Consider the following 851,960-nt stretch of genomic DNA (forward strand, 5'->3'; position numbering starts at 1 on the left):
AGTAGGGAATAATATGCTAGGATTGTGAGAACAGCTGGGAAACGGTTGTTCAAAAGAAATGCCAGAGAGACAAGGCAGAGATCTCAACAGCTGGGATGCTAAAAGGAGTGTAAGTGCATCAAAAACATGCCCTGAATCCAGGTGCTCACCTAATGCAGTACAATTGTAGGAAAAGCGTGGGAGGGGTCTTTTTTGATAGAGACAGTTGCGGTTCATCTACAGGGCATATAGCTCATTGCATTTCCTAGTTTCGCTAGCATTTAGACGATGTCCTGCAGCTGAGTAGTTAGACAATGGACTATTCTGTCCAAGTGTGCTGCATGAAAGCTTCTAATCATTCACTCTCTCTCAGTCCACTTGAGAGTAATGAAGATCCCAAGAGCCTCAAGCATGGTGCTAGCACAGAATGGGAAAAGATGGTGCTCAAAGAGTAAGGTATAGCAAGAAGTTACAAGGGACTGTGTGAAGCCACTGGAAGTTGAACTTTGGTTATTGGAGTATCCAGCACTAGTTGTCTCAAATAATGTAGAAAAGAAAAATGTTACTCAACAAGAGGGGAGTCGGGGGCAGACAAGAGAAAACAGATGACACTGGGTATTGGGGGGCCTTGTGAGTTGGGAAACAATCTGTGGATGTGTTGAGCTAATTTTAGCACTGAGCAAAATGACTCTAAATGTGCCTTGATTGACATAAAAGTAGGTTGACTTATTTTTCACAACTGGAATTAAAGCATGTCATTATCTATTTTACTCATGTAAACGAGGTACAATAATTTACGAGAAAAGATAAAAAGAAAAGAGAGCTGCTAAGTTCTAATATAAATCGACAAATATCCATCTACCTAAAGATTCTTCAAGTGATTAAAAAGTACACTACACGTAAACACCGTGTGGGGAAACAGGAGAGACCTGGTCCCCTGGGCTCACTGAGTGGAGGATGCTGAAATGATGGGCACTAAGAGCTGAATTGACAAAATACATGGAGTATATTTTGTTGCAATTGCGTCTGTCTACTTCCTGCAAGCATGCTTGGACACAAGGGACAAAACATTGAGGAGAAAATCCTTGACACCTTCAGAGATTTCTGAATTGTGGTTGAGATTTGATTATTATCAGCAGATGAAAACTGGTGAAATGGTGTAATCTCTGCAAAATGAAGGATCTTTACATTCTGAAGGGATGGCTTTGTATTGTAGAGGTGGTTATTAAGCAAAGTCCAAAACGCACTAAACTTTGGACAGGACCACATGATCACAGAGTGGCACTTAGAAACCAAGAAAAATATGCAGCATGTAGTGTGCTTTTTGTTAACAGAAAATTTGAATTTGTACATATATATTCATGGCATGCTAAGTTTAGTGGGATTTGGAGAAATAGTGGGTGCAGGCAAAGGGAGACTTCCAGAGTAACTACTCAGTGACCAGTTAGACTCTTGATAAAACCTCCCAGTGAACTTTCTAGATGCTATTGTACAGTCATACCACAAATACTTCAACCTCTCAGTAACTCTATTCAGTTCTAATTTTGTCACCTACTTTAGTTTCTTTGTCCATGCTGCTTGTCTCCTTGACCTAAGTATTTATAGTGCTGAAGAAGTCCATGTTTATTTTGTTTTTGAGGCTTATTCAAATCCCTTCCTATCCCTCTCTATCTTGCTCCCGCCCCCTGCCGCCACTTCCCATTCTCCCTCTCTTCCCATGCCCCCAGTCTTTCTTATGATAGGCTCTCCCTGTAGTACAGGCTGGCCTTAACCCCCAGTCTTCTGGCGATGGTATCTCATGTGGGAGTCACCATGCCTGATTCTCAGCTACTGCTTTTGAGTCCTTGCATATTCCTCTAACACTTCAAAATAAAATGTTCACTGAATAGACAGACTTTTTGTGGCTATCAGATGCAGAAAGGTCTATTTTATGAACTCCATTTTTCTGTAGTTGTAGGGTTCATGAGTGGTCATATTTATTTGTATAAGCTCCTTTGTTTTATATCCAGGGAAGTAATTTGTTTTATAGGACTTCCTAGTTAGCAGCAGGCATTGCCCACTGGTCTAAATTTCAAAGGAAATTGAATGGTTGTTTGGCTGTTAATCCCTAACAACTTTTTTTTTAAAGATGGCTGGCCTCCAACTCAGTATGGAGACAAGGATGACCTTGAATTTCTGATCTCCTGACTCTATCTCCTGAGTACTGGAATTACAGGTGTTCCATCATGGCTGGTTTATGCTGGGAATCAAACCTAGGGCTTTATGCATGCTAAGCAAGTGCTCTACCAACTGAACCACACTTCCAGCCCACTACTTACTATTTTTGAGATAGGAAAGAGAGGGAGGTTGCAAAGGAGGAGGGGACAGAGGAGTAGTGGGGAAGAGAAAGGAATGGAGGAAGAGTCAGGGAGAGAGAATATGAGGATAAATGGGTATCTGAATTCTACTGAGCTGAAGCAAAGCAAAGATGGCCAGACTGTCTTCTTATTGCTTGTCTTACACCAAAGTCATTCACTTATGTGAATGGAAGGAAACCACTCTCTGCCTTTGCCATAAAAGCACCCTGGCTGAGAAACTTGCAGAAAGTCTTTCCACTGAATCTTTGTTTGCACATGCTTATACAACTGTTGGGAAATCCTAGAAGACACACTGACTATTCACCACTCTCTTAAAGAAGAACAGACCTGGGTATCAAATGGTATCCTAAAATTCTGGTATTTAATCTATAATCTGTAGTTCACTGTTCAATAGTCAGAACCTGGGAGGGGATAGTGTGAGGGACATTTATCAAATTATTTCCAGGTCAAAGGTAGTAGAGATACTACCAGAAGAAGGTGCAGTTTTTTGCTTCCTTTCAAAAAACTAGTTTTATCTGGTTAAAAATTGTGTGTGTGTGTGTGTGTGTGTGTGTGTGTGTGTGTGTGTTATGTGCATGTGTGCACATGTTTCCTGATGTCTGCACCAACAGAGACCAGAGTTCAGTGTTTGATGCCATCTTAGGGTTTCTATTGCTTTGATGAAACACCATGACCCAAAAGCAAGCTGTAGTGGAAATGGTTACACTTCAGAATTGCCGTTCGTCACTGAAGGGAGTCAGGACAGGAATTCAAAGAGGGCAGGGACTTTGAGGCAGGAGCTGATGTAGAACTCACGGACTGGTACTGCTTACTGGCTTGCTCCAAATGTCTTATTCAGCCTCCTTTCTTACAGAACTCAGGACCAGCAGCTCAGGGATGGCAGCAGCCACAATGGGCTGGACCCTCCCCCATTTATCACTCAATGAGAAAATGCTGTACAGCTGGATCTTATAGAGGCATTTTTCAACTAATGTGCCCTCCTTTCTGGTGACTCTAGTTTGTGTCAAGTAGACACACAAAACCAGACAGTATAGACTTCTTCCTCTATCTCTCACCACCATGATTTTTGAAATGGGGTCTCTCAGCAAACATCTTTCTGATTGACTAGACTGGCAAGCCCCCATCCCTCCCTGCCTCATATTCCTGTCTCTGTCATTACCCACCCCCAACACACACACACACACACACACACACATACACACACACACACACACACACGCGCACACACACACACATGCTTGGATTACAGACTTGTCTGTTTTATGTGAGTTCTTAGAATCCAAACTCAGGTCCTCGTGCTTGTTGACAATAACTTACCCACTGAGCTGCCTTCTCAGCCCTAGTTTTCTGATTTATTAAAGATCTGAGAAGAGCATGCAGCTGTGTCTTTACTCTCACCCATGTTCCCAAGAGCCTGCTTGTGGCCATGGGGGTGGGGCTGAGGCAGAAGAGAGGATTCTTTTTTTTTTTTTTTTTTAGTTCAAGTTAGGGAACAAGCTTGTTTCATTTGTAAGTCCCTTCTCCCTCTCCCTCTCCCTCCCCTCACCCCCATCCCTTCTCCCCCACCCCCAACCTACTCCCACCCCATCCACCCACCACTCCCCAGGCAAGGTAGGGTCCTCAACAGGGGCTCCCCAAAGTCCGCCAACTCTTCCTGTGCTGGGCCTGGCCCCTTCTCTATGTGTCCAGGGCCAGAGTGTAACCCTTAACGTGGGATGGGCTCTCAAGGTCCCTTCTTACACCAGGGAAAAATACTAATCCACTACCAGAGGCTTCCTGGAGTGCAGAGGCCTCCTTATTGACATCCATGTTCAGGGGTCTGGATCAGTCTTGTACTGGCCTCCCAGACAGCATCTGGGGTCAATGTGCTCTCTCTTGTTCAGGCCAACTGTTTCTGTGAGTTTCTCCAACCTGGTACAGACTCCTTCGATCTTCATTCCTCCCTCTCTTCAACTAAATTCCCAGATTTCAGCTCAGTGTATCTCTGTGGATGTCTGTCTCTGCTTCCATCAGCATCTGGATGAGGGCTCTAGGATGACATAAAGAATAGTCATCAATCTCATTTTAGGGGAAGGGCTTTTAGGTTATCCTCTCCACCATGGCCTGGATTGTCAGATTGTGTCATCCTTGTAGGTCTCTGGAGAACTCCCTAGTTCCAGATCTCTTCTCGGACGTATAATGGCTTCCTCTAATATGGTATCTCTCATCCTGCTCTCTCCTCTATTCTTCCCCCAACTCAGTATTTCTGCTCCTCCATTTCCTCTCCTCTACTCCTCTTCTCTTGTTCTTATTGTGGCAGCACCCTCTCCCCTACCCTCATGCTCCCAATTAACTCAGGAGTTCATGCCACTTCCCATTCCTGGGGTCCATTTATCCCTTAGAGTCCTTCATGCATCCTAGTTTCTTTGGTGAAGAGGATTATAGGCTGGTAATCCTTTGCTCTATGTCTAAAATTCATACATGAGTGAGTACATATGATGTTTGTCTTTTTGTGACTGGGTTACCTCACTCAGGATGGTTTCTTCTAGTTCTATCCATTAGCCAGAGAATTTCAAGATTCCATTGTTTTTTTCTGCTGATTAGTACTCCATTGTACAAATGTACCACATTTTCTCTATCCATTCTTCAGTTGAGGGGCAAGTAGGTTGCTTCCAGGTTCTGGCTATTACAAACAATGCTGCTATGAACATGGTTGAACATATGTCCTTGTATGAACATGCACTATTTGGGTATCTACTCAAGAGAGGAATGCCTGGATCTTGAGGTAGACTGATTCCCATTTTTCTGAGCAACCGCCATATTGATTTCCAGAGTGGTCTTACAAGTTCGAACTCCCACCAGCAATGGAGGAGTGTTCCTTTTACTCCACATCCTCTCCAGCATAGATTGTCATTGGTGTTTTGATTTTAGCCATTCTGACAGGTGTGAGTTGGTATCTCAGAGTTGTTTCTCTGATGGCCAAGGATTTTGAGCACTTTGTTAAGTGTCTCAGCCATTTCAGATTCCTCTGTTGAGAATTCCCTATTTAGTTCTGCACCCCACTTTTTAATTTCGTTGTTTGGTGTTTTGGTGGCTAGCTTCTTGAGCTCCTTGTATATTTTGGACATCAGCCCTCTGTCAGATGTGGGGTCGGTGAAGATCTTTTCCCATTCTGTGGGCGGTAATTTTGTCTTACTGACTGTGTCCTTTGCCTTGCAGAAGCTTCTCAGTTTCAGGAGGTCCCATTTATTAATTGCAGACCTCAATGTCTGTGCTGCTGGCATAATGTTCAGGAATCGGTCTCCTGTGCCAGTTTGTTCAAGGGTACGATGCAGTGCCTCTGACAGAAGGCTCCATCCTGTGTAGACACATTACTGTGGCAGGCACTCACAATCCCTTTATTCTCGTGACCATCCCCATATTTTGTCAATATCTCTGCATTAGAGTTTTAGAATACAAAACTTTAAGAGTTGCTACTTCTCTAGTGTCATGCCTGTCTGCTTCCCTCCATGATGATCATGGACTAATCCTTGAAACTGTAATAAAGCCTCCAATTAAATGCTTTCATTATTAGCCTTGGTCATGGTGTCTCTTTACAGCAGTAGAGCAGTGACTAAGATAGTAGTGTGTGGTGTGCACATGAGTTAACACCAGAGCTCCTCAAATAGACAGTGATCAGTAGTGGTTTAGGCTCTGGAGCAAATGGCAGAACAGCAGTCATCTTAATTTTCTTGCTATTTCTTTCTCCTAATATGCAGACAGATGCACTTCACCTTAGTACAATCAAGCTTATGTTATAATCCACATTTATGATGTCAAAAATCACAAGAGACTTTTGCTTTGGGACTGAACCCATCACCCTGAGACTGCCAAGAACAACCCCAAATAAAATGGACCAGATCATTCTGAAACAGGTCAGTTTCCCAAAGTACTAGAGATTTACAGCTGTCAATCACAAAGTTCCATGTACTGTCCTGGCACCATAATGATCCATTTTCTGCTTTGACCTTTCAAGGACAGCAAGCTGGGGTAACTTGTGTTCAGGAACTGTGTTTGTGAATTATGCCATTTCCTTCTTCCTGCTCAAGCCACCTTACAAAGACCAAGTGTCTTGCCATGCATAATATAGCACCCTGAAGCACCTGTATGAAGTCGCTTCATACAGGATCACTAATAAATGACAATTTAATCTTTACATTTGGTGAAAATCCAAACAAAGTGTCTGAATTTTCCCCACAGTGTGAAGGATATGTGTAAAACTATTGAGGACTGCAGAGATGGCTTGCTGCTCTTCCAAAATGGTACCCACCCCCCACTTTGAGCTGCTTAGTACTGCCTGTAACTCCATCTCCAAGGGATTCTACACCCCCTCTGTTCACCAGCATCCACATCCAGGTGGCACTTACACACACACAGAAACACACACAGCCACACACATAGGAGTGCACACACACTATATATATATATATATATATATATATATATATATACTACATGATTTTTCAGAAATCTTTGTTAAAATAATGTATAGATGTGATGTCAACTTTGGAAAAAAGTATCCCAGTTTACTGTGTTGAGTTGGCATTGTATAAAAATTAATAGCCATATTGGTCTAGAAATGTTGAACTTAATTTTTTTTCCATTTGTACAGGGGTAACACACTGTATTAAATATGTAAGGTCTTAAAAAAAAGAAGTGATGTTGAGTGTCCATCCTATGTGAAGGGATGCTCTCTTGGCCTGGACACATGCGGAAGGGCCTAGGCCTGGCCCGGGATGATGTGGTGGACTTTGGGGAGCCCCTTTTGAGGGTCTTACCCTGCCTGGGGAATGGAGGGGGGATGGCTAGGGGCAGGTAGGATGTTGAGGGGAGGGAAGGGAGAGGGAGAAGGGATTGACATGTGAAACAAGCTTGTTCCGAATTTGAACTAATAAAAGAATAAAAAAAAAGAGAGAGAAAATGAGGAAAAAGTAAATGGAAGAAGCAAAGACCCTCAAGTTTTCCTTTTTTGTTTTTTTTTTTTTACTCTGTGAACAGTCTTTCAAAGGAACTTTTATAGTATTAACACACGTCATCTTTCCCTAAATGTAACTTACAGCAAAAACAACAGAAGTGACAAATGGGAAAGAGGAACAAGGGACTGGAGAAATGTCTCAGCACTTGTTCTTCTTGCAGAGGGCCTGACATTGGTCCACAGTGTCCAAATGGTAGCTAAAAACATCTGTAACTCCAGTTCAAGGATCCAATGCTTGTTCCTGACCCCCCCATGGGCACTGTATGCACACGGCACACAAACACAATGCAGGCAAAATATCCATGGACATAAAATTAAATATATAAACCAATCTTTATTTTAAAGAAAGACGAACAACAAAGGATGAATAGAATTTATTTAAATCAACCTTAGTTCAAGCAGCTGACAAGTGATAAGGTCTACAGCAATCAACTGTGATTGTTAGAATTTTACTTATTTTTTTTCTGAATTTAAAATAACTTAAAAAATTAGGTGCTTTTCCAAATATTTCTCCTTTGCCAAAAGGAAGGTCTACTTCCCTATTAGTCTTTATCTTGGTGACTAGCAAGAAGTCGTGACTTCTGGATGATAATATTTTAGATTGTTTTGACAAATCAAATGCAGCTGGACATGGGAAAGTCTTGGGAAAGAGCAGTTTGCTTCTAACACCATGTAACGCAGGACTGCTTGATCATGAACATGAGAACACTGTGCAACAGAGCATTGCTTGATCGTGAACATGAGAACATCATGCAAAAGTGTGTGGCTTGATCATGAACGTAAGAATTATTCACCCATGAGTCATGTATACTCTATGGATTCACTGACTAAAAATTTCATGTTATCTAGTGTGGAGTGTGATTTTTTGGGATGTTGTGGGCAAAGGCAGCATGGATCAACCATAGAAAACAAATGCACCCCTCGGGGCCTCTTGATGTGGGACATGAGTAGGAAGTTTGTAGATTTGTGCAAATGTGATTTTCCCTATCGCTGACTAACAGGTTATGGGACAGTGAAGAGATAGGAAGGCAAATGATATTTGTTGTCCTTTTACTCTTGGCTTGGCATTCTCTCTCTACATAATTCTTAGGAAACAATTCTGGTTTTAAGCTTGTGTAGGAACCTTTGTTTTGTTATGGTTTGCTGACATGGAGGCATGGTCCTCAGTATGGTGAAGTCTTTAAGAGGCAGCACCTAGTGGAAGGCAGTTAGGTGATTGGAGGGTTGCTCCAGATGGGATTAATGCTGTATCTCAGTAAATGATGTTAAAAAGCAAGCTGTTTTAGAATAGTGAGCCTGGCCCTGAATTACTCTCTGGCTTCCAGTCTCACCGGATGATCTATCTTTCATGTGCACTCCTGCCATGATGGAATCTACTACATGAGGCTGCCAATGGCAACTAGGAAGAGAGTAAACTGATACTGCTGCTCTCTTTTGTGCTTTCCGTCTCTACAGCTGCAAGCTAAATAAACGTACAGAACAAATAAGACATATTTTCCACTTCTAAGGAGCCTTCAGTATAGCGAGGTTTCTCAGTAGGAGGTTCTGTAGATATCAGTAGGGTTCTGAGAGACACAGAGTTCCGTATAGGATTGGAAATTAAAACAAGATTTAGATTTCCCTGTATATAAGTCTGAAGGCCTATCAGCTTCAAAAAATGTATTTTTTCGTGGAAGCTAACTTATTAATAAATTTTTGGCATAAAATATATTGTTGTTTATTATAAACATAAACTGAAAATTGCTGAAGGTTTTCCATCCTATTTTATTGAAACCTTATGCCCACTGATTTACAAGTCCCCATGTCTCCCCCAATAGCCTCTGCAACCGCTGTCCCAGTCTTATACTAGATTGGATATTTTAGATGCCTTGCATAAATGGAATCATGCAGTATTGTTATGATAAATCTTTCCACCAAAAGCCACCCGAGCCCTACTGCCGCCATGTGGGTGCTTTCGGCCAGCCACCTGAGTTCTGCCCGCCGAGTTAGGGCCCCAAATAATACACAGAGACTTATATTAGGTACAAATGCTGCTTGGCCAATGACTAGGATTTCTCATCTGTTAGATCAGTCTTAATTATCATAAATCTATATATTTTATAAGACTTACCTTATTTAGGATGCCTTCCATTGGTGTCCTCATCCCCGGATCACATGGTGACTCTGGAGGAAGAGAGAAGGGGCCCCCTTCCTTCTTGCCCTTGTTTATATATGAGTCTCCCTGCCATGTCACTTCCTGCAGATAACCACTTCTTTACTACAGTTCCCAGAGGCCTCCTTGACTCCTAGTCTCGCCTAACTTGCTGCCTCATTGGCCAAACAGTACTTTATTTATCATCCAATAAGACAAACACATACACAGTATTTATCCTTTTGTGGTTGGTTTATTTCACTTGATAACGAAGTCAAAAGGGCAACCTAGAGATTGGGAGAAATACTGAAAATCCACTTATCCAATAAGGTTAATTTCTAAGGTATAGAAGATCTCTATAATTCAAGATAAATAAACAGATATACAAGTTGGGAGGTGGCAGTACACACCTTTACTCCAAGTACTTATGAGGCAGAGATAGCCAATCTCTTGTGATTTTGAGGCCACCCTGGTCTATATAGCTAGTTCCGAGATAGCGAAGCCAGTTACAAAGTGAAACCCTGTCTTGAAAAAACAAAACAAAAATAGATACGCAAATCCCAATGACATAATTAAAAAGGGACCTAAAGTTTAAATAAATATTTCTATAAAGAAGATATACAGATGACCAACATGGATGGAAAAGGTTGAAAGTCACTGTTTACCAGTGAAAGGCAAACTAACATGTCACCTCATGCCTGTCAGAGCAGTTACTATGAGGATAAGTGAAAGAAGGCCAAGAGCTGGCAATGGGGGTGAATATAACCAGAATACATTATACACATGCATGAATGTGTCATATTGAGATCCATTATGTACAATTACATATGCTAACAAATAAAAAATGAAAAACAACAACAATTTTTGTGGTCTAGTAGTGAGGCTTGGACCCTTGCACACCACTGATAGGAATGTGAAATATTGTGTGCAGCCTCTATCCAGGAGAATTCAAATCAATATCTGAAGGGATAGCCACACTCCCATGTACATTACAGCAGGATTAATGCTGTGGAGTTATGGAAATACCTAGATGCCCGTGATGTGTAGATGAACTCTGTATTCATACATAAGGTGATTCCACTTTGCAAGTGGAGAGAGTTTAGTATATTCCTAATTAAGTTGCCTAACTTGCCAGGCATTGGTGGAGCACACCTTTAATCCCAGCAGAGGCAGGCAGATCTCTGTGAGTTCGAGACCAGCCTGGTCTCCAGAACAAGTGCCAGGATAGGATCCAAAGCCACAGAGAAACCCTGTCTCAAAAAACCAAAAAAAAAAAAAAAAAAAAAAAGCCTAACTTGTCAAAGCTATTTGAATAAGCCCAAGACCACAGACTCCTGGGGGGGGGAGATAGAAAATTTCATTCACTGGTGTGTATGTGCTAGCTAGTGTGTGTGACAGCTTATGGCATCTGGGATTTTTAAAATTTTCATTAAAGTAGGTTTGTTTATATAAACTATTGTATGGAGTTTTATGGGATACAATATAGGTAAGAAAACTTGAGTGTGAATATGGTCAATGTAAAATTAAGTTTATCAGTAAAGGTATCATTCATCTGAACTGGACTTTATTCCATTGATCATAGAAAAACTGTAAGAATGTCAAGGTGTGGAAGTATCCTAGTCTTGGTCACCTAAGCCCTTCTTTCAGCACACCTCTTGGGCAATGAGGTTCTTCATCTGTTTTTGTTTTTGTTGTTTTATTTTGCTGAGGAAGCTTGGCAAGATAGAGTCTATGCCCACAACAGTTAAAATAGAAGACATGGAGGGCCCTTGAGTGTTCTTTGTTCCAGGTCAGGCTGTCTAGGGGACACCTACTCTGGCAGCCACCCACTCTAGGAAGGTCAATAACACTTCTTTATCTGACTGAAACCTACCCTTACACAGAAGTGCCTAGAGTCCTTAGGGCCAAACACAAGGAGACTCTCAAGTGAAAACACACAGTGAAATGCTTTGGGACATTCCTGAAGTTTATCCCTGGTGTATTTAAGCAACTGCGGTCAGAATTGAGAGGTATGAAAAATGCTGTAGAGTCTTGGGTCACCTTGATAACGCACTCAAAGTGAGAGCATCTGAGGTGTTTAAGGGAGGGAGGCTTTCCTCGATGTCTCTTACTATGTAAGGACTCCACCTGCTTATCACCATCTCATGCCACATTTTATCCCCCTCTTCACTTGCCTCCAAATTAGGAAAAGACTTCATTTTTAATATTCTAAAGTATGAAATTTCAAAAGACTTTAATGTATGGGTGTGGATGGTTAAATCTCAAACACTAGTGTTGCGGAATATTTGTACACTGTGTGAAGACGCATTGCTGTAATTGATTAATATAAAGATGAACGTCCAATAGCTAGGTAGGAGGGAATAGGTGGGATTTTCTGGGACAGAGAGGAAGAGGATGAGGAATGTAGGCATGCAATTTAACCAGCAGACTTGGAGCAAGTTGGATGTGCTGTACTAAGGAGAAGCAACTGAGCCACATGGCAGAACATAGATTTAAAAAACATGTATCAGTTGCTGGGCAGTAGTCACACACACCTTTAACCCCCCAACATGGGAGGTAGAGGCAGGTGGATCTCTTCAGAAAGTTCCAGGACAGGCTCCAAAGCAACAGAGAAACCCTGACTTGAAAAACCAATATAACAGCCAGTTGGGGAAAAGCCTAAGCTAAGGCCAACCTTTCATAATTAATAAGTTTCCAGGTCATTATTTGCAGGCTGGTGGTCCAAAGATAGTCTGACAAGAAAGCTTGTTACATCCCAGCAGCAGAGGCATTGCTATGGAAACTCTAGCTGTCTAGAGTTTAGGAGAGGAAAGAAACTGAGAGATATGGGGAACGCATCTGGTTTAAAGCGGTGCAGATATTTTGGAAAAAAGAAGTGATGTTGTGCAACATTAAAATTACATTATGAATGTCATCAATGCTACCGAATTCTTTACTTTGGACAAGTCATTAGGCAAATTCAATGCTGTGATGTACTAGCACATTTTATCATAACCATAATAAAATATAACAAGAAAAGAAAACAAAGGACAGTCAAGATAAATAATGCCACACAGGTTTCATGACACATATACCATACTTGACACCCAAAAGGAGCAAGGGAAATCATTAACAGAAGAAAGTTTCTTAAAATTTTAAAATAATGTCACATTTTCTTTGGGATGATGCTTAGTTTTCTTAAGAAATATGTAAGAACTCCAAAATCAAAGGTCACAAAGCATTCCTCAGAGCAACTTTGTTCTGTTTCCAGCACGTCTTCTGGAAACACAGTAATGAAATCATCTTGACTACAACAGTGTTCTGGGAGAGATTTCCTGATTTCTCATTCCAAGACAAAGAAAGACTAAAGATCACAAACCAAGAAGATTTTCTCCAAAACAAACTGTACTATTTGAATGAACCTCCTCTCAGTTTCATGAACAAGTGTGGTGGAGTTATTTTTAACTGGGGACAGAACATTCATTCTGGAAAGTTTTCAGAACTTTAAGCTTGTTGAGAGAAGAAATCCTTCTTGCTGATGAAAAAGACCATTGCAACCTCAGTGCCCCACCCACCCTCAGGAGAAGAATCCTTCACAGGCCATGCATTACATTTTTCAGGGCTCAAAATCACCTAGATTGAGAGAAGTGTGGACTTTGGATCCCTTTCAATCACTGCTAGAAGAGAAAGGTACCTGACATCATCTAGATACACATACACTGTATTTTTGCTCATGCACATGTATTCATAAATAACGAGCCTGGATGATACCAACTGGATTCTATTGTTTTTTTATTGATTATTATTTTCATTAAACAGTGTTAGACAAGTTAGGATGATTAAAAAAAACAACTAATATTTTTGGACCATGTGCATCCTTGTAACTTGAAGAAATGATCTGATCTTTTATCACAGAAGTCAATTCATAAGTTGCACAAATACTAAGCAATGTATATTCCAACCACAATGGTCACTTCTGTGTTAGTCATTCAGTATGACACTTGACTACTACATGGCTGCAGATGTTTACAGAGTTTAGTAAAAAAAGCCAAAGCAAATAGGAAAAGTATCTTCTTTCTAATGGGTAGTGCTAGTGAGGCTCTCAGAGGTGGGTGTCGGCAATGGGTATCCTCCTGAGTTCTACAATCTGGGAGTCACTCAAGGTACCTCCCTCCTGGCTGCCTTGACCAGATTCGTTGTCACTGACACTGAGACCAGCACCTGGAATGGAAGAAGAATGAACACACAAGTCTAAGCTATTGGTGGTTAATTCTTAACGATCAAGTCATATTAAATCAAAACATCTTATTTCTAGATTAGTAAAAGTCCAGGCTGTTTATTTGGAATAAATAACAAATGCCTTGAAATTATGGAATTATACTTTGAATTGAAGTTACTTTTGTTGCTTTTTTAAAAAGTGGAAATTGATTTCTAAAGACATAGTGTTGTGCTTCTCATGTTTTCATTTTGTTTTGAGACAGCTTCTCACTACATAGCCCAGGCTGGCCTTGTATTCACAGCAATCCTCCTGCCTCAGCCTGAGTGCTGAGATTACAGGCATGAGTCACCACACTTGGCTTCCTCTATTTTTCTTGTTGCCATGTGATAGCCAGGTACAATTTATAATAGAGAACAGGGTTTTTCAATGAAGGGTTTACCAGTGTAGAAAATCAGACAAGTTACTTGCCTTTTTCATCAATGGGATAAAAAACATAACCACCAACCCTGGAACTCCACTGAGTCTGGTAGCCCCATGCTACCAGATGCTCAATGTTGGCTCTGAGTCTGAGAAGAAAGACAGGCTTGTATCGACACCATATGCTGTCCATCCTATCAGTGCCCCAGGAAACTGGCCCTGAAGAGTAAGCCTAAGACAAGGACATGTAAATAACACAGTGCTAGACATTCTCATTGGAAACCCAGGAAGCCACTGTTCTGAACAGCATGCAACACCTCAAATTTCTGTTTTGAAGATTTTCTCCTAGACACTACTTTCTCCTCCACGGTGCACAATAATTTAAAACTCTCCTAGGTTCTTTCCTTCTGTAATGTGGGCCTATATTTACTCTTGTGTTCTGCCTCTACACACACACAGGCATGCACACATGCACATGGTGAGTGAGACAGAGAAGACAGATGTGGTGACAGAGTGCGCTGCCACCAATGGCCAGGTAACAGCTCTCAGTGCTTCCCCCTCTGCTGGCCACTCAGCTTTGCAGAAAGAAAGTCAAGTTAAGAAGCAAGTCTCTGCCAATTCTTCTGCTGGTAGCTATGGGAAGGAGGTCACTGAGCTTCAGAATAGCCTCTGTGGAGAAAGGATGAGGAGCCCACAACCACTTCTTCTAGCCAAGCCCCACCTTTCCTGATCTTGTCCTTCACACCCTCTGCCTTATTCCTTCCTATGTTTCTGTGTCACATAAAGTGCCCACCCCTTGCTCAGGTCCCCTGGCTCTTTCCAGACTTTTTCTGTTTTCTCTCCTGTCTGTTTCTCCCACTACCTAGGTACTGGTGACCTCTACAGATGTATGTAAAAGCCTGCAGGGTCTGCATGACCCCACTTGCTCTCAGTGTCCTTCCCTTCCATACCACCTCTGCAGGGACACACTTCACACTCACAACCTTCTTTATTGGGCTGCCTATGCTCTTCTGTGGACATCACTTCATTGCCCTCAATGCAATGAAGCACCATGATTCTCTGTCAAAATGTCTGCCTTTCCTATTGAATTACATCCTTCCCATGACTCTGGCTCATACTCCTATAAAATGCTAAGTGCATTATGGGTGTTTGTATCTTGTGGGGGAGCATGTATTCAGAAACTAGGCTCTGAGCCCACCTCCATCACTTGGTAACTGGGCAGGCCTCTTGGACTTGATCCAATAGTCCTCCCTGTCATGCTTTCTGGAGATTTCTCAAAAGATGGAACACAAATAGGTGAGAAACACTTAATAATAATAACTATCCTTATTTTTCAGGGAAATGAAAGTAAAACTCCTTTGAGATTTCATCTTATCCCAGTCAGAATGGTCAAAATCAATAAAACAAATGACAGCCATGCTGGTGAGGATGGAGGGAAAGGGGATCATTTATTCATCTCTGGTGGGAGTGAAAGTTGGTACAGTCATTATGGAAATCAGTGTGGTGATTTCTCAGGAAGCTGAAAATAGATCTACTTCAAGATCCAACTGTACAACTATACACCCAGCAGACTCTACATCTGACCACACAGTTACTTGCTTAAACCATGTTCATTGCTGCTCTATTTATAATAACCAGAAATTGGAAACAGCCTAGATGTCCATTAACTGATGGCTGATGAAAATGCAGTGCATTTATGCAACAGAATATTATCCAGCTGTTAAGAAAAATCAGTTATGAAATCTGAATGTAAATGGATGGACCTAGAACCAATCATTAGGAGTGAGGTAACCCCACACCCAAAATGACAAACATTGTATGTTTTCTCTTATATGTGGATGTCAGCTTTTAAGCTTTTGATATGTGTGTTCCAGTCAGAATGACCACAGAGGTTAGGTAGTTAGAGACCAGGGGGGAGGAGAGGATCTTCTAAGGAAGGGGAAGTATAGTATAGTATTATAAAGAGATAAAGGGGAAACTAAAATAGGATTATTTGAGAGGGAGATGGGAAGGCATGGTAAATGAGGGAATGTGGGGAAGAACAAGTAACACTAAAGACCTTGTAAAAAGCCATATGGAAAGCCTGTGTGTGTGTGTGTATATATATATGTGTGTGTGTGCATGTGTGTGCATACACACTGTATGTGTGTTACTATAACAGTGGCACAAGGGTTACATATGTATGTTACATACATTACATATATAAATACATGTAAACACTTGTGCCTCTATTACATTAGTACACATATGTTGCATAAATGAATAAATGTTACGGATGTACCAATCTTTTTTCTTTTAAAATTAGATTTAAGGCCCACTCCATGAGATGGAACCCATACCTAACACTATGAAAGTGGCCAAGAACCTGATACTAGATAGGCTATGGAGGCTCAGGGAAAACTTACTACTATTATTCTGCTAAAGGAACATAGCAGTAAAATGACTTCAAAACACATATTGCTTATTCTCATAGATAAGTGCATCTCTCAACCCTTTTTAAAGGAAATTCTTCCTGCAGCAGATGGGAAATAACATAGAGACCTACAAATGGACAATGTACAAAGCATGAGAGACTTTGGAACACTAAGCCCTAAGTAGGTTTTCTTTATCAAACTCTTCCCTTAAAAGGTCAGAAACCTATGTGAATAAGAAGGCAAAAAGATTGCAAGAGCCAGAGATGGTAGATGATGCTATTGTATTACAAATCTGACAGAGACCTCGTGGTGGAACCACCTCTGGAAACCATCAAGGACACATCCTGCAGTGTGCTTCACTAAACTAGACATTCTTAATCCAGTCAAATTGGCAATCAGAATTGGGTATCACAAATAGTCTAAGATGTAGTTTGTCTTGTGATTTCCTGAAAAGCATCTTAGTCCTAATACTTTAAGCCAAGATTTGGGGAAAAAGTCAGTGACTGTGGAAGCAGCAGTTTTCTCGTATGGAGAATGGGCAACCACAGAAGAACCACAAGCAACAATTTTCATTAACCTTACACTTCCCCTTTCTCAGAAACTTACTGCTTGGGTTAGGAAGAGGGTGGTGATTATTCTGTTACACCGATGCAAACATGGGATGAAAACCTGACTTGTATCGAGGGACCAACCATATCACACCATAGGACAGTCACAGAATGGAGATACCAATCAGTCTCCTGACTCTGTCACTTGTGCTGCAAGATCTAACCATGATTCTTTCTTTGTCTCAAGGTGTCAAACTTGGTCTTAAAGTGATCAACACTGTCTACAAAATGAATATCAAACTAGGCACAGATTTAAACCACCCTATTTATTATGCCACATCATAGTCACGGTGCAGTTTAAAACTAAGTGTCAGCAGAATATATTATGAACATATAAAATAAAATTTATTGTGTATATACACTCCTGTGTGGGTGTGTGCACACACAAATGTGTGCATGTGGTAGCCAGAGGTCAATATTGTGTGTCTTTCCTTACAGCTCTCTACCTCACATAGTTTCGAATTGGACTGAAGCTCACTGATTTGGCTTCACTGGTTGGCCAGCAAATCCCAGCATCCTCTTGTCTTGACTCTCTGTACTGGAATTGAGTTTATGTTCCTGTTGTGCTTAGCTTTTCATGTGGGACTGAGGACAGCAGACTGGATGAAAGAAAAGGAAGGTATACAGAAAGGAGAGGAACACAAGAGGAATGGAATACATATGCCATGAAAGTAGATGAGAAGGGGAGGAACCCTTTGTGAGGGAAGAGGTTCAGCCAGAGGGAAGCAGTAAGGGGCAGATAAGAACAAAACATAATGACACATGTGTATGAAAATATAATAAACCCATTTCTTTGCAATCTAACACCTCAATTATGTTAAAGTCCATGTTATTAGACTTTTTTCTAGATTTAGGTATGCTATCTCTATAATTTTTAAAATTTAAATTATAAACAAGTTTGTTTTACATGTCAACATTTTAAATATTGTCTCAAAAACTGTTAAAATGCAGTGTGAGTCAAACAAAACACCTTGTTAGGCCAAATCCAGGAAAGAGGTCAATGTTGAATTCTACTGTAGATAGATAGCATGTGGTTGGCTCTTTTATTTTACCATATCCTATGATGGTATGTGTCCAGGGGCTGATGCTTGGTTATTGTAGCATCTTTTCTAATAATACAGAGAACCAATGTTAGAGAGTGCTATTTTGATCTCTTAAAATATTTTTTCCCAACGAGTTTAGGAACTCTAAGGAATGCTAAGCTAAATCTCTAAGCAAGTCATTCCATGCATTCCCGAACCAAATGCACTCAGTACTTGTTATATATATAGCCCACATATCTAATTTAATTATACTCGAAGAATCCATCTTACTTCAGTGTTTGGACATAAAGATCTTATGAAACAGCATGCAGAACACACTAGGGAATCTAATGTGTCCAGATCATAGTTTGTAAACCCCTTTTCTGTCTCAACTTTACTCAGTGTTTTATGTAGCTAGTCATTTTCCCTAAAACTCTTTTCTGTCTTTAGTTGCCTTTCTTATTTTCTAGAATTTCTCTGTGGCACCTCCTTCCCCTCTGACTTAGATGCAAACATTATCTAGTGTTTTCCTGTTTCCCACCCTTTCTCTTTCCTTCCCTTTCTCTCTAACTTTTCTCTTCATTTCTTTCCTTTCTTCTCTTTTAGCCACTCTCCTAACTCAAACTTAATACTCCCTATAGCACCCAATAAAATCTCTGCCGGAATGTGTTTCAAAGATTACCTTCTACCCTGGTCCTTGGCTTATGATTGAACCTTACGAATATTTAGGAGGAATGCTCATCATAAGACACATTGGGTTCCCCAGCAAACACTCTAAGGAAGCTCTGAACCATTGACCCAGGTGAGAAGCCAATCTTTCCCAGTCCTCTGGTCTTCCTCAGCACCCATCCTTTATTGACCTTTTCCAAGCGTGCGGTCTTAGCCTCAAGAGCCTGGCCCACCCTGAGATCTTTCCCCCTTTCTGACACTCCTTATAATTTACTTTTTATACTTTCGTGAAAGTTATTATGCCTCAAAAATTTGCATGATCCACTATAAATGTCCAACTGCTTATGCCTACCAAACAGCATTTTCACATTATTCTATACAATAGCAAGGGTTCTGCACTCCCAAAAGGAAATTGCAACTAACTATATTCTGGAAATGCAAGGTTAAATTCAATAAAATGGGTTTTGTTTATTTTGTTTTTACAATACTTTAGAACTGTTAAAATGATAATTTGAACTGTGAATCTATAGTTTCCCTAATACACTCTGGCAGGGGATTATTCCCTAGAGGAACAGCTACAAAAAGCACAAGGAGTGTGTTCATGGTCATTCATCTGCAAAATTGCTTTGAGTTACTGACAGTGCAAGCAAAGTACCTGTGAGGCTGTCTCAGTCTACTTAGTTCACTGTTGGTTCTCTGCTCTAACACTGTTCTCCACAAACAAACTTCACACTACAATTGAAAGTTTTCTTGAGTGTGTCCTTCCTCTGTCCCTTTCCTGTTTAAACCCTACACATTCTCCAAAAGAGACAGCTTCTTCCCTTGATCTCAAAACTCTACAACTTCTTGACTATTTATTTTCTTCTTCATTAACTCCTATTTCTATTCCTACCCCCCTGGCAGTCCAAGATTTCACATTTCATCCATCCAATAATTCACGTTTCGAAAGCTCTTCCCTGCAGGCATTTGCTTATTAACATCAGTTTTGTATAAAGCATTGAGTTCTTACTTATTTCAGTAGAAATTTTCATTTCTCAAAAGGGCTCAAGGACACTGTGGCATTCTGGGTGTGAGCACATGGAGGGGCCAGGAGACAGTGATGTGCTTTGTGGACTCACCATTTCTTAATTATGAGATCCTGATATGAAATGCAAATCAAGATGAAGTCCCCAAATTTGGGGAGTCATTCTCAAGATACAGGAGTTTTACTTTGTGAGGACAAAAATGTTTTACTGAAGTAATAGAAAAATTAAACTATTTTTATACTGAAATATCTTTAAATAAGAATTTTAAAAACTTTGTCTTTGGGAATGTATGTTGTTGCTTTTTAAAAACTTCATTGGCACTTTTACAATAGTAACAGTTCAAACGTTTTCTGGAAAAGAAAATGTTTAAAAACTACTTATAGGAAGTGGAAAAACCTCTAAAATGATTAATATTCACAAATATTTATGGCAAATTAAGTATCTAACCTATACTACTGTGCTGGCTAATCTTGACTGACAACATGACCAGACTGAGAGGTGTACTTTTCAGGTTTTTTGTAAGGTTATTTTCAAATCAGGGGACTCACTCTGGCCTCGTCAGTCATTTAATTCATTGATATTTTCAAAAATTGAATGAACACCCGGGAGGTGGCACCAAAAAGCAGGTTGCTGGTAGCATGCCTTTGAAGAGGATGTCTCTTGACCCTGGTTCCTTCTTGCTACTCTTTTTATACTCTGGTTGCCAGGAAGTGACCATCTTTCCTCATGCTGTCCTTGATATTTTTACTTTGTCATGGGCTGAAAAGCAATGGGGCCAGCTGACCATGGACTGGAACCTGTAAAATCATGCGCCAAAAGAAACCACCCCTTTCCTGTTTCACTTGTGTATCTGTCACGGTGGTGGAAAGATCACACCACCAATAATGTGGACATTTACACACTGAAGAGAATGGTATTCATCAATGATTTCTCCCAGAGCATGTGACCTTCGGTCAGATTTCTCACTGTCTCCATTTCTAGGAGATGTGCTGTTCAACTGGGGACTGTAGGGTCTTATTTCTTTCTGTATAGGAATCATTCTCAAGGGTTACAGACTTAGAGAAACTGACCATACACACACACACACACACACAGAGAGAGAGAGAGAGAGAGAGAGAGAGAGAGAGAGAGAGAGAGAGAGAGAGAGAGAGAGAGAGAGAGAGAGAGAGAGAGAGAGAGAGAGAGAGAGAGAGAGAGGCATGCATGCACGCACGCATGCACGCACATGCACACAGTTGCGCACACACACAGGGAGTCAGTGAAATCCTGCATGCAATTGCACACACTTTGGAAACTGTGGACACATACAATGTTTGTTACAGTGCTTCTGAAAGTATGCATGAAATATATCCTCATGAATGACATCTCTCTCTTTTTTTTTTTTTTTTTTCAGCTCAGAGGCAAACTCCTTCAGTGAGCTTCTTTTACTGAATCTGACTTACTAAGGTCTTGGTGTTCTTGCCAGATTTTAGGACACAGACATTTACATTGAGTTAGAGTATGTTGTTTTCTTGCTTAAAAGCAAATTGTAAATTATTTTTAGTCTGTGTTACATTTGATGCTAGGAACAGAATATCCCAGGGCTTGACTGGGATCAGAAATGGGTCGTGAGAATCAGGGTATGCCAAGGGTGATGGCGCATTTGCACATTCGTAGAAGGAGACATAAAGTAGCCTAGCAAAACTGCTTGCTTCTAATGTCATTTGCAGGTGTCATACATACCAGTTTTTAATGCAAATATCAAATCATCGAACTCCTGGGACTCCTCATCAGCTATCAGGGAGCCCTGGCCATATCCTCCAGAAGAAGGGAATGAGGCACCATTCTGGGGACTTGTCTTCAAATCAGGGCTTGCCTGGCTCGTCTGTTGGAAGGATGCTCTCTCCCAGTCAGATGGCACCTTTTGGGTTGGGGTAAGAGCAGAAGGATGTGACAATTGATACCATGAACGTACATGTTTACGTTGAAGCCCAATTTTGCAATGCATTTCTACATTTCATTAAAAACTGTGAATGGCCTATTAGATTGTTTTCTTAGCTTGCATGTTATGTGTGTTCTTGAGAAAAGTAAGCCTCCCATCAAGTTAGTATAACCTGATTATTTAAAAGGTACTCAGTCACATGTAGACTGCTATGATGCCATGTATGTAGAGACAAAACTATCATCTATTTATTTATTTGTAAAATATGTGTTAAGGAAATTCAGAGCAGTCCAAATTCTTAATCTGAGATATATTTCAAATGCAGTCGGTATATAAAAAAACACCAAAATTAGAGGGAGTTTATCAAATCCCTTCTTGCTTTTGATGAAATGTTCAAAAGGAGTTCTGTGCTGAGATGTCTGCATGTATTCCTGGTTTCCTAGGTCACTGGCAAACCAGGTCAATGGTAAAGGAGCCCTTAATCCCTCCTTTCCTTGGCCTTCCCCGCTCTTGCTGGCTTTTTCGATGTCTCCTGCAGTCTCACTGACAGCTGGATCAAGGCCGATTTTGAGCCCCTGAGGAATGCAGACAGACTTTAAGCTATGCAGTTGTGCAACACCCCAGAGGAACACTCCAGCAATGGCTCCAGCCCAGGAACCCGAGGGTCACAGCTGTTGCCTTCCGAGGTAAGGTTTGCTGAGAGACTGCAGAGGCATGTCACATTAAGAAAAGTAAACCAAGAACTCCAAGATGAACTCAGTGAGGTGAAAGCTCAGGGTGACTGTCACCAGTGATCCGGACATCAGGAACAACACTGTCCTACAGAACAGTTTTCAATGACAGGAATATTTCATATCTAAGTTCTCCAACACTGCAGCTTCTCAGCACTTTTGTCCAAGGAACACTGATAGTGTGGCTGAGTGGATGACACACTAGATCTATGATGCTAGCTGCTTTAATTCAGTCACACATGGCTAAAAGATATTTCAACAAGACAGGTTAAATGTTAAATGGTAACCAAATACTAAATTGGTAACCATTCAAAAAGACCAATGGATCTTATAAATATTCCTATCGGGTTTATATTTTTGTCACTTATTATCTGGCATAAAACTTTGTTGATTAACCAAGTGAGGCCTCACCCTCTCTGAGAAGTGGAGGGGGTGGGGTGGGGGAAGGTAGGGGGGAGCAGGAGAAGGGGAAGGAGTGGGAACATTGGTATGTAAAATGAGAAAAGATGGTTTTGCGTATCATTATAAAAATGATAAAAATAAGAATATCTGGCATATAACATAGTACTAAATTTCAATATATTTCAAAGTACTAAAGATATCTCAACTTTTTTCTTTGTTAACAAAATTTAAGATTTATTTATTTATTTATTTATTTATTTATTTATTTATTTATTTGGTTTTTCAAGACAGGGTTTCTCTGTATTGCTTTGGAGCCTTCCTGGAACTCACTCTGTAGATCAGACTGGCTTTGAACTCACAGAGATTGGCCTGCCTCTGCCTCCCAAGTGCTGGGATTAAAAGCATGTGCCACCAACGCCTGGGCGAAGATTTATTTTTATGTTATGTATATGAGTGTTTTGCCTGCATATGTGTATTGCACCATGTGCATGTCTGATCTCTACAGAGGCCAAAAGAGAGTACTGGGTTCCAGGTGGGTGCTGGGAATCAAACCTGGGTCCTCCGTAAGAGCAGAAAGTGTTCTTAACTGCTGCGACATATCTCTAGCTCTAGCATGTCTCACTTTTTAAACATCCTTCTTAAACTTACTCATCTTACAGCCAAAATACATTCTTTTTAATCTATATATTTTTAATTTATTATTTTTCTCCTACCTACATGCCCTGCAAACACCTATCTACTGTACGTTTATCCATTATGAGTTGATAACTCTTTATAGTAATTTTTTTCTCATTCAAGCCAAAAGGCTATACACAGTAATGGCAATGTAATTATTTGCTTCAATTTTAAATTGACAGAAATGAGTGTACACCTTTTACCCTGCCAGCGAAGACAAAAGGTATCTATGGGCAAGTAGATTATCTATCATCTATCTATCTATATCTATCTATCTATCTATCTATCTATCTATCTATCTATCTATCTGTCATCTGTCTGTTTTTGTCTATCACATCTCTATATAGCAACCATCTAAGTTATCATTATCTATTTATCTATATATCTATCATCCTATCAATATTTCCTCTTCCATAAAATGTTTCTTATTTCATGCATGTGTGTGTGTGTGTGTGTGTGTGTGTGTGTGTGTGTTTAGGTAGCAAACACAAATGCTGTTTTGCTTGCTTCCTTTCTTCAGAAGGCGTGGTAGCCAAGCACAGGCCAGGCCTGCATACTTGTGAGGGCTGTGCATCACTGTGTCTTCTGGGACAAATGGAGCCAGGTGTGCTTACAGTCTCAACAGTGGTCCTTCTAATATGTTGCCAAAATGCAGGGGTGGGGGGCATGTGATTCACACTCAGGAAATCAAACTTACATGGACAGAATAATGCAGCCAGCAGTGGGAGGCAGATTTTGTAAAAGAAATCCTGCCTAGATTTTCCAGGACTTCCAAACACACCCCCTGAGCCTTTGCTTCAGAAAGTCTGATGGTATTTAAACTAGAAGGAGACCCTGCTTGTTTTCTTTTCCTTATTGGGATTGAAGAAGTGTGAGGGGATTGGCAAAAAAGGACAGCTGTGAGTGTGATTTTAGGAAGAATGGTATTTTAAAAAAGCATTTCTTAGACATATTCCATTGCTGTCACATCAGATTAGAAGGTTTTGAAGGAAATGACACATTTTGCTTTGATTTCTCTATACAAATAGCTGATCCATGGTGCTCCTGGGAGAGAAAAGTAATCCCTCAAATGACATGCAGGTAGGAAAGGGTTTAGACATCAGTTAGTACCTTTTGTCTTATACTCTTTACCAAGCGAGGGCTGGTCAGCAGGTGAGAGAGGGAATCAGGGTGGGGTTAAGGGACACACCTCTTCCATAGAGTTGATGAGGTTCTGGGTAGACTTGTTCATCTCTCCTGCTGGAGGCATTCCGCTCCCAGGAGTGAAGAAGGCTGTGCTGGGTCCTGGGTGACCATTCATTTCCACCGTATAGCTGGCTTTCATAGGGCAACACGTTTGGTTGTGTAAAATGAAATAAACCACAAAAACATAAAGTCCCTATAAAAAAGAAAACCACATTATTATGTCAAAGGTGGTCAGGCCAGCACAGCCGAAGCCTAAAAACTGCAGTAAGTCTAGCTGATCGTCTTCAGGAGGCTCCAGTCTAACCCAAACCTAGGAGCGACTGAATATGCTAGCAGTCCAGCAAGAGGTCACCGCAAATTCCAAGTCATCAATGTCACTTAGGAAGACTGGGCTCTCAACAATCATTTTTTTTTCTCAACATATTAAGTAACTGAATGTAGCCTACTAACATATGAAACAAATTATAAATAAATTATAGAAATTTATTACTGAGCTATGTTCATCTTGTTTTAGAAGGCAAGCATTTTGTTCCTTAAGAAAGCAACCATTTTTATTCATCTCTCACTTAATGCTATTTAGCTAATTGAGGTATTCCATTCACTTCGAGGGTGTCTGGAAAGAGCTGAATAACTGCCAGTTGACACTCTGTGCATCTCACCTACTTATCTTACTTGGAACTGAATCACTGCATAGGGACTGTGTGGATTGCTTAAGCTTTAGCATTCCATGTCTCTCCATAAATGTTGCACAAGAGCAGTAAAGCTATCTTGTGCATTCTTCAAAAGCCGTTAGCCCTTCAAATTCCTCGGCAACATACTCAAACACTTGATAATTACTCTGCTTCCGTCACAAGAAGGCTCTCTGTTTTTGTTTTGTATTCTGTTCATTACACTCTTTTTCGTCATGATTTCCACACATGCTCTACTATATGACTGCTCTCCAAAACCTGATGACTCTAACATTTTCATTTAGACAATAAAATACCTTAAATTGTGTCTTTTGTGTTTCCTGGTATTTAAAATTTTAATGCAAATAAGAATCTCTCTTAGTAAAATACTTGATAAAGATAAAAATAAAGATACTCAGCTAATTAAAGAAGAAATGGAATAACAAGAAATGTAAACAAAAAAAGAAATGTAAACAAGTGTCAGTGGTTTGTAACCTTTGTACTCTCCAGGCTTCTAACATTTCTAGAGTACTGAAGCAATAGAAATTGTACAAACCCAGAACATCTACCTACCAGTATAAATAGCAAACTGATTCTTAGGAAACACCATGGCCCAGCAGTCACAAGTAATTTTTTATGTAAGTGAACTGAGAGGACAGGGTGCAATGCTTCACGGGCCAGCATTTGATCTCTGGTTGTCTTCGGAGAACTATGAGAGTCAAGCCTGTCCTTCTACTGGGGCGACACCTTCTCAGCTGCTCTCCATAACTAAGAGCATGTTTTAAAAGCAGTGTTGTGCACAGTAAACATGTTTTTAAACAAATTGCTGTAATCATCCACTAAGACCAAGCAGAAACATACATCTCCCTTTGAATTTGGTTTGTCAGTTCTTTCAGAGAGACATTAGTATTCCAAATTACGTAGACTCAGTGAAGTAGTTTCAAGTGCACATTCATAGAAACAACATCTTCCTGAAAACACTCGTGCTCATCCAACATTTTCCTCACACAACTAACTCTTCACATGAGGATGACCTAATTGCATTGGCCACAGCAATGGACAAAACAGGAAAAAAAATTTAAAGTGTCAGCCTTAAAAATTGTGCAAATGTTACTGATTTATTTCAGGGTCACTGTAAGTGTTGAGGAGTGACAGGCCAAAAGCTGGATAAGAAAACAAAACCCATGTTTTCAAAACCCATCTCTAAGGACCCATCTGTTAAGGCTGAACAGCCTTTCTCCTGTTTGTTTTCATATCCAGCCTTTCGTGCGCCAGGAATCACTCTGCCTGCTGAACATGACTGCCTTCAAAAGCTGCATTCTTTTTCTTAAAAGCATGGAAGTATACAGTAAATATTTTGAGACTTTTAGACGTGCCCTAGGAAACACAAACATGGTTAAAATAAAAAGGAAAGGATGTTTAAATGCAGATTATGTTTAAATGACTCTTGCTCGGTCTGGGCCAAGCTGTGCAAATATAGAAAAGGGGCCTTCATTTATCCAAAGTACTCAGCTGTGGAAGTTTCTGACCTCAGAGTAAAAACAAGTTCCCCTTCCAAACACTGTATGTTGAACCCAGGCTCCCTGCTACAGTGCTATGTGAAGCAATTTCAATAGTGCACCTAGATTCTCAGTTTGTAGAATGTTGCACGCTCACAGTGTATACTACCACGCACTGACATGCAAGGGATAAGACATGCGTGGTTTCTGCTCTCAAACTGCTCACAAATAAAACAACGTTCCACCCCCACCATGTATCAAGTTCATATGCACCAGCTTGCATGTGTCTGTACTTCCTGCCATTTGCGGATGGCAAGTTTACATGAAAGCCAGTTCTGTCTATGAATTGCTGTTTTATTTTGATGGTCCTCCTATAAGCATGAAAATGCTTTTAAAAATCTTTAATCTGTCTTTAGCTTCATTGAGTATAACATTAAGCTCCATTCTGCATTCCTTTTGATCTAGGAAATTTAAACATACAAGCTAATATTCAGTGAGCTACAAATGAAATCATATAGTCTAAAGGATTATACATTCTCATAGCCCTAGTTTTAAGGATTTATTTATTATTTGTATATGTTTATGTGAATTTATTTGCATCCCATGCATGTGGGAAACCACAGAGCTGAAAAGAGGGTGTTTGATCCCTTGGAACTGGAGTCAAAGGGGTTTGCAAGTTGCCATGTGGGTGGCAGTTCTCCACTCAGGTCTTCTGCAAGAGCAGGGGGTGTGCTTAACCACAGAAGAGTAAGACAAGCGAAGGGAAGGGATTTCAGTTGTCCTCTCCACCACTGCTGTCAGTCCCTCGCTTCCAGCCACAAGTTTAAGAAGAAGTAGTTGGAAAGAACTGGCTAGAACAGGCAGGTGGGAGATGGTTTGGCTCTGCTGGATACTGTCTTCAGAGGTTTTTCTCCAACTTCGTCAAGGCTTAAAAGCTCATGGCTGAGGGAGACTACCTCAGGCTTTTACATGAAGTTCTGCCACACCCCCTTCCTTCAGCGAAGGGGCTGGACAAGGTAGCACCACCAGAATTAGGCTTTCTTAAATTCATACACATGGAACATTAAGGAAATCTATTCTACTGCAAGTTCTTAAAAGTAATAGAAAAGGCCGGTCTCTCTGTTGTGTTGTATTGTGTTTGTTTGTTTGTTTGTTTACAGTGGTGGTTCCCAGCCTTCCTAATGTTGTGACACTTCAATACAGTTCTTCAGTTGTGGTGACTCCCAGCCATAAAATTATTTCTTTGCTACTTCCTACGTGTAATTTTTCTGTTATGAATTATAATGTAAATATCTTATATGCAGGATATTTGATATGTGACACCTATAAAAGGGTTGTTCAACCCCCCCCCCAAGGGATCATGACTCACAGGTTGAGAACCAATGGTCTCTGACTTAAAGGAGGAACTTAATATATAACTGATAAATCAGAGACCATGCTTTTGAACTGTCAACAGCAGGGGAGAGGAGGAAGGGGTGAGGACAGTGGTGGGCCTCAGGTATGTGCTAGGTGCAGCCCTCTGATTCTTTTGTAACTATAGCTGGGACATTCAGTAGTGGTTTGCTCAAATTCTTCTGCAGTTCAGTCTTTCCATTCCACATGCCCTGTGCAGAGGCCACAGTTCTGGGAGAAGAGCACACAGTCAGGGCAGGTGGTGGTCTTGGGCTCCTCAGGTGGCTGTCTTTTGGGAGTTGGCTGCTGTGTGTCCCAGGTCCTTCTGCTGTGACTAGGTTTGTGGTTCCCTAGTCCTTCCTGTGGTTACTTTTCCTTAAAGGCCTCTACAGCCCCTCTTGCCTGGCAACCACAGACAGCCACTATGCTCTTTTCTGTTTGCCCTAGGACTGCCTTAGGGCTCTGACATGCTGCATTCTGACCCACCAGTGATGTGGCAGCAAAGAAGATAGACTCTGGGCCAATAACAAAGCTGAAGAGACAAATGCAGGGTTTCCACAGTTACATATATTACTTTATAGCAACGAGAGAAGTAGGAATCTCATCTTTAACTTCTTCATTTTGAAGCTCTTACACTTTACATTGAAAATTGATTTTGTTAGTGTTTATACTTATAATAAGAGCTGCAGTGTAATCTGTACATCAAACAGAGAGAAAGGGAACAGGTAAGTTCTTTCTGAGGACTGTTGACTAGTCAATGTAACTGACACTTAGACATATAGGGGGCGATTATTACTCCAACACTTCTCACAACACTACCCACTGTGCACTGAGGGTTCCATCAGCTTCTGCCCCAATGACTTCTAGTGTCAGGGACTTTCAGTTCAGAACGAGTACAGTGAAGAAGTCAGCTGGCTTCAGGCATGCCTATGGCTCTGCTTAGCTGCAGGCCTTCACCTTCCAGGTCTCGACAAGTGTCTGTCCTAAACTAAACAGTTACTAGGAACAAAAGCCTGAAAAGTTTTTTATCCTAAGTATGTAGGAGTCAGATAACATGTTCTTCCTTTTGTCCTGGCAAAATTTCTGTCTGTTATTTCAGGGTACATTCCTCTGCATGTCATGGATGGAGAACCATTTGGTCAGCGTTCTCACTGTGATAAATATTCTTGAGTCAAAACATTGATTATTAGGCCATGGTTCAGTAACCACTTCTCCAGTAGAGTAACCTGCAGTCTAGTCTTTCCTCTTGAGTCCTAGTTTACAGTGCTTTGTGACTGAGTCCCTCCCACAGTCAATGTATTGTTGTCAGCTTTCAAAGCTCAGAGCAGAAACCGATCATGAAGCTACCTACCAGGAGTCAGGCAAGACAGATAAATTATAGATTAAGTTTTGTCAAAGTCACAAGAACACATACTGCTGATGCCACAAACCCCAGGAGCACTAGGTTGGAATAGTTTCCAAAATAAAAATCAAGCTGGGTGGTAGGATCGAGGAGCAGATAACAGAAGAGGTGGACAAACAGTGCTGAGATACAACTCACAGACATAGGAAAATGCTGGAATCTGAGAACAAAATGAAAAGCTTTAATTGTAAAAAAGGAGAAAAGAACTGAAAAGAGCTGTAAATGAGGGGAATATTTCCTTTTCTCCAGGGATGAGCGCCTTAATAGATGATTTGATCCCACATGATAGTCATCTCTAAACACACACACACACACACACACACACACACATGAGCACCACTGAAGGGACTCAGTGTACTCTACCTAATGCATCTATCTCTAGTCGTGTAAAACTGATTCAGAAGAATAACACATTTGAGCGGGATTGGGAAGGGCACTGGAGGAGTTGGAGTAGGGAGAAGGATGGGTAGAAATGATATAAATATAGTACTGGAGTATAAAATTTTCAGAATGTTATCTCTTAGAGGCATGATCTTAATTAATGAGAGACAGAAGGGGAGTGGACCTGTAGGGGAGGGGATCTGGGGAAGGACTAGGAGGAGCAGAGGGATGGGAAACTCTAATCAAAATAGATTATAAGAAAAATTCAGAAAATTATAAAACTCCAAATTATACTGTGACCATTCAAATGTTAGTATAAATACTTTATAGCTAACATCTATTAATTATACAAATTCCTGGGTTTCACTGTGACATTTCCACATTTGCATATGATTTGTTTGTTCTTGTCCCCTTTCCTTCTATGCTCTCTTGTATGTCCCCCACCCTGCCCCCATTCCCTTCTTTCCTGTCTTGGATAGCCATATAATTTATAAACAATTTAAAAAGTTTTTCATAATAGCTTGGTATTGGCACAAAAATAGACAGGTAGACCAATGGAATAGATTTGAAAACCCTGATATTAACCCACACACCTAGGAACACCTGATTTTTGACAAACAATCCAAATATATACGCTAGAACAAAGAGAACATTTTCAACAAATGGTGCTGGCCTAACTGGATGCAAACATGTAGAAGACTACAGATAGACCCAAGCCTTTCGCCCAGCACAAAACTTAAGTCAAAATAGATCAAAGACCTCAACATAAACCCAGCCACACTGAACCTATTAGAAGATAAAGTGGGAAATACCCTTGAATTAATTGGTACAGAAGATTGCTTCCTGAACATAACACCAGTAGCACAGACACTGAGATCAACGATTAACAAGTGGGACAGCCTGAAACTGAGAAGCTTTTGTAAGGCAAAGGACATAGTCAGCAAGACAAAATGACCGCCCACAGACTGGGAAAAGATATTCACCAACACCACATCGAACAGAGGGCTGATCTCCAAAATATACAAAGAACTCAAGAAACTAGTCTCAAAAACACCAAACAATCCAATTAAAAAATGGGGTACAGAACTAAATAGACAATTCTCAATAGAGGAATCTAAAATGGCTAAAAGACACATAAGAAAGTGTTCAACATCCTTAGCCATTGGGGAAATGCAAATCAAAACAACTCTGAGATACTATCATACTCCTGTCAGAATGACTAAAATCAAAAACACCAATGACAGTTTATGCTGGAGAGGATGTGGAGAAAGAGGAACACTCCTCCACTGCTGGTGGGAGTGCCAACTTGTACAGCCACTTTGGAAATCAGTATGGAACTCCTCAAGAAAATGGGCATGAGTCTACCACAAGATCCAGCAATTCCACTCCTAGGCATATACCCAAAAGAAGCACATTTATACAACAAAGACATCAGTTGAACGATGTTCATAGCAGCATTATTTGTAATAGCCAGAAACTGGAAGCAGCCTAGATGCCCCTCAACCGAAGAATGGATAGAGAAAATGTGGTACATTTACACAATGGAGTACTACTCAGCGGAAAAAAAAAAAAAACAAAAAAACAATGGAATCTTAATATTGGCAGGAAAATGGATGGAACTCAAAGAAACCATTCTGAGTGAGAGAACCCAATCACAAAAAGACAAACATGATATGTACTCACTCATATGTGGATTTTAGACATAGAGTAAGGGATTACCATCCTACAATCCAGACTGCCAGAGAAACTAGTAAACAAAGAAGACCCTAAAAGGGACAAACTTTGTCCCCTGGAGAAGTGGAAAGGGTCACCATCCCCTGAGCAAATTGAGAACATGGGAAGAGGGGGGAGGAAGCTACGAGAGTGAGAAGGGAAGAAAAGGAAGGATACAGAGGTCATGAAGAAGCAGAAATTTTGAGTCAGGTGTAGATTAGAAGAAAGGACATATGATAGGTAGGATTTTAATTGGGGGGGTGGTAGACGAGGAAGGGAGGGAGAAGGGAACTGGGATCATCATGCAATTCAATCTTGTTTGTAATTCAAATATATAAAAATAAAAAAACCAAAAAAAATATTTTTCATTTATCCTGTGTGTATGGGGTGCATTTTGCCTGCAAATACACCTGTACACCATCAGCAGCCAGAGGAGAATGTTCAGTCCCCTGATACTGGAGTTACAGATGGTTGTGAGCTACCATGTAGGAACTGAACCCAGGTCTTCAGGAAGAACAGCTAGGGCACTTAATCACGGCTCTTAATTATTACATCATCTTCCCAGCCCATCTATAAATTGATTTTGAGATTTTTCTCCCCCCTGAGGCAGTGTGGTGGTCTGAATGAGAAAGGCCTCCAAAGGGCCATATATTTTAATGTCTGGAACCCTAGCTGGTGAACTGCTTAGGAAGGATTAGGAGGTATAGCCACTTTGGAGCAGGTGTGTCACTGGGGGTGGGCTTTCAGGTTTCAAAAGCCCATGCAAGGGCCAGGTATCTCTCCTCCTCTGCCTGCTTCCTGCAGATCAGGGTGTGAGCTCTCAGCACTATGCCTGCCTGCCACCACACTTCCACCACAATGATTACGGCTGACCCTCTGAAACCGTAAGCAAGCACCCAATGAAATAAATGCTTTCTTTGGTAAGCATTTAATCATGGAGTCTCTTCAGAGCAATGTAACAGCAACTAAGACAGACAGGGTCTTACTAAGAAGTCTGAGCTGGACTGGAAATTGCTATGTAGCCCCAGCTGGCCTCAAACTTGGAGTACTCCTGTTTCAGCCTCAAAGGTGTTGTGATTACTCTCATGCAATCAGCATAAATCTTTTCAACAGAATTTCCATTATCATCTTTCAAGTTGCCACTTTGAAAGCGAGGCCTAAAGGTCAGTGTCCAGAGCCCTACTTGGGTAAACTAAGTCACTGATGAGTGACCTAAGAAGAGTGTCACTATGAAGACGAGTCAGGAAAACTGAATTGCCTGGTGCCAGTGGAGATGAGAGAGAGGAGATCACTTGACTGTGGAAGCAAACTAAATTTCTTACATGTTTGAAGCAAACATATCTAACATATTCTAAGTGCCAGGCTGGAAAAGAGGATAGCAAGCAAATTTAGAGGCCTAAGGGTAGAAGACAGCTGTGTGGTGGGGACACCCACGCCGTATGAGTGCATGAAGTGCATGAAGATATTTTTGTTGTTGTTTTGCCTTTGGAAAACACTCTACAGGGAAAAGAGCTGAGAACTCACGATGAAAAAGTTAGAGGACATAGCAGGAAGAATAACCAGTGACATAAACAAGGGACATCTAACTGGTTGAGCAAGTCAGAATGGAGGACAGCCACAACTGTCCAGAAGCAAAAAGAATATCCTGTTCTACAGGCATAATGTACTTTGTGTTGTCAAAAACAGACATCAAGGAGAAAGTGAACAAGGCATCTTGTCAGGTACAACCGATACCAGTGGGCAGAACACAGTGACCACAGAGAGGCTGATGACAGGAGGCTAAAATATGTAATATAATGTAGGGCTGATAAGTAGGTATCTTAAGGTTATGATGGTAGCCTGACTCATGATCTTACATCTTTCAGTGTGATGCCTAAGTGGGCACTTGTGGGTGGTTTTACTCCTGAGGACACGACCAACTTCTGTCAGTCCTTTTCTTATTCACAGTGAAGGACTGTGTAGCTCAGAGTTCAAGTCCTTGAAAGAGCTGATGGAATCTGGTTCTGCACCCGAAGGGAAATACCGAGAGTATGTTGTGCATCACCAGACCTGTGTATTGCAAGAGCACTGTAGGTATGTCTTCCCAGAAACTTTACCTTCTCTGGTGGCAAGGTACCTATGGAAATACTCAGGACTGGTATTCATGATCCTTTTCTGTCACGTCAGCTGCTGAAGGCAGAAAGTCTGCTAAATCCTTTATATTGCTTAGTAAAGGAAAAGAATCACATAAATAAGCTTTAAAGAAATGATTGTTTTCATAATGGTGTGGTAAATATCAAAGGCAACTTAAAGCTTTTTTTTTTCAACATTCCCCTATGAATCAGTTTGAACACAGTGACAAACTTCAGAAAGCTCCCAGCACAAGGCCAATGCAATAGTAGGTTTTTACAGTGAGGAGACAGCTGAAAAGTTTTAAGCAGATAAATAGTCCTTAAGTTAGAACCCTGGAGATTTCACACTTACAAACAGACATAAACAATAACTTCCAATTAATAACCTGGATATGATATTATATTATGGAGATATTAGTTGTTAAAAATCTTAATCAGTTGACATCCAATGATAAAGAAATTGTTTAGTGGAGACAAATGTCTTGATGTCATTTTGTCCCAATTTTCTTATCAGTGAAACAGGGATTGTGTAGATGCCTTCCTAGCAAAACTTGAATAATCCATAAATATTGTTATTAAGGATATAAATAATTCAAGGGAAACTAAGATTATGTTTATTGATAAAAAGGAAAAAGAAGGGGCTGGAGAGATCCACTGCTAAGAGGCTAGTAGAAAATCACCCTGATCATATTCTACCCAGATTCTATCTATTCCATTCTGCAGTTAAGTCCCCATAAGAGATGTCACTTCCTTCTCTACTTGTAGCTATTTCTTTTTTACCAATTATTTTATAATAAAAACCTAAATCTTACACAGGCATGCCTCTACATGGCTTGGACACTACTTGCTTTTTGACACCATCATTGTTATTATACTTTCACTGCCAAAATTTAGCTACTCTAACCCTAAATTCAAGTCCACACACAGGTGAAGGTCTTTGCACACCCATATTTCGTTTAACCATGCCTCACGTATTTATCACACATGTACACACTGGCCACTGTGCCCTTGCTCTGGAATACTCTGGTGGCATGAAGAAATACTGAGCTGAATAACACTTAGCCTCTTCACTTCACTCCCTCACACATGAGCTTGCTTCCTTCTCTATGCTTTCATGGCACTCTGTGGAGTTCTCATACCAATCACAGTTTTCAACAATGCTTATAGAAACAACCAATGGAAATCTTTAGGCACAATCTAAACGATGACTGAAATATGCTATGATAAAGGTAATTTTGTGCTTATCAGAAATTCTGAAAGGGATTCATTTCAATTTAAATAGTTCAAAAAAAAATTCACCAATTTGTTTTATTAAAAAACAGCTAAGTGGACCAATGGCACTTTTAAAAAAATTGTTAATATGTGTACATGAGTGTGTGTGTGTGTGTGTGTGTGTGTGTGTGTGTGTGTGTTTGTGTGTATGCCATTGAAGTCAGAGGACAGCTTTGCAGAGTCAGTTCTCTCCTTCCACCTTTACATGGATTCTGGGGCTCATGCTTATGTCACCAGACTTATTCAGCAAGCCCCTTTGCTTATGGTGCCATCTTGCTGCTGCCCTAACAAGTTATTTTGATAGCCAGTGAGGACCAAGAGTCTTCCAGAGGGATGGGGCGTATTGCATTGGTAGAGCACTTGCTGTGTAAGATCCTGTATTCAATCCTCTGTATCATCAACCAAACCAACCAAACAAATGAAAAAGAACCTGCCAGAGTTCATCCTTCATCCAGACACCTGATTTCTTGATGCTCTATTCATTGTTTTATTAGAAACAAACCCATCTTTCTTTCTCTAAAGTAGAAAGAAAGGCTCTCTAATAAATGGTTTTTCTTTAATGAAAATTTATTTTAGTATTGCTTTCATGATTAATTCACAGTTGCTAAAGACTTTGGACTTTTTCTGGTTCCTGCCTCTCAGCACCAGCCCTCTCTGCATCCAGGGTGGTAGCAGGGCATAGGAGAGTTTATGAACCCTGGCCAGGGGATGTCAGTCTCAGCTGTGGGCAGTGACACTGAAGACTCCAGTTTCCACTTCCCTCAGAAGTGGAAGATCAAGGTGCTCTAGAGATGACCCAGCCAAGACAGAACCATTCCAGAGGAGTTTAAGATCACATGGTTATAAAATTCACACGATTTCTCATTCATGGGTGACTGGGGAAAGGGCCAAACCCATTTACTTACTTCCTATAGACCACTGGTCCATTTCCTCTACACATAAATCCCTCTGTAAATTAACTCATCATGAATACATAAGTACTTCATTGGCTTTTTGTACTCTTGTCAAAATTAAGTTGTTTTTGAACATGCTAACCTAAAAATCAAACTTTGATTTGTGATGCTTCCAAAGAAAAACACAGCTTTTGAAATGAACTTTTGAGAAAACAAACAACCAATGCTCTGTCCTTTCCTGGTTAATGAAACGGGGCATGCAGTAAAGGTAAGTCATCCTGGGACTCCAGACAAGGAAGCCTACATTTCCACTGAGTGACTTTCAATTAGCCTGGCCATGGCCTGCACTACAGGCAGTTATATTGGGGAGAGGAAGTTAAAGTGGATCTTCAATGGCTCTTGCTCTTCTTGCAGCATACCTCACAGTCATGTGCTAGAGTCAACAGAGGCAGTGCTAGGAAACATCAGCCATATTCATTTGTTTAAGGAGGACACGAGTTTCAGAGATAGTCACTCCCCATAAAGGTAGTAGCAGAATATTCTAAATCACTTTTACCCTAATGCTTATTGCAGAGTGGGTGCAACAGATCTGCTGGTAAAGGCACTTGCTGCCCAGCCTAACCATCTAAGTTTGATTCCTGAAAACTCCAATATCGTGGTCAGAGGGACAGCATGGGTGTTAGCAGCTGACCAATGTATCACATAGGAAAAGTTAATTAGCTAGCCATATCTCAGATGTCTTAGTTTGCACACACACTGAGAATGAAATCTGATAACCTAGCCTCCCAGCATGCCTATCCCCATTGTTAAGTGGCACAGGTTGTGTTTGTAAACACAGTCCTTGGCTCTCTTAGGCTGACTATAGTTTTCCTTCACCTATATTCTGGTTTTAATTAAATAAGTCTTGTTTTGGTTCTTCTAAAATTAAAAGATGTCACCTTTATAATAATTCTCCAGCAACTTAAAAGAAAACACTTCTTTCCCAGTGAATTCTGTCTCTCCAGCTTGCCTGAGACTGCACCGTACATGAGAGCAATCCAAGTGCGTATGGAACTTGGGGTGGCTGCTCTCAAGCTGTTTAGTGAACAGGGGGGATCTGGATGTCTTTCAAAGTGGTTTATTCCCAGGGTAGAGGGGCCTCACCTGAAGGTGGTAGGAGGGTAGAGAAGAGGTATTTGAACTTAGGGTAGGCCAACTGTTTGTAAGAGTACAGTAGGCCTTCCATGGTTCTTAGCATTCATATTTCGTATTTGTTCATTTGTGGAGTGCTTTGGAACCTGAGAGAAAACATATAGACCTGTCTTCAAGGAGATACTAATTCAGTGAGAGAAACACAAAAATAACTTGATTGTAGCAAAAAGCTATGATAAAATAAAAATTCATATTGCCAGAACTCAGAGTTGGGGCCCAACACAGAAGACCACTGTCAAAGAGGCTGACATGGCCTTTCCGAAGGACTCAGGGGAAGGAAGATAGGATGACAGGAAATGGCTTTCAAGAGGACCAGACAGTCTAGTCCCAAAGAAACCTAAGATGTCTCACTCAGTACCTGTGGCTCCTTCCAGCTCTCCCAGCATCACTCAGTACCTGTGGCTCCTCCCAGCTCTCCCAGCATCACTCAGTACCTGTGGCTCCTTCCAGCATCACTCAGTGTAGTGCCTGTGGCTCCTCCCAGAATTTCTCACCCCTCCCCCTATTCTAAACCTCTTGAGCCCAGGGGCTAGGCTTCCCCTCTTCTATGCTTGCATACCTATTATAACTCAGACATTTTGGTTATGCACTCTCTTGGTTGACTCTTGGTTCATGTCCTCTCTTGGCCTCTTGGTCTGAGGTTCCTTTTGGTTTGCTTGCCCACCCCTCTCTTCCTCTCTCACCTCCCCCTCTCCAGATGGCCCAGTTCAGTCTGGACTCTTCCCGATGTCTCTGACTGTACTTTCTCTCATATTTACAATAAAACCTTCTCCTCAACCATATCTAGGAGTGGTCATGTCTTCATTTTTCATCCACAGACATGTTTACTTTCATTCTTGAGGACAAAGACAGATCAGTACGGTTGGAACTGGGCAGAAGTCAACTGTAGGAAAGACAGATGAAGGAGAGTTGATGAGGCTGGAGGCAGAGAGGCAGGATGGACCCATTTGCAGTGGTAGAGGTTGAGGAAATGTTGGACTTCAAGAGCAAGGAGGTGAGGCTGACCTTGATTAGGGACAACACAGTGTTGGAAAGTAGGACATGTTTAAGGATGAATTCATGAATAATGAAAACAAAACTCACAAGAGGAGGAGACTTAAGGCTACAGACAAGTCTTATTTTGTCCCTGTTGAGTTTGAGCTGTCCTCAGTATAACATCCAGCAAGGATGCAAAGCCACACACAAAGATCTGGAGCAGAGACTCCAGCTTTGGGGACAACAAATCTGTTGGTGTTGTTCTGAGGTGGAGTACAGTAAGAGAATTCCATTCCACAGACAAAACAGCAGCCATACAGTGATGGAAAAATACAAATTATCTAGTATTCTTAGATACTCAAGAGAGGAGTAAAAAGTTAGGTATAAGAATATAATTTCTGATTTAGAAAGTTAGCTGTGTTTTATAGAGAAGAGTGCAGTGCTTTGTGTGTCTTATACAGTAAGTCTCCTGGAATACATTCTATTTAGCTATAATTGTCCTGTGGCCAGCATCTCTCCATACTCCCTCACCCTAGAAAGAGCCCTAACCCTAGCCCTCATGATACCTCTACTCTCTAAATGAGCAACCTTTTAGAATTTACATTTGTGAGATCATGTTACTTATTTTCTGTGTCTGCCTTATTTTTATTTTAATGACCTGTAGCAACTTCAATGTTGCTGCAAATGACAAGGTTTCATTCTTTTCTTTTCTTTTTTTTTCTTGTTTCATTCTTTTCTATGGCTAAATAACATGCTATTATGTAAATATGCTACATGCTACATTTCCTCTTTAAAGGTGTTTTATTAGCATGCAATACTTGTACATTATAGAGGATTTCACTGTCATATTCTCATAAATGTACATAATGTGTTTAGAACATATTTACCCCCTATTACCCTCTAATGTCCCCATCCATACCCACTGACTTGATTTCCCCTTCCCAATTACAGGAATGTGGGAACCCTACCAGTAGCTACACCATTGAAGAAGATGTCTTTCTCATTGCACGAGCCCCCCACTTCCTTGGTAAGCTGTTGCCTTGCTCAGTGTTTGCCATATTTCCTTTGTCTGTTCATCATCTCATGCCTTGTTTTCCATTACTGGGCTATTATGAGTTATGCTGAATTGACATAGGAATGCAGATGTTCTATAGTTTTACTTCATTTTACTTGCTTAAATGCAGTTTGAGGACAACATGGTGGTTTTCATTTTTTGAAGAACTCCTGCAGCTGTGCTCCACAATGGATGTACTCATAGCAACACTCTGCAAGGTCTTCCTCTTTCACCACATCCTCATGAGCATTTATTATCTGCAGTACTGATAGTTACCTTTCTTTCTGGGTGAGGCTTTCATTTACATTTCTTGAATCACTGGGGATGGTGAACATTCATAGACCTGTTGTTCATTTGTCCCTCTTTTGAGAAATGTCTATTTAGGTCTTCTGCCTGTTTTCAACCAGGTTATTTTTTATTATTGCGGTACTAGAGTTCATATATGTTTTAGATAGCAATGTCTTTTCAAATATGCACTTGGCAAATAGTTCTTCTATATCACTTCACTCTCTTCAATGTTTCCTTTGTTAAAGAGAGGTTAAAAGACAACTTATGTGTGGGTGTACCCCTCTCCCCATGTGTGTGTGTGTGTGTGTGCGCGTGTGTGTGTGCGTGTGTGTGTGTGTGTGTGTGTGTGTGTGTGTGTGTGAGCACATGCATACTAGAGCACATATGTGGAGGTCAGAGTACAACCTGTGTACCAGCCCTCACCTTCTACTTTGAGGCAGGGTCTCTGTTCACATACGCCAGGCTAGCTGGCCCACTCCAGGTTTAACAAGAGACCTTGTCTAAAGGAAATAAGGTAGGGAGTAATGTAGAAGATCTTCTGCCCCCTCCCTCCATGTACACCCAAAATCACACAAAACCAAACATCCCCGTAGCAAGGATCAGTGAGGATGTTTTGTTGCTCTAAAAGCCATGGTTAATTTTTAAGCATGGGATTGAAAAACATAAGAAGAATCCATATCCATGTCATTTCAGAGTGTCAATGCTCATTCCTGGCAGCCATTACTAATGGCAGTTGCTATGAAAGATTATTCTAAGTTTAGCCAAGAGTTGACTGCTCTTGTTTGCAGAGCTCAAGGGTGGGAAGTGTAGAAAAACCACCATGGTGCAGAAAACAGGAGCCTACAGCTCCAGCCCTAAGTCTCCCTTATCTTTTGACTCTGTTATCAGCTTATCACATAGCCTTCTAGTGGTTGTCATGCTGTGGGTCACCAAAGCTGGTCTCTGCTGTTTTAAAGAGAGCTGGCAGCTGCCCCAAAGATGGGTTCTGAGCGTTATCTCTGCAGTTTTGGTTGAAAGCAGACAGAGTGTTTTAGAGTTCTTGAAATTTTGACTTCAGCATTGTGCCTCATGTGTATCAACTTGGCTGCCTGCTTTGGGGTCTGACTTTAAGAAAGGAAAATGAAATGTCATGCACACAAGTCTTTGGCTGTTTGAATCTCTTGACAGCCATGCCGCTGTACCTTTTTTACTGGCAGATTCTTGGCTGAATTACGGTCCTCACTCAAGTGAACAGACATAGCAGAGCTGGATGTGTGCAGAATGACTTTTGTGACACTTTTCCCTGGTTGGCCTTACTCACCCTTGACAAAGGACAATGGCTTTAACTCCCAAGCACCTACTCAGTCAGCCTCAGGGCAGCACACAGGTTGAGGGTGGCCGAAGGGCTTGAACCAAGTCCTGCTATGAGCAGAACATGGTGCCCACACCTGGTGTTCATTCCACGTGCTGTGCACTGTGGAATTCCACTGGGCCTGTGGGGGTGAGTGCCTAGCTGGGAGCTTAAAGTCAACAATTCACCTTGCCTAAGGATACCAGCTTTTGACTCTTCTAGACAGATCCAGTGTCATACAGAAGCTCTGATTTTTATGAAGTTAGAAATCAAAGTTTGTTGTGAAAATTCCTAGTTTGTTAATGTCCTGATGTTTAAGAATAACCTTTCCACAATGTTCAGGTCAGTTACAGCTGGTTGGCAGGCAGTTCGTCAGCTTCCAGCTTCTGAACTCTTGGCTTTTCTAGCAGATGAGGATCAGAGAAGTGACATACTCTTGACTTTGCCTTCTACAAATTTCTTACATTGAATTGATTTAATATCCTTGACCCCTCCTTTTTTGAACCTGGAACTAACCCCAGCTCCCAGGATGGCCTCAAATGATCCACCCTCAAGTCTTGTGCCTTGGGAGGAGGGAGAGGCTGGACTCTTGGACCTATTCTGGACTAGAACAGAATATAGAGCTTCAGATCCCTCAGAAACACACGCCCCAGAGCAAGCACAAATCTACTTATCCATTACAGAGAGGGGGAAGGAACACACCACAGTAAGCCAGGCCAGAAACAGCTCAGCTGGCTCGATGGGGCAGTGTGTCTGTGAAGAAAAGGACAAGAGCTATGGGACACTGAAGAAACAAGGGAAGTATAGAAGGAGAGTGGAGGACAACAGATGTTCTTTCCTCAGTTCTCAGCAAGAAAAAGCCACAGAAATGAAGAGTTCCAGCACTGACTGCACAGCAGCGAGCAGCTCAGAATTCCTGCCTGATCTGGTGCCATCCCAACACCAGGCGACTGGGAATCCCCACCCAAAATAGCCAGGCATCCAGTGGCCAAAATGGAGACAACAGGCTATTTTTGTTGCAAGAAGATGCTAGGTTATCAGATAAAAACATAGTACAAGTTAAAAGAACCCAGCAGCAGCTCCCTCCAGCTCATGGGTGTGTTTCTTCTTCATGGTGTGAGAGTTGAACCAGAAGTCTGAAGAACCAAGACAGGGCCTGAACTTTTGGCTTGATCCGAGCTCCAGTTCAGAAATGTGCACAGTGTGTAGGACAAAGAAAAGCCTGACTTTCTGGGGGCAGTTGTGTCCTCCCCTCATCCCTCTTTTCCTTCCCTCTCTCTCCCTCCCTCCCCACATCCCAAGAGAGGAAAAGATGACCTCAGGCTCTTAGCTACAGGCTCATGTGATTAAAGTTGTTTATTTACTTGTGATTTGAAAAAGGAAGATGAAGCATACTTTAACGGCTTATGTCTGGAAAGAGTTGAGCAAGCTAAGGATACAGTACTCAGCAACTGGTTAAAAAGTGCCAAGTTGTCTTTTTATTTTCTACAAAATGTCAAATGTTACTCTTTTTCATCTGTAAAGGTCAGTATGGTTTAAGGGGGAAAAAGAAAACCCACAAACTCAAGCCATTGACTTGTTATTGAATTTATTAGTGCTTTATTTAACAGCAAAATAAATCTAAGAATGTTTGTGTAGCTCTGAAACCAGAAAGATGAGGTTACGATGCAATTAATGACTTTCTGTTCTTTCCCTCGTCTCTTAGAGCCTTCCCCTGTAAGACAGAAGAACCCGGTCCCCAGCAGCCTGTTTCTGATTATCCTGTGTGTGTACACACTGAATGTAAACTACAGTGGTGCTTGGGTGGGGTGTCATGATTTCCCTTTTATGTTCTGGCTACACTTCCATAGTTTGAGCAGTTTCATTATAACTATGAAAATTAAGTTCTTACCAAACACACCTCACAGTGGCATTTCCCAAATACTAACCAGGAGCTTTCTTCCAGGAGAAAACTCAGCTCCTTTTATAAAGCTCGTGAGGGGTGAGCAAGTGCATCAGCACCTGTACACCCAGAGGCAGAAGGGAAAGCACAGCTTGTTCAAGCCATTGCTGGTCGGTACCACTGCTTGCTCTGGCCATAGTAGATTAAGGCCTCACACTTTCTTTCTGGATAAATAAAGTGGAAATGCCCATCAAGACAGACACATCGAGGTCAACTTCCCAGTACAGCAAATAAATACACAACTAAATAATCAACAAGCATGATATAGCAATATAAAACAATCCATGCTTATTGAATTGCATCTTCTGGTATGCTTGCTAACTCTGAGAAGTACAGGCCAGGGAATGATGGTAATCAGTGACAGAACACAGGGTGGTGACATTTTATGCAAAAGTTCATCTTCAGTGACTCCACACTGTCGCCCGAGGCATTTTGCTTCTCCCAAGCTGAAGCTTGTCCTCACTGGCAGTGAACCAGTGAATGCCCACTAAGAGTTGCACAGAATAGATTTCAGACATGACTTTTGCCAGGATACAAAAGAGATAGAAAGAGAGAGAGAGAGAGAGAGAGAGAGAGAGAGAGAGAGAGAGAGAGAGAGAGAGCCTGTTTCTTGTTGCTCCTGGAGAGGCAGTGAACACACCAAAGCCCATGAATCACACATGCCTTTTGAATAGGAACAACAAGCCCTCCACGTTTTTGGTCCAAATCCTGGCTCTGTAACTCACTGATTCTGTCATATGAGGCCAGTTCCCCTCCTCCTCTGTAAGGTGGGGAAGACAATGGTAGGCATCCCAAGAGATTGTGGTAAGGACAGAATAAAGCATGATACACGAAGCACTTTAAAGTGTGGCCATACAGAGTAGCTACTCAAGGCGATCTTAATTGTGGTATTATTGATAGTAATCTTGTCTTAGGCTTTCTCAGGCCCTTAAAATGGGTAGATTCTAAACGGCACAGACTTGTTGCTAACAGATCTGAGGCTACCAGGGTCCAAGTGTCAGCAGTCCACCTCTCTGATGAGGTGGTGTCCGCTGTAGAAGGCAGAGGCTGAAGATTCTTCTGGCCTTCAGAGCACACTAGCCCTGCTCAGGACAGTGGAGCCCTTAACACAGGCCACTTCTATAGGCCTCACTCCTTAAACCACCATGGAAATCAGGCTTTGACTTGTATTGAAGGGGGAACACAAACCTATATTTTACAAATCTCATTTTTTCTGACTTCTAAGTACTCTTCCTTTGCCTGAGTTATGCATTTACTATTGTCAGAATTAAAAGCTCCTTCATATCTATCATCTATCAATCAAGCATCTATCATCTATCTATCCACCTATCATCTATCATCTATTATCAATCTTATGTCTATCTTCTGTTTATGTATATATCATCTATCAATCTATCTATATCTATCATCCATCTATCTTATGTATCCATTTTATGTCTATCTACCTGTCTATCTATATCTATCATCACTCTATCATCTATCTATTTATTCATAATCTATCTACCTACCTATCTAAAATCTATCTTCTGTCTATGTATCTATCATATATCTATCTATGCATTCACTCATTCTATTTCTCTGCATTAACAACCAAACTGACAAAAATGCCTGCTTCTGAAAAGTTGACATTCCAGCCTAACGTGGACTGTAGGTGAAGTAGAAAGAACAGATGGTACCACAAATAAATACAAGAACATCCTGAGGATGTTGGATGATGAATGTGCAGTCCAGGGAAGTGAGAATCCTGTATGTTGGCTGTGTAAATAGGTGGTCAAAGAAGCACACCAAGAGGGTCAGTGTGAAGGGCATCTTGACTGTTAACTTCACAGGCTCTAGAATTGCCGAAGAGACAAGCCTCTAGGTTGGGTAATTAGTATAACTGAGGTGAGAAGGCTCACTCTGTGGGCAGGTCTTGCCTTTGTTGATTTATTCAAACCAGAGAATTATAGCTGTAAGCATTCTTTTTCGCTGTAGCCGTATGAGAATCCTTTTTTTTTTTTTTTTTTTTTTTTTTGTTTTTTGAGACAGGGTTTCTCTGTGTAGCTTTGGAGCCTATCCTGGCATTCACTTTGTAGACCAGGCTGGCCTCAAACTCACAGAGATTTGCCTGCCTCTGCCTCCCAAGTGCTGGGATTAAAGGCATGTGCCACCAACGCCCAGCGAGAATCTTTTAAACTCCGAGTTGCAACAAGATGTGAAAATACCTGTTTTTAAAAAGGGTGTATGGATGGGGCTGGAGAAATGGCCCAGTGGTTAAGAGCACTGGCTGCTCTTCCAGAGGATCACAATTTGGTTCCTAGCACACATGTTAGACAGCTTTAAACAAACCAAAAAACAAACAAACAAACTGTAGGTGCAGTTCCACAGTATCTGACATCCTCTTCTGGTCTCCACTGGCACACATACACATACACATACACATCACACACACACACACACACACACACACACACACACACACAAAGTACATAACTACATAAATAGTAAATAAATCTTAAAAAGCAACATGTATCATTTCCTTTTTGGGAAAATATTAGTAAAGTTTCCACTGCAGTGCCAAAATCACCTGAGACACTTGACTCATAAGAAAGTTTTGTCAGATGTGGTGGTGTACACCTTTAATCCCAGCACTCCAGAGGCAGGCGGAGCTCTGTGAGTTCAATGCCAGCCTGGTCTCCAAGGCAAGTTCTGGGCCAGGCAGGGCTTTATGCAGAGAAACCCTGTCTTGAAAAAAAAACCAAAACCCAAAACAAACAAAAGTTTTATTTTGTTCTCAGCTTCAGACCCTGCTAGTTTCCTTGACTGCTCTTACGTCTGTGTGAGGTAACACATCATGGTAGAAGTATACCACAAAAGAAACCTGCTTTCCTCATAACAGCTGGGAAATACAGAGGGGGATTGTGTGACAGAGCCCCAGCAGCACTTTTCTGGGCCATGCCTGGAGTGCCCTAACTTTCTTCCTACTAGGTCCTAGCTCCAAAGTTTCCAGCACTGGCTGTAGTGCCACCAGCTTGGAGCAAGCCCTCAACATGCAAATTTCTGAGAGATATTCAAGAAATTAACCCCAACAGATGGGTCATGCAGGGCAATACTGCTTATACAAATGGTAGCTTTGAAGGTACAGTAATCACTCTGTGTGGGGAAGATTGCTCCAGGATCCCTCTGTCATATCACAGTCTGTACATGTTCGAGTCCTTCTTGACAGTATTTGCATATAGCTAATGCAGAACCTTCTGTATTTCCATATCACCTCTAGATGACTTACAATACCCAATCCAAGCTAGAATTTGTATAGTTTTGGTATTATGTTGTCTGGGGAATAATGACAAGAAAAGATGTATGCCTGTGTTCAGTACAAGTACAATTGGGAAGAATAGTTCCTGCCAGTATTGAGTCCTGACATAAAAACCCATGAAAGGATGGAACTCTCTGTGCTCTCAGAGATGTAGTAAAACCTGCAGTTAGGGCCATCACAACACAGAGTTAGTTGGGGTAAATGACCTGATTGCAAAGAATGCATTGAAAACCCTTGGGCCCAGAGAAAATCCAGCTGCTAGTCACAGAAGATTACAGCAGAGACTTCAGTACTTGGTCTCATTTCTCTTTTAGGTGCAATGACACATCAAATCCAAGTAAATCATGTATGAAGTGCTTAGCCCCATGCTTGGCACACAGTGAGCACATGGTAAGAAGTAGCTTTATTATTTAGGAGGAGAACAGGGGAGGGAAGGGCATGAAGAGGAGAAAGAATGCTTAGCCCAATGGTCTTAAGTAACTCTCTAGAATTATTTTCATTAAAGTCACTTCTGTTAAGCAGATCAACAAACTGTGGAAACATGTAGTTTGAGGTACACTGGTTGGATGACCAAATGCTGTGCTCATGTTCACCTGTGGAACAGGGTGGATGATCATATTCCCATCCCCCCCCCTTCAATCACACTACTATGTCCCTTGTATAACACTTACAAATCTGCTGGTCAGAATCCAGCTTCAACCTAACACTTCCTTGACATCTGGGCACTCACTAATTTACAGCAAACTCTTCTATTTCCAGCCAGGCAGCATTGTGTTCCCTCCCCTATCCCCCTTGGCACCTTGTTCTCCACTGCCTGGGGCTGTTCCCTAAACAGTTCCCTGAAGACCCACTCTCCCAGTTCCTCTGTTCTGCCAGTAAAGCCCCATAAATCTTAATTACAGGGCTAGTACAGGGTCCTCAGGAAATTCTTGTCCAATTCGGTCTCTATTTAAAACTCCCAATGCTCCACTCCTCTCCTACAAGTCCTCCCCATGCCCCACTCCTCTCCTACAAATCCTCCCTATTCCCTACTCCTCTCTTACAAGTCCTCCCAATGCCCTACTCCTACAAGTCCTCTTGATTTGCAGAAATCTCTGCCTTGAAATGACTACCAAATTCTAGCACCTCATCCTCAAGATGGCATTTTCAAATTATTTACACACTTCATCATTTTCCAGGGTGTACTACCAAAACAATGTTTATATTAAAAACATATTTAATTGGCTAACATTTTCCCTAAGAACTGTGCTGATAGCCAGCACACTGTCCCACTTAGAGGAGCTGAAATAGCTAAAGGTTAGAAGTTTAACTCAAATGGTAGACTGAGTGTGGGGTTAGGAGAAGAAATGAGCTCAGCCCTAAGACAGTCCAGTGGCCCAGAGTACCAAAGTGAAGTTAGTGCTTCACTTTGTGCACTATGTCCACTGGTCCACTGGAAGTACATATTTCTTCATGTGCCAAATGTAGTCAGTCATGGGCTGCAGGTTTACTTTGCTTTGAGAAGTTGCTTTGCTTCTTGTGCTTTTTTTTTTTTTTTTTTTTTTTTTTTTTTTTTTTGAAGAAGTCCAATACATGATAAATGATGTAAAGTGGGTTTGTAACACAGGGCTGGAGACAGAATTGTTCTGCGATTTGGCTCTGCCATTTCTGTACCAGTGTTGTAGAAAATGGTGAGGGACTGAAAACAGAAAACACAACCAGGGCTGGCAGCAACAAGAGAAAGGCAGTGTTTGAACAGGCCTTGTTCAGAAGCAGCCTGCGGCACACATGTGAATAAAGTTCCATTCCCTAACATCAGAAGGCAGGCATTCAGTGTTCCAGAACATCCACAGGTGTCTCTTTTTGTGGATCACAATTCCCTGCTTTCCAGATTCCAGTAATGAGACAGTGACTACCTCCAGCCAAAGATGAAGTCACTACCAGTATGGAAGGCTTGTTGTCAGCTCACCCACCATAGACTGTTTTCACCTCTGGCATTTACTCTGTAGGTAGTGATCAAACTGCTGAGCCATTGCTTTGCTCAAGGGGACTAATCTTATTAGAGATGTGAGTTATTCTAAAAAAGAGGCCATGCACAGAGTATACAGCTAAGAAAAGTAGCTCCTTGGCTGGATAGCTAGTCAATGCAGTGCCTTGCCGATGAAACAATAGCAAATTGGATTGGAAATTTGAATTCGTGATAGGAAATCAGGAAGCTGGCTTCACAGCAAGCATCAGGATTTGTCCCAAACCATTTAATCCTTATTTGTTTTCATAATAAAAATTTGGGACGATTTCAAAATCAACAGACTGCCATGCTGTTGATTCATAGTCTAAACAATGTCATCCACCTCCTTCCTAAAGTCTCGCCGACTCCAGAACTTGCTAGAAGGAGGCCAGCTTTGCAGTTCTGCAGAGTTCTTTGTGTACCCTGGAAGAATTGCTTATAGCATTGTTTACAATCTAATCACACTGTTTAGTATCATAATTTTGAACAATCAACAGGATCCATTTGTGCCTTCTACTGTTGTCACTGGGAACCATATGGCTTGTTTAAGTAAACATCTCTGATCCCCTTCAGCTAGATACCCTAAGTAATGAGCTGTGGTGTGAAGACTCCAGTAACTCTGACAGCAGAGGCTCTGCCACCACTCTTCACTGTGGGTTACTGAGAACGTGGTCCTAGGGTAGGCACAGTTTTCTCCTGTTTCCAACTTTGCAATCTGCTACTTCTGAGCACTGGGAGAGACAGGTAACACTGCAGTATGTTTTTACTTGAACTGAACTGCTCAGAGCCATGATGTTCAGCCTTTTGTCATTATTTGATTATTGAATCCTCCTGTTTGTATTTTATGGCACACCTTCTATGAACAGAGCAAGAGTGTATTTGTGTATTAACCTGTCAGAGAGCCTTGTCAATTACCATGAAAGGGAAGAACGGAAGCTCTACATAAAACTGGTCCTGGTTGCCAACTTTGGTTCTGTGGACTTGAGCAAGTAATTGAGTTATCTGAGCCTCTGTTTTCAGACCTCTGAGATAGCTACAGCAATAGCTCAGTCAAGATTTGTTTTCAGTGTGGAATGATTTTTATTCTATAATAATTATTGATCCAGTCCAATACATAAAACACCGGAGAGAGCACAGCAATGGTGGTAAACGGAGTCACTCCTTGGGGATATTTCTTCATGATTGTAGTAATGATACAAAATTTCTTTGGAATAAAAGTGAGAAATGGGAAGCATTTAAAGAAAAATAAAAAATAATAGAGTAGTATATGAATGCTGTCATCATAAAGGTGTTAAATAAATATGAAAATTTAGGAACCCTACATTGTAGCTTCTTCAAAATATGCTCTAGAACTCTAAATTTCCAGCCTTGCTATTTTTAAGAGTCTTTAGCAACTTGGCATGGTGGCATATGTCTGTCATGTCAGTACTCAGGAGGTTGATGCAGAAAGAAAACACACTCAAGGCCTGATTGAGATATACAGATAGGTTATGGGTAGCCTGGACAAAGTGAGTTCCTGTTTCAAAACCAAAAAGGTCTCTGCAAATTTCTTATAGCAGTTCAGCATTCAGAAACACTTGAACATGCAAGAAGCTGTGACATTATAGAAACACAGGCTTTCTTTATGCAAGCATCCTAGAAATAATATAATAAAATATTTTTAATTAAAAAAATCTTCTGGTCTGGGAGTATGACTCAGTGGATAAAGTACTTATAGCTTAAACGCAAGGACCAAAGTTTGGATCCCCTAGAGTCCACTTAGCTATGGAGAGATGGAAGGTGGAGGCTGATAAAATAGGTACAGTAGGGATGGAGAGATGGCTCAGAAGTTAAGAGCACCGACTCTGCTCTTCCAGAGGTCTTGAGTTCAATTCCCAGCAACTACCTGATAGCTCACAACCATCCCTTATGAGATCTGGTGCCCTCTTCTGGTATGCAGATATACATGAAAGCAGAATGTTGTATACATAATAAACAAAAAATCTTAATGCCCCCCCAAAAAATGGTAACAGTGGGGGCAGTGAGATGGGTCACTGATTAAGAACAATCGCCATGCAAGCCTAAGGATCTGATCCCATGGTGGAAGGGAAGAACTGACTCGCAGAAGTTGTCCTCTGACATGCACACATGCACTGTGGCATACATGCACACACAAACATGCAACACACACACACACACACAGCATATTGAATAAAATATTTCAAAAGTATCCGAAAAATGAGAATAGTAGGATATGGCAGAAATAGATGTTGAAAGGAAAAGAAAATGATGGGCTCCAGTTGAAGAAATAGAGTCAGAGACAGAGACAGAAAAGGAGAACTGCTGTGAGTCTAGACAGGGGCAAGCAGTTCAGAGCAGCCCTTCTTGCTACCATTTTCTGCACTGTGAAGATGAGATAAGGTTCAGTGCTCATTGGTGCTATGTGCCAAACCACAAGTTCCCCTGCACATCTGATCCTGCAGGCTCTTAGCCCTGTGTGAGGTGCCACAATGGTGAGACGTATGAGGAAGTTGTTAAGTTATGACCCACTCTGAAGAAAATCACACCCTGATTGCAATTTAGAAAGTTCCCCCCATTGATCTGTGTTCACTCTTCAGAGTCAGCATCAGGAAAGAGCAAGAGCCTTTATGATTACAGTTACTATTTTAGTGGAATCTCTTGATGCGGTCTCTGAACTTGCAGATGGAGTTGCAAGAAGCCAGCATTCAACACTGCAGTGTTCAATGTTCTCAAAAGTATTTTACAAAGTTCTCTAAGCTGTTCTAATAGATCACACAATAATGTGACATCAATGCTTGTCCTTGTCACTATTCCCTGTTCAAGGATTTTTTCAGAGTTATTTTCCTATACAGTCTACACTTCAGTAGAACAATAACTATGGTGTCTATTATTTATGCCTTCACCCATCCATCCATCTTATACTTAAAGAGACTGTCTTCACTTACATCTCATAGCTTACAGCTCTTCTCAAAGACCACACTTTCCTTAAGCCACTTGTGAATTTCCTTGAGCATCCTATTAATTCTTCATGTTAGTGTATTTTCACTGACAATAAATACAAATAACACAAGATAGGCCCACCTTCTCAGTGAGAGTAGCTAGGATTTCTGTCTCATTTTCACACACTTGGCCATCCTTCATACACATAGATGGTTCCACTCATGGGTTTTCAACTCTACAACAGTTTGAATGTAATACACATTCAGTAAAACCCTTGTGACCACCAAGCTGACTGGATTAAAAGTTGCCCAGGAGATCAGAAAATCACACCTTTCTGGGCCTGTGATGGCATTTTCCGAGGAGGATTAGTTTAGGAGGAAAGCCCCTCCCTGAGTGTGGGTTGCCCCATCTCATGGGTCAGGGACTTGGATAGATAAAAGGAAAAAAAGGAGAAAGTCAGCTAGTGGGTTCACCCCACCCCTGCTTCCTGACTGCTGGGAAGTGAGCTGCCCTCATCTGTGTCCTGCCTGCCAGGAAGGAACGAGATCCCTGAACACATGAACCCTTCCGGCCTCTAAGTTGTTTTGCTCATTTTGTCAGAGCAATGGAAGTCTGACTAATGCTACCACACTCTGATTGTTTAATTTCCCACTGTAGTAGATGCAGTAAGGAGATACCCACAGTGTGGGGCAGAGATGGTGAAGTTAGACCTCATAAGCTATGTGATCTCCAAACTAATAACCTGTGTTCTACAGTTTACGAGATTTTAACAAATCACATAAGATAACCAAAACTTCATTCTAAAATACATTCTATGTTATATGGTTTTGTCAACTGCAAGTCAATATGTTTTCTTAAAATAATGAAGGTAATGTAGATGATGCCAAAGCATTTTTTAGGTACATTTAATGCATTATTGTGACCCCACCATGAATCAGTATATGAATTATTTATATTACTCAGTCTGCTCAGTGACACTATTGTACCCCACCCTATTTTTCACAGAGAGAAAAAGGAATGCAGGAAGTTGGATCCTTTCCAAATGAAAACTAGTGATTGAGAATTATTGTCAGTATGATCAAGGAAGCATCTAATTATTAAGTTATTCTCTCTTGACTTGCTGTTTATGCAATTATCAAAATAATATAAATGTAGCTTTTGAGAAAGCAGTTTTAGTAAATATAAAAGTTAAAGTTTGAATATAAAATGTGTTATGTTAGTCCCTATAAATCTGAGACAGAGCAAAGAAAGGCTTAGGGAGCACCTGCACAGGGAGCATCTGCATAGGGAGCACCTACACAGGGAGTGCCTACATAGAGAGTACCTGTAGAGGGAGTATCGGCCTAGGGAGCATCAACACAGGGAACACCTGTCATCTGTATAGGGAGTATCTGCCTAGGGAGCACCTGTCACCTGTATAGGGAGTACCTGCCCAGGGAGCACCTTATAGGGAGCATTCACAAATGAAGAATTATGACCCTGAAGCCTTCAGGAACCATTGGCTACTGGAAATCTGAGATATACTTTCCAGCCCTAGTCCTTGCCCTTGATGGCCTGCTAGTCTAGAGATGCCTATGACTCCCTCAGGTCTCACTGAAACAAGAATTCTAGATAACATTTATATTTGAAAAATTTGAATAATTTACCAAAAAAGAAAGGGAGGGAGGAAGAGAGAGAAAAACAAAAGAAAGAAAGAAAGAAAGAAGGAAGGAAGGAAGGAAGGAAGGAAGGAAGGAAGGAAGGAAGGAAGGAAGGGAGGGAGGGAGGAAAGAAGGAAAGAAGGAAGGAAGGAAGAAAAGACTGTTCACAAAACCTTTTTGGGTACTGATACAAGGCATGGTTCACTTTTTTTTCTATCTGCTTTTCTAATCCACGAAGTTACAGGTGAGTGAGCTTGACTCTGCTCACTGCCAGAGAGAGAAAACAAGCCTTAGGATCTCAGCCCAGGTCACAAAATATAATAGAGCCAGTTTCTGCATCCCAGTTCTTAGTGGGTGGCTTTGTAGCTTTGGTCACAGGTTCTCAAAACCCAAAATACCTAGGAGGTTCCATACTTACTTGCTTATCTTCAAGCTATATGGTAATAAAGTTGTCATGTTTTATAGCAGTCTTTCCTCAAAGACTATTTTGGTCCCAAATGAAAAGAACTACAAACAAACACTGAGAAGTGACTTAGAAGGTCAGACTTGCTGACCGAGGTCTGTAATCTCATTAACCCAGGATCACAAAGTCAGAGAGAATCCAGTTCAATGATGAAAACATTCTGAGTGCTTCTGTGAGAAGCAAGAATAGCCCTTATTTTTACAGGAAAGGAACAAAAAAGTGATAGCATGTCCTGAAAGATAAAATTGAAGAGAAGCAAGAAACATGCTTGGGCAGGAACAAAAGACTGCCTGCTGTTGGTGAGGAAGGGGACTGGGAGACTTGTAGAGTCTCAGAATTCTGGATACAGTGTCTGGTAAGTCCTAAGTCTATAGATGAAGATGGAAAATACAAAAGAAGAGTGTTTGAGTGAGTTCCACAGCTGTGTACTTGGTAGTGGTAGCAAGGAAGGGGCAGACACTTAGAAAATTCAGTGGTGGAGAGTGTGATAAGTACCACTGTACAGCCAATAAGAAAGAACCAGCCTCAGCACTCCTGGAAGTGATGGAAGATGATACAAGAGTCTTAGAATCAAGATTAGGCATGCATGTGATCTTGCTAATTCACACTGATTCATGAACCACTCTTGATGATTTAAACAGAGACATATTTCAGTCAGATTTTATATTTGGATCCTATACTTCTGCAGTAAAAACATGCATAGCATGGGAGAGAATAGTACACGATGCGATGAAATATCGAGAATTAACAAAATGTGATTTTGTTTAGGTAGAGACAACCTTCTTATTTTTTGAACTTCATTTTTTCTCCCAAAATATTTGATCCATATGAAATTTAGAGGCATTTAAGCAAAAAAGAAAAGAAGAGAGGAAGGGAGGAAGTTAGGAAGGAAGGAAAGAAGGAAGGAAGGAAGGATAGAAGGAAGGAAGGAAGGAAGGAAAAGAAAAATAGGATGGGGACTTTGTCCAAAGAAGAAAGCACTACATTTCAGTTCAGGAAGAGAAATCTAGCAGTTACAGAACTCTGAGGTTCTTATCATTTATATGTAAATAACAACACACTAAGAACAGAAGTATAATAAGGATGATTTTTTTCAAGATGGGGTTTCACTGTGTAGCCCTAGGTGTCCTGGAACTTTCTCTATAGACCAGGCTGGCTTTGAACTCACAGAGATCCACCTGCCTCTGCCTCCCAAGTGCTGGCATTAAAGGCATGTTCTACCACCACCCAGCTATAATGAAGATGTTTATGAGCACATTTCATTAATTCTAGAGAAATACTTAGATGACAAATATAGCAAACACAGAAAACACACTGGTTCAGAGACACATTCTAAGATTTCATGCATCTGAAAATCACATGTCACAGTATGCTATGTGCATTCTTCTCATTACCCTACTTTGAAGTGGGCTCATACCAAAGACCACAATGAAAAGCGGTCTAGCTCTAACTGCTATAGGAACTCATCAGTCTTTAATGAATTATGACTTTATTTTGTTTTACTGAAAACCACACATATTTTAAAATCTTGTTGGCTCTGATGAGAGACATTCAAACACTATCTCAGATCCATATACAATGGAAATAAACTTACTTTCATAGATGTCTGGTCAAAAATTAAAATTTTTTTTGGTAATAACATTTACAAATGGAAAAAATTCAAGAATATATAAAAATATTTTCTATTTTCCAGTAAAGGTTATTTAGTTGGCTTCTTAGGGAAAGATGTAGTTTTTTAAATTCTGATGGATGAATGAATAGGGTGACTTTCTTACACATGTCTTAAGCATGAGCATTCCCAACAGACTTTTTAATAAAGAGAAACACTTTACTAATAATGGGAAAATTACTGTGAAAGAATTATTACTGACATAAATCCAGACTGCCCAAAACTGATCATCCATCTTGTGTGCTTTCAAGTTTGCTTCCAGGACTGTACTCTACCTAAGATATTCAAGTTCTCATTCTAACTTGGCTTCATATTAAGTGAATTTTGTTTGTTTGAGAAAGCCAAGGCCAGTTCTGGAGAAACCATCTTCAGCTCAGGGTGTTTTCTACTTGTGTGGGTGAATGCATCTGTAGGTGTATCTGGGGTGTAACTCCATTGTAACTCATGGAGCATTTATATTCTTAAAAAACAACAAAGACTCTGCAGAGACAGAAACATTAGAGAAATCTTCACACTGTAACAAACAGCCATGGGGGCATCTCCATCAGCTGTCTTTTTATTTCAGAGCAATTATTCACAAAAGGTCATTAGGTAGTGGCTAGAACTACTGTAAAATCGTGTAGGAAGATGATAGCTTATACTCATTGGGCTAGGATCACCTCATGCACAAGTATGGAGGAAAAATCATGGGCAGATTTACTGGGCATTTGTATTGTGCCTGTCTATCAAGTGTCTTCAAACATTTCATTACACATAGCTTCCTTCCAGAAAGACCTTTCAGTAGATAGTGGACAATCATGTAATGAGGATATGCAACTCTAGCTTCTGCTGGTCTCTTCCACTCTAGTCTTCAGTCCTTGCTAGTGCCAGAGGCAAAGGTGGACATTCATGATAAACTGTGAGCCTGTAGTACAGAATGTGGTCACAGTATCAACAGTGGACTGGATAAACACACACGAGTGAGAAGGTAGACAAACAATAGGAGCAAGAACCATGACAGTTCAAATTCTAAACCCTCGCTGATTTTAGGAGACCAGCTACATCAGGAACAGTTCCTCCCTGTGATGCACACTAGAGTGGCTCTGTCACTTCCTGGCCTGTCCAGCCGTTGGCTATTGGAAGTACATTATGACTTTGCTTTCTCACTGCAATGACCAATTAAGCAGGCAGAAATCAAACTAGAATTCTAGCATTTTCCTAGAAATATCAGCTCTCCTCTGCATTTGCTATGATTATACTATCAACAGATACTCATGGAACAATGGTATATATTAAAGATACTGGCAAACAGTGGAGTCATAGTAAAGTGTCACCAGGTTTTGAAGGGACCAGCTTCCCTTTCGGCAGCCATAAGAGCCGAATGCGTGCTTGCCATAAACCTGCCTTGGTCATTTAGAGGTCAGATGCCTGTCTCGTGACAAGGAACCGATCAGAAGTTAGTCACTAGAAAGTCAGATGCCTGCCTCGTGACAAGGAACCAATCAGAAGTTAGCTGGTGGCACTATGCTTTACGACCCTGGGTGTGCTTTACGGACAAGCTCACAGCAATGACGTAGAGAGCATAGCAACCACCCTTGGAGGCCTATGGGCCATAACAACCAGTTGACCAATCAACACAGGGCAAGCCCTCCAAGCCTGGAGGCACACCAATCCTGAGCCTGTGCGTACCCCTAGACACTCCCCTTATGCTGCCCTATAAAGATCTGTGCGCAGTGGCTTCAAACTGTCTTTTCTAGCCATCCACCATGATGGGTGGGTGAAAGACCCGAGCTAATATGGGGTTAGCTCATTAAATTACAATAAAGCCTCATGCAGTTTGCAGCAAGCTCTCGAATCCGCCTGGTGATTGGGGTGACCACGAACGTGGCCTGGGACCCTGGATACTTGAGTTTTCAGGGGTCTAAACAGTTTCTGAAAGCACCCCCGGTCTTTGTGCTTACCTTAGTGTATTTTGCTTTGGGATATTTTCAGTCAGGGTCCTTCTGAACATGAATAACCTAAGCCCTGGGCTGTAGGTTTTAGTGCTTGGTTTCTTACAGCCCTGCCTTAGACTCCTAGTGTTTCATATTCCTCTATCAGGTGAGTTATATTTCCTGATTTTGGGTTAATGGGGACTGAATCTCTGGACTCATGTGTTCTAGGCACACACTAGCTATACCACCAGCACAAGTTCTGTTTTACATTATGGAGGTGGAATTAGTTGGGTAGAAGCAGTTACAGTTAAAAGTATCAGCTCTGTGGAATGGGCAAACCACTGAGAGATAGGAGAGAACAGGGTGGGGATTGCTGTGGTGCCAATGATACACACTAAATTCTCCTCCTCCCTTCTGGAGAGTTCTTCCTGAATGTGGGGCTGAAGTCACACTTATCTCCACATTTTCCTTTTAATATTTATTTTTATTGCTTTTAGTCATGTGTGCGCATGTGGGTATATGCATATGAGTGCAGGTGTCTGTGGAGGTCAGAGGTATCAAATCCCCTAAAATTACAGTTACTGACAGTTGTGAGCTTCATGTATCATGCTGGTCCTGAGACCTGAATTCTGGTCCTCCAGAAGAGCAGCAAGCTCTTAACCATGAAGCCACCTCTCCAGCCCTGTTCCCTTTTTCTTAATAAATGTTTTCTGTGGGGGACCAAATAATTCTGTTATGAGATATTTTGGGGCCCAGCCTCCAGCTTCAGTAAACATGGAACACCGGAAAGCTCTGGCTCACCATTGTATTGTTAATTGCCAGTGGGGCTACTATTGTTTACCATGGCCTCAGGGTAATATGCCTCCTAGTTTGCATCTCTATTGGGCCTAAGCATCTGAATAGGCCTGCACCTGAAAGGGGCTAAGTGTATGAGTGACTAGGGAGAACAGGAGTTGGGGCAAGCTACCAGAGAGAAGAGGGGAAAGAGAGAAATGGTTCCCTCGTGGTAATGAAAGGATGGTTAAGAAACAGCAGAAAAAATGGCAAATAAAGAAAAGACTCTAGTTTTACAACATGGAACTGAGAGCTCTTTAAAGATGACAAGATGCCTGTGTTTGGTCTTAATCGGCCTTTGGGTTGCTAGGAGTTTCCAGGTCCACACCCCCCCACTCAGGTAGAACGCCATAGCTGTCGTGGCTTAAAGCTGAGACATGCTGGGTCACAACAGCTTTCAAATGTCCTGAGTGGGTAACAGAAGCTTTACTCACCAACTTGATTTGTTGCTTGAGGTTACTTTTATTAAGACTAGCTAAGTTACAGAATTAAAGGAATAAATGATATAAAGTAACTTTGCAACGGAATTTCACTTTGAATGAGAATTGTAATGGGAGGATGTAATAAGAACAATATATAGTTAATAATGTAGTGGCATTATTACTGTTATTATAACAGTCATCAAGGCATGGGATGCCCAACTTGGTCAGAAGAGGTCACTGGACCCCCTGGAACTGGAGTTAGATCCTGATATGGATGCTTAGAACCAAACTTAGGTTCTCTAAAGAGTGATTTTACCTGCTGAGCTATTTCTTCATGTGTTATTTTTAGTAATCTTAGCAGGTCATTTTGTTTCTAAGAGACACAGTACTATTAGTGTCTCCCTATGAATGCTTTATTCAAGCAACCAACATGGAAGCAAAATGCAAACATTCTGGAGACAAGAGAAGGAATTGGGGTGAATATGATCAAAATATGTATTAACACCATTTAAAAGTCACAATGGAACCCATTATAGTTGGTAATTAATGTCTACTAGTAAAAGTATATTTTTTAAAAGCAAAAAAAATATTTTAAAAAGAAACTAATTGAGGGCTGGAGAGATGGCTCAGAGGTTAAGAGCACTGACTGCTCTTCCAGAGGTCCTGAGTTCCATTCCCAGCAACCACATGGTGGCTCACTACCATCTGTTATGAGATCTGGTGCCCTCTTCTGATGTGCAGATATATTTGGAAGCGGAATGTTGTATACATAATAAATAAATAAAATCTTCTTAAAAGTAATTAATTGATCATGATGTTTACATTTTACTAAGTATCACATTTCAAATTAACTATCATCCATCCCTTTTGCAATGGTTGACTCTACAGACACTTCTTAATTTATGACAAGGTTATACTCCTACAAACCCAAACTGGAAACATTGTAAGTCAGAAAGTGTTCATTACACAGACTGGCATAGTAGCTCAGCAGCATGCTGCCCTGTGGAATGTTCACCGTTTGTTCTGGAGACAGTGTGAATAATGGAGTTACAGCTCCCACAGACTCTGTTCAGCAGTGAACTGACTAGCCAATAGCTAGGCAGGAAGCATAGGCGGGATTTCTGGGCAGAAAGGGAAGAAGTAAGGGATGAATCTAAGAATGAGAGAAATTCCGGCAAGACACAGAATGAGTCAGACACACAGGATGGGATAGAGGTAAAAGCCATGTGGTAGAATGTAGATTAATAAAAATGTGGGTTAATTTTACTCGTAAGAGCTAGCTAAAAACAAGCCTAAGCTAAAGGCCAAGCTTCCATAATTAATAACAAATGTCCATGTCATTCTTTGGGAGATGGCTGGCAGGACAGAGAAAGATTCATTTCAGGATAAAATATATCTGCTGGCTTTCTTGTTGACATCACATTCGAATGATGCTAATGCCTTGTCATGTTTTGGTGGGATTATTACATTGGTCACCTGTTGAATATGTGACACAACAATATCTGAGAACAGCCTGAATAATTAGCAATTAGAAAAACACTGTTAGCTGATCTTAGTGGTGTGCTGCAAAGTGCTGAAGAAACTCTGGTGATTTGTTTGTGTGAAATAACCTTAAATTAAAATGCCTGTGCAATCCTAGTGTTACCTTAGGGACAGGAAAGAGGCTGTTGTATTATCACACACCTATCAAGGTGCTCGAAAGGTTAATGTATTTTTTCAGTTTGTTTTCACAGACATTTTGTAAAGCAAATAGGCCATCCTCATTTCTGAGAAATCAAATAACCTGCCCATACTCATAAAGCTAAAAATAATAGGGAAGGATTTACAACTAGCTCAACATTGTTGAACTTGTTATTTCATGCATTTCTCAGAGAGAAATGTTTAAAATACTTGCAAAGGAAAACAGTGATACAGATTGGGTTAGTCTGAAGCATTGATGACAAACCTTCCTTGAAACAAGTATCTACTGAAGATTTAAAAAGAAATAGTTTAAATTTAATTCATGCCTTCTAATCTTTTTTTTTCCTAAGTACTGTCCCCAGGCTGAGAAAGCAGACCAGTTCACAGGTACAGTAACCTTTGGAAGAATGCACCACAAGCTGCTCTTCTGTGGTAATACTTTTATCTTTTCTATTGTTTTAAAATACCTATTTTATCCATTCATTTATTCTTGTTTGATTTTGTATATTTTTATTTTACTTTGGTCTTTATAACTTGGAAATAAAATGCTTTACAAGTTTTAACTGAGACAGAATATCATAACTTTCTGCTTCTCTTTCCTCCTTCAAGCCCGTTCCATGACCCCTCAGAAGTTTATAAGCTCTTTTTGTTTAATTATTATCGATACATGCACATATACATGTAAACACACATTCAAACATACACAAATACAACTTGCTGACTTTGTTGTTTGTGTGTATATGGTTTCAGGGCTGACCACTCTGCATGGGACAGAATGGGGATCATCCCTGGGGGAGGCTAATTCTCCATCTCCCAGCAGCTATTATGTGGCAAGTGGTTTTCCTCATGCTCAGACATCTGGATGACCCTTTCTAATTTTTTCTGCCAATTTTTGAAATAGGTATGTGGTCATTTTGGAGTCAGTGTAATGTTTTTGAATGTTAATCTATGATTGACTGTTTATAGATTCTAAGGTCTTATCCAGTAGTTTATTTAATTTTGATGATACACCAGGCATTAAGTGTATCTCATCTGATTACTATAAAATGTTGCATGCACAAACATCCCTGAATTACAGTTCAGTCAGTGCACATGTCTTAACAGTAGTCACTAAATACCTGATAAATTGCCGAGGCTTTTAGTAGCTCCATTTATTAATATGCACTTAGTTTCAGTTAAAAATTTATGAGATATTGGTTGAACTAAATCTATTTAGATTTTTGCTGGCTCTGACAAAGTAGATAATATCAGAGTAATATCACTGAATGGAACTGTGCAAGCTGGAGAAGTAGTTTTAGATACATGCACTATAATAAAATGGTGGGTGGAAGGCATCATAGAGTAATCAAAATAGCTGGCACTTGAGGGGCCAAAATCCCAGAGAAAAGGAAGCTTATTAAACCCGACATCCTGTGTTACTGGTGTTTGCTTTTGTTTTTGTTGTTCCTCCAGAGACTGTTCCATTTCTCAGTTAGAAGCCTGGTTGATGAACAGAAAGTGGCATTCTGCATTCTGGAATATGCTCCAGACTTTGTCCCACCAAACAGGGTTGAAATCAACCAAGAAACTAAGAATAGACATAGGAACGAAAGTCCCAGGTAAAAGTGGAACTACAACACCATTTGGCATTGCTAAAGCTGCTGTGCCAGCAGTGCAGGGCTGGGAAACTGAGCAGAAAGCAGCTTTCTGGAAGTTAAAGAAGGAAGTTAAAGAATTCATGAATCTCCTATGGCTGAGAAGTGAAGAGAGGAAGTCCATGGACTGCCAGGGAAAAAGGGGTTCCAGAAGAAATCAATGGACTTTCACCTGAGTTTGTACCCAGGAGAAGGGACGAACTAGGTTACCCTTCACAAAGTCTGAAGACAGTTTTTACTGATCAAGCCTTCCAAAGGAAAAGTAAGCTCTATTATAACAAAGAGATGTAAATTTATTTCCTTCCAGATGTTGCATATCAACTGACAGCTGTGGGAATATACACTATAAAAGCATTTGCCTGACCCAGTGTTTGCTTTACCTTTGCATTTCAATGCCGTAGGAAGAGGCTGGGCTAGCTCCCCCACCTCTTTACCTGAAGGCACAACACTAGACCATTTCAACTTTATAATCACTTGCTTGAGTCCTAAGGCACTGGCTAACTATTTAAACACAGACAGTAACACACAAGAGCCTTGTGTTGTGAGCCAAGATTGATGGACCTATAGGCTCTGTGTGAAGGGAATACAATGAACTCATTCAGTGGGAGAACCAGTGATCCAATGGAAGACCAAGATTGTGAGTCTAGCCTTTAACAGCTGAGCCATCTCTCCAGGCCAGAAGACCAAGATTGTGAGCTCATCTCTTTGGCCTCATTTTTGTTTATGCAACTCATGAGACAAACCTTTCTGTTCACTGATTAGTTTACATTTATAAAATATTACATAGTTTGAAATTTTTATATGATCTAATATATATGTATATACACACAAATGTATATTTTACAAATACTTTCACAAGGACTCAACTTAGGGCTAGAACCTCACCTGTTTAGAAAATAAACAACTTTTGCTCAGAGATGTCAGGTTGGTGAGTAGAATTAAGGTTACAGGGCTTGAGCATATAGCTCAACAACAGAGAATTTGCCAAGGACATTGAAACCCCCTTTTCAACCCTGAGCAGCCAGTGATGGAGCAGAACTGAGTTTGTCTGACAGTTATATGCTCATTCTAGGGGACCTGACAGTTAAACATTAAAGGATATTACTATAAAACAAGTGTAGAAAAGTCCTGTAAAAAACAATCCTTCCACACACTAGAATCTGAACAATATAAAAGGTAATAGAATTTTAGACCCTAAGAAAATACATATTAACAATAAGAGAAAGAATCCAACTGACTACATAAAAATTGGTCTCATACGTTACTGCTTGCTCCACTTTCCAAAACTATTTTAAAGACATTTATTTGCATCTTGGTTACTGCAAATCTGGTACGCTTGCAATTTTGTGTATTTAAGTATGCTAGATACCTTTCCAGGTAAACACTCAAGGAGTATGGTACATGGCTAAAGTGAATTGGAAAAGGTGGGTAGAGAAGACCCAGAAAACGAAAAAGGAAAAAAAATCCAAAATCCAAAATCTCAAACAACAACAATAAAAACAAAGCCATGAGGAAACAAACTGAAGGATAGAATAGATGTAGGGCAGAGGAAACTGAGGCACTTGTTTTGGAAAGAGAGCCATCTATGTGACCACGAGACACAGATCTCACTACTTCATTGGATGTTGCTTACTGGCAGATTAACTTCAGAGGAGCATGCCTGGAAAACCAAGCTTCTGCCAACGTGCAAATCTGCAGCTTTCTGAGAGTGTCATTCACTGTCAGAAGGAGTGAGCAGTTCACACAAACAGACATTTCATCAGACCATATGGTACCGAACCCTGGAGAGGTTGGTGAGAAGTGACTAGGGATGTAAAATGCACCTGCCCCTCTCAGCTTCTGTGTATTTATCTGAGAAGTCATGGAGAAGTTCAGGGTGCCTTGAGGAGTGCAGAAGGCATCCATTAGACTCTCTGAATCTCACTCTACAAAACAAATGTCACCCTGCCCCCAGTGAACTTGACACAGCTCTGGGATAAATCAATGAAGAGATGAAGAGCCCCAGCCTCCCCTGGCTTCTACATGTTTATTCTAGGGTTTTCTGGGAAGAAGGAAGGCTGCTTTTTCACTCTTCATGAATAGTTCATGTGCTAGACTCTAATGGAAACAAAGTGACATTTCTTATTACTGTTGGTTTTTTTGGCTATTGGAAGGCAATGGTGAAGGCAGTGTCTTGAAACAATTAGTTCTCTGTAACTGATTATTTTAACAATGCACATTTCCCAAGAGCTTTTTATCCTCCAAAGAAAGCAGCTAAGACTAGATGTGCACTGTATCTAAGAAGATACCTGCAGTGAACTACATCCTATGCTAAGTGAGAAATCCAAACGAAGGAACGAAGGATGCTCAGAGGGAGGCTTGAGTTTTGTATCTCATTAGGGTTTTTTTTTTTTCCCCCACTATCCAGCAAAATTTTGACAGTGCAAGAAACATAGAAGAAAACTTACATGACATACATCATACTGACACTGACTGGTGCTGATTAAATAGAACCACATTGTAGATCCCAGTCACTGCCATGATGTGCAATAGTTAATGAAAACTATGGCCTGGGCATTGTCTAATCCAAGTGGTACAGTGTCTTGTGTGAGCAACATGAGTTCCCAGACTAGTTAAGTGTTAGCCTTTCTGTGGCTGAAATCTGGGGCTGTTTATAAGATCTGTAGAAGCATGGAACATATTCATTGGGTTTGGGTAGTAACACTTTGGGATTTTAATGATGGATGGGGTCCTACTTTTGCCTCTCAGCCAACTATCAGTCTGGTAATTATTCTCCTTCATTGTTAAACAATTTTGGATATACTTTGGCTTAAATAATTCAAGAAACCAGATCTATAAATAGGAGCGTGAATCTACTAAGAAATGACAAACTCATGTTGGATAGATGACTCTTAAGTTAAGAACACATACTGCTCTTGCAGAGGCTCTGAGTTCAGTTGCCAGTGTCCATATCAGGTGGCTCAAAACCACCTGTAACTCCAGTTCCAGAGGATCCAACATCCAACACACTGGCCTCCTCAGGCACTTCTACTAAAATGTATAGGCCTCTCCAACATCACATAATTAAAAAATCTTTTAAAAAGGAAATGTCAAAGTAAATTCATTTTCCTTTTAAAATAGAAGTTATTGCAATGATGTAATGGGGGATTAAAGAAATGTTGTCTATTATGAATTTGACACTGATAGAGAGACACTGAAGTTCTCGTAGTTTGACAACAGCTGTCCTTGGCTTCCTTAAAACTTGAATTAATGAACAAGGAGATTTCAAAAGTATGCACAGTGGACATCTGTGATTTGGGCCTGATCTCTCCTACTGGCAAGAAAATCCTTTTTCCTGGTACACAGTGCACCATGTGTTTTAGGATCAATTTGACTTTTTCTTTCTACCACTGGATCAGCACATAGAACCAGCTTGGGCCTGGCTTGAGCACGGGCTACCATGTGTTTGATTCCATATGGGATGTGGGGTTAGGTGGGGCAGTGTGGTCTTTTCCTGAGATTTCATTGCTAAGGAATAAATTCTTTTCTCACTAGAGCTGGAGAGCTGTAGGGAAGTAGGTTGGGTAGTAGGCACCATGATCAACAAACTGAGAAAGCCCAGCCAGGAATATGAAAGGAAGGGTGTCAGTTTTACCTGACATACAAGTAAGGAAATAATGCTTCTGTTTAGCAGTCTTGGAGCACCTATTCTGACATGAAATGAAGCACAATGGATCACGGGAAGGTAACAAGACCAGATATGATCATGCTTACATCTTTTCTATTGGCTACTGAAATAAGGAAAAACATGACTAGGGTCCAAACTTAAAAAGGCATTTTCTACATTTATTCTCAATATTTTTTTCATAATACCCAGTGTAAGAACAAAACATGGATGACCCTAACCCCGCCCCCTAACAAGCGGGTACTCACTCACCCGCCATGCCTTTCGACCTTTGCCCTACTGCGCATATGCAATCTTCCCTTTAAAAGGTCCTGCCCCACACCCCTCTCCCCTTTTCTCTCGGCTTCCCTAGGGTTGGCTGACTGCCCATCCCCTCTTTCCCCCCTCCCTGATAAATAAACTCCACGTGGGTTGATTATTCGTTGTTCCTTTCCTTATTAGCAGCTGCAGCTTAAACAAAAGAACAACATTTGGCGCCCTGGACGTGGGAAGGCTCTGCCCTTGGTACCCCCCTCCACGTCCCGCTGGCGGGCACGTGTTGGGCCAAGGACATCCTTATCACGCGAATAAACAACCCACATTCCAGATCACCGGTTTGCTTGATTCTGCATACAACACCGGACCCAATTCGGTAAGGCTACCCCTTTCAGTCAGCGTAAACGTCTCCCTGAACCCGAGGGACTGACCGTTGATCGTCCGGCACCCCTCTGGTGTTCTTGGAGGCGGGGGAGCACCCGGCCACGACCTTCACGGTTAAGGTCGACCCCCTTCGCCGACAATCTCTCTTGGCTTACTTCCTAAGGGTGGTCCCATCAGTAGCTACTTGCTCCCTTGGCGGTTAGTCACTGCGCTGCGGGACTGTGGGATTTTCTGTTTTCTTTTTCTTCTTCGGGACAGCTGAGTCCCTGTTCAGACCCAGGGTCTATCGGGCTAAGGCCCCTCGGTACCCCCCTGGGCTGACGAGCATCCGGAGAGGGGCTTTTAACGGTTTTTAACTTTTTCACCCATGGGGAATAAGCCAACTAAGGAAATAAGCCCATCCACACCACTGGGATGTCTTTTAGAAAACTTAAAACCCTTCAACCTAATGCCGTTAATTAAGGCATCTAGACTCACATATCTCAGTACTAAAAAATGGCTAGGTATTCCTTAGAAAACCAGTCTCACTGGCCCCCAAACGGGACATTAGACCCCGAGGTTTTACGGGACTTATCTAACTTCTGTCAGCAAACCGGAAAATGGAAGGAGTTACCTTATGTACAGGCTTTTTTCTATCTATCTGCTAAACACTCTCTCTCTCCCTCCTCATCCCCAATTCTTCTGGCTATGGAATCTAAGCCTGAATTAAATCTTATAGACTTGGATCCAGCTGATGAACCTCCACCAGTTCGCCTTCACCCTTCCGCTGCGCCTTCTAAAGCTTCTACTAAGATCCTTGAACCTTCCCTCTCTTCTGTTTCAACCGTCCCCGCTCCGGCTTCCTCTGACTCAGCTACTTCTAAACAACCACTCTTGGCTCCTACCTTCACCCCACCTATTACCCATTCTAGGACCGGATCCAGGGCTACTAAAGCTGATCCGGCCACCATCCACGCCCTTCGGTAGCTGGTGTGGACGGCGTGGTTAGAGTTCACGTTCCCTTCCCACTATCAGAGCTCTCTCAGATTCAGCACAGATTGGGATCTTATACCTCTAACCCCACTGCCTTTATAAAGGAATTTCAGTACATTGCACAGTCTTATAGCCTTACTTTTCATGATGTCTTCATGATTTTAAGTAATAACTTACTACATGAGGAGCGCGAGCGAGTTTGGAATTATGCAAGGGCATGTGCAGATGAGATACATCAGACTCAGCCAACTCACCCTACTGGGAATGATGCTGTTCCGGAGAAGGAACCCCACTGGGATTATAACACCCCGGGTGGTATCCTGGCTAGAGACCAATTCGTAACCTGTTTAATGTCTGGTCTCCGTAAGGCTGCCCTAAAGCCCATAAATTATGATAAACTCCTAGATATAGTTCAGGACAAATCAGAGAATCCTTCCCAATTCCTACAGCGTCTTAAACAGGCCTTTTTGCAGTATACTAACTTAGACCCTGAGACGCTAGAGGGAAGACAACTTCTCATGACATACTTTTTTGCTCAGAGCTGCCCCGACATTAGGGCTAAACTTAAAAATTTGGAGAAAGGACCCCTAACTCCACAGGATGAGGCCCTAAGAGTGGCGTTTAAGGTGTACCATGGGAGAGATGGCCAGACCCTTAAGAACAGATACCAGATGCTAGCTGAAGCCGTCCGACCGGCCTCAGCATCCGCCCGGGATCCCTTGCCCTCCGGGGCCAGAGTACCACAGCGTCCATGCTTCAAATGTGGTCAAAAAGGGCACTGGGCCCGGGGTTGCCCGAACCCCCGCGCACCACGAAAGCCATGTCCTAGATGCCAGGAAGTAGGCCATTGGTCAGTGGACTGTCCCCGTGTCCCAGGTGACAAGAGGACATCAAACACAGGCGGCCTTCCAGTCGATCTCTTAGCTCTGGCTATAGATGAGGACTATGAATGACGGGACCCTGGCTCCCTTGACCCGACCACCATCATCTCTGAAAGGGAGCCCCGGGTGGACATTAAAGTATCAGGGCGGTCTATCTCTTTCCTTTTGGACACTGGTGCCACATACTCAGTCCTAAAGGAGTTTTGGGGACCTACCTCTCCTTCTCGTCTTCCTATTGTCGGGGTAGGAGGACAGCCTTACTTACCTCAGCAGACTCCACCGCTTAGCTGTATTTTTAGGGGGATTCCCCTTACTCATTTGTTTTTGGTTATACCGACTTGTCCGGTACCTTTACTAGGGAGGGACCTCCTAGCTAAAGTGGGAGCGTCTATTTCCTTTGCTCCCCACATTTGCCTAACTCCAGACTCGCCTGCTGCTCCCCTCCTCCTCCTTCTAGCTACTCAACCTACGGGGTCCAATACGTCATTTCCTTTACCAGCCTCTCAGGTAGACCCCAAGGTCTGGGACACCCAGAACCCTTCTGTGGCTAGACACCATCCCCCCATTGTCATTCAGTTACAGGATCCCTCTAAGTACGTTGCTCAAGTTCAGTACCCACTCCCACTCCAAAGCCTTAAGGGACTTAAACCTATTATCTCTGACCTCCTAAGGAAAAAGCTACTTCGTCTTACCTCCTCCCCCTTTAACACCCCTATACTGGCAGTAAAAAAACCTAATGGGACTTTTCGTCTGGTTCAGGACCTCCGGCTAATTAACTCTGCGGTCGTGCCCCTGCATCCTGTGGTTCCTAACCCTTATACACTCCTCTCTACTACCCCCCTGGGGACATCTCACTTCTCAGTTTTAGACCTTAAGGATGCCTTTTTCTCTATACCCCTCCACACCCGGTCTCAAAATATCTTTGCTTTCAACTGGACTGATCCAGATACTCATGTCTCCACTCAGCTCACCTGGACTGTCCTACCTCAGGGTTTCCGGGACAGCCCACACCTTTTTGCTCAGGCCCTGGCTTCTGACCTGCTCTCTCTGTCTTTCCCTAAATCCAAGTTCATACAGTATGTAGATGATATTTTACTTTGTAGCCACTCATTGGAAGTTAGCCGGACTGACACTTCCACCCTCCTAAATTTCCTGTCTACCAGGGGTTACAGAGTCTCACCTTCTAAGGTTCAATTGTCTACTACTCAGGTCACCTATTTGGGACTATCCATTACCACAACCCACAAAGCTATTACTGTAGACAGGAAAAACTTAATCGGGTCTCTTGCAGTTCCTTCTACTAAAGAGGAGATTTTATCATTTCTGGGAATAGCTGACTTCTTACGTACCTGGATCCCCTCTTACTCCCTCCTTGCCCGCCCCCTTTATGAGGCAGCTCTCGGACCTCCCCATGAACCCCTCCTTAACCCTGTTAAGGTTAAGTCCCTTTCAGAGACTTAAACAGACTCTCCTAAAAGCCCCTGCTCTTCATCTACCAGATTTAACTCGTCCTTTCTCCCTCTATGTAACAGAAAAAGAAGGATTTGCCCTTGGATTTCTAGGTCACCAGCTAGGACCTTCCTTTGCACCTGTAGCTTATCTGTCGAAGAAGCTAGACCTAACCACCCAAGGATGGGCATCCTGCATACGTGCTTTAGCAGCTGCTGAGCTTCTTATCCGTGAGTCAAAGAAACTAAACTTTGGGTCACCCATCACTGTCTTCTCTCATCACAACCTGTCCCATCTCCTAACCTATAGAGGCTTACAAACTCTACCTCCTTCCTGAGTTCTTTCCCTCCAGGTGGCATTAATAGAAGATGCCACACTTACTTTCCAATCTTGCCCACCCCTTAATATCTCAAATCTTCTACTCAACCTAATGCTAACTATTCTCCAACTCATTCCTGCATTGAAACCTTAGAGGAACTATTGCCCCACCCTTCACACATACAGGAGGGCACACTACCTCAGGCCACCTATACCTGGTACACTGATGGCAGCTCCTTTTTACATGAGGGGACCCGTAAAGCGGGCTATGGCATAGTGTCAGACACCAGGGTGGTAGAAGCACGGGCACTTCCTGCACACACTACTAACCAACAGGCTGAATTAATAGCCCTCACCCGTGCCTTTCAATTGGCACAGGGACATTCTCTAAATGTTTACACAGAGTCTAAATATGCTTTTCATATCCTCCTGTCCCACGCAGCTATTTGGAAGGAATGTGGGCTACTTACTACAAGAGGAGGATCCATAACTAACTCAGATTATATTATGGCTATGCTAAGGGCCTCTCACCTCCCCAAAGCTACAGGAATTATTCACTGTCGGTCACACCAGACTGACAGCTCCGTTATCTCTAGGGGCAACAATCGGGCTGATAGATCAGCTAGGGCTGCAGCCCTCCGAGGCCCAGATCTACCTCACCCACCACAGGGAGTTCATACACTACAACCCACATCCTCACAGCCACCTCCTAACATGAGACAAATTCTGTCCTACTTACACCAGCTTTTCCACCCTAACAGTAAGGCTCTTTCTCTGTTTGTCAAGGCTCACCTCAAACCTACTTCTGAGTACTTAAATTTCTTAAAAACTATCACTGCCTCCTGTAAAACCTGTCAGATGTCAAACCCTAATTCCAAGTATCGTAACTCCCCTTTTCCCACACACCAGGCTAGGGGCTCTCTCCCAGGGACTGACTGGCAACTTGACTTCACCCACATGCCCATAGTCAGGCGAGTTAAATACCTCCTGGTACTAGTGGATACTTTCTCAGGGTGGGTAGAAGCGTTTCCTACTACTAACAAGAAAGCTCAGACATCTCTGACATCCTTCTCAGGGAAATTATCCCCCGGTTTGCGATTCCAGCTTCTCTTCAGTCAGACAATGGTCCTGAGTTTACCTCTCAGATCTCTCAAACCCTGTCTAAAGCTCTCAATATTCCTTGGCATTTTCATATTCCGTACCACCCCCAGTCCTCAGGGAAGGTGGAGAGAACTAACCGTTCTTTAAAGACTGTTCTGGTTAAAATGTCACAGGAACTTCACCTTGACTGGGTAAAGCTTCTGCCTCTGGCCCTTTTCAGGCTTAGGGCTCTCCCTAAACAACCACTTTTCATCTCACCCTTTGAACTCATGTACGGGCGGCCGGCTCTAACACCTGGCCTCTCACCTAAACTCTCGCCTCTCCCTGACCGCTTGCTCACACCTTTACTTCATCATCTCCGTTCCCTCCTTTGGGAATTTGCTGACCACTCTCTACCTTGGCCATGTGCCACCCCTGTACCTCTCCAATTAACATAGGGGATCAAGTACTTCTTTCTCCTCCAGACCAGAGCCCCTCCCCCCTGTCTCCTAAGTGGAAGGGCCCTTTCAAAGTTATTCTTGTCACTCCAACAGCAGCTAAGCTTGAGGGCCTTCCCCACTGGATTCACTTATCCCACCTCAAGCCCTTTACTTCTCCACCTGAGACTCACCTTCATACACAGTTTCTACAACAGGACTCTGTTCCCTTAGGTTTCAGAGGACACTGAAATCATCCACTTTACCTCCTATTTCAGAAGAATAAGGCTCAAGTTTTACAAGGCTGATTTAAACTTTCCTGCTTCTAATTACACTCTGCTCATTAATTTCCAAAGTATCTCACAATAATTTACTTAGCTGTTGTTACAGGAATGCCAGCCTAAAAACCATGGATCTAAAGATACAAGGATCACCAAGTGTTTGTGCCTTCTGGTTAAAGGTAACCAGAAAGATTTCATACCACCTAGATATGATTTAATATGTCTAATCTTTATTTTCCCAAACTTTAAGGACTCTTATAAGTTCCAGGGAGCCGAATCAGATCCAAACAGGTCAGATTCACTCCAGGTAATATCCAACCCTTCCCCAGTCCCAATTTCCCTTCCTTCATCTTGGGACTCCTCGGGAAACCCTCCCTCATCTTACAATCTTCCCCTCAAATGACAGGACCTAAGAAATTTTTTTTTCTAAACTTAACCTTGTCCTCTATTCTACAAACATCTTGCCAGGACTGAAAGGCACCACAGTGGCCCGGACTACAATGAAACAACAATCAACTCCAGGACGTGGCAGCACCCCCAACCCCCCAAAGACGGTCAACACCCCAGGCGAGCAGGAATCAGCCTTAAGACATCTTTGCCCCTACTTCCCTAACCTGCCACGCCCAATTCTCTAACTTTTATAATAAACAACAGCCGGGATTGTAAGAACAAAACACCTGGATGACCCTAACCCCGCCCCCTAACAAGCGGGTACTCACTCACCCGCCATGCCTTTCGACCTTTGCCCTACTGCGCATATGCAATCTTCCCTTTAAAAGGTCCTGCCCCACACCCCTCTCCCCTTTTCTCTCGGCTTCCCTAGGGTTGGCTGACTGCCCATCCCCTCTTTCCCCCCTCCCTGATAAATAAACTCCACGTGGGTTGATTATTCGTTGTTCCTTTCCTTATTAGCAGCTGCAGCTTAAACAAAAGAACAACACCCAGTATATTAAAACACACACACACACACACACACACATAAAAAAGCCCGAGAAATAAGACTAATGAGTATAGACCAATAAGAATTTGAATAAGAGTTCAGTTCTTGGGGAAATATCTGTTTTGTTTGTTAGTTTGTTTTTACAGTTCATGAGAGATTGAATACTAGATATAATAGACATAGTTAGAATGATGATTTCATTCTTAACTTGCTTTTGTATTTATATTTGTAATGCTTTAAAATACATAAATTTATATGCAAAGGCTCCCAAATGCTTAAATATATTAGTAGTGTGATAATCCAACTTGTATCTTTCCAGTAATTAATGCATTTCTGACACTGTTTTAAATGATAAAGATTCCTTATTCAAAATGTATCAAACAATATATACATAAACTATATAGTAAAGAAATACATTATTTATTCTCTGGCCTCACAGGACCCACAGCATCATAATAATCTGTATTTTAAAAGATAAGTCAGGCATACTGAGCAAAATATCCCAAGCAAGCACAAATATACAATATAAGTTTGTGGTCACAAAAAAACAACAAAAAATTAAACATAGATCATTGAGTCTTCTTGGAACATACCTGGCAGATCCTACTATGCTACAGGCATAATGTGTGGCAGTTCTTAGGTTGAAGATCCAAGGCAGTTTATAAATTAAATTAATTCAAGCAAGTCCAGAGAAATGTCCATTTCCAATGCACCTTTATAGGCATGACTCTAAAGACTGATTTGCTGAGTCCCTGGTATCAGCAATGTGCCAGGTGCTGGGCACCAAACAGTAATGCCACAGAGAGGAAATTTAGCTCATGAAACATGAGTTTGAAATATTTTAGTTTTCACTTATACTTAGTTTGTAATAAGGACTTCATAGAAGAGGAAATAGATTTTTCTGTCTTCCACTGAAATCCTACATTATACTTAGCACAGTTGTTGCAGAGCTTAACCCCTAAGTATGAAATTCAGTATATTACATAGGCTACCACTATAGCCTTATAGTTTGTGTTGATTTAATACAGTGCTTCTCAACTTTCCTAATGCTGTGACCCTTTAAGACAATTGCTCATGTAGTGGTGACCCCCAACTATAAAATTATTTTTGTTGTTATTTCCTAACTGTAATTTTGCTACTGTATGACTTGTAATGTAAATATTTTGGGGGATAGAGGTTTGCCTAATGGGTCTTGACCTACAGGCTAGTCGAATGACTTTTGATTGACCCCATTACAATTGTACATGCCCCTGATTTCAATTCTTGACCGTTTATCCAATATAGCTTGAGTTACTTTCTGCCTACATGTTGCTTCCAGCTTTCTATGTTGTGTTACCTCAGGCTTTGAATTTACTCCCCTCCACACACAACCTTGCTGCTCGGCTTACAAGTAGAGGCTGTTAGACACAAATCCTGTCTCTCAGCTGCAGCAACCTCTCATATCTACCACTGCCATGAGTAGATAGCTTCTCTAGTTGGCAGACATGTCCCCTCACATCCTCACAGAAGCTGTGTGCTTCTGCTTTTCTTGCTTCAGCCTGACCATACACAAAGCCTGCTTTTACAGTTCTCAGTTTCTTCCTCGTTGTTTTTTTTTTGTTTTTTTTGTTTGTTTTTTTCCCACAAGGCTTAGAAATTTCCTCTCTGAACCACCCTCTGGTCCTAAGCTACAATCCCCCTGCTTTTTTTTCCTGCCTTCTCCATTCAAACTGTGATCCCTAAATCATTGATTCAGCATCACTCAAAAACTTGTCAGAACTGTACATTTTCAGAGTCTACCCAGATATTATAAGAGCAGCTCTGGGACTGAGGACTAATGATCTGCTTATTAGCAGATCTATAGTAGATTTATTAGTCTACTAGCAGATATAGTAGAAGTCCTATAGTAGATGCACCTTGAATGCACAGAAAGGGGTCACTCCATGAAGTCACATTGCTCCTATGTTCTCTTTCTATTGGCTTTGTCACAGCCATGGAGTAGGTACTGCATCTCGCTGAAGCTCTCCTTTCTACAGTGACTCCAAACTCTTAGATCGGTTTCCCTCTGTGCTTTCTTATCACTCCTTAACAATCTCTTTCACTAGCATTTCCACATACCCAGTCACAGAAATGTTTCTGTAATTAACAGTGTCTCCAAAATCTCACCAGGTCTGCTGTGTGTTCTCCAGAACCACCGACTTCATATGATGCAAGATGTCCACATCTACTTACCACTCAAGTCAGAAGTTTCTCAATGCTGTTCCTCTCCTGCATTCTATATCCTCATGTTTAATCACCAAACAAATGTCAACATCTCTAAAACATGTCACTGGCCTCTACCTCAGGAACACTGTCAGAATACCCATAGTTCAGATGACTACAGCCTGCCTGCTCACAGTGACTCTTTTCAGTATTTCATTCTAAACATTTCTAGACATTCTCTGAAAGGGTAAGCATACGCATATCAGCATGTCATCCCTATTCAGAGGGAGAAAAAGATTAAAATTAACAAGAAAAATCCAAGAAGATAAAATAATCAAAACACCCAAGTCTGAAGGCTTCCTATTGGATGAGGCTGCTGGCAACCATCCTGAGAGCTGGTACAGAAGTCAAGCTGCCCTTTCTTCCTTCTTTCACCTTTCTTCCTCCTGTCAACCCTTCTCCTAATCTAATATTAATCATTTTCTTCTTTTACAACCTTGGCTAACACTGTTTTCTCAGCCTGAAGTAGCCTGTTGATAGCACTCTTTCTTCATTTGTCTAAAAAGCACGGACTCAGGTAGGAGCAATAAGGCACACCACATACTACATGATGTCACATAATCTATCTCACAAATGGCTCCTTCTTGGGACTTGGACACCACCTCCATGCAGGCACTGCTCTATCACAAGGCAGAAATTCAGGTTTTTAATGATTTTCAGTTTTAAGGGTCTGCAGCAAGCATTTAAAACTCTGAGTCATTCCTGTGTAGCACTGTGCAGCCATACAATAAAACACATGCGCAGGTGTGGTCTGACAGTCTTCTCTGAGATCACAACATTCTATCCTGCAAGAGAGCTCCTTAAACAGGAAGCTAAACCCCTAAAACACAGCTTCAAGAAGTCCCTCAAACTGACTAGATTCACCAGGCCCTTCCCTGACAGAGTAAACAGAGCAATGCTTCGAAGAAGACTCCAGAACACAAGCTGAGCTGCCAAGGAGTACTGAGTCCAGCCGAGCTGCCTGAAAATGTTTAGACAACTGAAGCACTCAGAAAGGACACTCTCCAACCTGAGGAGCTGTCTACAGGCTGTGCAGTGTGCCCTAGGCTACCAGCTTTGTGAGCTGTCGCCCATGCTGGGAGGGATCTTGGTGATGCAGCTGTCTTTGAGTCATTTCTGCTCCTGGTAAGTAACCCCTCATCCAATATCCCCTCCTTAAGTAACCCCAATAAAACTCATTTGTTCACTGAGTTAGACTTTCGTGGTATCTGTGCTTTGGTATGTTGTGGACTGCCTATCCGGGGTGAGTAGTTGAGAATGTTTTGTCTCCCCAGGAAAAGTTTTGTCACATATAAGCAGGCTGTCAGGGTAGACTTTGATCTTATTTCAGCTAGAACACAGGTATCCAGAGGTGGCCAAATAACTCACCTTTGTGCATCTATTGCATGCTGGCACAGGCAGAGGGAAATGGCCCTTTATTCAGCTCTCACAACACTCTGCTTAAATGTCACCTGCCATAGCATACCTTGTAGCTAATTGTTTACTCTCTGCAGTCATCACTTCTACAAGGGTATGGCTGTCTTCTATAGGTTTTGGCAGTGTTAAGTACTCCATAGTCCTAAACAGATGTGCCCATCCATGTTTCACCTGATTCCAAATATGTAGGTCACGGTATCATTTTCTTTCCTAACCAGATAATATGCTTTGATTAAATGCCATCATGAAGGCTACATTCTGATTATATCCCGTCCTCTGCCCAAGGGTCTCGTGTGTGCTAGGTAAAGCTCTACCACTGACTCATATTTCATCTGTATGCTATGACTCTAGTTGTATGTATATACCCATATATACATATGTTTAACAAGATGGTGTACAAAATAATGATGATGTAAAAGTGCTTTTGATGATTTCATTACATTATTTCAGGCTGAGGGACTTTTTCACTTTGGACAATAAGAAACATGTGTTCATTTGTTCCGGTTGATAATTTCAGGGTAAACCATTTTCCCACTTAACAAAAGCACTGAAAAGCACTAATAGCTTTTAGTCATACTACCCAAACATATTTGTAAAATTAATTGAAACTTGCCATTACTGGACTCAGAAAAGGGCCAAATCATTTTTAGTCACTGAAATATTCTTACATCTAAACATTAGAGTTTAAGGGGAAATTGCTTAAACATCCATTTCACGGCTCAGTTGACCTAATGTCTAGACACAGCTATGGCCCATATATGTGCGTCAGTTCTACATGGTTTCTATCTGATTATAACTATTCATAAAGAACATATTTTTGCAGTTACTTAATATTGCTGAAAAGAAACAAACATTTTCCTTTTCATGTGTACATGATGGGTAAGTTGGAATTCCAGACATATTTCAAATGTTAGCTATTTAGCCCCCACCACGTTTTTCTAGAACATTTTTTTGCCATTATGCACACAAACTCATCTGCTTGAAGACTCTTACTTTTTGAACATTGACACCTGAGTTTTGCATTTGTTAAATGGGTGTTGCCTTGTTAGGCCTGGCTTACCTGCAGGCTATTGAAAATGACAAAGAGAACCAACATCCAGAAGTGTCTGTAGGCCATATGCAGTCCTCCCCAAAGCCATGTCATAGAAATCAGGGCAAAGAGATATAAAATCAGAGGAATTTCTGGAAAACACAAAGAAAACAAAAAAAAAATGAGGTTCAGAATACTGCATGATCACACGTGATCACATGTGATCACATATGTACACAAAATGACTTTAGCCTTCTTCTGTGGTAGGTGGTTTATATCCTAATAACCATGCAGAGGACAACCTAGGAAATCCTTCTGTGTGGGGAAAATAAGGCTCAGGGCTGAGCTACATAGTTCCCAGTTTTCAAATAAATCTTCTTGTCACTTGGGGAAGGGGAAGGAAGAGATTTGTCCCTGCCTAGGCTACCACCTGCTGGACTGTGTGGGAAGTGTCATAGAAAGTACAAAGGTCCCTAAATTTCCTTAAGAGTGAGGGGTGGCCCTGGGCTTCCCAGTGAGCACACTCCAATGTGGCATTGAGATCATAAGCTTCAATTTTTTTGTGTGTGATTCACTGAAACAATAACAAAATGCACTGTGAAGGTTAAACGAGGAGATGAAGGGACTAACTCATCATTACCCACAGAGAGCCTTGGTTCTGCCCACCATGCTCTCCTGCAGTTATTCTAATTGTTTCCATAGTAAGTGCCCTACACAGTCGTTCATTATGCCCCTGGAGCACAAAAATGTATTTTATTGTTTCTTTCTCTCTCTCTCTCTCTCTCTCTCTCTCTTTCTCTCTCTCTCTCTCTCTCTCTCTCTCACACACACACACACACACACACACACACACACACAGAGAGAGAGAGAGAGAGAGAGAGAGAGAGAGAGAGAGAGAGAAAGAGAGAGAATGTGTGTGTGTGTGTGTGTGTGTGTTTTATCTGCAAGCATGTCTATGCACCACTTGTTGGCAGTGCCTGTTGTAGCCAGAAGAGAGTGTTGGATACTGTGCAACTGGGGTTACAGGCAGTGGTGAGCCATCTTGTGGGTGCTGGGAATTGATGGGTCCCCTGGAAGAGCAGGAATGCTCTAAATAACTGGGCCATCTCTCCAGCTCCTCTGTTTTCAAGATGGATTGATTCTGGGTCAGGAGATGCTATTGTCATTTCCACTTGTGTCCTTTGACTTTGGGGGTAGGGAGATTATTTGAATTCTCAAATGTCTTCACAGTAGAGATTTCAATAGTGCTATAACAGTGTATGTGCAACTTAAAAAATGAATGATATCTTAAAGCAGCTTTAAATAAATATATTTTCAAGGTATGATATTGAAAGGCATTAGGACAACTACACCACAGGCATTCTCAGGACAGTTCTGGTCATCCTCCAGCAGCAATATAAGGTCCTCACACACTGTGTGAATTTGAATAGTTAAATATGATTTTAGCAATTTTAAATCTTCATGTTGTTCTGAAATAACCCCAAACTAACAGAGGAGTTGTAAGGACAGTGTGGTGACAGGATTTTGTGGGCTTAAAAAGTTGTCTGGAAATTCCAAACCTCATCTTCTTCAATCAATAGTATGATTTGTATTTTCTACAAAGACATTTTTCTATAAATAGTTTCAAAAATCAGGAAGGCAGTGTGCGAACATACATGTTTTTGTGTGTGTATGTATTTTTTGTATGTATGTATGTATTTTGTGTGTATGCCTGAGTAAGGGTACATGCATGTCACAGCATGTGTGTAAGACAGAGGACAATTTTCAGAAGTTGATTTTCTCCTTTTACAGTGAGTTCTGGGGATCAAACTCGAGTCATCAGGCTTGCATGGTAAGCACTTCTGCATGAAGAGCCATCTCACAAAAACCAATCAGTTACTCCAGCTATTTCTTTTGTGCAACAAGAGCCAGCATGGCATAGTTGACATTTCTGTAATCCCTTTATGGCTGACACCTTGCACTTGACATATTTATTGGTTACAGATAGTTTTTCTTGTAGAGTACTGTGATGGTTAGCTTTTTATTTCAACTTGACTCAATTTAGAACAGAGATTCCCAGTGGGAGATTATTCATATTGGGTTGGCCTGTGCACATGGCTATGGAGATGTGTCTTGATTACTAGTGTTAGTTGATGAGGGGAAGACCCAGCCCATCCTTGTTGGTGCTATTCCCAAGGCAAGGGGCCTGGGCTGTATCAGACAGTGATTCTCAATCCTCCTAATGCTACAACTCTTTAGTACAGTTCCTCATGTTGTGGTGACCCCAAACATAAAATTATTTCCATTGCTACATCATTACTGTAATTTTGTTACTGTTATGAATCATAATGTAAATATCTGTGTTTCCTGATGGTCTTAGGTGACCCCTGTGAAAGGGTTGCAACCCACAGGAACTATGTTGCTCAACTATGTTCATAGCAACATTATTTATAACAGCCAGAACTTGGAAGCAACCTAGATACCCGTCAACCAAATAATGGATAAAGAAAATGTGGTACATTTACACAATGGAGTACTACCCAGGGGTAAAAAAACAATGACATCTTGAAATTTGCATAAAAAACAGATGGAACTAGAAGAAAACCATCCTGAGTGAGGTAACCCAGACCCAGAAAGACAAACACGGTGTGTACTTACTATAAGTGGATATTAGACATAAAGCAAAGGATAACCAGCCTACAATCCACAGTCCCAGAGAAGCTAGGTAACAAGGAAGACCCTGAGAGAGACGTGCATGGATGCCCCTGGGAAGGGAAAATAGATAAGATGTCCTGAGTAAATTGGGAGCAAGGGGGAGCGGAGTGTATGCAAAGGAGGAGGAGAACATGATGGAAGTGGGGGGAGTGAAGGAGAGGGAGGAGAAGAGCGTGAGGGAATGGGATGGTTGAGTTGAGGGAGGGGCAGAGAGGGAGAGCAAGCAAAGAGATATCTTGACAGAAGGAGCCATTATGGGGTTAGGGGGAAATCTGGTGCTAGCGAAATTGCCAGGATCCACAAGGATGACCCCAGCTAAGACTCCTACCAAGAGTGGAGAGGATGCCTGAACTGGCCTTCCCCTATAATCAGATTGAGGACCGCCTTAACTGTCATCAGAGAGCCTTCATCCAGTAACTGATGGAAGCAGATGCAGAGATTCACAGCTAAGCACTGGGACAAGCTCTGGGAGTTCAGATGAAGAGATGGAGGAGGGATTGTATGAGTAAAAGGGTCAAGATCATGATGGGGAAACCCACAGAGACAGCTGACCTGTGCTAGTAGGAGCTCACTGACTCTGGACCAACAGCTGGGGAACCTGCAATAGGACTGAGCTAGGCCCTAATGGGATGACAGTTGTGTGGCTTGGGCAGTCTGTGGGGGCCACTGGCAGTGGGACCAGGATTTATGCCTAGTGCATAGGAGCCCATTCCCTATGAGGGGATACTTTGCTCACCCTCAAATTCATGGAGGAGGGGATTGGTCCTGTCTCAACTTGATATGCCACTTTTTGGTGACTCCCTACAGGAGGCCTTACCCTTACTGAGGAGTGGATGGGGGGTTGGGCAGGCGGAAGGTGGGTGGAAGCAGGAGGAAGGGAGGGAGGGGAAACTGGTTGGTATGTAAAAATGAAGAAAAACCTTTTAATTAAATAAAAATTTTGAGAAAGAGTAGAGAAATCAAGCTAAACACAGGCAGGCAAGCAAGCAGGTAAATGTGTGGGTGCGATGGGAATAGCTGCCTTAAGTGCTGTCACCTTGATTACCTCACTGTGACAGACTCTTACCCCTCCCCCACACCCCGTTGGCTTCTAGTCAGGACATTTTATCCCAGCAACAAGAGTGAAGCTAGAACAAGTACCACAGATTTTTTTTAAAATTTTTTTAATGATTAGATTTGGACTACAAATGTATACATCACAAGTGAAAATACATTATTTTAACGCACAAACTCGGTTTGTCCCATTAATGAGGATGCTCGTCTGGTCACCAGTGTATGGGAGGGTTGCATAGATTCTCCACTAAAATTAGCCTTCTCTAAGGAGAAAACCTTTGTAATTAAAAAGTATCTTGTGTGACATTACTTGGAAACTATGTAAATATCCTTTTCACTACCAAATATTTAGTTTATTCACTTACATAATATGGACTCAGAGATCTATTATATGTATAGGTCTGTCATTTATTAGTATTTATTTTGATATTTAAATTGCCCCTAGTCAGAGCCCTTTCCAGGTAGCTTCTGTTCCATTTACTATGTCTTCACCATTCTATTGGCACTTGCTTAGTTATGGGTCCAAGATATTTCACACATTCTCTACACTAGTCCTGGCTTCTTTTAGTATAGAATAGTACTTGGATATCATGATCTGTATGATCAGCAGCTAGACATGGTCACTTGCTCTTGGTACTCCTAAGGTGTCTCAGTAGCCAACAGCTAGTTCTCTTTCCCTCCCTCCCTCTGGCTGCCCCTCTCTCTGTCAATCATATATGCATTCATCCCTTCCCACACCTAAAATAGTTTTCTGTTATACAAGATACTTACTGATTATAAAGGTATTTCCCTCAGTAGAGGATAACTTTAGTGGGTAATTTCAGATTATTTCATGATTCAATGATACTGTTTCTTCTGGTCCTTAGAGGCTAAATTCCCAGATGCATGTCTGGAAACATGCATAATATGCACATGCTTATGATAATCCTGAGACCTTTGCCTTATCACTTAAGGAAAATACTCAGTGGCTTCCCTGGGACACACCATCATTGTCAGCATCACTATTCTCACACTCTGGGGCACGATTAAGTATTATTTGAACCCAAGAAATGCAATACTTGAGCAGTCAACCTGGAAGCCAATTGATAGCTTTTAAGTAGCTAATGAACAGGAGGGTATATAGTGTGGACACACTAGACAAAGGAGTGATTGTGTCTCAGCCTGCATTATGGCATGAGTTTTAGTTGTGCTATTAAAGATGATGTACAACTTAAAACTTGTTAGATTTAGTTTGAGTATAGTGGAATGAAACTGTGGAAAGATACTGGTAGGGCTAACAGCAATAAGCACTTGTGTCACTCTAAGTAAAGAAGTTTCTCAGTTCATGTCAATACTTTACTTGCCATGTCACAAACATTAGTTCTGGTTTTCTCCCTTTCCACATTTCGTGACTGTGTTCTCTGTCAACGAGCAGTCCATTCCCCCATATTTTCAATAATCTTAACTGTTCAATGCACTTCCCTGTTTGGATTATAGCTGTCATCCTTACCCAAACTCATTCTGGTTCTGGCAGCCAATGTTTGAATACCCTTTGGTGAATGCAAACCTTACTATGAACCAACTAGTGGATTTTGGATGCAACTGTTGAGAAAGAGAAAGGAAAAGAAAAAGGATGAGAACAGAGACCCACAGCCAAACATTATGTGGAGAAAGACAGGTTGAAGGCCTCCATCAGGTCCCCCCTCCTTGGAGCTCAGGGAAACCCCTAGAGTAGAGGGGTGGAGGAACTATCGTGCCAGAGGTGTTGAGGACACCATGAGAGCCTGGCCTTGGCCAGGTAAATTAAAAAGAGCTCATAGGAGCTCGAAGAGACTGAAGTGGCAATTGCAGAGCCTGCATGGACTGACCTAGGAATTCTGCATAAAAGCTATGGCTGCTGGCTTGGTAAGTTTGTTTAGGGGGAAGGGGACTCCTGAAAGGAGGAGTGAGGTGTCTGTATCTGACTCTTTTGCCTGATTTTAGGACCCTTTTCCTCCTACTGGGTTACTTTGCCCAGCTTTGATGTGAGGGTTTGTGGCTGGTCTTATTGTATGTTGTGCCATGTTGAGTTAATGTCCATAGGAAGCCTCTCATTTCTGGGGGAAAACAGGAGGTGTGAATCTGAGGAAGAAGTAAGGTGGGGGAACTGGGAGGAATAGATGGAGGGGAGATATTGGTTGGGATGTATTTTATGAGAGAAGAATAAATAAAATTTAAAAAATGTTATATGTTCATCAATTCTGCAAATCACATCTTAGCTTCTACTGTAGAAGCACAAGTTTCTACATGTGACTCTGTGTGGAGTATGAAAGGCCCTGCACAATTTTATATGAACAACTAGGATCCATGTTTCCAGATTTTGGTTGGCACGTTCTTCTAAATATCTAGAGATAAGTAAGCACTATGTGCTGATAGCACTTAATGCAAAAGACAACAGAGCATGCTGGGGCTGCTGTCTAGAGATACCCACAGCCTATTTCCTTCTGTTAGAGTGTGGTAGCTTGGCACTCTGGAGCAGAAACTCTGCAAGGAAGAAAGCCTGTCATAAATAACTCTGCACTTAGCAGCAGACCCCATACTGGCTTTGCAGCAGAGCAGCAGTAATTAAACAAGGGTTTCAGATGGAAGAAACATCCAGAGGCACATCTGGATTTCGTGGACTTTAAGCCTATAAAACTGGAGGAGGGGGCACTTCTTTAAAAAGGAAAAATTGCAAGTCTGTAATTGGGTTACAGCATCTAAGACGGCACCCATCCAAGTGAGAAGCTCTGAAACTCAAGCTTCAACAGCTTTATTGTTAATCTACCTCTGAAGAGACACCTTTTAAATTCTCTGGAGCCTCAGTAAAAGAAGAGAGGATGGGGATGGAAGCTGAGAAACATGTTGTTAAATGGCTACCATGCTACCATGAATTTAATTTGGCAAACTGGGCATTAAAGTTCCCTTTAATGGAAATAAATTTAGTTTGGTTTCACAATTACTAAGCTGGGTTTTTGTATATAATATATTTTGTAGTATATTTTGTATATAACAAAATACTGGTAACTTATCTCTTGCCTATATGTCAATGTTTGTCAAAGAAAACAAAATTGGTAATATTAGAGACAACTGATATTTAGAAATGGCTTTGTTAGCATAAAACAGCATAATTTCAAAGTTCTCCATAAAAAAGAGATCTTAAAAACACAGCATTCTATCCAAGGAACAAGGAGATCTATATAAACAACAATGCCATGCACAGTGTACAAAGAATGTCCACAGACTAACAGCAGCAGCAAACCCTTCAGACACTCAAACAACAAAATGGGCAAAAGGCTGAGAAAGATGTTTCTCTAAATAACTTAATGAATAGCCAATAAACATGTGAAAAAGATACTCGACATAACCAGCCACAGAGGAAAAAAAAGACTACAACAGACAATAATTCATACTCATTAGGATAGCTGTTACTAAGAGATGAAAAAATAGTAGGTAGGAAGATGGGGAGAAATTGGAGACTGTACACCACTGATGGGGATGTCATGTGTAGCTGCTGTGGAAAATGTTCAGTGGTTCCTCAAACATTAAACAGAAAGTTACCATAGGACCCAACAATTCCATGCCTAGTTTTATTCCAAATAAGTAAGGGTAGGGGTTGAAACACTTGCTTGTATAGCAGTGTTCATAGCAGCATCAGTAACAATAACCAAATTGAAACAGCCAAATGTCTACCAACAGTAAACAAAACACAGTAGTTACATATTTTGTTTAAGAATTTTATGTTCTTCTCCATCAGAGGACTCATTTAAATTAGAAAAACAGGTAAATTGAAAAAAAGAGGTATCAAAAGACATTTTTTTCTAAAGCATGGTTCTTATTCTGAAATTAATAGATATTTAGATATAAGGATGCTTCTGTGGTCTGGTCTGACCCACTTTTTGGTGAGAATATAATGTGCCCTGAGCCTTCTCACTCCATATTAGCATTAATTCCACAACACACAAGCACTCACCAGTGCTCTCAAATATGCCTAGAAGCATCTAGGTCTGCAAAATGTACAAGGCATTCATGGCCCAGCACTGGCCAGTCAGCATTGGGCCACTATGTGGAGTGGGTTAAAAATAACACTTATAGGGGTGGAGAGATGGCTCAGCTGTTAAAGGCTAGGCTCACAACCAAAAATAACACTTATGGGTAAGCTTTGGAAATTGTTCACAGAAACAACCTCTACCACATTTGGTCAGCTTATACTCTTAATCTTTAACCACAAGTCCTAAACATGGTTCCAATTTTAGAACTCCTTCTCATTTCAATACTTCTGCAACAAAATCCTAAATACTTTGGAGAAGGTCCATCACATTCAAACTGCAATAAAAGTGTTCTGTCCAACCCATTTAAAAATAGACCTCTTCTAACTAGATAATGCCCATGGGTGCAATGGTGGCACGAATGTTAAGGAGGTAACCAACTATTTAAGACCTGATCCACAGAAGGAAATCCTCTCCTGAAACTGTAAATCTTGCCAACAACTCACGGTTTGGGAGATCAGAGGGCAATGGATAAACCTAGCTACTTTCATTCTGTTAAATGGATAGAATATCCAACTGATCCCTAAATTCCTATCTCTATACACATAGATTAGTGCAGTTTGATATCATCAATGAACTTTCTTTGTGCAGTGGATGGTGATTAATGAAGAAACTCAGACTGATGGAAGTGCAAAGAATAAGTATCTGTGGGATACTCAGCTACAGATGGGACAAACATATCATCTAGTCCCAAGCCTCAGGGTCCATAATAGAAGGAGGAAGCTGAAATATTCTAAGAGCCTGAGGTTAGGGTGCAATGAAGCAACAGTGTCCTCTGGACATGGCAGGGCCACTGCACACATGAACTCACAGCAGCTGTGGTTGCCTGCACAAGATGTGTACAATATTAAGCTAGTCAACTTTTCAGCATGTTAGTGTGTGTTTATGATTGAGATTCCACCGTTAAATGAAGAACTGTAGAAAATTTATGAATCTTGGGATGGGAGAGTCAGTTTTCTTTAAGGGTATAGTCACTGGTAGGTTGACCATAGTCCAGTGAATGATCCTACATTTGGGATATATCAGTGGCATAAATTATACTTGATGGGTTATTTAAAAAATAAATAAAGAAGACACAAAGTTGGGGCAGAGTAGGGAAGTAGGGGTAGATCTGGGAGGAGTAAAGAGAGGTGGGTGAATATGATCTATAGTTCATTGTATGAAGTCATTAAGAAATTAACTAAAATATTATTTATTTTAAAATATTTAAAATAATCTTTCAATAGCTTCTCCTTTCCACCTTCTCCCTCCTTTTTAAAAAAATTTATAGCATTTATGGGCACCAAGTTATTAAATAAGTTATATTATAGATTTTATATGTTAACTTGACTGGATAAAGAGAGACTTTCTAGGTGTGTCTTCGAGGATATTTCAGAGAAAGGTGAGCATCTGAATTGTGGGTAAAGCAGCAGACTTTCTCAATGTGAGTGGACATCACCCAACCCACTGAGGGGCTACACAGAGCAGAAAGGTAGAAGAAAGCACAAGGCTGTACCTTCCTTCTGCCTGACTGCATGCGCTGGAGCATGGTCCTCCTTTGTCCTCTGTGCCCCAGGCCCTCAGGCCTTCACACCTGGACCAGAATTCTCAACTTTTATTCTAATGCCCTGGGCCTTATACCACAGCCATCCTGGGCCTCCCATTGCTGGTTTCAGATTTTTGAGACTTCTCAGTCCTTGTAATAAAAGGAGTCAGAACTTTACAATATATCTCTTTTCTTGAAGATATCTCTCTGTCTGTCTACATACCTTTCAGTCATCTTCTATTGGTCACATATCTATCTATTATCTGTCATCTATTTATCTGTATATCATCTTATTTATTTATCTATCATTTACTCACTTTATTTATTTACTCACTTATTTATTTATCTATCATTTACTCACTTTACTGTAGTAGTTTGAATGTAATTGGCCCCCATAAGCTCATAGGGAGTGGCACTATTGGAGGTGTGGCTTTGTTGGAGTGGGTGTGGCCTTGTTGGAGGAAGTATGTTGCAGTAGGGGTGGCTTTGAGTCTCATATATGATCAAGCCACTCCCAGGTCTCAGACAACTTCCTGTTGCCTGTGGATCAAGATGTAGCCAGGGCCATGTCTTCCATGCCCTTCCATGATGGCAATGGGCTAAACCTCTGAAACTATAAACCCCGAAATTAAATATTTAACTTTATAAGAGTTGCTGTGGTCATGATGTCTCTTCACAGAAACAGAAACCCTAACTAAGACACCTACCTGCCTACCCACCTACATATTTACCTACCTTTCGTCTATCCATATATGGATATATACTGCCTGTTGGTTCTTTTTCTATGGACAACCTAAATACATTTGAACTTAGTGATATCCTCTACTGCAAATGAAAACACTCACAAGTGCTTAGTTCTGAACCTTGCTTACAAAGGTGGTGGCTCAAACTTGGTTAAATTAGTAAACAGAAGCCAAGTAGTAGTTCAAGTTTTAGTAGGATTAGCTATGATACAGTTAAAAGTAGAACTGATAGATAAACTTACCTGGCCAGTATTTATTACACACACACACACACACACACACACACGCACACACACACACACACACACACACACACACACACAAAGAGAAGGATAGAGAGAGTAGGGGGAGAGGGAAGGAGGGAGGGAGAGGCACGAGAGGCTTTACGGTATGGAGCAAGCATGGCAGAAAACTTTATGGTTGTGTTTTATAGGCAAAGCTACTTGTTTATGATATCCCTCAATGACAGATTCTGGTGCTTTTTTAAAATTATATTTATTTATTTATTTATTTGGGTACATGCTCTTAGGCCCATGTGGAGATCAGAGGACAGACTAAACTCAGTCTTCAGGCTTAGTGTACCTCAAGTACCTTTACATTTTAGGCCATCTTGCCAGCCCAATTACTTACATTTTAAAGGAAGTGGCAGGGGGGCAGAGAGAAAAGGGGTGACAGGCACTGACCACTTCCCCAACTCAGTCTATTTTATTTAAGATTTCCATAATCATATCTCAATTCCAAGACCATTATGGAGTAAGATCTGCCATAGATTCCTGGATTTTAGAACTCTCTAACTACAACAAATCAGAGAAAGCAATGCTTTTGAACTGCACTTTCTTTCTTTCTTTCTTTCTTTCTTTCTTTCTTTCTTTCTTTCTTTCTTTCTTTCTTTCTCTCTCTCTCTCTCTCTCTCTCTCTCTCTCTCTCTCTTTCTTTTGTTTGAGACAGAGTTTCTCTGTGTAGTCCTCGCTGTCTTGGAACTCAGTCTGTAGACCAGGCTGGCCTTGAACTCATAGATATCTGTCTGCATCTGCCTCCAAAGTACTGTGAAAAAAGGTGTGCACCACCATCCCTCAGAAATGCAGATTCCTTTTTTATTTTTTTAAAAATTAAATTAGAATCAAGCTTGTTTTACATGTCAATACCAGTTCCCTCTCCCTCTCATCTTCCCCTGCCCCCAATGACTCCCTATCCCATCCCCCATCTGCTCCATAGGGAGGGTGAGGCCTTCCATGCAGGGGTCTTCAAAGTCTGTCACATCATTTGAAGCAGGGCCTAGGCCATCCCTTGTGTGTCTAGGCTGAGAGAGAATCCCTCTATGTGGAGTGGACTCCCAAAGTCCATTCATAAACTAGGAATAAATATTCTTCCACTAAGGCCAGGTGTTGGTGGTACACGCCTTTAATCCCAGCACTCGGAGGCAGAGGCAGGCGGATCTCTGTGAGTTTGAGGCCAGCCTGGTCTCCAGAGAGAGTGCCATGATAGGCTCCAAAACTAAACAGAGAAACCCTCTATCTATCTATCTATCTATCTATCTATCTATCTATCTATCTATCTATCTATCTATCTATTCTTCCACTACCAGAGGCCCCATAGATTGCCCAGACCTCAAAACTGACATCCACATTCAGGGGATCTGGAACAGTCCTATGATGGTTTCCCAGCTATCAGTCTGGGGTCCATGAGCTCCACCTTGTTCAGGTCAGCTATTTCTGTGGGTTTCTCCAGCCTGGAATTGACCCCATTGCTCACCCCTCCTCCCTCTCTGCAACTGGATTCCAGGTTCAGCTCAGTGTTTAGCTGTAGTTGTTTGCTTCTGCTTCCATCAGATACTGGATGAAGGCTCTAGGCTGACATATAAGGTAATTATCAATCTCATTATGAGAGAAGGCCATTTAAGGTAACCTCTCCACTATTGATTAGATTGTTAGTTGGGGTCAACCTTGTAGATCTCTGGTGATTTCCCTAATGCCAGATTTCTCTTTAAACCTATAATGGCTCCCTCTATTATGGTATCTCTTTTCTTGCTCTCCTCTATTCTTCCCCTTATTTGATCTTCCTGCTCTCTCATGTCCTTCTCTCCCTACCTCTTCTCCCCTTCTCTTTCTCCCCTCCCCCATGCTCCCAATTAACTCAGGAGATCTTGTCCCTTTCCCCTTTTCCAGGGGACCATGTATGTCTCTCTTAAGGTCCTCCTTGTTTCCTAGCTTCTCTGGCAGTGGGGATTGTAGGCTGGTAATCCTTTGCACTATATGTCCAATATCCACATATGAGTGAGTACAGACCATGTTTGTCTTTTTGTGACTGGGTTACCTCACTCAGGATGGTTTCTTCTAGTTCCATCCATTTGCCTGTGAATTTCAAGATTCCATTGCTTTTTTTCCCACTGAATAGTACTCCATTGTGTAAATGTACCACATTTTCTCCATCCATTCTCCAGTTCTGGCTATTACAAATAATCCTATTATGAACATGGTTAAACAGATGTCCTTGTTGTATGAATGTACTTCTTTTGGGTATATGCCTAAGAGTGGAATTGCTGGATGTTGTGGTAGACTGATTCCCAATTTCCTGAGGAATAGCCATACTGATTTAAAGTGGCTGTACAAGTTGGCACTCCCACCAGCAGTGGAGGAGTGTTCCCCTTTCTCCACATCCTCTCCAGTATAAACTTTTGATTTTAGCCATTCTGACAGGAGTAAGATGGCATCTCAGAGTTGTTTTGATTTGCATTTCCCTGATGGCTAAGGATGTTGAGCACTTTCTTATGTGTCTTTCAGCCATTTTAGATTCCTCTATTGAAAATTCTCTACTTAGTTCTGTACCCCACTTTTTATTTGGATTATTTGGTGTTTTGGTGACTAGCTTCTTGATTTCTTTGTATATTTTGGAAATCAGCCCTCTGTCAGATGTGGGATTGGTGAATATCTGTTCCCATTCCGTGGGCTAATGTTTTGTCTTATTGACTGTGTCTTTTGCCTTACAGAAGCTTCTCAGTTTCAGGAGGTCCCATTTATGAATTGTTGATCTCAGTGTCTGTGCTACTGCTGTTATGTTCAGGAAGTGGTCCTCTGTACCAATTCATTCCAGGGTATTTCCCACTTTGTCTTTTAAGAGGTTCAGTGTGGCTAGGTTTATGTTGAGGTCTTTGATCCTTTTGGACTTAAGTTTTGTGCACAATGATAGGAATAGATATGGATCAGAAATGCACATTCTTGAGAGAAAAGTTTCATAAATCCTAGCTTGTTTTCTTCCCTTCTGTCCACTCTATGCTGTCATGCCACTACTCCTTTATCTCATCCCATTCCCCTTAAAAGACATTGATAATGGGACTTCCTAGTGGCATATGGCACACACTCCATAAACTTTTAAACAGGAATTGAGGGAGATCATAGTATATCTTAGGCGAAGGAAGCCAGAGTGACCATATTCATAGGGTAGGCCTACACCTAGCATCTTCAGACATAGATAGTTGATAGCTGTGGTTGTGTGAATGATGGCAAGGAAGGAGCTGTAAAGGTGATATACTGGAACAGAGAACAGAAGCCAATTTTAGTTATTTACTAGTATATTTTGCAGGCTTGAAGGAATGTGAGTCTATTCCCCAGGGTCTCAGGTTCTGCTGAGGACCTTACCATCAGGGCTTTGCTCATTGCAGACTTGGGACTTGCTAGGATGTTAAAGGAAAGCCCAGTGTCACTCCTGCTTTGAGTATGATTTATAAGGACTGAAAAAAAAATGGTGAAAACCTAGAATTATGATCTTGCCTTGCAAAAGCTATATATAATTTTCAATTTGCAGGCTGTAATTTTGAATCTAAGGAGAATAACCAAGTTATATGAGACATACCCACACTGACCTTGCAAAAACTGTTATTAGAGTAATTCTATTTGAACCATGTACTTCCAAGTTGCCAGATAATACTGTGCTATGTAGGGATGGAGTTGTCGGTTATGTCTGTGATTGTCAAGTAAAGGCAAAACACTCTGTTTTCTTCCTCTGAAGTATGTGAAGGGAAATTGTCATTTAGGTTCACAGCTGATATAGTAATTTTCTATGAATGTTTTGCCAAATGAAAGTGACAAAAGTTTTTAGACAGCAGAATTCTAAAACAAACAAGGAGCCAGCTGAGTAACCATTGAAGATTGGTTTAGCCCATTGATGTAACATCACCATTTATCAGAGTTAGAAGAGCTTGAAAGAGTTGAAGACTGGTTTGGCCTTGTTCTGTAACGTGAACATTTACTCAGTGTTAAAGAGCTTGAAATAGTCTAACCAGGCAGCAACTTCTCACACAGCTGTCAGAACATCAGAAATATATAACCTGTCTTTATTTTGAATCTAACTAGATGATCTTATAATGCTTAGAAATGAGTTAAATGTTAAACATTGATTGTACATCACAGAACAGTCATTAGGATAACAGGCTCAAACTCAATGCCAAAGTCTTGAGTTAAGTAACAAAGCACCCCATAAAAATTAACACTAATCATAAATTCTGTATGTTCAAAAATATCTTTGTGGGTTTTCAAAATGTCAGTTCTCAAACCTGTTTTCTAATAGAGCTTCAGATTGGATAAATACCAGTTTACCTAAAAACTTACTTGCTCCTTTAACTTTGTATCTTAGGCATCTTACTAGAAAGCACAGTTTTCAATTTTATTTATTTTTTAATTCCCTCTGCTTTATCACAGGGATCTGCCCACTTCTACCTGAGTGTTGGAATCAAAGGAGAGAACTAACACAGCCACACCTTGTTTCTTTGCAGTATGACTGATTATATTTCCCCTCCCATTTGGTACTAGATTACAGGGGAATTGTCTCTCCTTAGAAATAATGCTGCATTGCTCAAAAGGTTTGGGCGTGTTACTTTCTGTTGTTAAATAACTATGCCTGTAAATGCAGAAAATGAACAGCACACCCACACACAGAGCTGTCCTCGGGAATGTACAACTGACCACAGAGCCACGTTATATCAAGGCTTGCCATTGTCCAGTCGCACAACACACAGAGGTGGGACAGCGATCTTTATGTACATTCTTATTAGTAGTCTCAGGGAATAAAAAGAGAAACATTTGCTTTGAGAAAAAATATAGTCCCAAATTGAACCCCATGTATAGGATTTAATGGGATGGAAACCATTAAATAAAGCCAAATAAAGTCATAAATCACTGGGCATGGTGGTACATGCCTTTAATCCCAGCACTGGGGAGGCAGAGGCAGGCAGATCTCTTGAGTTTCCAGCCAAACTAGTCTATGCAGTGTGTGTTCCAGGACAGCCAGCCTGCAGAGTGAGATCCTATTTCAAAAACACAAAAACAAAAACTCGGAGAGGGAGAGATGGCTCAGTGGTTAAGAACACTGGCAGCTCCAGAGGATCCAGGTTTGATTCCTAGCGCCCATGATAGCTAACAACTATCTGGAATTCTCGTCCGGGCAGATCCAGTGCCGTCTTCTGGCTTGCACTGGTACCAGGCGTGCACATGGTGCAAAGACATACATGCAGGCAAAATGCTTACACACAAAACAAATAAAGCCAACCAACTTACTCAAACATAAACAAAAAGCACAACAGAAAGCCCTAATATTTGTTTTGACACTGTTTATCTATTGGTGAGTAGATGATTTGAACACAATGGCCTGCACCCAAAGATAGATTGTTAAACTTTTCAGAGTTCCTAGCTACCATCATATGGAAAGCAGAGGCAATCCCTGGAGAACATACACACTTTAGAGTGACTTCACAAGGAAGAACCATTAGCAGGGAGTGAGTAGGAAAGTGAAATATCACCAACACAAGGGAGATGGCTTTTCTGAAGAGGGGTGGCTTGAGGGGTGTCTATGGTTCCTGACTTAAGCCAGAGAGATTAAGGATAAGCAGCTGAGGGAGAAGCTGCTGGGTTTGGTGTGCAAAGGCATGGGTGATGAATGAGTCACGATTATGGTGTAGCAGTCAACAGAAGATGATGAGTACAAACTGCTGCAGGAACTTGCTGGTGAGGGAAGGGGAGAGGCAGGGCAGGAACTTGATAAGGCAGCAATGTTATGAGTAAGCTCTCCTAGGTAGTGTGGAGCGATGCACGTCCTCAGATTGTGGGTAAGGCCCAGAGGACTGAGATTTAAACTGTAAGACAGCTGTGGAAAATTCAGCAGAAACTAGTTCCAAGAGAAGGAAAAACAGATGGAAGATGCAGATGGGAGGACTGGCTCTCCCAAGAAGCAGCTACTTAGGTAAGAAGGGAGGGGCAGTGTGAGTAGGAGACGACAAACGATGATGAGCAGATGAAGTAAGGAAAACCGAGGATGGTAGCACCATGCAGTTTTCATTTCTTTTATGGACAGAAGGCATCAAATGCAACACTTAAAGGCAGCTGCTTCTGGTTCAAAGATTACTGGGGAACCAATTAACATAGTCCAAAGATTTCGGGGAAGCTGATATGGCCCAGTTAAGGTTCCTTAGAATAAATTAGCATCCATTACAGACTACCACTAATTGGCTGACAATTAATTTCTGTATTACTTTATCTTTTATTATTTTTATTAAATTACTTTATTCTTTATTGGAACTCTGTATTATTGTCACTTAATTAACTTATTATTACTACTTAAATAACTATGTCTGCAAATGCAGAAAATGAATATCACACCCACATATATATCCATCCTCAGGAATATAAAACTGACCACAGACCATATAGCATATGCTATATAAAGGGTGGCCATTGTCCATTAAACATGGTGCTACATGCCTTTCATCACAGTGATCACAGCACTGGGGAGGCAGAGACACAGGTAGATCTCTATGAGTTCCTTGCCAAAATAAAGAGGAATAAAGAGTACCCTGTGGCCTAGACTAGACTGGTGATTGGCAGATACTTAAAGAAGAAGGCAAGTTGGTGAGAAGAATCAAAGGATCAAATGTAAACATCCTTGAAATCTCCAACTTCAATGGATTCTCAGAGCACAGCATAAGGTGCAGAGAAAACAGGGTCACTGGGCAGATCAAGGGCAAATGGCAATAAGCAGCAGGAAAGATGGAGAGGCTGTGATGAGTGAGATGTGAACGGAAAGATGGTGGTTAGGATGCAGGGTGATCAGGAAAGCAGGCACCTGCCACTATGTGGAGGGGGAAAGGTGGTAGCAACTGGATGGATCTGAGAACAGGGCATCTGAAGGCAGAGCTGCAGTGCCCTGGAATGTTAGAAGAGAAGACATTTTCAGCTTCCTGTTAAATGGAAATGCGTGGTCTTTGCAGCCTTGTGGGGGAAGGGGCCACTGCATCTCCTATTCCCTTTAAGCTAAGGCTTACAAAAGAGTGTGCTGCCTTCAGTGAAGTTCACACTTCACCAATGGTAGAGTGTGCTTTTCTTCAAGAAACAATGGGCTTCAAATATGCTGTTTCCCTATCTTATTTTGAGTATTACAATGTGTAAACTAGTAAGCATGACTTAGAGCACAGCCATTGTGCCCCAATATGATCCAATTGCTCATGCCCAGGTGATTTATCCCCAGTTTCTACTTTTGTAGTAATAACAACCCTATTTTTCTTTATTCCTAGATCTGTTCTTCAATATTTTAGTAATCAATTTAAAGTCTACCCACACAATCCATCATTTCAAGGCCTATTTCTATAAAGAGCAATGTAAACATTGAGTCATGAGTAGGAAGGATTTGAAATAGTAAGAATGGCAATAAAAAGTACATGGAAAATGTTACAATGGAATCGGCAACTAAGAACCTGGCAGAGCTGTGATTAACAGACTACAGTGGAGAAGCCAGCTGAGGTGCTCACCACCGTGTCAGAATACAAACTCTCCAGGAGAAAACAGGCTCAAAAATCTGGTATTTTACTGTCTAGTTGAGTTTTATATATATTCATTGGCAATAGTGTAGATTCTAATTCTGGAGAGACATATTTTAAAAATGAGGAACTGTCTTTTCCTTAGCCAGGAATTAAATGGAAGACTGCCTTCATCCATTCAAAACTGCTTCCAGATCAAAGCAATAAACAGGAATAATTGTTTTGTAGAGTTTTCAGAAGATTAGAAAGCAATGACTCATTGGTAACTTTTGAAAGATAAGAGGAGTAAATCCTTCTAAAAAGTGGAGTACGCCACCAGGAAAACTGAAATTGAAATTTCTTATTGAATTGGAGATGAGCAAGGGGGAAATACATGGAAATCAGTAAGTACATTATGAATGTACTTACTGGGAATGTTTCATTGCTTCTCTAGTCAAACGTGATGTAGCATGATGAGGGTACAACCATGTCAGTAAGAGGTGGCATGCACATTAAGAATCATCTTCAGCCACAAAAGTACTTGATAGTCACAGATACTGGTTTCAATTGTGTACCACATAGACTATATATTCCATTAATCCTTTACCAAAGCCCCATAAAGGTGGAGAGCAAGATATAAATCCATTCCAGGACTGGTGATATGGCTCAGCAGGTATAGGTGCTTCTGCTCACACTTGACAATCTGTTTGATACCCAGGTCTTATAAAATGAGAGGAGAGAACAAATTCCCAAGGGTTGTTCTCTGACCTCCATGACACACTATGATCTAGGTACATGTATAATACCTCTGCCCCACTAAAAATAATAGTTACAGTTCCACTCTCTATTCTCTCTGAAATCACCATAGGTAAACTCAGATAGCAATAGTGAGCTTAGTGGTATTAAATCCAGACATACTAGATACTATACTGCATGTAGGTAGCAGTAAGGCTGTAAGAATGGCTCAAGTGTGTGAAGTTCATTGAGAATATAATAGGGTTTTCCTTTAAAGTCCCAGGATTGCCACCATTAGATTATTTTAATGGCAAAGTCAATTTGCATATTAGAATGCTTCAGCACAGAATAGAGACAAATAAGAATCAAGAACACCAGTCTCAGTGGTAAGAGTCTGCATTATGAGATGATGGGTGATGTGATCCAGGTGTCATGGGTGCAATGTGTCTTCTAGCCCTCAAGTTCACATGTAGCAAGCCTAACTCCCAAGATAGTGGTAACCTAGAGCTGGGTCTTCAGGAAGGAACTATCATGTAGTCAGTGGAGCTCTCACAATGAGGATAATGCCTTAGAAAGAGAGATACAGGAGGAATTTCTTTTTCTCTTCTGTGAGTGCATAGCAAGACCATAGTAGGAGGATGATCCTAGGCATCCAAATCAGCTGGCACTTTCATCGTGGACTTTCTGGCCCCTGTGACTGTGAGAACAAATGCCTCTTCCTTACATTTAAAGCCCATGATATCCTGCATGGCAGCCAGAGCTGCCCAGTCCTCCAGGCATAGTCATGGGGAAAGAAAGGGAAGGGGATATCTGAGACTTATGGAAAGTAGGTTAAAGAAAGGATCTCCTGGTGTTATGCCAATTACATACTGAATGATATTAAACTAATTTAAAAAAAGAACGAATTTCAAGCTCTTAGTATAGTCTAGGAAGCTTATTAAACACTAAGATGCTGGCATTTTATCAATCAAACAATCCCATAAAATAGACCTGTAGCATACATAGCAGCTGTGTCAACTAGGAGAATACTGAGAAAAACTGGGTATTTCAAAGGGAGAGGTTTTGGTTAGAAATAAAAAATAAAGTAGCTCCAGCCAAGCGCCCTTCAAGGTCTTTCAGGGGAGAAGAATAGAATAGCTATCTTTATTGACATCTTTTAAAATTAAGATTTACAGATTGGGATTATCAGTGAAGGTTTTGATAACAAAATGCAAAGGGGTCAGAGTGGGTTGTGACAGCCATTGTGGCTTGGCAGAGTGTGCACATCACCCGTGGTTCTCATCCCAACTCCATGATTTAACACTGTTTTCTCTATAGGACTTTCCCCAGTCTTGCATTGCCTGGATTTTCTTGTCTGACTATAGAAAAAACAGTATTTCTTTCATGGGATTCGTGTAAAGTCTGAGATGAAAGCTTCCTCTATGCATAACTTCTCAGCACATTGCCTGGCAGACAATGAATCTTAATGGTAGTGGAGATAATGATAATGATGACCATGAACTAGACAAGGAATTCAGAATCTCATACCTGCCACTTATAGGTAGGCACAATCCATCAACTATTACATGCTTTGTGAAATCTGCTGAAGTAGAATATATGCTTGTTTGGTTATCTGAGAGGGGAGCGACCTTTGTCAGTCATCAGTGAGTAAGTGACAGTGGGTAAGAGATAAAGACACAAAGATGCCCTGCGGTAAAGATATTCAGGAGCAAGCTGAGTGGGTTGGGAGTGGGGAGTGGATCTGGAAAGAGATGGGGGAGGACTAAACACTTCCTGGAAATCTCTCAAAACACTAATAAAAAATCGTTTAATTGGTTAATAAAAGGATATTCAGGAACTGTGAATTCTAAAAAGACCTAGCCTCCTAACCCCTCTATTCTTTGGGTACATGTAAAAATAGAGGTTTGGGCAGAATTTTAAATGTCCAACTCTTTTATTTTTGTAAGCATAGGGAATTCCTGAGGCTATCATTCTAAGAGGCTTTGCTTGTTTGTTTATGGTGCTGGGGATTAAACCTAGGGACTGTAATAGCAAGAACACTAAAGAACAGGTATACCCCAACCCTGGTCTAGCAGTCTTTAGTGGTTAATATCAAATTCCAAGTGCGAAACCAAATACAACAAAACAAACAACAACAACAAACAAAAACAAACAAACAAAAAACAAGGAAGCACTAGCTGCACATCATATTTTGGGGTCAAAGATTTCTGGTTTGAATCTTTGAAGGCTGAGGTCATGGAGGAGGAGCATCTATAATGTTTCCTGGAACATTTGGGATTTTCCCCACCAACTACTATCAAACTGTGGGAAGGCCAAGCCGCCCTTGCAAAGACTCTAGAGAACAGACGTTCATTGTATAGAGAAGAGCTCTGGGGTTTTCCATAGGTCTCCAGGCATTGTGTTTTCGTTTTCTTTTTAGCAGTAAAAAGGGAAGGAGACTGCAAATAAGCATTTGCTGCTAAGGCCATGAAAGCCTGTTGAGTTGGTCACTCTGGATTCTAGGCAATCACACAGGTGCTGTTCTAGGTAAAGGTACTCTCTTCACTTTAGTGTAAGCCATACCCACTTAGGTTTAAAAAGAAAATCAGATGGTAGTTTTGAAATTTTACTTAAAAACCATGAATGTTTCTGCAAGCAAAAGTTAAAATGGCAGCAATACATAATTTTGAAATGAGAAACATGAGGCTTCTTGATCTAAATGTTCCAACTATTTGTAACAAATCCACACAAAACTAAGTCATTTAAAGTCAAGTTATTTGCCACATTCCTGCATCTGCCCTTGGCATGTTTTCTGTTCTATGTGGCTGGGCCCTACAAGATGGCTTCTTCACACATATCCAGACCAAGGCTTAGATGTCCCAAAAAACCTTAATTTGTCTGAACATCTCTCTTTACATGTCAGTTCTCCATTGGCTAGCTTGGTCTCTCTACCAGTGTGGTTGTCTCAGGATAAGTGAGCATACATGGTGGCTGGTTTCCAAGGTAAAGACAGAACTGTTAGTCTTCTGACAAGATAGACCCATTGTGTGGCAGCATCACTTCTGTGAGACTGGTGTAAACAAGACCAAAGCCAACCCATATTTATGGAGGGGAAGAAAAATACCCCTTAATGTGAAAGGAGCACCCATATCCAAAAGGAGGGAAGCAAGTATCAGCCATCTTGGAGATGACAACATGGAAAGTGTCTGGTTTACCAGGAGAAATTTCTTTACTCTCTTATTCTTTTAGATTTCAGTGAGTTTCTTGGAACTCTATTCAAGTTTTTTTTTTTTTTAATATTAGTAATAAAAAAGTCACTTAACTTTAAGATGTGATAAAGTGTTTTACATTCATCAAAAGTTTTCAATGATTTCCATCACAGTAAAGGAAGTTTATCTTAATTATTATTGTTTACTCAGGGGATAAAGAGAATTAGCCTTATGAGGGCTGGTAGTATTCTGCCACAATGATGCTCCCACTCAAGAAACTGGCCATTACCCTACCAGGGACTTCTAAAATAGTTCAGAGTCTAATTGTGCGTGGCTAGTGGGTGTAGCCTCTGAGGACAGACCATATCAGGTATGTTCAAGCAGCTGTAACCTTAGACGCAAGCCCTTGTCCAATTTTGTATATATAGTAGAACGTTTCTGGATATTTTATAACAAAAGGACTTGTAATCACCTACTTCCTCTTTTCATTCCAGCTAATTTTCTCTCTCTGCTCCATGAATCTTTCATCACATAAGAACTGGCTGATGAATCAGAAAGGAGTCATCTATTACTAAAATAAGTCTGAAAGGAAAAACCAGTTTATCATTGCCCGAGATCAAAACCAAACCTGAAAATTACAGGCTTCGTTTGAAATGCTGTTTGAGACACTGAAATTCGGTTCAGTATACATTTATGACTCATTCTTGCAGCACATATACCTGACTGAGGGGAGAAGGAAGCTAGTGAGTCTCACAGAGAACCACTGACCTTCCAGAGTCAGTTTGCACAGATCAACTACAGGGCCAGGCTGTTAGGCGGTTCCAGGCCAGTTCAGCAGGAAAAGTATAGCAGATGGCTATCTGCAGTTCCCAGGGCATTTCACTTCCTGACAGCTCTCCTCACCACCTTTCCTTTATATTTCACTAAATTTACTTGAATGCAGCTTGAAATTAAGGGACGTCAGAAGCAAAAAAAGTTACCCAAAGTGTGAGACGTGAGAAACTGATACACAATGATACTACATCCAGTAAGGACAAATACATGTTGTTGGGGAAGTTGTTCCTTTTGTCAGGCATACATATTCTGTGAAGGAGTATCAGAAAACAATTCTACAGACGGTGGAAGACCGAAGGCCAAATGAAATGATGTAACGCCTTCAGTTATTCAAAAACGTCTGACGCTGGCATTAACTAGATAATGCAGGGGGAATGTAATTAAACTCTTAGTTGTCTGGGTTACTTTAGGAGGCAGAACTGTCTTTGCATGTTTAGAACTGTAGCAGACTGTGCTGGGAAGAGTGATTAGAAATCACTCCATCTCTGGCATGCAGTGTACAGGAGGGTATGAAAGGCACCAGCTGCTTAGACAAAGAGGAAGGGGTGTCAGGTTTTGTGCTATCTTTGAGACTTAGGTTTTCAGCAAGTAGCAGGTTTACTCACAACATAGGCTCCCAAGTCCTGAGTAGGACTTATTTACTTAGGGCAAGAGTACAGAATATCAGAAGTAAAGAAAAGTTGTTCACAATCCAAGTCTCCAAAATATAGATACAGGCATGTTCAAAATGTTGTTAGTATTTTGATAATGATTCTCAGTTAAGCCCTTATAAATAGATTGATCTCATGTGTATTTATTTATACCAAGCCCATAAAATTCTGAAGCTTTATCTTTTCAGGTTGTACCACTTGTGGTTCCTCTATTCCTTTCTTCTGTTGGTGGATGTATCATGTCTTTTTGGCTTGTTTTTGTTTGTTTGTTTTGTTTTTTGTTTTCTCTTTTTCTGTATGCTTCCTTTGTGATTCTGGAACTTTCCTTTAGGATATCTTGTTACATGAAGCCATTAGAGTCTGTTAAAGGATCTCAAGAATATTGAGGTAAACTCTGAACACAGCAGAGAAGAGACAACTCATGAATAGACTACTGTGGGATTTCAATCCATTTAGCAAATGACAGTTTTTTTGCATATTATAATATAAAGCATGTTACAGGTATACCACACAATCCTATAGGACAAGTGGTTGTAGAAAGATCTAAATTTCCCTAACAGTGAAATGGATCTGTTGTTGCCTCCCCTAAATAGTCCTGTGACTCTCAGAACCATCAGAGAGTATTTTGCTGTCTTGTTCTTTAATTTTCCATGTTGACATTATGGCTATATGGGCATTGAGTCTAACTCTGAAGATCTTGGCCCTGGTATTTAATGAGATGTGATTGTCTTCTTGGGTTGACATATTGCTTTAAGTCAAAGCTGAGGCTGCCGAAGCAGCTTTCCTAGGCTTCTGTCATGAATGATCCATTATCAGCATCTTCCCTACATGGTTAGAATCTTATAGGTTTTACTACTTTACTACTAGAGCAGATGAGAGTTTGCATCCACATATTTTTGATTTCAGGAAATACTAGGGTTTTGGCTCAGATGACCAATTTATGCGTCTGCTCTATTCTGATCCACAGAAATATATTCATATTATTTTAATACTGTTTTGTTTATCGTTATCTTTAGCTACAATCTATATTGAGTAAAGTAGTAAGGTAAAACACTAATTTACGGTACCACTTTAATTGGATATTTTATAGGTCAGCACAATCCAATTTTAACAAGAAGATTCGAGAAATATATTAAATGTTCCTGATTAGAGTAGGAAAAAAAACTTGTTTTGTTTTGTTTTTTTTTGATTTGCAGTATATGGGGCACATTAAGTGGAGTAACTGTGGATTTCAAATGCACTGTGAAAGAGTAAAACCAAACATAGTTCTGAGACACACAGAAGGCAAGGACAGGGAAAAAAGAGTTCTAGTTATAGACTATTCTTAATGGAATATAGACGAACAGACCAACAAGATAAATCATTTTAATTCCACTTTTGATGATGCAGAAGTGGCTATTCTTGTGATATATTTAATAAGATACCCACTTATAGGATTTATAATACCTTAATAATTATTCATTTATTCAATTATTTACAGAGAAATCAGGCACTAGGGAAATGTCTGTAGATCTACAAAGATGACACCAGATAACAATCTAAGCAACAGAGGAGAGGCTACCTTAAATGCCCTCCCCTGATAATGAGGTTGATGACTGAGTTATATGCCACCCAATAGCCCTCATTCAGAAGCTGGTGGAAGTAGAAGCAGACACCCACAACTAATCACTGAATTGAACTGGAATCCAGTTGCAGAGAAGGACAAGTGAAGAGCAAAGGGGTCCAGCCCAGGCTGGTGAAACCCACAGAAACAGCTGACCTGGACATCGGGGAACTCTTGCTCCCCAGACTGATAGCTGGGATACCAGCATGGGACTGATCCAGACCCCAGGAACATGGGTTTCAGTGAGGAAACCTCGGAAATCTATGGGACCTCCTGTAGTAGTTCAGTACTTATCCCTAGCATAGGTGTGGACTTTGGGAGCCCATTCCACATAGAGGAATACTCCCTGAGCCAAGACACACGGGGGTGGGCCTAGGCCCTATCAGAAAGGATACGATAGAGTCTGATGACACCCTATGAAAGGCCTCACCATCCAGGGGGAGCAGAAAGGATATGTGATAGGTAGGGTTTTAGTTGGGGGGGGCATGGTAGGGGAGGATGGGAGGGAGAGGGAACTGGGATTGACATGTAAAACAATCTTGTTTCTAATTCAAATAAAAAAATCTGAAAAAAAAAAAAAGAATATCAACCATGTTCTTGCTTATCCAATCAGTACTCTGAAAGGCACCGGGGATACATAAATGAATCTGGACTATTCCTTGTTCTTAAGTAATGATTTATATAAAGTTAACCACACAAAGCTAAACAAACCACAGACACATTCTATAACAAGGGCTGTAGTTACTACACAAATGAGGACAATCAAGGCACAGGGAAAGCGTGATTCCCATTGGCAGTGATGCTGCAAAGAGGTGGTCACAGAGTTTCACAGATAAAGTGTGATGGTAAAGGAATTCAGGCTTTCTAGAAGGGAATGGGGTGAGACTAAGAGAAACACCACTTTAAACTGGATTTGGCCTTATTTTAGGAGTTAGTGAAGATTCTGGGAATGTGATAAACCATGGTCTACCTCTTTATCTCATTCATTCAGAAGTCCCCATCGCCTTTAGCAGGGTTCCTTACAGGGCAAAAAAAAAAAAAAAAACAAAAACAAAAACAAAAACAAAACAAAACAAAACAAAAAAAGCTGTATCTCACAATTTTACGAAAAAGTAAGTAGGTTGGCATGGTCAGGATGTAGGACGGACAGTACCCATTTATGGGTGAGCAATGGACTATGGGGACTCTTGTAGACTCCAAAGACAGGACTTTTGTTCTGGGCACTGAGAAAACTCAACCTCAAAGATGGAAAGAGAAGATATTTGCTTCATAGTTGTGAAGTACAGGTACCCGAGTATTAAAATGCAGAAATAAAAAATGAGACTATATTAAGAAAAATTGATAAGGAAGATGAAAAGAACCAAGGCACGAGGCAGTAACTATTTAGACTGGATTATCATTAGAAGAGGGGAATCAGGAGCCTGGAGGTGATGGCGCACGCCTGTAATCTCAGCACTCAGGAGGCAGAGGCAGGTGGAGCTCCGTGAATTTGAGTCTGCTCTCCAAAGCAAGTTCCTGAACAGCCAGAGCTGTTACACAGAGAAACCCTGTCTCAAAGACCAAAAGCAAACAAAGAAACAAGAATAGTAGGGTAATCAGAAAGCCATCCATGTTTGGCTTTAGAAAGGCTATATAAAGCCATGCTTTTGTTACTATTTCCTTGTAGAGTGGATTCCCTAGGTGAGATACAGCTGTGGTGGTACATTTACCATCATGTTCAGTGTGCGAGGGATCTGCATTCCACCACCAGAGCATGGCCTTGGTGATAGGACAAAGCTAAGAAGTACAGGACAGGTCTTTAAAGGGTGAGCTGGCTCTGTTAGGGATTCATATTATTACCATGGATAAAACAGACTGATACACGGGCATGTTTTGTTTTCTTTAGAGACAGGGTCCCTACATAGCCCTGGCTAGCCTCGAACTCACTTTGTAGACTAGGAGGGCCTTGAACTCAAAGAGATCTACCTACCTCTGCCTCTCAAGTGCTGCGATTAAAGCCACAGGCCACCACACCTAACAACACTTGCACTTTTACATTGTGACTAAACAGAAGACAGTTGATTAAAAAAACAAAACAAGAACCTCTTTTCCCCCTCTAAAATATAATGGGTATTTTACTACAATGAATCACAAGTTAAGTGAAAACATTCCAGGAACTCAGAAAAAGTAGGGCTTCTACATCAAACATTACTTTTGTATTGATAAATTTAAGGTCACTCATGACTACAAATACTTCTCTATACACATTATCATGGTAAATGAGAGATGGGAGAAGAGCTGGCAAGATACCAGATGCTACAGTTCTCATGAATAAACACACGAGAGTGCTCTTCTTAGTAGTTCATAAACTAGGTTTTTGCACTCTGATACAGGTTAGGGGCTAGAAAGCTATCTCTTGTCTCAAATCTCTTAAGTGACAATAGCTACAGAACCCTTGATAATGTGTCACACATAATTTCAGGGGCCTCCTGTATGGTATCCTGCTTAAATTCTGACAAGTGTTTAAATTGGGATTAATTACTCCAAGATGGCTACACATTTGACATTAGATTTTTCAGAAGCTTAGGAAAGATCACTGACCCAAGAGATGTCCCTTCCAGTTCAAAAGTCTCCCCTCAATCTGTTGGGGTACCTCCTGCCCCAGTTCTATCTGTAAGTGTGTGGTTACTGTTCCTAGTTAAGGAAATTCCTAGGGAACTATTCTAAGGACAAGAAAAAGAGAACCCAATCGTAAATCCTGTGCTGAGCAAGACTCAAAGGGAAAAAATGAGCCACACTAGAAGCCAATGTGCGCTGGAAAGAGTTGCACTCTTAAGTAACAGACATGTGTAGCCACTTAGGAGGCTGTTTGATTACACATGTTTTTAAGCGCCTGTCAACATGATCAGAAAGCCGGCCACATGCAAAATCCCATGCTCATGAGTACCATGGAGGCTGGCCTGACTCTGAAGTCTCAGGACCGGCAGGAAGTGAAATGACTTCACAGGTTGAATGCAGGTTGTTATTGCCTAACTTGGGGAAAGCCTGAGAAGCGATTCCCGAAGCCAGTGACTCACTGGCCTGGATGGTGACACCTTAAGGGAAACTGGAAACAGCAATAAAACCAACAGGATGAGAGCTGCCAGGAAGAAGCAAGCACTAGACACCAGAGCTTAGTGTAACTCAAGGCTTCAGTGCTGAGAGCTGCACCTAATTTCAACTTTCTCTTTCATTTAAAAACAAAACAACAAGAAGCCCAGAAGACAAAAAACTCCATGGCATTTCCCCTCCTTGAGGAGTTCCCAATTCTCAAATGCAAAAATAGTTGTTTCCTAACCTGCTGCGTTTGTTCGTCCTCTGAAGATGTCGTCATAACCTTTCCACTGTGGCTTTAGCTGATAGGCATGAATGAACACCACAAATACCACCACGAGGCACATGAGAGGGATGAGAGCAGCCGTGAACAGAGCAGCATAGATGTTTGGAATGAAGCATCTGGAAGAGAGGAAGCAAGCAGTAACTCAGACAAGACCAAGATACATATTCATACTTCATCCTCTCGTCGCTTTGCACTTGCTCTTTGAATGTAGATGCTGTAGAAAGTAAACTTTGTCTTAACAAAGTAAAGCAGTTGTAGAGCAGAGGACACATCACTGAGGAGGTTCTCTGGTGAGTTCATCTCTTGGGAAAATTAGAAAGTTTTCAAATGAGTTTGCCAAATGAATGTGACATTTGCATCCTGTATATTTAACAGATCTGGAGTGTATGTGTGTCATTTTAAAGGATGTGTGGGAAGGCATAGATAAATAGATAGCATCTGTGTACCTGGACTTCAGAAGTAGAGTGCTACTGAAGTCTATCACTACATTTTCAATAACAGTCTTTAGAATATTCAGCCTTTCTATGCCTTAATTTATCTTTAAAATAAAAATTACAATAGGATCCACAATAGAAGTCAGTTATGAAAATTAACTGAGTTGGTTTGTTACACAACTAGAAAAAGATTTCTTCAACCACTTTTCCTAGACTTAGGAAACATTTATCTTGCTTTCCCTAGCTCCATCTTCCTGAGGAGCATGCTGGGATATGAGGCCTGGAGGTGGGGAGGTGGCTCAGGTGGCAAAGTGCTTTCTATGAATGCATGAAGACCTGTCTTTGATCCTCAGCACACAAATAAAGGCTATGTATGGTGGCATGTGCTTATAATCCCAGTTCTGGAGAGAAGGAGACAGGCAGATCTCTAGGGCTTTTTGGCCAGCCAGCCTAGCCTAAACAACAAGCTGCAAGTCAATAGGAGCCCCTGTCTCAAAAGGGAGATGGCCTTGAAGAACACTCAGGATGGCCACTGGTTTTCACATATGCACACTCACACACGACTTCCCACAAATCTGAGGGCTCTCTACCCTGGCATTGATACTATCTTGGTTTTAGACAGTTTTGTCATTTCTCAGTTGTACTTGTGCCACAGTTTCCTGTGAGATGAAAACCTTTCATCTTAGAGGAAAATGTCTTAAGACATTAAGAATGTGTCTCTTTTATTTTTCCCAACTTCCTTTGTTTTTTGATGCATAACAATTTGTAACTGTGTGTTATATTATAGCCATAGTAAACTCTGAAGAAAAGTCAAGGAAAAATACATTTAGAAGGAAATCTCAAAATACAAAATCTGGAGATAGTTGGCTAAACACTCATTCTTACAACCGGAGAAAAGAGTGTCTCTATCAAAACTTTAAATGAAGAGGCTGGGGAGGTGGTTCAGCAGTTGGAAGGATGTACCTTGCTTATAGAAGATCCAAGTTTGGTCACCAGAATCCTCACTGGGCTGCCTGCAACCACCTGTAACACTAGCTCAAGAGGATATAATGTCCTCTTTTGATATGTTTAGACACCTATACTGTTTGTTGTTGTTGTTGTTGCTGCTTGTTTTTTTTTAACAACTTGACACTAGCAATAGTTATTTGAGAAGAGGAACTTGAAATGAGAAAATGCCTCTGCATCAGAATGTTTAGCCCTTCTATGCCTTCATTTATCATCTTTAAAATAAAAATTACAATGGGAACCACTATAGAAGTCAGTTATGAAAATTAACTGAATTAGTTTATCACACACTATTTGCCCATCATAGGCAAGTATGTGGGGCATTTTCTTGGTTAATGACTAATATGGATTGTGCCACCCCTTCGGGAGGTTGTTCCTGGGTTGTTGAAGAAAGCTGCCACACAAGCCCTGGGAGCAAGTCAGTGAACTCATTCTTCCATGGTCTCTGCTCCAGTTCCTGCATCTAGGTTCTTGCCTTGATTTCTTTCCTGAGTTCCATTCGTGAAGGGATGTAGTCCATAAGTGAAATAAACCCTTTACTCCCCAAGTTGCTTTGGCTCTTGGTATTTTATCACAGAAATAGAAGTCAAACTAAAATACCCTCCCCCCACAATACAGACACACATACACATACATAATAAAAAATAAAAATATATCTTTAAAATAAATAATAATAGAGTTTAAACTAAGCTACATTGTTAAGGGCCTTACTCAAGTGAGGCAAGTGCGTGTTTTTGCTGAAGGGAGTTGGATACTGTGCCAACTGGACATGAGTGTGCAAAGGGAATGGTCTGGAAGTACTGCAGACCTCAGGTAGAGTGGACAGCAGGAAGAGTTGCTAATCATGTCCTTAAAAGTCTCAGCCCACAGTGACTGTGTGGTGGGTACTGTCAGAGGCCACCATTCATGACAGGTCATGTGTGACCCAATTCTGAAGACACAGAAAGGGAAAGCTTTAGGATCATGTGCTTGTTTGACCAGCTATCTGAATGAACCATCATAACAGAGTCACACGAGGAAGGAAACCAGCAAAGTAAATGTCTCAGAGCAGTGGTACTTGCTCAAGTCATTTCTCCTCCTGGGAAGGGCTATAGACACTCCCAGTGACCTCTGGCCTTCTGGTCCACTTTGCCTGTGGACCAATGAAGTAAGATGTTCGCTGCTATCTAGGGATCATTTTTAAGGATTAAGAAATTCTTATGAATCAGTACTTATCCCTAGCATAGGTGTGGACTTTGGGAGCCCATTCCACATAGAGGGATACTCCCTGAGCCAAGACACACGGGAGTGGGCCTAGTCCCTATTCCAAAGGATATCACAGACTCTGATGACCCCCTATGGAAGGGCTCACCCTCCCTGGGGAGCAGAAAGGATATGTGATAAGTAGGGTGTTAGTTGGGGGGGGTAGCAGTGGAGGAGGGGAGGGAGGGGGAACTGGGATTGACATGTAAAACAATCTTGTTTCTAATTCAACTAAAAAATCTGCAAAAAAAAAGAGAAATTCTTATGAAATTCTGCAAAATCAGAGCTAAGCCTGTCTGTTCACTGCTACAGGGGAGAGTGGGTGTTGGACTACATTCCCTATCTACCAATGGCATCACATTCTGTAGGATATATGCCTAGCTCAAACCACAATAGATTCAATAATTATTCCTAAGTTCATCTGTGATGACATTTCTCAAGTAAAATAATAAGGCAATGAAACCCATGTTTATGGTGTCTTTCATCAGTATATGAATTCTACATCTGTGATAATATCGTTCAATTGAAAGCCAGTTGCTAGTTGTTGGAAGCCCATGTTAAAAAAAAAAAAAAACCCAAAAGACAACAAAACCCTGTTTTTTAGTATGGAAATGTGTTCAATATCAAACCATTAATGTTTGCTTGTTTTATTTAATCATTGGTCTTTGGCCTAGATGAAATAGGTGTGACTGCATAAAACAAGGTGCAAAGGATATTGGCTTTGTGTCATCCAAATGAAATTCATCATTCTGACCTCCTCTTGTGAATGCAGTGTGTTCTGAAACATATCTTAAGATGTTTCTTGTTTACATCCATTTAGTGGTTTATGAGTAAGGCCCTTAACGATGTCAGCTTACTTTAAACTATTATTATTTATTTTAAAGATTTACTTTTATTTTTAATTATGTATGTGTATGGACTAGGGAGTCCAGCAATACTTCCAACACACAAAAATTTGCAAGTGAAGCAGGGTATAAGATAATAGCATGGCAGATGACAGACAGAACTTGCCACTCATGTCATTCAGTCTGTGGGAAGAGGCTGGCAAAGTCTAAGTCACTGTACATCCCAAATTATAACATAGTCCTAATTTCTTGTTTTAAAGTCTCATTTCACTTGTTAAAAATAAGCATTTTTCTAATTTTCTGTGCAGCATTATGTGAATGGGTTTTTTTTGCCACACTATAAGGAAATTTATAAAATATATTTTAAAGGGCCAAAGATAAACTAACTATATCTCACCCTTTCAGAAAACAGTTCTGCCAATCAGAATTACTTCCACTCTAACAAAATAAGAACTAAACATGGTAGCTCTGAGTATTTGGTCACATCAAAGTGATATGGGGCAGTAGGACATGTGTGAGTGTCACGGCAGAATACTGTCCGAACTAAGCCAGGATCAGCTTCTGGAAAGAGTAGAATGGGAGGGTAAAGAGACCGAGAGCCCTGCATACATCAGGGCAGCTGCACCCTGTGCACATCAGGGCAGCTGATTAACACGATGGCAGCTACTTCGTTAATAGACCTGTTAGAACCTGGGAAATTAGATGAAGGCCATGTGGGCTTGCTTCCTTAAATTGGGCAAGCAATGCTTATTTTTTTAGAATTCCCAGCTCACTAGCTTCAAAGGACTTTGGTGGCCCTCCCTCTCAGGGCACTGGACACTCTTCTAGGTTCTAGGTTTTTACAATCACTTTACTGTTTTGCATTCCATTTTAAACTTCCATAGTTTTCCCTCTCGTTATTAGAGAGTGGTAGTGTTTCTTATCAGGACACCAGATGAAACAAGTACCATACACTCTGCTATTTTCAGATTCTCATCTTCCAAGGGCCCCCTCATCATTCACAAAGCCTGAGATCACTTTCTAGTTTAGTGAGGTTGTTGCCTCCACCAGTAGCTCTTTATGCTTTCTGAAATGTTTTCACCTGTGTCTCCTACCTCAATTTTTATAAGAATGTATGTGTGTGGCATGGGGTCTTTCACTGTCTTTCTGTAAGAAGTCAGCTAAGGCAGGGACTCAGAAGCATCTAGAAGAGATACACTCTGCTGGTGTCATTGACCTCCCTGGGTTGGGCACAGGGAACTCACTGTACTGATGATTGTTGTTTGAGTTCACTTAAATTATATTTTAAAGAACAAGATGACCCTGGCCAGCTGGGGAAATTGAAGACATCCAGCTGGCTGACATCTGGGTCACAGCTGGACTAAATAGGTAATGAAACAGGATGTAGACGTTGTAAGAGTAATAAGTGTCTCCAAAGTCTTTTTAAGTACTTGATGGCATGCCAGTAATGCTGCAGGCTCATGTGCTCATCTCCACTGGTAGCTCTTTTAGCACATCTTCAGAGATGGTGTCCATGGCAAAAGGCAAACTTGTTGCCTCCAATAACTTTTCCTCCTGAACATGTAAACTCATACTGAAGCCACCATACCCTATTTGGAAAGTAATGGAGATGACCTGTCTGTTTTATTCTATGAATTCACAGAAGTTATAATCAATCCAAAAGAAAGGTAGTCAATATTAATAAGGATAAATAGTTATCTCTATTAAAAACTTTTCTACTTTGTATAGAAAACATCAGTTTAGACTGACTTTATCAGGCAAAGAACAAACATGTTATCCACCACATAGTTGCATATCATTTATAAATAAAATCTAAGTCAGTACTTGTGTTCTCAATCTTTCACTGCTTTTATGACCAACTTGTTTTCTTTCCAAAGATGATGCTCTCATTTTCTATTTACCTGTGGATTTATATATGTAGAAATACATATATTAATGTGGGTATAGCCATTTCCCAGATCATCAAAAATAACAGAAGAAAGTGATAAATGATAAAAACACGATGGACATATTACCTATTCATTTCATCCTGTATCTATTCCCGAAAAAGGAATAAATTCATGAAGGCTCACAGTTAGGGGAAACAATAGTTTAGATTTAAGTAGCTGTAAAGTAGGAAAATATATTGTTGTGGCTTTCTGTTGTAAAGCATAAAGTAATTTTCATAATCAACTTAATCTTACAATGCATTTTACTTAATGTTTAAGTTTTATTTATTTTGGGTAGATATATATTTTTTGTTTTGTTTTATTTTGTTCATTTATTTATTTATTTATTTATTTATTTATTTATTTATTTATTTATTTTTGAGTCAGGATCTCTCTATTAAGTTTTGACAGGCCTGGAACTCAGTATGCAGACCAGCCTGGCATTAAACTTGCAGAGATCCATCAGCTTCTGCCTCCTGAATGTTGAGATTAAAGTTATGCATCACCATGGTTGGCCCTTGAGGTTTCTTTGAGACAGAGGCTAACTCTGTGAACCACACTGGTTTGTAACTCACTGTGTCCCAAGCTGTTTCAAAGGGTGTGATTCTACTGCTTAGGCCTCCCCAGTACTGCAATTACATGTGTATATCCCTATAGCTTGCATAAAGTTTAGCCTTTAAACAGAATAACCTTATGATTGTGTTTCAGATAAGCCTTACATAGTGAAATTGATCAGTGGGATAATAATGAAGTAGAATGAAGTTTCTTCAACTGAAATAGTTGCACAGTTGACATTGTTTTAAATGTTAATTAGCCATTGATAGCAGTAATTGCTACATACAAGGTAGGATATGAATTAGACACAAATTCCATGCATGAATTAGACACAAAACAGCATCATAATCTCACTAGCTTTATTGCATATATGAGGGAAATGCCACCCATATTATACAAGGTCAAATTACCTGTAGCATTAATAGGCTCACTACTGCCTGTGAAATTTGAAAATTAGCTACAAACTTCAGTAAAGACAGTGATAAATAAACTCATTTCCTGTTTAAGGACAGGAACCATTTTTTTTTCCGTTCCACAGAGAGCTTTGTACAGTTAGACCCTTCTTTGCATCTTAGCACTCTGAAAGCCATTCACTTAAAAACATGTGGAGAGAAGTCTGCATTTCTTGTCAGACCAATGACTCATGGCAATGAACACTTGTAAGGAAAAATGGATGGACTAAAGGGTAAATTGTGACTCAATGGGCCACATTACAGCTTCCATGATGAAACTCTTCTCTTTTTTGTTTGGTTTGCTTGGTTTTTGGGTTTTCTTAGTTTTTCTTTTGAACTTGGTTTTGTGTTATATTGGGGAGGTTGCAAGGGCAGAGGGAGGATGCAAAGAAATAGGGAGATGAGTGGGATTGGAATTTGTGATGTGAAATCCACAAAGAATTAATAAAAGACAAAAAAAGGAGTCCAACTAATATGTCAGTATCACCCACATACTAGGTATATTGCTGCAATGGGCCTTCGAAGCCAGCTAAGTTATAGTCCATGAAGGGACTCTAATGACAACAGATGCACAGTTCTTCTGAGCATAGTCTCTTCTACCAGAAGTACCAGCACCAACTGGAAACCTGTGAAACACGCCTACACTTGGCCCACACAGAGCTCCTGAGTCAGCTCCAGTTTTCACAAGATCCCCAGGTGTGTCTTCTCTCCTCTCTCTTTCCAGATACGTAGAGATAAACATGGATGTAGACGTGAAATAAAAGCTTGAGGAGAATTTTGCTAGTGAGCATCTGGGACATGAAGCAGTCAATTGTAGTCAACAAATTCATCATTATCTCTTCTTGGCATAGCAGCCGAGGAACTGTGTAAGCCCAGGGGTCCCAGAGCTCATGGTGCTTCCAACAGCCTCAAGAACCAAAAAGGAAAGCAGCTGGAAGAAGAGAAGCACAGAGACACCAAAGAGCAGAAAACTGCAGTCTGAGCATTTTGACTGAAGACAAAGTAACACTCACATTAAAGGTGTGAGCATAAGAAAGATGTGGAGTGGTAGGCTGGGAGGGGTAGTGGTGCTGGGGCCTGGTACATGAATAAGAAGGTAACACCCATGTTTTCCACAGCAGCACAGCCTCTCTGTGTGAGTGCAACAGTCACATTTCCCCCTTCCCTACACAGCTGACATCTTTCTGTGTGAGTGTAACTGCATGTTAACAGTCACATAGCCCTTCCCTACACAGCTGACATCTCTGTGTGAGTGCAACAGACACATAGCCCTTCCCTACACAGCTCATAGTTTCTGGAAAGGATGGCCTCTCTGCTTCACGCCTCCACCTTTGCATGCCCATACACTGACTACCAGCTCTGAAATAAATACCTGACCCAAAGACGGACATTTACCTAGCTTGCCTTGGACACATCATTAGATTCTGCTATGAAAATAGGCTGAGCCAAACAGGCTTTGGCTCTTCGAAGAATGTCACATGATTGATAAACACTAAAGCTAGTGTAAAATAATGAAAATGGCTATAATGGGTTAAATATGCAACTGTTATACAGAAAAAAAGTCTGGAAAAATAAAGTTGGGGGAGATAATGTGAGGGGAGGGAGTACAGATATTTGTAACAATCCAGAAGTGAGAAATGTATCTGGGACACTGTTAGGTTTCTCCTTTTTTAGAGCATCATGTGATTGCCCAGGATACGATTCTCTAACTACTCCCCTCATTCCACATTTTAACTCACGTTGGTGGGATTTTACATGTAATACAATGGCCATACTTAAAACATACCCAGTGAGGAAGCAACAAAGAGAGAAAGGGGGAGAAAACATAATTTTATTGTTGCTGGTTTTTGAGAGAGGTTCTTACACTGTAACTTAGGTCTCCCTTGAACTTACAACAACCCCTTGCTTCAACCTTTATATGAGGATTTAGACAGGAGTCTCCATACCAAGCTCACACAATATTTCCTTAAAAGACATTGCTCTTGCTAGAAAGAGAGGGGATGCGTGCGACTTTAATTCCAGCACTTGGAAGTCTTAGGAAGGAGGCCTCTGAGTGTGAGGTTTGCTCAGACTATAAACTCTCACTCAAAACAACATTAAATATAAATAAGCAAATGAAATACAACAACACAGAAGGCAGGGCTCTTGAAGATACACAGGCACATCAGCACCCTGCCTGCCTTTGTTCTGTGCCTGTTGTTGTGAACTGCATTGGCAACCATCCCAGAAAGAAGCCAGAAGACCAAAGGGCAAGACTCAAGCTCATTTTTGAAGGAATAACATGTATTCTGTTGGGGCCCAAAAAATATCAATTATGGCATTTCGGATACAGGACTCAGACTCTATCCAGAAGTTCGAATCTCACATTGCCTTTTAGATGTTGGCCTGGTTACCACCAGATGGTTTGGCCTCAGTGGAGAAGGTCTCCTAGTTTGCATAACAACAGACCTAGGCCCTGGGTGTGCCCACACCTGTTCTGAGGGCTTGTTTATGTGCAGAGGGACTGGTGAGAGCACATGAAGTTTTAGAGGTGCCTCTAAGATTAATGGATATATTTGATATCAGCTTTATACATGAGAAGAGATGTCTTCTGATATCACCCCCACGGTTGGAAAGTTATTTAAGAGGATGCTTGAATAAACAGTGGACTCTAGACTCCAGCATGGACTGAGAGCCCTCCTGAAATGACAAGATGTCTGAGTCTCATCTTTATTGCTGTTGGGTAGCTAGGAGTTTCCCCGTCCAGCACTCCTGGACTCAGGGATGGAACCAGGGCTCCAATTGCAGCGCCAAAGACATCAGTCTGGAATAGATAGCCTCCATAGTGTGGGATTGATACAAGCAGGGCCCCGGCAGGACAGTATTCATGTTTGCAATATTTGGGAAGATCAAGGAAAGAAACATAGGGATGTATGTGACAGAATTGCCCACATCAATCTCAATGCAAAAGAAAAACTTAAGTACAGATAGTTACACAAATGAGTGATAGACTTAAAGCATAACAGGTTAGAAGTAGTTGATAAAATGTGAAACCATGATGTTCCAGAAGGCTTTCCCAGGGCACTTGGATTTGAGCCAACTGTTCCCTAAATGAGATGACACTGTGAAAATCAACTGGGCAGAGCTGGCCAACTTTGCCCCAGGTAGTTTCCAGTGAAGCAGACCCCTTGAGAAATTCATCAGGAAAAGGGTCAAGCTGACTTCTTTTTTTTTGAATGTACTAATGTTGTATGTTCTCTCATAAAGCCAAACAATTTGACACTGGAAAATGTCATTGTCCTAAAGCATTCAACAGTGTCCTGCTGCTACCTCTTCTTATCATGCTCCTGAACAATCACAGTATTTTCTTGTATTGGATGATGGCAAAATGATAGGTCATTATAAGTTTGTGAAAAAGATTTACAGAGGTGGCTGTGAAAGAATGGCATTAATGTTAAAAAAATCTACCTATCTCTATTATCTATCTTCCATCCATCCATCCACCCACCCACCCATCCATCCATCACGTGCTCCTCTCCACCACATCTGATTTCATAGGAAGTCTCTGCGGATGACGAGCCTCTGCACGAGACAATCACATAGCTTTGCGTGAGGTTAAGTACACATTGCATGGGTATGGTATATTAACTCTCAGGCTAATGTTACACATGCACTGAGTTTTGGAGTTTAAAAATTTTAAATCCATTTTCTACAGGTTCATTTTTAGTTCTTTGACTTTAAATCTAGGATTTCAAAAAACTCATTAAGGATGGCTTAGAAGAAATGGATCCATGTGCCATGTTAGCAAAAATGTGACTTCCTTTTTCTAACAGTTTGTAGGCTTTGGAGTGATTTCTAGCAAATATGCTTGAAGATCCCTGTGTATACTTTATTTCTAGCCCCTGAAAAACCGAGAAAGAAGTTTATGTGGGTCTGTACTTCCAAGAGTGACACTGTGTGCCACCCACGGATGTACATGTGTTAGGAAGCAACAATCCAGAGTGACAGTGTTGAGTTCTCACAGGGAAGGAAGCCTTTCATAGAAGGGCAATTCAGGTCTTAATTAATTGGTATGTTTTATAGAATAGTGAGCACATTACAATACCTGGGAGAAATCCACATAGAGGGATTCTCCCTGAGCCAACACACATGGGGTGGACCTAGGCCCTATCCCAAAGGATATGACAGACTCTGATCACCGCCCCCCATGGAAGGCCTCATCCTCCCTGGGGAGCAGAAAGGATATGTGATAGGTAGGGTTTTAGTTGGGGGGGTGGTGGTAGGGGAGGAGGTGAGGGAGAGGGAACTGGGATTGACATGTAAAACAATCTTGTTTCTAATTCAAATAAAACAATACCTGGGAGATTAGTCCTCTGAACTCCTTCAGCTTACTTGGACTACACTCCACATGGGGCTGAGCACTTACCCATTTTAAGAGTGGAAATGAGTAAGTCTAGCTTCTAATAGTCAGCTCCATTGTAATTTACTTCAAATTTGGTATTACAGATTTTAAAAAGCTCTCTGGTTTTAGTGACACAATAATCATATGTATTTCAACATGTATATGTACTGTGCAATGATCAAGTGAGTAATTTCCATACCCATTAACCAATACATTGCTGTTCCTTGTGTATGGTTTGAATATCCCATAATGGTTAGCTGTGATGGGAGCCTTGGTTTTCAGGGTTGTAGTTATAAGAGTTATGGGAAGCCCCACATGTCACAGGGGATATGAGCTAGTTAATATGTGGCCTTTTGAAATCTAGACTGAGGATAAGAGGAGCAAGTCCATCTTACCCAGCTATCCCTGTTTCCTGCCTGCATTCCCACTGCTGCTCTCTGCCATGGGCCTTAAAACAGAGCCCTCGCTAGGCTGTGAGGACACTGAGCCTCCAGAAGTAATTGCCAAGTCAACTCTTCTTCTTAAGTAGCCTCTGCAGATATTTCTTAAGCATGACAAAAAGCTACTTACTGTTTACACTTACCATTTCTTCGTGGGAGGCACTCAAAATCCTACTCTGGCTATTTAGAAATATCTAGCACACTGATGTTCTGTATTTGTCTGTATATGTATGTACATAGGCATATATGCCTATGTATATTTTATGAGCTTGTAAGTCTACAGATAAGCCACACCTACCCTTCCTATCCTCTTTCCTCCAACTCTCTGGTAACTAGGATTCCTCTCTTTACTTCTAAAATCTCCTCTGCTTTAGATTTCCCACATGAGGATGCATGCTATTTGTTGTTATATTTTTCACTTAAGTTTCTTACTACAGTGCCCATATTTATTCATAGTGTTGCAATCCCTTTAAATAAATGCATAGTATCCTATTTTCTTTATCTACTCATGTACTGTTGAACATTTAGGCTGATTCGAAAATTTAGTGAAAAGTGCTACAATAAACATGAGGTGAAGCTCTCTCTTCAGTATACTAATTTCACTTTCTTGGAATATATAGTGAGTAGTAAGATGGCCAGGTCATATGGCATTCTAGTTTTAGATTTTGAGGAACCTCCATATTGTTTTTATAATGATGCCTACTGGTAGTATATAGGATTTTCTTCTTGTACAAGTGTTGCCAACATTTATTGTTTCTTATCATTTTTTAAACAGCTGTTAAATGGAGCTAGAATACACATCATTATGGTTCTGATATTTCATGATAATTACTGATGTTGGATGGCTTCTCAAATACACACTGGCCCTTTGCATGTTTTATTTTTTAAGTCTTCTTTTAGAAATCACTATTGAAGTTTTTAAAAATATAAATTTAGAACTAGATGATGAGATTTTTGGCTACTGCATAAGCCATCACTTACTCTGGCTATTAATCCTTGTCATGTGAATAACTCTGAACTATTTTCTTCCATTCAGTAGGGTTTCTTCACTGCGCTCTCCTTTGCTGTGTGTGGGATCTTCGGTTTATTCTGAAGCAGTTTCACCATTTTGGGTTTTTATTTAAGACTTATTGAAGTTTGAGTTGATTTTCCTCACTCATTTGACTGAGATCAGGGATTGGGTTAATTCTTCGGTGTGTGGATATACAGTTTTTCCAGAACCATCAACTAGATCTTTTGATCTTGGATCAAAAAATATATTCTAACAGAAAGAGAGTATGATGAAATGCTATGATACTCTTCCATTTGTTGAGGAGTATCTAATAAATGTCAAATAGGTTAAAATATGGATCAGAATACCTAAGAGCTATCTGAGTAGATACCATGGATCAATTTCAGAAAGCGAAAGTGAAACTGAAAGTGAAGGCCATAGAGGCAGAAGTTTGATCTGCTTTCTGGGAAATAAATAGTGTTGAGGGAGAAGCAATACATTTTATATTCCCCAAAGTCTAGATACCAAAGAGACTGCATCACATAGATACCAAAGCAACATTTAAAAGTCCCAAGGCACACAGCTTCAATTAGACACAACGTAGAGAGACAGATGCCAACGGTCTCCTTTCTCTTTCTCTATACAAAGGAGATGATCTTGCTGTGAAGGGTACAGCCTGGAGTGGGCAGAGCATTTACTCATTGCTGGTTTGAATCTGAAATGTTCCCCACCTGTTGGTGTGTTTGGACACTAGATCACCAGCTGGTGGTGCTGTCTGGGGACTAGGATGGTGAAAACAGGTCACCAGGGCCAGTGTTAATGGTTATATGTTCTTCTGTGCCTGGCCAGTGTTCTGGCAGGGTTTGTGGGAGGTGAGGAGTGTCCACCATGGTCGCCTGCTCCATGCTTCTGGCACCATTCATCAAGGCATTCAGCATTGCTTTCGTAGCAATTGGGGGCTGGGACTATCAAGAGACCAACCATGGCTCAAACAAAACTTTTCTTCAGAAAAATGATTTCTGTAGTTGTCTGGTTACAGCAACACAAATAAAACTAATCCACTGGCAACTGAGATATTTCTGTTTACAGGCAAATACTGTTTAATATGAAGGCTTTGGAGCCAGACTCTTTGGAATACTCTTGGACCTCCTATCAGCTCTGTGATTTGGGCTGGTACTTTTTCATACCTCAGTTTCTCAAAATATAAAATGAAGAGAGCAGCATCATCTACCTGATAGACATGCAGACAGAAGCAAAGAGTGATTCAGAGAATGACTATATGAATGCCAGCAGCCTGCCATAAAATACAAATATGGTCTTTATTGCCACCTCTGATGAAGAGAAAATATCCTTATTTATAGACTAGAATTAAGTGTTATTGAAAAGAAAAGATGTTAAACATTGTCAAAGGGAATGTGGATATCTCTCACATTTGGTTGCGTAACAGGGAAAAATGGAGATCTATGAATTTTCCGGAAAAAAAGTCTTTGAGCTGCTCAAGGAAGACTTCCTGAAAGCAGAGCCGAAGCCCTTCCCAGCTTCACATTTCCACTCGAGTTCCTCAGATTCAGTCATCATCAGATGCTCCCACATGAGAGAGCAAAGTGGACCATCTGCCTGTGTCCAGAGCACCTCTGCAGCAGGGAAGTGGGAAGATTTTCCTTTGTGGCTTTCCGTGTGACTCATGTGTTTCTGCAAAAGCACTTTGAAACCTGCTTCCAATTTGGAGTGAGGGCAGTTATGGAACATTGAAAGAAGCAAGGCCAACACACCATGATCATACCAACATGCTGACTACGCTGCCTGACCTAGGAACATTGGCAGCAATGGGCTCAGCTTAGTTCACCAGCTTTTCCAGCAAATTGAGCCGATGCCTGCCATGGCTCTGTCCCCTTCCCACCCTGCAACCCTCTAGTCCAAAGCTTCCAAGCAGGACAAAAGGCCTGAGAAGGGGCTGGCTTCCTGAAGAGTGCTTTTTGAGGGTTTACTGCTAGATGTTTCTCAGCACTGACTGTCAGCAAGCTAACACTGGGCGCTCCTGTTGCCCTGAGCTCCCAACTCAAAACAGTGCAGCCTTTGCTTCTTTCAGAAAAAACAAACAAACAAACAAACATACAAACAAACAAAAAACACGCTCTAAAAATGGGCTTTACTTTTGCTTCACAAGTAACAAATATACCCAGAAATGAGTAGTCTTCACCCCTCATCAAGGAAACTTCTCTTTGCAATGGATGGAAACCACTGCAGAAAAGCACTAAGACAGAGTTGTGAGCCCAGCCCCAATGGGTACATCTACAAAACACTCCCACACCCAAGGCTCGGGAAACAGTCTGGAAATCGGGCAGATAAATTGAAGAGCCAGAGGATCTGGGATTTGGCTAAGAGTTTGCACCTCCTTCTACCATCAGAAGCTATACCTGTAAAACTTCACCCACATTTCCACCCAAACATGAGCTGATTCCACTAAGGAGCAAGCCCAGCTGGAGGGACAAAGGCTCCTGAGGCCTCAACGCTACACAAAGAACCTCACCCAATTTAATAAACTGGGAATGAATGGGAAAGGTATCCATCACAGGGAGTCGCCTGCCAGCTGGATGTCTAGTGCCGAGTGGCCATCCCTTAAAACATATGTACAAGCAACACAACATTGACTGAACAGGGTATAATAGGAATATACAGGTATATACAAATCCATATATGTGTGCAATAACAGTTAATGAAAAAAAGAATTCATGAATTTAAAGGACAGCATGGAGTTTTACGGGAAGGTTTAGAGTATGGAAAGGTAAGGAAGAAATGTTGTAATTAAATAACAATTTTAAAAACAGACAAATAAAAGACATAAGGTCCATGGAAGGCTGCCCAGTCCCAGCTTCTAAACTCCTAGGCCAGGGCTGTATTGGGTTCTGGAGAACAAGCCAGAGTCCATAGTAAAAGCATGAAAAGAGGCCATGTTCTTCTGATAATCCAAAAACCTTTCAAAGAAAGTGCTCCACATGCTTTACTTTACTTCGAATGTGAATTCCCAAGGGCTATGAGATGCAATAAATCATATGCTAAAACACTCAACATGGTGTGTCTCCGAGGTTAATCCTCAGTGTTGATGACCTCACTCAGACCAGGCTTCCTTCTCTCATGAAACAGTTTTTACTGACACATTACATATTTGCAAAGCATAAACCTCCTGTAAGGCCATGCATTTCCTTTGCTTAGGGATATGATGAAGGCTCACAGAAGGGACAGTGACTCCAAACAGCCACTCTGACACCCACAAACCCTATCCCACTGATGCTTCCTCCTTCCCCCAATTGGCTCTGGTTAGACAATATTTTATCATAAGGAATTTGTTTTTGTCAACAGGATATTCCTGTTATTTCCAAGTCATGTGCTTTCAACAACAGGACTTCGGGGCAGTGACATGAAATGGGAAAATCAGAGCAACACTGATTTCCAAGTGTCCTCATGAATGTATGATTAAAACACAAATGGTTAGCAGCCCACTTTAATCAAAGGCTGTTTCCTCATGGACTTTCTTCATTTCTTCTCTTTAAAAAATGTATCATGATCCAGTATTAATGAAATAGTCTTTGCTGAAGTTCCCACTTGAGGACAACGCCTTACTCTTACATACATGCCATTTGGGAGGGTGCCATGTACTTTTGAATTGTAAAAATCTTCCCCAGTGTCAGGGTGGCCCTTCCTGACTCATTGCCTGGATGTGCATGGCAAGGGGCCTGGAAAGCTGATATACTCTGGATCTAACCCTTGCTTGAAGACTGTATTGCCTGCCCCTCCTTAACAGAGGTTAGCCTAACTGCTTTTGTACATGGCTAGAAATACACCCAAACCCACACCGTCCTAAGCATTCTGAATAAAAGACAGAAGAACATGGCCATCTCACAAATGGTAGAAAGAAAGCAGTCTTATGGATGTGAACTGTGACTCACGCCTGCCTTTGGAGCCTGCCTACAGTTAGAAGCTGTGATCACAGCCAGTGAAGCTACCTTCCTGAGCCTCTGAGCTTTGCCTGGGTAATGTGAACTTTTTTTTTTTTTCATAAGTTTGTTGGGAGGATAATGAAACAATCAGCAATCAGAGAGGTAGAAAGAATGTGAGAGCCTGAGGCAGTGGATGACTGCAAGAAAGCAGGGTCTTCTGGACACAGTGGAGCAGCTGTACATAGGAACTCACATAGGGTGACAGGACGTCATTAGACCTGTGCAAGTGCAAGCCAGATCAAACCTTAGCATGGAGAGGAAGGATTGACAAGACATTCCACCCCTATTCAAGGAGCTATTGGCAACTGTAGGAAGAGTGAATTTTCTCTAAGTCTCTGGGAGGTCAGCCGTGCTCCAGTGGAAGGCCACATGTCAAAGCCACACAAATTGACCTTGATGGGGAAAAAAAAAAGGACACAAAGTTGGGTGGGAAGGGAGGGAAGGTGTGGATCTGGGAGGAGCTGAAGTGAGAGAAGGAGGGGGATGTGATCAAAACAAGTTATATGAAATTCTCAAAGAACTGAAATGTCAACTTCAGCACACTGTAATATATTTAATGAAGAATCACCAAATAAACACAAAAATAAACATATGTAAAACAAAGTGCTTATCACAGTGCCTAACATGTGGAAAAGACAGACACTACCTTTCATGTGAGATTTAATTACCTTGCTGCAACACTGTCATGTCTGCTCACATGTAGAAATCACAATACAACTGTATTCACATTCCACTAACATGGCACTCAAATACATGGTTAATATTGTGCTTCTAAGCAGCAAGTTTTTCAGATGCTCCCAGTCATCACTACCTCTGCCCTGGCACCCAGAACTCAGCACTGTTTCTCAGGACAGGCCACATGTGTCTTAGAGGCCCTTTTAACAATATCTTAACTGTGAGCTCTATGTGTCATTTGAAAAATAAAAATTTTAAATCTCTTCTTGAGCTTACCACTCTCCTCCAAAACTGCCTATATTAATTTCTAGATTTAAAGTCATAGAAAGGGGAGATGTTGATTAACTTTTATAATTTCTTTTGCTTGGGGGATTATAATATAATTATACAATTTCCCATTCTCTTTCCTCACTCCAAATCCTCTATCTTAGTTAGGGATGAAGAGACACCATGACCACAGAAACTTATTTATTTATTTATTTATTTATTTATTTATTTATTTATTTGGTTTTTCCAGACAGGGTTTCTCTGTTTAGCTTTGGAGCCTATCCTGGTACTCACTCTGGAGACCAGGTTGGCCTCGAACTCACAGAGATCTGCCTGCCTCTGCCTCCTGAGTGCTGGGATTAAAGGTGTGTGCTACCAACGCCTGGCCAGAAACTCTTATAAAGGAAATATTTAACTAAGGTGACTTATAGTTCCAGATGTTTAGTACATTATCATCATGGCAGGACATGTCAGCATCCAGGCAGACATGGTGCTAGAGAAGGAGATGAGAGTTCTATATCTTGATCCACAGGCAATAGGAAATGAACTGTCACATTGGGCATGATTTGAGCTTATATAAAACCTAAAGCCTGCCTCCTCAATGACACACTTCCTCCAACAAGGCCACACCTACTCCAACAAGGCCACACTTCCTAATAGCGTCACTCCCTTTGTGCCAAGCATTCAAACCCATGAGTCTATGGCAGCCATGCTTATTCAAATCACTATACCCTCTAATATACTCTTTTTAACTTTCAAATTCATGGTCTTTTTAAATTTTTCATTGATTGATGCTTGGTATTTGGCTATTGATTACTTAATTGGTCAGGTGTATTGAAGGTTTTACACGTTTTTTTTTGTTGTTTTTTTGTTTGTTTGTTTGTTTGTTTCTGAAAAGGGGTTTCTCTGTCTATCTTTGGCTGTCCTGGAACTCACTCTATAGACCAAGCTGGCCTCAAACTCAAGAGATCTGCTTGCCTCTGTCTCCTGAGTATTGGGATTAAAGGTGTGTACCACCACCACCCAGGTCAAGTGTGTTCATGCTGGACACTCAGTTAAAGTGTAGGGAAGCACATGAAATCTCAGTGACCTCTTCCAACAAAGCAAAGGCACTTGAAGGTAGTGCCTTTGTAAGTCATTAGAGCACAACACTCATGAATGAATTATTGCTTCTAGAGAAGTAACTCCAGAGAGTTGCTTTTCTCTTTTTACCATGTTATAGTAATAAAACAGCTGTGTAGAGCAGTGGTTCTCAACCTGTGGTTCCCAACCCCTTTGGGAGACCAACAACCCTTTCACAGGGGTCACCTAAGATGACTGGAGAACAAAATGATTCATAACAATAGAAAAATTATGGCTATGAGGTAGCAATGAAAATAATTGTATTGTTGGGTGTCACCACAACAGGAGGAACTGTATTAAAGGCAGGCTGAGAACCACTACTCTAGAAACTAGACAGGCTGCCTTTACCAAACATCTAAACTACAGATGCTTTGATTTTGGAATTCTTAGTTTCTAAAAGTATGAGAAATAAATGTTTGTTTTTTTTTCAGCAACCCAGTTAATATTTTCCCTTAGTAGTTCAACTGGACAAAGATTATTTCCTTTCATGTTATTTTAATATCTGAGCAATAGCAACTACATCTTTGTGGTATTTTCCTCCCTTACTTTCCTCTTCGGCAAAGAAGTAATAAATCTTCCTTAGGTTTCTTTATTGCATATATAAACTTGTAAGGCATCTGAAGATGTTTATAAGAATATATACTCAACACAAAAAGTAAGTTTAAAATGAGAAAAACAAAGCAAAGAAAAATTAACTAAGAGGGAACCAGAAGTGGGGTGTCTAACTGCCAAATGCATCTCACATTCATCTTGGTTTGCTCATCTGAGCAGTCCCTGACCCCAACCATGAAATGCAACTCTTTTCTTTTTTTTTAATATTATTATATATTATATATTTAAAACTTTTTATATTTTTTATTTATTCTTCTCTCATATATTACATCCTGACCACAGTTTCTCTTCCCTCCACTCCTCCTAGCCCCCCATTTCCTGTCCTCCAGATCCACTCCTCCTCCATTTCCCAATGTGAGAGAATTACGGTTCCTGTGAGATATAGTGGGCAAGTTCTTAATCTTCCACCTGTGTAACATGCTGTTCTGACATGTGGTTACTATTTAGCTGTGTATTCATTTAGTAAACAACATTTATAAGAATGTTCAATGCTATTTTTTATATGTATAGAGTTGGGTAAGACAGGTTTCCTGACTGAGAAAGGATCAGCATTTGTGTGCATTATGTTAAGTATGGTAACAAAGCTCCCAGAAGTACCATGGGAACAGCCAAAGGAAAGAGGGACCTACTGTGTACAGAGACGGTAGATGGTGAAATCAAATTTATCAAGTAAACAGTTAAACAGAATTGAAAAGAAAACCTGTTCCTTTAACAGCCTATGTGAAAATGGATTGGAAAGTCTTGGGAGTGCTGTATTCTGTTTCACAGACAATGACAAAGAAAGCATAATGATAAAAAAAAATTCAGCTGTATTTCCTGTTGGTTCAGGAATCATCTGTGGTGAACACTTTAAAAGGGAAGCAGGGCTTAAGATTTTCAGGAAGATAATTATGATTAATCTTTGTTCCTCTGGGACCATAAAACTTTCAAGGCCAAAGATTTGTGTATGTGTGTACTGAGATTGGAGGCAGAAGCCAAAACTAATAAACACACAGAATTAAAATTTATGCCAGATTGGTCAAAAGATATGCAGACTATAGTTTACTAATTTTAGAAAGAGGGCCTAGAGAAAGGCAAATCACTTTGCAACATCCCCAATGCAGTCTGTATGAAGAAAGATAACCACAGAGGAAAGCCCAACAGCTATCATACAAGGATTTCAAAACAGCCCAGACAATTTTGCGATCACAGCTTTATTAGGAAGGAAACAGTTACTGAGCCAACGCTTTCTTCAGGACCATTTCACCAGTGATGAAAAGACAAGATACAAAACATAGATCAAAACTGAGTAGAAGGGCTCAGGATACACAGAAGGAAACTAGCTCACTGGCCCTCACCTCTACTTCCCTCTATTAACCTCTAACGAATCAAACTTAGCAACCCAGGGCAGCACTAATGCTTCACAAAAGTACCATCCTTAACAACACCAGTGACACAACAGTTCGGGTGGGGTGTGTTAAAGGCTCAGAGTAATTATATATTCCTTAAAAATCGAGATTATTCTTAAACTACAACTAGAGTTTGACATGAATTTCTTTAACAAGACACAGACAATTAAAACCCTAGATCTTAATGATAGACTTTCTTGACAAAGCACAGCAATGTACCGATTGCCATGCAGTTATGTTGTAAAGAAATATGATACCTATTTCTCAATACTATCTATTGTAGTTAGGGTTTCTATTGCTATGAAGAGATACCATGATCATGGAAACTCTTATAAGGGAAAATATTTAATTGGGGTGGCTAACAATTCAGAGGTCCATTCCATTATCATCATGGTGGGACAGGGCAGCATGCAGGCAGACAGTGCTGGAGAGGTAGCTGAGAGTTCTGTCTTCCATAAGCAACAGTAAGTGATCTGTTTCAGTGGGCCTGGCTTCAGCATATATGACACCTCAAAGCCCACCTCCAATGTGACACACTTCTTCCAACAAGTCCACAACTACTCCAACAAGGCTACATTCCCTCATAGTGCCATTCCTTTTGGAGTTCATTTTATTTCAGACCACCACAGTATCAACAAAAGATAAGACAAAACACCACAACTCACTCAGTAAATGCTGCTATGACACAGTTTTGGGGATTATACTGTCCATTGCATTCTCTTTTTAGGAGAAAGTATAAAAAAGATAGCTATTATGTTATGGCATATGCACAAGTTCAATGCTCTATTCTCTAAAATAACCTTTCTAATGTCAACCCACAAAGCTCCACAAGGAAAGAGAAAAGGAAGTCTGGCAAGTTGTTCTATAGTTTGGGAGTTATCATTATCAAATAAATAGTACCAAGACACTGGTCAAATAAAGTTACCAGCAGTCCAGAGCCTACTGTTAGGATTAAGATGTTTAGGATTAAGCTAGGTATTTTAGTCCTAGCTATTCAGCTAGCTGAAGCATCAGGATTGATTGAGTTAGGTACTTAAGGCTAACCTGCACAAAATAGCAAGACCATGTCTTTCCAAAACCAAACAAAAACAACTGTGTGTGTGTGTGTGTGTGTGTGTGTGTGTGTGTGTGTGTGTGTGTGTGTGAGCCACAGATAAGATCACTTGCTAATTTGTAAGATTTGTTGCAGAAAATGCATTTTTGTAAGAAAAAAATAAGGATACTGAACGCAATTTTCAAAAATCATATATGTTAAGGCATGCAAGTAACCACCATGTTCTTATATATGGCTTGAGGTTCAAACACTCAATTTGATACTAAATGGGGCTGTTCTGGATGTTTTGTTCTACAAACTATGTCAAATATTGTGATAGATACTTTTGCTTAAAATCTTTAATTTTATCCATTACTATGATAAATCCACAAAGTAAAATTATTATCTACATTCTTTAATTTAGTGATCATTTATTGAACGCCAAGTGAAGGTCAGGGACTGATGAAGGCTGTAAACTAGAACAGCAAAAACTTACTCATTCACAGTCCATATCCCCCTGAACCCACATTCTATGGAGATGGCTTTTCTCAATTCTCTTTAAGTTGTCCTTGTACTGACCCATGTTATTAGGAGAACTGTGGAACATGAACCTTTCTCTTGCACTGCAACTAGAAACTGACACACATACTTGAATGATAATATGATAGTGTTTGCAAATAAATATATGCTAGATTGATGATTCTATGGCACAAATAAAATCACCATGAAGGTCACCATGAAGTGCTGGGGATATCTCATTTTATGAGAAGTTAGAAAGAAAAAAATCTATTTAGAAACCAAATTGAGACTTGAGATCTTCTGTGACCTGATGATGAGCTAGACCAGAGATGTCTTTGCAGAAAAGGACTAGACCTGCTTAGTATACCAGTGTTATTTTTATTTCTTCCAATGTGCTGTTATCATCAACAAATTAAAGGTAGCCCTGAGATAGACAGTACCCAAGGAATTGATCAAAACATTTCAGAAAAAGAGGCATCTTACTCCTCTAACTTAAAGACTCTATTGTCACCACATTTACTCTTATTGTTACAGGTGATTGTGTTCTTATTTCACTATCTGTGAAGTCTAGGAGAGGACACCCAGAGTCACCCTGCACTAGGGCATGAGATACTGTTGGAGGAACAGGTGGGATTGAAAACAGATGTCAGTACATTTTTATGATGGCCTTTAAAATCTAACTATATACTATATTGCTGTTTGATGTTCAAATTGTCCCTTTCTCTTAAAATATTTTTCCCTTCAGCAGAGCAGTGGTGGCACATGCCTTTAATCCCAGCACTTGGCAGGCAGAGGCAGACACAGTGATTTACAGGACAGCCAGGGCTATTACCCAGAGAACCTTGTCTTGAAAAACAAAACAAATCAAAAAAAAAAATTAAGAAGCATCAGAAATTTGAATTTTATATCTGTTTGAGGTTGACATTTTCCATTTTGAGTCCATTTTATTTCATTATAACTATCTTCAAGTCTCAGTATTTGCCTAAGCAGAAGCTATTCATGACTACTCTAAAGGATAATATTTGTGATGATTCTGAGTGAACATTCAGGGTAACAGCTGTTCATATATGACCATTCAGTCCCTACAAACATGCATGCATTTAATTCACTAGGTAATTTGCTTATCTCAAATGCACTACCTCATTCTAAGTAGGCCACCATGTTTGAACATATGACATATGTTTTAATGCTAGATTAACTTGCTGGGGTCCTATATGAGAAAAATCCACTCAGCATAGACTTTTACAACTTCTCCATTAGAAGTGATACACAAACCTGTGACTTCTGAGTCACCCCAGGAAGCAAACTGAAAGACCTACACAATCCACAGTCTAAAAAGCAGAAGAATCCAACATCCACCTCCATGCCCATTATGCCTCATCATCATCTCAAGAAGACATTTGAGGATTTCTGATGTCCCCAAACACCTATAGTCTCTATATTCATTATTCCATCTCAATTATTTTATAAGCACTCAGAAAAGCAATTTTACAGAAACTTTTAAAGGTCAGCCTATGACTTCCTCCAAACTACCCTTGCATTCTCTTACTGAAAATGCTTAACACAGGGAGGTGACACCATTATCACAAGCAACCAAATGGGCTTAAAGTTGAGGATAGTTTAGTGATTGCTTACTACTAAGGTTCATAGGGATAAGCGAGTATTGGTTCATGCACACAGTTTGTTAAGGGAGAAAAACTTAGTAACTTCCTGAGAATTTTTAAAACGCCTTTAAAGCATAGTTATCCCTAAAATCCATTTTCCTGGGCAATTTTACGACTAGTTTTTGTTTGCTTGTTTTGTTTTTGTTTCTATTACAGAAAAGCAAAAATGTACCACAAATGTTTGTTGCAATGGGAAATCCATATAAATAAGCCTGGATATTTTAATTTCCTTATAAACTAGGTAAAATCATTCATCTCTGAGTGGTTTAACTCAATTGCCCTCAGAGGAAAGAGTCCTGTGTTGGAATTAGGAAACTAGAAGAAACTAAAAGAGCTGCAACTTGTAGTGATTTTTACTTATTTAACTGTTCTACACAGAATTTGTTGGTGTTGATTTGGTGATGAGCATGAAGCATAAATATCAAGAATATTGATACAAAGAAAGCTGTGAAACTGCATGTTTTTGAAGAGATTGCATGGAAAACCTTCATGTGTCAAGGGCCTTAAACAGGGCAGAGTGAGAGAGAACCAAAGAACAGAGGAGGAGAGTTTAAATAGCTTCTATCTCATTTTCCTACGGGAAGAGGGAGAGAGAAGGGGAGAAAGGGAAGCAAGGGGAGAGTAGGAAGAAAGAGGGAGGAGAGAGGGAGAGGGAAGGAGAGAGGGAAGCGGGGAGTAGGGACAGGGAGAGGAAAGAAAGGGAGAGGGAAAGGGGCAGGGTAGAGGAAGGAGGGGAGGGTGGTGAGGGGAGGAGAAGAGGAGGGGGAAGGGGAGAAGGATAGAGAAGAGAAGGAAGAGGGAAGGGTGCACAGCTGTGCTACTTGCAGATACTCAGGAAGCCCCTGGAGTCTGGGGCTAGAGGAGTTCTGGTGATGACTCCTAAGTGAGAAATCTCAATCGCGACACCCTTGCCTTTTGGCAGGCAGGTCTTGCAGCAAGTTTGAGAAGGTCGTTGGGTTGAGTAAACCTACACTTTACAAGTTTACTGGAGCAAAGTCTCACAAACATGTTTGTGGTACGTTGTGCAAGAGACAGCTGGCATGAAATGATTCTAGTTGTTCCCAAAAGAACCTTCTAGAAGGGTAGAAAGGTTGTAGCAGAGAGAGCCTGTATGTGTCACTGAGTTGCTGGAGACTACAAATATGAAGGAGTTCTCTAAAAGATAGCTTCCAACTTATGACTGTACCAATGAAATAAATATGCCAGCATTTCCCTGCCTGCTCTTTCTACTTTTCCTCCTCGTGTTCCAATCCTGGAGAAAAATAGTCAGAAATAGAAACTAGTTAACAGAGCTAAAGAGAGGATAGAGAAAATGAAGCAAATCCACAAGCTCATACTTGCTAAGTACTAGCCATGCGAAGAACAGTCATTGTGATGGATTAGAAGCATCTCTCTGATAATTCTACTGGACAAGACTTGCAAGTAACTGAGAGGGGCTAAGGTAGCAACTACTAAGAATGATTAGCCATGTGAAGAGGCTTTTCTGTCATACTTTTCAGTATTATTTAGGGGCACAGACTTCTATTGGATCTATTATGAAGAAAGAGAGACTATGAGGGGAAGGTATGATCAAATTGCATACAATTTTCAAAGAAATAATAAAAAAATTGCATCTTAAAAGAATGAAGCAGGAGTAACACTGTGGTGCTTCTTTATGATTAGACTTCATCAGTCAAACACACTATTGAGGTATAAAAATAAAAAAGACCTGGATCACTACTCCAGCATTGACTGCCCTGGTTACAATCTGAGTGTATTTCTGAGGCACTGTCCTTTAGCTTCATGTAAGGATGTCAGTAGGGGACTAACTGACTTAAGGGGCACTCATACACTTTCTCTAGATCTACCAGGCACTTCCACTCATCTCTGTCTCTGTAGATGGCCTGAGTGAATGCTACCCTATTTTTTTGAGGACACAGGTACTGTTTGCGGTGGAAGTTATCTGTACTCTTATTTTATCATGGACACCCAAGTGCCAATCTTGACTACTTACCTCTCAGATAAGTATGATCTTACTGTACCATGATCAAAAACTGTTGATTGGTGAAGTCTAAGATAGGTCTTCTCTCCACACTGAATTTTATTAAAGTAATTTGGCCTCAGATACATCTGTGTTGTGATTACATGCCTATGGGTTCCATGAAAACTTTGCTGTTTCCTTAAGAGACTTCAGAGAGTGAGTGAGTGAGATAGGGAGAGAGACTCTTTAATTTTTGACCAAGAGATTACTTACTAAATATGAGTATATATTACATTTTGTCTTTAAATATACATATATACATTATATATATACATATATATATATATATATATTTAAAATTTATTCTCCTCTTATATATTACATCCTGACTGCACTTTCCTCTCCCTCCTATCCTCCCAGCACTTCCCCCACCTCCCCTCTCCCCCAGATCTACTCCTCCTCTTTTCCCTTCAAAAAAGGTATATCAATTGAACATGGCATATCATGTTGTAAAGCATTGTATTCTTTTAAGATAAGTACCTAGCAGCAGCTAATATGCATGCCCACCACTTGTTGGAAGCTTGAAAACACAGCTGTAAGAATCCAGTTAGAATCCTCTTATGTTTGTAAGATGGCAAGAAGAAGGCAAATGCACCTGGCCATTGGACAATCCTTCCTTCAAAGAACCGGCACTGGCTTTTGGTGGAGCCACTTCTCCTATGATTGTCTTTCCTTGTGCTACGCTCATGGGTGGACTGACAGTTCCATTCTTTCCTTGGGCTGTGCTGATGGATGGATGGACTGTTCCATTCTTTCCTTGGGCTGCACTCATGGATGGACTGTTCTATTCTTTCCTTGGGCTGTGCTGATGGATGGATGGACTGTTCCTTTCTTTCCTTGGGCTGCACTCATGGACTGACTGTTCCATTCTTTCCTTGGGCTGTGCTCATGGATGGACTGTTCCATTTTTTCCTTGGGCTGTGCTCATGGATGGACTGTTCCATTCTTTACCGCTACCTAGTATACTGCTTTTGCTCCTCCAGTGCTTGCCCACAGCTTCTCAATCTTGTCTCCCCAGGCTCTCCTCTGACTGCAGCCACTCATACTGACCTCCCCTGCATCTGGATTTCTGTAGAAACCAAAGAACTAAGTTCCTGCTCTGACCTTTTACCAATTCTGCAGTTTTCTTTCTTTTTATCAAAAAGCTTTTCAAAAACAAGACTCCAGCTTTAGTGTTTTTCTATTCTGCTCCAAGTAAAGCATACTGGTATATGATAATGACTCAAGACATATTTGTTCTTTTATCTTGAAAGTACTGACAATCTGTATTTTAATGAAATTGCAAAAGGCAAAGTCAATTTAGTTTTTATTTGAAAAAAATCCAGGAATAACAATATCAAAGCCCTTGTAATTCTGGTGTGGATCAAGAACACCTTCATTTTTCTGATGTCAATATTTTTACATAACTTGTGCAGATTAAAGAGCTTTTGTCTACTTTTCCCCTGGGGTATGCTACAGAGAAAAACAATAGTTCTGACAATTGGTGGTCTGGTGAAAAATAGAAAGTAGAGACATTCTTTGCTCATCTGCAATATGGGGACACCTACAAAGTGACTGCAACTTTAAAATGCCATTCCTTACTAGTAATGGAGGCCATTTTTGTTTTTGTTGAATGAAATTTCTTAAATCCTTTAAAATTGTACCATTTTATCTTACTTTTTAAAGTGTGTGTTTAGGGTTATTTATACTGGAAACAAAATTGTTATTGAGACACTGACATGATGGTGTTTGCTATGAATCACTCTTCATTGTCAATTGTGAGCTTTAGTGTCTCTCAATTCATTACAAACAGACCCTAAAACTAGCATCTCATTTGTTGTGGGGAAATTATTACTTTGTGCTCTGAGGAGTTCTTACAGAAACATCCAGAAAACTATAGAAATACATTACTACACACACACACACACACACACACACACACACACACACACACACACACACACACACACCTCTGTAGCAGTTTCTTCACCCATCACATTTGTCCAGTGCCTTCTATCTAGATTACAGGCACTGCTGTAATTCTAGAGACACAATCCTTCATCAAGGACCTTCCTGAGAGTTTTCCGAGAGGAGAGACAGAACACAGACTGATGGTAAAATGTTTCGTTGAGTTGCAAATAAAGCTACATCTTAAAAGACAGAAAAGAGTATTCAAGAGTTAAAGTGATGACCAGGAAAAGACTCTAGGAAGAGCAACATTTGCAAAGAACTTGTTATAAGAACGTATGAAAAGTGCTGGGCCTGGAAAGTGGACCTCCTCATAAACTGAGAAGCTGTCTGTATTTCGTATCAACTTGCAAAAGAAAAATTAGTTTTCTCCTGTAGAATCTCACTGGGTGTGTAAACTACACTTAAAGGTAGGCGCTATGCCTAGGAGGGGATGGCTGACACAAAGTGAACTCTGTGGTGTTTTGTGGACTTTTTGTCTCATAATGCTTTGTTCCAGCTTTTTTATTTTTATTTTTTTGGTCTTATTGTTCTTTTGCTTGTATATTTGTTTTCTGTTTTGTGGGACTTTTTGTGTGTCCATTTGTTTGTTTGTTTTTTAAAGAGAGAGGAAGAGAGAAAGAAGGGACCGGGAGTTGAATGAGTGGGGAGGTGGGGCAGGTCCAGCAGGGGTTGGAGTGGAGAAGCATGATAAGAATATATTGTATGAAAGAGAAGTTTTCAATAAAAAAGGAATAACTGAAAGAACATTCCAGAGACAAGAGGCAGCAAGTACAGAGGCTTTGAGATAGGAGACTTTACAGAGATATTCAAGCTCACTAAACTCACCAGATTTACCTGTTCAATCTGGAATAATCTGGAGAAGGAAGTATAGTATTAGCATCACAACTTCCCTGGAGGCGGAAGCTGGGGCACAGAGGTGAAAGAGTTGCTCAAGGCATAAGCAATGGTCTGACCTGAGCCCCTCCTCCCACTGCAGGAGGCCCTCCAACTTCCAATAGGAAAGGATGCCATTTTCCCACTATTAGTCCTACTGATCCATGAGCATGGGACGACTTTCCATCTTGTGGTGTCTTCTTTAGTTTCTTTACCAGTGTCTTAAAATTTTTCATTGTATAAGTCTTTCACTTCCTTGGTTAGATTTATTGCAAAATATATTTTGGAACCCTGAATAGAATTGTTTCCTTGATTTCTTTCTCAGTGTGTCTGTTGTTTATATGTATGTACTGATCTGGGCATTACTTTCGTATCCTGCTGATATTTGCTGGATATGTTTATCAGATACAGGGGTTCTGTGGTGAATTTTTAAGGGTATTTTTTAATAGAGAATCAGACCATCTACAAATAAAGATGCTTTGACTTCTTCCATTCCTAGTCCCATCTCCTTTATCTCCTTGTCTCTTTGCTGTAGCTAAAACTACATGTGTTATGTTGAGCAGGAGTGGCGAGAATGGACAAAGTTGGGCAGCTGCACATATTTACTCGACGTAGTTGCAACAGCATGTGTGAAATCTGTGTTATGCTGAAATCTGTGTTAGCCCAAACCAGACCAAACCCCAGAATGGATGTGATTTTGGCACAAAATCTCACCCTTAGCCATCAAGCTATTGGAAATTATTAGCTACTTGAAAAAGGAGAGATGATTTTCTCTAAGAAAACTTAGAATTTCAATAATGCCAAACATAATCAATAAGAGTCAGGGCGATATGTCTCCACTGAAGTCAAGCAACCCTACTATTGTAGGCCCTGAGAAATGCAATATAGCTGAAGCACAAGACAAAGACTTCAAAAATATGAATATGTCTGGAGGTCAGAGGAAATGAAAAAAATCCCTCACAGAAACCCATGAAAACTCAAGCAAACGGTGGAATGAAATGAAGAAAGCAGTTCAAGACTTTCAAATAGAAATAGAATTAATAAAGAAAATCCAAATTGAGGGAGAACTGGAAACAAAAAATGTAACTCAAACAGGAAATACAGGGGCAAGCTTCACCAAGAGAATACAGATATAGAGGAGAGGATCTCAGGCATTGAAGACACCATAGCAGAAATGGAGACCACATTTCCCCAGCTGGTGATCAGGAAATTGCAGATTCACACTTAACTGTAAAGAAAGCAACTATACAAGGCTCAGACTGTTACTGAGCAAACACTGAGAAAAATGCTTGGGATTTTCATTCACTCAAACTATACTTTGTTCTCTTTGGAAAAGAAAAAAAATTAGAAATCAAATTTTAAGGACTTCAATAAAGAATTGGAGCCCAACAGTGAGTTCTTTCAGCCCCAGCATCACATGACAACCATCATGGAGGCTTGCTCTCGGGTGCCTCCCATTTATGGGTCCACAAGGGCAAGTTTGTTAAAGCCCTGACATACATCATTTTATGACCACATAAAGGAAACAAGACCAAGATTGTTTGCTAATGTGTAGGGCATTATTTTTTAAAGGCTGCTATATTTTAAAATGTTGAAATTTTATTCAGATTAAATTACTCTGATTTAATGTTTAAAGATAGCTTTCTGAAACTGGATTTTCTGAAGCCCAAATGTATAATGCTTGGATTGGTTGGATATACAAAGTGGTAGGCATGCCTCCCTCTGTTTATGGGAACAGCTCTGGATCAGCAGTAAGTGACCAAAAGTACTTTGGACGTTGTTGGAAAGGTTTTGAATTTTATATCTCAAGTATAGTGTGATGGTTGTTGAAATTCATTAAAAACAGTGAGACTTATCAACTTTTAAACTTATTATTTAAAATAAAAGACTTTATGAAACAAAGCTGTGTATTAACTACTCAACTGATTTCAAACAGACACATGCAGGATTTGGTGAGACTTGGAATTGTGTAAACACATATTCCTGGGCTTAGTGGTGCTTGAAACCTAATGCTTATTCCACAAGCAAATCAGGAAAACCTATCAAGAGTGTCAAGATTAAAAAATGTATGTAGCCTTTACATAATGCCTAAATCTCTTCATTCTTAAATTACTTCCCAATGGAGAGCTAATTGTGGTCATACTTTCCTAATTTACAGGAAAATATAGAGAAAAGAAATATATTAAGCAATTCAGCCGTGTTTAATGTTATGTATTGAATTTGTTTCCAAAATGCCATAAGAAAGAAAATGGCTAATCAATCTCCCACCCATTAGGTTTCTTTACATAGTCTGGGCAGACAACAACTTGTAACCTGCCTGCTTCAGAATTCTGGGATTTACAATTATGTTGTTACTACACTCTTCGATGACTTCTCTTGATGTTGTTCACCAAGTGAAGTTAATAATTTTAATATGGCCTCTGAAAACTTTCCTTAGATTCAGAACAGTTTTCACTTATAAGTAAGTTTGGGGCAGTCCAGTTTCTTCAATAAAGAGCATATTTTGCATTAGGTAAGTCAGTGAACACTAGGTGAGCTTCAATTGGGTTAGCATGTAAGTTATATGATGACTGGAGAATGAAAAGCTGGGGAAAAGAGAAGACTTACATTTCTTTTCCTTACACAAATTCAATGACCAAGTAATGGGTTTTGACAGGGCATTTAAACTATGTAGGGCATTTTACCTGGATTTTCTTCAGCCCCCTCATCCTCTGTCCTTCCTCACTGTATTCAGTATTGATTCTGTTCACAAAGGTGCTGTGTCTGTGTGCTGTTTATTCACTATAACCTGGTATTTCTAAATCCTGTATTTCACAATTACTGATAAGATGAACTCTTAGTTGATGGTGATGGTTGAAGGCAGTGAATCAGATGACTAAAAAATTACAGCAATTGAAAATTACAGCCATACATCACACTGTCACTGTCTTTTACTTGAATGAATAACACATCTAGATTTCATTCACTGAGAATATGATAGCTAGGAAGTTGGCAGCCAAGTAGTCTGCTATGGATGACAACAATGCCAGGATAAGTAAAACATTTGGTAGATCCCCAAACAGATTCCATTCCTAGATAATGAACAATGCATATATGCACAAGTGATCATCAACACATACTTTATCAGTAAATGTTTCAGAATCTATTATGCTTTGTCTTCCAAGATGTCAATTTGTACAACATACAGTTTCTCTCCAAGGAGACTGTGTGATTCTTCTAACTGATCACTGTATCCTGAGCAGTACCATGCATCCCCAAGGACAGTAGCAAGAGGAGAGATTCTACTTTAGGAGATCCCTCAGCAAGTTTCAAATCCATTCCATTCGTTCATCATTAGCACTTTCACCTAAGAAAGAACCAACCTCTAATACAAACACCTCACATTTATATTCTTTTTTCTTGAGTACAGATTCAAAAAGAAAAACTGTTTCTTCTGAATTAGAACAGTGCATCGTCAATGTCAAATTTATTTTTGGTTCCAATAATTGTATCAGTTTATCTTTTTAACAAGCTTTATGGATCAGCACACACAAACTTACTAGGTTTACATTTTTATTTTCCACCCATTAGGTATCTCTGTAGACTTGATTTGAATCTGTTCCAGTTGCTTTCTGTCTTTCTCATTAGCTGATCAATTTCAGCTCAGAAACAAGGTTTTAACTGAAGTAAACTACTGAAATAAATCATTGTTCTAGATTGTGTACTGTGTCCATGCTTCTTATTCATCTGGCAATGTTCTTGTTTATAAAACATTGTCACCAAACGAACAAGTATCAGATGCTGTGTGTATTATTACTGCATGGTTGCCTTCCCTTTGCCATATATTTATATGTCTTTTTGAGTCTTCCAGGCTTGCAATCCTATGTTTGCCCTCAAATTGGAATCATTCTATGTTGTTGAAGTACTTTCTGAAATGATTTGTTATTTGCTGGTAATTTTACATCGTCACCCTTCTTTTCTTTCCCATGTTCAGAGTTCACCACCTTTTCATACTGTGGAGAACCAGTTAAACCAGTAGTAGAGGTAACTAACTCACAGGTAAGTGCAATGGACAGTCAGCCTTTCAAGGTGTGCATACCATGGTTGGCTGGGTTGAGTTCAGGATTCAAACAATCTTCCCTGTTGTTTTAGTAGAGCAACACTATTTTTAACTGTCAAATCTGAGGGCCGAGGCTAGGCTGAAACTGCCAGTATTTCCTTTCCTGGTTCAGGAAGAAAGTCTATCTACTAATGAAAGTAACAAGCGCTCCAGAAAGTAGTGGGAGCCTGAGGCTGAGCCCCAAGGAAATCTTTTCTACCTTAGGTATACTAAAACTTGCCCTACTCTGAGGGATTTACTACACAGTATATATTTCTTATGATAGTTTGAGCTAAATTTTTGTCAACTTCATTTTGAATTCTCAGAAAAGTGATTCCCATGGATTCTTTCTTAATCCCTTGAAATAACGTATGTATTGGGGACATCAGGCTCAATAAATATTTAACATGCTTGAATATTAATTATCCAGTCTGAATGCCTATGGGTAATAAGGAAATACAAGTACAAGAAAAGGGCATAAGCCTCAATAATGACACTATGTCCAAATTTAAATTGCACAGTGATTAAAAATGATCATACAGGTCAGTACATTTAAGATATATCTGAACTCCCTTTCATTGTCATAAAGATCAAATCCAAAATTCTGTCCAGCTCCTGCTGCTCTGACCACTCTAGTAGCTTCTAGCTTTGTTGTCTTTCCAATAACACAGTGATCCCTCATTCTACAGGGTCTTTCTTCCACCCAGGATTCTGAATATCTTATCCAGCTAAATTCCTACTATGCTGTTAGGCCTTATTTCAAAATGTTATTTCCTCCTGGACACTTTCTTTGATTTCCTGAGAAATACTGGTAGCAGATGGTGAAATGATGAGATGGGGAAATGAGGGGCAAAGGGAAAGCTAAACCAAAATGAAATGTATGAAGAAGCTTCTTGGGAACCTATGATCTTGTAATCCGAGTTCAAAAAACAAAGGGAGGCTGATCATGGATGCCAATGGGGAGGCCCCTGCACTCCTGGGAGCCTCCGGAGGTGGACTGGCGTTTTGCCCTGGTGTGTGTGTGGGAACTTGAAGGGATGCGCTCTGTCTCTGAACACATGGGGAGAGGCCTAGGCCCAGCACAGGAAGATTTGGTAGACTTGGTGGAGCCCCTGTTGGGGGCCCTACCCTGCCTGGGGAGTGGTGGGTGGATGGGGTGGGGGGTAGGTTGGAGGTGGGGGAGAAGGAATGGGGGTGAGGGGAGGGAGAGGGAGAGGGGAATTACATGTGAAACAAGCCTGTTCCCTAACTTGAATTAATAATAATAATAATAATAATAAGAAGAAGAAGAAGAAGAAGAAGAAGAAGAAGAAGAAGAAGAAGAAGAAGAAGAAGAAGAAAACAAAGGGAGGGATGCAGAACATTTGTGTTTTTAAAGAGCAGTACAGAGTACTGGGGGTTAGAGAACTGAGCAGGGAAGGAGATGTGGGAGTGGAAGAAGAGGTAGGGTGTGAGCCAACCTGAACTAGGGGTGCACAAGAAAACCTTATGAAGCCCCATCAGTTTATAAGCTAATTAAAAATTTAATAAAAACTACAAGGGGAATTTGAATAGATGTAGCCCACATGAACAGTGTTCCTTCCAGAGGCCTTAGGTTATTAGATAAAAGTTTCAGGATGACTCCCTGTGAGTTATTGGTCAGGGAGGCCCCAAAGGCAACATAACAACACAGGCTATCACTTGCTGGCCCTCTCGATTGTCCACCATAACTCAATGATAAGACCTGTCGCTAAAGACACCTTCACTTGGATACATGGTAGAGAAATGAGATCATTCTCTGATATCTTTGTGGTGCTATGAAGTCTGCTAGAGCAGAAAAGACATCAATGGCCTCACCCAGTGCTATAATTCTGACCAAAAAGGCAAGATGTACCTACTGGTACAACAGAGGCAAATGTTTATGGTGGTATAAGTCATTCTCTTGATTGGATCTGAGACCTAGTCCATAGGAGGAAATTCCTGCCTTATACTGTAAGCGTGGTCAAAACACATGCCTAGGGAATCCATAGGCACTAGGAAATACTATTAATATTTTGTTAAATGGATGTGTCAAACTACCTTCCAGATATTCATGCTTCTACCCATAGACCTGTGCTGCTCCCAGCCTTGTTCTGAGGAGCTTGCTTTGCAGTGGGCAGTGTTTAATAGGACACTGGTAACCAGTCAAGGTGCTGGGAGGAAGCGACAGTGAGTATTCCTGGACAAAGCCTTTCAGAGGTAAACAGAGGACATTAAAATAAAGAAAAGGTAAAAACTAAAGAAAATTATGATTATTATTATTTTCAAAAGAAAAATGAATGTCAGCTCACTCCCACCTCTCCTTTCCTCCACTCTCCCATAGTATTCCATCCTGTTCTTTTACATCCCAAATATTCTGTATCCCTTACTTGTTTTTTGAATTTGGATTACAAGATCATAGGTTTCCAAGAAGTTTATTCATACAGGAAGAGCTGCTGAGGCCATGGGTGTGGGCAGAGAGGAGAGCATGGGAGGGGCTGAGAGGACAATGGAGAAAGGACAGACTGGGTGATGAAAGGTCAGGATGGAAGAGAAACAGAACTATTGATCAAGACTGTCAGTATGATACAGGGGCTAGTGCAAGCCCTGCCTCTTAACCTTTCAAAGTTTCAAGGTCAATTAAAACACAAATTACATTGTTTTGTCAGCTCCCCACTCTGACTTGTGCCAGGAGAACTTTGCAGGACACAAAAAATTAAAAGGAGAGTGTGCTTTGTTGCTGTGACTCTAAGGGACAGAGGGAAGTATCTCTAATTGGAGGGTGAAGGAAGTAGGAGAGAAATGAGAATGCACATGGAGGGCACAAGCTTCCTTAGAGACACTGATGCAGACCCTCTCCTGTCCTTCCTGTGACTGGGAATACCACCAAGCTCAAAGAACCTGAAGGCATGAAGGACTTGATAAACAAAAGCTTAAGCAGGCAATTGTGCTGGAGACACCTTAGCTGAAGTTAATAACCTATCAGGACACACCCACTTGAGCCTCCTCTCTTTTACAGTGTTCAGAAAACCTTGCTTTGTCATGCCCTTAAAGATATTTCCCATAAGTCTTTGTTATTCAGATTCTAACCAGAATATGGCTCTAAGACAGACCTTGTTGAATTGAAATTTGATGTTTCTACCTAGACTGATCTTGCCTGGCTTTCACAAGCTTCGACAAGTCATAGGTAACCTCTTGTTTACCTTAGTTTTCATGCTCGGCTACATTTTGGAAGATTTAGAGAATATAAAACAACTGTCGTTTGAAATTGTTAGCATTCAACCAAACAGGAAATGAAATATAAAGTTAAAAAACAGGTACCTAACAGACCTGTTGTCAGTAGGGAATGCTGATGTGACAAACTTCATTCTTTTATGTAAAACTATGGAAACGTTTGGTGGCAAGAAATACAAATAAATAAATTTTAAGTGAACTGTGTGCAAGATGGTATCATGAATATGAAACAATTTAAGTAATTTTTGAATGGTTGTAAGAGTAAAGTATGAGCCGGGCTTGGTGGCGCACGCTTTTAATCCCAGCACTTGGGAGGCAGAGGCAGGCAGATCTCTGTGAGTTAGAGGCCAGCCTGGTCTCCAGAGTGAGTGACAGGATAGGCTCCAAAGCTACACAGAGAAACCCTGCAACCAAAGTCCACATGAACTATGAAGCAGGTCCTCACCTTGATCCATATATTATCTTACTTTTGTTCCATATAATTAATTCATTTTCAAATCTGTGTTTTCTTTCTCAAAGCTCTGTAAACTCTGCAAGACCGGGGTCTAGAGTCTGTTTATTTTTCTTCTTTCTTCCTCCCTCTCTCTTTCTCTTCTTACAGCCACTTAGAACATAATCTGTCATATAGCTTACTCAGGGTTTGATTACATGAAAGACATGTAATTGTTCATAGAACTGCTTCTTTGCTGGCAAAACATTGAGGATATTTGGTATTATTGACTGTTACAAAGAAACCAAGTCACAGAAAGTAACGTTAAGAATAGAAAGGGAGAATCATCTTAGCCACACAAATAACATGAATTCTGTTATGCCAATGAATTTGAATACTTATTGAGATTGCCGGGCATTGGTGGTGCACACCTTTAATCCCAGCACTCGGGAGGCAGAGCCAGGCGATCTCAGTGAGTTCGAGGCCAGCCTGGTGTCCAGAGTGAATGCCAGGATAGGCTCCAAAACTACACAGAGAAACCCTGTCTCAAAAAACCAAAAAAAATAAAAAAATAAAAATAAAAGATAAAAACATTTCTATAAAAAACTTCAAGTGACTCAATAAAAAAAGAAAACAAAACTCATTTTAAAAGAGTATGGTATTAAAGAAATCATAGCAAAAATCTGCTCCAAATCCATGGAGCCAGTAAGGTCTGATAGTCAAGCATTGAAAAAACCTTATATAACTAAAAAAACATTGTTTAAGATTCTTTCATAAGTTTTCAAAATCTCACTTTTTGGTACTATCACAACTTTATGCCAAAAATACGTAAGATAGAAACATTCATAAACAAATCATTTCTATGGTTAATATCTCAATACTAGTAATCAGAATACAAGAGTGTACTCATGTTAGAAGCATTTATTCAAAGGCTTCAAGGATTATTTATTTTTAGGGTAGCTACTGATATAATGTCAGTATTAGTATATTAATGTATTAAAGTTGGTCATAGTACAGCAATTCAAAGAGCAGGCTGATGCAGGGAGAATCCAATCAGATAAAAAGAAGATTCTGTCCACATGTGGATGGGAATGTGACCTGACAGATAAATGGGGAGATACTACTTGACAAGTGCAAGGGAAGAAAACTCTTTTGGAAAACAGATTCCTATTTGACAACTATTCACAAACTATATTTCAAATAATAACTTGTCTCAGAATGAAAAGTAAAGATTTAAACATTTTTAGAAGGCACTATAAATGTTTACAATATAGAATGGATGATTTCTTAATCAAGCTTTAAGAATAATATTGGTTAATGTGACTGTTAAACTTTAACACATCTAATAATTTAAAAGAACTTAAAGAACAAGAGAGACTAGAAACAGACATTTACAAAATATAATTGAAAAGTGATTACACTGGTTAAAGAAAGATCAAAGTATAAATCAATGCTAACTCTGTTACAGAAAGAGCAGCTGTAGGAAGCAACAGGAGCCATGTGCTAGCAAAGGTGAGGGGACAGGCTTCTACATGGATGGTTTGGATAAGACATTGCAAGCACTGTCAAGACACTTGACAGTCTCTACTATTACGGTGTCTCAGTGTGACATACAGCAATTTCATTGTTATTTCTATGATCTAGAAAACTGCACACAGGGTTGTGTCATGTGCTTACTCAATCACTGTCTCTAATTTAAAATTTTCAGGAAAAAAATCTCTATGTGTCTACTTACAGCTAATATATGATAGCAACATCTGCCCTGCATTCAGATTTGGGCACAGAGAACACTTGGTATGGATTAACGGCAAATGTCTCACTTGGAATTTCTAAACTATTTCTGATCAGTCACTTACAAAAGCAAAAGTAAATACACATAAATTTATACTCAATATAGCTTAATATAGAGGATTAAAATGGATAAGAAAGATAAAAAGTGAACTATGTAGCATGAAGGACTACAGTGGAGGCTTGAAAAGTCTAATGTTTTCACTCTTGGCCTTTGGCTCAGGTTGTATTCAGAAAGGCCAGACTTCAATGTTTGAGATACTTAACCTGGACTTAGTAAGAAATCACCAAGTGAGGCTTGGTCTGCACGTTAGGCAGGTGCAGTCGCGTAAAATGGGGGTCCTTACCAGGAAGTTCAGAGGCATAGTGTAGTTTAGGCCAAACAGATGAGTAAAGTAGAAGAATACCACAGCAGACTTGAGGGGCTCAAAGGTAGCTTGAAGTCTTTTGGAAATGCAGCCACAGTCACAGACAGAGCAGAGAGCTTTGTGTCTGCCTTTCTGTGGATGTCTGTACGGAAAGAAGGGAGCAGTGGGACTGGTCCAGAGGGCCTCAAAGGAGAGTGAAAAGCAGCCACTCTTTAGCTCTATTCTCTACACTGAAATCTATCTTTTTTCCTTTAAGGAAGAAACAAAAGCAGAGGAAAGATAAAATTCAGCCATCCATTGGGTTAAAGAATCCCAGCTAAACCAAACCAAATCTGAAACAGAGTAGTAAATGGATGGTTTGTGTCCCCAGGACTATAAAGTCAGCTATTTAACAAATCCCTATCTAGAAAACATTCTATTAGCAACAAAGGGAAGTCTGCAGGCTTGGAAAAGTTTAGAAGCCAGCAGGCTCTATAAAAGGTCATTGTAAGATTCAGTATTTACACCAGCAGCACTACTGTCAACAGATTAAACTTACTATTGTACAATACAGGAAAAGCAATGCTCCTTGTTTATCTTTTGTGGCTGTACACTTTATCGATGCTGTGGGAAAAGAAACTCAAACAATGCTAAGCTTCTCCTTAGTGAAATCCCAACCAAATGTTCTGGACCAATACATACAGCACAGCAACAATGACAGTGAAATCAAACTGTTCCCTCTGCCTCCCAAGTAAACCTTTCAGTCAAGTCCTTTTTCATTTGTGCTCAGCACTGTGCACAGTCATCTCTCTAGCATCTACTTATTTCCACTTAATACATGAGAAGACTAGACATACAGCCCTTTCTCTTTTGGTCCCCCCTAACTTCCCATGCTCTGCAGGGCACTTGCCATCCTCCCCCAAGCAGAAGAAGATAAACCCACTGTGTCTCAATGGTTTAGGAATACAAATTCACAGACTGCACAATGCAGGCTCTTCCAGGATTTGATCTGAAGTTTTTAACCAGGGTTTTATGACAAGGTTCAGGAATCTGAAGACTGAATTATATTTATGTGTTCTTGATACTCAAGAGACAGTTCTGAGCTTTTTTTTTAGGTTGTCAAGGAGGTTAGCAACCATTATTTAGTACATTGATTGTTTTATAGGTTGGGAATTCAGACATTAGGGACTGTTCTTTTCCTTGCATTAGAAGCAGGCAGAAAAAGGGCTAATTTCTGGTCCAGTGGATTTCTCATCTGTTCTTCACCACAGTGTAAAAGAAGAGATGAGACTGTCTTTATGAGAACACCAGTTCTTATTTATATCTTAATCATTTTAACTGTGACTTCCAAGGCTCCATTTCTGCTATGTGGCAGACCTTTTGGTACCCTCCATTAACCACTCAGCACACAGGACCATCGGTGCTGAGCTCAGGAACTCATGTTCAATGTGCCAGTCAAACTCCTTAACCTTTCTCTATCAGGTGCTTTCTCCCCTGTGACTGAAATCCAGGGAGGTACCAATATGAAGTCATGCCAAGTGAATGCAAGGCAGTCCACACTTGCCTCCTACTACAGTGTCAAAACCAAGTATTTGACCTGGAAAATTTTCATTTTTAGATCCTCTATTTCAATGTAGGAAAAGAGAATCAAACCATAATAAAAAACTATTGTTACATAATTAACTAGTAAAGTTAGAAAATAATGGCTCATGGGGCTCAGTGGTTAAAATGCTTACTTCCCTTGCTGAGGGTGAGTTGAGGCCCCAGCACCCATGTCAGGTGGCTCACAACTGCCTGTAACTCTAGCTTCAGTGGATCTGATGCCTCTGGCCTCTAAGGCACCTGCAGTCACATCCACACACACACAATTTTTTTAAAAAATGGCTTAACTAATATTTACAAAATCCTAAAGCAGTCAAATGACCTTTGCCTTGTTTTTAAAGGGGCATTATTTTGTGCTCTGTCAAAAACAGTGTGTATTTCATCTGCTGGTATACTGTTCTAATTTAAAGTATTTGCAAATATTTAATGTTGCTTATAAAGCATACACGTTTCAAATGGGACTTTCCAACAGAACCATAAGGTGATTTACGGCCCTGACCCTAGAGCTGGAAGGAAGCCCAGGAAGCAACTTCCCAGCTGTGCGACTTCGTATGCATTTTACATAACTGCTCTGTGAGTTGGATGTCTCCCTTCTGAAATCCCTTGCCTGTAAGAGCCCATCACAAGAGCATCTTCTTCAGGGTGACACTTAATAGTATGCACTGGAGTAAGCATCATTGGACAGCATTTACCTGGTTATCACCTTACGCTGTACCTAACTGACAGCATTGTCCCCTGTATCTTTGTACTCTGAAGTGAGCCTACCACACGCCTCTTCACATAGTGCCCTATACGAACCATACATCCTTAGACTCGGGACTTAGTTTCACTGTGGAGAAACAGTTTTGACTCGACGCCCTGTGAAGATGTGAGCATTTTGTCATCTCATTTCATCACTAATCCCTTGATGCCACTTGTCCCTGACTATGTCCCCGAACTTGGAGTGTGGGGGAAAGAGGACACTGCTGGCTCCAGCTACCTGGGGCAGACTTTTGAGCAATCAGCTAAAACATCCCATCCTCTTAACTTGCTCTTCCTTGCTGTGTCTTGCAGAAGATCAAAGATACTATACTGTCAAAGCAGTTATATTTGTTGCTTCAATTATATGTCCACAAAGGCAACTTGTTTTTTTTTTTTCTTTATGTCAAATTGTGTTCTTTTTGGCTGTTTATGCATCCATTTTGATAACTTGTGTGAACATGCTTAACTATCTGGCTTAGGTAAATCATGACTTTGAAATCTTCTGCTTTAGGTAACATTATTGTTTTGCCAGTATGCCTGGTCCTGAATATCCCTAACTGTAATTTTTATGTAAACTATTTCCTGCAGTGGGAGAAAGTTGGGAGTTGTAATTCAGAGATTAGAACAGTAGAGAATGTTACAGAAATGTTAAGGAAAGGGAGAGCCATGTAGAGTAGGGGTGATATGGTATCTCGTGGATGGGAGATCATTTTCTTTTTTTAATTAAAATTTTCATAGATTATATTTTGATCATTTTACCCTCCCTCACCTCCTTGTAGATGCTCCCTACCTCCCTTCCCATCCAATTTTATGGTCTCTCTCTCTCTCTCTCTCTCTCTCTCTCTCTCTCTCTCTCTCTCTCTCTGTCTGTCTCTGTCTCTCTCCTTGTTCTAAGGTTTGGGTCACAGACACTTGCTGTAGGAAGCAACCTCCCTGCCCTGAAAAAGAGCCCAAAAGCTTCAAATTCTGCAGCCTAGTAGCTGCTGGTGGAAAACCCTAGTCTTCTACTCTGGCTGGATTCCAAGGGAAGTCAGTGGGGAGCCCCAAGGACTGTAGGCAATTTGATGCTTTTCATTTGGTAAAAGTTTGCTGCCAAAGCTATTGCATCAAGTTACTGAAATCTTAGTGGATGTAAATTGCCTCAACTGTCATTTATCCTGGTGAGAAATGCGAAGGGCATGCCTTGTACTGAAAGGAAAGATTTAACCTTCTTAGCCTATTATGCAGTAAGTAAAATTCTCAAGCCCACGGAAAGCTCTCTTGGTAGGGTCTGGGACAAGTTAATTATATATAAACGTGTATCTTTACCAAATGGAAAGTTTTAGTGGAAAAGTACCTCTCATAATTAAACACATTTGGGGACATCAGAATTTTTACTTAATGTGTTTTAATCATTGTATGTAGTATATTTTTTAAATGTGTGTTCAATGGAGCACTGATTTTTAACTAAATCTCAGGAAAGAAACAAAGCAGTCCTGGTTTACAGGAGATGTACAGAGTAGTTTAAGAGTTCAAACCTTTAAAGTCAGTAGGGTGAGGACAATGGTTAATATAAGAGTTCCTTGGGGGTTGTTAAACAAGTTGCTTCCATTTCTACAAGAAAGTATTATTAATATTCACTCTTTTGCCCTGTAGGCTGAGAATGGCCAGATCTTCAATTGCAGTGCTCTTCTCCTCCAACTTAGAATCACTGACATCCAGATGAGGCTGAGAGCACACTGGAGGCAGTGACTAAAGTTACCAAGGAACTCAACCAGCTCAGACTAAGCCACTCCAGGTCAGCATGTTTGGAGAGGGGGAACCCTGTGCTGGCTGTGTGTGGAAGCATGCTGGGAAGGGATGGGGCCACTCTCATACCTGAGCCTTAGCAGTGAGCTCACACATTGCCTTAGGGATCACCTATGCATCAGCATCAGTTTAAAAACTTGCCATGTGATCTGATGTGTTCCCAAGGTTTAGAAGTCCTGGCTGTATAGCTGAAAATAATAAAAGGGTAAACTTTATTTTGCAAGGTTTGATATTTTATTAGGTTTAGTCCTGAAATATTTTTAAAATATCTTTGAAATTCTGTTAGTTTTGTTACTATGCATTTTCCAAAACTAGGGACTACAAGCAGCTCTAACAACTCTCTCATGCTGGGCCGGGGGTTGGGGGGAGGGGGAGGGAGGTGGGGGATGGGGGTGGGGATGGGGATGTGGGAGCACTTTTAGAATTCTGGGTCCCTGGCTCACCAAAACACCCCTCAGCTTGCAGTGGCCCAGGATCCTTCAGCATTATGACACAAAAGCTGTGCAAAGATATGTGACATTATTTCCACACTGGATACCAGAGAACATTTCTAAAACTGTCTTTCACTCAGTGTTCTGACTACTAGACCCCAAGCCTTTCAGGCAAACGAACCCTGATTCAAATTCCAAACAAAAGGCAAAGACAGTATACCTTGGTGTTTAGTTGGAAAATGTAGCAAATTTGTCTCTGCTATCGTATCTTTGCTTCCCATTCCATTGCCATGTCACACCCTCTTAGGTCTTTCTACCCTCATCTTTTGTCTCATCTCTAATTTACTGTGAACACCTATAACCAATCTTCATGCTCAGAGTATACCCAGCTTCTACTAACCTTACCACTTATTCACATGTATTTCAGTGTTTTAAATTACTAGAGTGTTTTGATATTTAAACATTAAAGTTCATTATTTGCAAAATTTCTCACATAGCTTGTTCATAAGAAAAGTTTCTATATGAACAGCAATTCTCCTTTAATTCATTATTCTTAAGTGACCCTGTAGAATTTTCAGTCAGATACAAACCAGTCATTCCTATTTTAAGTGCTATAAAAGGAAGTAAGACTGGAAATAACGGACAACTTAAAAATTATAAAAGTATCAATAGGCCCCCAAATTTGCTTTCAAAGGTCCCAAGGTTTTAAATGGAATTTAATTATTGTTTAGCCTTTTATCTTCTTGAAATATGATACCTTAAAGAGTATTATGAAGAGCTTCAGGCTAAAATTATTAACTGTGAATCTGTTGGAGCAAACACATCTCTCACATTAAGGGAAACTAAATTACTATATTCATTTGGGAAAAAAAAAAAGTTTCCCCATGAGTAAGCAGGCATACCTGTGGCCCAATTTTAGTTGCTCCCAAGTGGGGCTGTTTGCTAAATGCACAGGGTAGAAACAAAAACAGGGGTTGTGAGCCTGTAGCAGGTGTTTGTTCAAGTAAATACAGGACAAGCAAATACTTAGATGCTTGTGTTTAATTACAGGGATTACACAAATCAGAATGTAAATATTTTCAACACTAAGACAATAGTTGAAGCATCCCCCAAACCTTAAAGTACACAGAAGGACCCACTTTTATGTCTGCAAATAAAATCTGAAGCAGACTTGAACTCCAGAATGTCATTGATTCAGACACGGGTCTGCCCATGCCTGTTATCTACATGCTACTCTTATATAAACCACCCATTTGCCTGGGTATATTCTGAAAAGCCAGGGCAAGGCTCACCATGGTCTTCAGCACATAGGATGCCATTGTTTGTGGGAGTAGTAGCACCACTTCTACTTGCTGGCTTCTTTAGAATAGCTGGAGGATTCATCCTCATGACAAGCTTCCTTGGTAACATGGAAAGTGATGAAATAAACTAGGAGCATTCCATGACGTGTGTAATAAGTGGTCTCTACTCTGTGTGGTTTTAATTAGGTCTCTCGTTCGCTTACAGGCACAGAAATTATTAGTTTCAGCTTTGATTTCTCCACCAAACACAAATAAAGCTGGGCTCACTAAATCATTTGATCTGTTTCCAGGCACTCAAGTCGGATTTACTGTGTTTAACTTTGTAAATACAGCATCATAACATCAAGGAAAGAGAGTAGGCTTCAGTTAGAATTCAAATCATATCTTACTTGTTGAAAAGGAAAACTCAACACTTTGTGACTTTACATTATAGAGCTTCAAAATTACTGGCTGTGAGGATGGTTACTGACATTCTTATAATCTGGACAAAATGAGATTGGATAAAACAATTTCCCTCTTGTCCATGTCCCAACAGTATATAGAGATAGTTAAAATAACTACTTTAAGTGACCCAAACCATTGATTTGGATTTGTTTCTGCTATGGGAAGAAAAGTACACTAAATGTGCATTGAAACTTGAAAGTTTATAAAACGCTCTCAAAACAAAACAAAGCAAAATATAAATTTCATTTAGGTGACTAGTAGATTGGAGATAAGTAAGCTCAAAGTATTCAAAGTTTGACACACTTCTAACCAAGTGACATCAACAAAAATGTTGTTTTGGTATGACTTATAATACAAATAGAGCATGAAGTAGCTTGCACTAAAAGACAGTACATCTTAAATAATACTTCAAAGATTTAGATGTCAAGGCAGGGTGTTTAATATCCTTTCAAATTCCTCCTGCCGGTTCATTTCTCTTCCTAGGGTCTGCCTAGTGTCTGAATATCTGTCGAGCTTATAGACTGTCCGATTTAGGTATCTGCACACACTCTGGCTATAAGGCCTTCATGATGAACGCACACAATAGCAGTGGGTTTTCATACATTCATAGCTCTGTCTCAGTCTACACATGCTCAGATGGATTCCAGGAAATGGTGTGAGTGAAAAACAGGCTCAGTCCAAAGCACAGACCTGACTATGCCATTTTTAGTAGCCCAGCCCAAGTCATTAAGAGTCCCTAACCTTATTACTTTTTACTGGCAAATATAGAACTGTAAGAGTTCCTTCACTGGGGGATTTAAAGTAGAACAATGTACAAGGAAGTGCTTTCTAAAATGGAAAGTCAAATGCACATGTGGGTTATTACTTTTCTAGTGACCAGCTGACCACATGATGAAAGCCAGTGAGTGCATCACTATTGAGAAAGTCACATGGTTTCAAGAACTGAGAAACAGAACTGAATACTTGGCTCAAAGTAATCTCATGAAAGCACATGCCAACAGCAGTGTGAAAGCAATGGCAACTGAGGCTTGCCGAAGAAACAAGCAACCCTGACAATGAGGTCATTATGACCAGGGGGAGACATTGTGATCACCCTGCTGTGGTTGGCACATGAGTTTATATTATAATAATATTTACTTTATAGTGTTTTAAAGACATGTAGATACTTTAATTATACAGGTACTGATGACCAGGTACTCGGTGAGGATTTTTAATATTTTGGCTGTTCAAATTATAATTATACATGGAGAAAGAATCAGAGGTCTAGAGGGAAATGGGACATACAAAAGAGAATTTCCAGCCAGATAAATGAGGAAATGTTCTGTAAGGGAAGATCCCTTTCCACATATCTAAATAGCTACAATAAAACTGAACAGCAAGCAGGTGAGACACTGAATTTAAAATAAAATCATTTTTAAGGAATATGTTTCTAGATATATATGTATTTTTTCCCAAACTATTTTGTTTGATTGGCATCTTTTACTGGGAATCCTAGGTATAATCAATTATAAACTGGTTTCCAAATTACTAGACTCCCATGAAAATAAGGGATCAGTGGCATAACTTCCAATTTCCTTACACAGAAAGGGAACAACCTAGGTGCTGCCATTGAATATGCTTCAACCCCTGAAGTTTCACACTCTGGAAGCTGGTGTGAAGTACAGTGGTGCCATTAAGAGGTAAGAATGAGAGAAGGTAATTAGGAGCCCTCACTTCATGAGAGATTAATTCTCTGAAAGGGGGGTAAAATATCCTGTAACTGGGCTAGTTCTTTTTTTTTTTTTTTTCAGAGACAGAGTTTCTGTGTGTAGCTTTGGAGCCTACCCTGGCACTTGCTCTGGAGACCAGGCTGGCCTCGAACTCACAGAGATCAGCCTGCCTCTGCCTCCCGAGCGCTGGGATTAAAGGCTTGTGCCACCAACGCCCGGCTGGGCTAGTTCTTAAAAGAATGAGCTATTATGACTACTCCATGCTTTGGCTCCTTCTACCCACATCTGCACATGGTTCTGCTTCTGCTTTTCTGTACAGTAACAAACAGGGCCAGAGACACTTGTCAGAGTATTGGTGCTATGTTGGAAGAATTGCGGGCCAACTAAACTTTTTGACATTGTAAATTATCCAGACTAGGGAATTTTGTTATAGCAATGTAAAATAAGACACTGGGGAATTAATGGCATACATATTCAAGCTACTGGATCTGTTATTATGTAGCCAATAACACAAAAGAACTGTCATGTCTGGATACTGACTCAAAACACAGCTTCTACTGAGGACTTTTGTTGGGAACTCTGGGAATGAGAAAACCTATTGTAAGGATCAGCAGCTGCAACAGTCAACATCTTGAAGTCACATCAGGTTGACATCCTGAGGCAAATCTCTTATAGAAGTGAAATGGATGAATTCATGACTTTGGCCACTTGGATGAGTCACAGTGCAGTGACATCTGGAACTTCCAAGTTTAGCAATGACTGAAACTCCAGTCGTTCACAACATAACTATCTATGCATTAGGGTTTAAGCAGTGGCTTCTTGGGTTGGATTTCTGGAAGTGACATGCATATGCACGCTATACAATTGAATTGTGCTTCACTAATATGTGAAGACACTTTCTGAACTGGCATAAATGTGCTATGGGGGACTGCTTTGTGAGGAAATCTCTGAGATTCATAAGATGTTCAAGACTAACTTCTTAATGCATTTATATGAATGTACGCTTGCATTTTCCCCTTTAGTTGATTTAGAACAAATGTAATAGGAAAGACTTAGAAATTTATCCTCTTTAGAAGGGCAAAAGCTACCTTTCACACTTAAGAACCCGGATAAAACACGCTAAGGTCAAGACATGGAATAGCTTAAGCTTCAGCTTTTCTTTGCACACCTCTCCTGGACTGCCCCAAACGCCATCCTCCTATTGTGCCACTATGCACAACTCCATCTCTGGTTCTCCGGTGGCACAGACCATGGGAGGGCTGGCCATGTTCTTAGAGGGCAGAGAAAAGTGTCTGAGAGACTCAGCTGGCAGCAGGCAGGGAAGAGCTTCAAGTCCACTTGAGACCTGTGGACAGCTGGCCGGCAGAACTGCAGAGGTCACAAGTGGAAGGACATGGCCTTTGCTAGTTCTCTAGACATTGCATCCTTCTCCAGAAGCAGGCCCACAATTCGTGTGGTAAACACTGCACAGGGCAAATTGTGAACTGTTTCACTGCAATGTGTTTTTTGTTTGTTTGTTTTGGTTTCTTCTTTTTAAAAGTATGTTACACATAGTCTGTACCTTTGAACAAGTAATTTTTATAGTTGTATTCCCACTAACAATTTAGTTTGACTGATGGACAGAAAGAGAACTTTAGCTATTTAGGTGCAGATTTCAAACCCCAAACTCTGATGATCTCCTCTAACTTGAGAAATCAGACCCTCTGGATAGGGACCCAAAAATCAGAGTTTTCATTTGAAGTAAGTCACAGAAAATCCACACATTGCCAAACATCTTGACAGTCATTTCGTATTCAAAGTACACATTTATCTGTTTTGTCTAAATCCAATTAAGAACAATTCACACTAGGTTATGTCTGAAATTTGATGCTTTTGTTACACAATCTTTTTAAATCATAAAACTCCTAAGTAAAAAGAATATATAAAAATTCCTCCGGCTGCTTGTGTTGTCTGCCATCACCTATGCTCATGCCCAGAAGGATACAATGTGCTGACTCAGCTAAAGTGAGCTCAACACAAGCAGAGGAGAGCAGGAACTTTGGCACAGACACACATGAACACCATTTCATTTGGAAGTTCATCAGGCTACCATGGGAGTATTTACTTCTTAAGCTAATTTTAACATAGAACCATACAGAAGTGGCTATTTTCCTTTCCAGGGAACATACTTTTGCCTTATATGGAACACATTTTGCAATCCATATGGCTTGATAGTAGGGTCAACTAACACAAGAGAGAAAACATTTAATGACAAAAGTACATCACAGATGACAGTTTAGTAACAGTCTTTGTGACAAGCAAGGCTCCTCACAGGTCACACACATGTCTACTGTGTAAGGCACATTTGTGGTAAGAGTGTTTGATTTGTGGATCCATTCCTAGGGAACGACTGGTGGTTCTACACTCAATCAAACTTTCTAAGAAGGCTTTCGTGCCATGTGTCCTTACGTTACTCGCTGAACATGCCAATGATCTGCAATCATACTACAGTCTAGAGTCAGATCAAAACCCTCTGCTCTGTTGGTTTGTTCTTTCATTAGCATTTCTTCATCTCTCCTCATCACTAGGCTAATATCAAGAACCATTTGCATTACAGTAGCTCCAGTGTCTACTAGAGAGTACACAGAAGGGGATTCAAAACACCAAATAATTGACTGAACAAACTAATGAATGAAGAAATGAATTAATCAAGTGTGTTTAGTTGATCATTCTTCATTCCGTCTTTTCTCAGTCTCTATTCAAGCTAGAATGGGTGAGAACAGGTTCTTGTTTTCACCATTTCCTATAGAATACCTAAAATCCATCAATCTGATCTTTTGAGGCTGAGATTATGTGCCTATTTATCTTTTTAAATGATCCTAGGAAGAGGGACTGCCAGAGCTTCCTCCCCACAGTCCAGAATGTCCAGAGGCTTTCCCCTCTCTAGTCAGCCATCAGCCTAAAAGGAAATACACTTAGAAAGGAAGGCCAAGAAAGAGATTCAGGAAAGAATAAAAGGAATTTTTCTCTACGCTCATGTGTGCACCTATGTGTAGAGCTGAGTGGGAATGGGTGCCTGAGTGGGACTAGATTGTGAAAAAACAGGAACCCTTCAGGACTAGAATAATCTGAAGCACTTCACAATATCTGGGACTAAGTATATGCTTAATGTTTTCAGTAAGTCAACAGTTTGTTATTGATATTGAGGAGGTAAGGCACAGCTGTCATCACCCAATTTGTCTTCTAAAGACTTACATACACACACAGAGAGAGGGGGGAGGGGGGAAACAAAGAGAAACACACAGAGAGAAACAGAGAGGAGAGAGAGAAACAGAGAGTTTACCCATCTATGAATATAATTTACCCCAGACACCATATCATGCTAGAATCAATCATTTCTTGTTTTCTATTATTTCCTGGTAGTGGTGGCTAGTTTTACATAAACTTGACAAGCTAGAGTTATCTGAAAAGGGGGAACTTCAATTGAGAAAAATGTCTCCATAAGATCTGGCTGAAAGGCATTTTCTAAATTGGTGATTGATATGTTCCTATCAATCTGGGTTCTATAGGAAAGCAGGCTGAGTAAGCAGCTCCTCACCATCACTTCTGCATCAGCTCCTCCCTCCAGGTTCCTGCCCTGCCTGAGTTCCTGTCCTGACTTTCTTTAGGGATAAAATGCACTGTGGAAGTGTAAGCTGAATAAACCCTTTCCTCTCCAACTTGTTTTTGGTCATGGTGTATCATCATAGCAACAGTAACCCTAAGTAAGTCATCATACTAATTAACAAATAAAAAATAAAGTCATAAGATACATCTGAGAGAGCCCAGTGGTGGTGGCACACACCTTAAATCCCAGCAGAGGCACGTGGATCTCTGTGAGTTCCAGACTAGCCTGGTCTATAGAGCAAGTTCTAGGACAACCTCCAAAGCTACAGAGATACCCTGTCTTCAAAAACAAACAAATAAACAAACAATACATATGAGAGAAAAGATACATAAATGATGACACAGAGGCATGGCAACTGCCACAAGAGTGTTTAAATAGAAAGCAATCCATAGGAGAGAGTCAATTATAACAAAAACAAGGAATTTGTTCCGAAAGTATGCACAAGATTTTTAAACGATGTTTGCGAAAAGATGAATTGTAATTTGTTAAAACAATATAAAGGAGTACAGAAAGAAAAAGAGAAAGGTGTTCAAAGGAGAACACTAACACACATTTCAACTAGAACAAATGGAATGCCTACCAGTTACAGGATGAGCTGAGAGGCTTTCTAGGTACTTAGAAGGGAAATGAGATTTCACTGGGCAATCAGCAGGAACCTGGTCACCACAGGATGGCTGAGGAGAAGCCTGGGCTCTGATGAAGGAAAATTGAAGGATGTCATTGAGGGTGTCAATATTTCAATATTCCAAATCATACAAATGTGTTGTAAGAGAAGGAACAAAAGAAACAGATCCCTTGTAAGGAACACTGTGAAGAAGAAAGAATGAAAAGGACTTGCTAGCAGTGCAGCATGAAGGGCAGGGAATGGAATCGAGGTGAGTTCAGACACCTGGGAGAATGCTCGGCATTTGAAGGCAATTGTGGCTCATTTTCCAGAAAAGAATGCAGTTTAGTCTAAATGAATGAATTGGTTAATTGCTAGTACTGCCAACAGAATGCAATTCCAAGCTAATAAAACAGGTTTATCAAGTGTGAGCCCAGCTTCTCCCCTCCCCTCTTCCTGCTTTCCCAAGTCAAAACAGAAATGCCTTTGTGAACAGGAAGCTAAGTCATTACAGAGATAAACTGGTAATGAGGCTGGTGAGAGAACAGAGAAAGCTCAGATCCATCATGCTCGAATTTTACAGATGACAACTGTGGGACAAGCACTCACCATGCTAATAAGCTGACTGACAAAATGCTTCATAAAGGTAAATATCTTGAATTCCAAAAAAATAAGAAAAACCATTGAGTGAGATTTCCTATAACCTTAAAGTAGGTCATTTTCAGTATATCAGGACATTTGTGGACATTCAGTATATCAGGACAAATGTCCATCAGTAGAATGGACATTTCTACCCATCAAATAAGACAATAGGTAGTTTAATTGCTTTTTCTTATTGTTGTGACAAAGCACGAATGAAACAACTTGAAGAAGGAAGGACTTCCGGGTGGCCTATGGTTTTAGAAGATCGGGTCTTTCATGGCTGGAGCACAGGGCAGAGTCCATTTCAAGATCAAAACCCACCAGCCCCCAGGAATGGGGATGGAGGCAGCACTTCCCAGCTTCCTCTTCCTGCTTGTGTTGTCTGTCTGTCCCTGCAACCACAGCACAATAAGGAATGGGTTCCTAATAATACCAATATTTAAAGTCAAATTCCCTTCCTTAGGAGACAAAATGCAGGGTAACTAATTTAATGAAAAACTACAATAAGTTCAAAACTGAGATTTACATGCTCTGTCATACATACTTACATGTGTGCACACACAGAGAATAAATGAATAAATAAAATAAATAAATGTGGTAAAAATTTAAAAAGCAATATTTGCCAAGTTTTTCCATTTACAAATTCTGAGAGACCATGGTTTTGGTCAAAACATGTGTAGAGCAAGTTTGTAGGAAACCTAACTAGAGAACTCTGAAGGACAAAATGAAGGGCTCCTGATAGCCTGTCCCAATTCATTCCTCAGAGAAAGAACCATTGCTGTTTGTCTCTGGGAATATTTATACTTCTAACACAAATTTAACTCATTAACATGAGCAAAGGGATCAAGACCATGATGGGGAAACCCACAGAAACAGCTGACCCGAGCAAGAGCAAGCAGGAGCTCACTTACTCCAGACTGACACCAGGAACTTGCTTAAGACCAAACTAGGCTCTCTGAATGTGGGTGGTAGTTGGGTGCTTGGGCAGTTTATGGGGACACTGGCATTGGGGACCAGGATTTATCCCTAAACATGAACTGGAATTTTGGAGACCATTCCCTATGGAGGAATACTTTACTCAGCCTAGATACAGGGAGAGGGGCTTGGTCCGGCACCAAATGATGCCATAGACTTGGTTTGTTCCCCAAGGGAGGTCTCACCCTCTCCTAGGAGTGGATGAGGGTGGGGTGAGGAGAAGTGGGGGGAGCAGGAGGACAATCAGGAGAGGGAACTGGGATTGGTGTGTAAAATAAGATTGTCAGCCGGGCATTGGTGGCACATGCCTTTAATCCCAGCACTCAGGAGGCAGAGGCAGGTGTATCTCTGTGAGTTCAAGACCAGCCTGGTCTACAAGAGCTAGTTCAGGACAGCCTCCAAAAAAAAAGCCATGGAGAAACCCTGTCTTGAAAAATAAATAAATAAATAAATAAATAAATAAATAAATAAAATAAGATAAATAAATAAATAAATAAATAAAATAAGATTGTTTAAATAATAATAATAATAATAATAAAGGGCCATGGGGAGAAAAGACAATAAGTTCATGAGCAAGAAAAATAGTTCCATAGACAGATGTAATGAGTGAATGGACATTGTACCACAATCTGTGCTCCCCAAAACAAATAAGAGAATAGAAATTAAGCTAACATTCTGTTAAAACAAAAAAGTGCTGTGAGCTCTTTCTTTCTTTCTTTCTTTCTTTCTTTCTTTCTTTCTTTCTTTCTTTCTTTCTTTCGTTTTCTTTCGAGACAGGGTTTCTCTGTGACTTTACAGGCTATCCTGGAACTAGCTCTTGTAGACCAGGCTGGTCTCGATCTCACAGAAATCTGCCTGCCTCTGCCTCCCGAGTGCTGGGACTAAAGGCGTGCACCACCAAACCCAGCTCTGTCAGCTCTTTTTAAGAAAGGGTCCACTGATAGAATGGTGAGTGTAATTGTACTATGAACATCCAGGTCAAGGGATATCTGACACTTATGTTCTACAGAAGTTACAGTAGAGCTCATGGCACTCTCAGGGACATTATTTTGCTTAAGAACTAGCCGGGCAGGCATTGGTGCTGCACACCTTTAATCCCAGCACTTGGGAGGCAGAGGCAGGCAGATCTCTGTGAGTTTGAGGCCAGCCTGGTCTCCAGAGCAAGTGCCAGGATAGGCTGCAAAGCTACACAGAGAAACCCTGTCTCGAAAAAAAAAAAAAAAAAAAAAAAAAAAAACAAAACAGTAACTAAACTTTAAAAGACAAGAACATTTTCAGGATTTATAGATAACACAGTCTAGTGGAATGAAAAGTGGACCTTGGTATAAATGTTAATTAATTTACAGATTTGTAGACTTCTACAGAAGGCTTCCAGTGTAATGTGGCTCAGCAAGTTAGCATTTTCAGACAGATCAGAAAGTGTCTTTGTATGATGGATGAACAACACTTAAAGTATTAATTTATGAGTAGTTCTAATATTTAAAAATGTCTTTGGACTAAAGTCTTTCATTTTAGTTTTGGCCCACTAAAATACATTTGAAAAAAAAAACGTAACTTGATTGCCGAATTTCCACACATTTCAGGACTCAGATCCAACACAGCTCTCTTTGCAGATGTATAAATACATCTGCGTCAGTCACACAAGTCAATGAAATTGTGCCTCAGAGATGATCCGATCTCTGAGAAGAAAAGGCATGTTCTAACCCAGCCTTTGTGTGCAGCTGGAGCTTCCTCTTCCTCAGGAGATGCTCAGATGTGCTCAGATGTAGCTTGCTCTTTTGATCCACCCAGGCTCTGCTTATGCAGCCTTGCCTCTCAGAACAGGAGTGAGATCATCACTCACCACTCAGGAAGCCCAAGCTGAACTCAGCTGTGTGCTCCCATTGGCTCTGCTCTTCCACTAATAGCCACTTCCCGGACAACAAGCCTTAAGGCTGGTTTTTATCTTGTGGGGTGGGGACATGCACAGATGGAGGTCAGAGAGCAAGTCTTTTAGTAACTTATATTTAAAAACAATTTTATTTGTGACTCACCATGGGCAAATTTATAAATGAGATGGTAAGATGTTGACAGTCTTATTAGGGTGACCCTGATCTAATCAAGATACTTTAGTTTCTACAGTGCCGTAGTGGACTTTAGAAATCGAAACAACTTGTAGAGTTTTAGATACTCATGAGGGCTTGAGAAGTGGTTTGACCATTAAAAGCTAAGGCTCACAACTAAAAAGGCTAGAATAACATGAAGTGTGTGTTTACAATTCCTGTAACTATCTTTAACCTATTAATTAAAACATATTTATGTATATGTCCTTAATTCTCTCTCTCTCTCTCTCTCTCTCTGTCTCTCTCTGTCTCTCTCTCTCTCTCTCGCTCTCTCTCTCTCTCTCTGAGACAGGATTTCTATTTTGTCTTGGATGTTCTGGAATTCACTGTACAGACCAGTTAGCCTCATACTCACAGAGATCTATCCACTTGCCTCTGCTTCCTCAGTGCTGGAATTGTGTGTGCCACTACTCTCAGCCAAAATTCTGATGTTTTTATTCTGTTTTCTTGACCCCACATACCTGAAGGGACATACATACATACATACATACATACATACATACGTATATACATGAGACTCATATCTATCTATCTATCTATCTATCTATCTATCTATCTATCTATCTATCTATCTATCTGATTATCCATCTAATTCAATATGCTAAGATTTGAACACAGTTTTATAAACATGTGTTATCTAACTGTGGTGCAGGCATGGCTAATCAATCTCTCATTTGCTGTTGCAAAATGGGGGTGGAGGGAGAAAAAATCAAAACCTTAGAAAACATGCTCAAAAGTTATAACTGTAACAAAAGACAACTTACAAATATTTTTCAGTATTTGATGTCAATCAGTATTTATTTTATGGCAAGCCAATATTAGCTTGTGTGCACATTTAAACATAAACTTCACTTTAAACTCTCCCAGGAACATCTTATTTCCTGTTAAGGGTGTTATCAGTGAGTGAGTCCTACACTTCAGAACTTCATGACAAGCCTTGCCTGATTTCAGCCCAAGCCTGTGGTTGAGGTAAAATGCTGGGCTTTTTGCAACTCTATCAGAGGAAAAGCTGACAGTTATGACTCCAGACTTCTGTTTCTCATTACTTTGAGGAAGAACAATCATTTCACAGATCCTCAGAGTAGGAAGTCATAGCTGCTTCTTGACGTGAGGGAAAGAGTCATGCCTAGAGGCACCTTGAGCAATGGGCAGAATTCTGTGTATAACTCTGCGTGTTACTCCTATGGACAGCACATTTACAGTTCTGTGTGACGTGAAGTGTCAAGAGACAGGCAGCTATGTGCAGAAGCAGTAACTTACCTGAGTATAAGGCCAGTACGGATTTAAGGGTCAGTACTTGTGATCTTGAGTCATTACAAATATGACATTCCCGCCCTCTGAATATAATTGTTATGATTTATCTGCACTTACTTCCAAGGAGCTACAAACAGTACTTTTATGGTATCGGCTGACACAGGAAAGCCAGTTAGTCAGTTTCACAGCTGTTGTTAAACCTGAAAATACACAGACTTCTATTTGTTTAATAATACTGAAAGATAAGTAAGTGAATTATATCACTCACCACCTCCCAGTGGCTTTGATTCTTTTTATTGCTTCTCACATGTACACTCTATTTTGGTAAAACCCTAGAACATGCACAATTATGCCTTTCTTTCCAATGTTGTGTTCAGGTGCCTGAAATCACCAATTGTGGTGGTATGACAACACTGAAATTAACTTATCTGACAAATCAATGGTTCTTTGCCAACTAGTCAGACATTAAAACAATAGCCTATCAATCGTGGTGGTGGTGGGTCAGGCCTGCAATTACAAACAAGAATAAAACCCCAAATGTCAGGGAATAACAGCTGGTGTAGTGCTTGCCTGTCATTCCTGAAGCCCTGAGTTCCATCCCCAGGATACATGAGCCAGGTGTATTTAGTTGTACAGGCCTGTAATTCCAACACTCTGAGGGTAGAACAGGAGGATCAGAAGTTCATAGTCATTTATACAGAGAGTTTGAGGCCAGATTTCATGAGCCCCTATCTCAAACAACAACAACAACCAAAAAAAAAAAAAAAAAAAAACAAATACACACAAAAAGCAAAAACCAAAACAAAATGAAAAACTACCCAGGAATAGGCAAATGTTTAACTATAGCATATTGCATGATAAAATGGGAATGTTACAGAAGAAGAGAAATTAATTAAGTTTTAAGAGGACTAAGAGAATAGGTAATCCTTGGACTAGACACTGAGATTTGAGAGAAAACGCAGGGAGCCACATGGAGCCACTCATCCCAGTCAGCATACGTGAGAAGCCAGAGCAGAGTGCTGCAGATGTTCTACTCTGGAGCATTCACAGGGAAGAACGAATCAAGTTGGAGTTAAGACTGAGTTTAACTTTACCTAGTGAGTTAGTGTGTATTCCCACTATCCATGTTGTGGCTCTGACAGGGTTCTGTCCTTTTCACTTTCCTCATCTCAGTCTCTCTATAGAGTGGCGGAACTCATCCTTACCTGGGGAACACTGTGCTTCTCATATACACCCTGCTCTAAAGATGTGAGGATCCACCAGAGACATCCCAGATGGGGAGATATATGAGCATCTTTGCCATGAGCAACAGTGACAGCAGCGGTGTGAGGCAGGGAGAGGTGATATAAAAGTAAGTGTAAATAAAATGGAAATCTGAAACCCAAAACATGACACTCATTTTTTTTTTGGTCAGATTTTGTATTTTGCATTAGGGGTAGTCAGTTGATGTAGTCAATGAAACATTTCAAAATCTGAAAACTCAGAATCTGGAACACTTCTCCTATGACACATTTCAGATCAGGGACATCCACAATTTAGATTAGATCAAGAAGATCTAATGTAAATCTTAGAATGATGCTAAGTACTAAAGGCTACACAACTGGAACATACACTTGTGATCAGGTACCAGTTTTTAGAATGATACTAAGTACTGAAGAATACACAACTGGAACATGACTAGTGATCAAGTACCAGTTCTTAGAATGATGGTAAGTACTAAAGGCTATATATACAATTGGAACACATACTTGTGATCAGGTACTAGCAAAGCATGTACCTCACAAATGCATGAACGGAAGTAGAGGCACCATAAAGCTAAGGAAGGGGCACTTATCAGCAGAACCCTTTCAGAGGCTCCAGACGAGACCCTTGCAGTAAGCTCAAGTGGCCACAGATTTTTGGTAAATTTAGAAAACTAAGACATTATAATTGCAATCCATTATGGCCAGTGTTATTTCAATCCCAAATTATTTTTGTCACATTTACTGTAGCAGGTGGTAGATTAATTAGCAACTTGGGAGGTGACTGAGTAGAAGTTCAGATTCGGGTAAATTTTGCTAGAGCATGTGAAATACATTCATATGGGATGAATTTATAGTCACTAAGAGTCACTACTCTCTGGACCACCTCCCAGAGCAACAATGACAAGGATGAACAGGACCAGAAGCTATAAAGTGAGGGGGAAATGCCCAATGAAGCCTATCATAAAAAGCCATGGAAGAGAAACAGGTTTAGGATGCACAGAGCCAGAAGATGGCTCAGGAGAAGTGCTTCTGCTTCTATCAGACAGACACTGTGAATACAGTGATAGATGTTAAGGGTACTTATTTTAATGTAGAATTCCACATGAATAGAATTGGTGAGAATTCTGTATTTGTTAACCAAGGACAGTAACAGTCCTACAAATATTGAGGACATCTGTGATAATAAATTTCATTTCACTATGCTTTAAGAAATAATGTTCAACCGCTCAAGTTTCTCCATGTAATGTATTGCTAATAGATATCATATTACTAGGTAAAAAGAAAACACAGAAAGAGGAGAAAGATTTATATGATCTGAAAATGAGTTTGCAATACATGAATGATATGAAAAGAGGAATAACAGGAAAGGTGGTATGGCTTGAGAAAAGAAGAGTAGGTAGGGAAGGGATAGTTCATACTAAGGGCTTTTGAAAAGCTTTGTGAAACTTATTCTTTTATAAGCTGTGTGTGTGTGTGTGTGTGTGTGTGTGTGTGTGTGTGTGTGTGTGTGTGCACATGCCTGAGTACATGAATGCGCATCCATGTGATAGTGTTCATATGAAAGAGTTTTATTGGAATAACCCTGCACAGGGGATAATGATCTCCCTAAAAGCTATAGGGTCCAAATTAACAGCCCAGCACCAGATGTGAGATATCTCCCTTGAGCTGTTGGTCAGGGTTGCATTGGACACCCATGAAACAATGTAAGCCAACTAGACCCTGGCAGTAAGACCCTTTTGTTGACTACATCACATGCTTTGGCCACAGAGCATGGGGAAATTGAAGTGGTATTGAACATGGAGCTTCTTTCTAGCTGGTTAGATTGCACAGTGACAGAAGATTTTAGGCAGGCAACTGGGGCAAGTTCATCAAGAGTCTTACCCAGCTGGGAACTCTGGAAACTACAATAACAACCAGTGAGGCAAGATATACCCAGGGGTAAAACAGGGGCATAAATATTTGGGGGTAACCATCTGCCTTCAGATTGGATTAAAGGCCCATTCACAGGAGGAAACAAACTTGATACTGTAAATCTAGCCAAGAACACATTTGGGAAGTTCATAGGCCCAGGAGTAACCTATGCTCTTATGTTGCTGTCTTAGTTAGGGTTACTATTGCTGCAGGAAAACACCATGACTAGTGCAACTTAGGAAGGAAAAGGTCTATTTGGCTCACACTTCCCTACCACCGTTCATCATAAAACAAAGTCAGGACAGGAACTCAAGCAGAGCAGGAATCTAGAAGCATAAGCAGATGTAGAAGCCATGAGGGGTGCTGCTTACTGACTTTCTCACAATATCTTGCTCAGCCTGCTTTCTAATAGAACTCAGGACCATCAACCATGGTAGCAGCACCTACAATGGGCTGGGCCTTCCCCCATCAATCACTAATAAAGAAAATACCCTACAACCAGATCTTAGGGAGGCATTTTCTCAATTGAGGTTCCTTCCTTTCAGATAACTCTAACTTGTGTCAGTTGATATAAAACCAGCCATCATGGTTGCAAAGTGGAAATAGTGCCAAACTGCCCCGTGAATTCATGTCCTTATACACATAGATGAGTGTAGCTCTAAAACCTCATCAGAGAAGTTTCTTTGTCCAGTAGATGATGATTAACACAGAAGCTCACAACCAGTGAAAGCGTAGTGAATAAATATCTGGAGAATGGCTCCTCACGGCTCAGCAACCATTGGAAGAAAGGGTAGGATTTTTTAGAGCAGATTGTTGTAGAGGACCAGAGAAAAAATATCTTCTGGAGATGACAAAATTGTCACATTTATGAACCCACAGCCCTGAGGTTGCCTGAACAAGACTTGCACACAGATCAAACCAATCAATATTCAAATACAGAAGGGGAGAGGCTCATGAGTCCCCACCTCGAACTGAAGAGCTGTTGACAGTGAATGGCTTCTGGTAGGAGTGCCATATCTATTTCTCAAATAGATAATATGTAAAAAAAGAAAAGAAAAGAAAAAAAGAGGACACAAAGTTGGAGGCATGGGGTAAAGGGGTAAGGATATGGGTGTGGACCTAGGAGGGTAGGGGAGTAAATATGATCAAAATATATTGCATACATGTGTGAAATTTTCAAAATAATTAATAAAAATATTTTAGTAGGAAGAAATCAATAAGCAAAAATCATGGAGAAAAACTCAGATGTGTGCCTGACAGATAATACTAAGATAGTAAATCCATTTTCCTGAAATTTGTATGCTTGTAGTCTTCATTGGATTGTTAAATGTAAAATTTGTTGGGTTGGGAGCAGTAAGATGCATTGGCTGCTGTGTGTAAGGGCTGACAACTTTTTCAAGGAACTTTTAAGTCTCTGGGGAGTTTTAAGTAGGTTTGTGTTTTTAAATGAACTGTTAAGCTGAGTGTGCTGGGGCACATTTGTGATCCTAGCAGTCAGCACTTAAGAGGTGGAAGCAGGAGGATTCGAAGTTCAAGGTCATCCTTGGCTATGTGATAAATTCCAGGCCAGCCTGGGATACCTGGGACTCTTTATTAACCATCAAACTAGCTTTAAAGATGTATAAGGAAAGGATTATTATGAGAGTCAAATAATCAAACAGCAGATAGAGTCTATCTCCATAGATTCAGTTGAAGATCTGTGGGGTGGGAACTGATAGGAGATAACAGGATTCAAGTGTTATCTCAAGAATCAATAGCCCAGGAGTTTATCTCAGTACTTAGCTATGCATCTATGCTTCTGCTTCCATCAGCTACTGGGTGAAGGTTCTAGGATGACATTTAAAGTAGTCATCCATCTCATTACAGGGGATGGGCATTTAAGGAAGCCTGTCCATTATTGCTTAGATTGTTATTTGGGGGTCATCTGGTAGATTTCTGGATATTTCCCTAGTGCCAGATTTCTCTTTAAACCTATAATGGCTCACTCTATTAAGGTATCTCTTTTCTTGCTCTCCTTCTATTCTTCCCCCTACTCAATCTTCCTGCTCCCTAATGTCCTCTCCACTCCTCTTCTCCCTTCCTCTTTCTCCTACCTCCCCCACCCTGCCCCATGCTCCCAATTTGTTCAGGAGCTCTTGTCCCTTTCCCCTTCTCAGGGGGACATGCTTTTATGATTCCCCCATAGAAAGCCTCATCCTGCTTGGGGAGTGTGATGTGGGGGTACCATGGGAGGATGAGAGGGAGAGAGAACTGGGACTGATATGTAAAATAAGATTGTTTCTAATTTTAATACAAACTAATAAAACAAGAATCATGTTTGCACTCCCACCAGCAATGGAAGAGTGTTCCTTTTTCTCCACATCCTTTCCAGCATAGATTGTCATTGGTGTTTTTGATTTTAGCCATTCTGGCCGGTGTAAGATGGTATCTCAGAGTTGTTTTGAGTTGCATTTCTCTTATGGCTAAGGACTTTGAGCACTTTCTTAAATGTCTTTCAGCCATTTTAGATTCCTCTGTTGAGCCTACAATCCTCTTCACTAAAGGAACTAGGAAACAAGAAGGACTCTAAGAGAAAAATGCATGGTCCTCAGAGAATAGGAAGGACCAGGATCTCCTGATCTAATTGGGAGCATGAGGGTAGCGGAGAGAGAGTTGGCAGAATGAGAGGAGGAGAAGAGGAGGGGAGAAGAGGAAATGGAGGAGCAGAAAGGTTGAGTTGGGGGGAGAATAGAGGAGATCAGGATGAGAGATATCATAACAGAGGGAGCCAGTATAGGTCCAAAGAGAGATCTGGCACTGGGGAGATTTCCAGAGATCTACAAGGATGACACCAACTGACAATTTAGGCAATGGTGGAGAGGCTACCCTAAATGCCTTTCCCCTATAATGAGACTGATGACTACTTTATATGCCATCCTAGAGCCCTCATCCAGTGGCTGATGGAAGTAGAGGCAGACACCCACAGCTATACACTGAACGAAACTCTGGAACCCAGTTGCAGAGAAGGAGGAATGAAGATCAAAGGGGTTAGGACCAGGCTGATGAATCCCACAGAAACAGTTGGCCTGAACAAGGGGGAGCACATGAACCCCAGACTGCTGTCTGGGAGGCCATCATGGGACTGATCCAGACCCCTGAAAGTAGATGTCAACAAGGAGGCCTTGGCACTTTATGGGGCCTCTGGTAGTGAATCAGTATTTTTTTCCCCTGGTGTAAGAAGGGACTTTGAGAGCCCATCCCATGTGAAGGGATGCTCACTTGGCCTGGACACATGGGGAGGGCCTAGACTTGGCCCAGGATGATAATGTGGAATTTGGGAAGCCCCCTTGGAGGATACTACCCTGCATGGGGAGCAGAGGGAGGAGAAGGGAGGAGGCAGTTGGGGGGTTGGAGGGGAGGGGAGGGAGAAGGTTTGACATGTGAAGCAAGATTGTTCCTAATTTGCACTAATAAAAAATACTAAAAAAATTACTAAAAAAAAAAAAAAAAAGAATCAATAGCCCAGTGCCTAACAGGACGTAGAAAGCCGATGAACACCAGTAGTACTGACACTGAGATCAACAATTGATAAATGGGACCTCCTGAAACTGAGAAGCTTCTGTAAGGCAAAGGACAAAGTCAGCAAGACAAAACGGCAGCCCACAGAATGGGAAAAGATATTCACCAACCCCACATCTAAACAGAGGGCTGATCTCCAAATTATACAAAGAACTCAAGAAGCTAGTCTCCAAAACACCAAATAATCCAATTAAAAAGTGGGGTACAGAACTAAACAGAGAATTCTCAGTAGAGGAATCTAAAATGGCTGAAACACACATAAGAAAGTGTTCAACATCCTTAGGCATCAGGGAAATGCAAATCAAAACAACTCTGAGATACCATCTTACTCCAGTCAGAATGGCTAAAATCAAAAACACTAATGACAGTTTATGCTGGAGAGGATGTGGAGAAAGGGGAACACTCCTCCACTGCTGGTGGGATTGCAAACTTGTACAGCCACTTTGGAAATCAGTATGGTGACTCCTCAGGAAAATGGGAATCAGTCTACCATAAGATCCAGCAATTCCACTCTTAGGCATATACCCAAAAGAAGCACATTCATACAACAAGGACATCTGTTCAACTATGTTCATAGCAGCATTATTTGTAATAGCCAGAAACTGGAAGCAACCTAGATGCCCCTCAACTGAAGAATGGATAAAGAAAATGTGGTACATTTACACAATGGAGTACTACTCAGCAGAAAAAAAAAACAATGGAATCTTGAAATTTGCAGGAAAATGGATGGAACTAGAAAAAAAAAAACATTTTGAGCGAGGCAACCCAATCACAAAAAGACAAATGTGGTATATACTCACTCATATGTGGATTTTAGCCATAGAGTAAAGGAATACCAGCCTACAATCCATACTGCTAGAGAAGCTAATAAACAAGGAGACCCTAAGAGAGACATACACTGTCCCCTGGAGAAAGGGAAAGGGTCAAGATCTCCTGAGCAAATTGGGAACAAGAGAGGATGGGGGAGGGAGCTAGGAGAATGAGAAGGGTAGAAGGGGAGGGGTGAGGAGGACATGAGGGAGCAGAAAGGTTGAGTGGGGAGAAGAATAGAAGAAAACAAGATAAGAGATACCATAATAGAGGGAGACATTTTAGGTTTACAGAGAAATCAGGCACTAGGGAAGGGTCTGGAGATCTACAAAGATAATACCAACTAACATCTAAGCAACAGAGGAGAGGCTACCTTAAATGCCCTCCCCTGATAATGAGATTGATGACTGTCTTATATGCCATCCCATAGCCTTCAATCAACAGCTGATGGTGGTAGTAGAAGCAGACACCCACAACTAATCACTGAACTGAACTGGAAACCAGTTGCAGAGAAGAATGAGTGATGGGCAAAGGGGTTGAGACCAGGCTGGTGAAACCCACAGAAAGAGCTGACCTGAACAACAGGGAGCTCTTGGTCCCCAGACTGACATCTTGGAAACCAGCATGGGACTGATCCAGACCCCAGGAACATGGGTTTCAGTGAGGAGACCTCTGAAATCTATGGAACCTCCTGTAGTAGTTCTTATCCCTAGCATAGGTGTGGACTTTGGGAACCCAATCCATATACAGGGATACTCCCTGAGCCAAGACACACGGGGGTGGGCCTAGACCCTATCCAAAAGGTCATTGGCCAAGCAGCTTTGAACGTAATACAAGTTTCCGTGTATTTATTTGGGCCCTAACTCGGGCGGGCAGCTAGCGTAGAGCACACATGTGGCGGTGGGGCTCGGCTGCATTTGGCGTTAAATTTATCGTAACAAAAGAAAGCTGGTGAATGGTGAACTGTTGATAATCTAGCCTAGGCAGGAGAGGAACATGGCTGACAGTGAACTGTGGATAATTCTAGCCTGGGCGCTAGAGGTACATGGCTGTTACGGAGGAGGAAGAGGAGGAGGAGGAGGATCAAAACACAAGCAGATTTTTTTTTTTTCAAAATAGTAGATAGTAACAGCAAACACACTGGAATGTCAATGTATTTATATAATTTTAAGACATATTTGAAAATCTCCATTATGTTTTTAAAAAGTATTTTATGATATCTTTTCTGCTAGTAAAAGGCAATTTTGAATTACCCATCATGTTTTATGTGATATTTTAGTAACAACTAGAAATTTCTTTGTCACTTTCTTTTCATCCCTCCATCCTTCTCTCTTCCCTTCATCTCTTGCTTACTTTCTCTCTGATTCTGGGACATTAGGCAAGGACTTGCCCACCAAGCCACACCCCCATCCATTAACTGAAATCAAAGAAAACAGGTCAAGCAAACAGCTTGCTGATCTTTATTTAAAGCCAGCATAGATAACCCTGGAGTATAAGTGAATTTGTAGAGACATACAACATAGATAAGTTGAAGTGAATTTGAAGGAATGAACATAGAAAGTATCTACCTCGTATGTAAAGATTCAGTGCAGTACCTTTAATACTTTCATTGAAATCTATCTATCTATCTATTATCTATCTATCCATCATCATCTTCCATCTATCATCTATCTATCTATCTACCATCATCATACATCTATCTATCTATCTATCTATCTATCTATCTATCTATCTATCTGTCTATCTGTATTTTGAGTTTACAGAATCTAAGTTATGGGCCTATGATTACTCAACTTCTAGCCAAGCATTGCCTCTTCCAGTTAACTCTCACAGGCCTTATGTCTTTCTTCATCTGAAGAAAGCCATTCTTTCCCTGCTGACAATTGACTTTCATATACAGAAGAGCCTTCTCTCTGGGATTCTCTCCATGACCCTCCATACAGTTATTTAATGCCCCCTATCCACCTTAGCCCATTCTCTGCCTAAGCCCCCACTGTTTTCAAGTATTTATTTTTAGCTTTAGAATAAAAAGATGAGCTGTTGAATCAATATGATATATTGGATATATATCCAATCACAAATCAACTTTGTCATAACTTTTTCACTATTTTATCCTTAAGAAAATCAGGAAAGAGTACGACAAAAGTTGTAGAGTCTACAGAACTCTCTTATTACTTTAGTACCACATATATGTGAAGAATTGTACAATAGCCTGTACAATCTCTTATGTATCCTTATTTTCTTTCTATCTATTCCCAAAGAACTTAGTCATTAAGCTATTTTAGAATTTTTAAAGGCAAAATGTCTCAAAGTTATGAAGCTGGGAATGATATTTGCTTGGTTTTTCATTTGTTTTGTATTATCAAACTGGCTGATCTTTGACATAATGTTTCTTCAACTGGTCCTCTTATATTTCAATATTATTCACTCATGAAAGAAATGTAAAGATATTTAGAGCACTATATGCTTTCTTAATCAGCTCATTTCTTTAAGATTTCAAACGTTTTGCAGGTAGCCTTTTCCACCCTTCAAACAAAAGTTTCTTTGAGAGCAAAACATAGGGCAATGCTGGACTTCAGCCTCTTTTTTTTCAAAGACTGGCAAGGTCTTTCCAAAAAGGAATACAACAGCCCAAGATAAATTCAAGAATTGACAAATAGAATTACATAAGATCTAAAAGTTTTCACATAACAGAATAAATAGATTCAAATGTCACCCCAGAGAATGGAAGAAAATCTAGGTTAGTATGCATCAGACTGAAGATTAATATCTAGAATAATATATAAAGAACACAGAAACTAAATATCAAGAAATCTAATTACCTACTCCAATAAAAATGTTAATGAAAAGGCATGGTTCTCAAGAGATAAAGTACAAATGGACCTTTAAATGTAAATTAAAAGTACACTGAGTCCTCCTCACCGTAGTCAGAATGCCTATCTTTAAGAAAACATGTAACAAGAGATGTTTCTGAGAATGTATGGGAAGGGAACACTTACACACTGTTTGTGTGATACAAGTCTGTTCAAACACTATGAAAATCAGTCGACAGGTCCCTCATATAACTGAAAATAGAACTACCATATGACCCAGCTCCACATCTGTGTACATACCCAAAGGACTCTAAATCAACACGCCATGTAGTTTAACATTTATGCTATTGCAGCACTGTGCAGCCACATTACAGAATCAGCCGAAGTATTTGTCAGCAAGTAAATGAATACAAATGAAGACCATCATTTGTGAATCTTAGACTTTATATAGAGACCTAAAAAATCACAAAAATAGATGCTACATTGGGGGTGGATGTGTAAAGAAAACTAGTGATAGAGGGATGGACAAAAGAAGTTAAAGAGTCATGTGGTTAAGCACACCTGTACTAAATGTCTTCATGTAACTCACTATGTACAACCAATTTATGACAAGAAGAAATACATCAAAATAAAGACAAAACGATACTCGGTTCCTTACAGCATTTCCACCTATATGTATCATGTACTGTACTGAGAACTCCCCATCATAGGCTTTTGTCCTGCTCTCCATTGTACCCTGTGGGGTACATTTTAATTTGATCATGAATTTTAAGTGGGATCTCCTCCAGTTCCCATTTTAACATTCTTAGTTCTAAGCTTTTCTTTTTTCTGACACTAGCCATTGTTTTCTTATTGATAATACTTTCTTATGTTATGCCTGTTCATGGGGAGTTCATCAGCAAGGTACATACTGATGGTGATGACAATTTCCCCCTCTCCTTCTTTAAAATAATTTCCAGTAATTCCATTTGAATTTCATTTTTGAAACTTTCACTGGTTTCTCACTGTCCATGTTTGTGAAGTATTGTTTTTGTCCATTTCAGAATTGTTATTCTTGAATTTTAGTATACACATGAATTATGAACAGGACTACCATGTTTATCACAGATTCCATAGGACAACTGTGGCTCCTGTTGGGAGTTCCTCAACTCTCTTCTGAGAACTAAGCAAAACTATGCGAGTTAGTTTGCTTCAAATTTGCCTCTAGTTTTAAAGACATTTTCAAATATTCAAACAACATATCATGTTACTCCATGTCAAGCAGAAGATAACCTCCAGTGTGGGTTTGAAAGCAGCTACAGAAATATTGATAGGCCAAACACACAGGGTTTAATTGCAGATATATTAATGCTGGTCCCAATTTGTCAAAGTGATGAGAACAAGTGACTGTCCAGTGCTTAGTCCTAAATGGGACATTTGGAATAGGTATCATCTCCTCTGAGGTTGAGGAACTGGCAGAGGAAGAATGTAAGAGCCAGAAGGTGGGAAGGAATGCTGTGAAACGCTGACATGATACAGCCTATGAACCGCTGAGCCTACAGCAACAGTGGTTACTACATGGGAGTATGTGTTCATCAACAGTCCCTCATAGATAGGAGAGGGTTTATGAGACCTCATTACTCCCAAAGGATCTTTTATGCAATTAATGGGTTTTGTGGAGAGGAGGAGTTATAGTCCTCAGTGGTGTAGCCACTGGTAAGTTGACCTTGCTCAAGAAAATAGCTTTGTATTCATGCTCATGCAAGCAACTGTAATTAAATGCAACGAGGCACAAAAATACATAAAATCATGAAGGTAACTATTGAGAAGAATATCAGTAAAAGAGGGAAGGAAGAATAAAAGGTATATTACATACACACATAGATAGACACATATTTGTGAATAAATAACCTAAAAAGTAAGAAAGAATGAAAATAAGCAAAATACTCTCTAAAGTTGTGTGATGGTTCCAACTAAAGAGCACAGGGAAACAGGAAGAGACAATAAACAAGGGATGCTGAGTTGGAAGAGGTGACAGGAATGGCAATGAAAAGCCCAGTGTTGGACATGGCAGACAACCAGGAGAAGCTGGGGCAGGCATGGGGGGAAAGAGGAGAGAAACTTACACATAGACACACACACACACACACACACACACACACACACACACACACACACACACACACTCACTCCTGATTATTACTGATGTGGAATCTAAAGTATGGTGATAAATACATTCCTTGGGTTTGCTTGAATTATATTAAACTAGGTAAAACTGAACAGTTTACTGGACAGAACATAGCTTATTTGAAGACCTGCAGGATCACCAAGGATCATATATATATATATAATATATATATATATATATATATATATATATTATATATCTCCTAACCAGGTTTTCATACTATAAAAGGAAAATGTGAAGATACACAAGCATGCAAAAAGGTGAAAAAAATTTCACTTAATGAAAACTAGTATCAGGTTAATCTCTGTAACATAAACTGCCAGGCAGTAATGTTATGCTTCCTGAGTTTTTATGTAGGAGATAATAGTCAGAATAAATAAGTTATTTAATATCATAAGAAATAAAACAAATGAAGCTTACAAATGAATTAGGAATAAGTAGGAAATATTGAGGAAGAAGAAAAAATACCTACAAAAGTAATTAAAGCTAATGCAAAATGGGAGAAAGCAAGAAGGTCAAGCAAGCCAGTGGCTGTTCAGAAAATGCAGAATTCTTCAACACATAAATGGATATGATGGTGATTTTGGAAAGCTCAAATTTCTGGACCATACATAAAAATATAGCAAAAATGGATAAATTTTATGATAATTCAAAAATGTAAATCATTCTGGGGTAATCATTTTCATTGAGAACTACCTATGTGGTAAGGAGACCTTCATAAATCAATAACTGCAGCACAAAATGAATTTGAAGACCTATTGAGAAAATGAAACATAGCCAATACTATATAAAAGTACACTCACTCTCCTCGATCTCCTAAAGCCAGCTACAAAAATAGGGCTACATATGCGTGTGTGAGAGATACTTTGTGTAGTCACTTGGAAATACAGCATAAAACATTCATTGCAAAGCTGTGATGAAAACTAGAAAAAAAAGGAAAATGTAACTTGACAGATGCTTGCTTGGTTGCTTTTCTGGGTGTGTCTGCAAGATTCGAGGTGTATGCATGAGATCAACGTTTAAATTGTCAAATTGAGTGCAGCTGGTTTTCAGCTTAAACACACAAGTGGAACTCAATCAGTTAAAGGTTTATTTTGTTTTGTTTGTGGAGTTTGGTTGTTGTTGTTTTTTGAAAGGATACTTATGTAATAGAGAATTCTTCCTACCTGTCATCTTTGACGTGGGGCATTATTTTATTCCTCTTTTGAACTAAACTTCAACATCTGCTCTCTTAGGTCCAGCTTGCTGATCTACCTGGTGGATTCAGCACTGATGGTCCCCACAGCTGCAGAAGCCAAGTCCTTGTAACAGATTTCTTTCTGTTCACACATGGACACTTTCTGTGGGCCTTTCCCATTGAAACCCTGACAAACACACTGCATTTACCTATGAAAGTGGCAAAGCTAATGAGACTCACAGCCAGGCCTTGCCCTGTGCTGACAGCTGCTGCTTACAAGCAATGTTGCCAGGACTGAAAATGTTTGATGTGTCTAGCATGGTGAACTCAATGTTTCTAAAGGTGTTATTCTTCAATCTATGACTTCAATGCAAGGAATCTGATGTTAGAAATATAACGGCAAATGTACTGTGAATAGAAAAACTGAGGAGAGTGGAGAAGAGTGTCCAATGATGGAAAATGTGCATTACATTTGATAAATTCTACCATGAGAATGAGACAGAATGTGGGGAACCCACTAGACTTGTTGATGTCATTCTACTTATAATTAGGATGAAGAAGAAAAGTAAAAAGTGTATGAAACTCCTTTATCCCAGTTCTGATTCAAAAATCAAAAACATACAACAAGACATACAGATACAGTTCAGTGATGGGAACTGCTTTGGCTTGACTGATGAAGACATACCTAATTCTAATAATTTCTAAAGCAAATGTTGATGACCCTTGTAAGAAAAGGCATGGCATAACTTACAGGGGAACTGCTGGCCCACATTGACTCCTACACAGCTACAAAGTAGGTAGTACAGCCCCCAGTCCACAGTCAAGGAACCCTGTGACTCAGCAGCAGTTTGCTTGAATTGTATCATATCCTGCTTGGCAAACTGTTTGGACTTGGGTGCATTTCCTTTTGCGTTACAGACGTGTATAGCAGAATTTCCTGCATAAACAACCCCTTTGCTTCTTCAACGATATGCACTTAAACATTTGTGGTTGCATGAGCATTTTCAGTTTTCCAAATGGGGGTCTCTGATTGCAAAATACCGTCAATTGCAGATTTCCTGAAAACGGAAGACCGATAAACTTTTCATTTTATCCATGAAAAATTTCAGGAAAATCAGATGATACAGGACCTCACAAACAACTCTTTCCTCATGTCTGCCTCCTGTAGTTTACAATTACCTGTTTTGTAATGCTCTATTCCACTTGTATTTCAAATGCCTATGAAATTAGCACTTTGAAGTAAAAAGCAATCATTAGTCTTCCTGACACTGCCTCTTGATAATAAGAAAGGAACACAGACTTAGATTCTTAGGCAACACATGGTTTCATCATTTTGACCTCAAGGAAACCAATTTAAATGTTTTCAGTGTGTTAACTGTGCTATCATTACAGATGGAAAATTTAATTAGCACACCAAATTTTTTTCTAAAATCGTTTGATGGCTAATCTTATGTAGTAAAATGCAAAGTTCCTTTAAAAGGTACGTCACTAAAGGAATGAAAATTTGAGAAAAAAGGTCTTACTACAGCCTATCACCTTATACCCAATAATAGAAAATAACAGCACAAAAAGGCATTCAAATAATTTTCAAATTACTCAAGGTTTCAAGTATTTGAAAAACATGACCAAACACCAAGAAAAATCAATGCACAGGAATGAATAATTCATTAAAAGAAGAAATGAAAATACCAAATAAATCAATGCAAAGTTCTTCATATTCATAGGATTATATAAGAAAAATCACGGAGATATACTTAGTGTGGTCTCTGAAACCACTGATGCATAGTTATTAATTAAAGACATGAACACTTATAGAACTGTGAATGTAGTATATAATAAATATATTACATGGGTAAATATTTAAAAATATGACAGAGTTCACAATAATGTGAGGAAAGAGACTGTCATAATTAATGGTTTGAGTGTAAGAGGTTCATTTCTTTTGAAAAACATTTTTATAACATTTCAACAGTAAAACAAATATATAACAGGTAGCACAATATATTTCATGTATATAATTGCTGTAATTTAGTTATAGTTTAGGTGTGCCTCTCTCCAAAGGGTATAAGTGTGGATAGTTTGGTTCCTAGGGTGGCAGTGGTAGAAGATAGTGAGAGGTAGGTCCTAGTTGGGAATTGTTAGGTCAAACTGGGGACATATCCAAAGAAAGGACTGTGGGACTTCTGATTCCTTACTGCCTTTTGTTATTTTTGATTTTGTTTTTGAGATGGTGTTTTATTTTGTTTTTCAGATTGGTCTTGAACTACTTGGCCCATGTGAGCCTCCTGCCTCCACCTCTCAAGCACCTGAAACTAGAGACTGGAAACTGCATTCCATTTCTGACTTCTGTGTTGGGATGTAATCAATGTCTTCTATGTATATGTGCTATCATCATGATGTGATGCAGCCCAAAGGGCCCTCACCAGAGCTCAGCAAGTACACTTTCATCCCCTGGAGTCTAAGAGCTGGGGTATATAAGCATCTTTTTTTTATATACTTAGCTATTAGAATGTCTTCTAGTAGTAATTAAAAATGGAATAAAACACAAAAATAGTCATTACCATGTTATAAAGAGGAATTGGAAATATCAAAGTTTATAAAGGAATTGATCTTAAAAACACAACAGAGTACAGTAAGGTAAATACGTTTTAATACAGAAAATTGTTCAATAAATAAAAAGCAAATTGCAAAATAGTCCAGTGGTATTCCATGGAAAACCAATGTTTATAGATGCTTATTTTATGGTATTCCATTACACCACTCTGAACTAAGACAGTGCAATTAAGTACTGCAATTTTAGAAGCAATTCCCCCTTCTCGTTTATGATGAAAATAGAATGAACTCCAGTTAGGATGATAGAAGCTTCTGAGTTTCAGAAACATTTGAGTATGTTTAAAATTCAAATGATGAAGATCCTTGCAAAAGAAAAGCCTAAACATGACATTAAAGTTTCAGAATAATTGGGGGTGTTAAACCAGCAAGCAACTCTTCAGGAACCTGTACAGCCAATGTTTTTAACTTGTACCTGGTGAGTTACATATAACTACTACCACATGTCAGATGCACATCTCAGACCTCTATGGTTAATCTTCAACTATTATTCTCTCTCTCTCTCTCTCTCTCTCTCTCTCTCTCTCTCTCTCTCTAGGCACTAAACACCCATTGCGCCAACATGCCTCATCTCACTTAGTCTGTAGCACAGTCTCATGACACAGGTTTGCCAGGCCTATTCTACAGATGGGGAGCTCCAAATGCTCAAGTGATGGAGAGACAGTATTTGACTTCTGTGTATCTACCGTCACACCTCTGCTAAACAATGAACAGCCATTCAGTTCAATAGTGGAAAATTTCCAATCACATCTCAATACATATTTAGCAAAAGATGCTCATTGAAGTATACATTTAATTCTCTTCATATCCATAAATTATTTCTGTAGCTAATAGGCCCTGGAATACATGGCATACTAGAAAGTGGAGACAATTTCAGGCTTATCTCTGTCATGAACCTACAGAGATTAAATAACTTTTTTTATTTTTTTGGTTTTTTGAGACAGGGTTTCTCTGTGGCTTTGGAGGATGACCTGGAAATAGCTCTTGTAGACCTGGATGGTCTCGAACTCACAGATATCCACCTGCCTCTGCCTCCCGAGTGCTGGGATTAAAGGCGTGTGCCACCACTGCCCGGCTTAAATAATTATTTCTTTTCACTAATGATACTATCTTCTGTATAGAGAATGTTTTTGGAGATGGAATGATGGAACGATTGCTAAATGGTACTTAATCTTTAACAAAATACAGGATACAGTGGAGTCAGCTAGCCAGTCATCTTATATAGAGTGTTCTGTGAAGCTAGTAGTGGCAAATGCTTGAATCACAGTACTCAGGAGGTTAGCTCAGGAGGATTTGTGAGTTCAAGATTATCCTCAGCTATACAGTAGGTATCAAGTTAACCCGGGTTACTTCAGACTCTTTTGTTTTTCTAAGTGTGCATCGAAGAAGTGATTAATGCAGCGAACAAGTGGAGAATTTCTTTAGTAATTAAGCTAGATTAGTGACCTGGTGTGTGTGTGTGTGTGTGTGTGTGTGTGTGTGTGTACATTATATATATATATATATATATATGTATATATATATATATATTAGAATTAGAATATATATATATTCTAATTTAGAATGTTAAATCATCCACAAGTTACTCTCTCATTTGTTTTCTCAAGACAACTTCCATTTATTGCAGTATCTTGCTAGTACAGTGGTTCTCAACTTCCTAATGCTGCAACCCTTTAATACAGTTCCTCATGTCATCGTGACCCCCAACCATAAAATTATTTTGTTGCTCTTCACAACTATAATTTTGTTACTGATAAATATCTGATATGGAGTATATCTGATAGTTGACCCCTGTGAAAGAGTAATTCAACACCCAAAAGTGTATCAACCCACAGGTTGAGAACCATTGTGCTGGTGGCACTAGCATCACACTACCACAGGGGCACAGTTATAGATAAGACCCTTGGTTGGAATTACACAAACTGAATTCTGAAGAATATACATCAATGAATTTTGAGCTGTCAAAAGCTGTCCCTTCATTATTTATAGCCACAGCTACTAGTAGTTAGGCAGGAACTTGTCATGCTGTTCTGACTAACTCAGGCAGGCCGCTCTGGTGGGGGTCACTTGTGGGACATTTTATTTCACGAAGGACTAGTGGCTATTCTTGGTTCTCTACTCGAATGAAAACAACATCTATATGAAATGGATTTGTTTCTGGGTTAAATAAAACAGATTACCAAAATGGTTTCTACTTGATTCAGAAAGGTTAAAGGGAGTGAACTGCACAGAAGACTGGGATATTTTAAGAGACTCCACAAACACAACAGGCCCAAGAGGAATACTAACCATGTTCTACAGAAGAGAAGAAAACCTCAACTACTTTAATAAAGCAAGTAAAACATTCTTATATAAAGCAAAAAAAAAAAAGAGGCAGTTTCTGTGAAAGAAAGCTACAGAACAAAAGTACTTGAAAACAGTGGTGTGGACATACTAGGTTATAAGTAAAAATAATCCTACTTTAATGAATCCTATCTTAATGAAGAAGATATTATACAACAATCAAGAAGTATAACACAGACATTTTAATTCTTGCTAGCCCAAATGTCTACAAACTAAAGAAAGTAACTAAAAGATTTAAATAAAAAGAGAAAATTTTCTTAATTCCCCTGTCTTCAGTATTGTCTAGTAAATGCATGTTGAATTTTGTAAAAAATATTTTACAAAGAAGAATTTTGATATTTTGGAATTCTAGATAGTTTTATTCAATATTATCACATACCACATTAATTGGGATCCCATTTCACATAGCGGCATACTCCCTCAGCCTAGACACACAGGGGAGGGCCTAAGCCCTATCCCAAAGGATATGACAGACTCTGAAGACCCTCCATGGAAGGCTGCACTCTCCCTGGGGAGCAGAAATGGTATTGGATAGGTAGGGTGTTACTGGAGGGCAGGGGAGGAGAGGAGGGAGAGGGAACCGGGATTGACATGTAAAACAATCTTGTTTCTAATTTTAAAAAATATATAAAAAATGAGACAAATTAAATGATTGGTTTCAAATTTGACAAAAAAGTTTTCAGAAAATTCAACATCCAGTAGCATTAATATACAAAAGAATACAAAACTTAAAAGACATTCCTCCATTTTATTTCCTTGCTCTATTTTACAGTGATATAGACTAATTCATAGATTCAGATCACCAAGAATCTGATGTTTGAATTGTATTTCAGTTCTGCTATAGATCAGACACAACACAATTTTACTAAATACCTCAGGCCCCTTGAAGACATATTTATTAAATGAACAAAACATGCTTAGCTTATTATCTTATTTAAGGTGGAAAACATGAGAGTCACCACTACTAAATGAAGAGTGGGACAGGGATGCTGCTATGCTCTTACTGTGTGAACAAGAGATATTGGCCAATGGAATCATATAAGAGAAATCAACTAAGAACAAGTGAGGGAAAAGTCTAGGCCTATTTGAAGATGATAGTTGTAACATTAGAACTAAATAAAATAACTTCATAAAGGATACACAGCACAGCTGACTTGAACAAGGGCGAGCTCATGGACCCCAGATTGACAGCTGGGAAACCAGCATAGAACTGATCCAGACCCCCTGAACGTGGGTGTAAGTTAGGAGGTCTAGGCAATCTATGGGGCCTCTGGTAGTGGATCAGTATTTATCCCTAGAATAGGAATGGACTTTGGGAGCCCATTCTACATAGAGGGATACTCCCAAATGATATAACAAACTTTGAAGATTCCCCATGGAAGGCCTCACCCTCCCTGGGAAGCAGAAAGGGGATGGGATGGGGGTTGGTGGGGAGGAGGAGAGGGTGACAGAACTGGGATTGACATGTAAAACAAGTTTGTTTCTAATTCAAATAAAAAGGAAAAAATATCAAACAGTATAGCAAGCACCCCCCCAAAAAAAATAAAATTAAAAAAAAAGATACACAATCAACTGAAGAGATGGCTCAGCCATTAAAGCTAGGCTCACAACCAGAAACAAAGGGTACTTTGCACACAGAATCAATGGCCTTCATATTACACAACATATCATAAAGGTGTTCAATCAAAATGAGTGAATGCATGTGTGAGGTGAATGAGTGAACAACACTGGGAAGGCTCTCCACAGACCTGAGATTGGGTGTGGTACTTAATAAACTTCCTGTTGTTCACTTGTGAAGAGCAGGAGCCATGAACTAACAGTAGTAGCCCAGGGAATATAGACCCAGATTGCAGCTGGGACATTTTTCAGGAAGACAGACCGGCAGTCTGAAAAGCTGAGGGACTGACACTGTGAAACCTGGTATGGGAACAGTTGAGCATCAACAGAATAAAGTGAGCTGCAGTCACACCAAGTCCGATGCACTGAGCATGTTTACAGTGAGTAGTTCAGGATCTGAAACATGATGTGCTTCAAGGATGTGCCTGATCTTCAGAAAACACGCTAGATGCTCCCAACTCTAGTGTTCTGTAGGAGACCAGCTACCAATGTGCACAGTGAGCATCTGAAATCACACTCTATTAACTAATTCATACTGAGTGTCCTTGGAAAGTAGTCACAATTTCCCTTGGGTTGACTTTTTGACCACTATATAAAACAAGTTGAAAAACACCGTGGGAGGCATAATTCCTCTTTATTTTAGGATCTGAATGGGTGGGAAATGCTAGTTAAGCTTCCTGTATGTGTGAACCTGTGCTTGTGTATGTGGGTGTGTGCACACTTAAAGGTGACAGTACACCCCTTAGCCCAACAGTCCTGGAAGAGGTGCAGACAGCATTCCTTTTCTTGGATGATAGCTACTTTTTCAATCCTTAGACAACACTTAAAACAGGTTCCCTGAATTTATAAGCATTTTTTCATGATTCACTTTTAATCAATTTACAGAAAATATTCTCTAAGACATCATATTTCCTATAAAGAACAATTACTTGTACTTAGTTCTAGCTTAGACCATGAAGATATATACTTGATATTAATAACATTTTTCTTAATACAGCTAGAAAATTAGATTGTTTCTGAAGACGGAACAATTTATAAGACAGATAATTCAGTCCAGGAACAGGAAAACAGGGAAGGTTAAGATTAAGACTTGTGAAGAAAATCTAAAGTAGATCGTGAAACTGGGCTTCTAAGAACTTTGCATATAACCATAGCTCAATAAATATATTGTTAAATGTCAAGTGGCACCAAAAAGAAGAAACAAGCACTTTGAAAGTACCAAACAACTTATCATCATTATTACGTCATTTTTACTATTACTGATATTTATTAACGTGTTGGGCTCTGGCTGGTTAGGAAGAAATATTGAAACCACAAACTATACTGGTACCTGATGCAGGTAAGAACCTATTGCTGTTATTATGCTGAATGAACATGGTAATAAAACAGCCCTTAATGACATAATTATACCCATAGATTAGTGCATCTCTCAACCCACATCAGAGGAGCTGCTTCTTGCAGTAGATGGTGGTTAATACAGAGACTCATAATTGAACAAAGTGCAGAGAATAGGACCATGTAGTGTTTAACCCTAAATGGAATACTTGTGCCATTTCCACTCATTCCCCCGTCAAGGTTCAGGTATCAAAACAGAAGAGAATACCAAAAGATTCTGAGTCAGAGGCAGTGGGTGACTACAAGGAAACAATGCTTTCTGGACACCATATGGGAGATGCACATATGATCTCACTGTGCTTGTGACAGCATTCCAAGACCTGCCTAAGGTCAAGTCAGCCAAATCTCCACACGGAAAGGGTGAAGAGGTCAGGAAATTTCATAGCCAAGGAACTATTGGCATTTGATACCTATTAGAAGAGGGAGAGACAGTTTTCTTTAATATTGTGACCCTCGCTGTGTTGTTCACTCTCTAAGGCAGGCTACACCCAAGCATCTTGAGAAATGTGAAGCATATATGAAGTTTTTTGTTTGTTTATTTGTTTTAAGTAACAAGAACATGAAGTTTGGTGGGTATGGAGGAAGGGGTAGATCTGGTAGGAGGTGAATATGAGGAATATAAAATTATTTGGTTATAGGAGGTGAATATGAGGAATATAAAATTATTTTAATAGAAAAATATAAGAGAAAATCAAGACAAATAGTGTTGTTGTCTTCACCTGTAAATATCCCAATTACTCTATCTACAAATTTACACATGAGATGGGTCCCATATGAATGCCATATTCTCATTTTGAGCCTATATTCCTTACTTTGTTATTGCTGTGACAAAATATACTTTAATGTGATGGAGCACATTAAAGTGAAGCTTTTGTTTGTGCTCACAGAGTATAGTCTATCACTGAGGGAGACTCATGGTGACAGGGACTTGGGGCAGCTTATCACAGTACATCCACCAACAAGAAGCAAAGAGACATGAATGCTTGCACTGCATTCTTCTTTGTTTCAGTCCAGGACCCCAGACCATAGAATAGTGCCCCCAAATTCCTGGTGAATCCTTGTACTTCCATTAGCCTAATATAGATGATCTCTTACAGGTATGGTGAAAATTTGCCCCCAAAGTGATTCTAGATCCTGTCTAGTTAACAACCATTATTAAACACCCTCAAGACCATATTCTTCTTGTGGCTTTGACTCAGTTCTTCATTTTGTATATTTCCCTTCATTTTGTTTTCTTCTATCCAAAGAAGCAAAAGGCCAACCCAAGAAAAACATACGATGGCTTCTGAAGATATTCAGCATCAACTATTCAATAGAGATGACATCTGGAAGCTACTTGTAGTCAGTGGCCATCACTCAGTGGCAGACTGGCTTGTATCTGCTATAATCTGAGTTAAGTATTAATCCATCAGAAGACATAGGGGCTTCTCATATTAATTTTGAACAGAGAAATTTCCCAGAAACCTACAGAATCACTGGTCTCAATGACAAAGAATCAAGTGTAGGTATATGCTCAATTTTCTACCTTATGGGCAAAAAGCACATTTATATTTGTATGGCTTTTTGGGCCTATTTCTAAAGGAGGTTTTATGAATTAAACTAGCTCCACAAATTCATTAGTCATGCCAAATTAGCCTTTCATCTTTTATGTGCAAAAATATTAATTTCTTATAAGATTTTTGATTCTTGTAGCACTTAAAATGTTTAGCTGTTTAGAATTATTTTATGACTTCCAGATAGATCACACATATTTTAACTAATTATTATTGGATCACCAGGGAGTATACAGAAGGAGAGAAAGACAGGAGGTACAGAGAAGATGAGAGAGATGGTGAGGGAGGTGGAAAGAGATTAATTGTATAGAGAGACAGAAAAGAAAAATATATAAAGCATGAACAATTTCCCTGAATTTTCATTTGTATAAATTTATACTGGGCTGCTAAATACTTTCCTTTTCCTAATCTATTTCCACTGAAGCATAAGTTAAACACTGTGTCACTCAAAAGTTTATTGAATCACTATGTCTGTGATTAGTTAGTGACGTCCAGGTTACAAAGCTGATACAGACAAACATTTTTAGTATAGTATCATTTTCATGGTCACAAGATTCATGAAAGGGTATGCATCCACTCAGTCCACACCATAGAAGGTATGGTTCACTGTGAAAATAGGTACTCACTAAATTGATACTTAAGTTGTTACTCTGAAAAAATAGGGAAATAATTTGAGTTATTAGAGATGTAAACATTAGAGACTGTAACACACATAAAGAAATTCATCTGCAAAGGGTAACAAAGGGGGATGGTTTTGGAGAATAATCTAAGAAAGAACATCAACAGCAGTGCCCAGTAGTGGAAACCTACTGAACTATGACCTGTAAAGTTACAAAAAGCAACAGGATTAAAACACCAACAATTTGTAAGATTACAAAATGAAGACATTATGAATAGGGCCATGTGTTAGGCAACCCACCACACCAAAGGTAAGAGAGGCTGAAGAGCAGCAATGGTGGTAAAATAGGAGATGAAGACTCAAAAAACACATGCATTGGGGGGCATTGGTGGTGCACGCCTTTAATCTCAGCACTAGTGAGGCAGAGACAGGTAGATCTCTGTGAATTTGAGGCCAGCCTGGTCTCCATAGTGAGTGCCAGGATAGGCTCCAAAGCTACATAGAGAAACCCTGTCTCAAAAGACCAAAAAAAAAAAACATGCACTGGGAAAAGAATTAATAGTTGGAATGGAAAACACTTTAGGACTGTAGGATGTGGGCAAGAAGAAGAGACATGGTTTCAGGTTCAAAGCCTGGGTGCCTGGAAGTTAGCAGACCTTCCTTAGAACACATAGATTAAAGCCTCTTGAGGATAGAGTCTCACTGGTACATATATTACTTATACAAAATAATGTGTTTCACTATGACATTTCACAGATAGATATAATGTATTTTCATCATATTTTATCCCACTCTCTCACATACCCACCACCCTTCTATTCATTCCCTTCTGCTTTTCCAAAAGTCTCCATTCTTCTTTATGATCCCTCCACCACCAGTTTCTACTATGAGAGAAAGCATATGACTCTGTCTGTCTGCATCAGGCCTTCACTGATGACAATCTTGGTTCTATACTTTTTTCTGGAAATGACATGGCTCATTCTTCAGTGATGAGTAGTGTTTCAATCTGTCTAGATAGTGCATTTACTTCATCTGTTCCCCTCTGTGAGGCACTTGGGCTGCTCCAATGATTTGGCTGCTGTGAACATGGCAGTAATAATACAGGCATGCCATTGCCTCACATCACCTCCTTCTGGGAGATTCCCAGGAGTGGAGAACTGGATAACATGGTAATTCTACGCTTAAGTTTTGAGGAATCTCCAAACTAATTTTCATTGTTACTGCTCTAATTCACATTTCTACTGACAATGCAAAAGTATTCCTTTTCTCTCACAGCCTCAGCAATATTTGTTCTTTTTGCTTTCTTGATGATGGCCATTCTGGTTGGTATGTGTCAGAAAAAATTCTTCCCATAGATTTGATTTATGTTTCTTTTTGTTTGTTTGGTGTGTGTGTGTGTGTGTGTGTGTGTGTGTGTGTGTGTGTATTTCTCAGGGCTCATTTTTTAAAATTCCAGATATTGGATAGCTTTTCATCATCCTGAAAAATACATTTATTAGATACCTGAGTATATGATATAGAGGCATTATCTTTAGACTAAAAAAAAGCCAACCACTTGGGCTAATAGAAAATGACAATAATCACAATAGTAGTTAAGAATAGTTAAGTAGTAGTTAAGAATATTTCTGATGATATGCAGACAAACATAGTTAGAGAACACTGAAATTTTCAGTTATTCACTATATCATCTTCATTAAAATATTACTTCTAAATTATATAAATCATTTAGTAAAATTTGGTTTGAGCTATTCTTAATCAATGTGTTATTAACCTGTACATTAATGCATAGATATATACACTACATATCAATATCAAAAATGGAACGGACAGATTGCTGAGAACTTATAAAAATTAGCTAAATGAGATGTAAAATTCATAGAGATATGACAGTTTATAAAATTCTAAAAAAACTAAAAAGAGAAATACAAATAGTGAGATATTTTAAAGAAAATGCAACTTTGATTAAAAGCCCTCCTGCTAAGAAAATCCTAGGTGTGGGTGTTGCCATGTGTGCTGTCTTCCAACATTGTAGGGAAGATGACCTCAGACCTCCCATTTTGTGAAATCAATGTGACCTTCAATCAACCAAACCTTAGAAAATCAGCAGCTTTCACATACTAAAGCATTAGAAATTTAATACAAAAATCTCCTCGCAAGCCAGAAAGACAGGTATCATTGCCAAGCCATCACCATTTAGTGGGTAACTGCCATGCATGTCACACAACCATGGTTTCTACCAAGAGACCTCAAGAAGGGAATGTATGACAGGATGATATAGGGTTCCAATGCTTTAATCGTAATAGGAACTAATTTCCATCTTGTGTTGAGATTGAAGTTGTAGTGAAAAACATAATTCTCTGACATTTGAGTTCCTCAGGTAATGAAGAGGAGCCCTGTATATGATTTAGGGAGAATTACAATATAAAGGTTAGCCATTTTGGGCCTACTAATTCTATAGTAGTAAAGTTGGCTAGAAGTTAGTGTGCCTTTCGTTTTACAATTTACCTGCTCACAGACAACATTAATTTGTTAAGTTTGAGAAGTTCATGTGGACATTCCTGTGTAGCACTTACTTCTGTAACAATCCTTTTAGAAGCAGAAAGAAAGTTTTGCTGTCTTGGGCTCACATTCATCAATGCTGGGAAGATATGTAATGCATTATTAAAACTTCCCCAGAACAATCCCTGTCTTGCCAAAGAGTTCACGAAAGAAAGAACCTGCCACCAGCCACCAGCTCTTGTGTCTAACCAAGAATGATGAAGAAACCTGAAAAATTAACTAGCAGTTCAAAATTTAATAGTAAAATATGTATATTCTTATTTTGAAATGACACTGATTGCTACCTTCTACAATTTACATAAACAAAATATAACACCATAAAGTAGTCAGTATGAGAGGTTCTTCTTGGCTTAATAAGAAGACAAAATGATTATAAATATAAATAGCATACCAGTGTGTGTCTGTTCATCTGAACATGTGTCACATGGCTAGTCTTTGGCTGAGTATGTCATCACATTTATGTTATGTCTGTGCATGTATGGGACACTGTGTACACCAGTAATAAGTACTTATTAACTATTTAACTAGTCAGAAACAACAATGACCCTGCTATAACTTCTGCATATATAGTGTTTCATCTTTCAAACACTTTCATACCTACAAAGTAACTGACATTTTCACAGAACCCTAATGTAACTCTCATATGCTTATGAATAGGTTATTTCTCTTAGAAATTTACTTTTTCTCTCATTTTCATTTGGGCAAGGGAGCTGGTTAAGCTTTGTAATCACAAAGGTTTTGTTTTATGATTTTGCCAATAAAAGGAGCTAAATGGTCTTCAAATCAGTAAGTAACCAATCAGGTTTAAAAACAGGTCATGCATGTGTGTCTTTGTACATCTGTGTGTGCATGCATGTATGTCTGTATGTGTAAGTCTCTCTCTGTGTATAGAAAATTTGATTTTAAGATTACAAAGTATTAACCAGAATATCTAGGAAAGACATAGCTTTGTTGCCATGTGTTTTATAAACCCTCTCCTTGTTCTGACAATGTCTTTGGTATTTAGGCATCTATGTGGTGATGTGCCCCACAACTCTCTATTCTCCCTAAAAACATGCAACAGCAGAATTTTTATTTTTTCTTTTTGAACAACTCTAATGGTCTAGAAAACCATGCATGAGTACAACATCTTATGTGTTGTGGAAACATAATTGTTTCAGGATTCCTTAGATAGTAGTGCTGTGTTAGGAAATGAGAATCTCTTCTTACTATTAAGGCACAAACAAGAGACAGAGTCCATCCATCCATCCTTCTACTCCCTCATCTCTGCAACCAACACATGCTTGGAAGATTAATATTGGAAAGTGCAAACATGCTGTATGGAGAGAAGCCTGCAAGATTCAAAGAAGTAAGTGAAGCTAGTAACTAGAAGGACTGGTTCCAACACCAATATCAAGGTCAATTTTAAAAAATTTCTTCCCAATTCACAAGAGTGGAGTCAGAATTGCAAGCAGGCTTTTAAAGCTGGCCTTACTGTCTCTTCTGTTCTGTCAGTCTCTCCTGTTCCTGTTGAAGATGTCCCACGGGAAGAGTGACAAATTAGGACAGTGACTTAACTTCTTCCTCAATGACATAACTGCAATTTTCCTCTATTCCCCAACTATACTTTTGTTCTTATTCAGTGTCTTTAATGCAAAGGGCAGATAGAGTTAGGGCTAGTATAGGGCTGGGCATTAACCACGAAAGTGTAACTGTTGCCTGGATCTACCCCCTGCCCAGCCATCTCACCTCCCATGCCTCCATGTCTCCCTGATTTTGTTGGAGCTTATGTCTCTCATTCAATGTAGCTTATATTGATCAGTATTTTCTTGTTGTAAAGACACACAGACAACTCTGTAAGTAATATTACTCCACAGACAGGGGTAGCAGGCTCCCTTGCAGGCACTGAAGAAGCTCAAGAAAAGATTACCCTAGATCAAGACTCAAATCAGAGGTAAAACTTAGGAAATTTTCTTCCCTTTTGTTTTTCCCACATAGAAAACTTTGATGTGTCTTTATAAACCATCTTTGGATTTTACCCTCATTCCTTTAAAATTTGTCCAGTGAGCAATAAACATCAGGGCACGGAAAATCTTTGAAAAACAATAGAAAAAGAAGTGAAAATATGACAAAAACATAAACTTTAAATGCAGTATTTCTACAGTTTATTTTGGTGTTTATAAACCTTTTGTGAATTCATGCAGGCTTTATTTTTGTTTTAAGTAAACCCAGAAAATATTTTTATCTTGAATATTAAGATCTTTGCATAGTTTAATACTGAGTCAGGTGGATACTTGATCAAGAAATTACAATTGCAAAATTTTTATTATAAAACCTAAGCATGTATTGTGTTCTCTGCAGTTGAAGTCTTAAACCTGTAGCTAAAAGATTTTATAGATGGACACAGGAAGATGGTGATGGGGGAGGTCCTTCTGTGTATATGATTGTCTTATTGGTTGATACATAAAGTATTGTTGGCCAATAGTAAAACAAGATAGGTGGGACTAGGAGTCAAGGAGGATTCTGGGAAAGGTAGGAGAAAGAGCAGAGTTACCATGTGAGCCCGGGAAGACAGGATGCTTACCGCTGGCACCTGATAAGTCTTATAAAATATATAGATTTTTGATAATTAAGACTGAGCTAGCAGATGAGAAATCCTAGTCACTGGCCAAGCAGCATTTGTACCTAATATAAGTCTCTGTGTGTTACTTGGGACCTTAATGTGGCAGCGGGCAGAACTTGGGCCACCTTCCGGAAAGCGCCCACATGGTAGCAGGACTCGGGCAGCTTGGCAAAAAGACTTATTGTTACAAGATGGCACTAGTGAACAATGTCTACTTCAAAGGAAAGTGGAAAACTCCAATAGAGAAGAAACTAAATGGGCTTTATCCTTCTCATGAGAGCTTAATCTCAGAATTTTCCATTGATTCATTAGCAAAATTCTCACCATGACTTGATTTGTCATCTATTACTATTTGTCTAATCTGGATAAACTGTTATGCTAAGATATAATCTACTGTTGGCTACTTAATACTCAAGGGACCATCTCCCCCATTTTGGCAGCCTTAACAGCCTAACATGTGCTTGCCTGACCTTGCCTTGGTCACTAGGAGGTCAGATGCCTGCCTCGTGACAAGGAACCAATCAGAAGTTAGCTGGTGGTGCTATGCTTTACAGCTCTGGGTGTGCTTTACTGACAAGTGCACAGCAATAATGTGCAGAGCATAGCAACCGCCTTGGGAGGGCCTATGGGCCATAACAACCAGTTGGCCAATCAACACAGGGCAAGTCCTCCAAGCCTGGAGGCACACCAATCCTGAGCTTGTATGTACCCCTAGACACTCCCCTTACGATGCCCTATAAAATCTCTGCCCCATGGCTTCTCAGGGTCTTTCCCAGCCATCCACCATGGTGGATGGATGAAAGGCCCGAGCTAACATGGGGTTAGCTCGTTAAACAGCTGCAATAAAACCTCTTGCTGTTTGAATCAAGCTTTCACCTCCACCTGGTGATTGGGGTTGCCATGGTCCTGGGCTGAAATCCTGGGAGCCTGAGCCTCTGGAGGTCTTTCAATACATCTCACTAGAGCAAACTTGGCTACTCCAGAGGCAATGAGTTTATAAAGGAATGGATGACTAGAGAAAGAACAGCTTCAGAAAGCCACCAGGAAAGCAAAGGCCTCATGAAATGCCTTCACTCATACACCTCTTTTGGGCCATGGCCACCATCCTCCAGTAAAGCTACCAGTGAAAGCACAAAAACATTAAGACAGCAGCGTGTTGCCTGGATGTACTCACAAGTCACCATGAATGAGTCCATAGATCTGCGGCATGTTCTGATGATAGATCCCTCTCAGAATGACAATGAGGAGAATTACCACAAAAGATGGAAGCCCCCAGCTCAGAAGGCAAAAGAGCAGGTATCGCCTTTCGGTGTGTTCATCATTCATCACCAGCACGTACCAGAAGTTCACAGACTAGGGAAGGAAACAATACAAGCAGGTGCTGGGTTAATCGTGCAAGACAAACTGCTGGTGTAGACATACAGAGTCACTCCACAACGAAGGGTGAAGACCAGCTTAATAAATACTTCGAGTTGGATTTTACCTAAAGTATTCCTTTATTTTAGATAGTCAAGAAATGGGGGTATTTTTTAAAAAATTCTGGGGACATGAGGAAATATTTAGCTCAATGGCTTTTTCCCCCTATTCTGTTCTGTTCTGCCTTAAAATTTCTCATAGTCTATTGAGTGTCCTGTAAATAAGCTTCTGAAAAAGACACTATTATCTAAACCACCACCTACATTAACACATTCATGATGAGGATGAAGAAATAAATGCCTTCAGCCATTCAGGGATTTTGACAGTTTTTATACATGAGCACCTAATACATGAGAGTCCGGGCTCTATCTCAGTACTGTGTGTGTGTGTGTGTGTGTGTGTGTGTGTGTGTGTGTGTGTGTGTGTGTGTGTATCACATGTGCACCTAATACATGAGAGGTCAGGCTCCATCTCAACTGTGTGTGTGGAGGGGAGGGAGGCACTACTGAATAAAAAACACAGTTAATAGATAAAAATGCCCCAAGCAAGAAAGACTATGGTCTGTTTTTTGTTTTGTCCATTTGTACTTTCTTGTTCATTCATTTGACTAATATTTACTAAGTACTTAGTAAATATCAGAGGTCAGGCTAGCCACCGAGGACACAGCATTGAAAGGGATGGGATGGTATTTACCATTTTGAATCAGATTCTAACAAGAGGGCATAAAATGAGTATGAGAAACAGTTATTTTATATTAAAACCATATCATGTATCTTCTAGTTCCTAGGATAAAAATATACAATGGACAAGTGCTTTGAGTTAAGAGGATGTAGAACAAACTGGATAGATGGAATGAGGAAAACAAAGCACATAAATATTATTATTGGTCCCAAATACCACATCAAGCTTGTGTCAAAGCCAAATCTAGAAGTTATATATCCCATCTTCTATTATTTTCTTTCCTCAAATGCCTTACTTCGTTGTCACTTAGTACAGTAGTGACACTGGCTGTCATATCATCCCATAATGTCTACTTCCTGCAAAAGTCATCATCCTCAAGTTATTATTGTGGAGTGTGGGTATAAATGAATTTCATACATGTGTTCCATGAGGTGGACCAACATTGAAAGTAATGGGCATTTGCAGTCTGTTTCCTTATGCATGCATGGCTATTGGAAAAATGAAGTGAGGGATAGTACATACAAAGTACTGAGCACACACATATTTGCCACTGGAAAATGTGATCAGATTCCTCAAATCTCCTAGAAGGATGTAAAAGAATAAATAACTTATGCCCCAAACTCTTAATGATACAGTATAAACCCTTTCAAAGTGGAAAATAAGTGTGTCTAATGCTTGTGGGAAGGCTTTTAGATGCTGTTTACTGAGGCTTCTGAGCAAGATCCTATCTGGACCATTTCAGCCTTGAGGGATTATACTAAGCTAAACTTGGGAAGAATAAAAATATTTGGTTCCTTGGAGATTTTTGTCTTTGAATTTATTCCCTTATCTTTAGGCACATCTGCATATATCTGTAATTATAAAGCGTGTTTTGAATTGTTCCTTATGCAAATTTGTTCTAACTCCTCTTTAACAGTGATTAAGCCCAAAGCTTGTTGTGTTTCCCCCACCACTTCCCCAACTTATGCACACCTCTTTCTACACTATGCACAGGGTGTAGTCTCAGACCCGTAGACTGCTGTTCACTGGGTGCTGGGGCATCACTGCTGGCTCTTAGAGGATGAAAAGTCACCCACATTAAAGATCACTACAGACTCACCAGTTGTGTGTCTATGTGCATCTCTATAGTGAGGTGAACCAACACTGCAGAAGGGGCAAGTGTCCAGTTGGTGGGGCATTAGTGAGTGGCTTCCATTTTGATTCAGCATGGTAACGTTTGGGGTTCTCTCTAATGTATGCTTTCAAACAGACGGTTATTTCTCAGCTAGGATAATTGAACCTTCCAGTACCATCTCAGCTGTTGTTAAACATTTGCCACAGTCTTAATTAGCTAAGCAGAAGGTGAGAAGATGAGGTCAGTGTTTTCTAGGTTTATCCACGAAGAGCTTCAGTAGTGTTGCTGGATTCTCAACAACCTGATTCAGGAAAGTTAGCTCCATGTCATCAACTTTGGCCAGTTTGAAAAAATGCAAATGCCTTCCTAAAAGGATCCAATCACTGAAATATACTATGAAGAATGCATTTCTCAATATGTGCCATTTTGACATAGAATGGAAATATTATTTAAAATATTTTAATTACTCTAGACAATAATGTGGTCCACATATAAGATTTTCTCCAATTCATTCAAGTTTTCCTGAATCTTCTGTCTTTTTCTTTCTTTCTTTCTTTCTTTCTTTCTTTCTTTCTTTCTTTCTTTCTTTCTTTCTTTCTTTCTACCTTCCTTCCTTCCTTCCTTCCTTCCTTCCTTTCTCCCTTCCTTCCTTCCTTCATTTCTTTCTTTTTCTTCCTTCCTTCCTTACTCTCTATTTTTCTCCCTCTTTATATAGAAGGTTTTAAAATGTTATTTTTACTTATTTGTATGTGTGTGCATAAATGTATGTGTGCCTGCAGAGGCCATAAGAGGGCATTCAATCCCTTGAAGTGGAGTTACTGGGTCCTGAGATATGAACTCTGGTCCCCTCAAGAGCAACAGATACTCTTAACCACATTGCCATCTCTCCAGCCCCTACTGCAAGACTTTTTGAAGCAGGGTCTAGTGTAGTGCAGGCTGACCTCAAACCTGCTACACACCAATGATGGTCTTGGATTACTCATCCTTCTGCCTCTACTTCCCAAGTACTGGTATTAAAGGCATGACATGAGAGTCACACTCGACTTTACATGTTATTTAAATATATTTAGGTAGTCATATTTTGAGATACACATCTAGGTCATGAACTCTCTTTCCTGAGCCCCGTCTCTCACTTCCCTGAACCATACACACTATTGGCTCAACAGCTCTGTGTGCCATACAACCCTGCTCAGCTGGCCACTGCTGGTTTTGTCAGGGATAGAAACCTGGACAGTTTGGAATAATTTCTTTCACTGAATCACCTTGTAATTCCATGATCATCTAAGCTGTCCATGAAAATAAGGGGAAATATGAACTGTAGCAGCTGTGCCATAAGCAATGTCTAGAGAGAAAGTGTGACTGCAGGGAAGGCTGGACAGACAAACTGCACTCACAGCTTTGGCTGAGTAAGTGATCCTATGTACTTACCATTGCCATGATTCAATATTGTTTCAATCAGTTTAACTTAGTTTACTTTTGTCTTCCAAAGTAACTGTGTGTGTGTGTGTGTGTGTGTGTGAGAGAGAGAGAGAGAGAGAGAGAGAGAGAGAGAGAGAGAGAGAGAGAGAGAGAGAGAGAGAAGAGAGAGAGAGAGAGAGAGAGAGAGAGAGAGAGAGAGAGAGAGAGAGAGAGAGAGAAGAGATTCTTGAAGCTAAAAGATGATCGAGTGAGCATTTAACTCTCTTCCTGTCCATACAATCATAGTTCCTCTGTTGTAACATAATGTAAGAGTATTGAAGTCTTCTGTTCTGGTACATGCTCTAAGCCCAGTACTGGCAAAATGGGAGGAGAAAAATCAGGAATTCAAGGTTACCCTCAGCTATGGAGCTAATTTTAGGATAGCTTGAGCTATATGTGACCTTGTATTAAATAAACAAATAACTCAAGACTAATTATATTTAAGATTTATTTCCATAGAATTTCATATAAACACTGATATTAGTATCTTATACATAAGACCTTATTTTTTAATCTTTCTACAACTTTCTATACTTTACATGTGGGTAGAAATCCATGCTCCAAGCATAAGTAAATATAAGTTTTTCCTCTGCCCATATTCTTTTATGGTAACATTTAATAATTAATGAGAGAGATTATTAGAGATTGTTAGTATATAAATTGCTGAAGCCTAACTATGGGCTGTGGCAGATTAATTTTTTGTATCTTGATACAAAACCAAATTTTATAATATCTGGTTAAACGCTTTACTTGTAACCTTTGTTGAGAAAATCAAATAACTGAAGATGCGCATATTTTGTATGGCTTTAACTGACTTCAAAAACCATTTTGTGATTTGAAATAGTTGTAAATTTCTGTGCACATATGTAAATATATGTGAGGTGCATGAGTATGCATGTCTGTGTGTACATGTGCATGTACTTTAAAACCTTGTTTCAGAAGGACTTTTAGAAGACTTGATTTTATTTAATCAAATTCCTTTTAAGAGGAATACAAGTTAACTAGTAAAAACTTAAAAATATTAAATGCAAAACACGAATTTAACCAATGTGTATTGAATAATAAATGAAGACCTCATGAGTTAATGTACCTTGATCTAATTTAATCCAAGCAATTTTGGTGCTGTATTATTGTAGTACTCTGTTTCTCTGTTTCTGTCTTTGTCTCTCTCTGTCTTCACCCCTTTCATAAGAACTACATTTCCAGAATTAGTAATTGAGATTGGGAAATTTTAAATTGATTCCATTTAAAATACAAAAAATTAACTAAAGAAGGATATTTAGATCAAATATACATAAAAATTAAAGACTACACACATTGGTTACATTATTATATATACAAGTATCTACACAAGAAAATCAAACACATACCTTGTTTTAGTTATCATAGATCAGAATTATTCATTAGTTCATTACTACATCATGTAACTGTCAGTATGCTAGCAAAATATAAAGGAGAAATGACACTTATTTTTGGTTAAATAGGCTATTTGAACTCCATAAATTTCATCTGAACAAAGATTGTATCCAGGGTATTGTATAATATATGATTATTATTTTACTAAGATCACTGAATTGATGCATAGCATTGCATGTAATCTGCAACCACACAAGCTACTATTTCTATCCATTACCATATGTTCTTAATCATTCATTTTAGATGCAAATCTCAGAAATGTTCCCACATGTCCTCCTTCCTCCTTTTTTTTTTTAAAAAAATATTTATTGCATTAAAAGAATTGCAAGGCTTTTTGAGGCTTGATAATTCAGTATTTCCTGAGTATGTCATTTTTATCTTGGTAATTATCAGTCTGTTGTCTTCAATACTTTTGAAGTCCTGTCAAATTAAATCAATGACAAAGGAAAAGCATGGCTAATTTTAGCATTCCCCTTCCTGTTGTCATGTTCCATCACTCTCTACTAAGGAATTAAGAGCCTATGTGTTTATTTCTCCATAGTCAGGCTATATGGAGAAATTAAGGTACAAGATATAGAAGCTCAAGCATAAATTTAAGTGATTTCTGTCCTATTCTACCAATTTAAAAATATATTCATAAAAAAACTTTACCTTCAAGTTAAAACACTGAGTTTGAATTAAGCAGTGACTTTAGGAATGAGAGGAAGAGATTGTAGAGACAACACAAGATTCATATTCATGTCTTCTGTGATTGAAGCAGACTGCTATACAGTGATTTAACATAATAATGGTGGTGATCATAAAACTGAACCAAATGAATACCAAAGCAAAGTTACATTTCCATTCACCTCCACTGTACATGGCTATTGCAAACAATCACAGTTATTATTATACTTCTCCAATTAACCCATGATATGCTAATCCAACTGGAAGCATGTCTTGTGTGACCATACATAATAAAGGTATAATATTTCATAATTCTATGCATAATCTCTAAGCAAACAATATTGTTTATAATACAAAAAACTATCATTAACCATAATTCATTAGAGACTATAAAAAATAAAGAACAACTATATTGTAGCATAGAAAACAGTGTAGTTGAACACTGTGAAAGTAAAGATTTCCAAACATAAATATATACATACATTCACATAAAAGCATATACAATCACAAGGATACACATGTGTGCTTGTTTATAGATTTATAAATATTTGTCTATACATGGGGTATTTGTGGAGGCATACACAGGAAACCATTAGCAATGTTTACCTTTGAGCATGGCATTGGGGACAAAGCAAAACTGGCATATATACAAACTAGTAAGAAATAGATATACAATTGATTTGACGTCACTCTGAAGTGTTTTTGTTTTGTAATACTAGTATGTGCTATTTCCAAAATGAAAGACAATCAAAACAACTCGCCTGCAGCATAGAGGAAAGACATTCCAACATTTTAAATTCTCATTGTCAGTCTAACCTAGAATAAACATGACCCTGGTGTCTTAAGGAAGTGGAAAATGATTTCAATGTTCACACTAAGTGATCTTACATGAAGAACAAACAGAAGTGCAGGACAATTATCCTTGGCCAAATAAGGAATTTGTGAGTTGTTTGTTTCAAAACTAACTAAGCAAACTTTGCTGTTGTCACATTCCCACCATGTGCTTTGTGACTTCCCAGTGGGAGAAAGGGAAGCCTGGAAAAGGGAGTAAGGTCACTGAGTGTGTGTGTGTGGGGGGGGCTATGCTGAACTGCCTTTGGGGCTGGTGTGTGCCTCTCTTAAAATCAGCCTCTTTCCCCATATCAACCACTTTCCCCCTTCAAAGAAAGATACGAACTGTATTGGAAAAGTAGAGTATTCAATATAGTTCAAGACCTCTGCTATTTTTGCTACTTGTGTTAGCCTCACCAGCACCACAATGTGCATAGTGTGTAGTTTGGGCTGGGCACAGGGCCAACTTCCTGCATGGATTAACTAGTTTCATATTTTCACAGTTTTCAAAGATGGTGTGACTGTAACCTGATCTGCAAGATAGGCTTAGGGAGGTTATATAACTTGTTTATCAATAAGAGGTTCCTTCGGGCAGTCTAAATGTAATCTAGGGTGTTGAAAACATGTGTTAGAAAATTAAAGTGAGGCTGTTTAAATTTGTTTATCCTGACATTGAAAATGTGATGCAAATAAACTAACCATCAGTCTGTTATTTTTAAATGTTTGTTTTAAGGACATTTTTATTATCTTTATTTATGTGTGTATTGATGTCTGTATATGTGAGGCTGTACACGTGCTGATGCCAGAGAACAACTTATTAGATGTAGTTCTTTCCTTCCGGCATGGGGGTCTCAGTGATTGAATTCTGGTTGTTAGTCTTGACAACAAGCATTTTGCCCACTGAGCCATTTTGCCAGCCCATCCTGATAATTCTGGTGTTCTTAACCCAGGGACTAAAGATTAATGATTAACACATTGTCATCATCTTACTCATATAATAGCCTCTGATTCCCTCCTGTACTGGTAAACAACATGAAGTAGAATCATCAGTGTGTCAACATTCATTGATTTTACTTTATGTGTGTCAATGTTTTGCCGACGTGCATGTCTGTATACTATGTGTGTGCTCTTTCCAGTTTTTAATCAAATTTGATTCATAGGACTGGACTAATACTAGCCTATCTTACTACATAGTGGTTATTAAGGTAGACTCAGATTTTGAAAAATGGTCTTAGCACACAGCATTTTATAAATGGAAAGTACAGGTTGGTAAAATGACAATGTCAGAACATAAAATAACTTAATAAAAGTAACCTACCTAAAACTGAAGTTATTGGATTTCCCCTTTGTGGTCACACCACAAACCATGAAGGATGTGTGGTGCACCATCTGAAATGCATTACATTTCACTGCCACTTGCAACCATTCCCCTAAACCATGAGCCGCACAGAAATGTAATTAGTCTACTAAATATGCATCAGCCACATCACATATCATTGTTCACCAGAAACATAGGCAAGGAATAAACTGATTCTCATTAGCTTTGGTTAAATCTTATATAGCATCCGGTTTAATACCCCCCAAAGCATGAACTCCATCTGAAATACATGTGAAATTCATTTCTCTGTTTGAATTTGCTTCACTAACTTGATTCACTATGTGTCTAGAAATAGTCTCTTTAGGTCCGACAGTATTATTGGCTGTGAATCCTCTTAACTTGAATGACATTTCCTTTCCTAATGTTTGATCCATTTGCTCTGATTCTGACAAATGCAGACCCCTGGAACAGGCTTCTCTCCCACAGCATATGTCCTGGGATTACAGACAGAGGCATCTTCCCAAACTCTCTCCAAGAGACTACCTTCTGACTCCTCACATTTGAGAATGGGAACTCCGAACGTGGTCTTGTGTCCCAAGGATGACAGTGCACTATAGACCATAATGCAGCCGCAGTTGCCTGCGCACTATTACTCTAGTCACACTTCACATTGCCACTGAGTTTATGTTAAAGTGAAATGCCTGCCATTCACATATTTCATCAGTGGTATCATCTTTGAAGTATGTAATCTGTAAGTACAAGTTCTTGTGTTGGTTCTTCTTGTATTGGTTTTACTGGGAATTCTCCAAAAGACAGCTTCCTGTTGTGACTCTCCTGTTATCTCTGTATATCCTCAGATCTGATAAGCAGCTTCCTGTGTTTTCATCTATGTCGTTAATCAGAAACTCAGAATATGTCAGGGACAGGCACAAAGACCTTCAGCCCATCCCTGCAGATTCAGTCCAGGCAGAGTGATAGCAACCTACACAGTCATCTATTAAAAACTTCATCTTAGATCAAATCCCAGAATAATCTGGCAATCAAAAGATCTAACAAATTTACTCTAAGTTCTGGAGATATTTCAGTTTTATGGTTATGGCTTAGGCTTATTTATAAACTAGATAACAGAGATGTTAAAGAAATGACATATTTTCCATGATTGGAGGTGCTAGAAGACTATAAAGCACTTCTAATCCTAGCAGTTAGAAATGATCACCTCTACATGCAGGTTCAAGAACACACCTGGGAGAGAGGTAATAGTTTGACTGAGATGTGCAGAGGGAGGGACAAACCCAGAGGCCTACTCCAAGAATCTCCCTCTGTAACTCTACATAGCTGCCACTTCTACTCTTTTTAATTATTGGAAACTCTTCCCTTCTTCACTGCTTCTAACTTCAGCATGGGAGGCCACTCTCTATCAGGTACTCACACCAGATGTGTGAACATAGGGACCACCATCTCCTGCATTCCTGACAACCAGTGTACACCCTAAAGTTCTGCATTAACGAAGATACCCAAAGCTGTTTATTTTGTCTCTATCGACACTTATCTATTTTGTTTTAGGATTTATTTATCTTACATATGTGAGGGCTCTGTCTGCACGTATGGCTATATGCCAGAAGAGGGCATCGGATCCCACTATGGATGGTATTGACTCATCCTGTGGCTGCTGAGAATTGAACACAGGACCCCTGGAAGAACAGCCAGTACTCTTAACTGCTGAGCCATCTCTCCAGCCCGTGACACTTGTCTATTTGGCAGGAATGTTCTGCCAATCTTCTGGTACAGTTAACACTAGTAAGTGGCATTCTCCAGTCACTCTTTCCTACCTCCAATTAACCATAAATAGGGGTATATTTCTAGTCTAAATTTAATCACAGCATTACTTTTCTTCAACCAACTCTATGATGATTCAGAGGAAACAATTCAAAGTTCTTATTCTACAGGGCCATCTGCCAAGTTTGTCTTCTACTGCTCTTTTGTTTTCAGTCCTACTAGATTTACCTCATTTCTCCAAACTGTGCTCTCTGGTGTTGCAAAGTTACTAGATATATTCTGCATGTATGCCCTGGAACAGTTGTAATGGCTTTATTGGAATTATTTCTACTTCAGTATGGAGAATATCAGGCACTAAAGATTGTCTCACCCAGGGTCATGGAGGGAAGCAGGGGTGAGGGAGAGAATGGGAAACCAACCTGAATGAGCATCCAGCTAAACTGGCACAGATACAGGTAATGTGCGACAGCAGCCACAGCCGAACAGCTCTCCTCGCTGAAGTGAGGGCTTGCATATGCAGACGCCAGGAACACAATCTGGAAGAAGCAGATAGTTCTATTTTTAAATTGTGCTAGATTAATGAAGACGGTCCAGAAAATCAGCCACTTTCTCATCTGAATCTATAATCGACTGAGTCAAAGGCAAGATTGGCCTGTTGCCTGACTCACGTAAGAGCCAACCTCAAGGGGCAGTGTGTGAACTTCTGTACTTCTAAGAACCAATAATGGATATAGAATTATGTTCTGTGTTGCTCAAAAGCTGTCAAGAGCAAATTCTCAAAGTAACCACACTCTTGTCACTGCCAGACCAAAACCAAAGCTTTGAAAGCTGTTCATTTCAGCTAGGTAGGGAAGAGAAAGCATCGTGGGAATGCCATTCCCAGCTAATGAAAACAGAGAGACTTTTATCTCATCTGCCACCTCTTGCCAGGTAGCAACATGCAGAACAAATGGACTTCAAGTATATTTAAAATTTCAAGTCTCAAAACTACCTAAGTAGTGGGGTTTTAGCATCACCTTCAAGCCTGTGTTCTAAAGTTGCCTTTACAGGGAAGATGATTGTTTCCACACTGCTTGAATTGCATCTCTTGTTTTCTGTTTCCACACATATTTGAATCTTAACTCTTTTTTATAAAAAGAGTCCTCATCACCTTGTACCATACTGTGAAATCATCATCATTTCATTGACTAGAATATAATCTGCATAAAGGCAGATATTTTTTACACTTTTTTCATTGATGAATTTCAAACACAATATATTTGGCACCTGGTAGGTATCAATCAACACTTGTTGAATAAATGATCAAATCAAGTGAAAGCTCATTTTGTATTCTTCCAAGATAAGATTAAATATCAAATATATTTAAGATAAGATATATCAAATCTTACGGTGGAAAATACAGATAGAAAAAGAACGATTGGAGCAGCAGTATAACACTATATATAACATCTGAGCAAATAAACCCTGTGTTTAATTTCCTCAACAGTAGGAGAAAAGTTGGCAAACAATAAATTGCAGCCCTTTTCTATCCTAAAATTCTAGAATTATTTATAAAAAATGAAGATTCCCAATTTAGTTTTCTGTTTATTTCATCCTGGGCTTGGCATCTTTAATACACACTGCTAAAACCAGCAAGTGCAAGCATTTAAAGTAGAAACTACAAACTCACCGTGCATTGTTTCTTAACAATCTAGCAAAAAGGAGTGCCCCCAAATAAGCAACAAACTCCCTTTGCCAGAGCACAGCACACAGGAGTTTTTGCATTATTAGGTTTCTTTCCCTAGAGCCGTGCAGACTTTCCTAGATTTCAGCTTCTATGTAACTTCCAAATTACAAATATATATATGTTGTATATATATATATATATTATATATATATATATATAATTACATTATATAATATAATTACAATATATATATATATATATATATTACAAATTTAACCTTGTGAGTTCCACAGAAACTCATCAAACATCCTAGGTCCTTCATAAATACTAGGACTTGGCCTTAAAAAATCCTCAGAAGAAAAATTCTATATGAGTTCCACCTCCAACCCCAGAATCATTGTGACAATTTGTCTTCGTTTTTAAGCACAGTGGCATCTCTTTCTAAGAAGTCTTTATAAATGTACCTACAATTTTATAGTTTCTTTACATTTAACCTGAACAGTTTGTTATTAAATAAAACCATGCAAATTTTAACTGTGAATGTATGTTTAGTTTTAACATTCTGTGAAACTGTAAATGGTATGCTAATTTAAATCTATTTTCCTAATATTTTTCATAGAAGGAATCAAATCACTGAAGGTTATTGTTTAAAACTGCCCCTGCTTCCAGAAGATAGATTTAACACCCCAAATTCCATTTACAGGGTGTATTATCTTAAGTTTTTTTAGATTTAAATCTGTCTTCCTAAGTTATAAGAACACCAGTATAGTTTTGTGAATCATAAAAGCTCTTTCAATCTGCTCTCTGAATATTGGGAATTACTTCTCATTGTGGGGAAGAACATTAGTCAGCAAGACAAAAATGAGCTGCCTCAACCTTTAACCAAGATGAGCTCAAAATACTTCAAAACCTTACATGTCATGTGAACAGACCTACCCCAGATAATTTATATAAATACTGAAATTAAATAAAGTAAAATAAAACATCTTCATGCATGAGTACCCACACAGAATCTTAAGACTCTATTACCCAAGAACAGATGGGCTATTAGCACTGTTCTTTCCACAACACACTAAGAGACACCAGGATAAAGATTATTTTCCCAGCTGCCCTTGGATAGTTGAATACTGTAAAGCAAAAGAAGTGACTCTGCAAAGGTTCCCAGTTCCCTATGTGCCAACTTGTGCTATACCTGAATTCCTATTCCCTTTACAGAACTGTACTGGTCAAGAAGAGGACATATGATGCCAAAGGTGACTGTGTGCCAGCATGACACCATGTGCCATCCTGTGTGCATACTCATCAAACTTATCTGTGAATGCTGTCAAGTTATACTGCTTGCATCACGATTTAATAACTAACAAAAGAGGGTCCTTTGGGATAATTAACATGTTTTCAGATCATTAAACATGTTTTAGAGTCAAAATGGAATTCAGAATCTGGTGTTCATATTTTAAGACCATCAATTTAAGTCTTCCTAAAATGGCATGAGGTTATTTGCACAGCTAAACCAGGTACAAGTCTCATCTCAAACTGCTGAAATTCTATTGATTCTCAATTTGTATTAATTCATGGCTTACCACAGGTTCCTAACGGTAACTGAAAAGAATGCCAAATGGCATATTGGCCATTGCTATTCTCATCTCTATATTGTTATAACATATGTACATCATAACCGAAGGTAAAAGAAAATATAACCACCACAAGAGTGTCTTGTGGAATATTACTTTAACTATGTAAAGATGTGTTACATTTGTTTATGTTGTGGAATATTACTTTAACTATATAAAGGTGTGCTTCATTTGTTTAACTATGTAAAGATGTGTTGTTGTTCTACCTTGCCTGCCTAAGGCACCTGATGGATTTAATAAAAAGCTGAATGGCCAATAGCTAGTTAGTAGAGACTGGTGGGGTTGGTGAGCAGAGAGAATAAGTAGAATGAGGAATCTAGGCTCATGAAAGAAGAGAGAATGAAGGAGAAAGGGAGGTAGATGCCCAGGACCAGCCAGACAGGCAGCCACCAGAAAGACAGACACAGAGAAAGCAGGGAAGTAGGACACACAGAATGAAAGAAAGGTAAAGAGCATGAAGGCAAAACACAGATTAAGAGAAACAGGTTAATTTAGGTAAAAAAATAGCTAGCTAGAAAGAAGCCTAAAGTAAGGCCAAGCATTCATAACTAATAATAAGTCTCTGTGTCATGATTTGGGGGACTGGCAATCTGAGATAGTCTGACATATCAGTCATTTAAAGTGAAATAAAACTTTCTTCTGGTAGATGACAGCTCTACTGTGCCAGTGTGTGTGTGTCGGGGGGGGGTAGAAATATATGTGTCCCTGCTTGCTGCTAATAAGATCTAATAATAAATATTGAGTTTTCTGATTATTCCAATTCTTATTACTTCTTGAGATATGTTCTCCCCCTCACTCACTTTGCTGTGGAGATTTAATTTTCTCTGAATTCATTCTTCAACTTCTCTACTCCCCACCTGTCCCAAACCTACTTAGTTTTATTAACCTACTTAGTTAATTCCACCTGCCTACACTAATTATGCTGTTTTCTAGATTCTCCTATTTTAAAAGGGAGGTATTAATCAGGCAAGTTTGGTAGTTGTTTCTTGTAGTAGGCTGTCAATAATGGAAAGCAGCTACATTAGAAATGTAATAGAAATGTCACAAGTGTTTGTAACAGAACAGAGGAAATCTGAGGGGTATGTAGAGAATGGCTAGCACTGTCAGTAGGACCCATGGACTGTCCAGAGAGATTTCCGAAATCCTGTCTGCTTCCAACTCATTTTCCTTTAAACCCATACCACCTAGTGCAACAATTTTCTCTGTGTGCAGTTACTGAATTTATTTTCTTCTCCTTATCTTAGCGAGAATTTCTTTATCATCTTTCCTAGGCATGGTTGTCAGCTTTGTCATCAACTCATGGCTATTTATTTCAACCAAACATACTTGTGGATGTTAGACAAGCATTCAGCCACTTAGCTAAGAAACTCCAGTTCTCCATGTTTCTTAAATATGAGAGGATTAGGTGTCACACAAATTTTAATTCTTAGGTGAAGAAAACACCAGTGTCTCAGAAAATCATCTTTCTAATATGAAAAGGAAATCCAAGTCACAGGCACACACACTTAGGGAAAAGGCCGTGTAATGACATGAGGAGATGGTGACCAGCCAAAACCAACAAAAGAAGTCTTAGGTGTTATCAAGCCTGCAGACACCAGAAACTCACAAAGCACATTTCCCCCTTAAAACTATATTGTGAGTGGTATTTTGTAGTGGCAGCCTTAGGGACACAAATATGGTGCTTCCTTCCTTCCTCCCTCCCTCCCTCCCTCCTCCCTCCTCCCCTCCCTCCCTCCCTCCCTTCCTTCCTTCCTTTCTTTCTTCACTTAATCCAACCAAGATCATTTCCATCTATTCTTGCTGTAGTGGGAATTTGTTCTGGAAATACTCATTGAATTTTGTCAAATTCTATTTCTATATCAAGATTACCACTATTTTCTATTTGACCTTGCTAATATAGTCAGTTACATTGATGTTTGGATATTAAATCAACCTTACACTGCTAGAGAGATATCTCTTTGTTGTGATGCATTAGGCTCAGGGTTTACTACAACTGCTCTAAGAGGCTAAGACAGTGTAGAGGGGCACTGGCAGACAGGATGGCACTTCGCAGGCAGCACAGGGTTCCAACAGCATTCTAGTTAATAGTTTTCCTTCTGATCTCTGTCATTATTAGCAGACATTTTATATTTACAGACAGCATAAGTCTCACATTTCATTGTTACAACCCTTTCTTGGACACGGTTATCCTTAAAACATATTTAGACAATAAATTTCCTCTGCTCTTGTCCTCTGATTTGTCTTTTTCTGGTGTTACTTGTGTGTTTGTATAGTTCCCATTCCCATCTGACAGCATTCCTTCTGTCTGAGAGACTTTTGTATTCCCCATAGGATGATACTGCTGGCCACCCCTCTTATGTTTGGAAACATCTTTATTTAACCTTCATTTGAAAACAATAGCTTTCAAATTATTGTGCTGGCCATAATTATGGTCATAATAGTGACAGGATAATGGTCAACAGACCTTCAGTTCTTAAACATGCAACTACACTGTCTCCTCTGCATTATTTCTAAAAAGAAATCAGCTTTAGTACTTACATCAAATCTTTGTTTCTTTCTGTATTTCTAGCTTTCAAGTTTCTCTCCTAGTGACCAACTTTGAACAGTTTTATCACAACAGTCCTTATATCATGACAGCTCCTTTGTATTTCAGCTTGTGGATTTCCACTTGATTTGTGGGTTTATACTTTCATCAAGCTTGGAAATTTATTTTCAGTCACACTCTTTTTCACAGGTGTCTCTATGGCTCAATTACACACATACCAACCTTATTCATTTTTCCTACAAGTTGCTGATTTTGGTTTTAGAAAATTCTATCACTATGCTTTCAAGTTGACTGAGTTCTTTCATTATTTCTAATCTGTTCATTTTACTTGTTATATGTTTAAATTAAACTTAGATCACATGTCATAACTTTCATTTGTGGGTTTGATTCATTTTAAATATTGTTAAAACATGGATTTCATTTGTCATTATTTTAAATTCCTTCTTGTCTGCCAATTCCAACTTCAGTTAACACTCAGTATCAATTAATTCAGTGGCATGTCATATTATGTGGTATGTTTTACTGCTTTCTCGGTAGTCTCATATTTTTTGGCTGTTTTACTTGGATTTCTATAAAATAATTCACTCCTCTCTGAACAATTTGTTGTGATGGCCCTCTGTGCTTAGCCTAAGTGAACCTGTTTCTGCAGCCGAGTATTCTGTGTGAGAACCTGGGCTTGTGCTGACTCTCACCTAATCTCGTTTGATTCGGCCAGCTTTTACATTCATGTGTCCTTATGCCAGAGCCTGAAAACTCTTAAGCTGAAGGTTTCCAGGGAACTAAGCCCAATTTATAAGCAGACACCAGAGATCACACACTTCCATTTACAGATGTCAAATGTTCATTTCTGTTTTTAATTTGGAAGGTAAATCCAGTACTTTGTATTCCACCTAGATTCAAAGCAGAAATCCACTAGGTATTTATTATTTTGGATTTTGTTTGAGGTATTTTATATTATAACTAAAACACTGAAAATTTCCATGGTGTTCTGATATGAAAAAAATACTTAAATAATTATTTACATGATCATTACTTGTGAATTTTGGCAACACACATCTCCTAAACTATTTGGTTTCTCTTAATCACAAAAAGTTTTAAATTTTTCAATGCTAGCCAACAAATAAGTGGTTCCAAATATTAATTTCCATGATAAAACTAAAATTTTAAGTTACAAAATATTTTTGGCCTTTAAACTATCCTTTGTTACTTGTCCTAAATCACTTCTGTCTCAATATCCTTTCCATAAGAAAGCTGCAAGCAACTCTAATAAGATGCTAAAAATGAAAAGGCTGTTCCCATCTGCTACTTCAGTTGTCACACTCAATCCCCACTGATGTTAGAATGTATGTGACAGTATTACCCTGACACTAACGTGGTCAGTGTTCCCTTTTGTTTAAAATTTTTCCCACATTTTCTCTGTACTGCCACAACTTCATGAAGAAACACTGAAAACTATGTAAAGACCTTTCACAAAATATTAAGTAGAAATCATAAACAATTTAGGGTTAATCTTTAATTTCTCATGTAACAGGGTGGAGCACCGCCCCACCCAAAATAGCTCTTAGGCTTTCAGGTTTTCCCTTATCTAACAGTTCAGATAGTTGCCAGAGTGTGTTCCTATAAGCAAAGTAAATGGGGAAATGCCACACTTAATCTCTGTTCTCTTTCTTTTATTACCTGGTGGGCACTTAGCATGATTATTACTCTTGCTAATCCTGGGAGAGTGTCTTCTGCTGCTGTATTTCTGGTCTGTCCTAAAGACAATGTGTAGGTGGTAGCAATATTCTGTCAACAGCTGATCTTTGTTTTTTTTTGTTTTTGTTTTTTTTAGTTCAAATTAGGAACAAGCTTGTTTCAAACACATGTCCATCCCTTCTCCCTCTCCCTCCCCTCACCCCCATTCCTCCTCCTCCACCCCTGACCTACCCCCGACCCTATCCACCCTCTACTCCCCAGGCAGGGTAGGGCCCTCAACCAGGGCTCGGCAAAGTCCACCACATCTTCCTGTGCTGCGCCTAGGCCCTTCCCCATGTGTCCAGGGCCAGAGTGTAACCCTTCAAATGGGATGGGCTCTCAAAGTCCCTTCTTACACCAGGGAAAAATACTAATCCACTACCAGGGCCCCCCTGGAGTGCAGAGGCCTCCTCATTGACATCCATGTTCAGGGGTCTGGATCAGTCCTGTACAGCATCTGGGGTCGATGTGCTCCCCCTTGTCAGCAGCAGATCTTAACTTCTGCTATTACTGGTAACAATTTGCTAAACAGTGTAGCTGTTTGCACTGATTTCACATAGCTATTCACTGTTTTCCTACATAAACCAGACAGCTTTAAGTATACTTGGCTGTCCCTACTGTGGTATTTATGTCAGAGATGCAGAATCTATTATTTTTACTTTTGTGCCTTCCTTCCTCCTCCCCACTTCCCTATTTCCTAAAACAAATTTCATCTTACTGCATTTTAAAGTCAGACTGCTTTATGATGTTATGGACGAACCAAGGAGCTTTAATGACCCGTAACGGTCAAACGGAACAGAAGAACTCTGAGTGTGCTTGGTGTCTCAGAGAGCAATTATATGCAATGCTGTAGTTTTGGTGATTGCTAAACAACAGATATCCATCTGAACAGGTTTTGATGGTGGGTATTTGTTCATAGATGCCATGGTAAAAATACAGCTTGAGAAACAATCAATATAGCAACCATTTTCAACTGTGTGTTCTGCTTGTTCCTACCCCTGAATTCCCATCCCTGCATACACAAATAAAAAGAGGGCAATGGCCTCCTATCAGTGCTTTCACTGTGAGGACATTAGGCTTGTTTTTTTTTATCTTCTTACCACATAAGACAATGGAAATGCATAAATGCATACAATAAATAAATCATAGCTATAACTGAGTATCAGAGGCACATAGACATTGGGGTGTTCCCTCAGGATAGAGTCAGATAAACATGTTTGTTTTAGTAGATGGCTTAAACAAACAAAAAAACCAAAGGTCTTTCCCTGTATGTTTATGGAGGTTTTATTTCTTCTTTTATCTTTAGGAAATAATTTTCTCTCTGACTTTTTATGAGTCATTCATTAACTTCAAAAAGACTTAGACTAGGTTTCTCTCTCTGGGACACAGCCATAGACATGCTATTCTTATCCATGGAAGTAATATTGCTGTACTGGGTATTCTTATGCTTATATGCCCTATAGCCATTACTTTGTTCTATCCTTTGATAACCTACGAAATTTAGAGTCCCTTGCTTCTTTCACTTTAGGAAAAGGAAATGAAGACTTACTAAAGTAAATAAACCTTCCAAGTTTACAGGCCTAAGATATGAGGGACCTAGAACTTGAGCCAAGTGTGTGGATTCCAAAGTCTGTGCTCCTAATCACTTCTGGTACTTAAATGGCCACTTAAAATGATGCTAGTCTGTACCCCAAACATCATTAAGACCACATATTTCCTGTTTGTACAGGAGGCTCTCAAGAAATGAATTAAATAATTACATTTGAAGAAAGAACACATATAGAGGTTGGGTGAAATAATGAACAAGATGGTTTTAATAACACAAAGTTTCAACTGAAGTTTAAATGTAGTCTTGAATTTTAAAAGCTCTATTGCTTAGTTATTTAATGACTGACTTTAGAAATTCAGTAGTAACAATTTTCTATATCTGGAGATCACACAATGAAACTTCATATAGACATGGGACACTGAGGCTTGTGCTTCATTACTGTAGGCAAACCTGTAGCCACGCCTGCTTAGGGTCTGGCTACGGGTCTGCCTGACCACGCCTGTGAGGGTGTGGTCAGGGTGACAGAGTAAAAGTTTCAGGTGGCTGGGTTTCGCTTTCAGTTTCACCCTTTCAGCTTGCTGTACAGACTGCTGCCACGATGGCTGGCTAGGTCACTCTGTAAGTAAGGCTTTTCCCTATTAAATACCCTTATATTTCTACTTGGCTCCATATTGGTAATTTCCCACTTTATCTGGTGTCAGAAGTGGGATGTAACTATTATTACCCAAAAGTCTTGGCCTCAGAAATGGCCTCTTAGAGAGGCAAATGTACAATATTTAGGAATTGGAACTCTACCTAGAGTACGACAGTGTTAACTCGGTGGTCTGCATTGGACCAGAAGGGCAGAAAGGGGTACTGAAACCATACGTAGCAGATATAGCTATAAATCTCTGGGGTCATAATCTCTTACAGCAATGGAATACTCAGATTAATAGTCCTCCAATGTCGGATAAAAATTATGTACAATCTTTAGATAGTAGAAAAGATCTGGTAAGACGCTATGGAAAATGGTTACCAACCATCCATACTGTACAGAAACTAGGTACATTTAAATGATGGACCTTCATAGGAGCCAAAGGCCCTGCCATTGAAGTGGCTTACAGATGAACCTGTTTGGGTAGGACAATGGCCTATGACCTCTGAGAAGCTAGAGGCTTTAGAAAAGTTAGTACAGGAACAGCTAGATGCTGGACATATAGAGGAATCTACCAGTCCTTGGAATTCTCCTGTATTTGTTATCAAAAAGAAGTCAGGTAAGTGGAGAATGCTGACAGACCTGAGAGCCATAAATAAGGTAATTCAACCAATGGGCTCTCTGCAACCTGGAATGCCATTACCTTCCTTAATACCCAAAGGATGGCCTATCATAGTCATTGATCTGAAAGACTGTTTTATCACAATACAGTTACAGGAAAATGATAGAGAAAAATTTGCATTTACTGTACCAACTCTTAATAATTCACAGCCAGTTAGGAGATATCAGTGGAGGGTTTTGCCACAAGGAATGCTAAATAGCCCTACTTTGTGTCAGCACTTTGTACAACAACCTTTGGAAATAATTCATAAGAAATTTTCACAATCTCTTGTTTTTCAGAAACAGAATTAATCCTATATACATTACACATATCAGATCCCATACGGGTCTGCCAGGCCCACTAGCATGAGGCAATGATGAGATTGATCGTTTATTAATTGGAAGTGTGCTAGAAGCCTCAGAATTTCATAAGAAACATCATGTAAATAGCAAAGGTTTGAAAAATGACTTCTCCATCACTTGGCAACAAGCCAAGGAGATAGTGAAAAACTGTCCTACTTGTTCCTTTTATAACCAAACTCCATTGCCAGCAGGCTGTAATCCTAAGGGCATTCGGAGAAATGAGGTTTGGCAGATGGATGTCTTTCACTTTGCAGAGTTTGGAAATTTGAAATATGTGCATCATACTATAGACACATTCTCAGGGTTCCAATGGGCTACTGCTCTTAACTCTGAAAAAGCTGATTCTGTTATTACACACCTGATAGAGGTGATGGCAATTATGGGTATACCAGCACAAATAAAAACTGACAATGCTCCAGCATATGTCTCTACAAAATTGGAGCAATTTTTCCAATATTATAACATAAAGCATGTTACCGGTATACCACACAATCCTACAGGACAAGCAGTGGTTGAGAGACCTAATAGAACACTTAAGGAGATGCTCAACAAACAAGCTTGGAAGACTAAACCCCCCAAACATAGGTTGCATAATCCTTTATTAACACTAAACTTTCTTAATGCCAATGAAAAAGGACAAACAGCTGCAGAAAGACACTGGACTACGGAAAAAACTGCTGAACTCAATCAACCGGCATACTTCAAAGATGTACTAACCTCTGTATGGAAACCAGGACATGTGTTACGTTGGGGTAGGGGTTTTGCATTGGTTTCTACAGGAGAAGAAAAACTTTGGATAGCATCAAAGTTGATCAAGATTCGAGTGGAAAAGGAAAAACCTCTCAACGAGGACAAATGACAGGTATTCTACTAAGGTATATCTTATAAACTAAATAGAAACCCCCCAAAGAAAAGGGAAGTGTTTTGCTTTTATCTTCACAGGAAAACTCATCTCCAGAAGGCAAAGGACACTGCATGGGTAGATACTTGGGAAGAAAAGGTAGCTATAACCATCAAACAAAAGGAACGTGCCATATGGTAAACTTTACAGCTGTCTCTCAGAGAACTATTTCTCTTTATTTCCTAGTCCCTATTCAATTAAACCAATGCTGGGTTTAGAGGTGGATTTGGCTTTCCTCCTCTAAAATCCAAGCACGTTATTTAACTAAGCTTTAGTGTTTCTGTATTGTATCAAGAAGCCAATTGATATAATACAGAATAAAAGAAGAATTTGGGGACTGTCTTTGTCTTTTCTTGGATCTTTCTCTCAAGGTGTATACCCTCTCATAATTGTTATGCTCTCATGGTTACATTCCCCAGCATGTGTACATACACAAGCAAACATTTCTCTGCTAACTTTTTATGTTTGAGTCCCACACAGCCAATGAAGACCTGCCTGACAGCAATCCCTGAACACCCTGGAAAGAAAATGGGCCACACCTCCTCGACTGCACTGAATCCAACTTGCTCCATTTCAACTGACACTCCGGCCAGAGGTTCGGGTACTGACTTCAATCAAGTTGAGGATTTCAAGCGAGATCTTCAATCAAGTGAATCCCATCTAACATGGACTGGATACAATTCATTCAAGACATTCACTATACTAACATTTTCTTCCTACAGGACCCCACATGACTATCATTGTCCCATTTCAGCAGGAAGTAACTCGGAGGATGCTATGCCCCCTTTCCCCATTGTTGTCACTTAGGATAGTGTATATACCTAGTTAGGGATAGCTTCCTATTGTTTATGGTTGGGATTGGAAGGAGGTGTTCAGGCTTGGCCACCTCTTTCAGATGACTTTAGGGTTTAGTTAAAATAGATAGTTAGGATGTGACATAAGCAGATTGTTGTATCTTCTTATATTTTACCTTTATGATTGTTAATTTTGGATACTTTAAACTGTTAAGTTTTAATCCTCTTTTAGACTAAAAGGGGAATTGTAGAGGAAGCTGTAGCCACGCCTACTTAGGGGCTGGCTACAGGTGTGTCTGACCACGCTTGTGAGGGCGTGGTCAGAGTGATGTAGTGTGACTTCCTTTGTGCTTTCGGTTTCACTTTGCTTCTGGCTGGACAGACTGCTGCCACGCCGGCTGGCTAGGTCACTCTGTAAGTAAGGCTTTTCCCTATTAAATACCCTTATATTTCTACCTGACTCCGTATTGGTAATTTCCCACTGTAGATGTTCTCTTTGTTCCATTGTATAAATTTGGATTGTTTGTCAAAAATCAGGTGTTCATAGGTGTGTGGGGTAATATCAGGGTTTTCAATTCTATTCCATTGGTCTACAAGTCTATTTTTGTGCCAATACCAAGCTGTTTTCAGGACTATAGCTCTGTAATAGAGCTTGAAGTCAGGGATGGTGATGCCTCCAGAAGTTCCTTTATTGTATAGGGATGATTTGGCTATCCTGGGTCTTTTGTTTCTCTATATAAAGTTGAGAATTGTTCTTTCAAAGTCTGTGAAGAATTGTGTTGGGATTTTGATGGGGTTTGCATTGAATCTGTAGATTGCTTTTGGCAAGATTGCCATTTTTACTATGTTGATCCTACCTATCCAAGAGCATGGGAGATCTTTCCATTTTCTGGTATTCAACAGCACTTTTTTTATTTAAATCAAAGTAGATATTAATTTTATTATACTATAAAGTAACATCAGTGCTTGGTGATGCAGGGAGATAGGGCATGTGTGTGCTCTTTCACTCTGTAACATGACCTCTTATGGTCTAGTTGTATACCTTTGTTGACAAGAACATGAACTTTCAGGCACAGTACCTTTCTCATCATCTTCCTTATCCTACCTTGGGACCTGGCTCCTCTCTCTCCTCCTCTAATGTTCTGTTGCTCTGAGTTTCCTCCCAAATGTCTCCCATTAACTCCATTTCCATCTCCCAATAAAACTAGATGCTTCATAAGTCTGTATTTTAGCTTCATTCTTTCTCTTGAAATCCACACTGACATTTTTAATAATCTACTCAGCAAATAATAGCCATAGATAATAAAAAATGATTATAGCCAGACATCAATTCATTATTTTTCCTCCCACATAAGCTCTACCTCTCCTTTTCCTCTGCTGGAAAATGTTTCTCCTATAATAAACTTTCTGGTGCCTCTTATGATCTTTGTTGTGTCTGCTGTACAACGTCAGTATGACCTTCTATGTGACCTCAGCATCTACACCATTCTGCCTTGCTGTATCTGCCATGTGACCACAGAATCTACATGATTCTGTGCTACTGTATCTGCCATGTGACCTCAGCAGCACAATCTACCGCATTCTGCATGCTCCTTCAGCCTCTGAACAGATCTTTCAGCAAATCAGAAAGCTTCCTGTGTGTCCTTTGTACATGTTCCCTTCTTTTTAGAACACCCTTGTTCTGGGTGGATCTTGCCTATCTTATATATGTCAGTTGAAATGTCATCTCCTTGGAGACAGTTCCCTGACCACATTGTTTTTCTGTCTTATCAGGTTATATTTCTCTCATGGCTTTCACCACAACTTCAAAGTATCATCATAAATACCTTAGTATTTATCACACTGTCTGACTCAGAGTAGATACTACCAAAATATGACAAAGGAATGAAGAATCACCTACCACTGTCTGTTCTCATTAACTTCCTCCCTAGTTGGGTTAGCTTTGGATTTCTCTTTCTTTTTTCTTTTGTTGGCTACAAATTCAATATGTACTTCATTAAAATATACTATGGATTAGACAAAGTTCCCCTAATTTAATTTCTTACCCATGCCTCAGAGTTGATCAAATACATGGTTCCAGCATCCATAGTGACGCTGGTCCTGCCAGCTTAGAAGCCCTGTCTTGAATCACAGCCATATTGAATAAAAAGACAAAGGATAGCAGACAGTAGACTGCAGCTCTGTCACTTCCTAGTGGCTAGGGATCAGCTGCCTCTCTTCCTATTGGAATGATTGGGCTATAAGACAAAATTGGGGAAAAAAGGGAAGGAAGGAAGGAAGGAAGGAAGGAAGGAAGGAAGGAAGGAAGGAAAAAGAAAAGGAGGAAGGGAGGAAGGAAAGAAGGAAGGAAGAAAAGGAAGGGGGAGGGAAGAAGGGAGGAGGGAATGAAGGAAGAAAGGAGGGAGGGAGGGAAGTAAATATCTGCCTTTGTAGTAAGATGATGCTCGGTTTTGTAATTGGGTTGTATCTATGTATCTAATGTCTCTTCATCCTTAGCAGGAGGGTTACTAGTGCCACATGCAGCATCTTATTATAGGTCCTAGAGATTTGGCTCAGAAATCAACCTTGGGTCCTTTTGCTTGCAAGATAACACATTACTCAGCAGAGGTATCTCAAAAGCCAGAGATGTCTGAACTTAACACATCATCACTGTGTAGATATTTCCAACAACACAAAAGGATTGACAAGCTTTTTCTTTTGTTTTTAATTTGTAGACAGGGTCACATGAAGCCTGGGCTGGCCCTAATTCACTACATAGGTTATAACGGCCTTGAACATCTGATCCTTCTGCCTCCCCATCATGAGTGCTGGAATTACTAGCATGCACCATCATATTAGCTGTTACAAGGTGTATGGTATCAGGCAAGTATTCTAGAAGCCAGCTGAGCCATATACCCAGCTATATGCACATTAGCAAGAATTTATGCTCACCAACATTAATATTCCCCAAATAATATACTCAGATATTTCCATTTTGATCGCACATTTTTCTTTTTAATTATAAGTACTTGGGAATTTTGGAGTTTCTTCCCTCAATTTAATGCAAATAAAATCAAGTTTTAATCATTTTTTAGGGGCAGAACTGTGTGATTTCCTTCTGTTTTCTTGGCAGCATTTAATGTCTCTGAAGAGGATACTTCAGAGTCCCTCCAAAGAGACACTGAGAGACCACTTTGTAAGGTTGTAAAAGTGAAGTCTCAGAAGAAAAGGAGACCCTAGGATGTTGAAAATGTCAAAACTGTAGGAAATATGCCAAATAAATCTGTATGAACTAAGTGGATTGAGCCAGTCTAAGAGAGAGGCTATGTATGCAGGAGGTAACAGAGATGGAGGGGGTAGGCTATCTTTTTGCAGCCCAAATGAATTTATAATAAATGACTGACATGGAGCTGCATGATTTGGCATTTTCTCTATCTAGTTTAAGTCTTGCCTTGATCCAATTGTTCCTTGCTACACTCTGATTTCTCTACTCTTTGAGATGAAAATGTCTACTCTGTTCCATTAAATGTTTGAAGTGTGTGACTTGTTTTTGATTATATGAGAGCTCACAGTGAAGAGATAGCGTGAGTGTCAGAAGACTGTGCATATATATGTTTGAACAGTGCTGCAACTGCAAAAGACTATGGGGCTTTGAAGGTTATTTGCACTCATTTGCACTATGAGAAGGTCATGATCCTATGAGAAAAAGAGTCAGAAGGTTACAGCATGTCAAATTGGAAAGAGGTATAATTGTGATGGTTAATATCGGTGTTAGCTGGACAGATATATAATCACTTAGACAAATTTCTAGACATGTCTTAATTCGTAAAAAACAAAAACAAAACTTCTTTTTGACTAGTACCTTAGATACTGTATCACTGCTGTGAAGAGAAACCATGACTAAGGCAACTCTTATAAAATAAAGTGTTTAATTGGGGGCTTGCTTACAGTTTTAGAGGGTCAGTCCATTATCATCATGGTGGGAACAGAAAGGCATTGTGCTGGATTTATTGCTGAATGTTTACTTCTTGGTTCTCCAGCAGCATGCAGAGAAAGAGACACTGGGCCTCACTGGGGCTTCTGAAACCTCAAAGCCCATCCCCAGTGAAACACTCCTTCCAACAAGGCCACATCTCCTAATTCTTCCCAACCAGTTCTACTACTTGGAAACCAAACATTCAAATATTTGAACCTTTGGGGGCCATTCTCATTCAAACCACTACAATTAGCTTCTAGCTATCAAAACTCACATATTGACTATGTAGAAACGAATAGAACAGACTTGAAGCTACCTGCTCCCAGGAGTTCCATGTTAGGAAGGTAAATCAACAATTCAATATACAACTACAAAAGGGTAATATACAATGAAGGGGAGAGTTATACCACCTCCTCAAGAGTACATTGCTGGGCACTGAAAACCTCAGAAGGTTGACTTTTCTTAGAAATAATCATTTTGGGTATCATGGGTTAAGATGAAGGCATCCTAGACATGGCTGGCTCTAAACTCAGTTGCTTCTGGCCATGTGACATGTACAGAGCTGGGCAGGCTGTAGCTGTAATCCAAGTAAGACTGGGATTTTTGGCCACCACCAGAAGCCAGGAATTTGACGGTGAAGGAAGGAATCTCACCCAGAGTTCTTCAGGCCAGGCTGGCTCTGATAACACTTCGATTTGACATCCTGCTGTCTAGACTGCAGTTTGTCTCAGAAGCATCAATTTGCTACAGAGCCTGAGGAAACCTGAAGTCATGGGAAAGCCTTAGGAACCTTAGGTCATAGAAGGTTTTCCTGAGGATGTAGGATTCTAACTGTAACTTTTAATGAAAAGAAAGTGACAATAAATGTGCCAAAGTCCAAAGATGAAGTGTTTGCCAGTTCAAGAAGGCATCCTAGGTTCTAAGGTCAGAAGTAGCAGAACTTGAACTTCCTCCCAAGTCTCTGGATTTGGATTTCAAGACTAGAGTCTAGAACTTCTCCATTATTTCCCAGTTATGAGAAAATCAAACACACCCACACCCACACCCAGCCAACCACTCACCACACACACACACACACACACACACACACACACACACACACACACACACACACTGCTCAGTTTGCTATGCAATTAAAAGTACAGTGTGTATAAGACAAATGGTACAGACAAAAACAGAGGAGGCTATGATTAGAGTGACAGCCAGTCTCTTTAGCTCCCTAAAGAAATATGGAGAAGGACCAATTTAATTAGCCACCAAATCTTATTGCTTATTTGGAGATCTCTTTAGCTCCCAGTTGAAGAAAGGGATGATGAAGATTGCTGAAATCTGTGGGTCTGTTCTCTCCTGTTCAAAATTATCCACAATCATAGACCATTTCTCTATCCTGAATAAAATGCTAAATGCTTCCCTTTCCTGACCTAATTTGGTTGCAATGCCATGAGAGGAAATCATCCTCTAGACAAGTCCTGTCTGATCACTTCAATATGCTAGATATTTCACACAACAGTTCAGATGCTCAATTTCTCTAGAAAAACCACAAGTCCATGCCATAGGGAATGACTAGTGCAGTCTGAACAATAGCTTCCTCTTGAAAGGGTGCATACTCACTAGTGCCAGCCACTTCTACTTGTGTCCAGTGTCTATCTTAATAGCTTGTCTGGACTCTTGGAGGCATTTGGGTATTTGAAAACCCATCAACAAGGATTAGTTTTGCAGTCTTCACCTTGATCTCACTCTCTGTATAGTTGTGTCAAACACAGAACCCACTACTAGCCTTAAGGAACATATCGACCTTCTATTCATGTGCCAGCTGGTTCCCTCTCATTTCAACTTCAAACCAATTCTATCCCTTTTCAGAGAATTACACAAGTTATAATCTATTACTTAGGTTCATGTGTACTACTTTTCTAGAATCAACCTTTTTTTATTGGGTTTGCTTCTCAGAGTTCTAATTGAGTACTGCAAGACATTGCCAGTTACTTGCCAAGTATACATGTTTGGCCAAACATTAAGATTCTCATAAATGCCTTTGCTATCATCTTAGCACTTAGGAACTACAAGGCACATGGTTAGCTTTCATAACATGTTTGGACAATGATGATGCCAATCATTCATCAACAGAGAAACATTGGCAGGTCTGTGATTCTATTCATTTAAAATTAGATTAGCTTTAACCTGTTTCCAAATAATCCATGACTTAGTGGCTGCCTATCAAAGAACTGAGAAAATAAAGCATAGTTTTCTATGAATTTGTTTAATATAAGGCATCATGAGAAGAGGGCCAGAATACAATGGTTATAACTATTAAGGCTCTTCAGGCTTTCTGTGAACATAATTACCAAGGAAAATTGAAGATGCATCATTACAATCTTTTTGTTTGTTTGTTTTCAAAACAGGGTTTCTCTGTGTAGCTTTAGAGCCTATCCTGGCACTCGCTCTGGAGACCAGGCTGGCCTCGAAGTCAGAGATGCCTCTGCCTCCGAGTGCTGGGATTAAAGGTGTGTGCCACCAATACCTGGCTTATTACATTCTTTTTTAAAAAATACTACAAGTTAATCCTGTATGGCTTCTATGACACCAAATGTAAAAAATAATAATTGACATAATTCATTTCACATGCACCTAAACTTAGATTACCATTGAGGGTCTGCCCTAACTTGCTGAATCTTTCAGTTTCTATGGATGTCTGTAAGCCAAGTGCTTTGGGTTATTCATTTCTCTTTCTTGTCTCCAGTTTCTGTATTTCCAGCTAGGGGACTGGGCTGGCAATGGCTCCTAGAGCAGTAACAATCTAGAAGGTTTTTATTGGTATTCGATTACTCCATAGTAGTAGTAAAACCAAAATTAATGAGATAGAACTGCTCTGAGAATGATGAATTTGAAACATTCTAGAAGCAGTATAACTGCCCTCATGCTCACCCAATGCAACTCATTCCTGAAGGTTATTATCATCTTTTTATTTTTGGTTCTGAGCCTAGCCTTTAATGGCTGAGCCATCTCTCCAGCCCTATTATCATCTTTTTAAAATGGTTATATGATTTGTAAATCTTCACAAGACTGTTCATACAATATGAATCAGTTGACTTCTTTCAGACAATGTTAAGCCAAACTTTTAAGGTTAGTTTCCACAAATAGATAAAAGTGATGTCCATTCTTTCCAATAATTTCAAGCAAATGGAGAGCCTTTGCGTACACCCTGTACTTTACAATTAGACTTTAGTTTTTTCTGAGTGGGGTTTTGAGCTGCCCAGTAGTGATCTGCTTAGAATGTTTAGTAGAACTATTGTTCCTCTGAACAATCTTATAGAAATTCTGCTGGGGCATTTTGCTCTTTGTTTCCTCAGGAAACTATGGGGAAAGAATAACAACAAATAAACAAAAGGAGGATACTTTTTCCTCTGTAGCCACATTATATCCTGAAGGGAGGGAATTCCAGGGAAATGTGGGAAGCTCAGCTACAGCAGACAGCTATTTCTGTGTCTCCATCATAGGAAAACAAGAAGATTGTGAGAGCACTATGCCCAGAACCACGCATCCCAATGAGTCTTTAATTGGTCATTACAGCAACTTTGAACAAAGGCTTTCTCCTGCAGAATGCAATTCTGGGAGCTCCTCCCTTCTGTTGGTCCCACCTCCTCTCTCCCCATCATTGTTAACTAGTACTAGTTCAAACCAGATGGCTTCAGTGTGAAGCATATTTATTTCCCTTGTTTCTTTCTTGCAGCACCACTAGTTGCTCTGGTCTTGTTCTGCTAAGGATGCAGCATGAGTTTTTGCCACTACACAGCGTGTGCAGTCAACCCGCAAACTGAAACACATTACAGCTTATCATTTCATACCTATTAATAACTTAGTCACCTCTAATATTTATCTGAATCAAAGAGAATCATATATGCTTTCCATTTGCTTCCATGTGTGTCCTTGTGTGTTTTGTCCAGATGTAGTACCTAAGTAGCTTTAGCCCTTGGTTAACTGTTATTCTGCATTACTATTCTAACTTTTGAAAACTCCTACCCAAATATTTCTGTGAACAATCTGATAAGAATCCATGAGAAGTTCATTCAACTATCTTGGGCTTTTTCTGTTTTCCCCTGGGCAGTCAAGAAGTTTAAATAGGATAGACTTGAGTTAAAAGCACAAAGGGAAAATGGGAAAATGTCAGTCATACAGTAGCACTGTTTTAAGTAGATGCTGATGTTAGAATTATATTTATTAGATATAAAGCAAAGGATAACCAGACTACAATCCACAGCTTCAGAGAAGACAGGTAACAAGGAGAACCCTAAGAGCACATATGGATTGCTCTGAGAAGGGGAATTAGATGATATCTCCTGGGTAATTTGAGAGCAAGAGGGCCAATAAAGGGGAGCGGATGGGGGATGAGAACATGAAGGAATGGGATGGTGGGGGAAGAGAGACAGAGAGGGAGAGCTAGGAAAGTGATATCCTGATAGAGAGAGACAACTATGGGGTTAGGGAGAAACATGGTGCTAGGGGAAATTCCCAAGAATCCACAAGTATGACTAAGACTTGCTAAGTCTCCTAGCACTAGTGGAGAGGGTACCGGAATTGGCCTTCTCCTGTAATCAGATTGGTGAATACCCTAACTATCATCATAGAACCCTCATTCCAGTAACTAATGGAACCAGACACAGAGATCCACAACCAAGCACCAGGCCCAGTTCTGGGAATCCAGGCAAAAAGAGGGAGGAGGAAATACATGAGCAAGGGAGGATAAGACCATAATGGAGAAATCTATAGAGACAGCTAAACCAAGCTCATAGAAACTCATGAACTCTAGATTGACAGCTGTGGAGACTCCATGTCACCGAGGTAGGCCCTCTGCATGTGAGAGATGGTTGTGTAGTTTGGGCTATCTGAGGGATCCCTGGCAGTAGGACCAGGACTAGTAGGACCTGGTATATGAGTTATCTTGTTGGAGCCCTATGAGGGGATGCCATACTCATCCTTAATGAAGTGGGGAAGGGCTTGATCCTGCTCCAATTTAATGTGCCAGAATTTATTGACTCCCTGTTGAGAGGAGTATATAGGGGGTGAGATGATGGGAGGTGGGGGCAAGTGGAAGGAATAGTGGGAGGGAGAACGTTGGTTGGAATGTAAGATGAAATTAAAAATAATAATAAAAAGAAAATAATGTTTCAGGAAAAAATTAATAAATATTACCCCTGAATTGGGTTCTATTGTCACAGAATTCTATTATCAAAATTCAAAGGAAATTTAAGCCATAAAAACACTATATCCTAATGAAATAAAAATTAACACAGTTGCCACTTTTAGACTCCTGGTAGTGTGCATTTTCAGTGTTTAAAACTTGACAACCTGTTATGAGTGAAGTAGTGGCCTCTGACTATTTTATTTCCAAATCTGATTATGTATGTATATGTTTATATGTGTATGCATGCATGACTGTCTTATGTTGTGGAATTTAAAGTAGGAACAGCCAAAAGATGAAAGCAATGTCAAAGGATGTGACTTTTTTTCAGTCAATGCTTCACTAATCCATAACAGGATCTACCAAGCTAAGAAGCAGAGAGAATGCTCTTGGCTTTAACATCAGACATAACATCCTAGAAAATCAATTGCTGTCTATGATATGTTTGGCTAGTCAGTGACTGGAAGGCTTTACTGCCAACACTCCCTGTTGCTTTACATTGGTCCTCTGTTGCACATTTATGGTGTTACCAGCCTCCAACTGTCTTTGAAATTGTGGGCTTTCCCTTCAGAGTCTAAGCTAAGTTATATCAGACACCTTTCCTGGCTATACCCTGAAGCCTGCTTCTCATCTCTGTTCACATTTTAGTTTTGGATTTAATTTTAGTTTTAGGGATTCCTTTATAAAGCTTACTGTGGCCCAGTCATAACAATGTGTGCAGAACAGCAGCCTACCCAGACCCAGTATAGATATTTACAGTTAAACAGAACACTGCACTGAAACTCCACCAACTCATCTGTGTCCTGTCCCTGTGCCAGGTATAGACAAACCTGAATAAGAAGAAATATCACAATCAGAGCTGACTCACAAATTCAGAGTAACTGCCTAACACATTATCTGGGATTTCCAGAGCAAAGCAGAAAATCCCCTAGAGGATGTATTCCTCTTTGTGCAATATTTTAAACACTGAGTGTGCTCTGATGTAGAAATAAAGTCATTTCCATTTTGGGTAAGACAGAATCAGATTTGCATCCAAGTACTTAAAATACAAACACTGTGACCTTAAACTCTTCACATCCTTTCCTCGATTAATTGCAAGTCCTTTGCTGTTATGCTAGTTTGCAATAAATGCTCAGAACTATTCAGAGGGACATGGCATGGAGAGAAAACAAGTCAACAATAACATCTTGAGAGGCCTGAGGGAAATATGGACACCATGCTGCAAGCTTGGGAAGTATGCTTGTTAACCTCTGAACACAAAGAGTGAGGTGGGATCAGAGCCTACTGATTATATGGAAGCCCCACTGCCTCAGCTTTGCAAAACTGGATAAATGCATCTAACCACTCTTACCCAGGGGCACATAGAGTCTTTCATGGGCTTATGATTGCATGATATTGGGCACATCATTATTCAAATGCCTGATACCATTTTTGTTCAATGAGCTGAGAAACAACACAAAGCTTGCATCTGGACCATGCCGACATTTCCACTGGAAAACTTTCCCATGGATTTTAATATTATTTCTACGTGAATGGAAAAGATCTTTAAAAATGTATCCTATTTTTTCACATTTGCTTTAATAGAACTTTATACTTGTCACTGAGAATGGTTTAACCACAATAGCATCAATCCACAGTGTCTCCACAAAGAAGAGGGACATCCATAGTGCATAATGGATGTCTCTTAATAATCAGAGAGCCTGCAATGGAATGTCCACTCCTGATCTTCTGAATAATGAAGGGCTACCTAATTAGGGAGAGAAACACCAGTCTATTTCTAGTACTTAATTAATTAAAAGTGAGACTGGTCTTTGGCTACTGTTTTTTAAAACATGATGCTGAGTTTGAAGTGGACAACTTGCTTCACTGTAACTACATTATTTTAACTTGCTTCTTAGCCAGAAGATTTGAATGCATTTCTACAACTGGTACCTTTTACTATAGACAAGCAGAATACATTATCAATTTATCAATTTTTTCTCATTTGTTACATAAAACAGAATGGGAAATGCAAGTGTATGCACATGTGTACACATGCACACTTAAAGAGTATTTCTAATAAGCTAAGTATCTTTGCATATGGTTTTTAGGTGAAAAGGCAATAAATGTGGTTAGTAGAATCACTATCATATATCTCTTACCTTTACTGTGCATAGTAAATAATCCCACAGTTCTATGTTTAGTAACTGTTTCAATAACTAATAAAAATTTTGATTCAATAGTTTCTCTCAAATTAAGCTGCAATGGACATTCTCTAAAGAGTCGAGATTTTGTGACTTATGGGCAGCTGTCTATCCAGTTAACAAAACATTGCCTGACATACCACACTTAAAAAAATTATGTGTGTATGTGTGGTGTGTGTGGGGGGGGTATGCATGTGTGTACACACATGTACAGCTGTTCAAGCCTGAGCATGTGTATGTAGTGGCCAGAGAAGGACTTTGGCATCTTCCTCGGTCACTCTCCACATTAAGCTTTCTGTTTAGCCTAGGCTAGCTGGCCTACAGAGTTCCTGCGATCCACCTGTCTCCATCCCTCAATGCTTGGCAACTGGTTCCATAACTAAGTCATCTGGAATATGAAATACTCAAGTTAACCAAAGTGGATGTTTTCAGAGCAGTAAGTACCAAAACTAGAAGTTGCAGAAAAACTGATTTTGCCATAATTATCAGGGAAAATATCTAAGTGACAGCCCCATCTGGTGAGTCTGGCTGTTGTTCAGTCATACTGCTTAGGACTTCTAGTTCTAGATGCACAGTGTGTCCTTGGAGGAAACCTCCACTTGAAATACACACTGACGATGGATTAAAAATTGTTGGGGAGGAAAAACGGCACTTAGGGCCAAGTAGAGTCAAATATGTTTATGGAGATAGAAGAAAAATCAATACACTGGGAAGATTTAAAATAAAAATTAATTAGAAAAATATGAACAATTTGAATATAGATACACTCCATATGCATTTGCTTCCTTCTTTTCTTTTTGTCTCCCTGACCTAGTTTCCTGTGAGGTCTCACCAGGTTTCTTAGACTAGACTCATTATAGGCATGTTCTACCATGCCTTACCGAAGTTCATTTCATAAAACAACCTGACACAGAATTTAAGATACACTGATGATGGCCCAAGATTAGTGAAAAGAGAATGGTCAATAAAACGACTCAGGGTCTTTAACATATCCATAGTTCCAAAATGAAATGATAACATTCAAATCATGAAACTTAAATATAAAGTCATTATAATGAAAAAATAATAAAAGGAATAACTTTATCTTTGGAAAAAACATGAATAATGAAAGGGTAGTGAACACTAAAGGAGTCACCTGGAATGCACCTGATGCTATGATAAAATACTGATGACACAGGGAAGCATCCCAACAAATCATCAAAAGAGGGAGGCAGGAGAGGACATATAAAAGTGTATGAAGAGTTATTGCTAATAACTTTACAGAATTAAAAAATCATGCATCCTTAGGTTAGAAATGCACCTAAATACTAAATAGAATAAAAGGTAGGCCATATAAGAGCAAACCTTGACCTAGACAAATTGTAATGAACTGAATGAACAATCTTAAAAATCACCAGAGGGAGCCTCAACCTGCACAGCCTTTGTTAAGACCATCTGGCTTCTGCTGTTTTCCAGCAGTGCCCCTATGACCCAACTTCTGTGGCCTGGAGGAATGTGATCTAGAAACAAAGGCTGAACATGAGCAAGATTTAGCAATAATAATAGCAACAGCAGCAGGAGGCAGCAACTGGTGATGTAGCTCCACCTCCTAGACAACCTGACTTCTGAGAGTGACCTGTGATAAGAGGGCCATATGAATCCAGGAAGGATATAGAACCACATGGGTAATATAAAACATAAGGACTATGGCAACCACCAGGAGTCCAGGCAGCTATAGCCACAAGTTCATGCTTCAGCAACTACACAAACTAGATTGTGTTTGCCAAGAAATAAAATACCTTGATCAGGTTAGAAGGAAGGAGTGTGAAAGATGCATCCATGTGGTTGAAGACAGTGTGGAGGTTTGGTATAGAATAGGAGGGATGAATACAGGGGAAATATGAGAGAATTGGTGCTCAACATGTTTCTGGACACAGCATTTACCTTATAAGACTGGAGCCTTCGAAAGTTACCTTCTCCAGGAGACTGGGGGGATGGGCTTTTCTCATTCCACCAAAACCTGAGCCACCCATACTGCCCCAACATCTCTATCTCCTTACGTATTCTAGTTGTACAAAAGAAATGAATCCTGTATCTCACTTGCTAAAACAGATGGAAAGAAAAGCAGAGATTTAGCTATTAACCTAGGTTTTCATACTAAACCTATGAAAGATTAGGACAAAATAAAGACTTTTGAATAGCCATTAAGACAGAGGCAACATCCTACCAAAGGACCTAACAACTTTGAATCATCTGAGAAAGAAAATTAAACTCAGCAGGGAAACATAGGCAGAAACTGGCAAACACAGTAACTGCACGCACACACACACACACACATACACACACACACACACACACACACACACACACACACACACACATACACACACACACACTATACATATATATATATATATATATATATATATATATATATATTCCACACTACCATAATGACTAATGAAATTGGGAGAAGAATGGAAAGAATTGCTTTCTACAGTACTATTAGATTTCTAACAATTAATATATATGTTGAGATTTATCAGTAACACTAATATGATCCACAGTTACAAAATGATCGAAGGAAAAAAGGCTAAATTAAAAATAATTCAACAAAACAAATGGAAGTAAAAAGTGATAAAAATATAAAATATGGATGCCTATCTGATATCAACTGGCACAATAAATGCAAAAATATTAAACTAACACATAGACTACTTGATTTAATGATAGAAAAGTAAAATCTAATCATAGTTTCACACATATATCAGTGTATCTCTCAGCCCCCATCAGAGAAGCTTCCTTTTGTAGTGGATGGTGATTCCCAGAGAGACCCACAGTTGGTCAATAGACAGAGAATGTGAGACTGTGAAATATTCATCCTGGAAAGGTATGTCTACATCACACCCTTTCTTCCCAAGGTTCACAGATCATAGGGGAAGAGGGTGAAGAAAGACTGTAACAGGCAGATGTGGTGGGTGATTACAATGAAATAGATTTTCCATGTGCACAGGGCAGTTCTATGTATGAACTCACAGGGCCTGTGATTGTATGCAAAAGACCTGCAAAGCTCCATTCAAAATCCCAGAACAGGGAGGAAAGTAATCAGGAATTTCTCCCTCTTCTGAGGAGCTACTGACAACTGATGGCTTCTAGGAGAGAGGGAGAAGATGGGGGAGATAAGGGGAAGGGGGCAGGGAGGGAGGGAGGGAAGGAGGGAGAGAGAGAGAGAGAGAGAGAGAGAGAGAGAGAGAGAGAGAGAGAGAGTTTTCTCCTGGTAGATGACTCTATGTGTGTTTATGAAGCATCTCAGTGGGCTTAAAGGACAAGGAGGGGAAAAACACATGTGAAATGGGAAGGAATCATTGTAGGACTGAGAGTGGAGGGATTGGAGGGGTGGGAACAGGGAGTTCACCTTGATCAAAATACATTATATGCATGTATGGAGTTCTCAATCAATATAAAAGAAACTATAAACTCTTTGCAAATTGTCTATATTTAAACTTAAACTGATTGAAAATAAAGTACAAAGAGATGCACCATATAACTATATTAAAAGGAACAACAAAGGTTATCAACATAGACATTTTTAAAAGCACTGAAAAAAATACAAGACAGTAATATAGCAGGAGCTGGGTGCATAAATAAGTTGGAAAACCTGATGCCATGCAAGCATGAGGACATGAGTTTGATCTGCAATACCCACATTAAAACACTGGTGCAGCGTGACTGCCTGTAATCAAAGAGCTGAAGAGGCAAGGACAAAGGGATCCCTGGATATTGATGGCCAGCCAGCTCAGTGAGACCCTGTCGCAAAAGTAAGGTGTTGGGCCGGTTGAGATGGCCCAACAGTGAAAGGCACCTGTAGCTCAAGTCTGATGGCTTGATTTTGGTCCCTGGGACCCAACTGTTGGAAGGAAAGAACTGATTCCTGAAAATTGTCCTTGCTATCCATATGCTTACCATCATATGTAGCCCACACACATATATACATACATAAAAAACTTCCCTTAGTGGGGAAAAAGGTGGAAAGCCATGGTGGAAGACACCTGATGTTGACCTCTGCCCTCTATATGCAGGTGCACACATTTGCACATATACCTGCACACATACCTGCTCACACACACACACACATGAACACATAGACATTATGTGATGTGAAGTGTATCATTCTACTCTGCCAATACATTCAATTAGCATTTGTGATATTGGAAGAGCAGAATAAAAGCTAATCTGAGCAAGGATTTCAACTGTCTCCCTGAGATACTCATGGGTTGAACAGAATACAATACAACACAAGTGTAGCAATGCTTTGAAGATATAATAATTTATGAACCATTTATAAAAATTGATTACTAAAGTCCATCTAAAATCTCAAGGGAAAATTTAAAAATAAATCAGATACACTTTAACTTAATACCATTCAATTAGAAATCAACAGTAAAATTAGTCAAAAAATGGTAGATTTTTTAATTTCTTGAATGTGCTTCTAAATTAATTCAATTCCAAATATTAAGCATGAAATAAAGCATGTAGAATTAAATGACAATGACAGCATCAAATACCAAAAATTCAAATCAGATACACTAATGAATAAAGATGAATTTGTACTTACTAACAAAACCAAAAATAAGAGATAAAAGTACAACCAGCTAAGAAAATAGAAGATAAATATATAATTAGAAAAGATAAATATGAAGAAAACAGAGTCTTTACTAGAAAAGACAGCAGAACCATCCATTTATTCATTGAAAGTATCAATAAAATCAGTAAACCTTAAGTAAACATTGTGCAGGAAAGGAAGAACAGATAACTGGTCAGTGTACAGAGAATAAGAAGGTACACAGTAATTAGCTCTAAATGGGACATCCATATCACACCTCTCTCTACAAGGCTTAGGGACTATAAGAGCCAGAGGCTGTGGATGACTACAAGGGGACAGTGTTCTCTAGACACAAGAGGGCAGATGCACACATGTGTTCACAGTAGTTGTGACAGCAGCCATAAGACATGGGCATGCTTAAGGCAGATAAAAATCCCAGCATGAAGAAGGAGGTTGGCAAGAAGTCCCACCCCTAACTGAGGAGCTACTCATAATTGATAGCCACTGGGAGAGTGAGAGTCAATTTTCTTTAAAGGTGTGGCCACTGGGAGGTCCACCATTCTCCAGGGGTTGGCCCCACACCCAGAGGTATTTGGTTCAAACAAACTGAACTCCATGGGTTTAAAAAAAACAGAAGGCAAAGAGTTGAGTGAGTAGGCAGGTAACAGTGAATCTTGGAGGAGTTGAGGAAGGGGGAGGTGAATATGGTCAAAATATATTATATGAAATTATATTATTATAATATTATTATAAATTATTATTCACAAATAGTATTTTAAAATAGGAAAGATTTCTAAAGCTCAGCAGATGACATTCAGAATATCATAAAGAATAAATAATTTTGTGCATATAAAATTGAAAGTAATAGACACACAGATTTATGTTTAGATTTGAGTGTGTGTGTGTGTGTGTGTGTGTGTGTGTGTGTGTGTGTGTGTGTATCAGAGAGAAAAAGAATATCGGATTTATTCAAGAATTATACAGAAAACAAAAATAAAACAACCCAGCAATAATTACTACTAAAATGAATCCAGAATCCAACACCTCTTGACCTAGAAGAGATCAAGAGTTGCTTGGAAGAACATCACACAACAAGTTGCTGTCTGTCCTTACCACGAAAACAATGACTCATAAGGTTAGCACAATTCACTTTGGAAATCTTTGTAAATGTAGATTGTTTTGTTTTGTCTGAGGAGACAACAACTCAAAGTTCTGAGAAGCTTCACATTCAACAACCATTAGAGGTTAACCTGGTTGAAGTGAACATCCATCTTCTGAGAATGCTGTTCTTCCAGCCCTGACACTGAGGCAGGCATCTGCAGACACTCAGTACATTTCCCTAACCATGGCGAGCAATAATATAAATTTTCCACAGCCATAACTAGAAAGCAGCAAAAAAACTATCATCAGAAAGCCATTGGGACACGTTTTCTTTTTTATTTCCTACTGCCTTTGTCCTACCCTGGTCATGTCTTGTCCTATAGAACTAAACTGCACTGTGGAGCTGCTTCTATCACACACACCCCAGTCCCTCCTCCTTTTCTCTCCCTCTCCCTCTTTTCCTGTGTCCCTCTCTCTCCACTTCTCCTTTTCCCTCTTTCCCCTTTGTTTTTTGAGACAGGGTGTCATTATGCATCTTTGGCTAGGCCCCAAGACCAAGCTAGACCAAGAATTCATAGAGATCCACTTCTGCCTCCTGAAGGCTGGGATTAAAGGTGTGTAGAGGCCAGAGGTCTATGTAGACTGTCTTCTTTAATAACTATCAACTTCATTTTGGGGGGGACTGGGTCTCTCACTGAACAATTCAGCTAGACTGGATGGTCAGCAAGCCCCAGGGATACTCTTGCCTCTGCCTCCCCTCACTGGGATTTTAGATATGTGTCAGTGCCTGGCTTTTTACATGGGTACAAATCAAACTCCTATTGGTTGAGTGGCAAGCATTTTACAAGCTGGGATGTCTCCCCTGGCCCACTGTTCTTCTGTCTTTCTTTTCTTCCTTCCTTCCTTCCTTCCTTCCTTCCTTCCTTCCTTCCTTCCTTCCTTCCTTCCTCTCTCTCTCTCTCTCTCTCTCTCTCTCTCTCTCTCTCTCTCTCTCTCTCTCTCTCTCTTTCTTTCTTTCTTTGTTTTGAGGTAGAGTAAGTACCAAGTATCCCAGATTGGCTTCAAACTCTGTGTAACTAAGGATGACCTGGATTTTTTTCTTTTAACTTAATTAAAACGTTTTTCATACAATATATTTTGATCATGTTTTTCTCATCCCCCAGTTTCTCTCAAACCCTCCCACACACAACTTTGTGTTCCTTTTCTCTCTCTTCCAAAGGGAAAAAAAACTATAAAAGACAAAAGTAACAAAAGCAAAATCAGAACAAGAAACATAATTCCCCCCCCAAAAAACAAAAATCAAAATAACAAAAGACTAATAAGACAAAAAAAGACCAAACAAAACAAATGAAACAGAAAGTCCACAAAAATACCATTGCGTTGCAGGCCTGTCTTTTCAAACTTGATTCTCACATCGTGTTATGTACATATGAATATGAGGAATTTCTTTAAGTTCTAAAAGTATAACCAAGAGTTCTCCCCTGTCTTAGAGAGCAAAAGTAACTTCTGTAGTTTCCAGGTATGTCTCTTAGTTGGTGGCTACCAGCTAGGGGTCAAGGGTATCAATGGGTAGGATGGCTTGGAGAGGTTAGAAGGGAGATACAAAGTCCCTGAACACCTTACCTTTCTCTTTGAACAACTTCACTATTGATAAATTGTAATATTTTCTAGGGACTGGGGAAATGGGTTGGCAGTTAACATTCCCCTCTTGTAGAGGGCCAAGTTTTATTCCTAGGACCCATACCAGGCAGTTCCCATCTACCTGTCACTCCAGCTCCAGGGGATCCAATGCCTCTGGCCTCTACATGTATGCATCACAAACTCAACTCCCCCCCCCATACACAATTAAAGTATTTTAAAATAAAATGATGAGTCTTAGCCTGCCTACACCTACCAGGAGAGGTGAGTAGGGACCCTTCTCAAGCACATCTTCCCCATGCCCCCCTTGGAGTTTCCTGGGTCTGCTTCATGTGTAGTAGACCCGCCCCAGGAACAAGACAAAACAGCAGCCCACAGAATGGGAAAAGATCTTCACCAACCCCACATCGGACAGAGTGCTAATTTCTAAAATATACAAAGAACACAAGAAGTTAGTCACCAACACACCAAATAATCCAATTAAAAAGTGGGGCACAGAACTAAACAGAGAATTGTCAATAGAAGAATCTAAAATGGCGGAAAGACACTTAAGAAAGTGCTCAACATCCTTAGCCATCAGGGAAATGCAAATCAAAACAACTCTGAGATACCATCTTAAACACATCAGAATGGCTAAAATCAAAAACACCAAGGGCAGTTTATACTGGAGAGGATGTGAAGAAAAGGTAACACTCTTCCACTGCTGGTGGGAGTACAAACATGTACAGCAACTTTGGAAATCAGTATGGTGGTTCCTCAGGAAAATGGGAAGCATTCTACCTCAAGATCCAGCAATTCAACTCTTAGGCATATACACAAGGATGCACATCCATACAACAAGGACATCTGTTCTACTATGTTCATAGCAGCATGATGGGGAATGTACTGTGTGTGTTTATCTTTTTGATTGTTAAATAAAATACTGTTTGGCCAATGAGACAGCAAGTAGATGGGACTAGGAGTCAAAGAGGATTCTGGAAAATGTAGTAGAGAAGTGCTGATCCAGGCAGGAAGTGACATAGTAAGGAGACTCATATTTAAGTGAAGGAGAAACAGGAAGGGTCCCTTTTTTTCCTGTTTACCTCCTTCAGCGACAGGATGTGAGCCACCGGCAAGGAGGGACGCCAATAAGGCGTCCGATGAGATAAGTCTTATAAAATATATAGATTTATGATAATTGAGACTGAGATAACAGATGAGGAATGCTAGTCATTGGCCAAGCAGCTTTGAACGTAATACAAGTTTCTGTGTATTTATTTGGGCCTAACTCGGGCAGGCAGCTAGCGTAAAGCTCACACGTGGCAGTGGGGCTCAGCGGCTTTTTGCGGAAAGATTTATTGTAACAGCAGCATTATTTGTAATAGCCAGAACCTGAAAGCAAGCTAGATGCCCCTCAACCAAAGAATGGATAAAGAAAACGTGGTACATTTACACAATGGAGTACTACTCAGTGGAAAAAAACAAGGAAATCTTGAAATTCACAGGCAAATGGATAGAACTGGAAGAAACCACCCTGAGTGAGGTAACCCAGTCACAGAAAGACAAGCATAGTATGTACTCACTCATATATGGATACTAGACATAGAGCAAAGGACTACCAGTCTACAATATACACCTTCCAGAGAAGCTAGGAAATGAGGAGGACCCTAGGAGAGACATACGTGGTTTCCTAGAGAAGGGGAAAGGGACAAGATCTCCTGAGCTAATTGGGAGCACAGGAGAAGAGAGGAGGGAGGTGGGAATGGGAGAGAAGGAGAACAGGAGGGGGAGGAGAACATGAGTGATCATTAAGACTGAGTGGGGGGAAGAATAGAGGAGAGCAAGAAAACGGATACCCTAATAGAGCTAGCTATTATAGGTTTAAAGAGAAATCTGGCACTAGGAAAAGGTCCAAAGATGAACAAAGATGACCCCAACTAAGAATCTAAGCAATAGCGGAGAGACTACCTTAAATGCCCTTCCCCTATAATGAGATTGATGACTACCTTAAATGCCATCCTAGAGCCTTCATCCAGTAGCTGATGGAAGCAGAAGCAGACACCCATAGTTAAGCACTGAGCCATACTCTTGGAATCCAGTTGTAGAGAGTGAGGAGGAATGAGCCAAGGGGTTAAGACCATGCTGGAGAAACCCACAGAAGCAGCTGACCTGACCAAGTGAGAGCACACAGACTGTAAAGCTGGGGAACCAGCAATGGACAGAACCAAGCCCTATGAATATGAGTGCCAGTTAGTAGAACCAGTATTTATCCCTAGTGTACAAATGGATTTTGGGAGCCCATTCCCCATGGAGGGATACTCTCTCAGCCCAGATACTAGGAGGAGGACCTAGGTCCTCCCCCAAATGATGTGAAGGACTTTGATGATCCCCATGGAAGGTCTCACTCTCCCTGTGGAGTGGATGAGGGGTGGGATGGAGGGATTGGTGAGGGGGTATGGGAGGATGGGAGGGAGAGGTAACTGGGATTGATATGTAAAATAAGATTGTTTCTAAATTAAATAAATTTTTAAAAAGAAACTTTAAAATAAAATAAATGATATTTTCTATGTTTTCTTCATATAGAAAGACTAAAAAGAAATAATGAGATACATGAAATTACTAATTCTGACTCCATAAACAAAATAAAATGTCTGATGTTCTGGCTCTAATGCCTGCAGGACTACTGACAATTCTGGGAAACTTTTCTTGCCCCAGTGGATATACTTATTAATTCAGTGCTCATTGTGGTAGAAGATCATTAGAACTATCAAGAATACTAAATGTTAAAGAAAACAAAATGAAAGTTATGAATTGAATGCTTGTCTTGTAAAGTTCACATTATGTATTTTCAATGTCAGTGTACCTCATCTGGATGTAGGGTCTTTGGGCAGTAGTCTGGTTGGGGAATCTCAATTCTGGTCTCCTGTGGCTTTATGGCTACACTGAAATATACAGAACTCCTTTAAAAATATTTATTTTATGTTATGTGTATGTGTGCCTGAGTAAATGTACCATTGTGTGCATAAACCCTTGAACATCAGAAAAGACATGGATTCTCGTTGTAATTTAAGAAAAGTGGTGCATAAGAGAAAACCCATGTGAGAGGGTTCAAGCAAAGTTTTTTTTTTTTTTTAATTATGGAACACAATTATAAAAAAGGGAAAAGGAAGTGGGGAGACCAGCCTCCAGAGACAGGAGCAGAAGGAGAGGAGAGAGAAAAGGGGGAGAGAGAGGAGAAAGAGGGAGAGGGGGGAGAGAGAAGAACAGAGGGAGAGATAGAGAAGGATGGGAGGTGGGCAGGGCCCTTTTAAAAGGGAATATAGTGAATACACACAGATGGTGCTCTTAGTGGCTGAAACTGAGGGTTTATACTGTCAGAATCCCAAGGACAGGCCAGTACAAATACCTGAATACTAACAGTTCTTCTGAAACTAGGGTTACTAGGGCCTATGAACTGCCATGTGGGTGCTAGGAACTGAAGACAGATCCTCTGCAAAAGCAGTAAGTTCTCTTAACTACTGATCCATCTCTCTAATGCCCCAGGACTCTTGTAATAGTAAGCCATCTGCTAAAGTTCAGAAAAGTGAGGCACTTGACCTGGTGCCCATAGAAGAGCTTGCTCGACTCTGTGTGTGTGTGTGTGTGTGTGTGTGTGTGTGTGTGTGTGTGTGTGTAGAAGTTGTGTGAAAGCATAGTGCTATGCTGGCTGCTACAAGCCAAGAGAAAAAGCCTCACAACAAAATCTGTCTTACTAGTGTCCTGATCTTAGACTTCCCAGACTACAGATTGGTGAGACATGCCTTCCAGTTGATAAAACCTAGTGAAAACAACAATAGCAATATGCAGCATCACAAAGAAATCAGGGTAAACAAAGGACAGGAAAGTTGTGGCTCTACACTCTCAATGTCCCTATAACTCAGAGCTGGAGCAACTGTTCAGGAAGTCATCTAATACCAGCTGATGAATCAGAATACAGGACACATAGAAAATGCATGGGGAGTGTAGAAGAGAGTACTTATCTCCTATGATGTAAGGGATCAAGAGGTGCCAGCAGGTTACAAAACTGATAAACAAGACGGGCATGAAAAGACGTGTACAATTTATCAGACTTGAAAGAGTATGTGACCCTACAAGTTTCTGAAATAACCAAGGTTTTTTTTTTTTCCCCCTCTGAATTTCCTTGCCATCTCTACTCATTCCAACCACTTCAAATGACAGCTAGACTGAGTAACATTAACTGCTCAGGAAGGCATCAGTCAGAAGGCCAAATGAGATAACTGAAAGATCGAAGTTCTGGACTAACATCCAGCAGGACCACAACCACCCACCTTAAATTAGGACTTCCAGGGGGAAGAAGAGAGAGGAAAGACAGAAGAAAGACTTCCAGCTCCTGGGCACAACAGACAGAATGCATGTAGGTTAGGAGACCCCAGATCAGTTGGGACCCATGGCTACCTTTCCTAGAACATTTTCTGGAGTAAAAAAGGCAACAGTGTTTGTAGTTATGCCTGAGAACTGATCCAAACTCTTGCAGATGGGGTACAGTTGTGAATCCTGCACACCTCAGCACAGCTATGGCAAAAGTTGAGATGTTCCATCCCCCAACAGTACAGGCCTCATTCTGTCAGGTATGGTTAAATATTGACATTCCACAGATCTCTGCATTGCACGTGATTCACACCTCAAGAGGTGAAGAGACACTTCAGGTAGAGGGCCCTACATAAGATTCAAGAGGATTAAACAGGAGGGCATTTTCAGGAAGCAACTAACAGAGTGAAACACTGAGGGCTTTAGAATACCAAATTTAAAAGATCTAATTAAAGAAAGGTTGTAGGAAGCCTTCAGAGATTTGTGACTTGAGGTTAGGTGTACAGGCAAAAAGAAAAAAATACTATGTAGAAGTAAGTAATGATGTAATGTAGCTGGCATTGGACCAAGAGAACAGTACGTTAACTCAGGTAAAAATGTTGTTACTTATGTGGGCAACTAAATGAATCAGCTTCACAAAGCATTAGTCAACGGACCCATTATGTTCTGTCATTTGGTCCCCTAAACAAGTTGATACACATTTCTGATTATTCCCACACTTCAATCAGCAAAGAGCTTCACCAAAGCTAATCTTCCTCAGCCTGGTAAAATCATGATTTCTTGTCTTGATAATTACAAACCTACTTAAATTAGCTTCCCCCTCTCAACCCAGCACTATCAGACTAAGCTCCATTCACAAAGTTAGCAACCCTCTGAACAAGAGTCTAATGGGCCTAGTCTTCTGCAGAGAGCTTGCTGCTGGCATCCTGTGTTGCTGGAGGAGAATCCTCACTGACTTTATGGCCACTGCTCACTCTCTCTTACATTCCCAACCATAATCTTTTACGGTCCCAGGAGCAAACCTCAGGACTGCACTTGCTTTTCTCTTTGTCTGATATTCCTTCCAGAACACACCTATGCATGGCTTTCTTTCTCATTTTCTTCAGACCTCAAACTGTACTTTCTTGGAAAGACTTCCTTTGGCATCCTTATATAAGATGTCTCTACTTCTCTTAGTCCCTTTACACCAGGATTACCCTTTTGCACAACACTTAATCCTACCGGTGTGCACCATTGCTTCTCACTGCCCCAGGGATGAAGGTTTTTCTGTGCATACTGCCATTGCTATAAAGGAAGAATAGTAACTACACAGAGTGTTGGACTACAGGAACAAACAAACCTCAAATGCCAACATAACAAGTTTGAAAGATCACATTTAAAAAAAAAACAACTAATTTCAATTGGAAGTATGTTTTAAATATCCACAGTATGATTACTTCTGGCACTAGGAATAACTGTAGATTAATTTTGTTTATGGGTCATGTACATGGATTAAATATCACTGTGTGGCCAGCAATGACAAACTGATTTTCATGGACCACTAAAAATAATGCCCTCTTAGACACCTTGCCTTTGCTAGCTGTTTGTGTATGAGCATTTGAATTGAGTAAGTGCCCCCATAGGCTTGGGTATTTGAATATATTGTTACCATTCAGGGAGTTTATGGAATCCTAAAGAGGTGTAGCCTTCCTGGAGGAAGCACATCAGCAGATATGGGCTTCAAGTGCTTACAGCCTTCTCTGCTCCCAGTCTATGTTCTTTGCTTTACCTGTCTGATTGCAGATGTGATCACTTGACACCCTGCTCCAGCTGCCTGCTGCCATGTGTCCTTACCACTAAAAATTCTCCCTCTGGAACCATAAGCTAAAATAAGCTCTGCTTCTGGTAGTGGTTTGACTACAGCAACAGAAAGTAACTAATACAATGCATATGGTATTGTCTTACATACATCCCCTGTCCCCAAGAGAGACAGAACCACACAGAATGGCACACGCTAATACCTTTCTGGGATCTTTTTATATGAAAACTTCCCCTAACAAAGATCATTGTCTGCTTTCTGTAGCACCACAGTTTATTGTGATGTAATATTCTCAATTATTCACCACTGACATACTCAAGATTTCCACATTTTTACATATGAGAAGAATAAAGAGACTAGCTGAACTTTTTGCTGACATTTGTTATGAAATGCTTTTTCTAACAATGCTTTTTCTAAAGCATCTCTGCTGACAATTACCTGGAGAACTGGGTACCAATGAAAATGATTCAAAGCTGTTTGGTTTGTTTAAACAACATAAAAAGACTGTATCAGTCAGAAAATAAAAGCTAGATGAAAAACCTTTAGAAACAAAACAGGGTAAGTGCCTGTGAGATTTACTGGGAAATGTCTTGCTGCTGTGGGAAGGAGTCTTTGGGAAGAGTACCTTCTAGTGGTCAGATTTATACAGACGGGAGGAAATGGAAAATTACCTTTTACATGAAGATGACATGGGGTTCTTGGGAAATCATGCCACTAATGAAAAAAAATTCACAGCCTTGCAAACTCATTTCCTAGCCAGTCACCACTTCCTTGAATTCTCTCACCTGCTAAAATAATTACACATGGATTTATCCACGTGGAAAACAAGCTGAACTCCACTGCAAATGCCTGAGAGTCCCTTCTAGCCAGTGGAAAATTTACAACTATATGAGGAAGGAAAATGAAACAATAAAACAAAGTAAAACAAAGAGTAAAGAAAAAGCCTGAAGTTGACTCTCTGCACAGCGCTGCCACTCTACCTTGTCACCTCTGATCCTGTGGGGCAGTCATAGTCACCAAGTATTCCAATTGCTTTTGAGATTTCAGATGCCGACATTTATACAAAAGTGATGCTCCTTCCCTCAGTCTCAATATTCAGCACAGGATTGTCAAGCATATAACCAACTAGACTGGGATTTCTTTCAGTTAATTAGCTAGGAAGTATGGTCATTGTAAACTAGAAGGGAAGCAGGAATGGAAAACTCATCCAAACACTTCTCTTAAAAGCCTGGATGGCGATTACAACTGCATGTCTGTTCAGCTCTGTTCTCTATGCTTCAGCTGTGTAAGTACAGTAACAAAAAGGTTCTTCCTTCCACTTGGTGACTGTAAGTGATTTGAGAATTTTGAAGCAATCATCAACTGGAGGAAAGCAAATTAACTAGAAATTATAAATTCACCTAGAGAAATACATCAGCTGGAGCATCCATGGGACACTTAACCAAGAAAAGAAAGTTGAAAAGAGAATTGACACAATACATCTGTCTCCATCACATGACATAGGTCCATTCTTGGTTCTGACATTTTAGATAGATGATCCATCCCTTCCATGCCAGCCCTCTGCTCTAGGTCATCGCCATGCTCCCCAATGGTGTAGTTCTTATAACATGAGCCTCATCCCAAACTCTTGATTTTTGCTTTACATTTCAGCATCTTAAGCTGATGTTCAATTTTTGTTTCCCAATATACATGAGAACCTCTGTCTGAGCTGACTTCTTTTACTAATGCATTTTTGTTTAGCAAGGGATGTTCTCTCAAATATTTCTTCCCCTACCAACAGTGCTATCCTCTAGTGTCCTGCTCAGGGTCATCCACTCTGGGATGAAGGGAAAGGCCCCTTCTTTGAGATCTCACTGCATAAGTTTTAAATGATTAAGAAAAACACTTAGCCACACAAACATGGCAACTTGCTGAGAAGAATGATACTTTGGGTACTGAGTTCTGAAAATCCATTTGCAGACCCATGCACACATTGAAAAATGTGTCCATATGCACTTTAGAGGAGTGGGTGAGAAGGCGCCTCGTCAGTAAGTCTACAAAAAAGAATGGAGTTGGCCCACCTATTCACTGAGTCTGTTTAGGAAGTCATCCAGACTTCCTAAAAAGGAACCATCACATGACCCTGACAATGTGGTCACTGTGTTAGACCAGCAATTTCTAATAAGGAAACTGAACATCTGATCAAGAAGTTGCTTCAGCAAAAGCCTTATGTCTGTCCTCAAAATGGTCTTGTTGACACGCATGTTCCTCCACTTTAACTTTTGCAGCTGAGCCATATTAAAGAAGAAAGAAACAATCAACAAAGGATCTTAACAGGGTGGGCCATTCAGAGGGAAAGCCAACATCTATGGCTGAAATTAATGCATGCTTTTAATTTAGATTGGTTTCTTTAAATTCAACTATCATAGAGCAGAATGTGGATGAACAAATAACCTAAAGATTGTTTCCTTGAAAATTATGTCTTGTTAGTCTTTTACATAATAAAGCCATTCTTCTGAGGAAGTCTCTGTTTTTTGGAATTACTCTAAAAAGCCTAACTTCCCCTAATCTTCTCTCTGTATTCTGAGTTGCTTCCTTACCCTTTCTCTAAAGCTCTGTTCCTTGCCATGTGCCTGCCTGTCACTGCATGGCTGACCTACATTCTGCTTCAACTCAAGTGATAGTTTTTATTTGTTCCTTCATTCTTCATTTGCCTCCTCTGGGCAGCTGATGAGATTTACAGTTTACCTGCCCTGGGGTTTTCCTTTTAAACTCTAATATACTTATCCCCTAACATTAAAAATGTTTCTCAAGCTTTCTGCATTCCACAATCATCAAACTATTTTTTAACAATGCACAAGAAGAAATACATACTTACTGATATATTAGTTAAAAACTTAAATAGATGCAATGCAGTATAATCTATATTGGCCCGACTGATGACTGAAAGCTATTTACACCATGAGCTCCTGCTAGCTTGGGTCAGCTGTCTCTGTGGTTTTCCCCATCCTGCTCTTGACCCCCTTTGTTCATATGATCCCTCCTCCATCTCTTCAGCTGAACTCCAGGAGTTCATCCAGTGCTTGGCTGTGGATCACTGCATCTGCTTCCATCAATTACTGGATGTAGGTTCTATGATGACAATTAGGGTAGTCACCAATCTGGTTAAAGGAGAAGGACCATTCAGACACCCTCTCCACTATTGCTGGGAGTCTTAGCTGGGGACATCCTTGTGGATTCCTGAGAATTTCTCTAGCACCAGGTTTCTCCCTAACCTCATAATGGCTCCCTCTATCAAGCTATCTCTTTCATTGCTCCCCACCTCAGTCCCTGTCCCAACTTCTTGATCCCTCACATTCCCATCCGCCATCTCCTCCCTTCTACCCACTTTTCCAGTTTACCAGGAGATCTTAACTATTTCCTCTTCCCAAGGGCATCCATGCATGTCTCACTTAGGGTCCTCCTTTTTACCTAGCTTCGTGGGGTTGTGGATTGTAACCTGGTTATCTTTTGCTTTACGTCTAATATCCACTTATGAGTGTGTACATACCATGTTTGTCTTTCTGGGTCTGGGTTATCTCACTCAGGATTTTTTTTCTAGTTCTATCCATTTGCCTGGAAATTTTAAGATGTCACTGTTTGTTTTTTCTGCTGATTAATACTTCATGTGTAAATGTACCACATTTTCTTTATCCATTCTTCAGTTATGGACTGACAGCTGAGGAACCTGCATGGGACTGAACTAGGCCCTCTGAATGTGGGTGACAATTATGTGGCTTAATCTGTTGGGAAAGTCCTGGAAGTGGCACCAGGTCCTATCCCTGGTGCATGAACTGGCTTTTTGGAGCCTATCCCCTGTGGTGGGATACCTTGCCCAGCCTTGATATGTGGGGAGGGGCTTGGTTCTGCCTCAACTTGGTATGCCAGACTTTGTTGATACCCCAGGGAAGGCCTTAGCCCCTCTAGGGCGTGGGGAGTAGAAGGGGAATAAGAAGTGGGGAGGTGCGGGGGGGGGGGGAGAATGAAGGGAAGAGGAACTGGGGTTGGTATGTAAAATGAAAAATAAATTTTTTTAATTAAAAAAAGAAATCAATGTTGATGTACTTCTAAAAATTAGAAGTAAATAAAAATATCATTCTCACCATCCAAAAAGAGAAAGTTATTTAGAAAATTATGCATCATCATATATAACAAAATGAAAATGACAGTATGTATATTATAATATATTGAAACTTCAATTTACACTTACTAATTACATCTTTTTATATTTATTTTATTTTATACATACGAGTATTTTGCCTGAATGTTTTTATGTGCAACACATGCATTCCCATAGCAGTCAGAAGAAGGCATCAGATATTCCAGAACTGGAATTACAGATGGTTGGGAGCCACCATGATGGTGCTGGGAATTGAACTTGGATTTTCTAAGAGAACAGCCAGAGTTATTAACTACTGAGCCATTTCTCTACCCCCTTTATATTTACATTTGAGTACATATCTATTTTTGCCGTTTTTAAAAAATTCTTTTAAAATAGATTTCATGGGAACTTTCTAACTTCTGGTATAATTTCACAATGGATATTAAAATCCAAAGTTAACTTCTGTCATTAAACTGTTTTATCCTCATATATAAATATCTTAACAGATCTCACTAATGGATCTATTACAGGTGTAGCAAAAACTGTGATCATAAACTACAAATAATCCATGAACCTTATGTGAAGTATGCATTGTAACGCATCTATGATTAACAGGGCCTGGCCTTAGATGGCAGGAATACTTCTGTTTCTCGAGGAAAATAAACAAAGTAAGTAAGTTTATTTGGGCCTGAATACACTTAGATTCTAAATATGAATTTGTTGAAGATCGTATATGCCCAAAGAATGAATAACAAAATACAAATCAGAACACTCAGTACACATAAGGACTCCATACCATAAACTTTTTGGAAGGTCTTGAGAACTACAAGACACTGAAGATAATGTTTCTCCATCAGAAACTTAAGAGTCTATAATAGGCCACATCAAGTGAGACAAAAAAGTGGCCAGTGGGCCGGGCGTTGGTGGCGCATGCCTTTAATCTCAGCACTTGGGAGGAGGAGGCAGGCAGATCTCTGTGAGTTCGAGGCCAGCCTGGTCTCCAGAGCAAGTGCCAGGATAGGCTCCAAAACTACACAGAGAAACCTTGTCTCGAAAAACCAAAAAAGAGGCCAATGTGGCAAAAGCTGTTTCTGATGCCCAAGCCATCAGCAATGCCAGAGACCATGAGGATTTGTTATATGTGTAGGTTCTGACTTAGTAATTAGGGTGGGCCCAACAGGCTTGTGAGGGACAAGTGCTGTTGGCGTGCAGACCATATAACAAAGAGCAAAGGGTTAAAAGCACTGAGCTGCTTTGATGAGAGTATGTTAAGAAAGCTATTGGTGGGATGTAAAATTTTCACATGGCACAGGAAAATGTTCCTGAGCATGGAATGGTGGTTCATACCTATAACCCCAACACTTGGGAGGTTGAGGCAGGAGGGTAGTTCCCAGGGAGTTAGAGGCTAGCCTGAGCTACACAGTCAATTCCAGGCTAGCCTAAGCTATAAATGATACCTTGTCTCAAAACAGCAAAAAGAAAATAAAAGAAAGACATGATGGGAGGATAGAGAGTAAGAGAATTTTTCGGAAAGATTTGAAGTTTAAAAAATAAACATGTAAAGTAACAAAAACACATTGTGTGACAAAGTGACAGTGAGATAAATCATGTTCAAAGTAAAGAATTTATGGCATGGTGTTAGAAAATGTGGCCAGAAATGCAACCTGACATTACGATATGGCTGTTCACATGTCTGTCATAGATCATGGAGAATATCCTTACAGGAAGCTTAGCAAGCCTGGCAATATTTTCATTTTCCTGAAACTCCATAAAAGAACATCAATATCTTAGATAATTCAGACATTACAAAGGGGTGCACTGGAAGAAGTAAATGAAGCCAGGTAACAGGGTTTGAAGTAGTTTAAGGAGGGGATGGGGAAGCCCGTGGCAGCTCAATGAGGTAAGGCAAAAAGTCCTGATTGGTGAAGCCACATGAACAGACAAAGGAGAGAGCACTTAAGTCTGCTCTCCTGGGCTTCTGTGGTGTAGAGATGTGACCTCTGGAGCTTCCCACTTACAGCTCATGGCTCTCAGAAGGCTTGCACACAGCACACTGTGGCTAGAAATGAAGCAATCCATTTCTAAAGGCTAAACGACATTGTTTCAGAATCTTTCAACCCGAAGTGTCACTGCCCCCTTTACACTGGCTATGAGGGCAATCTCTAGGGGCATTTGATGAAGATGGGGACACAGTGTACTCTAAACCACTGAAGTGTTTCTCAGAGCAGAGTGGTCCACTGAGCTGGAGCACACACTTCAGACTCCTGTAGTAGAAAACACCCGAAGCAAGCCAACCGAGACAAGCTAGAACTTTGTGGGTTTGTGTATATGTATTATTTTTCACGCTCCAACAGCTCTGCTTTTACTTTCAGCTTCTGAAGGATTTGGACACTGAAGCAGTTATAAAAGGTCAAATACACCAGGAGGACTAAATGTAATAGTAAATCAGAAGTTGCAGGTCATGGGAGATGAGAATGAACCCGTATTTTTAAGGATAATGTTTATGGTTCCTGAGGCTATCCTGCTGGAGACATTTAGCAGATTTTGAGACAAACAAGTGTGGACTCAGAAGGCCGCATGAGTCAGGGAATGCTTAAGAGGGGTGGTGAGTAATAGGAGAAAGCCCAGGGTGACAAGGCTCCAGGAAACCAAAACACAAAGGGGAGGGCAGTCTCATGAAGACATGCTAGACAGCAAAGCAAAGTAGGAGGCACAGACCAGGAACATGCAGTGATACTGCTTACGTAAACATACAGAAATGATATGACATTTTCCCACGAGTGTGCATTCACATTAAAGATGCTCGGGGATGGGGGGAATAAGTGCCAAGTAAAATGGAGACGGCTCACCCAGTCACTTCTGTGCTTTGTTACGGTGCTCTAGTTCTTAGCATGGATGACCAGAAGAATGCTGTTGGTACCTGAACATGTTAAAAACCAGAAAACCAAATTTGGAAGGGAGATCTCGGCTAGACAGCTTGTACTGTGTTCTGTAGCCAGAAAACAAAGGATGAACTAAGGTGAGTAAATTAAACAAAAACAAGAAAACAGAATTCCTAGTGTGAAAAAAAATGCTACCAGCTGTTTTAAAGGATAAATGTGTAATTCTGTGGACCTTTCAAGTTTTCCCCAAGGCCCCACTCTGTAAAAGTCTGCCCAGTGGCATGTTCCCTAAAAGGTAACATTCTTATGCTTGTTCAAAATCAGTGTGCAATGATGCCTAGAAGGAAACATCATTATTCAGGACTGAAGAGGTGATATCACTGCCCAGCACAGTCAGTGTCACAGCTAGTGGAGAAATTTGTGGAGTCACAGTCACAAATGTGAGGCACATAACAAGAGCTGGGGACTGGATACTGCACACTTTTACAGTTTTAGAGAACTGCTTCAAAACCCTGATTTTTAGACAGTAGCTCACTCTGTAGCCCATGATGGCTTTGAACTCGAGGTGATCCTCCAATCTTAGTCTTTAAGTGCTGGGGTTAAACCAACTAAAATAAATTTTTTAAATAGAATATTACAAAATTTCCAGAAAGCTTAAACTGTAGCACAAAGATATGGTTAAGAGGGAAAGTGGTCTGTAGGCATTAATAGGATATGAATAAGAAACAGTAATTATCTAGGAAAGTGTGTCCTGTTTTATTATGACGAGATAGGTTGGGATGAAGGTGTAGTCAAAGCACATCTTCTGACATTCTTTTGCAGAAAGGCATAGAAAGGAATGCCATCATGTTAGGTCCCAGGGTCGAGAGCGCTGTGATTTCCTAAGATGAGCAGAGGCAAAATAAGGAGCAGTTGTGAACCACGCTAACTAAACACAAAGCCAGAAATAGGAAAGGCTGGCTTAAGTAGCCATGTTGTGAGAAGAGGGAAAAGAGGAAGCCCTGAGTGTGTGAAGTTCCAAGTGAACGTGTGCTGTTGGCATACATATGACCATGTCAAGTGCCTTAGTTCCAGCCCCATGGCAATGACAATGCCTTCCTCTGGTGTGAGTGGGATGCTGATAGTGTATGCATAGAATGTCTATGGAAGCTTCCTCCACTAGATGTCTAGGGCCTGAAGACTGTTCCTAATTAGCTAAGCCTGCCTCCTTGATTCAGTTATATACCATAACTTTGCCTATTTATCTGTATGTGATAACTCTGCTTCCTTGTTCAACTGTGTGCAGTAACGCCAACTCTCTGTTCAAATGTATGGAACAAATACACTGAGCCCCCAGGGTCCTAAAGTTTCTCCATCTGAGGGCCTAGACCACCTGATCTCAACTTTCTGTCCATTTGTCAATCTGTTTGTCATTTCTTCATTCCTTCAATGTTCCAATTGGGTCTATCCTTGGAGTAGTGCTGAGCATGGTCTTATGGTGTAGCAAAAAATATCATATATCATATAATATATATATATATGCATCCACTGATCTTATTTATTATAAAAACAACTATGCAAACTTATTATTATATGCATTCTAAGGACAGAAAAATTAAGACACAAGGATACGAAGTATCTTGGAAAACAAAATTAGAAAACAGTAACTGGTAGATCTAGGTATCAAACTCGGCTTTATCTCCATTTAAAATCTGCAATTTTTCCATTTGTCATTGCTAAAGCTTCTCATATTCAGCTTGGTGACTTTTGGGAGCAGAAGAAACAAGGGAAAAATCAGAGAGAGGAACAAGAAGAGTCTAAACTGGATGATATAATTACAAGTATAGTAAGAACAACTCTAGCCTCTGAGAATAGATGGCTACATCATTGCTCTCTGAAGCAGGCTTTTGTTTAGTTGAATAGACACAGCTAGCCATAAAAATAGTGCAAGCTTCTGGAAAGTGAAGAAGAGCTCCCTGTCCAACCTGAAGAACCAGAGCTGTCCACAATTCTGGACCACGTCCACCTAGAATGAGCACTGACCATGTCACTGGGCTGACCCAATTCTCACTGGAACTGTGTCAGCAGAACAGCCATCACCACCCTTCTCAAGTGTTCAAGCCCAGAGTTAGAGCTCAGAGCTGGGAATCTGAGATTCCTTGGTCAAATTCCAGCATCTGTGCTTCCTGATGGAGTAACACTTCATCTCCAATCTCAGTTTCCACATCTGACAAATGGAATAGTGAAATATCCCTCCCTAAGAGATGAAGATTAAATAAGAACCAGGCTCTTTGTAGGAAGCACTTCAAAATGCTCACTCAAAAACTGCAAGACGGCTGAACATCTATTTTGGTTCATGTGAGCCAAAGCCAGTTTTTGGTTGCTAAGAGTCTTTACAGCCAAGGGTTAATATGCAAAAACAGCTGGTTCTCTCAATCCAAGGAAACATAGACTCTAAGAAAGTGAAGTCTGTTACAGCTGTTTATTGACAACTGTTGTTAGGATGCACTGCAGTTGTCTTTTTTATTCTGAGTAGTTCAGTAATGTGTTGCTGTCATAGCATGGTAGTTAATTTTTATCTTTTCTAGCTTGTTGAAATTAGTTCATACTTTTTAAGCTTTTGTTACCTATGATTTAGAGAGTAACTATACCTGTCTGTATAGTTACAAAGGTGGTGTTGTGAATGGCCTTGTGCACATCACCCTACCTCCAAGGAACTACCTTTGTTCTATGGATAAATGGAGCTATCTGCTGAATTCCATCACCTTCATCTTTAAGAGCCTGGAAAATATTGAAGATTTACAATATGTTTAGCAAATGATACTTCTTGCTCTAGGAAGGTTGTGATGAAGAAACCTGATTCTTGATAGGGCAGCAGCTGTTACATTTCTTATGAAAGCAGTGGGCAGCTAGGAACAGCAGGCTTGTTCACTCTCTGTGATTTGGTCTGGAAATAACTCAACAGAGCTCAGTGCTTTCAACTACTTTACAATTAAATATTCAATGCTATATGGAAGATTTACCAAATTGTGATACTCAAATACCAAGTCACACATACTTATGAAGCAATTGTAACTAGAAAGAAGCATGGAAGATATTTGTTGAAGTGAAGTCAATTAGAATAAAAATTGTATATAATATACTATCCACAGTGTGGCTAAAACTTTAGAAAACTTGTTTCTTCAACACACGTTCAGGAAATCACAGCAGAGGACCCTAAAAATTAGTACTAATTCTTCACCACACAGGGATCTCTAATTGCTTAACACAGAATTGCCTCCAGTTGGGCTGGAGAGATGGCTTAGGCATTAAATGCTAGGCTCAACACAAAAGTATAAGAATTACCTCAAGATTTAGAACGACTGTAGAAAACTTAAACTTCTTTAAAATTTCAATTAGTATAATTATGCTGCAAATTTTAAAGTATCTTTATATATTTTAAATATTGTTAAATCATATAACTATCCAGCATCATGTCAAATGAAATTAAAATTTGCTACATTTAATCCATGTTTTTAAAAATCATCACTGTCCTGTTAAATACAATGCCTACTAGCAATTAACTTACTGAGATGGAATCAGAAGGGATTCCTATGGATAAAATAGAAGACGGATGTCAGTGACATGGATATTCACTGGGAGGCCAATGGCATTCTATTCAAATAACCCACCCTAGTATCTCTCCATCTCCCATCTTCCCATGTCCTGATCCTGGACCGTAACTAAGGAAACCCACAAATTCAAGAGAAGCATTTACACGTTTATCATTGTACAACAAGTGATTTTAATTCAACCTTGCTACCACAAATGGATTTTTTTAAAATTCAGGGACCAGAATGTGTGAATAAATAATTTTGATAAACATAGCCAGAAGCCTTAGCATGAGAGCATCCTTGTTTACACATATTAAATATGAATTCACGAACCAAAGTCAACCGATCTGTTGTTTTGAAGTCACTTATCTCAGTGCTTTATCTGAGAATGAGGCATGCCCAAGTATTCTACTATCCAAGGGAAAATCCCAAGATCCCAAGGCTGGGCTCCACCTCCCTAAAAAATCCCCCTGGGAATTCAGAGCTTCAAACACCAGCCAGTTCCCAGCAGCCCCCACCTGCGGCACATAGATCAGGGGTTCAGAAGCCAATGTCTAGTTTTACTTTCTTCCCATCAACCTTCGTACCAATCCCACAGTCAGTGTTAAGTTTTGAAGGATGTTTTGAGTTTCCATAAGAGATTAGTCTCAGACACAAAGGAAAAGTAAACAAGGTCACTAACCTCGTCACGCTCGGCTCATGTGGCTTGTCCCAAAATTCCGACCAAAGGGCACAAAGATTAATAAGTAATGCTAAAGTCACAGATAGATAAGATGGCTACTGAGTTCATAAGCCAAAATCCACAGTTACTCGACTAAACAAACCCTAAAATAATTGTTTTAGTATCAAGTTCCTCTAAACCAGATTATTGGTTATTTTTAACTTTTTACTGTTCAACAATGATAAATAATGCCATGTAAACTCAAATTAAAGATAAATTTCATAAACTGCCTTTAAGTAAGCATTACATGACCACATAATACTAATAATTACTATCAAAAAAGTCTGCTTTTGCAAAATCTTGGGAGAATATATAGCAGTGAGAAAAATTGCTTATTCTAGTCAGATCTGCCTTCCTCATTTCTAAAACTTAAAAATGGAAAAACACAGAAAAGTGGCCACAAACATCACAATTCTTCCAGATTTGGGGGGACACCTGAGCAAAGACTGTAAAATCACTTGGCTCATAAACCTTAGCATCACCTAAGAGTGCTGAGCTCCTAAGAGATCTGGAAGGTAATTAAAATATATTCCAGCGTGGTCCTGTGGTAACATTAATTAGCAGAGGACTCCTGGTGTCAGGTTGTTGTTGTTTGTGTAGTCAGTAAATTCAGCTGATAGACCTGAAGCTCTTATCATTCCTCACTTGACATATGGATGTAGCCAACAGGAGGTGACAGCTGCTAGTGACTAAAAATAAATGAGGAACATATCACTACTGCTAAAGCTCATTTAGTATGCAAAATAGTATTTATAACGTTTGGAATTACTTTTACTTAGCAATCCATTTATTACACAAATTTGTTTGTTTGCTTTTGACAGAGTGGTGAATTAGGCTGGTGGGCCTCCATTTCAGTATCCCGTCAAGGCTGGCCTCAAACTTGATCCTCCTGAGATTACTGTGTTACAGCCATATGTCACCACATGTGGGTTTACACTTAGTTACATCTCACTCTGCATAAAATCCAAAACTCTTACTCTGGAGTTAGGCCTACGTGGTCTATTACTATTTATTACATATGTAATTGTAGACAAATAACAATAAAAAGCCCTTTCAGATTTAACAAAATCAGTTTGTTTTTAAAGACAGGCACAATCATTCAGAGGTCTGTTTAAGGTTTAAATGGGAATGCCTCCATGAAAGACTTAGTAAAGTGGTTGGCACAAAACACAGCTTCCTTGAAAACAGTTTTGGGGCCCTTTAATATGGCTCAGGGTGAAAAGATCTTGTCACCAAATGGGAAGACCTCAGTTTGATTCCTGGGAACTAGGCTGTGGAAAGAGAGAACACACTCCCACTCCAAACTGTCCTCTGACAGCCATATATTGCAGAATAAATAGATAAATAAATATCTTACACTTAAATTTTAAAAAACAGTGTTTATTCAGCTAACCTTAGACATGTAGACAAACCTTACACTGCCAAAGCATCCAGCCAGTGATTTAATTTTCATAGTCAAGTCAAGCATGGTAAGAAGTTTTTACTAAATCTCTAAAATTCCTACCATGGTGATAAAATTCTACATAGTGATCTACCTGCAAAAATTCATGCTGCGGAGGCAGAGCAAAAATGTCACACAAGAAGAAATGAAATGTGTTTCAGTAAACATGTGTATGTACTTTGAAAGCTGCTTTCCATTGCCTTGGTTTCCCTGTGGGCCCCCATGAAGCTCATTTCAGAATGAAGTTTCATGGAAAGGAAGTTTGTCCTTTGTGATTATATTTAGAAAACCACTCAGCCACAGGAAAAGATGTAGGACTTGCGATAACTATACTTTTAACTCTAAGGAGAGCACACCTAGGTTTCCACATCGAATTCAAATTTATTGTGATAAAGTAAAAATAGACATTTCTTTGCACTTTGCTATTCAGCTTAATTATTATCAAAATGCTAGTAGAAATATCAATGGAATCTTGCAATTCCAAGTGTGTATTAATCATTAAGTTAAATCATTTTGTACTATCACATTTAAAAGTGAAACTTTCAGTAAGACTAACTAATTGTATACTAACTGGTTACAAATCAAAGAAAGTACTTCCTACAAAGAAAGTAGTTCAAATACTAATACAAGAAAAGTTCAACAAACTCTAGAAATTAACGTTAACACATTGGATCTTATCTATTACTTGGATCTCCTGTGCAGGTATAACTGGCAGTGCAAAGGAAATGCTTCTATTTCAAAGCTGGCACAGGTGCTGAGCACTGTGCCCACCTGCCCCAGCCCCTGACCACTGGGAAGGCACCGGCTCTATTACTCCTATCTTCCTCACTAGAACATAAGTAGTTTACCTTGTGGCCAAATTGCCCATGAAAGACACAAAACCCTGGCTCAGGGTGGTATAACATTTACACAAATCATCAGCACTCCTGGTGTATTTTATTAACACTGAACAGGGTTGACAGAGGTTGGCAGGGACAAAAATTCAGGCATGTACCCTGAGGCAGAACCACCTACCAAGTGGTTAAGTGGCAGTTAGCTTTTAGAAATTTACTCAGCTTCAGTGTCTTGATGTGAAAAATAATACTGTTGCCAACTAACTGCTAGTACAGTTATGGTGATTAAAGAAAGTTATGCATACATCAGTGCCTGGTGGATAAGCAATTAACTACCATCACTAATAATATATGTTTGAAACATTCCGCTAATAACATGTATGAAAAGTAAAATTCTAGGTATGGTACGGTTCTCTTAATAAAATATTAGGTTGCTTCAAATCAACTGTGGTCATTTGCTTCAATCTAAACAAGATTTTTCACAATCTACATTTGTCTAGTTTTGTTTTCCATGTGGTATATATAAATCTGCAGGATGAAAATTTATTTCAAGTCCCAACACTGGAAAACCAAATCTCTACTGTAGAGAAGTATTGACAAATGGACTTATATAAGTTTGAGAAAAGGAAATGTGGACATGGAGAACCTTGACTGGTGGCACTAGATAACCAGCGGCTACGAGAATCTTCCTTCTCTCCTCCTGCTTCTTCCATCATCAGGATGTACCCGCTTTTCAACAGCATTCTGCTTTCGGCCCTGGCCATTCACCATCTCAAACACCCTATTACCACGGTTCTCCACTACAAAGTCAGAACAACACACATCAAGGCATCTCTTAGGATGCTCAAGCACCTTGTTCAGAAACTGACAATGACATTTGATGCCCGGACTGAGTGTGTGCTATGGGCTCCTGAAGCCAGCGGTCTACATCAAAGACAGTTTTCTGATTGTTGTGTTACAGACAGGCAGCAGATGTTGCAGCTATTCCTGCACATCCTACGTACAATCTGTCCTCCCTCTGAGCTACGGGAAGAAACTGTGGGACCAGGAGCACTATTTTAATCAACTTCCTGGGAGGACAAGAGGGAAAGTCTATGACATTGTTTCTGATTACAAAAGTTTATAAACATTCAGAGGTGCAGGAAGGTAGGATAGTGGAAGCCAAAATAAATACTTAAAGGAAAAGGACAAGTTTGTAAAAATTACATTACAATTTTAAAAGCCCTTATTTTAAGTTCAGTTTCAAAGCCTAATTTTGTATGGCTCATGTTGTAGAGTTTGTACTGATAAAGATTGCCATCAGAAAAAAATAAACTTTATTTTCATTCCATGCAAACTAGTCAAACAAGGTCTTAGTTTCCAGGGAACTACAAAGGAAATGAATCCAGATGACACCTTCAATGAACATTGTGTAAGCCAATAAAAATGATCACGGGCTTGGCACGTGAGGTCTGAATGGGTCAGACCAACAGGCACAGAGCTGCCTCCTAATGTTTGCAGAATATGAAAGGGTCCAAAAGCTACCTGCCTGGTTGTCATTCAGAAGGGTCAGAGTTTGTCAATACATTAAAGAACAGACCAAAGCTAAAAATAGAATTCTCATTCTTCTGCCTCCTCCTCTTCACTTCAAAGTAGAGCTCCATGGATGTATGTCTCTCATAACTTTCTTGGTAAACCATCCAATGTGTTGAGACTCCTAGTTCCTTGCTAGGTTTATTTGTAGAAAGGGCAGAAAAAATATTAATTGAACTCTACATTTAATACAAATGAATTATGACCATTTCAGACAAGTTAATGCTATTCTCTTTTCTTATTTGAGTTGCCAAGTTCAAATACATAAATAAAATTGTAATAGAGATGATGGAAACACTGATAAAGGAATTACTGTCACTGTAGAAAAGACTGTTACTGATGAGAAGTAAAATTTTTAAGTCTTTAAGAATGAGGGAACTATTATTCTTGTTATTAGGAATAGGGACAAAAGCCTGAAATATGCTTGTGTGTGAGTGTAACACAAGTCTGTGCATGAGAATGGTGTGAGTGTATCTGTGTCTTCCATTTGTTTAGCTACTAAACTTGACTTCATTCACCTAAACTCATACTCTGTATGTTGAGAAATATCCACTAAACCTGAGCTCTCTATACTAGAAAGATTGGTAATTTGATCCCTCAAGCAAGAATCTAACCATGAAATGAATACTGTTTTTCATCAGCTTCCTCAGAATTTGCTTCAGAAAACTCTAAGTCCATCTTATCAGTCATACATGGAAACTATCCATTACGAATTATCTGTGTCTAAACATTTTCAACTAGACAACTACAGAATAGGCCTAGTCACTAAAGTGACTACAGAATAACCATGCTCACTAAAATGACTTCAGAATAACTTGACCACTAAAAGATGTTTGATCCTTTGATCAAATGCCGATATTGTTTGTATAGATAATATAATATTTACATAGATGTCTAAGTATGATAAAAGTGGACTTTAAAGGTTGAATGTGGTACTGCCACAAGCTTTGCATATAAATGGTCAGGTAACCATGATACACACAGTGCTTGTAAATATAATATGCACCAATAGTGATATCCTTCATCAAAAACATCTGAATATGCTTATATTTCAGACAGTCTCCTTGGGAATTACCAGTTTTGTTGTACCTTGTTAAAATATCATCACCTTTGGATAAAGCATGGTTAGAAGAGTTGCTCTTGGGTCTAGACATACAAGCTCCACCTCATGATGGCATTCTGAGTGGCAGCTCAGTCTAACTTCTGGGTGGAAATTGTTTTATTGGACAAGTCTTTTCTTTGAGTGCGATGTTAGATAAAGCTAGAAATGTGACCTGAAAAACTAACCACACATAAATGCAACTGCTCAAAAATACTGGAAGTGAACAAACAAATGAGGTCCTCACTGTTGACCCTAGCAGGTCATGAATTCACTCTTTCCAGAAGCCTATGACCAAACTCAACATGTGACCTGGCATGAAGAGTAACTTGGGTCCAGTTCAAGATTTAAATAATAGTATTTTCAACACATTTTCACTTCCTTTGTATTTTATGTGAGAATATAAATTTTTCTGAAAAATTGAACACATTGACTCAATCATTATAATAACTCTCCATTTTCCTATGAACCACCTTGTGTTTGGGATCTGAATTATTCATAGTTAGGTAACTGATCTAAAGAATAAAATACAAACTCAACCTTTCCTGGATGTCTTCCAGTCCAGTCCAGTTTTATCTCATTTCCTTTTGGTATTCTTACAGATATTTTCAGTACCCGAAGTGAATGTGCTAGAACCAGCAGATCCGCTGACAGGACAGAACAAGAAGCTGAGCAAAAAGATTGAGATCATAATGTCTTGTACTTGTCAATGACATCAATGCAGTAAGTCAGCACTACATTCAGAGTAATCCACACAGTAGGTCGGTACTAGATACAGAATAGTCTACACAGTAGGACAGCACTAGATGTAGAGTAATCCACACAGCAGGCCAGCACTAGATATAGAATAATCCAACTACAAATAAAGTCAGATAACAGAAGTGAGATTAACAAGCTTGGAACCTCAGCTGGGAAGAAATGAGAACCTACAGATCCCAAGCATTCAGAGATCAAAAGCAGAGAAATCGTGCAGGCAAGGGGGTGAGCACAGTAGCAAGGCTTCAGGAATGGTCAAAAGGCCAAGGAGTCAGGAATTGGGAGATGCACTTTAGCACCTGATTGGTCAAGGGACAAGGAAACAGATGTGAGACCCAAGCAACAAAGCAATTCCACACTGCAGCAATCTTCTGTCACAGCCAGGAAGTTTCTCACATGTTTCCTATTGGACCCTTTCCCAGGACTTAGCTAGTGTGACCCTGTGCAAAGCAGCAGGCAAATAGGAGTGACTAGAGAAAGGCTAAAATGACAACTAGGGACCAAGGAAATATTCCCTACTCTGGAGAACATGGCTTTTGATGACACTGCTGTAACACACCATTTTACTGGAACATCCTGTCCTTGTCATCATTAAAATCCCACTAGAAACCTGCCTCTTTCCCTAGTCCTTCTTTATCAATCTTGATGTGTCATTCCCTCAATTTCCATAGCAATTGTTACACCCTCCAAGCTTTTTAGTGCAACTGCATACAAGATTACATTTGTGTGTTTCTCTTTTTCTTTCTTTCTTTTTTCCTCCTTCCTTCCTTCCTTCCTTCCTTCCTTTCTTTCTTTCTTTTTCTTCTTTCTTTCTCTTTCTCTGTCTCTGTTTCTCTGTCTCTCTCTGTCTCTCCCTGTCTCTCCCTGTCTCTCTTTCTCTTTCTTTCTTCTAATTATTGGTTTTTCAAGACAGAGTTTCTGTGTGTAGCCCTGGCTGTGTTGGAACTCTATAGACCAGGCTGGCCTCGAACTCAGAGATCCTCCTGTGTCTGCCTCTCAAGTGAGATTAAAGGCATGTGCCACCACTGTCTGTGTTTCTAATATTAGCATGTATCACTTTCTACAGGTTTCCATTGTCCAGAGATGTGAATTTATGTTATACATGTTAGCAATAAATGCTTCTTAGATGTTCCCAAGGATCCTCAGGATAACAATACCTCTTTACTCAGGCAAATGCACAAAATAATATGTCTGAAAATAGCATATAGTCATATGATATCACATAATTTATATTAGATTATTATAATCAAACTCTACTCAAACTGAGTTCAAAGTAGTAGTGATGAAAAAAGGTTTCTAATAAAAATACAATAGGTATAGATATAGATCGCTCCCTTCTGTGAGATATGAAGAATCAGAATAAGGGATATTGGACATTAGTCATTATAACATTGATTACTATCTAGCCATAGGTGAATTATCATGGCATTCGTTTATTAATCTATTATCAAATCCCATAAATATCTATAATATTCCTATCATTGCATACCTATCAGACCCTTTGGAAGATGTTAGAAGAAGAGACAAGTACAAAGGTAAGTAGAACATCATCTCTGCCTTTAAAAAATCCCCAGAAAATATAAAACACTCCCGCCATACCAAATGAGGTTCAGAAAAATATGTCCAGCCATTCTATGTGGGGCACTGTCATAGTGCCTATGAGCAAACTGTTGCATGAAATCTAATTTCTTAAAGATTTTATCCCCATAACACTTCTAGTAGAAGTGGAGGAACACGATCTCTAGAGCATAGAGGAAAACTAGTAAATAAAGGCACAACTTCTCCCTAGCACACTCCACAGAGGGGAATACCAGGAAATACCTGGCGTGTGAGGCTGAGCCAGGAGGAAGGAATAGCTTCTGGATAAAGCATATATTGTATTAAGAAATTTAAAAATCACCTTAGAGATACTGATGGGCCATGGTTAATTATTAAAGAGCAAATCAGTAAACTCAGCCAGTGTTTCTCAGAAAAAAATGAATATTCATTAAAAAATTGCCTAATTTTAGGCTGTTACTAGGAAAATATGTAAATCCAATTTTAGAGTTTATTCTTCTGCTTTCCAAGTTAGCTGTTTTTTTTTTTAGAAGCATTTAACTTGCAAACTCTTTGAGGATAACATAAAGTGCATCTATTGTTAAGATGACAGTGGCACTGACTGAAAGCACTAATGACATGCCATACAATGAAGTTACACTATCTCCTAGTCACATTTCATAGACAAATTTTAACTTTTAAAAGTTGTCTACTCAGCTTGTCTGCACTGTTCTAAGAACCACCGTGCACTGACAAAGTTCACCTGTTGCATCTCACCTGGTCTAGATAAACAACAGCAAGGGGACATAGATCATTTGTGTCATTATTTCATTTATTTATGTCTCCTTGGATCAAGAATCTTTGAACCAGTCTTTTGTGACATTCGAACAATGAAAAAGAACTCTGATCTGCTTGCCAATGATTGACGGCACATTCTAACTTCTCCATAAAGCAAAGATATGTCACAAATGACCAATAGTTCAGAGCATGTTCCAAGCAAAATAGCGTGATTCCAAAAATCATAGTTAATGTTTCTCAAGTAAAAGGGAAGACAACTATGTCTTAAGCTTCTGGAGGAATAGTGCAATTTCTCTTTGAAGAAGTAAACATGTTTGTATCAACAAACTTCAGTGTGTAGGATAAAATAAACGTGAAGGCTTTGTCTCCATCTAAAATCAACCTGTGACATAATTTCATGGAAACATTTGGAGTAAGTCCTTCCAATGAATATAGGGAGAATGTTACTTAAAAAGAACAAAGGTTAGGAAATACACTTTAGCACATAATCCTGCATGGGGGAAGGACCAGTCTCTCATGATCTAATAGGATTTTTCCATTCTTAAATCAGTTAATCTTAGGCACAAAGCAAATAAATCGTTGATACTTTTTTAAAAAGTCCATGTTGATACTCAAAGGAAATTAATTCCTATTGCTAAACATGGTTTATGAAAGCAATATTGAAGTCAGCCAAATGAGAGGTCTAGATTTGTTACTCCAGCAGAATAGTAATTATTTCTGAAAACAAAGGGGTTTTGCTCCTGTCCCACACAGTCTCTAGCACAGATGTGGCTTTCCAGCATTGGAGCAGTATGGTCCAGGTGGTAGCATGACAAACGTAGGATGTCATTATAAAGGAGAACTTGATAAACCCTGTGTGGTAAAGAGGCCAGCACTTAACACAGAAAGCAGGCTGCTCTGCTGTGAAATAACAAGGTGTTTGGAATAATGCTGTGTTGTCCCTTTAAATGTGACTTGAAAAGAACCTGGTTCCTGAGAAAAGTGATTAAAATTCTTATTGAACACAGTGACTACATTGGAAGAAAAAGGTTAGCATTCATTTAAAATACTTATTTAGCACACAGCAACAATTGGCCTCCAGGGATTAAATATCAAAGACAGACACTTGTAGAAGAACGTATTACTACAACTGAGGTCACATTATTTTTGCAACAAAGGTTCAGTACACTGTACTGAGGAGGCAGCAGGTCTGCCTACACTGGGCCATAGAGCTCTTAGAACATCCTTCCAACTAATTAAACTATGTGGCAATAGTCTGGTCTTTGGTCAATAAGGGAAGTTCAGTGAAAGAACAAGTATTTCAACATCTGGTAGAAAGTTCATGAAACAGGTATAAACTGTAAACTTCCATGGACAGAGGATAACAAGAAAGAGGGAGAGAGAAAGAGAAAGAATAACAGAAAGCAACTTAATCATAGGGTAATTGTATAAATTGGAATACTTAGAATAGAAGTAATTTTATAATTTGTATATTGAGGAGGGAAGAATCAAATATTAAGTGAATCAAGATTGAAACAGGACTCTTCTTTGACTTCTCCTTATTTTACCTCTTATCTGATCCACTGGCAAAAGCTGTCAGCTTTATCTCCAGAATATATTGCAAACCTGAAACCTCTTGTCCCACTATAAACATCCTGGTTCAAACTACCATTGTCTTTTACCTGGACCTGTGAAAAGGCCTCTTATCTTTCTCCTAATTCCAGTATCTTCAGGTACCTGTATTTACTTGCAGTTAATCTGCCCACAAGCTAAACCTGTATCAATGATGGATCACATGTAGAATAGTACAGAAATTGTCACCAGCTATCAAACTTTCTACAGTCTGGTTCCCACTTCTCTACAATCAATCCCTTACATTCTCTGACCTTCTTGATCCCTGACTAGTTTGCCCTGGGTTTTCTGCTGATTCACAAAATCCCAGCTAACAGTTATTTCATGCAGGACAGACCTGGCCATGTACTTTTAAATCACATGTCCTCTCTCAGCTAGGGGAATTTACTACTTAATTGAATTATGTAAAATTATGAAATTTTATATACAGGAATAATAAAGCTATTTATCTGATTACAGAACAAAAATAACAACATAACAAATTTATGTTATGATTCATCATTAGGATATAAAGAATACATGTTCATTGTTCTCTGAACATTTAGAATCCCAGAAGCAGCTGATGGCTTCAGGTGAGCCCATTCTGTAAGGAAAGAGGAAACTGACAACAGTATCTTTGCATCCTTTTCTAACACATGGAAAACAGCATATATTTTCAACAAACAAACAAAAAAAAGCAACTACCCATGGTATAGTCAACAAGGCTTCCAGAATGGGCCACAGATGGCATTTCATCCATGAGACTTTCAGAATAATGGGTACTTTAATAGACATCATCTGAATACCATAGTCAACAGGTGAATTCTGTTTTATCTCATTGAAAAAATATTTTAGTTTACATTATTTTGTATATATTATGTCTGCATGTTAGCATGAGCAGTGCATCTGTACCCTTGGAAACCACAGAACATGAGATCCCAAGAGCTAGAATTAAGGAGTTCATGAGTCTCCCAGTGCACATACTAGGAAATAAAATCTGGTCCTCTGTAAAGGTCCTGCACGAGCTCAACCACTGGCCATCTCTCCAGCCCATTTGCTTCACTGAAATATGTCTTAGGGGGTGGTTTAAAGTCACAAGAGCATCATGCAAAGGAGCCTAAGTACAAATTAAAAAAAAATTACACATTAAACACACGTAATATTCAATTGTAAAATTCAAAGCAATCAATAATTGAAATTGATTAATATGTAAATAACCTCAACAAAAATCAAATAGACTCAAAATCGTTCCTATGGGAAAGGTTCTTTCATGCAAAAGAACAGAGGCAACCGAGATAATATGGAACTGGGAATATGATGCCCCACAATGGCTGGTGAATTCAGCATATTTGACTGAATTTAATTCTCATATCTGATTAATTGAATTTGGCAGTAGACACCTTCTTAACCAAGAATGAAAGTGAAGCTAACTGCCCAGAAATATCCCGCATTTACAACTATTTACAGTAAGTAAAGTATGTGTAGTAGACTCAGAGCTATGTCTTTGTACTAGTTAAATCACCATGAGACCAAGGGATGACAATGCTTTTGCCTTGAACAGATGGCCACTGATCACTAGAAATAACCACAGTGTTCAGTTTGAAGAGATGTCTCAAGAAAGAATGACTAACACTATTTACAAAATCTCAAAATGTAGGGAAGACTTACTGAGGAAATATAATCTCATCTATAAAGACACAGGATTCTTCAGCATGAAAAAAATAGTATTTGGGAAACCCTTAAATAGCTCAAAACTAAACAGTGACTTACTATGGAAGACATACATCTATTTCTTCATAAATTTTAGCATGTTTTAATTCCTTATGGGAAAATAGGGAGACTATTTGCCCTTATCTCATTAATTCCAAGTCTCCATCTTTTGAAAGAAATATTACACACTCAGATGCCAGTAGGTGTGTGTAAGGATAGACTAGCACACTCTTGGGCCAAAAGCTGCCTGCTCTTAGTATGCAAGAACAGCTGTCACCAGGGAACACAGCTAGTAATGCTGTGTTTGAAGACTTTTATGACATCAGAAAATCGGACACCTATTGGAGGTTTTTGATTCTTAAAATACAGCAAATGATTAAATTAAAACAAAACAGAGAAATAACCCAAAATCTATGGTGTCAACCAAAATATAGGGAATTTTGATATTGTGCTCAATTCAGTTGGCAATGTTTGTGTGGGGAGGTGGCTTACTTTGAGAAACACACTCCACTACAGTTAAGTTGTGAGGCCATCTCTTAATATTTTGAGTCTGTATTAGAGTTTTGCACTGAGTTTTGGCAGAGCTTTTCTAAGATCGTATCAAAGGATGTTGAATGTGTAGGTGGATTTAATTTTACACCAAATCCTTCAGTTCATATCTCCTCATACCGATTTTTAAAGTAACACTAATTTTTCAAATATGCTTATACCTAGAATATTGGAAATATGTTGAATAGTGAGAACAACATAGTAACAATCTTCAAAATGTACAACACTGTGCTACTGTAAGGTCCGGGAAATATATATATTAATATTAATTTAATTTTGTTACTAATCCTGATGAGTAATCAGTTCTCTTTGGTATGTTTTTGGCAACATGATCTTATATTGTAGCCTGGGCTAGCCTCAACATCAGTATTCTCCGCCTCAGCTTCCCATGTGTTGAGATACAGGTGTGTGCTGCCACAGTTGGTTTCTTATGAGTAGATCTCATGGGTAAATGATAGATTCAAGTTCTTTGAAAAACAATTAACAAATAAAAATGATTCTCTTTTTCTATGAATGTCCCTTAAGTAATTCAATGTAGATCAAAAATAAAGTTTACATTAAAAAATATTCCTTCAAAAATTATCTAATTCACTCAAAGGAAATACAAGATTATTTTCAACTTCCAGTAGAGAAGTGTTCAAAATGTACTTTGAAGAACTACTATTTAATTTTTTGGAAAACTGTTATGTAATCACCTCATAATTACAGGTAAAAAGATCATTCTGGGATAGGTTTTATGGGATAATTACACAACAGTATTAAAACTTGCTGAATAGTTGTACCATATACCAAACACACCATGGTAGCCATTCTTTGAGACGGTCCTGATTACTTGTATACTCCTGTCATCTTTTCTAAGAGTGTACCAAGATGTCCTAAATCACAAGAACATAGAAGGGATGATATGTGACTTTGAGACCAATGAACATCGTTTTCATCCCCATGTTCATTCTGCCTCTACATTCTCTGACACTGGAGAGGACATGATGCTGTCTTTTAGAAGGGCAGAGGGAAAGACCCAGGGACCTTGTGGAAACAGAGCAAGAAAGAAACTGCTAATTATCACCCAAGTAAGTCATTGTGGAGTTTATATCCTAGTCAAGCAGTCACACAATCTCGGTCCTCACTGGAAGAACACACTAGCAAATCTAGGCCAAAACTGCCTACTAAGCCTCTCCTGGGTGTCTTTACCTCTCCCATTCTGTGAAGCAATACATATTCATCATTTAAGATTATACATTTTGGTGCAATGTGTTGTGCAGCAATAGATGATTAATACAAACATAGTCTTGCAGTGTTTCTCTCTAGCATCTTACCAGCACTAACATCAACTATTAAACTTTGATTAAAGGTTACAGTTAGAAGCAAACTGTGTTTTTTACACATTTCTTAAGGATGTGAATGACTTTATAAATGTCATTGGGAATTCTTATATCTTTTTTTGAAACTTGGTTTGAATTTGCCTTTGCTATATCAATATACTTAAGCAAAAGGAACACACGCGCGCACGCGCGCGCGTGCATGTGTGTGTGTGTGTGTGTGTGGTGTGTGTGTGTGTGTGTGTGTGTGTATGTATGTATGTATGTATGTATGTATGTATGTATGTATAAATTCAGACAAAGAGGTCGAGAAAAAACAAAGTCACATTTTGTCCCAGAAAGCAGATGACTTGCTGACTGGATGTGGGTGAAGAAATACAAAGGATTATAGCAGCCTTCTGAGGACAGTGGATTTACTCATCATGAACGCAGAAGCTTATGTTAAATGTTATCTATCAAGCATTTTAAATGTGCATACCTTGCTTTTACATGACACACAAATGAAACTATTTTTTAAAAGCCTAACTGATTTTTATTTCAAAATTTCCCTGATTTTTAAATCTCTAGGTCTAAATGGTGGTAGATGTTTACTTTGGTATATAAAAAAATTAAGAAACTGATTGCTTTTTATCATAATCTATACCTATGTCATCTAAAAAGAGATAACTTTTATCATTTTGGAAAATTTAAACCAGAGAGTAACTGAATAGTCAGATTTGTTTCTAAAACAAAAATTTATTCTATGAGCAATGACAGAAATAAAGGGTGATTTTATATTCATATGGAGTCTTGTAATACTTAGAGAGACAAACACTTCAAAACAAAGAAATTGTTAGATCTGTGACTAATAACTTAAGTCCATGAAAAAGTCCATGCCACTCCTTGAAAGGAGGAAGTAGATTTTAGGGAAATTACCCTTCATAAATCCTTTAGAATCTTGGTAGATAAATCAACTTGCAATTCATATTTTCTAGCTTTTCAATATAGACTAAGAAAAAGTGGTATAACTTAGGTCATCACATATATAATTTGTCCATGTTATAATCAAAATTTCCATATTCATTATGATGATTATTTTTTACATATATACCAGTGTCTAACACGTCATATTTGCCTCCTTATATTGTCAAATCCTTTTAATTCATTTAATGATAGTATCTTAAAAGTCATTCTAAAAATTGAGAAGCAAGTACTTTTACATTACATCAAAGGAAAGTGTTAGTGATACACAGACACTTCCTGGCTTAAGAGGCTGTACTGATAAACTTATAGCAGGCAAAATGCACCTTAAAAATGTGCCTTATTCATCCAACCTACTAGGCCTGAGAGCTTCTCCCCCTACCTTAAACATGCTCAGAGCTGCTTGTATTAGCTTCACATGGGGCAAAATCTCCTGACACAAAGCCCATTCTATCATAAAGCTCTAGGTCTCTCAGGTGATTTATTGAAAATATCGTAAGAGCACTGGCAACACAGTACACTGAGGAGGACTGGCTCTTCCCTGCCATGACTACTGGCTAGTGGATGCTGGAGCTCACTGCCACTGAACAACTTTGCCAAGTGGTGTGAAGCCCAAGAAAGAGCACAGTTCAGAATTGGAAGTGAGGTTTTCCCTAAATGAGCACTGCTCCCCTTACCCTATAATGAGACTGATACTTTATATGCCATCCTAGATCCTTCATCCAGTGGCTGATGGAAGCAGAGGCAGACACCTACAGCTAAACACTGAACTGAGCTCTGGAACCCAGTTGCAGAGAGGAAGGAGTGAAGAGAAAAAAGGTCAGGACCAGGCTGATAAAACCCACAGAAACAGCTGACCTGAACAAGGGGGAGCACATGGACTCCAAACTGATGTCTGAGAGCCCAGCATGGGACTGATCCAGACCCCTAAATGAGGATGTCAATGAAGAGGCCTCAGAACTCTATGGGGCCCCTGGTAGTGAATCAGTATTTATCCCTGGCATAAGAAGGGACTTTGGGAGCCCACCCCACATGGAGGGATGCTCTCTCAGCCTCGACACATAGGGAGGGTCTAGGTCCTGCCTAGGATGATATTTTAGATTTTGGAGAACCCCCATGGAGGGCCTTACCCTCTCTGGGGAGCAGAGGGGGGATAAAGTAGGGGGTTGGTGGGGGTTTGGGGGAGGTGAGGAAGGAGAAGGGATTGACATGTGAAGCAGGCTTGTTTCTAATTTGAATTAATAAAAAAAATAATTTCTTGGGAAAAAAATGAACACTGCTCATTCAGCCTCCATTGTCTTGGAAAAGTAACCCCCCTTCCCATCTACATCTGTCCAAATAAACTGGACAGTATTAATATCTTAATTTCACTTCTTTAACAATTAAATGCTTGCTATAAACAATTTGTTTCCTTCTGGTAAAGCATAGATATACTAACTTTCTTAATTGGATGTAGTTTACTAACAAGCAGAAAATTTCTCTCCCCATGAAAGGTGGTGCCCCCTGGACATTCGTCCATTACTGTGAAGGCATTAGGAAAACAGTGAACCAGAAGCAATTCCACCATGGGGATATGCCTAATCAGAAAGAAGGCTGGATGTGGGGTTCACGACAAAACTTAGATTCACATTTATTTAAATAATTACAAAACCTTAAAATTACGAAAAGGACAAAGTAACACACAAGCAGCTACTTGCACATCCCAAAAAAAAAAAAAAAAAAAAAAAAAACTCTACATTTTCTTTTTCTTTTGGAGGTGCCTAAAATAATAATTATTTATTTTTCTCTTCCCTTTGTTCCCTCCAAATCTTCCTATATAACCATTTTGTCCTCTTTCAAAACCATGGCCTTTTTTCACTAACCAAACACACACACACACACACACACACACACACACACACACACGCACGCACGCACGCACGCACGCACCCACTACTTACTTCTAAATGTATAATATACTCTACTCAATCTGTATGTTACTTGTATGTATGTTTTAAACTCGGGGTGCTTAAAGAAATATAATATTACTGATACTAAACTTCCATCTTTCATTGAATCCGTGTCTTTCCTGCTGGACATTATACTTTAATTTCATCTCCAGAAGTTGTCATTTGTTTGTAGGAAAATCTGTGATTTGCCCATTTCTAGAAAGCCAATTTAAAAAGATTTTCAGCTTTACTCTTTATCGGAGAATAAAAATTAGAATATCAGGGAGATATCCTTTTACTCACACACTAAAAGCAATTAACAGCCCACAAATACATAGTGTTGGCAAAGGCAAAGGTAAAGGGGAATTCATATAACACTTACACTTTACAGAGTATCACAGAGCAATATCTGTGGAGAAGTTTTGAGTAAAACTGAAGAACCTCCTATTCTGTGGTTTAGAAACTATTTTGCTAGGTATCTGACCATGAACTTGTATGAGTATAGAGGGCTGAAAATACTAATAAATCATGCTAATAAATACAATAGTTAACATTTGTGCAGAATCACTCGCATTACTCTAAGTCTTTCACATTTTTACTCTCTTACCCTTCTGTTTAAGATGTCCCCTTTCCCAGGAAGCCTCCCCTACTTAAAATATCAACAAATCAAGGTACAGAGTTTGCGCCTTGCCAGAGATGCCTAACTGGTAGCTGGAGAGTCACAAACACAAGCAATGCAGTTCAAAGGTGGAAGTCCATCTGGACAGGAAGAACACACTGTCATAGCATGCTCATACCAAGCAGAACAGCAGAATGAAACAAAACATGGGAGATATACACATGACTAATTGTATATATTTGAACAACTTTGAATGCAATAAAATTTTTATAAATGAAGATACTTAAGTAGACTTGATTGACTGATTTCCTGCAGCTAAAATAGTTAAATCAGTTTTAGGCTATATAAACAAAGACATAAACTCAAGATCAAGAAGAGAGATCTCTTGGAGGCAGAGATTGATAGCGCCCAATACAAATTGACAATACTGTGAACTCAGACTAATCAGACAGACTAGGATTTGAAGAGCACACTGGGGTGGGGAAGGCTTTGTAGCTGTCGTGAGCATACATGACCTCACATAAGGGAATGAACCTGCTGAAGTGTATCAGGGGGAGACAGGGCATACATTTTCTCTCTACAGGCTTCCTGTCTAATATGTTGGCTTATTTTTTTGACTTGGAAGAACTACCATCATATTAGATAAATAAATAATCACATGGGCCTGGAGAGATGACTTAGCAGTCAAGAGGCCCAGTTGCTTCCATAAAGAACCAGAATTTGGTTGCCAGCAACCATATGGTGCAGATCACAACAGCCTATAGCTCCAGCTCTGGGGAATTCAACACCATTCCTGGCCTCTAGAGGTAGCTTCACACACACACACACACTAATAATAAAAATAATAATAAAATAGATCTGGTTCCTATCTACCAATATATCTATATAGGAATGTATAACACAAATAGTTCCATAGCTTTACTTGCTTTATTATACTACACTTGGCTCTCAGGCACATGGGTGGTTACTAGCACCAAACTGCAAATCATAAATTCTCATTGAAGAATATATAAAAATCTGAAAATCTGATTATCTTTACATAACTGAAAAGAGTTAGTAAATGATAAAGAGTAAAATTTAAGCACTATTTCCCTCCATTATAAGTCTACTATCAGAGCAAGTCTCTGGTGCTAAAGTAGGCCATCAACATGAAAGATACTCTACTAAAGAATATACACCCTGGCAATAATTTTGGAAAGGACATTCACCTCGGGGATATACTAATACAAAACCAGGTTATATAAAATAATAGCATTGAGTTCTTCTTCATGATCCAAATAGGTCTTTCCTATATGATGAATAAGGGGCCACCATGCTGATGTTGTGAACTGAGATCACAACCTTTACAGAGTAGCATTGATTTCTATTAAAAAGCAATTCATACATTTCCTTTAATTATCTGTTGAGAAAAGGCAGATCCAATAAAGAGCAATGTTTGAAAGATCAAGGTTAATGTAGACACTGACAAACAGGGCTAATTGCTAGTTTTCATGGAAACTTAATGAACAAACAAGTATAACCTATATTAAATGTTAATTACTCTTAATCTTAACTGTTGAAAAAATGCTTTAGGTTTAGGTGTGGCAACCCCATTTGAAAACTTGTTGGCACTCCAGTGTAGACCTTGCTATGATTTCTTTCCAACATTGGACACACCTTGCTCAAAAGGCAAATGACTCACGAAGCCACAATCCAAGATGTGATATTTAGTATTTAACTTGCTAATGATATCCAAGATGTAGCCACAGATTCTACTGTGAGAAAAACGGTGACCAGAAGATTAAAAGTAGAATTGGTTCGGTGAGTATATCAAAAGGACTATGAAAGGGGTGTCAAATGAGGTAATGAGGAGAAAGGCCACAGAAGGATATGCCAACATCAATAAACATTTCTCAACATTTGTACCATCTAACCAAAGTAAGCCAATCAGAGAAGGTGAACATGACCAGATGAAGAAAGGAGGAAACATAGGCACTGATGGACAAACTATACAAACATGTACTAAAACTGCTCAAAGCCTACAACTCAAGCACAATATCCATCATCAAGCAACTTGCTATTTTGCAGGAAATGAGACTTCATGGTTTTTTTCAAGGTCCAGAGTCATATTTATCCAAGTTTTACTATCTCAGTCAAGTTTCTGCCAAGAATATGCATTTTTACACACTAAAACCCACCATGGGAGATTGATATTTTATATTTGATGAAAGTAGTCATTTTAATGCAAGCTTATTCCAACCTGCATTTTTATGCCCTACTGACGCAAATGTAAAAATCTTTGGCTCTGAAAGGGTTCAGATAAGCAAGAAGCACAGGTAGTTTGAACAATAAAACCATGTTTTTATAAGTGGTATGACAACAAGTTTTGCACTCCAAGTTCACCTTTCCTTTTACTGAGAAAGATGATTTAATGCCACCCAATTTCCCTGTCTAACACAAGTGAGACCCATGTGCACTGAAGTTTGATAATATAATAACTTTCACACATACATGATCACACAGAACCTCAATGAAAGAACACCCAACATGATAAAATCTTGAGCACAAATTTCAAAACTTTGAGAACACCAATTAGCTTTATTTGTTTTTACACTCTCCCTCAGGTAAGAACATGCCTAGTTTATTTATGTATCTAAGGTCAACCTTGTATGGTTTTGTGGGTTTTTTTTTATTTTCATAAAGAAATATAGCTAGGGGGATGTCTCAGGGGATATAAGCATTTGCTTTCAAAAGGGAGAGGGTGTGAATTCAAATCTCTAACACCCATGTAAAAGCCAAGAAAGACTATGAGTGCCTCAGTGTTGGCAGGGTGAGATAGAGATCCTGTGATCTCCTTGGCCATCCACCCTAGCCAAATGGCAGGCTGAAGGGTTAGTGAAAGACCCTGTCTCCAAATATAAGGTGGAAAGTGACAGAAGAGGATACCTGATGTCCTTCTTTGGCCATTAAGTGAGTGATCATTGCCATGTGGTTCTACATACACACACATGTACATTCATGACACAAATATATGTGACATATACACAGAAGAGAAAAAAGTTATTAAGAACAATGAAACATTTTTTCTTCAAAGTGTTATACACACATTCTACTTGTAATTACACAACTAAAGGGAGGGTACATTGAATGATTAATGATAAATATTTACATGAATTTTTACATGAGCATGAGAGAGTAAGGATAGCATGAATTTGGGCTAAATATTGTTGCAATTCCAGTCTTTATAGTTTCAGTAACAAATCAGCTATTCTCTGAAATCTTACTCCAATATTATTTCTCATATAACCCTTATTAATCTTACATTAACAATAAACAATATAACTGAAATTAGTTAATTATTTCATAAATATATATCCAGTGCTTATCATAATCCAGGCACTATGGTAGGAGTGATTTACAGTAGGGAGGAAAACTACCACAGACCCTGCCTTCATAAAGTATGTGTAAATAAACAGGTACAGCATGCTGAATGCTGTAGAAGATAGGAAAAAGCACCCAAGAAAATACAATGTGTTGAAGAAGTTGGAGAATTAAGTAGAGTACAATAGGAAGACTATGTAAGGAAGCATTGAAGGATTCCTTAGAGGATAGGAGGGGGATGCATTACAAAGAGCCAATGCTTAGGCAAAGGTACTTCAGCCACAAAGACAGGGAAACCAAGGTAAGAACAGTATGACAATGCCTTGCCCTGGAGGAACTAGCCAGTACAAGTGGAGCATGCCATGCTCAATCTTACCAGAGACACCAGCATGTTCGATTGAACTTAAAACATGGTAAGAAGCTAGGTAGTACTTACACAATGGAACATTGTTCAGATATTTAAGAAAATTATTAAATTCACAGGTAAATGAAAGGAGTGGGAAACAATAATTGTGAAGGAGGCAACCCAGATCCAGAAAGACAAATATCACATATTTTCTCTCATTTGTGGATGTTAGCTTTGAATTTGCAAATATGTTTGTTTCATTTAGAATACTCATACAGGTCAGGAACTTACTAAGTGGCCATGTCAGAGTTTAGGAAATCTTTCAAGAGAGAGAAGATAGAGAACATTGGCATAAAGAGTTAAAGAGAAATAATAAATAGGAAAGTTTGATTGGGTTGTTGTGGGGAGGGCAGAGTAGAGGAAGGAATACAGAGAGGGATAAATAACACAAAAGATCATGCAAAAAAATCCATATAGAAACCCAGTACTGTAGAAACTTTCATACACACACAGATACATACACGAAGAGAGAAAGGGAGGGAGGGAGGGAGGGAGGGAGGAGGGAGGGAGGGAGGGAGGGAGGGAGGGAGGGACAATTAAAATGGAGTTACCCTACAATGGGGTGACAATGCCCCTACTACTACAGGTTGATAAATAAAAACTCTAGTCACAGGAATTTGTTACTTCATTTATAAGTAACAAATTACACACATTACAGGCTATTGGCAATTCTCTTGGTTGCCTCCCATAACTTCATGGTAAGACCCTATCTTGGTTGCCTCCCATAACTTCATGGTAAGACCCTATTCCTGAAGACACCACATATTTGAGTCATAAAACATGGGAAAATCAAGCTGGCACTAACCTGATAACTGCATCACTACTGGCTAGCTTTCACAGTGCTGGAAGGTGCCATATATACCACTAGAGGAAAAGAGCAATCAAGAGTCTTACCAGCTATGAACCCTGTGAACTACAATAATGAATGGCCTAGCATCACACACCAACTAGTTCAATAGTGGCACAAATATCATGGAAGTAACCAATCATTTTCTTTCATTTTTTATTTGAATTAGAAACAAGATTGTTTTACATGTCAATCACAGTTCCCTTTCCCTCCCCTCCTCCACTACCCTCCCCCGCAACTAATACCCAACCTATCCCATACCCTTTCTGCTCCCCATACCCTTTCTGCTCCCCAGGGAGGATGAGGCCTACCATAGTCGGGTCTTCAGAGTCTGTCATATCTTTTGGGATAGGGCCTAGCCACACACCCCCATGTGTCTAGGCTCAGGGAGGATCCAGACCCCATGAATGTGGGTGTCAGTAAAGAGACCTCAGAAATCTATGGGGTCCCTTGTAGTAGATCAGTACTTATCCCTAGCATTGGAATGGACTTTGGTAACCAACCATTTTTTAATCATACAGATGTCACATTCCACAAAATGAAAACCAAACCGAACTATTATGAGGCCAAGAACCTATAACTGAACAAATCTCAGGCCTTAGCAAAGGACCTTCTATCTGACTTATCAATAAAACCATATATTATATATCTTTCAACACTCATCAGAGAAGCTTTTGTTTGCAGTATATGTCAATCAACACAGAGATCCAAGACTAGCAGAGAATAAGAGACTGCAGAGTGCTCAGCCCTAAATGAAACATCTACACTGCAGCCCCTCTCCCCAACACTCAAAGATCATTGAGAAATAGAAGGCAGAAAGTGTAAGAGCCAGAGATGGAGATGGTTACAGGGAAACCATGTCTCATAAGCACAGACACTGTGACAGCATATATAAGATCTGCCCAAGCTCAAGCCAAACCAAATCCCAGCATTAAGACAAGAGTTAGACAAGAATTCTCACCCTCTGCTGAGGAAATATTATCATCTGATAGATGCTATGATAGGAAGAGAGTGTGGCTCCTGCTAAGTCAACCATACTCTGGTGAAATGTCATAGATCCAGGGGTACTTGAGACACACATATTGGCCTTCATGTTTAAAAACACATCCATACCCTCATAAAAGACACAAAATTGAGTGGAGAAAGAAGAGAGGGTGGGTCTTGGAGGAGGTAGTGAAACTTATCTAAACACATTATACAAAATTCTCAAAATTATAAATTGAAAGCAAAAGAATAAAATGATCAAATGGAGGATGTGCATGACATTTTTGAAGATAACAGTGGCTCATAAGTAGAGATCAAAGCAACAGGGAGAAAGGAAACAAATAACGCTGACCACAAGTCAGCTTCAGAAATAACCTGTGGTATGTTGCCTTGTAAACGAGAGAGAGAGAGAGAGAGAGAGAGAGGGAGAGAGAGAGGAGAGAGAGAGAGAGAGAGGGGGGGGGAGGATTTAGAAAGAAAAGAAGGAGTCATGGCATAGCCCTGAGGCAGAAGCAACAAGACTTTCAAAGACCAGATAAGTATTGTTGGTAGTTTGGGCATGCACACAGGAAGGAATCAATAATGCTGAAGCCCCTTTGTGAATGGCCGCCCCAATTCCTGAGAGATGAGATGCAGCCTTTGCAGGACACAGGTTTCAAGGGACTATCAAATGCAATGTTAGGACATGTTAAGATTGAGACACCTGTCATGCATCCAAGAGGCGCTATCAGAGAGCAAGAACATACACAGGACCAAACCTTCAAAGCTGGAACTGGAGTAAAGCTGAAAATTTGCAAGTCATGAAGCACAAAAAACAGTTAAAGCTTAAAACTATGGCTAATGGTGAGATCACCTATGGAGAGAATGTGGCGTAATGTTTCTATAATTTCTATTTGTAGAAACATTTACTGAGGAGATTGTGATTCAATGGGTTTTTGATGGCGACTTTGTGAATGCATTGTTTTTTTTATTAAACTCTCAAGATGAGACTTATCCAATTGGTTAAATCCTGGTATGGTCAGCAATGAAAGCAAGCCCCAGCATGAGCAGCAAGTTGTAGTGGTTGGTAGCTGACAAGAAAAAAGTTTGTAAAGTTGAAACCGTATACAACCTGGAGAGGATAATCTATGCATTTTCTATGACAGCTACAAAGAGGAAAATAAAAAGTATCTGACAATTAGCCACTGCTAGTAAAATTCTGGTTTGAATTCCCTGGAGCAAGTTCTTATAAATAGTGCCAAAGAACATGACTCTAAATGATAGCAGTGCATGCATTTATGACTTCAATTTTGTGCCTTGCTACTACAAGCAAAAAGTGAATGCCATTAACTACAGCATTGTTTGTACCTCCTAAGTACAATTCCTTATAATGCTGTACAAAACCTAGAGAGGGTATTGAGACAGACATTGTGTTGCATTTAGTGGAATCTGGATCAGCCCACTTCAAGGCTACTGTGAGGTTGGAAAGAGGGACTCACTCCTTTCTCCTTTACACTGTATGCAGAAAGCTGTAGGACCCCTCAACTTAGCTGCTTCTTAAATCCTGAGGCTAAGACAAGAAAAGAGGCCAATTCTTCTCGGTCTTCCTTCAACCTTACATTGTTACCAAATCTTGTTCAGCAGGTCTCCAAACTATTGTAACTGTAAAGGTGCCACCATTCAGTGTCATCTTGTATCAGAACTCAGGCTTCAGTCTCCCCTCAAAGGTCGCCACACTTCACCCAAGTTTGTGTAAGAGCCAGCTGATGCATAAAACCATTACACAAAGATCATTTGCCCTTTCTCACAGATTCAGAATTTCAATGAAAACTTATGCAGTGACAAACCTTTAATTTCAAGGAGGCAGTCTATCATTAAGTTACCCTTCTATCTCTGTGGAGAAGATCTACTAAGGATGGGGAAGATAATATTTATAATCCTGAATCAACACCACGCAGATTGCTATCTATTTCACTTGTGAAGTCCCAACAGCAGTTTAAGAAGTCTGCCTTAATCACCTGGGAGCAGGCAAACTTCAAAACAGACTGCCAAGAGACTATAAAATGCTACAGACGGCTGATTTCACATTACATAATAGCTGAAAGAGATCTTGAGCAAGTATATCCACGAGTTTCCCTTGTGAAAAGTCTGTACAGAGCCAAATATTTTCTTCATCAAACAGAGCTAGAAGCAGTCCTTGCACAAGGGACTACAAATCAAAGACAGCTATGTAAAAAGCAATTAACATAAATATGTGGAGGAGTCAAACATAAAAGAACACTGGGCCCAGAGGTTCACGGCAAGCACTCAAGTTCATTTCTTTTTTAGAAATCCTTTGAGATTATGTATACCACCTGTATGGGCCAAACAACACACAGGACTGGAATAAACTGCTCAAAGCAACAGAAATTACCACAGGCTAAGCAGCACTGATTGCCAAGGAAATGGAGGAAATGTTAATTAGGATTTACAGCTGTCCCAAATGTCCCCAAAGTAAGTGGTTGACCAGAATCTAGAAGTTGCAGTGCTAAAAGTAGGAAGGACCCAGGCAGATGGGAACAACTGGTCACTTTAGACAAGATGATAATTTGGTGTGTGCTTGGAGTTTGGGAACAAAACACAATAACAACACAGGGTCCAGTTTTAAACAAATGGTGAAATTTAATGTTTGGTTTGAAACCAACAAACAACATTAGGCAGCATGAAAGAAAACACAGTTATCATGGAAGCATCTCCATAGAGCAGCTGGAGTGATGACAGGCATTTGATTGTCACGGGCACATGAGGGACATTACTAGCACATCTTTTTAACATTTCACACAAAACAATACTGTGATTGTGTATTAAAGATGTGAGAGATTAGAGACAAGAGGGGTCCTAGATCACTCAATGACCCGGCCGAAAGTAACACCTTAAAATAAAAGGATGCTCAAGGTAAAAATATCCATTAGTTCTATATTGCGTTTCTGGGTGTTGTTTCTCATCTTCTATAACCTTTAGAAAGACAAAAGGCATTCATCTTCTGGATGTGATATGCTGACACCAGGAACCTCCATCTGGCACAGATGCTGTTTCACCATCAGAATAATAGCATTCTCCAAATGTCTAAATGGGAACCATCACAGAGTCCATAAGGAAAAGTGTAAGTCATGTGCACAGTGGAAAAGCCAGCTTAGCAAGGATCTGAATAAGGCTCATATTTAAATAAAAAATTGGGCAAGTTAATTATGCCCATCTCTGTGAAGCTCTTATAAAACTACATTCCCTGCTTTCTAACAGGATAGTCAATAATGTTTATTTCCTCTCTATTCAAAGAGAATGAGAGAGATACAAAATACATACCAAGAAGCTTTCTTCAGAAACAAGTTTTGTTGCCTTCTTCCTTAGTGTAAAAGTTGGTTTTACACTTCAATGTTAAAAAAAAAAGTTCTTCAAATGTTAAAAAAAAAGCCATTCCCCAGTTACCACCAGTTTACACTTGTTGCCTCTTTCATATCCTTAATCACTGTGCAGATTTGTTTTTCAACATCTGCATCTGTACCTTGGGATAAATTCTAAATACTATAAATCTCTTACTCACTCCCCATCTTTCACTGGAATCATCTGGTCTGAATTGATTTTGAAGTATTCAGTGGAAAAACACAAGATTTTAAAAAAATCAAAAAAAAAAGAAGAAAAAAAAGAAAAAAAAACCTTCCTAAGATTTTTAATGAAAGTTTTGAGTTGGGCAAGCCTTTTAAAGAGTGGCACATTTAATGGGTACTTAACTAAGATTATTAACAGCTTGATAATTAGAACCTCTAATAAAAAATGTCAAACTAGCAGGGTCATAATTTCCAGTAACACTGGATACAGGTGGATTTCACTGTTCTTTTTTTATTCTTCCCTTTTAATTTGATTAAACCAGAAATAACAAGCAAGTGTAAGCCCTTCCTGGAACTCATCATTTAATTTCTTTTCCAAAATTACTCAGGTAGGATCCAGCAGCTTCAGGCTAAAGGTAGGATATAAGAAATGCAGAATTTTCCACCAATTTCTAAGAAAAGGTGACACAATGATGCTTCTAACCCTCGTGATCAGAAAAATGTTATAGTGCAACTAAAAGTGTCAGGCTGTGACTACAGGATTGCATAACTGAAAGGATGGGGTATCTACTCAAAAAACAGAGGCTATATAAGAACCCCCAAACTGGAATTGTCACTGGATAGAGATGGACAGTACAGGAAAGATCGTTTAGCCAGTGTCTATCATACATGGGCAACTAGAGACAACCCTGTCATCTTAGCACATTGAAGGCAGTCTCAGGAAAGGGTGACACATTGAGGTTGTGGCTGTCATTAGGAAACTAACAGTTCAGAATGATCAGAGGAGCAAGGCTGAGATGTGAGGCCACAGTGAACCTTCCATGGCCAAACTGAAAGCTCACAAAGGAAAGTCTCAACTTGCAAGTCAAGTTTTCCCATCCTTCCTGGGCCAACATGAACCTGCCCTTGCAAACACCCCACCCCCCCAGTGATCTCAGAGAAGAGGATGGCATCGGTCACAGTGTTCCACTCTGTGATGTATTGAATATTCCTTGACCTTTATAAATCCCAAATGGCAATGTTTTGGGACTCAAGAGGCTTAAACAACATCTTAAAATAATTCACTTTAATTTAATTAAAATTTAAAATTAAATAGATGTTATTGACCCTTTGGGAAAGTGAAAGATAAAATAAAAACCAGCATAATGAAAAAGAAAATTGAAAATATAAAAACTCAGAGGAAAATAGGTCATCTTTTGGTAAGAAGAATCCATTCCCATAATAAAACAGTTTTACCTTACACATTTAAAGTAAAAAACGACTAAACCTACTTATAAAACAACTTGTATTTTGCTTCTATAGTAAATAACACCTGTTTTTAAAAATAATTTCTAGAGATTATAAATATAATTACATAATTGCCCCCTTTCCTTTCTTCCCTCTAACCCTGCCCATGAACCCCCTTGTTCTCATTCAAATTCATATCCCCCTTTTCTTTAATAGTCGTTACATATATGTATACATTCTTAAATACATGAATGCAACTTCCTCAATCTGCGTAATTTATTTGTCTGGATGTTTTTAGGGCTGTCCATTCGGCACCTGGTAATTAATTGGTGAGCTCTTCCCTAAAGAAGACTATTTCTCCCACTGACAGCTCTCCTTAAATGCCTGCTTGATGGGCTCTCCCCTTTCTTCTAAATCTTCAAGACTTATAATACTGTTGGTTTACTGAGTCTTCCTTTGTTTTCAAAATGTACAGATGGGTTGCTTCTAAAACATAGATGATGAGTAGCTTTATTTGTTAGGGGCCTTCCTTTACTGTGTTTCTCAAACTACTTTTGGAATGATGGTGTTAAGTGGATATTTGGGAATCCACTCTTGTAGGGAGAGCTGTGGAAGTGGGGCTGAGCCTTCTAGCCAGCTGTGCTGGTGGGCGTTCCCATCACTCTCTTTTGCATGTAAAAGAGAAGGCGGCAACAAAAGCCCCATTCCATACACTGCTGAGTCTGTGAACCTTATTTCCTCAACACCTCTCCCATGCCAGTCTCCACTTAGCGCTGAAGTAGGCTCCCAGGGAAAGAATTACTCACAGGCATCTGCTCAATGGTTTCTCCTCCCATTTGTTCCAGTCTGTCAACAGGAAGAGATTTAACAAACAAATATGGAGAGTCTTTACCCTCAAGGAAATTATAGCCCATTAACTGGGAGAATGAGCAAGTATGCAGCAACAAAGACTGCAAGGCACCTACAAGGGTCTCCACATTCTTTCCACACACTCTCCGTTTACCCCTACTTCCTGTAATCTCCCTAGCGCTCCTGCCTTCCTGGGTTCTTGAGGATGCCATCATGATTGGGCTGGAGTTAGTCAGTCTGTTAGTCTAATGTCACATGGAACTGATAAAATGACTGTGAACATTGAGATAATTTTTGGTTAGTCTGTTTGTTTGTTTAATCTCACATGGGATTTACAAATGATGGTGAAGATGGAAGTCATTTTAAAAGCACGCCTCTGATTTTTCCTACTGACCTTCAAAGAAGTCACTAAAAAATGCACCCATAATGGCATTCTAATTAACATTTGGGATCATATGCTTGGTATCTCTCTGGGGAGTCATGAATTTATTTTATTTCTGAGTAAACAAACAACAATAAAACCCCACAAAAACAAAAAAACAAAACAGCTTTCCAATGTTGCCCTGACCTGCTTATTTTAGCCTTTTAATTCCATGTTAAACTAAGTAGTAAACAAACTTTTCTAAAGTTGCTTCCTCTCTCATGACCACCTCTGACGCAGACATCGGCCAAGAGGGAGGCCTCCAAGGATTACGCAGCATGCATTAGACGCAACTTGGCAGCCACTTGTAAACTCCAAAAAGAGTAAATCAAGTATCAGTAGCGATTGCGAAGCTGAATTGCTTCCTCTCTCCCAGTTTCTCACAAGACTATCTGACTCCAGCTTCCCTTCTCCAAAACAGCAGCCGGCTCTGAAGGAAGTCTGTTCTCTCAAACTTGCTTCTATTTAGGACCAACTGCTTATATTATTTTTCTCAAGCCTATTAATAACTTAGAAAAAAAGAAGTACACATGGTGAAGTTTAAACAACAGCACAAATATCTTCCTGTGTTTTTTTAACCATTTTTTTTGTGTGTTATGAATTCTGTCTTTACCTCAAGAATATGAATTCAATGGTGAGTTGACAAAGAGCAGTCCCATTGAAACATACACAAGATTCATTTTCCATAGTTATACAATTAGTGTTTTTATAATTTCATTGTATTTCTTCCTTATTTTTTTCACTAGGACTTATATAATAATTGACATATAAAAGTAATTTTAATTCTTATTTTATGGACAGTTAAGTATTACAAAAGGTGAGACTTTCATTGATTAAGCTTTTGTGAACCTTTTTTATTTTATTTTTTATTTTTTTGTATTAAGTTCATATTTTTAAAATTATTCCTTTTATCTTCCATTTCATCCAATCCCTCCCATATTCCTCTCCTTGTTCTCTTTCAAATTCATGCCCTGTTTTTTCATTAATTGTTGCTACAAACATACATGTATATGTTTTTGTGGGGCCTTAGTACATGATTTTGGTAGAATGAATTTGAAGAAGCATTTAAAAATATTTAGCTTATGCCAGACTTTTTTTCCTATTTCTTCACTGGAACTAATAACACACAGTTTTATGGGATTGTAAGACATTACTGTCTAAATAAATAAATATATATCAATATATAATAAGTGCTTGATTTCTAATAGATAATAACTCAGTATAATAATAAAGGACCAAAAAACAAACAAAACCTGTCTTCCTATTTACACTTGACAGAAAAGCTCTTAAGTATCCATGAGAAGTGTGTAGGATGGGTACTTTGGCCTTTTTAGATCAGTTAATGCATTTAACACATATCCACAGGGCCCAAACTCTCACCAAGAAAACCTGGAAGGACTTCCTGCTTTTTGTTACTTTCCTTAAATCAATTCTGCTCAACTATTGAGACTATTCAAGTCTGCACCAAAGTAAATCCCTCCCTCTGCAACTCTGAACTAGTTGAAGCATCAGTGAGTTCTTGCAAACCAAGCAGATCATAATCCAAGTTAAAACAATCCCTCTGCATCACTGATCCTCCCCAACACACCCTCACCTCCACCTTTATTAATATCTGCATTTTAATTATGGATTCTACCTGATGAAGACTTCTCATCTCTCAATACAGCTTAAGCATTCTCATCTTTATTGAAATTCTCCTGACCCCACTCCTCATCCAGGGTAAAAGGGCATTTTCATGAGTATCTGTGGGGTTTGATGATACCAACAACCCAAGTCAAAGTTCTCGAAGTTGGCTAGTCTGAGTGGCTGCAATCAGTCTCTACAGCCCTGACACTCTACAGATCTGTGAAGATGCTGTGCTATTAGGGCCTATACACATGAACTTATGTAATAGCTAATGCTTTGTTGCCCTTCTAAAATAAACACTTATTGATCACTTCCCTAGGCAAATTCAAAGTAGCAAAGAAACTCAGCACATCCAGCTTTCATGTGCTTCCAAGGAATAAAATTTTACTTCTTCAATGTAAATATTTACATTTTAAGTATTTTCAGATGGGTAGTAGAAAATTATGATTGTTCTATATCATTAACCCAGCCATAATAAAGAATGATTTCAGTTATTCATGGGCTAGAAGACTTTAGAAAGTGACATTAGACACACTAAATCAAGAAATTCACAAGCATAAATAACACAGCAACATTACAGGATTGCTCATAATATCTAGACATACTATATATGTTGGGATGTTTAATCTCAGCCCTACTTCTAATACACCACTGATTCCTTACTTCCTTACATTAATGGCCATTATTAATTACTCTGGCATGACAGACATTTGCTAGTTATTTATCAGAATCCTCTATTACACACAGGTATTTAACATCCATCCTGAATTTCTATTCTGAACATACAATTTTTACTGCTATGAAATACAGAAAAATTTTAGGAAAATGTCTTCCCTATGATGCCAAGTTGTTCTCTCATCTCAAACCTTGGTATCAATAAGCAATTGTTAAAGATGTTTCAGGAACAAAGTTTCAATGCACAGTCTGTGTCATTGATATTCAGAAACATTACCATGTGCTACTTAATTTATCTGCAGCAGCGTCCACCTGAACCCAAGAAGCTGGTCTCAGGATCAGCTACACTACATTCCCTCCAGCTCACCTTTCCCCACTGTGCCACAGGCCTATGTGTTTGCTAGCTGCTCCAATGGGCTAGCATGGGGCAGAGCCCTACAGCAGAGTCTGTGAGAACAGCAGTGATGTTCTGGAGTTTCCACTCAGAATTTAGAATGTGTTTTAACATGAAAAGAAGTTTCAAAGTACAACTGAGATTCACAATAGTAAGAATGATTATGAGATAAATGGGCCTTGCTTGGCTTAGCATGTTAACTTCGTTTTGTAACTTTTTTCTGGTAAAACAAATTTTGGATTAGATGAATTTAACTTAAAAATGTGTGATACCAAAAAAAAATTATAAAAAACAAAACAAAACAAAACAAAAACAAAACAAAGCCGGGCGTTGGTGGTGCACGCCTTTAATCCCATCACTCAGGAGGCAGAGGCAGGTGGATCTCTGTGAGTTCCAGACCAGCCTGGTCTACAAGAGCTAGTTCCAGGACAGCCTCCAAAGCCACAGAGAAACCCTGTCTCGAAAAAACCAAAGAAACAAAAACAAAAACAAAAAAAGTGATACAACTTGTTCATTAAATGTAGATCACAGCACTGCATTTAAGTGTAAGAATAATTTCATTTTTAATGCTGTTATTTTATTTATATGCCATGCTTTGGTCACACCCATAGGAGGCCTTGGCCTGCCCCTTATGAGTAGAGATGAAGAGGACGAGTGGATGGGGAAGTGATTGGTGGTGGGGGGGTGTGCTCAAGAGGACTATGGAATGGGAGGAGAGGAGAGGAAGGAGAGCGCACTGTAATCAGTATGTAAAATAAATGAAAAAATTAATCAACAAAAATTAAAAATTAAACAAAAGAGTTGTTTATTAATCGGCCCATTTAAGGAATGGAGAGCAGAGGAAGTATGGGTGTTTTTGAGAAAATGGTGACAGGAAAGTTTAGATTGCTAAGGAAAATTCTGAAGGACAAGCCTGTAATATGCTTTAACTTCACTGTTCTTCTGAGTTATTTTAACAGTCAATGTGAAAGTTTATTATGTGCCCGTCTGAAAATGTTTTTGTGGGCATTAGAAACACAGCAGCAAAAAGGGCAAACAACTTTTGATCTAGTGGAGTTGATACTGTGGGGATGGAAAGTGGGGAGGAAGAGGGACACAGCATTCAATACAGGAACAGAAAAAACTAGACTTTCATATATAATATGACAAAAGTTAACAGCAGTGTGACCTTGTGGGTTAAGGACAACTCAGAAGTTGGGACTCAGGCCTTTCTGGGACTCAGGGCAACACGGAACTGGGTGAAAATGTGATTCCAGAAAAGGCAACAGGTGACCCTGATGGGAATGGAAGCCATAGGTTCTTCTGTCATTGCAGTAGGAGTTTATGGCAGAGTTCTTTGGGGACAATGATTGCAGTGAGTTTGTTTCTAAAGAGATCCAGCCTGATGCCGAGAAGGAGAAGGTCTGCAAAGATTGAACACAGGAGAGCTAAGATGAATTAGTCAGGAATGTGCTTACACATACATGTGAGGACCATAGTGTGGATTGCCAGAAACCACCTTAAAGCTCTGAGTTTAATCCTCTTGCAGGGGAAGCAGAGACAGAAGGATTCCTGGAGCTCTTTAGGCAACTAGCCTAGCTGAATTGGTGTGCTCTGGGTTCAGTGAGAGTCCCTGTTTCAAAAAATAAGGTGGAAAGTGAAAATATTCTCTCCATAGGCTCTCTCTCTCTCTCTCTCTCTCTCTCTCTCTCTCTCTCTCTCTCTCTCTCTCTCTCTCTCTCTCTCTCTCCCTCTCTTTCTCTCTCTCTCTCTCACACACACACACTCACAGGCACGCACGCACGCACGCACGCACGCACGCACGTACAGAAAGGGACGACGGACAGAAGGAGAGAAACCAGAAGGAAAACACACGGAACAGTTTGGAGGCTATTCTAAAAGGAGGTGAGTCAGATGACTCTCAAACAGTAAAGTCTGGGAGAAATGGACATGGCTAGACTACACTCTGTAAGAACAAATAAAGTTCATTTTGTTCTCAAATATGCTTAAACTCTTCAAATACGTGCTTTTAAAAGAATTTCATACTCCAAAAATATTGAACCATAGGCAACAATTGAGAAATCCATCCTCAAATGTTTACTTCCACTCAGCTTTGACTAGAAGGGCCTGAGAACAAATAGAAGACAGGACAGCTATGACATTTCTTCCTTCTCAACCAGCAACCTCTAAGATCATTTGCATAAGTTATCATCTGCAGATGAAGTTTGGCCCAAACCCTCTTGCTAGTTGACATGTAACCTACAAATGTTTCAGTTTGGCAACTACATCCACCCTCAGAACCAAAACATGGTGCTATCAACTAAGAGCCTCCCTGCTGGCAGAACACAAAGTATATGTTCCTCAGAGACAACAAGCTTGGGCTCAGCCAGAGTGGCAGGGCTATAGGAAAGGCTGCTTTATTTTTGCAACTTGTTAGTTTGGTTTTTACCTTTTGGCATAGTATGTGATATACAGAGGAGCAGTCTCTTCTCTCAGGGGCTTAAAAGTCCCACTAGGTAACAGCCAACTAAATGCAGGACTCTCCTTTGTAGAGCAAGGAAGTCAGGCTAGCTCAGCTTCCTGGGTTTGAAAAACGGAATTCTAGAGTCCAGTAGTATCAGGGCTACTGGTTGAGAACACTCACAAAAGGCAACTGTATCCTACCAATTAAAAGGAAAGGCTAGTTACAGGCATAGTGCAGCAAATAACTGATTATAAAACCTGTAATTATTCCCTGGAAATGGACAGAAAAAAACTTCACTCAGGATTTTGTCTCATAGAGTACTACAAAGATCACACAAATTGCACACATTGTGTTTTTCATAGCTTTGCACAATACTGAATACTTATGTCTCTGGGTTGTAAAAATTCATGTTTACTTCAACTTTCAAATATGTATATATGTGCATAAACCCATTCTACATATCAGTACACACATATGCATGCTCTAATAGAGAGGACTATTACATACATCTAATCAATTTGAAAAGTTCAAACAGTTCACCACAAGCAATAAGGACACAGACACATGAAAGGTACTCTGACTACACAGAAAATAACTTATTTGAAAAAGATAACAAAATTGCTAGTAATGTCTAAGTATACACAATAGATATCAACAAGAGAGCCTTGTGGCCAGTACAACAAGACAGCTGGAAACAAACTTTGACAGAACTAAGTATTACGGGAGGAAAAGAGGGGACAAGGCTATAAAAACTGTTACCATTGTTGAATCTGATTAAAGAAAACATTACGTGTAGAGAAACAGGCTCTGGCTCCTCAAGAGGACACACAGTGCCTCCAGGTGCAAGGGGTGCCCAGGAACCCCAAAAGACAATGCAGGTGGGTGGCACAGCAATCAATCCTCTCTGCTCTACTGCCATCCAGATGTTCTGGGGTCTCACTTTCTGGTTACTGAACAAGAGTCACTATCTATCTCCCTAACAGCTCTGCAAGACAGGCTTTTTCACTATTCTGCCAATGATTGTTTTCCAGTTTAAGGATGTTACTCATGTGTCCTTGTAATTCCCAAACCCAGACACTTGCATATTTGTTATTTAAAGTCCTTTAAAGCTATCATTAAAAGTTCACAAAACATTTGTTTCTAGTCTCGTTAGAGACATCAAAAGAAGGCTTTTAAAAGTCAAGGATTGTTTATATTTCTGAGGCTGTAATAGGAGATTCCAAACTGGTATTTTCTGGTAAAGTCTGGATTTGCCTCATGAATTTTCCTAGTAACAAAAGCCATGTTTCAAACATGATAATGTCACTGTAGCCTCATTCAGAGTATTACTCACTCTTTCTGTTGCTTTGCTGTTTCAGCACTTGGGAAAGTTTGAATTTCCCAGTAGTGTGACCATGGTACTATTTTTATAACTTCAGTGTCCACTTGTTTTCAATTTAGTGAGAGCAGTCTCTTTGAGTTAAATTTTCAAAGCTTGTTGAGAAAAGGGAACTGGATTTTATTATTGAAGCATTTTGAGAAAGACAGACTTGATGTAAAGAAGGAAAATGTATACTCAAGATAAACACAAACTCGTGTGTGTGTGTGTGTGTGTGTGTGTGTGTGTGTGTGTGTGTGTGTGCATCACTACTTTCTGAAACACACAATGTTTTCATTATAAAAGCTCAACAAAAATTAAACAATAATATTAACAAAAAATCAATTGGAGTATTATAAAAATGTTTTCTTGTTTTTGTCTTTTTGAGGCAGGGTCTCATTATGCAGCCAAGGCTACCCTCCAACTAGAGATCCTCCTGCCTCTGACTCATGAGTAATAAAATCACAGAGAGGCAACCCAACATCCACCACAGTTACAGAAATTTAGACTTGAGAACTGGGGCAACTACTACAGCTTTAATTACCCCTAGCTACAGTGAGATTAGGCTGGGCACATAAGTAGGGAGTGATTTGTCAGAATATTTTTGTTACAAAATTCAAGTGATAAGATTGTATGAATAAAACACTGGAGTGAAGAGAAACATTAACTTCCATAGCTCCTTCACGGAGCTTCTACAGGTCATTTCTTGTCTAGAAATTATCATTGAGGTAGCATGGAGCTGGCCCCTGGTGGCAGATGGAGGGGCCAGCTTCCCTCAATGAGCATCTTGGATCAAAACCTCTGGAGGAGGAGGGAGGAAGATGAGAAGGAGGAGTTGCTGCCACCCCTCTTCTCTCCTCACCTGCAGTCAATCTTCTCCCATGTTTGGAGTGGTGGCCTCTACAATCTCTTTGCAACCTGTCTACTCTTCAATCTTCTTTACTTCCCACCACACTTTTCACAGGTTTCCAGGGGCTTGGTTCTTGTCGAACTTGAGAAATGATCTCCCACAATAGAGCAATCCTTTTATTTCTTGATTTCAAAATATTTATTATGTTCTAATTATTGGTAAATGACCTTAACTACTCCACACAACATGGTATCTAAAATCTGGGTTTTCTAGCTGCACAGACTTTGATTGAAACTCCCTTTCTTTAACATTCTCAGCATGATGTAGGCAGGAGATGAAATCTTCCCAAGCCCACTTTCCAATATATGATAAATGGATGATGAGCATATCCTGAGCCCAGGGGTCAATGCCCACTAAAGGCATTCTACAGCTCAAAGATGCCCCATGAGACCTACTTTACCACATCAAGACACCTATACAGGAAGTATTTATCAGCTTGAATATACGATGGAAACACTGAAGACCCAAACTCCAAACTGTGCTCATTTCCAGTTAATAAACCTTTCAGTCTTTCCTACTGAAGTCAAAGTAAACCCTACGTCACGCCCACCTTAGTTGTCGTCCTGCTTTAGTGATATATTTAATGAACTTCTCCTGTGAGGCAGCACCAAAGAGTAGCCACAGCAGTGTTGGAGGATGGGGGATGGCTACTGTGTTCAAATGCCAGTTCTGTTAGCACTGTGGGGTCATGATAAGGAATTAAACTCTGTAGGATACCACTTCATCTGCTAAGTAGGAATAATACTATACCTATCTCACATCTTTATCTTATGTAATATTTAGTGGTTATTATATTAATGTTTATTAAAAAAATAAAAATCTGCAATGCAGTCTTGTTATTGGTTTAAAGAGATAAGAAACCAAAACTTCCACAATGCAAAACAATGTGATTTTTATCAGATTTTATTCCTTTGAACTATCATTTCCATCACCATTGCCTGTCATCCAATCACAACAGATAACCTAAATTTCCCCCTTGGGACCTTTTTAAGCAAGTCTGCCCAGCTCTGGACTCTCATCTTGTTTGAATCCAGACTCATTCAAGTCCTCATTGCAGTGTTACTCCACAAAACAGGTCTTTGGCATAGTGACACCAGTGGAGACACCAACTCCCTGCAGATTTCAGACAGCATGGAACTCTCCCACCTTCCCACTTCCCAGTTTCTCTGTGGGCATCTGTGATCCTTATCCAAGGGATGCTCACCCGGTTCACAGCAGTGCTGTATTTTTATTGTTAGTTTCTTACCTGCCTACACTATGCCATAGTCTGTCTCCAAATGAGGCTGGGTTCCATTTCCACTGCAGACACAGTTCAAGCATTTCTCCTCAGTCTATGCAGCCTTGGACACAGCCACGGAGGAAGCCATTGTCCTCCCACTGCACACATCCTAGGGTCCTATCATGAGGATACTGTTCAAGACTGCTACTCTCACACTTGTGTGGATGTGGGCTAGTTGACATCCCTCACTACACAATCTCATTTTGTCCATATGGGGGTGACGTCACAGACAAATAAGGATCTCGGCCAGGGAGAAGGACTCGCTCAATTCCTCTTGGTTTAAATTTTACTACTGGATTGTTAAAAATTCACGTGATGATTTTTTTTTTTTGGCAAATAGCTGCATATAGCTGGGTTAAGAGATAATTAGCATAATAAACCCAAACTTAAATGTGTCTTCCTATTTAGCCATGTCTACTAACCCCACCCTATATGAAGGAAAATACAGTTAAATATCTCTGAAAAGTTTTGTACAAAAAGGCAGGGCCCAGCCCAGCTGTTAAAAATGAATGAAGAATCAGAGAAAGAAACTAGTTTCAGCTTTCTACTATTGTTTGGCTGCATTCAGCAGGGCCTTATGTTATGGCCCAGCCAAGTAATAATGGCAATAGGCTGGACTCAACCTTTCAGAAATTCTCCTGCCTCAGCTCTTAGAATGCTGAGATTACATATGTGAGCCACCATACTTAGTTTAGTGCTTTATTTTATAGCAAAGAACTAGCAGGTTCCTCCAAATGTGAAATTTTATAACAAAGGCCCAAATCAAAACTTGTGTCCCATGTGAGTTTGCTTAGAGAATTATTCATTTTAGACTTGGAAGGAAAAAAAAAAGAAATGGAACTAAAAGGAAACAGAAAAAAAAACTAAAAAGAAAACAAACAAAAGGCAGAGAACAGAATCATGGCCACAAGAGGCTGGGGGTGTAGAAAAGGAAAACTAAGGAGAGGCTGAAAAATGGGACGGATTCGCTCTAGTGATGTATAGCCTCATATACATAAGTGTAATGGCAGTCTGAGACACTTTGCTACACATTTCAAACTAAAAAAGACAAGTCTGAAGAGCCCAACACATAGAAATGATATTCAGAGGAGATTCACACTCATCTCCTAATCATTACAAATTATGTACATGCACTGAATCACACTGTACCCACAGATATGAACAAAAATTATATATCAATTAAAAGACAAAAAGGTAAAGCAAGTGGCTGGAGGGGTGGCTCAGCAGTTAAAACACTTGCCATGCAAGCAAGACTAGAGTCCCCATTCTAGAACCCATGTAAACACTCTCTGGTCATGAAGGTCGCCTATAATTCCAGCCACAGGAGGAGGAGACAGGGATACGCAGAGGAAGCAAGCTGGCTAACATGACTAACCCTGTTGGAGAGCTCTGGGTTTGACCAAGAGACCCTGCCTCACTGAATAATATGAAACCAGAAATAATGTGAAATCAAGAAAGATTGCTGGTCCTCCGCATGTACACACAAATGTACACATGAAAACATACAAGTACACATATGCATGCCATAAATGCATACACAGGAAAAAACAAGTTAACATCTTCCTAAAGATGAAGGAATGGTAAATAGCTACAAGTAGTTTTAAAGACATTTTACTTCTTTTTTATTCTTAAATGAAATTAAAAGTTAATGTGCTTTCTTAAGATAATTTTCTAGTGCAGGAGATGTTACTATCTTAGATTCAGTAACAATGATTATGACAAAAGTGGGAACAACAAGCAGAGGCACGGGTTGGTCACTCTGGGCTGCTCCCGTCTGTTAATAAACAGGATGAGGCAGCCCTCTGACTACTGGCTCAGCATCTGAACTTGAACAGGCTGCTTTTTCTACAGTTTAGGAAATGTTTGATCCATTTATATCTACATAATGTGTAGGTTACAATGTTCCCTGAATGGCAACCTTTGGTACAGCTCAAGTTACCAGTCTTCAGAGCAAGTTCTAGTTTTGATCCTAGTATGTAAACTCTTAAAACTTTTTTTCTTTTTAGGAGCAAAAGTAAAGACAGCAAAAGTCATATTAATAAGTGAGTAACCAAAAGTTCTAACTAAGGGAAAACCAGCTTTACTTTTAACCCTTCATCTCACTCTGCTTCAATTGATCTAAAATATATAGACAGATAGAAAGACAGATAACAGACAGCCAGATGATGAGTTTGATGATAGAGATACATGTATACATAAATACATACATACATACACAATTCATACACATACATACATGCATAGCTGGGTGATTGGTAGACAGGCAGACAGGCAGAGTTACTAGTTAGATATAGATTTGGGGCCCTATTTGCATGATGTCTTTTTTGCAGTAACAGTTTCAACACAGCAGGTCAAGTTGCTTGGGAAAATCAGGCCCCGTCCTACCAGAAGGAACCAGTGTTCTGGGATCACGTGGCTTTGGCTTCAGAGATGCAGTCAGTGTCCCCAGAGACTCCCAAGGCTGTTAGATACTCAAAGTTAAAATGACATAAGGCAAGATATAAGGAAAGTCTGTTAGCAGTTGTACAATCTGGATCCTTCCTGGGAAAGAGGCATTGTACAATGGCACTCCTCAGGGCTGCAGAGTAAGGAGCAGCTCAGCTTTTGCTGAATTCTAAATAAAAGTCCTCAGAATTAACACAAATCCTCTACTACCTTCATCAGGAGAAGAAAGACAAATCTAAAATCCATGCACACATCCAATGGCTGACAAAAAACAAAGCAAAGCAAAAACCACTGAAGTATTTTATGTTCTGAACTAGTCCCATTGGCCAATGGGAGTCAGTACAGAGGTCCAGTGGTACTTGGTACTAGGAAGCATATTCCCTGACATAAAGGTTCTCCAGACAGATTTGTTTTTCCATTTCAGAAGATGAGGTGAAAAGAGCCAACAGACAAAAAGAAACAGAGAAATCACATGTTTCCCTGTTGGCAAGTTTTATTAATGCAAGTAAACACAGCGCTATCTTTCTGTTCTTTTTTTAGATTTGGGGAGTTGCTTTTCCCGATACAACCCTGGACCTGAGAGCCTTGAACAGCAAAGGTGCCCTTTGTCCTTGCTGCTCACCAGCTTGCTCAGGGCACACAGGGCAATGTGATTCTAAGATAAAAGTTCCAAAGATAGAACTAGATGTTTTTTCCCAGGAATACCTGCCAATGCCATGAAAGTCTGCTGGCTGTGTGTCATATCACACTGGAAGTGACCATTCCCACGTGTTCTTGCCATTTAATCATCTTCTTGTAGATAAATGAGAAAAACACAACTTGGCACTGAAGGAAAATACATCCTTTCTGATAACTACTAGAAAGATAAATCTTAACTCAAAATTATGTGATATTCTGAGAAACACAATTTTCTATATTAATAGTAGGCACATTACTATGTAATTATGGAAACATGCTTCTATGTTTTAAAGTAACTGATGTTTTGCCAAGGACAGGTAGAAAGAAGCTTTCTGACTCTAACTTACAAATGCATCCACTCCAATTTTGAATACAAGGGACAAAAGACAAAGCCAGGAACCCACAAATGTGTATTTGCTATGGTGCAAACATGCTGGAGCTCAGCGAAAGAAAGCCTTGAAAGTGTTTCTTAGTTTTTACCTATCCCCAACTATGCAACATTGACTTGTTTTGGGTGAAAACATATCTTCTACTGCCACCTGCTGGCATATTATGGTCAATGATACTCCAAGACATTAGAAAGACACTGCCTTTTTTTGACTTTTTAACTAAATTTTTTTCAAAAAATATACATTGACCATTTTTCCCGTCTCCTCCTTCCCACCTCCTTACCCTTCAATCAATACAAGAACAATATATGGATTCTTGTGTATCTTCCTCCAGTTCTGGATAAAATAAATATATAGTGAATTGGTAATACAATATTCTATATGTTTCTAAAAACAGAAAACAACCAAACTTAAGCACATTTTTTTCTGACATCCTGATTCACAAATACATTGTTCTATACCACTCCAAAATGAAGTCAAGAGGGATGAGACAGTTCAGATGGTTGTGTTTTGCCTAGGATGCAACTTCCATAAACCATCATGGAAACACGGGTCTTTAATCTCATCATGCTACAGATGGAGGCAGGAAGAGCAGAAGTTCAAGGTCATCCTCAGCCACACAGCAAGTTCAGGGCAGGCATGCTACAGGAGATCCCTCCCCCTACCCCTCCCCTCCCCCCTCCTCCTCCCTCTCTCTCTCTCTCTCTCTCTTCTCTCTCTCTCTCTCTCTCACACACACACACACACACACACACACACACACACACACACACACACACACACACACACATCAACTAAAGTCCTGAAGAGGAAAGGTCTTGGCCATGACTGTCTACCCAGTATTCACAACCACAACTCTTACGGGTAACTGGAGACATTTCACTCATTTATCAAGAACCATAGGCAAGGACAATTGATTTTTTCTTCTTTTGTTTTTTTCTCCAGTTACTTTATGCTCTAATGATGTCTATTTCACAAGGATGGAGGATCCATGAGAGAACCATGGCTGGAATTGCAATGACCCCAATAATGCAATTCTACAACTTGTACTACAAACCCTTCAAAATTTGGAATGTGTAGAAGCCAGTGTTTCTCTAAGTCATCTCCATTTCTCATTTTGGAGAGTCTGAAAACTTGGAAAAGTCCTAGATTTAGAGCTGGAAAGATAGATTAGCAGTTAAGAGCGCCTGTTGCCCTTGCAGAGGACCAAGTTCTGTTCCCAGCACTCATGCTGGGTGACTCACGGTAGCCCATAAATTCAGTTCCACAGAGTGCAATAGCTTCTTCTCTCTGCTGGACCCCTCGTTCACACAAACATCTTCCCCTGCATTCACAATACTATTAAGAATAAAAGAAATATTTTTAAAAATGAAAATAGATTCTTCTCTCATATAACACATCCAGACCACAGTTTCCCCTCCCTCTACTCCTCTCAACTCCCTTCCTGACACCTCCTCTTTCCCTCAGATCCACTCCCCCTCCCCCTCCCTTCAGAAAAGAGCAGTACTCCAAGAGACAGCAACCAAACATGACTAAACAAGATACAATAAAACGAGGTGAAAGCCCTCATACTGAGACTGGACAAGGCAACTCAACAGGAGGAAGAGTCCCAAAAGCAGGAAAAACACTAAGCAAACAGCCATAATGTATACGCAGAGGGCCCCTGCAAGCCCTATGCTTGCCATTTCAGTGAGCTAAAATTAAAACAAATCTTTAAAAAGTTATTGCCTTGCTAAGTGAGAAAAACATTCACTTTAAGTTACAGAGTGTTTAAAATCCAAGTAGCTAGCCAATATGCTGAGAAGACATTAGTTCTCTGAAAACTATACCACTTCTATACTGTATGACTTCTGATGTGAAATAACTAAAACATATCCTGGGCAAAAAAATAAGCTACTGAATCATATTCTTTTAGTTATTTTGTGCCACAAGTCATTCCTTACATAATTTTCATGCGGTATTGCTTTATATATTCTAAAAATATTTTGGAAATGTATGCACTTGACTGATCCTTTCCTTCCAAATCAGTGTAAAGCCCAGTGTGAATCAGTAGACAATAGTGTAAAGCCCAATGTGAAGTAGGCAATAGTATCAAGATCAGTGTGAATCAGCAGGTAATTGTGTAAAGCCTAGTAGGTAATAGTGTAAAGCCCAATGAAGCAACAGGCAATAGTGTAAAGCCCAGTGTGAAGCAGCAGGCAATAGTGTAAAGCCCAGTGTGAAGCAGAAGGCAATAGTGTAAAGCCCAGTGTGAAGCAGAAGGCAATAGTGTAAAGCCCAGTGTGAAGCAGAAGGCAATAGTGTAATGCCCAGTGTGAAGCAGAAGGCAATAGTGTAATGCCCAGTGTGAAGCAGAAGGCAATCGTATAAAGCACAATGAAGCAGTAGGCAATGTTCTACCACAGAGATTCTGGTTTCTTTTTCTCATCCCCAGACAGCAGCATAGTTGTCTGCTAGCATGCTGGAGAAATGTCTATAATAATATGGTGCTATAATTAACTCTTATATAAATGCTGCTGCCAAAAAAACACCAAAATGCGTGGTGAGTACAGCTAAGCAAACTCTAATTACGGTAGGCGGGTTCTCTACTGTGTTAGATACAAGAAACCAAGGCAAGATCAGACAGTTACGACCAGATCCTCGGTAATGTAAATAGCCTTGTCAATTCAATGCACTTTCCCCATTTGGAAACAGCCGCTACTTTCTATAATCTATAGGTATTTAAAAACATAATTCAGAGTCCCACCCGATCCCCCTCAGGTGAGAGGTGAGCATGGGCCCCTGTCTCAGGCCAGATTTCCACTTGCCCTCTGTGAGATCTCCTGGCCTGGGGACTGCTGGCAGGTTGACTTGCCCCAGGCAGATCAAGCCATCCAGAGTCTGCTGACATCTCTGTGTTTGTCCTGCTTACACCCACCAGGAGAGGGAGTGCCTCAGACCTGCCTGTACCCATCATGAGACCCATCAGAATATTAGACCTGCTGGCACCCACCGGAAATTAACCTTGGACCCATACCCACCCGCAGAGGAAGAGACCCTACCTGCACCCACTGGAAGAAAGAATGGGAAGACGACAATATATGAACATATTCAACAACAGAAAAGCCAATGTAACACCACCAGAGTCTAGGGACTCTATACCAGCAAAACCTGAACATCCCAACACAGATGAAGCAGATGAGAATGACTTCATGGAGATGATACAGACTCTAAAAGCAGAAAAGAGAAAATCCTTTAAAGAAATGGAAGAAAAAAACAAACAAAAAAATTCAAGAAATGGAGGAAAAGACAAAAAATTGCAAGAAACATTTCAAACAGGTTTGCAGGCTGAAAATAAAATAAAAAGAGACAATAAAAAAAACACGGTCTGAGGGAATGCTGGAATTAGAAAAAATGGGTAAATGATCAGGAACTACAGATGCACACATAACCAACAGAATACAAGAGATGGAAGAGAGAATCTCAGACATTGAAGATACACTAAGAGAAATACATTCATCGACCAAAGAAAAAAATTTTTTATTGCACCTCACTCCTTTATTATACTGATCTGGAAAGAGATTTAGTAGTTAAGCCCAAACGAGTTCTGGACCCACATGGTAGGGCCAAGCGGCTGGAACATGATTCAGACAGTGAAAGACAAAACCTGGACATGATCAAGGAGTACTGCACCTCTACAAAGCAAGGCAGAGGTGACCTAACACCCAGCCCAAAGCATTCCTGCCCCTTGAGGACAAGGAGTTTATCCCATCTGGTATGGCGAATGGCTTATTTTCTGGTGACCACATGGAACTATTTCAATTACCACTAGAAACAGCAGAGGGACTTTTTTTCTGCTGATAAATACACATGCAACCTTTCCCTTTTTTTTTTTTTTTTTTTTTTTTTTTTTTTTTTTTTTTTTTTTTTTTTTTTTTTTAAAGTAAATGTAACAACACAGATTTGACAGGATTGATCCCAACCTTCTGGGGCCAGTAGCTCCTTTAGGGTCAGAGAGGAAAGTAGTTTGTTTACATTGTCATGTAAGTTACTTTCACCTTCCACTGGAATGTCTACCGCCCCAAGTTAGCTAACTGCTGAAGAGTGCAGGACAGACACCATGGACAAAAAACTTGGCTGCTGCTTCTCACTGGTTATACCACTGCATGGTTCCTCCCTGACCTCTTCCTAAAGCAGAGCCTTAGTAAACACAGGACTAAGAAAAACTAATTACTACCTCTCAACTCTCCTGGGAAGATGAGCTGCTGTCCCTGGATGTGGACCAAGAACCTGCACCCCAGAGGTGTTTTCCTGACTAGGTTCTATGAAGGGAGTGGGTGCAGGGGATTAAATACTAAATAAAAATGGGAGCCATGAGTCCCCGTCTGCAACTACAACTTAAACTTAAGATCCTAAAGATGCAGTCAGTGTGGTAGATGTGGGGGAAGGGTGCAGGAGGCATAAACAGGCAGGGAGGGTACTGGGGCAGGAGTCTGCCTGCTGGCCTTCACTTCTTGACCTTGCCCTGAGCTTCCATGGCTTTCTGCATGGTCTCTTCATCTCCCAAGAACTGCATGGGTTTGACAGGCTTCAAGTTCTTGTCCAATTCATAGACAATGGGAATGCCAGTTGGCAGGTTCAGCTTTATGATAGCCTCTTCTGAGAGCTTCCCCCCACCCCAGATGCTTGACCATGCCCTGAAGGCTGTTGCCATGAGATGCAATCAGGACTCTCTTCCCCTCCTGGGGGACAATTTCTTCATTCCAGAAGGGCAGTGCTCTGTCAATAGTGTCCTTGAGGCTCTCACAGGAGGGTAGCTGGTCCTCAGTAAGGTCTGTATACCTGTGATCCTTACTGATGTTGCTGTAAAGGGATGATCAGGCTCCATTGGAAGTGGTGGGACATCGTAAGATCTTTACCTGCGCCTCACCATGCTTAGCAGCAGTTTCTGCTTTATTGAGACCAGTCAGCCCCCCCATAGTGGCTCACCAGGTCCTGACCACTGGCAGCCACATCTGGTCAGTGGCATCCAAGACTGTCCAGAGGGTCCGGATTGCTCTCTTCTGCGCAGAGGTGAAGCCGATGTCAAATTCATAGCCAGCATCTCGAAATGCCTGTTAGCCATGCTTCACCTCCTCGTGGCCTGCCGGGCTCAGATTGGCTTCTAACCAGCCTCTGAAGCAGTTTTCTAGGTTCCAGGCACTCTTGCTGTGCCAGATCAGCACTATCTTGTAGGCGGCCATGGTGACAGGCAGGAGGATTCGGCAGAGACTCCCAAAGAAAATCTTAAGTCCAAAACAATCCCTAACACAAAATATTTGGGAAATATGGGACACCATGAAAAGGTCAAGCCTAAGAATAATAGGTATAGAAGAAAGGGAAAGGGACAAGATCTCCTGAGCTAATTGGGAGCATGGGGGGAGTGGAGAGGGAGCTGGAAGAAAGAGAAGGGAGAAGAGGAGGGGAGAGGAGGACATGAAGGAGCAGGAAGATTGAGACGGGAAATATTGAGGAGAGCAAGAACAGAGATACCACATTAGAGAGTGCCATTATAGGTTTAATGAGAATTCTGGCACTAGGGAAATCTCCAGAGAGCTACAAATTTGACCCCAACTAACTAAGCATAATGGAGAGACTACCTTAAATGCCCTTCCCCTATAATGAGATTGATGACTACCTTATATACCATCCTAGAGCCTTCATCCAGTAGCTGATGGACTCAGAAGCAGACACCTACAGCTAAACACTGGGCTGAACTCTGGAATCCAATTGCAGAAAGGGAGGAGTGATGATCAAAGAGTTCAGGACCAGGCTGAGAAACCCACAGAAACAGCTGACCTGAACAAGGGGTTGCTCCTGGCCCCCAGAATGATAGCTGGGAAACCAGCATAGGACTGTTCCAGACCCCATGAATGAGAATGTCAGTTTGGAGGTCTGGGCAATCTATGGGGCTCCTGGTAGTGGAGCATATTTATCCCTAGTACACTAATGGAATTTGGAAGCCCACTACACATAGAGGGATACTCTGTCAGCCTAGACACATGGGGGAGGGTCTAAGCCCTGATCCAAATGATATGACTGATTTGTAGATCCCACATGGAAGGCCTCACTCTCTCTGGAGAGCAGAAAGGGTTTAGGATAGGGGGTCAGTGGGGAGCAGGGGAGGAGGGGAGAGAGAGAGAACTGGGATTGACATGTAAAAGAAACTTGTTTCTAATTTAAAATTGGTCTAATTACAATTATAAATTTTAAAAAAAATTAAAAAGTTAAAAAGCTAAAGGAAATGGACAATTTTCTGGATAATATCACTTACCAAAATTAAAGCAAGAACAGATAAGCAATTTAAAAATACCTATAACCCCTAAAAATAGAAGCAGTTATCAAAAGTCTCACAAATAACAAAAGCCCAGGGTCAGATGGTTTCAGTGCAGAATTTTACCAGAAATTCAAAGAAGAGATAATACCAATACACCTCAAATTGTTCCAAACAATAAAAGCAGAAGGGTCATTGCCAAACTCTTTTTTACAAGGCTATAATTACCTTGGTACCCAAGCCACACAAAGACACAACTAAAAAAGAGAACTACAATATCCCTCATGAATATTGATGCAAAAATACTCAATAAAATACTGGCAAATCCAATCCAAGAACACATCACAGAAATTATCTGCCATGATTAAACAGGCTTCATCCAAGGGATGCAGGGATGCTTCAACATAAAAAAAATCTATCAATGTAATCTACCAATATGAACAAACTAAAAACGAAAAACCACATGGTCATCTCATTAGATACTGTTGGACTTTTGACAAAATCCAACACCCCTTCATGATAAAGGTCTTGGAGAGGTCAGGGATAACAGGAACATTTCTAAACATAATAAAAGCAATATACAGCAAACCAATATCCAACATCAAACTAAATGGAGAGAAACTCAATGCAATTCCTCTAAAATCAGAAACAAAGACAAGACTGTCCACTCTCTCTATACCTCTTCAATATTGTCCTTGAAGTTCTAACTAGAGCAATAAGACAACAAAAGGAGATTAAGGGAATACAAATCGGAAAGGAAGAAGTCAAACTCTCACTATTTGCAGATGAATGATAGTCTATATAAGTGACCCGAAAAACTCTACTAGAGAACTCCTACAGCTGATAAACACCTTCAGCAAAGTGGCAGGATACAAGATTAACTAAATCAGTAGCCCTATTATATACAGATGATAAATGGGCTGAGAAAGAAATCAGAGAAACATCACCCTTTACAATAGCCACAAACAACATAAAATATATTGGGATAATGCTAACCAACCAAATGAAGACCTGCATAGCAAGAACTATGAGTTTTAAAAAAATTAAAGAAGATATCAGAAAATGGAAAGATCTCCCATGCTCTTGAATAATCAACACAGTAAAAATGGCAATCTTGCCAAAAACAATCTACAGATTCAATGCAATCCCTATCAAAATACTGGTACAATTCTTCACAGACCTTGAAAGAATAATACTCAACTTTACAATTAAAAATAAAAGACCCAGGATAGCCAAAAACAACCCTATACAGTAAAGGAACTTCCAGAGGCATCACCATCCCTGACTTCAAGCTCTATTACAGAGCTATAGTAATAAAAAACAGTTTGGTATTGACACAAAAATGACAGGTAGACCAATGGAATTGAATTGAAAACCCTGATATTAACCCACATATCTACTAACACCTGATTTTTGACAAAGAAGCTAAAATTCTACAATGGAATAAAGAAAGCATCTTCAACAAATGGTGCTGGCATAACTGGATGCTGGTGTGTCATAGACTGCAGATTGATCCATATCTATGGTCATACACAAAACTTAAGACCAAATGGATCAAAAACCTCAAAGTGGGAAGTGTCTTTGAACAAACTGCTCAGGAGACTGCTCCATGAACATAACACCAGTAGCACAAACAGAGATCAACAATTAATAAATGGGACCTCCTGAAACTGAGAAGCTTCTATAAGACAAAGGACACAGTCAATAAGACAAAATGGCAGCCCACAGAGTAGGAAAAGATCTTCACCAAACCCACATCTGACAGAAGGCTGATTTCCAAAGAATATAAGGAACTCAAGAAGCTAGTCACCAAAACACCAAAGAATTCAATTAAAAAGTAGGGTACAGAACTAAACAGATGTTTCTCAATAGATGAATCCAAAATGGCTGAAAGATACTTGAGAATGTGCTCAACATCCTTAGCCACCAGGGAAATACAAATCAAGACAACTCTGAGATTCCATCTTACTCCTGTCAGAAAGGCTAAAATCAAAAACATAAATGATAGTTTATGCTGTAGAGGATGTGGAAAAAGGGGAACACTCCTCCACTGCTTGTGGGAGTGCAAACTTGTACAGCCACTTTGGAAATCAGTATGGAGACTCCTCAGGAAAATGGGAATCAGTGTACCACAAGATCTAGCAATTCCACTCTTAGGCATATACCCAAAAGATGCACATTCATACAACAAGGACATCTGTTCAACCAAGTTCAAAGCAGCATTATTTGCAATAGCCAGAACCTGGAAGCAAGCTAGATTCCCCTCAACTGAAGAATGGATAAAGAAAATATGGTACCTTTACACAATGAAGTACTACTCAGCAGGAAAAAAAATGAAATCTTGAAATTCACAGCCAAAGGGATGGAACTAGAAGAAACAAACTTGAGTGAGGTAACCCAGTCACAAAAAGACAAACATGGTATGTACTCAGTCATACATGGATTTTAGACATAGAGCAATGATTACCAGCCTACAATCTACACCACCAGAGAAGCTAGGAAACAAGGAGGACCCTAAGAGAGACATACATGGTCCTCTGGAGAAGGGGAAAGGGACAAAAGCTCCTGAGCAAATTGGGAGCATGGGAGGAGTGGAGAGGGATTTAAGAGAAAGAGAAGGGGAGAAGAAGAGGGAAGAGGAGGACATGAGGCAGCAGGAAGTTTGAGTCGGGGGAAGAATAGAGGAGAGCAAGAAAAGAGATACTATAATTGATGGAGCCATTATAGGTTTAAAGAGAAATCTGGCACTAGGGAAATGTCCAGAGATCTATAAAGATGACCCCAACTAACAATCTAAGCAATAATGGAGAGGCTACCTTAAACGCCCTTCCCTGATAATGAGACTGATGACTACATTATATGCCATCCTAGAGCCTTCATCCAGTAGCTGATGGAAGCAGAAGCAGACACCCACAGCTAAACACAGAGCTGAACTCTGGAATCCAGTTGCAGAGAGGGAGGAGCATAGTCCTGCCCCAACTTAATGTGCCAGACTTGGTCAACTCCCATGGGAGCCCTTACCCATTGGGAGGTGTGAATTTGGGGTGGACTGGAATAGAAACAAGGGGGGCAGGATAAGGAATGGGAGGGAGAACTTTGGTTGGAATGTAAAAAGAAGTTTACAAAATTAAATAAAAGAAGAATCTCAGAAACAGTATTTTACAGAACAATATTCTAAAATTTCATTCATAAGGATGTTGTGAAGAGTTGGGGTTAAATTATTTCAGCCTTGGGGTAGACATGATTGTACATTATTTCCATCCATTTGTACACCATTCACTTCCTTTATACATAGGCAATGTGAATGGACTCATGCCCTCTGTGAAGATGTCTATGACCTTTGCAAAACAATAAATTAAGCCTTATTTGTGGCATTCACAGAGTCATTTGCAAATAATCTACATTCTTATGTAACACTGAATTACAGATATTTATGTAGAATCTGCCAGTCTCTACAATGACAAACCGCTCTTCTATAGAATACAGTTTACACCATAAGGATAGAAAAGGTATTTAATTTCATCCTTCCACCAGCCTTTGTGCTTTAAGTGATGCTTTTAGGTGCATGTTTTAAGTGGAATGCCAATGACTACTTTTGTCTTTCTTTTTTCACCTACCATAGAAAAAATGAACTATTTTTCATGAGACAGTGTTCTTCCAAACAACATTCCACTGTGCTAAATGAAAACAAATGAGGATTGTACAAACATTTTACTGTGTATATGTATCTTTGTGTGTGTGTGTACATGCTTTATCAATGAGCTGTGTGTTTGAGTGTGTGTGTGTGTGTGTGTGTGTGTGTGTGTGTGTGTGTGTGTATGAATGTATGTATGTGTGTGTACATGTTTTATCAATGAGATATCCCCTTGCCCCTGGTACTAGATGTCTTAATGCTCTTCATATAAAGAAATTTATAGGGTATAGTTGTGTAAACAGATAAAACAACATACATTAATATCAGTATATATGAAATAGTAATATACTTAGCATACATTAAAACTAACACTAGAATGTTTCATACAGAAGCTATTTTCTTGTAAGAAATAATAGTCAGGTATTTCTCCATATAAAGAAGTTTACAAATCACTTCTATTAGACTTTCCCTTTGCAGCAGATGGAAAATGTTACAGAAAACCAATCTAAATGAATTTTAGAGCCCAGACCCAATGGGTACATCTACAACAAAACCTCTGTATTTAAGGTTCAAAGATCATCATAGCTGATAATGTTGGGGATACTGTGAGAACCAGAAAACTGGGGTGTTTTCTATGAGATTGTGTCTCTGAGAAATGTCAGAAGTGACCCCATAAAGTCTCACTAATATCATTGCATAAGCATTTGCTGAACAAGAATGACACCACACTGGTAGACATGCTAATGTGGATGAGGGAAGGTTCATGAAGCCTCAACATTACACAAAAAACTACAGATAACTAAGGAGCATTTGAGAACATAAGAACCAGCCTTTACCAGAGACGATAGCACCGACTGTCCAATACCAAATGGTCAGCCTTGAAAACAAACATACATACATACATACATACATACATACATACATACATACATATGAAAACATATGTATATTCTGTATATATGTATATGTATATATTGAAATAAGAGGCCATGAAGCCATAAATTTGACAGAGAGCAAAGAGGAAAGATTGGAAAGATTGGACAGAGGAAAGGGAATGGGAAATGAGGCAATTGTATTATCATCTCAAAAAATAAAACAAATAATTTTTAAATACACATATTGGACCCAATATTATCATTTTTTTATGCTTCCCTTATTTTCCATATTGCTCCAAAACAAAAGCAAACAGCTAAGTTGGAAAAAAAAAACTATTTCGTACAAAGATCATCAGAAAGGAGACAGGACATCTCATGATGAATCACAAGTGACATCTCTCCCCTACCTGTGTTCCTAAGCTGGCTGCCATCATGTGAGTCAGAAGTTTAGCTGCAAACATCGAACTCCTGGCACAGAACATGTGTGAAACAACAGCCAAGCAAAGACCTGTGGAAACAAAAGATTCCACATGAGGTTTCATAATCCACAAAGAGATTATGTGTACAGAACAAAAAATCTCTGGGACAGTTAAGCACAAAAGCTCAACCTCTATACAGCATAACATAATACCTCTGGGAAAGATTATGCTGAAATTCCAACATATTCCATTTTTCGTGATAGTAGATACCATCTTCACATTTATCAATTAACACAAGGATAACTAATTTTCCAATTATTTACAAGTTGTCTGCCAGGTAAAAAGGAAGTATCATAAATAAATATCATCAATAGTTTTTTTGGGTTTTTTTGTTTGTTTGTTTGGTTGGTTTTTCGAGACAGGGTTTCTCTGTGTAGCTTTGGAGCCTATCCTGGCACTCACTCTGGAGACCAGGCTGGCCTCAAACTCATAGAGATCCACCTGCCTCTACCTCCTGAGTGCTGGGATTAAAGGTGTGTGCCACCAATGCCCAGCAACATTAATAGTTTTAATAAGCATTTTATTTTAATAAGCATCTTATTTTCTAAGTTGGTATTAGTCAACTTGACTGTTTAAGGAATGGTTTTCTGTCCTATTTATTTTTTTTTTAGAGTGAATATCTTAGGTAAGCAAAAATATTTAGAAAGGTGACCAGAACCTTTTAGACGTAAGACCAGGAATGACCTCCAAAGCTGATGTTCACAATTCACCATTCTTGGCCAACAGAAGCATAGACATGGCTACTGCAGTGGTAGCGAAGAACTTTCAGCTAGCCCTCTGCTGCTGCATGTCAAAACCAGGACAATTTTTTTCTGTTCATCCACAAAGAAATTAAGTATTTTCATTTCTAGCTGGCATTATTATCTTTAAACCTGTGTGTCCATTTTGAGATAAATTGCTGTTGGATAGCCCAGGCTGGCCTTGAAACTGCAACCTCTCTGCCTCAGCCTCCTGGGTGCTAGAATTATAGCCATGCACAACTATACCAGAACTTGAAGGCAGAATACTTTAAGAATATTTTCTGCCTTAAAATTTTCAGATATTATAATAAACAGTGACCATTCATTTGTTCACTGGGGCTTTTTACCACACATTTTTGTGCATTGGATTGTTCTGTGTAAGAGTTATTGAAGTATTACAAATGCTGGCATGCGTAGACCACTTAGGCATGTGTTTTCCATATTATTACCTCATTTAATATCAATGCCTTCTTGAGAAACATGAGACATTGCACTGATTTAACATTTTGTTCCCCATTTTATTCTCTTAAGCTGTGTAGTGAGCTTTCAGAGCAAACCACATGTCAGCATAAATGGACTATTCAGTGACTTTTTCCCTCTAATTTGGTAATCAATTCCGAATCATATCCCTGTTCTGCCACCGGAACTTAGCACAATTAAATGGGATCAGCTTAGAAACATGTGACTGGGTATAAAAAGCTTCATTCAAATGCTACCATGGCCCTCGACTGTAGTTCAGGAATCAAATCCAGAGATAGGAAAGCAGACAGGATCGTATTAATGTGTCAGTGTAATGTGCCACAGTTATCTGGCCATACTAGTTAGTTTTATGTCAACTTGACACAAGTCAGTGTCATCCAGGAAGAGGGAACCACAACTGAGAAAATGTCTCCATCAGCTTGGACTGGAAGCAAGTTTGTGGGTGCATTTTCTTGATTAAGACTGATGTGGGAGGGCGGTCTCACTATGAGGAGGACCACCCCTGAGCAGGTTGTCCTGGGTCATACAGAAAAGCAAACTGAGTGAGCAATGGAAAACCAAGCCAGTAAACACATTCTTCCATGGCCTGTGCTTGATCATGCCTCTCGCTGCGGCTTTGAGCTCCTGCCCTGACTTTCATTCATGAAGGACTCGAGCTGTGAGCTGAAATTGAGACATTCCTCTCCAAGTTGCTTTAGATCAGTGTTTTAATACAGCAATAAGAAGCTAACTAGAACACTGGTTCATTCTTCATCAAAAGGAGAATTCTGATAAGAATCTTAAGCAAATCGTACTCTTAACTAGGCAAAGCCATCTGGCTTTGGACAGGATATAGAATACTTAAGCTTTAAAGAAATAAATATTTTAGTTAGGCAGTTTCTAAATCACTACATACAAATTTAAGTACCCAAAGTACTATACACCAATATCCAAATTTAGGAAAATAAAGTTTCCTCAGACTAGAAAAAGAGTGCTTATGTTCAGTATATATACTTAATGTTTACAAGGAAATATTTTTAATTGCAGTTCTTTAGCTCAAATTCCTCACTATAAATATTCAAATCACAAAACATAGAATGTATAATGATAGAACTTCTAAAATAAAGTATAACAACTCCATATATTACCTAAATATGCACTCTACAGTCTTTACAATTTTATTTGTTAGCAATTCTATAGAGAAACAATCTGCTGAATAATATTCCTTTTTTTCTAGCCCTATATGGATTACAGGTTGAGCTGGAAGAGAAAGAACCCTCACTTAATCCACTGGCACAAATGATTGTCTATACATTTAAGAGAGAAGGAAGATTCGTTGCTCTTCATAATATAACAACATTGATAGCATGTGATGGCTAGGGCACAGTCCAGAAGCATATATATATATATATATACATATATATATATATATATATCTTCTGTACATATACAATTCTGGACTAGTTACATGAATATAAATACATGTGATGTTTGTATATGAGAAGGAAGAGCCAGGAGACATTGTTGTTCTTCAGCATATTTTACAGGTGGAAAATACTCCCGTGTAACTGCAATTTAGCCCCATACAAGACAAATGTTAGTAAATTTTCTACAAATTTTTCTTTAAGATATTTATGAAGTTTGCATTTTAAGGTATCAGTTTATCACTCTATTTATACCTGCTTCCTATTTATATAAAGCCAAATGAAATCAGCTTAGTGTTACTTCATTACGAATTCAAGTATTAGCTCTTTAACTTAGTTTTTTTCTTCTTTTTCTACCTCATGCTACCTGTGATTGTAGGGTTTTCTACTGTTTTGTTATAAACAGCTGAATTCATACTTCTTTCAGTTTTCCCTCCACGAAATGTGCTTTTGTTAGTGCTCCTAATAAGCTAAGGGTGGGGAGAAAAAGCAGTCAACCCTGAAAGGCTTCCCAGTAGGAACAAATGTCAGCATGAGGCACCTTGGAACATATAACACCATGTGTTAGGGGTTGGGTTATGTTGCCAGAGAGATAAGAGCCTTGGCAATTAAGGAGTTGATCCTGAACATGACAACTACTAGCCCATGGAAGTTGTTTAAATTTAAATTTTCATGAGTTAAATTAAATAGAACTTAAATTTCAGTCATATTCCAAGGATGCTTGCCCACACATAGCCAGTATCTCACATATTAGACAGGATGAAGTATTGTCACCATCACAGAAAGCCATACTGCACAGAACTGATGATTCTTCCTGAGTGACGAAAGAATACACTGTATTTCAAAAGAATTTGTACCCAAGTGACTATGATAATATGGTTGGAAAGGAGAAAGTTGGCACATTGCAACAAAGCACATCTGGTCTGAAACACTGTGTGCTACTTATTTCTTCAGCAAGAAATAGGACGGCCCAGTCCCTGCCAAATAAAACTCCTTTGCTGCCATTGCTAGAGAAACCCAACATCTTTATGTGGTGCACATCCATTCTAGGGCTAAGTGACTTCTTTTGATCTACATATATTCCTTCAAACTCTCCTGAACGCACCTGTGCTCGGGTTTAAAGCCTCCATTCCTGAGGCCCTGCCTCTCTGCCCCACTCCCCACACACAGACTTGTGTGTGCCAGAGGGGCTTCATCATGACTTTTGTTACTACCACAACCTTCTCAGGGTTAGCTGGTTCTTATTACTTTGAAAACCTATCAGCATTTCAACTTACAGGTGGGGAAAAAAGGCACTACTTGAAATTTTTGCCATTTTATAAATGATTTACAAGAGAATGATGGTCCTCAAATATTTTATTAACTTTCTTAACCTGTAAGGCTTACATTTAGCTGCTTACAAATTATTATTGATGATGAAATGACATTGTATGTGCATTTACACACAGTATTCTATTTTAAGTAGATACGATAATTGGCTAATTAATAAAGAACACTTTAGTTTGGGTAATGTGTTAAAGGATTTCTTCATGAAAAGGAAGTGACACCAGTATGAGAACAGACCCACCTCTAATAGTGTAAAACCACTTCCACCACAGGAAGCTGAGCTACAAACATCAAAATGACTGATTTCATTCTCTTAAGTTAAAATGGAAAGGAGCTACACAATGAAGGTAACAGGTTGTCTTTAAGGTTCTAAGACTTTAAAATCTTTGTTAAGAGTCAAAGTCAGGTCTTGTCCTTAAGATATAGGGTAGCTAGGAGTTTCCCCAGGTCCACTCACCCCCCACTCAGGGATGAACCCAGGGCTGTTCAGATGGCTCCAATTACAGCCCCAAAGACATCAGTCCAGAACAGATGTCCTCTGTACCGTGGGACTGATAGAAGCCGGGGCCGGGCAGTGGGCACACACCTTAAGCCTTGCTGATCTTATTAGTAATTAGATTATGTCACGTCACCTGAAGCCATCTTAATTTACAGCTCTCCCAAGTCATCCCTGCTGGGGAATGCACACAGCCCTCTTTCATTGTTTTTCTCTTTTACTTTAAGGAATTGCCTCAGATTCATTTTCTGGTATTTGGCAAACCTGGGAACATTCAGGTATGTCTCCTTTCCTTTATTCTTTGTAAACTGAGGGTTTCTAAGCCTTTCCTTCACCCATTTCTCAAACTATATCATCTAGAACAGCAAACAGGCCAGCAAGCTGGAGCTGCCACAGACATCCTGGAAATTATTGTGACTAAAATTTACAGAGGCCAGCTCCCATGAATATGTACATTATTACCCTCATGGAAAAGACTAGTTAACTGTCATAAAATCAGAGCTATTCCATTTGGTCTGAACCAAACTACACATTATATATGTAAGAAACAAAAAGCTGTTTTTTTCAATTATTGAAGGCCCATCAGAGGAATGGACATTGGTTCTCTCCTGAAAAGATAACCAAGGCAAAAAGACAGAGTTGAGAGTCCTTAGTTATAAAATATTTTGAGTAAAGAGGAAATAAAATCTTCTATATCAACTTCTAGAAGATTTCGAATGACCAATAACTCTCCTAGGATGTGCTTTATGGTTCTATCACTTCTACATGAAATCAGAGACACCATGCTTTAACTTTTAAAACTCTCCAGTTTGATTGCAATGTTTGTATAAAGTAGGTCACAACAGCACTTGGATTTGTTTGTAAAATAATATCCAGATTTTTATTTCAATATGGTAACCTTTTATTCCATTATTCTATGAAACTTCTTTGCACATAAAATATACCACCATTGAAGTGTAACAAGTCTTCCTCTGATTTTGAAAAAATATCCACCTCAAAGAATGTACTAGATAAGAAATGTCATCCATTTTTTATGAAAGATGTTATTAAGAAGTGGAGATTCTTAACTCTTCCTAAGACTCATAATTCAGATACCTTAAGGAAAAATGGTGACTATGTAAAATTAAATTATATTGAAAATATTTAACAACCAGCACCAAGAATCATAATTAGTTACTTGAGTCTGTCTCCAGAAAGAGTTTCCACTGGATGCGGATTGCTAGGTGGATTGTCAGTACAATGCATTTAAAAAGACAACCCCTCACAATAACAGACAAATCCTCACTAAAGCAAAGTATCAGATGTGTGTGAGTTCATACTTACCAGCCTGACATGCAGATACGATTTGTGGTCATACACTGGGGGTAGGAATTCTGTAGAATACTGACACATACAATCAGAAATTTATGCTGGTTCCCACTAGCCAATGACAGAATCAGGACTTACTTGGACTAAGGCAGTCTGGGTGCAAAGTTATTTTTATAGTCATTCTCCCATATCGAGTTATCTATATAGCACATTGTTCCTAGAAACAATGGAGGGGTTTAGAGGGTAAAATAGTAGGCAGTAAGAGTGGAGGTAAGGTGTGCAGAAGTAGGGTAAGGTTTCCTCATACTTCTCACCACAACAGTACAGCACAGGAGAATGTCTACAGTTATGTTGTACATAAACAATTTGACAAACATTAATAGCATCCAAGTTCCTGTCACTGAAATAAAAGAGGGACTAAACATGTTGAGTAGAAGATAATTTTTAGCATAGGGGTTGGTATGCTTAGAGTACCAAGGTTGTAGACTACTTAGTTATTAACTGATTCAGTAGAATATTTATTTTAATGAAAACAGAAAATCTTTGTATGTATTGATTTATGTCATCCCAATATTCTAATTGGAAAGCCTAAGTTTGAAAGCACAGTACACCACGAGTGGTTCCCTCCCATTTTTTAGCCTCTACCTCATGCTGTATCATGTTCTTCTTGAAAACATGGACTCTTCTGAAAGGAAGTTCTGAGTTGACCCTCCATAAATACCTGCTGTATGTATTAATGGTTAAGACAATTCGAAAATGACAAGCCATAGTACGCTCATATCTTACACACACAAAAGAACTATGGGAAAGTTTCGTTCTCACACATATTTACAACTCACAACTTGAAAGCCCTACCACTGACCTGAGATGCATATAAACCCAGAGGAGAAAAAAGCTCCATTGTATGATGACAAGTTGTCAGTCTGGGCGTAGACAGCATACACAGACATGTGTGAACAGGCACATTCCACGTAGTCCGAAGTATCCTCCACCACTTTGCAAAACTGGCTGTCAGACAACCAGCTAGAACAAAACACAATAGCCACTGTTCTTTCAATAATATTTCAAAAAGATGTTCAGATTGTTTTAAATAACCAGCTGAAATTAAGTGTTCTTTACTCAAGACTTAAGCAGAATACATTTTCCAGAAGAAACACTGGAGGGAACATCTTGTCCAGGACATGACCCAACAGTTTCCATCAAGACACCTTAATAAGCGGTATAAATACCAACCTCACCTGCCAGAGCATTTGCTGCATCAAAGAAATTAGCCTTCTCAGCAACAGTGTAGCAACCTTACCCATCCTAAAGCAAATTTGCTCTTTCCTGTCATTCAAAAATCCCACAGATCAACATAACCATGACATGTGTGGATCCCCACAAATCAGCACAGCTGCCTCAGTCAGGGCTTCTATTGCTACAACAAAACACCACGACCAAAAAGCAAGTTGGGGAGAAAAGGGTTTATTCAGGTTACACTTCCATATAGCTTTGATTACCAAAGGAAGCCAGGACAGGAACTCAAATGGGGCAGGAACCTGGAGACAGGAGCTGATGCAGAGGCCATGGAGGGGAGCTGTTTACTGGTTCACTCCCCATGACTTTTTCAGCCTGCTTTCTTATAGAACCCAGGACTAGACCAGGGATGACACCACCCATAATGGGCTTGACCCTCCCCCACTGATCACTAATTAAGAAAATGCCTTAAAGCTGGATCTTATGGAGGCTCCGTCCTCTCTCATGACTCTAGCTTGTGTCAAATCAAGATAAAACCACCTAGTACAATAGCCACTGTGTATAGGGCTAACCTCTTCTCTTACTTTCAAAAGTCTTGAATTTTGCAGCACACCACACGGATGACTTGTGTGCTGTGGTGGTTTGAATGAGAGTGACCGGCATAAGCTCATATATGTGCACGCTCTGAAAGGATTAGGAGGTATTCCCTTATTGAAAGAGATGTGGTCTGGTTGGAAGAGATGTTGTCACCATGAGTGGCTTTGAAGTTTAAAAAGCCCACGCCAGACCCAGTCTCACATACTCTCTCTCTGCCTGCATCTTACAGATAAGATACAAGCTCCCAGCTCCAGCTCCAGCATCATGCTTGTCTGCCTGCCTCCAGCTATGCTCCCTGGCATGACAGCCAGGGATTCCAACCCTCTGAAACTGTAAGCAGGCCCCAAATTAAATGCTTTTTTTTTATATAAGTTGCCTTGGTCATGGTGTTTCATCATAGCAATAAACCAGTAACTAATGCATGTGCTTTCCTGTGATTTCTTTCACAGCTTTTCTTTTCTTTTTTTTTTTTATTTTGAGTCACATATCATAAATACATTTTTCAAGGAACTTCAAGCATTTCTTTCAATGAAGTTCATCTCATTAGGAGTCAATCAGTAGCTACTTCTTGAACCTCTTCCTTTCAGTAATCTTGATTCCATTACTTTTCTACTGACATAAAACTTCCCAATTCAAAGTGAAAAGTTCATCTTGAAATTTACATTATTCATTAAATATTAAAGATTAGAGATTATTTATGAATTATTATACTTTGACTTTCAATGGAGTAAACTGTTAAACACACTGTTTATTTTACTAGTGTTTATCTAATCCACTGAACGCTAATACAGCACACATGGCTATTTACCCCATGATTACATTCCTGACAACGTGCCATGGCTCACTGTCACTGCTCAGCATTGTATCGCATATTACCAATATGAGAAAGATCAGAGTTCAAAATCTGAGTAGTTTCAGTAAAGTGTATCACTTCTGCATAAGCTTCAAGTATAAAATTACAAGTTGAACCATCACGTATAGAGAACCTTCTGTGTCAGATTTAAGATCCAGCATCACACATTGCATGTTTCTGTTCAAAACCTTTTATTGAGAAGAAAGAGAGACTAACCCAAAAAGATTAGTTGGTTTCCCTGACAGGCTAAAATTCCACAATAAACAAAATCTCGTGTCTGACAGACAGTAGACCCTGTCTCCCAACACAACCAGACCCTATAGCACAGACTTGAGTGATAGTAACTTTCTCAGGAACCTAAGTCAAGAGGCCAAAGAGACTCAAAGAAGCACTGAATCTCTTGTTTCTACTGTGTCTGGATTTAATCCCCAACGGGCTCTGAGTCACCTGTGAACAAGACTTCTTAAACCCTACTGATCCCTCTAAAAATAAGCCAGGCTCCTGAACCACAGGTGGCAGGCTTGTAGGAAGGAGTTTCCTTTCATGTGTAACAAATTAACTGATAACTTCAGAAAACTCATCTAACCTGAGAATAACTCAAGCTACACATGTGCGAATAGCTATAATAAAGAACATCATACTTCACACACAACCAGCAGGTCCCCATTGGATTGATGCTGGACTATTTTTGTGACTGATTTACCTTACAGTAGAGACTGTTCCTCAGTCTGAAGTCTTACTCAGGCTACCATCTATGTTCAAGGCAAGTAGGTGCAATGTTTCTGGATGGGAGACACATAACACTTTTCTTAGGATTTATCAGTCCATACCTGACAGCGGCCTGATTCCAGAGGAGACAGAGAGATGTATGAGGAACAATTCTAGGCTCAGCTGCATAAATCCTATAGAGAACCTCATTGTTGTTAGGCAGGGGTTGTGCACTCTGACCTTTCACATTCAGGGACAGCACCTAGAATGTCAAAGAAACAACATTTAATGGTCATTTTCCAATTAGTGATATGACTGAGTCTCCCAGTTGGAACTGGATGTCATTTTTCTAATACCTAATACCTATTGTGTTTTCTTCAGTACCATCAGCTGGTTTACTTACTGAAGGCAATGGACTGGCTTCGTACTGTCCCAGTTCAACTCCACTGCACTCACTTTCAGTCTTTAGCTGACAATGCTCACTGTAAGTATCACTAGTTAACCTACTGGAAAGGTAGGTACATGCCAAGATATTATAGTAGGGAAAGATGTAGTTTTATACTTTGTCCATATACATACATACATACTCCACAAAACATGAAGGAAACATTTGCATTTCCAACTTCATTTGAAGGCAAAAATACTACAAATGGCATACAGAGAGAATAATTTTCATGCAACTCCTGGGTAAGCACCTGAAGAGCCAGCTAAGCTAATGTGTTCTGGATTTGTCTGGTAAAGGAAAACTGTGATAAAATACCACATCATTTTAAATGAGAGATTACCTTGTCTTTCAGGGCAGGAAGGTTGTTCCCTGCTATGAACCACTGCTGGCTGCTGTATTCCACAAACTGGACTAATGCACATGCCTTTTTCCCATCCAGCATTTCTGCATCAGGAACATCCAATAACCTCTCCGGAATTTGAATGTAATCACCTTCCTTTCCTTCAAACTTGTGTCCATTGATTTGCTGAGGGTACCAGTAAAGAGCCAGTATTGACAAATATGGGCAACTGTCAAGGATGGTTTTGCTTCTACAAGAGAAAAAAGTCTGTGTTGAATTGGCAGGTATTTGTATCAACACATCCAATTGTATTTACTTAAACATTTACATTGAGGATTTTTCTCTTCATGTAGAACAATGGCACTACTAATCCCAACACTAAATCACCATCTGCTTTAGGTTTCCCAGTGATGCTTCCATCTTTCCAATCCCTTTGCTTGATCTTTCTGGTAACCTAAAACAGGAGTATCTGGAAGCTGTTATATGCTATCACAATATAATCTGTGGCTTAGTTTTTACTCTTTTGTGTTAGTCACAGGCTGTGGTAGAACAGGCTGAAGAAATGGGATTCCCACTAGAGTGGGCCTTTTTTATTTAGGATTGTAAAGCACATGCATCAATAGCTGTGTTTTCATCTCAGATGTACCTCATACCTTTCAGGTACACCAGAGCCTTCTAATATCATCATACAGCCCATAGGAAGACAGATCTGAATAGTGGTTTTGATGATTCTGTCACTTCTATTTTTTCACACTTCTTAGGGATAATAAGATCCTATGCTCAGCTGAATTGCTTCCAAACCTCAGTGTGAGTTGGACTTGGTTTAAAGTACAGGTGACATTCCAGTTTCAGTAATGCAAAATCCCTTATATAAGGAGCATACTCATGGCTCAAGGAATGTGAATCTGTAACTGTTTCCCCCAAAATTAGTAGTGAGTTGTTCCTGGAATCATCCATCACCTTTGTAATAGTGAGAAGATCCAAGATAAAGTAAATATGAAACCTGCTTTCAACAGTGGAGAGACTACTAAGATACTGTGAGATGTATCTGTCCAATGTTAAAGGTTCTACCAGCCACAATGTAGTTAGTGGATCAAAATGATACCTTGCTAAGACCTGTACCATGAGAACTAGATCAGATAATGCTAAAAGAATGATGTGAGAAATGAAGTCGTGAAAGGGAATCTGTCCCTCTAGCTATATGTCCTTTTCCTTTTCATAACAAGTTTCTTCTAAGACTTAAGCGAGAGCATTTTAAGTGTTCAGTGTCAGTTGTATCAACCACACTCAGGTAAGGCCTCATACTCAGCAGTAGCTGACCAACAGATGCCGGGATTTTATGTGATTATTTTGGTTTGCTTTGGTTGGGGAGCTGAGTCTTTTTGAGAGAGAAAAAGAACGTGAAGTTGGGTGGGTAGGGAGGTGGAGAAGATCTAGAGGGAAAGAATATGATCAAACTATACCATATGAAAATTTTTAAAAACAATTTATAATGTAGTGAAAATAAATAAACAAACCGGTCAATGGCTTTGATATTCTATTTTATCCAGGATGCGAGGTCTCTGGGTCAAGCCTCCTATGTAAACACCTCAATTTGCAATTGGCCCCATATACCTCACTTAATTTCTTCATTCAGCCTCCCCATATTAAACACTGTTATAACTTAGCCACAGAGCCCCTCACTAGGCACAAAGCCACAGAAACCAGAGAACTTCACACATCTGAACATTGCTTTAATACCCCACTTCCAAGACATTCAGTCTAGTCATGGGTCAGCCATCATGGTTCCAGCCACTTTGTAACAAACTATTGAAATGAAACCAACAACACACATGTCTTTTTCCCACAGGTACCCCAAATTTCTGGCCTCTCTTAAATGCTGATAACCAAACTCCCTCCAACACCTTAGCCTCTTACATCTTTGCCCTCCAAACGCACTCACTTTGATAGTAACATCATCTGCTTCATACCTAGACTGAAGTAGGGAGGGGTACATGCTAATTGCCACCCCTTTACATTGGTACAGTAATCAACCTCAGTGCTAATTGCACTGTTTTTACTTGTTTTCCAAGTGGTTACTCGAGATTCCATTAATATTCTTGCTCAATTCTCAAATGCTCCCCTCTCAGCAGATGCACTAAATTAAATAATACTTTATAGGTAGAAACAGCATGATACTAAGAATTTTATAAGGTTCAGTGTAACCCTTCATAAAAGCTGGTGTATATAGTATGTATATGTTACAAATCATCACTTTAGGTAAACTATTGGAAGGTGGAGTTAGGGTTTTATTATTTGTATGCACTTGGATATAGCAAGGATATAATTAATATCAAAGTTCTCTGTATTTTACACCTTGTCTTTTATATGTAATTTATTGGTTTTCAACTTCATGTACCTTCAACCAAAGAACTAGTATTCAAATTTTTATTTATTCAACCGATTTCTTTTCTAGTTAGACAGAATTCATTATTGAAATGATTCAAGTTTATCATGATTCACCAGACATGGATGATGATTTTCATTGAAAATAAATGATAAAATTGATAAAGTTTATATAAATATTCTTAACCGAATGCCATTAAGTAGTAATAAAGTGATAGTTTTTTTTTTTTTTTTTAACTTCTGCCCATGTTCTAACATCAGTGGATTTTGGCTGTCAAATGCAAATAAAACATTTTGTGGTTTTTGGAATACTATCATACAATTTAGATTGTGAATGTAATTTCTTGTATGGTTGTGCACAAAATATTCACATATGTCTACATAGCTAATTATGAGGTTAATAGTGACCATGAGCTACATGTTATTTTCTACTCCTGCTGCTGTGGAACACCAGGCACAAAACTCCCCTAAAGTGTGAGAGCTGCCTCCTAATGGAAGAAACCCCTGAGGCTTTGGGGCAGCAGCAGTCACAGCCCAAGGCTGGGAATCAGCATCCTTCTTCCTCAGCATGTGCTTTCTCCTGGATACAAGCAACAGAAAACAAGATGATGTTTTCTTTTGCTCCTAAAGGTATTTTCAACAGATAGGACAGTACTGTTGATAGCACACTTTGTTTCTCGTGCTGGAACTGCTTTTCCTCTAGTAATCTTTTTCATTGACCAACAGATGCAAAGCACAGACCATATGTTCCATGTATCATCTCAGTGTCCACTGGCACCATACACTGTTTTGGAAGCCACAAGGAAACACATTTTGACAACTGATAATTTTACAAAGTACTTACTTTTCACCAGGAGACCCACAGGTAACATCCGTCAGCAGAGAAAAGGCAAAATTCTCTGTCACTTCTACAAAGTGGCTGAATCCCCTAGTGTCCTTGCGCTTGGGGTTAATTAGGGCACAAAGGAGTTCATACAAAAGCGTTCGGCTTTTGAAACTCAAAGCTTGATTTTTTCCTTCCATTGTTATCTGCAAGAAAATCTAAGTATTAAAATATGTATTAAACAGATGAATTCTTAGATTACATATAATATATATACTACACATGTTTTTAGTAACAATCATTAACAGTGACAAATATGGAAATATGAAGAACTGAGGAGAAGAATGGCATCAAATTATATTTTGAATATACCCTCTTCCATCTAAAAGGCATGGGTAGTCATTAATATAGAAAAGAAATAATCATCAAAATGTTTTCTACTTAATTATTCCTTAAAGTACCAAATGGTGGCATGTATCATTTAAGTTAGCTACAATAGTTAGTTAACATCATTAATTAAAATAAATCACAATTGTCATCTACCACAAGAATTCCTTGATGAACAAATAAATATTTCAAAAATATCTTTGAAACAGAAATAAGATTATTTTTACCTATCTGTATTTCAATGAGCAAATAGTGACTACCATATGACATTTAAAGAACAAAAGTACATCAAATTCTATTCAATCAAGAACCTTCAAGACATCCTGGCACACTGCCTTTTAAAATGTGACTTCCTTCTTACCTTAAAGGGCCAAGTTGCTATGTGAAGAACAAGGACAACATTATTGTTCCTTTGTATTCTACTATATCTGGAAAATCCAGATTCCAATGCCATCCATTTATCATTCATCCATTGTGTCTCCTGCCAACACCCAGACTACCAGTTCCTGTGATTTACTGTATATCTTTAGTAATAAACTCATGATATCATTGAAATTATTGACTTTTTTCCTAGCAGGTAAGCTTAGTAAGGGAGTAGCTCCTGTTATTCCTATGTTTGCAACTTGGCAATCTAGCAGTTTCAAACTCACACCCAAACTCAAGGTCTGAATTGATAAGAGCATCCATCTCAAAGATAAGAGAACAGTCCACAGGGCAAGCATGATCAAAATAACCATACAAATTGAATGGTTACAAATGACCAGAGCATAGCCTATTAGGTACAGAAGCAAGGAGATCAAATAAGACAAATGAAACACAAGCTCAAGAGAACCTCTTGGAACTCAGGTAGGTAGTTAACAAATGAGACAATCTTGAGACAGATCCCTAGGACACAGCATATCAAAGGCAGTGAGAAGATGCTTAGTGAGCACCAAAGTATTCAAGTTTACAGATGCAGAAACTGTTTTATATCTGAGAAAATAAAAGGAAATAATATATAATATTACTTACAGAGCTATAAAATTACAATGGGAGACAGATAAGAAGAAACCAAAAATGGAAAAACAAAAGTTTGGCTTGACATTATACATTTGTGAAAGGAAATGGCAAAAGAGCAGTATGTGTAGAATTTTAAGAATTAAGATATATACTCGAGAAGTAGACAGCTAGTCAAACTTATTTATGCTCGAGGGAAACAAAAAGTTTACTTAAGTAAAATAAGAACAACAACAAAACACAAACCTCTACAGTTACATTAGTGTAAGTTCACTGTCACTCTCAGTACCTTATGAAACTTGTTTAATCTTGTTGGGAGCCATACAGCTTGGCATGAACCTTTAGGCCAAACTTGGCAGGCCACATGGTTATAGAACTGTCTTTTGATTATAAATGGCTTCTAGAAGTGTGAGCACCCAGAAGGAACAACATGACCCAGACGTCAATCCTTTGTTCCAGCTACAGGCCCACTTACCTAAGCAACCCTCCCGTGTCCCACCACTTACCTAGGTAACCCTCCCTCACCCCACCACCTATGAACTTTTTACCCTGCCAATATCCTCCTTCTATAGTTTTCAAACATCCTGCATGAACTAACACCTGGCTCTTGGCCTCTTCTCCCCCTCCCCTTTACCCCATACTACTGACTATATAAGCTAGGCTGGAAAAAATAAAATTTGCCACTTGATAAGAATCCTGTCTTGTGGTCATTCTCTCACGTCTCTTGTTTCCATTCCCCTCCCTGGACTTCTTGCTCTAGGTTGCTGTCCTGCAGGTCCAGACAACTACATAATCTCAAGAGTCATATGCAGAGAACTTGTTGTTATTTTATTTCCAGAAAAAGAAACTGAAGGAGGGCAAGAACAACCAACTTGACCCAGGGCACAAGCTTGGTGACTGGCTGAGTCTAAGACATGCCTGCCACCATCTGCACTAGCTTGCAGCATCCCCTACTTGTCAGAATGTAACAGCACAACTTGAGTTAGTCCACTGGCAAGTCTGTAAAACTAAACTGCAAATCACTATCAGTGTGTTCACAAACTGAATCATACGTAGAAATAACTTCAGTAGAAAACACACTATTAAGAAGCCTATGACAAAAGAAATACTCAGAAAATGCAGATTATCAAAATTCATGTGCTAATCAGTAGAAGACCTGAACTTCACATGGGAAAACACTAAGAAGCTGTCAAGACTACAATTAAAAAGGAGAGCTGTTTTGGTTGTGTGTAAGGGGTAGTCTATCAGACTCAAGAGAACATGCTATTCCCGTGCTTTTACGGATGTTCCAGAATATAACATCAGAACTCCTGACTCAAATTCTACCAAGGTCTAATAACAAGAAAAACAAACCTGATGAAATAAAAATTAGAATATCAATCCCACAGGGGCTTAAAGTCTGTTATTAAGGCAACCAATAGCACTAGAAATAATTTGTTTTGTTCCACACTTAGGAAAGTCAGGGGCCAGAATATTTTTATACCAAAGATAATCTGAGTCCACAAACTGGCTTTATCTGAAAAATCTTTATAGTGAGTCTTTTAAATATGTTATTGTTTCTAGTACAACATAGTCTCATCCAAACAAAAACTGGCAGCTACTTCCAATGTGTAAATTTCCATCAAAAGAAACGTGTCATAGGACAAACAGATATCAAAGAACTTCAAATCAGAGAGAAAAAAAAACTTTCAAATACCAAATATAGTCACTTAAAACACAAGGTCATAATATAACATTTTATACAGCATACAGAAGTTCTCGTCTGTGTGTAAGTGGAGGGTAGGCTATTTTGTTTCGTTTTTAACTTTCAGCATAAAGTACAGTTGAATTTTGAATTTCTATTTGAGGTTCTATTTGAATTTCAGCCAATACCCAGCAATTTTTTTGCTCTTAGTGCATCTCAAAAGAAGTGTTAATGATATAATTACACTTAGAACATGTTGTTCACCTGAAGTTCATAAATAACTAGTCATCCTTTATTTTTATTTGCTAAATGTTGCAACCTTATTTATATGTGGTCATTTTCATGTCAGTTATTAACTCATTACTCTTTCAGTCTTATTACATAATTATGTCTAAAACATGAAGTATATTTTTTGAACATATAGTCCTAAGTATATCAAAAGGGCTGAATTCTGATTTTGTCATCAAGAAGACAACACACATACACTGTGCTTCCACAAACCTCCATGGTTCAGCCTCTGTATACACAGGCTATGTAACACTGACTGTCACTCATGGGCTGCACATATTCAGGGAACGCTGCTGTACTGTATCGATGCATTTATATATCCACACATTGAAAAGGTACAGCAATAATGACAGTCAATAACATATTTAGAGTTCCTTTTAATGTTTTGAAAACACTGTTGTACACACAACTCATTGTTGACTGAAACACTTTAATGGCTGTTATTTTTCCAATTTTTTGTTATAATAATAATGCTGAAACAAACCTTATATTACACATACAGTTGCACAAACATTCTTATTTGTTATTCTGAAACACAGTACTTACTAGGTGTTCACCATGAGCCAAATATTAGAAGCTGTGATTTAAGAATTCTAGAGTTACTCAAACTTTTATCTAGCAAAGATAGTTGCTTATGTAATAAAGCATATGAATATTCAAAATAAAGCAATGATCTTATGTTGTTAGGCTATTTGAATACTTTATTGAAATAAGTATTGAATTATAAGCATGGGCCACCAACACTTGGCATTAAGTATTGATTTTTTTTAAACACAGTATCACTATCCAACCCATGACTCCTGCCTCCACTTCTCATCTTTACTTCTAAAATGTAGGAATATTAGCATGTGCTTCATCTATCTGTCTGTCTGTCTGTCTATCTATCTATCTATCTATCTATCTATCTATCTATCTTACTTATTTTTCTGTGTAGAAGTGCTTTATCTGCATACATGTTGTGTACCATATGTGTGTCTGGTGCACAGAGGCCAGAAGAGGGTACTGGATTGCCTGGAGTGAAGCTACAGCCAGTTGTGAGCCACCATGTGGGTTCTAGAAATTGAACCCTCATTCTCTGGAAGAGCAGCCAATTGCTCTTAACTTTTGAGTCATCTCTCCAGCCCTACACTACGTCTCATTTTTATAGTGTTGCCTTCTGACTGATAATAATACATGGCTTTAATATATAACTTACTGAAGAAAAGAGAGTAGCAGAATTCCATTCTGTCATTTTTTTCCTCTAAAATATCTGAAATTCTCTTCTTTCTGTTCTACAATGTAGTCATTACATATGGTTTCTATCCTTTTTTTGTCAAGATCAATTTACTGTTGTTCTATCGGTTTTATTTTTAGGAGTTTAAGTATCACTCTTCCTTGGAATGAACTCTATCTCAAGAGTATACTCTGCATAAAGGGGCAGTCATTCTCTGTGCTTTACAAAGGTTTGTTATAGCCTCTTCTTACCCAATATGATTTTTAATTTTTCTTCCACCCTTCATGCACTGTGCTTTGAGAAATATGTAGACTAGGAAGAATATTTTAAGATCACACTGCAAACATTTTCCATAATTAAAGGTCTCTGTGTAGGAAATAGAGCACCAGTGGGTTCATATATATGTACTCAGAACTTTATGCATGTATATAAATATGTTAAAAAGAAATTATCTTGATAAGATATAAAATAAACTACAAAAATTAAAAATAAACTATAAAATACATTTCTCTCAACAATAATACTTTTTAGATATTATTTTCCATTTATAATTTTGAACTTTTAAATCTCTATGTGATTACACACTTTGTAGAAGGGTAAATAAATAATTGATCTCATATTAACAGCTGACTATGGCAAGTCCTTGCAAATGATGCCTAAAATTATTTGGTCACTCCAACTCTTTCTTTTCAACAAATATTTGTTAGTTTCTAGGAAGAGCAGAGCAAGGGGGTAACTGCTTGTGCTTCATGTATGAAAGGGCTAATATAGAGTATAGTCCAGTCCCCATCTTCTTATGAACTCAAAACACTAATGAGCAAATGGCAAAAAAAAGCCAGTCAGTCTCTGGACAGTCAGGAAGGACCTGTCAGCTCAAGCATCTGCAACAATTCAAACTCTGGCTGGATTCTAGCTGAAGCAGCTTACTCATGGCTCTCCAGTTTAAAAGAAAGGATGCCAAAGAGACCTCACCCAGTACAAGTAAAGTGGCATGTGGGACAGATTCCACTCTTGTGTTTACAAATTCTATTTTATCCTAGTACCATAGCAATGGATATTATAAGAGGATGAGGTATCTGCACTGATTCAGGCTTTATGACCTTCTCAAGCGGTGTGCTTACATCTGCAAGGATGCCCTACCTTTTCCATTAAGTGCATCACAGCACTGAGCTGCTCATCCGTGTTCTCTGTGGCTACTTTCATGTTGAGATTATGCAGCACCCTGTTGAGAACTTCTTCATGTATGGGCTGATGTAGCTGATCTGCAAGCCCCCAGATCGCTTGTGAATCCACATCAGAGACAAGAGTGACGTTGGCAGTCCCATACACTTTATCAATTCTGGCGCCACCTTTTGGGTCAAAAAGCACAATCTGGAAGCGTTTAGGAAATGCACTGAAAGACCCGCTCTCTGGTGTTAAGACAACATCCAGAACAGCGCTGCTCTGGCCAGGTTCAAAGACCAGTGTGCCTTCTGTTCTCACAAAGTCCTTTCCAGAAACAGCCGGAGAGATGAGAGCACGACCAATTGTTTCAGCACTCCTCAGCTCCTGAAAATTAGACAAGAAAATGAGACTGTGATGCCTCCAACATTATCCTAAACATTCTTATTTCTTGAACAAATTCCCCTTCTTTTCAGTCACTAACTGCCAGTAACTACATTGCCACTAGACATGGACTTTATATTTTCCTAACTGCCCTCAAGAAGCCAGTGATGATGAGGTTAGGGTACAGGACTCTACACTGAAATTAATCAAGAAAAAGGACCAGAAATGAGATGACGCTGTCTAGGAAAGAATCTTCAGTTATGAACACAGCAAATGCTGGAAAACCAAATATGGGGGATGGAGAAGAAGTATTAACATTTTAGTCTCACCTAGAAATTTAGGGGCAGGGATATCTGAGGTCTAAAGGTGGGGGAAAGAAGGGAAAGATTGGATTCTTACCCTTCAGTGTGGAGATGTGCTATTGGATTGGTTTCCTAAATAATATACATCTCACTTTTCAAATTATAGTTATTACAAAGGTTTTAGAAAGTTCAGGGTTGAATACTAGAGCCAAGAAAAGCCAAAATAGTGTGTCTGTATTCAGGACTAAGGAATGAAGTCCTAGTATTCTCCAGCACATATATTAGGATGTAGAATTGAGGGGCATACTATCTATAACCACAGAACCCACAATTCTGGCACAGGACTCACAGTATGAAACTATGTAATTAATGGAAGGGTTTTACAGGGATTTCCCCAAACAGAAATAGGACAAAGTAGAGACAAAGATGCAGGGTGATGTTAAAGACACAATTATAAACCAGGCTGGACATGGAATTTCAACAGAGACCTCATTAAAGGACCGCTTACATGCTAACCCCAGGAGACAGATTCTGAAACTAAGGAGAAATATTCCAGGCAATGAAAATAGCAATTTAAAAGACCCTGTGGTGAGAATAACCCTATAAAATGATAGGAAGTCTAGACAGCCAGTATGAATGGAAGGAGGAGTGTGTTAGACACTGACATGAAGAGTGGAAGATGTCACAGCATGTGTAGCCATTAGTTGAAATGCAGCCAGAAAACACAGAATTCAAGCAGGAGAGTGACCCATTTTATTAAAAATTCCATGAATAGTCAGGGGAATATGTACGCTAACCTATAGTCAGGTTAAGCACAATGGCAGAAAGAGGAGACACAAGACCTCTGAGACCGTTCACTCAAGGGCCACATTAGTAGAAAGCATAGAAATTTCTAGAATGGAAGAGTGTGGGTGCAGTTAACAGGATCTCCTGATATATTCAGCACAGGGTGAGAGGAATATAAGAATTGAGGATGACATCTAGTTGTTTGCCTGGATGGAGGAGTTATTGTACAGATGGTGGGAAACCAGGTGCAAGAGATATCTGTGACATACATGAAGTCTGAGGTGTCTCCTAGACATTCTACTGAAGATGCCAACATAGGACAATCAGACACACAAAAGGCTGTGACATTTCTTTGGTGTGTTATGACATATAGCTTTAAGTGACAGTATCAAAATTTGGTTAACTGAAGACACATTTAATGAATCACACATTAAAGTGATATTTTCATCAGTTCAAGTAACAAGGACCAGAAATTTCTTCTTAACTACATCACAAATACTTAGGGGTAAGAGAATTTATGCTAAATCTATGGGTTTTTTTGTTACATAGAAATGTATCTGTTGGTGACTGGTTTAATTGCACTATTCTAGTTACACTGAAGAATCGGTGCCATTGGAAACCCACAGAAACAGCTGACCTGAACAAAGCTATTGGTCTGCAGACTGATATCTGGGAAACCAACATGGGACTGATCCAGACCCCATGATTGTGGGAGACCTTGGAAATCTAAGGAGCCCCTTGTAGTAGACCAGTACTTATCCCTAGCATAGGAATGGACTTTGGGAGCCCATCCTACATAGAGGGATACTCCCTGAGCCTAGACACATGGGATGAGCCTAGGCCCTATCCCAAAGGATATAACAGACTCAGAAGACACCCTATGGAAGACCTCACCCTCCACGGGGAGCAGAAAGGGTATGGGATAGGTAGAGTGTTAGTTGGGGGCAGGGGAGGAGGGAAGAGAGAGGGAACTGGAATTTACATGTAAAACAATCTTGTTTCTAATTCATATAAAAAATTTTAAAAAAAGAATCGGTACCATTGGATAGAACAATAGCTTGCTCCATAATATTTTCACATTCTTTTGAACTCATGGAGAGCACAATTGCATATTCTTAACTTCTAATATCATACTCACTCTTCAGAAGCAAGAAACTGAGAAGCAATGAAGCAAGAACAAAGCACAAAATCACCTTAAAAGTAAAACCATGGTTTCTGGTTTTCAACTGGCTGTTTTGATTTGAGATTTTCTCTGTTTGCATGGTATAATACAACAAAGTATCATTTCCTGCACTCTACACTCAATACCCTTTATTGCCAACACCTTGTAAATGGTATTAACACTGAGAGAGAGGGTCACAATACTATTTTCTTTTCCTAAGATCTTTCATGGTAACTTTCATAATGACTCCCCTGCCTGCCAGCCCCTCATTGTTTTCAATTCCTAAGTTCTTCTACACTTCTTTTTTTTCCTTTTTAAATTATTTTATTTAAATTAGAAACAATCTTATTTTACAAATCAATCCCAGTTCCCTCTCCTTCCTATGCTCCCATGCCTCCCACCAACTGCCTCCCAGTCCCACTCCCAAGGATGAGTTCAGGCCTTCCAAGGGGGATCACCAAAGTCTGCCACATCATTTGGGGCAGGGCCTACGCCCTCCCCTGTGTATTTAGGCTGAGAGAGTATCCCTCCATAGAGGAATGGGCTCCCAAAGTCTATTCGTGCAATAGGAATAAATACTGGTTCCATTGCAAGAGGCCCTATAGACTGCCCAGGCCTCCTAACTAGCACCCACACTCAGGGAATCTGGTTCAGTCCTATATGGTTCCCCAGTTTCATGGCTGGGGTCCATGAACTCAGGTCAGCTCTTTCTGTGGGTTTCCCCAGCATGGTCCTGACCCTTTTGCTCATCACTCCTCCCTCTCTACAGCTGGATTCCAGGAGTTTGGCTCAGTGCTTAGCTGTGGATCTGCGTCTGCTTCCATCAGCTACTGGATGAAGGCTCTAGGATGTCATATAAGGTAGTCATCAATTTCATTATAGGGGAAGAACATTTAAGGTAGCCTCTCCACTATTGCTTAGATTGTTAGTTGGGGTCATCCTTGTAGATCTCTGGACATTTCCATAGTGCCACATTTCTCTTTAATCCTATAGTGGCTCCCTCTATTAAGGTATTTCTTTCTTGCTCTCCTCTACTCATTCTCCGACTCAATCTTCCTGATCCCTCATGTTCTCCTCTACCAAGTTGTAAATTTCATATGTGAGTGGAATCTTTGACTCTATTATTTTGGGGATTTTTTTCATTTAACTTGATAAGGAGATTACATCAGCTGATATATCTTGAGGGCTTGTTCCTTACCACACTAAATAGAAGTCCACAGTTTGTCTAACCTTTTGCCAATTGATGAACAGTTTTATTATCAATAAGCTACCAAAAAACATTCATGCAGAGATTTGTCTGTGGGTAATAAGTTTTCATTGGAACAAATGCCCAAGACAGCAATTTCTGGGACCTGTGTAGTTCATGTACAGTAATTTAAGAAACAAGACATCTTCCAGGGTAGTTATGCCAGCAATAAACAAATTAGCCAGTCTCTGAATTCTTGCCAGTATCAGGTATTGCCACTGATTTTTTGACAACCATTCTGGAGGGTTCTGATGAAATCACTGTGGCTTTATGGGCACGATGAACATCTTTTTTATATAAACATGCTGTTTTGTGAGATGCCTCTATGTATTTGTCTGGTTTTGCTTACTGCATCCTAAAATCTATATTTCTTGTCATTGCATTTGAATTTAGAAAATTTTCTGATGGCATTCTTTCACTGTTAAGTGTGTGGGTAGGAAAGTATTACTTTCCTTCTGAGAATTCCTTAATTTCTCTTTCATTTCACAGGGATGTTTTCTCTACAGGTGAAACACAAGGCTAATGGTTTAATTCAGTATTTGAAATCTATGGTTCATAGCTGGGATCCAGCTTTTCTCTCTCAGGATTTCAGTATTTTCCTGTTATTTCTTAAATTTCCTGCAGTTTGGCTATCATGCACTGTTATCTTTACTATTGGGATCTAGAATCCCTGAAGAGACAGGTCTTTGAGTAGGGGAAGGGAGCATTTAGATTAGATTCACTCAGGTGGAAAGATCCCTTCTAGGTGTAGACAGTGACGTTCCAGGGACTGGAGTCCTGGACTGAAGGAAAGGAGAAAGCTGAGTGAGCATCAGGTTTGTTGCTCTGTTCCTGACTGTGGATGCAGAATGACCCTGCCTCAGACACCTTGACCTCCCCCCACCCCATGATGGAGCACATCCTTAAACTGTGAACAAAACAGACCGTCCCTTCCTCAAGTTACTTTTGTCAGCTGTTTTGTCTCAACAAGAAGATAGTCAATCAACATACTTCCTCAACAAGTTTCCTTTATCTTCCTTTCTTTCTACCTTTTTCTGTTTTTAGTTTCTTGATCCTATACATTAATAACCTTTATCAAATTGAAACTTTTCAATCACTATTATTTCAAGTGCTTTTTTCCAATCACGATCTCTCTCTCTCTCTCTCTCTCTCTCTCTCTCTTTCCTTTCTTTCTTTCTTTCTTTCTTTCTTTCTTTCTTTCTTTCTTTCTTTCTTTCTTTCTGGTTTCTGGGTTGTAGTGTTAATTTTGTTGTTGTTACAGCTGTATAGGTCCCTAAGCCACTGTTTGTTTTCTCAATCTATCTGCTGCTGCTGTTCAAACTGAGGATGAATCATCATACTATGTGCAAGATTTTTGTCTCCTTTGTTCCTTCATTCTGCTGAGATTATCCAGTTTATTTTAGTTGGTGTATTTCCACATGTAAAATTCCTGTTTACTAGTCTGTGTGTCCTCTGTTTACTAACAAAGAATTCCTCTTTACTTACTGAGAGAATTTCTTTCTTTGCCTTGTTTAACTATTTTTAAAGCATTTTGTGGTAGCTGTGTTACAATTTTATTGATTCTCTCTCATATTTGGCTCATGTTACTGCTATCATCTATTAATTCTTATTTTTCATTCCATTTTAGATCATCTCCATTCTTGATATGACAGATAACTATTAATGGGCAACTTACATGTCACATCTTACCTCATGAGACTCTAGACATTGTTCTTTTTATTATTATTATTATTATTATTATTATTATTATTATTATTATTATTATTATTGTGCTGGCTTATTTTGACACTGTTGTGGCCAAAGAAAGGAAATGACCACCTCACTACTGGCAGATAAAGTGAAGTTTTCCTAATTGGTTTGTGGAGACACTAGAGGGAAGAGAGTTGTCTTTATTGTTAGGTAGAGTGAGAGCTTGCCAATAAACTCATCTCCACAGATATCTCTTTGGATAAGAGGTGTGTGAGAACTTCTCCACTAACATTGTGTCAGTGCTGGGGACCTTTTCCTATTAGATGGCAGGCAAAGCCCCAACTCTCCATTAGGTGCTATGACACAGTATGCAGATGTGGATAAAGCTGAGGTAAAGTGTTTCAGGCATGTTTGACTGGAGAATACAAAATATTTTCAACTAAAAGCTTTCTTCTGTCTTGCTTCCTTCGCTGCTCCTTATACTACAGACAACATACAGGTTTTCACTCCTTGCACTACAGACAGTATATCTCCATAGGGGGTTTTCACTCCTGGCACTACAGATAGAACATTTGTAGGGGGTTTTCCTGCTCTTGCACTAAAGACATTTTATCTGGGAATTTTGTTCTTTGCATCACAGACAGCATATCTATATATTTTTTAAATTCTTTTTTAATTAGTGACTCCATATGGCAAGTTCGTCAGCTCAAAATCTTGGGTATGAGGCAAAATGGGAACTATGGAACTTACCTATTTTTTTTTGAATGAACATTATTATTATTATTATTATTATTATTATTATTATTATTAAATTAGTAACAAGCTTGCTTCACATGCCAATCCCAGCTCCCTCTCCCTCCCTCCTTCCCTGCCCCCCACCAAGTCCCCCCAAGTCCCTACCCCATCCCCCCTCTGCTCCCGAGGGAGGGTGAGGCCCTCCATGAGGGATCTCCAAAGTCTGCCATATCATCCCAGGCAGGACCTAGGCCCTCCCCTATGTGTCCAGACTGAGAGAGCATCCCTCCATGTGGAATGAGCTCCCAAAGTCCATTTGTGTGCCAGGGTAAATACTGATCTACCACCCGAGGTCCCATAGACTGCAGAGGCCTCCTCACTGACACTCACACACCTCTTTATATACCATTTGGGACCCAAATCACTACTCATTTGTTTGCTCCCCTGTGTTTCAGAGTCACCTAATATTGTTTTAGACATAATTCCCATGGTCTGTGGCCATCAGTAGGGAAGGGCATAGCTGTTCCACATTAGAGAAGCAAAAATCTGCATTTATAGGAAACGCTTCAGGTTCGGGTTCCAGCTTTCACTCCCATGTGACAATTGTTAACACAGCATTGGTATCACAGCATTGAGTCTGTAATCACAGGGCAGTGGATCATAATTGGAATAACTGGTGTGTCTTCGTGGATACATATGTTCAACTCTCTCATCCAGGCATGTGAGCTTGTTCATAAAAGTGCCTCAAATATCTTCTTTATATGTTCCCATCTCTAGTTCCCCTTCTATCTCTACAAACTCATGCCTTGATAGTGAAATATCCCATGGGAGAAGCATGAACATAAACCATGCACCTTTCTCATTCTCTTTCTATCATAACCATGCTAAACAAAATAGTAAAATCTCAGTATGAATAAAAATGTTACAATGTTTGTAGTACTGTATGCCTATATAAAATGGAATTTATTTTATTATCTTCTGTTATATTATATTATTATCTTCTGCTAACTGATCTCCACACAAGTCTAAATCTCACCCATAAATCTAAATCTACCCTACTCTATGACACCAGCCACACTGCATCACATGAGCCAACTACATCATACTAACTACACTACGAAGAATGTTACTAAGACTTTGAGGCCTAGATGGCAAGATCTGGAGTCTTAAAATGGGGTAAATAACAACAGTATGCACAATTCTAGTTTCCTATTGGTTGAATCCTGGAGGTACAGAAGTGAAGGGAAAAATCCAGAGCGCTCAAGTGGGTGAGCTACAATCTCCACAATCATTCCTCAAACAATAGATAACACGTTTAATTGCTTCGACTATATTAGAATTTTGTTGGCGAAACTAAGTAAAAAAAAATAATAACTGCTGAAAAGGCATGTGAGCACACAGGCTCTGGTCTCCGTGATGCAGTGTTGCTCTCTGGTCCTCCAACAACCCAGCTAGTCTTTCACTGGATAGCACATGCAAGGACGAACTAGCAGTGAGTGTCAAAGTAGTGCTATACAAAATGTAGGTTCAGTCAGTATTTAAGGATTGACAGGGAAAAAAATCACAACTAGTTCGAATATGAGCTGTAGGCAAACTCTGTTTTCTGTTCATGTTGAAAAAGCTGCAGCAGAGAAGTTTCTATGCTGAGACGCCAGAGAAGTGACAGAGAAGATTTGCCAGTGGTGCCTTGCATCCGACAATTAACTCTGCCAAACAAAGTGATCAAAAGAGAAGACCTACGGTTTTAAAACATGATTTCTTAGTGACCAGAGAAAACTGACCTGATGTAACAATAAAACCGTATATTAAATAAACAGCAAGTTATCATAGTATCCTCAGAAAATATTGTTTAGCATTATTGTGTCATTATACTCCTTATAGATAGATGAAAAGATTCTGAACATACATGGCTTTACTTTTCATGCCTACCTGGGTACTAAAGTTAACAGACATCATCATGCCTGTCCCAGAATCTCTGACCACCTGCAAACTGATCAAAGTGGCCCTCTTCTGAGCCACAGCCAGCCGAGATCCCACAGAAAAGAAAACAAGACTCTGAGGCTCATCAGTCTTGGAAACTTTAATCCGTGCGAATCTAGCACTGTTGTTTATAGCTGCCCCAGCAGTGACATCATACAGCTCCACAAAAAACTGCATTTCAACGTGAGGCACCTGACAGTAAGGAAAAGAAAGATTTAACTATTAGAAATATACTCCTGTTTTTACATATTTCTACCACTAAGACATGCTATAGTTCATCTACAGCATTATAGACATGAATATATACATGTATTCACATATATATATAAATACATATCTGTGTGTGCACATGTAACAATAATTATCAAAGAAAACAGACAATCAACTTAAGAGTCATGACAGAAGTTGGAGGGAGAAAAGGTACCTATGAGAAAAAAGTGACATAATTCTATTTCAATTAAAAATATTAAAAAGAAATAAATACTAAGGACATGTTTTGTATAATTACAGAATATTAAATTCTTATATTAAATCACTATGGCAACTGTTCTTTTTTTATTAACATAACATTTTATTGACTCTGGGAATTTCATATCATGTACTCCAATTTTACCCATTTCCCAGTTCTTCCATGTCTGCCTGCCATCCTTGTATTCTCCCCCAAAAAGAAAATTTTTAAAAAGAAAAATAATGAAAAAGAAAGAAAGAACATTTTGTTCCTCTGTCTTTCCTGCTTCACCATCACATATTCATTTGTTGTAGTGGCCTTGGAAACGGGCATTATGTTATACAGTATTCTCTTTTGCCAAAACAGCTTTACTTCCAAATGTTCATTGCAATGAGTTGTTGGTCCAGTTCAAGGCTCTAGTATACCATCAATACTGGACCCTCACAGAAATTTCTCTTGGATATCCTCCTATTGCCCCAGTCATGGAGACACTGCAGCTATAGGACTGCTACCTTCCATGAACTCCAGCAACTCACAAATGCAGTAGGGTGGTCCAACTCAAGGCCCCAGATATGGGCCTATAGCTGAATTGGTAGGCCCAGCCTCCACAGGGACCATCTCCCTCAGGCCAGTGTCAGGGCCAGCTCTCCCACACGAAAGCCATCAGAGCCAGCTCTCCCATAGGGATGGTGAGCGGTGGGGCAGTTCTTCTAAACATGGCCCTCAGCTGCAGCTCAGGCTTAAAAGTAGCATTCTAGTCCTTGGGTAGCATACAGATTAGTGTGGCCCAGGAGCAACATGGCCTCAGCTGGTGGCCCAGACCTCAGGTCTGTATGGCCATCAATGGTAACATGGACCACGGACATCAACATAGCCCCAGTTGCAGGAGGGCCGTGAACCCAGGCATGGCCCTTGGCAGTAGCCCAGGCCCAGACATTACATGGCCCCAGGTGGTAGCATAGGCCACCTATCTGTTCCTCACTGCTGCCTTCAGTTCACCTTCTTTCCAAGCACATGAACTGGTCCACTTTTCCTTCTCTCCCATCTCTCCACTACACATTGTAGTAACACCAGCCCTGGCTGCTTGGTGCTGACTATTCTTTTTTAACTTCTTCCTTTAAAACTACGTTTTCTGATAGTGAACTCTCTGGAAAGTAAATGCCTGTGGTGCTTTGAATAAGAATGGCCTCTCCAAGGGCTCATGTATTTGAAAGCTTAGTCATCCGGGAGTGGCTGGACTTGAAAGGCCTAGAAGGATTAGGAGGTGTGAACTTGTTGAGGTATGTCACTAGACATGGGTTTTGAGGTTGCAAAAGCCCACACATGCTAGGCCTAGGCTTTTTCTTTTTGCTGACTGATCAAAATGTTGCATTCAGCTACTGCTCCAGTATCTGCCTGCATGCCACTATGCTCCCCGCCATGATGATAATAGGTTAAACCTCTGAAACTGTAAACAAGTCCCCCAATAAAATGCTTTCTTTCATAAGACTTGCCTTGATCATGGTGTCTTTTCATAGCAATGGAACCTTGACTAAGGCAAGGTCTAAAGGTAATGTACTTAAACACAATCAGCAAATGAGGAATAAATAAAACGTATTCACACAACCAGCTAGTTAAAAACCAATGGAAGCAATAAAGCATTCAAATATTTTTCAAAATAGGTAGATCTCAGAATGTGGCAACAAGAGATAATATCAGGTTTCATAAAGACTGCATAATTATATACATATATGTGATACCTTAACTATAAAAATAAAAATGATATAGTGTTTACTCCATGTGGTCAAAAGGTATTTACATAAATATTCAAAACTCAAATAAAATATGTCACACATGACAGCAGCTGCCTCAACACTGATGTCATGTGGAAACCGGGCAGAGTGTGGAGTTGAATAACACTGTGGATTGCAAAAAAAAAAAAAAAAAAAAAAAAAAAAAAAAAAGGGTGAAAAATTCAATATCATAAGATCTACTTATTTATAGTTTCTTTTGAGACAGGCTTCTCTTGAACTAAGTGTTTACCCAAGGACAACCTTGAATTCCTGATGCTCCACCTGCTCTACTTCTCAAGTGCTAGGATAACAGTTGTACACTGCAATTTCCAGCTTACATGATGTAAGGAATCAAACCCAGGGCTTTATTTGTGCTAGGTGAGCACTGTCACCTGAGCTGCATCTTCACCCCAAATTTTTTCTTAAGTTTTTAAAATTTTAAACAAATATGAGTATATATTGGTAACAAATTCTATAATTCCATATAATTTTCAAATTTTTAAAAAGCACTGTATCAAATCAAAATTAACTCTGTTCATGCTCCAGCCTTGTTTTTTTCCCTGAAATCACTCGTTTCTGAAGCCTGAATTGCTCTTCATAACACATTGTCAATCATCTGTTACTACAAATGATTTATTCTTACAAAGTGGAATCTGAAATGTTTAGCAGTGTTGTTAGCATCCTGGCAGATCTTTCTAAAGGTGACTTGATGTGCTTTCAACTGCACGTGTCATTGTCTAATAGTACATTAGACAGATTTTTCTCTGCTAGCAGGAGCCTAATCCATCATTTGTTTTGTGATCATTTAAATGACAATCATTATGTCATGAAACAAAACATGAAATCGTTCAGTATTATCCAAAAAAGTTCTATTATTAGTCATAAAGGAAATGCTCTTAACCTCATTTTCAATGTCTGAAGAAATGTGTTTAGCTATCCAAAAGCAAATAACCTTCTTTACTTTTGCTGATAGACCATCAGTAATGCTGGAATGTGGAAATAAGTGTATTCTTTCCACTTAGAGAAACCATAGCTGGCAAATGCAAGATGAAGCAGTAGGGAAAGTAAGGGCAACTATATCCAAGAGCCAATATTCCCTAATGGCTGTGGGAGCTCAAATTCACAATAGTCTCTTTGAACTGAAGATTTTGGCATATTAAGTTCCAATAGACACTCTTGTCTTTATTTTCCAGTAAAATATTCCTTTTCATTGTGATGATGACTAGAACATTACTTATATCCACTTACTGTCAAAAGAACGTGTTGTAATCTAAGTAAAGGACTATCTAAAAATTGAATAGTGTACAGATGGATGCCTACATATAATTAGACCAGAGACAAAAGGAATCTTCCAGTCAGACAAAGAAATGCTCTATTCAAACAATGTGCCTGAAGTCTATTGAGAAATAAGACTTAAAGATGATACCTGAACCTCTCCAGACTCCTAAACATGATGGGAAACCTCTCATGAACCCATGCAACAACAACAGGTCCCTCTCCTAGTGAGACAGCTGCACTTCAGGGTGGCCTCTTGCCCTAACCAGTATAACATTACTCTCTCTGGGCTCCAAACTGCTCAGCAGCAGAAAAGTAAAAGCAAAACAATATCTTACCTAAATATTTTTCTAAAGGAAATTTGTACCAATGTCTAAATGCTTCATTTAGTTTAAATAAATTTGGTCAGGAGTGTGCCTGCTGTCTTAGTTTTTTCCCTGTTGTAATAAATTAACTTGACAAAAGCAACTTGAGGATGAAAGGAGTTGTTGGCTCACAATTCCAGATTATAATCCATCATTGTGAAGGAGCCAAGGAGGTAAGAACTTGAAGCAGCTAGGGATATTACATCCATAGTCAGGGATGGAGAGCATGGATTAGTGCACGCACACCAGGGCCTAGGGCCTTCTCCAATTTTCATTCAGCCTAGAAACTGGCTTACAAAATGGTACTGCTCGTATTCCAGGTGGCTCTTTCTACCTCAGTTAACACAACTAAGAAACCCCTCACAGGTACTCCTACATGCCAATCTAATCTAGACAGTTCCTCTTTGAGATCTCCTTCTAGGGTAGGTAATACACTGTATCAAGCTGACAATCCAAATGAACTATCCTACTTCCTGAGCTAATCCTTATTTTATATGTTTTGTTATTATAGAACCAGAAGATAAAACATCCAGGAAAAGGTGGGTTGGCTGAAATTCAAAACATGGGTTCTAACCTGCCTAAGTAATTGATTAGGCAAGTCGGTTAAGTTCTTCATAACTTGAAAATGAAAGTACTGAATAAGTGTGCAGTTGACAACAGGAAAAATTAGAGCAAAAAGTTTTAAAGTTAAGGATAAAGAAACTGGACTGAGGGAGATACCAATTCAACTGGTCTTGTCACTCTATGGACAGGTGTGTGTGTGTGTGTGTGTGTGTGTGTGTGTGTGTGTGTGTGTGTGTGTGTGTATGTGGTGTGTGTGTTATCTGTAAACCTCCACAAGCATTGATGCAGCTACTGCAGAAGACTGGATTCCCTCAGGCTCCAGCCCATCCCTTCTTAGTAATAGCCCCATCAATCATCTCTTAGGGTCAATTCCTTGCCAAGAACTGTGCTAATAACCTTCATTTGTTATCATCACAATTACTCTTCCTAATAGCCCTTTATTAACGCCTTTAAATGTCTGAGGCTGGTCATTGCTAAACAACTTATCCAGTATTACTTAATTAATTAGTGGACAAACTAAGAATTGAACCATGGACTTCTGTTGTCAGAGCTAAAACTCTGAACTATCATATGAACAATTGAACAAGCTCTGTGTGATTGAAACCATTTCTCTGGCAACAACTGCAGACAGTTCTTAGGCCAAAAGGTTAGGACTAATTGTATTTGTCCACTGTCACATCCACACAGGCTCTCAAAAAACATTGCAAAGAATCATGGCTATGCTTTCCTGGCAAACACTGCTAGTTCTTAGTTTAGGAGAAACAGAAATAATCCAAACTTGAAGAGCCAAACGAAGAACTTTAAGTAATAAAACAGAATTTGTGAAAATGCAGAGAAGGTTATAGTGCTTTATTGTTTTCATCTTCTTAAGAACACACTCATATTCCCCTTCTTCACTCTTGAGATAGGATCTTGTGGCCCAGGCTGGCCACAGACTTGTGCTCTTCATGCCTCAGCCTCTGGAGTACTGAGATTAAAGATCTGTGTCTCCACTTTCAGCTCTTTCCTGTTTGACATTTTCTTTGACTGAAGTAGGAATGTCCTATCCTTGCCTATGACTTGCATTTATTAGCTGGAAAGACAATGGAGACAATATTTCTTACCTATCTACAACTGCTTAAATATGGGCTTTTGGCCTTGCTCTAGTTAAGACAGTGGTTCCCAACCTTCCTAATGAGATGACCCTTTAACACAGCTCCTTATGTTGTAGTGACTCCAGCCATCAAATCATTTCTTTGCTACTCCACAACTGTAATTTTGCTACTGTTATGAATTGGAATGTAAATATCTGTTTTTGGATAGTCTTAGGTAACCCCTGTGACCCAGAAGAGTCATGACTCACAGGTTGAGAACACTGAATTAGGAGAAAGGCTATTATGCAGTTAGAAACATTTGAATCATCCTCCACATTGAGTCACCCCTGCAAAGAGGACAAACACAGTGCAACCAATCTCTGCTTAACCTACCAGCCCTTTAAGGTTCCTGTATCACTTCGTTTTAGTGTGTGGACATAGCCATGGAAAGTCAGGAGGATGAATGTGATTTAAGTGTTTTCAAGAACGTCCAGAATCGTGATGTATCAGCTTCTCTTTGCCAGTGTGACACAGTGTTACATTAGTAGCTGATGAAAACCTCACTGATGGGAAGTGAAATGCAATCACAGTATGGAAAACAATAAGACAAAGAACTCTAGACTTGAAAAAACAATATATTTTGGAGCTCTAATATAACTGAATCAGCCACAGTACCTGGACATTTGCTCCCAATCACCTTACTTGAAATTCATAAACATCAATCTCTAAAATGTTCTCCAATCAAACATTTTTTTAAACCTTGGACAATAGTTGATTAAATATCTTAGATAAGAAAAAATAGGATGACTCTGAAATATGAAACAGCTGTAAGGCAAAAATGCTTCCAAAAGATTTAAAAGTAATACCAAGATAAAAGTTAATGATATGTTTAGTAGCCTCAGAAATTATTTAATTTAAAAATAACTACAGCTTAGCAAGCAGTCAAAATTAGTTTAAGATGAAACTACAGAAATATCAAAAATCTTAAAGTATAAAAAATAGTTGTGAGTGCTGGTGAGATGGCTCAGCAGGTAAAGATGCTAACCACACAAGCCTGGCAACCTGAGTTCCATGCTTGCAAACCAATGACAAGGTCAAAAAAGGAAAGAATCCACTGTACCAAGCTGTTTTCTGACTTCCATGTTAGTGAAGTGGCCTGTGCCCCCCAAGTATTCAGACATACAGCAATAATAAATAAATAAAAAATTTTAAAGTTGTGTGACATTAATGAATTTTCATTAATGAACACTTACTATTTTGTTATTGTTAATATGCAGGAGAATGGAAATGTGGAAATATTGGGAACTTCTGTTAAGCATGTGTTTGTTAATTAAGAAACAATCATCAAAAATATGGTAGTATTCACTTATACTTTAATATTAACTCTTAAATCAGTGGCAGCCATGGTGCAATCTGCAGAACCACAGAGGCTATGTACAGAATAAGGTACTAAGGGGACAGGTAGAGCTCCCTAGGAAATGGAATAGAATACTTATGATGGACAGATCAGGACAGGGGTGACAGGAATGGGAGACTCAAGAGTGAAGGGGACAAGAAGAGGGGGGTGAGGGAGAGAATATGGAGAAGAACAGCTGAAATTAAGAGCCATTTGAGGGATAGTATGGGAACCTGATATGGTAGAAGTTTCCATGCGTGTGTGTGTGTGTGTGTGTGTGTGTGTGTGTGTGTGTGTGTGTGTGTGTGTATGTGTGTGTACACACACATATATGAAAGCATGGGCATCTCTTGCTACCAAATTAAGCTTACAGTACCAGGAATGTTGTTGTTGCCAAAGGGGTCTGTACCATGGAATCCCCCAAACAACCAAGGCTGTTGTCAAGACTCATAAACTGATGACAAGGCCCTCTTGCTGAAGATAATACCTATGCAACTTATTGAAGATAGAGAAGTCTAGCTGGTGCATACATAGAGCCTTCACCCTTATATTCTAACGTTTTTGGTACAAAACGTTAGTCTGTGCACACCAAAGAATAAATGGAAATACCAACCTAGTGGTGTCCTACAATGCTAGTACAATGTTGGCACAAAGCTCGTGGAAGTAGCCATCCAATATCTGATATGACTTAAGGCCCACTCCACAAGATAAAACCCATACCTAACACTGCTTGGGTGACCAAGAACCTGAAACTAGATAGCCACAGCCAGACAATATGCAGGGAGTGAAAGATTTCAGAACACTCAGCCCTCAATGGGATGTTCCCATCAAAATTCCTGCACTTAGGGACAAGGAAGCCCCACAGAAGAGGAGGCTGAAAGAGTATCAGAGCCAGGGGGAGGACACCAAGGAAACAAGGTCTTCTAAATCAACAGGACCAATGCACATGTGAACTCACAGAAACTGAGGCAGCATGCACAGGGCCTGCACATGTCTGCACCAAATGGGGTCCTAGAGCTGAGAGAAATGGATATACGCCCCATCCCTGACCCAGAAGCAAGCCACAATTGATAACCACTTGCAAATGAAAATTTAGTTGTCTCCAAGGAAGTCTTACTGGGGGAACAAACTACTCTTAGGGACCCTGGACTTTCTTTTCCACTTTTTAATGTCACAGGTCTTTTGTGTATATATTATGGCTTCCAGTCTTATGCTTTTTATGGGACTCTTCAGTGTGCAAATGAGTGGAGTTCTGTCTATATCTGGTTCTTGTGCCTTTTCTTGGGTTCTTTTTCTTCTGTTTGTTTTGTACTATTTTGATGTGTTAGTTTTTGTTCTATCTTTTATATTATTATATTATAGTGTATTATTATTTCCCTTAGAAGCCTGTTTAGTTTCTAATGAAAGACAGAAAGGAGGTGGGTTGGCAAGAGAGGGGAGGTGGAGGATCTGGGAGGAATTGAGTTAGAAAAAAACTGTAGTCAGGATATAATTTAAGAGAAGAAAATCTATTTTCAATAAAAATAATTTTTTAAAAAAGAAACTCATCACTGTTCTTTTTGCATTTAAGTAGCTTATTAAGTAACTTAATAAGAAGACTGAATATAAAGATTTATTTCTAGAAAAAACAAAAGTGTACCAAAACCAGGGAGAAGTGATTAGCACCCGTGAAACAAAACCAAATGAAGCAGAAATAGGCCAGCAGTTGCCTTTTCTGACACAACAGAACACTTGGGCTAAAGAAGAGCAGCCTGCTCTCCCATCTCCTCCAGGCTGCCCTCCTAGGTACAAGGAGACAGATAAGCAACCTCACACTTGCAGAAGTTCTAACAGGACGTTTATACAGATGTCACTGCAAAGTTTAAAGAATAAATTATTCTGGGGAGAAATAGGGTATTGAGAAAATTATCCTTGAAGGCATGAAGTAATAAAAACTATCATGGATTACTTGATCATCACTTCTCATGTGAAACAGCTAGAGGCTGGAACTAGGTCTCACAACCCAACAAAGACAAAGTGGCAATTACCAAGGGCAAGCTTCAGTGACCAGTGACGAGTGGACTTTTCAGCTTCAGAATAAAAATTCCACAAAATATGAAAATATGTACGGAGACAGCCTTAGATGAGATTAGTATAATTATTATGGCAATTCTCAAAAGGTGACAAAACAAAGAGAGAAATAAAAAAACTGAAACCTACAATGATGTTATTTTAAAACAGGCTTGAGTGCCATGAACAGCTTCAAGGCAAGTGTATCTGTGTGCACTTCAAGGCAAGGCTTTCTCTACTGTGTGATGGTTGTGGCTCATGCAAAGAAGCCACTATGATTTTGAACATTCATATCATAATCTGATGAACAGGTTTTTTATTAGATATTTTAATTTAATAAATATGCGGCAAAGAATAAACAGAACTGAGTGTACCTTAGACATTTAAGCATTAAGATCTCTCAGAAAAGTTAACAGAAAAACAGCTACACATGATTATTAAACACCCTGTTAGCTCAGTTGGGTTATTGTGACATAGGCCATTTGAATGACGCAGACTCTCTTGGCACTGGGGTCCGTGTCTGTCTCCCAGAGCCACATGCAACACGAACCAATACTCCTTTGTCTGAGGATGTACCAAGCAGGCTTTCTGTGCCTCTTTTTATAAATCAAAACTATACTACCAAAGAATATGTAAAAGGAGAATAAAGATCCCTCATACAAAAAAGGATAAGAATGGCTGGAGAGATGGCTCAGAGGTTAAGAGCACCGACTGCTCTTACAGAGGTCCTGAGTTCAATTCCCAGCAACCACATGGTGGCTCACAACCATCTGTAATGAGATCTGGTGCCCTCTTCTGGTGTGCAGATATAAATGGAAGCAGAATGTTGTATACATAATAAATAAATTTTTTTAAAAAAAGAATAAGAAATGTTTATGAATACGAAAAGAGCAAAGCAGTAAATAGTTTGAGTCAGTTAGAGATACTAATATGGTTGACACATAGCGAATGGCTAGGCCAAGGGTACCCTAGAAATGGCAAGAAACAAAAACATAGAAAATACTCTTGACAAAAATTGAGGATGGCACAAATTTTACATCTAAAATCTAAAAGAGGTTTTGACATTTTACCTAGATGTAATTACCACATAGTATGCAAGTTTCAATATCGATGCTCTGAGATGAGTAATTCTAAAGAAATGGTGAGCAGTTTGTAGCACTTACCTTCTCTGGATTGAGTTCAAGGTGGATAAAACACCGAGTTTGACCCACTGGGCAAGTTGTGACCCCTGCCACAAACCGGAGTTCATCTGTTAGGTTTAACTCCTCTTTCTGGAGAATGGTGACTGTTTGGTTAAGTGTGACTCGCCAAAAGACCTGAACATCTTCAAAGGCCCTGTGCACACAACAAATCCATGCAATGAAGTAACAGAGTGACACACAGTGCCTGGCAGGCATGCCAGCTGCCCATCCTCCTCGACACTGTAGTGGCACTTACTGTATGATTGACAATGCTGAAAGTGAGGAACACTTCTAGCAGATAAAAAGAAAACTACAACTCATGGTCTCCATAGTATCATCTGACTACACACTAATCAGTAATGAACTGACATTCAGTGAGGAATGTTAAGTGAAATTCCTTTTATCCAATGTAACAAAAATGTACAAATAAAAAGTAGACATAATCTCCAACCTCAAGTAAATGGATGTTATTTGTCTTTTTTACACTAATTTTTCTAGAGGAAGACACTGCTCCTACAAACAGCTATAATTGTAACACTTACAGCCAAACCATGTCCTGCATTTAGAATTGGCCCAATGGAGGCTTTAGTCCATACACATGTACATGTACATACCAAGTAAAGACAAGGACTGAGCTCCCAAATAGAACTCAAATGGCTGCAGAGAAAGCTCTGAGGCCCTCAGTGTCTCTTGGAGCTCTTTGGACAATCAGTCATCTCAGAGTAATTATCATGATAAAGTGATGGCCTAAATCATCTGACATTGATTTGGATGGTATGTAAAACATTGTAGGCATTCCTATGATATGGTTTAAACCCCGATGTGCTAAGTAACAGAGAGAGAATGATAGCACCTCCAGGCTAGTGGGGTGGTTCAGCCAGAAAAGCACTGGCCAACATAGCCTGCCAACCTAAATTTATTCCTTAAAACCTCTGGGAGGAGAAAAGTGACAGCCTTCTGACGCACCCATACCATCAGATGAGCACATCTTCAGCACCACAAATAATAATAAATACATTTCAATTAAAAGACTGTATACTAGCAAACTAACTTACAGAATGCATACACTCTACCTTCATCATTCTGTATGAGTCTTAAATTCTGTATACAATTTCAGGATTTTACATCTACACAAGCACATGCATGCACATGTACATATATCTACACACACACACACACACACACACACACACACACACACACACACACACACACACACCTACCTGTTTGGCTGCCTTGTGACAACTAGGTGCTGTCTGCTCTTACCAGCTCCTTCCCTCAGTTCCAGGCCTCTTTGGGATTCCTCACTGAAGCCTATGATGCCATTGGGGAGGTCACTCCCTGGAAAGGAAAATGGAGGGCTATCATACACTTCAGAATTTATGAGTTCTCCAGTGCCACAGTAGTCTTGATAACCCAGAGAATATAAATGAGAAATTCACAAGTGGGAGGTGAGAGCTATAATTTTTAATAAGTTGTTTCTAAAACATTCCCAAACAGGACAAAACATGGTACATTAAGACAAGGCAAAAGCTCTCAGATCGAGGATGGGCACATGATTTTCTAACACACTTACAAGCCATTGGCATTTTACATCCCACATAACACAAGCTCCACCAGAGAAACAACTGTTTCTTGACAGCTGTGTTGCCAGGACAAGGAGAGTGCCAGCTCGTGGAAAGCATGTCGAAAGTATTTGTCAAGTAAATGAACTATGTAAGTAATTCACCTTCCTTTTAGTGGGTCAACAGTTTATGTCAGCCACATACTTCTCTACCCCAGGAGAGAGAGAAAGAAAGAGGGAGAGGGAGAGTGGGAGGGGGAAGGGGAGTGAGAGAGAGGGGGGAGGGAGAGGGAGAGGGAGAGGAAGAGAGAGAATAAATGAATAAACAAATCCTGATCAAACAAGTGTAAGTAGCTCAGATTATAAGAGGTCATAGGAACCATCTCTCTCTCTCTTTCTCTCTCTCTCTCTCTCTCTCTCTCTCTCTCTCTCTCTCTCTCTCTCACACACACACACACACACACACACACACACACACACACACACTAAGAAACTTAAGCAGGATCCAACCTGGGGTCTACAGCATGTTCACTGTCACTTCCGAATGTGGAACAGGCCAGTGTCTAAACTACTGTACACAGTGCCTCATTCTGAGTAGCCCAGTCTTTCAGAGTGATCCTAGAAAAAATGATCCTACAGTAGTCAGTCTTAAAAACAATTTGAGGTCAATCTCCCAGCTCTGAAGTGTAAGAAAATGTGGACACTATGTGTCATGAACATTCATGTGATGGGCTACATTTGTTCTCATTCTTCCTGTGTGCTTTTTTAACCAGCTACATTTCCAATCCTCATTTTCATCAACTAATCATTAAAATAACTTGTTAGGTGAGCATCAGAACAATATGTTAATTTTTTCTCTTTGGTAGCAATTGTTCACTCCCCAGCTTTAGTTCTCTTGTTTCCTGGTAGTTTATAGTTTCCTGTTTTCTTTTGTAGAGCAAGAGCAACTGATGGAGGTCTAATTAAAATTTTCTTGTCACATCTACAACAAATTTGAGCTGCATTTTCAAAAAGGTGATTTTAGATGTAGAATGTACCATGATAGATTTAGTACCTGTTAGAGACAATCTTATTATAAAGTTGTCTCTAACTCTAAGTGTGAAGAGACTATGAAGACTCTTTGAGGATAAGAGGAATCAATAAAGTCAATGATCTAATTAAAACAAATATTATTAGGAGAAAGGGCCAGGTTTATGAAAGACAAGATCAGATATTCAGGCAGAATAAAAGAATAAAGGACCTTAAATAGTGCAGTCACATGAACATCACAGGGGATGGTATCAGGTGTGCTGCATCAGATGATATTAACAGATAGGAGTCTATTGCATCCCAGACATATGACAGAACATCTCACACTGCTCAGACATTTGAGAGTCACAGAGATGATATTTGGGGAGGCTTTGGTGTGTTACATTGACTGATAAATGGAGAAGCAGGTTCATGCCAATACCATTCTGATCACCAAAGAGGCATCTAACCAGGACTAAAGTTCAATCCATTACTAACGGAACATGGTTTGGAACAGTGAGGAACCACCAGGAACCATTTTTATTTCCAATGGACTGAATAGGCCACACTAATTGATAGATAATTTGGCTGTTAGCTGTGGTCATATCTGAATGGCTATAACAAAATATTTAAATCATAGAATGTGAGGGTGATGCTTAATTCCACATCAATTTTGGTAGAAATTACATTAAGCTGGTATACAAAGCTTGCAGAAATGAATTAAAATTTACAATGTTCCCAATAAACTGTTGGAACAGGAATTGTATTAATTATAATAGTGAAAATTCAGAGGATAACATACATTGGAAAAACACTATAAAGAAAGTTACTATGACATCATAACTGAATGACTAAAATAACATAAATACAAGGAAGCATCAAGCCTTAACAGCGAGTCCTGAGGGCTAGCATACAGCATCTGAGTAGTTAATATCACGGCACTGTACACTGTAAGACTGCTAAGACTACACCGCCAATGTTCTCACCACAAACATTAAGTATTTGTGTGTGTGTGTGTGTGTGTGTGTGTGTGTGTGTGTGTGTGTGTATATATATATATATTATATATATATATATAATGAGAATATACATTATATGTAGTTTTAATTATTTGACATTTATTAACAAATCGAATTCTACATGTATGAAAATAGATAATATGTAGTCAAAATAAAATGCAGTCATAAAGTGACCTTGTAATTACTTTAGTTAGTTATTGACAAACTGATCTACTTTATCCAATGAAATATATAGCATCATTTCAGATGTAAACTACAAGTTACCACCAAATCAAGATGTGTGGGGAACTCCTAAAATAACTAAAAATATAAGCTGGTGTTTTATGTGTGTGTGTATGTGCATATATACACATATATCATATGTGAGAGGGGAGAGAGAGAAGCTGCAATGCAATCACTGTTATTTGCATTAGATCAAAAACAGTAGAAAATTTTAAACTATTATAACATAAATGTATAGGACTTGTATGTGTGTATACACATGCATGCACATGTATATCATGCATACATATATATATGTATATATATGTATTTGTATGTGTGTGTATCCAACTACCACAATGATTATATAAATTATGTTCAGTTAAAAACAACAAAAGATACTAATTTTAATCTAATCATAACAAATACAGAAAATTTCTTGACAATGACATCTTTATTTTAGGATTGATTACTGAAAGTGGTTTGAAATTTAAAATAAGCTTCCAAAACAAGATAAGCAATCATATGTTTGGACAACAAAAACAGCATTTTTCTAAGAAAATAATGTGAACCTCAGGATTTTTCTCTATGTTGTGAAACTACAGATTTACAGATCATGTACCTGACTCTTATCTATGTAACATCTATAATACATTAAATTGTAGTCTATAAACAAGATGAACTCACGTTATAGTTCATTACTTTAGGAAAACAATTAGTTGTTGTTGTTGTTGCTATTGTTATTTAGACAGGTTTCACTATGTCTCTCTGGCTGACCTTGAACTCACTGTGTAAGCCAGACTGGTCTTGAACTTAGAAATTTCTGCCTGCCTCTGCCACCTGAGTGATGGGATTAAAGGTGTGTGTGTCACTATGTCCATCCTAAAGGAAGGCAATTTTTAATGAGTTATTATGAGTGAGTCAAATAACTGTCTTAGGCTGAAGTTTGGACCACTCTTATTAAGCTATTGATTAAACTATACTGCAAGTCCACACAGCAACTCCATCATGCATTGTCATTACCTGTGATGATGACTACAGCGAAAGCTGAAAACCCAGCGTCGTCCTTTCCTCTCACAATCTCCACTCCCCCTTGAGGGTCTGTAAGAAACACATAGAAGAATTCCTGTCCCTCAGGCTCATCGTCATCCAGGACCTGAACTGACATTTTATGTTCTCTTTCCCCATTGAGAAATGTAAAGCTGAGTGCCTGTTCTTCAAAGTCTTCTTCTTCTACCGCCCACGTTAGGTTGGCAACTCCATAGACATCCTGAAAGGGCCATATACTTGGTTCCTTCTGAGCACATTTTCCACCAAAAGTCCTCACTGTAACGCTGACGTTGCCTGTGAAGCCACCTGTCCTCTGGATGAGGATTTCTGTGGTGTTTTCCGTGTCTTCTGCCACATAAATGATAGGAGGTCCAAGGCTGAGTATTCCATAGTCCACAGCATGAGCAGTTCCCGGGGCCAAATCAGGGTTCTCCGACATGGCACTGTGAGTGGTGACAAGCTTCTCGGGGGTGGCAGGCCCATCTGTTGTCTCTGGAAGCGTGGCAAACATCTCAGTGGTGTATGGAATGGCAATTACCTTGCTTTTGTTAGGGTGTGAGGTGGAACCAGGTTCTACAGCAGGGAGAGTGTTGTCAAGTGCCACCATCACTGCCGTTGTAGGGACAGAAACACCCACTCCAGCCAGGTCATCATTGTCCAGTATGGTGACCAATGCAACACTGTGATCTAGATTTAGACGAGGTATCCAATTCACATCTTCCCTTCTCAGTCCCCTACTTTCTACTGAAGTAAGATTAATGTAAAAAGTTTCTTCTATCTCAGGAAGTGGATCATTAATAATGGTTATTTCAAAATCAACCTCAGCTTGGAATCTCTGAAAAGAAATTTCCCCATTCTGAATGGGCTCAAAGTCTTCCAGAGGCTTGGCACTTCCTGCCGTTGTCTTGTAGGAGACTGTAAGCAGATCACTGTGAAACCCAAACAGTCTTTGCACATGTATTCGGATTGTCTGTGCATCCTCCAACACTGTGACATTTCTTGAACTAGGGGAAAACTGGAAGACCCCCATGGGTTCAATTTCAGCAGTGGTGAATCCTGACCTGGGAAAAAAAATTCAACCACAAGGACTGGTTTTACCATAGGAATACCACTATAGAGTTCTTCAATACGTCAAACGCTGCTCATTTCATTCTAGAAATGCTATGTTCTTTCAAACGCCATAAAATTTTATTTATACATGACAAGTAAAAACTACAAGAGAGGCACAAGCAGAGGCTGCAACAGCAGGGACAGAACCTAACGGCATAGGGGAAGTGTACATCTGTGCTCTGTTGCCCTGTGTAACAGGGCAACGGAGCAGCACTCTGAAAGCCTAAGACATGAGGGATCTGTGGCCAGGACAAAAGAACAAAAACCTCTATGATACTCTGAAAGTCAGCCTCCTCTCATAACTACCAAGCAGCGCCATTCTCTTGTACTGTGAGCAAAATTCTTTTGTCTTCCAGCTCTCAGTAAGGAAACTATTTTCTCATAAAAATTTAACTAAAACTTGAATGTGAGTTGGAAGAAACATCATTGGTTGACCAATTTATCCTTAACTCTTGCCTATGTATTTTTATTGGAAAGAGTTACATCAGAAGTTGTATTTAATGTTATACAAGCCTACTCCTAACCACAGACATATTATCTTTGGGTAGAATTTGTAAAAACTGTACATAAATATGCTTCATATTTATATCCTAATATGTCAAATTAATTCATTACATAATTGTTAATTAAAAATCATTAGTGATTCTTTTTTTAGTTGGATACCTCAAGTCCCTCCATCTCCACTGAGAAGCACATAAAATATAGTTAAGAGTTCAGACAGTGGCTGGAAAGCCTGAAATCAAATACTAACTTGGAGTATAAGATATTGGACTCAAAAACCAAAACAAAACAAAAAGATATTAGGCTCATTATACAAGCTATCTTGTTCTGGTTAGTTTTTTGTCAACTTGACACACGCTAGAGTTACTGGTAAACAGGGAACCTCAATTGAGATTGCCTGTAGGGAAGTCTATGGGGCATGTTCTTGATTAATGATTGATAAGGAAGATCCCAGCTCAATGGGAGCAGTGCTACCCCTTAGCCTGTGATCCAAGATTGTATAAGTTAGCAAGCTGAGTATGTCATGAAGAGCAAACAAGTAATCAGCATGCTTCCACGGACTCTGCTTCAGTTCCTGCCTTCACATTCCTGCCTTGACTTCTTTCCCTCAGTGATGGGGTGCCAACTGAGTGTTGTATGAAATAAACCTCTTCCTCCACATTTCCTTTGGACATGGTATTTTATGACAGCAATAAGAAACTAACTAGAATACCACCTCTCAGCCTCTTTCCTCATTTATAAAATGGGATGTACAATGCTCAGTACACAGTTGGTACAGGAGGAAGCAAAGCAGGGCAGGCTTACAGAAATCTCTGGTCTTAGGGTAAGCACTACAAACCCATTGGTCATTAATGTTGCTGTAAAAGACATTGAAATTCGTTAGCTGAAATCTTTTCTTTGGACAAATGTTATTTTAAATGGGATATTATAATTAAACCATATTTAGCTCAACAGACAACCACTTTCCACCCACAAACAGGTATGTAACCATTCTTGAATGCACACTAGTCCTTTGGTGTGTCTCTCAGCCCTGTCTATTATTCTAACAGAGCCAATCCCAAATACGAGAGAAGTCAACTGCATTTAGGTAGAACATAGTTATCTGAAAGTATACTTGGTTCTATATAAACAGTTATTACAGATAAATAAAAATGCTAAATGAAGTTAAACAGGAAAGAGCCACTGATTTCAACAAGTCGTGCCATTATCTAACTGTGGCCCTTTATACATGTCCTGAGTGATGTGGGAAAATAAGAGTTTGCAGCTCTTCCTCAGAGGACAGATCCCTTTAAAAACTGGAGATTATGGAATTAGGGAAGCTGTGAGCTGGGTACAGGTCAAGGAGAGCTCACTGTAAGGCAAAGAATGTGGGCGTCTACTATAAGTATTCTCTGTCTCTGGCTGCAAGCCATGCATTGCTCCACACCAGAATTGCATTTGCCTCTGCAGCAAACCCCACGGTGTCTTGTTCAAGTCTGAATGAAACACTGCAAATGATTCCTTAGATGGTGAAATTATCCTGGTCATACCGTAGCTGAGCTCCACCAGCAGTGCTGCTCCTCAGGCCTGACAGATGAAGGACAAAAGCCTCTGGCCAACCAGGGCTGGGAAACAACCATAGTGCTATTTCCTTCCTCTTTTCTCCATGCAAAAAAGAAAGGCTCCCTGAAAGAAGAATGGAGAAAGTTGCTTACCACTTCTCACTTCTGTCTTTTAAATTCTAGTCTATGTGTGTGGATATTTTGCCGGCATGTATGCCTGTGCATTATGTGTGTTCAGTGCCTGTAGAGGCCAGAAAAGGTCATAGGATTCCCTGTGACCAGAGTCACAGTTCCAAGCCATCTGGTGGGTGCTGGGAATGGAACGCAGGTCCTCTGGAAAAGAAGCTAGTACTCTGAACCGCTGAGCCATCTCTCCAGGCTACTCGTGCTTCTTAAAATAGAATGTGATGCTAAAACACACGCTGAAATGACATATTTTCCGAATTTTGATTTGGTTCCAAAAACATAAAATGTTTAGTAAAGGAAACAAGAGATAAAGACATTTACAGAAATCTCCTGAGACAACATAGCCCTGTTTCTTGCTCACTGTTTCCTTCTCTCTCACCTCCTCCCTCCCATTCCCTTTTTTCCCACTTCCTTCTCCTCCCTCTTTCTCTTCAATTACCAAATCCAGCACCAAAAGAGAATGGCTGGAGTGGTGTTAGGCAATCTTACCTATAAGGTGGGTGTTAAGCTGTGGTTTAAATTCTGGCCACAGCAATTTTTAAGAGTTTGACATCACAGGAATTTGGGGTAAAACATTACAATATGTGTATTTTACTTTAGATTACCTCAGAAGAAACTGTCATGAGTAAAAAAGATTGCAACTGTTAAATCTAGCCTATGAGTTTAGGAATTATACTTATTATTCATTATATATAAATGTTTTTATAAGAGCTCAAAAGAGTAGTCTAATTTGTTTGAAAATAAATACTTACTGTTTGTGAATTCCTTCTCTGTTTAATCAAGTTATTAAAAATTCATTAAATTTGTTTAAATGTTACACACAAGCAGAGTCACATACAAACATATGCATAAAGAACAATTCTATATGTACACTGTAAGTGCTTAATTATACATAGGCAGACATATCACCACAAATGACAGAAAGAACAGAAGAGTACCAATAAGTAAGCATGGGGATGGGGGCTGGAATGCAAATAAGAAAGATAATAAAAGATTTGTAATTTAGGGGATGAGCCAAGAAGGAAACAAGCATCATTAGTACATTCTAATACATTGCATCTGGAAACAAGCATCATCAGTACATTCTGACACATTAGATCTGGTTTCCTACGTGATGGATGTGAAATGCTCTACCCAATGAAACTCCAGTGTATGGCATCAACTCGTGAAGCAGTAGAAGATTCATGTTACACGGACCAATACTTCCACTGCCATGGCAGCTCACATACACTGCAGTCATTTTTGGTGTCTCAATTCTATTCTCTTCTTCTAAAGGGCTTCCTTCAGTTTCTTGGCTAAATAAAACTTAGGAAAACAAAATCATTCCATCTTAGGGAATGTGGATTTTAGCTCTTACATCAGAGTCTTGAGATTTATGAGTCACATTAATATTACCTGGTGAGCAGGGAAACAATGTAAATAATGGGGGGGAGGGTAGAAAATTCTGAGACAGAGATGAGGGGTTAGTTACAACTGCCATCAGGGGAAACTGCTGTGACCTCTGTGCAGCACAGCTGAGGTCACACCATCCAATATCCACTCATTACTAGCTCTCAAAGGGCTACCCACATAAATTTAAAAATTAAGTATGTGGAGTGACACCTGCCCATATATCAGAAATGCTGGAGAGCATGTAATGTGTACAGAGCTGTTTCTTTTTATTGCTGTGTGAGCCAAATAGGATACTGAAAGAGACTTCTAACAAATCCCCACGGAGCTGACCCAGTCGGGTACTTGATCATCATCATGGCACATGATTTCAATTAGATAAGTTTCTCTCCTCCTCACTGAGGAGCCTGTATCACCACAGTTATGCAGAGGAGCACTATCCTTATCTGGGAGCACTGCTTTAGGACTCCCATAGCTCAGTGTGCACAGGAGGGATGACCCCAGAAGTCTGTCAATTGCACAGCTCCATAATCTGCAGGCTGGAGTAGAAGAGTGACAACTCACCCAACGTTGGTGTCATGTTGCCGATGACAATGGGCTCAGGGACTTGTGACCCAGGAGCATATCCTGTGGCCCAGGCCACAGAGAGCCTGCCATATGTGCCTCTTCTAGAGATCATGACTTGGCTTGTGCCGGCTGTGATGTCGGTGAGTTGGAAAGCAGTGGTTTCAAACCCAACCTGAAGAAAGATATGCTTAGAGGATGAAACTTCTGCCTAACTTCCCTGATCTCCGAAAAAATGAGTTAAACATTAACTCATCCTTGGATTATACAATATATCCCCCATACATATGAATATATATATATATATATATATATATATATATCAGAAGAGAAATACTTAAGAAATATCTGATAGGAAATTTTATTCTGTCCTATGCTTCAGATTACAGTTTCTAGCTTTCTTTCTTTCTTTAAAGATATAATCATTTAAATTATAAAATATTCCCAAAAGACAAATAATGGGGGATATCCTTCTGTATATATGTTTCTCTTATTGATTAATGCATAAAACACTGATTGAACAGTAGCCAGGCAGGAAGTATAGGCGGGGCTACCATATGAGGAGAATTCTGGGGAGAGGAGGCAGAGAGGAGCTGCCAGGGAGATGCCATGTAGCTGCTGGGAAGATAGGACACCCGGGGAATTCTCAGGTAAGATAAAACCAGAGACACTATGTAGCTGCTGAAAGAGTAACATGCTGGAGCATGTTAATTAATAATTAAGAAAGAGCTAGCCAGTAAAAAGCCTAGGTCAAACATTTTCTAATGATTGTAAGTCTCTGTGTGTTTTTTGGGGGCTAAATGGCTGTGGGACCAGGTGGGACAGAACCTCCGTCTACAGATAAATGTAATAATAAATAAATGAAAGCAAAGCTAAACACTGTAGATTACATTGCTTTGAAAGTCTATAGTGGCTATGTGTCTCTCGTTTGCTCATTAATATTATGTATAACCCACTAGATTGCTGAGGTTCACCTTGACCTCCCAATCTCCCAGCCCTGGCCTGAAGTGTGCTAGGATAACAGACAGGACTGGCCATGACCAGTTCTCAGAGAGCATTTGGTGTGACTGGTTCACTGGCATCTTTTGGAACTCAGCCTATCTAGGACTGAAATTTGCCTCTCAGACTTAACACATTTCCTGTCTTCCTCACTGAAGTAAGACTGGATAGTAAGGCTTTCAGTTATTTCATTAAATTTGACATTTTGTGAGGCTTGGAAAGCTTCCAAGGTATGTTTGCGGTTGTCTATTTGTTCCGTTGGCATAACTAAGCTCCGCAGGATCATAAAATAAGAATTCGTGTTAAGGCTAACTCTTCCCAGGTATGTGATTTCTAGCTAAAACTCGTTCTAATCAGTGGTTTACAAGAAATTAGACTGATTCCCAGTCTAGTACTCCCATCTGAATGAATAGCTCAGGTTACATCTCCTGGCCTCAACAATGGAAATCTAGTTACCACTGAACCAACATTGTAGAGTACGATGTATCTCCTCTTTTAAGGCTCTGATAGGGCATGCCTGAAAACATGGGTTTTCTGAGGAACACTTTTGGACCTCCAGAAGTCCAAAGAAGTCCAAAGAGCAATGGCTACTTTAAGATGTTTCTTTTCTTTTTTGAACCAGAGCCCTGGTTACTGTTGACCCTGGGCCTGTAACTAACTATGTAGAAGTAATTGGTCACACAGAGATTGCCTGCCTCTGCCTCTTGGGATTAAAGGTGTGTGCCACCATGTTTGGTCTATTTTTCTTGTTTTTAATATTTGTGGACTCCATTTTAGGGACAAAACAAATTCATTCCCTGTGGAGGAGATGTCCAGGAGAGAACAGCCAAAGAGCATACACCAATGACCTGAAACCATCCATGCCCACATTCCTGACAGGCCTTCTATATATCCCTGGCTTGCACTCTTCGCTGGGCCCCCTGTAAAGTAGTGGGGCTGAGCTATGTCTCAGATCACCTTGGAAAATACATGCTGTAGTCAACAATTTTTTTCTGGAAAAAAACTAAAAGTAAAGGGGCTTTGGTGTTGTTTTTGTTTTGTTTTGTGTGACTGGGAATAATCTTTTCCCACGGAGACCTTGGACTGACAAATTATTTTATATAATGGATCCTTTGATATTCATGGGATATTTTAATTTTGAGAAAGTGGTTAATTTTAGAAACAAAAACAAACAAACAAACCATACAAAATCCCCCAAAACTCTTTTGTTAGTCACCCCCCCACCCCCATGTAAGTCAACCATACTCCAGTGGGTAGTCCCACCCCAAGAATATAGGGCCAGGACAAATTAAATTTGATGGGTTTTAAAATTTTATAAAAGGGGACAAGAAATTGAGGGAGTGGGGAGGTGAGGCAAAGATCTTGGAGGCATTACAGGGAAGGAGAAGAAAATGAACATGATCAAAATCCACTGTGAATTGAATCCAAAATTCAATTCACAAAGAATAAAAAACAAAATAACAGTTTAAAAAATAAATTCTTGAAGACCCTAGTGCTTCCTGTTCATACTGCCCTCTTGTGGTTGACTGAGAGAACTACACCCAGAGCCAAATACCTGGGAATTGGCAGCTTCCTCAGGAACAGGAACAACTGCAGATTTTGCTTCTGGGAGAATTGTAGGCATTCCATAGAAAGGTCCACTCAGAAGTGTCACCGACACCAACTGTAGGGTGAAATTGGAGCCCAGCAATAGGAAGACCTGTAAACAAAAGGTTATGTAATCTTCAAAGTAAAATACAGGCATGAGGCCTGGTCACACACACTGCTTCAGTTTTGTGAGTAGAAGGCAGGCCTTTGTCGGTACAGGCCTCCCCTGGTGTTTAAAAAGAAGCCACCAGATTTTAGAGGGTCTGGTGTGCAGCTGTAGTTGTAGAGAATAAATACACAGACTTACAAAGAATGACTAGGACCATGGGAGAAGTGTGCACAGAGCCAAGGAGATGGAGAACACACACTGGAGAAAAAGTAGCTAACCCAGGGAGACCACTTCTGACCTTCATTAAACAGTAACTAATGATTCTAATGACAGTGACTTAGAACAGACACCTTAGTTATTTCAATACTTAGGGCAAATAAAAATCATAAGCCCATGTGCTGGATTACTAACGTAAAAAGTTTAGCAACTAGCAAACTAGGTAACCCTGCACTTACAAACTGCTGTCACACTAGAATTATCTGAAACTTGGAATGTATCCTCTTATCGAAACACAGCCATTGATGACAGTTCACCCCTGACTCAGTCCAGACCAGGAATATTCCCTAAAAATCTGCATCATTGTGGTGTCAACTCATCCTGCCTGTGAAGCATTTCCTTTTACTGTAGTCAACTTAGCCATCATCTTGTCCTTAAATATGCAAACCTCCACTGTCTCAACCATGCAACATGAGTGAAGCACAGATTTCTTTCTCTCAAGATAGGCCAGTGCTAAGCAAGCAAACCATAACATTGTAGGTCCCCACAACTGCATCCCACCTTTCCCAAATGTCCCATCCCCATGCATGTCACCTAATATTTGGCAGCTACTAATGTTTTTATTCCAATTTCATAAAGAATAAAGGATCAGATACTATTTTGAAATACCAAGTACTTTTTGTCTCTTTTGACAGTCACATTGGTTCTATCCCAGTTCTCTGTGCTGTTCAGTCTCTGGGACCTGGCCCTCCAGGCATTGTCAGGGGCAGCCTCCCTCTCACAGTATGAGTCTCAAGCTGGACCAATCATCGGTTGGCTACTCCCACTCCCATAACTTTTGTGCCACCTTTGTCACAGCATCTCTTGTAAGCAGGGCAAATTGTAAGTCAGAGGTTATTTGGCTGGATTGGGGTCCCAATCCCTTCATGGGAAGTCTTGCCTGCTTAGAGGAGATGGCCAGTTCAAGCTCCTTATCTCCCACTACTAGGAGTCTTAGCTAGGGTCACCCTCTTAGGTTCCTGGGAGTTTCCATTGCATTAGGTGACTAGTTCATCCCATAGATGTCCTGATTCCAGAGTCATACTTGAATCAGTTTCCCACAGCTCTGCAAAAATGTAGGAGTAACTGTGAAATCAATGCCTTACCAAAAGGCTCAGCTTTCTCCACTCATTAAACACCAACAAAAGTAAAGACCTAAATGTGGAAAGGATTAAAAGTTTGCATGATATGGTAGTTTGAAAGAAAATAGTCCCCATAGGCTCATAAAGTGTGGCACTATTATGAGGTGTGGCTTTGTTGGAGGAAATGTGTCATGGGGATGGGGGTGGGGGGACTTTGAGGTCTCACATGCTCCAGCCAGGCCTAATGTGTCTCACATGCTCTTCCTGCTGTCTGCTGATCTGGGTGTAGAACTCTCAGCTCCTTCTGCAGCACCACGTTTGCCTGCACACCACCATGCTTCCTGCTATAATGACAATGGACTAAACCTCTAGAATTGTAAGTCAGCCCCAACTAAATGTTTTCCTTTATAAGAGTTGCTGTGGTAATGGTGTCTCTTCACAACCATAAAGACCCTAGGATGTGGTAAATACAAATTCTTCTAATAGGCATGCTGTTTATCATGTAAGGAGGTCTAACTGTCATGGGTCATAAGTTTATATGAAACACAGATGACATAGATGGAAAATTACTACATTTCCCCATTAGTGTGGGCTTCTTTCTACTACCAGAATCATTGTAAGTAACTCTGGAAGCTGTTGTTCGGGAATATAAATGATATTAATTAAAATGCAGCTTCATGCTCAATTAAAGCTTTCCTATTTACAACAGTTCTCGGTTGACCCATGGCATAGACTCACAATGAAAGACATGCCATGTTATCTATGATTCGTCAGTTCTTCTCAAAGCCCCTCCCCCCAATGGTGGACATGTCCATTCACCTTCGGGCCACTTCTCCAGAAAACAATCATTAATAACTGGCAAGTTTGGCCTCTCTACTCTAGTCTTCCTTAGCTAGCCATGGCAGGCCAGCAGGACTAACTGAGAACATGACTCCAGTGCTCAGCATGTCACTGAACTGCTCTGTACTCTCCAAAGCCTTCAGAATTCCATTCCTCACTGGTCTTCCACTGAGACAATATACCCCCATGACCTTGATGACCTTGACCTTCCCTTCTGGTTTCACAATGCAAGCTGCAGATTTTTCTCAATCTGGGTATTTTCCAAGCAGATTTCTTAACCATAAAACACAAACACCATGAATTACCAGGTGAATGAACTCATTAGCATCCTGCATATAACAGAGAATGAAGTGCATACCATCCTTGTGCTCCAATCACTTCCTGTAGATTTACACACAGAAGACTGGTAGGGTCTCATAGCAGTCAAGTGTTTGGGCCTCTGTGTATGTGGGGGGGCATTGTGGGGGTGTGTTACTCAAGAAATCCATGCATCTAACTTTTAAAATATTACTTTATTTTGAGCCAGGATCTTTGCACAAATCCCTGGCTCACATAGAACTCATTATGTAGATCACACTGGCCTCAAACCAGCAGAGATCTGTCTGTGCCTCCAAGGATGCTGGTATGTTTCTTGATCATCACTGCTCCTCTGTGAAGGTGAGAAGGCAAATTGTGAAAGTTGTTTCTCTCTTCCCACCATGTATGTCACCATGATTAAATTCAGGCCACCATCGTGACAGTGCTCTTTTATTCCCTGAGCCATCTTACCTACCCCAAGACAACTCTTGTCACTGTTACAACAATGTCAGCAGAGTAGTTTGTTAGACTCCCTCCTCAGCACCATCCCAGACAGTCATGGTCAATTTCACTGGTACAAACCCGAAAGTATAGAAGCAAAGCTGTCAGGTTGTGTCTTCATAGCTTCTCCAGCCCTGGGAACATGCTTCAGTTCTCAGTGAACTAACCATTGCACTTTGTACATATTAAACGAATGCCTACAGAATCTGAGTGAAAACCTATCTACTGATTCTAAATGGAAAGCTGCCTATCCCTACAGACTATGCAATGTATTGTGCAATAATTACTATGCATTTTCTAAGGCAGGTTTATGACTACCTTTTAATATTGAAATAAGCCTTTCAAATGATCAGGGGGTAAATAAGGGCTCTCCCAAAGGAGTTCTGCTAGAATTTTCAGGAATTTGAAGGAGTGCTACAAACCTGATTCTTCAAAGGCACCACGTCTACTTTGTATCTGGCACCATCTTTGATCACTAGCTGTCTCTCTTCATTCTCAGTAGCAATGGGGTCTTCTTTATTATCAGACAGTATTTGAAATCTAACAGCCACATCACCGAACATTCCAGCAAGGCGGGTGATGTTAATTTGGAGGGACCTAATGAGGTTCTGTCCAATCAGTATTGACTGATGATCTGAATACAGGGCAAACACACCATGAGGATCGTCATTTGCAGACACAGAGAACCATGTGGTACATCTTTCCAGGTCCAGCTCTGCTCCTCCCTCTACAGAAACCAGCCGGACAGCATACTCTTCCTGAATCTCAGGTGTATCGTCTGGCAGCAAATGGACATCAAAGCTCGCTTCACTCTCTCCATCAGCAATGGGGAAAAATCCACTGGTGGAAAGAAAGTCTCCAGTGATATCAAACTCACTGCTTAGCTCCCAGTGCACCTGGGATGAAAACAAGAAAATCAGTGGTTATACAACTCAGCATGGGGAACGTGAAGCCTCCCAATTACATTTCCTCTGCATTGTGGAAAAGGAAATGTAAATTATGTGTTGTTACATTTAGACTAACTTGGAAGTATATGCTAGAATTGAGTACATGAACTCAATTCATATCCAATCTGAAGGACAGGGTGTTTTTTAATCTTATTATTGACTTGTTTTAAAGTAAGAGCACGATTTGAAAAGATAAAGAGAAACACATAAACACATAAATCTTCCTTACTCTTCACACATACATCAACCTGTGATCCATACACTATTTCAAGGTCAAAAATAAGCATATTATGTATCCTAAATCACTCCTGAACATACATCCAGAGAACTCCATACCATATTGCAGAGATTCTTGAACAACCATATTTGTGTTGCCTCATTCACTATAACAAAGAATTAAAATCAACCTAGTTGTTCAAGATTTGATATATATGTTTATATATATATATATATATATATGAATGCTATTAAGATTTAAAGAAAATGAAGTGAAAATTTGCAGGAAAATCAGTGAACTTGGAATATATAATATCAAGTAAGGGCTCAGAATACAAGCTCAGAAAAAAATGCATGTGTTCTTTTGTATGTGGGATCTAGCCAATAATATATGCATACATGTAAACAAATGTACATGTGGCTATAGTATAACATGAAGAAAAAAACAAGAAATGCTAATTATTAGGGGATGAGGAAGGACTGACTATAGTCACGGTCACTAATTATGATAGAAGATAAAAAGAACTGTTCTTCCAGTTCTAATTCTGCCATGGACTTTTTGCTGTTGTTTGTTGTGGTGGTAGGTAAGCACACAAAATAGAGTTGATACTGAAAGGATAATATTAAGTACAATGCTCCATAGCTTCCATTATGAATGAAGGCCTGTTTTGACTGTATAGAAGTCATATAGACTTTGGTTAGCTTTGTTTTGGTGTGGGATGTTTTTTATTTACATGCAAGTTTAACAGTAAAGTTTCTAAATGTTTTCAAAGTTAAGTATATAACCCATTATTTTAGTTGTCTTTTATAAAAATTATATCTTTAAAATAATTAACCATTACTTCACAAGTTCTATCACCAGATCACAAACTTTTAAGTGAAAAAAAAAAACAAACAAATCTAGCTAATCTTCAGTTCAGAAGAGAGATGAGGTGTTTAGGGAAATTTCACAAACTGTGAAACAAAGGCAGTCTAAGCAAACAGATCACCTGGGCTGTTAACCACACCTCCAGCACACCCAGGAGCAGGGAAACAGGCTTCACCAAGAAACACAGGCTACAGCTCTTAGAAAACATTTGCTTACATAGAAATGTTCTGTGAGAAATAAAGCCTTGACAAGGATAATAAGAAAATTACAAAAATCACTGAGGACCTTAAGCATGGGAGCCTTCTTATTAGAGCAATCGAGAAAATACAAAACACTTCAGTTCTTCATAATAATGAAGACAGCAAGTTCTGCTCACTGTACCAAATTTAATTTAGAGAACACATCCAGGCCAGTTCTCACTTTAGGATGCAAAGGCACCAAAGACTCTCAGTTCTTCTGAAAACCCTACTAGTTTCAAATCAGCAAAACTTGAATTAACTACAACATGAAGTTTCTCTGTTCCCCTAACCACATATGTGAGGCAAACAGATACTCATTCAGGAAAATCAAATAGAAAGTAATACCATGATCTCTCCAGAGAAGCCTTTGGCTCTTGTGACAAGGAAGGAAATGAGTGTGGGTCCATCTGAGGGTGGTGGCTCTGAATACGTTTTCTTAGATAAAGACTCTGGAGCAAAATGAATGACTCCGTTCGGGTCACCAAACTTTTGTACCTAATAAACGTTAACAGGAAGTGAGTACAATATAGAATAATCATGAAAAACCCTCACAGATTAACTTTGGGATAACCAAAGGAATTCTACATAGAAGTAGTACCTGAATCCATTTGATTAAAAAAAAAAAATCTTCCTTACTCTCCAAAGACAGAAGCAATTGGAAAATGGTAACTCAAAGAAGGCAAAAGGGGTAATTGTTTCATGTGACAATTTATTCACATGCTTCATCCATTAGCCAGGTGGTTTCATTTAGATGTTTCCTATGATATAGAGCAGACAGAGGCAAAAAGGCCCTGTGGGCAGTAGCTGTTGCTTTTGATGCTGAGGGTAAAGCCCAGGCATGTGCATGCCCACCAAGTGTTTCACCACTGAGCAATACTCCCCAGGCCATGTGCAGTTCACTTTTATACACTAAATGGACAAGGATATGATGGTAAGTTGTCTGGTGAAACACCATTCTAGATAGCACTGTGAAAGTTCTTGTAGGTACATTTAACTTTCAAATAAGTTGTTTCTAAATAAAACATGTTACCCTTAATAATGTAGGAAGGTCTCATCCATCAACTGACATCTGAACAGTAAGATTGGAACTTAGAAGTTATGCTTGTGTTTCCTGTCCCTGCCACATGGAATACCAAGACTACAGCAACTCTTCCATGTTTCCTACCTACTGACCAAATTCATACGTCCCTCCTTCCCTCTCCTCTTTTTCATCTTCCCCTGTCCTCTCTCTCTCCCTGTCTAGCCCCTCTCTTCCCTTTCCCCATGCACAGTGTGTATATATATGCACATGTGTGCTTGTGTATATTTGTGTGCATGCATGTTTGTGCATGCATGTGTGTATGTGTACATGTTTATACATGTGTGTTTATATGTGTGTGCATACATGTGTGCATGTGTGCACGTGTGTGTGTGTGTGTGTGTGTGTGTGTGTGTGTGTGTGTGTGCGCGCGCGCGCGCGCGCGCGCGCGCGTGTGCATGTGCGTGTGTGTTTCCCTCTGGTTCTCTTTCTCAGGAAATCACTAACAGATCTAGACCCCAAACAGTGTTTTAAAAAACAAAATCTATCATTTCTCTTTGCTGTTTTTAGAGCCAATATTAGCCCAGAGCTCCCTCTCTGCTGGACTATGTAATTCAGGTCAGATCCAACACCATTTCACTGTGCCAATGAACAAGAACTTTGACTGACTCATAAGAACCTCGTCTTAAAAGTCTGATGACAAGATACTCTGTTTACCATGACAATAAATATCTCTTCTCTAGAAATGTCAAATATTCTCCACTTACCAAATTCTCTCTAAAATTATGCAATAAGTACTTTAACCTTCTACTAAATTTTTAATTATCAATATTGAAGATGCCATATAATTAATATAACAATGAGAATGTTTGACTCATGGGAATTGTTATTGTTTGTTTTGAGACAGGGTCTCCTGTACACCAGGCTGGCCTCAAACTCACTATGCAGCAGAGGCTAACCCTGATTTTTCTGATTCTCCTGCCTCCACCTCCTTAGTACTGAGGTTCTAGTATAGATGTTTACAGCCACACCTGGTGTTTGGGATGCTAGGCTCACATCCCGGGTTTCACGCATGCTAGGCAAGCAGTACGCCAACTGAACCACATCCCGAGACCCTTCTGTAGGTTTTAGTTTTTCTGCTCAGCATCAGCATGTCTCAAGCAATAGAAATAACTTTCTGATAAACCCATTGAATCCGAAGTGTTTCTCAAAGGCATTCAGACTTACTGTTATTGCAACAGCTTTAGCTCTGCGATCTAACTTAGCATCTTTCAAAGGCTTAAGCTGAACAATGAAAGTCTCTTCAGCTTCAGTTTCCTCATGAGGACAAACTGTGACAATGATGGTTTTCTGGCCGCCTTCTCCCTCTCTGAAAGAGACTGTCCCACTCACAGGGTCCTCGATGTCTCCGTTCTGTGGCAGTAAAACTTCCTGAGAATTGGGCCCTACTATCTCCCAGCTCACCTGCAAGGCATATTGGTTTTTAGTAGAGATGACCAATTTTAAGCAGGGGATTTTTGCAGTACATGTGCTATTACAAAAAGGACACACATAAAAAAATATTCTAGGATACATCAGGCTAATTCCTGGTTTATCTGTGCTGAAAATAATATTTTCAAATAAAAAAGTTGAAAAATAGTACCTAGTCATTTGTAATAATCACAGAACAGCCAACTGTGTTTTAAGAATTTATGTCATGGATATGCAAACATTGGTAAAGTCCAACATTGTCCAGTGTGTGCTTGGACTCTGCCAATCAGAGCATGGCAGAATAAGGCACCAAACCTGAAAATACTGCCCTGTGCAGTTTTTTTCTGAATATACTAAAATTTCCATTGTAAAGATGAGTACAGGTGTTCATAAGTTTGATCAGAAACTAATATTTGGTTTATAACAAACGTAGCTTTAGGTTTTTATAATTCCAATTTAAATAGTTTTCATATCCTCTGGAGGGAAAAGCCACCTGGTTGTTTTTGATTATCACTTCCTACGTGAGTAGCAGTGGGCTACACCCTCCCTCTGGAATCACCATGCCTCTTCCTTCCTGCCTCACATGATGCTTACAAGACCCTTGCCTTCCCAGGTTTCTTCCCTCTTTATTTCCCAGCCTTCCTTCTTCCATTCCTATAAGTCAGGAGCCCATGGCTCAGTTCCATAGTCTTTACAACTCTAGCTGTAGCACAGCCTCACAGTTCCAGCTGCTCCCTATACACAAACGCCTGCTGTGCCTGGTCACCTAATAACAAGCATACTTGGCTTATGTGACCCCTCCATGGGCCTGTCCAGCAGGATCTCAAATTAACACGTGCAAAGCAGAATTCTTAAAAATTCACACCAGCTATGAAATTTCATAAGGCTCGCACCAATTCCAGCTGCTTCTAGAGACATCCACGATTTCTCTCTTCTTCAGCTTCCATCTTTAACCCAACAAACTGTTCACATCTTGTCTCTCTGTCTCCATCACTCATCTGAGTAAAGGACAGTGACCCCCAACCACCCTTCCTGCTTGTCCACTATGCCCCTGACTTCTTGCCAACCCATCTTTCATATGGCATCCATAGGTGAGCTATGTAAGTGAAAATAGAGCCACTTCTTCTTAGACTAAGTCTTCCTCAATGGAGAGCTCTTCACACTTACGATGACGTCTCGAACTGGTCCTAGATCAGTCCTAGATCCTATGTGATCAATGGCCTATGCCCCGTCTGATTCTTTCATTCCAGCCCTCAGCCAGGTGGACTTCTACCAACAGGGCAGGTTTACTCCTCCCCATTATTCCCTTCTCCCATGCACACTGGGTGACCAGGTCACTCGGGCTGTGCGTCCCAACTTTACAAGCAGAATTCAGTGCAACCACACTCTTTAAAAAGCTGGTTTGCTACTGTTCGAGTTTATCCAAGTGAGCACTGTGCAAACAGAGATCACATCATTCCCAAGCACGTTCTCCACCTGTTGAACTGATGTTTACCAGAGAAGTTCATTCACTTCTTCATTTGCTGCTAAGAGTTCCTGAAAACAGATGTATGGCTTATACACGCTCAGAAGCCACTTAACACTTGTAATGTAATTAGTAAATACTATAAATAAGTAAACAAACAAACAAACAAACAAATAACACGTCTGAGTAATAAGAAAATCCAGCATCAGAATTACTCTTAACATCACAGAAGAATGATTCTACCTGAATTTCCCCCAAGAGTCCTCCAGTCCGCTGCAGCACCAAGTATAAAACCATTGTGGAGTTGGGGTTAGGAATAGAAATTTTGCTTTGGTTGAGAAATCTTATGACGCCAAATGGAGAGTCACTTTTGATAATTGTGATTTTGCTCACTAGGTGGCGCCCAAGGATGGCTCCACCAGTAGCTCCAGTGAGCAGAATTTCAAGCTGCTCCTCCAATTCACTGCAAGACAAGAAGGAACAATGTGTGAGTCTAAACGTATTAAAACGCTTATAAAACCTAACTAGCTAGTCATTTTCCAAATTGCCATACATATTCAAGGCGCAGCAGGCATACACCAGGAAGAGGGTGGTCGGCCACACAAACAGCAGACTCAACACAAATAGCTCACAACCCAACCCTTAGGCTTCCTAACTTTGGAAGGCCTTAGAAAATGACACAAAGATGCTGCCACATCCCTACCAGATTTTAACGGGGGAAAAACGAGGTATATAACCACAGTTCCTTCTTTCTTGGTATTCCCCAAACTCTCTCAAGTGTTGTTTCTTAGCAGGAACGTTCATCGCCATTATAAAACCCGAGTAAAAGTTAGAACCTAGTACCTGCACTTTAAGTGTGCCCACTCTGTTTCCTGAATGACCAACCTTTCATTGTCATCGACGATGGAGACATTTATAAAGCTGAGATTCTGCCCATGCTGAAAAGTGACTGTGCCACCATACGGTGCATAGCCTGGAACAGCAGAGTCGCCCTGGGACCTGAAATCAGCTGACACAAGGCCGTAAGTTCCACGAAGCCTCAACACCGGAATCGTGATCATGCCGGCATCTTCCTCCACTGTAACAGGATATAGAATTCTCCTGGTTACTAGAAAAAGCTTTCTACGATTGATTTCAACTTGTCAGGCTTGGCATTTACCCACTAGGCTATCTCAAAGCTTTTACATGATACAGCCAGACTGGACCAGGCCACTCAAAATAATAGTCTAGTGCTTGCTCACTCTCCTGGTTGTCACAGTTCACTTGTCACTTTAAAAAAATTAGTGAAGGTTCTGTTGGCTCTAATCTTTTTATGAAGAATATAGTTTACCAGATGTTGAAATCTAGGGTGACTATTTTTAAAAAATAGTATGGGTATTCATAAATATGGGTATTCTTCCTCCTCATGCTATGCACAAAAAGATAGATAAATAACACAGAGTGGTAGATAAACACAGGGTGTATATAAAAGGGAAGTATTATGATTGCTTCTATAATTTGGCTGAAATACAAATAGTGCATGTAAGGGAGCCTTACAATATTTCTATTATAAGGTATTTTTCACATTTATATTGTGTGTATGTGTGTGTTTGTGTACATATATATATGTGTGTGTGATATATATATCACATGGGTGGTGCTCAGAGATTGGATCCCTTCCCTACCTTGGATTCTATGATTGATTTCAACTTGTTAGGCTTGGCAGTAAATGCATTTACCCACTGAGCTATCTCAATAGCCCTCGTATGAATGTTTCAAAATCTACCTATATAAGCTATTGTATTCTTAATCTTAGAAAATCAGAAAACATCAATATAATATTTGATTTTAATGTAAAAATTCAAATTTTAAATAAAATAGTATTCATTGTCAAAACTTCCTCACAAAACAATGAATTAATGACAAATGAGTAAATAGAAAAAAAATCCTATTTATTTCTTGTTGCAAAAATGCAGCATCTCTTTACCAGTGATGGGCTAAAGCTCACACAACAGCATGGCTTATCCAGAAAGTCTGGAGAGGGCTCTGTCCAACTTTCATCATAGCTGGACAGAGATCTGGGTAGAGGCAGTGAAGCCAATAAATTATTTGCATAAGCAAGATAGTATGTTTATTTTTAAATTATATATATATATATGATATGTACCCACAACACACATATATGTATATACTCTTTTGTTTTGTTTTGTTTTGTTTTTTTGAGACAGTTTCTCTGTATAGTCCTGGCTCTCTTAGAACTCACTCTATAGACCAGGCTGGCCTTGAACTCACAGAGATCGTCCTGCCTCTGCTTCCTGAGTGCCGGGACTAAATGCGTGTGCCACCATCTGCCAGCTTTCTTTTAAATTGTATTTATATGCATTCTTTGAATAAAACTATATTCTAGAAAGGCAGTCCTCTCTGTCTAGGAAGAGAGAGATACAGCCACGTATTCTGTGTTCCAATTGCACAGAAAAGGGGAGTTGCAACACAAGGCAAGCCTGAAATGACCTGAAGACAAGGTCAAGGCCCAGATATTATCTGCAGCCACAGTACAGGAAAATGTTCATTTCAATGGTGACTATTCACTAGAGAGTACACAGACACTGAGCTATAATCACATCAAATTAAATTTACATACATTTGGTAGGCTTTCTTTAAAAATTTAGATTTAATTTTTATTCATGTATTTATTAGTGTCTTAGAATGTGCAAGTTCCTCAGAAGCCAGAAGAGGGCATCAGATCCCCTTGAGCTGGAATTATTGGCAGGTCTGAGCAGTCAGATGTGGATGTGGGTAAACCAAACTCCAGCAAGTGCAGTGTGTTGTTTGGTTTTTGTCAACTTGACACAACCTAACAAACTTGGGATAAGAGGGTATTATTTGATTGTCCTGTAGGCAAGTCTGTGGGGTGCTATTTTGATTAATGATATATGTGTCAGGGTCCCAAGCATTGTGAGTGTTGTCACCTCTGGGCAGGTGGTCCTAGATGGTATAAGAAAGCAAACTGAGGAAGCCAGGAGGAGCAAGCTGGTAAGCAGTGTTCCCCCATGGCTTGTGGATCAGCTCCCACCTCCAGGTCCCTGTCTTGAGTTCCTGCCCTGACATCCTAGATGATGGACTACAGTCTAGAAGACGAAATAAGCCCTTTCCACCTCACACTGCTCTGTCGGTAGTGTTTTATCTTGGCAAGAAAAATCTAACTAAGACAGGTAGCAAGCATCCTTAACCACTGAGCCATCTCCCCAACACTTAACAATGCTGTAACACACATATTTTAATCATCCTTAAAGTTTAAACATCATTTTTTTCTAGATTGAGTAATCATTTGGCTTCAAAAATAAAGAGACTCAAGACTACCTAAAAGTAACTAAAAATATTTTTTTAAATGTAGGGATATTTTTGTGATCAGACAAAAAAAAATGCATGTAAGAATTCAGATTCCTTTGCAATTCAGAAAATGTGTGACCATTTTGACAAGGAAGCCAAGGAAGTTTACCTGAGATGGCAGTGTACTTTGGATCAAATTCAATGATGCCCTCTGCATTATCATTTTTCATTATTATGATTTGAACAATGGAGACATTTCCAATTTCAGGAGGTTGATCTATCTGAAGTCCATTCGGTTGGATGGTGAAATCATACCCACTTGCAAAGTCACAGGAAACAAAAAATAAATCATAACAAAATAAAATAGCAAACATACACATGCATAGCATGAACTTAACGGTCTCTCTAGCGAGCGTGCCTTAGCGCTACTAAGTGCTAGCATCATTTGTGTTGTAGTGCTGCACAGTGAGCCCACAGCACATGGGACAAAAGTTCTACCCCAGCACTGTCATCATCTTGAATGTCTCCAGTACTAAGGCTGTTCTGTGTGAAGTGATGTTTTCACAAAAAGATTTTTATATTGCTCCCAGGTATCTGTGCTTACATAAAACAAAGGCTTATATAAAATTACAAGTTTGGACAAAATAAAAATAATAAGACTACAAGGAAATATAATTCAATTACAATCAACATCCTCCAATTCAGTCCTCAGCTCACTTATATAACAACGTATTTCTGCAAAAGCCTTTTTCAGATGCATGTCACTCCCATCAACAAGCTCTGACTTCTATGCCTTCATAGTATTTCAATTCCTAAAGTAAAAGAATTTTTTAAAAGATACTAAACAATTCCAATCCCTTCTTTAATTCCCAAATTCGTATATGGTGTTCACATACTACTTTGACCAAAAGATTGAAAGCTGCTAAATAAGATCTCATGTGAGGCAAACAGAGAAATAAAGGTTAAAACACTCTATGGGTAGAGTAACTGGCCTCTCCAGCATCCTGAGATCTGTTGCAGACTGGTTGGTTTCCATAAGAACTACCAAAGCAGTAGGTCTCTACTAAGAGGCAAAACAGGAAACACACTGCATTCTATTGTTTCCTTTTTATATTAAAGGAAGCCCAGTATTTATCCACAAGGGCAAACTGTTTCCCAGAATTCCCATGGAAATTTATCTCTGAAAGTGTGGCCCAGAAAGCAAGATTTCCAAGGCCTAAGTAATCAAAGTCACAAACAGGCTGGTACAAGTGGAATCTACTCTTCACAATGTCTTTGGACATTTCCCTAGTGCTAGATTTCTAGTTAAACCTATAATGACTCCATCTATTAAGATAGCTCTTTTCTTGCTCTCCTCTATTATTCCCCTGAAAATTACTTAAAAGTTGAAGTATGATATTTATGTTTGCTGACTGACTTTGTGTCAACTTAATACAAGCTAGAGACATCAGAGAGGAAGGAAACTCAGTGAGGAAATGCCTCCATGAGATCCAGCTGTAAGACATTTTCTCAATTAGTGATTACTGGGGAGGGTTTAGCCCATGGTGGGTGGTGCCATCTCTGGGCTGGTGGTATTGAGATCTTGAAGAAAGCAGGCTGAGCAAGCCAGGGCAAGCAGGCCAGCAAGCAGTAAGCCCCCAAGGTTTCTGCATCAGCTCCTGCATCCAGGTTCCTGCCCTGTGGGAGTTCCCCGTCCTGACTTCCTTTAATGATAAATAGCAATATGTATGGATGTATAAGCCAAATTAACCCCCTTTTCCCCAACTTGCTTTCTGGTCATGGTATTTCGTAGTAGAAATAGGAACTCTAAGATAATGTGTAACTAATGAATATACATTTTAACACATAAGAAAACTTCCAGACTTCTCTTAGTCCATGCATTATTTTAGGGAAACGGTCCCCTCCTAGGCCCTGGGCAGACTCTGGACAGTGGTGGTAGGGCTGATTCAACCAAGAGCAGTTCTCTATGCTAGTGATGCCTCCTACCGTGTCAATCAACCATCGACAGGGAAGTAACAAGCCTCAATATGATGAATTTTGATTCTTCATTGAAATCAATCTGCATCAGTTTTGACAACTACCATTTGAATTGTTTTTCCAGTTAAAACTGCTATCAGGTAAATACTGATTACTCCTGGCATAAGAAGGGACTTTGGGAGCCCATCCCACATGGAGGAATGCTTTCTCAGCCTGGACACATGGGAGAGAGCCTAAGCCCTGCCCAGGATGATATGACAGACTTTGGGGAACCCCCATGGAGGGCCTTACCCTCCCTGGGGAGCAGAGGGGGGATGAGGTGGGAGACTGGTGGGGTTGGGGGGGGATGGATTGACATGTGAAGCAGCCTTGTTTCTAATTTGAACTAATAAAGAAATAATATCTTGGGGGAAAAAAAGGAAGAGGGAATGGCGCTCAAGCAAGCCCTAGGACCATGCTAGGAAAGTCCCCATCATTTCTTCTCATATACCTTCAGCAAGATCTAAAACCATGAGACTACCTGATTATAATGAGGTTTGGAAATGTTGAATATGAGTTATCTAAACAAAGGACATACAGAAATTCTCAAACAACTCATAAATTACTCTATAATAATCCAACAGAGACTACTGATTCATTGGTTGTCAAGTCACCAAGCCATTTGCAATGTAATAAGATGGTGCCAATTCCAAGAACATATTAGTGATAAGAATAGCCAATATGAAGGATACAAAAATATTATTTGCAGAGATGCTGAATTGGGGAGCCTGAAGTTACACAGCAGCCTGTGTCCCAAGAAAGAAACGGAAAATTCGCTGTGATCTTAAGTTCTCAGAAAATGTAAAAGAAATGCCACATCGATTATATACTATCTATAAGGTTTATTGACTGATAAAATTGTGAAATGATAATTGTGGAAAAAAAAAAACTGCTGTCAGGCAAGGATCTATCTCATTTACCCACCGAGAAGACAGCACAGACTTTGGTATACCAATGACAGCTGCCTCCCACTCCCATTTGTTCATGGGGCCAGAAAGGGGGGAAGCAATTCTTGCCACTGCCCTAGAAAACAGTCAGGCTAACCCCACAGGATTAGAGATGCCTCATCATAAATTCCCTGTCTTTCTGGATGAATGCACATATTAGGACCCTGTCCCTCAGCACAGAAGTAGAGGAATAACATTTAGAAAATTAGGAAAGCAGTCGTCTATCTTAATTTCTTTGTTCAGTCCTGAGCAATGTGTCCCCTCTTTCTTTTTGCTCAGACACCCCCATTTCCCTGCCTTTACCTGCCCTGGAGCTCCACTTTTGTAATGGCAAGAACAAATTCCTCAGGGCCTTCAGGCAAGTTGTCATCAAGGATTTCAACATGCAGACTTTTCGTCCTATCTCTGGCTTCAAAGAGGAGCTCCCCTGATATGGGAACAAAGTCCCAGCCTGCCTCGGCCGTCTTGCTACCAGTCGCATACCAGACTCGCACACTTCCAAAAGAGCCTCCTGAGCGGACAACTGTGACATTAACCTAGGAAAAAATTGCTTACCTGTTTAATTAGAATGTTTAAGCCTCTGTACATATCATCTCTAATTCACTAGGACTACGTTGGAATTAAATTTAATTCTATACAATTATAGAAATTACATGTCATAAAAATGATACTAGAAAGAAATTAATCCATTAGGAGAAAAAAAAAACGCTTTAGAAAAGGAAGGAAAAAGAAATGCATTATAAAGACTGCTGAGTACACTAGAAACAATAAGAGCTGAAGTCATCCACGTCATACCCTCTGTGCTGCTTCTGAAACTTGAAGCTGTTCATGTAAAAATGAGAAGCGGCCATAGGGGCCATCACTTGCCACCATGGTGATGCTGGCGGTGATGCTGGCTGCATTCAGCACTCCACCCTTACTGATTCCAGTGAGCTGAAATTCATAGGAACACTTCTCCTCAGGGATGTCATCATTCAAAGCCTGGAGAAGTTTTTTTTTTAAAAAAAAGTGATTCATAGAAGAATGTGTAAAACGTAAAGTGTCCTAGCCATAAAAAGTCATGCATTCTGTAACCTCCCTCCAATCACACACACACACACACACACACACACACACACACAAACTAACAGAAGACAGTCACATTGGTACCTGAATGACTAACGTAGCCTCAGACTGTCCATCTTGCATTGTCAATTGTCCTGATGTTTCAACAAAATCGCCCACAGAAGCAGGAAATATCCTCCAATACACTGTGATCTCCCCTGAAACTCCTGGGCCACGAACAAGGCTACAACAAACAGTACATGGATACATATTTAGTTCATTTTTAATTAATGATATTTATTAAACAATTTCTGTGCCTTTAAACCAATTTTCACTTATCTCAAGAATATTATGCCTTTAAATAACCTTTCCAATCAATTATAAAGCAGGCAAAAGTCTTAGAATTCCAAGACAGTAACCTAAACTAGCATATATCCACATTGACAAAAACACTGACAAAAGTGAACACTAAACCTGAAGCTTTAAAGTAAGCATTTATGGATTTTTATTTAACATCCAAATAGACTCTAAATAACTGAACAGGTCATCTGAAAAACAGAAACACTAGTGGAGACTCATGGAAGTGGATGAAGTCCAGACCAGATGTGGACTTCAGACAGCTGCCAAGATAAAACCTCCAGTCCAACCCGGCCGACTGCCTGGTGCCTGCTGCTTCATTCCTCACTAGAAAGCATGGACACAAAGCTTCCCACCATTATACCTACTTATTTATGTGGTAGGGTCTGGTTTGAGAGTCAGAAACTTCCAATACTTTCATTTGAAATGATTTTCTAGTAGTAGTATTGTCTGGAAATGCAACAGAATCTTACATGTAAACCTCTTGACTAATAATCTTTTCTTAATGGAAAATTTTTAATAACTTTCATTTTTGTGTGAATATAAAATTGCCATGAAATTGGTGACTTTTTTATTAAATTTGTTCATTTATTTTACATACCGACAACAGTTTCCCGTCCCTTCTCTTCCCGTTCCCTCCTGCCACCTACCTCTACCCAACCTCATCCACACCTCCTTCATCTCCATTCAGAAAGGGGCAAGCCTCCCATGGGTTGACTACTAATCTTAATGAATTAACAGGTTAATGGTGTTATGGACTGAATATTCTAGACTATCCATTCATAAAGTTTTCCCACTTATAATCGGACATTTTCCATCTTTAATATCTTCTTACAACAAATTGATATTTTAGTATTATTGAGCTAATTCATATGCTTACAAAAGTGACTGTCAGAATGAGGAGACTGCATCTTGGTGCTCTCCCTGCTCTAAGGAAGAATGTTTTAAAACTTGGAGCTACGGTGTCCTATATTGAAAAGTTAAGTTTTGCCTTTTATGCTTAAGTCATGTTTTACCACTAAATTTATCAAATGTTTGCTCTGTAGTAATTAAGAAAATTAAGAGAATTTATCTTAAGTTCATCCCAATAATACACTAAGCAAACCTTTTGACCAATAAATCTACATGTTTACTCCTCAAATAAATACAATTTTGATTTAATTTACCATACCTTTTCTACATTTGGGCTTTTCAGGACACAGAGTCTCACTATGTATCTGGCCTGGCATTTGCTATGTAGAACAGGCTGACCTCAAATTCACAGAGATCTGCCTGAGTATTGGGATAAAAGTTGCAAACTTTCCACGTTTACAGAGGAAGTAACTGCTCTTGTATGAGTCACAGAGTGGGACTGTCTGATTTTACACCCGTGTACTTTCTTTTTGTGGGCCGTGCAGCTCATCCCTGAGTGAGCCAGGAAACTTGTGATCTAGTTTCAGGACAGCTCAGGTACAGTTTTTAATTTATGCCTGACGTTTGCTCTGCTCGCCATACAATGCCTAACAGTATGCATGTGATAATGAGGATTAGGTATGCTAGAGTATGGTTGTTTAGGCCAGTGGTTCCCAACCTTCCTAATCTGTGACCCTTTAATACAGTTCCTCATGTTGTGGTGACCCACAACCTTAAAACTATTTTGTTGCCACTTCAAAACTGTAATTTTGCTACTGTTTTGAATTGTAGTGTAAATGTCTGCTATGTAGGATATCTAATATTCAAACCCCAAAGGGGTCTGGATCCACAGATTGAGATCCCTGCTCTAGACTATTTAAATAAAATGAAGAAAAAAATCATAAAATCCTCACCTGATGATGCCAGTGCCATTATATGTTGCTGAGGGCTCCCCGATAATGATGTGTCTAGATGATGAAGCAATCCCAACTTCTGATGCACCCTTATCTCCTCGAATGATTATTGATGCACTACCTAAGTTTAAGATCATATAGCCCATTTTGATGCAAACATGTAAATGCACATACACAGTAACCAATTAAACTCAGTTGGTAATAACAGCAGGCAAGCAGTATACACATTATACACCTTTAACCAGGAGGGTGGTTAAAGGCACTGGAGCCTTTAAGGAATTTCCCATGATCACATTTGCAGAAGCAGCCAGGAGACAGTGAAACCTCCACTCTCACTTCACTGTAAGCAAGCTGCCCTCTACTGTGTGCATGAACTGACTCCTTGCAGTGCTCATCCTGTTGCTGCTGGCTGTGTGGCTTTGTCAGAGACATTCCTGAGGGCACCTTTCTTAACTTTTAATTTTCTGACTACAAGTCACAAAGCTGATTATTTATTATTATTAAAATAGAAATTAAACTACCTAATACTTTGAGAATACCTACAACAACTTAGTCGTATTTGATGAAAATTGCTTCCAGAAGCACAGACTGGAGTTTTATAGGAAAGAAAATCAAAAAATGTAAACAGATTATGGTGCATTTGCATTCCTAGCAATGGCTTGATGAAACTAAGAGAGATTTGTTACAAGTATGCCACAATGAGACAGAAATAGAGTAAGAGATTGTTTTTGCTGATAAGGGATTTACCTTGCCCATGGATATATTCTTATTTTGTGCAGAATCATCCTATGCAACATCAGCCCTGCCATTTTAATGTGATGTCACTGACCTAATTTAAAATGTATGAATGATATGGTGCCTCTATGTGACTATTTCTCAGGTTGGTCAATACTATGGATTAATGTACAAAAGAGTGACCAACCACCTTAGTAGTATATACACTTCTGAGAACATTCCTGGCCACAGCATCCACTAAAAGTTCCAGAGCCTTGTGTAGCATGAGTTTCAATGTTATAAAGGGACTGTGTAACAATAAGCAAATTTCCATTTTAAAACCTTCTTATCCTTATGGTTGTTATTATTACTTATAGTACAATGAAATCATTTAAGAACTATCTTTCCTATAAAGATCTAAGAATTAGGACACCTGTTTATTAAATATCAAAATAGCCAAGTGATTAATTTTAGATAAAAACATGTAGACATAGGCTTTAATAATCACATTCTTTGTTTTAGTTTTTTAAATTATGCACTATACAATTGCTATAAATACATAAAAGTATAATCAATCAAGCATCACTATCAGCATTTCAAGATAATATTTCTAAATTCACCTAATATAAAAACATAACAAAATGGGATTATATTGATTGAACATATTGATATGAAACCCATTTTCATAACACAACAATTAGCCATGTAATTAAGAATTTTGGGGACTAGAGAGATGATCTAGAAGTTAAGAATGCCTATTGCTCTTGAAAACAACCAAGTTTCAGTCCCAGCATCTGCAACAAGCAGCTCACAAACGCTGTAAACTATAGCTCAAAGGGATCAGATGTCCTCTTCTGGTCTCTATGAGCACCTTTGCATGTGTATGCATGTACACATGCATGTACACACACACACACACACACACACACACACACACACACACACACACACGCACGCATTTATGTACACAATGGCATACACACACATACAAACTAAAATGAATAAATCATTAAAAAGTAATTCTTGGGGCTGGACAGATGGCTCAGCATTTAAGAGCATGTTAAATGCTGCAGAAGACACAAGTTGAGGTCACAGCTCCTGTACAGGGCAGCTCCTAACTCAAGGTAATGCAGTCCTAGTGAGATTCAATTCTTCTGGCCTGCATACCACACTGCACTCCCATGCACATTCCCGCATCCCCCACCCACACACACACTTTTTCACCTAAAAAGTAATTATTCTTTATTTTAATGTAATGAAGAGTGACATTTAACAGCTTACTATTTTTTAATCATTTAGTGTTCATATTTTATTTTATAAGCAACACTATAATGAACAGTTTTACTTCAAAACAAAAAAAAAAAAAACCCTGGAAGTATATGATCTATACCTGTATGAATTATAAGTATTGTATTATAATTTTAATTTTAAAAACTTTGCTATAATATAAACAAAATGTATATGTTTACACTGATGCACACTTTTACAAATTACAAAACCTAGCATGGACTGCCTTTGCAACTACTTATTTTTGGAGACATCTCATTTCAAGAACTATGGGAATTTTTCTTACCTTTCATTGGAGATATTTCTATCTCATCAGCTGCTGTCAGCTCAATGGTGAAGTGCCTGTCCTTCCCCAATGTGCTGTCTTGAAGTGTATGCAATGTAACAGTCTTTTGGGATTCACTCTACAGCATTTAAAAAAGAGACAGTTTCAAAAACCAGTAACAAAATCAAATTTTGAATGTTCTCATTAGAAAAATATGATTTATGTGCATAAGCTATTTAAGAAGCTATTTTGTCACCTATAATTAGGAATTACATGCAGGGAGAACTGCAAATATAAAAATTATCTCTAACTACAAATTTCATTTTAGTTTGTTGAGGAAAAAATACAAAATGAGGAATAATAAAAAAAAAACAGCTCTTAAATTTGGTGAAAAATTTCCAGCATTGAAAATCCAAACTTGAGTTAATTGTTCACAATCCAAAGAGATCAAGGCCACAGGGCTGATATGCACAAGCCACAGTGAGCTGAGTGCACAGGAGAGATTATTTCATAGCTGCAATCAACAGTTCTTGGGATGTCTGCTGCCCTGACAAGCCCGTGGCTTCACCAATGTTAGGCTGGTGGTGACTTCGTGGTTGGCAACACTGCCTGAAAGCCGCAGCAGGAGCTAACCCACGATGGAGTCTCTATCCAGAATCCTGGTGTTTTGTTGTAGACTGTAGTTATCATTTATCTGCAAGTTTAATGTTTTGTTTTTCTCTGTTTTCACATACATCTTGCTTTTTTCTTACTGAACATACTTCTGGATATTTTCCTGATATGAATTATTATCTTTAATGCTGTCAATGAATATTCTCACTTTATGTGTCAATAAATATTTTTCTTGTACCTTCTAGACACAGCTTACATTCACTCTACATTTGTCTGCAACCATATCTCTATTGGAGGGCACACAGTCTTTTAGTTTTTTATATTCTCCTTGTTTCTTTTTATCTCTTCTTTTCAGACCACTTTTCAAAGCTGCCTCCTGCTGTTGTTCTGTAAGATGCACTGTCCACTTCTCACATTTCCCTTTGGTAAATTATGCTGCCTGAGTCATCTGTGTCTCCCTGTTGGAGTCTTTAACCCTTTGATTGTTATGGAAGTTCCATTGTTTGTACTTATACAGTTATATTCATCTAACTGCTTATTGACTATTTTAATAAATGCTACCACAAATATTCTTGCACATCCTTATTTGTACATTCAGACATTTCTCTGAGCTGCCCCAGAGTTTGTCCATCCTTAGACAGTAAGTTTGCCTGTTCTCTAAAATTTATTTGCAACTTTGGGGTCCTTCTTGGTTATTACTAGATATATGAATATTATTCCACACCCAGAGTTGTTCTAACATGTATTTGTGTTAAATAAGAACCATAACTCATACATGAGTGCAGTTTATCTAGCACATACAGAGCATTTGCTGTTTATGTCGCTTTACAGCCTTCTTCATGCTCACAAACACTAGATTGCAACAGTACACAGGAAATCACTTTAAACAGTGAAATCATAAACCAACAAATGAGGAAAACTGATTTCAAACCGACTATATTAAATGGACATTTGTTTGCATCATGAGGTAGAAACAAGTCCATTCTCTGCCTTCCCTCAGCAGGGAATGTGTGAAATATGAAAACTGAATTTTCCATTATTCTTCCTGTGTCAGCAAATGACTGTGAAAGCATCAGGCATGTTGATCAAAGACTAGAAATCCATTTCAGTGAGCAGGTGCACTCCACAAATGCAGAAGCATTAGCAACTCTTCCAAGAATCCTAAAAATCTACTGTGTTCTGGATAGTCACACTGCCTTCTAGGAAAGATGCAAGGCAACTTTCATGCCTCCAGTTCTCAATACAATTAACAGTTGGGAGAAGGAGGGAATGGTGGTCACTCCAAATCAATAGTTTTGAAATGCTAGCTATAAATGACATTGACAACTCTCACATAAAGAGTTGACAGGGATGAATCAGAGGAGATGATCTCAGAAATCCTCTAATAATGATTCAAAATTCACTGAAGTACAAAATTTCTTTAAAAAACCACTTCTTACCTAACCCCTGAAAAAAATACTGCTTAATTCAATCATGAGTTTCCAAGATATTTGATCATGGGAAAGTTTTCCTTAAAATTTTCAATATTCATATTCTACACAAAAGCTATATAGAGCAGCAACTTGGGTATCACCACTGTAGGCTATTTCAGAGATGCAGAAATATAAACTATTTGCTTGCTTTGGAAATTCAAAGTTATTTCATTTGAAACACACAAGTAGGAAAGATGAACCTCACTACATAGAGAGCAAATGGTTATTTTCATTAACTCTTTATAAATATCATTTATTTTATTAAGTATAAATATCATCTATTTTATTAAGTACTTAGAAGTGTCAAAAAATTAGCCTGTTCACAAAGACCATTTTCTGAGGTTCTTACGCCTTGCCTGGTTAAAGATTGCTGTTGTCATTTTGTACTTTGGAAATCAACTGTGATCAACATTAATAAATTTACCTAATCCACAGAGTATTAAATAATAGGAAGATTTCAATTAGTTTCAGTAGATGTAAAATTTGTCCATGGTTACTTCCAATATTACAAGAAACCAGCAACTGAAAGGAAACGTAGTCAATAAACTGAATACAAACACAGGTGACCTAAGTAACCTGTCATAGTTAGAAATGGGAATGAAAGAACTTCAGAAAATAAAGCACTTAGCAAATAACGAGAACTGAAAGGCAGATAATAAGTCTCTGAATGATGAAAACCATGATGGTACAGAGAGACTATGGAGGGGGTGGGGGGAGTGTTAGCAGTAAACAGTGAGCCAAAAAAAAAAGCATTTACCCAAAATTTTGTTGGTGGTGGATTTTGTTTTGTTTTTGTTGTTTTTGTTTGTTCTTCTTTTGTTTTGGTTTTGGAGATAGGGTTTCTCTGTGTAGCCTTGGCTGTCCTAGAACTGGTACTGTAGACCGGCCTGGCCTCAAATTCAGAAATCTGCCTGCCTCTGCCTCCCAAATGCTTGGATTAAAGATGTGTGCCACCACTGCCAGGCTTTACCCAGGTTTTTAATGCAATTTGTTTAGCATGAAGAGTGAATGTTTAATTTAAATTGTAATATAAAGCAACAACTTACAGAACAGATTGCCAAGCACAAATTCCATTTGTGGAAGAACAAGGCACATATGTTTTGAAAGGACATAAAAATCTATCAATATTGATTATCACGGGAGGAGTGGGGAGATTTCACTTAGTTTTCATCGCTCTGTACCTTTGAGGTTTACACCAAGAGCACATGGTTGTTTTGTTGGTTTTAAATAATAAAAACATGAACACTGGGAAAGAGAGACTGGGTGTCAGTGGCTGAGCTAGAACCCCAGAAGCATCCATAAGAGCAGCTTCCAGAAACTATTGTAAAAAGTGCCTCAGGGTGCACCAGGAGAGTCTCAGCTCCCAGCCACCACTGGAACCTCAGCGTCAGCCCTACTTACACCTAGAGGAGCTATCACTAGAGCTGGGGCACTGCCTGCACCTGGAGGAGTAACCACAAGAGTCGTGGCCCTACCTACATGGAGAGGAGACACCATCTGAGCTATAGGCCCATCTACAACTAGAGGAGCAATCACCACAGGCTTAGCCCTGCCTACACCTGAAGGAGTGAGCAATGGAACCACAGCCCCCAAATGCACCAATTGGAGGAAGAGGGAGCCCCTGAAGCAAGGCTCCACCTGTATCGACTAACAACACACTAACAAGACCTGAATATCCCAACACAGATGAAGCAGAAGAGCAACATTAAAAATAACTTTATGAAGATAGTAAAGGCCTTAAAGAGGAAATGAAATTTTTCCTTAAAGAAATGGAGGGAAAGACAAACAAAAAATTGGAAGAGATGAAAAAATCCCTTAAAGAAAACCAAGAAAAAACAATCAAACAGGTGAAGGAAACAATTCAATACTTGAAAACTGAAATAGAGGCAATAAAGAAAAGACAAACTGAGGAAATTCTAAGCATTGAAAATCTGGGAAATGATCAGGAACTACAAATGCAGGAATAACCAACAGAATACAAAAGATGGAAGAGAGAATCTCAGGTGTTGAAGATACAATAGAGGAAACAGATTCACTGGCCAAAGAAAATGTTAAATCCAATAAATTCTTAACACAAAATATCCAGGAAATCTGGGACTCCATAAAAAGATGAAACCTAAGAATAATAGGGATAGATGAAGGAGAAGTCCAGCTCAAAGGCACAGAAAAGATATTCAACAAAATCATAGAAAAAAACTTTCCCAACCTAAAGAAAGATATGCCTATGAAAGTACAAGAAATTATACAACATCAAATAGACTGGACCAAAAAAAATAGTCCCCTCATCACATAATAATCAAAGCACTAAATATACAGAATAAAGAAAGAATATTAAGAGCTGCAAAGGAAAAAGGCCAAGTAGCATATAAAGGTAGACCTATCAGAATTACACTCAACTTCTCAATGAAAACAATGAGAGCCAGAATGTCCTGGACAGGTGTTATGCAGACACTAAGAGACCATGGATGCCAGCCCCAACTACTATCCCCAGCAAAGCTTTCAATCACCATAGATGGAGAAAACAACATATTCTATGACAAAACCAAATTTAAACAATACCTATCCACAAACCCAGCCCTACAGAAAGTACTAGAAGGAAAACTCCAAACCAAAGCAGTTAGCTACATACACAAAAACACAGGCAACAGATAATCCCACACCAACAAATCCCAACCCTAAGAGAAGCACACACACAATACCAACAACAACAACAAAAGCAAAAATAACAGGAACTAGCAATCATCAGTCATTATTATCCCTTACTATAAATGGACTCCATTCACCTATAAAAAGACACAGGCTTACAGACTGTATATGAAAACAGAATCCATCCTGGTATAAAAAAAACACACCAGAACTACAAACACAGACATTACTCAGAGTAAAGGATTAGGAAAAGATTTTCCAATCAAATAGACCTAAGAAACAAGCTTCTGTAGCTATCCTAATATCTAACAAAATAGACTTCAAACTAAAATTAGTCAAAAGACATGGAGAAGGATTTTTCATATTCATGACAGGAAAAATCTATCGAGATAAAGTCTCTATTCTGAACATCTATTCCAATACAAGGGCACCCTCATTTGTAAAAATTTACTAAATCTTAAATCACATATCAAGCCCCACACACTAATAGTGGGAGACTTCAACACTCCACTCTCACCACTAGACAGGTCTGCCAGACAGAAACTTAACACAGAAATAAAGGAACTAACAGATTTATGAGTCAAATGTGCCTATTCCATCCAAACACAAAATTATATACCTTCCTCTTTAGCACCCATGGAACCTTCACTAAAATTGAGCACATACTCGGTAACAAAGCAAACCTCAACAGATACAAAAAAATAAGAAATGATCCACTATATCTTACCTATCACATCACCATGGCTTAAAGACAGAATCCAACAACAACACTAATTGCAGAAAGCCCATAAACTCATGGAAATTGAGCAACGCTCAACTGAATCATCACTGGGTCAAGAAAGAAATTAAAGACTTCCTAAAATTCAATGAAAATGAATGCACAAAATACCAAAATTTATGGGACACAGTGAAAGGAGTGCTGAGAGAAAAGTTCATAGCACTAAATGCCCACATAAAGGAGCTGGAGAAATCCCATACTAATGAATTAACAGAACAACTGGAAGCTCTACACAGAAAGAAGCAAACTCACCCAGGAGGAGTAGACAGTTGGAAATAATCAAATTGATGGCTGAAATGAATAAGATAGAAACAAAGAAAACAATACAAAGAATCAATAAGACAAACAGTTGGTTCTTGGAGAACATCAACAAGATAGACTAAACTTTATCCAAGCTAAGCAAAAGATACAGAGAGAATATCCAAATTAACAAACTCAGAAATGAAAAGGGGGATATAACAATAGACACTGAGGAAATTCAAAGAATCATCACCTCATACTTCAAAAACCTATAGTCCACAAAATTGGAAAATATAAAGAAATGGACAATTTTCTGGATTAGTACCACATACCAAAATTAAATAAAGACCAGATAATCAAATTAAGTAAACATATAACCCCAATGGAAGTTCAAACAGTCATCAAAAGTCTCCCAGCCAAGAAAAGCCCAGGGCCATAGAATTCTACCATAACTTCAAAGAAGAGCTAATACCAATATTCCTCAAATTGTTCCACACAATAGAAACAGAAGGAACATTGCCAAACTCTTTTAAAAGGCTACAGTAACCCTGATACCCAAACTACACAAAGACACAACTAAGAAAGACAATTACAGATCACTCTCTTCATGAACACAGATGCAAAAAATATTCAATAAAATACTGGCAAATCGAATCCAAGAACACATCAAAAAAATCATTCAACATGACCAAGTAGGCTTCATCCCATAGATGCAGGGCTGGTTCAACATACAAAATTCCATCAATGTGATCCACCATATAAACAAACTGAAAGAAAAAAAAAACACCATGATCATCTCATTAGAGGCTAAAAAATATCCTTTGACAAAATTCAATACCACTTCATAATAAAGGTCTTGGAGACAGCAGGGATACAGGGAACATACCTAAACATAAAGGCAATTTTAATAAGCCAATAGCCAACATCAAACAAAATGGAGACAAACCCAAGTGATCCCACTGAAATCAGGAAGAAAACGAGGTGTCCACTCTCTCCATATCTCTTCAATATTGTACTTGAAGTTCTAGCTAGAGCAATAAGACAACAAGGATATCAAGAGGATAGAAGTTGGAAAACAAGGTAAACTTTCACTATTTGCTGATGATATGATAGTTCACATAAGTGACCCCAAAAATTCTACCAGAGAACTCTTTCTGCTGATAAATACCTTCAGTAACGTAACAGTATACAAGATTAATTTAAAAAAAGCAGTAGCCCTCCTTTATACAGATGATAAACGGGCTGAGAAAGAAATCAGAGAAACAACACCCTTTACAATAGCCACAAATAACCTAAAATGTCTTGTAATAACTCTAACCAAGTAAGTGAAATACCTATATGACAAGAACTTTAAGTCTTTGAAGAATGAAATTGAAGACGAAATCAGAAAATGGAAAGATCTCCCATGCACTTGGATAGGTAGGATCAACATAGTAAAAATGGCAATCCTACCAAAAGCAATCTACAAATTCAAGGCAATCTCCATCAAAATCCCAGCAAAATTTTTCACTGACCTTGAAAGGACACTACACAACTTCATATGGAAAAACAAAAAAATGCAGGATAGCCAAAACAATCCTGTACAATAAAGGAACTTCTGGAGGCATCAGCATACCTGACTTCAAGCTCTACTATAGAGCTCTAGTAATGAAACAGCCTGATATTGGCATAAAAACAGACAGGTAGACCAATGGAATTGAATTGAAGATCCTGATATTAATCCATACACATATGGCCATCAATATTTGACAAAGAAGCTAAAATTATAAAATGGAAAAAGGAAAGCATCTTCAACAAATGGTGCTGGCATAACTGGATGTCCACAGGTAGAAGAATGCAAATATATCCATATCTATCACCAAATCACCATGCACAAAACTCAAGTCTAAATGGATCAAAGTCCTCAACATAAAATCAACCGCACTGAACCTCACAGAAGACTTCAGTGAGAACTAGCCTTGAATGCATTGGCACAGGAGACCACTTCCTAAATATAGCACTAGTAGCACAGACACTGAGAGCAACAATGAATAAATGCAAACTCCTGAAACTGAGAAGTTTCTGTAAAGCAAAGTATATGGTCAACAAGACAAAATGGCTCCCTACAGAATGGGAAAAGATCTTTAACAACCCCACATCTGACAGAGGATTGACCTCTAAAATATACAAAGAACTTGAGAAACTAGATATCAAAAGACCAAATAATCCAATAAAAAGTGGGGTACAGATCTAAAAAGAGAATTCTCAACAGAAGAAACTCAAGTGACTAAAAGACACCAAAGGAATTGTTCAATATTCTTATTCATCAGGGAAATGCAAATCAAAATAACTCTGAGATATCATCAGAATGGCTAAGATCAAAAACACTGATGACAGCTTATGCTGGAGAGAATGTGGAGTAAAGAGAATGTTCCTCCATTGCTGGTAGGAGTGCAAACTTGTACAGCTGCTTTTGAAATCTGTATGGTTGTTTCTCAGAAAATTGGGAATCCATCAAGATCCAGCAAAACCAATTTTTTAGGCATATACCCAAAGGATGTACACTCACACTACAAGGACGTTTGCTCAACTATGTTCATAGCAGCATTATTTGTGATAGCCAGAATCTTGAATCAACGTATATGCTCCTCAAGTGAAGAATGGAAAAGGAAAATGTGGTACATTTACACACTACTCAGCCATAAAAAAAATGACATCTTGAAATTTGCAGGCAAATGAACAAAACTAGAAAAAGCCATCCCAAGTGAGGTAACCCAGACCCAGAAAGACAAATATAATATGTACTCAATCATATGGCTATAAGACATAAAGCAAAGGACAACCAGACTACAGGCCACAACCCCAAAGAATCTAGGTAACAAAGAGGACCCTAAGGGATACAAATATGGATCTGCTTAAGAAGGGGGGAAAAAAACAAGATCTCCTGAGTAAATTGGTAGTGTGAAGTGGGGTTAGGGAAAGGGTAAAGGGGGAGAGGGGAGGGGTGAAGCGGACTGGGGAAAATGTACATAGCTCAATAAAAAAAAATGGCAAAAAGGGACAAGAGACCAGAACCACAAAAGTGAAAAGTTTGCTTTGCTGGGACAATTAATACTGGACAGTTGGAGCTGAAGAATCGGCCTCGAGGAAGAAGAGACAAACATCCTTGAGACAAAATACTCTAGGAAGTGTTTCCTCAGGGTCAGCATGAAGAAGTTGTGTTCCAGAGTAGGTCAATGCTATGCTTGGTAATGTGTAAGAAGCACTGGTTATGTAGGCATGAGGAAATTATGGAGAGCAGAGGGGCCTTGGCGTGTGAGAAGCCATTGGTGAAGATACAGCCTTGGTTCTAGTTGAAGTCCCAGGGTTGTAGGGGCCAAGGCAAGATGTTGAAGCTTGGAATCCTGCATCAGAGGGGTCAGTGTTCCTGAAGATACCCCGGGAGAGGCCAGTTGCAGTGGAGACCCCAGCATTTTAGAAACACCAGACCATGAATGACTACCAAGGACAGTAGGTGTGGAGTAGAGCCAGCCTGAGCATATGAGACAAGCTATGTGTGTTGTGGGTGGCAGAACTGGAGAAGCAAAGCTCCCAGAGTCCTTGGGAGTCCAGAACATAGTGAATCCCAGCTGTGTTCCACTCAGCTTTATAGGGTCTTTTGTTTTTACTTTGCTCTGGTTGCGATTGTGCTCTGGCTTTTCCTCTTTAAAATGAGAAGCATGTTACTTATTTCTTATTTTACCAGAGCACACCAAAGAGACTTTGGAACTTTGAAAGAGACTTTGGATGTCTTAAAGAGACTGAACTTTTACAAGCTGGAATGTGTCTTATATTGAGATACTGATATTAATATGAGTACTAGGGAGAAAGAAGAAAGAAGAGGTTATAGTTTAGTAGTAATATATTGTTGTGCCAACTTGATAAGGTGTCAGTTGCCTGGGTTTAGTTATTTTCCAAGCTGACACAAGCCAGAATCATTTGGAAGAAGAAACCTCAATAGAGAATGATGGGGGAAGTACTTCTGTGTATGTATTTGTCTTATTGGATGATAAATAAGGTACTGTTTGGCCAATGAGGCAGCAAGTAAGGCAGGAGTAGGAGTCAAGGAGGATTCTGGGAAATGTAGTAAAGAAGTGGTGATCCAGGCAGGAAGTGACACAGCAGGCAGACTCATATATAAGCAAGGGCAAGAAGGAAGTCTTCCCTTTTTCTCTTGCTTTTCCTCCTGGTCTCTGCTCTGGAGTCGCCATGTGACTCACCAGCAAGAGAAGGTGCCAGAAGAAGGTGTCTTCAATAAGATAAGTCTTATAAAATATATAGATTTATGATAATTAAGACTGAGCTAGCAGATGAGAAATCCTAGTCATTGGCTAAGCAGCATTTGTACCTACTATAAGTCTCTATGTGTTACTTGGGACCTTAAAATGGCAGAGGGTGGAACTCGGGTGGCCTGGCACAAAGTGCCCACGTGGAAGCAGGGCCCGGGTGGTTTGGAGTAAAGACTTATTGTTACAAGAGAAAATGCACCCATTGGGTTAGCCTATAAGCAAGGGTATTTTCTTGATCAATGATTCATGTGGGAGAGCTTATCTCGTTGTGAGGTAAGCTGTAACTGGGTGGTCCTTATTATGTAAGAAATTAAGCTGAAAAAGCCAAGAGGAATAAGCCAGTAGGCATCATTCCTCCATGGCTTCTGTCTGTCCCCAGATTCTTAGCCTGGTTCCTTCCCAAACTTCCTTCAGTGATGGAATGTGACCTGTGAGCCAAATAAACCCTTTCTTCAAAAAACAAACCAAACCAAACAACAACAACAACAACAAAAAAAAACATAGACACAGAAGAGACTTCTGAGCTAAACTAACAGTGGGCTGGTTGATTGAGATGTGGGCTGGTTGAGCGAGATGCTCCTTCTCCCTCAGTGCTCCTGTTCAGATGTGTGGGCATCACAGGGCCACAAACAAAAGTAGAGACTAAAGCGATGGAAATGAAAGCAAAGCACTGTACCCCAGGAGTTAGAGGCTGTATCCCATGAGAACACCAGGTAAGGTCTCAGGCATGAAGTCACATTTTTCTAGTAGCTCTCACACAATTAAAAAAAAATACATTCCTTATAAAATGGGGTTCATTACAATAGCTCTATATACTACACATGACTATATATGAATGGAAATCTTAAAGATGTGATTGCAAAACCAATTCTCATCCCCATGAAGCTGCATACTATGAAATGGAGGCGAGGAACTGATATGAAAGGGAAAGAGTTAGCAAGAGCAGCATGTCCAAAGGTGTATAATCAATGCTGCATAAGAGAAACTGGGGTTGTCGTCTCAGATGCAGAATGAGAATAGAGGTTAAAATGTATGTATCCCCATCATCCCCAAAATCTATTATCAATCTCAATGTGCCTCTCCTTCTCCTCTTCTTCCTCCTTCTCCTCCTCTTCCTTCTTCTTTCTTTTCCTCGGGATTGTTTTCCTACTCATAGCAGACCCTAAAAACTGTTGTTAAGCAATTGCTTAGCTAAGGGAAGGCATGAGAAGGAAGGAACACTGGTGATGAAAGGGATGCAAGGCAACAGGAATGGGCAGAAGAAAAGGAGGCAAATGGTAAACAGAAGGATGGCAGTGGAAAGAAGATGGGGCATGCACAGAGCACTCTGTCCCCAACCCACATCTCTGGAGTAGACACTGGAGTCATTATCTCAATCATGTTAGCAAAGTGTCAATGGCTTTAAAAACCTAAGTCTGTACGTTTAAGATTCTCTTTGAGATTATGTGACTATGGTGTGCATTTAATATGTTGGCTGGACATTTGTAGATTTAACATTGTCTAAAAGACTATGCAATGTCAATGTTTGAACTCATTATGGAAGTTCTGCACAGTTAGGATAGTAAAAGAGCAAATTCAAAAGAAAATAGAAAATCAGACTCGGTGATAAAATGTATGTAATGGTTGCAGAAATGTTAGCATTGGTGATGACACACAGACTTTGGTTTTTCTGGCTGACTCAGCTTTTGAGCAGTGACAGCAAGGTAATTTAGACTGTGTTGCAGAGACAGGCTCTAAATTCTGCAATCTGATACCCCTCCTTCCATCTCCCTCCCTTTTTTTCCTTGTCTCCCAGTTCCTCTCAATGCACATGAATTTCAAAAAGGAAAATACCAGAAATATTGAACACTAGCATGTAAATTCAAAAACAATACCACAATGCTCTGTTAAAAAATAAGAAAAAAAGTTTTGGGAACCTAGAGCCTGACTGTACCTCAGCAAAATGAAGCGTCCCATTCCAAGGACTGAGAGCATCTTTAGCCTTCTCCTCTATAGCCCAATGAAGAAGGACAGCTCCTTTTCCTCCTGGGGACCGGACGACTGTCAGTGTCACATATGAATCAGGATCATCAGACAAAAGGGATTCATCAACCATTACCTGCAAGAAATAAAACCAGTAAGACGAACATAGTAAATATGGGAGAAATAACCTTATTTATTTGTAATCATTGTAGTTTTGATTTTAAAATTCTGTTCATGATATGTTAACATGTAGCAGGTAAAACGTTTCCCCTCAAACGCATTTCTTTTCTTTTCTATACATTAGGCTATTTGGTATTTCAATTTTCTCTTTAAATTAGGTAGAACAACATGGCTTCACTGTCAGTATGTTAGTGGTAGAAGTGATTATAGCAGCTAGCACACTCAAACTTGCCTACAATCCTCCTGTCTACTATTTTCCCATTTGTAGGTGAACAGAGAAGATACCCCAAGACCTATAAAAAGCTAGCATGCAGAGATGGGAGGAATCTTATGCCTGGGGGCTGGTTGGAGAAGAGGGGTCCATGACAGTCAGAAGAATAGGTTCACTACGGTAAAACTCTTGCATAAATTGGGAAACATTTATGATAAAGGAACTGAGACGTGGGGGCTCTTTGTTTCAGCATATGGATTTCCCAAGTAATATAGGTAGGTATAGACTATCTCTGAATGGTCATTCATTACCAACTTTAGTAAATTGACATTTTTATTGAGATGGTTGTCTTTATCAGAATAGAAAATATTTAAAAAGCAATTTTGGTTGTAGGGGATAGAGAGTCCAAATTAATAAAATTGTTTTGAACATACAGTCTCTGTCTCTCTCTCTGTCACTCTCTCTCTCTCTCTCTCTCTCTCTCTCTTGTTCTTTAGATTCTTTTGAGTGTACAATGTGTGTGCATATGTGTGCATCCCTGTGTGTGAGAGCAGGTGTACATGCCCCACTATGTGTGTATGGCAGTCAGAGTACAAACTTGCCTTCTCCTTGCTTGAGACAGGGTCTCTTTCTTGTCTTGGCACTACATACACCTGGCCAGCTAACCAACAAACTTCCAGGGATTCTTCGGCATCTATCTCCCACTTCTCCAAGTGTGGTGATCTGCATGAGAATGGCCCCTACAGGCTCATGCATTTTAATATCTGGTCTCTAGTTGGTGGAACTGTTTGGGGAAGGATTAGGGGTGTGGCCTTTCCAGAGAAGATGTGTCACTGGAGATGGGCTTTGAGGCTTCAAAAGCTCATGCCAGGACCAGTTTCGATCTCTCTACCTCCAGCTTGTGAATTAGCTATAAGCTCTCAGCTGCCGCACCAGCACCATGCTGGCCTGCCTGCTCCCAAACTACCCACTATGATGGTCATGGTCTCATCCTTGGCAACTACCAGAAAGCCCCAACTAAATGCTTTCTCTTCTAAGTTTCCTTGGTCATGGTGTTTCTAATCAGCAACAGAAAAATAACTAAGACACCATGGGAATACTGGGATTATAAATGTTCCTACTACATATTTGACTTTTATGTAGGTTCTTGGCATTTGAATTCAGATGTTCACATTAATGTCTCATCCAAGCCACCTTCTTCCTTCCTAAAGGAGACCCACTATATTAATTTACTAGCATTAGCATTTCTTATTCTTAAGTCCTTATTAGAAGATACGGTATGGTGAACTATACATGTTCACCTTAAGAAGCAAAGGCCAAGTGGGATCTACAAAACTCAGTAATATAGATTTGAAATGTAACACAGTGCTTTCCATTCTGAACATAGAAACTTACCAAACACAGCATATTCTTGTTTTTGTGTTTGTCTTTTTGTTTTTTCATTAGGCTCCATGTAGAATCAAGAACAGAGATTTGGAAATAACTGTATTTATTAAGCTTCTACTGTGTTATTTCTTCCACAGTTTATTTTATTTAAGCCCCAAAGAACTCTTAGAGATTTGAAGATCAGATATGCACACATATTTGTACAATATGAGTCTCAAATTTAATTCAAGTGTAATGACTCCACACTAAGTATTGTTCACGCCACTCCTTAGGCATAAGAAATATTTTATAACAAAGAATGAAGGAATCAGTTATAAACAACCTGTATGCATAGTTTTTGCTTAGCTTGGAATATTCATGTAGTTTATGTTCTTACACATTGCCCTTGTGAGCATTTTATTTTTATGGGTTTACATTAAAAATCTTTTCTCAATGTTTTTCAGTTTTCTTTCTAATCTTTCACCAACTAATACTATCACAGTGCACAATATTATGATTCATATTCATGGTAGAAAGGAAGATCCTTTGTGGTAAGAAAGACAGGATATAACAACAACAACAAAAAAACTACAAAAGGTTGAGTGACGATTAGTGCTAATTCAACCAAGAGCAAAAAAATCAACTGCACTTATTAAAGCAAATCCTAGGGATGAGTACTCTACATACATCAACTCATTTGTTTCTTGTAATTGTTATGAGAAAAATTACAATAAGACCTGGGTGTCTACTCTTACTTTTACTTTTAGAGTAATAAAATAGAGTTAGAATACTAATGTTAATAATAGCAACTAAGACAAATCCAATGCCCAATCTCAAAAGGTCTTCACCAACTGAGGAACTGAACATTAAACCATGAAATTATTTTTTATTCAATTAACTTTCCATAAAGGAGGAATGCTGATAAATACAGATTTTAATGTCCAAGTTCAAGTGGGATGATGTTATAACCAAAAGTATTTTTATAAGTTTTCACCACTTGAAGATTTGAGCAGTTAGCCCTGTTCAAGTTAGAAAAATTAAATACATATTCATATCTATATATATTGTAAGAAATATTATTGATTGGAATTACCACAAATAATAATGATATTTATCTCAGGATACAAGATTATAAAACCTATCCCTAGATGCTAGCTTATTACAAGCCACTTGAACATTTCTGCTTGATTCTTTCTCCAGGTGAAAACGTTTTATTTGGTTATAGCAAAATTGTACTCTTAAAAGTCCCAATTTGGTGTGAAACTGTAATTACACTGACAAAATCAACAGGTAATTTTAAGCTGTATTTAAACTTTCATGTACCTGGAAAACTGAGGTCTCTTAGACAAGTTGGAAAGCTGGAGTATTGCTAAAGTACCCATGGTGAATTACTGATTACACAATAGATAAGATAGTGAATGCTGATGCACCAAGCCAGAAAAGTTTCTGAGTAAATATGAACTATCTAAGGATATTTATGATTATTTCATCTTGAAGTTGTCTTTAAGAGATAAAGTCATAATAACCAGATATTATCACTACAAACGATTGTTATGATAAAGATTATATTACATTATATTTAAGAGAAAGTTAATGTAGAACGTTCCACCAGAGAGAGCTACATAAACATTCATGATTGCAATTGGTTAAGCTTTTTATGTCCCCTTAACTAAATCCATAAGTGGGCTTCCCCTTTCAGATCTTGGAAGAAAACAGCAAATGAACAGCAAGTGGAAAAATATAAGGAGAAACTTCAAAGCATGGAGCAGATAATATAACCCAGTATTTTGTTCAAAATAGTCCAAGGTACTCCAGAACAATGAATGTGTAGGAACAAGTCTCACCAACTCCCCCCATCCTAGAATGTACCTGAGACCAGTAATGAAAGCCCTCTCAACAAGTACAGCATACTGGCAGTAAAGCAAGCAGAGAATGGAAGACACAGATGAGAAGGACAATAAAAATGAATCTGCTGTTCTCTGTTGAAATCACCTGATATGACAAGCTCTCATTGTATCTCCTTGTATACACAGGCTGGAGGAGTGTTTCCTACAGCAACAACCTACTCAAAAGACTAATCTTGAAGAAAGACTCATTAAGTGAAGGGTAATGAAAAGCTTCAAAACAAAGATTAAAGATACTTTTTATTGAAAACTACATGAGAAACCAGGGAAGGCAGTCACCTGATATATTTAACTTACAGTCTTCTCTTCAAATCCAAATATTCCAAACGGAGAATCATTTGGTGGTATGACAACAGTCACCACAACATCATCACCCAGTCTGCCACCACCAGCCACACTCATTAAGCTAATGCTGAATGTCTCCATGAGTTCAAATTCAGTATCATCAATTATAGTTATTTCTATCAGTGCACTGACCTATGAAACACAAAGAGGGGGGAGAGGAGGAAGAGTTAGAGAGGGAGAGGAAACGATGTAATGTAATAGCAGTGCTTCCTCATATATTTTCTAATTATTTTAGTTGAAAGAAAACAAGAAACAACACACAGTAGAAAAGGAAACAACTGGTTTTTGCATATTTTACCCATAATACATTTAAGATAAAGTATACATAATACTTCAAAGTTGGAAATTTAAAATCTATTATTTTCAAGATAAATTATATATTTAATAAAATATAGGCTATTTTATTAGTGATGTAAAAGATAATGGATTCTTAAGCAAAAAATTCTAAATGACATGGAGTTTCTAACAACTACCACACAAGCATAAAAATCGAGTGTGCTTGATATTAATTTTGCATGATAGGAAATGGGCCCATAAAAACAATCACTGTATGCAGGACAGACAGTTCAGCAATGAAGAGCACATGCTGCTCTTGGAGAGAGTCTACCCTGGTTTCTAGCACCCAAGTGAAGGAGTTCACAATCATCTGTAACTTCAGAGCATCTGATGCCCTAATCTGACTTCCTTGGGAACCTCACACACATGCCCAAACCCACAACACGGTCATACACATAGCTGAAATAAAAATAAATCTTTTTGAAACATTATCACTGACTACTTCAATCAAACCTACAAGGAGAAAGAAGGGGATGAGAAAAATGTGCTGTTGTAGGAGGTTATTATGAGGATTTATATCAGACTCATCAGGGTCTACATTAAACATTTTTATGAATATAAATAAAACCTGTTTCAGCTTGCAATTTCACATATGGCTCCCATCTTCACATTAAAATCTTTGTACACTACAGGTAAGCTACAGTATTTTATACATTGATCATCTAATAAATTGTTTTCTATATAGAACATCTGACAATGGGGAGAAGAAAGAAATCAGATGTCATACTCAGAGAAGCAGAAGTCTAAAAGAAATCACAGCTTGTTACAATAGCCACACTTCAATTCTGTACCATCCAATACAAAACATCTTCTTCCTAAGTCTTGAAACTAAAAATAATAATAACAATACAAAGAATGCTGGTAAATGATACTTCAAGTTCATGCTCAGAAACAAATGCCAGCAGCCGAGCTGCTTCTGTGCAAACCAATTTATATGCTTCTGCTTTAACATAAATATTCCCCCACTACTTGTATTACCCACACTTCATGCTTTGTAGAAATCATTTACAAGTTCCAACTGTAATGATTAACCATAATAGATCTCTTGTACAGGAAGTCTATATTTGTGTGTATCCTTTAGCATTACAAAGCCACTATGAACCACTGGGGTTGGCTAGATTGGTCCCTAAAACAATACAACCTATTGTCACTGTTCTTGATTGCCCCCCAGGACATGATAGTATGGAACTTATCTTTGAAGATGCAAGTCACACACTGAAGATACAGAACACAGAAATCAGACTGCCACTAAGCAGCAAATCCCTTTCCCTCTGGCTACCTTTCACAGTACCAGAAGTGTGCTGCAGAGTGCTTGTGAAGAAGAGCTATCCACCGACCTGCCCAGAGGGAAACCTGCTAGCTGCAGAACTGACCCACAGTACTGATCTGACCAGTGAAACAGTGCCGTGATCATGACGGAACCAACCAACTGCCTCCTGATTAGATGTGAGGCACATTCCCAGGAGGAAAGCCACATCGAGTGCTGTACAGCTGGTCAAGAGCCTGTAGCTGTGGCCTGTGAGGGGGAGAACCTATTACTAGTGTTTGCTAAAGAGACATGTTAAACTGCCTCCTAAGTACCCATGTGTACACCCACGCATTAGTTCTTTAAACTGCTCCTAAGCACCTGCGTGTACACCCACAGGTTAGTTCTTTAAACTGCTCCTAAGCACCTGTGTGTATTGAAGCCCCTTAAATCAGCAGGCAGCAGCCAGCCAGAGACTCAAAACTGGTTAAAATAACAAGAACAGATGCTAATAGATTGTGTGGCCCTATATAGAGCATATATATCGCCTCCTCCAAGACTCAAGGAACATCATGGAAGATGTAGGGCAGAAAGACCATAAGAACCAGAGGATCAGGAGGCATGCCACGGAATGATGCTGGCTATGACATAGCTATTGCACTCATAAACTCACTAAAATAGGATTATGTGTACAAGACCTGCACAAGATTAGGCCATGGATATTTCATTGGGGACAGCAGAGGGCCCAGAAGAGTCCCAACCCTCCCTGAGGCACTACAGGCAATTAATGGTTGCTGAGGAAGAGGTTGTCATATCCTTCAGTGGTGTAGCCAAAGAAAAGTAGCCCAGGCTCAAGAAATAACCTCCAACCCACACTCATGCAAGCAACCTAAGCAAACTTGGTGGGTCACACACAGGACAGACATGAAAGTAGTAGTGGAACTTAGGTAGGAAGAAAAGTTTCAGTGGAGGGGCACGTGAGAGAGTAATGAGAATTATGTAATTAATGTAACTAACTATATAAATCTGCAACTGTTCATATGATAAATTAAAAATAAATAGAAAATATTATCAACTTATAAGCAAACACTAAGAAATAAAATGAATAAAGGACCTAAAACTGGGAACAAAGTAGTGCATCAGGCATTTGCATTTTAAAGAAATATTTTTTGTTAAGAACCTGTAGTCAATAATTGACTTCAATTATTATCCTCCTACATAACTTCTAACTTCAAATGGAAGGGAAGTTCAGTCTCTTAGAATTCTCTCTCTGCTGGAGGCAGAGTGTAAGATCCAGAGGTGATGGTGACTCCAAGGAAACAATGTCTTCTAGACATAACAGGACTGATGCACGGATGAACTCACAGAGATAGTGGCAGTATGCACAGACCTACATAGCTTTAAACTAGTCAGACTCCCAGAGTTTAAAGGGAGAAGTGGACACAGACCTCCACCACTATTCAAAAGGCTATTTGCAATTGATACCTGTTGGTAAAGGAGAATAGTTTCTCCAATGGAATCTTACAGGGCATATTTACCATACTTCATGGTAGGCCCCATGCCCATGAGAAGTTGGCCAATACAAAGCAAACTCAATGGTATTTTCATAAACTTTTAGTCTCATTGGGTTTTGAGCATTTTTTGTCACATTAATCCTTTGCTTGTATATTTTGGTTTCCATTTTTGTGTTTTTGTATGTGTTTCTTGCTTTTTGTTTTTGTTTGCTTTTTAAAAAGACAGAAAAGAGCATGAAGTTGAGTGAGGTGAGGAGGACCTTGGAGGCATTGGAGAAAGGGAAAGTATGATTAGAATGCATTGCATGAATTTTTCATTAAAAGCTATAAAAAAGAATTCTCTTCTTGTGATTAATAGACTATATAAAAACTAATTATAATTAAATTTCACTTGATAAAGAAACAGAATAGAATGCATTTATCAGTCATTAATGCATGTCCACTTAGGAGATGCACTTAGGAGATGCTTGAAGCAAAGCCAAAAACAACAATAAATCTGTTCACACCGAACATACTTGTCCATCAGCAAACTGTAGAATCCCATGAGATGGCTGAAAGTCTTCCAGGCCAGCACTGTCTGGCGTTGCTTTCCAATGCACGTTTACTAACTCAAAGCTTCCAGCCAGCCGGATGACAGGAACTTGAAGAACATTCAAGGGTGGAGGCCCCTCATGAGCAGTAATTACCCCACCAGCATCCTTCAAAAAGAACAGACATTGAAAGGCAGGTCAAAGTTCAGACTCTCCCAAGCTATAACTTGTTGAATTTATTATTCTCACATGTGTAAGAAATGCTTAGAACTTAGAGCAAAATATAATGAAAAAACAAACTTGTTTAACTCGGTGGTCAGCTAAGAGAATTAAAAATCATTCATAATACAAACTTAATACTTATCTTTGTTCATATGTTATAAACAAATCCAATTACTTTGCAAAAGAAAAAATGTAAAGGCACTTGTCAAATCAGCAAGGATGAGCCTTACTTATATTACTATATAAATATGAGAATATCATCTCACTCTGGTAACATGAAACTTAAAGATCCCTCTGGGATCATCGTTTTCTTCAATCATTATCTCCGCTATTTCCATCCTTGGTCTCCGCACACGTGGCTGCTCTGCAGGGAAGTCGGGGTTCACCAGGTTCACTGAAGTGATGGTAATGATGAGTCCTTCCTCCAGTTCAGCAGTCTCATCCTGGGAGGTGGGGAGAAAGACGCTTCATTTGGTTGTTTGGCTCCTGAAATGATGCCTATCTATGTCACCCAGGCTGGTCTCAAACCTGTGGGCCGGGGTGACTCTGAAACAGTCTCTTGAGCAGCTTCAGTTGCACACATATTCCTCCAGACCCAGATGATATTTTACAACAATATTCCATTTGCATTGTAAATCTTGAATTTTTCAGTAAGCAACTAACTATACAGGAACGGTGCCTCTGTTGTACACAAAAGTGATTTCTTGACTTATTTTAATACATCCAACACTTTCTTAGGGCATCCTCAGTATCTATATGTTCAAGATGATCTTTCAAAGGCACCCACAACTGCATTTAGCAAATGTTAAAATCCTGTTCCACAATTTTGACTTCACTCTATTGAATATATCGCACATATATAACACCCTGAAAGAAATTTAGGGCAATTTGATAAATTCTACATGTGTTTTAAAAGTGGAAGTTCTAGATATAAATCTATTATGAGTAATTTAGTAGTTACAGTTAATTTTGAAAAAAAAAATTATTTGTGTGAAAGTAATAAAAATACCAGGATGTAGAAGTAACATAGAGAAAAATCAAAGGAAAGCTCCACCGGGCCTTCCCCCTCCCTTATGTGCTTTTCCTTCTATCATCTCCACATGCCAGGTAACCGATAACCACCAAGACTTATAACAGGAGTACAAATATTACCACATCTACTTAACAGCATGTAATACATTTACAGTGCCTAATATATACTGTTATTAAACTCACACGTGATTACTTATAAATGTACTACTTTTTGTGACATTGCATATCAAACCTGGGATCTTACGTATGCTAGACAAGCAATTGAGTTCTGAAAGAATCCCCAGTCATGATCATTATATGTTACTATAATATTATGGGATGCGAATAGCCATACTGGCACCTCTGATTCTTGTCAACTATTTCAGGTGTGTCTGCCTGTTTGGCCCCTCTGTGTCTCTGCTTCTCTAACTCCCTTTCCTCTTTACACAGAAATAGGGAATGGCAATGAGTTACAGCCAGCAAAAGTTAGAACTAAACCACCTAAATGTTCATCTTATTGAAGTCATTGTATCATGAAGTGAAAATTCTCTCCTGCCAAGCAAAGAATAAAAATAACTAGACTGACTTGGACATTTAATTCATTCCATTATTAAAGCAGTTTATCCAACTATCTTCATAGTGTGCCCAACCAATCAGACACATAATTAACCCAAATTCAGTATTTCAAATGAATTCAAATCATTCCCGTTCTAAAACAAATACAATAAAAACACTATTGTTTTTCCATCCTATAATAAAATATTTTAATAGGAATTCTTTAACTATTACAGAATTACAGTTTTATGGATAAAAGCATGCTAGCTAATCTCATATATTATAATCTATACTTACTGGCAAAATGGCAACTTCAGCATGAGTTTCTTTTGTGTTTTCTTTCATTATTACCACTGAGTCTTGCAACACATAATCTTCATTCTCAGTAGCTTGATTATTGATGTGCAGTAAGAAATTGGGCTTCGCTATCAAATGAATGGAAATGTCCCCAAACAGTCCTTTGTCTCGAACAATATGCAACTGAAGAATAGTGATGTTCTCTAGGGGATAATGTGCCTCGAGTTAATAAGCTGTTCTGTGTTCTAATGTTCTAAGAGCTCTCAGTGGAATGCAGTCTCTAGACAGTCAAGGAATTCAAGATAACACAAGGACAGCATCCTATAGTGTTTTCTGTTTTGTCTCCATTGTTTGCAAAGTTGTGCTCAAGATTGCCACGCATACTTGCATTCATCTGCTTTAGTCCCTCTGTCCTTACAATGTAGCCCCCTATGCTTTACGTGTTACACACTTGAATAAATCTGATGGAGCCTTACAGAAGTATGGAGGTATAACAGAGGCGATAAATGCATAATCCCCAGAAACTTCTTGAGAATGAGTAGTTCAATACATAGTCATAATTTAATACTAATCATTGGAAGAGTGATTTCAGTGTCTATAATGAGGTGTCAATAACAAGTTTAAAGTGTCTCCCAGAACTTACCATTTTTTCATTCCTTAGTTTAAAATAATTTGTTATATAAAACATTAAAAATATTTATTAATATCCTCACCAGTCTAAAAGCATCAAATGATTATGTTTGTTATCAAAAGGAAGAATGTAATTCCTACAAATTACTATGTTTAAAAATGTTTATTGAATGAAAATGAACACTTTTTTATTAAAGTCTATTGCTTTGGGTCTTGCACATACAGGTAAACAAGGGCCCAGGAATATAATCACATACTACTTTTTCCATCAGCTCTGGGATTAAAAGGAATCTGAAATCTGTTTGCACATATTTTTATCTGAGAATTTTCAAGCCATTCTGTAAATTTATTCTATATTATATATAACCTTTTATTTCAATAGGCTGACTGATCATAATCTTTTAGAATGTTTATTCAACAAGGAATATGAGTAGTTATTTAGGTAAACATTTCAGCACTCTAAGACAGTAAGGACTGGCCACTGTACACACCACAGGGTGAGATCATCCTAATTGCTGTTTGGGGTGACATAATTAATACCTCAACACCAACTTCATCCCACATTGTAGCTGACTGTGCCATACACCTACTAAAAATACACAGGAAATCTATGTGTGGGATGAGGACAAGTAAAGAAACAAGAAAAAGGAAAGTAAAAGCCAATCCCTGCTACTTAAGCAGCTTAAAATTAACATTAAAGTGTGCTTTTAGAAATTATAAATACTTTAGAAACATAATTGCAAAGTGACTCCATAAGTTTAAATTAATTAAAAAGGAATACAGTCTACCAAACTGAAAAAGTGGTATGAAGAAAGAAATTTACATCCCTTTCTAATATTGTAATGAAAATGTCCAAGGAAAGGTTTTATTAGAGCTTATGAAATCTTACCAGGCTTACCTTTGGGCTCTTGCACTCTAGTAAAGAGAGAATCAGTATGCCAGCCAACCACACCATAGGGTGAGTCACTGGGCAGGATGGTTAGCACAGACATGCTTCTGTTCTCATCTATAGTAGCACCTTTGGATGGATCTTCAACCCCCTCTGTGACAACCCGAGTGAGTGTCACAGTCACAGCCTCAGATAACTCTGGAAGATCATCTGCAATAACAGTCACAGTGATTGTAGACAGTGCCTGGTCCTCTGTGAATGAAATCTAAAAATAATAACAAAAGAGTTTTGTTTATGTTGGGATTAACATCACATCATAAAATATCAATTTCTTATTTTCTTTTAATATGACCATAATTTATAAACCAAAGATGATTCTGCAATATAATATGATTTACAAACAAATCAGAGGTCTTTTATATTAAAACTAGAGGATTGTCTGAAAGGAAGTAAAGCATTTTAAAAGTGAGTTAATACTTGCAGTCAAATTGTCATATCATGGAGCCAACTTTTCATTATAAGTACAAAGTGTCTCAGGAATCATAGTGGTTGATACTATAAGTAAATCTCTAGAAAATAAAAGAGTGCTTTACCAGTTTAAATGTTTTTATCTACAAAGCTTTTGCAGTAACTGATACTACAGATGGATGCATCATTTAGCAATGAATACTGATTGAAAAGAGAGAAGAGAAAGACAACAGAGATGCAGGCCACAACCTCCCTCTTTCCTTTCTGCTTCCATTGTCTGATGTCAAATTCAAATATGCTGAAAGCATCTGAAGTCCTTGCTAACAGAGATCTGCCCCCTTCTTGGATGCCATTCCTACATCAGTTATCTTTTTTTATGAACAAACACAGATTCATTACTTATTTAACTGGAACTTCCTGTTTTATTTATTTTTTTATCAAAATAGCCAAAATGTAGCACCAAAGAGTCCATCCGGTAGAGTTTGGCTCCCATCTTATATCTGTGAAATCTTAGGATTATGATCATAAACTTTGGGTCTCAAGCATCAGAGTTGTAATGTTATCCAGATCAGCAGTCTAGGAACTGTCCAAACTGCCTGAGGTGTATTATATCATGGGCATTTCATTTGGAAGGTGCACTTGGCCTTCTGACAACATGAACACATGGTATGCTTTGAGGAATCCTTTGATACAAATCAGGATTCCATTGATACAAATAAAATACTAAGTTTTTTTTAAAATTACTTCCTTAGCCATTTGGTGGTGGTACATGCCTTTGATCCCAGCACTCTGGAGGCAGAGGCAGGCAGGTCTCTGAGCTCCAGCCAGCTTACAGCGTGAGTTCCAGGACAGCCAGGACTACACAGAGAAACACTGTCTCGAACAACAAAAACAAAAGAAAAGAGGTAGTTCCTTAAGGCTCATGTTCTGCATGAAGGTTGTGGCTCCATGGTAAAGAGCTTGCCTAGCATGAGTGGCACTCCAGAACCTGGAGCACCATTCATCCTAATATCTATTTCCAAATCAACTATTCAAATTACGATTGCAGGCTGAGGCCTCTAGCTCTCTTATGAGCCATGCCTTTCATATATAAATGAAGTTTTATTGGGATGCAACCAAACAGACTTGATTGAACACAGTCACTACCTATAATAACTGCTCTGTATTACCTGGCACAACTGTACTATGAAGGCACAGTAGTTATTTTTAAAAAAGAACAAACAATACATAAAATCTGAAGCATTTCCCATGTGACCCTTTACAAAAAATATCTGATTCCTATATTGCATAAAAATAACTCTTTCAAAAATTATCTCAAGGAAACAGGCAATTACATTTTTTAAATGTTAATCATATTCATATAATAAACTAGAGAAATATAATTTAATCATACAGAAACAGAGATACAACTAGTAGTTTTGTTAATTTGCATAGAATTGAGTGTAAAATACAAGAGACTACTAAGACATCCTTAACACATCGAAGTGCCCATCATATTTGAAATGGTAAGAACCTAGAAATGATAAACTGTTATATACATTTTTCCAGGAGATAATTTCATAAAAGATCCTTTAAATAATTCTTTAGAGAAATATTTGGGGGAAAAATTGACCTATGAAAACCGGAAACACATGAGGTCATGTTCCTGCAAAAGACACCTTGTAACTTCTCTGTGACTCAACTAACTGTTCCTTTGGTCATTCTGATGACATGTTTGAAACAGAACACCAATTTTAGGCTAATCTGCATAATGGGTAACGTGATCCTCAGCCCAGACCCATTTTGTGGCTGCTGAGCCCATTCCTCAACTAGTGGGAACAGCAAATTCTGTGTTTACCTTCAGAGACAGCCCCCAGCTTTAGCAAATGGCCCTTAAGTCAACCCGAACCTAGAGGCACCCTAGGACCACTGCTTAAAGAAGGATAGCAATGGATCAGATCTGATCTTGGGATGGCAGCCAAGCACCAGCTTAGACACAGAACCCTTCCCCAGAATCACCCTCCACTGGACCTGCAATTGCCTGTGGATCTGTTGAGAGCAGTGCACAAAGGTCCTAAAGCCCACAGATCTCCAGAGAAACCAGGAATGTTAAGCACAGAAGATTGTCTTTCCAATGGGAAGGATGAAAAACCTGTTCTTCCATCCAGAAAGCTGCCAATTGATTAGCAGCATGGTGATCTGTGCTATCTGTTGGACCAGGCTATACCAAGCTCCTACAATCAAGACTAGAGGTAGCTAGTAATCCAAGTGACCCTGACAGCCAGAGGCTCCCCAACTTCCCACAACCAGGACCAGGACCCTTAGGCCCTTAAGCTACACAGGTAGCTATCTCTAGAAGCCATTTTCTTGGAGGAAATGACACTGAGTTGAGTAGTTTCAATGTAATAGCACTTCCTTGTGCAATGGGGATTGTATTACATTGGGAAAGGTTTTTTCCAAACTATGCTGGGCTTAAATACATTGGAAATAAACTGCCTGTTATTAAACTCCCTGAAGTCTGATCCAAGTTGACAATCTGGACCAGGTTTTCATTCTTTCCTCTCCACAGGCTTCGCTTTCCTATATGATCTGAAGGAACCCCCTTAAGGCTTGACATTTCCCTCTATATGTTCCTACCTTCCTCACCTCCATCTGACTAATTCATGGAAGCCTCCTGCTCACAGCTGTCACCTCAGTTTACTCACAGCAAATGGAAGCTTGTCCACAGCTTTCATGGACTTCTCATTTGCCTATTTCCCACAGACTTGTCCTCTAACCACTGTTTTCTATCTGGACACATTTCCTTCCCAGTTTAGCTCATCTTATCCTTCTAATACTGCAATGCAATTTGGCTGACTCACATACTGAACCTCAAAAGGGTTTGCTTTATGTACAGATAGTTTTTCTCTCATAGAAAAAAAAAAGCAGTAACAAAACTATGCTTAAATTGCACCCTACTCTGTGGTGATTAGCAAGAAAAAGTGGTCAAACTCCAATATTTCCTCCAGCAGGCAGGATTTGATCAGTGAATGATAATTGTAATTTCTAAGTGTCTTCTGTGATTCAGGGAACTACATACCACTCCTGAGGTAGGAAATACATCACTGATACTTCCAGCTGCTTCCCATGCTACAGTTATGCGGCCATGTGTCCCTTTCAAGCGTTCAACATTCAAGGTTACCAGGCTGTCTCGATCCATTTCTTCCACTTGCTTATGCAACGAATTCTGAAAGATGCACAGAAAGGCACAGGGATTCCTTGAAATACCAAAGCAATCTCTTCTTTGTTTTGCATTACTACATATTTGCAAGGTTCATAATTCTGAACAATGGGAAACTAAATGAAACACAACAGTCATGAACAGTGATGGAGTGTAAGGTGTGCTCAGGCCTGTGATGCCCAGAAGACAGGAAGACAAGTGTGGCAGACTACATAGGGCAACTAGCTCAATGAGCAAATACATAAATCACCTAAAGTCACAACAAACCATTCATCTTATCGAACTGCGTTTATGTTTGTCTTCCTGACATATATTGACCAATGGGCATATGTTACTTTATGCCTAGCATACATTGCATTGACAGGTTTGTAGAATAACAAGAACACAAACCGGAATGACAGGGAAAACTTTTGCCTCTGTGTAAAGGCCCTCTAGATCTCCCTCTCCTGTTAGCAAATTAAGAGTTAGCCCTGGAAATCTCCAGTACCACACCCAATGCCCCAACATCATGAGAATTGAGATAACACTCATCTCTGCTCACTTGCTAATGTATCTTACACTTAAATCCATGTCCTGTGAAATAGTCAATTAGCTGACCTATTTCTTTTGATGATGTTTCGTTTCTTAGCTCACGGTCTGTGCAACTGCTCTTCCTGCCAGAAAAGGAAATCCCTTTGTGTTGTGTCATGATTCCTTTTCCCTACCCATCCTTCCCAGCCATGTTTCTTCGTTTGATTCTAACATCTACCACTCCGTGACTGTATCACACACAACACCTCACACTAGCTACTTAAAGACCTTTTCCTCAGAAGGAATACTCTCACATATGTCCAATCTTCATGTGTCATGGCATGAACTTATGTCTACAGAGTCCATGATTAAGAATTGTACAATTGTGTTGGCTAAAAGCCCCTCCTAATGCTTTAAGTTTATGATTTTGCATCCGGCCATATTCACAGTTGGTGACACACAGCTCTACGTGGACACAAATCCCTTCTTTGAAAGCATCCTCCATTTCTCAATAAGGCAGTCAGAATAAAGATGCTTTTAAAAAAACTATTTCCTGTAGAATTTCCCATGTGTTGTTAACAATGGCCATCTGAAGAGACCCCTCCTTAAAGCTTACAGAAATGTTAATTTGAATACAGATCTAACCCAAGAAGACATTTCCCACAGCTGTTCAGTGTTATGTTACACATGTTTCAAAGTCACAAAACTGTGCTTAAGGTGAGCAAATTTTCACAAAACATCAGATTTTAAAATAGGCACATAATTTATTCAGGGCTCCATGTTCTTCATTACTGATGGTTAGGAAGATGAGACCTTCACACAGCCAGAAGATGTACCAGAAATTCTACTGAACCTCATCTAAAGGTGGCTGTCCAGATAGGTGATTCGTACTGTGGGACTCTGCTAAGGAATCCTATGTTAGGCAGGGCCTGCAGGAACTCCAGATCTTGCCCAGAGGCAAGAATGAAACCACAGGGGGTTTGTGTATCTAGACAAGCTTCCTAAGAGAAGCTCTGGGTGAGAGGGTGGAAGGAGCCTATGCAGGTTGTCACCTCTCAGGTTCTCAGCTCATTACCCCCAGCCTTGCCCTTCACATTTTTCAGAAGCACTGGGAAGCCCTGTGTTATCGTCACCCCTGGACAATGACAAGCTCCACCTAGTTGTCCAGCTGTAAACATAGCAGCCTCCAGCTCATGTACTTTTTAACTTTAATAGAAAGAAACTGGTAACCCATAAATGTCCCAACTCTAAGTGTCCTTAAGAAGAAAAGGCAGGACATGAAGGTTCAGATGGGGGCACCAGTTGTCACCCACCCCTTCTGATAAGGTGTCACCTGCAGAGAGGCCTGAAGAAGTAATGAAGATGTCAGCATCTTGTACAGAGGGGTTTTATTTCTGGATCTCCCTAACACACAGTTCAAATCCTAAAAAGCTGCCCTATACTATGTGTGACCTACTGTCCACATATGACCCCTGAATGGTTGAGATTCACTGGTCTCTAAATGTAAAGACAAGGCAGTAAAGAATGTAAAATATTAAAGCTATAGTATTTATACATGTTGAAATCACAGCATTCTGGATATACTCAGTTAAATAAAGTATTCTATTTAAACTGGTTTTCTTTCTCTGTTTCTTAAACTGGCTTGATTCTTTCTCTCTTCATAAATGTGTCTACTAGGAAACAAAACTATAAAATTATCCCTATGCTCACATTCTATTTCTATTCAGCCTTCTCAGGTTTTTTTCCTGGTTCAGGGAAGGGCCAGATTGGAAAACAGTGTAATCTGCCCCCTACAGGCAGATTCAGGAAATTCATGCACAAACCTCATCCCCCTATACCAGCTTTTCCCACAGTTGTCCCCAAGGAAGTAAAGGGTAGATTCATGCTTCCCACAGATCCATCATGTGATAAGGGCTTCAAATTAATGTCACTTTCCACTTAGAATATTTTCACAATACAATAGCTAGAATGAACCTGTTCAAAGCAAATCATGGACTCCTTTCCCCCAAAGACCAAATTCACTGTCACTGAGTGGCTTATCCAGGTTCTAACACAGCAGGTCTGGCTGCTAGCCTGCAAGAGCAAAGCTCAAGGGGCTGACCACCAGCTGGTGTCTACGAATTTGGTTTTCAAGAGGTCCCTTCAGTCCCCTTAACTAAGTGGTTCCTATGTACAAACAGTTCATACAAATGATATGGCTTATGATTTATGCTGGAATCTGTCTTCCTTCTGGGATCCTAAGTTTTGAAACATGTAAGGGTGTAAGACAGAGGGTGACCAGCTTGCAATGGGAACCCTGGCTTTGAGGCTGTACTAGGATTCTCCGAGTCTCTGAGTGGCCAAATTCTACAAGTGTTGCAACAATACAACTCAAGGCCAGGAAAATTTGGTTTGATACATTCTATGTGACTCCATGGATAAACAACTCTTAGAATCTCACCCCTGGTTTCTTCTGGGATTTCCTCATGAGTATTTTCCATATGTGCATGTACACAAAGATGGGTATATATGTAAATATTTTGATATATATCATTTATATATGCATATAATACACATACATAATATATTACATATAATATATAATATGTGGTATATGCATATATAATAATAATATACATATCCATAATATATGTGTATGTGCACGTGCACACACACATGAACACATAGCCACTAAACACCCAGTACTGTGAACATCCCTACTGAGTCACTGAAGCTCTAGATGGTCATAGGGACTCTGAAAGCATCTGGCAGTAACTGGACTTGAATAGGAAAACATTATTGTAACAACAACAGGAGCTTCTGAGCAAGCAGAACAAGGACTTGGCTTTCCAATGATAGCATGAAGAGGGCCATTAGCCCAGTCTGAACCATGGTAACACAGAGTAACATGCAGCCAACCCACCAGCTCCTGGTCTAACTTTGTAGTTGCTGTGCTCCTGGTGGTTAAGCCTATCTCAACTAGTGTTTCCTTACACATGCGAGATGCTAGAGAAAAATACAGTAGAGCTGTTAATATAACAAGTTAGTACAACTCAATACACTTTGAGGATAGAAATAAATAACATAATATGAATGTCTATCTTTCTTCTCATTGGTAAAGGAATATGAAGCCCAAGTATATGGAGAAGATTTTTAAAGTTCATTCCTTGAGGGAAAAAAGGCAAAGGCATCTACCTGTGTGTAGCACAATGCCTGTACAGCTATAAACCCCCCACTACTTCCTCATTTGATGTTATATGTTTATGTGTCATGTGAGATATAATACACTGTGTAGTATATCTAGATCTGTTTCATTATTACCTTCTGGTTTTAAAAGTCTTTTAAAAGATAGTACCTGAAGCAAAATATTGGGACAAGACCAAATGGTAATGTGTCATAGTCAAGACAAGTAAATAGGCAAAAACCAAACTAGGACATGGTATCCAGAGAACCCAGGGTTTACGTTTATAAAGTGTAATGTCAGTAGAATTCACTTTAGAATATGGAAGGAATGAGACCAGGCAAGGGAAAGGATAAAGACTGTCATTCACTCCTTAAAAGCTTATTCAACCTAAGTTGTCAACCTGACAACTTTGACTTTTAAGTGTACCTGGGCAAATGCTATAACTCCATAGGCATCATCGTTCGATAGAACAGTGACTCTCACGTAACTATTAATGCCAATCTCTGCTCCTCCTTTTGGATTCTTAAGTTGAACTCTGAAGGATTCTTCTTCTTCTGGAACTGTATCATCAAGGATGTTTACTGCTATGATTGCTTCTTTGTCACCAGGTTCAAATATCAGTTCACCTAAACTAGCATAAGAAACACATATAGAAATAAGATGATGATGATGATGATGATGACCAATTAATGATATACATAGTAGTTTAGTCCCAAAATTCTTATCACCCTGAATAACACTGGTCTTACAAGGATCAAAACATTTCATAAACAAAATTTTCATACAAAATATTTCTATAATCCTGATTAACTTGGTAGATGAGATACTAAAAGTATGAATGACAGATTTCCATCTTACTAACAGCTCTTACATTTTATGTAAATCAGTAACTGAGTCAATGAGATGGAGGAATTTGGTGTCATACAAATCTGTGGTGAGATTAAAAGCATTGAACCTACCTAGGAATAAAGTCAGACTGGCTGGAGATGTGAGTCAGCTCACAGACATGCGAGTGAGGAGTTCCCACTAAAGCAATTAGAGTTTTGCTTGAATTGAGCGACTTTACTGTAACAAAGGCTGCATCGTCAGCAGCAGGTGCTTCCACAACAAAAGAGAATTCACTCAGCTCTGAATTCCAGCAGTAAAGAGCAGACTGCTCATGGCCAGTTAGAAGTATGTGGACTGGAAGAAGGAAAGAAAAGGAACAGACTGAAGTGAATCCTATGCCCACACACGCTCTCTTCTCAGCTTCAAAGCAAAACCTTTCCAACTCTTGAAGCTCCACACTGATTTCCAGACTAAAGCAAAAATGTTTGTTTTCAAAACAACAGGATATAAGAAATTTTGGGGTGTTGACCAATTCAGCTTAACAATGTGCACACATCTGTTCAAGAAAAGAAAAGTCACTGGCTGATAAAACAAAATGGATTTTTTGATTCATTTGTGTCTGTCTCTACACTTATATAAAAGTAACTTTTCAAAGCAAAAATCACTCATTGTATCACCACCAAATATTTCACTTTCATATTTTCTTCTCTAGTAACCATCACATATGTTTATAATTGACAGCTGTAACAAATATAAACAAAAGTTCTAAATCATCCCATTCCATAAGAAAAACATGGCACAGCATAATGAGCTACCGCTTAGTATTCAGGTTTGTAATCGTTTAAATTTTTACAGATTTATTTTGTGTGCATGACAGTGTGTGTGTGCGTGCACACCAGGGTGGACATGTAGGTCAGAGCACAGCTCTCAGGAGCTGCTTTTCTCCCCATCACATGGGGTCTGGGATGAAACTCAGTGGCAGCAACAGCCTTTACTCACTGAGCTACCTCACCACCACAAGTTTCTAACTCTAATATATGAGTTCTAATCTGTATAGCTGTTATTAACTATACCTAATAATTCCTGTCTATTGAGTTTTTCTTGTTGTTTAACATTTGAAGTTCTCAGCATTAAGTAGAAGCAAAATATTTGCTTTCATCTGGCAAATTATTAAAGATACTTAATCAATTCAAAGATATGAACGAACTTATGACACTTTAAACATACTCTGCTCGAGCACTTTTGATGCTACCAGGCCTCATGCCTTTGTTAATTCACAGCAATGGCATGCATTTGCAGCTACATAGGCTAGGAAAGAGGTGGCTTCAAATGCTACATATAACACTAACCACTCTTCAGACATAAATGGAGTGGGGCTGGGAAACCATAGAGAAGTATAGGCATATTCTAGTGTTGACTGACACATTCTGAAGCACAAGGATGGTAAGCATTAAAATAACTGAGTGAGCATTAAAATAACATGAATCCTGAAAGGCCGACAACCTTCTAATATGCTACCCCATAGGTTACAGTGGGAAACCTAACATCCTGACTCTCAAACATCAAAAACTCTTGGTCGTTTGGCTAGAGTTAATATATTAATTAGATTAACTAATTTAAGTACTGTTGCATGTTACTAAGACTTTCATAAATGTAAAGATCAGAAAAATGTTAATATATTAGAATCTTTAAATGGCAAATATTTGCACAAAGTTTTGTAAAATTACAAAAGATAACAAGCTCTATCATGACATTTAAAAAGCTTCCCTTCAAAGTGGTCAACAAAGAGAATCTCCTTATCTTTGTCTCTATGTCTCTAATTCTGTGTCTCCCTTTTTCTCCTTTTTTCCCTCCCTCCATTTTTCCCACAAAAGGCACTATAAGTTTTAGGATAAAGATAGCAATCCTTTAACTCCCCAGCTAACTGAAGTAATATCTTTCTTTGTTCATGCCTCTTGCCACTGTTTCCGCACTGCCTGTGTTCAGATTACATTGGGCTCTTGCTGGTTGCTTCCAGAAAGTACATGCTCACTGCCACCGCCTAAACTCTTTGTACAATTTGGATGCTTTGCCGAAAGCTCATCTCCAGGTCACTCTCTGCCTCCTACTTAATCCATAATTCCTAATCCCATGATTATTGAAGAAAGCATGTCATAAACCAGTTCAATTTCTTGCCAATATTTTATTCAATTATTTCCTGGAAATTATCTCTTATAGTTACAGTCTTTATTGTCACGTGTGCACGCATGCACGCATGCACACACACACACACACACACACACACACACACACACACACACACACACACACTCTTTATCCTACTACACACTACATTTGCAAGGCAGAGACTTCATGTGATTTGAGCTGCCCTTGTTCCCACAGGCTCTGCCACTGTGATTGTCACCTTTAAAAAATCTATTAATAAAGTAGCAAAAAAAAAGAAAGAAAGAAAGCAGCAAGTCTACATATCCTTGCAATATTTGTCCTGTTCTTTTTCCCTCTTCCATTTTCAGAAATCAGTCATCGAACCAACCACAGCGTTAATATGTGAACCTATGCCCCTGGCTCCGATTTAACATTTTTAATAAAAACATTTGACATATACAAAATAAGAACTCCTTTGAAAATTCTTGAATGCATACTTTCAGCTTTCAGGGACTTATAATAGCTACTCTAAGTAATTTCCTACAGTCTTTCATGCCTCTACCACTTCAAATCACAGAAACAAAAGAAACAGAGAGACCTCACAATGGGCTCTTCATAAAACCTCTGGCAGAATTTTCCCTGAATTCTTTTGGAAAATGCATCTATTATATATTTTTTAAATCTTTAAAAGGAATTCTATAACTTCAATTAACAACCCATACATGCAGTACACTTCTTTAAAAACACTCATTAGACAACCATTGTGAATATCAATAAGTGACTTGAGTAGACAGTCAATCCATTTGAAAACCTGAGGCACAAGAGAAGCAGAAATTAAAGGCCGAAAACTAAAGAATAAGGAAAAAACTGAATGAACATAACGAAAGATACATATTCTATTCACTAAATCAGTTGTTGAGCAAATAAGAAAGCCAGTCTCATTGTACATCGCAGGATAGCATCACAATGCATGTCCACTGTGAGTGCAGGGAAGGGATGGGTCAGGTCTCCAGGTATAGAGAGACAAGTGTGGAGGCTGGAAAGCCACACAGTGGACCAAGTAAAAATTAGAGGATATACTATGAATGCAGAGGCTAGGAGGAAGAAACATGGAAACAAAGGAAATTATGTTTTTCTCTCTCAGTAAGAAACATGGTTAAACAAACAAACAAACCAAATGAGAGGAAAAGCCCTCATTCAAGCTCAAAGGTACAGCACCTAACAGAAAGCAAGAACTAGAATTCCATGAAGAAGCAAAAGCAGATTCCTGAAGTCTGTGCTAATCCTCCCAACCTCCTATCATTTACTCTGTGTGTCTGCACTGCACAATCTCACCTGTCTCCAAGCATCAGAGTCTGAAATCTAAACCTCTGATTTCCCCCTATTCCACTCTACACCTCTAACCACCTGGGATGTTTTGCCATTGCTTTGAATTATAGCCACTAGAACCACCACGCTGGTGATTGCTTTCAGTAGATGAATTTTTCCCAAAGCCTTTCTTAATTTCAATACTAAAAGCCTCATAATTGTCAAAGCATGGAGATTTTCTGAGTACATCTGAGTAGTCAGAACTCCTAATGAATGCTCATCGCTGTATCTCTTGTTCACAGATCTTTTGTGCAGCTCAGGTCCCTTCCAGCTTGGACGTTCTTTCATATGCTCAGAGAGAGCTCTTACACATTTCATTCCTATTTCTCATACCAAAGCCAGATGACACTGTCAAAGAAGGTCTGTGACCAGCATTTGCCTCTGAAATGCCTTTAAGGACATCTCTACCGAAGTCATGCTCAGACTATGAGCCTGGAACTGCTAAGAGTCTGGGACACTTAGATAACCTGTGAGGGTCAAACTGTTTCTACAGTAATTCAGAGATGCCATTTGGCTACTTGACACACTCCTGAGTCTATGTGACTGGTTATGACAAAATGAATCCAGATGCAGAGAGACAGATAACACTCGATTTCTCTTCTATAGGCTATGACCCTTCATATGAAATGTAAAGGGCTAGAATGTTTCAGATTTCAGAGACCTTTCAGATTTTTGAATACTTACATATATCGACAAAATGTACTGAGAATTAAACCCAATTATAAACATAAAACTCACAAGTATTGTGGTGCACACCTTTAATCCCAGCACTTTGGAAGCAGAGGTAGGTGGATCTGTGAATTCGAGGCCAGTCTGGTCTAAAAGTGAGCTCCAGAATAGCCAGAGCAATGTAGAGAGACCCTGTCTCAATAAAAAAACACATAAAATTCACATTCCATCTTGCATTATGGGTGACAGTAATCTTACACAATATTTTTAATTAATTTTATGCCTAAAGCAAAGTGTTGTGGGCTTGATTTTTCACTTGTCACATCACTTCATATTTCAGATGTTCATAATAAGAGCACTCAACCTGCATGAGAGTCTTAAAAGACTGAACTCTTTGAAAAAGAACCTACAATGGGGCTAAGGGCAAAACAGACCAGCAGGCTTGCATCCCAAGCCTTCCAGCCTGAGTTCGATTCCCAGATTCCATGCAGAAAAGCAATGGGGTGGCTTGCTTCTGTAGACTCAGAACTTTACAGTGTGATGGGAATAAAACTGTCCTTGCACCTCCACATGCAACCGTGCCATAAGCTCACCCATCAGTGCACATGCATGTGTGCATACATATACAAATAAATAAATAAATCTTTAAATAAAAAAATGTCTGCCATGTTGGTTGCCAAGGGCTTACACTACAGAAAATGGAAGCAGGTTGATCAAAGAGTAAGATCTTCAGCTGCTGATAATTTCTGGAGATCTCATTATACAGGGTGGTAACTGCACATCTAATAACGAGTTGAAAACTCAGAATATCCTAGGAGAGTAAAGCTTGAGTTTTTATCACATACACACAAAGGCAAATATGTGACTTGATAGGCCATATAGCTTAATGAAACAATGATTTCACATACATTTGAAAGCATTACATGGCACACATTAAGTACATGCAGTGCTTCTAAGTCACCCATACTTAAATATAGATAGAAAAAAAAACAAGTAATCAAATTAAAAATGACCTAGATGTTATCTAATAAGCCAGACATTAGATAAAAACATCATTCTTCTCAGAAATGCTTCTGTGAGAATTGTTTTTAGATAAGCATTACAGGGACTAAAGGGATGACTCCACATAGGAACACTTTCAGCACAAAAGAGGTCCTGAATTCTGATCTTAGCATCTGCATAAAAAGGCCAGGCATGGCCATGACTGCACACACCTGGCAATCCTATAAGCTGAGCTCTGTGGGAAGTGGAGACAGTTGTATCTCTGGGACTTGCTGACTGCCAGTCAAGCTCCAGGCTTAGTGAGGGTCTCTTTCTCAAGGGAGTACAGAACAGGACAACACACATCCTCATTAAGTTTGCACACACACACACATATACATACCTGCACATACATGCTACATACACATACATATGTACATATATACATATGTACATAATTCATACTTACAAAAATTAACAAAATAGATAATTTAAAATACTATAAATATGAAAATACTTTGTGAATTTTAAAATAAATAAATATGCTTCCAAATGTCTCCATTAGCTTCTAATACAATTAGTCTCAACATATATAACTCAGACAAACAAATTTTTTGAGAACCTTGGGTATGTAACACTAGAAAGGTCCAAAGACCAAGGACTGTCTGATACACATGTCTGAAGCAGTCCTTCCTTGTCCAGACTTCAGTAGGAATTCCTACAATTGGTGGTGCAATGTTCTGCAGTCAACTAATGGTGCCTTCAGTGTAACAAAGACTCCTGTTGACTTCCTCCTGTGTCAACAGGGACCTCTGTCCAAATGTTCCAGACAATCCACACTATCCCAGCTTAACCCTTCCACCACATAGCTGACCAGCTCCACCCAATGTGCTGGCCTGGATTAGCATCTTTACTACATTTTTCTTTACTTCTCCAAATAGATGAGCCCTCTTTAAAAAGCAAGGAATTCTTGTAACATTGACAAAGATAATATCTCACTTTCAAATACGTATACTTCAGTTCTCAGCAGTATCCCCATGTCAATCTAAAATAAGACTGGGTATTGGTTAGTGAGATAAGGAAGGTTATCTAACAGCAAGCCTGATGACCTTAGTTCAGTCTCTGAGACCTTCATGATGTAATGAGAATCGTCACTCACAAGTCTTCCTCTGACCTTCACATATGTACTGTGGTACATGTACATTCACATACACACACAAATACATAGATGTAAAACATAACATTTATCAAAGCAGGAATGTGGTGCACCTACACATCAAGCTTAGATTGCCTGCTCCTCTTGGAACCTCAACAGGAACTGTGAGTCCCTCCAAGGGAACACAGTCCCTCTGGAGACAGTTGACAGACACCTTTCGAAGAGGTCTGGAGAGAAACAACACACACACACACACACACACACACACACACACACACACAGGCTTCAACTTCTGCCACTGGCTCAAGCGACTCCTAACCAACCCTGAGATTCCTTTGGCATTCAGCTGGCAGAAACACCACAGGTTCTCACTAACAAACTTTGCTTCAGAAATCAATGTTTCAAAACATGGTTTATATTTCATGTGTGTGGATTTAAGTACCGAGAGGACTTCCAAATGGACCAGGAGACTAGGAGAGTGAAAGATAGTAGAGCCCAAACCATAATGTTTTCTGCCTGTGAAAAAAACAATAAATGAAAATATGTGCTATATCCTTACACATACTTTTGTATTTTAAAACATATTTAATGTCTTTTCATTTTTTGCTAGACAAAAGAGACAAACCACAAGGTTAATGCACTTTTTCTTCACTAACATTTCCTCCAATGCCTGCTTCTCTATTATTCACAAACATAAATTGCCCATTTTTAAGGTATCAATCCTGGGGCTGAAAAGATGGCTCAGTGATTAAGAATATTTGTTGCCCTTGCAATGGACTCAGATTTGATTCCCAGAATCCACACTTTGGCTAACAACTATCAATAATCCAGTTCCATGGTATCTGTCTTGGGCAGGTTTGTCAACTTGACACAAAGCTAGATATATCATATATCAATTATCTTAATAATTGAGAAAATACCTCCAAATATTGGCCCGTAGCAAACTTCCATGGGAGCATTTTCCTGATTAATGATTGATCCAGCCCACTGTGGGCTGTGAGACCTGCCTTGAGTTTCTGCCTTAACTTCCCTCACAGATGGAGTATGATCTGGGAGTTGTAAGGTGACAAACCCTTTCCTCGCCAAGCTGCTCTTGGTTTGGTGTTTCATCACAGCAACAGAAACCCTAAGACAGGGTGTAATGCCCTTTTCTGACTTCCATGGCAACAAGCACACACACACACACACAATATAAAATAAAACACAAAACACATAATAAATCAGAAAGCATCAGTGTTTTTTGAAACTATGGGCCTTCTGGATGGATTATTATAAAGATTTGATGGTATACTATTACTAAAATGGTTTCTGAAAACAAGCTATTCTGTCTAAATTCAAAGAGAATGGAGTCGGTCTGGCTTCCCACACTGATTTAAGATGGGCTAGCAATAGAAAAGTCCTTACCTATTCCAGAAGCTGGTGTGAAGGAACGCATTCTGTTAACATTAGCAAAGTCCAGGGACTGGAAATATCTGAAAGATGACTGCCCCATCTCCCAGATAAAAATGTCAATTGAATTTTGATTTCCTATGAGTAAGAAATAAAAAGCAACAAGCTGTACAAAGAAAATGACAAAACTTCACAATAAAACTATAGTAAAACATTAAAATCAATTAACAAAAAATTTTCTATAGAATATATATATTTTAACAATGCAACTTGGCATGGAACACTGCAAGCCTTTTCTGTTTTAATCATGTGAAGCACACACACACACACACACACACACACACACACACACACACACACCGTGATATATTCTGTCACATGAAGCACACAGACACTAAGACACACCAGGAGACATAGTCTATCATGTGAAGCACACACTAAGATACAACACAAGAAAGAACAGAATTAAATATGTATTCTTATGCAGATTATACTGTGAATCAGTTTTATAAAAAAATCACTAGACTCAATCAGCTCTATAAATTTCTCATGACACTCCAAGTACAGTCATATAAAATTATAACTTTTGGAAGCCTGCCTATCAAATCTTTATGCACCTTTTACACATTACCCACCTACTCGTCATCTTATAGGAATATGAGTTTAAAATGGTGGTTTAGCACAGCACAAGACCACAGGTATAAAGCCTTTTTTGGCAAAACCCATTTCTAACTGACATTAGTACTCTCAATCAAAAAGTCTATGGATCATCAAAAAGGAGACAATTTCACATAAAATGGACAGCATAATGCTATAGCTTTGGTAGTAACTGTGCATATATTACAAACATCATATTTCCTCACCTAGAACAGTATTTTTGGCAAAAAGTAAATAAACATCATCGCCTGAAGACAAAGCCTCCACTTGTGTTATCCCGCTGGCTGATACTTCTTGAAAGTCAGTAAACAGACTACCAGACCATGTGAATAAAATGGCATTTCGTGTGACAGTAGCCTGGGAAATGGCTAAGAAGATAGAGCCTCCTCTGTGGAACAAGGCCATGCTCAGCACACCTCGGACTGGTAATGTCTGATGTAAGGCAAAGATACTCCCAGTCCATCTGAAGACCTGTAGGGAAATTCAAATGCAAAGCTCTTACCACCAGGAATACAGCACCTTTGACAATTTAGCATGCCCATAGGCCCTTCTGTTTAGTTGGGAGGGTAGTGATATAATAGAAAAGTAATGCATTAAACAGTCTTTCTCTGTGACTCTCTTTTTCTCTCTCTCCTCCTTCCATCCCTCGTGTGTATGTGTGTGGGGGGCAGGGTATAATGAATAAAAGAGAAGTTATTTGAGAAGAAATCAGTAGGAAATATATAGGGAAGTAATAGAAGTAGAAAAGCAAAAATAGAAGAAAATTGAACTAAGTCTAAAATACAAAACCATTGATGCCTTGATGTCTTCACCAGCATCTCAAACAACAGAATACAGAGGTATCTTCACCCTATGGTAGAGTCCTATTCTCTGTCCTTATAGTATCTTATAGGCATATAGGGTTTATGGGAGTATCCACAGAGTAAACATCAAAACCTTAAAAGAAAGTTCATAATTACAAGTTCATTCTACAGCCTGGTCACATTTAGAAAGAGTTGTAATACTTAGGCAAAGTTTGGACCTTCAACCAAGCATTAGGCTAGGGGTGATGAATACAGTGGTCTTTTCCATCTAAGAGCCCATCAATTATTAGAAAAGATAATTAAGGTATCAATAAGTGAATAAATGAAGACTGCATGCTGAGACAGTACTGAAATGACAATTATGGTGGGAAGCAGAGAATGCGGATGTCCTGAGGGGGTCAAATTAGACATGCTGGCTCCGAAGACAGAAAGTGTGTCTTGTTTTGGGCAAAGACTAATCTAACTTGAAAGGACATTAAGGGAATGGGGGGCTGGAAAGGTAAGGCAATGCCTTTCTGTGGAATGATGACAATTTATAGGTCAAATATGAGTCTCTGAGACAGTGAAGAATAAGTAAGAAGGGGGTATATTAAGGCAACAGGCATGCTGCAGCTCCAACTTGAAAAATGAGGAAAGATGACAGTGCTATATAACATACAGTCTATATCAAAAACAATCCTCTTCACCAAAGAAACTAGGAAACAAGAAAGACTCTAAGCGAAAAATGCATGTACCCCAGAGAATGGGAATGGGCAGGAACTCCTGAGCTAATTGGGAGCATGAGGGTAGGGGAGAGGGAGCTGCCAGAACGAGAGGAGAAGAGGAGAGGAGAGGAGAAAATGGAGGAGCAGAAATGTTGAGTTTGGGGAAGAATAGAGGAGAGCAGGATGAGAGATACCATATCAGAGAGAGCCATTATAGGTCTGAGGAGAGATCTGGCACTAGGGAGATTTCCAGATATCTACAAGGATGACACCAACTGACAATCTAGGCAATGATGGGGAGGATAACCTAAATGCCCTTCCCCTATAATGGACTGATAACTACTTTTTATGCCATTCTAGAGACTTCATCCAGTAGCTGATGGAAGCAGAGGCAGATACCCACAGATATACACTGAGCTGAACTCTGGAACTTAGTTGCAGAGAGGGAGGAATGAAGATCAAAGGGGTGAGTACCAGACTGGTGAACCCCACAGAAACAGCTGGCTTGAACAAGGGGGAGCACATCGACCCCAGACTGCTGTTTGGGAGGCCAGTGCAGGACCGATCCAGACCCCTGAACATGGATGTCATTGAGGAGGCCTCTGCACTCTAGGGGGCCCCTGGTAGTGGATTAGTATTTTTCCCTGGTGTAAGAAGGGACTTTGAGAACCCATCCCATGTGAAGGGATGCACTCTTGGGCTGGATACATGGGGGAGGGCCTAGGCCCGGCCCAGGATCATGTGGTGGACTTTGGGGAGCCACCGTCAAGGGTCCTACCCTGCCTGGGGAATGGAGAGTGGATGGGGTGGGGGGCAGGTGGGGGTTGGGGGGAGAGTTGAGGGAGGGGAGGGAAAGGGAGAAGGGATTGACATGTGAAGCAAGCTTGTTCCTAATTTGAACTAATAAAAAAAGGAAAAAAATGAAAATTTTAAGTGTAATTCGAAGTTGCTGAACACTTTTAACATGAGGAATAACACAAACCATCATTGTCTCAAAGGTAGCTGTGGATTCTAAACAGAGAATGGGTCTGCAGATGTCAGGGAAGTGTAGAGATGGGATTGAATGGGTTCTAACTGTCTCAGTGAGAAATGATGGGGAGATGCCTTGGGGGTTAATAAGTAGGCAGATGTGCCTGTATTCTAAATATAATCGAGATATTCATAAAAAGCACTTAATGGTAACAATATATAAAAGGATATGAAGAAATAATTAAGCATGGGATATCCTATATTTACTCTCAAATCATTCCACTTCTTTGGGCCACCATTACCTGATAAAAGCAAAAATGAAACAAGTCGCATGGAGAAAATTTAAGTTCAAACCAAAATGTTATGTATCACATGCTTAAAATCTATGTAAATGGGCATGGAAAGAAATAGACAAGAGGAAAGGCTTCATATGTGATTTGGAAGACATTGGCCTACAGCTTGTATGTCAAACCACAGACTTATAAAATTACCCAGAGAAAATACAAAGAAAGAACAAAATAAATTAAAACTGAATGCTACAAAACTCCAAGACATCTCAGTTTAGGAAGGAAGTGGGAAATAACAGTAATGTTTAAGGATGGGTTAGTAAGTAGGGGGAAGAAGAAGAAAGGGAAGAAGCAAAGAGGGACAGATGGAGGAAGGGACTGAGGGACTGAGGGAGGGAAGGGCGGAGGGAAGGAAGATGGAAGGGGGAGGGAGGGAAGAGGGGAAGGAGGGCAAATGAAGGGAAGGCAGAGGAGGGGAAAGGAAGACAAGGGAGGGGCAAATGGAGGAAAGGGTGGGATAAAGAGAAAGATAGAGAACAGCGACCTATGTAGGAGAAAAGATGTTTCAAGTCTGTGGTATGCTGGCTGCCACATGCAATCTCAACAGAGAGCACACACATCCCAGACGACCAACAGCCAGTCATCATTGGTATGCATGAGATGTCATATTAACTACTCATCTTGTTGTTATGATAAAGCACTCTGACAAAAGCACCTTCAGGAAGAGTTGATTTTGGTTCATAGTTGGAGGGTACAGCCCACCACCATGGGGAGTGCACAACAGTGGGACCTGCAGGGAGCTGGTCACACTGTATCCACTGCCAGGAGACAGAGAGATGATGTTCATGCTCAGCTCACTTTCACTTTTCTATTTCCTCCAGAATTGCAGCCTAGAGTAGAGAATTGTGCTGCTGGAGGGAAGGTGGGTCTGCTACCTCAGGCGACCTAATCTAGAAAATTCATCATAGCCATACACAAAGGCTAACCTTATCTAGATTCCATCAAGTTGACAAGGGAACTCACACCCAGTAAGGAGAGATTTTCTCACACCACAGAGACAGAAAGGAAGTACTAGGAAGCGGATTTTTCTCTTTAAACTGGGCAGTGTTTGAACATTATGCTCGCTGTAATAATCCTCAGGAGAGAGAAACGGCATCACAAAGGGAATAATGATGCTTATGAAGGCAAGGAAGGTATTGCTGTGAGAGAACAGGCTTCCACAGACATGGCCCCACTGTGATGGGAAGGGAGAAAAAGGCGGAGTTCAAGGTTATAAAAAGTAGTAAGCTTCCTTCTAGTTCAATTTCACCATTAGCTGAAAACAGAGGTAACAAGCATGTAATGCAAGCCTGAGTGACAAAGAAACATCAAGTAAGCACTGAGATTACAAGATGCAGTGTGCTAGAAAAGTGTGAAATTGGCCATGTGATTCTGAGTGCCCACTTGGCAATGTTAATCATGAGTTTTTAGTGATACCATCTGCTGAGCTGTGATTTTTCTCCACAGTGTTTTTGGATGTGCTATTATTAGAGGTGCTCTGTCTCCTGAAGAAAATCTAATACTTTAACATTAGTCTTCAAAAACTGACTATGCCCAATCAGTACCATCCCACATCACCACCATCAAATTATGGCTTTTGTTACATAAATCCTACAGGCCATATAGGAACAGAACAGATTAGCATGTTTTGGAAGGGGGAAATTTCACTTTAAGAAAATCATACTTGAGTTAACTCGGAATCATTTTTTTGACTTGCAATAATGAAATAATCTTGACTGTCTGAAGTGAAATGTCGTACTTGACAACTTCCTGAAATAATGATGGTCTGCACCTGGAAAAGAGTGGGAATAAACACTTACAAGTCTTTAACAATGGAATAACTAAATGCAATAATAGCATGCATTAGTACATGGCTTAAGATTTGAAAATGTCCTTAATTTGTAGGTTATGCATTTTTAAATGTTATTTGAAGACAGAAACAGCTTTGAATTAGAATACTTGCTACAATGTGTATCAAGTTGCAAAAAGTTCTTTTTTACTTTGACATGGAACATACATCATCTTCCATTTTGATTAATCTTACAATTTTGAATTATACTTAAATAAAGAATCTATAGAAAAAAGGAGATTTTTTTTTACCAGGGATAATTTGAGTCCAGAAGTGAGCTTGTAAACACTGTTAATGGAAAGCTTTTCTCCATCTCTTTCCCCGTGAGTAATGACAAGATAGGGAGAAACACCAATATTAAAGGCCTCACAAGTTTTAGGACTTTCTATATTAAAATCCTAGGAAATACAAACGAAATTAGTAATTAATGCTATATCAGATTTTTCACATACATTTTATTTTGTGTATCATAAAGCAAAAAGTGATGTTTACCTCAACTGGAATGAAAGTCCCTTGCCATCGGTAAACAACTAGTGATGACTTTCTTAACATTACACCATAAACTGAATCTTTGACAGTAAAGAAACACCAGCCAGATGCTGTCTTGTCAAAAAAGCTTTGAAATACAGAAAAGACAACATCCACTCCCCCTAAAACAATAAAATAAATCATTATTTATGTTTATATGAGTGCATATATAATATATGCAGACATGATATATTAATAAATATAATCACATGTGAATCTTACATCATCCGACTTATTACATAAACAGTGAAACTAGTGAACATATTAGAAAGAGGATGATGACAATGGTGTATGCCTGTGTGCCTGTTTGCAAGGGTGTGCTGCATGAGCACACACGAGGAAGCTTGAAAACAGTATCTAAATATAACAATATTTTTAAAGTAGAGATCTATATTTTACAATCTTTTTCAAGTGTATTCAAAACTGAATAATAAGTATGTATTTTAGAGAGAAACATGTTAAAATGACTCTCCTTGAAAGTACTCACCTAGTAGTTAGTGCGTGTGTGTGTGTGTGTGTGTGTGTGTGTGTGTGTGTGTGTGTGTGTGTCTGTGTGTGTGAATATATGTCATGTGTATGCATGTCTGCAGAGGCCAGAAGAGGATGTCGCATCCCCAAAATCTGGAGTTACAGGCTGTTGTGAGCCTCCTGACATGGGGCTAGGAAGAGAACTCAGGTCCTCTGGAAGGGAATCAAGTACTCTTAACTATGGAACCATCTCTTCAGCCCCCACATGTTACAACTCCCAATTTCCCCTTTAAAGCATATTATATTTGCAATGCAAATTTATTTTTATTCCCTGTATTTATTTCTGCCTAGGTCTAAATTCCTGTGAGTTGAAATGCACAATAAATACTGTAGATACAATAATAGAATCAAGTACCTGTTCTGTTGGTAATAGAACAGTAATATACAATTCATGGAAATAAAACTAAACATACTCATGCCAAAAGCTGTTTCAGATACTGTCTCCCACTGTACACTCACAGCCAAATCAAGGCCATTCATACGTGACACATTGAGGTATACACTCCTGTTGGACTCCTCAACGTCTATAGAGGTAGCACTAAAAGAAAAACAAATGGATTCTGGAGAGCAGAAAATGTATAATTTCTAAGTATTTAACATACATATCACACTGCCAGAGTATAACTTAATATACTTGTAAGTTTGCACACCCCAATGAGTATCACAACTTTTATGAATTGAAGAGACTAGACTCCAGTATTCAAAAATATTCACTTATGGATTTTCTAAATAAAACATACAAACGTATCGCTCCGATGTCCTTATCATAATGATTAAATACTGTCACAATACATAGTCAAACAATGTTTCCCTTCCAAAATATCTTCATACATAACTCAGATATCTGATAAGAAATAAATGAAGTAGGAAGTGTTTAGCTTATTAATAAAGTTAGATCCCTTAATTATTTTAAGAAATAAAAATATTTGTCCACTCTAAGGCACTTTAAAACTAATTAGATATTAGCATTCTTCTACATCTCCTCAGTTCAAAAGTGTTACCTATTTTGTTTCAAAATGTTAATGTGTTATTAAAAAAACATACCTATTTTCAACAGCAGTGATACTAAATAGCCCCAAAGGGGCCTGGTTTTGCAAAATGGTTATGAGGGTTTGAACATGGGTTCCTAGTCTAGCACCTCCAGTTGGATTAAACAGAGTGCAGACAAAATGTTCATCCATTTCTGGTTCCGTGTCTAATATGGCAGAGATGTGCAGGGCCTGAAAACAAAATGAAAAAAATAAAGCTAATAGAATATGATCCTTTTGGAGACACACGTGTGGAAAAGTGTACTAAACATTTTTTATGACAAATGTTTTGAAACATGACTTCTATTTACATTTGATTAGCATCATGTGATGACTATAATTGTTTCAAGTTACTACCTTGGGAATTTTCAACCCTGTGATCTGCTGCCCTAAAGTGTCTGCAAAGTAATAGTTGATGGCAATGACAGTAATTGGGGGTGAAGAGATTGCTCCACCAGTAAGAGTTCCTGCTGCTATTCCTGAAAACCCAAACTTAGTCCCAGCATCCACATCAAGCAGCCCACAATGCCTGTAAACCTAGTCCCAGAAGATCGGGTGCCCTCTTCTGGCCCCTAGGAGAACCTGCACTCAAATGCACAAGCACATATAGACCAACACATATACATAACTTTAAAATAAAATAAATCTCTTTTTAAGTTTTCAAAACAGACCAAAACAAAAATAGATTATGATGTTAAATTTCATTTGCTGGTTTCTGTGACCCTTTTGTACCATACAGGCTACATAATTTCATTAACCTCATCCCAAGTCTGTAAATGACTGTCTAGAAGCAAGGGCAGCAGAGTGGGTACAAACTAGAACCAATCAAATGCTTGCCATCAGCAAAACATAAGGGCTTTGGTCTCAGCAGTGGAAAGCAGCACAGAGAACCACCTACTGAGAGGGAGCAATCATGTGGTCCCAGAAGGCAGTGCAAAAGACATCAACATTGAAAGTGTAACCACTGCAAGATCCCATCTACACAGAGCAAATGACCTGGCAAGGCAAGTCTTAATTTTAAAGGTTAGAAAGCCGCATTATCCAGAAAGGGGAAAGGATGGCAGTTATTTAAACATCTTACTCTGAGCAGTGATTGTATATGTACCTACATGCTTAGGGACTGGGTGCCATACAGCTTACATTTTAAAATTAAGACCTGAGAAGCAGTTAAGTTTGTTCAAAATTTATTTAATTTGTTCTAACAATTAACCTTTCTAGTGAACAAATCAAAGTATCTTAAAACTCTAAGATTTAAGGAAAAACATAATTTAAAATATAAAAGAATACTTTTTAAAAGAAAAAATCAAAATACTTATGCTTTAAACTTTTATATCATTTCAAAATTGAGGTGGATCTTTAAAGAAATCAATTAAAGGTTTTATATTTTCAAGAATATAAAAATATTGAACTTGGAAAACATGCTGAAGTTTACTGGAATATAAGGACTGAGGACATATCTGGGCTTGCTATTATTCATAGGCCCTGGGTCCTATGTATGCTACAGAATATAGGAGACTTCTTTCATTATTAGTTGAACTCTAATGCTAAATTACTGTAAGTATAATCATTTAGTGTTGTATTTGGCTTTAAAATGTATAAGCTAATGTAACTAAATATCTTTTAACTGTACCTAAAAAGTAAAGTTGAAGGGCTAATGAGAGATGAGAACTGAGAGATGCTCAAGTGGGTAAGAGCACTAGCTGCCCTTTCAGAGAACATGGGTTCAATTCCCAGAGCCCACATGGCAGTTCACAACCATGGGTAACTCCATTTTCAAAGGATCCAATGCCTCCCTTCTGACCTCCATAGGCACCAGGAACCCATGTGCTCACACACGTATATATGGACAAACACCCATGAACATAAAACTAAATCTAAAGATGAAGATTTAATAAAACTGGGTATGGAAAACAAAAAAGTTAGCATACAGAAGAAGAAGGTTGGCAGGTATGTGGGTTTTGTTTTGTTTTGAGTATAGATTGCATTCATAAGTAATCTCAAATCCAGCATTTTTCTCAACTAAACTGCTCCTATTCTTGTATTCACAGTCCAAAACAAGCAGTAATGTTTGTTCAGTTAAAATGTGGCAGACAGACAAGGATGGAATTTTCCTCTAGCTTATGTTCTTAGAGACAATATAAAGGAAGAATACCATTTAAATGGGTTTAAATTTTAAAATGTGAACCACATATGCTATTTCTTGCACATTCCTTTACCATGTTAACAGTACATTTCCCCACTGGCCATCTGTGTACCCTTTATAACACTGTAACACTAGCCACATATACTAGTGTCTTTGTCTCTTCCATTTTAACAGTGTTTTGTTTAGTTTTGCTTCTTGAGAACTTACAGCACATTTCTGAGAAAATTATTTTTCAGTACTAAAGGCAATTTTGAGTTTCATTAAAGATGTTAATGATTGATACTCTACCTTAGATCGAACACCTTCCTCTAGAACAACAAAGCCTTTGGAAGGAATCAGATCCTTCGATTCTGTTGAGGAGTTAACTTCTGACACCACAAACTGAACTGCCACCGTTCCAAACAGGCCTTGTGCAGGCTCCCGAATGACAATTAATACTGCAACACTCTCTTGCATGTAGAGAGATGTTGGTTCTCTGAGGAAAATGTGGCCACTATTGTTAAAGGACAGAACTCCAGGGCCATCATCATTTGCAAGGACAGTAATCAAAGCTGTTAAAACAAAAATATTCAAGCAGTAACTGAAGAGTGAATGTGTCATAAATCCTAGAGGTATTATGTTCACAAGCGACTTTTAAATCATTATTAACTCAGTTCTCAACATAACCCTTTTCCTATTCCCATGTTACAGAACCTGTGTCAGAATGTACACAGGTACTCCACAGAAGTTCAAAAGCTAGAACCGAACAGAACTGTGGTACAATCCAGGAAGTCAGCTTCAAGATGTTGACTATTCATACATTCATTTTCATATTCATTTATTAGGGGAGAGCACATATCACGGTGTGTGAGCATGTGGAAGTAGGAAGACAACCTGTGGGAATCCACCATGTAAGTGCCAGGGATCAAACTCTGCTTTGTGTCAAACACCTTTACCGACTGAGCCATCTTGCCCCCCAACTCATACAGACTTAAGCATTATCATAGTATCTTTATACATCAGCTGTCACTGTTTGAAAATACAACAGTAAAGGGATATCATTCAAAATAGACAATTAACACAGAAATTAATGGGAAAATATAAGAAACATGCATACAAAGAAAAGCACAAAGTGTTGACTGTGGCCACCTTGTCTCCCTTTGACCCACTCTCAGGTCCCTTGAAGTAGTCCACATTTGTACAATAAGGGCTGGTGCCCCCCCAACCCCCAACACAGCATCAACCCATGAGAGATCCAGTAGGCAGGCCTGTGAGTAATTTATTTGAACAACTAAATGTAGGTGTAGATAGTGACCTGGGCAGGTGGTCATGGCTTATATGAAAAAGCCAGATGAGAAGGAAAAAAGCCAGCTGAGCAAGCCATAGGGAGCAAGACAGTAAACATCTTTCTTCCATGGCCTTTGCTTCAGATTCCAGGAGCCAGCTTCCTGGCTCCAGATTCCTGTCTTGAGTTCTTGTCCTGACTTCTGTTCATGAAGGATTGTAAGCTCTAAGCTATAAGCCCAGAATGCTTCAGTCATGATGTTTATTAAAGAAACAGAAACCAAACTAGGACAGATATATAAACTAACTAAAAGGCAGAGAGAGAATACACAAATTAACAAAATTAGAAACAAAAAGGGAAACACGAAAACAGAGACTAAGGAAATCCATACAATCATTAGGTCATACTTCAAAAGCCTGCACTCCATAAAATTGGAAAACCAAAAAGAAATGGACAAATTTCTTGATAGATACCACACACCAAAATTAAATCAAGATCAGATAAATAATGTAAATAAGCTCTAAGGAAATAGAAGCAGTCATTAAAAGTCTCCCAACCAAAAGCAGCCCAGAGCAAGATGGTTTTAGTATAGAATTCTACCACACTTTCAAAGAAGAGCTAATACCAGGACTTCTCAGTTATTCCACAAAATAGAAACGGAAGGAACATTGCCAAATTCTTTTTATGGTTATCCTGATACCCAAACCACAAAAAGACTCAACAAAGAAAATTAGATACCAATTTTTTTCTCATGAATATTGATGCAAAAGTGCTCAAAAAGCAAATCCAAGAACACATCAAAAAGGTAATCTGGCATGTTCAAGTGGGCGTCCCAGAGATGCAGGGACAGTTTCACATATGAAAATCTGTCAAAGTAGTCCACCATATACAAATTGGAAAAAAAAAAAAAACACGACCATCTCCTTAGATGCTGAAGAAGCCTTTGACAAAATCCAACAGCCCTTCATGACAAAGGTCTTGGAGAGATCAGGGATAACAGGAACAAATCTAAATATAATAAAGGCAATATAAGGTAAGCTGACAGCCAACATCAAATTAAATGGAAAGAAATCCAAAGCAATTCCATTAAAATCAAGAAAAATACAAGGCTGTCCACTCTCTCCATATCTATTCAATATAATTCTTGAAGTTGTAGCTAGGGCAATAAGACAACAAGAGGAGATCAGGGATAGGGATACAAATTGGAAAAGTAGAAGTCAAAGCATCGCTATTTGCAGATGACATGATAGTATACATAATCAGCCTCCAAATTTTTACCAAGCAACTCCTATAGCTGATAAACACCATTAGTGAAGTTTACAAGATTAATTCAAAAAATCAGTAGCATTCCCATATATAGATGATAAATGGGCTGAGAAAGAAATCACAGCAACAACATCCTTTACAATAGCCACAAATAATATAAAATATCTTGGTGTAACTCTAACCATAAACAAGTGAAAGAGCTATATGACAAGAACTTCAAGTCTTTGAAGAAAGGAACTGGAGAAGATATTAGGAGATGGAAAGAACCCCCATGCTCATAGATCAGTAGGATTTACATAGTAAAAATGGCCATCTTGACAAAAGCAATCTACAGATTCAATGCAATACCCATCAAAACTAGAAAAATTCATACTGAGTGAGGTAATCCAGACAGAGAAATATAAACATGGTATGCATTCACTCATAAGTGGACATTACCTGTTAAGAAAAGGATAATCATGCTACAATCCACAGTCCCAAAGAAGCTTAGTGACAAGGAGGGCCCTAGCGGGGATAGGGATGCATGCATTTCCCTTTTAAGGGGAAACAGAAGAGATTTCTTGTGTGGACTGTGGGTGGGTGGGGATGGGAACTTGAGGGATTGGGTTGGGGAGGTAGATGGAGGGGGAGGGTACTAAAAGAGATGCTTAAAAAGGGGGACATTTCAGGGTTGGGTAGAAACCTGAGGCAAGGGAACCCCAGCTAAGAGTCCTAAAAATAGTGGATACATAGCCTAAACTTGCCCTCTCCTGTGATCACATTGGTGACTACCCCAGTGGCCATCAGACAGCCTTCATTCAGTAACTGATGGAAACAGATGCAGAGACCCACAGCCAAACATTAGCCCAAGCTCAGTAAATCCTGCTGGAGAGAGGTAAGATTATAGGAGCCAGAGGGGTCAAGGACATCACAAGAAAACCCATAGAAAACAACTAACCTGGCTCATAGGAGCTCACAGAGTCTGAACCATCAACCAGAGAGCCTGCATGAGACCGACCTGGGCCCTCTACATATATGTGACAGTTGTGTAGCTTGGTCTAATTGTGGGACTCCTAACAATGGGATCAGAGGCTGTCCCTAATATTTGACTGGCTCTTGGGAACCTATTCCTTATACTGGGTTGTCTTGCCCAGCCTTAATACAAGAGAAGGTGTTTAGTCTTACTAGAACTTGATATGCCATGATTTGATGTTACCCATGGGATGCCTGACCCTTTCTGAACAGAAGCAGAGGAGGAGTGGATATGAGGATGGGGTAAAAGGGAGGTGGGGTAGAGAATTTATTTTATACTTGGGATGTAAAATACAAAATCAATAGCCAATAAAAAGTACATTTTTATAAATTAGGGTAGTAGCTTATCTATTTTAGAAGAAAAATAAATTTATATTTGTATCCCACATATTATCATTATCAATAATTTCCTTGTGTATTAAGAATAATCATATATATATCAAAATTATTCAAATTTCATAAAAATATAAAATAATGTACACTGTTAGGGAGAAAAACAAATAGGATTCAAAAGAATAACAAAAATACTTATATTTTAAAAGCTGTATAATGAAAAATACTATAATAAATTTAAAACATAAAAAGACAGCCTCAGCAAGACCATCCAGAGCTTCGGACATTGAATTCCTGGCCCACACACACTACAGAGTAACAAGAGGAGATAGAGAGATCCTACCTGCACTCACTGGAAAAAGATATGGGAAGAAGACAGAATAAGAACTCGCTCAACAACAGAAAGACCAATATGACACCACCAGAATCTAGGGACTCCACTCCAGCAAGACCTGAAAAGCCCAACATAGTGCATGAAGATGAGATGGACCTCAAAAATTATCTCAGCAAGATGATAGAGACCTTCAAAGAGGAAACAAGAAAATCCCTTAAAGAAATAGAAGAAAAAGCAAGCAAAAAATTACAGGAAATAGAGGAAAAGACAAACCAAAAAATTCAAGAAATAAACAAATCTCTTAAAGAAGCTAAAGAAACCCAAGATAAAACAACCAAACAAGTGAAGGAAGCTCTTGAAACAGTTCAAAGCATGAAAGCTGAATTAGACACAATAAAGAAAACACAGAATGAGGCGATGCTGGAAATGGAAAGACTGGATAAACGATCAGGATCTAAAGACGTGAGTATAACTAATAGAATCCAAGAGACAGAAGAGAGAATCTCAGCTATTGAAGACTCGCTAGAGGATATACATTCATCAACCAAAGAAAACCTCAAGTCCAACAAATCCCTAACACAAAATATCCAGGAAATATGGGACACCGTGAAAAGACCAAACCTAAGAATAATAGGTGTAGAAGAAGGTGAAGAAACACTGCTCAAAGGTACAGAAAACATATTCAACAAAATCATAGAAGAAAACTTCCCCAACCTACAGAAAGATATGCCTATGAAAGTACAAGAAGCTTATAGGACACCAAACAGACTGGACCACAAAAAGAAGTCCCCCCGACACATAATAATCAAAACTCCAAATCTACAGAATAAAGAGAAAATATTAAGAGCTGCAAAGGAAAAAGGCCAAGTAACATATAAAGGCAAACCAATTAGAATCACACCTGACTTCTCAATGGAAACTCTGAAAGCCAGAAGGTCTTGGATAGATACCCTACAAGCACTAAGGGAGCATGGATGTCAACCCAGACTACTGTACCCAGCAAAACTTTCAATCATTATAGATGGAGAAAACAAGATATTCCATGACAAAAACAGATTTAAACAATACATATCCACAAATCCAGCACTACAGAAGGTTCTGGAAGGAAAACTCCAACCCAAGGAACATAACTACATGCACAAGAACACAGGCAATAGATAATCTAATTTTGCCAAACACAAAAAGAAGCAGGAGGGCAAAATCCACACACAATGACACCACCAACAATAAATCCAAAACAAACAAGAACCAACGAACAATGGACATTAATATCCCTAAATGTCAATGGTCTTAACTTACCCATAAAAAGATATAGGCTAACAGAATGGATACGAAGACAGAATCCATCCTTCTGCTGTTTACAAGAAACACACCTCAACTTCAAAGACAGGCGATACCTCAGAGTAAAAGGATGGGAAAAGATTTTCCAATCAAATGGCCTCAAGAAACAAGCCGGTGTAGCAATCCTAATATCTAACAAATTGGACTTTAAACTAAAATCAATCAAAAGAGATGAAGAAGGGCATTTCTTACTCATCACAGGAAAAGTCCATCAAGATGAAATCTCAATCCTGAACATCTATGCTCCAAATACGAAGGCACCCACATTTGTGAAAGAAACATTACTAAAGCTCAAACCATACATAAAACCACACACACTTATAGTAGGAGACTTCAACACCCCCCTTACACCATTGGACAGAACCACTAGACAGAAGCTTAACAAAGAAACAAAGGATCTGAAAGAAGTTATGACCCAACTGGGTTTAACAGATATCTATAGAACATTCCATCCAAACACAAAAGAATATACCTTCTTCTCAGCGCCACATGGAACCTTCTCAAAAATTGACCACATAGTTGGCAGCAAAGAAAACCTCCACAGTTACAAAAGTATTGAAATAACCCCCTGTATCTTATCAGACCACCATGCATTAAAGCTGGAATTCAACAGCAATATGAATTGCAGAAAACCTACATTTTCGTGGAAAATGAATAACTCCCAATTGCACCATTCCTGGGTTGAGGAAGAAATAAAAAAAGAAATTAAAGACTTCCTAGAATTTAATGAGAATGTGGACACAACATACCCGAACTTATGGGACACCCTGAAAGCAGTGCTAAGAGGGAAGTTCATAGCACTAAGTGCTCACATGAAGAAACTGGAGGAAAGTCACATTAGAGAATTGACAGAACAACTGAAAGCTTTAGAGCAAAAAGAAGCAAACACACCAAGGAGGAGTAGACGCCAAGAAATAATCAACCTGAGAGCCAAAATCAACAAAGTAGAAACTAGGAAAACAGTACAAAGAATCAATGAAACAAAGAGTTGGTTCTTTGAGAAGATCAACAAGATAGACAAACCTCTAGCCAAACTAATCAAAAGGCAGAGAGAGAGCATGCTAATTAACAAAATCAGAAATGAAAAGGGGGATATAACAACGGACACTGAGGAAATCCAGGGAATCTTTAGGTCATACTTTGAAAACCTGTATTCCACAAAATTGGAAAATCTAAAGGAAATGGACAGCTTTCTGGATAAATATCACTTACCAAAATTAAATCATGATCAGATAAACAGTATAAATCAACCTATAACCCCTAATGAGATACAAGCAGTAATCAAAAGCCTCCCAACCAAAAAAAGACCAGGGCCAGATGGCTTCACTGCAGAATTCTACCAGAAATTCAAAGAAGAGCTAATTCCAGTACTCCTCAAACTGTTCCGCACAATAGAAGCAGATGGGATATTGCCAAACTCTTTCTACGAGGCTACAATCACTTTGATACCCAAGCCACACAAAGATAAGACTAAGAAAGAGAACTACAGACCTATATCCCTCATGAACATTGATGCTAAAATACTCAATAAAATATTGGCCAACCGAATCCAAGAACATATCAGAAAAATCATCCACCACGATCAAGTAGGCTTCATCCCAGGAATGCAAGGATGGTTCAACATACGAAAAACCATCAATGTAATCCACCATATAAACAAACTGAAAAAGAAAAACCACACGATCATCTCACTAGATGCTGAAAAAGCCTTTGACAAAATCCAACATCCCTTCAGGATAAAGATCTTGGAGAGAACAGGAATAACAGGAACATATCTAAACATGATAAACGTGATATAAACCAAACCAATAGCCAACATCAAATTAAATGGAGAGAAACTCGAAGCTTTTCCTCTAAAATCAGGAACAAGACAAGGATGTCCACTCTCTCCATACCTCTTCAATATTGTACTTGAAGTTCTAGCTAGAGCACTAAGACAAGAACAGGAGATCAAAGGGATACAAATTGGAAAGGACGAAGTTAAACTTTCACTATTTGCAGATGACATGATAGTCTACATAAGTGACCCGAAAAACTCTACCAGGAAACTCATACAGCTGATAAACACCTTCAGCAAGGTAGCAGGATACAAAATTAACTCAAAAAAATCTGTAGCCCTACTGTATACAGATGATAAACTCAATGAGAAAGAAATCATGGAAACATCACCTTTCACAATATCCACAAGCAACATAAAATATCTTGGGGTAACACTAACCAAAAAAGTGAAAGACCTGTACAATAAGAACTTTGAGACTTTAAAGAAAGAAATTAAAGAAGATACCAGAAAGTGGAAAGATCTCCCATGCTCTTGGATAGGCAGAATTAACATAGTAAAAATGGCAATCCTGCCAAAAGCAATCTACAGATTCAACGCAATCCCTATCAAAATCCCAACACAGTTTTTCACAGACATTGAAAGAACAATACTCAACTTTATATGGAAAAATAAAAAACCCAGGATAGCCAAAACAACTCTTTACAATAAAAGATCTTCTGGAGGCATCACCATCCCTGACTTCAAGCTCTACTAAAGAGCCATAGTTCTGAAAACAGCTTGGTATTGGCACAAGAATAGACAGATAGACCAATGGAATTGCATTAAAGACCCAGATATTAATCCACTCACCTACGAACACCTTATTTTTGACAAAGGTGCTAAATCCATACAATGGAAAAAAGATAGCATCTTCAACAAATGGTGCTGGCACAATTGGATTCGGACATGCAGAAAATTGCAGATTGATCCATACCTGTCACCATGCACGAAACTTAAGTGCAAATGGATCAAAGATCTCTCCATAAATCCAGCCACACTGAATCTTCTAGAAGAGAAAGTGGGAATAACCCTTGAACAAATTGGCACAGGAGAACGATTCCTGAACATCACGCCAGAAGCACAGACACTGAGGTCTGCAATCAATAAATGGGACCTCCTGAAACTGAGAAGCTTCTGTAAGGCAAAGGACACAGTCAGTAAGACAAAACGACCACCCACAGAATGGGAAAAGATCTTCACCAGCCCCACATCTGACAGAGGACTGATTTCCAAAATATACAAGGAGCTCAAGAAGCTAGCCACCAAAACACCATACAATGAAATTAAAAAGTGGGGTGCAGAACTAAACAGAGATTTTTCAACAGAGGAATCTGAAATGGCTGAAAGACACTTAAGAAAGTGCTCAAAATCCTTGGCCATCAGAGAAATGCAACTCAAAACAACTCTGAGATACCACCTCACACCTGTCAGAATGGCTAAAATCAAAAATACCAATGACAACCTATGCTGGAGAGGTTGCAGAGAAGAAGGAACACTCCTCCATTGCTGGTGGGAGTGTGAACTTGTAAGACCACTTTGGAAATCAGTATGGCGGTTGCTCAGAAAAATGGGAATCAATCTACCTCAAGATCCAGCCATTCCTCTCTTGGGTATATACCCAAATACTGCCCATACAACAAGGACATATGTTCAACCATGTTCATAGCAGCATTGTTTGTAATAGCCAGAACCTGGAAGCAACCTAGATGCCCCTCAACTGAAGAATGGAAAGAGAAAATGTGGTACATTTATACAATGGAGTACTACTCAGCAGAAAAATGCAATGGAATCTTGAAATTCACAGGCAAATGGATGGAACTAGAAGAAACCATCCTGAGTGAGGTAACCCAATCACAAAAAGACAAACATGGTATGTACTCACTCATATATGATTTTTAGACATAGAGCAAAGGTTTACCAGCCTATAATCCTCTTCCCCAAAGAAACTAGAAATCATGAATGACTCTAAGGGATAAATGGACCCCAGGAATGGGAAGTGGCATAAACTCCCGAGCTAATTGAGAGCATGAGGGTAGGGGAGTGGGTGCTGCCACAATAAGAGCACAAGAAGAAGAGGAGAGGAGAAGAAATGGAGGAGCAGATATATTGAGTTGGGGGAAGAATAGAGGAGAGAGAGCAGAATGAGAGATACCATATCAGAGGGAGCCACTATAGGTCCGAGAAGAGATCTGGAACTAGAAAGATCTCCAGAGACCTACTAGGATGACACGATCTGACAGTCCGGGCAGTGGAGGAGAGGATGGCCTAGAAGCCCCTCCCCTAGAATGAGAGTGATGACTACTCTCTATGCTATCCTAGAGTCCTCATCCAGTGGCTGATGGAAGCAGAGACAGACATACACAGAAATACACTGAGCTGAATTCTGGAACCTAGTTGAAGAGAGGGAGGAATGAAGAACGAAGGGGTCTGTACCAGGTTGGAGAAACCCACATAAACAGTTGGCCTGAAAAAGGGAAAGCATATCGACCCCAGACGCTCTTTGGGAGGCCAGTACGGGACTAATCCAGCCCCCTGATCATGGATGCCATCGGGGAGGCCCCTGCACTCCTGGGAGCCTCCGGAGGTGGACTGGCTTTTTGCCCTGGTGTATGTGGGGGACTTCGAGAGCCCATCCCGCTTGAAGGGATGCACTCTGTCTCTGAACACATGGGGAGAGAACCAGGCCCAGCACAGGAAGATTTGGTGGACTTGGTAGAGCCCCGGTTGGGGGCCCTACCCTGCCTGGGGAGTGGTGGGTGGATGGGGTGGGGGGTAGGTTGGAGGTGGGGGAGAAGGAATGGGGGTAAGGGGAGGGAGAGGGAGAGGGAGAGGGGAATACATGTGAAACAAGCCTGTTCCCTAACTTGAATTAATAATAATAAAAAGAAAAAAAAAAAAGACAGCCTCAGAAGATTATTTATAAAATGTCTAATAACTGACCCTCTCTACTCTTCCTGACTCCAGAGTAGTTGCATCTTTTCAGGCAGTGCCAGGTTCATCCCTGAGACAAGATGTTGAAGGCTGGAGTGAATGGGTTCAGCATGCAGGCTTCCTGGTCACCATAACCGACTTCAAATCTAGTAAAGTGAATACTGTTGCCATTAATGACCTATTCATTGAACTCAACTACATGATCCAGTGTGATTCCACTGAAACCATGTTCAGCAGTCAACCTGAGAACAGGAAGCTTTCATCTCCATCTTGCAGAAGCAAGATCCCATCAATATCAGATAGGGTGACACCATGCAGAATGTGTAGTAGAAACTATTGGTGTCCTCAAAACCATGGAGAAGGCTGGGGCCCACTAGAAGGGTGAAGCCAAAACAGTCATCACCTCTGCCCTCCTACTTTCACATGTTTGTGATGGACATGGCCATGAGAAATTGGAAAGTTTACTCAAGTACCTCTATCCCTTTCCAAGACAACTTCAGCACCATGAAGGAACTAATTTCCACAATTTGTGCCATCACTGCCACCCAAAAGACTGTGGATGACATCTCAGGAAAACTGTAGTATGGTGGCTGTAGGTCTGCCCAGGATACTAGTCCAGAAACCCCAGGATGTAGGCAAGGACATCCCAGACCTGAATGGAACATTCACTAGAATGGCTTTCTGTGTTCCTACACTCAGTGTATCTATTGTGAATGTGACCAGCTGCCAGATAAATTGACATCAACAAAGTTATATAACAGGAGCCACAGGGTCCCTAGTGGCCATCCTGGGCTATACTGAGGATCAGGTTGTCTCCTGCAACATTAACAGTGACACTAGGTCTTCTACCCTTGATTGTGGTAGCTTTGCCCTCAATGAACATTCTGACAAGCTCTATTTGCTGCACTGACAAGGAATTTGGATCCAGTAATATGGTGGTAGACCTTGCAGTCAATATAGCTTGTGAGGAGTATGGAACCTTGGACCAGCCACACCAGTAAGAAGCAGAAAGGAAGACAGAGGCCTTCAGATACGGGGAAATCTCTGCCTCCACTCAGCTCCCAGAACACAGAGAATCTCCCTCACAGTTTCCATCCCAGATCCCCAGAGGGAGTGTCAAAGCTTGGAGCCCCACTCCCACAAAAGAACTGAAACACAGGATTCAAAACAGAAGAATATTCCTACATATAACAGAATAAATATATACAGACATGCATAGGGTCATAAAAAAGAATACTACGTAAATAAGAACAGACAGTGTCAAACCCACTGATAAAAGAAAAATGTAACAAAACAAATACTAAAGAATGCCATATACCACAGGCTTTTCACTAGAATTGGTGATAACCTTAAAGGAGTGAAGAGATTGCTGGCAAGGACATAAAGAAGCCACAGCTTTTATATACATGTTGAAGTGCATGTACAACACAGTGCTATACTCAATCTAGAAAGCTGAATTGTCCACAAATAGAACTGTCTACAAATGCAGACATTTATAGTTGGTCTTGAGTTGAGGCATTAACTCATATGCAGGGTGCTAAAGCAGGAAGATTTTTAAATTCAAAGCATACTAAAACTACAAAGTGGACTCAAAGCCAGTCTGGACAACTTAGTGAGACAATTTCAAAATGTAAAGTTAAAAGAGGCCTTGGACTGATCCAGACCCCTGAACATGGATGTCAATAAGGAGGCCTCCGAACTCCAGGGAGCCTCTGGTGGTGGGTTAGTATTTTTCCCTGGTGCAAGAAGGAACTTTGAGAGCCCATCCCACGTGAAGGGTTACACTCTGGCCCTGGACACATGGGGAGGGCCCAGGACCAGCACAGGAAGATTTGGTGGATGTTGCAGAGCCCCCATTGAGGGCCCTACCCTGCCTGGGGAGTGGTGGGTGGATGGGTGGGGGTAGGGGGTGGGGGAGGAGGGATGGAGTGAGGGGAGGGAGAGGGAGAAGGGACTTACATGTGAAACAAGCTTGTTCCCTAACTAGAACTAATAAATAAATTAAAAAAAAAAAGAAAGCAAAAAAAAAAAAAAAGAGGCCTTGGGCTGTAGCTAAGTAGTAAATCACTTGTGTATCACATATAAGGGCCCTGGGTTCAGTTCTCAGCACAAAAATATTTATAGGCAAAGAATTTATTAATGTTTTATGAAAGGTTAGACATACTTCATTTAAAGGCCAATGAAGTAGGCTTGGCTTAAGAAATTATCCATTATCAAAAGACTCGGTGTTTACAGAAATTTTAATATTTAAAAGTTAGAATTTAAAGCCTTAAGTAAGCTCAACAGTGTCCAGCAATGTTGCTTTCTTCCACTCATGATAGCAGACATGGAACCTGTTCTGGTCAGATATTTGCTATCTGACACAAGCCCGTGCCACCTGGAAAAAAAGCACTTCAGTTGAGAGAGTGCCCCCATCAACCTCGCCCATTTTCTGAATTAATGACTAATAACTTCCTCAGGCCACTATGGCCAGTGCCACCGCTGAGCATATGACCCTGAGTTGAATAGGAAAGCAAGCCAAGCAGTAAGGGAGGAACAAGGCAGTACACAGCTCCTCTATGGCCTCTGCTTCAGTGTCTGGCTCCAGGTTTCTGCTTTGAGTGCTTGCCCTGACTTTCCCTTATAACAGACTACAACTGCAAGCTGCAATAAATCCTTTCCTTCCCCAGTTGCTTGTGGTTGAGATGTTTTACCACAGAGACAGAAAGCAAAGCAAGACAAACTATGGAGTCCTAGACAGAATTCTGTCAAGCTGCTTTAGAATTATAGAGCCTGATTATGTTCTTTCTTGTTATGTGCATGGCTGTTAGATTGATGCTGAACCCCAATATCAGTCTCTGGATTTTTTATTTATCATGCTACAGATAGTATAGATTAAACTGATCTTGGGTATATGTGTAATAAGTTTTGTCCTGAAGTGAACTTTTAGAGAGAAGCCCTATTTACTATCATATGCCTATGTATCAATGGTCATGAATATTATAGAAGCCAGACACATTATGAGAAGGAATATGCACAATAGAAAATTGATTACATGACTTAATCTGTAGTAGAAGAAAGCTATTCTCACTATGCCCCTTAGGAACCAAACTCTCGCTTCTCCTAAACCGAATAAACAGAAGCCCCAACAGGAAACAGAACCATGGATACTTTTACTCACTTAACCTGATGTCAATCTTAACACTGCATTCTGATCTTTTCTATCACTTTGGTTTTGAATGCAGCTTCCTTGCTACTTTGCAATATGTGTGACTTCTATTTAACTCTAGAATAAGATGCCAGGACCCTGGAAAAAATCTAGTTCAAACTCTGACCATAAGCAACAGGCCTCTCAAATCCTAAGGGTGCTCCTCCACAGAGCTTCTGCCCTAGCCACTTACACTAACTGCTTTTCAAAAACAGAGTCTCATGAAACTTATACTGGCCTTGCACTTTATATGTAAGCTAAGGATGGCCTTGAACTCTTCCTGTCTCTACTCCCTGAGTTTTGGGATTATAGGCCTGTACCAGCACACACAGTATATGTGGCATTGGGAAATCACACCCAGGGCTTGTGCAATTAGGCAAACATGGCAGCAAATGAGCTACCTTTTCATTTATAAGTAACTTTTAAAAGTTTTTTCAAGGCTGTGAGTGTCTGGCCCTAAATGTGACCTCTTTTCCAAAGCTCCTTCCCCTCCCCACCTGCCAATGTTCAGGGAACATCATAGATTAGGAGACAGAAAGAATATAAGAGCAAGGGGAGAAGTACTGTGAAATGTTGTCTCAGATCATGCCAAGGCTGTTGCATCTATTGACTTACAGAAGCTAGGGTCACCTGCACAAGATTCACTCAAAATCAAGCCAGACAAAATGTTGTTGTAGATGCTAGGGTGTCCACCCTTTACAGCGTGGACCAACTGCCTGTGAACTACTGGATTAATAATCCCTGTGTTAAGACCCACTTTGTTTTCCCTAGAGACAGAAGCAAGTGGTGCAAAGCTAGCCTGGGACCCTGTTTCAGCCACACTGCTGTTTTGTCCATTTAAAGACCAGTAGTGACATCTGTTAACCTATTTCAGTGCCTTCTGGGATTTGGGAGACGATCGCTCTGTAATGTCATGTTTAAATTTTTTACTGAGTTAATTCTAAGGGCCCTTGTCACCAGAGCTTTCTATTTGAATGCCAAAGTTCTAACAAAGCTGCTACTGTATGCTAGCTATTGGCAATCATTAAATGTTAGAGAGGAGAATCAGCCTTCTCTGTGGCTTTAGCCACTAGTAGATTTCCCATGTTTAGTGGAAAGCCCCAGACCCAAGTACATATTGACAGCACTATTGGACTTGGTAGACTAGCAAAAGGAAGAGGAAGAAGAGGAGGAAAATTATGACAAGAAGGAGAAGGAAGAAAAAGAAGAAGGTGATAACAGGAATTTGGGAGGGGGACATGTTGGAGGAGAAGAAATTCAAGGGGAAGTGGAGGGGGAAATTTGGGTGGATACAATCATACTTCATTGTAAATGTATGAGAAATTCTAAAAGAATAAAAACTTATAGCAAGTATACAAATAAATAGGTTTTCTTATACAAAATTCGTTATTGTTTTGCCCTTGTTGAGTATTCAACACTGTGTCTAACTGACAGTGAAGTTGGGTGATTTTTAGAAACAATATCAAACCGTTCCAACTAGAGGACCAAAGCTCTCATGGCATGTCTGAGACTTCAGCACCTACTACTGTACACAAATCCCATAGCACTGAAGGAACACTGGAAAGACCATCACCATAGTGATTTTCATTGCCAGACACAAAACCAGAGCAGAACTCAAATTCTGAAAGACTTTCACACATTAAATAAAATTACAGTAATTGAGAAAATCATTTAATACTACTTTTACTGTCAACCCACCCTGATCTCGCTGTTTTCATATACACAATAACACAGGCTTGACTCGTTACCAATGACATGAGAACTTCAAACTGCTGAACTTGGAGGGCTTTTGTTTGGGGGCTAGGAAGAGGCTCATCCCATTTACCTCCATACTACAGAAGCCAGGACATGAAAAAGGAGACTGTGGGAAAGGAATGATTAATTACCTATTGTATTTCTTCCCAGCTCTAGTCCAGGAGAAGGATTTGTTAATATCACCTGAAATTTTTCATCTCCTTCTGGAATTTCATCGTCTAGAATCACAACATCCACATGTTTATACCTTTCTCCATCAGCAAAATGAAGAATCTAGTCCAAAAGATAAAAGAACAGACCATGTACCTAAATTCACTCTGAGTTTTCACAAAATGATCAGAAAGCAAGGTCATATGGTTGGTAATATTGGAAGATGAGCTATTTTGGGGGCTGGGGAGATGGCTCAGCAGTTAAATGTACCTGCTGTTCTTGCAGAAGACCCAACTCCAGGAATTTATATGCAGTTTGTAAATACCTGAAACTCTAGCTCCAGAGATCTGACACCTTCTTCTGGCACCCTCCTGGACACACACACACACACACACACACACACACACACACACAGACACACACACAATTTTACACAATCTCTTTTTGTTTAAATTTAAATTGAAAACAGTTCAAGTAAAAGTTACAGAGTAGAAGAGAGAAAACATTTGCTTAAGGAATAAAGGGGATAAAGAGACAAAGATTTTTGAAAAGTATTTCCAGGGCTTGAAGTATCTTGGTAAATTAAAACAAAGAAAGAGTAGAGGGAAAATTTTCCAGGAGCATAAGATACACTTTGGGAGAATGTAACAATTACCATTTTTAATACATAATCTAGTATTCTTCAGAATTAAATACTGCAAAAAATAGTAAATTTGGAGTGATGTTTGTAATAGAATTAAAACTTAATTCCACTGCTTATTATTGCAGAGAGATCTCTATAGCATAGAAATCTTCTGCTGCTCTCACTGTGGAGTAGCTTACACAATAGTTAATAAGATTATTTATTCACACAAGACCTACATCATTACAGTGATTATAAATGACCACCATAAGTTATGCAGAGCCCTACCTGTGGACTGCAAATGTAATCCAGGCCCATCAGAGCCTCTAGATTCTGGGCATACATAAACAAGGAAACGTGGCCAAGGGCCTCCTTGCTCCTCTGAGCTACCAATGTTACAATTCCATGGGTCTCATTCACTTCAAATCTGGAATAAAGAGAACAGATTTATTTTCTCTCATAACCTCTGTTTACTAACTGTGAAGAATCCAGAATTAAGAAAGGCGCTTACACAGTCTCGGGTTTACCTGCTATGCTGCCATTCCATTACACCTAGGGCACCGTCATTGGCATCAATGATAATCTGTGCAGTCAAGCCTTCTGAGTCTGATAAAACAGAGATGTGTTAAATGTATACAAGTTAATATAAATGCTGTTTAAACTCTATTTAAAGCCACTGTCTGGCAGAGAATTTAAAGAATAAAGTTATATGAATTTTCATGTGTAGGTATTTTATTGTAAGTAGTGAAAATGCATTTAAGGAAATTAAAAAAAATGCTGGTGACATTAGAAAAGAAATATTTTTATTACCAAGAGTTACTGATGTATAACTATTCAGCTAAGACCAGTGTGGCATTATAAGCTACAGTTGTTACTGGTTCATTTAGAATAAATGAAACAGTGTTTACATCTCTATTGTATTTTAGGAGGGGAAGAAGTGGTATAGGTGGGAAGAGCAGAAAAGACAAGAAAACAGATAGACAAACTTGAAAGAGAAAGGTGGAAGGTCACAGGAAAATACATGTATAAAAGACTGACAAGAGAGGACTATTAATACAGACTACTAGGGAAAGGCTTCAATAAGGCAGAAATAAATACAGTTCTTTTATCCATATTATATTTCTGTCCATGCAGTTCAGTATGCTACAAATAGCTACTCTTCTATATTGAAACATTAATTCTCCCCCTGGTGTGTATGCATGTGCATGTGAGTGTGTGTGTGCGTGCATGTGTGTGCGCATGTGTGGGCATACTTTACCCTTTAGTACATTATCATAGCTGCTTGGGTGTAGAAAGGAGTAAGAAGACTAATTGTCTTTAGACTGAAGAGAACAATACTGCTCAGGACACATTATAAAATCAGAATTTATGGACTACCAGATTCCAGCCACACATTCTAAAATCACAGCAGACTGCTAAAACATACATATAAGTAACATCATATGGATTCAACATGTTATATTTGTGAATAGATATGTATATGCAAATACATATGTATATATTAATGCAATAACAATTAGCTGTAAATTTGAAGGAAAGCAGGGAGGAGGATTTGGGAGGGTTAGGGGTAGGGAAGGAAGGGAGAAATGCTGAAATTAAATTACAATCTCAAAAATAAAGTATTTTTGAAAGGAAAATGAATTTACATATTATTAAAATTAAACTTTTAGCTTAAAATTAAAAAACAGCTTTTTAATGTCCTGGTTGTAATTTGGGGCATATTACTAATATTCTCATAGTTTCCACTGCCTCATAAGTAAAATGCAGGATGTAAGAAATGATAGTACTAACACATGAAACAATTAGAATCAGGACCAGACCAGAAAGAGCTCTATTCAAACTGGCACTGAATAGGAGCTGCAGAAAAATCAAGTGCTATTAGTTCTCTTAGCCTGACCAATAGCAATCTTGTACTAATACTTGACAAAAGAGCTTAGTCATTGGAATTATCCAACAATTAACCAATGGCATGCAGAAAACTCATTACTATTTTCAAGGTAGCTACAATAAGCCTTGGAAATGAGTCCTCTGGTCACTACACCAGCTTCTTGCTGTTTCTCCTTATCCAGGGCTCCCTCCCCTCTGTCCTGTAATCCCACAAACCCTGGCTGGAGCAGTGGGACAGGCCAAACTCAATGCTACTCACTACCACCCGGCACCCATCACAAACTCTCCATCAGGACCTGAGATATATCTTATTGAAGGGTCTAAGTAAGTTTCTACCAAGGTTCAAGTTTTACCTTTCAGTCTGTAATGAATTAAGTTTTCTAAAAGCATGAAAAGAAAAAAGATCAAAGGTCAGAAAAGCAAGAGGAAGAACACATAAAATACACATTTAACTTAAAAGAATACAAAGTGGACAGCTTATGACAACAGCTCATCATATTTTTAAAAGAAAATGCATTTGAAAGACATACCACTACTCTGTGGATTGCAGATTTGATTATAACATAGTTGTAAACTTCAAAGAGCACCACAATAATGATTGCCTTTATCCTGCTTTACACAATTGCAATGATAGTCTCTAAACAAGAATAAGTCTAAATGTTCATTGTATTTTCACAGATAGCTAAAGTTAGCAAGCACAAGAACACTTCTGATTTTAAACTGAAAATCACTTTATTTCACTTGAAGTTAGTAAAAGGGCTTATAAAAGAGAGCCACCTACCTAGTCTGGGAGGAAATGAAGTTAGAGGAGCCATAATGAGATTAACATGAGTTAAATTCACCAAGAAATATTCTTTTAACTCTGGAATATCATCCTACAAAAATTACAATCATTAAAAATATAATGAGTTATTTTTAAGGGAATTATTCCTCACAAGCTGTTTTTTAAATTATAATACAAATGCAAATAAAAAACAGTAAATACACAATAGAAAATACATAGGAAAAATATTTAAATTAAAAATGTAACAATAACAGTGTTAATATTATATGTGTAAGTTATTAGGTTGAACAATATGAAACCACCTCAATATTATAACACTTTAAACCCAGTTTATAAGCAAACAAAATATCTAACTATATGAACCTAATTATTTTAAATACAACATAAGCAAAAGATGTCCAATTTCCCTAATACCTGCTATTCAGAATGAGAAATGGAGTGATGTCATGGAAGCAATGTAAGCTTTGCAAGGGAAGGCTGGGGACAACCTCTAGAGTTTGAGGTGAGGTGTTTACATTTCAAGGCCTCAAATCTACCGTGTTTGTCTGTGGAGAAATAATACACTGGCATTGTTTGCCAGTAGTAATCAAAAATAGTATATGTGGAATAGTCAGTTTCAAAGAATCCTTTGAAAGTGATAGTGGTTATTATTAATCAATAGTCCCACAATTAACAATGAAAAAAAAGGTACATTAAACACAGGACAAGTAAAATCCATGTCAGAAGTGACTATCCAGCTGCTGATATTTATAAAGTTTACACAGAAACTTGTGTGTGCGTGTGTGCGTGCGTGCATGCGTGTGTGTGTGTGTGTTGTGTGTGTGTGTGTGTGTGTGTGTGTGTGTGTGTGTGTGTGTGTGTGTGTGCACCTAAAATATCAATAGGTACATACCAACATGTTTTCCAACTTATATGAGACATGTTTCCATGTGAGAAAATGAGAAGTTGAAAATGTTCGTCTCTAGATAGGCAGAGTATCTAGGCAAACATAAGCAACAACTGCCCCTTACCAAACCTCACAGTTGTTCAAGTCTGCATGTTGGGCCTGCTCTGTTCCAATCTTGCACTGCTCTGAGAACAAGGGTTGAAAATGACCAAACAGAAAATGCAAATGCAGTGCAAGGAAGAAGCATCCATGCTGACAAAACTAGACTTGGAGAGGGGAGGTGTAGGAAGCCGGTTCCTGCATTATAATGCTGCCTGAAGACACCAAGGTGTGAATTACTTCACAGGCGCTGGGTAATCTCCATTCCTTTGATCTCTGCCTATCCCGTGGCTCATTCTTGCCTGAGGAGCTGAAGCCATTCATAGGGTAATACGTCCCAGGCGGCTGGTCAGCCTTTTATATAGGGATGGTTTTCTTCGTTCAATGTCTCTGCTCAGTCTCTGCTCAGTCTCTGCTTAGTCTCTGCTCAGTCTCTGCTCAGTCTCTGCTCAGTCTAATGCATTAAAGCTTGTCTGCAGAAGGATCCGAGTGTCCTGCGTGTGTTTCTTGCTGGCGAGGAATACAGAGCGGGCGCGGGACATATGGTGCCGAAACCCGGGAAGCTTAACATCTCCAGCACCTCAGAGACCCCTCTAACGAGGCGGATTCAGAACTGCAGGGTGGTAAATTCGGAGAGGTATGATTTTTCTGGACTTTGGCTTGGGACAATCTTAAAGAAGTCCAAAATTACATATCAGAAACCGAATGTAATGAAAGAAATTCGGAGAGGTATGATTTTTCTGGACTTTGGCTTGGGAATGTTGCTATTATGGGAGGTTAATATAGAGGCTTCTATGCTTTTACTAGGAGCTATTTTGACTTTTCTCACTGTTGTAGCAATCTTAAAGAAGTACAGAATTACATATCAGAAACCGAATATGGTGAGAGATGGGGCGCGCCTAACAATAAAATATAAGAAAAAAGGACCTCCCGGGATGTCTAGTGACATGGGAGTGTATATAAGAAAAAAAACTACAACAAATAAGAAAAAAAGACCTCCTGGAATGTCTACTGACAAGGGAGTGTATAAAGCTTTAAATCTTGATAGCTCTGATAACTCTAAAAGCTCAAGAGATAAAGTTTTAAAAGAAACAGCTCAGCTGGATGAGGGAGAGACAAAAAAGGAGGGAGAAAGAATGGGGAATGGCCGGTCACACCCCGGTAAATTTAGAAGCTGCCCTACAACGAAACTGAAGCCTTGGAGCTGAGCAGCTCAGACTCTAAGATTTTAGACTCTAACAAGGAAACAGAGCTAGAGAAAGAAGCAACACGGCCAAAAATGCCAGCGGGTGTGCTTCCATCAGCACCCCCACTATTTGAAACCGACTCCTTCTTACCATCAGAGGAATGGAAAAAATTACAGATGGCTTTCCCAGTCTTTGATAGGGGAAAAGGCCATGCCTGCTATTCAACACTTCTTAAAGGCCTGGAATGCCTGGGGCTTTAAAGCCTCATTTACATTAACGCTGGGGGCCATACCGAGGCCAAGCGTCTCACCTCAAAAACTAAAAGGCCAAAAGGAAATGGTAAAATGGAAAGATGTCTTAACTGGTCTTTGGAGAGGCCCGGATCCTATTCTCATAAGATCCAGGGGAGCGGTATGTGTTTTTCCACAGGATGAAGAAAATCCTCTGTGGATCCCAGAAAGACTCACCCGAAGAGCCTCTGCAGACCTTCAAAAGTCGAAACTCCACCCTCTACCCCCGGGAGTTGAGAGCCGCTATTGTTATCCAGATTAACTCCTGTCCTTGGCGGAGAGATGGCGAGGGGTGGGGGTAATTGTTCGATGCAGCCGTTTACAGATTGCTGTTATTTTTGGCTGGTCTGTGAGAAAAGGGGTGGATATGCAGCCGCCTGCGAAATGCTGTTACTCCTTTGGCTGGCATGTAAGCTCCAGGGCTCAAACCAAGAGATCATCCAAGCGCTTATATTTTTGGCTACTAAGCGATAGGCCGCCGGCCAGACAGCTCTTGCACACCCGGAGCCTAGGCTCACTGCACAGGGTAGAGTGTCTGGTTTGTGCAGCCCCAAAAAGAGGGATGCTGAGCATAGGCATCGCACAGAGTTGCCTATTATACAGGCTTCTCTGGGAGGTACGTTGACCTGCATAAGGGTTACCTGCCTTGAGAATCCCCTTTCCCAGAAAAACGGCAGAGGACAGGTCGGGAGTACTTCGGGTCAAACTGACAGCCTGATGGTGACTCTCGTACACAGTCTTAATGTTTGATTTTGGGAAGGTCAACCCCTGCCTCTATCCCTCAACATATGGGTGACCTATTTGCTTGTAATAATATAAAGCCTTTTCATTAATTAATAAAAAAAGGGTGATATGTAGGAAGCCGGTTCCTGCATTATAATGCTGCCTGAAGACACCAAGGTGTGAATTACTTCACAGGCGCTGGGTAATCTCCATTCCTTTGATCTCTGCCTATCCCGTGGCTCATTCTTGCCTGAGGAGCTGAAGCCATTCATAGGGTAATACGTCCCAGGCGGCTGGTCAGCCTTTTATATAGGGATGGTTTTCTTCGTTCAATGTCTCTGCTCAGTCTCTGCTCAGTCTCTGCTTAGTCTCTGCTCAGTCTCTACTCAGTCTCTGCTCAGTCTAATGCATTAAAGCTTGTCTGCAGAAGGATCCGAGTGTCCTGCGTGTGTTTCTTGCTGGCGAGGAATACAGAGCGGGCGCGGGACAGGGAGGCATTCTTTTCTACTTTAAAAGCTCACATAACATGGTAGCAAGTCCGTGTGTGTGTGTGTGTGTGTGTGTGTGTGTGTGTGTGTGTGTGTGTGTGTGTGTGTGTGAGTTTAGTATATTTACAGTGTATAATTAGTTACCCAACAGATCAGACATTTATGATGATTGTTTAAAGTTTTGTCAGATCCTTTCCCTGTTACATACTGACATGACAGTACCTTTGGTTCTTAGATTTAGTTTTCTCGTGTTGCCGTGGGTCACAGGGCAGAGGAAATAACAACTAACCTCACAGGGTATGTAGCTTATATTATTAATCATATTGTAAAACTACAAAAAGCCCCTGACAGAATAAAAGCTTTAAAATGGAACTTGAAAATACAAAATAACAGAAATGTATTTACAAATACTTCATCATTCTCACTTCTGTACTGTACACCATCTTTACCCTTTCTGTTTACAGTATTCTTTCCATAAGCTCCTAGAAGTGCATTTACATAGCTGAACCCAAATCCCCAAACAACACAAGATTTCACTGTTCGAAACTCATTTCAGAGACAATTCAGTCACCACTGATGAGTTTATGGTTGACCATAACCTTGTTTTCTGTCATCTGCCTCTGGAGAGTTTGCCACTCTCTCTGATATAACTAATCTTACCTACAAAGATTATGATCTACATGAATGTCTGGGTTCAGGGAATCCTTTCACATTGTTAAAATGTTCCCTTTGAACCTCTTAGGCCAGAACCACTTTATAGGAAAGGGTCCTAAGGAAATCATCTATCACACAATGTTTCTATAATAAAATACATGCCAGCAGGCTGGCTGCTCTAAACACAAATGGAAACTCCTGGAGGATCTGAAAGAAGAAGAAAAAAACTCAGGGAAAGCAATATCCCTATTTAAAACCACCAGCAGGGGAAACCAACCAAATCGTTTCTCAAATCTCGAAATACTGTACAGTTTTCAAGTTTTAAAGAAATTTCTAAATATCAAAGAGAATAATATTTAACAAGTAAAAAGTACTATATAATCTTAGTCATCGTTAAATTGCTACCTCTAAATGCAAAGTTACTAGAAATCTCTAACCACATTTTCCTGCTTGTGTTATATACAGTATATTCTACCCATATCTATTTTTCTGTATGATTATTTAGACTTAACATAAGATCATGGAAATAATGTAAGTGTTCACCTCAAGGATAGTGATGTTGATGGCTGCTGTTGTTTCCCCTTCTTCTAAAACCAGAAATCCCATCACTGGAACAAAGTCAACCTCTGGCTCTGCTAGGTTCCCTTCTGTTTCATTTTTTAGACTCACTATTCCAGGAACAGTGGCATATGTGACATTGATAGCTCCTAAGGGAATTTGTTAAGGAAAAAAGATTTTATGATTATCTGCACTTTTAAGAAAATGTTTCCATTTCGAACACGTCCCTTTTGTTGTGAGTCCCATCACTGTCCCCAGTGCCTGACTATTTCACGTGCGTACAACCTTCACATGTGTTAAACACAGAAATGGCCTACTGTCATCAAGATGCCGGGCCCTGCCTCTAGACTTGCAGTTGAGCTATGGGACTTGTTTTGCCAACAGTACGGGGTGAAAGTGGTGTTGTAGTAATTTTAGGTCTATATCACAAGGGCCTGGCATACTGTCATTTGCTTTATTGTGTCTTTACTTGTCCCAAAAGGATGATGAAAAACATAGAGAACAGCCACATAGGTCAAGCCCAGCCTAGTAGGCAGACCCCTGAGCAGCCCACTACTATCTGCCCTGAGACTGAACCATTATTTGTTACATAGCATTTCTGTGAAAACAGATAATTCCTTTAACTTTTGTAAAAATAAATGTTAGCAGCCTTGATGGGAGGGCAGGGTTTGGTCCTGCCTCAACTTGGTATGCCAGACTTTGTTGACTGCCCAAGGAAGGCCTTACTAACCCTATGAAGAGTAGATGAAGGGTGGGAAAGGGGGAGGGGAAGAAGGGAAGGGAGGAGGAACTGGGGTTAGTATATAAAATGAAAAATAATTTTTTTCAAATAAAAAAAGAAAAGAAGTTACAAAGTACTATCCTGAACATCATTTTCCTTCATGGATTTAAAACAGAATTTGGAAAATAAAACAAAATTTTAAAGGCCCTTGTCTAGAAAGCCCATTTACCACTTATTCCAGAGTAGTACAAACCTAGAGACCCAAACTCTCTGTTGATGAACAGTTGAATTGTCACATTAGCCTCCTGTAGCAAAACAAATCTTGAGGAGAGAGCAAAGTTTAAAACACCATGTGGTTCATCGCTGGCTTCTACTGTGAGGACAGCTGCATATCCCTGGGCATCAAGCAGAGCGACTCCCGCAGGCAAGACTCCTAAATATATTGAGGAATCCATTAGGAAGTCAAACTGCACCTTTTCAGAAACTTCACAATGCTTAAAATGCTTCCATGTTTGCTGAGCAAGTGCTTGTTTGTGTCCCTCCTGGAAATCGTCAGGTCCACAACAACCTGCATCCCATTTACCTTCCACACAACAAACTGTGAACTCTTCTGTGTAGATGTTATTGTCATTATTGACTATATTGGTTGTCTGAATTATAGAAACTAATAGACAGGAAATAACCTACCCAAGCAATTTGCTAAAAAATGGTCAAATTTAAATTATCCATAAATAGTAATTGGTACAAAATCTAGATGGCTTTATCTTTCTTTTTTATTTTATTTTTGTTGTTGTTGTTGTTTTTCAAGACAGGGTTTCTCTGTACCTTTGGAGCCTGTCCTGGAACTCATTCTGTAGACCAGGCTGGCCTCAAACTCAGATCCACCTGCCTCTGCCTCCCAAGTGCTAGCATCAAAAGCATGTGCCACCACTGTCCAGCTAATTTGGTTTTCTACAGAAAAACAAACTCAGAAATTTTTATCTTTAGAAATATATTTTATTCAACAAATAACTATCCAACATGTCACCCAGCCCTACTTAGGCTAAAGTAGAAAGATCATAAGTTTGAAGATAACTTGGACTATATGAAGTTGAGGCAGTCTGGGCTACATAGCAGGACCTTGTTTCAGAAAACTAACCACTACATAGCAGCAGCAAAATACTTAAAATTATTTTTATACTTGTTTGTGTAAGTGTGTGTGTGTGTGTGTGTGATGACAGTGAAAATGTGGACATCAGTAAGAAACCAAGGGTGTACATACTCTCCTTCTACTTATTTGGATAGGACAGGTCTTTTGCTATTTGTCACTGTGTATGCCAGACTGGCCAGCAAGTGGGCTCCCAAGAATGCTCTTGTGTACATCTCCCACCCTGCTGTAGGACTGCAGGGGATTATAGATATGAACAACCATGTGTAGCTTTGGGTTCTGTTTATCAGAGCTCTGTCTTCACAGTTCTACAGAAATCCCTTCATCCACTGAACCATCTTCCCAGCCCTATATAGCAAAACTTTTAGAGTAGGTTTCTTTAGTCCATAAAGGTAAGTGTTTACATGCCATCCTACTAGTTTTTTTCAATATAACATTTCTGTGGGACAGGTAATATTTAAAGTAGTTCTGGCTGGCCTGGTACCTACAGTGTGAATCTAACCCCACAATCCTCCTGCCTCAGCCTTCTGAGCACCAAGATCACAGATGCACAGCACCACGTTGGCTCTAAGGTAACTTTCTTTAGGTTGGCACATACCTACTTGTTAAACACACTGATGGAAACTACCTCATTTCTTTCTTCTCTGAAATGAAAATACCAAAGAAAAGTTCAAAAATGACTTCTAAATTACCTTGAGTCTTGACATCATATAAAACAACATGGTAAACTTCTTTCTCCTCAGGAATATTGTCATCCAACAAATGTACAAATATGGTTTTATTCAATGTCCCCTAAAACAGAGAGAAATACCATGCTTGTATTGTTACTGCACATAAACTATCTTCTGCTTTCACTAGCCTAACGCTTATGCTGTGCAGTCAAACATAGCTTCATTTGAACCAAACATTGTCTTTGATATTAATGAAACAGAAACCATTGACTCATGATATAGCAGGTTTAAAGCATGGGGACACAAACTGGAGATTCTATCCACTGAGACCAACAATTTAAATCTTAATCAATGACTGATGTATATTAGAAAGCAATAACATTAAGAGATCTTTGCAGGAGTGATATAAAAAATGAGAAAACAAAAATCCTGCAGGGTTCCAGTCATTAGTTGCCCAACCCAGTACACAAGGTAACAGCAACCGGGCTTTGGCTCCACATCAAAGCAGCAGAAATGAAGACAAAAGCTAAAGACATCAAGGAAGAACACAAACAAGGTAGGTATAAGTGGATAAAGTGATGATAAATACAGTGTGGTGGTGCTCATTTTCTACTCTGTTTTCCTCAAAATGCTGCATTTTCTTTTAAAAAATATATGGCAAAACTTGTCTTTGTGGTGTTACCTCAGAGAAGAAGAGTTGGCCTGTAAAGTTAGCAAAATTGACTTCTAGGTTTTGTCCAACAATTTTCCAGTCAACAGTGACATTTCCTCGACCAGGGGGTGTTCTGATCACATGGAACTGCAAAATTTCTCCTGTAAGTAAGAAATAGAGATTAACAACCACTTGATGAAAATGAACTTAGTGTTCCAAATCAACAAAACTGAAACTCAAGCATGCAACTATTTGGGTCCTTTTCCAAGAACAGAACAAGGCTGTTATGCTATAAATCTCTAGGTGCTCTCTACATGCCCCTTACTCATTAGCACAGAGATGTTACACCCAAATACTTTCTGTGGGTAGAACCTCAGGAAATACAAGCCATGTTATAGAAGTCCAGAAAGCAGCTGGTGAAATGGGAAAGAAAATGGTAAGCACTCCAAAACCTGCACCAGAACACCAGTGCTCTGTAACAATACATCTCCACAGTCAAAACCAGTAAGGACACATGGAAATTCCTTCCTCTGTTTCTCCAAAGGACACAAATTCCTTACACCAGTACACAATGTGACTTTACACAATGCATGCATGAAAATGCTTTCAGATACCTGAAAATCACATTTATTTAGGTTGTAACTTACATATGCTACCAAAGTTTTGTTTTGTAAAAGGAAATACAAGGAAAGGTGTCAAAACTGTCCCTCTGTAGCTTGACCATGGTTACATTAGCATTCCCTAATAACTGAATAGCTGTTTTCCTTTCTTGGTTTTTATCAACATGAAACATTTTACAAAACTGAAGAAAAGGGCTGGGCGTTGGTGGCGCTCGCCTTTAATTCCAGCACTCGGGAGGCAGAGGCAGGTGGATCTCTGTGAGTTCGAGACCAGCCTGGTCTTCAGAGCAAGTGTCAGGAAAGGCTCCAAAGCTACACAGAGAAACCCTGTCTCAAAAAACAAAAAAACAAAAAACAAAAAAAAAAACCTGTCATTTCTTTAAAATTGCTAAAAGAGCAAAGGAGGCTATTGGAGTTATGCTGATTATGTGGCTTGCTAAAATAATGCTCAAATTTCTAATTCTGAATAATGATAAATACAAGTTACCATTCACTATGATCAACATCACTGAAGTCATGATGAAATAGGAATCAGTATTATTTTAAAAGGTTTTGAGAACATATCCTTATTTGCAGCTTGTAGCACAAAAATAAAATTGAAACCCTCAAATATTCACTTAAAATGTCATTTTAAAAAACAACTTTTGTGTATATTAGTTATCTACCAACACTTTTCAAACAAGAGTAGAAATAGAATACAAACACCATGTTCTAATTTTTTCAAACAACCACATTTCTAAACTTCTAAACATAATCAATCTAAACACACATTTCTTTCTCTTTATTTCTATTTTTGGCATTTCTGGAGAACCACACCCAGAGTCTTCATGGATGTAAGGCAAGCACACACTAAACTATAGCTTTAGACCGCAAAACATTATTTCCAATATAAATTTCTTAAAATAAAATATCATGGCTCAATTCATTTAAAGACTTAAAATCATAAATAAAATAAAATAAAAATTTAATGTTAAATCTAAACACAAAATTTTATTAAGATGGATTATTTATGGAAAGTTGGGAATTTTAAGAAGGTAAAAATACCAGAAAGATTTTTAAACATATATTAACTATTTTAATACAAAAGTACTTCGTCATCATTACTTTAGTAGACTATGTCTTTGTTTTCTTGTTTAACACATATGAATTGATGATTATGAAGAGAATACTTCAAAGAGTTAAGAATAACTGAAAGCATACAATGGGCCACAATTGACTGAACATGTTTTACATGTTCATAATCCATAAGAACAAACACAAACTCGACCACCTAGAGCCCCTCTTCTATGCAGGTCAGAGCTTCATTTAGAGTGTATCTGTACTGTGGGTACAGGGAGAGCTTTACAGCTTCATCATGCTTCATGGGTAGTGCCAGTGATAAGGTTTCTAGAGTCATACTGTGCAAATTTTTCAAAGTCACAAAACCTGATACTACTTCAAAAACACTAATAATTTCACAAAGTGCAAAAAATGCACTTCCTACCTTTTAAAAGCCCTTGAGTCTAGGACACCATATTCAGAGTGAGGATTTTCAGACTGGATTTAATTACTATTTAAACTTAGTTTTTAACTGCTAATTCCTCTTCATTGTATTTGTTGAAGACAAGTGGCTGTCAGAACCAAAATAACTACAATATGGTTTTCAGGTGAAATTTCTTCAGCCCAAAAGAATCAGGTTCTGAGGTCTGCAGACTCTAAGATGCTATGGTAGCCACCAACAGATCCTGGCTCCTTGAGGGATCTTCCACCCATCATTCCTATCACTACTTAAGCACTCACAGAATAAGCTTGCAGGACATAATTGTCTTACAATTAAAAACACTGTAAGAGGATGGTGGGTGTCTATGTACTCTTTAATATAAATTTTAATTAAATCTTTGAAAATTTTATACACTGAACTCTGGTTATATTTGCCCCTTCCTTCAGATCCTCCCAGATCCACCACCATTCCTTGCCCATCCAGCTTTGTGTCTTCTTTGGAAAACAATCCTAGATCAGACACATGCCTTTAATCCCAGCACTTGGTAGGCAGAGGCAGGCAGATCTCTGTGAGTTCAAGGCCAGCCTAGTCTACAAATTGAGTTCCAGGACAGCCAGGGATGTTACACAGAGAAATCTTGTTTCAAAACAAAACAAAAAGCCAGAAGGGTACGGAAGCACATGACTTCAATACCAGAACTCAAGAAGCAGAAGCAGGTGGATCCCTATGAATTTAAGGCCAACCTGGTCTACAGAATGAGTTCCACAGAATGCTATATAGCAAGACTTTGTCTCATAAACAAAGAAATAAATCTATTTCTAATTTCCTTCTTTCAAACAGCCAGCACTCAGATTTAGTAATCCTGTACTAAAATCTCTTCAAATGTTCCCAATTCCCACACTGTCAGCCTCTGTAGCAGATACAAATCCAGGGAAAACAGTCTCTGTTGAGGAAGTTCCCTGCTAAGGAGCATTGGCTTTGGGTTCCAGGGCTGTGGAGGTAAAGTCCCACCACTGATCTCAAATGCTATTACTTTATTTCATAGTATGGGATATCCTACATGAGGTGCCAAAGGACTGTTGCTAAAGTAAGGAAATAATGGGAGTAGATCTGGCACATTGATAACATTCCATAAACCTGTCACCACTACTAAGGATTCCTGCAGTGTCATTTAACTTACACTACAAATAACTTTGATAGTGACTTGTCTTTACAGTAGATTTATGACAATTTATTCTTTCTTTTACTCATTATCTGGGTGACAAGATCCAATTCTAAACCATTAGTAAATGTAAGAGTGTCAGAAAATGGCTCACAAGTTTAGATAAGTTCAGCAAAGTAACTCGAAAGTTGGAAGTGTACAGTAGAGACAGACAGTAGGTGCACACTAGGATGCATTAGATTTCCAGGCTAGCTACCAACTAGCTCCTTGGCCCTGTCAAGTCACTTAATCTATGCCCCAGCTTTGTGCTTTCCTCTGAAGAGATCCACATATATGATCCATGTCATTTTCATGTCTTAAGTTTTTGAAGTAGAATTATTTTCAAATGCAGGATTCAAACTATATGGTGAAGTACATCCTGTGATGTTTCATTAATTTCTAAGCAGGTTTGTTCAAAGATACCATCATTGTAATATCTGAATCAAATTAAAATTAGCCTTCTATGACACAGAATACTAAGGATGTAGGGAAATTCTTGTGTTTAAAACACTGAACACCATACCAGGCTTTTTGGTATGGCACTGTGTTCATAAAACACAGATAAAACAAAGTTGAGGCTAAAATATTCGCAAATGATAAATATTTTCACAAAAATTCAATGTTCCACTATTTAATAATAATAGGTACCGAAATATACACACTACATATGCCAAAGCTATACTAAGCACTTCAGAGTTTACAGTTTAATTACTGCTACCACAGAACTCTTTGAGTATGGCCTGTTTGTGATTTAGCAGATGAGAAACTGGCATTCCAGCTCTGAGGTTCACAGCACTCCTAGCTATGGGGAGTGATGAGCTGGATCACAGTGTGTTTAAGGTTTGTACCCACAATCAAGCAAAGCACAGCAGGCAGTCTTCTACACTAAGTAAAACATAGATTAAAAACACAGTTCAACAAAAGAGGGTGGGGGGAGAAGCCTCAAAAAGCAAGACAGAAAATAACACCTGTGGAAATATGAAAGAATGTGTTCAACAAAAGGGACCTACCTTCATGACCTATGACAGATCTTGAAGCTGTCAGAAAGCTGACAATGCCCGCCACATTGTCATTAGCCAAGATGTTCACTGTCACAGTGTCAGAGCTGGGCAAAATTCTGCTTCCACCTTCAGTGTGCACCAAACGCACGAGGATATTTTCATCATCTTCGGGCTCAGAGTCATCCAAAATTGTCAAAATAGCTGTCTTTTTGGTTTCACCTATGAACAGTTAATGGAACTAATAGTTAAAGTAGTAAAATAAAAACCAGAAAGGCCAAAAATAACCTTTAATTTTCGAAGGTAAATAAGAAGGTGTTCATCATAGCAGTCCAGTGCTGTGAGTAGCATTGTCACCACCATAGCAGATGGTGTGTATGCTAAGTTACTTGTTTTCTTATCTGTAAAGACTGTGGAGGACTTGGAGTTGTAGAAAAGCCAATGGGAAAGCTATTCCAAAGAATCACAGTACACTTCCTGGTCTTTGTCAAAAACAATGAGGTACCTGGGGAAAGAGGGCTGAAGGCATGTTTTGGAGTTCCCTTAAGGAAATGGTAATCTCTTCCTTATTGTGCCATTACTGTGAATAGTTTTATTCATCCCAATGTCTCCCTCAAAGGACACCAGCACATATGGAACAGTTGTGAAACTGGGCCCAGAGGAATGACAAGGTCTGAGCAAGGACACCAGCAAGAGTGCCATGAGTTGGAGGTGGATGGCTGAGTTGGCAGCATCTTATGTTAGCTTGTAGGGCATGTTGTGAGGAATCTTGGAGTCAAGAAGAAATGCAACAAAAAGGGAGAGTTCAGAAGGGTGAAGTGTTTGACACAGTGTTCCGTTAGTGGAGAAAGTGCCAGAAGACGGCCTGGAACATGCCCTGCTTAGCTGCTCATGGATGAGATCCTGTTTAGTTCCTGCTCATGTTCAGCAAAGAGGATGGAAAAGGAGAGATCCCAGGGCATTTTCATTAGTACTTCAGGGCCTAGATTACCTCTAGAGGGCGCATTATCTTTTTGGATATTCCCCTCATGGTCCTGAGCATTGAACCAAGGACCTTGGTTTGAGACTACATATTAACCTAACAGTCGAAGTTAGCTACAAAATAAAGTGCATTTTCTGCAAAGCTGAAGTTATAATTCAGTGTGATAATAATTTATATATTGGTGCTGCTTCATATCATATGGTCCTTTATACTTATCTAAGACATGAGAATATTTAGTGTTAACTTTTTACCTTTACCCAAATCTTACTGCATTTTTGTCATTCACTTTCAAACAGAGGAAAATGTCACCAATTACCAGCCTACCACCTAACATCCTACTACTTTCCTACCCCCAATTCAATAAATAAGTAATGGCCAATACAGAAATGTTTTCTAGCGTTTTATTTTTATTTCACTTTGGTTTTTGAGATAGTCTATCTAATAGAGCCCAGCATTGCCTCATACTCAGTACACACTGCAGATGGCAATAAAGCCCTGGCCCTCCTGCTCTTGACTCTATCAGCTGAGTGCTAGGATTATAGGCATACACTGCCACACATGGTTTATGGGGTGGTAGGGATTAAACCAAGGCTTCATGAATGCCAGGCAAACATTCTACTTACTGCGTTGCATTTCCAGCTAGGTTTATGACATTTTAGAATTGTATTCTCAAACGCAGTGTTTATTAGATGTCTTAAGTTTATTACACATATAGTCAGTAGTTTCAAAAATGTGTGTGCACTAAAATGTAAACAGAAGCGGTGAATTGCTGAGACATAGAATTACTGATAACTTAAAACTTTTATCTAGTGCATATTCTAAGGGTCTTATGAGTGTGTGCAACTTTTTCAATTGGAAAAGGGAAAGGAAAAACTCTTACAAACTGTGGTTCCTCTCTCAGTGTTCAACTCAGGATTTTAAAAAGCACCCTTAGGAAAATTACCTTTTCTATAAAAAGCTTAACTAGGAACTTACCAAATTTTAAATGTCACAAATCAACTATTGGTAAGATTAAGTGAAGATGATCTACATTTGGCTGCATTTCATACCTCACTTTCAAAAAATTCCACAGCACTCTTGTACAAATTTAAGAATACTGTAGTGAATAAATCTATGACAATGATTATTTTAAAATAATTACAACTGTCAAACTTCAGACTGTTTATACTTAAAATCTTTCACTGAAGTTCTATCGTGCTTTATATAGTACATTTGAAAAAGTTATATTCTCAGGTAGCATTGCTTCTTAAACACTTTTGGTTGTAGGTACACAGCTAATTCCTGTAACTTTCCTTATAAAATTAGAGCCTGTCTCTGACATATGAAAGCCACTGTCGTCAGGCACAAAGGGATAACATTCACATATTTCCTAAACATCTTTAAAAAATTAAAAGCATACAAATATAGGGCATGTTAGTCTATGTCTGCTAGGGTAATCATTTGTAAGCTGAGTCACTATTGTTTCCTAAACCACATTGTATATGTATATGAATAATGTACATGAAAATATTTATGAACATAAGCATGATATTGACTTGAATGACTTTGCCAAGAAACACTGAAATCCATTTATATTGTGACTCACCTTCCGCAAAAGTGAGAATGTCTCCAGCACCTATAAAATCTAAACCTTCAGTAGCTGTTCCACCAACAACACGCCATTCAACCATCACCTGCCCCAAGCTGCCTCCTGTCCTGTGGATCACCAGCTCCACAGAGTTGTGTGGCTGCTCTTGCAATTCCACACATAAGCCATCTTCCGAGGTATTGGGACTAACACTGTACATAACGAACACCCCAAAGGCATCACCATTCAGTGCTATGACCACTGCAGAAGTATTTGGCTGCCCAATGGTCGGCTGGTTTTTAAAACTGTCTGTGATGTTCATGAGGTGAACTTCAAGGAGAGAAATTAGGAAACTTTCGTCCATCTCTGGAATATCATCAGGAAGTATAGAAACAGTGAGATTTGCAAACTCATCACCTTCGAGCATTAGGGCCCACTGCCTTGTCACTGGCTCATAGTCACTACCAGCAACTGCCTGGTCACTAAAAAGAGAGGCCACTCTAGACATGTTCTTTTTGTATGTCCAGAAGTCTGAGCTGTTCACAGTGAGACTGACCCATGATGTCATCCAAAAGCACTGAGGACCATCCGAAGCACTGACAATTGAAAACGCTGAACAAACATGTTCTTTGAGACACAGAGTGGCACAGGTGTCCTGTGCCTCCTCCACTGAAGAGACATTCACCCAAGTTCTCCAGAGTGGGTCGGGCATCTCTTGAGTTGGGGATTCATAGTAGGACAACACATCTTCACCTTCCTCAACTGCAAGAGCCACTACATCAATATCAGAGGTACCGTACAACAACAACAGGTGTCCAAAGTGTCCTCCGCTGAAATGTGGGGGACAATGGAAAGGTTAAGCACGCACTAGTCTGTGAGCTACCCACAGAGGAAAACAGCATGCAGGATGACTCTGAGAAGCTTTTTTGGTAAGATTTTAAATACTAGTATTAACACAACCATATCTCTAAACTGCTTTTCTTTCAACATTTTACTTTCTAGTGTCAACTATACTGGCCAGTTTTCAAACAAATAATGCTTACTTTTAATCACGCTATGAAAATTTTGCAAGGTAGGCAACTTGTAGCCATTTCAGAATTTCCAGACATAATTAGAAAACTTTGACTATTAGACTTCACTGAAAAAAAAATAACAATGACAGCAAAATGAAACTAGAGAATTGTAACTATTTTGCTGCTGGTCCATCAACCCTCTATGTTCTATTTCTGAAGGAGAGCAGTGAACATTATGCTCTCTACAAAGGAAACACAAAAAAAAACAGAACCTAAAAGTACACTCTTCGTGCAACATCTGAGTTTAAAAACAAGCTGTCTTCATGTTCTAATTGGAACATACTACATAATAAAGCAATACATTTTGGTTGCTACAAAGCACAATGGTATAAAATCCATCTTTATTTCATTAATAGTATTTCTAATAAACATGATTAAGTCTATCAGTACACATAATCCAACTGACATAATAGTGTACGGAATGTTACAGTGGAAAATATGAATCTAAATTGTTTAGTCATAGCGGGCTCCTTCCCCCACCCACACTCCCACAGAAGCAGCAGCTTCTACATGTACCTTCTTCTCACGGTTACGTTAGCGTGGAAACTTCTTTCCAGAGGCTCTTGTACACGATAAACCGACTGAACAAAAGCTACTGAACCATAAGGGTTATCATTGGCAGGAATAACAATATTTGCCACTCGGTCCAACCCAATTGTACCTCCACCAGATGTATCAGTTAGCTGCACTTGGATAACCTAAAAACAAAGTGAAAACTTCCTTAACAGCATCCCAGGTCTAAAATCAAACTGTGAATGATGCAGGAAAACATCAAACACATTGATATAAGAACAAAATACAATGAAGTATAAACGATCCCAACGAGGGCTGGAGAGATGGCTCAGAAGTTAAGAGCACCAAATGCTCTTCCAGAGGCCCTGAGTTCAATTCCCAGCACCCACATGGTGGCTCACAACCATCTGTAATAAGATCTGGTGCCCTCTTCTGGCATACAAACATACATGCAGGCAGAATACTGTATACATAATAAATAATTAGTTAATTAGTTATACATAATAAATAATAAATAAAACCATTTAAAAAATGACCCCAAAGAAACTGTCCCAATTACACTCAGAATAACAAAATAATACAAATCAACTTTTAATAAGAGCACAATAATACATAAGAAATAAAAGCCATTTCAAATCACCTAGTATTTACTAAGATACTCATAGGAATCAGTTTTTAAATCCTGCTTACCATTGTAATAATATGATTTTCATAACCTATGACTTTCTCATTTAGGTGGTAACTAAATCTGTTCTGGGTTTCCCCCACCATATCTTAAATGGTAATTATCAACAAAACTTTAAAGAATCATGAAGTCATCTAAGTTTTTAAAGAAGGAAAGAAAATATATTACATGTATTAATGCATGGTTACTATTTTTAAATTGAATAATGGCACAATTAGCCAATAAAATAAATGTTATAGACTTCATGTGCTATTAAATGGAACTGTTCTTAAAATGAATATGAGATCTAGATTTTAGTAATATTTGAATTTCATTAAATTATCTATGATAATATGTTGATGATTAATAGTTATTCTTATTTCTCATGTTGCATGTTCATCATGACAAATACCAGGAAAAATGGACCCAGCATGCTTGTTATAATAATAGAAGAATGGGAGGAGTGAATGTGTAGAAAATCAAAATCTGCATAGTTGCAACTGGCTCACACTCAGATAGGAACAGAGATACAAGCCAGAATTATATGCAACAAATATCACATAATTATGATATACATATACACATAATCACTCAGCAAAAGTTTTCTAAAACATACAATGCACGTACAAAGACAATCTTAAACTGACAAGCTGGCCGGTGCACCATGCATTTCTACACTGTTCCTGCTTCTGGTTTTGTAAGAAACACCTTTAGACGAGTGTTCTGTGAAATCCCTACAGAAAGACATATTTGTCTTTCTCACAGCATCAGTTATCTGTTCTAGTCACTATGTAAGACAAGGCACAATTTACAGCATCGTTCTCTATTGCTCAGTCCTCAGCATCAGTTATCTGTTCTAGTCACTATATAAGACAAGGCACAATTTAAAATGTTATTCTATACTAGTTAGTCCTCTCACCTCTTCAATCTCCGGAACGTCGTCAGCCAGGACCTCTAACAACAAGGTTTGAATGGTTTCACCAGGGGCAAAGGTCACATTACCTGAGACAACTCGCAGGTCGCCAGTGGCAAGTTGTCCATTAATGGTGGCAACCCACTGAACAGTAACATTGCCGAGTGTCCCAGAATTTCGAATTATTGGCAGGCTTACCCTCACTGAGTTAAACTCAGGTTCCTCTACAATAAATTTAGTATTCAGAAAACCTGAAGGGCAGACAGAACAGTTGTTTTTAGATACAAAGTGAACTGTGGCAAACTAAGACCAAGCTGGGACCTCTGAGAATAGGAATTCTCCCTTTAGGCACCCTAAGAAGTTATGGTAGTGTTCTGTGATACAAAGTGGGCAGGCCTTTCAATATTTCCTAGTCACCTTTTGATGTGATAAAAGCAGGTCATGGATGTCTACAGGGGCCAGGTTTTGGCCAACATGGGTAGAATAAACCCACTGAGTGCTGCAGCTATGGCAGGGCCAGCCTGGAATACAAAGGTAATTGCTATTTTGCTTCCTGTCTGACAACACGCAGGAGAAGGGGCTCAATTTCAACATTTTTCCTGCATATACAGAAAGTTAAGCAACCCAAACATGACTGTAAATTTTGTTAATTAGTTATTTGAAAGCATTATATCAAAGTAAAAGCCTGGCATGGCCCATGCTTATCATCCCAGCACTAAGGAAGCTGTTAAGGACAGTCTCAAATTCCAGGACAGAGCAATCATCACAGGTAGCAAGACATTGTCTCCAAAAGCCCAGAAAAAGAATTTACAGAACACATCTGGGAGCCGGATATGACACAAAATCAAACAGATTATGACTGTCTCTATGCCAAAAAGTGATTGATTCCTTTTCACACACACACACACACACACACACACACACACACACACACACACACAGACACACACCTCTCTCAAATCAATCTTAAATTTAAAAAAAATAAAAAAGGTCATTATCAGTGACGTACAGAGTAAAAGAGATAAACAAGCCAGGTGTTGGTGGCACACGCCTTTAATCCCAGCACTCGGGAGGCAGAGGCAGGCGGATCTCTGTGAGTTCAAGGCCAGCCTGGTCTCCAGAGCAAGTGCCAGGATAGGCTCCAAAGCTACACAGAGAAACCCTGTCTCTAAAAACCAAAGACAGAGAGAGAGAGAGAGAGAGAGAGAGAGAGAGAGAGAGAGAGAGAGAGAGAGAGAGAGAGAGAGAGAGAGAGAGAATGAGAGAGAAACAAATTAAAAATTAGTCTGGTTACCAAACAATCCATAAGGGTCATCAGAAGCCTCTACAACAATGACTGCCTCTGTTAACATCCCCAGTTTGGCTCCTCCTGTTGTCTCATTCAGCAGTTGCACAAGAAACGATTCCTCCAGCTCAGGGTAAATGTCATTAATGATATATATTGGCACAGCTTTACTGATCTCCCCTTCCAATAAGACCACATCTGATGAAGCTATACTATAATCTTCACCTGCAAAGACAGAAAGATAAATGTGAAAGCTGACTTCAGAATAAGCATTCTACATACCTTCACCTGTGAAGATAAACGCCAAAGCTTACTTTATAATAAGCATCCCACATACTATGTCAAACTTCATGGGCATAGTTGGAGAGAGATTTCAGAGGATGTTAACTACATTCATTTGAGAAAGGAAACTTTCACTTTCCAAACTAAAAGTATGTGTCTGATCATAGACATCTTCCTGTGTTTTCATGTTCATTCCTTCACTTTCATGAAGACATGTGTCCACACACACCTCAGTATAACCCTTTTCTGTGAAATTCATAATGTATGTATAAAACATATAAAAAGAAGATAAAGAGAAAGCAATGACTATTTAAATTTTTTAAAAGATGTGCATAGTGCTATCAGAACAAAACAGAACTAGAATCAATCTCAGTGGAAAGACAAGCTGCAGTTGTCCAGATGCTACAGGGAAGCAGCCTCACTAACACAGCTGAAGAGACTTCCCCACAAAGCAGGGTAAATCAGCAGCTGGAGACCGCTTCAGGTAGGGAAAGGAGTGGTGCTCCTATAGCACCTACAGGCTAATTTCTTCCAGCACTCATGACTGCTCCCTGTCACAAAGGAGTGTGCCTACAGGCAGCCACACACTCCAGAGAGACACTTACCACAACATGTGCCACACACACACACACACACACCCTTGGGAAATAGATGAAGCTGGTGTGTGCTGGTGTGTGTTATTTATCAAGCAATAGTAATGTCCAGATGATTTTTTTAAAAGATTAGGCATGTAATCTCACTCATTCACATGCCTACTAATGTAAGTGAGCACTTGAAAGGCTCCAGCAGGCACTCTTAGACAAATCACCCTCAGTAAGCTGGGATGCAATTATAAAAAGTCAGTAGCCTGACTTTTCTATTCAGCAAAGAAATTACTTTCCTTATACATAAGATCATTAATTCTAAACACTGTCTTGTCCATGCTCTTCATAAATAAATGAAGATGTACAATGATGGGCTCTAGAGACAAGTCAACTGAAGAGCCCAGGAAGCTATTTCCCACTTCTTCCTGTGTGTCTTGGCAGTTATCTGCACATGACTGCCTTTCAGAAACAGTAAGTCATGGGGTCTTAGTTTGTTCTTCCTTAGTTTATATGCCTCTTGCTCATCAGAGCTTTTCAATGTATATATACTTTTACTATCAATTTTCACAAACTCAAAAATGTCACAGATATATAAATGATGGATGGTTGTGTCTAAAACGGTGTAAGTATTGGAAGCTGTGGGTGTTGCTCAGTTGGTAGAATGCTTGCCTAACAAGCACAGGGATTTGATTTCCAGCAGTGCATAAACTCAGCTTGGTGACACTTGCCTATTACACAAACATTGCAGATGAGGATCAGAAGTTCAAAGCCATCTTCAGCAACATTGTGAATTTGAAGATAGCTTTGGCTACATTAAACTCAATCTAAGGAAAAGGAAAAGTGTGTGTGTGTGTGTGTGTGTGTGTGTGTGTGTGTGTGTGTGTGTGTGTGTGTGTGTGTGTTCTTCTCTTCTTCTAACCACATCTTTGAGACACTGTTGCTCACTGACACACAGACCCGTGCTACTCTGAAACACACCAGTCCCCTTCTATGTCCTTCCTTACCAGCTGCTGCAGTTATTGGCACAGCTTTAAACTTAACAGAGACGTCTGCAAATGCTCCTCCCATTCGAGTCACATTGATAATGGGTCCAATGTGATTTTCTGCCACACGAACTACTGGTGCTGACAGCTGCACAGTTCCAAACGCATCATCGTTGGCAACAATAATGAGATGGGCCACGGTTTCTACCTTAGGCCCAAGGCGTGGGGAATTCGGGACTGAAAGACATAGAGGCAATGCATTTCTAAGACCTGACTAACCATCACCAAGAATTCAACAGAATCTGCATTCTCTGGACTATTTATGTTTTTAAAAGTTTAAATATGTATACCTGTCAGCCTTAATCTAGGCACTAGAAAAACAAAAACAAAGTTAATAGGAAATCTCTGCTGTGTTTAACACATATTCTAGGAATAAACATCAAAATAACAGTTAGACTATTAAGAATATTTTAGTAAGCATCTGACATTGATGATCCAAGTGTAATTAATCATCAGCTTATGACATCAATCAGATTCTAAACCCTATAGAATTATACTATTACACTAAGGCATCTGCTGTGCTAAAACAGAATTCCAACACAAAATTGAACAGGAAAATAGTACATCCCAGAGCCTTCATCTAGCTACAGACAGCCTTCACCTGTCAGGTGGACAGACACTGGGACTTCTCGCCATCATACTGCATGCACTTGGATACCTGCTTTCCAACTGTCTTCTCTCCCTTCTCTTGCTTTTCCTAGCACTTAGTAATCACTGTGCTGATATCTTCTTTGAAATAAACTTTCGAAGCTTCCACATAAGAATATGCAGTATATTTATCTTTCTGTACATGGCTTAGTCCACTTATAATAGCATCTTTCAGTTCCATCTATTTTGTCACAAACACAATTTCATTCTTTAAGCAATTAATCTTTATTCAAATAATAATACGTGCACCCTTTTTTTCTATCCATCTCCTGACATATGTGAATTGCATATATGCCTCAGGTAGGATTACTATTGTTAAGATTACTACCATAACCAAAAACAGCTTGGGGATGATTATTTGGCTTACATATATACCGAGTCACAGTCTGTTGAGGGAAGCTAAAGCAGAAATTCAAACCAGGCAGGAACCTGATCAGGAGGCAGGAGCTGATGGAAAAGCCATGGAGGAATTCTGCATATAGGATTGTTCCTTATGGCTTGCTCCGTCCGCTTTCTTATAGAACCCAGAACCACCAGTCCAGGGATGGCACCACCCAAAATGGGCTGGGCTCTCCCCATCAATTACTAAATTATGGGTGGGAGGAGTCAAGGGGGCAGGAGGAGTTATGGGATAAAGAACTGTGGCTGCAATGTAAAATGAAATTTAAAAACAAATGGCAAAAATATAAAAATAAACAAAAAAAGAAAATGTCTTGCAGCTGATCTTCTGGAGGCATTTTCTCAATTGAGGTTCTCTCCTCCCTGATGACTATGGCTTGTATCAAAAAGACAGAAAACTAACCAGCACAATCTATTTGATACATCTGTATATATAATTGATATATTTGGATTGCATATATACATGCATTTACACAGACACATACACACATTTCTACAGATAAGAACTTAGAGCCACAAAGGAGTTAATGAAATTACCTAAGATCTCATATTAGTGCCTGTCAGACATAACCCATAACCAAGACACATACTATAAAGGTTCATTTCCTCCTCCAAAGACTTAGCAAGCCATGTGTAATACCTGTAGTTATCCACAAGTGGGCACCCTACTGTCTTTTCATAGCACTCACGTTCACAGAATGTGACAACTATATTCAATAAAAACTTGCCAGACCTTACACAGGCTTTTGTCATTAAAATCTGAGTCAGTCTCTCTCTCCTCCCCTCAGTTTTGCGCTCTGCTCTTTAGCCTACATTGACAGATGTTCTGTATTATTCCATAAAACATATGCTGACTACTTCTCCCATCCCCACAGAGCCACAGTTCTCTGCATATGCCATTCTAATAATAGTCTCCATTACTGAATGCTGACAATGCAGCAGACATGGTATTGCTCTTTACATGTAGTACCACATGGAGTCCCCAAATATAGATAGATAGTGAATAAAGAAAAATTGGCATTTCTATTCTTTTCTAGTTATATACAGAAAATGAAGTTTTCAAAGACTATGCCCAATAACTCATCATTATACATTGGAAAAAAGGTATCTGACTTCAACAAGCTCCATGCCACTGTTAAATGTAATCATCCCTGTGGGTTTTATTTCAATTTCAATAAACTATAAACAACTTGAAAAACAATATGTGCTTTATAATTCCTTCCTTAATAAACTAATTTTTTAGTTCTGTTTCAACTTCTTTGCTGTTATAACTGATCTTAAGTCTATCTTAAAAGAACAGCAGAGATATTTTGTGAAAAATTTTAACCTGAAGACTTAATGTTAGCATTTGTAAATTTCCTTCTGTAGTCCTCACCTATAATGAGTAAGACTGTTGTTACCTTCATACAATATTAACCCAGGGAAGGTGAGCACACTTACTGGTAATTATTCTTAATTCATGTGGCATATAGTATAACAAGCAGGTCTTGGAACCTTACATCCTATCCCTCGTAATTCCACCAATTCTCAGTTCTTACAGTTGAACAGCCCTTTCTCCTCACCTTACACACATTTGCTGATTAGGAAATTTGTCAGAAGTGTACCCACGTGAAAGAAGCTCACAGCATTGTCACAAGAACTACATACGGACTCTTCAGACTGATTGCAGAATAGAATGAAGCAACAGGATAATACTAGGGGCAGTTACACAGTCATCACACAGAAGTTCTTAACATGTACTTTGGGCACATGACTACTTTTTTACAGTATGATTTTTAAGAAAAAAAATATATGCCCCATTTCCAGTTGTCTTAAAGAAAACCTTTAACGAGGAATGCCTTCAAAAATAACACTTGAAGTTAAAGAGATAGCTCAATGTGCTGCTTGTGCTGCTCTTGCACCCCCATTGGGCAGCTCACAACCACCTGCAACTCAAGTTCCAGGGGATGCACTGCCCTATTCTGACCACCTTGGGTATCTAAACACATGTGGTATACATGCACACATTCAGGCACACACACACACACACACACACACACACACACACACACCATAAATAAAGAAAATTGTTTCAAGGTAGTTTTACTTACCTTTGACCTTGCCATTCCTGAAGAATTTTCTGTTATATAAAACTTTAAGCTTTCCATTTTCATAGTCTTACCTCTAGTAATAACACCATGCTAACAGATACTTACTTGGGCGATCCTGTACTGGCTCTACTAACGTAGAATTGACTAGTTCAATGAACACAGATTCTGAACATTCTGGTTCATCATCATCCAGGATTGAAATAGTTATTGTTGCCTCAGTCTGATTAGCTCTGAAAAGAGCCAATCCAGATGCTGATATATAGTCTCCTCCTTGACTTGCTCTAGCTAAGTTAGGTGGGAAAAAAGGAGGTTTTTTCATATCATCTATTGTTGCATATGAGATTACAACTTCTCCCATGAGGCCTTTCAACCTCATTATAGATAATGTGACATTATGGGTTGCTTCTTGAACACTAATAGGTCTAGATTTATTAGAGAAAATGAACACCCCGTGAGGATCATCACTGGCCAAAATTGTCAATGTGGCATTAGTAAGGACTCCCAAAGAGCCACGGGAGACGTTGAGGATCAACACAGAAAGTGCCTTGTCTAGCTCTGGCTCTTCATCTGGCAATATCTCCAAAGTGATGCAGGCAGTTCTCTGTCCAATCTCAAACGTGATGTTGCCAGAGGTGATGGCGAGATCCCCATCCAGGTCAGAGTCTACATTCCAATGCAAAGTCACATGTGACAGAGCTCCCTGAGTCCTCGTAACCTGGGAAATATTTAAGAATAAGAATGACTTAATTTTGTTTAAGTGCATGATAGTGCCAGAGTGAATTTTAAGTTTTCATTAACTTGTTTTTTAACTTTTATTTTAATTTTCTAAGTTCTCAAGACTATAAGATCATTGAAGGTAAGAACTGTCCACTACCTAACCCTGAACTCCTCAGACACCTTACATATGGAGGGTGTTCAAAAAGTGCCTGTGGCAGAAAAACACAACTAGATGTAAAATGTTCAACTTTCAGGTTGAACACAGCTGTTATCTTCTGCCAACCTATAATACATATCAACAATAAGTCAAATGTGGCTGACAATAGCTTATATTTATGCACACACAAGATATTCCTTACACTTACTGAAAATGATGGAGCAGCCTATACTGTAAAGAATAGATCAGTAACATTTTTCAGAAAAGTTATTTTCAATAAATTTGACCCAAAGCAAAACAAAATGCATTTAGAAGAAATGCTTCACTATATTAAGAATGAAAAGCTTAAAAATTCTTCCAAAGATACGATAGACTCTGATGACACTCCATGGAAGGCCTCACCATCCAGGGGAAGCAGAAAGGATATGTGATAGGTAGGGTTTTAGTTGGGGGGAGGGTAGTAGGGGAGGACGGGAGGGAGAAGGGAACTGGGATTGTCATGTAAAACAATCATGTTTCTAACTCAAAAAAAATCTGCAAAAAAATTCTTTCAAAGAAATCCCAACTTGTATTCATAATTTTATTTGTATTTAAAATATTTTCAACTCCAAATAAAATGAAGCAATACTTTCATTAAAGTATGATACTTTTCATATTTTTGGTCATAAATAATTATTCTTTCTGAAGTTATTCAATTAATTTCATAGCAGATTTATTCAATTATTTCACACAAACCAAAAAAAAATGTGTCATTAAGGGTATAGAAGGATGTATTGCATATCTTTCTTCATCATTTCATGAAAGGGGAGGAAGCTGAGTGAGCTGTGGTGTCTGTTGAGTCAGTTAGCAATATAACCCTAATCTGCTAGAACTCAGGACAGATGCAAACTGAGTATTATTAGTGCTAATTTCACTATTCACAAATCCTCAGAATTTCCTTTTCTTCTATATGAGGTGGCATAGAACCACATGGTCATGCAATTCTCTTACAGATATAAATCACTTCTACTCAACACTCACATCCGCCAACCATGGATTTTATGGACGTAAGTAATCCTTGGCTCCTAAAGCAATAGTGAATCAGAGTCTTTTTGCCAACTCAGGTTGGATATACACAATGAAAGAGCAAAAATTCTTTTAAAAATAACTAGCCCAGTTGTCTGTCTGTCTGTCTCTGTCAGTTTGCTTGTATGTTGGGTGGTTGCCACAGTGACGGTGTAGAGGACAGAGGATGTGTTTCAGGAGTCATTTCTTTCTACCCCCATGTAGGTTCACAGTTTGAACTCGGGTTGTCAGACTTGGTGGTAAGTGACTTTACTAAATCAGCTATCTCCCTAGGCCTCAGAGGCATTTTTTTTCTCTTGTACTAAGCCACTGAGATTTTGAATCATTAGTTGCCACAGTCTACCTAAACTAACACAAAAAAATCTGTGAGACAGAATTATACATTACAAAGGTCCATCATGAAAGGCAGTGACACAAAAGCCTAGGGTGGACTGAGACGCTCTGGGCACACCAAACCCACCAGTATCTACCACTCTAGACTCTGGGGAACAGACCTAAGAATGACTCTTCCATCACCAAGTACACCTTTCCCTTCCTACATGCTGGAGTCTCATTTTCATATCTCTGAGCAGCCCCTTCTGTTGTTCTGATTAAAGAATAATTCTGCTTCCTAAGATGCCTGTCTGCTTTCTTTTATTCCCAAGTTGCCTCTATCAGTCCAAGTATAACACATCATATTCTCTGAAAAGTAAGGAACCCTCAAAATCACAAAACGAATTTACATGTCAATGCAACCACACACTAACTGATTAGCAATCTGCACATCTGTTACCTATTAGTTCACTCTTAACCACCTATGCAGAAAAAAGAAAAAAGAAAGAAAGGAAGGAAAAGCATACTACATCGCTTTAAGATTGGGGGATCTCAGAAAGCACTCACATTTAATACTACAGTACTGTCTCCATCCTCTGGTTCCGTTCCGCTGACAAAGAGTGACTCAGGGCTGAATTCAAACACCCCATGAGCATGGTCAGAGGCAGCGATTGTCACCAGAATCTGGGAAGCCACTCCTAGACTGGCTGCATGAGCAAATTCCCACAAATAGAAAAAAAAAATGTTAATCAGTATTTTACAAACCACCATAAAAGCCAATGAACAACTATTTGGGAAAAAATGAAAAAGCTTTCCATTCATGAAGTACATTCTAATTTGTTTTAGAAAGAAAGGTGGACATGAATGGTTGCCACACATCCTTGAGCTTTTATGACACTACTCTGCTTTGGCAACAAGTGCTGCCTAAGCACTGAGAGATGAATAGGGAAAATTTGTTTTTCTTTTTCTTTCTGTAAGAAAGGACATTCTCCCACACAAAGCATATGAGGAAGGTCTCCCACGACTCAGATGACCTCGAAAGAACACGAGCGAAAGCAACTCATACCTCACTGACGGCAGTTTCCCTAGGACTTTAATGCATCCAAATGCAGTCTTGGTTTTCCAATGTGCATCAACTCTAAGCCTGCTTTTCAATCTTATTATTATAAATTAGCTTCCTTAGATCCCAAACAATCTATGCCTATAGTGGAAAAATTCTAAAGCCTAAAGGCTCACTCAATATGCTCCTAATTAGCATGTTGTTTTTATTATTATCAATGCCTGCAGACTGCAGACAAGAAAATGTACAATCCTAAACGCAACAGTCTCAGACATGGCAGATATACTGATGGATGTTGGAACCGAAGGGGGCATTGTGAGTAGCATGCACTCTGGGGCCAACATGCAAAACCTGACATTAGGATAGGGAGCATTTGAGGGCTAGAAGTATAATCCATGACAAGGCACTTTATTCTAAATATTCTCTGCATATATGAGAAAACAACTAGGGTAAAAAGCTGAAGCATATTTGTATATGAATTGTACATGAATTCAAAACAAATCTCTGTTTAATGGCAACTATCTAGGAACTTACTTTCACTTGATTTAATTTTTCTCATTTGTTTTGATCAAGTGATACACATAAAGACTCACGTTCCTTATTGTACAGAAAATAAGGGAAATGGATATAACTTGAAAAAACAAATGTTCCATTGTTCAGTTTACAGGCCTTCAAAGCCATGCAAAGTGTTTTCAACAATAATTTATTTTTAATGGCATTCAAGCCAAGTTTCTCTCTATTTGGAATCAGCAAACCCTGTTGGGTCCATGTGCTGAAGAGTGTCTGGGCATCAGAAGCAGACAAAATAAATGTATTTCTGTCTCCCTCACCAAGAGAAAATACTTCATGAAGCTGCCATGTTGGTGAATGAGTTAAAACACAAAGGATTATCGAGTTGCCTAAGATGACAGTAAGTTATTAGTGTTGTTGTCTCTGAAATGAGAAGCTAAAATGAAAATACTAGCAAGGAACCTTGGGACAGCTGCTTACCATGTGTGTGAACAGGCAAGAAGAAGAAATCCGTGTCCCCTTCTCCACTACCACTGCCATCAACCCTAAAGAGTTCAGACACTTCACAAGACACACGAAGACAGTCCACACAACGCACAGCAACACAATGAAAAAATTAAGAGTACTTATAATGTATCAAGTAAAGAAGAAAATGCATTAATAGTCACTCAAGAATGTACATTCTTCCAGAATAGGTTATTTTGAATGATGATATGCAACAAATTATATAAAATTACTAAATCTTTCTGGTTTGAGGAAACACTCCAAATAAATAGTAACTGACAGTTTCCATGACCAATAAATTAAATAACTTAGAAATTTTCACACTTTCTAGGAATTTTAATCCACACCATTTTTAAATTGTTGATACTATTGGTGTATATAATCATATATTTAGACTTACAAGCTGGTGAAGGTCATCTTGTCAATCACAACCAATTCAAAACTAGGGAAATCTATCTATACATTTCCCCACCCACACATTCAAACCCTACGCCATTAACCATTCTCAAACTTTACAGCCCATTTAACACTGGAATTGTGGGAAGAGTCTTAGACTGTCAGTTGAAAAATTCTATTTTAACCCTGTCTATAAGAGATAAAGTTGTAAATGGTCAACAAAACACTTCACTTCCTTGTTATCTCAGCTTTCTCACTTGCTAAAGGTGCTGGCTTTTATGTAAATGTTGCAAAGCTTAAAAAACATAATTAAAATAATACCCATACAATATATAATGCCTGGAGAATATAGGAGAACTATAACAAGAATAAAGTGGTTACACTTTCATATCTAATACATCTTACTCCAATCATGATTTTTCAAGATATTAACAGATAAAGGTAGGGAAATAATGACTAAAATGAACAACCAGAGTAAAAAAAAAAAAAAGCAAGCCACATTTACCAATATCCTTGATTGACAGGCCCAGGTTAAGGTCTGTCTTGGTTTTTGTCCTTCCCTCAACAGAGACTGGAATATGCCAGGCATGAGAATTTATAGCACACCCATGGCCTAAAATCATCTCAGAGACAGAATGGATTGCCAGCAACTATACAGTTCATAACTGCTCCCACACTGTCTAGAAGTCATAAGAAAGAAATGTAAAGTTCAATGCCACATATACCTTGATTAGTATCAAATATCTATTAATGTCATGGTTAGCATTACCAATCAACTTTAGTGACCAAGCAGTATGGCACAAAGTGTGCTCTCTTGACTTACAAAGAATGTAACTGTGCAAACTGATGCACTTATTACACAGTCTCTAACAATGAATGCAGAAGACAGTCAATGTCTAGACTACCTTTCTTCTTACCCTCAACTCACTACTGAAAATTTAGTTTATCTCCTTTACTCACAAATGAAATTTTAGTTATCTATCACTACTTCTTACTAGGAAACTACAAATGTATACTACAGTTAGTATACAATTGAATATCTTAAATATCTGAAGAATGTTTCTACACAAACTCACAAGTATCACTATGGTGATAAATATGTTATATTTGCTGATCAAGAAATGGAATGCAGTTCAATGGTCAATCACTTCCCTAATTCGCACAGGGCCTTGGGATTGACCCCAGAACTGCACAATTTTGATCATCTTTTTTTGAAACAGAGATCATCTGTCTGTGCTGGGATTAAAGGTATGGGACAGCCTACTTGGCCCTTGATGATTCATTATTTACCAATACTGGTAACAGTCACTAACATTTCCTCTTTCTATTGTCTAAGTACTCTTTGAGCTAAGTGATACAAACAATGACTTCAAATAGTGCATGTTGATGTTGTCATTGATGAAACTGCTGGCATGAGAAGCTGATGTGGCTGGCAATGTGAAGCTGTGTCTAGAGGCAAAGGTAGTGGTTTTTACATGAAACTTTTCATTGTACTTTTTCCTGTTTTATTCATTCACCAATATAAGGCCCTGTTTATTGAGTATGTCCTCTGCTCTCAAGAACTGGCTTGATCCCATTTGTCTTTATTTAGGTAAAGGAGCATAAGAAGGGGGAAATTTGCTTACTTACCCCAAATCTTACTCATACAAAAAGACAATACTACGGTATTTGTCCTACCTAGACGTTAAGCTTGAAAGCTTCTTATACTGTGACTTCTTTATTAAATGATAGAGATGTTGGTAATAATGAGATAAAGCCAGACTTTGTAGTGGAAAATGTCCACTAAACACTACCTTTCCTACATTTATGTATTCATGTACTACAAGTATTCCATCACAGCCTAACCAAACCTGACAAAAACATTAATACTTCCACAAAGAAACATAAAAATAACTTATATAAGTAGAAAATATCATGAACAGCTTCATTTTACATCAGAAAATATTGTCGATGCATTGAGTTTTAACTGAAAAGTCCTTTGATAATAGGTTTTCTTTAGAAGTAAGACATTACAGGACTGTCAATGAACACAGACTGTCATCCCTATAATTATCTGTACTTCTCTGATAGATGTCTGCATTATATCTGGAGATGTTTCTAGGGAACCCATTAAGAAAACTCAAAAAGAAGTTAAATAGCCTGGTGGTTTTGGAAATAGTCAGTGTGAACCGTAGCTGTAATTTTGGCACCGAGTGAAGCTGTATTATGAGTGATGAAAAGGAACCTTTGAACTGGCACTGTTTAGAGGCATCATGGTGGGCAGACAAGCAAATAGTTGATATTTATGTTTTTTTAGTCTTACCTCCTCCATCCAAGTTTAACAACTCAACTTTAAAAGATTTTTCCAGTTCAGGAATGGAATTATCAGTGATGTTGACAAAAATATATTTATATCTTTCTCCTGATTGAAATTCCACTGTGCCAGCAATACTCTGAAACACAAATGAGATTTATCCAACATATTACAATTATTCTTTGTATAAAATTTCAAAAGGTAAAAAAAAAATCTAACGCTGAAAGCTTAAACAAAAGAATTCTCTGGGAAACAATAAATATTGAAGTATGGAATATCTTTCTTGAGAAGGACTCCCAGGAAAAAATACTAACCATTTTCTTACTTAAAATACTGTTGTCAACCTTATGAACAGGTAGTGGTAATTGAATGTTACTATATTTGTGCCATGTACATTGTATGAATGAATGTTGTCATTCATCTCCAGAGTGATCCTGCTCAGTGAAGACATCATGATTTCATAGATTAAGAAATTAAGAGTAGGAAACATGAATCTCCACAATCACACCTAAAGAGATCAAGAGAAACCCTGGTTCTGTCCATTTCTAGATTCATAGTACCATACTAAAATGCCATATTGCTTCTCCTTTGGGGAAAATAATGATAAAATTGGAAAAAAACATGTACACATAATATCTTTGTAATTTTGATTTTATCTAGTGGACCTTCTTAGAGAGTTTGAAATAGTTAAGAATCCTATGTTTAGTGTATCCAACCATTATAACAAGCTACACAGGGAAACTTAGGATGAGTACAACATACAGTATGGTAACTATCTCAATGTCGTGTTCCATGCAATAAACTGTCAACTAAGACAAATTTAAAAGATCATAAAACAACTGGTGCTTTTTGTCTTGTTTGATAGGTTCCCTATATGAAGCAATATGCTTTCAGCCCTCCAGGATGGCTGTTCAAATTCAGTGATACAAATGCAACTCCAAATGGCATGGTGACAGGCTGAAGGAAGGGATCAGAGGTAAGAGTACTTGTTCAACCCGAGGGCCCACATTTTGTCTCTCAACTATCTGTAACTCTGGTTTCAGGGGACCCAAGGCTCTTGTCTGGTTTTGATGGGGATGGCATAAACATGGGGCACAGACACACATGCTGACAAAACAGCTGTACACATAAAATAAAAACTCAAAGTCTTAGTTGCATACCTCGTAGTCCTCTGGACTAAATGCTGTCAAGGACACTGTTCTAAATTCTGCAGTAACCCTGCCAAGCAGTCCCTGTGCACGGACAACTAGTAAACGGATCTCTCCATCCTCTTCCTGCACAGTGATGTGTGGTACACTACCAGCAGGCAGACTCACAGTATCTTCAGGCTGAGGTGGTGGCCCTGTGGAGAACTGCAGCAAGCCTAAAAGAGATGGTTTAGTCATCTGTGGAAGAATTTCTTACTCATCTGAAGCAATCTTGTATAATCATTCGTATCATCAGGCTAAAATCCTGAGCTTTACCTAAAAGATTTTTTAAGTTACTTAACATACTTTGATGCAGAATATTATTTGTTCTACTTTTGAGATTATAGTATAATTACATCATTTCCCCTTCCTCCCTTCAAACTCTCCCATATATCCCTCCTTGCTGTTTTTTCAAATTCATGGCCTCTTTTTTCATTAATTGTTGTTATGTACATACGTGTGTGTGTGTGTGTGTGTGTGTGTGTGTGTGTGTGTGTGTGTGTGTGTGTTGTGTGTATTTTTTTTCAGAGCTCACTGACTATTTGGTATTCAGTAACCAATCAGAATGCTCTTTCTTAGGGAAGACTTTTCTCCCACTCTCAGCATGCCTCAGTTGCAGGTAGTTCTTTTTGTAGAGTTGAGGCCTCATGAGATTTTTCATGTCTATGTTAGCATATCTCCTGGTGCCATCCTTGCTCACCTCATGTTTAGGCAGTCGTATTGGTGAGTAAAATATGTAATGGTGTCTTCTAGAAATGGCAGAAGCTGCACTTATAATTGTTTTGAAGCCTCTATAATGTTGAATATTAGGGATGTATGAGGGAAACAACCAATAGTCTACCCAGCTGTAACATCTATGAACTACACCAACAACCACTGTGGCACAATAATTCTAAGAATGCAGTAGTGGCATGCAGACCCTAGTAGTAACCTACAGCTCTGTGATTGAACTTAAGAGCCCCCTCAGCAAGAAGGAAAGCATGCCTGGTACTGTGAACCCACAATACCCAGGCCTAGTGAAGTCATGTATCTTGGAGGAGAACCTACAACCACACTTTACTAAACTAGCATGATCCCAGCCGGGCATTGGTAGCACACACCTTTAATCCCAGCACTCGGGAGGCAGAGGCAGGTGGATCTCTGTGAGTTGGAGGCCAGCCTGGTCTCCAGAGCGAGTGCCAGGATAGGCTCCAAAGCTACACAGAAAAACCCTGTCTCAAAAAACAGCATGATCCCTAACTATATTCTAACTATTTGCCCTTAATCCCACAGGTAAATGAAGTCCTCACCGCTCAGTGAGGAAAATCCTCTATGCAACACTATGGGAATTTAAAAACATGTATTTCAAAAATTTACTCATATTTGACAAGTCTCTGAATTCTGGAATCCATATCCATACAGCTATACTTTTGATACTTTTAAAAACCTGAAACACTTTCTCTAAAATTTAACTCTAAAAACAGAATAAGAGATTCTCTGCTTCCTTAACCAGGCCCTAGCCATACCCTTCATTCATACACAAAATATCATGTCAATAAAAAAAATCAACATCCATGGTAGTTCCCAATTAAAACTATCACTTGTTAGTATAATGTTCATACTACTACAGTGAAAACTCCACTTTTTGAAACCTAGAAAGACATATATTACAAAGTTTTTGAATTACTTCAAGATTAACACACCACCATAAATATTCTAACTATAGGAATTTTGATAACCATATAAAAGTACTTTTCACTTTAAATAACCCTACAATACTTTCTGAATATATTTTGTAAGCTCAGAAGTTGATCTTTACATTTTCTTTCATAAACAATGTCCTACAACACAGCAACACAGTCATTAGCATTAAGAGGCCTTTAGGGGGTTATAATGCATAATCATTTATATGTAGTTCTTAATAAAATCAAGTATGGTGAGAGAAGAGAACAACTATTGCAACAGAGACTGGTTTACCATAAGGGTGGTCACTAGCTTTGATGGTGATGTCTGTGGTTTCCTTCTCAGGATCTATACTGGCACCACTGATGGGAGTTGAACCAAGTTTTCCATCTCCTGGAACAGCTGAAACCAGTGTCACCCGAAAATACTCACTAAGCTCAGGGATGTCCTCATCAAGAACATATAGATTCAGGACCTGCCCAATGCAAAAGCATGGTAGAAATCACTACTTGGGGAAAATAGCCAACTAACGTCTATATGACTGAAATTGTCAGTAAACATTACTTATATTTATACATACTTGCACATTGAAGGTACATATACAAGTAAGAAGAGATTTAAAGGTATTAATTCCTTAATAATATTTTCTTTAATAAGCTGAATGAGTTACCCCAAAATTTTAATGTTAATATCTTGTTCCCAGGGTGATGGTGTTAGAAGTGGAGACTTTAGAAGAAAACTGGGTATTAAAGGAGACTTGATGAATGGAATTGGGACCGTATCCTCATGAAAAGGTCATGCGGGGCTCATTTACTCCTTTTACCAGATAACATAGTGAATTGGTACCACAGGTGTGAAGCAGAGAAGGAATCTCCCCAGACTCGGAATCTGCAGGCATCCTGCCTTGGGCATCCCCTGTTTTCAAACTGTGAACAGCAAAAAGCTGTTTATGAACTCCCCAGTGTAAAGTATTTTGTGATAGTAGTCTAAACAGGAATGGCAATACATATCTGCAATATCAGTACTCAGGAGGCTGAGGCAGGAGGATGACAAGTCCAAGGCTCACCTTGGCCATATATTTCAAACTATATAAGCAAATAAAATACCTAATAACACAAATCTGGAGTGATATATCCTCAAGCTATGTTAATTTTATTGTATTAGCATTAAAGAATTTACAAAACTAACATTCAAAATTCTTAATCTTTCTCTCATAGAAAGGCTAAATTATGTTCTGTTTTAAAGAATAATAGATACACCTAATTTCCCACATAGTTTACAATGTTTAAACACCAAGGAATTACTAATCAATGAATAAAGAGATGATGAAACACTTTCCCAGAAGCAGCCCGGGAAACCCAGGCCATGGAGTTTACCTCAGACCTCTGCCAAGGCAGGAAGGTGATAGTGCCACTGGCATTAGCAAAATCATCAACGAGGTAACTGATGCCTTCCGATTCGATCTGTGAGATGGTGTAGAAAACATGAACATAATCCAAAGCTCCCCTTGTTCGCTCTACCACACAGGAAACGGTGGAGCCTTCCTCTGTAATCTGTAATTGAGCATAAATGATTTTTAAATGCATGGCCATTGGCACCAGTGATGAAACTAGTGCTTTCCTGGGTCCCTCTACTCTTCTTTATATCTTCGTTCTTCAGCTCTGCCTCTCTGTCCTCCCCAGAATAAAACAGGAGAAAGGAAGAAGCCTGCTTCCAGCAAGTGCCAACATTTAAAGCAAAGTCATTGTACCTTTTCCTTATCAATTTATCAAAGAGTATTTGTAAGAATTACAGACAAGATATATATATATATATTTGACTGTTAAAGCATCAAAGCGATGTTTCAACTTAACAACTGTGGAATGAATCTAAAATTCTAGAGGGGCCAGAATTGTTCTCATAAATTTGGAAGTCAAGAGATAAATGGTATCAAAGACCATATACAAGGTACATATACACTTAAAATTTGGTAAGTGATGTATAGACAGACTGAGACAACACAAGTAGTGGTTCAACATGTATGTTGGGATCCACATTTTATTTCTAGTGTTACAGTTTTTCTTAAGACTTTAGATAACTATCCTTGTATCACTTCAGGGTATCAATTAATCTGCAGCCTTCCGAGGACCATTGTTACCAATAAACAAATTCCTTCTCAAGGCAATATGACACAACACACTTGCTGTTGGGTGCCTCAAATATTTACTGTGTACACTGTTTCATTGGTTCCCATCTTTCTTCTTAAGCATCAGTGGCAATGTTTTTTGAGTTACTACCTCCTGCTCCAGTCTCCCCAAGGGCTTAATGTTCTCGCTACCTGAACTGGTAACTGATGGCTTCTAGAAAGCCATCCAGCATGTTATGACAGAATGACTTCCTTAGGTGACGCCCTCCAACCTTAAGGGCTGAAGAGAAGAGGACAAAGCAGCAAAAAGACCCAAGTACACTATATGACTTCCCATGTGATGCCCCTCTGAGGGCTCTCCTTGCATCTGCACACTGTGGGGATGTATCTGAGCAAATTGGCGATGGGAAAAGTGAGGTCAAGGGCCAGAGTTCTGAGCCCCTTCCTGGAATGCTTATCAACTCCTCCCAGACTCTTCTTAAACAAGGGGTTATAGTGATGACAGGACTTGAATAGAAATTAAACACACACTTCACATAGATTCTAGTAATACATTACTATATACAAGTATTTCCTTCCTTAAAAATATAGACACCCATGTATAACAAAAGAAATGCTACATAAAAATATCTCAGTATCTCACTTTATAAAAAAGAGATGTGTACATCCTAAAAAGAGGGATTCCTGTGTATTTCAACTTCCAATGCAATGACAAATAATTTGCTCCACTTTGCCCTCTAATTTTATGTTTTTATTATTTGAGAAATAAATGCAATATATATGTTGATCATATTCTCTCCTCCATCTTTTCCCACATTCTACCCTCCACCTATACATTTAATGTTCTTTCTCTGATAAAAAAAATTACTATACTGAAACAAAACAATAATACACACACACACACACACACACACACACACACACACACACACACACACACACACACACGGAGTCCTATTGTGTTGGGCAGCTCCTCCTATGCATGGGGTCTATCTTGGTATCACTTGGTATCCAAATTTTAATGAGAATGATTTTTTTGTACAATATATACCAATACACCATTAGTTTGAATATGTAAATATTCAACCTTTTCTTTTAGCAACAGGCAGGGAGTAAATCTATCCAAAGACTTATTCAGGAATGTGTGCCTTTTAGACCTAAAAAGCAAGACTGGGAGGGGTCAAAACTAGGAGAGAGCTCTGTTTCCACACTATACCTTCAACTAGTAAAACCATCAAGAAAATGCTCCTGACATGCCATACAAGTATATTCAAATGCATGCTTTATGTGAAGTTTATATAGAAAAAGTAATGTGTTTGTTCTGGATTCAGCAAAGCATATCTTGGAAAATTTCAGTTAAAGATTCCTTTAGGTGTCAAGAGTCCATAAGAACAAATCACTTAGTATGATTGGCTTTAAAAAATACCTTTAATGTTCACAAATATTATAAAAGAAATACCATCACCTGAAGTTTTATTGTTTTAAATACTTAGGTCAAAAAGATGAAGCAATACTGAGAAAAGGTTAATTGCTTTAAAGCTTGGCGATGAGCAGCTGTATCCACTATTCCAGCTGCTCCATTTGGGTGTACATCATCTACAGAAACTTAAATTCAGGTTTATTCATTTTCCTTCCCACAACCAGACATCTGAGGTATCCTGACTCGGGATGCATAGTAACATGAATGTGATATTTCTGACACATTTGGATAAGCCCTGGACTAAAAAGTATAATTACTGACACGGGAGTCTATCAAGAGAGAGAAAGAATGTATCTAAATGTTTCCCTAATGTTATCATATTTATCTAAACTGACTTTAGAGTTTTGATGCAAGCATTTAGGCCAGTGAACTGATCCCCTGAAATGCTCAGAGCCATTTTTACCCAGTTTCACACTAGAAACAGCCAGTATTCCTCAATATTGTATCCCCTTTTGTTTTTAAATTCAATTTGATTTAGTTACATGTATGTATAAGTGTATAGGTATGTGCACACAAGTACAGGTGTCTTGCAGGCCAGAAAGGGTGCTGGATGCCCGGAACTGGAATTTCAGGAGTTGGAAGCTGCCCAATATAGATGCAGGGAACAAACTCAAACTTAGTATGATTAAGAGCAGTACATACTCTTAATCACCCTGCACTTAGCCAGCATTTTTCCAAGTGAACATATCAATGGAAGATCAGAAGTAAGGGCAATCAATAAGAAAGTTGTCAAGTCCATTTGTGCAGAAACAGGGCAGTTTTGTGAAACGTGAATCCAGCTTCTTAGTTTAAATAGAAAATTAAAGCTAAAGAATTACAAATCCATTTTAAGTTTTTTATTCTGTTGGGGCAATGCTTTGTGAGGGATTTTTTCATATAATATAGTAGGCACTTAAAACACAGTTAAGTGAAAATAGGATCTTATTTCCATAATGGTCTTCCCAAGTCATTTCTAAATTAAGCCACATGTATAAAAATATAAAACAGAGGATTAGCTATAATAAAACATAAGTCTCACAAGTTCTATGAATTATTGTGAAAAAGTAATTTTATCAATGATTTTATAAAGTGAGCTAAAGAAGAAATAACGAAGAAATTATACAGAATAACAAAACATGGTATCATGGGTACTATGCTGGGTCTAACACGATCAGTCATGTATTCAATACAGATCCCAACTATAATCCAAACAATATGCATTATCAGAGCTCCAATCTACCTCTAAGCTAATTGATTATTCCTATTATACTCTACTAAGCACCTGTTTCCTGGCATGTAGTACACCTGGGCAAAGAAAAATAACAAAGCAATTATGATCACTTTCAGTATTTCTGAAAATTAACAAAGTATCTATTAAATTCAGTCTTAGGAGGCACAGAGTAAACAGAGACTTCTCAAATTTGTTTCTTTGTGGACCCTGCACACTCATATAATCACTGAAAAGTGCAGTTTCTGTCTATATTAGTGAAGTCCATTGCTAGCCACTATACTAAAAAATGTAAAAATGAAATGAGTAATGACTAGTAACTAATTGCAATACAACACTAAGCCTGCCTGTCAACACAAACAACATGTATCTGAGGAATAACTACATATTCTAAAACAAAGAAGAGCAGTATCAAGGAGCAGCATTTTTATTTTTATGTCTTTTCTAATCAATTGATTCTCAACCTGTGGGTCACGACCCCTTTGGGAGCCGAACAATTATTTCCTTTTTATTAATTTTTTTTCATTTATTTCACATACCAACCCAGTTTCCCCTCCCTCCTCTCTTCCTGTTCCCTCCTGCCTCCTCCCATCTATCTCCCCATTCGCTCCTCCCCCACTGAGCAATCATTTCACAGGGGTCACTTAAAGCCATCAGAAAACACAGATATTTACAGTATGAGACATAACAGCAGAAAAAATATAGTTACAAAGTAGCAACAAAAATAATTTTAAGGTTGGGGGTCACTACAACATGAGGAACTAACTGTATTAAAGGGTTATAGCATTGGAAAGGTTGAGAACCACTGCTCTAAAGTTTAATAGAGAACAGCTCTACTTGATAGCTCCTTTTATAGTTAGTAGGTATGCTACTCCCTGAATTCTAGCTGAAGTGTAAATAGAAAATGCAGCCTTACATATATAACTGGAAAATAGTGGGATCGTCATAGATTTTTAGGATAACTATGGGTACTGCAGCACCACGCCAAAATTTGAAAATTAGCAGTTTCTTAGAGTTTTGTGAAACCTATAAACATTTTGTTGCACTGTAACCCACTGCCCCTCTTGCATTAGGAATCAACCTTCTATCTATGCAATGATTATTTAGAACATATTGGGTTAATAAGTTCATCAAATCTTCCACATGTTGACATAATTTAATTATACAAAACAACTGGTATAGATCACTGGCAATATTATCTCAAACATCTGAAGTACTCAAAAACTGTCAAACTCACTCTGGCTGATAAAATTTCTAAAATTAAGATTTTCATGTGAAAGATTGGATATTTTTAAATCACCAACCAGAACTATTATTTGTTTTCTCAAAGTCAATAGCTTATTTTCTGAAAACATGTGCCAAATACCATACCAAAGTAGGCATAAGCAAAATTTGTCAACATTTTTTTCAAGAAGAATGTGGTGTTCCAAAGATCAGCAACTAACTCTGAGCAAGACTCAAAATTGGGTCTGCATCTTTCTTCACTCATCCATTACAGTCTTGTCTGTGCGTGTGTATGTGGTGAGTGTACCTATGGGAATCCATGTTTGCACCTATGTGGCCACACCACTATGCATGTGCATGTGAAGGCCGAAAGTTAACTTCAATAGTATTCCACTTTATTTGTTGACACAGGGTGGCCTGCAGAATGTAGAGCTCACTGATTTTAGCCTATCTAGTTTTGCATGGGTTTTGAGTCCTCACATTGACAAGGGCAAGCATTCTAAACACTGAAAAATTCTCCTAGCCCCACCACTGTGTGGGGGGGGGGGCACGTGTGCAGGTGCCAGCAGACCAGAAGAGAGCCGTGGAGCTGGAGTTATAAGAGGTTGTAAGCCAACCACGGGTCCTCTGCAAGAGCAGTGCATACTCTTGGGTGCTGATCAGTGTCCAACCATCATGCTTTGATAATGCCACAGAAAACACCTTTCACTCTACTCATCCTGTGGCATGTAATATTTGAAAAACAGGCACCTGGGGTTTGAAATTTTCAAAACTTAATTTTGTACTGATTTATGAAAGATATTTTTGGTTGTGAGTCTAGCCTTTAATGGCTGAGCCATCTCTCCAGCCCTCGTGAAAGATATTTTTAAATGAAGTTAATACTATATTATGCCGTAGTCATTAACTGGCAGAGTGGGTAACATCTCCATAATTTTTACAAAGTTGATAGAAGCTACAAGTCTACATCATCTTTGCTTTTGTAGCACAAAATGGAAATAAAATGAAAAACTGAAATATTTTAGTATTGCTTATCAAATTAAGTTGGAACTTGCTGAGGCCCTGAAGATATCTCAAAAAAACTAAGGGGCCCTAAAGCCATTTTGAGAAAGATTTCTGTAAAACTGAATAAATATTGTTGCTTTCAATAATTATACTGATGATAAAAATAGGAGTTTTAGGTTTCTCCTATCATTTCAAAAATAGGAATTATGTAATATCCCTAAGAATCAGTTGTCAATGTTTAATCTTTTAGACTCAACAATTTTCCTGTCTTAATCACCAAATATTTCTTTTTCAAATACAGATCCATCCATTTTATCTCATATAGGCCTGGAAAATGCCAGCTGAAACTTCACTGCAGTTTGGGCCATGTGGCCTAATGCATACAAATTTTCTCATCCACAGTGAAGGGCTTGGTGGAATGTATTGAGACTAAGCAGCATAACTACACAGTAAACTATCACCAAGTGGGGTCATCAATGGGATTTGTGAAACAAGCCAGCATTGAAAACTTGACTACAATGGCTCAGACCAGGGAACACTGAGAGACTACTCTTCATTTTACTTAAAAGTGTTGAGCTTTGCTTTTCCAGTTTGATGACTTATGGACTTAACTAAAACTAAAGACTATCTGAAACGCTGTGTGCTTTTTCACATTTTGATACCAAATGTATTCAAAAGGTCCTACATGTTTTCTGAATACCTACAACATTCCATTCTCAATGCTACTGATACACCAATGGGTAAGAAGACCTTCCTGTAACTCAGAAATGTTTCTCTGAGTGTAATGGATACAGCTGTAGATAGATATAGATAAGTAGACTTACAAAGGCCAGAGGGAAATTGATAATGTGATCCATGCTCCAAAAACATTAAACAATGAGTGGGCAAAGAGCAGTGAGTTTGAGAAGGTTATCAGTCACTTTAAATAGAGACAGTGTCTTTAAGTAACTACAACTGAAGACCTAGAATGAAACAATTGCAAAGACTGAAGCTGATGAGTGCTGCATCTTGACACTGGGTTTGTACCAAGGCAAGCTGTCATACTAATGATAGATGGGAATGACACAGATGAGGACAGTATCACAGGCAGAGGCCAGATCTTGAAGGTAACTTAAGGAATATGACAGTACATGACACCATCATGGTTCTTACAACCGAGCAAAAGCCATCCAACTTTTTAAGATTAGGGATAATGACATTTGAAAAGACATGGAGAAAGATAACAAATTAAGAACCTCAAGGGATAAGTTCAGATTCTAGTCCTTTTATAGTATCTTAGAGGCAAAGGACAAAATTGATAATCATTAAGTTCTAATAAACACAAAACCTTAAACAGGAATTTGACTTGATCCCACTGGATTTAATTCAACATAGGATAGTTATTTCTCAGACCTGTAACTCTGTCTAATTCTACAATGAGAGCAAAGATATGTTGTATCTGTATTAGATTATCAGAAAAGTGCATACATGTGAATATGTAAACGTTGATGTCTGTATCCCCTTTAAATGCTTTATCAGCACAGAAGAAATGACTCTGGGGCAAAGACATTTATTATCAAGTTTGATGTCCTGAGCTTGATCCTACAACACACACTGTGGAAGGGAAGGACTGGCTATCACCAGTTATTCTCTGACCTACAGGGGCACAGCAGATACATACACCAAATAATACAATTAAAAAGTAGGGCACAGAACTAAACAGAGAATTCTCAATAGAGGAATCTAAAATGGCTGAAGGACACTTAAGAAACCGATCAACATCCTTAGCCATCAGGGAAAAGCAAATCAAAACAACTCTGGAGATACCATCTTACTCCTGACAGAATGGCTAAAATCAAAAACATCAATGACAGTTTATGCTGGAGAGGATGTGGAGAAAGGGAAATGCTTCTGCATTGCTGGTGGGAGTGCAAACTTTGTGGGAGTACAGCCACTTTGGAAATCAGTATGGTGGTTTCACAGGAAAATGGGAACAAGTCTACCTCAAAATCCAGCAATTCCACTCTTAGGCATATACCCAAAAGATGCACATTCATACAATAGGGACATCTGTTCAACTATGTTCATAGCAGCATTATTTGTAATAGCCAGAACCTGGAAGCAACCTAGATGCCCTCAACCAAAGAATGGATACAAAAAATGTGGTACATTTACACAATGGAGTACTACTCAGCAGACAAGACATGGAATCTTGAAATTCACAGGCAAATGGATGGAACTAGAAGAAACCATACTAAGTGAGGTAACCTAGTCACAGGAAGACAAACATGGTATGTACTCACTCATATACAGATATTAGACATAGAATAAAGGATTACCAGACTACAATCCACACCTCCAGAGAAGCAAGGAAATAAGGAGGACTCTCAGAGAGACATACATGGTCCCGCAGAGAAGGGGAAAGGGACAAGAGCCCCTGAACAGATTGGGAGCATAGGGAGAGAAAGGAGGGAGGTAGGAGGGACAAGGGGGGGGGAGAATATGAGGGATGAGGAAAATTGAGTGGAGAGAGGAATAGAAGAGAACAAGAAAAGAGACACATCAATAGAGGGAGACACTATAGGTTTAAAGAGAAATCTAGCACTAGGGAATTGTACAGAGATCCACAAGGATGACCCCAACTGGGAACCTAAGAAATAGTAGAGAGGCTACCTTAAATGCCCTTCTCCTATAATGAAAATGATGACTACCCTAATTGCCATCCTAGAGCCTTCATTCAGTAGCTGATAGAAGCAGAAGCAGACATCCACAGCTAAGCACTGAGCCATATTCCTGGAATCCAGTTGTAGATACAGAGGAGGAATGGGCAAAGCAGTCAAGACCATGCTGGAGAAACCTACTGAACCAGCTGACCTGACCTAGTGAGAGCACAGTGACCCTAGTTGTAAATCTTAGAAACCAGCATTGGACTAAACTAAACCCTCCGAATGTGGGTGCCAGTTAGGAGGCCTAGGCGGGCTATAGGACCTCTAACAGTGGAACCAGTATTTATCCCTAGTGCACAAATGTTCTTTGGGAGCCCACTCCCTATGTAGGAACACTATTTCAGCCCAGATACATGCAGAAGGGCCTAGGCCCTCCACCAAATGTTGTGACAGACATTTCTGATCCCCCATGGAATGCCTCACCATCCTTGGGGAGCAGGTAGGGGTGGGTTGGGGGTTTGGTAGGGGGCATGGGAGGGAGACAGAACAGGGAGGGTGATACATAAAATGATTGTTTCTAAATAAAAAAAGGAAATGAAAAAGAGATAACAAACAGTAAATATAAAAGAACAATTTAAAGTCATTATTAACATATACAATATTTCTGAAGTTTAAAACAACTGAAGTTCTCTTGTCTTGTGGTTGCCAGGGAAACTAAGGGTCTAGATGAAATTCCAGAGATCTGGGCATTTCAATTTTAGCTACAATGAGTCCTGTGACACAGATAATTTTTTAAGTTCTATTCATCCCATTTTTCTTAATCATTCAATTCACATATACATTCATCTAGATCTACTGGTGTCAAGTTGCAGAGCAAATAGCTCTCTTGTTTCTTGGCAGTGTCTTACTTGCTTGGAGTGTTTGCTGTCACACACAACACCTGTGAGGTGGTTTCATGAGATCTCGTATTACTAATGAGGAAACTGAGGTGATCATGTGTCTTTGAAAACTTAGGAAGAACTGATAAGAACAGTAAAGTGGTTGATGAATTAAGCCAGCCAAGAAAGTTGGTAAGAAACATTACCAAACCAAGTTGGGAGAATCCTATAACTACTTCAAAATGTTCCCTGTAAGAAAAGCAAATTGAAATCGAGTTTCATTTTTAATTATTCACACAGATTTTGAGTATGAATTATTTCATTTACATATATGGTATCCAAAAATTAGCAAAATTACCTGTAGTACATAATTAATCTTTAAAGGGATTAACTTTAAAGCTAATTGCTAAGAGTTATTTGCTCTTTTGTCAGTTTCTCTCACCTCCATAAGGTGACTTGAGCTGAAAACTACCAGGAACAGGGACTGAGATTTACATGTACAAACTACATGAGCAGCTACAGCATAGCTCACCCCTAACCAAATCCACCTGCAGAAAGTTTTACTATGAAGCTCTCCCAAGCCCCCTACTTACCTCTGGTATACAAGCTCCTGTGAAACCAAACAAGCCATTGGCATTGTCACTTTTCTGTATTCTTAGTCTAGCTGTAGTATTTGCCGCAGAAATCTGAGCCCCTCCATAGACAGAGACCAGTTTGAGAAAGAATAATTCCTCCCCTTCCTCTTCATTGTCATCTCGTGCAGAAATGATGAATGACTTGTTATTTTCTCCTTGTCTGAACTCCAGATACCCAGAAATGGGGTGTAGATCATTCTTTGCAGGCATAGCATGGAGTTCATAAATCTCTTCAGTTGTCAGTTTCCGCTCATAGGCCCTCACATCCTGCATTCGGCCTGTGAATCTGTCACTGCCATTCATCCCTGCCCCAATTCTCAGTGTTCCAGGACCTGAAATTAGACATGATTAGATGCTACAACAACCACTGTCCCCTACCACAAGCGATAAGTGTGATTCAGAAAGCAAGGCAATTTCACTGAAATATATGTTTGAGAAGTAAAACTTTTCCATAACTAAAAAGTGATCAAATAAATAGTATCTTTATGATAAAAAGGAACCTGCACAATAATTGCTGGGATTTGTGATCTTACACTGCAGTATCTGCCTTCAAAATTAAATGATGCTCTTGAAAATAATTTGTACCAGTCTGTCAAAATCATTTATGAACAGAAAAACAAATGTATACATTTTTACATATGTATGTATATACATGCATACATATTATATACCTATGTATGTGTTTTTAGATTTATTTGCATAAACATGTATGACACTTTAAAATTGTTTACTGATTTAAACATGTATGCATTAATTCGGTTACAATTTTAAAACTACAGATTATACTCATTGAGAACTTGAACTAAAAATTCTTCCCCAGTTAAATGAAGTGGTGGTTCCAGAGAAGTGTGGTTTCTAAAGGCCAACTATATCATTTTGTCTAAAACCTAACTGAATGTAGAAACATAAACAGTTCTTAGAAACGCTATATTCAAGCATGAAGAACCCTTAAAAAGTAGTAACAGCATTCAGGCCAGCTACATGTCACTATGCCTCCCGAGTCCTTTTTAGGATTTCATCAATTTATAGTTCAGTTGGTTTGTTTCTTATTTTGGTTATTGATGTTTTGTGACAGGATCTCATATTGTTTCTGGCCAGCAACTGCTATGCAGCCCAAGTTAACCTGTCCCTCATGATTCTCCTGAGTCAGCCACCCAAGTACATATGCAAAGAGAAATCATGTGATTTAGTTAAAAGCCAAGGAAGATTATGTCTTCAAAGCAAACCACAGACTTATCCATTCACCTACTAATAATATAGAGCCTGTAATAATTTTTAGTGAATATTTTCTCCTGACTCCAATTCTTCCCAGTGCTCATTACTCCTCACTTCCTATCATAGTGAAGGAGAAACAGTTTCCCAGACACAACGGGCTCCTTCAGAAGTCCAGACTTTTGCTCATTCCTATGCTGAAACAGTCCCCATCCTGACCCCTAACTTGAGAGACAAATGATGCTCCTATCTTTTCCTTTCTTCCTGCAAAGTTTTATAGTGATCTGCTTCCACATTTCTTACCTGGAGCCTGCTTCTGATTCCCCTGGCCTAAGGACTTTGCACACTTCATTTCTGAAATATTCAACGTAATTCTATCCTGGTCTTCACAGACACACAGCTTTGTAAGAGAAAAGCAAAGTCAAGTTTCAAAACACTTGCTAGCTCTTTTCTAAAAGTCAAATTTTAATTGGAGATTTGAGAATCTTTCTGATTGAATGTGCTAGCCATGAAGCTGACACTCACCATCAGTAATGGCTTCTCCTTTCAGACTCTTGATCCCTCTAGGCATTGCATTCCCATCCAGATAGAATTCAATTATGCCATCATCTAGGATAATTAAAACATGAAGCCAAACACCTTCTTCTAAATATTTCACAACTGTGGTCTTGGCAATATATGTCACATTTGATCCAAAAGTTTTATAATGAAGGGAAAGGGTCACATGGGATTCATTTGTTTGAATTTTTACCCCATAATAGATGCTTCCATTGCCGTCATCTTTTGCTATGAGAAATCCATTTGTATTGGCATTAGGCATTACCCAAGCTGAAAATGTAAAGCTGGCAATTGTGTTATTCCTGGAAGGACAGTACTTTGGATCAACAGTCCCAAATGCACCTTCTAGTCCACTGAAGTACAAGACATCGGTTCCACTGTGGTGACGTCGCATATGTGGTTGCAGATGCACAGTATTAGGGAAATTTCCTACCAGCAAAAAGTCAATCATTGGTGGCAAACCAGCAGTGAACTCTCTGGACAGTATCTCCCAGCCAACCCTTACATCACCAAAGATGCCCTGTTGTCTCAAAATGGTAAAGTTAGTAATATAAGACATATCGTCTTCTGATAGGACATCTTCTGCCACTTCTCTGTCTAGACACTCTGAATCTAAGATGAAAACTCCAAATGGATCATCATTGAATGGAATCATGACTGTCACCTGAAGGTTGGTTTCTGCTAGTTGACCTCCAGAACCTGTAATAACAGAATTTAGAATAATTAAAAAGACAGAAGTTAAATGCTTTTTAGTCCAAGAAAAAAAGCAGTATGTTTACAGAAATTTTCTAGCTAAATTATCATCAAATAATGGGATCATCATGTTGATTTCACATTTTGAAAGACAGTTATTAAATAACACCAATTAGCATATTCATATTGATAATCAGTCAAGTGCCCCCCCAATACTTTTAAACTTAAAACCAAAAATAGTAAGATAGAGGAAGCCTCCATTCATAAAACTGAACCTCTTAACAGTTTGAGGCTAGGGGCATAGTAAATGGTATAGCACTTAGTTAGCACAGTCTCAGATTCTATGCCTCAGATCAATGAATAAACAAGAAAAACTAAGGCAGATACAGTGTCATGTGCCTATAACCCCAGCACTCCAGAGATGTAGGCAGTAGAATCCAGAGTTTAAGACCAGCCTGCACTATATCTGCACTATATAGTGAGATCTCATGTCAACAGTCATTGGTGGCAAACTCAGCCAACCAATAATCACCAAAGATGCCCCGTCGTCTCAAAATCGTAAACAAGAAAAGAGCTAGAGATGTAACTCAATGGTAGAGCACTCCTAATGTACACAGGCTTAGGGTTTGAATCCTAGCACTGCAAAAACAAAACAACTTCTACCAAAAAAGGTACATTGACATTAAAATAAGACAATCATAATACACTTCACTTTACCAGCAATTAGATTTTGTATATGAGTCTATTGAAACACAAATTATAAAATTTTGATGGTAACATAAGAAATGGAAAGAGCACACACCTGAAATATTTACAAGCTTCAGGATATAAAATTCATTGAATTCAGGAATTCTATCTGGGAAAGCATGGAGAATTACTGGTTTTGATCCTTCTCCATCTATGAAGTTAACAATCCCTGATGTTTCATAGAATTCTTGTCCAGACTGCAGAGAAACATTCTGAAACAGCTGCCAAGCCACAGAAACATTGCCAAAGTGTCCTCGGTGCCTCAAAATCCTATGTGAAAATGGAACAAAAATATTTTTATGAAATGTGTATATGTGCTGAATATAACAATATCAAGAGCATTCTGTCTTCTCTTGAAAGTATATATTTTCATTTATCACTGAATGAGACAGCAGTTTCCACTGAGCAACCAAGTAAAAGAAGGAAATGGTAGCAAGAATATTAAGTCCCTAAAAGAAATCCATAATAAAACATTTTTAAAAGGCAAAAACAAAAAAGCTGAGAAAAAAAACAGGTAATGCAAATTAATAAAACTGTCCAAGATCTGAAAGTGGAAATAGAAGCAATTAAAGAAAATGCAAATTGAAGGAATCCTGGATCATAAACAAAATACAAGTGATAGAAGACAGAATTTCAAGCATTGAAGATACATCAATCAAAGAAAATATTAAATCTAAAAATTTCCTGACAGAAAATATCCAGGAAATCTGGGACACTATGAAAAGATCAAACCTAAGAATAATAGGAATAGAGGAAGGAGAATCCCAGCTCAAAGACCCAGAAAAATATTTTTAACAAAATCATACAAGATTTTCCTAACCTAAAGAAAGACATGCCTATAAAGATACAAAAAGTTTACAAAACACCAAATAGATTGGTCCAGAAAAAAAAGTCCCCTCACCACATAATAATCAAACCACAAAACATACAGAACCAATAAAGAATATTAAAAGCTGCAAGGGGAAAAGGCCAAGAAACCTATAAAGGTAGCCCAATTAGAATTACATCTGACTTCTCAATGGAGACTCTAAAAGCCAGAAGTGCCTAGACAAATGTCACCATAGATGCAGAAATATCTTGATATTCCATGACAAATTCAAATTTAAATAATATCTATCCACAAATCCAGTCCTATAGAAAGTACTAGAAGGAAAATTTCAATCAAAGAAAGCTAACTACACATATAAAAACTCAGGAAGTAAATAATCTCATACCAGCAAAACCAAAAGAAGATAAAACACAAACACACACACACACACACACACACACACACACACACACACACACACACAACCACTACAACCACCAACATGAAACAGCAGGAATTAACAATCATTGGTCATTAATATCACTCAATATCAATGGACTCAATTCCTGAACAAAAAAAAGACACAGGCTAACAGAATGAATGTGAAAATAGGACCCATCATTCTGCTGCACTCAAGAAACACACCTCAACATCAAAGACAGACATTACTTCAGAGTAAAGGGTTAGAAAAAGATTTTAAATGCAAATGGACCCAAGAAGCAAGCTAATATATCCATTCTAAAATCTAACAAAATAGACTTAAACCAAAAATTAATTAAAAGAGATGGGAAAGTATGAAGGGGACATTCATACTCATCAAAGAAAAAAAATCCAACAAGAAGATATTGAAATTCTTCACATCTGTGCTCTAAATGCAAGAGTGCTCACATTTGTAAAAGAAACATTACTAAAGCTTAAATCACACATTGACCCTCACACATTACTAGTGGGAGACTTCAATGCCCTACTCTCACCAGTGGACAGGTCATCCCAAAACTAAACAAAATATAATGAAGCTAGCAGACATTATCAACCAAATGGACCTAACCAATATCTACAGAACATTTCACCCAAACACAAAAGAATATACCTTCTCGGCAGCTCACAAAACTGTCTCCTCACAAATCAAGTCTGAATAGAAATAAGAAAAATAGAAATAATCCCCTGTATCCTATCAGACCACCACAGACTAAAGCAGGATTTCCACAAGAGAAAGCCTATATACTCATGGAAACGGAGCAGCTCTCAACAGAATTAACACTGGGCCAAGGAAGAAATAAAGAAATAAAGAAATGAAGGATTCCAGAACTTGATGAAAATGAATCACAACATACCCAAACTTGTGGGACACAATGAAGTGGTGCTAAGAGGAACGTTCATAGCATTAAGTGCCTTTATAAAGAAACTAGAGAGATCTCATACTAGCATCTTAGAGCACAAATAAAAGCTCCAGGAAAAAAGAAGTAAACACAAAAGAGGAGTAGACTACAGGAAATAATCCAACTGAGGGCTAAAATCAATAAAACAGAAACAAAGGAACAATACAAAAGAATCATTGAAACAAAGAGTTGGTTCTTTGAGAAAATCAACAGGATCAACTTAAAAAACTTAAAACTTAAAAAAAAACTTAAAAAAAACTTAAACTCAAAAAAAACCTAACTGAAAGACAGAGAGATAACATCCAAAATGAGAAAGTCAGAAATAAAAAGGGAAACTGAGGAAATCCAAAGAATCATTAAGTCATACTTCAAAAACATGTACTACACAAAATTGGAAAATCTAAAAGAAATGAACAAATTTCTTGATTGATATAGCTTACCAAAGTTAAATCAAGATCAGATAAACAATTTAATAGACCTATACCCTCTAACAAAATAGAAACAGTCACTAAAAGTTTCCTAACCAAAAAAAGCCCAAGGCTAAATGGTTTTAGTGTAGGATCCTACCAGACTTTTAAACAAGACCTAATACCAGTACTCCTCAAATTATTCAAAAAATAGAAACAGAAAAAACAATGTCAAATTTAATTTTATCAGGCTATAGTCACCATTATACCCAAATCACACAAAGACTAAACAAAGAATGAGAATTACAAAACAACTTCCCTCAATAACATTGATGTAAAAATACTCAATAAAATACTTGTAAGCCAAATCCAAGAACACATCAAAAAGATAATCCACAATGATCAAGTAGGCTTCTTTGCAGAGATGCTGGGATGGTTCAACACACAAGAATCTGTCAATGTAACCTACCATTTAAACAAAAGAAAGAATCACATGATCATCTCATTAGATGCTGAAAATGCCTTTGAAAAAATCTAACAGCCTTTCATGATAAAGAGATATCAGGGATATGAGGGTTAAACCTAAACATAATAAAGGTAATTTACAGCAAGTCTATTGCCAACATCAAATTAAATGCTGAGAAATTCAAAGGAATTCTACTAAAATCAGGAACAAGACCTGGTTGTCCACTCTCTCCATATGTACTCAATATAATACTTGACATCATAGCTAGAGCAATAAGGCAACTAGAGGAGATCAATCGTATAAAAATGGGAAAGGAAGAAGTCAAAGTATCATTATTCACAGATGATGTGATAGTATACACAAGCAAACCCAAAAGTTCTACCAGGGAACTCCTACAGCTGATAAACACCGTAAGTGAAGTAGCTAGACACAAGATTAACTCAAAAAAAAAAAAAAAAACAATAGATATCCTATATACAGAGGACAAACTGGCTGAGAAAGAAATCAAAGGAACAACACCTTTCAAATGTGCCACAAATAATATAAAATATCTTGGTGTAACTCTACCAAACAAGTGAAAGATCTGTATGACAAGAACTTCAAGTCTTTGAAGAAAGGAATTGGAGAAGATATCAGAAGATGGAAAGATCTCCCATGCTCACAGATCAATAGGATTAACATAGTAAAAATGGCCATCTTACCAAAAGCAATTTACAGATTCAATGCAATCCCCATCAAAATTGCAACACAATTCTTTACAGACCTTGAAAGAACAATATACTCAACTTCATATGAAAAATCAAAAGCAGATATTTAAAACAATCCTGAACAATAAAAGAACTTCCAAGGGTATCACCATCCATGATTTAAAGCTATACTACAGAGCTATAGTAATAAAACCCATACACTGTTGGCATAAAAATAGGCAGGTTGATCAATGGAAAGAACCAGACATAAATCCACACACCTATATACACATGATTTTTTTATAAAGAACAGAAATATACAATGGAGAAAAAGCCAGAATCTTCAACAAATGGTGCTAGTCAAACTGGATGTTGGCATGTAGAATAATGTAAATAGATCTGTATCTATCACCCTGCACAAAACTTCAAGACCAAGTGAATCAAGGGCCTCAACATAAAACCAGATAACACTGAACCTGATAGAGAAGAAAGTGGTAAATATCCTTGAACACACTGGCATAGAAGACAACTTCCTGTACAGAACATAAACAGAGCAGGAACTAAGACTGACAGTGAACAAATGGGAGTTCCTGAAACTGAAAAGTTTCTGTAGGACAAAGGATAGTGTCAATAGGACAAAATGGCAGTCTGCAGAATGAGAAAGGATTTTCAACAATTCCATATCTGATAGAGAGCTAATAGCCAAAATTTATAAAGAACTCAAGAAACTAGGCATCAAAAAACAAATAATTGAATTAAAAATGGGTACAGATCTAAACAGAGAATTCTCAAGAGGAATCTCAAAGGGCCAGGAAACAAAGAAATGTTCAGCATCCTCAGTCATCAGGGAAATACAAATCAAAATGACTCTGAAATTCTGTGTTACACCTGTCAGAATGGCTAAGATCAAAACCACAAGTGATGGCTCATGCTGGCAAGGATGTAGAGAAAGGGGACATTCCTCATTTGCTGGTGGAAGTTCATTATGACAGTTCCTCAGAAAATTGCAAATCAGTCTACCTCAAGACCCAGCTATATCGCTCTTGAGCATATACCCAAAGGACACTCCATCATACCACAAGGACATTTGATTAACTTTGTTCATAGCAACTTTATTCATAATAGCCAGAAACTGGAAACAACCTAGATAACCCACAACCAAAGAATGGATAAAGAAACTGTGTATATTTATACAACTGAGTACTAATCAGCTGTTAAAAAAATATCATCATGGCATTTGCACATAAATGGCTAGAACTACAAAAAAATCATCTTGAGTAACCCAGACCCAGAAAGACAAACATGGATATTTGCTTTAATGTAAAGAATAGTCATGCTATAATCCATAGACCCAGAGAAGCTAAGTAACAAAGAGGGCTCAAGGGAAGATGCATGAATCTTCCTGGGAAGAAAAAACAGAATACATTTGCAAGTAGACTTGGGTCTTGTGGGAATGGGAACAAGAGAGATCAGATGTGGGGGTTATGGAGGGAGAGAGTACTGGGAGGGACAACTGAAAATGGAGGGAGGTACATTTCAAGGGCCATGTGAAAACCTAGTGCAATAGAAACCCACTGGAATCTATGAGAGTGACCCTAGTGAAGACTCCTAGTAATGAGGGATATGGACCCAAAAGTGGCTATCTTTTGTAGCCAGGCAAAGCTCTCAGAAGAGTAATTTGGAACACCAACCCAGTCACAAAATCTCCCACCTACAATTTGTCCTGCCTACAAGACATGCTGGGGTAAAGGTGGCACATAACCTGTGCGAGTGACCAGCCAGTGACTGTTACAGCTTGAGGCCCATGCCATGAGAGGAAGCACAACCCTGACACTTCCTGGAGCACCAGGAACCACAGGCTGGATTGCCCAGAAACCTAGGATAGAACCAAACATGACCATCAAAAAAAAAAAAAAGTCAATGAAATGATTCCTAATGATACTCTCCTATTCTTGTAGAGAGGAGCCTACATAATCGTCATGAGAGAGGCTCCATCCAGTAACTGATGGGAGCAGATACAGAGACTCACATCCACACATTGGGTGGAGCTCAAGGAATCCTCCCAAAAGGGGAAAAGAAGGGTTGTGGGAGACTGAGGGGTCAAGAACAACACAAGAAAATCCATAGAATCAACTAATCTGGGCTCATAGCAGCTCACAGAGACTAGGCTGCATCCAGGAAGCCTACAATGAGTCATCCCTAGGTCATCTGCATATTCATTATGTTTGTGTAGCTTGGTGTTCTTGTGGGACTTCTAACAGTGCAAGTGGGGCTGTCTATGACACTTTTGCCTGCTTTTGGGACCCTTTTCCTCCTTTTGGGTTTCCTCATCCAGCCTTAATATGAGGGGATATGCCTAGTCTTATTGAAACATGATATGCCATGTTTGTTTGATGTCCGTGGGAGGCTTGCTCTTTCTGAAGGGAAATGGAGGAGGAGTGGATCTGCAGGACAGGGGATGTTGCAGGGTGGGACTCCGAGGAGAGTAGGAAGGGGAAACTACAGTCAGGATGTGATATATGAGAGAAGAATAAATTTCAAAAGGGAAAGTAATACATCAAAATTCACAATTGAAAAACAAGAAGAAAGAAAAACACTAGGTACAAGGAATTAGAAGCTGAAGACTGTATAACTGAGGTCCTCCATTCCTGAGAAGATAAAATACAGAGGAAGAAGGGCAAAGAGATTAAGTTCTGTTTAGCAAATAAATGGTTCTTGTGGTTAGCTTTGTAATGCAAAATATTATAGCAGAACATAAACAAAGTTATTATTTATTTATACCATTTAATTTTTTGTTGGCGTAGATGAACAGTGTTTCAATTTTCACACACTAACTTTTTTTTCTTATATCCAATTTTAACCTTCTTTCTCCAAATGTACTTACCAAAATGTATTTGTCTTTCCTTCTTCTACTGCTTTGTCTATGGGCTCCAGAGAAAAAATCCCATTTGGGTCATCATTGGCTTCAATTATGACTGTGGCTATTCCATATTGATATACTACTGTGTCACCTAAATTAAACACACACACACACACACATATGAAGTCAAAGTAGTTTAAAAAAAAAAAGAAGCTACCTTTAATTTAACAAAAATTTTAGCATGTATTCATTTTATTCACTTAAATTTAAAAAATGTAAAACTACAGATACAAAAAGCAAATGAGATGGCTCAGTGGTAAAGAGCTTGCTGCATGTATATGTTATGCATTCAGACCCAAGTGTCTGTGTAAAAGGCAGGAGCTTCTACAACCCCAGCTAGGAGACCAGAGGACGCTGGATCCAAAGGGCCTGTTGGCCAACATGGCTCAAATGTCAAGAATGAGGTTCAGTGAGAAATTCGACCACACAAACATGAACAGAGTCCAGAAGTCAACTGCTAACAATATCCTCTAGCCTCTGCATGTGTATACATGGGTGAGCACAGACACATATACACACACTAAGTATTCATGTGTGTGGACATTAATTCCCACACCATGTCATTAGATGGCACTAGAAATAACATCAGCAGCAATAACCACACCCAGTGGTCAGATCCTATTTACTGAAAACATTCTTAAAAGTGGGGCTTCCTAAAGAATTGGCTGATTTCAAGATTGGGACAAGAAAATAACACAACAGGCTTGAACAGCTTGGTGCAACAGGAAGTGGAGTAATGCTTGAAGAATAAGGACATGCCAAAACGCAAAAAAAAAGTTATGCTGAATAGACTAACACTAGCCAAATCTGGGTGGTAGTAACCATAAAAATAAACAATGGTGCCGGGCGTTGGTGGTGCATGCCTTTAATCCCAGCACTCGGGAGGCAGAGGCAGGTGGATCTCTGTGAGTTCGAGACCAGCCTGGTCTACAAGAGCTAGTTCTAGGACAGCCTCCAAAGCCACAGAGAAACCCTGTCTCAAAAAACAAAACAAAAATAAAACAATAAATAAAAAATAAACAATGGTAATAAAATCAACCACATCATAAATAGAATATTATTCTATTCCAATAAATATCAATGAAAACTTGATTTTTTGAGTAGTAATACATCTACATATTTCAAGTTAACTAGCCACAAACATTCATTAATTACAATAAAAAGGAAACTTGGAGATTATCACCTTAATAGTACCAAAACAAATACAATGAAAGAACAAACCAAAATCCTGACAAGAAGAAATTAAAAACACAGAATTACCCCAGTAATTACTACCAAGGATAAAATACTTGCATCAAATAAAAAAGACCCATCAGGCAAACTTAAATGAGAGATATTCAAGCTTGTGGTTTTGCTGAAATCATGAAAGCCAAATATAAAATATGAATTACCTCGGACTGAAAAAATTTTAGGGACAGTACCATTAAATGAAATGCATCATTCCACTAGGGGTAATTTTGCTACAGATGCTGTTATTGGGAGAACTAAAGAAATTTGACTGATGATTGGTAAAGGTTTGCACTGATATTATCTTCTTGGTTTTAATGCCAAGCTTTCTTTTGGGTGTAGAAATTGTGCAGCTAGACAATCATGGGCTAATATGCCTGAAATCATAAACTAAAATCTTTCCTCTTACAAGTTGATTTTCTTAGAATTTTATCACACTCAAATCTAATTTATACTGCACAGCAACAGTTATCGTCTTCACCCCACATGTCAAGAAAGCAACAGAGGGCCAGGCGTTGGTGGTGCACACTTTTAATCCCAGCACTCGGGAGGCAGAGGCAGGCGGATCTCTGTGAGTTTGAGGCCAGCCTAGTCTCCAGAGCGAGTGCCAGGACAGGCTCCAAAGCTATACAGAGAAACCCTGTCTCGAAAACAAACAAACAAACAAACAAACAAACAAACAAAAAGCAACAGAGCAACACTTTTCCTCATAAGCAGTTACAGATTATAGTAAAGGTCAGCCTGGCATGACAACTCATATGAAACCACAGAGCAGCCAGAACAGTACTTATTTACCTGTTGAATTGAAAAGGATTATATAAAAAGCTTCATCTGTTTCGGGGATTCCATCATCATTGACATACACAGATACACTTTGCTCTCTGCTCCCAACTTCGAAAACAAGGGTTTCTCCTTTCTCAACAGGAACAAAGTCCCCCTCTCTTCCCGAAGCCTCTCCATCCATGGTAGCATATTGGACAGTGCAAGCTACATCAACAGACCCATTTCTGAGCACTGTGAAGTTGGCACTCTCACCCTCCTGGACCCTCAGGACACAAGGCTCTGAAATATACACAGACAAGAAATGCATGAGCCTATTCCATCCCATGAGCACATTTTCAGACCACTCTTATTTCTCCCTGCCATCAAGAAGAAAAGTCTGTACTCTGTTTACTCTGTTCCTGTCTGATCAAGGACCCTCTGGTTACTTCAGGAGTCAGTGTTCTTTCCTGAATAATGCCTGAATTACCCAGTGTCTCTGGCAACTAATCTGTCATTAAATCTCATAAGATTTCTATTTTTTTTTACTGTTGTTGAATATGCCTCATGTTAAAGATAAGTTCCTTGAATACAGATCTCTTGTTTCATTTTGCCATGACAGTTAGAAAAAAGATAAGCATAAGACTAACATTAACTACATATTACCTGAAGGCTAAGAATGACATAAATAAAATTCAAGAGGCTCAGGGTGTTACTATATCAACACTTTCATGTATATACATCATATAAAAGAGATTTCAGAGAATTAAAAATCTGATTAAGTCTCATTTATAAAACTGGAAGATGCCTCAAGGGCAAAAGTTAGTTGTAATGAAAGCAGTAAAATGGCAAAAATGGAGAATCTTTAATTACTATGTCCATTACTCATCAGCTACTGTAACAAGTGACCACTCTTAGGAAGAACACAAGCTTAGAATCCATCAGACACTGTTAGGAAGTGACTGGGGAAGCATGCTCTTGCCTACCCAGAGAAAAGGCAGTGTCATGGGGTTAAAAGGAAGAGCATAAAAGGTTACCCAAGGGCCTTCTCTTATTTTCATTGTGTTTAAGAAGGTCTTAAAAATAAAAATGCTTAAACTCAAACAACGAAAATCAATCATCAAATGAATCATGTAATTATATTTAAGCAACACTGATTACACTACAAAAATGTCCAGTTAATGATTCTTCTTAAACATATATAAGGACTGGAGAGATATCTCCGTAGTTTAGAGTATTTGTTGCTCTTTCAGAGGACCTACGTTTGATTTCCAAGACGAATATGATGGTTTACAACTATTCTAACTCCAGTTAGTACAGACCCATTGTGCTCATATGGCTTAAAGATGCCATGCACAGCGTACACATACATGCATGCAGGGAAAATATACATACACACAAAAGTGTCTTAAAAACACATGTACTATTTAAGAAGTATGCAAACTCACTCAAAGAAGATAGCAATACTACCTGCAAAATAAATGGGATCATCATTCCTTAGAATCCTCAAGAAGGCAGTTGTTCTATTTCCTGTTTGAGCACCACTGGTAGCATTAAATAGGATGATGGTGAATTCCTCCATCTCCTCTGGAATCTTTGGGAAAATGGTACATATTTTAAGTCAAATGAATCATATATGTAATTATTCATGCCTATTCATTTTTGAAAGCTCAATTATTAATGCTAATATTCAATCATTACTGCTAATACTCTAAGGCAGAAGCTACTTAAAATATTCCCATAAAACTCAGATTGCCCTAAAATCATTTCAGTATTTTTCCAGACAGCCATTTTATTGTGGCTAGCCATAAAGCACAATGGGAATGCATTTATTTTGACTTAAGTAAGAAAAACATGGCTATACCAGAATTTATATTATTTCTATAAGAAAATGAGAAAGAAATTAACTGTAAGTGAAAAACTAGAACAGAAAAACAATGTAACAATTGTAACCCCTTCAGAACAGAGCACGAACAGTTGCCAGGCTGTTTGCTTTTCACAGTGTCTTTACACCTCCTCCGGAAGGTTCCCAGGGAGGTCCAAAGGCACCCTTACTTCTGTGTCCTCTGAATGATGAAATTCATTCCTCTGAATCTTATATCCCGGGTGGATTCTTTTTCCCTTTCACGCTGTCTTCTCCCCACCCCCAAACAGAAAAATAAAAAAGTGAGAACTTTGTCTGTTGTGGAACAGTTCTGAGGGAAAGAGGACATGCTTCATAGCTTTGCCCTGAGAAAGGTCCACTCCCCACCTTAGCAAAGTTTTTTATATTCCCTGTTGGGCTGAACCCTATGCCCAGTGTCCTGATGCTGAAGTGCACCATGAGATACCCAGAACATGGCTCTTCTTCCAAGTACCTAAAGCAGACCTGGTGCTAAACACCGCCCCCATGCCTGAATCCTTGGTATTTGATATATGATGGGGTGACTGACCACCACCAATTGTAAGGATTTGAAAAAACAAATGCCTTCAAGGGATACCCAAATAGCATTGCTTTCTTGCTGTATATCCAGTCAGTCATAATGAAGCTCTTTATTACAGTTTCATCACAAAATATACTACCAGATATTTAATTACTTAATAAAAAGAATGAGTGAGCTGTAAATTTAGAATGCTTATGCGGCATATAGAGTGTTTGTCCGACAGCACCACGAAAGGTAAACCAACCAAATAACACAGAGAAAGGCATGATTCAACAATTAGGACAAGCAAGGCAGAGGGTTACAATGAGCAGAGCAAAGGTATGCATGAGAAGCACTTACTTCGTCCACAAGGGAAGAAACCGTGATAGTTTGCGAAAATTCCTGGTCTCTGAAGGACACAGTTCCTTGCACAGGAAATACATCTTTCGTAAAGTCTGGACTAACCATCCATGATACAGTAGCATCACCAAAGTTGCCTCGAGTTCGTATTACATCATAAACAGCTGGAAAATACACACATGGACACTTTAAAATAAGCAAAGAAACTTCTGAAATAAACAGAACTAAAAACACCGATCTTCATCAACACTTCAGTTGGGAGGCCTTGCTGGTTTTCAGAGGTTGCAGCCTGTCATGACCTGGCAGTTTTTTCCAAAGCTTGATGACATGGGACTCTATCGAGACTTCTTGCTCTCTACCTGCCCTTATGTGGCGAATGTCCCTGGTCCTGGAGGACTGACTTATCTGAAATCTGTCTCTAAGCCTAGATGACTGATTTATCTCTAGTATGACCCTTGGCAAAGATTCTTGCTAAAAGCTCCCCTTGTTGCACATATGGTAACTAAGACTTACACTGGGAGTGCTGCTATAGGACCCTGCTGCCACACAAGAAGTCTTGTGATAGGAGCATGCCACTTAATGCAAATAAAGATTTTTCCCCAGGCTCCCCAGTCCAATTCCCTATACTCTGGAATAAAATTGAACTGAATTACTGAAGTCTTTCCTGGAGGACTATCTCCATTGTGTTCAAGTGCCATACAAGGATCTGTCATTGCTTCTCCCCCGTTGTTCTCATGGACTGATGGCCAACTGACCATGAAGACAAAGGTGAACCCCCACAAACACTTGCCTAAAAAATACTCCAAGGTTGACATAACTGTGTGTGTGTGTGTGTGTGTGTGTGTGTGTGTGTGTGTGTGTATGTGTGTGTGTATGTGTGTGTATATTGAGCCTGCTCAATATTTCCTATAGCACTTTGGGATATTAAGAACCATCTGGTGGGGCTGGAGAGATGGCTCAGTGGTTAAGAGCACTGCCTGCTCTTCCAAAGGTCCTGAGTTCAATTCCCAGCAACCACATGATGGCTCACAGCCATCTGTAACGGAGATTTGATGCTGAACACTATACACATAGTAAATAAATAAATCTTTTAAAAAAAGAACCATCTGGCATAGAAATGGGATTGTAATCAATTATGTACAGCTATTATAAAACCTTACAAGCAGATCCACCAAAGGCATTTGCTGGAAGCTTGAGTTGTACTTGACAGACAAAATGATTTTATTACCCAGACAATGCTTTTAAAATAAAAGAATTCTCATTCCCAACACTGTGGTGGTTTCTCAGCAGTAACTCTTAGCTGTAGTGTCCTCTCCATATGACTTCTCTTCCCAAGTGTCTGAGTCATAATGTATTAGCTAAAATCAAACTACAAGTGAATACTTCAATATCATCACAATGGTAAGGAAGAACTGAAAACAGCCCTTAATATGAGTTTTAAAAAATAAGTTTCTAAGTTGCATGTCATTTAAGAGACAGAATGGGAAACTGGCAATAGTTACTAAAGAAATGAACTAAGGGGATGGTAAATTGAGTCAGCAGGTAAGAGGACCCAGGTTCAGTTCTAACATCCAAACAGGTGGTTCACCACCGCTAATGCCTGGCCGCCATGGGCATCTGCACACATGTGGTGCACACAAACTCACACAAGCACACACAAATACACATATAAATAAAAGCAATTTTCTTTTTGTTTTTCGAGACAGGGTTTCTCTGTGGTTTTGGAGGCTGTCATGGAACTAGCTCTTGTAGACTAGACTGGTCTCCAACTCACAGAAATCCACCTGCCTCTGCCTCCCGATTGCTGTGATTAAAGGCGTGCACCACCACCACTCGGCAAAAAAAAAAAAATATTTTTTAAATTAAACTGAAAAGAGATTAATGTCCTCTTCAGTGAACAGAAATAAAATATAGTAAACAAAATCATTTACCACTATAGATATCCTCTCCTTTGCTTTCTTTTATTGACACAGTCAAAGCATCAGAAACAAATTCTATGATTCCACGAGGATCGTCGTTCTCTAGAATCGTTATGTTGACAACTGTGGCACTTCCCAGCTTGCTTTCCCTTTCACCGTGGCTGCTGAGGACCACCCAGCAGTGCTCATCCAACTACAGAAAGCATGCCAAATTAAAAAAAAAAAAAGTAAAGATGATGTTCTCACAGCAAATAAAATGCTTAAATAACTGACAGTTATTTGGCCAATATGGCCAGATATGGCCAACTGTTCAGGCACAAACGTCACAATGGAAAGACAAAAGAGTTGATGTCATTTCTAATTTTAAAAATATTTACCTGCTAATTGGGAGACAGGAGGCATTATACAAAAAGGAAAAGAAATTCTAAGCTGTTAAAAGTCCAAGACTTTTTCATTGATGATCTAGTATTCATTTAAATGAGCAAGAGTAAAAAGGATTAATCTGGAAGCTTAATGTAGTATAAACATAAATGAAGTGCATCTGATTCTTCTAATATAAAACAAACTTATTTCTAAAAAAAATAATTTTATATCAAAACTTCACTTCAAAACCACACCAATAAGCACTGTCCATATAGAGAGCATAAACCAAAACTTACCATAAATGGAGAAAACTGATCACACAATCGAAGTCTCATAGTGTTTTTTATTTCTTATCTTTGGACAAGAATACACTCTTGTGAGTTGAATGAATTTTATTCTGCTTTTTAAGCTCTCTTTTAAGTTTTTCCAAACATGAATATTTTTTCTTATATTTTGCTGTCAATGTTCAAAATGTTTTCTATTCTCAATATACTTATAATGTCAATCTTCACCACAAGCGTAAGAGAAAGTCAAAACCTGGTACCTCTGGGACACCATCCAGTCTTGAGAGCAAGGTGATCACTACTTCTCTTTCCCCCGGTGTGAATTCAAGCACCCCTGTGTTTCCGTAGAATTCATTGCTCTCTCTGGGTTCTACGTGATATCGTAGGAACTGTTTGACAAGAGACCCCCTGGATCGAGTAATACGGAGTTCTACAGCATCTCCTTCCTTCAAAAAAAAAAAAAATCCATAGAAGTTCAAATTCTTCTAGAAAATTTTCTGAAGTTATAAATACACAATGAAGTTTCATTCTTACTTTTATAAAATAGGGTCCTCTAGAGTCGGGCGAAAATTCAAAAACACCTCCAGGATCATCATTTTCCAAAATAATCAAGTCTCGGCTAGTATATCCTGATTTCAGGACTTCACTGTCCACACTCACGCTGGAAAGGGAGAGAGGAAAAAGCACTCCTGTATTCTTAATTTTTCAAGATTTGAAAAGGCCAGTAGTATTTACAATACTTCCAGACAATTAGAAAGGCAACTAAGAGTTATACCTTAAAGCAGATTTACATGTATTAAAATCACTTCAGGCCAAAACTGGTTTCATTGATAACACTTACTGAAATATTTTTGATTTCTTTATATCTTTTTTTTATTTGACTGGTCTAAAACATTGAATTGCAGTTTTACTTTCTAATTAGTTGAAAAATATATTTAAACAACTTGGTAGCCTTGGTAGCTGCTGAATTATGCTTCTCTGATTTTTTTAATTTTACTTACATGTGAATTTCTTTTAAGTCTCCTTAAATATGATTATGTTACTTGAGGAAAGGTATGTATTAACTGGGTGACTGCACAGCAAAAATGACCAAAACTAAATAAACAATTATGATCAGACCTTTATGAATAGTTTTGTCTTTTAAGTGCTTTCTGTATGTCTCAGCTTTGACCTCAAACATACTTAAGGAAAAAAGAAAAGGTAGAATATATTAGAATAAAAGGAATAAAGTAGATCTGAGATAATGACATGCAATAGCAACTTGTGTAAATGTGTGTGTGTATATATAAATAAATAGATAATTTTTTAATTTCTGGTATTTGTGTTAGAGTATAATAAGGATGATCAAAGAGACAGTAGTCTCTGAGATTTAGAGTTAGCTCTTTGGGTTCTTAGTTATGCAAGTTGGACTGAACTTGTCACTTCCTACTGAACAAAAATGTAGTCATGAGCTGACCTCCAAATCACAATGAAACCACAAAAAGTCCATAGAAATGCACACAGGCCAGTGGTTTCTATGTGGGAAGGGACATGAATCAACACGCTTCTGCTTTTAGAAATCACACAACCAATACCTAACATGCTAGTGACCACAGAGGATTTAATCCAAACACCAGAACAGTTATTTGTTGTGTTGACAATGCCTCTATTTCATTTCTATAAATAACTTCATTAATTAAAATCCTCTGTGTCCACATAAGCTAGGAGACAAAACTGGATGAAAAGCAAAGTATGTAAATCAGTATGAAAAATAAGTAGTTGTTCCTAGACTTCCTTAAAATATGCTACTCAAATATATCATGCAAACTCTAAAAAATTCTCTATAAAACACAGACATGAAAGCAAGAAACTGCAAATATATACTCATAAAAGCCACTGATTTCATATTCTCTGTTAAACAAATATGAAATTCAGAAAGGATTTCACATGTAAACTACAATTATTCTTTGGTGTAAACTATATGCAAAGTTAAATTTTAAAACTCTTCAAAATGTGATAAATTTTCAATTTAAACCTCTTCAAAATGTGAATACACTCAATCCTTCAATGTTTCATAAAATATTTTAAATGCATTCATAACAAAAAACTGAGGACCCCAAATTTCAAACCATTCATACAAATTCCATTGTCACTAGAGAGTAAATTTGCACACAGACATGCACAGCCAGGTGGACAGGCAGCATTGCTCAAGACTAGTCATGCACAATGGCAGCTTCATCATAAAACGGTCACTCACAGAAAACAAAAATATGGAATCTTCAAAACAGGGCATTAATCCGAACACTTACCCAAAATACACGACAAATCTTTCTGTTTCTACCCTGTCAACACAGAAAGAACTGTGGGCAGGGGAAGGGGAGGATGCAAGTGTACCATTTGCTAAAATCTCACTATGAAAAGCTTAGAGTGTGATGGTAAAACAAAGTTAAAGAAAACAGCCTTACCCACCCAAGGCCTAGAGCTAGTAATTTTCAGTTTGTGGGAACTGTGCACACTGTGTTCTCTGCTATTGACAAATGCTAGCAATCCCACCCAGGGGAGATGACCCCATGACCAGCAAGCATGTCAAGACCCATTCAAGACATTCCATTCCTGGCACCCTCCAAAGAGCAGATGCCTGCAAGTGTTGTGCACTTCCAGAAGCCACAGCAGCTGTGCAAATTTCATTCAACCCTACTTATAATTACTCACTTTAATTAGGTTTGAAAAAATCCACCTTCAGATGTAAAGCCAGTTGCTATTTGCATTAAAATCATCAAAATTCTGTAGCAGAGTACTCTGTACCCTTGCTGGCAGGGAAATATATTCAAGGAGTCACAAGACAACATTACTTTTAATTAAAATTTTGTATCAGGAAATCTAAACACTTTACATGTCCCTATTGTATTTCATCTTCAAATAACCTTGAAAGGTATACACCAAACTAAATAGCTCTTGAGCTCAGATTTTAAAGTAGAATTATATCATTTATAAATAAAGAGCGATGTACCATTTAATTATTTTCATGAAATTACAAGAAAATGCTCCTAATTGCAAAATATTAAACAACAAAGTACTTTTAATAGGTGTTATATTCAAGTTGTTTTTAATTATTTAGTATCAAGTCAACTTTTGTTTATATTTAGTTTAAATATAAAGTACTTGAGTTTGACCTTAAGAGAAAATTGTAAAATGCATCCTAATAAAGTACTCCAACTTGTGTTGTGATATAATCACACTAGTATTCATTCATTCAGTATTTTGTTTAAGTCTGGTTAAGACTTTGCAAAACTAAAGGGAGATTTCCACAAAATCATTTCCAAGTGCTAAATTTCATTCTCATTTATTTATCTAAACATTTCTTTGGATGAAAGAATATAACTCGGCTATTCTTGTTTGCACACTAGTTACTAACCTAAATGACATTTTAGTGTACATTTTAACTGGTTTGCTCTATTTTAAAAGAACCACAATATTGGGGGAGGAGGAGGGGGGAGGAAAAGGAGGAGGAGGAAGAGGAGGAGGAGGAGGAGGAGAACTCTATGATTTCCTCTTCCCTGTGGTATATACTCTTTCACATAGGGAAAGGAGGAAAGAAAAAGAAAAAAAAACCTTGGAAAATTAGAGTTAATACATTTCAAACGTTCATGTTACATTTGAAAGACTAGAAAGAGGAGCCATTGGATTTTCAGAGGTATATATAATTCCAATTGTTCTTTAAACATCTAGTTGAAATCAGCCAAGCTAATGAGGTTTCTATAATTATAATTACTGTTCAATTTGCTTTAGTATTCCTTACAACTGCCTATTGACTTACCTGTGCTCAGATCTAAATATCAAAAAGGTCCACGGAAAACATTAATTTCCAGTTTATATTTCATTGAATTTCGCTAACTTTTATCAATTGAAGCAGTTCTCCAACAAGGCAATCTATGACAAATTAACATGGTGTCATTTAGACTGTGGATTTTGGCTTTTTGGATTTCTTGCTGTTTTATTTTTGTGGAAGAACAAAATAAACATGTGATACTGAAGATAATGAAATGAACAGTGGTGTCTCAATAGATCTGCTCTCAATGGTCCTCATGTTGTTCATTCACTTTATAAGCCATACCAGACAAGGTGATGCACACCTTTAATCCCAGCACTTTAACCTCCAGAGGTGGGTGATCTCTGTGAGTCTGAGGCCAGCCAGGTCTACACAAAGAATTCCAGACCAGCCTCTCCACAAAATAGAAGCATAGGAACTAATAATCAGATATAAGAAGATCACACAATTAAGGTTTCACTGCTTCATGCATAAAGAACATGTTATAAAATACCTCAAATTCAGTCCTAAATTTTATTGTTTATAACTATGAACTGCACAATGTCCTCTAGCCACAGTGTCATAGAAGGTAAGAGTGATTGTGCTTTTTAAAATTATTGTCATTGATTAATCAGACTTCATTTTCTCTTTAGAAGGCATTTTCTGAATTCTCTAGAGAAAAAAAATAAAACATAATAAAGCCTTAGAGATTGTGGTTCCTCCTGAGAAATGCTGAGTAGTTTATTACTATCATAGCTGAAATGTTAACACATGAATTTGTGTGTGTTTTTTTCTGGAAAATAATATTTACTACTTAAATTGCATGCAAACAGCATAAAGGTTAATCCCGTCTCTTTAATCATGTGATGAAGGCCTAGTCTTTCCTCTCTTGAAAGTGAAGCCAGGAAACTGAGTGTGTAACCTAACATTTCATGGCTTGCTGCTGCCCTCATGAGCAAAGCAACATGACTGACCATGCTTCAGACATGTCAGCTACTCCCCATAACTTTCAGCTTCTCCCCATAACTGTCAGCTACTCCCCATAACTCTCTACATAATGCTCCTTCAGAGCAAAACAAAAAGGTGAAGCATCACAAAATATAAAATACAAGAATCTTTGTAGTCAAAGAAAACTCACCCATATACAACAGAAACATGTGAAAGTTGTAAAAGTATTTCTTCATAGTTTTCACAACATATGGAGAAATTAATTAAAACAAAATCAAAATCATTAATCAAACTAACAAAATTTACTGTTCCTGCCATGAGGTATTACCTGTCTAAGGAAAGTGTCACAGTTTCATTAAGTTCCGGTATGTCATCACCTTTGACAGTAATGTTGATCCTTGTGTCACTTTGCCCAGATAAAAACACAACAGAGCCATTAAAGGGACCTGTATCATCCTGGGTCACTGCTTTTGAATTAAAGCCAGAGGGCTTCAAGCTCCAGTAGACAGTAGCCTGGCCATCAGTTCCATCTCGATGTAGGGGAATGTATACCTTATTTTTAAAAGAAAAAAAAGAAAAGAGAACTTGGCTAAAATTTAAGCTCATAAGTAACATAAGCTCTCCATGCACAATCAAATGTAATTGCTGACCATGTACACGCCATATAAAGAAGTAAACAATCAGGCGGCATTATAACACTGCCCATTTTGCTATTATGGTTAGCAACTGTCTTAATCTGAGACAAATAAGCAAAGAAAAATTCTTAGAAAGAAAATAAGTAAAAAGGCAAAACTAACAACAACAACAAAAAAAAGGTGACCATCAGTCATGTGAGGGAGCTGGTTAAGACCTACAACTGTTGAAATAGTAAATTCACAGCTTCACACAGTAAACAAACAAAGCAATTCATCCCCTGGGGACAAAGTAGATGCCTTTTAGGCTTTTAGAGGGAAACAGTAAACTTTTGAAAATATATGATATCAAAACCATTTTGAAAAGTAGATCTTCACTGTTCATTTATAGAATCTAATTACAAGTGAAGGAAACAGTGGTCAACATACTTTGACATGAGACTTTGATAATAGAAACAACTCCCCCCATTTCTGACCTAAACTTCAAGCCAATATAAATCAAATCTAAGTGAGAGGTACTTGGTCTCTAAAAGATGGTGATACAGCAATATGGAGGTATTCCTAAATAGGACACTTAGTGAAGACTATTAATCTATGGCAATGTATGCTTGGGGAAAAAAGGAGGGCAGTATGAATATGCTTTTGTGTGTGTGTGTGTGTGTGTGTGTGTGTGTGTGTGTGTGTGTGTGTGTGTGTGTGTTTGACAAGGCTCCGCACTTCACAACTTTACCACCATCATAACTGGTATCAACCACTGGACTCAGAGCTACCTCTGAGTCCTCAGTTCTACCTCAGGCAGCATACAGAGTGATCAGAGGACAAAGCCAAAGATTACTTGTGTTTCTACAATACAAACACTAAAAACCAGATTCATAATTGGTCTCAAATATCATGACACTGTGTAAAACCAATCACTTTTAAACCATCTACTCTAACCATGAGCAATTAACTTTATTTTTTTCTTTAAGTTTAGTAATTGAAATAGCGTTGCATCACTTCCCTTCCTCCATTTTCTCCCTCCACCCACTCGAAGCTAGTCTTCCTAGGAACCCTACCATGCCACCACCAATCTCAAGTTGATAGCCGCTTTCTCTATGACTAGATTTGTTACATACATATTTATGCATGTATATATATATAAGTATATATAAACACAAACTCTCAAGAATAGCAACCAGGCACTCACCAGTTGTTTATTCTAAATAGCATATATCCTATTAACTCTACACATTAGCCCTATATTTAAAAAGTCTTTACATTTCTCAGTCACATTAGGACACATCAATAAGAAAATGCATACTCACCACCTCAGCAGCAGAACCTTTGGGTTCATGCAAAATGATTGGAAGATTGCTAAGAAAGCCAATTTCTCCATTTGCAATGGCTGGGGTAACCAATAAAGAAACATTTCTGATTTTCCCAAATCTGGGACTTACTGGTGGGATTGGGGGAAATATGTTTACCAATACCACAGCTTCCAACTATAAAATACAAACAAAATCAAGAAGGGACAGGATAGTTAATAAGTTATCTATGAAATTAAGAAAATAATCACCAGCATAAAATGTCTAAGTAGATATAATCACGAGTCACCAGTAACTCAGACGTTAAAAACTTGCCCCTGCACCATCCCTCTTACAGATCCTGAAGTGACTGCCAGAGTCTAGTCTCTTCTGATTCACAGGTATGATTTCTGTGTGGGATTCTCCCTGGGTTCTTTACCTTGTGAATTCATCCTACCTCTTGAATGGTATCTGAATCTCTCAAACTCCAAGTCATTATAATTCACTATCCCTGTGAATAATGCTATGCAATAAGCATTTATAATTCATCCCTCCAGGACAGAGAGCTCTACAGGGGACACTGATGCACTGCAACTTTTCACAGCTTACATATGGAACTATAATAATCATACTGTTCAGTGAAGTTAGGACTATAAAAGGACTATAAAAGACCAGAGCTTTTAGGTTCACAGGAGAGTTTAAGCTTCATGAAGCATTTCAAATCTCCTCTGCCAAGCTTTGAAATGCTGACATGATGCCACTAAGAAACCAGAGTGGAGATGTGTGGGTTTTCCAGAAATGGGCAGGACTGGACAGTTCTCCCATGAATAGAATACTTTATGACAATCAACATACATTCCAAAGGGCCACTGTAAATGCCTCATTTAAATGTCATACTTTTGTTGAAAATTATGTACAAGAGAAAGACATGAAGAAGTCTGCATTTAGTAAGTACCCATTTGTAGAAAAATAAAAAGAAATTAGATTGCAAATTCTGTCTGGTACTGATGTACAAACTAAACCAAGCAAAAGTTTGATTTTTTTAGTAAACTACATTGAGTTTACAAAATAAATAAATTGTAAAGAAAATATGTAGTTAAAACCATTTGTATATAACTTTTATTCCCAGAGAAAATGAACACATGTACACAGTCACATATGCCTATATTCTTAGAAGATAGCACCAAAAAATAATAATAATAACATAGGTACATCTGAATGAACTGTTAAAATAAGAGGCTGCATTGGTTAGTGAAAAAGATGTATCTGAAATCAGCTGGTTGTGTGTAAGTGAGTACACATTCATTCCCAGCTATTCACAGATCTCTAAGCTGCTACAAGTGTCTAAAGCAGTGGTTCTCAACCCATAGACCACAGGCCCTTTAGCAAATTTCTATCTACAAAAATATTTCATTACAATTCAGAACAGTTGTTAAAGTCCAGTTATGAAACAGCAATGAAATAATTCTATGATTGGGGAGCACCACAACATGAGGAACTGTATCAAAGTGTTGCAGCATTTGGAAGGTTGAGAACCACTGGTTTAAAAGCATCTAAGGAAGAAAAAAATCAATATTTTTTACTCAAAACTTTCTACAAATAAGTAGTAAGTAATTTTAGCTACTTTTATCAGAAGGTCATACAATTAATTCTAGTGCTTGTACTTTTGAAAACTACAAAGGAATGACACAAAAGATGACAGAAAAAGGTCATTCAATGAACTGATCAAATAAGAAGTGCTAATTTTAGTGTCTTGCCTTTGCTGCTCTGGCTCCTTAATCATCTGCAAAATGAAGGTGTTCCCTGCATTCATAAGGGGCCATTCTTTGCCTTCACGTATCTACTACTGAAAGTACATGCCTTCCTAATGGTGTTGGCTGAAGGGCTCAAAGAATGGGGAGAGCATGCTTCTCATCCTCCTCCCTGCAGATCCACTCAGCTTTCCATGCAGTGCACTGCTGCACACTTGTCTTAGTTAGGGTTTCTATTGCTGTGAAGAGATACCATGACCACGGCAACTGTTATAAAGAAAACACTTAATTGTGGTGGCTCACTTACAGTTCAGAGGTTTCATCCATTATCGTCATGGTGGGACATGGTGACACACTGGCAGACATAGTACTATATAGAAGGAGCTAAGAGTTCTGTATCTTCTAAGCAACAGGAAGTGGTCTGGGTGTCACACTGAGAAAAGCTTGAGCCAAAGAGACCTCAAAGCCTGCCCCACAGTGACACACTTCCTCCAACAAGGCCTTACCTACTTCAATAAAGCCGCACCTCCTAATAGCGCCACTGTCATTGGGGCCATTTTCTTTGGAGGCCATTTTCTTTCAAACCACCACAGTACTCTCTTCTTCCATCATCTTCTATGCAAACTACACACTTTTTTATTTTCTTCAGGTTTCCTGAGCCTACAGCTGTTTTAATTGCAAGGAACTCTATCAACAACTGATCACAGCCTTTCCCTTAAACAAGTGCCCTGCTAACTGTCTATACCTTCTGGCTTCTGTTTCATGATTGTACACAAAGCTATAGAAAGAACTGGGTTTGGAGTTAGTAGTGCAAAAATTTCCTAACCAAAGGTCACCAAAAATTAGTCATCATACCTCAAGTTTTTCCTTAGTTTTCAAGTATTATAAAAAAAAACAAATCCACGGGACTAATCCAGCCCCCTGATCATGGATGCCATCGGGGAGGCCCCTGCACTCCTGGGAGCCTCCGGAGGTGGACTGGCTTTTTGCCCTGGTGTATGTGGGGGACTTCGAGAGCCCATCCCACTTGAAGGGAGGCACTCTGTCTCTGAACACATGGGGAGGGACCCAGGCCCAGCACAGGAAGATTTGGTGGACTTGGTGGAGCCCCGGTTGGGGGCCCTACCCTGCCTGGGGAGTGGTGGGTGGATGGGGTGGGGGGTAGGTTGGAGGTAGGGGAGAAGGAATGGGGGTAAGGGGAGGAAGAGGGAGAGGGAGAGGGGAATTACATGTGAAACAAGCCTGTTCCCTAACTTGAATTAATAATAATAAAAAGAGAGAAAAAAAATAAAAAAATAAAAAAAAAAAAATCCTGTCACATTTCAGTGGAATGTGGAGATAAAATAGCTAGAATAATAGCTGATCCTCAGAAAGTCTTAGTGAGGCCCTGTCTACATGGAAGTTACCTGTAGCTACTTTAAAAAGCTATTGGGTATTTTGAAAATATTAATAATTTAGTATCAAGGTTACTGATATAGAACTTTCTCTCTCTTTTTTTGAGACAGGATTTCTCTGTGTAGCTTTGGAGCCTATCCTGGCACTCGCTCTGGAGACCAGGCTGGCCTCGAACTAACAGAGATCCGCCTGCCTCTGGTTCCTGAGTGCTGAGATTAAAGGAGTGTGCCACCAACACCCAGCCCGATATAGAACTTTCAACAATGTGGTGAGGCTGATGGAAGATCTCCTATAAGAGTGAGGAAGGATGATCAGAACCTCCAGAGAGGCCATGATAACCCATGAAATAAAGCCTAGGTACAAACGCCGCAGAATTCATTTCAACAGTGTGATACACAGAAAGTAAGGGAAAATGTTGTTACATCTGGTATACACTGGGAAGGGCACAATGGGTGGTGAGATTTCTTTTTTCTTGTTGTTTGTTTGTTTGTTTGTCTGTTTTTGAACCAAGGTCTCACCCTGTAGCCCTGGCTAGCTGGAACTTGCTATGCAGACTGGACTCTCCTCAAACTTATCTGCCTGCTTCTGCCTCCCACATGCTAGGATTAAGGGTGTGCACCTCTATGCTCAACTTGAGATATGATTTTAACTTTATGAATCTATTCTCCTTATCTATTTCTGTATTAAATTTATTTGTATCCGAATTTGACAAACAACCTTCACGGTTTTCTAACTAAAGATCCAGTCACTATCAGATGTGTGTAATACAGAGATGTCATCCATCTGAAATGAGTGCAGTCATTTGAAACTTTAACATAAAAAATAATGTGCTTGGCAGATAGAAGTTGGAAACGAAGAGTGGTATAATGGAAGAGTGTGATGCAGGGCTCCTAACTGCAGGAGGGCCAGAGAACTGACCTGTACTTAATGAACACATGTTCTGATGTACCTTTTAGAAGAAGAAAAGCTTTTCAGATTGCTTTTAGTTTCTGAAGCTAAAGTTTATTGTAAGCTTCTCTTTATTCCGCACATGCTATTCTGGTGCCATATTTTCCAAACCAAGCCAAAGCTATGGTGAATCTGTCTCCTACGCCCTGCTCACCAGCCTGTTCAGTTACCATGTGAACTACAGCCTCCTTTGCCTTTCATAACTGGTGTGTCCTTAGTACTGTCTGGTTGAAATATGTATTTCAGCAGAACCCTTCCCTTACTCAGATGTGATGAATAGGAGGGGCTCTACCGGAAGTTTTTGTCTTTTTACTTCTTTGCTTATTTTCCAGGTCTCAGTACGTAACCAAGCTGGTCTCCCACTTATTTCCTCTTGCCTTATTCTCCCTAGAGCTGGGATTATAGGTGTGTACCACTATGCCAGTCCTAAGTAGTTTCAAATAACAAATGGAGTTGAAATTATAAATAAAAGCAAAATAACTGTTAGCTTTTTAACATAGACAACTACAGTTGTAGTTTAACCAAACGAGATTATTTTAACCATTAAAGTACCTGCACTAGGAAGTGGGCCTCATTCTGAAGGAACGCGTCATTTCTTATGGGTAATTTTGTAGTGACTTCATTGTTATGTTCTGGGAAAAGGAGGCTGCCTCTCCTGGATGTATTTAAGATGCCATCTTTTGCTCGAAGGGGGTCCACAGCTCCAGCAGGAATATAGAGTACAGAATAAATCACCTTCACGTCTCCTTTAGTACCTCCTTGTCTCGAAAAACTCAAGGATAAGCATCGTTCGCTGGGGCTGCTCTCAATCTTCTGGCTTTCCATGGGAAAAAAGGTTATTTCTCCATAAACATTGTCACTATCCTGAATGTAGAGGAGAAGCTACAAATGAAAGAGAATGGTAAAGTGCAGAGTTACACAACTGGATGATCCAGGCTACTCAGATCCTAAATGGTCACTTTGTGTATGAATAAGATTAAAAGAATCAAAAACAGTTTGGAAACTTTTCAGAAACTAGCAGTTGTGGAATGTTTTAAATGATAAAATATTGAGTCTGGGATAAAGATAATGGTAGCAGCTTTGGCTAGTGGAGAATCACGCAAGTCCTGGGTTCCACCCCAACACCAAGAAACACAGTTTGAGGGTGCTTGCTTATTTGGGGGTTTTGTTGTATTTGTTGTTTTTGTTTTATTTTTTTCTGAAGACATTCAGTTGAGGAAGAGAAGTAAGCACCACTTTTGCAAAACCAGCATTCTTCCTGCCACACAGAACTAAACATAAATTGGATCTGTCTGCTTAAAGTCCTTAGCTCTTTTGTATCACAGGAATATTGCAGGAGTGATACATGACAAAAGCTCTACCTGTGCTGGCTCGCTCACTTCAGCACCTCCTTGTGTAGTGTGAGACAGTATTTTAAGGAGGTATACTTCAGCCTCTTCTGGAAGATCATCATCAATGACAGTGAGAGGAATTGATGCCAACATCTGCCCTTGTGTAAACTGGAGAGTCCCAGAACTAGGGCTGATGTCGGCTGTCACAGGGGAAGGATCAGTGCTGTTCCGTGTCAACACCCAATTGACAGAAACATCTCCATGGGTGCCACCATTTCTGACCACTGTGATTTCTTCAAATCTAGAATATTTAGAACACATAAGGTTATATCACACATTCTAAAAAAGCAGAGACCAACACAAAAAAAAGATAAGTTTTAATATGAAAAATACATACACATGGATATAGCCTAAGAACTTATATATGAATTCATTTTAGTAATTAAATCACATTCAAAAAGAAATCAGTAAAGCAGTTACAGAGGAGATGGCACATGTTCTAACAGCATGTAATCAACACCATAAAAATTAAATCATGTCACAGTACAACAAAGTAATTATGATTGTGAGTTTAAAGTAAATATACCTGGATGCCTTATCTTCATCGATTATAACCGGCCTTTCAAACAAAATACTGTTGAATGAAAGAACCCCATAAGGTTTGTCATTTGGCTTAATGGTGACCTGTACAGTAGAAGGACCCATTAGCACCGCATCTCCCTGCAAGGTGTTCTTTAGTAACATGATGTGAAATGATTCAGCTATCTCTGGTATGGTGTCATCGATTATTTGAAATTTTAAGTGTGATTCATGAATGAAAGGGGGAAAGATAAGAGTGGTGTTTGGCTGAAGATCAATGAAGTCTACATTTTGCTGGGCATGTGTTGTTGAATTCCCAGTCATAACTTTGTATCTGACTGAAACTTCGGGCTCATCAGATCCAATCAGGTTTCCATCGTCATCCTTTCCACGAAGCACGGGGATGGTGACTATGTGGTCATCCTCAGGAATCAAGTACACACTCTGGAGGAATTTCACAGGACTGTCATTTCTCCTCACAATGATTTCAACCAAACTCCTAGAGGCATTAATCTCTGCTCCTCCTTCTACACTTTTCAGTTGAATCAAAAATATTTCATCATTTTCTGGCACCTGATATAGGACACAAACAAAACATCTTTAGCCAAAATACGTGAAAACAGTTTTTAAAAGGTGATAAGGAAAACAATGATAAGAGGCTCATTTAGATTCCACACAATAAAATGTCTTCCAAATGTTAATTTATTTTCAGTTAGGATGGAAAGTAAAAAAACAACAAAAAAACGTAATAAAACAATGGTATGAAGAATTAGTAATGTGTATTTGTTTCTTTGAACCTAGAAAACTATAAAATACACATAGTACAAACGGGAATAAATCCTTGTCAATTTTGGATCATTAGTAGGGTCATAAAGAGTATTCAAAGTCTAACAATATCCTAGGATCTGGAAAGTATATTAAATATCAAATAGTTGCTTAATTTCAACATATGAATTTCTCTTGCATTTCTCCATATGGTTTCTAATTCTGGAGTCAATTCTGTGATATTAGAACACCATGCCTCTCAGGAAAACGGCTAAGAAGAGTCATTTCTTGACAAAATACTAACATTACTCAAGAGGATAGTTTTTATAGCTTACAGTAATCCCAGAGTTACTCTCCAATGTGCCTTGCTGTTCAAGCTTTGCATTCACTGCAAATTCTATTTTATGAATAAGAGAGAAAACCCACATCTTTTTACCTCTACCACTAGCAATATAACAACATGAAGACACTTCTCCCAAAATGCACTATTAAATCTTTTAAATTTACAAGATCAGTAATTAATTCCTGGTGCACAGATCATAACCTACTATTGCCCTGGCATTGCAGAGGAAAAAGCTTTGGTTGATCTCCTGACCTAGAAAAACAAAGGTCATAATGCCACCAAATGTTTCAGGTCTTTCTAGAGAAATCTACCTTAGTTTCTTTCCAGAGAAAGCTACTTAAGTTTATAATGCATTTTCTTTATTAAGTATTGTTTGTATTTGGTTACAGAATTTTTGTAGGAAGTTACATATTTCTATCATTTCTATCTATTTTTTTCCATCTTTGCTTCTTTAGCAATACCAGGATTCCTTTGCAAGATTTTTCTTACTAGCTCTTTGTGCACTACTAGTCAGATTTGGGGTTGCCTCTGCAATTGAGCTATGGCATATGTCTAAATCCTCAGTGGACTACACATGAAATGTAAATGTTACTATAAGATCTTTTCTATGACAGTGAAACTAAAAATATCTAGAGATAGAAGTCATCAAGATGGTTCATCAGTTAAAGATGCCATTAAGGCTGGTAACCTGGGACCGATTCCCAGAAATATGTGTATAGGGCATGCACACACATAAATAAATATTTTAACCTAAACAAAAGCACTAATTGCAGTAGAACTTTTCCTGAACTTCTACTAAAACACAGTTGCTAAGCATCCATGTTCCTGTTAAAATAATGCATGATTATAAGGATAATAAGCAGATATTACAAAATTCTTCAATCTTTATAATAAGTTTAGTTGTCAATTAATATTCAAGTTCACTTTGAGACACTGGAATAGAAGCCAGGGATTTTCACATGGTAGGCAAGTGCCTCCCCACAAGAACAGCCCTATAAGCAGAAATCAATATGAAATAAATCAGGTAAATATTTGCAAGCTGCATCCCCAAATAACAGCTTGCTACTCATGGCTAAATTATGAACGGGTACAACACATTAACTTGCCAAAAGACTGCACTCCTGATTAATTTCAAATAATGAATATGATTTAACATTAGAAAAATTGCTATTTACAAGTTTCTGTCACAGACCCTGTCTATTATTCTACAAATTTAACACTACCAGACCTCATCATCAAGTACTGTCCAGTTGTGAATTACGGTGGCCCTGCCTGGTGGGAAGGTGATATTTCCTCTAACTGGATTCAAATCTTCTTCAGGGGGATTTGGACCACCTGATACCTGGAAAGACATACATAATGCACCAGTTAAACAAAACATCTAAAAACAAAGAAAGCACTTCTGTCATGTCAGCTGGCAAAATTCTGAAGTTTAAAGATAGTTTACATAACATACATGAGCTTGCATGAGAGACTGCCTTTCTAATGAATTACAAACTTTAACTATGATTATAGTAAACTGTCTTTTCTAAGATTTGGGTTTTTTTCTAACTGTTATGTTAAACCTGAGGGGAAAACTGTAGAAAGGCATTTCTTGAGAAGGATGTTGAAGATGAGTAAATTCCCTGAAGAAATGGGGTCTACTTCCAGCTCCATCACGGGCTGTGTGAACTTGGGCAAGCTGCTTAACAACTCTGTGAAGCATTTCCCTCCTCTTTAAAGTGAGCAAGAGAGATTCTACTTTGTAGTAGGGAGGTGAGAATGTATAACCTCATTCACTGAAGTGTTTATTGAGAAGCATGTGCCTTATCCGTTAACTCCTAAATATAAAAGCTGTAACACAAGCTCCCCCTGTATGGGACTTACAATTAACAGACAACAACAAATGACAAGTAAATTAATATGCACATGCAGCATGGGGAAGGGTATTGTAGAGAAAAACTGAAGAAGATCATGAGGGAGGCTGAGTGCTGGGAGGAGAGGATAGCTTCCAATTTCAGCAATTCCAGTGTAAGGCACAGAGAATATAGCAATACAAAAGATTCTACAACTTTTGCCTGTAATTGGTTAAACAAAAAGACACATATATTCAGCAATAGTTAAAAAACTAGAGGGACACAAATTTGAAAGAGAGCAAGGGGGTGCATAGGAAGGCTTGGAGAAATGGAGAGGAAGGGGGTAAGTTTCATATATACTTAATATGTGCAAGCAGCAAGGAAAACACTTTTCTATTAACCATGAAAAGTATTTGTACTTAACTAATTTTAATAAGTGTGATATTTACTATACTGGTTTTTTAAGTTGCAATCATCTGATACGAACCCTAACATGTTACCATCTAACATTATTTCAAGTAGACTTACATCAAAAGTCACAGTGACCATTCCATAGGTCCCCTTCTCCCTGATGAGAGTAAGAGGCACAGATTCATTTCTGCTCCTTGGCTCAGTCACTGAGATTGATGAAGGCTATTGGGAAGAGCAAAGACAATCAGCCATTGATCAGTCAGAGAGAGGCAGGAGGTGGTAAAACTACTACCTCAGAAAGGCTAAATTCTACTGCAAATCAATTCAGATTGTACTCCTAAAGTGTGTGTTTCTAGCATCAATAAACTGTAGATGACAAAAGAATGATGAATTTAGAAGAGCGGTGTGAAGAGAAAACAAAGCATGCAATGAGCAGGTTTTTCTGGCCCTACTAGTGTCTGTTTTGAGGAATCTTAAAGGCTACCCAGCTAAAGGGTGATAAATTAAAATGCTTACAGAGCCCAGGAGGTCACAAAAACAAGTTACGTCCTAAGACCAAGCTAATGACTCACTGGGGCCACTGTTCTCAAGCAGTCCTGCCTCATAATTAGTCAGAATTTCACTGAAATACAGACAGTTGTTGATGACTTTCAGAACTAGAAAAAAATGACTATCAGGAAAAATGGGGAGGACTTCAAATGCTGAAACACGGTGTCTTGGATTGGCTGAAACACAAAGTAGATGAGGAACAAGGAAGCTCTGAGTGCATACATGTACTAGGGCAGCAGTGGACAACTAATGGGGCTAGGAATACCTGTCTCAAAGGTTTGTGATTAGATTCAATGACATAATTTGCATCAAAAGTTTTTCCTATTTCCTGGCACATGCTGAGTGCTCAATAACTATTGGCTGTTAACACTGTACCAAGGCCATGTTCACTATCAATATAATTGTTAAAAGGCTAGAGACAAAAGCAGCCTCAAGTGCCTTCTATGACATGGAGCTCATATGGAGTCTGTCAGAGGGGCCTAGTGGCACTGCAACCAACCCCAGAGACACGTACTCATTTCCACAGCATAAGGAGAGAAGAGAGAGAGGACAGAAAGGAGAGAGGAAGAAAAAGAAAAGAGAAGCAACTTTTAAACAAATCAGTATGAGGCTCAGAGGTAGGTATAAAGGTGTGAAGGAATTATACAGAAGAAATTGTCGAATAATAATCCCTTCACTTGAGAATTCCTAATTAATGTAATTAACATTTATGAATGACAACACATTGTAGACTACCCAATATCTACTAAATTTAGGTTAGAAAAACCTCCCCTTTTAATAAAGATAACTGAAGCATAAAGACCACATTTATCTACAGCTTGCCTTGTTTCAAAGACAACTTTACAGAGCTGTGACATAATGCAGACAAGTGCAGGAGTGTTCGAGATGGAAAATGAATAAAAAGCTAGAGACTGTGGTATCAGATTTTTCAATGTTGCTAAGCAACAGAATTCAAAGACTATCAGGAAGATTATTATAGCCTCTAACTTGGTATCCAAATCCAGCTGTGTGGAAGACAACCTTTAATTTTAGCTTGGGAGCTGGAAACATTCTCTCTCTAGGAGAGACTTGTCTTGTGTTTTTGTTTCTAAAAATGAACCCCGGCAAAATGGGATGGGCTAGAAGAACAAGAACTTGATGAAGGAGGGAAGCAAACTGAACAGAATTTCAGAAGATGAGACAAAGTTTTAATTTATAAGATAATTGAATATTAGGATGTTTATTTAAAAGAATATAAATTGATATGAGAATTGAATATGAGAATATTCAATAAAAGAGAATATGAATTGATATGAGAATTCAACTGGAAGAACTACCACATCTGCAGGGTAACCTTCAGTTTATGGTAAGTTTTCTCCCTTCAAAGTCACTCCAAACATACAGAAGAGCCTGGAAAACAGACCAGACTTCCTAAATGGCATTTGAAAATAAATAAATAAATAAGTAAATAAATAAATAAATAAATAAAGCAAGCCCAAGAGGCTTCCACACAAGAGGCCAGGCAACAGATGGCAAGTCAATGGTTAGAAAGGGATATTATAAGTGTGGACCCTGAGCACGAACACCTCAATGTACAACAGTATAAATACATAGAACACAGAGTAGCTACAGCGTTAGCATCAGACTTACTCAAAAATCACTACAGAATAGCATGAGTCAACATCAAGAAAAACTGGTTAAAAAAAAAAAAACTGAATGTAGTAGCATCTTGCAACCACAACAACCTTCACACTGTAACCATACCGTACTAAAGGAAATAATTCCAAATGCATTGTCATTTGACAATATTGTCACAGTAGCAGTCCTTGGCCATCCAAGTTTCACATTTGCTGAGGGTTTCTAAAGTGAAAATAAACAAATTATTAATTAATTATTAGAAGAAAAATAATCTCTTGGCAGAATTTCTTTCTTCAATTACTAAGAGCATGAGTAAACCACCCCTCTCTGAAAATCTATAGGCAGTTAACAGCTTTGAGGGAGGTAGAGTTTTTCTTCAGTGGTGTGTCCACTGGCAAGGAGAACATGCTCCTATAAACAAACCATCACCCACAATGCTGTACATCTGTCAAAGAGATCTATGAAAACCACCAAGATATATAACCCGTGGATTATGACTAATTCAGTAGATTTTCAAGTGTTAGGAGATGTTTTATGAACTCAAAGTTAAGGAGAATGAACTTACCTGTAATGTCAAGTGAAAAGTGAAAGTTTCATCAGGCTCTGGAAGGTCATCATCACACACTGCTATGTACACAGTCCTGTTTGTTCCTCCAGCAGGGATAAAAGCCGCAGCATATGTATCAAAAAAGTCACCAGTGTCTTTTCCATTCAGCTACCAAGTGCAAAACAGAACATCTTCACTTAACAAGAAGTAGACGAGCAAAGCTGACACTCAAGGGAGCAATAAAAAGGAAAGGCATAGATCAAGTGGCATCGATATTTATAATAAGGTATTCAAAGCAAATTTTCAGCGATAGGTATGACTTAATTCTGAAAATGTTTACACAGCCGGTAAGATGGCTCACGGATGAATATGCTTGCAGCCAAGCCTGATGACCTAGGGTCTACTCCCAACTCACATGGTAGAAAGAGACATTAACTTCTGCAACTTGTTCTCCGACCTCTACCTGTGTGTCCATAGACACACATAAAAAAATAAAACATATTTTAAAAAGGGAAAATCATAGAAATATATCATTACATATAAAATCGTTCTTAATGTAGTGGAATCAAAGTTAATTGCACAAAAAAATTAATAATTTCATAGAAAAGTAATGCTAATTTTTCCCTCTGTCTCTTAACTGATTGGTATAGACTACAGCCTAGCATGACAAATTAAGGCTAAAACTCTTAGAAAGGAGATGTGGGAAGCAGCTTGTAAAATTTAGGCAGTGCTACTATTTTCCCAATGGGGCAGGGAGGACCTATTCCAAAACTTTCAGGCTGAAATTGTGCTTACATTATCCACAGCAACTGAAGTAGAGACCCAATTTTTTAGAATCTCAGAGTTTTAGTCATTATAAACCCTCCTAAGATCTTAATCTGTGGATGCAACATGCTAGTAAGACTCTTCTCAGAGTGATAATTACAGTATTATAAAGGAATAATTCATTGTGCAAAATCAAATGACATTCCCTTCACCAGAGCTCAAAATTAATACTTTTAGCCCCTAGGGAAAGAAAATTATTTAACACAAATGAGAACATATTCAGGGAAATTTAGTCCTTCTCTAGTTCTAATTTATAAAACAATGTTTTAGATAGTTGAGAAATCAAAATAAGTTGGAAAGTGTGGAGAGGGTGCTGGGAAAGTGGTTCTTATAACTTTCTGTGGAAATGGCAATCTTTCAGAAAGTATTATCAAGAGGCACTGGGCATGTATTAATCTACTCTGAAAAATTAACCCCAAATGCAGACAAACAGTCATGTATATAAACAATTCTTCAGAATGACATTCCCTATTGATAGCAAAACCTGAAGGCAACATCAATGGGGAAAAGTTTAGAATATAATGAAATACCAAGAAACCCAAAATCCAGTAACCTGAAAAAGGTAAATTACATCAAAAGACTGTCAAATACAATGTACACTAGAACTAGAAACAAAGTCAATAAATGTATACATATATGTCAAGTTGAACAGAAACTAAAATGCACAGAATTATAACTTTGGGTTTGTTTTATAAGTATACATAATTATTGCTTAGAGAATCACTTTGGAAGAGCTGGGAGATGAATAGTTGATAAACTGCCTGCCCTGCATGCATGCAGATTTCAGTTCAGCATCAGGTAAAAAGTCCAGGGTAGCAGTCCTCTCATCTATAACCCTAGTGCTGTGGGAGGGATGGGTACCAAAGATCCCTGGTGATGCCCAACCAGCCACTCATCCGATCCATAAGTGGAAGGTTCAGTAAGAGACCCTCTCTTTAAAAATAAGGCAAGAGTGATATAGAAGAAGACATGTGACACTGATATGGCCTATACAGACAAAAGTTAATGTTGGCACCCATATGCACATACATACACATGCATACAATCATAAACATGCAACAAACACACACACATTATTTTTGGCTCCAAAGTTTGAAGTACACTGAGCCTCTAATATAGCAATATATTGATCATATGACATTGCTTTCTGGGTAAAAATAGATATAACATTAAACATCCAATCCTAACAGACTTTACATAATAAATAACTTACAAAATCTACTTACCTTTTAATTAAGTTAACATATTTCATTTCTCAACAACAATGACTCTATAACTGAACTCAGGGTTTCTTTTTTCTGTCACTTGTGTCTCTTAAATATTGCATATATTTTTTATCTAAGTTACCTTACAATAAATGACTGAAGAAAGATGCTATGATTCAAATTACCCAAAAAAATAGTTTTGTCTTAAAATAAACATATAAATGATTTAACATAATTATCCTTTACCTTTAAAATATACCTGTCAGATGTCCATGACAACCTCTAACAGACTTAGATATAACAGCTCATTCTCCAGATCATTTATCATAATGCAGTTAAAAGCTTTGTTCCTGCTGAGGCTAAAAGTTGTCACATGCATTTCACTTTTAAAAACTAGGGCTTCAGCCCTTTCTTACCGACACGATGGCAGTAACGTTTGTTGGATCTCCTATTCTCTCAATGACAAGACGAATAACTGTGGTACTTGTTTCATTAACAAACAATTCTGTTTGTCCTGCAAACCTTATTTCTGTTTCTCCAAATGCAAAATTGATAAGCAAAGCTGACAGGATTACTAATAAAAATGAAGAGATCATCCCTAGAGAAAACAAGAAACAAAGTCATAAAGCTAAATGGTATATTCTCGTTATATTTTGTTCTCAGTGTTACAAAGATTAAGAAAATAAGCAATTAAGACAGACATAAATACATCAACTATTAAGATATCCAACTTGAATGTGTGATGATAGGAGCTAAAAAATCATAATTTGTTGTGTTTTTCCTTTTACTATTTAAAACTACCTTTGTGTTTATCTTCTACATCAAAATAATGTTTGTTTAAATGACCCCAAATGACTTATCCCTATATCCATCAGTGTATCTCCCAACCTTCATCAGAGAAGGCTTCCTCTTGCAGTAGATGACAATTGGTCAACCTGTAGAGATTGTGGAGTACTCAGCCCTAAATGGCACCTTCATATCACACCCCTCCACACAAGGTCCACAGATCATTATTGGGAAAGAGAGGAAGGAAAGATTGTTTAGGAGCCAACAGTCAGAAGCAGTGGGTAAATTCAAGCACATGTTGTTTTTCCAGACACAAGACTGTAATTATGAACTCTAAATGTTCATAAGACCTGCTCAAACTCTAGTCAGACAAAATCCCGGCATGGAGGCACAGGGTTCAGCATGAAATTTTGTATGTAAGTCAGGAGCTAATAACATTTACTAGCTGCTGACTAGAGGAAAGTCTGTTTTCTTCAATGATATAACTCCTTGGGGGTCAACCATACCCCAGGGCAAGCCCCACTCCCAAGAGCAGAAGAATAACACACAGTGGAAAACAATAAGGAAGAAAACTGGAAGTTGGTGGGTATGGAGATGAGGTTAGAGAAGGGAGGAGGAATTGAGGAGCACGAATAATCAAAATACATTGTATAAAATGACCAGACAATAAGAATATTATTTAAATTAAAAAGCTAGAGTTTTGAACACTTTCACCAAAAGGAAGATAAATCAACAACTTAACGTAAACATTTTTAACATGTATCAAAGTTTTACGTCTTAACACATTAATACAAATTATTTTATAAAAATATGAAAAATAGTTATTTTTTAGCTTACTGAAACTTACTATTTCATCTAAGAAAAAAACCTATGCAACATCATAAAAAAGCAATTAAATCAATATTTTCCAAATAAAACTTGCTAAGTGACAGCCAAAACTAAATAGTTGAAGATAAACTTTAAAATTAATTGATTCCTTGGTTGATGTCTACATTTTCCTTGACTCTTCCTAAGTTTTAAAAATAATTATTTGAAACTGCCAATCCTTCCAAAGAGTTACATTTCCAGGACTTAAATTTCCTTTGCTAATTTGATTAGCTAAACTGCCAACACTTCTTAGAAAATGTCAACGTTGCCTTAGAATAAGCAAATTCAGGCAACTGTGCTCCATTTCCATAACTACTGCTTCTTTCTTTGCACTACAATCCATGTGTTTATGCAATAGAAATGTTGTTCCCACTTTTAGCTGTGTGCAATTCAAGAGCTTTGAAAAGCACAGCCCTGCAGCGGCCTCACGGTAGCCTTGTTGTTTTGTAATGTAGATGCACTTCTAAAAATGAGAGCAATTTATCTCACGGATCGTTAAGATTCCAATGGATCTATGTGACCAGTCACACGAACATAACACATTTGTGCATTCTAGAGGACAGTGTTCTAAAGCACAATCGCATTACCTATTCCAGGAGCCAAAATGCTTCCTTTAATCTTTCCTTAGACAAAAAGCAATGAAATTCCACACATGTGGTATTTCTATGTGGCTACATATAATTTTATATGTAAGGAGTACCAAATGTATGAATCCTTGATATATTTTAGAGTTTAATTAGAATATTCCCTGTCCGATGTATTCTAACAAGCACTTTCAGATTGGCGATGTCTTACATGCCTCTTAATTGTAAACTCACACAAATGGAGACACAGAGTTCAAATGGAGTGTAGGGAACAGACACAGACTGGGACACAGAGATGCCAGGGACTTGGGGGGTGGGGTTGTTTGTTTATCTGCCCCTAAGCTATAGTAAAGTAGAGATGATCTTTTGTGGATTCTAAAGCAAGAGAGATTTCACAGAGCAGTTATGACAAACTATGGGAAAGAAATGACCTAGAGGTAATGAAAATAATAAGGATTGGAAGGTTGAGGAGGGGCAATTTATGTCCCAAGTATAAGGGGAGAGAGAGCAGCTTTGTGATGTTTAAGAGACAAACCTCAGACCTTAAACAGGAGATATCATAGAGCCTGAGTTGTAGAACTGAAATGGTCATCTGAGTGCTGAGGTGGGCAAGAGAGACAGTGAGAAGACAGCCTGGGGAGAGGGCATCACAAGCTCAGCCAAGCAGTTCTCAAAGCTGCTGGACCCTTGCACTTAGTACAAAGCCAATGCTCACTCAGAAATTCTGATCTGAGAAATCGCATCTCTAAAATATTGTAATGACCTTATAGTATTGCAACAGCAAATATTTGTCTATACAATGTTATTTGAGTACTTTATGCACATGAATGGATTCAGTTCCCACAACATCTCTATGAATGTCCAAAAACCATTAGCCTCCATGTATAGCTGTAGAAACTGAGATACAGACTGGTTAGTCAGCACACACAGTCTGTCAGCTATGTCAGTGGATAGGCAAGACTGTATTCCTGAACGCTGGCCAGAATCTCTACCTAGAAACCTATACAGCCTCTTAATTCATTCCTAAAAGCTACTTGTTCCCCTCTTAATAATAGACTGACCATGCTACATTTCAAGCATTCAAATACTTTAACATCTTGTAAAATACCCCAAACTGCTATGATCATCTGAAAGTCTTTTCTCTTGTTATTCTAAAGAGCATTAGAGGTATTTATGACACTGCAGGCCTCTCCAATACTTTAAATATTTAACAGCAACTTTTCATATCAAGACCAGTGAACTCAAATGCTGGATTCTTACAATGTGCCAAGCAATTAAAGCACCCACATCTCATGTTAATCTCAGGAAATTCATTTTAAATTGGCCCACATCAATGAGTTTTGAAATTATGCAAAAGAACAAACAGGCATGATTGGAAATGCCTCAAACTGCATGACATCATTGGTAATTGCATCTTTTTGCTTTCATCTTTTACACTGTAAGAAAGGTTGTTTGGGTAGAGCTGGCACTTGAACAGATAAAAGATGAAACAAAGCAATGAAAATGAAGTTTCCTTTAGAAGGCAGGCACAATTACACTAAAGCACAATAGTATGTGTTTTAGAGGAACTACGAACATTTTCTGTTATCATACTAAAAATCAAATATATGAAAATTCCCTTTTTGATTAAACTCAAAGACCAAATGTTTGTAAATGACATTATTATAAATATGACTTAATATTTCGGATAAACCTTTCCTCTTAGATTTGATTTTAAAAATTTACATGCCCTTTAGGAACACTTATTTTATATTCCTTTACAAAATGAATTTTCAGCAACATATGTTTAAAGACTACAAAGTACATAATTCATATTCTACCACAATTGTAAGAGAACAATTTTAGCCTTGTTGACATCCTGCTTTCTCTCCATAATGACACAGTCCTACAGCATTCAAATCATCCCTACTATCGTATCTCCTCTTGCCTCCCACTCTTGCCTGGTATGACTCAGAGAAAATCATAACTGTTGCTGCCAACAGATTGCTTGTTCCCTCAACAGATCTCTTACCATGCTCAGAGATTAGAGAATTAGCATACATTCTTGCTTGTTTCCCAGATGGCTTGTCTGAATAACACAGAGGTACAAAGGCAGGCATAGGTTCTAAAATTCTAGCAATCATACTCATTCTTTCTAGGTCACCTAATTGTGAAAGCAGAAAAGGGAAGTAAATTTTGAAATATATTTGAATAGTTCTTAAAATATAAATTGAATGCTTTCAGAGACATATCATACAGCTTGCTATAACATTCATATTTTCAGGGATTATTCAACATTGTATAATCCCTCTGCTAGTCACTGAGATCCCACAATTTTTAAGTCATTGTCCTAGGCTCCAAGATACCCACAGGAATAGGCACATGAGCCATGTGTGAAGAGTCAAAACCATGACAAAACTTGAGAACTTTTGCTCTGGGATGTAAATGTTTTGTGCCAAGTTTTGGATTGTGATGATTGGGGCAATCGTCCCTCACAATGACATGAAGTCAACTCAGATAAAGACAGGGCCAGAAGATGGGAAGAAGCAATGTCTCCATAATCAAGATGAAGCTTTGGGATGCAGCCTTACAGAGGATTTTTCAGCTGTTATGACAATAAATCAATTTGTTTATGGGCCAGTGAGATGGTGCAGTGGGTAAAAGTTCTTTGATATAAACACAACAATCAGAGTTTGCTCTCTGGGACCCACAAGACAGAAGGAGAGAATCAATTACTGCAAGCTATTCTCTAACCACAGGCATGCTGTGGCATTCACCCACCTACCCACATACATATATGAATAAGTAAACATTCCATTTTTTTGTATTCTATGTTGGTTTCATTTGTCACTTTCAACATCAATATTTGTCAACCATTCAGTGGTGTTGTGAGCCCATTTCACAATACAGCCAGTGGAGGCACCTCCCATTTATCAACACTGAATAGCATCAGTCTTCCCCAGTCATTCATGGTGGTCACCACATGAGCTATTTTTCCTTTTCTCATACCATCGTTTCCACCACCACTCAGTCTACCTCAACACATGAGTAACTAGGCCAACTGGATTAACCAAAGATGGCTTTAAAATAGAACAACACAAGAGGGCAATGACACTTAGTTCCTGAAGGTAGCCCAGCAACTACTTACTTAAATGAGACTCCTTCCTCTCTGATATCTCTAGCTTGTATCAAGTTGACACACAAAACCAGCCAGTACGATGACCAAGGGTCGTAGGTTCTGCCAACCCAAGCCCAAGGTTCAAGCCAACGCAAGGTCACAGCTCCAGCTCAGGCTCCCAAATGTGCCCAGGCCTCTGTGAATGCCCCATAAAAACGGTGAAGACAGATGGACTGGTGCAACACACCTGCACACTGGCTGCAGATGATCAAATCTGCAAATCGTGCCATATGCTGTTTTTACAAATAAACTTGAAGCAAGATCTGTTTGTTTGAATTCCTCAAATTACTTCATCCTTCTTATACTGCATGACATGGCATTGGGCCATGATGATAGGTTCACGAGAATGCTGTCCACCTGATTCTATACACAGGGCCGTCCAAACACAGTGGTTTTGCCTAAGTTCCTGGAGTCGGCTGTGTCTGCCATCAGCAAGGCCTGGCTCATCCACTCTATTACCCTCTGTAGGAAGGAGGAGTATGTCTTTCTGCCCTGCTCAGCGTGGGCAGCAGATGTGTGGCCCCACGTGTTGGAACTCGTAGCCCCACAGCAACAATGGCTTTCCAGGTCTTTAATGATAATGGTATCTGTTCAACTTTATTTCTGGCTTAAATTACTCAGTACATACCACTAAATGTCACTTTTATTATTGTTAAATGTTTGATCTTGTTTATCTAGGCTGGTGTCTTTCTCCATATACTTCATACTAATGAGTACCTTAAGAAATGTAAGAGGTTAAGTGTAGTCTGAGAAAATTAGAATAGTCTTCTAGTTAAACCTCAAAAACTGTAAACGCATAGTAGAATAAGGAAATATGTTTTAAAAAATTTAAGAAAATCACAGATAGCATCTTGGACCTATAGAAAAACTTTCCCCATCTCGTTTTACCTCTCTGATGTCCCAACCAGTGTATTTTACACTTTTCTTGATTTATGACTTTCTTTGTTCTGTAAAACTACAAAAACTGCTTCAATGTTGGAAATGAAAGTTGGGGTAACCTAAATGTGTCTTCCTGGGTCATGGTTGCTCAAAACGGTTCCAGAAGAAATTAATTATCATTATATTAAAAAAGAAGTGGTAAAAATAAATAAGCAAAATGAATGCTCAAAACAGCAGTGTAAAATAAAATATAAAAATTCAATTAATTTTATAATAACCAACTTCCATTTTATAAAAAAGTGTGTGCTAAGGACTGGCTCAGCCTCAAATGCCCAAAGTCCTGGATTTGGTCCTTAGCACTAGAAAACAAAATAAAATGGTCTTTCATCAAGTTGGAAGCTAACTCTGTCTTTTACAGTTTCAGAATAAAATTACTGCACAAAATCTACAAGTGATGGGCATGTCCTGAAAAAAATAAACGTTGCTAGTACAGACAAAGGGGTGTATGGTGCTTTCAGCCTGTGCCTCTGCCTTGAGTGCCTCAACAAGCATCTTCCCACCTCGTGACCACCAGGTAATTAATACTGAAAATATGATCCTGATGGAGCAAGGTTTTCAAGTTTAGAATTACGTGAATTCTATTACATTTACTAAGGGGCACTCTAAAACTATAGAATTACTCCTGGGGAACAAGAGAAGTTTCATCATCCATAGCATCAATTATTTAGCTTTTACGAATTCTTAATCTGAGATGTTTGGTTTTGGCAAGTATGAAAAACCTGTTTTGTTTTTGTTGTTGTTGTTGTTTTCATACTACAATTGAATTTTAACCTTGCAGTTTCCAAAAAGAAGTGGTATGGCAGCTACTTTCACCATCATAGAGGGCATAGGTGCAGAGTTTACAGAAACATGCTCTGTTTAATTAAGTTTGCTCTCCACTGATAAACAGAGCTCAGACAAGAGATGTTTCATGGAGATTTGAAAAAATTGTCTAGGGTAAAGACATGAATAAGTTTTGCCTAATGTAACAGATGCTCAGTAGGCTGCAGATATTGGGGGTGTCTGGTATGACATTAGCCAGTTTGTAGCTAACCCAGAAAGTTTCACATCGAGTTCACTTCTGCTTCCCACATACTCTTGAAATAATATTAACAGAGAGTGACCTCATTCAGTAATGAACTAAAAAAAGCTTTTGAAATACCTTCCTTTCAAATGAGTCAGGGTTGTAAACTTTTGCTCATTGAACTTAAAAGACACAGACAATTTTTTCCCCAAAAGAAGACAATACTGACAAATTCCCTCAGGACACAGAGAAGACTTCCATCTTCTAACCACCACCTACATGAATGGTTCTGCCTAGAATGAAAGTGCTGTTCTACTTAATATAAGGAAATGCATGATTTGAGTACATTTCTTTTAAATCTGGAGTCTGTTCTGGTCTGTAACTTCATAGCATTACATTTAAGATTAACATTTCACAAAATACTATCTATGCCTGTGCTGATATTTTTCTTGTACAAATAAAGCGTGTCTGAAGATCAGAGGGTGGATCTTGCTACTACCTAACCATAGAGGCCAGGCAATGGTGGTACAAGCCTATTAATCCCAGCACTAGGGAGGTGGAGACAGGAAGTGAGATGGCTTGGCAAAGGGAGATGGTCTCTTTTCAGCTGGGAAGTTATTGAGATAAGGTGTGGCTGTGGCTTGCTCCTTCATTTCTCTGATCCTTCAGCTTTTACCCCTATATCTGACTCCAGGCTTTTATTAAGAATGTGCATGAATCCCCAATAAGCAAAAGACAGAGCCATCACACTGCTCATAACAGGATCACACCTGCCCACCATTGACAAAGGAAGTAACTTCTCATGTTTCAGCTCTAGAGCTACATGGGCTCTAGAAGACCATGGACTTCTCTACATTTCCTCTATTTCACCTTTACAAAATGCAAAAAGGAAAATCTCACTACTCTAAATATTTTGAGGCATACTTAGAAGCAATTTGGTAAATCTAGGTTTGTCCATTTAGTGAGGAAATCTGACTGTGTGATAGGATCTATCAAGGCACAATTAAGATAAACTTAACTTTTTTTAAAAAAATCATAATTTTTTTATAATTTGATACATGCATACAATATATTTGTTCATACCCACTCCTCATTCTCCCACTAACTTCTCCCAGATCGATTTCTGTCCCCCACCCCCAACTTCATGGGAGTTTTTTAGCTCACCAAGTCCAATTTGTGCTGTTCATGTATTCTCAGATATGAGGCAGTTCCCTGGAGTATGGTTGATCTAACAGGGAACATCCCTAAAGAAATCTGCTATCCATGGCGGCTAGCATTGTCTACAGCTTCTCCACTAGGGTGGGAATAAGCTATGGACTTTTTGGTTCTTTTGAAAACTAAGGATCAAGTTCTTAAGATTTCTTGAATCACCATTAGATGGCACCACCCCATCTTCAAAAACAAAAACAAAATTTCCAGTATTGTGAAAAGAAGACTCAGGAATCTAAAGTTTTTCACCTATAAGCCTTCACAAATAGTAATCCTATAATTTCACATACATTTTGAATGTTCTGGAAATGATGTCATTTGGCACAGTTCTAATTAATTCCAGTGAAATAAAGCTTGAGATTCAATATTACCCACATAGAAAGAATAGCTTCCTCCAGGAATTCTTCGTGAGTCGCTTCTGCAACAGAATTGGAAACACTCCAGTTCTACTGAAAAATAAGCACCTGTGCTTCCTAGAGGAGGTGCTTGTGCTTGCAGCAGATAAAGAAGAAAACACATGGTGAACTTGCATATTTCAACCCAGAGGCTAAAGGAACACATTCTAGTTCAAATTGTATTTATAAGATATATATATATATATATATATATATATATATATATATATATAAGAAAAGGTTACTTTTGACAAGATTTAAAAGGTGACGCTTGAGACCCTGAACTGTGCTTGCTTGCTGATCCACCAGAAGATGTAAATTGAGTTCCCAGCACCCAAGTCACACAGCTCACAATTAACTACTCATAACCCCAGCTCCAAGGAACCTTCCTCTGGCCTCTGCATACAGGCATGCATGTCCATGCACACACCACACACACACACACACACACACACACACAGAGAGAGAGAGAGAGAGAGAGAGAGAGAGAGAGAGAGAGATGCAAAAAAACAAGTGAATCTTTTTATGAAAAATGTGAAGAATCACCTCTTAAAAACTAGACTTCTGGATTATTTTGTAAAATCAGGAACTATGACAGCCCAGGTCCACATTTCTTCACGGTGTCAAAGAACACATTGACAGAGAATTTGCTCTCTCTGTAGCCTCCCAGTGTATTCTCAGACTGAGGTCACATAGAAAGGTACAATTATTTTTCATATCTTATCATTCAAATGGTGAAAAGCAAAGACAAGACATCCATGAACACACACATACACACACACATGCGCGCGCGCACACACACAAGCACATTGTAAGCCATTCCCTCTCTGCATCTTCCCAGAAATTTGATTTTACAAACACTCAAAGTGTGGTTGGCAGGGCCTTGAAAGACATCCTACCACAGACACCATGAAGCTTCTACTGGATACACTGATGGCGCCTCAGGTGTTGAGCCATTAGAAACCTCCTAAACAAGAGCCACCTGTGATTTCTAATCTAGTCCTTGTATCTTTCCAGCTTCATAACACTGAACACATGCTGGGCCTTAAGCTTCATCAACTGTCAAAACAAACACAAAGAACAGCTGTGGCCCCAGGGTAGTCATGAGATAAGAGATGAGTCCATCCTTGTATACTCAGAGATCTGTATGTTTAAGTTCCAGGCTCCAGACCTTCAGTTTCCAGAGTCAGGAAACTAAATGAAAAGATCACTGGCATCCTAAGCCATTCCACTTGAGGACATTCATCATAGCAACATCAGAATGCTTGGGGTAAATGAGAAGCATGGGTAACCCACTAAATCTGAGCAAGGTCAGAAGGGGATGAATGAAACTTTGCATTTGAAAAAAAATAGTAGAGATTGTGATAGATTGCATGGCCACCCTTAACTCAAATCAGTGTACAAGGTATATTTGTGTCCTAGCAAGCACAGACCCAGAGGAAGGGCACTCTGGAGACATTGGAGATGCCCATGTCCCTGTTACATCCATCTTGGCTGTCCTTGCTTGCTTTGTGTTGCTGTGCTAAAACACTGGTCAAAATTAACTTGGGGAGAAATGAGTTTTATTTTAGTTACAGTTTATAATCCACCATCAGGGGAAACTAAGACGTGAAGTCAAGGCAGGAACCTGGAGACAGGAACTGAAGCAGATGATGGGAGAACACTGCTTATACTTTGCTTGCAGGCTTAGAAACAGCTACTGCTCTTAGATAGTCCAGGCTCACCTATCTAGAAATGCTACTGCAGTGGTATGCTGGGCCCTCCCATAGCAATTAGCATCCAGAAAATGATCTACCGACATTTTCTGATGGAGGAATCCCCTAAACTGAGGGTCCCTCTTCCTGAGTTTGTCAAGAAGACAACCAAGTTTAGCTATCAGTGGCAAAGAAGGGCAAAATTTGTCAGTGTTAGGAACTGCCTTTTGTATCTAACTGTGTGTGCCCTTTCCAGGTCTCCAGTGAAAGGGGGAGATGAAAGCAAAGTGAGACAGCGTTTGAGACACAAACCATTGGCAAAAACAACTCCCTGCCTAAGCTGCATCACCTAGCTTACAAGGAACTGTTTTTTTTTGGGGGGGGGAGGGTGGAGGTTGAGACAGGCTTTCTCTGTGAAGCTTTGGAGCCTATCCTGGCACTCACTCTGGAGACCAGGCTGGCCTTGAACTCAGAGAGCTGCGTGCCTCTGCCTCCAGAGTGCTGGGATTAAAGGCATGTGCCACCAACGCCCAGCCTGATTTTTTTTAACCTTAATTTTTTAAATAAAATTCCTTTAATCATTTTCAAAATAAAACAAGAAACTATATAATGCAATCTGAATATAGCATTTTATTCAAATTTTCAAAGTTTTTACCTATGTTGTTCTGTTCCAGGCTATATTTTTTGGTGTCTTCTTAGACACCTAATGTTGTGACAGTTTCTTTGATTTTTCTTATGACTTTCGCCATTTTGTGGCATCCTAGCATATTTGTAGCATGTGTCTCAACTGGGATTTCTCTGATAGTTTGGTCAAATTAGACTGGAATTTGGGGTTTGCAGGAAATCCACAGAGGCCAGTGGTACTGTCACTCATCATATCCTAGCAAGGGTGCATGTCATCATTGTGATGTTGGTGCTGAACTTAACCAGCTAGATGAATGGGCTTTCAGGGCTCTCCATAGCAGTTTCCCTTTCCCCCACTACTATACCACACTCTGGAAGGAACCCACAATCTATAGCATCTTTCCTCCACACTCAATTTTTTTATATAAAATCCTTACTATTTTCTTTTTAAATAACTTAAGTCCACTTCATGTTCCCATCCACGCACTTAGCAAAAGCCACACCAGGTACTTGGATGCATCACCTTATATTACAATCTGCACAACTTCATGGTGGCATCTAATCTGAAGATGCAGGGGCTGTAGATTTATCTAAGGGAATACAGAGTCATGATCACAAGTTCATGAAGATATTTCCCAAAGGTTGCCAACTACAGATTTTGTTCTTCAGATTCTCCTGAGTCCAATGTGCCATCCCTCATTTCTTCCAATCAACCCTTGGCTGTAGAGTCCCAAAAGACACGGATGCTTCTTACTGTCCAAGCCTCTTTCCATTCCCAGTATCTGCTATCTACAATAGCTGTTTGATTGGGTTCCTGTAGCAATTGTAAAGTCTCTAGCAATATCATTTATTAAGTGTCTTCTGGTCTTTAAATTGTTCGGCAAAATTCAAACAGGCCACTGATTACAGCCAATATTCATGCTGAAGACCCAACTGCATAGTAGACCGCTGTAGTGACCTGTGACCCTGGCTGAAGGTCCGGGTCAAAGATGTCCTTCCCAATCTATACACTGCTTACTTTACACAGTTATTTTGGCCTCTGCTGAGTTAAAAGTCCTTGGTTTGTTTTTTGTTCTCTTTCCGTAGTCATCGATCAATTCTCAATTCAGTTCAATTTACTGTAGTATTTTTAAATTTTATAAACCAAGAACTATTACCCTCCTCATTATTCTTTGACCACTGAACTTGTAGCTTTGTTCCATATGTAGCTATGGATAATCTCTATTTTGAGCAAGCACAGCTTCCAATCATTTGATATTCTGAATTTCAAAGTTTTTGTGAAAAAGGTTGTTTAGAAGAGTTGCATTTTCCCTTATTCCAAAATAGGAGGGTTTTTTGTTTGTTTGTTCTCAGTTTATTTTTCTATTTTTAGTAAAATGTGGTCTTTTATTTACTATTGTTTACAACAGTATTTTCTGGCCATCCATTCCATTTTTATATAGTGTGAACTTTCAGTGGAATTTTTGGCTTGCTTCATTTTTGTTTTCTGCGACAAAGTATCTCTGTGTAGTCCTGGCTGCCTTAGAACTCACTCTGTACACCAGGATGGCCTAGAACTCAGAGATTGGTATACCTATGCCTCAAAGGTTCTGGGATTAACGGCTTGTTTCACCACTACCAACAATGGAATTATTCAAAAGCACTCCTCTAAGTTAAACAAGATACTGTTTAGATGGCGATCCCTTTAGTTCATCCTGAGTTTTCCACTGTACCGCAAAGACAAAAAAAATCCTTTTAAAACAAGAGCCTCGGTGTGAAATAAAAGCATCTAAACACACTCATTCTCTCACCAAATTCTACAACCTCAACAAGTTTAAAATTGATGAGACCCAAGTCTAAACATTTCCACCCCGGGAAGTCTGAGGCAATGACTGTAACATATCCATTTATTTGTCCATCTGTCTCACACACTCTGAAGAGGTGAGAAAGGCTATCATGCCAACTCAGCATGATGCAACACTTTTCCAATATATTTGTAACTCTAAAGAAAAACTCCCTGAGATTACGAGCCTCAGTCTTCCCAACTCCATAGTAGTTTAAAGATTTAAAAAAAAAAAAAAGTATGATACCAGGGGCTGGAGAGATGACTCAGTGCATATGTGCACTTGTTATTCTTCTAGAGGACTAGACCTCAGTTCCCAACACCCACATCAGATGGCTCACAACAGCCCGTAGCTCCAGGGTATCTGATGCCCTCTTATGGCCTGCACAGGTGCGCGCATACACACACACACACACACACACACACACACACACACACACACACACACACGTTGCTGGAGTTTCTTGTCCCACTGCCCCAAATAAACACATGGACACTATATTAATTATTAAACTATTGGCCGATGGCTAGGACTTCTTACTGGCTAGCTCTCTCTTAATTATTAACCCATAACTACTAATCTATGTATTTCTACATGGCCTTATCTTACCAGATAAAAACATATTCATTCTTAGACCCCAATGGTCTTTAACAAATAGAAACTACTCCATACCAACTATGATGCTCATTTAACAATTGTTTCATTATTTTTTCAATGAAATCAAGTACTCAAGATGCCATGTACCATACCGGTATGACACTCCAGTTTTCTTCTTGCAGCTCCCCTTTATATATGCTGAAGAATTCCAGAGGTTTATGCATTCCTAAAAGAGGTTCAAAGCTGACCTCCTCCATCTGCCCAGGCCTACTACTGCTGGCTGCTGCTCACCAGCCACACTGCACCCAGCTGCTGGTACAGCTAAGAATGAGAATTCAGAGAAGTGCCTAGGCCACTTCTTAGTGCTACCTTCAAGCCATAGCCCCATAATCATCATCAAATGATCTTTATTTCATGCATGCCAGTTTCAGAGAGCTTAAAAAAAGCTATGTAGAAAATGCAGATGTCATTGCTGTGGTCTGGCTCTGCCTACCATTCAGTCATTATTTAACAACCTGCAAAACATACACTCTGTGATCTGCCTGGTGTTGTCCAAAGACTGGGAACACTACAGTAAGCATGGTTAGATTCAAGACCTGTAACTAGAATTTCATCTTTAATGGGTTTTGTCTCATTAAACAAAAGGTAAACCTTCCTTGAATCAATTTTCACTTTCCAACTACATTTTCTACACTATTGTGTGAACAGTTATTGGGAAATGAATTGCTCATCTTAATATATTTGAAAAAAGAATAATGCTAATTATTTTTTCACTGCCTGAAATCTCCACCATATTCCCTGTCTACTTTTAAACTTTCATAATAGTTCAAACTGAGCAATTTTATTCCCCTGCACTCAAAAATTGTCTCTTCTTCTACCTCCATAGGATGCCTTCAAAAATGGAACACACATACTCTTCCCTACAAATAATCCTATACTTCTGAGCCTACATAATAATCCTATTACCTACAAATAATTCTCTACATCTCTGAGGCCTGATTTGACATTTGATATCATTCCTACTAATCTCAACCTGTCTTGTCTCTGTCTCTCTCTGTCTCTCTCTCTGTGTGTGTGTGTGTGTGTGTGTGAGAGAGAGAGAGAGAGAGAGAGAGAGACAGAGACAGAGAGACAGAGACAGAGAGAGAGAGAGACAGAGACAGAGACAGAGTGCTAAAATATCCTAAAAGAGTACAGGTTCAACTTTACTGGATGCATCCCCTTATAGATGAATACATCTATTATATAACCAGAGGACAATGTCCTTTGTGCTGAGACTTTGCGGAAGTAGATTCATATTTTAAGACAGAGACTTTTCCTTCCCACATTTTCAGCAAACTGCTTTGTCTATACCATAGACTCTGTAGAATGTGTTTTGGTTTCATTTCTGCTGTTGTGATAAAACTTAGACAAAAAACAACTCAGGAAGAAACAGTTTATTCAGCTCACAATTCCAGGTTGTGCAGTTCATGTTTCAGGAAATGCAAGGCAGGAACATCAGTCAGGTGGAAACTCAGAGAGAAATGAACACACTCATGCCAGCTGCTCACTTTGCTTTCTCAACTCTGATACAACTCAGTACCCAAACCCAGGGAAAGGTGCCACTCTTACTCAGGTTCAGTCTTCCTACCATAATTAATTCAATTGAAAACATTCTCTTTCATAATTGACTTACGATAAATCATCTACAACTAGAGTCTATAGTCTATCTATAGTCTCCTTAGGAAGGTCATATTAGGCAACCTCGGTTTAATCCCTACAACCATGTAAGGGTGGATGGGAAGAACCAATTCAGCAAAGTTGTGTTCTGACCTCTGCACACCTGCAAATCATGTACACACACACTCAAAAATAATAATAAACATATTTTAAAAGCTTTTAAAAGGTCATGTTTTATTTTCCTTTCAGTCTTTTTCCCTAAGCCTAGTCTTATTCTGAATAATTAAACAATAATTATTGTTTCAAACAGAAAAATCATATTACACATATAAATATTGTTTGAATTCACATGGCCAAGGTTAGATCTTCGTCAGTGGATTATCACCTCTAAGTCTTATCATGTTTACAACCCTCTTTCCTCATCTTAAAATGTAGAATTAATGCCTCAAAGGCTAGCTGTAGTGTTATTGAAAAATTGTATGTAACCAGGTTAGCACAGTGCCTAACCAACAGTGCCCACCCAAAAATGCACATTACTCCACACAATTCATAATAAAAAGCATACCTCAAGGGTGTTTCCAGAAGTAAGACATTAGTTTAAAGATTTTTAGCAATTGAAATAGGAACTCACTGTAAATGCTGAGAAAGGACTTTTTCAATCCCTTTTGACTCTAGAGGCTATCCTGAGTCCCTAGCAGTTACCTTCTTGTTTGGGCTAGCATCAAATCTTCTTTTGCTTTACACTCTGCAGTTAAAGAGGAGCAATTAATTCTGTCATTAATCTGTTAGCATGAGTACATAATCCTAATACAGATATGCTCTCCTAAGTAATTTACTATATGAAGTGGTTAAAATTATTTTAAACATCATTTATAGACATGGGATGATTGATATCCAAGGACTGATATGCCAGTCTCTCAATAGCAGTATTTAAGTGAATATATGAGATATATTGGGTAGATTGTTAAAATATGAAGTTTATCCATGTGTTTTGCACCAAAGTTTTAAAGAATAGTTAAGTTTTTATATCTGTTTTGAACTTTATATCTGTTTTGAATTTATATGTGTAAGTGTTTTGCCTGCCTGACATATCTGTACACCATGTGTATGCTGATACCCTCAAAGGTCAGACAAGGGTACTGGGTCCTTGAAACTGGACTTACAATGGTTGTGAGCTACCATATTGGTGGTGTAACTCAAACCTATGTCCTCTGTAAGAACATCCAGTTCTTAGAGCGGAGCCACCTCTCCAGCTCCAAGAACAGTTGACTTTTAAAGACTTTACCTGGAAGGGCTACTTTCACATCAACTTGACACAAGCTAGAGTCATTTTGAAAGAGGAAAACTCAATTAAACAAATGCCCCCATCAGACTGTGGCAAGTCTGTGGTGCATTTTCTTGATTGATGATTGATGTAGGAGGGTACAGCTCACTGTGAGTGGTGCTGCTTGGGCTGGTGGTACTAAATGCTATAAGAAAACAGGCTAGTAAGCAGAACTCCCCCATGCCTTCTGCATCAGCTCCTGCCTCCAGGTTCCTGCCCTGCTTGCGTTCCTGCTCCAACTTCCTTCAGCAATGGACTGTTGCCACAAGTGTGAGTGAGGGGCTGGAAAGATGGATCAGTGGAACAGCACTTCTGTTCCTCCAGAGGATCCAGGTTCAATTCCTAGCACCCACACAGCAGCTCACAACTTTCTGTAACTCCTGTTCCAGGGGATCCGACACCCTTATACAAAAATACATGCAGACAAAACACCAATGTACATAAAATAAAAATAAATCATTTTAAAAAAAGAAGTGTGAGTGAAATAAACCTTTCCTTCCCCGAGTTGCTTTTGGTCACAGTATGACATTTTATCACAGTAATAGAAACCCTAACTAAGACAAAAGAGAAGGTTGAGACTTATCCTGGTGTCAATTAAATTTCACAAACTAGGAAGTAAACATCACTACAGTGAAAGAGTTCAATTTCACTTTTAAAAGCTAGCTCACATTTTTGTTTCTTGGGTTAATATTTAAATTGAGGGCCACTATGACTTCTTTCATTTTCAGCTTTTTTCATAAGAATTTTTGTTCTCAGGGAGTTTTGTTTGATTTAAAAAAATAACAGAAAAAATACTTTGTTTTATGGTGAAGATTATGAAATTGGTCAAATTTATTGTGGTTCTAAGATTACAAAGGGTAATGCTAGTTAAATGCCAGAGAACTGTTTTCACCATTTTTATAGAAATGTGCACCTTTCTGGGGATGAGGGAGGCAGTGCTGCCCCTTGTCATTCTATGTAAACACTGAACATTTTCATCAGTGTTACCATCATCTGTTTAATGCTGCCAGGCTATTTTCTCAAAGTCTGTTTACTTAAAATTGTACAGAATTATGTAATAAGCAATGAATCTGAACTGCAGAAATAAGCAGGTGAGAATACAAGTGTTTATCACCCTCAGAAATGAAATGAAACCACTTGGATGGATGCTGACAGCTGCAAATTTCCTCCTCCCTCTCCCTCTAGGGGCGGGGTCAAATTCTCCCTCCCTCTGTGGGCGGAGTGAAATTTATCTTCCTCTCTCTACGAGTGGAGTGATCTGGACTTTAGTGACATGCACAACCAATGAAATGCAAAAGAAATGTGACATTGTGAACCATGCTCGCCCCAGTGGGAATCAGACGCCATGTAAGAAATCTACCCGAGGCCATCAGGCCCCTCTGAAACCTGCATTACATATGTAAAGAAGTCACACAGAAAGAGAGATGCCTGATTATTCACCATGGTCCACACGTTATGTTCAAATGTAACATCGTAGTTCAGATATCACACACGTGAATTATTAAGCAGTCAGATGGCATTAGCTTCAGCTGCTCTAGCTATGGTTCTATGACAGATCAGACCCCAAGCAAGAAAAGCCTACTTAAAGTCCCTTATGCCCCAGAATTATGAGAGATCATCACAAATTAATGTAAGCTACTCATCTTATGTTGGGTCATCGAGCAACCAAAATTAAGTCAAATCTCCATTTCAAATCCTACTATTTTAATATGCATTAATTCCTCAAACAAAATACAGTATGTATCATTTAATTCTTGCTATATAGTATATAATTATCACTATAGAATCTTTTCCACAGTTTCCCCATTCAATATGTTTTACAGTAGTCATTTATGGTCCTGTTTTCAAACCCAAAATATTAGAAATTAGAACTCTGAAACTAATCCTTAAAAACTAGGAATACATAACCTGTTTTTTCTAACACTTGAATTGTATTTGTAAACCTTTAGGGCTTAGTTCCAACCTAAATATTGCAATAATAATTGACTTTGGAGGAGTTGCTTCTCAATCTACAAGCAGAGTGGAATACCTGAGATTTTTTTGTGAGATAAAAGGAAGAAATATCCTTTAGTCTTAACAATATAGGTAAGAAAGAAATCTCCAGCATGTGTTTCCTTTTGCCCACCTGTTGCCTTCCTTGTCTTCCATACTCCATCCTCTTTTCTGCTGTAATAATCACTTGAGGTGATAAGCTGTCATTTCCCTTCACACACTGCTTTGGAAGCTTCTGTATCTAAGTTTACTGTGGAAAACATCCACCAGGGTAAATGAGGCCTGCATGCCGTTTTGTTGTGTGTCCACAGTGACACCTATCATCTCTTAAATTTACCTTAGCCACTCTTATCGTAAACTGAAATATAAGGAATCTTTTGCTAAGTAAGCAATGTGTCCCTCAAACTTGCCCTTCTCTGGCTTTGCCTTTGTTCACTGGGTCCACGGTGCAGAACACAGTGAAGTCACATCCACTTTTCCACTCTCCTGAAAATTGCTACTTCCTTCGGTTCTGAAACTTTGCCTAAACTATTAAAGTAATGTCAAACATTTAACTTTATTTATGAGAAAGCACTGGTGTTTGTGCTGGAGCATGAGCATGTAAGTGCAGTGGCTTGAAGAGGCCAGCAGAGGACTGGGATTTCTGGGAGCTGGAGTTACACCAGGAAATGGAGTTACAGATGGTTGAGAGCCATCTTGTCCTGTAAGTGATGGGAACCAATCTCAGGGTCTCTAGAAGAACAGTGCATGTTCTTAACTACTGAGGCATCTCTCCAAGTCCAATGATTAAATTTTTTGGGAAAAAGGGAGTCTTTATCATTTTTCTCTGTGTGCCTGGAACCATGAAAGATAACAAAGTGGCTAAGGCAACACTATCTTGTCTTAACTCCATTTTGTGTCACCTTAGACACTTGTCAGCTCTCCGTCCCCACAATGGCCACATTTGCCTTGGCAATACATGTGAGATTTTCTGTGACCCCAATGATAGTTCAAATATATTAACCTGTCAGAGCCCATAGAAATGGCTGCACATCATCTTGACTCAAGTCAGAGAGTTCAAACCCACCATTGCTCTCTGAAGGTTAAACAACAGGATATTTGGCCTAAAAAGTAACTTATGGATGTCTCACTTTAACAACAGCATACATAGCCTATAGTGTGGCTATTGTCTATTTTACCTTGACAACAGGATACTTGGTTTTGGATATGGTTACTTGATGGTTTGGATATTGAGAAGGTAGTTATGCTTACTTGCTCTTTGAATCTTGATAAGGAAGTCTCTTTGCCTTCCTTATCTTTTGATTAGGGTATATAAAGACTGTGTGTAATAAACTTGGGACTTTTTCCCCAGTAGTCACTGGAGTGCCCTCCCCACTCTATCCTGTGTCTGTCTTTTCTTTAGTATCTATAATTTTCTGAACTGCCATTTCTTAATCCTCTCAGGCAGGAACACAGGCAAAGACATTAACCAGAATAATTAATGCTGGTGCATACTAAACATAAACTAAAATAACTGATAAATGCATAAATAAAAATTATTATCACGTTATGTCTAAAATAACTACTACATTTCACCAAAACCAATATTGCAAGGCCATTCCTGACCCTCATCTAAGATTTGTGTAATTTCTCATGTGAATCATTTCTCTTTCTTCTCCATCTAAATCCACTGTTCCATTTATGCTAGATGGGCTAACATGAATTGACTTGCTTGAATTTCTCTTAGAATGTGGGCTCTGTCTCCCATTCCATAGCCACTCTCCCTCCCTTCCATGAATCCTGCCCTCAGATTATATTTCTAGACTTTCAGGATATAAAAATAGACAGAAATACAGAAAGGACAGGTGGTGACTTGTTCTTTCTCGGGTCCCATTTCTATGGTTTGCTGCTACTGCTGTTTTGGGTTGTCCTTCTCACTGAGCAGGTGCCCACTTTTCTGTACCAGTGCCACAGGGGAAGGAAGCAATAGGTGAGAGACTTCCTCAGGTCCTGACCTCTCCATTCACTCACTCTGTTCTAAAACCATCTTCAAAGTTTCTATTTCCAGCTTAAATTCTCCACTTCCTTCCAGACTCAGGTATTCAAAAGATTATTTGCTATCTCCAGTTAGAAAAACATTTTAATCTAATTTTCTAGATACTATGACATATTAATATGGATCCAAGATTAAAACTTTACAAAAATTTTCTCATTTGCATCACATACTGCTTCCTTCCCCTACGGAAAATAATACTTTTAGTCTGTCTATTAGACAGACTTCTAGACTGCTTTTTTTATTAATTTATTTTTTGCATTCTAATCCCAGTTCCCCCTCCCTCTTTTCCTCCCACTTTCTCCACTCCCCTCCTCCAATCCACATGAAAAGAAAAATCACTATTAATCTGGGAGATTGATCAAAATTATAAAGAAATCACACTTTACACCTAGTAGAGTGGCGAGATTAAAAAAGAAAAGCCCTTTAGCATGGATTAAAGAAATAAACATTTATACATTCCTGAAAAGAATGCAAATGCCAAATGGCATGCACACACTTTGAAAACTTCCAACAATTCTTCAAAGAGTAAGACACAGGCCAGCCAACAACCAAAACATACAACTTCTAAGTATATCACCATAAAACTGAAAAGTGTGTATCTTCACATACACACAAAAAAAACCTGTACACAGATATTATACAACAGCATAATAGTCACAAAGCAGAAATAACAAAATACCCATCAACTGGTAAGTGATATATAAAAGCTATATCCAATAGAGCAATTAAGTAAAAAGTGCAGGGACATGGGTGACTCTTTAAAAACATGCTAAGTGACAGAGACTAGATACAAAAAACATAATCACTGTTTAAAGAGAAATCTATCTGTTCTCTGTCGCCTATGCTTCCTTCAACATTTGAGTAAGGTGTAAATGACACCTGGGATATGACCTTGATGTTTCTTGCCTCTGTGCCTTTGATCTGAGGTACTCCCAAGCCCATTCCTTGGCCTGCCAGTAGGCTCTCTCCTCTGTCACACTTTTTCTTGGACTTATTCCAAGTCTAATTGACAGGTCTTCAGATGACTTGGGAGCCCTCTTCATGCCACACCCTTCATCAGCAGTAGCAAACAGCTGAACGATGTTCTGAAGCGCTAAGGGCAGCTGTGCACAGAGCTCTGTAGTCACAGATTGACAACACAGAGAGTGGATAACTATCTCATGGAGTTTCCCAACATAGTACTGATGTCCTGCAAGACTTCTATCTAAAGCACCTCTCGTGTCTTCTTTCAGCTGGCCTATATCTGAAAAATAAGTATATTATTTTATTTCCAAATAATGTGCATGAGTACAACCATGCAAAAGCAGTGGTACATGAAAAGATGATCAGAACCAGATCGTTGTCCCATGACTTGAATCGAAGGCTAATAACGGCTCAATCATACTCTCAACGGGATTACTATACATGCAGTGTTTCCTACAGAGAGGTGTGAGGATGCAGAAGCATGGCAATGGGACAGGATTATCAAAACCCATAACGAAGGAAGGGAACAAAATCCTATTTTAAATTAGCATGGAGACACAAAACCTTAAGATCTCCCAAAATTTTCCTCAGAGCATTTGTTCACTTGTTACAAGATTTAAGAATCTTTTCCCTTTACTCTTATCCCTTTACAGAATACAGCTTTCATAAAGAGTAAAATTTGTACTGATAAATTGCTTCTTTGTTGTTAGTTTTGTGTCATCTTAGGTCAATAATGGCAGCATATATCCCCTTTGTTTCTGGCGCATGTTGCATAGAGAAATAAACTACTAACAATGACACACAAGTGCCTTTTTAGAGTTATATTTTATATAAAGCAATTTTTATCTTTCTACTTGTGCCACATGTAAAAATGGCTATTTATAATTATAATTATCCCCTCATTAACTTGACATTTAATTTTCTTTGCCCTATGGCACCCTACAGTTGAAGGCAAGGAAAACTCTGGGTTGATTAGTTATTTAAGACCAGCAACAATAACTATGCTGGAGAGAAGGCTACTTGGAGAGGATTATAGAAGACCTAGCACTCAACAGCCTCAGACAGAGAGCAGCAAATTATAAACCCAACTACTTCATTGCGTGTAACCAAATGGGCTAGTTGAAATGCTAATTGCCTTTCAGGAAAACCAAAGACAGACAGGGGACCTTGTGCTTCAGAGAATGAAATGCATTTTTACTCCACATCCGTACCCTTGGCTTGCTGAGAATTATTTGAAATCTATTCATAAAGGTAGCTTTTTCCATAACCTTTAAGATGTGGGAAATTTACTTAGCCTCTCCCAGCACCTCAGATAATGCTGATGTGCCAAGATGGGAACAGACCATTGGCTCAAAGCCATGCTAAGCCCCTAATAAAGAAAACATGAAAGGACTCTAGGCTCAAGTATGTGACATAAACTGAGAAAATTCACCTAGGGAAAAGTTTTCAATAACAAATTCATGAACTTAATAAAATGACTATCTTTGAAACACTTTTTCAATGTAATTACACTCATATGTACATGGAGAGTGCTCTTATTGCCTCCTTAAGAGAATCCAGACTCCTTTTACTATGTGATAATTTTGTATTGTTTCAAAGTTCATTTATGGACAGTTATTCCAATAGTCAATATTTCCCTACTATATGCATATCTAGGCATTCAGAATCACTAACAGTGAATGAGAAATGTCGCATAAGCAGCTTGCCCTCCCTTTGAGGTACAGCCAGACTTATGCCTGACTGCACAAGAAAAGGGCCTGTGACCACCTGCCCAGCAGCTGTGGGAGTGACTTGGTCTAGTACATTTTAAAGTGGATAGTGTGTCACAGTGGAATCAGAAAACACAGGCTTTGTGCTACCAAGTTTCCAGGGCCCCAGCTCCACCCATCTCTGCTACATCAACCACAGGCCAACAGAGCTGGGGTGCTGGGACTTCCTTCCTGGGTGGCCTGATAACTCAGCTTACGAGGAGCTCTCCCTATAGAGAGAGATGCCACTTTGCATGCAGATGGAGAAATCCATTTCTTGTTTTGCTTCATTCTGCACAGTGTCATGTAACATGCTTATCTTCATTTCTCAATATATACTTTTATTGATATATCTGAACTGCCTGGGAATGATGGAACACTAAGACTACATTGAACTTTAAACTATAAATCGTTTCAATAAATTACTGAGCTCTCGCCCTGACTCAACAGGAGTTAAGGAGAGAAAAGCAACTCTCTGGCGGGTTTCTCCAGTATTTAGATGAGGGAGGTTATGGGGACTTTTATTCATTACACTGTTTGAAGTTCCCACACAGTTTTACATTGTCTTGACTACTTTATAACCTAAGAAAACTGTGTACAGTACACCTGCAGCATCTGAGAGTCATCTAGCCACCCCCCCAAAGTAAAAGCTGTGACTTCACCATGGGTGTTCCATACTTCGAGCACAAACAGGATTAGTTGTTGCAGACAAACAGCAGAGCATCGCTTCAACTGATGAACAACTTTGCTACTCCCTAAATAGAGAAAGGGACAACAGGCTCTGTGCTGAAAGATTTTGCTTTCTGATTGGCACAACCCTGACATTTTTAATAAAAGGGCATCAATATAAAAACTGCATCCATGGAGTGGTATGTGAGTGACAGTAAATTAATGGGCAACTTTACCTGTTGAAAAAATCTCACAGATGAAGGGGTTGCTCAGTTGGCTGAAATGAAAATAGAATGTGTGACCTTAGCTGGTTCTCAACTTTTCTAAGCTCCACTTTTTTTCACATACAAATGAAAAGAAGTCCATCCAGTTTGGCTCTAAAGCTTTCCTTGGTGATTCAGGAGTTCATGTGTGTCTCCCACAGAGATTAAGAAAGTATTTCAGAAGTTGGGGAAATTCTCCCATGACATAGATCTTTCTTCCTTAGTTACTTCTATGGAAGTCAAAATTATAATCTGTGGTTAATAATGAAGTTAATCTTTGTGAAGAGCTTATAGAATTCCTGGCATACCGTGTACACGGGGTAAATGCCACACACCATCGCCATTCATCATGAGAACGTAAACAAAGCCTTCAGTCACAGCTAACTGCTGTGAGTCCCCCTCTCCCACGGCACAGCATCCCCCATTGTCTTGAGCATGGCACCTCAAAAGGGAAAGACAGCTGATACTCTTTGGTGTAATATGACTTTCTTCTCTTTCACATTGTTTCTAACCATTATTTTATTTCTATAAGAACATTGGTACCCCCAAATAATATCTCATATTATTATTCTATAACATCAGATGTAATAGGAATCCAATATCATAAAACTAAATTATTTTCTTAAATAGTGTGATTTTAACTAACACATTATTCTGATGGCATTGAGACTTGATGTTCTCACATGGTTAGTCTTTGTCTGATTGTGAACACTCAGAATCGTCAGACTTCTTCCATCTATAGGGAGATAAGCTTTTGTTCCTCATATTCAGAATAATGTAGATGTAAAGTGTACTCAGGGAAGACCATTGATTGGCTCTTAGTAACTGGCCATTTGAAGCAGGAATCTTGAAAGTTCCCAGCCTTAGTGACATTGTCTGGGAATTGGGATAACACTCTCCAGTTATGGTAGTGATATGTCAAATAAGATCTTTATAAAGGACTTCTTCACAAGGCTCACTTCTAAATGTCTTTCAATAAGGAGTTTTATATATACATATATATGTATATAATCTATCATGGAAATAAGATCATTCAATCATATTTTGTTTGGATATGTGTATATATTGGTTGATTTTTTTGAAGATACACTCTGAGTGATGTAATTTTTAGCTGGACTAAATCTTTGTAATCACCTAATCCAATAGCTTTATTTTATAAGTGAAGAAACCAAGATCCAGAAGAGTATTTTCATTGTTTTATGTCCAAAGTGATTGTAAGTTGTGGCAGCACCAGGATGTAATACCTAATCATATGCATTTATTTTAAAAATTCAGAATGTATTTGTGTAAGAGTTTACTACTTAGCCTAGGAAATCACCCAGAGCTAAACTCTGGTGCCTGTGTCCTGGTAAACATCTACTTTCTGCTTCTCTTCCTTACGGTCTTTTTCTCTGTTTCTTTGATTTAGCTCTTTTGATGACACACAAAGGAAGAAAGTTCACTTGAGGAATAGAAGGCGGCCATAATAACTCTCATAGGAATGCGTTAAACCAGTTAAAGTGTATTTTGAGCTTTTCCTGTCAGAAATTAAAATCTTAATACCAGTTTTTAAGAATGTATAGCTTACTTATAAACACACTGTGTACATTCTTAAAGAAGACTATAGCTTTGTAAAATGTTAGCTTACACGAGTTATACACAAGTTAATGTTGCACTTTAAAGTCATTTCCCCAATAAAAAAATTCAAAATGATTCAGGAAATTTAAAATATAAAAGACATATGTGTAAATACATACACACATTTGTAATTTTTATACTCTGGGTTAATTTCAGACTCCTTGACAATAATGTAATTTTCTGAAATTTCCTGACACAGTGAGTAGAGTATCTGGAACATTAACAGGACTCCTTAAATTCACTTCGGCCTTCCCATGAAGAAGTTTTATCGACCACCTGCAGTTCTTGATCAATTATTTTTCCCGGACAACTTTAAAACAAGAGTTTATGTTTCAATTGTGCAGAAAGACAAAACTGGAAACTTTTCTCTCCGCTCATACCAGGCTCCCTTCTCTGAGATGGCAGCTTTAGAAGCAGCTCTGCAAAGTCGCAGCTTTGTGCAGACCGCATGCCCTGGGCAGCTGTCCCGTTACCCGTAGCACGCCACCAGCTTGTGTGAGCCTCCAGGGCCCGCCCGCCCTTTGCGCCGCCGCCCTCGCTCCCACCTCCAGCAACAGGTGCAGCAGCGGCTGCCGGGGTACCGCCTATGGGATGCTGTAGCGCTCTCCCACACATTGGATTTCCGCAGCACCAACACCAAGTCATATACTACCTGGCTCTGGGGTCACCGACATCCACGCGCCCTCCGGTCCCCGCCAGTGCCAGGCCTCCCTTCACACAGACAGCGACGCCTCTGTGCAGCGTCCCTGTCCTCTGCCGCTAATCCTTTCCTGCACTGTCCGGCTAGCTTAAGGCTTCACCATGCGCCCCCCCCCTCCCGCCCTCCCCATCTTCTGCTCCAATAGGACTTCGCCCCGGGCTGGGCTCACCTGATCGGCCGAGCGGGGGTGGTCGCCCACTGCAGTGCGCCATCCTCTGCGCTGCGGGCAGCCAGGTCGCACTCTGGTGTCGGGAACTCCCCGCCTTGGCCATCGCTAATGGACTCTTCCAGCAGTGGGCGCCGGCGCTGACCTGCCTGAGCGCAGGAGCGCGGGTGACCTCACCATGCTAGCTGGGCAGGTCCTAGGGCGCTAAACTTTGTAGCTACCCCTAGGGCGCAAGGACCGGTCGCTGAGCTTCTGTAAGCCGCTCCCAGTCTTCTCTCCTGGGAGAATCCTGTTTGCCCAGTGTTGCGCCTAAGGGATGTTTCTTTTTTTGTTGTGTTTGGTTGGTTGGTTGGTTGGTTTTGGTTTTTGAGACAGAGTTTCTCTGTATTGCTTTGGACCTCGAACTCACAGAGATCCACCTGCCTCTGCCTCCCAAGAGCTGGGATTAAAGGCGTTCACCACCAACGCCCGACCGGGGATGTTTCTTTTACCTTTTACTGAAGCGCTTCTTTCTTCCAGTGTTTGCTCGGAGCATCCAGGGGTGAATTATTAGCAATGAAGGATGTACCTCTGCGTACTTTACAAGGGAAGGCCTGAGGTCTACATCTGTGAGATCACATAAAAACTTCATTCATACCTGCCTCCCTGCTTCAAGGATTAAGGAAATCCGGTGGTGTTTGAACTGTATCTCTACAGCACACGGGGAACGTAGCTTTTTGTTTTGTTTTGCTTTGCTTTTTTAAAGTCCCCCGGACTCAGACATGAAGGTTCTAGTGTGGGATCAGCCACAGGCGTTATTAAAACAAATGCAGTGCCATACATAGACATTATCAAATCAGTAAGACTGAGATCCAACCCTCTGCCTCAACTTTTTAAGGAGAGATAAGAACAGATTGAGTGACTAAGTAAATATAGAGGCAGGTCCAGGATCCCAGGTACCCTTCCCAATTAATCCAAACAATAATCTTTAAGTAACAAACTGACACAAGGATACTAATTTAGTATGAACCGTTGCTAAATGTCTCATCTCAAGATTGCCAGACTCTTCAAACAGCTGAGTACCAAAGGTAATAGGCTAAAGAGCTCTTGTATGCAAATGTGAGGCTGGAAATGCCCCCACAGCATAGCCCTACAAAAGCTAAAAGCAACCTGGAATAGCAAAGCAACTGAAGGCTGGAGCTGCTTCTAGAAGCCTTAAATGAAGACATGGATAGGCACGCCTACTTATTTCTGCAGCTTAGTAGCAGGGTTTCAGATAACTCAGGGTCAAAACAATGACTGTTCCCAGATAAATACAATGCAAAACAAAATGCTAAAATTAGAAAACTGTGTTTGGCTTGGTTTGTTTTGCCGATAATTTAAAATGTCTCAAACTTGGTCTCTGGAGGTCAAATATTCTTAGTCCTTGTTTCACCAAGTTTTATCGTCAAATACAACATCATAATTGCTCTGGGAATGACACTTTCCTAGCAGTGAAATGAAAACCCCATTACTTCTGGGAAGTAAGTGATGCGCTAAGGATAATCATTGAGTGTTTAGGATTCAGAAGAAATTAGAAGGCTCTGTGGGAAAACCTGTAATCACAGATATGGTGCTGAATGTATTAAGTTTTACATTCTTGAAATCAAAGGTGAAAATTCAACCAACTCAAAATTAGAATATAACAAAAGCAAAAGCAAAACTCACCAGCCCAGAAAGTTATAGGGAAACCATGTCAGACAGCTTCCTGCCACTGCAACAAACACCTGAGCCAAACTCACAAGGAGAAAAGTTTTATTCTGGCTCTTTCTCTTTTTTTTCTTTCTTTCTTTCTTTCTTTCTTTCTTTCTTTCTTTCTTTCTTACTTTTTTTCTTTCTTTTTTTAGGTTACCACCAATGATCTGTTGGCCCTTGGTTTTGAATCTAAGTTGAGGCAGCACACAGAAAAAGAAGAAAAAAAAAAAGGAAAAAATCTACAGCAGACCCGGAGAACAAAAGAGAAAGAACAGTTCACCTGTCTTACCCTTAGGACACATTTCCAATGACCCAAGGAGACAGACCCTCTAGTCCCTCTCAAAGATTCCTCAACCTCCTGGAGATGCCACACTGGGGACCAAGTCATTACTACATGGGCCGTAGGTGACATCCAAAATCCAAACTACAGCAGATATTCTAAATGAAAAGAAGTACATTGGTTTTTCTAGAACCTCATCACCTGCATAGAAGGAGGCAGCAGCACACAGGGAGAGCTGTGCCATTGAGCACTCAGCACTTCTCACTCCTGACATAGACACAATGGCCCTGTGTGCTTCTGTGCCTCTGTACTCCAGCCCCACCACCTCTTTCTCTGGCTGTTTCCCAGAATTCGCCACACACAGCAAAATCACTCTTACCTCAGGGCCTTTGCACAAGGTTCGCCCTCTGCTTGACACTGTTCCAGGAGGCACAGAAGCCTGAAGCACTATTTACAACTTACAGAGGGTTTGTTCTTCGTGTCCTGCCTTGATAAGGAGGGAGGGAGGGAGGGAGGGAGGAAGGGAGGGAGGGAAAGGGAGGGAGGGATGGAGGGAGGGAAAGGACTTGTGGGGATTTGGAAGGAGCCAGAGGAAGGAGAATGTTGGAAGTTGGAAGTTCTGAAGACAAAGCCTGAGTTCTGATTCTGTCCTATATTTGTCTTCATCAAATCAATTCAGTAACTCGGGTCTTTGAAACAGTTAAATCCATTAAAACATATTGATGATGCAACTTTCTTTCCTACTGTAATTTAGTTAATCTTGCATAACAAATAACCCCTATAACTCTTCTCACTAGTCTTCTTAGGCCCTTGAAAAGGATAATGCTCTTTGGGTTGGAGGCTGGTCACAAGTATAAGCTGAACAATGAACTTTTAGCACAGCAGTACCAATGAGCTTAGGAAGGGTCTTTGTTTGTTTGTTTATCTATTTGTTTACCTTCTTTACCTCCTAAAGCAGAATTAGGCTATTGCTTCAAGTGTGTCCAAATGTACTAAAAGCTTCTTAGGCAAGAAAAGGACTACCAAGAGCCTATCACAGCTGAGACACTTCCTATTGTCCTTCCTTACTGCCTTAGAACCATCTTTCTATCTGGAACCTGAAAAGAAGGCAGAAGGCCACCCCAAGTGTGTTGCCTGGTATGCAGGGTGGTGAAGGTCTCACTAGGTTTTACTGTTTACTGTGTATGAACTCTTACATAGGAAAGAAACAGAGTTTAAACAGAGTTCCCTACTGTCAACTTTTAGCTAACTTGTCTTCTGGACCTGGTATCTGAGGGCCTAAAAGAATAGGGCGGACTAAAGTTTAATGCTGTAGACAACTTACTTCAGTTTCAGTGTACTTTTATACATGAGTGAAACAAAGAAAGTAATGATCCAAGGACAATTGTTTTAGTTCAGGAAAAAATGATTAGAAAAACATGTAAATAAACACCAGTAATGGTAGGGAGAGATCTCTAGGTACCTGTGGTGCAGACCCATTTGGGCATGGCCACAGGTGCGTACAGGATGTGTAGGATAAAAGTGCTAAGGCGAGGGGTGCTCATCCTCTCACAGGGTTCTGGTTGCATCTCAGAGAGCTGCTGAGACTAACCTGGGTTATTGGTTTCTTATGTAAGTGATTTCCCCTTAATAAATTAACCATCGATATTTATATCCTGTGTATGGTTATTTTCCTCTACAAGTAAGCACATACTAAATATTAGCTGAACAGCCCTTTCCAAGCCCTTTCTCAGGACAGATCAATTTAAACACAATGCCTGGCACATACTATAAATTATAACTTGGAAAACAAGACAGAGGCCATATCCACATTCAGGGTACACTGACTAGACTGGGTTCTCTAGCTAGGTTCTGACATCCAACAAGAGTAAATGCATCATATAAGTTTAATGTTAATGTTTGTCACTGGAAGCATGAAATCATGTCCAAAAACAATCCAGGGAACAAAATGCACCAGAGGTAAAAGGTCTTCACCCTTTTTTTCCTGGAGCTTCTCTCACAGTTCACCAAAGCAATGTTCACCGTGGGTTATGCTTTTAACTGTATTGCAACACCCTACCAGCCAGGACACAGGATACATATCAAACATTTGTTATATCAATTATATGACCTAGGAGAAGATGAACAAAAGGCCCTATGTTCAGATGTAGAGTCAGAATCTTCGAGGCAAATGACTACTCCAGAGGGTCACAAAATCCAGGTGATGTATATCTGAGAATAATGTCCAAGAGTCAGCTCCAGAGACAAAAAAGAAATATTCTCGGACAATGACAAGCCTCAGAAAAAGTGTTGAGTCATGCAGAGCCATGGCATGGTACCACCACTCACTCAAATGCTACTCCCTGATGGTTCTCAGTTCATCATTGCCCTACTGGAGGAGCTGACAAGCAGGTCTCTGAATGGCAGCCCTGCTTGTCTCCTTCCTATGCTAGCTATGGCAATCCTACTCCACACAGTGCACACTTCATCAAATAATAATTCAGAAGTGTTGCTAGATACACAGAGTTGGTTATGGGCAAAGAGCAGTCTCTGTCCTCATATAGTCCACAATGAGTAGGAGAAAGAACAAAATCCACAGCACAAGAAGGCAGATGATGTCAGAGAAATATAAACAAAAATGTTCAGAGTGACAGAGGAGTTTATATGATGTGCTTGGCTCAAATATCACTGAAACCTGCATGTTTTGGTGCCATGGACACTGATATCCTATAGATCAGTGGTTCCCAACCTTACTAATGCTGTGACTCTATGATATAGTTCCTCATGTTGTGGTGACCCCCAATCATAAAATTAATTTTGTTCCTACTTCATAACGGTGATTTTGCTACTGTCATGAATCATAAATACCTGTGCTTTCCAATGGTCTTAGATGACCCCTGTGAAAGGGTCATTCAACTCCCAAAGGGGTTGAGACCCACAGGTTGAGAATCATTGCTTTAGACACACTGAACAAGTATTCCTAATAACTCTTCTTGTAGGTAGGGCCCAGACCAACACTGTTGTCACTGAATATAGTGGTTTGAATAGGAGTGGCCCCCATTGACTCGTGTGTTTGAAGGCTTGGTCCATAGGGAGTGGTGTAGCCTTGTTGGAGTAGATGTGGCTTTGTTGGAGGGGTTGTGTCACTAGCAGGTGGTTTTTAAGGTCTCAGAAGCTCAGGCCAGTTCACTTTCTACTGCTTGCCAATCTGGATGTAGAACTCTCAGCTCCTTTCTCCAGCACCATGTTTGCCTGCATGCCACCATGCTTCCCGCCATGACAAAACTAAACATTGGACTAAACCTCTGGAAGTGTAAGCCAGCCCCAATTAAATGTTTTCATTTGTAAAAGTTGCTACAGTCATGGTGTCTGCTCACAGCAATAGAAACCTTAACTGAGGCACTGAATCACCAGGAATAAAATCAAAACAGCATCAGAAAGCTTTTTCTGTAAGGTCCAAGCAGTAAATACTTCAGTCTATTGGGCCATGTGATCTCTGTGACTGTGGTGACTTTTCAGAGCTCAAGTTTGTATTTTAATTGGAATGTACCTAAACAAGGACAAAAGCAGATAAGTGTGACCGATGGAGCCAGAAAAGGCCGAGTGACAGTGTGCTCACCATGCTCTGTGCAGACCAAAACTAACTCTAGTTAACAATGCAATTTCTGATGTTGAGACCCTAAATGAATCAGCAAACATTGTACATGTGTCAGTGATGACCGATGCTTTGATGATGTGAAAGGGAACACAGCTATGCTCCCATCTCTGAAGAAGATTTCTCATCCCCCAAGGTCCCTGAGTGGTTCACCTTTCTGTACTTCTGATCCTAACCCACAAAACCTACATGCTGCTTTTGAACATGGTTATCAGTCACTCAGAGATAGCTGGACTGGGCTCTTAGTAATCACCATGAGCTCTCGGGATCCAGAGGATTCACACTTGGAAAGGAGAAAAAAGGAGAACGACCACATTAACGTTGAGACCAATACAAGCATACATATACCATGCACCCGCACATTGTTCTCTCCTGCCATAAGAACGAATAAATTCTCTTTTGTTTTGTTTTTTGAGACAGGGTTTCTCTGTATAGCTCTGGCTGTCCTGGGACTCACTCTGTAGACCAGGCTATCCTTGAACTCACACCAGACTGGCCTTGAACTCACAAAGATCCACCTGCCTCTGCCTCCTGAATGCTGGGATTAAAGGCATGTGCCACCAATGCCCAGCAGGAGGAATAAAGTCTAACAACAATTTGGGATTGGTGTTTTGAACTGTATTAAAGTAATGGAATTTTCCACCTAAGAGATTCACCCCTGTGATGGCTGACCCATTTTTGTTATTATCATCATCATCATCATCATCATTATTATTATTATTATTATTATTATTATTCATATACATCCCAATTGCAGTTTCCTCTCCCTTCTCTCCTCCTGCCCCATCCCTTGCGCCAACCTCCCCATCTATTCCTCCTCTGTATCTGTTCAGAAAGGGGCAGGCCTCCCATGGGCATCAACAAAGCATGGTACATCAAGTTGAGGTAGGACCAAGCTCCTCTCCTTGCATCAAGACTGGACGAGGCATCCCAGCATGGAGAATAGGTTCCCCAAAGCCAGCTCAAGTGCCAGGGTTAGATCCTGATCCTACTGCTAGGAGCCCCACAAACAGACCAATCTACACAACTGTCAGAAACAGGCAGAGGGCCTATGTTGGTCCTATGCAGACTCCCTAGCTGTCAGTCCAGAGTCAGTGAGCTCCCATGAGCTCAGGTCAGCTGTCTCTGTGGGTTTCCCCCATCATGCACTTGAACCCTTTGCTCATAAATCCTCATCCCTCTCTTTGACTGGATTCCTGGAGCTCAGTCCAGTGATTGGCTATGGATCTTTGCCTCTGCTTCCACCAGTTACTAGATGAAGGCTCTCTGATGACAATTAGGATAGTCACCAAACTGATTACAGGAGATGGCAAGTTCAGGCACTCTCTCCACTATTGCTAGGAGTCTTAGCTGGGGTCCTCCTTGTGGATTCCTGGAAGTTTCCCTGGCACCAGGTTTCTCCCTGGGAACATGAGGGAACAGACTGGGAAAGTTGGAGGTGGAATGGAGGTGGAGAGGAATGAAAGAGACATCTTGATGAGAGGAGGTCATTTTGGGGTTAAGGAGACGGTTGATCCTGCTTGTCAACTTTACTACATTTGGAATCCACTAAAACCTAAGCTTCTGGACTTGCCTGTTAGGGATTTCCTTGATTGGATCACGTGAGATCACCCACCCTGATCTGGGAAACACTGCAAGTGACAGCCTCTATAGAGGACGTAGTGGAAGGAGGTTTTTGCTTTTGGTCTGCTTGCCCTCACTCATGTTGGCAGGTCAGCCTGTCCTGTTGCTGAGAGATTCCTTTGCTTGTATGAGAGCTAACTTCTTTGGGATTCTGATGTAGGCTAAAGACCAGCAGCTCTCCAGGAAACCCTCAGGACTCTAGCTCCAAACTCAGACTGCTGCTCCAGCCTGAACACCTATCAGACTCTCAGTCTTCCTGCCATGAAACAGCCATTGCTGGCAAGTCTAGTAAATATACATCCATATGGGTGGATATGTACACAGTCTATTGGTTCTGTCTTTTAGAGAACTCTGCCTAACAGAGCTTACAGGTATAAATTTAATGTAGGATGCATACATGCATATGGAAAGGTTTACAGACAAGAATAAGTGTTCAAACTTCCCTGAATTAAAACCACTCAAGCAAAAGATTTGTCTCAGCATTTCTAGAAATACTACTATAGATTCAGGTCCCCAGAGTGCAAAGGGAGAAATCACATATGCGGCGGGTATTCTTCAAGCATCACTAAGTGTGATAAAATGTTAAGGGATCTGAACAGGCCAGTTTACATTTGTTTACCAATTCATCTGATTCCAGAAACTTCCTTCTAGTCTATTCTTATTACACAAAATATGCTTTTAGAAATGCTGTTTTTAAAGGTAATAAATTCTGTTGGAGATGTGTCAGTTGGGGCTGGAAACCACCACATGGATATTTGTTCTCTGCGTTTTTGATCTCTGTTGGAACTTTTTTTTTTCATGATGAATGAGAACTACACTTACCTGTGGGTATAAGGATAAATATTTAAAATGTAATTGATGTAATTGGGAATCATGCTCAAGCAACAGTCACATGTGTACATGCATCCCTTTTAAAAATGCCCTCAAGGGAGCTGGAGAGATGGCTCAGAGGTTAAGAGCACTGGTTGCTCTTCCAGAGGTTCAATTCCCAGCAACCACAGGGTGCCTCACAAACATCTACAACTTGATCTGGGGCCCTCTTCTGGCCCATAAGCAGACTTGCAGGCAGAACACTGTACACATAATAAATAAATAATTAACTAAAAAAAACCTTGAGTATTATCTTTAAAAACAATGCCCTTGAGTTCACCTCCTTTACCAGCAGAAGTGACTGATTGCAAGTTTCCTTTTATTTTAGTACTTGCTGTGTATTATCCTGTTTATTATCCTATTCACCAAAAGAATAGTTTAGCATAGTTTTATGTCTTATGGAATATAGTTCAAATCCTTGCTTTCTAAATTAAACACATTTGTTCTCAAGAAGAAGTCATTTTAGTAAATATTCTCAGAAAATTCTATGGGAGACTTTTAAAATCCTAGTGTTTATTTCTTAACTAGAAGCAGATTTCTGAAGATTTTTCTCATATTTAAAAATGAATTTCCCTATGAGTCAGACAGAAATGTATATGGAATGTTTAATCCCTGAAGAACAGCTGGATAAATCATTCTTCCAACTTACCTCTGGTTTATGCTTGCTGGTTTAGACTTCCCATGACTTGTCACTTTGCTTCAATGGCAGGGGTAGGAAACCACCAAGGCTCACTAACCACACTGCATATCAAAACGTCTCCATGGTAGCATTTGTCCACTTGTCACAGTCCCTCTGAAATGACTCAGCCATTCATTCTCTTGAATCAATATCGAAGCTCTTGAGATCTGCAACTTGAGGTGTGGGAGAAATGAGACTAAGAAGTCCTTCACTTCTGACATGAAGTCTAGTTGGGTGATGGTTATGATTTCTGTCTGTGCTTTCTCTTTGAGAACAGATAACAAGTCTTCCACTCCACAAAATTACCTTGACATAAATTTGCATTTACATTCTTGATGATACAGCAAAAAACAATTACAGTTTCCAAAAACCTTCCTGGTGCTGCAACACATGTCTCAAGTGCTGAATTTACATAGTTTATTTCCTTTGCAGTAGCTTAAATAGGAATGAGACAGTGTGTGGGGGGGTATCAATATTTTGATAAATAATAAAATCTCTAGATTTTTGATGCAGGAATCTTTAAATCCCATTTTTATACATTCCATCTAGAAACATAATTAACAAGGACCAGAATTAGCATGTCACATAGTGAATATTTCCATCAGGCATTACCATTAAACAATAAAATCTCTATTTAACAAATACAAAATTATAAAATGCACCTTCCTGTTTTAAAATGCTATTTAAAAAAAAATCATGTGTTTCTAGCACAACGGGTCACAAAGGGAGTCTAGTTTTCAGTTTACAGAGTGTTTTTTCGATTATTGTGGGATTAAGTTCAGAGCGGAGCTCATCCATACTGTGAGAAGCTGAGACTATGAGTTAAGTATAAATGCAAATCTGCCTGTTGAGACCCTAAAGAGTCTTTTGTTTTGTTTTTATATAGGGAGAGCCAGACTACTGTAAGGGAGAGCAAGCATCCCTTCCATCTTTGTCCTTTGCATCTCCTTCCAGAAACAAATCACCTTACATCTTCAAGACCCAGGACAGGCCTATCGGATCCGCATGGGGCAGTGCATTAAACTGTCCTCAGCAGACTATGCCAGATAACCTGATAACGTCATCAGTACTGGGTACAAAAACCTCTCCCAGGACCCCTGTGCGCCACCAAGAATTTCTTCCAATCTGAGGTAATGTTTACTTTCCCAGTGACTGAAAGCAAACAAAGCCCCTGGAAACAAAGATCCCACTGTCGGTTCCTACATGGGTGGGAAAACCCAGCCCAGAAGGAAGAAAGGTTGACTGATGGCATGTAGGCATCACGCAGAGTCTTGTAAAGTGCATGTCTTACATGTGGGTACCTGGTTCATGTAACACGGAATTGAGTTTGGGGTGTTCCACTTTTCAGTTCATACTGGAACTCATGAAAAGAGCTCTCGGCGGTGTTTTGTTGTGTTGTCTGCAGGTGTTCTAAGGCAGATCCTATCAGGAAGTATGCACTCGATTTTTTCGAAAAGAGAAACGCATTTAAATGTCCCTCCTTGTGTAGCTCCGAGAAAGGAAAAGTATGATTACGGTTTTGCTAGAAAGAGCGTGGACAAGCTCAGCCTAACCTTGCTCACCGCAATCCCAGAGGGAGTAGTCCAAACAAACCGGAGCTCCCTCATATTGGTATTTTCTTTTTCCTTCCTTTCCACACTTTTCTTCCGAAGTGAGAAAGTGAATTGTGAACATTTTCTACAAGAAGTGCTGAGCTAGCTAACTTCTGACAATTATATAATCACGGGTGGCCACTACTTCAAAAGAAAACCTTTCCCAAATAAAACCAATTATGAGCAGACTTTAACTGTGTTCCTTTATCCACTGCCAAGTGCGGTATCAATAGGACAGAATGTGAAAGCTGCCGCTTTGGGAGACTTGAAAGGTTTTGGAAGTCTTCATCTTTTGTGGTGGTTCAGCCACTACATAGAATAAAAGAAAATAAAAAGGAATCATGCAGCATCAAGTTGAATTGTTCAAGTGGAGAGCAGGAGAGGGAAATTATAACCAGATGCCTGTGTGGATGCTTTTTTTAAAAAAATACTTTCCAGTGAGTTCACAAGACAATCAACGCCCTCTACCGGCAGAGTGAAGTAACTGAAAACCATTGGAAAGAATAAAACTTAAAAGGAAAAAGTATTACTGTAAGAAAATGCTACCATAATAAAGAATTTAAAACAACTTTAAACCGAGTCTTGAAATGTATATTTCCCATGGCAAATAATCACAAAGCTTCAAAATTGCTAAATAACAACAATTCCATATGGTTCAAACAAATGCTTCATTTTCTTACTACTTTAAAATGATGGTCTATTCTATTCATTGTCATCATCACTCAATCCCGGGTGGTGGTGGTGCACCCCTTTAATCCCAGCACTTGGGAGTTCAAAGTCAGCTTGGTCCATAGAGTGAGTTTCAGGACCGCCATAGCTACACAGAGAGACCCTGTCCCCAAAAAAATGTTAATTTAAATTATTTTATTTACCTTATTTTATTTAAATGATTCCGTAAAATGACTCAGTTAATGTCTCCAAATTCCACTAATTAAGGGACACTTTTACAGTTGCACAGACTCAAGTGGCTAGCCCTTGTCTGAGACAAAACTTAGCAAGCATGATAATCTTTACAGGAGATTACTTTCTTTACTTAAAATAATGATAGAAGAATACTCCTGCAAGTGGGAAGAAGATGACCAACTGTGCTTCTTAAAATGGCGATGCCAATGACGTGCCAGGCTCCCTGTTCTTAGTATTTTTGAGCCCCAAGGCAGCTTTTGTGGCCATAGTGAGAGTACAAAGCAGCTACTGGGAGGAACTGGGGCACATCAGATCTACGCTGGATCATCCGGACTCTAATCAGAAACGTCTTGTTTCCTCTGGGGTCCAAGGGAGCAGCCTAATGCTGTAAACAGGAAGTAAAATCAAACAGTTAGAAGGTAGCTAATCACAGAAACAATTTGGAGGGGTGAGAAGAAAATCAGAATGGGAAGACAGACTGAATGGACTGATCTGAGACAAAAAAATAATTATGTCACTGTTTCCTGTACAACCAAGTTTAAAGATAGTGTTGTGGGTGCAGCAAAAGATGGGTGAGCATTATCTCTATTCCTGAGCTCAACAGCTCCAAGTAGTGCTGATATACAAATGACTGGCCTACATACACGGAGAGATAACTGTAGTTGCCTCCTTGTACAAGGAGAGAATTTTGACAGCAATACTGAAGAAATCCCAAGCTGTCAGTGGTGATAACTAAAATGTTTGGAACAATTCCAATTCACACACACACACACACACACACACACACACACACACACACACACACACAACACCACACCACACCACACCACACCACACCTAGCACTTAGTTCTGGACAATCTCCCAGGAATAGACTGACCCCTAGATATTCCTAGATTGGAGTCAAAGGTCAGAGGCATTCTGGAAGTTACAGTGAAAGTTTCTTGCCCACATTCAGTATAAGACTAACCTAAGAAAGTGCTATTGAGTATCTAGCAGCCAGTTTATTACATTAACTCAGTTTTGTTCTTTCTTTTATTTAAAGATTTATTTATTATGTGTATAGTATTGTGCCTGCATGTACACCTGCCTGCCCGAGGAAGGTACAAGATCTCATTATGGATGGTTGTGAGCCACCATATGGTTGCTGGGAATTGAACTTAGGACCTCTGAAAGAGCAGTCAGTACTCTTAACTGCTGAGCCATCTCTCCAGCACCAGCTTTGTTCTTTCTTATCCAACCAACTCATTAAGTCCATGAGATCTAGGGGAGATCCCGTGCTTCACTTTCATTTTCTTTAAAAAACCAAACAAACAAACAAAACAACAAAAAACTGAAGATGTGTTTATGTGTAAGAATTGTTTTTCCTACATGTATGTTTGTGCTCCACAGGTATTCCTAGTGCCCACAGAGGTTGGAAGAGGACATTGACTCCCTTGGGATGGGAGGTACAGATGTCTGGGATCCACCGTGTGAGGACTGGGAAATGAATGCAGGTCTTTTGTAAGAGCAACAAGTACTTTCAAACTCCAAGCTGTGGTTCTGGCCCCACATATTCATTTTCCTTTTTATTTGTTTGTTCATTTGGTTTTTTTGTTTTGTTTTGTTTTGTTGCTTTGAGACAAGGTCCCTCTATGTAGCCCTGACTATCCTGGAACTCACTATGGGAAGCAGGCTGGCCTCGAACTCACAGAGATCCGACTGCCTCTGCCTCTTGAGTTCTGGGATTAAACGAGTGCGCCACCACTCTCAGCTTCCTCCACCCCCCTTTTTTCTTTCCACACATTCCTGTTCTTTCTTACTTTTTTTTATTTTGGTTTTCCAAGACTGGGCCTCTCTGTGGAGCCCTGGCTGTCCTAGAACTCACTCTGTAGAACAAGCTGGCCTTGAACTCTAAGATCCACCTGCTCTGCCTTCCAGGTGCTGGGATTAAAGGCATGTGCCAGCCCTTCTCAGCTCCCCACATTCCTTTTCAATCATGAACTTGCTATGCCATTTCTCAGGAAGTACAGAATAAAACTTCACCTCCTACTTAAGCTCCAAGACTCACCTCCTTGCCTACTTGAACTTCTTCCAGACCGAAAGCCTCCATGAGGAACAGAGAGGAAGTTGTTCTTTCTCACACTCCACTTCTTCCTCCATCTCTTACATTCCTTCCACCCCCTCTTCTACCATATCCCCTGAGCGTCTCATCAACGCTGAAATTCAACAGTCCCTCAGCACCTGACCAGTTATGAGTCTCTGCAGTCATCACTGCACACTTCAGAGAGAAACCTCTCTGACCAAATGGAAAAGCCCACCAGTCGTGATGTGTCCCTATGTCCAAAACCTTCCCAAACAGTGCCCCCAACAGGGACCAAGTATTAAAAGATCTAAACCTGTGGGAGATATTTTTATTCAAACCACCATCCTCTGGTTTTCTTTTGTTCAACTTCTATAAGCTTCAGTCCATAGCATGCCTTCCCTGATAGTCCCTCAGCTTACTTAGTTATTAGTCACTAATATGATTGGGAGAACTTTGTCCTAATTATGGTTTGTGCAGCAACATTTATATTCAAAACTGGCTAATATTATCAGAAAGCCTTCTAAACCTCCACAGTGCCTTGGCTTGATAACACTGAAATTGGACTTCACAGCATAGCCTAGTAGCTGTAAAAGTTCTCCCTTAAGATGTCATTGCTTGCCAGGCAGTGGTGGTGCACACCTTTAATCCCAGCACTCAGGAAGCAGAGGCAGGTGGATCTCTGTGAGTTTGAGGCCAGCCTGGTCTACAGAATGAGTGCCAGGACAGGCTCCAAAGCTACAGAGAAATCCCGTCTCAAAAAAACAAGAAAAAAAAAAAGCTATTAGATTTGCTTTGTATTAGTCTGTCCTCTTCTTTTGACTCAAACATATAAATTGAACCTGGCTTCATGTGAATTTATACATACAATATGAAAAGAAATGTTAGAGGCTTTTCATATAATTTTGTATCTTCTTCTTTTACAACGTGCCAAAACTCAATACATGGTAATTTTACAAAGGCCAATTACATGCAGTACCTGGAACCATAGCAGTAAGGTTATTTTCCTCAGTGACATTTGTCTTAGTTTCCTTTCTATTGCTGTGACAAATCACCATGACCAAGGCAACTTATAGAAGAAAGCCTTTAATTTAGCTTATGGTTCCAGAGGGTTAGAGTCCATGATGGCAGAGTAAATGAATGATTGCAGGAACATCTGAGATCTCCCATCTGGATCTGTAAGCAATAGGCAGAGAACACACTATAGATGACAGCCTTTGAAACCTCAAAGCCCACCCCCAGTAGCATCCGTCCTCCAACAAGGTCACACCTCCTAATCCTTCCTAAACAGTTCCACCAATAGGGACCAAGTATTCAAACATCTGTGCCTACAGAGGCCACTCTCATTCAAATATTCAGTACAATATTGAAATACCTTAACCTTTTCAGCTAGACCAGAGCTTTTATCTGGGGAGGGTTTTGTACTATCGATGCATTACTCATTTGGAAATTGTTGGCTCACTAGGCTGTACAGATTCCCCACATGTTGACAAATTCCCTATTTTTTTTCCCAAATAACCCACTGCTGTTGTCAGTGTCAATCTCATCACAAAGTTATTTTGGTTTTGAGAACCTACCAACTTCATAGACAATAAAATTTTCTAAAATACAAGTTTTGCTTAAAAGTTTGAATTCTGTTAAAGCTAGTAAGTACTGTCATATTTCTCTTGAAGTAAATAGCTCATTATGCAAATGTTTTTAAAAATCTACCCATCTCTGAGTTTGAGGACAGACTGGTTTACAGAGTGAGTTCCAGGACAGCCAGTACTACACAGAGAAACTCTGTTCTGAAAAGCAAACAAACAAACAAACAAACAAAAATCTACCTCAGGAATACAGATTATTATCCTCAGTTTTTCTTTTTAAATTTTATTTTTGAGATTATAATATAATTACATTACTCCCTTCCTTTCCCTACCTCCAAACACCCCTTGCATTTCTCCTTCAAATTTATGGCCTCTTTTTTTCACTAATTGTTTTTGCATGCATATGTATACATACATACATACATACATACATACATACATACATACAACCTAAATATTACCTAGTCAGTTCATATAATGTTACTTGTATATATCTTTCCAAGGCCTTTGGGCACTGGAAAACCAATTGGTCTGCTCCCTCAGATGGTCTTTGTCATACTTGCTATTAAAAATAGTGATTTCTGATGAAAATGGGTTGCTCAGTTTTGACATACACTGGTACCAGACCTTTTTCTTCCTGATGACCACTATACTTTGATGCAAAACTGAAGGGCTTTGTAGATATTTCCAATTTCATCAGGAAGAATTAAAAAGCCATTTTCTGAAAGATCAAGATTTAATACATTGAAATGATATATTTTATTTCTAAAATTTATATATATGTGTGTTGTATGTATGCATACATGTGCAGGTGCCTTTGGAAGACACAAATGGGTATTGGATTCCCTGGCGCTGAAGTTACAAGAGATTGTGAGCCTCTGGCTGTAGGCTGGAGACTAACCTGGTCCTCTGCAAGAGTGAAAGAGCTCTTAACTGCTAAGCCATCTTTCCAGAACATGAGTAGTTTTTTAAACTGCTTAATCAAGGACAATTAGAAGTGAACATCAATTTTTAAGAGCTTTTTTCATTTAAAATTTTGTTTTTTAGTCTGGTGGCACTAGAGGTTAAACCCAGGCCTCATGCATGCCAGGCCCACACTCTACCACTGAGGTTTATCCAGAGATCCCTTATTTAGTTTTTATTGAGGAAAAAGGAGGAGTGGAGAGGGCAGTGACCACTAGTGTACTGTGGTTAATCCACCTTGATTTACTCTAAGGGTTAGCTCTGAAAGTGAGTAATATCACGGTGGGGAGGCCTTCCAAGTCTTGTAAAATAATTGTGAAAGCACTTGAGAGTGCCAGTGTTTCATGAGGAATGAAAAGAAGGGACTTGCTCTGGTTGTAGTCAGGAACAAGACTGAGCCCAAATTTGAATTCTCCAGTTCTCTCCTTGCAGATGTCTGTAGTCTGTGGTCACTAGCCTGCCTATTCTCTGTCATGGTGTCTGACCTGCCCTTGTTGTCTGTCTGTGCCGTCTCTTCTTAGCAAAGGGCTTCACTCTGTAATTATCATACATCACATAAAGCATGGTATTGGAAAGGAATGAGGGATATGCTTCCACAGATCTTTATTGGAATTCTACAAGGGAGGAAGTCACTTTACTGACCCAGAACAGCATTCAAAACCTTACACAGGCTATGGATTCCTTCAGGAATAATGTCAATCAGGTTTAATCAGGTTAGACCTCCTGAAACATGACAGGTGATATCTATCAATAAAGATTATAGGTGGTCTTCTCCCCTCCCCCCAAAAAACCTCACACAGATGTCATCAACAATAGCCACATGTTGCTCCCAACATTTATGAGATACTTGTTTTTTAAGGTTGCTTTTACAATGCTGGCTACTTTCAGCATATGGGTACCACAACACACATACATTATTCTGGGTCAAAGACATGGAAGAGCACATAGTTTAATTTTAAACGTATGCATTTATCTTTGGCTGCATGGGAAATCCAAGGCATGGTGAGGTTAGTTTTATAGTTCTCTTAAAGCAGGCTAAACCTAAATAGGCCAAGTATGCAGCAGGACAGCAAGTTGCATACACAGTTTTAAATTATCTCAGGTAGTATTATTAGCTTGACTAGCAAAAGTTCAATTACTTCAAAGGCAAGATATTTTCAGAAAAAGAAGACTGTCACAATGGAGGGTCCAATGAAGGAATCTTGGGGGTTGGTAGGAAAAATGCAGATCACACTTGGACAACAGTTGGTAAGGCTATTGAAGTTCTTTGCACAGATTGCTTTAATATATGAATACCAGAAGAGATTGATGGTGCCATTCTTTTGTTTGTTTGTTTGGTTTTAGTTTTTTGAGGCAGGGTTTTGATGTGTAGTCCTGGCTGTCCTGGAACTCGCTCTATAGATCAGGCTTGCCTTGAACTCAAAAGAGATTCACCCATCTCTGCTGCTTTCCACCTGCCTGCTGGGACTAAAGGTGTGTGCTACTTCCACCAGCCCACATTGCCATTCTTAGCATCATTTCCTGGTCAACATTTTCTCTCAGCATTGCATCTCGGTGCTCTCATTTCTCACATACAACATGCAAAAATCTGAGAATCTGTTTCTTATGACACCATACCTTTAATTTTAATAAAGGCAGATAGTGAGAGGAAGTTGAATGTGGCCTCATGGAATATATAATGGAATAGCTGGGGAGGAAATACCAAATTCTTTGTGAATTCTCACCATATTCACCTCCAAACTCTGCCCCATTCTCTTGCAAAAACAAAACAAGAAAAGAAATAGCTAGTTTATCTATTTTATTGGAACAGATTGTGCATTGCTTTTTATGGCTCTGCCTGTCAAACAATAATATTTTCACACAAAGGATCATTCTTTATCATGATAATAATTTTCTCATTCTAACAAAGCCAAGAATACCAGAGGGCTCTTTTCTAGAGAACTGGTGTAGTAAAAGTTTATCTTTCAAAGACATGATTTAACGACAGGATTCATTAATCTTTGTAAACCAAATGCTCATTTGTGCTATGCCAAACCAAATCTGCCATATGGTCTTAAGGACAGAATAATAACAAGAACATGAATCATATCTCAATTGACACAAATCTATTCTCTCCTTAAATAACAGATTTACAAACAAAAAACACTCTCGAAGACAGTAAGTCCTTTTCAAAACAACAACAACTCAAACAAGTTTCTGTGTTTCTTCACTACAGTGCTGCCAAAAACACCATTGTGAGTAGAAAGGGAAAGTTTCACTACTCTTGTTACACCCAACTGAGTAAACTGAAGTGTGAAACGCTCTTTGAAGTCAGTAGACATGTTTTGCTTCAAATAATTCTGAGGGGATTTAGAAACCAGATAGGATTAAAGTTTGGAAAGCCAGGAGAATTTCAGCTCAAGCTTAAATGTAAATAATAGAAAACATGTTGGGGAGGGAAAAGGAAAAGTTGACTTCAAACCAACAAATGCTACAGGGGTAATCTGTCTTATTTAGAATTGTTAGCAAAAGGAAAACTGAAGTTCAGAGTCACTCTCAATGTTTGCAAGAAAGAACTTCTGAAAGCTATATGAAACACCATCAAACAAGAAGTTTTGAGAGAGTTTTAAGGCATGTGTTTTTAATCCAAATCAATTTGATATTTGGTGTTCCTCTGTTTCACTGCTTGTCCTTGATCCATCCCAAACCCAACCCATTCCCCCATCACAGGATAGCCTTAAATTTTAATCCTCTTGCTTCAACTCCAGTTGTAGCTGGGATTTTAGGCCTGTACTGCCAGTCAGCTCCATAATTCTTTGTTTGTTTGTTTTGTTTTTTGTTTGTTTGTTTTTCGAGATGGGGTTTCTCTGTGTGGCTTTGGAGCCTATTCTGGCACTTACTCTGTAGACCACCAGGCTGGCCTCGAACTCACAGAGATCCACCTGCTTCTGCCTCCCGAGTGCTGGGATTAGAGGCATGCGCCACCAACACCCAGCCCATAAATCTTAATATGGGCATGGAAGCCTTAAACTTGGCTTTGGAATTTTTGCCTTGGATTTTCAGCTATTGTTAGTAAGGACTGTCAGCAGAAATCATATTAATCTAGGCAGGTTTAGACTAGAATAAGCTGTTGTTTCCTGGTTTATTACCATCATCATCATTATTACTATTATGGTTTCTTGAGACAAGGTTTCTCTGTATAGCCTTGGCTGTCTGAAACTCAATTTGTAGGCCAGAGTGGCCTAGAACCCAGAGATCTATCTGTCTCTTCCTCCCAAGTGCTGGAATTAAAGGCATGGGACTCTAGCTAGATGTCCACCTCTGCATTCTCTTTTGACTAGCTCTGAACTTCTGAGTGACTACAATCTGCTTTCACCTTCTCTCCTCAATCACATCCATAGTAAGCTAGGGTTGGTTGTAGCTCATATTTTCTTTCAGTGAAGTAGAGTTTACTGAATTCTCCTTCCCTTCCTTTTTTGTTTTTCTTGACAGGGCTTCTCTGTGTATTCCTGGATGTGCTGGAACTCATTCTATGAACCAAGCTGGCCTTGAACCCACAGAGATCCGCCTGCCTCTGCCTCCTGAGTACTGGGATTAAAGGCATGTGCCGCCACACCTTTAACTGAATCCTATATGACCATTTTAGCTTAAATTTTGGGAAGGGTAGACACACACACAAGTAGGCTACTGCATCTAGGAACATTCATATATGATGATTTGCCTATGTGACCACAGTTCCTGTAAAGACCATAAGAAGCAAAGATTTTACTAGATAGTCTACTTAACTAAAGGCATATACGTAACTATTCCTGTCTACCTGTAGTGTCTACCTAACTAAAAAATTTAAGAATAGTATTTGGGAGACTAGCTTTTATCTAAATAAATATGGATATCTGGAGACATTGGAGATGGTTATTTTGAGTCATATTTAATCTCCCTTAAACAATTTATAAGCATTTATAAGCATCTCTATATTCCCAAGATATATTGGACTCCTCTTTCATGCACATGTAGCAACAGTGATTATACTAACCCCCATGTTTTAAACCACACGGTGAATGGTGAGTCAGGAGTCTTCACTACATCAGCACAACAGATCTAAGGCAGGTGGTGCTTCAGTTTCTGCCTGCAGGGTATCTGAAGAAGAGAATAAGTGATGTTTTCCATACACAAATTGTTTGAAGATTTGACATGAGGCCTTTTAAAAATTCACTCTATGATTCAATTTCAGATTCATTTCAGCAGTTCTTTAATGCACATCAGTGTTTTCCAGTTTTGCTTCTGAAAAAATATAGAAAGTAGCAGGGTGTGGCAATATAGCAAACAAACAAAAACAGTGAAAGCCTTGGCCAAGGCTTTGATCTCTAAAGGAACTGTGTTGGTTTACTTGGATACCAAGTTCTAAATAGCCTGAGAATAGTTTAGACATGCTCTGGGGGAACATACCCAGTCATTAAAAAATAAATTGTGTCTGCTCCTAATATTTTACTGATAATAAAGTGGAAGAGGTACATTTAAATTGTATCCCAAAAGAAAATACACTGTATCTCCTATATGACAATCTACTTTTTAAACTTTAAAATGTATTTTGGAGCTCTTCCTACATGCTTATAATCATACATGCTCCACAAGATGAAGTCATCTGGGGGAGGAAGCCTCATTAAGAAAATGCTCCCATAAGATCAGGTTGTAGGCAGGCCTGTAAGGCATTTTCTTAGTTAGTAATTGATGGATGGGGAAGGGCCCAGCCCAGTGTGGATGGTTCCATCCCTGGGCTGGTGGTCCAGGGTTCTATAAGAAAACTGGCTAGGCAAGCTATTGAGAGCAAGCCACTTTAAGTAGCATTTCCCCATGGCCTCCACATCAGCTCTTGCCTCCAAGTTCCTGCTGGGTGAGTTCCTGTCCTGACCCTTTGCTCCCCAACTTGCTCTTTGGTTAGGGTATTTGGCCAAAGCAACAGAAACTCTGACTGATAGGTGTCCTATTCTGTCATTCTGCCTACCCCTTTCAGATAGCGTTTTCTTACACTTGGAGCTAGATTGTTGGCCAGCAAGCCCAGTGGTCCTTCTGCCTCTACCCCTATCCCCAGCACTGGGATTCCAGGCACACATGCAACCATGCCTGGATTTTTATTTGGGTGTTGGGCTCAAAGGCATGTCCTCATGCCCAGTATTTTGTCCCCTTTAAAAGAGGAATTGGATCTGTAATGACCAGAATACATTTCTAGTATACACTACTTAACCTTATGCTTACAGACAAACTCATAAATAAATCTGTAAATAAACTTAAATCTTTTGATCAAATATTACAGTGTTTTAATGAACCCAAAGTATCCAATTAACAATGTTGAACACTTTTTATTTTTCCTTTTGGCCATTACTGTAGTAAACATTCCTGAACTTACCTGTTAAATCTTACTCAGTTGTATCTGTAAATGAATTTAAAGTAATTACTTAGTAAAGTTGCAGCCCAGCCAATTCCATTTTTAATTGTAATGCATAGTAACAAATGGCCCTCCTCACACAGGTTTTATCAATTCACACTCTATGCCACACAACATTTACTTGGGCTCAACCTAATGTTAGTGACACAGATGCAAATTCCTAGAAACACATGTACTTTCAACTACAGCCTTTTAATGGAAAATATATCAAATGAGCTCTGAAAAAAAAGAAAAAAAGAAGAGTCCCTTTGACCTTTTGGATTGTTGGAAACATCCGTTTTCCAAAGACAAACACTTTTCCCTCCTGGCCAGCTTTTTGGAATTCAGCCAAAATTCATGGCTAACTGCTTCTTTTGTATAGTCTAATGATAAAATATACATATATTGTGGCCTTTTTGTAAGCAAATAAATTATTCAGTTTTTGTTAGATGCAAACAACTGTTTAAAAGCTTTGCAGATATCATGTAGACTGTCCCTTCAAAGCGAACAGGTACCAATGCTTGGAATTCATTCCATCGCTCAGACTCTCCCAAGAATTCTGTGGCCTATTGACATTAAAATAAGAAAAGTAACCTACGTGCAGAAAGAAGGTTTCATTCCATTAACATTCATGAGGGCTGAACAGGGGAAGCCCTACACAACACGGACGAATATATCCTTTGTCTCCTGATGAGAAAATGTCTCCGTGATAAATGGTTACAGACAGTGGTGTCACAGGGGCAACAGGGCACAGAATAGCTCCCGCAAACTTTTCTTCTTTTCATTTTTTTCTTTGCCTAGAGATCTTTGTAGCATTGTTTGGCACGGTGCATAGTGCCTATCCTTTCGAATAAAAGGCTCTTAATGCAATGTAAGTAAAATCCCCAACCCTTGCAGAGACACTTTCCAGAAAAATCGAATAAACAAACACCCCCCCAAAGGGTTTGAAAAGGAGTCCCAAAGGCTTCATAAGTAATAACTATTCAGACTGTAAAGAGAAGTAAGGTACATCCGGCGTTCAAGCAATGTGGACCTAAAAGGTAAGTAGTCACAGTGCAGTGTCTGTAGCCAACACAAAATACCAGACACACCATTACAATGCTGCACAGTCATTTGCATAAATACAAACACTTCATCTACCCCTTCAGTAAGTTTGTGATAAAAATTAAGTCGGAAGACATAGTTCTTATTTCCCTGTCATCAGATAGTGCAACACTGGCTACCAGTGAGGTCCTGTTAATTTTCAAATCCCAGTAGGTTAGTTACAAGTTGTTGACAACTTTGTCTCATTCAGTGTGAAGTTCCAGGGCAAAAGCTTTCCCGGGCTTGGCTCTAGATGGCTCACTCTGCTCACCTACCAACCCAAGACTACTCCCAACCCAGCACTCTGCCTGTCTTGCTGCCCTATGGGCTCAAAGCTCCATTTTCTAAAAGGGGAACGTTCACACTGAGCTTGTGCTTTCTTCTGATCCACCGGGAAGAAAATTCTAGATACCGAGCAAGGAGAAATGTACAGCGACTCTCCGTTGACCCTCACCCTGCCCTCTCCGTGGTCTTTCTTTATTCGGGGTCTGGGAGGTTGGGCTCGCCTAATCTGCAAACAGTAGGGATCCAACCGGGCTGGGCGGCCCCGATGGGGCGTGGCTGGAGGCGTGGCTGGAGCCAGACCCCGCCCCAGCGGCGTCGGCGCGCCTGCGTGCTAGCGTGGGCCTGCGGTTGGCCGCCAGGGTTCTGGGCTGCCCGCCCCCGCCCGCGCCCTCGCACCTCCGCCTACCCTACGCGATGACGTACCGCAGGTTTGCGGACGTGGCGGCGGCTGTCGGTGCGGAAGGCGGGGACGGCGGCGACGGTGGCAGAGGCGCACCCGGGACAGCCGAGAACCTGGAGTCGGTCATGAACTTCCTCGGGGCCGCGGTTGTGCTGGAGGACGTGACCGTGTCGCCGCGCCCCTGCTAGCGGACAGGTGACGGTGGCTGGGGGCGGGCCGGGCCGGGACGTCGGCGGGGTCACCGCCGGGCTGCCCTCGGTTCGGGAAGGACGATAACCCCTCGGTTCCGGAAAGTCCTTTCCGCCACAGTCGGTCCCCATAGCATCTGCTCCTTAGCGTCCCAGTCTGATACTGCGACTTGTAAATCAGAGATGGAATCCTCGAAGGGGACGGCCGGAGGAAAAGGAAAAAATAAAAATAAACGAGTGGAATGGACAGGCAGGAAGTTTTGTAGTTGTTGCTTTAGTTTAAAATTGGCTCTGGTGATAGGACCGAGGTGATTCTGTCCTGAGTGCTGAACTGTCTTGTGCCCTAAGAGTCGTCTGTCACTCCCTGCCTAAGGTCAAGACCGAACACCTAGTAGCAGTTGCTGTGTGGTACCTAGGGATTCGGGAGGTCGCTGAGCGGTTGAAAACATGCTGTATCCCTTGATGATCACTTTCGGGCCGTTTGTCAGCCCAGCAGCATGCAACTTGTTCTAGTTTTACGAATCCAGATTCCATAGAGAATTCAGAGACGTGAAGAGAGTTGAGCCTGATGACTCGGATACTGTGTACTTCCTAATCTTTAGTAGTTTGATGATATCACTTGCCTGGGCCAAAGTGTAGGTTGGCACTTTGATTACAGACGAGTACAGCCAATTCTTGGTTATTCAGACATTGAGTGTCCAGGCTGTGTATTCAGCTTCCCTGTCAGACAGATCAAGGTGCAAATCTTTCTTTTCCCAGTTACGAACCTATCGTGACGAAAAAGATGGATACAAGTAAATTTTGTCTCAAATGGCTTTTAGGTGTTACTCAATAAATTTTAGATAGCTGTACTGAAAATGTCAGGGAGCAAGCTTTACAGGGACAGTGTACCTAGGACAACAGAACCACCTACACGTTGCTGTATGTTGACTCTTTTCTGATCTTGGATGGCTTTTGAGAATACGAAACAGATAGTTGACCAGATAGTACCCATATGTATACCGCTTGCTTCTGATTGATTCCACAAGACTGACAGATAGTCCCTACAGTATAGGTGTGTTTTTTTTTTTAATGGAAATAAAGCTTGTCCTTGAAGAAACAGATGTGATATTGACTTTAAATTGCTACTGATATGTGAAATGTGGGCTTTCTTTAATTTGGGGCTGTCAAATTAGGAGTATTAGTTTGGGGCAATAAATAACACAATACCTGTGGCAACAGCTGAATCAAGCTTCTCATGTGTGGCTATTAGTTAATGTTATGTGAATAGAGACCTTTGGATTTCTAAAGCAAGGTTAGAAACTGGATTTTAAGGACTGGATTTAATTAAATGAAATCGTTTTGAAACTTAGGTATGTTCTTCACATAGAGATTATAATGTTTTGTCATGTGAGTTTGGAGTTCTTTTTGTTGTTCCTTGCAATCACCCTCCACCCCGTTGCATATTTTGTTTTTACTTGTTTCTCATCCATAGAATTCAAAACAGGAATACATCTTTCTAGACTTCATTTTGCAATCTAAGACCCATGACATAATATTTTAATGGTTTCTTCCACCCCTGGGCACTCCTTTTCCATGTTTGCTGGAAGATTTTATCTTCACTGAGATTACGCACTTGTGTAGATAATACACTTGCGTAGATTTTGCTGTCTTAGAGTAATTCATTATAATTGACCTACTTTGCTTTTGGTTGTGATAAAGACCATGACCAAAAGCAACTTGGGGAGGAAAGGGTTTCTTTGGCTTACACATCTCCATCACAGTCCATCATTGAAGGAAACAAAGTCAGGCACTCAGAGGTTATGGAAGAACAGTGTTTACTGGCTTGATTTCCATAGCTTCCTCAGCTTGCTTTCTTAAACGGCCTAGGACCACCTGCCCAGGGGTGGGACTGCCCACAGTGGACTAGGCCCTCCCACGTCTGTTGAGAAAATTCCTCACAGATTTACCTACAGGCCAGTCTGATGAGGCATTTTCTCAACTGAAGTTTCCTTTTCTCAGATGATTCTAGTGTCTGTCAAATTGACAAGGAAAATTAACTGGCAGAATAATCACACCCCATCCCTGTGCCTGGCTCTTCTTCATCTTTCATATTTTAAGGGAAGGGTACTACATTTAGGAATGGATTCTTAACTTCCTGTTTCATGTCTCTCAGACATTGAAATTGGAAAGGTTTTTTTATTTGTTTTTTCCTTTCTTTCTTTCTTTCTTTCTTTCTTTCTTTCTTTCTTTTTCTTTTTTTCTTCCTGCAGAGCCTGCCTTACTACATCTGTCCTGGCTTACATGGATAATTAAAATGAAGCCAAAACTGGATGTGAAATTTGTTCTTTAGGATCTTGTGTTTAGTGAGAATTGGACCAAATTGATGAGGGCATGCTGATAGTGGAAGTAAAGATGTATTCATTGATGACTTTTTCTTAGCCCAGTTCTCAGTTGATGTTCAGTCGCATACCTGTGACCTATAACCAAGTATAAAGCAAACTTGTGACCTATAACCAAGAACAGCAAACTTGTGATCTATAACTGAGAGTATATGATGCATGGTAATACATATTCTGAATTTAACATGACCCAGAGTATATACTGTACTGTAATAAATTTAATTCTGAATTTAACACAATCCAGTGAGTTAGAAGTGAAGAGGCATTTAATCCCATGAGAAGTCAAATGCAGAACAAGACGGGGCTGGAAAGATGGCTCAGAGGTTAAGAGCATTGACTGCTCTTCCAGAGTTCCTTGAGTTTAATTCCCAGCAACTACATGATGGCTCACAGCCATCTATAATGAGATCTGGTGCCCTCTTTTGACCTGCAGGTGTACATGCAGGCAGAACACAGTACATAATAAATTTTAAAAATGCGAACAAGAAAGATTTGAATTCATAGAAGTATTGTGTATGTATATAGAACACATTTTAATCCCTTAAGAACTACAAGTTGTATACAGTCAAAAAAATCTTAAGAAATTAGACAACTTTCTAATTTTCTTCAGAGTATTAGAATATAAATTTAATATTTTGACATGAAAATAAAGTAATTTTTCTAGTTTTGAATGTAGTTGTCCATGTCTTTATGATATGTGGTTCATTTAATCACAGCATCTTTTTTTTTTTTTTTTTGAGACAGCATCACACTATGTAGACCAGACTGGCCTTGAATTCATGGAGATATGTGCATTTCTCTGCTTTCCCATTGCTGGGATGAAAGGTGTATGTCACCACACCAGACAGTCTTAGCTTCTAAAAAACAGGGTCCCAACCACTCCTAGGGTCACACAACTTAATGTGGGGTCATGAAATATGTGGCAATAGTAAAAGGGTTCTGAGAGCAGAATAACCAAAGATCAGTTGCGAATCATCGATTCAGGTGTCTGACATATCTGCAGTGCTCACCATGTCCCTGCAGCCCTGCTTCTGCAGATATGCACTTTGTATGCCATCACATCACATGATGGTAACCAACAGCTCTCAGGAAACAGTGCCCCACTCCATAGAAGCATATTGCTTCCGTTACAAAACAAAGATGTTTAACATTTTCTTATTGCCATGTTTCAGCATGTAAGCATCAAATTTGTATATTTTTGAATAGTATTTTATTACGATGCTTGTTTGAAAAGATTGCTTTTAGAGGACTGGTAGAATGACTTAGTGTATAAGTAAGAGTACTTGCTGCCAGCCCTGGAGAAATGAGATCAATCCCCAGAACCCACATGGTGGAAGCAGAAAACTAAGTACCCAGACATCTACTCATGGTAGTACACACACTCAATAAATTAATTAATTAATAAAAAATTCTATTAGAGTTGCTGGCTTGGCTTTTATGAGAAATTGTTAGATGAATTTGGCTTGAGATTTTGAAATAAACATCTGACATTTTGTACTGACATTTAAGTGAAATGGCATTCTCAGCATTGGCTGTTCTAAAACATTTCACTGATCAACTGAAAAATGCTGAAAATTCTGTGTTGTATAGTACCAAAAGTTCAGCCAAGATTTATTATTTCATATATTTTTTTTACATCATGGATTTGGACGTCAGGGGACAATTTGTGGACATTGGTTCTTTCCTTGTACCATGTGGGACACAGATAAACTTCGGTCATCAGGCCTGGCAGCAAGCACCATTACCCACGCACCATGCCAGTGACATGAGACAGATTGAATTCATGATATAGAAAGGAACAAGCACGAGGACATCTCAGTATTCAGATTTACTTTTGTCTTTTAATAAATGCTAAAATTATAGTGTACCAAATAATGGTTTTAAAATGAAATTATTCTTGTACACCTGTTGTATACACCTATAAACCTGGGTTGTGTAAAAGTGTAAGGGGTGAACAAGAGTTCTGTGTAGAGCGTGTAAGCCTTGTGTTAGTGGACCTCTTCTCATGCCATTGTCCCTGCTGTCAGGTTGTTGGCTGTACTTTCACAGTTACAGAACTTAAATCTCCACCCCTACATAACTAAAAACAATTATTTGAAAAAGTAGTATATGGAGTGTAACGTGCATGTAAATCAATGGAATGGATCAGTGGCATTCTAAGGTCTTGTCTTTTCTTCCTTCAGATTATAACATCATGGCAGGGAGGAATCAGAATCGAACTATTTCCCTCCCAGGCATTCAGGCCAGTGGCCAGGTACATACCTTTGGAAATTGTACAGACAATGATGTGTTGGAAGAAGATGCTGAAGTGTATGAACTTCGGTCCAGGGGAAAGGAAAAGGTTCGAAGAAGCACATCAAGAGACAGGCTTGATGACATCATTATATTAACAAAAGATATACAGGAAGGGGACACTCTAAATGCAGTAGCCCTTCAGTACTGTTGTACGGTAAGTCTTCATTTAATTTATTTTTGCAAAATAGATCCAGAATCAATTATTTGCTCATTAACCCAACCAGAATTGAAGTAATTCTGTGTTCCCTTCCTTCCTTTCTTTCCTGCTTGCTCATTTTTCTTTGAACAGATATAGCTCATGCCTGTGAACCTGACCTTTTTACCGTTTTATGTGACCTTGTGAATTCTACTAATTCACTCTGTCACTTTGGTGTGTTTCTCTTTGTGCTTGTAATTATCTATATAGATAAGTACTTGGGGGCTGATAAAGGTTGCTGTATTTTGCTTTTAAAATTGGCATATACCATGTACTATTCTCCAACGTGTATTTTTTGGATCTTGGCTATCCTTTATAACCTTATAGACTTACTTTATTGGTAGCTAGAAGAAGGCAATGGTTCACCTCGACCTGGAGTTCCAGGTAGTTGTGAGCTGCCTGATGTGGGTGCTGGGAACCAAACCCAGGTCCTGTGCAAGAGCAGCACATGCAACTAACCCCACAGCCTCCTAAACCCCTGCTTTTGTTTTCACTGTTAACATGAGAGCTCTTTTTAATAAAGTGAAATTCTGTATCACTTTCTTCTCTTTTTATATTTCCATCTATAGAATTTTTCATAATATAAAATATCTGTATACTTGAAATCTCTTTACTGGTGACTTGTCATACTACCTAAGAACGTACATTTTTATACACTTGCTGTATGTATGTATGTATGTAGGTTTAAATAAGATTAAAAAATTTTCTTTAACCATGAGGTTCTCTGAATAAAGTAATTAATCCAGCTACTCATAGCATGTCAAAATAAATTATAGCTTTAGATTTAAAGATTAATAAAGTTTTTTATTGGAATATATTTTTGGTAAGTTAGAGAAAGGAGCACTTGGTTTTCACTTTAGAGTCACTAAGGACTGAAGCAGGAATGCTGGCAGCTTGAGCTTACAGAGAGCTTCTTGCTCATGGTTCTCTCTCCCTTGTGAGTGCTCCCTTGTGATGAATACTCAGCCTGCAAAGAAACATTAGCTCACAAATGGACTTACTGTTGCTTATATAGTAGTTATTGCTATATTGGAAATATGCTTGTTACAAAACAGTGATGAGGGGAATGAAAGATCCAGTGCTGTAATTCTTAATGTGTTCAGGTTAGTTAACATAGCCAAGAAAACAATATTCAGCATAATTAGAGATATAGCTTAGGTATATGATAAGTCTTAGATGCCAAATTCAGAGAGTACCTAGCACTTCTTAGGAAAGCAGGAGAAATTAAAATAGAGTGGGGTCGGGTTGGAGGGATAACTCAGCTGTTAAAGGCTGGACTCACAACCAAAAATAGAGTGGGGTCATACTTTGGGGTTTGCTACTGAGTCTTCATTTGCTTTAAGATAAATTGGGATAAAGTAGACAAGCAATAAGTACTCTACTCTCTCATCTCCTTGTTAGTCTATAGTTCTCTCCGGTAGTCATCCAAAAACAAAAGAGAACTGTCCAGTCAAATGTTTTTCCATTTTCCAAGTACAGATCACTAATCTGATTCTGTTTACTGTTCCCTTTTAAACAGTCTGCTTGACCTGACACTGCAGGCAGGCTTCAGAGTCTCATGCTACTTAATATTCAGTAAAAGCTAATATCATATGATACTGTGTAGATGGCTACTCCAAGTATTTGAACCCATCAGTATTCACACCAGCCTTCCAAGGTAGAGAGTGTCATCACTGACACTTTACAGGTATGGAAATGGAGTAGCAAGAAAGGTTACTCACCTTAAAACACACAGCTAGAATGTGACACTTGAGCTTTATTGATGTGTATTCTTGACCACCATGTGGTACTGCCTTACTGACCACTTTTGGCTCAGTTCTCTTCCATATCCCTCAAATGTTGGTATTTCAGGGTGCTCTCCTCTCAGTTTTCCCCATAACATTTCCAGTCTCACATTCTCTCATTTCCATTTTAGATGTCTGTCTTTACCTCTGCTGAAGATCATTCGCATCTCAGACACCTAAAAGCCACTGTATCTGAAATCTGTGTGCACCCTTTCTCACGTTCCAACAGGGCTCTGTATTACTGAGTGGCATTATCCCCCATGGAGTTGAGCAGACCAAGGTTCCCCCTAGACTCATTATACTGCTTTGCCATTAGTGGGGTAGCATGGGATAAGAGCTTGAAGTATTGACTGAAATGTAACGCCTAGAACTAATAACTCACAGGCAGGGAGAGAACCTGGCTTACTCATTGGTAATCTGAGAAACATCCATCCTTCCTTTTTCCCATCAGAATGGCATGGGGCAGATAGGAATTACAGAATGTATATAAGGAAACTATGAGCCTGATGTTGGCATAATTGCCTAATTTATTGACACCGAAGGATTCAGGGAAAAATAACTTCAGAATACAGGAGAGTGGGTGAACTGCATATTAAACACCAACATTTCACAGTTCAACATCTCTGAAAGTAGCACAGAGATGCCTGCTGAAACACAGTTCACTAATGGGGGATTCTGAGTGCTCCTGAGAACACTCCAAGGAAAAACAAGAGTCTCGTGACCTCAGTGTCTTTAAAACATGGAACTGTTCTGGGAACATTTTTGTGCTCCTCCCAGGTGCAGTGGATGGGAGTAAGTTTACTTCAGCTGTTGCTATTCATATGCCTCTGTGGAAAAACAGGTTTCTGTCATATGTGGCTTGTCCTTGTGATTGTATATACTTCTTAACCCTCATAGTATAAATTGTCTGATGCTCTGAATAAAGTTGGCTACTGCATTAGACTTTAGACTGTCTCATTTTTAGGCCCTGTTCTCTCACGTTCATGGCACCAACTAGAGTGGTAAAAAATGCCTTTATTATATTTGGTGCAGTTTTTCCTCCTGCTGAGAGATAACTAGAATCGTGGTGCTTGTAGTGTTGATGACATTTTAGTTTTGCTAAAATATGGCCCTTTTAACTCGGGTAAATTAATGTGCTTATACTCCAGTTGCCAGGTTGAAATATGGAATATTAGTACCAGTAATTGTTTATTCACAAATTGCTTGCCAATATACATTACCTCTGGTAAATTTGTATGATGTACAAAGAAAAATGACAAAATATCTGAATATTAACTAGTATTACTACTGTCTAGGTGACGATACAAAGTTGTTGGTGATTTCCTAACACTAGATAAATTTAGTATTTAGAATTCTCATATACAAGTAAATTTAAAATCTGGGTGTGGTACCAGTACTAATAGTAAGAATAAAATTCAATGATTTTCCCTCTAAAGTAAGTGAATGGATGAGGGTTTTATATCTAGTTTTAGAATTCAGTTGAATGTTGCATTTTTCTTTTTTGCAGGTAGCAGATATCAAAAGAGTTAACAATCTCATCAGTGATCAGGACTTTTTTGCCCTTAGGTCTATCAAAATTCCAGTTAAAAAGTTTAGTTCTTTGACTGAAACTCTTCATCCTCTGAAAGGAAGACAAGGTTTTCATCCTCCACTCGTTCCATGTGCTCAAGGGCAGGAAACGGTGGCTGCCGAGGACTCTCTTTGTTCCAGTGAGTCAGCTGGCAGTTTCCTGAAAGAAGTGGATCGGGACATAGAACAAATAGTAAAGTGCACAGACACCAAGAAGGAGAACCTGAACGAGGTCGTCTCTGCCTTAACGGCACAGCAGATCCGATTTGAACCGGACAGCAGAAGCACTCCCAGAAAGGATCCCTACTATGGAGCAGACTGGGGAATTGGTTGGTGGACAGCTGTAGTGATAATGTTGATAGTGGGTATAATAACACCAGTATTTTATTTGCTGTATTATGAAATTTTAGCTAAAGTAGATGTTAGTCACCATTCAACAGTGGGCTCTTCACATTTGCATCCAGGACTCACACCTCCCTCACAGAACAGAGAAATGGAAAATGGAATCGCTCCAACAAAAGGAATACATGTTGGTCAACAAGATGACCACAGACTATATAGGCAAGATTCTCAGTCCCCTGCTGCTCAACACAAAACGTAGCAGTGAGCTCTAGTCAGTGTTGATGATCAAGTATGCATATGGGATATGGGGTTTCAGGGACCTCAAAAAACTGCTTCGAAGTCAATCTAGGAACATCGAAGATGCTTCGTTTTTTACCATCCTAGGAATCCCTAAGCCTTTTACAAATGGATCATCTATAATACACACATTTGCTTTTTATATTGAGACTGGTCAGAATTCATCTGCCCTATCAGTTCTTAAAGCAGAAATTAATTTAAATGTATGTCTAGGAATTCTAACTTAGAAGATGCTCTCATTTTTCTTATTCAAGATTAGTTACATTTAAATTTATTTTTTAAAAGATTATTTTTTTAATTCAAGGTTGTTCATGTCAAGTGTTTCAAATGCTTATAGCTGAAGAAAATTCGCTACCATACCACCAGAACATTGTTCTAAAAGGTTTGATTCTAAAATTATTTATGATACCAAGTATTTAACATTCAATTTTGAAACTTTAAAAACATGTTTTGACACATGCTAGGAAAACAAATGTAGAAACAGATATGGAAACATAATTTATAATTTCTATAATAGAGGCTAACAAATTGATTAAATATTTTGAGACCCCAGAATAATGTCTTAGTGTTGGAAACTTGCCATTTGATCACAAGGACACTGAACCAGGTCAAGACCTAGTCCATGAAGGAGGATACTTTAGGACCGGCTCTCCAACCTCACTTCCACTTATCATTAAAAAGAAAAATACTTGTATCTGATACTTGGAAGCACTTTGTCATTCTTTGATGAAGTGTTATACAGAAAAGTATATTCAGCAAATTTCTCTTTACATACTGTGACTAATCACTGCTGTTATAAATAGTAACATGCCTTAATTACACTTAATGCCTTACAATGTCACTTTACGTAAGTTCATACACACTTTACAATTAAAGTGGAAACATTGTCAGATTTCCTGCCATAGGCTATCATTCCACAGGCTATGTAAATTTGTCTATCTTCACTTTTAAGCATAAGTTAGTGGAGTAAACCAATTTGTACTATCTGCCTCTGAAGTCTTGAGAAAATAATGATTGATTAAGCAAAAATGAGTAAAGAAGAATTTTATATTAGCAGCAGGCAGATTGCTTTATTTGGTGGTCCCTTGACCTCTGCTTTTCAAAAAGAAAATTCTCCAATTTAGATTACTGCCACCTAATATGCACCATCAAATTGAGAAGCAGAGGCCACACTTGTGCAGATCAGTCAAAAGGGCTTAGTGGTGGCATTTTCTAAGTCTACTGTAAGACAACCAATTTGGCTAAGAAGCATTTATATGCGGATTTCAGCGTTTAATTTTAAAGTGTATTTTTAAAATGTAAGTGCAGGTGGTTAAATCTGGACCGCTTGTTTTCTGTGTGATAAACTGCATACCTTAAAATATGTTATATCACCTCACTTTCTGGACATTATTTCTTAAAACAATGTTTCAGCTTTTTAAACATTTTGTATATCAAATTCCAATCCTGATACAAGGAATTATTAATACATATTTATTATATTTGGGGTTTTATATACTTTGAGAAGAAAAAGCACCTAAGAAAAGACAAAGGAATCCGTCATTTTAAAGCCCCTACATATATCAAAGAGGTTTAGAAAATTACCTTTAAAGTATTTTAATAGGAAAGTTGTAGTAAACTGATTCCCTTAGTATATCTTAGTTAAAATAAATTTTTAATTGTTTTAACATACCACATGCATTTTGAAAATGAGTATGATCTTTAATTATGCTCAGTGTTAACATAGCTACTTTACATAATATTTATGAAGCCTGCTGAAAAATGAAATTTTAGGGTAGAAAATGAAGACAGCAGCACAGGGTACATAACCTTAGAAAAACTTTGTTTACATCAAACTTGAAATTATAAAGTTGCTGATCCCTTTTTTGCTGGTTTTACTTTGGAATTGTAATGGAGGGTTTGATAACTTATGATTAAAGGACGACGGGGTGTACTTGCTGGTTAAAATCATTTGTCTTGAACATCCTTTTTGAAGGAAATACAACACATCCTTAGGAAACAACCAAGCAATTTCCTTTTCCTTTATATTTTAGAATTACTACTTGAATATAATCCTATATGTAGAATTATGCTTTCATCTTTACAAGAAAAAAATTTAAGCATTTAATAGAATTTCGGAAAATATATTAATATACATTTGCAAATGTATGCAAATTTTTGGCAACTGCAAACTTCATTGTATTCTAGACAACATAAGTACAATTGTCATTGTTTGATACTATGGATCATGTTCAAGCCCTTACTTGAATTTGCTTTGAGGCTTTAATTTGTGTGTGTTTGCAGTTATAAGCGTAAGAGCACTGAGTCAAGTCATTGATACTAGTTCACTTAAAAATTTGGAATTGCAAGTAAAGAAAAATCTGATATTGTTAGGACAAATTCTTGACTTGTTAAAGACTAGTTAGGTGTGGTTGAGTTTGGTTTGAATCAATGGATAGCTGTTTAAATATCTTCACTGTCCTCTCAGCAAAACACAGTTATGGTCTGCTGGCAGTTCTATGGATTAGGAAGGAACGTGCAATCTCAAATTTTCTTTTCCAGTGGAGTTTGATTCTTAAAAGCCTTTTTCTGGACTATGCTTTTTGGTGGTGTGGAAAGTTCATCAAATCAACCACTCTTTAGTAACTGATTACTCCTCTTTAATATCTTACTGGAAATGTGAAGGATGAGGTTAGAAATATAAGTGGAGACCCAGTCTCAGAGTATTAGAATTAGAGTTGAGTTATTTAAACACTGCATTATCATGGGACTCTTTCTGATTTTGAATTACAACTCTGTTGCTCAGGAAATCAGTATTTTTTCTAAGTATGTGCATATTGCACTGTTAGATCATAGAAATATATGAATGCTTTATTTAATTCATTTTATGTATGCAAAAGCTATAAATCTTTTGTATAATGTATTTTATATAGTTACAAATGTATTAAACCATTGTTAGCATGTACATCTGTAAAACTGGTTTTTAAACTTTTTGCCTTGTTTTCATATTTTAAGGAAATGCAACATATTAATAAAGTTTATATTTTATTAATCAATTTGAAAATGGAAGTTGTTGCATGAGATTGAATAAAGCAAACTTTTAATTTTCTTTTTTCAAGCTACCTGAAATACATTTTTGTCACATTAGTTCTTTAAGAGTTTCAAGTTTTGTTCATATTCACCCCCCCAACTCTTCCCAGATTCACCTCTTTCCTTTGTATCTAACCTTGTGTCCTTTAATACACACACACACACACACACACAACACACACAACACACACACACACAGAGAGGGAGAGACCAATTTGCTGCCTCAAATATTCTTGGATGCATGCCTTCCACTGGAGTGTGGTGGTTGACTTATCATGAGATATATTCTGACAGAAAACTGACTCTTCTCTAAACTTCTGTCTATCATTTATCATTTGCTCCATGGCTAGAATTGAGATTGTGTGCCCAAATTCCCTTTTCATGCTGGCATTTGATCTGGCTTGAGCTTGCACATCTTGTCCATGCTGTCCCAACAGTTCATAGGTATGGCTACACTGCTCTGTCAATCTACTGTCTCTAGCTGTTGGAATCTTTCCACATTCTCTTCCTCAATGATCCCTAGTCTTGGAAGGATATGTGCAATAGTTAGTCACAATTTATCGCATATAGAAGCTTTCTCAGCCGAGTTGAGAGTTTAATATTCAATCTATTTACAAGCATAATAAGTTCTCTGTTAGAATTATGACATGTCTAACCGTAGTGTTTTGGCCAAGTGTGGGTTTCATCTAGTGGAACAAGGCTTAAATCTAACTAGAAAAGTGGTTGGTTACTTCCATGATGCTTGTGCCACTATTTCACAAATGGACATGTCCTTCCAGGGCAATGTTTTTTGTAGTTAGTGGAATCCCAGCTGGGTATAAACTCAAATTGCCACATATTTATGGATTCAGATTTCCCACTTGTTACACTTGGTAGCCACTGGATTATTTATAGAACATAAAATCATTAAGTGTTAGATAAATGGCTATGGGGAGTTGTGCTCCTGGTAAATAAGACGTGGTAAGTCCAGGCCATGCTTATAGAACCGAGTCAGTCTCATAAGATGCTCTATATGTAAACTGCAATTGTTTATAAAGCAAAACTTCCTTTCAAGAGTATAAATCTTAGGGACTCAGAAGTCTCAGTCAGTAAAGTGCTTCCTGCACAGCCTGAGGACCGGAGTTCAGATTCCCAGCACTCCTGTAAAAACTGCACACCTGTAATCCTAATGCAAGGGAGGCAGAGACAAGAACATCTCTTGGGCTTGCTGGCCAGACAAGTTAGTGGGATTGGTGATCCCTCAAAATGAAAAGTAATAAAGACTACCTAGCCTTTGACTGCAAACACACTTAGATGCATACCACATATACAAAGCATATATACATACATACAAGAATTGAGAAAGTTCTTCAGGGGAAACTGATCTTTCTCATGTTTTTCTATTTTTAAAGCAACGTGACCTTACAGTTGTGCCTCCAATTCCTTTGACACTTGTCACTTGAAGGTGTGGATGGAAAGAGGAACAACAATCTCTGAGGCTTTGGCATCTTCCAGCAACACTGTTAAAGAAAACAGTGAGCATGCACTCCCTGCCCAATTAAAGGAAAGAATTTTCTTTTGCTGTATATGGTGGGAGTTTGTTCAACAACTGTCCCTGCTCAATAAATGAAGTCACTTTAGCAGAGAAAAATCAGAAGTAACTAGTTTTCTCTACCAAATAAATGTTCACTGTAAACCATCTTAGTATTAAGGCCCAGATTTTATTTTTTAAATTTTATAAGTGTAAACAAATACAGAAAAATCAACATTGTTGCAATTTGTTTTATTTGTTAAGATAATGTTAAAGACATTTTACCCACCAGTCCCAGTAAGTACTTTAACCATTAAGAAGTTATCTCCATAAAGTAATTTCACAGTCTCAGAGCTTAAGCCAAGAAAACAGATTTATGCTGGTAAAGCAACCTAAAAAAAAAAATCATCTCAGAATTAGTATGTTTAAAGTTGTAAACTGATCTTTCAAAGGAGGACAGACATCCTTAGAGGAGATGTCAGGTGCCCCAGAATAAGTCCTGCCCGAAAGGAGCTTCCTGGCCCTTGCCGGGAACACAACAATGAAGACAAACTGGAAACTAGGGAAGAAGGTATTGTCAGTGCATCTCCCAGATATGGACAGTTACACAAAGATTTGTAATAACGGGAAGGAACAGAAAATAGAGCACCTGTGAACTACATATTTGACTCTGGTGCCAAATGTAAAAGAATAAAGTACCTGTTATTCCTAAACAACAGCATTTGTCATCAACACTAAAAACTTCATGGAAGTTTCCCAATACATTGGAGCCTGAAAGACTTTTCATGCTTCCACTTAGAATCCTAAAACATAAGATAAGCTCCTGGGAACTGGATATAAGTCACATGCGTTCAGTACAGCACTATACAGACAAGCCACTGGCCATCACACCCATCTGGAAGTATTTGAAGAAGTATTGCCATTGAAAGTGATCCTTCTCCTGAGAAAGGAATGTTGGAATCTCTCCAGACTGTACAAATTAACTACAGTTTCTAACACAGATACAAGTTCAGAAAAACAAACTAAAACTTAACAGAAAAAAGTTTCTCACAACTATTTCACTTTCCACAGTACAGGTGTCTACAAGGTAAAAATCAAATTTAAGACACCATTGTTTCTGTAAGGTAAAAGATGGCATATTTGGTAAATTCTGGATAGTGTTTGAACAAATTTATAGGAAACTGTTTACAAGCGGAGAAACTAAGGCACACAAACTTAAGCTCAATTTCAAGGTTATCTTGATCCTGAGAGAAAAAACAGGGCTCCCTGTTTCCAGGTCAGAAGGTAATAAGTGATAAGTCTCCCCAAAGGGGAAAGCAGGTTTTCATCCCTTAGGTAGATAATTTTAATATATTAGTTTTGAAATGCAAATATACATTTTCTTGAAAATCTTTGGCATGTTAAAAATCCTTAGAGGAGAAGGGTTCTGGCTATTTTCTCTGCAAAATATAAAACTGCAGGGGAGTCACCCTGTAAGTTAAGACAAGAAGAATCAATTGTAATTTCAGAATGACCTGAGTTCATTTCCATGATTCAATAATTGACTTGCAGTTCCTTAATCTGGTATTATATAACAGAGGGCACTGCCCTTTACTGTATTCACGGATATCATTCTATCATGAAGTACATACAACCAGGACTTATTTCCACTTAAATAAAGCAGAGAATTAAACAGTATGTCTCAATTATTTTTTTCCATAAACTCAACAAATTGAAGATACCAAACTTAGTACAGTGAAATCATTAATTCATACATTGTAAGGCATGGTGTTATCCCCAAAGCCAAGCATTTATAACCTTCCAGCCTCTGTTTTGGCTCAAATGTAAACTGTGAAGGTTACCTCACCTCAGTCACTGCTTTTTGCTGTCAGCATGTTTCCTACCACCAACACTCTCATCTCCCAAGTCTGCACTTGTTAAGAACATGGTGAGTCTATGCAGTTAGTGTGATATAACAGAATATACCAGCTAAGAGAGATCATCTTCCAGTTTGTTTTTAAAGTGCTCCATGTGCAATATCAATAGAAATCCACGAAGACTAGTAACAGCTTTCCCAAAGGTCAGCAGGTAGCATGGGTGATCTTTTTCAAGTATGAACACAGATTGAGCGATGCTAGAAGTCTTCAGGCACATTCAAATCCACATAAAACAAAGACCAAAAAACCCCACAACTCCACTACATAACCAGGGGGTAGCAGAGGTGAGGAGGTAAGGTCACATGTGTAAACATAAAGTGGTTCTGAAGAGCTAGGTAAGAATTTGTCAAATGAAACACTGAACAAAAGAGAATATAGACTTAATCTTATCAGAAGTAAAGTAAGTCAAATCCAAATGCTTGAAGCTGTACCAGAAAGAGAGAGAGAGAGAGGAGAGAGAGAGAGAGAGAAATCCCATGGCTAGTAGGTTGCTTCATCCATGTTGTCATCACTGTCTGCACCAAAATCATCTCCATCTTCGAAGTAGGAGTTAATGTAGTCATTTTCCTAAGTGAAAGGATATAGTACTTAAATCAATAAAGTGAACTAGAAACATTTTAGAATACAACACACAAAAAAATAACATCTCTTTAGTTTATAAATACCAAATTGAGGTTAAAAAAAAGAAAATACAGAAGACTTGAAGAGGAAGCCTGTGCTTGTGACAGCTCTGCTTTTAAAGAGCGGTTTCCATACGTTTCTACCTGCTCCACTTTCTTCCCAGTACTACTTACAGTGCACAGGTGCTAACCAGCTAAGAGCACAGAAAGGGCTGTGCTTCTACCGAAGCGGCGATGCCCAGTGCAGCACTCCTTGGTGGAGTGATTCGGGGGTGTTAGGAGCTGAGACACTGATTATTTATTCCACAATGCATTGACTACCAAGAAATAAGTGTTTTCATCAATAGTCTACATTGCCTCAGAGCCCAGGCAAGAGGTCAAAGTGTAACAGCGTCATCAGAAGGACTGTCATTTCCTATCAAAGTACAATCTCCTTCCAACCCAACCCATGGAAACCGCATTGAATCCTTCCACATTCCTCTCAGCTTCTGGCAATGTTTCAGTTGTAGCTGAGTAAGACTACCATGCCTGGAAATGAGTCAAAAGACATGCGTGCCTTCTATCAAAACTTCAAAACCCATCTGAATACAGAACAAGACTTCTCAGCTACTTGCTACATATGAAGTCTATATGGATTGTAATAAAGTTTGTTTTTTTTTTCAGGGGAATTTAAAAGTAGTTAGATACTGGATCATATTGATTCCCATGATACTGTGATGTTGAAGAGCCCTAAGTTTGTGTCCACACTGAGATACTTAGGGATGAATTGAAACAGTACAATGCTAAGGGCTCATCTGTGATCTAGGGTAGATTGGGGGAAGGAAGGACAAGGGTGGACAAGCAGGGATCTGATGTATGTAAGAAAAAAAATCATTGGATAATTAGCTATGCAGTGAAGAGCCATAGTGACTCACACCTGGAAGGATTAGGAGGATTGAGGGGAAGAGCTGCAGACTTCAAGGCCAGCCTGGACTACATACACAGCAAGACCCTGTCTTGCCTCTGACCCAACCCCAACCCCACCCCCTATCTCTACATCTCTACTATTTACAGTAGAAACAGATGACAGTCTCAAAAGAAAGCTTTCTGAATACCAGCTTTATCCTATAGGTTTTCTTTTTAAACATCTGGAATGTATGTGCAGGTTTGTGTATTTTAGAATACTTTGTCTTCCCTAAATCCTGCGAGTTTGTGCATCCAACACAAGCCCCTTGTAGTGCCATAAAGTTGGCCTAGCTTCTCCGATGCCAAGAACTCCACAAACGTCCAGAAACCAAGCTGAAGCCTGGGGCCTTTTTACTAGGAGAGGGGTGAATGGCAGAGCATTCAAATGAAGCTACACAGTAAATAAGGCCTTGGCTCTATGCATGTAAGGAGATATAAGTAAACAAATTCATACACAAAGCAAGGAAGAGAAAGAGGAACCCTGCCATTCCCAATCAAACAAGAGGCACTTGTCTTTCAGACTTATTCCAAGTATGTTTAGTGACTCAGATGCTCACACTGAGCTGTTAGCAATCTTGAAGCAGGGATGTTTTGGGGAGCCTGCTGAGATCAACAGCCTGGGTGGCTCTAGGCTCTCCACTGGGTTCCAGCTTTCTGCTTAAACTAAATATCCAAAACATCAAAAGAGAAGTATTGTCTTTAACATGTGTTACCAGATGACATATTACACTTTATTCACCAAAATGAAATATGAGAAGACCTCTAAGGGAGCTTACTTTCAGTCCCTCCCTCAACCTCATTTCTCTGTAGTTTTGCTTTTTAATAAAATACAGATATATAACTTTACTAATTTAAACCCACTCTCTGGTGTACTACTTTCCTGGGGCCCAATTCACAGCTCTTAACTACCAAAACCTGTTGGTTTGTTCACTACATTACAATATGACTGTATCACCCTACCTGGCCTAGAAACTCTATGTAGACTAGGCTGGCTTGGAATTGAGAGCTCTGGAATTAAAGGTTCACTCTACCACCACAGCCCATGAATTTTTAATTTTAACACTCATGGTCTAGACTCAGTGGAGGTTGATTTTTATCAAAATAGCATTTCAGAGCTGGGCATAGTGGCTCAGACTTAAAATTCTAATACATGGGAAGCTGAGATGCAGGACTGCTGCAAATTTGAAGCCACGCTGTGCTGTATAGTAAGTTTCAAACAAGCTGCCAACAGAGTAGGTCTTCTCTCAACACACACACACACACACACACACACACCAAATAAAAGAGCAGTATAAAAGTCAGCCTTGTCTAGAATACTGGCATCTAACATCCAAACTTAATAAAACCTTCCTAATATCCCTGTTGTGATAACCAGAAATGGCTCTATATATTACTATAAATGATTATATTAACATTTATTTATTGTGTGTGTGGGGGGGCATGCATGCATGCCATGGTGTGCATGTAGAGGTCAAAGAGCAACTTCCAAGTCCATTCTCTCCTTCCCTCATGTGAGTTCTGGAGGTTAAACTCATCAGGTACCTTTACTCACTGAGCCAGTGGCTTTGAAGTAATAATTGGTAAGAAATTTTCAAATATGACCCAATGTCAGCAAGTGAATTCTCCAAAATGCAATATAATTAACATTCTACATTTAAAAATCCTTTAGTGGCTTACTGTAGCATGAAAAGATAGTCAGATTTCTCAGCCTGACATTTAAGGCCCTAGAGAACTCCACTGTGATCCTTTGTTGAAAGAAGATCAAATACCAATACTCCTCAAATTATTCCACACAATAGAAATAGAAGGAACATTGCCAAACATTTTTTATGAGACTAAAGTTACCCTGATACTGAAATGACACAAAGGCACAACTAAGAAAGAGAACTACAGACCTCATGAACACTAGATGCAGAACTACTCAATAAAATACTGGCAAACTGAATTCAAGAACACATTAGAAAAGTCATTCACCATGACCAAGTAGGCTTCATCCCAGAGATGCAGGGATGGTTCAACATACAAAAATCCATCAATGTAATCTAGCATATAAACAAGCCGAAAGAAAAAAACATGATCATCTCACTAGATGCTGAAAAAACATTCGACAAAATTCAACACCCCTTCATGTAAAAGTTTTGGAGAGAATAGGGATACAAGGAACATACTTAAACATAAGAAAGGCAATGTACAGTAACCCAACAGCCAATAGCAAACTAAATAGAGAGAAACTCAAAGTGATCCTACTGAAATCAGGAACAAGACAAGACTGTCCACTCTCTCCATATCTATTCAACATAGTATTTGGAGTTTAGCTATAGCAATAAGACAACAAAAGGAGATCAGAGGGATACAAATTAGAAAAGAAGAAGTCAAACTCTCGTTATTTGCTGATGATATGATAGTATACATAACTGACCCCAAAAATTCTACCAGAGCACTCCTACAACTGATAAAAACCTTCCATAATGTAACAGGATACAGGATTAACTAAAAAAAAATCAGTAGCTTTCCTATATACAGATGACAAATGGGCTGAGAAGGATATCAGAAACATCTCCTTTACAATAGCCATAAATAACAAAATACCTTGGTGTAACTCTAACCAACTAAGTGAAAGACCTGTATGACAGGAACTTCAAGTCTTTAAAGAAAGAAATTAAAGAAGATATCAGAAAATGGAAAGATCTCCCATGTTCTTGGATAGGTAGGATCAACACAGTAAAAATGGCAATCCTACCAAAAGTAATCTGCAGATTCAATGCAACCCCCATTAAAATCCCAGCATAAATCTTCACAGACCTTGAAAGAACAATACTCAACTTCATATGGAAAAACAAAAACCCAGGATAGCCAAAACAACCCTGTACAATAAAGGATCATCTGGGGGCATCACTATCCCTGATTTCAAGCTCTACTATAGAGCTATAGTAATGAAAATGAAAAGCTTGGTATTGGCATAAAAATAGACAGGTAGACAAAAGGAATTGAATCGAAAACCCCAATATCAACCCACACACCTATGAACACCTAATTTTTGACAAAGAAGCTAAAAATATAAAATGGAAAAAAGAAAATAGATTGAACAAATGGTGTTGTATAACTGGCTGTCAATGGGTAGAAGAACGCAAGATCCGTATTTATCGCTACGAACAAAGCTCAAATCCAAATGGGTCAAAGTCCTCAATATAAATCCATCCACACTGAACCTCATAGAAGAGAAAGTGGGAAATACACATGAACGCATAGGCACAGGAGACCACTTCCTAAAGAGAACAGCAGTCGCACAGACTCTGAGAGCAACAATTAATAAATGGACCTCTGAAAACTGAGAAGCTTCTGTAAAGCAAAGAACGAGATCAACAAGAGATTAAATATGTTAAATGCAGATATACAAAACAGTAGAAAGAGAACTATAGACATCACAAAAAGGTGAAAAAAATAGAAAAAATATTGATTCTAAAATTGAAGTGAAGCAACCTAGTTTACCAATACCTCGGCAGCTGTCACACTGCTTCTGTCCACATGAACTTGGGAATTTGAGACATGATGGCCTTGTTGGGATTTCCTTCTAGACGTATGTGCCTATGCCCTTTGGTACCTCAGCTGCTGTCTTAGCTTCTTATGTTGGTAAGTATGAACTGTACTACTCTCATCAATTTCCTTAATTCCTTACTTGCAAAAGCTGTCAATCAAGTTACTCTTATCTGCTGGTTTTCATTTTGTATTACTATCATTTCATACCAAGCACCTGATGCCAGGATAAGAATGCATTTTTGGTTCAATAAACTTAGGGTTTTGTGTTTGTGACAAGGTCTCACCTTGTAGCCCCAGCTCCTCAAACCCCTCGCACCCTATTCTTGAGTTTGCTAGTATTACAGGCGTGGTTTTGTATGCTGACTGACATTCCATGCCATAGGATATCTCTGAAGTTAGGGAGCAGCTCTCATCATCCTCAGACTTTTACCTCCTCTTGTTCCTCTTCATCGTACTCCTCTTGCTCTGCTTCATCATTGTCATCATCATCATCGTCATCGCCATCTTTATTTTTCTTTTTGCTCCCTTCTTTCTCTTCATTCTCTTCATCCGATTTTTCACCATCGCCTCTCTTTTCTAGTTCCTGGTAAAGGGAGATTCATTAATTTCCACTGAAACAACTATTCTTACATACCCAGCCCAAAGAGAAGAATTATGGATCATTTTAGGCTAATCCTAAATTAACACACGCCCGCCAGCCTCCCACCTCAGAAACTCAAGGAAAGGTCACCCACCATGCTGTCCCATTCTTCAATTTTGTGACTTAATCATTGGGCTTTGCTAACCTGGGGTTAGAATTCTAATCTACAATGCTTGCTTTTCATGTTTCCTATCCTACCTCCTCCTAAAATGTGTGGCATGATTTAGTTTATCCCCTTCCCATCTCCTTTGTCTTTCATTACTTCCCATTCCCAAGATTTTCTGCTTCGTGATACATCTGGAAGGTTGTGAAAAGGGGATTAAAACGAAAGTAAGTGAACACACCAGCCATTATGAGCCATCCTAGAAATAAGGAAGAGAAACAGAGTTGGGGAGTCTTGATGATTCTATTGATACTTGAAAACTCACCATGCCACAACCTCACAATTTGAATTTTATAAACACCTCATGACTGCCATTTTTTTTTTTCAATTGACAAAGGTGACCCATTTTTATTTCTGTTGCTCTCAGTTCACTAAGTTAGATGACCCTCACTTTACATAAGGGACAGAATTTCACAGGTTTTCTGGGAGCTGGGTACAATAATCATTTTGCATCTTCATAATTTAGGCTTCACATGACTAATTTCTGATTGGTCTTAACCCAGTAATTAGAAGAGTAACTAATAAAAATGTGTAGGCATTCTCCATCTCTCTTTAAGACTTTGTCAATTACTCATGAACAAGAAAAGCTATTTTACATCCAGAATAACTTCAACTTAGCTCTTCTTTAACTCCCTAAATATTTACTTTAAAAATTCTTTTAAAATCCCAGCACTTGGGATGCAGAGGCAGGCAGATCTATGTGAGTTTGAGGCTAGCCTGGTCTACAGAGTGAGTTCCACGACAGGCTCCAAAGCTACACTGAGAAACCCTGTCTTGAAAAACCAAAACCGAAACAAAACAAACAAAAAATTATTTTAATTCCAATTTTAAGTGAAGAAAATCAAAGGCAAAGAAAAGGCCACATTAAACAGACCCAATTTAAATGGATCACCTTTGAATGTTTGTATATGTGTGAATGCACGGGTGTGCATTAATATGTTCGTGTGTGTAGACATGCATGTGAAGACTGGAAGCTGACATTGGATATCTTCCTCAGTCACTCTCCATTTAATTTAGTAAAACGGGTTCTGGCTAGTTTTGGCAGCCCGTTGCTTGCCTTCGGGATCCCTTCTCTCTGTTTCCCAGGTGCTGGGATTATAGGTAGCTACAGGCTCACCTGACGTTGTGTGCATGCTGGGGCTTGGAGCTGCAGTTGTTATGGTTGCACAGTGAATGCTTTATCTATTGAGCCACCTCTTAAGCACATAATACTCAATTTTTAAATAAATCAAGCTATCTTGCTTGCAACTCACCTCACTCAAGCAGACCAAATTAAAATCAAACCTTGTGTTGCCTTGGCAGTTATTACAGCAATACCTTGTGTACAATTTCTCAACTGTCAATTTTCTTGGAAAATCTCAAGTGAACAAAATTTTCACAAACCTTTGATATATCTGACACACTCACGATGCTACATTAATATTAATTAATATAAGGTATTGTGCATTTTCTAATTTAACTAAATCGTAAGTAACAAGGCCTATAGCTAAATTCAATTATATAATTTATTTTACTCTGTGAAAAATATATTCTGTGATCTGGAAAGACAGCCACTAATTATTTCATAATTATAAACTAAATAGTTTTATTAAAAACAAAAACAAATACAAACCACAAACCTATATTTTTGAAAGTACAGCATTCATTCAATATGGTGTAAAGACCAGAGAATCTGTATTTCTAGTGTTGCCAAATCAAATAGCGTTAAGTTAAGCAAACAGCTCCATCTTTATCTTTACCACATACACCCAAATGAAAGCCATAAAGAACTTCAGCCAAACTGAAGTCTTCTAGTATAGACACTATGTGGCAAGGACCCTCCCTTGTGGAATGCAGAAATAAAGCATGCATCTCTCTTTGCTACCACAGGATGGCTTGTAAGACTTGACCTAATGCTGCTGGCTACCTCCATCCAGAGATGCTGGTAGAAGAAAACATGAAGCTGCTTGTGTTGTCGACAACCAGGGACAACCCATTGCTCTGTTAAAACCATACACGCACTAAGACCTCTGTTTATAATGTTCTGGAAAAGGTGGTAAATATAAGAAACAACGAAGCAGTTTGTCCTAAGGAGAAAGCACAGCGGAAGCACTACAGAGCACTTAGCATCTTATAGAACTCCAAACTGTACGAGCAGGCACAATTTGTGGTCTATAAATCCCACCTATTATTCCACCTAGTTAAACATGACAGTTATTGCTATTCCTTCATTGATCTTTCCAATATTATAATCAGCTCAAATACTGTTCCAAAACTATAACAGTAAACCCAGGAGCTTTCTATCAAGCAGATGTGCCAAGGAGGTCATCAAGATCATACTTAAACCATTGACTTTCTTCTGTAAGTAAGGAATAAAACAACTTACCCCTCTGCTATGTACATGCTCTTGGGGACAGAGCATATAAAGAGCTCATCAAATTGCCTGGCAAGTACAAGTTCTCATTAAGCGTGACTGTAATTACCATCATCAATGTGAACTAATACAAGGGAGTCCATGGTATAACCACCATGGAGATCAATGTGCCAATCATCAATTGTTTCCTACAATACAGAAAATAATTGACCCAACAGATCTATTTCTAAAAACTACTCCATGAAATGACAAACTTATTATAAAGTCACAGTATTATTTATAATAGCAAAATATTAGAAGAAACAGTATTCTTCAGTGGAGGATTAATGAAGTTATTAAGTAACTATGGTTCACTCTAACAGTGCTGCCAATAAAAAGAGGGATAGGGTAGGGTTGGCATTAGGGTTAACGTTAGGCTTCGGTTAGAGTTAGGGTTAGGTTATGATTATGGCTAGGATTATAGTTAGGAATGGAACCATGTTCATGACATTTTATTAAGCAATAAGACAAAAATGCAGAAATGTGACATACTATCTGTGTTATTAAAATTGAGGGATTCAGGCTGGGTACTTGGCTCAGCAGTTAAGAGCCCATCGATCTTGCAGAAAGGGCCCAGATTTCCTAACTCCAGTCCCAGGGGATCTAAGCCCTGCTTCTACCTCCATGGACACCAGGCACTCATGTGATACACATACATACATGCAGGCCAAACACTTACACACATGAAGTAATAAAATAATTATTAAAGATGAAAAATTATGGGGGAAAGTTCTGTATTTTTATGACTAAAATATTTCTGAAAGGATATATAAGAAATGTGTAGTTTTGGAGCTTAAAAACAAAGAAAATAAATGGTATGAATAGAGATGAGAGAATGTACTTTTAAGGTACTAACCTAAATTTTATTTTGTTTTGTTTCTTTTGCTTAATGATAAGAGAATAAGTTCATAGAGTACCAGCTTTTCCTCCTCTTGCATGTCCCAATCTCATACAAGGGGGCATTAAGGACACAGTAAAAAGAAAGCCTGGGGTTGTGGGTGGTGTTTGCAAAGGAAGAAGGAAAGACGACAGTTCAGGGAAGATGGTAGGGCAGGGGCCCACTCATGCTCCACCTCAGGGGGCTCTTTCCTCTACACCTAACTTAAGTGCTGGCCTCTCTTCTTCCAACTCTGCATTATTAAAAAGAGAAGGCTGAAAGAGAGTAGAAGTATAGCTTTTTATATTTTTTTCATGTTCATAACTACAATCTTACCTCAATTTTTTTCAACACATCTGCAGAGTTAGTGAGTGAAGGACCTCTGTCTGCAGCTTTGGCTGTTTTGGATTTTGGATCCGCTGCAAGGAAATAACCAGCTGTTAACAGATCTTCCACAGGGACAGCTGGGACCTCCAAGCTCCCATGCAGCACTCCCCATACCAGACAGTTAATGTGGGAAATTAGCAATACGGAACCAGGAGAAATACAAGGGAATTTAATAGGGAAAAGCCTTACAGAAAGACCCAGCCCAGCCGGTGGGCAGCAGTAAGTACAGCAAGCCGAAGATGAAAGCGAAAGCAAAGTCCACCACATCAACCTCCCTCCTTCTTCAACTTTCCCTACATCACCCTGACCACACCCTTGCAGCATCCTCTACAGTCACATCATTTCCAGTGCAAATTAAACTCCTCCCACAAGATCACCACACATCAACAAGCTCTAAACAAATGGTAATCACTTCACACGACATTTTTTAATGACTACAACAACCAAGTATATTTTAACTAAGTACTGAAACATTAGTCTCACAATTAATATCATTAGAGACAAAATCTGCTATCTGGTGGCTTCAGACTGAGGCACTATAACAAGTGGAGGTCCTCCAAGTGTTTCTCCCACTGGTCAGTAGAGTCCATTTTAACAGAACCAGTGCTTAGCAGGGGTGAAACAAAGAGAAGAGCAGGGTAAACCTGCAGTGGCTAATGGTACAGGGGTATGAAAGAGCTTGTCACAAGAACTGTCTTCAGTGGAGATTAAAATGTTTTGCTTGTCTCTTCACATACATGAAATGACATGTTTCAGTGGCTTTAGAACCCATAATTGTTTTACTCTATGCAAAATATTTCATTTTGGGGTTACTCTAAAACATCAGGGATTAGTGGATTATTTCATATGAAGATTCTGCCAATTACCAAGGAATTGTTATAGGCTGTAACGGTTTTTAATGATGAGGAGGAATGATAACAGTTCTTTGCCAAAATTGAACCAATACCAATACCAATATCAAAAAAAAATGCTAGGTAGCAGAAATAGGACTCAGAAAGACTTAATTGTGTTAAAGATGAACATTGGACACGTAGAAGTAACCTTTAGACTGCTTGGATGACTTATAGCTATCTGGTGGGCTTAAAATCTATCATGTTAAACCAAATTCAGTTTGGATAATAAAAAGGAACCTAACATATCAAATGATGTACAACTTATAACTTTTGTTGCCCTCCTGGAAGTCAAGGACTGTTCAATAAGTACTCAAAGTGTTAGACCCCCGAAAACTCAAGTATCCGGGGTCCCAGGCCACGTTCGCGGTCACCCTAATCACCAGGCGGATTCGAGAGCTTGCTGCAAACTGCACGAGGCTTTATTGTAATTTAACGAGCTAACCCCATGTTAGCTCGGGTCTTTCACCCACCCGCCATGGCGGATAGCTAGAAAAGACGGCTCCTAGGGGCTCCCAAAAGATCTTATAGGGCAGCGTAAAGGGAGTGTCTAGGGGTACGCACAGGCTTACGCACAGGCTCACGATTGGTGTGCCTCCAGGCTTGGAGGGCTTGCCCTGTGTTGATTGGTCAACTGGTTGTTATGGCCCATAGGCCCTCCCAGGGTGGTTGCTATGCTCTCTACGTCATTGCTGTGCGCTTGTCCGTAAAGCACACCCAGGGTCGTAAAGCATAGCGCCACCAGCTAACTTCTGATTGGTTCCTTGTCACGAGACAGGCATCTGACTTTCTAGTGACTAAGGTTCCTTGTCACGAGGTAGGCATCTGACTTCTAAGTGACCAAGGCAGGTTTATGGCAAGCACTGTTATGGCTGTTAAGGCTGTTATGGCTGCCAAAAGGGAAGCCATTCCTTCAAAAGAACAGTATCACATATGAATAATATCTCAGTAAGTACTGTAACACAGACACCAACAGTTATTAGCTAGAAATATAATTTGTTCATACCACACAGTCTTTTTTCCTAAGGACTTTGTATGAAATTTCATGATATATACAACAATTAAGTGAATACTACAAAAACTGATCAGCTAAATACACATAGAAAAATTACTAATTTTATTTTAAATATTTTATATTCATGTGTGTGTGTGAGAGAGAGAGGTGGGGGGGCAGAATGGAGTATCAAATCCCTTGGAGTTGAAGTTACAGACACACACACACATACACACACACACACACACACACACACACACACACACACACACAGAGAGAGAGAGAGAGAGAGAGAGAGAGAGAGAGAGAGAGAGAGAGAGAGAGAGAGAGAGAGCCAGAATGGGGTGTCAGTTGGATTTACACTAATGTGTCACTAGATGTGGGTGCTGGGATATGAACTTTGGTCCTCTAATCAAGCAGGAAGGACTCTTAACCACCAAGTCATCTTTTCAGGCCCATAGTTACTAATTTCCTTACTAAAATCCAAGAGTCCCAGATTCTATACCACTCATCTTTCTTTATTTTGGTTTTAATACTTAAATTCATGAACACACACTCACATTCAGGGGAGAAGTATCACATCACCGATATTACAGAAAGATGATTTTTATCCTAAAACGTTGACATGAAAATTTTCCATAGTTAGCATCTTTTTCATATGTGCACATCCTTGAACTTGTTTCTTTCAGTATCTGTTAGAAGCTGCTTCCTCAACATACCTCTGCCACCCTAGAGTCCTCTATCGCTACTTTCGTGTAGATCAATGGAGGCCATCACAAAAGGGAGGATAAAAAACAAAAAACTATACTGTGTACAATTAAAAATATTAGCCCAAACTGGTAAAGAGAATTTAATTGTTGATTTGCTTTTCAACAAATGGAAATCCTTGCCAACAGAAGCCATCCCTAGATTAATGTATGAAGCTCTAAAACTATTACTAAGCCACCCCAATTAAGTATTTTCTTTTGTAATAGTTGCCATGGTCATGGTGTTTCTTCACAGCAATGGAAACCCTAATTTAGACATCAGAATTCCGTTCGTTCCCAGCACCCACATCAGAAAGCTTACAGCCACCTCCAGTTGACAACCCAAAACCATTTTATGGTCTCAGCCAGTACCCACACAAAAATGACAAACACACTTAGGAGCTCACATATACATACAAATGGAAAGAAAATCTCTAAAAGCAAGAAGACTTTGAATCTTCAACTCCCTTGAGCAGTATTGCTTTGCCTCCTTACTGACAGCAGCCTCATTGAAGGCCTCTCCCCTGCTGTGCACACTCCTCCAGCTGCTCTCCCAGCTTTGTCTTCCTCTCTCTCTGCTTCCTTTCCTTGCTGATTTAATCCTCTTCACCATTTCTTTAAGTTATGCAATTCCTACATATTCAGACTGTGGTCCTACTCTTTTGATGATCTAATTTCCCCTTGACTGTTTTATCAGTTCTCCTGATCTCTAGGTTCCTTCCTGTGATGATAAGCACAGTCTCCCTTCACAGGTCCACACCACTCCATTGCCACAGACAACACTCTAGGTGTATCTCAAAGCAACAACAAATACCAAGTCTGAACCAAACTAGTGATTTCACATATCAGCCTGTCTTTCTCCAAACCCCTCCCACTATGTATCCTAGTAGGCACCCAACCACCTTCAATGGCCACCCCAGACATGCTTCCTCAAAACCTTCCCCAGACTTCCCAAAAGGACATATGGTTTTGTTTCATGTCTTGTTGCTTGTATATGAATGTGTGTGAACCTGTGGGTGCTCACTTGGAGGCCAACAGTCACTGGCTTCAATAGTGCACTATCTTATTTTAGATGATAGTGTCTCACTGATCCTGGAGATCATGGGGGGCTTCCCAGGTGCCTGCAGCTGTACTGAATGCTTTTATGTGGTTGATGAAGATCTGATCTCATGCTTGAGCAGCACGTACTTGACTGATTGAGCCATCTCCCCAGCCCCTTTCTGACTTTTCCTCCAGGAGGCAAGGGCAGTTCCATCTACATGGGCTCTGTTCATTGTGGCACAGTGTCTGGCAATAGCAGACACTCGATTATTTATTGAATGGAATTAATAAAGAACAAACAAAAATATACACTTTGGTATCCTTTTATATAACATAAAATTCTATTTTATCGGCTCCTAAATCTTTCCTAGTACAGTTATGTCTTCCTTTTTAATATTAAATAGTTCATTAATTCTTTGAAAATTATACATACATACAATGTATTTTGCTCCTATTCATCTTCCCTCCTCCTATTAACTCCTCCTGAATCCACTCTCATTCTCCTTCCCACCTTTCTGTCCTCCTTTTTTCAGTAATCCACTGAGTCAAGTCAAGACCTACCGGTGGCCACATCCTTAAAGAAAACAGACTCTCCTCCCCCAACAGCCAACAACTGTCAATGAGATGAAGTCAAGAAGGTCCAAATGTCAACAGCAACCAAGCTATAGTACAATAATAAGCATGCCAGACATACTTCATGAGAAAGACTTTACAATACTGAGGAGAACTGCAGGTTGATTTCTGTATTAATAGAGTTTAAGCAACAACTGTTTCCACCCTGGACTACAGTAATGTTAGTCAGTGTACCTTTCTTGCATTTTTTCCTTGGCATCATCTCTCTGGGAAGTCTTCTCCAGTCTGTGTGTACAAAAGAAAGAATAAAAATCTCAGTTTCCTGTGTGGCTCTGGACCTAACTGTTTAAAGAGCAGCTTTAATGGCAGCTGTTCATGCAAAGATAGCAAAATTTCTCAGAGTTTGACTGTACCAATTTAGCTTGGAACATAACAAAACAAATACAAATAGAACTGCACAGTAACACAGTTTCTCCCATAAAGAAAAATAGCTCATTAAACAGCTTTGAAATGTTTCAATAAAGAGCCTTGGAAAGAAATCTTATGCAAATTTCTTATGGATGTTAAGATCAAGATCACAACTGTTTTTGTTAGATATTATTTGGCTACATTAAGTTGTAACAATTTTTTTTTCAAAAGTTAAGGGATGTAATTGAACCCAATACATATAACATAAGATAATTTTAATAATTATTTGAAATTTTTCAATTAAAAACATAGTAGCTATGAACATGTAAATTCTCTCCAATAAATGACTTTCAGTTGCAATAACTAAACAAGTCCTTTAATTATTTACTTGCTTGGAATTATATGGAGGGTGCTAGGAATTAGACTTGGCGCCTCATAGGCAAATAATCTACAATCCTTACCCCCATTTTACTTTTTAATAACAGAGATAGATATAAAACTGAAGCTATGTAAACACAGAGCTAAAAGAGCTGGAGAGATGGCTCAGTGGTAAGAGCACTTGTTTTTCCAGAGGACCTGAGTTCAGTTTCCAGCATTTATGGTAGATGGCTCACAGCCATATATAGCTCCAGGAGATCTGATTCCCTCTTCTGGCCTCCACAGGCACCTACATACATGTGGTGTAATCATACACATATACTCATGTGCACACAACACAAATACATAGGTTACCATTTTGAAATATCCAAAAAAGATTTAAAGATATTGGCTGCTAATAAAGAAATGTCAGAGTATTTGTACAAACTTTCATAATTTTACCTGAAATTATACATTTTGCTTTGAATATATTTTAGTTTCAAACTACTTAGACCACGAGAAAACATGTAAAAGGAATGATTTGGGAGAGGGTTTCCACCCTTACCCCACATCTTAAGATCAACAGGGAAGGCGTACACTGTCCTTGGAAAATGATGATACAGCTGATGATGTCTGCACATTTTCCTAAGGGAAGTTTCTATAAACATTACTGTCAGAGATACAAAAGGATGAAATCCTGAGGGACAGCAGTGTTTGTAAGAAACACTGATGGGTTACTTTGTTTCTATGGCAACTGTTTTCTGTTTACAAAATAAACTGGCTGAATGACATTTCCTCTAAAGCCCCTCCATTGTAATACTTCTGAATGCTAACAGAAGCCATCAGGTATTTTCCTACTGAAACAGAATGTTAGCAGCTAAAACTTGCCCATGTGTCCTTGAATAACAGAAAGCTTTACTCACAAGCTTGGTTTAAAATATCCTTCAAGTTGGGCATTGACTTTCTCCTTAAAAAGTCTCAAATCTGGGGTTGGGATGCACTTCATTTGGTAAGATTACTCCACGAAGGAGGAACCTTAAATTCAACACCCGGCCCCACAGAAAACTGATTGAGATAAAGCAGGCCAGCGCAGGACACAGAAGGATCAAAGGTCAGCCTAGGATACATGAGACCCTGTCAACAAAATGGAGCAAAAAGCCTAAAATCTAAAAGACTGGTCTGGCTGAGTCAGGAGGATCAGCAATTCTAGGCTGGCATGGACTATATAGGGTAAATGGTGTCTCAACAAACAGGGAAACTCTAAAATCAACTAGGAAGTAAAAACCAAGTGCTTTTTGTATTACAAATTAAAACTGTGATCGTGGCTAATGAAAATCTAACTAGCAAGTCCTATTCACTCACACTCACACACATGTGTATATATACACATATAGCATATATTTTATATGTATATTATATATATAGTATATTTTATATGTAATATATATATTTTAAGGAGCTGGAGAGGCAGCTCAGTGGTTAAGAGCTCTTGCTTCAGCTTGGAGCCACAGCATATCTGACTCCTTCCTCTGGTCTTAATGGAACCCTCACAAACATGACATAGACACACACACAAACATCCATTAAAAACAGAACAAACAAACAAAAAAACTAAGATGAAATCTTTTTAGAAAGCATTTTAGCATGGTCTGATTTATAATACCTGGTATCCATTCTTCTTTGTATACCTTCATATATCGTTTACTATACCTTTCAATATCATCTAGGGTTAAAAAAGAAAAAGCATTCATTAGAAACATAAAACATAAGCTATTCTTTAAAATAGTTCACACCACCAGACAGTCTTTCATTTTCATATATTTCCTACATTTGTATATAACATATGTAATGGAACCAGTATTGACAAGTTCAGTTGAGTAACACGGTTACAAATGTGTCAAGAGCAAGGGTGGGGTAAGCAGAGACATCAGCCTTGAACCTGGTTCACAGAATGAGACAGCCTGCCTAGCCTGTGAAGTTCAGAGTCGGATCAGGAAGCCACTCCCACACAAAGGTATAGTCAGTGTTTTCTGTTCTTGTACTCCTTGCCTCCAGCCTCCGATCTAACTGTGTCTCATTGTGGTATATCAGTACCTTAGTGGAGTGAAGGACTAATGGTTCACCTCTAGTGTTTCATATACACATCATCAGACTGTGTGTATTTCAGAACAGGGAAGAAGGATAGAGATAAGAAAACTGAGTGTGCTGAGAGGTTACTTGTTTGGGGCACCAAGTGTGTCAGCTATAAGCCTTCTACAAACTACTTAAAGCTCTATCTCAAACTTGCTGGGGTCAGCGGAGCTATGGCTGTGTCTTGCTTCTGGTTTGTCAGCTTTGCCAGGCAACCCCCAAAATAGCCCTTACCCAAAAAGTCTGCATACAGATGCATAGTATGCTGTATGCCCCATGCCTTTGTCCAGCATCCCCATGTCACATGCTCAGTCATCAATGATGGCACCACAGTGCTGGTATACAGGCTTAGGTACTGTCTGTGGTTTTGGGCATACGCTGGGAGATGTCTTGGAAGATATTACCCATTGTTAGAGAAGAGACTGCTAAGCTGTGTGTGCTTCTACACATACATATGAATGCACACATATATTTAAAACTGTATTTGAATCATAGTGCTTTTAAACCACACCATATCAGGAAATAGAAGCAGATAGTACGATATGAAGAGTTTTTATTTCTATCAATGTGAAAAATCCTATATAGAATTTCTTGTGGGATTACACAAATAAGTATCTTTTTATATTTGATTACATTATATTTATTATATAATATACATTATATTATTACAAATTATACATTACATTATATATATTACAAATATATTGATTATATTATATTTATCAAGGATAAAGTACCCCCTTGATCCTGATTCAAGACACTTACTCCCACATACTAAAAACTGGTTCTTAATAATTATGGTGGTTTGAGTGAGAATGGCCTGATAGGCTTATATGTTTGAATGCTTGGTCCCCAGTTGATGGAACTCTGGAAAGGTTAGGAGGTGTGGCCTTGTTGGAGGAAGAGATATGCCATTGGGATAAGCTCTGAGGTTTTCAAAGCTCCCTTTTGCTCTCTCTCTTCCTGAAACTTGTGGATCAGCTGTGAGCTTTCTGCTACAGCTCCAGTGTCATGCCTGACTGCCACCATATTGACCATGACCTAACTCTGTGAAACTGCAAGCAAGCCCCCAATTACATGCTTTCTTGTAAAAGCTGCCTTGCTCATGGTATCACCTCACAACAATAGAACAGTCATAAAAAACATGACCCTATCTAAAAGAAAGGCTCATATAACTGCTTGAATGAGCTGGTAAACTTTTCAGTTAGTCATGCATTTTAATAAACACACTGTATTAGCTAAACATGTCTTCTATCTAGGAAAAAGTCAAATTTTAGTAGGATTAAAATATACCATGCACTGTTAATTTTTAAAATAAAAATGAGTATTTATTAGTTGATTTCTGAAACATATAAAATTTGATTTTATGTTTAAATCCAGACAAAAGCATGCAACAAAATCAAGAAAATAAAAATTAAAAAAATCCTTTATTTCTGAAGGAAAATTGATCAAACCATTCTATACACTCAAGCACATAAGTCATTGAGATTAAACTTGTCCAACATGCTTCTTATGAAGACATGTAACACTATCATCTATATACTTCCTTTTTTGACTCAGCCAATGCAAGTCTCTTAGAAAGAAACAAAGAAAAAAAAAAAAAACAGCTTTAATACTAATGGCATGAGCTGATGCTATACAAATTTCTCATGTTTTAATGATGTTGTTCTAAGAACTCAAAAGATGATATTGATCTCTCTAACAATCAATACGTTTTTATTGTGCTTAAGAACTATTCATGAGCAGGCTCACTTCCTCTAAAACCACTTCCCTTTTCTCTGTCTGAGATGCTGAGCCTTCTGAAAGTGTTATTCCTCCTCTCTGCCCTAAGCATCAAGAATAAACACATTTTATATTTTACGTCATCGGAACATAAGCAATAAACTTATATTTAAAAGCAAGACTTTTAAAGTTTTTTAGTCTAAACTGTCAATAATCAGAGGCATCCTTAAAAAGTTATGTACAGTGGTAATATTCACAGCATTGCATAGCTAAACAAACAAAATAAATGGGAAAAACACTTCATTCTATCAGTAGGAATTAGTGATAATTAGTGTTTTATCCACATAATAGATTAACATAACTATTAGATTGTATTTTCTAAGACTTCTAAGAATGTTTTAAAAGGCAGTATATTATTGCATTGTAAGGGAAAGACACAAAGTATGAGTAAGTTTGCAGCGAGAAAACTCGTGGAAGAAAAACATACAATAAAATGTAAATGTTTGCCCTTTTTGATTTCTGATAAGTAATTTTTTTTCAAGTTGGTTGTACAAACTGTTTTCTCTATTAAAACCAAATTACCTCATAAAGTGCCTAATACATACCTTGTTTTTCTGCAGGTGTTTCAATAAAATAAGGCATTCGTTTCACTGTTTCTCTCAGCTCTTGCTTCAAGGCCAGCATGTAATCCTCATCTTCTCCTGTTTTCAGGGGCACTGGTTTGTAATCTGTATCCTGTTTAAATTAAAAGACAACGCCTATTTAAATAAACTAAGAATTTTAGTATTTCTCTTATCCACATGTGAGACAATGTTGCTCTTACTGAAAGACAGTGATGAGGAAATGCTGGCAACATGAGGAAGGCCAGGGCAGGAACAGCCTTCTAGCTAATAAATTACTTTTATTAAAAAAAAAAAAGTGATGCTATATGCTTACTTTCCCACTGTTTAGAGCTACTCTCACAGCTGGTGGCCTTATTTTGAAGGTAGTCACTATACTCAGATACTATGCCTATACCTGAGATACTTGTTTTCAAACTATATTGAGTATTAAAGGTAAAATATGAAGAGCAAAAAGCCTAATAGGACACAGGTGCTATGAAAAGGAAGCTAGGATATCATGATAGAACCATGTATTTAAGCCCTAAACCCCTAAAAACATGCAAAAATCCATTGTGAAAACTGAACTGTCAATTCACTTACAGGAAACAGTGGTGGTGGCTTCAACACAACATCAGGCAACTTTTCCCCTCTGCTGAAGCCAACAGCCTCAATATTAAAGGTATAGGCAGCACGTCCTCTTCCTTTATTACCAGCCATCAGAACCAATTATAGCAGAGGTGTGAACAAACCCTGAAAGACAGAGTTAAATGGTAAGATTTACTGAATTCTATGCAAAGGAAAAAAAGCATTAGTTTTACATTTAATGTTACATTTGAAAGCAAAAGGTAACACTCTAGCCCTTATATAGCCTGGTTGTTTTAAAATACTTTTGAATGGTTGATTTAAAATACTTTTGAACCGGGTGCAGGGATCTACGCAGAAGAGTAGGCAGTAGAAGAGCCTACCAGGATGGAGGACTCCCAGGAAAGCATTTCTTCCAGGCACAACAGGACTGATGCAAATATGAACTCACTGAGACTGTAACAGTTCACACAGGGCCTGCACAGGTTCAAATGAGACAGGGTCCCAGCACTGAAAGGGGGAAGTAGACACATGCTTCCTCCGGTAACAAAGAAACCAAGTAGATACAGCCTGCACCCTTAACCAAGAAGCCCTTGACACAATGCATTTGATACATGCTTGCAAAGGAAAATTAGTTTTCTCGAATGGAGTCTCACTGGGAATATTAACATTTCTGGGTAGGCTCCATACCCAGGAGTAGTTAGACAACACAGAATGAACTCACCAGTAATTTTTTTTTTTTTTTTTAGAATTTTTGTTTCATACTGCTCTGTGAAGTTTTGTTTTGCTGGTCTTCTACTTGTATATTTGGCTTCCACTTTTGTGAAAGGTCTTTTGTGTGTGTTTCTTGTTTTTGCTTGTTTGATTTGGTTTTGTAAAGAAAGAGAGAGAGGGGGAAAGACAGCTAGGGTGGTGGTCGTGCATGTCTTTAATCACAGCACTTGGGAGGCAGAGTCAGGCAGATCTCTGTGAGTTCCAGTCAGCCTGGTTTACAGAGTTCCAAGACAGCTGTACATAGTAAAAGCCTCTCTTGCACGCGCACACATGCACGAGAGAGAGAGAAAGAGAGAGAAAGAGAGAGAGAGAGAGAGAGAGAGAGAGAGAGAGAGAGAGAGAGAGAGAGAGAGAGGGAGAGAGGGAGAGGGAGAGGGAGAGAGAGGGAGAGAGGGGGGCACAGAGTTGGATGCATGGAGAGGATCTAGTAGGAGCTGGAGGAGGGGGAAAGTGTCATTGGAATATATTGTATGAAAATTTTTTAATTAAAAAGAAATGTATATAGGAGCAAGTGATCAAGATGGCTGAACAGTTCATATGCCATCTCTATGTAGAGATGAAGACTAAAGGACACAACTCCTTCACTCAGGTCTTCAGGACATTGAGATGGTGTCTGAAACACTCAGCTAACTGCCAGGATTCCCTCTATCTCTCTATGGTTTGATAACAGGATCTCAGCTAGAAGGAGGAGGAGGAGGAAGAGAAGAAATGTGTGAGTGTACGCATGTGTGTAGGAGGGGTGTGTTCTCCTATGCAGACATGTGTGGAGGAGGAGGTTAACATCACCTTTGAACATCTCATTTAATTGCTTCTCCACCTTATTTGAGACAAGATTTCTCACCGAACCTAGAGCTTAAGACTGGCTGGTCAGTAAGCCCCAGTGACCTACTTTCCTCTCTGAGGTTACAGACATATACCACTAGCATGCGAAGTCTTGCTTCTTTAACTGTGGGTTGTGGCCCTGTATGGGGTTATAGGACTGTGGTTATCCAAAAAATTTGGCAATAAAACCAAAAATTTATTAAAAATGTAATATGTAATGAACCCTCACCTGGTATCACTGCAGCCTTATTACTGAAGGAAAAAACATGCACACTTGGCATCATGCAGGCCTTCTCACCACACAATGCAGGCAGTCACTGCCTGAAATTCCTTAGCTCAGACTCACAACTATTGTGCATTATAAACTGCAGTGAGTCTTTTGCTTTTATAGAAACATAATGGAAGACAAAGACTTTCAATACTTTACAAAGACTTCTACTGTTTTCCTAATCATTCTTCAGTATGCATCAAAATAAAAAAAAAACAAAAACACAAACAACAACAACAAAAAACCCACAGTAGATCCCATTGCTACAAAGTTCGATTTTGAAAACTGCTATTTGAATTGCTGACTCGACGTTCATAAACACTTGTTTAATGAGTCTAGGCTTCAGATCAAGACAGCATTTCTAATAATTTCAGAAAAGGCTCTACAATATTTCTGCCAGTGTGCTTTCCATGTGTGAAATGGTTCTTTCAGCACTGATGATTATAAAATTAAACTATAGAGAAACTCTGAAAATCTCTGAAGATGCTTTACATCCTATAATATCGAAGACTCAGCAACATTTAGTTCTTCACACAACCACATCAACTTAGTAGCAGTCATATTTGCTTCTTTCTTAATGAATGGTAAAGGCACATGTATGCCAAGTAACTGTTTCAAAATGGACTTACTATTACCAGTAAGTGTGTAATATGCATACATATGCTTGCAGAGCTATATTCCTGGGGTTGTATGGATTTATGATTACCAGTAACTGTGCAATAGGTATACATATGTTTGCATGCCTATATACCTGGGGTTGTATAATTTCTCAGGTAAACAGTGTCTCACACAGCAGCTGATTTCAAACAAGGTCTCTTGTCAGGATGCAAAGACTATTCATGTCAGTCCTCTTGGTTTTGTGGCATTAATGATAAGGGAAGGCCTACAAAAATAAACAATGGGCTAGCTACTTCTTTGTATTTTCTGATTATAATAACCTGGACCAAAAGCCTGGAAATCTAAGCTTCCTTCATTACAGGGCCAGCATAAATATCCAGTCTTGTGGTGGTGGCGCACCCCTTTAATCCCAGCACTTGGGAGGCAGAGGCAGAGGCAGAGGCAGGTGGATCTCTGTGAGTTCTAGCCAGCCTGATATACTGTGCGAGTTCCAAGACAGCCTCCAAAGCTACAGAGAAACCCTGTCTTGGAAAAAAGAAAACAAACAAAACCAACTTTCAACCCTAGCAGTCATTTTCTTTTCTTTTTTTTTTTTTTTTTGGTTTTTCCAGACAGGGTTTCTCTGTGGCTTTGGAGGCTGTCCTGGAACTAGCTCTTGTAGACCAGGCTGGTCTCGAACTCTGCCTCCCTAGTGCTGGGATTAAAGGCGTGTGCCACCACTGCCCGGCTTAGCAGTCATTTTCTAATGACTTGGGTAGCTGACAAATCTGGAGCAGTAGTTTGTAAACAGTGCAGTCAACAGCAGTCTCACTTAGGTAACTGTTGAAAATGAAAACTGCAGGGTCCTACTGAAAAGAAAAAGGGAGTGGGGAGAAGATAGAGAAGGGGAGAGGAATGAGAGGGAGGTAGTCACACCTATAGGGATAGGCTACAGTTTGTGGCTTCAGTTTGTATTCTAAGAATGCCTCTAGGTAGTTCTAATGCATATGAAATCATCCATCAAGATTACTTGGCATGAAGACTAGACAAGAGTGGTCTGAAAACCTTTCTAGATGACTCTAAATCACAGCATATGTTGCGGCTTCTGGGAGGATGTTCTAGGGGAGTATACTGCTCAGTAGTTCAATTAATACACAGCTAAGCATGTCCATAAGCCCTACCTCTGAGGCTTGAAATTATATTAATTATCCACAGTGACTTGTGTTTTTAAACTGACTTTTGTTTTTTTAAAAACTTTTCTTTTTTAAAATTACTGTGAACTGACACACATCTAGAATGCAGGATGCCATAGACCAAGCTGTTAATTTATTTACAGGAAATAAGCTGTATCAAATCACAGCACTTTAAAGGCTCCATGGCTGCCAGTGTTAATGATCTCATGTCTAGGGCTGTAGCAAAATGAAATCAGTGGTGAAATACAGTTTCCTCTCTTGTGTGAATCCCTCAAGCAGCACAGCCTTTGACTTACTATAATGGCTGATGCCAAGAACATTTTCAGAAACAATTTTACATTACACATTTTGTAAATTCACCATTATACATTTGTCATCTACATTCTTGACATTTTCCTACATAAGTGCCTGGATATTAAGAAATAATTATTTACTCCTGTTACTGTAATTGTAAAGTACAACTGTGGGCTTTTTACTTCAATCACCTTTGCTATACTACGTACATATACATACATAAGCAGGACAGACAGCTTAATAAAAAATACAATGCAACCACTGTGGAAAGCAGTTTGGAGGTTTCTCAAAAGAACTAAAAAGAACTTTAGTATCCACCAATCACAGACATACTTCACATCCATGCTTAGTCCATGTCTGTTCACAGTAGCAAGAACATGGAACTCGCCCAGCTCTCCATCAACAGTCGAGCTGTCCACCCACAATGAGTGAATAATGAAAATGCAGTACACATGCACAATGGAAATACATTTAACCATAAAGAACAATAAAATTATAAAATCTGAGGGAAATGTATAGTACTGGCAAATGGTCATATTAATTGAGGTAGTCCAGGACTGAAGAAATTAATACTGTCTATAATCTCATGTGTAGAACCTGGCTTCTGACTTTCCAAATATGTGTATTTGTGTGACAGTCAGTAGTTAGAGGTCACAAACTGGAAAGGGGTTCATGAAGGAAGAAGAAAGGAAGTCTAAAGGGAGAGGAATGGGAGAAAGAACACATGTGGAATAGTGGCAGGGGGGGGGAGGTAGTGAAATGTGGAGCAGGAGAGGCATTTGAAGGACCAGCCAAAAACTAAGTATGTATGAAAATACTACAAGGAAAAGTGCTAATTTGTGAGTTAATTAACATTTTTAAACCCACATAATTCACATGCAAAATTGTTACAGTCCTTTACTATCGTCTTTTGTGTAATCAGCATCCTAACTTCCTTACTTACCACATAAACGAGTTTATAGTTCTTTTGTTTAAGACAAAAACTTCACATGGCAGTTGGGATGATGTTTCTTACATTTTCTTCCGACTGTAAAGCTTCCCTCGTTCTGTTTTCCTAATTATTTATGGAAAAGGCTGCTGCCATGTAAAGCGCTCATCATCAGAACATGAAGGTACAAGAAAACACATATTCTGATGCAATCGGTCTTGAGTGGGCCTAACGACTTTCTACCACATGTTCCCAGAGACTTCACTGCAGCTAAGCACAACTCAAAATTAGCAATCACTTTCCATATTCTGGGTTTGTAAGATCATATACCTGTGTAGTTTAATGCATTCCTCCGAATAGGTAGATTAGAGGCTTCCTCAGAGTTTGGACTGACTTTCCTTGCCAGGATATAAAGAAATATTCTGTTTTTCTCATTGTATCAAGATTTCTCATTGTAACAAGGTACATTTAATCTCTCTCTTGGTGGCAGTCAGAATGGTCCCTGAAATGTCTTGCTTAATATAGGATACTCATCAGTTTCACCCATTATCTAGATCTACTATTCCACTACAAAGTACAAAATGGTGATATATATTTTCTACAGGGCTGCAGACTTGAATGATACATATATTTTTATCATTTTCTATTTTGCTGATTGGAATTCTACTAGGAAATAATTTGTCTCAAATACCACTTACCTTAAAAACAAAGTTCACTCATGAGATTTATCTTAATATTGAAGTTTCGCCTCCATTCTGTGTTTGGGGTGGCCGCCGTCCTGGACTAAGATTCTGAAAGCCTCAGCTTTCTGAGGGTCTAACATTTTGGGGGCTCGTCCTGGATTTGCGACCACCCCTCACCTGAGTGGAGTCGATCTTGGAGGTAAGTGGGTACCCTGTATTGTCTGTGTCTGTGTCTTTGTGTTTTTGTGCCGGCTGAAATCTGGTTCTGTGCTTTGCAGTCGCTCGTGTCTCGGGAAGAGACAAGAGCTCTGGTCTCGGGAGGAGACAGAGTGTGATCAGTAGACGTGCTTGGGAGATCACCGACTGCCACCCTGGAAGACGTTCCAGGAAGTCTGGGAACCTCAGGGACGCTTGGGAGATTCCCGTCTGGGAGCTGGTGAGGGTACGGTAGTTCTCCTGGATTGGGGAAGTTATCCGTCCTCCCGGCCGTCTGTATTTCTGGAATGGTTTTGTCTGTCTAGGTGGAGACAGACATCTGATAGTTTTTGTCTGTGTCTTGGGTGTTGTTTTGTCTTATCTGTGACTTTGATGATGGGACTGACTGTAACCAACCCCCCTCAGTCTGACTTTTGACCACTGGATGGACGTTAAGGACCATAGTTAGTCAGTTAAAGTTACAGCACCCTCTTTCGTTGAGTCATGTGGCGCCACACTAGGTAACTTTATCTTCCAGTCTTTGTTTCTGTATGGTTTCTGTACAAGAATTGTTTAGGGTGGAGGTTCGGATGACAGCTTCTGCAGTCTGTAGGAGCGGGACTTGGTAGGACCAAGTTGCTTGGTCCATCTGTAAGGGGACCCAAGCGGGTCGCCCAATTTGTAGGACAGGGGCTTGCTGGGAGCAAGTCGCCTGGTCCGTCTGTAAGGGGACCCAAGCGGGTCGCCCAATTTGTAGGACAGGGGCTTGCTGGGAGCAAGTCGCCTGGTCCGTCTGTAAGGGGACCCAAGCGGGTCGCCCAATCTGTAAGGACAGGGACTTGGTGGGAGCAAGTTGCCTGCTCCATCTGTAAGGGGACCCTAGCGGGTCGCCCAATCTGTAAGGACAGGGACTTGGTGGGAGCAAGTTGCCTGCTCCATCTATAAGGGGATCCAAGCGGGTCGCCCAATCTGTAAAAGAGGTACTTGTTGGAATCAAGTCATCTAAAATTCCGAATAGGACCCTAGTCTGTGTTACTGTACTGTCTGTCCATGTTTCACATTTGTGTTATATGTTTCTTAAGCATCTCTTTCTGTCCCTGCTCTCCCTACGCACATGGCATGCATGGGTCAGGGGTCTTTTCTTGATTCTCTGAGCACGTGGCGCCACCTCAACTATGATCGGCAGATGCACCCGGAGGACAGACTGCCACTCTGAGGACACCCAGGACCCAGGAGGTACGGACTCGGGCCAAGGACACTTGGCCCGCCACCGAGTTCTGCCGCCGTCTTCCCGGCGCCATTGCCTTATGAGCAGCCCGGGCGGATTGGGTTGGCGTCTGTTCTTTCCTGTCTATTCTGTGTTATCATCATTGGTTTTCAATTCAGGATCCACCACGCCACCCCCTTTCTATCCCCACCTGCGGGTCTGAGGCATGCCCAGTAGGGCTGTTTCTGCCCCAGCTGCCGTTGTGGCTGTTTCCCTGCTCTGAGGGAATATGGCTACAAGGCCGCGATCTGCTACCCGTCTTTCTGTGCTCCACACACATGGTATGCAGGGGGGCCGCAGGAGTCTTTTTCCCACCCCTGGATTGGCCAAGGGTCTGGGTTTACCAGCAGCACCCCCACCCCAGGTCTCTCTGCCTTGAGCACATGGAGCTAGCTCAGGCAGGTGAACCATCTGTCCTGATCCGGATATTCTAAAAAAAAAAAAAAGGGCCTTAAAGTTATTAAGAATTGTAAAAGGGACTTTGACAAAATTTTTATGTTGACTGAGAAATGAAAAAAAAAATGTAGCAGACTTAAGTAATAAAGAGGGAAAGGAAAAAAGAAAATTTGTCTAAGAATGTCTAAGAAAGTCAGAGAAATAAACTAAAAGGTTATAGAGAGTTACAGCAAGCGGTAAAAGTTATAGAGGGTTAAAGCAAGTTGTAAAAGGTCAGAGAAAAGTTAGAGGTCAGAGAAAAAGATTATTACAGAAAGTTATAGAGGGTTAAAATAAATTATAGAAGGTCAGAGGAAAGTTGTCGAAGGTCAGAGAAAAGGTTGTTACAAGTCAGAGAAAAATGTAAACTGTGCTATGGTTTCTCATGTCTACAAACAGTAAATTTTAAAAATGGTAATATAAGTTAAAATTTTAACCATATTAAGCTAATTCTGTTTTAAAAAGTCCTGTTTATTTCTCAAGTAAATTATGTATACTTGTTTTAAAAATGTTCTATTTCCTGGTATAAACTTAAGCATGTTAAACAAAGCAAGTTACGGCCATTTTGTAACTGGTCACATGACTTGACTGGCCGCCGTCCTGGACTAAGATTCTGAAAGCCTCAGCTTTCTGAGGGTCTAACAATTCCATCTATCTACTGTAAAAGAGGTAAAACATCAAAATGGCCTCATTCCAATTGCTGAGTCACCCAAACTTGCTGAGTCTACAACAAGCTGCTGAGGAAAGCGTTCACACCTTTACTCTACAAAACAACCTCAGGGGCCCAACTGTGCTACATTCCAGTCTAGGATCTGTCACTAATTAAAGATTAAGAACAAATTTAGGCAAAGTTTGCCAAACCTACCTGGTCACAGAAATTAGCTGGGAGACATATAAAACATATTGAACCCTGGAGAATAATTGGTTCTCAAACCTAATTAACCCATATCTTTGGAGCTGGGCCCTGGAAACAGTTTGGAAAATTCCAAGAGAGTATCTGAGCTAACACAGCTTGATGGAATATTCCCCAACATCCCCCAATATTCTCTGCAGACTCCAATTTCCTATTTTTATCATGAAGTCATTGGGCGTGACTTGATAAATGTAATCTTCAGAAAATCCAATCCTACCTAGCTCTTGAGACACCTTCTTAGTAGGTATCCTAGCAGGGTGGTGGTGGCTGACACCTTTAATCCCAACACTTGGGAGGCCTTGAGTTTATAATCTTCCTGCTTCAGCCTCTATAATAGATGAGAGGTCAGGCCTAGCTTCCAAACTTCTTCTTCTTCTTCTTTTTTTTTTTTTTTTTTTTTTTTTGAGACAGGGTTTCTCTGTGTAGCTTTGGAGCCTATTCTGGCATTCGATCTGTAGACCAGGCTGGCCTTGAACTCACAGAGATCCACCTGCCTCTGCCTCTGTCTCTGCCTCCTGAGTGCAGGGATTAAAGGCAGACTCCACCAACACCCGGTGCTTCCAAACTTCTTAACTGAAGAGTTTTTGTTTTCTCTGTTTCCCTGTTAATCAAATCTGTTTATAATGGCCCAATTGAACTCAGCAAATTTACTCAACTAGCAATGAGCAGAGAGTACTAAAGCATTAGCCACCAAATTCTTCCTTCAAAACATCCATTCATTTAAAATATTTTGGCATCCATATTTATTATATGTGATCTCTCTGTGTGTCTCTGTCTGCCTGTCTGTCTGTCTCTCTCCAAGGTCTCACTATGCAGCCTTGGCTGAACTAAGAATCAGAGTAAATTAAATCTCCCATTTTATAGAAGAGTTAAAAGGTTCTGAAATGTTATCTGATAGTCTTAATTCCTATCAAAGGCAGGTATAGATTGGGCCTCAGGAAATACTTTCAATGTTCTATCTATATTTTCTTTTGGGAAGCACCTGTCTAAACTAGTTGACAACCCTTTTTAATCCCAATGATGCAGAATCAGTGAGGGAAATTAGTAACTGCAAAAAGTTCTGAATTTTAAGATTTTATTTGTAATGTTTGTGAGTATGTGTACTTGAATGTAGGTGCCTGTGGGGGTCAGAATATGATGTCAGATCTCCTAGAGCTGGAGTTACTGGTGGTTGTGAGCCACTTGGTGTGGAAGCTAGGAACTGAACTCAGATCCTCAACAAGAGTAGCATGAGCTTGTCACTGCTAAGCCATTTTTCCAGCCCTCTCAAAATCTGAATTTTAAAATACAATTATCAACAAAGCAACACCGTCCCTTCCACCTCAGGATGCCACCTCGAAACTGCTATTCAGAGGTTGTTCCTGGATGTCTGAAAATGGGCATTATTCAACTCTAACTACAATCTCCTGGGAGAGCATGAGATAATCTCAGCAGTTCTCCCCAGATCTAAACTATCAAGAGTTATGATTGTGACTTACATATACTGTCCTCACGTCGTACACATTAAAACCTTACACATTTAACTAGACAAATGTCTGAGTTGCTGGAAGCCAGGGGAGGCCTGGAAATCAGGCCACAGTTATGAATGACTTGCAACTTGTTTTAGTCAAGGGCCTGACTCACTCCACTCTGGTCACCTAGCAGAAGACTTCTAGCTGGGTGTTCTTTGCCGCTCCCTTCCTTTATTTCTGCTTTCGCTCAGGCCTTCTATCATCTCCATCTGATCCTCCAAAAACAGACTAGACTTATGTTCAGGTTCCGAGTTTCAGTTCCCTCTGTAGTCATTTTAACAGAGGGCAAGTGTTTACAATGTGCCATTCGCATCTTTCAAACAAATGTAGGACACATAACTTCTGCCTCTCACCAAGTAACTGTTGGTTCCTGTGTGTCTCCCCAGGGAGGGTCTTCCATCACCCACTGGAGTCTTCATTGAGTACCCTCTGTGTCAAATCATCCTCTGTGTTGGAAATACAGAAGGGAACAAAATAACACCTGTGCTCAGATGGAGTTCACAGTCATGTATGGGAAACAGGCAAAGTCTACTTTAGAGAAACGCCAGAGACTGGGAGGTGATGTGTAATAAAAGCAGGGAACAGCCCAGAAACACCAGCTGAAGAAGTCCTGCCTCACTCAGCAATACCTGGGCGTAAATCTAACAACGATGAGAAGCAGAGTCAGGCTGAAAAGCAGAAAAAGAGAACCACTGTGAACTGTAGCCTGGCACAAGCCAAATAATTCTCGGCAAATTATTGCTGAGCTCATGACCAAGAAATGATAATGAGCCATTTTACCTTGGAGCCATGGCTCCCTTCTGCAGGGAAAACATCAAGTACAGAGGGCAGTGCAATCACTCAGCAGTCTCTCCCTTTTTACCCACATAGCATCCAATTTTTTAATTCATGTTGTCTTGTATTACAAGTATTTGTGTACAGGCATTAGCTTCCTCAGATTCTTGAGAACTCAAATCAGACTTTTTTTTTTAAAAAAAATATAGTTTTGTGTTCATCACACATCATTTAGTGCTAAGAATGATCCCAATTGCATAATTGAATAACTTGTACTTAGATGAGATTAGCAAAATACTCACAGGGGCAGTAACCTGCTCGAACTCCCACCAGAGACTTTAGGAATAGAGGAAGAATACACCTCTCCCTCCAGGAAAGTCTATTAGGAGATGCTGCAGTAAGCATTTTCCTAATTATCCTTTATAATGCTATCCCGTGGGTCTCTAATTTTTGACGGTTAGTCAACTTCTCAAGGGCATTTCTGAATCCTAAATAGATACAGCAATAGCTAGGGCTTGGGGTGAGAGCACAGGGATTTGATGTTAACAGTGGGGGTGATTTTAGTGGCTGGGTAGGCCACACCCAGTCATTATCCACTTTTCCTGTCCCCCTCAAAGTGCCCCGCCTTTCTTTAGTTAAGCTCTGGAAACTTTCTCAACGAGCAGAGAACCGAACAAAACATGACGGAAATTTAGAATTGTTTAAAGAAAAATCCTATTAGCAACTCCTCTCCCCACAATCCAGGGTGCCAAGAGTAAAGAAATCAGAAGCGGAATGGTATGCCCATAGCAGCAATCTGTCGCCAAACCAGTGCGTGAACGAACTGTAGGATCTCCGGATTGGCTAAGTCTTCTGTAGTATCAGCAAGAGCATAAACTCCCTTCTATCTCACTAAGAACACTCCCAGGAGGGGGCTGGAAGATCTAACTACCAAGACGTCAAAGGATTTGGAAGGCAGCATTAGGCTTTGAAGAGGTAAGGCTACCTCCCAAGTCACTCCAAAGGTCTGATGAATTTTGGCTCCCGATGCGGGTCCACCACGTTCTCCACGTGCCCCATCAACTCCCTTCTACCCTCTTCAACTCCAACCCAATTCGGAACAGCTTCCTGTTACCTGCTCACAACGTCTCGAGGCTTGTGCACTTTGTTCAGCCGAGGTGGCCGGGGTCCCTGCAGCCGCACCAGCCAGGAGCCGCGGATTCCACCTCCCCAGCAGCGATCACTGTCCTGCACGCGGCCACCGCGCTCAGCTAGCCCACTAGGAGCCCCGCCCACTGCCGGCGAGGCCACGCCCCCGGCACCGAGCTTTTTAGCCCTTGGCAGGCGCCGTAGTCTGCTTCCAACTGGCTCGGCCTCACTCTGGGCTCCAGCGGTGAGTGAGCTGCGCCTGCTGCCCGTGCGGGGGCGGTCCTGGCGCTTCCCACGCATCATCCCTAGCCTCTGCAGCAGAACCCCCGAGCAGGGCAGTGTCGCCCCATATCTCCGCCCTGCTGCAGCGGCCTGCGTTACTGCCACGGTGCTGCGGCTGCAGAAGCTGCGGCAGCCTGGGGTGCAGCCTTTGCGCTGTGCGGACCGGGAGCAGGAGATCTGGGCAGCGTCACCGCGGCCTATCCGCGCTCCCTTCCGCATCCCCGCCCCTCTTTCGCGCCTCCTCCGGGGCTGAGTGGAGTACGCCGCACACTGCGGCAGCTCTGGGTCCGGACTGCCCCTGGGAGGCACACCCACCTCTCCCGGCCGCACCCCTGCGCAGCAGCATGTCCGCGCTTGAGTGGTACGCCCACAAGTCTCTGGGCGATGGCATCTTCTGGATTCAAGAGCGCTTCTACGAGTCAGGCAACCGCGCCAACATCTGGCTGGTGCGCGGCTCCGAGCAAGACGTGGTGATCGACACGGGCCTGGGGCTGCGCAGCCTCCCGGAGTACCTCTACTCCTCCGGCCTCTTGCAGGACTGCGGGGCTAAGGAGGATGCCGGGCGCCGGCCACTGCTGGCTGTGGCCACTCACGTGCACTTCGATCACTCCGGCGGGCTCTACCAGTTCGACCAGGTGGCTGTGCACCGCGCTGAGGCCGAGGCCCTGGCTCGAGGGGACAACTTTGAGACCGTGACCTGGCTCTCTGACAGCGAGGTGGTGCGAGCCCCCAGCCCTGGCTGGAGGGCCAGGCAGTTCCGAGTGCAGGCAGTGCAGCCGACCCTCATTCTGCAGGATGGTAATGGGCCCCCGCGGGCGTGCGCTGTCGTGGAGGGAGGGGTTTGGGGAGCGTGTGCAGCATGTTGCAGACCTCCATGGCCACCTTGGCATTGTTGGGGTACAGTGTGTCTCACCCTTTGCTGCGTGAAAGCCGGTTTGAGCAGAGCCAAGGCCCTGGCAGCCTTCTCTGCCCAGAGAAGCGCTCTGCAACTGTGTGGCTGTCTCTAAAAAGCTGGCACCACCCCCAATCAATTCCTTGTGTCGGCTACAGTAGTAACACTGCAGAGACTTGTGACTGGGGTTTTCCTTTCTTCCCCTAGCATGAGTCGAACATTTCCAGCTTTTGTAACGAGTAGGCTTTTAAGGAATGGCACCTTGAGAAAAGTGTTATGCTCTGTGCTTTGAGAACTGCTGCTTCATCTGCGTGCTCACCGCGGAGTGACTATGAGTCCCACCTGTAGGGTTAGAAAACTGGAGAGCTGTGGCTCCAGCCATTTCATCCACCCTCACCTTCAGATGGGTTTGTTCCTTATTATTGCTCCACAAGAAGAAAGGACGGCTTGATAGTGAACACAAACGTAGAAAAGTAGAATTATGACAAATATCTGGTCTGCATGAGAGCAAGGCCTAGAAAAGATCAATAAGGGAGTTGTTTGCGGTGGATCACGTATGTGTGCTACCGCAGACTTCATTCTCTTTGGTCCTATGAAATTGGCAGATACAGCAAAATAGAGTAGGACCCCAGGCCCCTTCTCTCCATGCAGTAATTGGACTAATTAGTGACAATGGCAATACTTGGTATATTATTTCATATTTTCTTTTGTAGGGTTTATTTTTAAATTTTATCCACATAATGTTGTGAAGTGAAGCCAGAGACCCTTGATTAAATGTCTTGCCTAGTGGCCACTGAGCAGTCATGGTCAAAGCTGGGACTTGAAGCAAAGCATAGTAGAGGAAAGCAAACAGATACTAATAAATCCTTCTTATACATTGCGATAATTGTTAGTAGATTATGGAAGTCAATTTTTCAATGTTAATCATTTTAATTGCCTATACACTCCTGTAATGTTTTTTTTAAAAAAATCGGTTGCATTATAATGATGCTTATTAAGAAATAAACAATATATAAATAAAATATTTTACAGAAATACAATTTTCAACAGGATATAATACATGATATTAAAAACAATGAAATTCTAGTCCCTTACACCCAACTGACAGGTCCCTTCATTAAAGCTTTAAGTCTAAAGATTTCTTTTTTTATTTTTTATTTTATTCTTTTATTAGTTCAAATAAGGAACAAGCTTGCTTCACATATCAATCCCTTCTCCCTCTCACTCCCCTCCCCCCAACATCCCACCTGCCCCTACCCATGCCCCCCCACTCGCCAGGCAGGGTAAGGCTCTCAAAAGGGGCTCCCCAAAGTCTACCACATCACTAAAGCGAAGACTGTAGGGATTGTTATGTGGAAGAGAGGCTGACTGAATATCCTGCCTGTGATCGTCTAGACCAGTTAGACACTGGGATTATACCATGGTAGTTCCCAGTTGGTGGTAAATCCTGATGCTTTAGGAGCTGGAGAAGTACTGTACACTACAGGTGTGTGGTGCTTTGAGCCTCGCTTTGAGGGCAACAGATGGCATTGTAGAAAGTCACTCCTCATTAAGACATAGATGCCTCACCCTCTCCAGCAGCATCTGGTCTCTCATCTCAGGAATATTAATTTCCTGTCTTCTGAAGGATGTGGGATGCTAGCTGGGTATTAACACAATCCAGATGTCTCGAAGGAGATGTAAGATACTCATATTAAAAATTCATATGTATTTGCACATGCACACTCATATGCAGCTGTAACAGAACAGCTCTGGTTAGAATACAAGTGGGCAAAGTCACTTACTACATTTCATTAAGTGAATTGATGATTTGCTGTCATGAAGAAGCATAAATCTTCACTGTATCTCTAACCTAAAAGCTACCATCTAAGTGAAGGTCAAAGAGGATAGCTATCTCATCTAGTGCATTAGCCTTGACAGAAAACAATGCCGTGTACTAATAGTGAAACAGTATCTTTCTATGAGAGCATTAGACCTGAGATTATACTACAGCCCAGGCCTTTTAGTTTTTTTAAATTTTTATTTTAGTTTTTTTTGTTTTTTCAAGACAGGGTTTCTCTGTGACTTTGGAGGTTGTCCTGGAACTAGCTCTTGTAGACCAGGATGGTCTCGAACTCACAGAGATCCACCTGCCTCTGCCTCTGCCTCCTGAGTGCTGGGATTAAAGGCATGTGTCACCAATGCCCGCTCTAGCCCAGGCCTTTTAAACTATAACATACCATTGTCTGTTTTTTACAATATTCTGGTGATTTCATTTCAAGTGATTTGTCCCTTTGTCTTCCTTATCCCTATTTAAACAGTTTGCTTAAAGTCACCAAGATAAATTAGCTCAGAGTAGAATGTCCATCTGGGACAGATAAGGCAGTTCCGCTTAACACAGCCCAGTAGCGGATGTTGTTTCAAACTTTGAGAGTCTGAAGTTCTAGTAGTTTGTTTTAGGCATATTTAAGTGCAACACAATTTGGAAAAATGTTCCCTGGTAATAATTCAATTCCATGTGCACAACAATGTCTAGGAGATGACTACATCGAAACTCTGTGAAGTACAAATGACATTTTTCTTAAAGATAGATTCTGTGGATTAACTGAGGAAACAGGCTCAAGATAAACAGGTTCATGATAAAGGTCTGGGGGAGGATAGTGCTATAGATTGAGACTAAGGAGATCAAGATGAGGGTCTGGGGGAGCCAGTGTAGCCTGACCACACAGATAACACAGAGGTCACCAGGTGATTAACCACATCTGTTCCAAGCCTTCTGGGTGGAAAACAGGTTATATGTCCCTCTCTTTGAAGGGACACTGTGTATTTAACATTCCTGCAAGGAACTACATACCTTCTACGTGGAACTAGCACTTTCATGAAGAGACTGTGACTTGAAGTCTAAATCTACATTGGCCAAAGGAACTATCTTGGATGGTAGAAATTAGATGTGACTGAGTGAACAGTTCTATCTCAAGAACCAATTCAGTTCCCATTATAATGTGTGCTTAGTGGGAATGAGGGAACACTAGCATAGGTGAAATAGATTGTAAGCATGTAATAAGTTCTTTAAAAGGATAGAGCCCTTCTGAAAGGAGTGCCTTCCCCCATTCAGTTAGCTCCTTCTCCAGGCATAGAAAATAAAGGATTTTCTTAACCAGGGGATACTCAGTGCAGTTGAGCTCAGAGATACGACATGGAGAACAGGGAACGAGTGTGAGAGTGTTCATGTACATTTCTTATTAGATACTCAGAAGAATGAGAGCCAAGCCTCCTGTTCCCCACCTGGTGGGGGAAGGGGTAGGAAATTAGAGAATTATAATATAATATAAGGGACATCTGATCTCTTGAGGAAAGAGGGAAGATGCCAGTATGGAGACAATCTGCCACCCCTGGCCTGTTCTCTACTGGCAAGCTTGCTTCTAGAGGTCCTATGTATATGCCTCAAGTGTCACTTTCCTTTTTACTCTTCAACAGGCAGCCAAGATTTTTGCCTGAGATCAACTATGCTGACTAGAAACTGTGATAATGACCCTGGTTTCCCAATCCCAGTAGATGATAAATGATTTTTGGCGCTGGAAAAATATTGTAAATTGTTGGTATGCGGTGCTTTAAGCCTTTGAAGGTGTGAAAAGAAAGCTGGACCGAATACTTGGAGGGTGATAGGAAAGAGCTCTTCATTAAGAGATGGGGGCCTCAAGCTTTCTAGCAAAGTTTCTGTTCAAAGATGCTAACACAGATCAAATGTCTTCTTCTTTTTTTTTTTTTTTTTTTTTTTTTTGGCTTTTCAAGACAGGGTTTCTATGTGTAACAGCTCTGGCTGTCCTGGAACTTGCTTTGTAGATCAGGCTGGCTTTGAACTCATAGATATCTGCCTGAGTGCTAGGATTAAAGGCATATGCTACCACCACCCAGCTAAAACCAAATAGCTTAACATTTAGCATAAATCAACTTGGAAGTTGGGGTGGAAATATCATCAGTGTTGTCTGAAAATAAACAAAGCTACTGGAGGGGTTTTCTCAAGGCAACAAGATGCTTTAAGGATGAAAGACAAACACTATCCACAAAGAGTTTAGGGAATTTAAAGCATACAACTCATTTTGTAGAAGATGAGGATACAGGTGCAAAAAGCAGATAGATAAAATGGACCCTGAGCAGGGGGAGGGAGACTAGGTGAATAGGGAGCAATTTGAAAGGCCAGCAATGGAGTAATAAGTGCAGATCATTCAGTTGAGGTGTAAGTAGAGCACAGAAGCAATCCAAAAGCATATCTAGCAATTGATAAGTATAAGATGTGCATTCAGATTTGCAGGAAAATGGATGGAACTAGAAGAAACCATTCTGAGCGAGGTAACCCAATCACAAAAAGACAAACATGATATGTACTCACTCATATGTGGATTTTAGACATAGAGTAAATGGTTACCAGCCTACAATCCACGTAGCCAGAGAAGCTAGTAAGCAAGGAGGACCCTAAGAGAGACATACATGGTCCCCTGGAGAAGGGGAAAGGGTCAAGATCCCCAGAGAAAATTGAGAGCATGGGAAGAGGGGGGAGGGAGCTACGAGAATGAGAAGGGAAGAAGAGGAAGGATGCAGAGGTCATAAGGGAGCAGAAAGGTTGAGTCAGGGGAAGAATAGAAGAAAGGATATGTGATAGGTAGGGTTTTAGTTGAGGGGGTGGTAGGGGAGGACGGGAGGGAGAAGAGAACTGGGATTGTCATGTAAAACAATCTTGTTTCTAATTCAAATAAAAAAAATAACTTAAAAAAAAAAAAGATGTGCATTCAGACTAAAAGACCCCACAGGGTTCCCAGCTCAGAGATGAAAACACATCCAAGTCAAGCACACAGTAAAAAATCCGAACATGGAGATAAAGACGACCCAACAGGCTTCCAGGAGATCAAAGAAGACCCAGCAGGTTGCCACAAGTTTAAACAAGGGCCAAATATTGGGATTGGAGCTGATTTAGAGCAGACATTTTGCTCGAGTAGCAATTGTCCCAGTCTTAGAACTTTGCATCCATCCCACTGTCAGCGAAGTTCTCACAAAAGCATTTCCCACATCTGTTACTTAGGAAACCACAGGGATATGGCCCTTACAAGGAAGGAATGAAGCCAACAGAGAGGAAGGCATTAAACATAAAAGCAAAACTCTAATGGAAAGGAAAATCGAAACAAAGCATCAACATAGCAGAGTGGATGCCCTGGTAATGATCATTTACAGGCATAGAGGGATCACAGTTCTGGAATTCTGTGTGGTGAGAAGATGTGAAATACATATGTGTGTAATGACAGAGAATGAAAAGCTAAAGATATAGAAAGCAATCAGTGGCATAAATTTTTAAATCAACAGAAATACATGCATGATATCACCGGACTATATCAAATTGATAATTCAAAAAATGTAATATAATCATCACTTGAAGACAACAATATTTTGTATCATTAACTATCAGAAGATGGAGCTAACATCACTTAAAATTGTCACCTTTAAGAGGTACACTGGAAGTAGAGAATGAGGCAAGGAAATGTCTCTTATGTTTTAAAGCCTTCAACGTCTTATTTCAAATATATGTCTATTTTTGTATTAAAAACTGCAATTGGAAAAGAGCTGTAGGATGCTACCATGGGAAAGGGTGTTTGAGAAGTCAAGAGATGGGGAGAAAGAGGGAGGAGAGAAGAAAGGGAAGGTCTCATAGGTGGCTGATCCTCATAAGAGGTTTCTAGGAAACACTGGTACCCAAGCACGTTTTAGCATATGGGAACCATTTTTAAACCACAGGGTAGAGCAGATCAAGTGATACTGGGCACCAAGGACACTGTGGTTGGTGTCCATTGTGCCTGGGGGTTATTTGACTTTTCATTAAGACATTTTGAGTATCACCTGGGTATTACTAAAGAATGGACTCCATTTTCTCATTGGTCCTTCTGAGCATAAAACTGCTCTCACACCACTCCCTTCTGTACATTTTTTGAATAATTGGTTTAGACTCAACTTGTACTGGCTAGTTTTATGTCACCTTGACACAAGCTATAGTCATCTGAGAGGAAGGTGCCTCAGTTGAGAAAGTGCCTCCATAAGATCAGGCTGTTGGGCATTTTCTTAATTAGTGATCAGTGGGGGAGTGACCAGCTTGTGGGCTGTGTTTCCATGCCTGGGCTGGTGGTCCTGGCTTTTATAAGAAAGCAGGCTGAGCAAGCAAATAAGGAGTACCTCTCCATGGTCTCTGCATCAGCTCCCACCTGCTGGTTCCTGCCCTGCTTCAATTCTTGCCCTCACTGCTTTTAATGATGAACTCTTCAAGTTAAGTTTAGTCAGAGTGTTTCATCACAGTGTTAGTAACCCTAAGACACAATAATACAACCCTAAGTTGTATTATTAAATCAACTTAACGATGATTTCTTTCCCTAACCCTGCCAGCATACAGTGAATGATGCTGGTTTTTAATTCTCAGAAATACTTTAAACTAGTAGAATCCTGACATCAAGGATAGAATTTGGAGAAATCTGGGGATGCTTCACACTATCTTTTTGTTTGTTTGTTTGTTTTTGTTTGTTTGTTTGTTTTTTGTTTTCTCTGTGTAGCTTTGGAGCCTATCCTGGCACTCGCTCTGGAGACCAGGGACCAGGCTAGCCTCGAACTCACAGAGATCCACCTGCCTCTGCCTCCCCAGTGTAGCCTCGAACTCACAGAGATCCACCTGCCTCTGCCTCCCCAGTGCTGGGATTAAAGTCGTGTGCCACCAACGCCCAGTTTTGCTTCACACTGTCTTAATGTCATTGCTGAGGTTTAAGTCAGGACCAGACAGGATGATGATGCAGTAATGAGACTTTTTTTTTTTTTTTTGGCCTGCTATAGATAGTACAGATGTTCTAGGACTTCAATAAGAAACAAAGTTTTTTTGAGAGCCTTCAACTCTGTACTTATGTATTTTGGGGATCATTGTTAGAAAAAGCATTAGGCATGACTGTGGTTCCAGAACTCTGGGGTTCCAAACAAACATTTGGGTAAATCTGTTAAAACCAGAAATTCATAGGACTTGATAGCCAACCCTTTAGATGTTGCAGGTATGATGCAGAAAAGGAAGCCTTACTGTTAAGGGACACTCAGGGTAACTACTGCAGTGAGTAAGATGAAGTTAGACTGTTAGATGTCAGGAGTTTTGCCTTTCTGCCTGCAGAAACACTGTTTTCACTTCAAGCTTCTTTACATGTTGGCATCCTGGATTGAGAAGCTCCCAGAACTTTTCAAACTGCAGATTCTTACACATCATCCTATATCTTATGGAATCAGAAATGGGTAGAACCCAAGTTCACAGTCTTACAAACCCTTCCTAGGACTTCAGTGCAAATTGAAGTTTGAAAAAAGCTGGTATAATTCACTGATTTTGAAAACTGCCCAATATCAAGAATCACCTAAAGGTTTCACAGCTTCCCAATCAGCCCTACTCTCTGGGAACCAAGCACTCAAACATGAACATATATTGCAGACAATTTGTATTCAGACTATAACATTGTATCTGTCATTTAGGCAGAAAAACAGTGTTTCTTTTTTAGCTTGTTGGAATTAGGTAGTGTGAGTCTTCCCACTTTATCTTTTTCATAATTGTCTTTATTGTTCTGGGCTGTATGCAGTTTTAGGGGCTTTTTATTTCTGTAGTTCTGTAGGTTAAACTCAGGCTCTCACAAATGCTAGGCATGAAATCTAGCCACAACTTCAGCCTTCATGTAAATTTTATAGTTAGATTTCTTTCTTTAAATTTTTTTAAACATTTATGTATTAGTCAGGGTTCTCTAGAGTCATAGAACTTATGGAATAAATCTCTCTCTCTCTCTCTCTATATATATATATATATATATATATGTATATATATATATATATATATTGGAATGACATAGGCTTCAGTCTTACTAATCCAACAGTGGCTAGCTGTGAATAGGGAGTCCAACAATCCAGTAGTTGCTCAGTCCCATGAGGCTGGGTGTCTCAGCTGGTCTTGAGTGTCTGTTGGAATCCTGAGGTAGTAGGCTTCAATAGCAGAGAAGGAATGGATGTGCTAGCAAGGCAAAGGAAAGCATGTAAAAAAAAAAAAGAATGAACCCTTCTGACAGGCAGTGGTGGTGCATGCCTTTAATCCCAGCACTCAGGAGGCAGAGACAGGCAGATCTCCATAGACCAGCCTGGTCTACAAGAGCTAGTTCCAGGACAGCCAGAGCTCAGAGCTACACAGAGGAAACCCTGTCTCTCTCGAAAAAACAAACAAACAAACAAACAAACAAAAACAACAACAACAAAAAGAATGAAACCTTCCTTCTATAGGTTTCCTGCATAAGGTGTAGCCCAGATTAAAGGTGTGCCTTCTCACCTCAAGGTCTGGATTAAAGGTGTGTATCTTCTAGCCTCAAGATCTAGATCAAAGGCGCATTGTCTTGCCTCAAGTTCTGGATCACAGGTGTGACCTCCATGTCTAGACTGTAGTTCACTTCAGACAACCAAGAACAGCCGCCACAATGCCTATTGAAACAACTCTATGAAATAGATTCTACTGTTATTTTTATTTTATAGATTGAAATGTTCCAAGGGAGGGAGGGAGGGAGAGAGAGAGTGACAAGATTATAACCCCACACGTCAAGTGATGAGTCTAGAAGCATATAGCTTGGGCTGTGGAGGAGGAAGATGGCAATGGTTAGGTGTAATGACAGACATTTACTGGTACGCTGACAGACATTCAAAGTGAAACTATTATAACATCTAAACTAAATATTCTGTAAGGCATGAACTGTTATTCCCAGTTTGGAAGTGTACAAACTGATGGATTGGTTAGATACCCTGTCTGGGTTAGAGCTAGGAAGGAAATTATAAAGGATCTGATGCCTATGCCCTAACACTTCCCATTTCCTTTCAATTCTGTAAATTAGTTTTATGATTAGCATACAAAGAAATGGCTTTCATTGTGACATTTTAGTACTTTGCTCTTATTTGACACTCACCACCCACAAACACACACACATACTCTACTTCCCCATCTCCAGTCATGTTCAGATTTTTCATTGTGATTGTGGTGAATCTGCACAAAACATTATAGCAGCCACAAACCACATGTGACTGTCGAAATACAACTTGAAAGGAAAACAGATTAAAATTCAAATTTTTGTCTTAATTGCACCTCATTTCAAGTAGTTCTCAGATTCAGAACTGGCCCCCAAAGAGTGTTTCAGCCACTGCAGAAAGCTGTAGTAATACAACACTGGGTCTTCAATTTATCTCTGTTTCTTTCTTACCATGCCCCAGCTGGGGCTTGAACCTATGATCTCATACATGTTAGATAAATTTTCTACTACTGAGCTACATCCCAGCTCTCTTGTTTTGCTTTCATTTTTATATTTTGAGACAAAATCTCACTAAATTTTGCAGGCTGGCCTTAAAGTTATTCAGAAAGCTAGGCCAGCTTTGCTGTTGTGACATTTCTACCTCAGCCCCCCTCCATGGTAGCTAGGAACAGAGCCCTGTACCACCATGCCTGCCTGTGAACATCTTTCTCTTGCCTGAGTATTCTTTTAAAACTAGTTTATTTAAATTTATTTTATGTGCATTGGTGTGAAGGTGTTAGATCTCCTGGAACTGGAGTTATAGACAGTTGTGAGCTGCCATGTGGGTGCTGGGAATTGAACCTGGGTCCTCTGGAAGAACAGCCAGTGCTCTTAACCACTGAGTCACCTCTCCAGCCCCATGTTCTTTTTTTTTTTTTAAATGAGTTTTTGATTATTCTTTGTAGTATACAGAAATATGGCTTTTAGTTTGTTGTGGTTTGAGTTTTTGATTTTGGTTTTTGTTTCATTTTCATTTTGGGGTGTGTGTGTGTGTGTGTGTGTGTGTGTGTGTGTGTGTGTGTGTGTGTATGTGTGTGTGTGTGTGTATGTGTGTGTTTGTGGTCACCTAATACCTTATAGTAACATCTCTCAACCTGTGGATCTCAACCCCTTCAGGTGTGGAATGACCCTCTCACAGGGTCCTGCATATCAGATATTTACAATATAATTCTTAATAGTAACAAAATTACAATTATAAAGTAGCAACAAAATAATTTTATGGTTGGGGGTCACTACAACATGAAGAAGTATATTAAGGGATCCCAGCATTAGGAAGGTTAAAAATCACTGCCTATAGCATTCCCCACCTTTGTCTTTCTCACAGTTCTTTGGCTTTCTTCATTGCACAGTATAGGAGGCATGTAGGGCCTCGTGTTCACAGATAAGCACCTGGGAAACCAGGAATGTTAAACAAACAGGGTTGTCTCTTCTAGGAGAGATGTATAACCTGTTTTCTGCCCAGAAGGCTGGGAGCAGATGTTGCTTAGTGACCCTTACACTCTATCTGGGTGGCCATATCAGTCCTCCAAAGACCTTTATCTTGGGTTTGTTTGTCTTGTCAATGGCCCAACCCCCCTCAGACCCTTATCTCGATCCTGTTTTCCTTAGTTAATCTATACAACCTATCTTTATGGAAAATGTCACTTGTACTTCTCTAAAAATTTTGACATAATCATGTCTTAAGCTTTGCTGTGTGCATGGGGATTGAGTTCAACATCACCAGAGAACATTTTCCCCCCCAAATTGTGTTGTGCTTAAATATGCCTAAAATAAACTACCTGGAGTCAGACTCAAAAATTTGACCCAACAGTAGCAACTGAGTTGTGTTGAAGCCACCTACCTTCTTGTCTCTCGAAAACTGTTACTCTGCTGGCTGTGGTGGCCACAGAGACCCCACAGCATAGTATTTCTTTATATTCGGTCATATCACCTATAAACAAAGATAGAATCTCTTTGTAATGCTCATGACTTTACTTCCATTTTCTTGATTATCGAAGTGGCAGGGTTTCAAGTGTCATGCTCCTGCCTTATAAGGAAAACATTTAGTCATTACTGTTAAGAGAAATGCTGCCTGCAGGTATTCCAAAGTGCTGATTATCAAATTCAGGACCTTCCCATCTGTGTCTACTTGACTGGAAGTTTGCTGAGGATTTCATAAATTTTTTGGTTTGTATTATGAGATAATTTCATAGCTGTTTTCCTCCCCGTCCTCCACCACCACCACTGCCTCCTCATCGTCCCCCTCCCCCTCCTCCTCTCCTCCTCTCTCTCCCCTACCAACACTGCCTTCTCCTCCTTGTTTTTAGGGACAGTCTCAAGGTAGTCCAAACTAACCCATCTCATGGAATACTTCGAGGAGTTGATTTTAGTTTTTCTTTAAAGGTGTGGTAGACATGAGCAGTGAATCTGTCTTGAGCTTATCTTTTTGTTTGTTTGTTTTTATTTTTTTTCTTCCTCAAAATTTTATTTTATTTTTGATGGTAAAACTTTTTTTTTCTTAGCAGATTTTTTTTATTTGAATTAGAAACAAGATTGTTTTACATGACAGTCCCAGTTCCCTTCTCCCTTCCGTCATCCCCTACCACCCCCCTCCCAACTAAAACCCTACTTATCATATATCCTTTCTGCTGTCCCTGGATGGTGAGGCCTTCCATAGGGTGTCATCAGAGTCTATTGTATCCTTTGGGATAGGGCCTAGGCCCACCCCAATGTGTCTTGGCTCAGGGAGTATTCCTCTGTGTGGAATGGGCTCCCAAAGTCCATACCTGTGCTAGGGATAAGTACTGAGCTACTACAGGAGGTCCCATAGATTTCCGAGGTTTCCTGGATCAGTACCATGCTGGTATCCTATCTATCAGTCTGGGGAGCAAGAGTTCCCTGATTTTCAGCTGTTTTTGTGGGTTTCACCAGCCTGGTCTGGACCTCTTTGCTCTTCACTCATCCTTCTCTGAATCTGGATTCCAGTTCAGTTCAGTGATTGGTTGTGGGTGTCTGCTTCTACTTCCACTAGCTCCTGGATGAGGGCTATCAGGTGGCATATAAGTCAGTCATCAATCTCATTATCAGGGGAGGGCATTTAAGGTAGCCTCTCCTTTGTTGCTTAGATTGTTAGCTGGTGTCATCTTTGTAGATCTCCAGACATTTCCCTAGTGCCTAATTTCTCTGTAAACCTAAAATGTCTCTCTCTATTATGGAATCTCCATTCTTGTTATCTTCTAATCTTCCCCTGACTCAAACCTGCTGCTCCCTCATGTTCTCTTCATCCCTCCTCTTATCTATCCCCTTCTCATTCTTGTAGCTCCCTGCCCCCTTTTTCCATGCTCCCAATTTGCTCAGCAGATCTTGACCCTTTCCCCTTCTCCAGGGGACCTTGTATGTCTCTTTTAGGGTCCTCCTTGTTTACTAGCTTCTCTGGCAGTGTGGATTGTAAGCTGGCAATCCTTTAATCTATGTCTAAAATCCGCATATGAGTGAGTACATACCATGTTTGTCTTTTTGTGATTGGGTTACCTCACTCAGAATGGTTTCTTCGAGTTCCATCCATTCTCCTGTAAATTTCAAGATTCCATTGTTTTTTTCCGCTAAGTAGTACTCCATTGTGTAAATATACCACATTTTCTCTATCCATTCTTCCATTGAGGGACATCTAGGCTGCTTCCACTTTTTGGCTATTACAAATAGTGCTGCTGTGAACATCATTGAACAGATGTCCTTGTTGTATGAATGTGCTTCTTTGGGGTATATGCCTAAGAGTGGAATTGCTCGATCTTGTGGTAGACTGATTCCCATTTTCTTGAGGAGTCACCATACTGATTTCCAAAGTGGCTGTACAAGTTGGCATTCCCACCAGCAGTGGAGAATTGTTCCCCTTTCTCCACATCCTCTCCAGCATAAACTGTCATTGGTGTTTTTGATTTTGGCCATTCTGACAGGAGTAAGATGGTATCTCAGAGTTGTTTTGATTTGCATTTCCCTGATGGCTAAGGATGTTGAACATTTATGTCTTTCAGCCATTTTAGATTCCTCTATTGAGAATTGTCTATATAGTTCTGTACTCCACTTTTTAATTTGATTGTTTAGTGTTTTGGAGACTAGCTTCTTGAGTTCTTTGTATATTTTGGAGATCAGCCCTCTGTCAGATGAGGGGTTGGTGAATATGTTTTCCCAGTCTGTGGGCTGCCATTTTGTCTTGCTGACTGTGTCTTTTGCCTTACAGAAGCTTCTCAGTTTCAGGACGTCCCATTTATCAATTTGTTATCTCAGTGTTTGTGTTACTGGTGTAATGTTCAGGAAGCGATCTCCCATACCAATTAATTCAAGGGTATTTCCCACTTTATCTTCTAATAGGTTCAGTGTGGCTGGATTTATGTCGAGGTCTTTGATCCATTTTGACTTAAGTTTTATGCATGGCGATAGGCTTGGGTCTATATGCAGTCTTCTACATGTCCACATCCAGTTATGCCAGCACCATTTGTTGAAGATGTTCTCTTTGTTCCATCGTATAGATTTGGATTGTTTGTCAAAAATCAGGTGTGTCGGTTAATAGTTTTCAACCCTAATCCATTGGTCTATCTGTCTATTTTTGTGCCAATACCAAGCTGTTTTTAGGACTATAGCTCTGCAATAGAACTTGAAGTCAGGGATGGTGATGCCTCCAGAAGTTCCTTTATTGTACAGGGTTGTTTTGGCTATCCTGGGTCTTTTGTTTCTCCATATAAAGTTGAGAATTGTTTTTTCAAGGTCTGTGAAGAATTGTGTTGGGATTTTGATGGGATTGCATTGAATCTGTAGATTGCTTTTGGCAAGATTGCCATTTTTACTATGTTGATCCTACCTATCCAAGAGCATGGGAGATCTTTCCATTTTCTGGTATCTTCTTTAATTTCTTTCTTTAGAGACTCAAAATTCTTATGGTACAGGTCTTTCACATTTTTGGTTAGTGTTACCCCAAGGTATTTTATGTTGTTTGTGGTAATTGTAAAGGGTGATGTTTCTCTGATTTCTTTCTCCACCAATGTGTCATTGGTATATAGTAGGGCTATAGATTTTTTTGAGTTAATCTTGTATCCTGCCATTTTGCTGAAGGTGTTTATCAGCTTTAGGAGTTCCCTGGTAGAGTTTTTTGGGTCACTAATGTAGACTATCATATTGTCTGAAAAATATGAGAGTTTGACTTCTTCCTTTCCGATTTGTATTCCCTTGATCTCCTTTTGTTGTCTTACTGCTCTAGCTAGAACTTCAAGGACAATATTGAAGAGGTATGGAGAGAGTGGACAGCCTTGTCTTGTCCCTGATTTTAGAGGAATTGTATTGAGTTTCTCTCCATTTAATTTGATGTTGGCTGTTGGTTTGCTGTATATTGCTTTTATTGTCTTTTGTTATGTACCTGTTATCCCTGATTTCTCCAAGACCTTTATCATGAAGGGGTGTTGGATTTTGTCAAAGGCTTTTTCGGCATCTAGTGAGATGATCATGTGGTTTTTTTTTTTCCCTCAGTCTGTTTATATGGTTGATTACATTGATGGATTTTCATATGTTGAACCATCCTTGCATCCCTGGGATGAAGCCTACTTGATCATGGTGGATGATTTCTCTGATGTGTTCTTGGATTCTTTTTGCCAGTATTCTATTGAGAATTTTTGCATCAATGTTCATGAGGGATATAGGTCTGTAGTTTTCTTTCTTAGTTTTGTCTTTATGTGGCTTGGGTATCAAAGTTATTGAAGCCTCATGAAAAGAATTTGGCAATGGCCCTTCTGTTTCTGTTGTGTGGAATACTTTGAGGAGAATTAGTATTAGTTGTTCCTTGAATTTCTGGTAGAATTCTGCAATGAAGCCATCTGGCCCTGGGCTTTTTCTTTGTCTTTCTTTCTTTCTTTCTTTCTTTCTTTCTTTCTTTCTTTCTTTCTTTCTTTTCTTTCTTTCTTTTTTTTTTTTTTTGGTTGGGAGACTTCTGATAACTGCTTCTATTTCATTAGGGGTTATAGGTCTATTTAAGGTGCATTTCTATTCTTGATTTAATTTTGGTAAGTGAAATCTGTCCAGAAAATTGTCCATTTCCTTTAGATTTTCAAATTTTGAGGAATATAGGTTTTCAAAGTATGACCTGATGGTTCTCTGGATTTCCTCTGTGTCTGTTGTTATGTCCCCCTTTTCACTCCTGATTTTATTAATTTCATGTTCACTCTCTGCTGTTTGGTAAGTTTGGATAAAGGTTTGTCTATCTTGTTGATTTTTCTTGAAGAACCAACTCTTCGTTATATTCAGTTGTGCTGTTAATTCTCTAATGTGATTATTCTCCTGCTTCTTCATGTGGGCACTTAGTGCTATGAACTTTCCTCTTAGCACTGCTTTCAAAGTGTCCCATAGGTTTGGGTATGTTGTGTCCACATTCTCATTGAATTCTAGAAAATCTTTAATTTCTTTTTTTATTACTTCCTCGACCCAGGAATTGTGCAATTTGGTGTTACTTAATTTCCATGAGTTTGTAGGTTTTCTGTAATTCGTGTTGTTGTTGAATTCTAACTTTAAAGCATGGTGGTCTGATAAGATACAGGGGGTTATTTCAATTTTTATGTACATATTGAGGTTTGCTATGTTGCCAAGTATGTGGTCGATTTTAGAGAAGGTTCTATGTGGCGCTGAGAAGAAGGTAAATTGTTTTGTATTTGGATGGAATGTTCTGTAGATATGTTAAGTCCAATTGCGCCATAACTTCTATTAGTTCCTTTGTTTCTTTGTTAAGTTTTTGTCTGGTGTTCCTGTCCAGTGGTGAGAGTGGTGTGATGAAGTCCCCCACTATAAGTGTGTGCAGTTTTATGTGTGATTTGAGTTTTAGTAATGTTTCTTTTACAAATGTGGATGCCTTTGTATTTGGGGCATAAATGTTCAGAATTGTGACTTCATCTTGTTTGATTTCTCCTGTGATGAGTAGGAAGTAACCTCCTTCATCTCTTTTGATTGATTTTAGTTTAAGTCCAATTTGTTGGATGTTAGGATTGCTACCCGCACTTGTTTCTTGGGTCCATTTGATTGGAAAATCTTTTCCCAACCTTTAATTCTTAAGTACCATCTGTCTTTGAAGTTGAGGTGTGTTTCTTGTATGCAGCAGAAGGATGGGTTCTGTCTTCTTACCCATTCTGCTAATTTGTGTCTTTTTATAGGTGAGTTAAGACCATTAGTGTTGAGGGATATTAATGACCATTGATTGTTCATTCTTGTTTGTTTTTGATTTGGTGATGGTTGCGAAATTATGTGTGGGATTCTATCCCCTTTTCCTTTTGGCTATTGGTAAAGTGGGATTATCTATTGCCTATATTTTTCTGGTTGTAGTTAACTTCCTTGGGTTGCAGTTTTCCTTCCAGAACTTTCTGTAGGGCTGGATTGGTGGATATGTATTGTTTGAATCTGGTTTTGTCGTGGAATATCTTGCTTTCTCCATCTATATTGATTGAAAGCTTTGCTGGGTATAGTAGTCTGGCCTGGCATCCATAGTCTCTTAATATAGGTAGAATATCCAGGACCTTCTGGCTTTCAGAGTTTCCATGGAAAAGTCAGGTGCAATTCTGATAGGTTTGCCTTTATAAGCTGCTTGACCTTTTTCCTTTGCTGCTCTTAATGTTTTCTCTTTATTCTCTATGTCTGTTGTTTTGATTATTATGTGATGAGGAGACCTTTTTTTTTTTTTTGGTTCAGTCTATTTGGTGTTCTGAAGTCTTCTTGGATTTTCATTGTTATGCCTTTATTTAGTTTGGGAAAGTTTTCTTCTATGATTTTGTTGAATATGTTTTCTGCGCCTTTGAATTGGATTTCTTCACCTTTTTCTATACCTATTCTTCTTAGGTTTGGTCTTTTCACGGTATCCCATATTTCCTGGATATTTTGTGTTAGGGATTTGTTGGACTTAAGATTTTCTTTGGTTGATGAGTCTATTTCTAGTGCATCTTCAACTCCTGAGATTCTCTCTTCCATCTCTTGTATTCTGTTGGTTATGCTTGAATCTGTAGTTCCTGATCGTTTACCCAGCTTTTCTATTTTCAGCATTCCCTCAGATTGTGCTTTCTTTGTTGTCTCTATTTCAGTTTTTAAGTCTTGAACTGTTTCCTTGAGAGATTTGTTGATATCTTGTATGTTTTGCTTTGTTTTTTCTTCCATTTCTTTAAGGGATTTTCTCATGTCCTCTTTGAGGTCCTCTATCATTTTCATGAAGATGTTTTTAAGCTCATTCTCTTCTGGTTCATCTGCAATGTGATGTTCAGGTCTTGCTGGTGTTTGGTTCCTAATCTCTGGTGATGTCATATTGGGTTTTCTGTTGTTGAATGTGCTTTTACCTTGTCCTCTTCTCATCCTTTGTTCTGGTGGGTGTAGCAGGAGTCTCTTCCTCTCCTGGTGGGTATGGGACCAAGGTTCCCTTCTGGTAGATGCAAACAGTTCCAATATTCTGATGTCTGTCCTCTTGTCATGGATGGAGGTGGCACTGTTACGGGGGCCTTGGCAGTGTCTGGGTGTGTTGGATCTCGCCGCCGAGTTTGGATCCAGTGAGCAGTCCCCTGGAGTCAGATGTTTCCTAGCAGGGTTGATCAACTGGAATGGGAAACAGCCCCTGGCCTACCTGGGCTGGTGGATGGAGACGGGATTGGCCTGCCTGGAGCTTTTCATGTTGGAAATATCTTTATTATTGCTCTGACCTTGGCTTTATATACCCATTTAGGTTGTTTATATTTTCTTGATTAAATTTTGGTGGGTCATTTGTGTGTTTTCAAAAGTACTCCCTAATTTTATTGATATCTTCTTTAATGCCCCCTTTTCATCTGTAATTTTATAAATTTAGGGCTGATCTTTCTCTGGACAAAGTTATCAAAGGGTTAATTGATCTTGTTTATTTGGTATTTCAAAGAACCAGTCCTCTTTTTTTAATGCCTTCTTTCTATTCTTTTGATTTCTGTTTCATTAAATTTCTGCCCCAATCTTTTCTTTCTCCCCATTACTGCTCTTGGGTCTGTCTTGTTCTTGTTTTATTAAGACCTTTGTGTGCATCATTGAATGCTTGTGGTCACTCTAAGTTTTCAGTGTAATCTCTCACATTTATTTTGTCTTTCCTCTTAGAACTTCTTATGTTGTTGTTTTTGTTTTCATTTAATTCTAAGATTGGAACTTTTTTTTATTTTATGTATATGGGTGTGTTATCTACATATGTGTCTCTGTAACCACAAAGGTCCAGAAAAGGGTAACAGAGCTCCTCTTGGACTGGAGTTACATGTGGTTATGAGCATGTGTGTACTGGGAATAGAACATGGGTATTCTGGAAGACCAGCTAGTGCTCTTAACTGCTGAGCCATTTCCCCAGCCCCAGTTTAGAATTTGATTGTGTTGTCTATAACCCACTGGTCATTCAGAAGCATGTTGTGCAGTCCCCATTTATTTGCATAGTCTCTGCCATTTCTCTTGTTATTGGTTTGCAGCTTTATTCAATTATAATTTGATAAGATGAAAACAATTATTTCTTTTTTTATATATTTGTAGAGACTCACATTATGACCTAAAATATGATTTATGTTAAAGAGGGTTTCTTGGGCTGCTCAGAAGAATGTGAAAAAAAAGATTAATATTCTATAGTTGTTCATTTGACATATAGTGTAGATACTGACATTTCTTTATGGGCTTTTAGTATTGATGGCCTCTCTAAAGATAAGTAATACATGAAGCTATCCCCATTATTTACCAGGACCCACTTGTCCTTTTATGTCTGTTAATGTTTGTTGTATACATTGAGAGCCTCCATATCTGATGCATGTGTAGCTTCAATTATTCTGTCTTCTTGGTTAATTGTTCCCTTCATTGATATGTACTGAAGTGCTTTATCACTTCTGATTGATTCTGGCTTGAAGTCTGTCTTATTCAATACAAGTGTAGCTAGGCCAGCTTCTTTGGGGCTTCCATTTGCTGGGTACCCAATTCTTATCCTTCCACTCTCACCCGTGTCTTTACCAGTGAGGTGTGTTTCTTTTAGACTACATATAAGTCAATCGTAGTCTTTAATCCAAACAGCTAATACAGACCTTTAAATTGTAGAGTTAAGACCATTTACATTTAGGTTTACTACATAGAGTTTCCTAATTTCTGTCATTTCATTGGTTGTTTTACCAGCTGATTGTGTTGTTGTTTGTTATTTTCTTTCTCCCCTATACCAATTAAGGGTTTGAGGGTTGACTAATTTGGTTATGATTGATCATTGCCTATTTTGTCTTCATTCATCTGTTTCTGTCATAAATGTATTCCTTCCTGTGTTATGGTGGCTGATCCTGTATTCCTTCTCTATGATTTAAATTCAGATATATTATGCAATGCTGGCTTGTTGGTAATGAATTTCTTTAAGTTGTGTAGGTATTGCAAGAGCAGCAAGTTCTCTTAATTGCTTAACCACTTCTCTTGTCCCAATTCCTACATTCCTTATTATTAATCTTTAAAAAGTTTTATGCATATTTCTGTTAGATGTATATGTGTACATGTGTGAATAGAGGCCAGAGGTCAACATCTTTTAAGTGTATTCTTCAATTTGTGTCCATCTCATCTTTTAAGACAGGGTCTTTTACTGAACCTGATGCTCAACAATTGGCTAGACTGTCTGGCTGGAAAACTCTAGGAACCTTCCTGTCTCCATCATCCTATGCTCTGCTACCAATGCATGCAACCATACCCAGCTTTATTGAATGGGTCCTGAGGATCCAACCTCTGGTCCTCGTACTTTTGTGGCAAGCATTGTGACTAATTTAACTCTCCATTTAGCTTAATCCACATTTGTGTTTGATTTTCTCTATCTTCTTATGATAGCATCTTTAGAATTGATCTCAATACTTAATACTGTATACAGCAAGCATTTAAAGCAATTTTAAATACTGTGTTACCAGTTTCCACAAATTTTGGTGTTTTGATTTTATTACTTCAACCCAGTACACTTAATTCCTTTTGATTTCATAAGCTGGGTAAAAATGTGGTGGTTATATCTATGGACATTTCCCATATTCATTTTTGCTCTCTCTTTAATTTATTAGTATTTTTGGTTATTTAAGATGCACCACAAAGTATCTGCTCATTATTTCAAATAACTCTAATTATGTTATGGCCAGAGGGTATATTCTGCATGATTTTATTCCTTTAAAATTTATTGAAACTTGATTTATGTCTTTGCATTATAGACAAATAAATATTACATGTATAATCAAAAGAACATTATTTCTATGGTTGTAAATTGTTTTATATGTCAATTATATTAACTTAATTAGTAAGTGTTGTCTTGGTCTTCTGTACACTGATTAACTTTCTCTTGTTTTATGAATTATTCAGAGAAGGATTTTTAGTTCTGTAGGTAAAGTTATTTAGTGGTTTAGTTTGGTCTTTTTGAGAAAGGCTTTCACTTGGTAGCTCAGGATAGCTTGGAAATCACTGTTTCCCAAGATAACTTTGCGCTGAGGCCGAACTCTTGCCTCATTTTCTCAATTGCTGAGATTGTAGGTAGGAGACATCACCCCTAGCTGAATTTTTAGTTTTCTCGTCTTGCATTTTTCTTGTTGGATTTAGCTCAATAAACATATAATTTTGTTTTTGTTTTTGTTTTTTAGTGTATTGATCTTATGTATCTTCATAAAATCTACTTCTTCTCTTTGGACATTTTTCTTAGGCAAAAAAAATCCATTTGTCTTACATTAATATAGCCATCCTAATTCTCATATCATTGATGTTTATGTGTCATAACATTTTCATGATTTATGTCCTTGAATTTATAAGATGCTCTCTTGGCAACTTTGTATGCCTAGCTTTTTAATCCATCTCTGACTGTGATTAGGGGATTTCCCCATTCATATGTAAATGACACAGTTGGCTTTAGGTCTGCTCTTTTCATGGCTGTATGTTATTTAGTGTTCTTTCAGTTCTTTATTGTTTTCCTTTTATGCTTATCAAATCTTGATTTTTTTCTTTATTAGCTTTTAGCTACAGTTCATTAATTTTCTTCCTACGATTTATTTGCAATACAGATTGCAGTAAGAATCTTTTTATGTATAGTGATTTACTTTGAGTTAGTACTTGATTTAATCCCAGTGAAACAACAATTTTCCTTCTCCTATATACCACCATTTCCCCCTGACTGTCAATAATTGTGAGGTATCTGAGAGTATATCCAGTTTGGATGGCCTCGGTTAAGCCTGAAGAAGTTTAACTGGAGTAACAGAAGGTGTGAGGTTCCTGGGTGAGAAACAAGCATGAAGGGTTTATTGTTGGTAGAAATAGCATTACCAAGAGCATCTCCACATGCACTTTTTCCTCAAGCCCTAAATGGCACAAGACAGCATAAAAGGCAAAGTGTGATGCATTTCACTAAAACAACACTCACAGACGGCTGCCAGGATAGTGATACCACACCTGTATGGTGTAGAGTAGATTTCATGGTCCCATGAGTTTGGAAAATTATACAGCTGTGTTTATATATATCTGCAATGTTGCTTGCATATTAATAGCTCTAGGAAGCTTACCCAAAAGAAATATTAATTTTCTTTAATAATTTGACCACAGAATAATCATTTTCAAATTTTTGTTTTAATAACCTACAGAGGTAGCATTTGATATTAGTTACTTGGCAAAATGTAATCTGACAAATACTGGTCTATGAAACAACAGAAATAAGGGGCTGGAGAGATGGCTCACTAGTTAAGAGCACTCACTACTCTTCCAGAGGTCCTGAGTTCAATTCCCAGCAACCACATGGTGGCTCACAACCATCTGCACTGAGATCTGGTGCCCTCTTCTGGTGTGCAAGCATGCATGTAGATAACTGTATAAATAATAAATGAATAAAATCTTTAAAAAAAACAGAAATAAAATAGAGGCCACTCATTCGTTAGGATTTATTTTTATTGTTTTTTTAATTAGGTGTAGGCGTGTCTACTTGTGGGTATGTGCATGCAAGCACAGATGCTCATGGGGGCAGTGGGGTGGGATCTCACTGTAGCTGGAACTGACTAACATGGGTTGGGTGCTGAGAACTGAACTTGAGTCCTCTAGAAGAGCAGCAAGTGCTCTTAATCACTGAGCTGTTGCTCCAGCCCCAAGGCTACCTATATTTAAATTAGCATTAAGAAACACTGTATTGGGGGCCAGAGATTGACCCATTCAGTAAAGGGCTTGCCATTCAAACACAGAGAACTATGTTTGATTCCCAATACCTGTGAAATAATCCAGTAGTAATGTGTGCCTAGAATCCTGGCACTGAAGAGGCAGAAACAGGATCCCTGGAGTACACTGGCCAGTTAGCCTTGCCTAATTAATGAGCTCCAGGTTCAGTCTCAAAACATAAGGGTGAAAGCAATAAAGATACCTTTGGCCCCTACACACATATGCATGCATGAATATGTACACACCTGTGTGCCACACATGTACACACACAGAGAGATACGCACACACAAATATAATCTTTGTGGAATTGAAAGTAAAGCTAATGTCATCATCAATTTCCTATAAACTTATTTAATGCTCTTCTGTTTTGTTCAATGATGAAAGTCAAGTATACTGTGATACATTTATTGGTACCTTTTATTTCTGTTTGTAGGGGATGTAATCAACCTTGGCGACAGACAGCTGACTGTTATGCACATGCCAGGTCACTCCAGAGGCAGTATTTGCTTACATGACAAAGACCGGAAGGTTCTCTTCAGTGGTGATGTGGTATATGATGGATCGCTGATTGACTGGCTCCCGTACAGCAGGATAAGTGACTATGTCGGAACTTGTGAACGTCTCATAGAGTTAGTGGACACAGGTCTTGTGGAGAAGGTGCTTCCTGGGCACTTCAATACCTTTGGTGCTGAAAGGCTTTTTCGTTTAGCATCTAACTATATTTCAAAAGCTGGAATATGCCACAAAGTATCTACTTTTGCCATGAGGTCTCTTGCAAGTTTAGCCCTCCGTGTAACAAATTCTAGGACCTCACCCTAGTATCTGTACTGATCATTTGCTGGCATTAACTGTGTAGATTAACCCAGTTCCCTTGTGTTGTTTAAAACGGTAACTAGTGAGCATTTCAAAAAGTGCTTTTATATAATCATATTGTATAATAGAGAAGAAGAGAATCAAGAATGAGGAAGCCAAAAAAAAAAAAAAAAAAAGAAAGAAAAGAAAAGAAAAAAACAAGCAGTCTTTGCTTTGTATGTTTTTTTGTTTCCCAAGGAAGAAGCCACTTAAATGAGCTTGTAGTTGACCAGTGCTGTCATTTCAGTGTTTGCTTTGGAAATGCTGTGGGGTGATGTAGGCAGCAAGGATACACCCACTGCAGCACAAAGACCTGCCCTTGCTCCTCCTCAGTGTACTTCCCAGGATGCCCAGGCGGACTCAAATGCAGTTCTATGCTTGCGCTTCATACTTGGTTTTATTTCTGTATTTTATGTAAAGATAAAGTTTCTTAGATTCAAAAACAAAGTAGACCTCAATATAAATTTGCATTTAGAATGACAGCTAAAACATCCCATATTTGTGATACTGGATTTTATGCCTCCTTTTTTATTTTTCTTATTCTTTGTATAAGACATAACATGCTATATAATTTAATGTATGAACAGTGCAATGAATTTTTGTCTTATTGCAAAGCTTTAAATATAAATTGCAGAGTGCTTCAATAAAACACTACTGTTTGTTATTGTGTAAGTAATATTTTCAGTCATGAAAGTGAAATTCAAACGTGTGTAACCTAACTTCAGATTGTCAGATTTCTTAAAAGGACACTGTCAGGCAAATTTGAAAATATACACATTGAGAATAATATTTTATTATATCCTATTTTAGTATTAATAGCTATTATAAACAAAATTTTCTGATTAAATAGCAACTTCAGTATTCTGTCATGTTTCACAGTACCAAAACAATTCCTGATGTCTCTGACATCTTAATGTAAACTATTGTTTTGATTGATACAACATGTATACATACCACAGAAGGATTTTTAAATTAATTGCAATGTATGTGTTATGTATTGATAGAACAAATGGCCTTCTTATTATCCTGATTCACAACACCTGTCCCTGCTCAGTATTCTTTGTCATGAACAAAAACAAGTCTATGTTTGTATGTCATAGAAAACATGAAAACACTATTCTGTGATACTAGGTAAAGTATTTGGGTTTGGTGCTTTTAATAATAATTTATCAAAAAGTCTTTTGAAGTATTTCATAAAAGTTTTTAAAACAGTTTACCACTACCTTTTTATTATTGACATTTTATTATTGACATTTTATTATTGATATTCTAGACCAAACAGATCAACTTTTGGAAATCAGATTGTTTAATATTGGGAAAAAATAGCAGTTCTTGTTTTGTGTCAAGTTATGTAACTTTTTACCCTTCAAACACCCAGGTTATTTAATTTTTTTATTCTTTCAGTAGGCACATGTGTACAAGTGTGAGTGCACACACATACACATACAGGCATACACACAGTCACACACATACATACACAGCACTGTGCTAAACAATATAGGGGGTTTGAAAGTGAGAAAATACATTATAGCTGAATGTTAAAGTCCACAACCCCCCCCAAAATAATATAGGTAAGTTGAAGTTAATATAAATGATGCTTAAATGTAAAGGATATAAGGAAGGGTGTGAAATAGGGGAAGGGGAAATGCCCTGGAAAGGGGGGTGGGGGTTGAGTCAGACTTGGAGAGAGGCTGGGGAAGACGTGAGCCTCAGGCTTCAAAAATTGCTGAATGGACTAGCCTATTCTTCATGACCATATAAATTTAACTTTCTGAAATCTCATTTCTTCTAAGTACCTTGTATTTAGCATGACAAAGATGGGTCTGTGATAGTATATGTGATTGTATCTGTATATATTCTTAGAGGCAGATGTACTGAGCGATCACATTCCACCATGTAAACCTTTGCTGAGAGTCAGAAAGGAGTCCATGACTGGCTCAGATATACATTGTCATGAGTAGACTGTCTGTCATGGTTCTTCAAGATGGTGGGTCTGTTTCAACTGATGACACAGTACTGAGAAAAGAGATTGGTTCAGGGCAACTATAATCACTTAGTAAGCCTTAAATATAGCCATTATTTTTGTATCAGCAGCACAAAATAAAGCCAAAAGTCCTTAATCATTGACTGTTTTATCATATTTTAGTATTTGTTTAAGATCAGGAGAGAGTAGGCATTAAGTTTTATTAGGAAAAATTTATTCCAGATGAGATATTTCCCTATTTATTAAAAGTGCAATTTTCAGTATAAGTTGTTATTTTTGTTGATTTCCCCAATCTTTCAATTTTTTCAATGGAAGATTGTGATATTCCAGTATTGTTGCCATATGGAAGTAAATTCATACTCATTTAGTATTCATGATACATTTTAAATTTGCATCCTAGTTCTAGCACCAAGAGATAATTGACTAGTGTCATATACAACATGGACTAGGAACAAAGCTAGTAACTGAACACAGGTTTGCCTGCTACCAAACTGTGCCCTCTCTTAAACCTGCACAATCTATAGAATTGACCACATATATTTTTTACTTTCCAACATGTCATATATGGGAAGAACAAATCAAACAATATCAAATCCTAATAGCATTTTTAGAATATAAAAAAGATATATTTTCACCCTGACAGTGACCCTTGATTTATGATTTTTGGAAATAGACTATTGTGAATGTAACTCAAAGTTGTCAAAATGTTAGACATTTCAAAAAAATTTTCTTATTTATATTGCTAATAATGAACTCGTAGACTTTCACTTTCTTTGCTTAATTAATGTCTCCTTTTAAGTGAAAAGCTTAAAACAAACTGAAACCTTGTGTGCTATGCTGATGTAGTTGAATAAATGGTTATGTATATTTGTTCTTATATGGATAGTAATATGAATGTGACATGCACAAATTGTCCTATAATTTTCCAATAAGTATATGTAAACATTGGTGTGATAACTATTAAAGTGGCCGTTTATTTCAGTGTACAAGTAGTGTTTATGTTTATTAAAACAAGTGTCTTTTACATGTCAATCTCAGTTCCCTCTCCCTCCCCTTCTCCCCTGCCCCCCACCCCTATCCTGCTCCCCAGGGAGGTTGAGGCCTTCCATGGGGGAGTCTTAAAAGTCTGTCATAAAATTTGGAGGGGCAAAAACCCATATGTGTAGGCTGAGAAGAGTATCACTCTATGTGGAGTAGGCTCCCAAAGTTCATTTATGTACTAGGGGTAAATACTGATCCATTACCAGAGGCACCATAGACTGCCCAGACCTCCAAACTAACTTCCTCATTCAGGGGGTCTGGAACAGTCCTATGCTGGTTTCCCAGCTATCAGTCTGGGGTACAAAAGCAATCCCTTGTTCAGGTCAGCTGTTTCTGTGGGTTGCTCCAGCCTGGTCTTGACACCTTTGTTTATCATTCCTCCCTCTCTGCAACTGGATTCCAGAGTTCAGTTCAGTGTTTAGCTGTGGGTGTCTGCTTCTGCTTCCATCAGCTACTGGATGAAGGCTCTGAGATGGCATATAAGGTATTCATTAATCTCATTATCAGAGAAGGACATTTAAGGTAGCCTCTCCTCTGTTGCTTTGATTGTTAGTAGGGGTCAAATTTGTAGATCCCCGGACATTTCCCTAGTGTAAATTTCTCTTTAAACTTATAATGGCTCCCTCTATTATGGAATCTCTTTTCTTGCTCTCCTCTATTCTTCCCATGACTAAATCTTCCTGCTCTCTGATGTCCTCCTCTCCCTTCTTCTTCTCCCCTTCCCTTTCTTCTAGCTACAAGTGGTGTTTTCTATATAACATTAACAAATTTCTTTTTAATATCTTAGAAAATATACTATGTGAAATTTTGTTTTACTAAGTGAAAGTTTCAGAAGTTCATATCAAATAAGTCTGGGAAAAACAATACAGAATTCAGAAGAAGCAAAACACCTGCTTAGTACTTAGTACTTCATCAATGAGAATTTTAATCAGTGGATTCATTACCATTTCAGTTTCTCCTATGGGAGACAAAGGTTCATGCCATCATAAAAATGAATCCCAAGTTGATTGAAAATGTGGAAGTGTAAGCCAAAACCACACATGTATGCAATAGAAGAGAGGGGCTGTATTACATTAAAGACAAACAATCACAACAAAATCTTCAATGACTCAAAATTATATGTCATAAATAATGGAGGGGGAAGGAAAGGGAGAGAAGGATGAGGATGAGGAAGAAATAATTCACAACCTCTGTACTTCTTTAACAACACAAAAGAGTAAAAATCCTAAAAACATATAAAGAGTGCTTACAATTCAATAAAAAAAGTTAAGGTGCCCTAGGAAAGAAAACCTTTTCCTGTACCCTGTTTTTGGGTTCTGTAGCTGAGTTCAAGATTTAAGTCAAGAAAATTCTGATAAATAAAACCACAGACCATACCGTTTTATTTCATGTGAATGGGTTTGCGTATACAAAGCCCTTCATGTATAAGAAACAGAGGGGTGGAGAAATAGCTTAATGATTTAAGAGCTCTTCTGGAGGATCTGTCTTCAGTTCACAGCACCCATGCTGTGCAGCTCATAACCAGGTATAACTCGAGTTTTGGTGAGGGCTCTCTTGCCCTCTTTGGGGTTTTTAAGGCATCGGCAGCTCACTCACACAATCACATATATTTATACATAATTAAAAATAATTTTTAAAAATTTCTTATTTATGTATATGTATATACCACATGCATTTGGGTATTTATGGGAGGCTAGAAGAGGTCATCAGACCCCTGGAACTGGAGTTACAGGTGCTTGTGAGCTGTACTATGTGGGTGCTGAGAACTGAACACAGGTCCTCTAGAAAAGCAGCAAGTAATTCTAACCACTCAGCTTTCTTTCCAGTCTCCCAAAATAAAATAAATCTTAAAACATGGAGAAAATAAATGAAATCCCACAGAGAAAGCTAAGCTTCGGGCTTACAAACTGAACCAACAATGATGAGTCATGAAAGTATAGTAAAGACAAAGAACAAGAGAATTGGGCCAGAGAGGTCAAGTTGTGGGGACCTGATTTGGTGAATCTTAATACACATTTTATATGTATAAGGTGATTCATCTTCAAATGGACTATTTTTCTTTATATTTTGACACCTTTTATTGCATAAATTGCTCTGGTTAGATATACTAGTCTCATCTCTCCAACTGTGGGGGACAAGTTTTCAATGTTGGTGTAATCAAAAAAAAATTTTTTGGTTGAAATCTTCAATAAAACCCATTGGCTGTAAGTTCCATAGTCAAGATGCCTACAAATTGGGTTAGGGCTCATTTCATAGTTCCTAGACTGCTGCCTTCTTGCTGTGACTTCAAGGGTCAGAAGGTATAAGAGGGCTCTCTGTGTCCCTTTAATGAAAGAATCATTCACAGAGTCAGACCTTCATACTCTATTCAGCTACAAAAGGAAACATTTTCAAGTATCACCATATGTGGGATATGTTTCAATGTGAACTTAGAAACACATGAACATTTTGTTTATAACACAACTCTCTTGACTTTTCCATTTCTCTCACAGATATGCACAGTCAAACACCCAAGATATTCTGACTCACCTTTTAAAAAGCTAACAAGTTCATGATGTGACTTAATCTTCTGACTTCCTATTTCTAACTTCAGTTTTTCACCCCGGCTTTATCATATCAACTACAGAAGTGGTCTCTCTCTCTCTCTCTCTCTCTCTCTCTCTCTCTCTCTGTCTCTCTGCACTATTGCCAGAATGCTTTCTTTAAAACAATAATTGTGGGGTTTTTTTGGATGACAATGTCCCTCTCAAAGTTCATATATTTGAATGCTTGGTCCCCAGTTGGTGAGACTGTTTGGGAAAGATTAGGAGGTCAGGTCGTGTTGAAGGAGGTATGTCTCTGAAGGAAGTCTTTGAGATTTCAGAAGCCCATTCCATCCCCAGTTAGCTTCCTCTGCCTTCTGTTTGTGGATCAATATGTAAGCTTTCAGCTAGTGCCTTGGCACTATGCCTGCATACTTGCTTGCTGCCATGCTCCCAACCATAAGGCCTGTGAACCCTAACCCTTTGGAATCAAAGGGACTATGGAGGCCCAGCTGAAGGAGTTTCCTTTATTAACAACTGAGCTAGAGACCATTCTTGTGGTATTTTGGCAAAGAATATGTCTGCTTTCTGCCATTGTCCTAAGAATCTGTTGTGGCTAAATTGAAAAGTTTTGGACAAAGAGCCTAGTCTTGACTCTGTTGCATGGTTATTAGTAATCCATGTCATTCTACAAGGCAAAAATAATTACAAAATATACAGTTTGCAGAGAAAAAGATTATCTTAGAATCCAATGTTGATGATGTACTAGACCTCTGAAACTGTAAATATTAAATATTCTCCTTTATAAGAGTTGCCATGACCATGGTGTCTTCACAGGAATAGAAACCCTAAGAAAGACCTTAAAGTGAATATGAATAAATGCCTTAATGAAGACTATGAAAACACAATTTAACGCAGTAATAAAAATAGGCTGAACCAATGGCCCAGTGGTTAAGAGCACTGGCTGCTACTTTAGAGGTGGTGTCCAATTCCCAGCACCCAAATGTCAGCTCACAAGTGTCTGTAACTCCAGTTCCAGGGGATCCTTATCACCAGGCATTCATGTAGTGCACATATCTGTGCATGTAGGCAAAATACCCATATACATAAAATAAAGCTTGACAAGAAGAAATAATGAAAACATTACAAGACATGAAAATAGAACCCAAAAATAAATAGAATCACTAAAGAAAACCCAAACAGAAATAAAACTGAAAATAAAAAAAACTGAGGATGCAAACAAAAACTTCAGAACAGATTTAAACACATGGAATAGAGAATTTCAGACCTTGAAGACAAAATAAAAGAAATGGATATCTCAGACAAAGAAAGTGTTAAATCTAAAAGAAAAACCCTACAGGAACAAAATATTTAGGGAATCTGGGTCACTATGGAAAGATCAAGCTTATAAATAATGGGTATAAGGTCATAGAACATATTTTAAACAAAATTATTGAAGAAAATCTCCCCATTCTAAAAAAAAAAAAACTGCTTATGAAGGTACAAGAAGCATGCAGAACAGCAGGTAGACAGGATCAGAAGAGAAATTTTCCACAATAATAATCAAAACACTAATTATATAGAACAAAGAAAGGAAATGAAAAGGCTACAAGGAAAAAGACCCAGTCACACACAAAGGCAGGCCCATTATAATAGCACCTGACTTCTCAATGAAGACTCTGAAAGCCAGAAGGGCCTTGGCAGATGTCATAAAGGCTCCGAGAAGCCACAAATGCCAACCCAGACTCTCATACTTAACAAAACCATCAATCAAATCAGTGAAGAATCCGGGCAGTAGTGGTGCATGCCTTTAGTCCCAGCAATCACAAGGCAGAGGCAGGCGGATCTCTGTGAGTTCTAGACCAGCCTGTTCTACAAGAGCTAGTTCCAGGACAGCCTCCAAAGCCACAGAGAAACTCTATCTTGAAAAACCAAAATAACAAACAAACAAACAAACAAAACAAAACAAATCAATGAAGAAAAAAAAAACCATTCAACTCTAAAACCAAATTTAAGCAATTTCTATATTCCAATTCAGTTCTACAGGCAACACTAGAAGGAAAACCAGTCTGAGGAGGTTAACCACACAAAAAAGGACACAAGGAATAAATAATTCATGAATAGTACATCATAAGGAGTGAGAAATACCCAGAGCACAACCTCAAAATAACAAGAATCAATAAAAAAATGTCCATTGATAACTATGTTATTTGTCTCAATCCCCCCAATAAAAAGAGACTAACAGACCGGATTAGAAAACAGGGTCTAATTTTATGCTGCATGTAATACACCTCATTATCAAGAATAGACATCACTTTAGGGCAAAGGGGTAGAAAAGGGATTTCCAAGCAAAGGGGCCCAAAAAGCAATCAGGTATGGGTATTTTTTATTAAAAATAGATTCTTCTCTTATATAATATATCCCAACAATAGTTTCCCCTCACTCCTCTCCTCCCACCCCCAGCCTCTCTTCTCCCTCAGATCTACTTCCCTTTACTTCCTCTTCAGAAAAGAGCAGGCCTCAAAGAGATGACAGCCATACAAGACGAAACAAGTTACAATAAGACAAGGCAAAAGCCCTCATATTGAGGCTGGATAAGGAAACCCAATAAAAGGAAAAGAGTCCCAAGAGCAGGCAAAAGATTTGGAGATGCACCCACTCCTACTGTGAGGAGTTGCATAGGAACACCAAGCTAATGGTTATAAAGTAACACAGAGGACTTGGTGCAGACCAATTGAGGCCCTGTGCTTGCCGCTTTGGTCTCTGTGAGTCCATGTGTGCTCTGCTTATTTGATTCAGTGGGTCATGTTCTCCTGATGTTCTCCATCCCCTCTTCTGTGGGACTCCCTGATCTCTAAGGGGAGGGACCTGATAGAAACCTCTAATTGAAACACTCTCTGCATATCTGGCTATGGATTTTCTACACTGTCTCCATCAGCTGCCAGAAAAAGCCTCTCTGATGATGACTGGACATGGCACTGATATATGTGTATAGCAGAATATCATTAGGAAACATTCCACTAATTTTATTCTTCTTCCCTCCCTCCCTCCTCTCCTCCCTCCCCCTCCCTCCCTCCCTCCCTCCCTCTGTCTCTGTCTCTCTGTTTCTGTCTCTCTGTCTCTCTCTCTCTCTCTGTCTCTTCATCTGTATTTGGTTCTATCCTAGGGCTATCCAATCTTCATTTCCTGGTCATCAGTCAGTGTAGGACATGGACTCCACTCGTGGCTTGGGCCTCAAGCTAAATCAAACATTGGTTGATCAATCCTACATATTCTGCACTACCATTGCCCCAACACATCTTGCAGGCAGGACAGATTGTAAGTGGAGGGTTTTGTGGCTGGGTTGATGGCCAGGTTTCTCTTTCTGTGGCCTGCAGAGTACCTTCTCATGCCAAAGAGACTAGAATGGGTGAAGGCTCCCTGCCCCCACCAGCTCGACCTCTTTTCCTTTCTTTCAACGAGCTGAGAAGTTGTCCTTCGCAATAGGGCCCACTATCAGTTTTCAAAGGGTGGATTTCTGTCCTAGCGTCAGTCTGGGTTGTTTAAGGAACTCCACAGGACCTCCTCAGCCAACAATTGAATGTAACCCAGTACCTCCGTTAGAAGCTTTGGCTGGCTACAGAAGATGACCAGTTCAGAGTCTGTCCTTCATTACTAGGAGTCCTCACTGGGGTCACCCTCACAGAATCCTGAGAGTTTCTAAAGCTTTAGGTTTCCACCCCTGTTAGGAGCTGGTGCGTATGTAAGGAGCCGTTGGAAGCTGTGAGCATGCGCAATAGGTAACTTTGTAACTTTCCAGCCCTTAGTCTCCGCCCCTCCCGTGATGTCATATGGTCCGATCAGCTGACGTCATATGGTCCGAGGGGCTTCAGCCAGTTAGAATGTAACACTTCTCAGGCGATGGTTGCCAGCCTATATAAGGAGGGGTTTTTGGGTGTTCAGAGTCTCCATTTTGTAAGCTGATGCTCTTCCTCTCAAGAGGCATTAAAGCTTTACTGCAGAAGGATCCTGATTGTGTCCCCGTGTCGTTTTTTGCTGGCGAGACGGTTAGCATGGGACACACCCCACCCCTCAAATGCCTCCAATTTCAGTTGTCTATCACCAAAACTCTCTCCCTCCACTCCCACGCCACCTCTTGCTCCCATTCTCACCTACTAGCAGTCCACCTACAGCCTCTATTCTGTTTCCCCTTCCCAGAGACATTTATGCTTCTCTCCCATAGCCCTCTTCTTTACCTAACCTCTCTGGAGCTGTGGATTACAGCATGATTACCATTTACTTAACAGCTAATATTCACTTATAGGTAAATACATATATTTGTCTTTCTAGGTCTGGGTTACCTCACTCAGGATGATTTCTTGCTAGTTCCTTCCATTTGCCTGCAAATTTTATGATCTCATTTTTTTTTAAACAGCAGAGTAATACTCCATTGTGTAAACTTACATTTTTTAAATCCATTCTTCAGTTTAGTGTCATCTAAACTAGATGATTTCTGGATGTTATGAATAAAGAAGCTTCAATGAACGTAGTTGTAATGTGAGTTTTCTTCTTGCCAGCCTGGTCCCAGAGACGTGTCAGTCCCCAAATGAATACATGGATTCTATGATAGTTATGAATACTGTTGGCTGGTGACTAGGGCTTCTTATTGGCTATCTCTGTCTTCATTATTAACCCATAACTACTAATCTATGTATATCTACACATAGTTGAGCAAGTGTCCTTGTAGTAACATGGAGCATCCTTTGGGTATATGTCCAAGAGTGGTATAGCTGGGTCTCAAAGTAGACTGATTGCCAATCTTATTGCTGCCATATTGATTTCAATAGTGGCTGTACAGGTTTATATTCCACCAGCAATGGAGGAGTGTTGCCTTTGTTCAGCATCCTCTCCATCATGAGCTGTCACTTGTGTTATTGATCTTAGGCATTATGACAGGTGTAAGATGGGATCTCAGAGTCCTTGGCCATTTCCCTAATGGCTAAAGATATTGAACATTTCCTTAAGTGTTTCTCAGACATTTGAGGTTCCTCTGTTGAGAATTAAGTTTAGATATGTACCCTATTTTATAAATGGATTATTTGGTTTTTAAATCTAATTTTTTGAATGTGGAGTTGGTAAAAGTATTTTCTTATTATGTTGGCTGACTCTTTGTTGAGTTGATAGTGTATTTTGCCTTACAGATTTTCAGTTTCTTGAGGACTTGTTTATTAATTGTTTATCTTAGTGCTTCCACTATCAGTGTTCTGTTCAGAAAGTTGTCTCCTGTGCCAATGTGTTCCAGGCTACTCCTCACATTCTATTTTATCAGGTTTAGTGTATCTGGTTTTGTGTTGAGGTCTTTGAGTTACTTGGACTTGAGTTTTCTGAAGAGTGATAAATATGGATCTATTTGCATTCTTCTACACGCTGACATCCAGTTTGATCAGTATCATTTGTTGAAAATTATTTTTTCCAGAGTGTATTTCTGGCTTTTTTTTAAATGCAAAAATCAGATTGCCATAGTGTGTGAATTTATGTCTGGGTCTTCAATTCAATTCCATTGCTCAGCGTGTCTGTTTTTATGCCAATTTTATGCAGTTTGTTACTTTAGGTCTGTAGGATAACTTGAGATCAGCGATGGGTATATGTCCAATAGTTCTTTTATTGTACAAGATTGCTTCAGCTACCATGGGTTTTTTTTTCTTTTTCCATATGAAGTTGAAACTTGCCCTTCCAAAGTTTGGAAAGAATTGTGCTTGAATTTTATTGGGGATTGAGTTGAATCTTTAGATTGCTTTTGGTAAGATGGCCATTTTTACTATATTAATCCTATTGATCCATAAGCATGGGGGATCTTGCCATCTTCTGATATCTCCTTCAATTTATTTATTCAAAGATTTGAAGTTCTTTTCATACAGGTCTTGAAATACCTACCACCTGCATCCTATCTGACTACCGTGGCTTAAAGCTAGATATCAACAATAGAAACAACAGAAATCCTTGAACCTCATGGAAATTGAACAATTCACTGCTGAATGAAAAATTATTCAAGAGCAACAGCAATAAGGAGGTTAAAACTTAAACAAAAATGACACACATCATACCCAAACGTTTAGGACATATACACAATTCTAAGAGACAAGTTCACAGTATTGTGTACATTAAAAAAAGAGAGATCATGGGAGATGTCATTCTGTATATATGTTTCTCTTATTGGTTGATGAGTAAATCACTGATTGGCCAGTAGCCAGGCAGGAAGCATAGGCAGGGCTACCAGACCAGGAGAAGGCTGAGGAGAGGAAGGCAAATAGAGGCCACCAAGAGACACCATGCTGTTGAAGGAGTAACATGCCAGATTACAGGTAAGCCAAAGCCTTGTGGCAATACATAGATTAATAGAAATGGGTTAATAATTAAGACAGAGCTAGCCAATAAGAAGCCCGACTCATCGGCCAAACATTTTATACTTAATATAAGTCTTTGTATGTTTATTTGTGGGCAAATGGCTGTGGGAGAAGGCGGGACAGAAACCTCCATCTTCAGAGAGATCTCATATAAGCAACTTAACGACACGCCTGAAAACTCTAGAAAACAAACAAACAAAATAATGGCCCAAAAGAGTAGATGGAGCATAGGGTTGGTTCTTTGAGAAAATCAAAGATTGTCAAAGCCTTAGCAAAATTAACCAAAGCACTGAAATAGAAAATTCATATTAATAAAATTAGAGAGTGGGGGACAGATAACAAGGAAATTCAGAGAATCATAACATACTTTAAAAGTCTATACTCTACCAATCTGGAAAACCTAAAGTAAGTGGATGAATTTCCTGATACATACCACTTACTAAAGTTAAATCAAGATCAGAGAAGCAATTTAAACAGACCCATAACCCCAGTGAAACAGAAGCATTAATTAAAAATCTCCAAACTAAAACAAAAAAAAGAAATAAGAAAACAAAGAAGAGGAAGAAGAGGAGGAGGAGGAGGAGAAGGAGGAGAAGAAGGAGAAGAAGGAGGAGAAAAAGAAGAAGAAAGAAGAAGAAGAAGAAGAAGAAGAAGAAGAAGAAGAAGAAGAAGAAGAAGAAGAAGAAGAAGAAGAAGAAGAAAGCCAGCCCAGGGCTAGATGATCTTAGCACCAAATTCTACTACTTTCAAAAAAGAGTAATGCCAATTGTCCTCAAATTATTCCACAACCTAGAAACTGGAACAGCATTCCTAATTATTTTTAAAAGGACACTATTACCCTTATACTAAAACCATACAAAAATCACCAAAAATTATAAACCAATATCTCTTATATAACATAAATGAAAAAATTCTCAGTAAAATCCTAAAAACTAAATTCAAGACCACATCTGTGGTGGTTTGAAAGAAATTGCCCCCAAAGGAAATGGCATTATTAGGTGTGGCCTTGTTGGAATAGGAGTGGCTTTCTTGGTGGAAGTGTCTCATTGTTGGGGTGGACTTTGAGGTCTCCTTTGCTCAAGCTACACTCAATGCGGTGCACAGTTTACTTCCTGTTGCCTGGAGATCAGTTTGTCAGACATTCAGCTACTTCTCCAGCACCATGTCTGCCTGCACACTACCATGATTCTCACCATGATGACAACAGACTAAACCTCTGAAACTGTAAGCTAGCACCAATTAAATGTTTTCCTTTATAAGAATTGCTTTGGTCATGGTGTCTCTTCACAGCAATAGAAACCCTAACTAAGAAAACATCAAAACTATTCACTCTGCTCAGGTTGGATTCATCCCAGAGAGGCACGGATGACTCAACATATATGAATTAATCAACGTAATCGGTTGTATAAACAGTTTGAAAGGCAAAAGCCATATGCTCTTCTCATTAGATTCAGAAAAGGCCTTTGACAAAATCCTATATCCTTTTATGATAAAGGTCCTGGAGAGACTATGGACACAAGGCATATACCTCAAATTAATGAAGGTGATGTGCTGCAAGCTCACAGCCAACATCAACCTACATAGAAAGAAACTCCAAAGCATTTCCACTAAATCAGGAACAAGAAAAGAATGCCCACTCTTTCCATACTATTCAATATAGTACTTTAATTCTCAGCTAGAGCTATAAGACAACTGAAAGTGTTTAAGGGACTATCAATAGAAAATGAAGAACTCAAAGTATCTTTATTGGTGGGTTTTCTGACTAGTTTTATGTCAACTTGACATAAGCCATAGTCATCTGAGAGGAAGGAACCATAATTGAGAAAATGCCTCCATAAGATTGGGCCATTGGCAAGCCGATAGAGAATTTTAATTAGTGATTGATATGGAAGGGCCCAGGACATTGTGGGTGGTGCCATCCTCGGGCTGGTGGTCCTGGGTTCTATAAGAAAGCAAGCCATGAGGATCAAGCCAGTGAGCAGCACACCTCTATGGCCTCTACATCGGCTCCTGCCTCCAGGATCCTGTCCTGTTTAAGTTCCTGTCCTGACTTCCTTCAGTGATGAACAGCAAAGCTGAAGTGTAAGCCAAATAAACCCCTTTCTCCCCACCATGTTGCTTTACAGTCATGTTATTTCATCACGGCAATAGAAACCTTAACTAAGCAAACTACAATGTGGAAATGTAAGACAAATAAATCCTTTCCTCCTGAAGTTGATTTGGTCATGGTGTTTATTACAGTAATAGGAAATTAAATTAGTACCAGGTTAGTGGAGTTTTGCTGTGATAGACCTGACGATGTAATTTTGGGAAGATTGTGGAAAGACATTGGAACTTTGGCCGAGAAAAGCTATTAAGTGTTCAAAGTTTGTTGATCTATTCTGGGAGCTTGAAAGAAAGAAGTATTGAGAGAAATGTAGACGATTGAAGCCTAACTTGTGAAGTTCCAGAGGGGAGTCTGAGAATTACTTATCATCTATGGGGGCATTGCATATTTGCCATTTTGAATTAAGATTCTGTGGTTTGGATCAGGTGACGATTAACAAGGGGCTTGCACCATTGAAGAGAAACAGTTGATGGTGGTTATCTGGAGCAGAGAAATTAGTGGTGATGGAAACCAACACCATTGAAAGAGCAGTTTGAAGGGAGGAAAGGAAAGGGAGGAGTGATAAATTATAATCTCTACAAATTAAAAACATATACCTAATAACTGATTTATGAAAGGAAGGAAGGAAGGAAGGAAGGAAGGAAGGGGGAGGGAGGAAGAAAGGAAGAAAGAAAGGAAGAAAGAAAGAAAGAAAGAAAGAAAGAAAGAAAGAATGAGTGAGAGAAAGAAAGCAGCCAGAACACTCTGAAAACAGTTGCTTCGGGTCCCCGCCTTCAGTTATCTGGTCGTTTCTGTCTCCTGGTCTCAGCATCTGAGCCAGAGTTTCAGGCATAGTGTAATGGAATGTGCAGTGCTATACAGATGTTCTGTGCTCTGAAGCAAGGCTATACTGTCAAAAGCACTGTGGATTCATTAGGCATTTGATTTTGATTTTGTTGCTGTTGTTGTGTTCAGGAACCTTTTACTGCTGAAAGTTTCTTCATGACCCTTGAATTCAGTTACATGACCTAAAAATTGGGATAAAACACAGAGTCTTGCATTTGCTAGGCAGATATTACAGCATTAGTCTCCACACCCCCACCCCAGTTGGAAACTATTGAGTGATGCCACATTGTGCTTAAATTGCAAGCCAAGTCAGAATGGAGTCATTTTTAATTTCCTTGTGTATTTTTCTATGACAGCTACTGCCGGGGTTAAGAAAAATCTTCTATTTGCATTTTTGTGACCCAACTTTATGATAACATTCTCAATTTAATGATAACATTCTCAATTTAATGATAATACTAACCCATATGTAGAAAATCTATTACAAACAATGCCTCCTGGTGGCTTGTCCTAGCATTGCAGCAAGTAGAATAAGGCTCATTCCAGTGATGCTGTTCCTCGAGCAACATGGCTATTTTTAAAAAACAACATCGTTGGGAACATTGTCTTCGACTTGGAATTGGAAACAGGGAGACCATTGAGTTTAGAAGACCTGGAGAGAGCTGAACAAGATTATTGCTTAGTTCTGGCCTCATGGACTTGAAGGAGTAGGAGTTTATTTTGCTTTTCAGCATGGGTAGAAATTAATTTACACAAAATGTATACATAGTGTGACAGACAAATCATGTAATTTTTATCTATTAGAGATAGACTTGACAGTTTGGTATCTACAGCAAAGTTGTTTCAGCATCTTTGGTTGCTATATGGATATATGTTTTTGAAAGTCCCCCCCCCCCTTGTGACCTCCCTGTCAACAAAAATAAACAAGTCTAATTTGTGTAATCTATATACTTAAGGGACCTTGGTCAAAGCCTCAGTGTCCAGCCCCTTAAATAGAATGGAGTTCTTCCTCCCCTAACACCCTTGCAAGAAGCCATCAATTGTGGAGAGCTAACCTCAGCATCCTTATCAGCTTTTTAAAAGTTCTCTTCGATGGCTTCCTATTTAGGGCTGTTACCTTTTTTGGGAGGGGGAGTAGGGATTATCACAGAAGCCTTCTACGTCCTTCTTTCTCAGCTATGCATCTGCAGTCATCGCTATCACAGCAAAAGTAGCTTCCTTATTCTTTACAGTCAGTGGGAACATGGATCATGGGCTTCCACATGGTTTCTGGTGACAGCACAGACCACAGACCCAGACATGGCCCTCGGTGGCAGTATTGCCCGTACATCACCATAGATTCAGGTGGCAGCGCAGGCCACCCAGATCAGTATGGCCCACTGATGACAGCATGACCCACAGACGTCAACATGGTTTCAGATTACACACGTCCACATGGCCTTGGGTGGTAACATGGACCACAGATTTTAACATGCAACCAAAGTTTCAGGATCATAGGCCCACTTATGGGCCTCAGCAGCAGCACAGATGACAAACCTCAACACGGCCTCAGGACTCTCACATCAACATGGCCCCCAAAGGCTGCAAAGCCTGAGGACATCACCAAGGCATCAGGTAGCCGCACAGACCACTGTATGTCCACATTAGATCTCAAGGCTTTATCATCGCTTGGAGCAGCAACAGGGACCACAGACACCAACAGGGCATCCAGTGGCCCCGAGCACCACGGTGGACCTTTGAGGAGGTCCAATCCAGAAAGCGAACCGTTCCTCATCTCAGGCCTCGGTTGTTGGCCAGAGCTGGGAGAGTGTTGCAGGGTTGTGGGGTGGGGTGGGGTGGGGTGGGGATGCTGAGTCTGCATCTCCATAAGCTTTAGGCTACTGCATACCACACCGCAGGCCAACGCCCCCATGAGCAACAACACATTCCACAGTGAAGTCGACCTCAGCCCTGTCTCACACCGATCACTGCCATCTTGTCGCCAGTTCTGCCTCTCTCTATGGTGCCTGCACTGCTCTGCTCTTTCCCACTTCTTCATCACTCATTCATTAATTGTAGTGGGGCAGACCACCTGCCCTGTGCAAGGCGGGGTGGGTCCCTTTAAGCAGATTCTAATTAATGAATGAGGTGAATAAAATCTTTCTCTTGTGGCCATTTTATATTCACACAAGTATAAAGATTGCATATTATTTTCACTTTAAAACCATTGTAGTTTAGGGCTACAGAGACCAGCTTCTCTCCCAGAGTACCTGGGTTCGATCCCCTGTACTCATACAACAGCTCACAATTGTCTGTAACTCTAGTGCAAAAAGATCCAATACCTTTTTCTAGTTTCTGAGGGCAATAGGTACAAACACGGTGCACAGACATACATGCAGGTAAAACCGCATACACATAAAAATTATAATTTAACAATACAATGTTTGATACTTTTATTTTCATATTTAAGTACTTTTCATTTGAAAGGCAAGTCAGGCTGTCAAATATTTAAGTTTAAATTAGACATAAATGAGTGATTTGTGCTCTGGGATAGAAAGAGCATTCATAGCTTTAATTTTTGTGTGCAATGTATGAAATGTGTAAAATCTTCTAAGGTAAGAAAATCTCCATCACAAGTGTGTTAACCTGTCTGCTGTGAAACAGGGCCTGCCTAAGTAACCTAGTCTGGCTCTGCACTCCCACCTCATCTTCTTCAGTGCTGAAATATAGGCGTTCACCACCATGCTAAGTCCCGATTAAGGTTTTTAATCCAAAAAGAGAAAAAGGAAATCTTGGAGATGGTCAAATTCGGCAGCAAGGAAATGACAGATCTGAGAGCAATGGCCATCTGTGTGTGTCTTTTTGGCCGAGGTCTCCTTGCAGGCCTTGCATCTTATAAGCTCACTGGTCTGGGAGAAGGCTTTCTTCTCCCCAGTGACCCCAGAGGCTTCTTTCAATCAGAAAGAATGGTAATGTGCCACAACTTGAACGTAATAAAATTCTCTCCTTAGTGCTTGAAACAGTGCTCGAAACTTTTTAGACAGCTGGTGGATTTACAAAAGAAACAAGGATATTGCCATCTAGTGGTTTAATTGAAGAAATTCATTTAAGTGATTTTTTTTTTTTTCACTCACAAATTTGGCTTATTTTCAAGGTGGACCTGAATATGAAAGCATTTCTTTGTAGAAGCAAATCTCAACAGACCTCTTGAATCAGTACTTCAGACCTGACAGCTCTCCATTTCATTTCCAGGCCGTATTCCCTATTAAATTCAGCAGGATATGATTCAGAACACATGGAATCTTCACAATTGAAATGACTAATGAAGTATAATGTTTAACTGAAGAAATTCTAAGACAGAAATTAAACAAAAACTAAATTGGTCAAATTAATAATTGCAAAATGTTAAAACAATCGCATAAAATATATAGGCGTATAATATACAAACACTTATATATACCTATAGTAATGTTTCCTGAATTATGCCACAGGGAAGGTCCTCTGATGATGGGGAAGGTCCTTCTTTGTATGTTTATCTTATTGGTTGTTGAATACAGTACTGTTGGCCAATGAAGAAACAAGTTAGGTGTGACAAGGAGTCAAGAAGGATTCTGGGAAATGTAGTAAAGATATTCAGGGAGAAAGTGACATAGCAGGCAGACTCAGAATATAAGCAAGGACAAGAAGGAAGTTGTTCCTTTTCTTTTTCCTCCTGCTCTCTTCTCTATGGAGCCACCATGTGAGCCTGGGAAGACAAGATGCTTGCCGCCAGTGTCCTCTAAGATAAGTCTTATAAAATATATAGATTTATGATAATTAAGACTGAGTTAGCATATAAGAAATCCTAGTCAATTGTCCAGCAGCATTGTAAACTAATATAATACTCTCTGTATTATTCTGGCCATGCACATGGTGGTGAGGCTTGGGTGGTTGGAGTAAAGACTTATTGTTATACTCTGATTTTATTAAATACCTTCCTTAGGGCTGGCAATATAACTTAGGAAGTAAAGGCACTTGCTGCAAAACTTGATGATCTGAGTTCAATCTCCAGGAACTACATTATGTTAGGAAATTACAGATTCTCCCACATATTGTCCACCATGCAAGTGCCCTGGCATGAATATATGCATGCATATATGCATGTGTATACATAGAGATACACAAATATTTTAAAAATTCTTCATTGCAACTACTACTTTTGTGGTAGTCTATAACTAAGAAGCTTGACATGTAACACTTTAAAAATAATATCTATTTGTAATAACCAGAAACTGGAAGCAGCCTAGATGTCCCTCAACCGAAAAATGGATAGAGAAAATGTGGTACATTTACACAATGGAGTACTACTCAACAGAAGGAAACAATGGAATCTTGAAATTTGCAGGAAAATGGATGGAACTCGAAGAAACCATTCTGAGTGAGATAACCCAATCACAAAAAGATAAACATGATATGTACTCACTCATATGTGGACCTGCTTTATGATACATAGTAGTGACTGTGCTTTATCAGAGCTGTTTTTAATGATGTTGCTCAGAATGGTTTCCTTCCAGATGATGATTGAGAAGCTAATTAAAAAAAATGGTGCCAGGTACCACAAGAGTAACAGAACTGTGCTGTTTTTCTGGGATTTTGTTTTTTACTTTTTTTTTTTTAAATGGAGAGTGCTGGATGTCTCTACAATTTTGTTCAAATGACTGCAGAACTGGAAAAGCTGTTGTTGCTATTGATGCATAACATACTGCCATCATTGGTCTTTTATATAAATATAATTATATATATATATATACATATATAATTTGAATTTTTGGAAACTTTAGCTGTGCTGTCAACTTTGGAAAAAAGTATCCCAGTTTACCATGTTGAATTGGCATTGTACAAAAATTAACAGCCATATTGGTCTAGAAATGTTGAACTTAATTTTTTTCCATTTGTACAGGGATAATGCACTGTATTAAATATGTAAGGTCTTAAAAAAACAAGAAGGGATTTTGAGAGCCCATCACATGTGAAGGGATGCTCTCTTGGCCTGGACACATGGGGAAGGGCCTAGGCCTGGCCCAGGATGATGTGGTAGACTTTGGGGAGCCCCTTTTGAGGGCCTTACCTTGCCTGGGGAATGGAGGGCAGATGGCTAGGGGCAGGTGGGATGTTGGGGGAGAGGGGAGAGAGAGGGAGAAGGGATTGACATGTGAAGCAAGCTTGTTCCTAATTTGAACAAATAAAATAAAAAATAATATCTATAATTCCAACAAAATATTAATATGTAAGTCCAGACAAATCACTGATAATATAATTTACTTCCTTATGGATATATGCTTTTTCCCTCTGTCAAAGAGAATCAGTGCATTCTACTGTAGATCTAGCTTATTTCTAATGGAGAGTGGAGATAAGGACAAACTTTCCTACAGATAGAGCCCCAGAGCCACAATACATGAAGGAGATTTTCTCAGATTCCCCTTGAAAGCCAAAAGTTATCATTAACTCAACAGAGGATCTTTCCCCCACTTTCTGAGCATTTTGACTCCACTTTTCTTTCTTTTTCAAAAAGAAGTTTGAAGACTATAACTGGTTTTCGTGCATGTGTGTATTTGTACCATGTGCATGTCTGTGCCTGAGAAAGTCAAGAGGGCATCTGATTCTCTAAAAGTGGAGGTATGGGTGGTTATGAGTCACCATGTGATGCTGGCAATTAAACCAAGGTCTTCTACAAGAGTAATAAGTGCTCTAAACCACTGAGCATCTCTCCAGAACCTTGACTCTACTTGTCAAGCTAATTTTAGACATTTGGAAGCATACTAGCTTTCCCAGGATTAGTCAAGTTAGAACTTCCTTCTTAGCCATAGTCAGTCATAGAGAACTGCCATAGTCATAGAAAGTACTGTCAGAGTCACAGAGAACTGTCATAGTCACAGAATACTGCCACAGTCATAGAGTACTGCCACAGTCACAGAATACTGTCATAGTCACAGAGTATTGTCATAGTCACAGAGTACTGTCATAGTCATAGAGTACTGCCACAGTCACAGAGTACTGTCATAGCCACAGAGTACTGTCACAGTCACAGAGTATTGTCACAGTCACAGAGTATTGTCACAGTCATAGAGTACTGTCATAGTCATAGAGAACTGTCACAGTCACAGAGTACTGTCATAGTCATAGAGTACTGCCACAGTCACAGAGTACTGTCATAGTCACAGAGTACTGCCACAGTCACAGAGTATTGTCACAGTCACAGAGTATTGTCACAGTCATAGAGTACTGTCATAGTCATAGAGTACTGCCACAGTCACAGAGTATTGTCACAGTCACAGAGTACCGTCACAGTCATGAGTACTGTCACAGTCACGAGTACTGTCATAGTCACAAAGTACTGTCACAGTCATGAGTACTGTCACAGTCACGAGTACTGTCACAGTCACAGAGTACTGTCACAGTCACGAGTACTGTCACAGTCATAGTACTGTCACAATCATAGAGTACTGTCACAGTCATAGAGTACTGTCACAGTCACAGAGTACTGCCACAGTCATAGAGTACTGTCACAGTCACAGAGTACTGTCACAGTCACGAGTACTGTCACAGTCAGAGTACTGCCACAGTCATAGAGTACTGCCATAGTCACAGAATACTGTCATAGTCACAGAGTATTGTCATAGTCATAGAGTACTGTCACAGTCACAGAGTACTGTCATAGTCATAGAGTACTGCCACAGTTACAGAGTTCTGTCACAGTCACAGAGTACTGCCACAGTCATAGAGTACTGTCACAGTCACAGAGTACTGTCACAGTCACGAGTACTGTCACAGTCAGAGTACTGCCACAGTCATAGAGTACTGCCATAGTCACAGAATACTGTCATAGTCACAGAGTATTGTCATAGTCATAGAGTACTGTCACAGTCACAGAGTATTGTCACAGTCACAGAGTACCGTCACAGTCATGAGTACTGTCACAGTCACAGAGTACTGTCACAATCACAAAGTACTGTCACAGTCATGAGTACTGTCACAGTCACAGAGTACTGTCACAGTCATAGAGTACTGCCACAGTCACAGAGTACTGTCACAGTCATGAGTACTATCACAGTCATAGAGTACTGCAACAGTCATACAGTACTGTCACAGTCACAGAGTACTGCCACAGTCATAGAGTACTGTCACAGTCACAGAGTACTGTCACAGTCATAGAGTACTGCCACAGTCACAGAGTACTGTCACAGTCATGAGTACTATCACAGTCATAGAGTACTGCCACAGTCATAGAGTACTGTCACAGTCACAGAGTACTGTCACAGTCATGAGTACAGTCATAGTCAGAGTACTCTCACAGTCACAGAGTACCGTCACAGTCATGAGTACTGTCACAGTCACGAGTACTGTCATAGTCACAAAGTACTGTCAGAGTCATGAGTATTGTCACAGTCACGAGTACTGTCACAGTCATAGAGTACTGTCACAGTCATGAGTACTGTCACAGTCAGAGTACTGTCAAAATCATAGAGTACTGTCACAGTCATAGAGTACTGTCACAGTCATAGAGTACTGCCACAGTCATAGAGTACTGTCACAGTCACAGAGTACTGTCACAGTCATAGAGTACTGCCACAGTCACAGAGTACTGTCACAGTCATGAGTACTATCACAGTCATAGAGTACTGCCACAGTCATAGAGTACTGTCACAGTCACAGAGTACTGTCACAGTCATGAGTACTGTCATAGTCAGAGTACTCTCACAGTTACAGAGTACTGTCACATTCACAGAGTACTGTCACAGTCACAGAGTACTGTCACAGTCACAAGTACTGTCACAGTCACAGAGTACTGTCACAGTCACGAGTACTGTCACAGTCACGAGTACTGTCACAGTCACAGAGTACTGTCACAGTCACAAGTACCGTCACAGTCACAGAGTACTGTCACAGTCACGAGTACTGTCACAGTCACGAGTACTGTCACAGTCACAGAGTACTGTCACAGTCACGAGTACTGTCACAGTCAGAGTACTGTCACAATCATAGAGTACTGTCACAGTCATAGAGTACTGCCACAGTCATAGAGTACTGTCACAGTCACAGAGTACTGTCACAGTCACGAGTACTGTCACAGTCAGAGTACTGTCACAATCATAGAGTAATACCATAGTGCCCATTCAGCCTGGGATGGACAAAATTCTGGCTTTTTAATGGCATTTTCTAGGACAGATTTAAGAGTCTAGAGGGGAAATAAAAAACTAAACAGAATAACAGAGCTCAGTTTAAGGACCCTCCAGAAAACAGCTATACCTTATATTCTAAAGACAGTTCAGGGACAGAGGCCCTGACACTCCTGGAAAGGTATGTTCTAGTCTTCGTCCTGCAGGCCTCTCAACTGTCCTCACAGATTCTGCTAAGATTGTTGCAGAAGACACGGATGGAAGTCACATGGGCACACATACACTGTGTTGGCTGACAGTATATTTATGGAACCTACTTTCTATCAACGTAGCAACAGTAGCAATAGTAGTAGTAGTAATAGTATCAGCAGTAGTAGAAGAGGAAGAAAAAGATGGTCATGATTAGATAACAGATTTTATTTAGATGTAGTAAATTACCAGAAAGTTGATAAAGCCAAAAATTTGAAAGTACTGCCAAACTTTAAGAACTGTTTATAAAGTTTTCTGATAACTTCTTCAAATAGGTTACTTTCTTGTCAAGTACAAAGGCACATAAGGGGTGGCATCCATTTGGAGACTGCCTTTCTGCAGGCTGTTTATATGCTCAGTAGACATTTTTTGTTACTAGCATAAATTTTTCTTGAAGACCTTATTTAAACTATTTAGTGTCAGTCCAAGGATGTGGTTCAGTATAGAGTGTGCCTGCATTGCATGCGCAAGGTGCCCAATTCAGCCCATAGTGCCACAAAAACAAAGAAGCAAAACAAAAACAAAACACCTCCCAGCTTTGACCCTCTTTAACAATGAGGATTAGCACTCTGCCATCTTTGTCTTGAAAAAGCTCTCCCAGGCCATTCTAACACCTGATTTTGAGAAGTAGTCTTCCAGACTCCAGTAAATAAACTAATGAGACTAAAGATGTTTTTAGAAGATGTTTTAAGGCAACCAAGGATAAAAAATAGAACAACTGGCCAAATTTAATGGTCGTTTAGCTACAGAACTGGCAGATCACCAACAAGATTTAACACTGACAATCCGATCTGTATGGGAAATGAACTTTTAATGTGTTTTATTGCCGCAGGTGGCAACTTGGTAAAAATTACTGTGAATTAGTGGAAATATTCTAAATACGTATGTATTGATTAACTAAAACATTACCCACCGAGCACCAGGTGCATGTTAGAATTGAGGACAGGCACCAGAATTTCAACAAAGGGGTTCTCTGCTATAGGAAACATGTTGCATAATCAAATATGACTGTTAGATGTCATTGTGACAAATCATCTGTGAACTTCTCAAGAATACAAATGTTCACCATCTGATTATAAAGAACAATGATGTAATTAGCAAGACAATATAAACTGCATAGTTATAATGTAAGTGGTAAGGTTTATATTGCTGCTGCTGTTGTTTTGAGATAGTATCTCACCACATATTCCAAGCTGGCCTGGAACTCACAGTGATTTTCCACTTCCAAGGGCTGTCATTACAGACACGTGCCACCATGCTTGATGTAAGTGGTAAATTTTAAGGCATCCACAAAGATGTTACTTGACCACAGGGTCAGTCCACAAGAGGAGGAAGACAACTGGGATCCCTTTTCATAGAAGCTGACAGTGCCTTGAATTTCTGAATAAAAACTAGGTTTTATTTGAGAAAAGAAAGGAAAAAGGTTGGGGTATGGCTCTGAATGCTGAGAAGTGTGGAATATATCAAGCACTGGTTTAGGTTTGGGATTCAAGATTTGAGGGGAAGATCAGAGGAAGACAATATTAAAGAAGCAGGAAGCAAGAAATTTGAAGATAGAGGGAGGCTGTAGAACAAAATTGCAGCAGACTGTATTAGCCTCATGTTCGGGAGCCATTTGCTGCCAACTGATGTCTTCAGGGCTGTGGTTGGAACCAGCCGAATCGCCCCGGGTCCATTCCTGAGTGGGGGAGTGTGGTTGAGGGAAGGCTAGCTATCCAACAGCATTAAAGAAAAGACAAAGACATCTGTTCGTAACAGGAGGGCAAGGTCAGTCAATACTGAATGCGCCCAGTTTATTCATGCATCATCTTAAATAACTATCTAAAGGTGGGGACAAAGGCAGAAGACTTCTACTCTCATGTATAAAGGGCAGATAGCAATTACTTCCCTTAATCCTAAAGATACTCCTTAGCTGCACTACTAAGATCCCCAGGCACTCCATATCAGCACATCTCACTCAGTCTTCAGGGTACGTGCAAACTCTCTCTGGCCCAAGTCTATTGTTACTTAGATAGGAGCCATTCTCCACTATTCTCCTGCAATCATTAGTTTACACCTTAAAGACAATAGAAATCGAGGCTTAAAAGCTTCCAACCTTAAGCCTGGATCTTTGTGTAGGAGGGTTTCTCTGCACATTAATGTGTGCCAAACCTGTAGGCAGGGCAGGGTGGTGGAGTGGGGCAGAAGTGTCCAGGTGTTGATGACTCACAGACTACTGCCAACTAAGGAGTGGATTGGAGATATTGACCCTTTGTTGAGTCTTAGCTATTTGAATGAAAGAGTGATGCCCTGGTTAACATATCTGGCTTTGTTACTGGCTTTTTGGAATTGTTATTGTTTTTTTTGCCATTGGCCAAACAGAACTTTATTTAACAATCAATAAGATAAACATACACAGTACATTCCCCATCATCTCCTCTTTTTTGTCTAAAATAAAAGGATAACTTATCTTTTATAATAACTGAAGAAAACTATAACCATAACTATCTGTCTTTAACTCTATCAAAGACCACAGAAGGATAATATATAAACTCTAGAATTGACAGAGACATCTGCTACCTGGACAGTCACCCACAGTTCCTCTGTAATGTTGGGGCATCCATCTTTAGCCTATAGGCCAGTGTGTCTAGCACATTTCTCCATTTTAACAGGAACCCTTCAGTATTGTCTTGTTTTGTAATTTCAGCAGTCATTTTCTTGTGGGTCCTGTATGTCCAGTTTATACAGCAACAAACGGTCCAGGCAAGAGCAGTTTCTTGCTCAAATGGCTAATCTTGCCATGTTGAAAGCAAACTCCATAACAAGTTTTTTTCGATGCCCATCCTCCTTTCTGACGTAATTGGTGTGCCAGGAGCAGTTGTGTCTCACTGCCAAGAAAAACCCTAAACCATTTAAATGCCATATTTCTATAGGTCTTTGAAAGGTTTGAAGAATACCTAACCATCTCAAATACATCTCTATATCTAGAAAACCTATCTAACCTAATTATAGGTTCTGACTATTATAGGTTAAAGATCTGTATAAACACAATACCTAAACAATGGGAGACATATACATATCACAAAATTGACCTTACAAATGCAAAGTATTCATTCCTATATCCTATTCCCCCTTTCTTTTTCTTTAAAAAGAGATTGACTATGCTCATTACCATTTATAACCAACCCCATTTAAATGAAAACAAACATTTATAAACAATATTTGGGGATATGGGCGTCATTCCTTCTAAACTGCTTCCTGCTGATTGGGGGAAATGTTCGTATACCATAGGGATCATGATAAAACATAGAAACTTGACCAATTCCTTGTTTTTGTAGTCTGTAAGTCTGTATCATCTCAGCTTTAGGGGATCTTGCTTGATCAAACCATATTAGTCTGGAAGGAATCCATAGCGTTTTATTTTCTGTGGAAACACAAACAGAACTTCTTTTTCCAAATAGTCTGTCCTAAGACTTAAATTTTGAAGTTAGAGCATTTTTAAAATGTATAAGTTGGATTAATTTAGCAGCATTTATGATCAAATGTATTTAACAGCAGTAAGTCTCTCCTTGGCAATTAAACAATTTAAAGACAACAATATGGTATATAGTTTCCAGATTGTGTATTTTTATCTTTATGTGGCTTTTTTATTACTTTATTTTTACTTTCTTTTGTTTCTTTTTTCCCCGAGACAGGGTTTCTCTGTGGACATCCATCTGCCTCTGCTTCCTTTAGCAAATCCTACCCGTGTTTGTCACCACAACCAGCTACTCCATTTCTTCCTGTTACTTTTTCTCTCACAAGCCTACATATATTTTTAAATGTAGTGTAAACCTTTAGATATTTTTCTTTATCTGGATCTGCCTTTATCCTCTTGGCAGTGCCGAGTCCAATGCCCAAGAGCACCTGGATGGAGCGAGCATATGGAAGCTGCTCCGATGCCTCTCAGCGGCCCAAAAGGGCAGGCTGGGCTGTGGCGGCAAGTTTCCCTCTTTCTCTGGGAACCTTGGGGCATGGGGTTATCCCACTTCTGACACCATTCTGTTACGATAAATCTTTCCGCCAAAGCTGCCGAGCCCTACCACCATGTGGGCCATCTCTGCCAGCGGCCTGCCTGAGTTAGGGCCCAAATTAATACACAGAGAGACTTGTATTAGGTACAATGCTGCCCGGCCAATGACTAGGATTCTCATCTGTTAGCTCAGTCTTAATTATCATAAATCTACATATTTTATAAGACTTATCTTATCGGATGCCTTATTGGCATCCCTCGTTGCTGGTGGATCACAATGCACTGCTCGAGGAGGAAGGGGAGAGGGGCTGGAATTGTTATTGTTAATGGAACTTCCCTGCCTCACTTTGACATGACCTTGCTGTTTCCTGGGGTCATTTGTCAAATGTACTTGTATCCTGTCTTGGAATCAACTTTGGGGCAAATCCAAATAAAGGTAGTAAATCTCTTAATAACCCAAAGAAAACAGGAAAAAGCAACTTCTTGTCATTTTACACATGTGCAGATGGATATGTGGAAAGATTAATTCTGCTGTCTCGATCACTTAACTGGTGAATGATAAAGCCCAGATTCAAACTCAAATCAAGCAATCTTAGCATTGTGTTACACAGTCAGGCTCAAACTCCAAATGCAAAGCAAGTCTTGTGGATGTGGTGTGAAAGCCAGAGGCAGTCTGTTTGTCAGTTTGCTTTAAGGTAACTCGAAACTGACTGCTATTTTCAAATTCTGATCCTAATTACTATAAATTTGGAACCAGAGATACGCCTGTTAGCTCCTTCTGCCTTTCCTCCAGCACACTTTAGTAGGCCGAAAATTCATCCTGTAGTCTTCCCCTTGCTGAGAGTGACAGTCATAGAAAATTTAGAAGTTGAGTGGATTGCTTTTGCAGGCGGTCAGCTGCAAAACATTTGGAAAGTGGTTCAGCTCACCAGGTATTTTTAATATGTCCCTATACTGATCACACACATCTCCCATAACCCTGTATTATTTTTGTTGTTGTTTTTGTTGTTTTGTTTTTTCAGTAATAATATGAAATGAAAGTAAGTGATGAAAAGAAATAGGAAAGAATAGTTACACGTAAAACTCACTGGCAGCTCAGAATTCCCTGTCCTTGTCCATGACCAAAATGACTCCCATGCCTCCACATGTGTAGGCAAACACTGGAAGGCAGATCTCAGTTCAGCTGATTCACCAAGTGACTCTGTGAAATTGAGCACATTACCTCACTCTTTGCGGTCTTTGTTGCCCTCTGCAAAGAAAGAGTTTCAAATGCAGTTTGTTTCCTGTTTCAGTGTTTCTCTGGGTCTCTCACTGCTGAGATAGCCAGCATCGTGGCTGAACGAGAATCCAGCATCGTGGTTGAAGGAGAATCACTTTGCACTACACTTTGCACTCTGCAGGAACTGTGTGCTCCCTAAGTTCACTTGTTGGCTTTTGCCTTCCCTGCCGTTCGGAACACTTTTCCTTCTCTTACAAAAGTTCAAACCGGTTTTTAAAATTCTTAATGACTACAGAAACAATTGAGCCCTCCTCTGAATCTCTAAGTATTTATTATCACACCACTCATGCATACGGCATTAGCATTTATAGCACAAGAAAACCCTGCGAGAGACTTTCCAGTAGGCATAGACTATGGTATTAATTGCTCGAGAAGTGGTTTGGAGTGTACTTCTCAACATGTGGTGGAAAAATCACATTGAGAACCACTAGCCTTAGACTGTGTTCCTTTCATCCGGATCAGACCCACGCTAGCACGCTATACACTGCAGGCTGAGGATAATTAGTATATAAATGAATTCAAATACCCATATACTCCGGAATGCGCAAATGAAACAATACCTTTGCAGTAGGAGAAGGGATTCGCAAAAGGAAACCATAATTCCCACCTGCAGAGGGCAGCAGCGCCTCGACGGTGAGGGCGCAGGGTTTGTGCAGCCCATCTTGGTTCTTTAAGAAAAGCCCCAAACTGAAAGTCTTTGTTCTTTGTTCCTGATTTTATAATGTTAGCAACAAAGCGAAGTATTTTTTAAATACCCTTTTAAGGTCTTTGGCGTTTGGTGGTCTTTTAGGCTTTGATCATCTCTTCTTCAGTCCAATGTAGGGTGGCTTTTCCAAATGTCTGATTCTCTCCAAAGGTCCCCCAAACCAGCTTTGTGACCAAGGAAACGAACTGGACAGGGTCACGTGTCAATCAGATTCTCAGATTCCCTTTACCTCTCTCTCTCTCTTCCTCTCTCCCCCTCCCCCCTTCTCCTTTCCCTTACGATAGAAACCTCACAAGATAAATTATATATATATGCAACACCCGAAGGGACAAAACAACTACAAAACAAAAGGGACTCGTCGTATTCCTTGGAGGTCCCAGCAGGCGGCAGCCTGACTTGTGAGCCTTTGTGCCACACTTCGTGTGAGCTCCTGCTTATGCTCAGGGCTACCTAACCCCTCAGGGTTGGCCTCCTTGGGAAATGTGTTGTAAGTTCTTCATGGTAAACACCAGTCTCCTTTTTCTACTCCATTTTTAAAGCCGTTTCTTCTGGAAACTTTCCACCACATGAAGATAAAATTCTCAAACAGGGACAGACTAGTTGCATGTATCCCAAAAAGATGAGAATATTTTCTTCCCAGGCTTCACAGTGGTAGCCATTCTGTGTGAGACATACTGGGAAACCTGAATAAAATATTAGACAAAGGGTGGAGCTTAATAACTTTTCTTTTTGTGGGTATATGGTGAGACCTCTTGTATGCTAGCTATGTGCTGTGACACTGAGCTACACTCCTGGCTCAGCAACTCTACTACTACTAATAAAAGAGAAAAGGGAAAGAATGAAGGGATAAAATTATAACAGATGTAGGTTAGAGGAGGTTTTTTGTTTTTTGTTTTGTTTTTTTTTTTTTTTTTTTTTAGAAAACAATTCTTCATTGACTCTTTGGGAATTTCACATCATACTCCCTAGTTGCTCAACTCCCATTACCTCCATATCCACCCCTTACCCTGCAGCATGCTCCCCGCCCCCAAATTAATTAAAAACAAAACAAACACCTCGCTCCTCCATCTTCCCAATACCTCTTCATTCACCCTAGTGACATCAGGAGCTGCAGTGTTCACACAGGATACCCTTTTATCCAATCAGCCCCACCCACAAAATGTTCAATGCAGTGAGTCATTGGTCTGGTTCAAGGTCTCTGGCACATCATCATCACTGGGCCCTCACCAAAACTCCTCTGGGATCCTGCTGTTGCCCCTAGTCAAGGAGATCCTATGGTTATCCTTCTACAGAACCAATCCCTTCACCACTCCAGCAGGTTGTAGCTGGGGTAGATGTTAGTGTGTGCCAGCCCAAGGCCCAGGAGGATGTAGGTCTGGATGGTAGCTGAGCTGTTCTGTCTGGGCCACCGGGACCACCTCCGTAGGTGAAGCTCTCCTAGGCCCATGGTGAGGGGTGGGACCATTTCTCCTGAGTGTGGAGGCCAACTGTTCCATGGGGCAAGCCCTCCTGTTGCAGTGTCCAGGGAGGAGCAGGGCCAGCTATCCCAAGGCCAGAGAGGGGTGGGCCAGCTCAGCACAGCCCTCAGATTTCAACATGCATGGTTCCTATGATCTCCTGTGGTAATACAGGCTATGGACATCAAGACAGACCCTGGATGCAGTAGTGTCATGGACCCAGACATGGCCCTCTGTTGCAGCCTGGGCCCAGATGTCATCATGGCACCTTGTGGCAATGCAGGCCACTCAGATCTGTATGGCCTTGGCTGCAGCATGACCCTCAGATTCCCATCCAGCCTCAGGTGGCAGCCCAGACCCTGAGTATTTGCATAACCTTCGGTGGTATCAGGAGCCATAGACATCAACCCAGACCCTGTCTGCTATAGGGACACAGACCCAGATATTGCCCTCAGCAACAGCCCATGCCCAGATGGCATCTTGTCCCCCAGTGGCAGCAAAGGCTACTCAGATCAACAAAGCCCCAGACACCAAAATGTCCACAGGTGACAGCCCAGACCCATGGTCTTGGTGGCAACATGGGTCTTGGATGTCAACACAGAGCCCTGCTGTCATAGGAACATAGACCCAGAAACGGTCCTTGCAGCAGGGCGCCAAGTATTGCGTGCGCTCAAAGATGATACATAGGCTGTAATGCTAAGATTTCTTTATTCAGATAAATACCAGCCCAAACGCAAGCCAGAGCATGCCCAGAGGCCGTAAGCTAGCGTGGCCAGAGAGAAGGGACCTTCGTGTGTCTGCAGCCCTTTAAGAACCTATCCTGACCTCCCCTTGACCCCGCCCTGATAGGCGTGGTCAAGCACACCAGTAGCCAGCCCTTAGGCAGTGGTTACAGTGTCTTCCTACACAGACACTATACTACCCCGGGTGGCAAGCAGGCTCCCAACATCAACACACCCCTCACAGCCCTTGCTTCTTCAGAACCTCCTCTTACCACAGTACACGAACCACTCCATCACTCTCTCCCATTTCTCCACCACATACTTGCTCATCAGAATGGCACCCACCTGCCTCGTGCTACAAGGTGCTGTGCCGGCCTGTGGATTCTTCAGGGAGGCTGGAACATGAGGATCCAGGCTGCTTCATGGGTGTCTTTCACCCACCTGAGCCACATGGCATCAGGAGGACTGTGGATCACTTAATGATCTGTTTCATGTTAGTTCATATAGAACTTCTTATTCATGTTCCTTTTAATAGTTAAATATCCATTCCATAATACTTGTGAGTATATTGATCCTGCTTTCTGTTCATGAATACTTTGAATGTTTACAACTGTTTTCAAGCTGCGTGGATAGCCTCATATTTAGTTCATGCACGAATACAGGCATGTCTACAGGAAAGGTCTGAGAAGTACGAAAATGCGCCAGGGGCTGGAGAGATGGCACAGAGGTTAAGAGTGCTTATTGTTTTTCTAGAAGTTTCATTCCCAACACCCGTGCCTGGCTCACATTTGCCTGTAACTGCAGCTCCATGGATCTGACTCATTCTTCTCACCTCCAAGTACCAAGTACCTCTCCATACAGGCAACACACACACACACACACACACACACACACACACACACACACACACATTTTTAAAATTAATTTTTTAAAAAAAATCTGATTCAAAAGGTTTGTACACTTCAATTTTGATGTTTACAGTCTCCACAGATTCCCAAAGAAATTTTTCTAAGTTATCTAACTGCCAATGGTGTTGAAGGAAACCTTATTCTGCTGCCCTTACCACAGTTCGTTTTAATTAGCAAAGTTGTATCTTTGCAAACCCAGTTTGCAGAAAACTGGCATGTTGTAGTTTTATTTTGAACATTTATCTTATTTTTAGGGTTCAGTGAGTCATGTGCAAAGCTAGTTACAGATCTTGAAGTGGCCTATACTCTTAGATAGTTTAGGGTCCATTATGTATAAACCAGTATTACAGCAATACACAGAATGTATATATTATATAGGGTGGCTAATTTTTATATCCTCTCATTTCATATAACATATCTTGTATTTTACTGAATCTTTTCCTGTATAGAGTTTATCATGTAACTTTCCAAGTGCATTCGTGCATTTTCTCATCCTAAGCCATGAAAGTTCTTCCTGTGATTCTTAACTTCAGCTTTGCATGTTCACTTTAACTCTGATATTCAAATATTGTATCTTTAAATGCTTAAGGATTTTTTTCAGATTTTTTTTAGAGTTTCTCTTCTCTTTAATAGTTTTCATACTTTACAGAAAAATACTTTTTAAGTTTGATTTTCTGTTGAATCGCTGAAGTCTCTCTTCTTTTCTACACTCCTGTTTTCTCTCCCTGTCTGTCTTTTTCTCTCCCTCCCTCCTCTTTCTTTTCTACCCCTCACCCTTTGGACTCATCTAAGCTGTTGCCACAGCAATCACTTTGTATAATTAGATGCCCCAATTTGGGAAGGAAAGAGAAGAATTTTTTTCAGGAGCATTATGGTTTATTAAACTAAAAGAACCATTATTTTGTTCCTGCTCTGGATGTTGTCTTGATGTTGTATGTAGGTGGCAGCTAAAAATAACCCTATTAATATTCTCCTCTATGTCGTATTCACTAGCATGTTTAGTGCCTCATTACTAATGAGAATTCATCAAAAAATAATGTAGAATGCTTTGTTTCTGATGGTTGTAATAAGAGCACAATTTGAGTTCAAAGACATCTTGTGAATCTACAAATATGAATATCTAAATACAACTTGCTTGATTATAAGAAATATAAAGCAGACAAAGGGAGAGGGTATGAAATGTCTTTTTATTTATCCAAGCCACCCAAATGCCACTTGCAGGCCTACTGCTAGCTACAGAATAGTGTGACTCGAAGAATAGAGCTGAGATTAATATGTCATTTTCTGTTCTGTGCAATATTTCTTACACAGTTGGGGCACTAAGAATGACATGAATATTCTCTATATTTCAAAAGAGGGAGGGAAACACTTGAACGTTCTCACTATAAAGAAAAACAAATATTCAAGGAGATGAATTTAACCAAGTTTAAGCAGTGTACAATGTATACACATAAAATGAATAAGTAAATTAAAACTCAGTGAAATGCTTCTTTAAATTTTTAAAACAGGGAGCGATGCCCACATCCAAGCGAGACAAGAAAGTTTCCTTGACAAAAACTGCCAACAAAGGCTTGGAGCTGAAGCAGAACCTGATAGAAGAGTTTCAGAACTATGTGGGCACCTGCAAGTACCTCTTCATCATCTTCTCTATGGCCAACATGAGGAACAGTAAGCTGAAGGACATCTAGAATGCCTGGAAGCACAGCGGATGTTCTTTGGCAAAAACAAGGTGATGATGGTGGCCTTAGGTCGAAGCCCATCTGACGAATACAAAGACAACCTACATCAGGTCAGCAAGAAGTTGAGAGGTGAAGTTAGGCTCCTATTTTACCAAGCACACAAAGGAGGAGGCGAACGAGTGGTTCACAATGCATACAGAAATGGATTTTGCTCGAGCTGGGAACAAAGCAACTTTAACCGTGAGCCTGAATCCAGGGCCCCTGAAGCAGTTCCTTCATTCCACGGAGCCACAGCTGAGGCGGCTAGGCCTGCCCATTGCTCTTAAGAAAGGTGTGGTGACCCTGATGACTATGAAGTGTGCAAGGAAGGCCATGTGCTGACCCCAGAGCAGGCCCGTGTCTTGAAGCTTTTTGTGTATGAGGTGGCTGAATTCAAAGTGACATCAAATACATATGGGATGCCCAGTCGGGAAGGTTCCAGCAGATGAACGATAACCTGCCGGAGAGCACACCTAAGTCTGATGGAGACTCCGAGGAAGAAGATGACAGCTGATTCTAGGACATGGGACTAAGGCCTTGCAACAAGTTCTGCCTCTCCAGTGGACCATCAGGGCTGCTGTCACTCCTCTGAAGAGAGCAGCTATTTATTTTGTTATTGATAAAGACAATGGAGGATTCTGGGGCAGGACTTTGTTTCTACAAAGAATAAAGTTTGGTCCACAAGGTTTTCCTTGTAGACAGCAAGAGACTTTTCCTAGAACACATGCCTTCAGCTTTGTGCTTCTGTTACAGGCTGCACAGCTCAGCTCCTTGGCAGCACAGCACTGCAGATAACTGACAGCACAATGGACACACACACACACACACACACACACACACACACACACACACACACACACAGACAGACGCAGGGAGGAGTATATAACTTAAAATCAAAGGTGTAGCATGGATAATACAAACCCAGAGACAGATATTGGGGCTCAAGCTGAAGATCAGAAAGGCAAATGGCAAAAAGCCAAGGCTGAAATGGAGATCCTGTCTTCCCTGTGTCTGGAAACTGAATCTGAATCTCACATGAGACCCATTGCTTTTTCCTTGTATACCTCTTTCATGCTGGGATTGGAGGTGTGAGCTCTGTTACTTTTAAAACCTGATTCACTCTCATATAGCCCTAGGTGGCTTTGAACTGACAGAGACCCGTCTCCTGAGTACTGGAACTAAAGGTGTGTGCCACCCCTGCCCAGCTTCTACGGTTGTGACTAGCTTTGCATTCTGATCTTCAGTGGCTTTATTAGATCATAAACAATATGTCACCACACAAAGGTATGGATCATTTAGGTTGTAGAAACTTATTACATAGTAAATCCAAAGCAGGTTAGGTGGGCTACTACATTGTTCTCTTTAGACCAGGCTGGCCTCAATCTCAGAGATCTGCCTGCTTCTGCCTCCTTAGTACTGGGATTAAAGGCACATACCTCCTTGCCCTGCCTTATTACTTTGTTCTCTTAAAGGAGATTTAAACAGAAAGGGTGGGTACACAGCAGGACATTAAAGTCAAGTCTTAAATAACCTCAAATATAACTATGAGGTCTTGCAAAAATCCAGTGTCTTCAAATGTACAAAATTTTTTATAAAATCTTTCTCACTACAGAAGCAAGTGAAGGAGTGAAGACAACCTATTTAAAACTTGAAAATAAGACCAAAGGTGAAGCATTGCCTACATATAAACCCAATTATTATTTAATTCTATAGGAAGTATGTCATTCTTTCATTTGTTAGCACACCTTGGTTTACTGTTTGTTAGGGTTTAGGCTGCTGAATGGTAACTTATAGGCAGTTTTCAAGACAGGATTTCTCTGTGTAGCCCTGGCTGTCCTGGAACTCACTCTGTAGACCAGGTTCTCCAAATGATTTTTGTCTAGTAAAAAACTCTAATTTTAAATATTCGCTCATTTTTGACTATACAGCGTTAAGATGTAGAACTTTAAAACTTAAACTTATTCTAGACCTTTAGTAACTGGCATGACTCCTCTACCTTTTCTGTGAATCAGCTACCCTGTCTTTCTGGTCTCCTTCTGAAATAGTTAAATAGAGCTTGGAAACATTCATTCTATGTATGATTGGCATATCTTTAAGTTTTGAAAATTGTATTTTGACAATTATGAGATCTTAACCTCATTCTAAGGGGTTACATGAACTGGGTGACTGGTGTTGCCATTATTCATGACAGAGGGAAAAAGAAGAGAGAATAAATTATAAAGAATTTTAGAAGATGGCAGGTTTTGTTTTGGTATATTACATTCTATTGAAGTACAAATATATGATCCACAGATAGAAATCTAAGTTTCAAGAGTGAACTAGCTAGAGGGTTACAAATGAAACATCTAAATAATTTTAGTCATTAACATATAGATGATACTCAAAGAAAAAAGTAAACATTTGGGGGACTGATGTGGGAAAATCAACATTAAAAGAAAGTAGGGAAAGAAAGCTATGAGAATTGGCGGAGAGAGCAGTTTCAAGGAGCCCAGCCAGTGTGACCCAGCGATGCAAACTAAAAAGGAGCAATTGAACTTAGCAACTAACAAGTATGTGATAACCTAGCAAAACTTCCCAGGCAAAGGAAAGGCTCCATTTGCCATGGGTTGGGAGAAAATGAGAGTGTTGGAGATACAGATGGTGTTTAGGGAAATTTAGGTCTAAAATCTATATATTAAAGTAACAGGTTGACAGTTAATGTCTTTTCGTTTCATGTAGAATAAAGTTCCCTCCGTCATCATGGTCTATTAGGATTTGGATGAACAAAACTGTGCTTATCAGTTTGATTTCTTGTGCCATTTACTATGCTCATCATGTTTCACACTTTTCTTCCTTTTCCTGTCTCAGGGCTTTGTCTTTGCCTTTTGATACAGCCTCCTTCCAGAGGTTAGTGAGAGCACAATGAAGACATATTGCTCAGATCTTTCTTCAAGAGAACCTACTGTGAGCAGCAGAGGACATGCTTTCTAGCATCCATAAGGTCACAGACACCCTGTATTCACCCCTTTACTGGCAGTGATACATGAGTCATTGGTTAGGGTCTGTTGCAGGATATTTGTTCTCACTGACACTCTGAGACTGACAATACAGTTTAACCTTGAATCAGAGGGCAGAGTTGGCAACTAGCTGACCAGAATTAGCCATAGAGATTTTGGACAGGAAGTAGTAGAGAGGGACTTAGAAAGACTTGTGGTTCTTTTGGATTGGGGAAGGATAGAGGGGGAGAGAAAGAGAGAGAGAGAGAGAGAGAGAGAGAGAGAGAGAGAGAGAGAGAGAGAGAGAGAGAGTGTCACAGGTTTTTATCCTGTTATCTGACTCTCGAGTTGTATTTAATAATAGAGAAATATAAGTAAATGCTTCAATAGTCATATGGGATGTCAAAACTCCTGTGTGTGTCTCCTCTAAGGGATCACTTTTGTTTGGGGGCACCTTCTGAAGTGAGACTTCTTTTCTTCTTTATTTAACTGAATGATACACTTTATTCTATAATGATACTGGAATAACTGTCTAAATTGTAACAATATAATATTATTAATTGAAATCAAGCAATTAGAATAAAATGTTTTTACCATACCAAAACATATGCTGTAAGAATTTAAAACTTTGCCCATTATGCTTTTTTTTAATTCTCTCATATTATGCATCCCAACTGAAGTTTCCTCTCCCTCTACTCCTCCTAATTCCCCCTCTTCTCTAGATCCACTTCTCCATTTCCCTTGAGGCCTCCCAGGGACATCAACCAAACACAGCACAATGAGATACAATAATACTAGGCACATACCCTTATATCAGGGCTGGGTGAGGTGACTCAGGTGGCAAGGGGTCCCTAGAGCAGGCTAAAGAGTCAGAAGCACCCTATCCCACTGTTAGGAGTCCCAGAGAAACACCAAGCAAACAACCATAGCATGTGCAGAGGTTTTAGTGCAGATTTATGCAGGCTCCATGGTTGCTGCTTCAGTAACTGTGAGGCTTGACGAGCACAGCTTAGTCAATTCTGTGGGCCATGTTCTCCTGGTGTCCTCTATCCTTGTTGGCTTCTACACTTTTTCCTCCCTGCTCTTCCATGAGTTATCTAAGCTCTGAGGGGAGGGACCTAATGGAGACCTCCAATTTGGGCTAGCTCTCTACCTAATGTTTGACTGTGTGAACTGAGACTTTCTTTACTCCTTTCACTCATTGAAGTTCTGATCCAATTTTCTTTCCTGCTTTCCGCTTTCACATGTCTTAGAGAGCCTTGTTTCTGAAGGCTATGCAGACTCTGTTTGCTCTGTCTTACCCTTTCACAAGTATGTCTTCATCCCTTTTATGCCCCTTTGGCTCAGGAAGGAGGGTGGGGGGTGACTGAATGTGACATATGTGGCAACCCGCTCAGCTCAGGTGCCACTTTGCCAGACACCTTTACAAATTAATAGCACTCAGGCCCTACTTATCTCCATTTTTTTCTCCCATTTTGTTTTCTTATATTGTTGTTGTACCTTTTAATTCTTAAACTCTTTTTTTGCATGATATTTTAATCACAGATATTTTGAACATTTTTACCTTGAAAAACCTCAGTTTGCATCTCTAAAAAGAACATTTTCATGTGGACAAAAAGTATTATTAGAATGCCTGACAGAATTAATAATTTCTTTGTATAATTGAATTCATTCATATACAAATTTCCTCAATTATCTCCATAATGATTTTTACAGCTGCTTTGTCAAAACTCACATCTAAGCCAGGACAAGGCATTTTCTCGAGTTGTAATAGTCCGTAACTCTTTTAAAATCTAAGTCAATCCTTTTTTCCTACTTTGATGAGGGGCTAGGAGAGTTGTCCTAATGGATACTTTACTTTTTTTTTTATCTGATTGTTTCCTCACAGTATGCATTAAAAAAAATAGTGCCTCCATGTCTTAGTCAGGATTTCTATTTCTGTGAGGAGATGCTAAGAGCACAGCCATTCATATAAAGGAAAACATTTAATTGGCATGGCTTACAGTTCAGAGGTTTAGTCTGTTATTATCATGCAGGCAGACATGGTGTTGGAGAAGGAGCTGAGAGTCCTACATCTTGCAGACAGCAGGAAGAGACAATAAGCCATGGGCTTGGCTTGAGTGTCTGAGACCTCAAAGCCTGTCCTCCAGTACACACTTCCTCCAACAAAGCCACACCTACTCCAGCAAGGCCATATCTCTTAATAGTGCCACTGTATATGAGCTTATGGGGAAGGGCATTTTCTTTCAAACCACTACACTCTCATTAATTTCAAACTAAAAACTTCACCAGTAAAAAATGACAATAAACTCTTCCCATCTGCTGGCTCTATGAACTACTTCTAGGTATTTCCTATAAGCAGAATGTTATAAAATGTATTTGTGTGTGTGTGTGTGTGTGTGTGTGTGTGTGTGTGTGTGTGTGTGTGTGTGCCTGGCTTATTTCACTTAACATAAAGATTTTAAGTATCAAACATGTTCTAGACATTTATGGATTTCATTTCTTAAGGCCGAATGATATTTGATTATACATATATGCCATATTTCATTTACTTATTCATTTGTCCACATGTTTTGAGTAATGTGACCAATACTACCAGAGTGGATGTATAGTCAACTGTTTGAATTTCTGCTTTCATTTCTTTGGGGTATATATCTTGAGGCATGTCCTGTAGACTTATTTATTTTTAAGAATCACCATGTTTTTTCCACAGTAATATTTTATATTCCCACCTGCAATCCTATGACATAGGATCACTCCATTTGTCCCTGGCATGGACAAAGCACTGACCATCTGGGAAAGACAAAAGACCGCCTCTGAGGAACAGAAAGTAAGAGCTCTATCCCTTAAGGTTGGTACAAGCCTGAGGTTGAGAGTCTAATAAATGGGTGTTGGATTGGGTATTTTATAGGTCCTTGGACCCTCCCCTTCCCCCCTATTGGGGCTGTTTAGATAACTGCCCTCATAATGTTTCTCCTCATAATGTCTTTGTTGAAAAAAAGCCAGCATCTCAGGCAGTAGGGCCCCTTCTGCTTTCCTTGTCTACTTATATCCTTTAATTCTCCTGCAATCCCATATCCATATTAACAGTAGTTGAATTGTTTGGTTCATACCATTATGTTTTTAATTGATATGCTTATTTTACAAATAAAAAGGTAGAATTTAATGTTTCTGTTCACATGTACAGTATTTTGACCACCTCAGGGTACTTAGCATCTCCATCATTCCAAACACTTATGCATCATACTGAAATCTCCTTTCTACTTTGAAATGTACAATAATTATGACTAATTATAGCCACCTTGGAAGGAATACATTACCAGAAATCACTTGTTCCCTTTAATTATGTCTCTCTATTTGTTCCACCCAACAACCTTCACAGCCTCTGGTAACAATTCTCTATTCTAGTCTATTCTCTGCCTCTATACAATAAACTTTTTACAGAATCTACTAGACATTCTAAGCATTTAAATTCTTTGAATATTTCATTTCTGAATGGTATTTTATAGTAGTTTTGAGCAGGAGGTGCTCAACCACCACATTATCTCTCTAGTCATTTTCTTTTCTTGTTGGAACCAAATGCCAGAGGAAAGTATCTTAGGGAAGTGTGGTGACTTTTATGGGAGTTGCCTTGGTCACGGTGTCTCTTCAGAGCAATGGAACAGTGACTTGGACAGGAAGGGATGATTTTTTCTGTGGCTCACAGTTTGAGAGGACAGTCTACATCTGCAGTGAGGAAAGGGAGAAAGATGAGTAAAAACGCTCAACTCCTGGTTTTCTTTCTTTATCGTTTCTTTTTTTTTTTTTTAGATATTTTTATTTAAGTTAGAAACAAGCTTGTTTTACATGTCAATCCCAGTTCCCTCTCCCTCCCCTCTTCCCCTGCCCCCCACTAGCCCCTTATTCCATTCCCTTTCAATTCCCCAAGGAGGGTGAGGCTTTCCATGGGGGATCATTAAAGTCTGTCATATCATTTGGAGCAGGGCCTAGACTGTGCCCCTTGTGTCTAGGTTGAGAGAGTATCCCTCTATGTGCATTGGAAACCAACGTCCATTCGTATTCTAGGGATAAATACTGATTCACTGCCAGAGGCCCATAAATTGCCCAGGCCTCCTAACTGACACCCACATTCAGGGGGTCTGGATCAGTCTTATGCTGGTTTCCCAGCTATCAGTCTGGGGTCCATGAGCTCCCCCTTGTTTAGGTCAGCTGTTTCTGTGGGTTTCACCAGCCTGGTCTTGACCCTTTTGTTAATTTCTCCTCCCTCTCTGCAACTGGATTCCAGGAGTTCAGTTCAGTGTTTAGCTGTGGGTGTCTGCTTCTGCTTCCATCAGTTACTGGATGAAGGCATGTAAGGTAGTCATCAATCTCATTATTGGGAAGGGTATTTAAGGTAGCCTCTCCAGTATTGCTTAGATTGTTAGTTGGTGTCATCCTTGTAGATCTCTGGATATTTCCCTAGTGCCAGATTTTTCTTTAAACCTATGATGGCTTCCTCTATTATGGTATCTCTTATCTTGCTCTCCTCTATTCTTTCCCTGACTAGATCTTCCTGCTCCCTCATGTCCTCCTCTTCCCTCCTATTCTCCCCTTCTCTTTCTCCTATCTCCCTTTCCCCTCCCCACATGCTTCCAATTTGCTCAGGAGCTCTTGCCCCTTTCCCCTTCTCCTGGGGACCATGTATGTCTCTCTTAGGATCCTCCTTCTTTCCTAGCTTCTCTGGTGGTGTGGATTGTAGGCTGGTAATCTTTTGCTCTATGTCTAAAATCCATATATAAGTGAGTAATACCATTTGTCTTTTTGTGACTGGGTTACCTCACTCAGGATGGAATTTCAAGATTCCATTGTTTCCTTCTGTTGAGTAGTACTCCATTGTGTAAATGTACTACATCTTCTCTATCTATTCTTCAGTTGAGGGACATTTAGGTTGCTTCCAGGTTCTGGCTAATGCAAATAATGTTGCTATGAACATAGTTGAACAGATGTCTTTGTTGTATGAATGTCCATCTTTTGGGTATATGCCTAAGAGTGGAATTGCTGGATCTTGTGGTAGAATGATTACCAATTTCCTGAGGAATCTCCATACTGATTTCCAAAGTGTCTGTATGAGTTGGCTCTCCCACCATCAGTGGAGGGGTGTTCCCCTTTCTCCACATCCTCTCCAGCATAAATTGTCATTGGTGTTTTTGATTTTAGCCATTCTGACAGGAGTAAGATGGTATCTCAGAGTAGTTTTGAGTTGCATTTCCCAGATGGCTAAGGATGTCGGGTACTTTCTTAAGTGTCTTGTCAGCCATTTTAGACTCCTCTATTGACAATTCTTTCTTTATTCTGTATGTTTGGGGTTTTGATTATTATGTGGTGAGGGGACTTTTTTGTGGTCCATACTATTTGGTGTTCTGTAAGCTTTTTGTACTTTCATTGGAATGTCTTTCTTTAGGTTGGGAAGTTTTCTTCTGTGATTTTGTTGACTAGGTTTTCTGTACCTTTGAGGTGGATTTCTTTATCTTCTTCTATGCCTATTATTTTCAGGTTTGGCCTTTTCATGGTGTCCCATATTTCCTGGATATTTTGTGTTAGGGATTTGTTGGGCTTAAGGTTTTCTTTGGATTTTCTCACTTCCTCTTTTAGGGTCTCTATCATCTTTATGAGTTGTTCTCTTCTGTTTCATCTGTGTTAGGATGTTCAGGTCTTGCTGGTGTAGAGTCCCTAGACTCTGATGGCATCATGTTGGTTTTTCTGTTGTTGAATGTGTTCTTATATTGTTGTCTTTCCATCCCTTCTTCCAATAGGTGCAGGCGGGGTCTCTTCCTCTCCTGGTGGGTAGAGAACCTGGTCTAAGATTCTCTTTTGGTGGGTGTAAGCAGGCCCAATGGGTCACGGTGGGTGCAGGTGGGTCCCTCTCCTGGTGGGTGGGAGCGAGACTAGCACAGTTATGTTAGCAGACTCAATGTTGCTTGGTACCTGAGTGTCGAGTTGACATGCCTGAAGTCCCCAGGCCAGGAGATCCCAGAGTGGACAAGCAGAAGTCGGGCCTGAGACAGGGGCCCAAGCTCACATCCCCCCTCAGTGGGGACAGGAGTAGCCTTGGTTTTCTTTTTTATTCAGTCCACAACTTGAACCCAAGGAATGGCACCATTTACATTTATGGTTGCTGTCTTAGTTTGGGTTTTATTGCTGTGAAGAGACACCATGACCATGGCAACTCTTATGAAAAAAAAAACATTTAATTGAGGGTGGCTCACTTACAGTTTTAGAGGTTCAGTCCATTATGATCATGAAGGGGAGCATGGTGGTGTGCTGGCGATGTGGTGCTGGAACATCTTGCAGGCAATGGGAAGCCATCTGACTGTTGTACAAAGCCTGCCCACACAGTGACATATTTTCTCCAACAAGGCCACACCTCCTAATAGTACCATGCCCTATGGGAGCCATTTTCTTTCAAACGAACACAGTTGCTCTTTCCACCTCAGTTAACCTAATCTAGAAATGCCTTCCCAGACATACACAGGTTTGTTTCCATGGTGACTTTAAATCCCATCAAATTGACAATTACAATTAAGCATCACAGTAAGTTAACTGTTTCACTTTTAAATATAAATCACTAACCTTGAACTACTTTGCTCTCCTTGAACAATGTGTTTCTCATATTCTTTTTTAAACATTCTATCAGATTTCTGTAGCTTAGATAGATTGCTTAGGAATGACAGTATGAAAGAGATTAATGCAAATGAGGTTGACTACAAGGCTTCTTAGAAACAAATTATGTAAGGGACTGGAAGAGCAGATTGGGCAGAAGGAGAAGTTGAACTATGAGGTAACTGAGACAGAAGTTTTAGAGGGTTGCATAGTGAACCATGAAGTTGGAGAAATCTCTTGGTTTCCTTGTATGAGAAAAAAAAAAAAACAACAAGCCTTCCTCTCCTTCATATTGAAGTCTTTTGGTGGCATCTGCTTTGTGGAGAGAAATTTCCCAAGAGAAACTGAACTGTGACTTTTCAGTAGCCAGGACTCTTGGAATCTGAAGGAATAAGTTTCTTGATTCTGAAAAGGTTATGTGAGTGGTACTCCACTACATTTACTATAGCCTGATGTAGTGTTATTTTGGATTATGAGTTTTTAAAGGAATGGCATTCTTGCCCTCCCCTGATAATGAGATTGATGATTAACTTATATGCCATCCTAGAGCCTTCATCCAACAGCTGCTTGAAGTTGAAGCAGACACCTACAGCTAAACACTGAATTGAACTGGACTCCAGTTGCAGAGGAGGAGACGTGATGAGCAAAGAGGTCAAGACCAGGCTAGTGAAACCCACAGAAACAGTTGACCTGTAGAAGGGGGAGCTCATGGACCCCAGAATGATAGCTGGGAAATCAGCATGGGACTTATCCAGATCCCAAGAATGTGGGTGTCAATGAGGAGGCCTTGGAAATTTATGGGGCTTCTTGTAGTTGATCAGTACTTATCCCTAGAGTAGTAATGGACTTTGGGAGCCCATTCCATATAGAGGGATACTCCCTCTGCCTAGACACACTAGGGAGGGCCTAGGCGCTATTGCAAAGGTTATGACAGACTCTGAAGATCCCCCATAGAAGGCCTTGCCCTCTCTGTGGAGCAGAAAGGGTATAGGATGGTAGGGTGTTAGTGGGGGGTAAGGGAGGAGGAGAGGGAGAGGGAACTGGGATTGACATGTAAAACAATCTTGTTTCTAATTTAAACAAAAATGGAAAAAACGAAATGGCATTCTTATTAAATTGTATTTTCAAGAACTTTGTAATGATGTTTTGTTTCCTTTATAGCAGAGAAATAAATATTGTCTTCACTGTGCCACTGAATGCATTCATCTTTTCTCCATTTCTATTGCGTGGAATCCACTTAGTTTTTCTTCTCGAGAGTTTTTCTCCAGGTAAACATCCATCTTTGTTAGGCCAACAGTTTTTTAGGCTTCTGTTGACTTGTGAAATGTTTTCACTTAATATTGCTGCCAGAACAAATTTCTACAGTCCTGGTGACTTAAAACAACCTTACTGATGATGCCATGTTTCTATGGATTAGCTATCCAGGTATAGTAGTTGTTAAGTAAGTTGCTTGCAGGTCTGTGCAAAGCCAGACCCCTTTCAGGAGTCATTTGAAGAGGAATTTGATTGTTGAGATTGTTAATCCAAATCAGTTTCTTGACTTTGTAGAATTGATGTTCCCCCCCTTTATTTTTCAAGGCCATCTCATTAGTTTAAAAGGAAAACAGCACAGCAGGCAGGCTGTAAGTCTTGCTAGCTTCCAAGAGAAGATGGGAGAAGCAGCTAAAAAATCATGATGTTCGTAAGCCCCATTGAATTTGAGTGACTACAAACTTCTCTCTCTCTCTCTCTCTCTCTCTCTCTCTCTCTCTCTCTCTGTGTGTGTGTGTGTCTCTCTCTCTCTCTTGGATGCTGAAGGTTTTTGCTAGCTACCTTGGCTATAAAATAAAAATTCCATAATTACCACACATTGAATTTAAAACACAGGAATTAGCTCAAGAATTAAAAAAAATCTTGCACAAAGATCCAAGTAGATTAATTTTAGTAGTTGACACAGAAATATGCTTTTCAGTCTTGTCTATATTGACTAAATTGAGTTTTCCAACTTTAAGTTACCTTTGCTTTCCTTGAAGTGATTTCATTTTATGTATTAGAAACATCAAGTTTATAAGTGTGTGTGTGTGTGTGTGTGTGTGTGTGTGTGTGTGTGTGTTTGTGCCACAGTCATGGCACCTGTAGTCAGTAGACAACTTTTTGGGGTTGGTCTCTTATTCCACTATGAGTTTCTAGCAGGTTGCAGGTGGTGGAGATCAGACTGGTATAGAAGTGCTTTTAACCAATGCACTATCTTTGCTGGTCTGTTTAAACTTCCCTTTTAAAGGCGTAACTAAGTAGTAATAGTTTGTTTCTTTTACTTCCCAGGAGTCTGAAATTTATGTGTTGTAAGAATAAGCTTAATATTAAATGAGAGCATTTTTATCGATTTATTATTTCTATCAAGTTCCTTTGAAAAAAATCATCTCACATTACCAGGCAGTGGTGATGCATACCTTGAATTCCAGCTCGTGGGAGACAGAGACAGGAGGATCTCTGAGTTTGAGGTCAGACTGGTCTAAAGACTTGCAGGATATCCAGGGATGTTAACACTGAGAAACCCTGTCTCAAAAAAGCAACAACAAAAACAAACAAAAATTGTCTTGTTATTTTTCTGTAATTTATTCCTTCTAATTTAATTTTGTCCTTTGTTTCAAACATCTTCATGTAAATGGTTTATTTTCAGATTATCTAATAATTTAATATTTAATAATACCAGGTATTTTATTTGGTGCAAACATTCGGTTAAATGGAAAGTAGACTCCTGACTTTGATGCCATTCAGTTTAGCAGGTGAATGATCCAGGTGAGCTTCAGGAGGCCTGGTGGGTAATGAAGACCATGGGCACATAAACAGTGTTCAGCACTAGAAAATACAGGACAGAAGCAAACAAATACATCTCAAATCGCACACAAGTTGAAAACGGTGGTTTAGGTAGTTTTTCTGTAAATAAACTAACAGACCAACATAATGATGAGCCTACTTTAGTTTGTCTTCGGCCTTGGTGGTGCACATCTTTAATCCCAGCACTTGGGAGGCAGAGGCAGGCGGATCTCTGCGGTTGAGGCCAGCCTGGTCTACAGGGTGAATTCTTGGAATCACTTGGAAACGTTGAAAAGGGAAAACACTTGGTGGCTTAGTAGTTACTGAAATAAGAATGGAGAACAAAGCCCTCAGATTTACGTTTTGACCTTCTGAGTGGCAAGGGCTGGATCCCCAGTGACTGCTTGTGCTGAGCATTTTCCCTTCCCCCCCCAGAGCGCCCGAACCCAGCGTGGTGACTGACACCGGCAGCAGGGCCAAAGGTACTTGATTGACACGAACGGTGACCAATGAGAACAGAGGGCCGGCGAGGCTCCCGCCCCAATGGGCCGACTATTGGCAGTCTTCAGCCAATCGCAACCAGAAATCTCTGTTTGGTGGGTGGTCCCGCGGCCGGGAGGTTGGTGGCTGTTGAGCGGTTCCCGTGGAAAAGTCCTTGGGCGGAACATCTTGGCCGGAAGAGAAAATGAGTTTAGCTTTGAGGTCGGTAACGAGGAGGCCGTGTGTCCATTCCGCAGAGGGCCAGGGCGGGCGCGGAAGGGAAGCCGGGCCGGGCGCGGGTGCAGAGCGCCGAGCATCACGGCGGTGCGGCCCTTTTCTGCGGACTGCGCCGGCGCCGCATCGGGAGCCCAGTCTCGCGAGGTTTCCCTCCTGCGTGTGAGGAACTCGGGCCTGGCGGCCTCCTTCCTTAGGACAAGCGTGGGACAGCCAGGCTCTCTCCGCGGTCGAGGCGCCCTGTGCGTCGGCCGCCCCGGCGGATCTGGTGCCCTTGATTTCCGCCATTCTCGTCCAGGCACCCACCTGGCCCACTGGCTCCCATTGGCTCCTCACCCTGTCCATCTTCACGTGCAGGCGCTGTAGAGTGGGTAGACGCTGATGGCCCGGCGGGGGTGTGGCCCGGCGTGGGTGTGGCGGGCGGCCACCTCTGCTCAGCCCCTGCCAGCCTTCTGCCCTTCAGGTGTAAAGAGCCTACACACTCAGCCGTGTTTCAGGCTTTCAAGCTTCCATTTCTTAAAACCTAGCGGATACACGTGTTGTGCCTCATTTAAACATTGGCAGTCTTTAAGGCAGACGTTTTTGGCCCTAAATCCCTTTTTAGATGTTCTTTTACGCTTCTCCAGAGTTTTTAAATGAAGACGTTTAACCCATTGTTTATAGGTTGAGACTGACAACACTTTTAAACATCACACAGACTCAAATAGGAACATTATATGCTATTATTTTGGTCGTCTAGTATTTGTTTAGGTGCTTTTATATTTTGGCTGGTTAATATGGAATGAAAACACAAAGCACTGTTAGAAATGTATAATCTGAAAGCATTTTGAACTTGCAGTGTTAAAGTGACTCACCTTATAAGCTTTATGGTTAATCTTTGTAGTAATTGTGAGAATTTAATTAGAAGCTGTCCAAGGTAAACCATATATCGTGGTTGTCATTTGTGAAATTTACTTTCACATGGATTTTTATATTTGTTTTCATGCTCTTGGTAGGTAACATGAATAACAACTAATAGTGCTTTGGATTTTGGTATATAAAAGTACATTTGGAGTACAAGACGTTGACTTAGGGACAGCTTCTTTATTCTCCAGACTATTCTGCTTTGTTGAAGTTTAGAAAACCATTCTTTGTTCTAAGTGAGTTGGGTTGAAGTGGACTAAACACATTTTCCTGTGTCACAGAAGTGAGCTTGTAGTAGACAAAACAAAGAGAAAAAAACGAAGAGAGCTCTCTGAAGAACAGAAGCAAGAAATTAAAGATGCCTTTGAGCTCTTTGATACCGACAAAGACCACGCAATAGATTATCATGAATTAAAGGTAACAGTGTATTTGATGACACATCTCTTTTGTTTAAATGAATTGCACTTTTGACTGTTGCTTTAAAGTCTATTTTAAAAACTTGTTTTAGAACCCTGAAGCTGTTTTCAGTATCCACTTACAGGGGCTGCAATAAAATTGAATAAAAAACCCTAATATGGCTTTTAGAAACTCGTATTTAAATGTAAAAGTACATTTGGTGGGAAGTAAGGCTTTTTCATTCACCCAGGTGAAAGAACAGTTCTTAGCTTATTCTTCCCATTTTTGGTTTCTTCTGGAGGACGGAGTAGCTCAGATTCTTTAAAAAAAACATGTATGTGGCATGTGCATGTGCATGTGCCTGTGCAGGCATGTAAACCACATTGTGTAGTGTGTGGAAGGCAGAGTGGGGCTTTGTGTATCTTTCATCACCATCTACCTTACTGCCTGGAGACAGGGCACCTCACTGAATTGGAAGCTCATAGCCTAGGTTGGCTAGAGAGTGAACTCTGGAATCACATCCCGATCTACCCCTCAATGCTGGGGTTACGGACACTTGTAGCCATGCCTGTCTTTATGTGGGTGGTTACAGTTCCAGTTCTGGTCCTCGTGAGTGCAGGACAAGCGCTCTTATCCACTGAGCTATCACTTAAGCACAGCACAGACAATTTTCAGATTGAGAGAGTGTTACCTTTGCTCAGATGTTTCCGAGATTGAAAATGTATCCTTTCAAGCTTTTATTATTTATCTTTATTTTATATTTTTGTTGGACAAGGTTTCTTTATGTAACAGCCCTGGCTGTCCTGGAACTCAGCTTTGTAGACCAGATTGACCGAGAACTCAGATTTGTTTGCCTCTGCCTCCCAAGCGCTGGGATTAAAGGCATGCAACACCACCACCTGGCTCAATCTTTGAATTTTCAAAGATAATACGGACAAACTCTTATTTTTCTTTTCTTTGCTACAAAGGATGTACATTGTCTGATGCCTTATGTTGATACATGCTGAGGGACTATGTCAAATTTAAGGCTTAAAATTACTAGTAAAGGAGCTGGGCGGTTGTGGTGCACACCTTTAATTCCAGCACTTGGGAGGCAGAGGCAGGCGGATCTCTGTGAGTTTGAGACCAGCCTGGTATACAAGTTCCAGGACAGCCTCCAAAGCCACAGAGAAACCCTGTCTCCAAAAACAAAAACAAAAACAAACAAACAAACAAAAAATCCAAAACTACTAGTAAAGATTGGAGAAATTGGTGAGGATCTTATTCAGTCTACTAGCATTTATGAAATCTTTTAGTAGCCTTAATGTTTATAGTAGTTTTAATTCGGCAACATTGTAGGGGGGTTTTAAGCAATCTAAGTATGGGTAGGAACTATGTAGTGAGAGGATAGAATGTCTAACAGTAGTAATAGGCCTGGCCCTTTAGCTTCACTCTAGAGGTCATTCTTTAGCTCATTCCCCATCACACTATCCTGTTGTAGCTGCTGCTACCCATTCCCCAGATAGTGTGAGTTATTCCTGTACTGTGTCCTAGCCATTTGTTGTCATTGATTCTCACGATTGTCATTGGGACTTCACTTCATAGCAGGAGCTTTTTCACTTCCGGTTTGCCTTTTATACTGCCCTTAAGTTTACGTCTTTCCAATTCTTTGACCATGTTCATTGCTCATAAACCTTGACTGTATTTTTACTTTTGAATGCTGTATTTTTTTCCCACTACTTTTCTCTCTTGCTAATTACTTCTACCCAAACTCTTCCCATCTAGAGAAAGTAAACAGCCTGTTCATTGTCCCTCTGTCCTAGTCTTCCTTTCAGCACCTCTTGTGATCCCACATCCTCTCTACCAACTCTTTTCCTGTTCTTTAAGGGCTGGTTTGACTGTAGTACTTCACTAACTAGTGGCACATCTTCCCTTTCCTGTTACTAACAGCAAAGTGCTTCTGTTTAAATTACCCTTAGACTAATCAGTTGGTAGCTAATCATAGTTGCTCTGATGGGAACTTGTTTGTTGAGAAAGGATTTCTTTTTCTTTGTGTTTTGTGTCCCATACTAGTTTCAATTTATGACAGTCCTGTCTCAGGCTCCTGAGTGGTAAGATTATAAAGTTCATGCAATTTTATGCTTTTATTTATTTTTTTGTGACAGGATTTTTCTGTGTTAACACTTCTCAATGTCCTGAAACTCCCTTTGTAGATCAGGCTGGCCTCCAACTCACAGAGATCCATCTGCCTCTGCCTCCCTAATGCTGGGAGTAAAAGCATGTGCCACCATGGCAGACTGCTTTTATTCTTTTGGTTAGCCTTTTAATATTTATGTCATGTCTTTAATCCTTTGGTAACAAATGAATTGTTATCTGTGTATTTAGTGCATTGTGTTATGTATTTTGTGTAAATTCTCTTTTAATTAGTTGGTTATATAAAAGCAAAATATCAATGAAAAAATTCTATTTAATTTCAAAATGAAAAACCAATTTAGTATCATTTTGTTATTTTAGAGATATAAAAATGCAGAATAATTGTGCTTTAGTAATATGTTGTCATCTTTTAAAATGTAAACTTTCTTAGATATCAATGATTGCTTCTTTTGAGAGCTTTATAATTTGTTTTTCCCTTTTAATCCAAAAGGTGGCAATGAGAGCCTTGGGTTTTGATGTGAAAAAAGCTGATGTACTGAAGATTCTTAAAGATTATGACAGAGAAGCCACAGGCAAAATCACCTTTGAAGATTTTAATGAAGTTGGTGTGTACTTAAGTAGTCTTTGTTACCAGTGTTTGTTGGGAAATTATGAGGTTTTTGTTTGTTTTCAAAGAAAAAAATACCCTGAGCTGTACTATGAGAATTAGTTTTGATGATTTTAACAGGGCATTATTGTGTCATTTTTTCTGGTTTATTAATATTATGCCACTAAACGGTGACCAAAAATTACTTGCCAGTTAAACAGAAAGTTTAGTGTGCTGATGTTGAGGAAGTATTTCTGAAGACTGCTGCACTGTGCAATTTTTGTTGGTAAAGAAGGAGAAGACAGTAGTAGTAGGACTTGGTGTCTTGGTGGGAGATGGGGAGATGAATACATCTTCTAAAGTGGACAATTTCTGAGGCTCAGTGCTCTTAACAACCCTAATTTTAGTGATGTGTGTCATCTGCTGTGAAGTTGAGGCAATGGATGGGCTGTTGTAAGGGAGATCTCTGACAGACTGGACACATGAGAACTTGTTTTAGATAGTATGAGCTTAGTTTGGCTTACATTTTGGATATTTGGTTTTAATGTGAGTTACTCATGCTATACAGATGAGGCTTTTTCAGTTGAGGATTCTGGAAGGCTATTGTATAATTGCCTACAATGTTATACATAGAATATATAAATATTTAGGTTCAGTTTTGTTAAGCTACTGTTCTAAACCAATGATAATACTTCAGGGATCATAATCTAAGCATGCCATGCAGTTAGTTTCATATATTTCAAAAACTGAAAACTAATGCAATTATACATACATACATACGAAACCTTTATTTAATCTTAAAGGAGAAGTACTCGGGGAAAGAAAAAGAAATGGTAATGAGAAGACAGAAAATAGATTTATATTCTCTCTTTCTCTCATTAAAAAAGTCCCACCTAAAGCACAGGAGATAGAGGTAAGATGACAAATCTAAGAGGAATAAACATTTCTCATAACACAGAAGACCCTCAGCTTAGAAAGTAGTGTATGACTGTTGAGAGAGGCAGACTGTCCATTGTAAAAGCAGATTTATTTTCCCCCTTCTAATTTGTAGAATTATTTCCTTGAGAGGAGAGCAAGAGCCACCTTTCCCTCACAGTGTAGCCTCCTGAGGTTGCTCACAGTAGCTAGGTGTTCACATGGTTTATTTACAGAAGCCAGCTGGCAGTTCATAGTGGAGATGTTACGACTAAAGACAAAGTTGTAATGGAGGCACATACAAAGCATAGACTACTTTAGAACCAGATTCCCTCCCTGACTTCCTGATCTTGGTTCTGACTCTTAAGTATCTGTGAAACTTCATTAGTTTACTTGTCTGTGCCTCATTTTCTCCTATAAAATGGGGATAGTGTAACGTGTAAGGGTTAAGTAGCTGATTAAAATGGGAAATGTTAAATGCTGCAGTACATAGGAAGAGCTAAAAAGTGCTGTTATTATGATTAAGAATAATCCCACCACTCATGAGGCAGAGGTAGCCTATGTACTGTGAGTTTGAGGTCAACCTGGTCTGCATAGTTAGTCTCAGGCCAGCTAGGGCTACATAATGATACCCTGTCTCCAAGAAAAAGAGAGGGGCCGGAGAATGAGTACTTTGTTTTGTTTGTTTCTGAATTCAGAAGTTGGAAATATATTTGTATTATTGTTGGGACATTAAAACGTTCTATATTCTCATTGTTTTATTTTGGTTTTCATTGTTGAAGACTACTTTAAGCATTGCTATTTATAGTTTTGTAAAACATCTTTTACCTAAATACAATTTTAAGAATTGTAATTTTTATATTTTAATACTTAAGAACAGAGTTTGATACTACCTAGACCTTAGCTTTATGGACCATTTGTTGATGCCTAAGGACACTGACCCAGGGTATTTCCAGATGAGCCTGGCACGTCCTGAGCTTTCCCCATTGTAAGAAAAAAGAATTAACTAATGTCCATTCAGTGCAAGGGTAGTTAGCATCATTCGGCTAATGAGTAGCAGGTGTTTCAGGAGTTGCTGCCTTTAAAGTAAGAGTAGAAGTAAGGTGTTTTTATACTTCATCTGTTCCTGGCTTGTACTACTTATATTTTAAATTCTATCTAAAATCCGATATTGTATTTTTCCATTTTGATCATTTATCTAGCACTGAAATTTTTGCATTTGGTGGGAAGAATGGGGTTAGTTAAAATTACCAAGAAATTGTTTTTAGGACCTTAGATTTAGGTATAGGTGACAACAAACTCTGGTTCTGTGATAGAGGGAGATTGTTAGCTAGGGCCGAAGTTGTCAAACTGTAGGCCCGGGACTGAATTTGACTGCTTACTCTGTACTACCACCCATTTATTTATGCTGCTTTTCTGCTACCAGATTGAGTGAGTAGTTTAGACTGTGAGCTTAAGTCTCCCAAAACCTAAAATGTTTTTCATCTGGCCCTTTATGGGAAATGTCTCTCAAGTCTTCATCGGAGGAACTAAGCCTTTGCATAGGGGAATTTTAATTTAAATCTTCAGGAATCTAAAATTGCCAAGAAGATTGTAAGAGTAGAGGATATGCAGTCGGTGCAGAGAAAGCAACAAGGCTGAGTGGTAATAGATGCTCAGCATGTTGGAGAAGTTTGATCTCATGTGGTCCCCTCTTCTAGAGAAGGTCAGAGCACTGGGAAGGCAGAATTGGGCCAGACTGATAGTCTTAAGTATTGTACTAAAATTTACAGACTGGGATACCATGTTTTACAAGAGTAGCTGATGAGAAGATTGAAGATGAACTGGAGAAATTCTGAGAAGACAGAAAGTTGTAGACTTTATGGTCAGAATTGCTAGATGAAAAGAAAGGCTTGAGTTTGAGAGTAAAATAAGATAGTGTCTTCAGAGCTGTAGTATCCAGTGGTAACTGGCACTTATGGGATCCAAAGCCTTACCACTATGTTAGAGTGAATAAATGATGCAGTTACCCTTCAGTCAGTGGAGGTCAAGGAGGCAGCAAAGCCCATAGGTGGCTATGGAAGGACTTGAAGGTCCAGTATCTATGAGTTTGAAATAAGTATTGTATGTTTGGATAGGAACTTTCTAATATTGTCTTTCATGATTTTTGATTTACTTTCAATGTAGTGCTTCAGAATTAGTTGTTTCCTTACATGATTTTTATAACGTCTGATGGGAGGACATTTCTGACAGTGTAGTTAAGTCATGTGTCTCTGTAGTTGGTTATAGTGTGCTTTATGTCAATAAAGTGCAGTACTGCAGTATGAAAATTAAAACAAAAAGTGGTTGAATGGATAGAAATTTGGAGTTTTGTGAAACAGGTGATACCTTGACTGTGTGGGTATTAACTGCTTTAAGTCCTCCTACTGGATTGTAGGCAAGAGCCATCATGCCTGGTTTGTTTCTATTGAAAAAGATATTTCTTTCAAATAGTACTTGTAGAACAGAAATGGAAAGTGAAGGTGTGGAAGAATATCACTGTAAAATACTTTATGTTGGATGACGCTCTAGTTGCTCAGAATTTATGGGCAGTTACAAGTCCTAAGAAAGCTGAATTCTAAAGGAGACTATTGGTAGGTGATTATATAGACACATCTATCTGAAATTCTAATAGAGTGTCAGTGGGTAAGTGCTTGTGCATCTTGGCGTCCCATCTGTTGTTTCTTTAAGTGCATTAGTATTTTCGGCAGTCTGCCTTTCTGGTTTACCTGTCATGGATGTTACTTAATCGATGAAATTTCATAACACTTTTTTCTTGTCCTGCTTTCTTGTTGGGACTGAATTCAAAATAAGTTGAGTGTGTGCCATAGAGTTAAGTGTGGTATTTTATTTTGGTGTTATGGCTGTAGGTATGCCAATTCTTTTTACTGAATATTTATGAGCTTTGATTTGCATACTTAGAGTAATATACTTCAATTAGTTTCTTGGAAACCTTTTTTTGGATAAAATTAATGGCTAAAAGATAATTTTGGATATATGTGTAGTTGATATGTACCATTAGCTTGACTGGTGCTTATTCAGCCAAATACAAATGAAATAGCAATAGACAACAACTTGTAGAAGACTTAAATTGTATTTTTTCCACTTTGGGCATATTAAACATTCCAGTACTTCCTGGCTATAGGCATTTGAAATTTTCAAATGAATCTATAGATCCCATTAGGACCAAATTACTTTTGATGGTGTGATGAAAATAATAAATGTCTTTCCCTGGAGCAGAACAGCATGTGGAGTTGCTTCAGAACTGTTTACCTAGATATTTTGAGAATTCTATTAAGCAATATCAAATTTTATAGATGTCAATTTTTATTGACTATTGATTAAAGGCTTATGATGTTGAAGTATACATACTTAGTATGTTGATATGTGGCTTTGTTTAATATATTAAGTCTGAAATGATTCATTTCTATTTAACTAGTTTGAGAATTATTATTTTGTTATATTTAAAAAAGACATGATTTAGACCCCCTTCCAGGGCTGTGGGTTGTGTGATCAGGTTTAATTGTTTTAATCCATCTTTAGTGTTGCTGAAAGTCAACAGGTTCTTTTAATCATGAAGATGCTGATAGCACTTGCACGTGCTAACTTGTTTTATGCTTGTATTAGTGGTGGCAATATCTTTGATTAATCCCTACATCTGAGTTGGGTTAAATTTGAGGAAGAATCAAGGTGTCACTTGGCTAACAGTTTTCACCTACGTAGTGTTCATTGTTCACTTAAACTCAGTGGCCTGATAGAGGTGGAATAGTAACTTTTGAAAAAATTGTTTTATGGACTTAATTATTTTATGTGTTATATTTACTGATATGAGTGTCTTGTTCACATGTGTCTTTGCATCACAGCAAACGTGGTGCCTAGGTCAGAAGAGGGCTTCAGATCTCATGGAACTGGAATTATAGACTCTTGTGATTTGCCATGTGGTTGCTGGGAGTTGAACTCATATGGTCTTTAAGAACAAGTGGTCCTAACTGCTGAAGCATCTCTCCATGCCCAGTTTAATTCTTAGTAATAATGGGATCAATATATATATATATATATATTGTGTGTGTGTGTGTGTGTGTGTGTGTGTGTGTGTGTGTGTAGTCTCTTTTTTGGCCTTTGTACTTACATTTGTAATATTTATTGACACTAAAAGATTACCATTTAAAGTCTGGCTTTGGAATTAGTATTATCTCTGAGTTTGTGATCTACCTTTATATTTAACTTTTAGATGGAATGTTGTCAGACTCACAGATCTCACCTCATTTAATAGCTGATTTTTAAAGATGAATGCTCTCTGACTCAAAAGTTTCTTTTAACTCTAGTGACAGACTGGATATTGGAAAGAGACCCACATGAAGAGATACTGAAAGCATTTAAACTATTTGATGATGATGATTCGGGTAAAATAAGCTTGAGGAATTTGCGACGCGTTGCCAGAGAATTGGGTGAAAATATGAGTGATGAAGAACTTCGAGCTATGATCGAAGAATTTGATAAAGATGGCGATGGAGAAAGTAAGTTTTGCCTTACTTTTTTTCTAAAATCTGTTGAGTTTTCAAGACTCCAAGCAAATTTTCTCTCCCTTCTCCCCCACATTTTCTTTCTCTTTTGTTTTTGAAGATGAGCCTCATGTTGCCTTGAACTTATTTCAAGTTTGATCTTGAACTGATAATCCTTTTGCCTCAGCCTCCTGAATAGATGGGAGTTCAATTGGGTGCCAAACTCTGAGCTTCTATTTATACTGAAGCAGATCTTTAAAACAGCTATGCAAGTTATGATATGAAATATTACACATAACTTCTCTGAAGATGAAATAATACCAAAATGTAGCTGCTTACTAAAATTTCAGACTTTCATGCTTTCCCTCTCAACCTGCTTGTACTTTGAACTATTACTAAATTAGTTGATTTTCTTTCAATCAGTTCTAATTTTTTTGTAAACATTTTTTCCTGCTACTCTGATTCAGGCCCTGATTTCTATTTAAAATATTACTGAATTCTTTCCCTGACTGACTATGAGGTGCAGTGCTCAGTGTGTCTCCCACAGACACATAGGTGTATCTTATAGTCTTCCCATTGCCTTCTGGACTTAGAAGTCTCCAATCTGTTTGTTCGTTCTACTGCTAATATTCTTTCCTTAAACTGCAATATAAGGTTGTCGTTTCTGTGTTCAGACACTGATGAGAAGAGCCTTTACTACCTGCTGAGTAAAGTGCAAAGCTCCCCTATGCCAATCCTGCACTTAGTACCTGGTTTATTTCTGCTGCTTTCTTCTTTCGTACTAGCTCTTGCATACAGAACACTGTATACTGAAGGCAGTTTGTGTTTGCATTTCGTCATGCTGCTTATTCATCTTTAGGGCTAGTTGCCCGTTTGTCTCTTGAAGTGTTACCCACTTTCCCAACCAAGTCCATCTGAAGCACCATCTTTTTTCAAAAACCTCTACAAGGGTGCCTGTGGTTGGTGAGGGTTCCACTGAGGCTTCTAGCATTTAGAGGAGCAAATGGCTTTGATACTTTAATATATTTAATATGGATCATCTTGGCTGCAAACCAAGTTTTGTATTTTTTGCATTTTAAACTGCTGAAGATAAAAATACTTGCCTTTTTGTGACCTTTAATAACTCATTTGCTCTTATAAATGTTTAATGCTATCCAGTTTTTAAGAATAACTGTTTTTCAACTTTATGGGCTTAAAGTAATAAAGACTGAATGAGGATTTGAAGATAAATAATATATACTACAAAATAGACATAAGTACATAGGTATATCTAATAATATAGAAGGAATAGCACCCTAGTCTCTCAATATAAGTATAAATAATATAAAACAAAATGTGGTATGTGCTTTTATAAAGATGAATGCAGCATTCAGAAGCCATAGTAGACCGCTTTTTAAATAATGATGATTGGTGTCTTTGTGTTACTATGGCTTTGATAAAACACCATGACCAAAAGCAACTTGGGGAGGAAAGTATTTGTTTGACCTGCATACCTGAGTTATGACTCAGTCCATTGAGGGAAGCCAAGGCAGGAACTCAGACCAGACAGGAACCTGGAGGCAGGAGCTGATGCAGAGGGCATGGAGGACTACTTTCCAGAGGGAAGAACAGGCCACAGTCACAATCTGAACAAGCAAAACGAAACTCTCAACCATGTGAGTAACTCAGTATCCAATGTCTGGAATCCATCTGCTTACAACCTTCTGGGTCCCTCCAAAGGGCATGGATCACTTCTTTGGCTCTATCATCTGTAGCCACACAGATTGTCTCCTAAGCTCAAGCCAGTTCCACTCTAAGGCTGCTACTGCTCTTGGTGGTCATCCTGTGATACTGGCATCTTCAGACCTCTGGGGTCTTTTTCTGCATTGGGCTGCACATCACCAATTGCCTCTCCTGGCTGTCTTCAGGGACTCCAGCTCTGCCACAATGCCAATCCTCTACTGCTCTCCATGTCCCCCTTCATGCCTTCAAAATCTGTACCACCTGGGTGATCTTACATTGGTAAGCACTAGGTACAGACTTGGCCACCTCTGGACCACAGCTTCTGTGTGCTAACTCTGAGAAAACTTTCTAGAACACTTCACTTCAGCTATGCTGGACTCTTCTTAATCCAACTAAGCTGATCAGCATCCATTGTCCCAGAAGAGCAGAGGTTTCACTAAAGTGCGTTTAGTGGTTTCACTTTAGTGGTTTTGGTATCTTGTTGATCACAGCTGATTCTTCAGCCCAATGTAACCAGAACCACATATTCTTAACTCAAAATATTCAGCGACCTCAATAGAATCTTTAAGTGATTCTCAAACTTCCCTCTGGAAGTTCACAAGCCAGGCCTTCATCCTCTGCTTGCCTTCCAGCCTCCCACAGAACAGCTCACCAAGCTTTGAACACTCAACGGCTTTTCTAGACCAAAGTTCCAAAGTCCTTCCACTGTTCTCCCCAAAGCAATGTGGTCAGATCTCTCATAGTAATACTGTATTCGCTTGGTACCAATTTCTGTCTTAGGGTTACTCTTGCTGTGATGAAACAGCATGACATAAAGCAACTTGGGGAGGAATTTAGCTTACATATTTTGAGTCATAGTCCATTGAAGGAAGCCAAGGCAGGAACTCAAAAAGGGCAGGAGCCTGTGCAGAGGCCATGAAAGATTGCTGCTTATTGGTTTGTTTCTCATGCTTGCTCAGCCTGTTTTCTTATAAAATCCATGACCACCATCCTAGAGGTAGCACCACCCACAATGAGCTAGACCCTACCTCCCATCAGTCAGTAATTAAGAAATGCCTATAGCCCAATATTATGGAGGTATCTTCTCAATCATGGTTTTCTCCTCTTAAATGACTCTATCCTGTGTCAAGTTGACATAAAACCAGCCAGCCCAGTAAACATTGTTTAGCAGCTCCTATATAGAAACAAACATAGTTTTTAGCTTATAAACTATATAACTCAGTTTTCATAATCACTTTTTAAAATGGATATAGGGTTATAGCTATATACACATAATATAGATGCATATATAGTAGATAGATGCATAGTAGATGAAGAGGGGCTAAGACCCAAGTTATCACAGAGCTAACTTGATGGCTGTGTGATACCAGAACTTAAACTCGGTTTTCCAAATGGCAGAGATACTGTATTGTTCGAGATAGAAAGTAACATGTTAACTAGACCTCCTGTTATGGAAAGCAGTGTATTAATGTATTGACTGGCACTTCTTTTTTTTTTTTTATTCATTTATTTAGTTCATAAAGTCATGCACATTTATGATACAGAATACAGTATGCTCACAATGGCATGGCTAAATTAAACCAATTAACATGTTATATCACACATATTCATCATTTTGTTTTGAGAACACTTAAAGTATACTATCTCACAACTTTTAAAATATAGCATATTGTTATCAACCATATTTATCATGCTCTCAGTAGACCTCAAGACTTCACAGAGTCCATGCCTCTAGTCCAACTGCAGTTTTATATCCTTAAACCAATCATTTCCCCATTGTTAAAAGTCCCACATTGAAGCCTAATAGCCATAATTCTGCTCTCTGTTCCCATAAGTTCATCATTTCTAGGTTACACATAAAATTGAAATTGTGTGACATTTGTCTTCCAGTGTGTCACTTATTTTTTTTTTTGGCAAGTATATAACTTTACTACTTACTAAAGATGAAATCAAATTTGCATGCACAGGTAAGCACTCACTGAAACACCTTGGATTCATCACATATTTGAGTTTCAATTAGCATATATATATATATATTTATATAAAAAGCAATAGTGGCAATATGTTATGCATCAATAGCAGCAACAGCTTTTCCAGGTTTTGCAGTCCTTTGAACAAAATTGTAGAGACATCCAGCACACTCCATTTAAAAAAAACAAAAAACAAAAACAAAAACAAAAACAAACAACAACAACAAAAAAATAAAAAGCAAAATCCCAGAAAACAGCACAGTTCTGTTACTCTTGTGGTACTTGGCACCATTTTTTTTTTTTTAAATTAGCTTCTTAGTCATTATCTGGGAGGAAACCATTCTGAGCAACATCATTAAAAACAGCTCTGATAAAGCATGGTCACTACTATGTATCATAAAGCAGGTCCACATATGAGTGAGTACATATCATGTTTGTCTTTTTGTGATTGGGTTACGTCACTCAGAATGATTTCTTCGAGTTCTATCCATTTTCCTGCAAATTTCAAGATTCCTTTGTTTTTTTCTGCTGAGTAGTACTCCATTGTGTAAATGTACCATAATTTCTCTATCCATTCTTCGGTTGAGGGGCATCTAGGCTGCTTTTTTTTCTTGAGGAGTCGCCATACTGATTTCCACAGTGGCTGTACAAGTTGGCACTCCCACCAGCAGTGGAGGAGTGTTCCTCTTTCTCCGCATCCTCTCCAGCATAAACTGTCATTGGTATTTTTGATTTTAGCCATTCTGACAGGAGTAAGATGGTATCTCAGAGTTGTTTTGATTTGCATTTCCCTGATGGCTAAGGATGTTGAACACTTTCTCATGTGTCTTTCAGCTATTTTAGATTCCTGTATTGAGAATTGTCTATTTAGTTCTGTATCCCACATTTTAATTGGGTTGTTTGGTGTTTGGGGGACTAGCTTCTTGAGTTCTTTGTATATTTTGGAGATCAGCCCTCTGTCAGATGTGGGGTTGGTGAATATCTTTTCCTAGTCTGTGGGCTGCCGTTTTGTCTTGCTGACTGTCTCCTTTGTTGACTGGCACTTCTAATGATAAGCTTTGTTTTCTTCTCTTGAAGCCAGATGGCCTCTCATATACTTTATTTAAGCATTTGTGTGCGTGCGTGATTTCTCACCTTCCTTGTAGACACCAGCTAGCTAGCCTGTGATGAGTTTCTCATCTCTGTAGGAATGTGTACAAGCCCATCCACCTTTTTACCTGGGTTCCAGGATTGACTCTAGTCATCAGGTTTGTGTACTAATGCTTTTACTGCTGAGCTATCTTCTTGACCACTCAGTTGTTTATTTTGAGAAAGATCGTGTTAGAAGACCTGGCTTACCATCTGAAGCCTCTCTGGTAGTCAAGTAGCTCATTTGGTTCCCTTAGTTACTTTATGTTTTTTTACTTTTTGGACTTGAGTGTTATGTTTTTAGACATTAAATTATGAAATAGATTAAAATATTTTTGAAATACTATTATACTTTATATGTAAATAATATGAAACAACTATTTGTGATTTTAGAACTATTTGAAGCTTACTTTGAAACTTGATTATTACAATTTATATTTTAAGAAAAGTAAAAATATTGAATAAAACAAGTACTTCTTAAATTTTGAGTATTTTAATCATAATTCTGTTCAGTGCTAAATGATTTCTAATCAAATCATTTGAGGCTCCTTTTATTGCATTAGAACTGTCACCTATAAACTGTTTCTGCACAAATGTTTTATGTGACTGACTTTTATGGTAACATATGTCATCTGTTGTCCCTACTTAAAGTGATAAGATACTCATTTATTGATAATGCTTATCTGTATATTTTTATTCTAGATGTTGTGGTTTGACTTGTAGGATTTTTGTATGTTGTGAAGTTTAATACATTATAAAATGATATATTCACTGGTAAAAGAAAGTTTCTGTGTTTCTGACTATTACATTGTCTTTCTTGCCACAGTAAATCAAGAGGAATTCATTGCTATTATGACTGGCGACATATAAAGGATTACATGAGTCAACACCAAAATGTTGCAGTTACCATCTATATTCCCCTTTTGTGACTGAAGTCCTGTTTAAAAAAAAATCCAACTTACTTCTTTCTCCAAAAGGACCAAAACTAAGCATCCTTTTATTTACATTTCACTGCTGTTAAGTTTCTTTGTTATCATCAATAGTTTTAACTTCACATTTATAATGCAGGTTTATATAAAGCTTAAAATATCAAATCATGTGTTGTATATTATTTGGAAGCTTCTAAATTTAACATTAGCTAATTGCTTTTATTTTGGTGCCCTTGATTTTTAGACATTCATTAATAAAGTACTTATTTTATTAGTATCTTAAGTTTGGTAAATTTTCTATTTTGGATTTCCGATATCTGTTAACATTTAGTAGACGATATTTCAAATCTTTTGTCTTTATACTTTCACTTGTATTTGAAAATAAATCAGAAAATACAAATGACAATAGAACATTGGCTATCACCTAAGGGTTCATCAATCTTGACATTTTGCATTTCATTGCAGTATAGGTCTGATTTCTTCTTAGGAGTGCTGTCCTTCAGTTTTCAGGGACTATGGGGTGTATATATATGCCCATCTTTCCTTTGTAGTATATTTTGGAAATCTTATTTTGTAATGACAAGTTGAGCTTGAATATTTTCTCACTAAAATACTTGAATACAGTTGTAATCATTTAGCTTCTTAGCAAAATGAAAGATTTAAATGTTGGATTTTGATGTGGTAAGACAACGAGGAAAAGGGAAAATGGCAAGCCCTAGAAAACACTGTGGGCTTTGCTTTCCCACAATGTGTCATGAAAAAGTGGAGATAGACTCTCCAGATTTTAATGGATTGTTCTGCCTTATTGAACTTAGGGACTAACAAAGGATTATGGGAAGTAGGTAACAGAACAGTGGTACACTACTACATCTTCAGTAATCCAGTTCTGATTATATGAGTTCTCCTAAGAAGGAAGTTGAGTTGTTAATTTCTGTGACTTTTCTTTAAATTAAAACAAAAAGAAAATCAATACAATTTGAGACAGTTGAAATACTTTGAGCCTGCTAGAGTGGTTCAAACTAATAAAGCCAGGGCTTTATTTTATCTGAGGCATGTGTGAAAGTTGCCCCAACGAGGAACACTCAAAACGTTAAGTGTTAATTAGTTATTATATAATTATGTATAAAATCTGTTACCTTTTTATTAGAAGTTCAGAAATTACAAATGTTATACTGAGACTACGTAAACATTTCTCAGTATGCAATGATTTTTAGGAAGATGACATTTTATAGAATCGAAGATCAGCAGGCTACCTTCATTTTATACTTAATTAACAATATTTTAGAATAGATTTTCTTTATTCCATAATAAAAGAAATCAGGGATACTTAATAGAATCCCTGGAGGTCGACATTTCTGATTTTAATATGCTTGTAACATTTGTCCAACACACCACTGTGTTCTCTAAAAAAAGCGATCATTTTTCTCTGTATGGCACTACCATAGAATACCTGTTCCCAGGGTCTTCCAGAAGGCCCATGCCAACCTGACAGCAAGGACACACGTGCGCTGTAGATCATGAATTCCTGTGACTTACTAATGAAAGCCTACTTCTGATAGATGGCACTTTAGAATAAAAACCATGCAGTGTATATCAACTAAATGCTGAGTGATAAAAATATTTCCAAATCATATTTTCTACCATTGAAAGCCACCTCAAATTTAACAGCAGGGTAAAGGTTTGGGGTTGGCCTACTGAGGAGTAATCTTTCATTATAAAATGTGCATTTTGATTATTCTCAAAGTTCATGCATTTGAATTCCCTGCCAAACAGGTAGATGCAACAATATTTTAAACAAGATCTACATTTCCTTTTTTCATTTTCCATGAAGATCAAGTGTTCAATTAAATCTGAGTAACTGGCCCAGACTATACTTTATGGGAGATTTCTTCTGTAGCAATCTTGCTGGGTGATAATTGTTGGGAACCTAAATCCCAAGGGATGGTGGGATCATTTTCAACATTGGCTATAAAAAACAAAGTAACTCCCTTAAAATTAGTGGAGGAAAAGATGAAAGATTTGTATTTTAAGATTTCAAATCTAATTGGCTTCACCACTGTGCTAAAGATTAATATGAATTGAAAAGACAAATGAAAATACAAACTGTTACAATTAGACTTACTCTGATATTTAAATCATTGGTCCATGAGCCCAGCTGCCTATAATTCTGTAATTATTTATATTTCTGTAATTATCTTGGAAAGTCTGGTATCTTCAGGACCTCTCAGAACCTTTTATGTACACAGACCCAGAATAGGTAGGATATTGTTTGAAGGTAATTTATTATTATCATTATTTTCTTTTAATGCTAGGGATCAGACCTAGCACCTGGTGCACACTAGGCAGGCACGCTACCACTGAGCTGTCAATGAGGGTGGATACAGTGGGAACTGGTAGAAGTCACAGGGAAATGCTAAGCCTGGTGGGACTCTGATGGCAGGAAAAGGACTGCCAAGTCATTACTGGCCTGTGGCCTCAAGTGATTTGCATCTGACCTTGAATGTCTGAGGTCCCTGATGCATTTGAGGTAATAATTTTAAATTTAATTTATTTGAGTGTTCATACAAATGCTCCATTCATTTGGAGGAAGTACAATCTGAGGAACTCTATAAATTATACACTTTTTTCCTCTTTATTTAAATTAGAAACAAGCTTCTTTTACATGTCAATCCCAGTTCTCCCTCCCCCTCACCCAAGGAGAGTGAGGCCTTCCATGGGGGAATCTTCAAAGTCTGTCATATCATTTGGAGCAGGTCCTAGACCCTCCCCAGTGTGTCTAGGCTGAGAGAGTATCCCTCTACGTGAGAGGGCTTGCAAAGGCCATTTGTGCACTAGTGGTAAATACTGATCCACTACCAGTGGCCCCATAGATTGCCCAGATCTCCAAACTGGCTTCCTCATTCAGGGGGTCTGGAACAGTCCTATGATGATTACCCAGCTATCAGTCTGGGGTCCATGAGCAACCCCTTGTTCAGATCAGCTGTTTCTGTGGGTTGCTTCAGCCTGGTCTTGACCACTTTGCTCATCACTTTTCCCTCTCTGTACCTGGGTTTTGGGAGTTCAGTTCAGTGTTTAGTAGTGGGTGTCTGCTTCTGCTTCCATCAGCTACTGGATGAAGGCTCTAGGATGGCATTTAAGGTAGTCATCAACCTCATTATTGGAGAAGGGCTTTTAAAGTAGCCTCTCGACTATTGCTTAGATTGTTAGTTGGGGTCAACCTTGTAGATTTCTGGACATTTCCTAGTGCCAGAATTCTCCTTAAACCTATAATGGCTCCCTCTATTATTTTATCTTTTCTTGCTCTCCTCTATTTTTCCCCTGACTAGATCTTCCTGCTCCCTCATGTCCTCCTCTCCCCTCTTCTCCCCTCCTCTTTCTTCTAACTCCCTCTCCCCTTCCTCCATGCTCCCAATTAGCTTAGGAGATCTTGTCCCTTTCCCCTTCTCCATTGGACCATGTATGTCTCTCTTAAGGTCCTCCTTGTTTCCTAACTTCTCTGGAGGTGTGGATTGTAGGCTGCTACTTCTTTGCTCTGGCTCTAAAATTCATATATAAGTGAGTACATACCATCTTTGTCTTTTTGTGACTGGATTACCTCATTCAGGATGGTTTCTTCTAGTTCCATCCATTTTTCTGCAAATTTCAAGATTCCTTTTTTTTTTTTCCCCACTGTGTAGTACTCCATTGTGTGAATGTACCACATTTTCTCTATCCATTCTTCGGTGAGGGGTATCTAGGCTGCTTCCAGTTTCTGGCTTTTACAAATAGTGCTACTATGAACATTGTTGAACAGATGTCCTTGTCGTATGAATGTGCTTCTTTTGGGTATATGCCTAAGAGTGGAATTGCTGGATCTTGTGGTAGACTCATTCCCATTTTCTTGAGGAGTCGCCATACTGATTGACTGTACAAGTTGGCACTCCCACAACTTTCTCCACATCCTCTCCAGCATAAACTGTCATTGGTGTTTTTGATTTTGGCCATTCTGACAGGAGTAAGATGGTATCTCAGAGTTGTTTTGATTTGCATTTCCCTGATGGCTAAGGATGTTGAACATTTTCTTATGTGTGTTTCATCCATTTTAGATTCCTCTGTTGAGAATTCTCTATTTAGTTCTACACCCCGCTTTTTTAATTGGATTATTTGGTGTTTTGGTGACTAGCTTCTTGAGTTCTTTGTATATTTTGGAGATCAGCCCTCTGTCAGATATGGGGTTGGTGAATATCTTTTCCCAGTCTGTGGGCTGCCGTTTTGTCTTGTTGACTGTGTCCTTTGCCTTACAGAAGCTTCTCAGTTTCAGAAGGTCTCATTTATTAATTGTTGATCTCAGTGTCTGTGCTACTGGTGTAATGTTCAGGAAGTGGTTTCCTGTACCAATTTGTTCAAGGGTATCACCTACCTTCTCTTCTAATAGATTCAGTGTGGCTGGATTTATGTTGAGGTTTTTGACCCATTTGGACTTAAGTTTTGTGCATGGTGATATATATATATATATATATATATATATAATATATATATATATATATATATATATATTATCTGCAGTCTTCTACACACCAGCCTCCAGTTATGCCAGCACCATTTGTTGAAGATGATTTCTTTTTTCCATTGTATAATTTTAGCTTCTTTGTCAAAAATCAGTTGTTTGTAGGTGTGTGGGTTAATATCAGGGTTTTCAATTTGATTCCATTGGTCTACCTGTCTATTTTTGTGCCAATACCAAGCTGTTTTCGGACTATAGCTCTATAATAGAGCTTGAAGTCAGGGGTGGTGATAGCTCCGGAAGTTTCTTTGTTGTACAGGGTTATTTTGGCTATCCTGGGTCTTTTGTTTTTCCATATAAAGTTGAAAATTGTTCTTTCAAGGTCTATGAAGAATTGTACTGGGATTTTGATGGGGATTGCATTGAATCTGTAGATTACTTTTGGCAAGATTGCCATTTTTACCATGTTGATTCTACCTATCCAAGAGCATGGGGGAATCTTTCCATTTTGTGATATCTTCTTCAATTTCATTCTTCAATGACTTAAGTTTTTGTCATATAAGCCTTTCACTTACTTGGTTAGAGTTACCCCAAGATATTTTAGGTTATTTGTGGCTATTGTAAAGGGTGTTGTTTCTCTGATTTCTTTCAAAAATAGGTGAGTGGCAAATTTCACAAATATATTAGGATTACTAAATTAAAAACAAAATGCCAACTGTAATGAGAAGGAAGAATAGAGGCAACTTTATTTATTTGAGGTCAGGTAAAGGTATCTTCAGTCAGGTAAAAGACTATCCATAAAGTTGAGAATAGAGACCTATAAATTTCAGGTTTCCAGAACCACAGTGGGCTTTCATAGGGCTCATGTCCATTTTCCCCTGCTATGTAGTATTCCCATAAGCGTGTTCCAGTATTCCAAATTTAGGTAACAGGTGAGAGCCTATAGGTAATAGAGCTTGATTTAGAATGTGCCCTACAGTATGCATGTAGAGTGCAATTCACATACTCCTGGCTCAGTGACATACGTCATGTACCAACAAGAGCATAAGCCAGACATGGTGGCTCAAGCTGGTGACACCGGTATTCAGGCCAAGGCAGGTTTGCCGAGTTTGATATCTATAATGAATTTCAGGCCAACCTGAGCTATATAGTTGACAGTAGTTCAATCCTATCCTTTCCAAATAGGTTAAGATTATGTATTATTTGCCCTGTATGTTTAAATATGGCTCAGGGATTCTGGTGAGTTAAGCTCCACATTACTATAGCAATAGCTTTCTGGGGTTGCTTCTGTGACTAAGGGAAGCCAGATTTATGGTCAACATAGTAGAAGCTGCTGGCAAATAATGAGCAACAATAGGACAGTGGCAGAGAAAGGTCTGCCATACTTACTGGTCAGAGTTTAAGTGATTTGCACTTCTTTACACAGCTACATCAACACATGTTGATTTGCAGAAGGGCACAGAATGAAGACTCAATTCCATGATTCTTTGAAGCAGTTGAACTTGTGGGTGGGCCTCCGCTGATGAAATTGAATGGAAGCAACAATTGTTTCAGATTTCACTTCCAGAACTTGTGTTTCCCTCATCCATACAAGTTGGCACATGCTTCTCTGACTCTTAGGACAGAATATTGCCTCATGTAACCTAAGAATGTGCATACTGTCTTGGTGATTATCATGGGAACTTTTAGTGAACAGTGGTAGTTCTGCCTCACCTCAGGAATCATTTGTCTTGTATGTACAAGAATACAGACCAGGCACAATGAATTTTTTCTAGACTTATGTAATCTAAATCTAGTTTTAAAAGGCATCTTATATTGCAGATTGTGTTAATTATCAGTTACAGCTTCATGTTTTGGGAGTCTTTAGGCTAAAGGGGGTTTGGTTTCAGCAATTATGAGTATTACGTACACATTTACATGTAGAGAGGATACCTTTATGTCACCCACTGTCCTTTCTCGGGCACTCTTACAACTTTCACTATACAATTGTTCAAAGAAGAACAGCACTTCATCAGAATGGTCAGACTGCAATTGTTACTTGGAACCATAGAAAAATAGGACACATATTTTTTCAGTCTCCACCAGGGGGACCTATTGCTGCAAGTTAAAAAAAAACAAACAAAAAACACTTGGATTTTGCAAGACAGTTATATGCTATTATTGTTTTTATTTTGTTTGTTTTATGTTGTTGGGATCAGAATAAGAGCCTTGTGTGAGCTAGGCAAGTGATTGAACCCTGAGCTGTGCCCCAGCACCACAAATGCTATTTTTAAAATGTGTACACCTGTTTGGAAAAAAAATGTATATTCCTATAATGGTATTTCATGCTATTTCACCCTACAGAATATGTAATTATATATACAGAAATCTTAGGCTTTTGTTATTTGTTAGTGTCAGTTTGTTTAAGTAGAATAATTATGAGATCAACATATAGTAAGTCTTTGACGATAATTTCTATTTAAAATATTACATAATTACACGTAGAAAGCAAGAAAAATATTTTTCATAAAACACTTGTTTCTAAATTTTCCTTTTTTTTTTTTTTGAGACAGGGTTTCTCTGTGTAGCTTTGGAGCATATCCTGGCACTCACTCTGGAGACCAGGCTGGCCTCGAACTCACAGAGATCCGCCTGTCTCTGCCTCTCGAGTGCTGAGATTAAAGGCGTGTGCCACCAACACCCTAAATTTTCCTAATTCACTATATTTTGTTCTTCCTTTTGCCTGGCACATAAAGATGATTTTTCTGAAACATTTTCATACTATAACATTTATACTGACAAAAATGGGAAAGTTCTGTAACCACAAAATGATTGAATCTACGCCCCCCCCATTCCCTTTGGGTTATGAGGACATTTTATTTTGTGATTTCAGTTTATACATGTTTCTCAGCATCATGTACTACTATGTTCTTTTTTTTTTTTGATGCAAACTGCACGAGGCTTTATTATAGTTGTTTAACGAGTCAACCCCATGTTAGCTCGGGCCTTCCATCCATCCACCATGGTGGATGGCTAGAAAAGACAGCTTGAACTGTCTGCATAGAGATCTTATAGGGCAGAGTAAGGGGAGTGTCTAGGGTTATGCACAGGCTCAGGATTGGTGTGCTTCCAGGCTTGGAGGGTTTACCCTGTGTTTATTGGTAACTGGTTGTTATGGCCCATAGGCCCTCCCAGGGTGGTTGCTATGCTCTGCGTGTCATTGCTGTGCGATTGTCTGTAAAGCACACCCAGAATCATAAAAACTATATTCTTAATATTACTTATTTTTTATTGCTCAAATATTGTTCCTGAGAAAGCTCTGTAATTTTTTTATATTGCATGTGTTTTTACCTGACTCACATGACTACATTCTGACTTTATAGATTAGAAATACTTTGTGTTGTATTTTCAGTGGTGAACAGTTTATAGGCACAGCAGAATGTTCCTTTCCCTACTTTTCAGATAAGGAAATGGGGCAGATAATGGTCACATTAGTTGGCTAATGTGATATTTTCTGCCTTGTGCTTTTAAGGCCAACATTCTTTCTAAAGTATACAGATGATTAATAACATATTCTAGATATAGACTAGCTATTGATCTAAATATGCTTCCTTAACCAGGCTAAACTAGTGACTTTGTAGTTAGAGTGTGCATGTGTGGGCTGTTGCAGACATGCTGTATATGAGAAATGCCTTGCTCTGGTAACTGCTTTTTGGTTATTTTCATTGTCCTTACTAAACATAAACATGTATCTTAGATGTAGTAGAGATAGTTTTTTACATACTATAATTCTATATTTGACTCAACAATGTTGGAATGATACATTTGAACAAATGCTCACACTCATACACAACATACATAACATAGACCTTCCTTGATGCTTACCTGTACATACACAATGCAATTGAAGCAGAGCAAATGAAATATATCTTAAGACAGAAAATAATTTGTAAGGGAATGTGAAATTAAAATGTTTTAGAAGCCACTCTTTCTGATTTATTTTTGTGAGATACTCTGTTCAATGCTAGGAAGGGGGTAAAATTTAAGAAACAAACAAATAAAACTAAGCCCAGATACTGTTTTACTAATTGGCGATAAGGGTTAGTGCAGACCTCATGCAGGGTGATTGGCAGCATTGATTAACATACCACTTGACATGACATGTTTATTGTATGTATGTCAAATTAGTTTTGTCCAAGATTATTTATTGAAGGTGTGTTACAAGAGCAAAGATTAGAAATAAATCAAGTACTCTGCCATAGAAAATCAACTAAACAATACACCATATAGGAATTAAAAAGAAGCCAGGCCATGGTGGCGCATGCCTTTAATCCCAGCATTTGGGAGGCAGAGACTGATGGATCTCTGTGAGTTCGAGGCCTACCTGGTCTACCTGAGTGAGTTCCAGGACAGCCTCCAAAGCTACAAAGAAACCCTGTGTTGAAAACAAACAAACAAAAAGGAATTTAAAAGAATAAGCATGAGTCTGTGGTGACGTCAAGCAATGTAAAGAGTGTCAAGCAATGTTAGATGAAAACTGCAGAGTGCAGAGTACTCTACAGTAAGCTGCCTCTCACTCTTGAAGGACAGAAGATTAATAAATACTGGCCTTTTTGAGACTAGGGACAAAAGAGACAACTGAGAGGTGTGAGAGACAATTATTTTCTTTAGAACAACGAGAGCATTCTACTTCTTTAAAAATGTGAATATGAGGGATGAGGGGGAGAGTATGCAAATCACTGTTTTACTAATTCTAAAGTAGAAGATTATATGTTTGCTCCCTAAAATAATATTAGATTTTTCAAAAAAGCATACACCCACAGTACAAAAGGAGTGGAAAAGAAGCAAAATTTGGAAGCTAGAAAGCAATTGAATGAATGGTACTGACCTCAGCAGGCCTAGAAAGCAAAATTCTTTGCTGACAGTGGGAAAATCTGAGAGGCTCTCACACTGCAAAATATCCAAGAGGTTCAGGAATTGGCATTTCCAGGTATGTGTGGAAATGGGTTTCGGGATAGAATTAAAAGTAGGACAATTGGCAAAAATCATATGAGATATTTAAATGAATACCCAGTTGTATAGACAGAAAACTTTCCTTCTACAACTTGATAGAGTATCAGAGGTTTAATTTCTACAGTAGATAAAAATTTAAAAACCAAAACCTCTATGAACTGATAAGCGCGCGCGCACACACACACACACACACACACACACACACACACACACACACACACACACACACGTACTATGGCAGGGAAGACAGAGTTGAAAACATGTGATGGATTGGATATTTGTGTACGAGTGTCTAGAACCTGCCTCATATCCATCCGCTTGACTATTAGTGGTGGTGTTGACCCAGTACAGGCAGAAGATTTCTGTAGAATCTGGCCTGTTCAGAGAAAGGGTATCTGGGAATCAACAGAATGAAATGATCCCTACTCACAGTAGAGATCACAGTCGCTAGTAGCCAACAGCCGGCTTGTATTGAATGCTTCCAAAACCACTTTAGGATGTCTCTCTTAAATATGGAATATCTTGGATCACTAAGTAATTGATTGACATCAAGATCTTATCTAATGCTGAAGGCTGACCATAGAGGACATACTGATTCAGGAAGATTTGCCCTTCCAGGACTGGGTTTTTCCTCCAGCTGTTGGGCAAGGCTGGCAGCTGAGGGCTCACAGGTGAATGGTGCTACCTTTCTAAAAGTTGCTTCCTTCATCAGGAGCTGCCTGGATGAGGTGCCTGGCAGAGACGGGAACACAAAGCCCTGGTTTGTCTTAATTAGGGAGCATTCTGAAAGTCCAGTTCAGGAACATTCCCACTCCCAGCTGTGGCAGCTGCATCACAGTTTATATTTTCGTTTGTCTCTGGAACACTCATTTCTTTGAAAATTTTCTTTAGACATGAATGTGAGAAATTTATGGAGAAGAGAGATGATAAATGATGGGTTAGGGAATTGGAACTAGAGAATGGTCAGTATGCTCAGTGTATATGTATGAAATTGTGTAAGAACAGATTGAATAAACATTTTGTAACAAGCATTTTTTCTCAAGGATACTCACGAATTAATCATCTGCCTGAAAATTTGGAAACAGGCAACTGCCTGCAATAGAATTCAGTCCTAAGAGAGAGAATGTGTGGGACAAAAAGAGATTAATAACCTTAGATAAGAGACTATATTGCATCTGCAATAGAAAAGCGAACAACAACAACAAAAACAGTATTCAAAGAACATAAAAACTTGCAGAAATTTAAAGAAATGATTGTAGAAATGACAGACCTTAGCAGACAAAATAGGAGATGATAAAGTTGAGAAAATCTGAGGAAGTAGGGGGATAAGGTGGACAAAGGAAACATTTAGGATGTAAATATTTGGCATCTGTATAAAGGAGATTCAAAATGAACAGAGAAATGGGTGTCATGGGAGCTGTGAGCAGGAAAGCAATTTTTAGCAAACTAAATAACATTTCCAGAACTTGAAGATGTAAGTTTCCAAGTTGAGTGCTTGACCCAATGGTAGGTTAGGATATGATACCTCAAAGCAAAAGTTTGGCTACTAGTAGTCACAAGAATAACCTGCAGGCACCAGAGATCAGATAAATTTCATGTGCCAAACTAGGAATCAGGAACAAGGAGATTGGCTTCATGGCCAAAGCAGGCTGAAGGACCTGGCTTTGCTACACACACACACACACACACACACACACACACACACACACACACACACACACACACACACCAACACGTACGAACGTACCATAAAGGTAATTGTCTATGAAGGAAATTTTTTGAAAGGAGTCTTGTTTTGTATCCCAGGCTAGAGCCTTGAACATGCCTGCTTCAGCTGCCTCAGTATTGGGATTATAGTTATACAGTACCATGCCCAATCTGAAAGACCATAACTCAAAGCCAAGCCAAGCTGAGCCAAGCAAAAATTTCCTGGATGGCAAAGATACAAGACTATGGCTGTGTTTTAGGCCTGGAGAGTAACTTGTCCAACCTGGAGAAGCTCTGAAGGCTCTGGCAGAAATTACTTTAATAAAACAAAATTACTAAAATGTATGATATGAGGAAAAGTGGGATGGAATTAACAAAATTCCAATTGCTTCTTGGCCTTTTGGCAGGATCAAGTGGAGATTTCATAATTTTCCAAGAGTTTAAGGTTAAATCAATAAAAGTTATGCAAAAAACACTAAGCAAGAATAAAAACAAGACTAACTATGGGGAATGAAAACTCTGGTGAGAAATAATGTTCTATATTGTTTGAGATGTAATAAACATGACAACATATACACAATATTGATTAAGTAAACTTTATGAAATACTACAGGAAGGGGTGTGTGTGTGTGTGTGTGTGTGTGTGTGTGAATGTTGAAAGGGTGACTGGCCATCATTCATAGTGAGAATTTACAAGGAAAGAATGGAACATGATTCTTTTCTCTATTTTAGTTCTCTGCTTCCTGAGATCTCAACATTACCTTCTAATTAATCTATTGCAGTTTTCATTTGTGCCATCACCATGGTTTTTCCCTTATAGCACAGAGCATGAATGAGGACACCATCTTGTGTCCTTGATGGAATCTAAGTCAGCATACATTAGAGGTACCTGCACACTCGTGTGTTTTGCAGCACTATGCACAATAGCCAAGATATCCTAAGTGCTTACTAATAGTGAATAGATATGAAGATGCATATATATGATATATATATATATCATATATATATGAGAATTTTCAACCATAAAACACAAAATTGTGTTATTTTCAGGAAAATTGTTGGAATTGGTGTTCATCATGTCCAATAAAATAAGTCAGACTCATGATGATGAGCATCACAGGTCTTTTGTCATGTGCACTGTGGAGTAAAGAAAGATAGAAAAGTAGAGAAGTGTTTGAGAAGAGAAAGGGGACTGATGGGATGGAGCATTTAGGGGAGAAAATCTGATAAAATTCAAAACTTATATACATTATAAACATGTATAAAAGGATCATAGACCAGGTGTGATGGTGCATGCCTTTAACCCCAGCATTCAAAATGGCAGGGCAGGCAGGTCACTAGGTCTAGCTAGCCTGTTCTACGTAGTGCATTCTAGGCAAGCCAGAACTACATATGAGACCTTGTTTTAAAAAATTGTCATAATGAAATACAAGGTTTTATTCAGTTAGCATACAAAACAAAAAGAAAGGAACAATGTGCCTGAAGCTATAGCACTCTCCACATGCCTTCTCTTATGGTCATAATGGTTCTTACAGCAGCTAAACAGAGTGATACAATTGTCCTGCTTGTCTAACACAAATTATATCTCAGTCTTTCAAATTAGACAGGGTCTCAAGTCCCTCTGAACAACCTTGCTGCCCGAGACAGTACAAAATCATGACCATGTCAGAGAGGGAGCAAGGAGAAGACCCCAGGGGAGACGACATATGTCACAGAGACAGTTCTGATCAGGTAGCAGGGAAAGTTAAACAATCCGTTCACTGGGAGGAGGTAAGAGAGAAAGTGAAGGGTCAGAAATGAGTTTCTCAGTTCTCTGATTCTAAGCCTGAGAGGAGTTAACGTTATGGGCCAGACCCCAGGAACACTGAATAACTAGAAGGGATTGCTCGGTAATCAGTGTGGGAACTGTACTAAAGCCAAACACTGGCTGGTGTCATGGAAGACAGAGGATGACTGACGGATCTAGCCAGGTGGGTGAGTCTGGGATATCTAAAGTTCCTGGAGGGTTGGGACCAGGTGGGTGGCTCTGGGGTATCTAAAGTTCCTGGAGGGATGGGACCAGGTAGGTGGCTCTGGGGTATCTGAAATTCTTGTAGAGCATAAACTGTGTAGACTGGCAGAGGCTACATATTTCGACAGGACATATGGGACCACAAGGAGTCCTTTTACTTGCACTGCTTGAAAACATAAAATTCCTCTCCTCTGTTCTCTCAAGAAATAGAAATGGGGAAGGGAAGTGAAAAGCAAAGGTTTTGAACTTAGCTAAATATAATATATATATATATATATATATATATATATATATATATATATATTTAAACATGAGTAAGCTGAGTTACATTTAAGCAACGAGTCTTTTACTGGGATGGGGCTCCAGAATCAGAAGTCAAAACATACAGAATTTACTATTTTTCCTTACTTCAAAATATCTGAATCATCCACATTTTAAACATTTTACTAACCTTTTAAAAACCTATTGGAGGATAACTGGACAAGTAGAAAAAGAATGAAATGTGAAGATGGAAGACTGTGGAACCTCCAAGAAAAGCTAGATATATGTGCTTTCAGAGAGCGTCATTTAGGGTTATGTAAAAGTAAAATAAAGTTATTTAGCTAGTCAATTTTCTCCTAACAAGTTAAATGTTTGGTGATTTTTTTTTTTTTTTTTTTTTTTTTTTTAGTCTACTAAAAGGCAAGTATGAGCTCATTTAGCTGGGTTTTTATGATGCATGCTTTACAATGCATTTTCATTATGTAAAATTTATTATATAACCATGATTCACACAGAAACAATCTACCAAGTCACTGTTATTTGTTTTGCTTGCATTATGTTTTTTCCTTAGTATCTATATTTAACCAAGTTGAAAACAACAGAAAATTTCTATCAGTTAAAATAAATATAACCTGCTCACTGATCAGATTTGTTTTCTAATTGCATTATAATAAATCAAGAATATTTATGGTCCCATGTAGTACTCAGTTAAAACTCAATGCATGTATAACAATATTAAGAAAATTTGTTGGCCAAAATGTTGTAATAGCTACTAAAAATACATGAATAAATTTTAATATACAGATAGAAAAAAACAGACATACAGTATGTTTCTGAGGCACATGTATCATTTGAACAGATGCCAGAAGTTATGTAGCTAAAGATTAAAGTGTGATTTAGAGACACACTCCACTCCAAATGCAGAAGCTTTGCCATCATTAACATTAATAGAATTTACATGCACCCGCTTAGAGGCGAGATCTGAAATTTGTTGAAAGGCAAAGGGAGATGATTTTTAACTTTGCCTATAATTCCAGGAGCATGGACCATATTATTAAAAGCTCCCTGAAAGGCCTTAATTTAGGAACTGGGACATAGAAGCTTTATATCAAACTACTACATGTATAGTGTGGGCTGTTAGAGAAAAGGGAGTCAGAAAAACCAAAGGATTTGTGGAAGGCCATTTTGGGCTTCTGCATAGAAATGGGAAATAGTGTGCATTTCGGATGAGGTAATTTGAAGAAAATGAGAAATCGTTAATCTGAGACCAAATGTGACTTGTCGTCACTGTGGCTAGTAGGGTACACATGCATATGTGTACACACATTGTTTGTGTCACTTATAGTCCTTTTCAAGCATCCATGTACTAGCCAGGATTTAAGAAAACACAATTGTGCTGCCCATTGAGTGGATTTCTTCTCCTTGCTTTAAGGTCATCAAACAAATCATTGAGTCCAAATGTCCTAGAATAGAGCTTCTGGGGAATTGGAATGAAAAACAAATTTGTGTCTTCCCATGCCCTGCGTCCCAGGGAGGGGCTTCCATTAAATATCTAGTCCTTTGGTGTTGCAAAGAAACACATCAGCTAAGTATTGAATCATATACCAACATAGCAATATGTAATAGATTTAGCTTCCTATAGTAGTTCTGTACTTGAGAACACTTTTAGTTTGAAAAGTGCCTAGGCCATGTACCCATCCATTCAGCTACCACATTCCCAGCAAGCACATACTATGTGCAGTCACAGTTTTGATGCTGTTGATGCACAGACAAATAAGATAAAGTTCCTGACCTAGTATATTTTACAGTGTGCAACTTTAGTTAAAGAATATGGAAGATGATGGTTAAAAGTGTATACTGCTCTTGCAGAATACTTTGATGTGGTTCCCATGACCCAGGTCTGGCAGCTTACATTGCCTGTACCTTCAATTCTGGGGGATCTAAACCCTTTCTGGCCTCTGCAGGCACATACTCATAGATGCACACACCCCATACAAATACCCACAATTTAAAATAAATCTTTAAAAAATAAAAAAAGGAATGCTAAAATGTTAGTAGTTTTTGCGGTAGTTACTAGGTTTTTAAAATTAAATTACTATTATAAATCCTGAAATATTTACCCCAAATTGACATGTTCGTGTTTTATTGCATCATTTTTTAAATAAAAAGGCTTTTATGTGTATGGTGTGTGGCCTGTATGTATATATGTATACCATGTATATTCCTGGTGCCCACAGAAGTCAGGACAGCAGGTGTCAGTTGCCCTGGAACTGTAGTTATGGACTGCTGTGAGCTGCCATGTGGATGTTGGGAGCCAAACCCATGTCCTCTGAAAGATCAGTAAATGCTCTTACCTGCTGAGCTATCACTCCAGCCTCTACCCAACTATTTGTGATGCTTCTATGCTATAGTCTCCTTAGATGGACATCAGTAGAAAATATTACATGCTAAACATATTTGTGTGTGTGCACATGTGTGCAGTGATGGAGAACTATCCCAAGTCTATACATATTTGTGTGTGTGCACATGTGCACAGTGATGAAGACTTATTCCAAGTCTTACACATCTGAGGCAAATGCTCTGTGGCTAAGCCTAATCTCCAGACTGTTGCATGTATCTTGAATTTTCTAGAAATAAGCATCTCTAGGTAAAATTATCTGGAATACTTTTAGTTGTCTTGAAACTTTCAATCCCCATCTGAAATTCCTGAGCACACATGCTTTTTGACTTAAACATGTAAAACTGATGGAGCGTGGTGGGAACTTGTGGAAAGCAAGCCTGTCTCCTTCATTACACCCTCTCCTCCTGACTTCTGAAGGACTGTCTGCCTATGTGCCTCAACACCTTAGGAGATTGTTTCATGTCTTTGATTTGAATGAACTGAGATGTGGGTTAGATGCTATTGTATGTTTGAACCATATTTAAGCTACAACTGGGAAGGAAGAAATGTTTTTCTATTTCTTATCAAGAGATATGAGGCTAGGTATAATGGATCATGCCTTTAATCCCAGGACTTTGGAGACAGAGCCTGGAGAATCTTTCTGAGTTTATGGTCAGCCTGGTCTACATAGTGAGTTAGCTCCAGGCCAGCCAGGGCTACATAGCTTGTGTCAAAACAAATTTAGATGCTCAAATGCAAGCTATTTCATAGAGTATTTGCAGGTCATCTTCCACTCTTCTTCCAGTTACATAGCAGGACTAAAGTCTCTTTACTTTCTGGAGTTAAGAAGACTAAATCACATGTTCTAACTAATGTAATCTGAGAAGGGCAGTATGCCAACCAGAGGTCAGACTAAGTGTCAAGAGCTTGTGTATCATCAACCAAGTTCCATTTTGTTAAGATACATCTTCCACATATAATCTTAAAAGATTGCACTCTAAGGCCAGGTGTGGTGACATACACCTGTAATCCCAGCACTTAGAAGGCAGAGACTGTTGGATCACATGTTACACGCTAGACTGGGTTACAAAGTAAGTTCTATGCTAGACCTTGTCTCAAGGAGAAAAAAAAAGAAACCTTAAGATTTCACAATTAACTTAAATATTAATTATCATAGGAGTAATTAAATCCATTACATTATGTTGCAATTTAAATTTTTATTAATTTTTTAATAGTATATTTTGATAATAGTCTTTCCTTCTCCCAACTCTTCCCAAATTCTCCCAGCTTCCTATCTACTCAACTTCACTTCTTTCTCTCTCAAAATATCTGCAATTTCCTATTGCTGTTGTTTGTTTTGACCCAGGGTCTCACTGTACAGTCCTGTCCTGCTTGGAGCTTACTGTGTAGATCAGACTGATCTTGCACTTTCAACAGTCCTCTTGCCTCTGCTTCCTGAGTGCTGGGTCTACCGAGGTACACCACCACTCCCAGCTCTATGCTGCTGTATTTTGCAATAATGGTTTACTATCACTCCAACACAAAAATTAAGGCTAAAATTATGATTCTTAATATTTATAAAAGCACACTTTTTTATTCACAAACCATTACTGAACAAAATAGTCTTTCAAGTAGGTTTAATAATAATGGAAAAAAAACACCCAACGAGTTATTATGTGATAATGAGTCTGAAAGTTATTGTTCTTTAAAAATTTCCTAGTTAAACAGATTATCCCTTCAGTAGCTACCTTTTTTAGTGCAGGAGGTGTCTTTAAGTTCTAAGCGTAGCTTTCTCTGTGGCCCAGATGAGCTACATGCATTTTCCTTGCAGTGAGAATTGTTTCAGCAAAGCCTGTACACAAAGTTGCTAAACATCTGGGTGAAGAACACTTGGTAGGCTCTTTTGTAGTTCAGTAACGAACAAAAAAGTCCTATGTAGATGAAATCATTGCTTTAGAAGTAGGTATGTGAAGAATCTTCCAAACCTTGACCAAGGAGAATGCAGACTGCTTAGGATGTTTACTTATTTACTTAAATTAATAAATATTAAACTAGCCATTTCTAAGCATGATTCTGTGGATATCACTATACCCACCAACTTATAACTTCCTTAGATTTCAGGAAAGTTGTGACAACCTGAAGATACTTTGCTTTATTTACCTGTAAGTTATCTATGTATAAAGACATGTCACATTCCTAACTCTTAGGAAAGAGGTGCTTATGAGGGCTAGAAATATGGCTCGGTGGGTAAAGGCACTTGCCACCATGCCTGATGATCTAAGTTTGATCCCCTGTACTTATAGTAAAAGGAAAGAACCAAGTCCTTCAATGTGTTCTCCTTCCTCAACATGCTTTCTGTGGTGTGTGTACACACACACACACACACACACACACACACACACACACACACACACACACAAATAAACAAATGTGATAAGTGATTCTAAAAGGAAAGGTAACTGTGGGGTGACGTTGTATGATTGGATATGCTTTCCTAGTGTGTCTGTTTTACTGCTCTCCCTGGTTTCATTTTTTTTCTTTTTTATTCAAAGGGCTATCTCAAAGTTCTAGAATTTTTATGGTCTGTTTTGTTATACAAATCAAAGTCAGCTAAGGATAGATGCATAAGAGGGTACTATTTCACAGTAGGGAGGCCTCCACTTGGTAAGTTTCTAGTATCTTTACTCCCTGGAGTCAAGTTACCACCACTAACTTGGTACAATGATGTATGTATGCAGAAAAATGCCTACCAAGGAAGATCATGTAAGCTTTTGTGTTCAAAGTATTTAGTAGGGTTTTGTTACCCAGGCAAAAGTGATTGAATCACTGACCACTGGTTGAATTCAGTCTACAGGTCTCTTCCCACCGGGATGATGCCACATGTCTCAAAATCCCAACTCTAGTTACATGATTGGTCTTTGAGGAGTAGACAGGCCCCAATCCTGTGTCATTTCATTGGTGTAAATCATCAATTACCTAGTGTCTTAGTTAGGGTTTATATTGCAGTGAAGAGACACCATGACCACAGTAACTCTTGTAAAGGAAAACATTTAACTGGGCTGGTTTACAGTTTCAGAAGTTTACTTCATTATCACCATGGTGGGAAGCATGGTGGCTTGTAGGCAGACATGGTGTTGGAGAAGGAACTGAGAGTTCTACATCTGGATCTTCAGGCAGCAGGAAGGGAGTGACACACTGGGCTTGACTTGAGTGTCTGAGACTTCAAAGCCCACTCCCAGTGACACACTTTCTCCAACAAGGCCACACTTCTTAATAGTGCCATTCCTGATGGACCTATAGGGGCAACTTTTATTCAAACTACCACACTAGTTAGTGTAAGCCATAAGGGCTCAGGGGCAACAGCAAAGTTATTCTTGTCACTTAGGAGATTTTCAGGACCTCCGGCTAGAAACTGAAGAGAAAGGCCAGACAATTCCTATAGTTATAGCTTGATTAATAATGCCAATCAAGTTTGAAGAATTCCATTCTCTATCACTTACAATCCTTTCTCTATTTTGTTTTTCTCTTTATAACTGCATAGTTCTTTAACATCATTAAGACTTGTTATCCATTGACTCTCACCATGTCAAGTCACACCATTTTGGCAGCCACTCTTCCTCCCTTACTTAATTTACTTGCATTCATCATAATCCATCCTAGAAAATTCCATCATAGGATTTCCTTTTTCTCTTTGATTGTCTTTATTGAGTCAAAACCATGTACTTGTTTAAATCCAAGCTTCCAGTTGTTTATTCCAGGTCTGTAACTGTGAGACTGAATGTGGTTAGTGAAAAACATGCAACCTTACTGATTAGTTTCCTTTGGGTTCCAAGACCACGAACCTCTTGTAGGACCTCATGATACATATGAATATATAGCTGTATCTATCTAATCTAGGAGGTGAAAGAGTAAATGGATGACTATCTTTGTATCTCATATAATACTTTACATACTTTGTATTCTTTTTATCAGCTAATAACTTCTACCTCATATCATACTTTTCCATCCTTTTTAGCTAATAACCCCTATACCTATTGTACAAAAAATTTAAAGGGGACTTCCATAGAATAGCACTGTCATGTTTACCAGCATTGACCCAATAACCTGTTTTCACCACCACTGGAAATAAATTAAAATTACTTAATCCTGAATATACCTTCCTGGAAAGAGAATCTTATTGGAAAACCTTTCATCTACTTTCTATTTATTACTTAATTAACTCTAGGATATGACACCAGGCCACTGTACATCATTCTGCCTCCTTTATTCATCTTTCAGTGGATGAAATGTTTTTTCTTAGAGAAGGCCAATACTCCAAGTTGTGTATGCTGAGTTAACAATTAAAGCATGGAGTATGTGTTCTTTTCCTCATGTTTTTCTGGGTTGTTGTAGGGTATTTTGAATCAGAGTAGTCTTGCAATTTTACTCTGGGACATGCTTACTAAATTGTCATGGAATATATTGAGGTAGAGCCCAAGAATCTGCATTGTAGCAAGTTCTCCAAAGTGATGTTTGTATGCAATAAAGACATTTGTGCTGATTGAAAGATGTCAGAGGCAAATTTAGTCAAAAGAATTGACTCATTCATTATTAGGAATGAGGAAGTACAATATACTCCAATGTACTCTAAAACTCAGGTCTCCTTTTTCAGTGCTGTTAGTTACTAGTGCTGGTTTTGTCTTTGCCTTTTAAGGTTTTTTTTTGTGTGTCTTTATGCTCTGCTTTTAGTTCTAATATAATTAAAAATTCATCTTACTGTTTTGATTTTTGTACTTTCAGATTTTATTAGGATTCTTTCTTGTGGCACAGTAAAAAAAAGCATTAGCTTTGAAATCAACTTGATTGCACATTCCATTTCTTCCATAATAGGTGTATGATAGCAGAAAATTCAATAAACTTTTTGATCCTCAAGCTCCTCATCACATAAATGAAGATAATGTCTGAATGTCTATGAGGTTTTTATTAGGATCTAACACACAGAGACTTACAGTCTTATTTCTATTGTTTTCCTTTATAATTTGTAGCTAATTTTTGTTTGAGATGGATTTAACTTGACTAAAGACATTTGTCATGCTCAAATTCCCATTTGTGTTTACATTTTTTCTAATAGGTAGTTTGACGATGAGTAAAGGTGTTTTTCTGCTTAATTCATTGTTCTTTCTATTCATAGTACACAGTAGTAATCTATCTCTCCATGTAAGGACACCTGCATCAAAGTAGCAAACTAAGAAACAGTCTTGCTCAAATTATTTTACTCCTGATGTCCTTCAAACAAATGCTTCAGTCTAGTTCCAGGGCACAGCAGACGTGGCCTTTACCCTCAGGTGTCTTAGATTACTCAGTGGGAAGACATTGCCAAGTGGAAAGGTAAGTAAAAGCAGATTCATTAGCATTCAAAGCAACTTTAGAAGAGTTGCTGCAGGTATATTATGAGTTTGTCAGGCCAGGAATGTGTGCTAATGCAACTCGTTGGAGAATAGTCAGCTTTAAATGAAATAAAGTTTCCATCAGGATCAAAGTTAGATAGCATGGCCTGCTCTTCTATTTAAGGCAATAGGTGAAATAATGCTAGTTTTCCCCTAGATATTTACCAATTTCTACTGTAAAGTCATAGGACATCAGGTGGACAGTGATTGTCAGTTTTGTCAAATCATTGTACTAAGAAAGACATTCCCAGATTAATAAGGCATAGTAGGGTTTGTCTTGAGTATACCAGAGAAAATGAGATCTTGAGAGCTCTGACCAAGTCAGTCATTAAGGCATTATCATTTAATTAATCATTTAAAGCATTCATAATATTATGGCATTATTGGAAGGTTGAGGAGTGAGACTGGGCCTCGAAGTCAGTCACTGGAGTGGACGGGACATACTTTTGAACCACATCTTGCCTTGAGCTCTAATCTCTGGGTCCTGTTGACCAAGAAGTGAAGAAAGTAATCCAGCCCATGTTCATTCCACCATCTGGTATTCTTCCCAAAGTCAGGGAGCTATGAGACCATGCTTTCTTATCAAATTGTTCTCCTGATTTTCATAATAGCAACAGATAAATTAGCACAAGGGCCTTCCTTTCTGGTATTGTAAGTTATTCCTGTGAATAACTTTGGGGAATACAGTACTTGGTGTTTACTTGTAATCATTATAGTAGGAAAACAGAAGGTCCATTAAAATTATGAAATTGGACTGGAGAGATGAGATGGCTCAGTGGTTATAAGCACTTGCTGCTCCTGCAGAGGACTTGAGTTTGGGTCGCAGCACCCATGTGGTGGCACATATCCATTTGTAACTTGAGTTCTAGGGGATCCAACACCTTCCTCTGGGCTCTGTGGGCACTTACATACATGTAGGCAAACACTAATACACATAAAAGAAAATAAATCTTTAAAAATTATGAAGTTGATGAACTTTTCCCTCTTTTTTTTTCCTTTTTAATTGAAAGTAGATTCCCCCTTCCTCTACTCCTCCCAGCTGTCCCTACCTCCCCTCTGCCCCAGATCCACTCCCCTTCCATCTCCTCTTCATAAAAGACAGGCCTCCAATAGAAAATTGCCAAACGGCAAAACAAGATAGAATAAAACACAGTGAAATCCCTCATTAAGGCTGGACAAGGCTACTGAATAGGAGGGAAAGAGTCCTAAGAGCAGGCAAAGGTGTCAGAGACACACCTGCTCCCACTGTTGTTAAGTCTCAAAACCCACTAAGCTAACAGCTATAACATACACGCGAAAGACCTGGTGCAGATCAATGCAGGCCCTGTCCTGATTGATTCAGTCTCTGAGCCAGTCTGAGCCCCACTAAGTTGATTGGTGGGCCCTGTTTTCCTGGTGTACTCCATACCCTCTTCCTCCCCCTCTTCTGCAGGGTTCCTCAATTTTTAAGGGGAGGGACCTGATGGAGACCTCTAATTTTAGATTCTCTCTCTGCATAGTGTTTGGCTGTGGGTCTCTGCACCAGCTCCCATCAGCTACTGGAGGAAGCCTCTCTGGTGACAACTTAACAATGCACTCATCTATGACTATAACAGAATATCATTAGGAATCATGTTTCCTTTTTGCCACATGGTATCAGATTACATGTTATAAAATAATTATTTCTACATTGTTTCTAATTGTTATTTAGAGATTGTTGGATGTCTTTTATCAGGGACAGTAAAATAGAATACCAAACAAAATTGGTGGTGTGAGTAGTTCAGTAAAATTTTAAAAAATTCAAATTAAGTTAGCTTTCATCCATAAAATGCATGAAGATATATTGATTGATGGCAGGCCACATATATGACAATGATCTCATAAGATTATAATTGAGCTTAAAAGTCTTCTCACTACATTAAGGACACAGCACAATGCATTCCTCACAGGTGGCAACCGGTTGTAAAAACAAAGCCTACTGCCCTGCTAGTCCTATAAAATACACGGCACATAATTATGTACTACCAGTATATACTTCGTAGTCAGACTTTCTTTGGAATTCCAGCTCCCGGATAATGTCACAGAGACTTTTTATTAAATATGAAAGCTTGGCCTTAGCTTACTTAGGCTTGTTCCCAACTAGCTCTTAAAACTTAAATTAAACTGCTTATATTAATCTACCTTCTGCCACATGACTTGCTACCTGTCCTCAGTACTGAATGTCCGACATCATCAGAATCTCCTGGCAAAATCAGATTCCTTCCCAGAGTTCCTATCTCTGCCCAGAAACCCTGCCTATCTCTGCCCAGAATTCCTGCCTACGTATTGGCCATTGAGATCTTTATTAAACCAATCAGAAGGTGCCTTGGGCAGGCAAGGAAGGACAGAGACACATCTGCATACAGTGTGATAAATATCCTGCAATAGTACTTGGTAAGTTATTGTGTTCCTTACTATATTTTTATCATTGTTCTAGAGTGTGCTCCTGCTTGCTAACCTTTTATTGTGGATATGCTGTATTACACTTGCAACAGCTCCGTACATTGGTGCTTCCTTCATTTCTTTAATTCATAGGTTTTTCTTGTTCTTGACTAAAGTTATGTTGTTGTTTTTTCATTGCCATAGCAAGAGGCTATGATGTGGATATTCCATATCAGTCTGGTGTGCCGTTTGTTGGTTTGCTGCAGCAGCTAGGGTTGTATGAGTACACAATGGGCTGTCCACACAATAGGAGACCTCACCTAATGATGTACTTCTCAGAATATCATCTGATCATAGCAAAGGGTGACTCATTTAACTTACACTGGTTGAATTTGTCATATTTTATCTCTTCTTGCTTTTTCTTGCCACGAGCATGTTTTCCCACCCTCTTTATTTTACTTAGGTCTTCATGTGATTTGCATGCTGTGGTGGTAGAAACTCTGTGACAGAGAAATATGAAGGGTTAAGTTATAAGCATTTAGGTAGTGTGATTTTTAAGAGAACGACAGGAAAGAGACATGATTTTTTTTTAAAGGTGGGGTCTTGTTATGTAGCCCTGGCTGTCTCTGTGAACTCCCTATGTACACCAGGCTGCCCTGTAACTCACTGAGATGAGTCTGACTCTGAATGCAGGAATTAAAGGAGTATATCACCATATCTGGTGACATTACACATACACACACACACACACACACACACACACACACACGTATATGAGTATATGTAATTTAAGTATATATAATACATATTAAATATATGTAATATACATATTTAAAACTTGTTAAATGCATGTTTCAGTCAATCATATTTAATATAATAAAAATAAAAACAAAAAAAGGTGACATAAAACAGAAGCAATCTCTTAAAATGAACAGGAAAGTTTTCAAAGGAGCAGTTCTTCCTAGATTCCCCTGTCCTTTTAGGGTTTGTGGCAGGTGTGGGAAGGGACATTGGGAACTGCCTTGAAGATTATCACCAAGAATTTCTCAATTACATGCATGTGGCATTGGTACACACCCTCCCCCCTCCCCTGGGCCTTTTTATTCCACCACAAGTCATGAGCCACTGCTTAGAGCAAATACATCTTCTTGGTTAATTATTATGTATAGACAAAAGAGTTCATTTTCCAATATAGTAAGGTATCTCCTAGGGGAAGTGAATTCTTAGCTTCTAAACTTCTTAATTTGTGAAAAAGGAAAGAAAGATGTGTCCAAATAGAAACAACACCTCCTTGAAAGACCTTGATATGAGGGAAGAGAAAGCTAAGAATCTGGAATTTCGGAGTTTATAGCCAGTGAATGTATGGCCTGCATCTATGCACTCATCAGAGTGGAATTTGGAAATACTGTTCAGGATGGATGTTCTGAAGTTTGAACGTTTTCCAGAAGTCAAAAGAGGCGTTTGGAAGCCTTAAGAAGAGTGGTGTTCTGATCCCACTTTGTTGTAGGAATGACAATGGAATGCTTCCAAACAACTTGAGACTTTTCCTAAAAGTGTTAGCCTATGTTGTACATATAAAGATGCGCTGCATCATGTGAAAAGAGGAACACTCACTAGGCAAAGAATTGACTGTGATCTCCAGGTAGTCAGCAAAATCAACAAGGTGTCCAGCGGGGTGGTGCCACAGAGGGAGATTCTGCGGACTGTATCTGAGAAGACCCGTTTCTGAGGCTCCTGATTTGCCTCCCTCTTGCAGATTGGAAGAGCACTAGTAGGACACATGCTGCAGCCTGAAGTCATTCGATCCACACCCCTCAGTTACATTAACAAAGTCATGCAGTTGTTTCGCTAACATCACTTTATCCCTCCACCCTCTTCATCAACTTCAGTTTATTAATTCTGGAAATTATTGCCAAAGAAGTTACAAGTTGTCAGTAATTTTGTTGCTTATTTCAGAATGTTTCTGAAAGTCAACTTACATAAATATTAGACAGTACCATATTTTTCCAGCTATGAAGTCCAGGCTGGATTTGAAACCATGATCCTCCTGCCTCTACCTCTAGGGTTCAGAAATTAGAGGTTTATACCAGCATGCCTGTGGCCAGACTGTGCCAATTAAGGCAATAAATATCAAGTAGCGGTTCTTCTTCAAATATTGGTCTGAAATTCTTTTCTAGAAGCCCCATCCAATCTACAGCTTCAGCCAGATTCCCATTTCATAAGTACTTTGCATTTCCTTCTTTTCTGAGACAGCAATTCTAGTTAAGTTAGTGGCTGTGCCTGCTATGGCAAGCAGCTGACTCAGGTTTACTTAGTCAAGAAGATGTTTTCATGGGCATAAAATACCTATGTAGTCATTTCTCACTGAATTCTGAAATACACTATTTTCATAAATAGTGACCCATAGTTTGAACCCAGAGGCCTAACTTAACAGTTCAAGGATCTCTATCTGTGCACTTTGTAATTTCTTTCTTGTCATTAAAGCCAGAGAGGGCTTTGGTAGTGGCATCGACAGATCAGTCAAAATGATTGCTTTTCCAATTAGTGAGAGGTATTGTGAATACAGGAAGAAGTGAACCATGATTCCCAGCTGACCAGCCTACACCCACCAAAAAGACTTCTGAAGAAAGCTATATGGATTTTATGTAAATTTGGTATTTAGGAGCACCAAACTTTTAGCACTGACATCTGCCTGAGAAGAAACTTCATTTACAGCAGTGGCTGAGATGAAGTTCACTGTGAACTAGTTTTGAAGACCATATGCTTGAACAAGCCGAGGAGGGGAGAGAGGCTCTTAAGAAACAGCTTTTTCTTGGTCTCACTGTGGATGATGCTGCATGACAACATTGTGACATCATAGCTTACGAGCTTTTGCTTGCTGTTGCACCAACGGAGCCGGAGCCTGGGGGAGTGTAACAGCACCTTGGAAGTCTACCGTGCTTCAGTCCCTGGGATTTAAGGCACTTCCCAGGCATTTTCTTTCTAAACCTCACAACATCTCTCTAAGGTATTGCCAAACTGGAGACAAATTTCACAGTTTAATCATGTGGAACACATTGGTAAATATAGATGTGCCTTTTAGAAAGTTGCTTCAAAGTGTATTTTGCAGCTCCCAAGACGGTTCTGAGGGTGTAAACCAGTGGTGTAATGTAAAGCTTTTGGCCCTCCCCCATGTGAGCAGGGAGGATAGACACGTTTGGCATAACACTCACAGTGGTGGTGGCAGCGCAGGAGGGAAGGAGGGGCCTGTAGAGAGGCAGGCTATTTTGTTCTCTGTCCTCCTCCCTTCTCTTCCTGTCTCCCAGACTACACAGGGGTGCTGCCTGCACCTCCCCCACCCTTTCCTTTTCATCTGCAAAGAAGGCTGAGATATAAATTTAATTTTTAATGAAGAATCTGTTTATATTCTCAGGGCTAAACAAAAAGCTGATTTCACTCACAGTCCCGTTGACTAATGCTGGCAATTAAAGTGGCATTTATAACACAGTTAGTGGAAGATGTGTCTTTTTCATGACACGGGAGCATGGTGATAATGAGGACAGGGCAGAAAATAGTTAACTTAGGACAGGGACCTCAAGAGCAGCAGTTCCCAAAATGTTCTGGCTGGAGGCCAGGGATGCCAGGAGCCGATTCTGCTTCCTGGTTCCTTGTTTTATTTTCTCCTGCAGGAGCATCTCTGGTTAGAAGCAATACCTGAGATTATCCCTGAGACACCAGTTCAGGCATTAATCCCTGCTGGTGAACAGCTTTGGACCTGGACCTCTGAGCTTTGATGGTGTAAATCAGTCACAACTATACCCAAATTTCAACACTTCTAAATTATTGCAGGATCTCCACTCTTGATGGGGAATGTGGCAAGATCTTTAGAGGCCATGGAGGATGGGCCCCTCCATAATTAAATACCTCTGGCCCTAGATGGAAACATGACATTTTGATATGCTATAAAGACTGAAACATTGTATATCATTGTCTTCTTCCTCCTGGAGTTGGGCCTGAAAATCACTTGCCCAAGTGATGACCCCTCAAGCAGGCTGATTCACCTAAAGCTACACTAAAGAGATGGGAGGAGTAATTCTCCCTTAGTGGGAGAATGCACTTTTCTTCTTGGAATGCTACCTTTGGTTCAGTTGCTTACAGAGATTTCATGCATTCTTTTCATTCTGCCCACCTATCTGAATCCTAACTCTGAAAAGCATAACTTTCCCTTTTCTGTTTCTTACTTCAGATGCTGGCCGTAATCTAAACATGTTTTCTTTGGCACTTTGGGCTTTCTCACTCCTTCTCTGCCATGTAGCAGCTTGTTCCCATGTGGTGGCTTGCTGGTCTCCATCACTGCGCATGTCAGTCTAAGCCGGAAGACATGACTTTTCTTTCTCATTGCCATATACCTCCTCCCAGTAGTTCCCAAGATGTACAGCTTGTGGGAGCAAATGTTTTTTCTCAAACACTGATGAAATTGTCCTGGAGCTTCCCACTGAGCCCACTTAGGAGACTAAAAACCCCAAGAGAAAGCCCATAATTTCCCTGGTAGCATATGACATCTAATGTGGGGCTCCCCAAAGTTTCTGACAGCAGTAACATTTCATACATGTCCATTTCTTGTCCTAATCTCTCAGTATCTTCAGAGAAAGGGAATGGGCTCTTAGAATGTTTCTTGGCAGGTGGAATGATTCATGTTTGTAGTTCTAGCACCCTGGATGCTGTGATAGAGGACTCAGTGTTTAAGGATAGTGTAAGCATCATAGTGAGACCTCTCAAAACAAAACAAAACTCAAAACAATCAGATTACTTTTCCTGCTCTAACCCCATTCTTTTCCCTTCAAGACCTCCATTTTCCCCAATTTTCCATAAAAAGATGATATGGAACAGAGACTTAGATAATAATTTGTTTGGCAGTAACTGTAGGAGCCCATGTGAGTCTCCCTGACACACTTTTTTGTTTGTTTGGTTGTTTTGAGACAGGGTTTCTCTGTGTAGCTTTGGAGCATATCCTGTGTCACTTGCTCTGGAGACCAGGCTGGCCTGGAACTCACAGAGATCTGCCTGCCTCTGCCTCTGGAGTGCTGGGATTAAAGGAGAACACCACCAACACCCGGCATATTTCAATGTTTCTAATTTACAGTTCTGAGTTTAGAATCAGAGTTGTTTAGAAGATTAAATAAGATAATGCATGTCATAAAGTCTAAAGTGCAATTCAAGTAAAATGCATTGTTTTTGTCTGCTGAAGAACTCTCTAACAGACAAGAGGAGGGCTCGTCAGAAACGTCCACTGTCCAGTTTCCTGGAGAACGACTTGCTATATCCTTTGAGCAGCAGTCAAACCAGCATATCTTTGAGAGAGAGAGAAGAGGAATAGTGGATAATTACTGGAGGACAGAAGTAGAACTTTTCTAGGCAAATGAAACATTCAGTCCACACAAAGGCACCTGACATGTGAGCAGTGTCTGTGCCTGTTTGCAATAGGGACAAAGGACTCCATGGAGTATGTGGCAGAGCTGAACCCTCCTCAGGTGAGCATGACTTGTGGAGCTTGGGTCCTGGACACTCAACAGCCACCAAAGCCACCCTGGGCTGCTGCCTTCTGGCCCCATTGGTTCACGAATTTGAAGAATGAATATCATGGACGGTGGAATGGTGAACATTTACAAAGGAACTTCATTATACGAAAGGACAGGGAAGGAAGCATTCTGCCTGTCTAGCAGAAATGGGTCCTAGGGATGCATTGTCAGCGAGGACCTGTTCTAGTGGATGAGTGGACTGATCAACTCAACCTCCAAAGTGATGCTCCTGAGAATCTGGGGACTAAGAAGTCCTCACACTGTCTAGTTGTTCTAGGTCCCTGGCAATCAAATTTCCTGCTGGTATCTGGTTCAGTCTCTTCCATACTAAGGGCAAATCCTCAACAGAGAAGCACAGAGACCTAGTATCTACCTCTCCCTCGCTGGCCCTGGAGACAGTACTGCCCTCCCTAATCCTCACCTTCTTTGGTTTAGACTCCATTCTTTCTTTTTGTTTGTAATCTCTTCAGTGGAAAGGAGTTCTTCCAATTGTTTTTGATTGTTTGCTTAAAATGGAAATGATTTACATAGTATATCAAGATGCTTGGTATGTGTAATTAGAAATCAGTTATTAGCAATTACTTCCTATCTTAGAAAACACCAAAACATTTGAGAGATGGCCACTAACGGGTGGGTACCTGTGTGCACCAGAGCTCAGGTTCTGTAAAGGTATACAAGTATTTGTGTGGGATTTTATGTGTATTTTCAGATTTTTTTTTCCCTGTGGAACTTTGAAAAATAGAGAGAATTAAGTTGTTTCTAAAAAGCCAAACCAGCCTGCCATCTCTTTTTCTTTTCTGGGCTACGGTCCAATTTGCACAGCAGTTGCAAAGAAAAAGCAAACGCATCACTAGATTCAGCGAGAAATATTGTAACAGTATGTAATCTCTGTCAAGATAAAATTGCTTTGTGATTTACATTACAATAAATCCTGACCTTTAAGCGCTGCAGACTAAGCTAATCTGTGAAGTACTTTATTCCAACCCTGAATCAGCGAGCAGCTCAACCAAAGTCCCACTGTGGTGTGGTTAAAGGGCCTATATATATCGAAGCAGATTACACAGTGTTGTTCTATGTGTACTATAATAAGGAAAATAATTGAAATATTCAGTCTGTTTCATCATTGTGAAATAATAGAATTATTTTAACCTCTCTTTTGTTTGCCTATTATGGAAATTACAAGTAGCTACATTTAAATATCATTAAGGCCTGATTTAGATTGATTAGAACAAGGAAATTCAGAATAAGGTTAAAATACCACATGACATTTTAGCCTTAATTCACTTCTTTGAGTTAAAAATTGTTATTTCTGTTCTTTTTCTTTCTCTCTCTCTCTCTTTTTTTTGGGGGGTAAATTATTCAGATGTCATGTAGATTTTCCAGTACCACCCTTGAGTTTTTGGCTTTTAGTCTGCCCATAGGATTAGGTTCACCCAAAACAAGAGTGAAATGGTATTAGAGATATTACAAGCAAACAAACAAACAAACAAACAAGAAAAACAAGAACAAACAGTCAGATATGGGGATTCCCAAACCATTGTTTCTTCAGCGTCTTTTCCTGTGAATTTCAGGACCATACCCGAGGTTTGGACAATTGGACAGTGTCTCAAAGGTAGTGTGGACAGGTATCCATTCTTCACTTGTCTGGTCATTATCACACATTTTCCTTCATTAGTTTTTGTATGTGGTGCCTACCCTGCTTTTAGGTCCATCCAGTAGATTTCAGGTGCTGAACTGTTTATTTTAGCCACATTCAATTATAAGAACACTGTCCTGCCCCTGTCTTCATCACATTCACATTGCTAATTCCTTCACCTCTGCCCCCTGCATCCTTCTACAACTGAAGACTGGATACCTGATATTGTACTTGTGTTTGAGTTCTAGATGTGTATTTCTTTGAGTAATGTTGCCTCTCATTCCAGCTTAGGGATCACAGTCTCTGAGGCTTCCTCTTGAATATTGCTGGGCAGAGTAGCATGCAAGCAAGTGCAGTCAGTGCCTCAGTATGTTTCCATATTCTGTCACTATTAATATGAGAGTCAGAAGCTAAGTCTCAAAGAAAAGGAATTTGCAAGGTGGTTTGAGATTCTCTGTAACTGGAGTCATGTTCCCTAGTAGTAAGGATCCACCTGAGAAACCCATCCTTACACAATTCCATTGCTCTGATATAGCAGGGATCCACCAAGAAACCCATCTTTACATGGTTCCATTGCTCTGCAAACAACTTAATGTATAATTCAGAGATGTATTCAAGAAAATGCTTTATAGGGTGCTAGAGTCCAACCCTTCCATATTTTTTAAAAAAACATTTATTTGTGCATGCATGCCGTGTGTGTGTGTGTGTGTGTGTGTGTGTGTGTGTGTGTGTGTGTGTGTGTGTGTGTGCATGTGGGCAGCTCCATGCATGAGGAAGTTAGAGGACAGAAGCAGTTTTCTGTTTCCAGCATGTGGGTTCCAGTGATGAAACTCCTATCATCAGACTTACTAGCAAGTGCCTTTACCAGGTGAGCCATTTCATTTTTTTTCTGGCAACTGTTGCTCTGTTCTATTTAAAAGTTATATTGAGTGAGGGGAATAGATTTGAGTTTAGTAAGACAAACTTTTTTGTTATGTTGTGTTATTTATTTTAGATTTTTATAATTAATTTATAGGGTACCTCGAGGGCAGTGTAATTTGCATTAGGGGGCCACCTGAGGAACTCACTGGGGACAGACTACTCTGTTCTGCCTTGAGCACAACTGCCTGGAACCAGAATTGTGCATGAGATGTTTCACATTATAAATAGAGACATCCTCAGGGCACCATCTCAATGTACTCTAGAGGGTCTTCTAATATATTTTAAGGGGGGCAAACAGCAGTTTTGATATTCCCAAGATGAGAGAAATATTCCTGATGCTACAAGGGCACTGAAGAATTTAGCTGAAACATTTGTATTTTGAAAGGTCAACTGCATAGTGCCAATTTTGAAGTTACAATATCGTGATTTTCTAGCATCACTGTATTTTGTGACAAAGAGTATGAAAGTAATTGCTCAAATGAAAGATCATATGAGAATGTTGATGTAGACATGGCTACACATGCACAATCATCATTCTTTTAGTTTTATAACTAAATTTTAAAATAGTGACAACTTAGTGAGTGCTATATCTTTTGACTTAGCTCTACACAGTGCTCTATGACCCAGTCTTTATAGGCACATTTCACCCATCTTTTGTGGAATTAAGTAAGTCTACAAAAATCTTCAAGGCAGCACTGTATTTTCGGCAGGAAGCCATGTTCTGGCCTGTAACCTTTCCCCGGGTTTAGCAGACAGCGTCTACCCTTTTATATACACAAATGCTGATTCCGCACAGCCTTGGAGCTGAGGAAGCTTTGTTCCTGTTTATTTAAATTGGGACTTCAGGCATTTAACTCATACCTCTTGTATTTAGACCTTGTCTGTGGGTTTGGGGGTTTGCTTTCCTATCTTCTTCACTGCTTTTATGTTGGAACTTGGTGGTTGAGATGGGGTTGGAGGTTTCAACACTCACATTTGTTATCACTGTCTCCCCAGAATCTCCCTATCAGACTTAACACCATTATGTTCTTATCAATTATCAACAATTGAATCACCCCCAAACACTGTTTTGAAGATCAGAGACTACCTAAGGTAACTCTGTTCGGATCCAGTTATATCCAAAATGGGGAGGAGGGAAGTACATGAGATATTGTGTCACTGTCATGATCTGAGAGTCTGTACGTCTGTGTTTAAGTTGCTCTTTGTATGATAAGTTTTGTCCCCTGAAAAAATATATGCATCTTTATATATCCGTCCGTATACCTGCACACTCCCCCATCCTTTACACCATGCATTCTAGCAGTGAACTACAAAGTTTCTTCTGTGGGTTGGCTTTGTTTGTAAGTGTACTCATCAGGCTTTGTGTGCATTTGACACTATAAATTGCCATTGTATGAATATATATTTTCAGATAGGTAATCAGCTAAACAGACTCCATTGGGACTCTGAGGAGGACTATGAGCACTACGGTCATTTTGTTCTTTCCCAGCTTCTCTATAGAGGCTTCCTTGCCTGTAATCACAACCTGGACCATTTAGCATACTGAAACTCTTAAGACATGAAGTTTCTGGGAGATTTGATAATCAACTAAAGAAAGCCCAGGGTCTTCACCCATTGGCTAGGAGCTGGACTATTTCTGAGCTTGGAAGTAATGAAAACAAATATAGGAGCACAGTTTCAGCAAAGCTTCTTTACTCCTGAATGACCCTGGTCCACAGTGGAGCTCATCTCCCTTTCACCACACACCCTGAGGTCCCACAGTCTCTCCACTAAACATGGCATGTGCCAGTTGCTGCTAGGCATTATTTTTCCACTTAGATTTTAGCATGAAAATTTCTTATTAAAGCTTTACTTGCATATGCTTAAGAAATCAAACAAGACTTCAACACTCAGTAGACAGTAGCTGGGTCTTCTTTATTTCTCTTCTAATTCCTTCCCTCTGGAGACAACTACTCTATTTTTAGCTATTTACTCTAATAATTGTTTTTATCTAAGTAACAACTTCCAGTACTATTTCTTGATTTGTCAGTTCTAAATATTATTCATTCCTTCTTTCTATTGTAAAAAAATGATAGTATAGTTCTCTCCTTTCTTTGTTTCTTTAATAAAGGAATATTACCCTTTCTCATATTTCTAATGAAATCATATAATCATTTTAAATCAATATCTGTTTACATCTTTATGAACATATACATATTTAGCATATACATATTTAGCATAGATAAATGAAAACACATATTATATATCATTTACTTTCTAATATGAATGTTTTCACTGAAATTAAAAACTCCTTCAGGGTATAAGCCCTGGGGTTCAATTCCCAACACTGAAAAAAAAAACAACCCTTTTTTTTTTATTGGTTGCTCTGATACCCAAGTCTATGATAACGTTTTTTCGTGGTTGCAGGGCCTGAACTCTTTCCCTCCTTCCTGTCAGCTCATCACAGCCACACGACTTTCTTCTGGGCATGGTGACTCATCTGTCACACCTCTCTACTGTGTTCCTTCATCTTCTGCTTTTTCAGTTTTTTATTTTCCTTATATCGAAGTATTTATTTTTATCTTATGTGTCTAAGTGTTTTTCTGGCAAGTAAGGACACCACCTTTGTGCAGTGTCTGTTGAGGGCAGAAGAGGATCTCAGATTCTCGGAAACAGGAGTTATAGCTTGCCGTGGGTGCTGGGAACTGAACCTGGGTGCTTTGCAAGAGTAGCAAGTGCTTGTCACTGCTGAACCATCTCTCTAGACTCATGTTTCAGTTTTGATTATTTTCTCTAATGCATCATTTTCCTGTTAATCCTTTCTTGCACTTAACTGCTCTATTATTATACTCACCTACTGATTTCTTAAACCCAAGTTATTTTGTCAATTGAATTTCCATTTGATGTGTTTGAAAACGTAGATGCCAGTTTAGCTGAAACTCTTCATCTTGCCATCCTTTTTCTTGAATATATAATTATATATATTTAAAAACTATTTTGACAGCTCTAATATGCGTTGTATTTCTATTTTCTATTTGGATTTCTCTGCTTTTGGTCAGTTCATTTCATGGCTTGTCTGCTAATATTTTACTGGATGCTGGATATCATAAATTAAACACAATTGAGTTTCTGGGTAATATTATGTTTCCCCAGAGAGATTTCCCTCCACCCTGCAGTGGGCATTTAGGGAGAGATTCCTTATCTTGTCCATTTGATAATGGTCTGTCACCATGTTTTTTTTTTTTTTTTCCTTGAGGGGGATCTCAGCTGAAAATACATGGGTGTTTTCCAACCCTATTTTCTCTTTCCTAAACCAGAACGTTTAACACAATCTATGACCACCCCTTTCTGAGAGTTTTGGTGCCCCACAGTGCAAAACAGCTGATGTTCTGGGCATGCAAGGTTTGGTGACGGTATAGATTGTCTCCAAGGATTTCCCCTCTTGCTGTGATTCGGTAATTCCAGGCTTCCTTGACCATCCAGTGATGGGAAACCGCTGGTGTAACCCAGCTTTCAGTTGCTTTGGGTGGAATGCTTTCGATGGAAAGATGTGTCCACAGCAGTGGACACTACATCTACTTTATATTCGATTTTCTTTTCTTTTACCACAAGCTAGTGGTAACTTGTTCTATCTTGATGGTGGGCTACCCTGTTTTCATAGTGGCAAACTTTGTAATGATTTGTCATCCATGACAGTTCAAAAGCTCATAAATTTCAGGGTTTAAGGAGTTTTCTTTCATTTTTTCCTTTCTATAACTCTTGATATTTTGATATTGGACCTCCTGAATGGGTTCTTGCTTTTTACTGTTGTCTTCTCCCGTTTCCACACATAGCTAGGCCAGCTGGTTCATTTCATTCAGAGAATCTTCCACTGTTTTGTCTTGAGGCACTGCTGACAGTCAAGTGAGGAAAGGTGTGTGTGTGTGTGTGTGTGTGTGTGTGTGTGTGTGTGTGTGTGTGTGGTGTTGGGGGTTTGGGAGGGCTGTTCAGACTACAGTTTCTCTGCAATGTTCCTGTCTTCACCTGGGTGCCATGTCCATGCTTTAGCCATTATTTCTGTCCTCACTACAAGAGTTTCGTGAGTTCCCCATCTCCACAAAGCACCATGGTTGGAGGAGGAAGGACAGACTCATGTTGCTTCACTCCAGACCATTGTTCTGCAGGGCTTGGTCCTGTGTGTTTGGGGAGTGTCCAAGTCTTTTGGTGCAGTTGGATGTTAGATGTACATTTTTAAAAATCTTTCTCCGAGAGGTCAAGATAGTCAATGCACTTCCTTCTCCTGTTTCCAAATTATGTCTTCAGCTCTTGTGTCTTAGAGGTTTTCTGTCCCATTTTTGTTGTCTTGTCATTTCTTACTTTTGTTCTTAAAAAACAACTAGAGTTTTAGGGGAAGAAACATAAAGCAGGTGTGTTCAGTTCCCCTACCCTCCCCACTGGCATCTTCAGGTGCTTTATGGACATCAAGAGAAACTCCCACAGCAGGTATTAATATAGATGTGGGACATGTGGAAGTAACAGGAAATGACAGAGTTAGAATTAACATTCATACTTTCTGGCACAGAGGCCATCATTTTGGAGAACATTTTTTTTCCTTTTAACTTAAAATATCAAAGTTTTGTTCCCAAGTATGAAGAATCCACTTTTTTTTTTGAAGCCAAGTAATTCATGAAATTACAAAGATCGCAATATAGCCGGGCACGGTGGCGCACGCCTGTAATCCCAGTTACTCGCGAGGCTGAGACAGGAGGATAGCTTGAGTTCAGGAGTTCTGGGCTATAGTGCGCTATGCGGATCCGGTGTCCGCACTAAGTTCGGCGTCAATATAGTGACCTCCTGGGAGCGGGTGGGGGGGGGTAGAGGGGAGCACCAGGTTGCCTAAGGAGGGGTGAACCGGCCTAAGGAGGGGTGAACCGGCCCAGGACGGAAATGGAGCAGGTCAAAAAGATCGCAATATACATTATTTCACTCTCTCTGTTTAGCCCTTAATTCTTATGTGCTTGTCTAACAAAAGTAAATTATAATTTTAAGTCATTTTAATATTACAGCTTTTTATTTTGTATTTGAAATTACTAAGCTTAGCCTGAAGAAGTTTTGTTCTAATTGAAACATTCTCTAAGTCAAGGTTCGTTCTACTCCTTAAAATATTGGAGCTCTTTTGTTTTGCAGAGAATGAAGTTTCTTGTGTAGCCCATGAGTTATTTGTTGCTAGTATCTGAAGGTATGCAGAAAGTTTCTAAATATGTTTCTCTTTTGGCTCTCCCAGGATTGCTTTTGGCTTCCCATTGGCAGAGCATCTGTCCAGTTTCTGGGCATCCTTGGTAAAACATCCCCCACACAATGATTCAGTCTTTATCAAGGGAAACAGTTAAGGTCCTGTGAAGAAAGTAAGAGCTGTTGCAAAAGATGACTTACACAGATTGCTGAAAATAGGGTATTTAATGACTGGGGAGTTTCTGTAAAATATCTCTGTCTCAAAAATGTAGCATCTTGTATATTAAAAAAGGGAAAAGATTCCCTACTTAGAAGATGTTCCACATAGTGAAGGGGAGTCATGACTATTCATAGTCATTTCAAATATTTCTTTTCATTCTATGAGATTTAAAAGGAACATGTTGATCTTTTGAGCTGTCATCTACTTTCAGGTAAGAGCTCCTCTGTTTGTACTTTGTTCCTACTTTCAAGAGGCAGGATAGTTTATATCTGCTAATCAGTTCTGATGAACCAGTCTGACTCCATTTTAGGCTTAAAACCTGCCATATTACAGTAAGGGAAACTAGGTTCATTCCTGTTTATGAATAAACCTGTGTTTCTCAAGGATTGAGCTATATCCCACCTGTAATCTTAACTGCAAATGATTCTAGACTGCTTATTCCAAGAAATGGCAACCATGTCTTTGTTTCAAAATCATCTTGCAACCCAGCCTTTGTTTCCCAATGTTGTTATGATTACTTTGTTCTGATCACCTTGCAATCATATCTTTGCTTCAGGAGGTCATTACGACTAATTTGTTATGCTTATATTCTGCTCCTGTAACCCTGCCTATTTTGCTTGCCAAATCCCTCATTTGGATTCCCCTACCCATGAGCTATAGAAACCTTGTCTACCTCCTGTCCAGTAGCGATCTCTTAAACCATGCTTTTAGGGAGAGACAGACAATTTACACAAATAAAAAGCTTGCTTTAATTAATTGCTTGCTTTAGTTAATTTGGCCGTGATGATTCTGATCAGCTGTTTTTCTCCTTGAATCTTTGGGATTAACATTACAAGAAAAATACCCAGATAATCAGAGACGGATGTGGCAACATCTGATTGGGTATAATGTTTAAATTGGGAATGAATTGTACCCCCCCGCCCAATTGTTTAATTGGTCTTTAGTGTATCATTTCTCTTAAAATTTTACATTGTTGCTTGCTTAAAGAGTTAAATTAATTTTAGTTTGTTATCAGTATACAAGAGGTTTGGACTTACTTTCTAAATTTCTGTCCCAAGAATTTTCTTTCACCCTGTCAAATCAGAACCATCCAATCACTCTATTGCCTCTGAATACTAATCATTTAGCTTGATTTTTCTTACTAACTTACATCTCTCTCTCTCTCTCTCTCTCTCTCTCTCTCTCTCTCTCTGCTCCTGTCTCTTTGTCTCTCTCTGTGTGTCTGTCTCTCTGTCTCGCTCTTTCTTTGGTGATCTCTGAATAGCTCTTTTCTGTTCTCTTCCTTCCATCTTGATTGTGGTACTTATAGTTAGGGAAGGAATACAAGGCTGAAAATGAAAGATGCATATTAATATTTTAATTTTACAGTGTGTGTTCTCTAGATAAAAAATTGGTGAAAAAGCATTTGGGCTTAAGGAGACCCCGATGGTCAGTACAGATCCTGACACAGCAGGTGGATTTGTTGTGGTATCTTCAAGCAAGGTGTTGGTATTTGGAATAGTCTCTGTAATATCCTAGTGACATGTAAGCACCAGAAGATAAAGGTTCTTAAAAATGAACTGATTCAAAGGGAAAATAGTGAAAAACCAGGTGAGTGAGTAATTAGCAGAAAGAACAGACTGAGAATTTTTCTAAAAACAAGTAAGCAAAGAGAAATCTTTAAACAATGAGTGAATACACATGTAGATCTATTATAAATCGCAGTGACCCCTTCTCCAGCAAGGGCAATTTCCAACAGCCAGCCTGGCTAGGAATTTAGAAATTGCTGTTAAAAACAAGAGGATGTAAATAAAAGCATTGGGAAGAATAGCTTCAAAATGATTTTGTTTTCGAGGTTTTTTAATGATAAAAAGTAGTAGTAAAGAGGAAAGAATTCTGCCTAACTCCCAAAGATGGGTCCTATAAGGATTAAAACTACAAATGTTTGAAAAAGAGAACTGGACACTACTGATGTGTTTTTTCCCTGAAATGCAGGAGAAAAAGGAGATCCAGTCACTTTGAAGGATATGTAATTACTTCCTTCTTTTTAAATGCCCAAGTTCTGTTGAAACACAAGTTCAAACTTGGGTCTGTTCTTCCTTACCTCACAGGTGTCTCCCTCAGCTTTTTTATTTAGTCTAGCAGGAAAAATTTGTGTGACTGTCTTAGTTAGGGTTTTTGTTGCTGTGAGAGACATCATGACCACAGCAACTCTTATAAAGTAAACATTTAATTGAAATGGCAGCTTACAGTTTCAGGGGTTTAGTCCATTATCATCATAGTGGGGAGCATGACAGTGTGCAGGCCGATGGTGTACTGGAGCTGAGAGTACTGCATCTTGCAGGTAACAGGGAGTCAACTGAAAGTCTCACTGAGGGAAGCCTGAGCAAAAGACGTCAAAGCCCGCCCCCACAGGGACACACCTCCTCCAATACACCACACCTCCTAATAGGCCATGTTCCTTCAAACCCTCACTGGAGAGGGAGACGTCAAACACCACAGGAAATAGAAATATTGAGGAATATAGCAAGCAACTCGTAACTAGATGACTAGAATAAGATACGGAAAGATATAGCATAAATAGATGGCTGCCAGTACCTCCCACATAACAGGGGCCAATATATACTCCATGGAAGAAGAAACAAAATACAATTATGAGGGCTGGAAGAAATTTTTTCAGAGTTGATGGGTACACAGAGACAAGTAATAAAAATGGCCAGCCAAACCTTTGCCACTATTCCAATTCATAAACACCTTTAGAAACCAGATATTCCTCTTAGTTTAATCATTAGGAAAACTAAGGCACAGAGATGTCAAATGTCTTGTCTAAGATCTTTAAAATAATCTTAATATTTATTGTCAGTCATGTAATGATATACATATATGAATATATGTATATATGTTTGTTCAAGAGCTTTAAGTCAGTAACCAGTGAGCAAAAACAAATTCAGATCTGTCTGTAGACCTCTGTTGTCTACAGAGTTCTAGCAAGCTGCTCCTCTTCCCACAAACAAAACAAGCAAGCAAGGTGAGGATGTCCCTGTTATGATAAATCTTTCTGCCAAAAGCCGCCTGAGCCCTGCCAACACATGGGCGGTCTCCACCAGCCGCCTGAGTTCTGCCCGCCATGTGGATGGACAAAATAACACAGAGGTTTCTATTATGTACAAATGCTGCTTGGCCAATGACTTAGGATTCTCTTCTGCTAGCTCAGTCTTAATTATCATAAATTTATATATTTTATAAGACTTAACTTATTGGATGCCTTCCATTGGTGTCCCCCCCCTTGCCAGTGGATCACATTGCGCTGCTGGAGGAAGAGCAGAGGGGAAAAAGGGGGCCACTTCCTACTTCTCCTTCCTTAAATATGAGTTTCCTTGCTATGTCACCTCCTGCCTGGATCACCACTTCTCTACTACATTTCCCAGAATCCTCCTCGACTCCTAGTCCTGCCTAACTTGCTGCCTCATTGGCCAAACAGTACTTTATTTATCATCCAGGAAGACAAATACATACACATAAGCATTTCCCCCATCATGTCCCTCCACCCACTTGTGTGTAGCAGGTGCTAGTTCCTGTAGGGAGGGCTCAGAGGGATGTCCATGTTTTACCTGCCTAGTAGACAAGTTTGCCTACACATGCATGGTCCATGACAAAAAGCCTGGACCCCAGCTCATTCTCTCCCCTGTCCATCACTTCTTTTTGCTGCTCCTCTGCCCTCCATTGTAGCTAATGACACTGTGATTTCCAGAACCTGTAATCTGTCTCAGTCTCCATTGTAGCTGAGTTACTGAGTCCTGGGTTTTCAGATTTCCTCTGTCTGAACTTTGTTTTTGTTATTGCTGAAGATGTCTGTCTGTGTCTGACCCTCATTTTCTTTTCTGGTTCTTTCCGTTTGTTTCCATCTCCCATCACTGACATCTCCCCTCCAACCCAACCTCAGCTTTGCAGCTGGAGTCATTACCCTTGACTGAAAAACTGCTGCCCTAGGGGGAAAGAAATCTCATTGCTCCCACAAACTCATTCACCACCTGAATGCTGATAAATTGCAAATTTCAGTCTGCAGCCGGATCCATAGTTTCCACACTGTTTCCAGCTCAGTAAACAGCACCAGTAGCTTTGTAGAGTCTCTACCCTGCTTGCTTTACTACATCCATCCTAGACAGCTCTCACTTCTGTCCATTACTTTCATTCTAACAGACAGTAATCTGGTTGTCCCATACTTTTGCAATAGACGGAAACACCAAGGCAGCCTTGAGAGTTGCCCTCTAACCAGTCACTGTGTGCTTACTCTCTTTTCCACTTCTAATCTGTTTTCTTTCCATACATCTCTACTTTTCAAAGTTTTATACCATTTTGTTTTCAATTTAACATCTCTGAAATCAGAATATATGTTCTACAGTCTATTCCCCCACCCCCTTTTAAAGCCTGCACCACTGAGGATTGTATTGAAGGACTTGCTGGGTCAGATACATTATCAATAATGACCTATACAGATCTATCTATCTCTCTCTCTCTCTCTCTCTCTCTCTCTCTCTCTCTCTCTCTCTCTCTCTCTCGTGTGGGCATGTGTACCAAGGTGTATATGTGGAGGTCAGAAAACAACCTCAGTACTGGTCTTTATTTGCTACCATATCTGAGACAGGGTCTTCTGTTCATCACTGCATAAGACAGGCTAGCTGACCCTCAAACCCCTAGGGACCTGCTGGCCTAGTTATCAATGTAGGTACATTGGGATTACGTAGTGTGGTACCACACCTTACCTGGGTTTTGGGACCCAAACTCAGATTCATATGCTTGTGCAACAAGTACTTTACCCATTGAGTCATCCCTCACAACCTTATAATCCATTTTTATATACAATTTGAAAGACATTTGTTTTTAATGTTGCACTTGGGAGAACTATGTGTCAGGTACAATGATCCCCCAAATTAGTGTAGCTTCTGTGCTCCTTGTATTCACTGCTTAGAAGAAAGCCCACCCCAACAGCACACATATTGAGTTTGGTATTCTACTTCTCAGCTTTGGACTATTGGGAAGGCTCTCTTTGACTAGCTAAACCCTACCTCCTACTGCTCCTTCAGAGTTTATTTTGCATAGTTCTCCCCTCATCCATCCTCTTAGATGAGCTCATGCATCTATCATTTCTGCTCATGAGTACAGGACTTGTTTTCCCAGCATCTGTGAAGCATAGGGTTATCTGCCTTACTCAACAGTGTATACTCTAGCCCCTATTTTGATACCTAGGCCACATTAGGTCCTGTCAAAACTTCATGGAATGAATAAAGAATTATGTATCTGGAAGTAGTCTGAATTTTCTTCTGCTCAAACGTATTATTAAAACAAAACATTATGCAAAGGTGAGCCCTTAGCCTACAGGATTACATGAAAGTTTTAGGTTGACAAGTAATTATACAATCAGTTTCAAGTTATGATGCATCAATGTTGATGTTAAATAGCATTGTATTTTCTTTCTTAAAATAATTGTAATGCTCTAGCACCATAATTTTCATTATAATCAGTAAATACACTGATTGGAACTGTACTGTAAATTTGTGCTCTGACTGTGTAGATCATATTCCTTTTCTGTTGTGTTTATGAAGATTTCTGTCTATCTGTTCCTTGTCTTGAAAATGTGCTGCCTTTGTACACTATGAATTAGTCAGGGGGGAATGTTGACAAACTAGTGTAGATCCATCCAGTCCTGGTGAGTTCACCTAGCCCTCAGACATAGCTTATGCTTCTCCAAATATAAGTCTAGTTATATACTGAAAAAGCCATTAAGAAAGAAGCACACTTTTGTCACGTTTAAAATGCAATGTGTTTTCTACTAGAATTCAAAGCAATCTTACTGTCCTTTCTTTGTTCTAGATATGCATTTTTCTTATTATATATAGTCTACTTCATTATGTAATTGTATGCTTTAAGTAATTGTCACTATAGTCATATTAACATAATTCTCCACATTACCAAAATTTTTTAAGAAATAGAGAAAACAACAACAAAAAGTTCTTATCCTTAATGTGCTCCACAATAAGTAAAGAAAGAATCACAGCTTTGTGTTTTTGAATTGTTGAATGTTGGCTCTCCTGCTTTCAGTAACATGTCCCCAAATACCTGGATGAAAGGGCCATAGAATTTGCAATGTTATTACAACAACCTATAGCAATATACTACCTCAACACAGGTATAATCAAAATGAAAATTCTTGTAAGTACATTCATATTCAAAGATCTTGTGATATAAGCCAACCCCTGAAGGGGTATTATTTCCAAACGTAATAGGTTGACATTATGTAATTACACACTGCTGGATATTGAAATATCAAAAGAGAAGTGCTTATAGCAGTGCTCACAGGACACACACTGTTATGAGTATTCACATTTATCCACACATTTTTAGAGAATTATTTCTAGTTATGTATTACAGACTATAGCAAGGATTTGGTGATTTATTTAATATCAATATTAGGTTTTGACATTAATATCTTAGAAAGCATAGGGAGGCTTGATCCTATGTCTCACCTCTACTCCCTGAAAATGTCCTGAGGTAAAGCTCTTCTCATTATTGCACACTCAGTTTTCCAGCCATATGTGCAGCTGATTATTATAGACACCATCCTATATATACCTAATTCCTATCATTTATACTTCTTGTCTCCTAATTTTTACCTTAATTTTCTTTTCATGCTTGGTGATGATATTGCTTCTCTTTAATCAGTGCTGGTCCTTTGTCTCCACCTTACCACCCACTTCTGCATTCTCCATCCTTTGGAGAAGAGGTAGGGGCTTACAGGCTTAATCTCAGCTTCCTTTCTCACTCATTTTGGTGGCATCTCCCTCCCATTTAACCTCTGGATTGCAGCCAGAATTTGCCTTTCTCCTTTTTAAAGGTCAGTCTTCTAATGTTTCCATTCTTTCCCCTTTGCATGACCTTTTTGGTTTATGTGGTGCACATTGAATTTAGTCTCATAGACATTTAGGCCCCAAATGCCATCTTTCTTGGATCTTTAGTCTCATTCTCAGGTCAGTTAATTCGGTGACATTGAAGCTCCTTCTCACTCTGTTATGAAGGAATAATCTAGTGACTACTTTTGCATTTCTCTTCTATCTATTCATCATTTAAAAATGAGTTAGATAACTATAACTCTGGGGCACATATTTCATGCATAATACTTATTTTATTCTATTTTGTTTTGAGACAGAGTCTCTCTCTGTGTTGCCTTGGCTGTCTAGAGAGTCACTCTATATGCTAGGCTGACCTTAGACTCAGACATGTTGGCTGTATGCACAATATATAGGAGACAGGGAAGCTACTGCTTTCACCATCAGAAAATTCAGGCAGCCAATCCACAGATAGAAGTCCCCAATGACAGCATTGACTACCCCAGCTAAGGAAGATTTAAGTGTGTGCATGCTTAATACAGGGGCTTGAGTGTGTGTTGGGGGGGTGGCTCAGTGGCTAATAGCTGCTTTTCCAGAGGACAGGATTTGGTTCCCAGCCCTCATAATGGATAGCTCACAGCCTTTGTAACTCCAGCTTCATTAGCTTCCCAATGCCCTCTTCTAGCTTCTGTAGGCAACTCCCTGCCACATAACAATATGGATACACAACAAACAACAATAGCAACAACAACAACAAGTCTGGAGAGATGGCTCAGTGGTTAAGAGCAAGTACTGCTCTTGCAAAGGACCCAAAGCACCTAGGTTGTGTGGCTCACAAGCTACTGTAACTCTAACTGCAGGAGATCCAGCACCTGCTTATGAACCTCAGGTACCTGTACTCAGGCACCCTCCAATTAGAAATAATAGAAATAACTCTTTACAAATGTGACTCAAAACTGTTCCCAGTAATTATGAGGCCATTCACACAGTCCTGCCTTGTGCTAGGTTAGTCTTAGCTACAAACTCTTTATCTTTCTTGGCACTTTCTTAATCTGTTTCTATTGGTACCCCAGATGCTAGGATACCAGATGAAAGCCAAATTATTACTTCTTTTCTTTGATCCTCTTCAGGGGCAGAGTAATGACTACACTAGGCTTTGAACAGTGATGTGGGATTTCATTCTATATGCTGTGAATATGTTTTATTTATCATTAGTTAATATAGAAGCTGCTTTGGCCAATAGCCAGGAAGAATAGAGCCAGGTGGGAAATCCAAGCAGAGATACAGGGAGAAAGAAGGGCAGAGTCAGAGAGACGCCAGCAGCCAATGGAGGAGTAAGATGCCAGAAAGATGTCTTCGTGTTTTTGATTTTAGCTATTCTGAAAGGTATACGGTGGTGTCTCAGAGTTGTTTTGATTTCCATTTCCCTGATGGCTAAGGTAACAGAGCAATTTCTTAAGTGCCTTTCAGCCATTTTAGAGTCCTCTATTGAGAATTCTCTGTTGGGTTCTGTACCACACTTTTTAATTGAATTATTTGGTGTTTTGGCGACTAGTTTCTTGAGTTCTTTGTATATTTTGGAGATCAGTCCTCTGTCAGATGTGGGGTTGGTGAATATCTTTTCTCATTCTGTGGGCTGCTCTTTTGTCTTGTTGACTGTGTCCTTTGCCTTAAAGAAGCTTCTCAGTTTCTGGAGGTTCTGCTTATTAATTGTGGATCTCAGTGTCTGTGCTACTGGTGTTGTGTTCAGGGAGCAGTTTCCTGTACCGATTCATTAAAGGGTGCCTCCACTTTCTTTTCTAGGAGGTTCAGTGTGACTGGAATTATGTTGAGGTCTTTGATCTATTTGGACGTAAGTTTCGTGCATGGTGATAGATATGGATCTATCTGCAGTCTTCTACATACCAACATCCAGTTATGCCAGCACCATTTGTTGAAGATGCTTTCTTTTTTCCATTGTATAATTTTAGCTTCTTTGTCAAAACTCAGGTGTTTGTAGGTGTGTAGGTTAATATCAGGGTTTTCAATTCAACTACATTGGTCTACCTGTCTATTTTTTGTGCCAATACCAAGATTTTTTCAGGACTATAGCTCTATAATAGAGCTTGAAGTCAGGGATAGTGATGCCTCCGGAAGTTCGTTTATTGTACAGAGTTGTTTTTGGCTATCCTGGATCTTTTGTTTTTCCATATAAAGTTGATTATTGTTCTTTTAAGGTCTGTGAAGAATTGTGCTGGTATTTTGATGGGGATTGCATTGAATCTGTAGATTGCTTTTGGCAAAATTGCCATTTTTACTATGTTGATCCTGCCTATCCAAAAGCATGGGAGATCTTTCAATTTTTTGGTATCTTATTTAATTTCTTTCTTTAAAGACTCAAAATTCTTGCTATACAGGTCTTTCACTTGTTTGGTTAGCGTTACTCCCAGATATTTTATGTTGTTTGTGGATATTGTGAAGGGTGATGTTTCTCTGATTTCTTTCTCAGCCCATTTACTGTCTGTATATAGTAGGGCTACTGCTTATTTTGAGTTAATCTTGTATCCTTCCACTTTGCTGAAGGTGTAGGATTTCCCTGGTAGAGTTTTTAGGGTCACTTATGTAAACTGTCATATCAGCTGCAAATAGTGAAAGTTTGACTTCTTCCTTTTCAATTTGTATCCCCTTGATCTCCTTTTGTTGTATTATTGCTCTAGCTAGAACTTCAAGTACCATATTGAAGAGATATGGAGAGAGTGGACAGCCTTGTCTTGTTCACGATTTTAGAGGAATCGTGTTGAGTTTCTCTCTGTGTAGTTTGATGTTGGCTGTTGGTTTGCTGCATATTGCTTTTATTATGTTCAGGTATGTTCCTATTATCCCTGATCTCTCCAGGGCATTTATCATGAAGGGGTGTTGGATTTTTTCAAGTCTTTTTCAGCATCTAGTGAAATGATCATGTGCTTTTTCTTTTGCAGTTTTCTTATTAGGTGGATTACATTGATAGATTTTTGTATGTTGAATCATCCCTACACCCCTGAAATAGAGACAATATGCTGTATAAACTGGACATGCAGGACCCTCAGGAAAATAACTGCTGCACTTGCCAAAACAAGATGGGACATTCCTTCACTATTCCTGCTTCATAAAAGGGTCTGCCAGACATTCTACCGGACACAGAAGAAAATGACTGACAAATTTTGCCAAAGTAGGAAGGACATTCCTTCAAATTTCCTGCTTCACTGAGAAATCTGTCAGATACTCTAGATCTATAGGCTGAAGATGGATGCCCCAATGTTGCAGAATAACTTTTGGGTAGCCAGATGTCTCTGTAATTTCTAGAATTTTAGAAGTTGCTTATGATGCAGACCCTGTTTACTTAGATAATATTATAGCCTTTTGGGGTTGTTTATGGATTTGAAGATAGTTATAATTATAGTTTTCCTTAATGATGATAAAAGATAAATTAGATATAAAACTTTAGACTCACAAAGATATGATAGATGACAGAATATTTACTTTAATTTTGTCAAATAAAAATAGACTAAATATTATAGCTGTAACTCTTGCTTAAAACTTTTATTTTTATATAATTTTGCAATATCAAAGTCAAAACTTTCATTTTTGATTAGGCAGAAAAGTGGAGATGCTGTGGGATGTCTCCATAAATGCTGTGAATGTGTTTTATTTCCATTGGTTAATAAAGATGATTTGGCTAATAGTCAGTCAGAATAGCCAGCCACCGGTGGAGTAAGTTATCAGCAGACTGTTAATATCAAAGCCTCATGGAAATACTTTGATTAATAGAAATAAGTTAATTTAAATGTAAGAGCTAGACAATAATAGTCTGAGCTATCAGCCAAACAATTATAATTAATATTAGGTCTCTGAGTAATTATTTGGAAGCAGCTGTAGGACCAGGCAGGACACATAAAATCCTCTAGCTACAGAAGAAACTGGAATAGTAGTATGTAATAGTATGTAAGAGAAGCTAAGTTCACCTGCCTTGTTTGTTTGCCTGTTATTTTAATAAATTCTGCTTAGAGAGTCTTTATTTAGGGGCACATTGAGTGGCCTTTAAAAACGTCTGTAAGTGTTATGTTGCAATTTGTGACAGCAGTAATTATCTCTCAGCACAAGTAAAATGGGAAAATCTTGTTATCACTAGAAAACTAGATAGACATGAGTGAAAATAAGCATCAAGTAAGAAAACGACACATGAATATGCTGGAGATACAGTATAAGTGCTCTGATTTATCTCATCAAGTCTGCTCTTCACACCCTTTATTGCCTCTTTGGAGCGTTGGTATTCATGAATAAAAATGTTACTTTAAAAACAAAACAAAAACTTTGCTTTAATTAGGCAAAATGAAATCCTTCTGTTACAATTTATATTATTAAAATTTTGACATTTTCTAATGACATACAAGAAATTCTATTTTTAAAAAGTCCTGTATTAGAGCAGCATTTTAAAATGCTGATTGAATTTTGAGGATTATTATTTGACACAAAAATCATGGTGTGATTATATCATTTTGGTAGTCTCTTGTCTGTTTCAAATAATAATCAACTTCTGGTATGGTCTGTAATTCAGGACAATGTAACTTTAAAAGAGCAACTATTATTATTATTGAAAGTTCCATGTATAATGGAAATTGCTACTTCTGTGCAGTGTAGTTGAGCATGAAACAGTCAATAAATTTACCCATATCCAAACTACTCAAGAGATTTCTCTAATCTGAGACTCCATGAACACCACAGCATTGTAGCAGATGACTGAATTTAATTTAATAACAACAAAATGTCTGGTGCCAAAGGAATTGCATTCCTTTATCAATGTCTCCTTTTTCTATGTTCATCTCACAAGCCTTGGTAACATCAACCTGTTCTCTATTTCATTGATTTGACTTTTGAAGATTCCACTGCTAAGCCAAATAACATGGACTCTTTCATCAGGAGATGGTGGGAACTGCCATCACAGCATAGAGCTAGTTCATCCCCTCAGTTTGATTGGTATAAATTAGGACATGGCTTGTCCTACCCAGGACCAAAACAAGACCTCATGTTGCTTCTTGCTAAGTGAAGAAGTTCTTTTAAAGAGTGGTGAGCCTGGAAAGGCAGTATAGATACCTATGGAAAATCATAGTCCTACTTGGACAGATGGAGGGGAGTGAGTATTGAACAGTGTGTCATACTAACTTGCCAGCTTCTTTCTGATTGTTCATTTCAAGTGAAAGCAGTATCTTGACCTAGAGAAAGAATGCTTCAACAGCCGGGGCAGAACAGGCATGGTCTTAGTGGATTCTAACCCTTTGAACTGTGTGGATTGGTAATTAGGGGGAGACAAAGTCAGTGCTGAGCTGTGGAAACCATTGCTTTATAATTCCCTCTCATTCCTTCCTGAACTGTAGTTACAAATTTCTACATTGGTTTTTGTGGCTTACATTTACCATAGAGTAGAAAGGAATTGGAGGCCTTTATTTTGCTGTAAAAATATTTTTAGATGTTTTGTGGGCTCTGTATCAATTACTATATAACATAGAATTAGGAAGGAATGTGCAAAATATATTTAGCAACAGCTGATAATATTTTAAGAACATTTGATTCTGACACATGGTATATAATTTATAGAGATGCAGGTTACATCATCAAAAGGTTATATATTGGGAACGCTACAAAGAAAGTCCTTAGCAAAAATACCTTCTTGAAACACAGACTAAGGAATGTTTACACACACACACACACACACACACACACACACTCACACACACACACACACACACACACCAAAAAAAAAAATGCAATGATTGCTCAGGTTTTTTTCTCCTGACTGTTTATTTCCCTTTGTACCTCTTATCAAGTATAGTCAGAGGCTCATGACAGACAGACGACTGGACCAGGAGGGATGAATGTCAATTGGATGCTTGACCCTTATTTTTTTATTCAGAACTATTCTTTCCCTCTGGCCACATAAGGTGGAGTGATGTCTTGCCAGAGGCTGGACAAAGATGAACATATTCACCTATGGAAGTGGCACTGTGCAACTGTATAAACAAATGCAAAAGATTTGTCTTGGAAGTCCGTTCAAGGCTACTCTCATGGACTCAGGGAGAATAACAACAGTAGTCAAAATAGAAAATACTAATTTTCACTCAATGTTTGCACAGTATTATATTTTCAGACTATTTTGTGTACATTATCTCATGTGGTTGAGTAAGTAATAGAACTTTTTCACTGATTAGGAAATCAAGACAGAATAAAGCTAAATGAAAACCAGGTTTGAAAGCTAGAACTTTTTTTTTTCCTTTTCCTTGTGTTGTTTCCAGTAAAATTTAAAACATTTGTCTCCTCTTCCCTTCTCTCAAAGAGGAAAAAAAAGAGAAAAAAGAAAAAGAAAAGAAAGAAAAACACAGAGTGAAAAATTAGGAAAACCGCTTGCTATATATACCAAACACGAATTCGCAGTTTCTGAAGAATGTACTTTCACAGGGTCAGAAGGTCCTGATGGGGGCAGCTGGGCATGAATAGAAGGGCAATAGCAAACATTCTTAAAGGATCCTGGAAATGTACTGTTTCCAGTTGTCATCTTTTGCTTCCTCATCAAGTGATGACTTACATACCCTGTTTTGCTCTGTCCTTGAGTATATTTATTCTCGTGTCTTTGGTTTCCTACTCTGAATCCCACCCCCTAACCTAATCTCACACCTTGCCTGAGAGGTTTGGATCACAATGTCAACTGTTCTTCATTGTGGAACACCACTGTAGGTTTACGGGGCTTAGTGAGCTGTTCACATCATTTGCCGTGGAATTCATTTAGGAAGATACACCTAGGGGAAGGGGGATTGGTGAGAGCCCTTGAAACTGTGTCAAGACAGTCACCCACTCCTGGAATGCCCTCAGACATAATCTGAAAAATTGATGATTGGCATGCAGTTGCCTGTTTACTTGTAAGTAAACAGCATGAGAAACGACTGAAGTTGCTGTTGGAGTGACTGTGTTATATGCTTTTATGTTTTCTGAATACAAAATAGAAATCTGAGTATAATATACTTTTTGACAGCTGCTGATAGTATCGTAGAGATAATTTAATTTGTCTGAAACTAAAGCAGCAGAAAAAAATAAAGGAAACAGGATGCCTATGGTCTGTTTGATGGACACCATCAATGTGGATGAGTTGCCTGAGGGATCAGGATGCCTAGTTAGCAAGTTTTCTGAGGGAGCTGACCATGGCTGCACTTCAAGGTTATGTTTGTTGAAAATAAGAAGCACACACAAAACTCATGAGGTTGAAGCTTCATGAAGAACCAAACATAATAACAAAGGTGGTTATTTTTGACTTGGATATTTGAGGGAACTTTAAGAGTTTTCTCCTGACACTTTTCTTGCCCTTGTAGGTGACAAAGAAACATCGATTTCATTTAAACAGAAAGTGGAACAGTTCTGTGAACTGCTTACTGTCTTGAACTCAGGCACAGAGGCTGTGTCTCTCAGTGGCAATGTACTGTATCCCTGCCCCAAACAATCTTTTTCTAGCTCTGTATAAATTACCTACCTGGCAAAATGAAGACTAAAGCTGCGAGCAAAAATACACTTCTGTGGGTGTAATTGTATTCGTGGCCAAATAGAGTTTGGACTTCTTCCATTAGCAGGAATGCCTGGTGGTAGTACTAACTTTAAAACCCAGAGCTGTCAACCAACAGAAGGCGCCTGGCTGAGCAGGATCAGGGAAGGAGTGGAGAGATGAGAAAGCAGGCAGCACTTGAAAGGAGCCAACCCAACAGCCCCTGAAGGGAAATGACCTTCGAAGGGGAACTTTCTCAGGGTGAAGCTCATTTGTTTGTCTCCTTTTCATGAAGACCCCCTCTCTCAGTCCTGGTTCCCTCCTTGGTTTATCTGGAAATTACAGTATGAGGACTGGAACATCAGATTCCACTGAAAAGGCTGGAATCATTGCCAATATTCCTTCCTCCTCTTGAGATATTTGAGCATTTCCTCCAGCCCCTGCTTCATTCTTCCATGGTGTCCTTTCCTTCTTTATTGGCTTTCTTCCTCATCTTTCTCACAACAGGTCTAGTCATATTGTGAATTGAAGCTTTTCTCAAGAACAAAAAAAAAGTAAACTGACCTAAACTGAAGGTTCTACAAGGTGGATTAGAACTTAACAATGATAGCAAGTTGGAATACTGCAGGTTAAGTGCCAAAATTACCTTGGATTCTGTTTAGTCCCTCCAGTAGCCATTTATTACTCACCTCTATATCTGACATAGTATCCTCTTAACTATCGGTTAAGACCTTTTTGAATGTATCCATGTAGCAGACCACAAACTTCCACCATCCCCAAAGTTTAGCATATCATCAGACAGCATCAGAAACTCTTAGTAGAGACTCCTCCACCCTGCCGTAACCCAGCCACCTGCTGGCCTCACCAGAGTGGTTGGTAAACACACTGATCTATGACTTTCTTTTGTCTGATGACTGTAAAAAGTTCATGTAGTTTCTATACCAGAACATGCTATTCAGGATAACGTGAGGCTGTGGTCACTAATATTTAGCCCAGGAATTAAGGCCAACAACTAACAAGGGCCAACTCATAAAAGTAAGAAGCTTCTGGACAGCAAAAGGAAACAAACAAGTGAAGCCCACAGTATGGGAGGAAATGATGTCTAGTTATACAACTGGTGGAGGATTAATATATATCCAGATATATAAAGAACTCAAAAAATGGAGTTAAGAAAACAAATGGACCTTTAAAAAATGGACAACTGATATGAACAGAGAGTTCTCAAAAGAAGAAATAAAAACATCAAACAAATTATCACAAAATGTTTATTATCCCTAGCTATTATGGAAATACAAATGAAATTTACTTTGAAATTTTCTTCTTACTGTATCAGAATAACTAAGGCAAAGAAAACAACTGACCACAAATGCTAATGAAGATGACTGGAAAGTCGAGCCTTCATTAATTGTTGATAATATTGTAAGCTGGTGCAGTCATGCTGGTGCATAAGCATGGAGAAGTCTCAAAAAACTATAAAATAAATAAAATTCTACCCCATGACCCAATTATATCACTCCTTTTCATCTTCCTAAAGATCTCAACATCCTATTCCACAGATACTTGCTCCTGGGATTGAAACGAAGAACACATTGTGAAGATAGCTTACACTCTGCGCACAGCACTTTGAGGAATCAGGCTAGATCTTATCTGCAAGCCACCCACCTCCTGGTATACTAGCTGCCATATTGCTGGAGAGAGCTATGAAAGCCACTAAGAGAGAAAAAGTAGCCAGTAGTCCTACTCTGCTGGATATAAGCCACAACAATAACCAGAATGGCAGGATACAATCCTGGGAACAACCAATAGTCAAGTAATTTGACTTAAGGCCTTTTAAATAAGGAAGAATTTGTGCCTGCTACTGTAAAACTAGTTCACTACACCTGGCTGTTTAAGTCATGGACCTTAGAGGAAGACCTATTACTGAAATTTTCCTAAACCAGCATAATTTCTCACAGAATTCTAAATATTTTCCTTATATTCACAGCTAAGTATAGCTTTCAATCCTCATCAAAAAACTTCCCTTTTAGCTAGAGATCATCACAGGAAGACCCAACTAGGCAAAATGCAGAAAGCAACTCATGGTGGGGTTCCCAGTTCAATTAATACATCTATAAGACACTCCCCCTAAAGCTAAGGCTCAGGGAACGTTGAAGAAGAGGAGATGGAAGGGATTAAAAGAGCAGAGGACTAGGAATTCTGATGCATGATATGGAAGCTGCACTCAACAATATGGCTGCCTTAAAAAGGCCTGAAAAATGACAGCACTAGTTGACACACCATTATAGATGAGAGAAATCCCCTAAATCCATACCCCTAAATGGAGAGCTATAGGAAACTAATGTTTGCTGAGGCAGGGAGAATCAATTCTTTAGGGATGAACCTGTTGATAGGTTAACCGAAACAAGTGAGTAGACCCAAACACATATACATACAAGCAACATGAAAGGGACCAAGCAAGGTGAATTCATAAATTTATTTGTATATACATAGTGACAATAATTAAAGAACAAGAGGCCCGGAATCTAAGAGGGAGTGGGAAGTATGGAAAGAAGGAGGATGGAAATCATATAAATACAGTGGTCACATGAAATTTTCAAAAATTAAACATCTCATGACAAACAAAATATAAAATATTAATAAAGTCTTGTTCTAATATAATTCTCAAAACAAATGCATTGTTTCCTAATAAGTGAAGACTTTCTCGGTCAATTTACATAATGTTTCTGTTCAGATTTAAAGATCGTAGTTATTTAATTCACTTTCAAATTCAGTTTTTGTAAACATAGACTACTAATAGAGTACACTTTAGATATCATCTTGGTAGACAATTTGTGTGGGTTTAGGTCAGCTAATTTTATTCTACTGGGGTATATTTATAAATGGAAATGTAATTAGTTTTAACCCTTATGTAAGTTTCTTGTTTGCTAATGTGAAAACGTAAGCATATGTCTAATTAACAAACAACACTTTTCTCCCTAATACTCAGCTACCGACTGGATGAATAGATGGGTAACTTCAGAACTTCAGAAGAAAATACACAAGGCCCAAGGCAATATAGGCATTCTACTGAAGAAATCAGAAACTAGGGCTGTATACTTGGTCTGCATTGTTGGGTGTTAGACTTCATCAATCTAGATATATCCTAGAGAGCCAGGCAGCATTGTCTAACTGTATGCAAGCCTTTCAGCAGTCTCTCGAATGGCCATGTTGGCTTAGGGAACAGAACATTCAAGCTGAGGGTAGAACCCTTAATCTTCCTTCCTCCTGCCAAGTTTTATTTCCTCATGGCTATCAGCTGTCATATAAAACTCCAGGACCTGCAATTTCTGTCTGTGAAATGTGAGTGATTAAGGTCCACTCACCTGATGAAGTATGGAAAATAAGAGTGGAGATGCTATGGATTTCACTAGCTTCTGTTTTGGGGTTCTCCAGAGAAACAGAACATTAGGGAGCTATTTTCCCGTGCCATTTCTCCAAGTGTTAGTTGAACATTTGTGTAGAAACAGGTCACTCAATGTGTAGGCTCCCTTCCTTCCTGTAAGACATAGCAACATCTATTTTCAAACTAGATTCTATATTGAAAACTCAGTGGTTAGCGACAAAGATGCCAAATAATATGATGTTTGAGAAGGACTGTGGACCTACCTTGTGTGATCAGAGTCCACCTCTGTCATTTTCCAGCTCTTAGTATTGGACAAATAACTTGTTTCTTAGTATCTTGGTCTCCATGATGCCAAACACCTGTTATCAGGAAGATTGCTACTGCTTCCATCTCGTGAATCTCACATAATTATTGGCCATTATTGTGTTACATCACTTGACTCCTTATACAAGAGGGTAACCTGTAGCTTTACTTTATGCCAAATGTATGTCTTTTTCTTCTTCTTTCTTCTTCCTTCTTCTTCTTCTTCTTCTTCTTCTTCTTCTTCTTCTTCTTCTTCTTCTTCTTCTTCTTCTTCTTCTTCTTCTTTCTTCTTCTTCTTCTTCTTCTTCTTCTTCTTCTTCTTCTTCTTCTTCTTCTTCTTCTTCTTCTTCTTCTTCTTCTTCTTCTTCTTCTTCTTCTTCTTCTTCTTCTTCTTCTTCTTCTTCTTCTTCTTCTTCTTCTTCTTCTTCTTCTTCTTCTTCTTCTTCTTCTTCTTCTTCTTCTTCTTCTTCTTCTTCTTCTTCTTCTTCTTCTCTTCTTCTTCTTCTTCTTCTTCTTCTTCTTCTTCTTCTTCTTCTTCTTCTTCTTCTTCTTCTTCTTCTTCTTCTTCTTCTTCTTCTTCTTCTTCTTCTTCTTCTTCTTCTTCTTCTTCTTCTTCTTCTTCTTCTTCTTCTTCTTCTTCTTCTTCTTCTTCTTCTTCTTCTTCTTCTTCTTCTTCTTCTTCTTCTTCTTCTTCTTCTTCTTCTTCTTCTTCTTCTTCTTCTTCTTCTTCTTCTTCTTCTTCTTCTTCTTCTTCTTCTTCTTCTTCTTCTTCTTCTTCTTCTTCTTCTTCTTCTTCTTCTTCTTCTTCTTCTTCTTCTTCTTCTTCTTCTTCTTCTTCTTCTTCTTCTTCTTCTTCTTCTTCTTCTTCTTCTTCTTCTTCTTCTTCTTCTTCTTCTGGTAGGGATATGCCAAGGGAACACTGCTACATGTCTATGAATTTCTGAGTATTTACATGCAAATTAAGTAACAAATATAGGGAGTACTATCATGGTATTAACCTCTCCTTTCCTGCCAGAAAACTAGAGTGAGTTTCTAGCTTATTTTAAGAGTTATTAAGAGACACAAGCCATGTCACAGCTTACCAGTTCTGCTCACCAATTCATTGCACCATCTTGGTGAGACTCCTTTTTAAAAATTTTTTTAAATAATCAGTCCTCTATTAAGGGAAAAGCCAAATTTACTTTTTAGCTTGTAGTTTGCTATGATGCCATCACCTTAAGGCATCTTCATATTAAAGCTGATGAGATTCTGGAAGGCACAGTCATTTCAGTGCAGCTAGGCTGTCCAATCAATGGCCTATCAGGCAGATTTCACATAAAGCTATGACAAAAAACCCCAGATTATGTTGATACTTGTCCTAGTTTGTTGTGATAAACACCATAAACAACATGCAGGAGCAGCTGCTTTATCTCACCTTACTGTTTGCATCCCATGGTGGAGGGAAGTTCAGGGTGGGGTCTCCAAGCAGCCTGACATAGAGGCAGATGCAAGACTACAGGCAGGGACCATCACATCTAGCTTTTTGCCTTGGTGCTGGGCATCTGGACTCCAGGCCCTCCATCCTGCTGGTTCATCAAGCATTTTACTCAACCGAGCTAGCTCAAGCCCCCATATTATTAACCTTTTCTTCATTGAGGCTTGTTTCTTGAGCTGTAAAAAAACGTGAATAGAAAATTTTGTGTTGAGTGAGAGGATGAACCATGGCTTGGCTTACATTGAACAATATGTCCATGTGGAATAGGAGCACAGGCAGTTGTGATTTGGATACAAAGCATGCCACAATTAAGCAAAGAATCTAAAATCCCTAAAACAAATTTTCAAGAATAAAGTGAGATCATCTGGTTAAACTGGAAAAAATAAACACCACCTCACACACACACACAAAAAGATCAAACCAAAGTAAGTCAGGAAAAAAATTGAGTCCTAACATACTTTTTAAATAGCAATCGTCACTAGAGGAGAAGAAAGTAGGAATTGACAAGGAACAGTTAAAAAAAGTGTAAAACATTTAACTTTATTGTACTTGAAAAATGGGGTTGAATTGAACAGCCTGAGTGTAGGAAGGTAGAGTTAGTAAATGGCAAATGTCAATGTAAAAAATAATCTATTATTCTAATTAAGCCTATTAAACTAATGAGGTTGAATAGAAGTGGATGGTGAGAAAAAAAAATTCTTGAGATGAATAAAAAAAAATTCTCATGAGTCCCTTCTGAAACCAGGGCCTGGCTTTAAAACTGACCATTTGTATAGTTTATTTGTTGTTGTTCTATTGTAATTCAGTAAGAAAACATAAGGTTCAAGTTTACTAAGTAGAATGCTCTGAAATGCAGACCAATCACACTTATGATATTGTGATATGCTATGAAATATTAGAAGATGAGTATCTACCAAGAAATAGGGACTTAAGCCAAGAGAATCAGGATTAGCTGGCCTCTCCTGCCTTCCTCAGTGTAAACTTTTGAGCACAAAAACATGTTCTGGGTTGACATTCTTCAGTAGGAAGTGCATTACCCAGAATTGGGGCTACAGAAGCCAAAAGCAAGGTTAGTGTATCTAGAGACTTTCCCAGCACTATGGACAGTGAAGGCATTAAGTCTTTGTTTTCCATTTTGGGCTGTTGGTGCTGTCTATGTGCTGAGTTTTATGGACTGAGTGGTACTTCCATCATGGAGTTAGTTGTGGTAAGGTCTGGGGATCTATTAAGGTCCCTGTTACATAGTAAAAGAATAACATCATAACCAAATGTGTTTTATTACCTTAAGATGTTCTGATACTCATAGTGTACATTTAAGATGATACGTAAAATTTTATATAGATTTAAGGAGAAAAATTACATCATGTCTACAGATATTGAAAGAGCATTTGACAAAATCCAGTCTCCATTGTTAAGAGATCAGCAAGGGGGACTGATGCACTATATGTCGAATTTATGTGTAGAAATGTATATGTACAAAATTTATTCATGTACTAACAGACATGTATACCTTTGTGTGTAACAATCACCCAAATAAAGTTTTACAAATTAAGTAAATTTTCTCCCTAGAGCCAGGAATAAAGTTATAATGACACTCTTTTCACCACTAGCATTTAAAACATTGGCACCGTTAGTTAGAACAATTAAACAAGATAAACCAAACAATTTAAAATTGTAAGACTATGAACAGAAAAGACTGAATACCCAGAAAATTCTTGGCTAGGGAGATGGCCCAGTAAAGAAAATACTTGCCCATCTAGCATACAGACCTGAGTTAGATTTCCTTAACTCATTCACAAAAGCCTAGTGTGGCTACATGTAGGTGGGGGTGGGGACTAGAGAAGCAGGGGACAGGAGGAAGCATGGCATTTCCTGGCTAATCAGCTTAGCTGACTTGCTGAGTTCCATTTTAGGTAGGGAGAGATCTTGTCATCCACTTCCCTGCCTCCCTCCTCACAAAAAAAATGTAAAAAGCAAAATAAGAAAGAAAGGAGGGAAGGAAGGAAGGAAGGAAGGAAGGAAGAAAGAAAGAAAGAAAGAAAGAAAGAAGAAAGAAAGAAAGAAAGAAAGAAAGGTCCTGAGGAGTGACATCCATGGTTGTTTTTTGGTCTCCATCTGTATGCACACATACACATCTACCCACACAGAAGTGCCCACACATCTTCATACACACAGACACACACTCACAGAAACTGGAAAATCCCAAAAGAATCGAATGAACAATAATTAGAAAGCTCATAAAGATATTAGAATAGGAAATTAATATGCACAAATAACTCACTTAAGTCAATTAAATAGAAGATGGGAATGAAGACTAGATTCTGCTTATAATAGTGGTAGAAAGATAAATGATTACCAATCATTTGAATGTAGCTTATAGGGGAGTCCAGCTTATAGGAAACTCAGATGTGGCACAAAGGTGATTAAGTACTGTGAATCTGGTGTATCTTTCTCTGTTTTCAAGTTTTTTTCCAAGTTGCTTTTAGTTGTTTTTACACTCTTGCATGTCTAAACATGAACATGCTTGTGCTCGTGCGCGCGCGCGCGCGCGCACACACACACACACACACACACACACACACACACACACACACACACACACACACACTGGAAATAGCAGCAGTGATTGTTTCAACATATTCCCCTCTGTCAAGGCTGTGGCCACATGCAGGCATTTAGGCTATACCGTGAGCAGCTAATGGAGAAAGCATGAAACTTAAGAGATGTTTTATATACCCTTTCTCCTCCATTTGTTTGTAACAGAGGCAAACAATGTTTAAGAAGGTGGAGAGATGCAGAATCATAAATTGAATGATCACTGCATTGCAGTTCAGAGCCAAGTTTACCAAATTGTAACACACACACACATACACACACACACACACACACACACACACACACACACACACACTCACACACACACACACACACACACGCACGGAGGTTTGGCAATTCAGTGTGCACTGCATGACATGTAACCCATTTGCTGAGAGGAGGTGAAGCCTCCCCCTGCCCCTCTCTCTGTGCCCTGCCCCTCTCTCTGTGGCCCAGGCCATTCTGCAGGCACAATTGTCTCGATCCTGGTGTGTTGACACACTCTAGTCTCTCTAACAGTTAGGACTGTCTTCCAGGTATGTCTTGATGGCCCAGGTTCTGTAGTCTGAACTCTAAGATCCAGAGACACTTGCTCAATCTCAGGAGCTTAGGTGCTGCCTCAGTCAGCTTCCCCTGTCCCCATATTGTCCTCTTTCTATTTATTTTTAGGGAAATGATAGCCTTAGAATATTCTTGGAGAATTTATTACAAGTGACCATATCAGAACATCTAGATTATTCACTGTTAAATTGTATCATGGGGGTGGGGGTTGATTGTAACACTGTAGTAAAAGCCTTTCCAAGTCTGGCTAGATGCAGAAGCATGCACAGGACTCTCTAAAAATATTTTTGTTTTTTGCAGGCTGCATCCCCAGACATAAGTCCGGTTCACTTCACATATTTGAAGGCAGTACAATAGCAGTATTTTTGGTAGTTCTGTTTTCTGGTTCTATGAGCAATAATTAGACTTACCACACACTCTCATCCACATGGAAAGCAGGTATGTTACAGCAGAAATGTAGAGCTGGAAAAGGAACCTGCCTTGTAGGGGAAGAAATCTATAGATACTGCACTCTGTCATAGTATTTCAGGGAACATTTTAGGTCTTCGAAGATGCAGTTTCTTAAGCAGCACTCCTTAATATTTTCAAAACAATTAGACTCTGAAGTGGAACCTTCAATGATCCAAAGAACTCAGAGCCACTGTAGCTCAAGATGCCCATATACCTCTCAGCCTGGCCTTGGTGGACTAAGAAGGTCACATTCGATTGAAAGAACAGGAGAGTTAGGACAAACAAGCAAAAACTCCTCTCTGTTGAATGTCCTATATGTCTTTCCAGAAGTGACTCAAAACAGGACCAGCAATGCAATTCCGTGATGCTCCCAGTAGGAATGGAAATACTTCCATTCAAGGTGACAGTGAAAAAAAAAGTCGAGTGATTTTCTAAAAGTCAGGGGGAAGATCCAAGAAAAGAATGCACAAATGAGAAAGTTCATAGAATAAATGACTTCAGAAGATACTCGCTGGGACCTCAAAATGAAGTGGTTCATGGCACGACATAGAAAGAATGTAGATTCCAGGTAGTGACATGTCTTTAACGGCAGAAGGCCTTTTCTAACTAAAAACATTTTTGTTTCTTTCATGTATCACTGCATGGGACAGGGAAGGAAATAATAGCTCAATGGAGAGTGAGTGATTATTATGCAACCTCCGTGCGGTTTTGAAAACATGATACATTAGGCGTGGGGGCTCACTCCTGTAAATCCCAATATTCCAATGGCTGAAATTGTGAGTCTCAGGCCAGTCTGAGTCACAAAATCGAGATGTAGACCACCTTGGGACTACTGAATTCGACTGTGTCTCAAAAAGCAAACAAAGAGAAAGATAAAATACAGAATTGGTGGCAAGAAATTGTAACTATTCATGAATGTGAAACTTAACACAGACAAAATTGGTTGATTAACATACATCAATTTCCAGAATGCTAGTCAATGTTCATAATACTCCACTTACTCCATAACACATTATTTTTATTATTGTGGAAATAAGATCTCACATCATAAATATAATGTACTGCTATATTTTATGATTCTCTGATTATATTAAATATAGAATAAATGCTAATTGAAAAAGACTAAAAGCAATCAATTAAAATTTTCAGGTGTTAGTGTAAAAAGTCCTATGAGAATAAAGTAATAATAAAAAGAAAAAGAATCGCATTATGTCTAAGCATAAATTCAACACAGGGAAATGACATGTGACTGCAAGGTGAATGAATTCAGGTTTAACTATGGGAAACAGGGCATTTTCCATACTTAGACTGCACTCGAATTGTAGGGGCCCGAACCTAAATGGGTCACAAAATCAAAAAGCACTTGAGAAGGAGTGGAGTCTGTAAGGTATGTTGTAAGAAAACATTTTAAAGATGTAGGGTGTTTGATTTGGAACCTCTAAGATCTGGTGTTTTGGATATTTTAAAGGCTGTCAGAATGGGAAAGTTGATGCCCCATCTCCATGGAACATTTGTTAGTGGCTTGGGGCTTACTGAGGAAAATGGAAACCCAGTGCAATAGTAATTAGTAATAATAATTAGAACCTCTCAACAAAGAGGGTTCCAGGTTCAATGCTAATTTGGTGAGTTTCGAAGGAGAAATCCCTTCCAGAATCATTGTTCTGGCATCTGTGTTGTCCTAACAAATTATTAAGATGTATGATTTTCTCTGACTTTTTTATTTGGATTGTTTTTTGTTAGTCATAGTACAACCAACATTAATACAAAAATGTCTGTGGTGATTAAATATATTACCTTTATTTTTATCACTTTATGTATATGGGTGATTTGCCCACATGTATGCCTGTGGACCATGTGTGTGCAATACCGAATGAGGCCAAAGAGTGTGTAGGATTCCCTGGGACTACAGTTACAGATGGCTGTAAGCTGCCAAGTAGGTGCCGGGAATTGAACTTAGTGTCTCTGAAAGAGCAGCTGGTGCTTTTACCTGCTGCACCATCTCTCAAGACCTTGATGTTTTTATTTTGTGTAAGTTGTAACTACTGATGGGCACTTTGATATGAAACATAATGATGTCACAAATGCAATGTTCTCATGTGTTTTGAGTTTCAGCCTGGATGGTATAAAAGATCACCAATTGAAGATAAGCCTAAAAGTTGTGCACAGAAAATATTTTACAATAATTTGTTAAAGCACATTTTTTTCTTGTTTTTACTATAGAGTTTCCCACCTTATAGAAACCAAGCTGATGTGACAGATTATTATCACATGTTTATGTTTCTGTGAGTTATTTGGAGAGACTTTAGCCTTCCCAGTAGTATTTTTGCCTGAATTTTAAAAGTGGCTATTTCTGACTGAAAGGGCCACAATATGGAATTATAAATTGTTACACAGTACAGTGCCTATATTATACTGGTTTACATTCATGATGAACATCTACAAATTTAAGTAGCCAGAACTTATCATTTATCCATTACTTTTAAAAACAATATTGGATTGTTTTCATTTAATGGGTATTAAAAGGTATAACACAAAAAATAAAAGTCCCAGAGACAGATATTGGGGTTCAAGCTTTAAGGTTAAGATCAGCAAAGCAAAGCTGCCAGTCACTAGCTCTTACCTCTACCTCAAACCCACCAAGCCTCAGACTGCTGCCTCTCTTCCACATGGCTGGAGACTAAATTTCTAAATGTTGCCTGAAACACTGGGCTCCTGTCTTTTGTACAACTTTCTAGGGCTGGGATTAAAGGCATAAACTGTAACTCTCTTTTAGACTGATTCATTCTTGTGTAGCCTTGGGTGGCCTTGAACTCAGAAAGATCCATCTGCCTCTGTGTCATGAGTCTTGGGATTAAAGGTGTGTAAAGCCTAGCTTCTATAGCTAACTAGTATGACTGGCTTTGCATCCTGAACCCTCAGGCAAGCTTTACTAAATCATAAATAATATATCACCATAAATAATAGCGTAAGAAAACAAGAAAGCTTTTGAAGATTTTATGTTACATTACTGAGAAAGAAAAATGATTTTGTCTTCACATGTCATAATTTCTCCAGCTACTGGGGACGTGCTTTCAGAATAATTGAGAAGTAACAAAAAACAGGACAACAAATGGTTTTAGGTTAAACTTCCCCTGGAGGTCTGTAGTATTCATTCTTTGACTGGGTCGTAAGTCCCAACAGTTTAATTTTAACCAGTGGTGGTGGCATGTTTGCCCTTCTTCCTACACTTAGATTTTCTATAGAAATGGGCTGTTGGGCGAAACATCCATACAGTCCATGCAGATGATGGCTACTGACACAAATGGAGTGTAGCATATAAACCAGCCTTCACTGTTGAGGGTTTATAATGTTTGTCATTCAACAAGACTTCTTGTTTACAGTCTCTGTGGGCACAATCGGAGATACATTTTTTCCCCATTAGTTTGACTGTATTCCTCTAAATTGTAGTCATTCCCTTGTGGATTCAGCTCTAGTCCTGAGGTTACAGCTTTCATTTTACATTAGTAACTCACCATTTCAAATATTTATATATTCAGGTTATTGGCCGTCTAAGGAAAAGTAGTGTACTGTACATATACATTTTTAACCTGCTTTATTTTATTTGTTTGTATAGAGATTGTCAGCCTAGACAGCACTGTCTTCCTTTTGCAAGACTTGGAAGTTGGCATTAAAAAAGTCATTCTAAAGGTGAAATTTGGCCTGTTTTAATGAATCTCGAATTTTAATAAATGCTTAAAAGGGACTTAATTTAAAACATTTTACAGTAACATAATCCAAGATGAGAAATTATGAATAACTGCATCTTGAAGATCAGTCCTCCAGTTCTTGCCCTGCACATGTAGTTACTGAAGAGCTTTAAAATGTGCAACTATACTTATATTGCTTTGCTGTGAAACCAGCATCCCACTATACTGACATTTTGTAAGCTTAGTTGCACACTTCTGGAGTTGTCCTAGGATAATGAAGAGCCCTCCCCTTCTTTAGCCACTGCATGCTTCTCTACTTCTCTGATGAGGTGACTCTTCTGTTGGTCCCCTTTTGGGGACCACTTGAATTGTTTGCCGTCTTTCACTGTAACCATGTAGAGCTTACTTTATCAGTTACATCTGCTTTACGTCTGAATGACAAGAACTATAGTATCAAAGCCAAATGAGATTTTTATAAACCTTGACTTTCTTTTAATGAGGCAGACTTGCAGCTCTTAAAGACTCCAGGAGACAGTCCCAACACCTCTGCCCACTTTGAAACTTAGGCATATGGAACCAGAAAATTTTCTGTTCCTTTTATCCGCGCCTGGCCCAACTGCACACATTTCTTACTGAATGTGGGCAGGGCTGCTTCCAATCAAGCCCCTACATTCTGAAACCATCTTTCTGTCCAGAAAAGTACTTTTACAAACTGGCTCGCAGCTACTACAAGTCTCCTTGAATTACCATTTCATTGTTTAAGAACAGGTCCCTTCTAAGCACGAGTGGGGGGAGTTCTTTATTCTTTTGCTAAATTGGTCAGCCAAAGAACAGCTTTTGGTGAATAAAAGATATTCTCATTTTAGCAAATGAAGGGGAAGTTCTATTCCCTCCAGTCCAATGCAAAATGTTGTTATTCCTTAAAAATGTTCTAAGGGCTCAAAGTGCTGGAAACTGTTCAGAACACAGCACAGAACCCGGTTCCTCCCCACATTCAAAATGTTTACATTCTAAAAATGACAAGAGAGGCAAGGTTGGGAAGGTAGCTAGATCCGGAACAGATGGGCACATATGCCCTCTCTCCTCACCACATGCAGCCCTATGGATGGCTCAACAGTTAATGTAGATTTCTCCTTACTAAGTTTTGTAAGTAACTCTGCCGAGCACAGCCAAATGACTTGAAATGTGAAGATGGAATGCCTCTTTGCTGTGCCCTGCTGTTCAAATGTTCTCAGCTTTGACAATTTATCTTGCTGGAAAATGTCTTTAGAATGTCAGTCACTTCAGCTCCCATGCTTGCCATTTGCATGTTGCACACCTGCTGGTATCGTTGGTGGTGCTCTATTGTTATTTTTCTGTGGGGGTGGGGAAGGTAAAATATTACATTTGCAGACCTGGAGTTTGTGTGAAATTAGGAAAAGTTGCCTTGAGTCCAGCTGTTCTTACCAATATCAAAGGAGAAAGGAAAACAAAGTTCCCTGTCCCAAAAGGATTAGGTTCCACACAATGGTACAAATAGACACATCATCACATAAACTCACTAAGAAGTCCTTAGAAATAATACCATCTAAGATAGAGCTGTTCAAGTAACTTTTAAGTCTAAATAATTAAAAATATATGTTAATATTGGTAGTCTCTTAGAGGAAGAGAGAAATGAGGAATGAAAGAAAAGCATGAGCTGTGCCCTTTATTCCTTTCCACTGTTTGTTTTCAAGTGAACATACAATATTTTGTTTCAATGGGCATGCAATTACTTGTTTAATTAAAAATAAATAATTTAAGATGACAATGAAATAATTTTATATAACTCTATATCAGTGGTAACAGGCTGTGATAGGATGTCTGTGTTAAAATTAGAGGAATTGATAAGACATTTATTACTTGACATGATAAAATCATGAGTAGAGTGTTTCACACTTGTGAATGCAGGGCCTGGATGATGAGATCATTCATTCATATTTGCCTATTCTCTGCTATACGCTGAGAAGTCATTGCCTCACAGTTTTTGCAATGCTTGTGAGGTGAAATGAGAAGAGAAAACATTATTTCTCATCTCAGGTGTTCTTCATGTCTCTAAAATCATCCAATTTTAGAAAATTTTTGAGCATGTACCCTTCACCAAGCTTCAAAAGTTATTTTACCAGCCTATTTTATTTATTCTTTCACCATAATTTTATTTAGCATGAGGCTCTTAAAGCAGGCCTCATATTTTATAATATTTAAGCTGGCTGTTTTATCATCTAAGGAAAGCTACAATACTATTATCATATGTCAAATTCAGTTCCTTAGACTTATGAAGTATGTGCTCAATTTTTCTTAACTGGATAAAGGAAAATATTTCATTCTGTGGTAGTTTGAATGAGACTGACCCCCATAAGCTCATATGTTTGAATGCTTGTTCTCTAGTTAGTGGAACTGTTTGGGAAGGATTAGGAGTAGATGTGTCACAGGGCGAGGGAGCACAGTGTGAGAGGTTCTAATGCCCATGCCAGGGCCACTCTCTCTCTCTCTCTCTCTCTCTCTCTCTCTCTCTCTCTCTCTCTCTCTCTCTCTCATCTTCCTCCTCCTCCTCCTCCCCCTCCTCCTCCTGTGAATCAGTGACTGCTCCAGTACCTGCAGTGATGGTCATCGACTTACCCTCTGAAACTGTAAGCAAGCCCCTACATATATGCTTCTTTCACAAGTTCCTTTATTCCCAGAGTCTCTTCACAGCAATATGACAGTAACAAAGACACAGTTAATGCAATATTTTTGTTTGTTACATTTGGTGAAATATCTTTTAACCTATGGCAATCTCATCTCATTTATATTGTTGAAAACAAAGTTGGTTATTTTTTTATGAATTCAAATGTTCTTTGTACTGAAGATGCAGGGATATTTCTTGATAATCAAAATGTATGACTGTCTACCTTCATGTCACTATTATCTCACTAATTTGTGATCATTAATCTGTTATTTTGCTTTATTCACACAAGCTTTAAGCCTTACTGCCACTCTGATCACTTTTTAGTTTCTTTAAGTCTATATTTTTACATCTTGTAAATTTCATTATGACTTGTATATGACCTCAACATGTCACTGCTCTGCTCTTTTTCTGCTTCAATGGCCTTTTATGACACTGTCCCCAGGACCCATCTGAATGTATTGAAAAGCTCTTGAGACCAAAGTCATCTTTTCTGTAACTTAAATTTCTTTGTGGTAATTGTATGATATGAAGTGAGCATAGAAGATACATAAAAAGTAATTTTAGCATAGATAAATCATTTTTCCAGAATAAGGGATTAAAAAAAATCCAAGTTAGTTATGTACAGCTTCAAAGCTGGGCGGGGGGGGGGAGGAGATGGCTTTAGTACCAACTTAATATGCTCATAACGCTTTGATGTCCTTTTACCACAATGTAAGAGTTATGTCTTGAGAGCCTCAGGCCAGATTCTTCATTGGTTTGTTCACATATTTTCGCTTATAAAAGATCAGAGTGACTGTTAAACAAGTATGTGGGGAAGAGAAAAATGGGAGCTACACAAAAGTGTATTATGTGGGAGAAGACAGCAAGACATACAATTTTGGGGGAAAGACAAAATCCAAGTCCAGAGAAGCTAATTTGCACATATGCATATAATATACACATGCATATGTATACCTGCAATAAGGATGAAGACTATAATTGTAAAATGCATCATTGTATACCAGGGAGTCAGAGAGAATATCTAGTTGATTTTTACTATTGTATGGATATATTAACTTATTTAATCATAGAAATCCAAGAGATAGGAACATTATTTCCATCACTTTTTCATATAAGAGAATTTCTATATACGAAGGAAAAATAACATATTTAGGGTCATAAAAGTAGTAAATGGCAGAGGCAAAATCATAGTCTGAACCTAAGCCATTTATGTTATTTTAGTTGTATTCACAAACTATGGGTTAGGGATTGGCAGACCTGGAAGTTCAGGAAACCAAATCCCTTATCATTGTCAAGTGGTTGGATGAAACATGTGGAAATGGAGGCATGGAAGCTTCACAACAGTTACTTTTACCCTGGCAAGTACCATGTAGTTGAAATGTTGAATTTCTGCAGTAGTTTCAGGCCTACAGGGTACATGTTCTACATTTATGATTGGGAGAGGTTTGGTAACTGATGAGTGGATGTGGTGTGGTGGGGGATATGACTAGTGCTGCTTTACACAAGCATATGTACCACCTTTCAGCACTGAGAGTCATTCTTCCTAGAAATGGTCAACACCTCTGTGATCTGACAACCAGTATTCACACTGTACTGTAGCTGAGCAAAAGTTGTAAGAATGGTCTCGGAAAGTGACCTTATGAGCATGTTCTGTTAAGGGACTCAAAAGAAAAAAAAATGTAAGTGTGAAGAACATAGTTATCTCCCTGGTTATTTTTACTCAATCTCTTCATGAGCACCCAAACACGAGACAAAAATGCATGCTCTGGCATGCTCTCTTGTTTCTGCCTCTAGCTTTTGGAGGGGGCCCTCACCTCATCCTTTCTTTCTACTGGAGTAGGCAACAGGCTCCAATGTCAGATCACAGTTTTCAACTCTGGGGCACCATTCACACTGGTTCAGTCATAGATCAAGTGGGTATTTAGTATCTTGTGTTGAGGACCATGGAGTTTCATGGAACCTCGAGCTAAAGAAGGCTAGGCCAGTCAGATTGTCTGAAATTCAAATCTCAAAGGGGAATTCGGGGTTATGGTGCTCTGGGGGTCCTCTATGGATGCCACTTTAGTCATGAGATCTTCAAGTTGTCTTACTTCTTTTTCTAAGGTCTAATTGCTCAGATTTTAAAAAAGTGCTTTATAATAATCTTTAGATAAACTGCTTCTTCCTGTGAGTATGTGTGAATGGGATGTTTTCTACACCATGCCACCAAGTGCTGGGTCTCAGACATGGATGTTGGGGATTGGAACTCTGCTCCATGTGTTTGTACAGCAAGCACTATAATGCTGGACCATCTCCGAAGTTCCAGTATGTTATCTGTTGCGCTTAAGGTTGCTGGAGCTTTCTCCCATGATTTCAGCTGAAGAGTTAACCACACATCTACACATCCATTCACTTTTATGGTTCCTTTAGAAATTTCCAGACTCTTTGAACAAAGCTTTCCAATGATGACAAAAAGAAGTCCCAAAGTTCAAAACAATATAAGGACAAAAAATATTTATGGTATTTTAAGATAAACAGAAATATACTATAAATCATATATGTAATACACACTATGTCTAAATATAAACAAATATGTGTATTCCCCATACTAACATATCAGTTTCATATGGTCCATTTTATCACACTTGAAAAAGAACATTTTTTTTTCGCATTTTTGCTTTCTGTTTTCTCACGGGCAATGGGCACAGATGGTACATGAAAACAATACTTAGAGGTAGAACTTAGGCAGTAAGGACACCTTAGTAAAATAATAACAATGCTTGAAGAATTAACTGTATAGAGGGGAAGGGTGGCATGCTGCATGGAGGAAAAGGAGATGTGGGGATTTCAGGATCTACATGGCTCATACGGCCTTTTTCTGCCAACACACTAGTTTTGTGTGTGATATAGCTGTTTTTCTCCAAAAATGGTTAAAAAGAATTGGATATGGCGCTGAGGATATGGGTTCACAGTTACGATACTTACTGCATAAGTAGAAAGTGTGAGGACAAGGTTGGATTTCCTGCACCCTTGTAAATGTCTGGTGGGCGTGGCAGCCTGCCTGCCTGTCATTCCAGTGTCCAGAAGACAAAGGTGGGAGATGTCTGGAGAAAACTGGCTAGCTGAATAGATAGCCTTATCAGTGAGCTCAGGGTTTTATTGAGAGACCCTGTCTCAATGAATAAGGTGGAGAGTGATTGAGACTCCTTATGGCAACCTCAGGCCTCTATATGTGTGTACTCAGATTCCTTGCATTACACATACACATGCCTACACACGTGTGAGCACTTAACCACTGAGCAATCTCTCCAGCTCCTTGTTCTCATTGTGTTTGCTTATGGGTTAGTCACCGTACATTACTATCTGCTACCATTGTGTTTCCTTATAGATTTTGAAAATAATCTTGTTCAGAGGCCCTTGGTTCCTGTGTCTGAAGTGCATGGTGTCTTCAGCAACAGTCACTTACCTAACATGTCTTGGGGGACAACCAAGGGCAATAGCACAGGCTATTGTTTTGAGTCTTTTGGAAAACTCTGACCAACAACTCAAAATAAGATTCCTCATGCATGGTGTTAGGGTTTTTGTTAGATGGTCAAATAAATTTTCAAAAGACACACTAGGAAATAAATGCATGAAAAAATGACAACAGGAAATAAATGCATGAAAAAATGTTTAGCACCTTTGGTGATGTGGCTGGTAATCCTTTGCTCTATTTCTAGAATCCATATATGAGTGAGTAAATGTCATGTTTGTCTTTTTGTGACTGGGTTACCTCATTCAGGATGGCATCTTCTAGTTCCATCCATTTGCCTGCGAAGTTCAAGATACTGTTGCTTTTTTCCACTGAGTAGTACTCCATTGTGTAAATGTACTACATTTTCTCTATCCATTCTTCAGTTGAGGGGCATCTAGGTTGCTTCCAGGTTCTGGCTATTACAAACAAAGCTGCTATGAACATAGTTGAACATATGTCCTTGCTGTATGAATATGCATTCTTTGGGTATATGCCCAAGAGAGGAATTGCTGGGTCTTGAGGTAGAGTGATTCCCATTTTCCTGAGAAATGGCCATACTCATTTCCAAAGTGGTCATACAAGTTTTCAAAGGAGGACCCCAAGAGAAGATTGCTGGTCCCCTGTAGAAAGGGAAGGGGACAGGATCTCCTGAGCTAATTGGGAGCTGGGTGAGAGGGAGCTAATTGGGAGGTAGGGGAGAGGGAGCTGGGAAAAAGAGAGGGGGCGAAGAGGAGGTGAGAGGAGAGGAGGAAATGTGGGAGCAGGAAGGTTGAGTTGGGGGAAGAATAGAGGAGAGCAGGATGAGAGATACCATAATAAAGTGAGCCATTATAGGTTCGAGGAGAGATCTGGCACTAGGGAGATTTCCAGTGATCTACAAGGATGACACCAACTGGCAATCTAAGCAACAGTGGAGAAGCTACCCTAAATGCCCTTCCCCTATAATGAGACTGATGACTACCTTATATACTATTGTAGAGCCTTCATCCAGTGGCTGATGGAAGCAGAGGCAGACACCCACAGCTAATAATTGAACTGAACTCTGAAACCCAGTTGCAGAGAGGGAGGAGTGATGAGCAAAAAGGTCAAGTCCAGGATGGAGAAACCCACAGAAACAGCTGACCTGAACAAGGGGGAGCCCATGGGCCCCGGTCTGATATCTGGGAGGCCAGTATGGGATTAATACAGACCCCTGAACATGGATGTCAATGAGGAGGCCTTGGCACTCTATGGAACCTCTGATAGTAGATCAGTATTTATCCCTGGTGTAAGAAAGGACTTTGGGAGCCCATCCCACTTGGAGAGATGCTCTCTCAGCTCTGGACACATGGGGGAGGGCCTAGGCCCTGCCCAGGATGATATGACAGACTTTGGGGATTCCCCCATGGGGGGCCATACCCTCCCTGGAGAGCAGAGGGGGAATGGAGTGGGAGATTGGTGGGGGGTAAAGGAGGAGGGGAGGGAGAGGGAGCAGGGATCGATATGTGAAGTAGGCATGTTTCTAATTTGAACTAATAAAAATAATTTCTTGGAAAAATGTTTAGCACATTTAGGTACCAGGGAAATCAAAATCAAATTCTACACTGAAATTCCATTTTCCCAGGTTAGAGTAGCTATATTTTGGAAAACAAACAGCAACAAATACTTACGAGGCCATGGCATAGTATGGGCATGAGGGTGGCATGGTGGGGATAGAGTGGTGTGGTGGGGGTGGGAAGTAGGAGAGTGGAGGATGGGACAGAACTTTCTACATTGTTGGTGGTAATGTAATTAAAGAAGCAACCACAGAAACTAGTATGGAGGCTCCTCAAAAACTAAAAATTGAACTATAATATGATCCAGATACAATACTTCTGGGTACATAAGAAGAAATAAGCATTATCAGGCAGCAAAGATGCTTGATTATTCTTGTTAATTGTGGTAATTTTCAATAGCTAAGTTATACAATCAGCAATGGAGGAATGCATAAAAACATGACCTATATGGAGTTACGTGCATAAAATTATCTATCTCTCTCTATATATGTTCCACACACACACACACACACACACACACACACACACACACACACACACATATACATATACATATACATATATATATATATATATATATATATATAAAACACATATATGTATGATATATTCTGTCTTGCTTTTGTTACTGTGATAAATACACTATGACCAAAGAAAACTTGGGGAAGAATGGGTTCATTTCATTTCGTAGTGCAGATTTCAGGTCTATTTTTTTTATTATTCTTTTATTAGTTCAACATGCCTGATCTCTCTATCTTTGAGTGAAGTCAGTGCAGGGAGTCAGGGCAAGAATATGAAAGCAGGAAGTGAAGCAGAGGCCCTGGAGGAGTGCAGTTTCCTGGCTTGCTTTTCCTGCCTTGCACAGTTTGCTTTGTTTTGCAGCCCAAGACCAGCTGTCCAGGGATGGCACTGTCTGCAGTAGGTGGGTTCTTCTACATCAACCATCAATCAAGAATATGCTCTGCAGATTTGCTAAGGCTAATTTTATGGGGACATTTTCTCAACTGAGGTTCCTTCTCACATGATCAAGTTTGTGCCAAGTTACCAGCAGCAGCAGCAGCAGCAGCAGCAGCAACTAACACACCAACACCGTGGAACACTGAGGTTTCCTGACTTGCTCTCCATGGCTTACTCACACTGCCTATTAAAAACAGCCCAGGATTACCTGCCCAGGGATGTCGTCCACAATGGGCAAGGTCCTCCCTCTTTAATCATTATCTGAGAACATGCTTCTGAGATTTGACTATGCAGGTCAGTCTGTTACTGGCACTTTTTCGTTTGAGGTTGCTTTTTCTCAGATGACTCTGGGTTGTGTCAGGTTGACACAAACTAAACAGCTCAACACACACACACACACACACACACACACACACACACACACACACACACACACTCACACACACACAGACACAGACACAGATGGGGGGAGAGAGAGAGTTAGAGATTATTTATGCTTAAAGAGCAAAATCATGTTGTAGAGAAGTGATTGCAGATCAGCATGTTAGGTAAATAAGCAAGGCTCAGGAAGGCAAATACCACATGTTCTCTCTCATGAGGAAAATCTAGGGAATGAAGGAGAAGGAAAGTAGAAGATTATTTGAGAGGAGTAAGAGGGCCAGAGAGATAGATAAAAGAATATAATCATGGGGGTGAATGTGAAAAGAGAATGTGAAAAGCATTCATGAAGACGTCAATGTGTAGCCCATTATTTTGTTACAACTAATGTATGCTAATAAAATATTCTGAGTTGTCTCTTTTATATAATCAGACTGCTATGGGAAAGAACAGGTCCAGGCATAATGAGGTATAGATAATGAGGTATATAATCAGCATATGTTACCATCCCAGCTATTAAAATAAGGTGTTGAGATGATTTTTTTTCTCTGTCTGTGAAGAAGAGGGAGTTTACGGCAAGCAAATTGACACTGCAGAGGCAGCCCATGAGGATCCAAGCTTGAGAGGATCCTAGTAATGTAGGACTATTGATCCTAGGGTGTAGAACTTTGCTTCCCAGTTGCTAACACTGTGGCTTATAACAAGACCCTAGACATTGTGGCAGACCAGTGGATGTCCGCACTTACAAGGATCTCAAAAGCTCTCTCTCCGTGTGAAAAGTCAGGAAATCAAGTTTTGTTTGGAAACTTATATGCCTTTGGGAAAGTCGGTGAATCACAGGTTTTCCTTTCCCACACCACAGCTTCATTGGCCATAGCTAATAAATTCTTTACCCAGAGACCAACTTCACTAACTACTGGCATGGGTAAGAACTGCTCCTGGAGTGAAGACATTTCAAAGACATTTTAATACAGTGGCACCACACAGAGTGCATTAATCTTTCCTGTGATTTCTTCTTATTGTAAGAGAGGAAAAGACTTGTAATGTGCAAACCTCGTTAAATCAATCATCTTGGGGATTCAGAAGCTCAGTGTGATAAAAGCAACAACTTTCTCTACCTTTAGGCAATTTTCCATGTATTTTGAAAGTTAGAATTTGGGGAAATAAATTCTCTGATGGATTTATGATTTAGATTCAAATGTAATATTTGAATTTCACTTTATTAGCCAGAAGAAATGAAAAGCCTTAAATAGCCAATAAAATGCTTCACTTTTAGATTGAATGCTTATTGTTTTCATGGCTACTTGGACACTGTATCTTTAAGCTGTGAGTAAATTGATGGAATGGAACACAAAGTGTATTAATTTGGAGGAAGGACTTATTTCTATTGTTATTTATTTACAGTTATCTACAATTTTTATTTAAAAATTTTATTGCTTGTATCTGCCAAAGCAGTTTTATCAAGCCTAACATATGCAGAAACTGTTTAAGACAAAACATCCTGAGAGATACAGATTTTTGCCTCAATTTCACGTCTTACTGTTTGTTTACAGATAAGTACATTGGAAAGAAGCCCCAGCCTCTAGAATAGTTTAAATTAAAAATCAGACCCAGGCACTGCTCAGAAAACTCCAGACAGCAGAACCTCAAGGGGCACTGCAGGGGGCATTGCTCACCTCCCAGGGGCAACATTTCATGAGACCTTGCCCACCTCCCTGGGGCAGCATTGCAGGAGGCATTTTTCAACTCCCAGGGGCAGCATTGCAAGAGGGATTGCTCACCTCTCAGAGGCAACATTGCTGGCAGCATTGTCTTGGTAGTAGGAAGAGACTGGCCAGAGCAAATGAAAAGCTGAGACTTACTTTTGCAAAGCAGCTTCTCTTGGTGTATTAGTGAAATGTGCTGACAGGCAATATTAATTTTGACTTGCTTTTATTACAGACATCTGGTTACCTGGCTGGTGGAGCAGAAACAGTTGCTTCAATGTGAAGGACATTCGAGATGGTCTACAGACACCCATGAGTTCAGTGTTGCCATTGGTGGTGGGCCTACACTTTAAGCATCTTGTAGTTATTAAGGAGAGAAGTTGTAATGTTAGATTCCCAGTGAACTCTGCTTAAATTATGTGCATCTGTTTCAGAAACATGGAGATTGATCTATAGACCAAGAAGGGGGCCTTCACTCTGAAGTCAACGATCCCACAAGTCAATATTGTGTTGAACCCATCCTATTTCTATACTGCTTTTCCATGGTTTCTGCCTTGATATTTCTGGAACATATTAGCACTTTCTGAGATACTGGTGTCATAGCTCCATGATAACTACTCTTGAAGTGTACCATTCTGTGGCTGCCTGCACCACAACTAAGTCCAAGTATTGGGCAAAAGCCTGGAGATTTGGATGAACGACAAGATGCCTGGTTGATTTTCTGAAAGAACGTCCTGCACCTTTGTTGTAGAGCAGCCTTATATACAAACTTACAAAAACCCCAGATGAAAGGGTTCACAACAGGATATTGATGCTAGTGGGGTAAGGTCAGGAAAACAGGAGGTACCAGTGGTTATGCTGAAAAAAACTCTTAGTCACCCCGTGGGGACTGTGTCCCAACATCTCCCCCTTCTTTATATATAATAAAACAGTTATCAAGTAAGAACTATAAGATTTCAACCATTTTATCTTAGTATTTACTATAACTATTTATCTTCAACTCCATTAAAGGCCATAAAAGGATAATATATAAACTCTAGAACTGACAGAGATATATCTTGCTTCCTAGACAGTCATCCAAAGTTTATTGGTAACGTTGGGGTATCTATTTTTAGCCTATAGGTCTGTGTCTGGCAGACTTCTCAGCAAAGTAGGAAATTCCAAACTGTCCACCTGCATTGGCAGTAAGTCCGTCACCTTTTATCTGTGTAGAATTTCTGGCAGACTCTTTCATGAAGCAGGAACTCTTTAGGACTTCCATCTTGTTTTAGCAGTCACTTTCCTGTGGGCCCTGCATGTTCAGTTTATAAAGCAACAGTCAAACAGTTTAGGCAAGAGTAGCTTCTTGACCAAATGACTAGTCTTGCCATGCTAAAGGCAAAGTCTATAATGAGTTTCTTCGATACCCTTCTTCCTCTGAGATGTAATTGGTGTGTCAGGAATAGTTGTGTCTCACTGTCAAGAAAAACCCTAAACAATTTAAATGCCACATATTCTGTAGGTTTTTGAAGGGTTTGAAGAATATCTATATATCTAGAAAACTTAACTAATATCAACAAATGAGGATCCATTCCAATACAAAATATCAACAAATGAGGATCCATTCCAATACAAAGTATCATTTCTATATCATATTCCTCCTTTTTCCTTTAAAAAGTGATCTACTGTAATCATTATCATTTTTAACTAACCATATTTAAATGAAAACCATATTTAACCCCAAGACACCTCAGTGGGGCAGCCCTCAACAAAGACCTCCAGTGGGTACTCAACACGAAGCCACTCAACACCTGGGCCACTGCTTTAGGGAGTCTTGCCCCATGAAACCATACCAGTCTGTAAGGAATCCACAGCCCTTCACCCTCCATGGAAACAAAAGCAGAAATTCCCCTCTCAAGTAACCTGTACTTTAACAACTGTTGCTTCTTCCCCAGCAATTGAACAATTTAAAGACAACACAATAGCATTCTTTTGTTAACAGTCATACATTTATGATCACATTTCACACACACATATGTGGCCATACCATACATACAGAACATACACAACAAAACTCACAAAGGAGAGGAGGTGTGGTGAGGGATGGCCATCCTTACCATAGCTTGGCATCTTTGGAGGGTCTTGAAGACTGCTGCATCTTTGTCCATTCCTGTATGGTCTTTTGTAGGCCTGGGTCTTTTCTTTATCTACTTGGACATATTTTACTTTCTCATCCGATGTGACAGGAAGGGCTGTGGATGCGTACAAAGTGGGTCAAAGTGATGGGGCACTGTGCTCATGGGGATGTAAGAACCTGGGTTTACGGGCACATAGTTGTCATTAGAGCTGGTACTGTCTTGTTGACCCATGATAGTCTTTTTCTGGAGATTTAGTAGACCAGCAGGCAGTTTCTCCGCTTCGTGTTGAGTACCCACTGGAGGTCTTTGTTGAGGGCTGCCCCACTGAGGTGTCTTGGGGTTAAGTGGTGGGGGAGCTATGGCTGAGTCCACTAGGAGGTCTCCAAATTCCCTACACAGGGTTGCTGTGTGCCTTGAAGGTGTACACATCCTCACTATCTGCCTCAGACCCTGTGAGTGTGACTGTGTGAAGCTAGGCTATGGCAGAGGTTAAAAGCACTGTCTTTGAATACTGTATTGTGTTGACTTGGCTTAGGAAGGCTATAGAAGCCATGGGCCTGACTGCTGATTCTGTTGATACAGTGTCTATTGCCCTGGGCAAGTTTGTGCGACTGTATCACTCTCCGGTCGGGTGCCCTGAGAGAAGCTGGGACTCCTCTCATTTTCTGTCCTTCGGCTTATGCACTGGTGCAAGTGTTTGTACTCCTGAGGTGCACTGGTGGACAAGGAAGGCCTGATGTCGCTTGACCCAGGGGCCTGGTTAGAGTGTGAAAGGGCTGAGGACTTCCTTGCTTGGAGCAGGTACTGACTGGAGCTACTGAACTCAGCTGGAGACTGACTGAAGAAAGGTTTCTCAGGGAGTCTTTGCTCTCTTTAATCTGACTGAAGCCATAGATCTGGCAGATGCTCTGGACCCACCTATTCATGTCAGCCTCTGTCTCAGCCACCAGGTAGAAGGTGTGATAATTGGTCTTGATATCAAACATAAACTGTTTTGGAGCTCTTTTATGCTGAAGGTTAGGCCTACATCTACCTGCTTATAGAAGTTTAGGTTGATGATCTGCAGGGGTTTCTTGGAGTGTTCATTCTTGTAAGTATTCCAGAACATCTGGGTCACCACTCATCTGACCTCTCCACAGGATAAACCAGAGTGTCTTCCAAGCATAGTGACCCAACTTTTTCTAAGGAGGCGATTTCTCCAGCCAGCCGGTGGACACCACATCATTGCTGGCTGACTGGAGCCCGAAGTGGGCTTGAGTAGACAAGGGCAAGGGCTGCTGGGTCAGCTGGCTGCTGGTATGCAGCTCCCTGGGGAGAGATTCCTCAGTGGAGGATTTCCTGTATTTCTTTAATAATTTTCTTAGCATTATTACTTAATTCAAAGTTATACCAGTACCTTGTCTCTTTAAACTTTCTCAGTGTGATTGACTGTGATTTCTTTCCAATCCAACTCTCTTAGGTTGAGGCACCCTTCTGGTACCTTTCCCATCCAACTCTCTTAGGAGATGAGGTACCTATTTTCTAGTACCTTTTGCCAATCCAACTCCCTCAGGAGTAGAGGTACCTATTTTCTAGTACCTTTTGCAATCCACCCTCACAACTCCTTACTTGCTGGCCAGTCTTCTAAGGGTGATCTCTCAGGGTCCCTTTTCTTTCCCAATCTTTGTGGGACCTCCACTTGTGGCTGCTCTTGGCCACCACTAAGTCTGAGTATTGGGCAAAAGCCTGGAGATTTGGATGAACAACAATACACCTGGTTGGTTTTCTGAGAGAATGTCCCCCACTTTTATTGTGGAGCAGCCTTATACACAAACTTACAAAAACCCCAGGTGAAAGGGTTCACAACAGGATATTGATGCTAGTGGGGTGAAGTTAGGAAAACAAGAGGTACCTGTGGTTATGCTGAAAAAAAATTCTTAGAGACCCCATGGGGGCTGGGTCCCAACACCATTCTTCTTATTTAGTGCTATTCCAGTTTTAATTTTATTTATCATTTGGTGAAAGTAGTGTCTCAGTTATTCTCCTACTATGTAATGAGACATCATGCCAAAGGAAACTTAAAAAGGAAGTACTAATTGTGGGCTTGCTTGCATAATGGTCTATGACCATTATGATCAGGAGTTTGGCAGCAGACAAGATTGGTGCTGTTAGGACTTACACCTGGCTGACCCTGCACCCCCTAATGATGGGCGGGCATGCACAGGAAAACGTGCTACGTCATCACCACGTCACCTGCCATGCATTACAGCCTGTGTGAGAACTCTGCACATGCATGAAACCTCAGTGTTCATGTGAGGTCTTCCCTTTAAAAGGTCCAGCCTTCACCCCTTCTCTCTCTCTCTGCCTCTCCTTGGGTTGGCTGACAATCCAACCTCACCCCCTCACTTCTCTTACCAATAAACTCCATGTGGGTTGTTCATCTATAACTTCCTTTTTCTCTACCAATAGCTGCAGCAGAAATCTAACAGGCACTAGGGCAGTTGCTGAGAACTCAAGTGAGATCTGTAAGTTGCAGGCAGAAAGACAGGGCCTGGTGTGGGCTTTTAAATCTCAAATCTCAGTACCAGTGACATATCTCATCCAACAAGACCACACTTCCTCCAGAAAAGCCACACCTCCTAATCCTTCCCAAATACTTCTACTAACTAGGGACTAAGAATTCAAACATATGAGCTGATAGGGCCATTCTCATTCAAACCACCCTGGGTGGTAAAGGCAGAAGCAAATTTATTAAAATGAAAGTCCTTTCCTATTGATATACAATCCATGCCTACTATTAGGAAATTCAAAATAAAAAGCAATAATATTTCCGAAGACAGATCATATATTTGCTTATATGTATCTATGTGTGTACATAAGAAACATTTTACAGAGTAGACTATATTCTGAAAAGCATAGGGTAATTAATCAAGTCACAATTAATGCTATATTATATGCTAAAAGATAAACAATTCTGTAGTATTTGAGCAGTCATCAGATACTTTTTTGTGTTAGATACTAACTGGTCAAGTAAATCCCAGAGCCTTTAAAAGCAGAACACAGTATTGGTCTATGACTCAAAGCTTACATGGCATCTGGGTAAGCTCACGTTATTACTTGACAACTTAGAACTTCATAGCTCAGTTGAAAATGAAGACCATGACAATGAAGAAGTTATTTGGAAAGAAATTAAGTAAGAATCATTCTTTCAATCATTTTAGCTTGTAAAGATCACTTATATATATATATATATATAGGTGGTATGTATTGTCAAACTGAAATACCATTTGGTCCCCCTTTCCTCTTTTTCCCATTTCTTTTTTATGCCAACATCCGTGTTGTAATTTTGTTGCTTCCACAAGGTTTTAACCTGAAGAAAAATCCAGTAGGCTATACTTTGGCCTTTCTTTGTCATTTTAACATCATCTCCATATTGAAATATCATGCTTCTTACATAGCAGCCTCTTTTCGTTTAGTGGGTGACTCTGGGGAAGTTGAATGAGATTAAAAACCCTAGTCTCTGTTTATGTGGCTACTTTGTAATTCTTGAGATTTGAAAATTTGAAAGGATGAGACTGCCAAAGGTGGAGAGGCAAGTGTTCTTAAAGAAAGTAGGTTAGGTACAATTTAGTTGGATACAAAGAGGAAAGCAAGCAATGTACAACTTTAGTCACTAATTAGGAGTAAAGAGAATGTGAGTAATTTACTGACTAGCTCAGGAAAAATATTATTTTGTTGTGTTGATTATCTCATTAGGTTACAATGCATTTTAAAGTTTTCATTATTATACTATATAATAATAAAACAGTGTATATCACAAACTGTTCTTGTTATACAAATAAACACTTTTTTTTGTCAAAAATCATTATGATGAAATGGTAGATATAATAGTACTTTTAGTAGTTGTACTATTACCCACCCGTACCTGCCCCAAATGTTACCAAATGTACCTACTGTGGGGGAATTTTCCTTGCGTGTTTTTATATGCATGCAACACTGAATTAACATAAAGCAAGAATTGTGTAAGAGCGTGTATGTGACAATGGAATTCTAGATTTATTTTTAAAAGAGAGACACTCTGTTAACAATGTGGTTATATTTCTTGTTTTTTTAAGAGCAAAGGCCCTGGCTCTGGCTTCCTGGCTTAGTTGGTGTCATCCATTCTACCCTTGTCATCACAGGCTTTGCTCTTGCCTGAAAGTGATCTCCATGTAAGGAGAGGAATGCCTTCACTCCCACCCTTCTGTTTACTTTGTCACCCTCCTTGGTATTTGTACTCTGCTCACTGTTGCTCATCTGCTCTCATCTTCCCAAGTGACTGATGGTAGCTTTCACACCTTGATTGGCATTTTAAAAATTTTACAGAATTCTTTTGAACTCAGCTTGCTATCCTACATCTCCCTTCCTTTATGTCTTCGATCTTTCATATGCTTCCTTGCAGGGGTCCGTCCTGTATCAGTCCCACACTACAGAGGTGTTAAGGACAAGGCAGACATATCTTGTCATCTCAGGAGGGCTCTCAGTCCATTCTGGAGACTGGAGTCCAGGGTTTATTTAAGCATCCTCTTAAATAGCTTTCCAACAGTGGGGGTGATCAAAAAAGACATCTATTATCATGCATAAAGCTGATATCAAATATTTCCTTTAATCCCAGAGTCACGCCTAAAACTGCAGTCCTCACCAGCCCTATGTATACAAGCCCTCAGAATAGGTGTGGGCCCACCCAGGGCCCAGGTCTGTTGTTATGCAAACCAGGAGACTTTCTCCACTGAGTCCATCCAGTGGTAACCAGCAGACATCTAAAAGACAATGTGAAATTCGAGCTCCTGGGATAAAGCTTGAGGCCTGCATCTGAAATACCATAATTGATATTTTCAGGCCCCAACACTTTCTTCATTAAGTTTTTCCACCCATTTTTTAAAAAATCAAATCAATTTAAGTAGCAGATCATTGCTAAATGGCTGAAGTTTGGAACCATTCTTGTTTCTGCCATAATTCCAAGGACCATGTGATGGTTTCAAGTGCTTGGACTATGCATGGGTACGGCACAAAGCTTTTCCTAACCCAACTATAGAGAAAATTGTATGTGCCTATGAGTTATTAAGAAGGTAAAAAACCTTATGGTTGTGAAATGACTTTAAACTGGTTGAAAATTTAGGTCATCTACTAAAAATGAGAAGTGAAAGAGTGGAAGCTTTCTAGAGAATGTTTTATTTGAGAAAGAATATAGTGAAGGGACCAGCCCCCCATTTTTGCAGCCATGACAGTAACATGTGCTTGCTATGACCTTGTCCTAGTCACTAGAAAGTCAGATCCCTGCCTCGTGGCAAGGAACCAATCAGAAGTTAGCTGTTGGCGCTATGCTTTATGACTCTGGGTGTGCTATACGGACAAGCCCACAGCAATGATACGCAGAGCATAGCAACCACCCTGGGAAGGCCTATGGACCATAACAACCAGTTGGCCAATCAACACAGGGCAAGCCCTCCAAGCCTGGAGGCACACCAGTCCTGAGCCTGTGCGTACCCCTAGGCACTTCCCTTACACAGCCCTACAAGATCGCTCGGCAGCCAGTTCGAGAGGTCTTTTGTAGCCATCCGCCATGGTGGGTAGACAAAAGAACCAAGCTAACATGGGGTTAACTCGTTAAATTACAATAAAGCCTCATGCAGTTTGCAGAAAGCTCTCGAATCTTCCTGGTGATTGGGGTGACCATGGTCGTGGCCTGGGACCCCCGATACCTGAGTTTTTCCGGGGGTCTAACAATAGAAGAACCTTAGTAAAATTCTAACAGGAATTGGTAGAAGTTTTCTAATGAGTTTTGAAGCCTGAGACTGAATCATGTTTGAAATTTGAAGAGAGACACAAAGAAGGTACACCTAATCAGGCAGTAACTTATCAGTTGGTGAAAAATACAAAATATCTTTGAGTGATTACAACTGAGTCTGTTGAGTATGAACACCAAAAGTGACTGAGACTTAGTGTTATAGGGTAAAACACGAATTTCATCAAAGTTGTAAAACATAGATAGCAAGAGTTGAGTACACAGCTCAAATCTGGGGGCAGGGCAGGAAGAGGAAGCATCTGCACAATGAGCCAAGGTTACTAATGAACAAAAATCACGATGGAGAAAGGAGAGGAATGGTTATAAAAGGATGAGGCAGGAATGACTCCCGAGCTGACAAGTGGACAGCTGTTGGTGTTTATTCATTGACTACAGTCTTGGATATTACACACAATTGGGGAGAAAACATATAGGAGAGATTTGTAGAGGCAAATAAACGTGGCTATCTGACTTCTGATCAGAAATCTTTAACAATCTCATGGCAGAAGAAACAGGGGAGAATAACAATTAGTAGGTTTAGATTTGAGGATTGGCCTGGCAGATAATTGGAATGGCGGAGTTGGAGTGATTAAAGAAATTAGTGAACTAGAAAGAGAATGACTGAAGAGACAAGGTTCTAATCTAGCAGCAGAGACTAATTGCTATGAAGTAATTGTCACAAGAGAGGTGAATGATATAGGTTATTACAGTATAATATTTTTACTTTTTATTTTTAATTTGTATGTGTGTGTATGTGTATCTCATAGATTCAAGGATGTGCATATGCCAGCCAGAAGTGAGGCCATTGTCTAATGACTTCCTCAATAGCTCTCTATCTTAACATTTGAAACACAACCTCTCACTGAAAATAGAGCTGGTCATATAAGCTTCATAGCCTGACCTAACAGTCCCGTCTGTGTGGGATCCACCTGTCTCTGCCTCCTCAGTATTGGAATTACAGGTATGCACCATTCACTTGGGTTCTGGGAGCTGAATGCAGGTCCTCATGCTTGCATAGCAATCACTTTACTGACTGAACAACATTTGAAACCCAAATAGTGTAAATTCTTAAGTAAGTATTGATGCAGCATCATCTTCTCTTTGCTTAGCATCTACCCTGCAACAATGATATTCATAATAATTTGACCCTTCTCATCACTTACATTTCAGTTTCATTTTTTCTTTTTAAATCATAAAAGCATTGGGTAGTATTAACATTTCATTTACCCCAATATAATGTACTATGATTCTGTGAGAGATTTAAAGATATGACATGTGTGGGAAATATACTTCCTGCATTATTCATGAGATAATCATGGGATTGAGGAACAGAGCTCTGTTGAACTATAGCAAAAATGACTGGTCAGTGCAGTTTAATGCTTGTTGAGTTGCATCCCTAGGGATGTGTGACTGAGAATATGAACCTTTAGAGTGATCACTATTGGGATATTAAGATGAGTCCTATCAAATCATATTTTATAGTCTCATGTTCAATTCAACTACTGCATGCAGACATGTATATTTCAAATGTAAACAAAGAAAATATATGAGAAGTTTCTAGTCCAGGGGCTTACTGTAAGTAGTCAAGTTATGTAGTTCAGACATAATATTTGGGGATGGTCTTGCTAAAAGTTGGTTGTATCTAGTGAATAATTTCTTAATCTCTTTAATTATTGCATACATTTTAAAACCATCCTTCTATTTAGTGGACACTATTATATTTGAAGAAAAAAAATCCTCTTTGTTATAAACTTTTACCAGAAATTTTTGGGTTAAGAAAATATCTCCCTGTTCTCAAAATGAACTTCAGTTGCAGATAAATGGGCAAGTGCAGTATGAAATATATTTTGTGAACTAGCTTTAAAATTACAATTAGATCTGACAGAAGAGCAAATATGGCTTGTGAAAATCATGATCCTATGGAATAGCGTTTAGTCTCTAAGTTGGAGAAAGTGGCCAAGATGTACACAGTTGCCCACACCTAGTGTCCCATGCTGGTAATCTTCAAACCTGGGGATCTTAGAAGAAGGATTGTCGTGAATTTGATGCTGGCCTGGGCTACATAGTGAGTATCAGCCTAGCTCATGCTACAGAGTGGGACTTATTCTTCAAGAAATAGAAAAACAAACTTAAGTTGTGAACCACTTCAGGGCATCTTAAGTGGCAAAGGACAAATTTGGACAGTTCTTGAGTCCATTACATTCTTGAGTTTTATCTGTCACATACAGAGGTACTTAATTTTCAACTTACAAAAAACAGCTCCTCAGGCATAAGCAGCTAAATTCCTCTGCCTACCAGTTCCACATTTTCCGCTTGATGCGGATATCTAGTAATTCCTTCCCAGGTGCCTGCTCTTTCTGTTTTCTACAGACTTATCATCCCAGTGGCCACCTGGCTTACATTCCTTTTGTTTGAGTCTAGCTTCCATCTCCCTCCTTTGTGAATAGTTCTGCAGAGATCAGCATATTCTATTTCTTGCTGAATGCTTCTCTTTCTCTGAGTTACATTTGTTGTTTTTGTACTCTCATTTAATCTTTTTCCTTGCCTCTCTTCTAATTAACTCCATCGTTGCCTTCTTCATTATGCTTGTAATGAGGTCACCGAGGTGTTCCAAAATTTCTGCTTTTCCCATCTGCTTCAGGGTTCCAATTAGTTTTCTTTGGAAATCTAAAGGGTTTTTTCTTTAATTTTTTTTTTTTTTTTTGCTTAGTAGAAGCTTCCAATAAAGCTAACTCTAGGATGGCCTCTTTTCCTTCATCAGTTCAAATGAAAACTTTCAAGATTCCACAGCTCTCAGTGGTGTAAAAGGCACCATTTTCTCTAGCAGAGAGATGGAGTTAGAGACAACGTTTGAGCTACACAGAAAATTTAAATATCTTTTGAAAGAGTGTGAAGTCTGTTCTTCCAGATTGCAAGTAGATGCAGGTGAGAAATTTCAGAAAGACACTTTTATCCACACTTGGACGTGAAGGGTATGTAGCTAACACAACAAAATGAATTTTAAAGAAAATTTGCAAATAATGTATTTTAAGGAAAAAAGTTTCTTAACTTTATAGTCTTGTTTTTGGCGCATTATTTTTGTACAGGATTTTGGAATAGATCACCGTTTATCTGCCACTGTGGCCTGAATTGTGTCCCATATTTCCTAGATCCATATACTGAAGCCCTAAGCCACATGTGGCTCTCTATTTGAACACAAAATCATTAAGCTGGTAATAAACATTATATGAGCCCATGGAGGTGGGATGCTAATTAGAAGATATTGGAGACTTTGTGAGAGCAGGAGAGAGAAGAGCCTTTCCCTCTCTTGGACATGGTCACAAGACAGGCCATTTAAGGACAAAGCATATATCTTCGGCATGCCAGAAAGAAAGCCAATACCAGAAAGCTGGCTGGCACCTTGACTTTAGACCCTTTAGCTTTCAGAACTCTGAGAAAGCATAGTTCTGTTGTTTAAATCATGTACTAGGCAGTATTTTGTTGTGGCAGCTTGAACAGACTAAGGCAGCTATTGAAATGTGTCTTGTAAAGAGAAAAGCATTTGTATAGTTTACAAAGCAAGACAAAAAATCCATGTGTAATGAAAACTTAATTTAAAAGTTAGTGAAGAAAAAAATATAAAAAAAGGTAGTGAAGAAACTAGAACTTTCATACATTGCTGATAGAAATATGAATAACACAACAATTGCTTAACTATCTGGCTGATGCTCAAATTTTTAAGCATAGAGTTGACAAAAGACCTAGCATTTCTATTCTTGAATTTATTCAAGAGATAAGGAAATGCATATTTGCTTGTACATGAGTGTTCACAGCAGCATCATTCTTTTGTTCTCTCTTCTTTTGGAGACAAGTTGTTTCTATGTAGCTCTGGCTGTCCTAGAACTCACTCTGTAGAGAAGGCTGGCCTCAAACTCACAGAGATCCTTCCCATTCTGCCTCCTAAGTTCATGGATTAAAGGAATGTACTATCTACCATACCTGGCAATAGCAGCATTATCTCAAACATACAAATATCGATAATAACTTGAATGTCCATCATGTGATAAATGGCTCAATAAAACCTGATAGATCCACACAATGAAATATTGTTGAACTAATACATGGAGGCATTATATTAGAAAAATAAAGCAAGTCTGCATATAGGTGAAGAAAACTGCATATTATCTGATTCTATTTGTATAAAATGCCCAGAACTTGCAAGTCTGTAGAGATGGAAAGTAGATTAGTAGATGGCTGTTGTGGAGTGGGGAGGACTTTCTAATCCAATGGGATGCTGTGGAGAGTCCTGCAAGGCTGAAAGTGTTCTGAATCGGAATGTAGTGATGGTTGAGTCATCTTGTAGGCACACTAATAGACATGTATGACACATGTTAAGTGAATGAATTTTATGGTACATGAATTCTACCTTAAAGCCCATAGAAAGTATATATATCTTTGCATATATGCATGCATAATAACTTACTGTAAGAATATGTATTATACTATCAATAAAAGTTTTATGTTTACAAATGGTCTGCTACTACATTATTTTTTCTTGTTCTTTTGAGACACAGTCTCACTCTATAGCCCAGGCTGTCCTCATCCTCACTGTGTAGCCCATTCTGTCCTCAAACACACAACAATTTTCCCAGACTAGTCTTTTGAGTGATAAGATTACATATGTGAGCAAGTACTCTTGACTAAATACTCACTTCATTGTTTTTAATATTCTTGAGTTTTCTATTCTGAGTATTCTTTTCACTGATCAGACAGGTAGATAAATAAATATTATGATTAAAATAAGCTTTAAACTGTCATGTCCTGGTTACAGTTGTGTACAGTGGTTTCCCAGTCAACGAAGTAAAAAATAATAGCTACTAAATTAAATTCCTTTTCATGTATTGACAGACCCTCTGCCACTTGCTAAAAATGCAAGGCAAATAAACTACATAAACTTCATGAGGACAGGGACTTTTACCTTTTCTCATTACCATAAATAAAAACCTTAGTGTGGTAAATCAATCAAAAAGAAATTTGTGAAGACTTCCCTATATGTCTTTTCCTCCAGGAAGGCCACAATCCAGCTCTGAAGGTAAAAATTAAGCAGACAATGGCTCTGCATGACAAATATTGATGTCAGGTGCTAAGAGAATAATTTGTTGGGACTCGGTGTAGCTGGAGTTTCTGTTTTACATAGTCCCACAGCTGTTTAGCCCCAAATAAACACACAGATACTATATTAATTATTAAACTGTTTGGCCAATGGCTTAGGCTTCTTATTGGCTAGCTCTCTCTTAATTATTAACCCATTTCTATTAATCAATGTATTGCCACGAGGTTGTGGCTTACCTGTAATCTGGCATGTTACTCCTTCAGCAGCACGTGTCTCTTTTGGCTGCTTTTCTCTGGGTTCTCTTTCCAGCCTTCTCTTCATCTGGTAGCCCTGCCTATGCTTTCTGCCTGGCTACTGACCAGTCAGTGTTTTATTCATCAACCAATAAGAGAAACATATGTGCAGAAAGATATCCCTCATCAACACAGCACCCAGGTAATAGCATTTAGGATAGGGTACCTTAGGAAGACAATTTCTAAACTGAGTTTGCATTGAGGAGAAAAGAAACTCTGTGGGAAAGGACATTTCACATAAGGCTGAAAGGTAAGCTGAGCATTAATGAAATTTCATTGCTGTGGTTAAAACTTGTTTGGAGTGCTGATTCAATAATTTTCAATGAGAGATGAGGTTGCAAGAGTTAGGGAAGGTCAGCACTGTGACAGACCCTACACAAAGTGCTTTTATATTTTTTTCTGGGGCAGGGAGGGATTAGGAGAACTTGTAGAGTCAGATGGTGACTCCATCATATTTGTTCTTCTCTTGAGTTTCAGGATTCCTCCATTTAGAGTCCCTTCTATTAGACATCTATTTTCCTCCCCCGAATATCTGGGAGTAAGTTGAAAACCATTTAGGGAAGACATTTGAGAGTTATGAAGCAGATATTTTTTTCTATTGTATGCTTATTTCTTCTCCTCACCTCTCACCTTGTTGAGGAAGAGGTTGAGGCCTTGGATTTGGGAAAAAGAGAGTCTCTTGGTTTGGAGTTCAATACTCAGAGGAAGTGGAGAGCCTTGACTTTTATGCAACTTCACTTTAATGAGGCTTTACTGAGGGCTGCTTACTTTTATATGGTTCTAGTTAGCATCTCCTTGATCTTCAATCCAGCAGGCATGGTCTTGTTTTTTTCCTGTAGGTGCAGCTCTTGATGTATAGGGAGACTTTCCAGTTAGGTGTGTCTTAGTTAGGGTTACTAACTAATTACTCTGAATGACACTTAATTCTATGTTAAATCTTAAACTCTTCCTTGCATTTTGTATAATCCATATCTACCACCATCTTTTTTATTTATTTATTTTTGTTCAATTCACATACCAACCACAGTTCCTCTTTCCTTCCCTCCTCCTACTACCCCCCACTCCCCTACACCCTTCATCCACTTCTCACAGAAGGTAAGGCCTCCCATGAGGAGTCAACAAAGTCTGGCATATTGAGTTGAAGCAGGACCAACTCTGTCCCCCTGCATCAAGGTTGAGCAAGGTATCCCATCATAGGGAATGGGTTCCAAAAAGGCCAATTCATGCACCAGGGATAAATCTTGGTCCCACAAACAGGCCAAGCCACACAACTGTTGCCCACGTTCAGAGGACCTAATTCAGTCCCATGCAGGCTCCCCAGCTGTCAGTCCATTGTCCGTGAATTCCCACTAGGTCGTGTCAGCTGTCTCTGTGGTTTTCCCCATTGTGATCTTGATCCCTTTGCTCATATAATCCCTTCTCCCTCTCTTCTACTGGACTCCTAGAGCTTGACCCAGTGCTTGGCTGTGGATCTCTGCATCTGCTTCCATCAGTTACTGGATAAAGACTCTATGATAACAATTAGGGTAGTCATCAATCTGATTGTAGGAAGGCCAGTTCAGCTACCCTCTCCACTATTGCTAGGAGTCTTGTGGATTCCTGTGAATTTCCCTGGCACCAGGTTTCTCTCTAACCCCATAATGGATAACTCTATCAAGATATCTCTTTCATTGTTCTCCCTCTCTTTCCTTCCTCCAAATCCAACCTCCTATTCTCTCATGTTCTCATCCCCCATCTTTTCCCCTCCTCCATGTCCCAAGTTTACCCAAGAGATCTTATCTATTTTTCCTACATAGGGTGATACATGCATGCCCCTCTTAGGGTCCTCCTTTTTACCTAACCTCTCTGGGTCTGTGAAGTGTAGCCTGGTTATCCTTTGCTTTACATCTAATATACACTTATGAGTGAGTACATACCATGTTTGTCTTTCTAGGTTACCTCACTTCAGTTTTTTTTCTATTTCCATCCATTTGCATGCAAATTTCATGATGTCATTGTTTTTTCCAGCTGAGTAATACTCCACTGTGTAAATATACCACATTTTCTTTATCCATTCTTTGGTTGAGGGCCATCTAGATTGTTCCAGGTTCTGGCTATTATGAATAATGTTGCTATTAGCATAGTTCAGCAAATGTTCTTGTGCTAAGAGTGTGTATCCTTTGGGTATGTGCCCAATAGTGGTATTGATGGGTCTTGAAGTAGACTGATTTCCAATTTTCTGAGAAACCACCATACTGATTTACAAAATAGCTGTACAAGCTTGCATTCCCACCAGCAGTGAAGCAGTATTCCCCTTAATTTACAACCTCTCCAGCACAGGCTGTCACCAGCATTTTTGATCTTAGCCATTATGACAGATGTAAGATGGTATCTCCAAGTTGTTTTGATTTACATTTCCCTGTTGACTAATGGTATTGAGAAATTCTTTAAATGTCCTTTGGCCATTTGAGATTCTTTTGTTGAGAATTTTCTGTTTAGATGTGTTTCCCATTTTTTAAATCCGATTATTTGGTATTTTGATCTCTAGTTTCTTGAGTTCTTTATATAATTTGAATATCAGCCCTCTGTCAGATGTAGGGTCTTTTTCCATATTGTAGGCTGCCATTTTGTCTTATTTACCATGTTCTTTACCTTACAGAACCTTCTCAGTTTCAGGAAGTCCCATTTATTAATTGTTCCTCTCAGTGTCTATGCTACAGGTGTTATATTTCAGAAGTGGTCTCCTGTACCAGTGCATTCAAGGCTACTTCCCACTTTCCCTTCTCTCAGGTTCAGTGTAACTAGATTCATGCTGAGGTCATTGATCCATATGGACTTGAGTTCTCTGCATGGCAATAGTTATGGATCTATTTGCATTCTTCTACATGCCAACATCCAGTTATGCCATCATGATTTGTTGAAGATGCTTTTTCTTTTCCATTGTATAATTTTTGGCTTCTTTGTCAAAAATCAGGTGGTCATGGGTGTGTGGATTAATGTCAGGGTCTTTAATTCAATTTCGTTTATTCACATTATCTTTATGCCAATACCAAGCTGTTTTCATTACTACAGCTCTATAGTAGAGCCTGAAGTCAGGGATGGTGATGCCTCCAGAAGTTCCTTTATGGTGCAGAATTGTTTTGGACATTCTGTTTTTTTGTTCTTTTTTCATATGAAGTTGAGTATTGTTCTTTCAAGGTCCTTGAAGAATTGTGTTGGGATTTTGATTGGTATTGCATTGAATCTGTAGGTTGCTTTTGGTAAGATTGATATTTTTACTAAGTTGACCCTACCTATCCAAGAGCATGGGAGATCTTTCCATTTTTTGGTATCCTCTTCAATTTCTTTCTTCAACACTTTAAGTTCTTACCATAAAGGTCTTTCACTTGTTTGGTTAGAGTTACCCCAAGATATTTTATATTATTTGTGGCTATTGTAAAGTGCAACGTTTCTCTTATTTCTTTCTCAGCCCATTTATTATTTAGATATAGGAGGACTATTGATTTTTTTGAGTTAATCTTGTATCCCTCCACATTACTGATTTGTTTATCAGCTGTAGGATTTCCAAGGTAGAAATTTTGCGCCACTTACATATAGTTTGACTTCTTCCATTCCATTTGTATCCCTTTGACCTCCTTTTGTTGTCTTATTGCTTTACCTAGAACTTCGAGTACTATATTGAATAGATTTGGAGAAAGTGGACAGCCTTGTCTTGTTCTTATTTTAGTGGAATTGCTTTGAGTTTCTCTCCATTCTATCACATATTCTTAAGATTTACTTATTTTGTGTGTCTGAGCATTTTGCTGCAGACATGTATGCACATCATGTGAGTGGTTGGTGCCCATGGAGGTCAGAAGAAGGAAAAGGCATCAGATTCCTTGGACCTGGAATTGCAAGTGGTTGTCAACCACCATATATGTGGATGCTGTAAGAGCAATATGTGCTTTTAATAGATAAAGCATCTCTCCAGCCTCCCTACCACTATCTTAATGGTACATTTCCTATATATTTGATGGATAAGATCAACATTTGGCCTTTACTATTATAGCATGATAAAACACATCCCAAATCAAGTTACATAACAACCAACCAGAGGTGATGTCATTGAATGCTTTCATGTGAGAAGAAAATTATTCAGTGTGAAGAACAGATTTGAAGGAAGCAATTGCAGCAATCCATGTGAAGAAGGGCTGTGACCTAGCTCAGGTCAGGATAGTACTGGAAGAGAGGAAAATAGCTACTACAAGGGGAGAAGATACAGTGCTAAGACAACAAGAACAGTGCTTATAAATGACTTTATTCTGTGCTGGGCACTGTGCCACTTGCTTTGCTCATTTTCTTCTTTAATCTTTGTGAGCTGAAATCTTTCCCTTATCTGACTTACACATCCAGAGTGGCATCATGGAAGAGATTTTGGTCAACATTAGATGGGTTTTATAAAATTTCCACCAATAGACATTGTTACTCCTTACTTAGGGCCTTGAATGTGTTGTTCTTTCTCTAATATTTGCTATACCCAGTCTTTTCAACTCTCAGCTCACACATGATTGTCTAATTTAATTCTGCTTTTAGATCTCAGTTCAAATGCTACTCTTAAAATGTATTTAAAATCTTGAGACAGTGTCTCATGTAGCCTAGGCTAGTCTAGAACTCTTGCTTCATGTCCAAGGACTGTGATTATAGGTGTGAGTTAATGTGCTCAACTTCAAAAGTTTCTCTCTCAGGTATTCCTTCATTCCTAAATTCAGAGAAAGTCTAGATACTATGCAATTTTATGCTACTTTGGTCTTTTCTCCCTAGTGAAAATTTTGGTTATAAATTTACATGTATGTATATGTGTAGTTATTTAATTCATTACTATTTCCTATTATAAATTTAGTGGAGATTGAGTCATACATAGGCCTGTATTTGTATATTTATCTTAGGTCAGTGTTACAGCCCAGTATCTAGCATGTTGTATGTTGTATAGTAAACAATCAATTTTCATTTCTTGTATGGATTGTAAACTTGTAGGTGTATGCTTGTTTACTTTGCATTGTCTGTTTATAATGCATCTCTTCCTTCCTCTCTATCGTTGCTTCAAGCACTGAGCCTTTTGTATTAGTCAGCATTCCTGAAGGAAAGAGAACTGATTGAATGTATATTACAAGGAAGACTTATTAGATTCTGTACACAATAAGATCTGGTACTCAAAAAATGGCTATGTACATGCTGGTGAAGTTGAGAGCCTGGTGGTTGCTCAGCCCAAAGGTTGGACACCTCAACAGTCCCAGTCTGGTGCTGAAGACCAAGAGGATTCCTGGAGAGCTGCTGGTAAGACCACTGTAGGCTGAACAAGCTAGGTTCCAGTGTTGCAGAAAGATGGCAACAGCAGAAGCAGCAACAGAGTAGATGCATTCACTAGCAGGGAGTTAGGGTGTGGCAGGAGAAAATTATCAGTGCTTTTTCTTCAAACCTTTTTATATTTGGCTCATTGCCCTTTCTTGGGGAGGATTTTCCTCTGCTCACTTAATACTTTCATGAAATTCTAGCATAGACACACCCAGAAGCACATCTCTTAGTTGATCCCAGATCCAGTTAAGTTCAAAACCGAGATTAACCATTCCATGTTTCAACAGTACACACAACTCAGTGTCTCCTGGTCATGAACAACTGTCACATTTCTGAGTGTTCCACCTTCCATGTGTCTCCAGGATTCACCCAGGCCCCTGCTACAAGCAATCCCCTCTACCCCAAATGATAGCAAAGAATTTTGGTGTTGTGGACTCATTAGCAAGCATGGATGCGGGCACCTTTGAGATGCCCACTGTTGTAAAGTCATAGATCAGCTACCTTTGAGAGAAAAGATTTGGGAAAATGACTCAAACCCAGGAACTTTTGTGCAAATAGCAGTTGGCTCATTCATTTTAAAAGCATGACTTTTGTAATCTCACAGTGCAAGATGGAACTGCTAGTGTAAGAACTGTAGTGAAAAGTGGTAAACAATCCAAGTTTCAAAAACAAGGGGGAACAGAGATGTGATCACTTCTCTGCTTGTGGAAAATTAAAAAGGGAAACAGAAAACAAGACACAAGCCATTTCTGAGTTAGATTCTCGAGGGAGGCAAGAAATTGCAAAATTCAATCTCCTTTGGGATTTTTATTATATAAAACTATTGTATAAATATACAAGAAAAATGCTAAGTTAAAATAGGTATTTGTTGTTGTTTTGAGGTAACGCGATTACAGTGAGTTTTTCTTTATTTTGCTTTGATTTATAATTGCATTGTCATAGGTAATATAGAACTTGCTTTTTAGAGAATGCCACATAGTCTATAAAGCTACAAGATATAATTTCCAATGCATGTTTACTATGGATGAAATTACTTTTTATGTCACTTAATTCAACAACAGTTCTGAAAGGAAGATGACAAGCTACTGTATCACTTTCTCATCACTGTGACTAAATGCTCAACAGGAAAAGGAAATGGCCTAATTTTTGCTCATAGCTCAGGAATACCATTTCTCAAGGTGGTGAAGGCATGGTAGGAGTTTGTGATATGCTTGGTTACATTTTCATGGGCCAGAGAACAAACACTGCCTGCTGGAATCAGAGACAGGGTGTAAGATTCACCTCTCAGTGACAAGAGTCCTCCAGATAAGCGCCACCTTCTGAAACAGTGCCATTAGCTGGCACCAAGTGGGCAACATTTCACATTTGAATACTAACAGCCACTTAATAACAAGAGATAGAAAATTGATTGATAAGTTGAATAACATAAGCACAGAGACAGACAGACAGACAGAGCCAGAGCCATGTATAGAGTGTGTGTGTGTGAGAGAGAGAGAGGGGGGGAGGGAGGGGGAGGAAGGGAAAGAGAGGGAGGGAGATAGAAGGGGAGGAGGGGGAGAAAAACAGGGAGGTGTAGAGAAAGGAAAGAAGGGAGGGGAGGAGGGAAGAAGAGGGAGAGATTGATAGCTTGAGAGAGGCAGTGCTGAAATTTGAAGGCTCCTGAATCTGACTTCAAATATATTTTTGATCTATTGCCTTACTCTGTCTCCTTTCGGCATCAATTGACACCATCTTTTCAAGGAAGACTTTCCAAATTTCCTGACACCATTGAAAGCTATTTCTTCTTCTTCTACTGCTATTCTTAACTAGCCATGCCCATCAATGTGTGCTATCTGCTAGTGATTGTTCTGGTTTTAGGGTAGATTTAATCAAAAGTGTTCTTACTGTCTGGCCATTCCAGTAGGAGATCTAGGACATTACTGTAAGTGCCAAGCAGAGAATAACTATCAGTTATCAGACATTGACTCATTACTGGGGCCTAGAAGCATCTCACTGAATAACATAATGTGAGGTCCCAGGGGTAGACACCAACGTGCCATGTTCTAGTGATGGGATAGGAAGACCACTGTCACTAACCATAAAGTCAAAGAGAAATACAAGAATGGAAAAGTAGGGGACACTCAGTTCATGTTGGAATTTGTAAGTAGATAAGGAATCTAGTTTAATGGACATAGAAAGCCACTGGGGTATTTTAAGTAAAATAAATATCCCTACTTCTGTATAGAAATCAGATATACGGGAGCAAGATAGAGCCAGGCAGATGCATCAAATGTTATTATGCTATTCTGGGTGAGGGGATTGTTTGAAGGGAACAGTGGGTCTCAGACTACAATGTTCAGAATATACTCAAGAACCTGTTTGACAGACAGATGCTCCTCAGCTGCTGTCTTCTAGTGGGTTCCTGATCTGGTATATTTAGAATGAGGGTAAATGAAAGTTCATGCTGATGTTGATTATACAGATGTCAAGAAGGGTGGTAATGGAGAAAAAGGGAAATATTTGAATTTGGGGAGTTGTAAAAGAAAGAGGTCCATACTCAGAATTTGGCGTAAGTGATTTATCCAAGATAGGAGAGGGCTCAGGAAGCAACAGGTTTTGGTAGATGACAGTAGCCATAGTATTCAATTAAGTCCATGGGAAAATTATGAAGATGTTACTTTTCGATGTCTGTATTATACTAAGTGTAATTTAGGCGATAGGTTATGGCAATCTAGTCCTTTCACTCAGGTGGCAAGATTGGTGCAAAGGACGTGGCTGGTTTTTTTTTTTTTTTTTTTTTTGCAGATCCCAGCTAAATGACAAGGGAAGAATACAGGCTAAAAAGCTGGAGAGGGAATTTTGGTTTTGGGAATCAGAGAATTGATTCAAGCCAAGAAAAGAAATGGATGATGTTTTAGTCTGGGACAGGTAGAAGGCAAAGTGATGACTCAGAGATGTCTGCAGACTAATGAAGAGGATAAGGTGAAAACCTGGTTATCACTATTCACACATGACAGTCATGACCACAGCAAGCTTTTGCTGAGTGCATGTATCTGCTCTAACAGCCATTGTCCAGTGCTGTACACAGAGTGCCTAGTTAAATTCTTGCAATATTTCAGGAGAAATGTGTCATTACTCCACCGTTCTAGTGATGAGAAAACTGACTGAGAGGATAATGTGGCTGCCATCAGATATCTGGAGCATCTAAATACTTGATATCGGTGAAATCCAATCTGCTTTAGAAGACTTCAATCTGTAAAAATGTAAAGCAGGTTTTGGTGTGTGTGTGTGTGTGTGTGTGTGTGTGTGTGTGTGTGTGTGTGTGTGTAAGTGGAATTAGACTGTTCTGCTTCAAGTCTAAAATGTTTACTGTCAGCCTTTAGAAAAGACACTGTCCATCTCCATCACGGTCCCTTTATGAAAAATCTAAGTTCAACTACATCTTTTGAATTGATAGCAAGTATTTTAAGAATTTATGTCACAAACTTGGGAACTGTGCAGGCCTGTGCCTGAATAGTGTCTTCCACACAGAATTATTTTCAAGTTAATTATATGCTTGAAAGTGTGACATTTCTTCGAATTTTGGAAAGAGCTAGCCTAGTATTCTGAGGTGCCAGGCTGCCCCTTCCCTTCTTTTGTCTGGTGTCTGTCATCTCCTCTTGTTTTCTAGGTCTTCATCTTCCGAAATGATGTTTACTCAGAACACAGGAAGAGAACAAAAGAACTGAAACATGTGACTGTATTGATGGTTGTGCATGCATTCTGCACTGTCTCAGAAGAGGCCCTCACTTTCTCCATTCTCCTGGCACAGTCCTCACACAGACAAGGCGGAGGATTCAATAGGCTTGTGGGGAAACAGAGAAGAAAAATAGAATTTTTAGAAATGTTGTTTCATAGGATTTTTTTTTGTCTAGAGAAGCATTCTAGTCAGTCACCATATGAGTTATTCACTTGAAAACTTCAGAAGCTGAACAAGGATAGGAAATCTAGCAACTGGACATAGGCTCTTTGAGGGTAGCAATGACCGTTTTAAAGAAACATTATTCATTAGTAGTATATTATGATAGGTGTAAATTAGTTAGTGTTTAGTTCTGTGGAAACCCCTCTGGCTGTGAAGCATAGATGGCAGATTTATTATTGGCGCTGTCCCCTGATAGCTGGCCTTTGTTTTTACAGATGGAACTTTAAAATGCACCTTCCTGTTTATAATCTAAAAACAAACATGCAAATAAAAAGAAAATAAAAGAGAAAAACACAGCCAACAAAAAACACACCCATACAAAGACAAACAAAAGTGTAAAGGAAAGCCCAAACCAACACTTTCAAATGTCAGAACACTAGATTTATTTTTTTAAATTTACTCATATTATGGAAACATAAACATAGAATATATTTTGTTTGAGTGTTCATTTGAACTGAATGGAGAAGCATAAAAATCCTGATCTGGTCAAGTGACTAGAAACAGGATGTAATCAGAGATGGGGAAGTGTGGGACAGACATACCTGTTTCCCATAGGCCAGACAGGTTCCCATTGTGTTTCCATCAGTCATGAGGTATAACTAATTTAAATGCAATCTTTTGGGGATAGAATCAAATTGACAATTAATGAGAGATGTAGCAAATTTTTTTTTGTGCAGCTGAAAGTAAGAGTGAATTACAACGTAAAAACTGCCCCACGTGGGCATATCACATCTCACAATTTGAGGAAGATTCCCTTGTTTCAAAGAAGAGATTGGTAGGAATTTCAGTTGTACTATAGGATCAGCCTTTCTCCCCCCAGTGAATAGAAAAGAGATGCTCATCTTAGACTGGGCTGTGGAAAGCAGCAATGAATCTGAAACAAGGGCAGCTGTTCCATGGTGATGCCATGACCCATGGTACCACCAAACACAATAGTGTTGATAAGTGGGATCCATCTGATGCCCTTTTCTAGTTATTTGAATTAAGATAGTAAAAGGAAATAGGATACTATCATGAAATAATGGCGTAAGAGTGAGCCGTAAGGAAAGCAAAGCTGGAAGGGTCACTCATTTTAAATAAGCTCAAGAGGGCAGTGATTAAGGCCACTTACTTCAGGGGAGGTTGACAGAGGGAACTAGCCTCTGGGCAATGGGTAAATCTCATAGCAAACTCTTCTTGTCTTACCACGGCCTGTGTAAACCTTGTCTGCAACTAAAGGCGTTCAGCTCAAACACTGACTGTTAGTTTTTGCTTAGGATTACATGATGGTCAAATATGGACACTTGCCATCACTCTACTTCTAAATACATAGAGATATGATGGCAGGAGGAAGAAGGCAGATGGAAGAAGCAAACAGTGCATTCTTATTTAAGATACATGTGTTAATTTGGTATGTTTCGCATGGCAATCTCCTTGGGAAACCTCTCAGGCCATTTCAACCTTCTTAGCTGACTTTTTCTTTCATCCATTCTTTATAAAGATAAGATCTGAAACTGCACATATGGTAAGAAAGAAAAAAAATAGAATGACTGCTATTTACCCAGAATGGCATTATTGCTGGAGGCAGCTATGAGATTCTCTACCTGTGCTCATTGTAGCACATAGATGTGAATGACTGTTGCAATGTCACAGTTTATCTAAAGTAAACTGGAGACAACGTTTGGATCTATTTATGCTCTATAGAAAAGCCTACTTTCTGAGCCGGGCGTTGGTGGCATGCGCCTTTAATCCCAGCACTCGAGAGGCAGAGGCAGGGGGATCTCTGTGAGTTCGAGACCAGCCTGGTCTACAAGAGCTAGTTCCAGGACAGCCTCCAAAGTCACAGGGAAACCCTGTCTGTAGTGGAACTACAGCCTGCCCAGACAAGTACCTGCCAGGTGAGAAAGGGAGAGTGACAATGTTCACCTGGAGATAGGACCGTGCCACTTCTGGTTCACACTGAGACATCTATGCGAGTGACAGGGAAATTACTGGTAACAACATGAACTGGAAGTCTGCAGGAAACTGGAAGCATTTGTTACTTGATTGGGAAGCCATTCTGTATTTGCTCTGTAAAACTCACTTTGAATCCTGATCAAACAGTTAAAAGGCAGAAAGTCCAGAATTTGGAAGGGATATTCTAAAATCCTCCCCCTTATTTAACAAAAGTCACATAGCAGCATGTTTACATCTAGGGCCACGATGGATGGGTGTTCTTTAAAGCCGTCTACTTTGGCGCTGCACTCCCTCTGCAGGGACTATAGCAGGTCTGGACCCTCCTAGGGTTTGTAAGACATCTTCGATGCCATCTCCTAAGTACTCTGCAGCCAGTCTTTCTGGGCCAGATTAGATTTTCAGTTAGAACGAGTGTTTTGTTCTTTCTTTTTTCTTTTCTTTTGTTGCTGTTGTGGCAAAATTCTTATCACTTTAATCATCTCCAATGGCTTCTAGTGACTCCACAACACTGAGAAACCAACAGCCCCAATGTACTTGTAAGATCTTCATTACCTTAAAACACAGGGAATTAATTGGCTGTGTTCTATGCTACTCAGCTACTGAATGATTAAATTGCTTTTCTGTATATTTTCCTGCTCCATATACCAGTGAATACATATGCCATGTGACTATGCTTGCATGAGTGTTCCTCAGCTTATTGTCTTCAGGATGCATCTGTGTCATGCATCACACTCCACTCAGCTTCATGGCTAAATTATATGCCACTTCATCTTCCTTGTCCATGTGGTGCTGATGAATCTGTTGATGAACGTATAGTTTGTTTCCAATATTTGACAGTTTTGAGTATGTTGGTTATGGATGTTTGGTTTATGAGTTCTTTGGATACATTTTTAGCTTTGGGAGCTATATACACAGGCTAAGATTATTGGTCCAAAGTATGGAGAGAAGGCCCAGTTGCTCTTACAGAAGATTCAGGTTTGATTTCCAACACCCACATGGTGGTTCACAGGAATGCATCTCCCCAGTTCCAGGGGATTTGTTGCCCTCTTGTTACCTCTAAAGGCACCAGGCACATATATATTGCACACACATACACACCAGTAAAACATTCATATACATAAAATTAATAACTCCTAATGACATACTGGTACATGCACAGAACAGTGATGCACCTAAGCTTCATTAGAGGGACTTTTTCCAGTAGATTGGAATGAACACAGAGAGCCACAACTAGACAATGTTCAGAGAGTGAGGTACTTTGGAGCACTCAGCCCTAAATGAGATGTTTTTATCACACTCCATTCTCAAGGTGCAGGGATCTATTTAGAAGAGGAAATGGACATGGAAAGATTTGAAGAGACAGGTGGTAAATGACTCCCAGGAAATAGAATCTTCCAGACACAAGAGGGCTGATACTTATATAAGCTCAGAGACCGTGACAGCACACATAGAACCCACAGAAGTTCAAACCAGACAAAGCCTCAGCAGAGATGGGAAAGTAGATTATTCTAATTAATAAAAACACTTTTTAAAAAGAACATTAGTCTATGTATGGTAATGTTGTATTAATTTTCTGAGGAAGCATGGAATTAGTTTATAAGCTAATATGATAGCACTAATGGTATTCTTAGGCAAGTCATGAAGACAGAGATTGGGAATAGCTGTCTACATAAAGAACCAAGTCCTCAAGCAGCTGATGTTCTAGCATGGGACCAGGGCATACTTGACTATTTCTAAACTAACAGAGCCTAGAAGACAGGCTGATATCCAGTCCCTTACTTCACCAATGAATTCGCTGACTCAAATAATAGCAATAATAATGAGAATAAAGTCATCAATGCTAGAAAGAGCTGGGAGGAAGTGGAAGGGGTTGGAAGGAAGAATGGGAAGGGGAATTGATATTTTTATTTTAATTAAATTAGACAAAAATGTGATTTTGGTACAATTCTTTCTTTAGAAACACTTCTATTTTTATGAAATTATTTTTATTTTTCCATGAAATAGTTTATCTACTAGAAATAAGCCCCCTTTTGCCTAGGAACAGATGAGCAACACATCTTTGGAAAGTGAAGAGAAGGACTTATGGCTATTTTATCAATATTACTTCAGAAGGTTAAAGAGGGTTGAGTAATATCCAAATCTAAAGTTGGAATTCTATAATTTGTTTAGGTACTTTTCAGTGGAGGGTCCAAGAAATGAGGTGGATTTTCTCGCTTGTCAGCTAATAAACACTCATGGAATACTTACAGGAGTTGTTTCAATAATTGTTATTCACATTTAGAAGTTTAAATTGTTTTTTAGCTTCACAAACTTTCCCTGGACCTTTCAGTATGTGTTCTCACATCCTGTAGATCTGAAGGCCTTTCATGTCATTGTGAGCCTCTCCTGCTTAACTTAAGGCCATTTGGTGGGCTCCAAGGGAGTTCATGGTGCTGGATATACAAAAAATATTAGAATACAATAAAAAGTGCAATCTGTGATCATGATTATACAAAGTTAAGTTTGTTATGTTTCTACACACCTTCATTCTGGGACATCAGAAGAAACTTACTGTTCCAAAGAGAATTTTGAGTATTTCCAGTATCTTTCCATTATTGTGGCATTTGTTTTGTAAGAATGTTTACTTCCCATTTAGATTCATAACTAATGTACCTTTTGTTCAAGAAGGCAATTGTAATTTTCCTCATTAATTTTCAAAGCTTTCTGTGTTGTGAAACCATCACAGAATTAGCTAGTAATACAGCCAATATCCCAATTAATAATCAATTAGAGGTGATGCCAAAGAGAGGAAGAATGCATGATGAGGACGGGTGCAGGGCAGGCTCCTCTGTAATCCTGAACACCACATATAGGTCCCTTGCAAAGAGGCTGCAGCTCAAGTCTCTTGTCAATCCTCACATTTTATTGTTTCAGAGATCTAGTTTGATTTACATTAGAATGTGTGAGTGCATTTATATCAACTTCTCGTTTTAAAATAAGAAAAGCGGCGTTGGAATGCAGATTGTAATTTGTTCAGTTTTCCCCGCCATTCTGTTCAAACACTATCATTGTAAACCTTGAGGCCTGAATATAATACTGAGGTCTTCATTGTGGGAAGCAGAATGGTCAGCAAGGGAAACACAACCCAACCAGTGTCTTTTGACTGGAGAAGAAAAGAAAAATAACCAGAAAGAGAGACAGCAGCGGAGGTTCAGCATCTGTCTTATTTTTTAGGGACCATGTGTCAAAGACTCTTTCACTAAAACTGCAACTTGTCCAAGCAGGACTTCAATGAACCTGTTTTAACCCGATTAAGTTAGGATGGAAGAAGGTGACCGAGGGGGAGAGAAAGGTGGAGGTGCCTCCAGAGTAATTATTTTGCATCCTACTGCATTAAATTGTATCTACTACAGGAACTGTAAACTTGCAGGCACAGTGATGCATCTTTGAACATCTGAGCTACTATACACTGAAAACACCATGAAATAAAAATAATCTCTTCACACTTCCCAACTGGCTGTTTATCAACTTTTTCCTTTCCCACATTTGTGCATGAAGTGTCCCTTCACAGCCAGAAATCCTGTGGTGTTTTTGGCTCTGATTTGGACAGTAACTTGCTTATTTTCAAAGTTAACAGCAGAAAGCAAAGAAAAATGTCGTCTATTAGTGTGTTACATTATGTAAAGAAAACAAGATTGCTACACACAGCCATCCACTCTCCTTTCCAACCATTCTGTAAAGCCTTTTCATTTCAAATCTAACCATCACACTGAGCAGTCCCCAGTTATTTGAAGTTGAGAAAAGGTCAAGACTGGGGTAGTCTTCAAGTAACTGACCATTTATTTGAAGTTTCCAAGGACCAAACTTCCATCAAGAACCTACAAGGGGACTCATATGCATAACTGCAACACAAACTCACTTTAAAAGTACAGCAAACAGCTGGGCGTTGGTGGCGCACGCCTTTAATCCCAGCACTCAGGAGGCAGAGGCAGGTGGATCTCTATGAGTTCGAGGCCAGCCTGGTCTCCAGAGCGAGTGCCAGGATAGGCTCCAAAGCTACACAAGGAAACCCTGTCTCGAAAAAAAAAAAAAAAAGTACAGCAAACAGCAAATGTCCAATACTGACAGCTCTCTTCCCAGCAAGCCCTGGAAGGACAGGATAGGATTCAACTCTTTCGATGGTTTGTGTGCACCCAACACATTTATAATGAGTCTGAGTGTAAACAATGCTGTGAGTTTTGTTTCAGGCAAGCCTGAAAGATTATGTTCTGTCTGTTTTTTCAAAAGCAAAACCAATGTTAGGGTTAAGGCCAATAATTCCAAACAATGTTCTGTTTTCTCAGAATAATTAAAATATGCCACCCTAGAATTAAAAGTTATATTTTTTTGTTCACGGAAGAGAAAACAAAGTATAATAATACTATATTCTGGTATTCTGATGATATATATATATATATATATATATATATGCACACTTCCACGTGTCTTTGTAGATACATGAAGACTAGTTTAGGAAAATGCGCTAGTAACTGGCAACAGTGTTTTTCTGTTCGGAGCAGATTTGGGTTTGGATTGGGGTGCTGATCAACTGAGAGGAGTTATTTTTAATGTTTGCCATTTAATGTGAATGCATAAATGTGGCATGTGAGAAACTGAAAATTAGAATAACTTGAAAATGAATTTACCTTTTCTGGCCTCTTGCCCTTAAACAGCATGTTGAAGCTATTCTGGATGGCCTGGTATTTTTCCTCTCAAAGATTTTATTGATGGAGAACTTTATTCCTAGTCACTCTAATGTCCCCCCCCCCGTGTTTTCCCCTTTATCTCTAAGCTAAATCAAGAAAACATAAACATTTCTAAGGTTTTCCTTAGCTCTGCTTTCTTTGTGAAAGATGAATAGAAACAAAGAATGCTGGGCAGTACTGGGGAGCATTAGGAAGCACCAAGATGCTGCTGAAGATGTCCAAGAGGTAACAGCAGCATTCAGGACTATTTGACTATCAGCATCCCTCATAACATAATTCATTTACGGAATAGGGTATCGGATCAAAAGTATGAACAACACTACCTTTCTGCTGTATGAGGCCTTCAGTGATAAAAACCCCAATTTAACTGACAAGGTCTGCAAGTAAGAGACATATAAAGGACTGAGAGTCATACTGTGGGGCTTCAGGCTTTGCCTGCACGCATAGCAGTCACCTCCTAAAACAGAAACATCAGCAAGACAATACTGTATTTATGTAGCTGGGATAACCAGCCCTCTGGCTCTGCCTGCAAGGGCTGTCACTAGCTTTTACTCTACTGGATTAAACTAGAACTGTCTCCACAAAATGTCTTGGTAAGAAGTGCAGTGTTGCATACCAGAGAGCTGAGGAGTTTCCTAGACTGCCCAGGAACTGCAGGGATTCTGCAGACTCAGAGGAAGCCTTTCCCCAGCCCTCCCAGCAAGCACTTATGCATCAGCTTCAGCCCTTGCTACTGCTAGCTGGCTTCTCATTGAGGGGTTCCTCTGCTGTTGGGCGCTGGCCTCATCCACCAGTCCAGGTAGCAGTGGCCTTTACCCAAGCAGTCTTTCAAAGGATGCCTCCAGGCTGTCAAACGCAGGGCTGGCTCCTCGTAGTGCCAGGACTTTTAAATGGCTTCCATAGCTCCCCTCGAAGCCTCTTTGGTGGAGCCCATAGTTGTTCCAGTGTCTGCTTAGTGACAATCCCACAGTTACCTCTTCACCCTTCCTTCCCTTCAGTCAGGGCCGCTCTACTTTTTGGTTAGGTGCTTGCTCTCTGACATAGGATTTGCATCGACCTTTGATCTTTTGTTTGCTACATTCGTCTGCTTCTGTTCTTTTGGATACTGATAGTCTCTATTTTCTTGACTGTTTTATTTTTTTGTCCAGGCTTCCCCACTACAGCCACCACTTTGTCTAGCACGAGCAGGAAAATCTATCTAGTTTTTCTATTGTAGCAGCAAACTGTTTAATAAGGTAAGGTTTCTGAACTTCTAGCAATTGGTAACTCCAAGAATTGAGTCCTAGGGGAAAAGCAATCACAAAGAAGATTGATTACATAAAGTTTATTATATTGAAAAGGGTTTAAACACACACAATTTAAACTTGCCATCTGTTCTAGTTTACATATTTAACTATATCGGTAAAACCATACTTGATCCAAACCTAATTTATACCTGAGCATCACTGTGTGATATCAGTATGGTCATATCCTCTGTAAAAAGACCACTTCTGTCCTCTTTAGAAAAAGTGTAAAAGTGTGACTATGATTAAAAATAGGCTTCATGTGTACATTGAGGTGCTGCAATTTAATGACATTAATTTAAATACTTGTAAAAACATGTTGAAAAGCTATATACTATACTGCTAGCTTATATACTCTAAAAATTTAATACTAATATATTTGTATAATTATAGAGACCCTAAATGTTAACCTCACAATGATTAAGCATGTTAAGGGCAATAACTTATCCTCCAAGATGTGTCAACAGATTTAAGAGGACGTTAGCATCATCCAAGACTTGATAATATTGTGACCCCTTTGACTGTAGCTCTGTTTAGCTGTTTCTTGGAGAGCCAAGAAACGTGGGTACCATTCCGCTTAACTGTATTGTTTGGTTGTTGTTTTTGCCCACTGATCGCAATCTTCTTTAGGGCTAAACCTTAATTTACTCTTTCTTTCCTGCAATACAAGGCCATCTAAGCTTGAATGTATATACTCATACTGCTATATTTGTGCCACAAAATTCTAAGACCCAAATCTATCTTGGAAAACCCATGAAACGAGAAATGGTAATTATTAGTTGGCAATGACACAGATTTTCTTTACAGAACTTTGAATTGTGCCTTTTTAGCAGATCTTGGTCATGCAGGCCATCAAGTCTTGCACAGCTGTGGTTTAACCCTCAAGTACTTTTGTCACTTTTTTTTATTTTTATGAAACGTTGCTGCATCCTGACATTCAGAAGTTCATGGCTTTGAAGAGTTTGTGTGGACTTGCTGCAAGCATTTTATTTTGCTAATGAACTAAAATTGATCTGTGTAATTGAAAGATAATGATACTATTTGAGTGTAATGACTAAATACCAAGTGAAATGCTTTGCCACTGAAGTTCCCCATAACCCTGTCTATGATGCTTTATCTTAATTATAAAATCGCATTGTATAGAGCATCTCAATTGCTTAATTATGAAAGAAAAAAATAGAATGTGCAGTGGGAAAGGACATCGAAGAGTCTGTTTGAAGCTGGACTTGCTGCAAAACCCTTGGTCAAGTCCTTTCAGTGTCTAGGGGGCTCTGCTGTTCACCTACGGACTTAGTACACCAAGGTTATTTAAGGTCTCCTGCAGTGCTTCCAACTGTGAATCTGAATCCCACCAAATTGATTTTTCATCGTCAGGAAAAAAAAAAAAAACACTGAACAAAGCTGAACTGTGAAAAATTTGACAAGCATTAACAGGATTGAACATGTTTTAGACATTCAGTGTTCTGTAAGAGAAAAGAACAGTCAGGAACTCTCCCCACCCCCACCCTACCCCACCCTGGTATGACTTGTGTTTATTTCAATTTGAAACACTGAGCAATTGCACTAAGCTGTTTTTGTGCTTCTTGTAGTACAGATGGACAGAGAAGGCTCCAACCCAATCTTACAGGGTATGTTGCACTTTACCAACTCACTCCTGGAGATGTGGATCCGTTCAGGTGGCCAGATTACATGGGATCCCTCCTTGAGAGAGAGAGCATCATGAATTTTACTGAAATTGTCCATCTCTTGGGGGATTTGGGAGAAAAAAAGGCAGCTGAAAAATCAAAACTGCCTGAAATAGCAGAGCGCTAGCCTCAGGGACTCCTTCACCGAGGCTTGTTATTAAGCCTGAGAATCTATGATCAGGCTACCAACAGCACTGAGAAACCTAAAGACTCTTCATTTATAATATGCATATTGTTTTAATTCTTAAAATCAAATTTAGCAATCGACTCTTATGCAAAAGTACAATTGTCTGTACAGTTTCGTGAGTGGATACAGAATATGAAATTGCATAGAGAACTTCACATTGATTAGTAATGATTCTCCTAGACAAAAACACTCCTTTTTATTTCCTTAGTTTAAGATAACTGTCTTAAAAATATCAGAGAGAAGGTTTTAGAAACAGGTGAAATACACTTGCTTAATAAACCATAACACACCTCACTTTATTTTTACCCAGGGATAAAAATAGTACATATGCATATATTTTCAAATGAAAAGGTATAAATAAAAACCCAATTGTAAAGTAGATAACTTGAATTAACAGGCTGCTATTTTTCTGACTCTATTCATAGAAGGTTAGCCTATCCATTGATACCAATGTACATTTTGCCAAATAACCTGCTACAATATTTGATAGTGCTTAATCACTGTTTTAAAGGCCAAAGTCTTCTATTGCCTCTAAACAAGGTTCATTCTCATAGGATTCTATTCTAATAAGACACTTTCGTGTTTGCTATGTGTCGTTCTTTTTATAGTGACGACTGCAAAAGTAAACATAGCTCCATGTAGACAGAGAAAACCAAGACTTTCACTACAGTTCAGAAGCATCAGACAGTAAGGTTTATTTTACCAGAACTGAAGGAGATGTGAAAGGGCAAGTACCCAAAGCTAGGAAAGATGTTTGGATCACGTGCCAAGTGGGAGCCATTGGGGAGGAATAGCTGGATGTTGAAGGAGTTACATCAGTATCTTTGTAATGTGCACAGGGCCATCCCATATGCACTCCCAACAATGACAAAGTCTGTGGCAATCTTTCCTGTGACCTGGCTGGCTTATCTACAATTTAGGACAACAGTCCAAATCAAATAAAAGAAAAAGCTCACAATTGTCTGCAACCCAGTAGCATTTGTACATGGTTTTAAATGGAAAAGCTGTCTTTTGTGGAAATGATGATCATAGCAAATCACATTTTTAATGTACAAACTTACTAAAGAACTCCCCAAATAGGAGTTTTATTTTGTGGGGATATCTTTTTAATGTTCAGAAGAATACCACTTTATTCATCGTACAAATTTAGATCAGGCCTACTCTGTGAGATCAAATCTGTGGGGAAAGTGATATAATAGAATTTATGAAAACAATTATGTCTGTATGAGAAAAAGGACAAAACACCAGGGTTGACATATATAACTAAATTCATTTCAATGTCAGGTAATTATTTTTTAAACTGCTGAAAACAGATATGTGATATGAACATGTATATAATATATAAGCAAATACATGTCATTATCTTCTTCAGTCATTAGCCAAACCAGAAGAAAAAGAAAGTAAGGAAGAAATTAGATTTCTAACATGTGACTGGAATGCTGAAAAAATTTGTGAACTCTTCTCTGCAGATTTAAGCTGGCATGTACCCTGATGATTGAAGTCCATCTTGAATATTCTTCTGCCATGAGCCAGGGCTTTGGTCACAGGTGATTCAAGGTCATTTACACAGACACTTTTTCTGCCCTGTTCTTAAGACATATTTGCTATGATGACATATGCAATGATGACTTGAACTTCAATTTGTTAGGTCATAAATGCTATTTTACTTCAGAGACTGGCAAAGAACTCAGACTTCTATACTGGTCTACGTGTTAATAGCTCGCAGGGAGAGGCATTAGAGGATAAGGCTGACTCCCTTGTACTTGGCATTTAACTGGGTTGTGTTAGTCTTTACAAACACCGATGTTCAGGGAGGACTGTGATTCCTAAAGACATTCACACAAGTGCCTATCCTCTTTTGCTGTCATTTTGTTGCTTGGCACCCTTCCATTCTTTCATGCTGTAGGTGTTACCCCAGCCCTTCTGGAGAGTTGATGAGAAGACACCAAAGTAATGTGGTGACTTTGAAACTTGAGATTGCTTTGTTTATATATAACAAGTTATCGGAAAAACTTCCATTTTTTCCTATCCTGTTGCCAACAAGAGTAGTATCACCTGGAAACCATTGCACTAAACTTGTTAGGAATATGAATTCTTGGGCCCTATCTCAGGTGTAAAGAATCAGGAGGTCCTGAATGTGGGTATCAGTTAGGAGGCCTGGGAAGTCTATGGGGCCTCTGGTAGTAGAACAGTATTTATTCCTAGTATACAATGGACATTGGAAGCCCTTTCACCATAGAAGGATACTCTCAGCCTAGACACACGGGGAAGGACCTAGGCCCTGCCCCAAATGATGTGACAGACTTTGATGATCTCCCATGGAAGGCCTCAATGTGCCTGGGGGGTCATTGGGGAGTTGGGAAGATGGGAGGGAGAGGGAACTGGGATTTATATATAAAATGAGATTGTTTCTAATTTAAATAAAAAGATCTAGAGAAAAAAATCAGGAGGTCTGGAGATAGACTCAGAAATCCTTCCACAGACCTCTGGGTGATTTTTTGTGGGTTTAAGTTTCAGGAGGGATTCTAAAGAAAAGGGATATTGCCTCATACCTGCTACTAGTCATTATGTTCTGGTAAATTTTCTTAACATCGATGAATTTCTGGTTCCTACATCCATAAAATATGGGATGCTCAACAATGGACCTTCCAGCTCTGACATTCCCAGGGTCTAGGCTTCTAATTATTCAGTAAAGGAGAATTCATTAGGAAAAGCCATGCCTAGACATCTGGCTGCAGTGATAATCTAATATTGTTCAGCCACATGCCACATCCACGAGTTTAATGCACAGTGATCCTTCTCAATCCTCATTAGCTTCAGATCCTCCTTGTAGAAGCTCATATAAAATAAAACGAGCCTGCTAAATAACTCAAGAGCAATTCAGTTTCCAGTAAGTAGAAAAAATGGCCAGGATCTTACTTTTAATTGTTGAAAATGATGCACAGCTTTAACGATACTATAAAATGGAATTTAAAGTATACAGCTTTCTTTGGAGAGTTTCCTTTCCACATTTGCCATAAACCAAATGACTAGAAAATACATTATTAGGCTGATAAACACTAATAGTTTGCCATAACTCCCTGTTTGCTTTATGCAAGTTATTTAAAGCTTAAAATGTGATAAACATATTTTTCATAAGTCTGCTAGTGCAGACTTCTTATACAGCATAAATGACTGAATGGTATGTTTCTTATGTCTGGAATTTTTATTGTTGTAAAAGTGATTTTCAAGTAGTAATATGATTCCAATTTATTCAAAAGTGTGTTACTTGATTTAGCAAGTTAGAGCTTCCACAGAAAAATGCTATATATATGCATTTATTACTATTAGACATCAGCATCAGTGTTTACTTCATAAGCCTGGGATATGTTACTTTTCTGTAACAAGGACACCGACGCCTGGGAAATACAGTTGCCGATACTGTATATTTTTGTTATGCTAACCATGAAGACTAAATTAACTGTCTTCATCTCACTGTTTTACTAATTGGAGTAGTTTTTAAAAATACGTGTGTGATATGCTAGTATTTGAGACCCGTTGCTTTGAGTAATGACTTAACTGGTAGGTGGCTTCTTCTGTTAAAGAGAAAAGCACACTATCCACATGGTGAGCAGGCGTGGTCTAACCTTTGCTCTCTTGCCTGTGTATCATCTTGTTAACTGAGAGGCATACAATACAGACTTTGTTGCTTTCTCGAAAAGGCTCTGTAAATATGCTTCTGCCCCCAGTATAACAAACTCCTAGTAATTGTAAACTGTTCCACAATTTTGTGGAACAGCAAGAATCCCCTGACCAATAGTATTTTGTTGCTTATTTTCTTATTATATATAAACCAGGAAATTATTTTTAAGAAGAATCTTGTATGGGAGGTGTTAGAGAAAGAAGCATCACACAAAATAACTGGAGATCATTTTCTCAACAGTGGTCATGATTTGACATTCATAGAAAGTTTTCATATTCTCTTTCTTACAGTAAGTGATACCAGGTGGTTTCCTTTGGGTTTGAGGTGGGTACTGAAATTCTTTGTGTCAAATCCTGTTAAAAATACGAAAAGAAAAACAATAAATGGTCTGGTTTTCTTTTTCAAGCGTCATTGCCATTTGTCCAGAAGGGGGCGCTCTCAGTCCGTATGCAGCGTATCTCAGAGCTGTCTGGTATATTATCTGAGGCTAGGAAATCGTCTGACAGGAAAATATCAACACAAACCATGCGTTTTGCCGCTGGAGCACGCTGGACCTCATCTGCTTAAAAAGATGCACGGATATAGTCATCACAGTTCATAATTTAATAAACTGCTAAAAAACCCCACACATTTTCATTTTAGCGACTTTGGTCTCACAACTAAATTCGCATTGCTACAAAGACATTTGAATTTTGCACTAATATGTCATGAGCACTGCACCCACTGCAAATTAATGAGTCTCTGAATAGCACTGTGCATTTGTCATTTGAATTTATGCTAATGCAATGAGGTCTCCTGGTGATGCTGATAGTCCATAGCAGCCGCTCGAACCAGAGAATCCGCCGGCACTCCCCTTCCACTTTCTATTGCAACCTCCTCTTGGCTTTTCTGCCCTGTCACTTAGGCAGCAATCCTGCAGTTGGTTATTGATAGGGCTGCTAATTATCTTTGACTTTACACTATTGGCGTGACCCCCAACACTGAGCAGAAGTAATGGATCAGTGTTGAGAGAATTATGTACATCACACAGTGATGGCCTCGGACCAGAAGGTCAGAATGAGTTCACCGAGACCCAATGGTATTTGCAAAGGATGTCGGTATAGAAATTGTCGACAATTTCCAGAGATATTGTGTAATTTATATCAATAAGTCAATCTGAGAAAGTGCCTATACTTTTTGCAGACATGCCGTTGGTCATGGGTGTGTGGTGACACATTTGAACCTAAGGGTAGGATTGCTGGTATTTTGGGCATGTTACATGGAGAAGAATGCACAATAACAAGTCTTACGGAACATTAGGGACATAAGATTGCCAGTGTTTTTGTCCTTTGCCCCAAGACTTAATTGTGAAGTTAATTTTTTTTTCTTGGTTTAGTAGTTGTATTTGCTCTGCTTCTGGTTGCTGCAAGTAAAAATGTGCAGGATATTCCAGTGTTTTCAGAAAAGTCAGATTTTGTGCTTAGAAATAACATGAAAAATTGAATGAAGAAATGAAAGCCCAAAACAAAAAGCATGTGTCAATTTTACACATTTTGAAACTTATTTTTGTAGGATGTATGGCACCTCCCTGACAGAAACAAATATGCAAACTTTTCCTATTATATTGTAACAATTAAAATACACACAAATTTTGTTTAAAATACAGCATTGCTAGCATCCATCCTCAGGACATGCACAAAGCCAAGACAAGAGTCAACTCCTGTAGTATGTCAAATAGAAAAGGCAACCTAAGGCTGATGGGTAGGCTAGCTCCTTAAATGACTTAAGCTGCATGGCAGGGAGAAATGAAGTGATTTGATACTCTCACAGATCCCTTGTAATGGAAAAGCTCCTCTCCAAACAATGAAAACTCACAGGAAGAAGAGGAATTTAACCCTAACACTTCAGTCTTGCAAGCTGTTGAGGGCATGGACCCCAGGAGAGGCAAGTGTTGCTGTCCCTCTCTCTACCCGTTGGCACCAAGCTCAGGGTTAAAGGGCTGCTCTGAGGAAGGAAGCATGAGTGAGAAAGCAGCTAATAGATTGCTCACTGTAGCTCCTCCGTTTTCCATCAAGGAGGGGAGACATTTTCACTCTTCTTGGAAAAACTTTGAAATGTAAACTGTTCCGATTGATGGCTCCTTCTGGCCCTGGCAACTCTTTTTGGTAGCTGGTGCTCTTTCTGCAATACTTGTTAAAAACGTCTCTGTAGCAAAGATGTTGTTTTTTATGTGATTTTTTTTTTTTAAGTCGGCGCATGTGTGAGTACAGACAGGCTCTCATCTTGCACAGCGGAGACTGGCAGGTGAGCACCTCCCCCTGTTGTCCTTATTCATTTGCAGTACTTTATAAGATTAGTCTCTTGGAAAGCTGTTTTCAGTCGAAACTGTCAATCCACTTCCAATGTGGTCCCTCTCACTGGGAATGACTTCTCACAACCTGTGAGGATGCTGCAGTCATGAGTCCCTTTACTAACCTGGATATATATTAATGTGCGGGATAACCTGCTCCTAACTCTTCCATGGAAAGACTGCAGAGAAGGCTTTAAGGAAGCAGACAGACATGTTTGTCTTAAAGATCATGTTTAGTGTTTAAACCACATACATTACATACAATTCCCTACTCAATTTTAATCATTTTATTTTTTAATAAAATTTCATTTTAGTCAGTCATCTATGAAATGATTATGTGCGTGTGATTTTTAATACATCTGACAAGCATTCAGGAGGCAAAAATTGATCACCCTGTCGAAAGCAACTGGTTCAGATAGTGAAACCACACAAAGCAGGATGCAGATACCCATATCAGTCAAAGTTTTGACTCTTGTGTGGTTCTGATAGCTTCTTATAATGATGACTCCTTTTCTGTCCTGTGTTTTCCAGGAGCTGTCCTGTGAGTTATGTATTGTTATTTGTTGGGACCTATTTTTGTTTCTCTGATCATGCCAGATGCATTATAGTAAGATGTTTTCCCTAAAGACTGAATTTTCTTGTGTGTTCCAATCCTGTGACAGCCTGTTTCTAAGTGGCTCTACCCTCCTCTCAAGGATTGTTGCCCTGTCCACCAGGAGTTCTCCCACTTGCCAACCACTGTGTCAACCAATAGTGCATTCTGTAGCCACAATGCTACAAATCAATCAAATTGTGACTTGTCAAGTGTTAGGTCAGGGACTGATTAGATGTTTGACATTTGGGAAAGAAACTTGGGTCTGATGTAGTCATATTTAGCCACATGGCTGCTCAGTGGGTCAGAGAGAGACTTCTTTTCTTTTGTTCCTGCAAACAGACAGACAACAGACAGATATACATATACAAACAGGAGCACATAGACACACATTTTCTCCTTTTGTATGTGCCCTTATGTATATGCGTGCCTATATAAGTGAATGTTATTTATGAATATGTATGTATATATGTGCATATGTTTACATATGTAGATATGTGAGTAACTATGTATATACACACACCAAATTAGGCTGGAATTATCATACTGTTATTTTTAGTTTTTAAAGTTACAGATTAACAAGAAAGAGTACTGTAATGTTATTTAAAAAATTGCAATAGTTTTTAAAATTACTTACTGAACTGTAGGTATATTTAATCCTAAATAAATGTGACATATCTAATTCCTTCTTTCTGGACAGGTTCTGTTGCTAATAGCCCCTTCTGCATCCTAGCTTGAGAGCTCTCATATCCTTTGTGCATTTAATTCCTATATAGTATGTACAGCATTGTGCCCAGGCCTCTGTCTTCCAGATACCTGTATAAAAAGAGTTCTAGAGCACCATGAATGACATAATGTAATCAGAAAAAAATATAGAAAACTGATAGAAAAAGACAATGCAATTATTCTCTAGCATTAAAAGAGAATGGTAGTATTTACCTTTCATAAGTATGCTTTTGAATTCTTAAGTATAATTCTTATTTTCTTGTTTTATAGAACATGAAAAAATTTCAAGAAGAAATTAAATAAGAGAACCTTTTGGTAACTCTGGTGTTTAGCTTCTCCTTCCCACACCCCCTTTTCTCTCTCTCAGCCTGCAGGAGTCAGTCCTAGGAGTTATTTTGAAATTTCATTGTCTTGGCCAATGTTAGACCAAGCAGAAGTCAAAACGTGTAGCCTTTTTGTAGACTCCGGTGGAAACCCTGGGAACACTGGCCTTCTCAGAAAGGATTTAGCTGTCAGAATTCCTTCCATGGTGGAGCTTTCCACTTTCATTACAATAGGCATAAAGTTCCCAAGCAGAGTGCTGATAACTCTTTTAATTAACTCATTAATTTTTTGAGACAAAGTTTACTATGCAGTGCTGGAAGATCTGGAACTCTACATTTACAACACATTGCTCTTGAACTCAGAGAAATTCTCCTGCCTCTGCTTCCTGAGTGTTGGAATTAAAGGTGTGATCTACCATGCCTGCATTTGGTGATTTACTTGCAAAGAAACAAAAACACTCCTATTTGAAGACGAACCTATAAACAATTATATATTATTTAAGATACCTTCTAAAGTAAAATTATTATTTTTCATTTTTTCAAATGATAGAAAAAAGTTTTTGATTTTTCAATAAATATTTCTATTAATTTTTGTGTTTCAAACATTATAGTTTAATAATATTCACTCCAATTCCTTTTCTTAATTCTCCCAAGATCCAACTTGTCCCCCTACTTTTTCTAATTTTATGTCCTATTTTTTAAAATGTAGCAACCTATCAACTCCAATTTCTGCTGTTCATATATTTCTGGGTGGGATGCCATCTAGTGGAGCAAGGTTGGTTTACCAGGGGCCACACCCTCAAAGAAAACTGACTCTCCCTCTCCCAGAAGCCATCAACTATCTGTAGCTCATCAATTATGAGTGGGAGTTTATGACCCTCTTTCCACTTCATGATAGAATGTCGTCTGGCTTCATCCTGTTCAGATAATCACAGATGCTATGGGTTTATGAGTCCTGTCATGTCCAGAAGACACTGTTTCAATTAGGTCCACTCTAATCTGGCTCTTAAGATCTTCCTGTTCCATTTTCTGTGATGGTCCCTGAGATTGGGCAGGCGTGGGATTCCACTTGTGATTGAACGTTACACAATCACTTATTTTCTGTACTTTGACTAGATGTGAGCCAGAAACTGGAAACAGCCTAGATGCCCCTCAACTGAAGAATGGATAAAGAAAATATAGCATATTTACATAATGAAGTACTACTCAGTGGTAAGAAACAATGACATCCTAAAATTCACAGGCAAATGGACAGAACTAGAAAAAAAAAAAAAACATCCTAAGTGAGGCAACCCAAAACCAGAAAGCCAAATATAGTATGAACTCACTCATAAGTGGATACCAGACATAAAGCAAAAGATACCCAGCCTACAATCCATAACCCTAGGGAAGTTTGAACCCTCTTCCAGAAATGGAGCAGATGCAGAAATCCACTACTAACCTTTGGTCTAAGCTCCTGGAGTACAATTGAAGTGAGGGAGGAGCAATGATATGAACAAAGTCAAGACCATGATGGGGAAACCCACACAATCAGCTAAATCGAGATAGTGAGAGATCACTGACTCCGGTCTGACAAATGGGGAACCTGAATAAGACCGAATTAGACTCCCTTAATATAAGTGACAATGGTGTGACTGGGACAATATACGAGGTCACTGGCAGTGGGTCCAAGATCTAACACTAATGCATAAACTGACTTAATGGAGCCCATTTTATGTGGAGAGATACCTTGCCCAGCGTAGACACAGGGGCGTGGGGGTGGAGTGGTGCCTTGGTCCTGCCTCAATGAGATGATGGGACAGACTTAGTATACTTCCTAGAGAAGGCCTTACCCTCTCTGTGGAGATGGGAGGAGGGGGAGCGAGGGGAGTGGGAGGGGAGCAGGGAGGGGGAATTGGGATTGGAATGTAAAAAATAAATTAGTGAAAAAAAAGAATGTAGAGTCTATTTTGACACTATGTCCCTTTAGCAACAAAACAAAAACAACAATCTTTCCAACCAAAAATAAATGAACATCAAACAAAGAAAATCCCACAAGCCTGTGGCTAGCCTTTAATAGGCCCTACAGGAGCATCTAATGCTGTTATTCTGCTCAATGGGCATAATTACAAACTACTAAGTGCCTATCTTTATATGAGATTAGCATATCTCTCAGCCCTCATCAGAGAAGCTGTTTTTTTCAGTACATAGTTATTAATATAGAGACTTACAACTGGTCAACATTCAGAAAGCAAGAGACTTTTTTGTGCTTAGTTAAAAATGGACATCTATTTAACACCCTCACACCAAGACCCAAGAATCATTGCAGAAAAGGAGAGAAGAAAGACTGTGAAAGCTAGAACAGTAGATGTCTGCAGTAAAACAGTATTTGTTGTACATGACTACTTCATTGCATACATGAATTCACAGTGTCTGTGACTGCATGTACAAAACTTGTACAAGATCGAACCAGCCAAAATGTCAGCATGGATGTTGGAAGTTCTCATGAAGCCCCACCTTCAGGTGAAGACCTATTGCAATTGATGGTGTCTAGGGAAGGGAAAGTTAGTTTTCTTCAGGGATGCAGTCCTAGAGAGGCTTCCATGCTACAGAAGATAGTCCTACAGCCATTTACATATATGAAGCACTAAGCAGACTCAGTGAGGTTTTAAGGAAATTGGTCATGGAGAGATAGGGGATAGATTGGAAGAGAGGAAATGGGGTTGGTTAGAGCAGAATACATTGTGTACAAATATAAAATTTTCAAATAAATAAATAGTGGGAATGAAAATGGTTTTTATTTTAGGACATGAAGAAATAGGGAAGGGAAGGTTATACTTGTATTCATCCACCCATATATCTATCTTTCTGTCTACCTACCTATTATCTATCTATCTATCTATCTATCTATCTATCTATCTATCTATCTATCATCTGTCTCATCATGGGGAGATGTGTTGGGGAGTACAAGGAAGAGGAAGCAGGAAGCAAGTCAGTTGGTGCTTCTTTTGAGAGTCTGTGAAGTGAGCTTCTGCTAGTATTTCCAAATTCTTAGCTATTTCTCTATACTGAATAACTTGCTTTTCTGATGTAGACAAGGGAACGTAAAATTGAAAAGTCTCAACCCCCAAGTTACAGAATGAGTGTACATTTTTATAGTTGCATATACTGTGTAAAAACAAAGTCTTTGCACTTCTAAGAGTGTTTTAAATAAAAATAGTGAAAGTGAGAAGATTGGGATTACAATCTAGTATTTACATGAGTATAATCTAGGTCACATGAGAAAGTTTATAGTTTTAACTAATTAATATTTTTTAACATTCTGAGTTAACAGAAAAAAATTTCTACATTTATGATATAAACATTATCTATATGTATATATTCTGAAATTGTTGACTCTAGTTAACATCGTGATCATGTCTGTGGTGACAATGATTAACATCTACAATGCATTTTTCAGTGAAACATACTCATTAGTATAGTTGCCATGTCACACACTAGATGTCTATTTATTTCTCTAATCTGGGTTACATGTGTAGTCTTTGACCTAAATCTTTTTTTTTAAAGATTGTATTTATTTATTATGTATACAACATTCTGCTTCCATGTATATCTGCACACCAGAAGAGGGCACTGGATCTCATAAGGGATGGTTGTGAGCCACCATGTGGTTGCTGGGAATTGAACTCAGGACCTCTGGAAGATCAGTCGGTGCTCTTAACCTCTGAGCCGTGTCTCCAACTCCCGACCTAAATCTTTTTCAACCACCCTCTCCACTGTCATTCTATCATGTTCCCCCTCTGCTTCTGTTAGATCAAGGTTTTCAGACCCCCCCCCCAATATGAGCAAAATCATTGGCATTTATCTTTTTGTGCCTGTGTTATTTCACCTAATGTCTCCCATATTCAACCATATTGCAAAAATTACAGAATTTCTTGTGTTTATGTATGTTTTTCACATTGGACTTGAAATTCTACATTCTGGCTGTTGTATACATTGCTGCACGGATCATGGAAGTGCAATACTCCTTTCTCACATTTCTTTTGTCTACATTCTCAGGGTTCTTCCTAGGTCATATGATAGTTGTGAAGGTTTTTGAAGACCCTCTATATGGTTTCATAGTATCTGTAGTAGTTCACATTTTCACAAATACTTACGATTTTTGTCCTTTTTCTTGTTTTATTTCTTCTTCAGTGGTGAGACTGGAACACAACCTCTCATGTGTTAGACAAGCACTCTACTATTTAGCTATACCCCCAACATTTATCTTTTTTATCCTAAAAATTCTAAGTGAAATGTGGTAATTTCTCATCCTGGTTTTGATTTGTATCTTCTCAATGCTTTAGAGATTTTGAACATTATCAAAAAAACTTTAGCTGTTTCTGTTTTGCTTTGAGAAATGACTATTCTGGAATATTTTGCCCATTTCCATCTCATTTCTTCTTTTCTTGCCACTGAACAGAATTCCCCACACCCTTTGGGCATCAACTCCTCATTAGATGAAGTGCACAAAGCCCTTCTCCCATGCTGTCAGTTACTGCTTTACACTGTAGAGTGTTTTATCTGCTTTACAAAAGCTTTTTAGTTTGATGTAATTATACTTTTTTATGTCTTTTGGTTTTGCTGCCTCTACCTTAATGGTCATGTTAAAAAATTATTTCCCATACCAACATGACGGAGGTTTTAGTTGTTATATATTTCTACTATTTTGTATAGCTTTGGGTCTTACATTTAGAACTTTAATTTGCTTTGTGTTTTTCCTGTTGGTGCTGAGGCTTATGGGTCATCATCCCCTTCCTTCCTTATTTTTCAGACAGGTTGTCAGCCTATACCTAGGCTGCTCAGAACTCCTAGAGATGCTTCTGTTTCAGCCTCCTTAGTTTTGGTATTACAGGTTTGCCCTGCCACACCCAGGTCTCTTTTCAGTATAGCACCTCTGTGTGTAGCTGTCTAGAGTTCTCAACATTATTAAATAGACTATTCTTTCCTATTGAGCACTTTTAACTTTTTTAAAAATCAAAATCCAATTGACTGTCAATGTCTAGTTTTTTTTCTTCATGTCTATTTTTATGAAGCACAGTGAAGTTTTGACTCTTCAAGTTTGTAGTGCATTTTGAAGCCTGAGAGTGAGATGCTTCCAGCTTTTCTTTTTCCTTATTTACTTCAGTATAGAATATAGTGAGTTTGACTAACATTTTATTGAAACTACAGGGCAATTTTAGTAATATACACATTTAAAAATTAAAAAATTTACAAACAATGATATGTCTATTCATTTGCATCATATTTACTTTCTTTAATGAATTTTTTTAGAGTTTGTCCTCTTTGGTTGCATTCATTTGTAAGTATTTAACTTTCTTTTTTAGCGACTACAAATAGAATTACTTACTTGTTAGTTGTTTTTGTGTGTTCCCTTGAACCCCTTGGCTTGTACAGTCCTTCTTTCTTATCTTCAGCAGGATTCCTTGAGCTCAGTCCAGTGTTTGGCTGTGGATCTCTACAACTGTTTCTATCAGTCATTGGATGAAGGCTCTCTGAGGACAACTGGTGTAGTTACCAATCGGATTACAGGAGATAACCAGTTCAGGCACCCTCTCCACCATTGTTAGGAGTTGTAGCTACAAATCCTTGTAGATTTGTGGGAGTTTCCCTTGTATCTGGTTTCTACCTGACCCCCAAATGCTTCCCCCCAATAGGAGCTCATAGATTCTGGACAGACAAGCAAGGTAGCCTGCATGAGACCAACCTAGGCCCTCTACATATGTATGTAGTTTGATCTACTTGTGGGACTCCTAGTGGTAGAAGCAGGGCCTGTCCCTAACTAATGCTTTGGCTGGCTTCCAGGAACCTATTCCTCATACTGGTTTGCCTTGTTCAGCCTTAATGCAAGGGGAGGAGCTTAGTCGTACTTCAACTTGATATGCCCTGAGACAAGTCTTTGCCACCCATGAGAGGCCTGCCCTTTATGAACAGAAACAGAGGAGGAGTGGATTGGGGAAAAGAAAGGGGAGGAAATAGGTGGAGAAGAGGGAGGGGAAACTATAGTAGAGATGTAAAATAAATGAATAAATTTAATTAATGTAAAAAGAATTTCTTGACTTTTTTCCAACTTTACTATTAACAGAAATACTTCTGATTTGGGTTGATTTGTACTTTCTGGTTTTACAGAAGTTGTTTATTAACTACTTTAAACAGTTGTTTTATGAACTCTTCCCAGTTTTTTAAAGTATAAGATGAATCTGCAAAAAAAGGAGACAAATTCATTCCTTTCAAAATTTTTATGCCTTTATTTTACTCTTCCTAAATTTCTCTGCCTAGAACATCTAGTGTGTGTTGATAAACATGATCAAAGAGGACACTCCTGACTTGTTCTAGGTCTTAGAGAAAAATCTTTAAATAGATGTGAGTTTGTTATATATTATATTAACTTAATTTGTCATTATGATGTGAGGTTTTATTTTGTCATTTTTCCTTCCTCTCCTGAAATGATCATCTGGCATTTGTTCTGTTGATATGAAGGGGTGTTTCTATTTATTTGCATATATTTGAAGCATCCTTCCATCCATGGCAAGGATCTTACTTAGTCACAGAGAATGATCTTTATACTGTGCTGCTGAATTTACTTTGGTAATACTTTTTGGTCTTTGTTCATCAGGAGTGTTTATAGTCTCTTTTTGCAGTATCCTTGCTTGGTTTCAATCTCCACAAACAAACAAGTAAAGAAACAACAACAAAATCACAAAAGATTAAAGAAACAGTTCAGGTTTTAAAAGATAAACAAAATTGTCAGTCCTTTTGGCAGCTTAAATAGGAAATCATAGGTGAGAAAAGAGACTGGGATTGATATAAAAGAAGCTTGTTTCCAATAAAAAAGAATATTATCTGAGGCAGGACCAGTGGATGGGGGATGGGGTGGGGAGGAGGGGGTAGCAAGAGGAGGGGAGGAAGAGGGAACTGGGATTGGTATGTAAAACAAGAAAAGATTGTTTTTAAAATAAAACATGATAAAAAGAATATTATCTGAACAATGCCTGCATCAATTAGTTTCTCTGTTGGGATCTCATCCAATTCATGTGGGGAAATTTGAGCAAATTTTGACAATTTGAAACAAATGTAGGAACAGATTACTGCATGGGAAATAAAAGCCCATTAAGGGATTCAAGTGATGCTGAAAGTGTGGCTTATCACCCCCATCTTCTGGGTCCATGACTAAGGAACCTCCAGCTTACAGTCTGTATGTAGCATGCCATTCATATTTTCCTTCATATTCCCTGTTTGGCCCACTTTAAGGTATAGTGTCCATAGAAATGACACATAGTTTTTGTCAAGTGATTTATTTTGCTAAAATACCACACTCAGCTTAGCAGTACTTGATGGCTTAAAAATTATAAGTAACAACAAGGACTCTAAGAGAGACATGCATGGTCCTCCAGAGAAGGGGAAAGGGACAAGATCTCCTGAGCAAATTGGGAGCATGAGGGGAGGGGAGAGAGAGCTAGGAGAATGAGAAGGCGAGAAAAGAAGGGGTGAGAGGGACATAAGGTAGCAGGAAGGTTGTGTAGGGGGAAGAATAGAGGAAAGCAAAATAAGAGATACCATAAGAGAGGGAGCCATTCTAGGTTTAAAGAGAAATCTGGCACTAGGGAAATGTCCAGAGAACTACAAGGATGACACCAACTAACCATCTAAGCAACAGTGGTGAGTCTACCTTAAATTCCCTCCCTGATAATGAGATTGATGACACCCATAGCCAAACACTGAACTGAACTGGAATCCAGTTGCAGAGAAGGAGGAGTGATGAGCAAACGGGTCCAGACCAGACTGGTGAAACCCACAGAAACAGCTGACCTGAACAAGGGAGAGCTCTTGGTCCCCAGACTGATAGCTGGGAAACCAGCATGGGACTGATCCAGACCCCATGAACGTGTGTGTCAGTGAGGAGATCTCGGAAATCTATGGGGCCTCTTGTATTAGATCAGTACTGATCCATAGCATAGGAATAGACTTTGGGAATCCATTTTACATAGAGGGATACTCCCTCAGCCTAGACACATGGGGGAGGGCCTAGGCTCTATCTCAAAGGATATGACAGACTCTAAAGACGCCCCCCCCCACGGAAGGCCTCACCTTGGGGAGCAGAAAGGGTATGGCATAGGTAGGGTGTTAGTGGGGGACAGGGGAGAGGGGAGGCAGAGGGAACTGGGATTGACATGTAAAACAATCTTGTTTCTAATTTAAATTAAAAAATGGTGAAAAATTATAAGTAACATTGAAAATATATCTATATTTATGCAACTGAAAACAATCCAAGTCTTCAGAAACCTTATCTGGTACTAACTACAGAAGATTCTTCTCCTTCCTCCTCCCGCTCCCCAACTTAAATCAACTAATTAAGAAAGGCTGTAACTAGGAAGAAATAATTAACTAATTAATTTAATCATTGTCATACTTGTGAATATGGACTTGTACCAGAGTTAAGAGGTTAATGAATTCAAATACATTGTCAAAGCTGACTATGGTTTCAAAGAGGAGGATGTTATGTTCTACATAGTTTCTATGCTGGAGAAGCAGAATTCATCTGTGATGAAGTTTGAACGCACAATAATTTATTTAAATTGTAAGGTGGATGATGAGTAGGAAATAAATAAGAATTCCTCTTTATCACCATGTCATTGTTACCTTAAAATTTTCTGCCATCAATATCATTATAGTCACATGCTCAAAAATTTCTTGCTAGTGGGGCATTGACTTGCTTGGGCACAGGCTGCTCACATATAGAGACTTTTCTTCCTGGGATTGTTTCTGGGTATTTTCCTTTCTACAGATGCTTTACAACTATTGATCTGTTTACTACATATTACAAACTTCCAAACAACCATCTCTAGCATAGCTTCCTCTGAAATTATTATCTGCCTTTTAAGCCACCTTATATCATAGGTGTAATGCTAATTGCAGAGGTTCCATTTGTCAGTAGAAAAGGTACAGCCCAAGTATCAGCAGTATTACAATCTGGGTAGTGTAAAATCAATAAAGAATAAGACTAAATACTTAAAGCAACAGCACAGTCAACTGTTTTGACACAGGAAAGAACTTGACAATATAAAGAACCTGAAAGAAGTTATGTGTCCTTGTGTGTGTGTGTGTGTGTGTGTGTGTGTGTGTGTGTGTGTGTGTATGTGTGTTAGAGAGATGAGAGAGAGACAGAGGTATAGATAGATGGATAGATAGGAGAATGGATTGATAGATGGATATATGCATGGATAGATAGATATATTTATATAAATGGATGGCTAGATAGATGGATCAATATATGGCTAGATAGATGGATGGCTAGATGGATGGTCAGATGATAGAGAGATACATAGATAAGTGGATAGATATATAGATAGATGGATAGATGAAGATACACACATATATGGATAGATGGATGATAGATAGATGATAGAAGATAGATAAATGGATAGATAGATATATGGGTAGATAGATAGTTAGATGGATAGATGAATAGATAGATAGTCAAAGATTTTGAGTAGAGAGTTAAAGATAAGCCAGTACAGAGGTTTTACTGGCTGTGAGAATCAGAGTTTCACTTCAAGAAAATAAAGTACAATGAAGACCACTGATGGGTTTTAGGAAGAATGAAGGAACTAATCAGGTATTTTGTTTGAATGGCGTCATTGTTATTTGTGGAGGACTTGCTGGTATGGAGAATATAGTGGAACCACAACAACACTGGACTGGTAGATACTGTGTGGTGCCTAGAATAGAAGGTGATCCTGGAGGAGACAGGGATTCAGAACAAAATTTGGAGATATAATTGCGTGACAGATGCTTATCAAACAATGAGTAGTTGGTATGGATTTGAAAAAGTCTTATTTGTTAGTAAATGCCACTAGCTAACTCTCCACAAGATTATTTGACAATTGGGTAGAATATTTTGAGGAGATACACTTCTATACACCATGACTCCAGGGAACCATTAAAACTTTTCCTATGTATGGTGTACCTTGGAGTCTTGTAATGGTGCCCCTGTGGATGCAGAATATTAAATGTGCTTTGTTGCTTAGAATTATAAAATGGGATGCTGTGTTGAGTGCTGCCATGCAGTTTGTTTACATGAGAAGCTGTGGACTAGAAAGTGTATGGGATGTACAATTATATCAGTCCCTAGGAAGGAGACACCGTTGGCTAGTTGCTTACCCCCAAGCAGGACACTTAAAAGGTCACTCTTCGCTCTAGTGAAATTATTTTTCAGTGCTTCGCTTTTATGCAACTTCTATGTCTGCATTAGAGATCTAATTGTATGTTGGCAGTTGCTCTGTTTCCATTAGTGAGATATCCAGCAGGAGAATGGGTAGAAAGTGTGTCATGGCATATTCAAGGATAGTATAAAGCAGGTAGTATGAGAAATTTCCGATGGATTAGGTCTCGACATCATATGCAATTATCAGTAGATAAGCAGTGAGTAAAGACAGACACAAATGAGGAAAAAAGAAGTCTACACAGAAACACATATGTTTTGACTACAGGCCTGTTGCTGATGCAGGGTTGTGTTGTTAAAAATAGACAGTATATTTTTATGGCTGTTATCCTTGCTTTGTCCCATTTCTTTAAAATAATTCATCACTCTTTAGCCCAGTCTGCAATAAAACTCATAGTCCTCTTATGTCTACCTCCTGAACTCTGGGATGATAGGCACATGCTAATCACACCTGGCAAAAAGGACAGTTTCAATGGAATTGATCAAACCCTGATTGGAAAAGATTGGACTTGCCTAATGACTCAACTTCTGCCCTTAAGTTGGAGGAAAAAGATGAATTAGTGAGAAATTCACTCTGTGAGTGTGACACATGGACAATAGCCATGTGGACTGCATGTGTTAACCCTTCCTATCAACATCACAGACTTTATTGTATATAACTGAATACATCATATGTCACAAAACGGAGAAATGATCAATTGTATTCTTTAAAAATGCCAGCATGTAAGTGCTCATAGGAATTTCACCAGCTTTTGTGGATACTGTTTTATCAGTGTGTAGGGTAATGATCTCAGAACCGAAGTTTTCTTCTCCCAATGTATAGTGATAACCATACCTCGGCTTTAATGAATGAACTCCCCAGATAACATAAACTTAAACATATTGCATGTTAAACGAAAAGAAATTTTCCATATGTTAATGTTCTGGCAGAACAGTAGAGGAAGACATAATGAAAAAAGATGGGTGTTCCTATTTGAGGCTTTCTTGTGGATTTGATGGCTCAAATGCTAACCAGCACAGGTGAGTTAGACCAGAGTCTGGTCATTATGAGGGATGCGCTATCTGTGGTATGGTTGTTCTGAATGGAGAGCAATTACAGTTACCTCCTGACACTTTGCACAAATTTTGTTCAACTCAGTCATAGCAGTTAGAATTTTATTTCATGAAAACATAGAAATAAAACAGCCTCTGGTATCAGTAATGTGCAGGTTGAGGGGATAGTGCTCTCAGATTGTCAGTCCCTCACTGCAGCCAGTGAAAGCTGCAAAACAAATACAGCAAAAGCAAATGTGTACTCACAACAGTCACTGCCCCTTACTCCCTTACCTTGCTCTGTTGTTTGGGCAATTTTTTCAGAGTCAGTCAGACTTTCCTGCATTCTTACACCCACTCTGTTTTCAAACTTTCAACCGAGTAACTTCTATTTACTTTTTAAATCAGTGTACATGTCGGTTTTCAAGGAGCATTTTCTTGTCTGCGCAAGAGACTGGATCCCAGCAGTAGAAAGCTTCCTGATACATATTTGTAACTGCCCAAGGGATAGTTTCACTGCCATGAATTTCATTAGGATAATTCTTGTGTCTTGTTCAAAAATTGGCTCTGTAACCTCGTTCTATATACTTGGAAAATACTTTGCATTAAAGAGCTTTGAGATAACTGGTAATTGAAAATTGAGTTGCCCAAAACATTGATCTAATAATTTTTTTAAAAAAATGAGACACAATAGTTCTAGAAAACATTGACATATTATTTTAAATGACATATCAGTTAAAAAAGTCTTATGCTTGGAGATTAAACAAAATGAAAAATTGAATTGAGGGATGATTTTCTTACTTTTCTCCCCACTACCTCATTCACTGCCTTGAAAGTTGATGTTGGAATTGTCTTTGAGGCTATAGCCTTAATTTGAGGCTCCGGTCACATTTAGCCCTACATGTCTTGAGTACACACTTGAGATCTTCAGTTTAGATGAAGATTTCAGCTCCCTGTACTTAAACACCTAAGGATTTATTATAAGATTCAGATGGTCCCCAGACCCCTGTCACTATCCCTCCCTTAAATGATTTCTCTCACCCGACCTTCTCTTGACTAATCACAGTTCTCCTGATTGGCACAGAGGTAAGTTATGACCTTAAACTAAGCATTGAAGCCTCTGTTTGTTCTGAGTCTGAGGAGCACTGGAAGCTAGACTCCTTCAAGTAATGAACACTATGAATCTATATCATGACTCCCAGGGCTTCCAGTTTTGTATTTCGAACTCTCCAGGCAATCCTTGGTTACCCACTTTAGTCACCTGGATAACAAGCTTTCATCAGTTATTGGTGAGTCTTTTGTGGATCTCAAACCATGACTTAGAGTAGTTTGTTGCTAATAAATATGAAGCGGATTTCCTCTCAGTTTCCTAGGGCTTGGATCAGAGCAGTTCCTTCATACAGAGAGGCTATTTGGGCTAACATAATAGGTCTCCATCTGGAAAGCAGGGACTGGAATAAGAACTTCTAGAGCCTCTTGCCAGTGTGCTATGGGCAATTCTGAAGTACTTTAGAGTCACTTCTATTTACACACCCCATGAATAGTAGCTGAATGGATGCCTTCTCTTCATCCTTACTTGATCCAACACCAATTCTTATGCAACAATCTGGATCCTGGGAGGGTGAGGTGAGATTCGAGTAGGTAATTTTTTTGTTTCTATGCCCACATTATACATATGCTTAATCAGCCTTGTAGTTTGAATAAGTGTAGAAGCAATGCTATATATTTGAGCTATTTTGAGATACTGAAAACATTCCGTCTCTTTCAAAATTGGCCACATCTTTTTTTGATATTTTTCCCACTCTGAACATTAAACAGGTGCACTAGAAATCATTGGCACAAAGTGGAAACTTTTTGCATTGAAGACTGATCATTTTTTGTAGTTCACTTCATCTTAGTCATCAATGTTGATTCAGAGATATTAAGTATGGTAATAACTTGAAGCCAAATTAGTCAAGATTTGGCCAGCATTAACCAGGGTTTGCTTTAGCTGTGGGAGGAACTTGCAAAAGGCAATATTGATTATGTCTGGGATATGCCAATTATAATTTGACATTCTGATTTCTGTTTTTTGTTTAACTTAGAAGCAGATTCTGCTTTGCTCTATTTGTGAAAGACAACTGGATGAGTGAAGATTACTATGCAATGAAACTAGGAATGCATCTGAAATTAGAGGCAGAGAGAAATTGGTACCTCATTTGTGCTGCTTCTGGTTGAACAGAGGTGAGGAATTTTACCAAATGGTGTTAATAGGTAAAAAGGAAAGGTGGAGAGAACAACAAAGCCAGGGGAAATGCCTGAGATAGATGTAAAACAAAACATAATTAAGTACTTGAAGGTCTTTGTGTATGATTTTAGTGATGACATCAGTGAGGAAATTCTGTCACCATGGGAGAAAGTGACTGGGAACATAATCCATGCAGAATGAATTGTCATGTAGAAAACTGGTGTTTTAGAGAAGTTACACATTTTGATCAACTCAGTATATGCATGACACAGATGCTACCAGCCAGAGGCAATCACCCTCTCCTAGCAGGCAGGACTGGTCTCAGTTTTGGATGAGAAATGAAGATGCTTGAGTCTCTATGCAGTAATGGATTATGAGGCTGATCCCTCATTCAAGGACCCAAAAGACAACTTTGAAACTTTATTGAGGATGAAGAAAGTTGGGAGAGACCAGAATTTGTGAAGAGATTTTAGAGAGAACTCTGTCCCTGGAGGGTGGCGTCTTTATGGCTAATGCAGGTGTGTTTTAGAGAGGAATCTGTCCCTCTGTCCTTACAACAAAGATTCAGAAAGTGAGAAGCTGAGAGAGCTTCAGATGTCCTTGGAGCCATCTGTTTCTAAGGGAAACAACCACACCTGGAATGGTCTACACCTGCTCTGGCTAGGGAACAAAGGTTTATAAGCTAAAGCTATGGGGAAAATGCAGCAGGAATCTTAGTCTGGAGACATGTAAACGGGGGCTTTAATTAAGGATTTGGCATTTTACCTGAGAACCCTGGAGGTTACACCAGGGAGGTCAGAAGCAGCATAAGTAATACAATAGGACAACCATAGGTAAAGTACTGCCTTGGTCAAAGCAAGTGTAGCTGGAGGATCCATGTAGCATGAAAGTTTCCATGGCATCTCCATAAATACCTGGAGCCGATGATTCTGCTTGTTATTAAAGATGGAAGAACACAGGCCTTTACATGACAGTGTGATTGTGTAAGGACTGTACTATCTCTTTTGTCCTTCCTTCATTACATCATACATTTAGCAAGTGTCTATTGAGTGTATGAGAGAGAAAGCAAAGTGAGAGATTTCAAATGAAGGTGGGGACGTGTGTGCTACTAGGCTTAGCCAGATAACAGTGGGGAGACTTGCTTGTGAATGACACCTGAAATGTTAATTAATATAATTACATGTTACAATTTCTGAATGAAAGACTAACATGATCTTTTAGAAACTAGGAATTTGTGTTATTGACAAGAGACTAGAAATCACTGGACCCATTTGACTCTTGCTGCAGTGACATGATACATGTTCTCTCTATGATCAGGCTTAAAGATAAAGACAGAAATCATGAAATATGATGAGTATTATTCCAAAGTACAGGCTTCACAGGAGAAAGCAGAAGAACTGTTAAAGGTTTGTTCTTCTTTAATGATATAATTATTGCACAGACAGGAGAGGAGAGTGCTCTAGCTTTTTTTAAAATTCAAATTACATTTACCCATTCATTCCTTCATTTATATGTGTTTGCACTTGTGCACATGCACCTATCTCACCCATGATACATTTTCCATTGTCTCAGCATTTCACTTGACCATGTTGAGTTACTTTCTCTTGGGGAGAAATGAATATAAGTCTTTTCAACCCAGATATAGCATTAACAACATATCAAGGGAAGAATTCCACCCAAGTGTAGCTTGGAGAACAAATGAGTTTATTTATCTAAAGGAGCAGGGGCAATTTTCTATACCCCCATTGAAAAATTTCTCCTTTCATCAATTATCATTGCTTACATATCTTAAGGGTGTGACAGAGCCTTGTACATCTTGTGAGTCTCCTGCCTGATCTCTTGTGGATAGCCTCCTGAGCCTTGTGAGCACCATGCTCCCCTCCACAAGGGAATGTTAGATGGTCCAATCTGGTGCTTCCCTATGTGAGTAACCATAATGTTCTGATTTCAAGGCAGCAATGAGCATGCTATGCTTCCAGGATAGCATTCCACAACAGCCCTCATGCTCGCCCTTCAAACAGCCTAAGTGTTGTTTTGATAGTGAACCATGGAATAGGCAGCCATGGACTTTTTGATGGCTTCCCATCTTTTATAAGCTCCCAAACTGTGGATCCACCTGGCCCCAGTGATTTCATTAGACTCATCTGGGAACCAAGCAAACCTTTATATCTCAGTAGAGGACATTGAAGATGGTCTGTTAGCAGGAACAAATACCAGGCTGCAGCTGTAGCTGGGAAAGAAGATGATGTGATCTTTTTGAGAAGGATTTGCCTTTGAGCTGAAATAGGATGTACTTCACAATTCTCTCAAAATATTGGATCTGGCTTTTTTTTCTTTTTAAAGCTAGCATCTAGAACAACTTATCTTCACTGAACCTAAATTGTAAAATGGAGTGAGCAATATTCAACTTTAGTGTTTGTGAAGATCCAACTAGTTTTTTATACTAAAAGTATAAAAACTTTTTTCATACTTTCATACCATTTTGTAGATAAAATCTCAACTAAAATATTTCATGCAACATATTCAGTAAGTCATGTGAGATACAGAGGGTAAAACAAAGATACGCACAACAATAGTTAAAACTCTCACAGGTCTTGAATTTGTGGTTGTAGAATGCTCTCTAGAAGGAAATGATGTATTCTTCAAGTACAAGGATAGCTATGCAGAATAGCAAAAAATATGATAACAAATGGGAACTTTCAGAGTTATAAAATGAAATACTGCATTCGGACATAGATGTATGAGGTGACTAAGTACAACTGAATAAATTGAGATTAACCTGGACCTGACTTTTGTGGGATTACAGGTAGCATCTAAGTATAGGTGATAGGATCTACAAATAATTTTACGTGTAGAAATACTTTGAGAAAATGTGGAAATAATCCAAAGATAAATATCAACTAACGAATTGGTGCTCATGAGAAAGTACAGGGGTATTTTGTAGGTGTGGCATCTGGCTGAAGGAAAGAAGCCATCTGGTAACTGATTCCTGTGAAGTGACAGTTACTTGGCAAGAATCCATTGTCAAGAAAAGACCATCAAAATTTTGGATGCAACCACCTGTTGTTTGAGGAAAATTACTCAGCTTAGTTTGTAGATAGATTTGTTGAAGGGAGAAGCTAGAGTGTGTAAAAGTATTTACATATTACTTGGATTCCCAGGCTGTAGGATCCTGAGCTAATGAGATAACAGTAGAGAGAATGGAAACAAAGTGATGGCATCAGAAAAGAACAGAGCTATGCCATTTTCATTCAATAAAAGCAAAGATGATTACACCGAGAGACAAGCAAGACTCAGAAAGACAAATATCAATTCCAGCATGTGGTAGATTGACACAGGGTGATCAGGAGATCAGGCCACCCTCAGTTACACAGTAAGTTTGATTCTAGATTGAGCTACATACGAGTCTTTTCTTCCTGCCTGACTCAAGCCAAATCAAACCACAGCAGAAAACACCACCAACAAGAAAACAAATATAGCATGCATTCTCTCATATGCAGGATCTAGTTTTTATTAAAAAATTATGGAAGTAGAATGGGAACTTTTGAGGCCAGTGGATGTGAGGTGGAGTACAAGAGAGGGTGAAGGTGATAACAGGGACTGAAGCACATTGTATACCTGTGAAAAAGCGCAGTGAAACATTACTTTGTAAAAATAATACATGTAAATAATGATAAAATTAAGAGTTGATGCATGGCATTGGTGGGGCAAGCCTTTAATCCCAGCACTTGGGAGGCAGAGGCAGGTAGATCTCTGTGAGTTGGAGGCCAGCCTGGTTTACAGAGCAAGTGCCAGGTTAGGCTCCAAAGCTACACAGAGACAGCCTGTTTCAACACCCCCTTCCCCCGCCCCAGAATGACTAGACTGAGAAAATACTTGCACTTTCAAACTGCATGGAGGTTATCTATCAACAAGTTCTGTTTCTGGAACTTTCTGTGAAGGACATGCTCTTTTCACGGTCCAGTACTGTGGACATTAGCTACTGAACTGCAGTATGACCAAAAAGACCAAGGAACTGATTTAAAATTTCTTCTTTTTAGCAGTGGTTAGTCCCACATGCCCAAAGCTTATTGTATTAGACAGTGTACACCCATTCCACAACAAATTGTAATCTCCCCACTTGATTGGTAGCTTGATATACTGAAGGTTGCATTGGCAGTGTTGCCTCTTGGTCTGTGATTTGCTGTTAGTGCTTCTGTCATCCATGGTGATTGCTACATTTAGCATTCTCTTACATTCTTCTGTTTGATAAAAATAGAAAAAATTAGAATGGCATTATTAGCCTTAATAAATGTGGGCCTCATAAAGTTGGTATAATTAATGCAAAGATGGAAATCATTAAGTGTTCCAAAGTGCTAAGACAACATGTGATATAATTATGAAGAAAATACATAAAGACAGCATTTAAATCATAGGATATAATAAAAAATTTACAAAATTTTATAACCATAATAATTATTTTGTTGTGATTTTTGATATGGAAGATTATTTAGTAATCTTATGTTCCTTTTCTGCTTACAATTTTAGCAATTAATTATATATGAATACAAAGAATTTCTATATAGTGTTTCTGGGGTATTGAAAAGTATTTGCATTCTTGTTAATTAAGAAAATACTGCTATTTTTCCATAGCCATACAGGATTGTATTGTAAATACACACAGAGCTGATTCTTAAATTTCCATATTTAGAGGTAGATAAAAATGGTACATAAAGTTTTTAAACTACCACATGCATTAGTCTGTGAATAATTTTGATGTGTAATTCAGGCATACTCTCTCACTATTAAAATTAGACTTAATCATTTATGTTTGAATCATTAGCTGTTTGATGATTAGTTATAAAGTATAATGCATTATTGGCAATTTTGCAACTAACATTTAGTACTTACTAAGGAAATAAAAACTTAATTTATTAAGCCAACACATGTATTTTCTTATAAAGTATAATAGGAAAAGCATTTTTCAAAAATTTTACTTAAACATAGCAATCACTATTCTTGATTTGTTTTTCTTCCTAACTAAATCTAGCTATTTTTCAAGTTAATGGCAAAAAATACAAATGAATATTTTTTGGTCCTAGATCCAAATCATACACAAATGACCACAAAGTAAGGTATAAACGCTTTGCAAAGAATTAATAGTAACCATGTTCTAACAACCATGTTTCTGAAAGTCCCCTAATTATAAATGGAAGTTTCTGGTCCTCCAGGTCCCACATGTGTGTAGTCCCAAATAAGCACACAAAGGTTTATATTAATTATAAACTGTTTGACTGATGGCTCTGGCTTCTTATTGGTTAGCTCTCTCTTAATTATTAACTCATTTCTATTAATCTGGGTATCTCCATATGGTCTTGACTTACTGGTGATGCCCTCAGTAGCTGCATGATGTCTCACTGACTCTGTCTACAACCTTTCTGCATCTCTGTTTGGATTTCCTGCCTGGTTAATCCAGCCTGTTCATCAACCAATAAGAGAAAACACATAGTCACAGCATGCAGAAGGACATCCCCCATCAACAATCATTAAACTCCTCACTGAAAGTCAGTACAGATACACTCCCATTTCCTAATGGGAATCATCCAATCCCTGAACTCCATAGTTTTCTCCAAATAGATGCAACAACAGTTATGTGCTTTGTCATGAGTCCCAGGTGTGGGTGGGTGATTTTGTTACACAAGAGTCTTTGCTCTTTTAGTTGGTGAGTGAGGATTTCCTTCCTCTACTCCATGATTTGATACATTTGGTAGGAGAAAAATGATTGAGAAGTTACGAAAAATCTTGGTGACAAACTTCTCATCTCCTTGACACTTAATTCTCATCTTTCTCTTTGCAGAGATGCAAGAGAACTTGTGAAAAATTGCTGAATACTATGACTGGTAAAACTACCATGAAGTATTAGGTTGCCTTTCTAATCATTTGTTGTTTGTCCAATATCCATTAAAGATAGACTAATTAAACATAAAATCTACAAGACTCCTTAGCTCAAAAATGAATTTGTTAAAATATGATTTCTTTATATAAATGTATTGATTTATATATTAAACAGTTGGTTGTAATTTAACAGCAATTTTGTTAGGTCATTGTTCTAATTTCCTTTTTGTTGCTGTGATAAAATATTCTGACCAAAAGCAACTTAGGGAGGGAAGGGTCTTTTATTTGGCTTGCAATTCCAACTCATAGCTCATCAAGGAAAGACAAGGTAGGCCCCCAAGGCAGCAACTTGAACTGCTTGCTGTTCCACATAGCATTATTTCCCAACAAGGAGCTTAATTCCCAGCTAAAGAAGCGTGTCAGTAGGCATGGAGAGTGCTGTTCGATAATTAGCTCATAGGTTTATGCTCAGCTAGCTTTCTTATATCGTTCAAGAACACCTGCCCCAGGAATAGTACTGGCCAGAGTGGCCTGTGTCCTATCTCAGTGAACAATTAAGAGAATCCTCTCCATCCATGTTCTCTGGCCAGGTAGTCTGAGCAATACCCCAACTGAGGTTGAGAGGACTTCCTCTCACATTCATATAGGTTGCATAGAGCTAATCAGCACAGCAATATAACAATGTATCATCACAATACAAATTATAAAACAAATTATAAAATGTATTGCAATTTATACTGCAGAATATCTTTCTGCCATATGCAATACCTAAGGAGAGATTCTGGAAGTCATTATAGCTCCTTTTACTGTTGGGATAGTGGCGATTTTTGAGGAGGTATCTAACTTCTGGCATGATTGTTTTCCTGCTGTCCCATTTTCATATGGCTCTCCTAGCTTCCTTTGTTTCCTGGTTATGTGTATGTGTTATATGTTTGATCAGATGATACACACAGATCAGTGGCTGCATAGTTCAGGATATTAGCTTTCCAAGATGGAAATCTAATCTGTAGTTGTGTGGGTATCTTGTTCCCTTTGATATAAAAAAGGACCTGTTGAGGCATCAGTACACCTGGGGAAAAGCAAACTTTCAATATTTGGGTTATTATTCCTTTTGTATAAAATGCTATCAAACTTGACATGTATCTTTAAAGAATAGAGATGAATCTGTGTGTATAATAATGTATCTTTTTGTTTGAAGAAAGAAAACTAGGAAGAGAGCCTTAAGCAACTTTCTCTATTGTCATTTTATCACAGGAAAGGGCCTTAGAGCTTATTAAAGCTCAACTCTTATCTATTGACCTTACAGCAGATGTGGCTCCTGTTAAACAGGGTGGTTTTGCTTTTGCTCTTGTTCTTTTGACCCATGTATAGTTCCTTTTTTCTGTTTTTAAAAAGTCCTCAGGACATCGGGCAAAATGGATGCTATGCTCTGGTGACTGGTATAGATCAGACTAGAGTCAAATTCACATGAGAAAAGTGCTCAACAAAAATATTTCATCTAAGATATTTTCCAGCTGAGTCGCTTTTGCATTCTATTCCCACCACATTCTCTGAATGGCATGGTGGAAAAGCTGAGACATTTAGCTCATGCTCTGAGAAGTACTGGGAACTCAGGCACAGAAAACCAGGGCACTTTTCATTTCTTTCTTTACTTTTTTGCCTGTATTTTCACAAGAAATTAATTATCTTCAAAATTGTTTATGTGAAGAAAGAACAAATTTAGGAAAAATTTCTTTTCCTTTAAGTATTGTCAGCTCCTCAGTTTTGAACTCCCATGCTGTATGTAAAACTCTATCTTGTTATTGAAAAAGTCTACAGAAGGAATGAAAATATCCCTTTTAGTTTTGGTTTGGATTCATGCATGTTGCCAGCATAAAAAAATAGTAAGCCTCATGTTGTTGGTAAAAATATTTGTTAATTACATACATATGCACATATATCACACACACACAGAGGGAGACACACACACACACATACACAGAGAGATATGTTTTATTGAGAACATATTGTCCAGGTTTTGGGTGTTATCAGTCTCATTTATTTATTCCAAGCCATCAGTGTATACAGATATCTAAAGGGAGCATAAAATTTCTTCCTTAAACAATTTTGATAGAATTTTCATTTAATTCAGCCAGGCTGACATGGAAATGTTGCCAAATTTCTCTGTGTTCATATTTTGCCTTTGTTTCTAAACTGTATTTGACAAAAATCATGCTTAAATCTCCCAGTTCCTATAGAAGAGTTGACAAAATACCATCAACTTACAGAGGAATTAGAAAAGTTAGAGGAACTTTCTTAAGAGGGAAGAGTCTAGGAGAATGGCCACCACAGAAGGTGATTGTCCATTCACTAAATGTTTGTCACTCCCAGCTACATACAACATGCTCTACTAGACTCTGATGCAGGGACACATCCAAGAAAAGCAGAGTCCAGTAGAAGAAAAGAGATGAATACCAGTATTCATGAGACAAGCTAGGTCATGAGCAGTATCTCGTTCTGTTCTTTGTTCTGTCTGTAAGCAATTATTGTAGGGAGTTTCCATATCTGTAAGATGAGAACATGGACTTCTTTGCCTCCAAGATTCTTCCTTGTCTCTAAGCAAACGCTGTGAAAAAGAGGACATGTTTATGTGATGTGTGATGTAGACTTTACTGCACAGAAATCATAGCTATTCTTTTGTAAAAAAATATTATTGAAAAGCTAATAAGATCAGTATGGTGACTCCTCAAAAAATGGGAATCAGTCTACCACAAGATCCAGCAATTCCACTCTTAGGCATATACCCAAAAGAAGCACATTCATACAACAAGGACATATGTTCAACGATGTTTATAGCAGCACTATTTGTAATAGCCAGAAACTGGAAGCAGCCTAGAAGCCCCTCAACTGAAGAATGGATAGAGAAAATGTGGTACATTTACACAATGGAGTACTAACTACCCAGTGGGGAAAAAAAAAAAAAAACAATGGAATCTTGAAATTTGCAGGAAAATGTATGGAACTAGAAGAAACCATTCTGAGCGAGGTAACCCAATCTCAAAACTACAAACATGGTATGTACTCACTCATAGGCAGATTTTAGACGTAGAGTAAAGGATTACCAGCCTACATCCACACTGCCAAAGAAGCTAATAAACAAGGTGGACCCTAAGAGAGACATACATGGTCCCCTGGAGAAGGGCAAAGGGTCAAGATCTCCTGAGCAAATTGGGAGCACGGGAAGGGGGACAGGGAGCTAGAGAATGAGAAGGGCAGAAGAAGAGGTATGCTGAGGATATGAGGGAGCAGAAAGTTTGAGTCAGGAGAAGAATACATGGCAACAAGAATGGAGATATCATAATAGAGGGAGACATTCGTGGTTTACAGAGAAATGAGGCACTAGGGATATGTCTGGAGATCTACAAAGATGACACAAGCTAACTATCTTAGCAATGGAGGAGAGGCTACCTTAAATGCCCTCACCTGATTATGAGATTGATGACTGACTTATACGCCTTCACCCAGCAGCTGGTGGAAGTAGAAGCAGACACCCATAAACTAATCACCGATCTGAACTGGAACCCAGGTGCAGAGAAGGACCAGTGAAGAGCACAGAGGTCCAGACCAGGCTGGTGAAACACACAGAAACAGCTGACCTGAACATCAAGGAACTCTTACTCCCCAGTCTGATAGCTGGAATACCAGCATGGGACTGATCCAGACCCCAGGAACATGGGTTTCTGTGAGGAAACCTCAGAAATCTATGGGACCTCCTGTAGAAGCCCAGTATTTATCCCTAGCATAGGAGTGGACTTTGGGAGCCCATTCCATATAGAGGAATACTCCCTGAGCCAAGACACACGGGGGTGGGCCTAGGCCCTATCCCAAAGAATATGAAAGACTATGATGACACCCTATGGAAGGCCTCATCATCCAGGGGGAGCAGAAAAGATATGTGACAGATAAGGTTTTATTTGGGGGGAGGGGTAGGGGAGGACAGGTGGGAGAAGGGAACTGGGATTATCATGTAAAACAATCCTGTTTCTAATTTAAATAAAAAAGTTGGAAAAAAAAATTAATGCATCAAGATCTGGTAGAGCCTGACACAGGAGTTTGAGTTGTGAGCAGCAGGATCCCTGTGGTGCCTCTCGTCTTCTTTCTGGTGTCATCTTCCCCAGATTTGCTCTTGCATTCTCCATATCCCCTCATCTCTGAAAATACTTCACCCTTTGAAAGAATCCTTTCCTGACCCACCTTCTCAGAAAAGTCCATGTGTTCTCAGATGCTATTTTTATGTATCACTGAAGTGCATGTGGCTTTATGTAGCTCAGTATCAGCCTCTTCCATGAGCATGTCATCTCTGTAAGGAGAGAAATTTATTTAGATGGTTCATTTGGTACTTCAACAACTCTAGACCAGCTTCTGACTCCTTGAAGGGTCTTCAGAAATATTTATTAGCAACGTGCATTTCTCTATAATGGCTCTACCTATGTATTTACTATCACCAGTACTCAACTACCTAGTTTAATAATTTAATCTATGCTTCAGATACCATATTTTTCTACTGTCTCCATTATCTCTCCCCCTCGCTTCATTTTCCTTTTATTTGAAACCAGGAAAGCATTTTGAGTTAAAAATAAAAAATGCTGAGGCTGTGTGTTTCTGAAAACTATCAAACCACAAACCTTTTGATACTGGGTATCTTAAAGAGTTTTATATTTCCTGGGCTTATCAAAGCAGATGGAAGAAACAATTTTTGTGTATTATAATCCATCTTGTTTGCTAGTGCTAAGATGAATGCACATGAAGACTATTTGCCTATAAACCCCACATTAAATTAGATGTTGGGCCTTTGTAAATTAGTTCTATCTGCTTAGGGAAGGACCACAGATTTCACTTTTATTTTTGACTAATTCAAAACAAGATATGTGTACTGCAAAAGCTGAACTATATCTAAATTTGGCTCACATCATGAATCATTAGAATAAATTGACAGTCACATTGTCATCTTTACAAAGTTGACGAGAGTAGTTTTATAGGGTAAGTCAATTATAAGGAGATTTCCCCTTGGAATGTTGCAAGTAAAAAACATTTTTCCCTGTTATTTTAAGAAAAAAATGGGGTTGAATTATTCACATCAGTGTTTTCATTCCATTTAAATAAAGACAAAAGAAGTTCAAACTAAGGCTTACAGGTTACTTATATGAATCTAAATTACAAATTTATAACAAAAACATAATTTAAGTGAAGTTAAACAAGAAGGAATTATGGCCATTTCATGATGTCTATGATTTCAGCATAATATAAATGTTACTGATGTATAATTTTTCTTATGACACATAAGTATACTTATAAGTTGTTTTTAATAAGTTATCTATAGTGTCATACATGTATTACCAATAAGCAGGTATAGTGTTTTGAGTTTTGTGTTCATCTATTAATACAATTAATTACACTATTTTATGTAGACTGGCATATCTATTTTCATTTTTTGCATCTAAGGCTGATGTAATATGTAATATCCTACAAATACATTCTTGATTTCTGCTCAAGAAAGAGGTCCTGGAAAAATGCACTTTGTGTAATTTTAAAATTTTTTTTACTTTTAAAATTTAAATTTAATAAACTTTTTCTTTTTTTCTTATTTTACACATCATTACCCAATTCCTTTGCCCTCCCATCCTCCTATGCTCCCCATCGACCTCCACAACCCACCCCACTCACTCCCCAAGGATAATGAGGCCCTCCATGGGGACCATCAAAGTCCATCACATCATTTGGGGGAGGGTCTTCCCCCAAATGATGTGGCATACTTTGTGTAATTTTTTGAAGTTGACCTATTATTGTTTTAATGTGGCTGCTGGCAGCAGGGTGCTTTCATGGGCTATGTTCATAGTACTACTGTCTGCTATTAACACCATAGAAAATTAAGGGCCCTGGTTCAAATAACAGGTTTCTTAATCTTCACACACACAAGAGTCGATCACAATGAAGCACTTGTTTTTGTTGGTATTAAACTTAGATATCACTCTTTCAAAAGCTGAGCAAATTGGACATGAATCTAAGGGTTCGGTTGATACAGCCAAAGTAATCATGTTTGTGCCAAACAGCAATCACATTTGTAGCTCTTTTCATTCCAAAGTCAGCTCACAGTTGAGTTATCAATGGGACATTGGCTTAGAATTCACAAAAGAAAAACCTTGGGCTAGTGCCTTTCCGTTGCAGCAACGACAGATTTTATCAGAATATTAAGTGGAACTTTTCATTGTATTTGGTTACTCTTCTGAGAGTTCTATATATGTGCTGAGGCCTGGCTTGAGTTTACTGTACACAGGCTGTGCTAGAGTGTCACCTGCTCTGGCTAGAAACTTGTCTGTAGAGGTCAGGCCTGGAATATGTCATTATCATACCTTAGGACATATTGGTAACTTATGGAGTTCTCAACACACACATTCTAAAGCAATATATATATATATATATATATATATATAGTGTGTGTGTATGTATGTATGTATGTATGTATGTATGTATGTATATATATATCCAAAATAATCTCTGTATTATACCATGGAATTTCAATCAATTGGATTATTAGCATGTAACAAATTTACTTTCAAGCATGTTGTTGAGACTTTTTCTGTTTGGATTGTGGGGTCCTAAGACAATCCTGTCAACTTCCACAACTTACTTGGTTAATTTGGTTCAGTTCAGTGTGTGGTTTAAATACTTCAGATGTCTTACAATGTGTTTCCACCCTCTTTCTACAGTGGTTGAAGAGTAGTGATGATGTAAGAGGGTGTGTCCTCACTCTAGCATTTAGAAGGAGCTCACACTAAGAACCTGTGTTACGAAGATGTCTTATTTAGCTTCTGATACTAGGTCAATCCCACCTGACTTTGAGAGGGGTGAGAAAAAGTTGAAGGAAAATATGAAATATCACAGATCTGGCTTTTAGTTAGCTCCCACTGCTGGAAAGGCTTGCATTTGGGAGGCCTCAGCACTAAGCTCCCGGAACACTGGCTCTTCTGAAGGCACCAGGGGAACTCAAATAGCTCTAAGAGAGGGTGTTGCTTCACTTACTCTTTCCTGCTTATGGGTCCTCTAGCTTGGATTGCAGACTTATCAACTCCACCTTGGTTCTCCTCAGTGTTCCCTTGAATCTCAGAGCAATCCTGTTTTCTTTCTTAAACAGGCAGAGGTGAATGACAGGAGCCTATCAGTCCAGGGAGGACAAGCTACTCGGCTCCCATTCCTAGCCTCTTTGAAGCTCACGTGTAATTCTCTTGGGTTTCTCATATGTCTGATGAAAACAAAGCCCCCCTTTTCAAAAACTTGTCTAAAGAGAGCAGATAAAGCCTTTTCTCTCCATCCACTGTGTTTCACAGATCCACTGATCTCAACAACCCCCTTTCCTTTCTACTAGCCACAGGAAATGGAGCAGACACAGCCAGTGATAGGAGGCTGGAATAGCCTTGGTAGGGTCCTCTCGACTGACTCCCAGTGTGAAGAGACTTGTTTGTGTGCTGCGATGAAAATTCCCTTTGGAGTTGGAGGGAATTGAGCTGACCCTTTCCTTAGCATTGAGCTCTTCTTGTTATTTGAGGGTCACAGGGAAATAAACACGTACTCAAATATTAGTGAAATCTTACTTCATGTTCAAAATAGAAAGTAATGATTCCTTTTGAATTAAAAATAAATATTCTGCCAACATGTCATTAATGTGAACTGATGGGTCAAGTATACCAAGCAATTATTTCTTTGTTTCTTTGTGGGCATGACATTTTAAATAAAGAGAGTATTGCTCTCATCCTTTGTCATTTGTGAATTGCATGAGTGTTGAATTAGGCAAAGTTTTCATTCATACTGTATATAAAATGACCAGTGTATAGTTTCTTTTTCAATTTTTTAATTTTAATTTTTTTGTTTTAGAGGCACTCATATGTACATATCTTTCCCCCCATTCCATTAACCTTCCATAATCCCATTTTCCCCAACAAGAACCGCCAACCCACCCACACCTCCTCCTCAGGGATAGTGAGGCCCTCCACAGGGGGACCATTAAAGTCTGTCATATAATTTTGGGGAGGGCCTATGCACTCCTTGCTCTATCTGGGCTGCAATAGTATCCCTCCATAGGGAATGGGCTACCAAAATCCATTTGTGATCTAGGGATAAACACTGGCTCCCCTGTTAGAGGTCCGATAGACTGTCTGGGCCTCCTACCTGGCACCCACATTCAGAGTGCTTGGTTTGGTCCAATGTTGGTTTTCCAGCTTTACAACTAGGGTTTCCGTGCTCTAACTAGGTCAGGTCAACTGTTTCTATGGGTTTTTCCAGCACCATCTTGGCTCATTTGCTCATCTCTCCTCCCTCTCCATAACTAGATTCCAGGGTATGGCTCGGTGTTTAGCTGTGGGTGCCTGTTTCTGCTTTGATCAGCTACTGGATGAAGGCTCTAGGAATGGTAACCAAGGTAGTCATCAGTCTCTTTATAGGGGAAGGGCATCAAAGGCAGACTCTCCAGCACTGCTTAGATTCATAGTTGGGGTCATTCCTGTGGATCCCCTAACATTTCCCCTGTGTCAGACCTCTCTCCAAACCCGTACTGGCTCCCTCTATCAAGGCATCTCTTTTATTGCCCTCCTCTATTCCTCCCCTGTCTCAGTTCTCTTATTCTTCTTCCCCTATCCATTTCTCCCCTTCCCATCTCCTACCCCCCCCCCCCCCCGTGCTCCCAATTTGCTCAGGGGTCCTTGTTGCCCTCCCTTCTTTTTTTTTCAACATTTTTTTTTAATTTGAATTAGAAACAGGATTGTTTTACATGACAATCTCAGTTCCCTTCTCCCTTCCATCCTCCCCTACCACCCCCAACTAAAATCCTATCTATCACATATCCTTTCTGCTCCCCCTGGATGATGAGGCCTTCCATAGGGTGTCATCAGAGTCTACCATATCCTTTGGGATAGGGCTTAGGCCCACCCCTGTGTATCTTGGCTCAGGGAGTATTCCTCTATATGGAATGGGCTCCCAAAGTCCACACCTATGCTAGGGATAAGTAATGAACTACTACAGGAGGTCCCATAGATTTCAGAGGTTTCCTCACAGAAACCCATGTTCCTGGGGTCTGGATCAGTCCCATGCTGGTATTCCAGCTATCAGACTGGGGAGTAAGAGTTCCTTGATGTTCAGGTCCGCTGTTTCTGTGGGTTTCACAAGCCTTGTCTGGACCCCGTGGCTTTTCACTTGTCCTCCTTTGCCACTGGATTCCAGTTCAGTTCAGTGATGTGGGTGTCTGCTTCTACTTTCACCAGCTGTTGGATGAAGGCTATAGGATGGCATATAAGATAGTCATCAATCTCATTATCAGGGAGGGCATTTAAGGTAGCCTCTCCTCTGTTGCTTAGATTGTTAGCTGGTGTCATCTTTGTAGATCTCCAGACATATCCCTAGTGCCTCATTTCTCTGTAAACCACGAATGTCTCCCTCTCTCAAGAATGATATCTCCATTCTTGTTATCATCTATTCTACCCCTGACTCAACCTTTCTGCTCCCTCATGTCCTCTGCATCCCTCCTCTTCTCCCCATCTCATTCTAGTTCCCTCTCCCCTCTTTCCATGCTCTCAATTTGCTCAGGGGATCTTGACCATTTCCCCTTCTCCAGGGGTCCATGTATGTCTCTCTTAGGGTCCTCCTTGTTCATTAGCTTCTTTGGCAGTGTGGATTGTAGGCTGGTAAACCTTTACTCTATGTCTAAAATCTGCATATGAGGGAGTACATACCATGTTTGTCTTTTTGTGATTGGGTTACCTCGCTCAGAATGGTTTCTTCTAGTTTCATCCATTTTCCTGCAAATTTCAAGATTCCATTGTTTTTTTTTTCTACTGGGTAGTACTCCATTGTGTAAATGTACCACATTTTCTCTATCCATTCTTCAGTTGAGGGGCATCTAGGCTGCTTCCAGTTTCTGGCTATTACAAATAGTGCTGCTATAAACATCGTTGAACATATGTCCTTGTATGAATGTGCTTCTTTTGGGTATATGCCTAAGAGTGGAATTGCTGGATCTTGTGGTAGACTCATTCCCATTTTCTTGAGGAGCCACCATATTGATTTCCAAAGTGGCTGTACAAGTTGGCACTCCCACCAGCAGTGGAGGAGTATTCCTCTTGTTCCAGCATAAACTGTCATTGGTGTTTTTTATTTTGGCCATTCTGACAGGAGTAAGATGGTATCCAAGAGTTATTTTGATTTGCATTTCCCTGATGCCTAAGGATGTTGAACACTTTCTTATGTGTCTTTCAGACATTTTAGATTCCTCTATTGAGAATTGTCTGTTTAGTTCTGTACCCCACTTTTTAATTGGATTGTTTGGTGTTTTGGAGACTAGCTTCTTGAGTTCTTTGTATATTTTGGAGATCAGCCCTCTGTCAGATGTGGGGTTGGTGAATATCTTTTCCCAGTCTGTGAGCTGCCATTTTGTCTTGCTGAGTGTGTCTTTTGCCTTACAGAAGCTTCTCAGTTTCATGAGGTCCAATTTATCAATTGTTGATCTCGGTGTCTGTGCTACTGGTGTAATGTTCAGGAAATGGTCTCCTTTACCACTTAATTCAAGGGTATTTCCCACTTTGTCTTCTAATAGGTTCAGTGTAGCTGGATTTATGTTTGAAGTCTAACTTGTTAGATACTAGGATTGCTACCCCAGCTCATTTCTTGGGTCCATTTGATTGGAATATCTTATCCCAACCATTTACTCTGAGGTAATGTCTGTCTTTGAATTCGAGGTGTGTTTCTTGTATGCAGCAGAAGGAAGGATTCTGTCTTTGTATCCAATCTGTTAGCCTGTGTCTTTTTATAGGCGAGTTAAGACCGTTAATATTGAGGGAAATAAGGTCCATTAAGTGTTTATTCTTGTTTGTTTTTGATTTGTTGTTGTTACTGGTATTGTATGTGGATTTACCCTGCCTTTTATTTTGTGTTTTGGGATTATCTATTGCCTAATTTTATGTGAGTGTAGTTAATTTCCTTAGGTTGGAGTTTTACTTCCAGTACTTTCTGTAGGGCTGGACTAGTGGTTACATATTGTTTAAATCTGGTTTTGTTGTGGAATATCTTGTTTTCTCCATTTATAGTGATTGAAAGCTTTGCTGGGTATAGTAGTCAGGGTTGGCACACGTGTTCTCTCAGAGTTGGTAGAATATCTATCCAGGTCCTTCTGGCTTTCCATGGAGAAGTCTGGTGTAATTCTGATAGGTTTGCCTTTATATGTTACTTGGCCTTTTTCCCTTTCTGCTCTTAATATTTTTTCTTTATTCTGTATGTTTGGTGTTTTAATTATTATGTGATGAGGGGACTTTCTTTTGTGGTCCACTCTATTTGGCGTTCTGTAGGATTCTTGTATTTTCATTGGCATTTCTTTCTTTAGGTTGGGGAAGTTTTCTTCTATGATTTTGTTGAATATGTTTTCTGCACCTTTGAGTTGGGTTTCTTCACCTTCTTCTATACCCATTATCCTTAGGTTTGGTCTTTTCATGGTATCCATATTTCCTGGATATTTTGTGTGATGGATTTGTTGGACTTCAATTTTCTTTGCTTGAGGAGTTTATTTCCTCTAGTTTATCTTCAGCGTCTGAGATTCTGTCTTCCATCTCTTGAATTCTGTTGGTTATGCTTGCATCTGTGGTTCCTGATTGTTTACTCAGTTTTTCCACTTCCAGCATTCCATTAGTTTGTGTTTTCTTTATTGTCTCTAATTCGGTTTTCAGGTCCTGAACTGTTTCCTTCAGCTGTTTAATTGTATTTTCTTGGCTTTTTTTTTGTTTGTTTGCTTTTGCTTTCCTTGATTTCTTGCATCTTTTGGTTCATCTTTTCTTCCATTTCTCTGAAGGATTTTCTGATTTCCTCTCTTAGGTTCTCTATCATCTGCATGAAGTTGTTTTTAAGGTTGCTCTCATTTGTTTCTTCTGTGTTGGGATGTTCATGTCTTGCTGGTGTAGAGTCCCTAGTCTCTGGTGGTGTCATATTGGTTTTCCTGTTGATGGATGTGTTCTTATATTGTCGTCTTCCTGTCTCTTCTTCCAGTGGGTACAGGTAGCATCAGTTCCTTTCCTGGTGTGTATGGGACCGGTGTTCTCTTCAAGTGGGTGCAATTGGCTCCGATACTCTGATGGGTCTCAAGTTGGGTGCAGGCAGGTCTGAGGCACTTGTTCTCCACGTGAGTGAGAGCAGGACTGGTGCATAGATGTCAGCATACTCTGGGTTGCTTGGTCCTCAGGGGTCCAGTCATCCTGTCTGTTGACCCTTGGGCAGTGGTTCCCAGAGTGGGCAGGTGGAAGTTG

At 39.2% G+C, this 851,960-nt stretch overlaps 5 protein-coding genes, 2 long non-coding RNA genes and 2 pseudogenes across 8 annotated transcripts; 4 read left to right on the top strand and 5 right to left on the bottom strand.

The window, feature by feature from the left end:
- Nucleotides 1–13,221: 13,221 nt before the first annotated feature.
- Adgrv1 (adhesion G protein-coupled receptor V1) lies at nt 13,222–522,835 on the bottom strand. Its single transcript, XM_035440478.1, has 89 exons — nt 522,656–522,835; nt 520,228–520,377; nt 519,789–519,884; nt 517,614–517,718; nt 516,479–516,592; nt 514,150–514,715; nt 513,594–513,864; nt 512,785–513,114; nt 508,160–508,336; nt 506,552–506,775; nt 502,023–502,149; nt 501,749–501,934; nt 500,854–501,034; nt 498,923–499,086; nt 497,631–497,754; nt 496,197–496,463; nt 494,139–494,265; nt 487,564–487,778; nt 486,036–486,767; nt 484,257–484,630; nt 474,479–474,655; nt 473,397–473,577; nt 471,414–471,616; nt 470,263–470,392; nt 467,541–467,621; nt 466,058–466,197; nt 463,345–463,954; nt 460,064–460,279; nt 458,203–458,418; nt 456,915–457,159; nt 455,335–455,516; nt 453,764–454,575; nt 451,209–451,418; nt 446,928–447,058; nt 446,267–446,366; nt 444,681–444,860; nt 443,692–443,855; nt 438,819–438,912; nt 436,678–436,756; nt 436,439–436,577; nt 435,510–435,651; nt 420,426–420,688; nt 418,011–418,186; nt 417,380–417,504; nt 416,403–416,560; nt 416,162–416,308; nt 415,746–415,853; nt 411,466–411,730; nt 410,618–410,740; nt 403,026–403,248; nt 402,493–402,697; nt 398,253–398,399; nt 394,736–394,991; nt 393,208–393,410; nt 391,611–391,787; nt 391,108–391,290; nt 387,449–387,628; nt 383,463–383,627; nt 371,496–371,613; nt 369,209–369,329; nt 367,152–367,290; nt 366,798–366,983; nt 366,306–366,538; nt 363,209–363,357; nt 360,616–360,808; nt 359,974–360,193; nt 358,023–358,259; nt 356,123–356,272; nt 353,930–354,403; nt 350,392–350,535; nt 347,838–348,012; nt 345,687–345,822; nt 342,520–343,607; nt 338,928–339,045; nt 337,687–337,858; nt 327,531–327,773; nt 319,277–319,684; nt 313,590–313,774; nt 310,361–310,610; nt 309,698–309,837; nt 307,044–307,204; nt 300,357–300,457; nt 200,453–200,569; nt 190,532–190,710; nt 104,831–104,988; nt 76,694–76,815; nt 24,732–24,920; nt 21,536–21,713; nt 13,222–13,660 (listed from the first exon to the last, which is right to left on the bottom strand). Exons 1-89 carry the CDS (start codon nt 522,833–522,835, stop codon nt 13,542–13,544), a joined length of 18,849 nt encoding a protein of 6,282 aa, XP_035296369.1. The 3' UTR covers nt 13,222–13,541.
- On the bottom strand, nt 293,635–294,370 carry LOC100766014 (annotated as a pseudogene).
- Nucleotides 522,836–572,180: 49,345 nt separating the features above from the next.
- Nucleotides 572,181–581,876, top strand: Lysmd3 (LysM domain containing 3). Its single transcript, XM_027401795.2, has 3 exons — nt 572,181–572,320; nt 576,878–577,143; nt 580,477–581,876. Exons 2-3 carry the CDS (start codon nt 576,889–576,891, stop codon nt 581,137–581,139), a joined length of 918 nt encoding a protein of 305 aa, XP_027257596.1. The 5' UTR covers nt 572,181–572,320; nt 576,878–576,888; the 3' UTR covers nt 581,140–581,876.
- A 4,113-nt stretch (nt 581,877–585,989) lies between these two features.
- On the bottom strand, nt 585,990–619,184 carry Polr3g (RNA polymerase III subunit G). 2 transcript variants are annotated; one of them, XM_027401797.2, is made up of 9 exons: nt 619,047–619,090; nt 617,512–617,604; nt 607,297–607,446; nt 606,700–606,829; nt 603,906–603,965; nt 601,712–601,762; nt 597,183–597,265; nt 593,205–593,357; nt 585,990–588,239 (listed from the first exon to the last, which is right to left on the bottom strand). In XM_027401797.2, exons 3-9 carry the CDS (start codon nt 607,411–607,413, stop codon nt 588,153–588,155), a joined length of 681 nt encoding a protein of 226 aa, XP_027257598.1. In that variant the 5' UTR covers nt 607,414–607,446; nt 617,512–617,604; nt 619,047–619,090; the 3' UTR covers nt 585,990–588,152. The 2 variants fall into 2 exon arrangements, with proteins under 2 accessions (XP_027257598.1, XP_027257599.1); XM_027401798.2 differs by lacking the exon at nt 617,512–617,604 and having other exon boundaries at nt 619,047–619,184.
- Nucleotides 619,185–619,558: 374 nt separating this feature from the next.
- On the top strand, nt 619,559–646,075 carry Mblac2 (metallo-beta-lactamase domain containing 2). Its single transcript, XM_027401796.1, has 2 exons — nt 619,559–620,140; nt 642,687–646,075. Exons 1-2 carry the CDS (start codon nt 619,687–619,689, stop codon nt 643,070–643,072), a joined length of 840 nt encoding a protein of 279 aa, XP_027257597.1. The 5' UTR covers nt 619,559–619,686; the 3' UTR covers nt 643,073–646,075.
- A 14,942-nt stretch (nt 646,076–661,017) lies between these two features.
- On the bottom strand, nt 661,018–661,533 carry LOC118238247. The gene is made up of 2 exons (XR_004768035.1): nt 661,407–661,533; nt 661,018–661,297 (listed from the first exon to the last, which is right to left on the bottom strand). It is a non-coding gene; the product is annotated as an uncharacterized LOC118238247 (long non-coding RNA).
- An 8,998-nt stretch (nt 661,534–670,531) lies between these two features.
- Nucleotides 670,532–672,592, bottom strand: LOC107979280. Its single transcript, XR_003482550.2, has 2 exons — nt 672,377–672,592; nt 670,532–671,591 (listed from the first exon to the last, which is right to left on the bottom strand). It is a non-coding gene; the product is annotated as an uncharacterized LOC107979280 (long non-coding RNA).
- A 4,336-nt stretch (nt 672,593–676,928) lies between these two features.
- On the top strand, nt 676,929–679,806 carry LOC100765435 (annotated as a pseudogene).
- A 10,303-nt stretch (nt 679,807–690,109) lies between these two features.
- Nucleotides 690,110–705,623, top strand: Cetn3 (centrin 3). Its single transcript, XM_027401794.2, has 5 exons — nt 690,110–690,244; nt 691,441–691,576; nt 694,179–694,293; nt 699,533–699,724; nt 705,356–705,623. Exons 1-5 carry the CDS (start codon nt 690,228–690,230, stop codon nt 705,397–705,399), a joined length of 504 nt encoding a protein of 167 aa, XP_027257595.1. The 5' UTR covers nt 690,110–690,227; the 3' UTR covers nt 705,400–705,623.
- The last annotated feature ends 146,337 nt before the right edge of the window (nt 705,624–851,960 follow it).

The sequence above is a fragment of the Cricetulus griseus genome, chromosome 2, assembly GCF_003668045.3.
Source record: "Cricetulus griseus strain 17A/GY chromosome 2, alternate assembly CriGri-PICRH-1.0, whole genome shotgun sequence".
NCBI lineage: Eukaryota > Metazoa > Chordata > Mammalia > Rodentia > Cricetidae > Cricetulus > Cricetulus griseus.

What these genes read in the sequence shown, in the direction of transcription:
- Adgrv1 (XM_035440478.1), bottom strand. Translation starts at nt 522,835, where the DNA reads ATGATCTCTTCATTTTTATTAGTAATCCTGTCAGCTTTGCTTATCAAT. An exon ending in AATGGCACTGGCATCATCAG is followed by an intron (nt 367,291 to 369,208) that starts GTGAGGATTTTA and finishes TGTTTGTTGTAG; the next exon opens with CCTTGTTCGTGGCCCAGGAG. An exon ending in AGGCTACGTTAGTCATTCAG is followed by an intron (nt 366,984 to 367,151) that starts GTACCAATGTGA and finishes AAACTTCTCCAG; the next exon opens with GCTTTGAATGATGACATCCC.
- Lysmd3 (XM_027401795.2), top strand. Translation starts at nt 576,889, where the DNA reads ATGGCAGGGAGGAATCAGAATCGAACTATTTCCCTCCCAGGCATTCAG. An exon ending in CCCTTCAGTACTGTTGTACG is followed by an intron (nt 577,144 to 580,476) that starts GTAAGTCTTCAT and finishes TCTTTTTTGCAG; the next exon opens with GTAGCAGATATCAAAAGAGT.
- Polr3g (XM_027401798.2), bottom strand. Translation starts at nt 607,413, where the DNA reads ATGGCTGGTAATAAAGGAAGAGGACGTGCTGCCTATACCTTTAATATT. An exon ending in CAAAGAAGAATGGATACCAG is followed by an intron (nt 601,763 to 603,905) that starts GTATTATAAATC and finishes TTGTACACACAG; the next exon opens with ACTGGAGAAGACTTCCCAGA. An exon ending in ATGTGTTGAAAAAAATTGAG is followed by an intron (nt 593,358 to 597,182) that starts GTAAGATTGTAG and finishes TCCCTTTACCAG; the next exon opens with GAACTAGAAAAGAGAGGCGA.
- Mblac2 (XM_027401796.1), top strand. Translation starts at nt 619,687, where the DNA reads ATGTCCGCGCTTGAGTGGTACGCCCACAAGTCTCTGGGCGATGGCATC. An exon ending in GACCCTCATTCTGCAGGATG is followed by an intron (nt 620,141 to 642,686) that starts GTAATGGGCCCC and finishes TTCTGTTTGTAG; the next exon opens with GGGATGTAATCAACCTTGGC.
- Cetn3 (XM_027401794.2), top strand. An exon ending in TGAAGATTTTAATGAAGTTG is followed by an intron (nt 694,294 to 699,532) that starts GTGTGTACTTAA and finishes TTTTAACTCTAG; the next exon opens with TGACAGACTGGATATTGGAA. An exon ending in TAAAGATGGCGATGGAGAAA is followed by an intron (nt 699,725 to 705,355) that starts GTAAGTTTTGCC and finishes TTCTTGCCACAG; the next exon opens with TAAATCAAGAGGAATTCATT.